At 39.5% G+C, this 955,179-nt stretch overlaps 6 protein-coding genes and 3 long non-coding RNA genes across 13 annotated transcripts; 4 read left to right on the top strand and 5 right to left on the bottom strand.

The window, feature by feature from the left end:
* Positions 1-69,334: 69,334 nt before the first annotated feature.
* LOC128263954 (meiosis regulator and mRNA stability factor 1-like) lies at positions 69,335-82,579 on the bottom strand. Its single transcript, XM_052999236.1, has 6 exons — positions 81,932-82,579; positions 72,661-72,792; positions 70,805-72,607; positions 70,488-70,749; positions 69,773-70,422; positions 69,335-69,694 (listed from the first exon to the last, which is right to left on the bottom strand). The coding sequence occupies exons 2-6, from the start codon at positions 72,736-72,738 to the stop codon at positions 69,518-69,520; spliced, it is 2,970 nt and encodes a 989-aa protein (XP_052855196.1). The 5' UTR covers positions 72,739-72,792; positions 81,932-82,579; the 3' UTR covers positions 69,335-69,517.
* A 2,318-nt stretch (positions 82,580-84,897) lies between these two features.
* On the bottom strand, positions 84,898-603,025 carry LOC128263953 (meiosis regulator and mRNA stability factor 1-like). Of its 4 annotated transcripts, none has more exons than XM_052999232.1 (9): positions 602,989-603,025; positions 505,285-505,386; positions 358,043-358,205; positions 229,023-229,905; positions 88,245-88,376; positions 86,389-88,191; positions 86,072-86,333; positions 85,357-86,006; positions 84,898-85,278 (listed from the first exon to the last, which is right to left on the bottom strand). In XM_052999232.1, the coding sequence occupies exons 1-9, from the start codon at positions 603,008-603,010 to the stop codon at positions 85,081-85,083; spliced, it is 4,215 nt and encodes a 1,404-aa protein (XP_052855192.1). In that variant the 5' UTR covers positions 603,011-603,025; the 3' UTR covers positions 84,898-85,080. The 4 variants fall into 4 exon arrangements, with proteins under 4 accessions (XP_052855192.1, XP_052855191.1, XP_052855193.1 ...); XM_052999231.1 differs by lacking the exon at positions 602,989-603,025 and adding an exon at positions 526,371-526,413; XM_052999233.1 differs by lacking the exons at positions 358,043-358,205; positions 505,285-505,386; positions 602,989-603,025 and adding an exon at positions 248,189-248,238.
* On the top strand, positions 160,227-167,390 carry LOC128263956 (uncharacterized). Of its 2 annotated transcripts, XR_008268608.1 has the most exons (3): positions 160,227-160,991; positions 162,076-162,179; positions 166,824-167,390. It is a non-coding gene; the product is annotated as an uncharacterized LOC128263956 (long non-coding RNA). The 2 variants fall into 2 exon arrangements; XR_008268607.1 differs by lacking the exon at positions 160,227-160,991 and having other exon boundaries at positions 161,173-162,179.
* On the bottom strand, positions 314,210-316,524 carry LOC128263957 (uncharacterized). Its single transcript, XR_008268609.1, has 4 exons — positions 316,404-316,524; positions 316,228-316,291; positions 314,944-316,158; positions 314,210-314,740 (listed from the first exon to the last, which is right to left on the bottom strand). It is a non-coding gene; the product is annotated as an uncharacterized LOC128263957 (long non-coding RNA).
* LOC128263952 (uncharacterized) lies at positions 574,210-575,300 on the top strand. Its single transcript, XM_052999230.1, has one exon. The coding sequence runs from the start codon at positions 574,272-574,274 to the stop codon at positions 575,298-575,300; it is 1,029 nt and encodes a 342-aa protein (XP_052855190.1). The 5' UTR covers positions 574,210-574,271.
* Positions 603,026-723,013: 119,988 nt separating the features above from the next.
* Positions 723,014-731,312, top strand: LOC128263960 (uncharacterized). The gene is made up of 4 exons (XM_052999240.1): positions 723,014-723,128; positions 728,653-729,125; positions 729,696-729,845; positions 731,136-731,312. Exons 1-4 carry the CDS (start codon positions 723,014-723,016, stop codon positions 731,310-731,312), a joined length of 915 nt encoding a protein of 304 aa, XP_052855200.1.
* Positions 731,313-760,028: 28,716 nt separating this feature from the next.
* On the bottom strand, positions 760,029-760,721 carry LOC128263955 (uncharacterized). Its single transcript, XR_008268606.1, has 2 exons — positions 760,265-760,721; positions 760,029-760,204 (listed from the first exon to the last, which is right to left on the bottom strand). It is a non-coding gene; the product is annotated as an uncharacterized LOC128263955 (long non-coding RNA).
* A 109,126-nt stretch (positions 760,722-869,847) lies between these two features.
* Positions 869,848-871,158, bottom strand: LOC128263959 (uncharacterized). The gene has a single exon (XM_052999239.1). It carries the CDS (start codon positions 871,156-871,158, stop codon positions 869,848-869,850), a length of 1,311 nt encoding a protein of 436 aa, XP_052855199.1.
* A 10,570-nt stretch (positions 871,159-881,728) lies between these two features.
* LOC128263958 (uncharacterized) lies at positions 881,729-884,820 on the top strand. Its single transcript, XM_052999238.1, has 2 exons — positions 881,729-882,481; positions 882,542-884,820. The coding sequence occupies exons 1-2, from the start codon at positions 882,097-882,099 to the stop codon at positions 884,818-884,820; spliced, it is 2,664 nt and encodes an 887-aa protein (XP_052855198.1). The 5' UTR covers positions 881,729-882,096.
* The last annotated feature ends 70,359 nt before the right edge of the window (positions 884,821-955,179 follow it).

Below are 955,179 nucleotides of genomic sequence, written 5' to 3'. Positions count from 1 at the left end.
GTTTTTGAGCTGCATCCAGGGACAGACGCATTAGTCCGCATAGACCAAAGACCAAACTAGACAACTAAATCGGTCAGTCTCGAAACTCTGTCCACTGCCAATTCATGCTTAAGCGCACTCCACTATGCACCCCAACTGTTATAGATATTGCTTGAGCACGCTTCATGCTCTTTCATTCTCGTCCTATCCAAGAACCTATAAGCCAGTTAAGCTCAAACCACTAAGTCAGGGACAAGCAAGGATGTCTCATGCTAGTCTTAGCATTGGCGTCGGCATATTGAGTTAACTGCTTGTCACACTGGAATCGCAATCAGCAGATTGACTCAACTATTCCAGAAACTTACTGAGGAATAGCGAAAAGAGCAACAGAGCGAAAGAGAACAGTCTGCAATAACGAATGATTGATTTTATCTTTGTACAACTAAAGATTTTGAAAATTTACATTTTTCTGAAACCTCATTGTCTGCGTTTGCAACGACCAGGAACCCCTCTTACAATGACCTCCTGTTGAGAACGATACAGAAGGACACAACTTTACAGCTTGAGTAAGATCTATTGAAACAGAACCGGAATACTAAACATTCCCTTAGGAAGAAAAAGCCACACAAAGCAACTGTATAAAAAACTGTATTTAAATAAATGTTGAGATTATTTACAAAAAATATCTATCACCCTTAAACCTTTCAATAGATACAGGAGCTGATTTAAGTATTTTAAAAATAAATTCTGAGAACTATAATGACATAGAGAGAACAAACATAATAAAAAGAATAGGAGAATGTACTCTTTATTCAAAAGGTTTAACATTTATGGAAATACAAACAGGAAAATTTATAATATTATTCAGCGTTCAAATAGTTATTGACTACTTTTCAATACCCTGTGACGGTATAATAGGAATAGACTTTCTGAATACATTAAATTGTCAACTAGACCTGAAAACTTCGATCAAGACATCAATACTCCAATTATAAATTCAATAGACAATAATCTTATAATTCCTGCTCGATCCGAAGTCGTAAGAAAAATCTATATAAATACGTCTCACATAGAAATACTTATTAAAAACTAGTACACAGCCGAAGGTCTAATAATAGCAAGCACCATAAATAAAATTATAAATATTTATAAAGTCAATTATGAACCATTAGATAACTATCAAAAACCACAAAATAGAGAAACTAAAATCAGAATAAACGAAGTCTTAAAAAATGAACAAAAAATTTTCTGAAATGTTTAAAAGTACCCTCACTAAATTATACAACGAATTTACTGATATATTCGGACTAGAAACAGAACCTATATCCTCAAAAAATTTGTATGAAAAAATTAAGATTGAATGTTGACGTTCCAGTTTATATTAAAAATTATAGATCACCCCATAGCCGAAAAGAAGAAATAGATAAGCAAGTTGAAAAACTAATTAAAGATGTCTTAGTAGAACCATCTGTATCAGAATACAATAGCCCATTACTTCTTGTGCCCAAGAAATCACTTCCTGGAACAGAAGAAAAAAGACGGTTATTAGTTATTGACTACCGACAAATAAATAAAAAATTATTTGCAGATAAATTCCCATTACCCATTTTTCGAATCGATGATATACTCGATCAACCTGGCAAAGCAAAATTCTTTTCTGTCTGGATTGCATTAAATTACTTCAGAAAAAGACTCATACCGTTTCAAACGATACCTTATGGCGTAAAAATAGCTTCTAATTCATTTCAAAGAATGATGACATTAGCTTTTTCGGGATTAAAACCATCTCCATCTTTCCTTTACATGAATAACCTGGTAGTAATAGGTCGTCTAAAAGTCATACAATCCAAAATTTTACTAACGTATTTAACCTATGTCGAAAGTAAGAACTCAAGCTAAACTCAGACAAATGTTTATTTTTTAGCACGAAGTCACATTCTTAGGTCATAGATGCACAAAAAAAATGTATTTTACCTGATGATAAATAATGTGACGTAATAACTAAATACCCTGTCCCATCCGATGCAGATGAATCAAGAAGATTTGTTAGCTTTTTGCAAACATTACAGACGCTTCAGACTAAATTTCTCCGTTACTTAAGACACTTAACTCAAACTCAAAACCTTTGAATACCTTAAAATGTATTAATTCAACTAACCCTCTTTCAATACCAGATTTTAATAAAGAATTCAGTATAACAACAGATGCTAGAAGCAAGCTTGCGGAGCAGTTTAAAACTCAATCAAAATGATCGGATAGATTCCTTACGCTTTAAGAACATTTACAAAAGGCGAAAGTAATATACGGGGCTGTAAATCATTTCAGACCATATGTATGTGGCAAGCCCTTCACTCTAAAAAACAGACCACAAGCCTTAACATACTTATTTTCAATGAAAATCCAACTTCTAAACTAACAAGAATGATACTGGATTAAGATGAATTTTAATTTAAGCGGTGTATCTTAAGGGAAAGAATATTTACGTGGCAGATGCATTATCAAAAATAAACATCGTAGAACTTAAGACATTAACAAACAAATTTTTAAAAGTCAGTACAAGATTACAAAGTAGACAGAAAAATTAAAATCTGTGCAGATTCAAAATCAAGCTCGTATTTGCACAAGCAACCGGCAGCTTCTTAGCCCAAAGTATTTGACGTCATTCGCAATGAAGATGTTAAAAAAGCAGTGACCTTGCATTTAACAGCATTCAATTGTTTCCTAACAATAAGGAAAAACATATATGCTAGAACAAATGTTGATGATCTATATACCAAGGGAATATTAAATTTAAATCAGTTTTTACAAAGGCTGGAATAAATAGCCGGTATAAATAATATTAGCCAACTTAAGTTGGCACTTAGCGAGAAAATCTTTAAAATTATTTTAATAGATAGATAGAGTATTCAAAAATATGGGCAAAAAAATATTAATTAATTTAAGAGTAGCTCTACTCAATCCGGTGACCACAATAAATAATAAAAAAGAAATAGAAGCTATACTGTCTAGACTACATAATAATCCAATACAAGGCGGACATATAGGATTTACAAAAACGCTAGCGAAATAAAAAGACATACCTACTGGAAAAATATGAAGCGTGACGTTGCAAGCCACAACGAAAAACTATACTCAATGTAAACAGGCCTAAACAACAAAACATACAAAAACTACATTGACTATTGTAGCATATAACGATCTATCAAGAAAAAGTGGTAGAAAATTAACGTGTTTGCGGAGTACGCGACATCCTCGGCGTTTCATATGTTTGGTCGGCATGGGGTGGGTTAACGAAAGAAAGAAAACCGTCACATATAACGCTCGTATGCTAGTATAAATCAATTAAAATTCGCGCACTATTCATTTGTGACAGTGGGCAGCTAGAGAAAAAAAAAGAAAAAAAGGTTGAAGAAAGGAAAGAATACGAAAACAAAACAAAACGTTAGAGATACACTTGCCAAATCATCACTCCTTTTACTACGCCAAGAAGGCGAAGTGTCCACCCTACCATGATCCTAATGGTCCATCATTTCCTCTTCGATCGATTGAAGTGACTACCAAAAACCTTTTTAAATGACACTCGACTTCAATGATCCCCGGATAAGTAGGAACTTAGTTAAAAATTCATTTCTTTTATTACAAATTATAATTACAAGCTATCCCTTTCATATGGGCTGACATATGTTTGTTGTTGTTTCGTATACCCTTATTCTCTATTAAATTTGTTTATTTTTATATTATTTCAGCTTTAGAAAAATAAACGGTATTCATATTAAATTTCATTTTTCAATACTATAAAGAATTTTAAGTATATGTAGATTTTATTTCTAGCAAAAGCTCTCTATCATTTCGATTTCATTTATTTATTCTTTTTTTATTCTTCCATTTATTCTTGTGTGTTACAAAAAAAAATAATTTGAAAATTAATGCTTCACACATTTCAGTTTTATACAAAAACTGTCTAACTAATTAATTTCTTTTTTTTTCTTGTCAAAAATGGCAAAGAGTTCAAAGTAGCTGAAAGAGAACGGGATTAATATATATAAATAGTGATTACTATATATAAATAAATTAATATAAAACAAGAAAGGAAGCAAACTTCGGCGTGCCGAAGTTCATATACCCTTGCAGCTATTTCAAAAACTAAATACTCTTGAAAACGTTAAAATTATGATTTACTTGCGTGTATGTTTAAAAACATTGAAGCTATGATGGTTTTCAGCTTAGTTATTCGATAGTTCCTATGCCAGCTATACGATTGTTCCTATGGGAGCTAAATGGTATAGTCGTCTGATTTTGATGAAATTTAAACCGTAAATCTGAAATATTTAACCATTACTATATCTCGAAGCACTAAAAAAAAATTTAAAAACACCAAAGTTATAATTTTTTTTTATTTATTTTTATGATTGTTCCTATGGGAGCTGTATGCTATAGTCGTCCGATTTTGATGAAATTTAAAACGTAGTTCTGAAATATTTAACCATTACTATATCTCGAAGCACTAAAAAAAAAATTAAAAAACACCAAAGTTATAATTTTTTTTTATTTATTTTTATGATTCTTCCTATTGGAGCTGTATGCTATAGTCGACCGATTTTGATGAAATTTAAATCGTAATTCTGAAATAATTAACAATTACTATGTGTCGAAGAACTAAAAATAAAATTAAAAAATAGAAAAGTTATAATTTTTTTAAATTTATTTTTCCGATTGTTCCTATGGGAGCTATATGCTATAGTCGTCCGATCCGACTCGTTCCGACTTATATACTACCTGCAAAAGACAACTTTTGGGAAAGTTTCATGCAGATAGCCTTAAAACTGAGAGACTAGTTTGCGTAGAAACGGACGGACAGACGGACGGACAGACGGACATGGCTAGGTCGACTCTCCTAGTGATGCTGATCAAGACTATATATACTTTATAGGGTCGGAGATGTCTCCTTCACTGCGTTGCAAACTTCTGACTGAAATTATAATACCCTCTGCAAGGGTATAAAAATATGGGTAACAAGAAAGGAAACAAACTTCGGCAAGCCGAAGTACAAATACCCTTGCAGCTATTGCAAAAACTTAATATTCTTGAAAACATTAATATTATGATTTACTTGCATATATGGTTAAAAACATTGAAGCTATGACGATTTGCAGCTGAATTATTCGATAGTTCCTGTGGCAGCTATATGATATCATTTTCCGATTTTAATATAGTTAAAAGCGAAAATCTAAATTTTCAAATTATTAATAAGTCTAAAAGAATTAAAAAAAACAAGAAAGGAAGCAAACTTCGGCAAGCCGAAGTTCATGTACCCTTGCAGCTATTGCAAAAACTTAATATTCTTGAAAACATTAATATTATGATTTACTTGCGTATATGGTTAAAAACATTGAAGCTATGACGATTTGCAGCTTAATTATTCGATAGTTCCTGTGGCAGCTATATGATGTCGTTTTCCAATTTTAATAAAATTAAAAGCGTGATTTTGAACTGTCAAATTAATAATAAGACAAAAAGAATTAAAAAAGAAAAATTACAAAATAGAAAAGTTACATTTAAAAAAAAAATGTTTATATATTTTTTTATTTTTTCCGTGGGAGCTATATGATATAGTCGTCCAATTTTAATGAAATTTAAACCGTAATTCTGAAATATTTAACCATTACTATTTGTCGAAGAACTAAAAAAAAAATTAAAAGACACCAAAGTTATTATTTTTTATGCTATAGTCGTCCGATCCGTCTCGTTCCGACATATGTACTACCTGCAAGAGAAAGACAACTTTTGGAAAAGTTTCAGGCAGATAGCTTTAAAACTGAGAGACTAGCTTTCGTAGAAACGGACGGACAGACGGACAGACTGACATACTGACAGACTGACAGACTGACTTTACTAATCTACTAATTAGCGAATACAACAGAACAACACCTCCATATCGAATGATAATGGAATTACGTGAGACTAAATAAAAAAATAATTTAACGTAGATTTGTTGAAGAATTTGAAGAACAAACAAGTAGAATATGTTGGTTTATTTTCAAGAACTTTGAATGATACATTAGCTGAAGTGATTCGCAAAAATTTGCCAGTACAAATATATATTACGTTGAGCAAATTTGATATATCAACTCCTCTTAAATTAAATTAGCGGCCCAAGCTGTGGGATTGTTTGTAGATAAACCTTTAAATGCCCGCTTGTATACATGATGACGACGAATATCCATATTTTAGATCATCAAGAAACTTAAGCCCAAATAATCAGTCAGATAATAGTCAAGGAGAAAGAATCTAACATAATGACTACCAAAATCGTTTTAATAACAATCAACAGAGTCAAAACCAGTTCGATTCTAATAGGAACTGGGGTACTTATAGAAATAATAATAATTCTTTTTGTAATCAATACTACCCTAGATCCTTCCAAATAATTAAGTACAAAATACTCAGAGTAATCAGAGTACTAATATTCCCCAAAAACGTGCCCGAACCTCATATTCAGGTCAACAACGTAAGACTAAGCCAATGGACACAATTGACAATTTTCAGACAACAGCCTCGGAAGAAGCCAATGGTAAGTATTACACAGGAACTTAATCAAACTTTTTCAAACTTTGACTTGCGTGTATTTATACATTGAAGCTATTTGAAACTTATTTGATAGTTCCTATGACAGCTAAATGATATCGTTTTCCGATTTTAATTAAATTAAAGGAGTAATTCTGAACTGTCAAATTATTAATTAATCATTAAGGATTGCAAAAAAATTACAAAATTTAAAAGTTAAATTAAAAAAAAAAATTTTTTTATATTATTATTGTTCCTATGGGAGCTATATGCTATAGTCCTCCGATTTTGATGAAATTTAAACCGTAATTCCGAAATATTTAACTATTACTATATGTCGAAGAACTAAAAAAAAATTAAAAAAACAGAAAAGTTATAATTTTTTCAAATTTATTATTTTATAGGGTCGGAAATGTCCCCTTCACTGCGTTGCAAACTTCTGACTGAAATTGTAATACCCTCTGCAAGGGTATAATAAAACAAATTAGTTTTGGCACCAACATTTTTATAAATTTAGGGCTAAAATTATCTAGACCTTCTGCATTTGATTTTCCTTTAAGTATACATTTAAGGACATCACATAGACGTACATACATAAAGCTAAAAATAATATCACAGGATGTTGTTGAGTTCCGGTACAAATTATGTGTAGGAATGACGGAAGGAACCTCTGAAAATTTCTTATTAAGGGCGTCTTCATTAAGGTCCGATTTAGCCACTGCATTTCCTTCCAAACTTCAACAGGAGTCTCTGCATTGGCGAATTTATTATTATAAAATTTAAGTTTGAAAGAAGAGATCGAGTTTGTGACTAAGTTTCTCAGTTGTTTAAAAATGATGTGCGCCTGCAGTTTTTCAGTTTTATACCTTTTCCAGGGTTTGTAGGCATTATCCCGCAGGAAAATTTGTTTTTTAATTTCCAAACTAAACCATGGCTGTGCGCAGGTTTTTGTGTTTTTGTTCTTAATGGAACACAGTGTTCAAATAACCGTCGAATGTTGGAGTTAAATAATAGAAGTTGTTCCTGTGGCGAAGTCAAGTCATAAATGTTTGTCCAGTCATAATTGTCAAATTCAGTTAGTAGGTGGTTGAAATTGATTGATTTATTATCCCTATAGCTAAAAAATCGTGTTGAATTGTCAGAAATAAAATCATATGTCATAAATATCAAGTCATGTTTAGAGAACGCTGGCACATACAACTGGTCTCAGAGAAGGATTTTTGACGGTTCACTAACAAAGAAAACATCTAACAAAGAGCTACAGGTACTTGTGAAATGCGTAGGTAGTTGGCAGTTTACCAAGAGAGTTAAAGTCATTTTGTACACTTTGGTCTCTGATCATGTTGCTGTTAAGATCTCTAGCCAGGATTACGTTTTCGTACGCCACAGTTATGTCTGATACGGACTCTAAGAGATCAGTATATTCGGTCATTCGATGGGGTCTATAAATACAACAGATTAACATTTTTGACTCGATACTAGGATCTACGACAAATATTTAACTCTACCTTCGATCAGGTTTGATTTAATAAGCTTCGAAGTGTATTTGTTGCTTACAAAAATCGCTACACCAGCTGCGTGTTTTAATCTGTCGGACCTATGCAACACGTAGCCATCACATTCAAAAGGGACGTCACTGTAGCCACTTACAAATCATGTTTCTAAAACACACACTACATCAACATTTGATCCTGCAAATAGTTCCCTAAACTCATCCATTTTTCTGACCAAGCTTTAAGCATTTATGTGGACAACCTTCAGACCCACTTTCTGTTTACACAGAATTCTCAGCAGAGTGCTCGCTGTTGCATTATTTGTGTTGACCTGCATTAACAGTATGGTATAAGGTAAATTGGGAAACGCACATATGAATTGAGAAGGCACAAGCTAGATTTGAAAGAAAAGAGATTACCAATAGAAAACCTAAATTACTCTTAAAATCTATTAAAATAAAGAGGTCAGTTGCATAAGAGATGTTATTGACGAAAGCTATTTTGGGCTATATTCATTAACTTGTCATCAGCATCTGAGAGTGAATTTATGATTCCAAGTTTTTCGTTAATTGTTTTATGTACCCTTTCTATGTCAGCTATTCCAATTTTACTACTAGTGATTTCAATATTGATTTTTTTTTGTAGCCAGTTTTGTAATGATTTAGATACTAGGCCAGGATTTTGATCCATTTTAATAGTTTTCGGTTTACCTATTATACTAAACCTTTTGAGTAATGCTTTTTTACTTTCAATCCAGTCTGTGGTTTTTGTTTCTATAATAGAAATAAATTTTGAATGAATGTCAATACATGTCAAAAATTTACGTTGGTCAATAAAATAATAGTCAATAACATATTTATCACGAATATTTTGAGTTTCAGGAGTATTTTTAAAAGGGAGTGCAACTTTTCTGTGCTTTGCTTTGCATTAATTACAAACCTCGCATTTATTTATAATGTTTTGAATTAGTTTTTGTGCGTCTGGGAAATAATAATATATAAATAATCGTCATACGTCTTTTTAATATGATGTCTTTTCATGTATTTCTAATATTTGTACGTGGAAGTCTGCATATGTGGGCAAGTTGGGAAGTATTACTGAAGTTTTCATTAATTTTGTACCAGTGCACTATGGGGCAAACGACTACTTTTTGTGACATTAATTAATAACTTTAAAACGAAGAAATTTTCTCGGGTTTTGTTTTTTAAATAAGATCGATGATACAAAAAATGGGCGGGGTTACGCACTTTTTTTTAGTTTTTTTTTTGTTTTGCTAAATACTAAACAAATAATTTTTTTTTATTCAGAAGATTATGTTGAAAAAATACCCTTTTTTATTAGGATTTAATGGAAGAAGTTATTTTCAGAGTAAACGCAGTAGTTGTATTGAAAAAAGTTTAAAAAACTTTGTAATAAAGAAATCTAGAATTTCGTTTTAATAAATAATTAAAATTTAAAAAATATAGGCAAGGTCGGGCTGAGCGCGCTTTCGAGCAGCTGCACTTGCAGCTTGAATAAGTTATTTAACATTGCCCGCCGCAGGGATGCTAGTTCTGTCGCTTTGCTTCCTTACGTTATATATTTATTCGATAGAAAGAACAGTATAGGCCGTCCAACCACTCTTAATGTTTTATTAATTTTAACATTTGAATGCGAGCTTAGCCAAGACGAATGCCTTTGGCTGAAAAGATTTGAGTTTCTTTTGCACTTTGCCCTCTTCTGTGTTACATTGTAGCAGAGGCATTGACTTTTTTTAAACAAATTTGCCTCATTTTGCTTGGAACAAGGACAACGTATTACCGTTTTCAAAAATTCGAAGATGGCAATCTCCCGTGCACTCTTTGCCGCCTCTGCTTTCCATATGTTAAAAAACTCGCAGTTTGCAAATTTAAGGTTAGAACCTTAAAAGTTTAATTTCAGAAAAAGTGCGCAAAAGTGAATTTTTATACCAACAGAATAGAAAAGTAATTGAATAATCTAAAACATGTAACAAGTTTTAGAGTTTGAAAGTGCATGAATCAGTTTGCAGCTTTATTAAAAAATAACAAATCACTACAAGCTTTTATTTTTTTGGGGTTATTGTTTACACAAAATTACAGTAACACCACAATCGATAACTACAGTTCACGCTTACAAATCTTATTTCAAACCACTATTGTTTGACTGCATGCCAAAAATTGCACTTAAATTGGTTTTTCTGCTTCTTTTCAGTGTTAAATTTGGAAGAAACATTTACTACTCAAATGCGCTCGCTTCAAGTTGCACAATCAGCTGACTTTGACAGTTGATAGCTTAACAGTAATGCAATCTGTTAAAATTTTGTGCTTGCAACATTTAAGATTAGATTATTTAACGACTTTTAAAAAATGGGTTTTGGCCAAAAATGTGGTCGTTGGCCCCATAGTGCAGTGTTTGGTTTAATTAAGTCCATATAAGCTCGTTGAAAGATAGCTAAGTCTTCGTCATTATTAATGAACATAACAAAATTGTGTCCACAAATGAATTTTATAATTATGTCTTTTGCTAAACGGTCAGTCATGTCACTGTAAATTATTTTGTTAATAGTTTTTTAAAGTAGTGAGTAAGTTCGTTAGTTTCTTTATTTCCTTTTTCAAATATTAGTTGGTAACTAAAAACGTTAATAGGTCGTTCAGTGATCTGTATGCAATTGCCATAATCTTCTAGTTTCTAAATTATCATAATTTTGAAAAACTTCTTCAATTTTTTTATCTTTAGTTTCCTTTTTTGTTATTCTTGATAATGTATTCCTCTAATGTATTTTATTTCATAATCAAATTCTCTATGTTTTATTTTCCATCGTTGTAACTTCATATTGTAGTAGGCTCATACACACACTAACACACATATATTATTTTACCGATACTTACACAATACAAATAATTATACACACCAATATACGATACTTATGTTAAAAGTTATGTTAAAGCTATGTAAAATAACATGAACTGTAAGAGGATCTCTCGAGAGGTCATTCTAAAACTTGGAGTGTGAGCGAGTGGTAGCATCAAGACGTGTGAGAATAAAGAGTTGATAAACGCCTACCACAAATTAGGTTCTTTTATGTTATGTAACCAAACAAGCGGTTTATGGTCTGAGCATATTTTAAAACTTCTTCCAAAAAGATAAGGACGGAAATATTTGGTTGCTCATACTAGTAATTCTTTTTCAATAGCTGCATAATTTAACTCATGTTCATTAAAGTTCTACTGGCGACCTTCTTGTGATAAAACAGCACCTAATGCATAATTGCTTGCATCTGCAGTTAAATCAATCTTTTTTTCGAAATCCGGATATGTGAGAATTGGGTCTTTACTTTCAAACGCATCGTTAACATTTATTTTTTAAACAAAGAGTCATTGGTTTTGCGATTTTTGCGAAGTCTTTAATAAATTTGCGATTAAATCGGCAAAGACCTAAAACGATTTAATTTGTTTCGGAGAGTTCGGAATTTTAGAATCTTGAATATCTTGAATCTTATTTGGATTTGCGTTGATTCCTTCAGTAGTTATTTGTCCTAAAAATTCAGTTTCTCGTTTCATAAAGTCACATTTATCTAATTGCAGTTTAAGATTTGATCTGCGAAGACGTTCGAATACTTTTCTAAGAGATTGGATATGCTCTTGCAGGTTGAAAATATGACAATATCGTCCAAATACACAAGACAATAGGTACCTATTATGTTGTATAAAATATTTCATGCAACGCTGAAATGTTGCGGGGGCATTTTTCAGACCAAATAGCATCCTAGTATACTCATAGTGACCTTTCTTGGTGAACAATGCAGTTTTTTGTATAGATCCTGGGTCCATTTCAATTTAATGGAATTCTTTAGCCAGGTCTAATGTTGTAAAGTATTGACATTTACCAAATTTATCTAATATTTCATCCATATAGTTATTTCATTGAGTCCTCTGTAATCAATGGCCATACGAAATTTGGGAATGCCCGATGCATCCTTTTTCTTTGGTACCATTACAATAGGACTACAATAAGGAGATTTTGATTTTCTGATAAATCTGTGTCATAAATGTAGGGATAACTATATGGTCTCCTATAAATTGGTTCTTCGTGTTTTGTTTTTATTACGTGTTTGATTTCGTTCGTGAAAGTCAAATTGACACCTTCGCATTACTGAATATCAAAATACTTGGACATTAAATAATAAAGTTCGGTTTTTTCTTCATTATTAAGTGATCGTCTCTTAAATAATTATTCGTTAAGTCAGTTTGCATGGCATAAATATATTCGTCAACATTTATTATACTTGAAAAGGTTTGATTACTTTCCTCTGTTATATTTACCATTTGGGATTCGTAATTATTTAAAATAATAGTGTTTCTCATAATATCAATTTTGGCTAAGGTTTCATAATGATTTGAAAAGTTTTTTAAGATAAATGTTTATTTAGATGAAAATAATTTTGGAATACTAAATTCGATATATTTATCTAAAGTTACTGATTCTCCTATCGCTTGGACTTTTGTCAAAATATTATTATCTGGATATTTTAAAAAGTTTTCGTTCATTAAATTTATGCTTGAGCCTGTATTAATAAGACAGAGGCATTGTTTGTTATCAATTTTAATTTTTATTGCGATGGTGTTTCTTCCGAGGCTGTTGTCTGAAAATTTTCAATTGTGTCCTTTGGCTCAGTTCTACGTTGTTGACCTGAATCTGAGGTTCGGGCACTTTTTGGGTTATAAAGTACTCTGAGTAGTCTGGGTATTTTGTACTTTATTATTTTGAAAGGATCTAGGATATATTGATTACCAGAAAAATTATTTTTATAACTGCTATTACCCCAGTTCCTATTAGAGTCAAACTTGTTTTGTCTCTGTTAATTGTTGTTATACCGATTTTGGTAGTTATTGTTTGGATTCTTTCTCCTTGACTATTATCTGACTGATTATTTGGGCTTAAGTTTCTTGATGATCTAAAATATGTATATTCGTCGTCATCATGTATACGAGCGGGTATTTAAACGTATTTATATACAAACAATCACACAGCTTGGGCAGCTTGCTTTAATTTAACAGGAGTTGATATATCAAATTTGCTCAACGTAATATATGTTTGTACTGGCAATTTTTCGCTAATCACTTCAGCTAATGTATCTGTTTAGAGCAGACCGCCAGCACCTAGTCAAATGCTCATAGGTGTGCGCTGCAAACGCAGGGCTGTTATGCAGCTTTGTTCTTCGTTTTTCTTATCTCGCTACGTTTGTCGCGATATCTATTCAGCTGAGCTACAGCGAAAACATCCACACAAATTTGAAGTCAAGCTTTTGGTCAGTTATAAACATCGCTGCAACTCCGAGCACAGCTAATAAAATCAAGAAATAATTTCAATTGAACCTATCATGCGATTAATTTATATTTCTAAACTAAAGGGTGGCATTTTGGTTGTTTTCCCCATAAACAGTATCATTCAAAGTTCTTGAAACTAAAACCGTGTTTGATGGATTGTTATCTAAGTTGAGTTTACAACATATTCTACTTGTTTGTTCTCTAATTCTTCCATAATCATTCGATGTGGAGGTGTTGCGCTGTTGTATTCGCTGATAATTAAAGTTCTTAATTCGTTCCAGTCCTGTGGTACATTTCTCATCAACAATGTTCTGGCTCGTCCTACTAGAAGGTTTCGGATGGCTGGTTGTATAATTTGGTGTTGGCTTCTGATGTTGTCGGATAATGGTAAACTAATTCGTCAACTTCCTTTATGATGAGAGCCAAGTAGAGTGGGTCTCCATTAAATTTGTTTATCTGTTTAAGTTGCAGAAGAAAATGGTTCATGGCCACGTCTGGAAGATTTTGTGTTGCTTTTGCGGCTGTGGCTCCGGCTGATGTTGATGGCAGTTCCATTTTTACACATTAACTTCTTTTTTATTTAAAAAAAATTTAAATATTTGCTTACACAAAATATCAGTTATTAGATTATTATCGCTGAATTAGACACTAGAAGTCCTCATTCGTGATTTGACTAATGTTGTTGTTTTTTTCACAATAATTTTGAGTAAGTTTGTTTTGCGGATACAAATGAATTTATTTTCACGAAGTGATTTTTTGAAGTCCTTTTTAGGTAGGATATTACTTGTATCCTTCCGGTTGCGCCAATAAGATTTTTCGCTTCAAGATATATTAAAAAAAAGCGATTTTTATTTAATATACAGTGGAGTTTTTTTTAAGAGTTTATAGTTAGATTCCCAAAATTGAACTGTCTTTACAATTGCATTATTCTTATAACTATGGTTTTTTTCGGTGACAGCGACGCTAGCAGCGAAAATGGACTTCGATCAGAAGATTTCGATTGGTTGAAATGGTGGCCTGATGAGTGGTTTGTCAGGCTGCATGTTTTGTTTATTAAATTTGGATTGGTCAAAGCTTTTATGCTGATGAATGGGTTCTCATGCTGGACCCTTTGTTTAAAAGTTTATAATTTTTTTATGTCTGTTGTAGTCGACAAAAGCGTATGAAATGTTTACAATAAGGGGACTGTTGATAACAGGCGTGGAAAATGTTTATGTCTAATGGGAAATGTTTATGTCTGATTAATTTGAATAACTCCTATAGTAGGCTCTGAAATGTTATGTTTGACAAATGAAGTAATGGCTTGATGTCTAGAGTATTTGGTAAGTTCAAGATTTGTTTCCTTTTGATAGGGTGATTTAAGAGTAAGATCTAATGTGTGGAAAGGGTGTGTAGGTGTGTAGGCATATGTATATCTTGTGTGGTGTGTGTATAGATGTCGATATAATTAAAAAAAGTTATCATATTAAGCTGAATACTAAAACGGCCCGAAAAGTTTAAACAGGCAGGAAAAACTGTAAAACTGTAAATCAAAAACAAAAAACGAAATTAAAAAACCATACAAAAATTTAGATCATAAATATTAAAGTTATATAAATAACTTAGAAAAAACCCCACAAAATTTGGGAACCGAATTAGTAAATGGGTAGAAAATTTTGACTCACAAGAAAATACTTTTGTTTATAAAACGGCGCTATTTGTCACCAAAACAGTGGATTCTCATGCGAATGTAATAAATAAATAGAATCTTATAATATTGATATGCATCTTACATATATATTTTTCATAATAATTGTGGTTATTCTTCGTGGAATTCTTATCTGCAAGTTATATTTGTTCCACAATAGATCCCTGAGAAAAAGATTCGAAAGTAAGGCCAATCACTTGGAAAAAATCTAAAAAAAAAAAAATAAAAATAAAAACAGCAATTATTATAATCAGTAAAAAAATCTTCAAGTAAAATAAATTATATTCACTCTTTCTTTAATGACAATGCCTCTTTTGCAGAAAGCAATTCAGCCGTGATAATGACATCCTTTAAATGCGCCCAGATGTGAACTATGCATTGGATTGGGGCATAAAGATTAAAAGGTATAACAATCGACAAGTTTTCTCTCACCATATGAACACAATCTACTCGCTGCCCAGGCTACAAAAGCATACCTTAACTAGCGTCCTCTGTGACCTCTCACAGTTGATGAAGACGATCTGGAAGTGATAACCCCGGCACACTTCTTGATCGGTGACTCATTGTTGGCGCCGCCGGAATATCATCCTCAGTCTACATCGTTTAAGGAACGGTTTTTAACCCAAGGGACATGATATGCCATCTACAGCAAAGACCAAAGTGGTGCCAAGCGTCAGACAGCTTCCAGTTTAACAACCTCGCACTTATCAAGGACGAAAGTCTTCTGCCGTCGCAATGCCTACTCGGCCGTGTTTTTGAGCTGCATCCAGGGACAGACGCATTAGTCCGCATAGACCAAAGACCAAACTAGGACAACTAAATCGGTCAGTCTCGAAACTCTGTCCACTACCAATTCATGCTTAAGCGCACTCCACTATGCACCCCAACTGTTATAGATATTGCTTGAGCACGCTTCATGCTCTTTTATTCTCGTCCTAGTCCAAGAACCTATAAGCCAGTTAAGCTCAAACCACTAAGTCAGGGACAAGCAAGGATGTCTCATGCTAGGCTTAGCATTGGCGGTCGGCATATTGAGTTAACTGCTTGTCACACTGGAATCGCAATCAGCAGATTGATCAACTATTCCAGAAACTACTGAGGAATAGCGAAAAGAGCAACAGAGCGAAAGAGAACAGTCTGCAATAACGAATGATTGAGAACGCACGCCGCCGTTCCAAATAAATTTACACATTTTTCTTTGTACAACCTAAAGATTTGAAAATTTACATTTTTCTTGAAACCTATTGTCTGCGTTTGCAATCGACCAGGAACCCCTCTTACAATGACCTCCTGTTGAGAACGATACAGAAGGACACAACTTTACAGCTTGAGTAAGATCTATTGAAACAGAACCGGAATACTAACATTCCCTTAGGAAGAAAAAGCCACACAAAGCAACTGTATAAAAAACTGTATTTAAATAAATGTTGAGATTATTTACAAAAAAATATCTATCACCCTTAAACCTTTCAATAGATACAGGAGCTGATTTAAGTATTTTAAAAATAAATTCTGAGAACTATAATGACATAGAGAGAACAAACATAATAAAAAGAATAGGAGAATGTACTCTTTATTCAAAAGGTTTAACATTTATGGAAATACAAACAGGAAAATTTATAATATTATTCAGCGTTCAAATAGTTATTGACTACTTTTCAATACCCTGTGACGGTATAATAGGAATAGACTTTCTGAATACATTAAATTGTCAACTAGACCTGAAAACTTCGATCAAGACATCAATACTCCAATTATAAATTCAATAGACAATAATCTTATAATTCCTGCTCGATCCGAAGTCGTAAGAAAAATCTATATAAATACGTCTCACATAGAAATACTTATTAAAAACTAGTACACAGCCGAAGGTCTAATAATAGCAAGCACCATAAATAAAATTATAAATATTTATAAAGTCAATTATGAACCATTAGATAACTATCAAAAACACAAAATAGAGAAACTAAAATCAGAATAAACGAAGTCTTAAACAAATGAACAAAAAATTTTCTGAAATGTTTAAAAGTACCCTCACTAAATTATACAACGAATTTACTGATATATTCGGACTAGAAACAGAACCTATATCCTCAAAAAATTTGTATGAAAAAATTAAGATTGAATGTTGACGTTCCAGTTTATATTAAAAATTTAGATCACCCCATAGCCGAAAAGAAGAAATAGATAAGCAAGTTGAAAAACTAATTAAAGATGTCTTAGTAGAACCATCTGTATCAGAATACAATAGCCCATTACTTCTTGTGCCCAAGAAATCACTTCCTGGAACAGAAGAAAAAACGGTTATTAGTTATTGACTACCGACAAATAAATAAAAAATTATTTGCAGATAAATTCCCATTACCCATTTTCGAATCGATGATATACTCGATCAACCTGGCAAAGCAAAATTCTTTTCATGTCTGGATTGCATTAAATTACTTCAGGAAAAGACTCATACCGTTTCAAACGATTACCTTATGGCGTAAAAATAGCTTCTAATTCATTTCAAAGAATGATGACATTAGCTTTTTCGGGATTAAAACCATCTCCATCTTTCCTTTACATGAATAACCTGGTAGTAATAGGTCGTCTAAAAGTCATACAATCCAAAATTTTACTAACGTATTTAACCTATGTCGAAAGTAAGAACTCAAGCTAAACTCAGACAAATGTTTATTTTTTACGCACGAAGTCACATTCTTAGGTCATAGATGCACAAAAAAAATGTATTTTACCTGATGATAAATAATGTGACGTAATAACTAAATACCCTGTCCCATCCGATGCAGATGAATCAAGAAGATTTGTAGCTTTTTGCAAACATTACAGACGCTTCAGACTAAATTTCTCTCGTTACTTAAGACACTTAACTCAAACTCAAAACCTTTGAATACCTTAAAAATGTATTAATTCAACTAACCCTCTTTCAATACCCAGATTTTAATAAAGAATTCAGTATAACAACAGATGCTAGAAGCAAGCTTGCGGAGCAGTTTAAACTCAATCAAATGATCGGATAGATTTCCTTACGCTTTAAGAACATTTACAAAAGGCGAAAGTAATATACTGGGCTGTAAATCATTTCAGACCATATGTATGTGGCAAGCCCTTCACTATTAAAAACAGACCACAAGCCTTTAACATACTTATTTCAATGAAAAATCCAACTTCTAAACTAACAAGAATGATATGGATTAAGATGAATTTTAATTTAAAGCGGTGTATCTTAAGGGAAAGAATATTTACGTGGCAGATGCATTATCAAAAATAAACATCGTAGAACTTAAAGACATTAACAAACAAATTTTAAAAGTCAGTACAAGATTACAAAGTAGACAGAAAAATTAAAATCTGTGCAGATTCAAAATCAAGCTCGTATTTGCACAAGCAACCGGCAGCTTCTTAGCCCAAAGTATTTGACGTCATTCGCAATGAAGATGTTAAAAAAGCAGTGACCTTGCATTTAACAGCATTCAATTGTTTCCTAAAAATAAGGAAAAACATATATGCTAGAACAAATGTTGATGATCTATATACCAAGGGAATATTAAATTTAAATCAGTTTTTACAAAGGCTGGAATAAATAGCCGGTATAAATAATATTAGCCAACTTAAGTTGGCACTTAGCGAGAAAATCTTTAAAATTATTTTAATAGATAGATAGAGTATTCAAAAATATGGGCAAAAAATATTAATTAATTTAAGAGTAGCTCTACTCAATCCGGTGACCACAATAAATAATAAAAAGAAATAGAAGCTATACTGTCTAGACTACATAATAATCCAATACAAGGCGGACATATAGGATTTACAAAAACGCTAGCGAAAATAAAAAGACATACCTACTGGAAAAATATGAAGCGTGACGTTGCAAGCCACAACGAAAAACTATACTCAATGTAAACAGGCCTAAACAACAAAACATACAAAAACTACATTGACTATTGTAGCATATAACGATCTATCAAGAAAAAGTGGTAGAAAAATTAACGTGTTTGCGGAGTACGCGACATCCTCGGCGTTTCATATGTTTGGTCGGCATGGGGTGGGTTAACGAAAGAAAAGAAAACCGTCACATTATAACGCTCGTATGCTAGTATAAATCAATTAAAATTCGCGCACTATTCATTTGGGGACAGTGGGCAGCTAGAGAAAAAAAAGAAAAAAAGTTGAAGAAAGGAAAGAATACGAAAACAAACAAAACGTTAGAGATACACTTGCCAAATCATCACTCCTTTTACTACCCAAGAAGGCGAAGTGTCCACCCTACCATGATCCTAATGGTCCATCATTTCCTCTTCGATCGATTGAAGTGACTACCAAAAACCTTTTTAAATGACACTCGACTTCAATGATCCCCGGATAAGTAGGAACTTAGTTAAAAATTCATTTCTTTTATTACAAATTATAATTACAAGCTATCCCTTTCATATGGGCTGACATATGTTTGTTGTGTTTCGTATACCCTTATTCTCTATTAAATTTGTTTATTTTTATATTATTTCAGCTTTAGAAAAAAACGGTATTCATATTAAATTTCATTTTCAATACTATAAAGAATTTTTAAGTGTATGTAGATTTTATTTCTAGCAAAAGCTCTCTATCATTTCGATTTCATTTATTTATTCTTTTTTTATTCTTCTATTTATTCTTGTGTGTTACAAAAAAAAATAATTTGAAAATTAATGCTTCACACAATTTCAGTTTTATACAAAAACTGTCTAACTAATTAATTTCTTTTTTTTTTCTTGTCAAAAATGGCAAAGAGTTCAAAGTAGCTGAAAGAGAACGGGATTAATATATATATAAATAGTGATTACTATATATAAATAAATTAATATAAAAACAAGAAAGGAAGCAAACTTCGGCGTGCCGAAGTTCATATACCCTTGCAGCTAATTTCAAAAACTAAATACTCTTGAAAACGTTAAATTATGATTTACTTGCGTGTATGTTTAAAAACATTGAAGCTATGATGGTTTTCAGCTTAGTTATTCGATAGTTCCTATGCCAGCTATACGATTGTTCCTATGGGAGCTAAATGGTATAGTTCGTCTGATTTTGATGAATTTAAACCGTAAATCTGAAATATTTAACCATTACTATATCTCGAAGCACTAAAAAAAAATTTAAAAACACCCAAAGTTATAATTTTTTTTATTTATTTTTATGATTGTTCCTATGGGAGCTGTATGCTATAGTCGTCGATTTTGATGAAATTTAAAACGTAGTTCTGAAATATTTAACTATTACTATATCTCGAAGCACTAAAAAAAAATTAAAAAAACACCAAAGTTATAATTTTTTTTTATTTATTTTTATGATTCTTCCTATTGGAGCTGTATGCTATAGTCGACCGATTTTGATGAAATTTAAATCGTAATTCTGAAATAATTAACAATTACTATGTGTCGAAGAACTAAAAATAAAATTAAAAAATAGAAAAGTTATAATTTTTTTAAATTTATTTTTCCGATTGTTCCTATGGGAGCTATATGCTATAGTCGTCCGATCCGACTCGTTCCGACTTATATACTACCTGCAAAAGACAACTTTTGGAAAGTTTCATGCAGATAGCCTTAAAACTGAGAGACTAGTTTGCGTAGAAACGGACGGACAGACGGACGGACAGACGGACATGGCTAGGTCGACTCTCCTAGTGATGCTGATCAAGACTATATATACTTTATAGGGTCGGAGATGTCTCCTTCACTGCGTTGCAAACTTCTGACTGAAATTATAATACCCTCTGCAAGGGTATAAAAATATGGGTAACAAGAAAGGAAACAAACTTCGGCAAGCCGAAGTTCAAATACCCTTGCAGCTATTGCAAAAACTTAATATTCTTGAAAACATTAATTATGATTTACTTGCATATATGGTTAAAAACATTGAAGCTATGACGATTTGCAGCTGAATTATTCGATAGTTCCTGTGGCAGCTATATGATATCATTTTCCGATTTTAATATAGTTAAAGCGAAAATCTAAACTTTCAAATTATTAATAAGTCTAAAAGAATTAAAAAAAAACAAGAAAGGAAGCAAACTTCGGCAAGCCGAAGTTCATATACCCTTGCAGCTATTGCAAAAACTTAATATTCTTGAAAACATTAATATTATGATTTACTTGCGTATATGGTTAAAAACATTGAAGCTATGACGATTTGCAGCTTAATTATTCGATAGTTCCTGTGGCAGCTATATGATGTCGTTTTCCAATTTTAATAAATTAAAAGCGTGATTTTGAACTGTCAAATTAATAATAAGACAAAAAGAATTAAAAAAGAAAATTACAAATAGAAAAGTTACATTTAAAAAAAAATGTTTATTAATTTTTTTATTTTTTCCGTGGGAGCTATATGATATAGTCGGTCCAATTTTAATGAAATTTAAACCGTAATTCTGAAATATTTAACCATTACTATTTGTCGAAGAACTAAAAAAAAAATTAAAAGACACCAAAGTTATTATTTTTTATGCTATAGTCGTCCGATCCGTCTCGTTCCGAATATGTACTACCTGCAAGAGAAAAGACAACTTTTGGAAAAGTTCAGGCAGATAGCTTTAAAACTGAGAGACTAGCTTTCGTAGAAACGGACGGACAGACGGACCAGACGGAAGACTGACATACTGACAGACTGACAGACTGACTTTACTAATCTACTAATTAGCGAATACAACAGAACACACCTCCATATCGAATGATAATGGAATTACGTGAGACTAAATAAAAAAATAATTTAAAGTAGATTTGTTGAAGAATTTGAAGAACAAACAAGTAGAATATGTTGGTTTATTTTCAAGAACTTTGAATGATACATAGCTGAAGTGATTCGCAAAATTTGCCAGTACAAATATATATTACGTTGAGCAAATTTGATATATCAACTCCTCTTAAATTAAATTAGCGGCCCAAGCTGTGGGATTGTTTGTAGATAAACCTTTAAATGCCCGCTTGTATACATGATGACGACGAATATCCATATTTTAGATCATCAAGAAACTTAAGCCCAAATAATCAGTCAGATAATAGTCAAGGAGAAAGAATCCAACATAATGACTACCAAAATCGTTTTAATAACAATCAACAGAGTCAAAACCAGTTCGATTCTAATAGGAACTGGGGTACTTATAGAAATAATAATAATTCTTTTTGTAATCAATACTACCCTAGATCCTTCCAAAATAATTAAGTACAAAATACTCAGAGTAATCAGAGTACTAATATTCCCCAAAAACGTGCCCGAACCTCATATTCAGGTCAACAACGTAAGACTAAGCCAATGGACACAATTGACAATTTCAGACAACAGCCTCGGAAGAAGCCAATGGTAAGTATTACACAGGAACTTAATCAAACTTTTTCAAACTTTGACTTGCGTGTATTTATACATTGAAGCTATTTGAAACTTATTTGATAGTTCCTATGACAGCTAAATGATATCGTTTTCCGATTTTAACTAATTAAAGGAGTAATTCTGAACTGTCAAATTATTATTAATCATTAAGGATTTGCAAAAAAATTACAAAATTTAAAAGTTAAATTAAAAAAAAAAATTTTTTTTATATTATTATTGTTCCTATGGGAGCTATATGCTATAGTCCTCCGATTTTGATGAAATTTAAACCGTAATTCCGAAATATTTAACTATTACTATATGTCGAAGAACTAAAAAAAAATTAAAAAACAGAAAAGTTATAATTTTTTCAAATTTATTTTTCCGATTTATATACTACCGACTTATATTACTACCTGCAACAAAAAGATAACTTTTGGGAAAGTTTCATGCAGATAGCTTTAAAACTGAGGGACTAGTTTGCTTAGAAACGGACGGCCAGACGGACGGACAGACGGACAAACGGACATGGCTAGATCGGCTCTAGTGATGCTGATCAAGAATATATATACTTTATAGGGTCGGAAATGTCCCCTTCACTGCGTTGCAAACTTCTGACTGAAATTGTAATACCCTCTGCAAGGGTATAATAAAACAAATTAGTTTTGGCACCAACATTTTATAAATTTAGGGCTAAAATTATCTAGACCTTCTGCATTTGATTTTCCTTTAAGTATACATTTAAGGACATCACATAGACGTACATACATAAAGCTAAAAATAATATCACAGGATGTTGTTGAGTTCCGGTACAAATTATGTGTAGGAATGACGGAAGGAACCTCTGAAAATTTCTTATTAAGGGCGTCTTCATTAAGGTCCGATTTAGCCACTGCATTTCCTTCCAAACTTCAACAGGAGTCTCTGCATTGGCGAATTTATTATTATAAAATTTAAGTTTGAAAGAAGAGATCGAGTTTGTGACTAAGTTTCTCAGTTGTTTAAAAATGATGTGCGCCTGCAGTTTTTCAGTTTTATACCTTTTCCAGGGTTTGTAGGCATTATCCCGCAGGAAAATTTGTTTTTTAATTTCCAAACTAAACCATGGCTGTGCGCAGGTTTTTGTGTTTTTGTTCTTAATGGAACACAGTGTTCAAATAACCGTCGAATGTTGGAGTTAAATAATAGAAGTTGTTCCTGTGGCGAAGTCAAGTCATAAATGTTTGTCCAGTCATAATTGTCAAATTCAGTTAGTAGGTGGTTGAAATTGATTGATTTATTGTCCCTATAGCTAAAAAATCGTGTTGAATTGTCAGAAATAAAATCATATGTCATAAATATCAAGTCATGTTTAGAGAACGCTGGCACATACAACTGGTCTCAGAGAAGGATTTTTGACGGTTCACTAACAAAGAAAACATCTAACAAAGAGCTACAGGTACTTGTGAAATGCGTAGGTAGTTGGCAGTTTACCAAGAGAGTTAAAGTCATTTTGTACACTTTGGTCTCTGATCATGTTGCTGTTAAGATCTCTAGCCAGGATTACGTTTTCGTACGCCACAGTTATGTCTGATACGGACTCTAAGAGATCAGTATATTCGGTCATTCGATGGGGTCTATAAATACAACAGATTAACATTTTTGACTCGATACTAGGATCTACGACAAATATTTAACTCTACCTTCGATCAGGTTTGATTTAATAAGCTTCGAAGTGTATTTGTTGCTTACAAAAATCGCTACACCAGCTGCGTGTTTTAATCTGTCGGACCTATGCAACACGTAGCCATCACATTCAAAAGGGACGTCACTGTAGCCACTTACAAATCATGTTTCTAAAACACACACTACATCAACATTTGATCCTGCAAATAGTTCCCTAAGCTCATCCATTTTTCTGACCAAGCTTTAAGCATTTATGTGGACAACCTTCAGACCCACTTTCTGTTTACACAGAATTCTCAGCAGAGTGCTCGCTGTTGCATTATTTGTGTTGACCTGCATTAACAGTATGGTATAAGGTAAATTGGGAAACGCACATATGAATTGAGAAGGCACAAGCTAGATTTGAAAGAAAAGAGATTACCAATAGAAAACCTAAATTACTCTTAAAATCTATTAAAATAAAGAGGTCAGTTGCATAAGAGATGTTATTGACGAAAGCTATTTTGGGCTATATTCATTAACTTGTCATCAGCATCTGAGAGTGAATTTATGATTCCAAGTTTTTCGTTAATTGTTTTATGTACCCTTTCTATGTCAGCTATTCCAATTTTACTACTAGTGATTTCAATATTGATTTTTTTTTTGTAGCCAGTTTTGTAATGATTTAGATACTAGGCCAGGATTTTGATCCATTTTAATAGTTTTCGGTTTACCTATTATACTAAACATTTTGAGTAATGCTTTTTTACTTTCAATCCAGTCTGTGGTTTTTGTTTCTATAATAGAAATAAATTTTGAATGAATGTCAATACATGTCAAAAATTTACGTTGGTCAATAAAATAATAGTCAATAACATATTTATCACGAATATTTTGAGTTTCAGGAGTCTTTTTAAAAGGGAGTGCAACTTTTCTGTGCTTTGCTTTGCATTTATTACAAACCTCGCATTTATTTATAATGTTTTGAATTAGTTTTGTGCGTCTGGGAAATATAATATATAAATAATCGTCATACGTCTTTTTAATATGATGTCTTTTCATGTATTTCTAATATTTGTACGTGGAAGTCTGCATATGTGGGCAAGTTGGGAAGTATTACTGAAGTTTTCATTAATTTTGTACCAGTGCACTATGGGGCAAACGACTACTTTTTGTGACATTAATTAATAACTTTAAAACGATGAAATTTCTCGGGTTTTGTTTTTTAAATAAGATCGATGATACAAAAAATGGGCGGGGTTACGCACTTTTTTTTAGTTTTTTTTTTGTTTTGCTAAATACTAAACAAATAATTTTTTTTTATTCAGAAGATTATGTTGAAAAAATACCCTTTTTTATTAGGATTTAATGGAAGAAGTTATTTTCAGAGTAAACGCAGTAGTTGTATTGAAAAAAGTTTAAAAAACTTTGTAATAAAGAAATCTAGAATTTCGTTTTAATAAATAATTAAAATTTAAAAAATATAGGCAAGGTCGGGCTGAGCGCGCTTTCGAGCAGCTGCACTTGCAGCTTGAATAAGTTATTTAACATTGCCCGCCGCAGGGATGCTAGTTCTGTCGCTTTGCTTCCTTACGTTATATATTTATTCGATAGAAAGAACAGTATAGGCCGTCCAACCACTCTTAATGTTTTATTAATTTTAACATTTGAATGCGAGCTTAGCCAAGACGAATGCCTTTGGCTGAAAAGATTTGAGTTTCTTTTGCACTTTGCCCTCTTCTGTGTTACATTGTAGCAGAGGCATTGACTTTTTTAAACAAATTTGCCTCATTTTGCTTGGAACAAGGACAACGTATTACCGTTTTCCAAAATTCGAAGATGGCAATCTCCCTTGCACTCTTTGCCGCCTCTGCTTTCCATATGTTAAAAAACTCGCAGTTTGCAAATTTAAGGTTAGAACCTTAAAAGTTTAATTTCAGAAAAAGTGCGCAAAAGTGAATTTTTATACCAACAGAATAGAAAAGTAATTGAATAATCTAAAACATGTAACAAGTTTTAGAGTTTGAAAGTGCATGAATCAGTTTGCAGCTTTATTAAAAAATAACAAATCACTACAAGCTTTTATTTTTTTGGGGTTATTGTTTACACAAAATTACAGTAACACCACAATCGATAACTACAGTTCACGCTTACAAATCTTATTTCAAACCACTATTGTTTGACTGCATGCAAAAAATTGCACTTAAATTGGTTTTTCTGCTTCTTTTCAGTGTTAAATTTGGAAGAAACATTTACTACTCAAATGCGCTCGCTTCAAGTTGCACAATCAGCTGACTTTAACAGCTGATAGCTTAACAGTAATGCGCTCTGTTAAAATGTTGTGCTTGCAACATTTAAGATTAGGATTATTTAACGACTTTTAAAAAATGGGTTTTGGCCAAAAAATGTGGTCGTTGGCCCCATAGTGCAGTGTTTGGTTTAATTAAGTCCATATAAGCTCGTTGAAAGATAGCTAAGTCTTCGTCATTATTAATGAACATAACAAAATTGTGTCCACAAATGAATTTTATAATTATGTCTTTTGCTAAACGGTCAGTCATGTCACTGTAAATTATTTTGTTAATAGTTTTTTTAAAGTAGTGAGTAAGTTCGTTAGTTTCTTTATTTCCTTTTTCAAATATTAGTTGGTAACTAAAAACGTTAATAGGTCGTTCAGTGATCTGTATGCAATTGCCATAATCTTCTAGTTTCTAAATTATCATAATTTTGAAAAACTTCTTCAATTTTTTTATCTTTAGTTTCCTTTTTTGTTATTCTTGATAATGTATTCCTCTAATGTATTTTATTTCATAATCAAATTCTCTATGTTTTATTTTCCATCGTTGTAACTTCATATTGTAGTAGGCTCATACACACACTAACACACATATATTATTTTACCGATACTTACACAATACAAATAATTATACAACACCAATATACGATACTTATGTTAAAAGTTATGTTAAAGCTATGTAAAATAACATGAACTGTAAGAGGATCTCTCGAGAGGTCATTCTAAAACTTGGAGTGTGAGCGAGTGGTAGCATCAAGACGTGTGAGAATAAAGAGTTGATAAACGCCTACCACAATATTAGGTTCTTTTATGTTATGTAACCAAACAAGCGGTTTATGGTCTGAGCATATTTTAAAACTTCTTCCAAAAGATAAGGACGGAAATATTTGGTTGCTCATACTAGTAATTCTTTTTCAATAGCTGCATAATTTAACTCATGTTCATTTAAAGTTCTACTGGCGACCTTCTTGTGATAAAACAGCACCTAATGCATAATTGCTTGCATCTGCAGTTAAATCAATCTTTTTTTCGAAATCCGGATATGTGAGAATTGGGTCTTTACTTTCAAACGCATCGTTAACATTTATTTTTTAAACAAAGAGTCATTGGTTTTGCGATTTTTGCGAAGTCTTTAATAAATTTGCGATTAAATCGGCAAAGACCTAAAACGATTTAATTTGTTTCGGAGAGTTCGGAATTTTAGAATCTTGAATATCTTGAATCTTATTTGGATTTGCGTTGATTCCTTCAGTAGTTATTTGTCCTAAAAATTCAGTTTCTCGTTTCATAAAGTCACATTTATCTAATTGCAGTTTAAGATTTGATCTGCGAAGACGTTCGAATACTTTTCTAAGAGATTGGATATGCTCTTGCAGGTTGAAAATATGACAATATCGTCCAAATACACAAGACAATAGGTACCTATTATGTTGTATAAAATATTATTCATGCAACGCTGAAATGTTGCGGGGGCATTTTTCAGACCAAATAGCATCCTAGTATACTCATAGTGACCTTTCTTGGTGAACAATGCAGTTTTTTGTATAGATCCTGGGTCCATTTCAATTTAATGGAATTCTTTAGCCAGGTCTAGTGTTGTAAAGTATTGACATTTACCAAATTTATCTAATATTTCATCCATATAGTTATTTCATTGAGTCCTCTGTAATCAATGGCCATACGAAATTTGGGAATGCCCGATGCATCCTTTTTCTTTGGTACCATTACAATAGGACTACAATAAGGAGATTTTGATTTTCTGATAAATCTGTGTCATAAATGTAGGGATAACTATATGGTCTCCTATAAATTGGTTCTTCGTGTTTTGTTTTTATTACGTGTTTGATTTCGTTCGTGAAAGTCAAATTGACACCTTCGCATTACTGAATATCAAAATACTTGGACATTAAATAATAAAGTTCGGTTTTTTCTTCATTATTAAGTGATCGTCTCTTAAATAATTATTCGTTAAGTCAGTTTGCATGGCATAAATATATTCGTCAACATTTATTATACTTGAAAAGGTTTGATTACTTTCCTCTGTTATATTTACCATTTGGGATTCGTAATTATTTAAAATAATAGTGTTTCTCATAATATCAATTTTGGCTAAGGTTTCATAATGATTTGAAAAGTTTTTTAAGATAAATGTTTATTTAGATGAAAATAATTTTGGAATACTAAATTCGATATATTTATCTAAAGTTACTGATTCTCCTATCGCTTGGACTTTTGTCAAAATATTATTATCTGGATATTTTAAAAAGTTTTCGTTCATTAAATTTATGCTTGAGCCTGTATTAATAAGACAGAGGCATTGTTTGTTATCAATTTTAATTTTTATTGCGATGGTGTTTCTTCCGAGGCTGTTGTCTGAAAATTTTCAATTGTGTCCTTTGGCTCAGTTCTACGTTGTTGACCTGAATCTGAGGTTCGGGCACTTTTTGGGTTATAAAAGTACTCTGAGTAGTCTGGGTATTTTGTACTTTATTATTTTGAAAGGATCTAGGATAATATTGATTACCAGAAAAATTATTTTTATAACTGCTATTATTACCCCAGTTCCTATTAGAGTTGTAACGTACACACTTAGGCGTACGATACAATTTTTGAATAATAATATGTTAGGTTATAGGTATAAGCGTCGGACCGTGAATATTAAATATTAAGTTAGTAGTATGTAAGTTATAGGTGTAAGTGATCCATAATGAATAATAAGTTTTAAGTTGAAATTGAATATAAAGCTAAGTTCCTAACCCGAGTGGCAACGCCAACAGATTTTTAGTGGGTAAGGAAAAATACTAGAAATTAAGAAATATACTAGAAATCCCGAAAGCGGGAAAAAGAGAGCGTGGGGAAGGTGGTCTCACACCGATCGAGCAGGCGGTCTCTCGTGCCGGAAAAGTAGAACGGAGCGGACGCGCCTCCCTTAACTCGCTTGCCGGATAATTCGAGTTGCGCCTCGACCGCGCGAAGGCACGCGGTTCGTGAAGAAGTGGACGAGTGATTGTTTTGAGGTTAGTGTATGCAAAATTCCTATCCGTCAAACAAAGGCGGTGTAGCGGACTCGTAGGAAGACAGTAGATAAATAAAAAAGGATAATAATAATAATAATAAAATAGAATAATAAAACAAAGTAAATTCCATGATCGTGATTCTTTTTATTTATAGTAGCCTAGCTCCCTTCCTCGTAGTGCATGTGACCTGTACGTGGACATCCATCCCGTCCGGTCTGGTATCCTAACCTCACTCCCCGTAGTATTTGGGACCTGTACGTGGACACCCGGCCCGTCTGGTCCAGTATCTTGGTTCCCCACATCGTAGCATTTGAGACCCGACGTGGACGCCCATCCCGTTCGGTCTAGTATCTTAGATTCCCCCCCCCCCCCCTCGTAGTGCATGGGGCCTGTACGTGGACATCCGTCCCGTCCGGTCTAGTATCTTAACCTCACTCCCCGTAGTATTTGGGACCTGTACGTGGACACCCGGCCCGTCTGGTCCAGTATCTTGGTTCCCCACATCGTAGCATTTGAGACCCGACGTGGACACCCATCCCGTTCGGTCTAGTACCTTAGATTCCCCTCCTCGTAGTGCATGTGACCTGTACGTGGACACCCGGCCCGTCTGGTCTAGTACCCTAGTTTTCCTCCTCGTAGCGCATGCGACCGGCACGTGGACACCCGGCCCGTCTGGTCTAGTACAATAGCTTTTCTCTTCGTAGTGCATGTGACCTGCGCGCGGACATCATTCCCGACTGGTCAATCGTACCGCCATCCTTTCACCTCAATCCCCCCTCGTGTCTGACAAACCCTATCCGGCTTGGCCTCGCCCGAAGGTCCAGCCCGGTGGATTTTTGGCATCCGATACATCGAGAACGACTTGCGCGCGACGCAACTCCCCGGTCCTACTCTCGCGAAATAGTATCCTGGCTTGGCCTCGTCCGAAGGTTCCAGCCCGGTGAATTTTTGGCCTGCGACACGCGGAAAGCGACTTACGTGTCCCAATCGCGGAAGTGATCGGCGGGACTACCCGGCGTCCCCATACTCGCGAAACCGTTCGTCTGGCTTGGCCTCGCCCCAAGGTCCAGCCCGTGGAATTTTTCACCCAGGGGCAAGACACGGCGTGACCAGCTCCGACACCAACTCTCTCTCCCCCGGCGTCTATGAGAACCTTCGGCGTGACTCCCCAAACGACTCATTCACTCGTTGAATGATACTCTCTAGTCCGGTGTTTCGGTGATTTACAAATTCTTGTAAAGGACTCCTGGATCTGACTGAGATCTGTACCCCGGCCAGAGAGCATCCTTACAAGTGGCGCCCAAGCAGGGACACCGAGACTAGCTAGAGAATCACCCAAGTGGCTTAAAGACCCACTGAAGAAAAAGAAGGGTAGAGTCACCCGAACCGATCTCCGGAAGGATCTAGAAGACTCGAGAAGGAAGTTCACACCAAACTAAATCGAAGAGGATAACCAACGATGAGTAACCCTAAGGAATCTGACGGTGAGTACGAAGAAGCCGATTTTGTTAAGAATCCAGGTATAGGAGTCCGCTGGATATACGCTCGCCGAAAAGATGAACTCAGCGCTCTCGCCCTGGAGTTTGGTTTTAAAGCCGACGGAACCGTCGAGGAGACCAGGAAGGTATTCGCCAACCTCGTCAACACAGGGTCGTTCCCACAAAGTGTGTGGGACCGACTGGCTCAGTTGCAGGAGCAATATAGTAGCCGGGCCCCAAGTCCGAACCCTCCAGGCAGGAACGGTGAGACGGGACAGTTCGCAGAATCCCTCACCATTCCCATGACGACCGGAGCCACATCGATCGGGACACCAGCCCGCCATCGAGGGATCCACCCAGGATCGACGCACGGTAGCTGGATGCCACCGGTAGACGCCCGCTTACCCGCCAATCTACAAGGACAAGACACACGGAGCAGCACGGCTCCAACTCAACATCTGCTCCCCGAGAAGATGCACAAATGGAATCTACGGTTCGATGGGAGTTCGGATCCGTTGACTCTCATCGCCGCGCTCGAGGAAAAAATGACGACATACAGGATAAATCCAGAGGAGGTACCCCGCGTTATGTCCGAGATCCTGGAGGGCCCAGCGGCACGATGGTTTCGCACGAGCCACCTACAGTCGGCCTCATGGGGAACTTTCAGGAGGGAATTCCTCGACTTCTTCCTACCACCTCGATATTTCGAGCGGTTGGAAGATGAGATACGGACCCACGTGCAGCGGAGAGGAGAGCCTTTCAAGACCTACTTGATCGAGCTCAGAACCAAGATGCAGCAAGCCGGTTATCGAGAAGAGGAAGAATTGTACCGGGCATATGAAAACATGGCTCCAGAATACCGACTGTATATTAAACGCAGTGAATTCGAGACTTTGACACAATTGACCCATATGGCCACAGAATATGAGAGTGTCAAACAACTCGAGACGACTCGACGCGAGCCAAAAGTAACCACGGACCGGAAGCAAGAAGAACCTCAACTTCGCCGATCGCCGAACCCATTCCGGAATCCGGTGAATTTAACGCAGACAGGACACGTGACCCATCAGATGATCGGTCAAGGAACCTCTCGAGTAGATATAAGGCGGGCTTGTAATCGCTGTGGAGAGAACGGACATCTCCAAAGGAACTGCCCCAATCCACGTCGGGATTTCTGTTGGGACTGTGGACGATCAGGAGTTTTAACGATAGAATGTTGCCGTCGAAATGCGTCGGGAAACGGAGAACGCCTCCGCCGGAACCCGGGTGCGGCGGAGACGAACGGAGCAGCAACCCGACCCCAGTAAAACCCCCGTTGAGATTACACGGCGGGCTCATCACAGCAGCGATAGAAGTCGGAGGACAACGTGTGGACGCCACCATCGATACAGGGGCATCGAGGAGTTTCGTCAGTGAAAGTTTTTCTCGACTGGCCGCGCGTGCAGACGAGTTACAGGATGTTGTCACTAGAATAGCGTTGGCCGATCGGTCATGTCTGGATGTGACAAAGCTCTGGCGAACCTCGGTTACGTTGGCCGGCACTACGGTGCTCTTACCCATGTTAGTAATGCCCACCATGTTAGATCGTATAATACTTGGAATGGACTTCCTCAATGTAGCGGGAACTCAGGTGCGATGCGGTCGAGCTACCCTCGACTTGCAAAATGAAGCCCAAGCGGCGGGAGACCATTTTTTACAGCCAGTACTTATAAAGGCGCGGGGCAACCAGGAGAAAACGGTACACCCTGTTGCGGTTGGTGCCCATTTGGGAACTGCCAGGCCAGAAGAAGCAGAGATACCCAGTCCTATTCCCACGCGAACTATAACCCCGAACATCAATGCCGGTGCGCCCATTAGGTTGGGGACGGTAGAAGACGAAGAACAGCGACAGAGCACATTATTGAGTCCGGCGCAACAAAGCTTCATCGATCGGGAACTGGCCTTATTCGAGAAACTGCACGGGGTGTCTCACGTCGCCGAGCACACCATCGTCATGCGCGACGACAAGCCCGTAAAACAAAGATATTATCCCCGGAACCCCGCGATGCAACATGTCATCGATGCCCAAGTAGACGAACTGCTCCGTGACGGGGCCATCGAACCCTCCAGAAGCCCACACAGCGCTCCCATCGTATTGGTCAAGAAGAAAACTGGCGATTGGCGCATGTGTATAGATTACCGTCAGTTAAACGCACACTCAGTGCCCGACGCCTACCCAGTCCCGAGAATCAATCACATTTTGGAAAAATTACGCCACGCCCGATATATCTCCACGTTGGACTTGAAGCACGGCTATTGGCAAATTCCCATGGCTAGGGATAGTCGCCAATATACAGCGTTCACGGTCCCTGGGAGAGGATTGTATCAATGGAAGGTCATGCCCTTCGGGTTGCATTCTGCCAGCGCCACGTTTCAACGCGCTCTGGATAGTGTAATCGGCGTGGAAATGGAACCGGTCGCCTTCGCTTACCTAGACGATATTATTATCATAAGCGCGACAGAAGACCAGCACTTTACTCATCTCTCGGAAGTTTTCCGCAGATTGCGGGCCGCGAATTTAAGGATAAATCCAAAGAAGTGTTGCTTCTTCAAGCAGAAACTCGTCTACCTCGGCCACGTCATCAGCAGTGACGGAATCCAGACTGATCCCGAGAAGGTGTCTGCTATCAACGGGTTGAAGGTCCCCTCTAACTTAAAGGAACTCCGCCAATGGATCGGGATGGCCTCGTGGTATCGGCGATTTGTCCCTAGCTTCGCGACTATCGTGCAACCGATGACCGCGCTACTAAAGAAAGGACGGAAGTGGACCTGGGGACCAGAACAGCAAGCCGCCTTGGAAGAAATTAAAAGATGCCTGACTACTGCTCCCGTATTAGGCTGTCCGGATTTCGACCAGAAGTTTATTTTGCAAACAGACGCGAGTGACGTCGGCTTGGGCGTAGTTTTATCACAGGGCTCCGAAAGTCAAGAGAAGGTCATCGCATACGCTAGCCGCCGATTAACCTCCGCGGAACAAAATTACACTACCACGGAGAAAGAGTGTCTGGCCATAATCTGGGCAATCAGGAAGATGCGGTGCTACTTGGAAGGGTACCGATTCGAGGTCGTTACCGACCATCTAGCTCTCAAGTGGCTAAATTCTATTGAGAGCCCTTCTGGCCGAATAGCGCGTTGGGCGCTAGAATTGCAGCAATTCCAATTCGACGTACGCTATCGACGAGGTAAATTGAACGTCGTGGCCGACGCACTTTCTCGACAGCCTTGTGAGATACTGCAGGGTGCTGTCGAACTCGAGGACCACTGCGACTGGATCAAAAGGATGAAGGAGCAAATACAGGAGGAACCCGAGAAATTCGCTGACTACATGATCGAAAACGACCAGCTCTACAGGAACATGGGTTACCGAGCTGACGATGAGGACTACTTCCCGTGGAAGCTCTGTGTGCCAACTTCTCGTAGAAGCCGCGTCTTACGTGAATGTCACGATTCCCCGACCGCAGGACACTTGGGAGTCCGAAAAACAATTACGCGTCTGACCCAGAGGTATTTCTGGCCCGGTATGTATCGCGACGCGAAACGCCATGTTCGCCATTGTGAATCTTGTCAAAAGTTTAAGACGGAACAAACCAAAGCGGCAGGTAAGATGCTAACCCGGGTTGTCAGCGAACCTTTCGACATTCTCTGCGCGGATTTTGTAGGCCCGCTACCCCGGTCAAAACAAGGTAATACCATGCTTTTGGTGTTTCACGACGTATTTTCGAAATGGGTAGAACTGATACCACTCCGGAAAGCCACCGCAGCTCAAGTGCAGAAAGCGTTTCGGGAACGTATACTTGCACGAGTGGGCATTCCCCGGAAGTTCGTGTGCGACAATGGAACCCAGTTCACAAGCCGGGTCCTGAAAGACTATTTCACCAAGCTCGGCGTAGAAGTCCAGTACACGGCTCCATATTGTCCACAAGAGAATCCCACAGAAAGGACCAACCGCACTGTGAAGACGCTGATATCCCAGCTGTCGGAAGGCGACCAGAGTTCGTGGGATAATATGCTGCCAGAGATATCCCTCGCGATCAATAGCAGTGTATCGGATTCGACGGGGTATAGTCCCGCGTTCCTAACTCAAGGACGGGAACCACGCTTGCCTGCGATGCTGTATGATGAACTGACCCCCGGATCGGCGGTCGTGCATACAGGTCCTGAAGACAAGGCGTCTCACCTCAAAGGCATCTTCGACATCGTACGAGCGAATCTTCAGCGAGCGTCTCAAGACCAGGCGAGACATTATAACCTACGAAGGCGAGAATGGAGACCCACGCTCGGCGGTCAAGTTTGGCTGCGTCAGCATCCCTTATCGAAAGCAGTCGAGGGATTCGCCGCCAAACTTGCTCCCAAGTATGACGGCCCTTATACCGTTACGAAGTTCACATCTCCGAACTTGGTACGCCTGCAACGTCCCGGAGATCGACGGCGACGCATCGCCAACATATCCCAGCTCAAACCGTACTACGCAGAAGCCCCTCCGGATAGGATCGACGATAGTATTGTCGGATCGAACGACCCGATGCAGTAAGCGGCATACAGCCGCAGAATAGTATAACAACTAGTCTAGTAAACATTGTATAACCACGGTATAACCACTGTATAACCACCGAATAACCATTGTGTAACCAGTCGAGTAACTATTGTATAACCATTATAATAGATTAAGGCCGAGTCCTTTGTTAGCTACACCGTCAGGTAGGGAGTTCGAAGAGGTGGGGCAATATCAATAAGTTAAGTTTACCATTTCAGATGGATGAAGTAATTGTGTTGTCGGACGACTCCAACGACACGGAGGTCTTCCACATGGAGACGGGTCATCATGACGGAGCCGACGAAGCGATGGAAAGGGAGTTCCTCACGTCGGACGGCGAAACAGACGGTAGCTCGGTGGAGACAGACGACTGTTCTCAGGCTCCGGAAGGATCCCGGTTCGCAGGACTCCGCGGAGGCTTGTGGAGCCCCCGACCCGACGGGTCGCGACAATATCATCATCCGACGTCGCCCCAGTCCGCTCCCTACCGCCTGGAAGACGACGAAGACGACGCCAGTGACCAGGATTCGGAGATGTTCAGCAGGCCCCCACGTTCCAGGGAAAGCTCACCAGGTGGGTCCAGCGGTTACCCCAACGGACGACGACCAGGGGAGCCGTACTATACGGAGTCCCGACGGCCCACCTCGGGGGAGGAGTACCCGTGGACCCGACGCGACCCTCGGTCAGGTCATCCGGGTTACCCAAGGCCCAGTCTTCCGCGATTCCCGGACGTGGAACATTCGTACCATCATACGTCCGAAGACCAGGTCTGCCGGTATGCGGGACACGTCTCGTTCATGCGCATCGACGTCCGCTCGGTGGTAGTCAAAGTCCCGGGGTTACCAGCAGAGGGACCCTACGTCGACGAGCCGCCATCCCCGCCTCTGCCCCCGGCGTTGGAAAACAGCAGAGTGATAGATCCCGACGTTGATGTCGAGAAGGCAGTCGGCGAGAGGATAGGACAACCGAGGACCCCGCCCCGGCGTACTGTAGTGCCCCCCGTGTCGGTTTCTCTAGGGGTTCAGACATCCCCAGCCGTGGAGCGGGTCAAGGAGACGAAAATGTCTAGCCAGAGTACCCAGACCTCTCCGGCTAACCAAGTTCGGGTACAGGAGGTAGAACCCGTACAGGAAGCGGGACTCCCCGAACCCAGGGTCATAACATCTGACTCCCCGGATCCCGTATACCTGGCGGGATTCGAACTGATCTCCGACAGCGAGGACGACGAAGGGGAAAGGCCATTATTCCGCCGGTGCTTCCAGACGTCGCCGCAGCAGGATCCGCGGGACGTGGATACCTCGGCCAGATCTCGGCCAGATTACCCCTATCGAGGCGACGCTGGACAGCGGTGGGACGGGGACGTAGATCCCCAGCACTTCCCTAGCTGTGCTCATCCAATCGACCAGCTGACCGAGTGGGAAGATCGCTTGCTGGACCAGGTCCTAATGGACATTTCGGAGATCGATTCGACCGAATCCGCCGCTAGGAATACCCCACCGAATGCCACGACGACGGACGGCGTAGAAGTCGTATCGAATTCCGCACTGAGGTTGACGGAACCCACAGGAGGGGAGGACGACCTCTGCCCGTTGCCGGAGGGCTGGATTGGTGGTAGCGGTTTACGTTACCTACCCAGGCGTATCGTCCGGGAGATCGAGAGGAAGGTAGCGACCCGGGCCGGCCGCGGACGCCGAGTCCGCATAGCCATAGGAGGTGACGGACTCCGCTTCATCGTCACCATCAAGAGCGACGGGCGCCTCTTTATCGCGCCGCGGGAAGAAAGGGGGGGGTGTAACGTACACACTTAGGCGTACGATACAATTTTTGAATAATAATATGTTAGGTTATAGGTATAAGCGTCGGACCGTGAATATTAAATATTAAGTTAGTAGTATGTAAGTTATAGGTGTAAGTGATCCATAATGAATAATAAGTTTTAAGTTGAAATTGAATATTAAGCTAAGTTCCTAACCCGAGTGGCAACGCCAACAGATTTTTAGTGGGTAAGGAAAAATACTAGAAATTAAGAAATATACTAGAAATCCCGAAAGCGGGAAAAAGAGAGCGTGGGGAAGGTGGTCTCACACCGATCGAGCAGGCGGTCTCTCGTGCCGGAAAAGTAGAACGGAGCGGACGCGCCTCCCTTAACTCGCTTGCCGGATAATTCGAGTTGCGCCTCGACCGCGCGAAGGCACGCGGTTCGTGAAGAAGTGGACGAGTGATTGTTTTGAGGTTAGTGTATGCAAAATTCCTATCCGTCAAACAAAGGCGGTGTAGCGGACTCGTAGGAAGACAGTAGATAAATAAAAAAGGATAATAATAATAATAATAAAATAGAATAATAAAACAAAGTAAATTCCATGATCGTGATTCTTTTTATTTATAGTAGCCTAGCTCCCTTCCTCGTAGTGCATGTGACCTGTACGTGGACATCCATCCCGTCCGGTCTGGTATCCTAACCTCACTCCCCGTAGTATTTGGGACCTGTACGTGGACACCCGGCCCGTCTGGTCCAGTATCTTGGTTCCCCACATCGTAGCATTTGAGACCCGACGTGGACACCCATCCCGTTCGGTCTAGTACCTTAGATTCCCCTCCTCGTAGTGCATGTGACCTGTACGTGGACACCCGGCCCGTCTGGTCTAGTACCCTAGTTTTCCTCCTCGTAGCGCATGCGACCGGCACGTGGACACCCGGCCCGTCTGGTCTAGTACAATAGCTTTTCTCTTCGTAGTGCATGTGACCTGCGCGCGGACATCATTCCCGACTGGTCAATCGTACCGCCATCCTTTCACCTCAATCCCCCCTCGTGTCTGACAAACCCTATCCGGCTTGGCCTCGCCCGAAGGTCCAGCCCGGTGGATTTTTGGCATCCGATACATCGAGAACGACTTGCGCGCGACGCAACTCCCCGGTCCTACTCTCGCGAAATAGTATCCTGGCTTGGCCTCGTCCGAAGGTCCAGCCCGGTGAATTTTTGGCCTGCGACACGCGGAAAGCGACTTACGTGTCCCAATCGCGGAAGTGATCGGCGGGACTACCCGGCGTCCCCATACTCGCGAAACCGTTCGTCTGGCTTGGCCTCGCCCCAAGGTCCAGCCCGTGGAATTTTTCACCCAGGGGCAAGACACGGCGTGACCAGCTCCGACACCAACTCTCTCTCCCCCGGCGTCTATGAGAACCTTCGGCGTGACTCCCCAAACGACTCATTCACTCGTTGAATGATACTCTCTAGTCCGGTGTTTCGGTGATTTACAAATTTCTTGTAAAGGACTCCTGGATCTGACTGAGATCTGTACCCCGGCCAGAGAGCATCCTTACAGAGTCAAACTTGTTTTGTCTCTGTTAATTGTTGTTATACCGATTTTGGTAGTTATTGTTTGGATTCTTTCTCCTTGACTATTATCTGACTGATTATTTGGGCTTAAGTTTCTTGATGATCTAAAATATGTATATTCGTCGTCATCATGTATACGAGCGGGTATTTAAACGTATTTATATACAAACAATCACACAGCTTGGGCAGCTTGCTTTAATTTAACAGGAGTTGATATATCAAATTTGCTCAACGTAATATATGTTTGTACTGGCAATTTTTCGCTAATCACTTCAGCTAATGTATCTGTTTAGAGCAGACCGCCAGCACCTAGTCAAATGCTCATAGGTGTGCGCTGCAAACGCAGGGCTGTTATGCAGCTTTGTTCTTCGTTTTTCTTATCTCGCTACGTTTGTCGCGATATCTATTCAGCTGAGCTACAGCGAAAACATCCACACAAATTTGAAGTCAAGCTTTTGGTCAGTTATAAAACATCGCTGCAACTCCGAGCACAGCTAATAAATCAAGAAATAATTTCAATTGAACCTATCATGCGATTAATTTATATTTCTAAACTAAAGGGTGGCATTTTGGTTGTTTTCCCCATAAACAGTATCATTCAAAGTTCTTGAAACTAAAACCGTGTTTGATGGATTGTTATCTAAGTTGAGTTTACAACATATTCTACTTGTTTGTTCTTCTAATTCTTCCATAATCATTCGATGTGGAGGTGTTGCGCTGTTGTATTCGCTGATAATTAAAGTTCTTAATTCGTTCCAGTCCTGTGGTACATTTCTCATCAACAATGTTCTGGCTCGTCCTACTAGAAGGTTTCGGATGGCTGGTTGTATAATTTGGTGTTGGCTTCTGATGTTGTCGGATAATGGTAAACTAATTCGTCAACTTCCTTTATGATGAGAGCCAAGTAGAGTGGGTCTCCATTAAATTTGTTTATCTGTTTAAGTTGCAGAAGAAAATGGTTCATGGCCACGTCTGGAAGATTTTGTGTTGCTTTTGCGGCTGTGGCTCCGGCTGATGTTGATGGCAGTTCCATTTTTACACATTAACTTCTTTTTTATTTAAAAAAAATTTAAATATTTGCTTACACAAAATATATCAGTTATTAGATTATTATCGCTGAATTAGACACTAGAAGTCCTCATTCGTGATTTGACTAATGTTGTTGTTTTTTTCACAATAATTTTGAGTAAGTTTGTTTTGCGGATACAAATGAATTTATTTTCACGAAGTGATTTTTTGAAGTCCTTTTTAGGTAGGATATTACTTGTATCCTTCCGGTTGCGCCAATAAGATTTTTCGCTTCAAGATATATTAAAAAAAAGCGATTTTTATTTAATATACAGTGGAGTTTTATTGGTTAAGAGTTTATAGTTAGATTCCCAAAATTGAACTGTCTTTACAATTGCATTATTCTTATAACTATGGTTTTTTTCGGTGACAGCGACGCTAGCAGCGAAAATGGACTTCGATCAGAAGATTTCGATTGGTTGAAATGGTGGCCTGATGAGTGGTTTGTCAGGCTGCATGTTTTGTTTATTAAATTTGGATTGGTCAAAGCTTTTATGCTGATGAATGGGTTCTCATGCTGGACCCTTTGTTTAAAAGTTTATAATTTTTTTATGTCTGTTGTAGTCGACAAAAGCGTATGAAATGTTTACAATAAGGGGACTGTTGATAACAGGCGTGGAAAATGTTTATGTCTAATGGGAAATGTTTATGTCTGATTAATTTGAATAACTCCTATAGTAGGCTCTGAAATGTTATGTTTGACAAATGAAGTAATGGGTATCTCGGGATATACAGGCTGGGTGTTAGGCTTGATGTCTAGAGTATTTGGTAAGTTCAAGATTTGTTTCCTTTTGATAGGGGTGATTTAAGAGTAAGATCTAATGTGTGGAAAGGGTGTGTAGGTGTGTAGGCATATGTATATCTTGTGTGGGTGTGTGTATAGATGTCGATATAATTAAAAAAAGTTATCATATTAAGCTGAATACTAAAACGGCCCGAAAAGTTTAAACAGGCAGGAAACACTGTAAAACTGTAAATCAAAAACAAAAAACGAAATTAAAAAACCATACAAAAATTCTAGATCATAAATATTAAAGTTATATAAATAACTTAGAAAAAACCCCACAAAATTTGGGAACCGAATTAGTAAATGGGTAGAAAATTTTGACTCACAAGAAAATACTTTTGTTTATAAAACGGCGCTATTTGTCACCAAAACAGTGGATTCTCATGCGAATGTAATAAATAAAATAGAATCTTATATATGTAATATGCATCTTACATATATATTTTTCATAATAATTGTGGTTATTCTTCGTGGAATTCTTATCTGCAAGTTATATTTGTTCCACAATAGATCCCTGAGAAAAAGATTCGAAAGTAAGGCCAATCACTTGGAAAAAATCTAAAAAAAAAAAAATAAAAATAAAAACAGCAATTATTATAATCAGTAAAAAAAATCTTCAAGTAAAATAAATTATATATTCACTCTTTCTTTAATGACAATGCCTCTTTTGCAGAAAGCAATTCAGCCGTGATAATGACATCCTTTAAATGCGCTCACAGATGTGAACTATGCATTGGATTGGGGCATAAAGATTAAAAGGTATAACAATCGACAAGTTTTCTCTCACCATATGAACACAATCTACTCGCTGCCCAGGCTACAAAAGCATACCTTAACTAGCGTCCTCTGTGACCTCTCACAGTTGATGAAGACGATCTGGAAGTGATAACCCCGGCACACTTCTTGATCGGTGACTCATTGTTGGCGCCGCCGGAATATCATCCTCAGTCTACATCGTTTAAGGAACGGTTTTTAACCCAAGGGACATGATATGCCATCTACAGCAAAGACCAATGTGGTGCCAAGCGTCAGACAGCTTCCAGTTTAACAACCTCGCACTTATCAAGGACGAAAGTCTTCTGCCGTCGCAATGCCTACTCGGCCGTGTTTTTGAGCTGCATCCAGGGACAGACGCATTAGTCCGCATAGACCAAAGACCAAACTAGGACAACTAAATCGGTCAGTCTCGAAACTCTGTCCACTACCAATTCATGCTTAAGCGCACTCCACTATGCACCCCAACTGTTATAGATATTGCTTGAGCACGCTTCATGCTCTTTTATTCTCGTCCTAGTCCAAGAACCTATAAGCCAGTTAAGCTCAAACCACTAAGTCAGGGACAAGCAAGGATGTCTCATGCTAGGCTTAGCATTGGCGGTCGGCATATTGAGTTAACTGCTTGTCACACTGGAATCGCAATCAGCAGATTGATCAACTATTCCAGAAACTACTGAGGAATAGCGAAAAGAGCAACAGAGCGAAAGAGAACAGTCTGAAATAACGAATGATTGAGAACGCACGCCGCCGTTCCAAATAAATTTACACATTTTTCTTTGTACAACCTAAAGATTTGAAAACTTACATTTTTCTTGAAACCTATTGTCTGCGTTTGCAATCGACCAGGAATCCCTCTTACAATGACCTCCTGTTGAGAACGATACAGAAGGACACAACTTTACAGCTTGAGTAAGATCTATTGAAACAGAACCGGAATACTAAACATTCCCTTAGGAAGAAAAAGCCACACAAAGCAACTGTATAAAAAACTGTATTTAAATAAATGTTGAGATTATTTACAAAAAAATATCTATCACCCTTAAACCTTTCAATAGATACAGGAGCTGATTTAAGTATTTTAAAAATAAATTCTGAGAACTATAATGACATAGAGAGAACAAACATAATAAAAAGAATAGGAGAATGTACTCTTTATTCAAAAGGTTTAACATTTATGGAAATACAAACAGGAAAATTTATAATATTATTCAGCGTTCAAATAGTTATTGACTACTTTTCAATACCCTGTGACGGTATAATAGGAATAGACTTTCTGAATACATTAAATTGTCAACTAGACCTGAAAACTTCGATCAAGACATCAATACTCCAATTATAAATTCAATAGACAATAATCTTATAATTCCTGCTCGATCCGAAGTCGTAAGAAAAATCTATATAAATACGTCTCACATAGAAATACTTATTAAAAACTAGTACACAGCCGAAGGTCTAATAATAGCAAGCACCATAAATAAAATTATAAATATTTATAAAGTCAATTATGAACCATTAGATAACTATCAAAAACCACAAAATAGAGAAACTAAAATCAGAATAAACGAAGTCTTAAACAAATGAACAAAAAATTTTCTGAAATGTTTAAAAGTACCCTCACTAAATTATACAACGAATTTACTGATATATTCGGACTAGAAACAGAACCTATATCCTCAAAAAATTTGTATGAAAAAATTAAGATTGAATGTTGACGTTCCAGTTTATATTAAAAATTATAGATCACCCCATAGCCGAAAAGAAGAAATAGATAAGCAAGTTGAAAAACTAATTAAAGATGTCTTAGTAGAACCATCTGTATCAGAATACAATAGCCCATTACTTCTTGTGCCCAAGAAATCACTTCCTGGAACAGAAGAAAAAAGACGGTTATTAGTTATTGACTACCGACAAATAAATAAAAAATTATTTGCAGATAAATTCCCATTACCCATTTTCGAATCGATGATATACTCGATCAACCTGGCAAAGCAAAATTCTTTTCATGTCTGGATTGCATTAAATTACTTCAGGAAAAGACTCATACCGTTTCAAACGATTACCTTATGGCGTAAAAATAGCTTCTAATTCATTTCAAAGAATGATGAAGCTTTTATGCTGATGAATGGGTTCTCATGCTGGACCCTTTGTTTAAAAGTTTATAATTTTTTTATGTCTGTTGTAGTCGACAAAAGCGTATGAAATGTTTACAATAAGGGGACTGTTGATAACAGGCGTGGAAAATGTTTATGTCTAATGGGAAATGTTTATGTCTGATTAATTTGAATAACTCCTATAGTAGGCTCTGAAATGTTATGTTTGACAAATGAAGTAATGGGTATCTCGGGATATACAGGCTGGGTGTTAGGCTTGATGTCTAGAGTATTTGGTAAGTTCAAGATTTGTTTCCTTTTGATAGGGGTGATTTAAGAGTAAGATCTAATGTGTGGAAAGGGTGTGTAGGTGTGTAGGCATATGTATATCTTGTGTGGGTGTGTGTATAGATGTCGATATAATTAAAAAAAGTTATCATATTAAGCTGAATACTAAAACGGCCCGAAAAGTTTAAACAGGCAGGAAACACTGTAAAACTGTAAATCAAAAACAAAAAACGAAATTAAAAAACCATACAAAAAATTCTAGATCATAAATATTAAAGTTATATAAATAACTTAGAAAAAACCCCACAAAATTTGGGAACCGAATTAGTAAATGGGTAGAAAATTTTGACTCACAAGAAAATACTTTTGTTTATAAAACGGCGCTATTTGTCACCAAAACAGTGGATTCTCATGCGAATGTAATAAATAAAATAGAATCTTATAATATTGATATGCATCTTACATATATATTTTTCATAATAATTGTGGTTATTCTTCGTGGAATTCTTATCTGCAAGTTATATTTGTTCCACAATAGATCCCTGAGAAAAAGATTCGAAAGTAAGGCCAATCACTTGGAAAAAATCTAAAAAAAAAAAAATAAAAATAAAAACAGCAATTATTATAATCAGTAAAAAAAATCTTCAAGTAAAATAAATTATATATTCACTCTTTCTTTAATGACAATGCCTCTTTTGCAGAAAGCAATTCAGCCGTGATAATGACATCCTTTAAATGCGCTCACAGATGTGAACTATGCATTGGATTGGGGCATAAAGATTAAAAGGTATAACAATCGACAAGTTTTCTCTCACCATATGAACACAATCTACTCGCTGCCCAGGCTACAAAAGCATACCTTAACTAGCGTCCTCTGTGACCTCTCACAGTTGATGAAGACGATCTGGAAGTGATAACCCCGGCACACTTCTTGATCGGTGACTCATTGTTGGCGCCGCCGGAATATCATCCTCAGTCTACATCGTTTAAGGAACGGTTTTTAACCCAAGGGACATGATATGCCATCTACAGCAAAGACCAATGTGGTGCCAAGCGTCAGACAGCTTCCAGTTTAACAACCTCGCACTTATCAAGGACGAAAGTCTTCTGCCGTCGCAATGCCTACTCGGCCGTGTTTTTGAGCTGCATCCAGGGACAGACGCATTAGTCCGCATAGACCAAAGACCAAACTAGGACAACTAAATCGGTCAGTCTCGAAACTCTGTCCACTACCAATTCATGCTTAAGCGCACTCCACTATGCACCCCAACTGTTATAGATATTGCTTGAGCACGCTTCATGCTCTTTTATTCTCGTCCTAGTCCAAGAACCTATAAGCCAGTTAAGCTCAAACCACTAAGTCAGGGACAAGCAAGGATGTCTCATGCTAGGCTTAGCATTGGCGGTCGGCATATTGAGTTAACTGCTTGTCACACTGGAATCGCAATCAGCAGATTGATCAACTATTCCAGAAACTACTGAGGAATAGCGAAAAGAGCAACAGAGCGAAAGAGAACAGTCTGCAATAACGAATGATTGAGAACGCACGCCGCCGTTCCAAATAAATTTACACATTTTTCTTTGTACAACCTAAAGATTTGAAAACTTACATTTTTCTTGAAACCTATTGTCTGCGTTTGCAATCGACCAGGAACCCCTCTTACAATGACCTCCTGTTGAGAACGATACAGAAGGACACAACTTTACAGCTTGAATAAGATCTATTGAAACAGAACCGGAATACTAAACATTCCCTTAGGAAGAAAAAGCCACACAAAGCAACTGTATAAAAAACTGTGTTTAAATAAATGTTGAGATTATTTACAAAAAAATATCTATCACCCTTAAACCTTTCAATAGATACAGGAGCTGATTTAAGTATTTTAAAAATAAATTCTGAGAACTATAATGACATAGAGAGAACAAACATAATAAAAAGAATAGGAGAATGTACTCTTTATTCAAAAGGTTTAACATTTATGGAAATACAAACAGGAAAATTTATAATATTATTCAGCGTTCAAATAGTTATTGACTACTTTTCAATACCCTGTGACGGTATAATAGGAATAGACTTTCTGAATACATTAAATTGTCAACTAGACCTGAAAACTTCGATCAAGACATCAATACTCCAATTATAAATTCAATAGACAATAATCTTATAATTCCTGCTCGATCCGAAGTCGTAAGAAAAATCTATATAAATACGTCTCACATAGAAATACTTATTAAAAACTAGTACACAGCCGAAGGTCTAATAATAGCAAGCACCATAAATAAAATTATAAATATTTATAAAGTCAATTATGAACCATTAGATAACTATCAAAAACCACAAAATAGAGAAACTAAAATCAGAATAAACGAAGTCTTAAACAAATGAACAAAAATTTTCTGAAATGTTTAAAAGTACCCTCACTAAATTATACAACGAATTTACTGATATATTCGGACTAGAAACAGAACCTATATCCTCAAAAAATTTGTATGAAAAAATTAAGATTGAATGTTGACGTTCCAGTTTATATTAAAAATTATAGATCACCCCATAGCCGAAAAGAAGAAATAGATAAGCAAGTTGAAAAACTAATTAAAGATGTCTTAGTAGAACCATCTGTATCAGAATACAATAGCCCATTACTTCTTGTGCCCAAGAAATCACTTCCTGGAACAGAAGAAAAAAGACGGTTATTAGTTATTGACTACCGACAAATAAATAAAAATTATTTGCAGATAAATTCCCATTACCCATTTTCGAATCGATGATATACTCGATCAACCTGGCAAAGCAAAATTCTTTTCATGTCTGGATTGCATTAAATTACTTCAGGAAAAGACTCATACCGTTTCAAACGATTACCTTATGGCGTAAAAATAGCTTCTAATTCATTTCAAAGAATGATGACATTAGCTTTTTCGGGATTAAAACCATCTCCATCTTTCCTTTACATGAATAACCTGGTAGTAATAGGTCGTCTAAAAGTCATACAATCCAAAATTTTACTAACGTATTTAACCTATGTCGAAAGTAAGAACTCAAGCTAAACTCAGACAAATGTTTATTTTTTACGCACGAAGTCACATTCTTAGGTCATAGATGCACAAAAAAAAATGTATTTACCTGATGATAAATAATGTGACGTAATAACTAAATACCCTGTCCCATCCGATGCAGATGAATCAAGAAGATTTGTAGCTTTTTGCAAACATTACAGACGCTTCAGACTAAATTTCTCTCGTTACTTAAGACACTTAACTCAAACTCAAAACCTTTGAATACCTTAAAAATGTATTAATTCAACTAACCCTCTTTCAATACCCAGATTTTAATAAAGAATTCAGTATAACAACAGATGCTAGAAGCAAGCTTGCGGAGCAGTTTAAACTCAATCAAATGATCGGATAGATTTCCTTACGCTTTAAGAACATTTACAAAAGGCGAAAGTAATATACTGGGCTGTAAATCATTTCAGACCATATGTATGTGGCAAGCCCTTCACTATTAAAAACAGACCACAAGCCTTTAACATACTTATTTTCAATGAAAAATCCAACTTCTAAACTAACAAGAATGATACTGGATTAAGATGAATTTTAATTTAAAGCGGTGTATCTTAAGGGAAAGAATATTTACGTGGCAGATGCATTATCAAAAATAAACATCGTAGAACTTAAAGACATTAACAAACAAATTTTAAAAGTCACTACAAGATTACAAAGTAGACAGAAAAATTAAAATCTGTGCAGATTCAAAATCAAGCTCGTATTTGCACAAGCAACCGGCAGCTTCTTAGCCCAAAGTATTTGACGTCATTCGCAATGAAGATGTTAAAAAAGCAGTGACCTTGCATTTAACAGCATTCAATTGTTTCCTAAAAATAAGGAAAAACATATATGCTAGAACAAATGTTGATGATCTATATACCAAGGGAATATTAAATTTAAATCAGTTTTTACAAAGGCTGGAATAAATAGCCGGTATAAATAATATTAGCCAACTTAAGTTGGCACTTAGCGAGAAAATCTTTAAAATTATTTTAATAGATAGATAGAGTATTCAAAAATATGGGCAATAAAATATTAATTAATTTAAGAGTAGCTCTACTCAATCCGGTGACCACAATAAATAATAAAAAAGAAATAGAAGCTTACTGTCTAGACTACATAATGATCCAATACAAGGCGGACATATAGGATTTACAAAAACGCTAGCGAAAATAAAAAGACATACCTACTGGAAAAATATGAAGCGTGACGTTGCAAGCCACAACGAAAAACTATACTCAATGTAAACAGGCCTAAACAACAAAACATACAAAAACTACATTGACTATTGTAGCATATAACGATCTATCAAGAAAAAGTGGTAGAAAAATTAACGTGTTTGCGGAGTACGCGACATCCTCGGCGTTTCATATGTTTGGTCGGCATGGGGTGGGTTAACGAAAGAAAAGAAAACCGTCACGTTATAACGCTCGTATGCTAGTATAAATCAATTAAAATTCGCGTACTATTCATTTGGGGACATTGGGCAGCTAGAGAAAAAAAAAAAAAAAAAGGTTGAAGAAAGGAAAGAATACGAAAACAAAACAAAACGTGAGAGATACACTTGCCAAATCATCACTCCTTTTACTACGCCAAGAAGGCGAAGTGCCCACCCTACCATGATCCTAATGGTCCATCATTTCCTCTTCGATCGATTGAAGTGACTACCAATAACCTTTTTAAATGACACTCGACTTCAATGATCCCCGGATAAGTAGGAACTTAGTTAAAAATTCATTTCTTTTATTACAAATTATAATTACAAGCTATCCCTTTCATATGGGCTGACATATGTTTGTTGTTGTTTCGTATACCCTTATTCTCTATTAAATTTGTTTATTTTTATATTATTTCAGCTTTAGAAAAATAAACGGTATTCATATTAAATTTCATTTTTCAATACTATAAAGAATTTTTAAGTATATGTAGATTTTATTTCTAGCAAAAGCTCTCTATCATTTCGATTTCATTTATTTATTCTTTTTTATTCTTTTATTTATTCTTGTGTGTTACAAAAAAAAAATAGTTTGAAAATTAATGCTTCACACAATTTCAGTTTTATTTACATAGATACAAAAACTGTCTAACTAATTAATTTCTTTTTTTTTTCTTGTCAAAAATGGCAAAGAGTTCAAAGTAGCTGAAAGAGAACGAGATTAATATATATATAAATAGTGATTACTATATATATATAAATTAATATAAAAACAAGAAAGGAAGCAAACTTCGGCGTGCCGAAGTTCATATACCCTTGCAGCTATTTCATGGTATAGTCGTCCGATTTTGATGAAATTTAAACCGTAATTCTGAAATATTTAACCAATACTATATCTCGAAGCACTAAAAAAAAGTTAAAAAACACCAAAGTTATATTTTTTTTTTTTTTATTTTTATGATTGGTCCTATGGGAGCTGTATGCTATAGTCGTCCGATTTTGATGAAATTTAAATCGTAATTTTGAAATATTTAACCATTACCATATCTCGAAGCACTAAAAAAAAAATAAAAAAACACCAAAGTTATAATTTTTTTTTAATTTATTTTTATTATTGTTCCTATGGGAGCTGTATGCTATAGTCGTCCGATTTTGATGAAATTTAAATCGTTATTCTGAAATAATTAACCATTACTATGTGTCTAAGAACTAAAAAAAAAATTTAAAAATAGAAAAGTTATAATTTTTTTAAATTTATTTTTCCGATTGTTCCCATGGGAGCTATATGCTATAGTCGTCCGATCCGCCTCGTTCCGACTTGTATATAAGTCTGCAATAGAAAGACAACTTTTGGGAACGTTTCATGCAGATAGCTTTAAAACTGAGAGACTAGTTTGCGTAGAAACGGACGGACAGACGGACGGACGGACGGACAGACGGACGGACGGACAGACGGACATGGCTAAATCGAATCGCCTAGTGATGCTGATCAAGAATATATATACTTTATAGGGTCGGAAATGTCTCCTTCACTGCGTTGCAAACTTCTGACTGAAATTATAATACCCTCTGCAAGGGTAAAAAAATCATGTAGGTTAAATGAATATGACCATTGTAAAGATTTTGGCAGCGGCGATCGTCTAACAAATAGACTTCTTATACAGATTTATTTTGTTATATGGTCATGGTTTTATTTAAAGCATCTAGTTTTGATTCGGCAACATTGTTTACTTTTAATTTATTTATTTTTTTTTTGTTCACTGTAAGTTTTTACCCGCTCTCAGCAGCAACATCGATCTCTTTGCCTATCATTTTTCTCTCTAATATTTCATAACCACAGCAAATTTAGAACTCTTATTTTAATTATTACATTTTTTTATCGAATATTTATATTCGTACTAGGTAGATTTTTTTCTTATAAGACTGAGAAAAATATAGCAACAACGTGCATTAGATTTATGTTGAGGTAGGGTTAGGATGAGTAGCAACAGCTACTGCTGATGCTGCTGCGGCTGCTGTTCTGCAATGGACAGCTTGTTGGGCCTTTTTAGGCTTCAGTATAGCTGCTGAAGATAGCTTTGGGGTTGCTGCACCTGCTCTGCTCTATTTCCCCTGAGTATTGGGCTTATTTGGGCTGTTGGGTAGCCCTGCTGTTGCTGCAACTGTTCTGCTGTACTGGCATAGGATAAGCATCCTTTCGTGTCACCTTATTGACTTTATGACAATCTATACAGAGGCGCACCTTGCCGGGCTTTCTTACGATCACTACTGGCGAAGACCACGAACTATTGGATTCTTCAATGACTCCAAGACCAATCATACGATCTATTTCCTCATAAATAAGCTTTTCGATTGCAGGGGAAACTGGATAATGTCGTTGCTTAATGGGCTTTGTACTACCTACATCTATTTCCTGATGCAACAAATTTGTTTTACCCAGACCCTTTTCAGAAAATGATGGAAATGATTGAATAGCTTTTTCCAATAAAGTACGCTGGTGCTCTGTTAAATTACGTTGCGAAACAGCAACAGCTTCTTCTACACCCGGACTTGCTAAGCTAGCAATTACGTCTCGGACTGACAATCCAGAAGGTAGCATAACAAATGCAGTCCAAAAGTCAATGCCCAAATATAACGACTGAACAAGTGACGGAACGATGTACAAATTTAGGCGTTTTGTTGTCTCTCGATAAGTGACGTCTACATTAAGTTTACCAATTATAGACTGTGACTGACCATCTGCCGTGCGCACATTTGAGGACATTTGCTTAAAATTTACATTTCGGCAAGACAGTTCGTTGGCGAAGTTTCCTCCTATACAACTAATAGATGCGCCGGTATCCAACAACCCTATCATCTGTTTCCCAAAGATAGTGACTTCGGCATAAGGACTGAGATCAAGGACTGTTTTTCATTTCTAATTTTCCTATAGTATTCACTGATTCGCAAGCGAGATCTTTTGCTTCTTGCTGGTGGTGAATGCAAAAGTTTTGGTATTGGCAGGTTTGTGGTTCTGTCTGGTAGAATTGTTTTTGTAGATTCAGGTGGCTCTACAAATCCGTCTGAGTCGTACTTGCTGTTTGTTTCTTCCGTGCACTTGCCACTGGTGCACGATCTACTAAGTTTTTTGAGCCAGTACATTTCGTACAGGATGGTTTAAAAGTGTTGGGCTGTAACAAAGCACCTGCCGTTCGCAAAGACAATCTTGGTATCGATGGCCTTTCGCTCGACAGTTCCAGCAAGTCAAATTATTTGCTGCTACCTCAAGACTTTCGTCTTCATCGCTGAAACCCTCTTCGCAATCGCCATGTGTCTCTATAGCGTGAATTGTACGTCGTAGAGGAGGTTGTGGCCTTTGCGATATAGGTTTATTCTTTGTCAAGCTCAGCATAAATACCTCACGAGTTCTAACTAAGTGACGTAGGTGTGGTGTGCTAGTCACTTTTTCATAAAGAAGTTCATGTTGAATTTGTGGCAGCAAATTAGCCCGTAAAGTTTCCAACAATGCTAAGTCTGACAATGGAACCGAAAGTTTATCGGCCAACAATACGATCGACTCATAAAATTCATCAAACGATTCGTTTTCCTTCTGCTTACGTCGATCTATTGCTGAGCGAATGTTGAGATCCGTAAGTTCCTCTTTAAACTGAGCCCTCATAGCGGCACGCAAATTTACCCACTGCAATGATCTAGTACCCTGACTTAGTTGAACGCTTTTGTGATAACGCCAAAACCAGTCATTAGCACTTTCGTCTAATATATTGCTTATGTAGCGAAATATTAGATCGAAGTTACCAGTTTGAGTTTGATAGGTAAGGGCTTCAAGTCGATATATAAATTCATCAATCGACATGTTTGACCGGCCTGAGAAACACAGTTTCCAGTTTATCATTATCTGGCTAATACGATCTGGTCTTAAATCTGTATTCATTTGCGAAAATCTAGCTTCAGACTCATTTCCTATTGTCGAACGATTTCCTACTGGAGATGAATTTTCTGCTACAGGCCTACTTGCTATTGGAGGAAGATTTCCGGCAGCCGAAGAATGTCCTGCTGCAGGAAAGTTCCCTCTTTCCTGAAGCTCATCATCACTCTCTATTAGCCTATTACCAGCATCTGGGGCTTGTTGTTGGTTCTCCAAAAGAGTTAACATTCGTTGAAACCCAGCGCTAATAGTTTCTGCTAAAGCTTCCGTTCTTTTATTAGATTCCTTAACGGCTTGCTGTAACTCTTCCATGTTAAAGTCGTCTGTAATAGGATTTCCTGCTAGTTCCTTGCTCAAATCAATCTGAGACCTAACCAATGCACTCGATGGTCTACTTGCACTTTCACTACCGTTTTTAAATCTGCTTTACACACAGGGCAATTTTTATGATTTCGGACCTTTGTGTTAAAACAAACTCGATGAAAAGTATGACCACAGTTAGCAGATAACAACTGAGCAGCGTATTCAATTCCTCTTAGACAAATAAAGCAATCACCGTTTGCCGTGACGGAAATATCTTCTGCTGGTTCGTCTTCACCTAACATTTCTTAATAATCATTAATTTTTTCTTAAAATTAATCAAAAAGATAACTCAATATTTAAAAAGTTTTTTGTTTTCTTTGAAATTACAAACAATTTCCGGGAATCAGAACAATCTTCGTGTCTGGTAATCATAATTGCTTAAGCATTGTGTATCAAAAGTAAACAACAAAAATTAGGTTTAACTATTGCAGACATTCCAACCTTCGTACAAATGTGTGATCCAAAACGTTAAAAGCTACTAAATAAAGCTTCTACTCTGGCACACCTCTGTTACGATTTTTTACTTGTTTGCAACCAAAGCGGTACTGCCACTAATAGCCATCTATATCCAAGTTTATAGTCCTGGCAAGAGATTAGTTCGTATCTTAAAGCAGCGTTTTGGAAACCCTAAGCACCCTTTTTATAAAAGTGTATCTATTTCCTTTGTACTTCAAGGGTCTATCTGAGTTTGTATTTAGCTGCGGCAGGTGATAAAAATCTTCTTAAATAAATTTTCTCTTTATTGACGCATCGAAATTAAAAGTGTTCGGAACGTTTCTATACCAATAGTACGCTAATCTAGATACATGTTAAATTAAAGTCAAGGTGCAAATAGTTTTATTTTCTGCTTGGCTTAGAAAAGGTAAATACCAGAAATAATTCTGACCGTACTCCAGTGGTATATGAAAATTTCGCACTGTTTGATGAAGTTGACCATTTATTCTATATCGAAGCAGCCAAGGTCGGGTCTCACACGGTTGGGAGCCATAATTATTTCTGTAGCATATAACGATCTATTAAGAGTACGCGATATCCTCGGCGTTTCATATGACTGGTCGGCATTGGGTGGGTTAACGAAAGAAAAGAAAACCGCCACGTTATAATGCTCGTATGCTAGTAGATATCAATTAAAATTCGCGTACTATTTATTTGGGGACATTGGGCAGCTAAAGAAAAAAAAAGAAAAAAAGGTTGAATACGTTGAAAATGTGAGAGATACACTTGCCAAAACATCACTCCTTTTACAACGCCAAGAAGGCCCACCCTACCATGATCCTAATGGTCCATCTTTCCTCTTCGATCGATTGAAGTGACTACCAATAACCTTTTTAAATGACACTCGACTTCAATGATCCCCGGATAAGGAGGAACTTAGTTAAAATTCATTTCTTTTAATACAAATTATAATTACAAGCTATCCCTTTCATATGGGCTGACATATTTTTGTTGTTGTTTCGTATACTCTTATTCTCTATTAAATTTGTTCGTTTAAATTTCATATTTCAATACTATAAAGAATTTTTAAATATAGGTAGATTTTATTTCTAGCAAAAGCTCTCTATTATTTCGATTTCACTTATTTATTTTTTCTTTATTCTTGTGTGTTACAAAAAAAAATAGTTTTAAAATTAATGCTTCACACAATTTCAGTTTTATTTAAATACATACAAAAACTGTCTAACTAATTAATTTCTTTTTTTTTTCTTGTTAAAAATTGCAAAGAGTTCAAAGTAGCTGAAAGAGAACGGGATTAATATATATACAAATAATGATTACTATATATATATAAATTTATATAAAAAAATCATGTAGGTTAATAGTACATGAGCATTGTAAAGATTTTAGGTTTTTAAATTTATAAGTGACTGCGTGTAAATCTTGAGGGAACTTTTGTATCGGCCCTCGTTTATTAAAACAGAGCTTTAGAACTTGCAATACAGCTTAAACGCTCAAATATGTATGTTCAAAACAAAACATCGTAAATTTTATGCGGTTTGACCAGTGACGAAATAACTAAATAAAGGAAATAATGAAACAAGGTATGATAAAAGTAACTTACATTCGCCTAACTCCGGCGGCGAAAGATCTTTGGCAGCGGCGATCGTCTAACAAATAGCCATTTTATACATGTTTATTTAGTTATATGGTCGTCGGTCTTATTTGAAGCATCTGGTTTTGATTCGGCAACATTGTTTACTTTTAATTTGTTAATTTTTTTTTGTTCACAGTAAGTTTTCACCGGCTTTCAGCAGCAACATCGATCTCTTTGCCAATCATTTTTCTCTCTAATATCTTATAACCACAGCAAATTAAGAACTCTAATTATAATTAATACATTTTTTTATGGAAAATCTATATTTATACTATATAGACTTTTTTTTTTCTAATAAAATTACTGAGAAAAATATAGCAACAACGTTCATTAGTTTTATGTTAGATAGGGTTAGGATGAGTAACAAAACAGCTCCCGCTGATTGGGCCTGTTTAGGCTTCTGTATAGCTGCTGCGGCTGCTGCACCTGCTCTGCTCTATTTCAACTGTGTTTTGGGGCTTATTTGGGCTGCTGGATAGTGGCTGATCGTACTACCGCTGTTGCTGCACCTGCTCTGCTGGACTGGCTGTTGGGCCTATTTAGGCTGCTGTGTAGCTGCTGATCGTGCTACGGCCACTAGGCAGTGTTATAAGCCAGTGGGGTTAGGGTTAGGTGCGGTCTTATGAGGAATATGGTTGTACTAAGCCAGCATCCGAATTGGCCTCTGGTAGTTCACTTTATTCAGCCGCGTGTTGAACGCGTGTTGCGTTATAGAAATATATTTTTTTTAAAAAAAATTGTGAGGAATCACATTTTTCTTTCTTTTTTGTACATATATATATACTCACATGCAATAACTAGCATAAGACCCACTGAAGGGATTTATAATTATTAGTTTAGCCTACGGCCCATAGAATAACCGCGTACTTATTTGTAAATAGCAGACTATAAGCCAGAAAGTAGCAAATAGCTAGAACAGCCAGTTTTACAGAACACCTGGTCCGGCAACCACACAACAGGGCTACCACACCGAAGAAACCACGATCTAAAGGGGTTTTCTGGAAAAGAATGAACGGTCACACTGAACAGGGTCAATTGAGATCCACGCGGCAAAATCGGGGTCACTCTTGATTTTACCGGGAACGACGACGGTCGGGCCATCGGAAAACGCTAGGAATAAGCCCGCGTCCGTACCACGTTCCGCATTCCTTTACGATCCGCACCAGCCACGCTGCAAACGGAGTAGCAGAAAAAGAACGCCCACAGCAACAACCTGGCCAAGTGGAACGAGGTGAGAGGAGTGCGGTTAGGGACAACGAGGCAGGAACCGAGTGCGAGTGGTTATGCGAGGATAAAATAAATTAACCAATTGTTACCCTGTCAAAAGTGAATGTGTTTTAGTTTTCCCTGCGGTTACGCGGGCATGGTAGTTTTAGCTAGGTTCCCTGCGGTTACGCGGGGCGGTCGGGTTCCCTGCGCTTACGCGGGGCGTGGTGATCATAGTCAGGTTCCCTGCGGCTACGCGGGGCGGTCGGGTTCCCTGCGGTTACGCGGGGCGGTCGGGTTCCCTGCGGTTTCGCGGGCTGACTAAGTTCTAGCTGATTTTTCCTGCGGCCACGCGGGGTTGTCAGTGCTGGTCAAGGTTCCCTGCGGATAGGCGGGCATGGTAGTTTAAGCTAGTTTTCCCTGCGGTTACGCGGGCTGAGTAGTTTTAGCTAGTATTCCGTGCGGATACGCGGGGGTGTCAGTGTTGGTCAAGGTTCCCTGCGGATACGCGGGCATGGTAGTTTTAGCTAGCTTTCCCTGCGGGCACGCGGGCTGTGTATTTTAGCTCGTGTTCCCTGCGGATACGTGGGCATGGTAGTTTTAGCTAGCTTTCCCAGCGGTTACGCGGGATGAATAATTTTAGCTAGTTTTCCCCGCGGCTACGCGGGCTGTGTAATTTTAGCTAGTTTTCAATGCGGAGGCATTCGGATATGAATCCCTGCTAGAATTGCCAAGTTTCCGACCACGAGAGTGCCCTAAATCAAGCTCTTTGACCGATACTCCCGTCCTCAACTGTCTCAACAGATTATAAATTTATCTGGGGAGGATCCTGGGACGACTGAGACGCCGACCCCAGCAATCGCATCCTTACAAAATTGAATAAAAACACTAATAAGCTTTCGTTCCTTTTTTTTCTTTTGGATGGTGGTTACTCACAGTATATTTCTTACCCAAGTAACCAAGAAACCACGAGGCCTGCCTGCTGGTCGGAGAAAATTTATTCCAGGCTACCGGCATCGTTGGCGGTGGAAATAGAAAAGAATAAGCTAAAGCCGTGGGCTTAGCAGGTTACCCCAAAACGGAAATATAGCTCTGTCAAAATTGATATTGACCACAGACCACTGACTTCTACTCAGATGATTGTAATTGTTGCGTTGCCAGTACGGCAGAGTTCGGGTTCCCGCGTAAGAGGGCGCCACCTTATCATGATGCACATGGTACAGGCACTTACCATACAACATATAGACTGCTCATTTCATACAACGAATTATGACACAAAAATTGGTAAGCGGCAGGCTCCGGGCTCTCAGCAGCAGGCCCCGGCGCTTCGTGTGCATTCGGGTTTTTTGCTCTCTCATTCTTATATTAATTTTTGTGCTCGCGCACTCATTGCACGGGTTCAGTCGCAGAGAGGTGCATTTTGAAGAAGGCTGTCCTGCGCTTGAATTGGTCTTTTTATGTATGCGTGATCATTAATTCTCATACACGGGAGCATGTGCGCGTTTACTCCATTTTGGCGCATCAAGAATATTTTGTCTTTTGATTTTTCAAACTTGGTACCCTAAGAATAATGGCGTATTGGGTTATGATAAAAATATGAATATTATATGTTATAATATATTTTTTATTATTTCAGCATACCTTTCTTTTTTTTGTTTACAAATTCAAATCAGTGGTAGCAGTAAAATGTTTTACATATATGTATGTATTCGAATTAATAGGAATCAGTCCAATGAGATATGGCCTGCTCCCATCTCAGTGGACTGATTTCTATTAATTCGAATACATACATATGTCGGAGAGTATATAGTGCAGCATCTCGACAGGTATGACTGGTATACTAGATATACTAGATACTAGTTTTGGTAGAATGGGGACTCAGTTTGCGCGCTGAGGCCGAGTGTGGCTTCGTATGCGTTGCTAGGTCTGGCCCCCTTTTTTATTCTTCTGGTTTTTAGCGTATCGTGATATAGACCCGTGAGTGATCCTTAAGAGACAATAATGAGCAACAACGGCATGGAAGACTCGCTGCACTCGCCAGAATTAAGTTCAGACAATCAAGAACCGAACGATCAAGTAACCAGCAATGATGACTTACAAGGGGATGACTTTAGTTCTCCGACATCAGAAGTGGGATTCGGCCCTAACCAAACTTTGAAACTTAGAAGCTACAGATGCCGGCGAGCACAGTTTAACAGACTAGCGAGATTTGCTTGCGGAAATATAATCCGGACATTGCTGGGGTGGATGCCACGCAGTGGTGCGCTACGGTCGACATAATTTTACGAACGAATCCGCTAAGTGACAGCGCTCTTATATTAGCGCTGAGTAAGGCCTTGGAAGGCACAGCGGCCCAGTGGTTATCACAAATCTGCTACCCAGGAATAACTTGGCAACAGTTTCGGCAATTGTTTGAGCAGCGATACGAGACTTTAGAGACGCCAGCCGCTGTTATTTTTAATCTTCTGAATAGTCGCCCAAAGAACGGTGAGAGCTTGCCTGTTTTTGCGAGTCGCAGCGTGACGTCACTGTGCACAAAATTGCGTAATTTAAATTGTGAACAAATTTCCATCGCTTTGATTCTTGGGCATATGGCTAATTTCGACCGGCGTTTACAACGAATGATACACACAACGCATGTCAGCAATCGACGTGAGCTGCAAGCGGAGCTGCAAGTATACTCTGCGCTGGAGGAGCGTTCTATTGCACCAAACTGGGAACCAAAGACCAAGCGGGCTAAAACTGCGGAACTAAAATGTTATCAGTGTGGAAAACCAGGACATAAAAAGCAAGACTGTAGATCTGGACTAGGATTTCAGTTTTCATCAACTGAAAAGGAGCGGCGTTCTGGGCAGCCTCATCATGGAAGGGCAGCTATAACTTGTTTCAAATGCCAGGAGCCGGGGCACATTGCCACAAATTGTCCCAAAAAAGTGCAGAATACCGGATTGGGAGTAAGATCGGAAGAGAATGGAGCTGTGCACTATGGTGGAGCCTAAATTGAGTATGCTGGTTAATTGTGAGAGATTTCCAATAACATTTGATCCGGAAACTGAGTGTTCATTAATTAAAGAAAGTACAGTAATACAGTACTCCGAAAATCAAGACTATTATCATTGTTGATGGTAATTCTTTGGTAGTTTTTTTCACATAGTACCAGATTGTGAAATCAAAAATAATATTGTCATTGGCCGACAAATATTGGCTCAATGTTTTTTGGTATAGTTTTTGTTTTTTTTTTTTTTGTATTTGACTGGTTGAATCAACTAAGACTGTTCAAAAGCGACCATATAGACTTGGTCCAAGTGAGAGGGCGCTAGTACGTGGAAAAAATAAAGAATTAATTGAGTAAAAAGTTATCAGACCTAGTAAATCTCCATTTGTTATATGTAAATAAAAAGAATGGTTCAGCAAAACTTTGAGTTGATTATCGGGAATTAAATAAAAATACAGTAGCTGATAAAATTCCATTACCTCTGATATCAGATAAAGTGGCTAGACTTCGGGGAGCAAATTATTTCTCTTGTTATGTCTAGTGGATATCATCAGATTCCAATGCCCTCGGAATCAATTAAATACTGCTTTTGTTACATTGGTCAACACGGCGGAAAATTAAAGCAAAATCGAAATCAATGGCTACATTACGACAGCTCATCGGTTTGATGTCGTATTTTCGCAAATTTGTTTCTGAGATTTTGAACAATTTTTGAACCCTTTGTATTTTCTTACATCTGAAAATAATAGCTTGTTTTGGAGTGTAGAGCACGAAGAAATTAGCAAAACAATAATCACTGTATTAACGAACAAGCCAGTGTTGATTATTTTTGATCATTAGTTTCCAATTGATGCTTTTACTAAGTTTGTTAATTTGTTTTGCACCTTCTCTATTGATGCTTATATTGTATTAACCCACTGAAATCTACGATAACCATTTTTGGTGTGACAACACGTCTAATTGCCGATCAGCGGCGAAGCTTCACTGGTTCAAAGTTTATGCCATTTTTTCTTATCAATATATAGATCTACATTTAATTGCCACATGTTTAAGTCGAGTCAACGGTCAAGTTGACAGGGTTATGAGAACCCTTAAGCTGTTGAGACAAGCTCTATGTCGTGGCAAGAATCACTAGTGGAGGTACAGCTGGCCCTTAATTTCGCAGTGAATCGTGTACTAAATGTAGTCCATTAGAACTTTTGATTGGTAAAATGGCTAGGCCTCTGGGGCTAATCCCTTAAGCGATACTGAAACTGAAATTAACAAGTCGAAACTAAGACAGCAAGCCGCTAGAAACACGCAGGATATAAGAAAACAAAATTTGACGAAAGCAAGGCCAAGGTAATTAGATTCAGTGTGGGTGACTTTATGCTCAAAAACAGAGGGAAACAGCAAACGAAATTGGATCCAAAGTTTAGAGGGTCTTTCGTTGATGCATTGGGGGGAGACAACGTGTTTTAAAATTTACGCAAAAAAAAAAAAAATTAAAACACGAAAGTTTGAGAAAGTTACCGGATGTGCAAATTTCAGAGAGCTTGATGCAAATTGGAAAAGTCTTTTGAAACAGAAGAGTGTCGTGAAGCCATGTGATTGATAATGATCGAAGGTTGCTTTAGAAATGATGTTAATGAATTCGTGAAGCCAAGTATTGGGCGATGGACGAGCGATGTGGTTGATGAATTCGTGAAGCCATGGCTAGATTGACTCGCCTAGTGATGCTGATCAAGAATATATATAATTTATAGGGATATGTCTTCTTCACTTGCAAACTACTGACTGAAGTATACAACTGAAATAACAATCAAAAGGTATTGCTTTTATTGGTTCAGGAGAAATGGGGGTTAAAAAGAAAGGAAGCAAACTTCCGCAAGCCTAAGTTTTTATACCCTTGCAGATTGCAAAAATAAATTAGTCTTCAAAAAATCCAAACTTATATTTATATGCGAATCAAATAAAAACACCTCTTAACGAGGTAAAAAAATCGTGCTAATATCAAATTTTGTAACGAAAAATAGATAAGCATTCAAGCATTTTAAACGTTCCCATTCGGTCCCCTTCATCCAGGTATTTTGCCCACGCTGGCATTTTTTATATCAGCGTGCCGAATTCGGACATTTAAAAAGTGTACTTATTTAGTTGTCACGGCTTTTTAATCTCGTTAAGAGTTTTTGTTGGAAATCTAGTCAAAGCACCCCAGTATTGTTACCATGATTAAAAAAAAATTTGTAATTATACTTTAGTTCTAAATATACCCGTTACTCGTAGAGTAAAAGAGTATATTGTATTGCAATCGGGTCCGGTTGGAAATTCTGGCTAGGCCCCTAGCGAGCTGGTTTGGACGAGAAGTTAGCTTGGTGTGGTAGGACGCTTTTTGTTTTGATATTTCATCTTTTCGGGTAGAATGCCAAGATCTCTGTGGATGTTGTCGTTCCGAACATACAAAGGTGTCCCAGTGATAGTTCTCAGGATTTTTGATTGTGCTCGCTGGATAACGTCGATGTTACTGCTGCTCGCGTTTCCCCACAATTGGGAGCCTTAAGTCCAGACTGGCTTAAGCATTGAATTGTAGAGCAGGACTTTGAAGTCCAGGCAGAGGGGGGAGCGAGCGTTTATGAGCCAATGGAGGCTATTGTATTTTAGTTTTAGATGAATTTTCTTAGCTTCGATATGTCTCCGCCATGTAAGTTTCCTGTCTAGGTGGACGCCAAGGTACGTTACATTGTCAGCTTGTGGAAGTGGCGTGTTATTCAGGGGACACGTTTGTCTGTTAAGAGTAAACGTTATGTGTTTACACCTTTTCGCAGTCTGATAACCACCTCTCCACTACCACGAGATCAGCTAGTAGTGAAGGTACGATTCAAGTATCCTGTGAGTGTTTTTTGGCAGTAACGTTCTGATTTTATGCATAGGGCCATCGAGCCAGACTCGGTCGAAAGCCTGCGCAACGTCAAGGAATACCGCAGTTTGATAGTTATTTTTAAAAGACGCATTGTGCGGTAACATCTATATATAACAAATATTTCGCAGTCAGGCACTGACGAATTTGGCCACGTTTCGGTAAAATCAATCACATTGGCATTGAATGAGACTCTGTTGACGTGCAGCTTACTAAGTTTGGCCAATAAGTTGCGAACATTCTGGTAGCGTAGGAAAAAAGAATTATTTAGTTTTTTGGAACGTTGGTTAAAGGAATCTGAGGCCCATGGACCCGAGGAATAAGCACGTTTACGTACTCGTGAAAATTAACATGTTCAGCCATATAGAAACATCGAGAACCTTATTAAGATGTTCCTTTAGGAAGTCCAATTTTAGACAAAGTTATTTCACGTCGTTGGTTAAAAGTTGAACTTCAAGCACCAGCAACGCCCGATTAGGGCTCAGGTTCCAGATGAGCGACTCCAGCTAAGGTTGACTGCGGTGGTCCCGTGTTCGTATTAGAAGGCGTCAAAATTATGCCAGAACCAACTGCAGCAGCACACGACGTATATTCCTGGTCAATGTCGACGAGTTGCGGATCAAAAGGTGCGAGTCGATCAGGCAGTCCAGAAAAGGCAGCGGCGGGTGAAGGTCCAGGGGAAGCGTCTGCCGTGCGGCCGTCAGCAACAACAGTAGAGACCATCCTGGTAGCCAAACGGCTTTTAAAGTTGGATTCAGCCTTTTCAAATCGAGTGAATAAGTCCTTAAAACCGGCCAATAAAGACTGGTACTCCAGATCGGTTTGCCTTATGAAAGCCATAATATTGACTTTAATATGATGGCATCTGGGGCAGGTCCAATCCAGGTTAGAATTCGATTAAGTCCGGTCTGCAATAAGGCCAGCACTGTGCCCAAGGTCGGCATATTTTTTGTGACCAATTGTTGGATGTCGAGAGGAGATTTTACCATTTAAAAGGCAAGGCTTGATGCAGCAGGCAGACATAGTAAATTATTATGTTGTTGCCTGATATATACGCGTAGAGCAACAAAGCAAACACGCAAAACTTTTTCAGATAATGTAATTATGCAAATTACGTATAAGTCACTGTGATGTTGTATATATATACGCGTATAGAAACCACGTAAAATGTAGAAAGCCCAGCTTGCAGTTGGGTCGGTGATAAGCTTTACGCGCGATGTGAGTGTTCGCGACGAAACGATTAGCAAGCAAATACACGAACAACAAAACACAAGTGTATAAGTTTGCGGTAAACTCAAGAATAGTGTACAGCAACAAAGCAAACACGCAAAACGTTTTCCGATAATGTAATTATGCAAATAACGTATAAGTCACTGTGTTATGATAACGATCACCGAAAACCAGTCAAAATTACCAAAATAAGCTTTGATCGATGTAGTTTACACGGGTAAAATTTGAGCAGATGGAGGAGCGATAAAAATACACGTCCGACAACGACAAGGAATCAGTGTTTTGCATATAAGTTAACACCCAAAATAATGTCCCAGACAGAAAAAAAGAGTAAGCATTGATTGCACAACAAACAGCAAAGCAATGCCCCCAACAAAGTTCAAACGAACTTAGCCACGTGCGCTGAGCTTGCATCTTCTGGTCAGCCATCGTGGGAATGCAGAACAGCTAATTTGAAAAGTTGATCGAACTCAACTAAGTGCATACAATAAAAACAATTATTTATAAACCGTTTGGCCAACGGCGACGGAGACCAAGAGCAGCAACCAATAATATGAAAGAACGTCAGCAGAAATAGAAACTGGTTTTAACTTTATTAAAACCGCAAAAGGATAACAAGTTCCGCGTCTTGCGAAGTTCGGAAGGTAAGAAATTCTGACGTTTCGTTTCGAACCTCCGCCTAATCATGAGAAGTGAAAAACAAAAAATTGCGAGACCCGGAAGTTCAAAAGTGCCTTTTAAAAAACGCCGAAAATGTCACTCCTGAAAAAAAAAACAGACCTTGTGCCCAGTGGAATAATCAGGCCAAATTCTATCGCCGTGATCTCTTTAGTATTCGCTCGAAGGAACGTGAATTAAGGTACAGAAAAGGCCCGTTAGTAAACTCACACTCAGGAGAGATCGCTGCAGCTTGGGGTAAAACGGAATCCGCCGAACCTGTCATCACTAGAGCACGCCGAGATATGTTACTACTGTAAGAATAGTTTTAAGCAATCTATTAAAAACGAAAACATTCAAATTATTTAAAATTAAAAAATATTCAAAGAACGAAAGGGTTTACCCAAATATAAAGTGTAGAAGACACATAGTAATTAAAAAAGACCCAAAATATATGGAATATAAAATCCCCACACAATAAATACAAAATCCATCCCATAAAAATAATCCCATACCCTAATTCTTAGAAAACAACTTCCGAACTCTAAGTAACTACAATTAAAATTAAATTTAACTTTTCGTTGCTCATATATCCATACCCAAAATGACCGAACAAGATTTGTCTCGCGAATCTTGCCGGAATCAGCCAGTACCACACAACTAAACCCGCGAATCATGACCTAGAGGGACATTGAGGAAAAAAAAAACAGTCTTAGAGACTAATCTCAGTAACCTAGTAAAGGCAATACTTGATCCAAATAAAGATTTTTTCCAAATATACAGATCAAACAATTGTAAGAGAACCTTAGTGAACTAGATAAATTACCAGACATTGTTCGGACATTTAGAGGCTTTTCAGGAAACAAAAGCGAATATTCGTCTTGGAGGAAAAGTGTCGAGAGGGTGTTAAAAATCTATGAAAATATTATGGAATTCTTTTAGCAATCCGTAACAAAATTACTGGTCAAGCGGACGCAGTACTAGAATCATATAATTCCCCCTTAGCTTTTTCAAAATGCTTAACAGCACATTTCGCCGACAAGCGTGACATAAAAACCTTAGAGGATCAACTCTATGCTCTTAACCAAGGCAACAATACTATAGACGAATATTATCAGGCAGTTTATCAACAACTATCACTAATTCTAAGCCAAATTGGCAGCTTCCTCACAAGAAACTATACAATCTCTGACAGCCATGTACAGGAAAAAAGCCTTGGACACTTTTGTCAGAGGCCTTAATGAAAACCTGGCACAATTGCTGGCCATTTATGCAGTCTGCGAGAGAACCAAAATGCTAGGAATAACCAGACATTACCCAGGAGAAATAGTTGAAAAGTTTTCAAAATATGTTCAAGTAAAAATTGGAAGATATTATAAATCTGTTGAGGGAAATGTTAATTGCTTTCGGAATGCCGAAATGGATAATAATCAACAATGAACGAATAAATTAATAAATTTGGCTCAGCAGCAAAAATATATATATTAGAAGATATATATATATTTTTAAGCCAGACGAACTGTACACGTAAAAATATACAAAAGGTAAGGAACTAAACTTACACCTAGATACAAAGCCGAGAACGTAGCGGAAAACAAAATGTCCACCATTAAAACACAAACCGGAAAAATCATACATAAAAATAATTTAAGAAACCGGAAAAATCATACATAAAAATAATTTAAAAACATAATTTTTCAGATTATTTTTACCAACATGCTTGGGGATAACTACAGTCCTCGACTATTCCAATTCACAAATTATCTCACTCGAAACCGTATTAAGCAAGAGGGAACATTTAAAATCATCCACAATTATACCTACAAAGCTATGAAGAAACTCTGGCAAAGTTAGAAGAATCAATTCATTCACTCACCTCATCTCATCCATTACACCCATAGCTTTCCTATGAGCTAAAACAGATACAAACTGATTTACGCATACTCAAAACTCAAAAAAGACAAAAAGGGGCATAAGAAACAATAGGTACTGCATGGAAATGGCTGGCGGGATCACCAGATCACCATGACTATCAGATCGTAGAAGATAAGATAAATGAGCAGCTAGAAAACAACAATAGACAAGTAGTAATTAATTATTTAATTTTAATTAATTAAAAAATTAGCCAACATACTAATGCTACTAATGCAATGTTGAAAGTTACCCAGAGCTCGAAAGAAATCATAAATCAGAAAGCAAATATTTTAAAGTATAAAATTCAATTAATAAAAGAAGAAATAATTAACATAATATACGCAATTACATGGGCCAAATCTAACACAATAATTTCATTTGTACTTACGAACACAGAAACCAAAATAGTGGAAGAAATTTTTAAAAAAGAAAATAACTTATTTTTTAACAAAGCAGAATTATTGGAATTTGCTCGAATCAAATTCGCCGCAAATGGCAACGACATTATTTACATTATTAAGACAACCATAAAGCAATTGTAGAACTTTTTCATATAAAATATGAAAAAAAAAGAAAACTTCTACAACTGCAAGGCTATTTCACAATACAATACCGTAATTCGACAATAACTATTGGCGAAACCATCTGTCAAGGGAAATCAACGTAGTCGATCCAGAACCATCGTTTTTCCAACTGTTGGGAGAAAAGACTAAGTTAGAGGAAGTTCTTTCACTACAAATGATCAAGGAACTCAACATGAACAACACAAAAGCGCTGGAAAAATTAAGAAGCAAGGCAACCATATCATAGAATCTTCCATTAGCTACGGATCCGCCATCATGCTACTACTAATTATAATAGGATCGATCACGGAACTCCTACGAAGGCGTAGGTCAACGGAAAGTACACCAGCTTCCGTGCCAGAAACGCAATAGAAGCCCACGCATTCGGAACCTGTACTCTACTACGTTGCGACCGAGCACAGTCGCGTTTAATGGGGGAAGGTTTAACACCCAAAATAATACAATTTTTCAGACAGAAGAAAAGAGTAAGCATCGATTGCACAACACAGAGCAAACAATGCCCTCAATAATACAATTTCCCAAGCCGAAGAGGAGATCATTATTGCACAACAAACATCAAAGAAATGCCCTCAATAAAGTTCAAACGATCTTAGCCACGTGCGCTGAGCTTGCACCTTTCCGAAGTTGATCGAACTCAACTTAATACAATAATTAAAATGGACCGGCCAATTATAATTAAGTTTGGCCAACGGCGACTGCGACCAAGAGCAGCAACCAATATGATGAAAGAACGTCAGCAGAAACAGCGGCAGAGATGGCGGCAGCAATGGAGCAACTGTTTAACTTAAGTTAATTAGTTCTTAATTTAACTCAATAATTTATTTATTTAATATATTTAATTTAATTATTTATATATAAAAATCATAATCAATATTTTAACTTATAATAACAATATTCTTCTAAGCACACGTTCTTTGTTCGCATATACAGTACATGTGCTGCCGTCCATTGTGATTTTTGAGTTATGTCACATAACGTTAGGGACTAGGTCAACTAATGTTTATACTTCAATTAATGCTATTATTAATAGAATTTGCTTACAAAAATAAAATTTATATTTTAAGAAATGTAATCATCTAGAAAATTATCAAAAGGTGCTCACTTATTTTCATGTTGCTATTCGAATACGGTAGTGTATGGAATTAACATTAGCCAAAATCGATACAAATAACGAAAGTACATACTGCATTAGGAAATTTTACGAAAATGATTTTCAAAATTGAACATCTGCCTCTTTAATTCAACATTAATGGGATCATTCCAAAAAGGTAGTTTCTGTTGGTGAATAAAATTGTATGACTCGACGAAATTAAGAAAAACTTAGTTTGTGTCTTATGAATCGGCATTATTTTACAAACTTATTAAAGCATGCATTACGTCTATGCCAAAGTTTGAACGATGAGTGAACATATAAAGTATCCGATGAGATGGATGTGCTGGAGGTTATTTTGGCCAAATCTCCTGCTCGAAGACTGGCATTCAGCTCGTTAGACGAGTTTAATGAACTGTTTATTAATTGACTCGATGAGTTAATCGAGTTCTCTTTTTTTGCAGAAACTTTTACATTAACTACCGCTTTCAAGAGCTGACCCGAAACTATTGAGCAATGATGAGTCAATAAAATAATTGGCCAGCGGTAAATAGATGTAATTATCCCTCGCAAAGAGGCATTGACAACGGTCTTTGCATAATCTTTGGCCATTAATCGGCTATTTGTGGGGACTGAGTAGGTAGGAGGTTGATATGCTCGTCTATGGAAGTACGGAAGCTGCCTTGTGCTATGTGTTTTACATTTGACATCTGTGCGAGGCCACCCAAGTGTTGATTTATTTATTAAATCTGACGCACTTTCAAGGAGAGACAAAATCAGTATTTGATGATACTTACACTCACAGTTAAGATTCAGAGAAACATCGCTTCGTTCCTGGGTTAGTCCATTGTTCTCCGTATGGTGTGCTGCAATCACTGAATAGAGATTGAGAAATATTCGTTGTCTTTAACAGATTGGTCATGTCTAGTGAATCTTCCTATTACTGAAGCTGTTTCGTATTTTTATAATGATCTCTATAGTTAATTCGATAAACATGTACCCCTTTCTTATGTTAGTACTTCGTATAGCTCACCGTAGTATACTCGAAAACTTACTTAGCTTAAGAATAAGAAATCTATACTCTTTAAACGATTTAAACAGACCGGCTCACAGTCTGACTTTGCTAAATATTCGGTAGTCAAATCCGACTGTGGTCAACCTTATTCTGAATGTTTTAAAAACTACCCTGCACGCTGTAAGATTGACTTTAAAAGTAATGCCAAGCTATTTTTTTTTTTTTTTGTTAATTCGAAACGTAAGTTACAATACTTTCCCCCTCTCTATTTCTTAATAATGTTGCTGCTTCGGATGAAATTGGTATATCTAATCTTTTTCCACATTTTTTCCAGTCTACTTCTTCTATTTTCCATACAAATAGTGATTTTAACTATCTTTCATTTTCACCTGGATCTTAAGTGGTCCTCAAAAACTGCTCAAATTATCTTTCGCGTCCCCTCACAACGCTTTTTAATATGTCCATAAATCAGTTTAATTTTCTATCTCTCTGAAAGGAATTCTTTATTGTTCCGCTCTATAAAAAAAGAAATAAGTCTCATATAGTGCTATTCCAAAATTATTTGCTTCAGTTTACCACACTAGTTAATCGTAGTTTTCTAAATAAACAATAAACTGATGTTATCTATACCGATTTTTCGAAAGATTTTGACTCGGTAAACCACACAGTATTTGGCTGGTTGATAAATGATATACCACAAATTATTAAATCCGCAACTGTTTTAATCTGTGCAGACGATGTTAAGCTTTGTATCCCCACTTTATTGCCCGATTCTTACTCTTGAAATTGACAAACAGACATCGAAAAATTTTCATTTTAAGCTATACACAAAAAAAATTTTTTTTTAATAACTTTTCAACCGAGCATTTAACTTTCCTAAAGTCTTTGTATGCAATCCTCATTCTTTTAGCGATACCTTTCGATTGGTGTATTACTCGTTACGATCGGGCCATCACAGCAGATTTTTAATTCTGCGGCTTTATATAATATCAACAGTCCTCTATGCACACGCTCTTGGTGCACATCGTCACTACATGTGCTGCCGTCCATTGTGATTTTTGAGTTTTGTCACATAACGTTAGGGACTAGGACAAATTACGTTTTTACTTCAATTAATGCCATTGTTAATAGAATTACCTTACAATACAAATAAACAGATTTATTTTGGCTGATATTATATAAAATGTATAATTTAACAAATGTAATCATCTAGAAAATTATCGCAAGGCGCTCTCTTATTTTCATGTTGCTATTCGAATACGGTAGAGTATGGAATTAGAATTAGCCAAAATCGATACAAATAAAGAAAGTACATACTGCATTAGGCAATTTTACGAACATGATTTTCAAAATTGAACAGCTTCCTCTTTATATAGGGGGAAAGCAGTATAGGGAACATATTATTTGTTTTAAGCTCAGGTAGTCGTATGTTGAGAATATTGTGCCTTGGCTGATCCGATCGTGCGCTCCAAATGGGATCATTCCAAAAAGGTAGTTTCTGTTGGTGAAAAAAATTGTATGACTCCACGAAATTAAGAAAAACGTAGTTTGTGTCTTATTCATTTTATATTCTTACCTTTGTTGTTGGCATTTCATTTTTCAGAGGGTCATAAATAGATCCTATTGACGGTACGCTGACCAAATTGCAGGTTTCGTCAGTGTCACTATCCAAATGAATCGGCATGTTTTTACAAAGCTTATTAAAGCATGAATTACGTCTATGACAAAGTTTGAACGATGAGTGATCATATAAAGTATCCGATGAGATGGCTGTACTGGAGGTTACATTGGCCAAATCTACTGCTCCGAGACTGACATTCAGCTCGTTAGACGAGTTTAATGAACTGTTTAATAATTGACTCGATGAGTTCATCGAGTTCTCTTTGTTGCAGAAACTTTTACACAAACTACCGCTTTCAAGAGCTGACCCGAAACTGTTGAGCAATGATGAGTCAATAAAAGAATTGGCCAGCGGTGGAATGATGTAATTATCCGTCGCAAAAAGATCGTCATAAAATTGAAAGTTATTAAACTTAAAGTTGCACGCATTGACAACGGTCTTCGCATAATCGTTGGCCATTGATAGGCTACTTTGTAGGGACTGCGTAGGTAGGAGGTTGTTATGCTCGTCTATGGGAGTACGGAAGCTGCCTTGTGCTATGTGCTTTATATTTGACATCTTTGCGAGGCCACCCAAGTGTTGATTTATTAATGAAATCTGACGCACTTTCGAAGAGACAAAATCAAAATTAAGATTATTTAAATTAACTAGGGTATTTGGTGATACTTACATTCGCAGTTAGGATTCAGAGAAACATCGCTCCGTTCCTGGGTTGGTCCATTGTTTACCGTAAATATGTCTTCGTGTGCTGCAATCACTGAATAGAGATTGGGGAATCCAAACTCAAAAAAAGAAGCGAAGTCAGTGTCCAAAGCGTTTTTGATGTCGCATAGATACATGCTTGGCCGCTGTTCTAGCATACACACAATGGCAATTAACAGCCTCATAAATCCGGTTAGGCGAACATACTGTACGCCGGCGCTATTATAAATCTATTAAAAAATAATTCAGTGGGTTTAAGGCCGATATAAATATGCAATAGCTAACCTTAATTGCATGTCGCATGGCTAAAAGAGCCTGCTCCGTGATCTGGATTTTGAGCTTAGCATTAAACTCGCTTATAAATTGAGTCTTCTGAGAAGCCCTTGGTAATAATGAAGATTGAGTTCCTAAATTGGCATAATTTGTTGCTGGTGACAGAACCGATGCCGAAAGGTCCCGCTGAACGAGATACTTACATGCTCTATAGCAAAGAAGGCGAAACTCTAAGTCGTTATTGTGACAGATAAGCCAAATTGTCTGATCTTTCTGCTTTAACTCAACGTAGGGCAACAGCTTAACTGCCGTAGCCATATCCGAGACTCCCAGAGTCTGAGGTTGAATCTGGTAGCCATATTTCTTTTTGTGTAGCATTAACACCTGATCTAGCTTCATACAGTGTGTTGCATTGCCAGTAACGCTACGTATAAGATCCTCACATTGCTCACCAAACACACGTCTAGCCACTTTTGGTGAGAGTATTATTTTCTTGTCTTCATCGTTGGTCAACTCTATCTCCACTAAGCCGTGAATAGCATCCATAAGGTCTGCCAACTTAAGGAAGCCGTAGTCACTGAGACGACATTGGTAGGCGAAGTGATAATGGTAGGATCGTACAAACTTTTGGAACTGAACAGAGTACTGAAGGGAATTCTTTAAGAGCTCTACCATTTCACCGGCAAACACACTTGTTTTCTCCAATTCACTGCTAGTCTGCTTGCGTTTTGGCATTGATATAAGAATATCTTTTCCGTGCTGTACATTGCTTAGAACGACGATGTTCGAGTTCACCAGGCCATCTAGGATGTCTGCAATGTCGCACACTCCATAATCCGTGACGTCGAAACTCCGATTTTGGGCTTGAGAAAAAATTCCCGGCAACTGAGAAAGCAGCACAGAATTGTTACCGTAAGCCCGAAGAACACGCAATAGATCTGAGGTGAACCTAAGTATTTGAGTGCGATGAGTCAGCGTGATCTGTCGATTTTCGCCGTCTCCCATGATCTGCACCACAGAAGATAATGCCTCAAAGAGTTCGATTAGCTTTGTATATCCGTAGTCTGCCACTCTACATTGTTTTCCAAAGTGATTGTGATAGGCCGGAATAAAGCGATTAAACTTCATAGTGGACTTTGGCGACATCTTCACCAACTCGATTACCTCGCGGGAGATTTGAAAAAGCGGATCGGCAACAGAATTTTTGAAGTAGCTTCCTCCCGAACAATTAGCACGGTCACTGACGTTCAGGCTATTTGCATTTGAGCTGCCAGTATCTTGCAAGGGTATATCCTTGCTTAGCTCCAACCAGCCTAGAATTTTAATACCAAAGTTATTGATCTGAATCTGAATTCCTTGGACACAGCAAACCAAATGCTCCAAGTTGACACCGCTTTCATTCGGCACTATTGAAGCTTTAAGCTGCCCTTTAATGCAGTGAAGTAGGGTAGCCACTGGAATGTCTCCCGGATGCACCCTCAGCAGCGGGTAGATCAGTTTCTGAATCTCCGAAATGGTCATGTGAACATTTGGCAACGGTTCGATTTCCTGCTCAGCCCATCCCTTGTGTTGCTCTCTCTTAAGATGAATACTACAGTAGGGAACGCTGTGTTGAAGACCTTCCATTAACGGTGAGCTCTCGAGGGTGTTCACTAGTTCCGGCTTTAAACTGATGAACTTATCCTCATTGATGTCTGAATTGATGGTACATATGTCCTGCATTTTATACAAGTCGAGAACACTGATTGAGGTTTTAAAGCGGGACTGAAAGAGCTCTCTGAACTTATACATGGGGAGTGCATAGTAGGGGACATCCTAAAAAGTAAACTTCATAAGAAAGTAAGTTGGGAAAACGAAATCATGTTTACCTTTAGGAGCCCCGCGACCTGGCAACGAAGCGTCTTGACCTCAGTCAAGGAGGAGTCGCGAGTGTAACTGACTAACATGCGCTTGTGTCCAATCTTTTTGCGATGCAAGTTAGAGACGACCTGCTTGGCGAACTGGAAGAGAAAAATGGTCATGCTGATACAGGTAATTATCGGAGTACTGCTTGAGTGGAGTCAAAGTACCTTTTCATGTCGCGAAATTTAATTACAAATACGGGCATGTGTGCAAGTAACACAAATGGGCTTAAGGTTTTGAACCGTCACGTGAACTAATATAGTGGACAGAGAGGATCTAGAGAACTATTGCTTCGCCAGATAAAGCCCAAAAAAGTATTATTTAAACTAAGTGGGGAAAATTATATGTTGTTTAATTCCACACTAAAAAAAACTTTTATAACCTGCTTGATAGCCCTATGCCCTAGCTTAAATATTCTATCGTTCCTATGGCAGCTACATGAAATCGTTCTCCGATTTTTATAAAATTAAAAGCTTTATTCTGAAATTTAAAAGCATACTCAATTGAAAAGAGTTTTAAAAAAAATTTAACATAGAGAAGTTAAGGAGCCACCACACCAAAAAAAATCCGTTCCGCTTTCCGTAGCGATTGCTGCACAAAGCAAAGATTCGTTACAAATTATATACACACAAAAAAATGTTATATGTAAAAAACCAAATTGGTAAAATTGTTACTTTTATATTTAATTTTTTTTATGTATTTTGTTGTTGGTTTTCAGTCCAATAATCCTTATGTATTTGGTTATTGATTCTCCAAACTTTAATAAAACTAATATTAAAATTGTTAACAAAAATTTTATTTTTCTTCTTTAGTTTGTTGTTGCAATACCCACTATATTTATTTGTTTTTATTTCCAAGTTAATAGAAACATGAAAACATAAATATAAATTATAACATTTTAATTTGTCTCTTATATATTGTTTCTCCAATAGGCTGCAATGTTATATCGTAATTTAAATATTTTTGTTTTGTCGACTTCATCGGCTGTCAATTTTAATGAGTGTTAAATTCACAACTTGCAATCGCCCCAGCTTGTTAGCTCGTGGGCCAGAGGATAAGACGCTTGGCTAGAAATCTGAGCAACGTAAGTTCGAATATAAGATTTAACTGAAAGAATTATTCTTAAAATATTGGTAAAAACTCACGGACATATGTGGCCAATATTTTTATTGATCATGAAAAAGTCTTTAAAATAGACATGGCTTACATAATTGCCAGCATAGCGTAGTGTTACGCTGCTCAACACTCAACCCCGGCCACATTAAATATATAAGTATTTTTTCGGATTGGAGTTTACAGAATTTACTAATTATCAACAAATTTACTAAGTATTAATTATAAAATTATAAATCTCCGTCTCTACCTTCTCAGAGACACCTCCATTTCAAGAACGTAATTAAATATAGGGCGGGAACAGTGGTCGAGCGACCGCGAAAATCGATCATTACAGTAGTGGATCCAGTTATAATTATTAAAATAGAATACGTGCACGATAAGGCAACACTGCTGCGTGCGATCGGGGCATTCCGAAAAGAAAAGAAAACGCAACTGAGCTTAAAGCTCATCGGCCTAGACTCGCCAGCGTTTATATATATATATGTATAAACGAACAGCTGACCAAACCAAAATAAGAAATCTTCAAGCGGGCGATGCATCTGAAGAGGCAGAAGCGCCTTACAGCTGTTTTCTCTCGCCGAGGAGATATCTTCGTAAAGGAGAGAAGGGAGGGGATTTGCGTGCAAAGCCTGGGCGAACTGGCTCGAATGGAGATTTGCACCCCCGATGAATTAGCTGCTCTGGAAACATCTAAGAGGCGCTTATATGTATATTCCATTTTTGTGAAACTATCAGTAATTTTAATAAATTTATTTAGGACTATAATCAATCGCATTCATTTTATTTTGTTTCTTGGTGTGGTGTGTCGTTATGTCATAAATATTTATAGACTGCGAGCGCAGCTTATATTAAATTAAATAATTTAAAACATAAATCCAAATCGATCAAAAAGCCATGCGATGTTAAGGGTTCTCGGAAGGAAGTGAGCTGGTCTCAATGTGTGTCATATAAATGCTCCAAGCCTCAATTGAATAATTTAGATACCTCTTTATCAATTCGAGCGTAGATGTTATATGTGTTTCTGAAACTTGGTTTGTTCCTAATTTATGTGATGTTTTAGTTGAATGTGATGGCTATAATTTGCATCGCTCTGATCGTGATAGTCATGGGGGTGGGGTTGCAATAGATGTGAGTAAAAAGTTATGTTCCACGTTTGTATGTAAACACTCAACCAGTAGTGCAACATAATACTTATTTATAGAAATTAGATGCCAAAGATGTCCTAATAAGCTACTAATTGGGTGTATATACCTTTTAAACATCCTTCCTGACGTGTCATTAAATTATTCAGACGTCATTATAACAGGCGATTGAAGAGGACATGAAATGGGGATGAAGTTGGTTAAGTTTGTGTCCCCAACGCAATTTATCAAAACCCGCGACTCGTTTTTAGATTTATTTTTTGTGTCTGATACAGACAAAGTAACTACATATGATCAACTTATTGTCCCATCGTTTTCAAAACATGACCTCATATTCTTGACTTACGCACTTGACCTGTAATACCTTGACCATCCAATAGTTTTTAGGGACTTTAGAAATATCAAATATAACCTTTTGGACTCCACCTTTAATTTGTGCAATTGGAACGACATATATTCCCTTTCCGAAGTAGACGAACAAGTTAACCTTTTAACCTTTTTGTTATTTATATAACTGTCTCGTGCCTGTTCGTAGCAAAGATATTCGTTTTTCTGAAAAACCATGGTTTCAAAGAAACATCAAAGACGCAATATTACAGCGTGACGGGGCGTACAATAAGTGGAGAAGGTACAGGACACCTCAAGCTTACGCAGTGTTCAAGTCATTGAGAAAAAAAGTGACCAAACTTACTGACACCGCCAAGACAAATTTCTATTCCCATAAATTCAACAACGCATCATCCACAGGTCAGACATGGAAAATAATTAAAAACCTGGAAATATGCTAAGTTAAACCAAGACTTGGGCAAGACATAAATGTAAATGAACTTCATAAAAAGTTCTTAAACTGGACAGTACCTAAAATCACTGAAAATACATATCTGAACCCACTATTTGTACCCGAAACTGTCTGTGATATTAGATTTAGGTTTTTGTGTGTTAATCAGTGTGATGTCCTACAAAGTATACTAAGAATTAAGAGTGACGCCACTAGGTCTGACAACATAAACCCTAAATTCATAAAAATTCTGCTGCCAAAAATCCTGCCATACAAAACCTATACCTTTAATACTGTACTGACAAAATCTACTTATCCGGACTGTTGGAAAACGGCAAAAAAAAAACGCTAAATCAAATAATGAGTACAGACCCATCTCCATTTTACCATACCTATCAAAGGTATTTGAGAATCTCATGGCTGATCAAATTAATAAATTTATGTCCGACAATGCAATGCTTACTAATAATCAGTCTGGTTTTAGGAAAAACAGAAGCTGTACCTCAGCTATTTTAAAAATTGCAGACGACATAAGGGAACAAATAGACGAAAACAATGTTACACTCTTAGTTTTACTAGACTATAGTAAGGCCTTCGATACAGTAAACCATAATGTCCTTCGTGCAAAACTGCTTAATATGTTTATGTTTTCTAAAACTTCTGTCAAACTTGAGTCTTCGTACCTACAAAATCATCGTCAATCTTTTGTACTTTCTAGCGTTTCGTCTTCATTTGAAAATGTTAATCGTGGTCTACCCCAAGGGTCTGTGCTTGGTCCCTTATTGTTAACCTTATATGTCAATGACCTTCCCAATGCGTTATCTGAATGTAATGTACACCTGTATGCCGATAATGTCCAAATGTATGTGAGTCGTCCTTTCAAAAGAATAAATGAATGTATAGATGTTTGTAACAGAGAACTTGCACTTGTAAATGAGTGGGCCGGCATCAATGGACTTGGGATCAACCCATCAAAATCAAAATGTCTTGTCAAAAGTAAAAGAAAGATAGTTTTTAAGAATTTCCAGCCACTGAGTATAAATAACACGCCACTTGAGTGCGTTGAAACAGCTGTAAACTTAGGATTCACATTCAACAGAACTCTTAACTGGAATGATCATATTACAAAGTCTGTAGGAAAAACATATGGCATAATAAGGACATTATCCGTAACTAAAAATTACCTGCCCACCCATATACGTTTACTAATAGCTAAAACCTGCATTGTTCCAGCGCTATTTTATGGAGTATAAGTTTTTTCAAACGGTGACACTACCAGTAAAAACAAAATTAAAGTTCTATTTAATTGCATAGCCAGGTATATATTCAACCTACTACATAGAAATCACGTATCCGAATTTTCGCAGAAAATATTCGATATCTCGCTAAATAAATGGATAAAGATGCAAATCTTAATTTTTCTGCAAAAAATTATTTTCCAAAAAGAACCTTCGTATCTTTTCGAAAAACTGCAGTTTACATCCTCTAGAAGAGCAAACAATCTTACTTGCATAAGACCTAGATCACTGACATCCGAAAGACAGTTTTTAATTAATGCTATTCGATCATGGAATCAGCTCCCCAACCATCCTAAAAATATTGGCACTATATACTATTACGTAAATTAAAGTAAAAATAAAAGGCGACTTAGGTTAGTTTTTTTGAAAATTAGTTTTAAGTATAATGTAACAATTAAATATTGGCAACTCTTAGTGACTAGCGCATTAACTCATCAGTTCCAAACTTGTAGCGTTAGGATGAAATTTTATAAAATACAAATACAAAAAAAAATCAGAGTGAGTAGAGTGCAGAATGGCAAAAAAATAATTGTGACTTGATAAAACCCCTAACAAGGGGAGGCTTACGGAAAAAAATATTCCGTAGGATAACCGAAATTAGGACCTACAAAAAGAGCTCGAGTTCGTAAAAGAACAAATCAAAACTAACAAGAAAGGAAGCAAACTTCGGCAAGCTTAAGTTCATATACCCTTGCAGCTATTGCAAAAACTAAATATTCTTGAAAACACTAAACTCAAGAGCAATCAAAAGCATCAAAATAGGAAATTCATCAAGACTTCACCAAAGCGGTGTCTTCGGCAACCACAACCACAACAACGGCAATAAAGTACAACAAAACATACAAGAGCGGCAACAATGTGCAAACGGGACAATAACTACTGCAGCAACAGCAACAAGACCAACGACGTTATCAGCTACAACCAATCATCGAAGACGGCTACGAGAGCAGCAGCAAAGGTAAATTTTAAATTACATTTTATAAATTTTATAACAAAAAAATATATATGTGGCCCCGGGAGTTTCTCTCTTGTTGCTCTTCTGGTTGGTTTCTGATTCCTACACTCGGCCCTCCTGACGTGGTGTTCGTCCCGAACTCCTTCATAAGCTCAGATACTGTGGATGTTTTCAAAGGTCCTTCACTATCTCCCAATTTCTCCACATCATACCTGCCATGCTTGTGAACTTTGACGACCTTATAGGGACCAAGATACTTTCCTTTTAACTTTAAACCCATTCCATACTGAGTACTCTTCATCGCAACTAAGTCATTGACTTTGTATTGCTTTTCCTTTTTCCTTTTTGAATCGAAAGCTTTTCTGTTCTTCTCCTGTAAAGCTTGAATGCTGTCCCTGGATTTTTTGCGTGTCTGTTCACGCTCTTTGTCCAACTCTTTTATCAAAGACTGCTGCACCTGTTCTTTGAGTTCTGCAATGTCAACTACACGTATGTCCACACCTGTTAGCAACATGAACGGCGCTACCTTTGTGCTCCTAGGCTCGATATTGTTTATTAGCTGGTGCACTCTACCCACGTGTTTGTACCAGTTTCCTGGATTTTCTAGACTCATCTTTGACAGCTTTGGCACTACGATCATATGCATTCTCTCAACCTGCCCGTTACCTCGAGGTACACCTGTAGCGATCAATTAATGCTGGATCTTCTCTCTGTAGCGGATTTCCAAATATTATGGCCTGCCTGTCTAAACAGTTTAGCACCTCCTCGACTCCAATACTACGCGTCGGATACAACCAATCGTATTTCGAAAATGCATCGAAAACTACTAAGATATGATTATATCTTTTCTTGGTGATCTCCATTGGCCCTACGTGATGATGTGATAAGTGACTAAAGGTTTGTCCCCATAATCGATAGGCTTTAGATATCCTTCCTGTTTTCCGGATTTTGTGTTAACCAAGTTGCACTCCACACAGCTGCCTACAACTTTACCTTTATCCCTCAACTTTGGAATGAAGTAGGATTTCTCCACCAGCTCCTGTGTTTTCTTTGCCGAAAAATTACCTTGCTTATGAGCAATCTGTATATTTTCAGTCTCCATTTGAGATGGAACTACAATCAACTCTCTGTCTGGGTTTTTAAAAAATATTTGATTGTCGATGTATTAATCCTCATGCCCCTGTGTTTCAACTAGACTCCTTATTACATTTGTCCACTCGTCTGCCACCTGAGCTTCCTTCAACTTGTGCATTACACTTTCAGTCAACACAAATCAAGCTACTCGACTCAGTGCGTCTACATGCCTCATATTTGTACCTGATCGATGTTCTATCTCGTAATAGTAGTCTTGCAGATACATTGCCCACCTAGCCACTATCAACGGAACTTCTTTCTTTTTCATCGTTATGGCGAACGCGTTACAATCCGTGATGATTTTGAATTTCGTTCCCAAAAATAAATTCGCAATTTTGTCAACGCTCCTATGACTGCTAGAACCTCCAACTCGTATGAGTGATATTTTTCTTCACAAGGCTCTATTTTTCTACTCATGTACATAACAAGGTGTAACTGTCCTTCCTCTGGATCCTTTTGTAAAAGAACTGCACCAAAACCAAACTTTGACGCATCGGTGTTTATTTCCGTAGCCAATCTAGGATTGTACAGTTTCAAAACTGGTTGCTAGTCAACGCTGCCTTTAATTGCTCGAATGCTACCTGCTGTAACTCCTTGAACTCAAACTTTACATCCTTTCTCAGCAAATTTTACAATGGCTTAGCTATTACTGCGTATCCATCCACAAACTTCCCAAAAGATGATGTCAAATCAAGAAATCGCTGTATGGCTTTTTGATTAGACGGCACTGGAAAGTTTTCTACGGCCTGCGTTTTCTCGTCGCTGGGTGTCATTGAACCATTTTCGATATATATCCTAGAAAATCTACCCTGCTATGCAAAATTTGACACTTGGTCCAATTGATTTTCAACCCGTTCTGTTCTGCGACCTCAAGACCTTTGCAGCTTTTGTATTCCATATATTTTCATTCAATTTGCAATAGTCGCAACAAAATCGCTTCTGGCCATTCTTTTTTGACACGAGTACGATCGGAGAAGCGTACTCTGAAGTACTGGGCTTGATAATCCTTAGTTCAAGCCACTCCTAAACCAGCTCGACAACTACCTTTTGTTCACTAAAAGCGATACGTCGAGGATGCTGAAAAACTGGCAAATCATCGCTTAACAAAATCTTCATATCGACCGGACAATGAACATTTTTAATTGGTTTGTGTTCGTCTATCATGCGTTTCACGACGTTTCCTACCTGCTTCATGGTCATCATACACAAACTCTGAAATTCGTTTCGAAGCTCTCTTTCTCACGAACTTCAAACTTTTGTCCTTTACCGACCCGACTGTCTGATCTTCGAACCAACTCGGTTCCGTCTTTTGTCACTTTCATATCGACACTATCTAGAATTGAATAAAATCCCATGTCTTCGTCCGATATAATGTGGAATTCTACGTTAAGATTAATGCCATCAATCTGCACTGGTATTTTCAGGCTTCCAAAAGTCACAATTTGGCTTTCCCCAATTCCTGTCAAACAAACTCCGAGCCTTATAAAAACGTTGCGTCGCAATAAAAACAAGTCTGCTCTCGTATCTATCAATCCTTTGAAGGTTACTTTCCCAAACGAAACATACTTCAACTCCAATCCCGAAGACGTAAACGTGCTTGTTGGCTTCACCCTGCCTTCCATCTGCACTAGATTAGTTGCCTTTTCCTTTTAACTACTAGCTTGACCTTGCACTGGGCTGCTCTATATCCTGGCTGGTTGCACCTAAAGCACTTGTTGTCTCTCCTTGGACAATCCTTCTTGATTTGAGAGTCATCACCACAGTTATAACATTTTCTAACTTTCTCAACCGCGCACAGGTACTCTTTAAACGTTTCGGTTTTCTTTTGTAGTCGCTTGCAAAGTCTACTACCTCTTCCGATGTAACTTTAACCCCAAATTTTTCTAGCAATGCAGCTTTCAGTGAGCTCCATCGCCAATATTACGCTGACTACGATCGTAAAGCTTAGTTGCTCCGCTGAGCAATTGTTTTGCATATATAAACACCTGCAATTGACTCCATTCAACCGTAAGTGCACACTGTTCAAGTTCCTCGATCCACTGATTAATGTCAGGTCAACCAGTTCCCGAAAACTGTGACACACACTCCCCCCTACATCCTTTAATGTAAGCCACGATCTACCTGTGTTCGCATTTCCAATTTGACTATTCTGTCCGCTTACAATTCGCTTTTCCCTGGGCGCACCATTTCCTGCACCTGCACCTGCCTGGTAAATGTCTGAATTCACTGATGCAAAAGATCCATCCTCATCATCATCCACTTCAATCGCATCTTCATCGTTTTCATCAGATTGCAAACCATAGTGAGCAAGTAGTTTATTTTGCAATTCGCATTTTCTTCCGGTTGTACAAAGATTTAGCTCTGACAACTTAGCGCGCAATTCTGTCACGAGAAGTGCCAAATCTCTTGCCTGTTCATTTTTATTTAAATATAATTATAGAATATAAGGATATAAAATATAGTGCTTGTAAAATACAAAAATGTGTATCAAACCCGCTTGCACGGCAAAATTAAGTTTTTTATATATACTGGACTTTCAAATTGTGAATTTTACTTTACTTTACTCTACGTTAATGGGAAATGAATGTCAAACCTTAACACTATGTTAACTTTAAGACTATGCTGTTGACACAACAGTCCGACTGCAGGCACGCAATCTGTTAAATTTCAAATTATTTCCTACTCTCCGATAAGACCAACATGAGGGCTCCAAACCAGTGCTGCTCTGCACTTCCCTTTTCTGGCACAGAGCCTTCTGCCAGCCAAGTTGCAAAACAACTTGTCTCGCCTCTCGATACTTTCTCCGTCACTCACCAATATTTCTTCAACCGTTTTCTTTCGCCAGCCCAGCAATACAACTTTTAATTTTTGTACCGCTACCTCACCAGAAATGTCTTCTCGCCGTGTCACCAATACAGCTCAGGATTTGTCTCGCTGCCTCACCAGAAATGTCTTTTCGCCGTGTCACCTATACTGATCGAAATGTTCTTGTCGTCGCCAATACAGTTTCAAAATTTTTCTCGTCGTCACCAATACTGCTTCAGAATATTGGCTGCATCACTAATACTGATTCATAATATTGGCGGAATCACTAAGACTGCTTCAAAAATATTCTCGGCGTCACCAATACTCCTCCAGAATGGTCTTCCCGTCACCACTTCTCCTCCAGAATGTTCTGCCCGTCGCTTCCAAACACTTTTCCAGATTTATCAGGCCTCGGACTGCCGATGCTTTCGTGCAAAATATCGCTTCCTTCTTTCGCTTTGACTAGCCTCCTGAAGCCCGTGTCTTCGCCTTTTCCTGACGCACAACTTCTGCGATCCGCTTGCTACTGTATCTGCTCCTCGCCTTCCACTTTGACCAGATGACTACCGCCAACTATCCTGCCTCTTGCTTTTTGACGTTTACCACAAAGTCTTTACGCTGCCTCCAGAATGGCACTCGCTGTTCAATCGCTTTCTATGTCAGTTTCCTGCCTCCGTCCATTGTGATTTTTGAGTTATGTCACATAACGTTAGGGACTAGGTCAACTAATGTTTATACTTCAATTAATTCTATTATTAATAGAATTTGCTTACAAAAATAAAATGTATATTTTAAGAAATGTAATCATCTAGAAAATTATCAAAAGGTGCTCACTTATTTTCATGTTGCTATTCGAATACGGTAGTGTATGGAATTAACATTAGCCAAAATCGATACAAATAACGAAAGTACATACTGCATTAGGAAATTTTACGAAAATGATTTTCAAAATTGAACATCTGCCTCTTTAATTCAACATTAATGGGATCATTCCAAAAAGGTAGTTTCTGTTGGTGAATAAAATTGTATGACTCGACGAAATTAAGAAAAACTTAGTTTGTGTCTTATGAATCGGCATTATTTTACAAACTTATTAAAGCATGCATTACGTCTATGCCAAAGTTTGAACGATGAGTGAACATATAAAGTATCCGATGAGATGGATGTGCTGGAGGTTATTTTGGCCAAATCTCCTGCTCCAAGACTGGCATTCAGCTCGTTAGACGAGTTTAATGAACTGTTTATTAATTGACTCGATGAGTTAATCGAGTTCTCTTTTTTTGCAGAAACTTTTACATTAACTACCGCTTTCAAGAGCTGACCCGAAACTATTGAGCAATGATGAGTCAATAAAATAATTGGCCAGCGGTAAATAGATGTAATTATCCCTCGCAAAGAGGCATTGACAACGGTCTTTGCATAATCTTTGGCCATTAATCGGCTATTTGTGGGGACTGAGTAGGTAGGAGGTTGATATGCTCGTCTATGGAAGTACGGAAGCTGCCTTGTGCTATGTGCTTTACATTTGACATCTGTGCGAGGCCACCCAAGTGTTGATTTATTTATTAAATCTGACGCACTTTCAAGGAGAGACAAAATCAGTATTTGATGATACTTACACTCACAGTTAAGATTCAGAGAAACATCGCTTCGTTCCTGGGTTAGTCCATTGTTCTCCGTATGGTGTGCTGCAATCACTGAATAGAGATTGAGAAATATTCGTTGTCTTTAACAGATTGGTCATGTCTAGTGAATCTTCCTATTACTGAAGCTGTTTCGTATTTTTATAATGATCTCTATAGTTAATTCGATAAACATGTACCCCTTTCTTATGTTAGTACTTCGTATAGCTCACCGTAGTATACTCGAAAACTTACTTAGCTTAAGAATAAGAAATCTAGACTCTTTAAACGATTTAAACAGACCGGCTCACAGTCTGACTTTGCTAAATATTCGGTAGTCAAATCCGACTGTGGTCAACCTAATTCTGAATGTTTTAAAAACTACCCTGCACGCTGTAAGATTGACTTTAAAAGTAATGCGAAGCTATTTTTTTTTTTTTTGTTAATTCGAAACGTAAGTTACAATACTTTCCCCCCTCTCTATTTCTTAATAATGTTGCTGCTTCGGATGAAATTGGTATATCTAATCTTTTTCCACATTTTTTCCAGTCTACTTCTTCTATTTTCCATACAAATAGTGATTTTAACTATCTTTCATTTTCACCTGGATCTTAAGTGGTCCTCAAAAACTGCTCAAATTATCTTTCGCGTCCCCTCACAACGCTTTTTAATATGTCCATAAATCAGTTTAATTTTCTATCTCTCTGAAAGGAATTCTTTATTGTTCCGCTCTATAAAAAAAGAAATAAGTCTCATATAGTGCTATTCCAAAATTATTTGCTTCAGTTTACCACACTAGTTAATCGTAGTTTTCTAAATAAACAATAAACTGATGTTATCTATACCGATTTTTCGAAAGATTTTGACTCGGTAAACCACACAGTATTTGGCTGGTTGATAAATGATATACCACAAATTATTAAATCCGCAACTGTTTTAATCTGTGCAGACGATGTTAAGCTTTGTATCCCCACTTTATTGCCCGATTCTTACTCTTGAAATTGACAAACAGACATCGAAAAATTTTCATTTTAAGCTATACACAAAAAAAGTTTTTTTTTAATAACTTTTCAACCGAGCATTTAACTTTCCTAAAGTCTTTGTATGCAATCCTCATTCTTTTAGCGATACCTTTCGATTGGTGTATTACTCGTTACGATCGGACCATCACAGCAGATTTTTAATTCTGCGGCTTTATATAATATCAACAGTCCTCTATGCACACGCTCTTGGTGCACATCGTCACTACATGTGCTGCCGTCCATTGTGATTTTTGAGTTTTGTCACATAACGTTAGGGACTAGGACAAATTACGTTTTTACTTCAATTAATGCCATTGTTAATAGAATTAGCTTACAATACAAATAAACAGATTTATTTTGGCTGATATTATATAAAATGTATAATTTAACAAATGTAATCATCTAGAAAATTATCGCAAGGCGCTCTCTTATTTTCATGTTGCTATTCGAATACGGTAGAGTATGGAATTAGAATTAGCCAAAATCGATACAAATAAAGAAAGTACATACTGCATTAGGCAATTTTACGAACATGATTTTCAAAATTGAACAGCTTCCTCTTTAAGTTCTCGTTTTTTGAAATGGTATAGGGGGAAAGCAGTATAGGGAACATATTATTTGTTTTAAGCTCAGGTAGTCGTATGTTGAGAATATTGTGCCTTGGCTGATCCGATCGTGCGCTCCAAATGGGATCATTCCAAAAAGGTAGTTTCTGTTGGTGAAAAAAATTGTATGACTCCACGAAATTAAGAAAAACGTAGTTTGTGTCTTATTCATTTTATATTCTTACCTTTGTTGTTGGCATTTCATTTTTCAGAGGGTCATAAATAGATCCTATTGACGGTACGCTGACCAAATTGCAGGTTTCGTCAGTGTCACTATCCAAATGAATCGGCATGTTTTTACAAAGCTTATTAAAGCATGAATTACGTCTATGACAAAGTTTGAACGATGAGTGATCATATAAAGTATCCGATGAGATGGCTGTACTGGAGGTTACATTGGCCAAATCTCCTGCTCCGAGACTGACATTCAGCTCGTTAGACGAGTTTAATGAACTGTTTAATAATTGACTCGATGAGTTCATCGAGTTCTCTTTGTTGCAAAAACTTTTACACAAACTACCGCTTTCAAGAGCTGACCCGAAACTGTTGAGCAATGATGAGTCAATAAAAGAATTGGCCAGCGGTGGAATGATGTAATTATCCGTCGCAAAAAGATCGTCATAAAATTGAAAGTTATTAAACTTAAAGTTGCACGCATTGACAACGGTCTTCGCATAATCGTTGGCCATTGATAGGCTACTTTGTGGGGACTGCGTAGGTAGGAGGTTGTTATGCTCGTCTATGGGAGTACGGAAGCTGCCTTGTGCTATGTGCTTTATATTTGACATCTTTGCGAGGCCACCCAAGTGTTGATTTATTAATGAAATCTGACGCACTTTCGAAGAGACAAAATCAAAATTAAGATTATTTAAATTAACTAGGGTATTTGGTGATACTTACATTCGCAGTTAGGATTCAGAGAAACATCGCTCCGTTCCTGGGTTGGTCCATTGTTTACCGTAAATAGGTCTTCGTGTGCTGCAATCACTGAATAGAGATTGGGGAATCCAAACTCAAAAAAAGAAGCGAAGTCAGTGTCCAAAGCGTTTTTGATGTCGCATAGATACATGCTTGGCCGCTGTTCTAGCATACACACAATGGCAATTAACAGCCTCATAAATCCGGTTAGGCGAACATACTGTACGCCGGCGCTATTATAAATCTATTAAAAAATAATTCAGTGGGTTTAAGGCCGATATAAATATGCAATAGCTAACCTTAATTGCATGTCGCATGGCTAAAAGAGCCTGCTCCGTGATCTGGATTTTGTGCTTAGCATTAAACTCGCTTATAAATTGAGTCTTCTGAGAAGCCCTTGGTAATAATGAAGATTGAGTTCCTAAATTGGCATAATTTGTTGCTGGTGACAGAACCGATGCCGAAAGGTCCCGCTGAACGAGATACTTACATGCTCTATAGCAAAGAAGGCGAAACTCTAAGTCGTTATTGTGACAGATAAGCCAAATTGTCTGATCTTTCTGCTTTAACTCAACGTAGGGCAACAGCTTAACTGCCGTAGCCATATCCGAGACTCCCAGAGTCTGAGGTTGAATCTGGTAGCCATATTTCTTTTTGTGTAGCATTAACACCTGATCTAGCTTCATACAGTGTGTTGCATTGCCAGTAACGCTACGTATAAGATCCTCACATTGCTCACCAAACACACGTCTAGCCACTTTTGGTGAGAGTATTATTTTCTTGTCTTCATCGTTGGTCAACTCTATCTCCACTAAGCCGTGAATAGCATCCATAAGGTCTGCCAACTTAAGGAAGCCGTAGTCACTGAGACGACATTGGTAGGCGAAGTGATAATGGTAGGATCGTACAAACTTTTGGAACTGAACAGAGTACTGAAGGGAATTCTTTAAGAGCTCTACCATTTCACCGGCAAACACACTTGTTTTCTCCAATTCACTGCTAGTCTGCTTGCGTTTTGGCATTGATATAAGAATATCTTTTCCGTGCTGTACATTGCTTAGAACGACGATGTTCGAGTTCACCAGGCCATCTAGGATGTCTGCAATGTCGCACACTCCATAATCCGTGACGTCGAAACTCCGATTTTGGGCTTGAGAAAAAATTCCCGGCAACTGAGAAAGCAGCACAGAATTGTTACCGTAAGCCCGAAGAACACGCAATAGATCTGAGGTGAACCTACGTATTTGAGTGCGATGAGTCAGCGTGATCTGTCGATTTTCGCCGTCTCCCATGATCTGCACCACAGAAGATAATGCCTCAAAGAGTTCGATTAGCTTTGTATATCCGTAGTCTGCCACTCTACATTGTTTTCCAAAGTGATTGTGATAGGCCGGAATAAAGCGATTAAACTTCATAGTGGACTTTGGCGACATCTTCACCAACTCGATTACCTCGCGGGAGATTTGAAAAAGCGGATCGGCAACAGAATTTTTGAAGTAGCTTCCTCCCGAACAATTAGCACGGTCACTGACGTTCAGGCTATTTGCATTTGAGCTGCCAGTAGCTTGCAAGGGTATATCCTTGCTTAGCTCCAACCAGCCTAGAATTTTAATACCAAAGTTATTGATCTGAATCTGAATTCCTTGGACACAGCAAACCAAATGCTCCAAGTTGACACCGCTTTCATTCGGCACTATTGAAGCTTTAAGCTGCCCTTTAATGCAGTGAAGTAGGGTAGCCACTGGAATGTCTCCCGGATGCACCCTCAGCAGCGGGTAGATCAGTTTCTGAATCTCCGAAATGGTCATGTGAACATTTGGCAACGGTTCGATTTCCTGCTCAGCCCATCCCTTGTGTTGCTCTCTCTTAAGATGAATACTACAGTAGGGAACGCTGTGTTGAAGACCTTCCATTAACGGTGAGCTCTCGAGGGTGTTCACTAGTTCCGGCTTTAAACTGATGAACTTATCCTCATTGATGTCTGAATTGATGGTACATATGTCCTGCATTTTATACAAGTCGAGAACACTGATTGAGGTTTTAAAGCGGGACTGAAAGAGCTCTCTGAACTTATACATGGGGAGTGCATAGTAGGGGACATCCTAAAAAGTAAACTTCATAAGAAAGTAAGTTGGGAAAACGAAATCATGTTTACCTTTAGGAGCCCCGCGACCTGGCAACGAAGCGTCTTGACCTCAGTCAAGGAGGAGTCGCGAGTGTAACTGACTAACATGCGCTTGTGTCCAATCTTTTTGCGATGCAAGTTAGAGACGACCTGCTTGGCGAACTGGAAGAGAAAAATGGTCATGCTGATACAGGGTAATTATCGGAGTACTGCTTGAGTGGAGTCAAAGTACCTTTTCATGTCGCGAAATTTAATTACAAATACGGGCATGTGTGCAAGTAAGTAACACAAATGGGCTTAAGGTTTTGAACCGTCACGTGAACTAATATAGTGGACAGAGAGGATCTAGAGAACTATTGCATCGCCAGATAAAGCCCAAAAAAGTATTATTTAAACTAAGTGGGGAAAATTATATGTTGTTTAATTCCACACTAAAAAAAACTTTTATAACCTGCTTGATAGCCCTATGCCCTAGCTTAAATATTCTATCGTTCCTATGGCAGCTACATGAAATCGTTCTCCGATTTTTATAAAATTAAAAGCTTTATTCTGAAATTTAAAAGCATACTCAATTGAAAAGAGTTTTAAAAAAAATTTAACATAGAGAAGTTAAGGAGCCACCACACCAAAAAAAATCCGTTCCGCTTTCCGTAGCGATTGCTGCACAAAGCAAAGATTCGTTACAAATTATATACACACAAAAAATGTTATATGTAAAAAACCAAATTGGTAAAATTGTTACTTTTATATTTAATTTTTTTTATGTATTTTGTTGTTGGTTTTCAGTTCAATAATCCTTATGTATTTGGTTATTGATTCTCCAAACTTTAATAAAACTAATATTAAAATTGTTAACAAAAATTTTATTTTTCTTCTTTAGTTTGTTGTTGCAATACCCACTATATTTATTTGTTTTTATTTCCAAGTTAATAGAAACATGAAAACATAAATATAAATTATAACATTTTAATTTGTCTCTTATATATTGTTTCTCCAATAGGCTGCAATGTTATATCGTAATTTAAATATTTTTGTTTTGTCGACTTCATCGGCTGTCAATTTTAATGAGTGTTAAATTCACAACTTGCAATCGCCCCAGCTTGTTAACTCGTGGGCCAGAGGATAAGACGCTTGGCTAGAAATCTGAGCAACGTAAGTTCGAATATAAGATTTAACTGAAAGAATTATTCTTAAAATATTGGTAAAAACTCACGGACATATGTGGCCAATATTTTTATTGATCATGAAAAAGTCTTTAAAATAGACATGGCTTACATAATTGCCAGCATAGCGTAGTGTTACGCTGCTCAACACTCAACCCCGGCCACATTAAATATATAAGTATTTTTTCAATTATCAACAAATTTACTAAGTATTAATTATAAAATTATAAATCTCCGTCTCTACCTTCTCAGAGACACCTCCATTTCAAGAACGTAATTAAATATAGGGCGGGAACAGTGGTCGAGCGACCGCGAAAATCGACCATTACAGTAGTGGATCCAGTTATAATTATTAAAATGGAATACGTGCACGACAAGGCAACACTGCTGCGTGCGATCGGGGCATTCCGAAAAGAAAAGAAAACGCAACTGAGCTTAAAGCTCATCGGCCTAGACTCGCCAGCGTTTATATATATATATATATGTATAAACGAACAGCTGACCAAACCAAAATAAGAAATCTTCAAGCGGACGATGCATCTGAAGAGGCAGAAGCGCCTTACAGCTGTTTTCTCTCCGAGGAGATATCTTCGTAAAGGAGAGAGAGGGAGGGGATTTGCGTGCAAAGCCTGGGCGAACTGGCTCGAATGGAGATTTGCACCCCCGATGAATTAGCTGCTCTGGAAGCATCTAAGAGGCGCTTATATGTATATTCCATTTTTGTGAAACTATCAGTAATTTTATTAAATTTATTTAGGATTATAATCAATCGCATTCATTTTATTTTGTTTCTTGGTGTGGTGTGTCTTTATGTCATAAATATTTATAGACTGCGAGCGCAGCTTATATTAAATTAAATAATTTAAAACATAAATCCAAATCGATCAAAAAGCCATGCGATGTTAAGGGTTCTCGGAAGGAAGTGAGCTGGTCTCAATGTGTGTCATATAAATGCTCCAAGCCTCAATTGAATAATTTAGATACCTCTTTATCAATTCGAGCGTAGATGTTATATGTGTTTCTGAAACTTGGTTTGTTCCTAATTTATGTGATGTTTTAGTTGAATGTGATGGCTATAATTTGCATCGCTCTGATCGTGATAGTCATGGGGGTGGGGTTGCAATAGATGTGAGTAAAAAGTTATGTTCCACGTTTGTATGTAAACACTCAACCAGTAGTGCAACATAATACTTATTTATAGAAATTAGATGCCAAAGATGTCCTAATAAGCTACTAATTGGGTGTATATACCTTTTAAACATCCTTCCTGACGTGTCATTAAATTATTCAGACGTCATTATAACAGGCGATTGAAGAGGACATGAAATGGGGATGAAGTTGGTTAAGTTTGTGTCCCCAACGCAATTTATCAAAACCCGCGACTCGTTTTTAGATTTATTTTTTGTGTCTGATACAGACAAAGTAACTACATATGATCAACTTATTGTCCCATCGTTTTCAAAACATGACCTCATATTCTTGACTTACGCACTTGACCTGTAATACCTTGACCATCCAATAGTTTTTAGGGACTTTAGAAATATCAAATATAACCTTTTGGACTCCACCTTTAATTTGTGCAATTGGAACGACATATATTCCCTTTCCGAAGTAGACGAACAAGTTAACATTTTAACCTTTTTGTTATTTATATAACTGTCTCGTGCCTGTTCGTAGCAAAGATATTCGTTTTTCTGAAAAACCATGGTTTCAAAGAAACATCAAAGACGCAATATTACAGCGTGACGGGGCGTACAATAAGTGGAGAAGGTACAGGACACCTCAAGCTTACGCAGTGTTCAAGTCATTGAGAAAAAAAGTGACCAAACTTACTGACACCGCCAAGACAAATTTCTATTCCCATAAATTCAACAACGCATCATCCACAGGTCAGACATGGAAAATAATTAAAAACCTGGAAATATGCTAAGTTAAACCAAGACTTGGGCAAGACATAAATGTAAATGAACTTCATAAAAAGTTCTTAAACTGGACAGTACCTAAAATCACTGAAAATACATATCTGAACCCACTATTTGTACCCGAAACTGTCTGTGATATTAGATTTAGGTTTGTGTGTGTTGATCAGTGTGATGTCCCTCAAAGTATACTAAGAATTAAGAGTGACGCCACTGGGTCTGACAGCATAAACCCTAAAAATTCTGCTGCCAAAAATCCTGTCATACATAACCTATACTTTTAATACTGTACTGACAAAATCTACTTATCCGGACTGTTGGAAAACGGCAAAAAAAAATGCTAAATCAAATAATGAGTACAGACCCATCTCCATTTTACCATACCTATCAAAGGTATTTGAGAATCTCATGGCTGATCAAATTAATAAATTTATGTCCGACAATGCAATGCTTACTAATAATCAGTCTGGTTTTAGGAAAAACAGAAGCTGTACCTCAGCTATTTTAAAAATTGCAGACGACATAAGAGAACAAATAGACGAAAACAATGTTACACTCTTAGTTTTACTAGACTATAGTAAGGCCTTCGATACAGTAAACCATAATGTCCTTCGTGCAAAACTGCTTAATATGTTTATGTTTTCTAAAACTTCTGTCAAACTTGAGTCTTCGTACCTACAAAATCATCGTCAATCTTTTGTACTTTCTAGCGTTTCGTCTTCATTTGAAAATGTTAATCGTGGTCTACCCCAAGGGTCTGTGCTTGGTCCCTTATTGTTTACCTTATATGTCAATGACCTTCCCAATGCGTTATCTGAATGTAATGTACACCTGTATGCCGATAATGTCCAAATGTATGTGAGTCGTCCTTTCAAAAGAATAAATGAATGTATAGATGTTTGTAACAGAGAACTTGCACTTGTAAATGAGTGGGCCGGCATCAATGGACTTGGGATCAACCCATCAAAATCAAAATGTCTTGTCAAAAGTAAAAGAAAGATAGTTTTTAAGAATTTCCAGCCACTGAGTATAAATAACACGCCACTTGAGTGCGTTGAAACAGCTGTAAACTTAGGATTCACATTCAACAGAACTCTTAACTGGAATGATCATATTACAAAGTCTGTAGGAAAAACATATGGCATAATAAGGACATTATCCGTAACTAAAAATTACCTGCCCACCCATATACGTTTACTAATAGCTAAAACCTGCATTGTTCCAGCGCTATTTTATGGAGTATAAGTTTTTTCAAACTGTGACACTACCAGTAAAAACAAAATTAAAGTTCTATTTAATTGCATAGCCAGGTATATATTCAACCTACTACATAGAAATCACGTATCCGAATTTTCGCAGAAAATATTCGATATCTCGCTAAATAAATGGATAAAGATGCAAATCTTAATTTTTCTGCAAAAAATTATTTTCCAAAAAGAACCTTCGTATCTTTTCGAAAAACTGCAGTTTACATCCTCTAGAAGAGCAAACAATCTTACTTGCATAAGACCTAGATCACTGACATCCGAAAGACAGTTTTTAATTAATGCTATTCGATCATGGAATCAGCTCCCCAACCATCCTAAAAATATTGGCACTATATACTATTACGTAAATTAAAGTAAAAATAAAAGGCGACTTAGGTTAGTTTTTTTGAAAATTAGTTTTAAGTATAATGTAACAATTAAATATTGGCAACTCTTAGTGACTAGCGCATTAACTCATCAGTTCCAAACTTGTAGCTTTAGGATGAAATTTTATAAAATACAAATACAAAAAAAATCAGAGTGAGTAGAGTGCAGAATGGCAAAAAAATAATTGTGATTTGATAAAACCCCTAACAAGGGGAGGCTTACGGAAAAAAATATTCCGTAGGATAACCGAAATTAGGACCTACAAAAAGAGCTCGAGTTCGTAAAGGAACAAATCAAAACTAACAAGAAAGGAAGCAAACTTCGGCAAGCTTAAGTTCATATACCCTTGCAGCTATTGCAAAAACTAAATATTCTTGAAAACACTAAACTCAAGAGCAATCAAAAGCATCAAAATAGGAAATTCATCAAGACTTCACCAAAGCGGTGTCTTCGGCAACCACAACCACAACAACGGCAATAAAGTACAACAAAACATACAAGAGCGGCAACAATGTGCAAACGGGACAATAACTACTGCAGCAACAGCAACAAGACCAACGACGTTATCAGCTACAACCAATCATCGAAGTGGCTACGAGAGCAGCAGCAAAGGTAAGTTTTAAATTACATTTTATAAATTTTATAACAAAAAAATATATATGTGGCCCCGGGAGTTTCTCTCTTGTTGCTCTTCTGGTTGGTTTCTGATTCCTACACTCGGCCCTCCTGACGTGGTGTTCGTCCCGAACTCCTTCATAAGCTCAGATACTGTGGATGTTTTCAAAGGTCCTTCACTATCTCCCAATTTCTCCACATCATACCTGCCATGCTTGTGAACTTTGACGACCTTATAGGGACCAAGATACTTTCCTTTTAACTTTAAACCCATTCCATACTGAGTACTCTTTTCTGTTCTTCTTTTCTGTTCTTCTCCTGTAAAGCTTGAATGCTGTCCCTGGATTTTTTGCGTGTCTGTTCAAGCTATTTGTCCAACTCTTCTATCAAAGACTGCTGCACCTGTTCTTTGAGTTCTGCAATGTCAACTACACGTATGTCCACACCTGTTAGCAACTTGAACGGCGCTACCTTTGTGCTCCTAGGCTCGATATTGTTTGTTAGCTGGTGCACTCTACCCACGTGTTTGTACCAGTTTCCTGGATTTTCTAGACTCATCTTTGACAGCTTTGGCACTACGATCATATGCATTCTGTCAACCTGTCCGTTACCTCGAGGTACACCTGTAGCGATCAATTAATGCTGGATCTTCTCTCTGTAGCGGATTTCCAAATATTATGGCCTGCCAGTCTAAACAGTTTAGCACCTCCTCGACTCCAATACTACGCGTCGGATACAACCAATCGTATTTCGAAAATGCATCGAAAACTACTAAGATATGATTATATCTTTTCTTGGTGATCTCCATTGGCCTTACGTGATGATGTGATAAGTGACTAAAGGTTTGTCCCCATAATCGATGGGATTTAGATATCCTTCCTGTTTTCCGGATTTTGTGTTAACCAAGTTGCACTCCACACAGCTGCCTACAACTTTACCTACAATATCCCTCAACTTTGGAATGAAGTAGGATTTCTCCACCAGCTCCTGTGTTTTCTTTGCCGAAAAACTACCTTGCTTATGAGCAATCTGTATATTTTCAGTCTCCATTTGAGATGGAACTACAATCAACTCTCTGTCTGGGTTTTTAAAAATATTTGATTGTCGATGTATTAATCCTCATGCCCCTGTGTTTCAACTAGACTCCTTATTACATTTGTCCACTCGTCTGCCACCTGGGCTTCCTTCAATTTGTGCATTACACTTTCAGTCAACACAAATCAAGCTACTCGACTCAGTGCGTCTACATGCCTCATATTTGTACCTGATCGATGTTCTATCTCGTAATAGTAGTCTTGCAGATACATTGCCCACCTAGCCACTATCAACGGAACTTCTTTCTTTTTCATCGTTATGGCGAACGCAATCCGTGATGATTTTGAATTTCGTTCCCAAAAATAAATTCGCAATTTTGTCAACGCTCCGATGACTGCTAGAACCTCCAACTCGTATGAGTGATATTTTTCTTCACAAGGCTCTATTTTTCTACTCATGTACATAACAAGGTGTAACTGTCCTTCCTCTGGATCCTTTTGTAAAAGAACTGCACCAAAACCAAACTTTGACGCATCCGTTTGTATTTCCGTAGCCAATCTAGAATTGTACAGTTTTAAAACTGGTTTGCTAGTCAACGCTGCCTTTAATTGCTCGAATGCTACCTGCTGTAACTCCTTGAACTCAAACTTTACATCCTTTCTCAGCAAATTTTACAATGGCTTAGCTATTACTGCGTATCCATCCACAAACTTCCCAAAAGATGATGTCAAATCAAGAAATCGCTGTATGGCTTTTTGATTAGACGGCACTGGAAAGTTTTCTACGGCCTGCGTTTTCTCGTCGCTGGGTGTCATTGAACCATTTTCGATATATATCCTAGAAAATCTACCCTGCTATGCAAAATTTGACACTTGGTCCAATTGATTTTCAACCCGTTCTGTTCTGCGACCTCAAGACCTTTTCATTCAATTTGCAATAGTCGCAACAAAATCGCTTCTGGCCATTCTTTTTTGACACGAGTACGATCGGAGAAGCGTACTCTGAAGTACTGGGCTTGATAATCCTTAGTTCAAGCCACTCCTGAACCAGCTCGACAACTACCTTTTGTTCACTAAAAGCGATACGTCGAGGATGCTGAAAAACTGGCAAATCATCGCTTAACAAAATTTCGACCGGACAATGAACATTTTTAATTGGTTTGTGTTCGTCTATCATGCGTTTCACGACGTTTCCTACCTGCTTCATGGTCATCATACACAAACTCTGAAATTCGTTTCGAAGCTCTCTTTCTCACGAACTTCAAACTTTTGTCCTTTACCGACCCGACTGTCTGATCTTCGAACCAACTCGGTTCCGTCTTTTGTCACTTTCATATCGACACTATCTAGAATTGAATAAAATCCCATGTCTTCGTCCGATATAATGTGGAATTCTACGTTAAGATTAATGCCATCAATCTGCACTGGTATTTTCAGGCTTCCAAAAGTCACAATTTGGCTTTCCCCAATTCCTGTCAAACAAACTCCGAGCCTTATAAAAACGTTGCGTCGCAATAAAAACAAGTCTGCTCTCGTATCTATCAATCCTTTGAAGGTTACTTTCCCAAACGAAACATACTTCAACTCCAATCCCGAAGACGTAAACGTGCTTGTTGGCTTCACCCTGCCTTCCATCTGCACTAGATTAGTTGCCTTTTCCTTTTAACTACTAGCTTGACCTTGCACTGGGCTGCTCTATATCCTGGCTGGTTGCACCTAAAGCACTTGTTGTCTCTCCTTGGACAATCCTTCTTGATTTGAGAGTCATCACCACAGTTATAACATTTTCTAACTTTCTCAACCGCGCACAGGTACTCTTTAAACGTTTCGGTTTTCTTTTGTAGTCGCTTGCAAAGTCTACTACCTCTTCCGATGTAACTTTAACCCCAAATTTTTCTAGCAATGCAGCTTTCAGTGAGCTCCATCGCCAATATTACGCTGACTACGAACGTAAAGCTTAGTTGCTCCGCTGAGCAATTGTTTTGCATATATAAACACCTGCAATTAACTCCATTCAACCGTAAGTGCACACTGTTCAAGTTCCTCGATCCACTGATTAATGTCAGGTCAACCAGTTCCCGAAAACTGTGACACACTCCCCCCTACATCCTTTAATGTAAGCCACGATCTACCTGTGTTCGCATTTCCAATTTGACTATTCTGTCCGCTTACAATTCGCTTTTCCCTGGGCGCACCATTTCCTGCACCTGCACCTGCCTGGTAAATGTCTGAATTCACTGATGCAAAAGATCCATCCTCATCATCATCCACTTCAATCGCATCTTCATCGTTTTCATCAGATTGCAAACCATAGTGAGCAAGTAGTTTGTTTTCCATTCGCATTTTCTTCCGGTTGTACAAAGATTTAGCTCTGACAACTTAGCGCGCAATTCTGTCACGAGAAGTGCCAAATCTCTTGCCTGTTCATTTTTATTTAAATATAATTATAGAATATAAGGATATAAAATATAGTGCTTGTAAAATACAAAAATGTGTATCAAACCCGCTTGCACGGCAAAATTAAGTTTTTTATATATACTGGACTTTCAAACTGTGAATTTTACTTTACTTTACTCTACGTTAATGGGAAATGAATGCCAAACCTTAACACTATGTTAACTTTAAGACTATGCTGTTGACACAACAGTCCGACTACAGGCACGCAATCTGTTAAATTTCAAATTATTTCCTACTCTCCGATAAGACCAACATGAGGGCACCAAAACAGTGCTGCTCTGCACTTCTCTTTTCTGGCACAGAGCCTTCTGCCAGCCAAGTTGCGAAACAACTTGTCTCGCCTCTCGATACTTTCTCTGTCACTCACCAATATTTCTTCAACCGTTTTCTTTCGCCAGCCCAGCAATACAACTTTTAATTTTTGTACCGCTACCTCACCAGAAATGTCTTCTCGCCGTGTCACCAATACAGCTCAGGATTTGTCTCGCTGCCTCACCAGAAATGTCTTTTCGCCGTGTCACCTATACTGATCCAAATGTTCTTGTCGTCGCCAATACAGTTTCAAATTTTTCTCGTCGTCACCAATACTGCTTCAGAATATTGGCTGCATCACTAATACTGATTCATAATATTGGCGGAATCACTAAGACTGCTTCAAAAATATTCTCGGCGTCACCAATACTCCTCCAGAATGGTCTTCCCGTCACCACTTCTCCTCCAGAATGTTCTGCCCGTCGCTTCCAAACACTTTTCCAGATTTATCAGGCCTCGGACTGCCGATGCTTTCGTGCAAAATGTCGCTTCCTTCTTTCGCTTTGACTAGCCTCCTGAAGCCCGTGTCTTCGCCTTTTCCTGACGCACAACTTCTGCGATCCGCTTGCTACTGTATCTGCTCCTCGCCTTCCACTTTGACCAGATGACTACCGCCAACTATCCTGCCTCTTGCTTTTTGACGTTTACCACAAAGTCTTTACGCTGCCTCCAGAATGGCACTCGCTGTTCAATCGCTTTCTATGTCAGTTTCCTGCCTCCTTCCTTCGTTGCGCCAAAAACGAATTTCACAATTGCTTGAATGCTGCGAAAACTTGCTGTCTCGTTTCCACTCTCGCTGCCCTGCTTTGAAAATTTGTTGTCTTTCTTTTTTGCGCAGCACACTTGTTTTAGTTCATAACTGTCTGAAACGACACTTCACAGAGTTTTGTCCACTTTTTTAACACACGACTAAGTTTAATGATATAGGTTTTTTAACACACAACTAAGTTTAGTGACTTAGGTTTGCAATAGTTCCAAATTGTTTTCAATTTTAAAAATTAAGAAACACCATAGTTATAATTTTTTTTTTTTTTTTTTCGATTGTTCCTATGGGAGCTATATACTATAGTCGTCCGATCCGGCTCGATCCGATTATATACTACCTGCATTAGAAAGACAAATTTTGGGAATGTTTCATGCAGATAGCTTTAAAACTGAGAGACTAGTTTGCGTTAAAACGGACGCACAGACGGACGGACAGACGGAGGGACAGACGGACATAGCAAGATCGACTCTCCTAGTGATGCTGATCAAGAATATATATACTTTATAGGGTCGGAGATGTCTCCTTCAGTGCGTTGCAAACTTCTGAGTGATATTATAATACCCTCTGCAAGGGTATAAACAGCACAGCTAAAATTTTTTTTATATTTTTATCCGATCCGATGATAAAGTCGTCCGATTTTGATGAAATTTAAACCGTAATTCTAAAATATTTACTCATTACTATATGTCGAAGAATTAAAAAAAAAAATAAACAAGAAGGGAAGCAAACTTCGGCAAGCCGAAGTTCATATACCTTTGCAGCTATTGCAAAAACTAAATATTCTTGAAAACATTAAAATTATGATTTACTTGCGTATATGCTTAAAAACATTGAAGCTGTGATGATTTGCAGCTCAACTATTCGCTATTCCTATGGCAGCTATGTAATACCGTTTTCCGATTTTAATAAAATTAATATCGTAATTATGAACTGTCAAATTATTAATAAGTCAAAGCGAATTTGTAAAAAAAATTACAAAATAAAAAGATTACATTTAAAAAAAAATTTGTTTTATTGTTTCCATGGGAGCTATATGATACAGTCGTTCGATTTTGATTAAATTTAAACCGTAATTCTGAAATATGTAACTATTTCTATATGTCGAATAACTAAAAAAAAAATTTTAAATCAGCAAAGTAATAATTTTTTAAAATTTATTTTTCCGATTGTTCCTATGGGAGCTATATGCTATAGTCGTCCGATCCGGCTCGTTCCGACTTATATACTACCTGCAATAGAAAGACAACTTTTGGGAAAGTTTCATGCAGATAGCTTTAAAACTGAAGGACTAGTTTGCGTAGAAACGGACGGACAGACGGACATGGCTCGATCGAATATATACACTTTATAGGGTCGGAAATGTCTCCTTAACTGCGTTGCAAACTTTTGACTGAAATTATAATACCCTCTGCAAGGGTACAAAAAATGTTTAGTAACAATATATATAATATATAAGTAACTTGTCTACTAATAACCACATCTCGAGGTTGGCTGTTGCTCAGTGTAATTATGTCATGTGTAAAAGTTCGGGGCATTTTATTTTTCAGTGTCAAAAATGAAAAAAATAAAAAAGGCACATATGTGTTTAATGTGTTTTTCGGAGTTTTACGATCACCTTATAGCACTTAGCCTAGCTATACCACGGTAGTTAGATAAATATATTAGATTTATTTCCTTTTTTTATAGAGCGGAATAATAAAGAATTCCTTCCATTGAGATATATAATTAAACTTATTTATGGAGCGTTGTGAGGGGACGCGAAAGATAATTTGAGCAGTTTTTGAGGATACAGCTTGGGACCACATCAGATCTAAGTGATTTCATCCGAGGCAGCAACATTATTAAGAAACAGAGAGGAAGGAAAGCTTTGAGACTTACGAATTAACAAAAGAGAAAAATAGATTCGGTTATTCTTTAAAGTCAATTTTACAGCGTGCACGGTAGTTTTTAAAACATTCAGAATTAGGCTGAAAACAGTCGATCTGTTTGAATCGTTTAAAGAGTCTAGATTTCTTATTCACAAAAGAGAAAAATAGATTCGGATTACTTTTAAGCTCTCGAGTAAACCACAGAGTGCTATACGAGTACAAAACAGCTTCAGTAATAGGAAGATTCATTAGACAAGACCAATTTGTTAGAGACAACAACTCCGAATACTTCGTTCGCCTAAAATAATGAGAAGAGTGAAAGAAGACACTCCACTAATCTCTGTTTGAAATCGAATATTTTGTAATTTCAGGATCTGGGCAGGTTCTTCTAAAATTGTTATTTTTTGAGAACCACTGTTAATTAAAGCTCTAAAATTTTCGAAACTCCATTTGAGGATTTAACTTAAACGCGTGCTGTAGCAAGCAAATAAGCGTTGCTGACGTTATACAAGTATTAACTTTTTCTAATTTTTGGTTAGAGTAATAATTTATATGAAGCATGCCGTGATGATTTCTCTTGGAAACAGAACATGAAATGACGCTTTAACATTTTTTATTAAACGAGTGTTTTAGGCATTTAAAACACATAATTGCCTTTTTTATATTTATACCCTTGCAGAGGGTATTATAATTTTAGTCAGAAGTTTGCAACGCAGTGAAGGAGACATCTCCGACCCCATAAAGTATATATTCTTGATCAGCATCACTAGGAGAGTCGATCTAGCCATGTCCGTCTGTCCGTCCGACTGTCCGTCCGTTTCTACGCAAACTAGACTCTCAGTTTTTAAGCTATCTGCATGAAACTTTCCCAAAATTTGTCTTTCTATTGCAGGTAGTATATAAGTCTGATCGAGCAGGATCAGACGACTATAGCATATAGCTCCCATAGGAACAATCGGAAAAATAAATTTAAAAAAATTATTACTTTGCGGATTTTAAATTTTATTTTTAGTTATTCGACATTTTTAATTAAATGAGTGTTTTAGGCATTTGAAACACATATGTGCCTTTTTTTTCATTCATTCTGATGGATTTATAAAATTGAATTTTTGACACTCAAAAATAAAGTGCCCCGAACTTTTACACATGACATACTTACACTGAGCAACAGCCAATCTCGAGATGTGGTTATTAGTAGACAAGTCTTTCATATTGTTAATATAAATCTAATATATCTAACTACCGTGGTATATCTAGGCTTAGTGCTTAAAAAAATAAAAACTGCTTACGGCAGCAGCATAAATAAGAGTAAAACACATAAAACTTCTTTTTGCCCGGAATAAATCGGTTTTAAGCTATAAAATCGCTTCTTAATAAATCAACAATTTTAAGTGCAACAACAAACGATTAAAGAAACAGTGCATAGCATAACACAAGAACGCAGAGACAAAACACTCAACACATCAAATCACTCAACCGAAAAACTCTCGTCACCAACACAAATATTTATTTAGCAGCAAAGCGTCTTAGAAAGGAAACTCACTCCGATCTGAAAGGAGCCCGTGACTCCGATGTTCTACTGCTTCACACGATCGACCTCAGATTTTCCGAGCTAATGTCTTGCAGGAGAGATCCGTGATGGCGAGGCATGTATAGCCGGTACTCTGGAGGAAAAATTTAAGTTAATAGCAGCTGACTGCAACAAACTTTCACTGAGAGTCAATCAATTGGCCTCCTGCAACGCACAGGCGGAGTCTGAAGCCGCCTGTGACTTGCGTTGGTATGGGGTCCCACAAGACCAAGGGGAAAATGTGAAAGCACATTTTCACGCACTGTGCTTCTCTCTCAAACTGATCCCGCCGCCTAAAGTACGTTTGATTTTTCGAATGCGACCGCGAAAATCGACCATTACAGTAGTGGATCCAGTTATAATTATTAAAATGGAATACGTGCACGATAAGGCAACACTGCTGCGTGCGATCGGGGAATACCGAAAAGAAAAGAAAACGCAACTGAGCTTAAAGCTCATCGGCCTAGACTCGCCAGCGTTTATATATATGTATAAACGAACAGCTGACCAAACCAAAATAAGAAATCTTATAATATTAAATTAAATAATTTAGAATGGGTGACAGCAATAACAATAACATAAACATAAAGAAGTGAGCTGGTCTTAGTGTGTGTCATGTAAATGCCCAAAGCCTCACACGAAAAATTAAAGAATTTAGATACCTCTTTATCAACTCGAGCGTAGATGTTATATGTGTTTCTGAAACTTGGTTTGTTCCTAATTTATGTGATGTTTTAGTTGAATGTGATGGCTATAATTTGCATCGCTCTGATCGTGATAGTCATGGGGGGTTGCAATATATGTGAGTAAAAAGTTAAGTTCCACGTTTGTATGTAAACACTCAACCAGTAGTGCAACAGAATACTTATTTATAGAAATTAGATGCCAAAGATATGCTGATAAGCTGCTAATTGGGTGTATATACCGACGTCATTATAACAGGCGATTTTATTAGCGATATTTTAAGGGAATCCCACCTTGCAGAGGACATGAAATCGCTGGGGATAAAGTTGGTTAACTTCGTGTCCCCTACGAATTTTATCAAAACCCGCAACTCGCTTTTAGATTTATTTTTTGTGTCTGATACAGACAAAGTAACTACATATGACCAACTTATTGTCCCATCGTTTTCAAAACATGACCTCATATTCTTGACTTACGCACTTGACCTACAATATCTTGACCATCCAATAGTTTTTAGGGACTTTAGAAATATCAAATATAACCTTTTGGACTCCACCTTTAATTTGTGCAATTGAAACGACATATATTCCCTTTCCGAAGTAGACGAACAAGTTAACCTTTTACAAAACAATATTTGTTATTTATATAACTGTCTCATGCCTGTTCGTAGCAAAGTTATTCGTTTTTCTGAAAAACCATGGTTTCAAAGAAACATCAACCTGGGAATATGCAATGTTAAACCAAGACTTGAACAATACATAAATGTAAATGAACTTAATAAAAAGTTCTTAAACTGCACAGTACCTGAAATCATTGAAAATACATATCTGAACCCACGATTTGTACCTGAAACTGTCTGTGATATTAGATTTAGGTTTATATGTGTTAACCAGTGTGATGTCCTTCAGAGTATACTACGAATTAAGAGTGACGCCACTGGGTCTGACAACATAAGCCCCAAATTTTTAAAAATTCTGCTGCCATATATCCTGCCATACATAACGTATACCTTAAATACTACACTGTCAAAATCTACTTATCCGGACTGTTGGAAAACGGCAAAAATAATTCCGATTCCCAAACCAAACAATGAGTACAGACCCATCTCCATTTTACCATACCTATCAAAGGTATTTGAGAATCTCATGGCTTATCAAATCAATAAATTTTTGTCCGAAAATGCAATGCTTAATATTAATCAGTCTGGTTTTAGGAAAAACAGAAGCTGTACCTCAGCTATTTTAAAAATTGCAGACGATTTAAGGGAACAGATAGAGGAAAACAATGTTATAGTAAGGCCTTCGATACAGTAAACCACAATGTCCTTTGTGCAAAACTGCTTAATATGTTTATGTTTTCTAAAACTTCTGTCAAACTTGAGTCTTCGTACCTACAAAATCGTCGTCAATCCGTTGTACTGCCTAGCGTTTCGTGTTCATATGAAAATGTTAATCGTTGTGTACCCCAAGGGTCTGTGCTTGGTCCCTTATTGTTTACTTTATATGTAAATGACCTTCCCAATGCGGTTTCTGAATGTAATGTACACTTGTATGCTGATAATGTCCAAATGTATGTGAGTCGTCCTTTCAACAGAATAAATGAATGTATAGATGTTTGTAACAGAGAACTTGCACGTGTAAATGAGTGAGCCGGCAACAATGGACTAGGGATCAACGCATCAAAATCAAAATGTCTTGTCATAAGTAAAAGAAAGATAGTTTTTAAGAATTTCCAGCCACTGAGTATAAATAACACGCCACTTGAGTACGTTGAAACAGCTGTAAGCTTAGGATTCACATTCAACAGAACTCTTAACTGGAATGATCATATTACAAAGTCTGTAGGGAAAAAATATGGCATAATAAGGACAGTATTCGTAACTAAAAGTTGCCTGCCCACCCATATACGTTTACTAATAGCTAAAACCTGCATTGTTACAGCGCTATTATATGGAGTAGAAGTTTTTTTAAACTGTGACACTACAAGTAAAAACAAAATTAAAGTTCTATTTCATTGCATAGCCAGGTATATATTCAACCTACCACATAGAAATCACGTATCCGAATTTTCGCAAAAAATAATCGATATCTCGAAATTTTTTTTTTTTTTTTTTACATATGCATTTTATTTATTGAATCTTCTCTGAATTGAGACTAACAATAAGTAATAAAATCTTAAATTAAAATATATCTGACAGTCAAGATGACTGATGCGAGATGAAAGGGCTTAAATAATTATTGCTGAGCTGGAAGGTCATTTTGTTGTAATCGGGTCCGGTTGGAAACCCTGGCTAGGCCCCTGCCGAGCTGGTTTGGATGAGAAGTTAGTTTGGTGTGGTAGGACGCTTTTTGTTTCGATATTTCACCTTTTACGGGTAGAATGCCAAGATCTCTGTGGATGTTGTCGTTCCGAACATACCAAGGTGCCCCAGTGATAGTTCTCAGGATTTTTGATTGTGCTCGCTGGATAATATCGATGTTACTGCTGCTCGCGTTTCCCCACAATTGGGAGCCGTTAGTCCAGACTGGCTTAAGCTTTGAATCGTAGAGCAGGACCTTGAAGTCTAGGCAGAGGGGGTAGCGATTGTTTATGAGCCAATGAAGGCTATTGGGTTTTAGTTTTAGATGAATTTTCTTAGCTTCGATATGTCTCCGCCATGTAAGTTTCCTGTCTAGGTGGACGCCAAGGTACGTTACATTGTCAGCTTGTGGAAGTGGCGTGTTATTCAGAGTTAGCGGGGGACACGTTTGTTTGTTAAGAGTAAACGTTATGTGTTTGCGCATTTATTTTTATACGCCAGTCTGATAACCACCTCTCCACTACAACAAGATGATCAGCTTATTGCTGTTGCCTGAATTGGGCATTTGGACCGACTTAGGATCGCCGTATCGTCTGCGAATGTAGAAGTAGTTAGCCGCTCGTTCGTGGGAATATCTGCGGTGTAGAGGAGAAATAGAGTTGGACCAAAGCCGCTACCTTGTGGAACTCCAGCCTCTATCGTGTAATCGTCGGATATTGTAGTGTTGCATCTCACGGCGAAGGCTCTGTTGTAAAGGTATGACTCAAGTATCCTGTAAGTGTTTTCCGGCAGTAACAGTCTGATTTTATGCATAAGGCCATCGAGCCAGACTCGGTCGAAAGCCTGCGCAACGTCAAGGAATACCGAAGTTCGAATGCAGTTCGTGTTTCTGTTGTTAATCTGTTAACTTGCTCTATTGTTCCATGGCTTTCTCGAAAGCCAAATTGATGTGCCGGAATAACGTTGTGCTCTTTCAGATGTGGGATTATGCGCGTCAGAAGGCATTTTTCGAGCAGTTTTGACAGACACGAATTATCGGTCTGTATGAAGCTGGTATTGTGTGACCTTTCCTGATTACCGACTTTTTTTCATTTTTTGGGAAGTAGCCAAGTCGTGTAAGCCCGTTAAAGAGTTTACAAATTACCTCAACTGCACAGTTTGGGAGTTCAATTAGCATCTTAGGAGTTATTAGATCACCTCCTAGGGCCTTTTTTGTTTTTAATTGCTCGCTGATGACTTTTGCAACTTCGTGTGGTTGAAACAGAATTGGCGCCGTCTCAGTTCCAATTTGAATTGATGCTTGGTGCTGGTGGGTGTTTCTCAATGTATTGGCGCTGTGCTTTTTCTTCTTCGTGCCTTAGAGCCCTGGTAAGTCTGCGACCAGCTTCCTTAAGGCTATGTTTTGAGGATGGCGATCTGCTGGTTTGCCAAGCACGCCTCAAACTCCTTTTCTCCAAAACAAGCTTTTCGATTTCAAGGTTAGTTTTGTGCTGGTGTGTGTGCCCATCCCTCCCTTGCGGTGTAAAGACTTTGGCTGCTACGACAAGTACAGACTCCAGTGCATCGGCATAGCAGTCGATGTCCTTTTTGATGTTGAGCTGTGGAGTTAGTTCAATGTGGGAACTAACGTACTTTTTGAACTTCAGCCAGTTGGTTCGATGCGACGTCAGCCTGCAAGGGTGCTCGATTAGTTCCAGGTTTTGAAGAAAAGTTATTAGCACAGGTAAGTGGTCCGATGATAGATCCAAAAGCGATTTTGCAGATATTAGATTGCGAGGAATATTTTTTGTCACAGCAAAATCAATTAAATCAGGTAGTTTTCTAGGATCTGTAGGCCAGTATGTAGGAAACGTAGTCCAGTTTGTTGCATGTTTTGATGAGTGCATTATCCCAGTGTGTGTGCTTGGCGTTGCAATCACCTGCTGCTATAAATCACTCTCCAAGTGAATTGTAGAAGTCCATGAATTGGTCTTCGCAGACTGTTAAGCGGGGACGGCAGTAGACAGCGGCAATGGCAAGGTTGTGCAGTTGCCCAATTGAAATCTTATCGATGTAGCTTGCAGATAATTTTTTGCAAACCGTTGGTGAAAGTGGTGTTTGATGCGGTCTCTGATTAGGATGCCGGTTCCGCCATGTGCTTTATCATCTGGATGATCGGTGCCGTAGAACGTGTATCCTCGTATTTGAAAGATATATTTGCTGGGGAGATGCGTTTCTGCCAGCAACATAACGTCGATGTGGTTTTCGTTCAGAAATTGAGTTATTTCAGGTATATGCCGTGAAAGACCGTTGGCGTTCCACAGAGATATTCGAAGGCTAGGCATAATTTATTTGGACTGCTGAGCTGCAAGCATTTGTAACAAGATATTTTGGTTTTGCATTAGAGTTTGCATGGTGGTTTTCATGAAGGACATAAATTCAATCATATTTTGTTGCAAAGTTATCATCATAGTTTCCATGTTACTTTGTGGATGCCCCATGGCCTGCTGTATGTTATCGATTTTCGGCTCCCCAACCATCTTAAAAATATTAGCAGTGCCACGCAATTCAAGATAAAATTATTCACACACCTTAAAAATACTATTACGTAAATTAAAGTAAAAATAGAAGGCGACTTATGTTAGTTTTATGAAAATTAGTTTTAAGTATAATGTAACAATTAAATATTTGCAACTCTTAGTGACTAGCGCATTAACTTATCAGTTCCAAGTTTGTAGCGTTAGGATGAAATTTTATAATAAAATACAAATACATATTAACCACACAGTGCTTGGCTGGTTGATAAATGATCTACCACAAAGTATTTTAATGCAAATGATGTTAAACTTTCATTGCCGATTCTTACTCTCGCCTTCAACTTAATCTTGACCATTTGCAGACTTGGTGTAAACTTAATATAGTACAATCAAACATACCTGAAACTATGACCAATCCTTATCCTGACATTATTGTGAAAAATATCAGTGATAATAACTTTAGTTTTATGTGTGTTTCTCCTTGTGATGACAACGCCATAACGCCTCAAAAAGATCACAAGCACAACGCTATTTAGGGAAAATTTATAAACCTTTTTAAAATCACAAAGTACCAATTAAAATAATCAAATGATTTAAATTTAAAATAACAAAATATAATTTGTCCGACCCAGACTTCAATAGGCCGTGTCGTGAAGATTTGATTATTGGAGCAGATCTATACACTCACATTCTGCAGAGTGGAAAGGTTAAAATAAATGGCCTTCTCGGCCAAAAACCCGATTTTGGGTGGATTGTCTCTGGATGCAAAAAAGCCAAAGTGAAAGAAAACATTTGTAGCACCAACCATAGCATTAACAATAGAACTAAAAGATATGGAACGGACTTTGGAAAGTGGATGAAGAAGACTCAAATGAGATCGATTCTTAAATATGTGAATATAATTTCACAAAAACTACAAAAAAAGATTTAGATGGACGATACATTAAAAATAAATTTAAAATAAATGAAAAATGAAATTCATGAATAAATATACGGATTAAGACTGTAATCAGAGACTCGAGCCTGTCGACCAAACTAAGAGTAGTTTTAGACGCTTCAGCTAAATCTACTAATAAGAAAAGTTTGAACGACATAATGTGGGTTGGTCCACGAATTCAAAAAGATAAAAAGACATTATCGTTAAATGGAAAAAACGGGAATATGTAGCATCTGCGGACATTGAAAAAATATATTGTATACAGTATCAGTATATTTTATGGATAAATTCTCCAGATGAAAAATTTAAAAATTATAAATTAAAAACGTATTTCCAACAATTCCAAAGTAACGCAAACTGTTGAGGACGCAGGAGATAACAAAGGGCTTGCTATGCTAGAAAATGAAAGCGTTAATCACTTTTTCGAAATAGACAACAATCTTGTTCGACTTTATACTATACTAACGGTTAGAGGAAGACAACATGGAATTTTGACCATTAGATCTGATTGCCCTACTCGAACAGATAATGACATATTGATTGCTCGTCACAGTATTCAGTTAGAAGGTCAAGGAACACTATCGTTGTCATCTATAGGTGAGATAAAAGAAATACCTAAAATTGTTAGGTGCACCAAATAATCATGCAGTGAAAATTAAGTACTTAAGTTAATATTACATGATTTAGATTTTCATCTAACTGCATATTTAGCTAGTTAAATCAAGCTGCAAAATATAAATAAGATCATGTAAGAAGGAATCCGTTATTTATACATAAAATTCAAAGCTTTTTTATGGTTAGAATTAACCGATTTATTTTAATTAAGCACAATTTTTCCTACAATCGATTGCCATTTTGATATTAATTTCATGATGTCCCTCTCATTAAATCCTTCGTCCTTATTTGCAAAAACTTAGCCAGTCAGTTTTCACAATCCTCTCTTGTAGCTAATTTTACACTATCCAAATCGTTCAAAACGTTGATAGGAAAAGCTGGTAGTAAATTGGTGCGATGTCCGGGCTATAAGGTGGATGCCAAAGAACCTTTGACGTATGTGGTCTAAAGTCGTAAGTCACCCACTTTTCATCATCAGTCACCACCCGCTTCAAAAACGGGTCGGTTTAGTTGCGATTCGCAGATCGAAATTCGGTCCCAAAGGTTTTTTTTGGTAGCTCATGTGGGACCCATACATCGAGCTTTTTTTGTATATTCAGCCTTTGATTACAACCGTTTTTTGAGCAATGATTAGCTCCTGGGCAATCGATTTACTGCTTGAATAACGATCAGAATCAACGATTTCCATTTTTGACGATTGGCCTTCCGCAGCGTGCCTCATGTTTAACATTAAAATTCGCAGAACGAAATAGACGAAACTAGAATTGTGAGTGGTTGGCAGTTACAGTATTAGGGCCATATTTACATTTTCTGTCTTTCTTGCGTTTTCGCCTTTGTCAAAAACAAATTTTAAGATATAGTACGAAAGCTCAACTTTCTAACGCCACCTACTAAAATTAAATCGGACTTATACAACGCGAGATACAGATCACTAAAGTCATCTATAGTTCAAATAATGGATTACTTTTTACTTGACCTTATATATCGAAAAATGTAGACACAGTCCACTATTTGAATTTGCAATGCTAACAAAACAATTATGTATATCAGAAGAACACAAATAAAGTATACGATTTTATGAGCTCTGGGTATGTCATGCTAAACCATCTAGACCCATTAATTATGATCTGTTACTTTAACACAACAAGGCTGCAGTTCTTAGAACTTGTAACTTGTAAGTACTGGTCAAAGATAGATGAGCTTCACACACTGCACCAAGGGCTCTTGTGCGGGAGCCAAAAGGTATCTCTCAGGCAAGCAGATGCGTTCTCTGTGTATGCCATAGATAATACTAGAATAAAAACCTTGGTTTGGTTTTTGGCTTCGGTGGTTACAATAGAGGACTCTTCGGTTGGGCTAGCGCACCACAAAACGTAGGCTGTCCAGCCGCAAGCAGGTGAAGGCAGCTACCTTTCATGTTGGAAGCGTCTCGATAAAGTCGGCGAGAGCAATACGATATCTAGGAGTTATGCTGGATACAAGGCTATCGTTCCGGGAGCACCTCGCGGAAACGAGGCCAACGTAGCTAGAGCGCTATTGCGGATAATGCTGAACAACAGGGGCCAAAGCTGGGAAGCAGGATTTTCCTCCAGACAGCGTTCAAGGCTACAATTCTGTACGGCGCCCCAATAAATCAACATATGTACATTTGTTTATATTAATACATTTCAATTCCAGTCGCTCCTTAGTTCCACAGGGCATCCTTTAAGGTAGCGCCGAACTGGAAATACCATATTCACATTTTTTCAACGAATTAATTAATAATTAAACATCAGATAAAAGGAACTAAAATATACTATTCTGTTATATTGATTGACCATATCCAACTATACTAATCTACATATAATTTCTAATATTTGGGTTTTAGCAAGTTGCCAGTGAGAACAACGCCTTTTTGGCCGTGTACGCCTTTACGGTGGAATTAATTGTTTTCAAAATAGTGCGTTCCCTTTTCCACTTTTTTGTTTTTTAATTCCATAAATTCCAGCATCTACTTCTATTTATCTTGAATAACATCAAAACTCAATTTTCCTTTGCGTAAATAAAAAGCATCCAGACGGGGTCGGAAATCAATCAACCAAAGAAGGAGAGATAGATGATAATGCAGAACCTTCTGGCAATCTAAAATCCAACGTAAAAGGCACTCGAGACATAGCAATATTGGAATTTTTTGCCCCAAGCAGATATGAGGCACAATTTTGTACACCGTCAACTATCAAACCAACCTCGTTTACTTTAAAGGTCCGTCTCGACCAAATTCAATCCCTATGGGAAAGGGTAGAGAAGGAATTTGATTTTGTATTTCAGGTTGGTCATTCAAGAAAACGGCGACAGCAGTCCGTCGTTGCAAAGCAAATACGACAAATCCTACTCAGTTTACGAGATATGTGCATCGAAATTGAGTGAGCAAATCGCTCAAATTTCTGCTTCTACAGCACTGTCACGGTCCAATCCGGGGCCTGATTTCAGTTCCAAAGGTTGTAATCTTCCACCATGCGATACAGAGGTGTTTGACGGTGATTATTTGCGTTGGCCAACATTCCGTGACCTGTTTACAGCTATTTAAGTAAACAACTCCAGGTTGACTAAAGTTGAAAAATTATTTCATTTGAATGCTAAAACCGGTGGTGAAGCCAAAGCCATTATTGCCAAATCTCCACTTACAAATGATGGTTTTGAATCCGCATGGGGGGGGAGCTTATAGAACGTTTTGAGAATAAAAGACTTCTCGTCAACAGCCAGTTAAAAATCCATTTTAAGCTGTCAAAAATAGGTAATGAATCAGGGATAGCTTTGAAGGAAATCCAAAGCACCATTCAAGGGTTTTGTTGGCGCTTGAGCACTCTGAAGTTTCCACTTCTAATTGGGACTGTCTTTTGGTCTTTCTTTGCTCATCCAAGCTACCAAAAATCACTCATTCACTATGGAAGCAGTCATTAACCAAAAAATCCGAGATTCCCACATGGAAAGAGATTAGCACTTTTCTGGAGGAAAGGTATCGCACATTAGAGGCGACTGAGGACGTCAGAGTGAATTGGTATGCTCCTTCCCATTCCAAGGAAAGAGTGAACTCTTTCGAGACCCAGGTTGCCCCAAAGGTGCGCAGCAGTGATCTCTGCTCCAAAGAGGCACATCCAGTACGACTTTGTCCTCGCTTCCTCCAGATGTCTTAGCCAGAGCGAGAAACTTATATTAAACAAAGGACATCATTTGCGTGAGTGCAAAAGTAGGCACAACTGTTTTACCTGCAAGGGACGCCACAATACGCTCCTACATAAAGACATTCCTAGTAACCATAATAGCTCTGTACAGGATCAAGCAACTATGCAAGAAGCTACCCCAATACAGTCCACTTCTGTCCACTTTGTTTCCAATCAACGAGGAGTCCTTTTAGGCACAGCCATTGTCCATGTGTGTCATTTAGGAGAAAACTTCCCAGCCCGAGCCCTGATCGATTCAGGTTCAGAAGGCACCTTTACTTCGAATTAAAATTCCATTCCAAACCGTGAGGTCTAAAGTTACAGGGCTTAACCAAGCCAGTTCTGGAGTCTCTCTAAAGCTATGGCATTTGCAGATTGGCCAAACCAATGTTTAAAGTTGATACGAATGCACTAGTCTTGCCATCGTTGGCTGGAAATCTTCCGACGAGCACAATTGGTCGCAGTATTCTCAGAGAGCTACCAAATATTCAGTTAGCTGATCCTTTTTCCAGCCCTCGCAAATTGATTTGTTAATAGGTGCGGATATTCTTCCGTCAGTACTTCTCTCAGGTTCTAAGCCTAACCTGTGTGGCTCGCTACTGGGTCAAGAAACGATTTTCGGGCGGATTTTGATCGGCCCAATTTCCTTAGCCAAGGGAAAGTGTTTTTTCCTTCACAACAAAGGTGTCCATAGAATCTTAGCCTACTATGGAGAAACTACTCACAAAGATTTGGGAGGTGGGGGATCTTCCAGGTCAGGTTGTGAAAGAATCCGATAGTTTTTGTGAAAAAAATTACGTCCAGACGCCATCCAGATCAGCAGAGGGGAAATATGTAGTATCCCTACCCTTTAAAAATGCGAAACGTGTGAGTCTGGGGCACTCAAAATCTTTCGCACTCTCACAGTTTCAACGGAACGAAAACCGTTTAAAAAAAATTCTGTTTTGAAAAATATCTATTACTTAGTCATAAAAGAATACTTGGATCTTGGTCATATGAAGTAGGTCTTCTCAAACACGAATTTTTTTTTTTGGCAATTATTTTATTTTACTCGCCACACAAGGATGGTCTTTGTTTTCGTGTATGCGCAAGAGTGTTCAAAGCTCCCAAAAATTCGGGTATTAATTGCAGGGCAGGTAAAAGTTTGTCAGTATTCTTGTGTTGTTATAAGTGGCGCCCGTGTCTATCACGGCCAATAATCCACAGGTCCGCTGGGTGCCGTCTGCGGAAACGTCTTCGACTCAATGGTGTAGCGAGACGTCTAGCCAGACGGTTTTGTGATACAGCAAGCCATATCTGTATCGATTTGAATAGCTACAAATTGTTTCCGTAACCGTCGGCACACCCGTGTCCTGAAACAACACACGATTTTCGACATTATGGTTCCATTTCACACCCAGTATTCTGCTGAGCGCCTTTGATATACACGTTTGTACCCTTTTAAGAAATGAATAACAGGCTGTGCCCCAGCAAGTTATTCCCCAATTTAACGTCGCGAGGACAATGGTTTTAAAGAGTGGCAACTTAGCCTGAAGGGTTAGACCGCTACCTTGTCGAAGAACCAGTCCATTTTGTACAGCTGTACAGCTGAGGTGACGGTCCAATGTCACACCAAGGTTGAGGCTACGCGAACGGCCAGGGCGGAGAGCAAATATGGCGTTCGGCGTTTTGCCGCCGTTCAGTGCAATGTTCCACCTAGAAGCCCCACACTCGAATTCATTTAAGAATGTCTGGACACGCCGGGAGGCAGACGATGGGATACTACCAACTGGAAGAAAGGCAGTGTCATCTGCATAGGTGGCCAGGAGTGAACCGCGTGTATGGGTTTGTATGATCCGACGTATAAACTCTATACAGGACCGGCCCAAGGTCGCTTCCTTGCGGGACCCCAGCATGAGTTGGGCGTAGTCCAGAACGATGTCCACGGATGTCGACACGATTAGCTTTCATAATCCCTCAAGCAAAAGTGGCATTAGTTTGAAAAGGAAACCTTCGTGCCAAACCCTTTCAAAGGCCTGTCGAACATCAAGAAAGACAGATGTGCAGTATATGCGATATTCCAAAGCACCCAGTACATGATTTACTACTCTGTGCAAAAAACGGAATATGGTCAGAGGAAAGACCGGGACACTCCGAAATAGCAAGGTGGCTACACGGTATGCATCTGTAAACCGCAAAATCAATAGCCGTCGGAAGGTGGTTATTAATCCTTGGAAACTGCGTAGGTGGCGGAGTGGCCAGAGCTGCGTACTTAAGTTAGAAACAACTGACATTAGAGTGTTACCCCGGGGGCACGAACGCCTGCATCCCCAGAAACTGTGATGTGCATTCCAATTCCCTTCAATAAGGAAGCGATTACCCATAGAGCCAAACAGGCGCAGATATTCATGAGCTGACCAAGAATAAGGGTGACCAGGAGGACAGTAGACAGCACCGAACGGAATTATGCCAAACCCAGTGGCAACTGTTTGCAAATAAGGCTCTGATAGATAGATGATAGTCGATGGAGGACTTAACGATAACGGCAGAACCACCACGATGCCGATCATCAGGGTGGTTTGCGCAGTCTACAGCATATCCATAAATACGGAAAAAAAATGCGGTTAAATGTGTCTCTGAAATAAGTAGAATGTCAATGTTGCGTTCCTGGAGAAGATGCTCAACCTCCAAAGATTTGCCAACTAAGCCGTTGGCGTTCCAAACTACGATATTTAGCCCGTAATTAGTCATCGCAATGCGTCGACCAGCGGTTTGGAGTGCACAAAAATCACGCTCTGTAGCATTTTCAAGGTCGCCGTCATCATCGACATCATTTGATAAAAGCGTACCAACAGTTTGTCAATTGCAGCCGCTTTAGCCATCGCAACGTTTTCTTGCTGCTTCCTCAACTTATCAATAAATTCCAGAATGCTGTCCTGGTCAGGTTGTTGAGTAGTTTCAAGGTTTGGCTGGCTTAGCGGGGGCAATAAATTTCGGCGCGAATCACGCACTGGCAAGAAGGATACAGAAGGTCGCGAGGAAAAACAAGCATTATGAGCCGGGGGAAAAGCAGGTTTAAGGACAAGCTTTTGAATCGGGCTGCGATCAACAGAGGTATTAAACATAAGTTTCTCAATAGCCTCTAAATAGGCAATTTAAACTGCTCTTCTCTCGTGGCCAGACACTTATCCTTGACCTTCGTCTCATAATCACCAGCACATCTGGCACACTTTGGCAAAAGTGAGCAATAAATTTTTAGAATGCCCAAATTCTTGACATCGAAAACACCTTAAAGGTCCTTTTCTCTGGAGCTGTGGTTCTACTTTTACCACCTGGTAATCTACTGTGCGAGTATCATAAACGTCTTTGTGGTTTCTCGCTGGTTCCAATTCAACAAAGAATATATCCCGGTTATCCTTGTCATTCTCACCAGGGGGGTTGTATACATTACGAGGATTGTGCCCCAAGGCTTGAAGCCTCGTAGTAATTTCAGCTATCTCAGTAGCCGCATGGAGGCCCTTTCGTTCTTAAATTGAAAGCTGCTGTCGGGGATTCCATTATCCTTAAACAGCTTCTGGACGGTATACACTTCCGTTATCCACAGTAATTCTACAGGAAGATGCCCAGTCATCTTGACGCGAGAACCTGTAGTCACAGATAAAAGTAAACCATAGCGTTTTTTAGTTTTAGTATAAGAAGAGGCATTGCCGCAGGAAAGTTAAGTTGAACCGGCTCGGATAAACCATGGCCAAGCCCAGGCTCGTTGATAGGATCAATAGTCATTATATCATCGTCATCATCAGACAGAATAGCTAAGTTATTGTCCTTCCCTGGGTAAGTAGACTCTCCTTCATTTAAAGGAGGTTAGAGATGTCAGCGATTGCTTTTACAACAGGTATTTCAAGAAATGGCTTGAAATTGAAAGACATCTTGGCCGGACATGATATGGTAATAAAATACAAATAAAGGTAAAGCGCAGCAGCCGGAATGAAAAAGAAGAGGCAAGCTTGGAACAAATATTTGAGAAAATAAAACATGATAATTCAGAGCTGAATGTAGAAGGTTGGTACATTTGTTTGGCATCCCTAACAACAGCATTACCAACAATAACGCAAATAGAAAAACAACAATGTTCGACCAAGACAAGTCACGTCTGAAAACGAATAAAAACTCTTAAAATAGAAAAACAGTAGAACACACGGTTCAAACTTGAAAACCTTAATCTCAACTCTTAAAAATGAAAAAAACCAATAAACTATGCACAATATTAGTAGTTACCGGTCCAGACTTTTTTTACTAAAAGAAAATACAGATTCATTTATTAATATAGATAACAAAGAGATTTCACAAAAATTAAGCATTGGCGAAGGAACAACAAATTCAAAAGGAATAGTATCAATACTGCTTTCAAACAACTATGCTATGCCACGTAATTTTCATTTAGTAGATACTGAACTTGCTATTCCACGTGATGTAATAATAGGCATAGAATTCATAAATACAGGAAAGGAAGCAAACTTTGGCAATTGGAACTTTATATACCCTTGCAGCTGATCCAAAAATTAAATATTTTTTACAACATCTCAATTTTGATTTATATTGAAACATTGAAATATTCGATCCTTATGTTGATTTTAATAAAATAAAAAGCTTAAATCTGAATTATTAAACCATTACTATGTCCAAAAGTTTTTTTTTAAAAATAATGAAATATAAAAGTTAGATATATTTTCATTTTTTTTTTTTATTATTTCGATTGTTTCTATTAATTTCCATTAATATTTGTCGAAAAAACAAAAAAAACTGCAAATTTCTAATTTTTTTTGTATAAATTTTTGGTACAATGCTTTTCCTAAAAATCTGTACTGACTATAAGAGTTTTATTTTATATCTAATTGCTGTGCATTGTTATTGTAATTCCATTCTCTTGTGCATGCTTTGCCAGTGCTCCTAGTGTTTTATTTTTGTTACATTGCACGAGTAATTCTCTGTAACCTTTTTCCTCTCTCTTCTTCCCGCTCTACTCTTTGCACCTTATCTAACTATGTACGTACATAGTGTTTAGTGTTTCACAAGCCACGCTCAGTCGATAGAAAATATTTTCTCTCGCGCTCTCCTGCTCTTGCATTTATACACGTTTCTTTTGCTTTTGTGTTTTTTGGTTTATAATTTTTGTGTTTTCATTTGATCTCAGTGTCGAATTGACTAAGTTGTTTATTTATTATTTTATTTTTTTCCGTAATAAATTACATTATCGCTTCTTTAATTACTATTAATGAAACGAATATTTCATAATTATGTCTGTTACCGGTACCAAAAAAGGTTGCCAGCTTCCATCTACATCAATAGATATATTTATCTTCTGCTGGCTCTGCGATACAAACATGCATGCAAAATGTGCAGGATTTGTTGGCAGAGTTAGAGAAAACATTGACCTGCGGTCTGGGCTCAAGTGGTCATGTAATTCCTGCAGGGAAATGGAATTTATGTTAATTGGCTTTATTGGGCAGACTCGTGACGGTTAAGAATCTTTTTTGAGTATTAAAACAACTCCCTGAAGGGTTCAACGCGGAAAGTGAGTCACCCAAGAACGGCCGCTTCTTTAAATCCAGTTTCAGGCAAGGCATTTGCCTCAATTCTTATTTTAAATACTTGTAATGAGTCTTTCTGGCACATAGCTCATCAACCCCGGTCACTGGAGAAGTTGTAGATCAGCGCGGTGAATCAAAAGCTTTACAGCCATCTGTAATGGTACTGCGTGCTCTGAACTCATGAACGGACATCAGAAAGTCAGAGTAAAAATGTTCAAGGTGTAGGAAACAATTATTTGTTTCGCGATTTACCCCCAAAACCACAACTGATGATGTTATAGAGATTAAAAAAAAAATACCCATTTCCAAACATTTCAGTTCAACATTTTAAATTTTCATACGCTCGCAAGATATCCTCTTTTAAAATATCTGTTCCTCCAGAAGCTTTTAATGTTCTAAATAATAAAAGTTTTTGGCTTGATGATGAACTAATAATAAAAGAATTTGTCCCTTAGAGACAAAGAAATATAAATCGGCCTCACAATTTAGAGTCTGATCCAAAAAACTGAACACTTATATATTTCTAGCCCATCAAAACGTAATCGGACTAAATATGAAGTTACTTAGGCTGAACGCTGAATCCTCTGCCCTTAATGAACAAATTTTAGCCTTCACAGAAACTTGACTGAAACCGGAGAGTTCCTACTCCGAAGTATTTCCAAACAACTTTAACACTTATAGAACTGATCGCGTTTCTCGTAGGGGAGGTGGGGTGCCTATTTTTGTTAACTTCAGTCTTACTTCGGAGATAATTCAGTTTGATTACCAGAATGTAATACAATTTGTTAGTGTAAAAGTTTCCTTTCATGCCTTATCTATTTTTGTAACCTGTTCTTATATCCCCCTGGGTCTTACATTTTAATTTATGAACATCACTTGTCTGCTGTTAAATCTGTTCTATCTTTACTTTCTGACAGGAATCACTTGATTGTTTTGGAAGATTTTAATCTCCCAGACATATCTTGGTCATCTCCTACTGACTCACTTGTTTGCACGTGGAATCATGACTTTGTGGGATCATGAATTCGTTGATGGACTTTTAGACCTATCATTACAAAAATTGGCTTAATCCGTAACTCTTTAAATAGGCAATTGTATCCGTCTGAGGTCGTTGTATCTAGAATTTACCCTCTAGTTGTCCCAGAGGATCGATACCATCTCACAATGGAATGGACAATTTCCCTGCACGGCCCTGATACCTATTCCCATTAAGTTTGTGAAACTATAACGAAATGTTTTCGTAAATGCGACTTTAATAAGGTAAGCTACTTGATTTCCGAATACAACTGGACACACTTATACAATTGCATGGATCTGGAAAGTGCCACTAAATTATACTATAGCATTTTAAGCTTTGTGCCTCAACTATTTGTAAACCGATCCTTAAACTTTTTCAATTGTCCACCTCAACATCAGTTTTTCAAACTATCTGAAAAGATTCTTTTATTATTCCACTCCATAAAAAGGGAGGTAGATCGGAAGTTCAAACTAATAGAGGTATTTTATTATAATATATAATTTGAGAGCATTATTACTTCTCATTTGCAAAATTTGTGTTCCTCACTATATCCCCTTATCAACATGGTTTTGTTAATGGGCTTATGACACTTCATTGTTGGCCTCATTCATTGCTCATTTATTTTTTTAACTTTACGATTTTACGTAAATGCAAGTAGGACAAACGTATGACGATTCCAATGAGCAATGAATTAAGAAAATTGTCAGAACCCTATACCCGATACATCAATGAGTAAAATTGTATTTAAAAAGCACCATTTTGCTCATTCATTGGAGTTGACGAAAAAAACGGAATGAAAAAGCCAGGCTTAAATGTATACGAAATATTTTTTACCATTTAAAGGTAACAATTGAAACCTTTGAACGTTAAAATTACCGGGATAAACACAATGTAATAAATAAAACAATAAAGTTTGAATTTAACGTTAAAAAGGCAGTATCCATATAAATATCTCTGTCTCTGAGCTTCAATGAATTCGTCAATGAATGAGGCGAACAGTGTAATGTCATGCCCGTATAAGCGGAGGTCTAAAACCACAAACCTACTTGAATTGACATATTTTATAGTTATAGGATTTAATAATAAAATGCATACTGATTTTATATTATATATACAGATTTTAGTAAGGCTTTTGATTCTGTTGATCATTCTCTTTTTATGCCCTTGCAGAGGGTATTATTATATCAGTCAGAAGTTTGCAACGCAGTGAAGGAGACATTTCCGACCCTATAAAGTATATATATTCTTGATCAGCATCACTAGGCGAGTCGATCTAGCCATGTCCGTCTGTCCGTCCGTCCGTCTGTCCGTCCGTCAGTCCGTCCGTCTGTCCGTCCGTTTCTACGCAAACTAGTCCCTCAGTTTTAATGCATTAAACTTTCCCAAAAGTTGTCTTTCTATTGCAGGTAGTATATAAGTCGGAACGAGCCGGATCGGACGACTATAGCATATAGCTCCCATAGGAACAATCGGAAAAATAAATTTTAAAAAATTATTACTTTGCTGATTTAAAATTTTTTTTTTAGTTATTCGACATATAGTAATGGTTACATATTTTAGAATTACGGTTCAAATTTCATCAAAATCGGACGACTATATCATATAGCTCCCATAGGAACAATCGGAAAAATAAATAAAAAAAATTATAACTTTGGTGTTTTTTATTTTTTTTTGTTAGTTCTTCGAGATATAATAATGGTTAAATATTTCAGAATTACGGTTTAAATTTCATCAAAATCGGAGGACTATATATAGCTCCCATAGGAAAAATCGGAAAAATAAATAAGAAAATTATAACTTTGGTGTTTTATAATTTTTTTTTAGTTCTTCGAGATATAGTAATGGTTAAAGCTTTTAAAGGTACGGTTTAAATTTCATTAAAATCGGACGACTATAACTTAGAACTCCCATAGGAACAATAAAAATATTTTAAAAAAATGTTTTTTTAAATTTAACCTTTTAATTTTGTAAATTTTTTTTACAAATTCTTTATGATTAATTAATAATTTGACAGTTCAGAATTACGCTTTTAATTTTATTAAAATCGGAAAACGATATCATATAGCTGCCATAGGAACTATCAAATAAGCTTCAAATAGCTTCTATGTAAACATACACGCAAGTCAATCATAATTTTAATGTTTTCAAGAACATTTAATTTTAGCAATAGCTGCAAGGGTATATGTTAGCAGCGTATATCGCGTGTCTTGTGGGCAGCTAAAACCGCTCCGTTCAACTAGCAACTTATACCGCTAACCGCCGAATCCCTAACTAAAACACAACAATATTTCGTTAGGAACTGATCTTTATTTGGCGCTCATCGCGCCTTTTATACCCGTTTCCACTTATGTACTAGTTACAGTGTTCTTATGTATAGCCAATTCTAGGGGTTAATTCTAGGAGTTCATATGTATACTCTATTCCGGGGACAAGTGTATGTCATAAATGTCAAATGTTAGTTCCCATCCTATTTATGTGGGAAGGGGAACATACTTCTTAGGTCACAAGTGTAATCTGAAGTGGTGTTGCACCAGCAACCTAATTATCCATGTTTAAGCGTGAACAGTATATGAACTTCGGCTTGATTAACGTAACAGCTGGAGTGCCTCAGGGTAGTCATTTGGGCTCATTGCTATTTACTTTATTCATCAATGATCTTCCTTCTGTAATAACATATTCTCGAGTATTAATGTATGCTGATGATATTAAACTTTGTTTATCCCATAGTAATTTGCAATCGGCTTTGGGTTTACAGTCGGATATTGATTGTTTTTAGAGATGGTGTCAATCTAACCTCTTAAATCTGAATTGGCTTAAATATAACGTAATCAGTTTTTATAGGGGTACGCCTCCATTTATAAGCTATTCTCTTCATAATATGCCACTGGACCGTATATATTCGGTCAAAGATTTAAGAGTTCTTCTTGACCCAAAGTTGAAATTAGACTGTCACATAAAGTGTACTGTTAACAAGGCTATGAGTGTTGTAACGAACTGATTTTCTTTGGTTTTCCGCTCGCTACGAATGTCGTGCACAGAAGATGTAAGTGTTCGTCCCACCAAATTTATATAAACGGGACCGCCCTATTGATCAGTGAAAACGCACAGAAAGATTGGGAATACAAAATGATCTTTTATTCGTCAACTTGACCCTCGGCCGGGGTTTTGTGTTGACAATGTGGAAATATGCCCCGCCGTCGGCTCCTTCCCACGTTAAACGTCTCGCTGGGTTGTAATTGCTGCGAAGTGGTGTCTCCCTCGCCGGTTTCGCTCGCTATGCTTTCCGTTGCTTTTGGCTCGGCGGGATTACAGGGCTTAGGGATGCGTCACCGTTCCCAGACTAGGGTGAATAGGCACTGTTCTCTCAAGGCGAACGCCTTTCGCAGCCGCAGCCTCCAGTCCCTTGCTCTGTCCCGGCTGGTCGCACCGGACGTCGGCTCAGTTTCTACCTGAAGGTTCTGGCGTACGCCGGAAGCCGCCAACGCAGTCCCTGGTTCAAACGCCAGGTTCTAGACGAACGCTTCCACCCTACCCTCTCTGCCGCAGACTTAAGAATTCTACGTATTTATATTCTTCGTCGATTCGGTAAGCTGCCGTTCTGGGACTCTAGCGGTGAACTGCTGTGCTCTGAACGCATACGCCTTTCGAGACACTAGCTGAAGAAACGCGCGTCCTTCCGGGCTAGTCGCACCAGGACCTTGTACAATGCCTGCAGGACCACTTTCCTTATGAGCCCACGGTTCTTCGTCGAAAGTCTCTACTTGTTCAACTCTGTCGGACACGCCGGGTGGGATGCCAAGCTGAAATCGCGACAGAAGTTATGACAAAGCGCCTGGACTTAGCCGTGTGATGCCTTAAGGACCTCAGCTACCTGTGTCTCAATTCGGAGACTTTAGCTCTAAGTCCCGAACGTCTCGACGTAGCGATCTTGTTTCCTTGATGACTCCGCACGGCTTTACTTGGTTCTTCACGTTGTTTCACTGGTTACTGGTTCACTTGATGACAGTTACTTGTGGACTTGGTAGAAATCGACTGATCCAGCTTCATGCGCTCGGCCGGATTATATAGGCCTCTATTTACCGCTAGTTATCGGCGTCTCCTTGCCTGCTGGTGTAAAGTCCACTTTTACCGTTCGACTTTTCGCCCCCTGCGCACGGCACCAATATCAGGGTCCGAAGTCCGGTGCCGTTCCGTTACTTCCTACTGCACACGGCTCTTCGCTGTTTTTTTTCATAGTTGTCCCTCTCGGACTCTCCCTATCCTTGTCTGGTGCTCAAGGCACCCCTCTCTCTCGCCGCACTATCGTTACTACGGGCGAATTCGCCGCGTAACTGGTAACTGCTTGCATGCGCTTGCTCTGCTTGCTTTCTAACTTGTGGGGAGTTATTCAATTCCTCACAGTGTTCTTGGATTTATTAAGCGATGGTCAAATGAATTTGACGATCCTTATACAACTAAATTATTATTTACTTCCCTTGCCCGTCCTATTTGGAATATTGCGCTCACGTGCCATACCCATTGATCGTATTGAGTCGGTACAAAAAAATTTCATCTTTTCGCCCTCAGGTTGCCTTCTTACTCTACACTACTAAAAAAATCCAGAATTTCGATGTCAAATCAAGAACGAACTTTTTCAAAAGTATGGTAAATTCGAATTTTTTTGATTCAAGAACGAAAGGCTATAATCAAGTAAGAATAATTCAATCCCGAAGTTCTACATTTGAGAATGAACGTCATCAGTCCAAGTACTCAAAAGTGCTTGAAGAAAGTGCGAAAGATATTAATTTGAGTACGAAAAATTCTTAATGCAAGTATGAAAGTTTCTTAACTTAAGTTTTTTTAAAAAATGTTTTTTTATCTCTTTCTCTTTTTGTTCTTTTCTCTTTGACTCCATATGAATTTAAAATAAAAGGTAATATGTTAAATTGATATGTAAAGGAAACAGAAAAGCAAACCTTATTTTGTTTACTGCAAGTCGACCCAACCGGGATTCGAACCGAGGCCTTTGGATTCGTAGACGCATTAGCCGGTTGCGCCACACTGGCATCACAATTTACTGTGTACTACGCCCGTAAAAGAATTCGAAGCAATTAGTTTGCAATCAAAAAGCTTTTATTTGCTATACTTTTTAGGTCAAATAGATAAAAATTTAAATAAAAGCAGAACGTTTAAAAAAAAACCTAAAAACTACAAAAAAAAACCTTGATATCTTTGTCTGGGACTTGAGCTCGGGATCTTAATAGCTTAAACAATGTTTGATTTCCAAGACACTTACCCCCTAGGCCAATCATTTTAAGAACGAAATGTTCTTGTTTTAAATTAATAGTTCTTGTTTTTTTGGTAAACTAATAGTTTTTAATAGAGTTTACTGTTTTTAATAATTCTGATATTATTTACAAACACTATTAGCAGGGATAAAGCGAAAAAAATCGTTTTCTCTATGTATTAAAAAAAAATTTTTTAATATTATTATTAAGTATGACCCGTACTTATTCTGTACACGTTCGTCCTAAAAATTTTAAGAATTATTCGGCCGATTTCAAGAACGTTCGTGCTAAAATAATTCGTTCTACTTTTTTCTGGGTGTAGTAAATTATTAGACCTTTTCGACCAACCCGCAACTTCCATCTTCTTAACTTGCCAAGATGTTCCTCAAATTTTGGCCTGCATGAGCCCTTTGATGTTCTTTTGTAATATTTATAATAATCTATATAATTAAATTTGCATTTTAACCTCTATATCTGACTTTAAAACTATAGTTTTAACATATATGGACCGTATTTAGTTTTAGTTTTTTTTAAATGTCGCTACATTATGTTATATGTGATTTCCTCGCGAACTCGATAACTGCACTCATAGAAAAAATCCAGAATTTCGATGTCAAATCAAGAACGAACGATGTCAAAAGTAGGGTAAATTCGATTTTTTTTTGATTCATGAACGAAAGGCTATATTCAGGTACGAATTATTCAAGCCCGAAGTTCTACATTTAAGAATGAACGTCATCAGTCCAAGTACTCAAAAGTGCTTGAAGAAAGTGCGAAAAATTCTTAATGCAAGTATGAAAGTTTCTTAACTTAAGTTTTTTTAAAAAATGTTTTTTTTTGTCGCTTTCTCTTTTTTTTTCTTTTCTCTTTGACTCCATATGAAATCAGAATGAAAGGTAATATGATAAATTGATATGTAAAGGAAACAGAAAAGCAAACCGTATTTATTTTTCTGCAAGTCGACCCAACCGGGATTCGAACCGAGGCCTTTGGATTCGTAGACGCATTAGCTGGTTGCGCCACACTGGCATCGCAATTTACTGTGTACTACGCCCGTATAAGAATTCGAAGCAATTTGTTTGCAACCAAATAGCTTTTATTTGCTATACTTTTGAGGTCAACTAGATATAAATTTAAATAAAAGCAGAACGTTTGAAAAAAAAAACATAAAAACCAAAAAAAAAAAAAATTGATAACTTTGTCTGGGATTTGAGCTCGGGTTCCTAATAGCTTACCCAATGTTTGATGTTCCAAGACACTTACCCCCTATGCCAATCATTTTAAGAACGAAATGTTCTTGTTTTAAATTAATAGTTCTTGTTTTTTTATTAAATTAATAGTTTTTAATAGAGTTTACTGTTTTTAATAATTCTGATATTATTTACAAACACTATAAGCAGGGATAAAGCAAAAAATATCGTTTTCTCTATGTATTAAACAAAACATTTTAAAATATTTATATCAAGTATGACCCGTACTTATTCTGTACACGTTCGTCCTAAAAATTTTAAGAATTATTCGGCCGATTTTCAAGAACCACTTGCTAACAGGGCCCGCGCGTAACAAGCTCGTGCTTGGTTTTGTTGGTCCTCTTGTTTGTTCTTTTTATAGTGCATCAACGTTCAACAAATAATAATACCATCAACATCCCAATACATCATACAGCCAAAGCAACTTAAAAATGTAGCCAGCTAGATCTGAATTCGTCCGAAAAATTAGTATAATAACAGAAACCAGGTATATATGTATACCAAACCAAGAAGTCGAAATTGAAACTCCATTACAGATTCCGAAACACCTTTGTCCGCATCATAAATACAACAAATAGAAATGTAGTAGTTAAATTAAACACATTAAATATTGAACCATTATATGATTACAATTAAAAAATCCAATCAAAAGACAAATCCTAGCCAAACTCAATAAAATTGTTCCACTTAAATTTAAATAACAACTACAGAACTGTGCATACAGATATATTTGGAACAGAATCAGAATTAATATCTACCAATAACTTTTACAAACAAAAAATAAGGATGAAAGATGATAAACCAGTATACATTAGAAACTACATAATTCATCACAGTCAAAAAGAAGAAGGAGCAAAACCAGATGACAAATTATTTTAACAAAAAATAGTAGAACATTCACTTTCAGAATACAATAGTCCCCTGCTAAATGTACAAAAAAATTGTACAATCACTACCAGATTCTAATGATAAAAGAAGCGTTTAGTTATCGACTATGCCACATCGAAAATTAAAATCGGATCCACTACCAAGATTAGACGATATTCTTGACCAATTGGGTAGAGCTAAATACTTTTCGTCTTTTGATCTGATATCAAGATTTCATCAAATAGAACTCGTAGAAAATTCCATAATTATAACGAAATTTTCCACGAGCAATGTCTCTCATCGCGATTACCTTATGGCTTAACAGTAGCTCCAAATTCTTTTTAAAGAATGATAAGAAATGCATTTTCAGGTATCGATCCATCACTGGCATTCTTGTATAATGATGACCTAACTGCCATCGGTTGTTCTGAAAACATATGAATAAAAACTTTACCAACGTTTTGGATTAATGTAGGAATTGCACCGCGAAGAGTGCTCACTTCTCAGACACGTGGTAACCATCTTAGGTCACAAGTATTAAGGTAAGGTATTTTACCTGACAGCAAGAATTATGATGTTATAGAAAAATACCAAGTCACAAAAAAAGCAGACATTGCCAGAAGATTCGTTGCATTTTGCAATTGTTACAGACTTTTTATACAACATTTTTCCGATTACTCTCGCCACATAATTAGATTATGTAAAAAGAATGTAAAATTCGAATAGACAGATAAATATCAAAAAGTATTCGATTATTTAAAAGTTTATTTAATGAATCCCACGTTTGTGTAACAACAGATACAAGCAAACAAGCATGTGGAGCTGCTCTAACCCAAGATTATAATGGAACCCTAGGTCATCTACGAAGAGAGAAATAACAGAAATACAACAGAACAAAAATTATCAACTATCCATTGACCCATAAATCGCTTCCGTCCATATATTTATGGCAAACATTTTCCAGTTAAAACCGACCATAGACCATTAAATTATTTATTTTCTAAGTCTAATCCAAGCTCAAAATAAACACAAATGAGATTTGGGTTAGAAGAATATGATTTCACTTTAGAATATCTTAAGGAAAAAGATAACAATATAACCGACGCGCTATCTAGAATTACAATCAAGGACTTAAAAACATTCAAACCAATAATAACATTCTGAAAGTCCTACCATAAACCAATGTAAACAGAAAAATTCCTGCGCTAAAAAAATGATAAATTAGATGCCTAGGCATACTCTAACTAAAGGTTCCCAGACCAACGTGTACGAAGTCATTGTCAATGATGACGAACGAAAAGTAGTGACCATGGGTATAACAGATTCGAAATGTTTACTAAAACATTAAAAAAAAGTTTTAGCAAGAATTGATGTTAGCGATATATACACCAACAGAACTCTTGGCTTAGGTCAGTTATTTCAAGGGCTTGAGCAGCAAGCCGGTGACCTTAATATTAGCCAACTCAAATTGGCACCGAGCAAAAAGATAATTGAGTTTATCTCTATAGAATCGCTTAAAAAAAAAGGGGCAATAAAATATAATCATTTTTAAGAGTAGCGCTACTCAAGCCGGTATTCTTGTTAAATAATGAAAAATATTTCATTTATCTGCAACACCTCGACAAACACAAACTTTTTGAAAATTTTGGACTGTTAAACGGCTCTAAAACGGCTGCTACACACTTAAAAAGTCGATAAAAATCCATTATAAATACCATATAAATTTTAACTTATTAACTTAGTCGGACAAGCTTATCATGCCAGAAATTCCCTGGAAATTCGATTTCTTGTTGATTTTTAAAGTTAGGCGTTTTAGGTTTTTTCGGCCGTTAAGCACAAAATTTAGTGGTAAACCCGTATTTCAGAAGTCGTACTCTACCAGAAATTTGTATTTTTGGCTTGGAAGTACATATCTCGGCTGTAAACATATGTAATTGAAGATTAATGCAATAATTTAAGTATTCAAAACATATATGAACACCACCACCGATCTGTAGGAACCGTGGTGCGCTTAGTTGCCCATACCCCTCAGTCGATAAAACAGATTGGTAATTAATTATAACAAATCGATACCGATTTATTTAAAAAAATATTATTATATTATGTCTTTTTGTTGCAGGTAGTACACAAGTTGGAACGAGCCGGATTTCCGATTGTTCCAATGGGAGGTATATGCTATGTTCTATGTTGGCACATCCAGTTGATTTTTTCACGCTGACATCTGGGTCAATTTTAATATTGTATAAGTCACAACCAAGCATAAGTGCTTATAATCTTCTTTTCTCGTAACTAATTATTTGTGTTTATTTTTTTTATTTTGGCTGCCCTTTTTGCTGATAAATCAGAGAATGTTTTGCGGAGCGATTAAAAAACAAGACCGCTCTCCTCGACTGCTTAAGAATCTATATTTGATTGTCCAAATTTTCAAAACTTTGGTGATTACCCTAATTTTTGGACGATTTGCTTTTTTCCATTTAACAGATTTATGAAACAAGAACTCTCGATGGAGATTTAACAACAGTTATTGAATATTCCTTTTTCGAAATTGGTTTTTCTCAAAAATACAATTACAATTGGTTTATTTTCGTCTCTCAAGATTTCTTATGTGTCTTTTTCATTTAATATTTTTATATTGAAAACGTCGACTTTTGCTAAAGTGATAGTATCAATTAAATTGTGAATATCAAGTGTAATTAACTTTAGACAATGTTTTTTTTTTAAATTTCGAGTCAAGGGTTTTGGTGAGAATATGTACTTTTTGAAATATTAGTTAGTATATTGTACATTGTTTGTTGTTGTTTTCTGGTCTACAAATTTTAAAAAATCTTTTATTTTTGCATATTTGAAAAGTTTAGACTTAAAAAAAAATGATCTTACAATTATTTTAGGAGATACAGCCGATTTTGTGACGTGGATTTAAAAGTGTTTATTATAAGTATTTTTAAAATATTTGAAAAAGTCGGAAAAACTGGGTTTTTAATTCGACGCTCTTTTGTTGTTTTATGTTTTTTTTTTATTGGTCAACCCGATAGCGGCAACTTTATCAATGACGAATTAGTTTTAATTTTTGTTTTCCGATCTCTTAAAGGTTTCAAATCATGTCAACCAGGACTCACCAATTGTTTTTTGAAGACCCCATTCAACTGGTCTGTATCTCGTCGAATTTAGCTTTTTATTATTATTATTATTTTTTTTTATACTCTCAAAATGTCAATAAAAAACATTATATACTCGAAAAAAAAAGCCAAAAATTCTGGTTTATTGACCACAATAACCCTTATGAAATAGGTCCTCAAAGGAGTCGTAAGTCGTTTTTCGTCTTTTGGTAGGAAATATTCGTTGTTAGTGTAGTCAATAATTTCCAAGTTACACAAAGTAATCAAAATGGCGATGAAAAAAGGGATTTCCATCGTCTGGCAAAATATAAATTATTTAACAGTATCTTTATGAATAACTCTTTTTTTTATTATTAACTTACTTACTTCCTGAACGACTTGTTGCCCGTCCGTTTTAAAGCAAGTAGGGGTCTCAGTTTTAAAGCAATCTGCATGAAACTTTTTTAACTTTGTCTTCCTGTTGCAGGTAGTACAAAAGGGTGTAGCATATAGCTCCCATAGAAACAATTGAAAAATTATATTTAAAATTCTTTTGAAAATAGTAATAATTTTATAGTTCAGCTTTATGATTATACCATTGCAGAGTGTATTATAATATCAGTCAGATGTTTGCAACGCAGTAAAGGAGACGTATCCGACCATATAAAGTATATATTCTTGATCAGCATCACTAGGAGAGTCGATCTAGCCATGTCCGTTTGTATGTCCGTCCGTCCGTCTGTCCGTCCGTCGAATTATCGAATTTGATCATATACATTTAATTATGAAACTCGATTTCTTTCGCATGACCACCGCGTGCACGTTTTACGAAGTCCAATCGTTGAACCCAATATTCAACCACTTTTTTCGCATAAATCGGTCGAAATTCCAGCAATTTCGCGTTCAATACTATACTATACTATACTATACTATACTATACTATAGTATACTATACTATACTATACTATACTATAGTATACTATACTATACTATACTATACTATACTATACTTTACTATACTATACTATACTATACTTTTTCACGCGCTAACACGTGTTTGATTGATTGTCTTTTCTTTTAAGTCGTTCGTGAGTTATAGCGTCGCAATCATGGAGCAAAATAAAGAGAAAATATGACATATTCTACAGTACTACTACGATAAAGGCAAAAATGCATATCAAGCCGCCAATAAAATTTGTGCAGTTTATGGACCCGATACAGTTTCCATTTCCACCACACAACGATGGTTTCAACGTTTTCGTTCTGGTGTAGAGGTGGTCGAAGAAGCGCCACTCTCCGGAAGGCCTGTCGTCGAAAATTGCGATAAAATCGCTGAATTGGTCGAAAGAGACCGGCATAGTAGCAGTCGTAGCATCGGTCAAGAGCTGGGCATGAGTCATCAAACCGTTATAAACCATTTCAAGAAGCTTGAAGTCACTAAGAAGCTCGATGTATGGGTGCCACACGAATTGACGCAAAAAACATCTTTGACCGTATCGACGCATGCGAATCGCTTCTAAATCGCAACAAAATCGACCCGTTTTTGAAGCGTATGGTAACTGCCGATAAAAAGTGGGTCACTTACGATAACGTAAGGCGCAAACGGTCGTGGTCGAAAAGCGGTTATGCGGCCAGACGCTCAATTCGGACCTGTACTGCCAACAACTGGACCGCTTGAAGGCAGCAGTCATGCAGAAGAGGCCATCTTTGATCAACAGGGGCCGAATTGTCTTCCATCAAGACAACGCCTGTCCACACACATCTTTAGAAACGCGCCAGAAGCTCCGGAAGCTCGGATGGGACGTTCTTTTGCATCCACCGTATAGTCCGGATCTCGCACCAAGTGATTACCACCTGTTTCTGTCCATGGCGAATGCGCTTGGTAGTCTGAAGTTGGCCACAAGAGAGTTCTGTGAAAATTGGCTCTCCGAGTTTTTTGCCAATTGGGAAGCGAGCTTCTATGAGAGGTGCATTATGAAGTTGGCATCTCGTTGGGAACGCGTCATCGAACAAAACGGCGCATATTTGACTTGAATCGTATTATTATTATTAATAAAAATACCGCAAGACTTTTTTGACAACCTATTATTACTTTTAAATTTTTTATATTCACTATCGCATGACCACCCTAGTATTGTACCCCCTTTATGGTGCCCGAGAGCTGAGCCAGCAAATTGCGCCGCTATGGGCCGTGCCATTGTCTCATTGGCCAGCGATCGGACAGACCACCTCCAAATATTATTTACACTTCAAATTTCACCCCTGAGGAAAAATATAAGTGACGGATCGCTAAAGATAGCCTAGAGGTTGAAATAAATAAATTAATTACTTTATCAATATATAAATAGACACTTGTCTACCAATTTTCCATACCAAATTACAAGATTTTTATACAAATGTTTAAATCAAATCAATAAAATAAAAATCGTGCCAGAGCTAGCAATTTTAATATTTTAAACATAAATACAACATATGCAGTTTGTTTGTTTGAAATATATTTATTTGTATTTTGAGTGGTGCCTACGCACGAAAAAATAAGCCCCTCGTTTTCCCTTGATTATTCTGTGAATTAATTGATGCCTGTGATTATTTCAAAATTTTTAAAAGAATTTATCCAGTGTATTTGAGTTGCCACCAGACCTGTGGTTTCGCTCCCCAACCATTTCACAACCAGAATAAATTAAAAGTTTTTATTGTGATATTTTTCTCGAATTTTTGTGACTTTACCCACTGTGCCAAAACAAATCTCATCAGAGATGAACGCGGAAACGCGTTTATTACGAATGCCGTCGGAACCGCTCTCGCCAAACAGGAACAGCGCTTGAGAAGCGCTTTCACCACGGAATTCGAATCAGTTAGAATAAAGGTTTGCGCGCTAACGGTACAAGCGCCCCAGCTATAAGTTTATCAAAGGGCGGTACCGAACCCTTAAATAAATTGAGATGCCAAATTAGACATTTTAAAATCGCTTCCAACATTTAATGGGAGCCACGATGAGTACGTATCGTTGAGGCAGGCCGCATCAGATGCGTATGAGATACGTCGGCAGCGTAGCCCACTACGAGGCCGTAGTTATTATTAAAAACAAGGTTTTTGGTCTCACTCGATCACTTTTCCCGTCCCACAACATTGTATTAAATTTCGATTTAATTCTGGTCAGGCGAGATTGCACATATGCGGACAAATCTTCCCCACGGGTGAAATGGTTCGGCAAGGAGATGCCGACCTCATTACGTACTATGACAGAGTCCAGATGAAACTCAAGCTCGTCATTAACAAAATCGTTATGTCGCATAAAACGGAAACGGCAATATGGCGGTTAGGGATGACGCCCTCCATCCATTCATTGCAGGGCTTAAGGACCGTTTAAATCACTAATGCTGCCAGCACAACACTATGAACTCCCGTCTGCGCTAGCGCAGCATTGAAGAAAGCATTGAAAGAAGTGCATTCGGGTCTCTTACGCAATAGCCATAGAAGACAAATCCCTTCTTAATGAGGGCAATAGACGCAAGAATAAGTTTCAAGTTTAACTCTTCGGTCATCGCTACCAATCGAACTATAAGAGACGAACTCCAACTTATACCCCTACCTTATGGGTGCAGAAGACTTTGTGAACAAAGAAATCAAGGAACTGCTGAATAATGGCATAATTAGTCAGCAAGAATATGTCAATAGACGCAAGAATAAGTTTCAGGTAAAACAATGGAAATGTGAGCATACAAATCCGCACATTATGCCGAAGCAGGGCCTAGACAAGCCTCAAGAGGACAACCACCGGCTAAAGCGCAGGAATCCTAAAACCGTAGACCAAATTAAAGTACAACCGATAGAGGTACCCCTTGCCGGCCAAGTTTAGGCAGGAAACAAGCTGGTGAAAGCCACAGAGTAATACAAGTAACAGAAGGCAGAACTCGTCTCAGCATCAATCTGGGCATAGACCTAACGTATTTATAACGTAACCCAAGCCCACAAAAAGGAGGAGGTAGGATACTCCGCCACAGCTGAAGCTGAAGTTGCCAACATTGAGGGTTACAATGACTGCCGTTGCTAGATGAAACCCAGCAAAACGCATTCGACCACCTTCGAAATCTCTTCGCATCAGAAGATTTCATATTGATTTTAAGTTACCGTTTAACTTAACCGTCGACGCCTCAGCGAGTGGAATAGCTGCGGTATTACCTCAAAACAAAAGACTCATTACCATGACATCGCGTATGCTAAAAGACTGCGAACTAAACTACGCCTCCAGAACTACCTGTAAGGTACGGATCTTCACAGACCACCAGCCTCTGACATACGCGGAATCCGACAAAAATGGAAAGCCTTTATTGATGAGAACAACGGGAAGGTGTTTTACACGCCCGGAAAACAAAATCTTGTAGCTTATGCGCTGTCTCGGCAACCCTTGAACAACCTAGAGGCTAAGGCCCAGTCCGATGCAGTCGCTCAGTCGGTGCATGGTGAGCTTTCTTTCTCATACATCATCGAAACTACTGTTAAACCCCTAAACTGCTTTAGAAACCAAAACATTTTGGAAGAGGCAAGCCAACCGCTTCGGCGAGACTTCATCGTTTTCGGCATAAAAACTCGCCACATTATTCACTTTAATAACAAAGACTTGCTCGTTGAATCCGTTAAAGAGATTATCAACGCTTACGTTGTGAACGCGATTCACTGTGATTTCCCTACCCTGGCTCACATTCAACATGCCATAAGGCAGGAATTCTCTGCCACAAAGTTTTGGCGTTGTGAAAACATCATCAAAGACATTATCAGTGCCAATTAACAGCTTGAGATATCAATATCGAGCACAACTCGCACTGACAAAAAAATTTTCCTAAATTGCATTGATAAGTTCTCAAAATTCGATATCGTGCAGCCCTTATCTTCTAGGGCAATACTAGATGTACGGGCCCCTATACTCCAATTGGTAAATTTCTAACAGAACATTAGAACTATCTATTGTGACAACGAGGCTTCCTTTAAACCCCAAAAAAATTACGTCCTTGCTGTAAAACCAATACAGCTCGATGTCGTTAATGCGCCACCGCTACACAGTAGATCCAACGGTCAAGTGGAAAGATTCCACAGTACCCTGGAGAAAATAGTCGGATGCCTCGAATGCGATAAAAAAAAAATTGACGACACCGTGGAACTGATTTTGCAAGCTACTGTAGAATACAATATATCGCTACATTCAGTCGCGGAATGTAGGCCAGTGGAAGTTGTCCACTCGTTATCCAGCGACGAAATCAATATGGCAATTAAAACCAAGTTTGACAACGCGCAATAGACCAACCACGCACGAGTTAACCCTTCAAGACAGAACAGAGCGTAACAACAAGCGTCTTGGGAATAAGTTGACGGCGCTCTATTCAGAAGAGCGAGTAGAAGCCGATCTGGTAACATCTGTTCTCATTAGGGGGAGGGTGGTCCATAAAGACAATATCATTTATACTCTTCTCCATCCGTATTCGCCCTTTAATAAAAAAAAAAAACTCAATGCTGCTGCAATTTCCAAAGGCTTGCCGCAATATTCAACATACTGCTGTCCACCGCGAGCGCGCGGATTACCGACTTCTCACACGCAAGGTACATTCCGGTATTGGACGGGCATTGGTCCGAGTTCTCCTGCATAATTGACTCTACGGTCAGAATGCTTAAGCTGTTCCCACAAGCACACAAGGGGAAGTTACTGGAAGTCGACATCAACCAACCCCAGAACATGCTGGATGAATTAACCATACACCATAGGATGGCCAGGAGCTTAGATTTCCTGGTTTCATCACTTAATGTCGTGGATTAGAACAAACTCGTTGCCTCGTTAATTGAGGCAAACAAGAGACGGGTTATAAATAACATAGAAACAGAGGGACACATTAATCTCCTCACAAAAACAGTTAACAAAATTCTTAAGGAAAAAAAGGACGGGTTTCAATCTTATATGTTTATTCATGTTATAGTTCAGTGTCCTAAGGTTAAGTCTATTTGTAGGAAAGTCCTGCTCTTCCCTGTCGCACATTACCACACCAACCGGAAGACAACATCGTAGCGGAATGCGATAACGGAATCCTAGCAGTCTGATTGCGCGTCTACCAGCCTGGCCACATTTTGTAAAAGGGCGCTTCACGGCACCTGCGCCCAGCAACTGCACGCAGACGAAGCGGCTACCTGCCGTACGCGGCCTATCAATCTGGAACTCCTTACAATCGTGGACGATTGAGTAATAATCGCCAACGAGGAACAGCCGAGGATTACTGTTGATGACATTATAAATGATTATAAATCTTTATAAATGATTCCGTTTAAGAGTCCATGGATTGAATAAGAGTTCATGGATTGCGGCTTCCCCTCTTCTTATCATTACGGGCCACGACCACATACTGAGTCTTTCACTATTACAGCGGATGAACGAACATAACCTGCTGCTTATGCAAGATCTTAGAGATGACGTGTCAGGCGGAGGATCTCCGAAGATTTGGTTCGTTATAGGAGTCGCAGTCCGCCTCCATCTGTGATACTTGATTCTGCTTCAAAAACACTGCAGTCGCAAACGAGCAGCATTTAAATTGCAGAAGATCATTGAATTGGTTATAGCCGAGGACGGCGACAGACGTTACTATTCATTTATAAATATAAATGGGCTAACGTGCCTCAAGGGCCGATAGCAACAGAGACAGTTTCTCCCGTTGATGATTCGATTTTAAGTTTTAATAAACAATTTGATGTTTCTTTTGTAGTATATGCTGATTTTGAATTTATATTATAGAAGATATAGATATTTAAAGTTCAGAGAATGTAAATCTAAGTCAAAAATATTTACCATAAGCTATTACATACAATGTTCATTTAATGATAACTTGAATATATATCGAGTATATCATGAAGAAGACTGTACATCACTTTTACTACAGAGCATATATAGTGGTTAAGCAATGGTGTATGATAATTATTTAAAACCAATTGCAAAGCTCCTTCCATTAACAATCAAACAATCGAAATTCTATGAAATATCACAAAATTTATTCGATGATAAAACCGTTAAGGTTTTAGATCATTGTCACTCAACAAATGAAATTAGAGGTGCAGCTCATATTGAATGAAATTTACATTATACATTACCAAACATTTTTCCAAAATTTTTTATATAATCTCTCAGCATACGATTGGCATTTATTTGTGAAAAAAAGATGTATTGATGTAGAGGTTTCCTTGACTGGTGACAAATGCACAAATGAAAGAAACAATGCGTTGTGGGTACTATAGAACAATTTTCCAGTTTTTTATTTTGTTGTAGGGGTTTCAAATTCGTGCGTGTGTTTTTACAAAAAAAGTATTGAAATGTGAAGATCAGCACAGTATTCTGCGCCACAAGACGCCCACTCGGACTCGGTAATAACACAGGCTGGTTCAGATTAGGGTAGACGTCTGCACGCAGAACCACGGAGATTCCTGTTAGCCTGTAGAAATTTGGACGATGTTGGCAAATTGTGTCCGGACTGTGTCGGACAATTCCCTCGCAGGAGTACGCACCCGCAGCTGGTCTTCCACGCTGAAAACCTATTCCATCCTAGGCGTCTCTGCATTGATAGGGATAAGGGAAGCTTTGCAGACGCGCTCCTAGGATTGGGAGATTCATAGCTTCGGCCAACGAATTGTCAATTCGGATGACGCCTGAACAGTATTTATTGATCAAGACTGCCCGCATACGACGCTCCGCATTCAACCGTAGGAAACGAGGATGTATTCCTGTACAGTCTCGGCATCGGAACGATTTAGTTCCTCGAGGACATCTGCTTTTCGTTGATTGGGCGTTTCTGTGGGACGGCATAGTCGTATGACGCAAAGAAAAGGTAGCGAAAAAAAAGTACTGAAGGCTGAAGGAAAAAATAATAAAAGGATTGGATTAGTGGATGCGACAATATAGTTATTGATATTGAACACATAGACTCTGCTCGTTGTTGTCTATGGGGAGGAACACAAACTTACCAATAGGTCTTTTAAGGAGTCCGCGAGTAATGCGAACATAAACTACGCGAACGTTGTTATCAGAGCCAGGATAGACCTTCTGTATGTGACCAAGTCTCCAGTCACATAATGGCGGGTTGTCCTCCTTAACAACGACCAAGTCAAGTTTTTTGTTGGAATCTGCCATTTGCGTCTTTTGTGAAACTCTTCGAGATATTCTGTTTTCCATCTCCTCGAAAACAGTTGGCTCAGAGACTTAACTCGCTGCCATCTGTTCAGAATATAACTGGCTTCGCCGGTCACAGGTGGTTCGGCGATCGCTAGTAACAGTCCACCTTTTAGGGAATGCCCAGGAGTGAGCGCAAGGAGATCAGTCGGATCATCAGACATTGCTGATATAGGTCTCGAATTTAGACACGATTCGAAGCGGCACAAGAGAGTGGATAACTCTTCAAACGTGTATTTAAAATTTCCCGTCGTCTTGTAGAAATGGGTTTTGAAACTCTTAACTCCCGCTTATCACAAGCCTCCCATATGAGGCGCACCGGGGGGATTGAAATGCCAGATAAGGCTTTGATGGTTAAAGGTCGAAGTGACTTTGCCTTCTTGGTTTCAAGGAAACCTTTGTTCAATACCTTTTCAGATCCGACAAAGGTCTAAGGTCAAAGGAGTAAAGGTGAAGAGGGCAGCCTGGCCTTGACGCAAATCTGGAGAACGCACCAAGAAATTTCTCAGTTGTCAAATCTGAAGTAGCTTCCAAATGTATTGCTTTCGTAGAGAGACACACGAGGACACAAACATATCCCTTAGTGTTGCGGCAGGCTCGGCTAGTGTAACTCTTCACTTCGAATGGCCCAGCGAAATCAAGACCAGTGTGCGTAAAGGGCCGTGAGAATGTGCTGATGGATTTTGGCAGCCTTCCCATCAATTGTGACTGCACCTTCCTTCGATGAATAAGGCAAACTTTGCATGTGGACGTCACCTTCTTAATTAGGTTTCTAAGTTTTGGAATCCAGAACTTCGTCGTATAAGACGCAAAATGAGTTGGTTACCATCGTGAAAGAAATACGGTGTGTAAAACGGACCAAAAGCTGAGCCATTCGGCAGTAATATGGCAAAAGAATCGGATGACACTCGTCGTATGACAGCGAGTCAGATGCCGTCAAACAACCACATGATCGGATAACGTCATCGGAATCAAGAAACGAATTCAGGTTGAGAAGAAGTTTGTATTCCTCTTGATACTCATTTTGTTGGGTCTGGATGATTAGGATTCGATAGACATTGGATATTTCATCTGCGCTTAAATCTGGTGGATATGAGCTGCGAAAACGTCGGCATTGATTTTTGGATCGCTGCACGAACGCCATAACCCTTAACATGCGTTGAAATCGGAAAATCTATCAAGAATGTCCCATATTGGACATGCGAAGTGGCAACTCACTGCCTTTTTCTGAAGATCAGTTTCAGCAACTGCGTCACAGGGCTTAGGCAATTCCTGCTGTGGGCGAACAAACCATGAGGGTCCATGCCACCATAGGTCACTGTCAGCCAGTTTTTCAGATGATACTCCTCGACTAGCTAGGTCTGCTTGATTGTGTTCTGAACGTGAGACCATTTGCTTCTTGCGTAGCTAATGTGATCTTGGTCACTCGATCACAATAGTGGAATCAGTCCAAAAGTAACTGTCCGTAACGCCAAGTGGGATTTGAGAAGAACAGCTCCACAAAGCTCGAGCCTAAGCAGAAGCACTGTTTTCACTGGCGCAACCTTAATTTTAAATGTCAGAAGCTCAGGGAAAGCGATACCGCCGCGTTGAACTCGTATATTTATCGCCGCCCCGAATGCCCTTTGGGAAGCATCGCAAAGCCCATGAACTTGGACCTTTGCGCCGGTTTGAAATTTTATCCAGCGCGAAACGCGAACTTTATGCAGGAAGTTGTGGCTGCGAAGGAAATCGTGCCGCCTTTGAAGTAAATCTGCGGAAGAAAATCGTCCCAACCATTTCGCGCTAGCCAAATGTCCTGCACCAATATATTTGCTTGGATTATAAATGGTGATAGCCAGCCGGCTGGATCGAAAAGTCTAGCAATCTGGGCAGGATTTCTCGTTTGAAAACTTCGATTTTAACTCTACTTGAGACGCAACTAAATAAAACCGTTGCATTCCATCCCACTCCCAGCGTTTTTGTAGTGCTGACTTCCTCAATCTCGAGAAAGTCGACCGAAAACAGATGCTTTTTGGGGAGAGATTCGAGAAGGTCTCTGTCATTGGATGTCCATTTACGAAGGGGGAAACCAGATGAACTGAGCGCTGATCCTAACTCCGAAAAAGCTAAAATGGCTTCGGACTTTGTGTCTGCTCCTGCAAGCACATCATCGACATACATATAATTAGAAATAATGTCAGAAGCACGGGGATTCTGTGCTTTGGCGTCATTGGATAGCTGCGTAGGGTGCGTAAGGCCAAAAAATGGGCAAAATGTACTCCAAAAGCGACAGTCTGATGCTCGTAATCAGCGATATTCTCTTGATCATTTCGAAAGAGGATTCTTTGGAACGGAGTGTGTGAGAGGTTACTCCGATTTGGCGGTACATTTTTAAGAGATCTGGAGGCAGAGAGGACAAAGTCGAACTGGATGAGCCTCTTTGGAGCATATATCACAGCTGCGCACATTTGGAGCAACCTGGGTTTCGGAAGAGTTCACTCTTTCCTTGGAATGGGAAGGAGCATACGAATTCACTCTGACGTCCTCAATCGCCTCTAATGTGCGATACCTTTCCTCCAGAAAAGTGTTAATCTCTTTCCAAGTGGGAATTTCGTATTGTTTGGTATTGTTTGCTTCCATAGCCCAAAAGACAGTCCCAATTAGAAGTCCAACTTCAGAGTGCTCAAGCGCCAACAAAACCCGTAAACAGGTCACGGAATGTGGCCAACGCAAATAATCACCGTCAAACACCTCTGTATCGCATGGTGGAAGATTACAGCCTTTGGAACTAAAATCAGGCCCCGGATTGGACCGTGACAGTGCTGTAGAAGCAGAAATTTGAGCGATTTGCTCACTCAATTTCGATGCACATATCTCGTAAACTGAGTAGGAATTGTCGTATTTACTTTGCAACGACGGACTGCTGTCGCCGTCTTCTTGAATGACCAACCTTCCTTCTCTACTCTTTCCCATAGGGATTGAATTTGGTCGAGACGGACCGTTAAAGTAATCGAGGTTGGTTTGATAGTTGACGGTGTACAAATTTGTGCCTCATATCTGCTTGGGGCAAAAAATTCCAATATTGCTATGCAATCTTAGATTGCCAGAAGGATCTGCACTATCATCTTTCTCTCCTTCTTTGGTTGGTTGATTTCCGGCCCCGTCTGGCATGTCTGGTGTTTGCTTTTTATTTACGCAAAGTAAAATTGAGTTTTGATGTTATTCAAGATAAATAGAAGTAGATGCTGGAATTTATGGAACTAAAAAACAAAGAAGTGGAAAAGGGAACGCACTATTTTGAAAACAATTAATTCCACCGTAAAGGCGTACACGGCCAAAAAGGCGTTGTTCTCACTGGCAACTTGCTAAAACCCAAATATTAGAAATTATATGTAGATTAGTATAGTTGGATATGGTCAATCAATATAACAGAATAGTATATTTTAGTTCCTTTTATCTGATGTTTAATTATTAATTAATTTTTTGAAAAAATGTGAATATGGTATTTCCAGTTCGGCGCTACCTTAAAGGATGCCCTGTGGAACTAAGGAGCGACTGGAATTGAAATGTATATATATAAACAAATGTACATATGTTGAATTGTGCAATTTGTTTTTTAAGCAATTTCACACAAAAATATAAAAGGGAATCATGCACGCACATGCGGCGTACAGAATTGTAGCGTTGCACGCTGTCTGGAGGAGAATCCTGCTTCCCAGCTTTGGCCCCTGTTGTTCAGCATTATCCGCAATAGCGCTCTAGCTACGTTGGCCTCGTTTCCGCAAGGTGCTCCCGGAACGATAAACTTGTATCCAGCATAACTCCTAGATATCGTATCGCTCTCGCCGACTTTATAGAGACGCCTCCGACTTGAAAGGTAGCTGTCTCCACCTGCTTGCGCCTGGACAGTCTACGTTTGTGGTGCGCTATGTCGAGCTCAACCGAAGAGTCCTCTATTGTAACCACCGAAGCTTTGGATGGTTTTTTGCCACGATTACTATGGCGATATCATCTGCGACTTCATGACCTTTGTTTTACTGGTAGTGACAGCCTCAACACTCCGTCGTACATTGCATTCCACAGCAACGGCCCCAGTACTACCCTTGAGGTACACTGCAAGTTACTTTGTGTTTGAGCGTTCCTCTGTCCGTATCGTATAGCAGAACGCGATCGCTGAAAAACAACTATATGATGCCCACCTGTGCATCCGGTACGCCTTAGTGCTGTAAGGCCTTCCTGATGTCTAGTGTCACGACTAATCACTACTCCTTACTGCCTCCCTGCCATCTTAATCCTTCAATTCGAAGCAATGTCCTTCACCGTCGCGACTGCATCGGCCGAGGATCTCGCTTTCCTAAAGTCAAACTGCATTGGTGAGAGGTCTCCCGCAGCGGATATGGCTTTCTGCAGTATGTGGCTAATGCAGCGCTCGAGTGCTTTTCCCATGTGTTCTATTAAACATATCGGCCTGTAGGACAACGGATCCCCTGGTGGTTTTTTCGGCTTGGGTAGCAGAACAAACTACTGGGTCTTCCATCGCTCAGGAAAAGTTCTTTCCGTGAGGCACTGGTTGAAGGCGCTGGCGAATTCTTAATGTTTATATTACTTCAAGAAAAAAGGTACAATTATATGTACATATAGATAGGGATGGCACTGTATGTGTGTATATGTATATGTTCAAATGTATGTTGAAAATGTGTAATATATTTATTAAGTAACTTCACACAAACATAGAATCGAATTATGCACGCACACAGGATATATGTATATAAATAAAATTTGAAATGAGGATTAGTACAATGATATGTACATAGGATACTGATGGCACTGTATGTGTGTATATACGTACTTATCTGGAAAATCTGGCTCGATTAGGACCAAAAGATGTATTGATGTAGAGGTTTTCTTGGCTGGTGACAAATGCACAAATGAATGAAAAATTGCGTTGAGGATACTGTAGGACAGTTTTCCATTTTTTTATTTTGTTGTTGGGTTTTCAAACTGTGCGTATGTTTCATGGTTCATGATGAGACCAAATTCGATCTTACCGAAAAGCTTAAATTTATCGATAATTAGGAGAAAGGGAAAAAACTAAAACACCAGATCAGGCGTAGACAAATATCAATCATTAATGGTGACATTTCTGTAATACCATTAAACAAATAGTTTTATAATTGAATCAAAGAAAATTGTAAGAGATAAAAATGATGTTTTGGAACTTCGATTTTTGGATTCATTGAGATTTATGCCTTCAGGTCTAGATAGCTTAGCAAGTTTTTCAAAAGATTCAAATTTATATATCATAAAATCATTTTTTGAGAAAACTGAAGAATTTTAATTTCTTTTTCATGGTAAAGTAACGTACACACCTAGACGGTGTACGAAACAATTATTATTAGCATGTAAGGTTATAGGTGTGTAAGCGACTTATCATGAATAATAAATATTAAGTTAGTAGTATCACTAACCATACAACATATAGACTGGTCATTTCATACAACGCATTTGGACACAAAAAAACGGACCGCGGAAGGTCCACCGTGCTCACAGCAGCAGGTCCATGCATTCTTATTCTCATTTTTATGCTCGCGCACTCATTGCACGAGTTCAGTCGATCAGTCGCAGAGAGGCGCTTTTTGAAGAAGGCTGCCCTGCGCTTGAATTCGTCTTTGTATGTATGCGTGATCATGCATTCTCATACACGGGAGCATGTGTGCGTTTATTTCATTTCGGCGCATCAAGAATATTTTGTCTTTTGCCACTTTTCAAACTTGGTACCCTAAGAATATGGGCGTATTTACTATTGGGTTATGATATAAATATTAATATTTATGTTGTAATATATTTTTTAATATTTCAGCATACATTTTTTTTTTGTTTACAAATTCAAATAAGTGGTAGCAGTTAAATGTTTTACATATATGTATGTATTCGAATTTATAGAATTCAGTCCACTGAGATGGGAACAGGGCATATCGCAGTTGTGTCACTTGAAACACCGACTGCTCTTCAGTGGTTGAGAAAACTTCAAACTAAATCAGCTCTTGTGGATGTTTTGCGAGCGGTTGGTGCCTGCATACCCTACCGACGATTGCTTTAAAGGGGAGTGGGCTTTTAGGACACTTGTTTTAAATGTTATGTTTAGTGATCTTTGGTTGATTTATTTTTTAATGATTCGCAGTGTAATTTTAATTGTCTTTAAACAAGTAATAAATAATAAAATACTTTTTACATTTTTGTAAACGTAAATGGAACAAATATATATATTAACTGTCTTTAAACAATTTGTTATAATCCAAGATATTGGTACAATTAAAATCTAATATTATTATCATTTAAAAAATGCGGATTTTTATATTTGTTCCATTTACGTTTACAAAAATGTAAAAAGTATTTTATTATTTATTACTTGTTTAAAGACAATTAAAATTACACTGCGAATCATTAAAAAATAAATCAACCAAAGATCACTAAACATAACATTTAAAACAAGTGTCCTAAAAGCCCACTCCCCTTTAAAGCAATCGTCGGTAGGGTATGCAGGCACCAACCGCTCGCAAAACATCCACAAGAGCTGATTTAGTTTGAAGTTTTCTCAACCACTGAAGAGCAGTCGGTGTTTCAAGTGACACGACTGCGATATGCCCTGTTCCCATCTCAGTGGACTGAATTCTATAAATTCGAATACATACATATATGTAAAACATTTAACTGCTACCACTTATTTGAATTTGTAAACAAAAAAAAATGTATGCTGAAATATTAAAGAATATATTACAACATAAAATATTAATATTTATATCATAACCCAATAGTAAATACGCCCATATTCTTAGGGTACCAAGTTTGAAAAGTGGCAAAAGACAAAATATTCTTGATGCGCCGAAATGAAATAAACGCACACATGCTCCCGTGTATGAGAATGCATGATCACGCATACATACAAAGACGAATTCAAGCGCAGGGCAGCCTTCTTCAAAAAGCGCCTCTCTGTGACTGATCGACTGAACTCGTGCAATGAGTGCGCGAGCATAAAAACGAGAATAAGAATGAGAGAGCAAAAAACCCGAACGCACACGAAGTGCATGGACCTGCTGCTGTGAGCACGGTGGACCTTCCGCGGTCCGTTTTTTTGTGTCCAAATGCGTTGTATGAAATGACCAGTCTATATGTTGTATGGTTAGTGGTAGTATGTAAGGTAATATGTGTAAGCGACGTATAATGGATAATAAATATTAAGTTAAGTTTGCATGTGCATGTTTACAGTACAGTGGCAACGCTAGCCGATATTTACTAAGTTAATATAAAATACTAGAAACTAAGGAATATACCAGAAATCCCGAACGCGAGAATAAGGGAGCGTGGGGAATGTGATCATACACCGATCGAGTTGGCGGTCTCTTGTGTCGAAATGCTAAGACGGGACGGACGTGTCTCCCGCAGTAATTTTCCGTGTAATCGGAAGTAATGCCTCGACCGCGCGACGGCACGCGGCAAGTGAATAAGTGGGCTGATCAGTGTTTTGAGGTTAGTGTACATAATATTCCTCTCCGTTAAGTAAAGACTGTGTAGCGGACTCGTAGGAGGGTATTAGGTAAATAGAAAAAAAATAAAGAAAGAAGGGAAAGTGAAATCCCTCGGTTGTGATTTTTGTATTCGTAGTCGATCAGTAGCTTGCCTCCTCGTAGTGCACGCGACCTGTACGCGGACACCCGTCCCGTCTGGTCTCGTACCCTAGTTTTCCTCCTCGTAGTGCATGTGACTTGCGCGTGGACATCATTCCCGACTGGCCAAGCATACCGCCATCCTTTTCCCTTCAATCTTTCCACTCCCGACAAATTCTACCCGGCTTGGCCTCGCCCGAAGGTCCAGCCCGGTGGGTTTTTGGCCTCCGATACGTGGAAAACGACGTACGCACCCCAATCGTGGAAGTGACCAGTGAGATCACCCGACGTTCCCACTCTCGTGAAATCGTTCGCCTGGCTTAGCCTCGCCCCAAGGTCCAGCCCGTGGGATTTTTAATTTCGGAGCAAGATACGACGCGATCAACTCCGACATCACTCTTTCTCCCGGCGTCCATAAAAACCTTCGGCGTGACCCCCCAAACGACTCATTCACTCGTTGAATAAAACTCTCTAGTCCGGTGTTTCGGTGATTTACAAATTTCTTGTAAAGGACTCTTGGATCTGACTTAGATCTGTACCCCGGCCAGAGGCCATCCTTACAAGTGGCGCCCGAGCAGGGACACCAAAACTAGATAGAGAATCATCCAGGTGGCTTAAAGACCCACTGAAGAAAAAGGAAGAGAAGAGTCACCCGAACCGCTCACATCCGATCTCCGGAAGGACCTAGAAGACTTGAGAAGGAAGTTAACACCAAAAACTAAATCGAAGACGACAACAAACAATGAGTAACTCCAAGGAATCCGACGATGAGTACGAAGAAGCCAATTTTATTAAGAATCCAGGTATAGAAGTCCGCTGGATATACGCTCGCCGAAAGGATGAACTCAGCTCTCTCGCCCTGAAGTTTCGTTTCAAAGCCGACGGTACCGTCGAGGAGACGAGGAAGGCATTCGCCAGCCTCGTCAACACAGGGTCGTTCCCACAGGGTGTGTAGGACCGACTGGCTCAGTTGCAGGAGCAATATAGCAGCCGGGCCCCAAGTCCGAATCCTCCAGGAAGTTACGGTGAGACGGGACAATTCACGGAATCCCTCACCACTCCCATGATTTCCGGGGTTACATCGATCGGGACTCCAGCCCGCCATCGAGGGATTCACCCAGGATCGACGCTCGGCCCCTGGATGCCGCCAGTAGACGCCCGCTTACCCGCCGATCTACAAGGGCGAGACACTCGGAGCAGCACGGCTCCCACTCAACATCTGCTCCCCGAGAAGATGCATAAATGGAATTTACGGTTGGATGGGAGTTCGGATCCGTTGACTCTCATCGCCGCGCTCGAGGAAAAGATGACGACGTACAGGATAAACCCAGAGGACATACCTCGCGCTATGTCCGAGATCTTGGAGGGCCCAGCGGCATTGTGTTTTCGCACGAGCCACCTACAGTCGGCTTCATGGGGAAATTTCCGGAGGGAGTTCCTCGACTTCTTCCTATCCCCTCGATATTTCGAGCGGTTGGAAGATGAGATTCGGACCCACGTGCAACGGAGAGGAGAGCCTTTCAAAACTTACTTGATCGAGCTCAGAACTAAGATGCAGCAATCCGGCTATCGAGAAGAGGAAGAATTGTACCGAGCATACGAAAACATGGCTCCAGAATACCGGCTATACATTAAACGCAGTGAATTCTTGACTTTGACACAGTTGACCCATATGGCCACAGAATATGAGAGTGTCAAACAACTCGAGTCGACTCGACGCGAGACAAGAGTAACCATGGACAGGAACCAAGAAGAACGTCAACTTCGCCGATCGCCGAACCCATTCCGGAATCCGGTGAACACAACGCAGACAGGACACGTGACCCACCATATGATCGATCAAGGAACCTCTCGATTGGACATACAGCGGGCTTGTAACCGCTGCCGAGAGAACGGACATTTCCAACGGAACTGCCCCAACCCACGTCGGGATTTCTGTTGGGACTGTGGGCGACCAGGAGTACTAACCATAGACTGTTGCCGTCGAAATGCGTCGGGAAACGGGGAACGTCTCCGACGGAACCCGGGTGCGGCGGAGACGAACGGAGCAGCAACCCGACACCAGTAAATCCCCCGTTAAGGTTATACGGCGGGCTCATCACAGCAGCGATAGAAGTCGGAGGACAACGGGTGGACGCCACCATTGATACAGGGGCATCGAGGAGTTTCGCCAGCGAAATTTATACTCGCCTGGCCGCACGTGCAGGCGAGTTACGGGATGTTGTCACCAGAATAGCGTTGGCCGACCGGTCATGTCTGGATGTGACGAAGCTCTGGCGAACCTCGGTTACGTTGGCCGGCACTACGGTACTCTTACCTATGTTGGTAATGCCCACCATGTTAGATCGTATAATACTTAGGATGGACTTCCTCAAAGTAACGGGAACTCAGGTGCGATGTGGGCGAGATACCCTCGACTTGCAGTATGAATCCCAAGCGGTAGGAGACCCTCTCTTACAGCCAGTACTTATAAAGACGCGAGGCAGCCAGGAGGAAACGGTACACCCTGTTGAGGTTGGGGCCCATTTGGGAACTGCCAGGCCAGAAGAAGCAGAGGCACTCAGTCCTATTCCTACGCGAGCTACGACCCCGAACATCGACGCCGGCGCGCCCATTGGGATGGGGACGGTAGAACACGACAAGCAGCGACGGAGCACACCATTGAGTCCGGCCCAACAAGGCTTCATCGATCGGGAACTGGTCTTATTCGAGAGGCTGCATGGAGTGTCTCACGTTGCCGAGCACACTATCGTCATGAGCGACGATAAGCCCGTAAAACAAAGGTATTATCCCCGGAACCCCGCGATGCAACATGTCATCGATGCCCAAGTAGACGAACTACTCCGTGACGGGGCCATCGAACCATCCAGAAGCCCGCACAGCGCTCCCATCGTATTGGTCAAGAAGAAGACTGGCGATTGGCGCATGTGTTTAGACTACCGTCAGTTAAACGCTTACCGACGCCTATACATCTCAACGTTGGACTTGAAACACGGCTATTGGCAAATACCCATGGCTAGGGATAGTCGCCAATATACGGCATTCATGGTTCTTGGGAGAGGATTGTACCAATGGAAGGTCATGCCCTTTAGGCTGCATTCTGCCAGTGCCACGTTTCAACGCGCTCTGGATAGCGTAATTGGTAGGGCGATGGAACCGGCGCGACAGAAGAACAGCACTTCACTCATCTTTTAAGGATAAATCCAAAGAAGTGGCCCCGTGGTATCGGAGATTTGTCCTTAGCTTCGCGACTATCGTGCAACCGATGACTGCGTTTCTAAAGAAAGGACGGAAGTGGACCTGGGGACCAGAACAGCAAGCCGCCTTGGAAGAAATTAAAAGATGCCTGTCTACTGCCCCCGTATTAGGTTGTCCGGATTTCGACCAGAAGTTCATTTTGCAAACAGACGCGAGTGACGTCGGCTTGGGCGTAGTTTTATCACAGGGCTCCGAAAGTCAAGAAAAGGTCGTCGCATACGCTAGCCGCCGACTAATCTTTGCGGAACAGAACTACACTACCACTGAGAAAGAGTGTCTGGCCATAATCTGGGCAATCAGGAAGATGCGGTGCTGGAAGGGTACCGATTCGAGGTCGTTACCGACCATCTAGCTGTCAAGTGGCTAAATTCTATTGAGAGCCCTTTTGGCCGAGTAGCGCGTTGGCCGCTAGAATTGCAGCAATTCCAATTCGACGTACGCTATCAACGAGGGAAATTGAAAGTCGTGGCCGACACACTTTCTCGACAGCCCTGTGAGGTATTTCAAGGCGCTGTCGAACTCGAGGACCCCTGCGACTGGACCAAAAAAAAGCTAAGACCAAATACATGATGACCCCGAAAAGTTCGCCGACTACATGACCGAAAACGATCAGCTCTACAGGAACATGGGCTACCGAGCTGACAATGAGGACTACTATCCGTGGAAGCTCTGTGTGCCCACTTCCCGTAGAGGCCGCGTCTTACATGAGTTCCACGACTCCCCGACCGCAGGACACTTGGGAGTCCGAAAAACGATCACTCGTCTGACCCAGAGGAATTTCTGGCCCGGTATGTATCGCGACGCGAAACGCCATGTTAGCCATTGTGAATCTTGTCAAAAGTTTAAAACGGAACAGAAAAAAACGGCAGGTAAGATGCTAACCCGGGTCGTCAGTGAACCTTTCGACATTCTCTGTGCGGACTCTGTAGGCCCACTACCCCGGTCGAAACAAGGAAATTCTATGCTTCTGGTATTTCACGACGTATTCTCGAAATGGGTAGAATTGATCCCACTCCGGAAAACCACCGCAGCTCAAGTACAGAAAGCGATTCGGGAACGCATACTTGCGCGAGTGGGCATCCCCCGGAAGTTCGTATGCGACAATGGAACCCAATTCAGAAGCCGGGTCCTAAAGGACTATTTCACCAAACTCGGCGTAAAAATCCAGTACACGGCTCCATATTGTCCTCAGGAAAATCCCACAGAAAGGACCAACCGCACTGTGAAGACGCTGATATCCCAGCTGTCGGAAGGCGACCAAAGTTCGTGGGATAATATGTTGCCAGAGATATCCATCGCGATCAAAAGCAGTATATCGGATTCGACGGGGTATAGCCCCGCGTTCCTAACTCAAGGACGGGAATCACGCTTGCCTGCGATGCTGTATGATGAACTCACCCCCGGATCGGCGGTCGTGCATACAGGTCCTGAAGACAAGGCGTCTCACCTCAAAGGAATCTTCGACATCGTACGAGCGAATCTTTAGCGAGCGTCTCAAGACCAGGCGAGACATTATAACCTACGAAGGCGAGAATGGAGACCCACGCTCGGCAATCAAGTCTTGCAGGGACAGTATCCCTTATCGAAAGCAGCCGAGCGATTGCCGCCAAACTTACTTCCAAGTATAACGGCCCTTACACCGTTACGAAGTTCACATCTCCGAACTTGGATCGCCAACATATCCCAGCCAAACCATACTACGCAGAAGCCACTCCAGACAGGATCGACGAGAGCGTCGCCGGACGGAGTAACCCGACACAGTAAGCAGCATGCAGTCGCAGAATAGTTTAATAACCATTGTATAACCATTGTGTAAGCCTCGTATAACCATTGTAATAGACAAAGACTACCGAGTCCTTTGTTAGCTACACCGTCAGGTAGTTAACTCGAAGAGGTAGGGCAATGTAACGTAGATAAAATTATTGGTAGCATGTAAGGTTATAGGTGTTTAAGCGACTTATCATCAATAATAAATATTAAGTTAGTAGTATGGATAATAAATATTAAGTTGAAACTGAATATTAAGCCATAGTTAAGTTTGCATGTGCATGTTTACAGCACAGTGGCAACGCTATTTACTAATTTAATATAAAATACTAGAAACTAAGAAATATACCAGAAATCCCGAACGCGAGGAAAAGGGAGCGTGGGGAAGGGTGTCATACACCGATCGAGTTGGCGGTCTCTTGTGTCGGAATGGTAAGACGGGACGGTCGTGTCTCCCGGAGTAATTTTCCGTGTAATCTGAAGTAACGCCTCGACCGCGCGAGCTGATCAGTGTTTTGAGGTTATTCCTCTCCGTTAAGTAAAGACGGTGTAGCGGACTCGTACGAGGGTATTAGGTAAATAAAATAATCTAGAAAAAAATAAAGAGAGAAGTGAAAATGAAATCCCTCGGTTGTGATTTTATTTTTCGTAGTAGATCAGTAGCTTGCCTCCTCGTAGTGCATGTGACCTGTACGCGGACACCCCTCCCGTCCGGTCTAGTATCCTAGCTTCCCTCCCCGTAGTATTTGTGACCTGTACGCGGACACCCTGCCCGTCTGGTCTAGTATCCTAGCTTCCCTTCCCGTAGAATTTGTTACCTGTACGCGGACACCCGGCCCGTCTGGTCAAGTATCCTAGCTTCCCTTCTCGTAGTAATTTTGACCTGTACGTGGACACCCGTCCCTTCTGGTCCAGTATCTTAGCTTCGTAGCGCATGCGACCGGTACGCGGACACCCGTCCCGTCTGGTCTAGTATCTTAGCTTCCCTCCTCGTAGCGCATGCGACCGGTACGCGGACACCCGGCCCGTCTGGTCTAGTACCCTAGTTTTCCGCCTCGTTGTGCATGTGACTTTCGCGCGGACATCATTCCCGACTGGCCAAGCATGCCGCCATCCTTTTCCCTTCAATCCCTCCACTCCCGACAAATTCTACCCGACTTGGCCTCGCCCGAAGGTCCAGCCCGGTGGATTATTGGCCTCCGATACGTGAAAACGATTTGCGCGCCTGGAATACCAAATTATCAGTGACGTCACCCACCGGTCCCACTCTCGCGAAATAGTGTCCTGGCTTAGCCTCGCCCGAAGGTCCAGCTCGGTGGATTTTTGGAACGTGGAAGTGGAAGTGACCAGTGAGATCACCCGACGTTCCCACAATCGTGAAATCGTTCGCCTGGCTTGGCCTCGCCCCAAGGTCAAGCCCGTTGGATTTTTAACTCCGGAGCAAGATACGACGCGATCAACTCCGACATCACTCTCTCTCCCGGCGTCCATGAAAACCTTCGGCGTGACCCCCCAAACGACTCATTCACTCGTTGAATGGAACTCTCTAGTCCGGTGTTTCGGTGATCTAAAAATTTGTTGTAAAGGACTCTTGGATCTGACTGAGATCTGTACCCCGGCCAGAAAGCATCCTTACAGTAGTGCGGTTCTGACCATGAAGAAGCCCATAGATCGCAACCTTTTCTGCGGCCAAGAGCTCCAGGGGTGGGGTACCAGCGATGACATAGGCTGCCTGGTCCGACAGCGTTCTAAACACTCTGCAGATACGCAGGGCGGCTAGTCTATGGGAGGCTTTTAGACTTCGGCTTTAGCTTGGCGCCGCCATGACCTGTTCCCAGACCAGGACGGCATAGGGCATGGTTGCCCTCGTAAGGCTCGTCAATAGTAGCCTGCTCAATTGCTTCTTCCCCCTGCGGTTCATCATTTTTCGCGATAGCAGCCATCTTGTGAAAGCAGCCATCTTGCTGGTGTATTTCAGGTGCTCCCGAAAGAAGAGCCTCGTATCAATCATAACGCCCAGGTACTTTATTTGATGACGGTATTTCCTGTTCGGATTTTGACGGCCTTAAATCTGCTGCTGACTAGCACTGCCTCGGTTTTATGTGAAGCTTGCTCCAGTCCAGCGTTGGCTAACCATGCGCTGGTCAGCTCGATGCTCCGGTTGCAGATATCTTCGGTCTGTTGGAGCCCCCTGTCCACGACCACTAAGGCATTGTCATTCGCGAAGCCCACTACCTGGGTCCTTCCTAGCAGTGTAAGGCGAAGGACTCCGTCATGCATCACTTTCCATAGCAGGGGTGCCAATACGGAACCTTGCGGAACTCCACCAGTGATCCCAACGCTGTCCAGACCCTCTGGGACATCAAACTGCAGGATTCTGTCGCTGAAATTGCTCCTTATCATCTGTAAGAGATAAGGTGGGACCCCGAAACTCGACAGGGCCTCAAAGATGCAGCTCCATCTTGGCATGTTGAAGGCGTTCCTGATGTCGATGGTTACAATGAGGCAGTACTTCATTGCACCACCCTTACATCTAGTGCCCGTTATTGCAGTCTTTGCCATTTGGACTACCTTCGAGATGGCATCGACCGTCGATTATGCCTTCCTAAAACCGAACTGGGATGCTGAGAAGTCCCCTGATGTCGTTACGCCTCTTTCTAAGCGAGTGCTTATAAGCTGCTCCAGAACTTTACCGGCGCCGTCTATAAGGCAGATTGTCCTATAGGACGACGTGTCATCTGGCGACTTCCCAGGCTTCGGCAGAAGCACAAGCTGTTGGGTTTTCCGTCTGTCCTCGTGGGCCGGGGTGTAAAGAAGGCTCAGCTTCCATGCGCATTTCCTTGCCCTGCTGGTACTGGCGAGGGTGAGGTCAACTACGGAGCCTGTGCCTGCGCTGTTAAACGTGTTTTGGTCACCTGTGCATAGGAGCGAGGCCTTTAGAAGAGCCCTGCCTCTGGCGTTAGTTTGCTAACTCCCCCAGTCTATGGCCCAAGCTTTAAAGTCAACTGCGATTAACGCGGGGAATTTGTTGTTAAAATAGGCAAGCGACAAGCTTGTTGAGAGGTAAAGGCTGTACACCCACCAGCCTCCAGAATAAGCTCTGTCAAAGCCGTCTCCAGCTAGCGTATTGGTCATACGCGTGGCAGCCCTATCGCACGTCTAAATGGCAGCTTTCCCGGTGCGATCGACGGCCCAGTTGGAACATGATCCGGTCCTGTACGGCTCGCTAAGTATATCAATGTCTACTGTTTTGAGACAGCAGATCTTGCGCTGCCGTGCTATGATTTAGGTTCAGTTAAATCACTTCCATGCATTTTCGGTTACTATCACTCCTCTTGACGACAGGGGACAGTTTCGACTGCCCGCCTGGTGGTTAACATCCTTCGATCCTTTGCTGCTACACCGGAATCATTTGGGGGCGTTCTTGCACCCCGCAATTTTATGGCCTTCGCCGCATCTTGAGCACTCTTTGCTTCTCTTAGTTTTACTCCTACAGTTTTTCGGCATCTAAAGTAGCTGGGGGGAAAATCAAGATCTTTAACACGGTAGCGGGACCAGCCGACTTTAATTGTTCCCATTTTTGTGAGTGAATTGGCCAGGCTGATTACGGCTATCCAGGAGGAGCAGGCTTCTGATTGCCACAGAGTCCTTGGGCAGCAATGCCTGGTCGACAATCGCGTCAGTCAGCTCCTCCCGCGTAACTAGTTCGTCCATGTCATGAATCACGAATACAAACTGCGACGTTTTCGCTCGAACCGAGCGTTGCCCAAAACGCTCCCTATATATTCCTAGAGCTTGTTTGGGGCTTCAAGGTTTGTTCTCTTAAGCTTCAGCATCAGGTCTCCATTTGCAATTCTCCTGACTTTAGCCACCTTCTCGCCCACCTAATTAAGTCTTGCGTCCCGGTTGCGAGTGATAAGACAGAACAATTCGCTATATGATAGCTCCGCCGTTGGACAGATAATTAGTGTATCTGCTTTCGCCCGTTTACCATTTCCCGGTCGTCTCGCCTGGGGCATGAGCTTGGAGCGTCCATCTGCTCTTATAGGGCCGCTCGAGGTTGCCCTTTCGCCTCCGCTGGCCCGGCCCTGTTGAGATTGGGGTTTGTTGGGGATGCGTCAAGCCTCTTTTGAGGTCTGGCACGCTTTATCTTCCCTTGGAGGGCGGTTCTGAACCTGGATCAGGTTCTTGAGCCGGCACGGCTTGGCCGAATGCATCCGTCCCCTCCTTGAAAATGGTTGTGTCCGTTCCGTCGAGCTGTAGGAAGATCGCGATCTGAAGTTCTTTCATCTTGGCGAACGCATTCTTCAAGGCCTGGTTGATGCGACTTTCTGGTCGTTGACTTTTCCAAGAATGTCGTCCAGAATTTCAGCCAATTCCGTTACATCGCGATGCGGTGTTTTGGCCTTCTTATAGGGATGGGTCCGTCAAGTCGGGCTAGGCGAATCCCTGGATGGAGCTTGCCGACCGATGGAAGGGCCTTTGCTCGCTGTCTTCTACACTTGTCGCATTAAGTGGGCCGTCAGCTTTGGTTAAAATGGAACCCGTGCCCCGCAGAATTGTTGCGAGTGGATTTCCACCTACGTGTTCGCCACCTGGAGTAATTATGTTGTTACTCCACATTCCAATTTTTTCATTTTTACCTTACTGCCTGGATTGCGTTTTAGACCCTGCGCCAGGTGAAGGTAAAGCATAGTTAATAAATAGTTAATAAATCAATTGAAATTATTAGTATTATTAAAAAATATTAATATGGTCATTAAGGTAAAGTTTAAGCTTGGGTACTATAATTTAGTTAATTTAAAATTGGTTTGCCCTTTTAAAACTCTTGTAAAAATGGTAACCAACAAGTTCCCAATCAATTGGTGGAAATAGGGTGATTGATTTGAATTCAATCGAGTATATTTGAATATTAGAGAGCAGTTAATTAATCAGTTGAAATTATTAGTACTATTTGGAAAATTATAAAGTTTTAGCTTGAATTCGGGGTAGTATAATTTAGTTAATTTAAAATTACACTTTTAAAGGTCATTACAACACCTAGGCGTAATCAGTCCAGATAACATGGATTTACCAATCCTTGGCAAGCGATGACTAAAAGAAAAAACAATGCGGAAATCTTTAAGTTCAAATTAAAGCTAAAACGAGACAGTTTTATGCAAAACAAAAGCGAAAAATATTTAGAGCCAAGTTGAATGCCGAAACTATTTGGGCTTTCTTCGTTGATATTTGGGTGGGTGAGTTGAGGGGGTGGGCGAAAGGTGGGCAGACTACTAACCCATATTTCAAAAACAGTCAAGCGCTGTGGACATGGACAGATTAGCCTAATTGCACGTTGATGATTGTAAAGCGTTGAGAATTTCAAATTGTTATTTTTAGCGAAGAGAGGTGTACCCCGAGTTATGTACAGGCCATCGCAACGTGCAGAAATTGTGACTGACTTGTGAGGCTTGGAGTTTTGTTCCGACTTTAGTTACATTGCAGACACGCGCCTGTGAACGCGTTCGAAAGCCCAGCCATGACTTTGCATAAGATTTACTTGAAAAGTACGGCGGCTCTTGGGTTGACAATACGCCAGGTACACTATACACTGTGCACCACACACAATATGTCTCCCTTTATTAGTTTCTGGGTCTGTGCAACAACTTGAATCTCGTAAATCGCATAAAAACGTTACGTTATCGTGGCCATATGTATTAATGTAAAAGTTCATTTTCGCATCGCTGTTTGTTGACCTTACCGATTAGGTAATCTTCAGCTTGGTGTGATCTTTGATATTTGTCTGGCAAAATCAGCAATCTCGGCTAGTTTAACATATGAAATGCAAATTTATGCCCTCGAGATATGTGGTTTTTGGAAACCCACGGAAAACCTGCGGCTCGAACTTACAGTTGTGTGAGCAAACGCCCAATGAAAATGTTGATCTAATTGCTGGTTACGTGAGCACTGTAAATAAGCTCAAGGTCATTACCTACGGCTATCAATTCTAAAAATCGAACTCATTTGGTGTCTGTGACTGCCATAAAATGCTTATGCTTGGGCAGTTAAAATGATATGCTCCGCAGTTTCCTCAACCTCGCATTGTGGGAGCCTACGGTCATCGTCGTGGCCAAAAGTGGTAAGTAGCCCCTAAAGCGCCCATGAACGCTTAGTATCTGGGTCAGCCAGAAGTTTACCTCTCCTTTTGGTCTTTGCATCCATTTTTTTATGTCAAGTATAACCCGGTGGGTCCAGCGTCCCTTAGCGACTCTGAGATGAAATGCACAGTCCTTCCAACATTTTGAGCTCATCGTGGATCTCCATTGCCTCAATCGTCAGCAAATCAACAGGGACCGTGCCAGCTAGGACTTGGGCTGCGTGATCCGATATAGTTCGGAAACCAGAGCACACTCCATGGGTACAAGGCTTGTCCGTAGATTTCAGACCCTTCATGTACGGCTGAGTACCAGCAGCGTCGACCCATATTGGGGCGGCGTTCAGAATTGTAGCCTTGCACACTGTATGGAGGAGAATCCTGCTTCCCAGATTTGGCCCCTGTTGTTCAGCATTATCCGCAATAGCGTTCTAGCTACGTTGGCCTCGTTTCCGCGAGGTGCTCCCGGAACGATAAACTTGTATCCAGCATAACTCCTAGATATCCAGCATAACTCCTTGTATCCAGCATAACTCCTAGATATTGTATCCAGCATAACTCCTAGATATCGTATCGCTCTCGCCGACTTTATCAAGACGCCTCCGACTTAAAACGTAGCTGTCTCCACCTGCTTGCGGCTGGACAGCCTACGTTTTGTGGTGCGCTATGTCGAGCCCAACCGAAGAGTCCTCTATTGTAGCTTTGGATGGTTTTTGCCACGATTACTATGGCTATATCATCTGTGAACTCATGACCTTTGTTTTTCCCGGTAGTGACAACCTCAACACTCAGTCGTACATTGCATTCCACAGCAACGGCCCCAGTACTGACCCTTGAGGTACACCGAAAATTACTCTGTGTCACGACTAATCACTACTCCTTACTGCCTCCCTGCCTTCTTGATCCTTCAATTCGAAGCAATGCCCGTCACCGTCGCGACTGCATCGGACGAGGATCTCGCATTCCTAAAGTCCAACTACTTTGGTGAGAGGTCTCCCGCAGCGGATATGGCTTTCAGCAGTATGTGGCTGATGCAGCGCTCGAGTGCTTTTCCCATGTGGTCTATCAAGCATATCGGCCTGTACGACGACGGATCCCCTGGTGGTTTTTTCGGCTTGGGTAGCAGCACCAACTTCTGGGTCTTCCATCACTCAGGAAAAGTACTTTCCGTAAGGCACTGGTTGAGGGCGCTGGAGAAATCTTCAGGGTGCTCTACCATTCCCATCTTAACCGCTATGTCTGATTCCATCAAGTCCTGGTGCTTAACAATACGGCATATCCATAGTACCCTTTCGAATTTCTTCCGGCTGGAATCGATCGGTCATGTGGCTACTGGTATGCTATGCCCACTCTGAGTAGTTGTGGCCACCGTTGGGAACAGGTGCTCTACAATAGTCTTCATCTTGGTGGCGCGCCCGGCTCTGAGGGGCTAAGCATGGCTTATCTACATTACAACTATTTAATAGGCACATCCCCATGGGTTCTGGTCAGCAGAGTCGCACAGTTCCAGAAAGCATGTTCTCTTCGACTTTTTTATAAGCCTCTTGAGTTTTTTTCGTACACTTGCCTCGTGACCTCGAAATTTGGGCGGCCTTTGCTGCTCCCGTCTAGCCCGTAGGCAGTTGCTGCGCTCCTTCGCGACTTCGTCGGTCCACCAGTAGACTGGCTTTCGGGGGCGGTGGTAACTCCTCGTTTCTTTCATGCTGACTCTGCATGCCGTCTCGACTGATTGAGTGATGCTCGCCACGCTATTTTCTATCTTATCGCCAGTGCTCGGAATTCTAATTTCCCTAAGGAACCTATCACGATGGAGTGTCTTCGGGAACGTCTTTGCGCTTGTGGCGCTGTGGTAGGCCTTCTGTCGGTAAGATCACAGATTATTGCCTTGTGATCGGTAGCCGTGTATATCTCACTAAGAGTCTATCGGGAACGCTTGAATAGCGAAGAACGACGCGAAAGCTTCTTGTACAGTTCGCCCTCTTACGTTTGTATAGGCCGAGCCCCATTCTCCTGCCCAGGCATTAAAGTCACCTGCGATGACCACGTTTCGAATTTCCCTTGCGTCTTTTACCAACTCGTCCAGGACCGCTGAGTGTTCTTGGAGAGATAGCAACTAGCACTGGTTGCTGATTTCCGCCCGAACTAAGAAGAAGGACCCAGTACTCACGATTTTAGACAGACTTTGTGTCCAGTATATAGTCCGTACCAGGTATTTTCTTAGGGTTCGCTGATAAGCGCTACGTCCGCCTGAGAATTCCGCATGGTCTGGCGTAGCAGATTATGCACAGCTTCGCAGTGGTTAAAGCTGATTTGGATGATCTTCACTTCGCTGGTGGTTTGTTGCTCATACGGCATCTCATGCTTCCTATTATGTGCTTCGCATCGCTTTTGTTAGCTGATGCTAGCAGCTGTGAGCAGCTCGATACCTTTTGTTCGGATTGCCCGCGACTTTAGACAGCAGTCGCTGTGATTTACAAGGCTCTTGCACCAAGCCGCTATGTGACCGAACTCCACGCACTTAAAGCACCTAGGCTTCGAGTCGCTGTCCTTGACCCCTTTATCTTGTCCTTGGCAAGTTCCGCTTGGGCCTCATTGCGCGGCAGCCCTATTGTTGTCGCCTGGGTAACCCTGAAGGCGGGTCGAAGGCTTCTAACTTTCACTGTGCTCGCCGCTACTGCGAACCGATCCACCAGCGCCTTTGACAGGTTCTCTGCCGTTACCAATGGGTCCAAGTCGCTAGCCGCCGGGAATTGCATTCTCGAATCCTCTGATAGGATTCGGAAAGCCGCTGCACCGTTCAGAGCTGTTTCTAAGTCCTGCTTCATCAGCGCCGCGCTCTTGTCGCCATCTCTTTTGAGCTCGAGCAGAAGGTTACCGCTTGCGAACCTTGGTTACTGGTTCCCCTGGGAACCCCTGTCATCGATTGCTGGGGGTGCTGGGGTCATAGATTCCTTCTCTGGGTAGGGAGCGACCGTCTGCTTCGACTTCGTTCTCCAGTTCCCTACTGACTTCTTCCTGAAGAGCCTTCATGTTCGCAAGCATCATTTTCATTTGCACATTGTTGTGCCGTACCTGATGAACATTTGCAAGGACGATCAAGGACCGAACCAATCTCCGCCAGCTTCTCAGCGCACGAGAGGTGCCGATTTGCCTTTGTCTTCTTTGGCGCCGTTTTCCGGTGCGAGCCGGTATGGCTACCCGGTTCTCTTGGCCGCTTGGGCGTATCCTGCCCCTCCTGCGGCTCAGCATGTCTGTCGTCACTTTGCTGCTGTGAAGCGATCGCAAGATTTTTCTTCTACTTAGGAAAGCTCCAGCAAAGTCTATCACTTTCTCCTTTCTGCTTGCTGAATTTACTGCCGTAGCGGCCACCTCCTCGTTAGGTTTGTTAAGAATGGGATTTTGGGCCTCCAGAGTCCGTGCCCCTGCCGTGAAGTTAAGTATGACCTCGAGTTTTTCGCTTCGATTTATGTATACAAAAATACAAGGTCGCTAAAACCAACAACAATATCAAAAATGGAACTACTCGCCTAACACTTGCCGCATGTTGCAAATGCATATAAATGGCGGACAATTTCCGAGTTTGCATTCGAGCCTATATATCGGATATAAGCAGATCGCTTTCAAATAGGCAATGCATTTAACTTTCACACTCTATAGAGGCTTAAACGACGAAAGCTGCATGTAAGCTCAAGATCTAAAAGTGTATGGCAACGCGAAAATTTGCAAAGCCTGAGAGAGGTTTTCGCCGTTCGGCCGCTGTAGTCAGAGCTAGCGGATGAGACTGCGGTGACCTGTAGACGAAACTAGCACTAGTCCTATTTGAGTCTAAGGAGTGCTCTTGTGATGAAAGTTTTCAAAAAAGTTGTGTTATAACGATTTATAACCAACTATAACCTCGAGTTTTTCACTTCGATTTATGTTTAAATTTTATTTATAATTATTTTTCTAAGTGTATTCATAGTTATGTGAGCGGCGACAGTATAATAAAGTATAAAATAATAAGTTTTAAGTTCCTTATATATGTTCTCCACGCCCAAAAGATTTCTTGCCGGTGTGAGGGGGCTCAGTTTATGTAACTGTTAGGACGCATTTTAGAGTTTGGTGATAAGAAAGAGGGATTTAATCGCAATGAATTGAGTTTGTTTTTCTTTAAAATTAGTTTTGCATTTTATTTCTTCTTTACTTCACTTTTTCTGTATGCCATTTTGCGTTAACTTTTGTAAGATATATTTTATTTTTGATTTCACTTTTACATGTTTTATTTATTTAGCTCATTAGGCCACAGTGGAACCTCAATAAAAACTACCAAAAAAAATATTACCACAAAAATATATTTAAAAAAAACATATATATATAAGTTAACACCGGCTAGCGCCCCCTTCCCTTCACCCCCTCTCGACATCCACGATACCCGACGACGACCCTTCTCATTCAACCCCTCGGCCACCCACATCGTACACATTCAAGTCGAGTGGCCACACAGCGACAACATTACGCTCAAGTGGTCACATGAAGACGACACCAACTCAAGTGGCTGCAATGACCCGGCCGCTGGGCCACAAGAGCTACAGCGGCAGCACCAGCAATAGCGACAGCAGCAGCACCAGCAATAGCGACGGCGGCAGCAGCAGCTAAACAGCGGCAGAGATGCAACAGCAGCGATGCAGCGGCAGCGACGCGACGATGGAGACAGAACGACAGCGGCAGCGCGAGAACGACAGCGGCAGCGCCAGAACGTCAGCGGCAGAAGAGCAACGGCAGCAACAAGCAAGCGAAAGACTGTTGACCGCCCGCTAGCTGCCTCAGCTCAACAGCCGCCGCCCCTACCACTGCGCTAGATAAAATGCAGCGCTCACATCCGGACCAACCAAAACCGCTGCCGTCGGCTACGGTACTTCCGCGTCTGCCAACGGCATGCTGACGCCGGAGGACCGGAGTTGGTTAAGAGGCCAACCCACTAGTATTTAAGAGCTCACTTCTGTAACCACCGCAGTACAGTGTGGACCTAATATTAGACTATCACAATAAAATTATAACGTAATCCGAAGATAAAGTTGTTGCCTTTTTTGAGAACTACAAACACAAGTGAGCAAGATGCTGCTGATGAACACCACCATAAGGTAATATAGGGGAGCTTCGCACCCCCCCGGCCATGACAGGCCTTAACTGGCGCCCGAGCAGATTCCACTTTCTCGCGAAAGTGGGACCCAAATTTTTGCGGGTACCCCCCGACAAAAAACAGAGAGAATAAAAATGTGTTAAGAAAAAAAGGAAAAGAGAAGAAGGGTACCCCCCAGCAAGAAAACATAAAAAATTAAAAAGCTACGGGTACCCTGTGAATAATTATTAAATATAAAAAAAAAAAAAAAAAAAAAAAACCCAAAAATGGGAAAAAATTAAAATGAAATGAAAAACCCAAAAATGGGAAAAAATTAAAATGAAACGAAAAACCCAAAAAAGGGTACAAAGTATTTAACACGGCGTTGTGTGTGTGAAAGTGCGCAAAAATGTGTGTAATACAACTACCCGCCGCGGTGAGGATGCTGCCTTTCGCAGCTGGCATTCCCCACGGGCGCAAAAAAAGTTGTAATAAAATAATAAAACAGTGAACCTGCCGCGGCGATATGTCCACGCACCTCTCAGTGTGGCGTATTCGCGGGCACAAAAAATTCTGTATAAAATAAAAGAAACAATAACCCGCTGCGGCGTTAAGTCCACTTAAGTGGGTAGCTTAATCGCGAGCGCAAAAATTGCACTATAAAAAAGAGAGAGAAAAAGACTTTGGCAACAAAAAATAATTATTTTAGTTTGAGAAGGGAGATAGCACTGGAAAATAATTGGGAATACTTTTTTTTCCAATTCTTTTTTAGTGTTGTTCCGGGTTTCAAACTAGGAAAAAAGCCGAATGTGATAATAAAATTAAAATAATAATAAAACAAAAAGTGGTGTGTGGCAATCTGCTGGAAAGGCTCACGAATGCGGAATGCATTCAAAAAGGGCTGCCCAGTGGATTGTGTGGCAACCGTACCTTAGTAGGCAAAACGCCAGAACGGACAAATACGGACCATCGCGCCCAGTACCCAATAACCGCACTAAGAAAAAACTCACACAAAGTATTAACGCACAACGCCCCAAGAAGAAAAATCTTACAAAACCATACGAATTTTTCAAAAAACAAAATACTAATAAAAAATTTAATTTCAGAACTCTGTAAGAACACCACAAGACTACAAGAAAACGGCAAAAAAAACACACACAAGTTGGGAAAAAACCACAGAATCTTTGCGAAGCAAGAAAGAAACCAACGGGTGAGTGAAACGTTTAAATAAATTTCCCCTGAATAAATAAAAAAACATAAAAAAATAGTAAGGAGACAAACTGTTACCCGTTAGGCCCATCTGCATTTTTCACTCTAATCTTTTTTTAAAATAAAAAAAAATAAATAAAATACACGGCCTGACCAAAAGGAAATTCTTTTTTAAAACTTAGCAAAAAATCAGGAAATAAAAAATGGAGGAAATGAAGGAAGTATTAAAACGCCTTGATGCCTCCATGACAATCTTGACTGCCCAAATGGCAGAGATGAAGGACGAGGCTAAGAAAGTAGGGAATAGAATAGGTACTCTCGAGTCCGATTTCGGGAAACGTAACCCGGTGGCGGAAATACCGCTACCACTAACACACCCACGCACTGAATACGAGCTTAAGGAATCATCAGTCATACCAGATTGTGTAAAAGAATTAGTAACATTTGAGGGAGACCCCGAAAAATACGTCTCTTGGCTGAATAGGGCCCAGTCTATTGTGGATGACTACGAAATCATTAGGGAAAGGCCTTTGTATAGGTCTGTTCTCATTCAGATCAGGCAAAAAATCAGGGGTAACGCCGACTCAGCGCTCAACGCGTACAGCGTACGAGATGACGACTGGCCGGAAATCAAACGCATTTTAGCTCTACGGTACGCGGATAAACGTGATTTCGGTACGTTAGAATACGAATTAACGCAAATGACCCAGGGCAACCAAAAGTTAGAGGATTTTTACTTACGAGTAAACAATCACGTTTCGCTCATTATGAATCGCATAAAGGGTATGAATTATTCCGTAGAAACCACGAATGCCCTCCTTGCAAGGTCAGAGAGACAAGGCATTGAACGCATTTATAAGAGGGTTGAGAGGCGACGCTTCTAGGTTGCTAGTTGTACGCAAACCCGGGGACGTTCATGAAGCATACTCCATTAGCTTAGAGCTGGAAAAAATGCAATCAAAGAACCTCCCAGCAAGCGTCCCAACATTCAGGCAAATTCCCAACACTAATTTCCAAAGTTATCAGAATTACCGACCACCAAATTCACAAAGAGTTCCCCCAACCCATCAATTCAGCCATAGGGTGCAAACTGGCTCCGCGTACAATTACGCCCAAAATGGAAACAGCCGCGGATCACCCAGGTTTCAGGGGGCCAGATCGGCAATTAAGCACGAGCCTAATCAATCAGGCCAAACCTATAGGGGCAGCTTCAACTCGCGCCAGGGAGAGGCAGTTGACATCAAACGAAGCCCAAGTGCCAACTCCAATTTAAACCCATTCCGTAAGGCCCAAAAGCTTTACCACATTACGTCTGCACCACCAACGTACCTCGCCCCGACCGAATATCATCAGGAATCACAAGATGACCCCTATTACAATCGTAATGACAACCAAGATAACACAGGCAAATTTGAGGACTCATCTCAGGGAATAGAAGTAGATTCTCATATGGAAGAATTAGGACCCATCAACAAAAAGGGTCAAAATTTTATGACCGATGCCTCTCAAGCGTACCATACATAGAATACGAGACCAGGGATGGGGCGAAATTGCAATTCCTGATAGACACCGGCGCTAACAATAATTTTATTAGCCCCAAAAACTCCGCCGGTTCAAAAACACTTTTAACGCCTTTTTCTGTACAATCCGCTGGGGGATATAACATAAAAATCACACACTGTATCACAGGACAATTTTTTAAGCCAATGGGGAACAACACTGTTCTCACCTTTTTTGTACTCCCGGGTCTGAAATCTTTCGACGGCATTATAGGGGACGACACATTGAAAGCCCTAAAAGCCCTGATCGACAGGAAAAAATGACCTGTTGACAATAACACCCAATATTAAGATACCCCTACTGGCAAAAAATTCAAAAATTTACACCCTTTATTAGACGCAACGCACCCTGAGCTTGCTAGGGAGGCGTTAAATGCTCTCATTCGCGAATATTCTAGGATATTCGAGCCACTCTCGCCCGGAGAGGCCGTGGACACGAGCATCAGGGCTGAGATTCGCACTAGCACCTCAGACCCTATATACACAAAAAGCTATCCCTACCCTACAAACATGAGAGGGGAAGTGGATAGACAAATTGAAGAACTCTTGCGGGATGGGATCATTAAACCATCAAAGAGCCCATATAACTCCCCGGTTTGGGTAGTACCGAAAAAACCTAAGCCGAACGGAGAAAAACAATACCGCATGGTCATCGACTTCAAGCGCTTGAATGCCATCACAATTGCAGATTCTTATCCAATACCAGATATTAATTCCATATTAGCAAGCCTGGGTAAAGCAAAATATTTTACCACCCTCGACTTGACATCGGGATTCCACCAAATCCACATGCTGGAATCTGATACCCGAAAACTGCATTTTCAACTTTAAACGGCAAGTACGAGTTTCTTCGTCTTCCTTTTGGACTAAAAAACGCCCCCGCGGTATTTCAGAGGATGATCGACGACGTACTAAGGGAGCATATTGGCAAGATATGCTACGTGTATATCGATGACATAATAGTATTCAGTGAAGACTATGATAGCCACTGGAAAAACCTTCGAGCTGTCTTCGACAATCTGAAGAAGGCTAGACTCCAGGTCAACTTGGAAAAATTTTCCATAAGTCTCACTTGAGAAGTTAATTTATGGGCAATAAATACAATCATTTTTCACGCTCACAAATAGCACCCCCGCCGTTAGCAGTAGGCTGGTAACAGGATATCCCTGAAATTTTACAACTTTTAAATGTCACTTCAATAATAAAAGGGAAAAGTGTATTTAACGTTTCACAAGCTCAAAAATAATTACAAAATAACCACACCAAAATACCATCAAATGCTAACACAAAAAAAAAAAACAAAATTAATCTAAACATATAAAATAAAGGAAACCAAACTAGAACACAAAAAATTAAGACATATAAAAATAAGAGAAACACAATAAAAACACAAAACCAATCTAGACCCATAAGAAAAACACAGGAAAATTTTTTTACAACACTAACAGACTTAACACAAAATTCACAACAAAAAATTAAACACAAAAAAATTAACAAACCTAAAAACAAAAAAACCTAACAGAGAAACACACTGAACTAAAACAATATCAATACTGAGCATATAAACTAAAATAAACTAAATAAAAAAAAATAAGAGAACCTAAATTAAAGTAATGAAATTAAACAATTTCGAATATAAAACTTTCAAAATAATATAAACTTAGCTTAATACCAAAAAATTAAGACCAAAAATTAAGAAACAATACAAACAACAACTACACGAAATATCTAGACTAAGAACTATTAATCACCTAACTATAAGAATTTATTACCCTTTTTTTTCGGCACTACAAGCGTGTCCACGCTCTACGTAGCGACCGCACTTCATATTTTCAAATATGACGCACCAGTTGTCCCCTTACAACAGGGTACCGTCTGGCGAACCAACGGTGTTTTTAAGCTGGCCCATATTATCGATCTAGGCCGCATTAAACAAGTCATCGACCAAACAACCAACGAAGCTACGATAATCACCGACCAACGGATCAATGCTTTGGTCTTCCACTACCTGCAACACGCATCAGAGGGCATCTCACGCATGGATGGCACACCAGCACGGAGGCCACGATCAATCGACTGGCTAGGATCAGCCTGGAAATGGGTAGCAGGGTCACCTGATAGGTCTGACTGGAACGCGATCTTAAAAACAGAAGACGACATAACCAGGAACAATAACCAGCAGATCCGGATAAATACCAAACTCTTTGACTCAACACACGAATCACTCCAGAGATTAAACGACGTCATCGGAAGAGTCAACGCAATAGACGGCGATTTCCATGTCACAACCGCCGTACTCCACAAGGCAATAATAATAGCGGACCAAGTCAGTGAAATACTAAGAGCCTGCCAACTGGCAAAGACTGACGTGGTCAACACGAATCTATTGGACCACGAGGAAGTAGACGAAATTTTGACAGAGGTAGAAAGCCTTCCTTATCAGAACGTGGTCGAAGCCGTTGAATTCTCCCGGCCAACAATCCTCACGAATGGAACTACATTACTGTATATCGTGACAATGCCCAAGGTGATGGACCAAAAATACCGACTGATGCTAATTTACCCAACGGTATCCGACGGCAAACAGGTTGTGCTGAAGTACAACAAACTGGCCATGAATAAGGTGGAAACATACGCCCTTCTTGGGAATTGCGTATCCATCGGCAATACAACTGTCTGCCGAGAAAAGGACCTATACAAACTGGAGGAGGATAGCTGTATTCCAAGACTTCTTAAAGGAGGTCAAGCTGCATGCGACTATCTTAGGATAAACCAACAAACGGTGGAACTCATCGATGACGGCACAATCTTCCTGACGAACTTCAATGGCACAATATCCACTCCAAAAAAAGAACACCACCTGGAAGGTTCTTACGTCGTACAATTTGACAACGAAACGGTCACAATCGGTGACCGGAATTTCAGCAGTTATTCGTCAACGCACTTGATGGCAATGCCAGCGGTCTTGACCCAAATAACGACAACGGGTTACGAACTATCACTGAAATACGTGCATGACTTCAGCATGGAGAACCTGAAAAAATTATCAACTATGTCTAATAAAATTTTAATATCCTTCTCCGCAGAAATAATTATAACAGTATCCATCATAATAGCAATCTACCTTGTTTGGAGGAAGATAACATCAACCAAAGGGATCCCAAGGCTGCGAGACCCACCTGCGAACCTCGAACCGACAAAGGCTTAAGAATCTGTGGGACACAGATCTTGTGGTGGGGAGGAGTTAACACCGGCTAGCGCCCCCTTCCCTTCACCCCCTCTCGACATCCACGATACCCGACGACGACCCTTCTCATTCAACCCCTCGGCCACCCACATCGTACACATTCAAGTCGAGTGGCCACACAGCGACAACATTACGCTCAAGTGGTCACATGAAGACGACACCAACTCAAGTGGCTGCAATGACCCGGCCGCTGGGCCACAAGAGCTACAGCGGCAGCACCAGCAATAGCGACAGCAGCAGCACCAGCAATAGCGACGGCGGCAGCAGCAGCTAAACAGCGGCAGAGATGCAACAGCAGCGATGCAGCGGCAGCGACGCGACGATGGAGACAGAACGACAGCGGCAGCGCGAGAACGACAGCGGCAGCGCCAGAACGTCAGCGGCAGAAGAGCAACGGCAGCAACAAGCAAGCGAAAGACTGTTGACCGCCCGCTAGCTGCCTCAGCTCAACAGCCGCCGCCCCTACCACTGCGCTAGATAAAATGCAGCGCTCACATCCGGACCAACCAAAACCGCTGCCGTCGGCTACGGTACTTCCGCGTCTGCCAACGGCATGCTGACGCCGGAGGACCGGAGTTGGTTAAGAGGCCAACCCACTAGTATTTAAGAGCTCACTTCTGTAACCACCGCAGTACAGTGTGGACCTAATATTAGACTATCACAATAAAATTATAACGTAATCCGAAGATAAAGTTGTTGCCTTTTTTGAGAACTACAAACACAAGTGAGCAAGATGCTGCTGATGAACACCACCATAAGGTAATATAGGGGAGCTTCGCACCCCCCCGGCCATGACAGGCCTTAACTTATATGTATAAGTTTCAATGCTATTTAGGCGCAGCACTGCCTGTTGATAATTTCTTTATAAGGTTTTTTTATTTTTTCTTTTCCGCTGCCGATATGCAGCGTAAGTACAAATGTCTTTTTCACGTCCAACTTGTAGCGCTTGTCTGTAGTGGCACCTAAATCCGAGCGGTTGCCACTCCGATTCTGACGAGAATACATCTTGACGAGATCTACTTGGAATACCGTGAAGCTAATTGAAAGCGGTTCCGGGCCGGTTCGCACAGCAATTGTTGCCGGGTGGTGGGAGCGCTGGGCCAAGGTGAAGGTATTGAAAGCTTTTCTTCCTATAGACGGGCTAATAATAAAGGCAGCTATCCATCTGCTGAGCAACCAATATGAGGCCATAGATCGCTTTGATCTTGGTGTGGAATTGGGTGCCTAAACATGTGGTAGGGCGTATGTAGGTACACATAAAAATTTTCAGTGAATGCATCGGGTACTATATTTTGGCTGCCCTTTCGGTTTTGTATGTTGAATTAAAAACCTTATAGCTTTAGGGACCAGCAAGCCAGACGAGAACTAAGATCAGCTTGAGTTTTGTCCTTCTATGTATGCCCCAAATTTCTTTTCTACTATAACAGCTGCGAAGCATTCTTTTTCGGTGATTGTATATTTTTTCTGACACTGGTTAAGTTTTCTCGACATAAAAGCGATGTCAAACTCATCATCATCATCTATTAATCTGCATTAACACCGCTCCAACGCCTACATGACTGGCGTCGCAGTGCAATAAGAATGGCAAAGCTAAATCGGGATATGTTGCTGAGCTGCTTCGGTCTATTTAAACTTCCCTTTAGACTAAAGGGTATCTTATATAGGAGAAATATATCAGAATAATTCCTAATAAACGTGTGATACCACTCCGTCCTTCCTGTTTCACTGGTCGGAAAATCTCTTATCGCCAATATTTTGTCAGGATCAGTGCTAATTGTACCATTTATAATAACATGCCCCAGATATTTAACTTATCGACGGCAAAACTTGTTTTTTTAGTGATTTAGTTGATAGTGAGATTTGCTCGAGTTAATTGGGAAGCGGCTATTATAAAACTTCAAGATGGCGTTCAAATGAGACGGATATAATCAATAAACTATTCAGATATATAAATACCTCATTACGCAATTGTGCTGGCACTATCTTGTTAATCAAACGCGACATGGTACAGGGGGCATTGCTTAATCCAAATGGCTTAACCACACCGTAAAGGCAGTTTTATCGCGAGATCTTTTATTAGGTGGTATCTGCTAAAGGCGTCTTTCAGATCAAGACTTGTAATGTATTCAGCTTTGGTAATCTTCTCAGAATACCATCGATAAATGGCATAGGATAGGCATCTTTCAAAGAAACCTCGTTAACTTTCCTACTATAAATACATAACCTAACCTTTCCAGGTTTTTTCACTAAAACGACAGGAGACGACCATGAGCTGTTTGACTCTTGAATCACTCCCAGTGCAATCATCCGATCAACTCATCATACATCTTCTGCTTCTCCACCGCAGGCGACACGGCATAGTGACGCTGTTTGATACCCTTAGTATCGGCTACATCAGTAACATGGAAAATTAATGAAGTCCTACCTAGTCGTTGCTTAGAAAATTTAGGGAATAAATTGACTGCTTTCATAAAAGATAAGGTGTAGAGGTAGCAAATCAAAAACTGTCCAAAAGTCTAGCCCGAGGGAGAGGTCTCCAGAAAGAAATTGTTTTAGTTTCGTTTCTATAGGTTACTCCACCAATGATATTTTGGATTTTACCGTCCGCAGTTCTTACTTGTTTACATGCTTGTAATTTGGACCACCAAAAAGAAGTTCAGATGCAAAACTACCTCCTATGCACCTGACGGAAGCCCCAGAATCCATTAACCCATTAACTCTTTTATTAAAGAGGACTACTTGGCCATAAGGGCGCACTTCGTGCTTTATGCCTACTATGAGGCAAGGAGTAACTTTTTTTCCGACTAGCATTGTTTTTAAAAGCAGTTTGAAGACATTTTGAACGGTTTTATGTACTACTGGTGACGCAGATGGGTGATTAGAAGATAAGTCTGGGAAAATGTGTTCGGCTGGTTGATTTATACGATTTGAGTGATCGACGAATCGGTATTGATTGCTTTGCAGACAATCTGTTTGCGTGCACTTTCTTCTTTGATCTTCCAGTTAGCCATTTTCTGACTTACACGATCCGAACGAATATCTAAAGCTGCTGTACTAAGATTGTGATTATGTCCATTGTTAGGAGTCTGCCCGTTACCACACAAACTAAGAAATTGCTGCAGGGTTTGTTGCTCTATCACAGCTACAGGTGGTATTCTGCCTGCATTTGTACTCAAATCGGAATTTATTCGAAGGCCATCAAAAATAGCTTGAATTAGTGAGAACTAGTTGGGTTTGATTGGCCATGCTTCCTGCATGAATACGTGATTGTTCTAACATAGCTACTCTTAGCGTTTCGGCTATCGACGGCTGAATAGATTCTGCCATTGTGACATCTTTTTTGGCTGAGAGTTTCCAGAGGCTTGGGATAAATATTGTTCATCAGAGTTAAGCAAATTATTTTATTTATTTGTTCTTTTTAATACATTTTTAAATATTATTTATAATTATTTTTCTAAGTGTAGTCATACTTATGTGAGCGGTGTTAAAAGCACTGAACAATGACTGTCATACTGTGTGGGAGCTTGCAGAGGGTATTATAATTTCAGTCAGAAGTTTGCAACGCAGTGAAGGAGACATCTCCGACCCTATAAAGTATACATATTCTTGATCAGCATCTAGCCATGTCCGTTTGTCCGTCCGTTTCTACGCAAACTTGTCCCTCAGTTTTAAGGCTATCTGCATGAAACTTTCCCAAAAGTTGTCTTTCTATTGCAGGTAGTATATAAGTCGGATCGAGCCGGATCGAACGACTATAGGATATAGCTCACATAGGAACAATCGGAAAAATAAATTTAAAAAATTATAACTTTGGTGTTTTTTATTTTTTTTTGTTAGTTCTTCGAGATATAATAATGGTAAAATATTTCAGAATTACAGTTTAAAATCCATAGGAACAATCGGAAAAATAAATAACAAAAATTATACCTTTGGTGTTTTTTAATTTTATTTTTTAGTTCTTTGAGATATAGTAATTGTTAAATATCTAATAATTACGTTTTAAATTTCATCAAAATCGGACGACTATAACTTAAAGCTCCCTTAGAACAATAAAAAAAATTAAAAATTTTTTTTTTTAATTTAACTTTTTAGTTTTGTAATTTTTTTACAAGTTCTTTATGATTAAATAATAATTTGACAGTTCAGAATTACGCTTTTAATTTTATTAAAATCGGAAAACGATATTGTTTCGAGCAGACTGCCAGCACCTTATCAAATGCTCATAGGTGTGCGCTGCAAACGCAGGGCTGTTATGCAGCTTTGTTCTTCGTTTTTCTTATATCGCTACATTTGTCGCGTTATCTATTCAGCTGAGCTACAGCAAAAACCTGAACACAAATTTGAAGTCAAGCTTTCGGCAAGTCAGTTATACAAAATCGCTGCAACTCCGAGCACAGCTAATAAAATCAAAAAATAATTTCAATTGAACCTATCGTGCGTTTAATTTATATTTCTAAACTAAAGGGTGGCATTTTGGTTGTTTTCCCCATAAACATTTTGGTGACCCCGACGTGATATTCGTTAAATTGGAGTCTGCATGTCGATTTTTAACATTTTTAATATCGTTTAAGCAATAACTTATTTTCGCTGTCGTTTGCTGCATCTCAGTCACAAACACACGAACACTTTATGTGCGCGCTTCCGGCCGACCGTTTGTTTTTTTTGAGCATTTTCGCGCTGTGAAAGAAGCAAATCTGTGTTGTGCTGCAAACATTAAACATAAAGGAAACGCAATTAATTGTTGTTAAGCGCGTATATTGCATACATATATGTGTAAATAGCCGTGTATGTGTATGGTCACATACATTACCTTGCCAAGTCAATGCGCTGTTGCTAGGCAAAAATTTCGGTAAAAAAAACAAAAACAAAGTCAAAGTTTCCGTTACGTTGTTGGCGACGCTCGGTGCATTAACATTTGCGCGGCAATAGGCATAGGGTGTTTCCTGCCCTCTGAATCCGGTCAGACAATTAAAAAAAAAATATAAAAAAAATGGTTAACCCAGGAGACGCGATTCAGCCTCAAAATGATGCTCCCAGTGACATCGAGTTTTACCGAGCCAAAGTGCGTTCGTTTTGCGGCAGTTAAACGCAATGAAAGATTACTTAACTGCTGGAGCTAATGAGCAGTTTGATGAATCTGATGTCCTCAGGCGGCTGGAATGGGAATTCGATTCTGCACAGACTTCGCTGGAAAAACTGGACTTTTCGGAGATTAGTAAAGATACGCGGTTTGAATTTTCCGCAATCTTAATGGATTTAAAGGCAAAAGTAAATCGGGCCCTTGCAACTCTGCGCAAACTGCATTTTCAGGGTTCCATAGCTGCCAATTCTACATCCTTTGATATTATAAACAATGCGGATCTTTCTTTCAAATTTAGGAAACCTCGATTGCCAAATCTAGAGATTGCTCGTTTTCAAGGATCGTACCCAGAATGGCCGGACTTTATTGTAACTTTTACCACGGTCATTGGAAATGATGACGAGCTAAGTGATATTGAAAAATTACAATATTTGAGGTCCTCTTTAGGCGGCGTGGCTTTGGAAACCATACGATCGCTCGAGCCCTCAAATGAAAATTATAAAAAGGCTTTAAATTTACTTATTAATCGATTTGATAATAAAGTTTTACACTTTCAGGCACACGTTCAGGCAATATTTGGTTTAAAAGGTGTCGAGAAGGGATCAGCTAAGGGTCTTTGGGAGCTCAGCGATTGGATGAATTCGCATCTTCGAGCAATCCGTACCCTGGCCACTACACAACAAATTATGGATGGATTTCTCATTCATATCGTGACACACAAGCTGGATCTAAGGACCCGTGAAAAATGGGAAGATGATTTGTCAATCTCGGAGCTATCTACCTGGGATGCTATGGAGTCGTTTTTGGAGAAGAGGTGCCGGATGATGGAAAACTTGGACCAAGCTGTGGTAATTAAAAACCACACCATCAGGTGGGAAAAAGCATGCATAGATATAACCCAAGTGTACTGATTACGTCTGCTACTAACTCATACCATCCAATTTCCCTATTTTGCGATGCAAGAGATCATTATTTGCCAAAATGCTCCCGATTTTTAAGCTTGAGTCCCAATCTTCGATATAGGGAAGCAAAGAAAATGCACCTTTGCCTCAACTGTTTACGCAAAGGTCATAGCTTGCAGCAATGTAAGTCAACTCATTGTAAACATTGTCGCATGAAGCACCATTCATTACTGCACATTATCCCAGAGTCATCCATACCATCGACCCCAGTTTCAGACTCCATCATCCGACCCATCTACAAGCTCTCAGCCATTACCATCTCCATTATCACAACCTTATCACCATTTAACGCACTCTCCACCACAAACCTTAAATACAATGCCAATGAATTACGTGCTGCTTCCAACTGCTATAATCTACGTAAAAAATAGAGTTGGTGCATTTATGCCTTGCCGAGCAATATTAGATTCAGCTTCTCGGTTAAACTTTATTACTACGCGCCTAGCTAGCCAACTTAATTTGAAACTTAGACAATCGCACACACTAATTTCTGGAATAGGGGAATCTTTCATGAACTCTGATAAGGCAGTCGATATTCTGGAGCAATCACGGGATGCAAGCTATCGTGCGTCATTCGCAGCTGTTGTAAACCATAGTATCACTGATTACCAGCCAAATTTCAATATAATTACTACAGGATGGAGGATGCCACAAAACATTTCGCTAGCTGACCCTCATTTCAACCAGTCACAACGAATTGATCTTTTAATTGGCGCTGGTCTGTTCTTCGAAATAATCGCTAAAGGGAAAATTAATTTGGATAGCACCTTGCCCACGCTTCATAACACCAAGCTTGGTTGGATAGTTTCTGGAGGGATGCCAAGTATGCTAAATCGCACATCTGTCTTGGCTGCCATAGTCAGGGATCCTGCTGATCATTCAGATGATGACACACTTGCTGCCGTAGTAAAGCGGTTTTGGGAGATTGAAGACATAAGTTCAGAAAAACCATCGATGCTGGCCGAGGACTTACGATGCGAGCAGCATTTCAAAAAAAATTGCATTAGGCTGGAGAATGGTCAATATTCGGTTCGCCTTTTATCCACTTTAGGATTCCAATCTTTAGGTGACACCTACTGTCTGGCCCGTCGTCGTTTTAAAAGTTTGGAATCAAAACTAAATAAAAACCCCAATTTGAAAGCGCAGTATTCGGCATTTTTACAGGAATACCTCAACTTAGGCCACATGTCTCTCGCATTAAGGGTTTTAGCGGTGCCACAATTTTTCTTGCCTCACCATTCTGTTCAAAAGCTTGAAAGCACTACCACTAAACTTCGTGTCGTCTTTGATGGTTCTGCAAAAACTACATCTGGGATAGCTCTAAACGACTTGCTTCTAGCAGGACCAACAATTCAGCAAAAATATTTAATATTTTGCTTCGGTTTAGGTTTTTTAAAGTAGCTCTTTGTGGAGACATCTGCAAGATGTACCGCCGTTCGTGTTCCGTACCCTGATGACTTTTTGCAATGTATCATTTGGCGAGAGAACTCCACAGATAAATTGAGTGTTTATAAACTAAACACAGTAATTTATGGAACCAAGTCGGCTGCCTTCTTGGCTATAAGAGCCGTACATCAGCTCTCTTATGATGAAGAGGAACCATTTCCAGTTGGAGCAAAAATCGTTCGTAGAGATTTCTATGTGGACGATCTAATCTACTGGCGCGCGGCCACTTTCCGATCCGAAAAGGGTGTTCGAATGAAGCAAGCGCTCTAGAAGGATCGCGATAAAGAGCAATTGATTAAATTCCCCGACGGATCAGCTATCGCCAAAGCTTTGGGGTTGGTCTGGGATCCATCTTCGGATAATCTTCACTTTAACTTTGCACAAATTTTATCAAGTCAACGAGCAACAAAACGGATTGTTTTGTCAACAATTGCGAAATTTTATGATCCGCTTGGTTTAATAGCACCCATTGTGACAAAATCCAAAATTTTTTTGCAAAAGCTATGGAGCACTAGCATGGATTGGGACGACACACTGCCAGAGCCCCTTATTTCGTCTTGGGGGGAGTTGACTTTTCAGTTGTCGATCGTCCAGAACCTAAAATTTCCACGATTCGTAATGCAATCACAGGCTTCCGTCGAGATGCACGGATTCTGTGATGCTAGCACAGCAGCTTACGGCGCGTGCTTATATTTGCGGTCGGAGGCCAATGGCAACGCTGAAGCACATTTACTCTGCGCCAAGTCTAGAGTAGCTCCCTTAAAAGCTTTAACAATACCAAGATTAGAACTTTCAGCAGCGTGTTTATTGGCTGAGCTTATCGTAAACGTTAAGGAAACCAAAGGTTTTGATTGCAGCTTTCACTGCTGGTCGGACTCGTCTATTGTGTTGGCTTGGATTCGGCAGCCTCCGAGGGAATTCAACGTATTTGTGTCTAATAGAATCGCGAAAATCCAGGAAATGACGAAAGGAATGGCTTGGCATCATGTTCCAACAGACTTGAATCCGGCGGATGTGGTATCGAGCGGATTGTACCTCTGAGGCCAATACTTAGCTCTGAGGGATTACTTCGTGTTGGTGGAAGGCTTCAAAATGCGAGCTTGGACTTCGAGACTAAGCATCCGATATTGTTACCCAAGGATCATCCGGTCACCAGAGCGATTATCGTCTATTATCATGAGAAATACTTCCACGCAGGGCCACAGGCGTTGCTCGCTGCTTAACGCAAAGGTATTGGCCACTTGGAGGCCGAAAGTTTGTGGCTAGCGTCATCAACAAATGCGTCAGATGCTTTCGGATGAAGCCTGTGGCTTGGGAACACGTGATGGGTAGCCTGCCAGCAGATCGAGTTCAGCGTAACCCAGCTTTTCACACCACAGGAGTGAACTATTGTGGCCCGTTCTATCACAAGTCAGAGGCCCGGAACAAAGCACTCCACAAGTGCTACATTGCCGTCTTTGTCTGCTTTTCGACGAAGGCTGCGCACTTGGAAGTCGTCCAGGATCTCACAACGGATTCTTTCATTGCAGCCTTGAGAAGATTCATTAGCCTCAGAGGCAGTCCATAATGCGACAAACTTTGTTGGCGCTAAACGAGAGCTAGCGGAACTGGAGGAGTTATTTTTGAGCGAACCGCACACGGCTTCGATAACTTCTTCCTGCTTAGCGAATGGGATTGATTGGAAGTTCATACTCCCGCGTGCCCCACGTTTCGGTGGTCTATGGGAGGCGGCTGTAAAATCGGCAAAATTTCACTTCTACCGAGTTGTCGGTGCAGCCATCTTAGCCCTTGATGAACTAAGAACTCTTGCATATGAAATTTCTGCCATTCTTAACTCCCGTCCGCTTTGTCCAATTTCAGAAAACGCTGAAAATTTTGAGGTGCTAACGCCAGCGCATTTCCTCAAAGGTTCCAGCTACACAAGGTTTCCTGACGTTACTCATCTTCGCGAAGGCCGGTTAAGCAGTTGGCAAAGAATAACACAAATGCAGCAGCACTTCTGGAAAAGATGGAGCAGAGAGTATTTGTCCCTGTTGCAAGAACGAAGCAAATGGCGGATCAAAACATCCAACATCCAAATTGGTCGTGTTGTATTGCTTCAGGAGGACAACCTTCCACCAATGAAATGGCAGCTTGGGGGCATCCATGAAGTCATACCCGGAAAGGACGGCGTCGTCAGAGTAGCTGTGGTCCGGACAGCTACAGGTCTTACCAAAAGGGCCGTCACCAAACTAGCCGCTCTGCCCATCGAATCCCATTTGGTTGGAACCGTGCCTCTTCCAACGGGGGGAGTATGTTTAGAGCAGACCGCCAGCACCTAGTCAAATGCTAATAGGTGTGCGCTGCAAACGCAGGGCTGTTATGCAGCTTTGTTCTTCGTTTTTCTTATCTCGCTAGATTTGTCTATTCAGCTGAGCTACAGCAAAAACATGTACACAAATTTGAAGTCAAGCTTTCGGCAAGTCAGTTATACAAAATCGCTGCAACTCCGAGCACAGCTAATAAAATCAATAAATAATTTCAATTGAACCTATCGTGCGTTTAATTTATATTTCAAAATTAAAGGGTGGCATTTTGGTTGTTTTCCCCATATCATATAGCTGCCATAGGAACTATCAAATAAGCTTCAAATAGCTTAAATGTAAACATACATGCAAGTCAATCATAATTTTAATGTTTTCAAGAACATTTAGTTTTAGCAATAGGTGCAAGGGTATATGAACTGCGGCTTGCCGAAGTTTGCTTCCTTTCTTGTTTTTGTTTTTTCACTTATTTATCATTTATCATTTATTATAATTTTTTTTTTTTTTATTATTATTATTATTATTAGTATTATTATTATTATTATTATTATTATTATTATTATTATTATTATTATTATTATTATTATTATTATTATTATTATTATTATTATTATTATTATTATTATTATTATTATTATTATTATTATTATTATTATTATTATTATTATTATTATTATTATTATTATTATTATTATTATTATTATTATTATTATTATTATTATTATTATTATTATTATTATCCCAGAGTCATCCATACCATCGACCCCAGTTTCAGACTCCATCATCCGACCCATCTACAAGCTCTCAGCCATTACCATCTCCATTATCACAACCTAATCACCATTTAACGCACTCTCCACCACAAACCTTAAATACAATGCCAATGAATTACGTGCTGCTTCCAACTGCTATAATCTACGTAAAAAATAGAGTTGGTGCATTTATGCCTTGCCGAGCAATATTAGATTCAGCTTCTCGGTTAAACTTTATTACTACGCGCCTAGCTAGCCAACTTAATTTGAAACTTAGACAATCGCACACACTAATTTCTGGAATAGGGGAATCTTTCATGAACTCTGATAAGGCAGTCGATATTCTGGAGCAATCACGGGATGCAAGCTATCGTGCGTCATTCGCAGCTGTTGTAAACCATAGTATCACTGATTACCAGCCAAATTTCAATATAATTACTACAGGATGGAGGATGCCACAAAACATTTCGCTAGCTGACCCTCATTTCAACCAGTCACAACGAATTGATCTTTTAATTGGCGCTGGTCTGTTCTTCGAAATAATCGCTAAAGGGAAAATTAATTTGGATAGCACCTTGCCCACGCTTCATAACACCAAGCTTGGTTGGATAGTTTCTGGAGGGATGCCAAGTATGCTAAATCGCACATCTGTCTTGGCTGCCATAGTCAGGGATCCTGCTGATCATTCAGATGATGACACACTTGCTGCCGTAGTAAAGCGGTTTTGGGAGATTGAAGACATAAGTTCAGAAAAACCATCGATGCTGGCCGAGGACTTACGATGCGAGCAGCATTTCAAAAAAAATTGCATTAGGCTGGAGAATGGTCAATATTCGGTTCGCCTTTTATCCACTTTAGGATTCCAATCTTTAGGTGACACCTACTGTCTGGCCCGTCGTCGTTTTAAAAGTTTGGAATCAAAACTAAATAAAAACCCCAATTTGAAAGCGCAGTATTCGGCATTTTTACAGGAATACCTCAACTTAGGCCACATGTCTCTCGCATTAAGGGTTTTAGCGGTGCCACAATTTTTCTTGCCTCACCATTCTGTTCAAAAGCTTGAAAGCACTACCACTAAACTTCGTGTCGTCTTTGATGGTTCTGCAAAAACTACATCTGGGATAGCTCTAAACGACTTGCTTCTAGCAGGACCAACAATTCAGCAAAAAATATTTAATATTTTGCTTCGGTTTAGGTTTTTTAAAGTAGCTCTTTGTGGAGACATCTGCAAGATGTACCGCCGTTCGTGTTCCGTACCCTGATGACTTTTTGCAATGTATCATTTGGCGAGAGAACTCCACAGATAAATTGAGTGTTTATAAACTAAACACAGTAATTTATGGAACCAAGTCGGCTGCCTTCTTGGCTATAAGAGCCGTACATCAGCTCTCTTATGATGAAGAGGAACCATTTCCAGTTGGAGCAAAAATCGTTCGTAGAGATTTCTATGTGGACGATCTAATCTACTGGCGCGCGGCCACTTTCCGATCCGAAAAGGGTGTTCGAATGAAGCAAGCGCTCTAGAAGGATCGCGATAAAGAGCAATTGATTAAATTCCCCGACGGATCAGCTATCGCCAAAGCTTTGGGGTTGGTCTGGGATCCATCTTCGGATAATCTTCACTTTAACTTTGCACAAATTTTATCAAGTCAACGAGCAACAAAACGGATTGTTTTGTCAACAATTGCGAAATTTTATGATCCGCTTGGTTTAATAGCACCCATTGTGACAAAATCCAAAATTTTTTTGCAAAAGCTATGGAGCACTAGCATGGATTGGGACGACACACTGCCAGAGCCCCTTATTTCGTCTTGGGGGGAGTTGACTTTTCAGTTGTCGATCGTCCAGAACCTAAAATTTCCACGATTCGTAATGCAATCACAGGCTTCCGTCGAGATGCACGGATTCTGTGATGCTAGCACAGCAGCTTACGGCGCGTGCTTATATTTGCGGTCGGAGGCCAATGGCAACGCTGAAGCACATTTACTCTGCGCCAAGTCTAGAGTAGCTCCCTTAAAAGCTTTAACAATACCAAGATTAGAACTTTCAGCAGCGTGTTTATTGGCTGAGCTTATCGTAAACGTTAAGGAAACCAAAGGTTTTGATTGCAGCTTTCACTGCTGGTCGGACTCGTCTATTGTGTTGGCTTGGATTCGGCAGCCTCCGAGGGAATTCAACGTATTTGTGTCTAATAGAATCGCGAAAATCCAGGAAATGACGAAAGGAATGGCTTGGCATCATGTTCCAACAGACTTGAATCCGGCGGATGTGGTATCGAGCGGATTGTACCTCTGAGGCCAATACTTAGCTCTGAGGGATTACTTCGTGTTGGTGGAAGGCTTCAAAATGCGAGCTTGGACTTCGAGACTAAGCATCCGATATTGTTACCCAAGGATCATCCGGTCACCAGAGCGATTATCGTCTATTATCATGAGAAATACTTCCACGCAGGGCCACAGGCGTTGCTCGCTGCTTAACGCAAAGGTATTGGCCACTTGGAGGCCGAAAGTTTGTGGCTAGCGTCATCAACAAATGCGTCAGATGCTTTCGGATGAAGCCTGTGGCTTGGGAACACGTGATGGGTAGCCTGCCAGCAGATCGAGTTCAGCGTAACCCAGCTTTTCACACCACAGGAGTGAACTATTGTGGCCCGTTCTATCACAAGTCAGAGGCCCGGAACAAAGCACTCCACAAGTGCTACATTGCCGTCTTTGTCTGCTTTTCGACGAAGGCTGCGCACTTGGAAGTCGTCCAGGATCTCACAACGGATTCTTTCATTGCAGCCTTGAGAAGATTCATTAGCCTCAGAGGCAGTCCATAATGCGACAAACTTTGTTGGCGCTAAACGAGAGCTAGCGGAACTGGAGGAGTTATTTTTGAGCGAACCGCACACGGCTTCGATAACTTCTTCCTGCTTAGCGAATGGGATTGATTGGAAGTTCATACTCCCGCGTGCCCCACGTTTCGGTGGTCTATGGGAGGCGGCTGTAAAATCGGCAAAATTTCACTTCTACCGAGTTGTCGGTGCAGCCATCTTAGCCCTTGATGAACTAAGAACTCTTGCATATGAAATTTCTGCCATTCTTAACTCCCGTCCGCTTTGTCCAATTTCAGAAAACGCTGAAAATTTTGAGGTGCTAACGCCAGCGCATTTCCTCAAAGGTTCCAGCTACACAAGGTTTCCTGACGTTACTCATCTTCGCGAAGGCCGGTTAAGCAGTTGGCAAAGAATAACACAAATGCAGCAGCACTTCTGGAAAAGATGGAGCAGAGAGTATTTGTCCCTGTTGCAAGAACGAAGCAAATGGCGGATCAAAACATCCAACATCCAAATTGGTCGTGTTGTATTGCTTCAGGAGGACAACCTTCCACCAATGAAATGGCAGCTTGGGGGCATCCATGAAGTCATACCCGGAAAGGACGGCGTCGTCAGAGTAGCTGTGGTCCGGACAGCTACAGGTCTTACCAAAAGGGCCGTCACCAAACTAGCCGCTCTGCCCATCGAATCCCATGGTTGGAACCGTGCCTCTTCCACGGGGGGAGTATGTTTAGAGCAGACCGCCAGCACCTAGTCAAATGCTAATAGGTGTGCGCTGCAAACGCAGGGCTGTTATGCAGCTTTGTTCTTCGTTTTTCTTATCTCGCTAGATTTGTCTATTCAGCTGAGCTACAGCAAAAACATGTACACAAATTTGAAGTCAAGCTTTCGGCAAGTCAGTTATACAAAATCGCTGCAACTCCGAGCACAGCTAATAAAATCAATAAATAATTTCAATTGAACCTATCGTGCGTTTAATTTATATTTCAAAATTAAAGGGTGGCATTTTGGTTGTTTTCCCCATATCATATAGCTGCCATAGGAACTATCAAATAAGCTTCAAATAGCTTAAATGTAAACATACATGCAAGTCAATCATAATTTTAATGTTTTCAAGAACATTTAGTTTTAGCAATAGCTGCAAGGGTATATGAACTGCGGCTTGCCGAAGTTTGCTTCCTTTCTTGTTTTTGTTTTTTCACTTATTTATCATTTATCATTTATTATAATTTTTTTTTTTATTATTATTATTATTATTAGTATTATTATTATTATTATTATTATTATTATTATTATTATTATTATTATTATTATTATTATTATTATTATTATTATTATTATTATTATTATTATTATTATTATTATTATTATTATTATTATTATTATTACTATTATTATTATTATTATTATTATTATTATTATTATTATTATTATTATTATTATTATTATTATTATTATTATTATTATTATTATTATTATTATTATTATTATTATTATTATTATTATTATTATTATTATTATTATTATTATTATTATTATTATTATTATTATTATTATATTATTATTATTATTATTATTATTATTATTATTATTATAATTATTATTATTCACTTTATAATCACCAAAAAACTAAATCTAAGGAAAGTATAAAATAGTTTTAAGTTCACTTACATATGTTCTCCACGTCCAAAAGATTTCTTGCCGGTGTGAGCTCTGTTTATGTAAATGTTATGACGCATTTTTAGAGTTTGGTGATAAGAAAGAGGGATTTAATCGCAATGAATTGAGTTTGTATTTCTTTAAAATTAGTTTTATTTGCATTTTATTTTTTCTTTACTTCACTTTATCTGTATGCCATTTTGCGTTTACTTTTGTAATATATATTTTGTTTTTGGTTTCACTTTTACATGTTTTATTTATTTAGCGCACTAGGACACAGTGGAACCTCAATAAAAAATATCAAAAAAAAATATTACCTCAAAATTATACAACAAAAAATGTATATAAGTTTAAATGCTTTTTAGGCGCAGCTCTTCCTATTATTAATTTCTTTATGAGGTTTTCTTATTTTTTTCTTTTCCGCTGCCGATATAACCTATATGCAGCGTAAGTAAAAATTTCTTTTTCACGTCCAACTTGTAGCGCTCGTCTGTAGTGGCACCTTAATCCGAGCGGTTGCCACTCCGATTCTGACGAGAATACATCTGGACGAGATCTACTTGGAATACCGTGAAGCTAATTGAAAGCGGTTCCTAGCCGGTTCGCACAGCAAATTTAAATCTTTTAAGTTTTTTTTTAATGTATTTTTACTTTGTACTATAAGCCTTTATAGACCGGGTGAAGAGAAATCTAATCATTGCTTAACGGAATGTTTTGAAAGCTCGTAGAGTTAGAATGGTGGTCGTACTTTATCTATATTTAGGTAACTTAAAGTTTATCCCTAAAAAGGGTATACTTTTAGGTTAAGCCAAACGGACTACAATGTTGATGCCCCCGCACACATCTGTGGCGCACAAAGCGATAAAATTTGCAAAGAGAGCAAAGTTCCGCGAAAGTTCTCTCTCCTCTGACCCGGTCCGTGCTCCTGGAAAACTGAGTCGGAGATCAGGCTTCAGCAGGTGAGTTGTCTTACTTGCTACGCGCATCCGTGCAGTCGTCCATGGCACGTCCGCAGCCGCCACAACGAACGATTTGGCTGGGTTTTCTGACAATGCCAGCGCGACGCACCCTTCATCTGCCACTTCACACACACTCTGTTGTCCAGTGTGTGTGTGCATATATCTATCCGTTTCGTTGACAAACACATATTAAATGAAAAATTAATATATACGCAAAAACTTATAATAGTTTCATTAGTAGTTAATCAAACTAAAGTAAGCAATGTTGATCACATTTTTGGTGAGCAGGAGGAGTAATAAAATGGTACATAGCCCGTTGGTGCCCAATTCGATATGTGCTCTAATTGTGGGACCATCTAATTGTGGAAAGATAAATGTTATGATAAGTTTAATCGAAAGCCCCAATAGACTTAAATTACAAAATATTTACATCTATTCAAAATCATTGTATCAGCCCAAGTATCAATATTTGATGAAATTGATTAAGCCAATTAAGGGAATACAGTTGTTTACGTTTTCAGACAAGGAAAAAGTTGTTAGTCCAGATACATTCACTAAAGATATTTGATGATGTTATCTGTGATAAACAGACACCAATAAGATATTATTTTTTTATGGACGTCATAAACATATAGACTCTTTCTATCTTTGTCAAACTTAAACAACAATACCAAAACATTTAATACGAGACAATGCCGATTTAATTATAATATCGAACTATATGAATATGGTCATTGGCAATGTGATTTATACACAATTTCTAAAATTTTGTGGGGAATGCTGAAAGCATAAATTTGAATTGTTGTCATAAGAAAAGATAATTTTATTGACAAAGGTCGATATAGAAAAGAACTCGATAGATTTAACATTTCTGAACAGCTCTGGATCAGATATTGATCAGCTCGTCATCAGTTATTCATCAGCTATTCATCAGCTCTACATCAGCTACTGATTAGCTCTACATCAGCTATTAATGAACTCTACATTAGCTATTGATCAGCTCTCTGGATCAGCTTATTATAAAATCTACAGCAAATAATTGACTTTAAAACGAATAACAACCACAGCAAAAACAACACCAACAATGTCAAAATTAAGAAAAAAATTGAATGTGAAATTTAAAAATTAAAGAGCATGAAGTCGAATGAAATAGACTAAATTAATATGTTGGAAAATACGTCTAGAATTTTTGAATGTAATTCAGAAAATTTTATGATAAACAAACAGTATACAGGACAAACCACAACATCAATAATAATGAGTGTCAACAAGAACAACAAGAATAACAACAAAATAAAAATCATTTGAAAAATTTAATTTCAACACATCTCATCCAGTACTAAGGGTTACTCGAAAAAAACTTAGTACAGGCAACCATAACAGCATTTTAAATGCCCCACTGAGAAAAACAAAAAGCTTAAATAGAAATATATATAAGATAAGACAAATTGCTGGTGCTGGTGCTGCTGCTTATGATAATGAATTCAATCAAAAACTTTAAGCTTCAATCTTATTAGAAAACCAAAACGCAATGCCCAAACAGAAAATTCTTCTTCACAATTACTTAATGAAAATTCAATGCTTAAAAAAAGTCTAAAAACTAATGGACCTAAATATCGTAGCTATGAAAATATCAAAAAAGCTATAAATCTTTTTACGAATCACAAACGTAATGCGTTATTCAAAGTAATCAATTACAAACGCATCGTTTTCAAACCAAATTCTCTATTTTTATTACATTAGCAACAACAACACAATAAGAAATTAAGATTTACTGGTAAAAAATCTATTCTTAACAAGAAAGGAAGCAAACTAAATATTCTTTAAAACATTAAAATTATGATTTACTTGCGTATATGTTTAAGCTATGATAATTTGCAGCTCAATTATTATATAGTTATTTTTATTATTTCTATGGGAGCTATATGATATAGTCATCCGATTTGGATGAAATTTAAGCCGTAATTCTGAAATATTTAACCAATACTATATGTCGAAGAACTCTTAGAAAAATTAAAAAACAGCAAAGTTATAATTTTTTTTTGGATTTTTGTTCCGATTGTTTCAATATGATATAGTTGTCCGATTTAAATGAAATTTAAACCGTAATTCTGAAATATTTAACCATTACTATATGTCGAAGAACTAATAGAAAAATTTAAAAACAGCAAAGTTATAATTTTTTTTGGATTTTTGTTCCGATTGTTCCAATATGATATAGTCGTCCGATTTAAATGAAATTTAAACCGTAATTCTGAAATATTTAACCATTACTATATGTCGAAGTACTAATAGAAAAATTAAAAAACAGCAAAGTTATAATTTTTTTTGGATTTTTGTTCCGATTGTTCCAATATGATATAGTCGTCCGATTTAAATGAAATTTAAACCGTAATTCTGAAATATTTAACCATTACTATATGTCGAAGAACTAATAGAAAAATTTAAAAACAGCAAAGTTATAATTTTTTTTGTATTTTTTTTCCGATTGTTCCTAAGGGAGCTATATGATATAGTCGTCCGATTTTGATGAAATTTGAACCGTAATTCTAAAATATTAACCCATTACTATTTGTCGAAGAACTAAATAAAATATTAAAAAACATCAAAGTTATAATATTTTTTGAATTTATTTTTTCGATTGTTCCTATGGGAGCTATGTGGTCCCATTGATGAAATTCAAACCGTAATTCGGAAATATTTAACCATTACTAGATTTCGAAGAACTAAAAAAAAATTAAAAACAGCGTTGCAAACTTCTGAATGAAATTATAATACCCTCTGCAATGTTATAAAAAAGTCTTAGAATCAATGGACTCCGATATCCTAGATATAATAAGACCAAAAAAGGATTAGCAAAAAAGAATTAAAAGTTAATACAACAAGAAATTGTAATAACAACAAACGCTTATTTCGCCAATATCTACATAATTCACAAGTTAAAGGAACGAAATCATTTAAATATGAACATATCATAAAAAATGTATTTAATCCGAATTCATCATTTGTCGGCGGCTGAGGTTTATTAACAGCAACAACAACAACAACAAAATCGTATAAAAAAAGGAGTAAGCATATAAATATTGAATGATCCTAACGAATTAATAAAAAAATTACGTTTACTATTAGCATCATATAGTAATATGAGTCAAATTAACAAATTTGGTGAAAGCTTTTCACAAACAAAAAATTCACCAAACTATAAAAGTCTGAAAAAATATGTTATTATTCATCAACAAAAGTCAGAAAAGATAATATTATCTTGAAAAGGGACAATAACATTATTAATAGTAAAATTGTTAGTATAAACACATCCCTTAAATTTTATAAAATCAGCGTTTAATGAATACTCAAAACTTATTTACAACAAGTATATAAAATCATTGCAAGAAAATATTAAACGTCTTGAAGATGTTATCTTTTAATTGATCACTTCATCCAGAATCGCTGTTCAAGAGTTACAACATATGAAACTAAAGTTTCCAATTATTAAATATAAAAAAAAATAAAAAATCGTTCATGAGTTGCATAGACAAGCAAGAACAAATCTTATTAGACGTCGTGTTGTGATTAAAGGAATTGACAATTTGTGGAAGCCGATTTAGTTCAAATGATAGGTTATGAATAATATAATGTTGGTTATCTCTTGACTGTAGTTGACACGTTTTCGAAACAAGCATAGGTATAAAAACAAAACGGGTGACAGCGCCACGAAAGGTATAAAAAGTATTTTCGATGAGACACAACGAAAACAAAAAAACTTACAAACCGATAATAGTAAAGAAATCATTTCATAATCTGATAAAATTGAATCATATTAATCATTATTCAACATATCGCGTTGTAAAAGCAAGTATAGTCGAACAATTTAACAGAACAATAAAACAAATGATGTGGAAAGAGTACAACTGCCAAGGTACCTATAAATGGATTCATATTTACAAGACACTAATTGCTAAATAAAATAAAACATATCATAGAACAAAACTGATGACACCAAACGATGTAAATTTTAAAAACGAAAAATTATTTCTCGATACTGTTTACAATTATTTAAAATTTACACATAGAACGAAATTCAAAATTGATAATAATGAATCAGGGTGATCCTATTACATATAAATTAGAAGATTATCAATGTCACAGTATTCAAGGAGGGTTTCATGAATACGAGTTGATGAAAACAAATTTCCCTAATACATATCTAGGAAAAAAGGTTATTGCACGTCAAAATGGAAAGACGTTTGTTAAATGGTTAGGAATCTCTTCAGATCACAACTCATGGATTAATTTGTTATCAAGTCATTCAATTCACACACACACCAACTTCATTTGTTTCCGAGACGTGAAGATGTCAATAGCATCAACTCTAACGGGTGACGTTTCAGAACTTGTTGCAGATTATTTTCCACCAATTGAGCTTCGACAAAACTATCAGTACGGCTTAATAAGTTTAGACACATACAATACGATTCCAAACGTTAATGGAGAAAATAATCTATTTCATATTCGCAAACATGTGATAACAATTCCGGTTGGTTCATATGAAATCAATGCTATTAGTTGCTGCTGATGACTGATCATGATAAATTAATGAAAAACGATAGAAAAAGTGATGAAAGTCAAAAATCTAAATTGTTTCTACTACTTTGCATTCGGAAATTTTTTCATCACATGATAAAATCAATTTTTACTTAACAACAATCAGTTGGATCCTGATTGGAATTCACTGCAAAAAAATTGAAACCCAATATAAAACATACTTCAGATAAAACAATTGATATTACAAAAATCAATTGCATATGTGTACCATGTAATATTATAACCGGATCATATATAAATAATGAGACAGCAAACACATTGCATCAGCTTGCACATGTCGTTAGTCCAGGCTTTAAAATAACTGAGATGAAAAATGATTCATTACCTTTAAAAATCGTTGATCAAAACGGTAACCTAATTAATTTTGGCGGTGAAAGAATTACGATAAGATTGCATTAAAAACCAAATTTAAAAAAAAATTATATCATACAAGAGCAATAATAATAATAATAGATCATTACCATTTAATCCAGCTTCAATCTTTTTGTCAACGTTGAACAGATCGGTAAGAGAACCACAACAAAACAAACCCGATTAATCAAGGATAATAAGAAGATTTTACTAGATTTGGGTTTCAAATTGAAAAAAAACACCAACAACAACAAACTAGGATGGCGCACATAACTAATCTACTCAAGAAACCCACTGTTGATATTTCAATAAAAAAAAGTATCTTAGCTATTCATCTTATTTACGGTCGCATGACAATAATGATGAAAGTCGAATTGCAACACAAAATCAAGATTTGTATATAAAAAATAATCATTCAGTTGCAACCGAGATAGCATTATTAAATAATCATATGGCATATCTATTTAATGAGATACGATATGAATTGAATGGTATTGAAAATAATTGAACACGACACTTGGGTGTAACAACTGTATTAAAAAATTACCTATCAATCAATCACAATCAAAAATAATATATATCAGTATTCAGGATGGTCAAAGGACAATGGTTTACAAATCAGGGACACTTTAATTTTTGTGTAGCCTTAAACATGTTGCTTGGATTTGCCGATGATTTTAAGAAAATAATACTAAATGGAAAGCATGAACTAATTATGTTACGATCAAAGGATAATGAAGGTGTAAATAAAAGTATAAGTATTGACCCTGCTATAAACAAGTCATCATTTAATATGAGAATATCTAAAATTGTTTGGAAAGTATCACACGTACAATTGTCTAAGGCTTATAAATTATACATGTTTAAAAAAACAAACAAACAAACGCCGTTATTGATACCCTTCGGGAGTTGGGATATCTATTATAATCCAGTAGTTGCACAGAGTACGTCATTTATTTGGAATGTGAAACTAGCAGTTGAAACTGAACACCCTCACTATATTATTATTGCATTTAAAAGCAAAGATAATAATTACATTGATTGTGAGTTAAGTGTTGTGAAAGTTTTCCTTAATTCTGAAGTATATCCGTATGATGGATTGAATCAAAATTTAAGTTTGAATAGATATGCTCTAGTATACGACATGTATGTGAATTGCAAAAAAGTTAATATGGAAATTTAAAGATAACTCTGTTCGGTCATGCCGCAGTTTAATTAAATTCTTATAACTTAAAATCTTAAGGTTAATTAAGTTCTCGATGTTTGCTTTTGCGTTTTCTATTTTACTTGCGTGGCTCTCTTTCAATTGCTGTAATTGCTACTCCTTTTTGAATTCCTTTCGCCAATCGCCGCCTAGCCCTTTGTTCACGGCAAGAATTTTTTTAGATTTTAGTTCCATTTTGTACTCGCTCGCAGATCGCTTACCTATTCTTTTCGTTTTACTTTCGCTAGTTAAAAGGCACAGACAAATCAAACATAAACATTTAAACTTTGTACATAATGCCTTGTTTCCATTTAGCATTATCTTAGTGCATTATGAGTTGGAAATTTGTGTGGCTTTATTTTATTTGGGCATCACAAAGGTTAGCGTTAGTGAAAACGCTCACTGACACAAATTTTTGGCGACCCCGACGTGATTTAAAAACAATTAAAACTAAAGTGCAACCAAACAAATAATTTATTTATTTTCGATTGTTTGAATAATCGCGCATATACATAACCTGCGCGTTCTATGTACATGAGCGCAAGCGGTAACACATAAACTCCGCTAGATACTCACTTCGCACCCACCCCAATTAATAATTTGGTTTCCTCTTTATGCCTTCGATCCCGCTTTGAGCGTTTTACATCGCCGACGAAACGTTTTGTTTGCGAGTTCGTTGCACCCCTTTCCACCGCTATATCGCAATTTCTATGCACATACATTCCGTTAATTTTTCGGTGGTCAAGAGTTTTGGTTCAGCCAACACTGCACAGTGGAATTTAATTATTTGCTAGAAATAAAAACTAAAAATAATTAAAATAAATTTAATAAAATGTCAACCGAAACAATTTTAGCTGCACCAGTTCAGTAGTGTGAAGCATCTTAAATTAAAGGCTTTCTAAGGCTAAACCCTCTGAAGGCCTTGACTGTTGAGAAACTCCAGGCTATGAGTGAAGAATTAGAGCTTCGTGTAAAGCTCTCAGAGGAGAATAAGGCTGCATTTACACAGGTCCATGGCAGTCTTGAGGAGCTGGATTTCAATGAAATCGGCAACCAGGTTCGCGATGATTTTGAAGAGCTCATTATATTGATACAAATCAAGCTAGGTCAATATTGGGGTAAGCGTCAACGTCCAGCAATTCGAAGTTCCACGCTTGACCAGATCCATATCTGGATTTCCTTTCTGTGCCGGCTAAAAGATCTCAGTTGCCTGAATTTTCTGGTGGCTATGCTGAATTTGCCGACTCTCATTCAATGTTCAAGGCTATAATCGACAATGACGTTGAGATAACTAACATTGAGAAGCTGCAGCATTTAAAGTCTTGCCTGAAGGGTTCCGCTTTGGATACAGTGCACTCATTAGAAATTTGTGATGGCAACTATGCCTTGGATTTGTTTCAATAATAAGCGTCTAATTTTCCAATCTCATATAATGGCAATTTTGGGTCTCCATAGAGTGGGCATGCGGTCCGCAACGAAGCTGAGAGATATGCCCGATAAATTAAATGCTAATCTACGTGCTCTGCAGTCACTGGGTTCGGTTGAGCAAATTTCAAACTGCATTCTTGTTCTTGTTTTACTCCAAAAAATCTTTCGATTGATTAATTTAATAATAACACACAATCAGGAAGAAGCCTGCAACAAAAGCATTTGTGGGGCAGATTAAGTTAACTGCTGGGAGGCAGGAGGCGGATCTTCTACTCTCAAGGCATTATACGGTCAAGCTGTGCAGCGTGAGTTGGTTGCTACTGAAGTTTGTATGGATGAACTAGTCCGTTGCTTTTGGGAAGTTAAGAGCTGTGGTGAAAGCGTGGTAACAGCCACCAAAGAAGAACTGGAGTGTGAGGCTCATTCCAAGACCAACTTTCGTCGTTTAGACTCCGTACGTTTGCCTGCAAAGAACACTCTAGAATTACTGGGTAATTCGCACAATCAAGCTTATCTTCGGTTTCTCAATTTTGAGAACAAGCTAGAGCGCAAGCCAAAAGCCAAGATCCAATATTCGGCATTCATTCGTGAATATTTGAATTTGAATCACATGTCCGTCGTGCACAGAGACTCCTTGAGTCTTTGCAAATATGTTCTGCCCCACCACTTCGTTTTTAAGGACGACAGCACCACGACTAAATTGGGAGTCATTTTTGATGGGTCTGCCAAAACATCTAGTGGACATTCGCTGAACGAGCTTCTCATACCTACCGTTCAACAGAAGCTGATACCGTGACTTATGATGCCTTTTTGCATCAATTGGCGAGTCATGAGAAGAGCACATATCCAATCGGTTCTAAAATCGATTGACGATCTGATCACAGGAGGCCAATCAATACAGGAAGTCCAGGAAATCATGTCTCAAACAAACAAACTTGCTTGCACGAGGTGGCTTTAGGCTCATTAAATGGTGTTCTACCGAGCGTGACGTCCTTGATCAAATCCCTGACTCGGAAAAAGAAACATTCCTGAAGGTTGACGATGGCAGCAACTTTACCAAGACACTGGGTCTTGCTTGGGACACTGCAGCGCATGTCTTTCGTTTTTTCTTTTCTTCCATACAGGTCTCTCCAAACCCCTGCAAACAACTGGTGCTTTCCACAATTGCTCGGGTGTACAATCCGCTTGGTCTCATTGGTCCTGTGGTTGCCAAGGCCAAGATCTTCCTGCAATAAGTCTGGAGAGAGAAGTTGGAAGCTGTCATCTGAAATGGGTCGTATTCAGCAAATGAAGTTTCTTAGGCGTGCGTTGCATCCAAAAGGTGCTATTGAAATATGGACGAGAAGAACATCAAAATCTCTTGTGGCGCCTTTGAAGACTCTCACCGTTCCCAAATAGAGTTGTGAGCTGCTTTATTACTGGCTCAACTGATTGGGGAAGTAAGCAACATTAATATCTTCGATTGTCCGTTTTATTGCTGGTCAGATTCTGCTGTAGCTTTACCATGGATAAGCGATGAACCTTCACGTTTTCAAGTTTTTATTGCAGAATCTTGTTTGCCTCTGAAGACTCTTCCCAACCTCAAAAAGCGCATTTTGGTCGGCGTCGCTGCACGAATGGAATTTCGTGAATTCTTGGCGGTAAATTACATCGTCCAGCCAGTTGTCCTCACTTTTTCCATTCAACGATAGCTTTGGTCTGATGCCAGTTGGTGGCAGACTACAAAATTCGACCTTGGATTACAATGCGCAGCATCCTGTCATACTACCACGCCAGCATCCAATTACACGTGCTTTTATACTGGTCTTGCATCGGAGGGAGCGCTGCTCGCTAACATGCGTCTTCAATTTAGGCCGATAGGTGGCCGAAAAACAGTATCGGCGGCCATGTCCAAGTGGGTCATATGTTTCCGAGCTAAGCCACAATTACCTCAACATTTAATGGCTGACCGACCTAAGGATCGTGTAAATGCAACGTTCATGGTTACTGGTCTGGATTTCTGTGGGCCATTTTGCTACAAAATCGGAGTTCGAAGCAAGGTGCCTGAGGAAACGCACGTTTGCGTTTTTATCTGTTTCGCGGCAAAAGCGATGCACCTGGAGCTTGTTCAGGATCTTTGAACACAACCATTCTTAAAAGCATTAAAGCGGTTTATTCTTACCAGAGCCTGCACGGATATGGTTAGATAATGCTACGAACTTCTTTGGAGATAAAAACGAGCTGGCTGAGCTGAAGAATTTATTCCTGTCTGGCCCCCACATTCGAGCTATAGAGAAATTCTGCCTGGAAGATTCAATTGTGTGTCGTTTTATTCCCCCTCTTTCGCCTCACTTTGGAGGCCTCTGGAAGGCTGCAGTAAAAACGGCCAAATTTGATTTCCATCGTTCTGTTGGCCCATCTTTATTATCGTTTCATGAATTGCGTACACTCGTTTGCCACATTGCGACAATTATCGGCTCACGACCTTTACTCCCTCTTTCAGAGAATCCGGCAGATCTTGAGGTGCTAACTCCTGCACACTTTCTTGGCACAGTTCCGCTGGTGTTGTACTCTGAGCCTGATGTAACAAAGCTGAACTTTAACCGTTTGGACCGCTGGAAAATTGCTTATTTTCAACAAATCTTCTGGTCACGGTGGCGTGAAAGGAATTTAACCCTGCTGCCGCAATGGTCAAAGTGGCCCATCTCCAAACCTGCGCTACAAGTAAACGATGTCGTCCTTGTTCAAAACGAGAACTTGCCTCCTCTTAAAACGCCATTAGCCAGGGTCATGGAATTGTTGCCTGGATCTGATGTAGTTTCTCGAGTGGCAGTGATTCGAACATTAACTGGAACCACTCCAAGAGCTGTCCGCAAGTTGTACTAGCTAACGAAACAGGATCTAGTTGAAAGCCCTGCTCCTTCAACGGGGGGACAATGTTCGGTAATGCCGCAGTCTAATTAAATTCTTATAATTTAAAATCTTAAGGAATATTAAGCTCACGATGTTTGTTTTGTCTTTGCTATTTGCCCTGCGTGGCTCTCTTTCAATTGCTGTAATTGCTACTCCTTTTTGAATTCCTTTCGCCAATCGCCGCCTGGCCCTTTGTCCACAGCAAGAATCTTTTTAGTTTTTAGTTCGACTTTGTACTCGCTCCCTGAAGGCACGGGCGTAGGTCGCCTGCAATTTGTGTGGCTTTATTTTATTTCGGCATCACAAAGGTTAGCGTTAGTAAAAAAGCTCACTGACCCAACAACTCCCATTATTGTTTTAGATTTGACGAAAGAAATGACGAAAAGTGGACCAATTGATATGAAAAGGTATAAAATTTAATATAAAATTACCAAACAATAAACTGTAAAAGTCAACCATTCAATTGAGTTTATGACGCAACAAACATCAACGTTGGAATTAATAAAAATAAATATGATGATAAATACGTTAGATGAGTCAATCGAATTATTTCAATCAAAGCTTATAGAAAAAGGGAGAATTATAAGTGGCATATTGAATGCATCGTCACCATTTTATAGACACTTTAATGTAAAATATAAATCTACAGCTATATCAGTTCTTTGTTTGTATATAACCTGTTGAGCACACAATTCCTGAGTTTGAAACATCAATTAGATAAACTAGAGTCGAAATAAATCATAGACCTATCTCTAGTGCAAAAGCTATAAATTTTGGGTCTCCATAGAGTGGACATGTGGTCCGCAACGAAGCTGAGAGTTATGTCCGATAATTCTAATCTACTGTGAGGACCCACCGTCACAAATATATCAAAATTCATATTTCTTATTAAAACTTAAAAAGAACATTCCAAATATTGGCCTTTTATTATTCAAACGCGCGCCCAAAGCCAACAGCACCCGGTCACATTTATTCGAAGAAGTTATCGATTGCCGATAATCATCGACCAATAAACTTGATTACCCAAAGCGGGATTATCATCATCGTCCGATCTGGTCACACTAAGCAGCGCCTATATAAGCAGAGACACAGCCCCAGACCAGTCTCTTGCGTCCTGACGACTCTCGAGGAAACAACAACTAGGAGGAATACCCGGGTAAGTGTTCTGGTAGTTAGTCTTGGTGGTGGATCCGTAGGTGTTCTCCTTCTCCGTCAGTAGTAAGTCAGATTGCAACAAAAAAACGTTAAAAATACTAACCTTTACATTTTTGTTTTTGTCATTCAATTGCAATTCTGGAAACGCTTATCCTATTCCCGAAACTATTGGTGATGTTGCATTGCATAGTAATAGTATTAAAGCAAATGCAAAAGGTATAAAATTTAATATAAAATTACCAAACAATGAACTGTAAAAGTCAACCTTTCAATTGAGTTTTATAATAAATATGATGATAAATACGTTAGATGAGTCAATCGAATTATTTCAATCAAAGCTTATAGAAAAAGAGAGAATTATAAGTGGCATATTGAATGCATCGTCACCATTTTATAGACACTTTAATGTAAAATATAAACAGCTATATCAGTTCGTTATTTGTATATAACCTGTTGAGCACACAATTCCTGAGTTTGAGGCTGCAGTAAAAACGGCCAAATTTGATTTCCATCTTTCTGTTGGCCCATCTTTATTATCGTTTCATGAATTGCGTACACTCGTTTGCCACATTGCGACAATTATCGGCTCACGACCTTTACTCCCTCTTTCAGAGAATCCGGCAGATCTTGAGGTGCTAACTCCTGCACACTTTCTTGGCACAGTTCCGCTGGTGTTGTACTCTGAGCCTGATGTAACAAAGCTGAACTTTAACCGTTTGGACCGCTGGCAGAGAATTGCTTATTTTCAACAAATCTTCTGGTCACGGTGGCGTGAAAGGAATTTAACCCTGCTGCCGCAATGGTCAAAGTGGCCCATCTCCAAACCTGCGCTACAAGTAAACGATGTCGTCCTTGTTCAAAACGAGAACTTGCCTCCTCTTAAAACGCCATTAGCCAGGGTCATGGAATTGTTGCCTGGATCTGATGTAGTTGCTCGAGTGGCAGTGATTCGAACATTAACTGGATCCACTCCAAGAGCTGTCCGCAAGTTGTACTAGCTAACGAAGCAGGATCTAGTTGAAAGCCCTGCTCCTTCAACGGGGGGACAATGTTCGGTAATGCCGCAGTCTAATTAAATTCTTATAATTTAAAATCTTAAGGTATATTAAGCTCACGATGTTTGTTTTGTCTTTGCTATTTGCCCTGCGTGGCTCTCTTTCAATTGCTGTAATTGCTACTCCTTTTTGAATTCCTTTCGCCAATCGCCGCCTGGCCCTTTGTCTACAGCAAGAATCTTTTTAGTTTTTAGTTCGACTTTGTACTCGCTCCCTGAAGGCACGGGCGTAGGTCGCCTGCAATTTGTGTGGCTTTATTTTATTTCGGCATCACAAAGGTTAGCGTTAGTAAAAAAGCTCACTGACCCAACAACTCCCATTATTGTTTTAGATTTGACGAAAGAAATGACGAAAAGTGGACCAATTGATATGAAAAGGTATAAAATTTAATATAAAATTACCAAACAAAAAACTGTAAAAGTCAACCATTCAATTGAGTTTATGACGCAACAAACATCAACGTTGGAATTAATAAAAATAAATAAAAATTTCAATCAAAGCTTATAGAAAAAGAGAGAATTATAAGTGGCATATTGAATGCATCGTCACCATTTTATAGACACTTTAATGTAAAATTAATAATGTTTATATACAATAACCTGTTGAGCACACAATTCCTGAGTTTGAAACATCAATTAGATAAACTAGAGTCGAAATAAATCATAGACCTACCTCTAGTGCCAAAGCTATAAATTTTGGGTCTCCATAGAGTGGACATGTGGTCCGCAACGAAGCTGAGAGTTATATCCGATAAAGTAAATTCTAATCTACTGTGACGACCCACCGTCACATATATATAAAAATTCATCTTTCTTATTAAAACTTAAAAAGAACATTCCAAATATTGGCCTTTTATTATTCAAGCGCGCGCCCAAAGCCAACAGCACCCAGTCACATTTATTCGAAGAAGTTATCGATAGCCGATAATCATCGCCCAATAAACTTGATTACCCAAAGCGGGATTATCATCATCGTCCGATCTGGTCACACTAAGCAGCGCCTATATAAGCAGAGACACAGCCCCAGACCAGTCTCTTGCGTTCCGACGACTCTCGAGGAAACAACAACTAGGAGGAATACCCGGGTAAGTGTTCTGGTAGTTAGTCTTGGTGGTGGATCCGTAGGTGTTCTCCTTCTCCGTCAGTAGTAAGTCAGATTGCAACAAAAAAACGTTAAAAATACTAACCTTTACATTTTTGTTTTTGTCATTCAATTTCAATTCTGGAAACGCTTATCCTATTCCCGAAACTATTGGTGATGTTGCATTGAATAGTAATAGTATTAAAGCAAATGCAAAAAGTATAAAATTTAATATAAAATTACCAAACAATGAACTGTAAAAGTCAACCTTTCAATTGAGTTTATGACGCAACAAACATCAACGTTGGAATTAATAAAAATAAATATGATGATAAATACGTTAGATGAGTCAATCGAATTATTTCAATCAAAGCTTATAGAAAAGAGAGAATTATAAGTGGCATATTGAATGCATCGTCACCATTTTATAGACACTTTATGTAAAATATAAATCTACAGCTATATCAGTTCGTTGTTTGCATTTAACCTGTTGAGCACACAATTCCTGAGTTTGAAACATCAATTAGATAAACTAGAGTCGAAATAAATCATAGACCTTCCTCTAGTGCAAAAGCTATAAATTTTGGGTCTCCATAGAGTGGACATGTGGTCCGCAACGAAGCTGAGAGTTATGTCCGATAAAGTAAATTCTAATCTTCTGTGACGACCCACCGTCACAAATATATAAAAATTCATTGGCCTTTTACTATTCGAACGCGCGCCCAAAGCCAACAGCACCCGGTCACATTTATTCGAAGAAGTTATCGATTGCCGATAATCATCGCCCAATAAACTTGATTACCCAAAGCGGGATTATTATCATCGTCCGATCTGGTCACACGAAGCAGCGCCTATATAAGCGGAGACACAGCCCCAGACCAATCACTTGCGTTCCGACGACTTCCTACCAGAAGTCACGTTTCCGGCTTCCGACCCGGAAACGATACGGAATAAAAAGGCTGCTCGAAACTAACGATGCCCCACATCCCACTAGAAAATCCAAGTAGTTCGTTCCTCTAAATCGACCCAGAACACTTCGAACCCGACGTACGACAATCGGCCCTTCCGAAGCGCCGACACCAAGCAGTGCACCCAGGCACAGCGCATCGTCGACACCAAGCAGTGCATAATCGGCCATCCCGAAGCGACAACACCAAGCAGTGTACCCAGCCACCGCACAACGTCGACAACAAGCAGTACACTTAGTCATCACACATCGACAACGCTAAGCAGTTCCTCGAACCATTTCGCAGTGCCAGCAACAAGCAGTGCAACATACGGCCCTTCCGTAGCGCCGATCCCGCACACAAAGCAGTTCGATACTCAACGAGCTGCGATATACTCGGCCCTTCCGCAGCGTCGATATCAACTAGCAGTACCACATTCGGTCCTTCAGCAGCGCCGACTTATCAAGCAGTATCACTCTCGTTATAATAATAGTTAAAAAACGTAGTCTTAATCAATCGTACTATTAAAATATAACCATATTCTGTAGCGTTCGTTTTGTGTTATTCTTTGGGGAAAGGGAGATAAACCGATCAAAGGAGGAAATAAATTTCTGTCTCGAACCCTGGCCGCGGCGTGCTATACCGCCTCCCAAAACAGGATCGTTACAGTGGCTCCCTAGAAAATTGAACACAAAAAGACAGTATCCTCAAATAGAAACACCAAAGATCGTTTACCCTCGTCCTCAACACAACAAAAAATAATACAATGGCAGACAAATTAACTCGAGGCTGGATACGCAATGCCAATAAAGCCCAACTGGAAGCCTATCTAATAGAACTCGAGGTCAAACCAGAAACACTGCGAGGACATGCGAAGACAAATGTCAGATTCCTAGTATTACAGGCCAGCGGATCATCAGGAGAAAGCTATGGAAAGCATCACACATAGACACCAGGGCGAGAACGAGCGAGCGAAGGAATATGCGCTAGAACTCAGGAAAATCATGCGATTCACAACGCTCACAGAAGAAAAAAAAAACTGGAGTGGGTGTACAGAAACAGTCGAGTGGAGTTCAAGCGATATGCTTAACGTGGAGAATGCCAAACCCTAGCGGAACACCTCCGACTAGCCGAGGAATTCGAGGCACTACAACCACATGGGCACACAGCACAGCAGACAGCGCAACAAACACCGGAAACTCGCTTGGGACACCAACCACCAGGAAGTTACTGGAGACCACCAAGGAACCAGTGGAGACCTCAAGAAACACAACCAATACTTAACAGAGGCATCACAAGATCTTGGGACATGAACAATAGAAACGACGGGAAACGGAAGACGCCCATGGGATCAGAGCGGGCACCCAGGGCACACACCACACCCGCAATACAAGAAAGTTCAACAGTAGACGTCTACTAGCACAAGTCATCATAGGCAGCACAAGACCTCGCGGTACAATTGATACAGGAGCCACACGGAGTTTCATCGGCCAAGAACTAGCCAACAGAATAGCCAGACATGGACAAAGAAAACAAGTAACTGAAGCCATAAGACTGGCAGAACACAACAACACTATTAGTCCTCGACGAGGTCATCGAAGATCTACTCTTGGAAATAGACTTCTTAGAAACATGCAACGCATCACAGCGAAAATTAAAAAGAAGAAGAGGAACCAACGCAGAAGCAAGAAACACAAGAGACACGGCATCGGATCACTAGAAACAGGGGATTTAACAGACGCACAGATCCTAGAGACCCTCAAAAGAGAGCTAGAGATGATGAGCCAAATCAAAGGAGTAAGTCACATTGCTAGCCACAAAATCTTCATGAAGCACGACCGCACAATTAAACAGAGGTACTACCCTCGAAACCCAGCAATGCAGTCAATAATAAACAAACAAGTCGACGAACTCATAGCACAGAACCAGTGGTAATCGTGGAGGCTTTGCATAGACTATAGGCAACATGAACGAGCACTCTGAGCGAGACGCATACCCAGTATCACGAATGGATCACATTCTCAACCAACTCCGCGAAGCAAAATACATAAGCACACTGGATCTGAAAAGTGGCTACTGGCAGATACCGATGGACGAAGACAGTAAACAGTACACTGCCTTTACGGTACCAAGACGCGGACTGTTTCAGTTTAAAGTAATGCCCTTCGGATTGCACACAGCACCAGCGACGTTCCAAAGAGCGCTAGACTCAGTCATCGGACCAGAGATGGAACCATTCGCGTTCGCATACCTGGATGACATAGTTGTAATCGGACTCACGAAACGGGAACAACTGGAGAAGCTACAGGAGGTAATGAGCCGACTCCGCAAGGAGTCTTCTTCTTTAAGTAAGAACTTAAATACCTAGGACACGTAATCAGCGCAAGAGGTATACACACCGATCCGGAAAAGATAGCCGCGATCCTCAACATGCCAAGCCCACAGACAACGAAGCAAGTACACAGCTTCCTAGGGGTGGCTTCCTGGTACAGAAGATTCATCCCGAACTTCACTGAACTAGCGCAACCGCTGTACAACCTGGCCAAGAAGGGGACAAAGTTCAAATGGACCGAGGAGACAGAAGAGGCGACCAAAAACCTAAAGAAAGCCCTAACCGAAGCACCGGTCCTGGCTTGTCCGGACTTTGGAAAAACCTTTATACTTCAGACGGACGCCAGTAATTACGGACTAGGAGCGGTACTGACCCAAGAGTACGAAAACGGAAAACACGTTATTTCATATGCCAGTCGGAAGCTCACAAAAACAGAACAAAACTACTCGGCATTGGCAATGCAGCCATACTCATTCGAGGTACGCTATCGCAAAGGCAAGCTTAACGTCGTGGCAGACGCATTATCCCGAATACTCGAGGAAGAATTACACGGAGCCGAAGTAGAGGAGGACGAGTGGATAAAACAGAAACTCCTTGCAATAGAGAAAGAACCAGAAACATGGCCAGATTACGCATTGATAGAAGGAAAACTGTATAGACATCGACCGTCATGGGCCGCAGACGAGGATACGCAACCTTGGAAGCTATGCGTGGCAAAGAACCAAAGAAAACGAGTGCTACGAGAAAACCATAGCGAAGCAACAGCAGGCCACCTAGGGGTTAGAAAAACGAAGCACCGGGTAATGGCATCATACTACTGGTAAGGGATGCACAGAGACGTACCACAGTACGTATGGCGCTCTGAAACATGCCAACGGTACAAGACCTCACAGCAGCAGCCGGCAGGGAAAATGCTTACAGAAATAGCAAAAGCACCCTGGGAAACACTCTGCATAGACTTCGTTGGTCCACTACCGAGGTCTAGTCACGGCAATAACATGCTTCTAGTTATGTTCGACAAGTTCTCCAAATGGGTGGAGCTAGCAGCCGTCAGGAAAGCAACTACAGAAATTGTATTAAAAGTTTTACGGGAACAGATCCTCACACGATATGGTACACCGAAAAAGCTCATCTCAGACAACGGGGTACAGTTTACGAGTAATAAGTTTAAGTCACAGTTACAGAAATGGGGAATCGTCCACCAGTTAACAACGCCATACACCCCGCAAGAGAACCCAGCCGAGAGGGCAAATAGCACGATACAAACTATGATAGCTCAATTTTCCGGAACCGAACACACACGGTGGGACGACTGGCTACCCGAAATAGCAATGGCCATCAATAGCAGCAGGTCAGAATCAACAGGATACAGCCCGGCGTACCTACTATACGGACGGGAAATACGAGTACCTGGACGCCTGTATAACGAAACCACACCTGGATCCGGAATGGTAGAGGAAACGATAGAGGCAAGGTTGCAACGCATTGTAGAAACGAGCAAACTAGCACATCGGAACATGGGAAAAGCAGCACAAGACCAAGCCAGATCATACAACCTACGGAAAAGAGACTGGAGACCCAAAGTAGGAGATCTCGTATGGGAACGACAGCACCCATTGTCAAAGGCAGCTATTGGGTTTGCAGCAAAGTTAGCACCGAAATACGAGGGCCCATTCAAAGTGACGGGTTTCATTTCCACAATAAGACAATAAGCCATACCGCGACAGGAAAACCACACAGAGCATACATAAACGAACTGAAACCTGTAGTAGAGAGCGAAGTAGCTTAAAGTGATATCTCCCAACTAATCACCAAAAGCATTGCTTATTTCAGAATGGACAAGAACCTGGAAAACTCCTAAAAAAATACCGGGAAAACCTTAACCAGCAGCGGCGTCCAGTCATCATACTCGGGGCCGTGGACGTGGCAGGTCCAGCTGGAGGCAGAAGACCAACCAGGGCGGCACCGGTCGCAAGGCAGGCACCAGCTAGAAGAGAAGAAACAAACTCAACAACGACGACAATGACAACACAAGGACACGGAAAAGGAACAGGATACGACCCACCGTCACAAATATATAAAAATTCATCTTTCTCATTAAAACTTAAAAAGAACATTCCAAATACTGGCCTTTTACTATTCAAACGCGCGCCCAAAGCCAACAGCTCCCGGTCACATTTATTCGACGAAGTTATCGATTGCCGATAATCATCGCCCAATAAACCCGATTACCCAATGCGGGATTATCATCATCGTCCGATCTGGTCACACTAAGCAGCGCCTATATAAGCGGAGACACAGCCCCAGACCAGTCACTTCCGTTCCGACGACTCTCGTGGAAACAACAACTAGGAGGAATACACGGGTAAGTGTTCTGGTAGTTAGCCTTGGTAGTGGTGGTGGATCCGTATGAGTTCGGTTTGAATTCGGCTCTACGACCTGGTGAGGATCACCGACGCCCGGTGTGGTTTTGGAATACGCACCCAGGCCCGGTCGTGATCGCTGAGCGCTTCACGGTTTTCGTAACTCCGGCCCATCTCAGTGAGTTCCTACCAGAGGTTACGTTTCCGATACGGAATAAAACGGCAGATCGAAACTAAGGATGCCCGGCAGCTCGAAACCACATCCCACTAGAAAATCCAAGTAGTTCGTTCCTCTAAACCGACCCAAAACACTACGAACTACGAACACTACGTACTCGAACGACGAGACCCGACAATCGGCCCTTCCGAAGCGCCGACACCAAGCAGTGCACCCAGGCACAGCGCATCGTCGACACCAAGCAGTGCATAATCGGCCATTCCGAAGCGCCAACACCAAGCAGTGTACCCAGCCACCGCACACCGTCGACAACAAGCAGTACACTCAGTCATCACACATCTGCAACGCCAAGATGTTCCTCGAACCATTGCGCAGTGCCGGCAACAAGCAATGTTATAGTTAGAAAACGTAGTCCTAATCAATCGTACTATTAAAATATAACCATATTCTGTAGCGTTAGATTTGTGTTATTCTTTGGGGAAAGGGAGGTAAACCGATCAAAGGAGGAAATAAATTTCTGTCTCGAAACTCAGGCCAATTGGAAAAAAATCTGCAGCCATTAATGAAATTCCTTCGATTTATTAATTTACTACATTTTTGTCCAAGCGATATCAAAAATTGGAAAATGTAGAGCGCACTGCAGAATCGTACTAGAAAAATTCACAATCAGGAAGAAGCCGCAACAAAAGCATTTGTGGGGCAGATTAAGTTAACTGCTGGGAGGCAGGAGGCGGATCTTCTACTCTCAAGGCATTATACGGTCAAGCTGTGCAGCGTGAGTTGGTTGCTACTGAAGTTTGTATGGATGAACTAGTCCGTTGCTTTTGGGAAGTTAAGAGCTGTGGTGAAAGCGTGGTAACAGCCACCAAAGAAGAACTGGAGTGTGAGGCTCATTCCAAGACCAACTTTCGTCGTTTAGACTCCGTACGTTTGCCTGCAAAGAACACTCTAGAATTACTGGGTAATTCGCACAATCAAGCTTATCTTCGGTTTCTCAATTTTGAGAACAAGCTAGAGCGCAAGCCAAAAGCCAAGATCCAATATTCGGCATTCATTCGTGAATATTTGAATTTGAATCACATGTCCGTCGTGCACAGAGACTCCTTGAGTCTTTGCAAATATGTTCTGCCCCACCACTTCGTTTTTAAGGACGACAGCACCACGACTAAATTGGGAGTCATTTATGATGGGTCTGCCAAAACATCTAGTGGACATTCGCTGAACGAGCTTCTCATGGCAGGACCTACCGTTCAACAGAAGCTGATACCGTGACTTATGATGCCTTTTTGCATCAATTGGCGAGTCATGAGAAGAGCACATATCCAATCGGTTCTAAAATCGATTGACGATCTGATCACAGGAGGCCAATCAATATAGGACGTCCAGGAAATCATGTCTCAAACAAACAAACTTGCTTGCACGAGGTGGCTTTAGGCTCATTAAATGGTGTTCTACCGAGCGTGACGTCCTTGATCAAATTCCTGACTAGGAAAAAGAAACATTTCTGAAGGTTGACGATGGCAGCGACTTTACCAAGACACTGGGTTTTGCTTGGGACACTGCAGCGCATGTCTTTCGTTTTTTCTTTTCTTCCATACAGGTCTCTCCAAACCCCTGCAAACAACTGGTGCTTTCCACAATTGCTCGGGTGTACAATCCGCTTGGTCTCATTGGTCCTGTGGTTGCCAAGGCCATGATCTTCCTGCAATAAGTCTGGAGAGAGAAGTTGGAGTGGGATGAGAGCTTTCCTGAGGCACTTTACACATCATGGCTGAAGCTGTCATCTGAAATGGGTCGTATTCAGCAAATGAAGTTTCCTAGGCGTGCGTTGCATCCAAAAGGTGCTATTGAAATATGGACGAGAAGAACATCAAAATCTCTTGTGGCGCCTTTGAAGACTCTCACCGTTCCCAAATAGAGTTTTGAGCTGCTTTATTACTGGCTCAACTGATTGGGGAAGTACGCAACATTAATCTCTTCGATTGCCCGTTTTATTGCTGGTCAGATTCTGCTGTAGCTTTACCATGGATAAGCGATGAACCTTCACGTTTTTAAGTTTTTATTGCTGAATCTTGTTTGCATCTGAAGACTCTTCCCAACCTCAAAAAGCGCATGTTGGTCGGCGTCGCTGCACGAATGGAATTTCGTGAATTCTTGGAGGTAAATTACATCGTCCAGCCAGTTGTCGGTAATGTCGCAGTCTAATTAAATTCTTATAATTTAATATCTTAAGGTATATTAAGCTCACGATGTTTGTTTTATCTTTGCTATTTGCCCTGGCTCTCTTTCAATTGCTGTAATTGCTACTCCTTTTTGAATTCCTTTCGCCAATCGCCGCCTGGCCCTTTGTCCACAACAAGAATCGACTTTGTACTCGCTCCCTGAAGGCACGGGCGTAGGTCGCCTGCAATTTGTGTGGCCTTATTTTATTTGAAAATAAACATTAAATAATATCCCCTTAAACATCGGCATATTGTTTAATAATTCCTGATAAATTATTTGAGTAAACACCGCTGACAAGCGAGGTTCGAAAAATAATGTAAACAAGCATTAATTGTTCTCCTTCTCCGTCAGTAGTAAGTCAGATTGCAACAAAACAACGTTAAAAATACTAACCTTTACATTTTTGTTTTTGTCATTCAATTGCAATTCTGGAAACGCTTATCCTATTCCCGAAACTATTGGTGATGTTGCATTGAATAGTAATAGTATTAAAGCAAATGCAAAAGGTATAAAATTTAATATAAAATTACCAAACAATGAACTGTAAAAGTCAACCTTTCAATTGAGTTTATGACGCAACAAACATCAACGTTGGAATTAATAGAAATAAATATGATGATAAATTATTCGAATTATTTCAATCAAAGCTTATAGAAAAAGAGAGAATTATAAGTGGCATATTGAATGCATCGTCACCATTTTATATACACTTTAATGTAAAATATAAATCTACAGCTATATCAGTTCGTTGTTTGTATATAACCTGTTGAGCACACAATTCCTGAGTGTGAAACATCAATTAGTGCAAAAGCTATAAATTTACATACCCCTGAGAATTTCGGTCTTCTATATGCTTCAAATGCTATAGCCCAGATACCAAAGAAGAAGTCACATATATAGAAAACGGGTAAGTTCTTAAGATGAATCAGATACTGCCAGGATTGCGTAAGCCATATCTTGACGTGGCTATCGACGGCTAATACCATAGAAACATCTTAAAACAACAGTGCAATATACAACATCTTAAAACAACAGTGCAATATACCGCCCCTGACAATACAGTGTCGCGTAAGTGGTACTGAAGACTTTGTAAAAAAATGTAGAAGCAGTAGATAAAAACTGTTTCATGAAGGGTTTTGTATTTGAATTTGACTGACCTCCGAGCCCAAGTCTATTATTATTTTATTATGTATTATAAATCTATATAAAAAAAAAAAGACTTTCTTTCTATACACGCTCGTGGTTGTGAGCAAACCCAAGCCCCCTCCCACCCCCTCTCAGCCTGCAGTTTCCAGTAAGCTGATACCACAATATCGGCGTACACTGAAAAAAAAACAAAAGCGCTCACTATTTTCTATCAAAGCACACTCAAACATATAACTACACCGAACAAAATGCAACTTTCTGCTGCCAACAAACACTGAAAAAAAAATAAATTACACCAAATACTTACTCAGTTTCCATACACTTTTTCTTCAAGAGATAAGAAACTGAGCCAAATAAGTGTTCCAGAGTCCCAGAAAATAACTACTAATAGGATTTGAATTTGAATGCAGTGGATTTCTGTGCTAATATTGGGTTAGATATTCTGTTAGAATTGTAGTTAAGTTTTCTTGTTGACCATATTTGATGTTATGCCGACTTTTGTCGAAGACATTGATTTCTTCAGGTATTGTTAATTTTCCTATTGCTATCAGAAGTTCATTAAGGGGTTTTTTTGTTTCGCTAATTGTGTTGTCACAGCTACTTTCGGCTGAATGTTGAGTATCGGAATCCGTGTACTTCACTTTCTTTATTTGTTAAATTATTTATTTCGATTCTAGAAAGGCCACCCGCTATTACATTATTAGTACCTGGCTTAAATATAATTTTTGGGTTAAAACTTTTTATTTAATTATACAATATTTTTAATTCAACATTTGGATTTTTATCGGAAATTGCGTAAGAGAGTGGTTTATGGTCGGTATGGATTCCTAGTCCCGATACTTCGTATAAATAATTTCTAAAGTTTATTAGGGCCAAACTATCGCTAAAAGTTGAAAAAAGTGTATTTTCTTTCGGTGTTATTGAGTGTTTATACCCTTACAGAAGGTATTATAATAAGAATCTACTTTTAAGGTTCAATTTTTTTGTTAAAAAGATTTTGTTAAATTTAATGGGCAATGCTCTGTCCGGTGGTATTTAGCTCAAGAATTCAGGTTTTTGTTTTTTTGGCAGAACCAAAAAAAAACTTAAGGGACAGACTTTTTTTGTACAGTCCAAAGATAGATATTACGATGGCATATTAAAACTTTGTTTTCATATTTGTAGCATGTAGCATAAAAAAGGTGTCACTCTACGTCTACCACTAAGCTGTTAAAAAACTTGCGGTCCATGAAGAGAATTTTTCACGATTAGCCCCAAAACTTGGCTGTTTAAAAATATTTGTTTGCTACCTCTGATGTAATCGCGGTCCGCCAAAGGCTACTTTCCTCACGATTCTTGATGTTAATCCATCTAAAATAATATATAGTGACATATCCATAATCTCTCACAACTCTTATGCACATGTCCACACGCCCACACACGCATACACCCTTAGTGCCCCAATCAACCAATATCTAGTTGCAAATGTACCCAAGCCTTAGACTAAACATCCAGAACGAATCAGCCAATATCTAATAGCAAATGTACCCAAGCCTTAGACTAAACATCAGGAACAAATCAAATTACGTTGTCAGTTCATTCCCACACTTTCGGACCCTCAATAGAAAATTCCCATGCGAACGAATCCCAAAAATTCTAGACTACACAATCGAATTGAGTAGCTGGTTCATTATCAATCAACAATCCAAAGAGCAATTGGAAAATTCACTCAATTAAAGCCAACTCCACTCATAGAAAGCTCTAAAGCTCAAAACCGATGTATAATCGTCAAAGAAGTTTAAGTTAAGAAGCGAGTTCTGTTTGAGACTTGTCTTAAGACAGTCAGTGTTCTTCCAAATAAAAAATAATTGTAACCAGTTTAAAAATAAATAAACTAAGTTTTTTTTTTATATTAAATTTATGTTTCGGAAATTTAATTATATATAAATTTTAATTCTGGGAATTAAAAGTGCACAGATGACTTCTAAGTCATAGAGTTAACTTTACAAATTGCAAGTGATGGGAGTGACTTGAAGTTGCTCGTAAGTGGTAACACTCGGACTAACTCGTTTCAAGTAATAGAATTGACATTTTTTTCAAGTTAAAGTGAGTGAACATTTTAAGTAAACTTATAAGTTCTCACTTAAAGTTCACTTTTTCAGGACTCTACTACATCTACAAATAATATTTTTAATTTAAGAAATTCGGATTTTTCTAGTGATATTTTCCAGTTGGCTTCATGTAGAGTGTTAATAATTGAGATTAGGTCATAAAACTGTTGTTGGAGAGAGTGTGAAAAAATAACTACATCGTTTATGTACGCATGGCAAAATTTCCCAATATGTTCTTTAGGTATATTGTCCATTGCTCTCTGAAAAATTCTATGCTCATTTTTAAGGCCAAATAGCATTCTTATAATTGTTGATGGAATAAAGTTTTGTCTTCGTACCTGATTCGCAGTCGTGCTAGATCTAATGATTTCGTTTTCAAGCATGAGAGTTATTTCTTGATTCACAAACCCATAAACTGCTTATGAGTATGGATATCATTAATAGTGTCTACCTCGCATCGGAAATCTATCCGAAATAGAAAATTCGTATATATTTGAGAGTATACTTAGTATACCAAAATGTTATTTTAACCAACCCCATATCAACGACAAAAGACGGGACCTCGTTTGAAAATAGGTCAAGAAAAACCTATGCAGAATAAAATTATACCACCGAAAAGCTTATGCAATCTTAACATCGGACCAAAATTTTGAATGAGTTCGACCAATTTTTAGATAGCATTTCACTAACACACATACATATAACGTGGTTGTAAAGAAATTCTTCTTTTAATATTCAAATAGTAGACCGAAAGCGGAAATTAAAAATGATCACAAAATATCCAATCAGAGGAGAATTGAAGAAACTTTAATCATTTTAGAAATCGATATACTTTCTTAAATATCTTAAATGCTCAGCAGTACATTCATAATGCGACCGAGGTGTTTTCCAACTTGGATGACAGAGAAAGGGAGCTGGTAGTTTTGTTTGACGGGTTTGCTAAGGAGATAACCACATAGGATTCTAGGATTCCCGTACATGAGGGAGTTTTTTCCAGCCAGAGGTCCAGCAGTAATGCATTGTGAACCTGCGACCAGGATTTGCTTGTCCTTGGTTTTAGTAATTTGTACGTAAAATAGTTTTTGTATTTAAAAGAAATCAAAAATGGCGCCATGCACATCCACCTGTTGTAGTGGTGGCACTAGCGAAATATTGTAAGATAATGGTATTTTCCAGTATTTTTTCTAAAAACGATCGGGGCGAAATATTTGTAATCGCATTTGCTTATCGCATTTATTTTAAATGCGGAATTTAGCCTAATGGGATTCCATGTGTAAATAAATGCGCATTAGGCTAAATGCGTTTTAACGCGCCAATGGAATCGGGCTATTCATTAGCACATGTTGCATTCGTCAAAAACTTATTTTTAATCAAGAGCAAAGTTTTCGGGAAAATTGTTCAGAAATTTTTGCAATCAATATAATAGTCTATTTCCATTGCCGCATTAGTGCACTTTTTAAATGTGACTGATTCCATTGGCGCATTAGCATTAAGGTAATGCTACTCCGACATGTGAGTGGCACAAACAGCTAATCTGGGTTTATTTGCTTCTGAATTTTCGTAATTCAAAACGTAATGAATTAAAAATCATGAATATGTGTGTGCTCTTGTTTTCATTCATTATACCCTTGCAGAGGGTATTATAATTTTAGCCAGAAGTTTGCAACGCAGTGAAGGAGACATCTCCGACCTATTAAGTAATATATATTCTTGATCAGCATCACTAGTAGAGTCGATCTAGCCATGTCCGTCTGTCCGTCCGTTTCTACGCAAACTAGTCTCTCAGTTTTAAAGCTATATGCATGAAACCCAAAAGTTGTCTTTCTATTGCAGGTAGTATATAAGTCGGAACGACCCGGATCAGACGACTATAGCATATAGCTCCCATAGGAACAATCGAAAAAATAAATAAAAAAATAACTTTGCTGTTTTTCAATTTTTTTTCAGTTCTTCGAAATATAGTAATGGTTAAATATTTCCGAATTACGGTTTAAATTTCATCAAAATCGGACAACTATAGCACATAGCTCCCATAGGAACAATCGAAAAAATAAATACAAAAAAAATTATAACTTTAATGTTTTTTAATTTTTTTTAGTAATGGTTAAATATTTCCGAATTACGGTTTAAATTTCATCAAAATCGGACGACTATATCATATAGCTCCCATAGGAACAATCGGAAAAAAAATACAAAAAAAAATTATAACTTTGCTGTTTTTCAAATTTTTTATAGTTCTTCGAAATATAGTAATGGTTAAATATTTCCGAATTACGGTTTAAATTTCATCAAAATCGGACGACTATATCATATTGCTCCCATAGGAACAATCGGAAAAAAATACAAAAAAAATTATAACTTTGCTGTTTTTAAATTTTTTTTTTATTTCTTGGAAATATAGTAATGGTTTAATATTTCCGAATTACGGTTTAAATTTCATCAAAATCGGACGACTATATCATATAGCTCCCATAGGAACAATCGGAAAAAAAATACAAAAAAAAATATAACTTTGGTGTTTTTCAATTTTTCTATTAGTTCTTCGACATGTAGTAATGGTTAAATAATTCAGAAATACGGTTTAAGTTTCATCAAAATCGGACAAAATACAAAAAAAAATTATAACTTTGCAGTTTTTTAATTTTTCTATTAGTTCTTCGACATATAGTAATGGTTAAATATTTCAGAATTACGGTTTAAATTTCATCTAAATCGGACGACTATATCATATAGATCCTATTGGAACAATCGGAAAAAAAATCCAAAAAAAATTATAACTTTGCTGTTTTTTAATTTTTTATTAGTTCTTCGACATATAGTAATGGTTGAATATTTCAGAATTACGGTTAAAATTTCATCAAAATCGGACGACTATATCATATAGCTCCCATAGAAATAATAAAAATATATAAAACAACTATCTAATAATTGAGCTGAAAATCATCATAGCTTCAATGTTTTTAAACATATACGCAAGTAAATCATAATTTTAATGTTTTTAAAAATATTTAATTCTTGCAATAACTGCAAGGGTATATGAACTTCGGCTTGCCGAAGTTTGCTTCCTTTCTTGTTTTTATATAAAATAGATTAAATATTCGAATAAAATTAAATTTGCGCATATAGAAAACAGCTGTTATAGTGGTGGCACGAACAAAATATCGTTAAAAATTAGTATTTTCCGGTATTTTTTTTAATGCCGAATGATTTTTAATCGCATTTATTTATCGCATTTATTTTAAGTGTGCCATTTAGCCTCATGGGGTTCCCTGTGTAAATAAATGCGCATTAGGCTAAATGCGTTTTAATGCATGTAACATCTTTTTAGCAATCTTCAAGTAACTCTTCAGTAGAGATTTCATTCCCCTTTAACGGAGATTTAGAGAATAATTCTTAGCAAGAAAAAACTCGAAATCCTTTCGTTCGATTATAAAGACACATTAAAAGAAACATTTATAACTTGCAAAAATTCTATACATTCAGCGACTAAACACACCGCACACGAACTATTCACTGGGAAATAATTATACAAGGAAATAAACATACTGTTTTTAAAGATCTAGGCGACACTCTTATTACTTAGAAACGTCAGAAACTGCATAAATAAAAAATAAAAAAAAGAATACATGATCCACTGGCTCATGTGATAGATTTAAGAGACTATCAAGCAAACAAAGATCAAATCCAGTTAGCGTTAAATAATCTCAGGAGCATAACTTTTACTGGGAGACAGTGCATACTTCAAACAGGTACGGGAAAAATTTGAATTTCTAAAAATAGATGAAAGAGAGGAATAATTACTGGCTAGGGAAGCATAGTAAAAATAGTAACAGGGAAAATGGATGCCACAGACGATAAACAAAATAAAAACGAATTAAAAAGGTTAGACAATACCAATTTAGAAGTAATTGAATGATTACGCCGTCAAATTGAAATAAATGGCGAAGTCTTCGTAAGATTTAAAAATCTTACTAAATAGGGAACAAGAAACGATTGATGTTTATATCAGCAACCTCAAGTTATCACAAGAACATAAGAAAATTCACCTTTTACAGTATATAAACCGTATAAGTTTTAATACTGACATTTTGACTAATCATGTAAACAGTATCGCAGAAAGTCTGATTTTATCCAAATATCATACCAAAGTATATACTTAGAAAACTGAAAATTGCAGTAGTTCAAAATATATTAGAAAAGCAACAATTCAATATACAAACGGATGAACAATTATACCGACGGTTAAATCTAGACCCCCCCTTTCTATCAGATACAATAGATTAATCTTTTTTATTAAGATACCAATTATTCTTATTCTGTCCTCTTCAAGAATAGTATCGAAAGAGAGAGCATGATATTCATTGGGAATTTCAGCGTAAGCAACGTGCAAGGAAAGCTTTCCTTAAAAAATTGTTTAAGCTTATTAATAACAAGTGTTTGTGCAGCGGAAGTGCTTAATATTTTAAATAAAGGTATTAACTTCCATGTTAAAAAAAAATTATATGTAGTATGTGTTGGGTTTTGTGTAAATCAATATTATATTTAGTACATAATTGTGAGCTTCTTGGTTTGTCTTTTCTGTGTTTGGTTAGAGTTTTAGTTGTGATGGCATTCTTGGGGACAAACAAATATTTTATTATAATATTCTTAAGCATTTTAAGAATATAAGAATGTTTAATTCAAGTGCCGTAATGTGCCGTTCGGCTTGCAATTATACGTATGTTGTAGTTTGTTGCCGTTTGTTGGTTTAAATTGTGTTTGTTGTTATTATTGTGTTATGTTTATGTTCTTTTCTTTCAAATAATAGCTTATTATTTTTCACGATTGCTCACATTGCTTTTGAGATTTGGTGTGGAGAAGTTTTTGGTAAATATATGTTTCATTTCTGTCATTATTTTAAGGCTAAATACTTTTTCCGGCAAAAACTCGTTTAACACTGATTGTTCCTATGGCAGCTATAATCTATAGTATTTTATAATATTAAAACCGAAAATCGAGAATATTAAACAATTACTAAATATTAAAGAACTAAAAAAATGTCAAAAACAGAAATGTTATAATTTTTTTTTCATTTTACTCCCGATTGTTCCTATGAAAGCTATAGGATATAGAGGTAGGATCTGGCCAATTCTTGTCCTACATATTTATAAAATTTTTCTGGATTTTTGTACAAGATTCAAAGCGATAGCCCCTCTCCCTAACAAGCCGAACCACTGTGCTTCGACGATAAATGCATAGCGACGAAGTCTCTCAAAAATTCAGTAAGGAATGTTTAAAAAGCATCCTGAAAATTTAACGTCTTTTCGCCTAATATACACATATGTTTGGCTGGGGTTTACAACAATTGGAATAGCCGCCTACTCTAGCAAGAGAGTGCAGCGTGAACAACAAGCAGGATGTAGCTCTGTCGCAACGTTGGTTGCTGACACCAAATCCCTACATACATATTTACTTCATACATACACATATACTTAAACTTAAAATTACGAACATTTGTATTTAGTTGAATAAGAAATTTTCATAGAGCGAGGAAATAAATTCACTTTTGATTTTTAACTCCAACTAAAAAGAAGCATTTATTTATTTTTATTAAGCAAACCGAAATTCTGAGCACCAACTCTTCTTAACTGTCGAAAAGCCTTATAAGGATCAGAAGAACCAACAAAAAACAAGGAGTGTGTAGCGCATTTTTAAGTGTAAGTTAAATTAAGTGACAATAACAAAAAAATATGAAAATTGAGAAGGTGAAAAGATTCAGTGATGGTGCAGTATTAACGAAGAAAGTAAAAATGTCACTATGGACGGCAGTAGGTATAGTGACGAAGAGTACCGGTAACCTTGCGCAAGAAGACTACTATATATAGCTGCAATATTCGAAGTCTGCCGATCCTAATACTTGTATACAGCTAGAAAAAACGGGATCGGGAAAACTTTTAGTTTATTGATTTAAAAATGTGTTCACATATAACGGTATCTTTTAACTCTATTTTAAGACTTAGAATTAGTAGAAATATTTATTTTGCAGAGAGATACGGCTGAACTCCAGGAGCTCCTCTAAAAAAAACGTTTTCCGGTGACTTCTCTGAACTGGATCTTTCGAATTAATCGAGGGTATAAAAAGAGTTGATTTTTAACCAAAATGTTCGTACTTTAATTGTTTTATTAAAAAAAAATCAAAAAAAAGGTGAAAAAAAGTCTTCGATTAATTACTAATATATAATTAAATATTCGTACTATAAGTTTTACATAAAAAAAACTTTATTTAAATTTATTTATCAACTAGTACAATTATTATTTGGAAGAACACGTCCTAGTTGTTTTAGGTTTCAAGCTGAACTCGCTCCTTAACTTAAACTTCTTTGACGATCATACCTCGGTTTTGAGCTTTAGAGCTTTCTATTAGTGGAGTTGGCCAACAATTGGAATAGCCGCCTACTCTAGCAAGAGAGTGCAGCGTGAACAACAAGCAGGATGTAGCTCTGTCGCAACGTTGGTTGCTGACACCAAATCCCTACATACATATTTACTTCATACATACACATATACTTAAACTTAAAATTACGAACATTTGTATTTAGTTGAATAAGAAATTTTCATAGAGCGAGGAAATAAATTCACTTTTGATTTTTAACTCCAACTAAAAAGAAGCATTTATTTATTTTTATTAAGCAAACCGAAATTCTGAGCACCAACTCTTCTTAACTGTCGAAAAGCCTTATAAGGATCAGAAGAACCAACAAAAAACAAGGAGTGTGTAGCGCATTTTTAAGTGTAAGTTAAATTAAGTGACAATAACAAAAAAAATATGAAAATTGAGAAGGTGAAAAGATTCAGTGATGGTGCAGTATTAACGAAGAAAGTAAAAATGTCACTATGGACGGCAGTAGGTATAGTGACGAAGAGTACCGGTAACCTTGCGCAAGAAGACTACTATATATAGCTGCAATATTCGAAGTCTGCCGATCCTAATACTTGTATACAGCTAGAAAAAACGGGATCGGGAAAACTTTTAGTTTATTGATTTAAAAATGTGTTCACATATAACGGTATCTTTTAACTCTATTTTAAGACTTAGAATTAGTAGAAATATTTATTTTGCAGGGAGATACGGCTGAACTCCAGGAGCTCCTCTAAAAAAAACGTTTTCCGGTGACTTCTCTGAACTGGATCTTTCGAATTAATCGAGGGTATAAAAAGAGTTGATTTTTAACCAAAATGTTCGTACTTTAATTGTTTTATTAAAAAAAAATCAAAAAAAAGGTGAAAAAAAGTCTTCGATTAATTACTAATATATAATTAAATATTCGTACTATAAGTTTTACATAAAAAAACTTTATTTAATTTTATTTATCAACTAGTACAATTATTATTTGGAAGAACACGTCCTAGTTGTTTTAGATTTCAAGCTGAACTTGCTCCTTAACTTAAACTTCTTTGACGATCATACCTCGGTTTTGAGCTTTAGAGCTTTCTATTAGTGGAGTTGGCGTTAATTGAGTGAGTTTTCTAATTGCCCTTTGGATTGTTGATTGATAATGCACCAGCCACTCAATCCGATTGTTTAGTCTAGAATCTTGAGGTTGAGGTTGAGGTTGAGGAACGAACTGATAACGTAATTTGATTCGTTCTGGATGTATAGTCTAAGGCTTGGGTACATTTGCAATTAGATATCGGCTGATTTGTTCTGGATGTTTAGTCTAATATTTTACAATTAATTTTCTTGGTTTGTTCTTAAACTTATAGAATAGATACAATAATATGCTTATGATTGTATTTACAAAAGTAGATGCTGCTATTATTTGAAATATTTGCTTCTATAATATAATGGATATATGACAGCGGTTCTAATTTTGTTACATTATTGTTTATATAAATGCTTTGTGTATATTCTAAATTGGTATTTGAAAGTATGAATTCATCGAGCTGTACTGAACAATTAATTAATTAATTAATTAATTTTAATAAAATTATTACCAAACATAAAAATTTCTTTATTAATGCAATTTTGATTTAAAAATGTTTTAGGGATATTCCATGTCAATAAAATATTTGGCTCAACATAATTAATTTGGAAATATTTATGTGTTTTGGTATATTTACAGCTTGTGGATTCTTGTTTGATTATTCCATTTATACATTCATCGAATACTACTTTTCCTGTTTCTTTATTAAATACTTTTTCTTCATGAAGGTAATACTTATCAAATATATTTTCTGTTAGAATGGTATTATTATCATCTGGATACGGAATTATTTCAAAAATTGGTGCTTTTATGATTTCTGTCGGAATGTGGGAAATTATCAAAATTTCATGTGTGTCTGTATTTAGCCAAGTGGAAGTTTTAATTTTCAACAATTTATCAGAACTTATTCTTGTTAAATCATCATGTTTTAATAATTTTGGATTAAATATACCAAGACTCGTCAACTGCATTCCCAATTCAATATCCTCTATGTATTCCGTAAAATGTTGTAAGTTAAATATTAAAACGCTAGCTTGTTGCTCCCTTTCATCGTCTTCTATTAACTTATTAATAACTTCAATGCCATTATTTATTACATCAATAATCATATTTAAATCTGTGTTTTGTATGCAATTTTCTGATAAGTTACTTATTTTCTGATCTAACTCTTCTTTCTCGTCTTGATTTAATGTTCCGAACAAGTATTTGTAAGTTGTGCCAATAATATTAAATAATCCTCGTTTGTTACGTTTGGCTAGTTTAATTCCATTTATTTCTCTTTTGAGTTTTTCTGCTAAATAACGAATTTGTATAATGTCATTAAATTCATTTGTTTCTTTTAAAAGATTTTCAAATATTTGCTCAGTTTTGGTTATGTTAATGCTTAAATAATGATATTCAAAATTAGTTGGAATATCTATTGACCCGGTTTTGAATCGGATTTATCTCAATGTTTTGTCCCATTGCCATTTTAGTTATAGTCAATAAAATTATCGACAGAGTGATAATCTTAAACAGATTGTTGTGATCTTTGGTTCCTTCTGCTTCCTTATCGTATTTACTTTTATTAATTTTCTTTTTCTTTTTAAATTTTGATTTATAATGAGTTATCTTTCTACCTCTATTAGTTTCTTCAAAATGTTTATCGTCTATTTTCCGCAAATTTCCTGTTTTCTTAAATGGGTTTGTAGTTTTCGATTTCACTAATGGTGATTGTCTAAAACTTGTGTCTTTTTCAAAATCATGTCGTTTCTCATTGAGCCTGTCAATCTTTTTCCTTTTTCTTTCTTGTGTATTATATTCGGGACTTCCTGCATACATGAATATGTCAGCTGGAATTCTATTCGTCGCATTATGTTTAGTTTTGTGATTATAAATGTAAAGAATTAATTCGAACTTAGTATACTTGTTTTCTATGTCTGTTTCGCTTCCTATTATTCTAAATTTATCGATTACTGTTTTATGGAACCTTTCTATATCAGATATACCGTAGTTACTTGAATTTGTACTCCTTCTGAATTTAACCAATTGTGTAAGGCTACACACATAAATGCTGCATCTTTATCTGCCTTATTTTCTTGTGGTTTTCCCATTTCATTAAATACCCTTATTATAGCTCTTTTAGCTTCTAACCTTACTTGTGACTTCTATGATACAGGACAAGAATTGTTGGTTTCCTACTATATAGAAATCTATGACAAATTGTTCTCTTATATTGGTATTTCTGGTGTAGTTTCGAAAGATAAATTCGTGTTTCCTATGTTCTGTTTTTGCGATGTTTCAGATCTCACATTCGTTAATTATGTTTTGTATTAATTTTTGATAGTCATGGAAATAATATTCGTCTCTAAACCAATTAGCTGTTTTTTCAATTCCCGGATGTAATAAGACTTTATGTCTTTTTAATATTTTTTCTTTGAATTCTGCATAAGTGAGGATATCTTCTAACTTTTTGTGTATCTTACTACTTTTGTTAAATGATTTGGATTGATTATTTCTAGATATGCTTGTTGGAATATGAGAAATTCTGAATCACCATAAAAGTATAATGCACTCTTTTTTGTGCACAAATATTCCTTGATGATATCTTTTGCGAAGGTGTTTGTCATGTTTATGTAAGTTATTTTGATTTTTAGTTTATAAAAATAATGTTGTACATCTCTAATTTCTTCATTTCCCTTAATAAATTCGATTTGTCGAGAATAATAGTTGATTGGTCTTTCTGTGATTGCAATGTAATGCTGATTATCTTCATTTGCGCTATGCACCGTTGCATCTATGCTATTTGCAGCTTCTCCTAATAAATTTTCTTCGGGGATGTCTTCGAACATAGTTTCTTCTATTTTAACCCTTGATAGTGCGTCGGCAACATAATTCTCTTTTCCTGGTAAATATTTTATCTGATAATCGAATTCATTTAATTTAATTTCCATCTTTGTAATTTCATATTTGGTTCCTTAATATTGTTTAACCAAACTAAAGGTTTATGATCACTTAAGATCTCAAAAGGTCTGCCGTAAAGATATGATCTGAAATATTTCGTGGCCCATACAATTGCTAAAAGTTTATTTTCTATTGTTGAATAATTAATTTCATGTTCATTTAATGTTCGGCTAGCATAACATATTGGTTTATGGTTTTGTGATAGAACTGCTCCTATAGATATGTTGCCAGCATCTGTAGTTAAAGAAAATGTTTTATCAAAGTCGGGATAAATTAATATGGGGTCAGGGTGATTAAGACTTTCATTTTTTCAAATGCATCAATGTATGATTTTTCTTTAATGTTTATTATGGCATACGTTTGCAAAGTTGTGTATAAATTTCCTATAGAATCCACATAGTCCTAAAATGATTTTATTTCTTTTGGCGTTTTTGGTATAGGAAAATTTATAATTGCACTAAAAACAAGAAGCCGCAACCACTTTTCAAGGTCGAGCTGGAGCCAGACAGCAGAACTTTGAAAAAAAACGCAGTGCATCCGATCTACAAGTTGCAGTACCTTCTGCACCGTAGGATCACAGTAGAAGAGCCGCACAAACGGAACGGGCCAGTGCAATGCACAAACTGCCAGGAATACGGACACACCAGGGCTGCACCCTCAGGTCAGTTTGTGTAGCTTGTGGACCCTGCCACGGCTCCGAACCCTGCCCTACCAACAAGGGAGACTCTCTCACTAAAAAGTGTGTAAACTGCCAAGGAAACCACACAGCAAACTACAGAGGCTGTCCAGCCAACAAGGAGATGAAAAGTCGGATGCAAAGAGCGACAACGGCACGCCAGAACATTTACATGAAATCACAAACGACACCCGAAGTTTTCTTCGCAAAAGCAGCCAGGTCATCATTTGGCCCTTCAATTACCACCAACAGCATTTCCTACGCCAGTGCTCTAAGATCAGGCACAGATCACATAGAGCCGAAAACTGATAACATACAGCAGGCCATGGGACAGCCACAAAGTAACATGGAAACTATGATGATAACTTTGCAACAAAATATGATGGAATTTATGTCCTTTATAAAAACCACCATGCAAACTCTAATGCAAAACCAAAATATCTTGTTACAAATGCTTGCAGCTCAGCAGTCCAAATAAATTATTCATAGCCTCCGAATAACTCTGTGAAACGCCAACGGTGTTTCACGGCATATACCTGAAATAACTCAATTTCTGAACGAAAATCACATCGACGTTATGTTGCTGGCAGAAACGCATCTCACCAGCAAATATAACTTTCAAATACGAGGATACACGTTCTACGGCACCGATCATCCAGATGGTAAAGCACATGGCGGAGCCGGCATCTTAATAAAAGACCGTATCAAACACCACTTTCACCAACGGTTTGCAAAAAATTATCTGCAAGCTACATCGATAAAATTACAGTTGGGCACCAGCAACCTTGCCATTGCCGCTGTCTATTGGTCTCAGAAGACCAATTCATGGACTTCTACAATTCACTTGGAGAGCGATTCATAGCAGCAGGTGATTACAACGCCAAGCACACACACTGGGGATCCCGCCTTGTTACCCCCAAAGGAATGCAACTATATAATGCACTCATCAAAACATGCAACAAACTGGACTACGTTTCACCAGGCAGTCCTACATACTGGCCAACAGATCCTAGAAAACTACCTGATTTAATTGATTTTGCTGTGACAAAAAATATTTCTCGCAATCTAATATCTACAAAATCGCTTTTGGATCTATCATCGGACCACTCACCAGTCCTAATAACTCTTCTTCAAAGCCCGGAATAATTCGAGCACCCTTGCAGGCTGACGTCGCATCGAACCAACTGGCTGAAGTTCAAAAAGTACGTTAGTTCCCACATTGAACTAACTCCACAGCTCAACTTCAAGGAGGACATCGACTGCTATGCCAATGCACTGGAGTCTGTACTCGTCGCAGCAGCCAAAGTCTCTACACCGCAAGGGAGGGATGGGCACACACACCAACACAAAACTAACCTTGAAATCGAACAGCTTGTTTTGGAGAAAAGACGTTTGAGGCGTGCTTGGCAAACCAGCAGATCGCCATCCTCAAAACATAGTCTTAAGGAAACTGGTCGCAGACTTACCAGGGCTCTAAGGCACGAAGAAGAAAAAGCACAACGCCAGTACATTGAGAAACTTTCACCCACCAGCACCAAGCATCCCCTGTGGAGGGCCCACCCAATTCTAAGTGCGCCGGCCGAAACAGTAACTCCCATAAGAGACTATTCAGGCAGCTGGGCCAGAAGCGACAAAGACAGCCAAATCCTGCAAATAACTCATTCACACTACCGTCGCCGTCAATTCAAATTGGAACTGAGACGGCGCCAATTCTGTTTTAACCAAACAAAGTTGCAAAAGTCATCAGCGAGCAATTAAAAACAAAAAAGGCCCCAGGCGGTGATCTAATAACTCCTAAGATGCTAATTGAACTCCCAAACTGTGCAGTTGAGGTAATTTGTAAACTATTTAACGGGATTACACGACTTGGCTACTTCCCAAAAAAATGGAAAAATTCGGTAATCATAATGATCCCAAAGCCAGGAAAAGATCACACAATACCAGCCTCATATAGACCGATAAGTTTACTCTCGTGTCTGTCAAAACTGCTCGAAAAATGCCTTTTGACACGCATAATCCCATATCTGAAAGAGCACAACATTATTCCAGCGCATCAATTTGGCTTTCGAGAAAGCCATGGAACAATAAAGCAAGTTAACAGATTAACAACAGAAATACGAACTGCATTCCTTGACGTTGCGCAGGCTTTCGACCGAGTCTGGCTCGATGGCCTTATGCATAAAATCAGAACGTTACTACCTGAAGACACTCACAGGATACTTGAATCGTACCTTCACAACAGAGCCTTCGCCGTGAGATGCAACACTACAATATCCGACGATTACACGATAGAGGCTGGAGTTCCACAAGGTAGCGCCCTTGGTCCAACTCTATTTCTATACACCGCAGATATTCCCACGAACGAGCGGCTAACTACTTCTACATTCGCAGACGATACCGCGATCTTAAGTCGGTCCAAATGCCCAATTCAGGCAACAGCACAACTAGCTGATCATCTCGTGGTAGTGGAGAGTTATCAGACTGGCGTATAAAAATAAATGCGCAAAAGTGTAAACACATAACGTTTACTCTTAACAGACAAACGTGTCCCCCGCTAACTCTGAATAACACGCCACTTCCACAAGCTGACTATGTAACGTACCTTGGCGTCCACCTTGACAGAAGACTTACATGGCGGAGACATATCGAAGCTAAGAAAACTCATCTAAAACTAAAATCCAATAACCTCCGTTGGCTCATAAACGCTCGCTCCCCCCTCCGCCTGGACTTCAAGGTTCTGCTCTACAATTCAACGCTTAAGCCAGTCTGGACTTACGGCTCCCAATTGTGGGGAAACGCGAGCAGCAGTAACATCGACATTATCCAGCGAGCACAATCAAAAATCCTGAGAACTATCACTGGGGCACCTTGGTATGTTCGGAACGACAACATCTACAGAGATCTTGGCATTCTACCCGTAAAAGATGAAATTTCAAATTAAAAGGCGTCCTACCACACCAAGCTAACTTCTCATCCAAACCAGCTCGCCAGGGGCCTAGCCAGGGTTTCCAACCGGACCCGATTGCAACGAAATGACCTTCCAGCTCAGCAATAGTTAGCCCTTACATCTCGCGTCAGTCAACTTGACTGTCAGATAAGCTTTTTAATTTAAGATTTTATATACTTATTGTTATTCTCAATTCAGAGAAGATTCACTAAATAAAATGCATATGTAAAAAAAAAAAAAAAAAAAAAAACTGATCTTTTTGGGATTTGGTTTTATGCCTGCTGTGGTAACTACATGACCTAGAAATTCTGTTTCTTTTCTCATAAATTCGCATTTATCTAGTTGTAATTTTAAATTTGCATCTCGAAGTCTTTCAAATACTTTTCTCAATGATAAAATATGTTCTTCCAATTAAGTGGAAAAAATTATTATATCATTTACGTACACTAAACAATCTCTTTAAGTTAAGTCTTCTAGTAAATTGTTCATACATCTTTGAAAGGTGGCGCGCGTCCGAATGGCATACGTGTATATTCGTAATGACCATTTTTTGTGGAGAATGCTGTTTCGGCAATTGATTCAGGGTCCATTTGAATTTTATGGAATTCTTTAGCTAAATCAATTGTGGTGAAATATTGACATCTTCCCAATTTATCTAATATTTCATCCATTCTGGGTATTGGGAATTTGTCATTAATTGTTATTTCATTTAAACTTCTGTAGTCTATTACTACTCTGAACTTTGGTTTCCCTGAAGCGTCAGCTTTCTTAGGAACCATCCAGATGGGTGAACAGTAAGGAGATTTCGATTTACGAATTATTCCCTGTTCTATCATTTCATTCATTTTTTTATTGACTTCATCATCAAATGGTTGAGGGTTCTTGTAAGGTTTTTTATAAATAGGGTCCTCATGTTTGGTTTGGATAGAATGTTTGATCGTACTTGTGAAAGTCAGATTTTCACCTTCTTAAGACTTTTTTCAAACATTCTTTTTCCTCATCGTTTAAATGCTCTAATCTAAATTCATTGCATTCCCGAAGTTCGTTTTCAATGGCGAATGTATGCATTTTACTGCGGTCTCATCCTCTTCAATCTTTTCTTTCTTTGGTGATTTGAGATTAAGGCGTTTTACGGCGGTCTTATCCTTTTCACCTTTCTTTTCTGATGATATAGGATTAAGGCATTTTATTGCGGTCTTATCCTTTTTATCATCGTCACCATATATGACTGTTAATTTATCTTCACCTAAAGTTACTGTTCCATCTTCAAAATTAATCTTAGCTTTACAACCTTTAAGATAATCCCTTCCCATTAGAACATCATAATTGTATGAAAATTTATGTAAATAGAATTTCTGTTCTACTGGGCAAACTATACTTGGTTTTATCATAACGCTTTTAATTAATTCCATCGATCCGTTTATAGTATAAACTTTTAAATTTTCATCGTTGACTTCGATGAACCTGTGTCAACCATGAATTTAAGAATTTTACCCTTTATGATTACTCTAACATAAGGGTAGAATTTTCTGGCTCCGAGGCTGTTTGCTGAAAGTTTACATCCATTCTATTCTGTGTACTCTCACTTTCTCTTTGTCTTTTTATCGGAGCATTTGGAGAATGGTTTGATGTTTAAGCTTGGTAATTTAATGAATTTTGGGCTCTACCTTTGGCTAGAGAATTTCTAAATTCTTGTTGAATGCGATTTTGGTTTGTCGAAGATTGAGCATTTGTTGAATTTGAATTTGTATTTGAATTTGAATTGAAATGATTATAATTGTTACTGTGTCTTGGGTAGAAATTGGTGTTACGTTTTTGATAGTAGTAATTTTGATGAGAATTTCCGAAATTCCTACGATTATCATGACGCACAGGTCTATAGCTTTCAAAAGGATCCGCATCCCAATGTCCTAACACCATTGCTGTTTCTTTCAAATTATTATTGGTGGAAATATCCTTTTTGATAAAGCATTATATAATCTGTCGGGAAGTTTCCTTTCTATGCAATTTCTAATAGTTTTATTCAAAGCTGCAGTGTAAATTGTTTTGTCTGTGGGGTCTGTTTCTAATTCTAACTTATTAATTATATTTGCAGATTTTTTCTTTAGTTCGTCTACGAACTTACTGATGCTTCCTTTGTAGGTCGTCTGATGGATGATAGCTACGAGGTCTTCAAAAGGTCTGTAATCCTTGAATGCTCGGATTAGGGCTGCTTTTGTGGACAACCAATTCACAGTTTTTTCTTCGGAAATGACGGCTTTGGCGGTGTCCACGATGGTCCGTTTGATGGCACCATAAATTATGTGAACTTGTCGGGCATCCTGGGTTGGATATAGTTATAGTAGGTATTCGACACGCCCAATATAACCACCTAGGTCGGCGGGATTGCCATCGAAGTAGGGCAACTCTTTAATTTGACCAATTAGTTGGTTCAAATGGATCTCCGATAATTGGATAGGGTTTGCCATTCTGGTTTTGTTAAGGTTTCAATATTTCACTTTAAATTATTTATTTAAGCGATATTGACCGAATTGGATTTTTATGTTTTTATGAGGTTTTCAATATTTCACTTTAAATTTTAGTGGTACTGACCGAATTGGATATTTTGCACTGATTTACGCGACGATTTGCACGTAGAGTCTTTTGCGGATTTCACTTGTGTTTTTAAACGATTTCTGATTTATTCGTACTGGTCAGGATATACTAGTTGTATAGTATAATCCCTAAGACTAGTTTAAACCGATGTTTAACTTTTCACTTGAAATCCTACCGGCTGAGCCAATTAAATATTCGTACTGTAAGTTTTACATAAAAAAAAACTTTATTTAATTTTTTTTATCAACTAGTACAATTATTATTATTTGGAAGAACACGTCCTAGTTGTTTTAGGTCTCAAACTGAACTCGCTTCTTAACTTAAACTTCTTTGACGATCATACCTCGGTTTTGAGCTTTAGAGCTTTCTATGAGTGGAGTTGGCGTTAATTGAGTGAGTTTTCTAATTGCCATTTGGATTGTTGATTGATAATGCACCAGCCACTCAATCCGATTGTTTAGTCTAGAATCTTGGGTAATTTTCCATTGGGATCCGAAAGTGTTTCCTTATTCTGTTTTTGCGATGTTACAGATTTCACATTCGTTAATTATGTTTTGTATTAATTTTTGATAGTCATGGAAATAATATTCGTCTCTTAACCAATTAGCTGTTTTTTCAATTCCCGGATGTAATAAGTCTTTATGTCTTTTTAATATTTTTTCTTTGAATTCTGCATAAGTGAGGATATCTTCTAACTTTTTGGTGCATCTTACTACTTTTGTTAAATGGTTTGGATTGATTATTTCTAGATATGCTTGTTGGAATATGAGAAATTCTGAATCATCATAAAAGTATAATGCACTCTTTTTTGTGCACAAATATTCCTCTTTTGCGAAGGTGTTTGTCATGTTTATGTAAGTTTTTTTGATTTTTAGTTTATAAAAATAATGTTGTACATCTCTAATTTCTTCATTTCCCTTAATTAATTCGATTTGTCGAGAATAATAGTTGATTGGTCTTTCTGTGATTGCAATGTAATGCTGATTATCTTCATTTGCGCTATGCACCGTTGCATCTATGCTATTTGCAGCTTCTCCTAATAAATTTTCTTCGGGGATGTCTTCGAACATATTTTCTTCTATTTTAACCCTTGATAGTGCGTCGGCAACATAATTTTCTTTTCCTGGTAAATATTTTATCTGATAATCGAATTCATTTAATTTAATTTCCATCTTTGTAATTTCATATTTGGTTCCTTGATATTGTTTAACCAAACTAAAGGTTTATGATCACTTAAGATCTCAAAAGGTCTGCCGTAAAGATATGATCTGAAATATTTCGTGGCCCATACAATTGCTAAAAGTTTATTTTCTATTGTTGAATAATTAATTTCATGTTCATTTAATGTTCGGCTAGCATAACATATTGGTTTATGGTTTTGTGATAGAACTGCTCCTATAGATATGTTGCCAGCATCTGTAGTTAAAGAAAATGTTTTATCAAAGTCGGTATAAATTAATATGGGGTCAGAGGTGATTAAAACTTTCATTTTTTCAAATGCATCAATGTATGATTTTTCTTTAATGTTTATTGTGGCATCTTTTTTCAATTTCATGGTCATGGGTTTAACTACGTTTGCAAAGTTGTGTATAAATTTCCTATAGAATCCACATAGTCCTAAAAATGATTTTATTTCTTTTGGCGTTTTTGGTATAGGAAAATTTATAATTGCACTAATCTTTTTGGGATTTGGTTTTATGCCTGTTGTGGTAACTACATGAACTAGAAATTCTAGAAATTCGCATTTATCTAGTTGTAATTTTAAATTACATTAATCTCAATGATAAAATATGTTCTTCCAATTAAGTGGAAAAAATTATTATATCATTTACGTAAACTAAACAATCTCTGTAAGTTAAGTCTTCTAGTAAATTGTTCATACATCTTTGAAAGGTGGCGGGCGCGTTTTTAAGTCCGAATGGCATACGTGTATATTCGTAATGACCATTTTTTGTGGAGAATGCTGTTTTGGCAATTGATTCAGGGTCCATTTGAATTTTATGGAATTCTTTAGCTAAATCAATTGTGGTGAAATATTGACATCTTCCCAATTTATCTTTTATTTCATCCATTCTGGGTATTGGGAATTTGTCATTAATTGTTATTTCATTTAAACTTCTGTAGTCTATTACTACTCTGAACTTTGGTTTCCCTGAAGCGTCAGCTTTCTTAGGAACCATCCAGATGGGTTAACAGTAAGGAGATTTCGATTTACGAATTATTCCCTGTTCTATCATTTCATTCATTTTTTTATTGACTTCATCATCAAATGGTTGAGGGTTCTTATAAGGTTTTTTATAAATAGGGTCCTCATGTTTGGTTTGGATAGAATGTTTGATCGTACTTGTGAAAGTCAGATTTTCACCTTCTTTGTACTGAATGTCATTATATTCAAATAAGACTTTTTTCAAACATTCTTTTTCCTCTTCGTTTAAATGCTCTAATCTAAATTCATTGCGTTCCCGAAGTTCGTTTTCAATGGCGAATGTATGCATTTTACTGCGGTCTCATCCTCTTCAATCTTTTCTTTCTTTGGTGATTTGAGATTAAGGCGTTTTACGGCGGTCTTATCCTTTTCACCTTTCTTTTCTGATGACCATATATGACTGTTAATTTATCTTCACCTAAAGTTACTGTTCCATCTTCAAAATTAATCTTTAATTTGGTCAGGATATACTAGTTGTATAGTATAATCCCTAAGACTAGTTTAAACCGATGTTTAACTTTTCACCTACCGGCTGAGCCAATTAAATATTCGTACTGTAAGTTTTACATAAAAATAACTTTATTTAATTTTTTTTATCAACTAGTACAATTATTATTATTTGGAAGAACACGTCCTAGTTGTTTTAGGTCTCAAACTGAACTCGCTCCTTAACTTAAACTTCTTTGACGATCATACCTCGGTTTTCAGCTTTAGAGCTTTCTATGAGTGGAGTTGGCGGTAATTGAGTGAGTTTTCCAATTGCCCTTTGGATTGTTGATTGATAATGCACCAGCCACTCAATCCGATTGTTGGTTAAGAATCTTGGGGTTTTGCTCGCATGGTAATTTTCCATTGGGATCCGACAGTGTGGGAACTTACTGATAACGTAATTTGATTCGTTCTGGATGTATAGTCTAAGGCTGGGGTACATTTGCAGTTAGATATCGGCTGATTCGTTCTGGATGTTTAGTCTAGGGCTTGGGTACATTTGTACATTCTATATTGGCTGATTGGGGTACTAAGGGTGTATGTGTGTGTAGGCGTGTGGACATGTGCATAAGAGTTATATGGGATTATGGATATGTCGCTATATATATTTAAGAAGCTCGAGCTAAAATTCGTTGATCACCGACTTTGAACTTGTAATATCCAGCGCTCGGAAACGCTTTTTAAAATTTGCGTGTAACTTCGAAAAAATTATCCGGAACGATCTGAAATTGTCTGTGTGAATTCCTAATTTTATTTACACTAAATAAATAAAATAAATAAAATTTTTTTTTAATTCAACTGTATATAACCCCTTAATCTTGTTGATGTCGATCACCAGTTATAAGGCCTTTTCCAGAAGTGTAACTATGAGAACTAAGATAAAATCAGTGTTTTCCTTGTTTTGATAATATCGAACCAGTTTTGGATGTGTCACGCCAAATATCTGTCTTAAAGTAAAAAATAATTATTTTTATGTTGTTGAAACAACTAACAAGAATGGAATACCATTTTTTTTGTTCTAAAATATTTAAATAACAAGAAAGAAAGCAAGCTTCGGCAAGCCGAAGTTCATATACCCTTGCAGCTATTAAATATTCTTTATTTTTCCGATTGTTCCTATGGGAGCTATATGCTATAGTCGTCCGATTTTGATTAAATTTAAACCGTAATTCGGAAATATTTAACCATTACTATATGTCGAAGAACTAAAAAATAAATTAAAAAACAGCAAAGTAAAATTTTTTTTCATTTATTTTTCCGATTGTTCCTATGGGAGCTATATGCTATAGTCGTCCGATTTTAATGAAATTTAACTTATATACTACCTGCATAGGAAGACAACTTTTGGGAAAGTTTCATGCAGATAGCTTTAAAACTGAGAGACTAGTTTGAGTAGAAACGGACGGACAGACGGACATGGCTAGATCGACTCGCCTAGTGATGCTGATCATGAATATATATTCTTTTTAGGGTCGGAAATGTCTCCTTCACTGCGGTCCAAACTTCTGACTGAAATTATAAAACCCTCTGCAAGGGTATAAAAATATAAATAAATATAAAATAAAACAAAGCTGGCAAGAAAAAATTTTTTCAGTTTGTTACCATTACACAAAAAAAATTCAAATACTGTAAAAAAACTGTGACTCCACTCCTACAGTACTTTAGTATAAATGAATTGATAAGAAGTCTCTCACATAAAGATCCGGTACAGTAACTTTGGCATAGGAACTTCCCTCGAAGACTAGCGACACAACCGGGGTAATGGGTTTTAGTTGATTCATTAGAAAGCTGTGGAGTCTTGACTCGTCCAGCGAGTAGTCTAGATTGGTGATCTGTAAAGTTACTGTGTCGCTGGGCTCCATCACCTTGGCAACCGCTTCACAATTTGGCCCTCCATCGCCAGTTACTATTTCAGTGGCTACCGCTTTTGTTATGGCCCCGGCGAAATACTTTTCCGCTTTAGGTGCAACCGTGATGTTGCCGTTGGTGAGGGAAATATCTGCAACTAAACGGCTATTGCTGACGATACTAAGAGATCCTTTCGAGGGACCGCTGTCTGCTATTGGTGCGGAGGACATAGTCTGTGTTAGGGCACTCTTGCTCTGATAAATCGGAACGTTCATTTGATATGTTTGAGAGGGTAACGCTGCAACCGGCTGCTGCTTGGGCTTTGGATGGCTTCGGAGCTGAGACTGCCCGGAAATAGCTGCAGCCACGGATGCTCGATTGGTATTATACGGCATGTATCGGTTACGATTGTAGCAGGAGGTAGTATCGTTGGCACGTGCATACTGGCACACATTCAGATGACCGGGCATTGGTAGGAGTGTAAATTGTGTCGGCACTTGACCTCCGACTAGGTACTTTCCTGTAAGCAGTTCGGAAGGTGGAGTGTATCCAGGTATCCAATTTTTTTTTAAGTGCAATTGGCTTGCTCCTAATGTCCCAGGAGTGTCGTTGATAGTGTTTAAAGCGGCGGGTGGCAATGCTTTAGATTGTGGTTGATAAAGCTGGGACTGGAGGTGTCCAAACTCGTAAAACGCACTTTCACCTCTCCCAGATCTGTCGTAAGGCCAGCTAACAAGATGAAGCAGAAAATAAAACGAGAAGAAAAAACAATGAAATTAATAGGGTAAATTGTTTAAATTAAATTTTTTTAAATAAAACTTAGCAAGAAAGAGTTTAGATAATATTACGTTAAGTGGATTTTCTCACGAATGTCATTTATGGCGTCGGTGAATTTACTAACGCCAAATCTACATTTCCCATAAATAAATCAACAGGTTCTCACAAAACGGTTTTTTTATACTTCGCAGGCACCTTAACCATTTCAAGTAATGTTTTATTTTCAATCAAAAAAAAAAAATAATAAAACTCAAGGAAAAAGTTTTTTTTTTTATCAAAGAATAAAACTTACAAGTCAAGCGTTATTTGTCAAGATGAAAAAAAAACTCAACAAATAATCGTTATTTTGTGAGATTTTATGTAAAACTTTAATAACAACTAATTTTATTAATAAAACTTACTTTCATTACGGTCCCTGCTCAAAAAACAATATGATTTATATTATTGATATGTCTCTGTGATGCCCTAGGATGTTTACCGAAAGCCACCTTTTTTTAAGGGGCGTTGAGGACTGGCTATTTTTAAGATACCTAAAATATAAAAAAAAGCTACACATTAAAAAAAAATATAATTATTTAAGTTTTTTGCGCACTTGGCGCTTTTATTTGAAGTCACTAGTTGTAGGGCGAGAGCGGGAGCCAATAGAGCTTTTGTCCGTTCGATCTTGCGAATTCGCCCCGTCTCTCGCCACCTTAGCATAAGTTAGGTTCTAAGCGAAATTATTGGAATATTAAAGTTAGTGATCAGTTGAACATCATCGTAACCACTCCCTTTCGTCGTCGCATTTTCGCACAAGTTTTCCACAAGTTATCGCAAATAAATTATCTCGAATCCTACTGCAGTCACAAGTTTTGCGTTTGTTAATACAAAATAGTATTAAATTTTCATAAGTCGTCCTTCTTTTTTTGGACTTTAAATTGAATATACCCTTTAACTCTATGACTGCAGAGTCTTTGGCTCTTTTAAGAAGTTTCCAAGCCATTAAAAATCACGTATGTGTGTCACTGTAAATTTTTTCGAGAGCGATACTTTTTATTGCTGGAAGCTGCTCTTGACCAAGTGAATATAACGGCGTAGTTTTACTTAAATTTTAAAATAATTGTAATATTTGGACGATCATTAAGAAAGTTACGTGACTTTTTCAAAATTATATTTGCTTATTTTGTAGATAATTTATAAAGCTACGTCATGTTCATTTTTATATCCGCTACTCTTAAGTAAAAGGGTATATTTATACAATATACACGAATACAATTGTTTGTTGAAAATTATGTAACAGGTAGAAAAAAGCGTTTCCTACCCAATAAATTATATATTGTTAATCAGGGTCCAAAGTCGTCCGTGTGACTGTCCGTCTCTAAACTCGACTATGGTGTTGTTAAGCTAATAGGTTTTTGTGTACAAATTGTATTTAATATAGCAAAGGGGAGATTAAATCCTTGGACCACCGAAAAAATTATCGACGCAAAATGATGAACAAATTACGGACATGGTCGTTCTATTTGGCTCCTCTACCGTTCTATATCTTTGTTTTTCATATTTTAATATATGTGGCACGCTTCCGAAATAAAGCTAGCCTCTGAACTAGAGTCAATCAATGCGCGGACTTGATAAACTGCAACCAGATGGAGCACCTGGATTAAGGCAGAAAGAACCGCTTTCTGTTTGCTCGCGAAATAAATTTATACATTTGGACATACCCCAGTTGCGTCGGAGGGCGGAGAGATCTCAGAAAGTTGAACGACATTACATACGAGGCTCTGTTACCAACCGACATAAGTAGTAATTGTGGGCATAACCTTATTAAATGACTTTTGGTGGAAAATGATTACATGCGATTGAAATTTTTTTTTTAGTTGACTTCACCTTGATTTCCCAAAGTTCGTTTAAGGCCATTAAGGGCTTCTAAAGATATATATTGCTCTTCAAAATATATCCCATTTGATGTCTCTTGGGTAAAACTGGCTTATTAATCCCAAATAGAGAGTGTGAGCTTTGGCAACTCTGACGAACTCATGTAAACATGAAGCCGTGTACTAGGAGACGGCAATTAGTTCCCTGTACCCCGGTCTAAGACCTTATTAACACTTGAGTTGCTTCATTGACTTGTTGTGTTATTGCGTTTAAGACTAAACGCAGTTTTCTTGGTTTTTACTCGATATTTCTCATTTCGATACACTAAGAACCGTAAACAATAACAAAAAAAGATCTGCGTTAACAATTATATTCGACATAAGCGAAGTAAAACCTATTAATGGCAACACAGAGAAGCGATTTGTCTGAAGCAACATTGCATTTTTACAGCTACTAGCATTGTGGGAAGAACATTTACTTATGCCTCGGGGAGCTTCAAAACTCCCACATATATAAGAAGAAAGCTGAAATGGTAAAGGACTACGGGCTAACATACGCCGAGGTGAATAATAAAATGGTAAACATCAGCAGGAAGTACAAGTAGGACTTGCGGAAACGACCTCCGAACCTCTAAAGAAGAGGGGTTGGGAGTCCGAGAACGCCAAGCAGGTGTAGGTGGAGGAGAGGAAGCTGGCGAAAACTATTCTTCTTCTTTGACATGTATACAATTCAATGCCACTTTCTTTGTAATTCTATCACTCATAAACTGAACTGAATTTTATGAAACCTTTCATAATATGTTGGACTTAGTTCAAGGATGGTTTATAGCCATACATTGTCCTATTTGCACTCCATCCACGCACACACCTACGCATTAAAACGTCCTATTGAACCGTTTGACCAATCTTATCCAAATCTTTTACATTAAACACTTTGAAGGTCCGAAAATGTTCAAAACATGGTTTTGTGAGGAGTCTTAAAACTCCCCACATATTCCGAGGCAGGAGAGCTGCATAGCAACAGCGAAGGAGGCGAGAGTGCCGGAGGAGTCAAGGGCAACAAGGTCAAACGGTAAATTGGCGGACCTTGGACCCGGGCAAAGCGGAGACACCATGAATTAACGGTACCACGCTGGACATTGGACCCTCACACGGCAAGGGCAACAGGGTTGAACGGTAAATTGGCGGACTTCGGACCCGCGCAAAGAGGACGCACCGTGAACTAACGGTGCGGCAGTGGACCTTAGACCCGATCACGCGAGCTGGAAAAGGGAAATATCGGGACCATCAAAGGCTATAAAAGGCGGCGCAAGCGCAGCACACGAGGAAGTAATAGTGCGAGAATCAAAGCGAGTGCGTGTACGCGAGACCAGTAGCAAGTTAATCAAGTGCCGAGTACCAGGATCAAGATCTCAAAGTCGAGACGCCGAACGACTGAGAGTCTACAAGGCTGAGGCTTCAACGCTGAGATCCAACGGGTGCTAGGTCGTGGTTAAATCGAGCTCAGGGAGTCCTTGCGTGGAGTCTGCGATAAAGGTGGCTGGGCGAAGTGGTCGAACCTAGTTCAACCTGCTAGGCGATACACCTTGCCGACACAATCCGGACCAACTTAGGGAGCCTGCGATAAAGGTGGCTAGGCGAAAAGGCAGAACCTCGTTCTACCTGCTAGGCGAAACACCTTGCCGGTCCCGACAGTAAGGTTCGCATAATATCCAGAGGCTCGAAGGAGCCGTCACGAGTCAGATACCAGCAAGCAGTCGACGACGAGGAGCGACGCCGCGAAGGACAGCGACGAGGAGCGACGCCGCAGAGGACGACGACGAGGAGCAACAGCAGCTGAAGAGCCGCGAGGCTTGTATAAGGAGACGAATAAAAACCGTTACGATCCCAACAGAACTCTTGCGTTATTCATTGGTCAAAGGTCACCCAATATAAATTTGGTGGAACGAACCCTCTCTGAGCTAGCCGCCCGTTAACGTAGCGACAGACTTAAAGATTTTTCTGTTAAATGTGACAGATCGAAGAAAAAACAAATGTGAGCATATAATTATTTCCTTTATAAAGTGAAGGTGTTTTTAAAAATACCATGAAAAATTTTTTTAAAATTAAACATAGGTCGACGTATGTTTGGGGCATGTTGTAACAAAGAATATCACAAAGTGCAATGCGACGTTAACGAAATAGATTTGAAGAAGCTCATGCAAGAAAAATTTAGAAGAATCGTGTTTTTCATATGGACAGTTATATGTTGTATGTTCGAGACTCGGTACTGTTCATAGTTTATTTATTCATGCACCGGACAAATGTTTTGCATTAAAATTAAAAATTTTGAGACTTACATTATATGTGCTTAGGTTAAAATAGAAGGAAACTGAAGAACATATAGTTCAAATGTTTGATAAGTATAAATTTCTAGTTTTTTATTGAATCGCAGTGATAATTTTAATGTTTCGTGTTTTTTGTACGCTTTATAGTAAAAGCATTATAACAATATTATGGAGTGAATGGAAAACATTTTACAAATGCATCCTCATAAGCCGCATATACTTTGTCAATTCGTAGATTTTCATCTTTAATTAATAATACTATTTAATTGCATATTTGCGAACTGCGCTGTAAATAAAATATGTTGTAATAAATTTAAGAAGTTTGTACACTAAAGAATATTTGCATTTATGAAATGCTGGCCTAAGGCACGACAAATACATTCAGCACTTTCATTGCTATCCCCAAGCTAAACATACTGCTGAGGTTTCTCTCTCTGCTCAGAAATATCAGTATCCCCTTGCCTGTTGCTAGCAAGGCTATGGGCAATAAAAAAATTGTGCAGAATACAGCAGCGGGCAATTATTACTGCAGTGTTTTAAATTCTGTTGTCCAATCCTTTCAATAGTACTAGGGAAGTCTCCTAGTACTAGTATTGGAACCTGGATGCCGTTAATACTTTAAGCATTCTCCATTACCAAATTCGACTTAAGAAACAACATTTTCAGGCTTAGTTTCTCTAGTATTTCAGGCTTGGTTTCTCTAGTATTAATGAGTCGTGACATCCTCCTGGGCTCCCAACACTTACGGAAGAGATCTATAACTGCATTAAGAATATAAAATATCGAAATTTGTTATGTACTAAAAACTTTATACCGAAATTCTACCTTGGCGAAGGTGAGGTTTAAGTACTAGCTCTTATAGCTGCGGTAGTTCACTGCAGCCTCAGATTTCGGACTGACTTTGATGTGACATCCATCTTTCAGAAATATGTTTATTTTATTATAAATGAATATGCATGACCTACCGATTGCTCCAAAGCATTGGTCAAAATCAGTGCTTTAGAATCCGTTAACAGTCTCCGTTATCTTCTCTGGGCGAGGATGTCTGCTGGCAAATAGTCGTTTGCCAGTTGGATGATAACCTCCCGACAGAACGTTGCGGTATTCTGCAGAGGATCCCAACGCATAAAAAGTTATCACGATGCGGTTTTCCAAAAGGGATGGCTAAACGGAATGGAGTATCCTTCTTTCGAAGATTTGGAATCCGATCAACTAGGATATGGAATGCAGCTTGTTAATTTCCGCTAATAAGTTCACGTTTTAACAAGCTACTTAGTTTTTCTTATAGAAATCAAAGCAAAACATAACTGTATAAATGGCTATTCTGCTTCATTGTGTTTTTTCTGATAGCAATAGGAGACGTGCGTTCTGTAAGATAAGCAACCGAACGTTTATTACGGAGTAGCGAGTACTTTGATTACAAAAGGTCCTGATCGCACTACATTCCCTTTTTTGAGCAAGTTTTGTAGTATTGCTCAACCTTTGCCGGTAATGCACTTGGTTCCTTCGATTTCTTTACATATAAGATGAAGAAACCGTTTGACGAGAGGTTTAAATCTTTGCTTCGGACGAACTCAGTCCGTCCGTGTCGTGAAAACCTTGAAACCTTAGTTATTTATTTGATTAGATGTTGACTAATGGTAGGAATCGGGTCATTCGATATATTCTTTTTAGCTTGTAACGATAAGTAGAATTTTGTTTTATTGGTCAATCCAAAAACTTAAGTTTTCTGACCATATAACTTCCATTGTAATATAAAAAGAAGTTGTCAAAGGAATTCGATGATGCCTATGTCACAAAGACTTTATTCATTTCTTTAATTCGTCCAGTTCTGGAGTATTGCTCTCCAGTTTGAGGTCCTCCCATATAGACCGGATAGAGTAGAGGAGGCTCACAAAAATAAAATATGTGTTGCCGAAGTAATCCGTAACTGCAGTAAAAATACGGATCTTCTTTTGGTGCTCGAATCGCACCTCTATAGTTCTATGCTAACGAAGCTCAATTCTCCTAAGCGCAAGAATGTCGCAGTTTACATCATTTAAGATTTGTGCTCAGGTAGTCTCTGGCCGTAGGACATATTTGTGAAAGAGTACAAAGCTAAGAAAAACAAGAAAGGAAGCTAACTTCAGCAAGCCGAAGTTCATATACCCTTTCAGCTATTGCAAATATCAAATATTCTTAAAAACATTTTCCAGCTCTAGGACAGCCCTTAGGACTGGACGACCCCAACAGTTGTGGCCTGCCAGGGTCGGAGGTAATGTGGTACCTTAGGTATCTCATGCAGGGCATGACACCGGAGGAGGCCTTTAAAAAGGCAAAGAGCCGAGGGAGCAGCCGGCATTGGTGGCAGCACCGGCTGGCAAACGGCTGAACACCAGCCGCACACCACCAACAGATACCCCCAAGAGGTCTAGGCACGGCACAGGGGCTAGTGAGACCTCCTCACGGGTCCCTTGGCAAGAGGGGCCTAGCACATCAGCAGCAGCAGCGGCAGAAAGGGCAAAGGTGCAGGCCAGGAAGATACCTTCCCAGCCCCGCCAAAACCAGCAGCCGACAACCGCCGGAGGACGACCCTCTAGCTTGGCACCACCGGTCATCGGACCCCGTCCGACATACGCGGAGGCTGCCAAGAAAGCCACGCTTATCAGGGAGGCCATACTCCCGGAGGGTTTCCCGGCGGCCAGCCTGACCGCAGAGGAACTATCCGGGCTCCAGGAGTCGGTCATAGACGAAATGCTCACGTCAGCGTGGAGCGGTCCGGTCGTTTTCAGGGAAATCCACTTCAGGGTGGGCTACCTGATTACCGACTGCCTTGATGAAGGCTCAGCTGAGTGGCTTAAGACTGCCGTACCTCAGCTGCGGAAGTGGAAGGGAGTACCCCTAGAAACCCGCACGGGAGCAGACATCCCGGCAGCTTAGAACGCCACGTTGTTCTGTCCGAGGAGCTCAGACCGGACCAATGAGGAGATACTGGCCTTCATTGGTTTCCAAAGCCGGGTCGAGACGGACGCCTGAAAGGTCATCTCCAGGAAGAACGACGGAGCTGGTGCACTCCTGGTCGTAGGGATGGACCAGACCGGAAGGGATGAGATAGTGGAGCGTGACCACAAGCTCAACTTCCGGTTTGGCCACGTCACCGTGAGCGGTGTGAAAAAGACGAAGAAAGCTCCGGAAGAGACGCCCAATAACGGCATCTGTAAGGCTGTCGAGGATACCCTCGAACCACTGAATGTGGAGCCGAAGTTGCAGAGTGGGGAGCAGGATGAACAATCCATCACCAGCATGGACATTGGGGACGACAAAGGGGATGGACACCCTATGTCATCCCAAGAGCTGGCCCAGGAGCTCCTCCTGGACGACACCTGTGAAGAAGCCGAGGTTACCGTGATAGACGGTGGTGGAGAGACTTGCTCTCTCTCTTCACCAGACATCACGGAGCACCAAACCTCGGAGTGATGGCTGCAACAAGCAGCACTCGGCTGGCCCAGGTAAACATCCATCGGGCCAAAGCAGCATCTGCTGTCTTGGCGAGGATGTTCACCTCCCAACACCTCGGGCTAGCCCTTGTACAGGAGCCATGGTGGCACCATGGCATAAAAGGCCTGTACACGAAGGACACTAAGGTAATATGCGATCCAGGAGGATCACCTCCCAGATCATGCATCGTTAAAAGGAAAGATATCAATTATAATATCTTTTCAGAGTTCATGAGCAGAGACTGCGTCGCCATAACCATCAACGGCACAGAAGCTGCACCGAAGCTAGCAGTGGCCTCCGCCGGGGAGGAGGCCTGTCCACCGCCAGGAATACCCGGGCTCGTGGACCACTGCCGGACGAACAAGATCCCCCTCATCATAGGATGTGATGCCAACGATGTCACATGATGTGGATCTGGGGCAGCACGGATGTCAACAACAGAGGTGAGCAATTACTAGAATTTATTTTAAACAATAACCTAGAGATCTGTAATGTCGGCGCCAGGCCGACATTTGTTACTAGGGTACGGGAAGAGGTGCTAGACATAACTCTAGTAACCAATTCATTTAAACCCCACATTAAGAACTGGCATGTGTCACCAGAAGAATCTATGTTCGACCACAGGACAATTTTGTTTGAGGTAGCCTTCAACACAAAAAGATGTAACCCTAAAAGAGACCCCAGAAAAACAAACTGGGACAAATTCAGGTCAACTCTAGAGCTCAATCTTTCCAACGAACCGTCAGGATACCCTAGACATCCCTTGGAATTAGATAGAGCGGTAGACAACCTAGGCCACAAAATAGTGAATGCCTTTGAAGACAGTTGTCCTCTATTTTTGCATTTATGAAATGCTGGCCTAAGGCACGACAAATACATTCAGCACTTTCATTGCTATCCCCAAGCTAAACATACTGCTGAGGTTTCTCTCTCTGCTCAGAAATATCAGTATCCCCTTGCCTGTTGCTAGCAAGGCTATGGGCAATAAAAAAATTGTGCAGAATACAGCAGCGGGCAATTATTACTGCAGTGTTTTAAATTCTGTTGTCCAATCCTTTCAATAGTACTAGGGAAGTCTCCTAGTACTAGTATTGGAACCTGGATGCCGTTAATACTTTAAGCATTCTCCATTACCAAATTCGACTTAAGAAACAACATTTTCAGGCTTAGTTTCTCTAGTATTTCAGGCTTGGTTTCTCTAGTATTAATGAGTCGTGACATCCTCCTGGGCTCCCAACACTTACGGAAGAGATCTATAACTGCATTAAGAATATAAAATATCGAAATTTGTTATGTACTAAAAACTTTATACCGAAATTCTACCTTGGCGAAGGTGAGGTTTAAGTACTAGCTCTTATAGCTGCGGTAGTTCACTGCAGCCTCAGATTTCGGACTGACTTTGATGTGACATCCATCTTTCAGAAATATGTTTATTTTATTATAAATGAATATGCATGACCTACCGATTGCTCCAAAGCATTGGTCAAAATCAGTGCTTTAGAATCCGTTAACAGTCTCCGTTATCTTCTCTGGGCGAGGATGTCTGCTGGCAAATAGTCGTTTGCCAGTTGGATGATAACCTCCCGACAGAACGTTGCGGTATTCTGCAGAGGATCCCAACGCATAAAAAGTTATCACGATGCGGTTTTCCAAAAGGGATGGCTAAACGGAATGGAGTATCCTTCTTTCGAAGATTTGGAATCCGATCAACTAGGGTATGGAATGCAGCTTGTTAATTTCCGCTAATAAGTTCACGTTTTAACAAGCTACTTAGTTTTTCTTATAGAAATCAAAGCAAAACATAACTGTATAAATGGCTATTCTGCTTCATTGTGTTTTTTCTGATAGCAATAGGAGACGTGCGTTCTGTAAGATAAGCAACCGAACGTTTATTACGGAGTAGCGAGTACTTTGATTACAAAAGGTCCTGATCGCACTACATTCCCTTTTTTGAGCAAGTTTTGTAGTATTGCTCAACCTTTGCCGGTAATGCACTTGGTTCCTTCGATTTCTTTACATATAAGATGAAGAAACCGTTTGACGAGAGGTTTAAATCTTTGCTTCGGACGAACTCATTCCGTCCGTGTCGTGAAAACCTTGAAACCTTAGTTATTTATTTGATTAGATGTTGACTAATGGTAGGAATCGGGTCATTCGATATATTCTTTTTAGCTTGTAACGATAAGTAGAATTTTGTTTTATTGGTCAATCCAAAAACTTAAGTTTTCTGACCATATAACTTCCATTGTAATATAAAAAGAAGTTGTCAAAGGAATTCGATGATGCCTATGTCACAAAGACTTTATTCATTTCTTTAATTCGTCCAGTTCTGGAGTATTGCTCTCCAGTTTGAGGTCCTCCCATATAGACCGGATAGAGTAGAGGAGGCTCACAAAAATAAAATATGTGTTGCCGAAGTAATCCGTAACTGCAGTAAAAATACGGATCTTCTTTTGGTGCTCGAATCGCACCTCTATAGTTCTATGCTAACGAAGCTCAATTCTCCTAAGCGCAAGAATGTCGCAGTTTACATCATTTAAGATTTGTGCTCAGGTAGTCTCTGGCCGTTGGACATATTTGTGAAAGAGTACAAAGCTAAGAAAAACAAGAAAGGAAGCTAACTTCAGCAAGCCGAAGTTCATATACCCTTTCAGCTATTGCAAATATCAAATATTCTTAAAAACATTTTCCAGCTCTAGGACAGCCCTTAGGACTGGACGACCCCAACAGTTGTGGCCTGCCAGGGTCGGAGGTAATGTGGTACCTTAGGTATCTCATGCAGGGCATGACACCGGAGGAGGCCTTTAAAAAGGCAAAGAGCCGAGGGAGCAGCCGGCATTGGTGGCAGCACCGGCTGGCAAACGGCTGAACACCAGCCGCACACCACCAACAGATACCCCCAAGAGGTCTAGGCACGGCACAGGGGCTAGTGAGACCTCCTCACGGGTCCCTTGGCAAGAGGGGCCTAGCACATCAGCAGCAGCAGCGGCAGAAAGGGCAAAGGTGCAGGCCAGGAAGATACCTTCCCAGCCCCGCCAAAACCAGCAGCCGACAACCGCCGGAGGACGACCCTCTAGCTTGGCACCACCGGTCATCGGACCCCGTCCGACATACGCGGAGGCTGCCAAGAAAGCCACGCTTATCAGGGAGGCCATACTCCCGGAGGGTTTCCCGGCGGCCAGCCTGACCGCAGAGGAACTATCCGGGCTCCAGGAGTCGGTCATAGACGAAATGCTCACGTCAGCGTGGAGCGGTCCGGTCGTTTTCAGGGAAATCCACTTCAGGGTGGGCTACCTGATTACCGACTGCCTTGATGAAGGCTCAGCTGAGTGGCTTAAGACTGCCGTACCTCAGCTGCGGAAGTGGAAGGGAGTACCCCTAGAAACCCGCACGGGAGCAGACATCCCGGCAGCTTAGAACGCCAGGTTGTTCTGTCCGAGGAGCTCAGACCGGACCAATGAGGAGATACTGGCCTTCATTGGTTTCCAAAGCCGGGTCGAGACGGACGCCTGAAAGGTCATCTCCAGGAAGAACGACGGAGCTGGTGCACTCCTGGTCGTAGGGATGGACCAGACCGGAAGGGATGAGATAGTGGAGCGTGACCACAAGCTCAACTTCCGGTTTGGCCACGTCACCGTGAGCGGTGTGAAAAAGACGAAGAAAGCTCCGGAAGAGACGCCCAATAACGGCATCTGTAAGGCTGTCGAGGATACCCTCGAACCACTGAATGTGGAGCCGAAGTTGCAGAGTGGGGAGCAGGATGAACAATCCATCACCAGCATGGACATTGGGGACGACAAAGGGGATGGACACCCTATGTCATCCCAAGAGCTGGCCCAGGAGCTCCTCCTGGACGACACCTGTGAAGAAGCCGAGGTTACCGTGATAGACGGTGGTGGAGAGACTTGCTCTCTCTCTTCACCAGACATCACGGAGCACCAAACCTCGGAGTGATGGCTGCAACAAGCAGCACTCGGCTGGCCCAGGTAAACATCCATCGGGCCAAAGCAGCATCTGCTGTCTTGGCGAGGATGTTCACCTCCCAACACCTCGGGCTAGCCCTTGTACAGGAGCCATGGTGGCACCATGGCATAAAAGGCCTGTACACGAAGGACACTAAGGTAATATGCGATCCAGGAGGATCACCTCCCAGATCATGCATCGTTAAAAGGAAAGATATCAATTATAGTATCTTTTCAGAGTTCATGAGCAGAGACTGCGTCGCCATAACCATCAACGGCACAGAAGCTGCACCGAAGCTAGCAGTGGCCTCCGCCGGGGAGGAGGCCTGTCCACCGCCAGGAATACCCGGGCTCGTGGACCACTGCCGGACGAACAAGATCCCCCTCATCATAGGATGTGATGCCAACGATGTCACATGATGTGGATCTGGGGCAGCACGGATGTCAACAACAGAGGTGAGCAATTACTAGAATTTATTTTAAACAATAACCTAGAGATCTGTAATGTCGGCGCCAGGCCGACATTTGTTACTAGGGTACGGGAAGAGGTGCTAGACATAACTCTAGTAACCAATTCATTTAAACCCCACATTAAGAACTGGCATGTGTCACCAGAAGAATCTATGTTCGACCACAGGACAATTTTGTTTGAGGTAGCCTTCAACACAAAAAGATGTAACCCTAAAAGAGACCCCAGAAAAACAAACTGGGACAAATTCAGGTCAACTCTAGAGCTCAATCTTTCCAACGAACCGTCAGGATACCCTAGACATCCCTTGGAATTAGATAGAGCGGTAGACAACCTAGGCCACAAAATAGTGAATGCCTTTGAAGACAGTTGTCCTCTAGGCAGACAGAAGCGGGAAACAGACGCACCATGGTGGAATGCTAGTCTTGAACGACTACGAGTAACCACTCGAAAGCTCTTCAACAAACCAAAAACTGATAGGAACTGGGAACTATACAGGCAAAGCCTGACGCTCTACAACAAAGAGATCAGGAAGGCCTAACGGAAAAACTATAGGAACTTCTGTGAGACTGCACAAAGCAATGGCTAAAAGTGCAACGGATAGTAATTTTGCCCTGAGGAAAGGGAATAACACCTTCACCTGCACGGATCGGGAGAAATTAGATGCTATTTGACACGCATTTCCCGGGGAGTACTCCCACTACGGGAAACATAAGGCGTGATCAACATAGAACTCCTAGGTCAGAAGCTAGTAACTGGGCAGCAGCCAAGTCTGTAGTTACGCCCGAGAAACTCAAATGGGCTATTGGAACCTTCCAACCATTTAAATCACCGGGATTAGACATGATCTCTCCAGCTTTCTTACAGCAGGGGCAGGAACTACACCTAACCCGCCTAAGAAGACTAATGGTGAGCAGCCTAGCCCTTGGGTACATCCCAAGTGCATGGTGTAGCGCTAGGGTGGTCTTCATCCCCAAGATCGGGAAGAAAGACATCACCAGCCCAAAGTCCTTCAGACCTATCAGCTTAACTTCGTTTTGTCTTAAAACGCTGGAAAAACTGGTAGACTACAATATCAGAAGATCAGCTTTCAGAGACTGTCCGCTGCAAAACACACAGCATGCATACAGAGCAGGCCGTTCAACAGACACTGCACTTTATCAACTATGTCGCATCCTAGAAGGGGCAATTGACAGCAAAGAAATAGCTATCTGTGCCTTTCTAGACATAGAGGGAGCCTTCGACAACACATCACATGATGCAGTTCGAGCTACCCTGTCCAGAAGGAACATAGATGTTACTACGAGCAAATGGATTGGCAACCTACTTGAATCCAGGCAAGCAACATGTACACTGGGTTCGGATAGAGTGACAATTGCAACCAGCAGAGGCTGCCCGCAAGGAGGAGTACTGTCCCCTTTGCTATGGAGTCTGCTAGTAGATGACCTTCTCAGCAAACTTGCTGGAAAAGGAATCCAATGTCAGGAATACGCCGATGACATCGTGATAATCGCCAGAGGCAAATTTGAAACGACACTCTGCGACATCGTCCAACTCGGACTAAAGACAACGCTAGACTGGTGCAGGGAGGTTGGACTCAACTTAAATCCTGCTAAGACAGTCATCGTTCCTTTCACAGGGAAGTACAAACTACAGAGAATGAGAAAAATCTCACTGCTAGGAACTCCTATAGAAACTAGCCGAGAGGTTAAATATCTAGGAATCACCTTCGATAGTAAGCTGAACTTCGCTTCCCATGTCCAAAAGACATTGGAAAAGTGTTACAGAGCACTCTTTACCTGTCGAAAAATTGCTTGGAAATCCTGGGGAACCAGGCCTCTGATAATACGATGGCTATACTTAATGATCGTGAGACCAATCCTCACTTACGGAGCACTTGCATGGGGTAAACAAGCTAAGCTCACCAGCATGCAAAACCAGCTAGGAAAGCTACAAAGACTTGCCTGCGTATGCATGACAGGGGCAATGAGGACCTGTCATACAACTGCCTTAGAAATTCTGATGGAGCTAACACCACTCCACTGTGTAATTGAAATTCAACGAAAAGCTACACTCCTGAGAGTAAGCACTGAGGGCACAGGTAGTGGTTGCATTCTAATCTTTTAGGTGAGGTGCCCCTAATACTCCACCCTAGGGATGAAATGACAGCCAAATTAATCTTCGAGCAGAACTTCACAGCACAACTAGGCAATAAGAAAGATTGGACCACATTGTCTGAAGTGCACCCTATGGCTAAACACACCATAGCATGGTACACAGATGGATCCCTGACACAACAAGGCACGGGCCTTGGAGTGGTAGGGCCTCGCATAAAATACCACGAATCCCTTGGCCAATACACCAGCATATTCCAGGCTGAGGTATGTGCCATTGGACGTTGTGCAGAGCTCAACATACAGCGTGGATACAAGGAAAAGGACATATCGATCCTTTTGGACAGCCGAGCAGCAATTACTGCTTTACATAGTAACAAAATCACCTCGAAGCTAGTCCTAGAGGTGAAGAGTAAGCTAAATATATTGGGCAGCCGAAACAGGCTGGCCCTCAGATGGATTCCGGGACATAAGGATATATCCGGAAATGAACTTGCCGATAAAATGGCAAAACTTGGAGCCGAACAGCCCCTGATAGGACCAGAGCCCTACTGTGGCATAGGGAATACCTTAGGAAAGAGGAAGGCGCCATGAGGCAAGAACACTGGAGGAATTCCCCAGGCCTAAGGCAAGCCAAAACTCAAATAAATAACTACAACAAGAAGAGTTCAAGGAACTTATGCAACTAGGGAAAAATTCACTTAGGATCGTTACCGGATTACTAACCGGGCACTGTAGACTGACCTAGGTAAGATGGGAATAACCAGCAGTAGAACTTGCAGATTCTGCGACATGGAGGACGAAACCTCTAAACACATCATCGCAGACTGTCCGGCATTAGCAACCCTAAAAAGTATCTAAATTATTAATCAGCATCACTAGGAGAGCCTACAGCTCAGATATCAACCCACTTCCTCGAATAAAGTCGAGCAGTTTTAATGGGTTGATTCTTCCTAAGAGCTCAGGTGTAAGAGTTTTGGTTCCTAAGATTTCGGAAACTCTTGCACCTGAGCTCTTAGGAGTGATGCTGATTAATAATATATATACTTTTTAGGGTCGGAAATGTCTCCTTCACTGCGTTTCAAACTTCTGACTGAAATTATAATACCCTCTGCAAGGGTATAAAGAGAATAGAATATAAAGACAATCCCCAGCGCCTTCTTCTTTTTCTTCTGTTTCATAAAACTAGCCTCCACATTTCAGTTAATAGTTTTAAGTGATTTTAATACACCTAATGCGACTTGGTCCCCGGACAAAAAATCAAATACTTTACTTTCTTGAGAGCAGCATGTCTTTATTGGCGGATTGCTTGACATTGCGCTATCTCAAGTAAACCATGTTCAGTTTTCTTTAGGACGTTAACTGGATTTGTGTTTTGTGTCAAAATTTCACCCAGCTTTAGAGCGGAGTATGGATGCATGGACAGAATTAATGGAAAAAAGCTTTCGTAAGACAAATTTTAGTCGCTATTTAAGCGACTTGTATATCTGCCTTGGACTGGTCCGAACTTTATTTATGCACCAACATGGATTATTTATATATTTTATAACGGTATGAACTATATAGCTCGTTGTCGGATCCAGTTTTCACAAAATCCAAAACAGTTTTATAATTTTTTTAACACTGAGCGTAAGTCCGCCTCTTACCCAGCCTCGCTATCGTTCGAAAATTCCACGGCAAACACTGATCAGGCAAAGCTCATTGCGCAGTTTTTTCAAACGACATACTCAGCTTTGTCCCGTCCACATCAGTCTTTTTCATATGCCACGTCCAAGTCTAACTTAATATTTTGTCCGTTCTCGTTGATCTGCCAACGGTTAAGCCAGTCTACTTACCGGGTACTGAGGGTGCTCCAGGCTGTGTGCTGAGATAGTGCGCAGAGGCCCTGTGCAGACCACTACCCAAATTGATTACTCTATCTCTAGAAACTTCTGACATCCTACCTATTTGAAAAAGTCGTTTGTTATTCCCCTTAATAAAATGGGTATAAGTCAAATACAAGCAATTAAAGAGGTATCTCCAAGTTGTCAGCTATCCCCAAGCTTTTCGAAACTTGCAACATCTTTGTAGATATTTTATATCCCCGCGATAACAAGGATTTATAACACACAGGTCTACGACGACAAACCTCTTGGAACTAACGTCTTTCGTTATAAATGGCTTCAGAAATAGCAGTCAGATTCAGATTCTCTTTGACTCTCCGAATTTTATTTGTTTCCTTGGTGGCTTGTAGTGTAGTTTTGTTGTTGGGCTTCCATGCACATTACTGCATTACGGTACCCCTCTCTTGCTCTCCCGTTCTCCCTCTCTCAAAAATTCTCAGCGTGCAGTTTCTGCTCTTTTGCGGTACCTTTAACTACTCGCTTACAAATTTTTAGTATTTCTCTGGTACAGTGGTCTTATTAGAACAAGACAAGTTAGGACCTTTCCAAGGGGTCCAACCTGCGATTCTGTTGTGACGCCTGTAGTGAGTTGGTGAACGAGTTGAAAACGTTCATGAGCCCAACTTAAGGGGCCTTACCAGTGTAACCTTTTTCTTAGCTACATTTTTTACATTTACATTTGTCCTAATCGATAGTTTAAAATTTCAAAATTATTTTAATAAAGCGGCAAGGTAGTATCTAAAAAGTTTTTGAATTTCAGCGTTCAAATAGGCGACCGCTCACAGGCATACATCGCTGCAACTGAAACTATAACCGCGTTTATCACTAAACTACATTTTTGAAAACCGCTGATATCATAACTCGCCTACCTACAATGACCTACAAACTTATGGATTGGTTGAACATTTTGCATTTGGAAGAATTTAAAAAAGAATTTTAGCCCAAAACACAACTTTTTTTTCGAACCCACGATATTTTGTTGGTATATGAATTTTTTTAAATTTTTTCTATTTATTTTTGGACCCTCGACAGACAACCCAAAGTATCGGTATTTCTCAATATTTTTGTAAAAATAAAAAAAAATTATTAAAAATTAAGTTAAAAACTTACAATGTTATATGCAAACAATTCTATTTAGTACTGTTAAACAATATTTAAACATTTTTATATTTTTTCTTGGGTTACACTAGTATAGCTCCTTAAGACTGCCTTATAGGGCTCATAAGCTAATTCGACGTTGCTAGAGATAGTTTTCATCGTGCACATGAGCTGCGATCTGCGCTGGATTTAATAGCCGAAACCTAAGTGCGTGATCTCCTCAGCGCAAAAGGGCCGCTGGTGGTGGTAGGCAAATAAAAAACAGGAGGTTCTAAACATAACTTATAGGCTTGACCGTCCTTCTAGACTGGGCGGTGGAGTACTTATTGCCGTGGACTCCAACCTCACGCCAGAAGAAAAATCTTTTGAGAAATGTAAAAATATTGCATAAAGTTATCTTTTTGGAAGCTTTATTTATATAACATGCTCTTATATTCCGCCATCGCCTGAACTCTCAGATTATTTTAATCACCTTTACGCATTCAGCTGGTATATCTTCGCGATTTTAATTTAGTTTCCAATTGCATAGCTTATACGGGTATGACATTACATTGTTCGCCTCATTTATTGACGAATTCATTGAAGCTCACAGACAGAGACAATTATATGGATTCTGCTTGAGATTTTTTAATAATAAGGTCACGGTCACACTGCCTTTTTAACTTTAAATTCAAACTTTATTGTATTGTTTATTATATTGTGTTTATCCCGCTAATTTTAACGTTGAAAGGTTTTCCGTTGTTCCTTTAAATGGTAAAAAATATTTCGTATACATTTAAGTCTCGCTTTTTCATTCCGTTTAGTTGTACTTTTTAGATAAAATTTTGCTCGTTGATGTATCGGCTCAGGTTGTATTTAATAAAAAAACCCGGTGCACATTCTTACTATCGGGTATTGATTCTGACAATTTTTCTCATTCATTACTTATTGAAATCGTATAAGTTGTCTTGCTCGCACTTAGGTAAAATCGCATAGTTAAAAAAATAAATGAATGAGGTGAACAATGTAGTGTCATAAGCCCATTAGCACGCAGATTGATCCTTTACGTTTACCTTGCTCGCCTGAGACTGTCACGGCCTTTTGTCATACAGTTATATACAGCATTTCCCATTTTTCTGGCTCAATGGCCGACTTCTGGATTCAGCTTGGTGTGTTTATGGGTTTTCGAATTGATTAATTGGACAATTTTCCTGCGGTTGACTGTGTTGGGCAATTTAGGTGTTTCACAACCTTTAACCCAAAAATTCTTTGATCTTCGGTTCTGGTTTTTACTCCGCCATTCTCCTCTCGCGTTACATAGAACCTACTGGAAAATATTAGTTTAAATATTTTTTTTTAAATTTTGATTTATTATGAAAATGTGAAATTAAATAATAATAATAAGAAATCTGGCAGTACCAAGCATATCTCTTGTACATTATACACATCACTTGATTCTCACGGCAAAGGACTTCAGACCCATATTACTTAAGCTTTGGGTAGTTGATAAGTCTACATTCTAAGACCGTCACTGATTCAAAGCAAATATCAGCAGGACAGCATGCAGGGTCAAAATGAAAGTCAGCCAAAATTAGAAGTCAACCAGCTTCAAAGAAAAAGTTGCATTCTTAGACATAGAAGCTCGTTTATCGTACAGCCATAATCGAATATCTCGTTCATCTGGGAGTATAAATCCCGATTTTGAAATGCATACAAAAAATGCTGATAAGCTGAATCTGTACCCTTTACAAATAAACGTAAGATCTTACCTCTAAGCGATCAAACATTATACAACTGCAATTTCTCCTTTAGCAATAACGCCAGATGTTTGGGTCTAGAATAAGACAATCGTCTGAAATGGAGCCATCAACTGGAACTGGTGGAACGAATTGCATCTTTATGCATAAGAAGTGCCTTCGCAGCACCCTAATGCGCCTAATGCTTCTGCAGAAAGGTTTACAGAAGAAGTTTAGAAGAAATAAAACATATCTGTCGTGGAAGGCGATGAACAGTTCATATGAGGGATACAGGACATTGGTAATCTCAAACATATGGTCATGCTCGGCGGAAGTATCAATACAACTTTCTGAGATGGCTATGCAGTTTACTATAAGCCTAAAATGAGTTCCCTTGTGGTAATACGAATCCTAACAAGACTAGCAGATTGATCGCACTCAAAATAGCTTCTGCCGAAGCTGCAGGGACAAGGGGCTTATCGGATCTATGTATTGATCTAACTGAACTGGTCACTTAGGTAGACCAACTGCAAGAAACCTTCGCCGCAAGATTACTAACCCAAAAAAAAACAGGCCCTTCTAATTCATAATGAAATCGTATTTCTTCTTCCTGATAAAGTCATAGACTCCAGAGACTCACTATCACAAACTTTTAGTATGCCTCCAGCCCTTCAGAGACTTCTAAGAATATTACCGGCAATGAGGACCTGTCCAGAAACTTGTGAATCTTATCAAGGCGGCCATAACATATATGCGGTGTGAGATATCCGGACCTGCTAATGACACTTATAGGACTGCTTTTTTTAAGTCCCGCCAATTGAAAATTAAACGAGCATTCAGAATCGTTGTTAAATGCCTTCACCTATCAACGAATACTGAAGACATCAAAATTCATCTAGCCGTCGTTGGTCATGTGGTTTGAAAAATCTACAGGCCTAATAAATTTTGTATTGAACTTAAATCCTCGCCGAACAATGTGAAAGTCTATGACATTAAATCTTTGGCGTAGGTCACTATTGTCCCTCCTGTGCGTCGTGAAGACGTCGCCAGATAACTTTCAAAAAACCATAAATAAGTAAATGTGTTCCTGCCCCGATTCCTGTTTAGAGTGCCTGGGGTCCAGTTTTATCCACTACGGCTCTTTATTCCTACCCATTCTCCGCAACGATCGCCCTAGCCCTTCCCACCTTGTGCCAGTTCTGAACATCTTATCTCACTTATTTACCAGCTGATATTCATGATGATGAAAATTATGGAACTTCTTATGAACCAGTTTACCGGAAACTCGGATTAGGAATTATGTCTTATTTTGGTATTCGAGAATTTTTTTGGAACGCCTATGGTCTCACGGGCAAAAATCTTGAGCTAGAGCACTACTTATCCTCTAATTTAGTTGACGTCATGCTGATTAATGAAACACATTTTAGCAGTCATTCACATCTTAGGATTTTGGGCTACTCCAATACTCTCCTTATAGTACTAAATAAACTGCGAAATTTCAGGCCACTACAATTACATTGAGTGCAGAGTTGGGTGATTTGATTTCGGATTCTATCTACTACCCTCAATAAATTTTGCGACATCAGTCGCTAGTCTCCAAAAGCTGAACTTTTGACCATCTAAGGTATTCGAGTCATTTCACGAAATTTTTTTCATTGGTCGTTTTAAGAATCATCCTACGACTCTTATTGAACATGATGAATTCACTGGTTTGATGAATTCACTGGTTTGATGCTGTTCACACAGGGTATTGATGCTGTTGTTAAAGACCTTGCCGTAAAGATCAAGTCTGCAGCTGCCGCCCCATCTGCTTACATAATAACGACCTGACTTATTATACCTTGCTCGCTACGTTCCACCAAATTTATATTGGTTGATTGCCTTTGACCAAAAGGTGCTTGGGTTGTGTTGGGATCTTAAGGGTTTTATTTGTCTCCTTAAATGTAGCCTCGCGGCTTTTCCGCTACTGCAGCTCCCCGTCGCTGTCCTCTGCGGCGTCTGAATCGTGACGGCTTCACCGAGGCAAGGTGTATCGCCTAACAGGTAGAACTAGGTGCTGGCTCTTCGCTTAGCCACCTTTATCGCAGACTTCCTAAGATCTATCTGAATTGTGTCGGCAGAGTGTACCGCCCAGCAAATATAACTAGGTTCTGGTTATCCGCCCAGCCACCTTTATTGCAGAATCTACGCAAGGAATCATAGTGTTCGATTTAACCACGACTTAGCACCCGTTGGACCTCAGCGATGTATTCTCAGCCTTGTACACTTGCCGCCGTTCGGCGTCTTGACTTTGCGATCTTGATCCTGACAATCGGCTCTTGATTAACTTGTAACTGCTCTCGCGTACACGCACTCGCTTTGATTCTCGCACTATTACTTCGGGGTGAGCTGGGCTTGCGCCGCTGTTTTATAGGCTGCGATGGTCCCGTTATTCGTCTTCTCCAGCTCACGTGATCGGGTCCAAGGTCCACTGTTGTACCGATTCACAATGCGTCCTCTTCGTGCGGGTTCGAAGTCTGCCCTTTTACCGTACGACCTGGTTGCCCTTGCCGTATGAGGATCCAATGTAAAGCTCTATACCGTTAGTTTTGCGATGTCTCCGCTTTGCTTTGGTCCAAGGTCCGTTGTTTACAGTTATATGCCCTGGAATACTGGCTCTGGTTAGGCATACGTGAGCATTACGTGACGTTGGATGCGTACGCGTCTTGCAGAGGACTAAGCTGTTTTGAAAACAGGAGATGCTTTATTGAGAAAATAACTTTACGAGGTCAATTCGGACTTCTTCCTCCGCAAACTTGGTGCGATTGATCCAGATGCTGATCGTGGCTTTGAAGTGTGCAATTGCACTCGTGGGCTTAAGAGACAGCCACTTAAAAAGCTGCCCTTACTCTGGTTCGGTGGTACTTGTATATATATTATAGCTGACTCTCTTGACTAAGCGTAGAGTTGACACATCTAAGAAATGAAAGTCCACACGATATACCGATATACCATAAATCTGTATTTTTTGGATATTACCACGAGGTGAGAGTTAGGCTTATGCTGGCAGATACTTGCTAACGTGATATAAGTAAGTTAGTAAAATTTTTGGCTTTGTAGATCACCCACTTCTTAGTAGACCCGACCGCCAAAAATCCTCCAGCTGAACTCTCCGCCGGCTGGGCAATGGGCACTGCAGCAGCACTGTGATGTCAGCAAAAAATGTCAGTGAGCAGCGTGATTGCTACCACCGGCGGGCACGAGGAAGAGGAGTCCTCTCTGGGTGTCGCCAGCGGCACCTCTAAAATGATGGAATCATGTCATATCACTTTCAACGCTACTGCCACAATCAGAACAGCATCGCTTAACACAGGCGCCATAGTCGAAGCAGACTCGGACCTGGAGAGCGTGCTTCTATACCCCAGGTACGGGAATATGGGGGGCGTGGCTGCAACCTGCAGCCTCAAAAAGCGCCACCCTGGGGACAAGGACGCCCACTCGTTTCAGGCAGGCGAGGTGGAGAAGGACCTAGGCCTTTATAGTGTGATGGAGGCTACCCAGGACCTGAAGCTGGTCTGCTCGGATGAGGAGAAGGACGGTGACCTGACAGTGATAGTCAACCCGTCGTGCGGAGGTGAACCGGGTACCCATGACACTTATGGTGTTGCAGCTCAATTTCCATAAGAAAAAGATCGCGTCGACGGAGCTCCTCTTTGCCTTGAAGCAGGGATCCGTTCACATAGCTTTGGTCCAGGAACCATGGATCGCCTTAAAGTCTTCAAATTAAAATCTATTTTACTCACCGCTGGTCAGCGGGAACAGGACCGCCACCCTAGTGCGGAAGGATATAAACGCTAGCCTTATGTCTCATTACAGCTCTGTTGACTTATCTGTTGTGATGCTAGAGAGCGAGAAGAACCGCCTTCTGGTAGCTTCCTGCTACATGACGCACGATAGTACAACACCACTCGAGGAAGTAAGAAGCTTGATAGAGCCCGAAAAACCAGCAACACAAAAGGCCAAGATACCAACGCACACCATAACGAGTGGGGGAGCCCTGACATCAACGTAACACTGGTGGCGGGACAAAATACTGAGGTATCTGGATGGAGAGTCTTCGAGAGACCATCCTTTTCAGACCATAAGTATATTCGGTTCGAAAAACACTCCAAAGCTAGCTACCCCCGAAACACGAACTGGGATAAGTTCAAGAGGTAAGAGGTACTCTGATAACTCTGCATTTGGGCAGAGTCCGCACATTTTGGCGACCGTGAAAGGACTCTGCATTCGGCAAGTCCCAACATAAATCCTATTCGCACACAGAATCATTCACTCTGCATTCGGGGGAGAAATAGATTCCAGCATCGCTAGACCGCCAGAATACTTGGTGTATTTTCGGCACGCATTGCACTTTTTCGGCCCATTGGCAGTGCATTTGGCATCATCTTTGGATCTCCGGAAACATCGTTGGATCACCGGAATTATCGCCACTGGTTCGTTGTGAATACCTGCACACCTCATAACCGGCGCAAGTACAGTTTCGCAAGCTAAGGAGCAGCGGCACAAAGGGGACGAAAAACCGTAAGCTAGACTCGCAAATGCAATCGCTGTTTTTGTCATTCCACTCAGACCATATACACACATTCTTGTGCAGCTGGTCTGCAAAAAAATGAGCCAAACATTGAGTTACTCTCCCAAGCATTGGAGTGTTTCTTTTTCTCCCTCAGAACCAAAGGGCATTGCCAACATATTCGGATAAGGTATTGTTTCGCTCAATAATTGCTCCATAATCACACTCAGTTTTCGCTCATTAACCCTTTTGCAATATGAATACGCCTGCTGATACTGAACTAGTGTCTTTAAGACAACAAAAGGAATACAGTTCAGCGAAACATAGTTAATCTCAAAGCTCGCATCGAACCGAAGAAAGACCTTGCTGCCCTTGAATGCCAGTCACAAACTTTGGAATCGTATTTTAAGCAAACTCTTCAAATTCAATCGCAGATCGAACGGTCAAGAATTGGAGGACATATTCATAGACACCAAGGCAATTATCATCACTCGTACAAACAACAAAGAAGGACCAGCCAGAAGATGCAAGCTTCTTCAATTCATCGGTAAAGTACGCAACTGAGCACCATAATCGTTTACCATCGCTAAAGCTACCTAAATTTGACGGGAAGTATGGTGACCATATAAAGTTTATCATTGCCTTTACTAGCATGGTACATGATGACGCTTCAATATCAGCTGATGACAAACTCAACTTCTTGCTTAGCTGTTTGTCTGAAGAAGCTCTGAGTGTCATAGCCCCTTTTCAAGTGTCCGAAATCAATTGCCCTAAGGCGTTAAAGCAGTGAAAGGAGCGCTACGATAAAAAGGTTTTGAATTTCATAGAGCACATTTCTAGCTTAATCGATATTCAAATGATGAAAAGATCTGATCACACAGTTCCTGGTTGTATCTTAGATACCGTTTCCGCGCTGCGTGAATCGTTCAAAATTATTCTACGATCGGGCTCAAGAATACGAAGGAGCAGGAATCCACACAAGCTTTTTCCATGCTTTCGCGTCATTCGATGCGCGCTTTAATTCCTACGGCAGTAGTGTTGATTAGGGATAAGTTCGGAATATTTCAGCCAGCCAGAGCTTTGCTTGACTTAGGCTCTGAAATAAATTGCATCTCTGAAGAGTTGGCCAAGCTCCTTCAGCTCAGATTCGAAAGACAGAAGTATGACATTTCTGGCATAGGCGATGTCAGAACGCAGATGAGATTTTCTGTCTCAACCACTATTCCATCACGACTATCAGTAAATGAATTGCATTTACCATTCGATGTAGCGAAGACAATATCGCTTAATCAGCCAGAGCATTTCGTTGACACTTCACAGTGGAACATACCTACAGAGATTGACCTTGCAGTTCCTGGATTCTACATGCCTCTCAAGATTGATTTACTCATCAGCACACAAGAGTTTTTTGATTTACTTTCAAATGGCAAACTTTCTGTGGGTCCTGGCCTTCCTTGCCTGGTCAATACTGCACTTGGTTGGATCGTTGGCGGAAAGGTTTCTGAAATTCCGCAATCACTAAACGTCACATGCAACATGGCACGTTCCACAAAGCTGCAAGATGCATTAGAAAGGTTTTGGCAAATAGAGAAGTTTGATTCGTACCATAATTGTTTCACCGTAGAAGTGGAGGAATGCGAACGGCATTATTTGGCAAACACAAAAATTCTCACATCTGGACGGGTCCAAGTTTGCTTGACCTTTAAAGAGAACCCTTACAAGCTAGGAAAGTCTTTAAAAATTGCCAAATCACGGTTTCTGCAAAATGAACGCAGGTTGAACCGCAACCCGTTGTTAAGGGGGATGTATGTACGTGAAATTCATTAAGGAATACATACTATGATCACATGCAATTGGCATATGAATTCGACTCTCAGAAGACCCTTTATGTTATCCCGCATCATGGAGTCCTTAGATCAGAAACACGACTACCAAGCTGCATTTTGTGTTTGATGCATCATGCAAAACAACGTCGAACCATTCTTTGAATGAGTTGTTGATGATAGGGCCAAGCATCCAGCAAAATCTTATCTTAACACTTCTAGCTTTTCGCTTACATCGTCATGCACTTGTAGCTGATATTCAAGTATCACCAGACGATCGTATGTGTCAGCTTGTTCTCTGAAGAGAATCCTCTGCTGCGCCTCTAATATTGTTTCAGCTCAACACTCTCACGTTCGGCATGTCCTGCGCACCATTTCTAGCTTGAAATATATTGCGGATCACTTCTCACTTCCCATCGGAGCAGCCGTACTTAAGGAAGTGATGTACGTCGATGACCTCCTTACTGGAGCAGACAGAGCCGAAGAGCTTCATCTCAAGGCTTCAGGGGTCACCAGCATAGTTTCTAAGGCTGGATTAGAGCTTGCAATTTGGAACACAAGCAAAATACAAGGCAACGGAGCAGAGTTTCAATTCAAGGTTGATACCAAAGATATAACGAAGACATTGGGCATTTTGTGGCAGACCGAACTATATATGTTCTGTTTTAGGTATACACTACCTACAATAACTGTCATCACCAAGCGGAGCATCGTTTCACTTGTGGCTCACCTGTACAATTTGCTAGGGCTCATATCACCAGTCGTGTTTCGAAGCAAAATATTGGTCCAAGAGTTGTGGATGCACCGTCTAAGCTGGGACGATCCACTTCCCTCGGAGCTTTAATCCCAGTGGAAGCGAATAGAAGAAGATTTCCACAATCTTCAAATACACGAATTTTCAGATGCATCGCAGCGAGCTTTTCTCTGTTGCCTATATCTACAAACAGACTTAAATGGAGAGTTTAAATCAATACTAATTACCAAAGTCTAAAGTGGCCCCAATAAAGGCAATGCCGCGGCTAGAATTGTGTGCTGCATATTTATTGTGTCAAACATGGGTCAAGGTTAAGGAAAAATTCGAAAAAATACATTTATAACGTTTTCTTTTGGACAGATTCAAGAATTGTTCTACAGTGGCTAACCATGCACTCGTCCAGGCTAAACTGTTTCGTCACCAACCGGATTTCTGAGATGCAATCAACCACTTCAAACATTATTTGGAGGCACGTTCCGGGCAAGGACAATTCCGCGGACATATTATAGTTTCAAGAGGCTGCGCAGCATCTGAGCTCAGGACACCGAAGAAGAGTTGGAGCTGCGAAAATCAACAGTCCTCACATTCGATTACATTATCAACATGTTCTCATCCTATCGGCGCATTTGGCGAGTCATAGCTTTTGTGTTGCGCGTCTTCAACCGAATCAAAGCCAACAGGAAATTGAACCTAGTCGATGTTATACATACATCAGCAACTGAATTGCAATGCGCGTTCAAGCACATCGTATCACATACCCAGCAGAAGACCTTTTTCAACGAAAATCAGCACATCAAGGAAAACAAGATTTTAAAACCCGAATTTCAAAAAAATTCCTAGCAGCGACTGACGGATCAAACCGTTCTCTAACAGTATTAGGTGTAGGAGGCCGCTTAGCCAAGAAGCCCATTTCACTCGATGCCAAATTTCCTGTTCTTCTTCCAAAGGATCATTGCTTAATGAAATGAAATTTGTTGAATATCTGCACCGGCAGCACATGCACGCTGGAACAAAGGCTCTCATTGGAATTCTGCGACTCCAGGCTTGGATTGTAAACGCCAGAGAAATCGTTCGAAAGATTGTACGGCGCTAAGCCTCGTTTAATGGAACAAATAATAGGATCACTTCCAGGTGATCGCTTTCATTCACAACGACCTTTTTTTGCTGTTGGAGTCCACCTATGTGGACCATTTGCCACATCATACCGCATTCGAAGCAAAGTGCCATATAAAACATGCCGTGCCGTGTTTATATGCTTTTCGTCAAAAGCAATCCACATAGAACTTATAACCGATCTGTTTACTAATAACTTTTTTCTTTGTTTAAAGCGTTCGTCAGTCGCAGAGGCGTCCCACTACTAATTAATTTCGTCGGGGCAAGATCTCAGCTCGAGGACTTAAGCAGCAGCTGTTTGACGAAGCCAACACATTGAATGTGCATAACTTCAGCAGCATCGTGGGATTTGAATTGATCCCTCCGCGAGCTCCCCACTTTGGCGGCTTGTGGGAGTCCGCAGTGAAGTTCATCAAGACCTTGATGATCAAAAACTTGGGCAACACTGGGCTAACGTACGAGGAGCTTCAATTGATTGCAATCGAGGCGGAGGAACTCTTAAACTTAAGACCAATGGCATCCCTACTTGAAAACCCAAAGGATGGAGAGGCACTTAGCACAGCGCACCTGCTGATTGGGTTGTCTTTGATGGGAGCTATGGAGGCGTGATTATTTACACACACTTCAGACGCGCTCCAAATGGCTCAAAACCGATGCCAACATTCAAATTGGCCAAATTGTAATAATTCACGATGATAATACACCTCCCCAGGAGTGGGTCCTGGGTCGCATCACCAACACGCATTTCGGAGCTGATGGACGAGTAAGAGTGGGCGAGATCAAGGTGAAAAGTGAAACCTTTCGTAGACCCATCTGCAAGATAGCGCTCCTGCCTGAGCAAATTGGTGCTTGAATACTCCTTGGATCATTTAACGGGCGGAGAGTGTTCGATAACATCATAACTGAATGCCAATTTATTATTATTTGTTTATAAATAACTTTGTTTAAAAACAGTTGATTAATTTGAATTCTTTGCCATCTTGTACTACTTAATTACCCCTGTAATCATATGTTTGTATTTTGAATTCGCTCTTATCAGTGCATATTAGAGATCGAAACAACTCGGACGTTTTACTCTGATAACGTTGCATTTGGGCAGAGTCCGCACACCCAATTTTGAACTGATTTTACAATTGCATTATTCTTATAACTATCGGTGACAGCGAGGCTAGCAGCGAAAGTGGACTTCCATCAGAAGATTTTGATTGGTTGAAATTGTGGCCTGATGAATAGGTTGTCAGGCCGCATCTTTTCTTTATTAAATTTGGATTTGGCAAAGCTTTCATGCTGATAAACCCATGCTGGACCCTTAGTTTTACAAGTTTATAATTTGCTTATGTCTGTCGTCGGTAAAGGCGTGTTAAATGTTTATAATAAGAGGACTGTTGATAACAGGCGTGGGAAATGTTTATGTCCAATGTTATGTCTGATTAATTTGAATAAATCCTTTAGTCGGCTCTGAAATGTTATGTTTGACAAATGATGTAATTGGTATCTCGGGATTTACAGACTGGGCTTGATGTCTAGAGTATTTGGTAATACGTCAACTATATACCTATCCAGGATATATTCCACAGAAGCCCGAAGCATTTCATTGGGCCCAAGCAGTTTGTGAAAGGTACATTTGAGTGGTTAAATTATGCATTAATCAGTTGGCAGTGCGCTGATAGTTGTCTTTGGAAACGAAATTATATTTGTAAATAAGTTGACATTTCTTGTGTAAAGTCTTTCTTTTGAATTAAAGTTAAGACAAAGATGAATTAAATTAAATTTTCGTGGAAATTATTAATAAATAGATCAATCAATTTTTGTATAAACAATACCTTCGCGTTTCTAATTAATTATGTACAGTTTAATTCTGAATTGCTTTTGTTATTAAACTACTAACATGAATTTGAATAAATATATATATTCTGCCTCAGTACATAATGCCTATGAAATATACAGTATAAACATGATGTGACATCAAGACAGGGGTAATGCAAACGTGTTCCATACATAACCAAGGTAGGGAGGATAGAGCGGAATGTGTGTTCGCTTACACCGATGATTCCATACACACATCTAAACATCGTCGCTAAATTCGTTCTTCCTACTATCTGCGCTGTTTCGCATATTTTGCTGGTCATCGAGAACATTTGAGTAGGGTCAGGAAGTGCACTTATCATTTATTCGATTGTAAGTAGATGGAGAATATAGGGAGAGGAAAAACCCAGAACCCAGTACCGACGAGCTGAGCCCAGAGCGCAGCATAGTGCACTGAACCTCCGATTCCTTCTCCAGCTAAAAAAAAACTTGTTCTCGTGTCAAGCCAAAAATCGTGACTGATACTCTAAGTGACTGCTTTTTGGATAGATTTGCTATTGTAAACTATCTTGGCGTCCTTCGTGATCCAAAACTAAAGTTTTCCGATCACATTTCGTACAAATTAATAAAGCTATGAGGGTGTTTGTAATTATTAGAAGGTGGTCAAAGAAATTTGATGATCCCAATGTCATTAAGACTTGATATACTTCGCTAGTTTGTCCATTTCTGGATTACTGTTCTGCCGTCTGGAGTCTGTAATATGGAATACTTATTGACCGCATTGAATCAGTACAAAAAAACTTTTTACTTTTTGTTTACGGCGCCTTCACTGGGATGCAAATCTTACATTACCTCCTTTTACAGTAGACTACTATTATAATTATATTCCCCTGATATCTTTTTAGATCTAGTTATGATTTACATAAGCCTTTCAGAGCATTATGTCCCGATTAAAACAGACTTTATTCTATAATATCAAATTCTGATTGACTGCCGCTCTCAACGTTTATATACTCCGCCACTAACGCTAATTTAGCTCCTACTTTTTCACCGAATTTGCCGTACGACACACGGCTGCGCCCCTCGGCCGGTAGAGCGAATAGTGAGCCGTTAGACTTCACGCGACAAAAAAAAAACGAACATGTCGATTTCTATTCTCTAATCCGGCGAGATGAGCTGGCATGTTTTTAGATCACTGGGACAAAGATGTATAATTCTTATTGTTTTTTTATATTAAATAAAAAAATCATCCTTATTAAGACTAAAGTCCCTAAAATCTGGAATTTTTGGCATTGCTATATTCTGAAGCCGGCATGACTTCATCCTTATTAAAACTAAAGTCCCTAACATCTGGAATTGCTTTATTCTGGCGCGAGTTATATTGGCAGGAAATGGAGGCGTACACCTGGAAATGTTAATTCAGGGACCAGCCTTGTCTGCAAAAGCCTTTCAACTCTTCAAGAGTGTTTAGGGAAAACCCGCCCTAAGAAGTTTGAGATATAACGCCAAATTTTAAAGACATTTCACGATCAGTAGCGGTCACTATAAATGAAGGCGAAATATTATTCCAGACTGATGATTCAGGAGGGGAGCATTCCATCGCGTACATTTTCTAATGTTATTTTATTGTTTTTCGTAAGTAAGGGGTACCTTATTAAGTCTTATTAGATAAGTCGATTTTTAAATTCGTTTTTCCACGTTACGTGCAAATGGACAATTAAAAAGATGTTAGAAAAAAGATTTTCTTTAGCGTTCCAAATGCGAAGTCATCCAAAACATTACTGGAAATATAAGTAAATTGATTAACTGAAATCGGGGAAATGAATGTAGGTTAGTTTATTGCAATGTATTTTGTTTGTTATTTCTTTTAGTAGAGGTCTATATCATAACAAAACGGAAACACGAGATAAAATGTAGTGGCAGTCGCACTTTCAACATACGAAATTTCTGATATCGAATTTTGTTGCCAAAATGGTAGAGCAGCGTTTAAAGCGTTTAAAAATTTTGTGGACGAGTTTATGTATTTTTTATTTATTTATTTGTATTTCCTTTTTTATAATATTTGTATTTATATTATATATTTTTGGAAGTGTGTCACTTACGCTTGTTAAAATTGTGGAGCACTCTTAATTGTTTTAAGGCGATGTGGAAGCTCATTTAAAAACGTCAAGTGTAGACAAAGAACTGATTTTCAGAGGCTCAGTTAGGCTGCTTGGTATTAACACTGACATTTTTTTTTAATCGTACCGGTTAAAAAAATCTTAATAAGTTATAGTTTGACAATTTGCAAAAACAAACGCAATTCCCCAAAGAAATAAATGTTTGCCAATTGGAAAAAATAAAAAAACAAGAAAGAAAGCAAACTTCGGCAAGCCGAAGTTCATATACCCTTGCAGCTATTGCAAGAATTAAAAATTTTTAAAAAAATTAAAATTTTGATTTACTTGCGTATGTGTTTAAAAACTTGAAGCTGTGATGATTTGCAGCTCAATTATTAGATAGTTATTTTATATATTTTTATTGTTCCTATGGGAGCTATATGATATACTCGTCCGATTTTGATGAAATTTAAACCGTAATTCTGAAATATTCAACCATTACTATATGTCGAAGAACTAAAAAAAAATTTAAAAAACAGCAAAGATATAATTTTTTTTTATTTTTTTTTCGATTGTTCCTATGGGAGCTATATGCTATAGTCGTCCGATCCGGCTCGTTCCGACTTATATACTACCTGCAATAGAAAGACAACTTTTGGGAAAGTTTCATGCAGATAGCTTTAAAACTGAGAGACTAGTTTGCGTAGAAACGGACGGACAGACGGACGGACAGACGGACAGACGGACATGGCTAGATCGACTCGCCTAGTGATGCTGATCAAGAATATATATACTTTATAGGGTCGGAGATGTCTCCTTCAGTGCGTTGCAAACTTCTGACTGAAATTATAATACCCTCTGCAAGGGTATAAAGATACATTTGGAAACGAACCTGATAGAAAAAATGTTTCCGGTTCGGTTCCGGTTCATTACCGAAATAAATCGTCGCTCCGGTTAATGGTTTGGATCGTTTTAAAAAAATTCTAAGCTCGCTTTTATAAGAGTTTGCGCATACTAAGTCTTTTAGAGACTCAATTGGTTAATGAGAAATTTGTAACGACACCTCAATCATCTTAATCCAATACTCCGTTCTGTAACGACCCTGTTTCGAGAGGCTTTATTGCTCGCCGTGGCCAGGATTCGAGAAAGAAATTTAATTCCTCTATAGATCGTTTACCTCCTTAATGATGACACAGAGATAGTGATATGGAGTATGCTTATATTTTCTAAGGTTCATAATAGCTAAGATTACAATAGGTAAGGCGTTCTCTATACTTGTCGTCTCGACTGCTTTGGCGCTGCGCAAGAACCAAGCTGTGCTACTGCTTGCTACATGGTGTCGGCGCTGGGGAAGGGCCGAGCTCTGCTTAATGTAGTGCGTATAGTCGGTCGAGTATGTCGGTGTATGTCGGTATGTAGTGTTCTGGGTCGTTGGAATAAACGATCTACTTGGTTTTCTAGTAAGATTTGGGAGTGTAGTGCATCACGAGTTTTCGACCTGCCGTTATTCCGTGCCGTTTCCGGGTCGGGAACCAAATGTGTCTTCTGGGGGAACTCACTGAGCTGAGCCTGAACTCCGAGACCAGCCTGGGCTCAATGATGTGCTTATATATGCGACGGTTAGTGTGACCAGTGTGGGCGATGGTGATAATCCCGCTTTCAATAGCTTGTTATCGGGGTTTCGCCGATGACTGTTTTCTTTGGATATCTCCGCCGGATTTCTGTGACCAGATGTTGTTTGTGTTGGGGTGCGCGATTCAAAAGTTTTACGGGTTTGTTCTTGTTCGTGGAGGTGGGGCGTCGCAGCTCAAGAGAAATGAAACCTTGTATCCTCCTGTTTGTTTATCTGTTCGATGTTTTAGTTCTGTCGTTCTCTAACAGTTCTGACGTTCTCTCTGTCTCTGTCATCTAGCTGCAGCAGAGCAGCGGCCGACCAGTGGCTGAGCAGCGGCAGATTGGCGGTAGAGCGGCGGGTGACGACTTAATATCTTCTAAAGTATGTAATAGCTGGATTTTGAAAATTTGTCTATCTATAGATAAGACCAAAACACACACACTTAGTGCAACAGTAAGTAAAACGAAAATACAAGCAATGGTAGTATAAAATCCTTTCATCTATTGGAAAAATTAAGTATTCGTTAAAACATGCAAATTTCGAATTATATGCGTATACCTATTTTTAATAATATTAGAGCTATGATGGTTTTCAGCTTAATTATTCGATCATTTCTAGGACGGTCAAACGATATGGTTTTACTATATTAATAGCATTAACTGACAAGTTATTTATTTTTTTTCTCCTGATTTTTCTTATTTAAGCTTTTTCTTATAGTTGTCAAAGCCGGCTCGTTCTGACTTATATACTACCAATAAAAAGACAACTTTTGGGAAAGTTTCATGTAGATAGCTTTAATACTAGGAGACAAGAATGCGTAGAAGTGGACAGACTGACGGACGAACAGACGGCCAGTCAGGCAGACAGACAGACGGACATGGCTAGATCGACGCTCCTAGTGATGCTGATCAAGAATATATGTGGCCCCGGGAGTTCCGTTAGTGCGAATTACTTCTAGGACGACGTAGTTTTATTATTTTGATGCTTTATTAATTATTATATATTTGACTTATTTAACAAACAGTGTTGTATGGTATTTCAAACTTAAATGAGTTTACAAAGTGGAGTGTATCTCTGTGGACTGCTTCGCTTGAGATTTCGGCATCGAGTAACTTTATTAGAGTTTTTCTTTACTGATCTGTTACTCTCACGCATACATTAGCGATCTCTGTCTGTGTTGTCAGAAATGACGTCCACTCCGTGTGTTTCTTTCTTCTAGATCTTCTGGTTTGTTTCTGATTCCTACATATATAGGGTCGGAAAACAAATGTCGAAAGCTTCTGACTGAAATTATAATACCCTCTGCAAGGCTATAAACAAAGTTTTTTGTGAACAGGGGACAGAACTGTGTTTTTCGGCATTTTCAAAACACAAGTCATATGGTGACGACTTCTGCTTCTAGGTCTCCTGTAAAAATCAAAACCAACAAGAAAAGAATTAAACACCTACAAGTCGATTTTTATATACCCTTGAAGATATTGCAAAAATTAAATATTCCTCGATTTTAATGAGTACATCTTCAAAAATATTGAAGCTATCGATGTTATCTCAATTATTCGATTGTTCCTAAGGCAGCTTTACAAAATCGTTTTACGTGCTAAATAAAATTATAAGAGCTTTTTTGAAATTATATGCCATTACTATGTTAAAAAAAATAAAAAAACAAGAAAGAAAGCAAACTTCGGCAAGCCGAAGTTCATATACCCTTGCAGCTATTGCAAGAATTAAACATTTTTGAAAACATTAAAATTATGATTTACTTTCGTATATGTTTAAAAACATTGAAGCTATGATGATTTGCAGCTCAATTATTTGATAGTTATTTTATATATTTTTATTATTTCTAAGGGAGCTATATGATATAGACGTCCGATTTTGATAAAATTTAAACCATAATTCTGAAATATTTAACCATTGCTATATGTTGAAGAACTAAACAAAAAATTAAAAAACAGAAAAGTTATAATTTTTTTCATTTATTTTTCCGATTGTTCCTATGAGAGCTATATGATATAGTCGTCCGACTTTGATGAAATTTAATCCGTAAATCGGAAATATTTAACCATTACTAAATGTCGAAGAACTAAACAAAAAAAATAAAAAACAGAAAAGTTATAATTTTTTTTCATTTATTTTTCCGATTATTCCTATGGGAGCTATATGATATAGTCGTCCGACTTTGATGAAATTTAAACCGTAAATCGGAAATATGTAACTATTACTAAATGTCGAAGAACTAAACAAAAAATTGAAAAACAGCAAAGTTATAATTTTTTTCATTTATTTTTCCGATTGTTCCTATGGGAGCTATATGCTATAGTCGTCCGATTTTGATAAAATTTAAACCGTAAATCGGAAGTATTTAACCATTACTAAATGTCGAAGAACTAAACAAAAAATTGAAAAACAGCAAAGTTATAATTTTTTTTCATTTATTTTTCCGATTGTTCCTATGGGAGCTATATGCTATAGTCGTCCGATCCGGCTCGTTCCGACTTATATACTACCTGCAATAGAAAAACAACTTTTGGGAAAGTTTCATGCAGATAGCTTTAAAACTGAGAGACTAGTTTGCATATAAACGGACGGACAGACGGACAGACGGACAGACGGACAGACGGACAGACGGACAGACGGACATGGCTAGATCAACTCGCCTAGTGATGCTGATCAAGAATATATATACTTTATAGGGTCGGAGATGTCTCCTTCACTGCGTTGCAAACTTCTGACTGAAATTATAATACCCTCTGCAAGGGTATAAAAACAATAGAAAAGTTACATATTTTTTTTTTCATTTATTTTTTTAATTCTCTGGTTGTTTCTATGGGAGCTATATGCTAAAGTCACCCGATATTAACGAAATTTTAATCGTAATTCTAAAGTATTAAGCCAATGCTATATCTCAAAGAACAAAAAAAATAAATAAAAAAATAGTTATAATTTTTTTTTCCCTATTGTTTCTATAGGAGCTAGATGCCGACTTATATACGTCCTGCAATAAGAAAACAAATTTTGGGAAAGTTCAATGCAGACAGACGGACGGACAGACGGACATTGCTAGATCTACTCTAATAGTGATTCTGGTCAAGAATATTATATTTACCCTCCTTAACCCTCAGCAAGTGTATAAAAACAAGTAACCCTCAAAAATTAAAATAAGTAAAATGCTTACTTGTAAAATAAAAATGCATATAAATATATATAAAGGGTGATTTTTTAGCAACTTTCTTATTGGTAGCCCTAGTTTTTACAGTTGACGCTAGTGACCCTTAACAAACGAACAAAGGTTGCAATTATTGAATTTTACTATTCATTGGGTCGTATATCTTCAAAGAGCATGCGAGTCGCAATGCTACGGTGAATGGAGAGCGATACCGTGCAATGATACTTCATTTCTTTGCATGACATTTGGTTCCAACGAGACGGTGCCACATGCCACACAGCACATAAAACAAGGGACCAAGTGAGAGGTGCGTTCGGTGAACAGTTTATTTAACATTTGGGTCCAATTGGCCGCCTGGTTCGTGTGATCTAACGCTTTTAGATTATTTTTTGTGGGGCCATGTCAAGGCTCATGTCTATAGGGACAAGCCCGCAACAGTTGGAGCACTGGAAGCCAACATCGAAGCTTTCATAAGCGAGATACCGGCAGAAATGTTGGAAAGAGTATGTCAAAATTGGACTTAGCGGATGGAGCATTTAAGGCGAAGTCGCGGCCAACGCGTTTCAAATGAAGACGTCATAAATTTTTCTGAATTTTATTTGTTTTTTTCTTTTTAAGGCAGGAGAGCAGTGTTAGGGTGGTACATTTAGGAAAATTTTTAGTTTACTAGGTAAAAAAATTTGAAACAACCTTTTACCTTATATAGGTACAGATTTTTATTAATCTTAAAATTTTGCTATTTTAGGTATTTAGGTACTGAAATATTTTTATTTATTTTTGTTTTCAAATTAGCTTGATACCACTAAATTGAATTTTGTTAATTTCTTTAATATGCTTATAAAATTACCATTAATTCACTACAACTTGAAGAAATGTCTTTTCCATCGCATATGCAAGATATAAGACTTTCTTTTCTTGTTTTTACAACCATACTTAATTGTCAGAGCCTATACACAATATCATAATTCATCTACAACTTCGTGAAGAACAAATTAACCTAAAAATTTAAAACATTTTTTTTTACCTTTAATCTTACCTAGATACTTGATAAGTTATGTACCTTTTACCTTGCCTAAGTACTTATTTTCTCAAATACCTTGTACCTTTCCTAGATCTAAAAAACTTGTACTTTTCCCAAAACTGAACCTACTTGCACTTTAAGCATTCGTTCAGCAAGCTTAACCGGAATAGGGATAATTCTTAAAGGCACCGAGGTATGTCTACCAAATGGTAGACACCAATGGTATTTTTGGGATTGATTAGTAAAGTATAAACGTCTTTTAAATCTGTACTTGTTCTTCACTGGCATAATTAAATTCGCAACTGACTAGGTTCCAAAATGTTATATTAAGTCGACCATAATTTATCTAATAATAGGCTTATAAAATTAAAAATTTTTATTCGTTTGCTAAATAAATAAAATAATGTAAGCTGTATTATATTTTTCTATTTGTGAAATAATAATAATCAACCCAAAATCGGTGTAAAGAGCCAAAAAATAATGAGACGTCTTCATTTTCTGAGTTATAATTTCAAACTGTTTTATTTCATGAATTTTCTTAGCAAGTAGCATTGGTATGATTCGTCTTCTATTCTTATCTATGGCCTACGCAGAGACCGCATCTGTTTAACCTCAGCGGAAGAGCTATATATTGACCCCCGCCCAAGTCCTTTGTGGAACGTGGGAAACATTTAAAGTGATAACATTTGGAGGCTCAACTATCTTAAGTGCGATAAGGGAAATCAGAACTACTCTGACAGCACCTATTGTCAAAGACATTCTATGACCGTTCGCAGGATATCATTTTACATGTTATGTGTATATATATTTTGTTTGTGGCAGCTATGTTCAGCTCATATACTCATATTATATGTTTGAACAGAAGGTTTAGACAATATTAGTCCTAAATTTATACGTTTATACGTTTTCATGTTTGAACACTCTGACAAGGTCCAGCAAGATTAGTATTGTAGTTTTTAAAATTGACTTATAAAATACAAAATTTAATAATATACAAACATTTCGTTATTTAACGTTTACGCATTAAGTACTTAAGCATTTTGAAAACGGCAAAAGTTATGGCTAGCAATTGCCTGTTTATGCTACATTTATGTATTGCATATATAAATAAAATTACGACGATTAACATACATACAACTAAAGAAGTATGAATAGATGTGATGATTTAAATATTCTGTTTCCTTTGATATAAAGTTCTGCATTATGGTTTATTATTGGCTCCGAAAAATTTAAAAAAAGTTAAAATTCCTTCCTCTGGAAAATTGACTAATTCATTTATGATTTTTCGCATTGAACTCTTATTTTTGTATTCATACGAGTCTAAAGAGCCACGTGCTTTTTGCTTCTAATACAACCCAATACGAGTAAGAATCTAATATTCGCTTATAAACATAAATAGCTGGTCTGCCTGGCTTGGGTTGTCTTAACTCACATACCAAATCGATGGCATTACACCCCGCCCAATTTCCTTCACAAACTCTAAATAATATAAACTGTGTTTAATTCTTCTAGCTTCCAATCTCTCTCCGATTCTTTATTAAATATGGATTGCAAGAATCGTTGATTTTTACCTCCCGAGACAATCCACCCAAAATCGGGTTTTTGACCAAGGAAGTCTTTTACCTTAACCACTCTCATACGACTGGTGGGGAGTGCGTAAAGCGTAAAATCTCTTCTTTTAAAATTTTGTATCACTGATTCCTCTTTTTCCAAGGCACTTGATTCTTCACGTTGGCCAGTTAATACTTTAGTACATGAGTATCTTCAGAAAGACCAGCCTCGTGGCTCAAATTCAGATTCTTCAAAAAACTTTTAAAAACTGAGTAAGGTGAATGTAATCGTCTTTTACCGATGCCGACCACATTACTTTAACGGAAACATGGCTAAAATATTCTGTTTCCGATCAAGAAATATTCGTTGGTAAGTTTATTACCTATAGAACTGACCGCATCTCCCTGGGTGGTGGCGTTTTAATTGCAATTCACAACTCACTTTCATCGGCGCTTTTTCCTTTTGAAAACCCAAATTCCATTAAATTCGTTGCAGTTAAAATTAATATCAATAACATTAATACTTGTGTAACTTGCTCTTGCATTCCAACTAGATCTTATACTTCACTCTATTAAATACACCTGTCTGGCATTCAATTAGTATACTCTTCTATTGTCGGTGAGGACAACCTTATTATAATGGGCGATATCAACATACCTATCGTGTCTTGACTTTCTTCAATGGTCCCTAATCTTCTTTTTGCCGAAAGTCAGAGCGTCCTTATTGACAGCCTGACGGACATGTCTCTGGGTCAGATAAACTTTGTTAAGAATCATATGAATAGACTTCTTGATTTAATCTTTTAATAACGACACTCCCGCAAATGTGCTCAGAAGCCCTACCAAAAATACTTTAAAACCAATTCTGCGGGGGATTATTCAAATAATGCCACCAGCCGTGCGCTGTTTTTAAGTGCTGATATATGCTCAATGTAGGGAAAACATTCGTAATGATCCGAAACATGTTTACTCCTTTGCAAGGTCTAAAAGAATGCGTATCCCTCAACTATACATTTACACAACCGAACTAAACAATCAACTTTAAACATTTCTAATCTTTTTGGAAACTTTTTTCAGTCAACCTAGTCTCTACCATCCTACGATTTCTCCACTCCCTACCCTTATGAGCTGCCCTGCATAAATAATACTTTTATTCCTGAATTTAAAGTCAGCAATTTTCTTGATGCCCTTCTGTCGCTGGAAACGTCCTATTTTGCGGGCCCTGATAACATTCCTAGCTCTGTCTCGGCCAACCACTTTTCTTTTCAATTGATCTTTATTATCTTCAGAGTTTCCAATAATTGGGAATGAATCTTTAATTTTCCAATTCACAAACCATGCTCAAAGTCCGATATCGAAAATTACCGTGGTATAGCCAAAATTTCTGTCATACCATGCCATCATCATATCCATCATTTCTCCCGCACAGCATGGCTTTAAAAAGCATCGGGCGACTACTTCAAATCTTCTTGAATTTTTTTCTCTCATCCACCATAGTTTCCTAAATAAATGCCGAATTGACTGAAAAGAACGCCCAAATAATGAGACGTCTTCATTTGCTGAGTTATAATTTCAACTGTTTTATTTCATTAATTTTCTTAGCAAGTAGCATTGGTATGATTCGCCTTCTATTCTTATCTATGGCCTACGCAGAGACCGGATCTGTTTAACCTCAGCGAAAGAGATATATTTTGATTCCCGCACAAGTCCTTTGTGCAGTGTAGGAGACCTTTTAACTGTTCCCTTTGCCTGGTTTAGGTAACAGATCGTAAATTATGGCTCTTGATAGATTGACAAAGTGACAAGTACAGTGCTCATAAAATCTTATAATCGGAGTTATTATCTTATTTCTAATATCCCACGGAGTGACTTGTTTATCCCTAACTTGGGAAAACATTCTTAAGTGCGGGAGATCACAACTACCCTGATATCACTTAAAGACACAGATATTCTATGACTATGATTTACCATGTTATCTATATATATATATTTTGTTTGACTCAAGTGGCTACTATGTTCAGCTCATATACTTATTTTTATACGTGTTCATGTTTGAACGTTATAAACATTTCGTTTATTTAATAATTACGCTTTAATACTTAATTATTTTGTGAACGGCCTCCTAATGGTATGGCTTGCAATTGCCTCCTTATGCTACATTTACGAATTTCATATATAATTAAAATTACGAAGATTAACATATATATAACTAAAGAATTATGACCAGATATGTGAGCATTTAATACCTTCAATTTTAGGTCAAACTGGCAATTAAAGCAAAAACTGACAAAGCACAACGGTCTAACTTGGAAAGAATTAATCCTTCCAGACAGAACCGAGTCTTCGAAGTTGGTGAAAAAGTACACCTACGTAACAACAGAAGATAAAGGAATATTAGCACTCTGAGTAGTTTGGGTATTTTGTACTTGATTATTTTGCAAGGATCTAGGATAATATTGATTATTAGAAGATTTATTATTATAACTGCTATTATTACCCCAGTTCCTATTAGAGTCGAACTTGTTCTGTCTCTGTTGATTGTTGTTATATCGACTTTGGTAGTTATTATTTTGGAATCTATCTCCTTGAATATTATATGACTGATTATTTGGATACAAGTTTCTTGATGATCTAAAATATGGATATTCGTCGTCATCATTAGAGTTTTGGGATGTATGCGAGCGGTTAATTAAATGTTTATCCACAAACAATCCTACAGCTTGGGAAGTTTGCTTTAATTTAAGAGGAGTTGATATATCAATTTTGCTCAACGTAATATATGCTTATATCATTCAAAGTCCTTGAAACTGAAACCGTGTTTGATGGATAGTTATCTAACATATTCTACTTGTTTGTTTTTCTAATTCTTCAACAAATCTACGTAAATTATTTTTTTATTTAGTCTCACGTAATTCCATAATCAAAGTCCTTAATTCTACCCATACCTGTGGACAATGTTCGAGCTCGTCCTATTGGAAGGTTTTGGATGGCTGCTTGTATAATTTGATGGAGGGCTTTTGATCTTGTCGGATATTGGTTAACTAATTCGTCGACTTCCTTTATAGAGCCAAGTAGAGTGGGTCTCCATTAAATTTGTTTATCTGTTTAAGTTGCAGAAGAAAATGGTTAATGGCCACGTCTGTAAGATTTTGTGTTGCTTTTGCGGCTGCGTCTGCGGTTGATGTTGATGGCAGTTCCATTTTTTAAGTAAGTTTGTTTTGCGGATACAAATAAATTTATTTTCACGAAGTGATTTTTAAATTTTTTTTTAGGTAGTCACTCGCGAGGATATTACTTGTTTTCTACCGGCTGCCCCAATTAGATTTTTCATTTTGAGATATATTAAAAAAAAACGATTTTTATTTCAACTTACGGTGTAGTTTTATTGGTAAAGTCTTTATGGTTACCTATTTTGAACTGATTTTACAATTGCATTATTCTTATAACTATGGCTTTTATCGGTGACAGCGACGCTAGCAGCGTAAGTGGACATCGATCAGAAGATTTCGATTGGTTGAAATGGTGGCCTGATGAGTGATTGTCAGACTGCATCTTTTGTTTATTAAATTTGGATTGGTCAAAGCTTTTATGCTGATGAATGGGTTCTCATGCTGGACTCTTTGTTTAATAGTTTATAATTTTTGTATGTCTGCTGTCGTCGGTAAAGGCGTGGGAAATGTCTATAATAAGGGGTGTGTTCATAACAGGCGTGGGAAATGTTTATGTCTAATGGGAAATTTTTATGTCTGATTAATTTGAATAACTCCTATAGTAAGCTCTGAAATGTTATGTTAGACAAATGAACTAATGGGTATCTCGTGATATACAGGCTGGGTGTTAGGCTTAATGTCTAGAGTATTTTGTAATACGTCACTTAAATTTATACAATTGCTTTCGTACTTGTATTTTTCGTATCACTGTTGACGGTTGTTCACGTAGGAACGATGACCACCAAAAAGCGTGCGCAAGGGTACTACTTTGCCGCAATATTGGAAATCAGCAATGAATAGTCCGATCTGTATAAAGCTATCAAGAGTTTGTGCAAGCTAACATTATATGTCGATAAAGATCTTGGGCGATTATTGGATCACCCTAGTGTTGGTATGCAGATTCAGATTAAGCACGATTTGGAAGGTTACGCTGTTTTTGCTAGTGTCAGGCATGCCGGCCGCGCTTAGCTTACGTACAGTTAAATAAGTTTCAGTTTTTATTTGACTGTATAAACAACGCACACCGGATAAATTTAACTCCAGCTAACGCTGTCTTTACTTAATTGGTTACCAATCCTTAAAGGCAGGTAGCAACGGAGAGAAGTTCTCCCTACATATAACGCCGCTTAACTCGCCTGGAGTATTCCAGCAGCCAGCGGAGAAGAAGATATCCGCCAATCGCCCCGAACAAAGCAACGGATTGAGGCGAGGGACAACACGCTTAAAACATAAATTTTAATACCGAATCCAGGACACAAAAATATGTAAATGGGCTGACCAAATTCAATGCAGCTTTAATTACACATACAGGGAAAAAATTCCTAAGAATTATTACCCATAATCTTAGCATATGCAGTATAAATAAAGGTAATCGTAAATGTACAAACAAAGTGAATTAATATTAATATAAACATTATAACATACAAAATTACTTTTGTCGAATTAAAACATTCGGCCTGCCAATAACTTTTGTTTAATATCAACCAGTTAGTGGCCCTATGAGTTTTCCGGGCCCATATAGGGAAAATAAACGCGAATTTCAAAGTGATAGTGAAGAAGAGTTAGGCAGAGAGCCCCGTAGATATCGACCAGCACGAGCGCAGACAGAAAAAATCACAGACGCCATGAACACGGCACAAATAGAGGCAGTAATTATGGCCGAGTTTACTAATCAAAAACTGAGGCTCATAGCCGAATTCGAAGGTCAGTTAAGTGCCGTTAACCAGCAACTTCAGAGTTTCCGTATAGTAGCGCCAGAGGAAGAATCCTAACAGAGGATAGCGGAAGTACCGGGAGCACCACAGTGCGATATTCCTTTACACATAGTGAAGTCGATTCCAGATTTTACTGGCATGGAGGCAATCCGCAACTGATGCCTATGAGTTATTTGAATCGTACCCGAAATAAAATTAATGGACCAGCGCGCGAGTTACCGCCTCAGCAATTACCCTCGGCGGTCCCCCACCGAAACCCTCTCGTCAGCCAAACATCTAGCTACCAAATACCTTGTTGGCAATAAAGTTGCCAACCAAACTCAGACATCGGAGCCACTGCAGTTCCAAGTCCCACATATGCATCCGCTCCAATTTCAATTCCATTCCGCTAGATCAGCATAATTTCATGTGAACATTGAAGCATTAAAAGACGAATATTAAAATAAAGAAGCCAGTTCGATTTATATTGTCAAATTGTTATATTGTTATTTATTTTTGTTATATTGTTGTTGTTTATATTGTTACTCTTAAATTATTGGGAGGCTCCCCGAACCAAATAAGAATACCATTCTTTAAGCTAACTGGCGCAGTCGGTACCCCTTCGCCCACGGACGGATCCAGACCTAAGACTTTGATTAAGGATCTGAGACGACGGAGGATGTCAAGGATTTACAACATTATCTTTATTATGAAAGAATGAGTAGAGTAAAGTGGTTGCAATGGAGTGAAGGAAGAATAAATAGTTTAAATAAAATAATAAATAAAGATAAAGTACAACAAGAAATAAATGAAGAAATTAAATAAAAATATGCAATCAATGTGGTATAATCAGTGAGAATAAAGTCAGTCATTCAAACCGCAGACGGAAAAATGTGAATAGGACGTAGAACGTGGTTAAGAATCGGAAGAGTTAAGGTGGAAATTTAATTTAATTTAACAGTGGTCGTGTTGCGCACTAAATGGACACCGCTGGCTCAAATTTCATCGAACAGTTCGATCGAACGGTCGACTTTCGACAAGTCAATGGCGGCAGACGGCTGGGACTGTCAATGGCTCAATGCGCACCGAACAAGCTCGGTCAAACAGTCAATTGTTGGCAAGGGGGAGAGAGAGTGTTCCAGTAAGTTCGATGTTGCATTATTGGTGGTGTTCGTTCATGGTCGCTGACAGTGTAACGGGTAGCTACACTGTAAATCATTACAGGCGAGATCTTATAAGTGTAATACAAGCGCACGCGGAATAGTTGTCCGGCTGGCGGCTCGGCTAAGGCTGTGATAATCTTGCTTGTATACACGTTTGCCCATCAACAATGATGCTCTTATAATCGCGTGCAACGACAATAAACCGGAAAGGATAGAGAAACACATTTAAGTAATACTGCTGAAAGAGAAAAATATCCTAATGCTGCTGAATTACCCCTTTTCGCCCCCTTAGATGCTATGGAGGTCCACTTCAGCCCACCCTTCCATTGGTCGCTCTATCCACTTGCTCGATAGCCTGAGCGACATTTGTATATTGCTAGCTGCGGCCAGTCTCATATTTTTTTAGAGCATTATAAAATTGTATTAAAAGCTAAAATCATTCTTAACACTAGATATAAAAAAAGGTTTAATTATAGTTATGTGTAAATACGACATATAAATAAGTAAATTCGAGTTAGGGTTATATATATTGAGTTTATAAATATTAATTGCATGAAGTGCGTAAATAACTATTCATAATTTTCTTACTTTTTCTCAACAATGCAAATGGGATGTGGAATTTAATCAGAATTTTAAAGTATTAATTTAAAAGACAAAACAGTGCGATTGTAAAACAATTACTTCATGCGATTGAGTCGGAACAAAATTAAGCCTTTTTCTCTACATTATTATAATTTTATTTTATTTTTCTTATTGAGCCTAATTATATTATTAGCATGTTTGACATATAGTTTAAATTGGATTTTTCTCACTCACACATAATTAGTGGAATCCATCGACGAAAGCGCTTTCTTCGGGATAAAAGATAAAAAGAACAAAAAAAAGGTCAACTTTGCTTCTACACATCGTCACACCACACTGCACTTTTTTTATAATTTAGATCAATTTTCGCCCCGCCATTGCCGTATGAATCAATTAACAAAAAAACTCAAAAAACTAATAATTAAACCTAAAAAAATGTCATCACTTATTAGCTTGATTTCACTTCTCCTGGTTAGGTCATCACTTTGCCCTCTTGGGACGTTTTCCCGGCCAATCCTTCCAAATATTAATAGAACTTTATTTGGCCAAAACTTGATGCCAATTCCGGGTTTAACTGCCTCTGCTCAGATCCGAATGTTTATAAGGAAAACAACCAAAATGCCACCCTTTAGTTTAGAAATAGAAACGCACGATAGGATCAATTAAAATTATTTCTTGATTTTATTAGCTGTGCTCGGAATTGCAGCGATTTTGAATAACTGACTTGTTGATAGCTTGACTTCAAATTTGTGTACATGTTATCGCTGAAGCTCAGCTGAATAGATAACGCGACAAATGTAGCGAAATAAGAAAAACGAAGAACAATAAACATGCAAAGCTGTATAACAGCCCTGCATGTGCAGTGCACACCTATCAGCGCCGACGTCATAAGCGAATTAGAGGGGAAACGAAACTGAAGTTGCTGCTCGATCGAACATCTCCCCTTGGTGTCGAACTTAAATCGTGGGTGGTTTTAAGTTAATTTGTTTTATGCATTACGAACTCTTTGGGTGTGGGTGTGCGATTGGGTTAACATACGAGTGTTGCTCAGCTCGGGCACAAGAAATTAGGTTAGGGCCGTATGTCCGCTAAACAAAACGCTACTAAATGCCAATTTAAATTGGTTGCGCTGGGTTCGACGGTTGCGCCCAGGTCCGATGTGAGCTTGATGTACTGATTGCGCTTGCAGCCGACTGTCGATTTTTATCGCCTTGCATCCGCCTCTTGGGCCTTGGAAATCTTGACCATTCGCCTAATTAATAAAAAAATACTGAGGAACTGCTGGGACTTTCCCCTTTTTTTTCTTTTTTGTTTTGGACTCACCTCAAACCATTACACAAAAGACTGGGAATCCAAAGTTGCACCTATAATTACTTTACACTTCCGCTGCCAAAATGGGAAAGACTGCTACCTACGCCGGAAAGTTGGCGGCAACCTATAGAGCGGTCTAAGGTGAATTTTAGGGAATGTTGACACATGCCACGTTGTTCTCAGATCGACTTTTCACCCCTGCCAGAACCTTCTACTGCCGAGCTCTAGATGGCGCTAATAGTACCTAAAATGCCATTCCTAGATGGAGCCAAAAACGTATCTTTACCTTCCTTTTAAGAGCAAGCGCTACAACAGTCTAGTGTTTGCAGATAACTTGGGTCGAGTTGGCAACGGTTTTTGGCAAATTGAAGTTAATACAGAAGAGGAGTGAGAGGTTCGATCGGTTCAGATACGGTGGGACGTCGATGCAGCAGACTAGAAATTCGAGGGCAAGATTAATAATTCAAAAATAAAGTATTTCGCATGTATTGAGAGGCGCACTGTAATGCACAGGTCAGCCGTTTAGCATAGGGATGGAAGAAAATACATATATTGTAACGTACACACCTAGGTGTACGATACAATTTTTAGTAGTATATAAAGTTATAGGTGTAAGCGTCTTATCATGAATAATAAATATTAAGTTAATAGTATGTAAGGTTATAGGTGTAAGCGACGCATAATGAATAATAAATATTAAGTTGAAACTGAATATTAAGCAGTAGTTAAGTTAAGTTCCAAACCCGAGTGGCAACGCCAGCCGATATTTAGTGAGTTAAGAAAATACTAGAAATTAAGAAATATACTAGAAACCCCGAAAGCGGGAAAAAGGGAGCGTGGGGAAGGTGGTCACACACCGATCGAGCGAGCGCTCTCTTGTGTCGGAATGGTAAGACGGGGCGGACGTGTCTCCCGCAGTAATTTTCCGTGTAATTCGAGTAACGCCTCGACCGCGCGACGACAAATGAATAAGGGGCTCTCGTGCCGGAACAGTAGAACGGAGCGGACGTGTCTCCCGTAACGTGCTTGCCGGATAATCCGAGTGACGCCTCGACCGCGCGAAGGCACGCGGTCAGTGAAGAAGTGGGCTGATTAGTGTTTTGAGGTTAGTGTACACAAAATTCCTATCCGTTAAGCAAAGGCGGTGTAGCGGACTCGTAGGAAGATAGTGGATAAATAAAAGTAACCTAGAAAAATAATAAAGAGAAGTAAATGATTGAATTCCATGATCGTGATTCTTTTTATTCATAGTATCCTAGCTTCCTTCCTCGTAGTGCATGTGGCCTGTACGTGGACATCCGTCCCGTCTGGTCTAGTATCCTAACCTCCCTCCCCGTAGTATTTGAGACCTGTACGCGGACACCCGGCCCGTCTGGTCTAGTATCTTGGTTCCCCACATCGTAGCGTTTGAGACCCGACGTGGACACCCGGCCCGTTCGGTCTAGTACCTTAGATTCCCCTCCTCGTAGTGCATGTGGCCCGTACGTGGACACCCGGCCTGTTCGGTCTAGTACCCTAGCTTTCCTCCTCGTAGCGCATGCGACCGGCACGTGGACACCTGGCCCGTCTGGTCTAGTACCCTAGCTTCCCTCCTCGTAGCGCATGCGACCGGCACGCGGACACCCGGCCCGTCTGGTCTAGTACCTTAGCTTTCCGCCTCGTAGCGCATGCGACCGGCACGCGGACGCCCGGCCCGTCTGGTCTAGTACCCTAGCTTTCCTCCTCGTAGCGCATGCGACCGGCACGTGGACACCCGGCCCGTCTGGTCTAGTACCTTAGCTTTCCTCCTCGTAGCGCATGCGACCGGCACGCGGACGCCCGGCCCGTCTGGTCTAGTACCCTAGCTTTCCTCCTCGTAGCGCATGCGACCGGCACGTGGACACCCGGCCCGTCTGGTCTAGCATAATAGCTTTTCTCTTCGTAGTGCATGTGACCTGCGCGCGGACATCATTCCCGACTGGTCGATCGTACCGCCATCCTTTCTCCTCCAATCCCCCTTCGTGTCTGACAAATCTTATCCGGCTTGGCCTCGCCCGAAGGTCCAGCCCGGTGGATTTTTGGCATCCGATACGTCGAGAACGACTTGCGCGCAACACAACCCCCCCCCGGTCCTACTCTCGCGAAATAGTATCCTGGCTTGGCCTCGTCCGAAGGTCCAGCCCGGTGAATTTTTGGCCTACGACACACGGAAAGCGACTTACGTGTCCCAATCGCGGAAGTGATCAGCGGGACTACCCGGCGTCCCCATACTCGCGAAACCGTTCGTCTGGCTTGGCCTCGCCCCAAGGTCCAGCCCGTGGAATTTTTAACCCAGGGGCAAGGTACGGCGCGACCAACTCCGACACCAACTCTCTCTCTCCCGGCGTCTATGAGAACCTTCGGCGTGACTCCCCAAACGACTCATTCACTCGTTGAATGAAACTCTCTAGTCCGGTGTTTCGGTGATTTACAAATTTCTTGTAAAGGACTCCTGGATCTGACTGAGATCTGTACCCCGGCCAGAGAGCATCCTTACAAGTGGCGCCCGAGCAGGGACACCGAGACTAGCTAGAGAATCACCCAAGTGGCTTAAAGACCCACTGAAGAAAAAGAAGGGTAGAGTCATCCGAACCGATCTCCGGAAGGATCTAGAAGACTCGAGAAGGAAGTTCACACCAAACTAAATCGAAGAGGATAACCAACGATGAGTAACCCTAAGGAATCTGACGGTGAGTACGAAGAAGCCGATTTTGTTAAGAATCCAGGTATAGGAGTCCGCTGGATATACGCTCGCCGAAAAGACGAACTCAGCGCTCTCGCCCTGGAGTTTGGTTTTAAAGCCGACGGAACCGTCGAGGAGACCAAGAAGGTATTCGCCAACCTCGTCAACACAGGGTCGTTCCCACAAAGTGTGTGGGACCGACTGGCTCAGTTGCAGGAGCAATATAGTAGCCGGATCCCAAGTCCGAACCCTCCAGGCAGCAACGGCGAGACGGGACAGTTTGCAGAATCCCTCACCATTCCCATGACGACCGGAGCCACATCGATCGGGACTCCAGCCCGCCATCGAGGGATCCACCCAGGATCGACGCACGGTACCTGGATGCCACCGGTAGGCGCCCGCTTACCCGCCGATCTACAAGGACAAGAGACACGGAGCAGCACGGTTCCAACTCAACATCTGCTCCCCGAGAAGATGCACAAATGGAGTTTACGGTTCGATGGGAGTTCGGATCCGTTGACTCTCATCGCCGCGCTCGAGGAAAAGATGATGACTTACAGGATAAATCCAGAGGAGGTACCCCGCGTTATGTCCGAGATCTTGGAGGGCCCGGCGGCACGGTGGTTTCGCACGAGCCACCTACAGTCGGCCTCATGGGGAACTTTCAGGAGGGAATTCCTCGACTTCTTCCTACCACCTCGATATTTCGAGCGGTTGGAAGATGAGATACGGACCCACGTGCAGCGGAGAGGAGAGCCTTTCAAGACCTACTTGATCGAGCTCAGAACCAAGATGCAGCAAGCCGGTTATCGAGAAGAGGAAGAATTGTACCGGGCATATGAAAACATGGCTCCAGAATACCGACTGTATATTAAACGCAGTGAATTCGCGACTTTAACACAGTTGACCCATATGGCCACAGAATATGAGAGTGTCAAACAACTCGAGACGACTCGACGCGAGCCAAAAGCAACCATGGACAGGAGGCAAGAAGAACCTCAACTTCGCCGATCGCCGAACCCATTCCGGAATCCGGGAAATTCAACGCAGACAGGACACGTGACCCACCAGATGATCAGTCAAGGAACCTCTCGAGTGGACATACGGCGGGCTTGTAATCGCTGTGGAGAGAACGGACAGCTCCAAAGGAACTGCCCGAATCCACGTCGGGATTTCTGTTGGGACTGTGGGCGATCAGGAGTTTTAACTATAGAATGTTGCCGTCGAAATGCGTCGGGAAACGGAGAACGCCTCCGCCGGAACCCGGGTACGGCGGAGACGAACGGAGCAGCAACCCGACCCCAGTAAAACCCCCGTTGAGATTACACGGCGGGCTCATCACGGCAGCGATAGAAGTCGGAGGACAACGTGTGGACGCCACCATTGATACAGGGGCATCGAGGAGTTTCGTCAGTGAAAGTTTTACTCGTCACTAGAATAGCGTTGGCCGATCGGTCATGTCTGGATGTGACAAAGCTCTGGCGAACCTCGGTTACGTTGGCCGGCACTACGGTGCTCTTACCCATGTTAGTAATGCCCACCATGTTAGATCGTGTAATACTTGGAATGGACTTCCTCAAAGTAGCGGGAACTCAGGTGCGATGTGGTGAAGCTACCCTCGACTTGCAAAACGAAGCCCAAGCGGCTGGAGACCCTTTCCTACAGCCAGTACTTATAAAGGCGCGGGGCAACCAGGAGAAAACGGTGCACCCTGTTGCGGTTGGTGCCCATTTGGGAACTGCCAGGCCAGAAGAAGCAGAGGCACCCAGTCCTATTCCTACGCGAACTATAACCCCGAACATTAATGCCGGCGCGCCCATTAGGACGGAGACGGTAGAAAACGACGAACAGCGACGGAGCACATTATTGAGTCCGGCGCAACAAAGCTTCATCGATCGGGAACTGGCCGTATTCGAGAAACTGCACGGGGTGTCTCACGTCGCCGAGCACACCATCGTCATGCGCGACGACAAGCCCGTAAAACAAAGATATTATCCCCGGAATCCCGCGATGCAACATGTCATCGATGCCCAAGTAGACGAACTGCTCCGTGACGGGGCCATTGAACCCTCCAGAAGACCACACAGCGCTCCCATCGTATTGGTCAAGAAGAAAACTGGCGATTGGCGCATGTGTATAGATTACCGTCAGTTAAACGCACACTCAGTGCCCGACGCCTACCCAGTCCCGAGAATCAATCACATTCTGGAGAAATTACGCCACGCCCGATATATCTCCACGTTGGACTTGAAGCACGGCTATTGGCAAATTCCCATGGCTAGGGATAGTCGCCAATATACAGCGTTCACGGTCCCTGGGAGAGGATTGTATCAATGGAAGGTCATGCCCTTCGGGTTGCATTCTGCCAGTGCAACGTTTCAACGCGCTCTGGATAGTGTAATCGGCGTGGAAATGGAACCGGTCGCCTTCGCTTACCTAGACGATATTATTATCATAAGCGCGACAGAAGACCAGCACTTTACTCATCTCTCGGAAGTTTTCCGCAGATTGCGGGCTGCGAATTTAAGGATAAACCCAAAGAAGTGTTGCTTCTTCAAGCAGAAACTCGTTTACCTCGGCAACGTCATCAGCAGTGACGGAATCCAGACTGATCCCGAGAAAGTGTCTGCGATCAACGGGTTGAAGGCCCCCTCTAACTTAAAGGAACTCCGTCAATGGATCGGGATGGCCTCGTGGTATCGGCGATTCGTCCCTAATTTCGCGACTATCGTGCAACCAATGACCGCGCTACTAAAGAAAGGACGGAAGTGGACCTGGGGACCAGAACAGCAAGCCGCCTTGGAAGAAATTAAAAGATGCCTGACTACTGCTCCCGTATTAGGCTGTCCGGATTTCGACCAGAAGTTCATTTTGCAAACAGACGCGAGTGACGTCGGCTTGGGCGTAGTTTTATCGCAGGGCTCCGAAAGTCAAGAGAAGGTCATCGCATACGCTAGCCGCCGATTAACCCCCGCGGAACAAAATTACACTACCACGGAGAAAGAGTGTCTGGCCATAATCTGGGCAATCAGGAAGATGCGGTGCTACCTGGAAGGGTACCGATCCGAGGTCGTTACTGACCATCTAGCTCTCAAGTGGCTAAATTCTATTGAGAGCCCTTCTGGCCGAATAGCGCGTTGGGCGCTAGAATTGCAGCAATTCCAATTCGACGTACGCTATCGACGAGGTAAATTGAACGTCGTGGCTGACGCACATTCTCGACAGCCTTGTGAGGTACTGCAAGGTGCTGTCGAACTCGAGGACCACTGCGACTGGATCAAAAAGATGAAAGACCAAATACAGGAGGAACCCGAGAAATTCGCTGACTACATGATCGAAAACGACCAGCTCTACAGGAACATGGGCTACCGAGCTGACGATGAGGACTACTTCCCGTGGAAGCTCTGTGTGCCAACTCCCCGTAGAAGCCGCGTCTTACGTGAATGTCACGATTCCCCGACCGCAGGACACTTGGGAGTCCGAAAAACGATCACGCGTCTGACCCAGAGGTATTTCTGGCCCGGTATGTATCGCGACGCGAAACGCCATGTTCGCCATTGCGAATCCTGCCAAAAGTTTAAGACTGAACAAACCAAAGCGGCAGGCAAGATGCTAACCCGGGTCGTCAGCGAACCTTTCGACATTCTCTGCGCGGACTTTGTAGGCCCGCTACCCCGGTCAAAACAAGGAAATACTATGCTTCTGGTGTTTCACGACGTATTTTCGAAATGGATAGAACTGATACCACTCCGGAAAGCCACCGCAGCTCAAGTGCAGAAAGCGTTTCGGGAACGCATACTTGCACGAGTGGGCATTCCCCGGAAGTTCGTGTGCGACAATGGAACCCAATTCACAAGCCGGGTCCTGAAAGACTATTTCACCAAGCTCGGCGTAGAAGTCCAGTACACGGCTCCATATTGTCCACAAGAGAATCCCACAGAAAGGACCAACCGCACTGTGAAGACGCTGATATCCCAGCTGTCGGAAGGCGACCAGAGTTCGTGGGATAATATGCTGCCAGAGATATCCCTCGCGATCAATAGCAGTGTATCGGATTCGACGGGGTATAGTCCCGCGTTCCTAACTCAAGGACGGGAACCACGCTTGCCTGCGATGCTATATGATGAACTCACCCCCGGATCGGCGGTCGTGCATACAGGTCCTGAAGGCAAGGCGTCTCACCTCAAAGGAATCTTCGACATCGTACGAGCGAATCTTCAGCGAGCGTCTCAAGACCAGGCGAGACATTATAACCTACGAAGGCGAGAATGGAGACCCACGCTCGGCGGTCAAGTTTGGCTGCGACAGCATCCCTTATCGAAAGCAGCCGAGGGATTCGCCGCCAAACTTGCTCCCAAGTATGACGGCCCTTATACCGTTACGAAATTCACATCTCCGAACTTGGTACGCCTGCAACGTCCCGGAGATCGACGGCGACGGATCGCCAACATATCCCAGCTCAAACCATACTACGCAGAAGCCACTCCAGACAGGATCGATGACAGCGTCGCCGGACTGAGTAACCCGACACAGTAAGCAGCCTGCAGCCGCAGATAAATTTAATATTCATTGTATAACCACCGTATAACCATTGTATAATCACTGTATAAGCCTCGTATAACCATTGTAATAGATTAAGACCGAGTCCTTTGTTAGCTACGCCGTCACGTAGGGAACTCGAAGGTTAGTTTACCGGCGACGGGCGCCTTTTTATCGCGCCACGGGAAGAAAGGGGGGGGGTGTAACGTACACACCTAGGTGTACGATACAATTTTTAGTAGTATATAAAGTTATAGGTGTAAGCGTCTTATCATGAATAATAAATATTAAGTTAATAGTATGTAAGGTTATAGGTGTAAGCGACGCATAATGAATAATAAATATTAAGTTGAAACTGAATATTAAGCAGTAGTTAAGTTAAGTTCCAAACCCGAGTGGCAACGCCAGCCGATATTTAGTGAGTTAAGAAAATACTAGAAATTAAGAAATATACTATAAACCCCGAAAGCGGGAAAAAGGGAGCGTGGGGAAGGTGGTCACACACCGATCGAGCGAGCGCTCTCTTGTGTCGGAATGGTAAGACGGGGCGGACGTGTCTCCCGCAGTAATTTTCCGTGTAATTCGAGTAACGCCTCGACCGCGCGACGACAAATGAATAAGGGGCTCTCGTGCCGGAACAGTAGAACGGAGCGGACGTGTCTCCCGTAACGTGCTTGCCGGATAATCCGAGTGACGCCTCGACCGCGCGAAGGCACGCGGTCAGTGAAGAAGTGGGCTGATTAGTGTTTTGAGGTTAGTGTACACAAAATTCCTATCCGTTAAGCAAAGGCGGTGTAGCGGACTCGTAGGAAGATAGTGGATAAATAAAAGTAACCTAGAAAAATAATAAAGAGAAGTAAATGATTGAATTCCATGATCGTGATTCTTTTATTCATAGTATCCTAGCTTCCTTCCTCGTAGTGCATGTGGCCTGTACGTGGACATCCGTCCCGTCTGGTCTAGTATCCTAACCTCCCTCCCCGTAGTATTTGAGACCTGTACGCGGACACCCGGCCCGTCTGGTCTAGTATCTTGGTTCCCCACATCGTAGCGTTTGAGACCCGACGTGGACACCCGGCCCGTTCGGTCTAGTACCTTAGATTCCCCTCCTCGTAGTGCATGTGGCCCGTACGTGGACACCCGGCCTGTTCGGTCTAGTACCCTAGCTTTCCTCCTCGTAGCGCATGCGACCGGCACGTGGACACCTGGCCCGTCTGGTCTAGTACCCTAGCTTCCCTCCTCGTAGCGCATGCGACCGGCACGCGGACACCCGGCCCGTCTGGTCTAGTACCTTAGCTTTCCGCCTCGTAGCGCATGCGACCGGCACGCGGACGCCCGGCCCGTCTGGTCTAGTACCCTAGCTTTCCTCCTCGTAGCGCATGCGACCAGCACGTGGACACCCGGCCCGTCTGGTCTAGTACCTTAGCTTTCCTCCTCGTAGCGCATGCGACCGGCACGCGGACGCCCGGCCCGTCTGGTCTAGTACCCTAGCTTTCCTCCTCGTAGCGCATGCGACCGGCACGTGGACACCCGGCCCGTCTGGTCTAGCATAATAGCTTTTCTCTTCGTAGTGCATGTGACCTGCGCGCGGACATCATTCCCGACTGTTCGATCGTACCGCCATCCTTTCTCCTCCAATCCCCCTTCGTGTCTGACAAATCTTATCCGGCTTGGCCTCGCCCGAAGGTTCAGCCCGGTGGATTTTTGGCATCCGATACGTCGAGAACGACTTGCGCGCAACACAACCCCCCCCGGTCCTACTCTCGCGAAATAGTATCCTGGCTTGGCCTCGTCCGAAGGTCCAGCCCGGTGAATTTTTGGCCTACGACACACGGAAAGCGACTTACGTGTCCCAATCGCGGAAGTGATCAGCGGGACTACCCGGCGTCCCCATACTCGCGAAACCGTTCGTCTGGCTTGGCCTCGCCCCAAGGTCCAGCCCGTGGAATTTTTAACCCAGGGGCAAGGTACGGCGCGACCAACTCCGACACCAACTCTCTCTCTCCCGGCGTCTATGAGAACCTTCGGCGTGACTCCCCAAACGACTCATTCACTCGTTGAATGAAACTCTCTAGTCCGGTGTTTCGGTGATTTACAAATTTCTTGTAAAGGACTCCTGGATCTGACTGAGATCTTTACCCCGGCCAGAGAGCATCCTTACAATATATATATAAAAAAAAGGAGTATAGAAATTTATGAAGAAATAACAAAGGAAACGTGATACGGGATTATTCACATGTATTAGACGATACACTGCAACGAGCACTGTAGTCTTTTAGCATGGGGATGGTCAAAATAAGTCAAAAATAATGAAAAACGAAGAAGAAGAATGCCCTAATGGCAATGATTGTCCGCATTTGGCTGTATCCCACAGCTGATCATCTAGCTTCAGCATGCCGGGTAATAATGACTAGAATCACATGCAGTAGCAAATCAAAAAAAAGTAATAGAATAAAAAAAAGGAAATAAAAGTTAATAAATAAACAGAGAAATAAATATATAAAAAGGAAAGTAATTATTTGAATTATTGAATATGATAGTGGGAGACAGACGGGATAATAAGAGGAAATAAAGAAATACAAAATTATAAAACTATATCCATTGTTGCTTTATAAATAATAACTGAGATATCAAGTACTTATTTTGAATTCATTCCAGAACTCGCGGATATACACAGTAAAAACTCAGAGAAGAAACGAATACCAAATTGATTACACACGAAATTAAGTACACATTGTAGACCTAAGAACACTACTAAACAAAAAACCATCGTACATTAAAAATAATTAGGAGATAAATAGGAAGTCCAGAGAGCAAGGCACGTTTTTAAGGAGTGAGAAGACCAGGTGGTATCAAGATATGGCTTTAAACGCTTTTGTGTCTGCCTTAAAAGGAGCTAAGGCTTACGAAATAGCCTGCAGAGAAAAGAAGTTGGGTACCCTTAAAGAAGCAGAAGTAGAATCAAAGGGACAAGGACTGACTGAGTCACAGGACAAGGAGGGTAAGCAAACTATGAAACAGGAGCCAGGAAAGCAGGATAACACAGTACCGCAACTGGCACTTGGGCTCAGTATCGGTGGGCAGGAAATACCCAACCTCAGTTCCCAATTCAGTTTCCGATGCCCAACATGAATGGATGGCCAGGATTTGAGTTTTCGTATCCAATGATGGGTAACCCATTTAGAGCAGACAGTTTTGATCAGTGAGAAGCTTCCAACTATTCAAGACCATATCGTAATTATCAAAACAAGAACAATAGTTAGAATAATAAGTGGAATTATGGAAAAAATAATCGAGATAGACAGTAATATGGTAACAACAATTATAACGACTACAAACCTACAGAGGGTCAGCAAGCAATCCAGGCGACATTCCTAGAATGTCTAGGAAATCGAATTATTCTGGTCAATCGTATATCTCGAACAATTCAAAGCTAATTTGGCCAGTTCAAAACGGTCATATAATTCGTCTGGTTACTCAGAGAGGGGCGGAAATCGACCGACAGCCAATGGTCAGTTAGATAACATCCAAGAGGATGATACAAATATTTCGCAATCAGCCTCGAACAACCAACAGGATATTTTGGATCTAAGAGGGTCCCTCTCTACCACTCAACTCCTGATCAAAATCACTCCAGAAAGAATAATAAAAATGTTAATTGACACAGGATCCACATTCTCTTTTATTCTTCCCGAACTGGCTCAATCACAATACGTGAAAGAGTTACAATACCCAATTGCAATTAAGACGATTATGAAATCTCACAAAATTTTGAACGAAGCATACATACCAACCAAGGAGCTGGAAGGTGTAGGGAGAATTAGAATGTTACTCTTCAGATTCCACCAGTTTTTTGAAGGATTAATCGGAATAGACAGTTACAACAGTCAAATGGTTGGTTCCGCACGGTAGACGAGAAATTGCAAATTCAGTTCGCTAAATATAGACCAAGTGAGGTTCGCACAATAAAAGCAGGAACAAAAAGAGTTGTTCCTATTCCAGTACAAGCACCCAATGGTGATTTCTTGTTAAAACAAAAACAATAGTTAAGAAAGATATGATCATATCAGAAGGTATATACAGGGCAGTGGCTGGACAGAGACTAGTAGAAGTAACGAATTATGCGGATATAGACCAGGAGTTGTTTTTGGAAGATCCATTAAATGTTATAGAATTTAAAACTGAGCAACATTTCGATACATACCGTTCCACAAGATCAGGACAGAACATTTAAATAGCGAGTAGCTTAAAGAGCTTGTGAGAAGTTGAATAACTCTCCACAAGTTAAAAAGCAAGCAGAATGCACCCATGCAAGCAGTGGCCTAAAAGTTCCCAGTTACGCGGCGAACTCGCCCGTAGTGCTCCCAGGACAGGGAGAGTCAGAGAGAGACGGTAGTTAAAGAGAGCAACGAAGGGCCGTGTGCAAAAGGAAGTAAAGGGATGCCACCGGACTTCAGACCCTGATATTGGTGCCAGCGCACCAGACTATGCCAAAGTCGCAAGGCACGTCAGGGAATGGTTTCTGGAACAAGTAGAATGGTCAGCAAACACATACGATTTGAACCTGAACCTCATTCCCCGAGTCATGCCAGAATTGCTGGAAGGCAAGGCCCTAAAGTGGTTTATTTCAAACAATAAACACTGAAGGACATGGGGAAAGTTCAACAAATTTTTCCAAACTTATTTCCTGTCGAGGGGATTCTTCTCAAAGCTCGCAGATCAGGTCAAGCTAAACAGGGTTTCAGAGAGTCATTGAACGACTATATGGTCGACCTGCAGACCTGAGACCACTCGGCTACTCCCCAAAGGAAACACTCGAGCTGATAAAGGAAAACTGCACGCCTGATCTAAGGATTTCCCTGAGAACATATAAGATAGACGATCTAGAATCTCTAATGGTGCTGGCTGATGAGTATGAAGAACTCGAAAAAGAGCGAGAATTGTTTATACAAGAAAACAAATTCTCGCGGAACAAATCAACAGAACAACAACAATTGACGTGTAAAAGATGCGAAGAAGACGGAGGACACCAAGCGCCCATCGACGGAACACGCCAATGGACTCCGTACAACTATAATCACCAGAACACGTTATGTAGGCAACAATCAGAGACCACCCAACGCAGCACCGAGAGCCCACAGGTCACAGACTCACGTCGTGAACCCACACAAAGCCCGCAGACGGTGTGGCGATCACGGACATTGGGAACGAGGTTGCCGAAATTAGCGGCTACTTTTCTGCTGGATTTGCGGCAAGGTGGGTTTTAAAAGCGTAGAGTGCTGCCAGAGATCGGAAAATGGCCAGCGATCCCAGCCGCAGAGAGGCGAGCAGAGTTCGCAAGGTGATGTGTCTCCGAACTAACCGGCGAATTAATCGAAGAATAGCAGCAGTTATCCGCAGCGGTAACGAAGGGCGGAACCTCACACAAAGCCTCAATCGACACCTGAGCAACAGAGAGCTTTATAAACGAGGAGCTGGCGGATATACTGGCTGCTGAAGGAAAGATTACAAGGACGAGAAGGCAAGCTAGGATGGCGGATAAACACACAGCTGGAGGTAGAGATCGAGTTCAGCAACAAGCGATTGCTAGGTGCTAGGATGGAATTTTTTCACAGGAGTCGGCGAAATAAAGTGTGCTGGACATATAGTAGTGATCCCAGAAAGGAGAAGGCACAACGGATGGCTCGAGAAATAGTTGTCTGTGGCAGTGGTACAAGTCAACTCTGAGGAATGCAATGTTGAAAAATTCCTAGAGCATGAGCTCGCAGTATTTCGAACAATGAGTGGAACATCCAACATAGCCGAGCACCGAATTACCATGAAATACGAAAAACCAATCAAACAGAGATACTACCCGAAAAAACCAAAGGTTCAAGGGGAAATCAATGCGAAAGTCGACGAGTTGCTAGTCCGTACACCTCCCCGATTGTCATGGTGAAAATAAAGGCAGGTCAATAGAGGCTTTGTGTCGACTTGCTTACATCTTGGACCAGTTGAGGGTGGCGAGATACATAAGCCGTCAGAAGCAGAAGCAGGCAAACCTCAGGATAAACCCCGAAAAATGTCAATTCTTCAAGGAATCGGCACTGATCCCGAAAAGATAGCAGCCATAGCCGAGTTGGAACCACCTACAACCATCCGGGAACTGCACCAATACCTAGGCGTAGCATCTTGGTACAGGTGATTCGTGCCCGATTTTGCTCGTATAGTGAAACCAATAATCTATTGCGCAAATGTACGAAATGAAGATGGACTACAGATCACCAGCAGGCATTCGAGGAGGTAAAGGCAAGGCTAGTGGCCGATCCTGTGCTGGCATGCCCAGATTTCGATAATCCATTCGTACTGCAGACAGGTGCAAGCGATTATGGTATAGGAGCAGTCCTGACGCAGGAAACAGAAGGCGGCGAGAAGGTCATTTCGTATTATAGCCGGACCCTAATAGCGCGGAAAAGAACTATTCAACCAGCGAAAAGGAATGCCTGGCAATCGTTTGGGCGATCCGGAAGCTCAAACCATACTTGGAAGGATACCACTATAATAGTTGAACAGCATCGAAGTCCCTCAGGAAGGATAGCGAGGTGGGCCCTGGAGCGGCAGCAGCATGATTTTAAAATAGCGTACAGATAGGGCGACTTAACGTTGTCGCTGATGCACTGTCGAGACGGCCTCTGCCAGAAGAAACTTCGGAGGACACACACGGAGCATGCAGCATACAGCCACAGAAGTTCCCGGACTACCTCATGGACGGTGAAGCGTTATATATGCATATCCCGCACAGAGCAAGCTCTGTGTCGGGGGCTGAGAGAAAGCGTCCTAAAAGAGAATCACGACTCACCAGCCGCTGAACATGTGGGAAGTCGGTAAACGATTGCAAGGCTGGCGGTTCGCTATTACTGGCCAGGAATGTACGAAAATGCCAGACATGCCTTAAATACAAACCTAACCAGATGCAGACAGCTGGGAAGATGCTGTCGCAGATATCCTGGGCAACATATGCGCAGACTTTGTCTGACCATTTTCAAGATCGAAGCATGGTAACCAGATGCTGCTAGTGCTGATAGATAGATTTTCAAAGTGGACAGAATTGGTGCCACTGCGAACGGCGACAGCAGAAAGAATCATCGCTAGGTTCGGAGTCCAATGGAGTACAGTTTACTAGCCGAGCATTACAAAAATTTGTCAGCGAAATGGGCATCAAGCAGGAAAATCCGACAGAAAGAGCAAACCGAACCGTTAAGACCATGATAGCTCAGTTTGCAGGACAGAACCAAGGGAATTGGGACGAGAAGTGGGCGGAGATTATGCCAGCTGTAAATCAAAGCTGGAATCCAACAATAGGGGACACGGTCTGGGCGAAGGAGCACCATTTGTGGAAGGCAGCTGAGGGCTTTGCGGCCAAACTAGCACCGGTGATAGACTTCGTTTCCCCAGTCATTTGTAAAGTCCGCAACAATTGAACACAAAAGGTACGAACCGTCCACGTCTCTGAACTTAAACAACAAACTCAAAAACTCGGTACAGACAAGCAAGCACAACACGAGCATGCAACAACAAGCGGTGCGGACTATAGCGTCGGGCTTTATAGAACGCAGGACACAAAAATTCACAGTGACCTAGACAACGAGGCAAACGGATTCTGCGTCGGGCATGAAGCCGGAGTCATCCGTTGAATAAGGGTATGCACAGGACAAGAAACCGAAAGGACCGCAGGCCAACAACAATCCGTAGCGTCGGCGGACTCGATACGAATCGCGGAAAACCACGACCAGATCTTTGTTTTCCCGAGGAAAGAGGGAAGACGGTACAGCTCGAGAGCTTTACCGTTTCATGCACAGCCGGAAAAACAAGAAAATGAGGCGCACACACATAAACGGCCACAATAAAAAATACGAACACAAAGTACACTACAGCTGAGCCGACAATCTGATATTAAAGATATACCGGGATCGCAGGGAAACAAACCACTTGCAAAATTAATGCAGAACGCCGCAAACCGATTGGAAATTGTTCTTACCATATCATTGTGCGAAGTCACATTAAACAAAGGGATGGGGGCGCTTCGATTTATAGCGGCCGATTGGCACTGGACGATAGTGTCGATCTGTGGGCAGAAAATACTGGAAATATCGGCACATGGAGAGTCACACTGGGGAACATCGATAACATCGGGTGGCAACGCCACGCTAGGTCACGGAACCGATAGCAGCTGGAGACCGATCGGCACGGCGTAGAGTAACCATACAACGGAGAGGACAAAACACGAAAATCGAGAAAGTCAACGGGGGAAACGTCTGGGGCCGGAATTCAAAACTCTATGGGGAAACTCTAAGGGAAAACGTCTGACGCGGGAGATTCAAAATCTGTAAGGAGGATCAGCGCTGTGGAACTCAAGAAGAAGCTGTGAGCGTCGTGGAAACCATCTGGAAAAGCAAGTCGACTAGAAGGCTACAAGTTTTTTTTTTTTTTTTTACGTTTTATTTGTTTATTTAATCGTCTCTGGGAGAGACTTACAATAAGTGTTCAAATCTTAACCTATACTGTATTATAATTGTTAATTGGTTAATGGCCGTAAGTTGGGCAAGAGTGGGTCGTTGAGTCGTTGCGCTGTAACCGAGTTACTGAGCTGCCTGGCTATTTGGTTTGAATGTATTGATAGTCTAGCTTCGTACTTCGAGACTTTACTATTAATTTATTCTTTAACGGGTTTTATATCCAGGTCCCAGTGGATATTTGCGTTGCGAATATACCAGGGGTCCCCAGTTATTGTTCGCAGTATCTTCGACTGTATTCGTTGGATGATTTCTATGCTGCCACTGCTTGCGTTTCCCCAGAGTTCAGACCCGTACATCCAGGTTGGCTTTAAACAAGAGTTGTAAATGAGTACTTTGAGTTCCAGTGGCAGGGGTGAGTTTTAGGGAAATCTTCTTCGCTTCAATGTGCTTTCTCCAGGTAAGCCGCCTGTCTAAGTGGATGCCCAGGTATGTGACTTCGTCGACTTGGGGGATTTGTTCGTATTTCAGCTGTTATGCGATTTACCTGTTCGGTAGTTCCGTGCTTTTCCCTGAACCCGAACTGATATAGGGGGATCGCTCTGTCGTTTTGGAGGTGTGTTCTGAGGTGGCACAACAGCAGTTTTTCAAATAGCTTTGATAGGCACGGAAGGAGGCTAATAGGCCTGTAGGACGAAGGTTGGGATTTGTCTTTGCCTGGTTTTGGTATCATTGTAATAAAAGACTTTTTCCATTTAAGAATTGAGTTGAATATGGTGGTTATGCTTTTGATTCAATTACCATTTTAGGCGAAATTAAATCATGGCCAGGGGCTTTTTTTGGATTCATCTGTTCTGCAATATTTTTTATGATTGTGCTTGTTTCAAGAATTATTGTGGGGTGAGATGTTTGGTAAAGTGAATTGGTTTGTCGGCGGATGAGGTTGGAAGACATTTTTTAAGTAAGAGGCGAATATGTTGGCCTTTTCCTCGTCACTACGGGCCCAATCACCTGTTGGTGATCGAATTGGAAAATCGGGATCTATTGGTGGTTGAATGTTTGGCTGCGCTCTCCAGAGTGGAAATGTGTTGCTGGTGGGCGAATTTTATATATTTTTTATACTTTAGCCAGTTTTTTATTGGATGTCAGAAATTGTGGTCGTTCTACAAACTGTGGATGTTCGGATAGACAGAGCAAAACAGGCGAGTGGTCAGATGACAGTTCCGCTAGGGTTTCAACATGTGTCAGCCTGAACGGCACTCTCCTAGTTACAGCAAAATCGATAAAGTCTGGTTTTTTGTTCGAATCTGCTGGCCAGTATGTGGGAGTGCCTGGTGAAACAAAATCTAGCTAATTACCGGGTTTGATAAAAGCGTTGTATAATTGGCGTCCTTTGGGGTTAATAGGATGAGAGCTCCAGTAGTGGTGTTTCGTATTATAGTCATTGGCAGCTATAAAACAGTTACCCAATGAGTTGTAAAAGCCTAAAAATTCACTGTCTGAAATATTAAATCGTGGGGGACAATACACAGCCGATAGGGTGACTGGACCGCTGGTTATGTTGATTCGTAGGGAAGTGGCCTGTATGTGGTTGTAAGCAAACGCCTCCAGAGGGTGATTCCTAATTCGCTGTTTGATAAGGATTCCGGTACCTCCGTGAGCTTTGCCATCTGGGTGGTTGCGTTAGGTTAGGTGCGTTTCTGAGAGGAGCATGATATCGATGTCCTGGGTGTTTAAGAACTATAGAAGTTCAAGTCTGTGCTGCGAAGCACCGTTAGCGTTCCAAAAGCATATTCTTAAGGGATCCATTTTAGTTGACTTTTGTTTGATTAGAAGTTCCATATGGTTGTTCTGGTTTCGCCCTAGTTCCTGGAGGGTACCTTGCATTGAAAGCATGATGTTCGTGAGTGTTGCTAAAGTAGCTTCGATGCTGTTTTGTAATTGTGGAATGTAAGTCTGGTTTTGTTGGTTATAAGGTCGAGTTGGTCTTTGGGCGTTTTGCTCTGGAAGCGGAGTATATTTTGGTTTTGGTATAGGCGGGTGGGGCTGTACTGCTTCGGGCTGAGCGGTTCTTGTAGGCGACAATCCAGGATAGCGAAGTGCAGCCGCAAAAGTAACTCCAGGATTGGTTTGCGAAGGTTGAGCCGACTCTTGATCTCTTTATAGACTGGGCATCCACTGTAATTAGCAGTGTAATTTCCACCACAGTTGCTACATTTTCTCAGTGCTGGGTCTTCTTTGTTACCAGTGCAAGCTTCTATCCAGTGCAGGTCGCCACAGGCAACAGACTGGTCGCAAAGTGCAGTAACTTTTTGTGGGCCCAAACTCCTGGCGGCTCCTCTACGGTTATTCTTCGATGAAGTAGGTATTACAGTATGTATATGGGGTGCACTGCGTTTTTCTTCAGGGTAGTCGCGTCTAGTTTGAGTTCAATCGAGAAGAGTGGCTGAGGAATTTTTACCCTGTTGGTTATGTTCATTACGTTTTTAACGTCAAAACCATTTTCTTCAAGTCCTTCAGTTATATCAGCTGCCGGGACGGTTGACTCGATACCCTTTATTACAACTTGAAGTCCTTTGCTACTTTTGAGTTGGTAGGTGTAATAATTAACACGCTCACTGTCCAGGAAGTTTGTTACTGAGCGGTAGTTGGCTTCATTGGTGATCTGGAGCTTGGATTCAGATATATTATCTCTTTTTAAAATAGTAATATAAAAGTTGTTTTGCCCAATTTTTAGCTTGAGTTTATTGATTAAATTTGAACAATTTTGATCTGTAATGTAGATAGGTGGTGGCTTTACAACTTTATTGGCTTGGGGTGGTTTTCCGTCATTATTTTCGAGCTCGCCAAGTTTGGCAAATTTGTTTGCAGAAGTTGCCTTAGTGGTGCTGTTTGAAGTTTTCGTAAGTTTAGGCAAATTTGCTTCTTTAGCTTTTTGCGGACTAAGTTTTCTTTTTATTTGTACATACCAATCGATCCCAGTCGGTACCAGCGTAGACTGTGAGAGCTCTGCAGCAGAAGCTAGTATTGCTCGCGATGCCAAAATCGGCCACACGTTGGTCGATGTTGAAGTTGTTGTTGTAGTCGATACGACAGTTGTTATTGAGGGCACCGTATTAGTGAGCGCAGAAGCTGATGTAGTCGGTGCGTCTATAGGTGGAAGGGGGAAGGGCATTGCGAACTCCATGACTGCGTTGGAGCAGCGCAGCTTAAGTTGGTATATAGTGCTGTCGAAAGAGACCGAGCTCTCTCAGAAGCGGGCGGCGACATTGCACTTGTTGTTGTGTTATTCACTGTCTCCGATGAGTCAATTGCTAAGTATGCATTATTTTTCGAAGAGGAACAACAGTTGAAGCGAAGACAGTCGACGCGCGTCTTGCTGTTGTTGTTGTTGTACACGACTTTGACTGACTGACTTGCTGTTGGCACTTTTCAATAACGTACCCGCAGGCATTGTTATTTAGATCAATTTATTAAAATCGTTGTATTTGCTATCAGATTTGTTAGGGAAGAGAGCCCTTGTTGTTTGACATTGCTGCCGGCGTCTTTTCGCTATTTGTTGGTGTGTTTTTATTTTTAAATAATTTAGTTTTCGGCGGAGCGATCGGAAACTCGTCTACCTCGGGTTATTGATTGCACGTGAAATTGAGGACAAATACGAGGAGAAGACACTTCGAAGGAAAGATGTCAGAATGTGGAGTATACCAAGGCAGAGAGAAAAACGAGTCTCTTTTCCGTTCCCGAAGTGAGGGGAGAATGTGAGGAATTTAATAACTCCCCACAAATTAAAAAGCAAGCAGAATACACGCATGCAAGTAGTGGCCTACCAGTTACCAGTTACGCGGTACGTGCGCAGAGGGCAAAAGGTCGAACAGTAAAGCCGTGGACTTTGGACCAGGAGGCAAGGAGACTCCGATAACTAGCGGTAAATAGAGGCCGCAGGAAGCTGGATCAGTCGTTTTCTACCAGTCAACAAGTATCAGTCATCAAGCGAACCAGTAATCAGTGAACCAACGTGATGAATCAAGTAGAGCGGTGCGAAGTCATAAAGGAAACTAGATCGCTACGTCGAGTCGTTCGGGACTTAGAGCTAAAGTCTCCGAATTGAAACAGAGTAGGTCCTCACGGCTTCACACGGCTAAGTCCAGACGCTTTGTCACTACTTCTGTCGCGTGTTTCTTCAGCTAGTGTCTCGAAAGAGAGCACAGCAGTTCACCGCTAGAGTCCCAGAATGGCAGCTTACCGAATCGTGAGCGCTACGCCAACAAGAAGCGGAGCCAGTCGACATAGAGGCATTCCGGAGGCAGAGCAAGGACAACGAGGACACCAAGGACGACGAACAACAAGCGCCGTGCCGCGCCGAGCAGCAGATACGTCGAATACTAAAGTCTGCGGCAGAGAGGGTAATATAGTTGGCGGCTTCCGGCGTACGCCTGAAACTCAGACGGCGACCGGCCGGGACAGAGCAAGGGACAGGAGGCTGCGGCTGCGAAAGCCGTACGTCTTGAGAGCACAGTGCCTGTTCACCCTAGTCTGGGAACGGTGACGCATCCCTAAGCCCTGTTATCCAGCCGAGCACAGGGCAGCAGAACCTAAATGAACGGTGGCGTTGTTGATTCCAGAAAACTTGTTGATAACTTGGTGAGCATAACCTAAAATAACGGTGGCGTTGTTGATTCCAGAAAACTTGAAAGACTGCACTCCACGGTTACGGAAATTTACTGGCATATAAATAAAACTAAGAAGACAATGAAGTTAGAAATCAGACATGAGGAAGTATTAGATGGGGCATTTATAACTTATAATAACGCCATTCATTCACCAACTAAGTTAACACCGCAGGAACTGTTCACCGGGAGAACACATAATTTCTTAAATAATGTGTCCTTTAACAATGAACACGATTAAAAATCAAAGGAAGGGTAGAGCAACAATAGAACAAGAGAATAGAACAGGAAAGGTAGATAGGAAAGAACCAAGCCCGGTACCAAAAGGAGACACGATATTTAGGAAGGAGAACAGGAGGGATAAACTTACCCCTCGGTTTTTAAAACACGAGGTTCTGGAAGACAATGGGCTGACAGTAACATCAAACAGACCACAGAAAATTCATAAAGAGAAAATCAGAAGACTACCCAAACGAAACGAATAAAGTTATTACAGGTGGTCTCGGACCATGGCCGCGGAGAGGAGCTTTGAGATCCGGCCATTGAAAGGAGACGAGCCGTTGGCACTGATCAATCTAGGTTCGGCGAAGATAATACAGACGCAGAAGACGTTCGTACACATAGTAGGCTACACGAATACCAAGAAGCATTCGAAGGCCTAGAGCAAACGCTCAAGGACATAGTCATAGATATAGAAGCAAATAATCTGGTGAGAGCACATCAAAACAAATTACAAATGATGAAGGCAAGATTAGAAACTATATGTCCAAAGAGTAGGAAAACGAGAGGATTAATAAACGGATTATTTTCAGTCGTCAAAGGTTAGAAGCAGAGATAAGGAGAATGCAGGAAGAAGAAAAAAGGACTGAGAGAAGCCATAAGCTCTCAGGAAACGACGGGTAGGAAGATCAGTATAATGTTCAAAATCTAACGAAATACATTAACGAAGAGCAAACCAGAGTAACTGTGTTCATAAACAACTATAAGAACGGAATAGGCCAGACATTCCTAGAGGAGGATACGAGGATTTATAGGTTAGAGTACATAGACAGTGTTCAGTCAATTCGGTGGCGATTTATTTTTGTAAAACAATGTAACTATTACTACCTAAGATTTCTTGAAGTCGAACTTGCACTCTTGTATTAGAAAGAGCTTTCGCTCACTCGCACTCGCGAGAACCACTATTGTAACTTGAAAACTCATTTAATGGCGCTTTAATTTGAGTGAAACCCTCTCAATTTGAATACGAAGGTGTCCACAAGTTTTGTTTTCGTCTGTCCGAATTATTATTGGAAAATAAATTGCCGTATTGGCATTCGTGATTTTGCACGAACACTTTGGCGCTCCCAGTGTGGACATTTTGGACATTTGGACATTTTCGTCGTTTGGAACCGTAGGGCTTTTCGTTGAGCCAGATCGTTGGATGCATCTTGGAAAATGGAGCCGATTTTTGGACGCCGGGCAATTAAATTTGGATTAAAAGCCCTCACCGCGAAAATTGGTTTGAGAGTGAGAATGCCCTATGCCCAAACAAAAAGGGTCAAAACTTAATACAAAATATATTTCCGCTTATTCGCAAGTACCAGCAAAAAGTGTTACAGGAAAAGAATTACCGTATCTTTGGTAATCGTCTTCTCTTTGATCCAGTTTCGTTTTGCTGTGCCTGCATACATAATTGCACACAGTTATTTAAGCCACTTGACCGCAGCCAAGCCCAGCTTATATACATAAAAAAAAAATTGAGTGATTTGCATGGTAGTTTTTCACTCATTGTTTGCATTGCGATCGTCTAATTGGAAGTCACTCTTATGTTCAAACTACATTGAGCCCTTTTTAAATGATTTGGTTTGGAGTGGCAGTGGAACATTCTGGATATGTAATAACAGATCTGCGCAATAATTAAAAATTTTTTTGGATAACACTGCGCTCATTTAATTGGAGACCACTCAAACTGAGTTAGATTTATTTTAGTGACTTTATTCGGAGTTAAAGTAGAACATTTTGCAGAATTAAAACTTTGTGAAATAATTAAAAATTATTTTGGATAACACTGCGCTCATTTAATTGGTGATCACTCAATCGGAGTTCGATTTGTGTTAGTGATTTGATTCGGAGTTACTGTGGTACATTTGACAGAATTAAAACATTGTGGAATAGTTAAAAATTATTTTTTTTTATAACACTGCGCTTATTTAATTGGAGATAAGTCACACAGACTCCGATTTTAGATACGTATATAGATCGTGCGTTTTCGTTACAACTGCAAATTGAGGATGTCGATCTGGACTTGTCATCGCGATCTGAACTTGAAGATTTATGCGTGCTAGCCAGTGCATTGTTATTGTCAGTAAAAACTCCAGCCCCACCAAACAATCTAAACGAATCAGTGTTAAATACAACTCTATCGAATACAAGTCACCTGCCTCGAATGCAGTTGCCCAAGTTTGGTAGTAATTATTTTGAATTCAAAAACTTTATTGGATTATTTTCGAGCATAATTGATAGTGACCCATCCCTATGCAACGTTGAAAAGTTTAATCATTTATTATTTTGCTTAGAAAGCGAAGCACTAGGTACTGTTAAATCCTCTTTAAGTGACGGATCAGAATTATGTGAAGGCTCTTCCTGCTCTAAAGCAAGTCTATGATAACGAGTGCCTTATATTTTTTGATGGCATATCTCGACTTTTTGAGATACAGGCTATCCAAAGTCCATCTGCAAGCGCATTGCGGTCGCTTATTGATACAGTATCGGCAATATATGATATTTTCGACCGTTGGCGACGAAAAGGTTATTGCAAACGCACTATTAAATCACATTGTTATGACAAAGGTTGATGGAAAGACTCGCTCTAGGTTGGAAGAGAATTTAGATTATCAAAAAATTCCGTTATGGTCTGAATGTTTTACAGCCCTTAATAAGCGATTTCAGCATTTGTCGGCTAAAGGGGCTACAAAGGTCAAAAGGACAACAAGATACTAGAAACAAGCATGTTGGCAAAACTTCACTGGCAGTATCACAAACAATTATAACCTCTGAAACAGCCAAATGTTTGTTCTGCAAGTCTAATGATCATTTAATCACGACGTGTCCATCATTCTCAGCTGCTTCTGTCATAACTCGTTTTAGATTTGCCAAAGGGGTCCCACTTTACATAAATTGTTTGAGAAAAGGCCATAATGTATCCGACTGCAAGGCAGTTCACTGCGGAGTATGCAAAAAGCCCCATTACATTGTTACACTGCTATACTGATGACGCAAACATACAACAAAATTTAGATACTGAGGCAAGCCATATAGGAATGCAAGCTGCAGAACATTCAAACCTTTTGTCTTCGAATCATTCAAGCGCCCTCGATGCACAGCAAGTTGTTTTGGCGACTGCAGTTGTAGATATTAAAGGTGACTCCTGTCAGATTCATCCAGCCAGGGTACTATTGGATTCAGGTTCCCAGGTCAATTTTATAACGGACGAGTTGGCGAGAGGTTTGCAGTTAAAACGGATTCGAAAAGAAATTAATTTGTTGGGCATTGGAAAAGCTAGCTTATCTGCGCACCAAGTTGTGCAAACAACAAGCATTAATAAATATGAAATGGTTGTTGACTTCGTCGCTCTTAAACCTATTGCCTCTTATCACCCAGAAAAACGAGTTTCAATTGAATCTCTTAACATTCCTCCAAATCTACCGCTTACTGATCCAGCTTTTCACAAGCTACAAAACGTAGATATGCTGCTTAGAGCAGATGCGTTTTTTGATCTTTTGAAAGATGGCAAAATTAAACAAGAAAATACTCTGACTTGCAAAACACTGTTTTGGTTGGGTGGTGTCAGGGCGGTGCAAATCAAAACAACCCCAAAGGACTGAAGCGTGTTCTATAGTGAGCATAGTTGAGGAGTCTGGTCCACTTGAAAAACTACTTAAAAGATTCTAGGAGTTTGAACAAGTTTAAAAAGTTTCAGGTGACAAACTATATACCCCAGAAGAAATGCTTTGTGAGAAAATCTTTCGAGAAACGATTGTTCGTTTACCCTCAGGTCGATTACAAATTATCGATTTACCGATTAAATTTAGGATCATCGTTTGAAATGGCAAGAAGTCGTTTTTTTTATTGTTAGAGGGACTATTAACTAAAAATCCGAACACACAGTTATTGTTTAATCAATTATGGAAGAGTGTTTGGCTCTCGGACATATGACCGAAATATTCGCATTGTTTTATACCCTACCAATGTGTAGAACCACCGCAAAGCATATCTACTAAGCTTAGAGTGGTATTTGATGCATCTTGCAAGACTACTTCGCAAGTATCGCTTAATGACCTTCTTATGGTAATACCAACAAGACAGCCATGCTTTTATTCCACTCTCCTTGGGTTTCGTTTTCGCAAATACGCACTTGTTGCAGACATAACTGAAATGTACCGTCAAGTGGAGGTTGACGAGGCGCAACGAATTTTTCAATCAATTGTATGGAGAAGAGATTCTGCCAGCCCCTTAAAAACTTATCGCCCAAATACAGTTACGTATGGAACGGAAGATGCTTAAAATTTCTTAGCGATACCCTTTTGCAATCTCATCCTCAAGGTGCAAGATGTCTTGGCACGGACTTCTACGTCGAAGATCTCCTCACCAGAGCGGTCACTGAGCAGGAAATGACTGTTCTTCGTCGCGAGCTTATTGAGATCCTGGAACCAGCGGGCTTTGTTTTGACAAAATGCGCTTAAAATTGCAAAACAGGTACAAGCGACAAATCGACTGCGGAAATTTTACACGGAGATCTTCAAGATCTCAAGACTCTTGGATTGTCATGGAATCCCCAGACTGACGTTGACAAATCAGGCGGTTACAAAAAGATCAATCTTGTCCTTTATCGCCACACTTTTTGATCTTTTGGGTTTGTTGTGCCCAATAATAACCAGGTCGCAAATATTTCTGCAAGAGGCTTGGCTTTTGAGTCTGAACTGGGATAACCCTGTGCCCCAAGACTTTGAAAAGAAGTGGAACCTAGTAAAACACGACTATGCAATCTTGGAAAAATTGGTTGTTCCAAGATTTGTTGGAACACGCAACGAGCAGTGTGTCACATTCATCGGTTTGCTGATGCTTCTATAGGGGCATATGGGTGTTCCCTTAACGTTAGAGTGGTTGAGCCATGTGGGGTGTCGGTGCAGTTGCTAACAGAAAAATCTAAGGTTGCCCCTTTAGAAACAAAGACGGTGCTCAGACTAGAGCTATGTGCAGCGCTTTTTTTGGCAAAGCTGTGGGAAGATGTTCGCAACATCATTACCTTTCCAGTCGATAGTTTTGACATTTGGTGCGATTCTGAAGTGGTTCTTTACTGGATACAAACTCATCCATCTCAGCTTGCTACATTTGTCTCTAATCAAATTACAAGACCTTGTGTCATCAGCTGTTTGGCGGCGTGTGCCAACCAAGGAAAATCCTGCGAATTTAGTCTCGCGGAGATGCTCTGTTGATGAGCTAGATACCTCATTTTGGTACCATGGTCCTAGTTTTTTACAGAAGGAAGCCGAGTGTTGGCCAATAAATTCTCATTTTCAGCTATCAGAAATAGACGCAGCACTAGAAACTAAAGAGGCACGCGCTGCTCTCATCGCGGCCGATGCTGAACTTAACCCGATTGTTTTTGTAAAACAATTTATCAACCGAAGAAAAAACATATCTTGGAATTCAATTTGTCCGTCAGCGGACGAGCTTGTTGGTCTGCTTTGCTTCCAAGGCTGTGCATTTGAAAATTGTGAAAGATTTGACGTCTAATACATTTAATTTATGCTTATCCAGGTTTTTGGGTCGTCGTGGTCCTGTTGTCAAACTTTATTGCGACAATGCCACGAATTTTGTGGGAGCTGCTCGAATCCTGAAGAAGCTTTTGGAACCTTTCGACACCAATTAACCATCGAATTCATCCCTCCCAGAGCGCCACATATAGGCGGTCGTTGGAAGGCGGCCGTAAAATCGGCCAAGCATCTTCTTCTCAAGGCTATGGGCAGCGCTATTCTGAAGGAGGACGAGCTCCATACCGTCATAGTGGAAGTTGAAGCCGTCTTAGATTCGAGGCCGCTCAGGGGTTTTGCAGCGACTGGTCGCGGGACGCATTTGGCTGTTAACGCGGCCGATGTTCAGTCAATTCGGTGGCAATTTATTTTTGTAAAATAATGTAAAAATTAGTACCTAAGATCTCTTAAAGTCGAACTTGCGCTCATGTATTAGAAAAAGCTTTCGCTCACTCGCACTCGCGAGAACCACTATTGTACCTTGAAAACTCATTTAATGGCTCTAAGAGAGGTTGAATAAATTTGAGGGGAGCACTCTCAATTTGAAAACGAAGGTGTCCACAAGATTTTTTCTCGTCTGTCAGAATTATTATTGGAAAATAAAAACCCGTATCGGCATTCGTGATATTGCACGAACATAGAGGATTTTTGTAACGATAGATATGTTAGGATTAAACTTGAATGATGTATCAGAAAGCTTGCTACGAGCAAAAATAGGGCTAATCTCAAAATTTATATTTGACAAGCAGTAAGCAACAAAGTGTGTACAAGAGTTAGAAGGGTTAGGGATAAAAATAATGTCTGAAGAGCATAAGTATAATTTTAAGAATTAAAGGCAATATTGAATAGGACAGACGTAATATTATCCATAAAACTACCGGTTTTTAAAAAGGGAACGCATTCTTTGGGTACAATTATAGAGCTGCATATGGGTATAACAGAATTTGTAATAACACCGGAATATGTAGTTAGCAAAAAGGAAGAAATATATTATTATAAGGTAAAATGTCAAAAAATATGAAATTTGTATACGTGTAAGGATGAGAAAGTTTTAAACCAAGTTAACGAGAATTGTATTAATAGGCTGATCAGCGGGAGGAAGCGAATTGTGAAACAAGGGATGTAGGACTCGTAAGCAGGATCTTTGAACCGGAAGAGGGGTACATCGCAATCTTCAATGGAAAGAATGTAAAGTTACAAACAGACTGTGGACATGAAAGAACCATAAATGAATCAGCACTGATCACATTCAGTGAGTGCAGAGCCATGGTAACAAACATCCAATACGAAACAATGGAAAGACTTGGCACAGCGAGACTAACATTAGAGATACCTCAAATTGGAGCTATCCAGAAAAACAGAACTACCCAAGAATTGGCAAAACATGAGCTGAAGATGGAGGACATAGAGACGAAATTACAGATCAATAGAATCCAAACGGGAACAGCGATACACATAACAGCGACAGCGATCGTACTATTAACAGTGGTGGCAGCAGTGGCTTGCTTTTCGAAAAGAACAACTATGTTTACACCAGCGGCACCAGCGGCATTCACGACAACTATTGCCTCTGCCACTTTCACACCTACCATCGCTCCGCTATGGTCGGTAGTTCAGTCTGAGGGGGGAGGAGTTACCGCCTCAGCAATTACCCTCGGCGGTCCCCCACCGAAACCCTCACGTCAGCCAAAACTCTAGCTACCAAATACCTTGTTGGCAATAAAGTTGCCAACCAAACTCAAAGATCGGAGCCACTACAGTTCCATGTCCCACATATGCATCCGCTCCAATTTCAATTCCATTCCGCTAGGTCTATATAATTTCATGTGAAAATTGAAGCATTAAAAGACGAATATTAAAATAAAGAAGCAAGTTCGATTTATGTTGTCAAAGAACACACAACTTGTTACTCTTAAATTATTGGAAGGCTCCCCGAACCAAATTGGAATACAATTGTTTAAGCTAACTCGCGCGTTGCTGGTTTCGTATAATACAGTACTTATTTTTAAAGCCATTTTAGCTTGATTAAACTGCTCATACGCGAATAAGACATCTTTACGCCTATTTCGGCAGGGACTAGAGTCGGTCCGTCAGGACAACCAAACCCTAATGCAATACTACGATGAGGTCGAACGAAAATTGACCCTTTTAACAAACAAAATTGTCATGACATATGACGAAAAAAGAGCTTCATTGCTCAAACCAGAAGATAGGGCTGATGCCCTACATGTATTTATTTCCGGTCTGAAAAAGTCATTTAGGGCTGTTGTGTTTCCAGCACAGAAAAAGATTAGCCAGCAGCACTGGCATTAGCTAAAGAAGCCAGTATTGAACGAAGTTTGTTCGCTGCCACATATGCCGAGGCGGCTGAGCAAAGAAATCAAAATACAGATTTCCACAAAGGCCAACACTGAGCGCCTGAGAAACAAGGGAAAAATCCCGGTGCTGACCGCGGCCCAGAAAAAAATCCCCATTTTTTCAAAATAACAAACAAGTATCAAAACAACGATACATGGCGCAAACAGCAAAGCCGGGTAGATCAGGGTAAACAAAATCAGTCCCGGGAAACAATGGACATAGAAACATCATCTTCTAAGTTTCGACATCCTACGACCAAACTCTTTGGGGAGAATGACTGGCCAAAAGCGCCAGCGGGATAATAACGTTCAGCAAACCGCCAGTGCGGAAGAAACTCAAGAATATGAGAACGCGGCTGCATCCGCACTAGATGCTATTGAAGGTAAAAGAAAAGTGCTTAATACACATCTGCGGCCTAAAGGCTCAATTTTTTTCTTGATACACGTTTGACGACATAACTGGTTTCGACTTGCTAACGCTGACCGGAGCGGCATTAGATCTACGTAATAGCGTAATCAGGTATGGAAACATATCTGAACGGCTCAAATACCACGAATGCAATATTGTAAACTTCACAAATATGGATAACTTAATAGTCCTAGTCCTAACCTAGTTCTAGGTCACCATTTAACAGCCCGACATGGGTTGTTGATAAAAAGGGGCTTGATGCCGATGGCAATAAGAAGAAAGGACTGGTGAACGATTTCAGGAAACGGAATATACCATCGCCGATCGTCATCCAATGCCAAGTATTCCTATGATTCTAGCAAACTTAGGAAAGTCAAAATTTTTCACTACTCCAGATCTAAAATCAGGATACCACCAGATTTATCTGGCAGAGAGAGACCGCGAAAAAAACTTCTTTCCCATCTACCCTTTGGACTAAAAAATGCGGGAAGCATTTTCCATAGGCCGATTGACGATGTGCTACGTGAACAGATAGGGAAAATTGGTTACGTCTATGTAGACGACGTGCAATTTTTTCCGAAAATGCTGCTGACCACGTAAGACACAGTCCTGAAATGCTTGTGCGAAGCCCACTTGAGAGTGGCACCAGAGAAATCCAAGTTCTTCCAAGAAAGCGTTAAATGTTTAGGTTTCGTTGTTACATCAAACGGAGCCAAAACAGACACGGAAAAGGTAAAAACCATCCCGGAGTATACTAAACCAAAAAATTTGTTCAGTCTCAGGTACTTTCTGGGAATGGCCAGTTACTACAGAAGTTTTGTCAAAGACTTCGCTACCATAGCTAGACCACTTACCTCCATACTTAAGGAAGAGAACGTCACTGTTAACAAACACATGTCAAAAAAGGTTGCTATCAATACTAACGTATCCGGATTTTAAATTCGCTTTCAACTTGGCCACCGATTCCTCAGTAAGCGGTATCGGTGCGGTACTGTCCCAAAAAGGTAGGCCAATCGCGATGCAATAAATAAATAAATAAATAAATAAATAATTACGCAACCAACAAAAGAGAGTTATTAGCAATTGTTTAGACTATAGGGAAATGACAAAATTTCCTATACGGCATAAAAGAGATCCGGATTTTTACGGTGTATCCGAGCGCTACACTAATGCTAAAATTAAACCATGGAAAGCGTTCATAGAAGAGCATAACGCCGAAGTACAAGCCCGGAAATGAAAATATTGGGGCCGACGCCTTGTCCCGACAAAATATAAACACTATACAAAACGAACCTCACTCTGAGTGAACATTTCTTAGCGTACACGGACGAATCTAATAATCTAATAATCCACTTCAATAACAAAGAGTCACTGTTCGGATTAGTAAAATAAGTTATAAACGTAGAAGTTGTTAACGCTATTTACTGCGATCTCCCCACACTAGCATGCATCCAACATGCCTTAGTGACGGAATTATCAGCAACCAAGTTCTGGAACGGATGCAAATGAGCAGAAAGAAGTAAATACATGCGAACACAACCTGGCCCACAGGGCTGCCCAAGAAAATGTTAAACAAGTTCTTCAGGATTACTACTTTTAAATATGTCCAAACTCGCCAACGAAGTGGTCATAAAGTGCTAGACTTGCACTAAGGCGAATTACAACAGACACCCCAAGAAGCAGGAGTTGGGTGTCACACCTAACCCCTCATATGCGGCGAAATGCTGCACATAGTCATTTACTCTGCGGATAAGAGGTTATTCTTAACCTGCGTAGATAAATTTTCAAAATTTACTGTAGTACAGCCATTGCATTCGAAGGCCATAGACGATGTACGCAGCCCCATATTAAAACTGATAAATGTTTTCCCAAATATCAAAACGATATATTGCGATAATGAGGCGTCCTTCAACTCGGAGACCATAACCTCATTATTGAAAAATCAATATGACATTGACATTATTAATGCACCCCTTTTATACAGCAGCTCCAAAGGGCAAGGGGAGCGATTTTACAGTACCCTAACAGAGAGCGCAAGGTGTATTAAAATCGATAAAAAGGTTGACGATACCGTTGAGCTCGCTATGAGAGCCACGGTAGAGTATAACAAAACAATACATTCAGTGACAAGGGTGCAGCCCAAGTATGCTTTGCACTCAGCCAATGACGATCAGAAATTGGCAATAATAAGCAATATTGAAAAGGCAATCTAGATAGGTGCAACCCCACTAGACAAAATTTTCTAGGTAGGAGAAAAAAATACCTCAAAAATAACAGAAGTTCAGGAAATACACTAACCGCACTGTACACAGAAGAGCGTGTACAAGCAAACATGGGAACGTCTGTCCTTATTAGAGGGATAGTGGTCCACAAGGAAAAACTTAGATAAAGTCCCTCTCAATTTTTCTTCTACGGGTCACAATTAATTCAATCAAATAACGGGCAAAATAAAATTAACGAGCTAACAAGGCAGTTCACAAAATTTTCAAGGCAAAATCAATTAATATAGTTGAAACTTCCCACTTGTACGAGGTTCCTTTGGCCAGAAATAGAATATTAATAACCGAGCTTCAAAATGTAGTGCTTACTGTCACACTTGCTAAAGCCAACATTATAAACCCTGCAATTTTTAGTCAAAAAGATTTGAAGTCTGTATTTGTTGACCACCCCACAAAAGTCCCCATCATTAGCTTACTAGAGGCGTCCAACATTAAAATCTTTCATTCCGATAGTATTATCCATGTGCTAATCGCAGACCCTTATATTAAAACTAAGTTTAAAGAGGTCACAATTTTCCCTGTATCACACCAACACACCATTCTGCAACTAAAGGAGAGCATATTAGCCGAATGCAACAGCGATGTCCAGCAGTCACCGATTCCGTTCCAAAAAATTAAGCATCGTTTTGCAAGCGGGCGGCCCACGTTATTTGTGCTCGAGGCCTACACGCGGGGAGTACTGCACTATGCGAGACGCGGGTCAGCCACTTAAGATCCATCACATTGGTAGACGACGGGGTAATAATAATCAACGAGTGCCCAGCTAAAGTCAGCACTGACGACGGCCCCGAGAGAGCCACCAACGATTTCAAACCTCGCTTTCATCAATGGCACCAAACTACTCAAACCAACGCACACTGGTTGGTCTTGTATGGAGCCGCGGCCATAAATATTTCCCGTTCAGATATCGTTATGAAATTTTCCTCAAAAATCTAAAAAAATATTGAGAATATAGAGTAAAAAAATTGTCTAAATCGGAAGACTCTATCCTATAGCTCACATAGCACCTTAGTATGGCTTATATGGCCATGGTGCGCAAAGATACTTCCAGTGAAGTTAAAGTGCTAAAATTTCATTATTAGCATCCAAGATATGTATATTTAAATTATCTTCAGTATAAATTTGTGAAAGTGTAACTCCTCTCCTCCTCTCCACAAGCTTTTCGAAAGATAAACAAATGAGGTTCTCTAGTTCTTTCGATGTATTTAAATCATAAAAAACAAAAACAAAATCATTTAGATTTTAATTTCAGTACAAAAAACAAAAAAAAAAAACAATATATAACAAATATCTTCTAATAAATCAAATGTAGAGATAAACAATCTTGATTTTTCTTTCTTTGTTAGTTTTCTTTGACTTGTTTTAAAAGGATCTGAACGCAACAAATGTGTATTAATTAAATCTGTATTTGTCAGTATGCGAGACATCTTCCGAGTATGTTGCAGCCGGCACTTCTTTATTTCTTTGGTGTTCGACTCCGCAGCTTCTTCTGAGAGCTCTCCAATTGACAGCGATTATGCTCTAAAGTGCTCGATTACTTTCGCACCATGAATTAAGATTTTATGCACTGTTGGTGGAAGATAGTACCATGGATATATTTTTATCAACTTCTTAGTAGTATCCAACGCATAGCTTTCAAATTTTGTAGCACTAATGGAATATCCTGATGCTAAGGCTTACAATATCGTTGCGCATCGAGTTATTACTTCTTCATGAATGCCTGTAATATCAGATGACACACTCGGGTTACCAAAAAATGTCCTAACTGTATTTCCATCGTTGGAAGTTCCTCTGCCTCCGTCTCTTGGCTTATCCACAATTATTCCCATTTTATTGCGAAACTCCGTGAGGACTCGTTCTTTTCTTTGCTGTACATTAAGCTTTTGTTCTGCTGATCTTTTTTGCCACATTTTTGTTTTCAACTTATATGAAATGTGCAAAAAGTACTCAAAAAGCGTATGTAAGAATAAAGTGGTGATAAGCCAAATTCAAAATACTTTTTATTAACTTTTTTTGGAGACATTTTTCCAAATCGTTCATTTCGGTGGGTTTCGCACCGCAAATAAAGCATTTCATAGACGACGTGTTGCTTAACGCGTTGCACACTTTACCATCCACCATAGTAAGGAGCAGGCCATAATTTATTAATAATTTTTTATCGGGAATTTGAAATTCGGTTGGCATTAAGCTGTGTATTTTATTTTTGAAGTAGACTTCTTCTTCAACGGATAGTATGGCTGTTTCCTTTTTAACTTGAAGTCTGATTGGCCTACAATAGCGTGTAGATGATGGCCTAGGATTTACTTTCAGTTATTAGCTGAAGTGGGACGTACGATGTTAAAAATAGACTTCCATCATCGTCATTACAGTTTGAAAACTTTTGCTTGTATTCACTGTGCCCAGTACTGCCATAAAATCCCCATTTTCCAATAAATTTTAATGTGTCCTCTGTGCCATCAAGACAATTTTCAATTAGAGTTTTTTGGAGCTGTAAAATACTTAAAGCTGTTTTGTCTAGTAGACTCTGCAGCTCGACTTCTGCATATGTTTCAGCTACTGTTATGTCTTTCGGATATCATGAATTCTTAAATTTGAGAATTTTCTCATAACTTGGCAATATATTGCATGGGGCTTCACTATTAATGAATTCACGAATGAGCAAGTATTGGTGTTTCGTGATTCCAGTTTCCATTAAAAGCGATAAAACCTTTTCAATATTTGGTTCGGATGACTTTAGGATCGGTGGAAAATCGGAGGAGCGCAAAACAGAAACTGCACACTCATAATGTGTTTCTAGTAGGGCTAGCCGACGACGTTTTGTCCTTTTTGAGGACTCGGCTAAATCAATTTTGGGTCGTCCACGTTCAGCACTTGAAACCCTTCGATGAGGAGGCTCAATTATAATGATATTGATATTGAACAATTAAACTCTTAATACGCTTGTATTTAGTCCAAAAGGCAATAATTTTTTTGCAAATGTAACTTGTAAAAATGTAATCCCTTGCTCTTAATGCTCTCTTCTACCAAATTAGTCACTCTTCGAGTTTTATCGGCATTTTTGCCCTCTTCTATGCACCAAAGATCAAAGATGTACATGCGTGAAAATTCGCAGTTACAAGAAGCGCCTATAGAAAATGATAACATACAAATGAGCGTCTGTCCGTCTGTCCGTCCGTTTCTATGCAAACTTGTCTCTCAGTTTTAAAGGTATCTGCATGAAACTTTCCCAATAGTTTTCTTTCTATTGCAGGTAGTATATAGGTCGGAACGAGCCGGATCGGACGACTATAGTATATAGCTCCCATAGGACCAATCGAAAAAATAAATAAAAAGAAATTATAACTTTGCTGTTTTTTAATTTTTTTATTAGTTTTTCGACATATAGTAATGGTTAAATATTTCTGAATTACGGTTTAAATTTCATCAAAATCGGACGACTATATCATATACCTCCCATAGGAACAATCGCAAAAAAATACAAAAAAAATTTTAACTTTGCTGTTTTTTAATTTTTTTTTTACTTCTTCGACATATAGTAATGGTTATATATTTCAGAATTACGGTTTAAATTTTATCAAAATCGGAGGACTATATCATATAGCTCCCATTGGAACAATCGAAAAAAAAATACAAAAAAAATTATAACTTTGCTGTTTTTTAATTTTTCTATGAGTTCTTCGACATATGGTATTGGTTAAATATTTCAGAATTACGGTTTAAATTTCATCAAAATCGGACGATTATATCATATAGCTCCCATAGAAATAATAAAAATGTATAAAATAACTATATATTAATTGAGCTGCAAATCATCATAGCTTCAATGTTTTTAGACATATACGCAAGTAAATCATAATTTTAATGTTTTAAAAAATATTTAATTTTTGCAATAGCTGCAAGGGTATATGAACTTCGGCTTGCCGAAGTTTGCTTCCTTTCTTGTTTAAATATATGCTAATTTTTATATAAAAAGAAATTGCAATTTAGAATAAGAATATTGTAACTCCGTATTATAACACCACGTGACTAGCACAACAAACTAAGAGTTTAATTACTCGTAGTGCTAGGGTGAAAAATTAATAAATAAAATAAACTTAAATAGTTTTCCCGACAGTCACCGGCAAGTTAAGTTGAAAGTTGAGTATAATGTGTCCACATTTCTTAACTCATACACTACACGTTACCATTTCAAATCCGTTATCAATATATTAATAAATTATAGTTAAAAATAAATTATCAAATCCATCTAGTTCCATCTCTTTTGCATTACACTTTACCGGCACCCACATATTTTTCACTCATATACATTTTTCATGTGAAACGCTTTCCAATGCAACATAATGCGGTATTGGAAAAAATAAATTTTTTTAAAATATTTCCTAATAGCCGCTTCCCACACAGAACTATTCACCATTCCTTGAACGGCTGGTCCACAATGTTTTCACGTGCCAAAAATTTCCCAGTTAGACCGCCAACCATATTTGTGGGACTTCAACGGGCTTGTTTACGCATCAGTAAGCCGGTCTTTTTTCGGTGCTGCCCTTATAGCCCTTGTGACTTACAGCAAATAAAATATATATTCAGATTATTTCGATTTTAGTTGCTAAAATTATCCTCACAATATTATATTTATTCCATGTTTGAATATATTCTATATTAATTCCATATGAGGTCCATACTTATTCCATACCTATATATTCCATATTTATAATTATTCTATACTTTACTTTAAAATTCATTCACGTTAAAAAATACAGCTCTCTTATTCATACTCACGAAAATAAAATTGTACTTGTTTTCCTGCTTTCATTAAATATAAATGCGAGTTTCTTGCATTCCCACTAGAAGTTTGTTGGATTCTCATTTTTCGATATATGTTTACATTTTCCTGCGTTTCCATCACAAGTTTTTTGTAAATTATACTAGTGTTTCTGCTTTCGATAAATATTTATATTTTCAGTGTTTCCTACGTTTTTAAAACAAATTTATTTAAATTATGTTGTGTACGTGTATTTATGCCCATTTCAAAGGACTTGGGCCAAGGATGTTGCATGATGGCTCATCTCGCCGGCTTTTCTTTACATTTCTCCAAAAAAATGTCGTTTTGCGGCTCTTAGGGCCTGGGCTCTCAGTGAATTAAAAAAAAACGAAGGAACGAAAAAAAATTAAAAAATATGCTATTTTGAATTTTTGTTGGTTTTAAAGTCGAAATTACCATGAATAAAAAAAAAAAATCCGCCTATTATTGCCTGTAAAAACATTAAAAAATTGTTAATACAAACGTTTGTTCATCCGCAAGTATTAACTGTATAAAGGATGTATGTAAAATTTCATTTAGATCGGACCATTACTTTTTGAGTTACGTTGTATTTTTATTATCAAATTATCAAAAAAATGTTGCACCCTTTCATCTGCGGCGGTGTGTCCTTACTCATCGCTATGGTTGGTAACTAGCTGGTGGTCATTATTTTGATTTTTGTTTTAGCTTTGCGTTACCGTTTGTTTTCCATGTTTCATGCGCTTATTCATTCTTGAGGTTTGGCATGCTTATGATATCGGCGAAGTTTGCACAGATATTTTGTACATTTTGATCATTTTGAGGCATAATAGGAACAAGAGCCCTAATGCGGTGAAAACTAATGTGTAATGTACTTTGTTTATTTCGTAAGAGTAAGTTTGTAAGAGTCCGAAAGACTCAATAAAGGAGGATTATGGATTTGCGACGGCTGTCAAAGTAAGCAGTTCTTCTCAGGCCATGAATTGAAATCTCATTCACTGCCTTTTTCAATAAAGTTAGGCCACCTGCGAGCGCTCTTAGAATGTCTTAGGCTATAAGTTTTATCAGGGTCGTTCTGATCTACCTTATCGCACATAAGAATGTTTTCCCAAGTTAGGGACAAACAAGGCACTTCGTGGGATATTAGAAATAAGATAATAACCCCTTTTATAAGATTTTATGAGCTTTGTGCGTGTCACTTTGTCAATCGATCCAGAGCCATAATTTACGATATGTTACCTAAACCATGCAAGGGAACAGTTGCTAGCACTTGCAACCTGTAAGAGCAGACCACTTGAGCCTCCAAATATTATCATTTAACATGTTTCCCTCACTGCACTAAGGACTTCCGCGGAGGTCGAAATATAGCTCTCCCGCTCAGGGCAAACAGATGCGGTGCACACTGGTTGGGCTTGTATGGAGCCGCGGCCATAAATATTTCCCGTTGAGATATCGTTATGAAATTTTCCCCAAAAATCTTAAAAAAATATTGAGAATATAGAGTAAAAAAATTGTCTAAATCGGAAGACTCTATCCTATAGCTCACATAGCACCTTAGTATGGCTTATATGGCGATGGTGCGAAAAAATACTTCCAGTGAAGTTAAAGTGCTAAAATTTCATTATTAGCATCCAAGTTATGTATATTTAAATTATCTTCAGTATAAATTTGTGAAAGTGTAACTCCTCTCCCCCTCTGCACAAGCTTTTCGAAATATAAACAAATAAGGTTCTCTAGTTCTTTTAATGTATTTAAATCATAAAAAACAAAAACAAAATCATTTAGATTTTAATTTCAGTACAAAAAACAAAAAAAAAACAATATATAACAAATATCTTCTAATAAATCAAATGTAGAGATAAACAATCTTGATTTTTCTTTCTTTGGTAGTTTTCTTTGACTTGTTTTAAAAGGATCTGAACGCAACAAATGTGTATTAATTAAATCTGTCAGTATGCGAGACATCTTCCGAGTATGTTGCAGCCGGCACTTCTTTATTTCTTTGTTGTTCGACTCCGCAGCTTCTTCTGAGAGCTCTCCAATTGACAGCGATTATGCTCTAAAGTGCTCGATTACTTTCGCACCATGAATTAAGATTTTATGCACTGTTGGTGGAAGATAGTACCATGGATATATTTTTATCAACTTCTTAGTAGTATCCAACGCATAGCTTTCAAATTTTGTAGCACTAATGGAATATCCTGATGCTAAGGCTTACAATATCGTTGCGCATCGAGTTATTACTTCTTCATCAATGCCTGTAATATCAGATGACACACTCGGGTTACCAAAAAATGTCCTGGCTGTATTTACATCGTTGGAAGTTCCTCTGCCTCCGTCTCTTGGCTTATCCACAATTATTCCCATTTTATTGCGAAACTCCGTGAGGACTCGTTCTTTTCTTTGCTGTACATTAAGCTTTTGTTCTGCTGATCTTTTTTGCCACATTTTTGTTTTCAACTTATATGAAATGTGCAAAAAGTACTCAAAAAGCGTATGTAAGAATAAAGTGGTGATAAGACAAATTCAAAATACTTTTTATTAACTTTTTTTGGAGACATTTTTCCAAATCGTTCATTTCGGTGGGTTTCGCACCGCAAATAAAGCATTTCATAGACGACGTGTTGCTTAACGCGTTGCACACTTTACCATCCACCATAGTAAGGTGCAGGCCATAATTTGTTAATAATTTTTTATCGGGAATTTGAAATTCGGTTGGCATTAAGTTGTGTATTTTATTTTTGAAGTAGACTTCTTCTTCAACGGATAGTATGGCTGTTTCCTTTTTAAATTGAAGTCTGATTGGCCTACAATTGCGTGTAGATGATGGTCTAGGATTTTTCCATATTATTTTGGAGTTACTTTCAGTTATTAGCTGAAGTGGGACGTACGATATTAAAAATAGACTTCTATCATCGTCATTACAGTTTGAAAACTTTTGCTTGTATTCACTGTGCCCAGTACTGCCATTAAATCCCCATTTTCCAATAAATTTTAATGTGTCCTCTGTGCCATCAAGACAATTTTCAATTAGAGTTTTTGGAGCTGTAAAATACTTAAAGCTGTGTTGTCTAGTAGACTCTGCAGCTCGACTTCTGCATATGTTTCAGCTACTGTTATGTCTTTCGGATATCATGAATTCTTAAATTTGAGAATTTTCTCATAACTTGGCAATATATTGCATGGGGCTTCACTATTAATGAATTCACGAATGAGCAAGTATTGGTGTTTCGTGATTCCAGTTTCCATTAAAAGCGATAAAACCTTTTCAATATTTGGTTCGGATGACTTTAGGATCGGTGGAAAATCGGAGGAGCGCAAAACAGAAGCTGCACACTCATAATGTGTTTCTAGTAGGGCTAGCCGACGACGTTTTGTCCTTTTTGAGGACTCGGCTAAATCAATTTTGGGTCGTCCACGTTCAGCACTTGAAACCCTTCGATGAGGAGGCTCAATTATAATGATATTGATATTGAACAATTAAACTCTTAATACGCTTGTATTTAGTCCAAAAGGCAATAATTTTTTTGCAAATGTAACTAATGCAGTTCTTAAGTGTTATCATGTCAACTGCGTATCCCTTGCTCTTAATGCTCTCTTCTACCAAATTAGTCACTCTTCGAGTTTTATCGGCATTTTTGCCCTCTTCTGTGCACCAAAGATCAAAGATGTACATGCGTGAAAATTCGCAGTTACAAGAAGCGCCTATAGAAAATGATAACATACAAATGAGCGAAAAAAAGAATATCCAAAATTGTCTACAAACACTAATGACAAACACAAAAGAAACATCACAAAAGCATAGAAGAGTAGCAGACTGCGTCGCAAATTTGACCCTGAAAACAATAAGACAGCATAAGTTTATTAAAGAATACACACAAATTAGTATTAGCAGCTACACTTACCGTTTTTATTACCTTCAAAAATTGACAAATACACTGATAAAGGGGGGATCGGGGGGTAACATATCTGAAAATGACGTTCACATAATACATAAAAAAAGGATTAATAATCAAACATACACAAAAAATAACAAATCAAACAGATTAATTTCAAAAAAATAACTTATTAAAGTAAATACCTGAAACTTTAAAGTTTATTTAAATAAACTAATTCGGTCCTCTCTTGCGAACGGTTGACCACTTTAAAGGGTAAATTCGTTTTGACGAAATGCTAAAGTAACGCCGCTGCGCTGCATAATTGACCAAGTGTTCACCCTTTGCGTTCCATTTTTAGAAAGTCCCGTTAGATTTCCAGAAAAATCCGGTTTGCCATTAAGAAGCTTGGTAATTTTTGAGACAATTTGTATACCTATAGATAATTTTTGGTACTGTCGATTTTTTGAATTTTGGTCTATGGGCGCAACCACTGTGCAGTGGCTCGTTTGCTCAAAACACGTTGCATAATTAATAACGTTTGAGCTATTAATGTTAGCTACTTGATTTTTAATTATATAATAAGGCAAAGCCACAACATTTTTTATATGTTACATTTGTTATGTAACGCATTCCAAAAAGGGCGTAAATAATTCGACAAACTAAAAATTTTGGAATTTTACCTAAAAATATACAATTCTTATAAGAATCAATAAAACCAAAAACTCAAAATGATTATTTATATTTCCAATTTGTTTTAATTTATTAGTCATAAAGTTGAGTTAAGGTAAGAAAAGCGTATACATGTAGTTAAAAGTGAAATAGAACATAAAATGGAGCTATTGTGATTTGTTTGAAATGTTTTTAAATAATTGTGATGACAAGTCGTTTGTGTTCGCTGTGTCAAATCTTATACATGTTTCAAGTATAATAATTAACGAAGATTCGTTAAAACGTCTTTATAGAGCCTTTAAAGAAAAGTGAAATGACCGGAAAAGGAATAGAGAAAGATTTACAAAAACTAAAAATCGTGGCTTCAAAAATTTTTGGTGATGAACAAAAAGAGCAGCGAACTACGTCTAAAAATGCATTAGGAAGACCCTCAATTTCTCAATTCACAAAGAAAATAAAAGTTATGGAAGCACCGTCGGGTATTTCGACCGAACATTTACATATCCACAAGCTTGGAACTAAAATTCAATGGTGGTAAAAGACAGGAAAAGGATTCAGGGCAATAGTTAGTGTTAACCGTTGCGATACCGAGTCCCAAAAGAGGTTGTTGGTTGCCCACCCAAACAAGGATTTGGAAATACCCTCGTTGGCAACACATCCAGGCGGATTTTCGAAAATGTTAAAATAAACGCTCGCTTTACTGGATTAGAAAATGAAATCATTAAATCATTATACTCAATGTTCTCAGAGACAAAATTGATCCAAAACTGTTCGGGCAGTACGCTACCCAAACGGCAGTGCTTTTGAAGGATTGTTTAGTAAAAAATTAACATGTATTTGTATTTTGCGTAACTATATTAGCTTATATACAGCCAATATATAAAAAAAATTAAATCAATTAATCAAAGTAAAACAGTTATTACGCAAAATCCCTTCAGAGTTTAGTAATGGCCTTCTGTCGAGTTGCATAGCCAAGACTGAAGCTAAGAGCGTGCAGCACCCCCACCCCCCGCAAACAGTTCTGTAGTTCTCTCTCTCTCTCTCTCTCTCTCTCTCTCTCTCTCTCTCTCTCTCTCTCTCTCTCTCTCTCTCTCTCTCTCTCTCTCTCTCTCCCTCTCTCTCTATTCCTCTTCCTAATCTGTTAGCAGCGGTAGAACGGCGGCCGATCAGTGACTAAGCAGCTGTAGAGTGGCGACAGAGCACTTCATAAGCCCTAAAATTCCTAAAATAATGGCTCGATTTTGAACATTTTTGGGTCTAACGATAGACATGACCGAAACGCACAAAAATCAACCCCAACCCTCCTACATGACTCAGAGTGACATTACATATTTTCACAATATGTGGGCGTTGTTTTTTTGCAATCACATTTTAAATTAATTCTTAACAAGAAAGAAAGCAAACATCGGCAAGCCAAATTCATATATCCTTGAAGCTATTACAAAAATTAAATATTTTTTACAACATGAAAATTTCGAAAACAATCGCTATATTTTACAATTTTTCTTTGACAAAGGCGAAAACGAAAGCCAGGCAGCTGAATATATAAATGTAGTAAATGGCCCTAATACGGTAACTGCCAACCATGCATTTTGATGTTAAAGAAGAGGCACGCTGCGGCCAATCATCAAAAATGGCGACAAAATAATAGATATCGTTGAGTCTGACCGTGCTTCAAGCAGTAAATCAATTGCCCAGGAGTGCAAAAAATAGTTTGGAACCATATAGCAAAGCCTGGGGTCGATGTATGTGTGCCACATGAGCTATCAAAAAATAACCGTTTCGACCGAATTTCGATCTGCGAATCGCTGCTGAATCGCAACAAAACGGACCTGATTTTGAAGCGGATGGTGACTGGTTATGAAAAGTGGGTCATTTACGACAACGTGAGGCGAAAACGGTCGTGGTCGAAGAAGGATGAGCAGGCCCAGACGGTAGCCAGGATTGACGGCCAGAAAGGTTTTGCAGTGTGTTTGGTGGGATTGGTTTAACTCGGTTTTGTACTGTCAACAATTGGACCGTCTGAAGGAAGCAATTGCCCAAAAGCGCTTCGCTTTGCCCAATAGGAAAGAATAGTGTAAAATTAGCTACAAGAGGGGATTTTGAAAACCGACTGGCGCTATTTTTTGCAAATAAAGAGGAAGGATTTTATGAGAGGGGTCTCATGAAAGTACCATCATGGCAATGGCAATTGATTGTAGAAAAAAATGGTGCTTATTTGAAATAATTCTGTTAGTTCTAACCATAAAAAAACCTTTGAATTTCATGTTCAAATAATGGATTACTTTTTTCAGCTCAGCGAGACGGGCAAATAAGCTTCCACTTTCGTCTCACACTAAGAAAACTTCAATATACACGCAAAGTTCGCAGACACCGCCCCCTCTGAAGGTATGAGCAAAGCGGCCAACCTATGGACAGCTCGTCGGTACGTCCTCTCCTGCACCCGCTGCATCGCTGCCTGAGCCTGAGACTGGAGACACCTCGCCATCGTCGCAAACAAGTAAGTTTGATCTGCTCCGAGAGCGATGCCGATGGTGGGGCATGACCGCATGGGGCATGGCTGGGCGGTATGAGCGCAAATTCGCATCCTTTTATTAATGCGAATGGTTCTATACCGCCCCCCTGCTAGTCCTGACAGGCCATGAACTTTCTAATATGGCGATAGGTGCCGAAGAATTTATTTGCTTTGTCGCACCACACCTATTCCAGAACCCTGCAACGACAGTGAATAGGTCATACACTAGCCCCAACTCCGAGAACTTCATGAGCATATTTTTTTCGCAGACGACTTACGAAAGCTTTTGGGCCGTAGGATCGTATAAACTGTGATCCTTTCGACAGCAACAACAGTAGTTTGAGTATAACCGACCCCAAACTTCTAGAAATGTCGGGGAAAAATTATTTAAATTACTCTCATATATGGGGCTTGTCTTTTGAATACTTGTTGCTTCCCGTCTATTTTTCCGAATTTTACTTATGTCGTCAAAAAATTCGTGTAATGGATAGCTTCAACAATTTTCTCAAAAGCGAAATTCAGTTTTCTTGGTCTCTTTTCTCAAAGGGCTTCGACACTTTTCTGCACCTTTCAACAAAGCAGAAGCTTCAGGTGATACGAAAAAACTATATTTTTCAAAGCATATGCTTTGACTTTGCGCTAAGTACGATAGCTGACCACGATTTAACGGCCAATTCATTTCTGCGTCGAGCAAGAACGAAGGCCACCGAACCAAATGATACCAATCTAACTTTCGAAGCCACAGTTTCTGCAACAACATCTGCAAAGCAGCGCAATTCCCAATTTAAAGTTGTTTAATTTTGCAATATACACATTGAACGGGGTCGTTCCTGGCAACGAAAAACTCCTATTTTTTTATTCTTCTTAGGGTTGATTTGAGTCTGCTGCACGGTTTTGCGCTTGGAAGTATTTTTTAAAATTAAATGATTGAATTCCTCATTATCGTGATATGTTTCATTTTGGTCAACAACAGTTTTAAAAAGGCTTATTAAATTTTTGAAATCTGAGTGTTTTTCGCTTAATGTTGGAAGATCAAAGCTCGGCTGGCTGCATTGAGTTGGGAGATTTGCCGGGGATTTCTCAAATTTGTTTCGTTAAATCGGCACTTTCTTCCAACTCATCGCGGAAAACGTCATTTGCATCTTTCACATTTTTTTTAAGTTTATTACATTACGCTTAAGAAAACTTTAAAATTCAAATTTGTTTGAAATAAAACTATTCAAGATTTTTATAGAAGTGTCAATGGTAATTTATTATATGAAATATTGTACAATGTTCTGGGTGATTTCATTCATGTAATATGTATATGTGTCATGGGTGATTTAATTAATCAAATTATTGAAATGTCACGGGTGATTCTATACATGAAATTTATCAAAGCTTCATGGGGTATTTCATAGATTACATTTCCGTGACATTTGAAAACTCAAAGTATATTCACATTACAACATTGTAACAACAACTGCCACGTGCTCAAAACAAGTGTTATTTAAACTGAAATCGACTATTCATTGAGTGCTGCCATTATCCTGCAAAAAATGAAAATGTTCTTATTATAAAAAATACTACTCTGTATTTATTAACAATAAAAGCAATAATTTAAGCAAGGGCCCAAATATAATTGTTATGTATAAGCAAAATGTATTCTCGTTACCTCTCACATCCAAAACTAATCGTTATTCTTTCGTTCTATAAGCACGCATATGTATACACACACACGTTTCTTTTGTTCATTCTCTCGCTGATCTCTGAATAAAGTCAGTCTGTACCAAGCACTCACCGAGAACGCTTCTAACCAAACACAACATTATTGGCGACGAGGATAAAAAGGAGAATCTCAGCCACAAGAATTATTGTTTTTGTGTAAATCGTAAAGCAGCCACAGGAATACAACATTCTTGTGTAAACCGTGTTATCAGCCGCAAAAACACATCGTTTTTGTGTAATACAGTGCCGCGTTGTCGTTGCTTGGATGCAAGCAATTCTAGAAAAAAACGCTTCTCCAGTTGCTAGTGATTCAAGCCACGCGGGTGAATTATCTATGTGTCCTCCATTCCACAAATTCAACAAAGACAATCAAAATTGGGAGTCTTATCTGGAACAATTATCGCAGCACTTCAACCCATATTCGGTTAGTGCAGAACAAAAACAAAAAGCTTATTTCCTTTCATGGTGTGGTGTTAACATATTCGAACTATTAAAAAATCTATTCGGGAGTAACAATTTGAACACATACACATACAAGCAGCTCACAGACAAGCTAACTGAGCATTTCACCACAAAACGCCATATTGTTGCAGCTCGCTAGAAGTTTTTCAAACGAGAGATGAAGCATTCACAAACACATAGAGAGTGGGTAGCCGACTTGCGCGGGATCGCTCGTGAATGCCAATTTGTGTGCAACGCAAACGGTTGTTTATCAAATTATGTAGATGAGATGATACGAGTTCAGATCCTAGTACATACTCCGTATGATGCAGTCCGGGCATCTGCTCTTCAAAAGTCACAGCCAACTCTTGAAGATGTACTCATAGTTGCAAAAACTTATGAGACAACAACAAAAACCGTGGCAACGCAAAAAGAGAATGTATACAAACAGGACCCAATCAATGCGATCCACACATACACAAAAAAGACAGCAAGCAGTGGAAACGATGCCAGATCGTTTAAAGGTGATCTTAAATCTTGCTCTGGTTGTGGTCAAACTCACCAGAGAGAAAAATGTAAGTTCAGAACCGCCGTATGTCACAAGTGCGGTAGGAAAGGTCATATAGCAATCGTCTGTATGTCAAAGTATGTCAAGTCAAATATCAAATGGCCGGGTCAAGTAAATAACCGGGAAGTAAAGTCCAATAAGAACGAAGCAAACGAAGTCGAAGTGATCGAAGCAGTTTACAGTGTCACAGGTCAAGTAAAATGTCAACAAAATGTCATTTCAAATGGATTCCGGATCAAAAGCATCCGTGATAAACTCCAATACATACGCCTTGCTGCAGAAGCCGAAATTGCACAAGTGTTCCCTAGTTTTACATGCGGTTGGACATAATCCAATACCAATACTAGGAAAGCTGCACACTTTCGCAAAGTGCGGAGAGAAAGAGAAACAAGTGGTCATAAACGTGGCAAATATAGAAACTTCGACTATTCTCTTCGGCATGGATTTATTTAACGTTTTCGGATTTGATATCATGCAAGTATCAAACATTTTTGAGGTACATAATGACAAAGTAAGTGACCTCTGCAGCAAGTTCAGCGAAGTATTTGAACCAGCCATGGGTGTCACTAAAGACTTCAAAGCCAGCGTATTTTTAAAATCTTCAGCGACACCAAAGTTTTATAAATGCCGCCAAATTCCGTTCGCTCAAATGGACAAATTTAAAGTCGAAGCAGGCAGACTCACACAAGCCGGAATTTGGAAACCAATCAAATTCAGCAATTGGGCATCCCCATTCGTGCTCGCTCCTAAGCCAGGTGGCGATATTCGTATTTGCGGCGATTTTAAACAGGCAGTCAACGCACAAATCGACGTCGAACAGTATCCGTTACCAACAAAAGAAGCTCTATTTCACATCATTCGTCATGGTAGGCAGTTCAGCAAGATAGACCTCAAGGATGCCTATCTCCAGATGAAGTTAGATGAGGCTTCGAAGGAAATCATGGTAATAAACACACCACTGGGCCTATTTCAATATCAGCAAGCGCACCAGCCATCTTCCAAAGATACCTGGAGCAACTTTTAAAGGGAATAGAAGGTTGTGGCAACTATTTAGATGACATCATCATCTCAGCACCTACAAGCGAGGAACATCTGAACCGAATCGACCGAGTTCTCAGCACTCTTCAAGAGAACGGCATCAGATGCAAAAGGCAAAAATGCTTCTTTTTCAAGGACGAAATAAAATACTTAGGGCGAAGAATCAGCGCAAACGGCATTCTCCCAGACAGCTCAGGCTTGGAGGCTGTAAAACTGTTGTGTCCGCCTTCTTACTTACAAAAATTGAAAGCATTCATGGGTAAAGTTAATCTATTAATCTATGACTATTCGCAGTTGGCTGCTCCATTGAATCAACTTCGCAGAAAAGACGTAGCCTTCTTTTTTGGTCCACAACAGCAGCAGTTTTATACAGCTCTTAAGTCGCACATCATTAACGCAACGCAGCTAGCTCACTTTGATGAAAAATTACCGGTAGCGCTCGCTACAGATGCCTCATCTTTTGGCATCGGGATAGTCCTTTCGCATCTTCAGCCATATGGCGGAGAGAGACCTATTGTTTTCGCATCTAAAACGCTCGACAAGCATCAGGTTAAATACAGCCAAATCGAAAAGGAAGGCCTTTCCATAATATTTGGAGTAAAGCGTTTTCACCAATACCTTTATGGCAGAAAGTTTATCCTAATCACAGACCACAAACCGCTTGTTACCATTTTTAATCCAGGCAAGCATCTCCAGTACGTCAAACAGGCTACAACGTTGGGCTATTATTCTCATGGCCTACAATTTCGATATCCAGTATCGATCCACATCTGCTCATGGTAATGAAGATGCTCTTTCACGCCTTCCAGTGGGTACAGATCCAGACTTCGACAGAGAAAAGGAAGCTTGCCACAACGTAGTCGAAGGATCACCACCTACAAATTCCGAGCTCATTCGCAACCACATGGACAAAAACAAAGTTCTCAAACAGGTCCTGCAGTACGTATCTGTAGGATGGCCAGAAAAACTCCAGCCAGGCAACGAAGCATTATTGCCTTACTTTAACCGGAAGTTTGCTCTTACAATTAACAAACAATTGCTTTGCCTACACACAGACGCAAATCGTATTATAATTCCAGCCAGTCTACGTGCCCATATCCTAAAACACTTACATGTAGGCCATTGGGGCCTACCATAGACGATGACATCAAAAGCCTTGCTCAGTCTTGTAGCATCTGCAAGTGCAACAATCCTGCACCACGAAGAGAGTACCAAAGTTGGCCAGCAGCAACAACAGCATGGGAGCGAATTCATATCGACTCCGCCGGTCCAATCTTTGACGCTATGTGGCTCATATGCGTAGACGCGTACTCACAGTTCCCATTTGTCATCCAAATGTCGTCTACAACAACCGCCAACACGATCGCTGCACTTTCTTCGATTTTCGCCATCGAAGGATACCCGAAAACCATGGATAGCGACAACGGTCCTCAGCTTACAGCTGACGCCTTCGAAAAATTCAGCAAACTGCACGGTATAAAGCATATTACCACAGCACCGTTTCATCCAACATCCAACGAATTAGCAGAGCGATTTGAACAGACGCTTAAATTCGCAGTCAAGAAGAGCCTCAAAGACGGTATACCACTTAGGGTAGCTGTAACAAAATATCTTTCTTCTTACAGGTTCACTCCAAACGCCCACGGTAAAACTCCTGCCGAGTTAATCCAGTCCGCACCGTGCTAAGTCAACTTTTCGAGCAGCCTGCCGAAGATAAACAGACAATCACCAAGCACATCTCTAATCAAATGGTATACGCTCGAAATTATTCAAGGGGAGAAAAGTCGATTGAAGGCATTATCGACCGTCCAGTTGGAAAAATGCTGTTCATTGTTCGCACGTCGAATGGTTACATCAAGCGCCATTTCAACCAGCTGAAACCGAAGTTGTCAGCAAACAACTCAATCAAGAGACCTCCAGAGTTTTGGTGGATTCCTGAACTGCCAAAGCCATCCTTCAATCAAGAAATACAGCAACAAGATCGACCGCCAACTCCGCCAGTTGTTCAGCAACCTGATCCTGTTCCTGTTTCTCGTCCTCCTGAACGCGCAGCAGAGCCTACCCAGCAGCCGAGGCAGAAACAATCTACACGACGTCTTTCAGGCATACCAGTACGCCAAAGCAGCAGTGTTCGCCAGGAAGTCGATCGTTTTAAGCCAAAGGACTTCAGAAAATCTAATCATATAAATAGTTCTAAATTAAAGGAGGAGATGTGTTTTGCATAAGCAAAATGTATTCTCGTTACCTCGCACATCCAAAACTAATCTGTATTCCTTCGTTCTATAAGCTTACATATGTATACACACACACGTTACTTTTGATCGTTCTATCGCTGAATAAAGTCAGTCTGTACCAAGCACTCACCGAGAACGCTTCTAACACAACACAACAATAATATTATCACATATTAATATAAATTCATATTATTTTTATACCCTTGCAGAGGGTATTATAATTTCAGTCAGAAGTTTGCAACGCAGTGAAGGAGACATCTCCGACCCTATAAAGTATATATATTCTTGATCAGCATCACTAGCCGAGTCGATCTAGCCATGTCCGTCTGTCCGTCGGTCTGTCCGTCTGTCCGTCCGTTTCTATGCAAACTAGTCTCTCAGTTTTAAAGCTATCTGCATGAAACTTTCCCAAAAGTTGTCTTTCTATTGCAGGTAGTATATAAGTCGGAATGAGCCGGATCGGACGACTATAGCATATAGCTCCCATAGAAACAATCAATAAAATAAATTTAAAAAAAATTATAATTTTGCTGTTTTTTAAATTTTTTTATTAGTTCTTCGACATATAGTAATGGTTAAATATTTCTGAATTACGGTTTAAATTTCATCAAAATCGGACGACTATATCATATAGCTCCCATAGGAACAATCGCAAAAAAATACAAAAAAAATTATAACTTTGCTGTTTTTTAATTTTTTTTGTACTTCTTCGACATATAGTAATGGTTAAATATTTCAGAATTACGGTTTAAATTTTATCAAAATCGGAGGACTATATCATATAGCTCCCATTGGAACAATCGGAAAAAAACACAAAAAAAATTATAACTTTGCTGTTTTTTAATTTTTCTATGAGTTCTTCGACATATAGTATTGGTTAAATATTTCAGAATTACGGTTTAAATTTCATCAAAATCGGACGACTATATCATATAGATCCCATAGAAATAATAGAAATATATAAAATAACTATATAATAATTGAGCTGCAAATCATCATAGCTTCAATGTTTTTAGACATATACGCAAGTAAATCATAATTTTAGTGTTTTAAAAAAATATTTAATTTTTGCAATAGCTGCAAGGGTATATAAACTTCGGCTTGCCGAAGTTTGCATCCTTTCTTGTTATTCAATTCTTTTAGTTACAAAGGCAACACATTTTATTGTCTAAACTCTTGTTTCAAAAGATATAATAATTTTTAATTTAAGTAATTATTTAAATTTCTTACAGCAGTTAACAAACAGGTTTGAGTTTTTTAAATGACGGGCCCTGAAGCAGGTTTTTAAATTTGTTTTGTTTTACATTTGTTAAATTTGTTTTTAAATTGTTGTAATAAGTAAAAAAAAGTCCCACATTCCCAAACATTGACGGTAGAAGGTGGCAGTGTGAAGTGTAGTCTCACTTTTTTACCGTCTTCCCGCCGTTCTCCCAAAAATATTGTAATTATCAATTTAGCTGTTATTAAATAAATCGAAAAGAATTTACCCAGACTACTTTGCAAAACTCCGCAAGTGACGAGGACGTCTTTGAAGAGAGAACTATTGAATGATACTTTTTGGGTGCTGTGACGTCCTTGCCGCCACAAATAGAAAGAGCCCGCGCAACTATTCAAAACGCGATCCTCAAAGCAATCAAGAACTGGTCATACTAATCACTGGCTTAGCCCCATCGATCACACTAGTCACACCGTCGCTTATATATACAGAGCCACGTCATCAGACCAGGCTCCACGACCTGTTGAAGGTCACCGACGCCCAGTGTGGTTTACGAATCAACTTTGGCCCGGCTATGATCATAGAGCCGGCCCGGTTTTGAAATTCAGGCCCGACTCAGTGAGTTCCTCCTAGAAGTCACGTTTCCGGCATTGGACTAGGAAGCGACACGGAGTAGCGGCAGGTCGAAAACTAACGTTGCCCGGCAGGTCGAAGTAACGAAGACCTCCACTCCCAAATCAAACAAAAAACAGGTAGAACGTTCCCCCCGACGTCCCAGAACACTCGATACTCTACGCACGTACAACTGATCTCAAGAGCACGGTAATTCCGCAGCGTCGACTCTCCGTCCCTTCAGCATCACCGACTCTCCGTCGACATCAGCATCACCGATCCACCCGAGAGCCGAAGTCCTGGAGACATCACCGAGCGTCTAGGGGTGCGACGGGTGCACAGAAACTAACCTATGTATACATTTCTGGATCAAACCCTGGCCACGGCGAACTATACCGCCTGCCGAAACAGGGTATTTACAGTGATGCCCGAGCAAGTCAAAAGCAAATAGACAGTAGCCTCGAATTAAAACAACTAAGATCGTTTACTCTCTTTCTCAATGCACCATAAAAGTACACATTGGCAGACAAAGTAACTCGAGGCTGCATGACCAACACCAACAACGCCCAACTGTGAACATACCTTCAGGAACTCGGAATCAATCCAGTAACAGTATGCAATGACATGCCAAAACAAATGTCGGAGCTCATAAAGAACGGAACTCACAAAGAGGGAACAGTCAAACGCCTTCTAGAGCTAGCACGAAGACACTCAAGAAGACCATCAGCGGAAACAGAGCAAAAAAGCGTAAAGGGAACGGAACAAGCCTAGTTGTTCCAAGCATAACACCTAAAAGTGAGTAAAACCGAAAATCGTGAGATTCACTAGTGTCACAGAAAAGAAAAAGAAATTAGAGTGGATTTACCGGAAAAGTCAAGTGGAACTCAAACGAAAAAAATTAGTGGGGAAAGACGAAGGTTATCGGAATACCTTCGATAAGCTGAGGAATTCGAAGCACTCCGAGCAACGGAATCACAAGAAATAACAAGACCACAAGAAAACTTAGCGCAATGAGGACTACAAAAACAACCCGAGAATAACTGGAGTCCCTAAGCAACCACTACAGAATTACTGGGGACCTCAAAAACCATCAAAGAATTGCTGGAGACCACCAGGAAACTGTTAGAGATTCACAAGTGCGGTAGGAAAGGTCATATAGCAATCGTCTGTATGTCAAAGTATGTCAAGTCAAATATCAAATGGCCGGGTCAAGTAAATAACCGGGAAGTAAAGTCCAATAAGAACGAAGCAAACGAAGTCGAAGTGATCGAAGCAGTTTACAGTGTCACAGGTCAAGTAAAATGTCAACAAAATGTCATTTCAAATGGATTCCGGATCAAAAGCATCCGTGATAAACTCCAATACATACGCCTTGCTGCAGAAGCCGAAATTGCACAAGTGTTCCCTAGTTTTACATGCGGTTGGACATAATCCAATACCAATACTAGGAAAGCTGCACACTTTCGCAAAGTGCGGAGAGAAAGAGAAACAAGTGGTCATAAACGTGGCAAATATAGAAACTTCGACTATTCTCTTCGGCATGGATTTATTTAACGTTTTCGGATTTGATATCATGCAAGTATCAAACATTTTTGAGGTACATAATGACAAAGTAAGTGACCTCTGCAGCAAGTTCAGCGAAGTATTTGAACCAGCCATGGGTGTCACTAAAGACTTCAAAGCCAGCGTATTTTTAAAATCTTTAGCGACACCAAAGTTTTATAAATGCCGCCAAATTCCGTTCGCTCAAATGGACAAATTTAAAGTCGAAGCAGGCAGACTCACACAAGCCGGAATTTGGAAACCAATCAAATTCAGCAATTGGGCATCCCCATTCGTGCTCGCTCCTAAGCCAGGTGGCGATATTCGTATTTGCGGCGATTTTAAACAGGCAGTCAACGCACAAATCGACGTCGAACAGTATCCGTTACCAACAAAAGAAGCTCTATTTCACATCATTCGTCATGGTAGGCAGTTCAGCAAGATAGACCTCAAGGATGCCTATCTCCAGATGAAGTTAGATGAGGCTTCGAAGGAAATCATGGTAATAAACACACCACTGGGCCTATTTCAATATCAGCAAGCGCACCAGCCATCTTTCAAAGATACCTGGAGCAACTTTTAAAGGGAATAGAAGGTTGTGGCAACTATTTAGATGACATCATCATCTCAGCACCTACAAGCGAGGAACATCTGAACCGAATCGACCGAGTTCTCAGCACTCTTCAAGAGAACGGCATCAGATGCAAAAGGCAAAAATGCTTCTTTTTCAAGGACGAAATAAAATACTTAGGGCGAAGAATCAGCGCAAACGGCATTCTCCCAGACAGCTCAGGCTTGGAGGCTGTAAAACTGTTGTGTCCGCCTTCTTACTTACAAAAATTGAAAGCATTCATGGGTAAAGTTAATCTATTAATCTATGACTATTCGCAGTTGGCTGCTCCATTGAATCAACTTCGCAGAAAAGACGTAGCCTTCTTTTTTGGTCCACAACAGCAGCAGTTTTATACAGCTCTTAAGTCGCACATCATTAACGCAACGCAGCTAGCTCACTTTGATGAAAAATTACCGGTAGCGCTCGCTACAGATGCCTCATCTTTTGGCATCGGGATAATCCTTTCGCATCTTCAGCCATATGGCGGAGAGAGACCTATTGTTTTCGCATCTAAAACGCTCGACAAGCATCAGGTTAAATACAGCCAAATCGAAAAGGAAGGCCTTTCCATAATATTTGGAGTAAAGCGTTTTCACCAATACCTTTATGGCAGAAAGTTTATCCTAATCACAGACCACAAACCGCTTGTTACCATTTTTAATCCAGGCAAGCATCTCCAGTACGTCAAACAGGCTACAACGTTGGGCTATTATTCTCATGGCCTACAATTTCGATATCCAGTATCGATCCACATCTGCTCATGGTAATGAAGATGCTCTTTCACGCCTTCCAGTGGGTACAGATCCAGACTTCGACAGAGAAAAGGAAGCTTGCCACAACGTAGTCGAAGGATCACCACCTACAAATTCCGAGCTCATTCGCAACCACATGGACAAAAACAAAGTTCTCAAACAGGTCCTGCAGTACGTATCTGTAGGATGGCCAGAAAAACTCCAGCCAGGCAACGAAGCATTATTGCCTTACTTTAACCGGAAGTTTGCTCTTACAATTAACAAACAATTGCTTTGCCTACACACAGACGCAAATCGTATTATAATTCCAGCCAGTCTACGTGCCCATATCCTAAAACACTTACATGTAGGCCATTGGGGCCTACCATAGACGATGACATCAAAAGCCTTGCTCAGTCTTGTAGCATCTGCAAGTGCAACAATCCTGCACCACGAAGAGAGTACCAAAGTTGGCCAGCAGCAACAACAGCATGGGAGCGAATTCATATCGACTCCGCCGGTCCAATCTTTGACGCTATGTGGCTCATATGCGTAGACGCGTACTCACAGTTCCCATTTGTCATCCAAATGTCGTCTACAACAACCGCCAACACGATCGCTGCACTTTCTTCGATTTTCGCCATCGAAGGATACCCGAAAACCATGGATAGCGACAACGGTCCTCAGCTTACAGCTGACGCCTTCGAAAAATTCAGCAAACTGCACGGTATAAAGCATATTACCACAGCACCGTTTCATCCAACATCCAACGAATTAGCAGAGCGATTTGAACAGACGCTTAAATTCGCAGTCAAGAAGAGCCTCAAAGACGGTATACCACTTAGGGTAGCTGTAACAAAATATCTTTCTTCTTACAGGTTCACTCCAAACGCCCACGGTAAAACTCCTGCCGAGTTAATCCAGTCCGCACCGTGCTAAGTCAACTTTTCGAGCAGCCTGCCGAAGATAAACAGACAATCACCAAGCACATCTCTAATCAAATGGTATACGCTCGAAATTATTCAAGGGGAGAAAAGTCGATTGAAGGCATTATCGACCGTCCAGTTGGAAAAATGCTGTTCATTGTTCGCACGTCGAATGGTTACATCAAGCGCCATTTCAACCAGCTGAAACCGAAGTTGTCAGCAAACAACTCAATCAAGAGACCTCCAGAGTTTTGGTGGATTCCTGAACTGCCAAAGCCATCCTTCAATCAAGAAATACAGCAACAAGATCGACCGCCAACTCCGCCAGTTGTTCAGCAACCTGATCCTGTTCCTGTTTCTCGTCCTCCTGAACGCGCAGCAGAGCCTACCCAGCAGCCGAGGCAGAAACAATCTACACGACGTCTTTCAGGCATACCAGTACGCCAAAGCAGCAGTGTTCGCCAGGAAGTCGATCGTTTTAAGCCAAAGGACTTCAGAAAATCTAATCATATAAATAGTTCTAAATTAAAGGAGGAGATGTGTTTTGCATAAGCAAAATGTATTCTCGTTACCTCGCACATCCAAAACTAATCTGTATTCCTTCGTTCTATAAGCTTACATATGTATACACACACACGTTACTTTTGATCGTTCTATCGCTGAATAAAGTCAGTCTGTACCAAGCACTCACCGAGAACGCTTCTAACACAACACAACAATAATATTATCACATATTAATATAAATTCATATTATTTTTATACCCTTGCAGAGGGTATTATAATTTCAGTCAGAAGTTTGCAACGCAGTGAAGGAGACATCTCCGACCCTATAAAGTATATATATTCTTGATCAGCATCACTAGCCGAGTCGATCTAGCCATGTCCGTCTGTCCGTCGGTCTGTCCGTCTGTCCGTCCGTTTCTATGCAAACTAGTCTCTCAGTTTTAAAGCTATCTGCATGAAACTTTCCCAAAAGTTGTCTTTCTATTGCAGGTAGTATATAAGTCGGAATGAGCCGGATCGGACGACTATAGCATATAGCTCCCATAGAAACAATCAATAAAATAAATTTAAAAAAAATTATAATTTTGCTGTTTTTTAAATTTTTTATTAGTTCTTCGACATATAGTAATGGTTAAATATTTCTGAATTACGGTTTAAATTTCATCAAAATCGGACGACTATATCATATAGCTCCCATAGGAACAATCGCAAAAAAATACAAAAAAAATTATAACTTTGCTGTTTTTTAATTTTTTTTGTACTTCTTCGACATATAGTAATGGTTAAATATTTCAGAATTACGGTTTAAATTTTATCAAAATCGGAGGACTATATCATATAGCTCCCATTGGAACAATCGGAAAAAAACACAAAAAAAATTATAACTTTGCTGTTTTTTAATTTTTCTATGAGTTCTTCGACATATAGTATTGGTTAAATATTTCAGAATTACGGTTTAAATTTCATCAAAATCGGACGACTATATCATATAGATCCCATAGAAATAATAGAAATATATAAAATAACTATATAATAATTGAGCTGCAAATCATCATAGCTTCAATGTTTTTAGACATATACGCAAGTAAATCATAATTTTAGTGTTTTAAAAAATATTTAATTTTTGCAATAGCTGCAAGGGTATATAAACTTCGGCTTGCCGAAGTTTGCATCCTTTCTTGTTATTCAATTCTTTTAGTTACAAAGGCAACACATTTTATTGTCTAAACTCTTGTTTCAAAAGATATAATAATTTTTAATTTAAGTAATTATTTAAATTTCTTACAGCAGTTAACAAACAGGTTTGAGTTTTTTAAATGACGGGCCCTGAAGCAGGTTTTTAAATTTGTTTTGTTTTACATTTGTTAAATTTGTTTTTAAATTGTTGTAATAAGTAAAAAAAAGTCCCACATTCCCAAACATTGACGGTAGAAGGTGGCAGTGTGAAGTGTAGTCTCACTTTTTTACCGTCTTCCCGCCGTTCTCCCAAAAATATTGTAATTATCAATTTAGCTGTTATTAAATAAATCGAAAAGAATTTACCCAGACTACTTTGCAAAACTCCGCAAGTGACGAGGACGTCTTTGAAGAGAGAACTATTGAATGATACTTTTTGGGTGCTGTGACGTCCTTGCCGCCACAAATAGAAAGAGCCCGCGCAACTATTCAAAACGCGATCCTCAAAGCAATCAAGAACTGGTCATACTAATCACTGGCTTAGCCCCATCGATCACACTAGTCACACCGTCGCTTATATATACAGAGCCACGTCATCAGACCAGGCTCCACGACCTGTTGAAGGTCACCGACGCCCAGTGTGGTTTACGAATCAACTTTGGCCCGGCTATGATCATAGAGCCGGCCCGGTTTTGAAATTCAGGCCCGACTCAGTGAGTTCCTCCTAGAAGTCACGTTTCCGGCATTGGACTAGGAAGCGACACGGAGTAGCGGCAGGTCGAAAACTAACGTTGCCCGGCAGGTCGAAGTAACGAAGACCTCCACTCCCAAATCAAACAAAAAACAGGTAGAACGTTCCCCCCGACGTCCCAGAACACTCGATACTCTACGCACGTACAACTGATCTCAAGAGCACGGTAATTCCGCAGCGTCGACTCTCCGTCCCTTCAGCATCACCGACTCTCCGTCGACATCAGCATCACCGATCCACCCGAGAGCCGAAGTCCTGGAGACATCACCGAGCGTCTAGGGGTGCGACGGGTGCACAGAAACTAACCTATGTATACATTTCTGGCTCAAACCCTGGCCACGGCGAACTATACCGCCTGCCGAAACAGGGTATTTACAGTGATGCCCGAGCAAGTCAAAAGCAAATAGACAGTAGCCTCGAATTAAAACAACTAAGATCGTTTACTCTCTTTCTCAATGCACCATAAAAGTACACATTGGCAGACAAAGTAACTCGAGGCTGCATGACCAACACCAACAACGCCCAACTGTGAACATACCTTCAGGAACTCGGAATCAATCCAGTAACAGTATGCAATGACATGCCAAAACAAATGTCGGAGCTCATAAAGAACGGAACTCACAAAGAGGGAACAGTCAAACGCCTTCTAGAGCTAGCACGAAGACACTCAAGAAGACCATCAGCGGAAACAGAGCAAAAAAGCGTAAAGGGAACGGAACAAGCCTAGTTGTTCCAAGCATAACACCTAAAAGTGAGTAAAACCGAAAATCGTGAGATTCACTAGTGTCACAGAAAAGAAAAAGAAATTAGAGTGGATTTACCGGAAAAGTCAAGTGGAACTCAAACGAAAAAAATTAGTGGGGAAAGACGAAGGTTATCGGAATACCTTCGATAAGCTGAGGAATTCGAAGCACTCCGAGCAACGGAATCACAAGAAATAACAAGACCACAAGAAAACTTAGCGCAATGAGGACTACAAAAACAACCCGAGAATAACTGGAGTCCCTAAGCAACCACTACAGAATTACTGGGGACCTCAAAAACCATCAAAGAATTGCTGGAGACCACCAGGAAACTGTTAGAGATTCCAAGTGCCGAGTGCCAAAATTACAAGAAACATTAACATGAGATGCTCAAGATGCAAAACTGTGGGTCACGGGGATGTAAGAAACAATCAGGAATGTTCTGCTGGGTATGTGGACGGATTTGTCACTGTTGTTGCTGAAGCGAGACCGCGGGAACGACAGTGACTCATGGGATCAGAGCGACTGACAACCCGCAAGAGGAATCAATGGTCGGCTTATGCTTGCGCAAGTTAATATCTGCAGGGAACAAGTTAATAGAAAAGCCAGATACGGAAAACGAAACCGAGTTACCGAGGCTTATAGACTAGCAGACGGCACAAACAGGACAGTCACAAGCCCTCTGGATAAAGCATAGGATCTTGGGAACCAGAAAAGCACAACCACGGTACTGATCATCGACGAGGTGATCGGAGACCTTCTACTTGGGGTAGATTTTTTGGAGCAATGTAACGCCGCATAAATTAAAAGTAAGAATAAAAATTAACGCAAGAATAAAAAAAGCAGGAGACACGGCATTTGATCACTGGCAACAGGCACAGGCAACTAACAGGGAAAGAGATCAATATAACTGTTGCAATAGAATTGGAGTTGATGGGCCAGATCAACGCAATCAGTCACTTTACCAGGCACAAAACAAAGCTAAGAGCGTGAAGCACCCCACCCCGCTTACAGTTCAGTCGTTCTCTCTTTTTCTCTCTCGCTAAAAAAAAAACACACTAGACCCAAAAATGGCAGATACCAATGAAAGGAAGCCGTATGCTGTACACAGCTTTCACGATACCTGGACTCGGACTGAACAGCCCACTGGAACCAGAGGAAGGCAATGCCAATCGGGTTAAACACAGCCCCAGGCACCTTCTAGAGAGCGTTGATCGGACCAGGAATGGAACTATTGGATATAGTCATCGGAAGAACGAAACGGAAACATTTGAAGACACTACAAGAAGTAATACGTCGACTTCACCAAGCAACCCTCCGGATCAGCACAGAGAAATGTCTTCAAAGAAGAACTAAAATATCTGGGTCACTAAGTCAGCCCAAGAGGCATACACACAGATTCAGAAAAAATAGCCGCGAACTTGAACATGTTAAGCCCACAGACAACGAAAAGGTACACGGCTTCCTTAGAGTATCATCATCACAGCCGCGGTATAATCTAGTCAAGAAGGTACAGAGCTCAAATGGAACGACGAAAGGGCCCCTAACAGAGACACCAGTCCAAGCGTGCCCTGACTCTTCAAAAACTTTCGTATTACAGACTGATGCCAGCGATTGCGGACTAGGAGCGGTTCTAACGCAGGAGGATGAAAACAGTGAGCACGCTTCGTTACGCTAATCGGAAATGGAACTAACGTACTCGGCCACCGAAAAAGAGAGTGCTTGGCAATCCACTTGGGAATCCAGAAGATGAAAATGTACTTGGAGGGATACAACTTCGTCGTCATCAAGCCCTCAAGTGGCTTAACTCGGTCAAGAGTCCATTAGAACGGATAGCCAGAGGGGCATTGGCAATGCAGCAATACTCATTCGAGGTCCGATACCGCAAGAGGAAGCATAATGTCTTGACAGACACGTTATCTAGAATGCTTGAGGAGGAAATACACGGAGCAGAGGTCGAGGAAGACACACAGCCCTGGGAACTATGCATGGCGAAAAATCAACGGGAACGAGTATTAAAAGAGAGTCACAGCGAAGCGACAGCGGGCTTCTTAGGGATCCGGAAAACAGTTTTCCCCATTTTTTTCAATTAGCCAGGAGAAGTGCCGCCCACAGCAGAACGTTGTGTCTCTTCTTTCTCCTGCTACAAGCGAAGACCATTTCGCAGAAAGAGGAATTTTGCATCTCCCTCGTGGTACAGCTAGAAGAAGCCTCCAGCGCACGGTGTTTCCCCTTTCGAACATCCTCCCTAGGGTTTATCAAGAAGCTTCAAGTCGCATTTCATCCACGCTAGGTGTGTATAAACCAAGTCAGCGTTGCTGCTCTTGGTCGCCGTCGCCCTTGGCCAAACTTAATTGTAATTGGCCGGTGCATTTTAATTATTGTTTTTATTGTATGTAGTTGAGTTCGATCAACTTTGCAAATTGGCTGTTCTGCATTCCCACGTGGCTAAGTCCGTTTCAACTTTATTGAATGCATTGCACTGCTGTTTGTTGTGCAATTAATGCTTACTCTTTTCTTCTGTCACGGAATTTGTATTATTTTGCGTGTTTTTAAAAATAAACCTTTGGAAAGTATGTGTAGCATAAGACGAATTCAATAAGGCCAAGGGGTGACATTTAGCCATTGAAACCTGATATTACGCTTTTACTAGATCGAGCGTAGAAAATATATTTTTTATCAGGTACCGTTATCGCGTTGAGTCTCCACAAGATCACCAACTTCAATATTTTTTGCTCACCATATGTAGCTTTTAGAAGGACGAAAAATACCCTCTTTAAGCAAGAAGTTGATATCTGTTTTTGCGGTTAAAAGTTTCTCACCAGATAGACGGCGCGGGCGAACTGAGATTGGGCTTCCTATAGTCTCAATGTAGTGTTGTATATCGTTGGAACAGTAACCTTCACAAACTCCTGCAACAGACCTTGGAATCTGTGTACACCTTGAATGCTACAGAGTGGTGTATAGCGTTGGAAAGAAAAGCTACTTCGTTGTCAGCAACGATAAAAGGCCGGAGTCCAAAGTTCAAAGTTCGAAGGTGTGGAAGGCTCTTCCGTTTGCTGTGTATAGAACAAGATCGGTTAATTTTGTGTGATGCCTTGCCCGTGAGCGGAGAACAACAGAGGAATCTGTAGTGGGAGTTGCGGTCGGTAATGTAAAGGCGGACTTGAAATAAATGTATTGGCTGGACGAAATTTTCGCTTGCGTTAGTTTTACTGCCACTCTTCAGCGGTGAAGGTGACAGCGGCAACTGTTTAAATGGTGCAGAAGAGAGCAAGGAGATTTGCAATCGCGAGCATCATTTCCAAAACGACGCTGATCATAGAAATGTGTTGCTTGTTGATTGCCAGGTTGCCGTAATTGATTGTTGCTGATTGACAGCGTTGCTGTGAAGTGGATCGTTAAAATGATCCACGAGTTTGACTGGCGTAACGATTACTAGACTGAATTCGTTTAAGGTCACCGTGAATCGTATCAACCTTTTCGTCAGCGTACGCAGAAAGTCTGCGATGTCCTTGATCGATTCCAGTCGAGCAACTGCATTCAACGAAGCGTTGCCGGCTACGTCTTCCAGAGATCTTCTGCAGAGATCTTCCAAGACGTTCGGAAGATCCGATGGTTTCTAGCATTTCGTCTGCCACTTTGGCCAGTTTTTCCAGATTTTTCCTCCTCCCAGATGGTAGAATCAGACGAATATTCTGTGCCATTTCAGAAAGAAATAATGTCTGGATAATTGGTTCGCTGCTGGATTCCGGTGCCAGCCGACGCATGTGAGCTAGAATTTGGGAGGGCTTCAGACCAGAAGTCCCTCGACCTTGCAGTAAACGGCTGACTTTGCAAATTTATTGACCAAGCGAGCATTCAACGTGTCAAAGTTGTTTGCGACTGGAGGATGCATGACTAAATTCCAGCCGATGCGACTTCCGGATCCAAGTTAACGGTGATGTGATCAATTTTGTCGTCGTCATATAGTTGGGATTGCTTTGGCAGGCGTACTGTTGCCCGTGACATAGGTCCAGTTTTCGCTGCTTTTTTTGCAGTATAATTGTCTTGAAAAGCTTCAACCAGAGCTTGAAGCTCTCAAATCTGGCTTGCAGTTGTTGTTACTCGTCGGGTAGCGATGTGTTGGTAGCGTCACTTTTTGTGACTTTATATGCATGTGTTTCCGTTGAAAAATGTTTGCACGTGCATCAATCTCAGTATGTGGGCAAATTTGGTACAAGTAGCGAAATTTATATATCACTTTGGAGACTGAAGGCTATGGTGTGGGTACCGGCAGAGCCCTCTGACCGCGAGGAGATCCCAGCAATCTTAAATAGGTTCAACCCGAAACTACCAACACACGGGTGGGAGGTAGTGAAGGCGGAGAAGTGCGATTTATGAACCATGAATATCGTAATTTTCCACAACTCAAAGTGCAAGGAGCCCCAGCGCAACAGAACTAGCTAAATTATATGTTCAAGAAGATAAAGTTCTGGATTTACGACACGGGCAAGCTGGCGGTCGACAACTTGGAAGCCTGCGCTGCGCAAGCGACGACGAAATAGGAACTAGGAGAAGAAGACAAACCACATAAGGCTTTGTGTCGTCCAACACAAAGCTAGTCTTGTGCCTTAAAAGCCGGCACCGCAGCCGACACCCATAAGTTGGAGAACATCGGCAGCGGGTTTCTGTCGCTCTTTAGCAGCAGTACTTACGAAGCGAATTGTTCAGTCGCATCAAAATAGTTGCTCTACACAATACCTCTCTCTGAGCCTGGCTGAGGGTCCGGGTTAAAATTTAGCACGAGCCCCTGTTCTACTTCTCGCCTTACCCGGGCATGGCGAATCTCTGCTATGGTCGACCTTTCCCCTTGTCCGCAACTAGTAAATATGAAGAACAAGGAGTCGTGAACTTCCAAGAAACAAGAAACAAAGACGAAGTAGGGTGCTGGAACAGCTGCAGGCAAAGCGATCGTTGGCTCCACATGCACTGGCATCAGCTCGGGGGCTTTTTCGAAAGGGCCTCATCCCAAACTAGGGATGATAGGTGGTAAACAGTCGGCCGCCACTACATCTGCAAAGTACCGGCGCAAACACCCATATCAGGTACAGCCAAGACTGTCTCGCCACCTGCTGAGCAAGGCAAATTAACATATGCGTAGAAGCGGACTGTTGCGCAGACACTCCGAGCCCACAAAAGAAGCAAGATTGTCAATCCCTTATCCGAATGGCTGAAGAAGGTGGAATGGACAAAAACTGTGCTCCCAAACTAAGGCCAAGAACGGCCGAGTGAAGAGGACGCACAGCAAAAGAGGCGGCGATCTTTGCAATTGCTTGGACCTGCGGCAAAGATATCCAAAGTTCAACAACACCGTCATTTGTGGACATTACGCGGGACAGCATCCTGATTGGACTTGTGGACCAGGGAAATCCCGGAAACTGGATCCCTAGAAATGGAAGGAAGTGGATGGACAGCTGGATGTAATATACATGGCACTGTTCCGAGATTTACCATAACCTTCTCTATTCTGCAGAGATGCGGGATGGTTCCAGGGCATTATTAAGGTTGTAACCTGGGATAGTCAGAGATCGGCTGAACTCTACAAGAAGACGACAGCGCAACTCACTCACATTCTCACTTGACTGGTGTGAAGTCCCCAGTTGACCCCGAACGAGAATTTGGCTGCCGACCACAATAAAAACCCCAGAGGACTCCTCTTCATGCTGCAGACTTGCAACCCCAACCTTCCTACGCACGACCGAGGGGCCAGTCAGTCAGGCAATAGTCGTGCTGTCCGAGAAATCGGTTTCCCCAATAGAGGAGAATTGAATCTCGGGTTTAGTGCGATACTAATATACAAGGGAGACTCGAGCTCGAGGTGGGACCCGGTCGGCAATCCAGCAGAGCAGGACTCTCCTAGAGAAGATTAGCCGGAGAACGGCTACTCTACCGACGCGTCATAGGGATGCAAGCCATGAAGCCGGCAGACAAATACGAAAGCGATCTCAGCGGAAGAGAGGAAGCCGACGTCACGCTGGTGGAAGGAAGCTGCGCAGATGTTCCTTAGACTTCTGCAAGTGAGCCTCAACCACTTAAAGTGAGTGTCTGCTGCACTATTGCTTCGCTGCGCAGATATTGTCCTAGTACAGGATCCTGGTGTAGTAGAAGGCAAGTTTTTGAACTTGACCCTAAAGGAGGTAAGATTCATACTTGCTTTTTAGCCGAAAGGCACCTGAGAATTTTTCTGCTTCATTATTGCAGCAATTTGGACAACACCGTTACAAGTCTGGAGTTACCAGCAGCCTACATGGCCTTCGAAGAGAGGACCCCTCAGACGAGCTAGTCAGAGGACTGGTCGAAGAGAGCGAGGCGCTCAAAATAGGCCTGGTAATCGACTGCTACGCAAACGCTCACCACACTCAGTGGGGAAGCCCTTTAAGCAACAATAGGGGCGAGTCTCTTTAATTTCATCCTTGGCTCAATTTTGTACTTGTGTAACAGGGGTAACACTTTAACCTTTATCAGATCATCTTTCATACAACATGTAGATCAGCTTCGCATAAATTAGCTAACAACAATTTTCGGAAACATTTTTGCAATAGGAACGCTGCCGTCAAAATGGATGGAAACAAACACAGAACGACCAAGGATATCAGACCGAGAGGTCTTACATATATATATATATATATATATATATATCAATCTTTTAGACTTCCTGATCACTATAGCGTCTTCCAAGCGGAAGTACATGTCATAAGAGAAGTACTGTCAAAAAAGGAGAACATTCCCGATAAGGAGAACATTGGTATGCCGATGGCTTTCTGTTAGCTATATAAAAAAAAAAAAACAATATAAGAGATAGCGAATCTAGCATGGCAGAATGTAAGAAACTGCCGCATTTCTCGCCAAGCATGGCTTATTATAGACGCGAAAAGAACGTAGAAATTACTAAGACTCAACCGTACCGAGTGCGGAATGATAATACGTGTGCTAACAGGCCACTGGCTAGTGGGTTCACATGCCAACAGACTGGTTGCACCCCAAATGATTTCTGCTGAAGCTGCAGAGTTTAGGAGGGAGAGGAAACGGTGGAAACCCTTCTCTGTTCCTGTCCGGCTCTATGCAGGCTAAGATTGATTCACCTCGGCAATCCCTTCTTGATAAATCTCTCAGAACTTGCTAACAGAAGCCTAAATTGACTAAAGCACATGAAGGCAACCGGATGGGAGATATGCTAAATCGAAGGGACAAAAAGATTTATACGGTAGACCTCTCTAGACTAAGTGTGTCTGACCACGTCTGGCAGCAGATCCAAGCCAGAAACACATTAGCGATATCAATTATAAATAAAATAAGATGGTGGAAAATGTACAGTCTCACGTTAAGAGCTAAATAATTGCTTATGGTTGTCATTATATAAATTCTTACAACTTGATAGGTCTTCTTCTTGATGTTCTTTGAGTTAAAGAGCTGGCTAGTGAATTAGGTCAAGACGACGAATTGAGCAAACTGTAGAAATTATCTATTAAGGGAGATGGCTCGTGATCAATAGATCAAGAAACGACCAATCCCAAAAACTTTTGATTGATTTGTTTGAAATTAGCTTTTCTGAATAAACGATTCGATCTTGTCCAGCACTCTGATGGAGGCTAAAAGAAACTGAAAAAATTCCAGCTGAATAATAATCAGGAGAGATATTTTTTTTAATTTGTACTAGAAAAATTGACAAGTACAACTAATTTTTTTCAATTTTAATATAAAAATTGGAAATAAGAATGTAATGTTATGTAATTTACAAAAATGTAACATTTTTAGTTATCTTTGATGCAGTTTCTTTTACAGAATATACTACAGAATATTTCGAATTGCCGATAAATGTGTAATGTAAAAACTTTCCGCGCCAAGAAAATCCCCACAAATTGTCCAAGCGTACGTTAACAGCCGAACAGCAGTGCCAGATGAATTTTCATCTCGCTCGCCCGGACTATTAACACCCTTCACCCCGCTCTCCTAGTTTCCTTTTTGTTAGGCTTAGTTAGTTGTAAGTACTGGTCAAATAATACAGGTTACAAATAATGTGGTTAAAAAGGACAACAACACTTTAATAAGCCTAAATATAGCAATACTGACAATAGCTGAAGCGAATACTATACAAAGGTTAGCTTATACAAAAAAAAAATAAGACTGGCCAAACGAAAAGAGTAAGCTAACTCCTGCCGTAGCATAGAGTCACCATAGGATACCTCAAAAAAGCGTCGGACAAGTGGACAGAGACCAGCCAAGAAACACTAGAGCTGTTCGGAAGTTAGTGACGCTTATTAGTTCTGACACCCTTGACGAGCACTCTATTTGAGAGATATTAAACGCAGAGCGCATAAAATGAGCTTTAAACATATTCGAGCTATTCTAATCCCCAGGAACAGATGGTTTTTTCCTCTTTGCTACTAAAAACACTAGAGAGGCTAATAGGCACATATATTAGAACAACAGAAAACCAAAACGCACAACATTCCCACCGGAAAGGTAAATCGAACAAAGCTCTTTGCAATAGTTTTTCACACAGAAAACAGGTTCCACCATAAGGAATACTCCTTGGTGGGTTTTCTAGACATAGAAGAAGCCTCCAATATCGTCCTCCAAAGCCATAACCCGGGCACTAACAAATCTAAAAGTTGGACCACCCCTTGTGAGAATCATACACTCAATGCTCACCAGTAGGGTAGTGATCGGTCCAGGCTACTAGACTCGTTGGCAGAGGAACCCCTAAAAGAGGGGTCTCTCCTCTACTATGTTTACTCCTAGAAAGAGCGGGCTTGAAGGTAATGGCATATGCGGATGACGTAGTAATTCTAATCCAACCTCTTACCTCATGAAAACAGTCCTGTCAATAGTCTCCGGGTGGGCGCAGGGAGTGGACTAAAGGAGACAGAAGACACTGTGAAGTGCAGGTGGCGAAACACCGAAATTGGCCAATACAGTAACCAGCGACAAATTGGTCAGAGTAAGCAATTCATAAGAACATACAGCAGGCAATAGGTGTACGCAGCAATTAATATGAAACCTAGCAGAATCCAGAAGTGGGCTATTAAGCCAGAAAAAGGGGAAGTGCTGTCACTAAGTGGGAACACTTAGATGACCCGGAAGCTATACCACCGGTATAAAAGAGCCCCCACCTTAGGTTCGAGCAGTCACAGTCCAAGATAATTGCGAATCGGGCAGTCATAGTCCAAGACAATTGAGAATCGGGAGTTGAGACAGAAACGACCGCGGAACCGCGTTAAGTCCTCTACTGGCAAAAACAGCAATCGCGGAGGACCTATCCGAGTGATCGAATTTAGAACCCGATAGAAATATAACTTATAAATTATGGGATCTACAGCCTCGACGGCATCCGAAAACACGGCAAACGTGGTGAACAACGTCGAAATTGTTGACCACAAGGAGGACATAACCAAAGTCTACAATGTTTTGTGCCTCATTACTGGACTCTTGATCCTTATGTTGATTCTGAACTTCCTCCGGATGTACAAGCGATCTGTGCAGAGTCGTCGGGACCACGGACACGAGCTGGAGAAAATCATAGCTACCACCGCCAATTGGCCAGAAAGGAGCAAGCACTAACATATCAACCCGTGCAAAGATAACAATAACTTCATTATTATTATTTTAATTTCGACAAAACAATCAACAACACCCATCAAAAATAAAGAAACAATTAAATGCCAGCAAAATAAACAATAATAAAAAAACAATTAAATGCAAGCAAAAGATCAAAGTTTTTATTTGTAATTGGAACCACCGCTCAATTGCCCAAGAAATGACAATGAACATAATTTATTTGTTTTTATATAAATTAATCCAACACTTTATTAATAATGATTTTGCACTAATATAAATATATTTATGCATATGTGTATAATTAATTTTCCAAACCCAGAATACCGCAATAAGAGCTCTCATCGATGGAAATAAAAAGGGGAAGGTGAGTTGTGTTCGACTTACTGTCAAGCAAACCTTTATAAATATATATATATATATATATATTTCGACGAGAGCTCTTATTGTGGTATTCTGGGTTTGGAAAATTAATTATACACATATGCATTAATATATTTATATTAATGCAAATTCATTATTAATAATGAATATATATATATATATAAACATATGCGTGTATACGTAGCTCTATGTGCAATTTAAACATTTTGATATATATATATATTTAGAGTCACTTAATATCCATATAATTATTCTTATAAATTAACTCCAAATATTATTCTGTAATTTATATTCATTCTTATCAGTTTTATTAACCGTTAATACAAATATTAAATACACCGCGTAGAATATTTCTCAGTTTAATTTGGCACCTTAATTTACTCTTTTATTTGTCAATTAAATGTGCACCTTTTTAATTGAAAAATCTTTTCAATAAATTATAATATGAAGCAGAACTCAATAATGTCTTGGTAAACGTGTTAAAAAGGGGGGAGATGGCGCAAACGGAAAAACTCGGGTCAAGAACAATGACGTAACTTTCGACTGAAGACATTGACAATAGGGGATCGCATTGCAGTGGCCGGCGGCGATCCATCGGCATACGGGACGTATGAAGGGGCAGGGTAAAACAGCCACACGCTGCCGATCGAAATTCGGTCAAGCGCTCGACTAGCTACTTGAGAAGCTTGTGGGCAGCGACGACAAATGACAAAACGAACTGGACGATCTCAATCTTTTTCCTAAGGCACGATAAATTTATTTAAAGGGAGTGGTTTCCAAAGAACCCACCCCGTGCGGCGATCTGAGCCGGCACCCAGCGTGCCTACCCAGAACGCAACTCCCTCGGCCCAAGACCTTTGGACTGGCACTAATACACCGACGTTACAAGGTATATCCTTCTGTATGGGATCATCGTATTGTATCTTCTTCATACTGAATAAAATCCAAAGAAGCGACGAACTCTGCATTAGGATCACTTCGCACGAGCCCCATTGATGCACTTGATACCATTCTAAGCCTTGAGCCCCTGGGCTTGCTTGCTAAAGGGTACCATGTGTCCTTACACTTAAAACTGTGCAAAACAGACATCTACCTAGAATCAGACACTCAAAACGATTGACTCCTTCAAAACTACCTACCACCTCTGAATACCGCCAATCTATTAATGAGATGGTCATCTCAGAATCAACCTCATATGGGTGCTGGTTACCGCGACATTGCAGGCAACTTCATAGCTGATGAGCTGTCCAGACAAGGGATATCCGCATCAAACCGCCAATATTCTTCCCGAAACGAATCGGTGGGCACGTCCACTTGTAAGCTACTCCTGAAACAAACCGTTGCTGGTCTCTCTGGAACTCTATTACAACCAGGCAAAACCCCAAAAGAACAAGGGCACTCGTACACTCACAGGATACTGCCTCATAGGCCATAGTTCGCGAAGACTTCGAGCCCAACAGCACGATTTCTGGCTAGGGTGCAAGAAGATAGACGAAATGGAAACCATAGAACGCCTCCTATGTGCCTGCCCAACGCATAACTACAAAATATTTTTACATCAAGGTAGCTACACTCTACACAACCATGCGGCCATATCAGACATTAAACTAACCAACCTTACACGATTCTAGAATAACACCGGATGATGGCACCATGAGATCAGAAGGAAGGGTAGAATTGACAGAGTCAACATTTTTAGCTGCTTGACCTCGTGTTTAAGGTTTATATGATAGGGCCAAATGGATGACAAAAAAAGGGTGTCAGTAAGTGAAACCTTAAAAGATGAGATATCTTTTACTTGCTTAAAGTGAGCTTAGTGACAAAAAAAAAACAGTGACATCTAAACTGTAGCTCAAGTGGCATTTAGCATCATCAGTACTATCACCCGGATTCAAGCGTGTGATTTAAATGGGTTTAAGTCAAAACCAAAAATGGGAGTAGGTTATCGGGAGCAAATAAAGCTTTTGGTACTAACGCTTGTGAGATGATGGTAAAGAATTCAAAGAACTTTTACTCCCAGTTACGTCGATATCCGCAAGAGCAATAGGTTGATTAATAGGTGCAGATTCCAGAGATTCATCCAAAGTAAAGGCGCTCCCAGTTTAATCGTTTGCTGAGGCAAGTTATGCCAGAAAAGAAGTTGTGACATTTCCAGGTTGAAGATCGACGACATTGCTGGCAGCGCACAATTTTGGAGCTTAATGTTAAAAACAAATTTAAGAAATCGGTAAAACTTTGGATGTCATGTTATGTTTTTTCTTTATTTGTATATGTGTGGTTTAATGTCTTCAATCTCTTCTCACACATGCACATTTTTAAAAGTTTTGTATGAAAATAAAATTTTTAATTTTCCTTCACGTTAAAAGAACAAGGGTTATCCGGAATTGAGTGCACTTCTTTCGTTTAGGCGAAGCAGATCGATTCTAAGTTTTTTAAAACGTGTTTACATAGATTTCCATCACCACAAAAGTGCAGCTGAAGTAAGCGGACGCGTTTCGCGCGTGCTCCGGTAAAAGTTGAAGAAAGTGAATGTTTTTAAAAACAAATAAAAAAATATACAAAATAAGCGAAAAGACGCTAAAAAAATCAATGATATGATTAAAACAAGTGCATTATTATTTTATAATAAAAAAAAGCTCAATGAGCGATGAACCAAATAAAGAGCTCAGCTATCTGAAGAGACGGGTACTTTTCGTATATATCAACTCGCGATAGCGAAGTGCATAAAACGTCTACCAAGGGTTTCTCGGCCCTACTGACGGTCGGTAGCCAAAGAGCACGGTCTTGCTTTCCCTCTCTAATTAGTCTTACACCTTCTTCTACGGCGTGGAGTTCTCAGTGTAAAACCCCACACTAACAGAAACGACCATTGGACCAACAATTTGCAGCGGTAAAACGTCTGCAATTGCACCAATAAAAATAGCAACAACTACAGCAACGGCAGCAAAATTAACAACAGAGCAGAAACGTCTCTCATCGCGAAACCGACTGAGAAGTCGCCAAATACAACGACAACAAAAACTCTGACAGCTAAAGAAAACCAAAACAATATTCAACAATCGGGCCTGGTCATACAATCCGGCATGGATCGCTACATCCAAATTAAGCGTAAGTTTAGCCCGCAGAACACCGGGGTTTGGTAACAAACCAAAAATAAAACGTGAGGACGCAAAGAAAAACTACTACACATACCAACTAAAAAGCAGCAAGGGCTTGCAAGTTGTATAAAAAGGTATCGAGCCCGATGTAACCCCTAATGAAGTTATCGATGCATTCAAAGAAAACGGATTTTCTGTGTATAACGATAGTAACATCATTAACAAGAACAAAAAAAACACCCACTCTTCAAGTTATTGAAATATTAAATTTAGTGTAGTCATTGTAACCACTCCTTTTCGTCGTCGTGCTTTCCAAATAGTTTCTTCACAAGTTTCGCCAAATAAATCGTCTCGAACTACTGCAGTCACTAGTGATAGCAGTAGAGTTCGCGAGTTGTTTTATTTTTTTCGATGAAAAACTATAAAAAATACCAACAAAAACACAAAAGCAATTTATTCGTGTCGGTTCGGCCAAAAAATTAAATTCCCCAATATTTCGTCGCTGGAAATTTTCTGCCGTTCCTTGAGTTGCTTAATTTGCTGCTGCCGCCAAATGGAAGTAAAAAAGGAAGTTGCAATTATCTAGTCGGCCATCCAGGTATAGAGTGCTATAAGTTGAAACTTAATCTGTGGCGTTTTGTCAATTGTGTTTTGGCCCATCTTTAAACTTTTTGCATTCGTGTAAAAATCGGTAGATAGTGAGCATTCTAACCAAGAAATACAAATTTGCATGTACTAACAACCAAAATTCTGCAATAAACATAATATATTTCGAATTATATGTGAATCGCTTTGGCCCATAAACAAGCAAAAATAAGCGGCAAAAACTTTCGCCGCATTTTGTCTGAACAATTTCCCGCGCTTTCCAGAATTTTCCCGCACTTTTCCAGTTTTCCCGCGCTTTTCATAATTTTTGCGCGCCTTTCGGCATCAGGCTTATATATTCGATGCCCTTAGTTATCGAGCAGTGTATCATTCTCCGTTAGCATTTGCCTAGGAAGAGCCGCTGGCCGCATACACATACACACGCACACCGACACCGCTATTTCGAGTTATCTTTTGTCGTTTTCGTTCTCGATCGCTGCAGCAGTGCAATTTTCGGTCTGCCTAAGCGTTTGTTCGTTTTTTCGGTACGCTTGAGCTTGAGCGTTAGCTCCCCTACAGTGCGTGCGTGCGGCATATACTGTCGCAGGGTTTATCTAAAAAAATAAAAATAAAAAAACCCTATTTAGATATTTTTCGCTGTAATTCTCTCGGCACTTAGCTCCCCTACACTGTGTGCGATCGGTATATTACTCGTTGATTTTTTTATTATATTATTTAACAAATAAATAATTTAATAAAAATAAATATTTAACACCTCTTCGATACCAACAAAATAAATCCAAATAAACACAATGGCAACTAAGGATATCGAAGAGCTTAAACACCACCGAGATGTTTGCATGAAAAGTATTAACCGAACTTATCGCCACTTAAAAGAATTAGAGATTCTAAATACGCACATTGAAAATGCTTCACTTTTGCAAAACCAAATAGAAGTGAAAGATACAAAAGATGTATACCGCGAAGAGTTGGAAGAGAGGGCAGTAATGACAAAGTCATTGCTGATTTCGACTTTAAATAAATGCAAACAAAATAATATCGAGAAATCCGCTCCGCCAGCAAATTGCCCGCCTCAATGCCGTCTACCGAGCGTTGCTCTCCCAACTTTTAGCGGAATACACTCCGAATTTAATAATTTTATAAACTTTTTCGAAACTTTCGTTGACAAAGATGACGCTTTACACGATATTGAAAAATTCAATCATTTAATTTCGTGTTTAGCTGGAGACGCTCTAGGAACAGTAAGGGCCTTTAAGTCACTGCGGAAAATTATCCCAAAGCCCTTGCTATCCTGAAGCGGGTGTACGATAATGGTTGTCTTATTTTTTTTGACAACATATCGACACTTTTTAATTTGCAAAAATTTCCCAGCCTTCAGCCTTGAGAACCCTTATCGACACGGTCACAGCCTTATATGACTCCTTGCTGTCTATTGGGGATGATAGACGCATTACTAATGCTATTTTAATACATTTGGTAATGAGCAAGGTCGATGCAGGAACTAAAAGAAAATGGGAAGAACAGTTAGATTATACTTCGCATCCACTTTGGAGCGAATGTCAGGCGGCCCTCAACAGGCGATACCAACACATGGTAGCGGAAGGGGCTTCCAAGCCCAAAACTGTTAAGCAGACCCAATCTAACCCTTACAGGAAAGAAATCAAACTTCGGCCAGCCGAAGTTCATATACCCTTGCAGCTATTTCAAAAACTAAATACTCTTGAAAACGTTAATATTATGATTTACTTGAAGCTATGAAGATTTGCAGCTTAATTATTTGAAAGTTCCTATGGCAGCTATACGATTGTTCCTATGGGAGCTATATGCTATAGTCGTCCAATTTTGATGAAATTTAAACCGTAATTCTGTAATATTTAACCATTAAACCATCTAAAAAAATTAAAAAACACCAAAGTTATATTTTTTTTTTATTTATTTTTCCGATTGTTCCTATGGGAGCTATATGCTATAGTCGTCCGATCCGGCTCGATCCGACTTATATACTACCCGCAATAGAAAGACAACTTTTGGGAAAGTTTCATGCAGATAGCTTTAAAACTGAGAGACTAGTTTGCGTAGAAACGGACGGACAGGCGGACGGACAGACGGACATGGCTTGATCGACTCTCCTAGAGATGCTGATCAAGAATATATACACTTTATAGGGTCGGAGATGTCTCCTTCACTGCGTTGCAAACTTCTGACTGAAATTATAATACCCTCTGCAAGGGCATAAAAAGGTTGGAAATAGGAGTTTTTCGTTTGTCGCTGCCAGGTACGATTCTGTTCAATGCGTGTATTGCAACTCAGCTGAACATCAGATTGGAAACTGGACTTCCTTCGCAGCCCTAACAGTTCAGCAAGGATTCGATTTCGCTAAAAGAGCATTAAATGCTCCAGAAAGGGTCACAAGGTCAAAAAATGCAAATCGAACAGATGTAGATTGTGCAATTCCTCACATCTCACTTTGTTACACATATACTCCCCAAACACAAATCTCGCGTTGCCACCCCCTTCTCAGCCCACGCTCATGCAGGAGTCTCCATCCACGTCGCATGTTTTGCATGCGAATGCATCGGATAGAGTCATTCTTGCAACTGCTGTTGTGAGCGTCCAAACCAAAAATGGCGAGTTTGTATTAGCTCGAGCGTTGCTCGACTCTGGTTCACAAATAAATTTTGTGACCGATGAGCTCGCTTACAGGCTCAAAATTACAAGAGAGGACGTGTGCATGAGCTTGCGAGGCATTGGTGGAACAAATGCCCAAGCCACAAAAAAAAATATACACGATTGTGAAATCGGGAGTAGGGAACAGCCAGCATTCGTCCGATTTTTGGATTATGAAAAATATTTCTGGTTATCATCCGGATCAAGCGGTAAAAACCAGCGGGTGGAGGGTGCCTGAAAATATTCAGTTGGCAGATCCATTCTTCTTGAAGCCCCCCCTTTTATCTATTGGCCACATAAAGCAGGGGCCTGAATTCCCCATCTTACAAAAGACAGTTCTCGGCTAGATAGTGTCAGGGAGATGTGTAAAAATGTGGTACATCTCAGCTGCCAGGAGGAAGATTGTCGTCCGGTAGATCTGATCCGTTTGCCGTTTAAATCTGACTCAAATACTCTTGGTTCGTCATACGAAGTTGCGAAACGAATATTTTTGTCGCTAAAAAGAAATTGTCAAAGGACCCTTCGCTGAAGAAGATGTATCCACATGTCCACCACCAATGACAAAATTCCGAATACTCCGCACTCCGCGTTCCACGGCCACAAAGTACTTCAACTAAGTTGAGAGTAGTTTTCGATGCATCGAGCCGTACTTCCACGCAGGTAGCGTTGAATAACATCTTGATGGTAGGCCCAATTATCCAAGAGGAGCTGAACTCGACTCTGCTTCGGTTTAGATTGCATGAGTTTGCCCTTGCGGCTGACGTCGAAAAGATGTATCGCCAAGTGAGTGTGGACGAAGCTGACCGAAACTTCCAGCTCATAGTATGGAGGCGAGATCCTTCTCAGTCCCTGAAAATCTTTAAGTTAAACACCGTTACATATGGAACTTCGCCAGCACCCTTTTTGGCGTTTCGGTGTTTAATGCGGCTAGGAGAGATGGCGCAAGCACTCATCCAAAAGCCGCAAAGGTTATTCAGAATGATTTTTATGTTGACGATTTGTTGACTGGCGCCGGATGCGTTGAGGACCTGCAAAGCCTTCGAGACGAAGTTTCTCAAACTGCCCAGAGCTATCCTCATCTGATAGCGCTGTAATGCCACTTATGGCAGACTCAGACGTAACTAAGACCCCTAGCGTGGTTTGGTTACCGGTTAAAGATTACTTTTAATTTCGGTTGGATGACTCTTTCCTGGATCTTCGCGCGACAATAAATTATTTTGTCGGTGACTGCTTAACTTTTCGACCCATTTGGCCTCTTGTGTCCTTTAGTCACAAAGGCAAAGATGTTATTGCAGGAAATGTGGCTTCGAAAATTAGATTGGGACGAGTCGCTACCGATGCAGTTGCTTACATCGTGGGAGACGTTTAAAGCGACGCTTCTGCAGCTGCCTTAAATTAAGGTATCGCGATTCGTGAACACAGATCCACAAGTCCCGATTCAAATACATGGTTTCGCTGACGCTTCCATGCGAGCGTATGAAGCGTGCATCTACGTTCGGACTCAAACTGCTGAAGGTTTGAAAGTGTCTTTATTGACCGCCAAATCCCCACTCTTCAAGTTAGAGCTGGAGCCAGATAGCAGAGTCTTGAAGAAAAATGAAGGGCAGATGCCCTTTGCGCACTTGGCGCTTGTATTTGAAATCACTAGTTGTAGGGCGAAAGCGGGAGCCAATAAAGCTTTCGTCCGTTCGCTCTTGCGAACTCGCCCCGTCTCTCGCCACCGTAGCATAAGTTAGGTTCTAAGAGAAATTATTGAAATATTAAATTTAGTGATCAATCGAACGTCATTGTAACCACTCCTTTTCGTCGTCGTGCTTTCGAAATAGTTTCTTCACAAGTTTCGCCAAATAAATCGTCTCGAACTACTGCAGTCACTAGTGATAGCAGTAGAGTTCGCGAGTTGTTTTATTTTTTTCGATGAAAAACTATAAAAAATACCAACAAAAACACAAAAGCAATTTATTCGTGTCGGTTCGGTTAAAAAATTAAATTCCCCAATATTTCTGCCGTTCCTTGAGTTGCCCCAGACGTTTCTGCAAATTTAATTGCTTAATTTGCTGCTGCCGCCAAATGGAAGTAAAAAAGGAAGTTGCAATTATCAAGTCGGCCATCCAGGTATAGAGTGCTATAAGTTGAAACTTAATCTGTGGCGTTTTGTCATTGTGTTTTGGCCCATCTTTAAACTTTTTGCATTCGTGTAAAAATCGGTAGATAGTGAGCATTCTAACCAAGAAATACAAATTTGCATGTACTAACAACCAAAATTCAGCAATAAACATAATATATTTCGAATTATATGTAAATCGCTCTGGCCCATAAACAAGCAACCAATTTAGGGTATAAATAAAACAGCTGGAAAAAAGTGCAAATTGTGAAAAGTGTAGTTCTTAAAAATAAGCGGCAAAAACTTTCGCCGCATTTTGTCTGAACATTTTCCCGCTCTTTTCAGAATTTTCCCGCACTGTTCCAGATTTCGGCATCAGGCTTAAATATTCGATGCCCTTAGTTATTGAGCAGTGTATCATTCTCCGTTAGCATTTGCCTAGGAAGAGCCGCTGGCCGCATACACACGCACACCGACACCGCTGCCGCTATTTCGAGTTATCTTTGGTCGTTTTCGTTCTCGATCGCTGCAGCAGTGCAATTTTCGGTCTGCCTAAACGTTTGTTCGTTTTTTCGGTACGCTTGAGCTTGAGCGTTAGCTCCCCTACAGTGCGTGCGTGCGGCATATTACTGTCGCATATAAATTTTTCGCTGTACTTCTCTCGGCACTTAGCCTCCTTACTCGTTGATTTTTTATTAGATTATTTAACAAATAAATAATTTAATAAAAATAAGTATTAAACACCTCTTCGATACCAACAAAATAAATACAAATAAACGCAATGGCAACTAAGGATATCGAAGAGCTTAAACACCATCGAGATGTTTGCGTGAAAAGTATTAACCAAACTTATCGCCATTTAAAAGAAGCTAAATTATAAGTAAATCCGGTTGAGCTTGAGTGTCGATTAGAGATTCTAAATACGCACATTGAAAATGCTTCACTTTTGCAAAACCAAATAGAAGTGAAAGATACAAAAGATGTATACCGCGAAGAGTTGGAAGAGAGGGCAGTAATGACAAAGTCATTGCTGATTTCGACTTTAAATAAATGCAAACAAATTAATTTGCAAAAAATTTCCCAGCCTTCAGCTACAGCCTTGAGAACCGTCATCGACACTGTCACAGCCTTATATGACTCCTTGCTGTCTATTGGGGATGATAGACGCATTACTAACGCTATTTTAATACATTTGGTAATGAGCAAGGTCGATGCAGGAACTAAAAGAAAATGGGAAGAACAGTTAGATTATACTTCGCATCCACTTTGGAGCGAATGTCAGGCGGCCCTCAACAGGCGATACCAACACTTGGTAGCGGAAGGGGCTTCTAAGCCCAAAACTGTTCAGCAGACCCAATCTAACCCTTACAGGAAAGGAATCAAACTTCGGCCAGCCGAAGTTCATATACCCTTGCAGCTATTTCAAAAACTAAACACTCTTGAAAACGTTAATATTATGATTTACTTGCGTGTATTTTTAAAAACATTGAAGCTATGATGATTTGCAGCTTCATTATTTGATAGTTACTATGGCAGCTATACGATTGTTCCTATGGGAGCTATATGCTATAGTCGTCCAATTTTGATGAAATTTAAACCGTAATTCTGTAATATTTAACCATTAAACCATCTAAAAAAATTAAAAAACACCAAAGTTATAATTTTTTTTTATTTATTTTTCCGATTGTTCCTATGGGAGCTATATGCTATAGTCGTCCGATCCGGCTCGATCCGACTTATATACTACCCGCAATAGAAAGACACCTTTGGGAAAGTTTCATGCGGATAGCTTTAAAACTGAGAGACTAGTTTGGGTAGAAACGGACGGACAGACGGACATGGCTTGATCGACTCTCCTAGGGATGCTGATCAAGAATATATACAATATATATATACAGATGTCTCCTTCACTGCGTTGCAAACTTCTGACTGAAATTATAATACCCTCTGCAAGGGTATAAAAAGGATGGAAATAGGAGTTTTTCGTTTGTCGCTGCCAGGTACGGTTCTGTTCAATGCGTGTATTGCAACTCAGCTGAACATCAGATTGGAAACTGGACTTCCTTCGCAGTCCTAACAGTTCAGCAAAGATTCGATTTCGCTAAAAGAGCACCCTTATGCATTAAATGCTTAAGAAAGGGTCACAAGGTCAAAAATGCAAATCGAACAGATGTAGAGTGTGCAATTCCTCACATCACACTTTGCTACACATATATTCCCAAAACACAAATCTCGCGTTGCCACCCCCTTCTCAGCCCACGCTCATGCAGGAGTCTCCATCCACGTCGCATGTTTTGCATGCAAATGCATCGGATCGAGTCATTCTTGCAACTGCTGTTGTGAGCGTCCAAACCAAAAGCGGCGAGTTTGTATTAGCTCGAGCGTTGCTCGACTCTGGTTCACAAATAAATTTTGTGACCGATGAGCTCGCTTACAGGCTCAAAATTACAAGAGAGGACGTGTGCATGAGCTTGCGAGGCATTGGTGGAACTAATGCCCGAGCCACAAAAAAAAATACACACGATTGTGAAGTCGGGAGTAGGGAACAGCCAGCTTTCGTCCGATTTTTGGATTATGAAAAATATTTCTGGTTATCATCCGGATCAAGCGGTGAACACCAGCGGGTGGAGGGTGCCTGAAAATATTCAGTTGGCAGATCCATTCTTCTTCAAGCCCCAAAAAATAGATATGCTTATCGGCGCTGATACGTTCTTTGAATTTTTATCTATTGGCCAGATAAAGCAGGGGCCTGAATTCCCCTTCTTACAAAAGACAGTTCTCGGCTGGATAGTGTCAGGTAGATGTGCCTCTAAAAATAATAAAAACGCTGAAAAAATGGTACATCTCTGCTGCCAGGAGGAAGCGTTGGAGTCAATTGACACAACCCTGCAGAAATTTTGGTCTGTGGAGGACTTGCCGCCCAAGGCTTAAGTGTATACTCCTGAGCAATAACTCTGTCAACAACACTTTGAGAAAAATACTCAAAGATTGTCGTCCGGTAGATTTTCGGTTCGTTTGCCGTTTAAATCTGACTCAAATATTCTTGGTTCGTCATACGAAGTTGCGAAACGTAGATTTTTGTCGCTAGAAATAATATTGTCAAAGGACCCTTCGCTGAGGAAGATGTATATTGAATTCATGGAGGAATATGTTTCACTGGGCCACATGTCTTCCACCAATGACAAAATTCCGAATACTCCGCACTATTTCATTCCGCACCAATGCGTTCCACGGCCACAAAGTTCTTCAACTAAGTTGAGAGTAGTTTTCGATGCATCGAGCCGTACTTCCACGCAGGTAGCGTTGAATGACATCTTGATGGTAGGCCCAACTATCCAAAAGGAGCTGTACTCGACTCTGCTTCGGTTTAGATTGCTTAAGTTTGCCCTTGCGGCCGACGTCAGGGTAGACGAAGCTGACCGAAACTTCCAGCTCATAGTATGGAGACGAGATCCTTCTCAGTCCCTGAAAATCTTTAAGTTAAACACCGTTACATATGGAACTTCGCCAGCACCCTTTTTGGCGTTTCGGTGTTTAATGCGGCTAGGAGAGATGGCGCAAGCGACTCATCCAAAAGCCGCAAAGGTTATTCAGAATGATTTTTATGTTGACGATTTGTTGACTGGCGCCGGATGCGTTGAGGACCTGCAAAGCCTTCGAGACGAAGTTTCTCAAACTGCCCAGAGTTATCCTCATCTGATAGCGCTGTAATGCCACTTATGGCAGACTCAGACGTAACTAAGACCCCTAGCGTGGATTGATAACCGGTTAAAGATTACTTTCAATTTCGGTTGGATGACTCTTTCCTGGATCTTCGCGCGACAAAACGGATTATTTTGTCGGTGACTGCTCGACTTTTCGACCCACTTGGCTTCTTGTGTCCTTTGGTCACAAAGGCAAAGATGTTGTTGCAGGAACTGTGGCTTCGAAAATTATATTGGGACGAGTCGCTACATCGTGGGAGACGTTTAAAGCGACGCTTCTGCAGCTGCCTTAAATTAAGGTATCGCGATTCGTGAACACAGATCCACAAGTCCCGATTCAAATACATGGTTTCGCTGACGCTTCCATGCGAGCGTATGGAGCGTGCATCTACGTTCGGACTCAAACTGCTAAAGGTTTGAAAGTGTCTTTATTGAACAATTACGGTGGAAGAGCCACATAAAAGGAACGGCCCAGTGCAATGCACAAACTGTCAGGAGTATGGACACCAGGACATACTGCACACTCCAATCAGTCTGTGTTTTTCTGGAGACTTTCACAATTCCGCAAACTGCCCTGCCAGCAAAAAAGACCCCCAAAAGAAGAAATGTGGAAACTGCAGGGGAATTCACACGGCTAACTACAGCGGCTGTGTGGTCTACAAGGAGTAGAAAAACCGCATGCGACGAGTGACAACCACGCACCATCAAAATCCTCAAAACTTGTAGACATACTCAAAAACGCAGGAAGTTTTTTTGGCACGGCTGCAAGATCCTCATTTGGTCAGCTATATACCCAGAAGGGCTTCCCATACGCCGATGTCCTTCGATCAGAAACGAAAAACCCACTCCACTCTAATCTAGGAAACCTTCAGCAGGTCCCAGGACAGTCACATGATGGTTACCATGCAACAAAGTATGATAGAATTTATGTCCTTCACGAAAACGACCATGCGAACACTAACTTATTGCAGGCCATGTCTATCATAGTGCAGCCAGGTAACGGAAACCTTTTTATAGTCGCCGTATGCTGCCCGCCTCGCTTTACAATCTCTGAAGGACAATTAATGGATTTTTACAGTTTACTTGGAGATCACTTCATAGCTGCAGGAGACTATAATGCTAAACATACGCACTGGGCAAATTGGACTATATTTCCCCTGGTACCGGCACATACTGGCCAGCAGACCCCAGAAAAGTCCCTGACTTATTAGATTTTGCGGTGACAAATAACAATCCACGTAATATAATAAGCGCCAAAGCGCTTTCGGACCTGTCATCTGACCATTCGCCAGTGATTATATCTCTTTTTTAAAGCCCAGAAACCACAGACCACCCCCACAGGCTGACATCGCACAGAACCAACTGCCTAAAATATAAAAAGCTCAACATTGAAGCAGACATCGACTGTTCTACCGATGCTTTTGAAGATATACTAGTGGCAGCAGCCACTATTTCAACACCAAAAGGAATGGATGTACAAACCAAAAGAAATCTACAAATTGAACAGCTTGTACTGGAAAAGAGGCGACTGCGACGTTCTTGGCAAACCAACAGATCACCATCCTCAAAACAACGTCTTAAGGAAGCCACACGCACACTAAACCGAGCCCTGAAGAAAGACGCTGAAAAGGCACAACTACGGTACATCAAAAAACTTTCGCCAACGAATACAAAATATCATCTATGGAGGGCTCACCCAAACCTGAGCTCTCCAATCGAAACAGTCACTCTGATAAGAAATTCCTCAGGTTGCTGGGCCCGCAGCGACGAAGATAGAGCCGAAACTTTTGCTTTACATCTCCGGAAAGCCTTCCAGCCGAACTCAGCCACTTGTCCATTTATGTTACCACAAACCGAATCTGAAACAAATTCCATACCAACACAGTATCAGCCAAAGGGGATCGCGAAATTCATAGGGGAACTTAAACAAAAAAAAGACCCGGGCTGTGACCTTATAACCCCAAAAATAATAATTGAACTTCCAAACTCTGCTATCGAGGTTATTTGTAAACCCTTCAATGGGATAATACGTCTCGGTTACTACCCTAGAAAATGGAAAAAAATCTAATATTATAATGATACCGAAACCCAGAAAAGACCACACATTCGCACAGCCTTCGAGCATCGGGAATACTGTAGCGCAATATACCTCGATGTATCTCAAGCTTTCGATAGAGTCTGGCTCGATGGCCTCATGAATTAAATCAAAACAAACTTGACTACATACACTCATAAGCTACTTGAGTCGAATCTCTACAACAAAGACTTCGCAGTAAGGTGCAACCCAACAACATCTGATAACTACATTATCGAAGCTGGAGTCCCGCAAGGAAGCGCACTTGGACCTACTCTGTTCGTCCTATGTACAGCGGATATTCCTACGAATGAGCAGCTAACAACATCTACGTTCGCTGACGACACTGCAATTTTAAGTCGCAAGCAACAACACAACTAGCCAATCACCTCATCGTAGTAGAAAGCTGTCTATCTGACGAGCATATTAAAATAAATGAACAAAAATACAAACTCATTACGTTTACTCTGAACAGGCAAACTTGCCTTCCACTATCACTGAATAGTACGCAGATTTTCCAAGTCAACGAAGTAACGTATCTTTGCGTTCACCTAGACAGTCGACTAACCTAGAGAAGACACATCGAATGCAAGAAACTACATTTAAAACTAAAATCGAGCAGCTTCCACTGGATCTTAAACGCTCTATTGCCCCTGCGTCTGGAATACAATTCCTCTCTCAAGCCCATCTGGACATATGGCAATAGTTCTTATATTTTTAAATGGATTAACATTACTTTTGGAAGCTATTATATCCACCGAGTTTCACACTTACGCATTCACTACTGCTGCATATGCCTTTTGGAAGCGTCAGCAAATCTATGAAGCTGTATTACAAAACAATTTTCGGAACAAATCCATCTTGGGATTTGAATTTTTTTTTAATATAACAAATTTTCTCTATAATTCTTCCAACAATCTTTGTCTTCCTTGGACTATTCTTGATGCCACTCACTTTCATTCACATTCACATTCCTGAAATAGTGACAGGAGCCGGCCATCTTAAGGGATCATATATCTTTGATACTGTCGATAACACTATCCTCTTGTTTGGATTCTTTGATTTCCCGAAATTTACTTTAAATTTAAATAAATCCCTTTGAGGTTCCCATTAAAGCCCCAGAGTCTCAACGCTTTTATTTTCCTCAATAGCAAGCAGTTTGTTATCTCCTGTGTCCTTAACAGTTTGCGTTATTTACAATGGTTGGAAATCCATTTCCTAAAACTAAATCCTAATTTTGTAGTTCTTGTGAAATATGTTTAATTAAATTGTTGGCATCTTCTACAGAATCTGGCCCTGTCATTAGGTCATCGATAAAGAAATCACTTCCAATTATTTCAATGTTTTACAAAAAAAAAAAAATACAAAATAAGCGAAAAGACGCTAAAACAGAACTAAAAAATTATTCAACTAAAAAAAATGATATATATACAACAAGTGCATAATTTTTTTTATAAGAGTGCCAAGCTAAAAAAAGCTTAATGAGCGACGAACAAAATAAAGATGAGACGGGTACTTCTCGTATATATCAACTCCCGATCCCGGTCTTGCTCTCCCTCTCTACTTACTCTTACACCTTCTTCTAAGGCGTGGAATCGACCACTGGAGCACCAACAATATGCAGCGGTAAAACGAATTACAACAGCTTTGCCCTCCTAGCTGAAATTCAACCAGAACTAAATCAAGTGACTCAACCGAAACCGAATCCTCCACTAATTTACATTAGGGAGAAAAGCTTGAACGCCCTGGTCAACAAAATTGTTGCGCTGGGTATATTCACGAAATCAAACTTCAGACCAAATCTGAAGAACATTTCCGAGTTGAGTCCAAATACCTTGAGGAAGCAAAGAAAAACTACTTCACATACCAACTAAAAAGCAGCAAGGACTCGCAAGTTGGATTAAAAGGAATCGAGCCCGATGTAACCCCTAATGAAGTTATGGATGCCCTCAAAGAAAACGGGTTTTCTGCAAGGAACGTTAGCAACAAAAACAGAAAGCCACAACCTTCAAGGAAGAGCTGGAGCCAGATAGCAGAGTCTTGAAGAAAAATGAAGTGCATCCTATCTATAACCTGCAATACCTATTGCACCGGTGGAGGAGCCACATAGCGGAACGGCCCAGTGCAATGCACAAACTGTCAGGAGTATGGACACACCAGAACATACTGCTTACTCCGATTAGTCTGTGTGGAGAATTTCACAATTCCGCAAACTGCCCTGCCAACAAGGAAGACCCCCAAAAGAAGAAATGTGGAAACTGCGGAGGCTGTGTGGTGTAGAAGGAGTTGAAAACCGCATGCGACGAGTGACAACCACGCGCCATCAAAATCCTCAAAACTTGTACACTTACTCAAAAATGACGCCGCAAGTTTTTTTCGGCACGGCTGCAATATCCTCATTTGGTCAGCTTAATACCCAGAAGTGCTTCTCTTCGATGTCCTTCGATCAGGAACGAAAAACCTACTCCAGTCTAATATAGGAAACCTTCAGCAGATCTCAGGACAATCACAGTTACCATGCAACAAAGTATGTTCGAATATATGTCCTTCATGAAAACGACCACGCAAACACTGGCTCAAAAGCAGAACATGGTCTTACGGTTGCTTGCAGCTAAGCAATCCAAATGATTGATGTCAAATCTACGAATAACCATATGGAACGCCAATGGCGTATCCCGGCACAAACTTGAAAAAAACACAGTTCCGGAATGTAAATCATATCGACATTATGCTTCTGGTAGAGACGCACCTCACAAGCAAATACAACTTTCTACCGCACAGATCATCCAGATGGTAAAGCTCCCGTCGGAACCGGAATCCTCAACAGGGAACGCTTCAAGCTCCGTTTTCACCAACGGTTTGCAACTAACTACTTGCAGGCCTCGTCTAGCCAGGTAACGGAAACCTATCTATAGCCACTGTACACTGCCCGCCTCGCTTTACAATTTCTGAAGCACAATTCATGGATTTTTACAACTTACTTGGAGATCGCTTCATAGCTGCAGGAGACTATAATGATAAAGATACGCACCGGAGATAACGACTCGTGACTCTCAAAGGAAGGCAATTGTATAATGCAATCATAATACTGAGCAACAATTTGGACTGTTTCCCTTTGTAGCCCAGAACAGTCCCTGAATTATTAGATTTTGCGGTTACAAAAAACATTCCACGCAACATCTCTCATCTGACCATTCGCCAGTGCTTATAACTCTTCATCAAAGCCCAGAAACCACAGACCACCCCACAGGCTGACATCGCACAGAACCCACTGGTTAAAATATAAAAAGTATGTTAGTTCTCACATTGAACTAAACCCGCAGCTCAAAGCGGACATCGACTGTTCTACCGATGCTCTTGATGCTCCGATGCTCGTGGCAGCAGCCACTATTTCAACACCAAAATGGATGGACGTGCAATCCAACCATTTCAAAACAAATCTACAAATTGAACAGCTTGTACTGGAAAAGAGGCGACTGCGACGTGCTTGGCAAACCAACAGATCGCCATCCTCAAAACAACGTCTTTAGGAAGCCACACGCACACTAAACCGAGACCTGAAGAAAAACGCTGCAAAAATCTACGGTACATCAAATAACTTTCGCCAACGAATACAAAATATCCTCTGTGAAGAGCTCACCCAAACCTGAACTCTCCAATCGAAACAGTCACCCCGATAAAAAATTCATCAGGTAGCTGAGCCCACAGCTGCGAAGATAGAGCCAAAGCTTTTGCTTCACATCTCCGAAAAGTCTTCCAGCCGAACTCAGCCATTGGTCTATTTGCGTTACCGCAAACCGAATCTGAAAAAAATTCCATACCAACGCAGTTTCAGACAAAGGAGATCGCGAAGGTCATAGGGGAACTGAAAACGAAAAAGAACCTGGGCGGTGACCTTATAACCCCAAAAATCATAATTGAACTTCCAAACTTTGCTATCAACGTTATTTGTAAGCACTTTAATAAGATATTACGTCTCGGCTACTATTCTAGAAAATGAAAAAAAAATTTACTATCATAATGATTACGAAACCCGGAAAAGACCACACAGTTGGAAAAATTCCTTTTAACACGCATAATACCATATTGGGAAGCACACAATGCCATCCCAGCACATCAATTTGGCTTCCGTCAAAGCCATGGAACAATCGAACAAGTTAACATATTAAAATCAGAATTTCGCACAGCCTTCGAGCATCGGGAATACTGCAGCGCAATATTCCTCGATGTATATCAAGCTTTCGATCGAGTCTGGCTGGATGGCCTTATGTATAAAATCAATACAAACTTGCCTACATACACTCATAAGCTACTTGAGTCTCTACAACAGAGTCTTGCAGTAAGGTGAAACAGAACAACATCTGACGACTACATTATTGAAGCTGGAGTCCCGCAAGGAAGCGCTCTCGGACCTACTCTGTTCGTCCTATATACAAATGGGCAGCTAACAACATCTACGTTCGCTGGCGACACTGCAATCTTAAGTCGCTCTAGGTGCCCAAACCGAGCAACAACACAACTAGCCAATCACATCGTCGTAGTAGAGAGGTGGCTATCTAACTGGCGTATCAAAATAAATGAACAAAAATGCAAACATTACGTTTACTCTGAACAGGCAAACAAGCCCTCCACTATCATTGAATAGTACGCAGATTCCCCAAGTTATCGAAGTAACGTATTTCGGCGTTCACCTAGACAGAAGACTAACCTGGAGAAGACACATCGAATGCAAAAAACTACGTTTAAAACTAAAAGCCAGCAGCTTCAACTGGATCTTAAACGCTCGATCGCCCCTGCGTCTGGAATACAAGGCCCTGCTGTACAATTTCACTCTGAAGCCCATCTGGACATATGGCTCCCAGCTATAGCGCGCACAATCAAAAATCCTGAGAACTATCACTGGGGCACCATGGTATTTTCGCAACCAAAACATCCACAGGGACCTCGGACAACCACAGTAAAAGATGAAATAGACAAACAAAAAGCGACCCACAATGAAAAACTATCTGTGTACCCAATTCATCACGCAAGAGGCTTGACTCTGGTTTTCAGCAGAACCCGCCTACAAGGCAACGACCTTTAAATCTAGCAATAATTCTCAGGGCCCCATAACTCAATCATACGACTGTTAGTTAGGTTAGGTTAGATTAGGTTAGGTTAGAGCAGCTTTCAAATTATTGACACACTTAGATTTAGAAGGTCCGTCGTGATACCGCGTGGATCTGTGTCCCCTTTCCTGTATTATTGTCTGCTGTTCTTACCGCAGCTGAACTAGCATAGCTCCCATCCGGTTGCTTTCATGAATTTTATTATTCGTTTTAGGTTTATACTCGCCAGTTCAGATAGACTGCTCATAAAGGGATTCCCTAAGTGGTACAGTCTAGATCTGCATAGGGCCGGGCAGGAACTGAACAGGTGTTCCACCGTTACTTCCTCCTCCTCGTCCTTGCAGCTTCTGCAGAAATCGTTTTGGGGCGCGCCCAGTCTGCTTGACCAACCAATGGCCTGTAACACTCGTATTAGCATTCCGCACTCGGTACGGTTTAGCCTTAGAAGTTCTCTTCGCACAGAATAATTGGCCATGTCTGGCGAGAGATGCGACAATGTGTTACCTGTGTCCATGCTAGGCTCGCAAGTTATTTATATTTGTTTTTAATGTATAGCTTGCAGGTGGCCATCGGCATACCAATGTTCTCCTTGTCCGGAAGAGAGGAACGGTAGTACCATGTCTTAGCAACAAAAACAGAAAGCCACAACCTTCAAGGAAGAGCTGGAGCCAGATAGCAGAGTCTTGAAGAAAAATGAAGTGCATCCTATCTATAACCTGCAATACCTATTGCACCGGTGGAGGAGCCACATAGCGGAACGGCCCAGTGCAATGCACAAACTGTCAGGAGTATGGACACACCAGAACATACTGCTTACTCCGATTAGTCTGTGTGGAGAATTTCACAATTCCGCAAACTGCCCTGCCAACAAGGAAGACCCCCAAAAGAAGAAATGTGGAAACTGCGGAGGCTGTGTGGTGTAGAAGGAGTTGAAAACCGCATGCGACGAGTGACAACCACGCGCCATCAAAATCCTCAAAACTTGTACACTTACTCAAAAATGACGCCGCAAGTTTTTTTCGGCACGGCTGCAATATCCTCATTTGGTCAGCTTAATACCCAGAAGTGCTTCTCTTCGATGTCCTTCGATCAGGAACGAAAAACCTACTCCAGTCTAATATAGGAAACCTTCAGCAGATCTCAGGACAATCACAGTTACCATGCAACAAAGTATGTTCGAATATATGTCCTTCATGAAAACGACCACGCAAACACTGGCTCAAAAGCAGAACATGGTCTTACGGTTGCTTGCAGCTAAGCAATCCAAATGATTGATGTCAAATCTACGAATAACCATATGGAACGCCAATGGCGTATCCCGGCACAAACTTGAAAAAAACACAGTTCCGGAATGTAAATCATATCGACATTATGCTTCTGGTAGAGACGCACCTCACAAGCAAATACAACTTTCTACCGCACAGATCATCCAGATGGTAAAGCTCCCGTCGGAACCGGAATCCTCAACAGGGAACGCTTCAAGCTCCGTTTTCACCAACGGTTTGCAACTAACTACTTGCAGGCCACGTCTAGCCAGGTAACGGAAACCTATCTATAGCCACTGTACACTGCCCGCCTCGCTTTACAATTTCTGAAGCACAATTCATGGATTTTTACAACTTACTTGGAGATCGCTTCATAGCTGCAGGAGACTATAATGATAAAGATACGCACCGGAGATAACGACTCGTGACTCTCAAAGGAAGGCAATTGTATAATGCAATCATAATACTGAGCAACAATTTGGACTGTTTCCCTTTGTAGCCCAGAACAGTCCCTGAATTATTAGATTTTGCGGTTACAAAAAACATTCCACGCAACATCTCTCATCTGACCATTCGCCAGTGCTTATAACTCTTCATCAAAGCCCAGAAACCACAGACCACCCCACAGGCTGACATCGCACAGAACCCACTGGTTAAAATATAAAAAGTATGTTAGTTCTCACATTGAACTAAACCCGCAGCTCAAAGCGGACATCGACTGTTCTACCGATGCTCTTGATGCTCCGATGCTCGTGGCAGCAGCCACTATTTCAACACCAAAATGGATGGACGTGCAATCCAACCATTTCAAAACAAATCTACAAATTGAACAGCTTGTACTGGAAAAGAGGCGACTGCGACGTGCTTGGCAAACCAACAGATCGCCATCCTCAAAACAACGTCTTTAGGAAGCCACACGCACACTAAACCGAGACCTGAAGAAAAACGCTGCAAAAATCTACGGTACATCAAATAACTTTCGCCAACGAATACAAAATATCCTCTGTGAAGAGCTCACCCAAACCTGAACTCTCCAATGGAAACAGTCACCCCGATAAAAAATTCATCAGGTAGCTGAGCCCACAGCTGCGAAGATAGAGCCAAAGCTTTTGCTTCACATCTCCGAAAAGTCTTCCAGCCGAACTCAGCCATTGGTCTATTTGCGTTACCGCAAACCGAATCTGAAAAAAATTCCATACCAACGCAGTTTCAGCCAAAGGAGATCGCGAAGGTCATAGGGGAACTGAAAACGAAAAAGAACCTGGGCGGTGACCTTATAACCCCAAAAATCATAATTGAACTTCCAAACTTTGCTATCAACGTTATTTGTAAGCACTTTAATAAGATATTACGTCTCGGCTACTATTCTAGAAAATGAAAAAAAAATTTACTATCATAATGATTACGAAACCCGGAAAAGACCACACAGTTGGAAAAATTCCTTTTAACACGCATAATACCATATTGGGAAGCACACAATGCCATCCCAGCACATCAATTTGGCTTCCGTCAAAGCCATGGAACAATCGAACAAGTTAACATATTAAAATCAGAATTTCGCACAGCCTTCGAGCATCGGGAATACTGCAGCGCAATATTCCTCGATGTATATCAAGCTTTCGATCGAGTCTGGCTGGATGGCCTTATGTATAAAATCAATACAAACTTGCCTACATACACTCATAAGCTACTTGAGTCTCTACAACAGAGTCTTGCAGTAAGGTGAAACAGATGTTGGACGACTACATTATTGAAGCTGGAGTCCCGCAAGGAAGCGCTCTCGGACCTACTCTGTTCGTCCTATATACAAATGGGCAGCTAACAACATCTACGTTCGCTGGCGACACTGCAATCTTAAGTCGCTCTAGGTGCCCAAACCGAGCAACAACACAACTAGCCAATCACATCGTCGTAGTAGAGAGGTGGCTATCTAACTGGCGTATCAAAATAAATGAACAAAAATGCAAACATTACGTTTACTCTGAACAGGCAAACAAGCCCTCCACTATCATTGAATAGTACGCAGATTCCCCAAGTTATCGAAGTAACGTATTTCGGCGTTCACCTAGACAGAAGACTAACCTGGAGAAGACACATCGAATGCAAAAAACTACGTTTAAAACTAAAAGCCAGCAGCTTCAACTGGATCTTAAACGCTCGATCGCCCCTGCGTCTGGAATACAAGGCCCTGCTGTACAATTTCACTCTGAAGCCCATCTGGACATATGGCTCCCAGCTATAGCGCGCACAATCAAAAATCCTGAGAACTATCACTGGGGCACCATGGTATTTTCGCAACCAAAACATCCACAGGGACCTCGGACAACCACAGTAAAAGATGAAATAGACAAACAAAAAGCGACCCACAATGAAAAACTATCTGTGTACCCAATTCATCACGCAAGAGGCTTGACTCTGGTTTTCAGCAGAACCCGCCTACAAGGCAACGACCTTTAAATCTAGCAATAATTCTCAGGGCCCCATAACTCAATCATACGACTGTTAGTTAGGTTAGGTTAGATTAGGTTAGGTTAGAGCAGCTTTCAAATTATTGACACACTTAGATTTAGAAGGTCCGTCGTGATACCGCGTGGATCTGTGTCCCCTTTCCTGTATTATTGTCTGCTGTTCTTACCGCAGCTGAACTAGCATAGCTCCCATCCGGTTGCTTTCATGAATTTTATTATTCGTTTTAGGTTTATACTCGCCAGTTCAGATAGACTGCTCATAAAGGGATTCCCTAAGTGGTACAGTCTAGATCTGCATAGGGCCGGGCAGGAACTGAACAGGTGTTCCACCGTTACTTCCTCCTCCTCGTCCTTGCAGCTTCTGCAGAAATCGTTTTGGGGCGCGCCCAGTCTGCTTGACCAACCAATGGCCTGTAACACTCGTATTAGCATTCCGCACTCGGTACGGTTTAGCCTTAGAAGTTCTCTTCGTACAGAATAATTGGCCATGTCTGGCGAGAGATGCGACAATGTGTTACCTGTGTCCATGCTAGGCTCGCAAGTTATTTATATTTGTTTTTAATGTATAGCTTGCAGGTGGCCATCGGCATACCAATGTTCTCCTTGTCCGGAAGAGAGGAACGGTAGTACCATGTCTGGCCAACTCATCTGCAATACAATTGCTTCCAATGTTTTGGTGACCCGGGACCCATGTTAGGTATACTTTAAACTGCAAAGCCATCTCATGTAGAAATTTGCGGCAGTTTGATATACTTTGAGAGTTTGTATTGGTCGAGATAATCGACCTGCTAGCCGCTTGACTATCACTGTAGATGTTTACTCATTTCTTGGAAGACACTTCAGGGATCCGGAAGTCTGAAGGATTTCCTGATGTTAAGTTGTTTGGAGTATATTAATCCTCCGACTTGATTATGTAATTTGGAGCCGACAGTGTAGAAGTTGACTTCCTCTTTAAGGCCCGGTAGACCTTGCTCCCAGTCTTCTCTGGTTGGGAGTAATGCTTCAAAGGGGGTGTGGCTGTATTCAATTGGTTCGCATTGATCCGTTTTAGGTGGGATCGTTGTGTCCTGCTGGAGTATCCTGGCATGACCATATGTTTGGGGTTTCCATTGCCCTAAGTTCCTCATTCGAACCGCAGCTATCTTGGCCCGCTTCATGCCGGCTAAGTCCAGGCTGGGAAGGTTCAGAATAGCATTTAGCGCCTCGTTGGGGGTAATGCGAAGGGCTCCGCTTATGCATAAGAATGCCATTCGTTGAACCTTTTTAAGGTTTGCTGTGGTTGTTTGTTTCATGAGCGCAGGCTACCATATTGACACTCCGTAGAGTAGAATAGGCTTGACTATCGCTGTGTGTGTCCAGTTGACGATTTTTGGGGACATGCTCCATTTCGTTTTTTACAGGAATAGAGGGCAATTGTTGCCTTTCTCGTTCTCTCTTGGCTGTTCAGTCTCCATATTAGACGCTTATCTAGTACTAACCCCAAATATCTAGCGTTATCATTGAAAGAGAAAGATCAGTTATTTAATGTGGGTTGGTTTAGTTGAGGAACCTTGTATCTGCTTGTGAACAGCACCAGCTCCGTTTTCGAGGGGTTTACTCTTAGACCTCTTTCTGTTGTCCAGTCAGATAGTATTTTAAGTTTGGCGGTCATTAGATCGCATAGTGTCTGAGGGAATTTCCCTGAAAAAATAATGGCTACATAGTCCGCATATGCCACAACCTTACATCCACCCCCTTCCATGTTACACAGCAGCTCAATCACTGCGATTGCTCCATAGTAGAGGGGAGAGTACACCACCCTGAGGGGTTCCCCTGTTCACGAACCTTGTTTGTGTTGAGGTTTCAAAAGTAGAGGCTACCATTCTGGTCATCAGCAATTTATGGATTAGCTCCACGACTTGAAACTCAACACCCAGGTCAGTGAGGGGTTCGGTTATGGCTGCAGGGACAACATTGTTGAAAGCGCCCTCTATGTCCAGGAATGCAACTAGTGCGTATTCCATGTGGTTGAGTGACTTTTCGATTTGGCTGAATACTGCGTGCAGAGCTGATTCGGTGGACTTGCCCTTTGAGTAAGCATGCTGATAATTGTTTTGAGTCCATGACTGACCTGATGTGCAGCCCAATCAGTCGTTCAAAACTCTTATGTAGAATGGACGTCAGACTTATAGGCCTGAAATCTTTCGTCGTCGTGTGCGAGGCTTTGCCCGCTTTGGGTATAAAGACTGCATTTGTTTCCCTCCATGTTGATGGCAATGTTCCTATCTTAAGTATGGTGCGGAAAATTTTCTTTAGCTAGTTGACAGCAATCTGACCAGCATTTTGGATGTGCTCAGGGGAGAGATGATCAGGTCCTGCTGATTTGAAGGGTTTGAAACTGTTTATGGCCCATTTTATGTTACGTTCCAGGTTAATGCTTGAACCAGACTGATTTTCTAAAAGTCGTTCTACTGGGAGACTACCCGGAAAGTGGGAGTCTAGAAGTAGGCTTAGGGTCTCCTCACTAGAGTCTGACCATGAGCCATCTGGTTTTTTTAAGGTATCCCAAGGAAGGGGTTGTTTTGGAGAGGATCTTCCTAAGCCGAGCAGCATTGGTTGTTTCCTCTATGTTTGATCAGAAGGCCTGCCAAGCTGATCGTTTTCCTTTTCTTATGGCCTTCTTGTAGGACGCTATTTCCAACTTATATTGTTGCCATTTTAGATCTTTATTCCCCGCTTTCGCCCTGTTAAAAAGGGTTCTGCAGCTGGATCTGAGTTCTGAAAGTTTCTGAGTCCACCAAGCAGGCTTTTTGGATACTCTCTGTTTAGGGTAGGTTGATTCAATGGCCACATTGCAGGCTTCTGTAAAGGTCCCTACTAAGTTATCTAGACTGGGTAGATCACTGTTGTCATTTGGGGTTTCTATTAGAAGAATACCTATCAAGGCTTCCCTACAAGCGCTCCAGTTTATTCGTCTAAGGTTGACGAATTCAGCTGAATGGGAGGGTCTAATGATAATGTAGTTTCTATGAATCTGTGGTCTGAAAAGGAGTGCTCGCTTGAGACTTCCCAATTTCTGACTTTTTCAAGAAGACTGCCTGACACCAGGGTGAGGTCAATGACCGTTTGGCTATTTTTTGTGATGATGTTGCATAGGAATAGGTTCGAACCAAGGATGAAATCAAAAAGAGACTCACCCCTGTTATTGCTTGAAGGGCTTCCCACTGAGTATGGTGAGCATTAGCGTCGCAGCTGATTACCAGGTCGATGTTGAGCGCCTCGCTCTCTTCGACCAGTTGTCGGACTAGCTCGTCTGTGGGGTCCTTCTTTTCGACGACCACGTACGTTGAAGTCACCCTTATGGTAGCCGCTGAAATTTCCAGGCTTGCTACGGTGTTGTCTCCGTTGCTGTAATTATGAAGCAGAAATATGCTAAGGTGCCTTTTGGCTAAAATGCAGGTTCGAATTTTACCTCATTTAGGGTCAATTAGCATCTTGAATTCCTTGGTGCCTAGTCCAGAGACCTTGCCAACGACCCAAGGTTCCTGTATCAGCACCAGGTCTGCCCCGCCGTCAGCCAGGCGGAGCAGCAGAGCAGCTGACACTGCCTTGCTGTGGTGGAGGTTCACCTGCAGTAGTCTTAATGATATCTGCAAAGTTTCCCTCTGCTCAACGATGCGTCGGTGGAATAGCCGTCCTCCGGCTTTTCGTCCCCGGGAGCCTAAAGTTCTTCCGGAAAGACCTGCTCGGCTGTATAGCCGACGGGATCCCCCTTCGCGCTCAACCGAAATTCAGTTCCCCGTGAGCAGCCTCTATTGGGGAAACTGATTCCTTGTTCAGCACGACGATGGCCTGACTCATCGGCCCTTATGCTACTCCACCTTAACGACCTTCCAGTCGTGCGTGGGGAGGTTTGGGTTGCACCTCTGTAACATGAAGAGGATGTCTTCCGGCGTCTTTATGGAGGACGGCAGCCAGATCCTCACTCGGGGCCTATTGGGGACGTCACGCCAATCCAGCGCGACGATTTGTAAACCTCGCCGAGCTGCGCTGTCGCCTTCTTATATAGGTCAGCCGATTGCTGACTATCGCAGGCCACGACCTTGACGCTGCCATGAAACCACCCCGCGTCCTTGCAGCAAGATGTTGGCGGGGGGAAGTCTCGGAGTAGTGCCATGCACAAGATGGCCAGCTTCTCCTCGACTGCCTTCCAGTGATTTTTGGGGATCCGGCCTCCGGGATTTCCCTCGTCCACCAGCCCAATCATAATCCTGTCCCGCGTGATGTCCGCAAAATACAGGTTTGGTTGGACCTTCGTTCTCTTTGCCGCAGGTCCAGGCATTTCAAGAGATCGGTGCCTCTTCGGCTGTGCGTTCTCTGCACTAGGCCCGTCTTGGCCATAATTTGGGAGCACCTTTCTCGCCCACTCCACCTTCTTCAACATTCGGCTGAGGGGTTGGCGATCTTGGTCCTGTTATGTGATCGGAGTGTCTGCACGGCAGTCCGCTTCTCCACATATGTAAAATTGCTTGGCTCGGTCAGTGGAGCGACAGTCTTAGCCGCACCTTCTGCAGTTTTTGGCGCCCACACGCACTTTGCAGAGGTGATGACGGCCGACTGTCTTTTTTAGAAGTGCCCGGCTCCACTGTAGAGTTTATTTTTTTGTTAATTTTGTTCATAATTGAATCCCACGATCCGCAATGCCCGGGTAAGGCGATAGTTAGGGCAGGGGGTCGCCATCTCCCTGAACCCACCGTTTGAGACTGAGCTAGTTGTTAGCCCGTGGCAGTATTCTTCGCCGCTAACCACACGGATATGTTAGTTAGGTTATTACCATAAGATTTGATTCACTTATTGTTAGTATCCGAAAGGAAGAGATTCAATAAATAAATTGCAAAAAAAAATAAAAATAGATTTAAACTGAACTGAACAGATCATCTATGATTCTAGATGTCTTCACTTGAACGTCCAGTTAAGACCAATTTTATGTTTTAACTGGTCAGTAATTTAGGCACTAATATTGCCGACGTCCACCCAAAAACAAAGATTCAAATCACCAGCAACAACACATATACTTTTTTGGGTGATGATTATTTTACAAGAATTCAAAGAAAGTCTATAGAATTTCAAAAACCACACAACTGGTATTGATTGGCGAGTCACATTGAATATTAAAATCGTAATATATGATAATTTAGCGTGACATTTCCAATAAAAGACGGATATACGAGCGATCTGAAAACATGTCCGTACTCAACAAAAGCGAACGAAATTTTACTGTAGATCTTAAACTTATGGTGCTTACCCGCGGAGGGTTATAAACTGTTCTGAATCTTGATTATGTACTTCTTAATTTAACTTTTTTTTTTTAATTTAACTGAATTTGCATACAAAACTTTTTTACTCCCACCACAATAGTCCACTTAACTTCATGAAATGTTGTCCGACAACCAACTATGATTAATATACCTTTCCAGAGGCACTTATAATTCTAGTCAAAAGTTTGCATCGCAGTGAAGAAGTCACTTCCGACCCTTAATAGCATAAAACTTCTTGATCCGTTTTATTATGAGAGTCTATCTAGCCATTTCCGTCTGCTCGTCTCTCCGTCCGTCTCTCAGTTTTAAAGCTATCTGCATGAAACTTTCTTGAATAGGACGACTATTTCATACGGCTACCATTAAATGGAAAAATGTTCAAAGTTTTTTATACTTTGCTATATATTTATGAAAATAAATAAACTATATCATATTGCTCCCATAGGAACAGTCGAAAAAATAAAAAAAAAATCATCATAGCTCTTTATTTTTTAAACATAATTTAAGTATGATAGTTCTGAAAATGCAATTTTAGCCAGTTTTAGAGTACAGTTTACTGAAGCTACACAATTTTTTTGATGGTGATCCGAGTGAAAGGGGCAGGGGGGTACCCAATAAATAAAATCTGAAAAGCAAAAGAAGAATATGTCCTAATTCTTTAAACTTTTCCGCTTCCGTTGTACCTAAATAAAGAAAAAAACATGAAAAATGCGAAAAAATTTGAGCCTTTGAAAAAATAACCTTTTTTTCCGCATTTTTTCGTTACCTACTATTTTTTTAAATAAATGTTTTTAATATTTGCAGACAGTTCTGGTACCACGGGTGACCATACTTCTCAAAAATATGTGTGGAAAATTTAAGACGATTGCTCAATTTTTGCGACCTGTAGGACTTCTATTAACTCGAAAACCATGCCGCCATTGTTGGATAAACTGCTTCCCCCCTTTACTTGGATCATCTACAAACTAATTCTGTAGCTTCAAAAATCTTTACTCTACAACTGGCAAAAACTTCATTCTTATACCTGTCATACTTTCCAAGAAAAAAATTCCACTAAAAACAGAAGGTTTTGGTGCCAACAAGGTAGAATTCTCCCTTAATGAGCTATACATATGTTCCTTTTTTTATCGTTTTTTTTTTTTTTTTGCCTTATTGATAGCTAACAATTTTAGAAATACCCTGTGAAAACGGCAAGTTCTAAAGAGCGACCGCTCGCAGGAATACAACGCTGCACCTGAAACTTTAAACACGTTTTTCTCAAAACGAAAATTTTAAAACTGCTGACATTATAGCTCGACTATAAATTAAGACTAAATAATCCTTAATGGGTCATATCTTCAATTACCTACAAACCTTTGTGAAAGTTCTAAGTTCAAAAGGTAATTTTATAAGCCCAAAAAACACTTTTTTGTTAAAAACGACGCCATTTTGAATTATTATTGTTTATTTATTGTTTATTATTGTTTATTATCGTAGGATACTGTATATATTTAGCTTTCATTATCATTTTGAATCATTTTAGCAGTTGAAGAAATCGCAAAACAATTAACACGTCTGTCGCTTCGCTCTTAGACACGTTTGCCCGTAAGTGTTGGACTCTGTGTGTGTGTTTCGGTCATATCCATATGGAAGACCGAGTCGACTAGAAGGCTACAAGTTAACGAGGACAAGTACGAGGAGAAGACACGTCGAGGGAAGGATGTCAGAGTGTGGAGTATACAAAGGCAGAGATAAAAACGAGTCTCTTTTTCGTTCCTGAAGTAAGGGGAAATTGTGAGGAGTTGAATAACTCCCCACAAGTTAAAAAGCAAACAGAATAAACGCATGCAAGCAGTGGCCTACCAGTTACCAGTTACGTGGCGAGTTCTCCCCTAGTAGAGAGTGATGCCCTGAGCACCAGAAAAGGACAGGGAGAGTCAGAGAGAGAAGGCAGTGCAAGGGAGCAGCGAAGGGCCGTGTGCAGAAGGAAGTAACGGGGCGGCATCGGACTTCGGACATTGATATTGGTGCCGTGCGCAGAGGGCGAAAGGGCGAAAGGTCGAACGGTAAAACCGTGGACTTTGGACCAAAAGGCAAGGAGACACCGAAAATTAACGGTAAAGCAGGCCGGACGCTGGAAGCGGGATCAGTCTGTCATCAGTAAATCATCGGGCAGTTATCATCAGTGAAAGTTAATACGAGTACCAACGCGAGTGAACAACACATCGAATCAACGTCAGCAAGGAGCAGAGCAGTGCGGGGTCAACAAGGAGCAAGATCGCTATGTCGAGACGTTCTCCGAATTGAGGCACAGGTAGATGAGGGTCTTACGCTTTGTCACGACTTCTTTCGCGATTTGCCATCCCACCCGGCGTGTCCGACAGAGTTGAAAAAATAGAGTCCTTCCACAAGGAACCGTGGGCTCGGAAAGAAAGTTTTCTAGAACTAGCTGCCTGCCTACAAGGACTGCAAGGACTGGCGAGCTCCGGCGTATGCCTGATCGTCCTGCAAGATTTTTACAGGCTCTGATGCGACTAGCCCGGAAGGACGCGCGTTTGTTCGGCTAGTGCCAGCCAAACTTGGCACCATTCTGGAGGGCAGGTCGGAGGACATGTCACAAAAACACAAAACGACCCAGGAATGGTGGAAATTTCGGCTGAGCTGTAGGAGATCTACGACAAACTAGGCTGAAGCGGCAAATTGCAAGTCCCAGTCAAGATAAGATAGAAGACCAGAACAGCAAAGGCCCAGCGCACCAGACTATGCCAAAGTCGCAAAGCAAGTCAGGAAAGTGTCTTTCAAGTTTGACGGCACGGAGAAATCGCTGGAGTTTCTGGAACAAGTAGAGCAATGCCCGAATTGCTGCAAGGCTTAGGGCTATTTCAAACAATTAACACTGGACGACATGCGGAGAGTTCAGCGAAAGTTTCCAAATTTTTTTCCTGCCGAGGGGATTCTTCTCAAAGCTCGCAGATTAGGGCAAGCAAAGGAAACAGGGTTTCAGAAAGTCATCCAAGAACTATATGGTCGAAATGCAGACCATGAGGAAACCTCTCGGCTACTTCCCAAAGGAAACACTCGAGATGATAAAGGACAACTGCACTCCTGATCTGAGGATTTCCCTGATAACTTATAAGCTGATGAGTATGAAGAACTCGAGAAAGAGCAAGAAGCATTTATACAAGAAAACAAATCCTCGCGAAACAAATCAACAGCACCACAAAAAGTTAAGTGTAGAAAATGCGAAGAAGACGGAGGACACCAAGCGCCCATCAACGTCCCACGCCAATGGAGTCCGAACAACTATAATCAACAGAACAGATTATGGAGGCCACCTACTACCAATCAGAGGCCACCCAACGCAGACGCACGTTGTGAACTCACACGAAGCCTGCAGACGGTGTGGCGGTCACGGTCACCCATATAGATGGGTGTTAGAAGCGTAGAGTGCTGCCAGAAATCGGGAAATGGCCAGCGATACCAGCCTCAGAGGGGCAAGAAGGCAAGTTAGGTTGGCAGATGGCAGGTGCAGCGGAATGAACACACAGCTCGAGGTAGAGATGGAATTTGGCAACAAACGATTGCCCATGAGCCTGCTGATCCTACCAGGAGTGGTAGACTCGCTGGTGCTAGGATGGAATTTCCTCACGGGAGTCGGCGCCGAAATAAGGTGTGCCGGACATACGGTGGTGATCCCAGAAAGAAGAAGGCACATCGGGTGGTTAGAGGAAAAATTGTCCGTGGCGGTGGTGCAAACCAACTCTGAGGAATACGACGTTGAAAAATTCCTAGAACAGGAGCTCGCGGAATTTCGAACAATGAGTGGAACATCCAACATAGCCGAGCACCGAATCACCATGAAGGACGACAAACCAATCAAACAGAGATACTACCCGAAAAATCCAAAGGTTCAAGGGGAAATCAATGCGAAAGTCGACGAGTTGCTGGAGAAGGGATGCATAGAACACTCGAGAAGTCCGTAGAGCTCCCCGATAGTCATGGTGAAGAAAAAGACAGGTCAGTGAAGGCTTTGTGTCGACTTTAGACAGATCAATGCCAAATCCATCAAAGATGCTTATCCGATGCCAAGGATAAATTACATATTGGACCAGTTGAGGGTGGCGAGGTACATAAGCAGTCTGGATTTGAAAGATGGATACTGGCAAATTCCTCTGGAAAAAAATAACAGGCCATTCACGGCGTTCACAGTGCCAGGAAAGGGGCTTTTCCAGTGGAAAGTAATGCCATTTGGCTTAAACTCCGCCTCGGCGAATTTCCAGAGAGCACTGGACCAGGTTATTGGACCGGAGATGTCACCACACGCGTTTGCATACCAAGACGTCATCATCGTGATCGGACGCACACTGGAAGAAAACAGTAGGAACCTGAGAGAAGCTTTTCGACGCCTTAAGCAGGCAAACCTGAGGATAAATCCCGAAAAATGTCATTTCTTCAAAAGCGAACTGCTTTACCTGGGACACCGCGTCACGAACCAAGGAATCGGCACTGATCCCGAAAAAGTAGCAGCCATCGCCGAGCTGGAACCACCCACAAGCATCCGGGAATTGCGCCAATATTTGGGCGTAGCATCGTGGTACAGGCGATTCGTGCCCGACTTTGCGCGAATAGTAAAACCACTAAATGATCTATTGCGGAAAGGCACGAAATGGACATGGAATTCAGAGCACCAGCAAGCATTCGAGGTGGTGAAGGCAAGGCTAGTGGCAGATCCTGTTCTGGCATGCCCAGATTTCGATAAACCATTCGTACTGCAGACGGACGCAAGCGATTATGGTATAGGGGCAGTCCTGACGCAGGAAACTGAAAGCGGCGAAAAGGTCATTTCATATTCAAGCCGGACCCTGAATGGCGCGGAAAAGAACTATTCAACCAGCGAAAAGGGATGCCTGGCAATCGTGTGGGTAATCCGGAAGCTCAAACCATACTTGGAAGTATACCACTTCAAAGTGGTGACGGACCATATGGCGCTTAAATGGTTTAACAGCATCGAAAGTCCCTCAGGACGGATAACGGTGGTCCCTGGAACTGCAGCAGTATGATTTTGAAATATCGAGCAGGAAGGGGCAGCTTAACGTTGTCGCTGATGCACTGTCGAGACAACCTCTGCCGGAAACCCTGAGCCGAGCAAAGGATACTGCGGAGGATACACACGGAGAATGCAGCTGGGTTGAAGAAGAGAGAAAAGACACAGCCACAGAAGTTTCTGGACTACCTTATGGAGGGCTATATAGGCATATCCCGCACATAGCAGGCACCGAAGACGTGGCAGCATGGAAGCTCTGTGTCCCACGGGGGCTGAAAGAAACCGTCCTGAAGGAGAATCACTTTTCACCAGCCGCTGGACATGGGGAAAGTCGAAAAACATTTGCAAGGCTGGTGGCTCGCTTTTACTGGCCAGAGATGCTCGAGCACACGTATACATACCTTAAATACAAACCTAACCAGGTGCAGGCAGCTGGGAAAAGCTGACGCAGATACCCGATGAACCATGGGCAACAGTTTGCGCAGACTTTGTCGGACCATTGCCAAGAACAAAGCATGGTAACCAGATGCTGCTAGTGCTGATAGATAGATTTTCAAAGAGGACAGAATTGATGCCACTACGAACGGCGATAGCAGAAACACTTCAAAAGGCATTCCCAGAAAGAAGCATCGCTAGGTTCGGAGCCCCAAAAGTGGTAATAACGGATAATGGACAACAAACAAAAAAATACGGTTAAGACAAGAAAGGACAATACGAGCATGCATACAAGCGGTGCGGAATATAGCGTCGGGCATATGCCAAAGTCAGATGGCAGAATATGGAGGATATCAATGCAGAGAGAAGAACGAGTCTCTTGTTCGTTCTTAAAGTAAGACGAGAATGTGAGGAGTTGAATAACTCCCCACAAATTAAAAGGCAAGCAGCATACCAGTTACCAGTTATGCGGCGAATTCGCCCGTAGTAACGGTAGTGCGGCGAGAGAGAGTGGTGCCCTGAGCACCAGACAAGAAAAGGGAGAATCAGATAGGACCGTGAGAACCGGACTTCGAACCATGGTATTGGTGCCGTGCGCAGAGGGCGAATGGTCGAACGGTAAAACCGTGGATTAAGATCGCTACGTCGAGACGTTCGGGACTTAGAGCTAAAGTATCCGAATTGAGGTACAGGTAGCTGAGATCCCTACGGCATCACACGGCTAAGTCCAGCGCTTTGTCACAACTTCTATCGCGATTTCAGCTTGGCATGCCACCCGGCGTGTCCGACAGAGTTCAACAAATAGAGCCCTTCAACAAGGAACCGTATGCTCGGAAGGGAAGTTGTCTAGAACTATCTGCCTGCCTACATGGACCGCACTGGTGAACTCCGGCGTATGCCTGATCGTCCTGCAAGAATTGTACAAGTTCTGGTGCGACTAGCCCGGTGGGACGCACTTTTGATCAGCATGTAACGTACACACCTAGACGGTGTACGATACAATTATTGATAGAATGTAAGGTTATAGGTGTAAGCGACTTATCATGAATAACAAATATTAAGTAAGTGGTACGTAAGGTTGTAGTTGTAAGCGAAGAATTATGAATAATATATATTAAGATGAGACCGAGTATTAAGTCATAGCTAAGTTCCAAACCCGAGTGGCAACGCTGGCCGATATTTAGCAAGTTAATAGAAAATACTAGAAAGTAAGGAATATACCAGAAATCCCGAATGCGAGAAAAAGGGAGCGTGGGGAAGGTGGTCACACAACGATGGAGTTGCCGGTCTTTTGTGTCGGAATGGTAAGACGGGACAGACGTGTCACCCGCAGTAATTTTTCTTGTAATCCGAAGTAACACGCCACGATCGCGCGACGGCACGCGGAAAGTAAATAAGTGGGCTAATCAGTGTTCCGAGGTTAGTGTACATAATATTCCTCTCCGTTAAGGAAAGACGGTGTAGCGGACTCGTAGGAGTAGATAAATAAAGAAATTTTGAAAAAAAATGAAGAAAAGGAGTTAAAGTGAAATCCCTCGTTTGTGATTTTTATTCGTAGTCGATCAGTAGCTTCTCTCCTCGTAGTGCATGCGACATGTACGCGGACATCCGTCCCGTCTAGTACCCTAGCATCCCTCCTCGTAGTATTTGTGACCTGTACGCGGACACCCACGCAGCGCTTCCATCGTATTGGTTAAAAAGAAGACTGGCGATTGGCGCATGTGTGTAGACTATCGTCAGTTAAACGCACACTCAGTGCCCGACGCCTACCCAGTCCCGAGAATCAACCACATTCTGGAGAAATTACGCCACGACCTATACATCTCCACGTTGTACTGAAACACGGCTATTGGCAAATACCCATGACTAGGGATAGTCGCCGATATATGGCGTTCACGGTTCCTGGGAGAGGATTGTACCAATGGCAGGTCATGCCCTTTGGGCTGCATTCTGCCAGTGCCACGTTTAAACGGGCTCTAGATAGCGTAATTGGTGTGGAGATGGAGCCGGTCGCCTTCGCCTACCTAGACGATGGTATTATCATAAGCGCGACAGAAGAACAGCACTTCATTAATCTCTCGGAAGTCTTCCGCAGATTGCGGGCGGCGAATTTAAGGATAAATCCAAAGAAGTGTAGTTTCTTCAAGCAGAAACTCGATTACCGCGGCTATGTCATCAGCAGTGACGGAATTCAGACTGATCCCGAGATTTCGGATTTCCGGATTTCGACCCGAAGTTCTTTTTGCAAACAGACGGCGTAGGTTATCGCATACGCATACGCCGACTAACACCTGCGGAAAATTACTACATTCGACGTATGCTACCGACGAGGGAAATTGCAGGTCGTGGCCGACACACTTTCTCGACAGCCTTGTGAGGTATTTCAAGGCGCTGTCGAACTCGAGGACCCTTGCGACTGGATCAAAAAGAGGAAAGACCAAATACATGATGACCCCGAGAAGTTCCCCGACTACATGATCGAAAACGATCAGCTCTACAGAAACATGGGTTACCGAGCTGACGACGAGGACTACTTCCCGTGGAAGCTCTGTGTGCCCACTTCTCGTAGAGGCCGCGTCTTACATGAGATCCACGACTCCCCGACCGCAGGACACTTGGGAGTCCGAAAAACGATCACTCGTCTGACCCAGAGGAATTTCTGGCCCGGTATGTATCGCGACGCGAAACGCCATGTTCGCCATTGTGAATCTTGTCAAAAGTTTAAAACGGAACAGAAAAAAACGGCAGGTAAGATGCTAACCCGGGTCGTCAGTGAACCTTTCGACATTCTCTGTGCGGACTCTGTAGGCCCACAACCCCGGTCGAAACAAGGAAATTCTATGCTTCTGATGTTTTACGACGTATTCTCGAAATGGGTAGAATTGATCCCACTCCTGAAAGCCACCGGAGCTCAAGTGCAGAAAGCGTTTCGGGAACGCATACTCGGGCGAGTGGGTATCCCTCAGAAGTTGGTATGCGACAATGGAACCCAATCCACGAGCCGGATTCTAAAGGATTATTTCACCAAGCTCGGCGTAGAAATCCAGTACACGGCTCCATATTGTCCACAGGAGAATCCCACAGAAAGGACCAACCGAACTGTGAAGACGCTGATATCCCAGCTCTCGGAAGGCGACCAAAGTTCGTGGGATAATATGTTGCCAGAGATATCCCTCGCGATCAATATCAGTGTATTGGATTCGACTGGAAATACGGTTGCCTGCGATGCTGTATGACGAACTCACCCCCGGATCGGCGGCCGTACATACAGGTTCTGAAGACAAGGCGTATCACCTCCAAGGAATCTTTGACATCGTAGGAGCGAATCTTCAGCGAGCGTCTCTTGACCATGCGAGACATTACAACCTACGAAGGCCAGAATGGAGACCAACGCTCGGGGGTCAAGTCTGGCTGCGACAGCATCCCTTGTCAAAGGCGGCCGAGGGATTCGACGCCAAACTTGCTCCCACGGATGACGGCCCTTACACCGTCACGAAGTTCACATCTCCGAATTTGGTACGCCTGCAGCGCCCAGGAGATCGACGGCGGCGGATTGCCAACATATCCCAGCTCAAAACATACTACGCAGATGCCACTCCAGACAGGATCGACGGAGGTGGCGAATCAATGGAGGAGGAGGTCGTCGCGTCGGAGGGCTAGGCAGGCGGAGACGGACGACGATTTCCAGGCTCGTGACGACCAGGGGAGCCGTAATACACTGAGTCCCGACGACCCGCATCGGGGGAGGATTATCCGTGGACCAGACGCGACTCTCGAGCTGCCCATCCGGGCTATTCAAGACCCAGTCTACCGAGATTCCTGGACGTGGAGCACTTTTAGCACCACACCTCCGAGGTCTTCCGATACGCTGGACACGTATCACTCCGGTTCATTGTCACTATCAAAAGCGACGGGCGCCTCTATATTGCGCCACGCGAAGAAAGGAGAGGGGAGAGGAGTAATGTACACACCTAGAAGGTGTACGTTACAATTATTAATAGTATGTAAGGTTGTAAGCGGCATATTCTGAATAATAAATATTAAGTTGAGGCAGAACATTAAGTCATGTCTAAGTTCCAAACCCGAGTGGCAACGCTGACCGATATTTTGCATGGTCATAGAAAATACTTGAAAGTAAGGAATATACCAGCTTTCCTCCTTTCCCTTCAATCCGCCCGCTTCCGACAAATTCTACCCGGCTTGGCCTCGCCCGAAGGTCCAGCCCGGTGGGTTTTTGGCCTCCGACACGCGGAAAACTACTTGTGCGCCTCAATCACCGAAGTGATCAGTGACATCACCCACCGGTCCCACTCTCGCGAAATAGTTTCCCGGCTTGGCCTCACCCGAAAGTCCAGCTCGGTGGATTTTTGGCCGCGGAAAACAAGTTGTGCGCCCCAATCGCGGAAGTGACCAGTGATATCACCCAGCGTTCCCACTCTCGTGAAATCGTTTGCCCGGCTTGGCCTCGTCCGAAGGTCCAGCCCGGTGGATTTTTAACTCCGAAGCAAGATACGACGCGATCAACTCCGACATCACTCTCTCTCCCAACGTCCATAGGAACCTTCGGCGTGACCCCAAACGACTCATTCACTCGTTGAACAAAACTCTCTAGCCCGGTTTTTCGGTGATATACAAATTTCTTGTAAAGGACTGAATCTGACTAGATCTGTACCCCGGCCAGAGAGCATCTTTACAAGCAAGTGTCTCGAAATGCGTATGCATTGAGAGCACAGCAGTCCACTTCTAGAGTCCCAGAACGGCAACTTACCGAATCCCAAATCCAGAGACCCGCTGCAATTGAAAATTTGTCAAGAACTAGCTGCCGGCCTACAAGGACTGCACTGGCGAACTTCGGCGTATGCCTGATCGTCCTTCAAGAATTGTACAGGTCCTGCTGCGACTAGCCCAGAAGGACGCGCGTTTGTTCAGCTAGTGTCTCGAAAGGCGTATGCGTTAAGAGCACAGCAGTTCACCGCTAGAGTCCCAGAACGGCAACTTACCGAATCGTGAGCGCTACGCCAACAAGGAGCGGAGCCAATCGAGACATCCGGAGGTAGAGCAAGGACAACGAGGACACCCAGGACGAAGAATATAAATACGTCGAATTTTGAAGTCTGCGGAAGAGAGGGTAGGGTGGAAGCGTTCGTCTAGAACCTGGCGTTTGACCCAGGGACTGCGTTGGCGGCTTCCGCCGTACGCCTGAACCGTCAGGTAGAAACTGAGCCGTCGTCCGGTGCGACCGGCCATGACAGAGCAAAGGACAGAAGGCTGCGGTTGCGAAAGCCGTACGCCTTGAGAGAACAGTGGCTGTTCATCCTAGTCTGGGAACGGTGACGCATCCCTAAGCCCTGTTACCCCTCCGATCCAGAGGCAGCTGAAGGCATCACTAGCTTATCAGGCGACGGAGACATCATTCAAGAGCAGTCATATACAAGCAAGCCGTTCAACGTGGGAAGGATATATATATTTCTACACTGTCAATACCTAACCTAATAAAGATCCGTGTATACTCCTTCTGTGCGTTTTCAATAGGGTGGTTACGTTTATATAAATTTGGTAGGACGAACACATACATCTTCTGTGCTAGCCGCACGATATTAGTAGCGAGCAGATAACCAACAAAATCAGTTTTTTACAAAGCATTGCGGAGTTGATGAGGGACTCAATTATCAATATTATGAAATGAAACAAGGTAGCAACTGATAATCGCCTAAGGGTGTTGGAGGTATCAAACCTATAAACTGATATTGCCCATCGGACAATTAGTCCTACTCTGGTCTTTTCGAAGCAACAAAAGAACTCGATAAAACCAGAGACCATTTAGCACCAGACCAAATGCTAAAAGGTGGAACATGCAAATGAACTGTACAAAATCATGCAGGAAGAAGGAACCACAACAGACACCCATGACATAGTACGCGTGACATTTCCATTGGTACCCACAACGTCTCAAGAAGTCTACTGTGTTATTCCATTCCCAACAAGTCAGGAAGCTTGGAACTATTCAAACTAAGGTCTAACATTATTGTGGTCAACGCCCACTGATGAAGAGTACCAACGATGCCAAATTGTTCCCAACAATGTTCACATCTGTTCCACTCATCAAATTCATTTTATTCAACAACAAATCGTCAACGCACGGCGATATCATTAAAACAACTTACGACCTTGTTTGGGTCAAGGCTTCACAACCAAACGACTGGGTCTTTGCAACCCGTTACTCACTGGATTTTCCTTCTGTCTGCAACGGTCAGCACTCAACGATTCACATAGAAAGAACTGTGTTACTATCTTTTTCTCCTGGATGCACTGCTCGAAATGCCAGCTTCAGGATAAAAATAATGAGCACAATTTCAAGCGAGTTACACTCATCCTTCAGTCGTTTTCGAAATATAAGCTGCTATATACATCGATGTCACCGGAATATCAATCCCACCCGCCCTAGCAATATCAATCATGCTGATAACAGCATACGCCGTTCGGAATGGATACATTACTGGAAACCAAGAAAGGTGCCCATTAACACAAAAGAAGACACCATCTCATCCCATCTGGAACTGGTCATACTTCTTTAATTATATGTATGTTAATCGTTGTAATTTTAATTATATTTGCAGTATGAAAATGTAGCATAAACAGGCAATTGCAAGCCATAACTATTGGAGGCCGTTCACAAAATTATTAAAGCGTAATTGTTAACTGAACAAAATGTTTGAATATTATTAAATTTTGTATTTTTAATTTGAATTTTAAAAACATTCTCAATCTTGCTGGCCCTTGGCAGAATGTTCAGACATGAACACATATAAATATAAGTATATGAGTTGAGCATAGCAGCCACTTGAGTCAAACAAAATTTATATACACGTAACATGTCAAATGACCTTCTGAGAGCGGTCATAGAATGTCTTTGACTATAGGTGATATCTAAGTAGTACCGATCTCCCTTATCGCTCCTAAAATTGTTTTCCTAAGATAGGGACAAACAAGCCCCTCCGTGGGATATTACAAATAAATGATATAATATGAGCTCTGTGCATGTCACTTTGTCAATCGTTCCAGAATCATAATTTACGATATGTTACCTAAACCATGCAGGGCAACAGTTGCTAGCACTTGTAATCTGTAAGTGCAGGCCACTTGAGCCTCCAAATATTATCACTTAAAATGTTTCCCTAACATCTCAAAATTTAGCTTTCCCGCTCAGGTCAAACATGCCTACGCAGAGGGCTAAGATAAGAATAGAATAAGAATCACACCAATGTTACTTGCTAAGAAATTTAATGAAGTAAAAAGAGTTTGAATTTCAGCAAATGAAGACGTGTCATTATCCGGGGTTTCTTTTCACCCTTGCAGAGGGTATTATTATTTCAGTCAGAAGTTTGTAACAGAAGACATCTCCGACCTTATAAAGTATATATATTCTTGATCATCATCACTAGGAGCGTCAACTAGTCTCTCAGTTTTAAAGCTATTTCTTTTGCTTGTAGTCTATAAGTCGGAACAAGCCGGATCGGACGACTATATCAAATAGCTCCCATAGGAACAATCGGAAAAATCAATGAAAACAGTATAGCTTTGTTGTTTTTTTTATTTTGTTTTAGTTCTTCGAGATATAGAAATGGTTGAATGATTTCAGAGTTAAGATTTAAAATTCATTAAAATCGGAAGACTATATCACGCAGCTCCTACAATCGGAACAATCGGAAAATTCTTTTGGTATGTCCAAAAGTACAAATATAGTACAAATTTACGTTATTAATTGTATTTAAAGGAATCGAGACAGAAATTTATTTCCTCTTTAAATCGATTAACCTCCCTTTCCCCAAAGAATAACACCAATCGAACGCTACAGAGTTTGGTTATATTTGAAAATACGATTGGTTAGGGCTACGTTTTTAATATAATTATCTCGGCGCTATAGGAGGACCGAGTGTGGTACTAACGCTGCGGAAGGGCCGAGTATATCACTGCTTTCTGAGTGGTGTCGACGCTGCTAAAGGGCCGAGTGAAGGACTGCTTGCTGAGTGATACCGACGCTGTGGAAGGGCCGAGTATATCACTGCTTTCTGAGTGGTGTCGACACTGTTGGAGGGCCGAGTCGCGCACTGCGCGTGATTGGCGCTGCAGAAGGACCGAAACTTGTTCTACTTGCGGAAGGGTCTTGCATTGCTTGGGGCGTCGTGTCTCGTCGTTTGAGTACTTCAGGTTCGTTGTGTTCTGGGTCGTTGGGAGGAACGATCTCTTGGTTTTTCTAGTGAGATGTGGGAATGTAGGGCATCGTTAGTTTCGACCTGCCGTTTAAGTGTGACCGGGTGTTGTTGGCTTTGGGCGCGCGTTTGAATAATGCCAATTTTTAGGTATGAGTTGTTCTTAGTTTTAAGAGTTGTTGTGACGGTGGGCCGTCACAGTATTTAAAACCGAAACTTCTGATAATAACCAAAACATGAGAGAACGCTATAGTCGAGTTTTCCGAATATTAGATACCCGTATCTCAGCAAAAAAACTTCAAGCTAAGTATTTCCTGTACAAAAACAATTCTGAAATTTGTAAGATAAAGTATATAGAAGTCGGGGAACTTGACTATAGCGTTTTCTTGTTTCGTATTATAATTTTAGTCAGAAGTTTGAAACGCAGTGAAGGGAACATATCCGACCCTACAAGGTAGATTTATTTTTCAATAGCATCACTAGAAGAGTTGATCTAGCTATGTCCATCCGTTTGTCCGCCTGTCCGAACATCTGTTTGACCGTCGGTTTAAATTTTATCAAAATCGGACGACTGAATCGCATAGCTCCCATCAAAATAATCAAAACATTAAAAAAAATAAATAAAAATGTTCTTTAGCTCTTGTAGACATAATTGTTTAAAAATTCAATATTACGATTTTAATTTTAATAAAATCGGAGAAAGATATCATATAGCTGAAATAGGAACGATCGAATAATTGAGCTGCAAATCATCATAGCTTCAATATTTTTTAACATATACACATGTAATTTTAAATGTAGATGTCTTAAAGAATGTTCAACTTATTTTTGCAATAGCTGCAAGGGTATAAAAACTTCGGCTTGAAGAATACTTTTTTTTTTACTTTTTTTGGGGTTAGGTTAAGAATGTTTAAGCCAGAAAGAGTTCTTAAAAGCACAGTCACTGTCATTAATACTAACAACTGCGGAGGTTACTGATAGCCCTTTGGCTTTTTTGAATGGTATGAATATGACAATATTATTAGAATTACCTTATTTTTGCACATTTTTTAACTTTTAAATTAGCTGTTTTTGAAAACTTTCCTTTTTTTTTTTAGAATTCCTAAGGATTTTATGGGGGTTTTAGCTCCGATTAAATTTTCAGCTGTTAGAAATATTTTTTTTGAAGAAATAAGCTCCGACCATCCGCCGTTTTAAATATGCATTTTGTCTGTGCTGGCAGCTTTTGAATATTGTCATTAAGTTCGGAAATACATGTTTTAATTGTATTCCCATTTAACTTAATTTCCCTTTCCGATAGTAGTTTATCATCTCTCTCTTCTAAAATGCCAAAGCTTACGTGGGCTAGTGTAATAAAAAAGTCTTGATCTGATTGTTGTCTGATATTTTGAGTAAGTTTGGTTTTGTGTGTAAGTTGTTTTTGGATTTAGTTTGTACCGGAGCCCAAGAACCTTTTTTTTTTATTAAAGTTCAACTGCAGCTTGAGCAGGAGTCATCCCAATACGACTTGTATATTGAAAAAGCCGAACAGTTATTTCCGCTGGTTTAACAAATTATTTTTGTCTATAATACGCTGGCATAGCTTTCCATTTTTTTTTACAAAAGCACCAAGAAGAAATTTTTCATACTTAAGTTTTGTTCCTCAACTATTTGTAAACCGATTCTTAAGCTGTTTCAATTGTCTACCTCAACATCAGTTTTTCCAACTATCTTGAAAATTGATTTTATTATTCCACTTCATAAAAAGGGAGGAAATTTGGGTGATCAAAATTATAGAGGTATTTCTAAATTGTCTGCAATACCTTAGCCATTTACCTTCTCAATTGCAACACTTGTGTTCCTCGCTTATATCACCTTATCAACATTGTTTTGTTAAGCGAAGGTCAACTACCACGAACCCACTTGAATTGAAATCTATTGTAGTTAAGGGATTTAATAATAATAATAGACTGATGTTTTAAAAAAAAAACCTCTTAACGAGGCAAGCATGTCGTGAGGTCGCACCTTCATCAAGGTATTTTGCCTACCCTGGCGTTTTTTATCTCAGCGTACCGAATGGGAACATTTAAAAAGTGCATGTATCTAGGAATGCATGTTAATTTTTCGTCACAAAATTTGATATCAGATATTTTGTACCGTTTGAAGTATAGTTTTAGGGTATTTGCTTACTTCTTGCTCACATTTTTGCAAAATATCTGTTTACAAATAAATTTGCTAAAATTAAGAATAGTTTTAAAGTTTAAATATTAATTTATAATTAATATTTTACAAATATTAAGTGAAAATGTTTCTTCTTTTAACCAGAAAACGTTTTTTTTTAACATTTTCTTATCTAATTGATGATGCATACTGCTCTAAACTGAGAAAATTTACCGTTTTTGTTGCTGAATATCTTTCAAAAACGTTAAATAAAAAAATACGTGTTACGCGCCAAACATGTTAGAACCTTAAGGGCTATATACGTTAAAAGTAAATCAAAACTTTTTTAATATCTTTGAAACATATGTAAAAAAAAATTAAAATTAAAATAATTCTAAAACTATTTTATATTAATTGTTAGCCGGCTCCAGGTCAGGATGTTGAAAAAAACACAAAATTATTACAATTTTGGTAATTTTGTCAATATATTTCGGTTGCTCTTCGGCAACCGTCTTCAGGACAACTATAAAATAATTACAACGATTTTAATGTTTTTAACCAACAGAAAACAATTTACATTTGACATACATTTAATTTACACGTCTGCGTCCGGTGACGTGGAGTTGTTAACTAATTTTTTCTTTCCCTAGTAAGTGTCTATATAAATGAGCGCAATTGTCAGTGTCCGTTTTGTAGTTCATCCGTATGTCTGTAGGTGTTTTTATGATATGTAGCATTTCTATGGTGAATCGTTTGGCATAGTGTTGTTCTTGTGATAAAATACTCGCCTCTTCGAAGTTCGGTGAGTGATTACTCTTGGCACAGTGGGACATGAGTGCTGTTTTTTGCGCGCTCGTATGATGTCTAGCTTTGAAGTCCGATTTGTGTTGTGCTAGTCTAGTTTTAGTTTAGATTTTGTTGTTCCTATATATATCATGTTGCATATTTCGTTGTTGTTGCCGTTGCACGGTATTATAATATATCATGTCTTTTTTGTCAATTTCATTTATCTTTGATTTTGTTCTGTTGTATATAGATTTTAATGTGTGGTCCGGTTTATGTGCGATACTTATGTTTTCTTTGTCGTAGCATTCCGATTTCGCTACACGTTCGGATAATGCCGGGACGTATGTAATTGACATATATTTTTTGTTTTATTGTTTTTAACGCTATTTTGTTTTGTGTTCCGATAATAATGTTTTTATTATGTGTTTTGGGAAATCATTGTCTGTCAACATTGATTTTATCTCCTGGGTCGTCTCTTCGTGGTAATCCGTGTCTGAAATTTTGAGCATTCTATGTATACAGCTTTTAGCTGTATTTATTATCATTTGTTTTGGGTATTTGGAGTTGAAATTGATGATTCGTCCGGACGCAATTAGTTTCTTGTACCATTTTAATTTTAATCTATTTCCACGTCTAATTATCACTGAGTCCAAATAAGGTAATTGGTCGTTTTCTTCTAGTTCCATTGTAAATTTTATATTATTGGTGAAAGAGTTGAGCATGGCCAGTGTAGTTTTAATGTCATCCTCTTGAATGATTGCGAACAGGTCATCTACGTATTTTGTCAGTAATCTTGGAGGTCGTTTTAATTTTTCTAACGTGTTGTCCAGGAGAGTTTCCATTACAATATCTGCAATGACCGGCGAGGCTGGCGATCCCATAGGCATTCGTTTTAATTGTGTGTACAAAATTGTTTTCAAATTTGAAATATCTGTTTTCTTGAATACAAAATTTATTATGTCCATAAATATTGTTTGCGGTATTTTACTGTGTTTTTGTATTATTGTCCATTTGTTTTTAATTATATCCAGGGCTAGATCTGTCGGTATACTCGGAAATAATGAAATTACGTCAAATGAAATTAATCTTTCATCGTCGTCAATATATGTGTTGTAGATTTTTTCTTTGAATTCTTCTGAATTTTTTATGTTGTATTTAGAGTCTATTGTTATGTTTTTTAATATGTCGATTATGTATTTGCATAGTGCATAGGATGGTGATCCGATGGAGGAGCAGAATGGTCGTAGAGGGGTTCCTTCTTTATGAATTTCGGGTAGTCCATATATTCGTGGTGGTAAAGCTGTGGTGACGTCAACTTATTTCTTTCGATCCTTGAGATAAGTTCCATTTTTAATAGTTTGTCCACTATTTCGTTATTTTTTGTTTGTAGTCTAGAGGTGGGGTCTTTCCTTAATGTCCTGTATGTGTTCATATCCTTTAATATGTCCTTCATTTTTTGGTTGTAGTCTTCTTTGTTCATAGCCACCGTCTTATTATCTTTGTCTGAGGTCAATATTAAAATGTCGTCAATTTCTTTAAGAAACCTCCTTGTTTGTCCCACTGTGTCTAGTATTGCACGATCAAATGCACTTTCTTTGTTTGATGTTTTGCGGTCTTTGATAAGCAAAGAGAATTGGGTTCGCGCCTCTTCTTGTTTCTCTTTGTCAATAATAGTTTTGAGGATTTCCTCTCCGTCCGCAATGTATTTTAAGAGAGGGAATTTCTTCTTCTCTATTGGGAGCGCGAACTTTGGACCCTTCGCCAAAAGTGATTAAATTGCTGGCGGGAATTCGGTGTCCGTTTTGTTTACAACTATTTTATTTAAGCCAATTATTTTAACAAAGCGTGATTAGCATTTGACAATACCTTTTTAATGACATATTTACTAGTTTAGAAATTATGGGCGAGCAAAATTGCACTATTTCTAGCCGATAAGATAATAAGCAAGCTAGATTTTCAAAAATTCTCACAACAAAGATTTCAGGATTCCCCAACGCAAGAAAAATTATTCCAGGATTCTAAAACAAGTCCTAAAATTTTTTCTTTTTGAAAAATACCAAAGAACAATAAAGGAAGCAAACTTCGGCAAGCCGAAGTTCATATACCCTTGCAGCTATTGGAAAAATTAAATATTCTTGAAAACATTAAAATTATGATTGACTTGCGTGTATGTTTACATTGAAGCTATGATGATTTGCAGCTCAATTATGATATCGTTTTCCGATTTTAATAGAATTAAAAGCGTAATTCTGAACTGTCAAATTATTAATTAATCAAAACGAATTTCTAAATAAAATTACAAAACAAAAAAGTTAAATTATTTTTATTATATTTTTTTTTATATTTTTATTGTTCCTAATGGAGCTTTATGTTATAGTCGACCGATTTTGATAAAATTTAAACCGTAATTCTGAAATATTTAACCATTACTTTATGTCGAAGAACTAAAAAAAAAATTAAAAAACACCAAAGTTATGTTTTTTTTATTTTTTTTTCCGATTGTTCTAATGGGAGCTATATGCTATAGTAGTCCGATCCGGCTCGTTCCGACTTATATACTACCAGCAATAGAAAGACAACTTTAAGAAAAGTTTCATGCAGATAGCTTTTAAACTGAGAAACTAGTGTGAATAGAAACGGACGGATAGACGGACATGGCTATATCGACTCTCCTAGTGATGCTGATCAAGAATATATATATTTTATAGGGTCGGAGATGTCTCCTTTACTGCGTTGCAAACTTTTGACTGAAATTATAACACCCTCTGCAAGGGTGCAAAAAGAATTTTGGGTGTCCATCGACGTGCATTTTCAACAAAATTTGAACATTAAGTGAAAACCAGAGCTCCACTTAAAAAATTTTTTTGGTTTCTTACTTTTACCTTTTTTTACCCTTCTGCCGAACCAATTAATTTTCCCAAAGTCTTGGTAGCGGTACCATCACAGCAGGTTTTCCATTCTTAGGCTATTTATAGTAGTCTCCTATGCACACGCTCTTGGCGCGCATCGTCACTACATTCACTGTCCTCTATGTGATCAAATATACAAATATATGTACACATATTTTCCAGCAAAGATAATAGCTTTTCTTTTAGACCCAATGTTTCCATTACGAAAACGAATAATTATGTAAGTGTTTTTATTGTATTACTTAAAATGTACCTGAATAGTCAAAAATTATAACTTTTAATGATTTGTTTCCTTCTGGAAGCAACAAAGAAATGAGGGACGCGGTGTGGATATGTTGATTACAATTTTCCAACTGCCTTCACTGGCTTTATTGAACTTCTCCTTTGCATAGAGCTTTTGCCGAGCGCAACGGCTGCATGTGCAAACACAAAAAGAGAATGTTCTGATCTTAACATTCAGTGTTTATATTCTTTTACTTCATTGTTTAAGTCTTATTTACTTTATGATTTATTTTAATGTTTGACTAATACCGCGAAATGAACACCGCCCACATTAAAAGTCTCCAGACTTCAAATCAGTTAACAGGTTTAGCATGATCGTTTTTCGTTTTGACATCTGCCACTCCTACCAGCTGGTTTAAAATCGCTCCTATTGGCGTGGTGTTCAATAAAGTTTCCACTTCCACAACAATTATGTCGAGCTCGTCCTTGCTCAACAAAGCGCTGCCGATGGCCCGAATGAGAAGATGCTTGGCTGCCTTCACTGCTGCTTCCCACAAGCCACCGAAGTGGGGGGCTCGAGGGGGAATGAAGACGAATTCTGCCCTGTGCGTTGCAGAATGTTCTACCATTGCTCAGCTGTGAGCAGTGAAAGCCTTGACAAGATCTTTGTTGCATATTCGCTGTATAGCTGAACAATAGGCCCTAGTCGTCCAATGAATCTGGAGAGACGCATAATGAAAGGGTTAGAAGTCAAATCTGAGACTAAGTGAAAGTGCACAGCCTTGGTGATAAAACACACAAAGACTGCGATGAACATTTTTACAGGATGCTTGCCACGCAACTCTAGCGAAATTTAAACCTGGACCTCAGAAGTCTACACCACTGACTTCGAATGAAAATTGTCCGCTAAGTCGATCAGCGGGTAGATTTCCCAAGACTTGTCACAGCAATCGAGATTTATATCTGAAGCAATGCGTACACTGCCTGACGATCGTGTTGCATAACTGACGTGATTTGACGAGCCAGATTTGTTGCTTAAGTAAACCGACAAGTATGCGTGGGCCTGCGTGATGGTCGGACCTGTGAAGATGTTCTACGAATGGTTTAGCAAATTTACAAGATTTTGGTAATAAAAGGGGGTGCACTGCATCGTATGGTAGTGGAGCATTTAATAAACGAGCACCGACACTTATAAGAGGAAAATTTCCAACTAAACGGAGTTAGCTTTTGTAAGGATAATTTAAGTATTTCCGATTTTTCCATCTGGCAAAAACTTCAGCAAATTTGAATTGCTATAAGCTGTGTATTACTGTCAGAAAGGCTTGTCTTAATTCTTTGGTCGTTGTGTATAGTAGTAGTACACGACAATTCTCAAGATTTTAATATGTCTTCACTGAGTTTCAAGTAGAGCAAGAAACTCGTCAGGTTGATGATTGAGTTCTATTAAGACCGCTGCAGAGGAACGTTTTTCTAGTCATTTTTCAACCTGAAAGCGTAAAATGTGGATTTTGAGGCCAAATTTCCATATTTTCACTTAGAAATTATGGGTCTGTAATTGGACTTCCGCGAGATACAAAACCGTCTGGATTCTCTTTAGTTTCTTGTATATCAGAAACTCTGTTTGCAAAAAAAAAATGCATTGTGGACGAATGCTGTTCTAACCAGCCTATAACTACTTTGGAGTCTAACCAAAAGAAAATACGCTTCACTGCGAAATCCAAATCATCTCTTACGGTTTGCTATAGTGTTGCCAATAAATTTGCGGCCCATAGCTCCAGCATTGGAATTGTTTTAGTTTTTAACGGCGCAACCCTTGATTTCGCAGTGATGAGCCGGACTGAAATTTCATCTCTCTTAACTACACGCGCATACAAACAGCAACGAAATGCCCTTGCCAATTCGTCTGCGAATCAATAGATTTGGATCGGCCCCTTTTCAGTAACTCCAATGTGTCGGGATAAAGACAAACATCAAAGCAAAGTTTTTGTATAAGTATTTTAGCTTTCGTTGTTATTAGGGTTAGTAAACCAAGAAGGTCGCTGAGAAACACAAAATAGATCGCTTTTTGAGAATTTAAAATGTTTTCCAGCTCTTGGAGCATAACCAGAAGCTCCTCCACCGTCTCAGCTCCAGCTAATAAGTCGTCTCCATTAAAGTTTCTGGACAAATCTTCGGCAACGCGAGGGTGAAATTTGGCGTACAAATTACGGCAAGGTCGGCCGCTGATGCCGTCCCATATGTAATTGTATTCAGTCCATATGCTTGCAAAGGCTCTGTTGGACTATTTCTCCATACAATCATTTGGTATTGACGCAGACTCTTATCGATCTCAAATTGCCGATACATTTTTGTTATGTTTGACGATATTGCATATGCAGGCGAAAGCGTAACAGTATAGAAAAAAAAGATGGTTAAATTGTTGGCCCCACCATAAGCAAATCACTTAAAGATAGCTGGGTTGAAGACTTACACGATGAGTCAAAAACAATGCGTAATTTCGTTGTCGAACTTTGCGGTCTCAGTAACGGTTCCAAGAACTTCTGCACGCTGACATCGAGGGATGGCTGTTGTAGCGTGGTTAGAGGACAGCTAGTGTTTTTTGGCTGACTAGTCGGGGAGCCCTTGACAAATTTTAAGCGGTTGGCAACCGAAAGCGCAGTGAATAAGGAACAGGCAGTGATCGCGTGAACGTTTGACTTAACTGCTAATAATGAAGTAGTGCTCTTCTTCTGCCGGTTATCGATAAGCCTTATTGGTTGTTCCCTTATTCGATGAAGATTCTTCAACTGAAAAATGTTGATACCGCTTATTCATCTAATCTTCACAATCTTTTCATGTGGGTATCTTAGAGTAAGCAAGTTCCTCTTCCCTCAACATCAAGTTTACAATTTTCTGTTATCACCGACAGACAACAATGATTCATTAATTTCCCTAGCATAGTCAATCAAAGTCCTCAACGACGAAGCAGACGGACTGGGTATGCACGGTAAATAAAAAAAGCCTTGAAACATCTTCGAACAATATTAGGCACACATTATCATATACACGTTTTAAGGCATCGAGAGCCTTTGGGTAATTACTATCCGTTACCTGAAATGGCTTTACTGCGGCCAATGCTTTTGGTTCAAGATAGCCAAACAAATGATTAAATTTGTTTACGTTTAATAGTTGATCATCATCATGCACAAGAGTTTCGAAAAGCCCAATTAATTTGTTGTACTTTGAATAGACGCCATTAAATTTAGGCAAGTCCATTTGTGGAAGCTGTCTATGATGCCCGCCGGTTGTATTTAGTGTGTTGTCTCTTACGTGTTGTTGTTGAGTTGAGCTTCTAAGAGATTGAAGAAGAGCCCGAGTAGTATAACATAAATCTTTCAGCTCTATACTGGATGCTAACTCCGAATTAATTTTGTCTAGCAACCACTGTATATTAAATGGCTTTTCCACGTAAGCGTTTAGCACATCTTATCAACAGTCTATCTGCACTGGAACTTTTTCAAGAGTTCCTTCTGTTATTGATGCTTTAACTCGCATTATATTGTTGACAAGAATATCTCGCTGCTAAAGAAGTTCAAACACATCGTAATCATGTACAAAGAATACTTTATTTATTTATTTATTCGCCAATGGATAAATCCGTTTCTGGCTATCAACTAACTTAACTTTAAAACTAAATATTAATAAAAAAATATTCCCTAAGCAATTGCCTTAGCACAGCCTTCTTGGATCCCCAAACCAATCGAATACTTAGTGTCAAAGAGTTAAAAAGTCTTAAAGTTCTTAAGATTGGCTCAGTCCGCGCATAGTTAGTCCTCGCAGCACTTTCAAAAAATGGTATGACGGTACGGAGACTCCTGGCTGGGACATTGAATTTAATTGAGCTTAATATGAATGGACCATCAATATTATTAATTATAACATCATTGATAAGCTCGCTATCGAACGCCGATCTACTAGACTACAGGTATGCAGTAGGCAACATTGGCTAGAGTAAACTGGCAAATGTTCCGAAAAGTGTACCGGCTGAAGTGCAAATTTTAGGTATTTTTTCTGCAGCCTCTCAGTTCTATTAATATGAACAGCACCTGAAGGGTTCCAAATAAAGATAGCGTATTCCGCTCTTGAACGCACAAATGCTGAAAACACTGTCAGTCGTCAGTATGGGTCCTTAAAAGATATAGTGTTTCTTTTGACAAATCCGAACATTGCATATGCCTTCGGCAGAATATGGTTTATATGGTTAATAAACAAAAATTTACTGTCGAAGATCCATAATCTCAGTAAGTGCAGAGAGTGAGTGGTTATTAATAACATATGTAAAAAGAAAATTTAAGATACATTTACTATAGCGAACACCATAACATTTATTTAGGTTGAGAGGCAAATTGTTCTGAGTACACCATAAACTGATTTTGTTCAAGTCCGATTGTAGCAAATAACTGTCATTTAAGGAATTAACTGGCATGTAAATTTTAAGGTGATCCGCATAAAGAAGATACTTGGCAGATTGAATGCAGAAGCAAATGCCATTAATGAAAATAATAAAAAGAAAAGGACCAAGAGAACTGCCGTGAGGAAGACCAGAGGTTGTTTCATAGAAGTTATAAAAAAAACCCGCTGACTTCAACATGATAGATAGTTTTGCTTGCAAGGCAGAGTGAGAAACCTTGTCAAAAGCCCTGGCGAAATCAGTATAAACTGTGTCCACTTGCGAATGAAACTCAAGGGCTTGTATGCAATGTATCGAGGAAATAGCTAAATTCGAGGTCGTTGAAAGACCGGGCATGAACCCGTGCTGATTAGGGCCACTATAAGAACGTATCAGGAAGTATAATTTTTTAACCACAATTCTCACGAATAGCTTTGCAATATTGCTTATTTAAGCAATAGGCCTGTAATTAGAAACCTCAGACTTGAATTCGCCTTTATGGGCCGGTAGAAATTTTGCAATTTTCCATCTAGAAATAAATTTACCCTGAGATAGCGAAGAAGAGAAGATTATTTTAAGGGGTTGAAGAAGACAATGATAAAATTTGTAAAGAAAAAATTAAGAAACTCCATCAATGTCCGGCTTAATGGAGTCGTCAAAAAGAGAAATAGCTTCGTAAATGTCCTCATCATTTATTCCAAGGGAACCAATTTTACAAATTTCTGGAATATTATTTAGAATTTGCTGGTCATTCCAGTCACAAGCAGGCTAAAAATTGGCCGAAAAAAAGGAAGCAAATAAGTTTGCAATATTTGTCCCAGAATTAGAGGTAGTATTCTTATACGACATAGTTGACGGTATGGAAGAAAAAGATTTCTTTGAATTATTAAAACGCCAGTACACATTTGGATTTGACTTTAAGCTATTTTCAATGTCGGAAATTAAATGATTATATAGAAATTTATTAAGAAACTCAAATTCCCCCTTATGTTGTCTATATCTATCACCATCCACTGGATTACCCCATCTAATGCACCTTTTGTAGAACTTGTTTCTTAGATTTTTATTTTTCTGTAGATCTTTAGTATACCAAGGAAGCCTACAGGAACCCCGTACCTTGGTTGAACAAGTGCTGTCAAGAGTATTTTTTAAAGCGACAAGAAAGTTATTGTAGTTGGTCTCAATGCAAGCAATGGATAGCAAGGAAACCCAATCCATAGACGTCAGGCAATCACTTACGGCAACCAAGCTGGCATGATCAAAATTATACATAGGAATTAAGTTAACACTGGTAAGAAATTACAAAATTTAATATTAAAGCATAAGGGCTTATTATGAACATCACAAATATAAATAATAAAGCTATTACCAATGCGTTTTTTGGGAGGCATGATATCAGTTTAATTTATACGAGAAACTTATTGAACTACCCTCTCAATTCTCACTACGTGTGAGCCGGCCACAGAACTGTACTATTTTCCCGTTACCGAGTTTACCGCTCTTAAAGAGGAATCGAAGACAACCGTTTCGGGCCGCTGCATGTGGGGAGACATGTGCTCCGCTAATTATACTTTATACAGCTGTGTATGTGTAGGTGTGCGGGTATTTTTTACTATGTCACCAAATTCCACTTATATGCCCAAATTCAAATGAAAAATTTTAATATTTATTGCCACAAACAGAATTCCAATTTGATTAATTTGTTGTAATAACACTGCAATATGTTACCTGGTATTAGAACTATTATTTATTTGTTTCCTTCTGGAAGCAACATCTAAATGAGGGACGTGGCGTTGAGTATAATTTTCCATCTGCCTTTACTGGCTTTATTGAACTTCTCTTCTGCATTGAGGTTTTACCGAGCGCAGCTTAAATAAAGTTCTGATTTTAACATTCAGGGTTTACATTCTTTTACTTTATTTCTTACAATCTTATTTATTTTATGATTTACTTTAATGTTTGAATAATACCGTGAAATGACTTAAGAGTATCTATACTGCTAGAATTTATATTTGCAGATGTAAATGATTGTAAAGCTGCTGGGCAAACAAATATTTAGTAACCAAGGATATTATTCTTATATCCGTTACACTTAGATATAAGGATATATTATTGAAAAGTAAGTAACAGGTAGAAGAAAGCGTTTCCGACCCTTTAAAGTATAAAAAACGCCCACTCTAACGCCCACCAATCGCGAAACTATGTACTGTCACTCTGATGCATGTTAGACCTTGGGTGTTGGATTCTGCGTGTGTGTGTTTCACGCATATCTATCGGTAGACACACAAATTTTCAAAATCGAGCAATTAAGATTTAAATTAAAGGGTTATGTAGTCCTTTGCATCCCCTCTGCCTCTGATAAACTTGGGTGTTCTTTTGCCAATGATTTTGTCATGAAATGAGTTCTGCTTTGCTAATGATTTTTGATTATTTTGCATACTTTTTTGTTGATGATTTCCTAATGAATTTAGATGATTTTTTTTCGAAAATGTAATACTAGTTTTTATTAACGAAACGCGAAACTTGTGTGACTACAGTAGGATTCGGCTGACTTTTTTGAGATAATAACTTGTGTTTCGACAACTTGAAAATGCGACGACGAAAGGGAGTGGATACGATGGAGTTCAAATGATCACTGAATTTAATGTTCCAATAATTTCTCGGGCGAATTCGCAAGAGCGAACGAACGAAAGCTTTATTGGCTCCCGCTCTCGCCCTACAACTAGTAGCTTTAATTTAAATAACAGCGCCAAGTGCGCAAACACCGCCCCCTCTGAAGGGTCGACGTTCTTCAGTTCAGAACAGGCAACAGGGCCAGTCGGTGAGCTGCTCGCCGATACTCCCCCTCCTACGTCCTGACGTCCGCCACGCTACCACATGGCCTATCCTCCACTGCTGGGGCGGAAAGTTGTCTTCGGCGACGACGACGAGCGTTGGGCTCCCACTGGTGCCTTTTGGACCGCTGCTGGAGGCTGGAGATGTACTCCCGGGAAAATCGCTGCAAAAACCTGTGCCTGAGAGACAAGACACCTCGCCATCGTCGCAAGCTGGTGGAGGGGCGAAAAGAGGGCCGCCGATAAGCAGATGACCGGGGGTCAGGGCTTCGCCGTCGTCGCTTAGAGCTCCGAGGGGACTGGAGTTGACAACGGCCTCTACGCTGGTGAGGAGAATTCCGAGCTCCTTCGCGGTCAAGAGGTCTTGGCCTACCGTCCGGAGGAACAGGTGCATTTAAGACTTCACACCTGCCTCCCAAAGTCCGCCTTAGTGCGGTGCTCTGGGCGGTATGAACCCAAACTCGCATCTTTTTTTTGATGCGACTGTTTCGATACCGCGCCCCTGCTCCTCCAGACGGGCTCGGAACTCTCTCATGTGGTGATCTGCGCTTACGAACGCATCAGTGATTAGGTCAGACACTAATTCTAAGTGGACCGCTTTAGACGCAAAACAGACGAACAAGGCCACGTACGACTTGTACGGTGGCTTATCATGGATACGAATGTTGTGCTGAAGGGACCACAAAAATCAACGCCACAAATATTGAACGGGCGGAGAGCTCGAAGTCTATCTGCTGGCAAGTTCCCCATAATTTGCATCAAGAGTTGGGGCTTTCAGCGAAAGCAGCGCATGCACGACCGAACTGTACGTCGGCAGACTTCTTGAGCATTAACTAGCTATACTTTCTCGCGTAGACGACTTACGAGAGTTCGTGGGCCAGCGTGACAGTTCGTAACGTGCAGGTATGCCACAAAGGATCTGACGAACTGTGAGCTTTTAGACAGCAACAACGGGAATTTTGCTTCGTACGGGATAAGAGCATTTAATAACCGACCCCCAACTCGTAGCAATGTCGAGGAACACCAATCTAATTTATTTTTGCCTGAAGAAAAGGGTTTAACTTTTGAATATTCGTTGCTACCAGATTATTTTTCCGAATTTTACTTATTTCGTCCCTGAAATCGTGAAATTGGATAGCTTCGACAATTTTCTCAAAAGCGAAATCCAGTTCTCTTGGCGAAATACTTTTTTCAAAGGGCTTCGACACCTTTCTGCACCTTTGAATAAAACGAAAAACCCACACGAAAACTCTCAGAAGCTTCAGGTGCGACGAAAAGGACTCTATTTTCTGAAGCACATAATTTGGCTCTGGGCTGACTACGAGAGCTATTGCCGATTTGCGTAGCTCCATCGACATTACATCAGCCGGCAGTTCGAAATGTTTATTTGTAAATAATTATTTATTTCTGAGTCTAGCAAGAACGAAGGACCACCGAACCAAGTGGACGTTGTAAGCTCCTCTACGTCACATCCTCGGGACACTATGTCTGCTGGGTTGACTTTCGTGGGAACGTGTCTCCAAATTGCTTTCTCCGACCGCTCCTGAATTTTTGCAACCCGGTTCGAAACCAAAACCGACAACGACGAGGGATGGGTTTTAATCCAGTGTAAAGTGATCTCGGAGTCTGTCCACAGGAAAACATTCTCAATGGGACAATTAAGCAATGGCCTGACACGATTATGGTGAGCTGCACACAGCTGAAGGCGAGGCAAAGTTTTCGATTTCGATACTTTCGATTTGGCGGTCAATAAAGACACTCTCAAACCTTCAGCAGTTTGAGTCCGAACGTAGATGCACGCTCCATACGCTCGCATGGAAGCGTCAGCGAAACCATGTATTTGAATCGGGACTTGTGGATCTGTGTTCACGAATCGCGATACCTTAATTTTAGGCAGCTGCAGAAGCGTCGCTTTAAAAACGTCTCCCACGATGTAGCGACTCGTCCCAATATAATTTTCGAAGCCACAGTTCCCGCAACAACATCTTTGCCTTAGTGACCAAAGGACACAAGAAGCCAAGTGGGTCGAAAAGTCGAGCAGTCACCGACAAAATATCACTTTGTCGCGCGAAGATCCAGGAAAGAGTCATCCAACCGAAATTAAAAGTAATCTTTAACCGGTAACCAAACCACGCCCAGGGTTTTAGTTACGTTTGAGTCTACCATAAGTGGCATTACAGCGCTATCAGATGCGGATGGCTCTGGGCAGTTCGAAAACTACTTGCAAATTCAAAACCTACCGCTTGCAAGACCTGAGAAACTTCGTCTTGAAGACTTTGCAAGTCCTCAACGCAGGGATTTTCAGGGACACTGAAGGGTCTCGTCTCCATACTATGAGTTGAAAGTTTTGGTCAGCTTCGTCCACCATCACTTGGCGATACATCTTTTTGACGTCAGCCGCAAGGGCAAGCTTATGCATTCTAAGCCAAGCAGAGTCGAGTACAGCTCCTCTTGGATAGTTGGGCCTACTATCAATATGTCATTCAACGCTACCTGCGTGGAAGTACTGCACGATGCATCCAAAACTACTCTCAACTTAGTTGAAGTAATTTGTGGCCGTAGAACGCATTGGTGCGGAATGAAATAGTGCGGAGTATTCGGAATTTTGTCATTGGTGGAGGGAATGTGGCCCATATTCCTCCCTAAACTCAAGATACATCTTCTTCAGCGAAGGGCCTTTTGACAATACCCTTTCTAGCGACAAAAATCTACGTTTCGCATCTTTGAACCAAGAGTATTTGGATTTGAACGGCAAACGAACCGAAAATCTACCGGACGACAATCTTTGAATATTTTTCTCAAAGAGTTTTTTGACAGAGTTGTTGCTCAGAAGTATGGACTTTAGCCTTGGGCGGCAAGTCCTCCGCAGACCAAGATTTCTGTAGGGTTGTGTCAATTGACTCCAACGCTTCCTCCTGGCAGTTGAGATGTACCATTTTTTCAGCCCTTACTTTATTTTCAGAGGCACTTCTCCCTGACACTATCCACCCGAGAACTGTCTTTTGTAAGATGGTAAGTTCAGGCCCCCGCTTTATCTGGCCAATAGATAAAAGGTCAAAGAACGTATCAGCGCCGATAAGCATATCTATTTTTTGGGGCTTGAAGAAGAATGGATCTGCCAACTGAATATTTTCAGGCACCCTCCATCCGCTGATGTTCACCGTTTGATCCGGTTGATACCCAGAAAAATTTTTCAGGATCTAAAAATCGGACGACAACTGGCTGTTCCCTACTCACAATCGTGTGTATTTTTTTTTTGGCTTGGGCATAAGTTCCACCAATGCCTCGCAAGCTCATGTACACGTCCTCTCTTGTAATTTTGATGGTCTAAACGAGCTCATCGGTCACATCCGTGTGAAACAGAGTCGAGCAACGCTCGAGCTAATAAAAACTCGCCACTTTTGGTTTGAACGCTCACAACAGCAGTAGCAAGAATTAGTCGATCCGATGCAGTCGCATGCAAAACATGCGAAGTGGATGAAGTCTCCTGCATGAGCGTGGGCTGAGAAGGGGGTGACAACGCGAGATTTGTGTTTGGGGAAAATATGTGTAGCAAAGTGTGATGTGAGTAATTGCACACTCTACATCTGTTCGACTTGCATTTTTTGACCTTGTGACCTTTTCTTAAGCAGTTAATTCATAAGGGAATTAAAATCGAATCTTTGCTGAACTGTTAAGGCTGCGAAGGAAGCGCAGTTTCCCACCTAATGCTCTGGTGAGTTGCGACAAACGAAAAACTCCTATTTCCATTCTTCTTAGGGTTAGATTGGGTTCGCTGAACAGTTTTGGGCTTGGAAGCCTCTTCCGCTACCATATGTTGGTATCGCCTGTTGAGGGCCGCCTCACATTCGCTCCAAAGTGGAAGCGAAGTATAATCTAACGGTTCTTCCCTTTTTCTTTTAGTTCCTCCATCGACTTGCTCAATACCAGATGTATTAAAATAGCATTAGTAATGCGTCTATCATTCCCAGTCATACAAAGCTGTGACCGTGTCGATGAGGGTTCTCAACGCTGTAGCTGAAGGCTGGGAAATTTTTTGCAAATTAAAAAGTGTCGATATGTTGTCAAAAAAAATAAGACAATCATTATCGTACACCCGCTTTAGGCTAGCAAGGGCTTTAGGATAATTTTCTGCAGTGATATCAAAAATACAGTTCATTATATTGCGAACATGAAACGCGAAATGGATCATGTACCTCGAATTTTGTCTTACAAATATCGAGGGAAATTCGTCGAATGTGACGAGTAGACCTTACAGGGATGGAGATATTAGATATTAGTGAAGGAACATGATACCGTGGCAGGTCCGACGATCCTTGATTCTTGCGTTAGTAGACGCAGTCTATCCACGTAAGATGGTAGGTGACGTTGAGTATCCCAGTTTAAGCCACGTAAAGCAAACAAAAGGAACTGTTTCTCTACCGATTCTATAAGGTCCTGATAATTGGTATATTGATGAGGCCAAACACTCGAGCAGTGTTCAAGAATTGGACGAACCAAGAAAATTTATAATTGTTTCGTGGTAATTGTTTCCTTAGACCAACGTTTAACACAAGCAAAAACCTTTTTTGCTGTACTTACTATAATGCCAATGTGATCACAGAAATTTAAGTTGTGGTTGATTAACACTCCAAGGTCTTTTACAAAATGTATGCGTTCAAGATCATTCAATCCAATAAAATATGAAGTGAGGAGCCTCTTCCGATAAAAGGACATAAAGTTACATTTCGAGTTGTTTATTAACAGCAAATTTTGGATGCAGCAAAAATGCAGATTGTTCAGATTGGCTTGCAAAATTTTATGGGAAATGGGATTCGATAATGGCAAACAATGTTTTACGTAGTCAGCATACATTATAACATGAGAAGAGAGAACTACTTGAGGCAAGTCATTTATGAGGTGGCTCCCTTGCGAAACATCTGAGGTCACGTGAACAAAGTTAGAGAATGTGCTTTTAAAAGTTACTCTCTGAGTCCGGTTCGACAGGTATGATGAAATCCACATTGTCAACGGGATCGGGAATGTTAAGAGTACTAGTTTTTTATATAACATCAGTTTGATAGTTATTTTTAAAAGACGCATTTTGCGGTCACATCTATATATAACAAATATTTCGCAGTCAGGCACTGACGAATTTAGCCACGTTTCGGTAAAATCAATCACATTGGCATTGAATGAGACTCTGTTGACGTGCAGCTTACTAAGTTACTAAGCTGCGAACATTCAGGTAGTGTAGGGAAAAAGAATTATTTAGTTTTTTGGCACGGTGTTTAAAGGAATCTGAGGCCCATGGACCCGAGGATTAAGCACGTTTACGTACTCGTAAACATTAACATGTTCAGGCCATATAGAAACATCGAGAACCTTATTAAGATGTTCCTCAGGAAGTCCAATTTTAGACAAAGATATTTCACGTCGTTCGTAGCGCTGGTAGCATAAACTGAACCCAGTTTCTGGCGCCATCTGCGAGCAGGTGGCGAAAACAGTTCGCGGCAAATGTGGCGGGTCAACAGGGCTAAGTGTCAACCACTGATCTGGAGAGAGCATTTCTTTTATTTCGCTGTTAAGGGGCTTGCCGCCATAATTGGGCGGTGCCAGAAGTTTTTACTCGGAAGGGAGAAAGACGTTATACCCAGCCAACGAATCAAAGTGTTAATAAAGCCAACGAAATTAGGTGAGTTATTGGGATAAAGGGCAGATAAAAAGATTTTTTTTAGAAGAAAAAGAAAAGAAAAAAATGTGTTGGCAAAAGAATAAGAAATTTATTTGTTCGTATTAGGCCTGCAGCATTGCTGTATTTCTTACAACGCCCGAACGAAACGAAGTCTAGTGGGAAAACTCATGCCGATCACCGAAATCCGCCTACGCCTGGAGTGCTTCGAGGGAGGGGCGACAGTGGCAACGCGACCGCCTCGCAATGCGAGCGGAGGAGTTTGGCGACGGAAAGTGCTAAAGAAATAAATATTAAATTATATAATTCACCCCTGTCCCGACCCTAACTAATGTGCTAAGAGTAATTGTGGCCCGTTGTGGCAGAGAAAAAAAGATATATCGGTAGTGCGAAATAATAGAAATTTGGCGGTGTAAAAATTTTTATATGTGAGAGTGATTTGAGTTCGTTTGTTATTTTACGCCAAAGAAAAAAATGTAAATTCGCCTCGAGTTCCTTTTTGAAAGTTGAAGAAAAAGAAAAGAAATAATCCACAGACTTGCCTGCCTCATGATTTTTTACCATGAAAAAGTAAATTCTTTTACAGCATTCAGCGACCATTCGAAAAAGCGCTTTCTTCGTTGGATCCGTAGCGACAGTCATGGTGAGCGAAAACTTATACGTTTGTATTTAATTGTTCAAAGAAAAAAATTAAAAGCAAAATGATTTCGAGGTGCAGTGCAAAATCGCGAGGAAAACTATTAAATGAATAAAGAAGAACAAAATAAATATATATTTTGAGTAAAAAAAAAATTAATTTTAAATATAACTAAAACTATTGAGTGGAATTCGAGTGGAAAGAAACAGAGATAACTCGAATCACCCTGCATTTTTTTTAGTCGAATATCGTAAATGGTCTGGTTCTTAGCTAACCAAATCAAATTCCTTGCCTCGTCCATAAAGATTTAATTATTTTGTTAAATCGAATACCTTATGTAATCACAAGCAAAACTTAATTAGAATACCACATTATTACTAAGAACTGCACCCAATTTATAATTTATATTGTTTATTATACATTATTTTATATTTTCTAATCTTGCCATTTGTCCCATATTTTTATATGTGTATATCTGTTAAAAAATTATGGAGTGCTCCCAAACTTTAGTATATTGTCTTTCTTATTTGAGAAATAATATAATGTATAATGTTTTAAATTTTAATGCTTGTCCTCGGCGGACAATGCATTAATTAACCAATACCGCAAAGGGGCTGTTCGGGGAGTAAAGGGGAGGGGGAACGGCCGATGGAAGGGTGGGCAAAGCTAGCCTCATTAACAGCAGAGGTGGAGATGCGGTAGTAGATCAAGTGAAGTGCCTGGCCTCTTGGCCAACTACAATAGCCAAAATGTAGGAGTGTGTTCAAAGTAGTTTTTTTTGCTTGTCGCAGCAAATCGAATATGTTAATAATTTGTTAGGCCGCCTTGATTTCTGAGCAAGAACAACACCTCCAATTGCTGACGAGCCAGAGCCGAGGTAAACATTGCGTGCGCTCAGTGATCAAGCCCAACATCAGGCCGCAAAAAAAATTTATCAATGCTCGTTACACGTTGGTTAAAAGTTGAACTTCAAGACGGTTAGTTCGGCTCGAGAAACATTCAGTTTGCTGCTCAGGTAGTTTTTGACGTCATCCTCAAGGCACCAGCAACGCCCGATAAGGGCTTAGGTTCCAGATGTGCGACTCCAGCTAAGGTTGACTGCGGTGGTCCCATGTTCGTATTAGAAGGCGTCAAAATTATGCCAGAACCAACTGCAGCCGCACACGACGTAGATTCCTGGTGAATGTCGACGAGATGCGGATCAGAAGGTGCGAGTCGATCAGGCGGTCCAGAATAGGCAGCGGCGGGTGAAGGTTCAGGGGAAGCGTCGGCCGTGCGTCTGTCAGCAACAACAGTAGAGACCATCCTGGTACCCAAACGGCTTTTAAAGTTGGATTCAGCCTTTTCAAACCGAGTGAATAAGTCCTTAAAACCGGCCAATAAAGACTGGTACTCCAGATCGGTTTGCCTTATGAAAGCCATAATATCGACTTTAATATGATGGCATCTGGGGCAGGTCCAATTCAGGTTAGAATTTGATTAAGTCCGGTCTGCAACAAGGCCAGCACTGTGCCCAAGGTCGGCACATTTGGGGTGAGAAATGTTGTCACACAGCCAGCAACCAATTGTTGTAGAAATGTAAAAAGCCCAGCTTGCAGTTGGGTCGGTGATAAGCTTTACGCGCGATGTGAGAGTTCGCGACGAAACGATTAGCAAGCAAATACACCAACAACAAAACACAAGTGTATAAGCAAGCAAATACACCAACAACAAAACACAAGTGTATAAGTTTGCGGTAAACTTAAGAATAGTGTAGAGCAACAAAGCAAACACGCAAAACGTTTTCCGATAATGTAATTATGTAAATAATGTATTAGTCACTGTGTTATGATAACGATAAAATACCAAAATCGGATTTGATCGATGTAGTTGACACGGGAAAAATTTGAGCAGATGGAGGAGCGATAAAAATACACGTCCGACAACGACAAGGAATCAGTGTTTTGCATTTAAGTTAACACCCAAAATAATGTCCCAGACAGAAAAAAAAGAGTAAGCATTGAATGCACAACAAACAGCAGAGCAATGCCCCCAACAAAGTTCAAACGAACTTAGCCACGTGCGCTGAGCTTGCATCTTTTGGTCAGCGATCGTGGGAATGCAGAACAGCCAATTTGCAAAGTTGATTGAACTCAACTAAGTGCATACAATAAAAACAATAATTAAAATGGACCGGCCAATTACAATTAAGTTTGGCAAACGGCGACGGCGACCAAGAGCAGCAACCAATAATATGAAGGAACGTCAGCAGAAACAGCAACAGCGGCAGAGACGGCGGCAGCGATGGAGAGAGAAGTTTGATTTGTTTTTTATCCTAATCCTAATCAATCTTTCAACTGGTTTTAACCTTATTAAAACCGAAAAAAGATAACAAGTTCCGCGTCTCGCGAAGGTCGTAAAGTAATAAATTCTGACGTTTCGTTTTGAACCTCCGCCTAATCATGAGAAGTGAAAAACAAAAAATCCCGAGACCCGGAAGTTCAAAAGTGCCGTTTTAAAAACGCCGAAAATGTCACTCCTGAAAAAAAAAACAGGAATTGTGCCCAGTGGAATAATCAGACCAAATTCTATCGCCGTGATCCCTTTAGTATCCGCTCGAAAGAACGTGAATTAAGATACAGAGAAGGCCCCTTAGTAAACTCACACTCAGGAGAGATCGCTGCAGCTTGGGATAAAACGGAGTCCGCCGAACCTGTCATCACTAGAGCACGCCAAGATATGTTACTACTGTAAGAATAGTTTTAAGCAATCTATTAAAAACAAAAACATATAAATTAGATAAAATTAAAAAATATTCAAAGAACAAAAAGAAATTTAAATTTAAAATTAAAATTAAATTTAACTTTTCGTTGCTCATATATCCATACCCAAAATGACCGAACAAGATTTGGCTCGCGAATCTTGCCGGACCCTCTTCAGCCAGTACCACACAACTAAACTCGCGAATCATGACCTAGAGGGCCATTGAGGAAAAAATAAAAACAGTCTTAGAGACAAATCTCAGTAGCCTAGTAAAGGCAATACTTGATCCAAATAAAGATTTTTTCCAAATATACAGATCAAACAATTAAAAGAGAACCTTAGTGAACTAGATAAATTACCAGACATTGTTCGGACATTTAGAGACTTTTCAGGAAACAAAAGCGAATATTCGTCATGCAGGAAAAGTGTCCAGAGGGTGTTAAAAATCTATGAAAATATTATGGAATTCATTAAGCAATCCGTAACAAAATTACTGGTCAAGCGGACGCAGTACTAGAATCATAAAATTCCCCCTTAGATTGGACAACTATTTTAAAATGCTTAACAACACATTTCGCCGACAATCGTGACATAAAAACCTTAGAATATCAACTCTATGCTCTTAACCAAAGCAACAATACTATAGACGAATATTATCAGGCAGTTTATCAACAACTATAACCAATTATAAAAAAATTGGCAGCCTCCTCACAAGAAACTATACAATCTCTGACAGCCATGTACAGGAAAAAAGCCTTGGACAATTTTGTCAGAGGCCTTAATGGAATCCTGGCACAATTGCTGGCCATTTATGCAGTCTGAGAGAGAACCAAAATGCGATGAATAACCGGACACCAAAAACTCCGTATTAAGGGGGGGCAAAACCATTTCGGATGGTATCCGTCAAACAAAATATCCATACGCATCTCTACTATAATCCAAAACAATCTTGAAAACCCCCAATTAATCAAACTAATGAATTCCAATCTTATAGTCAACCAATAGCACACCCAAACCTCCGCCACGACCACAACCGACACCGGTACTTATGAACGTTGATCAGTCAGTTCGATCGCGTCATATAAATTATATGAACAAACTAGCAAATAACGATTATGCAGAGAAAAGACCTTTCAGCTCCGCTAATGTCCCAAATAATAACAACATGTCAAGACAGTTAAATTTTCAACCAGAGGCAGAAAGAACCGCGCAGCAAAATTCAGATGAAGCTACTTCAAGTTCAGAACAAGAGTATTATCAGTTGGTAAAAAAATTAACGTAAACTAACTTCAGGAAGAATATGTATTGCAAAGCGATTCCGAACAACAAGATATGTCAGAACTTTATTTTTAGAATAAATCGTTTCTCACTACCTTACCTTAAATCGACACAGATTCATATAGTTTCGAAAACCCATTCCCAAAATACCACAGACACATAATCAAACAAAAATCTTACACAGAAGAAAAACTTATAACAAGTTTAACTAGTAGACTTGACCCTAAACTTATAAAAGGAATCATTACATCCAAAGAGGTAAGGGAAAAATTCAAAACATTTACCCTACCTATTTTAAATCATACAAGGTAAGAATTACGCAAAACGAAATAGACGACGTAACTTCCGGTTTCCAACAAAACGAAATATTTACCCTCGAACATAAACGAGCCCATAAAGATGTAAAAGAGAACAAATTACAAATTCTTAAGAATTATTTTTTCCCACAAGTTACAAAGAAATTCCAAGCAATAGTTCAAGCCTGTCAAACTTGTAAACACGGTAGACACCCCCAAAAAGAGAAATCCAACCGACCCCTATTCCTAATTACCCAGGAGAAATAGTTCAAATAGATATTTATATAACCGGAAAACATAAAGTCTTAACGGGAATTGACAAGTTTTCAAAATATGTTCAAGTAAAAATTGGAAGATATTAAAAATCTGTTCAGGGAAATGTTAATTGCTTTCGGGATGCCGAAATGGATAATAATGGACAATGAACGAATAAATGAATAAATTTGGCTCAGCAGCATTAAAATGTATGTTAGAAGATGAATTCAAAATATCAGTACACACCACTGCTCCGTACTCATCGACAAGTAACGTACAAAAAGAGAGGTTTCATGCAGCCCTATCCGAAATCATGCGGTGTCTTAAAAAAGACAACGGGAGCATAACATTTGAGGATTTAATCTTAAAAGCAGTTCAGGAATATAATAAATCGATCCATTCTGTAACAAAAGAAAGACCCAAAAGAAAGCACAATCTCCAGTTCAGCAGAAGACATAAAAAAAAACGAGAAGAAATAAAACAGAAAATTAAAAATAAACAAACAACCGACCTCGAATACCATAATCAAGGAAAAATACTACCAAAACTTTTTAAGCCAGGCGAAAAATAGATAGAAGGTTAGGAACTTAACTTATACCTACATACAAAGCCGAGAACGTAGCGGAAAACAAAATGACCACCATTAAAACACAAACCGGAAAAATCATCCATAAAAATAATTTAAGAACATAATTTTTCAGATTATTTTCACCAACATGCTTGGGGATAACTACAGTCCTCGACTATTCCAATTCACAAATCATCTCACTCGAAACCGTATTAAGCAAGACGGAACATTTAAAATCATCCACATCTTGAACCTACAAAGCTATGAAGAAACTCTGGCAAAGTTAGAAGAATCAATTCGTTCACTCAACGGCAAAATTAGGCAACTTACTAATGCTACTAATGCAATGTTGAAAGTTACCCAGAGCTCGAAAAAAATCGTAAGTCAGAAAGAAAATATTTTAAAGTATAAAATTCAATTAATAATAGAAGAATTAACCAACATAATATACGCAACTACATGGGCCAAATCTAACACAATAATTTCATTTGTACTTACGAACACAGAAAACAAAATGGTGGAAGAAATTTTTAAAAAAGAACTTTTAACATAGAAGAATTATTGGAATTTGCTCGAATCAAATTAGCCACTAATGGCAATGACCTTATATACATTATTAAAACAACCATTAAAACAATTGTAGAACTTTAAAAATTAATACAATAAAAAAAGCCCAAATAATTATTTGCAATAAACAAACCTTGTAAATCCTATAATGATAAGATAATTTGTAAGTCAGAAAATTTGTTAGATTTAAGCAATGATACTTGCGTAAACGCTCTCTTAAACCTTCGAAAGCCAGAATGTAAGATGATCAACAATCAACATATACCGGATTTCGAAGAAATACTATCAGGCACCATTCTGCTGAACAACTTCAATGGACCAGTCTCACCAGATGAATAACTTCTACCACTGCAACAATACCGTAATTCGACGGTAACAATTGGCGAAACCATCTTCAAGTCAAGCGAAATCAACGTAGTCAAAGCTGAACCTCCGTTATTTCTAACTAAGTTAGAGGAAGTTCTCTCACTACAAATGGTCAAGGAACTCAACATTAACAACACAAAAGCGCTGGAAAAATTAAGAAGCAAGGCAACCATAGGATCTTCCGTTAGCTACGGATCCGCCATCATCCTACTACTTATAATAGGATCGATCACGGAACTCCTACGAAGGCGTAGGTCAACGGAAAGTACACCAGCTTCCGTGCCAGAAACGCAAGAAAAGGTTACGCATTCCGGACGGTCGCGTTTAGGGAGGGAAGAGTTAACACCCAAAATAATAAAATTTCCCAGACAGAAGACAAGAGTAAGCATTGATTGCAAAACAAACAACAAAGCAATGCCCCCAAAAAAGATCAAACGAACTTAGCCACGTGCGCTGAGCTTGCATCTTTTGGTCAGCGATCATCGGAATGCAGAACAGCCAATTTGCAAAGTTGATTGAACTCAATTAAGTGCATACAATAAAAACAATAATAAAAATGCACCGGCAAATTACAATTAAGTTTGGCCAACGGCGATGTCGACCAAGAGCAGCAACCAATAATATGAAAGAACGTCAGCAGAAACAGCAATAGCGGCAGAGACGGAGGCAGCGATGGAGCGACGCGTAGCTATAATCAATAATTGTTTAACTTAAGTAAATTAGTTCTTAAACCAACTCAAAATGTTCAGACAAACTGCGGCAGAGGGTGTTTGCCGCTAATTTGTGAGAACTACACTTTTTACAATTTGCACTTTTTTCCAGCTTTTTTATTTATACCCTAAATTGGTGCTCACTACGACGAAAAATCGACGACGAGTATTTTATTTGCGTGTTTATGGGCCAAAGCGAATTCGAAATATATTATGTTTATTGCAGAATTTTGACTGTAAGTACATGCAAATTTTTATTTCTTGGTTAGAGTGCTCATTATCTACCGATTTTTACACGGTGCTTGGGCAACAACCAAAGGAACGGCAGAAAAGTTCCAACAACGAAATTTATTTCGGAAGATTAATCGCTACTGCGATCACGTCGGGGTCACCATGAAAATTTAATATGTACTAGTTTGTGTTAACAAAACGCGAAACTTGTGTGACTGCAGTAGGATTCGGCTGACTTATTTGCGATAATAACTTGTGTAAAAGTTGGCGAAAATGCGCCGACGAAAAGGAGTGGATACGATGGAGTTCAAATGATCACTGAATTTAATGTTCCAATAATTTCTCTTAGAACCTATGCTAAGGTGGCGATAACTGGGCTAATTCGCAAGAGCGGACGAACGAAAGCTTTATTGGTTTCCGCTCTCGCCCTAAAACTAGTAACTTCAGATTAAATAACAGCGCCAAGTGCGCAAAAAGCTATGTTAAAATTATCACTATTTTTTTTTGAAATATCTTCCTCTTTTTATCAACTTTTGTCGTCGTTATTGACCTATTTATTCCCAATCAGGGCCTCAAATACATAAATTAAATTAGTCGGTGTTTAACAAAAGTACGGCCGAAACAGCTTGAATGTTTTCTTTTTAAAATCTGTTCCAAACCTATTTAATTTTTTGCCTTTTTTCAGCCAGTTATTAATTGATTAGAACGCTGCGTTATGGTCCAGATGTTTTTGTCTTGATTTAAAATCGAAAAATTAAGTAACAGACTTCGCGGTCTGTCCTTCCGTATGAACGTTGAGATCTCGGAAACTATAAATGCTAGAGATTTGGGATTTAAAGTACGGATACTGGTCCATCTTAGGCAGTGCAAGTTTATTTCAAGAGGGAGCCATGCTTACTGTAAAGCTTAAAAATCGCGTAACACCTAACACGTCTGTCACGTCACTTTGAGAAATCGAGCAACTATTTTATAATTCATAGGGTTATCAAATCCTCTGCTGATACTCTGCCGCCACTCTGCCGCAAGACATGACTAACTGATGATAACAAAAAACAAAAAAACATCGCTACAGACAAACTCCCTGAATATTAGATACCCGTTACTCAACTTACAAACATAAAACTTAATATTCCCCACAAAACACTTGGGGTCTAGGTGGCGCTTTCTGTCGAATAACATTGCCAACACTAGAAGCAAAAAGCGTGCAGCAACACCATCCATCCCTTAAACTTGCCTCGTTCTGTCCTCTACGTCAGCGATCACCACGGCCGAGCAGAGGACAGATCAGAGGTGGGTAACGACATAATTCCGCCTTTTTATACCCTTGCAGAGGGTATTATAATTTCAGTCAGAAGTTTGCAATGCAGTGAAGGAGACGTTTCCGACCCTATAAAGTATATATATTCTTGATCAGCATCACTAGTAGAGTCGATCTAGCCATGTCCGTCTGTCCGTCCGTTTATATGCAAACTAGTCTCTCAGTTTTTAAGCTATCTGCTTGAAACTTTCCCAAAAGTTGTCTTTCTATTGCAGGTAGTATATAAGTCGGAGCGAGCCGGATCGGACGACTATAGCATATAGCTCCCATAGGAACAATCGGAAAAATAAATGAAAAAAAATTATAACTTTGCTGTTTTTTAATTTTTTTTTTTTAGTTCTTCGACATTTAGTAATGGTTAAATATTTCAGAATTACGGTTTAAATTTCATCAAAATCGGACGACTACAGCATATAGCTCCCATAGGAACAATCATAAAAATAAATGAAAAAAAATTATAGCTTTTCTGTTTTTTAATTTTTTTTTTAGTTCTTCGAGATATAGTAATGGATAAATATTTCAGAATTACGGTTTAAATTTCATCAAAATCGGACGACTATAGCATATAGCTCCCATAGGAACAATCATAAAAGTAAATAAAAAAAAATTATAACTTTGGTGTTTTTAAATTTTTCTATAAGTTCTTCGACATATAGTAATGGATAAATATTTCAGAATTACGTTTAAAATTTCATCAAAATAGGACGACTATATCATATAGCTCCAATAGAAATAATAAAATTATATAAAATAACTACCTAATAATGAGCTGCAAATCATCATTGCTTCAATGTTTTTAGACATATACGCAAGTAAATCATAATTTTAATGTTTTCAAAAATATTTAATTCTTGCAATAGCTGCAAGGGTATATAAACTTCGGCTTGCCGAAGTTTGCTTCCTTTCTTGTTTAAACGTGATCTTAAGAGGCTTGAGAATGCCTTAAGTTCGCCGCAGAAAAAACGGCATGATTTCGTCAGCCGCGAAATTATATCGCCGATAAGCGCGTTTAAAAATTACTTGTGGCGGAGTTATGTAAACTCATTAAAATTTAACAAAACAACAAGAAAAAAAACAAATTTCGGCAAGCCGAAGTTCATATAAACTTTGAGCTATTGCCAAAATAAAATAATATTAAAATCATTTAAATTTCTATTTATATGCGTTTATCTGTTATGACGATTTAAGCTCAATTATTCGATTATTCCTATGGCAGCTATATGAAATCGTTTTCCGATTTTAATAAAATTAAAAGCTTAATTTTGAAATTGTAAATCATTAAACGTTAAAAAAATTTTTAAAAACATTAAAAATTGGGAAGTTAAATGTTTGTTTTCATTTTTATACCCTTGCAGAGGGTATTATAATTTCAGTCAGAAGTTTGCAACGCAGTGAAGGAGACGTTTCCGACCCTATAAACTATGTATATTCTTGATCAGCATCACTAGTAGAGTCGATCTAGCCATGTCCGTCTGTCCGTCCGTCTGTCCGTCCGTTTATATGCAAACTAGTCTCTCAGTTTTAAAGCTATCTGCATGAAACTTTCCCAAAAGTTGTCTTTCTATTGCAGGTAGTATATAAGTCGGAACGAGCCGGATCGGACGATCAATCGGAAAAATAAATGAAAAAAAATTATAACTTTTCTGTTTTTTAATTTTTTGTTTAGTTCTTCAAGATATAGTAATGGTTTAATATTTCAGAATTACGTTTTAAATTTCATCAAAATCGGACGACTATAGCATATAGCTCCCATAGGAACAATCGGAAAAATAAATGAAAAAAAAATATAACTTTTCTGTTTTTTAATTTTTTGTTTAGTTCTTCGACATATAGCAATGTTTAATTATTTCAGAATTATGGTATAAATTTTATCGAAATCGGACGTCTATAGCATATAGCTCCCATAGAAATAATAAAAATATATAAAATAACTATCTAATAATTTAGCTGCAAATCATCATAGTTTCAATGTTTTTTTTAGCACATACTCAAGTAAATCATAATTTAAATGTTTTCAAAAGTATTTAATTAATGCAATAGCTGCAAGGGTATATGAACTTCGGCTTGCCGAAGTTTGCTTTCCTTCTTGTTTTTTTTAATATATCGATTGTTTCTATGGGAGCTACATGCAAGAGTCGGCTGATTTTAATGAAATTTATGTCGTTACCCTGAAATATTAAAGACAGTTAAGCTCTGAGCTTCTGGCGAGTCGCTAATGATGTGTGTGGTCTAGCATTATCCTGATGGAAAATAATTCCTTTCCTACTGGCCAAAGCGGTGCGGTTCTGGGCAATTGCTTCCTTCAGACGGTCCAATTGTTGGCAGTATATAACCGAATTAAGTGTTCGGCCATAGGGACGCAGCTCAAGGTAGATAATTCCTTGCAAATCCCACCAAACACACAGCAAAACCTTTCTGGTCGTCAATCCTGGCTTAGCCAACGTCTGGGCCGGCTCATCCTTCTTTGACCACGACCGTTTTCACGTCACGTTGTCGTTGTTGTGTCTCATCTTTAACATCAAAATTCCCAGAACGAAATCGACGAAAGCAGTTACTGCATTAGGGTCATATACTCCATTTACATTTTCAGCTGCCTAGCTTGCGTTTTTGCCTATGTCAAAGAAAAATTGTAAAATATAGCAAATTATTTCTTTGCCGGTCTCCATATTTATCGAGCTCTCAAAGGGTTTGTGTTATCGATCACAAAATTATTTAAGAAGCTTTTATAGTGCGAAAGCTTAACTTTCTAACGCCATATACTAAAATTAAAGCGGACTTATACAATGCGAGATGCAGATCACAAAAGTTATTTATTGTTCAAATAATGGATTACTTATTACTTGACCTTACATATTCTTCATCAGCATCACCAAGAGAATCGATGTAGTCATGTCCGTCCGTCTGTCCGCCTATCTGTCTGTCCGTCTGCCCGTCCGTTTCTACGAAAACTAGTTTCTTAGATTTAAACCTATCTGATTGAAACTTTCCCAAAAGTTGTCTTCCTGTTGCAGGTAGTATATAAGTCGGAACGAGCCGAATGAGACGACTATATCATATTGCTCCCATTAGGAACATCTAAAACTAAGAGACTAGTTTGCGTAATTCCCATTCGGTCCCCTTCATCCAGGTATTTTGCCCACACTGGCATTTTCTATCTCAGCATGCCGAATTCGGACAATTAATAAGTGTATTTATTTAGTTGTCACGTCTTTTTTATCTCGTTAAGAGGTGTTTTTGCTTGATATCAAAAGTTTTTGTTGGAAATCTAGTCAAAGCACCCCAGTATTGTTACCATGATTCCTAAAAAAAACTTGTAATTATACTTTAGCTCTTAATATACCCGTTACTCGTAGAGTAAAAGAGTATATTGTATTGCAATCGGGTCCGGTTGGAAACTCTGGCTAGGCCCCTGGCGAGCTGGTTTGGATGAGAAGTTAGCTTGGCGTGGTAGGACGCTTTTTGTTTTGATATTTCATCATTTACGGGTAGAATTCCAAGATATCTGTGGATGTTGTCGTTCCGAACATACCAAGGTGTCCCAGTGATAGTTCTCAGGATATTTTATTTTGCTCACTGGATAATGTCGATGTTACTGCTGCTCGCGTTTTTCCCACAATTAGGAGCCGTAAGTCCAGACTGGCGTTGAATTGTAGAGCAGGACCTTGAAGTCTAGGCAGAGGGGGGAGCGAGCTTTTATGAGCCTTTTATGGAGGCTATTGGATTTTAGTTTTAGATGAATTTTCTTAGCTTCGATATGTCTCCGCCATGTAAGTCTCCTGTCTAGGTGGACGCCAAGGTACGTTACATCGTCAGCTTGTGGAAGTGGCGTGTTATTCATAGTTAGCGGGTGACACGTTTGTCTGTTAGGAGTAAACGTTATGTGTTAACACTTTTGCGCATTTATTTTTATACGCCAGTCTGATAACCACCTATCCACTACCACGAAATGATCAGCTAGTAGTGAAGTATCAAGTATCAAGTATGCTGTGAATGTTTTTTGGCAGTAACGTTCTGATTTTATGCATAAGGCCATCGAGCCCGACTCGGTCGAAAGCCTGCGCAACGTCAAGGAATTCCGCACTGCAGCGTTTCCGAAACTCGTATGCAGTTCGTATTTCTGTTGTTAATCTGTTGACTTGCTTTATTGTTCCATGGCTTTCTCGAAAGCAAAATTGTTGTGCCGGAATAACGTTGTGCTCGCTGATGAATTGGCGCCGTCTCAGTTCCAATTCGAATTGACGGTGACGGTAGTGTGAATAAATTATTTGCAGGGTTTGGCTGAAAAACATTTCGAAGGTGTAAAGCAAATGTACAAGCTCTGTCTTTGTCGCTTCTGCCCAGCTGCGTGAGGAGTCGCTTATGGGAATTACTGTTTCGGAATTAGATTTGGGTGGGCCCTGCACGAGGAATGCTTGGTGCTGGTGGGTGAAAGTTTCTCAATGTACTGGCGTTGTGCTTTTTCTTCTTCGTGCCTTAGAGCCCTGGTATGTATGCGACCAGCTTCCTTAAGACTATGTTTTGAAGATGGCGATCTGCTGGTTTGCCAAGCACGCCTCAAACGTCTTTTCTCCAAAATAAGCTATTCGATTTCAAAGTTAGTTTTGTGTTGGTGTGTGTGCCCATCCCTTACTTGCGGTGTAGAGACTTTGGCTGCTGCGATGAGTACAGACTCCAGTGCATCGGCATAGTAGACGATGTCCTCCTTGATGTTGAGCTGTGGAGTTAGTTCAATGTGGGAACTTATGTACTTTTTGAACCTCAGCCAGTTGGTTCCGATGATAAATCCAAAAGCGATTTTGCAGATATTAGATTGCGAGGAATATTTTTTGTCACAGCAAAATCAATTAAATCAGGTAGTTTCCTAGGATCTGTAGGCCAGTATGTAGGACCGCCTGGTGAAACGTAGTCCAGTTTGTTGCATGTTTTGATGAGTGCATTATATAGTTGCCTTCCTTTGGTGGTCACAAGGCGGGATCCCCAGTGTGTGTGCGTGGCGTTGTAGTAAACCTGCTGGTATGAATCGCTCTCCAAGTAAATTGTAGAAGTCCATGAATTGGTCTTTGGAGACTGTAAAGCGGGGTGGGCAGAAGACAGCGGCAATGGTAAGGTTGCAGTTGCCCAACTGTAATTTTATCGATGTAGCTTGCAGATAATATTTGGCAAACCGTTGGAACAAGTGGTGTTTGATGCGGTCTCTTATTAAGATGCCGGTTCCGCCAGTGCTTTACCATCTGGATGATCGGTGCCGTAGAACGTGTATCCTCGTATTTGAAAGTTATATTTGCTGGTGAGATGCGTTTCTGCCAGCAACTTAACGTCGATTTGGTTTTCGTTCAGAAATTGAGTTATTTCAGGTATATGCCGTGAAACACCGTAGGCGTTCCACTGCTGTCTGGCTCCAGCTCTACCTTGAAAAGTGGTTTCGGCTTCTTATTTTTGTTCATAATGTTTATAACATTTTTTGCGCAAAAACTGTTTCCTTTTAAAGCCTCTATAAATTCGGAGGGGGTCACATCGGGTTCTATTCCCTTGGGCACAACTTGTAAGCTTTTGCAACTTTTCAGCTGGTACGTGTAGTAATTCTTTTTGAAATCGTTTAAGTACTTCGACACTGATCGGAAATCATCTTCGGTTTTGGTTTGAAGATTGGTTTCGCTTATATTCCCTATCATAAGCGGAATAACATGAAAGTTATTTTTTCCGACAAGCCGATTTTTGCATTTGGTTGTGTTGTGGCTTTACCCGCTGCAGGAGAAGAAAGTGGAGTCGTTATTGGATGGTTGGTGACAGAGACCGATGTAGTTGACGTAGTAGTTGCTGTTGTTGTTGCACTAGGTGACAGAAGCTCAGTTGGAGTTTTGCATTGCTCACTCCATGGCGTTTGAGCGGTGAAAGGCAGGGCGGGAGAGCAAGAACTAGCTCTCTGGTTTTCGGCGGTCAGTAAAATTGCACTTTCGGTTCTAGTGTATTACTCGTGAAAGAAAAATTAGCATTGTTACGGGCCAAAGAGAGACGACGTTTGACTTGCTCTCTCTGAATTTTTTCACGGGCTTCGTCTTTAGTGCACTGAATGCGCTGATCCACGTTTTTACTTATTTGTTTATTGATAGTGCGTAAAGACTAATTAATTAATTAACTAAAACTTTAGTTTACGATATGCGAATTAGCATCGCGAATGGCAAAACCTCGCGTTTATAAATTTTTTCGAACGTTTTCGACTGAGTAACTATTTGTTTTTCCTGAGCGTTAAGAATACACGTCCACACGCGACCGAAGAAGAAATCAACTTTTTTCGACCATATAAACTATAATTATTCTTGATCAGGATCAATAGCCGAGTCGATCTAGCCATGTCCGCTGTGTGTCCGACTATCCGTCTGTCCGTCTGTATTAACGTCGAAACTACAAAAGCTAGATATTTTTAATTTCGATTGTTATGTAGGAGGAATACTTAGTTTAAAGTTTTTTGGCTGACTAACGGGTATCTAATAGTCGGGAAACTCGAATGTAGCTTTCTCTCTTGTTTAATTTTAACAAACTACTTTTGGCAAGAATTAAGCTTAAATAATAAGAATGGATAGTACTTCAACTTGGTTTTGTTAATTATTTATTGATTGTATTACTTGGTTTTCGCGATCGATTATAGAGCAGATTCTAGATAACTTATGGCGGTGTACGCGCTTGCACGATCGCCTATTTGTTCTGGGCAGTTCAGTGGAAATGTAGCCGCCTTAGTATAATGCTTGTTTGCTTATTACATATAAAAATTGGCGTACAGGAGTGGTAAGGAATAGGGAACCGAAAAAAATACTCTTCTTGTTTCTAACGCAAATCGCGTCAAAGCCACCTCTACCATTGTCCTAATCAAATCCAAATAAAAAAATATTATATGATCCTAAGGTACTCAGGTATAAGTTAGTACGTCACTCGATTATAGGTTTTCTAAATATTTATAATATGTACTTTAGTTTTAGAGAATATCTTACTAGTGTTGGAGTGCATAAGGGTTGTTGAACATTGATGCACTATTAAAAGTCCAAAAAAGTGGTATATTCATTTGTACTATCCCATCAGCTGATGCTGCCTCTACATTGGAGTGGGACATCTTAGCACCTTGCAACGAGGTTTTATGCTCATTCGATCGGTTCAAATGGGGTTCAGCCTCAACTGCGGGCTTACTTAAACCTTGTGATCTTATCCTCGGCATGGCTGAAACCGTTAACTTAGCTGCAGCCAAATCGTCATCCAAACTAGTTGACGGTATTTGTAAGTACGCTTCGCAAACAGGACATACAGTTTCGTGCCAAGTCGTGAGCAAAATCAGCTAAAATGAAATATGTGGTTACAACACGTCTGAAACTCCTGCTCTTATCTTTCTATAGTCCTAACATTATACATTTTGACTACATTTACGTAACGGAGGGACAAGGAAACAAACTGCGGAAAATTCCAAATTCGATGCACGAAGGGCATAACTTGTAGGTGTTATTGAATTTATTTTTCATATGCTATTTTTTAGGGACAAGCCGATTGCAGTGGCCCCACGTTGGGCGCCAATATAAATAATAATGACTTTAGCATAAGTTAACACCCAAAATAATACAATTTCTCAGACAGAGGAAATGAGTAAGCATTGATTGCACAACAAACAGCAAAGCAATGCCCTCAATAATAGAATTTCCCAAACCGAAGAAGAGAGCATTAATTGCACAACTAACAGCAAAGCAATGCTCTCAATAAAGTTCTAACGAACTTAGCTTGCACCTTTTGGTCAGCGATCGTGGGAATGCAGAATAGCCAATTTCCAAAGTTGATCGAACTCAACTTAGTGCATACAACAAAAACTATAATTAAAATGCACTGGCCAATTACAATTAAGTTTGGCCAACGGCGACGGCGACCAAAAACAGCAACCAATAATATGAAAGAACGTCAGCAGAAACATCAACAGCGGCAGAGACGGCGGCAGCGATGGAGCGACGCGTAGCTATAAAAACAATTGTTTAATCTAAGTAAGTTAGTTCTTAATCCAACTCAATAAAGAAAAGTTAGATTTTTTTATATAAAAATCATAATCAATCTTTTAACTGGCGCCCGAGCAGGGACCTGATTAAAACCGCGAAAGGATAACAAGTTCCGCGTCTCGCGAAGTTCAGAAAGTAAAAAATTCTGACGTTTCGTTTCAAACCTCCGCCTAATCAGTGAGAAGTAAAAAACCAAAAATACCGAGATTCGGAAGTGCAAAAGTGCCGTTTAAAAAACGCCGCAAATTGTCACTCCTGAAAAAAAAAAAAACAGGACTTGTACCCGGTGGAATAATCAGGCCAAATTTTATCGCCGTGATCCCTTTAGTATCCGTTCGAAGGGAACGTGAATTAAGGTACAGAGAAGGCCCCTTAGTAAACTCACACTCAGGAGAGATCGTTGCAGAGTGGGATAAAACGGAATCTGCCGAGCCTGTCATCACGAGAGCACGCCGAGATATGTTACTACTGTAAGAATAGTTTTAAGCAATTTATTAACAAAAACATAAAAAATATTTAATCGAAAAATATTCAAAGAAGAAAAAGTTTTACCCAAATATAAAGTATAGAAGACATATTTTAGTGAGTTAAAAAGAAAAAAATCCAAAATATAGGGAAAATAAAAATTCCCACACAATAATTACAAAGGTAATAAAAAATCGCACACCCTAATTCTTAGAAGACAACTTCCGAATTCTGAATAACTAAAATTAAAAAATTAAATTAAACTTTTCGCTGCTCATATATCCATACCCAAAATGACCGAACAAGATTTGGCAGACAGACTCGCGAATCTTACCGGACCCTCATCAGCCAGTTCCACACAAATAAACACACGAATCATGACCGAGAGGGACATTGAGGAAAAAATAAAAACAATCTTAGAGACAAATCTCAGTAAACTAGTAAAGGAAATACTTAATCCAAATAAAGATTTTTCCAAATATACAGACCAAACAATTAAAAGAGAATTAACGCACAATCTTAGTGAGTTAGATAAATTACCAGACATTGTTCGGACACTTAGAGACTTTTCAGGAAACAAAAGTGAATATTCATCATGGAGGAAAAGTGTCGAGAGGGTGTTAAAAATCTATGAAAACAGAATTGGTTCACCAAAATATTATGGAATTCTTTTAGCAATCCGTAACAAAATTACTGGTCAAGCGGACGCAGTATTAGAATCATATAATACCCCCTTAGATTGGACAGCTATTTCAAATGCCTAACAGCGCATTTCGCCGACAAGCGCGACTTAAAGACCTTAGAATATCAACTATATGCTCTTAACCAAGGTAACAATACTATAGATGAATATTATCAGGCAGTCTATCAACAATTATCACTAATTCTGAACCAAATTGGCAGCTTAGATGCCTCACAAGAAACTATACAATCTCTGACAGCCATGTATAGGGAAAAAGCCTTAGACACTTTTGTCAGAGGACTTAATGGAAACCTGGCACAATTGCTGGCCATTAAAGAACCACATGACTTAGGACACGCTCCACATTTATGCAGTCTGCTAGAGAATCAAAATGCTAGGAATAACCAGACACCAAAAACTCCGTATTTAGGGAGGGCACCCATGCTACCACCTAAACCTCAACAACCATATCGGATGGTAGCCGTCAAACAAAATTTCCATCCGCATCTCTACCATAACCCAAACCAATCCGGAAAACCCCTAATTACTCAAACTAACCAATTCAAATCTTATAGTCAACCTTATACAAACCAATCCGGTGTAGTAGCGTCCAATAACATACCAAAACCTCCGCCACGACCACAACCGAAACCGGTACCTATGGACGTAGATCAGTCAGTTCGATCACGTCATATAAATTATATGAACAAACCAGCAAATAATGATTATGCAGGGAAAAGACCTCTCAGCACCGCTAATGCCCCAAATAATAATAAGATGCCAAGACAGTTCCATATTCAACCAGAGACAGGAAGTAACGCGCAGCAAAATTCAGATGAAGCTTCATCAAGTTCAGAACAAGAGTATTATCAGTTGGCAGAAGAAAATAACGTTAACGAACTTCAGGAGGAATATGTATGGCAAAGCGATAACGAACAACAAGAATACATAGATATGTCAGAACTTTATTTTTTAGAATAAATCGTTCCTCACTACCTTACTTTAAAGTAACCACGGGGAACGGAAAAATTCTAAAATTCTTAATCGACACGGGCTCTAATCAAAATTATATTCAAAATCAATTAGTACCAAATCCAAAGCCAAATGAGAACACTTTTTCAGTTAGTTCAGTCGGTGGTAACAATAAAATAACACAACACGCAATACTTAAGCTCGCTAATATTTCGGATACACCCATGAAATTCTTTTTACTAGACACCCTGAAAACCTTTCATGGTATCTTGGGCAATGACACAATGAAAAGACTAGGAGCAATAATAGATGTAAAAAATGATATATTAATTCTCGGAAATAAACGCAAAATTAAAATTCATCAACTAGCGACACAAGCAGTAAATACAATTGGACCGCAAGTCAGCCATATGACCGAGTCATAAAAATCAATAATAAAACTCCTCGTACAAAGCCACAAAATCCTCTTCGCAGATCCCGATTCAAAGTTAGCATACACAACTAAAGTAGTAGGTGAGATCAGAACTTCATCAGATTCTCCAGTTTACGGAAAACATTACCCATACCCAATATCACTCAAACAAGAGGTAGAAAAACAAATAACTGAGATGCTAAGAGATGGTATTATAAGACCATCAAGATCACCATATAATGCACCAGTCTGGGTAGTTCCGAAAAAGTCCGGCCAGTCCGAAGAAAAAAAGTACAGATTAGTAATTGATTATAGGAAACTTAATGAAGTTACTATCTCAGATCGGTATCCCATACCCGAAATTGGAGAAATTATTGCGCAGCTCGGGGACAACAAATATTTTTCGGTATTAGATCTCAAGAGCGGTTTTCATCAAATACCACTAAAAGATACAGACATAGAAAAAACAGCATTCGCGGTAAATGGCGGAAAATATGAATTTACGAGACTCCCATTCGGTTTGAAAAATTCCCCTTCCATTTTTCAAAGAGCGTTAGACGACATATTGAGAGAATACATAGGGAAAATTTGCTATGTATACGTTGATGATATTATAGTCTTTAGCAAAAACGAAGTGGAGCACGGCAAAAACTTGGAAAGAGTATTTTCAACGCTACAAAACGCAAATATGAGGGTTCAAATAGAGAAATGCCATTTTTTTAAAAACGAAGTAGACTTCTTGGGGTACACAATATCAGAAAATGGAGTAAAAACCAACATAGATAAAATAAAAGCGATTACAAAATTTCCAGTCCCAAAAACATTAAAAGATCTCCGTTCCTTTTTGGGCATGACAGGTTATTATAGGCGGTTCATAAAAGATTACGCCAAAATAGCAAAACCCCTAACCATTCTTCTAAGAGGCGAAGAAGGCCGGATATCTAAGACCAAGTCAAGCAGAACTGCTATCAACTTGAGCAAAGATGCGATTACAGCATTCGAGAAACTTAAAAATACTCTCGTCTCCAGGGAGGTTACCCTTGCCTATCCAGATTTCGGAAAAGAATTTCAATTGACTACTGACGCTTCAAGTTACGCAATAGGCGCAGTATTGGAACAAAATCATAGGCCAATAACGTTCATTTCACGCACCCTGTCAAAGACTGAAGAGAACTACGCAACTAACGAAAGAGAGATGCTCGCGATCGTTTGGGCGCTCCAAAGTTTAAGACATTATCTTTACGGGTATTCAAAAGTGGTAATATACACGGATCACCAACCCTTGAGTTTTTCGAATAGCGTAAATAACCATAACGCTAAGCTTAAACGCTGGAGAGACCTCATTGGCGAGTATAACCACGAGATCAGGTACAAGCCCGGAGTAGCTAATTTGGTAGCGGACGCGTTGTCCCGGGCCCCCGCAGAAATTAACTCAATCAGCTCCTCAGCATCAGCCAATAGCGACGAAAGCTCGTCACACAACCTCATATTTTCAGTAGAAGCTCCAATTAACGTATTTAAAAACCAATTATTATTACTGACTGCCGATACAGAATCCTATAGCTTCGAAATGCCATTCCCAACATACCACAGACACATAATTAAACAAAAATCTTACACGGAAGAAAAACTTATTGCAATCTTAACTAGTAAACTTGATCCGAAGCTTATAAACGGAATCATTACATCCGAAGAGGTAATGGGAAAAATTCAAAACATTTACCCTACCTATTTTAAATCATACAAGGTAAGGTTTACTCAAAACGAAATAGACGACGTAACTTCGGAGTCCCAACAAAACGAAATAATTATCCTCGAACATAAACGAGCCCATAGAGATGCAAAAGAGAACAAATTACAAATTTTGAAGAATTATTTCTTTCCACAACTTACCAAGAAAATCCAAGCAATAGTTCAAGCCTGTCAAACTTGTAAAGAATCAAAATACGATAGACACCCCCCAAAAGGAGAAATCCAACCGACCCCTATTCCTAATTACCCAGGAGAAATAGTTCACATAGATATTTATATTACCGAAAAACATAGAGTCTTAACGGGAATTGACAAGTTTTCAAAATATGTTCAAGTAAAAATTTTAGAGTCAAGAGCATCTGAAGATATTAAAAATCCGTTGAGGGAAATGTTAATTGCTTTCGGTATGCCGAAATGGATAATAATGGACAACGAACGATCATTTGGCTCAGCAGCAATAAAGTTTATGTTAGAAGATGAACTCAAAATATCATTACACACCACCGCACCGTACGCATCGACAAGTAACGGACAAATAGAAAGGTTTCATTCAACCCTATCTGAAATCATGCGGTGTCTCAAAAAAGACAACGGGAGCATATCATTTGAAGATTTAATCTTTAAAGCAGTTCAAGAATATAATAAATCGATACATTCTGTAACAAAAGAAAGACCCATAGACATATTTTTCAGAAGCACAATCTCTAGTTCAACAGAAGACATAGAAAAGAAACGAGAAGAAATAAAAAAGAAAATTAAAAATAAACAAACAGCCGACCTCGAATACCATAATCAAGGAAAAATATTACCAAAACTTTTTAAGCCAGGCGAAACTGTACATGTAAAAATAGATAAAAGATTAGGAACTAAACTTACACCGAGATACAAAACCGAGAAAGTAGCGGAAAATAGAACGACCACCATTAAAACACAAACCGGAAAAATCATACATAAAAATAATATAAGAACATAATTTTTCAGATTATTTTTACCAACATGCTTGGGAATAACTACAGTCCTCGACTATTCCAATTCACAGAACAATTCACGACTATCAGATCTTAGAAGACAAGATAAATGAGCAGCTAGAAAACAACAATAGACAAGTAGTAATTAACAGATTAATTAATCAAAAAATAAACCAACTTACTAACGCTACTAATGCAATGTTGAAAATTACCCAGAGCTCGGAAGAAATCATAAATCAGAAAGCAAATATTTTAAAGTATAAAATTCAATTAATAAAAGAAGAAATAATTAACATAATATACGCAATTACATGGGCCAAATCTAATACAATAAATTCATTTGTACTTACAAACACAGAAACCAAAATAGTGGAAGAAATTTTTAAAAAAGAAAATAACTTATTTTTTAACATAGAAGAATTATTGGAATTTGCTCGAATCAAGTTAGCCACAAATGGCAACGACCTTATTTACATTATTAGCTTACCAACCATTGAATCAGATAATTGTAGAACTTTAAAAATTAAAGCAATAAAAAAAGCCCAAATAATCAATGATATAAAATATGAAAATTTTTAGAATGTAAGAGACAATTATTGGCAATAATTAAACCTTGTGAATCCTATAATGATAAGACAATTTGTAATTCAGAAAATTTGTTAGATTTAAGCAATGATACTTGCGTAAACGCTCTATTAAACCTTCGAGAACCAGAATGTAAGATGATCAACAATCAACATATACCGGATTTCGAAGAAATACTACCAGGCACCATCCTGCTAAACAACTTCAATGGACCAGTCTCACTAGATGAAAAACTTCTACAACTGCAAGGCTCTTTCATAATACAATATCGTAATTCGACGGTAACAATTGGTGAAACCATCTTCAAGTCAAAGGAAATCAACGTAGCCGAACCAGAACCTCCGTTATTCCAACTATTGGGCGAAAAGACTAAGTTAGAGGAAGTTCTCTCACTACAAATGGTCAAGGAACTCAACATTAACAACACAAAAGCGCTGGAAAAATTAAGAAGCAAGGCAACCATAGAATCTTCCGTTAGCTACGGATCCGCCATCATCCTACTACTACTTATAATAGGATCAATCACGGAACTCCTACGAAGACGTAGGTCAACGGAAAGGACACCAGTTTCCGTGCCAGAAACGCACGAAAAGCCCACGCACTCCGGACCTGTACTCTACTACGTTGCGACCGAGGACAGTCGCGTTTAAGGAGGGAAGAGTTAACACCCAAAATAATACAATTTCTCAGACAGAGGAAATGAGTAAGCATTGATTGCACAACAAACAGCAAAGCAATGCCCTCAATAATAGAATTTCCCAAACCGAAGAAGAGAGCATTAATTTCACAACTAACAGCAAAGCAATGCTCTCAATAAAGTTCTAACGAACTTAGCTTGCACCTTTTGGTCAGCGATCGTGGGAATGCAGAATAGCCAATTTCCAAAGTTGATCGAACTCAACTTAGTGCATACAACAAAAACTATAATTAAAATGCACTGGCCAATTACAATTAAGTTTGGCCAACGGCGACGGCGACCAAGAACAGCAACCAATAATATGAAAGAACGTCAGCAGAAACATCAACAGCGGCAGAGACGGCGGCAGCGATGGAGCGACGCGTAGCTATAAAAACAATTGTTTAATCTAAGTAAGTTAGTTCTTAATCCAACTCAATAAAGAAAAGTTAGATTTTTTTATATAAAAATCATAATCAATCTTTTAACTCATATAACGTTTATTACTATTACTATTTACTCTGGTTGGTTGGGGGAATTCAGTAAAAATGTAGCCTTCTTATTCTGATGCTCGTTTGCTAATTATTGTTACTTATAATTTAGGGACGGGATTAAAAGGGGGCCAAAGAGGCCAAATAACGTTTAAATTTGCCAATATCATTTAATCTACTTTACGAACATGTTAAATTCAGGTATACGTTCGTACTTCACTCAATCACAGGTTTTTCCTTTACATATATGTACTCTTACTAGTATTGCAGCGCATAAGGGTTGCTGTACATAATACTAGCACTTAAGATAACTAAGTTAAAGCTAGAAAAATATTTATAAATATCACGGCGTTCATGGTATGCACGGATAAAGGAAATACAATTTTATGTTAACGTTGTGCACCCACTGATCTTGACATTCATATCGGTCGTCCTGGAATTTACGAGTTAATCTTGTAGCTCACGGCTTTTATTCATTTCACTGAGACGCTTTGTAAATTCATACGACCCTTTTAGAAAAGTAGTACAGCAACAAGTACTAAGGTGCTTCTGTTCCATAGTGCTCAAGACAATTTTCTTAGCCTCAACCAAAAAGTTTGGGAGGGCGTGATTTGGAATAGCAGGGTAAAAGTGCACTTACATGAGATTGCGGTTTCCACGCCGAAAGATCTTTCGCTGAGACGCTTTTGCATTCCAATATAGATAAGCTGTAAGGTGAAAGCGGGATCGAACGCGTGGGGATGACCACTAGAAGTATGAACTGTGTCTCGACCGTTAAAGTTAATCTCGTCAATCTCGTGGCTTAGTCACGCTGAAGGCTGGTGATCGGAAGGCCCGCTTAACTTGTTATTCTTCTTATTTAATACGTTGCGCGCTGAATTCATACCGGAGGTCTACATTTAGGTTACACAACCCCTGACACACTTACTTGCAAACCCCAGATGTTGCTAGGGACTTGCATTAACAAAAGTATCTACTCTAGTAGGAACTAAGGATCGAATTTGGTAGACATGAAAATCACACGCGCTCGCAGCAACAAATATGAGCCCTTTGGGTCGCAGCAGCCTTACACGTGACTAGGTACGTTTAGTTGTCCGTTGGGGGTGGTGTTCTTCCTATCCCACGAGGGTCCCTAGCTCAGCTTATGCAACGCAGGTGTGCACTGGTCTGCAGCGGGAGACACACCGCTCTGGTGGTATTTAGATGATTAGATTTAAGGGTTTTTCCTAACCAGGTGCAAATTCTGGAGATGAGGCCGAGAACGGGAATGAGAAAACACTTAGAATCTGGTTGTTATCAGTCAAGACTTGGGAACAGTCAGAGTTTTGTCGTTGGCTACTTAAACGATGCCAAAGGTAAGGGGTGGCTACCAGTTCACAGTCAGAGTCCTTTCCATTATAGCTTTTTCCAATCTTTTCCTTTTCTCTTTCAAGTAGCGTGGATTTTTCTGACAGCTGCTGCTCAGATATTATACCTATCGAACTTTTGTCAATAGTGAACTGCTGTGTAGCTTCATACACTTAATGATTAATACACTTCCTCAACAGCATGGTTAATACTGCTTGCTGACTAAAGAACAAACATTTTATGATTGACACCCGTAACGAAAATTTTTATGAAACAGTGTGGTACGATTTTCATCCATTGTCAGAACTGTGTGCTACGGTTTTTACAATTCATACAGAGATGACTCATGGCCGTGATTTTGAGGGTCTTACCTCTTGACGAGGTAAATATCGATCGAACCTTGAACTTCAAAAATGTCTGAAATCAAAATTTGTGACGTTTATTTTTTATTTTACCAAAAAATTAACTTTATCTAATTAGTTTCGTAAACGGCCTTGTTACTTATCAATTCAGCAGCGCGCCGATTACGAAACTAATTAAATAAAAATAAACTTAACTTGTCTGGCACAGTTTTAAGTTTGACTCAGAAGTTTTTACAAGAAATTTTTAAGTCACTGAGACACTGGGCTTGAGAGTTCTGTTCATATAGTGAATCGATATTTTTGGGCAATTATCTGAAGCTAGAAAAAAGCCACCGAAGAGTGTTGGAGTTAGAATGAAGTCCACACACTGCAAACTATTACAAGGATAATCATAGTCTTTGTAGATTCTGTCTTCCACAGGACGAAAATCACAGGGGCTAGACTGAGGCCGCAGCCGAGCTTCTTGTAAATTTATTAACTAAGTGGAGTGGAACCCCGAACTTCGAGCCGTCCGGTTTTTTTGTTGGCTAAAAACATAGCTTCTGGATTGATTAGGCAGGTTCTGTCAGTTTTACTACACGGATTTAATCTGGCCTTTCCGCTATAAAACTTAGGAGGAATTTTGCTATTTGCAAGAATCTTTCCGCTCCGCTACACGTTTGCTGAGACTGATCCGGATAAATTCATGCACGAGATATTACTTTTACCACTTCCGAGTCGGATTCCGAATAAAAGATTCCTTTTATTATTTACAAGACATTCGTTATTCTGATCCACGCTCTTAGCTTCTAGCACCACTTAACATCTGACTGTTTTGTGGGAGAATACTTAGACTGCCAGATCGATCTAGAGTTATTTAATCTTTGTAGTATTTTACCTGGAGCTGCTACCTGGGATGGGAGGTTCGGAACTTAACTTTTGGGAATCTGGATTCGTACCAAAATTGAAGATGTCTTTAAATTTTAAGTTGAAAGTATCTTAGACCATGCACTATGGTCCAAAGTAAAAATTTTTGGCATAATCTCTAAAAATAAACCTAAAATTCTGAAAATTGGCACAAATGTTTGGGAGACTAAAATGGAATTTCGGAAAAAATTGTTTGCTAGTTTGACTACGCCTTTACATACAAGCCAAAATAATAACATCAATTAGATGGTTATTATAAATTTAAAAAAATCTACGTGGCAAATCGGTGCCATCATTGTTTTTATCTTGGCTTCCACAGTGTTTTTATTAATTTTGGTGTAAATCCACTCCGATACACATTGAATTTTTCGATTGTTGCTGCGCCATATTTCGAAATGTTAAACTCAAACGTGCCTATATACTACCAAAATGTTGGAAATGGTGCATACCTTGAAAATTACTTTCCATAATTTAGTTGAATTTTGTGGACCACTTTAACGCGTGTGACACAGCATAAAGCAACTAAATATTGTGTCGCAAATTTATATTCGGAAATCAGCATATCGCAAGCTTACTTTTAAAAGCTCTCAAAAGGCCATATTATTATGTATGATAAATTGACTTTAGGATTATTATCAGAAAACAACGATATATTAAAATAGAAAAATCGACTTTATGCCAAAAAAAAACCGAATCTAGACCATAGTGCAGTGGTGGAAAAAATAATAGAAATATATAAAAATGTTCTTGTGTTCAATCTAACAACGCGTAAAACACTGATAGCCTTACCTTATTTGCTGTTGCTATTGGAGTCTTTTACACCTTTTGACATGGGGTGTTAAAAATTTAATTCCATTCTGGGGCTTGAAAAAATAGAAACGCAACGATTTACTTCGAAGTTTAAGCTCTGAATCTGTTTATACGGAAATTTAAAATTTGATAAATTTCCGTTTTCAAATAAAACCTTTATGATTATAATAAGTCCCAAAGTTAACTGAAGGGCTTTTTTTTTTTTAAATATAATAAAAAACAAGGAACACAGAAGGTAAAACAACATACTATATTTTTTAATAAATCTTAGTCCTAGGCTTTAATAAAAAATATAACAAAATGGAAAATTATTTGTTTAAATATGGTTTATTACGTTAAGTAAGACTGGCAAAACTTACTTTCATGGGAAGCACACAAGAACTCATTTTCGGTTATCGGTCTAATATTGTATGTTCCAAAAAAAAGAGTGCATCCGAAGAGAGCGGACGAGTTTCGCGCTCCGGTGAAAGTTGAAGCAAGTGAAAAAATAAAGACAAATGAAAAAAAATACAAACAAAGAAAAAAAAACTGGTGTATTAATCGAAAATAAGCAAAAAGACGCTAAAACAGAAAAAAATAACAGAAAATTCAACACAAAAAAAATCAATGATATGATTAATGAAAATTCAATACTGTTTTGTATTAACGACGCAAAAACTTATGAATTGCGAATTTGTGAAAACTATTTCGGAAACACGACGAAAAGGAGTGGCTACGATGATGTTCGATTGATCACTGACTATTATATTTCAATAATTTCTTTTAGAACCTAACTTATGCTACGGTGGCGAGAGACGGGGCGAATTCGCAAGAGCGAACGGACGAAAGCTTTATTGGCTCCCGCTCTCGCCCTACAACTAGTGATTTAAATACAAGCGCTGAGTGCGCAAACACCGCCCCCTCTGAAGGGACGACGTCCTTCAGCCCAGAACGGGCAACAGGGCCAGTCGGTGGACAGCTCGCCGATATTCGCCGTCCTGCGTCCTGACGTCCGCCACGCGAACCTTGCTATCGGCGCCGGCGTGCACCGCTACCACTCATCCGATCCTCCACTGCTGGGGCGGAAGGTTGTCTTCTGCGACGACGACGAGCGCTCCCACGACGAGGTTGGGCTCCCCCTGGTGCCACTTGGACCGCTGCTGGATCGCTGCCAAAACCTGTGCCTGAGAGACGAGACACCTCGCCATCGTCGCAAGCAGGCTGATCTGGTCCGGGAGCGCCGCTGATGGTGGGGCCAGAAGAGGGCCGCCGATGAGCAGATGCCCGGGGGTCAGGGCCTCGCCGTCGTTCGGGTCGCTGCTTAGAGCTCCGAGGGGCCTGGAGTTGAGCACGGCCTCCACGCTGGTGAGCAGAGTTCCGAGCTCCTCCGCGGTCAAGAGGTCTTGGCCTACCGTCCGAACAAAAATCAACGCCACAAATATTGAACGGGCGGAGAGCTCGAAGTCTATCTGCTGGCAAGTTTCCCATAATTTGCGACAAGAGTTGCGGCTTACAGCGAAAGCAGCGCATGCACGACCGAACTGTTCGTCGGCAGACTTCTTGAGCATTAACTAGCCAGATTTTCTCGCGCAGACGACTTACGAGAGCTCGTGGGCCAGCGTGACAGTTCGTAACGTGCAGGTATGACACATAGGATCTGACGAACTGTGAGCTTTTAGACAGCAACAAAGGGAATTTTGCTTCGTACGGGATAAGAGCATTTAATAACCGACCCCCAACACGTAGCAATGTCGAGGAGCACCAATGTAATTTATTTTCCTGAAGAAAAGGGTTTAACTTTTGAATGTTCGTTGCTACCGGTTTATTTTTCCGAATTTTACTTATGTCGTCCCTGAATTCGTGAAATTGGATAACTTCGACAATTTTATCAAAAGCGAAATCCAGTTCTCTTGGCGAAATAATTTTTTCAAAGGCTTTCGACACCTTTCTGCACCTTTGAATAAAACGAAAAACCCACACGAAAACTCTCAGAAGCTTTAGATGCGATGAAAAGGACTCTATTTTCTGAAGCACATAATTTGGCTCTGGGCTGACTACGAGAGCTATTGCCGATTTGCGTAGCTCCATCGACATTACATCAGCCGGCAGTTCGAAATGTTTATTTACAGGCCAATTATTTTCTGAGTCTAGCAAGAACGAAGGCCCACCGAACCAAATGGACGTTGTAAGCTCCTCTACGTCACATCCTCGGGACACTATGTCTGCTGGGTTTACTTTCGTGGGAACGTGTCTATAAATTGCTTTCTCCGACCACTCCTGAATTTCTGCAACCCGGTTCGAAACAAAAACCGACAACGACGAGGGATGGGTTTTAATCCAGTGTAAAGTGATCTGTCCACAGGAAAACATTCTCAATGGGAGAATTTAGCAATGGCCTGACACGATTATAGAGATCTGCGAAAAGGTGAGCTGCACACAGCTCAAGGCGAGGCAAAGTTTTCGTCTTGAGGGGAGTTACTTTCGATTTGGCGGTCAATAAAGACACTTTCAAACCTTCAGCAGTTTGAGTCCGAACGTAGATGCACGCTCCATACGCTCGCATGGAAGCGTCAGCGAAACCATGTATTTGAATCGGGACTTGTGGATCTGTGTTGACGAATCGCGATACCTTAATTTTAGGCAGCTGCAGAAGCGTCGCTTTAAACGTCTCCCACGACGTGAGCAACTGCATCGGTAGCGACTCGTCCCAATCTAATTTTCGAAGCCACAGTTCCGGCAACAACATCTTTGCCTTTGTGACCAAAGGACACAAGAGGCCAAGTGGGTCGAAAAGTCGAGCAGTCACCGACAAAATATTTCGTTTTGTCGCGCGAAGATCTAGGAAAGAGTCATCCAACCGAAATTGAAAGTAATCTTTAACCGGTAATCAAACCACGCCAAGGGTCTTAGTTACGTCTGAGTCTGCCATAAGTGGCATTACAGCGCTATCAGATGCGGGTAACTCTGGGCAGTTTGAAAACCACTTTGCCAGTTCAAAGCCTGCCTCTTGCAATACCTGAGAAACTTCGTCTGGAAGGATTTGCAGGTCCTCAACGCATCCGGCGGCAGTCAACAAATCGTCAACATAAAAATCATTCTGAATAACCTTTGCGGCTTTTGGATGAATTGCTTGCGCCATCTCTCCTAGCCGCATTAAACACCGAAACGTCAAAAAGGGTGCTGGCGAAGTTCCATATGTAACGGAGTTTAACTCAAAGATTTTCAGGGACTGAGAAGGATCTCGTCTCCATACTATGAGCTGAATGTTTCGGTCAGCTTCGTCCACCCTCACTTGGCGATACATCTTTTTGACGTCGGCCGCAAGGGCAAACTTATGCAATCTAAACCGAAGCAGAGTCGAGTACAGCTCCTCTTGGATAGTTGGGCCTACCATCAAGATGTCATTCAACGCTACCTGCGTGGAAGCACGGCTCGATGCATCGAAAACTACTTTCAACTTAGTTGAAGAATTTTGTGGACGTGGAACGCATTGGTGCGGAATGAAATAGTGCGGAGTATTCGGAATTTTGTCATTGGTGGAGGACATGTGGCCCATTGAAACATATTCCTCCATTAATTCAAGATACATCTTCCTCAGCGAAGGGTCCTTTGACAATATTATTTCTAGCGACAAAAATCTACGTTTCGCAACTTCGTATGACGAACCAAGAATATTTGAGTCAGATTTAAACGGCAAACGAACCGAAAATCTGCCGGACGACAATCTTTGAGTATTTTTCTCAAAGTGTTGTTGACAGAGTTATTGCTCAGGAGTATGGACTTTAGCCTTGGGCGGCAAGGGTTGTGTCAATTGACTCCAACGCTTCCTCCTGGCAGCTGAGATGTACCATTTTTTCAGCGTTTTTATTATTTTTAGAGGCACATCTACCTGACACTATCCAGCCGAGAACTGTCTTTTGTAAGATGGGGAATTCAGGCCCCTGCTTTATCTGGCCAATAGATAAAAGTTCAAAGAATATATCAGCGCCGATAAGCATATCTATTTTTTGGGGCTTGAAGAAGAATGGATCTGCCAACTGAATATTTTCAGGCACCCTCCACCCGCTGGTGTTCACCGCTTGATCCGGATGATAACCAGAAATATTTTTCATAATCCAAAAATCGGACGACAATTGGCTGTTCCCTACTCGCGACTTCACAATCGTGTGTATTTTTTTTGTGGCTTGGGCATTAGTTCCACCAATGCCTTGCAAGCTCATGCACAAGTCCTCTCTTGTATATTTGAGCCTCTGAGCGAGCTCATCGGTTACAAAGTTTATTTGTGAACCAGAGTCGAGCAACGCTCGAGCTAATACAAACTCGCCGCTTTTGGTTTGGACGCTCACAACAGCAGTTGCAAGAATGACTCGATCCGATGCATTCGCATGCAAAACATGCGACGTGGATGGAGACTCCTGCATGAGCGTGGGCTGAGAAGGGGGTGGCAACGCGAGATTTGTGTTTGGGGAATATATGTGTAGCAAAGTGTGATGTGAGGAATTGCACACTCTACATCTGTTCGATTTGCATTTTTTGACCGTGTGACCCTTTCTTAAGCAGTTAATGCATAAGGGTGCTCTTTTAGCGAAATCGAATCTTTGCTGAACTGTTAGGGCTGCGAAGGAAGCGCAGTTTCCAATCTGATTTTCAGCTGAGTTGCAATACATGCATTGAACAGAGTCGTTCTGGCAGCGACAAACGAAAAACTCCTATTTCCATTCTTCTTAGGGTTAGATTGGGTCTGCTGAACAGTTTTGGGCTTGGAAGCCTCCTCTGCTACCATGTGTTGGTATCGCCTGTTGAGGGCCGCCTGACATTCGCTCCAAAGTGGATGCGAAGTATAATCTAACTGTTCTTCCCATTTTCTTTTAGTTCCTGCATCGACCTTGCTCATTACCAAATGTATTAAAATAGCATTAGTAATGCGTCTATCATCCCCAATAGACAGCAAGGAGTCATATAAGGCTGTGACCGTGTCGATAAGGGTTCTCAAGGCTGAAGGCTGGGAAATTTTTGCAAATTAAAAAGTGTCGATATGTTGTCAAAAAAAATAAGACAACCATTATCGTACACCCGCTTCAGGATAGCAAGGGCTTTGGGATAATTTTCCGCAGTGACTTAAAGGCCCTTACTGTTCCTAGAGCGTCTCCAGCTAAACACGAAATTAAATGATTGAATTTTTCAATATCGTGTAAAGCGTCATCTTTGTCAACGAAAGTTTCGAAAAAGTTTATAAAATTATTAAATTCGGAGTGTATTCCGCTAAAAGTTGGGAGAGCAACGCTCGGTAGACGGCATTGAGGCGGGCAATTTGCTGGCGGAGCGGATTTCTCGATATTATTTTGTTTGCATTTATTTAAAGTCGAAATCAGCAATGACTTTGTCATTACTGCCCTCTCTTCCAACTCTTCGCGGTATACATCTTTTGTATCTTTCACTTCTATTTGGTTTTGCAAAAGTGAAGCATTTTCAATGTGCGTATTCAGAATCTCTAATTCTTTTAAGTGGCGATAAGTTCGGTTAATACTTTTCATGCAAACATCTCGGTGGTGTTTAAGCTCTTCGATATCCTTAGTTGCCATTGTGTTTATTTGGATTTATTTTGTTGGTATCGAAGAGGTGTTAAATATTTATTTTTATTAAATTATTTATTTGTTAAATAATATAATAAAAAAATCAACGAGTAATATACCGATCGCACACAGTGTAGGGGAGCTAAGTGCCGAGAGAATTACAGCAAAAAATATCTAAATAGGGTTTTTATATTTTTATTTTTTTAGATAAACCCTGCGACAGTATATGCCGCACGCACGCACTGTAGGGGAGCTAACGCTCAAGCTCAAGCGTACCGAAAAAAACGAACAAACGCTTAGGCAGACCGAAAATTGCACTGCTGCAGCGATCGAGAACGAAAACGACAAAAGATAACTCGAAATAGCGCTGTCGGTGTGCGCGTGTATGTGTACGCGGCTAGCGGCTCTTCCTAGGCAAATGCTAAAGGAGAATGATACACTGACCGATAACTTATGGCAACGAATATATAAGCCTGACGCCGAAAAACGCGCAAAAATTAGGAAAAGCGCGGGAAAATTGGAAAAGCGCGGGAAAATTCTGGAAAGCGCGGGAAAATGTTCAGACAAACTGCGGCGAAAGTTATTGCCGCTAATTTTTGAGTGCTACACTTTTCACAATTTGCACTTTTTTCCAGCTGTTTTACTTATACCCTAAATTGGTGCTCACTACGACGAAAGTTGGGGGAATTATGTTCGCACTAATTGGGTCGTCGACGAGTATTTTATTGCTTGTTTTTTGGCCAAAGCGATTCACATATAATTCGAAATATATTATGTTTATTGTAGAATTTTGGTTGTTAGTACATGCAAATTTTTATTTCTTGGTTAGAATGCTCACTATCTACCGATTTTTACACGAATGCAAAAAGTTGAAAGATGGGCCAAAACACGATTGACAAAACGCCACAGATTAACTTTCAACTTATGGCACTCTATACCTGGATGGCCGACTTGATAATTGCAACTTCCTTTTTGACTTCCATTTGGCGGCAGCCGCAAATTGAGCAATTAAATTTGCTGAAACGTCAGGCGCAACTTCAAAGAACGGCAGAAAATTTCCAGCGACGAAATTATGTTGAATTTAATTTATTGGCCGAACCGACACGAATAAATTGATTTTTTGTTAGTAATGTTTATAGTTTTTCAACGAAAAAAAATAAATTAAAACTCGCGAGCTATACTGCTAATTACGTCGGGGTCACCATGAAAATTTAATACTGTTTTGTATTAACGACGCGAAAACTTATGACTGCAGTAGTTCGACGATGTTAAATTGCGAATTTGTAAAAACTATTTCGGAAACACGACGAAAAGGAGTGATTACGATGACGTTCGATTGATCACTGACTATTATATTTCAATAATTTCTCTTAGAACCTAACTTATGCTACGGTGGCGAGAGACGGGGCGAGTTCGCAAGAGTGAACGGACGAAAGCTTTATTGGCAAGAGCGAACGGACGAAAGCTTTATTGGCTCCAGCTCTCGCCCTACAACTAGTGATTTAAATTCAAGCGCCAAGTGCGCAAACAATTAATATAAGTGATGTTGCGCTGGTCGGGGACGGAAATTTCCATGTTGTTCCGCTCACTAAAGAAAATATTGACGAAACCAAACTTAAGACCAAATCTGGAAAACATTTCCGAGAACAGCTAAGAAAAACTACTACACGTACCAACTAAAAGTCAGCAAGGGCTTGCAGGTTGTATTAAAAGGAATCGAGCCCAATGTAACCCATAATAAAGTTATCGATACCCTGTAAAGAACGTTAGAAACATCGTTAACAAGAACAAAAATCCGCAACCACTTTTAGGTAGAGCTGAAGCCAGACAGCAGAGTCTTGAAAAAAAATGAAGGGCATCCTATCAATACCTATTGCACCGCAGAATTACATAAAAGGAACGGCCCAGTGCAATGCACAAACTGTCAGGAGTAAGGACACTCCGACATACTGCACAATCAGTCTTTGTAGTTTCTGGAGACTTTCACAATTCTGCAAACTCCCCTGCAAACAAGGAAGACCCCCAAAAGAAGAAATGTGGAAACTGCAGGGGAAATCACACGGCTAGAGTAGAAAACCCGCATGCGACGAGTGACAACCACGCGCTATCTAAATCTTCAAAACGTGAACACTTACTCAAAAACGACGCCGGAAGTTTTTTCGGCACGGCTGTGTAGAAGGGCTTGTTCGAGCTCTCTTATAAAATAAAAAGAAAACAAAAAGAAATCCCGAAAAGTAGGCAGTATAGCTTAGGACATAAAGTCAGAATGCTAGCTTGCATCAAGTGCAGCCCATCATGATCAGGTGGCGCTCTCTAACGCGGGAATCCGAACTTTGTCGTACTGGCAACGCAACAAATACAATCAGCTGAGTAGAAGACAGTGGTCTGTGGTCAATATCAATTTTGACAGAGCTATATTTCCGTTTTGGGGTAACCTGCTAAACTCACGGCTTTAGCTTATTCTTTTCGATTTCTACCGCCAACGATACAAGTCGTCTGGAATAAATTTTCTCCAGCAAGCAGACCTCGTGCTTTGGTTATTTAGTTAGAAAAATAAACCGTGAGTAACCATCAACCAAAAGAAAAAGCAACGAAAGCTTATTAGTGCTTTTATTTAATTTTGTTTAAAGAAATATATTCGTGTAACGCAAAACGCGTTCAACGGTGCTGAAGACAGTGAACTATCAGAGGCCAATTCCGATGCTGGATTAGCACAACCATATTCCTCCTGAGACCGCGCCTAACCCTTACCGCACTGGTTTACAACACGGCTCGTGGCCATAACTAGTAGCGCTGCCTAACAGCCGTAGCACGATCAGGGCTACCCAGCAGCCTAATTCGGGCCAACAGCCACTACAGCAGAGCAGGTGCAGCAACAGCAGGGCTACACAGCAGCCCAAATAAGCCCCAATACCCAGTGGAAATAGAGCAGGTGCAGCAAACCCAGGACTATCTTCAGCAGTTATACTAAAGCCTAAATAGGCCCAAAAAGCTGTCCAATGTAGAGCAGCAGCCGCGGCAGCATCAGCAGTAGCTGTTGCTACTCATCCTAACCCTACCTCAACATAAATCTAATGCACGTTGTTGCTTTATTTTTCTCAGTTTTATAAGAAAAAAAATCTACCTAGTACGATTATAAATTTTCGATAAAAAATGTAATAATTAAAATTAAAGTTCTAAATTTGCTGTGGTTATGAAATATTAGAGAGAAAAATGATAGGCAAAGAGATTAACGTTGCTGCTGCGAACCGGTAAAAATTTACAGTGAAAAAAAAAATATAAAAAAACTTGGCGAAATAAATAATATGTGAATGCGCTAGTAAATGTGTAATCCCGCAGTTTAAACGCGCAAATTTTATAAAATTCATACCTAAAATGTTAACGAAAAATAATTCCCAAAATTAAAAGTAAACAATGTTGCCGAATCAAAACTAAAACATTGTTAACTAAAAATAAACCCAACGACCATATAACTAAATAAACATGTACAAGAAGTCGCCGCTGCCAAAGATCTTTCGCCGCCGGAGTTAATCGACTGTAAGTTACCCTTATCATACATTGTTTCACTATTTCCTTTATTTAGTTATTTCGTCACTGGTAAAACTGCATAAAATTTACGTTGTTTTGTTTTGAATATACATATTTGAGCGTTTACGCTGTATTGCTGACCGTTGCTCGCAAGTTCTAAAGCTTTGTTTTAATAAACGAGGGCCGCTACAAAAGTTCTCGCAAGATGTACACGCGCAGTCACTTATAAATTTAAAAACCTGAAATCTTTACAATGATCGTATACTATTAACCTACATGATATTTTTATATAAATTTTTATATATATAGCAATTATTACTTATATATATTAATCCCGTTCTCTTTCAGCAACTTTGAACTCTTTGCAATTTTCGATAAGAAAAAGAAAAAAAATGAAATGAATTAATTAGACAGTTTTTCTTTGTAGGTATGTAAATAAAACTACAATTTTTGTGAAGCAGTAATTTTCAAATTATTTTGTTTTGGTAGTACACCAGAATAAAGAAAAAAAAAATAAATAAATGAAATCGAAATGATAGAGAGCTTTTGTTAGAAATAAAATTTTCCTATATTTAAAAATTCTTTATAGTATTGTTTAAAAACTTAAAACCACAAGTATGAAAATTTATATGAAAACCATTTATTTTTTTTTAAAGTCGAAATAATATAAAACTAAACAAATTTAATAGAAAATAAGATTCTATGAAACAACAACAAAAATATCTCAGCCCATATGAAAGGGATAGTTCGTAATTATAATTTGTAATAAAAGAAATGAATTTTAACAAAGTTTCTCCTTATCCGGGGATCATGAAAGTCGAGTGTCGTTTAAAAGGGTGATTGGTAGTCACTCAAAGGGATCCTGATGAGGAAATGTTGGACCGTTAGGATCATGGTAGGGTGGGCACTTTGCCTTCTTGGCGTAGTAACAGGAGTGATGTTTTATCAAGTGTATCTCTCACGTTTTGTTTTGTTTTCGTATTCTTTCCTTCCTTCAGCCCTTTTCTTTTATTTTTTTTTTCTCTAGCTTCCCCAATGTACGCAAATGAATAGTACGCGAATTTTAATTTATTTCTACTAGCTTACGAGCCTTATAACGTGGCGGTTTTCTTTTCTTCGTTAGCCCACCCCATGCCGACCAGACATATGAAAAGCCGAGGATGTCGCGTACTCCGCAAACACGTTATTTTTTCCACCAGCTCTTTCTTAATAGATCGTTATATGCTACAGAAATAATTATGGCGCCCAACGTGGGGCCCGACCTTGGCTGGCCCCGATATAGAATTAAATAGTCAACTTCATAAAACAGTGCGTAGTTTTCATATACCACTGGAGACTAAAAATATGGTCAGATTTATTACTTTTCTTTACCTTTTCTAACCCAAACCGAAAATAAAACTAATTGCACCTTGATTTTGAGTTAAGATGTTTCTGGATTAGCGTACTATTAATATAGAAACGTTCCGAACAATTTTTAATTTCGATGAGTCATTAAAGAGAAAACAGCTAAATCAAGTAGGAACCTGCGATTGGATGTGGATATTTTAAAAGATTTCTATCACCTGCCACGCAGCAAAATAAAAACTGTGATTGGCTTTTGAAGTACAAAAGGATTAGATACACTTTTATAAAAAGGGTTCTACCGTTACCTACAATATTCTCGCAAGGTGCTTAGGGTTTCCAAAACGCTGCTTTAAGATACGAACTAACCTCTTGCCAGGTCTATAAACTTGGATAAAGATGGATATAAGTTGCAGTACCGCTTTGGAATTTTTGTTTTTTTTTTGTTTAATTTAGTTATTGCAGGTTGCAAACAAGTAAAAATCGAAACAGAGGTGTGCCAGAGTAGAAGCTTTATTTAGTAGCTTTTAACGTTTTGGATCACACATTTGTAGAGCTGCTCTGCTGCGGGGTTCACGTTTCCACTGCGAGTCTTGATGTACCAAAGTGGGATGTGATCCTTTGCAGAGACGACATCTGAATTTCGAAGTGCACTGCGTGGCAACATGTTTGGGTCTTAAACAATTAAAGCACAATTTGTTTTGCTTTATAAATGATCGACGATCGAGTTTGCCCAACGATAAAAATTGAGTGCACATCATAATTGAATGCGGTTGACCTTCCTGACGAGTTCAAGGCATCGCTGGCGAGGTTTACGCTGGCGATGTATTCCATATGTTTTGGGAGTAGTCTGACACAATTCCAGGGCGTCGCATCTGGTGAACAAAATATCCAAAAATGTCTCTATCTTCACTTCGCTAGAGCATTCTTCTGGGCGTTCTGCCCAAGATTGGCGTGTTTCCATATCTAATTTATGAAGCAATATGTATTAGCCAAGGATCTCGCTGTTCACAGCCAAGCATGTGTAATCTGCGAATGGATTCGTCTGCTTCGTCCGCTAGCTTGCGGTCACTTCAGACGTTGCGACATTGGGCAAGGTCAAAAAACCAGCAATAAATGATCGCGTTATTCGTGGCTTTTTGTTGTATCGATTTACTAGCTTATACCACGCTTTAACATAATTTTCATCGGTGACGGCAATATGTTTTACTAAATTGAGTGCTTCGCCATCTGAATATGATTTCAGGTAGTGGAATTTCTCTAAGCTAGTGAGGTTTTCGCGACGGTCTACGGACACCATGAACATGTCACAAAATTGGGGTCAATCTTCGTAATTGCCTCGAAAGTTAGGAATCCGAATCTTTTTCTCGTACCTGCTCTAAAAGCTGTGTTTGAGAGGCCACAGGCTGTGCTTGCGTAGTAGCCAACCGCTCAAGTGGATCTTCTACTTTGGCGATTGGGGTGGACGAATGAGGTATTGCTCTTTTCCTCTCTGCTATAGCGTTGGATAAAATAGAGTGTACTTATTGTTTTCGTACTCCTGCATATCGTCCGATTCTAACCAATTCCTGTAAACGAGAGAGACAATAGTTCCGCAGACAGCTTCATGAACTGGTCGAATGTTTCCATAATACGGCGCAGATGATGTTCCAAAGTGTCCAGAGCTCGGACCAATTCCGAAGCACGACCATGTGCACTGATTTCAGAGACATGGCGGCACAAAGAGGTTATGTCCGATTTTTACCAAGTTGTGAGCACGAGGATTTTACCAAAAAATGTTTTTATAAACACCGAAACCGAGCATATCCGGCTCGAAGAACCAAAATGTTGCCGAATAAGACGAATGGACTGCAGTTAATCTTTTTATTTGGTAGTAAAATACTCCAAAGATAAACTGCTGCCGTTCTGTACAATTTCAATTTTAGTGTGTTAGTGTGTGTATTGAAGGGGTGATATGCGATATCGATACATCGATACGATATGTGAAGGGTGTTCCCTATTTCTTAGGGGGAGTTAACGAATAGTTATTGAACATAATACTTAATCGACTAATAAGACTTAAATGGCCTTAATTCTGAACCAGCACTTAATCACGCCGGTCCTTAAACTTAGTAGCATTTCCGAACCCGTCGACGTTTCGAAAGTGACACCACAGTTGACTTCGGCCATAATAGTAAAAATGGAACACGTGAGCGACAAGAGCGAATTACCACGGCGAATTGGACAATTTCGCCGCGAACATAAGAAACAGGTGAGTCTGCAGTTGGGCTTTGACTCTCAGGTTACATTTTATGTAAACAAGTAGCTGACCCGAAATTTTCCCATGGATTTTTTTATGTATTTCCAAGTATAGGTTTTATATTCTTAATTTTTTTTCTTAAATGTAATTGTTTGTTTATGTGTCACCATGTATTTAACTGTCAGCGGTCGATCTTAATTAGAATAGGGGTCTACAAAATTAATTTTAAGTGGCTAATATCATAACATATTCCAACGAACGAACTAACGAAAAATGGTTTAGTTTCTTTGTAAAAAAACAAATGGCCTGAAATTATGTTAACTCAGGTGTTGATGTTGTCTGCGTTTCTCGTGTCTTGTTAGTAATCGACTTGTATCTTGTGATGGTTATAATATAATCCGTGGCGATCCTGATGGACAATCTTTGTAAGAGAATTGACGCCACCAGTTTGGTAGAATTTTTGTTTATTGAGCTAACTGGTTCTTCCTGTCGAAGCAAAATTCTTTTGGGATGTGCATATAGGCCATATTTTCCGTATTTATCTCTGACGTATAAAGAAATTGTATTGGTCGGTGATCTTAACAGTAACATGTTATTGGAGGAGCATGTGTCCAATAGCATGGAAACTGCAGCAATGTATCTAGTAAACTCAACTTACGCAAAACTCATTAGTAGTTCCTGTAACACCCTTCTGGACGTGTTCTTTGTAAGCACACTGGATAAAACACTTTTATAAATACACCCAAATAAAAATATTTTTAAAGATTTGCATAGGCTTATTAATTTCCACGGCAACACCATTTCTCTCTACCAATTAATCAATGAAGTGTACAGTTACAAGTACGGCATTAAAGACTTGAAGTGTTATCTTTGAACTTCTGTTGTTTCACATTAAGATCGAGAGCCCCTCTTACAATGACAGGCCTGCATATATCGGCAAGGCGTCACAACTGAAAACTTCCTTCTACCTGTTACAAACCTTTCAACGAATACATTATACCCTTTAACTCTACGAGTATCGAGTATAAAAACTATTAAAGCGAAATGAATTATCGCTAAGAACGCCTGATCCTACAGCTTCCACAGCATGCAGTTCAACTTCGGTGCTCATCTGGATTTTACCTGGTTTTTAACATATATCGGTTTCGGGTCCACTTTTTCCGTTACGAATATTGCACTACGCCGAGAGAAAACAGCTGATAAGAGCTTAAGCCTTTTTAGTTGCATTGCACGCTTGAATATTTCCTATTTATTACGTTAGTATACGCTGACACGTCTATGTCTATGAGCATAAGCCTCAGTTGCGTTTTATTGTTACAAAAGTAATTTTTTTCGACGGATTATAGGTTTTCTTTTTAATCTAAACAAAAATATTATTTGGACTTAGCCCAATGAATCCACAATTATTTTCGGGCTTAAAATGATGAGCTAATGTTGCTCTTTTCTTGACGTTCATGACGTTTTCACGTCTGCTGGTTATTCGTCTCGAATTGGGCATTTTCATGGGGTAATATAAACGGCAAAATAAGATTAAAAAACTTGTATGTGTACTGTACTTTATTACTTATTTAAGGAAGGCTTTAGAATTCTTCTACAGAAGGAAGACAGCCCTGCAGCAACCTGCCGAAAGAATTCGTAAGCGAGCTCAAACATTCCCCCTGCTGCTGACGTCACGGACGACGGCGTGGGACTATGTGCATTTGATAATTGGCGCTCAACGTAAGTTAACCCAGTCAGTCTCGCAGAGGAAATTTATAGAAATGGGAATCATGTATGTGAGCTTTCTATCCAAACATAAAAAAAAAGAAATTGTTTATGGGGTAAACAACCAAAATGCCACCCTTTAGTTTATATGTTTATTAGATGTGCTCGGAGTTGCAGTGATTTTGTATAACTGACTTGCCGAAAGCTTGACTGCAGCTCAGCTGAATAGATAACATAGATAACAAATGTAGCGAGATAAGAAAGACGAAGAACAATAAACATGCAAAGCTGTATAACAACCCTGCGTGTGCAGCTCACACCTGTGAGCATTTGACTAGGTGCTGGCGGACTGCTCTAAACGTTTTTGTAAAAATTAAAAACGATTTGAGAATCACCTTCGGCGACTCCGTAATTAAACAACTACTAATAAATAAACATAGTGTAAGTTAAATGAGCTTGATTTCGAATTTGATTGACGTCGCCGTTGACTTCACCGTTACTAATGCTTAGTAAAAAAAAACCATTTACTTATTTAACATTTATCTTGCTTCAAGCCACACATGACAATATTAAATAGGGTGTTTGTTGTATTATTACTTTATTTGCATTTAATTAAGGACTTCCCGATTTTTCGTGAAACCTCAAATTAATATTATTTTTATAAAAATTATTTTCATAAATATTATTTTCATAAATAATATTTTCATAGATATTATAATTATTATTTTTATAAATATTTTATATATAATTTGGCCTTTCCGATTTTCTTGGCGAAACCTCAAATAATTGCTAATTTCATAAATATTATAATTATTTTTATTATACTTATTTGAATGGTTTCAAATTAATTTTTATGCAGCGGCGCACACATTCTTTTAAATCTGCATTGCTAACTTCTGAGTGAAATTATTATACCCTCTGCAAGGGTATAAAAACAAATCGCAGGCTTACAAATTTCTGCCGGCGTCTCTGCCACTGCCAAAAATCGAACTTCTTTGTTGTTGTTTCTTTCGAAGTAGTTCGGAGCAGCGCACTATGGTTTTTTTCAAATCAATTGTATTTTTGTATGTTAAATTCTTTTTTATTTTTAATTTTTAAACACCCTAGACAGATAAAAAAAATATCTTACTTTAACATATGGAGCAACACTGTTCTGCTGGCGAGCTGTCAGTCAGCTGATTTTGTACCATCTGTTTTGTATGAATTTGGCGCGAAAAATTGTGCGACTTTGATCGTTTGTTGTGGCAAAAGTTTGCGAAAAAAATAGATAAATAAATATGGAAAACGATTGTCCATGTATGTAAAACTAAAGTTTACCAATGTTTGTGTCGTTGTTATGTGTTTTTGTACCGTGTTTTGTTTATGTGCATTTTTAGAACGAGCTTAACAAGTGTAGTTGTGTTTCGTGGATCAAAACTTTTGCATGGCAAAGTGTTGCAAAAAGTTATAAACGAGAAACTATTTACTAAAGTGTGCAGATTAATGAGAAACTAACCGTTTTTGTCCGAATCCACACGTTTTCGAAAGAATCAAAATTTTCTAGTACAATATGTGTTTAGTCGTACTGAACTGGTTGACATTTGGAGCAACAAGAATCGCTCAGGAGACGCCGTACGGCAGCACATATTGAGAGTGATCGCACAAAAATATTTATTTTCTGCCATAGTTTCAGCTAAAAACGAAATCGAACGAAAAGACTTGGCTGTTGTTTTAAAAGCAGCTGCGAGTTCTGAGAGCATTAATGAAACAAAAAAGAAGCTTTTTGCGGATGAGCCCAAACAAATGTCAGCTGACACTGCCCTTGCATTTTTAATGGAAAATGGATTTACAAAATGTCAGTATATAAATATATAAAGAAATTGAAATATGCACGGATGTGATATATACCCGGCATATCCGGCCGTACTTAATTCTAAATTAAAACTCCGGCCAAACAGAGTTTCCAGATCCATGATAGTCCTTCAATTGACAGTTCACTATTTGTTACTACAATTGTCCCATTGAAATTGACAAATGAAACGCAACAAATTATTTGGCTCAATAAGACTCCGCAATCTGTTAGATTTTGCCGCCCATTGGAGATTGAATTCTTTAAGGAAACTACCTCTCTTATATTAAAAGAATTTGAAAATTTGAATGCCCAGATTCGCAACATGCTAATATATTTGTATAAATTTAAAGAAAAAATATATATATGTCGAGTATATTGGTCACATGACACTAATAGATGGTAAAGTCTTAAACATATTAACAAGCACCAACTCTTGTCAGTCTTGCCCAATCTGTGGAGCAAAGCCAAAACAATTGCTCAACATTATAATCTCATATAGAATTGATCTTAAGAAGTGGCATGTCAAGGACACAGATAAGCTTAAACTAAAAGAAAGAAAAAAGACTTTTACAATTAAAAATGATTAAAGAAATGGGCCTAAAGGTGGACAAACCTCTTTCAAATGGCAGTGGAAACTCCAATGACGGCAACACTGCAAGAAGAGCATTTTTCAAAGCAGCTTTACTTTCCTCAACTCTTGGTTTTGATTATGATATTTTACAAATTTTTCATAAAATTTTAATAACAATTAACTGCGAGTACGAAATAAACTCGGAAAAGCTTAAAGACTTCTGTGCTAAAGTTTTTGTGGCATATCACAAAAAATAACCTTGGTATCCGATGTCGCCCACTGTTCACAAAGTCTTAGTGCATGGCTATCAAATAATAGACACTTGTTCAGTTCCTGTTGGATGCCTTCTTGAAAATGCATCAGAGTCCCGAAATAAATTATATAGGAGCGATAGAAGAGGCCACGCTAGAAAATGTAGTCGATTAGACAATATTACAGACGTTTTCAATAGATCCATGGATAGTTCTGATCCATTGCTGTCCAGTACATATATAAAAGATTGACTAAATACAATTAAAAAGAAAACCATACCAGCAGCAGTTATATCTCTACTACAAGTACCACATTTGGAAATTCAATATGAAAATGATGGTCCAGATTCCACACAGAATTCGTCCGACGAAGATTTTAAGAACTGGACGGACTTGAGGTTATTGCTTCAGAAGATGAATACTTTGAACTAGAAGAAAATTAAGTAACTTCTATAGTAAGTAACATAACCATACTTATTTAAAATTTTGTAAAATGTATCTCTACTTTCAGAATGAAGCACTAATAATGGAGATGAATAGTAAAATGTGATCTTAGATAATTGTTTTTTTTTTTCATTTAATATAAAGAATATATGAAATAAAAAATTGTAATCGATTATATGGCAGCTATATGAAATAGTGCCCCAAATCAATTGAAACTTGGTACAAACCAAATTTCAATTCAATAGGTTTAGAGTTTATGCCAAAAAAAAAAAAACTAAAAAAAAACCATAGTGGCCGAAAATGAGAGAGAGAGGTGGATGGAGAGAAAACGAAGAAAAAAATCAAGAAGATAAAGAATTGCATGTAAACAGTGGCCTACCAGTTACCAGTTACGCGGCGAATTCGACCGTAGTAACGGTAGTGCGGCGAGAGAGAGTGGTGCCCTGAGCACCAGACAAGGATAGGGAGAGTCCGAGAGGGACAGCAATACAAGAGAGCATCGAAGGGCCGTGGGCAGAAGGAACTAACGGGACGGCACTGGACTTCGGACCCTAATATTGGTGCCGTGCGCAAAGGGCGAAAGATCGAACGGTAAAACAGTGGACTTTGGACCAGGAGGCAAGGAGACGCCGATAACTAGCGGTAAATAGAGGCCTATATAAGCAGGCCAAGCGCATGAAGCTAGATCAGTCGATTGATACAAAGTCAACAAGTAACAGTCATCAAGTGAACCAGTAACCAGTGAAACAACGGAAGAACAAAATAAAGCCGTGCGGAGTCATCAAGGCTAAGTCTAGGCGCTTTGTCACAACTTCTGTCGCGATTAGAGCTTGGCATCCCACACGGCATGTCTGACAGAGTTAATCAAATAGAGTCCTTCGACAAGGAACCGTGGGCTCGGAACGAAAGTTGCCTAGAACTAGCTGCCTGCCTACAAGGACTGCACTGGCGAACTCCGGCGTATGCCTGGTCGTCCTGCAAGAATTTTACAAGGTCCTGGTGCCGTGCGAGCAGCAGATACGTCGAATTCTAAACTCAGCGGCAGAAAGGGTAAAGTGGAAGCGATAGTCTAGAACCTGGCATTTGACCCAGTGACTGCGTTGACGGCTTCCCGCGTACGCTTGAACCTTCAGGTAAACTCTGAGTCGACGTCCGGTGTGACCGGTCGGGAAAGAGCAAAGGACAGGAGGCTGTGGCTACGAAAGGCGTACGCCTTGACCAGTCTGGGAACGGTGACGCATCCCTAAGCCCTGTTATCCCGCCAAGCCAAAGGCAGCAGAAGGCATAGGCACGAGCATAGCAGGCGACGGAGACATTACTCTCCTGTAGTCATAACCCAGCGAGCCGTTCAACGTTGGAAGGAAACGACGGCAGACCATATTTCTACACTGTCAATACAAAACCTAGGCCGACGGTCAAGTTGGCGAATAAAGATCCTTGTATAGTCCCAATCTTGTGGGACGAACACATATATAGCGAGTAGATAATCAAGAAAATCAGTTTGACAGTGAAATTCAGTATCAAACAGAAATGGGGAAAATCTATCTCCTCAAGAAAGAAGATTTCTCAAAAACGGCAGCCAAGCTTGGCATCATCCTGGAGGGCAGGACGGAGGACATGCGGAAAGCCCTTTCAGAATATGTCACAAAAACACAAAACGACCTAGTAATGGCGGAAATTTGGGCTGAGCTGGAGGAAATCTACGACAAACCAGACTCAAGCGGCAGCTCATAGCTAGCCTGGGCGTGGAGAGCATGAAGGAGGCAGGAAGATCCAGGCGCACAACTCAAGAAAGAAGACCAGAACAGCAAAGGCTTAGCGCACCATACTATGCCAAAGTCGCAAATCAAGTCAGGAAAGTGTTTTTCAAGTTTGACGGCACGGAGAAACCGCTTGAGTTTCTGAAACAAACTCATTTCCCGAGCCATGCCAGAATTGCTGCAAGGCTAGGCCCTAAAGTGGTTTATTTCAAACAATAAACACTGGAGAAAATGGGAAGCGTTCAACAAAAGTTTCCAAACTTATTTTCTGCCGGATTCTTCTCAAAGCTCGCAGAGCGGCTACTTTTCTGCTGGATTTGCGACAAAATGAGATCGGGAAATGGCCAGCGATCCCAGCCGCAGAGAGAACAGGGGTCGCAAGGTGTTGTCTCTCTCTAGTAACTGGCGAATTAATTGAAGAAGAGCAGCAGTTATCCGCAGCGGTAACGATTGGCGGAACCTTACACAATACCACAATCGACACCGGAGCAACAGCGAGCCGGCGGCTATACTGGCTGCTGAAGGAAAGATTACAAGGGCGAGAAGGCAAGTTAGGTTGGTAGATGGCAGGTGCAGCGGCATAAAAACACAGCTCGAGGTAGAGATCGAATTCGGCAAAAAGCGGTTGCCCATGAGCCTGCTGATCTTACCAGGAGTGGTAGACTCGCTAGTGCTAGGATGGAATTTCCTCACAGGAGTCGGCGCCGAAATAAAGAGTGCTGGACATACGGTGGTGATCCCAGGAGAAGGCACAACGGATGGCTCGAGGAAAAATTGTCTGAGGCAAAAGGTACAAATAACCTCTGAGGAATGCGATGTTGAATCGCAGAATTTCGAGCACCGAATAATAGACACTTGTTCAGTTCCTGTTGGATGCCTTCTTGAAAATGCATCAGAGTCCCGAAATAAATTATATAAGAGCGATAGAAGAGGCCACGCTAGAAAATGTAGTCGATTAGACAATATTACAGACGTTTTCAATAGATCCATGGATAGTTCTGATCCATTGCTGTCCAGTACATATATAAAAGATTAGCTAAATACAATTAAAAAGAAAACCATACCAGCAGCAGTTATATCTCTACTACAAGCACCACATTTGGAAATTCAATATGAAAATGATGGTCCAGATTTCACACAGAATGCATCCGACAAAGATTTTAAGAACTGGACGGACTTCAGGCTATTGCCTCAGAAGATGAATACTTTGAACTAGAAGAAAATTAAGTAACTTCTATAGTAAGTAACATAACCATACTTATTTAAAATTTTGTAAAATGTATCTCTACTTTCAGAATGAAGCACTAATAATGGAGATGAATAGTAAAATGTGATCTTAGATAATTGTTTTTTTTTCATTTAATATAAAGAATATTGAAATAAAAAATTGTAATCGGTTATATGGCAGCTATATGAAATAGTGCCCCAAATCAATTGAAACTTGGTACAAACCAAATTTCAATTCAATAGGTTTAGAGTTTATGCCAAAAAAAAAAACGGAAAAAAAAACCATAGTGGCCGAAAATGAGAGAGAGGTGGATGGAGAGAAAACGAAGAAAAAAATCAAGAAGATAAAGAATTGCATGTAAACAGTGGCCTACCAGTTACCAGTTACGCGGCGAATTCGACCGTAGTAACGGTAGTGCGGCGAGAGAGAGTGGTGCCCTGAGCACCAGACAAGGATAGGGAGAGTCCGAGAGGGACAGCAATACAAGAGAGCATCGAAGGGCCGTGGGCAGAAGGAGCTAATGGGACGGCACTGGACTTCGGACCCTAATATTGGTGCCGTGCGCAAAGGGCGAAAGATCGAACGGTAAAACAGTGGACTTTGGACCAGGAGGCAAGGAGACGCCGATAACTAGCGGTAAATAGAGGCCTATAGAAGCAGGCCTAGCGCATGAAGCTAGATCAGTCGATTTCTACAAAGTCAACAAGTAACAGTCATCAAGTGAACCAGTAACCACTGAAACAACGGAAGAACAAAATAAAGCCGTGCGGAGGAAAAATTGTCTGTGGCAAAAGGTACAAATATCCTCTGAGGAATGCGATGCTGAATCGCAGAATTTTGAGCACCGGATCACCATGAAAGACGACAAGCCAATCAAACAGAGAAACTACCCGAAAATACAAATAAATTTATTTTTTCACGAAGTGATTTTTGAAGTCCTTTTTAGGTAGTCACTCGCGAGGATATTACTTATATCCTAACGGCTGCGCCAATTAGATTTTCCACTATGAAATATATTAAAAACAAACGATTTTTTTAATATACAGTTTTATTGGTAAAGTCTTTATAGTTAGATTCCCAATTTTGAACTGATTTTACAATTGCATTATTATTATAACTATGGCTTTTATCGGTGACAGCGACGCTAGCAGCAAAAGTGGACTTCGATCAGAAGATTTCGATTGGTAGAAATGGTGGCCTGATGAGTGGGTTGTCAGGCTGCATCTTTTGTTTAAATGGTCAAATTTTTTGTGCTGATGAATGGGTTCTCATGCTGGACCCTTTGTTTAAAAGTTTATAATTTTTTATGTCTGCTGTCGTCGGTAAAGGCGTGTGAAATGATTATAATAAGGGGACTGTTGATAACAGGCGTGGCAAATTTGTATGTCTAATGGGAAATGTTTATTTTTAATTAATTTGAATAACACCTATAGTAGGCTCTTAAATGTTATGTTTGACAAATGAATTAATGGGTATCTCGGGATATACAGGCTGGGTGTTAGGCTTGATGTCTTAAGTATTTGGTAATACGTCACTAACAGGTGTTTTGTTCACAGAAAGCATAAGTGCGTTGGAAGGTCAGCAGCCAGCAGAGAGGTGTCTCACCCTGTCGTAGCCCGCGTTAAAAATAACGCAAGCAAAAAACAAAACAAAAAATAAATAAAAATAAATAAATAATCATAATTCCCAGCAATTCCTTAGGAACTTGTGAGGATTTTAACTAGGATTTCCGGTAGGATTCCTCCAAACTTTCCCAAGGAATTCCACGGATTTTTTTTCGAAATGCCCTAGGTATTCCTTTTGAAATTCTCCCGGAGTTCCAATTACGGCCACAGCCGCCTGCTCCATAAAAATTCCGGGCCATATTGTATGGAGAATTCCGAAAGAATTCTCGTGGAATTCCCGTTGACTCCCGGAGGATTTCTTAATAAAAATTTGTTTTAGCTGTGTCAACAAGTAATTGCAGAGTAAGCTCGCGGTGTGCTTTACCGTTTTCACATTTTATCGCTTATTGAATGTATCTATGAAACCATGGCTTCTCAGATGCCCAGATCATTCTCTTGCGGACAGGTACGCAAGCATTATATAAAAGGCGAATAAAAGTCTACTTGTTCATCAACTGCTGAATGGAAGTATATGTTGTACCAATTGCATTAACTAAGCGTTATGTTTCATAGTTCATCCATAAAAACTAATATATATTGTAGGTTAAAAGCGTATGTCAAGAATTTAGGACATGATTTGAAAAAGACGGTACTATTAGTTGGTCTTATATAGCTTTTTGTCAGGGTAAGTTGCATCGTTTTCATGTTTTTCGTTAGATTGAATTCTCGTATTATGTTACTATTAAACTCTTCTCTTATAATTACATCTTCATACGAAAAGAAAGAACAATCAGCAGTTCTGCTGCATTACAATTATATTTGATTAATACAAATACATGTTCTTTTTTTTTTTTTTTTACATATGCATTTTATTTATTGAACCTTCTCTGAATTGAGACTAACAATAGGTATATAAAATCTTAAATTAAAAAGCTATATCTGACAGTCAAGTTAACTGACGCGGGATGTAAGGGCTCTAATAACTATTGCTGAGCTGGAAGGTCATTTCGTTGCAATCGGGTCCGGTTGGAAACCCTGGCTAGGCCCCTGGCGAGCTGGTTTGGATGAGAAGTTAGCTTGGTGTGGTAGGACGCCTTTTGTTTTGAAATTTCATCTTTAACGGGTAGAATGCCAAGATCTCTGTGGATGTTGTCGTTCCGAACATACCAAGGTGCCCCAGTGATAGTTCTCAGGATTTTTGATTGTGCTCGCTGGATAATGTCGATGTTACTGCTGCTCGCGTTTCCCCACAATTGGGAGCCGTAAGTCCAGACTGGCTTAAGCGTTGAATTGTAGAGCAGAACCTTGAAGTCCAGGCAGAGGGGGTAGCGAGCGTTTATGAGCCAATGAAGGGTATTGGATTTTAGTTTTAGATGAATTTTCCTAGCTTCGATATGTCTCCGCCATGTAAGTCTCCTGTCTAGGTGGACGCCAAGGTACGTTACATCGTCAGTTTGTGGAAGTGGCGTGTTATCCAGAGTTAGCGGGGGACACGTTTGTCTGTTAAGAGTAAACGTTATATGTTTACACTTTTGCGCATTTATTTTTATACGCCAGTCTGATAACCACCTCTCCACTACCACGAGATGATCAGCTAGTAATGCTGTTGCCTGAATTGGGCATTTGGACCGACTTAGGATCGCGGTAACGTCTGCGAATGTAGAAGTAGTTAGCCGCTCGTTCGTGGGGATATCTGCGGTGTAGAGGAGAAATAGAGTTGGACCAAGGGCGCTACCTTGTGGAACTCCAGCCTCTATCGTGTAATCGTCGGATATTGTAGTGTTGCATCTCACGGCGAAGGCTCAGTTGTAAAGGTATGACTCAAGTATCCTGTGAGTGTTTTCCGGCAGTAACATTCTGATTTTATGCATAAGGCCATCGAGCCAGACTCGGTCGAAAGCCTGCGCAACGTCAAGGAATACCGCACTGTAGTATTCCCGAAGCTCGAATGCAGTTCGTATTTCTGTTGTTAATCTATTGACTTGCTCTATTGTTCCATGGCTCTTCCGAAAGCCAAATTGATGTGCCGGAATAACGTTGTGCTCTTTCAGATGTGGGATTATGCGCGTCAGAAGGCATTTTTCGAGCAGTTTTGACAGACACGAGAGTAAACTTATCGGTCTGTATGAAGCTGGTATTGTGTGATCTTTTCCTGGCCTTGGGATCATTATGATTACCGACTTTTTCCATTTTTCTGGGAAGTAGCCAAGTCTTGTAATTCCTTTAATGAGTTTACAAATTACCTCAACTGCACAGTTTGGGAGTTAAATTAGCATCTTAGGAGTTATTAGATCACCGCCTGGGGCCTTTTTTTTTTACTTGCTCGCTGATGACTTTTGCAACTGTGTTTGGTTAAAACAGAATTGACGCCGTCTCAGTTCCAATTTGAATTGACGGCGACGGTAGTATGAATGAGTTATTTGCAGGATTTGGCTGTCTTTGTCGCTTCTGGCCCAGCTGTCTGAAGAGTCTCTTATGGGAGTTACTGTTTCGGCCGGCGCACTTAGAATTGGGTGGGCCCTCCACAGGGGATGCTTGGTGCTGGTGGGTGAAAGTTTCTCAATGTACTGGCGTTGTGCTTTTTCTTCTTCGCTCCTTAGAGCCCTGGTATGTCTGCGACCAGCTTCCTTAAGACTATGTTTTGAGGATGGCGATCTGCTGGTTTGCCAAGCACGACTCAAACGTCTTTTCTCCAAAACAAGCTGTTCGATTTCAAGGTTAGTCTTGTGCTGGTGTGTGTGGCCATCCCTCCCTTGCGGTGTAGAGACTTTGGCTGCTGCGACGAGAACAGACTCCAGAGCATCGGCATAGCAGTCGATGTCTTCCTTGAAGTTGAGCTGTGGCGTTAGTTCGATGTGGGAACTTACGTACTTTTTGAACTTCAGCCAGTTGTTTCGATGCGACGTCAGCCTGCAAGGGTGCTCGATTAATTCCGGGCTTTGAAGTAGAGTTATTAGCACTGGTGAGTGGTCCAATGATAGATCCAAAAGCGATTTTGCAGATATTAGATTGCGAGAAATATTTTTTGTCACAGCAAAATCAATTAAATCAGGTAGTTTTCTAGGATCTGTTGGCCAGTATGTAGGACTGCCTGGAGAAACGTAGTCCAGTTTGTTGTAATTTTGATGAGTGCATTATATAGTTGCCTTCCTTTGGGGGTCACAAGGCGGGATCCCCAGTGTGTGTGCTTGGCGTTGTAATCACCTGCTGCTATGAATCGCTCTCCAAGTGAATTGTAGAAGTCCATGAATTGGTCTTCGGAGACTGTAAAGCGGGGTGGGCAGTAGACAGCGGCAATGGCAAGGTTGCTGGTGCCCAACTGTAATTTAATCGATGTAGCTTGCAGATAATTTTTTGCAAGCCGTTGGTGAAAGTGGTGTTTGATACGGTCTCTTATTAAGATGCCGGTTCCGCCATGTGCTTTACCATCTGGATGATCGGTGCCGTAGAACGTGTATCCTCGTATTTGAAAGTTATATTTGCTGGTGAGATGCGTTTCTGCCAGCAACATAAAGTCGATGTGATTTTCCTTCAGAAATTGAGTTATTTCAGGTATATGCCATGAAACACCGTTGGCGTTTCACAAAGTTATTCGAAGGCTAGGCATAACTTATTTGGACTGCTGAGCTGCAAGCATTTGTTACAAGATATTTTGGTTTTGCATTAGAGTTTGCATGGTGGTTTTCATGAACGACATAAATTTCATCATATTTTGTTGCAAAGTTATCATCATAGTTTCCATGTTACTTTGTGGCTGTCCCATGGCCTGCTGTATGTTATCGGTTTTCGGCTCTATGTGAGCTGTGCCTGATCTTAGAGCACTGGTGTAGGAAATGCTGTTGGTGGTAATTGAAGGGCCAAATGATGACCTGGCTGCTTTTGCGAATAAAACTTCGGTTGTCGTTTGTGATTTCATGTAAATGTTCTGGCGTGCCGTTGTCGCTCTTTGCATCCGACTTTTCATCTCCTTGTAGACTGGACAGCCTCTGTAGTTTGCTGTGTGGTTTCCTTGGCAGTTTACACACTTTTTAGTGAGAGAGTCTCTCTTGTTGGCAGGGCAGGGTTCGGAGCCGTGGCAGTTTCCACAAGCTACACAAACTGACCTGAGGGTGCAGTAATGCCTGGTGTGTCCGTATTCCTGGCAGTTTGTGCATTGCACTGACCCGTTCCGTTTGTGCGGCTCTTCTACTGTGATCCTACGGTGAAGAAGGTACTACAACTTGTAGATCGGGTGCACTGCGTTTTTTTTGCAAAGTTCTGCTGTTTGGCTCCAGCTCGACCTTGAAAAGTGGTTGCGGCTTCTTGTTTTTGTTCATAATGTTTTCTTTTAAAGCCTCTATAATTTCGGAGGAGGTCACATCGGGTTCTATTCCCTTGACCACAACTTGTAAGCCTTTGCAACTTTTCAGCTGGTACGTGTAGTAATTCTTTTTGACATCGTTTAAGTACTTCGACACTGCTCGGAAATCTTCTTCTGTTTTGGTTTGAAGTTTGGTTTCGCTTATATTCCCTTTCATAAGCGGAATGACAAGAAAGTTATCTTTTCCGACAAGCTCAACTATTTTGTTGACTAGGACGTTGGAGATCTTCTCCCGAACAAAGATAGGTGGTGGCTTAAGTTTCTTTGGGGCTAGTTCTTCACACTCTGTTTCAGGCTCCGCCAGAATGGAAAATCTATTTTCATTTAATGGACCGAGATTTTCAGGGCCTTTGTTGGTACGGTTTATTTTGGGCATATTGCCGTCCGATATTTTTGGGGGTGTTAGCTTGCGCTTGGAAATATTAAAGTAGCGATCCATGCCTGTCTGCATGGCCGAACCCGCTTGCGGAATTGTCAATTCACCTACCGTAGCTTTGTTTTTGCCGTTTGACCCGATTCTTGCACTTAGTCGTGTTGTTGCTTTATCCGCGGCAGAGACCGTTGTGGTTGACGTAGTAGTTACTGTTGTTGTTGCACTAGGTGGCAGAAGCTCGGTTGGAGTTTTGCATCGCTCACTCCATGGCGTTTGAGCGGTGAAAAGTAGGGCGGGAGTGCAAGAACTAGCTCTCTGGTTTTCGGCGGTCAGTAAACTTGCACTTTCGGCTCTAGAGTATTACTCGTGAAAGAGAAATAAGCATTTTTACGGGCCAAGAAGAGACGACGTTTGTCTTGCTCTCTCTGGGCTTTTTCACGGGCTTCGTCGTGTTGTTTTTGGCGTTGAGTGCGCTGATCCACGTTCTTACTTATTTGTTTATTGTTAGTGCGTAAAGATTAATTAATTAAAACTTTAGTTTACGATATGCGAATTAGCATCACCTCGCGTTTATAAATTTGTTCGACGTTTTCAACTGAGTAACTATTTGTTTTTTCGGAGCGTTAAGAATACACGTCCACACGCGACAGGAGCTTATATATGATTGCACACTTCTGACTGAAATTATAATATTTTCTGCAAGGGTATAAAAAAATATGTATATATAAAAATATAAACGTTTATTTAATGATATATATGTCAATATATATTTTTATATATACATATTTTTTTATACCCTTGCAGAAAATATTATAATTTCAGTCAGAAGTGTGCAACGCAGTAAAGAAGTCATTCCCTACCCTATAAAATGTATGTATTCTTGATCATCATCACTAGGAGAGTCGATCTAGCCATGTCCGTCTGTCCTTCTGTCCGTCTGTCCGTCCGTCTCTCAGTTTTAAAGCTATCGGCATGAAACTTTCCCAAAAGTTGTCTTTGTATAGCAGGTGGAACATAAGTCGGAACGAGCCGGATCGGACGACTTAGCATATGGCTCCCATAGGAACAATCGAAAAAATAAATTTATAAAAATTATAAGTTTGCTGTTTTTTAATTTTTTTTTAGTTCTTCGACATATATTAATGGTTTAATGTTTTAGAATTATGGTTTAAATTTCATCAAAATCAGACATAAAACTCCCATAAAAACAACAAACATATTAAAAAATTAAAAAAAATGTAACTTTTCTATTTCCCAATTTTTTTTTAAGCTTTTTGACTTATTAATAACTTGACAGTTCAGAATTACGCTATTAATGAAATTAAAATCGCAAAAGATATCATATAGCTGCCATAGAAACTATCGAATAAATGAGCTGCAAATCATCATAGCTTCAATGTTTTTAAGCATATACGCAAGTAAATCATAATTTTAATGTTTTTAAGATTATTTTATTTGTGCAATAGATGCAAGGGTTTATGAACTTCGGCTTACCGAAGTTTGCTGCCATTTTTGTTTTTTTTTAAATCAGAAAAGATTGATACCATCCAAATTTTTTTAAATTTTGTTTGTGATATATATGTATATATATAGTGTTTGTTCCAATTATGGCATGGCCATATTTAAAAGGTTTATAAGGATAATTAAATTATTATGAAATAAAAATTTTTAACCTTACGGTCCAGTAATTTTTTAATAAAAATTTATATCCTACAAATAAATCTCTATTTCTAACTTTCTTATCATATATTTCCTGATTTTCTCTCTTAGGTTCTTCAACCAGTATTCTAGCTATTTTATATTTACTTTCCTTAGCGTCATCTTCCATATTGTAGATTCCTTCTGTTTTATCTATACTATTAAAATGATTTGGTAAATTGTTAGTTTATCTAAAGACTAACGCATATGACAATTATTATGTGCCATAGAGACGGTCGTCTTGTAACAATATACGAAATAATCAGTTTTATCAACCGATATATAAAAACGTTATATATTATTTAAAGCTTCTGTGATTTCTTGCGGCCGTTCCAACTGTCTGGTGGCGTTGTGATGTAATTGTTATGTTTTTAATTTTTAGATATTTGCACATGTCGTTTATAATTGAATTTTTATGTTCAGATCCCATGTCCAAAATGAACGTAGCAAATGGACTCTACCTCAATATAAAAGTTGCGAAAAAAGCTTTTGCGACAGTGCTTGCACTTTTATTTGCCGTAGGAATGACAACTAAGTATTTTGTTAAATCACATATAAGTTTGACTCCATATTCATTACCATTTTCTGAATTTGGTAGTGGATGAACAGTGTCTACTATAACTCTGTCGAAAGCATTGATAGGGATGTCTGCTATTGGTAAAGAAGTCTTTGTATGTTTTGTTATTTTGGATTTCTGGCAGGTTTGACATTTTCGTAGGTTTTCCTTTTTGTCTTTTTAAATTCGCGGTATCTGGGCAATAATATACATCACATAACCTACAAAACGGAGCTATGCGTGTATGATTACTTTGAAATTTACTAATGCCGAAATTCGCGGTGTTTAAAAAAGTTCCGTCGTTAAGAGCAAATCGTATTTTGGGGGGTGGTACTCTATTGCTTCGAACCGCGGAGGAATGGTTTTGACGATTCTGAGCCGGTGATAACGACTCCATGAATAAGCCAGCCGACGGAAGACCTGTGAAGACGATTTCAAATCATTTCAAGTCATGGAAAAATCGAGTTATACCTTGTTAGAAATTGAAACCATCTGCAGAAGGCAGGATACCAAAAATAAACTTTATATTTGGGTGCCGCATGATATGACGCAGAATACTTTCTGGACCGAATCAATGCGCGCGATAAGCTGCTAAAAGGGAACGAACTCGACCCATTCTTGAAGCGGATGGTGACTGGCGATAAAAAATTGCTCACAAATGCTCAAACAGTGGACAAGTTGGTTTTGACGGCCAGTAAGGTTTTGATGTGAGTTTGGTAGGATTGGAAGGGAATCATCAACTATGAGCTGCTCCTTTATGTCCAGATGCTTAATTTTACTATCTACTGCGAACAACTGGGCCGGATGATGCAGGCATTCGACCAAAAGCGTCCAGAGTTGACCAAGTGTAGTGTTCCACCAGGATAACGCCAGACCACAAACTACGATGATGACTCGTCAGAAGCTACCGGAGCTCGGATGGAAGCGCCAAGTGATTACCAACTGTTCCTGTCCATGACGAATGGTGTAAAGTTGAACTCAAAAGAGGCTTGTGAAAAGTGGCTGTCTGAGTTCTTCGCAAATAAGGAAGGTGGCTTCTAAAATGGGGGTTGTTGCCGTCTAGATTGGAAACAAAACGGAGCACTGTAATAACACCTTGCCAGAAACAAAGTCTTTTGACCTTGGCCAACGTTTTTGACATGCCGTTGTTACCTCCTTGTATTGGACCAGTATGAAATGGAGGCAATATAGCTTTTTAATTTTATGTTAGGGTCACAGGGTTGAGTAGCGCTACTCTGATATTAATGGTTTGTTGCCCATTTCTTCAAAATTATCAATTGAAACTTGTTGACAAATTTTTTCCCACTTTGAGTTGCCTGATTTGATGTATACCGGCTTGCATCTCAAGCCTTTGGAGAATTTCATTCTTAAATTAATCCCTAGAATCATATCTAATTCTTTTTCTCCTGCGCACGATTTTTATCTACTTTGATATCAGGTAGTGACTGGTAATATCTTGTAGTTATTTAATGGTTATTCTTGATAACGCGTCAGCTACATAATTTTCTTTACTCTTAAGATACGTTTCTGTGAAATTATACTCCTCTTATTCAAATCTCATGCGTGTGAGCTTGGAACTTTGATTTACAATTGAAAATAGGTCCATAAGTGAGCCCAATAAATTGCTGATAGTTCTTGTTCTGTTGTTCTTTTGTTGCTTTCACTCTTTGTAAACGATCTTGATGCGTATGCAACTGGGAGTTGAAGTTTTGTTTTGAGTGAAAAGAGTGCAACAAATCTTCCAGCGCTGTCCGCATTATGTGGGACTCAATAATTTTGAATGACGTCGTATCTTTTGTCGTCGGGCAAGATTCCTTTATCTGTGCTTTAATGACAATTATTCCTATTGAAGCTTTAAAATATAAACGATTCCTTTATCTGTGCTTTAATGACAATTATTCCTATTGAAGCTTTAAAATATAAACGATCAAGGTTTGTCTAAAAAAAAGGACTTATACACTGCGCGAAATATAAAGAAAAACATACAATTTTGACTGATTTTACCCTATCGTTCCTATGGGAACAAAGGACATGCATATGGGTATGCATAAAAAAACAAGATTTGGAAAGATAAATGTAAAAAGCTTATATACTGTGCGAAATATTCTGAAAAGTATTAAATTTTAAGCGATTTCACCCTATTTTGTCTATGGGAGCTATATGACATAAATTTCCGATAGGCACGCGCTTTAACCCTGATCAAGTTATGCAAGTTAGCAACAAGCTCCCATCGTAAGCTAGACAGGGCGATTTTCAATTTTATTAATCCATTTTTATATCTCTGTATATCATTTTACATTTTCATATGTCACTTAATAATCTTTATATATTATACCAATATATCTTACGTATTGCCACCCTAATATTGTACCACCCTTATGGTGTCCAAGTTTCGAGCCAGCAAAGTGCACCGCTATGGGCCGAGCCATTATGTTATTAGTGGCCAGCTGAAAATTTAATACTATTTTGTATTTGTATTAACAACGCGAAAACTTGTGAACTCAGTAGTTCGAGACGATTTTAATTGCGAAACTTGTGAAAACTATGTCGAAAGCGCGACGAAAAGGAGTGCCTACGATGACGTTCGATGGATCACTAACAATTATATTTCAATAATTTCTCTTAGAACCTAACTTATGCTACGGTGGCGAGAGACGGGGCGAATTCGCAAGAGCGAACAGACGAAAGCTTTATTGGCTCCCGCTCTCGCCCTACAACTAGTGATTTAAATACAAGCGCTGAGTGCGCAAACACCGCCCCCTCTGAAGGGACGACGTCCTTTAGCCCAGAACGGGCAGCAGGGCCAGTCGGTGGACAGCTCGCCGATATCCATCCAACCGAAATTGAAAGTAATTTTTAACCGGTAACCAAACCACGCCAAGGGTCGTGGTTACGTCTGAGTCTGCCATAAGTGGCATTACAGCGCTATCAGATGCGGATAACTCTGGGCAGTTTGAAAACCACTTTGCCAATTCAAAGCCTGCCTCTTGCAAGACCTGAGAAACTTCGTCTCGAAGGCTTTGCAGGTCCTCAACGCATCCGGCGCCAGTCAACAAATCGTCAACATAAAACTCATTCTGAATAACCTTTGCGGCTTTTGGATGAGTTGCTTGCGCCATCTCTCCTAGCCGCATTAAACACCGAATCGCCAAAAAGGGGGCTGGCGAAGTTCATATGTAACGGTGTTCAACTTAAAGATTTTCAGGGACTCAGAAGGATCTCGTCTCCATACTATGAGCTGGAAGTTACGATCAGCTTCGTCCACCATCACTTGGCGATACATCTTTTTGACGTCGGCCGCAAGGGCAAACTTATGCAATCTAAACCGAAGCAGAGTCGAGTACAGCTCCTCTTGAATAGTTGGCCTACCATCAAGATGTCATTCAACGCTACCTGCCGTGGCCGTAAAACGCATTGGTGCGGAATGAAATAGTGCGGAGTATTCGGAATTTTGTCATTGGTGGAGGACATGTGGCCCAGTGAAACATATTCCTCCATGAATTCAATATACATCTTCTTCAGCGAAGGGTCCTTTGACAATTTCCTTTCTAGCGACAAAAATCTACGTTTCGCAACTTCGTATGACGAACCAAGAGTATTTGGGTCAGATTTAAACGGCAAACGAACCGAAAATCTACCGGACGACAATCTTTGAGTATTTTTCTCAAAGTGTTGTTGACAGAGTTGTTGCTCAGGAGTATGGGCTTTAGCCTTGGGCGGCAAGTCCTCCACAGACCAAAATTTCTGCAGGGTTGTGTCAATTGACTCCAACGCTTCCTCCTGGCAGCTGAGATGTACCATTTTTTCAGCGTTTTTATTATTTTCAGAGGCACATCTGCCTGACACTATCCAGCCGAGAACTGTCTTTTGTAGGATGGGGAATTCAGGCCCCTGCTTTATCTGGCCAATTGATAAAAGTTCAAAGAATGTTTCAGCGCCGATAAGCATATCTATTTTTTGGGGCTTGAAGAAGAATGGATCTGCCAACTGAATATTTTCAGGCACCCTCCACCCGCTGGTGTTCACCGCTTGATCCGGATGATAACCAGAAATATTTTTCATAATCCAAAAATCGGACGAATGCTGGCTGTTCCCTACTCCCGACTTCACAATCGTGTGTATTTTTTTTGTGGCTTGGGCATTAGTTCCACCAATGCCTCGCAAGCTCATGCACACGTCCTCTCTTGTAATTTTGAGCCTCTGAGCGAGCTCGTCGGTTACAAAGTTTATTTGTGAACCAGAGTCGAGCAACGCTCGAGCTAATACAAACTCGCCGCTTTTTGTTTGGACGCTCACAACAGCAGTTGCAAGAATGACTCGATCCGATGCATTCGCATGAAAAACATGCGAAGTGGATGGAGACTCCTGCATGAGCGTGGGCTGAGAAGGAGGTGGCAACGCGAGATTTGTGTTTGGGGCATATATATGTAGCAAAGTGTGATGTGAGGAATTGCACACTCTACATCTGTTCGATTTGCATTTTTTGACAGTGTGACCCTTTCTTAAACAGTTAATGCATAAGGGAGCTCTTTTAGCGAAATCGAATCTTTGCTGAACTGTCAGGGCTGCGAAGGAAGCGCAGTTTCCAATCTGATGTTCAGCTGAGTTGCAATACATGCATTGAACAGAGTCGTTCCTGGCAGCGACAAACGAAAAACTCCTATTTCCATTCTTCTTAGGGTTAGATTGGGTCTGCTAAACAGTTTTGGGCTTGGAAGCCCTCAATCGCCTGTTGAGGGCCGCCTCACATTCGATCCAAAGTGGAAGCGAAGTATAATCTAACTGTTCTTCCCATTTTCTTTTAGTTCCTGCATCGACCTTGCTCATTACCAGATGTATTAAAATGGCATTGGTAATGCGTCTATCATCCCCAATAGACAGCAAGGAGTCATATAAGGCTGTGACCGTGTCGATGAGGGTTCTCAAGGCTGAAGGCTGGGAAATTTTTTGCAAATTAAAAAGTGTCGATATGTTGTCAAAAAAAATAAGACAATCATTATCGTACACCCGCTTCAGGCTAGCAAGGGCTTTGGGATAATTTTCCGCAGTGACTTGACAGGCCCTAACTGTTCCTAAAGCGTCTCCAGCTAAACACGAAATGATTGAATTTTTCAATATCGTGTAAAGTGTCATCTTTGTCAGCGAAAGTTTCGAAAAGGCTTATAAAATTTTTAAATTCGGAGTGTTTTCTGCTAAAAGTTGGGAGAGCAACGCTCGGTAGACGGCATTGAGGCGGGCGATTTGCTGGCGGAGCGGATTTCTCGATATTATTTTGTTTGCACTTGTTTAAAATTGAAATTAGCAATGACTTTGTCATTACGGCCCTCTCTTCCAACTCTTCGCGGTATTCATCTTTTGTATCTTTCACTTCTATTTGGTTTTGCAAAAGTGAAGCATTTTCAATGTGCGTATTTAGAATCTCTAATCGACACTCAAGCTCGACCGGATTTACTGATAATTTAGCTTCTTTTAAGTGGCGATAAGTTCGGTTAATACTTTTCATGCAAACATCTCGGTGGTGTTTAAGCTCTAAAATAACGTTTGACCCTCCCTATTTTCATATTTCTCTTGTAAAATTTCGTAGTATCCTTTGAAATTGGTCGTACTTATTACTGTTTTTATACCCTTGCAGACGGTATTATAATTTCAGTCAGAAGTTTGCAACGCAGTGAAGGAGACGTTTCCGACCCTATAAAGTATATATATTCTTGATCAGCATCACTAGTAGAGTCGATCTAGCCATGTCCGTCTGTCCGTCTGTCCGTCAGTCCGTCCGTCTGTCCGTCTGTCCGTCTGTCCGTCCGTTTATACGCAAACTAGTCTCTCAGTTTTAAAGCTATCTGCATGAAACTTTCCCAAAATTTGTCTTTCTATCGGACCGGACGACTATAGCATAAAGCTCCCATAGGAACAATCGGAAAAATAAATGAAAAAAAATTATAACTTTTCTGTTTTTTAATTTTTTTTTTTGGTTCTTCGAGATATAGTAATGGTTAAATATTTCTGAATTACGGTTTAAATTTCATCAAAATCGGACGACTATATCATAAAGCTCCCATAGGAACAATCGCAAAAAAAAAATTAAAAAAATACAAACAAAATTGTAACTTTGCTGTTTTTAAATTTTTTCTATTAGTTTTTCGACATATAGTAATGGCTAAATATTTCAGAATTACGGTTTAAATTTCATCAAAATCGGACGACTATATCGTACAGCTCCCATAGGAACAATCGGAAAAAAATACAATACAAAATACAACAATTTCCCATAGAAATAATAAAACTATATAAAATAACTATCTAATAATTGAGCTGCAAATCATCATAGCTTCAATGTTTTAGACATATACGCAAGTAAATCATAATTTAAATGTTTTAAAAAATATTTATTTTGCAATAGCTGCAAGCGTATATGAACTTCGGCTGGCCGAAATTTGCTTCCTTTCTTGTTAATACTCCATTACACCATTACTCATATTTAGGATACATATTTTATAAAAAACATAGGAAAAAACCTGGAGGCTAGTTATACGCAAAGTATTACAACTTAAACAAGAAAGGAAGCAAACTTCGGCAAGCCGAAGTTCATATACCCTTGCAGCTATTGCTAGAATTAAAATTTTGAAAACATTAAAATTATGACTTACTTGCGTATATGTTTAAAAACATTGAAGCTATGATGATTTTCAGCTCAATTATTAGATAGGTATTTTATATATTTTTATTATTTCTATGGGAGCTATATGATATAGTCTTGCGATTTTGATGAAATTCAAATCGTTATTCTGAAATAATTAACCATTACTGGATGCAGAAGAACTAAAAAAATAAATTTTAAAAACAGCAAAGTTCTAATTTTTTTCATTTATTTTTCCGATTGTACCTATGGGAGCTATATGCTATAGTTTATCTGCATGCAGATAGCTATAAAACTGACGGGCATGGCTAGATCGACTCTCCAAGTGATGCTTATCATGAATATACATACTTTATATGGTCGGAGATGTCTTCTTCACTGCGCTGAAAACTTCTGACTGAAAACGAAAAAGTATATACTTGCAAGACGTCAGAACAAGCGTTGCTTTCTACAGCACGAGTTACAATTAAATCCCCAAACAGAGGTTTTAAAACATTAGGAGCTTTGATTGACAATGGTTTACAAGGCACAATAATTTCTGAAAAATATTCACAGATTTTAAATTCACCGAAAATTTGATCTCAAACGGGGTTTAGTGGAGTGCCTTCCACAGGAAAGTACACAAGGTAAGGCTTTCAATAAAAAGTAAAAATTACAAGAAAGATTAAAAAATTAAAACACTAGTACTTCCAAAGTTAATGTCCAAAGTTAATGTCAACACCGTTAGTGTTGACAAATCTGTGTGGAAGCCGGGGGTATAAATCTGATTATTGGGTAGTTGGCCTCCTCGGTCAAAAAACCGATTTTCAGATGGATTATTTCGGGAGGTACATATCAGCAATTTTACCAATGAGCATTTTGTAAATAATATTATACAGTTTATTTTATTTATTTGTATTCCCCCGGCAGGACCTACATTTGTACGTGTTAAATATAACATATAAAAATCTTTTTAGCGAACGATTGAATATTTAGAGATGAAAGCGAAAAGATTGGTCAATCATGGTCAACATAATACTAACATATTAAAAAAAGGCAGTTTAAAAGACAGTTTGTCTGAGAATTTAGTTTTGTCTGGCAAAATAACAGGAACAGAATTAAAAGAGGTTTACACTTCACTAACGGCTAGGTTCTTATTAATGGATAAAAATGTAATGCGATAATACATCAGTTTGGTAAACATGCTTCAGTGCTTTATAGAATTATCCCAGTACCAGTTAAATTGGACGAACTCATGATGATTCTCAGTATTTAGTCTACAATTTTGAAATAGATGCTTATCATCTAATGGCGGAATCGACTCTTAATAAGTGTCAAAGTTGGCAATCAAACAAAAGAGTTTGTGAAGGAAGTAGGCCTTGGAGGAGTGCCAACGATAACAGGAGCTTCAAGCTGTAGATATACGTCAATTATTGAGAATAAGTCGTATTGGGTTCGATTTAGATAGAAAAGGCTCAAGTTCAAAGCGGCGACTCCAAATTAAAAACAAAGTCGAGTTTCCCGACTGTTAGATACCCGTTACTCAGCCAACAAACTTCAAACTAAGCATTCCGTCTACAAAACAATCGAAATTGAGGAGGCGCCATCTGTCAAACTGCATAGCCGGCACTAGAAGCTAAGTGCGTACAGCACCCCACCCCCCGCTTACAGTTCTTTCGTTTTGTCTCTCTACTGCAGCGATTACCGGCAAGCAGCGGCCGAAGAGCAGCCGAGCAGCGTCAGAGGCCGGCAGAACGGCGGCAGAGGACTTCAAAACCCTATAACTTTTAGAATATTAGCTCGACTTAAAAATTTTTTCTACCGATAAAAAATAAACACAACACGCACACAGAGTCCAACATCCACGGTGTCTCAGAGCAAGTGTTTTGTGATTTGGGGGCGTTAAAGTGGGTGTGTCGGCTTAGGAAACACTAGAATCTGCATGCCAAATCCCAAATCTCTAGCTTTTATAGTTTTTCGACCTTCATAGAGACGGACAGAAAGACGGACATGGCTAGATCGACTCGACTATTGACCCTGATCAAGAATATATATACCTTATGGGGTCGGAAACGCGTTCTTCTACCCGGTACAAACTTCTCAACGAGTAAAATAATAGATTTACCAGAACAGAGAATTTTGATCATTAGATCCGATTGCGCTGCTCAAACAGTTAATAAGATTTAAGATGTTGTTCAAATTTTGTGTTAACGGACGAAAGAAACTAACACGCCTAACCTTAAAAATCCACTTCTGGCATGATTAGCTTGTCCAATTAAGTCGGATACCAACATTAAGTTAGAATTTATATGGTTTTTCAATGTTTTTTTTTTGAATTTTTAAGGGTATTGCATCCGTTTAACAGCCTTTTAACAGCCCAACATTTTCAAGAAGTTTTTGGCCGTCGAGCTCTTGCAGACATGTTAAAAATCTATCTATGGTAGTAAAATTTTGTAAAATTAATTAAGATCAGGAGGCCACAACTCGAGATATAAAATAAAACTTGAAAATACAGCTGACAAGAAATTTTTTTAGTGTGATGCACGTAATCCAGAAGTCATGCTTTACCAGCAATTTGTATTTTTGGATTGGGGGTATTTTTTTATTTTTTCATTTTGTAAGCTAGTGTAATTAATTATACAAACCACTATTTGTATTTACAATGCTTATAAAGAAATATGTTTAACATTTATGTAATTAATATTCCCTACCCCAGACCTTGCTAGAATTTTCAGAAGAACACAAATAATCATAAAGTATAATATTTTATGAGCTCTGGGCATTTCATGTGAATCGATCTAGAGCCATAATTACTGATCTTTTACTCAAACAAGACAAGGGTGCAGCTCTTAGCATTTGTTACCTGAAAGTGCAGGCCACTTAGCTAGCTTAGCTTAAGATGTGCCTCACACACAGAACCAAGGGCTCCTGTGCGAGAGTCCAAGGCAACTCTCTCGCCGAGGCAAGCAGATGCGGTCTCTGCGAAGGCCATAGATAAGACTAGAATAAGCATCGTGGAATAAATACTTGGAAAAATAAAACAGTTTTAATTCGAACCCAATGAAGACTGTTGTTTCATTTAGTTGGCATCCCTAACAACAGTAAAAACTGTTTTTCTTTTCTTATTTGGCCATTTCTTGCAAAACAGGCCCTTTATCAAACAACAAGTGCAATCAAAAGTTCAACGTTTAATTGAAAACACATTTTACGATTTGTGACTTTTTTCGGTAAAGTTAATATTTGACGATATATCGACCAAAACAGGTTGCTTTTTAATCGTCATTTTAAACGAGCGCCGAAGTAATTGGGCCGAACGATAAAACAAAAATTAAAAACTCACAAGCCATAACGTTTAATTTAGTTATCTTAGGTTATAAATATAAGGGAAACATCCATGGAGTATTTTCATTGTTATACTAGTTCTAAGGGCGCCAGTAAAACCAACATACGTTAACAAGGTTTAAATCTAAGCTTAACAGTTGCCATTTACTTCGCGCCAAGACCAACGTCACCAGACCGCAAGACCTTGCCAGAGCGCGACGCTGTCAAACCGCCACGTTGACAGACCACTATCGATAGTCTTAGTGAGTACTCGATACTTTAATCGATGACCACAAACGATCGCTTTCGTTCGCTCTCTTGGTTCCCGGTCAGCGGTAGGGAGCAGACGTGTGCTTCGGAATTCGAAAAGAATAAATCCCGTGGCTTGGACCCAAACGTGGGGTACAGCCTGCATGGCTTAAACATTTAAGAACTCTGTGCAGCAGCGAGAAACAAGCCAGGTCAAGTGGGAATAAAGTGAATCCTTATGTTTTAACCTCCGAAACCTCAGTGTATTTCTTAATTGCGTAGTTATCTAGAAAAATAACCTTAATCTTTCCTAAACCGGTTGAAAGTATCCCTCAGGCGTGGCTACGACTAATCCTGGTTAATCCAGAGAACGTTAGAGTGCCCCTATTAGACGCATCCCCGATCTCCGTAGTTACTGATCCCCGATTCTTATCAGTAGTTAGTATCCCTAAGGCGTGGCTACGACTATTCCTGGATAACCAGAGAACGTTGGCGTGCCCCTGTTGGACATATCCCCGTTCATTACCCGTAGTTACTGATCCCCGATCCTTACCAGTACTTAGAACCCCTCAGAGAAGCTGGCGGGACCCTGCGGGGTCATATTCCTACACCTTGGCCCCCCCATCGCAAGCATAGTTTTCGAGTGGCTTCGTTTCGCACCGACAAGTCGGAGCACCCCCCTCTCGCTTCCCACTCCGCGGGCTAACGGCACGGTGTGTCCAGAAACCGGCGTATTCCTCTTGCAAACGAGTCCCCCTGTAAATTACAAATTTCTTGTGAGGAAAAACATCGTTACAATTGGCGCCCAAACAGGGACTTGTAGGGTAAAATCCTAGGAAAACAACACCTCGTAGAGCAGGGAAAAATTTGGAAAAAAAAAATCCGGTTTCAGAGCACCGAAAAATTGGCATAAAAATCGTGAAAACGTGACGCAGAGTAACGCGGTCGAGTGAAACGTAGAAAGCCCACGAGCTAACCGCGCAGTACCGACAAATAAACCGAGCGAGTAAACCAGTGGAAAAAAATAAATAATTCCACTTACACTGGGGTAAAAAAAAATAAAAAGAAGAAATAAATCGAATAAATAAATAAAATAAAAAAACCCAAAATCAAATAAGAGCATAGAAGAAGAGATGGACGAAGTAAATACCACGGCGCAGAGCAAAGAGGCAGCAAGAAATCCTGGTGAGTCTGTTCCAATTAGACTTAAGAATCCTGGGATAGGGACAACTTGGTATATTTCCGTCGTAAGGAGGAATTATTAGCAGAGTTTGGATTCGCGTCAGGGGGCCGCGCCGAGGATCTTCAGAAAAATTTTGTCACCTTCGTTAAGCACTCGGAGCTGACTGACGGAGTTTGGGCAAAACCAAAGGCCCTCGAAATGCATTTTTCTTCACGTGCCCCAAGCCGAAACCCGGGAGAAGAGAAAGACAACACTGCCGACGACAAGGCCTCCGTATCAAATGCATTTACTAATAGGAATATGCACTCACCGCTCCTCCCCGATAACCTACTTCCCGGTAATCTTCCCCCTGATAGTCCCGGCATTACCATTCACGCACCACAGACTCAAGGAGTCCCGGGGATCGAAGTCCCTCGTACTTTTACATGCATCCCAGAAAGAATTCGCAAGTGGGGATTACAATTTGATGGCCGATCCGACCCTCTAACCTTTATCGAGCAGGTAGAGAGTCGCGCAATTTCCTACGGCATCGAATTACAGACACTTGCTCGAGCAATGGCTGAGCTTTTGACCGACCGGGCGGATAAATGGTTTCAGACCAGCCGATTTCAAGGGGCGGACTGGATGACCTTCCACAAGGAATTTTTAGAATTCTTTTTACCTCCACGGTACCTCCAACGGTTAGACGATAGGATAAGGGGGCGAGACCAGCAGGACGGAGAGACCTTTAAGGACTTCGTATACTAATGAGGCACGCGGGCTACAAGGAACAACAGGAGCTCAACCGACTCTACGAGAACGCTGCACCGGAGTACCAAATGTACATACGTCGCCACGAATTAAAAACTATCGGAGAACTGACGCAGCTTGCCACTGAATTTGAAATCGTTAAACAACGTAGCCTAAGAATTCCCGCAGAACTCCAATCCAACCTCTCGCGCTGCACCTCAGACATCCCGGGAACACTCTTGGAATACTCAGGCCCCTCCCAATCGGTCGGGAAATGCAAACGTAGAGCTTAGACCCCGTCAATCGGCAGTGCCCATATCGAATCGAATTATCACACCATCAGAAAGAATTGACGTACGGAATGCCTGCAGCAACTGCGGGGAACAAGGACATTTTAGCCGCGAGTGTAGGAACAGCAGAAAATATTTCTGCTGGGATTGTGGTCTACAAGGAATTCGCACTGTCGACTGCTGCCGTAATACGCATCCGGGAAACGGACCGAGTCCTCGCGTCGTGCGGAATACGACGGGGACCAGCGAGGCAGGGAACACCGCGCCCATCAGAGTAGAAGACGAAAAGATAGTGGCTACGGTAAGAATTGGAGGGCGGACCAGCCTGGCCACGGGGCTTCCCGCAGTTTCGTAAGTCAGGAGTTTGCAGATGCAGTCGGTGAGCCACATCAATTTAAAGAAATTCGATCCCAGACAAGTCTCGCCGATAATTCAATGGTAGAAGTAACAAGTTATTCATAGCCCGGATCATGCTAGTACAGGACCTTCTCGAGGAGCCGGTACTAGTCATGCCATCCATGCTGGAGCCTTTGAGTTTAGGATTAGACATTCTTTGTAGTATCGGAACGACACTGCGCTGCGGAGCGGCGAAGCTGCGACTTTCATCAAGATCCAACCCGGTTGAGCTGCGAAGCATGGGCTGCAACAAGGAAAGACCGGCAACAATACCCCTCGAGAGCAACTACACCGGACAGATCACAAACCAGAGACACGCTGGCCCTGATCCCACGCTATTACCAGGACACGACGATGAACCAGGAAACATTCAGATCAAGCACCTACGCCCGGACCGGAACCATCCGAATCACCAGGACCCACAGGAACCCCGGTGACCCAGTTACACATGACAAAACAAGCACACAAAGAAGTGACCTTGAATCCCCGAAGTCAACCAGCACGGATCATAGATACAGAACCACCACAGCAAACGGACGCGCAGCAGGCAGCGGAACCAAGCAACAACGTTAAAACCACGACAGAAGACACGGAGACGGCATCACGGCATCACCACAGCCGTTAATCGAAGGACAGGAACGGCAGATACAAAACTTTCTTAGCTTCCAGCTTAAGAAATTCGAGGGAATGACAGGCGTAGCGACTATAGCCGAACATAGAATCATTATGCGAGATGACAAGCCGTGTAAAAAAAGATAATTTCCCAAGAACCCTGCCATGCAGGAGATCATTAATCAATAGACGCCCTACTTGAGCAAGGGTGCATAGAACCTTCTCGCAGCCCGCACAGTGCGCCTTTGGTGCGCAGTTGCGCATGTGCGTTGACTACCGGCAGCTTAATGCTCGATCGATTCCCGACGCATACCCCTTGCGTAGAATTAACCATATTCTAGAGAGACTCAGAAACGCGAAGTATATCTCAACGTTGGATTTGCGCAATGGGTATTGGCAAATACCTATGGCGCTGGATAGCGCCCAGGGCGGGGATTTTATCAGTGGCGAGTCATGCCCTTCGGCTTGCACTCCGCCCCCGCTACGTTTCAGCGGGCCTTGGACAGTGTGATTGGCCCGGATATGGAGCCGCATGCCTTCGCCTATTTAGACGACATAATCGTCATCGGGGCTAGCTTGGAGGAGCACATGGCTAATCTCTGTCAGGTTTTTGAACGGCTTCGAGAAGACAACTTGCGTATAAACCAAGAAAAATGTTCTTTCTTCCAGCAAAAACTAACGTAACTAGGGCAAGTCATTAGTAATCAAGGAATTCATACAGACCCTGAGAAGGTTGCCGCGGTGCGAAATCTAAGCCCACCAGAAAACATCCGGGCACTACGACGTTGCTAAGGGATGGCCTCCTGGTACCGGAGATTTGTTCCCAGCTTTGCCTCAGTGGTCCAACCAATGACTAACCTTTTAAGAAAGAACCAGAAGTGGACTTGGGGAGAAGAGCAGAACACCGCATTCAACCGGCTCAAGGAACTTTTTACAGATACACCCGTCCTAGCATGCCTAGATTTTACTGAGAAGATGACTTTTCAAACCGATGCTAGTAATTACGGACTAGGCGGTGTTTTGACCCAGACAATCCACGGACAGGAACGAGTGATAGATTACGTGAGTCGCAAGGTAGACGCTGCCGAGCTTAACTACTCACCAAAGGAATAGGAATGCTTGGCGATCGTCTGGGGAATTCGCAAGCTCAGATGCTACGTCGAAGGTTACCGTTTCAACGTAAACACCAATCACATAGCGCTTGAATGGCTGGACCATATAGAAAACCCCACGGAAAGAATAGCAAGATGGGCAACGTAGCCGCCGATGCTCTGTCTCGACAGCCGCTAGAAAGACTCCAGCGGATCACGACAGAAAACCATCAGTGCAAGTGGATTCAGCGCAAACTACAGGACATCAAGGATAACCCACATAAGTTTCCTCCGTTTCATCGAAAGGACATCGCCCCGACGACCAGGACTACATACCATGGAAATTATGTGTGCCAAGCGAGCATCGCCAACGAGTTTTACAAGAATGCCACAGGAGGCCGGAAGACCGTTCTCCGTATCTCTCAGAAATATTACTGGCCTGGCATGTTCCGCGATGTCGGAACCTATGTACGAAAATGTGTCTCATGCCAAAAGTTTAAAGCAGACCAACGAAGACAAGCCGGCATGATACTCACGAGACAGATCAAGGAACCATTTGCAGTACTATGTGCAGACTTCGTAAGCCCGCTGCCCCGTTCCAAGCAAGGGAACAACATGTTACTTGGCTTCTTCGATGCGTTCACTTTTCTATCAGGTATAGGCGTAGAACTCCAGTATACAGCGCCCTACTTCCCTCTCGAAAAACCCACCGAAAGGGCGAACGATCAAGACGATGATCTCGCAGTACTTAGGCGACCAGGAGAACACATGGGACACTCTCCTGCCAGAAATTACACTTGCATTGAACTCCAGTGTCTCCGACGGGATATAGCCCAGCATTCCTGCTACAAGGCAGAGAACCGCGACTACCCAAAGCGTGGTACGATCAAGTCACCTTGGGAACGAGAACCGTGCCACAGACGGCCACACAGAAGGCCGACCATTTACAAGAAACCTACAGCATCGTCCAGGGTAACATACAAAAAGCCTGCAAAGATCAGGGTCGTCAGTACAATCTCCGCCGCAGGGAGTGGTCTCCAGCCCTAGGATCATTTGTTTTGGTGCGACAACACCACCTTTCAAAGACTTCCGAGGGATTCGCGGCTAAATTAGCGCCCAAGTTTGATGGACCATATAAAGTCGTGGCCTTCTCCTCTCCCAATATCGTTAGGTTACGCCTCCCCGGCGAACGAAAGGGGCGGTTAGCCAATATTGCAGATTTAAAAGCTTTTCATTTTTTCAAGAAACCCATGCCTTCCCGTTCCAGGCAAAGGAGACGACACGACGACGCCAAGTATCATAAGAATAAACCACTAAACTAAGTATACAACCATTTTTAGATTTTAAGACTTTATTCACCGTTAGGATGATTTAATTTGCATATACATATATATATATATAATCTTATCCTAAGCTAGATACACCCTAATTATAAATACTCTAAGGGAAGCTACCATGGACCAAGTGATTTCCGATCTTTGCAGCGACAGCGACAGTGACACCACTCTGCCACGAGTTCCGTCACCAAAGCCCCAAAATCCGCGCCTGCGCCGCGGGACGGGATGCCCACAGCGTACGCAGGCGAATCCACCACGTGCCAGGTCATGTAGGGAGTCGCACGCAGCTCACGAAAGCGCGAATGCCAGAATGCCAGAATGCTACGGGGGTGATTTGCCTCGTTACTGCGACGACCCACGCTATGCCCCATCCCCGGAAGCATTCGTTCTGGAGGACAGCGAAGACAACGACGGTCCTCAGGCTGACGATGAGGGAGCCAGTGGCGGACGCGACACGCCGAGCGACGACGGAACCGGCTACGAAGGCGATCCGCATCTCTACTTCGAGAATATTGAAAGATACGCTATCCGAAACAGCCACTTTACGCAGCTTCTACAGGTTAATTACACCTCGTGCTGGATACGGATGCCCTTTCGACCGACGGAGGATCGCACTGTGGAACCCACAATCTCGCCGGAACCCAACCTCGCTCTCATGGGCCCCGACCCGAGTGAAGACGAGGCGGCTATTGACCTGACAATTCAACCGTGCGCCACTTTCAGCGCTACACTGCCCACTGGGCATTCACCCACCGGCCTGGCGAGTCAGTCAGAGCGCGTACACTTCGCGTACACTTCACCATGTGCCACTGTCAGCGCTACGCTGGCCACTGGGTACCCAACCACCGGCATGACGCGTCAGTCAGAGCGCGCACACCCCGCTCCTGACGCCGCCCTGGACCTGAGGCCCTCACCGAAGACCTCCGCGTTCCTCGCTGAAGCACCGGCCATCCACGACACCCTTTCCTCGAAAGGCACCCTCGCCGATTTCAACCAGCTACCCGCTACCATCAGGATGCTGCGGTCGAAAGGCACCTATGCCGTCCGTCATCTGGATCACGCGGGATCGTCATGGGAAGTGCATGGTCTGGTCGTCCCAATCCAGCGACTCTGACGATGATAACGTCGCCATATTTCGACACAGCCACCAATCTGAACAGCAGCAGACAGTGGGGGCCATCAAGAGGACCCTCCATGACCGAACTCCTTCCGACACCAGCGCCAACGCACTAGAGCTGGGGATCTCCGACGAGGCAATGGACGCCTTGATGGCCGAACTCCCACCAGAGGTCGAGAGACCTTCTGCGGACCATCTGCACAACCAGTGCAGAGCTCTGATCGACCGCTGGACGACATCCGTCTAGAACTTCCGGAGAAGTGGTCCTGCGACACGCCTGATGGGAGAATCCCCACCGGCGTCGCAGAAATTGTTCATGTCCGAGGGCTGCAGGCCAAGTCCAGACAGCGATACCGACTTCAACGCCCCGAGGGAAGCTAGCGGGTCACCTTCCGCAAAAACGGCACCATTAGGATTCTTTTCGACCCCCCGAAGTAGGAAGAGTGTGACGCATCGTTCCACGACGCACACAAGTTTAATTTATTTTAGGTTATTGATATAAGAGAAACATCCATTGAGTATTTTTGTTGCTATACTAGTTTTAAGGGCGCCTGTGAAACCAACATACGTTAATAAGGTTTAAATCTAAGCTTAACAGTTGCCATTTACGCCACGTTGACTGACCACTATCGATAGTCATAGTGTGTACTCGATACTTGAAGGGGTGGCAACCTAAAAAGAATCGATGACCACGAACGATCGCTTTCGTTCGCTCTCTTGGTTCCCGGTCAGCGTTAGGGAGCAGACGTGTGCTTCGAAATTCGAAAAGAATAAATCCCGTGGCTTGGACCCAAACGTGGGGTACAGCCTGCATGGCTTAAACATTTATGAACTCTGTGCAGCAGCGAGAAACAAGCCAGGTCAAGTGAGAATAAGGTGAATCCTTTTGTTTTAACCTCCGAAACACCAGTTTATTTCTTAATTGCGTAGTTATCTAGAAAAATAACCTTAATATTTCCTGAACCGGTTGTAAGTATCCCTCAGGCGTGGCTACGACTAATCCTGGTTAATCCACAGAACGTTTGAGTGCCCCTATTAGACTCATCCCCGATCTCCGTAGTTACTGATCCCCGATCCTTATCAGTAGTTAATATCCCTAAGGCGTGGCTACGACTATTCCTGGGTAACCAGAGAACGTCGGCGTGCCCCTGTTGGACATATCCCCGTTCATTACCCGTAGTTACTGATCCCCGATCCTTGCCAGTACTTAGAACCCCTCAGAGAAGCTGGCGTGCCCCTGCGGGATCATATTCCTACTCCGTTTTCGCACCGACACGTGGGAGCACCCCTCTCTCGCTTTTCACTCCGCGGGCTAACGGCACGGTGTGTCCAGAAACCGGCGTATTCCTTTTACAAACAAGTCCCCCTGTAAATTACAAATTTCTTGTAAGGATCTCTGGCACGTCTGAGGCTCATCCCGGCCAGAGAAACATCGTTACAATGTCAGAGAAAAATAAAATTTTAACAGCGGTAAGCGTTAAATATGCGAAAGCCTTAGAGATTAGCAATTAATAGATCGTTTTGTAAAATATCGAAAAAAGTTTGGTAATGCCAGACCGGTTCAATTAATAGAGCTCTTGTTTTTAAATTAAGGTTTAAAGCAACAAGTTTCCTTCTTTTTTTCGTAAAATATCAACTTTACGCAAAAAAGTTACTAAACATGAAATGTGTATTTCAACTTGATCTCAAACTTTGTTTTGCTAAAGTTTATCTTATAATAACTATTGATTTTCGGCTAGCCGAAGTTTGTATACCCCTGCAGCTAATGCAAAAATTGCATAAATTACATGCCTATAATATCATAAAAACACCTACAGACATACGGATGAACTACAAAACGGACACTGACAATTGCGCTCATTTATAAAGACATTTACTAGGAAAAGAAAAATTAGTTAACAACTCCACGTCACCGGACGCAGATGTGTAAATTAAATGTATGTCAAATGTAAATTGTTTTCTGTTTGTTAAGAATATTAAAGTCGTTGTTATTATTTTATAGTTGTCCTGAAGACGGTAGCCGAAAAGCATCCGAAATATATTGACAAATAACAAAAATTAAAAAAATTGTGTTATTTTTCAACATCTTGACCTCGAGCCGGCTAAAAATTAATATACCTTGGAAAGGTCGCCAAAACCAACTTGATAAAATAACGGAAGGCACGTCGATAGCATAACACTCCAAAATGGGATATGCGGAAATTAAACGTAACTACTACAAAGCAAGACCAACGATGAACAATTTTCAACTGACGTCAACTAAATTAACTAAGTTAAATACAAACATTAAATTTCTCTTAAAATGTAGGAAGACAAAAATAGCAACAAATTATTTACAGACTATAAAGAAATACATTTTGACAAACACACACATTACTACCATATGAAAATATTAAGCTTTCTAATCAAACATAAACATCATATACAAAAAAGACTAATCAAAAAGAGAGAGGATAAGAGAACGATGTTACAAAAACAACTAGACCCGAACGACTTCACATCATTTATGGAGAGTGTGGGAACCGGCACGAAGGAGCTAAGCCAGCAATGACGGTTGTAGGAGAGCGAGGCTCTCTCTCTTCCTAGACCTTGGATACTGTTCTCAAAATAATTAGTTTAGTTTGATTTTGGCACTCGCCGTGGAAGGAGAGTGAAAATAAAGCACATTTATAAAAGATTTATTGAGTTGTTACATTGGCGACGAGGTGAAATCTATGGAAAACGAAGCTAAAATCGTTAAAGTATACCATTAACCATAAAACTAAGCAATACAAAAAGGCGTATTTGTAAAAAGTTAACAAATTTATCTCGCAGGAACCCGTTAGTTTTTTTTTTTATCTCTCTTTCATTCATCTCGTTCGTCGTTGTCATTCGTTCGAGTGCGAGTAAACGGTATGTGCAGAAAAAAAAATAATAATAAGAGAGGAAAGTTTAAAAGTAATTGCATTTAAGAGAAGTTGTGATCAGATAAAAGCAAAGAGCTTTTCAAAAAAATTAGAACAAATTCTGACAAAGGTCAGAAGCAGAGTGCCGGGAAAAAAATTGAATTTTAAATAATAACTGAATCATTATCTGGCAGTGGTCAGAGGCAGAGTGCCAATGAAAATTTGAAATTTAAATAATAAATGGGACATTATCTGACAGTGGTCAGGGGCGGAATGCCGAATAAAAACACATAAAAAAGCTAAATTGTAGCACGAGTCAAGAGATTGAAAATTGCTCGACAAAAGTATTGTTAACACAAAAAAAAATTAAAAAATAAATATATATATATAAAAATTTGTTTTAGGTGCAGCATTAATTCGTAATGAGAGCATCATAAAACCCTTTCTTTGCGAAAATCAGGAAAAGTACGTGCTCCGAAGGGAGAGGGAGAACTGTTGAAGACGTTCAATCGGTTACCAAGAGGAGGACAAAGCTGCTACACTTCGGTGGCACGCAATTACAGACGGTTGCATATGCACTTCCGGGTGCTATAGTCGAGTTCAACGAGGAAGGGGAAAATGACGTATTTTCGATATTGGTCGAAAAACTAACAACATACTTTTCACCTAAACAAAATTCAACATTCCAGAGACACCTTTTCAGGAAAATATCTCCTGAAAAGGGCGAAGCTTTTGGGAAATTAATTTTACGACTTCGCCAGCAGATCCAAAAATGTAGTTTTGGTTCTACAAAAACTGAGATGCAAGAAATATGTTATCGAAATATGTTTATCAGACACAATTAAAAAAATTTCCAATTGGAAATCGCGGCCAACCAGTCAAAATGATTGTGGAAGATGTGGGCGGTCAGGTCATAAGGAGGATAGTCCTATATGCCCAGCGCGGCAGACTAAATGTAATCGATGGCCCGACTGGGCCATTTTGCCCGAAAATGCCGAACTGTTTTAAAACGTCCATACCCACAGTCGTATGAAGGAAAGAACTTGTTAAGTTTCAAAAGAAAAACGTCCGGTGGGTTAAAGATGGCAACCAAGAGGGAAAGGAAATTAATCGAGAAAACTGTTTTAAAATAAACAGTGACGAGGAATATGAAGAATGGATTAAATGTAGAATTGGTGGTGAAGACGTTGCCATGATAATCGATTCCGGATCCCGTTTAAATATTATTTCTCAGCACGATTGGTTAAATCTCCAGGCGAAAAAGGCGACTGTTTTCAATGTGCGTACAGATGCACACAACCAATTTAAAGGATACGCTTCGGACACAATTTAAAATGTCATTTGTGTTTTTGAGGCACCAATAGCGGTCGAGTCAAGCTCGGAGTTGATTGCATCTTTTTTGGTAATTGAGAAAGGACGATAATCGCTACTTGGACGGGAAACAGCAACTAAATTGAATGTTCTGCGGATGGGCTTACCAGTAAATCACATTGAATTAGTAACACCGTTCCCAAAGTGGATAAATGTTAGCGTGAAACTGCCAATAGATTTTTATGTTGACCCGGTAAAACAGCCCATGAGACGTATTCCTGTCGCGTTGGAAGGTAAGGTCAATGCTAAGTCGGAGGAAGCGCATAAGCGCATAATTGAACCAGTAAATGGTCCCAGTCCGTGGATCTCACCGATAGTTTTTGCTTTTAAAGAAAACGGGGATATGAGGCAGGCCAACCGAGCGATTCTTAGAGAAAATTACCCTTTGCCTACGTTTGAGGGTTTTATGACTTAGTTGAGAAACGCTAAATTGTTTCACGTTTGGATCTCAAGGACGCGTACCATCAATTGGAGCTAGAGGAATCAAGTCGACAGATCACAACTTTCATTACGCCCCAAGGGTTGTTCAGATATAAACGGCTAATGTTTGGCATAAATGCGGCTCCTGAAATATTTCAGCGACGACTAGAATTGAAGTAGATCCAGAGAAAATAACAGCTATTAATTCTTTTCGTGCTCCCAAGACTAAGGAAGAAACGCGTAGTTTTCTCGGATTGGTCACATACGTTGGGAAATTCATTCCAGACCTTGCTGACCTAACTGAACCGTTACGTGAGTTGTTAAAGAAGGACCAGAAATTCAACTGGGGAGAAATTGAAGAAAATGGATTCCAAAAGCTAAAGTCAGCATTATATATGATCCCGAGCCTCTCATACTTTGACTGATCATAAGCCACTAGAAGCGATTTTTAAGCCTACGTCAAAACCTCCTCGAAAGATGGCTTCTTCGTCTTCAGGCGTAAGAGTTTAAAATTATCTATAAGTCCGGCAAGGAAAATATAGCTGACAGTTTATCCCGGTTGTGTGAGATAACACCTTCCACTTGTTACGACCTCAGCATACTGCGAGTTATCGAGAATACTGCACCAACATCTATAGCCATATCTGATATCGCCGAAAAAAGTGCTTAGGACGAGGAAATTGTCGACGCAATGATGTGCCTTCAACAGGTTTCTTGGAACTCCGCACTTTCAAATAAACTGTACCCTTTCCGACATGAGTTGTCAACTATTGGTACAATTATGCTAAGAGGAGTTCGTATAGTCATTCCGTCAACCCTAAAACGATCGGTGTTAATACTGGCACACGAAGGCCACCCTGGCGAATCGGCAATGAAGCGGCAACTGCGCTCTAAAGTATGGTGGCCTCAAATCGACAGGGATACCGAAAAATTTGTCAAGGACTGTCGAGATTGTATTTTGGTATCCCAGACGACACACCCACTTCCAATGAAGTGAACCGAGTTTCCGAACGGGCCGTGGCTTTTAGTTGCTACAGACTTACTAGGGCCACTCCCGAATAACGAACACATCTTAGTGTTAATAGATTATTACTCGAGATATATGGAGTTTAAGTTTTTGCGCTCAATCACATCTGAATCGTTAATTGAAGCGTGTAACGAAATTTTTAGCAGGTTAGGATACCCAAGGCAGTTGCGGACTGATAATGGTCGTCAGTTTGTTAGTGTTGAGTTTCGAAACTTTTGCAAATGAGAATGCTTATGAGAAATGTTAGTCATCTTAAAATGATTCCCAAAGAGACGGAATCACCTGATGATACCAGCATGGAGCCCTTTCAAAATCCTGGCTTAGGTCAGGTTTCGGATTCAGTAACCCAATCCGAGCAGCAAGACCCTGAGGAGAAGGACCAACAAAACACGGATGGATTTAAGCTGAAGCTGGTGAGGAAGGAAGGGATGTGGGAACCGGCACGAAGGAGCTATTAAAGGATACGAACACATACAGGATATTAAGGAAAGACCCCACCTCTAGACTACAAACAAAAAATAACGAAATAGTGGACAAACTATTAAAAATGGAACTTATCTCAAGGATCGAAAGAAATAAGTTGACAACCACTACAGCATTACCACCACGAATATATGGACTACCCAAAATTCATAAAGAAGGAACCCCTCTACGACCAATCTGCCCCTCCATCGGATCACCGTCCTACGCACTATAAAAATACATAATTGACATATTTAAAAACATAACAATAGACTTCAAATATAACATTAAAAATTCAGAAGAATTCAAAGACAAAATCAACAACACATATATTGGCGACGATGAAAAATTAATTTCATTTGACGTAATTTCATTATTTCCAAGAATACCGACAGATCTAGCCCTGGATATAATTAAAAACAAATGGACAATAATACAAAAACACAGTAAAATACCGCAAACAATATTTATGGACATAATAAAATTTTGTATTCAAGAAAACAGATATTTCAAATTTGAAAACAATTTGTACACACAATTAAAAGGAATGCCTATTGGATCGCCAGCCGCACCGGTCATTGCAGATATTGTAATGGAAACTCTCCTGGACAACACGTTAGAAAAACTAAGACGACCTCCAAGATTACTGATGAGCTGTTCGCAATCACTCAAGAGGATGACATTAAAACTACACTGACCATTCTCAACTCTTTCGCCAATAATATAAAATTTAAAATGGAACTAGAAGAAAACGATCAATTAGCTTATTTGGACTCAGTAATAATTAGACGTGGAAACCGATTAAAATTAAAATGGTACAAGAAACCAATTGCGTCCGGACGAATAATCAATTTTAACTCCAAACACCCAAAACAAATGATAATAAATACAGCTAGAAGCTGTATGTTCAAAATTTCAGACACGGATTACCACGAAGAGACGACTCAGGAGATTAAATCAATGTTTACAGGTAATGATTTCCCAAAACACATAATAAAAACATTATTATCGGAACACAAAACAATAAAACAAAATAACGTTAAAAACAATAAAAACAAAAAATATATGTCAATTACATACGTCCCGGACGTGTAGCGAAATCGGAATGCTACGACAAAGAAAACATAAGTATCGCACATAAACCGGACCACACATTAAAATCTATATACAACAGAACAAAATCAAAGATAAATGAAATTGACAAAAAAGACATGATATATTATATACCGTGCAACGGCAACAACAACGAAATATGCAACATGATATATATAGGAACAACAAAATCGAAACTAAAAACTAGACTAGCACAGCACAAATCGGACTTCAAAGCTAGACACCATACGAACGCGCAAAAAAACAGCACTCATGTCCCCTTGTGCCAAGAATAAGCTCTCTCCGAACTTCGAAGAGGCGAGTATCTTATCACAAGAACAACACTATGCCAAACGATTCACCATAGAAATGCTACATATCATAAAAACACCTACAGACATACGGATGAACTACAAAACTGACACTGACAATTGCGCTCATTTATATGGACATTTACTAGGGAAAGAAAAATTAGTTAACAACTCCACGTCACCGGACGCAGACGTGTAAATTAAATGTATGTCAAATGTTAATGGTTTTCTGTTTGTTAATAATATTAAAGTCGTTGTTATTATTTTATAGTTGTCCTGAAGACGGTTGCCGAAGAGCATCCGAAATATATTGACAAATAACCAAAATTAAAAAAATTGTGGTATTTTTTTAAACATCCTGAGCTCGAGCCGGCTAACAACATACAGGGTTGCCCATATTACAAATAAACATTTGGCGGTTGGTAATCTTAATCATTTAATTTGTTCCAAGTAGATTTGTTTACATCAATTTTTGAATATGATATCTTTCAAATGGCCGCCTCTAGCGTTGATGGCGTATTGTGCCCTTTTTGCAGCATTTTCCATCGTTTTCGCCAACATTTCGGCCGGAATAGCGGCTATTTCTTCACGAATGTTGTCCTTTAGCTCTTCTAGGGTCCTTGGCTTGTTAACGTAAACCTTTGACTTCAAATATCCCCACAAGAAGAAGTCAGGCGGCGTCAAATCGGGCGAACGCGGTGGCTTTTTTTTGCTTATTTACGGTCCCATTCAATGTGAAATGGGCTTCATCGGACATGATAATTTTGTTCCAAAATTGATCGTCATCTTCGGCCATTTCGATGACTCTCGCGTGGCGTGTATTGTTCAATGGTAAAAATCTGCTTGGACTGACGCTTCAAACGCGGTATGTCATTAAGCGATCTGGCATCTCTGTCAAAAGTTATGGCGTCGTCAGATGGGTCCGTCGAATATGGGCAACCCTGTACATGACTGGGGTGTATTAGTATAGGTGTGTACATAAATAAAAAGATGATGCAATAATAACACATGTTGCATAAGAAGGCTGATTTCAGATATGAACATTTAAGTAAGGATGTTGGAATATTCTAGGTATCAGAGTACATATCAAAAACAGCACCAACTTTTTAGAGCTCCTGAATGTAAATCTGAATTCACAAAACATAGTTATTAAATTTTTTTTTTTTTTTTTTTTTTTTTTTTTACATTTGCTTTTTATTTATTGAATCTTCTCTGAATTGAGACTAACAATAAGTATATAAAATCTTAAATTAAAAAGCTATATCTGACAGTCAAGTTGACTGACGCGGGATTGCTGAGCTGGAAGGTCATTTCGTTGCAATCGGGTCCGGTTGGAAACCCTGGCGAGGCCCCTGACGAGCTGGTTTGGATGAGTAGGACGTGGTGTGGTGTGGTAGGACGCTTTTTGTTTCGATATTTCATCTTTTACGGGTAGAATGCCAAGATCTCTGTGGATGTTGTTCCGAACATACCAAGGTGCCCCAGTGATAGTACTCAGGATTTTTGATTGTGCTCGCTGGATAATATCGATGTTACTGCTGCTCGCGTTTCCCCACAATTGGGAGCCGTAAGTCCAGACTGGCTTAAGCGTTGAATTGTAGAGCAGGACCTTGAAGTCTAGGCAGAGGGGGGAGCGAGCGTTTATGAGCCAATGAAGGCTATTGGGTTTTAGTTTTAGATGAATTTTCCTAGCTTCGATATGTCTCCGCCATGTAAGTCTCCTGTCTAGGTGGACGCCAAGGTACGTTACATCGTCAGTTTGTGGAAGTGGCGTGTTATTCAGAGTTAGCGGGGGACACGTTTGTCTGTTAAGAGTAAACGTTATGTGTTTACACTTTTGCGCATTTATTTTTATACGCCAGTCTGATAACCACCTCTCCACTACCACAAGATGATCAGCTAGTAGTGCTGTTGCCTGAATTGGGCATTTGGACCGACTTAGGATCGCGGTATCGTCTGCGAATGTAGAAGTAGTTGGCCGCTCGTTTGTGGGAATATCTGCGGTGTAGAGAAGAAATAGAGTTGGACCAAGGGCGCTACCTTGTGGAACTCCAGCCTCTATCGTGTAATCGTCGGATATTGTAGTGTTGCATCTCACGGCGAAGGCTCAGTTGTAAAGGTATGACTCAAGTATCCTATGAGTGTTTTCCGGCAGTAACATTCTGATTTTATTCATAAGGCCATCGAGCCGCACTCGGTCGAAAGCCTGCGCAACGTCAAGGAATACCGCACTGCAGTATTCCCGAGACTCGAATGCAGTTCGTATTTCTGTTGTTAATCTATTGACTTGCTCTATTGTTCCATGGCTTTCTCGAAAGCCAAATTGATGTGCCGAATGCGCGTCTGAAGGCATTTTTCGAGCAGTTTTGACAGACACGAGAGTAAACTTATCTGTCTATATGAGGCTGGTATTGTGTGATCTTTTCCTGGCTTTGGGATCATTATGATTACCGACTTTTTCCATTTTTTTGGGAAGTAGCCAAGTAGTGTAATCCCGTTAAAGAGTTTACAAATTACCTCAACTGCACAGTTTGGGAGTTCAATTAGCATCTTTGGAGTTATTAGATCACCGCCTGGGGCCTTTTTTGTTTTTAATTGCTCGCTGATGACTTTTGCAACAGAATTGGAGCCGTCTCAGTTCCACCTCGAATTGACGGCGACGGTAGTGTGAATGAATTATTTGCAGGGTTTGGCTGAAAAACATTTCGAAGGTGTAAAGCAAATGTACAGGCTCTGTCTTTGTCGCTTCTGGCCCAGCTGCCTGAAGAGTCTCTTACGGGAATTACTGTTTCGGCCGGCGCACTTAGATTTTGGTGGGCCCTCCACAGGGGATGCTTAGTGCTGGTGGGTGAAAGTTTCTCAATATACTGGCCTTGTGCTTTTTCTTCTTCGTGCCTTAGAGCCCTGGTAAGTCTGCGACCAGCTTCCTTAAGACTATGTTTTGAGGATGGCGATCTGCTGGTTTGCCAAGCACGCCTCAAACTTTTTTTCTCCAAAACAAGCTGTTCGATTTCAAGGTTAGTTTTGTGTTGGTGAGTGTGCCCATCGCTCCCTTGCGGTGTAGCGACTTTGGCTGCTGCGACGAGTACAGACTCCAGTGCATTGGCATAGCAGTCGATGTCCTCCTTGAAGTTGAGCTGTGGAGTTAGTTCGATGTGGGAACTTACGTACTTTTTGAACTTCTGCCAGTTCGTTCGATGCGACGTCAGCCTGCAAGGGTGCTCGATTAATTCCGGGCTTTGAAGAAGAGTTATTAGCACTGGTGAGGGGTCCAATGATAGATCCAAAAGCGATTTTGCAGATTAATATCTGCGAGAAATATTTTGCGAGAAATATTTTTTGTCACAGCAAAATCAATTAAATCAGGTAGTTTTCTAGGATCTGTTGTCCAGTATGTAGGACTTCCTTGTGAAACGTAGTCCAGTTTGTTGTATGTTTTGATGAGTGCATTATATAGTTGCCTTCCTTTGGGGGTCACAAGGCGGGATCCCCAGTGTGTGTGCTTGGCGTTGTAATCACCTGCTGCTATGAATCGCTCTCCAAGTGAATTGTAGAAGTCCATGAATTGGTCTTCGGAGACTGTAAAGCGGGGTGGGCAGTAGACAGCGGCAATGGCAAGGTTGCTGGTGCCCAACTGTAATTTTATCGATGTAGCTTGCAGATAATTTTTTGCAAACCATTGGTGAAAGTGGTGTTTGATACGGTCTCTTATTAAGATGACGGTTCCGCCAGTGCTTTACCATCTGGATGATCGGTGCCGTAGAACGTGTATCCTCGTATTTGAAAGTTATATTTGCTGGTGAGATGCGTTTTTGTCAGCAACATAAAGTCGATGTGATTTTCGTTCAGAAATTGAGTTATTTCAGGTATATGCCGTGAAACACCGTTGGCGTTCCACAAAGTTATTCGAAGGCTAGGCATAATTTATTTGGACTGCTGAGCTGCAAGCATTTGTAACAAGATATTTTGGTTTTGCATTAGAGTTTGCATGGTGGTTTTCATGAAGGACATAAATTTCATCATATTTTGTTGCAAAGTTATCATCATAGTTTCCATGTTACTTTGTGGCTGTCCCATGGCCTGCTGTATGTTATCGGTTTTCGGCTCTATGTGAGCTGTGCCTGATCTTAGAGCACTGGTGTAGGAAATGCTGTTGGTGGTAATTGAAGGGCCAAATGATGACCTGGCTGCTTTTGCGAAGAAAACTTCGGGTGTCGTTTGTGATTTCATGTAAATGTTCTGGCGTGCCGTTGTCGCTCTTTGCATCCGACTTTTCATCTCCTTGTAGACTGGACAGCCTCTGTAGTTTGCTGTGTCTTTTCCTTGGCAGTTTACACACTTTTTAGTGAGAGAGTCTCCCTTGTTGGCAGGGCAGGGTTCGGAGCCGTGGCAGTTTCCACAAGCTACACAAACTGACCTGAGGGTGCAGTAAGCCCTGGTGTGTCCGTATTCCTGGCAGTTTGTGCATTGCACTGGCCCGTTCCGTTTGTGCGGCTCTTCTACTGTGATCCAACGGTGCAGAAGGTACTACAACTTGTAGATCGGGTGCACTGCGTTTTTTTCAAAGTTCTGCTGTCTGGCTCCAGCTCGACCTTGATTAGTGGTTGCGGCTTCTTGTTTTTGTTCATAATGTTTATAACATTTTTGGTGCAAAGCCCGTTTTCTTTTAAAGCCTCTATAATTTCAGAGGGGGTCACATCGGGTTCTATTCCCTTGAGCACAACTTGTAAGCCTTTGCAACTTTTCAGCTGGTACGTGTAGTAATTCTTTTTGACATCGTTTAAGTACTTCGACACTGCTCGGAAATCATCTTCGGTTTTGGTTTGAAGTTTGGTTTCGCTTATATTCCCTTTTTATAAGCGGAATAACATGAAAGTTATCCTTTCCGAGATCTTCTCCCGAATAAAGATAGGTGGGGCCTTATGTTTCTTTGGGGCTAATTCTTCGTACTCTGTTTCAGGCTCCGCCAGAATGCAAAATTTATTTTCATTTAATGGCCCGAGATTTTCAGGCCTTTGTTGGTACGGTTTATTTTGGGCATATTGCCGTCAGATTTTTTTGGGGGGGTTAGCTTGCGCTTGGAAATAATAATGTAGCGATCCATGCCTGTCGGCATGGCCGAACCTGCTTGCGGAATTGTAATTTTTTCTACCGTAGCTTTGTTTTTGCCGTTTGACCCGGTTTTTGCACTTGGTTGTGTTGTTGCTTTACCCGCTGCAGAAGAAGAGAGTGGAGTCGTTATTGCATTGTTGGCGACAGAGACCGTTGTAGTTGACGTAGTAGTTCCTATTTTTGTTGCACTAGGTGGCAGAAGCTGGGTTGGAGGTTTGCATTGCTCACTCCATGGTGTTTGAGCGGTGAAAAGCAGGGCGGGAGAGCAAGAACTAGCTCTCTGGTTTTCGGCGGTCAGTAAACTTGCACTTTCGTGCACTTTCGGTTCTAGAGTATTACTCGTGAACGAGAAATAAGCATTGTTACGGGCCAAAGAGAGACGACGTTTGTCTTGCTCTCTCTGAATTTTTTCACGGGCTTCGTCTTGTTGTTTTTGGCGTTGAGTGCGCTGATCCACGTTCTCACTCATTTATTGATAGAGCGTAATATTAATTAATAAATTAACTAAAGCTTTAGTTTACATATGCGAATTAGCATCGCGAATCCCAAAACCTCGCGTTTATAAATTTTTTCGAACGTTTTCGACTTAGTGGCTTATTGTTTTTCCGGAGAGTTAAGAAAACACGTCCACACGCGACCGAAGTTGACTTGATATGTTATTAAAAGTTAAGTTATTAAAATGTGCATGAAGAATTCCTAAATGACATTCACTCTTAACATGTTGTATAGGTACTGCGAAAGGAGTACCTTGAGAGCACAATGCCTGTTCACCTTAGAGAACGGTGACGCATTGTTATGCCTTAAGCCAACGACAGCAGAAGGAACCACGAGCGGAACCTGCAACTGCAGGTTCTGAGCTAGTCGCACGATATTCGTAGCGAGCAGAATAAACAAAATCAGCTTGTTACATCTGGTGCCCAAAACGTGATGGTGCTGACAGTAAAACTCAGCATAAAACAGAAATGAGAAAGGGATGGATTTATCTCTTCAAGAAAGAGGATTTCCCGGATGTGTTATCCAAGCTTGTCTTTATCCTGGAAAGCAGGTCAGAGGACATACAAAAGGCTGTTTCCGAGTTACCCAGGAAGCCCCAAAAATTGGCTACATTTTGGAGGAGACCTACGGCAAACCGGGCCCAAGCGTCAAATTGCTGAGCCCAGACGCCAAACAGCTTATAGCCAGTCTGGGCGTGGAAAGCATAAGGGAGACGGGAAGGACTGGGGGTTCAAGTTAAGACAGAAGACTAGAGTAGCAAAGAACAAGGGCGGCAAAGTCGTAAAACAAGTAATAGAATGGTCCTTTAAATTCGACGGCATAGAAAAGCAGCTGGAACGGTCTGCAAACACCGATAGCCTGAACCTGGACATGATTCCCCTAGCAATGTCAGAACTCCTACAAGGCAAAGCGTTAAAGTGGTTTATTTCCAACAATAAACAATGGAGAACACGGGTGGAGTTCAACGAAAGCTTTTAAACGTATTTCCTACCGAGGGGATCTTTCTCAAAGCTCTCAGACCTAGTGAAGCTGCGGATACAGGGATTCAGAGAGAGATCTCTTTAAAAACATATAAGGTAGAGAGGAGGAAGCATCTACAAAGCCACAATCGGCACCGGAGCAACAGCAAGCTTTATAAGCGAGAGGCTGACGGATGTATAGGCTAGTGAAGGAAGGGCGAGACGGCAAGTAAGGTTGGCAGATGCCAGATGCAGCGGGATAAGCACACAGCTCAAGGTAGGGATTGAATTCGGCAACAAACGCTTGCCGGTGAGCCTGCTGATCCCACCAAGAGTGGTAGACTCGCTGGTGGTTGGAGTCAATGCGAAAATAGAGAGTGCGAAAGGTAAAGTCGCAATGGATGGCTCAAGAAAAAATTGTTAATGGCGGTGGTCCAACACCTCAGATGTGCTGAGAAATACTCCTTAAAAAATTATTGAATACCGAGCTCGCGGTTTTTCGAACAATGCAGGGAACATCAAAAATATCCGAACACCGAAACACCATAAAAGACGACAAGTCAATCAAGCAAAGGTACTTCTTATAGAACCCGAAAGTGCAAGGAGAAATCAATGCAAAAGTCGATGAGTTGCTACAAATGGGATGCATGGAGCTTTCGAGAAGCCCATGCAGCTTCCCGATCGTCAAATGCCAAGCCTATAAAAGATGCAGTCCCAATGCCAAGGATATACTACATAATGGACCAACTCAGGGAAGCAAGATATATAAGTAGCTTGGTTTTTAAAGATCGCTACTGGCATATTCCCCTTGAAGAAAAAGCTCACAGCATTCACAGTGCCAGGAAAGGGACTTTTCAAGTCGTTTAGGTTATGTCATCAGACGCCTTAAGCAAGCTAACCTGAGGATAAATTCAGAGAAGTGAGATAGCGTACAGGAAGGGGCAGCTGAACGTGATGGCTGATGCACCGTAAAGACAGCCTCTGCAAGGAAACCCAGAGGCCGGAGAGACATGTGTGAGAAAATTAATACACAACCACAGAAGTTTCCGGACTACCTCATGGAGGGAGGCTCCTTATATAGCCATATAGCCAAAGAGAAGATGCTGCAGCACGGAAGCTTTGTGAACCACTAGAGCTGAGGGAAACAGACCTAAAGGAGGATTACGACTATCCAGCTGCTGGACATGTCGGAAGTCGGAAAACTATTGCAAGGCCGGCGGCATGCTTTTACTGGCCAGGAATGCATAGTATCGCCCGAACGGACATGGCGGAAATGGGAGACATATCTCAAATACAAGCCTAAACAGATGCAGGCAGCTTAAAAAATGCTGACGCAGATACCCAAAGAACCATGGGCAACAGTAACTTTTTCGGACCATTGCCAAGATCGGAGTATGGAAACCAGATAGGTTTTCGAAGCGCACACAGTTGGTGACACTACGATCAGTAACGACAGAAACATTTCTAGGTTTGGAGCCTCAAAGGTGGTAATAAGGGACAATGGAGTACAGTTTGCCAGCCGAGCGTTCAAGAAACTTCTCAGCGAGATGCGCATTAAACCACAATTCACAGCGCCAGACAGACCGCAGGAAAATGCGACAGAAAGAGCAAACCGAACCGTAAAAACTATAATAGCGCCATTTGAAGGACAGAACCAGAGGAATTGGGACGAGAAGTTGGAATCAACGAGAGCCTCAGCTGCCCATCGCACTTTACGACAGCGAGACTATCGGCACAGGAAACCATGCACAGAAACAATGCAATATCGCATCGTCCATGTCAGCGAGCTGAGTCTACGATTACAAAATACGGACTACCAGCAAAAGGAGCGGACTACAATTGTCGGGCATATTCCAAAATCAGTATAGGACGCAGGACACAAGGACGCACAGTGACCCGGACAACGAGTCAAAAGCCTGCAACAACAATAGGTTTGGACTACAGCGTCTTATATATTCCTTATCTATATAGAAGGCAGGAAAGGATGCAGTGACTCAGACAACGAGGCAAATGGATTCTGCATCGAGCGCAATCACGAGTCATCCATCGCTAAGCCACGAGGAATAAGGTGTGCACAGGAAGGTGCAAAGGCACTCAGGCAACAAGGCAAACGGTTTCAGCGTCGGGCCCAGGCCAGAGTCAACCGCATAAAGTTGAATAACTCTCCACAAATAAAAGAAAACTTTGCGAGCAATCACGAAAGCAGAGCCTACCGGTTGCCAGATACGCGACGATTTTGCCCATAGTAGCAGTAGTAGAAAGGGACATGAAGAGTCCGAGAGAGACGCCAACAGGCGAGAGAGCGTCTGAGTGCCGGGGGCAAAAAAAAAAAAAGGAGGGGGACAGCACCGGACTTCGGACCCTGCTGGTGCCGTGCGCAGAGGGCGAAAGGTGAAACAGAGGCCTATATAAGATGGCCGAGCGCAGGAAGCTGGATCAGTTGATTAATACAAGTCAACAAGTACTAGTCATCAAGTATCAGTGGATCAGTAATCGAGTAACCCAGTCATCAGTGAAACAACGTTAAAATCAAGTGGAGTCAACAAGGAGCAACATAGCTACGTCGAGACGTTCGAGAGTTAGAATTTGAAGTCTCCGAATTGTGACACAGGTAGCTGCCAGACAGACATACACGCGACATGACGCGGGACGAGCCATCGCAGAAGACGTGGAGCTGTTTTGAAATGAGTTCTGTCAAGTCGAATCCGAGTCATCATTTTTGCAGATTTTCAATCTTTGCGGGGATTTCAATATAGACCGAGAGCTTATATCGAATCCTGGTTGACAATTTCTAGATTCTAGTGCTGCCAATAAGATCTTTCGGAATGTTACGCATAAGTTTCGTTTGAGTGGAGGCCCATTTTTTAAGCTTCATGTTTGCAGGTCAGAGTGCTGAGATAAGTTGATCTCGTCGCCTCTTTAAACGTCTTGCTTTGAAGAACATTGCTTGCTTATGGGTACCGCATTTTATCATCCAGGAGAAATAGATGGAGAGCTCGCATTGCCGAATATGGAGCCGAAACCGTGCCGAACGAAACGGTGTTGAGACTGTAGTCAATGATTTTGTCTTGAGCATTATTTCACAAGTTGCGTTGATACTTAGCATCTGCGGGTACATGTCAATACAGCGGTACATATTTTAAATGTCTGCTGCGAAGGCATAACGAATGACACCGCCCAGATCATTTTGAAGCGTAAGACCGATGCGTAAAATGTCGTAAAGATACTTTACGTTGGAGCTTTACCGTTGTGACCCATTATGCGATGTTGCTTCCGAGATTTGGACGAGTTAAAAGTGTTCCTTGATGCTGGTGCTGTACTTCTGATGCAGTTCAGGTATCTTTGTAATTTTCCTTTCTAGAAAGTGGAAACGATTGAGAGCTATTTGGTGGGACTTCCCAATGTCTTGTGTAATGTTGAAATCCGTTCTTAGGTATTCGAACCATGTATTTTCCGTTCGGTTGTCAGAAATGCATTCGTTTAAAATGGTTCTCGCAGTTAGTTCTCGTCCGGATCCAAATTGGTCCAAATCAAAGAGTTTGCTGATGAGGGCGTCCAAGCTAGTTTGAAAACATCGAATGCTGACAAGGTTGGTGCTTCCTCGACTTGCCCAAATACAATCCATTGCAAGTGCGTGATCGAACGTTGTTGGGAAAATTTATATGTATGATAACAACATTAAATAGCACATCAACCCGATTCGCAGCGTTCACAAATATAGCCAGATTTAGTAGAGAGACCCTTGATACTCAGCCCAAGTCCTCAAAGTGGTAGGCTCCGAGAAAGCGGAGTATGCTCCCTTGAAGTGCTAAACATGTGGAGCTTTGTACCGGGCAGCCATATGGCCTATGGTACAGTTCTCCGTTATAACCCCTGTAATGGTCGGAATCCTATTCTTGCTGAAGTATATCAGGCCAGTTCGTCTGGCTCACTCATCTTCTTGTTTTTTTTCCAATTTGAGCGATTGTTGAGTATGCTGAAGAAGTTCCCGTTCCGCGATTGTATTGCGCTCAAGCACGTTCCTGGTAGTGTTGTAATGTTGTCTAAAACCTTGTTACTATGCGCGAGAGGGCTCTGATTTTCTATGGCGGCATTTGCGCGTTTGCGCTGAGCCTTGTTTCAATCATCACGCCAAGGTACATCATTGCCCTGGCGGACTTTAGGACCGCGTTACCTGCGCGAATCGGAGCGACCTCGACCTTTTTTCTGATGCTCGGGTCTAGCTTAAGCCCTACGCTGATTATTCATGACAAGATGGGCTCGATGTTATGGTTGTATACCTCATCGTGTGGTGCAGCTCCTTTTCCACCACGACTCCAGAGATGTCATCGGCGAAACTTACTACTTCGGTCCTGCCTGGCAACACCAGCTCAAGGACTTACGTTCTAAAGTAGGGGCGCTTTTACGGACCCTTGTGGAACTCCACCAGCGTTGCTGGCTGACAGCCCTACCAGAAGGTTCTAAGTGAAGGACCCTGTCTCTGAAGAAGCTCATTATTATCCTATGGAGATATGGAGGCACATGAGCCGCTCTCCCGCACCGTTTTCAACAGCAGGTCATGAGCTGCAGTACAGTGGATCAGGTTAGCTAACATCCTTAAGCCCTGCTGGTGCAGCATTGGTCTTGCTCGGACATTCCGCTATCCGGCGGCACTTTTCTCCGCACCTTAAAGCACTTAAAATACTTCTTGATTAAATCGATCTCGCTGATACGGCACCGTGACTACCCGACATTGATTTTTCCGATTTTTCCAGAATGTAGGCCTTGCTGGCAGGAACTGCGGTCGACGCAGCCTGGCTGCCGCTTGGGAGAGGGCGTAGCCGCCTGATTCTGTGTTCAGGGAGTTCTGGGAAGCTAGTGCCTTCGCCAGTTCCTCCCAAGTAACCTGTTCGTCGTGGTACCGAATTAAAAACGATTAGCGATTATCGTCGCAGTTTCCCCGTCGCCAAAAACACTTCCTAGATTCTCCTTAAGTCGCGAGTTCCCCTTATGAGCGGTCTCTCGTAGTTCCACAAGAACGCCAATTTAGGTTATTTTAACTCCCGCCATTTTCTCTCCTCTCTAAATTTGAGGTCTTGGTTGCTTACTGGGCAGCGAATAATGCATCTCCGCCGTCAGGCTTATTATGAGGAGCATTGTGAATGACGGAGTTGGCGCAAGCCATGCAGCCTGTCATAGTTGCGGATGATGGGAACCTATATGCAGAAACATCAAGGTTTGTTGTAAGCTATTTTTCATTTTGGAGAATCTTCTGAAATATGCTTAACAACTCAAACAAAACTTAAATTTTCTGCATTAAAATTAATGCATTTTGAAAATTTAATACTGTTTTGTATTAACAACGCGAAAACTTGTGAACGCAGTAGTTCGAGACGATTTTAATTGCGAAACTTGTGAAAACTATGTCGAAAGCGCGACGAAAAGGAGTGGCTACGATGACGTTCGATGGATCACTAACAATTATATTTCAATAATTTCTTTTAGAACCTAACTTATGCTACGGTGGCGAGAGACGGGGCGAATTCGCAAGAGCGAACGGACGAAAGCTTTATTGGCTCCCGCTCTCGCCCTACAACTAGTGATTTAAATACAAGCGCTGAGTGCGCAAACACCGCCCCCTCTGAAGGGACGACGTCCTTCAGCCCAGAACGGGCAACAGGGCCAGTCGGTGGACAGCTCGCCGATATTCGCCGTCCTGCGTCCTGACGTCCGCCACGCGAACCTTGCTATCGGCGCCGGCGTGCACCGCTACCACTCATCCGATCCTCCACTGCTGGGGCGGAAGGTTGTCTTCTGCGACGACGACGAGCGCTCCCACGACGAGGTTGGGCTCCCCCTGGTGCCACTTGGACCGCTGCTGGATCGCTGCCAAAACCTGTGCCTGAGAGACGAGACACCTCGTCATCGTCGCAAGCAGGCTGATCTGGTCCGGGAGCGCCGCTGATGGTGGGGCCAGAAGAGGGCCGCCGATGAGCAGATGCCCGGGGGTCAGGGCCTCGCCGTCGTTCGGGTCGCTGCTTAGAGCGCCGAGGGGCCTGGAGTTGAGCACGGCCTCCACGCTGGTGAGCAGAGTTCCGAGCTCCTCCGCGGTCAAGAGGTCTTGGCCTAACGTCCGAAGGAACAGGTGCTTTGCAGACTTCACATCTGCCTCCCATAGTCCGCCGAAGTGCGGTGCTCTGGGCGGTATGAACGCAAACTCGCATCCTTTTTTTGATGCGAATGTTTCGATACCGCCCCCCTGCTCTTCCAGGCGGGCTCGGAACTCTCTCATGTGGCGATCTGCGCCGACGAAATTGGTGGCGTTGTCGCACCACACCTTTCTCCGGAATCCCGCGACGACTCACGAACCTTTGAAATGCCAACAAGAAAGCATCAGTGGTTAGGTCAGACACTAATTCTAAGTGGACCGCTTTGGACGCAAAACAGACGAACAAGGCCACGTACGACTTGTGGCGTACGACGGTGGCTTACCACGGATACGATACGTTGTGCTGAAGAGACCACAAAAATCAACGCCACAAATATCGAACGGGCGAAGAGCTCGAAGTCTATCTGCTGGCAAGTTTCCCATAATTTGCGTCAAAAGTTGCGGCTTACAGCGAAAGCAGCGCATGCACGACCGAACTGTTCGTCGGCAGACTTCTTGAGCATTAACTAGCGAGATTTTCTCGCGCAGACGACTTACGAGAGCTCGTGGGCCAGCGTGACAGTTCGTAACGTGCAGGTATGACACATAGGATCTGACGAACTGTGAGCTTTTAGACAGCAACAACGGGAATTTGGCTTCGTACGGGATAGGAGCATTCAATAACCGACCCCCAACTCGTAGCAATGTCGAGGAGCACCAATCTAATTTATTTTCCTGAAGAAAAGGGTTTAACTTTTGAATATTCGTTGCTACCGGTTTATTCTTCCGAATTTTACTTATGTCGTCCCTGAACTCGTGAAATTGGACAGCTTCGATAATTTTATCAACAGCGAAATCCAGTTCTCTTGGCGAAATACTTTTTTCAAAGGGCTTCGACACCTTTCTGCACCTTTGAATAAAACGAAAAACCCACACGAAAACTCTCAGAAGCTTCAGGTGCGACGAAAAGGACTCTATTTTCTGAAGCACATAATTTGGCTCTGGGCTGACTACGAGAGCTATTGCCGATTTGCGTAGCTCCATCGACATTACATCAGCCGGCAGTTCGAAATGTTTATTTACAGGCCAATTATTTTCGGAGTCTAGCAAGAACGAAGGCCCACTGAACCAAATGGACGTTGTAAGCTCCTCTACGTCACATCCTCGGGACACTATATCTGCTGGGTTGACTTTCGTGGGAACGTGTCTCCAAATTGCTTTCTCCGACCACTCCTGAATTTCTGCAACCCGGTTCGAAACAAAAACCGACAACGACGAGGGATGGGTTTTAATCCAGTGTAAAGTGATCTCGGAGTCTGTCCACAGGAAAACATTCTCAATGGCCTGACACGATTATAGAGATCTGCTAAAAGGTGAGCTGCACACAGCTGAAGGCGAGGCAAAGTTTTCGTCTTGAGGGGAGCTACTTTCGATTTGGCGGTCAATAAAGACACTTTCAAACCTTCAGCAGTTTGAGTCCGAACGTAGATGCACGCTCCATACGCTCGCATGGAAGCGTCAGCGAAACCATGTATTTGAATCGGGACTTGTGGATCTGTGTTGACGAATCGCGATACCTTAATTTTAGGCAGCTGCAGAAGCGTCGCTTTAAACGTCTCCCACGACGTGAGCAACTGCATCGGTAGCGACTCGTCCCAATCTAATTTTCGAAGCCACAGTTCCGGCAACAACATCTTTGCCTTTGTGACCAAAGGACACAAGAGGCCAAGTGGGTCGAAAAGTCGAGCAGTCACCGACAAAATATTTCGTTTTGTCGCGCGAAGATCCAGGAAAGAGTCATCCAACCGAAATTGAAAGTAATCTTTAACCGGTAACCAAACCACGCCAAGGGTCTTGGTTACGTCTGAGTCTGCCATAAGTGGCATTACAGCGCTATCAGATGCGGATAACTCTGGGCAGTTTGAAAACCACTTTGCCAATTCAAAGCCTGCCTCTTGCAAGACCTGAGAAACTTCGTCTCGAAGGCTTTGCAGGTCCTCAACGCATCCGGCGCCAGTCAACAAATCGTCAACATAAAAATCATTCTGAATAACCTTTGCGGCTTTTGGATGAGTTGCTTGCGCCATCTCTCCTAGCCGCATTAAACACCGAATCGCCAAAAAGGGGGCTGGCGAAGTTCCATATGTAACGGTGTTCAACTTAAAGATTTTCAGGGACTCAGAAGGATCTCGTCTCCATACTATGAGCTGGAAGTAACGATCAGCTTCGTCCACCATCACTTGGCGATACATCTTTTTGACGTCGGTCACAAGGGCAAACTTATGCAATCTAAACCGAAGCAGAGTCGAGTACAGCTCCTCTTGAATAGTTGGGCCTACCATCAAGATGTCATTCAACGCTACCTGCGTAGAAGTACGGCTCGATGCATCGAAAACTACTCTCAACTTAGTTGAAGTACTTTGTGGCCGTAAAACGCATTGGTGCGGAATGAAATAGTGCGGAGTATTCGGAATTTTGTCATTGGTGGAGGACATGTGGCCCAGTGAAACATATTCCTCCATGAATTCAATATACATCTTCTTCAGCGAAGGGTCCTTTGACAATTTCCTTTCTAGCGAAAAAAAATCTACGTTTCGCAACTTCGTATGACGAACCAAGAGTATTTGGGTCAGATTTAAACGGCAAACGAACCGAAAATCTACCGGACGACAATCTTTGAGTATTTTTCTCAAAGTGTTGTTGACAGAGTTGTTGCTCAGGAGTATGGACATTAGCCTTGGGCGGCAAGTCCTCCACAGACCAAAATTTCTGCAGGGTTGTGTCAATTGACTCCAACACTTCCTCCTGGCAGCTGAGATGTACCATTTTTTCAGCGTTTTTATTATTTTCAGAGGCACATCTGCCTGACACTATCCAGCCGAGAACTGTCTTTTGTAGGATGGGGAATTCAGGCCCCTGCTTTATCTGGCCAATAGATAAAAGTTCAAAGAATGTTTCAGCGCCGATAAGCATATCTATTTTTTGGGGCTTGAAGAAGAATGGATCTGCCAACTGAATATTTTCAGGCACCCTCCACCCGCTGGTGTTCACCGCTTGATCCGGATGATAACCAGAAATATTTTTCATAATCCAAAAATCGGACGACGATTGGCTGTTCCCTACTCGCGACTTCACAATCGTGTGTATTTTTTTTTGTGGCTTGGGCATTAGTTCCACCAATGCCTCGCAAGCTCATGCACACGTCCTCTCTTGTAATTTTGAGCCTCTGAGCGAGCTCGTCGGTTACAAAGTTTATTTGTGAACCAGAGTCGAGCAACGCTCGAGCTAATACAAACTCGCCGCTTTTTGTTTGGACGCTCACAACAGCAGTTGCAAGAATGACTCGATCCGATGCATTCGCATGCAAAACATGCGAAGTGGATGGAGACTCCTGCATGAGCGTGGGCTGAGAAGGAGGTGGCAACGCGAGATTTGTGTTTGGGGCATATATATGTAGCAAAGTGTGATGTGAGGAATTGCACACTCTACATCTGTTCGATTTGCATTTTTTGACAGTGTGACCCTTTCTTAAACAGTTAATGCATAAGGGTGCTCTTTTAGCAAAATCGAATCTTTGCTGAACTGTCAGGGCTGCGAAGGAAGCGCAGTTTCCAATCTGATGTTCAGCTGAGTTGCAATACATGCATTGAACAGAGTCGTTCCTGGCAGCGACAAACGAAAAACTCCTATTTCCATTCTTCTTAGGGTTAGATTGGGTCTGCTGAACAGTTTTGGGCTTGGAAGCCTCTTCTGCTACCATGTGTTGGTATCGCCTGTTGAGGGCCGCCTCACATGCGCTCCAAAGTGGAAGCGAAGTATAATCTAACTGTTCTTCCCATTTTCTTTTAGTTCCTGCATCGACCTTGCTCATTACCAGATGTATTAAATTGGCATTAGTAATGCGTATATCATCCCCAATAGACAGTAAGGAGTCATACAAGGCTGTGACCGTGTCGATGAGGGTTCTCAAGGCTGTAGCTGAAGGCTGGGAAATTTTTTGCAAATTAAAAAGTGTCGATATGTTGTCAAAACAAATAAGACAATCATTATTGTACACCCGCTTCAGGCTAGCAAGGGCTTTGGGATAATTTTCCGCAGTGACTTGGAAGGCCCTAACTGTTCCTAAAGCGTCTCCAGCTAAACACGAAATTAAATGATTGAATTTTTTAATATCGTATAAAGTGTCATCTTTGTCAACGAAAGTTTCGAAAAGGCTTATAAAATTTTTAAATTCGGAGTGTTTTCCGCTAAAAGTTGGGAGAGCAACGCTCGGCAAACGGCATTGAGGCGGGCGATTTGCTGGCGGAGCGGATTTCTCGATGTTATTTTGTTTCGACTTATTTAAAATTGAAATCAGCAATGACTTTGTCATTACGGCCCTCTCTTCCAACTCTTCGCGGTATACATCTTTTGTATCTTTCACTTCTATTTGGTTTTGCAAAAGTGAAGCATTTTCAATGTGCGTATTTAGAATCTCTAATCGACACTCAAGCTCGACCGGATTTATAGATATTTTAGCTTCTTTTAAGTGGCGATAAGTTCGGTTAATACTTTTCATGCAAACATCTCGTTGGTGTTTAAGCTCGATATCCTTAGTTGCCATTGCGTTTATTTGTATTTATTTGGTTGGTATCGAAGAGGTGTTAAATATTTATTTTTATTAAATTATTTATTTGTTAAATAAAAAAATAAAAAATCAACGAGTAATATACCGATCGCTCACGGTGTAAGGGAGCTAAGTGCCGAGAGAATTACAGCGAAAAATCTAAATAGGGTTTTTATATTTTTTATATAAACCCAGCGACAGTATATGCCGCACGCACGCACTGTAGGGGAGCTACCGCTCAAGCTCAAGCGTACCGAAAAAACGAACAAACGTTTAGGCAGACCGAAAATTGCACTGCTGCAGCGATCGAGAACGAAAACGACAAAAGATAACTCGAAATAGCGGCAGCGGTGTCGGTGTGCCTGTGTATGTGTACGCGGCTAGCGGCTCTTCCTATGCAGATGCTAACGGAGAATGATACACTGACCGATAACTAAGGGCAACGAATATACAAGCCTGACGCCAAAATGCGCGCAAAATTATGAAAAGCGCGGAAAAATTGGAAAAGCGCGGGAAATGTTCGGACAAATTGCTGCGAAAGTTATTGCCGCTAATTTTCTGAGAGCTACACTTTTCACAATTTGCACTTTTTTCCAGCTATTTTTATTTATACCCTAAATTGGTGCTCACTACGACGAAAGTTGGGGGAATTAAGTTCGCACTAATTGGGTCGACGACGAGTATTGTATTGCTTGTTTTTTGGCCAAAGCGATTCACATATAATTCGAAATATATTATGTTTATTGTAGAATTTTGGTTGTTAGTACATGCAAATTTTTATTTCTTGGTTAGAATGCTCACTATCTACCGATTTTTACACGAATGCAAAAAGTTGAAAGATGGGCCAAAACACAGTTGACAAATCGCCACAGATTAACTTTCAACTTTTGGCACTCTATACCTGGATGGCCGACTTGATAATTGCAACTTCCTTTTTGACTTCCATTTGGCGGCAGCAGCAAATTGAGCAATTAAATTTGCCGAAACGTCAGGCGCAACTTCAAGAACGGCAGAAAATTTCCAGCGACGAAATTATTGAATTTAATTTATTGGCCGAACCGACACGAATAAATTGGTTTTTGTTGTTATTGTTTATAGTTTTTCACCGAAAAAAATATTAAAACTCGCGAACTCTACTGCTGATCACGTCGGGGTCACCATGAAAATTTAATACTATTTTGTATTAACAACGCGAAAACTTGTGAACGCAGTAGTTCGAGACGATTTTAATTGCGAAACTTGTGAAAACTATGTCGAAAGCGCGACGAAATGGAGTGGCTACGATGACGTTCGATGGATCACTAACAATTATATTTCAATAATTTCTCTTAGAACCTAACTTATGCTACGGTGGCGAGAGACGGGGCGAATTCGCAAGAGCGAACAGACGAAAGCTTTATTGGCTCCCGCTCTCGCCATACAACTAGGGATTTAAATACAAGCGCTGAGTGCGCAAACACATTTCTTAATAAGAATAAGATACAGGTCGATAGTGTCGCCAAGGTGTACCGACTACAGCTTCATGTCCCCAAAAAAATTGAAAAATATTCGTGTTTAGTGGTAAACGACCGTGTTCTTGGCATTCAATATGTACCTTTTCGTTATCCAAATCAGCGGAGAATAGTCCGTTTTTTCGGCATATATCACTGAAGGATAAGAACTTCTTCTGCTAATTAGATTTATCAGCCTTAAATGATGACGCAGTTCTGCGGTCAAAAGGCGTTTAAAATTATTGAGCCAAACTGCTAGTTTTTAAGCAAAAGTTGCATTGTAGACTCTTTTATAAACAATATTACTTACCTGTACAAGCGTTCTCCCATGTTGTACGAACTAAAAAAGCTTTATGCTTTATCGATGCTGTGTATTTCTTTAAAAGTGGCTGGATATATGTTCGCTTTTTATCTGAAATGCAGTAATAACTATCAGAAAAATCCACAAGTTAAAGTTTCTTCAAAATTATATATATGGTTGATATTTGGGTGATACAGAAGCCTTTAAAGATTGAGTGCCTAGAGGAAATACTTTTTTCAAATTTTAAATTATACCTACATTGGGAAATAAACTCGCCCCATCAAGGAGAGCAAGCCACGCTACGTCTTTCACTTTTGGGCAACACAGAACGGGAAAGAGTTATAGATGTCTCTCTAGAATACATATGGAATATCCGGTTAAGGGAACTTTTTATCTCTATTTTATTTTTTTTTTTTTTTTATTTTATTTTCTATATGTAGAATGTCCAATCTTCCAGTGATTCCAATCGAGATTACGGCTTTTTTTGGTACTATTTAAGTAATAACAAGAAAGAACGCTATAGTCGGGTTCCCCGACTGTTAGATACCCGTTATTCAGCTAACAAATTTCAATCTAAATATTCCCCCACAAGACAATCGGAGTTAAGGTGGCGCCATCTATCGCGCAGCATAACCAACACCAGAAGGTTAAAGCGTACAGTACCCCCTCCCCCCAAAACACTGACGCAGAGTACAACAACTAAGGTATATCAAGTCACAGCGCGACGCGACAGACGTGGTAAGTGTTTCGCGATTTGTGGGCGTTAGAAAGAGCGTTTCAACTTGCTCTGCGTTGAAAGAACTAGAATTTGCATGCCAAATATCAAATCTCTAGCTTTTGTAGTTTCAGAGATGTCGACGTTCATACAGACGGACAGACTGACATGGCTAGATCGACTGGGGTATCGATCCTGATCACGAACACAAAAACTTTATACGGTCGGAAACGCTTACTTAAACCTGTTACATACTTTTCAACGATCTTCAAGTAACGGGTATAAATATAAATTGAAAATCTGCTGCGACGGTCCGTTGCGATGGTTACAAAAAAGAATAGGTTCAGGAGAAAGGGCTGGAAAAGGGACATACTAAACAAACTTTAAATTGGATCTCTTGGGCTAGGTTTGGTAAAACGCTCCACTTTTTATGCCTAGTTGCATTTTTACGAGACGACTTGTCCAACTTGTTTGGATCCAGTCTTCCGAAGATTTATTAAAAAACTATACATTTTTAGCTAAAAAAGGCGTAACAAGAACACATCCATAGCTTATTAACTTGAAAAGTTACAGACAAGATATGTCGTTATAAAAAGATAGTCAAACCCAAAATCGTGTGTTACAAGCAAAATTTGATTTACGTTTAAAGTTTTATATTAAGTTAATTCAATTATCTATGATCCAGCCGATTCCCAAGGTTTTGATGTATAGGTTAACGCAATCACAATCACAAACTAACAAAATGGTCTTGGGCAGTAATAGGGCGACATAGATCGAGCTTTAGAGATAAGATCAACACTGTACTTAGAACAGTGGATTTTTGGATATCATACGCGCCGGTCATCTACTCAACTTACGCAAACAACGTTGTAGTTATATAATAAATCGTCCACTTAAGAGCATATTTGGGAGAGTCGTTTTAAAGCTATATGATAAGTATTTATCATTACATACCATAGGAATTAGGAAAATAGATAAAAAATAAAAGTTGCATTCTTTTTGAATATACGTGACGACTTTCACCTGGATCCGAAATTCCAACGACTTTTTGAAACATTAGCTAGTTTTAGCTACAAAAGGCTGTACAAAGGTACACCCATAGCTCATTAAGCTACAGACAAGTGCTATATGGTAAAGGTACTGTCCAAATGCTAGTCGCTCTGCTTCAACATTGTTAGTTTAAATAAAATTGAAATTTCTCAACGGCACGCAGCAATAAAAAATGCCTGTGTAGCTCGAAAGCTAAAATACATGGCTGAAGAGGTCCGAATGAGAACAGTTTAAAGGTGCATTTATTTATTCGATTGCTCAGTCAATTTTTGTCACAAAATTTGGTAGCATAGCGCCACGACTTTTTACTTTGTTTGATCTAATAGAACTATTCAAAAATTTATAATTTTTGTATGCGAAGAGACCAATTTATCGTGTTCACTATCAGGAGAACCCAAAGTCTTGAGGATCTTTCAGAATCAAATAAGTGGTCGACGAGAAGAACAACCTTGTCACATTATACGGAGTATTATTGGACGACAGCTGGTCCGCTCGTACCGACTAATACACCAATCGAAAAATATCGCTAAATGAATTAGGATTGTATACCAAGTCCTTAGAAAAGTTAATTGGTTTAAGCGAAATGGTGGTGAAAAATGAAAGTTGAGCGCAAGTTGCTTAAATGTTCCACTGTTTAATCACAATTTAAATTTTGTTGAAAACACGCATCGAATGACACCCGAAGTGCTTGGATCCGATGCTCCGTTCAAAAGTTATTAATAAAATACTTTTTTTTGTATATCTCAAAATGAAAATTTTTCCGTGTCTATTTCAAAAACTTTTAAAAACTTGTTTTAGAATTCTGGAATAATTTTTATGCTGTTGGGCAGGTTGTTACAAGAAAAGTTTGACCCACGAGTTTTCGAAAAACTAGCCTTTAAGCGGGAAATCGCTAGAAATAGCTAGTACTTTTTGCACGTTATTAATAATTGTTAAAGCCGATTTTTGTTTAACTTTTTACGTTTAAAGCCCTTGAGATTCCTCAACATTTGGTACATAACATTTTTTTGGCAGGCTGAGATAAAAAATGCCTTTATAGGCAAAATAGCTGAATGAAGCGGTCCGAACGGGAACATTTAAAAAGTGTATTTATTTAGTAGAATGCTTATCCATTTTTTTGACCAAAAATTTGATATCATATATTTTGTATGTTGAAGGTGCGATTGTCACGACATTTTTACCTCGGTAAGAGGTGTTATTGTTTGATATTATTATTAGGAGAAGTTGTCGATTTAAAGAACAAGTGTAAAATTGGTTGTGTAGTATGCTAAAATCCAGCGGACACAGTACCATATGATAAGTGCATTAACCAAATAAAATGGTCACCGAGTGTATGTACAGGCAGGTTTTCGTATTAAGCGGATTTCTTGATGGGTTGTAAATGACAATCTACTGTGTATTTCCGTTTCTCGTAAAAAAAATCCGTATCACTTTATATATTAAATATATACTAAACATTAAAACGATATTCGTTTTGTTGTAAATTTGATTTAATAATATTAAATTAATTTAGTACATCATTGTAAATAATATTAAATACATTTTAGTACATCAACAAATAACTGTATGCACGGAAACGAAAACATATTTTTTAAAATTTAAAACTTGAAAAATTAGATATGGTGTAGAAGAGTTATTAATGTGCTTATGTTTATTTGGTAAATAAATTTGGACTTATGCAAACATTTTTCAATCAAGCCATTGCTTAAGAAGTTATTAGCATAAATAAAAAATGTTTGAATATCTGAAAATTCAGTGTTTGGCGCAGATGGCCCCATCTAAAATCCGATAGATCCGATCCTAAATATTTCGAAATTGATAAGCTTAGTATCAGTTACATAATAGTCCGGACACTCGAATACAGCTTTTTTGTTTTTGTACCCTTGCAGAAGGTATTATAATTTCAGTCAGAAGTTTGCAAAGCAGTGAAAAAGACATTTCCGACCTTATAAAGTATTTTATATAATTTATCATACCATATAGATCCCATAGGAACAATCGGGAAAAAAATGAAAATATTATAACTTTTTTTTAGTTCTCCGATATTTAGTAATGGTTTATTATTTTGAAATTAATGTTTTAATTAGATCAAAATCGGACGACTAAATTATATAGCTCTCATTAAAACAATCGGAATATTAAAAAAAAATTAAAACAAAATTGTAACTTCTATAATTTTTAATTTATTTTTGTAAGTCTTTTAGACATATAAAAGGTTTAATAGTTCAGAATAACGCTTTTAGTTTTATTAAAGTTGAAAAACGATATTTTATAGCTGCCATAGGAACGATCAAATAATTAAAGTGAATATCATCAATGGTTTCTAATGGGTAATCATAAATTTCGATATGACCGAAACACGCACACAGAGTACAGCATCAAAGGTCTTCCCTGAAGAGGCGATCGATGGAGCCCAGAAGAAGCAGCGGCTCCAGAAAAGCTCGACGAAATGATCGCGAAGTTTACTGACACGAAGAGTAACAACAAGAAGGTTGTCCGTCATGTCACCCAGGCCACAATCGACTCACTGCAGGCTATGAAAAAGCTGCAAAGCGATATAAGTGCGACGCTGGACGAAACCCACGCCAGGGCTCCGACCGCCTGCGCAACCCAGCAGACAACGCCTTCGATTGTTGGCCCAGGACAAGAAGCCGCTAGCACAGAGAGGGTGCATACTGGCGCAGGGAACCAGACGAGAAACCCTTGCTGGCAGCAGGTTAGGCGCAAAACCAAGAAGCCCCGCGTGACTGCTGAGAATATCAGGGAAAGCGAAGACCACGCGAGACTCACCGTGAATCGGAAGAGCCAGCGCCCTGACGCTATCCTGATCAAATGCAGCGAAGGATCGTACGCAGACATGCTCAAGTTGGTCAAAACCGAGCCTACCCTACAGGGGCTTAAGGATGGGGTGCAAGGCATACGCAGGAGCCTGCCAATGGGAGCCTGCTACTCAAGATGCAGAAACCCTCAGACCAAGCCACGCAGCAGCTGCATACAGCCATGAAGTCCGCCTTCAGCGGCAAAGCCCAAGTGGCTATACTGGAGGACTCGGTACAGGTGGAAATTCGCGACCTGGACGAGATGACCACCTGCGAGGAGGTACTACAGGCAGTCTACGCTGAGGAGGAATGCGATATCCCGGCGGGCGCTGCACCTAGGATGCGAAAGGTCTATGGCGGAACCCAAACGGTGACGGTTCACCTCAGACAAGAGCATGCACAGCGGATCCTCGACAAGGGGAAAATCAGGGTAGGATAGGTAATCGGCCGCATAATGCAGAAAATGGAGCCCAGGCGATGCTACAAATGCATGGGAATAGGCCATATGTCTGCTAGATGCCCAGCGTCGGAGGCAACAGCCAAAAACACGCAGGAATCCTGCTTCAGATGTGGCAAGATGGGCACAAGTACAGAACTTGTACTCAGGGCAAACCGAAGTGTATCATTTGCACGAGACGAGGAATAACTGGAGGAGAGGCCAAACACTCGGCCCTCAGTAGGTTGTGTCCTGAGTACCGGAATGCTCTGAACTGTATACAGCATGGTTAAGGTTCTACAGATTAACCTAAACCACTGCAGAGCGGCGCAGAGCTACTAACCCAGACGGCAATCGAACAACAGGCTGACGTGGCAATAATCAGCGAGCGCGGACGGTAGAGCAGCGATTTGGAGCTGCGGGCAGCCTTCTGGACACCTATCGCAAAGGCTGGATGCCTTTGGCATCAGGATATACCAGAGCGATGTTCAAAGGCCTAACAATCTACAGCTGCTACATTAGCGAGTTCAGAGCAATAATGCAGGAGATCGCTGATGACGCACGCGGCAGGTCACCAATCCTCAACGCAGGTGATTTCAACGCATAGTCAACAACATGGCGCAGCGCTAGTACGACACAGCAAGGAACCATCCTCCTTGAGGCGTTGGCTTCGTTAAACGTTTGCCTACTCAACGAAGGGTACAGGCCAACCTTTAGCAAGTCAGGCCGGGAATCGATTATCGATTTGACCTTCGCCAGCCGAGAACTGGCATGTAACTGTGCATGGAGGGTGTCAGACATCTATACTCACAGCGACCACGCGCTGATCATCACCCATACACTTAACACAGTGGCCCTCCTAGCACACATGGAAGGCGTTTGCGTTACAGTAGACGCTAACACCTGCGCGAAGGACTTAGCCGATAGAGTTAAGGCGGCGTGTGATGCCTCCATGGAAAAAGCCACGAAAGGTGGTAGTGGGCGTAGACCAGTTCCGTGGTGGAACGAGGAGATAGACGGAGCGAGGAGAGACTGCCTAGCGGCCCGACGCAGGTGTCAGAGAAGCAGAGGACGCGGAAACCAAGAGCTGACCGAAGCAACCTATAGAGCCAAGAGAAAGGTGCTGAAAAACGCGATCAAAGCCAGCAAGGCCAGATGCTTCCAGGAGCTGTGCGAAGCTGCGGATGCCGAACTATTCGGCTCAGCATACAGGATGATCATGGGTAAGCTCAACAGGCAGCCGACCCCTACTGACCACTTGCAGCTTGGCAACATAGTGGCTACTTTGTTTCCCACACAATAGTGGCAGCTTACCCGGGTATATTCACGGAAATGTATAACAAGTGTCTCATCCAACGAACCTTCCCCACAGGATGGAAGCGGCAGAGATTAGTGCTCATCCCAAAACCGGGCAAGATAAACGATGACGCATCGTCATACAGGCCCCTCTGTATGCTAAATACGATGGGTAAGATATTTGAGCGCATAATATGCACCCACCTCGAAAAGGAGCTCGACTAACTCGGAGCTTTCTCGGACCACCAGTTTGGTTTCCGGAAGAAAAAAAGTACCATTGACGCGATCCGAGCGGTCACCCAACTGGCTGCTGAGGCAATTGAAGGAGAAAGATGGATAGGCGGCTCAAAAGAGTACTGCCTCGTCTGCACTCTGGATGTGAAGAATGCATTTAACTCCGCCAACTGGAACTTTGTCCTGCGAGCGCTTCGTCTAATGGGAATTTCTGACTACCTTACCGACCTCGTAGTGGACTACTTCAAGGACAGAGTGCTCACATAGTCTTCAGACGTCGGAGAGCATGAGTACCAGGTGACAGGAGGAGTACCTCAAGGCTCAGTCCTGAGCCCGATTCTGTGGAACGCCATGTACGACGGGATCCTAAGCCAGGCACTACTCGAAGGATGCACCGTAGTGGGCTTTGCGGACGACATAGCGCTGGTAAAAGTAGCTAAAACCCTCGAAGAGGCCACGGTAAGGTCCAGCCTCTCCATAGGCATCCTTATGAGATGGCTCGCAGAAAACGGGCTATCGCTTGCCGAGCACAAAACGGAGGCAGTGCTCATAAGCAGCAGGAAGATTGTCGAGAAGGCTACAATTCGAGTCAGATCAACCTTAATAGCATCAAGCGACTCAATCAAGTACCTTGGGGTAATGATCGATTACAGGTTATCGTTCAAGACCCACCTAGCGTATGCAGCAGCCAAAGCGTCCAGATCGACTGCATCCATCTCAAGGATGATGGCCAACACCCGAGGACCAAAGCAGCACAGCAGAAGGATCATAGCCACAGTGGTGACCATCCTGTACGCCGCGCCCATATGGGCCGAGGCTATGAAGACCGCAACATATAGTGCAAAGCTGTCTACAGACGCTGCGCACTGCGCATCACAAGCAGCTTCTGCTCGGTATCAGAGGAAGCCGCGCTAGTGATAGCCGGTACAATACCGATAGACCTCCTGGCGGCAGAACGAAGGACAGGAAGTAAAGGATGTAGGACCCAGCTCAGCAGCACGATAGAGGCTTGGCAAAGGAGTTGGAACAGTGCGAGCACAGGACGCCCAGGATAATCCCCAGTCTTATCCCTTGACAGCAGAGAAAACACGGGCAGGTAGATTTCTACCTAACACAAATAATCTCCGGGCACGGATGCTATAAAGAATACCTGTACAGGTTCAAGAACGAGCCGAACCCCTGCTGCGATTACTGCGGCACAGCAAGCATCGAAGACGCGGAGAACGCATTCATCTGCCCCCTATACGCGAGGAACCGAGCCGAGGCTGAATTAAGAACCGAGCGTTTTCTGACAGTGGATAATGTAATCAATTGCATGCTGGAAAACCAGAGGAATTGGGATGCGGTAGCTAATCTGGCCGCTGGCATCCTGAAGGACTTAAGGCGTCGAGAACAGAGCCGACGCAACTAGTAATAAGGACGAGCGGCAACCTGACCGCCATCCGTCCCGCGAAGTATAGCTTTGCGGCGGTCCCGCGGGAACAGAATTTTTCTAATTCTTACTCTTCTGTCTTTTGTATTACTTCTGTATATATTTAAGCTTTTCTTAATAATAAAAAAAAAAAAAAAAAAAAATCAAAGGTCTAAAATGTCTGAGAGTGACGTGACAGACGGGTTTAGTGTGGGAGTGGCCCCGTTTTGAAATAAACTTGCGTTGCTTTCGAACTACTAGAATCTGCATGTCCAGTCCCAAATCTCTACCTTTAATAGTTTCCGTCGGACAGACAGACTAACATGTCTAGATCGACTCGGCTATTGATCCTGATCATGAATATATATACTTTAAATGGTTGGAAACGCTGCCTTCTACCTGTCACATACGTTTCAACGAATACAATATAAAAAGCTTTGAGTTCTATGAAACGGAGAACTAAGCAGTAAGCAGTATAAGCAGTAATATACAGCTAAATTAAATTAATAATTCCAATCAATCAAATTTTCTTTTTACCTTAGAAATACAATATCTCATGTATAAGGTAGAGACCATTTTTTAAGGTTACTTTAATATTGAGTTGGATAACATATTTTCTTAACAACTGTGGATCACCACTTTGGCGTGGAAGTTTAACAATACCCCATAGATCGGGACTTTGTGGGGGCCATATCAGAACCTTGATAGATTGTGCTTTCAACCAGGACCTTACAAGCTTTAAACTGTGTTTGGAATCGTGATGAAAAATCCGTGCCGTCCATCTTAACTATTAGACCATGGGTACTCAAAACTGCCTAATGCCAGTGCATTTATCAACACATCTAAAACAAAATAACGAACACAAGTAACGAAGACTATGTAGAGCCGAGTAAAAGACAAAAACAAATTACATTTGACTCAAAAAAAAAATAAAAAATGTTTCATTGCCTCAGTCTTATCAGTAACGCATTGGACCAAAAGTAAGAATCGACAAATTGTTAGTGTATAGCGAATTCAGACCAGGAAGCTTACTTATTGTGGAGCCCCTCACATCTCCCTAAGCATTGTGCATTTACAAAAATTATTGTGCTCATTGTGTATAGGCGTGGGCACCCCTGTATTAGAGCTACAACAGATGACGTAAAACAACCCCAAACCATAATTGATGCCCACCCTTGCTTCAAGGATTCTTTCCGAACAGCAGACGTTTTTATATATTTAACGGAGAAGGAGTGATTTCTTTATCTGCCATTTCGATTGCGCAGTCAGTCCCGATCGCGCCTAGAGCCAAATTCAAAGTGACCACCGCTTCATATACCAGAGCTCATCTTCTTGCAACTTCTTGCTCTCTCTCTCTCTCTCTCTCTCTCTTGGGCGACCGGGCCTCACTCGACGACTAAGCCTCTTTAAGGGATCTGGCAATGCCGTCGCGCTACGAGTAGATCAAGAGAGATCTCACTCTCTTAACGAGAAGGAATTCCTAGAATCCACGTTTTATCAGGAACCAATGTCTTACCAGGAACCAGCTGCTTATACTAAGCGACAACCAAATCTGAGCGCCAAATATCTTTAGCGTTCATCGAATTCAAACACTTCTGAGAACTGCGACACGGCCTTCCTGACCTGCACACGTCCTCGTGTATGCGTGATCATGACCCAATAGGCTTTACAACAAAACACTATTCCTTTCAATTATTTATTGACATCAGCTTCCAATCTAAATCATTCAGTTATTTCATAAACATACAACTAATAACAGCGTTTCTTGTATTATCTCAACAACGTTCATTTTCACAATTTCTCTTTATTTCCACACAGGATCATGGTGCAGTCTCACACAATTGTTCTCGCAAAGCATCCTCATAGGATTTACACATACGCTCCCGCCAACCATCCCCACAGGATCATGGTGCAGTCTCACACAATTGTTCTATCCAAGCATCCTCATAGAACTTACACATACGCTCCCGCCAAGCATCCTCACAGGATCATGGTGCAGTCTCACACAGTTGTTCTCGCCAAGCATCCTCATAGAATTTACACAAAGGCTCCCGCCAAGCATCTCCACAGGATCATGGTGCAGCCGTATACAAGTAAACAAGTTACCCTCGCGCTGAGCTAGCAGGTGAATTGCTGTGATATACTGTCGCTCGCTCCCAATGCGAGAGCAGCATTATCACGTATGCTAAGTCGGCTGGCCGACTACACTTGGAAGCTTATGCTCATTTCTTTATCTCTCTCTCTCTCTCTTAGCATAATCTCCCTTCATAGCATAGTTTAAGTATACTTATTTTTGTAACCTAGTTTTAGTTGTACTTGGCACGTAAAGCAAGCAGAAGCTTGAAATAAACTTCTAAACCAGCTATAGCTGATATTCTTATTTATTGTTGCTAAGCCACAAGGCTAGTAACTGGTACCCAGATACCCAACCTAATCTTCATTTCCTTGCTCCACAACTGGAGCGGCTTCGACAGTGGATACCCCGGCAACTCCCTTGCAGGAGCTGGCAAGTTGGTCCATACCCTGACTGGAGTCGGACAGCAGCCGTGACGAAAAGGTCCCCTGGCAGCACCTTATAAGCTTTACTGGCGCCCAACACTTATTACCCACACCTAGAGAAGAAATTGTAAGTGATTTGTTCTGAAACAAAACTTTTAATCGCTCAAATTTTCAATAAAGGTCACATAAAAGCACAAATCGTCGTACGCATGCGTGGATCACATTTTTTTTTTAAAGCAGCAGCGTGGAAACGTACAGTTTAGTGTCTTCGAGGCAGTTCGAAAAGCTCTTGCAATTCGCCGCTCTTTCCCCTTACCTTTAATTTGCTTCGTTCTTTTTTTTGTGTTAAAGAAACAGTGATTTTCATGAGCTGGGTTGATTCGTATAGAGAGGTTAGGAGTGAGTACGAAAGTGACGATAGTGTTGAATTGGAAGTTAATAAATATTTGGAAAAAAAAGCCAACATGAACGCTAACGAGGTGAAAGCGCTTTTGGCCAATGCCTTAGCCAATCAAGAGGCAATCTTTCAGGCGCGTTAAAATGAAATGCAAAGGCAATTGAATGAATTACGTGTGGAGGAGCCACATGTTGAAACGTACCAACGGATTTCAGTAGACCCAGCGGTGAGGTGCGACATCCCGCTTGACATTATCAAATCTATCCCAGACTTTAGTGGAGTGCAAGATGAGTATGTGGCGTGGAGGCAATCAGCCACAGACGCATACGAACTCTTCGCACCTTTTAGTGGTAGCTGTGCACATTATCAGGCAGTCACGATTATTAGGAATAAAATTAAGGGTCCGGCAAGAGCATTGTTGGTGTCACACAACACCGTGCTCAATTTCGATGCTATTATAGCCAGATTGGACTGCACGTATGCAGATAAGACTTCCTTGCGTCTTCTGCGGCAGGGATTAGACATGGTAAGGCAAGGCGATTCGAGCCTAATGCAGTACTATGATGAGGTGGAAAGGAAGTTGACTCTCGTAACCAATAAGATCGTTATGTCCCACGAGCCTCAGGCAGCAGCATTGCTCAACCAAGAGGTCAGAGTCGATGCGCTGCACGCGTTTATATCAGGATTAAAAAAGTCTTTAAAATCGGTAGTATTTCCAGCTCAGCCAAAAGACTTGCCAACCGCCTTGGCATTGGCTAGAGAAGCAGAAGCCAGTATTGAGCGTAGCGTATTTTCGGCTTCGTACGCCAAAGCTATAGAAGAAAAGGCTCAAGGGATTGAAAAAAGTCGTTCACAGGCTAGGCATGGCAAAATCTTCAGGGACGAACGGGTTCATGGCTATGAAAGAAACCCTCATTTTGTCAAGAAACAGCAGCAAGGCAGCGATGCACAAGAAAAAAATGTTGTGGTTACCCAAGTTCAAAGCTCAGAGCCAATGGACATAGACTTGTCCTCCAAATTTAGGCAGCGCACTGATTTCGGGAAACCTCAGTCTAGTACTGTACAAACCTACAAGAGACGAGACTCCTCCGAGCGTATGACTGGTCAAAGGCGTCAGAGATTGAATAATATCAATCAACAAGCCCAAGAGCAGGACACCCAGAAGTACGGGGAGGTGGCTTCAGCGGCAGCTGCAGCTATTGTTGACGACCTTGAGTCGGATAGTGAACGTGACTCACTTAATTTTTTAGTGCACGCTCCCGGTTGCCTTTTGTCGAGAGGCAACTGGCTGGGAGGAAATTAAGAATACTGATTGACACTGGAGCGGCGAAAAACTATATTAAGCCTATAAGTGGCCTTAAAGGTATAGTTCAAGTCGACTCTCCATTTACCGTTAGTTCAATACACGGTTCTAACGCCATCCGGCAAAAGTGTCAGATGCATATTTTTGGAGTTAAAACTCCTTTCTTTTTATTAAATTCGTTAACAGCGTTTGATGGGATAATAGGCCTCGATCTGTAAACACACGTGGGGGCAACGCTGGATTTGAAGCAAGATTTAATAGTATATGGGGATGTAGCAGAAAAGTTACAGTATCAGAGCTGCGACAATGTCAATTTTACCCATGTCGATGACATAGTTGTGCCAGACACCGTGCGTAAGGAGTTCAGAAGCGTAATTCTTAACAGAATCAAAGTTTTTTCGAGCCCCAATGAGGCACTGCCTTTTAACACATCGATAGTAGCTACGATTCGCACAGAAGACAGCCAGCCAATTTATTCAAAATTATACCCTTACCCTATGGGAGTAGCGCACTTCGTGAATAACGAAATTAAGCAATTGCTGAAAGATGGCATCATTAGGCCATCAAGATCCCCATATAACAGCCCTGTATGGGTTGTAGACAAAAAAGGAACTGATGCCAGTGGCAACAGGAATAAGCGGCTGGTAATTGATTTTCGCAAATTAAATGAGCGAACCATTGCTGATCGCTACCCAATGCCAAGTATCCCCATGATTCTTGCAAATCTGGGAAAGGCCAAGTTTTTCACCACCCTAGACTTAAGGTCAGGGTACCATCAAATTTACCTTGCGGAACAGGACCGTGAGAAGACATCCTTTTCAGTTAACGGCGGGAAGTATGAGTATTATCGTCTACCCTTCGGCTTAAAGAATGCGGGAAGCATCTTTCAGAGAGCAATAGATGACGTTTTAAGGGACCAGATAGGAAAAATCTGCTACGTCTATGTGGATGACGTTATCATTTTCTCTGAGAATGAGCTCGATCACGTTAAGCACATAGACACGGTATTAAAATGCCTGTGTGACGCTAACATGCGAGTATCACGCGAGAAGACAAAATTTTTTAAAGAAAGCGTCGAATATTTGGGCTTTATAGTAACTAGGGCAGGCACAAAGTCAGACCCCGAAAAGGTTAGGTACATACAAGAGTTCCCCAAACCAAAAAATCTCTTTAGCCTTAGATCTTTTCTTGGCCTCGCTAGCTATTATAGAAGATTCGTCAAAGATTTCGCATCAATCGCAAGACCATTGACAGACTTGCTTAAAGGCGAAAACGGTACGGTTAGCAAGCATGTCTCGAAAAACGTCAAAATTGAATTTAATGAAATACACCGTGACGCATTCGAGAGCTTGAGAAACATTTTAGCGTCGGAGGATGTAATTCTTATGTACCCCGATTTTTAGACGGCCTTTTGACCTTACCACTGACGCTTCTGCAAATGGTATTGATGCTGTTTTATCCCAAGGAGGTAGGCCGATTACTATGATTTCCCGAACTCTTAAACAAAGCGAGTCACACTACGCTACTAATGAAAGAGAACTTTTGGCAATCGTGTGGGCGTTGGGGAAATTGCAGAATTTTTTGTACGGCACCAAGGATATAAACATTTTCACCGACCATCAACCGCTTACCTTTGCGATCTCAGATAGAAACACGAACGCAAAAATTAAGCGATGGAAAGCTTTTATTGATGAGCATAATGCCAAAGTTTTCTATAAGCCAGGAAAGGAAAATTTCGTAGCTGATGCCTTGTCTCGGCAAAACCTGAATGCCTTACAAAATGAGGTTCAATCTGATGCCGCTACTGTACATAGCGAAGTGTCTCAGACCTATACCATCGAGACTACAGATAAGCCGCTCAATTGCTTCAGAAACCAAATAATTCTGGAGGAAGCGCAGTTTCCTTTGAAGCGCACGTTTGTACTCTTTCGCGAAAAGGTGCGACATCACATACATTTCACTCACGATGATGAAGCACTTCAAGAGGCAAAAAAGGTGGTTCAGCCAAACCTCGTAAACGCGATTCGTTGTAATCTGCACATTTTGGCTTATTTACAGCATGAGCTCGTAAAATCCTTTCCGGGAACAAAATTTTGGTACTGTAAGACAATGGTGACTGATATAACTGACAGGGCCGAACAAAAAGAGATAGTTATAGCCGAACACAGTCGCGCTCATAGAGCGGCACAAGAAAATGTTAAGCAAATTCTTGGCGGTTACTATTTCCCAAAAATGGCTAAGCTGGTCACAGAGGTAATAGTGAACTGTAATGTCTGCAATAGAGCCAAATACGACAGACATCCTAAAAAACAGGAGCTAGGTGTAACCCCAATACCATCTTATGCTGGTGAGATTCTCCACATCGATGTCTTTTCTACTGATAAAAAGCTATTTTTGACATGCATCGATAAGTTTTCTAAATTTGCTATTACTCAGCCAATAGTATCTCGGTCAATAACGGATATTAAGATCCCTATAGTTCAGCTTGTAAACGTCTTTCCCAAAACCAAAGTAATCTACTGTGACAATGAAGCAGCGTTTAACTCTGAAACTATTAGGTCGCTCTTAAAAAATCAGTTTGGTATCGACGTTGTCAACGCACCTCCACTGCATAGTTCGTCAAATGGGCAAGTGGAACGCCTCCACAGCACTTTACTAGAGATCGCAAGGTGCCTAAAGTTGGAAAAGAAGTTTGAAGATACAATTGAGAGTATTATGCAAGCGACTGTAGAATATAATAGGACTATTCATTCGGTTACTGGAATAAAGCCTATAGACGCAATTTACGCTTCGAGTGAAGAGGTTAAAGAAAACATCAAGAACAGGTTAATAAACGCTCAGCAAGCTCAACTAGAAAGAAATAACCCTTCCCGACAAAACAGGATATTCGAGGTAGGGGAAGAGGTGTTCCTAAAAAACAACAAGAGATTAGGCAACAAGCTAACACCTTTATTTTCTGAAGAGAAAGTTCAGGCAGACCTGGGAACGTCTGTTCTTATAAAGGGGAGGCTGGTCCACAAGGACAATTTAAGATAATCACATATCTATTGAAAGTTAGGATAAATTAGTAAACTTGAACACGGAAACACTGAATGGAGCTTGTGAAAGAATTTAAGGGAAAAGGAGGAATGGCATACTCGATGTAAATGACTCTTACGTGAAACGCTGTTGGCCAAGAATTGAATGCGGTTCCTAATGCTTACTCTCACAGAATCAAATGCTTATTTTTAGCCAAAGCGATTTAAAGTTATAATTTACAGAACATTTCACAGTAATTTTTTAGTCTGTCCGTTAAAGGGTGCAAATCTGCTGGTGGCACATAAGAGCGCCGTGCTGCAAGAGACTGGCGAACCACTAATTGCATACTAAGCTATATCGCAAAACGTTTCCACTCGTCGACTGTATGCCGGAGTTTGACCGAATCCTGCATGTATCCAAATAATATCACATCGATTACAATGATGAAGAGAGAGCGGTCCTGATACAAGAAAAACTGGCAAGACACAAAACCAATGAAGGACCGAGAAGATGTGCGAACGATCTGCCTTTCAATATCTTTAAACGATCGGCAATAGCTATCAGCACCGAGATATTTATGTCTTTGTGAAGTGTCTCCATTAACAATATCATTGCACATGACTCGGCATTACGTCTACGCAGCAAGGATGCCCACGAAGGAAATAAAAGGTCCTCCAAGGCGTCGAATATAAATACTGACGAAAGTTGACGAGTCATCTAAGAATCAGTTGTGGGTATTGCAGTGGCTCCTGGTCTTCAAAGGCTCAAACCTCCTTTACCCATGAATAAGGAGGCAACGAACTGCAACGGAGATCCAGATGGCCGATAATGGTTGGCATTGCCCGGGACGGTCAAACTTAAGGGGGAATAGTAAACAAGTTACCCTCGCGCTGAGCTAGCAGGTGATGTGTTGTGATATACTGTCGCTCGCTTCCAATGCGAGAGCAGCATTATCACGTATGCTAAGTCGGCTGGCCGACTACACTTGGTAGCTTATGCTCATTTCTTTATCTCTCTCTCTCTCTCCCTTAGCATAATCTCCCTTCATAGCATAGTTTAAGTATACTTATTTTTGTAACCTAGTTTTAGTTGTACTTGGCACGTAAAGCAAGCAGAAGCTTGAAATAAACTTCTACACCAGCTATAGCTGATATTCTTATTTATTGTTGCTAAGCCACAAGGCTAGTAACTGGTACCCAGATACCCAACCTAATCTTCATTTCCTTGCTCCACAACTGGAGCGGCTTCGACAGTGGATACCCCGGCAACTCCCTTGCAGGAGCTGGCAAGTTGGTCCATACCCTGACTGGAGTCGGACAGCAGCCGTGACGAAAAGGTCCCCTGGCAGCACATTATATGTAGAAGCTTTACTTACACATATGCTCCCGCCACGCATTCACACAGGATCGTGGTACAGCCATACACATATAACTTATCTTGCCTCTTCGGGGCTAATTTTTTTCATCAAACGTACGATCAAATTCTTCATCTTTTTCTGCAAGTATTTGTGTATTCGGTAAAGACCGTAAATGTTCGTGTGCATAATTATGCCGTTTACTAGTTAACGACTTTAGTTTATATCTATCTCCCTCCAAAACTTCAATAATTTTAAGTGGCCGCTTAAATCTGGGATCTAGCTTCGTTTGATCGTTCCGATCAAGGTTTTCTTTGGCTTGCGCTCTAATTTTGTCCCTATCTATTACCTCCTCTTCTTCGGTAATAGGCAACAAACCGAATGGCATTGCCCTGCCGATCATTAATTCCAAAAGACTTACTTTAGTTACACGGTTAATCGTACTGTTAATAGCTAACTGGACTTCTAATAGCGCATCTTGCCGGGAGCGCCGGCTTATTTCGACCGCTGTAAGCACACTTTTAAGCGTACACATTACGCGTTCGACTTGCTGGCGCCGGTGGCAATCAAATGAAGGTTAATTTTCTGGGAAGAGCAAAACTCGCGGAATCCGGAACTGGCAAAAGACCGACCCTGATCGGCAATCCCACGCTTTGGCAAACCAAACAACGAGACAACAGATTTCATTGCTCTCTCACAGTTTTCCGTACCTAAGCTCAAAGTGTGATACAAATATACGAAGTAAGCTATAACTAAGTATAAGCGTCTATAATAACAATGACATACTCCTTTTGTCATTCTTGCCACTCAATTTCCCTGTAATATCGATATGCAGAGTATGCTAAGGTATATCTATTTTCGGAATCGGATGGAGTTCTGCCTGCACTTTACCTTTAGAGCCTTTTGATATTTTGCATGTAATGCAATTTTCTACGAAACGCCTTACATATTTTGACATGAGGGCAAACCAATAGTGCGCATAAACTTTATCTAATATCTTCTCCCAACCTAAGTACATCACACCTTCGTGTACGTGGTTTATTACAGCCCATCTGTAAGCTCTGGGTATTACGGGCAGACAACGTGTTCTTTCGTTGCGTTGGATTTCTCGATGAAGCATACCTTTTCTCAACTCATAAGTTTTTAGTAAATCTTCCTCTAATTCGTCGTTACGTAGCTTTTCGATTATATCAGAAACTTCTGTATCTCGCTGTTGTTCGGCGAGTAGCCAGTTGTCGGAGACCTCGGTTAAATTTATGCGCTTCTCGACTACCTTTTCTAATTGGGAATCTTTTTCGGCGAGTAGAGGATTCCGAGACAGAAAATCAGCATGAGCCACTCTCTTCCCTTTCCCATACTCAAGCCGAAACTGAAAAGCCTGCAAGTACCCCCACCACCGGTGTAACCTCGGCGTCAATGTTGTCTTGGAACGGCTCGCCCTCAATGAATCGCAGTCCGTAAAAACCACAAATTCGAGTACCTGCAAATAATGCCTGAAATTTTTAACAGCGTTCACCACTGCAAGAGTTTCTAACTCGTATGGATGTTATTTGGACTCTACTGGAGTTGTGCATTTAATATAATACTCGATTACATACGGCTTTTTATCTATTCGGTGCATCAAAATGGCACCATAACCAACCATACTTGCATTTGTATCCAACTTGACAGGGTGTTTGGGATCGAAGATGGTCAATACTGGAGAACTAGTCAAAATTTCTATTATTTTCTGTCTAGTTGCTCATGTTCGTTTTTCCAGGTAAGTTCCTTGCTTTTTTGAGAAGTTAGTAAAATGGTTTTAATAACTCTGAAAATTTTGGTCCAAACTGCCGGAAGTAGGAAGCCAATCCTATGAACTGCCTTAACTGCGGTACCGTCTGAGGAGGTGGTAGTTCCACAAGTGCTTTTATTTTGCGACCATTTCATACCCTAGGTAATTTATTAGGATTTTAAGGACTTTATCTAATCTTTCCATTGCCTGATTTTTCGTTTCTGCAACTATCAAAACGTCGTCAGTGTTAACAATAGCATAGGTAGGGCTAATGGTCCCAAAGCATTAATTATTGAACGTTGAAACACCGAAGGCGCGTTTTTTTAATACAAATGGCATGGCGAGAAATTCATACTGCTAGTTCCGTACGTTCGACCAAGTCCGGGTGAACTGGAATTTGATAAAGCCATTAGCCATGTCTAAGCAAGAAATGAAACTAGCTCCCCTCATACGGGCAATTTGGTCAGCTATAAGTGGTAACGGGTATTTTTCTGTCACCGTATTTTTGTTTAGTTCCCTGTAGTCTACTCATAAACGATCTGAACCGTTCTTCTTCTTGACCAGCATCATCGTACTAGCAAATGGGGAACTACTAGGGCGCATAACTTTTGCGCCTTTTTCTCTTTACCAAGTCTATATGGGCGACGCTGAACAGTCTTATGTGGATCATTGGACCGTATGCTGAGGAGCCCTGTTGCCACTCGTGTGTGTGGAATGACCACTATAAATGATTTTCAATATTTTCCCAATATTTCACTTCACTTTTTCTTATCAAACTCACTTAAATCTTTATTAAAATCAAAAGGGTTTTCCAGATTTGATTCATACGACAGCGCTTGTACCATTTTAGGCTTATAAATAACAAATTTATTTTCTTCAATTACAACTCCGAAGCCTTGACTTAAAATATCTCGTCCAATAAGAATATCAAAATTCATAAAAGTATCCATAATAACGTGAAACAAATTTTCAAGAGAATGTTCGTATATATTAACATTACAAATTATCTGTACTGTGCTCCTCACCGGTTTGTTTCCGATGCCCCTCAAAACCACAATGCTAGACTGACGCTTTCCTTGTAACTTCGCTGCTACACTTTCCTTTACAAGAGAACATTCAGCGCCAGAATCAAAACAAAATGGAATTGACTCACCAAATTTTTTCAAAATCCCTTTGGTTCTATGGCCACCAAGTTCACTCTTTTGTTTACCTCGACTTCCATATTCGGTTAAATTCTCTCCTGGATTTGGACGCCCATTATATGTTCATCAACGTCGCTGCCGGGGTCTCGATACCAACGAATCGTTGCACAAACAATTCCTGGAATTGCGGTCATGCCGCTGAAACAAATTTGCGCCAACCACTGAGAAGCACTCCTCGCATAGCTTTGCTGAGTGCCATGACGAGAGCAATGCAACTGTATTGCACCACGCATTTGCATCCGCGCCCGCACTAGAAGGGTCAAATTTCGGCAATGATATGGAATTCGTTTTGACTTCCGTTAATGGAACTCTAGGTGTGTTCATTGATTTCACAAGTTCCAATAAGGCACGATTTTGAGCTTCTAATGAAGCTATACGATACGAGTAGAGCAAGAGAGATCTCACTCTCTCAACGAGAAGGAATTCCTAGAATTCATGTTTTACCAGGAACCAATGTCTTACCAGGAACCAGCTGCATATAATAAAAGCTGTCTTTCTAATGCAGGTAGTATATAAGTCGGAACGAGTCGGATTGGACGACTATTGCATATAGCTCCCATAGGAACAATTGAATTACGGTATAAATTTCATAAGAATCGTACGATTATAACATTAAACTCCAATGGAAACAAATAAAACTATTAATATGAAATTTTTTTTTTAAATTAAAAAAATAAATGTAACTTTTCTGTTTTGTAATTTTTTTTTAAAGTTATTTTTGAATTATTAAAAATTTGACAGTTTAGAATCACATTTTTAATATTATTAAAATCGGAAAATGATATAATATAGCTGTCTTAGGAACTATCGAATTATTGAGCCACAAATCATCATAGCTTTAATGTTTTTAAACATATACGCAACTAAATCATAATTTTAATGTTGTCAAGAATATTTAATTTTTGCATTAGCTGCAATGGTTTCTGAACTTCGGCTGGCCGATAGGTGCTTCCTTTCTTCTTTTGAAATGCTTTATTGCATATGTGCATTTTTTGTAATTTGTTAAAGCCATCCCATATCATAATTCTCTCGGTTGAATTAGAGCTTCTTTTTTTACTCATTTTTATGACAGCCCACAGAAGAGCCGCTGTAGACGTCTTTTGATATCGATAGTCTAGTGCAGGGGTGCCCAAACTCTTCTTATGGCTGAGCAAACACCAATACCAATGCAATAAAACACAAAAAAACACAAAAACACAAAGAGTGCGAGAACACATCGCCGCCCCCCAAACCTCAGCGACTCGGACAAATGGTCATTAACCCAAACACTGGATGCTGAGTTTGGCAACCAACGGAAGTTAGCACAACCAACACTTAACAGCTATGTGAAACCACAAACAAACCAACACATCAGATACGCCAAACCTGCCAACTTTGCAGATTCTCATTTTTCACTCGGATCTGCTAGATATGCAAATTCCCAATCATACCATTTCCATTCCCATATATTCCATTGTATTCCACAAGTTACTCTTTAGTTTTTAGAAGAATAAAGATTCATTATAAATTTGACCGAAGTCAAAGGAGGTTCTCATTTATTAAATTTAATTATAACAAATACACCGAAAATACCTATTGGACTCAACTCACAGTATACCAAAGCACTGGAAGCACCCATTGGACTCGACCCTCAGTATACCTAGATACTGTATTTGGCGCAGCCGGATTCGGACCATGAGATCGCAAAATGCTCTAGCTCTTGATCATACTATACCTGTAAGATAGGTAAGTGAACAAATGGTGGCGAAATTAAGAGAAAAAAAGAAAAAGAGGAAAAAAGTAGGAAAAATGAAACAAATAAATTGTTTAAAAATGTAAAAAAAAGAAGAAGTGAAAAGTGAAGAACAAAAGTCACGCAAGTGTACAAGTGTTAGTGTTCACAGGAGTTGCGGCCGAATATGTGCACATCAAACGCTGATAAAGTCCCGGTGCTTTCGCATTCTTGAGAAAAATAACAAATTCATAAAATCGCATATAACCAAATGCAAAGAAAAACTTTCAATTATACAGATTGATAAGGCACAGGGACTAGTAATCAATAAATACACAAGAAAATTTTTATACATAAATTGTAAAATATTTACAATTGTTATGTTATGTGCACATAACATCAAACGCTGATAAGGCACCGGGACCTCGTAATCAATAAAAATACATTTTTTTTAACATAAACTGTAAAATATTTACAACTGTTAAAATTCGTGATAAGGCACCGGGATCACGTAGCTGAAATACAAACTTGTTTTTTTTTTTTGTTTCTCTCTTTCCCCTTTACCTGAGCTGAAACTGCTACATCAGCAGTTTTTGCTTGATGTGGCTTTGCGAGCAAATAAGTCTCCCCAACTGTACACTAAGCTGGAAATTGGATTTAAGCAATTACGTCAATATACCTCGATCACGTCTTTCTTATAGTTGCCATATGTTCACTTGCCTATATTAAGTTATATCACCAAATTTTAAACAAATCACTAACTCTATATATATATATATATATACATTACAGTCAACACTAAGTAAAACGACACACAAAAACACGAAAACACACAACAAATTATTGCAGCAAGTAACATCTACACAATTACTGAACATATTAATAATAAGATATAAACATATTAAGATAACATCTTTATAAAGGGCTCTAATAACTATTGCTGAGCTGGAAGGTCATTTCGTTGCAATCGGGTCCGGTTGGAAACCCTGGCTAAGCCCCTGGCGAGCTTAGTTTGGTGTGGTAGGACGCTTTTTGTTTCGATATTTCATCTTTTACGGGTAGAATGCCAAGATCTCTGTGGATGTTGTTCCGAACATACCAAGGTGCCCCAGTGATAGTACTCAGGATTTTTGATTGTGCTCGCTGGATAATATCGATGTTACTGCTGCTCGCGTTTCCCCACAATTGGGAGCCGTAAGTCCAGACTGGCTTAAGCGTTGAATTGTAGAGCAGGACCTTGAAGTCTAGGCAGAGGGGGGAGCGAGCGTTTATGAGCCAATGAAGGCTATTGGGTTTTAGTTTTAGATGAATTTTCCTAGCTTCGATATGTCTCCGCCATGTAAGTCTCCTGTCTAGGTGTACGCCAAGGTACGTTACATCGTCAGTTTGTGGAAGTGGCGTGTTATTCAGAGTTACTCTGTTAAGAGTAAACGTTATGTGTTTACACTTTTGCGCATTTATTTTTATACGCCAGTCTGATAACCACCTCTCCACTACCACAAGATGATCAGCTAGTAGTGCTGTTGCCTGAATTGGGCATTTGGACCGACTTAGGATCGCGGTATCGTCTGCGAATGTAGAAGTAGTTGGCCGCTTTTTTGTTTTTAATTGACTTTTGCAACTTTGTTTGGTTGAAACAGAATTGGCGCCGTCTCAATTCCAATTTGAATAGACGGCGACGGTAGTGTGAATGAGTTATTTGCAGCGTTTGGCTGAAAAACATTTCGAAGGTGTAAAGCAAATGTACAAGCTCTGTCTCTGTCGCTTCTGGCCCAGCTGCCTGAAGATTCTCTTATGGGAGTTACTGTTTCGGCCGGCGCACTTAGATTTGGGTGGGCCCTCCACAAGGGATGCTTGGTGCTGGTGGGTGAAAGTTTCTCAATGTACTGGTCCTGGTAAGTCTGCGACCAGCTTCCTTAAGGCTATGTTTTGAGGATGGCGATCTGCTGGTTTGCCAAGCACAAAACAAGTTGTTCCAGTGCATCGGCATAGCAGTCGATGTCCTCCTTGATGTTGAGCTGTAGAGTTAGTTCAATGTGGAAACTAACGTACTTTTTGAACTTCAGCCAGTTCGTTCGATGCGACGTCAGCCTGCAAGGGTGCTCGATTAGTTCCAGGTTTTGAAGAAAAGTTATTAGCACTGGTGAGTAGTCCGATGATAGATCCAAAAGCGATTTTGCAGATATTAGATTGCGAGGAATATTTTTTGTCACAGCAAAATCAATTAAATCAGGTAGTTTCCTAGGATCTGTAGGCCAGTATGTAGGACTGCCTGGTGAAACGTAGTCCAGTTTGTTGCATGTTTTGATGAGTGCAATATATAGTGGCCTTCCTTTGGGGGTCACAAGGCGGGATCCCCAGTGTGTGTGCTTGGCGTTGTAATCACCTGCTGCTATAAATCGCTCTCCAAGTGAAATGTAGAAGTCCATGAATTGGTCTTCGGGGACTATATAGCGGGGTGGGCAGTAGACAGCGGCAATGGCAAGGTTGCAGTTTCCCAATTGTAATTTTATCGATGTAGCTTGCAAATAATTTTTTGCAAACCGTTGGTGAAAGTGGTGTTTGATGCGGTCTCTTATTAGGATGCCGGTTGCGCCATGTGCTTTACCATCTGGATGATCGGTGCCGTAGAACGGGTATCCCCGTATTTGACAGTTATATTTGCTGGTGAGATGCGTTTCTGCCAGCAACATAACGTCGATGTGGTTTTCGTTCAGAAATTTAGTTATTTTAGGTATATGCCGTGAAACACCGTTGGCGTTCCACAGAGTTATTCGAAGGCTAGGCATCATTTATTTGGACTGCTGAGCTGCAAGCATTTGTAACAAGATATTTTGGTTTTGCATTAGAGTTTGCATGGTGGTTTTCATGAAGGACCTAAATTTCATCATATTTTGTTGCAAAGTTATCATCATAGTTTCCAAGTTACTTTGTGGCTGCCCCATGGCCTGCTGTATGGAATCGATTTTCGGCTCTATGTGAGCTGTGCCTGATCTTAGAGCACTGGTGTAGGAAATGCTGTTGGTGGTAATTGAAGGGCCAAATGATGACCTGGCTGCTTTTCGAAGAAAACTTCGGGTGTCGTTTGTGATTTCATGAAGATTTTCTGGCTCGTTGCTCGCTCGTTGCATACGACTTTTCATCTCCTTGTAGACTGGACAGCCTCTGTAGTTTGCTGTGTGGTTTCCTTGGCAGTTTACACACTTTTAAGTGAGAGAGTCTTCCTTGTTGGCAGGGCAGGGTTCGGAGCCGTGGCAGTTTCCACAAGCAAACCAGGGTGCAGTAAGCCCTGGTGTGTCCGTATTCACGGAAATTTGTGCATTGCACTGGCCCGTTCCGTTTGTGCGGCTCTTCTACTGTGATCCTACGGTGCAGGAGGTACTGCAGCTTGTAGATCGGATGCACTGCGATTTTTTTTCAAAGTTCTGCTGTCTGGCTCCAGCTCGACCTTGAAAAGTGGTTGCGGCTCTTGTTTTTGTTCATAATATTTATAACATGTTTTGCGTAAAAACCGATTCCTTTTAAAGCCTCTATAATTTCGGAAGGGGTCACATCGGGTTCTATTCCCTTGAGCACAACTTGTAAGCCTTTGCAACTTTTCAGCTGGTACGTGTAGTAATTCTTTTTGACATCGTTTAAGTACTTCGACACTGCTCGGAAATCATCTTCGGTTTTGGTTTGAACTTTGGTTTCGCTTATATTCCCTTTCATAAGCGGAATGACATGAAAGTTATCTTTTCCGACAAGCTCAACTATTTTGTTGACTAGGACGTTGGAGATCTTCTCCCGAACAAAGATAGGTGGTGGCTTAAGTTTCTTTGGGGCTAGTTCTTCAGACTCTGTTTCAGGCTCCGCCAGAATGGAAAATCTATTTTCATTTAATGGACCGAGATTTTCAGGGCCTTTGTTGGTACGGTTTATTTTGGGCATATTGCCGTCCGATTTTTTTGGGGGTGTTAGCTTGCGCTTGGAAATATTAATGTAGCGATCCATGCCTGTCTGCATGGCCGAACCCGCTTGCGGAATTGTCATTTCACCTACCGTAGCTTTGTTTTTGCCGTTTGACCCGATTTTTGCACTTAGTTGTGTTGTTGCTTTACACGCGACAGAGACCGTTGTGGTTGACGTAGTAGTTACTGTTGTGAAAAGTAGTGCGGGAGAGGAAGAACTAGCTCTCTGGTTTTCGGCGGTCAGTAAACTTGCACTTTCTTGCACTTCCGGTTCTAGAGTATTACTCGTGAAAGAGAAATAAGCATTGTTACGGGCCAAGGAGAGACGACGTTTGTCTTACTCTCTCTGAGCTTTTTCACGGGCTTCGTCTTGTTGTTTTTGGCGTTGAATGCGCTGATCCACGTTCTTACTCATTTCTTTATTGTTAGTGCGTAAAGATTAATTAATTAATTAATTAAAACTTTAGTTTACGATATGCGAATTAGCATCGCGAATCGCAAAACCTCGCGTTTATAAATTTTTTCGACGTTTTCGACTGAGTAACTAGTTGTTTTTCCGGAGCGTTAAGAATACACGTCCACACGCGACCGGAGCTTTTTTTTTAACGAAAAAAGATAGCGCAGCTTGTAGAAGAATAGGTTTAAGAAGTAAGTAACCCCATCGTGAATCATTCAGACTATGGTAACGCATCGGGTTCCATCAGCCCCACAGTTAGCAACTCGTTGACTATCGTCAACATAACTTTAAGTCCGAAAGATATATTAGCGTTTGTATAACATTGGCCAACTTACGAGGGTCCCTCTGACAACCAGGAAACCTTAATTATTAGCGTTGAGGAAGTACTAATACTCATTAATCATACTCATTAACCTTACCAAGCGGACTCTCCATTCATAAATTATTCTTCGCAATAGCAAAATTGAGAGGCCAACTGATATCATTGACTAACGACTCAAGCCGAGGTGGCTAGAACACCACGGAAAAACACGCCCTTTACTCCGACATCCGCCTCAATGCATTGTAAGGATGCTCTCTGGCCGGGGTACAGATCTCAGTCAGATACAGAAGTCTTTACAAATCACCGGAACACCAGACTAGAGAGTTTCATTCAACGAGTGAATAAGTCGTTTGGGGGGTCACGCCGAAGGTTCTCATGGACGTCGGGAGAGAGAATGATGTCGGAGTTGCTCCGGAGTAAAAAATCCACCGGGCTGGACAAGGCCAAGCCGGGCAAACGATTTCACGAGAGAGGGAACGGTGGGTGATATCACTGGTCTCTTTCGCGATTGGGGCGCACAATTCGTGTTCTGCGTGTTGGAGTTCAAAAATCCACCGAGCTGGACCTTCGGGCGAGGCCAAGCCGGGACACTATTACGCGAGAGTTGGACCTGTGGGTGACGTCACTGATTGGTATGATTGGCCAGTCGGGAATGGTGTCCGCGCCCAAGTCAAATGCACTACGAGGAGGAAAGCTAGGGTACTAGACCAGACGGGCCGGGTGTCCGCGTACAGGTCGCATGCACTACGAGGAGGGAAGCTAGGGTACTAGACCAAACGGGCCGGGTGTCCGCGTACAAGTCACAAATACTACGGGGAGGGAAGCTAGGGTACTAGACCAGACGGGCCGGATGTTTACGTACAGGTCACATATCTACGGGGAGGGAAGTTTGCATAACAGTAAGTCGAACGCAACTCACTTACCCCTTTTTATTTCCATCGACGAGAGCTCCCATTATGGTATGCTGGGTTTGGAAAATTAATTATACACATATGCATAAATATATATATATTAGTGCAAATTCGCTTAGCATTATTAATAAATTGTTGAAATAATTTATATAAAAAAAAACGAGTTTTATAGTGCCGAAATTGAAATAATTAGTAATAAAGTAATTGTTATTTGTGCACGGGTTGATATGTTAGTGCTGGTCCCGACGAGTTTGCACAGATCGCTTGTACATCCGGAGGAGATTCAGAATCAACATAATGAGGCCATTAATGTCCATTAATGAGGCAAAAAACATTGTAGACTTTAGTGATGTCCGTATTGTCGGATGCCTTTAAGGTTGTATATCCCACGGTATATAAAAAGTGTTTTTCTATCGGGTTCCAAATTAGATCACTTGGATAGGTCCTCCGCGTTTACTGTTTTCGCGTTAGTGGACCTAACGCGGTTCCGCGGTCGTTTCTGTTTCGACCCCCGATTCTCAATTAATTTGGACTGTCTTCTCGATCCTAAAATGGGAGATCTTTTACACCGGTGGTATTGCTTCCGGGTGTTCCCCCGTTTTCTGGCTTAATGGCCCAATTCTGGATTCTGATAAGATTCGTATTAATTGCTGCTCACACCCATTGCTTGCTGTATGTTCTTGTGAATTGCTTACTCTGACCAATTCGTTGCTGGTTACTGTATTGGCCAATTTCGGTGTTTCGCCACCTGCACTCCACAGTGTCTTCTGTATCTGGTTATTTTATTTGTTATTTTTTTGTTTTTATTTCTTACCCCGCCTTAGCCCGCTCCCGTAACACGCTCGAGGGTCGTCGATTCTGATTCAGCATGGAATGCACTCGCAAAAAAAACTCGAGGAGCGATTGTAATTATGTTGTTATTGCCCTAACGTGTGGCCTCGACCCATACTCTGGGATTTAGGAGTCTCACGCTCTATTGTCTGAGATAGCCGGGTTATTGTTATCATTAATTTGCCCTCAAAATAAAAAGAAAATGGTCAGGTGAAAACGAATGTTTATACCGTCATCATACAGAAAATAAAGACGACAACGGGCCGACCCCGGCAAGACGGCATTTATCAATATAAAAGAAAATATAATTTATATATATATTATATATTATATATTATTTATATATATATATATATTTTTTTTAAATTGACGGTAGTCTGGAGGCCTCATATTCTTCTTCCGATTAATTTATGATCTTGTTAATGTGCCGCGGGCGCGACCTCTTGTCCTTCAACCATTTTTCGACACGTATTCCTTCTCTCTTAAGCTTGGCTAGTGTAGATATGCATTACGCCAACAAATAGGCTCCCATTTGAAAACTTAGGATCTCCTTCAATATCTCCACAAGGTTTGATTCTGGAATCTTATTTCTTAGTTTAAACTGCAAATTGTGCATTGCAGAAATATAATCCTCCAAACTCTCGGTATATCCCTGTCGTCGTTCCATTCACTCTTTTATGGTGACATAGTCGTTCTCAGATGTCAATAAGGCTCTGGTCATTGCCCGGGTTAAAGAGTGGTACCCAACATAATGGTCGTCTGCTTTGTGTTCGAGCATTTGCCAATACCATTTGCTGGCGGATCCAGTGAGTAGAAAGTGAAATTCTCGGAATACCTGTTCATCTGTATACCCATACAGGGCCTGATATTTCCCATCCCTTGTTGCTGTTTCGTCTCCCAGAGTCATTCTGATTATGCTGGTCCAGAGAATTAAGTCCTGGCGGCGGTGCTGACCCCGGAACTCCTGTTTCGGTGTTAAGTTGACTCTCATAGCGGCTTGAAGGTGCCGGCCGAGTAGTTCTTTTTTTGCGGGCGTGTCTCCGGTTGTTTGTGAGAAACCTGATTGTTATTCACTTATTTCTGCTATTTTTGTTTGTAGATTAATTATTTGGGTATTTAATTCCGTCATTTGGGTTGCGACTGTAGCCCTTTACTCGTTGCCTTGCATGATAAGCGCAAACATCATTCGCTCCAGCCTGCTTTCTGACTCCGAATGCCGCGATCGTGCCCCTGTTTTAGGTAACACGCTGGACCTTCCTTGTGGCGGTCCTAAGTAACAGTTTTCACCCCCTGCAGCTCCCGACGACTCCTCCATAGTGGAACTGTGGAAATCTGCCAGGCTTTCTAATTTATCTAGCTTGCTGCCAAAGCTGACCAACTGTTGTCTTTCCTGTGCCTGTTGATCGCTAGCTGTCACGGTTTGCCTTGCTCTTCAGGCCTGTCTTGCGGCTAAGGTTGAAGCCCTTGCAGTCCTAGTAGGCGGTATTGTCAACGTTACCTTCTTCCTCTTCCCTGCCATTTACAATTAAAAATCAATCAACCTTGATAGTGGCACACGTCAGAAAAATATACAATTAAAAATATTTGAGGTAAATCTTCAAATAACCAATTTGAAGGACAACGACATTGAGCCAAGACGCCACTCAAAAAGACTGGACAACTATATGTGTGTGTTCGTTCACTTTTTATGCTGCTTGATTCCTTTTGCATACAACAGCAGTTTTATCTGACAATTATATTATGAACAATATACAGACATTTTTAAACAGGGTTTGCTAGCACTGTAAGTTATTTATGGGTCAAGAAACCGTTCGAAATTAAGCCCCCAAAAAATTATAACAAAAGGGAATTCTATGATAGGATTCAACTGGTCTCCACCGGAGACACCAGTTCCCCGTAGAAGGAACTTCCCGAAACCCCCTCCCTCCCAGTCGTCGGAAACATTCAGTCCTCCCGCCCTTGTATTGGTGGAATCCGTACAGACTCGAACTTCTCGAGCGACCTGGTTCTTGCATGGTTCAAACGGATAGCGTCGGCTTGTACGGATCTGGTCTGTTCGCCACCTCCCCCCACTTGGTCAATCGGTTTCCTCTGGACTCGAACCTCTCGAGCAACTTGGTCCTTGCCTGATTCAAGCGGATAGCGTCGGCCAGGGAAAACCAAAAAAAAAAAATAAAGTTTGTTCCCTACAAAAACTAAGTCGGTCTTGCACGTGATTTGATAATGTTATATAAGGACAATACAATTTTCAATTAAAACGCATTAAATATTTCAATTAATAAAAACAAAGACAAATGATTTTACAAGATATTGAAAAGACTCATAAAGTCGCACGGCTATTCTGAGACAAAGTTCCGATTGAGCGGCCTTCTCAATTCTGACTGCCGCTGAAGTTGGGGACTTTATATGTACAAAAAAAAAAATAAATTAAATATGCCTGCTAAGAGGAATTTTAAGTGTCGACACAAATTATTTTTTATCTTTGTTCAGCAAAATTGAAAATTTTGTCTGGCATGTAATTTTTCAGATATTCCGATTTTGAAATCGTAACCTTTAATACGTAAAACAAACAAAAAATCCTCAGATGTTAAAAGTCCTAGTTCTAAGGATGCGAAGAATCCTGCGTTGTTCTGCGTTCTGTTACGTCGGTGTATTAGTGCCCAGTGCAAAGGACTTCAGGCCGAGGAAGTTGCGTACTGGGTAGGCACACTGGGTGCCGGCTCAGCTAGCCGGACGGGGTGGGTTCTTTGGAAACCACTCCCTCCCCTACATAGCAAGAATAATTTTATCGTGCCTTAGGAAAAAGATAGAGCTCGTTCAGTTCGTTTTTTCGTTTGTCGTCGCTGCCCAAAAGCTTTTCAAGTAGCTATCTCAAGCGCTTGACCGAATTTCGATCGGCAGCGTGTGGCTGTTTTACCCTGCCCCTTCATACGTTCCGTATGCCGATGGATCGCTGCCGGCCACTGCAATGCGATGACGTCAGTCGAAAGTTACGACATTATTCTTGACCCGAGTTTTTCCATTTGCGCCAGCTCCTCCTTTTATAGACGTTTACCAAAACATTATTGACTTCTGCTTCACATTATAATTTATTGAACAGATTGTTCATTTAACAAGAAAGGAAGCAAACTTCGGCGTGCCGAACTTCATATACCCTTGCAGCTATTTCAAAAACTTAATACTCTTGAAAACGTTAAAATTATGATTTACTTGCGTGTATGTTTAAAAACATTGAAGCTATGATGATTTTCAGCTTAAATATTCGATAGTTCCTATGACAGCTATACTATTGTTCCTATGGGAGCTAAATTCTAAAGTCGTCCGATTTTGATGAAATTTAGAACGTAATTCTGAAATATTTAACCATTACTTTATTTTGAAGCACTAAAAAACAAAATTAAAAAACACCAAAGTTATAATTTTTTTTTGTTTATTTTTATGACTGTTCCTATGGGAGCTATTTGCTATAGTCGTCCGGTTTTGATGAAATTTAAATCGTAGTTCTGAAATAATTAACCAATACTATGTGTCGAAGAACTAAAAAAAAAATTAAAAAATAGAAAAGTTATAATTTTTTTAAATTTATTTTTCCGATTGTTCCTATGGGAGCTATATGCTATAGTCGTCCGATCCGGCTCGTTCCGAATTATATACTACCTGCAATAGAAAGACAACTTTTGGGAAAGTTTCATGCAGATAGCTTTAAAACTGAGAGACTAGTTTGCGTAGAAGCGGACGGACAGACGGACATGGCTAGATCGACTCTCCTTGTGATGCTGATCAAGAATATATATACTTTATAGGGTCGGAGATGTCTCCTTCACTGCGTTGCAAACTTCCGACTGAAACTATAATACCCTCTGCAAGGGTATAATAAGGTGCACATTTAATTGATAAATGAAAGTGTAAATTTAAGTGCCAAATTAATTAAATTGAGAAATATTCTAAGCGGTATATATAAAATTTGTATTAAGAATAAATATAAATTATAGAATAATAAATTAAGTATGTATTTTATAATTTTATTTATTTCCATACGCCCGTAAGGGCATAGGTATTTTATACAGAGTTAATTCTCTGGAGTACACTTTTTGACTAAACTAAAGAACCTATCCAACTGCAGCTTGAGGCCTTTGCCTAGCTGAAGCGCTGTCGCCAAGGTGCCGGGTCAGCGTTTTGTCCCTGCCCGTGGCGATCACTCGCTCCGCGAGTGCTCTGGTCTGACTCCGGGCACTTGCACCCGGAACGCGCGGTCAGCGGTTTCTTAGCTTCGCGTGCAGGCCACCGGATATGGTCTGCAACGTCATTCATTAGGTTTTTAAAGGAGAAATCGCCTTTGAAAAGCAGCATTTAACTGAGCCGATTAATGGTAGCCTAGCGGCTAGGTTGCCTGACCAGAAATCTGAGCAGTAAATCTGAGCAGCACGAGTTCGAATCCCCCATCTCGAGATTATTTTCTCATTTGATGAAAAAGGGAAATCACTCACGTGACTTAATGTGCTTAGCTAAGACAAAAACTTAAGGAAGTTATCTAAAATGATAACAACTTTTTATTGCTAATACATAAAATTAAACAATTTCTGAATATATAGTATCAGATTCTAAATCAACTCTGAAAATATATGATTGTGTTGATTTTTTTAACAAGTCTCGTCCAAGCTGACGAAACAGTCATTACTTTTGACGTTCATTCTTTGAGTGCGAACATAGCCCAGTGTTACAATGTCCAACTCCCGCGCGGAAGGCCTGGGTTCGATTCTCTCCGACGACCAAATAAAAATGTGAGTTTTTTTCAAGTTTTGGTATTATTTGTGCATTACAATGTTCTAATGTGAATTTTAAAAATCATGTTTATCTTTATCATCTTCTCCCCCCTAGTTAAAGTTTAAATTAAATTGCATGTGTGTTAGCTAGCGGGGTTTTCTTCTCGTCGCGTGCACGTCGAAACTTGTCAGTGTGTGTATGTCGCCGACTGCAATTTCATACAAATACTGTTCGTGTCGCGACGCGTCCTCTGGCAAAACTCTGACAAATTATCTTATTTTTAAGAAATATATTTTTGGCTTTAAGAAATATTTTTTCTTGTTTCAAGAAATATTTTTTCCAAATTTACGAAATATTTTTTCTTGATTTAAGAAATAATATTTCTAGACTTAAGAAATTTTATTACTTGGTTTAAGAAAGGAATCACCATTAATTTAAGAAAGAAATTTTCTTCAAATGAAGGCGACTCGCCTTTGGCAAAAATTTAAAGGCGATTTTACTAGATTTTAAGAAGAAATTTCTATGAGTGTAGGACTCCCAGATGACAATTTCGTTGTCTTCCATCGGGATGTAGTCTGCGTTCGTGTAGTCATTAAGTTTTACTGTCGCGTCCGTCTTGACAGCCGTAAGTACAAAAACTAAGACGAATTTTCCTAACCTAGAAAAATATAAAAATAATAGAAAAAGGGGTTCAGTAATCTCGCGAAGATGGTTAGCGTAGATTGTCCTTGTGGACCACCCTCCCCTCAATTTGGACCGTGGTCCCCAGGTCTGCTTCAATGATTTTTTCCGAACATAGTGGCAAGAGTTTGTTTCCTATGCGTTTGTTTGCTTTTAAGAAAACTTTTTCACCAGCTTGATAGCCCTTTTGGGTCCTATCTTTGTTTAGCTGGTCAAGGGATTTTTCTTAAGCCTGTTGGATTCTCTTACTAATTCTCCTTTCGAAATCCGCGGGTTTTGAGTGAACAATCTCTATGGGTTTTTTGTTGGTTACCGAGTGGATAGAATTGTTGTATTTGTTAATTGCCAAAAGAATTAGTTCTGTCGTATCGTTTAAGTTGCCCTCTATTTTCAAGCATCTAGCTATGAAACGTTTCTACTTCACCGTTTTAGGTGCTATGTAGTGGCGGGGCGTTGGTGATATTGAAATGATTCATGAGTATCGATTTAATTGTTTCGGAGTTGAACGATCTTTCGTTATCACAATAAATTGTTTTGATTTTTGGGAAGAAATTTATTATGTGTAGTATAGGGGATTTTACGTCCACTATGGCCCTCGATGCGATAGCCTGAATCGTGGCGAATTTTGAAAATTTATCGATGCATGTTAGAAAAAGGGTTCCATCTGTTGAAAAAATGTCGATGTGCCCCACAAAAGAAAGTATCGGTGTTTCTGCTACCACTTGCTTAGATGGATGGCGTTTGTATTTTGCCATTGAACAGGTCTTGCAATTCAAAGTTGTTTCTGTTGCTAACCGAAGCATTTTAGGGAAAAAATAGTCCCTCAAGATTTGCTTTACATTTTCTTGCGCTGCTCGGTGAGCCCTGTTGTGTTCTGCTATGACAATTTCTCTTTGCTCAGTTGTATCCGTTATGTCCTGCACGAAGCTTTTTGAATATTTGAATGACGTGCTGGGGAACAATTCGACTAGTCGATGTTGAATAAATACCAAGATCGGTAGGGAGCAATATATTGCGTTTACCACCTCAGCATTAACTAAATATTGTAAAGTGTTAACCAGATTTTCTCGGTTAGAAATTTTTATTACGTGTCGCACCTTGCTTTTAAACAAGATGAATGTGTCAACAGAGGAGCTGTTTCCTGCCTCAATTACTATTTGGTTCCGGAAACAGTTTACTGGGTTGTCCGTCGTGTCTATGGTGTATGTCAGTGACTGTTCGCTGTGTTTGGTTGCTACATCTGATTCTATTTCGTCTTCTAAGACGTTTATGTTCTGGCGAGACAGGGCGTCTGCCACAAGGTTTTCTTTGCCAGGTTTATAAACTAATTTTGCGCCGTGATCGTCGATAATCCCCTTCCAGCGTTTTAGTTTCGCGTTAGGGTTTTTGTCCGAGACGACAAAGGTAAGTGGCTGGTGGTCGGTAAAGATCTGCAAGCCCTTCACTCCGTACAAGTAATTCCGTAGGTTTTTCAGTGCCCAAACTATAGCGAAGAGCTCTCGCTCATGGTTGCATAATTTTTTTCGTTGTCCCGCAGCGCACGTGATATCATAGTGATGAGGCGGCCATCTTGCGATAGTACTGCTCCCAATCCAGAGCGTGACGCATCAGTCGTCAAGTCAAATGGCATTTTGAAGTCCGGGTAGGATAGCAGAACGTCTTTTGATGACAAGATCTCTCTCGGCCTGTCAAACGTTTCTCTCTGTTCCTTGGTCATATCTATGTCAACTTTTCCCGACTGATATTTGCTTGTTTTACCATTTTCTCCCTTTAGCATATTCGTTAAGGGTCTTGCGATAGTCGCGAAGTTTTTTATAAAGCACCTATAATAGCTTTCTAGTCCCAGGAAAGATCTGAGTTCGTATAACGTTCTAGGCGGGGGAAATTGTTTTATTGCTTTGATCTTCTCAGGTGAAGTTCGTAGCCCTGTTTGAGACACTATAAATCCCAAGTATTCGACGCTTTTTTTAAAGAACTTTGACTTTTCTTGGGACACTCTCATGCCCGCCTCTAAGAGTTTCGCTAAGGCCCAATCCACGTGCCTAACATGGTCTAACATGGTCTTTCGTTTTGGAAAATATTATAACGTCATCGACATACACATAGCATATCTTTGAAATTCCTTCCCGGAGGACATCGTCTATGGCCCTCTGGAAAATGCTCGGGGCATTCTTAAGTCCAAATGGCAGTCTACAGAATTCGTATTTGCCGTTGTTTATTGAAAAGGCTGTCTTTTCCCTGTCCTTTTCTGCCAGCTCTATCTGATGAGAGCCTGATTTGAGATCGAGTGTCGTAAAAAATTTCGACTCGCCCATATTCGACAGTATTGTCGAGATGGTAGGGATAGGGTATCTATCGTCTACGGTTTTTTGGTTTAGTTTCCTAAAGTCGCTTCTTTTTAACCCCATTTTGGTCAGTTCCTTTTTTGTCCACAACCCAGGTAGGGTTATTATATGGGGACTTGGATGGCCTTTTTACGTCGTCCGCAAGAAGTTGTTTAACCTCTGCATTGACGAGTATACCGGTTCCCCATCCGTTTTAATCGTTGCCAATGCCGAAGGCTTTATGATTTTTTACAATCATTTTATCGAAGGTGGCTTAAATTGCCAGAGGAACGTCCTCGTCATCGATTTTTATGAAGTTAACGTTTTCCGCTTTAGCAAACTGGATCTTTTCAGTTCCATTGCTAATTTGCAGAACATTTCTGGTAAAATCGAGCTTTGCATTCACTTGTTTAAGTAAGTCGAGTCCGATAATGTCGTTAAGAATGAAAAAGGGTGTTTTTACGTTGAACACTGAAACTAGACATTTTTTATCTATTTTAGTAAAGCCATGGATCGACTTTACTGTGAAGGGTTTATCCGCTGCCACGATGCCTTTCAGCCCCGGAAGTGGAGTAATGTAATTTTTAGAGGTGCTGTGTCGATTAATAGTTTTATTTCTTTTCCTGTACGTGTAATGTAAGGAAGCAGGAATTTTATTCTTAAAAATTGCATGAGTCTTCTCCAGCTGACTCGTCCTCTATCTCCGTGGTGCTTGCTTGCGCAACAAAGTCATATTCCTCATCGTCGGTTTTTTCTTCCGGCATGAAGTTTATTTTTTGTTGGGATCGTGTCGACCCCCTTTGTCACGCCGTGGGCGGCTTGAAACTGGATGAGGTGTCGACCTCCATTGGTTCTGGCGCTGGTTGGCTTTGACCTGCGCTATTATATGGTCTTTCTTTAAAAGAACCACTCTGATTAGTTGCTTCCTTTTGGGTCCTGGCAAAGTGAGGGTTCTTTTTTATCGCCCCTGGCTTTGGTTCTGTTCATAGTTTTTCCACCCTGTTTGTCGCTGGTTGTTCGGCCTAAATATCTTTTCTTCGCTATGGCGGGCGAAGGTGGATGCGAAAGCTTCTATCATTACTAGCTTCAGTTTCTTGAGCTAATGCCAAGGCTGATGGTAAGTCTCTTGGTTGCGCCGGAAAAACGGCTACTTTTAATGACTTTTTTAAGCCAGATATGAACGCATGTAAAGCGTCATCTCTGTGCTGTTCGTTTAGGACTGCCGCCGCGGTTGCGTCGTGAGTCATGATTGTTTTGTTGGTAAGAAGCGTTAGCTTCCGTTCGATCTCGTCATAGTATTTAAGAAGGGGCAGTTCTCCCTGTCTTGATAGACTTAACTCTTGTTTAATTACGTGTGCTGAAGTTTTGTCCGCATACGTAAAATCCAACCTTGCCAGTATGGCATGAAAGTTAAACACTGTGTTAAATGAGGCTAATACAGCCGCTGCCGCGCCCCGTACCTTATTTTTAAGTATTCATACAGCCTGGTAATGTCGGTTGCTGCCTTTGTATGGCTCAAATACCCTATACGCCGCAAATAGCAGCCTGCCTCCAGGAAACATAGTTTTCCTGCTTCCCGTCGAATTTCGGGACAGATTTTACCATTTCCAGGGGTTCGTTACATTCATTCGCCGGTTCTATTTCCAGGAAAGTCTGAATTTTCGGAGTTTTATCCTTTAATTAGCATAACTCCCCCATAATTTTAGCTAATTTTTCATCGAATAACTCCTGTTACCTTTGGTGCGCGCAGGTTATGGCAGCTGCCATGCTCTGCATTTCTTCTGTGTTCTGGGTTCGTGCGTTTTTAAAGTCAAGACCACTGTCTCGGATGTGTGGTACCCTGCTGGTCGATGGGTGACAATCTCTTTCAGATTGATTCTGTTCTGATTTCTGCCTTTCTACTCTTGTCTTCAAAAGTTTTTTGTATTCCTCTAGAACTTCTTCGTCTGATGAAACGTTGGAGCTATTTCTATACATGAGTCAGTATAAAAAGAAAATATCGTGAGTGCCACAAAATTCAATCAAGGGTTTGTTAAAAAAAAAAATTTTAGCACCTATGTTTTTTTGCAACAAAATTTAAATATCAAAATGAACGTTTTATTAAAAAAATGTTTTGTATTTTTTGTGACGGAAATAGGCATCAAAAATAAAAATTTGTATTACTAAAAATTCTCCAAAAAATATAATTGGTTTATTTTATTTTTGCACAATTTAACATAGGAAAATTTGAAATTTATTCGTTTTGAAGTGTCAATGAAATTTATTTTTGAAATATTTGCATTAGCGAACACATAGGACAAAAAGCCTACTCACATGTTCTTATATTTATTTCGTCTTCGAGTTCTATGTTTTGCCGACGGCTATTGCCGCCACTGGTACTGCCTCAGCCGTTGTCGCTACCGCCGCTGTCGCTGCCGCTGCTGTTGTCTTCTTTTTTGCAATTCCCGTTGCAGACTTCGGGTTTCTTCCACTTGTTAAGAGGAATTTTTTAGATTTTGGGTTGCAGATTTTGGATTTCTTCCACTTGTTAAGAGGAGTTTTTTGGGTTGCAGATTTTAAATTTCTTCCACTTGTTAAGAGGAATTTTTTAGATTTTGGATTGCAGATTTTGGGTTTCTTCCACTTGTTAAGAGGAGTTTTTTAGATTTAGGTTTGCCGATTTTAGATTTCTTCCACTTGTTTAGATTTTGGGTTGCAGACTTTGGGTTTCTTCCACTTGTTAAGAGGAAATTCTTTTTTTTTCAGTTTTCCTTCACTTTGTTAAAAATTTTAGGAAATATTATGGTTTGATTTTCGTATTTTTCTAGTGCCAGTTCTTTTAATTATATTTTCACTTGCACTTATTACACTGGATCGCGTGAGTCGTTGATTTTAATTTTACTTTTTACTTTCACTTGCAATTTCTTGCACTTGGATCGCGTGAGTGTCGTTGAGTTGGGCGACTATTATAAAACTGTTAAGTATTTATTTTATATTTGTATTTATTTCCATACGCCCGTAAGGGCATAGGTATTTTATACAGAGTTAATTCTCTGGAGTACAATTTTTGACTAAACTAAAGAACCTATCCAACTGCAGCTAGAGGCCTTTGCCTGGCTGCAGCGCTGTCGCCAAGGCGCCGGGTCAGCGTTTTGTCCCTGCCCGTAGCGATCACTCGCTCCGCGAGTGCTCTGGTCTGAATCCCGCACTTGCACCCGGAACGCGCGGTCAGCGGTTTCTTCGCTGCGCGTGCAGGCCACCGGATATGGTCTGCAACTCGGCAGTTTCTTCTCTTGGGAACAACCTGTGTTAACTTATATATATACATATATATGTATATATATATATATATTTTTATAAAAGTTTGCTTAACAGTAAGTCGAACGCAACTCACTTACCCCTTTTTATTTCCATCGACGAAAGCTCCCATTATGGTATTCTGGGTTTGGAAAATTAATTATACACATATGCATAAATATATATATAAATTAGTGCAAATTCACTTAACATTATTAATAAATTGTTGAATTAATTTATATAAATAAAAACTTATGTTAATTGACATTTCTTAGAATTGAGCAATGTTGGTTATTTTTCACAAACAAAAAAAAAGGTATTCGCTTTATTGCGATACGAATTGCAAGGAAGAGAAGGGTGAAAACGGCACTCGCAGTGGTTTCTCGTGGTGGTTCCAATTACATATAAAAACTTTGGTCTTTTGCTTGTATTTAATTGTTCCTTTATTATTGAGGAGTGTTGTTGATTGTTCATACGAGTTTTATTGTGCCAAAATTAAAATAATTAGTAATAAAGTAGTTGTTATTTGTGCAGGGGTTGATATGTTAGTGCTGGCTCCTTTCTGACCAATTGGCGATGAAAGCTACGATTTTCTCCAGTTCGTGTCCGTGGTCCCGACCAGTCTGCACAGATCGCTTGTACATCCGAAGGAGATTCAGAATCAACATAGGGATCAAGAGTCCAGTAATGAGGCACAAAACATTGTACTCTTTAGTGATGTTCTCCTTGTAATCTAAAATTTCGACGTTATTTACCACGATCGCCATATTGTCGGATGCCTTTGAGGTTGTAGATCCCATGGTATATAAAAAGTATGTTTCTATCAGGTTCCAAATTAGATCACTTGGATAGGTCCTCCACGTTTACTGTTTTCGCCGTTAATGAACCTATGGTGGTTCCTCGGTCGTTTCTGTTTCGACTCCCGATTCTCAATTATCTTGGACTGTCTTCTCAATCCTAAGGATCATCTAAGTGTTCCCACTTAGGTACAGCATTTCCCCGTTTTCTGGCTTAATGACCCACTTCTGGATTCTGTTAAGTTTCGTATTAATTGCTCCTCACACCCATTGCCTGATGTATGTTCTTGTGAATTGCTTACTCTGACCAATTCGTTGCTGGTTACTGTATTGGCCAATTTCGGTGTTTCGCCACTTGCACTACACAGTTTCTTCTGTATCTGGTTATTTTATTTGTTATTTGTTATTTTTTTGTTTTTATTCCTTACCCCCGCCTTAGCCCGCTCCCGTAACAACTATCTTCAATTTTACACTCCAATTTATTAATCGAATAAATTTCCATATTGATACCTTGAAAGAACACATTAATAATATAGCTGAGAGCCTTCTGGCCAGCAACTTGGGCTTAATCCCAAAATTCTTGTTTAACAAACAAGAAATAAATACTATAATAAATATGTTAAACACACAAAACATTATCCTACAATTGGATGTACACTTCTATAATATACTTACACCATCCTGTTTTACTTTTAATAACAAACTATTGTTTAACGTAAAGATACCAATTTTCGATACAAAAGTTTATAAATTCACCCACATCATACCCCTACCAGTAAATAATTCACATTTCGTCATTTCCCCCGAATTCTTGGCACATGATAACAACACTTTACATCAATTTTGCGAAAGCTGCCTTCAGGTGGAACAAGAGTCCTGCTGTCAGGGAATCCACACGAACTCGACAACAAAAAACAAAAAATTTCTGTCAGACATCGTCAATAACGTAAATGAGACAAAATCTGACATGATAGACACAGGTCACGAAATGAACATATTCGAGCCGGAAAAAGGGTTTATCTTCATTTTCAACGGAAAGAACACCCCCCTTAAAGCAACCTGCAACGATGAAATACTTTTAAATGGCTCTCCGTAATACGTTATAAAAGTTGTACCATATGGATAAACAGAATAGAATACAGCGACAGAGAACTGGTTAAACATGATCATTTCACCTTCGTACTTCCACCAGTCGTCAAGATAACAAAAAATCAAACGATCAAAACATTATTACTGGAAAAATTACACTTAGAAGCTGGAATAATCATCAAAATGGATAATATAACACACTACATATTTATTTGTGACCATATACTATCATTGACCCTTATCCTGATCGTCATCCTCCGATTATGTTATAAACCACAGACCATCTTCCTCCCACACCCGCCGACTGTCACTACCTTAGTGGAGCCGACCATTCCTTCGTTATCGCCCTCTCTCCACTCTCTAACACATCAGATACGTCGAAACCTGCCAACTATGCAGATTCTCATTTTTCACTCGGATCTGCTAGATATGCAAATTCCCAATCATACCATTTCCATTCCCATATATTCCACTGTATTCCACAAGTAACTCTTTAGTTTGTAGAAGAATAAAGATTCATTATAAATTTGACCGAAGTCAAAGGAGGTTCTCATTTATTAAATTTAAATATATCAAATACACCGAAAATACCCATTGGACTGAACTCACAGTATACCACGACACTGGAAGCACCCATTGGACTCGACCCTCAGTATACCTAGATACTGTAATTCGAGCGGTAAAAGTAGAAAAAGTAGAAAAGTAGAATATAAAGCTAAAAAGATAGGGCATGGCACTGTAATTTAAGGATGTTCGATAAAACTGTTGTGGTATTTTATTTGTTTCATCATCACATATCGCATAGCCCACGGCCGGCGATCCCTAAAGTTTTTTGTTCCTTTTATTTTATGGGCTCCATGAACTTTAGAAAGGCTTCCATAATGATACGGTATTCTTAGGTATCATTATCACATCTTTATTTATATTACGCATTTTGGAGCTTAATCTTTATCAGAAGTTCTCAAAAGATTATTTCGATTTTATTTAATTTGTTTTTGTAAATAAATTTATGGTTAAATAAAGTTTAAATTTACATGCAAAACGTACGCATGTTTTATAAAAATTAGGCATAGGTAGGAATTGTATTCAGCAGCATCCAAGGTGTGGACATAGACAATTATTTTTTCGGTTCTTACAATAAAAAAAAACTAACCAAACAACAAGCAAATTCATTAATAAAGGCACTTTGTCGTTATGCAAAGTACGCCATCATTATTCAAATGGTTTCTCCATGAGAAGAAGGGAGAAGTTTTGTTTGACCATAGACATTTTTATCTTGTACGTTAATGCAGTACAAATAAGTGGCCCTTACGACACCAATCAATGCTTGTTACGCGCGGATCCCTGGGGCGAATAAAACGTGATTGCGAGAGGTAAAAAAAGAGGGACATTGAAGGAACGGCCGGACTTATTCAAAATACATACGAAACAAAATACTAAATACTAATCGGGACTCTCCACTTCTCCGTGAATAAATTTACGAACAAAAGTAATACCAAGCATCGTTCTACGGTTTGGCAAAGTTGGTAAATTAATTAGAAGAAGTCTACTAGAGTAAGATGGTAAAAATGTTTATTTTTGCATCTCAATTAAGGCCCCGTAGAGCAATTAGTAAAAGGTTATTTTGCACAAACTCTATCCGGTCTATATTTACATCATTTTGGAGACTCCAAACTGGTAAGCAACACTCCAGAATTGGACGAACTAGTAAATAAAATAAAGTCTTTGTGACATGGGGATCATCGAAAAAATGGTAACATACCAAAAATTTTGAGTGTCATTGTTTGAATCAAGGAGTCAATCTGCACCGGAAAATCAAGTTTTGAACTCTGAAGAATTTAATCAATTTAAATTTGTAATTGCTTGTATTTGATTAATTTCCTTTTTATAAATGAAAATAACAAAAGACTCCATCCAAATAGGTGGGAAGTCTGAAGTTTTTAGGGAATAGGTAAACAATTTTTGTAGTGCTCTGCACAGGGTCTCTGCGTAGTATCTAAGCACGTAGCCTGGAACACCGTCAGGACCCTGTGAGTAGAATTACTTAATCTTTGCAGACCAACGTTAAAAGATTAACCCGTTTAATACAATCAGAATGCAAAACCATTCCTGACGGTAACAGCCCTTTGTATTTACAAATAAAATAAGCAAAAACAATGAAAATTTCCATAGCCTTACTCGAAATTATGATTACTATTACATTTATGATGACTTATCTCGGATGAAAATGCGTAAGCCAAACAATAGATGAAGTACGATAAATTTTTCTGGAGGCTTAAAAACTTTGTTTTCTGAAGCCCTGTAGTTATTTTTGATTTTAGATATTTCTCACTGCGGTAGCAGCCTTTTCATTTTTCTGTGCCACTTTACCGAGTTCTTTGGTATTTAGTGAACTTCAAAATGCCCTTAGAGCCAGAAAGCTTATTTATTAGCCAAAAATCTGGCAGTTCCCTGCATAGGTATGGAGCTAAAAACATCATATTAATTTATTTTTTTTAATATATTTACAATTTATAATGCTTTAGGATGGTGTTGTAAGGCCCTTCAGGGTATGCATTGTTTTATATTTTCTCAATGTTTTGTAGAAATGAGGAAAGCACACTTTTGGGCTGCATTAGACTTTCAAAACTACCTCTCCTTCAAATTAAGTCTAAACTTAAACCGTAGTTCTCGAAACCTAAAGCAAAACCGCGCCAAATCGCCGGGTGATTTTGGTAGCTAATTGATCAAATAATTTATTTTTAAAGGAATCACCTCATTTCCCGAGGGTACCCGAAAGTGTCGAAAAGCAACTTGGCACTTATTAATATGCATTAAACTCCAAATTATAAACTAGGTATTGAGAATTTAATGGCACTGTAATCATGCGTTCATCTAATTTACCCGGTATTGGGATAATTCTATAAAGCACCGAAGCATAACTTATTTTTTATCCACATATAAGCCCCTAGCCGTTAGTAAAGTGAAACCCTCCTTTAATTCTGTACCTATTATTTTCTTTGGCAGAACCAAATTTTCAGGCAGGCTTTCTATAATATTCGGAATCTCACCCTTTTACTGATAGGGTTTCAATTTGTAAGTATTAAGTCGTCCATGCTTGATGTCTATTAATAGACTTATGTTTTCAATGCACTCTTGCCCACTCATCTATAATGTTAGTTGCTCGGTTATCCTAATGATATTAACACCTTGATGGCTTTGGTGGCCATACAAACGAATACGGCAATTTTATCTTATACTACCGAACGTGATCTATTCCAGTTATTAAGAATGCGTACGACGTTGTTACTCTGTATTTAGGAAGATTGCACTTTTTTTTTGAGCTGTGTTTTGTTTGCACCTCGCACACTTGACCCATTCTCTCAATTACTTTTTAACCCAATACTTACTTTGGATATCATTTCCAGTTATGTTCATTCCTCCACGCAGATTATTTTTGTGTTTTGTCTAAAACTAAAACGGATTCAAATATCCTATTATTTTTCTTACTTTTTCTTATTTGTTTTAGGCTGTTACGCTGGTGTGAGCAGCAATTAATACGAAACTTAGCAGAATCCAGAAGTGGGCCATTGAGCCAGAAAACGGGGAAATGCTTTACCTAAGTGGGAACACTTAGATGACCCGGAAGCAAAACCACCAGTATAAAAGATCCCCCTTCTTAGGATCGAAAAGACAGTCCAAGATAATTGAGAATCGGGAGTCCAAACAGAGACGATCGCGGAACCGCGGAACCGCGTTAGGTTCACTACCGGCGAAAACAGTAAACGCGGAGGACCTATCCAAGTGATCTAATTTGAAACCCGATTGAACCACACTATTTATATAAGTTAGCATGGAAGCCAAAGGTGTTGCAAGACCGGACGCAATTCTCCAAATCAGCGGTCTATAAGAATGAAATACAAAACCCGAGTCGCTGAGTGGTAGAGAAATGCACCGGGCACGAGGCGCTAGGTCAGCGGTCCTACGCTAGTCCCGCTGACTAAGGCGGAAAAGTAATGCAGCGGGCTATGCAGCAGATGCGAAGTACAAGGCTAGCACTCTGCCCATAGCGCTGCCGTCAATTCTGCTCGTCGCTGCCGACGTCGGGCCTTCTGCCCGGCTTTCTTGGAAAACATTTAAGTTAGCATTAATTAGTTCTTAATAGACTCGAAAGGAATCCAAACCGATTCCCGGATAAATTTAATAACAATAAATGGGATTAATTCCATAAATAAACTATATTTATCAAAACGGATTTCTAATTAATGTCAATCAACGAACGGGAGTAATTCCAATAAATAAAGAATTTATATTTTAACGAAATATAGTCTTGGCTTTACTGGCGCCCAAACGAGTAAAACGCAAACCCGAAAAAATAAAAAAAAAAATTATAAAAATTGTAAATTGTAAAAAACTGAATCAGAAACCTGTGCGGGAATAATTCAAAAAACAATTAATAAAGCTAACTTTTTGTGTGAAAAAAGATTAAACAAAAAAAGTTAAACAACAACAAATTCTGTAACCCGTAAAAATAAAAAAAATTATAAAAATAAAATTTTTGTAAAAAACTCAATTAGAAACCTGTGCGGGAATAACTCAAAAATTGCAATTTATAAAAGCTCACTTTTTTGTGTGGAAAAAAAATTTTAAGCAAAAAAGTTACAGACTAACTGCAAGCCGCAGACCTCTAAGAAAAAATAAATCTGTGAGAAAAACTCAATCAGAAACCTGTGCGAGAATAACTCAAAAATTGCGATTAATGAAAGCTCATCTTTTTTTCTGTGAAAAAAAAGGTAAAACAAAAAATCTATTTTTTTTGTGCGAACAAAAGGCTTAGACAAAAGCTACTAAACAACAAAAAAAAATCTGGCAAATAGCTGCAAGACGCAGCCGTCGAATAAAAAAAAATCTTTAAAAAAAAACACTTCAATCAGAAATCTCAACCAAAAACCTGTGCAACTATAATTAAAAAATTGCAGTTAACACCTCAAAACAAAATTTATTAAACAACAACCTTCTGGAGAATAGCTGTAGGGGAGGGCCCTCGCTATTTAGATCATCTTCAAGGATACAGATCCTAATGGATGAGCAAATCGAAGCCTAAGAAAAATTAGAATCTTTAACAGAAATCATGTAAGTGAACATTTCGTGAAACCATTTAAATTATTCGGACTTTCCTTGAGAGTTAAAATTTTTATAAAAAATTTATATTACTTTAAAAAAAGTTATCACATTGAGAATACAAAATGTTTGCTTATCAATCAAGTACAAGAATAAATAATTTCTATTCGTCTTATCTGTGAATTAAAACTACAAAAAAATCTAGGTCAAATTCTGAGAAAAATCCAATATTCTCGCGGTGGAGAGATAGGAAATCAGATCCAGATAGCAGCGAGGAAGAGGGACTTGCATTAAAAACAGAAACCGCAGAAATATGATATTAAAAGAATTAGATGAGGAGCTATTAAAAGTCTACAAGAAGTTTACTGTCACAAAAGATACAGAGTCAGAAAAGCATAAAATGTCGACCGATCAATGGAAACAAATGTTTGATGTAGCTGTACAGACAGCACTTTATCAACAAGCTCAGTTACTCGAAGCAAAAATTAAAGAACTATCTGAACAGATAAAGGGGTTAAAAGTCACGCCACCCACAATAGAAGTGTACATATGAACAAATCTCTATAATAGAAGGAATAAAATGCGATGAACCTTTAGACATCGTAAAATCTTTGCCGGAATTTGACGGCAAGCAAGAACAATATATTTCGTGGCGACAATCAGCCACAGTGGCATTTAAACCATCAGAAGGTAGTTCAAAACACTATCAAGCAGTAGCTATTATAAGGCACAAAATAAGAGGATCGGCTGAAATTTTAATTTTAAGGCCATCATAAGATTAGACTTTACCTATTCGGATAAGACGCCCGTACAGGTGATTCAACAAGAACTTAACCTTATGCGGCAGGGCGACTTGCCCTTGACAAAGTATTATGAGGAAATCGAAAAAAAACTAACTTTGTTAACAAACAAAACGCTGATGTCTCATGATACTGCAGCTTCGACAGTCCTGAACGAAAAAAACAGGAGCGACGCACTGCAAACCTTTATTTCAGGGTTGAAAAACTCTCTAAAAATGACAGTTTTTCCAAAAACCAAAAAACTAAATCCAGATCTGCCCACTGCCCTCGCATTGGCACAAAAGGCACAGTCTAGCCTTGAACGTAGTGTATTTGCAGCCACATTTGCACGTTGACGAAAAATTGGGAAAACCCCCGATTCTAGACAACCACATTTTAACCTGGAAAACTCTAGTTACAGGCACTGAAACTTTTCACAAAAAAATCAGGGTCAATCAGTATCAAAACCAATGGAAGTTGATCCCTTCTCCCGGTCCTGGCATAAGACAAATTCCTACAAAGGATATATGGGAAATTTCCCGCAACTCAGGAACAAGAATATACCTAAGATTATGAGAAACAGGCTCAATACAATATAGAGGAACTCGAGGATGATTTACTCCCAACCGAAGACTGTAATTTTTTAGAAGGGAGTCCCTGTTTCCATATATAAGCCGAAGTATAGCGGGGAAAACGATTCGACTTCTAATAGATACAGTTGCATCAGAAAACTACATAAAACCTTTGCCAGGTCTGGCACACATAAAAAACGTGGAGGAACCTTTTATGGTCTCATCCCTTAATGGCTCCACTACAATGGAAAAAAAATTTAAAACCTTAAAAAACCTTGAAAACCTTAAAGAATTCGATGGCATTGTTGCTCTAGATCATTTAAAGAAAGTAAATGCTCAAATTGACCTTAGTACCGGTAGGATTGAACATAATTCAGGATCGGAAGATTTGCAATTCGCAATACAAGGATGTTAATTTTATCACTGGCAACAAGAAAAAACGCCTCGTTATCGATTTTAGGAAACTAAATCAGAAAACTATTGACGATAAATACCCTATTCCGCCCAAACCGCCTTCTCTGTTAATAACAGAAAATATGAGTTTTGTAGATTACATTTTGGACTCAAGAGTGCACCCAGCAAATATCAAAGACATGCTACGTGTTCTAAAGAAGATCATATTAGGGACATAAACTGGGTTCTTAAAATCTTATATGGCATGAGGGTATCACAGGAATAGTCTAAGTTCTTCAAAAGGAGAGTACAGGGATTCATTGTGTCATGCGCAGGACTTACAACGTCCCCAGATAATATAAAGGAAATCGAAGCCTTCCAAGCACCTACTTCATATTATAGCCTAAGATCTTTTTTGGGTCTCTTCAGCTATTATAGCTGTTTTATAAAAGGCTTTGGCACAATCGCAAGACCCCTAACGGAGATCTTAAAAGGCGAAAATGGTAAAGTCAGCGCATATCAATCAGGAAAAATAAAAAATGAGTTATCACGTGGTTTTAGCATACCCCGATTTTAACCAAACCTTTTGCCCTAAAAACGGACGCTTCCGCGCACGGCTTAGGGGCTGTGTTACTACAGAAAAATCGTCCAATAACCTGGATCTCCAGAACAATCCGGCACAACGCGCTGGAAATCATTTATTAAGACTATAACGCAAACATTTTCTACAAACCAGGCAAACAAAATGTTGTAGCCGATGCCCTCTCACGACTGAACGCGAATCCCTTAAAATACAACTCCGAATCTGATAGTCGCTACCTTTCATAGCGGAGATTCACTCACGTACACTATAACTCACGTACACTATAGACTCAGTAGATAAACCAGTAAATTGTTTCCATAATCAGATAACCATTGAAGAAACAGACTTCCCATCTAAAGGGGGTGCTCGCATAGTATGGCAGTGGCGCATTTAATAAATGACCACCGACACGTAGAAGAGGAAAATTTGATGTTTCCAAATAAGCGGTGTTAGGTTTTTTAAGGTTTTGTAGCAAGAATCTGGTCGGGTTGATGATTGAGTGCTATTAGGACCGCAGCCGAGGAACGTTCTTCTAGTTTTTTTCATCCTCTGAATGCGTAAAATTTGGATTTAGAGGCCAAAGTTCCATTTTTTTAACTTAGAAATGATGCCAGTTCTTGTATAACAGCAACACTATTTGCAACAAAAACAATGCTGTTCTGACCAGTGTGACCTACATCAGAGTCAGACCAAAAGCAAATACGCTCCACTGCGAAATCCAAATCAGCTTACAGCTTACAGCTGACAAAGAATACTTAAAAATATCTGTATTGGGACTCCATACATTGGAAGACCATTCAGCCACAGACAGACCTGATAAACATAAAATGTTTTCCAGCTCTTGGCGCATAACCTGAAGCTCCTCCACCGTCTCAGCTCCAGCTAGTAAGTTTCTGGACAAAGCTTCGGCACCGCGAGGATGAGAGTTGGCGCACAAATAACTAAGGTATTGAAGACGTCTGACGGCTAGGTAAGGCGCTGATGCCGTCCCACATGTAATTGTATTCAGTCGATATACTTGCACACGCTCTGTTGGACTTTGTCTCCATACAATCATCTGGTGTTGACGCTGACTTTTATCGATCTCAAATGAGCGATTCATTTTTTTATGTCTGCATTATGTGACTAGCGCATTAACTTATAAGTTTCAAACTTGAAGCGTTAGAATGATATTTTATAATAAAATACAAATACAAAAGGCACATTGCCTTCGCTGAGATATTGCATATACACGAAGGCGAAAGCGGAACAGAATAGAAATGAGAGATGATTAAATTGTTGGCATCTAAAAATAGCTGGGTTGACGACTTACACGATGCGTCAAAAACAACGCATAAATTCGTTGTATAACTTTGCCCTCAGTATGTCGGCTATGCCCTGTGGGATGTCGGCTAGTGACTCCTTCATGAATGCAATATATAAAGTTTGAACTTCAGGTTGCTTGTTTTAGAATCCTTCGATCTAAAGATGAAATCATCGCTTGGCAGTTTCGATTTAATTGCCCAAGCTCGCAGATCTCGATTTGAAGTGTAAAGAAACTCTTAGCAGAGTTTTTGTGTGAGCAAGAGGATTAAACAAAAAGTTACTAACAACAAATTCCAGAAACTAGCTGCAAGACGCAACCCTCGAATACAAAATAAATCTTCAAAAAAACAACTCAATCATAAATCCGTGAAAAAAAAGCTCAGCTAAAAGCCTGTGCAACTATATATAAAAATTGCAGTTAACACCTCAAAACCCTCAAAGAAAATTTATTCAACCACAACCTTCTGGAGAATAGCTGTAGGGGAGGGCCCTCGATATTTACATCATCTTCAAGGAAACAGGACCTGGTGGATGGGCAAAGATTCAGACTACTTTAAAAAAGTTATCATATTGAGAATACAACATTTTTGCTTATCAATTAAATACAAAAATAAATAAATTCTATTCGTCTAATCTGTGAATTGCGAACTAAATTTTTTTTGTGCGCAAAAAAAAAACCCAATATTCTCGCGGTGGAGAGATAGGAAGCAGTAGCTATTATAAGGCACAAAAAAAGAGGATCAGCTGACGCCGTCCTAGAACAAGAACTTAACCTTAAGCGGCAGTCCGACATGCCCTTGACAAAGTATTATGAAGAAATCGAAAAAAACTAACTTTGCTAACAAACCACAAACGGATGTCTCATGATACTGCAGCTGCAACAGTCCTGAACAAAAAATACGGGAACCTTTGCAAGGCACGCTGACGAAAAATTGGGAAAACCCCCAATTAAAAATACTAATTGGCGGCAAAGCCAGAATTCTAAGCAACCACATTTTAACCTAGAAAACGCTAGTTACAGGCACCGAAACTTTACACAAAAAAATCAGGGTCAATCAGTACTAGAACCAATTTAGGTTGATCTCTCCTCACGGTCCCGGCAAACGACAAATTCCTACAAAGGATATAAGGGAAATGTCCTGAGTAACAGACAAAAGGTAAATACCACAACTCATGAACAGGAATACACCGAAGACTATGAGATACAGGTTCAAGAAAATATAGAGGAACTCGAGGATGATTTACTCCCAAGCGAAGACTGTAATTTTTTAGAGGGGAGTCCCTGCTTCCATATATGAGCCGAAGGATAGCGGGGAAAACGATTCGACTTCTAATAGATACAGGTGCATCGAAAAACTACATAAAACCTTCGCCTGGTCTGACACTCATAAAAAACGTGGAGGAACCTTTTATGGTCTCATCCCTTCATGGCTCCACTACAATGGAAAAAAAAATGTAAATTAAACCTATTTAACGAAAATTCGTATTTTTTTATTTTTGAAAGACTTAAGGAATTCGATGGCATTTTTGGTCTAGATCATTTAAAGAAAGTAAATGCTCGAATTGACCTTGGTACCGGTAGGATTGAACATAATTCAAGATCGGAAGATTTGCAATTTGCTAAATATAAGGATGTTAATTTTATCACTTTAAATGTCGATGATGTTCCCAATGCTGTTAGAAAAGAATTTAATTTAATGATCACTAAGAGGGCTGGGGCATTCGCAGACCCTAATCAAACCCTACCATATAATATAAACACGATTGCAACTATCCACTCTGACGGGGAACCCGTGTTTTCTATGCTATACCCTTACCCAATGGGCGTATCTGAATTTGTCAATGCAGAGGTTAAACAACTCTAGCAGACGATATCATCAGAAAATCACGATCACCTTACAACAATCCCGTGTTGGTTGTTGATAAAAAAGGCCACGATGAAAGTGGCAACAAGAAAAAACGCCTCGTTATCGATTTTAGGTAACTAAATAAAAAAACGATTGACGATAAATACCCTATCCCCAGTATTTCTACTATGCTGGCAAATATGGGAAAAGCCCAGTATTTTACAACATTGGACCTTAAATCAGGTTTTCACCAAATCGAGTTGGCAGAGATAGATAGGAAGAAACCCGCCTTCTCTGTTAATAACGGAAAATATGAGTTCTGTAGATTACCTTTTGGACTCAAGAATGCACCCAGCATTTTCCAAAGCGCAATCGACGATGTTCTACGGGAAAGGATGATGAAAGGATCAATGATGATGTCATCATCTTCTCTAAAACTAAAGAAGATCATATTAGGGATATAAACTGGGTATCTCAGGAGAAGTCTAAGATTTTCAAAAGGAGCGTAGAATACTTGGCATTCATTGTGTTATGCGGAGGACTTACAACGTCCCCAGATAAAGTAAATTCAACCGAAGCCTTAAAACCACCTACTTCACTTTATTGCCTAAGATCATTTTTGGGTCTCTGCAGCTATTATAGATATTTTATAAAAGACTTTGCCACAATCGCAAGACCCCTAACGGAGATCTTAAAAGGCGAAAATGGTAAAGTCAGCGCAAATTAATCAAGAAAAATCAAAATTGAGTTATCTCCCAAACAACTAGAATTATTTGAAAATCTTAAACAAATTCTAGCGTCAGAAGACGTGGTTCTAGCGTACCCCGATTTTAGCAAACCTTTTGACCTAACAACGGACGCTTCCGCGAACGGCTTAGGGGCTGTGTTGAAACAGGAAAATCGTCCAATAACCTCGATCTCCAGAACAATCAGGGACAACGAAATGCATTTCGCCACTAATAAGCGTGAACTTCTAGCCATTGTATGGGCGCTTAAAAACCTGAGAAACTATTTGTATGGGGTAAGAAAATTTAAAATTTATACTGACCATCAACCTCTGACGTATGAAGTATCCGAAAAAAAATACGAATGCCATTATAAAACGCTGGAAATCATTTATTGACGACCATAAGGCAAACATTTTCTATAAACCAGGCAAACAAAATGTTGTAGCCGATGCCTTCTCACGACAAAACGCGAATCCCTTACAGAACAACTCCGAATCTGATATATTCATAGCGAAGATTCACTCACGTACACTATAGAGTCAAAGATAAACCAGTGAATTGTTTCCGTAATCAGATAATCATTGAAGAAGCAGACTTCCCAAAGAAAAACCCGACATATTATTCGATTTTCGACCGTGAAACTCTTCTAGCAACACTATAAGACATAGTAAAAGCAGATGTCGTTAATGCCAATCATTGCGAACTGCCAATTCTTGCTTTTATTCAGCATAAACTAATCGAGGCATTTCCCTCGACGACATTTAAACATTGCACATTCCTAGTAACAGATATTCCTGAATAATCAGAACAAAAGGAAATAGTAATTTTAGAACATAATAGGATGGGCTCTGAGCAGCTCAAGAAAACGTTAAACAGATTCTGAGAGACTATTTTTCCCAAAAATGCTTCGGCTAGCAATAGAGGTCACACTTAATTGTAAAATTTGCTCTATGGCAAAGTACAGCCTTCACCCTACAAGGCAAACAGTCGGCCAAACGCTGAAACCATGTTATCCAGGGAAAATTCTCCATATAGACATGTTTTCAACAGATGGAAAAGTCTTTCTCACATGTACTGATCAATTTTCTAAGTTCGCTATTGTACATCCAAACGCATCCAGAGCTATCGTGGGTGTAAAATCCCCAATTTTAAATATTGTGAATATTTTTCCAAACACAAATACAATTTACTGCGACATAAATAATTTCAATATTAACATTTTAAATGCACCCCCTTGCACAGCACCTCGAACGGACAGGTCGAAAGATTCCACGGCACCCTTGCTGAAATAGCGCGTTGCCTAAAAATCGAAAAAGAAATGAACGCCACTAAGGAGGTTATCTTACTAGCCACAACTAAATACAATAGAACTATCCACTCAGTTACTAATAAAACAACTATAGGAATAATACACTCTAGATCTTCAGAGTTCGAAGCCGAGATTAGTACAAAAATTCAACAGGCCCAGGAAAAAAGCTTAGATTAAATAAATAAAAACAGGACTTGCAAAAGTTATCAGGTCGGCGACAAGGTATATTTGAAATCAAATAAACGCCTGGGGACAATTAAAAATAACGATTCTTCTAGACCTAATTTTAAATTTAAATTTTTGTTCTTTCCTTCTTTCTTGTTTTAGGTTAACGCTTTGGACTTTTATTCTGTCTATGACCTTTTCGAATTTGGGTATCTCGGATACTCCACTAATATTACTTCATGAAACAAAGACTACAATTGACGCTTTTACACAAGACCACATGAGACGAATATTGACTGTGGACGTCGGACGAAGAGATTCTTTGGTGGGTACTTTAAGAGTTCATCATAGGAATGCACGCAGCATTAACATGTTAGGATCAGCCAGACTTCGAGGACTGGGAACAGGTCAAATTTAAACAGAATCAATTAATTGAATCACAGACTAATCAGGTAGAAATAAATTCTAGAGTACAAACTCGTTTAAACGAATTAACCAAAGCAATAAACGCAATTTACAAATCAGACGAAATAGACAAAAGCAACCTTTTCGAAATAACCTTGGCCAAAAATAGAATTATAATAAATGATCTAGAAAATGTAATATTCTCAATAACATTGGCAAAAGTAAACTTAATAAACCCAGCAATTCTGGATGAAATTGATATCAAAGAAATTAATCACGAAAGGCTCACAAATTTTAGCATTACTGATCTTTTAGAAGTATCCCAGATAAAAGCATTTCAAAATAATGATATAATGCACTTCCTCATAAAATACCCCAAAATGTATATGTAAGAAAATTTATATTTACCCAATACGACATAGTAATAGGATTCTAGACTTTGGGGAGGACAACTTAGTCGCTGCTTTTCTTCACGAGCTAAGCCTGCAAAATCTTCAACACATCGAGCGTCTTAAAGAAGAAATTTTAACGAAGCCACTCTTAACTAGCGGTATTACTTTGGTGATCATTCTGGTGTGCCTCCTCGTCACCTATCAACTCCATCGATGTTGCGTTCGTAGCCGCCAGAGCAAGTTGACAGCTGTACTAAAATCTACGCTGAAGAAGTCTGAGGACAGCCTTAAATTTAGGGAGGGAGGAGTTAGCATGGAACCCAGAAATGTTGCAACCGGATGCAATTCTCCAAATCAGCGGTCTATAAGAATGAAATACAAAGCCCGAATCGCTGAGTGGTAGGGGAATGCACCGGACACGAGGCGCTAAGTCAGCGGTCCCACGCTAGCCCCGCTGACCAAGGCGGAAACATATTGCAGCGGGCTATGCAGCGGATGAGAAGTACAAGGTTAGCACTATGCCCATAGCGCCGCCGTTAATTCTGCTCGTTGCTGCCGACGTAGGGCCTTCTGCCCGGCCTTCTTGGAAAAAATTTAAGTTAGCATTAATTAGTTCTTTACAGACTCGAAAGGAATCCAAACGGATTCCCGGATAAATTTAACAACAATAAACGGGATTAATTCCATAAATAAAACTATATTTATCAAAACGGATTTCTAATTAATGTCAATCAACGAACGGGAGTAATTCCAATAAATATAGATTAAAAATTCTAACGAAATATAGTCTTGGGTTTACTTATTTCATGGGATCTACAACCTCAAAGGCATCCGACAATACGGCAAAAGTGGTAAACAATGTCGAAATTGTAGACCAAAAGGAGGACATAACTAAAGTCTACAATGTTTTGTGCCTCATTACTGGACTCTTGATCCTTATATTGATTCTGAATTTCCTCCGGATGTAAAAGCGATCTGTGCAGATTCGTCGGGTCCACGGCCAGAAGCCATCACTAACATAACAATAACCAATGACAATTACTTTATTACTAATTATTTCAAATTCGGCACTATAAAAGTCGTCTGAACAATCAACAACACTCATCAATAATAAATCAACAATTAAATACAAGCAAAAGACCAACGTTTTTATATGAAATTGGAACCAACAGGAGAAACCACTGCTAGAAGTGCTACCGTCAATCATCGCGAGTGCCGTTTTCACTCTTCTCTTCCTCGCAATTCGTATCGCAATAAAGCGAATACCTTTTTTTCTGTTTGTGAAAAATGACCAACATGGCTCAATTTTAAGAAATGTCAACATAATTTGTATACTCTTGCAGAGGGTATTATAATTTCCGTCAGAAGTTTGCAACGCAGTGAAGGAGACATTTCCGACCCTATGAAGTATATATTCTTGATCAGCATCACTAGGCGAGTCGATCTACCCATGTCCGTCTGTCCATCTGTCCGTCTGTCCGTCCGCCTGTCCGTCCGTTTCTACGCAAACTAGTCTCTCAGTTTTAAAGCTATCTGCATGAAACTTTCCCAAAATTTGTCTTTCTATCGGATCGGACGACTATAGCATATAGCTCCCATAGAAACTATCGAAAAAATAAATAAAAAAAATTATAACTTTTCTGTTTCTTAATTTTTGTTTAGTTCTTCGACATATAGAAATGGTTGAAAATTTCAGAATTACGGTTTAAATTTCATCAAAATCGGACGACTATAGTATATAGCTCCCATAGGAACAACCGAAAAAAAAAATAAAAAAAAAATAACTTTGCTGTTTCTTAGTTTTTTTTAGTTCTTCGATATATATCATAGCAATGGTTAATTATTTTAGAACTACGCTTTAAATTTCATCAAAATCGGACGACTATATCATATAGCTCCCATAGGAACAATCGGTAAAAAAATACAAAAAAATTATAACTTTTGCTGTTTTTTAATTTTTTTTTAGTTCTTCGACATATAGTAATGGTTAAATATTTTAGAATTACGGTTTAAATTACAACAAAATCGGACGACTATATCATAAAGCTCCCATAGAAATAATAAAAATTTATAAAATGACTATCTATTAATTGAGCTGCAAATCATCATAGCTTCAATGTTTTTCAACATATACGCAAGTAAATCATAATTTTAATTGTTTTCAAAAATATTTATTTCTTGCAATAGCTGCAAGGGTATATGAACTTCGTCTTGCCGAATTTTGCTTTCTTTCTTGTTTTTATATAAATTAATTTAACAATTTATTAGTAATGTTAAGTGAATTTGCATTAAAATATATATAATTATGCATGTGTATAATTAATATTCCAAACCCAGAATTCCACAATTAGAGCTCTCGACGATGGAAATAAAAAGGGGTAAGTGAGATGCGTTCGACTTACTGTCAAGCGAACTTTTATAAAAAAAAAAAAAAAATATATATATATATATATGTATATATGTATATACATATTCGTACATCCCTTAACATTTATAAATATATACATTTAAATTATTATTATTTTTATAAATTAACTTTAAATATTATTCTTAAATTTTTATGTATTCTTAATACAAGTATTATATACACCGCTAAGAATATTTCTCAATTTAATTAATTTGGCACCTAAATTTACACTTTTATTTGTCATTGAAAATGAAAAATCTTTTTAATAAATTATAATGTGAAGCAGAACTCAATAATGTCTTGATAAACGTCTATAAAAGGAGGAGCTGGCGCAAATGGAAAAACTCGGGTCAAGAACAATGAGGTAAATTTCGACTGACGACATCGCATTGCAGTGGCCGGCAGCGATCCATCGGCATACGGAACGTATGAAGGGGCAGGGTAAAACAGCCACACGCTGCCGATCGAAATTCGGTCAAGCGCTTGAGATAGCTACTTGAGAAGCTTGTGGGCAACGACGACAAATGACAAAACGAACTGAACGAGCTCTATCTTTTTCATTGGGCACGATAAAATTATTCTTGCTATGTAGGGGAGGGAGTGGTTTCCAAAGAACCCACCCCGTCCGGCTAACTGAGCCGGCACCCAGTGTGCCTACCCAGGACGCAACTCCCTCGGCCCAAGTCCTTTGGACTGGCACTAATAGACCGACGTAACAAGGCACATGATGTTTTTAAATAGCATTTTTATCAGCTTGTCTTAAGTTCTTTAGGGTGTAACATGCCGCTTGTCGTGCGCAAAAAAAAAATTCACACAGCACCCATGTTCTAGGTAAAATCCCTGGTCTTTTTCACTTAAGCGCCAGCTAAGTGAGTTTTTATTCTTAACAGATAGAAGTTCTGTTAAGCACTATCAGCTGATTGTCAAAAAGCATCGCTGTGCAATACTAGCAGCTGTCAGAAAAACGGAAGAAAAAAGGAAAAGATTGGAAAAAGCTAGAAAGTTTAGAACTCAGAGTGCTTAACCTGGCAGTGTTTTCACATTCACGTTCTCGGCTTAATCTTCAGAATTGGCAACTGGTTAGGAATTCTATAATTACGCCCAGCGTGGAGAAACTCAGTGCACACCTGAGCTGCATATGCTGTGCTAGGTATCCTCGTGAAATAGGAAAAACACGTGTGAATTTCATGTCCTTCAAATTCGATCCTTATTTCCTACTTGAGTAGATACTTTTGTTAACAAAAGTCCCTAGCAACCTATGTGATTTGAAAGTGATCACCAGCTTTCCGCGCGGCATAGTCTTGACGAGATTAACTTAAACGGTCGAGACACAGTTCATATCGTTCTAGTGGAGTGATGTAGACACTCTGGAGTCATCCAAACGCTTTCGATCCCGCTTTCATCTAGATTGGTATTCAGCAGCCTCACAGCTGAAGATCTTTCCGCAAGGGAACCGTAAATACATGTATGCGCACTTTAATTCTGCGATTCTATATCACTCCCTCTCAAATTTTTTGGTTGAGGCTAAGAAATTTGTTTTAAGCACTATGTATCGAAAACACCTTAGTCACCTTTTTGTACTTCTGTTCTAACCGGCCTTATGAATTTACAAAGTGTCTCAGTGAAATGAATAAAAGCATTAAGCTACAAGATAAATTCCTAATATCCAAGATGGCCGTTATGAATGCGTAGATCAGTGGCTTTACAACAGTAAAAATAAAATTTTATTAAAACTCTTTTTATAAGTGCATACCAGCCACGAAGGCCATAATATTTATACATTTTTTTTAGAGTCAACTTAGTTATCTTTAATAGAAGTATTATTTACAGCAACCCTTATGCACTCCAATACTATTAAGATATTCTCTTAACCTAAAGTACATATATGTACATATAGAAAAACCTGACATCGGGTAAAGTACGAACGTTTATCTGAAATTAATCTTTTCGTAAATTAGATTCAATGATATTGGCCAATTTAATCGTTACTTTGGCCCTTATGGCATAAGCTGCGTTAGACGTTAGTCAAAAAATGTTAACAAGAAGATTACAAATTTACCAAGAGATAAATAAAATTTGATATTAGCTTATAATAATCAAACCAAAATACTACTTCTGCTGAAGGGATAGTGCAAATTAATATATCAATTTCTTAAACTTTGGCTCAAGAAACGCAATAGGTGGTGAACAGGCAGAAGCCAATGACGCCCAAACGCCGTCTTGGGGTTCGCGAAGAACACCAGGTCTAGTGCCGATCGAATTAGGCAAATTATAGAGAATTGGAATTCCCAGGATACTCATCCAGGTCCGTAGATGATTTATATATAGGATTGAGGCACTTACCAGGAAGACTTTGGGGGAAGTTACAGAATTACTTGCTCGCTATGCTAGTATGCTATGCTAGTTAAGTTTGTTGATAGCCAGATAAGGATTTATCCATTGGCGAATAAATAAATAAATAAACAAATAATTAATTTATTTAAGGGTAGTGCTAGCGAATGGTACTGGTGATTCCGCAAAATTGTCCCTATGGTAACTTGGACTTCGAAGTCTTTTGATCTATTTTATGACGAAATGCTGGTCATCGCTGATAAGCTTGCGCAACCTTCGAGCAAAACTTTTACCAGAAGTTCGCACTATGGAACGAGACTTCGGCAACCAACTCGACCGCAAGTGCAAGAGATACCTGCATATATGGGCGCACCACAGGAAGATGACGCGGAAAAGGAAATATATCCAGAGCAGGAAGTTTCTGATGTGTCGGAACTGCGGGGCCCACGGGCACAGATATCAAGATTGCGTAGGAGATCAGAAAGTCTTCTGTTTCGGATGTGGCAAGCCCGAAACATATAAACCCTCGTGCAAGGCTCCAAAAAAGCGGCCCGTGCACCATCGAACGGTGCACGCAAACCAATATCTTTTAGACCCCGACCAAAGAGTAAAAGACCATTCGGGTAGTCCAACCATCCTTGACCCCTCCTCTTTACCAGCCATAACATTGCCCTCATAAGTGAACCACTATTCCGATGTAACAAGAAAGCCAACCAAACCAAACTATCGTCAACGATGTAAATTAGACAAACAAGCTCTGGCATCTATTGTAAATAATAGTCTAGACTGGAGTCCGTATGCAGAAGTATCGTTATTAGGAAAAACAGTTTTAGGACTCATGGATACAGGTGCTGTGTTGGTGATATCCTAGCCACGGAGATGGTAAGGGAACCCTCTCAGTATAAGACAGTACGAGCAATCGTCTACACTGCATATGGTAACAGACATCCTATTGTTGGTCGAATACCTACAAAATATGTTTTAGACGAGAGTCGAAGGTGTTTAAATTCCGACGTTGCCTCAGGAGCTATATATCGGTAACAATTTTTTGAGTAAGTTTAATCTTTTACCAGAATTTCTTTCAAACCAAACCCTCGGTACTTATGTTTCCAGTATCGATATACATGAGATCAATCAATAAAGCATATCACCCTCTTAAAAATCACAACTATCTGCTGTTATCAAGTTATTTCCATCTTTTGCGGAACATGGCTTGGGTAGGACAACTCCATTGGATGTGGGCAATGCCAAACCCATAAAACAGCGACACTATGTGGTGTCCGACACTATGTTTGTGCCCGTGTTGCTTGTATAGAAGCCGGATAAGGTTCGCTTGTGTATCTATAGCAGGAAACTTAATGAAGTAACTATAAAGAATGCATATCCTATGCCTCTCATCGATGAAATTCTTAACCGACTCCCAAGGTCTGAATTCATATCAAGCATTGATTTGAGGGACGCCTACTAGCAAATCCCCCTCGAAGCAGGCGCTCGGGACAAAACATCTTTCACCGTTCCGGGTAAACCGCTTTATAGATACACTGCCTTTCAGGCTTACTAATGCCCCACAAAAGTGATTCAGAGAAGGTGGAAGCTATCCGGGAATTTCCGATTCCCAGGTCTGTTAAACAAGTTCTTAGGCTCTTGGGCTTTACTGGAAGGTAGCATAAATTTATTTATAATAACGCAAGTATAGCTCCTCCGATTACCGATACGTTAAAGCAACACCGTAAGTTTGAGTGGTCCGAGAGTGCACAAGCGGAATTTGAGCTCTGAGCGATGACGTTCGAAGCACCTGCATTGTTTATGCCTGACTTCGATACAGCGTTCGCGACACACTGTGCTAGCCACACTGGCATGGGCGGTGCTCTTATACATACCGACAGCAGTGGCAATGAGGGTCCCATAGCATACATGTCACGAAAACTAAATCGTTGTCAGCGTGGTTATTCGGTTACTATGTAAAGAAGTTAGACCTTATGTCGAGAGTCAATAATTCTCTATCATCATCGACCAAGCGTCTTTAAAATGGTTAATGTCCCAAAGTAATTTGATCTAAAGATTAGCAAGGCTATTCGTTCAAAATCTTGAATCGCTAAACATCGCTCCGGATGCCCTTTCCAGAGGGTTTACGGAAAACTTATCAGCTAACTATACTAAAAACCTAATTGACATGAAATCTGAACACTTTAATTTGACTAAGAATATAATTTGTGAAAACTTCTCAAAATTACCAGACTTGAAAGTAATGATCAATTTTGTTTACCGTCGTTCTGAGCATGCTCACAGCACCCATGTTCAAGGCAAAAGATGGCTGCGATCCCTGGCCTTTTTCACTTAAGCACCAGCTGAGCGGAGAGTTTTTTTCTTAACAGATAGAACTTCTGTTAAGCACTTTCAGCTGATTGTCAAAAAAGCATTAATGAACGAAAGAAAAAACAAATTTTGAAAAAGCTAGAAAACTTAGGACTCTGACTCTGTTCTATTCACAGTGACCCATCGCGCTGATCAGTTTCCCATTAGCTGGTGCGAAATAAACTGTAAAAAACTTTGCGTTGGCCCACTTGGGTATCGACCCCTAGCCTCTGTAATCTTTTAAGTAGCCAACGAAAAAACTCAGGCTGTTCTTAAGCCAGGATTAATACCAGTGAGGTTCTAAGGCAAAATCCGAATTCCGTCCCACAGCATTTTCTTTCCAGACTGTGCCAACCACACGGTAAAAATGAAAGACTGTTCAACTTGGCAGTGTTTTCACATTCATGCACTCTGTTTAATCTCAAGAATTGGCTCCTAGTTAGGAATTTTTAACCTAATCGTGTAATTACGACCAGCGTGGTGAAACCCCCGCTGCAGTCCAGTGCACACCTGCGTTGCATATGTTGTACTAGGGATGCTCGTGGGTGGCTGCTGCGACCCAATAGGCTCATATTTGTAGCTGCGAGCGCGTGTGAATTTCAGATCTACAAAATTCGATCCTTAGTTTCTACTAGACTAGATACTTTTGTCAATAAAAGTCCGTAGCAATCTATGTGATTTGCAAGTGAGTGCATCAAAATGTAGACCTTCAATTGGGATTCACGAAGCAGTGCCTCTAAATCATAAGAATAACTGATTTAATGTACAAGTACAGCCTTCAGCGTGGCTTATACGGTTCAAGTAGAGTGCTGGGGTCATCCTTACGCTTTTGATCCCGCTTTTATTTTACAGCTCATCTACATTGGGATGCAGGAGCCTCACAACGAAAGAGCTTTCAGCGTGGAAATTGCAAACACATGTAAGTGCACTTTTACCCTGCGATTCTAAATCACGCCCTCCCAAACTTTTTGGTTAAGGCTAAAAATTTGTCTTGAGCGCTATGGATCGAAAGCACCTTAGTCTCCTGTTTGTACTACTATACTAACCGGCCTTATGAATTTACAAAGCGTCTCAGTGAAATGAATAAAAGCATTAAGCTACAAGATAAATTCGTAATATACAAGACGGCCGATATGAATGCCCAGATCAGTGGCTCCACAACAGTAAAAATAACTTGATATTTAAATTCTCTTTACCCGTGCATACCAGCCACGGAGCCCATCAAATTTATAAATATTTTCTAGTTTAAACATATTTGTCTTAAATAGTAGTGTTATTTACAGCAATCCTTATGCACTCCAATACTAGTAAGACATTATCTAAACCTAAAGTACATATATGTAAATACTCATCTGAAATTAACCTGTTCGTAAATTTGAATCAATGATATTGGCCAATTTAAACGTTACTTTGGAACCTATGGCATAAGCTGAGTTAGACGTTAGTCAATAAATGTCAACAAGTAAAATAAATATGAACTAAATCTTTTCTAATTAGAACCATGCCGTACCCTGATGCCACGCGATAGCCACCGAGGTCTTTCTTAGGGTCCTGGAATATTTTGGTTTTCCTTGGATTTAACCAGGGCAATGGTAGGGTGGAATTGCTTTAAAAACAAAAATAGATTTCACGGTAGTATAAGCGGCTACATTTCTACTGAATTCCCCCCAATGGACCAGAATGAATCCTGATCGCGCATGCGCGTACACCGCCATAAGTTATCTACCATCTGCTCTATAGCCGAACGAAAAAAAATCAAGTAATAAGCGTTATGTGTTACAACAAATAGAAAGGATAGATAAAATTTATTTTGTAATTGTTCAAAAAATTTGACCTTGCTGTGATCATCGTTAATCCGTGCCAAAATGATAGCGGAATCATTTCAAGCGTTAATTTTTACTGCTTAATCTTGGATTCATTAAGTTTTTATCAATCCACTCTGCAAATAAGCTGCACACAACTCTAGGAAGTGAATAGTCTTTATAATTTTAATTGGATTGACTCTATTTTTGCTGAATATTATTTAAATCATTTATGAGTTCATCAAATAATTCATAAAACAGGTCCCAATTTTCGGAATCTCCAAAGGTACCTGTGGGTACCTGAATTTTTGGTATAGTTTGTAGGTCATCAAATTTTTGACATTCACTTTCTACTTTGTTTGGTACATTTTCCATGTTAATAAGTGTTTTTGTTTGATATAATATCAGTCTACATTTTATTATTAAATCAAATGAATGAATTCAAATATGTAGGTAGGTGGTAGATGACCCTCGCTTAACCAAACCATGCTGATGAGGTGATATTAGCGAGAAACACAAGTGTTGCAAATGAGAAGTAATAAAGGGTATTGCAGACAATTTAGAAATACCTCTATAATTTTATTCATCAGAATTTCCTCCCTTTTTATGAGGTTGAATAATAAAAAAATTATTCCAGATATTTGGAAAAACTGATATTGAGGTAGACAATTGAACAGTTAAAGAATCGGTTTACAAATAGTTGAGGCAGAAATCTTAAGCACGCACACAGGAAGCCGCCCCTGGGGTTATTTGGTGTTGTGGTCTTCAATTGCCTTAGAAGAGAACTTTTTGTTATTACCGGGGAAAAATACAATTTGACCTTTTTTATCTGCGAAGTCAGACTGGAGTTATCTACGAAAAACGCGATCGGTTCTTTAAGTGTGAAGTTGTTTGGAAAAACTTCAGATTTAAAAGTTTTATAAAAGAAAAAAACAAGAAAGGAAGCAGACTTCGGCAAATCGAAATTCATATACCCTTGCAGCTATTGCAAAGATTAAATATTCTTAAAAACATTAAAATTATGATTTACTTGATACGATTAAAAACATTGAAGCTATAATGATTTGCTGCTAAATTATTCGATAGTTCCTATGGCAGCTTTATGAAATCATTTTCCGATATGATATCGTTTTTTGATTTTCGATTTAAAGCGTAAATCTGAATTGTCAAATAATTAAATAATCAAAACGAATTTCTAAAAAAAAAAAATACAAAATAAAAAAGTTAAATTTTAAAAAATATTTAAATATTTTTATTGTTCCCATGGGAGCTATATGTTATAGTCGTCCGATTTTGATGAAATTTAAACCGTAGTTCTGAAATATTTAACCAAGTAAGTTAAATGTGTCAAAGAACTAAAAAAAAAATTAAAAAACATCAAAGTATTGTATTTTTTTATTTATTATTTCGATTGTTCCTATAGGAGCTCTATGCTATAGTCGTCCGATCTGGCTCGTTCCGACTTATATACTACCTGCAATAGAAAGACAACTTTTGGGAAAGTTTCATGCAGATAGCTTTAAAACTGAGAGACTTGTTTGCGTAGAAACGGACGGACAGACGGACATGGCTAGATCGACTCTCCTAGCGATGCTGATCTAGAAAATATATACTTTATAGGGTCGGAAACGTCTCCTTCACTGCGTTGCAAACTTCTGACTGAAATTATAATACCCTCTGCAAGGGTATAAAAAGGAACAGTGAACAAATTTATAAAACAACAAGTTTTTTATTTGATGACCTTTAAAGCCAGTACAGTTTTTAGAGAGCTTAAAATTTAAAGCGCGTAAAAGTTCACTCTGGAAAACCCTAATTTCTTCTAGCAGGACCCAGTTGAAATAGAGGCTTTAAAGTACCAGGTCTTTTATCATTTCCCTGAAAACTACTGACTTGCATGCCTGCCCATCAATATTCTACTCATAATTAGCATTAATGTCGTCCTCTAGCCACCCACTAACATTTTCCGATTCCCGAGCATTTTTTTACACATTTTCCCGGCAAGTTTCTTTTACGAAGGAACAAAAAGGAACCGAAGAAACGAAAGCTAAGGCAATCTCCATAGAGCACACCAGCTGGTGCCAGAGTACTGGCACTTAGTATGCAATATGAGAACTGAAAACTGAAAACAGAAAACAGAAATATTTAACCATTATTAAATGCCGAAGAACTAAAAAAAAATTATAAAAACAGCAAAGTTATAATTTTTTTAATTTTTTTTTTTTGATTGTTCTTATGAGAGCTATATGCTATAGTCGTCCGCCGGCTCGTTCCCAGTTTTATACTACCTGCAATAGAAAGACAACTTTTTGGAAAGTTTTATTCAGATAGCTTTAAAACTGAGGGACTAGTTTGCGTAGAAACGGACGGACAGACGGACATGGCTAGATCGACTCTTTTAGTGATGCTGATCAAGAATATATATACTTTATGGGGTCAGAAATGTATCCTTCACTGCGTTGCAAACTTCTGACTAAAATTATAATACCCTCTGCAAGGGTATACAAATTATGTTGACATATATAGATGTATGTTAATAAAATTAGAAAACTTTTTTTTTAGTATTATTATTATTTTTTTTTTTTGGTTAATATATTAAATATTGGGAAAGTTAGTGAAATCAAAACTTGGAAAATTTATGCGACTATTTATTATTATTTAATATTATAAATTTTTTTTCGTATTTGTATTCCTATATTCATTAATATAGTGAAGAAATTAAAAATTACCCTGTCGAAAGCTGTTTGTGGTGTTTCAGTAATGGTTAATGGGGTCTTTGTATGCGTGGTTATGTTCGCTTTTTGGCATTTTAGACATTTTCGTATGTACTCTGTAATATATCGAGTCATACCTTTCCAAAATTAATGTCTTTTGCCCTTGGCCAAGGTTTTAGAAATACCAGTATGACCTCCTTGAATTGGTTCATCATGGTATGTAGACATAGTTGCTTCTTTTTCCTTTTCAGAATTTGAAGTTGTATTCTTCTAATTTTAGCCTCATACGTGTCAATTTCGAGCTTTGGTTAGTCATTGAGAACAAGTATGTTAAAGGTCTGTGATCTGTTTTGATAATGAAATGTTTGCCATAAGTGTATAGTCGAAAATGCAATATTGCTCAGTGTATTGCAGCTAGTTCCTGCTCGGCAGTACACTTATTACTTTCTCCCTTAATAAAGGCTCTTGATGCATATGCAATGGGAAGTTGGAGTCCGTTAAGGTTTTGAGTTCAAACCGCTCCACATGCTTGCTCACTTGCATCAGTAATTATACAAAATTCTTTTATAAAATCGGGATATTGTAACAAGGTAGGTTTCATAAGTTTTGTTTTTAAATATTCGAATGCGTTTTGGCATTCAGCTGTCCATTCAAAAGGCACATTCTTTTTACATAATCGTGTTATGTGCCGTGAATAGCCGGCGAAATTTTTTATGAATTATATAGTAATTGCAGAATGCCACAAAACGTCTTGCGCTTTCTGCATCGTGTGGGGCCGAATAATTCAGTATGACATCATATTTTTGGTCGTCTGGAAGTATTCCTTTATCTGTGCTCTTATGACCTAGAAAAGTCACCTCATGCATAAAGAATGAACATTTTTGTGGATGTAACTTTAGGTTGTATTTCCTACATTTCTCAAAAACGTCTGTTAAGTTTTTAAGCATATGTTTTTGGGAGCATATATATATCATCCATATTGTTTAGAGCAGACCGCCAGCACCTAGTCAAATGCTCATAGGTGTGCAGGGCTGTTATGCAGCTTTGTTCTTCGTTTTTCTTATCTCGCTACATTTGTCGCGTTATCTATTCAGCTGAGCTACAGCGTAAACATGTACACAAATTTGAAGTCAAGCTTTCGGCAAGTCAGTTATACAAAATCGCTGCAACTCCGAGCACAGCTTATAAAATCAAGAAATAATTTCTATTGAACCTATCGTGCGTTTAATTTATATTTCTAAACTAAAGGGTGGCATTTTGGTTGTTTTCCCCATAAACATTTTGGTTACCCCGACGTGATATTCGTTTAATCGGAGTCTGCATGTCGGTTTTTAACATTGTTTAATATCGTTTAAGCAATAACTTATTTTCGCTGTCGTTTGCTGCTTCTCAGTCACAAACACACGAACACTTTATGTGCGCGCTGCCGGCCGGCCGTTTGTTTTTTTTTGAGCATTTTCGCGCTGTGAAAGAAGCAAAACTGTGTTGTGCTGCAAACATTAAACATAAAAGGAAACGCAATTAATTGTTGTTAAACGCGTATATTGCATACATATATGTGTAAATAGCCGTGTATGTGTATGGTCACATACATTACTTTGCCAAGTCAATGCGCTGTTGCTAGGCAAAAATTTCGGTAAAAAGAACAAAAACAAAGTCAAAGTTCCCGTTACGTTGTTGGCGACGCTCGGTGCATTAACATTTGCGCGGCAATAGGCATATGGTGTTTCCTGCCCTCTGAATCCGGTCAGACAATTAAAAAATGGTTAACCCAGGAGACGCAATTCAGCCTCAAAATGACATCGAGTTTTACCGAGCCAAAGTGCGTTCCGTTTTGCGGCAGTTAAACGCAATGAAAGATTACTTAACTGTTGGAGCTACTGAGCAGTTTGATGAATCTGATGTCCTCGCGCGGCTGAAATGGGTGATCTCAGACTTCGCTGGAAAAACTGGACTTTTCGGAGATTAGTAAAGATATGCGGTTTGAATTTTCCGCAATATTAATGGATTCAAAGGCGAAACTAAATCGGGCCTTAGCAGCTCTGCGCAAACTGCATTTGCCGGGTTCTACAGCTGCCAATTCTACATCCTTTGATATTATAAACAATGCGGATCTTTCTTTCAGATTTAGGAAACCTCGATTGCCAAATCTAGAGATTGCTCGTTTTCAAGGATCGTACTCAGAATGGCCGGACTTTATTGCAACTTTTCACTGGAAATGATGACGGGCTAAGTGATATTGAAAAATTACAATATTTGAGGTCCTCTTTAGGCGGCGTGGCTTTGGAAACAATACGATCGCTCCAGCCCTCAAATGAAAATTATAAAACGGCTTTAAATTTACTTATTAATCGATTTGATAATAAAAATTTACACTTTCGGGCACACTTTCAGGCAATATTTGGTTTAAAAGGTGTCGAGAAGGGATCATCTAAGGGTCTTCGGGAGCTCAGCGTTTGTATGAATTCTGGATGCATTTCTCATTCATATCGTGACACACAAGCTGGATCAAAGGACCCGTGAAAAATGGGAAGATAATTTGTCAATCTCTGAGCTATCTACCTGGGATGCTATGGAGTCGTTTTTGGAGAGAAGTGCCGGATGATGGAAAACTTGGACCAAGCTGTGGTAATACAAACACCACACCATCAGGTGGGAAAAAGCATGCATAGATATAACCCAAGTGTACTGATTACGTCTGCTACTATCCAAACCATCCAATTTGCCTATTTTGCGATGCTTGGGATCATTATTTGCCAAAATGCTCTTAAGCTTGAGTCCCAATCTTCGATATAGGGAAGCAAAGAAAATGCACCTTTGCCTCAACTGTTCACGCAAAGGCCATAGCTTGCAAGTCAACTCATTGTAAAATTTCCACGATTCGTAATGCAATCGCAGGCTTCCGTCGAGATGCACGGATTCTGTGATGCTAGCACAGCAGCTTATATAGCACGTGCTTATATTTGCGGTCGGAGGCCAATGGCAACGCTGAAGCACATCTACTCTGCGCCAAGTCTAGAGTAGCTCCCTTAAAAGCTTTAACAAAACCGAGATTAGAACTTTCAGCAGCGTGTTTGTTGGCTGAGCTTATCGTAAACTTTAAGGAAACCATAGGTTTTGTGTTGGCTTGGATTCGGCAGCCTCCGAGGGAGTTCAACGTATTTGTGTCTAATAGAATCGCGAAAATCCAGGAAATGACGAAAGGAATGGCTTGGCATCATGTTCCAACAGACTTGAATCCGGCGGATGTGGTATCGCGCGGATGTACCCCCAAAGAATTGCTGGAGCACTCCCTTTTGGCAAATGGACCTCTATTTCTACTGAAAGGAGCGTCGAACTGGCCCTCCCTATTAGATGCAGTAAAGAACCTTCCGGAACGGCGTTCCACGGCGCTAATTAAAACCGTTGGCACTGACATATCTATCAACTGCAAGTTTATCAACTTATTCGACAAGTTGCAGCGTGTTTTCGCGTACATTTATCGTTTCATTTCAAATTGCAGAGCCAAATCATTACCTTCAACCATCTATCTTACCGTTGACGAGATCAGCTTCGGAACCGTTCTGCTTCTAAGGAGCATTCAACAGGTTCACATAGCGGTGGAGTATGAGGTTCTTAGCCAAGGCAAGCCTTGTCCTCCGAAGAGCAAGTTGATTTCTCTAAGGCCAATACTTAGCTCTGAGTGTTTACTTCGTGTTGGTGGAAGGCTTCAAAATGCGAGCTTGGACTTCGAGGCTAAGCATCCGATATTGTTACCCAAGGATCATCCGGTCACCAGAGCGATTATCGTCTATTATCATGAGAAATACTTCCACGCAGGGCCACAGGCGTTGCTCGCTGCTTTACGGCAAAGGTATTGGCCACTTGGAGGCCGAAAGTTCGTGGCTAGCGTCATCAACAAATGCGTCAGATGCTTTTGGATGAAGCCTGTGGCTTGGGAACACGTGATCTGCCTGCCAGCAGATCGAGTTCAGCCGAACCCAGCTTTTCACACCACAGGAGTGGACTATTGTGGACCGTTATATCACAAGTCAGAGACCCGGAACAAAGCACCCCACAAGTGCTACATCGCCGTCTTTGTCTGCTTTTCGACGAAGGCTGCGCACTTGGAAGTCGTCCAGGATCTCACAACGGATTCTTTCATTGCAGCTTTGAGAAGATTCATTAGCCTCAGAGGCAGTCCACGTACTATTTGGAGTGATAATGCGCTAAACGAGAGCTAGCGGAACTGAAGGAGTTATTTTTGAGCGAACCGCACACGGCTTCGATAACTTCTTCCTGCTTAGCGAATGGGATTGATTGGAAGTTCATACCCCCGCGTGTCCCACATTTCGGTGGTCTATGGGAGGCGGATGTAAAATCGACAAAATTTCACTTCTACCGAGTTGTCGGTGCAGCCATCTTAGCCCTCGATGAATAAGAACTCTTGCATATGAAATTTCTGCCATTCTTAACTCCCGTCCGCTTTGTCCAATTTCAGAAAACGCTGAAAATTTTGAGGTGCTAACGCCAGCGCGTTTCCTCAAAGGTTCCAGCTACACAAGGTTTCCTGAGCCTGACGTTACTCTTCTTCGCGAAGGCCGGTTAAGCAGTTGGAAAAGAATAACACAAATGCAGCAGCACTTCTGGAAAAGATGGAGCAGAGAGTATTTGTCCTTGTTGCAAGAACGAAGCAAATGGCGGATCAAAACATCCAACGGCCGTCACCAAACTAGCCGCTCTGCCCATCGAATCCCATTTGTTTGGAACCGTGCCTCTTCCAACGGGGGGAGTATGTTTAGAGCAGACCGCCAGCACCTAGTCAAATGCTCATAGGTGTGCGCTGCAAACGCAGGGCTGTTATGCAGCTTTGTTCTTCGTTTTTCTTATCTCGCTACATTTGTCGCGTTATCTATTCAGCTGAGCTACAGCGAAAACATGTACACAAATTTGAAGTCAAGTTTTCGGCAAGTCAGTTATACAAAATCGCTGCAACTCCGAGCACAGCTTATAAAATCAAGAAATAATTTCAATTGAACCTATCGTGCGTTTAATTTATATTTCTAAACTAAAGGGTGGCACTTTGGTTGTTTTCCCCATAAACATTTTGGTGACCCCGACGTGATATTCGTCTAATCGAAATCTGCATGTCGGTTTTTAACATTGTTTAATTTCGTTAAAGCAATAACTTATTTTCGCTGCCGTTTGCTGCATCTCAGTCACAAACACACGCGCTGCCGGCCGGCCGGCCGTTTGTTTTTTTTTTTTAACATTTTCGCGCTGTGAAAGAAGCAAAACTGTGTTGTGCTGCAAACATTAAACATAAAAGGAAACGCAATTAATTGTTGTTAAACGCGTATATTGCATACATATATGTGTAAATAGCCGTGTATATGTATGGTCACATACATTACTTTGCCAAGTCAATGCGCTGTTACTAGGCAAAAATTTCGGTAAAAAGAACAAAAACAAAGTCAAAGTTCCCGTTACGTTGTTGGCGACGCTCGGTGCATTAGCATTTGCGCGGCAATAGGCATAGGGTGTTTCCTGCCCTCTGAATCCGGTCAGACAATTAAAAAAAAAAAAAATGGTTAACCCGGAAGACGCGATTCAGCCTAAAAATGATGCTCCCAGTGACATCGAGTTTTACCGAGCCAAAGTGCGTTCCGTTTTGCGGCAGTTAAACGCAATGAAAGATTACTTAACTGCTGGAGCTACTGAGCAGTTTGATGAATCTGATATCCTCGCGCGGCTGGAGTGGGTGATCTCTATGAACTTGGAATTCGATTCTGCACAGACTTCGCTGGAAAAACTGGACTTTTCGGAGATTAGTAAAGATATGCGGTTTGAATTTTCCGCAATCTTAATGGATTCAAAGGCGAAACTAATTCGGGCCTTAGCAGCTCTGCGCAAACTGCATTTGCCGGGTTCCACAGCTGCCAATTCTAAAACCTTTGATATTATAAACAATGGGGATATTTCTTTCAGTTTTAGGAAGCCTCGATTGCCAAATCTAGAGATTGCTCGTTTTCAAGGATCGTACTCAGAATGGCCGGACTTTATTGCAACTGGTGAAATGGTGACGAGCTAAGTGATATTGAAAATTACAATATAAGAGTTCCTTTTCAGGCGGCGTGGCTTTGGAAACCATACGATCGCTCGAGCCCTCAAATGAAAATTATAAAAAGGCTTTAAATTTACTTATTAATCGAATTGACAATAAAGTTTTACACTTTTAAGCACACGTTTAGGCAATTATTGGTTTAAAAGGTGTCGAGAAGGGATTAGCTAAGGATCTTCGAGAGCTCAGCGATTGGATGAATTCGCATCTTCGAGCAATCCGTACCCTGGCCACTACACAAAAAATTGTGGATGGATTTCTCATTGATATCGTGACACACAAGCTGGATCAAAGGACCCGTGAAAAATGGGAAGATGATTGGTCAATCTCTGAGCTATCTACCTGGGATTCTATGGAGTCGTTTTTGGAGAGAAGTGCCGGATGATGGAAAACTTGGACCAAGCTGTGGTAATTCAAACACCACACCATCAGGTGGGAAAAAGCATGCATAGATATAACCCAAGTGTACTGATTACGTCTGCTACTATCCAAACCATCCAATTTGCCTATTTTGCGATGCTTGGGATCATTATTTGCCAAAATGCTCTTAAGCTTGAGTCCCAATCTTCGATATAGGGAAGCAAAGAAAATGCACCTTTGCCTCAACTGTTCACGCAAAGGCCATAGCTTGCAAGTCAACTCATTGTAAAATTTCCACGATTCGTAATGCAATCGCAGGCTTCCGTCGAGATGCACGGATTCTGTGATGCTAGCACAGCAGCTTATATAGCACGTGCTTATATTTGCGGTCGGAGGCCAATGGCAACGCTGAAGCACATCTACTCTGCGCCAAGTCTAGAGTAGCTCCCTTAAAAGCTTTAACAAAACCGAGATTAGAACTTTCAGCAGCGTGTTTGTTGGCTGAGCTTATCGTAAACTTTAAGGAAACCATAGGTTTTGTGTTGGCTTGGATTCGGCAGCCTCCGAGGGAGTTCAACGTATTTGTGTCTAATAGAATCGCGAAAATCCAGGAAATGACGAAAGGAATGGCTTGGCATCATGTTCCAACAGACTTGAATCCGGCGGATGTGGTATCGCGCGGATGTACCCCCAAAGAATTGCTGGAGCACTCCCTTTTGGCAAATGGACCTCCATTTCTACTGAAAGGAGCGTCGAACTGGCCCTCCCTATTAGAGTAAAGAACCTTCCGGAACGGCGTTCCACGGCGCTAATTAAAACCGTTGGCACTGACATATCTATCAACTGCAAGTTTATCAACTTATTCGACAAGTTGCAGCGTGTTTTCGCGTACATTTATCGTTTCATTTCAAATTGCAGAGCCAAATCATTACCTTCAACCATCTATCTTACCGTTGACGAGATCAGCTTCGGAACCGTTCTGCTTCTAAGGAGCATTCAACAGGTTCACATAGCGGTGGAGTATGAGGTTCTTAGCCAAGGCAAGCCTTGTCCTCCGAAGAGCAAGTTGATTTCTCTAAGGCCAATACTTAGCTCTGAGGGTTTACTTCGTGTTGGTGGAAGGCTTCAAAATGCGAGCTTGGACTACGAGGCTACGATATTGTTACCCAAGGATCATCCGGTCACCAGAGCGATTATCGTCTATTATCATTGCTCGCTGCTTTACGGCAAAGGTATTGGCCACTTGAAGGCCGAAAGTTCGTGGCTAGCGTCATCAACAAATGCGTTAGATGCTTTCGGATGAAGTCTGTGGCTTGGGAACACGTGATGGGTAGCCTGCCAGCAGATCGAGTTCAGCCTAACCCAGCTTTTCACACTACAGGAGTGGACTGTTGTGGACCGTTCTATCACAAGTCAGAGGCCCGGAACAAAGCACCCTACAAGTGCTACATTGCCGTCTTTGTCTGCTTTTCGACGAAGGCTGCGCACTTGGAAGTCTTCCAGGATCTCACAACGGATTCTTTCATTGCAGCTTTGAGAAGATTCATTAGCCTCAGAGGCAGTCCACGTACTATTTGGAGTGATAATGCGACAATGCGACAAACTTTGTTGGCGCTAAACGAGAGCTAGCGGAACTGAAGGAGTTATTTTTGAGCGAGCCGCACACGGCTTCGATAACTTCTTCCTGCTTAGCGAATGGGATTGATTGGAAGTTCATACCCCCGCGTGCCCCACATTTCGGTGGTCTATGGGAGGCGGCTGTAATATCGGCAAAATTTCACTTCTACCGAGTTGTCGGTGCAGCCATCTTAGCCCTTGATGAATTATGAACTCTTGCATATGAAATTTCTGCCATTCTTAACTCCCGTCCGCTCTGTCCAATTTCAGAAAACGCTGAAAATTTTGAGGTGCTAACGCCAGCGCATTTCCTCAAAGGTTCCAGCTACACAAGGTTTCCTGAGCCTGACGTTACTCATCTTCGCGAAGGCCGGTTAAGCAGTTGGCAAAGAATAACACAAATGCAGCAGCACTTCTGGAAAAGATGGAGCAGAGAGTATTTGTCCCTGTTGCAAGAACGAAGCAAATGGCGGATCAAAACATCCAACATCCAAATCGGTCGTGTTGTATTGCTTCAGGAGGACAACCATCCACCGATGAAATGGCAGCTTGGGTGCATCCATGAAGTCATTCCCGGAAAGGACGGCGTCGCCAGAGTTGCTGTGGTCCGGACAGCTACAGGTCTTACCAAAAGGGCCGTCACCAAACTAGCCGATTTGCCCATCGAATCCCATTTGGTTGGAACCGTGCCTCTTCCAACGGGCGGAGTATGTTTAGAGCAGACCGCCAGCACCTAGTCAAATGCTCATAGGTGTGCGCTGCAAACGCAGGGCTGTTATGCAGCTTTGTTCTTCGTTTTTCTTATCTCGCTACATTTGTCGCGTTATCTATTCAGCTGAGCTACAGCGAAAACATGTACACAAATTTGAAGTCAAGCTTTTGGCAAGTCAGTTATACAAAATCGCTGCAACTCCGAGCACAGCTAATAAAATCAAGAAATAATTTCAATTGAACCTACCGTGCGTTTAATTTATATTTCTAAACTAAAGGGTGGCATTTTGGTTGTTTTCCCCATAAACACATATAAAGGAATGCTTGTGAAGGTTCAAGTCCAGAGAATGCAATAGTCATCTGGAATGAATTTGGCGCTATTTTTAAACCAAAAGGTAATCGCGTGAAGCGACACGAGCCATTGCCCGTTGAAAAGGAAGTTATATCTCTTGAGCTTTTTTCGAGTTCTATTTGGTGAAATCCTGGCATTAAATCAAGACATGAAAAGTATTTTGCTCGACCTAGTTGATCTAAAATATCATCAATTCTAGGGAGTGGAAATTTATCGGACAGTAATTTTTTATTAATCTGTCGATAGTCAATTACTAATCCCCACTTTTTTTCTTCGGAACCTGTAGCTGATTTTTTAGGGACAAGCAATAGTGGGCTTTTGTATACTGATACTGAGGGTTCGACTATCCCGTCGGTGATTAATTTTCCGACTTGCTTTTGAATTTCGTTCACCTGACTATGTGGGCTTATATAGTTTTTTATGTATACGGTTTCATCATCTCTCAAATTAGATAGTGTTTGTAGAAATTATTTGTGCTAATTGGTACGGATTCTAATCCGAATATGTCATTATACTTTTTACATCAATTTGAGAGTTGTGATTTGAATTGTGGTGGGAAATTTTTTATAATACTGACTTTTCTCTAGTTTCTTTGTTTCCTTCGACTACATCGTAGTTTAACAGTGATTCATATGCTAAATTATTCGCACTGACCACTTTATCTTCGTCTGTTTTATTCAGTAGTCTTATGAAGGCATTTTGTGTTGTAGCTATGGTACTTGCTATATAAATTCCGTGCCCAATTTCTTGAGTTGGAATTAATACACTGTCCTCTTTTGATTTTAATTTTATTTTTCTAATGACTTGTGATCTTGCTGGCAAAAGAATTGAGGTATTGCCAGAACTGTATTCTATTGGAACATAAATTGGAAATTTTAAATTGTTTCGGTTATTATAAGCCAATCTTCAGATGGCTGGAAGTCTTATTGGCAGTTGAATTTTTTAATGAAATCAATTCCTAAAATGCCATCACAAAGGACAGCTAAGTGTAAGTCTACAATGTGAAAATCGTGTTAAATTATGTACTTGGTAGTCTGATGTTAAGCCTTTGGATTTAGTAATTTCTTGGCTTATTCCCCTTATATCTATTATGTTCTTATCTTGTACGTTTTGAAATATATCGGAATTTTCTTTTACTACAGAGATTTCGGCACCTGTGTCTACCAAAAAGACAAGCTCTTTTCTGGTAGCCACATGGGTGAATGAGACGAATATATTCTGGCTGAAATAAATATAATGAACTGTTATTTTCTCTACTGTTGAGTATTTAAAAGTTTTTGGGAGTTTCCCGAAATGTCATTGGCTACTCTTACATTATTTGTATTGTTGTTATTGTACCCTCCGCTAGAGTTGTCACGGCCCCTTGAGTTTCCTCTGTAGTTGCCGCGACCATTGGTATGGTTGGTATTGTTGTAGTAACTATAATTGTTATCACGACCACGAAAATTACCTCTATAACTTCCGCGTCCGCGGTGTATAGTTGTTGTAGTAAAGGACCGAGTTTGGTTGACCAGTTGCTTCTGTGCAACTGTTTACGAATTTTGAAACTCATTGTGTTGAAATTGCCGGCTTGCATGATAAGTTTCACCTTATCAATCGTGCAGTTTTTAGTCATTGCTTTTACTGCGTGCTGTGTGGAATAACTTCTTGCTAGTTCTAGTGCTAAGCCGTATGTTATGTACGAACTTTCTAAAGCCTTCGTTATGTGCTCAATTTCTGATGTGTATTGATTGGCAGTTTTATTGCGTTGCTGTAGATTCATTAGCTTTGCTGACAATACTTCTACAGTCTCGCCTTTGACGTTACTTTTTAATTTGGCAATCACTTTACCTACCGTTGTTTCGTTTCCAATCAGATTTCTGGCTACACCCTTTAGCTTTGTCTTTATTATAGAGACAGCTAGGCTTTCGTGTTCGCCTTTTATTGACTCTATTTTATGCAATGCATCAATGAAACTAGTTAAGTTTTCTGCTTTACCATCGAAAACTGGTATAAGCTTTGACGCAGTGTTAATGAAGTCAATATTTGTTTGTGCCATTTCGAAGTTGTTCTTAGTTATGATTATTTAGTCAGCTTATTTAAATCTTCTTCCTTTATTTTCGTGTTGAACTCTTCTCGCTCTGTCTGATCAATGCCAGCTGGCTCTTCGAATGTTGATTCTTCATCGGTTTCAACTGTTATTGCGGTATTAAGAATGGTAGGTACAGAGATATCTAAATTTAATTTTTCTTTTATCGATATTAGATTTTGTCTGAGCCTCTTCAAAAATTTTAATACTCTTGACCAATGATCATCATCGTTGCCCATGTATTAATATACGCGTCTCGTTAAAACAGTTTACTACTATTTCTGCATGTTTCTTGCTCCCTTGAATTGGTCTGTTTTAATTAAGAGATTTGTAGGATTTATCGAATTCTGTTTTTGTTTTATTCAATTTCGGATACAATTCCTTCCATTCCATGGCAATATTATCTATGTAATTTTACCATAACTATCGTGGTTTCACCGAGTATAGGATGGTAATCCACGATCTCCTTTACTGAGACGTATGGCAAGGTATCTAGGATTAAACCCTTTATTTTTTTAGTGCAAGCAAACAAAATGCTGAATTCCAAATTGTACTTTTCCATATAGTTATATTCAAATTCAGAAATGGTAATGAAGTTTTTATGACAATGAAGAATGGTTAATGCACGCATTCTAAATTCTGGGTCTTTAATAATTATTTCCTCAAGACAGCTATCCGATTCTATAGTATTTAATGCCATAATTTTAATGCCATAATTTTAATAAATGTGTATGAAATTTAACACTCTAGCATCTTTTTTTTAGATCTTATCTAGATCGTGTGCTCTGCTTAAATACTTCTTCTTTAAACAATAATTGTGCAACTTGTATAATTTTTGCGCTCATGATGACAATGATTATTATTAAGAGTATATGAGTTAACACCCAAAATAATACAATTTCTCAGACAGAGGAAATGAGTAAGCATTGATTGCACAACAAACAGCAAAGCAATGCCCTCAATAATAGAATTTCCCAAACCGAAGAAGAGAGCATTAATTGCCATAACTAACAGCAAAGCAATGCTCTCAATAAAGTTCTAACGAACTTAGCTTGCACCTTTTGGTCAGCGATCGTGGGAATGCAGAATAGCCAATTTCCAAAGTTGATCGAACTCAACTTAGTGCATACAACAAAAACTATAATTAAAATGCACGGGCCAATTACAATTAAGTTTGGCCAACGGCGACGGCGACCAAGAGCAGCAACCAATAATATGAAAGAACGTCAGCAGAAACATCAACAGCGGCAGAGACGGCGGCAGCGATGGAGCGACGCGTAGCTATAAAAACAATTGTTTAATCTAAGTAAGTTAGTTCTTAATCCAACTCAATAAAGAAAAGTTAGATTTTTTTATATAAAAATCATAATCAATCTTTTAACTGGCGCCCGAGCAGGGACCTGATTAAAACCGCGAAGGGATAACAAGTTCCGCGTCTCGCGAAGTTCAGAAAGTAAAAAATTCTGACGTTTCGTTTCAAACCTCCGCCTAATCAGTGAGAAGTAAAAAACCAAAAATACCGAGATTCGGAAGTGCAAAAGTGCCGTTTAAAAAAACGCCGCAAATTGTCACTCCTGAAAAAAAAAAACAGGACTTGTACCCGGTGGAATAATCAGGCCAAATTTTATCGCCGTGATCCCTTTAGTATCCGTTCGAAGGGAACGTGAATTAAGGTACAGAGAAGGCCCCTTAGTAAACTCACACTCAGGAGAGATCGTTGCAGAGTGGGATAAAACGGAATCTGCCGAGCCTGTCATCACGAGAGCACGCCGAGATATGTTACTACTGTAAGAATAGTTTTAAGCAATTTATTAACAAAAACATAAAAAATATTTAATCGAAAAATATTCAAAGAAGAAAAAGTTTTACCCAAATATAAAGTGTAGAAGACATATTTTAGTGAGTTAAAAAGAAAAAAATCCAAAATATAGGGAAAATAAAAATTCCCACACAATAATTACAAAGGTAATAAAAAATCGCACACCCTAATTCTTAGAAGACAACTTCCGAATTCTGAATAACTAAAATTAAAAAATTAAATTAAACTTTTCGCTGCTCATATATCCATACCCAAAATGACCGAACAAGATTTGGCAGACAGACTCGCGAATCTTACCGGACCCTCATCAGCCAGTTCCACACAAATAAACACACGAATCATGACCGAGAGGGACATTGAGGAAAAAATAAAAACAATCTTAGAGACAAATCTCAGTAAACTAGTAAAGGAAATACTTAATCCAAATAAAGATTTTTCCAAATATACAGACCAAACAATTAAAAGAGAATTAACGCACAATCTTAGTGAGTTAGATAAATTACCAGACATTGTTCGGACACTTAGAGACTTTTCAGGAAACAAAAGTGAATATTCATCATGGAGGAAAAGTGTCGAGAGGGTGTTAAAAATCTATGAAAACAGAATTGGTTCACCAAAATATTATGGAATTCTTTTAGCAATCCGTAACAAAATTACTGGTCAAGCGGACGCAGTATTAGAATCATATAATACCCCCTTAGATTGGACAGCTATTTCAAAATGCCTAACAGCGCATTTCGCCGACAAGCGCGACTTAAAGACCTTAGAATATCAACTATATGCTCTTAACCAAGGTAACAATACTATAGATGAATATTATCAGGCAGTCTATCAACAATTATCACTAATTCTGAACCAAATTGGCAGCTTAGATGCCTCACAAGAAACTATACAATCTCTGACAGCCATGTATAGGGAAAAAGCCTTAGACACTTTTGTCAGAGGACTTAATGGAAACCTGGCACAATTGCTGGCCATTAAAGAACCACATGACTTAGGACACGCTCTACATTTATGCAGTCTGCTAGAGAATCAAAATGCTAGGAATAACCAGACACCAAAAACTCCGTATTTAGGGAGGGCACCCATGCTACCACCTTAACCTCAACAACCATATCGGATGGTAGCCGTCAAACAAAATTTCCATCCGCATCTCTACCATAACCCAAACCAATCCGGAAAACCCCTAATTACTCAAACTAACCAATTCAAATCTTATAGTCAACCTTATACAAACCAATCCGGTGTAGTAGCGTCCTATAACATACCAAAACCTCCGCCACGACCACAACCGAAACCGGTACCTATGGACGTAGATCAGTCAGTTCGATCACGTCATATAAATTATATGAACAAACCAGCAAATAATGATTATGCAGGGAAAAGACCTCTCAGCACCGCTAATGCCCCAAATAATAATAAGATGCCAAGACAGTTCCATATTCAACCAGAGACAGGAAGTAACGCGCAGCAAAATTCAGATGAAGCTTCATCAAGTTCAGAACAAGAGTATTATCAGTTGGCAGAAGAAAATAACGTTAACGAACTTCAGGAGGAATATGTATGGCAAAGCGATAACGAACAACAAGAATACATAGATATGTCAGAACTTTATTTTTTAGAATAAATCGTTCCTCACTACCTTACTTTAAAGTAACCACGGGGAACGGAAATTTCTAAAATTCTTAATCGACACGGGCTCTAATCAAAATTATATTCAAAATCAATTAGTACCAAATCCAAAGCCAAATGAGAACACTTTTTCAGTTAGTTCAGTCGGTGGTAACAATAAAATAACACAACACGCAATACTTAAGCTCGCTAATATTTCGGATACACCCATGAAATTCTTTTTACTAGACACCCTGAAAACCTTTCATGGTATCTTGGGCAATGACACAATGAAAAGACTAGGAGCAATAATAGATGTAAAAAATGATATATTAATTCTCGGAAATAAACGCAAAATTAAAATTCATCAACTAGCGACACAAGCAGTAAATACAATTGGACCGCAAGTCAGCCATATGACCGAGTCACAAAAATCAATAATAAAACTCCTCGTACAAAGCCACAAAATCCTCTTCGCAGATCCCGATTCAAAGTTAGCATACACAACTAAAGTAGTAGGTGAGATCAGAACTTCATCAGATTCTCCAGTTTACGGAAAACATTACCCATACCCAATATCACTCAAACAAGAGGTAGAAAAACAAATAACTGAGATGCTAAGAGATGGTATTATAAGACCTTCAAGATCACCATATAATGCACCAGTCTGGGTAGTCCCGAAAAAGTCCGGCCAGTCCGAAGAAAAAAAGTACAGATTAGTAATTGATTATAGGAAACTTAATGAAGTTACTATCTCAGACCGGTATCCCATACCCGAAATTGGAGAAATTATTGCGCAGCTCGGGGACAACAAATATTTTTCGGTATTAGATCTCAAGAGCGGTTTTCATCAAATACCACTGAAAGATACAGACATTGAAAAAACAGCATTCGCGGTAAATGGCGGAAAATATGAATTTACGAGACTCCCATTCGGTTTGAAAAATTCCCCTTCCATTTTTCAAAGAGCGTTAGACGACATATTGAGAGAATACATAGGGAAAATTTGCTATGTATACGTTGATGATATTATAGTCTTTAGCAAAAACGAAGTGGAGCACGGCAAAAACTTGGAAAGAGTATTTTCAACGCTACAAAACGCAAATATGAGGGTTCAAATAGAGAAATGCCATTTTTTTAAAAACGAAGTAGACTTCTTGGGGTACACAATATCAGAAAATGGAGTAAAAACCAACATAGATAAAATAAAAGCGATTACAAAATTTCCAGTCCCAAAAACATTAAAAGATCTCCGTTCCTTTTTGGGCATGACAGGTTATTATAGGCGGTTCATAAAAGATTACGCCAAAATAGCAAAACCCCTAACCATTCTTCTAAGAGGCGAAGAAGGCCGGATATCTAAGACCAAGTCAAGCAGAACTGCTATCAACTTGAGAAAAGATGCGATTACAGCATTCGAGAAACTTAAAAATACTCTCGTCTCCAGGGAGGTTACCCTTGCCTATCCAGATTTCGGAAAAGAATTTCAACTGACTACTGACGCTTCAAGTTACGCAATAGGCGCAGTATTGGAACAAAATCATAGGCCAATAACGTTCATTTCACGCACCCTGTCAAAGACTGAAGAGAACTATGCAACTAACGAAAGAGAGATGCTCGCGATCGTTTGGGCGCTCCAAAGTTTAAGACAATATCTTTACGGGTATTCAAAAGTGGTAATATACACGGATCACCAACCCTTGAGTTTTTCGAATAGCGTAAATAACCATAACGCTAAGCTTAAACGCTGGAGAGACCTCATTGGCGAGTATAACCACGAGATCAGGTACAAGCCCGGAGTAGCTAATGTGGTAGCGGACGCGTTGTCCCGGGCCCCCGCAGAAATTAATTCAATCAGCTCCTCAGCATCAGCCAATAGCGACGAAAGCTCGTCACACAACCTCATATTTTCAGTAGAAGCTCCAATTAACGTATTTAAAAACCAATTATTATTACTGACTGCCGATACAGATTCCTATAGCTTCGAAATGCCATTCCCAACATACCACAGACACATAATTAAACAAAAATCTTACACGGAAGAAAAACTTATTGCAATTTTAACTAGTAAACTTGATCCTAAGCTTATAAACGGAATCATTACATCCGAAGAGGTAATGGGAAAAATTCAAAACATTTACCCTACCTATTTTAAATCATACAAGGTAAGGTTTACTCAAAACGAAATAGACGACGTAACTTTAGAGTCCCAACGAAACGAAATAATTACCCTCGAACATAAACGAGCCCATAGAGATGCAAAAGAGAACAAATTACAAATTTTGAAGAATTATTTCTTTCCACAACTTACCAAGAAAATCCAAGCAATAGTTCAAGCCTGTCAAACTTGTAAAGAATCAAAATACGATAGACACCCCCCAAAAGGAGAAATCCAACCGACCCCTATTCCTAATTACCCAGGAGAAATAGTTCACATAGATATTTATATTACCGAAAAACATAGAGTCTTAACGGGAATTGACAAGTTTTCAAAATATGTTCAAGTAAAAATTTTAGAGTCAAGAGCATCTGAAGATATTAAAAATCCGTTGAGGGAAATGTTAATTGCTTTCGGTATGCCGAAATGGATAATAATGGACAACGAACGATCATTTGGCTCAGCAGCAATAAAGTTTATGTTAGAAGATGAACTCAAAATATCATTACACACCACCGCACCGTACGCAACGACAAGTAACGGACAAATAGAAAGGTTTCATTCAACCCTATCTGAAATCATGCGGTGTCTCAAAAAAGACAACGGGAGCATATCATTTGAAGATTTAATCTTTAAAGCAGTTCAAGAATATAATAAATCGATACATTCTGTAACAAAAGAAAGACCCATAGACATATTTTTCAGAAGCACAATCTCTAGTTCAACAGAAGACATAGAAAAGAAACGAGAAGAAATAAAAAAGAAAATTAAAAATAAACAAACAGCCGACCTCGAATACCATAATCAAGGAAAAATATTACCAAAACTTTTTAAGCCAGGCGAAACTGTACATGTAAAAATAGATAAAAGATTAGGAACTAAACTTACACCTAGATACAAAACCGAGAAAGTAGCGGAAAATAGAACGACCACCATTAAAACACAAACCGGAAAAATCATACATAAAAATAATATAAGAACATAATTTTTCAGATTATTTTTACCAACATGCTTGGGAATAACTACAGTCCTCGACTATTCCAATTCACAAATCATCTCACTCGAAACCGGATTAGCGGCTAAACAAGACGGAACATTTAAAATCATCCACATCTTTAACCTACAACGCTATGAAGAAACTCTGGCGAAGTTAGAAGAATCATTTCATTCACTCACCCCATCTCATCCATTACACCCATATCTTTCCTATGAACTAAAACAAATCCAAACGGATTTACGCATACTCCAAACTCAAAAAAGACAAAAAAGGGCAATAGAAGCAATAGGTACTGCATGGAAATGGCTGGCGGGATCGCCAGATCACCACGACTATCAGATCTTAGAAGACAAGATAAATGAGCAGCTAGAAAACAACAATAGACAAGTAGTAATTAACAGATTAATTAATCAAAAAATAAACCAACTTACTAACGCTACTAATGCAATGTTGAAAATTACCCAGAGCTCGGAAGAAATCATAAATCAGAAAGCAAATATTTTAAAGTATAAAATTCAATTAATAAAAGAAGAAATAATTAACATAATATACGCAATTACATGGGCCAAATCTAATACAATAAATTCATTTGTACTTACAAACACAGAAACCAAAATAGTGGAAGAAATTTTTAAAAAAGAAAATAACTTATTTTTTAACATAGAAGAATTATTGGAATTTGCTCGAATCAAGTTAGCCACAAATGGCAACGACCTTATTTACATTATTAGCTTACCAACCATTGAATCAGATAATTGTAGAACTTTAAAAATTAAAGCAATAAAAAAAGCCCAAATAATCAATGATATAAAATATGAAAATTTTTTAGAATGTAAGAGACAATTATTGGCAATAATTAAACCTTGTGAATCCTATAATGATAAGACAATTTGTAATTCAGAAAATTTGTTATACCGGATTTCAAAGAAATACTACCAGGCACCATCCTGCTAAACAACTTCAATGGACCAGTCTCACTAGATGAAAAACTTCTACAACTGCAAGGCTCTTTCATAATACAATATCGTAATTCGACGGTAACAATTGGTGAAACCATCTTCAAGTCAAAGGAAATCAACGTAGTCGAACCAGAACCTCCGTTATTCCAACTATTGGGCGAAAAGACTAAGTTAGAGGAAGTTCTCTCACTACAAATGGTCAAGGAACTCAACATTAACAACACAAAAGCGCTGGAAAAATTAAGAAGCAAGGCAACCATATAATCTTCCGTTAGCTACGGATCCGCCATCATCCTACTACTACTTATAATAGGATCAATCACGGAACTCCTACGAAGACGTAGGTCAACGGAAAGGACACCAGTTTCCGTGCCAGAAACGCAAGAAAAGCCCACGCACTCCGGACCTGTACTCTACTACGTTGCGACCGAGGACAGTCGCGTTTAAGGAGGGAAGAGTTAACACCCAAAATAATACAATTTCTCAGACAGAGGAAATGAGTAAGCATTGATTGCACAACAAACAGCAAAGCAATGCCCTCAATAATAGAATTTCCCAAACCGAAGAAGAGAGCATTAATTGCACAACTAACAGCAAAGCAATGCTCTCAATAAAGTTCTAACGAACTTAGCTTGCACCTTTTGGTCAGCGATCGTGGGAATGCAGAATAGCCAATTTCCAAAGTTGATCGAACTCAACTTAGTGCATACAACAAAAACTATAATTAAAATGCACGGGCCAATTACAATTAAGTTTGGCCAACGGCGACGGCGACCAAGAGCAGCAACCAATAATATGAAAGAACGTCAGCAGAAACATCAACAGCGGCAGAGACGGCGGCAGCGATGGAGCGACGCGTAGCTATAAAAACAATTGTTTAATCTAAGTAAGTTAGTTCTTAATCCAACTCAATAAAGAAAAGTTAGATTTTTTTATATAAAAATCATAATCAATCTTTTAACTTATGCACCCAATATAGGTCAATATTGTTTGGTTCCACTTTTTGGGTAAATATACTTCTTATATATAGGTATTATTTTAATTACTTTTATTTTCTTTAGAGAATTTGTTTATTTTATTGTTATTCATTCATTTATCCTGTTTTTGCTTTCTCTTTGATTTTAGGGCTTGAGAAACGCTCAGCAAAATAAGGTCATCAACAAAAAATTTAGGTTTTGATTAAATAAATGAAATAAAATGTCTGCTGGCATAATCGCATAAATTTCCTTTCAATAATATTGAAAATTGGAAAAAAAAAATTTTTTGTGTTAGTTTTCATATAACTAATTTACAATATTTTGCTCGTTTGCAAAGTATTTTGTCCAATTCTTTAATACTTCGCTCATGTACTTTCTTCTCCTGCGAGGTAGTTGCATTATTCCTGTAGTCCTTTAGTAGTCTTCTCTGTTGCAGGAGTTCTACCCTTTTTCCACTTCTTTTCCGTTTGTGGATGGGTTTGCTGGACTCCTGTCGTGCCCTGTACTCAGCTATTGTAGGGGGGCGAGGTCCATCGTTGGGACACAACTCTAGGGCCTCTTGTATGCTTGGTGCGTCCCTTTGCTCAACAGGAGCAGGTGCCTCCCACGACTGTGCAGAAGGCGGACGGCCTTCCGCACTCATATGCCTCCGTCGTTGGTGTAGCCAGCGGTTTGCCTACCACACTCTAGTTTCCTTCGTTGGTGTAGAAGGATTTGCCATGCCTTCCACACATGTCCTGGTCAATTATTTTGGCTTTTTCTTCTTTTTTTTTAAAGTTGATTTTGTATTATTATTTTGTTGTCCGGGCCTTTTGGACTCAGACGGATCCAGTGCTGGTCATCGCACAGGCTGATTAAAAATGTAGATTTATAAATTTTGATTTATAAATTTCTTATACAGTGGTGCTCATAGACTTAAGCCACTGCCACTACCATAAACTTTTTTGAACATATTTATTTTGTGCATGTTTGAGAGTTTTTTTTTATTTACATATTATTTTTTTTTTATCGTTATTGTTCTTTTTGTTCACTTCACTCGCGCACATGTCACGGTCGCCATGTAATGTTATTATATATATGTGGGGCTTTATTTTAAAATACACAAGAAAAGAGTGCACTGTAATGTTATTATAAAATATATTAGGCTTTATTATTTCGTCTGTTTAGCTCGGGACTCATTTCTAGAATGTCGCTTGACTTAAAATTAAAATTGGCTTGGCTTACAATTCACATAGCTGAACGAGCAGCGCCGCGGCCAACGCTTATGTATCTAAATATATATATTAATGTATGCATAAGTGTATATAGGCGGCGTAAGCAGCGGCCGCGCATGGGAGAGAAAGTGTTATGCTCACATGGTAACCGAATGATAGGCCGCCCATGCAGACATGCCGGCTCAGCATTTAGGATGTTCATAACATTGTTGTGTGGGTCGAATTACTCTTCACTTGAAGTGTTGGGAATATTAGTACATAGCTAATGCTACAGTGTTGCAGTGATATAAGTGAAACAGTGTGTACCCGATATGTGAGCATACTACAACAGGGTGAAACTGTTGATCCTTGGAGAGCAATCTTGCATCTGTATGCAGTTCAAATCCTGCCAGCGGCTCGAATAGTTTGATTACTGGTGCTGATACTGGCAGTTGCTTTAGATAATTGAAGGAAACTAAGCTAAGCCCTCATCAGTCAACGTTAATTCAATTCGTCCTGTCTATTATTTTTCTTTCGCAGCAAGTCGTCGATAAATCGCGGCATATATGACGTCAGGCCCAAGTAACGCTGCAAAGCTTGTCTGCTTTAAGGAGTTGGAAAGTTAATGACTGCTTTAATTTTCTCGTTTGTTGGTGCTATGCATAGTAGGCGATTTGGTCTGTCTAGCGGCATTTAATTCATAACTTTGAAACTAAAATAGATGTCTTCAGTCGGTTTTTTTTCTCTGATCAGAAAGAAATCATAATAAATTATATTTTTAAGAACAAACAAAATTTTTTTTAAATAGAATTTATCTAGAACCGTAATCAGAGATTGATTGATTATTAAAAAAAAGTTCATCATCCATGATAATCGTTTTTGCAGATGAAATTGGATACCGATTTGACCAGACACACTATCAAGAATCGGAAACAGAGATTAACATATCCAGATGCTTTATTAAAAGCAAGTTCTTAACATCATCATCCATGATAATCGTTTTGGCAGATGAAATTGGATACCCATTTGACAATGAAGCTTTGATAAATCGGAAGAAACTAATATTTTTCCTTGTATTTTTTCTCCAAAGAGCTTCCTCGGACATCATACCAATTGGAAGGCAAAAATGGCTTATAATATCTGCTCCATGAATTAAAATTCTGTTAACAGACGATGGCATATAAAACCAGGGGTATGCTTTAGCAAACAATTCGGCGTATGATCTGAAAGCCTCAGAATTTATTTCGTGGCAACAAGCCAGTGCTCGTTGGACTACACTGAATCGATGTACTAAATCTATCTGTACTGCTATACGAGAAGCTAAATTTGGTTGTTGGAAAAATTTCCTTGCAGTGTTTCCATTGTTCGTACTGCCAGTACTAGCAATTGGTATATCTATCAGTTAATGCATTTCTTCTCGAAAATATCAAGTAGAAGAAGGTCGATTGTTTTTCAATAAAATTTTCGGTCCTATCTGCACTGTCAATGGTACCATGCAAATTCAAAATAAATATTGATCTATCATGTTTCCATCGCAGTCATCAAATTTTTGCCTGTATGTAGAATGGCCGCTGCTGCCATCACATCACCATTTGTTGGTAGCAATTAATTGGGTTATTATTATTTTAAATATTGTTTGGAAAACAATCTTGGTGTGCTTCAATAATCCTTAGCAATTGTATGGTCCAGTAAGCTTTGTAGCGATACATCATCGTTGGTCCTTTGGCGGCTCTCTGTGACAAATTCCATGAGAAGTAGGAATGTCTAACATCTACAAATAGGGCCAGTTCTTTGTCATCAGAAAATTTTGACGGTAGACGCTGTGGGGTAGTTTTCATTATCTTACCGCTGAACTCTTCGTCGGCGTTTACAATTGACACCAACTGTAAAGCACTGCGTTTTCCAGATTTATACAAGCTGCAGCTACCAACAATGCATCCGATGCGACATCTTCAGTAGGGTCTGACAATTTGTTGACTTGCGTTTTTTTTCAACAATTTGAAATATCTTTTTGTGGACGTCCAACCATGTTGGAATATAATCTTGCAATCAATACTAGCGGCGTATCAAGCCATTCCAGTTTTTTTTTCTTGAAAAGCCTTATTTCTTCCACAGTCTTTCCACTTTACTATAAGCCTACTAGTAAAATTTTCGCAGCTTTTGGCCAATCTCGCACTGCTTCTCCACAGCATATTAAAGGTTTTTGAGAACAGGACCAAAAACAATGTGTTCCATGGCGCGAAACTTTTTGGTTGGGATCGCTTCTGCGTGCCATACTAAGAAAATATTCCGTTTTTCTACTGACATTTTGCCTAAAACGTGCTATAGTTCGAAGGTTAGCAGTTAGTAGCAATTCACATTACACATTTTGGACGCACAATGATTCACACTTCCTGCTGGTAAAAGAGTTTGACTGAATCCATGTGAATATGGTAAGTACTGCGGTTTCGTTGCTCATAAAAAAAAAAAAAGCTCATAAAACGTTATATGAGTTACTCATTTATAGACCTTTCACAAACATTGGTTTATTATGAAAGACATACCTTGAAGTTATTAAAAAGCGAAACTTTTAAAAAATTGATTAAAGATTCTAAATTTTTCAGGAACTCGAAATCAATTGTTTTTAAAGAAAGAATTTTGTAAAGCTCTTTTCAAAAAAATTTTGATGATTAGCTGATCGTAGAGCTTTTAAAAAGCTGCGATAAATCTAGTCAAAGCATGTATTATAAACTTGTGAAAAAAAATCGAAATTGAAAATTGTAATTATAAACTTGTGAAAAAAAATCGAAATTGAAAATTGTAATTAAATGCCGCTAGCGAGACCAAATTGCCCACTGTGCTATGGTTCCGTTATCGATGGCAACCTAGGAAAATGATTTTGCTCATCAAAAATTGTGTTTTTTTCACATTTGAAGTGTAGTCCTGCCTTCGAAGCTAATTTCAAAATTTTTTCCTGCAGTCCCTCGTTTTCGTCTTTACTTGGCACGATTATGTCTTCCATATACACTACGATCGTTTGAATTTGAACGAATTTAACGGTAAGATATCGGCAGAATACAGCAGGAGAATTCGTGAATTCGTACTGCCCGTTATGCGTCACGAATGCTGTAAATTTTCTGAATTGTTCGTCAATCGGTACATGAAAGAATCCGTTCATCATGTCAAGAGTTGTAAATATATTCGATACTTGCAACCTTTCGAGAACGTCAGCAATTAAACTCATCGGAAAATTGTCCGTCTTGATTTTTTTAATAAGCCGTCGGTAGTCTCGATCTGTTTTTTTTTGCAACTAGTACAACTGGTGATGCGTATTCTGAGGAGCTGGGCAATAATTCCCTTTGCCAGCCATACCTTCACTTATATCTCAATAAAATACTAGTTTGCAAACGAAGTTTGTATTGGGCGCTGATAAACTGGAATGTCGTTTTTCAATAAAAATTGCATATTTACAGGTGAGTCAATTGATTTTTCTGGCCTATATTTTGTAACAAGCTGGACTATCTTTAGATTTTGATTCTTATCCAGATGAGACAAGTGAAATTTGTCCTAAACAAAAGGTTCCTCGACGATCTCCATGACACACATAACCTTAAATGTAGATGCAAAATCTCTATCTTTTGCTATGAACTTGACTGCATCTGATTTGAACATAAGGTCGACGGATTGCAGCACACTGTTTCTGCGTTCGTAGCATACTCCAGTTCATGTTGTTAATCATCTGTTTAGAGATCAACGTCAAAAGATCTAATTGTTACCGATTCGCCCTAGCCAATACCTCTAAGGGTTTTGACTACTGGTTTAAGGTTTAGGCCAGCAAAACTTCTGAAAATGTCCTCCCACATCAAGCACAAATCGCATCATTAGTCAATCATGGCTACAAACGACACCTTATTAGCTTTTAGCATCTTGCCTTTCGCAGCTTTAGCTTCTAGCAGATTGGCCCTGTAATGGTAGTTTTGTTGGTAGGAAAAAAATAATGATACAAGTTAATAAGCCCACCGAAAGCTTGCAGTGGCTTCATATCTGATGCCGCTAGTGCAGAGGGTATAGCCTTGACCTTGTCCAGAGGGGCCTGTATGCCTAGGGCTTCGATCTTGAGCCACAAAACTTTATTAGCAAGCATTTTTAGATGGCATATGTCCTTGCGCAGAAGAAGAAAAGACTTATCAAATCGAGTACGACTTCGTTAAGTCTGACCTATAATTCCTCGTCCCAATTTCCCATGACCAAAATGTCAACGAAGTACGGCAATACTCCCGGTAGATTTTAAAGGTTATTTTTATACAGTTCTGAATTACTCTTTAGCTGATGGTATTGCGAATTGCAGCCTGCTTGCGTTGATCGATTTTGAATTATTTTGAATTATTAATTATTTCTGAATATTAAACCGCTTTTAATCGATGACAGAAGTATATTTATGACAGGGAATTGAGGAAAAAGTGATGAAACATACGCAATAATCCGCATTTTTTAGTAGCAGGGACAGTTGGTGTTGGGCACAAAGGCAATCGAGCTCTTCTTCATATGGTTGTTTAAGGGCAAAAATAATGCGACGTTGATCGACGAAATAATCGAGTAACTTTTGTTACTTGCTTTATTTCAAAGATATCGAAATTATACTAACCAATAGTTCTTTTTTTGCATCCTTAAGCAACATTTATATTAAAACAAGAAAGGAAACAAACTTCGGCAAGCCGAATTTCAAATACTCTTGCAGATATTGCAAAAATGAAATATTCTTGAAAACATTAAAATTATAATTTACTTCCGTATATGTTTAAAAAAATTGAAGCTATTGATTTTAAGAAAATAAAATCGTAATTCTGAACTGTCAAATTATGAATAAGTCTAAAAAAATTAAAAAAAAAAAATTTTTAAATTGAAAAGTTAAATTAATAATAATAATTAAGTAATTCTTAAATTTTTAACCATTACTATATGTCGAAAAACTAAAATACATATTAAAAAACAGCAAATTTATAATTTTTTTCATATATTTTTCGCGATTTTCCTATGGGAGCTATATGCTATAGTCGTCCGATCCGGCTCGTTCCGACTTATATACTACCTGCAATAGAAAGACAACTTTTGGGAAAGTTTCATGCAAATAGCTCTTTATTGAAAGAATAGTTTGCGTAGAATCGGACGGACAGACGAACGGACAGACGAACGGACAGACGGACATGGCTAGATCGACTCTCCTAGCGATGCTGATCAAGAATATATATACTTCATAGGGTCGGAATTGTGTCCTTTACTGCGTGGCAAACTTCTGACTAAAATCATAATACCCTTTGAAAGGGTATCAAAATGGGATCAAGCGAATATAGGTATCATATACCTGTCATTTGATCAATTTATCCAATTTTGTTGTTCTCTTCGAAAAACTCGTACAAATTTTTTGTTCCTTTTTTTGTGCCTAAGTATATAGTTTTTCAAATTTAACAAGTATGCTCCTTATGTGGCATCTTGACTAATTTCTATAGCTCCTTAAGAATATAAAACGTTTTATTAATTCAGCCAAACTGTATATTTTTGTTGTTATTATTTTTTTTAAATACTTTTATGAGAGTTTTATTAAAAATAAAAATAGAAAATGGTTTTTATAAATATTCCAAATGTAATTAAGGAATTTCCCGTGCAAAACAATTGGTGGTTTATCCCACAAATGTGCAGTGTTATTGTATAAATTTGCAACTCGCCTTTTCCGGCATCTAGTTCATCTTGTCGGAAAGGAAGTGGTTGACGGCTACCGATGTTAAGGTTTACGGAAGTTTTATGAGTGTTTCGGTTAGAAGACAATTTACGATTTTTTTGGAACAACTTGAAACTAGCTAATGCGGTTTTGAAAAAAGCTAAAATAGCATCTTCTTTGGCCTTTTAAGTAGCCTTTTATTCCATCTTCAAAACCACTCAAAATAGCAAAACTTGAGGTTATGTGCATAAAAAATTAAATTTCAGAAAAAGTGTCAATAAGTGGCGATTCTAATAATATACATTTAAACAATAATTAAGCGCTCAATCTCAATCTCAATAATTTAAAAAAAAACGTGGTGGACAACTCAGCTCCCATAGGACTCTCTTAGTGATGCTGATCAAGAATATATATACTTTATAGGGTCGGAATTGTGTCCTTCACTGCGTTGCAAACTTCTGACTAAAATTATAATATCCTCTGTAAGGGTATAAAAAGAACAACACGAAAAAACAAGAAGGAAAGCAAACTTCGGCAAGCCGAAGTTCATATACCCTTGCAGCTATTGCATTAATTAAATACTTTTGAAAACATTTAAATTATGATTTACTTGAGTATGTGCTAAAAAAAAACATTGAAACTATGATTATTTGCAGCTCAATTATTAGATAGTTATTTTATATATTTTTATTATTTCTATGGGAGCTATATGCTATAGACGTCCGATTTTGATAAAATTTATACCATAATTCTGAAATAATTAAACATTGCTATATGTCGAAGAACTAAACAAAAAATTAAAAAACAGAAAAGTTATAATTTTTTTCATTTATTTTTCCGATTGTTCCTATGGGAGCTATATGCTATAGTCGTCCGATTTTGATGAAATTGAAACCGTAATTCTGAAATATTAAACCATTACTATATCTCGAAGAACTAAACAAAAAATTAAAAACAGCAAAGTTATAATTTTTTTTCGTTTATTTTTCCGATTGTTCCTATGGGAGCTATATGCTATAGTCGTCCGATTTTGATGAAATTTAAACCGTAACTCTAAAATATTTAACCATTACTATATGTCGAAGAACTAAACAAAAAATTAAAAAACAGCAAAGTTATAATTTTTTTTCATTTATTTTTCCGATTGTTCCTATGGGAGCTATATGCTATAGTCGTCCGATCCGGCTCGTTCCGACTTATATACTACCTGCAATAGAAAGACAACTTTTGGGAAAGTTTCATGCAGATAGCTTTAAAACTGAGAGACTAGTTTGCATATAAACGGACGGACAGACGGACAGACGGACAGACGGACATGGCTAGATCGACTCTCCTAGTGATGCTGATCAAGAATATATATACTTTATAGGGTCGGAAACGTCTCCTTCACTGCGTTGCAAACTTCTGACTGAAATTATAATACCCTCTGCAAGGGTATAAAAAGAATTAAAATTAAAAACAGTAAAAATTATCTTTGAATATATTTTATAAAAAACTCCATTATATTACGTTATTTTCAAAAATAGGAAGATGTAGTATGCGCACATATCAGGTACACACTGTACATAATAATATTAAACTCTTTGTAGCACTTTGCTGCAATAAATATACAAAAGTCCAACGGTCAGCATATTTCCAAGTGCAAGTTAAATGTGACCACCCGGCAGACGACTGTTGCCGTGTCGGTATGTTTCACACACACAGGCCGACTTACTTAAATGCCATGCACATGTCGCGCCCATTGCATAAACATGAGTATAAGCTTATATGAAAATATTCCTAACCAATTAATGAGTAATAAATAGTGTATAAGAATCATTGAATCTTGGATCTCACTAGTGCCCAACTGTTGATTCAAAACAGCCGTCTTAAGGGACTATGCTTAGATTCGACTGTCTGATGTGTGATGAATTTATGCACAACTGCATTGACAGCACGTTTACCGCTGTGCACAAAGGTCTGTCAACCAGACTTAGCATTAAGGAAATTTAATCGAAAATGAGAAATAAAGAGCGGAACAGCTTATGTTCCCTATGAAACTAAGTATGGAATTTATCAATAATAATTTTGAACATTGTGGGACAAGATGTTAAATACATGGCGAACAAATAATTATGTAACTAAAAATTAAGTGAAATTTACATAAACAAAAAACAACAAGACTTAAACTGTAAGGACTTTTTCATAGGCTGGGATAGGCTTCAGTTCGGCCAGAGTCCTCTACAGTTAAATTTGTAGAAACACAGGAGACGAAAACGGGACTGGGAGTTGCCGACGGGATTTTGTTAACGGGATCACTCAGAAGCCTCACTGGCCCGAAGAGCCCCTCTGTGGAATTTACTAAATGTTACTAGCCTGTCCCTAACCTGGACGTGAATAGAAAAAGTCCGGCGGTAGTTTTCCCGCGCTTTTCTCCGGTCTGGTAAGCGTTCGTATTGCGTAGAGAAAACAGACCTCGGAGACGCAACACGAGAACTTGTCCGCGATGCGTAGAGAAAACAGACCTCGGAAACGCAATGCGGCAACCTGGCCAACCCGAAAAAGCACTCCCCGAAGTTCACTAAATTTTATTAGCCTGTCCCTAACCTGGACGTGAGTAGAAAAGGCCGGCGGTAGTTTCCCGCGCTTTTCTCCGGTATGGTAAGCGTTCGTATTGCGTAGAGAAAACAGACCTCGGAGACGCAAGACGAGAACTTGCCCGACCTGGAGTAGCACGTGGGTAGCTTTGGTGTCCGCGTTGCGTAGAGAAAACAGACCTTGGAAACGCAATACGGCAACCTGGCCAACCCGAAAGAACACTCCGCGAAGTTCACTAAATTTTACTACCAGCACTTGGGGTTTTTAGTTTTATTCTTGTATTCTCCTTAACCTTCGCACTCAGTACTGTCTTCCTCTGATCTCTGTTGTTTATCTTACTCCTGAGCTTGATCTGATGTCGCCGTCCGCTGGTTCCTTCCGCTGAGTTTTCCTGGTGGTCCGTCCTGTTCGGCTGCCGCAAAAGAAAAAGAGCGATCTCAGCGGATCGCTGTGCCACGTCGACACGCTTGTTTTTGCGCTTTACAGGACGCTCGCGTTATCAGCACTAAGCTTGCCTTTAACAGCACGCTCGCGCTTAACAGCACGTTCGTGCCATCCGCGCTAAGCTTGCCTTTTACGGCACGTTTTGCTTAACAGCACGCTCGCATGTTCACGGGTGGTTGCGATAACTTATCGCGCTTAACAGTACGCTCGCGCCATCCGCGCTAAGCTTGCCTTTAACAGCACGCTTTGCTTAACAGCACGCTCGCGTGCTCACGGGCGATTGCGATAACTTATCGATACGATCGACTTTCGACCCGACTGGCCAGCTGACCGATCTTGCTGATCAACACTGGCAATCTCGCGCGCTTATATTTGAAACTAGGATAACTTAGGTTTTAAGCTTAAAATCTATATTTGGAAACTTAACATGTAATGAGAACATAATGCTGCCTTCAATGGCTGAGATACTGGGTTTTTTTTGAGTGGGGTAATTGTGAGGCGCTTTGAGCGTCCTCACAGCACAATGAAAACTAATATAAAGAAAATTATTAGGAATGAGTGAAAAAAAAGAGAAATAAACGAAAGTAAAGCAAAAAACAAAAAAGTAAAAGCATTTAAAACAAGAAAGGAAGCAAACTTCGGGAAGCCGAAGTTTATATACCCTTGCAGCTATTGCAAGAATTAAATATTTTTGAAAACATTAAAGTTATGATTTACTTGCGTATATGTCTAAAAACATTGAAGCAATGATGATTTGCAGCTCAATTATTAGATAGTTATTTTATATATTATTTCTATGGGAGCTATATGATATAGTCGTCCGATTTTGATGAAATTTAAAACGTTATTCTGAAATATTTAACCATTACTATATGTCGAAGAACTAATAGAAAAATTTAAAAACAGCAAAGTTATAATTTTTTTTGTACTTTTTTTCTGATTGTTCCTATGGGAGCTATATGATATATTCCTCCGATTTTGTTGAATTTTAAACGGTAATTCTGAAATATTTAACCATTATTATATCTCGAAGAACTTAAAAAAAATAAAAAACAGCAAAGTTATAATTTTTTTTGTATTTTTTTCCGATTGTTCCTATGGGAGCTATATGATATAGTCGTCCGATTTTGATGAAATTTAAACCGTAACTCTAAAATATTTAACCATTACTATATCTCGAAGAACTAAAAAAAAATTAAAAAACAGAAAAGTTATAATATTTTTTCATTTATTTTTTCGATTGTTCCTATGGGAGCTATATGCTATAGTCGTCCGATCCGGCTCGTTCCGACTTATATACTACCTGCAATAGAAAGACAACTTTTGGGAAAGTTTCATGCAGATAGCTTTAAAACTGAGAGACTAGTTTGCGTAGAAACGGACGGACAGACGGACGGACAGACGGACATGGCTAGATCGACTCTCCTAGTGATGCTATTCAAGAATATATATACTTTATAGGGTCGGAAACGTCTCCTTCACTGCGTTGCAAACTTCTGACTGAAATTATAATACCCTCTGCAAGGGTATAAAAATAAAAGAACCAGGAAAAAATAAAATGCGAAAGCAGATCATCTCAAAAATTTAACTAAAAATAAAAATAGTCGTGAATAAATTCTACAAATATTTTATTTTAGATACCATAAAACCGCCGCTAAAAAAAGAAATTCCAATCCTAATAATAAATGTCGAAAAGACTGTATGGGACCATTGTGGTCACCATATTTTCACGCACTGTACTTAACAAAAAAAAATAATTTATAAACTGGAAATGAAAAGCATATTTATACAACAAACATAAATATATGACCTGTGCGATGACTGGCACCGGCCACACCTGAGTCCAAAGAGCCTGGATAACAAAAAACAAAAAAAAAAACTCAAGATATCAACACCTGTGCAAGGACCAGCAACGGCGCCGCCTGAACCCAGAGGCCCAGGACATCAGCAGCAGCCGGGACAAAAGTGCAAAATTAACCAAGATGACTTTAAATAAATGTAAAACTAATTTTGTTTTCAAAATATAACTAAACACATATATGATTGTAAATTTGAGCTGTATGAGAGAACGGCTTAAATATAAATTTTTATGATAGGCAGGCATTCAATTGTAATATACAAAAATACAACTTTTCGTTATAATAAATAATTTTTAATAAGAATATAAGAAAGGAAGCAAGAAAGGAAGCAAACTTCGGCAAGCCGAAGTTCATATACCCTTGCAGCTATTGTAAAAATTAAATATTCTTAAAGACATTAAAATTATGATTTACTTGCGTGTATGTTTAAAAGCATTGAAGCTATGATGATTTGCAGCTCAATTATTTGAGATCCTATGGCATATAGTTTTTCGATTTTAATAAAATTAAAAGCGTAATTCTGAACTGAAAAATTATTAATAAATCAAAAAGAATTTTAAAAAAAATTTAAAAAATTTAAAATTTAAATTTAAAAAAAAAATTAAAAAAATTATATTATATTATATATTTCATATTGATTCCATGAGAGCTTTATGTTATAGTCTTCCAATTTTGATGAAATCTAAACCGTAATCCTAAAATACTTAACCATTACTATATGTCGTAGAACTAAAAAAAAAATTAAAACAGCAGTTATAATTTTTTTCATTTATTTTTCCGAATGTTCCTATGGGAGCTATATGCTATATATCGATGGGAGCTATATGCTATAGTCGTCCGATCCGGCTCGTTCCGACTTATATACTACCTGCAATAGAAAGACAACTTTTGGGAAAGTTTCATGCAGATAGCTTTAAAACTGAGAGACTAGTTTGCGTAGAAACGGACGGACAGACGGACGGACAGACGGACATGGCTAGATCGACTCACATGGTGATGCTGATCAAGAATATATATACTTTATAGGGTCGGAAACGTCTCCTTCACTGTCTCGCAAACTTCTGACTGAAATTATAATGCCCTCTGCAAGGTATAAACACAATCTCAAACTACACCCAGGAAAATGTTTATTTTTATACACGACATCACATTCTTAGGTCATGCATATGCACAAACAAAGGTGTTTTAACTGATGATAAAAATAATTAAATACTCACTAATTAAATTTTCTCACTACTCAAGACACTTAACTCACCTTTGCAAGAAAAATATAACATTTAATTGGACACCTGAAGGTCCAAAAGCCTTTGAAAAACTTAAAAATGCATTAATCCAACCAACCCTCTTACAATACCCAGATTTTAATAAAGAATTCACTATAACAACAGATGCCATTAAGCAAGCTTGCGGAGCAGTTTCAACCCAGTCATATGATGGAGTAGACCTCCTAATAGCATTCGCCTCGAAAGTAACAAGTCAACAATTGAACAAGAATTAGCAGCAATACATTGGGCTGTAAATCATTTCAGACCATATGTTTATGGTAAACCCTCACCATTAAAACAGATCATAAGCCTTTAACATATTTATTTTCAATGAAAACCCAACTTCTAAATTAAAAAGAATGCGACTAGATCTAGAATAAAATTGATATTATTATTATTACAGCAGAGTACCTTAAGAGAAAGAATAATTATGTGACAGATGCCTTGTCGAGAATGAGCATCGAAGAACTCAATGACATTAACAGAAAAGTTTTTAAAGTCACTACAAGATTACAAAGTAGACAGAAATTTAAAAATTGCGCAGTTTCAAAATCAGATTCGAATTTGCTACTAAGCCCAAAATATTTGACGTCAATTTGCAATGAAGATGTTATATAAGTAGTGAGCTTGCTTTTAACAGCATCAAATTGTTCCCTTAAAAAAATGAAAAAAGTTATACGCAAGAATTAAAGTTGATGATCTATGTACCAATGTAATATTCGAATTAGGTAACTTTTCCAAATCAGACAGAATTATAAAAATGGCGCAGTTTCAAAATCAGATTGCTTCTAGCCCAAAATATTGTACGTCATTCGCAATGAAGACGTTAAATAACTAGTGAGCTTGCATGTAACAACATAAAATTGTTCCCGGTATAAACAAGATTAAGAAACTTAAGATGGCACCGACCGAGAAAATCTTTGAAATTATTTCAATAGATATTGAGCTCTGCTCAAGCCGGTGACCATAATAAATAACAAAAAAGAAAAAGAAGCTATATTCTCTAGACTACACGATGATACAGGACTTACAGGAATAACGAAAACGCAAGCAAAAATAAAACGATATTATTATTGAAAAAAAAAACACGACGCTAGACGTTGCAAGCCACGTGAAAAATTGTCTTTAATGCCAACAGGCCAAAACAACGAAACATACAAAAACACACTTAACTATTACAGAAACACCTCTAAAGGCATTAGAAAGAGTTTTAGTGGATACGATCGGTCCATTTCCTTAATCAGAACAAGGAAATGAATACGCAGTTACCTTAATTTATGAAATAATTTAATTCCTTGTTGCCATTCCAATACCAGATAAAATTGCAAGAACTGTAGCAAAAGCGTTTGAATCCTTTATTTTAAAGTACGGTCCAATGAATACATTTATTGCGGACATGGGAACCGAATATAAGAATTTAGGAATCAATGTATTATGTAAATATCTAAACACTGAATACATAACTTAACATAACACCACCACCAGACTTTAGGTACAATCAAATGAAGCCACAGAACATTTAACAAATACGTTAAATCATACATCTCGTCTCACAAAACAGATTGGGATGTTTAGCTTATTTACTATACATATTATTTTATGAGCTTGTGTTTAGTAAAACACCAAAATTAAAAATTTCACTTAACACCAATGACAATATGATGATTATGCCAGGGGATCAACGTTCAGACTCGAGAATGCATATAAAAGAGCACAATCAAAGATTGAACAAAATAAAAATCGCGAAAAAGATATGTATGACAAGAACACTAAAGATTTGTTATGAATTTTGTTGGTCCTGCGTGAGTCGGGCTTCCCAGCTGGCTCGATTTTCCAGGGCCGTGGTTTCCCTAACCCTGCCCGCTCACACAACAACAGAAAACGTTGGACTTTCACGTCCTACGTTTCGCAACACTCTATACTGCACCGTCATATTTGAATTAAAATGCCAATTAACAAACAACAACAAAAAACTCCATGTTCATCTTTCTTATTTTCATTTCATAATTCTTATTTACTAGTTTTCACAACATATTACTCGTTTGTGCACCCCAGTGTACGTTCTCGGGTTTCCCAAAATTTGTATACTCTTCGACCCTGACCTTCCGTAAGAGCTTTTAAGGCTGTTTATTCTTTCTTTACCAGGGGGGTTAAAAAATGTAATGGTATACGCTGTAGTATGCTCATATATTGGGTACACACTGTACCGCTTATATCACTATAACATTGTAGCATTTGTTTATGTCCGAATATTCCCAGCACTTCAAGTGCAAAGCAATTCGACCCACACAACAATGTTATGCACATCCTAAATGTTGAGTCGGCATGTCTGCATGCGCGGCCGACCATTCGGTTACCATGTGAGCATAACACTCTCCCTCTCATGCGCGGCCGCTGCTTGCGCCGCCTAAATACACTTACGTACACTCAGAAAAAAACGCCGCTCTAAAATTAAGTACGATAGTACTTGATTTTTGATATTCTTGTTTTGAGTATTTTTTTTCCTATTCTGCTTAAATTAAGAAAAAATAATTCTTAAACTACAATTAATCCTTAATAATACTTGATTCAAGTATAAAATTCTTAAAACAAGTAGAAAATTCTTATTTTAAGTATGATTTCGATTTATATTAAGAAGAACAAATTCCAAGAGAATATTCCTCATAATAAGTAGAAAATTTTCTTAACAGGATAGAGCAAATTTCTTAAAACAAATTTATAGCGTCATTCGTATTTGTTTGTACATACAAGTTTGTGCGTACTATATACGATGTGCATTTTTTAAGACATAACGGATTCTTGAAAGCAACGCTTTCCCGGAATAAGCCGAAATAACTGTTGTCAAACAATACACACATAAATGTATGTGTGCTTTTTGTAAAGCGTGTGTGATGAGTAGAGATGGAAAAACATCGATAGTCGGTCTTTAATTTTTGTTTTATTTTGTTTGTAGCCCCAGCATAAACAAAAACTAAAAGTTGTTGCTTAAATAATATTCCTGTTGGAAAACTACGCCTGGGAGGATATATAGTTTAGAGTTATAACATGAGCAAATCTGAGCGGTATGGCCAACTGCTGAAAAAAGCGTCTATCGACAATCGATATTATTCTGAGTACTTAGGCCAGCTCTAGGAAGAAGCTCCGCGTTTTTAAGTTTGAAGTTAAGTGTGAAACTGAGTGCGGAAGACGAAAAGCTGGAGGAATTTCTGAAGGAAAACGAATGTGAAGACATTCGTGAATACCTTAAAGGTAAGTAATACAAGCCAATCGTAATAGAAAGTTTATTTAATAAAAGTGCGCGTCGGAGTTTTGTCTTATGTACTATTTATTTATATACTTAAAAGAACGTGTGTGTGTGACCGGCTTAAAGAACCTAACCTAATGCACCTGCAATCCTAAAAAAATAAATAATGCGTTGAAATCGGTTGCTTAAAAAAAAACGCTTAGAGAATAGTAAGAAAACCAACTTAAAAGTGATCGTATGTACATACAAAACGTAAAAAAAAGAGCGGTACGTAGCTTGTATATAAAAGTTTCAACTCTTTTTTTATTTCCTGGAACTAGCTACGTACCGCTCATTTTTTTTACGTTTTATGTGTACGATCACTTTTAAGTTGTCTTTCTTACTATTTTAACATGCATTCCTATGATCTGCAAATTATTCTTGATTGCTCGTGCACGTGCACTAATTATGTGCACACATAGTATTTTAGACACACATACGTATACATGTACACTGATAAAAAAATGAAATATTTTATTTTAATATGTTTCTCAGATATTGAAATATTTCATATTAAATCATAATATTAAATACAATACATATTAAATAGCAAGACTTCATTCATATTTAAACTAATATTCCCATATTTAGATTCAATATTTCGTTTTTTACCAGTGTACCATATATGAGTAAGCAAATACGATTTTAATAAATAAAATTATTAAATTATAATTAAATTATATAACTATAAGCATTTTCAAAATTAATTTTAAATTTTTAGATGCTCAAATAAGATATAGTGATTTAAAATATATCATAACGGAAGAAAATTTAAGAGAAGCTGTGCCTCCGTTGGGACCCCGCCTGAGGTTTCGGGAGAAGCTGTTATCATGGAGGAAGGCAGAGGTAAGTTATTTCTTCAGCTAAAACTTTAATAAAATAATTTCGTTTCATTTCATGGTCCATTATGCCTCTGCAATTAATGCGTTTTGTATATTTATTCGTATATTTATTACCTTTCCAATACATGTATATACTGTAAACAATTCAAAGTCGTATATAAGACTAAAATATGTTTAAGATCCAAAACATATCCCTAATACAATACAAATTGTAATCCCTTTTTCCAATTAGTTATAAGAAAACAATAATAAATAAATTTAAAATTGTATATGCTCTTAAATAAAGCAAAATTTTTTCTTATTATAAGAACCAATAGTGCTCATGCTAAGAGTTTTATTTAATTAAATTGGGATAGTTTCTTTCTTGATTTGAGATAAAAATATTCTTTTTTAAAGAGTTCGTAATGTTTAAAATATGAATTTATTGTTCTTTATTTAAGCCGCATGCATTCTTAACCCAAATAATGATCTTTTTTGATTAAAGAATTTTTAATACTTAATTCGAGTATAATTCGTACTTCAATTAAGTGCACGTTATACTTGATTTAAAAAGAATTAAAACTTAAATTAAGCAGAATTCAATATTAATTTAAGCACTATTTACTATTAATTATCGACCAAAAATTTCTTAAATAAAGAATAATGGTTTAAGAATAAAACATTCTTAAAAACAGAATTTATGACAAAAATAAGAATTTTCCCAACTTGACTCACTTTCATGAGCGTTTATACTTAAAACAAGTACAAAACTCTTGGTTTTTTTTCTGAGTGTATACATTAACATATATATTGAGATACATAAGCGTTGGCCGCGGCGCTGCTCGTGCAGCTATATGAATTGTAAGCCAAGCCAACATTAGTCTTAAGTGAGCATTCGAGAAATGAGTCCCGATCTAAACGGACGATATAATAAAGAACAATATATCTTATAACCTTACAGTACATTCTTTTCTTGTGGTTATAAAACAAAGTCTAACATACATACACCCAACATTACATGGCGACCGTGACATGTGCGCGAGAAGGAAGTGAGACTGTTTAATTTTTGTCTCTGCGCGCTGTGTAATTTTCGTTATTTTGGCCCCATAATGCGTAAATCGGCGAATTTGGCTAATTGAGCCAGTGCTTAACAAGTGTGGCCGTCCAATGTGGACGATGCAAGCCGATCCCTAATCCTCGGCTGTCCAAAGTTAGGCTCTTCAGAGCCGCCCTCGAAAATCGTAAATCGAAATCTCCAGCCAGATAAAAAATAAAAACAGTAATTAGTCTGTGCGATGACCAGCACCGGCGCCGCCTGAGTCCAAAAGGCCTGGACTACAAAAAAAAAAAAAAAAAAACACAACAACAAACAACAAAATCAACAAAATAAAAAAAAAGGGAAATTGACCAGGACATGTGTGGAAGGAATGGCAAATCCTTCTGCACCAACGATGGAAACAGAAGTGTGGTAGGCATACCGCCGACTACACCAACGAAGGAAGCATATGAGTGCGGAAGGCAGCCCGCCCTCTGCACCGTCGTGGGAGGCACCTGCTCCTGCTGAGCAAAGGGACGCACCAACATTACAAGAGGCCCTCGAATTGTGTCCCAACGATGGACCTCGCCCCCTCACAATAGCTGAGTACAGGGCACGACAGGAGTCCAGCAAACCCATCCACAAAAGAAAAAGGAGTGGAAAAAGGGTAAAACTCCTGCAACAGCGACGATTATTGAAGGACTACAAGAAAATAGCAACAACCCCACAGGAGAAGGAAACGCATGACCTAAACATCAAAGAACTGGACAGAATACTTTGTAACCGAGCAAAGTAACGCAACAAGGGCTGCATTTATGCCAATGCCTAAGTTGCCTTTAATTATAAACTTCTAAACCCGAGCCGATGCGCGAAAGCGCTGCTCGAAAAATACTAACCACTGTTAGGCTATATACTAACAACATATAACTAATATTGGTTTATATAGAGCAAAATATTGTAAATCAGTTATATGAATATTAACACAAATTTTTTTTTCTTCCAATTTTCAATATTAATAAAATAAAATTTATGCGATTATGCCACAAGATTTAATCAACCAGATTTGAATAACTAAATTCCTACATTTTTGTTTTATGACACCTTTTTTTTTCTCTGCGTGCTCCTCAGACTTTAAAAGCTAGACAGAAATATTTACGTATATTCACATAAAATCTTTTCATATGAATGAATAACAATAGAATAGATAAATTCTCTCATATTAATTATAATAATACCGATATATTAGAAGTGAATCTACCCAAAATGGGAATCGTAGACGTTAAGTCAGTGGACTCCACTGCTAACGTTATTAATAAAGTAGAATCAAACAATATTGACCTATATTGGGTACATTTACTCTTAATAATAATCATTGTCATCTTAAGTGCAAGTTTTATTACCAAAATATACAAATTGCACAATAAATGTTTAAAGAAGAAATATTTAAGTAGAGCACACGATCTAGATAAGATATAAAAAAAAAGAGAAGAAAATTTTCCTTTTCAAAAGATTAGAGTGTTCAATTTAATACCCTTATATATATATAAAAAAAATTTTTTTAAATTATTTTTGCTTAAATTATGGCATTTAACACGATAGAATTGGATAGATGTCTTGAGGAAATAACTACTAAAGATCCAGAATTTTGAATGCGTGCATTAAATATTCTCCATTGCCATAAAAACTTCATTACAATCACTGAGTTCGAATATAACTATATGGAAAAGTACAATTTGGAATTTAGCCTTTTGTTTGCTTACAATAAAAAAACAAAGGGTTTAATCCTAAATACTTTGCCATACGTCTCAGTAAAAGAGATCGTGGATTACCATTCTATACTCGGTGAAACCACGGTCCTCATGGTAAAATTACATAGATAATATTGCCATGGAATGGAACGATTTGTATGCGAAATTGAACAAAATAAAAACAGAGTTCGATAAATCTTACAAATCCCTTAATCAAAACAGACCGATTCAAGGGAGCACAATAAAAAAACACGCAGAAATACTAGTAAATTGTTTTAACGAGGCGCGCATATTAATACATGGGCAACGGGGAAAATTAAATGACGACCATTGGTCAAGGGTATCAAGATTTTTGCAAAGGCTCAGAGAAAACCTTATATTGATAAAAGAAAAATTCAATTTGGATATCTCTGTACCTACCATTCTTAATACCGCAATAACAGTTGAAACCGATGAAGAATCAACATTGGAAGAGTCAACTGGTTTAGATCAAACGGAGCAAGAAAATTTTAACGCGGAAATTAAGGAAGAAGATTTAAATAATCTTACTATCCCAGCCGTTTTATTATCAAACGCAGATAATAAAACAGATTCAGAATCAGACTCAAGCACAAACATAACTAAGAACAATAATTTCGAAATGGCGCAAACTAATATCGACTTCATTAACACTGCATCAAAGCTTATACCAGTTTTCGATGGTAAAGCAGAAAACTTAACCAGATTCATTGATGCATTGCATATTATAGAGTCAATAAAAGGCGAACACGAAAGTCTAGCCGTCTCTATAATAAAGACAAAACTAAAGGGCGTAGCAAGAAATCTAATTGGAAACGAAACAACGGTAGGTGAAGTAATTGCCAAGTTAAAAAGCAACGTCAAAGGCGAAACTGTAGAGGTATTGTCAGAAAGCTAATGAACCTACAGCAACGAAATAAAACTGCTAATCAATATACATCAGAAATTGAGCAGATGACGAAGGCTTTAGAAAGTGCATACATAACAGACGGCTTAACACTAGAACTAGCAAGAAGTTATTCCACACAGCACGCAGTAAAAGCAATGACTAAAAACTGCACAATTGATAAGGTAAAACTTATCATGCAAGCCGGCAACTTCAACACAATGAACGAAGCAGTTTCAAAATTCGTAAACAGTTGCACAGAAGCAACTGGACAACCAAATTCGGTCCTCTACTACAACAATTATACACAGCGCGGCGGAAACCGCGGACGTGGAAGTTATAGAGGAAATTTTCGTGGTCGTGGTAACAATTATGGTTACTACAACAATATCAACCAAAACAATGGTCGCGGCAACTACAGAGGAAACTCAAGGGGCCGTGGCAACTCGAACGGAGGCTACAATAACAACAATACAGGCAATGTAAGAGTAGCCAATGAAACCTCGGGAAACTCCGAAACCCCTTTAAATGTTCAACAGTAGAAAAAGTAACGGTCCATACTATTAATCTCAGTCAGAATATATTCGTCTCATTCACCCATGTGACTACTGGAAAAGAACTTGTCTTTTTGGTAGACACAGGTGCCGAAATCTCTATAGTAAAAGAAAATTCAGATATATTTCAAAACGTACAAAATAATAAAATAATAGATATACGGGGAATAAGCCAGGAAATTACAAAATCCAAAGGCTTAACATTAATTGAAATACAGACTACCAAGTACATAATTCCACACGATTTTCATATCGTAGACTTACACTTAGCCGTCCCTTGTGATGGCATTTTAGGAATTGATTTTATTAAAAAATACAACTGTCAATTAGATTTTCAGCCATCTGAAGATTGGCTTATAATAAGACCAAACAATTTAAAATTTCCAATTTATGTTCCAATAGAATACAGTTCTGGCAATAACTCAATTCTTCTGCCAGCAAGATCACAAGTCATTAGAAAAATAAAATTAAATTCAAAAGAAGACAGTGTATTAATTCCAACTCAAGAAATTGAGCAAGGAATTTATATAGCAAGTACAATAGCTACAACACAAAATGCCTTCATAAGACTACTGAATACAACAAGCGAAGATAAAGTGGTCAGTGCAAACAATTTAAAATTCGAATCACTATTGAACTATGAAATAGTTGAAGGAAACAAAGAAAATAGAGAAAAGTCTGTATTATCCCAATTGTCAGAAAATTTTCCCCCACAATTCAAATCCCAACTCACAAATTTATGTAAAAAATATAATGACATATTCGGATTAGAATCCGAACCAATTAGCACAAATAATTTCTACAAACAAAAACTGAGATTGAAAGATAATGAACCCGTTTACATAAAAAACTATAGAAGCCCACATGGTCAGGTGAACGAAATTCAAAAGCAAGTCGGAAAACTAATCACCGACGGGATAGTCGAACCATCAGTATCGGAATACAATAGCCCATTATTGCTTGTCCCTAAAAAATCAGCTCCAGGTTCCGAAGAAAAAAGTGGCGATTAGTAATTGACTATCGTCAGATTAATAAAAAATTATTGTCCGATAAATTTCCACTCCCTAGAATTGATGATATTTTAGACCAACTAGGTCGAGCAAAATACTTTTCATGTCTTGATTTAATGTCAGGATTTCATCAAATAGAACTTGAAAAAAGCTCAAGGGACATAACTTCCTTTTCAACGAGCAATGGCTCGTATCGATTCACACGATTACCTTTTGGCTTAAAAATAGCGCCAAATTCATTTCAGAGAATGATGACTATTGCATTCTCTGGACTTGAACCTTCACAAGCATTCCTTTATATGGATGACTTAATAGTTATAGGTTGTTCCGAAAAACATATGCTTAAAAACTTAACAGACGTTTTTGAGAAATGTAGGAAATACAACCTAAAGTTACATCCACAAAAATGTTCATTCTTTATGCATGAGGTGACTTTTCTAGGTCATAAGTGCACAGATAAAGGAATACTTCCAGATGACAAGAAATATGACGTCATACTGAATTATCCAGTCCCACACGATGCAGACAGCGCAAGACGTTTTGTAGCATTCTGCAATTACTACAGAAGATTCATAAAAAATTTCGCCGATTATTCACGGCACATAACACGATTATGTAAAAAGAATGTTCCTTTTGAATGGACATCTGAATGCCAAAACGCATTCGAATATTTAAAAACAAAACTTATGGAACCTACTTTGCTACAATATTCAGATTTTAGTAAAGAATTTTGTATAATTACTGATGCAAGTAAGCAAGCATGTGGAGCGGTTTTAACTCAAAACCATAACGGACTCCAACTCCCCATTGCATATGCATCAAGAGCTTTTACCAAGGGAGAAAGTAATAAGTGTACTACCGAGCAGGAACTAGCTGTAATACATTGGGCAATATTACATTTTCGACCATACATTTATGGCAAACATTTCATTATCAAAACCGATCACAGACCGTTAACATACTTGTTCTCAATGACTAACCCAAGTTCCAAACTGACACGTATGAGGCTAGAATTAGAAGAATATAACTTCACAGTTGAATATTTAAAGGGAAAAGACAATTACGTAGCTGATGCGTTATCAAGAATAACCATCAAAGAACTACAAAGTATAACCGGAAATATACATAAAGTCACTACAAGAAATCAAAGTAGACAGAAATCCTGCGCAGGAGAAAAAGAAATAGACTTGCCTAGGCAATCTATAGAAAAAGCTTCAAAGCCCAACGTATACGGAGTCATAAACAATGACGAAGTACGTAAAGTAGTGACCTTGCATGTAAAAAATATGCTATGTTTATTAAAACATGGAAAAAAAGTTACTGCAAGATATGATGTTAGCGATTTATATACCAATGGAGTCTTTGACTTAGGTCAGTTTTTCCAAAGGCTTGAGAAGCAAGCCGGTATACATCAAATCAGCCAACTCAAAGTGGCACCGTGGGAAAATATCTTTGAATACGTTTCAATAGATAATTTTAAGGAAATGGGCAATAAAACATTAAAATCATTGAGAGTAGCGCTACTCAACCCGGTGACCCTAATAAATTCTGAAAAAGAAAAAGAAGCAATTATGTCTACATACCATGATGAACCAATTCAAGGAGGTCATACTGGCATTTCTAAAACCTTGGCCAAGGTCAAAAGACATTACTTTTGGAAAGGAATGACTCGATATATTACAGAGTACGTACGAAAATGTCTAAAATGTCAAAAAGCGAAAATAATCACGCATACGAAGACCCCATTAACAATTACGGAAACACCGCAAACAGCTTTTGACAGGGTAATCGTGGACACGATCGGTCCACTACCTAAGTCTGAACAAGGGAATGAATACGCAGTTACTTTCATCTGCGATTTAACAAAATACCTTGTAGCAATACCAATTCAAAATAAAAGTGCAAAAACAATAGCAAAAGCTATATTCGAAGATTTTATTCTGAAGTACGGTCCAATGAAGACGTTCATTACGGACATGGGAACGGAATATAAAAATTCAATAATTGAAGATTTATGTAAAAATTTAAATATCAAAAACATAAATTCTACTGCACACCATCACCAGACTGTCGGAACAGTGTAGCGAAGCCACAGAACACTTAACGAGTTCATACGCTCATACATCTCAGTTGATAAAACAGATTGGGATGTATGGCTACAATACTTCGTATACTGCTTTAACACAACACCCTCTATGGCACATAATTATTGTCCATATGAACTAGTTTTTGGGAAAACTCCAAACTTATCAAAACATTTCAATAGCATAGATAGAATAGAACCATTATATAATATAGAAGATTATGCTAAGGAATCTAAATTTAGATTAGAACAGGCATATAAAAGAGCCAGAATAATGCTAGAAACTAATAAACAAAAACAAAAAGATAGATACGACAAAAATAGTTTAGACTTTGAATTAAAAATAGGAGACCAGGTTTTATTAAAAAATGAAACTGGCCATAAGCTAGACTTTAAATATTCAGGACCATATATAGTAAAGAAGATAGAATCCAATAATAATATAACTATTTTAAATGCGAAAAATAAAACACAGACAGTTCATAAAGATAGATTAAAAATTTTTATAGAATAGATTTTGTAGGATGGCCATTCATAAGAAAAAAAAAGAAATAAAATAACAAAAATTTTCTCTTCAAAAAAAAAAAACAAAAAAAAAAATTTTATTACCTTACTATAATAAAAATATAGGAATACAAATATACAATACATTTTATAATAAATAATAAGAAATAGTCGCATAAATTTTCAAAGTTTCAACTTCACTAAGTTTTCCAATATTTACTATATTAAACAAAAAAAAAAAAATAATAATAACAAAAAAAAAAGATTTTTATTAATTTGCTAATTTTTATAAACATATATATATATATACCTAACACAATAACTAACAAAATAACTCCATAGATTACGTTATTTTTCAAAAGGAGGGAGATGTAGTATGCTCATATATTGGGTACACACTGTACCGCTTATATCACTATAACATTGTAGCATTTGTTTATGTCCGAATATTCCCAGCACTTCAAGTGCAAAGCAATTCGACCACACAACAATGTTATGCACATCCTAAATGCTGAGTCGGCATGTCTGCATGCGCGGCCGACCATTCGGTTACCATGTGAGCATAACACTCTCCCTCTCATGCGCGGCCGCTGCTTGCGCCGCCTAAATACACTTACGTATACATTAACATATATATTGAGATACATAAGCGTTGGCCGCGGCGCTGCTCGTGCAGCTATATGAATTGTAAGCCAAGCCAACATTAGTCTTAAGTGAGCATTCGAGAAATGAGTCCCGATCTAAACGGACGATATAATAAAGAACAATATATCTTATAACATTACAGTACATTCTTTTCTTGTGGTTATAAAACAAAGTCTAACATACATACACCCAACATTACAACGCAAAAAAAAACTGAATTTATATTACTCCGGGCTCAAATCCCCAATCTCACTTGGGCCACTCATGGATTTATATAAATAAAAAATAAAAAAAAAATGACATACAAATAAACCAAACAACTTGACAATATGAGATGTTATTATACGTTTATGTGTAAGTATAATGCGAGAGAAGCAGCTAAAACTAAGAAGACGAGTAGATGGTCAAAAGACGCATTCCAAAGGAATACGAGCCGATGGAAAGAAGACGACGATCACTACAACGAGATGTGACGACGAGGAGACGAGCAGAGCAACATATCGAGAGGACGAGCGATAGTTGCTGACGGGATCGAGTTGAGAAAAGACGTGCTCAAGCGAACGACGTGTGCCGACTAGACGACGGTTAAATCAAACTCAAAGATTCAGATTTCTTACTATGTTAATTAATATTAATAATCAAACTTTTAAATAATAACCTACTTAATAAATAAAAACCCCAAATATGGGAGCTCGCCGGGAAGCTGAAGGTGAAAGTGAAAAGTAACTAAAGACGACTATGAAAATAAAATTTTTTTTCTAAACTATGGCTTGCCTATACAATCTGATTTCCAATACGCTGAAAAGTGCATCGAAAGAAAGCATTTGTGCACTTCACAAATTCATATTCGAAGGGGAAGGGGACAGAAACAATCGCAAACGTTTACGTGAAGTTGTTGGCTTTCAGTATGACGAAAATGACGCAATTTATAAATCCAAATGTGTATACATACACGCGAAATTAAAAGACAAAGATTTGATATCAATATGCGCAGTTTTGGAAATTAACTACGACGTAGAAAATTTGCAGCTGCACATTTTTCGCAATCTGCAGTTTGGCAAACTTTTGAGGTCCTAGTCGGAGTCAAAATGAGAAACAAAGATGACCAGAAACTTCAAGAAATTATCAATAACGAGTCCATAGCCCTGTTTCAGAACACGCGCAACAACCTTCGACTCTAGGCAAAAACTTTGAAAATCCAAACCGAAAACAAGAAGACCTTCAACTTACGACGTAAACCGGCAAAGACTTATAAGATTGGTGAACTAGTAGCCATAAAACGAACGTAGTTTGGCAGCGGTCTCAAACTAAAACCGAAGTATTTGGGTTCCTACGAAATAACCAAAGTGAAGCACAATAATGCCTATGATGTCCAAAAAGTCGGCAACTCAGATAGACCAAAAACTTCTTCAGCCTGTGCAGAGTACCTTAAGCCGTGGCCTACCCTCGAAGACAAAGACGAAACATTCGAGGCGAATGTTTAATCAGAATGGCCGAATGTGGGACGAGCGATAGTTGCTAACGGGATCGAGTTGAGAAAAGTCGTGCTCAAGCGAACGACGTGTGACGACGAGACGACGGTTAGATCAAACACAAAGATTCAGATTTCTTACTATGTTAATTAATATTAATAAACAAACTTTTAAGTAATAACCTACTTAATAAATAAAAACCCCACAGATAAGAAAAATGTTTTAAGAAGATGTAGATATTATGGTATATGTGTAAATAAAAAAATTACCAAAAAAAAAAAAAATGTAAGTAATCAATAAATAAATAATCATACAAATTTACAAAAAACACTACACGATAAAAATAATTAATTATTCTAAAAATCTAATAACAATAATAAAAAAAATCTGGCTGACCACGCCGTAGTTATTTTCTTAACAAATCTCTGGCCGTCTTTCTTGCCCGGGCCTCACAAAAAATAATCGCCAGGCCAACTTGGGTGACCTGGTTGATTTTTTTAACTGGTAACTGGGTCTGATCGGCTCTGGAATGAAAAGCCCATAAGCATGGCCTCACTCTCGAACATCGATCACTAACCATGTTTTTCCGCCGCTTCAGGCTTCCCAGTCCTGCTTTTTAAGTTTTAGTTGCCTGTGGACACTGGCACGCTGCTGCAGCTCAAAAAAAAATTATGTCGCACCAAGGAACCGGGATTATGTAATCCGCACGTGCACCAAAATAAAACTTTACTTTAGCGAGGGGAGCGCAGCAGCCTTAAAGCCTTGACCGTGACTTTGGTTATGGGCTCTCCTCTTCTCCTATCGCCTTCCCGAACTCCGGCTCTCGTGTTTTAAATTTGCCGGGTCAAAGGCCGTTTAATATTTGGGGTGACCATAAAAAAAAACGCAGTATTTCTCAGTATAAAATCATCCCTATGCCGACATTCGATATGGCTATCGATAGCCCGGCCACAACAACCACATTGACAATGAACAACAATGCGAATACAAAAAATCAAAACAAGAGAATTGGCAGTGAAGACGTTGTCTTAATCCGTAATCTGGGTCAGAACCACGGATTTGCAACCCGCACGACACCTAGGACCTCTCCAAGCGCCCAACGAGAGAAAATGCCCACGGAATCAAAAAAAAAATATCTGCCCAACGACCCAATCTGGACTTCGGTGCTACTTACTCCGGAACATCAGCTATTCTATTTGCCTCAGGTTATATGTGAAATGTCTGAATCATATTCCAGAGTTATATTTCCTCTCTCTTCCAGACACTCTTCGTTGGTCGATCATATCCCCTGGCCTTCCTTGCCCTTGATCTTGCTCTGCATTTTCGTTGTCATTCATTCTGGACAGGTGAGTACTTCCCATTGAATTTTGAATATATATTTAAAACTATTAACTGTTCCTACCTAACCCAAATGTTCTATCTTTATTTATTGACGGATTCCCTATCAATTCCATCCATCAAATGGGAGAAAGGGATTCCATTAGATTTAGGTTACAGAGGGAGCATTATATTGGTAAACAAAAACAAATAATTATTGCCAAATGTATGAAAGTAGAGATCCCAATTCGTCGACTAAATAAATTATGAACTTAATTGATAATTACTAATCAAAAAAAAAAAAATTCCAAGATATTACCAATTCTTATTAATTTTCCTTCCTTTAGTTGTTACCACTTCCACCGCCCGAAGCTACTTTCTCACTAATCATTGGAGCAAAGGACATCGGACTACAACTGAATCGCTACAAAAAGGATGTGATTTCGGATCCTATTTTGGACGCCGGTTGCTGGAAGGGTAACTCCCGGAAGGGAAACAATCAGAATTAGCTTCTAATTATCCGAGATAAAGAATTTAAGTCATCTTTAGATTAGACATATATATACAATTCAATATTATGTAAGCTTAATTTTATTTATATAATTTCTCTACTTTTTTCCTAATAACAAGCTGCAATGTATCCAATACTTCATTTATCTAAGTCCGTCCAACGTCTGTCCGCCAAGCTATTACGCAAACTGTTACTCTTTTATTTTACAGTGTCGAGTTGGCCATCCACGCTTCCACCGATCGCAATAGGTCACCAGTCGCCGGCTTCTGCCGTATCTCCGTCATTGTCAATCAACTAATTTCTAGTACTTAAAACTTTATCACATATACCTATATATCACAGGTGAGCACTTATTTCTAATATCACATCGATCGCAATTTTGCTCCTAGCTTATGCCGAGCTGATGTCGTCGCTGCATCAAAGAGATAAATACTCAAAAATTATATAAACCAAATAGATACTTCGGTCCTAGAGCCCTGTTTAATATCGAGCAGTCTCTCGAGCAACCGCTTTATTTTAAAGAGGTTCTCTTAGAGCTGACGTTTTTCCTAATTTTCTCCCAGTGGAGTCTACAGTGCTGCCTTTTCATATTGGGCTCCCAGCTGTTATTAACCTGGTTGGTCTTGTGTGAGCGGGCAGGGTTAGGGGAACCACGGCTCTAGAAAATCGAGCTAGCTGGGGCAGCACGACTCATGCAGGACCAACCAGGTTCATAACAGATTTTAAATTAGAGGTAGGAGATTAGGTTTTGTTAATAAACGAAATAGGTCATAAATTAGATAACCAGTACATAGGACCCTATGTAGTAATTGATATCTATCAAAAAGACAACATTAAAATGAAAGACAATAAGAATAAACAGCAGATAGTACATAAGGATAGGTTAAACATTTTAAATTCACAGAACATTTAATTCCCAAATTTCATTATATAATATTAGTCTTTATTAAACACTTGAGTAATTTATTAATTATAATTTTATTAAATTTAATTGATTTTTATCACTTTATTAATTATAATTTCATTAAAAATTATCAATTTTTAATAAAATGTAGATTTTTTTATTAATTATAATTTCATTGATAAACATTTTAATATTTCTTTATAGTTCATTACATAAAAATTCTTCATATTTTCAAATTATATTTGCTTTATTTACTACATATGCAATGGTATGGCCATACTTAAAATAAATTTAAAAAAAAATAATAATGTTAATAAACAAACAATTTTAATAAGGATTTTAATAAAAATTAATTTCTATCCAAAAAAGAAAGGAAGCAAACTTCGGCAAGCATATACCCTTGCAGCTATTGCAAAATATTTAATATTCTTGAAAACATTAAAATTATCATTTACTTGCGTATATGTCTGAAATCATTGAAGCTGTGATGATCTGCAGCTCAAATATTTGATAGTTCCTTTGCCAGCTATATGATATCGTTTTCCGATTTTAATAAAATTAAAAGCGTAAGTCTGAACTGACAAATTATTAATAAGTCAAAAAGAATTTAAAAAAAAACAAGAAGGAAAGCAAACTTCAGCAAGCCGAAGTTCATATACCCTTGCAGCTATTGCATTAATTTAATACTTTTGAAAACATTTAAATTATGATTTACTTGAGTATGTGCTGAAAAACATTGAAACTATGATGATTTGCAGCTCAATTATTAGATAGTTATTTTATATATTTTTATTATTTCTATGGGAGCTATATGCTATAGACGTCCGATTTTGATAAAATTTATACCATAATTCTGAAATAATTAAACATTGCTATATGTCGAAGAACTAAACAAAAAATTAAAAAACAGAAAAGTTATAATTTTTTTTCATTTATATTTCCGATTGTTCCTATGGGAGCTATATGCTATAGTCGTCCGATTTTGATGAAATTTAAAACGTAATTCTGAAATAATAAACCATTACTATATCTCGAAGAACTAAACAAAAAGTTTAAAAACAGCAAAGTTATAATTTTTTTTCATTTATTTTTCCGATTGTTCCTATGGGAGCTATATGCTATAGTCGTCCGATTTTGATAAAATTTATACTATAATTCTGAAATAATTAAACATTGCTATATGTCGAAGAACTAAACAAAAAATAAAAAAACAGAAAAGTTATAATTTTTTTTTCATTTTTTTTTCCGATTGTTCCTATGGGTGCTATATGCTATAGTCGTCCGATTTTGATGAAATTTAAAACGTAATTCCGAATTATTAAACCATTACTATATCTCGAAGAACTAAACAAAAAATTAAAAAACAGCAAAGTTATAATTTTTTTTCATTTATTTTTTCGATTGTTCCTATGGGAGCTATATGCTATAGTCGTCCAATTTCTATGAAATTTAAAACGTAAATCGGAAATATTTTACCATTACTATATGTCGAAGAACTAAACAAAAAATTAAAAAACAGCAAAGTTATAATTTTTATTCATTTATTTTTCCGATTGTTCCTATGGGAGCTATATGCTATAGTCGTCCGATCCGGCTCGTTCCGACTTATATACTACCTGCAATAGAAAGACAACTTTTGGGAAAGTTTCATGCAGATAGCTTTAAAACTGAGAGACTAGTTTGCATATAAACGGACGGACAGACGGACATGGCTAGATCGACTCTACTAGTGATGCTGATCAAGAATATATATACTTTATAGGGTCGGAAACGTCTCCTTCACTGCGGTGCAAACTTCTGACTAAAATTATAATACCCTCTGCAAGGGTATAATTAAACAATAAAAAAGTTACATTAAAAAAATTTTTTTTTATATATTTTTATTGATTCTATAAAAGTTTTATGTTATAGTCGTCCGATTTTGATGAAATTTAAACCGTAGCTCTGAAATATTTAACCATTACTAACTGTCGAAGAACTAAAAAAGATTAAAAAACAGCAAACTTATAATTTTTTTTCATTTATTTTTCCGATTGTTCTTATAGGAGCTATATGCTAGTGTCGTCCGATCCGGCTCGTTGCGATTTATGCAATAGAAAGACAACTTTTGGGAATGTTTCATGCAGAAAGCTTAAAAACTGAGAGACTAGTTTGCATAGAAACGGACGTACAGTCAGACGGACAGACGGACATGGCTAGATCGACTCTCTTAGTGATGCTGATCAAGAATATATATACTTTATAGGGTCGGAATTGTGTCCTTCACTACGTTGCAAACTTCTGACTAAAATTATAATACCCTCTGTAAGGGTATAAAAAGATAAACACGAAAAAAAAAAAACTAAAATTAAAAACAGTAAAAATTATCTTTGAATATATTTTATAAAAAAAACTCCATTATATTACGTTATTTTTCAGAAAGAGGAAGATGTAGGATGCGCACATATCAGGTACACACTTAATAATAATATTAAAATCTTTGTAGCACTTGCTGAAATAAATATACTAAAGTCCAATGGCCAGAATATTTCGAAGAGCAAGTGTAAAATGACCACACGGCAGACGGCTGGTGCCGTCACACGCACACACAGGCCGTCTTACTTAAATACAATATATACGCCCACTGCTTACCCCTCAACCTTAACATGAGCAATAAATAGTCTATAAGAAACTTTGTATCTTAGGTCACCCTAGTGCACAACTGTTGATCTAGCATAGTCGTCTTAAGGGGCTGAGCTTAGACTCTACAGGCAACCAGCGTGCTGAATTTATACACAATTGCATTGTCAGCATTTTCCGCGCTGTGCATAAAGGTCTGTCAACCAAACTCAGCATTAACCCAATTAAACGAAAATGAGAAATAATGAGCGGAACAGCTTAAGTTCGCTATGAAACTAAATATGGAATTTATCAATAACAATTTCGAACATTGTGGGACAGGATTGTAACTACATTTCATTACAAGGACAACATGATCGATTTTAACCGTTTAAACACACAAATACTTAGTTCACAACACCATTCTTAGAATTCATACTAAAAAATCTTCTTGGAACTCTTTTAAACTGCATCGCAGTTTTGTTTTGTTTTTTAAAATAAATAAACAGCTTATTAAACGAACCCTTTCTGGCTTAATTATATCTAATAAATTCTAAATATTCACAGTATTTGAGATAGGTTTAGTTTCAAGCATCCCCTGATAGTGAAGAGATCTAGCTGCATACTGGCGTGAATGTAACTGAAATACGTGAGAGTCCTTCACTATGGCATATTTGAACGTGTGTGGTGGCACATAAAATTGCGAAAAGGTCCTCAAATACCTTACATGCGCTGAAAAACTTAAAGGAGCAAACAAAGTAGGGCAGTCAATACATTTGGCGACTCGATCTCGTATAAACAAAATGAATACGATGGTTCTACGGTCTTCTAAAAAATAAAAGATGCACGAGGCGGCATCTGATTGCGTACGATAGTAGGGGTTCTAAAAATGTATGGAAATCAAAAGAAAGTAACAAAAATGAGCTTCGTAAAATGCCATTTTTAACATTGTAATGCTCAGAATAGCAAGGAGTAGCAGCCTGAGCGTCTTGAGTTCTCTCTTACTACAATCATTGGTGTAAGCGATCGCATGTTCCTCTATACTCTCCCTACCTTGGTAATGTATGGAACACGTTTGCATTACCCCTAATGAGATGTCACATAAAGTTTTATTCTCGATATTTCATTGGCATTATGTACTTAGAATAGATATTTATTCAAGATTGAATGTTAGGAGCTTAATAACAAAAGCAATTCAGAATTTACGTGTACATATTTCATTGTAAAATGATTATTTAATTTATCTATTTATAATTTATACGGAAAGTCGTTTTAATTTATTTATAACTATTAGTCCGTAACCATAAAATAATCAGCGCACTGCTAGCTGATTAATGCATTATTTGACCACTCACATTTACCTTTAACAAGCTCCTTGGGTAGCTGTGAACTAAGCGTTAGTTTAATTATATCCTAGATATAATATATTAAATATAGAAAGAATTTGGGCTAATGTTGCAATATTTAGTTGCTGTACGCTATAATTGACTTTATTCTAAATTTCAAAACCATATTCGTGTTTATGCACACATATAAAATAGCTATAAAATATTAAATTCAAGAACTGTTTTAATTAACGCAGTACAAATACTATTAGGACTGCCAGAATTCCAGTTAATACATACAATATAAGGGGTGTTTTGAATCAACACTCCGTAATCCATGACGTCAGAGTACCGTTGATGAGGTTACATTGTAACGCAACGATACGTGCTCCTTACTAACATAGTTGCAAATAAATGTACTTATTTTTGCAGCCAACTATGTTGAGATCTGCATTGTACTTATTGCTTCTTGAAGGGAATTCCTAAGTCGTTGTTGACTTTATAAATTTAGTGGCGGAGATGCGAATCCGCAAGTAAAGACACCGACGGCAGCGGCAGCGCAAATTCCTATATTAACACAAGCGCAAGAACACATCTATTTCTCAGAAAAATTACCTTAAAAAAATCTCGTTCAGTGAGCACATTGTTTCTTTTTTATTTACTGCAGGCAGACTTTTGGGTCTCCTGATCGCTGCTCAATTAAGCGGTTCTCTGCCTCTAAGCCGAAGTAACTGATTTGGCTTTGGGTTATGCAAAGGAATTCGGGTGGTTTGATTCCACTCAAAATATATATTTTCAACTTGTTTAGGAACTGCAGCAATCGAATTGTAAATGTGATATGATCGCGAGTTCGCAACCGTAGGGAAGAGCTTTAACCGGACCCTTTCCAGGCGAACTCATCGAAGGAATGTGAGAGCGAGACAACTACATTATGGGTTGGGAAGTCTAGTCGGCTAAGCTTAAAAGTTTGGAAGGCTCAACCCTTAGCCGTCCTGATTGGTTCATTTTGTGAATACACATAATCACATAACCACACATAAGATCTTACTTTTGAGTCAACCTATCAACAGAAAACAAAACTTGAAATCCAGGTGTTGTAAACATTTTCTATACTCAGAATGCTCTGGGAAATTTCAATTGTTAATGTTAAATTCCAGACTAAACATTTATTGTCGCGCCGCTGATAAATTTCAACGGCACGTCCCCACACTTTTGCCATATTCAAATTGCGTCTCCCTTAAATCTGTAAACAAGATAAGACAAAGAACTCCCTTTCACTCAATTAAAATCAAACCTCACTCAATCGAAATAGAAAGTTCACTTAATTAAAAACAACTCACTCAGAAGATCTAAAGCTTTCGGAAATTAAGGCTTCATCCACAAGATAATTAGATTTAAGAATCAGTTCAGTTAAAGACTAAAAATCAATTAGTCGGTGTTCTCAAAAAAAAAAACTTGTAACAAGTTAAAGTTTAAAAAAAAATAACAAATACATTAAAAAAAAAACCAAACCTATAGTTCAAGCTTTTAATTGGAGCAGTCGGTACGATTTCATAAAAAAGGTGATTCAAAGTTTACGGGTATTAATCACTTACAAGGTAAAAATTATAGGATTAGTTTTATCCCCATCAACGATAAATCCCTAACATACAAGATCTGCACAACTGAAATCCGCAAAAGAGTCTACGTGAGAAAAATATCGCTACAGAGTAACATCCTGTCGGCAGAGAAGAAGGTCGGTGGGACACGACTAGCAAAAACAGCCTGTGGCGGGCTTCTTGACCCATTCCAACTCCACCCTCTAGTTTATATTTAAAATAAATTCTATGCCTATTGAAAACTATACACACACCACTCGATAAAATAAACAAACGCATTCCCTATAATTCCGTCATCTGACCCGCACTAAGATTAACTTAGTCGGGTCAGCTGAGGCTGCCTGATTTTGTTGCAGCAGCGCGTCACAACCCTCCCGACCTTTGAGCTTTTCTGCAGGCATAATTTAATTGAAAAATTCCCTAACGCAAATGTTTTTTACTCCTTCTTCCTCACATTATTTCAAGGAAACAAGATAAAATGTAGTTCTCCATAATATTCAACATAAATTTTCTCATTGCAAAATAAGTACAAATTCACTACGCTAATTTCTTTCATACTCTGCTCTTCCTTTCATATTATTTTTTTTTTTGTATACCCCTGCAGAGGGTATTATAATTTCTCATTACAAAATAAGTCTAGATTTAGGTAAAAGAAATATTTTAATCATTTTACTATTTTTAGATGTGTTGGTTTCTTTTTTCAACAAGTAAACTACAACTTTCAACTCCAAAAATCAAAGCAATTCAGAAGAAACGTTTAAGCTACGTTCATAAAAAAGCTTATGCACCTGTTTTTTGTTTTAGTTTTGTTTTGCGTTTAGTTTCTAGATCTGATTTAAACTACCTCGTAACAAGAAGGTATATCGGGCTATGCGAGCCGCAAACGAAAGAGGTGCTAGGGTTTTACTTTATTTGTGTTTCTTTGCTGTTACTTTATATAAACTCTTTTCTTTTACTGGTGTCTCACTCACCCGAAGATGTTCGATGAAGGCCTTCTCGACGATCCGGTTTCGTTTACACACTCTTTTTGTTCTTTATTTTTTTTCAGTATTATTTTATCTTTGTAATTTGAGTTTGGTTGAGTTAAAATTTCCATTTTTTGGGTTTTTTATTAATTGTTTGTTTTTCTTATTTAATTTTAACTTCGTTTTCTTTACTATTTTTTATGCCATTTTATTTTACACACTTTTATCAACGTTGTTTATTTTAATAAAATATTTACTTTAATAAAATACTTTTTATATTTTTGTAAAGGTAAATGGAACAAATATAAAAATCCGCATTTTTTAAATGATAATAATTTTAGATTTTAATTGTACCAATATCTTGGATTATAACGAATTGTTTAAAGACAATTATTATATATATTTGTTCCATTTACCTTTAAAAAATTATAAAAAGTATTTTATTATTTATTACTTGTTTAAAGACAATTAAAATTACACTGCGAATCATTTAAAAATAAATCAACCAAAGATCACTAAACGTAACATTTAAAACAAGTGTCCTAAAAGCCCGCTCCCCTTAAAAGCAATCGTCGGTAGGGTATGCAGGCACCAACCGCTCGCAAAACATCGACAAGAGCTGACTTAGTTTGAAGTTTTCTCAACCACTGAAGAGCAGTCGGTGTTTCAAGTGACACGACTGCGATATGCCCTGTTCCCATCTCAGTGGACTGATTTCTATAAATTCGAATACACACATATATGTAAAACATTTAACTGCTACCACTGATTTGAATTTGTAAACAAAAATAAAATGTATGCTGAATTATTAAAAAAATATATTATAACATATAATATTCATATTTATATCATAACCCAATAGTAAATACGCCCATATTCTTAGGGTACCAAGTTTGAAAAGTGGCAAAAAACAAAATATTCTTGATGCGCCGAAATGAAATAAACGCAGGGCAGCCTTCTTCAAAAAGCGCCTCTCTGCGACTGAACGACTGAACTCGTGCAATGAGTGCGCGAGCATAAAAATGAGAATAAGAATGAGAGAGCAAAGAACCCGAACGCACACGAAGTGCATGGACCTGCTGCTGTGAGCACGGGGGACCTCTCGCGATCCGCTTTTTTTTGTCCAAATGCCTTGTATGAAATGACTATATGTTGTATGGTTAGTGGCTCAAGGTAGGGGCCAAAACCCATTGAATTTCGAACCATCACCTTCAAATAATGTCCCAACGCGTCAGTTAAAAGACAAAGGGAAAGCCAGAGCGGTCAAAAAGGTTGAACGTAAATTTTCAGCAAACTGCCTCGGACTCAGAAGACAATGCCCCTATATCAAAATGGTTATTAATAATAAATACTTTAAAGGAATGATAGATATGGGGCCATTTATCAATATAATGAAAGGGAACTTTACAGATAGCAAAACAACAATTAAAACATTAAAAAATTATACAATAAATGGACCGGCTAAATTAAATAACAGTGTAACAGTTAAACCAACAGAAAATTTCCCATCCAAAAAGGAATTTTATTTGCACAATTTTTCAGATAACTATGAAATTTTGTTAGGTAGAGAATATCTAGCAGTAAGTAAAGCTTTAAAAGATTAAGATAAAGAAACAGTAACATTGTGAGGCAAAAAGAATAAATGAAGAGATTGAAGAGGACAAGACCGCATTAAAATGCCTTGATCCACCTCTATCAGAAGACCAATCCGTTAATTATGCTGTCAACAATGAACTAAGAGAATGTAATCAGTTTAGATTAGAACACTTAATCGATGAAGAAAAAGAAAGTTTAAAAAGGGTTTTGATTGATTTTAAAGATATTCAGTACAAGGAAAGTGAAAATTTGACTTTCACCAGTACTATTAAACAATCAATACAAACAAAACATGAGGACCCAGTATATAAAAAAACCTTACAAATACCCTCAAACTTTTGATGAGGAGGTCAACAAACAAGTAAATGAAATGATTGAACAGGAAATTAGGAAAATCTAAATCTTCTTACTGTACACCCATTTGGATCGTCCCAAAAAAGAGTGACGCATCTGGCAAAACAATATACAGATTGGTGGTAGATTATCGCAATCTTAATGAGATAACCGTGAATTAGACAAACTTGGGCGCTGCCAATATTTCACGACAATTGATTTAGCAAAAGAATTCCACCAAATTCAAATGGATCCCAAATCAAATGCAAAAACTGAATTTTCTACTAAGCATGGACTACGAATATACCCGTATGCCATTTGGCCTTAAAAGTGCACCCGCAACTTTCCAAAGAAGCATGAACAAACTTTTAGAGGATTTAATCTATAAGGATTGTTTAGTCTATCTTGACGACATAATAATTTTTTCCACTTCATTGAAAGAACACATTTTGTCTCTTTAAAAAACTCAGGGAAGCCAATTTAAAGCTACAAGAAAGAAACATAATTCCTAGGTCATACAGTGACAACTACAGGAGTAAAACAAAATCCAAAGAAATCAGTGACATAACAACTTTCCACATTCCAAAATGACCAAAAGAAACTAAATAATTTTTAGGATTGTGCGGATTTAATAGGAAATTAACAACAAACTTTGCAAACATTGTAAATGACTAGTAAAATATTTACCAGGAAAGGAAAACTGTGTAGCCGACGAATTATCCAAAATCTTGGATAAGGGAAAATATGTTAGGAGAAATTGCTAACAGTGTAGACGCAACCATACACAGCGCACAAGAAGTTAATCATAGTCATAATACAATTTCTGAAAGACCTTTCAACTTTTACTCACGACAAATCGAATTGGCAAAGGGCAACGAAGATAAAATAGAAGTACTACATTATTTTCATAAACTTAAAATTCATGTTACATACAAAGAAATGACAAGCACATTTGCAAAAGATATAACTAAAGAGTACCTTTGTACCAAAAACAGTGCCATTTATTTTCACAATGAAGCTGATTTTCCACTATTCCAACAGGCTTACCTCGAATTAATTAGCCCAAACCAAATCAAGAAATTAACAAAGTGTAGTATAAAATTAACAGATATACTAACTTACGCAGAATTTAAAGAAGCAATATTAAAGAAACATAATGAACTTCTCCACCCCGGATTCGATAAAACCATTAACTGGTTTAAAGAAATATTCTATTTCCCTGATTATCAGAAGTTAATTCAAAACATTATAAAAGAATTCGAAATTTGCAATATTGCAAAATCAGAACATAGGAACACAAAAATGTCATTTGAAACCACTCCAGAAATCCAAAACATTAGAGAAAAATAAACAAAGGATTTTTATATGGTTGGTAATCAGCAATACTCCAAATTTGCTACACTTGTAGAAATAAAAGATAGAGATTGGCTAGAAGCAAAAAGAGCAATAATGAAAGTATTCAAAGAAATGGGAAAACCGCAAAACATCAAAGCATATAAAGATTCAGCGTTTATGTGTGCAGCGTTACAGGCTTGGTTAAAATAAAAAATAAGGGAAATAGACAAGCTAAATGAAAAACGTCATGAATATAAAATCGACACAGATTATAAACAATCACCATTTATAATGTATCACCAAACCCTTTTACAAAGACAGGGGCACTCAGACAAGTCGATGAAAAAACATTTTGAAGAAACAAACAGAAGCAGGAAGATTGTGCATTATAAAACCAAGTTTAAAAAGAAAATTAATAAAAGTAAAAATTATAATTCCAGGCCATGCTAAGGAAAACAAAAACCACAACGACAACAAAAATATGATTATAATTTAATTTTAAATATTATAAACTTTAATTCAAATTACAATGGGACAAAATATTGAGATCAACCCAATCAAAGCTAAAAATGGATACCTTATATTTAGAACCCGATCCATGGACAAGCCAACTAAATACGAGTACCATTGTTTGTCCATAAACCTAACTAAAACCGAACAAATATTTGATAGTCTTTTACAAGAAGCAAACGAATTAAAAGATTCAATATTTAATAGAAAAACTTCAACGTGAAATGAATGGTTTAATTTATTTTATTGCAACAGCTTATAAATATTTATTCGGGGCGTTAGATCAAAGAGATTAAAATGAATTAGTGCAGTAGATTAATAATTTAGCAGAAAATAGCGTCCAAAATAACGATTTAAATATGGAAATAGTTTTTAAAATTAAAGAAATTAAAACAATAAATAAAGAGAACAACGAGCAGCAGTGCTAATAATTAACTTACAACACTTTACAGAGTATTTTGAAGACATTGAGTTGGGTATGCAATTATCAAGACTTGGCATTTTTAACCCAAAACTATTAAAACACAATTATTTGAATCACGTTAACTCTGGGAAATTATCGAAAACAAAAACTTCTACTCGGCTTAAAACTGATACGAGCGAAATCCTTATAATTTTCCAAATTACGTTTTTAAAAATAAATTACTTGACAAAGAAACAGAAGAGGTTAAATTTGATGAATGCATGAATGGGATTATAAGACAAGAAACATCAGAATGCAATTATAACAAAACCCATTAAAGTTTTCAACTAAATTACATTGAACCAAACATATTGATTACATGTAATATTCCAAAAACAATTTTAAATCAGAATTGCATTACAAAATAAATATCAATAGAGGGGAATAACATCATTAAAATTCTTAATTGTTCAATACCAATAGATGAATTTATACTGTCAAATACAATGCTAGATTACACACAAAGCGTATATGCTCATAATATTGTAACAAAGCTAGAACTTTTATTATATAATGAAACAAAAGAAATATTAGAAACACTCAATTAATATAATAATTTATTTCAAATAATAACATTAATCATATTTATTATAACAATAACTAGCATTATATTGTATCTTAAAGTAATTGTTAAATTTGTAAAACCTTAAACAGAGACACCGAATAATGCAGAAATTGTTAATAAAAGAAATGTACCCATAGAAGTTGTTAATGATATTTTAAACGCACCCATACAAGAAAATATTATATAATACCCAAAAATATCGCCCTGAGGATAGCCCAAATTCAAAGGTTAGAAGAGTGAAATATCCACATCTACACATACACCCACACACGACATGCATATGCCTTCACACCTACCCACCCCTTCCACACATTAGATCTTACTCTTGAGTCAGCCCTATCAAAAGGAAACAAAACTTGAAACCCAGTTATTGTAAACATTTTCTAAACTCCCACACTTTTGCCATGTTAAAATTTCGTCTCCTTTAAACTGTCTTTCACTAAATTAAAATCAAAGCTCACTCAATCGAAATAGAATAACTCATTCAGAATATCGAAAGCTTTCTCATTAACTTAATTACCCATAATTTATAAAAAAAAAATAAAGAGATACAATGGCAATATTTTTTTATTTTCTATGGGCTCACAAGGGGCACCAGCCGCAGTTACGTTTTTGTCTTTTTATAACTGGTGTACAAGATTTCTACGAAGCAAAGGAATCAAAACAAATCTTTTTTACTTAGTGTTTCTCACAATCAGTATGATTTGGGATGGGCCTTGTTTCGTGATAATTGTAAGCCTGAACATCCTTATCAATGGTGCTGTGGAACTGATGGCATTGTCTTCTAAGGTGGTTTCAACTGATCCTGAGTGCTTCATTTCCTAACGAAATACCTACATCGCGAAGAGTAGTAGTTCTTGGGTCTTGGTAAGTCAATCTTCCGTTCATGTGTATGAACTAACTTCAGCCTAGTGTTATTTGCTCGCTTCGCTTCAATGCCAGAATAAAAGCAAATGATAACCCTAAACATTCACAAGTTCTCAAGAGGTACCTTATGCTTGTAACATTCGAATGTATCGCGGTTACAATTTTGTACCACTTTGTTTTATTTAAGCTGCTATAAGAAGTTTTATAAATTATTTTCGAGCTTCATGTGCATAGGTTTTAACTGCTCTGCCGCGACGGATAAGTGTAGTTGTTTGTTGCTCAACATCTGTTAGTGGTATGATTGCTTTGCATCATATTTTGAATTCTTATTACAACGTTATGGAACGTTAGATGTTAGTGTTATCTTAATAGAAGCGCCCAAAATCAGAATTTCTGAAACGTAACATTGCAGATTAGTCGGCTAATTCTGTGATGACCCACCGTCAGAAATATGTAAAAATCCTATTCGACACTTACATTTAAATCTTAACATAAAAACATTCCAATAACCGGTCATTTATTTTCAATAATTATTCAAACGCGCGCCCAAGGCCAACAACACCCGGTCACACTTATTCGACGGAGTTATCGATCGCCGATAATCATCGACCAATAACCCGATTACCCAAAGCGGGATTATCGTCATCGCCCGATCTGGTCACACTAACCGGCGCCTATATAAGACTCTCGAGGAAACATCGCTTAGGAGGAATATCCGGGTAAGTGTTCTGGTAGATAGTCTTAGCAGTGGTGGTGGATCCGTAACAGTTCGATTTTAAGTCGGCTCTACGACCTGGTGCACTCAGGCCCGGTCGTGATAACTGAGCCCGGCACGGTTTGCGTAATTCCGGCCCATCTCAGTGAGTTCCTCTCAGAAGTCACGTTTCCGGCTTCCAACCCGGAAACGATACGGAATAAACGGCCGGTCGAAACTCACGATGCCCGGCAGCTCGAAACTAACGATTCCCTACACTCCCACATCCCACCAGAAAAAGCAAGTAGATCGTTCCTCCCAACGACCCAGAGCACTACGAACCCGACGTACTCGAACCGACGCCAAGCAGCGCCAGTTCCACGCGCCAAGCAGTGAAACCTTTGGATATCCAGCGCCCGAGCAAATTTAAGACAGTAACCTCAAATTAAAAACACCAAAGATCGTTTACCCTCTTCCTCAACACAACACAAAATATCACAATGGCAGACAAGTTAACTCTAGGCTGGATAAGCAACACCAAAAAAGCCCAACTGGAAGCCTACCTAACAGAATTCGAGGTCAAGCCAGAAACATTGTGCGAGGACATGAGAAGACAAATGTCAGATTTTATTAAGAACGGCAAACACAGCGAGGAAACCATCAAACGCCTTCTAGCTCTGTCTCAGAAACACGCAAGAAGCCCATCACCAGCACATAACGGAAAAGGAAATCAACCGAAAGGCATTAGTGGGACAACCGACACAGATGAACACATCGAAAAAGACCATATATATCTGCAAATGCCGAACCCAACGGAGATTGTCAAAGAAAAACCAGTATCCAAGCCCACAAGGACAGAAGGAAATAAAGTGGCCATAATGGGAGTAATACGTAGTTGGGGAGAATAATACGACGGCACTGGCAACCCGGAAGAGTTCATTAGTAGAATAGAGGTATTAGCAGAGGCATACGGCATAGATCTAGATCATGCAGCAGGAGCAATGGTAATACTTCTCAGAGGCTGTGCCTTGGATTGGTGGCACACCCACCCAAACCCGATGCCGTCATGGAGCACCTTTCGGAAACAATTCCTAGAGTATTACAGGCAAACGGATCATGAGAAGAAAGCTATGGAAAGCATCACACATAGACACCAGGGCGAGAACGAGCCAGCGAAGGAATATGCGCTAGAACTCAGGAAAATCATGCGATTCACTACGCTCACAGAAGAAAATAAACTGGAGTGGGTGTACGTAAACGTGGAGAATGCCAAACCCTAGCGGAATTCCTCCGACTAGCCGAGGAATTCGAGGCACTACAACCACATGGGCACACAGCCCAGCAGACAACGCAACAAACACCGGAAACTCGCTTGGGACATCAACCACCAGGATGTTACTGGAGACCACCAAGGAACCAGTGGAGACCCCAAGAAACACAACCAATACTAAACAGAGGCGTCACAAGATCTTGTGACATGAGCAATAGATGCTCGCGGTGCAAAGCAGTGGGACACATAGCACGCGGATGCAATAACCAACCAAGACTGTTTTGCTGGGTATGCGGACAGGATGGAATGGAAGCGAGAAACGGAAGATGCCCATGGGATCAGAGCGGGCACACAAGGCACACACCACACCCGCAACATCAATTAAATTCAACGGTCGACGTCTACTAGCACAAGTCATCATAGGCAGCACAAGAATTCGCGGTGCAATAGCTAGACATGGAAAAAGAAAACAAGTAATCGAAGCCATAAGACTGGCAGACGGAACAAACAGAACGGTCACAGAGGCACTAGAAGTACCAATATAACTTGTGACCCACCGTCACAAATATATATACATAATTCAACTTTCTCATTAAAACTTAAAAAGAACATTCCAAATACTGGCCTTTTATTTATTATTCAAACGCGCGCCCAAAGCCAACAGCACCCGGTCACATTTATTCGACGAAGTTATCGATTGCCGATAATCATCGCCCAATAAAACCCGATTACCCAAAGCGGGATTATCATCATCGTCCAATCTGGTCACACTAAACAGCGCCTATATAAGCGGAGACACCGCCCTAGACCAGTCACTTGCGTTCCGACGACTCTCGCGGAAACAACAACTAGGAGGAATACACGGGTAAGTTTTCTGGTAGTTAGTCTTGGTAGTGGTAATGGATCCGTAAGAGTTCGGTTTGAAATTCGGCTCTATGACCTGGTGAGGATCACCGACGCCCGGTGTGGTTTAGGAATACGCACCCAGGCCCGGTCAAAATCGCTGAGCCCGGCACGGTTTTCGTAACTCCGGCCCATCTCAGTGAGTTCCTCCCAGAAGTCACGTTTCCAGCTTCCGACCCGGAAACGATACGGAATAAAACGGCAGCTCGAAACTAACGATGCCCTACATTCCCACATCCCACTAGAAAATCCAAGTAGTTCGTTCCTCTAAAACGACCCAGAACACTACGAACCCGACGTACTCGAACGACGAGACACGACGACGCCAAGCGGTGCACAATCGGCCCTTCCGAAGCGCCGACACCAAGCAGTGCACCCAGCCACAGTACACCGTCGACATCAAGCAGTGCATACTCGGCCCTCCCAAAGCGCCAACACCAAGCAGTGCGCCCAGCTACCACACAACGTCGACAACGAGCAGTACATTCGGTCATCACACATCGGCAACGCCAAGCAGTTCCTCGAACCATTTTACAGTGTCAGTAGCAAGCAGTGCAACATACGGCCTTCCGTAACGCTGATCCCGCACACCAAGCAGTGCGATACTCAACGAGCTGCGATATACTCGGCCCTTCCGCAGCGTCGATATCAACAAGCAGTACCACATTCGGCCCTTCAGCAGCGCCGACACCACTTTGCAAGCAGTATCTCGCTCGATATAATTATAGTTAGAAACGTAGTTTTGATCAATCGTACTATTAAAATATAACCATACTCTGTAGCGTTCGATTTGTGTTATTCTTTGGGGAAAGGGAGGTAAACCGATCAAAAGAGGAAATTGAACACAACAAGACAGTATCCTCAAATGGAAACACCAAAGATCGTTTACCCTCTTCCTCAACACAATACAAAATAATACAATGGCAGACAAATTAACTCGAGGCTGGATAAGCAATGCCAATAAAGCCCAACAGGAAGCCTATCTTATAGAATTCGAGGTCAAACCAGAAACACTGTGCGAGGACATGCGAAGACAAATGTCAGATTTTATAAAGAACGGCAACCACGGCGAGGAAACTATCAAACGCTTTTTAGAACTGGCTCAGAAACACGCAAGAAGCCCATCACCAGCACCTAACGGAACAGGAAACCAACCGAAAGGGATTAGTGGGACAACCGACACAGAGGAACACATCGAGGAAAAACATAAATACCTGCAAGTGCCGAACCCGACGGAGTTGGTCGAAGGAAAACCTGGATCTAAGCCCACAAGGACAGAAGGAAATAAAGTGGCCACGATGGGAGTAATACGAAGATGGGGAGAAGAATACGACGGAACTGGAAACCCGGAAGAGTTCATTAGTAGAATAGAGGTATTAGCAGAGGCATACGGCATAGATCTAGATCATGCAGCAGGAGCAATGGTAATACTTCTCAGAGGCTGTGCCTTGGATTGGTGGCACACCCACCCAAACCCGATGCCGTCATGGAGCACCTTTCGGAAACAATTCCTAGAGTATTACAGGCCAACGGATCATGAGAAGAAAGCTATGGAAAGCATCACACATAGACACCAGGTCGAAACGAGCCGACGAAGGAATATGCGTGAGAACTCCGGAAAATCATGCGATTCATTACGCACACAGAAGAAAATAAGCTGAAGTGGGTGTACCGAAACAGTCGTTTGGAGTTCAAACGATATGCTAAACGCAGAGAATGCCAAACCCTAGCGGTATACCTCCGACTAGCCGAGGAATTCGAGGCGCTTCAATCACATAAGCACACAGCACAGCAGACAACACAACAAACACCGGACACCAACCACCAGGAATTTAATGGAGACCACCAAGGAACCAGTGGAGACCCCAGAAACCGCCACAAGTACTTAACAGAGGCGTCACAAGATCTTTGGACATGAACAATAGATGCTCGAGGTGCAAAGCAATGGGACACATAGCACGTGGATGCAATAACCAACCAAGACTGTTTTGCTGGGTATGCGGACAGGATGAAATACGAACAATTCATTGCAGCCTCCGGAATGAAACGACGGGAAACGGCAGAGGCCCATGGAATCAGAGCGGGCACCCAGGACACATACCACACCCGCAACGTCAATAAAGTTCAACTCGCACAAGTCAACATAGGCAGCACAGGAATTCGCGGTGCGAAGTTTCGGAGTTTCATCGGCAAAGAACTAGCCAACAGAATAGCCAGACATGGAAAAAGAAAGCAAATAACCGAAGCGATAAGACTTTCAGACGGAACAAACAGAATTGTCACAGAGGCACAAGAAGTACCAATACAGCTCGGGACACAAACAAACATAACAACACTACTAGTCCTCGACGAGGAGATCGGAGACCTACTCTTGGGAATAGATTTCTTAAAGTAATGCAACGACACATTAGAATGCGGAGGCATCACAGCAAATGTTAAAAAGAACAAAAGGAACCATCGCAGAAGCAAGAAACATAAGAGAGACGGCATCGGATCACTAGAAACAGGCCACTTAACAGAATCACAGATCCAAGAGGCCCTCAAAAGGGAGTTGGAGATGATGAGGCAAATCAAAGGAGTTAGTCACATTGCAAGCCACAAAATCTTCATAAATCACGAACGCCCAATTAAACAGAAGTACTACCCAATTAAACAAACAAGTCGACGAACTCATAGCACAGAACCTCATAGAACCCTCGCACTTCACCTACAGTTTGCCAATGGTAACCGTGGAGAAAAAAAACAAGGAATGGAGACTTTAGACTAGACTATAGACTATAGTCAGCTGAACGAGCACTCTGAGCGAAACGCGTACCCAGTACCTCGAATAAATCATATCCTCAACCAACTCCGCGAGAAAAAATATATAAGCACACTAGATCTGAAAAATGGCTTCTGGCAGATACCGATGGACGAAGATAGTAAACAGTTCACTGCTTTTACTGTACCAGGACGTGGACTGTTTCAGTGGAAAGTAATGCCTTTCGGATAACATACAGCACCAACGACTTTCCAAAGAGCTCTAGACTCAGTCATCGGACCAGAAATGGAACCATTTGCGTTCGCGTACGTGGATGACATAGTAGTCATCGGACGCACGAAACAGGAACACCTGGAGAAACTACAAGAAGTAATTAGACAATTCCACAAGGCAAATCTGAAGATCAACACAAAGAAATGCCACTTCTTTAAAAAAGAAATAATATGTCTAGGGCACAAAGTCAGCGCAAGAGGCATACACACCGATTCGGGTAAGATAGCCGCGATCCTCAACATGCCAAGTCCACAAACAACAAAGCAGATACTCCCCTTTCTAGGGGTAGCCTCCTGGTACAGAAGATTTTTCCTAACTTCACGGAACTGGTACAACCGCTATACAACCTGGTTAAGAAGGGGACAAAGTTCAAATGGACCGAGGAGACAAAAGAGGCGACCATAAACTTAGAGAAAGCCCCAACGGAAGCACCAGTCCTGACTTGTCCTGACTTTGGAAGATTTTTGTACTTCAGACGGACGCCAGTAACTGCGGACTAGGAGCAGTACTGACCCAAGAGTATGAAAACGGCCAACACGTTATCTCATACGCCAGTCGAAAACTTACAAAAACAGAACAAAACTACTCGGCCACCGAAAAAGAGTGCCTGGCAATACACTGGGGCATCCAGAAAATGAGGATGTACCTGGAGGGTTACCACTTCGAAGTCATCACTAACTACCAAGCTCTTAAATGAGAGAGCCCTTCAGGGCGGATTGCCAGATGGACATTGGCAATGCAGCCAATGCAGCATCGGCAATGCAGCCATACACAAAGGGAACGAGTTCTTCGAGAAAACCATAGCGAAGCAACAGCAGGCCACCTATGGATTAGAAAAACAAAGCACCGGATAATGGCATCATACTACTGGCAAGGGATGCACATACAACAGTACGTACGACGCTGTTAAACATGCAAACGGTACAAGACCTCACAGCAGCAGGCGGCAGGGAAAATGCTGACACAGATAGCAAAAGCACCCTGGGAAACCCTCTGCATAGACTCCGTTGGTCCACTACCGAGATCTAGCCACGGCAATAACATGCTTCTGGTTGTGTTTGACAAGTTCTCTAAATGGGTGGAGCTAGCAGCCGTCAGGAAAGCAACTACGGTAATCGCAATAAAGTAAGTATTACGAGAACAGATCCTCACACGATATGGAGCACCGTTTACGAGCAATAAGTTTAAAGCGCAGCTACAGAAATGGGAAATCGTCCACCAGTTGACAGTTCCACACACCCCACAAGAGAATCCGGCCGAGAGGGCAAATAGGACGATAAAGACAATGATAGCTCAATTCTCCGGAACCGAACACACGCTATCAATAGCAGTAGGTCAGAGCCAACAGGATACAGCCCGGCGAATCTACTATACGGACGGGAAATACGACTACCTGGGAGCCTGTATAGCGAAACCACACCCGGATCCGAAATAGTAAAAGAGACGATCGAAGCACAGTGACTGGTTTATTGTCAACAGTTATAGCGACGATCAAACATACATTAACGAACTAAAACCCGTAGTAGAGAACGAAGTAGCCTAAAGTATTAAATAGATATCCTCCGAGCTGATCAACCAAGGCATTTCCTATTACAGAATGGACAACAAATTAAAAAATTCACTGGAGAAGTACAGAAACAACCCGAAAAGCTTGAACCAGCAGCGGCGTCGACTTATTGTACTCGGATCTGAGGACGTGGCAGGTCAAGCAGGAGGGCGAAGGCCGACCAGTGCAGCACCAGTCGCGTGACAAGCTCCAGCCCGGCAGTCAGAACAACCCAAGGACATGAGGAAGGAACCAGAAACAACATTGAACAATCGCAACGGAAACATAGCCCATAGTGTGACGACCCACCGTCACACATATGTATAAGTCCTATTTAAAACTTAACATAAAAACATAACTATTCAAAACGCGCGCCCAAAGCTAACATCACCCGGTCACGCTTATTCGACGAAGTAATCGATCGCCGATAATCACCGACCAATAACCCGAATACCCAAAGCGGGATTATTGTCATCGTCCGATCTGGTCAAACTAACCAGCCCCAGACCAGTCACTTGCGTTCCGACGACTCTCGAGGAAACATCGCTAAGGTGAAATAACCGGGTAAGTGTTCTGGTAGATAGTCAGAGTAAGAGTTCCAGAGAGAGTCGGATCTACGACCTGGTGAGGATCTCCGACGCCCGGTGTGGTTTGCGAAATATGCACCCAGGCCCGGCACGGTTTACGGCCCATCTCAGTGAGTTCCTCTCAGAAGTCACGTTTCCGGCTCCCGACCCGGAAACGATACGGAAAGAACGGCAGGTCGAAACTCACGATGCCCGGCAGCTCGAAATTACCGATGCCCTACACTCCCATATTCCTCTAGAAAAACCAAGTAGATCGTTCCTCTTAACGACCCAGAGCACTACGAACCCGACGTACTCGAACGACGAAACACGACGAAGCCAGCAGTGTGACAGTCGGCCCTTCCACAGGGCCGACGCCAAGCAGCGCCAGTTCCATACGCCAAGCAGTGAAACCTTTGGATATCCAGTAAGCAGTGATATACTCGGCCCTTCCGCATCGTCTGTATCACTCAGCAAGCAGTCCTACAATCGACCCTGTCGCAGCGTCGGTATCTCTTAGCAAGCATTCCTACAATCGGCCCTTCAGCAGCGTCGACGTCAACCCAGCAAGCAGTATCACACTCGGCCCATTAGCAGCGCCGACGTCTGCCCTGCAAGCAGTACCACACTCGGCCCTCCCATAACGCCGATATAATTATAATTAGAATCGTAGCCCTAGCCAACCGACCTATTAAATATAACCATACTCTTTAGTGTTCGATTTGCGTTATTCTTTGGGGGAAGGGAAGTAAACCGATCTAAAGAGGAAATAAATTTCTGTCTCGAACCCTGGCCACGGCGAGCTATACCGCCTTCTGAAACAGGTCGTTACAATGCATTCTTAAACATTTTTAGTTTAAACAACTTTTGAAAAATGGGGTTTGGCCAACACATATGTGGCCCTTTAGTTCATGTGAAAGGAACGATTAAATAATAAAACGTCTTCATTTGCTGAGTTATAATTTCAAACTGTTTTATTTAATCAAGTTTCTGTAGGCAAGTAACATTGGTTAGATTCTTATTCTAGTCTTATCTATGGCCAACGCGGAGACCGCATCTGTTTGCCATGAGCGGGAGAGCTTTATTTTGACCCCCGCAAAAGTCTTTTGTGCAATAATTTGAAAACTGTAGTGGCCTGCACTTACAGATTACAAGTGCTAACAACTATTTCCTTGCTTGGTTTGAGTAAAAGTTCGAAAATTATGGCTCTAGATCGATTGAAAAAGTGACATACACAGAGCTCATAAGATATTATAATTGGGATTATTATCTTATTTCTAATAACCCACGGAGTGGCTTGTTTACCCCTAACTTATATTTATGAGTGTTCATGCTTGAACAGCATGAAAAGCAGGCTCTTCAACTTGTTTTGTGCCGATGGTATGCTATTGCCTCGGGTGCCAATATAAATTCCCTCGATAAGATTTCCTCTGCGCTCGAACGAGTTACACCCCAAAAGGTTGGCCATGGTAACCGTAGTCAGTTTTTTTTTTTTTGAATCATCATGTTCTAAATGACACTTTTTTATATCAAACTTCCAGCTTGGCCAGATGAACCTGAAAGTAGACTTCTTCTTGAGGGTAACTGGGTATGCAAAATCTAATTCAAATATGCATGATCGGTTGTTGGTTGCGATTGAGACCGATTTCTTTAGACAATATCTGGTGTATTCCAGATGACCTGTTTCGGTTTGACTGGGAACTAGCGGTCGGAGACTTAAAATTCGAAGACCTTGACTATGTCAGTGAAACTCTGCGACGGACGTTCTGGATATGACCGGTGCCACCACAGATGTAATAGTTGGCATTGCGAAAAAGGCACTTCTTGTTAACCTTTACATCCTGCGAAAGGCCTTTCGGGCGCGAATGAGGTCTATGTTTTGAAGTTATGTCCTGCTCGAATGACGTGAATGTACCAATGGCGGATGAAATTCGCCACGTTTTAAATTTCAAGGCGGAAACAATAGCACAGCAGGCATTTTTAAATTCCGGAAAACACAAACATTAACGGATCACGACAGCAATCGGTAGGATACAACGTGGGAAAAAAAGAGGCGGAGAGAAGATGGAAAATATCATATCATAGGTGATCTTATACCGCACAGAAAAAGATCGATAAATCCGATCCTTGTCAATATTCCGGGGGTTACTGTGGAGAAATGGATTCGTGGGAGACGCAAAGATGAACTCGCCAATTTAACGGCAAGATTTGGTTTCCCGGTGGATGATCGAAGAAACATCGTGCCGAGTGATACCAAGAACTTTTTTTCAGAAGGAGGAGGCGACGAACGCAGAGAGCATGCAACATGAAACGGGAGGTTACGGGGATGACGACAAACGCCGAGAGAGAATGCCGTAAGCTGCTGGAGGCAATGCAACCTAGGGTCACTTAAAGGATAAAACGGAGAAGCTCTGGCGATTCGCAGCAAGGCTTGGAGAGCTCAGATGAAAGACAAAGTGAGGAGTATAAGATATCGAAGATATAGGCGAATGCGCAGCTATATATAATATTAACGAGCATGCGCTCAGTCTTGATTAGAGTTCTGCATGAGTGTACTTGAATGAGCAAACAAGTACATTTTTTATAATAGAGTGATAGAGTTCAAGTCAATTTACTAACCAGTAACAAGCTTATAAGTTTTTTTTCCTTGACTTGATTGTTTAAACACTTGTTTAAAAAGCGAGTGCAACTCAATAAGTTTTCAAGTCAAGTAACTGAGTGAGTTCTACTTGATAAATGAATTATTAAAAGTGCATTAAGCAATATCCATGAAAATTTTTAAAGCCTTGACAGTAGTATTATAAAAAAGGTTTTGTGTTATGTTTACCCTCTAAAATCGGGAAAAAAGCTTAGTTAGTTATGGAGAACGTGTGGTGTAGTCTATATTGCTTCGACACCGCAATTTTCAAAAACATGCGGTCCATCGAGGAAATTTTTGGTGAAGAACACTAAAAATCGACTCTGTAGAAATTTTTTCCCGCTACCACATGTCTCTTAAGTTCTTCCCGCAAAAAAATTGAGACGTCTTTGTAGAAAAGGTGCTACTCTACGGCTACCACTTCACGTTAAGAATCTTGCTGTTTAGAAATATAACTTTGCTATCTTTGAGGTAATCGCGGACCGCCAAAGACTATTTTCTTTACTATTCTTGATGATAATCCCTCTAGAATAATCTATCTAAATATAAAAATAAACATTTAAATTCTGAATTGAAAGTGCTCAGAACGCGTTCCAAGTGATGGGAGTGTCTTAAAATTACTCGTAAGTGGTACAACTCGGACTTAATCGTTTCAAGTAATAGAGTGATGTATGACTTTAAATTTTATGAACTTGGCTTCTCGACATCAAATTTTTTTTCAAGTTAAAGTGAGTGAAATTTTCAAGTAAACTTATATGTTCTCACTTTTGCAGAACCCTAGTTCTCATTCTCATATATATTATATAATTATATATTCTTATAGTATAAGAGACAAGCAATGGATGTTCATTTTAATTTTTACCTTTGAACTTATTTCATAATTTTATTTGGTGTAGGAGAACAAAGACAAGGAGTCGATTATTAAAGTATGAAATATGCACCGGATTTGGTATAAAAATACCATTCGATGAAATACCACCGGGGCCGAAACATCAATAAGCAAAATTCTATTTAAAAAGTACAATTTTGCTTATTGATTGGAGTTAACGACAAAACAGAATGAAAAAGCGAGGCTTAAATGTATACGAAATTTTAAATTTTTAAAGGTAACAACTGAAACGCTTTACGCTTTAAACGTTAAAATAACCGGGATAAACACAGTATAATAAACAAAACAATAAAATTTGAATTTAACGTAAAAAGGCCGTGTAACTTATTACCAAAAAGCAGCATCCATATAGTTGTCTCTGTCTCTGAGTTTCAATGAATCTGTCAATGAATAAGACGAACAATGTAATGTCATACCCGTATTAGAAACAGGTGGCAGGGGGCAACCGATATTTAGCATAGACACATAAAATACTAGATAATCGACAATACTGAAAATCCCGAAAAGTAGAAAAAGGGAAAAACGTAACATAGCAACCAGCGATCGAGCTCGCTCTTTAGTCTCCAGGTTCTCGGACGAGGTGGTCACGCGCGCGGGTAAGCTCTGTGAATTTCTAGCGAGGCTAGTGAAGGAAAAACCGCAGAGACGGTGCAGTGAACCAGAGGGACTAATACGAAATAAATGTGTACTAAGAAACTCTTAGTAAATAAATTATACAGATAATAAGATAAATTATCTCGCTGTTTATTATTTCATCTTGTTCCTTTCCCGCTCCCCTTTTTTCAAGCAGGAACTGTTATCGGTAGTCAGGAACATACCCGGGAAATAAAATCAACAGCACGCGTGTGATTCTAACGTAGCAATTAACTTCAGTACTTGTGCAACCCGGTAGTAAGTGGAAAGGCTAGCTCCTTCCATACTTTTGCTAACCGGTAATTAGTGGAAAGTCTAGATTCTTCCATGCTTGTGCGACACAGTAGTTAGTGGAAAGACTAGATCCTTCCATACTTGTGCAACCCGGTAGTTAGTGGAAGGGCTAATTGAGTAGTTCGGCATTAATCCACGAGAAGTTCGATTGCGGCCTCGCCCCAAGGGCCGCCAAGCTCTCTGGCCTACAAGAGCTTCAGCTGCGGTCTCGCCCGAAGGTTCAGCAAGATGAACAGAACTCTTTAGCCCAGTGACTCAGTGACATAAATATTTGTAAAGAACTCCTGAACCGGACTGAGAACTGTACCTCGGCCAGAGAGCATCCTTAACAATGGCGCCCGAGCAGGGACACTGAGGTTGGTCAAAGAAAAACATCAACGAGGAGTCCTGCAACAGTGGCAGTGGATTAGCGAATATACATCCGAAAATTATAGTTAAAAACTGAAGAAAGAAATCAGCCTGGAGCAAAATAAGAAGAAGAAGAAGAAAATCCAAAGGAGTCCGATGGTGAGTACGAAAAATCTGATTTGATTAAAAAGATAACTTGGTCCCGCCATTGGATGCTAATGGCATTATTGACCCGCCAGGACTGGTGGTCCCGGTAACCATTCCCCGACATTTATTTTACCCGAACGAATGCATAAATGGGACTTGCGATTTACGATTTACTAGCGAATTACGGAGTCGACCGCGAAGAAGTTCCTCGTGCCATGACCGAGATTTTAGAATGTCGGCAGCACCTTGGTTCCGTACGAGTCGTCTACAGACCGCTTCTTGGGCTACGTTCCGACGAGAGTTCGTAAATTTCTTTCTGCCCGCCCGTTATTTCGAGTTAAACGTAGTGGCCATTGCCTTTTCCCAACAGCCGCACGAAGTTCTGCAACAAATGACAGAAGTCAAAAACACACGTAGAGCATTGCGAGTCATGCCAGAGATTTAAGACTACCCAGACCAAGACTGCTACGTACCAATAAGTTTAGTCTATGCTCTATCAGATGGTTGTCGTCATCGTATTGTCGGACGACTTTAACGATACAGTGAGTTTCAACCATGACCTTTCTGATCGTGACGAGTGGGTCGCAGAAAGATATGAGGAAGCCGACGAGGAAACCGACTTCGAATCAAGCGGATCAGAAGACGAGAAAGAGAGTGCCGAAACCCCAGGGAAACCCCACCGACATATCCGATGACCAAGGATGATGATGACCGTCCATCCCGTTTCGCCGGATTCCGCGCGAATGCGTGGAGTCCCAGACCCGGCGAGTAACGCCAGTCTTTTCGGCCGGCATCACCACATCTAGGACGACTGGGGTACGGCGAGCGATAACGAGGGACCGTATTATTGTTCATATCCAAGTGGTTTTCGCCAGAGGGGCCTTATTACTTCAGGTTATTTCCAGGCGCCGAGCAGCCTTGGACCAGAAGAGATCCGCGAGACGGTCACCCACGGTACGCAGGGTGTACCCCTAATTTTTCCTTCGACCATCAGTACTATCACGCGGTCGAAGCCCAGGTCGTCAGGTAGAAAGGACACGTTTCAAGTCGGTCGTGTTTAAGGTGCCCGGTGTACACTCTGAGGGACCGTACGTCCGCACTTTGGAAGCCGGCGTCGCAGACAGCAAGGAAATCAAAGGATCCCGCATGGATGCCCGGGAGTTTCGCGCCAAGTTGGCTGACGTGGTTGTGGGAAGGTCGACATCCCTCCAGGACGCCCAGACGTCCCCGATCACGCAGCCCTCGCCAAAGCGAACGTCCACCCGAGCAGTCCATCGCCAAACGTCGCCCGGAGGGAATCTCGACACGGAATACACAGACTCCGCCGGTCCGCATACCCGACGAGTTGGTCCCACCGAACCCTGCGGACGGGTAAATTTTGAGGAATACGAACTGATGACTGACAGCGAGAACGAAACAGAAGACCGTCCGCTTTTCCGTCGCTCGTTTTCCAGGACGTCGACGACGAGGGCGACCCTAAACGCTCAACAGTGTCCAACGAGGGCGAGGACATTGTTCGGATCGATCTAATTACGGCAACAACGACGAAACGGGTCCCGCAGTGCTATGCCAATCCCTAGTCTGCGCAGCGCCGGCTCACCCCCTGACCGAATGGGAAGATAGGGTCCTCGACCAAATCCTGGAGGACCTGCAAGGGACGGTCTGGCACGGACTCTTTGGGGAAGGACCAGTCGCATTAACACTCGCCGCCCTGGAATGGCCGACAGCCCTACGATGCCCGCCGACGACTTATGTCCGTTGCCGTACGGCTGGGTCAGGGCGGGCGTCTTGTGAAGACTGCCCGCGACGGTTATCCACCAGAAGGCCGTGAAGCTAGCGGATCGAGTCGGACGAGGACGCCGCGTTCGTTTTGTCGTCGACGGAGGACTTACCCGCTTAGTCATTACGGTGCGGAACAACGGCCTGACGTCTTGGCCGCCACATTCTCATACGCGTGCTTTTGATTTTATTACACGAGTCGGATCCCGCCTACCGATTACAGTTCCAGCTTGAAAAAGGGGGAGCGGGGAAGGAACATGATAAAATAATAAACAGCGAGATAATTTATCTTTTATCTGTATGATTTATTCACTGAAGGTTTTCATAGTTCACATTTATTTTTTATTAGTCCCTCTGGTTCACTGCATCATCTCTAAGGTTTTCCTTCACTAGCCTTTTCCGCGTGTTGCCTCGAGACAAGGGAGCGAGCTCGATCCCTAGTGGCTATGTTTCGTTTTTCCCTTTTTCTACTTTTCGGGATTTTCAGTATTTTCGATTATCTAGTATTTTATGTGTCTATGCTAAATATCGGTTGCCCCCTGCCACCTGTTACTAATTACGGAGTTTCCACCACAAGTGGTTCGGAACACGACTTATTCGAATTCTTATCAAACTTAAAAGATGTAAATAATCGACTCATTGTCACTTTTTTCTCACAAAAATATAAACCCAAATAAACTTCCATTGTTGGTATCTTATAATGTAATATATAATATATTATAACCTGGCAATTAATCTCAGTAAGAAAATCCATATTTGTGCAACCCGGTAGTAAGTGTAAAGGGTAGATCCTTCCATACTTGTGCAACTCGGTGAAAAAAATAGATCTTTCCATGCTTGTGCGTCTCAGCAGTTAGCGGAAGGGCTAGATCCTTCCATGCTTGTGCGACCCAGTAGTTAGTGGAAAGGCTAGATCATTCCATTCTTTTTTTTATTGTATTTGTATTTTATTAAAAAATGTCACTAAGAGTTTCAAATATTAATGTTACATGATACTTAAAACTAATAAAAAAAACAAACTAACCTAAGTCGCTTTCTATTTTTACTTTAATTTACGCAATAGTATTTTTAAGGTGTGTGAATAATTATACCCTTGCAGAAGGTATTATAATTTCAGTCAAAAGTTTGCAACGTAGTGAAGGAGACATTTCCGACCCTATAAAGTATATATATTTTTGATCAGCATCACTAGGAGAGTCGATCTAGACATGTCCGGTTGTCCTTCTGTCCGTCTGCCGCGCGTTTCTACGCAAACTAGTCTCTCAGTTTTAAAGCCATCTGCATGAAACTTTCCCAAAAGTTGTATTTCTATTGCAGGTAGTATATAAGTCGGAACGAGCCGGATCGGACGACTATAGCATATAGCTCACATAAGAACAATCATATAGCTCCATAGAAACGATAAAAATATATACCTTTTTTTTTTTTAAATGTAACTTTTCTATTTTATTTTTTTTTTTAATTCTTTTTGACTCATTAATCATTTGAAAGTTGAGAATAACGCTTTTAATTTTATTAAAATCGGAAAACGATCTAAAACTTCTGTCATAGGAGCTATCGAATAATTAAGCTGCAAATCTTCATAGCTTCAATGTTTTTAAACATATACGCAAGTCAATCATAATTTGAATGTTTTCAAGAATTTTTAATTTTTGTAATAGCTTGAAGGGTATATGAACTTCGGCTTGTCGAAGTTTGCTTCCTTTCTTTTTTATCTTGAATTGCGTTGCACCTCTAATATTTTTAATATGGTTGGGGAGCTGTTTAAATGATCGAATAGCATGAATTAAAAATTGTCTTTTGGATGTCAGTGATCTAGGTCTTATGTAAGTTAGTTATTTGCTCTTCTACAGGATGTAAACTGCAGTTTTTCGAAAAGATACGAATGTTCTCTTTGGAAAATAATTTTTTTCAGAAAAATTAAGATTCGAATCTTTATCCATTCATTTAGTGAGACAGCGAATATTTTTTGTGAAAGTTCAGATACGTGATTTCTATGTGGTAGGTTGAAAATATACCTGTCTATGCTATTAAATAATACTTTAATTTTGTTTTTACTGAAAAAACTTATTTTCCATTAAATAGCAATGGAACAATTCAGGTTTTAGCTATTAGTAAATTTTTAGTTACGGAAAATGCCCTTATTATGCAGACTTACAAACTTTGTAATATGATCATTCCAGGTAAGAGTTTTGTTGATTGTAAAATCTAAGTTTACAGCTGTTTCAACTTACTCAAGTGGCGTGTTATATATACTCAGTGGCTGCAAATTATTAAGAACTATCTTTCTTTTATTTATGGCAAGACATTTTGATTTTGATGGGTTGATCCCAAGACCATTGTTGCTGGCCCACTCATTTACACGTGCAAGTTCCCTGTTACAAACATCGATACACTCATTTATTCTGTTTAAAGGACGACTCACATAGATTTGGACATCATCAGCATACAAGTGTACATTACATTCAGAAAACGCATTGGGAAGGTCATTAACATATAAGTAAACAATAAGGGACCAAGCACAGACCCTTGGGGTACACTACGATTAACATTATTATATGAGGACGAAACGCTAGACAGTAAGCAGATTGACGACGATTTTGTAAGAATGAAGACACAAGTTTGACAGAAGTTTTAGAAAACATAAACATATTACGTAGTTTTGCACAAAGGACATTTTGGTTTACTGTATCGAAGGACTTACTATAGTCCAGTAAAACTAAGAGTGTAACATTTTTTTCGTCTAATTGTTCCCTTATGTCGTCTGCAGTTTTTAAAATAGCTGAGGTACAGCTGCTGTTTTTCCTAAAACCAGACTGATTATTGTTAAGCATTGCATTGTCGGACAAAAATTTATTAATTTGATCTGCCCTGAGATTTTCAAATACCTTTGATAGGTATGGTAAAATGGATTTTGGTGTGTACTCATTATTTGATTTGGGAATCGGAATTATTTTTTGTCGTTTTCCAACATTCCGGATATGTAGATTTTGTCAGTGCAGTATTAAAGGTATATGTTATTTCTGGAAGGATCGTTGGCAGCAGTATTTTTATAAATATCTTAATTCTTAGTATACTCTGAAGGACATCGCACTGGTTAACAACCATAAACTTAAATCTAATATCACAGACAGTTTCAGGTACAAATCGTGGGTTCAGATATTTATCTTCAGTGATTTCAGGACTGTGCAGATTAAGAACTGTTTATAAATTTCATTAACATTTATGTCTTGTTCAAGTCTTTAACTTTGCATATTCCCAGGTTTTTAATTATTTTCAATGTTTGAGTAGTGGAAAAAGCGTTATTGAATTTACGGAAATAGAAATTTGTCTTGGCGGTTTCACTAAGTTGGGTCACTTTTTGTCTCAATGACTTAAATACCGCGTATGCTTGAGGTTCCTGTTCCTTCTCCACTTATTGTGTCCCCGTCACGCTGTAATATTGCGTCATTAATGTATCTTTGAAACCATGGTTATTCAGAAGAACGAATAACTTTACTACGGACAGGTTCGAGACAGTTATATAAACAACAAATGTTGTTTTGTAAAAGGTTAACTTGTTGCTCTACTTCGGAAAGGGAATATATGTTATTCCAACTGCACGAATTAAGGGTTGAGTCTAAAAGATAAAAGTTGATATTTCTAAAATCCCTAGACCGGAAGTTAGTAAAAGGGCTAGATCCTTCCGTACTTGTGCAGCGCGGTAGTTAGTGGAAGGACTAGATCTTGCCTTACCAATTGAGTAGTTCGGCATTAATCCACGAGAAGTTCGATTGCGGCCTCGCCACAAGGGCCGCCAAGCTCTTTGGCCTACAAGAGCTTCAGCTGCGGTCTCGCCCGAAGGTTCAGCCCGTGGAATTTTCCGTCTGGAGGTAGGATACACAGGTGAAGACTATCCTGAAGTGAAGTGTGTGGACATCATCCCTACTCTGAAGCTCCCCAGCAGCGTCCTTCTGGCTTCAAAGTGAGTGGAAAGCCCTCAAGATAATTGCCCAAAATCTCTGTTCACTAAAGATGAACAGAACTCTTTAGCCCAGTGTCTCCGTGACTTACAAATTTATTTGTAGAGAACTCCTGAACCCGACTGAGAACTAAACCTCGGCCTAAAAGCATCTTTACCCCGTACTAGGGGAACCCTGCATTGCAACATTTTATTGACACACTGGTCAAAGATCTGCTGCGTACATGGATCATTGAGCACCCACACAGCACAAATTTGGTGTCAATTGTGCTAGAAGAATACAGATGATGACGGATGTCCATATATTTCCGGTAGTTGAGCATCCACTTCATACCGGATGCATATCCAGTACCTCCGATTAATCACATATTGGAAAAAAATAGACATCGATCGAGAGGTGAGAGAAAAGGGACATTAAAAGAACGTACAGACTATTTAAAAAAAGCACTACATACTAATTTCGTGCTAACTTATATTTTTATGCTTTTGGAGTTGGTAAAGAGTCAGTAGTAAAAGTGATGTGTTAGAGTTTACTACTGTCATTACATAGTACTGTAAAAGGTTCATGCTATTCATGCTGCGAAAGTGATCCGTAATTTCAACAAAAATACGGATCTGCTTCCGGCTCTCGAGTCGGAGCTCTCTAGCCGTTCTTAGGCTGCGCTACAATGGTACTAAGATCTGGTGCCAAAATAGATGCGTTACCCGAATGTACGTGTCGCTATGTGGTCTCCCCAGGGACATCCGCTTTGTCCGAACAACATTAAATAGTGGCCCCAACACCTCATGTTGACTTAACGTCCGGATTACCGGCCGATACTGGTAGTGCAAATAATAGTTCTGCATTACCAAATACTGTCATGTGTTACATGTGTCTTCATCACAAGATATTACGGCTTATATCCGAAACAAAGTCAAAGTGGATGATCTAAAGGTCGAACAGTTCAAGTTTTATCATGCTAGGAATGGATCATCATCATTTTTTAATTTTTGTCCCATTTTATTGTGTTTACAGAAACCTGGTTAAAACCGGAGATTCTCAGCTTTGAAGTTTTTCAGGGTAAGTACACAATTATAGGCTGGATCGTCCTTTCAGTCGAGGAGGGGGAGTCTTAATTGATGTTGACTCAAACCTCACGTCTGAATTACTAACTTGGCGTCAAGTTATGCCTTCAAAATAGCTATATTTCCCTCTGTTCAGATTTACAAACCTTAATGACCTTAATGCTTTTCAGACATGGTGTTCTGTAAATCTATTGGACTTAAACAGCACTAAATGCAAAGTAATGACATCGGCTAAAATTACAATATGCCACGTATACGTAAGGTAGTTGTGAGTTGACTAGAATTTGACATAGTGATGACCTTGGCGTCCTCTTGGACCCAAAACTTAAGTTTTCTGACCATATTTCTTCCATGGTAAATAAAGCCTGGATTTATAAATAGGTGGTCTAAGGAATTTGATGATCCCTATGTCACAAAGACTTTGTTCGTTTCATTGGTTCGTCCAATTCTGGAGTATTGCTGGAACACTATATTGGTGAGGGCCCAGCTACCTGATAAATTTGTTATCGGAGTGACTGTTTCGATTGGAGAGCTCAGATGCGGGTGAGCCGTAGTTGTTCCGTTTTCAGTGTCTTTCTTTAGGGCTCGGTTTGTGTGCGTGTGGCTTCCTTAAGTCGTTGTTTTGAGGATGGCGATCTGTTGGTTTGCCAAGCACGTTGCTGTCGCCTCTTTTCCAAGTCAAGGATGGCGATCTGTTAGTTTGCCAAGCACGTTGCTGTCGCCTCTTTTCCAGTACAAGCTGTTTAATTTGTAGATTTGTTTTGAAATTCAATGTGGAACTTACATACTTTTTATATTTCAACCAGTTTTTAACTGTGCGATGTCAGCCTGTGGGGGTGGTCTGTGGTTCTCGGCTTTGAATAAGAGTTATTAGCACTGGCGAATGGTCAGATGAAAGGTTCGAAAGCGCATCTTATATTGCGTGGAATATCTCAAAATCTATTAAGTCAAGGACTTTTCTGGGGTCTACTGGCCAGTATGTGGGTCTACCAGGGGAAACAGTTCAATCTGGTTGCTCAGTTTGATGATTGTATTATACAATGGGAGACACGAGTCGTGATCCTGCAGCTGTGAAGCGATATCCAAGTAAGTTGTAAAAATCCAGTAGTTCCTTGCAAACCTTTGGTGAAATTGGTGGTTGATGCGTTCCCTAAAAAGGATGCCGGTTCCGCCGTGGGCTTTGCCATCTGGATGATCTGTGCGTTAGAAGGCGTAGTCTCTTATTTGGAAGTTATAATTGCTTGTGAGGTGCGTATCTACAAGTAGTATAATGTCGATATAATTTACATTCAGGAACTGTGTTATATCAAGTTTGTGCAGGAAGACGCCATTGGCGTTCCACAAGGTTTGGACTGCCTAGCTGCAAGCAACTGTAACACCATGTTCTGGTTTTGAACCAGTGTTTGCGTGTTCGATTTCATGAAGAACATAAGTTCCTTCATGCTTTGTTGCATGGTAACCTTCATTGATTCTAGTGTGCTTTGTAACTGTCCTGGAACCGGCTGAAGGTTTCCTAGATTAGACTGGAGTGGGTTTTCCGTTCCTGATCGAAGGGCATTAAGCTGAAATAGGATCTTGCAGCCGTGCCGAAAAAAACTTCCGGCGTCGTTTTTGAGTAAGTGTACTTTTGGTCACTTTTTTGAAAAAGCAACACATTCAAAAACTTCTTATTGGCAGGAGATTACAGGCAGCTTTGCGTACATCATAGCGCCCGTTTCACTTCGCACCTGTAACCTTGCTTTGAATTATACAATTCAATTCTTGCTATAACTTTTTTTCCATGTTTAAGTAAACATAGTAAATCCATTATTTGCAAGGTCACTACTTTTCATACTTTTCGAAAACTAGTCGCTTTACTTTCATTTGTGACTACAGGTTTTCGCGTCAGGATGACTGGTCGATCTTCCTGTAGTATTACTGTGGCTGACGGAAGTGTAGACCGTGTGGTACAGAAGCTGTTTAAGGATAAGGGGATAGCTGAAATTACTGCGAGGCTTAAAGCCTTAATGCACAATCTTCGTAGTGTATACGTAGTGAGAACGGCAAGGCGAAATGGGATATATTCTTTGTTGAATTGGAGCCAGCGAGAAACAACACAGAAGTTTAGAAAGGGACTTTTAAGGTATTTCCGATGTCAAGAATTTGGGCATTCTAAAAATGTTGCCAGATGTGCCCTCTTTGCCCCCTGCTCATAATACTGAGTTTACCTCGCGACCTTCTGTACCCTCAAGTCAGCCCTTGCCAGTACGTCATTCGCGCCAAAATGTATTGCCCCCGCTAAGCCAGCCAAGCCCTGAAACTACTGAACAACCTGCCTAGGATAGGCTTCTGGAATTTATTTATAAGTTAAGGAAGCAGCAAGAGAATGCTGCGATGGCTTAAGCGGCTGCAATTGACATACTGTTGGGACGATTTGATCAAATGATGTCGATGATGACGACGACGTTGCAAATGCTACAGAGCATGATGTTTAAGCACGGCACGGCATTGCGATGACTAATTACGGGCTAAATACCGTAATTTGGAACGCCAACGGCTTAATTGGAACGCAACATTGACATTCTACTTATTTCGTAGACAAATTCTACCAGCCGTTCTTTTTTCCGTATTGATGTATACTCCGCAAACCATCGGCATCGTAATGGTGCTGCCGTTATGGTTAAGTCCTCCCTCACCTATGTGCAACTATATCAGAGCCCCATTTGCAAACAGTTCCCATTTGTAACTCAAATATGCGGATTCTGGCCACTGGCGGACCTACGTACTTTCCATGGTTTAATAACCACCTTCCGACGGCTATTGATTATGCGGTGTAGCTACAATGATATCTCGGATATGAAGATACGGTGCCCGACTTTCTGCATTTCTAAGGAGCATCCCTCTCTTGCTACCGTGGACGAAGTTGACTCCTTTGCTGAGTTCTTAATTGACCAGATCCATCTTGGTCTACTCCAAAGCCAGAAATTGCTGCCTTGGCCAGAAAAGGTCATGCACTCCGCCGCGTCTGGATGAGGACGAGGCATACCATCGACATGGCAAGGTGGAAGGCTGCTGTGTCAGAACTTAAAAAGTCCTCCGTATGGCCAAGAGGGAATTCTTCATGGACAAGCTCCGTGCCATTGACCCTAACCAGAAATGCACCCGCAACCTAAAAAGACAGCCGCTTCAGAGATTCTCACTTCAACGTAACGATGGCACTTGGGCCCACAGCGGTTCGGAGATTGCTTAATATTTGCAGATGATTTGGAAAATCGCTTCACTTCATTTGACTTTGCAACAAGCCAAGAAGTCCAAACAACTATCTCTTGATTATGACTCTCTTTTGGCCCTCCAGGCTCTTAGCAATAGCTGCGTTTGCTGAAGCCCTTCCAGACCACCAGTTTGGCTTTCGTAGTCGCCATTGTGCTGTTGAGCAAGTGCACAGAGTAGTAAATCGTGTACTGGGTGCTTTGGAAGATCGCAAATACTGCCCAGCTGTTTTTCTTGATGTTCAACAGCCCCTTGACAGGGATTGGCACGAAGGTCTCCATTACAAACTAATGTCACTTTTGCCTAACGGATTATGGAAGCTAATCGTATCATTCTTGGATAAAAGGGAGTTTGCTATCGACATCCGTGAACAACGTTCTGGACTACGCCCAATTCGTGCTGGGGTCCCGCAAGGAAGCGTCCTTGTGCCAGACCTATACACAGTTTATACGTCGGATCTTCCAAACCCAGTTGCACGCGGTACACTCCTGGCCACCTAAAGAGATTACACTACATTTCTTGCAGTTGGTAGTACCCCACCGACATTCTTAAATGAATTCGAGTGTTAGTCTTCTCGGTGGAACATTGCACTGAACGTCGACAAATCGTAGCACGCCATATTTGCTCTCCGCTCTGACCGTTCGCGTAGCCTCTACTTTTATGGGAATAGGCTTAAACGTGAAGACAAGAGTGCCTACCTTGGTGTAAAATTGGACCGTCGCCTTTGTTGGAAAGGGCAAATTGACCGCGTGTGTGGCTCAGCTAGAGCAAAACTGGACAGAATGGACTGGCTTCTTCGACCAGGTAGCGGTCTGACCCTTCAGGCTAAGTTGCGACTCTTCAAGGCCATTGTCGTCCCGACGTTGAATTTGGGAATAACTTGCTGGGGCACAGCCTGTGATTCATCTCTTAAAAGGGTACACATATGCATATCTAAGGCGCATACTCAGGACATGGGAGTGCCGGTTGTGGAGACAATTTTTAGTTTTTTAAATCGATACAGAGATCGCTTGCCGTATCACACGAACCGTCTGGTTAGACGAGTTGCTACACCATTGGGTCGACGACGTCGCCGCAGACGGCCCCCAGCGGATCTGTGGATTATTGGCCGTGATAGACACGGGTGCCTCTTATAACAACACAAGAATACTGATAAGCTTTTACCTGCCCTGCACTTAATAACCGAATATTTGGGACCTTTGAACACTCCTACGCCTACACGAAAAGAAGGACCATCCTTGTGTGGTGTGTAAAATAAAATAATTGTAAAAAAAAAAATGAATTATACAAACAACACAATTACTCTAGCTATCTTACCCTCGAGGTGCGGAATATAGAACTGCTGCTGGTGCATTTGGTGCATTTGGAGCGCCCAACCGCTGAATAATTGGCGGGCAGTACAGTCACCTGCCCAGTCTGCATCGACAAAGCACTAAACAGGCATACAAGGTCGAGCATAATGTAATTTCAAGCCCGAAGTTCCATTTAGGTAACGAAGGACACGTTAAGCAGCCACCTCATGTTCTTTACGAGGGTCACTGCATCTCTGAGCCAACTTTGCCGCGGAATGGACAGTGTCTGGCTGTAGTCATTGCTAGGTACAGCAGTGATCTAATAAATGATTGATTATGCTTCTGGTTGGCTCGTGGTCAGTTTTCCAAGGTACACAGGCTCTGATAACCAATCTCCAATGGTGTTGAATTCGGATTACATGTTCTTGTACAAATGCATGGCTCAATAGAGCATTGAACAAAACCAATATGCTGAAGAGTACTATCCAATTTCTGGTTCCATTCCACTCTGCATCAGACTGTATAAAGACTTGTGCAACCTCAACAACCATTTTGGATACGCTGTGTATACGAATCCTTCCGGCTGCCACATGTAGATTTGGTGCAAACATTTTATTTTCGACAGCCAGGGCAATCACCAATCGGATGGAAGAACACCGAGTCACTGGAAAAATGTTTCTGTGTAGCTTATAACTTACTCATATCCACAGCCTTTTGCGACTAAGCAAGCCTTAAAGCGTTCCAAGTTGCTATAGTGGTGACTAACCACAAACACCCATTTGCTCCCAATAGTTCTCTCGCCAGCAGGAAGATCAACAAAACTCCATGTCCTGGTGGACTGTAGTTGAGAATACTCCTTTTGCATCGCAGCCATTCCATTCTTTAGCTTGTTTCAGGCTTAAAGCCCCAGTGACTCCACTCGGTACTTGGATGCTGACAACTTTAATAGCGTTTAGTTTGTTGTATTCCTTACGTACGAATTAACTTAGGCCTACCTGGGCATCGCTAAACTCTATCGACGCTTTTAACCAAATCGTCTTCACCATCACCGGCTTCCGACTGTTCGTCCCTTCCTTGACCTTCCTCATTCCCATCTTGGTCACCATTTTTCTCCTCACTCGAAACGATTGCGTTCACTGCCAACTTCCTTGATAGTTTGCGTATCAGGATTGAAGAGTCTATACGCTATAGCAGTTTCTGAATAACCCACCAGGATGTGCTCTGTACCTTTCTGAGAAAATGTTGTTTCCTTGTCTTGTCTAGCATAATGGCCTTTGTATCAAACACTTTATGGTGGGACACGCTGGCCTTTTTTCCAAACCATGCTTCGTATGGAGTCATATCTGGTAATGTAGACGTTTCAGATCGGTTTCTCAAATACATCGCAGTCATAAACGCTTCCCCCATAGGTACTCGTAAGCACTAGCATGAATCATCATGCTTTTTGCCATTTCCACTAGCGTCCTATTGGGACGCTCAGCAACACCGTTTTGCTGTGGAGTATGGAGAACGGTGAGCTGCCTCTTAATCCCATGGGTGACTAGAAAGTTTTGGAATGCGCCGTTAACGTACTCTTTACCATTATCGCTCCGTATACCTGTGCAGTTTGCTACTCAGCCAACAATTTTAATTCTTTGAGTTTGATAAACACTTGATCCTTTGTTTTTAGTCTTGTCGTCTATAAACATAACGCGCTCCACCTTTGGAAACAGTACTCATAGGACCGCATACGTCCCTGTGAATCAGACACATTGCTCAAACGATTTTCCGATATTTTTGGTAAATGTTTCATGCATATCTTGCTTTTCGCACACGTTTGCAAACAAACATTTGTGTTACCGGTTACTCCGTGCAGACCATACACCCATTCTTTTCGAATCATGGTTTTTAAACTTTCGAATTTCAAATGTCCGAATCTGTTGTGGGGCTCCACGCCCCAGCTTCAATGTAATTTTCTCCAACTTATTATTAACATTATTTTTTCCTTATGGTCACGGATTGAAACAAATAACGATTTTGTTTGCACATAAATAGGCTGTTGGCCCACTGTCAACGCACCAAATATTTTCCGTTAGAGTAATACTCCTTGTTCTCTTCGCGTTTGCTTTCAATATTGGTTTCCTTTTCTGATCAGGTATCTTAAAAAATATTTAATTTATGCAACAGCTGAAAGGGTATATACTTCGGATTGCCGAAATTTGCTTCCTTTCTTGTTTTCAACTGATTTGAATATTATTCAATACATAGTAATGGTACATATATTTTAGAATGACGGTTACACATAGGAATAAAAATCGGAATGTTGATGTTTTAAAGAACATTTAATCGCTGTGAACGGCCGCCCACGATGAGCAATGAGAAGCGCGCTGAAGCAGACTGCTATATTTAGTCGCAAATTGCAAATCAGCAAAAAATAGTCCAAGTTTAATAAGTGAAATAGCAATCAAAAGGTATCGCTTTTTTACGAGTTTGTGCATACCAAGAGTTTTAGTAAGTCATTTGGTTCTTTGGGGTCCTGAAACCAATTTTACTGTTTTAAGGAGTTCGAGCTGAAAAACTTTTGTTCTATCATTTTTTGGAAAACCCGGTAGTTTCGCTTCTTATTTTTGAGTGCTTATTGCTTTTGTTATAAAAAACAATTTTCTCTAAGAATTCGCTTTTGGGAGGTATTCTGGTTTCTGCTTATTGCATGCTCAGAAATCTATGGGAAGCCAATCTTTTAAGGAAAATGTAAACATAAGCAAGGTTATTACAAAAACTAAACTAATTATAAAACTTATTGAATAAAAAAATAAAATTATTCTTTTTGGTAAAATAAAAAATAGTCGTCACAAAATGTGATCGTCACGTTAATTTTACCTCGTCAAGGGGTGTTTTTGTTTGATATCAGAAGTTTTTGTATTAGGCAACAGTCATTGAAGCGCTGACCAGGCCGCCGAAAAACAAAAATCTGTAATTCGACAAAATAGTTGGAAGCGCAAGTTCACACATAAATATGCAAAACGTTTGCGCATGTATTGTGTTAGGCCTAAAAAAGAATTATAAAAATAGAATATCTCTCACTCCTTCCGTTCCCCCTTCATCGGCAAGCTTCAAACAAAACAGACCATTTTTTGTATGAGATGTCGCATCTATGTAATGTAAAATATTTGGTTCAACTTTATTTCCCCCCCTAATTGTCAGTCTCGCACCAGCTTTTCACACTGAGAGCGAGCAGTGCAGCGTGCGATTCATACTGGGACAGATATACAAGTTTGAACCAAAAATGAGAATTGGGGTGAGAAGTCAAATTTGACTTCGAGTCTCGGGCAGAGATTCGAGAGAACGAGATGCATTAGTATTCATTTTATTCGCGGGGTGATTTTAATTCACGTTCTTTTCTTTTTAGTTTCTTTTAATTTTTGTTGGCGCTTGCCTGTGTGAAAAAATGGCAAAAACTTCATTGTTTTTAGATATTTAAAGCCGTAGAGATAAAAATGTAGTCGTAATGTAATATCGAATGTAGTTTCTTTTTTTTTTTTTTGTTAGAAAGCAATTTTCGTTTTTTTTTTAAAAGCCTTTATTATTTTTTTAAGCATTTAAACAACAATTTTATTCATTATACCCTTGCAGAGGGTATTTTAGACTCAGTCAAAAAATTAAAACGCAGTGATGGAGACAATTCCGACTATATATGTTTATTCTGATCAGCATCACTAAGAAAGTCTATCTAGCCGCCTTGCCGTTTCTACTCAAACTAGTCTCTCAGTTTTAAATCTATCTGCAGGAAATTTTTTTTCTATTGCAGGTAAAATATAACTGGGAACTGGATTGTTCGGACGTCTACTTCATATAGCTCCCATTGCAACAATTTTGAGAAAAAAGGAAAGAAAATTATAACTTTGCTGTTTTAAAATTTTTTGTTAGTTGTGTTTAAATTTGACTGGACAAATATATTATAAGGGTCCCATGGGAACAATCGGGGTTATAAAAGAAAACATCGAAAAATTGAGATAAAAATCATTATAGCTTCAATGTTTTTAAAGAAATACGATTATATTAAGATTTTTTTTTTACAAAAGCTACAAGGGTATATAAACATCGGCTTGTTGAAGTTTGCTGTCTTTCTTGTTTTTAATTTGTACAGGACACTTAAACCCATTTTTTATTGAAGTACGTCATCACCATGACCAGTAGTTGTTTTCAAAAGTAAACCCGAAGAACACAGTTCTGTCCTCTGATATATATATTGGTCTATAATAACCTTACTTATATTAATAATAAAATGATATCACTATTAGTTCCAATTAGAATTTTTTATAATCGAGTTGGACTTCCATAGATTTCTGCTCATTCAAATAAGCAGGAAATGCTAATTAAAAAAATATGAAATGGATTGCATTTTTAAACGCTGAGTAAGTCCCAAAAGCGAATTTTTAGAGAAATATGTGATATATATCAAAAGTTGAGTAATCTCAAAAGCTATAAGGACCCGAAAATAAAAAGAAATATATAAAATCGATAAAATGTTAACACACAAATCTAATTTTGGCAATAATTCCGTAATTATTTTACTTGAAGAAAATACCTTTTAACTTTTTAAGGAAATATAGCACGTAATCGTAGCTTTAGTCGTTTGGGAGTTGTGGGCGTGAAATCTAGATTTTTTTTATTCGTTTCGTTTTATTCGTGGTAGAACAAAATTTGTTCAGCTCGAGCTGCTTAATACAGTAAATTTGTTATCAGGACCCTTAAACATCGCTATGATACGCACGAACCAGTAATGGGAAAACGTTCTCATTTCGAAAATTATGTATTTCTCTTGTTTATTGAATATCTTTTTAACGGAGTATCCGATTGAGATTCGGTGTTACCAGACGCGTTTTAATGCCATGTCACATAAATAAGTTCTTTTGCTCATTTTCCTCATTTCTCCGAAACCAAATGACTTTCTAAAACTCTTAGTATCCACAAACTCTTATAAAAATGAGACCTTTTGATTGCTTTATCATTTCTTAAGATCGGGCTATTCTAATCTGACTTCGAATATGCCGGAGGAGTCAAGGGCAAAAAGGTCAAACTGTGAACAACGGACCTTGGACCCGGGCAAAGCGGAGACACCGTAAACTAACGGCGGTCCGCGCTAGAAGGCAAGGGCAACAAGATCGAAAGCTGAATTGGCGGACTTCGGACCTGCACAAAGAGGACGCACTAACGGCAGTTGACCTTAGACCCGATCACGCGAGTTGGAGAAGAGGAATACCGGGACCATCACAGGTTATAAAAGGCGTCGCAATCGCAGCTCACCCCGAAATATTAGTGCGAGAATCAAAGCGTAGTGCAAAGAGCACTTGTCTAAAATATCTTAGTGACTCTTTTCTGACGCGGCGCGACAAATTTTTACGAATCTGGACGCCATCTATGAACGCAAGAGTAGCCCGTCGCAGTTAGCTGTTCGGAAAAGAGTGTTGTCCTTAACGTTGCAGAGTGAGACAACACTATTTTGTCATTCCAACATTTTCGGTGAGTTAATAATAGAGCTTTTAGCCTCAGGAGCGAAAATCATCGTAATGGAGAAAGCGCACTTGCTATTGACCTTGCCATCGTCATATAATGGGGTTATAACTGCAATTGGGACCCTAGCTGATGAAAATCTTACTTTAGCTTTTTTGATCACTAGCTAAAAGTTAAAAACGAGAGCAGTGATACAAGTTGGAAAGTAATTAAAGCTGCGGTATGTAATAACAATTATAATAACAAATATTTTAAAAATAAAAACAATGTGTTTCGCAAGCCTTTTAAGGCAAAAGGAAAATTTAACATCAAGTGTCATCACTCTTGCAAGGAAAGGCATATTAAAAAATATTGTTATTGCGAAGAATAAGAAGCGAAAGAAACAAGGAAAATAATAAACAAGCACAAATAGCAACAGCCCAGCCTGGCTTCGCGTTTATGTTAAATCGCACAGTGGAAACCAAATCACGCTTGAGGTTGTGTTATATTGCCTTGCCTTCAGGAGGCGGGGAATGACCGTTATGTTTGCCAGCAATGGTGTAAAGACATTTAAGGATGGATCTTATGTAGATGATAATTCAGGTAGGTTCAATACACCAATTCTTGAATTTAAAGCCTATACATCTAATGTGGGAATGAAAAATATCACATAAGCAAAGGGAAAGCGAATTAATAATTTATTTAGTGACAATAATCTTTAAGATAATGTTTATCAAGTCGATGAGATTTGTGAAGTATGTTTAAATTCAAACAAACCATATTGCGATTCGAAAAAAGTAAAAATATAGAATACATAAATAGACCCCTACTTGCAATCCATTCTGATGCATGCGAGCCAATAACACCTTCTTGAATTGATGACTAAAATTACTATGTTATTTTTCTTGATCAATATACACTTAATTGTGTAACGTATTAAATGAAAAATAAATCAGATGCTTTTGCAATGTTTAAGGATTTTGTAGCAAAAAGTTAGGCGCTACATAGACAACGGTAGGTAATATTTATCCGGCGATGTGCGTGAATATTGTGTACAGAAAGTTACCATTTGACTGTCCATTAACAGCTCAATTAAACGGCGTATTAGAAGGGATGATCAGAACGATTACTGAAAAAGCTCCATGTATGGTAAATGGTGCTAAATTAGTCAAAAGCTACTGGTGTGAAGCTTTCCGAATAAAACACTTAAAGATAGTTCTTAAGTACAATAGAATGCCTAATTTAAAATATTTGAAAATATTTGGTTCAACAGTGTATGTTCATATTAAAAACAGAAAAAGGAAATTTGATCAAAAATCATTTAAAACTATTTTAGTTGGTTATGAACCAAATGCTTATGTAAAATTTAACTTATGTAAAATTTATTGTCGCAAGGAATGTAATCGTAGGCGAAACAAATATGATTAATTCAAGGGCTGTGAAAAGTAATTGGAATTCCTTAATGAGACTAAGGAAATTGATAATACGAATATCCTGAATGAGAGTAAGGGGAGTGACAATGTTAGTATCCTGAAAGCGAGTAAGGATAGTGATAATGTTTGTATTCTGAATGAGATTAAGGATAGTCATACAGTTTGTAACCTGAATGAGAGTAAGGAGAGGGATAAAACAAATGTTCTGAATGAGAGTAAGATAAATGACAAACCAAATATCCAGAATGACAGTATGGTGAAAAGATCTGACTCAAAACAGCCTAGTGAATGCAATGAATCTACTTCTTGAAGAAGTGATAGGCTAAAGAACCGTACATAAAAATCATTCAAAGAAGATGAAATCGATTACAATAACTATATTTTAAATGCTTATACTGTAATGTTGGTTGTATGTGTATTAGACTTTATTTTATAAACACAAGAAAAGAGTGCACTGTAATGTTATTATATATATTGGGCTTTATTATTCCGTCCGTTTAGATCGGGACTCATATTTAGAATGCTCACTTAAGAATAATGTTGGCTTGGCTTACATGCATATAGCTGCACGAGCAGCGCCGCGGCCAACGCTTATGTATCTGAATATATATGTTAATGTATGCGTAAGTGTATTTGGGCGACGCAAGCAGCGGCCGCGCATGAGAGAGAGAGTGTTATGCTCACATGGTAACCGAATGGTCGGCCGCGCATGCAGACATGCCGACTCAGCATTTAGGATGTGCATAACATTGTTGTGTGGGTCGAATTGCTTTGCACTTGAAGTGCTGGGAATATTCGGACATAAACAAATGCTACAATGTTACAGTGATATAAGCGGTACAGTGTGTACCCTATATGTGAGCATACTACATCTACTCCTTTTGAAAAATAACGTAATCTATGGAGTTATTTTGTTAATTATTGTGTTAAGTATATATATATGTATGTTTATAAAAATTAGCAAATTAGTAAAACTTTTCTTTTTTTTTTTTTTTTTTGTTATTATTATTATTATTATTATTATTATTATTATTATTATTATTATTATTATTATTATTATTATTATTATTATTATTATTATTATTATTATTATTATTATTATTATTTATTTTTTTTTTTTTTTTTTTTTTTTTTTTAATAGTATAGTAAATATTGGAAAACTTAGTGAAGTTGAAACTTTAAAAATTTATGCGACTATTTCTTATTATTTATTATAAAATTTTTTTTGTGTATTTGTATTCCTATATTTTTATTATAGTAAAGTAATAAAAATTTTTTTTTTTTTTTGAGGAGAAAATTTTGATGTTATTTTATTCGTTTTCTTTTTTTTTTATGAATGGCCATCCTACAAAATCTATTCTATAAACATTTTTAATCTATCTTTATGAACTGTCTGTGTTTTGTTTTTTGCATTTAAAATAGTTATATTATTATTGGATTCTATCTTCTTTACTATATATGGTCCTGAATATTTAAAGTCCAGCTTATGGCCAGTTTCATTTTTTAATAAAACCTGGTCTCCTATTTTTAATTCAAAGTCTAAGCTATTTTTGTCGTATATATCTTTTTGTTTATGTTTATTAGTTTCTAGCATTATTCTGGCTCTTTTATATTCCTTATCATAATCTTCTATATTATATAATGGTTCTATTCTATCTATGCTATTGAAATGTTTTGATAAGTTTGGAGTTTTCCCAAAAACTAGTTCGTATGGACAATAATTATGTTCCATAGAGGGTGTTGTGTTAAAGCAGTATACGAAGTATTGTAGCCATACATCCCAATCTGTTTTATCAACTGAGATGTATGAGCGTATGAACTCGTTAAGTGTTCTGTGGCTTCGCTCCACTGTTCCGACAGTCTGGTGATGGTGTGCAGTAGAATTTATGTTTTTGATATTTAAATTTTTACATAAATCTTCAATTATTGAATTTTTATATTCTGTTCCCATGTCCGTAATAAACGTCTTCATTGGACCGTACTTCAGAATAAAATCTTCAAATATAGCTTTTGCTATTGTTTTTGCACTTTTATTTTGAATTGGTATTGCTACAAGGTATTTTGTTAAATCGCAGATTAAAGTAACTGCGTATTCATTCCCTTGTTCAGACTTAGGTAGTGGACCGATCGTGTCCACGATTACCCTGTCGAAAGCTGTTTGTGGTGTTTTCGTAATGGTTAATGGGGTCTTCGTATGCGTGATTATTTCGCTTTTTGACATTTTAGACATTTTCGTACGTACTCTGTAATATATCGAGTCATTCCTTTCCAAAAGTAATGTCTTTTGACCTTGGCCAAGGTTTTAGAAATGCCAGTATGACCACCTTGAATTGGTTCATCATGGTATGTAGACATAATTGCTTCTTTTTCTTTTTCAGAATTTATTAGGGTCACCGGGTTGAGTAGCGCTACTCTCAATGATTTTAATGTTTTATTGCCCATTTCCTTGAAAATATCTATTGAAACGTATTCAAAGATATTTTCCCACGGTGCCACTTTGAGTTGGCTGATTTGATGTATACCGGCTTGCTTCTCAAGCCTTTGGAAAAACTGACCTAAGTCAAGGACTCCATTGGTATATAAATCGCTAACATCATATCTTGCAGTAACTTTTTTTCCATGTTTAAATAAACATAGCATATTTTTTAGGTGCAAGGTCACTACTTTACGTACTTCGTCATTGTTTATGACTCCGTATACGTTGGGCTTTGAAGCTTTTTCTATAGATTGCCTAGGCAAGTCTATTTCTTTTTCTCCTGCGCAGGATTTGTCTACTTTGATATCTTGTAGTGACTTTATGTATATTTCCGGTTATATTTTGTGGTTCTTTGATGGTTATTCTTGATAACGCATCAGCTACGTAATTGTCTTTTCCCTTTAAATATTCAACTGTGAAGTTGTATTCTTCTAATTCTAGCCACATACGTGTCAGTTTGGAACTTGGGTTAGTCATTGAAAACAAGTATGTTAACGGTCTGTGATCGGTTTTGATAATGAAATGTTTGCCATAAATGTATGGTCGAAAATGTAATATTGCCCAATGTATTGCAGCTAGTTTCTGCTCGGTAGTACACTTATTACTTTCTCCCTTGGTAAAAGCTCTTGATGCATATGCAATGGGGAGTTGGGACCGTTATGGTTTTGAGTTAAAACCGCTCCACATGCTTGCTCACTTGCATCAGTAATTATACAAAATTCTTTACTAAAATCTGGATATTGTAGCAAAGTAGGTTCCATAAGTTTTGTTTTTAAATATTCGAATGCGTTTTGGCATTCAGCTGTCCATTCAAAAGGAACATTCTTTTTACATAATCGTGTTATGTGCCGTGAATAATCGGCGAAATTTTTTATGAATCTTCTGTAGTAATTGCAGAATGCTACAAAACGTCTTGCGCTGTCTGCATCGTGTGGGACTGGATAACTCAGTATGACATCATATTTCTTGTCATCTGGAAGTATTCCTTTATCTGTGCACTTATGAACTAGAAAAGTCACCTCATGCATAAAGAATGAACATTTTTGTGGATGTAACTTTAGGTTGTATTTCCTACATTTCTCAAAAACATGTGTTAAGTTTTTAAGCATATTTTTTTCGGAGCAACCTATAACTATTAAGTCATCCATATAAAGGAATGCTTGTGAAGGTTCAAGTCCAGAGAATGCAATAGCCATCATTCTCCGAAATGAATTTGGCGCTATTTTTAAGCCAAAAGGTAATCGTGTGAATCGATACGAGCCATTGCTCGTTGAAAAGGAAGTTATATCCCTTGAGCTTTTTTCAAGTTCTATTTGGTGAAATCCTGACATTAAATCAAGACATGAAAAGTATTTTGCTCGACCTAGTTGGTCTAAAATATCATCATATCTAGGGAGTGGAAGTTTATCGGACAGTAATTTTTTATTAATCTGACGATAGTCAATTACTAATCGCCACTTTTTTTCTTCGGAACCTGGAGCTGATTTTTTAGGGACAAGCAATAATGGGCTATTGTATTCCGATACTGAAGGTTCGACTATCCCGTCGGTGATTAATTTTCCGACTTGAATTTGAATTTCGTTCACCTGACCATGTGGGCTTCTATAGTTTTTTATGTAAACGGGTTCATCATCTTTCAATCTCAGTTTTTGTTTGTAGAAATTATTTGTGCTAATTGGTTCGGATTCTAATCCGAATATGTCATTATATTTTTTACATAAATTTGTGAGTTGGAATTTGAATTGTGGGGGAACATTTTCTGACAATTGCTATAATACAGACTTTTCTCTATTTTCTTTGTTTCCTTCTACTACTTCATAGTTCAACAGTGATTCATATTCTAAATTGTCCGAACTGACCACTTTATCTTCGTTTGTTGTATTCAGTAGTCTTAATTGGTTCGGATTCTAATCCGAATATGTCATTATATTTTTTACATAAATTTGTGAGTTGGAATTTGAATTGTGGGGGAACATTTTCTGACAATTGGGATAATACAGACTTTTCTCTATTTTCTTTGTTTCCTTCGACTACTTCATAGTTCAACAGTGATTCATATTCTAAATTGTCCGAACTGACCACTTTATCTTCGTTTGTTGTATTCAGTAGTCTTATGAAGGCATTTTGTGTTGTAGCTATTGTACTTGCTATATAAATTCCGTGCTTAATTTCTTGAGTTTTATTTTTCTAATGACTTGTGATCTTGCTGGCAGAAGAATTGAGTTATTGCCCGAACTGTATTCTATTGGAACATAAATTGGAAATTTTAAATTGTTTGGTCTTATTATAAGCCAATCTTCAGATGGCTGAAAATCTAATTGACAGTTGTATTTTTTAATAAAATCAATCCCTAAAATGCCATCACAAGGGACAGCTAAGTGTAAGTCTACGATATGAAAAGCGTGTGGAATTATGTACTTGGTAGTCTGTATTTCAATTGATGTTAAGCCTTTGGATTTAGTAATTTCTTGGCTTATTCCCCGTATATCTATTATGTTATTATTTTGTACGTTTTGAAATATATCGGAATTTTCTTTTACTATAGAGATTTCGGCACCTGTGTCTACCAAAAAGACAAGTTCTTTTCCGGTAGCCACATGGGTGAATGAGACGAATATATTCTGACTGAGATTAATAGTATGGACCGTTACTTTCTCTACTGTTGAACATTTAAAGGGGGTTCGGAGTTTCCCGACGTGTCATTGGCTACTCTTACATTGCTTGTATTGTTGTTATTGTAGCCTCCACTCGAGTTGCCACGGCCCCTTGAGTTTCCTCTGTAGTTGCCGCGACCATTGTTTTGGTTAATATTGTTGTAGTAACCATAATTGTTACCACGAACACGAAAATTACCTCTATAACTTCCACGTCCGCGGTTTCCGCCGCGCTGTGTATAGTTGTATAGTAGAGGACCGAATTTGGTTGTCCAGTTGCTTCTGTGCAACTGTTTACGAATTTTAAAATTACTTCGTTCATTGTGTTGAAGTTGCCGGCTTGCATGATAAGTTTTACCTTATCAATCGTGCAGTTTTTAGTCATTGCTTTTACTGCGTGCTGTGTGGAATAACTTCTTGATAGTTCTAGTGTTAAGCCGTCTGTTATGTATGCACTTTTTAAAGCCTTCGTCATCTGCTCAATTTCTGATGTGTATTGACTAGCAGTTTTATTTCGTTGCTGTAGATTCATTAGCTTTGCTGACAATACCTCTACAGTTTCGCCTTTGACGTTGCTTTTAACTTGGCAATTACTTCACCTACCGTTGTTTCGTTTCCAATTAGATTTCTTGCTACGCCCTTTAGTTTTGTCTTTATTATAGAGACAGCTAGGCTTTCGTGTTCGCCTTTTATTGACTCTATAATATGCAATGCATCAATGAAACTGGTTAAGTTTTCTGCTTTACCATCGAAAACTGGTATAAGCTTTGATGCAGTGTTAATGAAGTCGATATTTGTTTGCGCCATTTTGAAGTTATTGTTCTTAGTTATGTTTGCGCTTGAGTCTGAGTCTGAATCTGTTTTATTATCTGCGTTAAAATTTTCTTGCTCCGTTTGATCTAAACCAGTTGACTCTTCCAATGTTGATTCTTCATCGTTTTCAACTGTTATTGCGGTATTAAGAATGGTAGGTACAGAGATATCTAAATTGAATTTTTCTTTTATCAATATTAGGTTTTCTCTGAGCCTTTGCAAAAATTTTGATACCCTTGACCAATGGTCGTCATTTAATTTTCCTCGTTGCCCATGTATTAATATGCGCGCCTCGTTAAAACAATTTACTACTATTTCTGCGTGTTTTTTTTATTGTGCTCCCTTAAATTGGTCTGTTCTGATTAAGGGATTTGTAGGATTTATCGAACTGTGTTTTTGTTTTGTTCAATTTCGCATACAAATCGTTCCATTCCATGGCAATATTATCTATGAAATGTTACCATAAGGATCGTGGTTTCACCGAGTATAGAATGGTAATCCACGATCTCTTTTACTGAGACGTATGGCAAAGTATTTAGAATTAAACCCTTTATTTTTTGATTATAAGCAAACAAAAGGCTAATTCCAAATTGTACTTTTCCATATAGTTATATTCGAATTCAGTGATTGTAATGAAGTTTTTATGGCAATGGAGAATGTTTAATGCACGCATTCTAAATTCTGGATCTTTAGCTATCCAATTCTATCGTGTTAAATGCCATAATTTAAGCAAAAAAATAATTAAAATTTTTTTTTTTTTATAAGGGGGTATTAAATTAAACACTCTAATCTTTTGAAAAAAAAAATTTTTTTTATATCTTATCTAGATCGTGTGCTCTACTTAAATACTTCTTCTTTAAACATTTATTGTGCAATTTGTATATTTTGGTAACAATATTTGCACTCAAGATGACAATGATTATTATTAAGAGTATATGTACCCAATATAGGTCAATATTGTTTGGTTCTACTTTATTAATAACGTTAGCAGTGGAGTCCACTGACTTAACGTCTACGATTCCCATTTTGGGTAGATATACTTCTAATATAAAGGTATTATTATAATTACTATAATATTCGTCAGACAATTTATCTATTCTATTGTTATTCATTTATATGAAGAGTAAATATTCCTGTCTAGCTTTTAAAGTCTGAGGAGCACTCAGCAAAATAACGTCATCAAACAAAAATGTAGGAATTTAGTTATTCAAAACTGATTGATTAAATTATTGTCTTCTGGCATAATCGCATAAATTTCATTTTATTAAAATTGAAAATTGGAAGAATTGCAATATTTTGCATTATATAAACTAATATCAGTTATATGTTGTTAGTATAAAGCCTAACAGTGGTTAGTATTTTTCGAGCAGCGCTTTCGCGCATCGGCTCGGGTTTAGAAGTTTATAATTAAAGACAACTTAGGCATTGGCATAAATGCAGCCCTTGTTGCGTTACTTTGCTCGTTTACAAAGTATTTTGTCCAGTTCTTTAATATTTTGTGCGTGTGCTTCCTTCTCCTGCGGGATCGTTGCTATATCCCTGTAGTCCTTCAGTAATCGTCTCTGTTGCAGGAGTTTTACCCTTTTTCCTTCTTCTTTTTCTTTTGTGGATGGGTTTGCTGGACTCCTGTCGTGCCCTGTACTCAGCTATTGTGAGGGGGCGAGGTCCATCGTTGGGACACAATTCTAGGGCCTCTCGTAAGGTTGGTGCGTCCCTTTGCTCAACAGGAGCAGGTGCCTCCCACGACGGTGCAAAGGGCGGACTGCCTTCCGCACTCATATGCTTCCTTCGTTGGTGTAGCCGGCGGTCTGCCTACCACACTTCAGTTTCCATCGTTGGTGCAGAAGGATTTGCCATTCCTTCCACACATGTCCGTGTCAATTTTCTTTATTTTTTCTTCCTTCCTTTTTTTTTGTGTTGATTTTTTTTTATTGTTTCTGTAATCCGGGCCTTTTGGGTTCAGGCGGCGCCGGTGCTGATCATCGCACAGGCTAATTACTGTTGATTTTTTTTTTCGATTGACGATTTTCGAGGGCGGCTCTGGAGAACCTAATTTCGGACAGCCGAGGATTAGGGATCGGCTTGCATCGTCCACATTGGACGGCCACACTTGTTAAGCACTGGCCCTAATTAGCCAAACTCGCCGATTTACGCATTTTAGGGCCAAAATAACGAAAATTACACAGCGCGCAGAGACAACAATTAAACCGTCTCACTTTCTACTCGCGCACATGTCACGGTCGCCATGTAATGTTGGTTGTATGTATATTAGACTTTATTTTATAAACACAAGAAAAGAGTACACTGTAATGTTATTATATATATTGGGCTTTATTATTCCGTCCGTTTAGATCGGGACTCATTTTTAGAATGCTCCCTTAAGAATAATGTTGGCTTGGCTTACAATGCATATAGCGGCACGAGCAGCGCCGCGGCCTACGCTTATGTATCTGAATATATACGTTAATTTATGCGTAAGTGTATTTGGGCGACGCAAGCAGCGGCCGCGCATGAGAGAGAGAGTGTTATGCTCACATGGTAACCGAATGGTCGGCCGCGCATGCAGACATGCCGACTCAGCATTTAGGATGTACATAACATTGTTGTGTGGGTCGAATTGCTTTGCACTTGAAGTGCTGGGAATATTCGGACATAAACAAATGCTACAATGTTACAGTGATATAAGCGGTACAGTGTGTACCCTATATGTGAGCATACTACAATACAATGTTTAGTTATATTCCAAGATCCTTCAAAGCAATACAAAGTAGGAGTGATAAATCTATCTGGGAGGTTGCTAAGAGAATGAGAATGTAAATATTGTTGACTGCAAATGGGTTTTTACGTTAAAGTCTGAAGAATTTGGAATTTGGAATTGCGTGGGTTCACGCAGAAATATTATATAGATTATGAAGAAACATTTGCTTCTGTGGCTAGAATAGCAAGTTTTCGTTTCATGTTATCAATTTCAATCCAATATGAATTAAAAGTACATCACATGGATTAAAAAGTGTTTTTCTAAATGGGAAATTAAAAGAAGAAATCTATATGAGAGTGACCCAAGTTGAATTATGTAGTGCAAATAGTGTATTTAAATTGAATAAAGCAATTTAAGGTCTCAAACAAGCATTAAGATGTAGGTTTGAGGTATTTGAGCAAGCACTAAAAGAGTGTGGGTTTGTAAATTCACCGGTAGATCAATGTATTTATGATTTTGATAAGGGAGACGTGAGAAAAAAACATATATTAACTTCTTTATATAGATGTTTTAGTTATTTCCACATGCTTCAAATCATATTTAATGAACAAGTTCAGAATGACTGACTTGGAAGAAATTCGACATTTTATTGGCAAGCTGCTTACATTGAAAATATTTTGAATAAGTTAAAAATGAGTGATTGTAAATCATTCAGTACTCCACTACCAAGCAAACTTAATTAAGAATTATTAAATTCAGATGAATGGTATGCTACGCCTTGTCGAAATTTAGTCGGTTGTCTAGTGTATGTAATGTTATGTACAAGTCCAGACTTGGCCACTGCTGTTAATATTTTAAGTCGCTATATCAATAAAAAAAAATGCAGAATTTTGACAACATTTGAAAATGATTTTTATATATCTTAAAGGGAATATTACTTTGAATATTAAATGAAAACAAAACAAAAGAAAAGAAAAAAAAAAGAAAAATAAGAAAAGAAAATAAAAAAAAAAAATAAAAAAACAAGCCACATAGAATTAGTTAAAACATGTAATATTAATTGTCGAAAACCTAAAAAAAAATTTTAAAACAGCAAAGCTATAATTATTATATTATTATAATTATTATAATTCATTTTTCCGATTTTTCCTTTGAGAGCTATATGATATAGTCGTCCGATCCGGCTCGTTCCGACTTATATACAACCTGCAATAGAAAGACAACTTTTGAAAAGTTTCATGCAGATAGCTTTAAAACTAAGAGACTTGTTTGTGTAGAAACAGCGGACAGACGGACGGATAAACGGACGGACAGACGGAGATGTCTCCTTCACTGCGTTGCAAACATCTTACTAAAATTATAATACCCTCTGAAAGGGTATATAAACAGCATTGTAAAGTTATTGATTTCTGGTAACACTATAACGTAATCAACGCGGTTCATCCGCTGTCTTATTTCTGATCTCAAAAGCTGTGGTTAGTTTGTGCTGTGCTAAATAAACTGAATATTAAAAAAACATAAAGATTGCTGATATATTTATTTAAACTTGGAAACACAATAATTATAATAATCTATATAATCAAATTTGCATTTCAACCTCCATCCCTGTCTTAAAAACTACATATTTGCACCGTACTTAGTTTTAGTTTTTTTATAAATGTCTCTCATTTATGTTATTTGCGTTTTCCTCGCGAACTCGATAACTGCCCACTACGCTAATAGGGCCCGCGCGTAATAAGTTCGTACTTGGTTTCGTTGGGCCACTTGCTTGTACTGTTTATAGTGCATCAACGTTCAACAATAAAAGCGTAATTCTGAACTATCAAATTATTAATAAAAAAAAACAAATTTTAGAAGTTATAGTGTTCTTTGTTCTGCTTTAATTTTATTATCTTTTATTTAGCTTTCTTTCTTTTTTAAAGAATCCCTCTTCTTCGTTCGTGCGTTTTTTTAGGGATGCCAAACACATCGATTCATTTAAAAACCAGGGATAGCCCACACAAAATATATCCATGGTTACACACACATTAAAATATAACTTAACTATATAACTTAAAACTACTTTGGCCATGTTTATATTAAGAGTAGTTGCTTACTTAGTTCTTATTACTACAATTCGGCCGTCCTGACTACGAGGATCTCCCGATACTCGTTGACTTACTTCTAGTAACAATGCTACTTTGGCTATATTTACTTCTATGTTTTTACTATTATTTTTTTTCGTTTTTATTTACAATTATTTTATTTCTATTGCTCATTTCATCAGCAGGATCTATTTCCTTATCTATTATATCATATAATGCCCATATACCCGAATATGGCACTTGTGACTGCTGAAAGTTCTCTACGTCTTCAATAAAGTACCTATCATTATCTAACACCTTGGACACAACATAAGGTCCTTTGAATTTGGGATTTAACTTACTGGACACGCCTTGCTGCGAGTTAAAATTTCGAACAACAACATAATTTCCTTCAGAAAACAGTTGCGGTTTTTGTCGTTTCTAATCAAAATAGTTTTTGTTATAATCTTGCGCTTCTTTCTGGCATATATCAGCTTGTAGTCGTATTTCGTTTAGGTATTTGTGCAAAATTTCTTGACATTCATCGATAAAATTTTCTTTTAAATCAATATAACAACCTCTCTGCCTAACCCCAAACAACATTACACTTGGGTATTGATTCAAACTTCGGTTTTTTGTGTTATTCATTGTAAACTCTACTTTGTATAAAACTTTGTGCCATGGTTGATTATTCTCTACGTCTGTTAACTTTGCTATCATTGGACCTAAATCTCTATTGACTCTTTCTAATTGCCCGTTAGCTTGTGGCGAAGCTGTTGCTATTTTAACATGCCTTACATTGTTTTGTTCAACAAACCCCTCAAATTCCTTTGACGTAAAACAGCTGCCTCGATCAGATATAATTTTTTTAGGTCTACTGTACGATTTGAAATAGTTTTGTAACGCTTCTATTGCTTCCTTGGAACTAGTTGTTTTGGTTGGATACAATCTGGTGAATTTTGTACATGCGTATATGCTTCTTATTCGATTCCTTGCTATTTATCGGACTGTAGTGATCAATATGAATGACTTCAAACGGACTTGTACCTTTCGGAATAGGCTGTAAAAAACCCTCAGTTTTACCTGTTTTATTATAAAACACACTATACACTTTAGGCAGTTCTTTATGTGAATCTCAACTTTCTTTCTTATACCTGGAAACCAATACCTCTTACTTATGAGGTCCGTTACTTTGTCAATTCCTACATACCCCATTTCGTTATGGTATTTGTACAGAACATTTTCTTCCATTGATTGTGGAACACAAAACAGTAGCCTATCGTTATTTTTCTTATACACGACACCATTTCGTAGTTCATAGTGCTCATCCTCTTGATTTAATAAAATTTCTTTAACTCTATTTATATTTTCATCTCTTAATTGACATATATTTATATTTTCTTAGAAAGTATTTTTTTCAATTACAAGAATACTATTACTTCGACTCAGTGCGTCCACATGTTGCATTCTGTTTCCCGATCTGTGCTCAAGCTCAAAAACATACTTTTGAAGCTCTAGAGCCCATCTTGATATACGGGGATTTAGTTCTTTTTATTTAAAGTTAAAGTTAACGAATTGCAATCAGTCATAATTTTGTATCTAATTCCTTGCAAATAAACTTTTTAATGCGTTTATTATTGCTAAAGTTTCCAACTCAAAGCTGTGGTACCTTGACTCCACATCGGTTGTACGTTTCGAAAAATAAAAGACAGGGTGAAATTTGTTATCCCTTTTCCTTTTGTAATAATATTGCGCCATAACCTAATGAGCTTGCATCACATTGCAACTCTGTCTCATCTCTTGGATCATATATTGCTAAAATTGGAGCTTCAATTAGCTTTTCCTTAAGTATAGTGAATCTAGTTCTTCTTTATTAAAAGTAAACTTCTTGTCTTTTCTGGTTAAATCGTAAAGTGGCTTTGCAATAATAGAAAAATCTTTAATAAATCTTCTGAAATAAGAGCATAATCATATAAAGCTTGAGACCTCGCTGACTTTCGAGGGCACTGGAAAAGACCTTATTGCTTCTAAACCCGTTTCGTTCGCTTTTATCCCATCCCCATTGACTGCATATCCCAAGTAATCAATGGATGATTGCAAGAATTCACATTTATCAAGTCTAAGTTTTAATTTGTTTTCAACTATACGTTTCAGAACTTTTATTTTAAATTTCGAAATGCTCATACAAACTCTACGTCGCTATCATAATGTCATCAAGATAGATCACAACTTTTCCTGGTCGTTGGTGCATTCGTCAAGCCAAACGGCATTCTTAGAAATTCAAACTGCCCTAGTGGCGTGGTAAAAGACGTATACTTAACAGAATTATCATCCATGAACACATGATGAAATCCGTTTTTTAAATCAAGTTTCGAAAAGAATTTTTTATTCGCTAACCTTTCCAACAAGTCTTCAATTAACGGAATCGGGTAATTTAAGAGTAACCTTATTATTCACTTAGCCGTATATACCCACTGGCTAAATTATAGTCTAATATTTTTTGAACTTCGGACTTTTCTGCGTAAGACAATCTTCGAGGGGGACACCGAAATGGTTTATCACTTTCAATTGTGATCTTCATAGTACACTTTATTTAAGGTTCCATCGGACGATCAGCGTCTTCATAAAAAGATTTAAACAAACATTTAAACATATTACTCACCTACTTTCCTATCGTATAAGTCGCTTTGTCATCGCAAATAACATTTATATTAAGCATGTCTCTATCGAATGAATCCACATTTCTTCTTTCTTCATTAGTCTGGTGTCAGCTTCGTCATCTATAGCTTCATTGGCCTCAACATTAATATTCGTTATACATTCTAAACATTTCGCTACCTCGGGCTTGTTCGATTTCTCTACTCTTTTCTCTACATCTACCTGTTTCTCTACATTGAAATCTACTTTTTAGTTGTTTTCAAGATTGCTCTTTGCTTTTGTCTCTACATCTACCTGTTTCTCTACATTGAAATCTACTTTGTTTGATAAATCACTTTCGCACTTTTCCACTAAATGTATGCCCACTGGCTTAACAGATAATTGGTTAGCATCGTTAACTATTTGTACGAGCTTAAAATTACTTAGATTTAAAAAATCGCGTCCTACTATCATTGAGTACTTTACAGATTCATCAGTTACAACCAGTAATTCAATCAATACGTTTTTATTTGAACTTTTAATTAGACAAACTGTTTTTCCAATTACATTTAGTTTACTTTCGTTTATTCCGAAGAAGATATTATTGAACTTGTTCTTATCAATGATTGTTACTGGGAACTACTGACTTTTTTAGAAATGAGACGGCGCTTCCCGAATCTATGAGGCACTCTATGGAATAAAATTTATTAGAATTATGTATCGTTTTTTTTAATTGAACTCTAAAATGTCTTACATATTCGTTGCCAGTTTCTTTCTTCTTCTCCACTCTCTAGCCAAGTGTCCAACTTCTACACAGGCATAGCAAGCTCTATCAGCCCGTACTGGCTTGCGGCATTCCTTAGCCAGATGGCCAAGACTGTGGCAGTTAAAGCACTGTTCCGGGGTCACAGCGTTTGATGAAGACTTGCATCCTATTTTGATGTACCGGAGCTATGGGTTTCTCTACATCTTGAAAGGCTTCCAATACATCAGCAGGCACTGCAAAACGTAGTGTTTTCGCTTGATTTTTAAGTTGTACATTTTGTATGACATCTATCAAGTACTGCACTAGTTCGTGAACACTCATAGCGATGTCTTGTGCCAGAGTAAGTTTGTCAAAGTTGTAGATGGCAAACTTCTCACCGAATTGCCACTGGCGGTTTTCAAACTTGCGTCGCATTTCCAGGACGTTATCCTTGGTTCCAAAAATAATTTTAAGTTGTGCCAGAATCAAGTCGATACTCCCAGACAACAGTGATGGGCGAGATAACAGCCAAAAATTAGCCTTGCCCTTTAAGCGTGAGCAAATTAATGGACGCATGACGTCATCACTGACTTTGAACATCACGAACATTTTTTAGCACCACCAACCATTCGTTTATGTTGCCATCGCCGTTGAATTCTGGGAGTAGCTCTTTCACGGTGTTCAAGTTCACTTCTGGCTTGGAAAGACGGTCCACATTTTCGAAACGTAAATTTTGCATCGCCTGTTCCATTCCCGCAGCGTTGCCACCCGATTCGGCCAGTATGTTGCTAGCTGGACTACGTTGAACGCCAAAGGTTAAAGTACTCGGTTGAACGCCAAAGGTTGAAGTACTTGGTTGAACGCCAAAGGTTGAAGTACTCGGTTTAACGCCGAAGGTTGAAGGACTTGGTTGAACGCCGAAGGTTGAAGTACTTGGTTGAAAGCCAAAGGTTGAAGTACTCTGTTGAACGCCGAAGGTTGAAGCACTCGGTTGAACGCCGGTTCCTGGAAGTTGAACGCCGCCACGATCAACTGTCTCAAAAAGTTTAACTTCGTTGCCGAAAACGTCTTCATCTTCTTCTTCGCTTTGTTCTTTGTTGGCTGCATTGGCGAAAGCCATCTCGCCGTCTTGTTCTTAGTTGTTGTTGTTGCCTGCATTGGCGACAGCCATCTCAACACCAATTTCACCTCTTCCTTTCGTAGACTCCACCTTTTCTAAAAGGAGGTACACCTCCGGAGCAATTTCAGACGGTAGTACAGCACTTAACTGCGCAATTAGTGCGGCTTTGTTTCCTTTTGTGGACAAGCCAAGTTTTTCACAGAAACTTTTGATTTCCATTAATTTGAGTTCGCCGAGACACTAACCATACAACATATAGACTGGTCATTTCATACAAGGCATTTGGACACAAAAAAACGGATCGCGGGAGGTCCCCCGTGCTCACAGCAGCAGGTCCATGCACTTCGTGTGCGTTCGGGTTTTTTGCTCTCTCATTCTTATTCTCATTTTTATGCTGCGCACTCATTGCACGAGTTCAGTCGTTCAGTCGCAGAGAGGCGCTTTTTGAAGAAGGCTGCCCTGCGCTTGAATTCTTCTTTGTATGTATGCGTGATCATCCATTCTCATACACGGGCGCATGTGTGCGTTTATTTCATTTCGGCGCATCAAGAATATTTTGTCTTTTGCCACTTTTCAAACTTGGTAACCTAAGAATATGGGCGTATTTACTATTGGGTTATGATATAAATATGAATATTATATGTTATAATATATTTTTTTTATATTTCAGCATACATTTTATTTTTGTTTACAAATTCAAATCAGTGGTAGCAGTAAAATGTTTTACATATATGTATGTATTCGAATTTATAGAAATCAGTCCACTGAGATGGGAACAGGGCATATCGCAGTCGTGTCACTTGAAACACCGACTGCTCTTCAGTGGTTGAAAAAACTTCAAACTAAATCAGCTCTTGTCGATGTTTTGCGAGCGGTTGGTGCCTGCATACCCTACTGACGATTGCTTTTAAGGGGAGCGGGCTTTTAGGACACTTGATTTAAATGTTATGTTTAGTGATCTTTGGTTGATTTATTTTTTAATTGTGAAAACGAAACAATATATACTTGCAAGACGTCGGAACAAGCGTTGCTTTCTACAGCACGTGTTACAATTAAATTGGACGAACTCATGATTACAGTGCAAGTAGATTCTCAGTATTTAGTCTATTATTTTGAAATGGATGCTTATCATCTACTGGCGAAATCGACTCTAAATAAGTGTCAAAGGAGGCAATCAAGCAAAAGAGTTTGTGAAGGAAGTTGGCCTTGGAGGAGTGCCAACGATAACAGTTGTGATAAGCCAAGTGGAGCTTCAAGCTGTAGATATAAATCAATTATTGAGAATAAGTCGTATTGGGTTCGATTTATATAGAAAAAGTAATTGGCTGTTTAAGGCTCAGAACAATACCAAGGCTCAAGTTCAATGCGGCGACTCCAAATTAAAAACAAAGTCGAGTTTCCCGACTGTTAGATACCCGTTTCTCAGCCAACAAACTTTAAACTAAGTATTCCTTCTACAAAACAATCGAAGTTTAGGAGGCGCCATCTGTCAAACTGAATAGCCGGCACTAGAAGCTAAGTGCGTGCAGCAACCCAGCTTACAGTTATTTCGTTTTGTCTCTCTACTGCAGGGATTACCGGCGAGCAGCGGCCGAAGAGCAGCCGAGCAGCGGCAGAGGGGAGGCAAAACGGCGGCAGAACCGCGGCAGAGGACTTTAAAACCCTATAACTTCTAAAATGTTAGCTCGATTTAAACATAGTGGGCGTGCCACAGTTTTGAAATGAACTTGCGCTGCTTAGGAAACACTAGAATCTGCATGCCAAATCCCAAATCTCTAGCTTTCATAGTTTTTTGACCTTCATACAGACGGACATGGCTAGATCGACTCGACTATTGATCCTAATCAAGAATATATATTATTTTTGTGGTCGGAAACGCTTCCTTCTACCCGTTACAAACTTCTCAACGAATACAATATACCTTTTATTCAACGAGTAACGTGTAAAACAGGGAACAGAGAATTTTGATCATGAGAGCCGATTGCACTGCTCAAACAGTTAATAACATTTAAGATATTGTTCAAATTTTGTGCTTAACGGCCGAAAAAACTAACACGCCTAACTTTAAAAATCCACAAGAAATAGAATTTCCAATGAATTTCTGGCTTGTCCAATTAAGTAGGATACCAACATTAAGTTCGAATTTATATGGATTTTTCAATGGATTTCTTTTCGAGTTTTTAAGGGCATAGCAACCGTTTTACAGCCGTTTAACAGCCCAAAATTTTCAGAAAGTTTGTGTTTGTAGAGCTCTTGCAGACATGTTAGAGTTTTATCTTTTGGTAGTAAAATGTTGTAAAATGAACTAAGATCAGTTGGCCACAACTCGAGATATAAAATAAAACTAGAAAATACAGCTGACAAAGAATTTTTTTTAGTGAATCAATGCTTATGTTCATCCGGATCAATCCAATTGGGATGTCAAACTTAGTAGCATGTGCTGTTCGCTTAGATCTAGTTGGCATTCAGCTGTTAACAACACACCTTATCGCCTAGCTTTTGGTCAGCATATGATTACAGAAGGTTCTACATATAAACTACTAAGAGAACTGGATCTGTTAGAGGATCGGGCTATTCAAATCAGTCGAAATGATTCAGTCGATATGTTTAGGGGAGATGTAGTGAAAGCTGTGAGGCAACAGCAACGTCGGAATGAAAAATCGTATAATTTGAGAAGCAGTGTCATTTACTGTTGGCCAGGAGGCGTACAGAAGAAATTTTCAACAAAGCAAGTTTGTGAAAGGTTTAAATGCCAAGCTAGCGCCAACTTTTATGAAAGCTAGAATAATAAGGAAGCTAGGTACAACCTATTACGAACTCGAAGACCTCCAAGGAAAATCAATAGGAAAGTACCACGCAAAAGACATAAAGCAGTGGCTCTCCAAGCGTGTATCGCACATTGTGTGTTTATATCTCCCAAGTGCGATTTTAGCGGTGGTGACTTGTAGAAGGACTTGTTCGATCTCTCTTATAAAATAAAAAGAAAAAAAAAATCCCGAAAAGTAGGCAGTATAGCTTAGGTCTCATAGTCAGAGTGCTAGCTTGTACCAAGTGCAGCCCATCATGATCAGGTGGCGCCCTCTAACGCGGGAACCCGAACTCTGTCGTACTGGCAACGCAACAAATGCAATCAGCTGAGTAGAAGACAGTGGTCTGTGGTCAATATCAATTTTTACAGAGCTATATTTCCGTTTTGGGGTAACCTGCTTAACTCACGGCTTTAGCTTATTCTTTTCGATTTCCACCGCTAACGATACAAGTTGTCTGAATTAAATTTTCTCCAACAAGCAGACCGACCTCGTGGTTTGGTTACTTGGTTAGAAATAAACTGTGAGTAACCATCACCCAATATAAAAAAAAGCAACGAAAGCTTATTAGTGCTTTTATTTAATTTTGTTAAAGAAATCTATTCGTATAACGCAACACGCGTTCAACGGTTGCTGAATACAGTGAACTAACAGGGCCAATTCTGATGCTGGCTTAGCACAACCATATTCCTCCTGAGACCGCGCCTAACCCTTACCGCTCTGGCTTACAATACTGCCCAGTGGCCATTACGTAGCGCTGCCTAACAGCCGTAGCACGATCAGCAGCTACACAGCAGCCTAACTCGGCCCAACAGCCAGTACAGCAGAACAGGTGCAGCAACAGAGGGCTACCCAGCAGCCCAGCAGTATTTTTCGATAAAAAATGTAATAATTATAATTAGAGTTCTTAATTTGCTGTGGCTTTGAGATATTAGAGAGAAAAATGATAGGCAAAGAGATCAATGTTTCTGCTGCGAACCGGTGAAAATTTACAGTGAAAAAAAAAAATATAAAAACTTGGCGAAATAAATAATATGTGAATGTGCTAGTAAATGTGTAATCCGCGCCAATTTTATAAAATTCATACCTAAAATGTTAACGAGAAAAAAATTAACAAATTAAAAGTAAACAATGTTGCCGAATCAAAACTAAAACATTGTAAACTTAAAATAAACACGACGACCATATAACTAAATAAACATGTACCAGATCTTTCGCCGCCGGAGTTAATCGACTGTAAGTTACCTTTATCATACCTTGTTTCATTATTTCCTTTATTTAGTTATTTCGTCACGGGTCAAACTGCATAAAATTTACGATGTTTTGTTTTGAATATACATATTTGAGCGTTTACGCTGCATTGCTGACCGTTGCTTGCAAGTTCTAAAGCTCTGTTTTAATAAACGAGTGCAGATACAAAAGTTTCCTTAAGATTTCCACGCGCAGTCACTTATAAATTTAAAAACCTGAATTCTTTACAATGATCATATACTATTAACCTACATGATATTTTTATATAAATTTATATATATATAGCAATTATTATTTGTCTTTATAACCCCGTTCTCTTTCAGCAACTTTGAACTCTTTGCAATTTTCGACAAGAAAAGGAAAAGTGAAATGAATTAATTAGACAGTTTTTGTAGGTAAACAAAACTGAAATTTTTGTGAAGCAGTTATTTTCAAATTATTTTTTTTTGTAATACTCCAGAATAAAGAAAAAAAAATAAATAAATGAAATCGAAATGATAGAGAGCTTTTGCTAGAAATAAAATTTACCTATATCTAAAACTTCTTTATAGTATTGTTTAAAAATTTAAAACCACAAATATGAAAATTTATATGAAAACCATTTATTTTCTAAAATTGAAATAACATAAAAATAAACAAATTTAATAGAAAATAAGATTGTATGAAACAACAACAAAAATATCTCAGCCCATATGAAAGGAAAATGTAATAAAAGACGTGAATTTTAACTAAGTTTCTCCTTATCCGGGGATCATGGAAGTCGAGTGTCGTTTAAAAGGGTGATTGGTAGTCACTCCAATGGATCCTGAAGAGGAAATGTTGGACCATTAGGATCATGGTAGGGTGGGCATTTCGCCTTCTTGGCGTAGTAAAAGGAGTGATGTTTTGGCAAGATTATCTCTCACGTTTTGGTTTGTTTTCATATTCTTTTTCTTTCTTCAGCCCTTTTCTTTTTATTTTCTCTAGCTTCCCCAATGTACGCAAATGAATTTTAATTTATTTCTACTAGCCTTATAACGTGGCGGTTTTCTTTTCTTCGTTAACCCACCCATGCCGACCAGACATATGAAAAGCCGAGGATGTCGCGTACTCCGCAAACACGTTAATTTTTCCACCAGCTCTTTTTTAATAGATCGTTATATGCTACAGAAATAATTATGGCGCCCAACGTGTGAGGCCCGACCTTGGCTGGCCCCGATATAGAATTAAATAGTCAACTGCATCAAACAGTGCGTAATTTTCATATACCACTAGAGACAAAAAATATGGTCAGATTTATTACTTTTTTTTACATTTCTAACCCAAACAGAAAATAAAACTAATTGCACCTTGACTTTGATTTAACATGTTTCTGGATTAGCGTATTATTAATATAGAAACGTTCCAAACAATTTTAATTTCGATGAGTCATTAAAGAGAAAACAGCTAAATCAAGTAGGAACCTGCGATTGGATGTGGATATTTTAGAAGATTTCTATCACCTGCCACGCAGCAAAATAAAAACTCTGATGGGCTCTTAAAGTACAAAAGGATTAGATACAATTTCAGAAAAAGGGTTCTACCGTTACTTACAATATTCTCGAAATGTGCTTAGGGTTTCCAAAACGCTGCTTTAAGATACGAACTAATCTCTTGCCAGGACTATAAACTTGGATCTAGATGGATATTAGTGGCAGTACCGCTTTGGAATTTTTGTTTTTTTTTTTGTTGTTCAATTTAGTTATTGCAGGTTGCATACAAGTAAAAATCGTAACAGAGGTGTGCCGGAGTAGAAGCTTTATTTAGATTTTTTGAAAAATTTTGGATCATACATTTGTACGAAGGTTGGAATGTCTGCAATAGTTAAATAGTTGATTACTCTTGATACACAATGCTTAAACAATTATGATTACTAGACACGAAGATTGTTCTGGTTGCCGGAAAATTATTTGTAATTTAAGAGAAAAAAAAACTTTTTAAATAGTGAGTTATATTTTTGATGAATTATAAGAAAAATGAATGATTATTAAGAAATGTTAGGTGAAGACGAACCAGCAGAAGATATTTCCGTCACGGCAAACGGTGATTGCTTTATTTGTCTAAGAGGAATTGAATACGCTGCTCAGTTATTATCTGCTAACTGTGGTCATACTTTTCATAGAGTTTGCTTTAACACATAGGTCCGAAATCATAAAAATTGTCCTGTGTGTAAAGCAGATTTAAAATCCGGTAGTGAAAGTGCAAGTAGACCATCGAGTGCATTGGGTAGGTCTCAGATTGATTTGAGCAAGGAACTAGCAGGAAATCCTATTACAGACGACTTTAACATGGAAGAGTTACAGCAAGCCGTTAAGGAATCTAATAAAAGAACGCAAGCTTTAGCAGAAACTATTAGCGCTGGGTTTGAACGAAAGTTAACTCTTTTGGAGAACCAACAGCAAGCCCCAGATGATCAGCTTGAGGAAAGAGGGAACTTCCCTGCAGCAGGACATTCTTCGGCTACAGAAAATCTTCCTCCAATCTTCCTCCAATCTTCCTCATCTCCAGTAGGAAATCGTTCTACCATAGGAAATGAGTCCAAAGCTAGGTTTTCGCAAATGAATACAGATTTAAGACCAGATCGTATTAGCCAAATAATGATATGATAATGATATGATGACATGTCGATTGATGAATTCATATATCGACTTGAAGCCCTTACCTATCAAACTCTAAATGGTAACTTTGATCTAATATCTCGCTACATAAGCAATATATTAGACGGAAGTGCTAATGACTGGTTTTGGCGTTATCACAAAAGCGTTCAACTAAGTCAGGGTACTAGATCATTGCAGTGGGTAAATTTGCGTGCCGCTATGAGGGCTCAATTTAAAGATGAACTTACGGATCTCAACATTCGCTCGACGTAAGCAGAGGGAAAACGAATCGTTTGATGAATTCTGAGTCGATCGTATTGTTGGCCGATAAACTTTCGGTTCCATTGTCAGACTTAGCATTGTTGGAAACTTTACTTAACTTTATGAAAAAGTGACTAGCACGGCACACCTACGTCACTTAGTTAGAACTCGTGAGGTATTTTTGCTGAGCTTGACAAAGAATAAACCTATATCGCAAAGGCCACAACCTCCTGTACGACGTACAATTCACGCTGTAGAGACACATAGCGATTGCAATGAAGACAAGAGTGTTGAGGTAGCAGCAAATTTATTTGACTTGCTGGAACTGTCGAGCGAAAGGCCATCGATACCAAGATTGTCTTTGCGAACGGCAGGTGTTTTGTTACGGCTGTGGTCAGCCTAACACTTATAAAGTATCCTGTACGAAATGTACTGGCTCAAAAAACTTAGTAGATCGTGCCCCAGTGGCAAGTGCACGGAAGAAACAAACAGTAAATACGACTCAGACGGATTTGTAGAGCCACCTCAATCTACAAAAACCATTCTACCAGACAAAACCACAAACCTGCCAGTACCAAAACGTTTGCATTCACCACCAGCAAGAAGAAAAAGATCGTGCTTGCGAATCAGTGAATACTATAGGAAAATTTGAAATGAAAACAGGCCTTGATCTCAGCCATAGTCGGTCGCCACGTACGTCCTTATGCCGAAGTCACTATTTTTGGGAAACAGATGATAGGGTTGTTGGATACCGGAGCAACTATCAGTTGTATAGGAGGAAACTTTGCCAACGAACTGTCCTGCCGAAATGTAAATTTTAAGCAAATGTCCTCAAATGTGCGCACGGAAGATGGTCAGTCACAAACTATAATTGGTAAACTTAATGTAGACGTCACTTATCGAGAGACAACAAAACGCCTAAATTTGTACATCGTTCCGTCACTTGTTCAGTCTTTATATTTAGGCATTGACTTTTGGACTGCATTTGATATGTTACCTTCTGGATTGTCAGTCCGAGACGGAATTGCTAGCTTAGCAAGTCAGGGTGTAGAAAAAGCTGTTGCTGTTTCGCAACGTAATTTAACAGAGCACCAGCGTACTTTATTGGAAAAAGCTATTCAATCATTTCCATCATTTTCTGAAAAGGGTCTGGGTAAAACAAATTTGTTGCATCAGGAAATAGATGTAGGTACTACATAGCCCATTAAGCAACGACATTATCCAGTTTCCCCTGCAATCGAAAAGCTTATGTATGAGGAAATAGATCGTATGATTGGCCTTGGAGTCATTGAAGAATCCAATAGTTCGTGGTCTTCGGCAGTAGTGATCGTAAGAAAGCCCGGCAAGGTGCGCCTCTGTATAGATTGTCGTAAAGTCAATAAGGTGACACGAAAGGATGCTTATCCTATGCTACTAATAGAGGGTATCTTAAGTCGTCTACCAAAGGCTGAGTACATCACTAGCCTGGACCTAAAAGACGTGTATTGGCAAATACCACTCGACCTTGATTCTAAAGACAAAACCGCCTTTACAGTTCCCGGGAGACCGTTATATTAATTTAAAGTTATGCCTTTCGGCCTTACGAATGCCCCTTTAACAATGTCAAAGTTAATGGATCGCATAATCCCAGCCTACCTTCGAAATGAGGTATTTATTTATCTGGATGAACTTCTTATAATTTCTGACAGTTTTGAGCGGCACAAAAAGGTGTTGCGTGAAATTGCAGAAGCATTGGAAAAAGCAGGTCTTACAATAAACGTTCAAAAAAGTCGGTTTTGTGTACCTGAAGTTCATTATTTAGGACACATTGTCGGTCATGGGACCATAGCAATGGACGTTGTGAAGATTGAAGCCATTAAAAAGTACCCCACACCGCAGTCGTTAAAACCACTTCGTAGGTTTTTAGGTATGACCGGGTGGTACAGTAAGTTTATTGAGAATTATGCTTTAATAACTTCTCCGCTTACAGATTCCTTAAAAAAGAAGAAAACATTTACGTGGTCTAGTGCAGCGGAGCAAGCATTTCAGGACCTAAAAGCAGCAATGTGTAAAGCTCCTGTTCTTCATATGCCAGAGTATTCACAGCCATTTTATATACACTGTGATGCTAGTCACACGGGAGTTGTGGGAGTTTTGATGCAAGTTAACCAAGAAGGAGATGAAATTCCAATAGCATTTATGTCACGAAAACTTAATGATTGTCAGCGAAGCTATTCTGTAACGGAAAAAGAATGCTTAGCGGACATTCTGAGCATAAAAAAATTTCGAGCATACGTAGAAGGACATACCTTAACGGTAGTAACCGACCACGCTGATGTCGCAATCCGATCTAAGTAGCCGCTTAGCAAGATGGCCACTCAAGCTACAAGGATATAGTTTTACCATTTACGTAGTTCCCGATGCGTTATCACGGACGTTTACCGAAGATTTATCTAGAGTAGAAATCGAAAGCTCCATAGTTCTCTGTTCACCACAATTTCAATCAAAACAATATCAAGAACTAAGAGCAAAGCTAATGCAAGCTGAAAAGCAGTTTCCGGAAATCAAAGTCGTGAAGGATTGCATTTATAGAAGGACAGAGCATGCGTCGGCTGAAAGATTAGCGGATGATATGGTGTGGAAACTATGGCTGCCACAAGAACTAATCTCAATTGCTTTACAAAAAGCTCACGATAGTCCGTTAGCCTCGCATTGTGGGATTAATATGACACTAGAAAGGATTAGGCGACACTATTTTTGGCCAAATTTAGTTAATGATGTTAAAGATTACGTCAACAATTGTGCAGTGTGCAAAACCACTAAGCATGCCAATTATGTTCTTAGACCTCCCTTGGCTAAAACAGGTGAAACCAGAGGTTGTTTCAGAAACAATATATTGACTACCTAGGCCCTTATCCTCGATCAAAATCAGGATATGTAGGAATTTTTGTGGACCTTAATCACATTACAAAGTTTACATTCGTAAGCCCAGTTAAGAACTTCACAGCCGAAGCTATTATAAAATATCTAGAGGAAGATTTATTTCATTGCTTTGGAATACCTGAAGTTATCGTGTCCGACAACGGAGTACAATTTAAATCCAACTTGCTTAAAAAGTACGGCATACAGCATGCTTATACCGCTGTTCATGCCCCTCAAAGTAACGCGTCAGAGAGGGTTAACCGTAGCATGTTCAGTCGGATCAATCCAATTGGGATGTCAAACTTAGTAGCATATGCTGTTCGCTTAGATCTAGTTGGCATTCAGCTGTTAACAACACACCTTATCGCCTAGCTTTTGGTCAGCATATGATTACAGAAGGTTCTACATATAAACTACTAAGAGAACTGGATCTGTTAGAGGATCGGGCTATTCAAATCAGTCGAAATGATTCAGTCGATATGTTTAGGGGAGATGCAGTGAAAGCTATGAGGCAACAGCAACGTCGGAATAAAAAATCGTATAATTTGAGAAGCCGAGGAGTGTCATTTACTGTTGGCCAGGAGGCGTACAGTAGAAATTTTCAACAAAGCAAGTTTGTGAAAGGTTTTAATGCCAAGCTAGCGCCAACTTTTATGAAAACTAGAATAAGAAGGAAGCTAGGTACAACCTATTACGAACTCGAAGACCTCCAAGGAAAATCAATAGGAAAGTACCACGCAAAAGACATAAAGCAGTGATAGATGTTGGCTCTCCAAGCGTGTATCGCACATTGTGTGTTTATATCTCCCAAGTGCGATTTTAGTGGTGGGGACTTGTAGAAGGGCTTGTTCTGCTCTCTCATAAAATAAAAAGAAAAAAAAAAAAAAAATCCCGAAAAGTAGGCAGTATAGCTTAGGTCTCATAGTCAGAGTGCTAGCTTGTACCAAGTGCAGCCCATCATGATCAGGTGGCGCCCTCTAACGCGGGAACCCGAACTCTGTCGTACTGGCAACGCAACAAATGCAATCAGCTGAGTGGAAGACAGTGGTCTGTGGTCAATATCAATTTTGACAGAGCTATTTTTCCGTTTTGGGGTAACCTGCTTAAGTCACGGCTTTAGCTTATTCTTTTCGATTTCCACCGCCAACGATACAAGTTGTCTCAATTAAATTTTCTTCCTTAGTCAGAAATATAAAAAAAAGCAACGAAAGCTTATTAGTGCTTTTATTTAATTTTGTTTAAAGAAATCTATTCGTATAACGCAACACGCGTTCAACGGTGGCTGAATACAGTGAACTATCAGAGGCCAATTCGGATGCTGGCTTAGCACAACCATATTAGCCAGTACAGCAGAACAGGTGCAGCAACAGCAGGGCTACCCAGCAGCCCAAATAAGCCCAATACTCAGGGGAAATAGAGCAGAGCAGGTGCAGCAACCCCAAAGCTATCTTCAGCAGCTATACTGAAGCCTAAAAAGGCCCAACAAGCTGTCCATTGCAGAACAGCAGCCGCAGCAGCATCAGCAGTAGCTGTTGCTACTCATCCTAACCCTACCTCAACATAAAACTAATGCACGTTGTTGCTATATTTTTCTCAGTCTTATAAGAAAAAATCTACACAGTATAAATATAAATTTTCGATAAAAAATGTAATAATTAGAGTTCTTAATTTGCTGTGGCTTTGAGATATTAGAGAGAAAAATGATAGGCAAAGAGATCAATGTTGCTGCTGCGAACCGGTGAAAATTTACAGTGAAAAAAAATAAATATATAAAAACTTGGCGAAATAAATAATATGTGAATGTGCTAGTAAATGTGTAATCCCGCAGTTTAAACGCGCCAATTTTATAAAATTCATACCTAAAATGTTAACGAGAAAATTAGCAAATTAAAAGTAAACAATGTTGCCGAATCAAAACTAAAACATTGTTAACTTAAAATAAACAAGATGACCACATAACTAACTAAACATGTACCAGATCTTTCGCCGCCGGAGTTAATCGACTGTAAGTTACCTTTATTATACCTTGTTTCATTATTTCCTTTATTTAGTTATTTCGTCACGGGTCAAACTGCATAAAATTTACGATGTTTTGTTTTGAATATACATATTTGAGCGTTTACGCTGCATTGCTGACCGTTGCTTGCAAGTTCTAAAGTTCTGTTTTAATAAACGAGGGCAGATACAAAAGTTTCCTTAAGATTTCCACGCGCAGTCACTTATAAATTTAAAAACCTGAAATCTTTACAATGATCATATACTATTAACCTACATGATATTTTTATATAAATTTATATATATATATAGCAATTATTATTTGTCTTAATTAACCCCGTTCTCTTTCAGCAACTTTGAACTCTTTGCAATTTCCGACAAGAAAAAGAAAAATGAAATGAATTAATTAGACAGTTTTTGTAGGTATGTAAATAAAACTGAAATTTTTGTGAAGCAGTTGTTTTCAAACTATTTTTTTTTGTAATTCTCCAGAATAAAGGAAAAAAATAAATAAATGAAATCGAAATGATAGAGAGCTTTTGCTAGAAATAAAATTTACCTATATTTAAAACTTCTTTATAGTATTGCTTAAAAATTTAAAACCACAAATATGAAAATTAATATGAGAACCATTTATTTTCTAAAGTCGAAATAACATAAAAATAAACAAATTTAATAGAAAATAAGATTGTATGAAACAACAACAAAAATATCTCAGCCCATATAAAAGGGTTAGTTCGTAATTATAATTTGTAATAAAAGACATGAATTTTAACTAAGTTTCTCCTTATCCGGGGATCATGGAAGTCGAGTGTCGTTTAAAAGGGTGATTGGTAGTCACTCCAAGGGATCCTGAAGAGGAAATGTTGGACTATTAGGATCATGGTAGGGTGGGCACTTCGCCTTCTTGGCGTAGTAAAAGGAGTGATGTTTTGGCAAGTGTATCTCTCACGTTTTGTTTTGTTTTCGTATTCTTTTTCTTTCTTTAGCCCTTTTCTTTTTATTTTTATTTTCTCTAGCTTCCCCAATGTACGCAAATGAAAAGTACGCGATTTTTAATTTATTTCTATTAGCATACGAGCTTTATAACGTGGCGGTTTTCTTTTCTTCGTTAACCCACCCAATGCCGACCAGACATATGAAAAGCCGAGGATGTCGCGTACTCCGCAAACACGTTAATTTTTCCACCAGCTCTTTCTTAATAGATCGTTATATGCTACAAAAGTTATATTTTTTTCTTTCATTTATTTTTCCGATTTTATCTATGGGAGCTATATGCTATAGTTTTCCGATCCGGCTCGTTCCAACTAATGTACTACCTGCATGCAGATACCTTTAAAACTGAGAGACTTGTTTGCACAGAAACGGACGGATAGGCGGACATGGCTAGATCGACTCTCCAAGTGATGCTGATCACGAATATACATACTTTATAGGGTCTTCTTCACTGAGTTGAAAACTTCTAACTGAAATGAAGGGTATAATAATAAAAACGAAACAGTATATACTTGCAAGACGTCGGAACAAGCGTTGCCTTCTACAGCACGACTTACAATTAAATCCCCAAACTAATTTCTGAAAAATCTGCACAGATTTCAAATTTACCGAATATTTGATCTTAAACGGGGTTTAGTTGAGTGTCTTCCACAGGAAAGTACACAAGGTAATGCTTTCAATAAAAAGTAAAAATTACAAAAAAGATTTAAAAGCAAGAAAGGAAGCAAACTTCGGCGTGCCGAAGTTCACATACCCTTGCAGCTATTTCAAAAACCAAATACTCTTGAAAACGTTAAAATTATGATTTACTTGCGAGTATGTTTAAAAACATTGAAGCTATAATGATTTTCAGCTTAATTAATTAATTAATAATTATTCGATAGTTGCTATGCCAGCTATACGATTGTTCCTATGGGAGCTAAATGCTACAGTCGTCCGATTTTGATGAAATTTAAACCGTAATTCTGAAATATTTAACCAATACTAAATCTCGAAGCACTATAAAAAAAATTAAAAAAAACCAAAGTTATAATTTTTTTAATTTATTTTTATGATTGTTCCTATGGGAGCTATATGCTATAGTCGTCCGATTTTGATGAAATTTAAATCGTAATTCTGAAATAATTAACCATCACTTTGTGTCGAAGAACTAAAAACAAAAAATTAAAAAATAGAAAAGTTATAATTTTTTTAAATTTATTTTTCCGATTGTTCCTATGGGAGCTATATGCTATAGTCTTCCGATCCGGCTCGTTCCGACTTATGTACTACCTGCAATAGAAAGACAACTTTTGGAAAAGTTTCATGCAGATAGCTTTAAAACTGAGAGACTAGTTTGCGTAGAAACGGACGGACAGACGGACAGACGGACGGACAGACGGACATGGCTAGATCGACTCTCCTAGTGATGCTGATCAAGAATATATATACTTTATAGGGTCGGAGATGTCTCCTTCACTGCGTTGCAAACTTCTGACTGAAATTATAATACCCTCTGCAAGGGTATAATAAAGCACTCATACTTCCAAAGTTAATGTCCAAAGATAATGTCAACACCGTTAGTGTTGACAAATCTAGGTGGAAGAATTTTAATTTTGCTGGACCCGGCATTAATAAGCCGGGGAGTGTAGATCTGAATATTGGGACAGATTTATATGCTCACATTTTGCAGAGTGGAGTGGTAAAAGTAGATGGCGTCCTCGGTCAAAAACCGATTTTCGGATGGATTGTTTCGGGAGGTACATATCAGCAATTTTACCAATGAGCATTTTGTAAATAATATTATACAGTTTATTTTATTTTTTGTATTCCACCGGCAGGACCTACATTTGTAGGTGTTAAATATACCAAATAAAAATCTTTTTAGCGAACGATTGAATATTTAGAGATGAAAGCGAAAAGATTCAATCCGGAGTCATAAGCCTTTTAATAGACTTCAATCATGGTCAACTTAATACTAATATATTAAAACAAGGCAGATTAAAAGACAGTTTGTTTGAGAATTTAGTTTTGTCTGGCAAAATAACAGAACCAGAATTAAAAGAGGTTTACACATCAACAACGGCTAGGGGCTTATTAATGGATAAACACGTAATGCGATATCTTTGTTTGGTAAACATGCTTCAGTGCTTTATAGAATTATCCCAGTGCCAGTTAAATTGGACGAACTCATGATTACAGTGCAAGTAGATTCTCAGTATTTAGTCTACAATTTTGAAATAGATGCTTATCATCTACTGGCGAAATCGACTCTAAATAAGTGTCAAAGGAGGCAATCAAACAAAAGAGTTTGTGAAGGAAGTTGGCCTTGGAGGAGTGCCAACGATAACAGTTGTGATAAACCAAGTGGAGCTTCAAGCTGTAGATATAAATCAATTATTGAGAATAAGTCGTATTGGGTTCGATTTATATAGAAAAAGTAATTGGCTGTTTAAGGCTCAGAACAATACCAAGGCTCAAGTTCAATGCGGCGACTCCAAATTAAAAACAAAGTCGAGTTTCCCGACTGTTAGATATCCGTTTCTCAGCCAACAAACTTTAAACTAAGTATTCCTTCTACAAAACAATCGAAGTTTAGGAGGCGCCTTCTGTCAAATTGGATAGCCGGCACTAGAAGCTAAGTGCGTGCAGCACCCCACCCCCCACTTACAGTTCTTTCGTTTTGTCTCTCTACTGCAGCAATTACCGGCAAGCAGCGGCCGAAGAGCAGCCGAGCAGCGGCAGAGGGGCGGCAGAACGGCGGCAAAGGGGCAAAAGACTTTAAAACCCTATAACTTCTAAAATGTTAGCTCGATAACAAACACTCACGGTGTCTCAGAGCAAGTGTTTTGCGCTTTGTGGGCGTTAGAGTGGGCGTGCCTCAGTTTTGAAATGAACTTGCGCTGCATGCCAAATAGTTTACTTTATAGTTTTTTGACCTTCATACAGACGGACATGGCTAGATCGACTCGACTATTGATCCTGATCAAGAATATATATTCTTTATGGGGTCGGAAACGCTTCCTTCTACCCGTTACAAACTTCTCAACGAATACGGATACCAACATTAAGTTAGAATTTATATGAGTTTTTCAATGGATTTCTATTCGAATTTTTAAGGGCATAGCAACCGTTTTACAGCCGTTTAACAGCCCAAAATTTTCAGAAAGTTTGTGTTTGTAGAGCTCTTGCAGACATGTTAGAGTTTTATCTTTTGGTAGTAAAATGTTGTAAAATGAACTAAGATCAGTTGGCCACAACTCGAGATATAAAATAAAACTAGAAAATACAGCTGACAAAGAATTTTTGTTAATGGGATACACGTAATCCAGAAGTTTTGGGGGGTATTTTTATTTATTCATTTTGTAAGCTAGTGTAATTAATCATACAGTGGGAATTAAGAACCTTATAAACGAAATAAATGATTTAAAAACACATAAGTTAAAATCGCATGAGTTAGATTTTCATCGTCTTACCGGTCGTACATCCTTGATGTAGGCAATTTTAGCTGTATGTAAATAAATGAATTATAATAACTATTGTAAAACATAAATTAATTTGAAATTGTAATAAAAAGAATGTCAATAAGTAAATCAGTTTCAGAAAAGGAATCTGCCCCAATTCCAATTTTAAATACTTTTAATAAGTCTTTACCGGCACCTAGCTCATCAGACTCTGTCACTGGAGAAGTTGTAGAGCAGCCCGGTGTATCAGAAGCTTTACAACCAGCTGTTCCTAATAGAACTGCATGCTTTTTGTGCAAATTATGTACTATCAATAAATTCAGCCTGATTACCCCAATTACATTGAATTTGTTAGTGTAAAAGTGTCCTTATCTATTTTTGTAACCTGTTATATTATCCCCCTGGATCGGACATTATAATATTTGAACGTCATTTGCCTGCTATTAAATCTGTTTTATCTTTACTTTTTGACAGGGGGTTCATTTGATTGATTTGGGTGATTTTAATTTCCCAGAAATATATAGGTGCCCTACTACTGACTCCTTTATTTGCACGCCTTTATCGGATCATGACTTTGTTGATGGACTTTTGGTCCTATCATTACAACAAATTAGCTTTAGCCATAACTCTTTAAATAAGCAACTAGATCTGGTATTTGTTTTGGATCCGTCCGGGGTCGTTGTATCTAGAAATGAACCTCTAGTTGTCCCAGAAAACCGATACCATCCCACCATGTAATTAACAATTTCCCTACCCGGCCCTGATGCTTCCGTAAATGTGAGTTAAATAAGCTAAACTTCTTGATTTCCGAAAACAACTGGACAAACTTATAAAATGCAATAACTAAGTGAATGTTAGTAGTGATACGTGATAAAAATAACGATAAGTACATTGTCACTATTGATACATCGATGCGGGTGAAGTGAAGGGTGTTCCCTATTTCCTAGCGGGAGTTAACGAAGAATAGTTAAACATAATACTTAATCAACAAGTAAGACTTAAAAGCCTTAATTCTGAACCAGTCACATAAAGTCTACTGTTAACACGGCTGTGAATGTTCTTTGGCTTATAAGGCGATGTTCGATGAAATTGTCATAGCCTTAGTCTGCCCAACGTGAAGCTCTTTAAAAGTTTTCGCCGCGCTCTTTCATTATTTAAGCAAAAAAAATTCAATTAGAAATGATTTTAAACTTCATTCCAAGTAAATATACACGTCATTTTTTTAGAACTTCGACTATAGCCAACACCTCACGCTCGTAAGAATGATACTTCTCATCATCTGGCTTTGTCCTCCGGCTTAAGTAATGAATAGGATGCAATTTTTGATTTCCGTTTGGATTGTATAAGCGAAACACCGGTGCAGATATCAATGCTACCTTTAATAGCTCGAACGCTGCCATTTGTTCATAGACGAATCAAACCAAGTCAGAAAGATTTTTAGTCTTCAAGGCGTAATCTGCAATAAACCGCCGGAAATAGAAATTTAATTTAGCTAAAATCTTTTCCTGTCTTGTGGAATCGATAAGTTTTTTACTGCTTGAATTTAAGCATCGGATGGTTTTCCCTTTCAGAAACAGACATTTGCTCCACTTGATTGTCAAATTATATTCTGATGCTTGCTCCAGCTTTTGGACTCCTTCATTTACATCCTTCGCAGGAATAATAAGGTTATCCATGTAAGTGACGACTTTACCATCTTGCACCATATCCAGTAGACTTGCATTAATGAATCTTGAAAATGCAGCTGGCGAATTCGTAATTGTTGGTTTGACAGCTTGCGGATCTCTTTGAAGCCGGTCCTCGTTTGCCTCATGAAAGTGTGCATTTCGTCAGTGACCCCAACGCAAATCCACTTCTCTTAGAATATGATTACCAATATGACCATTGAATCCGGCTCCAGCGTATTTAATATGAACACACTTGTCGCAAAACCCGCAAATTATATAAGAATTCGCATTTTTTCGCATTGCAAGTTGGACTTATTATGGAAGCTAAGCTCGGATTGAGGTGCAGCAAATAAAGTAGTGCGTTGTGGCCGTTGAAGAGCGGTTGGATAACAGCGTTAAAGAGCAGAGTTGCAGCAGGGCAAAGAGCAGTGGATGTGAGCGTTGAAGAACCTATCGAAGAAAGTGCAGCAAATGCAAGTTCGTGTGAGTGTTCACGGCAACCATATAGAGAGCAATCTCACCAATAACAGAATTCTTGTATTTAGGCGTAAAGCAAAGCAAAAGAAAAATATTCTGTTGACAACTTAGATTTACAAAAAAAGGGCCATCTCTAACAAGTAAACAAGTGGAGTTTTTATACTAGATTAAGATTTGTCTACTTGTCGTTAGTCCCTAAGATAGAAGATTCGATAAATAAAATACGGTATAACAAAATAAAAATGATTTGTGTGTTAAATTTTTGATATGGAATTCTGGTGCCCGTGCGTGCCTTCATTTTTCTCCATAAATAATTTTTAATAAGATCCAATTTATTTGTTTTAAAAACTATTACTTACCGCTTAATTAATTATAATTATAATTAAACAGCGGCGTAGGCTATATTTATTTTTAGTACTCCCCCGTGGTTCAAATATGAACACGTATAAATATAATTATATGAGCTGAACATAGCAGCCAATTAAGTCAAACAAAATATATATACACAAAACATGTAAAATGGCCTCCGGCGAGCGGTCATAGAATGTCTTTGAGTATAAGTGATATTAGGGTAGTAATGATCTCCTTTATCGTACTTAAGAATGTTTTTCTAAGTTAGGGATAAACAAGCCACTCCGTGGGATATTATAATTAAGACAATAATCCCGATTATTCGAATTTATGACCTCGTTGCATGTCATTTTGTCAATCGATCCAGAGCCATAATTAAGATCTGTTACCTAAACCATGCAAGGGAACAGTTGTTAGTAAAAACACATTGTAGCACTTTGCCACAATACTTACATACATACGACCCTCTTGAGTGCACTGGGACTGGACATTACACTGCCAGCATAATTGCCATGGGCGACCGCTCTGTCTCCAAGTGAACTTTTTTTGTTGAATTGATATTTCTACATAGCAGTGCTCGGGGATGTGCTAAACTTGTCTTGGAAACACCTACAACAAGTAGGAGGATAAGACCTCATAAAAGCTTGTAAAGGCAAGAGTTGTAAAAGCACCGCAATGCGGTATTTCGGAAGCGAAGAGTGCGTTACGGATATCCACGCTCAGAATCAAATGACGATCGAATCAGAAAAGCTTAGAGAATCGGTATCTTTGAAGTCACAGCATCAACTCCATGCAGTTGGATTATGAAGGAGCGAATGGAGCCTCTACCCCAACAATGGAATCACTCCACCTGCGAGCAGAGCTGCTGGAAGAAGAAGACCACATCTTTCAACTGCTCTCGCGGTCTGCTGATCTCAGATGCCGGAAGCTTGCAGTACCCAAGTGGTACCAAAGCCCCCAACGACTTGACACTACAGGATGTACATTGGTTTGGTGTGCAGAAGTCTTTACTTTATCCGTGGATGTTAAAAATCAGTGGGGAGCGTAATTATTTAGCATCGTCAGGCCGACCAGCAGCCAGAACAACAGAGGAATAGCTGGCTGCGCGGAGAACAAACGTAGCGGAGTTAGTAAGGTTTTCCAGAAAGCCCGAGGACTGGCCCATGTTCTTGGCAACTTTTAAACTGTTGTGCAAGCTGTGTGGGTTTTCCGGCACAATGAGCGAACAGCGAAGACTAAAAAGAGTGGTGTAGTGAAAACGCATGTGGTTCGTTAAAAATTCAAGGTTTGTTCAAGGGGCTAAATTATTCACTTTAAAAAAAGCCTCACGAAACCGACCATATAGGTCTAATAACTCTCGGTGTGCTGAGCACGACCTTATCCTTGGAATTTCTCCATTAACCTTAGTTTTCGAGAAATAGAATGTCAAAAAACCAAAAATTTTTATTTTTCTGGTACTTTGTCTCTTAATAACGGCCGAACTGAATTTTAATTTTAATATTTACTAATTGAGCGAAACGTGTAATGTTGAACCCTTTTTCATAGCCTTTGGCCGCTCTGGGTTTCAACACTACTTGTGAAAAGTTCACAACGCTGCATCAGCTTATCAACGCACGAAATTTAAATTTACCTTGGCTAAAAAAGCTGACTTCTACAAGAGCTTTTCCATACTACTATTGGGCGAGGGAGTAGTCTGTCACTCTAGCTTTAACTTTAAATCTAGCTAACCTATTATTAAAATAATTCCCGCGATCCTGTAAGACAGCGCTAGGGTATGAATGTGTAAGTGTATTGTGCGTGTGAACCGTATGGAAAAAATTGATAGGGGTTTTATCTAAGGTTGTCCTTATGGACCATCCTCCCTCTAATAAGGACAGAAGTTTCATATCTGCTCGTACGCGCTCTTCTGTCTACAGTTCGGTTAGTTTATTTCATAACCTTTTATTATTTTTAAGGTGTACCCTTTTCCTACCTCAAAAATTATATTTTGTCTGTTTAGGCTGCACCTATCTAAAGCATTTTCGGTTTTGTGTCTTGGCATTCAAGAACTATGTTGTCATGTCTTACATGGTCGGCAGCATTTTCCGAAAAAATTATCACGCCATTTACATTAAATTAACAAATTTTCCCGGTCTGTTCGCGTAGCACATCGTTAATGCCCATTTAGAAAAAGCTTTCTAAGGGTAGACGGCAAAACTCATATTTTATATAGATAGATAAAGAGGTTTTATAGATAAAGACGTTTTTTCGCGGTCTCTTCTGGTCAGGTAAATTTGGTGGTACCCTAACGCGAGATCTAAAGTAGTGACAAATTTTGCCTTTCCTAAGTTCGCTTGGCAAAGGGTTACAATCGGCAATGGTTCGTTTATTCAGTTTCTGTAATCGATCACCATGGCTTGGAGTTTTGAGTGAGTTTGGAACTACTATATCATTGACATTTGTCTGTTCGTTAAGCTGTTCGGTTAAGTTTCCGTACATTATTTCGCTGATATGTAAGTCTAATGCCGCTCCACAGTGGCAGCGCCCACAGGCCAAAATTCAAAAAATGCATGACAACAAAAATTTTTAAAAAATAAACAAATCATTTCTAAAATATCCAAGCTTCTTCATGGCAAAATAGATTTTTCTGGAAATCTAACGGGACTTTCTAAAATTAGAAGTAAAGAAAAGAATTAAATTAAAAAAAAAAAAACTTTAAAGGGGTCAGTCCGCCATTATGTTTCTAAATACACGTTATTTTTAATGGAGTTTGATGTTGAAGGTATTTATTTTGAGTTCCAGAATTAATAAAAGCTATCTTTTGTTGTAGTTATTTTTAAATTAATACTAACGCTGTTTTTGGTACATTTTTGAGCGTCTTTTTATGTTTACTTACAGTTTTAGTTGTGTAAACCCTCGATCCCCCCTTTAAGTTTTTGTTTAATGTATTTGTGTGTGTTTTCAAGGTATTGTAACTTTTTGAAAGAGGGGGCTTAGGCGTGGAATTGCCCAAACACGTCCAAATCTTTGGAAGTAACGTACAGTAAAAATAGCAGCCTTATATGACCACAAGAAATGAATTATGAATGCTCTCTCATTATATCACATATTTATAATATTTTTTTAGATTTTTGGTGAAAGTTTCAAAACAATATCACATCTACAAGTATTTATGACCGCGGCTTCATACCTGCGTTAGCAGATCGAAACCTATAAAGGCATCAAACGTACTTAGGATATCTAGTAAAAAAAGGGCCCTTAGGCTGAGTATATGCATCAAGCTTTTGTTTTTTATTTCACTGAAGCCCTGTATGGTACTTACTGTGAAAGGCATTATGTGAGCATCGAAAGGAAGATGAATTGTTATTAATATTTAGACTGTCTAAAAGTGAAAAGACAGTCGCTTAGCTGATGCAAAAATTTCAAAGAAAAAATAACAATACTGGCTGCTTCAATAATTAAAATTCAACTGCTTTAGTGCGATGCTCGTGGTGGGATGAACTTCCACTCGATGGCCTTCTCTAGAAGCTTTTAAAGGCCATAAGCTTTAATCGACAATCAATCGACAAATTTGTAACGAGTTCCAGGTGAACAGCAATATACATTTTAATGGGGAGGCCTCCTCGAATACGCAACGATACATTTTAGAATCAACAAAATTTATGCCACAAATATGTTTCGAATTCGCACCTATGCGCAGGCAGATTCTCCATGATTGAGTTTATCACAACAGGCTTATATCTAAAGCAATGGATGGATCTTCGCACCACCCGTGTGCATTATCTGCGAGCATTTATTAACCAGATTTCCTGCCGAAGAAGACCTATCATTGTTTTCGCGTTTGCGTGACATTTTCTCAAATGCAAATTTTGGCGTTACAAATCAACAATTTGCATTTTCTGTTAAAGGTGCATGCAGAAGTCTGCCTCCTACCCGAATAAGCGAAAATTCCACCAGCTTAAGAAAACTTTTGTATGAAGGGCGTCATCATCTGCAAACATGGCTGTAAAACATGTTCTATTTTCATTTTCTTGTACTCTTCTTCAAATACATTTTTATTCCCTTGCAGAGGGTATTATAATTTTTGTCAAAAGTTTGCAACGCAGTCAAGGAGACATTTCCGACCCTATAAAGTATATATATTCTTGATCAGCAGAATCTAGGAATCTAGAATCTAGAATCTGTCCGTAAGGCCGTTCGTTTCTACGCAAACTTATCTCTCGGTTTTCAAGCTTTTTGCTTGAAACTGTTCCAATATTTGTCTTTCTATTCCAGGTAGAATTGGACGACTATATCGATCGGAAATTTTTTTTTTTTAAATGATAACTTAGCTGTTTTTAAATTTTTTTAATTAGTTTTTCATTATTTAGTGATGGTTTCTTTTTTAACGGTTTAAATTTGAATAAAATCAGACGACTATATCATGTAGCTCCCATGAAAAAAACCGGAATATTGAAAATATTAATTTTAACTCAACAAAAATCTGAAATCTATCTACCGTGGAAAATTTGAAAGATTATTTGGTATCGACAGATGTTGAACGAATAAATACATACCAACCAAAAATTTTTTCTTTTTATTTATTTTGGGAGTATAAGAACAGTTTTACTTTTATTGTTAGTGTAAAAAAACAGTAAGCGAAGTATCGCCATAAGAGCGTGAAAGTGATTAAATGATATATTGTATATTAAGTACAAATCAAAGAAGGGTATATAAACTTCGGCTTGTCGAAGTTTGTTTTTTTTTCTTGTTGTTTTATGATTTTCATCAGTTTAAGGATGATAGTTGTAATTCTTTAGCAGTGAAACTTACTGATCTTTCTCGTGATTTTGCTAGGTTTGGAAATCTGTAAACGTATCCAGACTCCTAAAAAGTTTGGGAAACGATGAGATGCAAGTAATTAATTCAAACGAAGTCGATAGATCGACGGATATAAAAGTTTGAGCGGCAATGCAAAAAAAAATCAAATTTTCTGACCACGATGGCTCATTTTCATATATATATTTCGGGCCTTTGAACCAAATGGACTCAGCCACGGAGCGCAATGTCTGCTGGATTAAGCTCTTGAATTGCGGCTACCCTATTTGAAACAATACTGCAAGTGACGAAAAGGGAGACTTAATCCAATGTAGCGTTGTTTCTGAGTCTGTCCATAAATAAACGCTCTCGATTTTACAATTGTCAAGAACTTGTTTGACGTAGGGTAAAAATTGTGCCAAAAAAATGGAGGCGCATAGTTCCAGCCTTGGTATGGTTTTCGTTTTTAGTAGAGCCACTCTCGATTTCGTGCATGCAATCGACAATGGACCTGACCGTTTTCGATCGCTCGAATGTAAAGACAGCATCCGTAAGCTTGGCTGGATGCAATGGCAAACGTGTACCTAGGAATGGTGACTGTGTGAAGATAAAGTAGATTCTTCTTAAGCCTTTCCCAACTCGTACTTAACGACATCGGAATCGATTCATCGCATTCCAGTTAAAATTGCCAAAGATTTTGAAAAATAATTTTTTTTGTGTGTGGGAGTCAATTCCGTAAAGCTTTCAGCTAAATTAAATCGAAATGTGTCTGTTTGTGGCATCCACCGCATACCCAAGGCTTTGGTGGAATCGGTAGCATTAAAATTAGGGAATTTTTCAGTGTTGTTCTCTTTTACTAGTTGTGGATGGTTTGAAACCCATTTAGACAGCTGGAGACCACCACTATTAAGTATTTCAGACACTTGAATACAGATTACGCTCAAGTTGTCAATATCATTGGCTCCAGCATTTCGCCCACATAAAAATCGTTGCAAATTATGTCCGAACCAATTTCATGTTTTACCACTTAACGAACTCCAAGTTCACGTAAGCAATGAATAGCTAAAAAAAAAAGTAGCTGAAGACATTCCGTAAAGAACTGTATTTAGGCGAAATAATTGTAGCTCATCAGATGGATTCTCTCGCCATACTATAAGTTGATAGTTACGATTCTCTTCTGCTAGACTTACTTGCCTATACATTTTCGACGAATTGAATGAAATCTAACAAGAGATAATAACAGTCCCCTTTGAATAGTTGGCCTCACCATTAAAATGTCATTTAATGACTGCGCTGAAGTTGTCTTTGCAGACACGTCCAATACGTCTCGATGTTTGGTTGAGGTACTATCAGTGCGGTTATGGTGAAATCTAATTGAATGTTGGAGAAATATGACCCAGCTCCAAATATACTTATATATAAGCGATGTGCATTTTTCGGAGTGAGACAGCTTTTAGGGTTTTACGCTCTAACGATAAAAATCTTACAACATCGAGCGAGGATCCAAGCATGAGCGGATCAGATTTAAAAGTCAAACCGACTAAAAAACGACCACAATATAAATGTAGGAAGTGATCCTCGCAAGCAATTTGTTCTGGCGAACAGTTAATAAGATATCTATTTTCTGAAACGGTATCTAACTCCCAAAGCCTTTCAACAAGTCCACCTAAAACCATATCTTCCTTCGACAAGACGATACAACAAATAGCTTATTTTTGTTGTTGTATACACCGTCCAAAAACCACCCATCCAAGAGAGTTTTTGTAGCAATGGAGTTTGATTTGACCACTGCACAAAAAACTAAAGAACGTGTCTGCTCCGAGCAAAATATAATATTTTTGCTGCTCATGGAATTCTGGATCAGCTAACTCTATGCCTCCCGGAATTTTTTACTGTCATGCAGGAAGCATTTTATCTGGTTGATTGCTACTTCTTCTCAGTACCCTAAATTAAGACGTAAAAATTGAGCTGCGAATATAACGTAGCTGTGACTTCCTTTCAGGCAACTGAACTTGATTCTCCCTCTAAAAAGAACGCCAAAATAATTAGACGTCTTCATTTGCTGAGTTATAATTTCAAACTGTTTTTTTTTTTCATGAAGTTTCTTAACAAGTGACATTGATGTGATTCGTGTTCTGTTCTTATCTATGGCGTACTCAGAGTACGCATCTGTTTGCCCTGAGCGGGAGAGCAATATTTTGACCCCGGCACAAGTCCTTTTTGCAGTGTGGGAAACATTTTAATTGATAATACTTGAAGGCTCAAGTGGCTTGCACTTACGATTACAAGCGCTAGCAACTGTTCCCTTGTATGGTTTAGGTAAGAGATCATAAATTATGGCTCTGGATAGATTGACAAAGTGGCATGCACAGAGCTCATAAAATCTTATAATCGATATTATTATTCTATTTCTAATATCCCACGGAGTGGCTTGTTTATCCCTAACTTGGGGAATAAGTGCAATAAGGGAGATCACTACCACTACTTATAGTCAGATATTCTATGACTATGATTTCACATGTTATTTGTATATGTCGGAGAGTCTGTAGTGTAGCATCTCGACAGGTATGACCATGGGTTGTGCTGGTATACTAGATATACTAGATATTAGTTTTGGTAGAATGGGGACTTAGTTTGCGAGCTGAGGCCGAGTGTAGCTTCGTATGCGTTGCTAGGTCTTGTCTCTCTTTTTCTTCTACTTCTGGTTTGTAGCGTGGCGTGAGATAGACACGTGATTGATCCTTAAGAGAGAATTATGAGCAACAAAGGCATCGAAGACTCGCTGCATTTGCCAGAATTAAGTTCAGGCAATCAAGAACCAAACGATCAAGTAACCAGCAATGACGACTTACAAGGGGATGACTTTAGTTCTCCGACATCAGAAGTGGGATTCGGCCCTAACCAAACTTTGTTAAGGGATGTGTTCGCGTTGTTGGAGCAACAAAACCGGAATTTTCTGGAACTGGTTAAGAAACTACAGATGTCGGCGAGCACAGTACAACAGACTGGCGAGATTTGCTTGCCGAAATATAATCCGGACATTGCTGGGGTGGATGCCACGCAGTGGTGGTGGTTATCACAAATATGCTACCCAGGAATAACTTGGCAACAGATTCGGCAATTGTTTGAGCAGCGATACGAGACTTTAGAGACGCCAGCCGCTGTTATTTTTAATCTTCTGAATAGTCGCCCAAGGAACGGTGAGAGCTTGCCTGTTTTTGCGAGTCGCAGCGTGACGTTACGGTGCACAAAATTGCGTAATTTAAATTGTGAACAAATTTTCATCGCTTTGATTCTTGGGCATATGGCTAATTTCGACCGGCGTTTACAACGAATGATACACACATCGCATGTCAGCAATCGATGTGAGCTGCAAGCGGAGCTGCAAGTATTCTCTGCGCTGAAGGAGCGTCCTATTGCACCAAACTGGGAACCGGAGACCAAGCGGGCTAAAACTGCCGAACTAAAATGTTATCAGTGTGGAAAACCAGGACATAAAAAGCAAGACTGTAGATCTGGACTAGGATTTCAGTTTTCATCAACTGAAAAGGAGCGGAGTTCTGGGAAGTCTCATCATGAAAGGACAACTGTAACTTGTTACAGATGCCAGGAGCCGGGACACATTGCCACTTATTGTCAAAAAAAAAGTGCAGAATAACAGATTGAGAGTAAGATCGGAAAAAAGAGTGGAGCTGTGCACTGTGGTGGAACCTAAATCGAGTATGCTGGTTAATGGTGAGAGATTTTCAATAACATTTGATTCGGGAGCTGAGTGTTCATTAATTAAAGAAAGTGTTTCTTATAAGTTAGTTGGTAGGAGGATTCATAGCGTTATCTCTCTAAAGGGAATAGGCAATGCCAATACTTACAGCACTGTACAAGTTGAGTCAAACATCATGATTGATGGTAATTCTTAAGTAGTTTTGTTTCACATAGTACCAGACCAATGTATGACGAATAATATTGTAATTGGCTCACGGGTTTTCAGTAGAAGTGTCTTATGATAATTTTAAGATTATTCAAACTAAAGTTGTGAATGTTTGTGAAACAGTTCAACCTATTGATTTTGATAACATTGAAACTGAAGTGGTCGGAAGTGAAAAAGAAATGTTAATATCATTACTAAAGCAACATTCAAAATCGTTTACAGAAGGCACTCCGCAAACGCATGTGAGTACTGGGGAAATTCGTATTCGGTTGATTAAACCGACTAAGACTGTGCAAAGGCGGCCATACAGATTTAGTCCATGCGAAAGGGAACTAGTACGAGTTAAAATCAATGAATTAATCGAGTATAAAGTCATCAGACCTAGTAATTCACCTTTTGCTAGTCCTGCATGGGCAGTACGAATTTCTTTCGATGCCCTTTGGTTTAAAGAACGCACCCTCAGTGTTTCAAAGAGCTGTATTAAAAGCTCTTTGGCTCATTCGTTTGTAATTGTTTATATGGACGATATATTGATTGTTTCGGAAACAAAAGAAGAAGCGTATGAGCGATTTCAACTGGTATTAGATGTTCTAGTGAAGGCAGGATTCTTATTTAACATTTTAAAGTGCTTCTTCTTGAGAACTACATTTCAGTACCTTGGCTACGAAATAAAGGCGGGGGAGATGCGTCCAAATTTAAACAAAATAGAATCGCTAGTGGTGTTGCCTCCACCGAAATCAGTTGCTACACTGAGACAGTTTATTGGGTTAGCGTCATATTTTCGTCAATTCATTCCGAGGTTTTCACAATTAATGAAGCCATTATATTTTCTCCCATCTGAAAATAATTGTTTTGATTGGCAAGTACATCGTGAAGAAATTCGCAGCAAAATCATCAGTGTATTAACAAACAAGCCTGTTTGGATTATTTTCGATCCACAGTTTCCGATAGAGTTGCATACCGATGCCAGTTCTATAGGGTATGGGGCAATCCTCTCGCACCGCATAAACTCTCAGCCTCATGTGGTTGAATACTATAGCAGAGCAACTAGCTCCTGTGAGTCCAGGAACATATCCTATAAATTGAAAACGCTGGCTGTCGTGAATGCTGTAAAACATTTTCGTCATTATCTGCATGTGAGAAAATTCGTGGTGTTTACTGACTGTAATTCAATCAAATCTTCTCGAAATAGAGTCGAATTGGCACCTAGGGTTTATCGTTGGTGGAAGTTTCTACAAGCATTTAATTTCGAAATTGAATACAGAGAAGGTAAACGCATGGTACACGTGGACTTTTTATCTAGGAATCCAGTGTGCCAAAAGATTAAGTCTGCACCAAATAAAATAGAAGAGAAGCGAATTGACTTAACAGAAATATCAGAAAACTGGATACTGGTGGAACAACAAAAGGAGCCAGATATATTAGAAATCACTAAGTTGAAGAATGGCGATTTACCATTAGCACTAGTTGCCACTTATGAAATGAGATAAAATGTTTTGTATAGAGGTTCAGAGGAATTCCAGAACTCGTTGTTTACCTGTAGTTCCTCGTACGTTCCGCTGGCAGTTATAAATCAGGTGCATGAGTCTATCATGCACTCTTAAGAATCTGTTGACGGCTGTTGAGACAAGTCCTAAATCGTGGCAAGATGCACTAGGGGACGTTCAGTTAGCCCTTAACTGTACAGTTAATCGTAGCACTAAATGTAGTCCTTTAGAACTTGTTGTTGTGCGTCCACTGGGGTTGATTCCTATTAGCGATACTGAAACCGAATTTTAAAAGATCGAATTAAGGGAGCTAGCCGCTAAGAACATGGAAGAGGTCGCTAGATATGAGATAACAAAATTTAATAAGAATATGGCTAAGGTAATTAAGTTATGTGTGTGTGACTTTGTGTTGCTTGAAAACAGTGAGATACAGCAAACGAAATTAGATCCGAAGTTCAGAGGACCTTTTTTGGTGGTCGAGGTTTTGAACGGAGATCGATACGTTTCAAAGTCTACACAGAACAATAGACGTTAAAAGTATTCACACGAAAGTTTGAGAAAGTTACCGGATGTGCAAATTCCAGAAGAGCTTGATGTAAATTATAAAGCACAAAGTCTGTTGGAAAAGTCTGTTGAAACAGAAGGGTGTCGTGAAACCATGTGATTGGCGATGAACGAAGGTTGCTTTAGAAATGAGATTGATGAATTCGTGAAGCCAAGTGTTGGGCGATGGACAAGCGATGTGGTTGATGAATTCGTGAAGCCAAGTGTTGGGCGATGGACGAGCGATGTGGTTGGTTAATTCGTGAAGCCATGTGTTGGGCGACAAACGAAAGAAAAATAATGTTTAAATGATCTGTTGACTGGAAATGTAAATGAAAGAAATGGTTTATAAGGGAACATTATGATTTGTAACGTTCTATGAATTTGAGTTTACTTGGTTAAGTTTTTCTGAAGTATTCAATAAAATTATAATGTTGGCATGAAACTGAGAGGTTTATTGTAGACACGAGGACGTGTCTATGTCAGAATGGCCGTGTCGGAGAGTCTGTAGTGTAGCATCTCGACAGGTATGACCACGGGCTGTGCTGGTATACTAGATATACTAGATATTAGTTTTGGTAGAATGGGGACTCAGTTTGCGAGCTGAGGCCGAGTGTGGCTTCGTATGAGTTGCTAGGTCTGGTCAATCTTTTTCTTCTTCTTCTGGTTTGTAGCGTGTCGTGAGATAGACACGTGATTGATCCTTAAGAGAGAATTATGAGCAACAAAGGCATCGAAGACTCGCTGCATTTGCCAGAATTAAGTTCAGGCAATCAAGAACCAACCGATCAAGTAACCAGCAATGACGACTTACAAGCGGATGACTTTAGTTCTCCGACATATATATATTTTGTTTGACTCAAGTGGCTGCTATGTTCTGCTTATATACTTATATTTAAACGTGTTCATGTTTGAACATCCTGCCAAGGCCAAGACTAGGAGTGTAGTTTTTAAATTTGACATATAAAATACAAAATTTAATAATAAACATTTCGTTTATTTAATAATTACGCTTTAATACTTAATCATTTTGAGAACGACATCCTAAAATTATACATATACGAATCGCATATATAATTAAAATTACAAGGATTAACATACATTCTTCAATTTTATATGCGATCCTATTAAATGGGCGCACTCTTTTGATAATCTATAAATTTCTGCTCTATAATTTTCGGTATATCCGTGATATCACCTATATACGCTGATGATAGCACATCTTGCTTCTCTGTTTTAATATTATATTTTGCTACCAAACTCTTATCGTCTGTGCGAGCTGTGCAATCCGACCTTAGAGTTGAAATTCATTCCTCTGGCAAATGGACTTATTCCAATTTTGAATTTTCGCATTGAATTCTTTTTGTATTCATCACAATCTCTTCTTTGAACGTGAGACTTTTGACACTTATTCATAGTGGCTTTCGTTACCAATAACCCGTTTTGGAGTCTATCCCCAGCTTTCAATATACCTACAAAAGTCCTGCCAGGGGAATAATAAAAAAAAAATTATAATTTTATTTAATTTTTCTAGCTCCCTATCTCTTTCCGATTCTATAATATATACGGATTGCTAGAATCGTTGATTTTTCTCCCCCCGGAACAATCCAACCAAGATCGGCTGTTTGACCAAGGAAGCCATCTAATTTAAGAACTCCATTCTGTAGAATATGAGCATATAAATCTGTCCCAGTAATCAGATCTACATTCCCCGGCTTCTTAAAGTCGGGGTCAGCTAAATTATTATTTTTCCATCTTGATTTGTCAACATTAACTGTTTTGAATGGAAGATTTCTCATTAACTTTGGATTTGTACTTTTTATTGAAAGCTCTACTTTGTGCCTTTATTTTCATTTCCTTGTGGAAGACACTCCACTGATTTCCGTTTGGGATCGAATTTTTGGTAATCTTAAAATATGTTTTTCCGAAATTAATGTACTTTGTGAACCATCGTCAACCAAACCTCCATTTGAGGATTTAATTTGAACGCGTGCTGTTCCTAATGAAGCATTTTCCGACGTCTTGCAAGTAAATACATTTTTTTTTTTTATTTTTTTTGTGAATTATGTGTAGCAGCAATGATGTTTTCTCTTGAAAACCGTACATGTTTTATCGCTTTTGCATTTCTTTTTACAATAATGTTTTAGAATTAGAATTCTTTCAATTGGACTTAACGACTTAAATTTCTGACGTCGAAATATGTTGTGTCCCATACCTTTGCAAATGGGACAATTGCTAGTACACAATGTTCTTATATTGCAACTAAATTTTTTTTTACATGCTTTTTATCCTGAATAGAGCAAGTCGAACACAGCCGATGCTCCAAAAAATCCATAATGTCCGATAATTTCTGGATGTCTTTTGATTTTATGGTATGACTCTCATATAGTTGAACAGTCTGGGTATTCAATTTTTTAGCACTATATGAGCAAATGTCACTTCAACTTCGTCGGACAGATTGGCCTTCAGTTTTAAGATGTGTATCGCTTCATTAATGGTGTCAATAAAATTTTGTATTTGCCTGAATGAATCAATGTTTTAAATTGAAAGTTCCATAAGGCGATAAGCTGTACCAAACAAATTTTACGATTGTTTTCGTACCGCTTTGTTAGAAGTTCCCAAGCGGCATCGTATAGTTTTCTGCGGAACCTAACTATAAGTGAGCGTCAACTTTTCGCGCTTCACCTTTAAAATCCGATTTAAAATAATTAAATTTTAGGGAGGTGCTTAGATTCTCTCTTGTATGTATCAACTCGACACACAATTCTTGAAAGAGGTCCCACTCTTTGGCGTCACCGTCAAGTGTGGGCACCTCAATTTTTGGTGGGCTTGGCACATTTTCTATTTTTACAACTTTAATTTACTTATTGATTTCCTTCTAAATTTGCTCATTTATATCAGTCGAAATATTCTGAATGTCACTGCAAGCCCCAACTTTTGTATTTAATTGTGAAATATTTTGGCATTGAATTAATTAATTTTATTTTTCTTAATTCGCAGAGTTTCTAAGTGTTCCTAATCTTTGTGCATTATTGGTGAACATATTTAATGTCGAAAATCAGTCAAAAAATCATTGGTAACCAAAAATAACATATTATACTTTTTATAACAGAAAGGCAATGATAAAAACTGACCAACAAAAATGTTGAAAAACTCGTGTGGAAATCAGCTGCGTTGCTGTTCGTTCGGTAACTAGAACAGGGGCGACGGATTTGCAAAACTCCAGTAGGTCAGAATCGAAGCGATTCTGAGGTGCCATCACAAAATAATTTTTAATAAGTCAAATATGTTACTATTTACCAAATCTGTTATGCAACAATGATCTTAAAACATCAAAGAATAAGGTAAAACTTTCATTTGCACTTTAAGTTATAGCAAATTTAAATTTTATTTAAAAAAAATTAATTTTTGTTTTTGCGGATCTGCATCCGTCAGCCAAATGCTTGGCGAAAAGTTGCAGTGAGTTTTTCGCGGAAGTTGACAGAGAATTATCAGAGGGAACTTAGATTCCGTGCATATCTTTCGGAAGTGAAAAGTGGACAGGTCTGGAAAATTCGAATCCGTGTGAATCTTTCGGAAGTGAAAACTGGAACAGGGCTGATAATAATATAAAAGCGGCCCCGAGCGCCCGAAACTAGAAGTCTCAGAAGCTGAGCATAGGTTCTCAGCCGATGGACGAAACGCATATTTATCTATTCTCCGAAAAGCACCGAAGAGTACGACAAATCGGAATCACCCGCACCCCTCAGCTTGAAAAAAACCCCTTGGTAATGTCAGTCGCCAAATACTCCTACAACAAGGGAAACAACAAGCTGGGCAGCAGCGTCACACTGTAGCCCACCTACAAATGCCGGCTTGAGCTTGAACCGAAAATGCAGTAAAACGACCTTACTACAAACTGGTATGGATTGATATGTATATTTTATGGCACAAATAATCCGGACGGCAAAACCTTCGGTGGTACTAGCAGACTTCAACAGTTTGCATAAATACACACTGTATTAAGACCTCACTAGTTGCTGTTTACTTTACCAATTTAATTCATTAAGGGACCGGTTCCTGGCAGCAGGTGACTATAATGCGAAGCACACTCACTGGGGATCTCACCTTCTGAAGCCGAAAGGCAGACAACTATACAGCTCTATTATCCAACAAAGCAATAAACTTTACCTACCTACTGGCCATCTGATCGGAATAAAGAGTCAGATTTAAATGAACCTACGAACCATATCGTATCTTTTAAACCGAGTCTACATGCTAAGACACAAAAGTTGCTTGGCCAAAGAGGTTTACATCGCGGGCGTACCGCAACGAAGCATCCTCGGCCCAGTCTTAACCTCCTATATAACCAGGTAGCACATAGAACCGAAGCCTAAACTAATAAAACATAAGTCCCGACAACTGCATTGGCTAATAAATTTCCGCTTTCCAATACATTTAGAATTCAAGGTTATGCTCTCTGTCAACTATGGGACAATGTCAGTAACAGCAATGTAGAGCTGATTTAGATCTAAGATTTTATAACTTGTTGTTGGTCCCCTAAGGGAGAAGATTCAACAACTAAGTTAAATAACATAAAAAAAACAATTATATAGAATCCACTGGAATTGCAATAGTAAATTCTTCATTCCCAACTCTCCTGAACGTATTTTTCGTAAACAAACCTAACAATAATCTCGTATATGACCAGGTCTCAATACCAGGTTTTTCTAAACATGAAAATTTTATCGATAATACTGACAATCAAATTACTTTTAGGGAATTCAAAAGCATTGACTCCAATTTGATAGCCACATGTCAATCTATTATTCTCACGTCGCCTGTAGACCTACGTCTACGCCTGTAGACCTACGTCTCGCATATCGTATTTTCAAAATTTTATTAATTTAACCGTTATCAAATGCAAAAAACGAGAATATGTCGTTGTTGAAAACCACTATGCAAAACCTTATGCAAAATCAAAATATATTGATACAAATGATTGCATCTCAGCAGTTCAAATAGACCTTGCAGACAACATTATACCGCAATCATCATAGCATGCAACAAACTGGACTACGTTTTCAGAAAGCTACCAGATTTAATTGATTTTGCTGTGACCAAACAAATCTCTTACAATCTAATAAGTGCTAAACCGCTCTCCAAAATATCTTCAGGCGGTGGCTTATTTACAACCAAACTGTGCAGTTAATAACTTTAGTAAACTAATCAACGGGATCTTAAGACTGGCTACTTCCCAAAAAGTTAAAAAAAAAACCATAATCATAAAGATTCCGAAGCCAGAAAAAGATCATACACTAGCAGCTCCGAACAGACCAATAAGATTACTCTAATTTATCTCAAAAGTGCTCGAAAAATACTTTTTGAAGCGCATAATCATATAATCTGCGTACAATGTTATTCCGACACATCATTTTGACTTTCGAGAAAGCCATACTGCAGTGAAATCTTTCCTATACAGTATAGTAGAATAGAATAAAATACAGATGCGACGTTGCAACATCAGACGACTACTCTATAAAAGCTGGACTTCCTCAAGGTAGCGTCCTTGGTCCAACTGTGTTTGTCCTATACACAGCGGATATTCTCGCGAACGAGCGCCTAACAAAATCTACAATCGCGGGCGATACAGCGATCATTAGTTGGTCATGATGGCCAATTCAAGCAACAGCACTACTAGCTGATCACCTTGTTTTACTGGCGTATGATTATAACTGAGCAGAAGTGTAAACAGAATTATCACTGGGGCGGGAACGAGAACATTAACACAAATTTTGATATTCTTCCCATCCAAACAAAAAGCGACCTACCACACCAAACTACCGTTTCATCCTAGATAGCTCGCCATGATTCCAATACGGACTTCAACCGAACCCGCTTTTAACATAATGACCTTCCAGCTCGGCATTAGTTATTAGAGCCATTTAGTCTCAGCCTCAACAAAATTCAAATTTAAAATTTAAAATTTGGCAAGCCGAAGTTCATATACCCTTGCAATTATTAAATATTCTTGGAAACATTACAATTATGCTTTATTTTCGTATATGTTAAAAAACATTGAAGCTATGATGATTTGCAGCTCATTTATTCGATCGTACCTAAGCAGTTATATGAACATGATATCGTTTTCCGATTTAAATAAAATAAAAAGCGTAACTCTGAACTATCAAACTATTAATTATCCAAAAAGAATTTAAAAAAAAATTAAAAGCTAGAGAATTATAATTTATTTTAACTTTTTTTTTTTAACTTTGATTGTTTGTATGGGAGCTAAGAATTCAAATTTAAAAAATTTTTTTTTTTATATTCTGATTGTTTTTCCGATTTTAATGAAATTTAAATCGTAATTCGGAAATATTTAACCATTACTATATTTAGAAGAACTAAAAAAAATTTAAAAAAGGCAAAGTTATAATTTTTATTCATTTATTTTTCCGATTTTTTCTAAGGGAGCTAATTGCTATAGTCGTCAAATCCCGCTCGTTCCGATTTATGTACTACCTGCAATATAAAGACAACTTTTGGGAAAGTTGCTTGCAGATCGCTTTACAACTGAAAGACTAGTTTCGTAGAAACGGACGGACAGGCGGACATGGCAAGATAGCTTTAAAAATGAGAGACTAGGTTCGTAGAAACGGACGGACAGGCGGACATGGCAAGATCGACTCACCTAGTAATGCTGATCAAGATTATATATACATTATAGGGTCGGAAATGTCTCCTTCACTGCATTGCAAACTTCCGACTGAATTTTTTTTTCTCGGTGTATGATCACATTAATTTTTAAATTTATTAAAATTATTTTGTTACTGATTCTGCCACCGCCTTTGCCATAAATAGCGTGCTAACCACTTCCACTCTCCCCGAGAGGTGGAAAGATGCCAGAATACTTACTTATTGGCGACTACAGGCGAAAATCCATGGTGATATTTACAGGATTTTCAAAAAAACTTTTTGGCTAATAATATCTCATTAAACTCCTGAAAGTTAATTATTCGAACACTCAGAATCGGAGTCGATAGCCTTTAATTATTTAAAGATGCAGAGGTTGATCTAGCCGCCGTTGGTCATGTGGTTCATAATATCTACAACCCTCGCAGTATATATTTTATCTAACTTGAATCCTCGACCAACAATGTAAAAATCTAGGAAATTAAGTCTCTGGGCTATCAGTCGGTCACAATGGTTCCTCCTGTGGGTCGTCATCACATCGCCAGATGTTATAGTTGTCAAGAATTTGGGAGTAGTTGAAAGGCTTTGGAACTGTTTCCGGATTCCAAAATGATTCTCCCAATGCTTTTGCCCTGCTACTTTTCAGAAAATATTTCAATGCACCAATTACGGATCCAATCACAGTGCTGGCCATCGCAAATTCCCAGCTTTTCTAGGGGCTATTGCTCGACGCAAGACCAGAATTTCCAAAAAGCCACTAATAAGTAAATTTGTACCTGCCCCAATACCTGTTCAGACTGCTTGGGGTCCAGCCTTGTCCTCTTCGACTATTGGTCCTAACCAGGAAAAGATATATCCTCGCAACACTCACAACTGCCCATCCCGCATAGTTCCAGCTTTCCACTACATTGAAACATGTAGATGATATCCACTATGATGAAAATGGTAGAACTTCTTCTTGAATCATTTTACCGGCAACTCGTTTGCTAATATGTCCACGAACAGGAGTAATGTCTAATCTCGGTATCCGTATCTAATTTTGGAACGCCAATGGTCCCACTGGCAAAAATCTTGAGCTACAGCCTTAAATTTCCTCTAGGGTTTTTGGTTATGACCTTTTTTTTGCAGTTTGCCACTGCGGCAATGGATTTGATTTCCGGAAGCTATACAAATCTACATCATCAGGGCAGAGGCAATCTTTAATACAAAAGCACACAGACAGCTGGCTTATATCCGCGATGTGAAAGTCGCGTACACGGCGGCCGGCCTGCCAATACAGGCAAAGCCGGGAAACACAAAGCGTTTAGGAAAACAAAAATACGTAAATCAAAAAAAAAAATTACGTTTTTGGAAAAAAATTAAATTAAAATTAGATCCGAACACGTTGACATAGAACATAATAGCGCTCAACAATATCATCGCGGTATCATAACGGGCCACTTTCACTTACAGTGAAAAAACTTGGAAAAACTTCCAGTTAACTAAAACAAATTCAAAAAATTAACCTGGAAGAAAACTTCCAGTTACAGTGAACAAATTTGCAATGAAAAAACTTGAAAAAACTTCCAGTTAAGTGCAACAAAATCAAAATTACTTCGCAACCAATCAAGTCCAGCGAAATAAAATCCTTTTAAAATTCTTTACTTGCAAAAAAACTTAACCAATTTTTTTAGTGCAATTATTTTTACAAATCAAAACAACTATATCGTTAATTAAAAATAAATTCCTAACAATTTTTTTTCCGAGTCAAATTTTTTTTTATACCCTTGCAGAGGGTAATATTATTTCAGTCAGAAGTTTGCAACGCAGTGAAGGAGACATTTCCGACCCTATAAAGTATATATATTCTTGATCAGTATCACTAGGCGAGTCGATCTAGCCATGTCCGTCTGTCCGTCTGTCAGTCTGTCCGTCTTTCCGTCTTTCCGTCTGTCCGTCCGTTTCTACGCAAACTAGTCTCTCACTTTTAAACCTATCTGAATGAAACTTTCCCAAAACTTGTCTTTCTATTGCAGGTAGTATATAAGTCGGAACGAGCCGGATCGGACGACTATAGCATATAGCTCCCATAGGAACAATCGAAAAAATAAATAAAAAAAAATTATAACTTTGCTGTTTTTTAATTTTTTTTTAGTTCATCGACATATAATAATGGTTAAATAGTTCAGAATTACGTTTTAAATTTCATCAAAATCGGACGACTATTTCATATAGCTCCCATAGGAACAATCGGAAAAAAAATACAAAAAAAATTATAACTTTGCTGTTTTTTATTTTTTTTTTAGTTCTTCGACATATAGTAATGGTTAAATAATTCAGACTATATCATACAGCTCCCATAGAAATAGTAAAAATATATAAAATAACTATCTAATAATTGAGCTGCAAATCATAGCTTCAATGTTTTTAAACATAAACACAAGTAAATCATAATTTTAATGTTTTCAAAAACGTTTAATTCTTACAATAGCTGCAAGGGTATATGAACTTCGGCTTGCGAAGTTTTCTTTCTTTCTTGTTTAAAAATAAAACAACTACATCGTTACCCGCGAAAATTTGCCGAAGAATCACGGGAGGACAAATAACCTGCAACCGCATTCACCCAAACAGGTAGACCCCGCACTTACAGCATTTTTCAAAAATATATATTGAGTTTCATCTTGACAAAATGTATGTAAAGCTATAATTTTTTTCTCTTAAAAAACAAAATTTGAAAAACAAGAAAATAATTTTTTAATTCATAAATTTCTTTTAATAAATTGAAAGACCTAATTTATGCAGAAAAAAGAGTACTGACAGAAGTGACGAAGAACTTTTAGGGAGCTATAGAAACCTCCAAGTAAATAAATCAACTAAAAGTTACAAATCCGCAGGGTTCAAAGGAATAGCGACATATCTGAAGTCGTACGCGTCGCGGTTCAGGCAGCAATAAATACACAGGCCAAGGACATTAAGTAAAAATTCTTATAATTATAGGACGCATAAGGTCCATATCACAAACCAATACAGAACTCAAGGCCTATAAAGCAATTAGTATCGACAATGGAGCAAAGTGCGAAGAGCCTTTGGACATTACGAAGACTATCGGGAAACAGGAAAATTATGTCTCTTGGAGACAAGCCCCTATCGCTGCATACACTGTTTAGTAGCCTTTGGTAGCTTTAGACATTATTAGACGGTAGCCATTATCAGAAATAAAGTAAGGGGCAATGTCGATGCGGTTTTAGCCTACTTTAACACAGTTTTGAATTTCGACGCTATTGTAGCGCGCCTGGATTTCTCATATGCCGATTAAAAACCTGTGCGTGTAAGAGCTTTCTCTTAATAGCTATTAAAATTAAATAGAAAAGAAGCTAACGCTTCTTACTAATAAAACTTAAATGTCACACGAGCCTTCTACTGCCGCAAAGTTGAAAAGAAAAAAAAAAAAGAGCGATGCTCTCTCGCCCCTAAAACTGGCAGTATTCCCAGCCCAACCCAAAGATATACACAAGAAGCGGAAGCGGCTAATGACAGGTGCGCCTACGCCGCAAGCCTGGCTAGGTCTGCAAATCAAAAGGAAAGCCCCAACAAACAAGCAGTCAGCAGTGCCAGAAATCGGGCACTACGTAAAGTCTGGGCAAGACCATTCTTACAAATTCAGGGACCTGATAGTTCTAAGCAACGACCGTTTGGTCAACGGAACCAACATCAGGTGTCCGAGCCCATGGAAGTAGACCCAACATCCCGCGCAAAGCTACACGCAAACAACAATAAAGTTTATGAGGATGTATCGATGATAACTCAGAAACTGAACTTTACAGAACAAAATGAACATTATAACGAATATGAAAATTATGCGAAGGCCGAAGCCTCAGATACAGAGGATAAAGCTTCAGACCTGGAATAAATATGTTCAGCCCCTAACGAGGTTAAAACATATAATGCCGGTTGTACATTCACAGTAAATTTCATTCATGGTGAAACATTCGTGAAACAAAAATGCTTTATTCATCTTTTTAACAAAAACACCACCATTTTCATCTTAAATTGCCTAAAGGAATTTGATGATATAGTCGGTCTGGATTTTCTAAAGGAGGAAAATGCAAAAAATAAATTATTAAAAAATAATATAGAATATGGAACAGCATAGAGGTCCTTCAATTTGCTGAATTTAAGGATGTTAATTTTGTCAAAGTTGATGATTAAGACGTACCTATTTATTCAAAAATGTACCCCTACCCCTACGGTATTTTGTCAATACGAAAGTTCAACAACTTCTTACCGACCGTCCAAATCACCCAACAATAATCCCATCTGGGTTGTAGAAAAAAGGGTGGTGACAAGGATGGCCACAAAAAGAAGGTGCTTGTTATTGCTTTTAGGAAACTAAATAAAAAAAAACCGAAGATGATAAGTACCCGATTCCTAATACATCGGTAATACTGTCAAATTTAGGAAAAGCCCAATATTTTAGATGTAGCTGGCGGAAAAAGATAAGAAAAAACGGCCTTTTCAGTATACAAAGTACGAATTCTGCCTACTCCCTTTTGGGCTAAATAAAGCCCAAAATAAAAATTTCAAAGGGCAATCGATGACGTTTTAAGGGACGTCAAAGGAAAAATGTTGTACGTCTACATAGATGATATCAACATTTTATCTGAAACAAAAGAAGATCACATCAAACATGTTGATGAAATCTTAAGCCGTTTAGGTACCGCTGGTATCCGCTTGTTCCAGGAAAAATCCAAATTTTTTAAAGAAAGTTTTGAATACCTTGGATTTGTAGTCTCGCGAGGGGGGATTAAAACTTGCCCAGAAAAGGTGCAGACTATTAAAAACTTTCAGTCAACAGAAACAAATTTTAATCTTAGATAATTATTGGGGCTAGCTAGTTATTATACATGTTTTATAAAAGGCTTTGCTACCATTGCTCGTCCGCTTACAAACATTCTAAAGGGCAAAAACGGCAAAAAAAACATTTAATTTAAGCCCAAATAGAGGCCTTCGAAGGACTGAAGAATATTTTTGCATCAGTCGAAGTAACCCTCATGTATCCCGATTTTAGTACACCTTTTAAAACAAATATTACTAGACTTCTTCTTTCCTAATATGACTTGAATTTAAACCGAAGTAATAAAAAAATGTAAAGTGTGCTCGAAAGGGAAATCGCCATCCAAAAAAACAGGACATTGTTAAGTCCCGTTCCAGCATATCAGGAAATTTGACATGTCGACATATTTTCTACAGACGGAAAATATTTTTTAACCGCAGTGGATAAATTCTTAAAGTTTGACTCTGTTCAACACATCATCTCGTGAGCAATTGTAGACATTAAATCACCTTTACTGCAACTTGACAATCTGTTTCCAAAAATAAACACCTTATACTGCTCTCTTAGTTCCGAAACTATACAATCAATCATAACAGGGAATTTTGAAATTAGTATTGCAAATTCCCCACCTCTACATAGCACGTCAAGCACAATAGTGTAATATTAGATCTAGATCAACACAACACTATAGCTGACTGCGGGAAGCAAACTCTGGTTGTCTCTAACTGCGACATAAGAACAACCTTCTGCAGTTAATAACCGGTGTTCTTAATCACAGCTGCACAAAATCCAGCCATCTTCAGCCTGTGGTTGTGGTAGACGAAGGCATGCTAATAATGAATGACGCTGCTGCAAACAGCAGTACTCAACAAAACATTGCCGGTACGTTCCTAGTAACCTTTGACGACCAAATAAGCTTGAATGGTACCCAATACATCAGTCACCAATGGGGTTCTGAAGAAGGCACGGCCGTTTCAGCAATGGCTAAGATCAACATTGCTGAGCACCACCAACTTCTTAGTCTACCGTTTCCGCACGAATTAAGGCAACACAATCTGCAGCGAATCAGCGATCTTGGGGTGCCAAATTACCCATGGCTCCGTCTTAAACTGTGGTGCTATCACCATCCTACTATTGGGATGCTTTGCCCTTTTCTTTCTGATCCGTCGCCGAAAGGACAAGAAGAACCGGAGCAACCTGCTGGCGGAAAATCTGGGAAAGACCGAGGGAGGCCTCAACTTAAAACTGGAAGCAGTTAACCCTACTAGGATCATGGATATTTTCCCATTACCGGATGCGCGTGCTAGCGGGAATCCGGCCGGCGAAATCCGATCCGGCCCATGCAAGCGCTGAGTGTTCACCTCACGAGGCGCAACGTCGACCGCATTCGGCCAGCAACAGAGTTGCGGCCGTCAGCAGCGGCTGCCTTGAAGTGCGGCATCAGCATCTTGGCCGAACGATGGTGAGGCGGAGTCTTATTTACATAAGTTGATTTGTATTTTGCATTTTAGTTGGAGGAGTTTAACTGAACAATACGCACCCAAGCTGATATGATGGCCCAGCATCATGCAGAAAATCAGAAAATCGAGGACAAGAAGTTGGAAGTTTAAACCTAGAACTTAAATAATATCAATAACAGAAAAACCGTTGGGACATCCACCATCCATCATCCGATAACAGCTGATCTGGACAGCTGTGGCTCATCAAAACATAAACAAAGATGGTTGGCCTGTTGACTTTACCGCCAGTGCCAGTTTCATCGTTTTTCAGCGATTAATTATTGTTCCATTCATGCCAATAGCTGAGGGACAAAATTTAATCAAATTTAATCAAACGCCTTTGCCAGTCAGCTGATTATGCTTGAAAATTGAGGGAACCAAAGGGAAATTCAGAAGCAATTATCCAATTGGAGAAGGTAAGTTCGATTATGTAAAAAGGAAATCCAAAAATAGTATCAGACATGGACAGCATTGTGGTCTGTGAAACTGCCAAGCGGTATTCAAATTTGATTTAAGCTCTTCTAATATTTTAAGACTTGTTTTATAGTAAAAAAAAACTTTAGTTCTAACTAATTTTTCAAAAAATTTTCGAGCTCTAGCATCTATTTTAAGCCTATCCTTATAAAATTGATTAAACAGGCATGAAAACAGGCAATAAAACTTTATTAAGACATAAAAAAATGGTGCCATACAACCAACTTTGAGTGTCGTTTTCTGAATCCAACTTGTGGGGGCCAGAATTTATAGGAAAATTAATTTCAATGAATTTAGTGAAATGTATTTTGCCATTCAAATTCGTATATTCCTCGAGTCACAAGTAGTGCATATCGCTGACATGATCGAATAGCGCTCTCTCTTTCCCTCAGAACAGTTGCATGCGTGGGCAGAGAATAAGCGAAAGAAGTTTAGGAAAATTCCATTGAAGTTTGGCAACGTTGCGTTAAGCAGGCAGACGAGCGTCAGCTAGTCACATCGTTCCCTCGCGTTGACGGAGTCGCATAGCGCGATCTCTCTCGCGCGTCAACGAAAGCGCGTAGGAGCCAGAAACGAGAACAAAACCTGGAAGGATTCCGTTATTTGAAGTTTTGCAACCTCGCTTAGTACAGACAACAGCGCGTGCCAGAATTTTCGTTCACTTCATGTCAAATCTTAAAACCGTACACACGTCTACGCTGCGAGCGCAATTTCAATAGTGAATGAAAACTTTAACGCCACGTGCAACTAGTGAAAAGTGTTTTATACTGGCGAAACAGCCCAGATTGTGTTGTAGTGCTTCGCATTTGATTATAATAAAAAGAAAGGAAGCTACAGAAGGTAATTGTGAATATGATAGGCAGATCAGAAAGTGATAGTGTTATTTTGTTGCAGCAGGCCAAGAAGTACCGAGCTTGCTACTATCGCACTCGAGTACTGGTCGGCGGACAGCTTGAGGATCGGCATTGTGAGCAGCGTTAAATTCTTGTGTCCACATCGCTCGGCTACGTCACCGGAACACCGCACGCCACGTGCGGCTGGATTATATACATCTCTTCCTCATCAAAGACGCCCAAAAGACGCCCGCCGAACGGACACGACTTCTGACCGCAGCATGCCAAGTGCTGCGTGGTGATTATCAACATTACATATGTGTGGCCAAAAATAACAGCCATCTACAAGCTATACACTGCGCTGAGACCGCTGCGCACAGCACGCCACGCGCGGCCACCATGATCTAGGATCACCCAATCTGATGGAAGGCGTTGAAGGCCGCTTCATTACCTCACCAGCACGCGCCACGCGCGGCTTATATAAATTATCACTGACGAAACCCAGGAATCAGCAGTTGACCAAGGAGGAACTTTTCTTCGAGCAGTCTCCGGACTAAGGATTGCTGGAAGATGCTGTGAATTCATGAATGTGACGAACAGTCGAGTTTTTTTTTCCTTCTTTTCTTTTTGTAAATATAGTTTAGATTCTTAATAACTCTTGTATGTTAGGCTTTTGATCATAGTCGTTTATTTAGGATCCATTTATACGAGATAAATTATGTTGTAAACCCAGCCGTGCAAATCACACACATGTTCAGCCCACTGTAAAAACCAATTTTTAAATAACTTTTCAAAATGTAGGTTGCTGCAGCATCTTCGATGGGCCCAACGAAACTGCGTCAACGGATATGTACGTAAGTGAACGAAAACCTTATCGCATTTCATGAATGTAATATTTTGTTGGGGATTTTGATTGTGTGTCGTTTAATCGGATAAGCCTGAACATATATGTATATGCAAACATAATTTACTTTGTATTATAATCTGCTAATGAATAATGATAAGGTTAAAGAAAGATATGCCGTTAATAACTGATCGTTAATAAGTTAAAGCATATAGAATGAAACGCATCGGACGCGTATATGTGAATATTTCATGTGAAAATAAGTAATTTGAATTTAAAAATGAAAATGTTTGATTAATTTGGACCACATAAGTCCGTGTTTGAATTACAATGCCGCTGTTACATGAATTAAGTTTGTGAATTTATAAATAAAATCAAATAAGGGATAACCGCCAAATTTCTCACGTGTTATCAAGGTAGGGAGGGTACAGAACGGGGAGTAAATATCACCTAGCTACCCCGAGCTCTTGATTAATCTCGATCTACTTAGTCTTCATCGTCCGTCCGCTTATCAAAAAGTCTGTTTACATCCCTATTTGTTTGGAACCTGTTAGATTACCGCTTAGTGCACTTAAAACTTTTTTTTGTTTTGTGTGACAGTGTTTATCATATAGAGGACGAGGAAAGAACCACCCCCCATCCGGCGAGTTTAGTACCGAGCAATGCTAGAAGTGCACGACTCCGACTCTTCTATACACTAGATGGAATATTTTCCAAACATTTGGTGCTGTCTAAATAATAACGGCACGCCAACGCGCGGCGTGCTGTACACTACACAAATAAGAAAATGGCGCCCGAACGTGGGGCCACCAGAAGCTAAATGTTGAACAAAAAGTATTTGGGAAATTCCATTTCCAAGTACGAAAACCCTAGGAACCGAAACCACCGAGAAGTCTCTGTATTTCAAAGTGCAGGACGCTAGGATAAGCTTTTGCTTCACGGTATTGCTTTACTATTTTTGTTTTTTTTTTCTGGTAGATTCAGCTTAAGCTTAGTTTCATTTCTCAGTTGTTTGAGGCATACTATAAATTTGTTGTTTGTAGACGCGGCCACAGTCCGAGAGCTTACGGATTGGGTCGACCACACAAATCTAGGAACCAGCGCAATCTGCAGAAATCGGAATTAACATGAATCAGAAATTTGCTATGAATTATGGTAAAGAGAACTAGGTCTCTAGGAATCGCGATTGTATTTCGAGTTCTTACGGAATAGTCGACCAGAACCAACCGTACTTTATACCTCGTTTTCAGCAATTTTTCGTTAAACTCGTTTCAAAAGCTGATAGTCTATGCTAGGAAATGCAGAGTATTGGAGAGACTTCGATCTCTGACCGGTATAGGAAACGTCACTTGAGAGGCAAGAATACAAAAGAATTTTGATTTAATTTATTTAATTTGACAAGTGATCAAGAATAATTAGGAGTATTTCATGTAACAAGCAAGCAGTTGTAAAAACAAACACGGACTAGAGTAAATCAATATTGTTGTAACCAATTTAAAAAAAAAAAATGTGTCGAAAATGTCTGTACGTCACAGTAATCTCGATTTATCACTCGCGGTGGACGCTGAGATAACATCCTGTACAATTTGTACACAACCATTGATCGCGAACGATTTAACAGCATCTACGCCGTGTGGTCATACATTCCACCACCAGTGTATCAGAGATTATGTGCTTGAGTCGAGTGGATGCCCATTTTGCAATCGTGAGTGCACGGTGCAACAATTATCTTTGTCAAACAACAACCTGTTAGCAGAATTGTCAGCTGCTGATAGAAGGACAGGAGAAGTTAATGCGGCAATATTTTACCGGCCGGCAGAAACGCAGGTAGAGGTAGAGCAGGCGGTAGAAGAGGTAGAAATGCAGGACAACCGAGAGGTACACAACCACGTGCTGGAATGACACTTAGGTCGAACCGACCCCAGTTAGAGGATCGCCATGAGCGAAGTTTAGACACAGAATCAGTGGTAGATGTTTCTAGAACAGAAAATTTGGAAGATATAGAGAGAGTAGTTCGCACTGCTATGCAAGCGCAGCAGCAAAGCTTTAGGCAAGAACTGTCTGAGCTAATTAGAACGCAAATAGCGAGTCTACAGATTGGCAGTTCAGTTCAAACTCCGAATAGGAGGATGACCGATAATCAAGAACGACCAGCGGAAGTAAATTCTGCAGAAACTGTGTATCAGGATATTCGTCTGAATACTCAGCGTGTCGATAGGTTAATTTATTCGATTCAGCCAGACAAGGTGCCGAATATTATTCAAAGTTGGCACATCAAGTTTGATGGATCCAAGGAAGGTTTACAGGCTGAGGAATTTCTTTATCGAGTGCAAGCATTAGCTAGACAGAATTTAAATGGAGATCGTCAACTATGCGATAATTTGCATTTATTTTTCGTCGGCAAGGCTGGTGAATGGTACTGGAGATTTCACCGGACGTATCATCAATTCAATTGGGTAGAATTTTGTAGGGAGTTCCGTAATAAGTTTAAAGAGAGTGATACCGATATGGATATTTGGGAATCAATAAATAGCAGACGTCAAGCAGATAAAGAGCCTTTTGAAGAATATCAATTTCAAGTGGAAAAGCTTTTTGCTCGTTTGAGTAACCCAATCTCAGAAGAATCCTTGGTCAGACTTCTTATACGGCATTCTAAGCCTTCTCTTCAGTATGAACTTATGCATTTACGCATAAACACATTAGCTAGTCTTAGAGAAGAAATCAGGACTCACGAGCAGTTTTGCAAGCAAGTTAAAGCTCAACCAGCGAAGAGTAGTCTTCAGCAACGCTCGTTTGTCTCTCAGATAGAACAAGATTTTAGCGTTAGCGAATCGGCTGAAATAGCAGCGATACGCAAACAATTTAAATGTTGGAATTGTGAGCAACTTGGTCATCGTTTTGACGATTGTCTTGAAGTTCGCACTTTCTTTTGCTATGGATGTGGGGCGAAGAACACATACAAGCCCAAATGCCAAAAGTGCAACCCTTCGGAAAACTATCTAATGGATGCGCCGGTCAAAAACCACGCGTCGCATCCGAGGCAGTAAAATCCGATAGTGGTACCCAGACAGAACAATATATAGAATTAAGCACGGATATTTCTAATAAACAACCGAACAGAATATTACCAGCTATCGTCGAATACCCCCAGCCATATCATGTTAGAATAGCGAAATATGCAGCAGCAAGAAAACGAATCTTTGGAGACGTTAGCTCCTGCAATATTATTGAGAAAACCAGACGTTCAACCAGTCGGATGCGCAGTTTCTGGAAAAGGGTTCTAGGAAGCCGAAAGAAACTGATCTCCGCAATTTTTATGAACTCTGACAATCGACTTTATACTGATATAAGCATAGCTAATCATCAATATGTAGCTTTATTGGACTCAGGTGCGTCCATAAGTTGTATAGGTGGTACAGCAGCTAAAGAATTAGGCCAACACCCAAAAGTGAGTAAGTGTTCAGGCAGAATTCGAACGGCAAACGACGCCGAATGTTCAGTTACAGGAAAACTAAAAGTTGAAATCAGTTATCGCGAGCTTACCAAGCCAGTAGAGTTCTTTATAATCCCAGACCTCAAACAAGATGTTTATCTTGGGATCGATTTTTGGCGTGACTTCGGTTTACTCAACAAAATAGTCAATGACAAACAAGCCGTCTTGGAGTTAGACGTAGGCCGAGAAGACGACGTTTTGGATATGCCAAACGTGCATTTACTGTCAGCAGGACAAAAAGAAAGACTAGATGCAGTTATAACTAAGTTACCTTCTTACGAAAAGGATGGTCTTGGTAGAACTCATTTAATGGAGCATGTTATAGATGTAGCTGACGCGAAACCAGTTAAGCAACGCCACTGGCCAATCTCGCCAGCCAAAGAGAATCTGATGTTTTCTGAATTAGAAAATATGTTAGCGCTAGGTGTGATTGAAGAATCTAAAAGTCCATGGAGCAGCAACTGCGTTCTCGTCAAGAAAGGAACAAAAGTTCGCTTATGTCTCGATTCGAGAGAGGTGAATAAGTTAACTGTAAAAGACGCTTATCCACTACCTCATATAAACGGGATATTAAGTCGACTACCTCCTGCACGCTTCTACACAAACCTTGTGTAGACTAATGGATGTAGTTATACCTGCTAAGTTGCGTACTAGAGTGTTCGTATACTTAGACGACCTTTTGATTTTGTCAGATGATTTCGAGTCACATATGGAACTTTTAGAAGAAGTCGCTTCGTACCTTCGCAGCGCAAATCTTACAATTAACATAGCCAAGTCGAAGTTCTGTATGACTGAAATTAAATATCTAGGTTTTGTCATAGGACATGGTGAACTGAAAGTTGACCAGGCAAAGTAAGCGCGATTGAACAATTCCCAATACAAACCACCGTCAAACAGCTACGTAGATTTCTAGGTTTAGCGGGCTGGTACAGGCGTTTTGTGGAAAACTATGCCACGATTGCCGTCCCTTTGACAGACCTGTTGAAGAAGAACAGGGTTCTTACTTGGTCTAAAGAAGCAGATGAGGCGTTTACTCAGCTAAAAGCCAAATTAATTTCATCTCCAGTTTTAAGAACGCCGGATTTCAAGAAGCCATTTATATTACTTTGTGATGCTAGCTTATACGGTCTAGGGTGCGTTTTAGCTCAAGAAAATGAAGATGGAGTCGAATTGCCTATAGCATATATGTCGGAAAAGCTAACGAAGCCGCAGCGAAATTACTCAGTCAGTGAATTAGAGTGCTTAGCAGTTATAAAGGGCATTAGCAAGTTCAGAGCGTATATCGAAGGACAAGATTTTTGTGTGATTACTGATCATTCAGCATTGCAATGGCTGATGAGACAGAAAGACCTGACAGGACGTTTAGCGAGATGGTCGATTCGTCTGCAGGGTTTCTCGTTCACGATCAAGCATCGCAGTGGATCTCAAAATGTGGTTGCAGACGCATTGTCGCGTCGCGAAGAGGAATTAATTTCTGAGATAAATGATGGAGGACCTGTGATTGATCTGGCTTCAAAGGAGTTTCAGTCAGAACAGTATAATGAAATAAGGAAACAAATTCAAAGTAACCAATCACGCCTTCCTGATCTCAGGGTCGTGGATGATTTTGTGTATAAAAGGACCGAACCAGCCAAGGGAAATTTATTGCAGAACGAGGAGTCATGGAAACTCTGGGTTCCCATGAACCTTGTGGGCGAAGTTTTAGCCCGTGCACATAACGCTCCCGATAATGCACATATCGGCATGAGCAAGATGATCGATAAGATCAGACGGTATCTATTCTGGCCAGGAATGGTAACGCAAAAACGCAATTATGTGTCAGAATGTTCCGTTTGTAAGTCAACAAAGAGCCCAACCCGAGTTCTTAGACCACCCATGGGCAGACCAGTAAATTCTGATCGACCTTTTCAGAAGCTCTATATGGATCTTCTTGGTCCATATCCGAGGTCCAAGAAAGGAAATATAGGTCTACTAATAGTCCTTGATCATAATACAAAGTTTCATTTCTTGCAGCCGTTACGGAAATTTACTTCTGAGAGAATTTGTGAATATTTGGAAAAGCACGTATTCTATACTTTCGGAGCACCAGAATCCATACTGACAGATAATGGCTCTCAGTTTAAATCAGGTTATTTTAGAGCATTTCTTAATCGATTTGGTGTAAAACACGTTTGTACAGCTATCTATTCGCCACAAGCCAACGCGAGTGAGCGAGTAAATAGATCCGTTTTAGCAGCAATTAGAGCATACGTAGGCACTGACCATACGAGTTGGGATTCAAACATTGACGCGATAAGCGCTTCGTTAAGATCGAGTATACATAGGAGTAAAGGATTTTCTCCGTATTTTCTTTGTTTTGGACAGAATATGATAATCAACGGGCGGGACTACGAGTTGCTTAGGAATTTAAACGCATTGACCGACGATGTGGCATTAAAACCAGCCGACATGTTGCAAATAGCGCGCCAACAGGCTAAAAAGAAGATCTCGGAATCTCATTCAGCAAATGCTAGGGTATATAATTTGCGGACTCGATCGGTACACCTAAAAGTTGGAGACTCTGTATTCGCTCGCAGTTTCGCTCAAAGCAATGCGGGGAAAAGATTCAATAGCAAGTTAGCCCCTGTTTTCATAAAAGCATCCGTTACAAAGAAGATCAGCCCGACTTATTATGAGTTAGAAAATGAAGCCAAGAAATCATTAGGCGTATATCATTTAAAGGACATACGGACGTGATATATTTGAGAGATAATGCACAATGCCTTTTTTCAGTTAACCCCTCGGCGAGATGTTTCTCTGGCTGAGTTAACTGTGGTTGTGGGGGCCAGAATTTATAGGAAAATTAATTTCAATGAATTTAGTGAAATGTATTTTGCCATTCAAATTCGTATATTCCTCGAGTCACAAGTAGTGCATATCGCTGACATGATCGAATAGCGCTCTCTCTTTCCCTCAGAACAGTTGCATGCGTGGGCAGAGAATAAGCGAAAGAAGTTTAGGAATATTCCATTGAAGTTTGGCAACGTTGCGTTAAGCAGGCAGACGAGCGTCAGCTAGTCGCATCGTTCCCTCGCGTTGACGGAGTCGCATAGCGCGATCTCTCTCGCGCGTCAACGAAAGCGCGTAGGAGCCAGAAACGAGAACAAAACCTGGAAGGATTCCGTTATTTGAAGTTTTGCAACCTCGCTTAGTACAGACAACAGCGCGTGCCAGAATTTTCGTTCACTTCATGTCAAATCTTAAAACCGTACACACGTCTACGCTGCGAGCGCAATTTCAATAGTGAATGAAAACTCTAACGCCACGTGCAACTAGTGAAAAGTGTTTTATACTGGCGAAACAGCCCAGATTGTGTTGTAGTGCTTCGCATTTGATTATAATAAAAAGAAAGGAAGCTACAGAAGGTAATTGTGATATGATAGGCAGGTCAGAAAGTGATAGTGTTATTTTGTTGCAGCAGGCCAATATCGTCGTGTTGGTAAAAGCTGGCCAAGAAGTACCGAGCTTGCTACTATCGCACTCGAGTACTGGTCGGCGGACAGCTTGAGGATCGGCATTGTGAGCAGCGTTAAATTCTTGTGTCCACATCGCTCGGCTACGTCACCGGAACACCGCACGCCACGTGCGGCTGGATTATATACATCTCTTCCTCATCAAAGACGCCCAAAAGACGCCCGCCGAACGGACACGACTTCTGACCGCAGCATGCCAAGTGCTGCGTGGTGATTATCAACATTACATATGTGTGGCCAAAAATAACAGCCATCTACAAGCTATACACTGCGCTGAGACCGCTGCGCACAGCACGCCACGCGCGGCCACCATGATCTAGGATCACCCAATCTGATGGAAGGCGTTGAAGGCCGCTTCATTACCTCACCAGCACGCGCCACGCGCGGCTTATATAAATTATCACTGACGAAACCCAGGAATCAGCAGTTGACCAAGGAGGAACTTTTCTTCGAGCAGTCTCCGGACTAAGGATTGCTGGAAGATGCTGTAAATTCATGAATGTGACGAACAGTCGAGTTTTTTTTTTCCTTCTTTTCTTTTTTGTAAATATAGTTTAGATTCTTAATAACTCTTGTATGTTAGGCTTTTGATCATAGTCGTTTATTTAGGATCCATTTATACGAGATAAATTATGTTGTAAACCCAGCCGTGCAAATCACACACATGTTCAGCCCACTGTAAAAACCAATTTTTAAATAACTTTTCAAAATGTAGGTTGCTGCAGCATCTTCGATGGGCCCAACGAAACTGCGTCAACGGATATGTACGTAAGTGAACGAAAACCTTATCGCATTTCATGAATGTAATATTTTGTTGGGGATTTTGATTGTGTGTCGTTTAATCGGATAAGCCTGAACATATATATATATATGCAAACATAATTTACTTTGTATTATAATCTGCTAATGAATAATGATAAGGCTAAAGAAAGATATGCCGTTAATAACTGATCGTTAATAAGTTAAAGCATATAGAATGAAACGCATCGGACGCGTATATGTGAATATCTCATGTGAAAATAAGTAATTTGAATTTAAAAATGAAAATGTTTGATTAATTTGGACCACATAAGTCCGTGTTTGAATTACAATGCCGCTGTTACATGAATTAAGTTTGTGAATTTATAAATAAAATCAAATAAGGGATAACCGCCAAATTTCTCACGTGTTATCAAGGTAGGGAGGGTACAGAACGGGGAGTGAATATCACCTAGCTACCCCGAGCTCTTGATTAATCTTGATCTACTTAGTCTTCATCGTCCGTCCGCTTATCAAAAAGTCTGTTTACATCCCTATTTGTTTGGAACCTGTTAGATTACCGCTTAGTGCACTTAAAACTTTTTTTGTTTTGTGTGACAGTGTTTATCATATAGAGGACGAGGAAAGAACCACCCCCCATCCGGCGAGTTTAGTACCGAGCAATGCTAGAAGTGCACGACTCCGACTCTTCTATACACTAGATGGAATATTTTCCGAACATCTGGTGCTGTCTAAATAATAACGGCACGCCAACGCGCGGCGTGCTGTAAACTACAAACTGTACCGGAAAATCAAGGTTTGATCTCTGCACAGTAAGCTTATTTTTGGGCCAAAATCGGTAAAACAAAATAGCCCTGTATAGCTAGGGAGCTAAAATTAAGCATGTTGTCGTTTCAAGTTAAACTTTTCCACCAACTAAAAATAAAATTTTTAGGATTTTTATAAAATGTAGTTCATCCAAAACAAAGTCGAAAATTATTTCCAATTGTTCGTATATTATTTTTAGAAAAAAAATTAGGGAACAGATACATTTAAGGGTACGACACAAATATTAAGCAACTAAAAAATATTTAGTAGTTTAAGATTTATCAACTTTTAAAATTATTCACATTTTGGTGCCCTCGATGGCAATTTAATGGTTTAAACGGGTTTTACGGTTTGAAAAAATCTAATTTTTTTATTTTCTTATTCTTTCTTAATAAATTCTACATATTGTCATAAATTATCAAGTCCGAGTGATAATTTTGGAGATACAGCTTTAAAAATTTGTGCCCACTTTTCAATTAATTCCGAGGGCTTTAAGCATTTCGATCAGCTAAGTCTTAGTCCCTTTTTTCTAAAATTTTTTACTTTTTATTCAATATTGAAAGAAATTGCATCTTTAAAAATATGCGAAAAAATCCGTGCAATGAAATGTTGGCATAGATTAGCTTAGGGTATACTAAAAGGGCTCTATCAGCCCTGTTCCGGCTTTCACTTCCGAATGATTCACATGGATTCGAATTTCCCAGACCTTTTCCAGTTTTCACATCCGAAAGATTCACACGGAATTTAAATTCCCTCTGTTAATTTTCTGTTAACATCCGAAAAATCTCACGGAAACTTTCCACCAGACATTTGGCTGACGGATTAAGATCCGCCAGATAAGAAACAGGCTGTTCCGGTCATCATTCGGAAATGAATTTGATGACATTTTCGGATTTCCCTTAAACATAGGACAATTTCCCTTCTTTTGGTCCTTTTTGTTCCCAAGCAAAATCAGCTAACTGGCAGCTGTCCCGTATTGACAAATGCGTTTGACTGGTCAGAGTTTTGCTGCCTCGGGGCTCAATACAGTTTGGCCTGCTGGTGTCCTCCAGCTAATGGCATTAATGGTATATTAGTTAAACACATAAAATCGAAGGAACTGGCATTGGCGTCCACAAATACAAATGTTTAAATTTTTGTATGCCGCTTTTAAGCCAACGCTAGAAACTTGTGGTGTCAGTGTTGTGAAATATTAACAATAAGTGTTAAGAAGCAGAGTTGTCAAAGGCTATGAAAAAAGTCTCAACGAGATACGTTTCGCACAAATAGGAAATTAAATTACGCGGTAATAAGAACAAAAGCACTTAAATTTTACTTTGATTAAATGCCTTTCTTACCATATTTAAAGGAACACAAAAAAACGTGCTAAAAATAATTCCCATATTTTCTCATGAAAATACCTTGGCAACCCTTACAGCATCCCCTTTAATTCGTTCGGAAACTTAAACAGTACGGCGGAATTGCTAAAATGCCGAAGTCTGGAATCGAACCGCAAGTACAAAATAATTTGTAATAGGTCAAATATGTTTTTATAAACCAAATTTGTAAAGCAAAAATGTTCTTAAAACATCAAAGAATAAGGTAAAAATATAATCTGCACTTTAAATTATCGCAAAGTATTTTAAATCAATTATTTTCTGTGCTTGCGTTATTTAATCCACCAGCCAAGTGCTTGGCGGAAAGTTTTCGTGAGATTTTTTCGGAAGAGAATTAACAGAGGGAATTTAGATTCCGTGTGAGTCTTTCGAAAGTGAAAACAGGAACAGATCTGTAAATCTTTCGGAAGTAAAAACTGGAACAGGGCTGAATTATTTTAAAATACTTTGCGATAGGTTAGCGTGTATATAATATTATATTTTTGCTTTATTCAGTGATGTTTTATGAACAACACTGCATGATTAAGTTGGTTTATAATAACATGTTTGACTTCTAAAAAAATGTTTGTGCTTGCGTCTCAGAATCGGTACGATTCCAGCATTCAGCGTTTTAGCAATTCCGCCGCCCCTGTTCTAGTTTCCGAACGAATTTAAGGGGAGGCTACAAGGCTTGTCATGGAACGATAAAAAAAAGTATTTTCTTGGGACTTATTTTTAGCACTCACTTTTGTGTTAGATAGGTATTTAATCAAAATCAAATTTAAAAGTGATTTTGTTCTTATTACCGCTTCATTTTATGTACTATTTTTGCGAAACGTGTTTCGTTGGGACATTTTTCATCATCTTCGGCAACTCTGGTCCTCAACACAATTTGTGAAAATTCACAGCACTGACACCGAAAGTTTCTAACACTGGCTTAAAAGCAGCATAAAAAGGTTGATAATTTGTATTTGTGGTCGCCAATGCCAGTTCCTTCCAGTGTTGCCAGATTAGGGGTTTTCCCCCTAGATTAAGGAGTTTTTTGACGGTCTAGGGGAAATATTTTTTAGGGGGAGAGTTTAGTATTTTTTTCTTAAGAACTTGACTATTTTACATTGTGTTCTTTACTTAAAAAGTAATGACAAAATACAGCATTTACCTAGTTTGTAAACAACACTACAAAATATTGAACATCAAGTTTATATTTTATATTTTTCCGTCTCTTTCTGCAATATATTTCTCAAGGAATTTGCTCAAAAAAACTTTTAAGCCAGTGTAATGATTAAGGTCCAACAAAATGCCTAAATTTAAATGTTAGCTGGTTGTTATAAACTTCTTTATAAGCAAAAACAAGAAAGGAAGCAGACTTCGGCAAGTAGAAGTTCATATACCCTTGCAGCTATTGCAAATTTAAAAGCATTGAAGCTATGATGATTTGCAGCTCAATTATTTGAGATCCCGAGGCAGCTATGTATATGATATCGTTTTCCGATTTTAATAAAATTAAAAGCTTAGTTCTGAACTGTCAAATAATTAAAACGAATTTATAAAAAAATTACAAAATAAAAAGTTAAATTTTTATTTTATATTTTTATTATATTTTATATATATTTTTATATTTTATAGGGTCGGAAATGTCTCCTTCACTGCGTTGCAAACTTCTGACTGAAATTATAATTCCCTCTGCAAGGGTATAAAAAGCTACGTTTTGCAAAACGATGTTATTATATCCTTGCACCTATTACAAAAGTGAAACACTTTACAACGTTGTCCTTAAAAATTGAAAATATTTAACACAATTTATTTCGTAAAGTGTTTGGCAATTATTCGTTTAGATACCTTTAAAACGGAGTGACTGGTTTTCGTATATAGACGGATAGCCGGACGGACGCACACAATAATAGCTATGTATGTAGATTGGTTCACCTAGTGATGCTTTTGACTGAAACAAACCTCTGGATATTTTAAAAATTTATTTTAATATATAAATTTAATATTTACAGAAGTTAATTTAATAATTATTTCACATAATAAAGTCAACTTAATTATTAAAAAGTAATAAGAATAATTTTCTCTACTTTTCAATATTTACAAATTAAATGAAGCTCTAATTTAAGCTCTATTTATTATCTTTGTGATCCATTGGTTTTTTAGCCTACTGTTTTTCAACAATACTTAATACTTACATTTGAAAATATGAAATGTTGTACTTTTAATCAGCAAAATTGATGTAAAAAAAGTTTGACAAGCAAAATTGCCTAAGTTTTAATAAAAATATGTAAGGACAGACAAATTTCTGAAATAAAGCGTATTTAGTTTTTAAGTGTGAGTTAAATACAAAAAAATATGAAACACCACTTAGTTCAATCAATCCACCATGAGACATGTAAAGCTTGGGCTCTATGAGCATTAAGACAACTCAAGAGACTGATGCCTCTCTAAGAGCTACAGTTAAGCACAATCTCTTGTAGGAAAAATAAGGATGACACATGTGGAGACTGGAAGGTAGATAGTCACTTGAAGCTGCCAGATCGGTCGTTAATCTTGCACGGAATATATATTACATAAATATAATTTTCGTAGTTATGTTTTCACGATCACTATAGAGCATCAGCATAGAGTAAGAAACTATATAAAGGCACCATTTGCTCTGCTGCTCTCTCGAGTGACTTTTCCAGTGATGCCACCTAGACTAAAAAATGGGAAAATTTCAGTCTCTCCCGGTTCGATTCAAACCTTTAATTCGGTCCCGCGGTGAGTTTCTGCAGCTGAACTGCTCGCTCTCATTGCTAAGGGCTGGTGCGAGCAGTGCAGTTGCAAGTTCGCTGCGGGTCCGAATTGCAAGTTCGAACCAAAAACTGAAAAGTGGGGTTGGAAATCAAGGTTAGCTTCGAACATTGCTCTCAGCAAAGCTTGGGCAGAGGTCCGGGCAGAGCAAATGGTGCCTCTATACATTTCTTACTCTATGCTAATAGGTCGGTGTTCTTCACTTATAAGTAAAAACTTTGTATCCATCAGTTAAATAAAATAAAATTATATTTTTTTATATATACATATATTATATATATATTATATATTATATATTATATTGATAGTTATAATTCTGTCTGGGGGTACTGGCAGCTTATATTGGCTGTATTGAATAAATTGTTGTTCTCTAAAGTTATTTGTAAGATTGGCTCGGGATGCTGGAATTGGCTTCTGCAAATTATTTCTAAAATTGGTTTGGGTCAATTTGGAGTTGGCGTGGTTAGCCCTATAATTTTAATTTTTCAATTTTAAACAAATATGAAATGCATTTGGTAGATCTGTTAGTTCTCTTATTCCAAGGAGTCGAGGTAGATCTCTTCTCAAACCCCTTATAAATGTGTCAAGAGCCTTTTCTAGGTACATTTCGGTCATTTGTTGTTGTGATTCCTTACTTACGTCCATACAACCGATTTCGTTTAATATAAATGAAAGGTGTTTGTAGACAGATTGATGAAATTCTTCCACTGATTGCTGACTGGTTTGGACGATTATGGTTGTTTGGTGTTCTAAAGTACAGAGGTTTCTTTTATCGGCATAGTGCAATGTCAAACATTTTGATATTGCATTCCAATTGAGTGGAATGTTATAAGATTCTAAAGCCGTATCAGCAGTTCCTTCATGACCTGCGTATGTTTCTAAAATTCCGTGTACGCTCTTTTTCCATGAGCTGAATTCGGATCTATCTCCACAAACTACCGAGTACATTTCACAATGTCAGTTATTTTATCTAGCTCATTTAGGTTCCCGAAATATTCTAAAGAAATTGGTTGATCGGACAAATTATAAAAATCATATACATATGGGGTTATTGTTTGTCGGACACGAATCGGTAAATTCCTTGAAAGTCTTTGATTGACAACTGCGGTTACAAGGCAGTTAGTTCTGGGAGGTTTGGTTGGCCTTGAGAAGCTGTTGAAGGAGGAGGGGGTAAATAGCTGGGGATCTGATTAGATGTTGGTTATTGATAGTTCCTAGTAAAATAGCTGTAAATAATTGAATTAAAAAATTATTTAAATGTGTTCGCGCCAAAGCGCACATATGTACATATTTCCATTCGCGGTACACCCTCCAATAATTTCTACAACGATATTTACAATACTGTCCACATACAACAATTCCAATTTCCAAATATAAAAAGTTCCAAGTTCCCACAAACACACATATCCTTGCATCCATACATACACACATACAATCCTGAGGCATGCCTTTAAATGTACGTACATATGCCCGTCCACTTCAACATATGTACTTAAGCGGAAACGTCACGTACCGTAACGTAACGCAACGTAACAACGGTAACGCACCACCGAACACAAATGGAGTTGTACAATATTCTGACTTACGCCGAATTCAAAATTATGATATTAAAAATGCATAAAGAACTTCTGCATCCAGGAATCGAAAAAACTATCAACTGGTTTAAAGAAGAACGTTATTATCCAGAAAGCCAAAATTTAATACAAACAAGAAAGGAAGCAAACTTCGGCAAGCCGAAGTTCATATACCCTTGCAGCTATTGCAAGAATTAAATATTTTTGAAAACATTAAAATTATGATTTACTTGCGTATATGTCTAAAAGCATTGAAGCAATGATGATTTGCAGTTCAATTATTAGATAGTTATTTTATATATTTTTATTATTTCTATAGTCGTCCGATTTTGATGAAATCTAAACCGTAGTTCTGAAAAATTTAACCATTACCCTATGTCGAAGAATTAATAGAAAAATTTAAAAACAGCAAAGTTATAATTTTTATTTTATTTTTTTCTGATTGTTCCTATGGGAGCTATATGATATAGTACTCCGATTTTGATGAAATTTAAACCGTAATTCTGAAATAGTTAACCATTAATATATGTCGAAGAACTAATAGAAAAATTTAAAAACAGCAAAGCTATAATTTTTTTTTGTATTTTTTTCCGAATGAAGTTTAAACCGTAATTCTGAAATATTTAACCATTACTATATGTCGAAGAACTAAAAAAAAATTAAAAAACAGCAAAAGTTATAATTTTTTTATTTATTTTTTCGATTGTACCTATGGGAGCTATATGCTATAGTCGTCCGATCCGGCTTGTTCCGACTTGCAATAGAAAAACAGCTTTTGGGAAAGTTTCATGCAGATAGCTTTAAAACTGAGAGACTAGTTTGCGTAGAAACGGACTGACAGACGGGCAGACGGACATGGCTAGATCGATTGAAAAACAGAACACAGAAATACAAAACTATCATTTGAAGTAACTCCAGAAATACTTAACGCAAGAGAACGATATTTAATTGATTTCTATATGGTCGGTAGCCAGCAATTTTTATCTTGTATCCACATTTATTCGAAATTCGCTACTTTAATTGAAGTGAAAAGTAGAGATTGGCTGGAAGCATAAAGAGCCATAATCAAGGTATTTAACGATATGGGAAAACCACAAGAAATCAAAGCAGACAAATATTCAGCTTTTATGTGTATAGCCTTACAAAACTGGTTAAAATCTGAAGGAGTAGATATATCAGTAACAACCAGCAAGAACGGTGTATCTGATGTAGAAAGGTTTCATAAGACAGTAAATGAAAAATTGAGAATTATTAGTAATGAAAACAATATAGAGGATCGGTGCACGAAATTCAAAGTAATCCTATATGTGTACAATCATAAAACAAAACACAACACCAACTAATAGAACTAACGCAAACATTTTTCTATATGCAGGAACACCAGATATTAACGCCCAACAAAATAAAATCAATAAAATAGACAGGCTAAATGAAAATAGGCCCGATTTTGAAGTTAATACGATATACAGACAAGCCCCATTAGTTAAAAGCAAGATTACCAATCCCTTCAAGAAAACAGGTTTAATAAGACATGTTGACAACAAACACTTCGAAGAAACAAATAGAGTCAGGAAAATCACACATTATAAGTCAAAATTCAAAAAACAAAAGAAGACTAATAAGAGCAAATATGTTAATTCCAGACAAGCCGAGGAAGACGAAAAATAACCAAGTCATCCCTATATGATAATATTATAAGTACAACCAAGGGACAACGTATCGAAATAAGTCCGATAAACGCAAAAAACGGATATCTGATATTCAAAACCGAATCAATGGAAATCCCAACGAATTTTGAATACCACATTTAAGTATAAAATTAACAAAGACCGAAACGACATTCGACAACCTACTAGACGAAGCCAAAGAATTCCAACACATTGTCCAAATCCAATATTTAGTTGAAAAATTAAAAAGTGAAATGAATGGGTTAAGAATAGTCAGACGAAGCAAATGCGGCCTTTTAAACGTGGTAGTTTCAGTTATAAATATTTGTTTGGCACACTAGAAAAATACGATAAGGAAGAACTTGGCACAAAAATTAATAATCTATCAGATAATTCCATCCAAAATCATGATTTAAATATGATTATTGACGTTGTTAATAACGGACTTGACATAAAAAATAGACTTGAAGAATCTAAAAATAAGGAAGAACAAGCTGCAGTTCTGATTTTTAATCTCCAGCACTTCACAGAATACATAGAGGACATAGTATTAGGAATGCAATTAACTAGGTATATTTAACCCAAAATTATTAAAACATGATTATTTAAAACAAGTTAATTCGGAAAAGTTTTTAAAAGTAAAAACATCAACTTGGCTCAAAGCAGACACGAACGAAATCTTGATAATTTCCCAAATTCCTAATGAAATAACGAAATCTCATGTATATGAAATAATTCCATATCTTGATGAATTTGATAACATCTTAACAGAAAACACATTTGATAAATATTACATTTATGAAGATAAAGTATTCAGTGAAAACACAGGTCAAATTATTTTTGACAAATGCATAATTGGAATCCTAAAACAAGAACCGACAAAATGCAAATATGTAAAAACCCATCGAAATTTCCAAATAAGCACAGAAGTTTCGATCGTTGGTAATTATATTGTTAAAATAAAAAATTGTAGTATACAGTTAGATGAGTTCATAATATCCAACAAAATAGCAGATTATTCACAATCAATTTATGTTAACAACAATATCACAAAACTCGAACCATTGTCATATATCCAAACTAAAGTAATAGTCGAATCACATATAAAATATTAAAGAACATTTCAGAATAATATGTTTAACCACATTTGTAATCACTATAATAAGTTTAACATTATATTCAATTTACAAATTTAAAAATACTCCTAAGAAACTTATTGTTAAATATTCTTAACGTGAAGAACAACCAATTATAACAAATAAGAATGTAAAAACTACTGAGGAAAATATCGCAGCAGATAATATTATGTTATACCCTACGTTATCGCCCTGAGGACAGGCCAAATTCAAAGGTTGGGGGAGTGTCATGCCCATATTCCTATAAGACTCTACATATATTTAAGCAACACATACTTTACGTGTCCACAATATACCCTATACTACCCTAGAATTATACACCCTTGTAACAAGAGCCCAAAATCGAAGGACAACGGGTAGTCCCCAAATGTCAGTCCCAGCTTATCACCCAAAACGTTCACACGTTCAAAGATAATCAAAGTTCGGCTCGCAGACACATAAACTCCTATTTCAACCCAAAGACATTTCAAAGTCGTAAAATCTAAGAGCGCACTTGTATCCAAGAGTCAAGACACTTAAATCCAAGAGTAATTAAAGTTTCACTTAAAAGAAATCAGAATAATTTCACAACTCACTCAAATCCCGAAAAGCTCGGGACCGAGGCTTGATCGGCAACAGAATCAGATCAGCAAGTTAAGTTCAGTTTGAGACCTCAATCTAATAGGTCGGTGTTCTTCACTTATAAGTAAAAACTTTGTAACTATCAGTTGAATAAAATAAAATTATATTTTTTTATATATACATATATTATATTATATATTATATTGATAGTTATAATTCTGTTTGGGGTACTGGCAGCTTATATTGGCTGTATTGAATAAATTGTTGTTCTCTAAAGTTATTTGTAAGATTGGCTCGGGATGCTGGAATTGGCTTCTGCAAATTATTTCTAAAATTGGTTTGGGTCAATTTGGAGTTGGCGTGGTTAGCCCTATAATTTTAATTTTTCAATTTTAAACAAATATGAAATGCAGATGGTAGATCTGTTAGTTCTCTTATTCCAAGGAGTCGAGGTAGATCTCTTCTCAAACCCCTTATAAATGTGTCAAGAGCCTTTTCTAGGTACATTTCGGTCATTTATTGTTGTGATTCCTTACTTACGTCCATACAACCGATTTCGTTTAATATAAATGAAAGGTGTTTGTAGACAGATTGATGAAATTCTTCCACTGATTGCTGACTGGTTTGGACGATTATGGTTGTTTGGTGTTCTAAAGTACAGAGGTTTCTTTTATCGGCATAGTGCAATGTCAAACATTTTGATATTGCATTCCAATTGAGTGGAATGTTATAAGATTCTAAAGCCGTATCAGCAGTTCCTTCATGACCTGCGTATGTTTCTAAAATTCCGTGTACGCCCTTTTTCCATGAGCAGAATTCGGATCTATCTCCACAAACTACCGAGTACATTTCACAATGTCAGTTATTTTATCAAGCTCATTTAGGTTCCCGAAATATTCTGAAGAAATTGGTTGATCGGACAAATTATAAAAATCATATACATATGGGGTTATTGTTTGTCGGACACGAATCGGTAAATTTACAACTGCGGTTACAAGGCAGTTAGTTCTGGGAGGTTTGGTTGGCCTTGAGAAGCTGTTGAAGGAGGAGGGGTAAATAGCTGGGGATCTGATTAGATGTTGGTTATTGATAGTTCCTAGTAAAATAGCTGTAAATAATTGAATTAAAAAATTATTTAAATGTGTTCGCGCCAAAGCGCACATATGTACATATTTCCATTCGCGGTACACCCTCCAATAATTTCTACAACGATATTTACAATACTGTCCACATACAACAATTCCAATTTCCAAATATAAAAAGTTCCAAGTTCCCACAAACACACATATCCCTACATCCATACATACACACATACAATCCTGAGGCATGCCTTTAAATGTACGTACATATGCCCGTCCACTTCAACATATGTACTTAAGCGGAAACGTCACGTACCGTAACGTAACGCAACGTAACAACGGTAACGCACCACCGAACACAAATGGAGTTGTACAATATTCTGACTTACGCCGAATTCAAAATTATGATATTAAAAATGCATAAAGAACTTCTGCATCCAGGAATCGAAAAAACTATCAACTGGTTTAAAGAAGAACGTTATTATCCAGAAAGCCAAAATTTAATACAAACAAGAAAGGAAGCAAACTTCGGCAAGCCGAAGTTCATATACCCTTGCAGCTATTGCAAGAATTAAATATTTTTGAAAACATTAAAATTATGATTTACTTGCGTATATGTCTAAAAGCATTGAAGCAATGATGATTTGCAGTTCAATTATTAGATAGTTATTTTATATATTTTTATTATTTCTATAGTCGTCCGATTTTGATGAAATCTAAACCGTAGTTCTGAAAAATTTAACCATTACCCTATGTCGAAGAATTAATAGAAAAATTTAAAAACAGCAAAGTTATAATTTTTATTTTATTTTTTTCTGATTGTTCCTATGGGAGCTATATGATATAGTACTCCGATTTTGATGAAATTTAAACCGTAATTCTGAAATAGTTAACCATTAATATATGTCGAAGAACTAATAGAAAAATTTAAAAACAGCAAAGCTATAATTTTTTTTTGTATTTTTTTCCGAATGAAGTTTAAACCGTAATTCTGAAATATTTAACCATTACTATATGTCGAAGAACTAAAAAAAAATTAAAAAACAGCAAAAGTTATAATTTTTTTATTTATTTTTTCGATTGTACCTATGGGAGCTATATGCTATAGTCGTCCGATCCGGCTTGTTCCGACTTGCAATAGAAAAACAGCTTTTGGGAAAGTTTCATGCAGATAGCTTTAAAACTGAGAGACTAGTTTGCGTAGAAACGGACTGACAGACGGGCAGACGGACATGGCTAGATCGATTGAAAAACAGAACACAGAAATACAAAACTATCATTTGAAGTAACTCCAGAAATACTTAACGCAAGAGAACGATATTTAATTGATTTCTATATGGTCGGTAGCCAGCAATTTTTATCTTGTATCCACATTTATTCGAAATTCGCTACTTTAATTGAAGTGAAAAGTAGAGATTGGCTGGAAGCATAAAGAGCCATAATCAAGGTATTTAACGATATGGGAAAACCACAAGAAATCAAAGCAGACAAATATTCAGCTTTTATGTGTATAGCCTTACAAAACTGGTTAAAATCTGAAGGAGTAGATATATCAGTAACAACCAGCAAGAACGGTGTATCTGATGTAGAAAGGTTTCATAAGACAGTAAATGAAAAATTGAGAATTATTAGTAATGAAAACAATATAGAGGATCGGTGCACGAAATTCAAAGTAATCCTATATGTGTACAATCATAAAACAAAACACAACACCAACTAATAGAACTAACGCAAACATTTTTCTATATGCAGGAACACCAGATATTAACGCCCAACAAAATAAAATCAATAAAATAGACAGGCTAAATGAAAATAGGCACGATTTTGAAGTTAATACGATATACAGACAAGCCCCATTAGTTAAAAGCAAGATTACCAATCCCTTCAAGAAAACAGGTTTAATAAGACATGTTGACAACAAACACTTCGAAGAAACAAATAGAGTCAGGAAAATCACACATTATAAGTCAAAATTCAAAAAACAAAAGCAGACTAATAAGAGCAAATATGATAATTCCAGATAAGCCGAGGAAGACGAAAAATAACCAAGTCATCCCTATATGATAATATTATAAGTACAACCAAGGGACAACGTATCGAAATAAGTCCGATAAACGCAAAAAAACGGATATCTGATATTCAAAACCGAATCAATGGAAATCCCAACGAATTTTGAATACCACATTTAAGTATAAAATTAACAAAGACCGAAACGACATTCGACAACCTACTAGACGAAGCCAAAGAATTCCAACACATTGTCCAAATCCAATATTTAGTTGAAAAATTAAAAAGTGAAATAAATGGGTTAAGAATAGTCAGACGAAGCAAATGCGGCCTTTTAAACGTGGTAGTTTCAGTTATAAATATTTGTTTGGCACACTAGAAAAATACGATAAGGAAGAACTTGGCACAAAAATTAATAATCTATCAGATAATTCCATCCAAAATCATGATTTAAATATGATTATTGACGTTGTTAATAACGGACTTGACATAAAAAATAGACTTGAAGAATCTAAAAATAAGGAAGAACAAGCTGCAGTTCTGATTTTTAATCTCCAGCACTTCACAGAATACATAGAGGACATAGTATTAGGAATGCAATTAACTAGGTATATTTAACCCAAAATTATTAAAACATGATTATTTAAAACAAGTTAATTCGGAAAAGTTTTTAAAAGTAAAAACATCAACTTTGCTCAAAGCAGACACGAACGAAATCTTGATAATTTCCCAAATTCCTAATGAAATAACGAAATCTCATGTATATGAAATAATTCCATATCTTGATGAATTTGATAACATCTTAACAGAAAACACATTTGATAAATATTACATTTATGAAGATAAAGTATTCAGTGAAAACACAGGTCAAATTATTTTTGACAAATGCATAATTGGAATCCTAAAACAAGAACCGACAAAATGCAAATATGTAAAAACCCATCGAAATTTCCAAATAAGTTACATCGAACCAAATATTTTGTTAACATGGAATATACAAAAATCAATTATAAATCAAAATTGTATAAGCACAGAAGTTTCGATCGTTGGTAATTATATTGTTAAAATAAAAAATTGTAGTATACAGTTAGATGAGTTCATAATATCCAACAAAATAGCAGATTATTCACAATCAATTTATGTTAACAACAATATCACAAAACTCGAACCATTGTCATATATCCAAACTAAAGTAATAGTCGAATCACATATAAAATATTAAAGAACATTTCAGAATAATATGTTTAACCACATTTGTAATCACTATAATAAGTTTAACATTATATTCAATTTACAAATTTAAAAATACTCCTAAGAAACTTATTGTTAAATATTCTTAACGTGAAGAACAACCAATTATAACAAATAAGAATGTAAAAACTACTGAGGAAAATATCGCAGCAGATAATATTATGTTATACCCTACGTTATCGCCCTGAGGACAGGCCAAATTCAAAGGTTGGGGGAGTGTCATGCCCATATTCCTATAAGACTCTACATATATTTAAGCAACACATACTTTACGTGTCCACAATATACCCTATACTACCCTAGAATTATACACCCTTGTAACAAGAGCCCAAAATCGAAGGACAACGGGTAGTCCCCAAATGTCAGTCCCCACCCAAAACGTTCACACGTTCAAAGATAATCAAAGTTCGGCTCGCAGACACATAAACTCCTATTTCAACCCAAAGACATTTCAAAGTCGTAAAATCTAAGAGCGCACTTGTATCCAAGAGTCAAGACACTTAAATCCAAGAGTAATTAAAGTTTCACTCAAAAGAAATCAGAACAATTTCACAACTCACTCAAATCCCGAAAAGCTCGGGACCGAGGCTTGATCGGCAACAGAATCAGATCAGCAAGTTAAGTTCAGTTTGAGACCTCAATCTAATAGGTCGGTGTTCTTCACTTATAAGTAAAAACTTTGTAACTATCAGTTGAATAAAATAAAATTATATTTTTTTATATATACATATATTATATTATATATTATATTGATAGTTATAATTCTGTTTGGGGTACTGGCAGCTTATATTGGCTGTATTGAATAAATTGTTGTTCTCTAAAGTTATTTGTAAGATTGGCTCGGGATGCTGGAATTGGCTTCTGCAAATTATTTCTAAAATTGGTTTGGGTCAATTTGGAGTTGGCGTGGTTAGCCCTATAATTTTGATTTTTCAATTTTAAACAAATATGAAATGCAGATGGTAGATCTGTTAGTTCTCTTATTCCAAGGAGTCGAGGTAGATCTCTTCTCAAACCCCTTATAAATGTGTCAAGAGCCTTTTCTAGGTACATTTCGGTCATTTATTGTTGTGATTCCTTACTTACGTCCATACAACCGATTTCGTTTAATATAAATGAAAGGTGTTTGTAGACAGATTGATGAAATTCTTCCACTGATTGCTGACTGGTTTGGACGATTATGGTTGTTTGGTGTTCTAAAGTACAGAGGTTTCTTTTATCGGCATAGTGCAATGTCAAACATTTTGATATTGCATTCCAATTGAGTGGAATGTTATAAGATTCTAAAGCCGTATCAGCAGTTCCTTCATGACCTGCGTAGTTTCTAAAATTCCGTGTACGCCCTTTTTCCATGAGCAGAATTCGGATCTATCTCCACAAACTACCGAGTACATTTCACAATGTCAGTTATTTTATCAAGCTCATTTAGGTTCCCGAAATATTCTGAAGAAATTGGTTGATCGGACAAATTATAAAAATCATATACATATGGGGTTATTGTTTGTCGGACACGAATCGGTAAATTTACAACTGCGGTTACAAGGCAGTTAGTTCTGGGAGGTTTGGTTGGCCTTGAGAAGCTGTTGAAGGAGGAGGGGTAAATAGCTGGGGATCTTATTAGATGTTGGTTATTGATAGTTCCTAGTAAAATAGCTGTAAATAATTGAATTAAAAAATTATTTAAATGTGTTCGCGCCAAAGCGCACATATGTACATATTTCCATTCGCGGTACACCCTCCAATAATTTCTACAACGATATTTACAATACTGTCCACATACAACAATTCCAATTTCCAAATATAAAAAGTTCCAAGTTCCCACAAACACACATATCCTTACATCCATACATACACACATACAATCCTGAGGCATGCCTTTAAATGTACGTACATATGCCCGTCCACTTCAACATATTTACTTAAGCGGAAACGTCACGTACCGTAACGTAACGCAACGTAACAACGGTAACGCACAAACTTCCATTCGCAGTACACCTTACAAAAATTTCGACAGCGACATTTACAATACAGTCCACGCATATTCAATTCACACAAGTTCAACTAAAAACAAAAAGGGAAGATTTTCAGCGTAACTTTAACAAATAAATAAAGGGTGAATCTAACCTATTTCCACCGAACACAAATGGAGTTGTACAATATTCTGACTTACGCCGAATTCAAAATTATGATATTAAAAATGCATAAAGAACTTCTGCATCCAGGAATCGAAAAAACTATCAACTGGTTTAAAGAAGAACGTTATTATCCAGAAAGCCAAAATTTAATACAAACAAGAAAGGAAGCAAACTTCGGCAAGCCGAAGTTCATATACCCTTGCAGCTATTGCAAGAATTAAATATTTTTGAAAACATTAAAATTATGATTTACTTGCGTATATGTCTAAAAGCATTGAAGCAATGATGATTTGCAGTTCAATTATTAGATAGTTATTTTATATATTTTTATTATTTCTATAGTCGTCCGATTTTGATGAAATCTAAACCGTAATTCTGAAAAATTTAACCATTACCCTATGTCGAAGAACTAATAGAAAAATTTAAAAACAGCAAAGTTATAATTTTTATTTTATTTTTTTCTGATTGTTCCTATGGGAGCTATATGATATAGTACTCCGATTTTGATGAAATTTAAACCGTAATTCTGAAATAGTTAACCATTAATATATGTCGAAGAACTAATAGAAAAATTTAAAAACAGCAAAGCTATAATTTTTTTTGTATTTTTTTCCGATTGTTCCTATGGGAGCTATATGATATAGTCGTCCGATTTTAATGAAGTTTAAACCGTAATTCTGAAATATTTAACCATTACTATATGTCGAAGAACTAAAAAAAAATTAAAAAACAGCAAAAGTTATAATTTTTTTTATTTATTTTTTCGATTGTACCTATGGGAGCTTTATGCTATAGTCGTCCGATACGGCTTGTTCCGACTTGCAGATAGCTTTAAAACTGAGAGACTAGTTTGCGTAGAAACGGACTGACAGACGGACAGACGGACAGGGCTAAATCGATTGCAAAAACAGAACACAGAAATACAAAACTATCATTTGAAGTAACTCCAGAAATACTTAACGCAAGAGAACGATATGTAATTGATTTCTATATGGTCGGTAGCCAGCAATTTTTATCTTGTATCCACATTTATTCGAAATTCGCCACTTTAATTGAAGTGAAAAGTAGAGATTGGCTGGAAGCAAAAAGAGCCATAATCAAGGTATTTAACGATATGGGAAAACCACAAGAAATCAAAGCAGACAAAGATTCAGCTTTTATGTGTATAGCCTTACAAAACTGGTTAAAATCTGAAGGAGTAGATATATCAGTAACAACCAGCAAGAACGGTGTATCTGATGTAGAAAGGTTTCATAAGACAGTAAATGAAAAATTGAGAATTATTAATAATGAAAACAATATAGAGGACCGGTGCACGAAATTCGAAGTAATCCTATATGTGTACAATCATAAAACAAAACACAACACCAACTAATAGAACTCCCGCAAACATTTTTCTATATGCAGGAACACCAGATATTAACGCGCAACAAAATAAATTCAATAAAATAGACAGGCTAAATGAAAAAAGGCACGATTTTGAAGTTAATACGAAATACAGACAAGCCCATTAGTTAAAACCAAGATTACCAATCCCTTCAAGAAAACAGGTTTAATAAGACAGGTTGACAACAAACACTTCGAAGAAACAATAGAGGCAGGAAAATCACACATTATAAGTCAAAATTCAAAAAACAAAAGAAGACTAATAAGAGCAAATATGATAATTCCAGACAAGCCAAGGAAGACGAAAAATAACCAAGTCATCCCTATGTGATAATATTATAAGTACAACCAAGGGACAACGTATCGAAATAAGTCCGATAAACGAAAAAAACGGATATCTGATATTCAAAACCGGATCAATGGAAATCCCAACGAATTTTGAATACCACCATTTAAGTATAAATTTAACAAAGACCGAAACGACATTCGACAAACTTCTAGACGAAGCCAAAGAATTCCAGCACATTGTCCAAATCCAATATTTAGTTGAAAAATTAAAAAGTGAAATGAATGGGTTAAGAATAGTCAGACGAAGCAAATGCGGGCTTTTAAACGTGGGAGTTTCAGTTTATAAATATTTGTTTGGCACACTAGATCAAGACGATAAGGAAGAACTGGAGACAAAAATTAATAATCTATCAGATAATTCCATCCAAAATCATGATTTAAATATGATTATTGACGTTGTTAATAACGGACTTGATAAAAAAAAAAGACTTGAAGAATCTAAAAATAAGGAAGAACAAGCTGCAGTTCTGATTTTTAATCTCCAGCAATTCACAGAATTGTAGTATGCTCATATATAGGGTACACATTGTACCGCTTATATCACTGTAACATTGTAGCATTTGTTTATGTCCAAATAGTCCCAGCAAAGCAATTCGACCCACACAACAATGTCATGCACATCCTAAATGCTGAGTCGGCATGTCTGCATGCGCGGCCGACCATTCGGTTACCATGTGAGCATAACACTCTCCCTCTCATGCGCGGCCGCTGCTTGCGCCGCCTAAATACACTTACGTATACATTAACATATATATTCAGATACATAAGCGTTGGCCGCGGCGCTGCTCGTACAGATATATGAATTGTAAGCCAAGCCAACATTAGTCTTAAGTGAGCATTCTAAAAATGAGTCCCGATCTAAACGGACGGAATAATAAAGCCCAATATAAATTATAACATTACAGTGCACTCTTTTCTTGTGTTTATAAAATAAAGTCTAATATACATACAACCAACTTTACATGGCGACCGTGACATGTGCGCGAGTAGAAAGTGAGACGGTTTAATTTTTGTCTCTGCGCGCTGTGTAATTTTCGTTATTTTGGCCCCAAAATGCGTAAATCGGCGAGTTTGGCTAATTAAAGCCAGTGCTTAACAAGTGTGGCCGTCTAATGTGGACGATGCAAGCCGATCCCTTATCCTCGGCTGTCCAAAATTAGGTTCTCCAGAGCCGCCCTCGAAAATCGTCAATCAAAATCTCCAGCCAAATAAAAAAGAAAAAAAAAATATAACAGTAATTAGCCTGTGCGATGACCAGCACCGGCGCCGCCTGAGCCCAAAAGGCCCGGACTACAATTAAAAAAAAAAAAAAAACAACAAACAACAAACAACAAAATCAACACAAAAAAAAAAAAAAGGAAAGGAAAAAATTGACCAGGACATGTATGGAAGGAATGGCAAATCCTTCTGCACCAACGATGGAAACTGAAGTGTGGTAGGCAGACCGCCAGCTACACCAACGAAGGAAGCATATGAGTGCGGAAGGCAGTCCGCCCTCTGCACCGTCGTGGGAGACACCTGCTCCTGTTGAGCAAAGGGACGCACCAACATTACAAGAGGCCCTCGAATTGTGTCCCAACGATGGACCTCGCCCCCTCACAATAGCTGAGTACAGGGCACGACAGGAGTCCAGCAAACCCATCCACAAAAGAAAAGGGAGTGGAAAAAGGGTAAAACTCCTGCAACAGAAACGATTACTGAAGGACTTCAGGAAAATCGCAACAACCCCACAGGAGAAGGAAGCACACGAACAAAATATCAAAGAACTGGACAAAATACTTTGTAAACGAGCAAAGTAACGCAACAAGGGCTGCATTTATGCCATGCCTAAGCTGTCTTTAATTATAAACTTCTCAACCCGAGCCGATGCGCGAAAGCGCTGCTCGAAAAATACTAACCACTGTTAGGCTATATACTAACAACATATAACTGATATTGGTTTATATAGAGCAAAATATTTTAAATCAGTTATATGAATATTAACACAAAATTTTTTTTTCTTCTAATTTTCAATTTTAATAAAATGAAATTTATGCGATTATGCCACAAGACAATAATTTAATCAATCAGATTTGAACAACTAAATCCCTACATTTTTGTTTGATGACGTTATTTTGCTGAGTGCTCCTCAGACTTTAAAAGCTAGACAGGAATATTTACGTATATTCATATAAAACCTCTTCATATGAATGAATAACAATAGAATAGATAAATTCTCTGATGAATATCATATTAATTATAATAATACCGATATATTGGAAGTACATCTACCCAAAATGGGAATCGTAGACGTTAAGTCAGTGGACTCCACTGCTAACGTTATTAATAAAGTAGAACCAAACAATATTGACCTATATTGGGTACATGTACTCTTAATAATAATCATTGTCATCTTGAGTGCAAATTTTATTACCAAAATATACAAATTGCACAATAAATGTTTAAAGAAGAAGTATTTAAGTAGAGCACACAATCTAGATAAGATATAAATAAAAAAAAAAAATTTGTTAGATTAGAGTGTTCAATTTAATATCCCCCCTATAAAAAAAAATTTTTTTTTTTAATTTTTTTTGTTTAAATTATGGCATTTAACACGATAGAATTGGATAGCTGTCTTGAGGAAATAATTACTAAAGATCCAGAATTTAGAATGCTTGCATTACATATTCTCCATTGTCATAAAAACTTTATTACAATCACTGAATTCGAATATAACTATATGGAAAAGTACAATTTGGAATTTAGCCTTTTGTTTGCTTACAACAAAAAAATAAAAGGTTTAATCCTAAATACTTTGCCATACGTCTCAGTAAAAGAGATCGTGGATTACCATTCTATACTCGGTGAAACCACGATCCTCATGGTAAAATTACATAGATAATATTGCCATGGAATGGAACGATTTGTATGCGAAATTAAACAAAATAAAAACAGAGTTCGATAAATCCTACAAATCCCTTAATCAAAACAGACCAATTCAAGGGAGCACAATAAAAAAACACGCAGAAATAGTAGTAAATTGTTTTAACGAGGCGCGCATATTAATACATGGGCAACGGGAAAAATTAGATGACGACCATTGGTCAAGGGTATCAAAATTTTTGCAAAGGCTCAGAGAAAACCTAATATTGATAAAAGAAAAATTCAATTTGGATATCTCTGTACCTACCATTCTTAATACCGCAATAACAGTTGAAACCGATGAAGAATCAACATTGGAAGAGTCAACTGGTTTAGATCAAACGGAGCAAGAAAATTTTAACGCGGAAATTAAGGAAGAAGATTTAAATAATCTTACTATCCCAGCCGTTTTATTATCAAACGCAGATAATAAAACAGATTCAGAAACAGACTCAAGCGCAAACATAATTAAGAACAATAACTTCGAAATGGCGCAAACTAATATCGACTTCATTAACACTGCATCAAAGCTTATACCGGTTTTCGATGGTAAAGCAGAAAACTTAACCAGTTTCATTGATGCATTGCATATTATAGAGTCAATAAAAGGCGAACACGAAAGCCTAGCCGTCTCTATAATAAAGACAAAACTAAAGGGCGTAGCAAGAAATCTAATTGGAAACGAAACAACGGTAGGTGAAGTAATTGCCAAGTTAAAAAGCAACGTCAAAGGCGAAACTGTAGAGGTATTGTCAGCAAAGCTAATGAACCTACAGCAACGAAATAAAACTGCTAATCAATACACATCAGAAATTGAGCAGATGACGAAGGCTTTAGAAAGTGCATACATAACAGACGGCTTAACACTAGAACTAGCAAGAAGTTATTCCACACAGCACGCAGTAAAAGCAATGACTAAAAACTGCACGATTGATAAGGTAAAACTTATCATGCAAGCCGGCAACTTCAACACAATGAACGAAGCAGTTTCAAAATTCGTAAACAGCTGCACAGAAGCAACTGGACAACCAAATTCTGTCCTCTACTACAACAATTATACACAGCGCGGCGTGGAAGTTATAGAGGTAATTATCGTGGTCGTGGTAACAATTATGGTTACTACAACGATATCAACCAAAACAATGGTCGCGGCAACTACAGAGGAAACTCAAGGGGCCGTGGCAACTCGAGCGGAGGCTACAATAACAACAATACAAGCAATGTAAGAGTAGCAAATGACACCTCGGGAAACTCCGAACCCCCTTTAAATGTTCAACAGTAGAAAAAGTAACGGTCCATACTATTAATCTCAGTCAGAATATTTTCGTCTCATTCACCCATGTGACTACTGGAAAAGAACTTGTCTTTTTGGTAGACACAGGTGCCGAAATCTCTATAGTAAAAGAAAATTCAGATATATTTCAAAACGTACAAAATAATAACATAATAGATATACGGGGAATAAGCCAAGAAATTACTAAATCCAAAGGCTTAACATCAATTGAAATACAGACTACCAAGTACATAATTCCACACGATTTTCATATCGTAGACTTACACTTAGCCGTCCCTTGTGATGGCATTTTAGGGATTGATTTTATTAAAAAATACAACTGTCAATTAGATTTTCAGCCATCTGAAGATTGGCTTATAATAAGACCAAACAATTTAAAATTTCCAATTTATGTTCCAATAGAATACAGTTCTGGCAATAACTCAATTCTTCTGCCACTATTGCATTCTCTGGACTTGAACCTTCACAAGCATTCCTTTATATGGATGACTTAATAGTTATAGGTTGCTCCGAAAAACATATGCTTAAAAACGTAACAGACGTTTTTGAGAAATGTGGGAAATACAACCTTAAGTTACATCCACAAAAATGTTCATTCTTTATGCATGAGGTGACTTTTCTAGGTCATAAGTGCACAGATAAAGGAATACTTCCAGATGACAAGAAATATGACGTCATACTGAATTATCCAGTCCCACACGATGCAGACAGCGCAAGACGTTTTGTAGCATTCTGCAATTACTACAGTAGATTCATAAAAAATTTCGCCGATTATTCACGGCACATAACACGATTATGTAAAAAGAATGTTCCTTTTGAATGGACATCTGAATGCCAAAACGCATTCGAATATTTAAAAACAAAACTTATGGAACCTACTTTGCTACAATATCCAGATTTTAGTAAAGAATTTTGTATAATTACTGATGCAAGTCAGCAAGCATGTGGAGCGGTTTTAACTCAAAACCATAACGGACTCCAACTCCCCATTGCATATGCATCAAGAGCTTTTGCCAAGGGAGAAAGTAATAAGTGTACTACCGAGCAGGAACTAGCTGCAATACATTGGGCAATATTACATTTTCGACCATACATTTATGGCAAACATTTCATTATCAAAACCGATCACAGACCGTTAACATACTTATTCTCAATGACTAACCCAAGTTCCAAACTGACACGTATGAGGCTAGAATTAGAAGAATACAACTTCACCGTCGAATATTTAAAGGGAAAAGACAATTACGTAGCTGATGCGTTATCAAGAATAACCTTCAAAGAACTACAAAATATAACCGGAAATATACATAAAGTCTCTACAAGAAATCAAAGTAGACAGAAATCCTGCGCAGGAGAAAAAGAAATAGACTTGCCTAGGCAATCTATAGAAAAATCTTCAAAGCCCAACGTATACGGAGTCATAAACAATGACGAAGTACGTAAAGTAGTGACCTTGCACCTAAAAAATATGCTATGTTTATTTAAACATGGAAAAAAAGTTACTGCAAGATATGATGTTAGCGATTTATATACCAATGGAGTTCTTGACTTAGGTTAGTTTTTCCAAAGGCTTGAGAAGCAAGCCGGTATACATCAAATCAGCCAACTCAAAGTGGCACCGTGGGAAAATATCTTTGAATACGTTTCAATAGATAATTTCAAGGAAATGGGCAATAAAACATTAAAATCATTGAGAGTAGCGCTACTCAACCCGGTGACCCTAATAAATTCTGAAAAAGAAAAAGAAGCAATTATGTCTACATACCATGATGAACCAATTCAAGGAGGTCATACTGGCATTTCTAAAACCTTGGCCAAGGTCAAAAGACATTACTTTTGGAAATGAATGACTCGATACATTACAGAGTACGTACGAAAATGTCTAAAATGTCAAAAACCGAAAATAATCACGCATACGAAGACCCCATTAACAATTACGGAAACACCACAAACAGCTTTCGACAGGGTTATCGTGGACACGATCGGTCCACTACCTAAGTCTGAACAAGGGAATGAATACGCAGTTACTTTAATCTGCGATTTAACAAAATACCTTGTAGCAATACCAATTCAAAATAAAAGTGCAAAAACAATAGCAAAAGCTATATTCGAAGATTTTATTCTGAAGTACGGTCCAATGAAGACGTTCATTACGGACATGGGAACAGAATATAAAAATTCAATAATTGAAGATTTATGTAAAAATTTAAATATCAAAAACATAAATTCTACTGCACACCATCACCAGACCGTCGGAACAGTGGAGCGAAGCCACAGAACACTTAACGAGTTCATACGCTCATACATCTCAGTTGATAAAACAGATTGGGATGTATGGCTACAATACTTCGTATACTGCTTTAACACAACACCCTCTATGGCACATAATTATTGTCCATATGAACTAGTTTTTGGGAAAACTCCAAACTTATCAAAACATTTCAATAGCATAGATAGAATAGAACCATTATATAATATAGAAGATTATGCTAAGGAATCTAAATTTAGATTAGAACAAGCATATAAAAGATGCTAGAAACTAATAAACAAAAACAAAAAGATAGATACGACAAAAATAGCTTAGACTTTGAATTAAATATAGGAGACCAGGTTTTATTAAAAAATGAAACTGGCCATAAGCTAGACTTTAAATATTCAGGACCATATATAGTAAAGAGGATAGAATCCAATAATAATATAACTATTTTAAATGCAAAAAACAAAACACAGACATTTCATAAAGTTAGATTAAAAATTTTTATAGAATAGATTTTGTAGGATGGCCATTCATAAAAAAAAAAAAAAAAAAAAAAAAAAAATAACATCAAAATTTTCTCTTAAAAAAAAAAAAAACAAACAAAAAAAAAAATTTTTTTTGTTACTTTACTATAATAAAAATATAGGAATACAAATACACAAAATTTTTATAATAAATAATAGGAAATATTCGCATAAATTTTTAAAGTTTCAACTTCACTAAGTTTTCCAATATTTACTATATTAAACAAAAAAAATAATAATAATAACAAAAAAAAAAAAGGTTTTACTAATTTACTAATTTTTATAAACATATATATATATATATATACTTAACACAATAATTAACAAAATAACTCCATAAATTACGTTATTTTTCAAAAGGAGGGAGATGTAGTATGCTCATATATAGGGTACACATTGTACCGCTTATATCACTGTAACATTGTAGCATTTGTTTATGTCCGAATAGTCCCAGCACTTCAAGTGCAAAGCAATTCGACCCACACAACAATGTCATGCACATCCTAAATGCTGAGTCGGCATGTCTGCATGCGCGGCCGACCATTCGGTTACCATGTGAGCATAACACTCTCCCTCTCATGCGCGGCCGCTGCTTGCGCCGCCTAAATACACTTACGTATACATTAACATATATATTCAGATACATAAGCGTTGGCCGCGGCGCTGCTCGTACAGATATATGAATTGTAAGCCAAGCCAACATTAGTCTTAAGTGAGCATTCTAAAAATGAGTCCCGATCTAAACGGACGGAATAATAAAGCCCAATATAAATTATAACATTACAGTGCACTCTTTTCTTGTGTTTATAAAATAATGTCTAATATACATACAACCAACTTTACAGAATACATAGAGGACATAGTATTAGGAATGCAATTAACTAGGTTAGGTATATTTAACCCAAAATTACTAAAACATGATTATTTAAAACAGGTTAATTCGGAAAAGTTTTTAAAAGTAAAAACATCAACTTGGCTCAAAGCAGACACGAACGAAATCTTGATAATTTCCCAAATTCCTAATGAATTAACGAAAACTCATGTATAAGAAATAATTCCATATCCTGATGAATTTGATAACATCTTAACAGAAAACACATTTGATAAATATTACATTTATGAAGATAAAGTATTCAGTGAAAACACAGGTCAAACTATTTTTGGAATCCTAAAACAAGAACCGACAAAATGCAAATATGTAAAAACCCATAGAAATTTCCAAATAAGTTACATCAAACCAAATATTTTGTTAACATGGAATATACAAAATTCAATTATAAATCAAAATTGTATAAGCACAGAAGTTTCGATCGTTGGTAATTATATTGTTAAAATAAAAAATTGTACTATACAGTTAGATGAGTTCATAATATCCAACAATATAGTAGATTATTCACAATCAATTTATGTTAACAACAATATCACAAAACTCGAACCATTGTCATATATTCAAACTAAAGAAATAGTCGAATCACATATAAAATATTACAATACATTTTAATACATTTCAATACATTTTAGTGTTTAACCACATTTGTAACACATTAACATTATATTCAATTTACAAATTTAAAAATAATAATATACACAATATACCCTATACTACCCTAGAATTATACACCCTTGTAACAAGAGCCCAAAATCGAAGGACAACGGAAAGTCCCCAAATGTCAGTCCCAGCTTATCACCCAAAACGTTCACACGTTCAAAGATAATCAAAGTTCGGCTCGCAGACACATAAACTCCTATTTCAACCCAAAGACATTTCAAAGTCGTAAAATCTAAGAGTGCACTTGTATCCAAGAGTCAAGACACTTAAATCCAAGAGTAATTAAAGTTTCACTCAAAAGAAATCAGAACAATTTCACAACTCACTCAAATCCCGAAAAGCTCAGGACCGAGGCTTGATCGTCAACAGAATCAGATCAGCAAGTTAAGTTCAGTTTGAGACCTCAATCTAATAGGTCGGTGTTCTTCACTTATAAGTAAAAACTTTGTAACTATCAGTTGAATAAAATAATATTATATTTTTTTATATATACATATATTATATTATATATTATATTGATAGTTATAATTCTGTTTGGGGTACTGGCAGCTTATATTGGCTGTATTGAATAAATTGTTGTTCTCTAAAGTTATTTGTAAGATTGGCTCGGGATGCTGGAATTGGCTTCTGCAAATTATTTCTAAAATTGGTTTGGGTCAATTTGGAGTTGGCGTGGTTAGCCCTATAATTTTAATTTTTCAATTTTAAACAAATATGAAATGCAGATGGTAGATCTGTTAGTTCTCTTATTCCAAGGAGTCGAGGTAGATCTCTTCTTAAACCCCTTATAAATGTGTCAAGAGCCTTTTCTAGGTACATTTCGGTCATTTATTGTTGTGATTCCTTACTTACGTCCATACAACCGATTTCGTTTAATATAAATGAAAGGTGTTTGTAGACAGATTGATGAAATTCTTCCACTGATTGCTGACTGGTTTGGACGATTATGGTTGTTTGGTGTTCTAAAGTACAGAGGTTTCTTTTATCGGCATAGTGCAATGTCAAACATTTTGATATTGCATTCCAATTGAGTGGAATGTTATAAGATTCTAAAGCCTGCGTATGTTTCTAAAATTCCGTGTACGCCCTTTTTCCATGAGCTGAATTCGGATCTATCTCCACAAACTACCGAGTACATTTCACAATGTCAGCTATTTTATCTACAAACTACCGAGTACATTTCACAATGTCAGTTATTTTATCTAGCTCATTTAGGTTCCCGAAATATTCTGAAGAAATTGGTTGATCGGACAAATTATAAAAATCAAATACATATGGGGGTATTGATTTGTCGGACACAAATCGGTAAATTCCTTGAAAGTCTTTGATTTACAACAGCGGTTACAAGGCAGTTAGTTCTGGGAGGTTTGGTTGGCCTTGAGAAGCTGTTGGAGGAGGAGGGGGTAAATAGCCGGGGATCTGATTAGATGTTGGTTATTGATAGTTCCTAGTAAAATAGCTGTAAATAATTGAATTAAAAAATTATTTAAATTTGTTCGCGCCAAAGCGCACATATGTACATATTTCCATTCGCGGTACACCCTCCAAAAATTTCTACAACGATATTTACAATACAGTCCACATACAACAATTCCAATTTCCAAATATAAAAAGTTCCAAGTTCCCACAAACACACATATCCTTACATCCATACATACACACATACAATCCTGATGCATGCCTTTAAATGCAGTGCTGCCAGATTTTGAGAGATAAAATAAGCTAGATTGAAGAAAAAAATAAGCTAGAATGAGCTAAAAATTAAAAAAATTAAGCTAAAAATAAGCTAACCATGGAAAACATTAAAGTAGTTGATTTTTTACTTTTATTGATATTATATTTATATAGCTATTAGAGCAAAGAAATAATTTCATCGACTTCATCATTCGATTCCATATATTTAGCGGATGAGCTGACTAAAGCGAGGTATTTCGTTGGAAGTATGTAGTCATGGCAACATTTGCCATGACGTCGCAGTCCATATCTATAACATAAAAAAAAATACTTAGTATATTTTAAATAATTTAAAATTTCAAAAACAAACCTTATTCTTAAAATTGCGTTCAAGCTTTTTAAATTCATTTTGTTGCGCAACTTTGTTTTGACCATGTTCATTTGGCTGAATACCCTCTCAACCGCAGCATTCGACCATGGCAGTGAAAGAATGTGCAAAGCAAATAACGCCAGTGCAACCTCCTGCTCCTCTGTTTTTGTGGGCTGTCTACCAAAATGTATTGTATGATTTTGTGCCACGCTTGCAATGCACGCAATATGTTTCTTAGCTTGAGCATGCTGCCGTATCTCAAATAACTTGGCCCCAATCGATACCTTACAAAAGCAGCAGTACGCTTTTGTGGAGTCGGTTGGCCCTTTGCGTAGCCACTGCTTAAATTCTTCAAAATTTAACCACGAATCGCGGAAATTTTGCATGTAAGTCACTTTCGGCATGTTTCTTAAACTACGCAACAACAAACGCAAAACAAACATGTGCAAAATTTCAGTGTGACCGAAACTTCCTAACGATTATTATTAAAATACCAACAAAAAATATGACTTTTGTCCAAATTATCGATAAAAATTACCAAAAATTATAATACAATCGAAAAACAAAAAATTTTTTGTTATAAATTTTTTTAAGCCGAAATTAGCCAAATGAAATTTGAAATAAGCCAGATTTTAAGCTATATGCATTTCAAGTATTTTTCAAGCTATTTCATTTTAAAATATGAAATAAGCTAAAATGGCAACAATGTTTAAATGTACGTACATATTCCCGTCCACTTCAACATATGTACTTAAGCGGAAACGTCACGTACCGTAACGTAACGCAACGTAACAACGGTGACGCACATACTTCCATTCGCAGTACACCTTACAAAAATTTCGACAGCGACATTTACAATACAGTCCACGCATATTCAATTCACACAAGTTCAACTAAAAACAAAAAGGGAAGATTTTCAGCGTAACTTTAACAAATAAATAAAGGGTGAATCTAACCTATTTCCACCGAACACAAATGGAGTTGTACAATTTTAAATTATTATTATTATCAAAAGTATCTCATTATAACCTGAATCCACCAACCCATCTCCAGCGATACGCCTTTCCTACATATGTATGCAAGCTAACCACCCCATGAACCCAGGGCCCTTATGTCATTTATAAAAACTTTTTCCAACTCCAATCTTAGCGATCTTTGCATTTGTCTTTGCCTTTGGCTTTAAGGTCAGCTCTTGGTTCCTCTGCCAAGATAAACAATTCAAAATGATAATATCTTTGCCTTTGGCTTTGAGGTCCGCTCTTAGTTCCCCAGCTGAGATAAACATTTCAATCTTAAAGTAAAAATAAGCTTCCATTTGGAGCCAAATCAAATGCACATTTTCTATTCCAAGCCCAAATAATTTGCATAATTGAATTTTACAATTGAATGCGACTTTCGCATCATAAGCTTTTACTTAAAACAAAAAATACTACTTGAAGATCCAGAAAACTCGTCTGGCCGAGGGTATTTGAATTAGATTTAAGATTTGATCGGCAGTCGAATTTTGACCCGAGCAGAGATCAGTATAAGTTTTAATTTAATTAAAAAGTGTCTTGTGTGAAATAGTTTAAATAAAGGTTTAACATTATATATTTTTTGGAAATAAAAGTTATATTTTTTTCTATAAATTTCCGGAGAAACATTTAATTGGCGCTCAATGTCAGTTATTTTATCTAGCTCATTTAGGTTCCCGAAATATTCTGAAGAAATTGGTTGATCGGACAAATTATAAAAATCAAATACATATGGGGGTATTGATTTGTCGGACACAAATCGGTAAATTCCTTGAAAGTCTTTGATTTACAACAGCGGTTACAAGGCAGTTAGTTCTGGGAGGTTTGGTTGGCCTTGAGAAGCTGTTGGAGGAGGAGGGGGTAAATAGCCGGGGATCTGATTAGATGTTGGTTATTGATAGTTCCTAGTAAAATAGCTGTAAATAATTGAATTAAAAAATTATTTAAATTTGTTCGCGCCAAAGCGCACATATGTACATATTTCCATTCGCGGTACACCCTCCAAAAATTTCTACAACGATATTTACAATACAGTCCACATACAACAATTCCAATTTCCAAATATAAAAAGTTCCAAGTTCCCACAAACACACATATCCTTACATCCATACATACACACATACAATCCTGATGCATGCCTTTAAATGCAGTGCTGCCAGATTTTGAGAGATAAAATAAGCTAGATTGAAGAAAAAAATAAGCTAGAATGAGCTAAAAATTAAAAAAATTAAGCTAAAAATAAGCTAACCATGGAAAACATTAAAGTAGTTGATTTTTTACTTTTATTGATATTATATTTATATAGCTATTAGAGCAAAGAAATAATTTCATCGACTTCATCATTCGATTCCATATATTTAGCGGATGAGCTGACTAAAGCGAGGTATTTCGTTGGAAGTATGTAGTCATGGCAACATTTGCCATGAGATAAACATTTCAATCTTAAAGTAAAAATAAGCTTCCATTTGGAGCCAAATCAAATGCACATTTTCTATTCCAAGCCCAAATAATTTGCATAATTGAATTTTACAATTGAATGCGACTTTCGCATCATAAGCTTTTACTTAAAACAAAAAAATACTACTTGAAGATCCAGAAAACTCGTCTGGCCGAGGGTATTTGAATTAGATTTAAGATTTGATCGGCAGTCGAATTTTGACCCGAGCAGAGATCAGTATAAGTTTTAATTTAATTAAAAAGTGTCTTGTGTGAAATAGTTTAAATAAAGGTTTAACATTATATATTTTTTGGAAATAAAAGTTATATTTTTTTCTATAAATTTCCGGAGAAACATTTAATTGGCGCTCAAAGTGGGGCGATGTCATTAAAAGTTCGTTATATAATCTATAATAACCCGTTAATTAAAAAAAAACGCAACTCGCGCCGCCAGAAACCCCAACAGTTTTTAGTGGAAAAAATTTTAAAAAATCCATCACCCATCGACGACACCTAATATTGAGACAGTGATCGTTGTCCAAAAATTAAATAAAATCAACTGATGTAATAATCCATTTAAATAAATTATAAAGGTGGACCGAAAAAATTATTATTAACACAAAAACTCAATATAAAAACCAAACATAATATGCAGTGAAAGAAACAAATAAAAAATCAAGGAAAATCAGAACACAAAATAAAAACCAAACTAAAATACAGTGAGAGTAGAAAATAAATCAGATAAATAAAGATTTAATGAACAAAAAATACATAAAAAAAGTGAATAAAAAGGAACTAATAAAATTTAATATAAATTAAAAAGAAAAAAATATAACCAAAAAAAAAAAAATGGATTATTAAATGGAATCATTCAAATAAATTATAAAGAAGGAAGGAAGGGCTGGAGGGCAAACTCAAAATTACAACAATTAAATAAACTTTAGAAGGAAGGAAGGGTTGAAGAGCAATCGCTCGGTAAAATCAACACGACAACAAAACGTTCAAAGACCAACTCAACCATATAATTAACAAAACCAGACTTACACTCCACAAATTAAAAACAGTATCGAAGCTACTGTTCAGACGAACACTGATAAATATTATGTCTAAGATTTAATGAGCTCTGCACATGTCATGTAGAACTGTGTTATTCGATCAAGAGCCATAATTTACGATCTGGGACCCGACAAGGGTTCAGTTTTTCAAATACACTTGTAATCTGTAACAGCAGGCCACTTGAGCTATCTAATATTATCGCTCCCAGATGTGCCTTCACCGAGAGTACTTGTGCGGGGGGCAAAATAAATAACTCCCCCGCCCAGACTAAAAGATTAGGTCTTTGCGTAGACCATAACTAAGATTAGAATACGATTTTCACATAAGTTTCTTGTCAAAAAGTTTTAAATAAAATGAAACAGTTTCAATACAGAACTCAAACAAAAAGGTTGTATTTATTTACTATCCTTAACATTTTGGTCATTCGAGCAACTCTACAGTTTTCCCCCACCAGTGGTAAGAGACTTAGAGGAAAGCAAGCACCTTAATTGACTCTTGTTTTCCCCTTTATGGTAAGAAACAGAGTATAAATTTAAAAGCAAAAGGACAAATAAGAGTCCTTATTGTTTAAAGCAATTTTCAAAAATAATAAAAAAAAAAAATAAAAAAAAATTTTTGTGAAATTGTGGTCGAGAAATCGGCAAGTTAAATTAAAAAAAAAAAATATAATAAATTGTCATCGAACAATTTTATTTTTAAGCGTTTTTCGTAGCCTTACAACAAAAAAAAAAAAGTGATTAATTTAAATCAGGCGTATTCGAGGCCACACATCAAAAAAATGCAAAAAAAAAAAAAAAAAAAAGTATATATATATTTAAACTATCAGTGACAAAAAACAAATATTAAAGCTAAAAAAAAAACCCAATATTAACTGTTCAAAAATAAATAAATAAAAAGATTTTAAAAAAAAAAAACTCAAATCATCTTTAAAAACAACAACGAAGACCCTCAAAGAGACGACAACTGAAGGAAGGCCAGCAGGATCAACAACAGGAGCGGCAACAGAGACAAGGACAACGGGAGCAGCAGCAACAACGACCATCAGCAACAACAGCCGCAACAACAAGCGCATCAGCAACGACAGCATCAGCTAAAACAGCTACAACGGCGACAACGGCAGTGACGACAACAAAGACACCAGCTAAGTTAATCTTAAAATTTATTTTTATTTATTTTTATTTATTTAAGAAAAGATAAATCCGTTCAGACGCTCTCGAGTTTTAGCAAAACTAACGAACAGCAATTTATTTTTATATATATACATATACAAAACTAAATCCAAAACCATGTTGTCCGCTGAAACTATTGCCTTAATAAAAAGGCAAGTAGAAATTACAAAACTAATTCATACCCTTAGTCTATCATTCGAATATTTGAAACAGTTTGAGGAATTAAGGTCCGAATGTGTTGAAAATCATTCGGTTTTGGTTCAAATTGGAGTAGTCGATCATGACTACTTCAAGAAGAACCATTATGAGAAAATGATGTTAGATCTCTCAAATATAAAAGATAGGATAAATAGGGTTTTAAACAAAGCTGACGAAGTTGACTTAGAGGCCAGTAGTTCTAAAGTTGTCAATAAATTAGATAGGGCAATAGTACAGGTACGAGAATACTTAAAAAAAACTTTTGAAGACATTAAGATAGATAATGTTTCAACTTTTGAGATTAGAGTCCAGAAATTAGAATTTTATTGGACAAAAATAGTAGGTCTAAAACAAGTCGACCAAGTAGATGTCACTGATAGGGGTTATGACGAGGAGTTGAACGAGTTAGAGTTCGACATCTCGTCAATAACCAACACAATGAAAAAAAAAATCGAACAAATAGTGCCCGGAAAGGTTAACGTTGGAAATCATAAAATTGATGATTTGCCAACGTTACCTAAAATTCAGGTACCCACGTTCTATGGAGATTCCAAAGACTGGGACCTGTTTTATGAGTTGTTTAATGAACTCATTTATTTAAGAGAGGATCTAAGTCCTTCTTTTAAGTTCAGTTACCTTAAGAGCTCACTTAAGGGAGAAGCCAGAAATGTGGTTTCTCACTTATTGTTGGGATCTGGGGAGAATTATGAGGCCGCTTGGGAGTTATTAACCAAGCGGTACGAAAATAAAAGGAAAATTTTTTTCGATCAATTAAACCGCCTTCTGGATCTTCAAATCGTAAATGTTGATTCAGTTAGGCAACTAAAAATATTTATTGACACGATTAACGAGTCAATACATATGATAAAATTGAAGGCACAAATTTCTGATGAAGTGGATATTATGTTTGCACACATAATAATTAGGAAGTTTAACAAAGAAGCTCTCCAACTATGTGAGAGCCATGTTAAAAAAACTAAAGAGATTCAAGCGTTATCGGACGTCATTGAATTTTTAGAGCAACGGCTAAGTTCGATAAGCTCAGTTCAGGATGAAAAGCCTGTAAAATAAATGTATAGTAGCAATATAAAAGAATTAGCTACTAATAATTGTCCCATATGTAAAATTTCGGGACATTTTATATTCCAGTGTCAGAAATTTAAGGCTTTAAATCCATCAGAAAGGATGGAAAAAGTAAAAAATGCCCATTTGTGTTTCAAATGTCTGAAACACTCATTTAATAAAAAATGTCAAAGCGACATTTCATGTTCTATTTGCAAGAAAAATCACCACAGCATGCTACATATAAATTATAACGTTAACCAAAAATTAGAAAAGGTTAACACTTGCAGGACATCCCAACAGGCGTTGCTTGCTACAGCACGCGTTCAAATAAAATCCTCGAATGGAGGGTTTGAAAATTTCAGAGCTTTGATTGACAGTGGTTCTCAAAGCACCATAATTTCTGAAGAATCTGTGCAGATTCTAAAATTACAAAAAATTCGATCTCAAACAGAGATCAGTGGAGTATCCTCCACAGGAAAGTGCATCTCGAAGCACAAAATTCATCTTTCAATTAAATGTAATGCTTCCCAAAAAATTTTAAAAGTTGAAGCATTAGTACTCCCAAAACTTATGAGGGCTCTCCCAGCCCACAAAGTTAATGTTGACAAAACGAAATGGGAAAAATATAATTTGGCCGACCCCGACTTTAATAAGCCGGGGCGTGTAGATCTAATTATTGGAGCAAATCTATATACTGACATTCTACAGAGTGGAGTGGTCAAAATAAATGGCCTCCTCGGCCAAAAAAACCGATTTCGGGTGGATTATCTCTGGATGTAAAAAATCAAAGGGACAGAAGGCAATTGTAGCAACCACCATAGAATTAAAATGGAGAAAATGGGAATATGTGGTATCCGCGGATGTTGAAAAAATGTATCGTCAAATAAAGATTGATGATGAGGATCAGCAATACCAGTACATTTTATGGAGAAACTCTCCAGACGAAAAAATAAAAAATTATAAATTGACAACAGTCACATATGGTACTGCATCCGCACCATATTTAGCTACCAGAGTTCTGGTAGATATTGCTGATAAATGTAAAAATAAATATTTGAGTGAAATAATTAGGAATGATTTCTATATGGATGACCTAATGACTGGGGCTGATTCTGTGGAAGATGCCAACAATTTGATTAAACTAATCTCACAGGAACTACAAAAGGTAGGATTTAATTTAAGGAAATGGATTTCCAACAAATTTAAAGTAACTCAAACTGTTGAGAACACAGGAGATAACAAAATGCTAGCTATTACGGAAAATGAAAGCGTTAAAACTCTTGGGCTTCAATGGGAACCCCAAAAAGATTTATTTAAATTTAAAGTAAATTGCGGGGAATCCAAAAAGACTAACAAAAGGGTAGTGTTATCGACATTATCAAAAATTTATGATCCCCTAGGATGGCTGGCTCCTGTCACTGTTTTAGGGAAGCTTTTTATTCAAAAATTATGGATAAATAAAAGTGAGTGGGATCAGGAGTTATCCAAGGAAGACAAAGATTATTGGGAAAATTATAAAGAAAGTTTGTTATCTTTAGAAAAGATTCGAATCCCAAGATGGATAAGTTCCAAGAACTGTTTGGGGATACAACTTCATGGATTTGCGGACGCTTCCGAAAAGGCATATGCAGCCGTAGTATATGCTAAGGTAGGAAATTCTGTGAATATAATAGCCAGCAAAAGTAAGGTCAATCCAATTAAAAATAGAAAAACTATTCCCAAACTAGAGTTATGTGCAGCTCATTTTCTTGGTGGATTGATCAAAAGAATTAATGAATCCATGGATAATACAGTGGAAATCTACGCTTGGAGTGATTCCACTATCACTTTAGCATGGATAAACAATGGAGATAGCAAGGGCAAGTTTATTAGACGAAGAACAGATGACATTCGTAAACTGAAGAATACCGAATGGAATCATGTGAAGTCTGAAGAAAATCCTGCAGATTTAGCATCAAGGGGAATTAGTTCTAGCCAATTGGTTAACTGTGATCTTTGGTGGAAAGGTCCGAAGTGGTTATCTGAGCCAAAGGAGCAATGGCCTCACCAGGAATCCACAGGAGAAATTGTTTTGATAAATTCCATTTTAAATAATAAAACCGATAATCCTATTTATAATTTACTGGAGAGGTTTTCCAGTATTGAAAAGATTATACGAGTAATAGTATACATAAATAGATTCATTCAAATCAAAATAAAAAAGGAATCCTATCCTTCCTTCCTATCTGTAAAAGAGTTAAAACTAGCTGAAAAGATTGTTATAAGAAAGCAACAAGAATATCAATTCAGCCAAGAAATAAAGTGCCTAAAAACAAATAAGGAAATTAAGACAAATAATAGGATATTGTCGTTAAACCCGTTTTTAGATAATGATGGTATTCTGCGAGTGGGAGGAAGACTAGAAAACTCAGGTGCAGAATTTAAAGTTAAGCACCCAATAATCTTGGACAAATGCCATTTAACTAACTTGTTGATAAAAAATGCTCATAATGAAACTTTGCATGGAGGAATAAACCTAATGCGAAATTATATCCAAAGAAAGTATTGGATTTTTGGGTTAAAAAATTCATTAAAAAAGTATTTAAAAGAATGTGTCAAGTGTGCGAGATACAAACAAAACACAGCTCAACAAATAAGGGGAAACCTGCCTAGATATAGAGTTACGATGTCGTACCCATTTTTTAATACTGGAATAGATTACGCAGGTCCTTATTTCGTTAAATGTTCCAAGAATCGTGGACTAAAGACGTATAAGGGATACATTGCCGTATTTGTTTGTATGGCCACCAAAGCCATACATCTAGAAATGGTAAGTGATTTAACCTCGGAAGCATTTCTAGCAGCACTCAGAAGATTTATTGCTAGAAGAGGTAAATGTGCTAACATTTATTCGGATAACGGAACTAATTTCGTAGGAGCCTCAAGAAAATTAGATCAAGATTTAGAAAAAGCAATCAAGGAAAATACAATGATTGCCGCGCAGCTCGAAAAAGATAAAATTGATTGGCATTTTATCCCCCCGGCAGGACCTCACTTCGGAGGTATTTGGGAAGCTGGAGTTAAATCCATGAAATACCATCTGAAACGGGTAATCGGGGAAAATAGTCTGACATACGAAGAAATGTCAACACTTTTATGTCAGATAGAAGCATGCTTAAATTCAAGACCATTGTATACCTATGAAAATGAAATTGATCAAGATGAAGTCCTAACACCAGGACACTTCTTGATTGGTAGATCACCGCTAGAAATAGTTGAACCAATTGAAAATGAGAGAATTGGGAATTTAGACAGGTGGAAACTAATCCAGAAAATTAAAAGAGATTTCTGGGTTAAGTGGAAAGAGGAGTATTTACATACTCTGCAACAGAGGCACAAGTGGAAGAGAGACAGTCCTAATATAGAAGAGGGACAAATTGTGTTATTAAAAGATGAGAATAGTCATCCAGCCAGATGGCCAATAGGCAAAGTAGAAAGGATCCACAAGGGCAAAGATGAAAAGGTCAGAGTGGTAGAAATAAAAATAAAAGATGGATTTGTAACTAGACCAATCACTAAAATTTTTCCTTTAGAAGGAATTAAGTCTGTGGACAAAGTTGAATCTGACCCTGAAGAAACAAAACCTGAAAGACGAACAAGAGGTACATCGACAATATCGAAACTTTCTTTTATAATGGCTTTGTTATTATGTATATTGTGTCAATTCTCTTACGCTTCAGCTAAAGTTGATCAGCCAAAATATGCAATTGATAAAATAAACAAAACTTGGGCTAGATCCAATGGGTGACGTAGAGATTGTAGCCTTCTCTTGGAATTTAATTATATTTTATAATATGGACGTTTATTTCGAGATGATTAAAAAAGGTAAAGATTTAATCCCAAAAATGAGAGTAATTTGCGAAAGGCTTCTTAGTTTTGAGGATCAGTGTCTTTTAGTTCTCAATAACACAGAAAGGCAGATCTCAGACTTAGAAGAAAATAATAAACTTTTTATGGCTCAGGGGAAATCAAGAAATAAACGAGCTCCGTTTGGATTTATGGGATCGCTTTATCACATTTTATTTGGGATAATGGATGAAGACGACAGGATACAAATGGAGGACATGAAAAACTTATTAAGCAATCAACAATCTTAATGAGTTAAGTAGGAAACAAGCTTCCTTAGTTGATTCTACGACTAATGTTTTGAAAAGAACGACTGAAGAAGTTAATTTAAACTTTAAAGGAATGAATAAAAGAATTGAGAACATGACGGCGGTATTGCAGGAATCTTATTATGTGTACAAGGAGTCCATCAATTTCTTCATGATAACAAAACAATTAAGTAACATTATAGATGAATGCGAAAAGATTCAATCCGGAGTCATAAGCCTGTTAATTGACATCAATCATGGTCGACTTAATACTAATATATTGAAACCTAGTCAGTTGAAAAGTGAAAGTGTCAAAGATGGCAATTTAATAAAAGGGTTTGTGAAGGAAGTTGGCCTTGGAGTAGTGCTAACGATAATAGTTGTGAGCTTAAGCCTCTCAAACCAAATAAGCAATCAGATTGCAAATATAAATCAGTGATTGAGAGTAAATCATATTGGGTCGAGTTAGAAAGGAAGAGCAGTTTGCTTTTTAAGGTTCAGAACCATTCAAAGGCTAGAATTCAGTGCAGCAACTCGAAAATAGAAATAGTGGATTTACCTGAGCAAGGAATATTAACGCTAAGGTCAGATTGTACTGCTCGAACTGAACAGTATTCAGCTAGAAGATCAGGGAACACTTTCTGTGTCTTATATTGGAGAGGTTAATTATGTACCGAAGATAGTTTGGAACCAGCTCGATTTGCCCTTAATAAATCATACTGATGAAATCAATCGATTAACACAAGAAATACAATATTTAAAGACTCACAAGTTAGAATTAAAGGAATTAGACTTCCATTATGTAACTGGGCATGCTTCTTTAATTTTGGCAATTATTATAATACTTGTATTAACTGTATATTTTATAAGAAAAATAAATGTACGAAGGCAATAACAAGCCATTGCCATACCAAACGGTATAATTAATATTTAATCAATTTATGTTATAAATAAATTGTGTTAAAGAATGTTTTGATTAAAAATAAATAAATTAAAGATTCAAATTTTGTTATCCTAAAACATAAGTCATTACAAGCCGTGCAAGGTGTTAAATTTATAATGCAAAATAAAATATATCGAATAAATACAGTCCACTAATTTTATATTGCAATTGAATCAATTATGTAATTACAACACATACACCACAGTTTGCCGGCCCCTGCCAGAATGTTCAGACGAACACTGATAAATATTATGTCTAAGATTTAATGAGCTCTGCAAATGTCATGTAGAACTGTGTTATTCGATCAAGAGCCATAATTTACGATCTGGAACCCGACAAGGGTTCAGTTTTTCAAATACACTTGTAATCTGTAACAGCAGGCCACTTGAGCTATCTAATATTATCGCTCCCAGATGTGCCTGCACCGAGAGTTCTTGTGGGGGGGGCAAAATAAATAACTCCCCCGCCCAGACTAAAAGATTAGGTCTCTGCGTAGACCATAACTAAGATTAGAATACGATTTTCACATAAGTTTCTTGTCAAGAAGTTTTAAATAAAATGAAACAGTTTCAATACAGAACTCAAACAAAAAGGTTGTATTTATTTACTATCCTTAACAGCTACTTTAGCTACACTCACGAACATCATGCTTTCAATGCAAGGTACCCCCCAGGAACTAGTGCGAAACCAGAACAACTTATTGGAACTTCTAATCAAAGAAAAGTAAACTTAAATGTATCCCTTAAGAATATGCTTTTGGAACGCTAACTGTGCTTCGCAGCACAGACTTGAACTTCTACAGTTATTAGACACCCAGGACATCGATATCATGCTCCTCTCAGAAACGCACCTAAAAAATTTCCATCTCACTGGCTATATCTTTTATGCGAGCAACCACCAAACGGACCAAAGCTCACGGAGGGATCGGAGTCCTTATCAAACAGCGCATTAGGCATCACCCTCTGGAGGCGTTTGCTTACAACCACATACAGGCCACATCCCTACGAATCAACATAACCAGCGGTTTAGTCACCCTATCGGCTGTGTATTGTCCCCCACGATTTAATATTTCAGAGAGTGAATTTTAGGCTTTTACAACTCATTGGGTAACTGTTTTACAGCTGCCGGTGACTATAATGCGAAACACCACTACTGGGGCGCTCGTCTTATTAACCCCAAAGGACGCCAATTATACAAAGCTATTATCAAACCCTGTAATAAGCTAGATTTTGTTCCACCAGGTACTTCCACATACTGGCCAGCAGATCCGAACAAAAAACCAGACATTATCGATTTTGCTGTAACTAGGAGAGTGCCGTCCAGGCTGATACATGTTGAAACCCTGGCGGAACTGTCATCTGACCACTCGCCTGTTTCACTTTGTCTATCTGAACATCCACAGTTTGTAGAACGACCACAATTTCTGACATCCAATACAACAAACTGCCTAAAGTATAAAAAATATATAAGCTCACACTTTAAAATCGAACCTAAAATCTCCTGTGATTCTGATATTGAAGACTCACTTAAACATATAACGGATGTAATGTCCTCTGCTGCCAAACACTCTACACCCGAACTTTCAGCCTCATCCCCCCAAAAACTACACGTACAACTACACAGATCCAGTCGCTCCTTAAAGAAAAGCGGCGACTTCGCCGAGACTGGCAGGCACACCGCTCCCCAGCCACTAAAGAAAGGTTTAAAGAAGCTTGTCGGAAATTGTCTAAAGCTTTACTAACTGAAATGAATCAGACTCAACGTACCTAATTAGCGCAACTTTCGCCCACCAGCAACAAATTTCCACATTGGAGAGCGCACCCAAACATTCAACCACCAATAGAACCCGATTTTCCAATTCGATCACCAACAGGTGGGTGGGCCCGTAGTGACGAGTAAAAGGCCAACATATTCGCCTCTTAATTAAAAAATGTCTTCCAACCTCATCCGCCGACAAACCAATTCACTTTACCAAACATCTCACCAGCGGAGCCTTCCTCCACAATAATTCTTGAAACAAGCACAACCATAAAAGCCATTGCAGAACAGATGAATCCAAAAAAAGCCCCTGGCCATGATTTAATTTCGCCTAAAACGATAATTGAATTGCCTTTATGCGCAGTCAAAAGCATAACCACCATATTCAACTCAATTCTTAAATGGGGCTATTTTCCCACACAATGGAACAAGTCCGTTATTACAATGATACCAAAACCAGGCAAAGGCAAATCCCAGCCTTCGTCCTACAGGCCTATTAGCCTCCTTCTGTGCCTATCAAAGCTATTTGAAAAACTGCTTTTGTGCCACCTCAGAACACACCTCCAAAACGACAGATCGATCCCCCTTCATCAGTTCGGCTTCAGGGATAAGCACGGAACTACCGAACAGGTAAATCGCATAACAGCTGAAATACGCACAGCGTTTGAATGCAGGGAATACTGCAGTGCCTTATTCCGCGTTTGGATTGACGGTCTGGTTCATAAAATCAAGACTGTCCACAAAACACCCACAAATTATTTGAATCTTACCTTAAAGACAGAGTATTTACTGTTAGATGCAAAAAATTCTTCTCCGCCAACCACAAAATCGAAGCTGGAGTACCCCAAGGAAGTGTGCTCGGACCGATCTTGTATGTCTTATACACGGCTGACATTCCCAAAAGCAGCCAGACAACTCTATCCACCTTTGCTGATGATACAGCTATAACCAGTCGTTCAAAATGTCCAAAAACAGCAACAGCGTAATAAAAGAACCACCTGGGGGCCGTAAAAAAATGGCTAGCAGATTGGCGCATACAAGTCAACGAACAAAAATGCAAACATCTTACGTTTACACTCAATCGGGCAACCTGCCCACCACTGGCCCTAAACAACAAACAAATCCCCCAAGTCGACGAAGTCACATACCTGGGCACCCACTAAGACAGGCGGCTTACCTGAAGACAGCACATTGAATCGAAGAAGATTTCCCTAAAACTCAAGGCCAACATTTTCCACTGGCTCATCAATTCCCGCTCACCTCTGCCACTGGAACTCAACGTGCTTTTTTAAAACTCTTGTTTAAAGCCAACCTGGATGTACGGGTCTGAACTCTGGGGAAACGCAAGCAGTAGCAACATAGAAATCATCCAACGAATACAGTCGAAGATACTGCGAACAATAACTGGGGCCCCCTGGTATATTCGCAACGCAAATATCCACAGGGACACAGGGATAGTAAAGTCTCGAAGTACGAAGCTAGACTATTAATACATCTAAACCAACTAGACAGGCAGCTCAGGCGGCTCAGAAACCACTCTCGGTTACAGCGCAAAGATCGCCCACTCCTGCCCAGCTTAGTGCCATTAACCAATTAGCAATTATAACACAGTATAGGTTAAGATTTGAATACTTAGTGTAAGTCTCTTCTAGAGAAGATTCAATAAACAAATAAAACGTAAGAAAAAAATGAAAATCGGGGAAGCCCGTATTCCAAATAAAAAAGGAGAACATTTACATATAGATATATACTACGCGCAAAATTTAACATTTTTAATATGTATAGACGCGTATTCAAAATACCTTGTAGTAAAAGAAATTCAAATTATGTGTTGGGATTTGACCAACAAAACAGATGCTGGTGACCAGAAATATTAGCCCAAGAATGCGTTGTGGTTATAATACGTTAATTGTACTCTTCGGCGTCTTCTTGTACCGTTAACTTAAAGCGAAGGAATGACAAAGTGTACATAAGAATGAGAAAACTAAGATGTGGTGAAAACAAAAACGTAGTAACCAGATGTTCTTAAAGATAGAGTTGTCTGATTGTTACTTTGAACAGAACTTAGGTGAACACCAAGTTAAAACATTCCCACTCAAAGTAGCGATCGCAAATCTAAATACTAGTCACGCCAAGGGAAGCTATACATTCGCTATGTTTGTTTTTGCTTAACTTAGCTGGCATGCGCTCCGTTTGCATATATTGAATAATAATATCGCCACTTCTATGCTTGGTACGAGGATGGAACCCGAGACCTTTAACCAGTTGCTGGGCACTTCGGTTGTCATTGAAGAGCCATATTGATTCGCAATCAGTACCAATCCGGTTAAGTAAGCTATAAGATACAGTGAATCCTTGACTGTAGTACTCCGACTCTGAACTTGACAAAGCAACTGTTCGCTGTTTTCTCGCCTCCAAGCTTATGGCCGCACCTGCCAATATAAATGCTTATCCGGAGTACGAATGACGAGCCGAATGACGCCGTATAGCTCTTCATCAGTTTGCCTAAAGAAAAGTCCAAGAGTCTTCGTTCCACTCAGGAGGATACGTTTTGATGCCTTTCGGTGCTCGACGGTGTAATTGGAATTAAATTGACTCATGTAATTCACGGCAAATGCGATGTCTGGTCGCGTTGAGACTGCAAGAAACATTAAAAACCAATTATACTTTGATATGAATACCTTTTCATCTCTCTTTCGTATGGCCCAGGTGGTCGTTTAAGCGTTGACTTAGACTCGATCGGTGTTCCTGTCGGCCTGCAGTCTGACATTCCATATTTCTTAAGGATGGCATCGATATACTTCTCTTGAGATATAATAACGCAATCAGTGGGGACGAAATAATAATTTGAATTCTAATAATAATCAGGTACAGACTACTCCTGTACCGATGGAAATTGATGAATCGAACCAATATCAAAATTGTACGAATAACAATTTAAAAAGAGAAAATAATAAAATAAACAAGAAATAATTATAATCAAAACCAAGCGCAAAAACTAAATCTAGCGCCGGTCAGAACTAACAGTCTGAACCACAACCACCAATAAAGCGAGAACAAACTGGTTCAGTTAATCAACCTGTTCAAAAATCAATAAGAGTAAATAACATAGAGGAGAATCATTTTTTAGATCAGAACCCGGAGTAGGATTACCCTACTTGAAACCATTATTGGGTTTACTATAATTACATATTATCATATGATATACATATTTAATACAAAACAAGTTTTTTACGATATAGAAAGATTAGACTTCGACCTACTTATAGGTTTTAATCTTTTAAAAAAAATAGGATTCAAAGCAAGTTTTTTACGATAGAGAAAGATTAGAAAAATTATTTTATGATTAAGATAATTCAATAAATCAATTATCGTTAACTGAAGGAAAAATTATCTTTCCATTAAGAGTACATTATAAAAAAATAGTTTGATGAGCAAAAAGGAATTAAACCACAATCTGTAATGGTTGAAAAAAATTGATTTAGCTTGGGTTCGACGTAGAAATATTCTTCAACAAAAAATTAAAAAGTTTGAGATCTAAAAATCCTGAACACGCCGACGTAGAATTATCCGCCAACAAAAAATTATTCAAAAATCGCAAGCGCGCCGAGGTTGATTCATCCGTCATTAAAAAAGATAATAAATTGGAAACAAAGAATTGTATGAAAAATAAAATAAATAACATTAAAATGTTTAATTCAAATCAAGTTGGAGATTTGGAAAAAATAAATAATTGACATGATTGAAGAAGAACACTTTAAAATAAACTTACAAATTCCATTTAGAACTGATGTTCGGGGAAATAAACACCAATATAGACAGGGCAATTTATTGTAAATTTATTGTATAGTATCCCTCTGCCTTATCAGTTTCACATTTCGTTAACAGTGAAATCAAGTAGAAGTCCTTACAATTCACCAGAATTGGTGGTACCCAAAAAAGGTCAAAACGAAGATGGTAGCCCAAATATAGACTTGTTATAGACAACAAGAAATTACATGAAAACACAATACCGGTTAGATACCCGTTGCAAGACCCGTCTGTTATATAAGCCTACTTGGGAAAGGCACAATTTTTTCAAAACAATTGACTTGGAATCACGATTCCATCAAATTTTAATGAAGATATTAAAGAACCATCCTTTTCCATTAACAACGGGAAATTTGTATTTTTACGTATGCCTTTCGGCTAAACAAATGCACGAGCACGATAATGATCCCCTTATTTTAAAAAACACACAGTTAAGAATGTTGGAAACACATAACGAGAAAAGAAAAGTAAAAGAGTATCATGTAGGACAAGTCGTTTATAAAAAGAAACATGAGGAACAAATAAACTTAAATCCAGATATAAAAATAAGGTAGTAAGGGAAAATATGCCAGACAAAATAATTATCAACAATAGAAATAGGATTATTCATAAATATAATATGAAATTCTGATCTAAAAATTAATTTAAAAAATAAACAACAAAAATTAATAAAAAATATTGATGAGTTGATTGTTAATTATAAGGTAAACCATCTTAAATATGATGTTTGCTAGTAAGAACGATATATAAATTATGTATGTAAGTAAGTATGATTAAGTTATATTCGAAACTAATCGATAGCAGCCTTAAGCGTTACACAACTCTAGAAATGTACTTTGAGACACTGAGGGAACGAAGCCGAATAGGAACACGTGTGCAATAAAAATAAAGAAATAAATGTGAAAGATTAAGAAAAACTGAAAAGAGAACAACGACTTAACACAATTTTAATTTTTAATAAATCATTAAAAAAAAAATATTTAAATAATTAAATTTTAAAATACAATTTTACTTTTTTCAGAAAAATGTTTTTCCCTGTACATATTATTATATATTGAACTAATACTTGACTCCATAAGTCACGAGTATTTATAATTTAAGGACAACCAAGACGTATTGACGTACGATTCAAACGCAGACTTATTTCACGTAACTAATTAAAGTTTTTATGAAGAAATAATTAACACGGAAACGGGAATTTTAAACGAATCATCAAAAAAAGGTGTGCGGACTCTGCCTAAATGCAGAGTTATCAAAGTAAAACGTCCGAATTGTTTCGATCTCTAATATGCACTGATTTTATTGTTTAAGTTTGAGTATACAAAGAGCGATTTATACATGTGTGTGCTGTATGTATAAGAGCGAATTCAAAATACAATCATATTATTACAGTGAGGGGTAATTAAGTAGTAAAAGTTGGCAAAGAATTCAAATTAATCAACTGTTTTTAAACAAGCTTATTTATAAAGAAATAATAATAAAATGTAAATTGGCATTCAGTTATGATTTTAACAATTTACTCAGGCAGGAGCGCTATCTTGCAGATGGGTCAACGAATGGTCTCAGCCACTCTTACTCGTCCATCAACTCCGAAATGCGTGTTGGTGATGCGACCCAGGATCCACTCCTGGGGAGGTGTATTATCCTCGTGATTTATTACAATTTGGCCCATTTGAATGTTGGCATCGGGTTTGAGCCATTTGGAGCACGCCGGAAGTGTGTGAAAATAATCACGCCTCCATAGCTCCCAGAACTGCTGCTTCAAGTACGTTACGCGCTGCCACCGCGTAAGATAGGGTGGGAGGACCCAATCAGCAGGTGCGCTGGGCTAAGTGCCTCTCCATCGTTTGGGTCTTCGGATAGGGGTGCTATTGGTCTTGAGTTTAAGAGTGTCTCCGCCTCGACTGCAATCGTTTGAAGTTCCTCGTACCTTAGCCCAGAGTTGCCCAAGTTTTTGATCATCAAAGCCTTCATGGACTTCACTGCGGCCTCCCACAAGCCGCCAAAGTGGGGAGCTCGCGGAGGGATGAACTTAAACTGAAATCCCACGATGCTGCTGAAGTTATGCACATTCAATGTGTTGGCTTCGTCAAACAGCTGCTGCTTAAAGTCATCGAGCTGAGATCGTTCCCCGACGTAGTGGGACGCCTCTGCGACTGACGAAGCGCTTTAAACAAAGAATAAAGTTATTAGTAGACAGATCGGAAATGAGTTCTAAGTGGATTGTTTTTGACGAAAAGGATATAAACACGGCCATGTATGTTTTATATGGCACTTTGCTTCGAGCATAGGTCGACTCCAGTTACAAAAAAGGGTCGTTGTGAATAAAAGCGATCACCTGAAAGTGATCCCATTATTTGCTCCATTAAACGAGGCTCATAATGGTAACAGTGTGTGCAGCGCCGTACAATCTTTCAAACGATTTCTCTGGCGATTAAAATCCAAGCCTGGAGTCGCAGAATTCCAATGAGAGCCTTTGGTCCAGCGTGCATGTGCTGCCGGTGCATATATTCAACAAATTTCAATGTTAAGCAATGATCCTTTGGAAGAAGAATAGGAAATCTGGCATCGAGTGAAATGGGCGCCTTGGCTAAGCGACCTCCTACACGTATTAGTGTTATAAAACGGTTTGATCCGTCAGTCGCTGCTAGGAATGGATTTAGTTTTTGAAGTTCTTGAGCTGCTGGTTTTCGTTGAAAAAGATCTTTTGCTGGATACGATGTGCTTGAGCGCGTATTGCAATACAGTTGCTGATGTATGAATTACATCGACTACGTTAAATTTCCTGTTGGCCTTGATTCAATTGAAGACGCGCAACACTAAAGCTATGACTCGCAAAATGCGCCGATAGGATGAGAACTTTTTGATAATGTAATCGAATACATCTTCTTTGCTGGCACTATCGGTACATGTGAGGACTGTTGATTTTCGCAGCCCCAACTCTTCTTCGGTGTCCTGTGAATTTGGCACTAATTGAGGCCATCCAGATGACGGTTGACGTAAGAAGCTTGGTCCTTTAAACCATGTAGTTTCCATAAGCTCAGATGCTGCGCAGCCTCTTGACACTATGTCCGCGGGATTTTCTTCGCCCGGAACGTGCCTCCAAATAATGTTTGAAGTGGTTACTTTTATTTCAGAATTCCGGTTGGCGACAAAACAGTTTAGCCAGGACGAGTGCATGATTAGCCACTGTAGAACAATTCTTGAAACTCCTTGGCCCATGTTTGACACAATAGACTTTGCGATAATTAGTATTGATTTAAACTCTCCATTTAAGTCTGTTCGTAGATATAGGCAACGGTCATAAGCACGCTGCGATGCATCTGAAAATCCGTGTATTTCCGATAGATTTCTTGGTGACGAGTTAATAAATCTTGGAATTTCGATGTCTTCGTTACATTTTTGGTCCCAACCTTGAATTAAAAATCTGCTCCGTTGCTTTCTATTTTGCTTGTGTTCCACTTTGCATGCTCTAATCCAGCCTTAGAAAGTATGCTGGTGACCTCGGCAGCCTTGAAAAGAAGCTCTTCGACACTGTCTGCTCCAGTAAGGAGGTCATCGACGTACATCTCTTCCTTAATTACCGCTGCTCCGATCGGAAACTGCTTTGAGAAGTGATCCGCAATACATTTCAAGCTCCCGATTGCGCAAGACATGCCGTGCGTGACAGTGGATTCTCTCCAGAGAACAAGTTGATACATACGATCGTTTGGTGATACTTGAAACTGGCGATACATCTTGAGGATATCAGCTACAAGTGCATGACAATGTAAGCGAAAGGCTAGAAGTGTTAAGATAAGATTTTGTTGAATGCTTGGCCCTATCATCAACAACTCATTCAAAGAAAGGTTTGAGGTGGTTTTGCATGATGCATCAAACACAACACCCAGCTTGGTAGTCGTGCTTTTTGATCTAAGGACTAAATGATGCGGGATAACATAATGGGTCTTCTGAGACTCGAAATCAGATGATAATTGCATGTGATTCAGAGCTATGTATTTCTTCATGAATTTCACGTACATCTTCCTTTACAACAGGTTGCGGTTCAACCTGCGTTTATTATGCAGAAACCGTAATTTGGCAATTTTAAATGACTTTCCTAGCTTGTGAGGGTTCTATTTAAAGGTCAAGCAAACTTGGACCCGTCCAGATGTGAGAATCTTTGTGTTTGCCAAATAATGCCGTTCGCATTCCTCCTATTTTACGGTGAAATTTGAGAAACCTTTCCGCGAACGATCCTACCAAGTCCAGTATTGACCAGGCAAGGAAGACCAGGACCCAGAAAAATTTTGCCATTCGAAAGTAAATCAAAAAACTCTTGTGTGCTGATAGTAAGTCAATCTTGTGAGGCAATTATAATCCTGAATCTGCAAGGTCAATCTCTGTAGTTATGTTCCACTGTGAAGGGTCAACGAAACGCTCTGGCTGATTAAGCGATATTGTCTTCGCTACAGCGAATTGTAAATGCCATTCCTTTACTGATAGTCGTGATCGAATAGTTGTTGAGACAGAAAATCTCATCTGCGTTCTGACATCGCCTATGCCAGAAATGTCATACTTTTTTCTTTCGAATCTGAGCAGAAGGAGCTGGGCCAACTCTTCAGAGATGAAATTTATTTCAGAGCCTGAGTCAAGCAAAGCTCTGGCCAAAATATTCCGAACATATCCATAATCAACACTACTGCCGTAGGAATTAAAGCGCGCCTCGAATGACGCAAAAGCATGGAAACAGAATGTGTGGGTTCCTGCTGAGAAGTGTGGGCAACAATCTGTGTTGGTTGCTCTGGATGAGCAGTTCTATGAAGAATAGTGTGATGTAAACCTTGACAAACACGACATAGCGACTTACTTGGACATTTGCTCACCAAGTGGTCGGTGCGCAAATAATTTATGCTGAGAGCGGATTGCTTGAAGAAATTAAATGTATCTTGCGAGTTTAGTGAACTAAATGAAGCGCACTTAGTGTGAGCGTGATTAGTAGCAACAAAGGCTCTCCTGTTCTGTGTGGGCCTTTCTTTTGGCTTCTCATCAGATGACCGTTTAACGTTGCTCTCCAAATATTGACAGTGACAGCTTAAACTGCGGTAACAATCCTTCCTCGTATTCTTGAACCCGATCGTAGGATAATTTTGAATCTACATCAATTTTAGATCAAACAAGATGAATTAATATTGCGTTCATAGCATCTGCTTCAGTTCCTAACGACAACAACGATTCACGCAGCGCGGAAACGGTATCCAAGATACAACGAAGAACGGCGGGATCTAATCTTTTCATCATTTGAATATCGAATAAACTAGAAATGTGCTCTATGAAAATCAAAACCTTTTTATTGTAGCGCTCGCTTAACTGCTTTAACGCCTTAGGATAATTGATTTCAGACACTTTAAAAGGGGCTACGACACTCAGAGCGGCTTAGCAAGTAGATGAATTTTTCAACAGCTGATATTGAAGCGTCATCATGTACCATGCAGTGATAAACTTTATATAGTCACCATACTTCCCGTCGAACTTAGGTACCTTTAACGATGATAAACGATTATGGTGACCAGTTGCGTAATTTACCGATGAATTGAAGAAACTTGCATCTTCTGGCCGGTCCTTCTTTGTTGCCCCAATACGAGTGATGATAATTGCCTTGGTGTCTATGAATATGTCCTCCAATTCTTGACGGCCGTCGTCGGCCGCATCCAGCCGTTCGATCTGCGATTGAATTTGAAGAATTTGCTTAAAATACGATTCCAAAATTTGTGACTGGCATTCAAGGGCAGCAAGGTCGTTCTGCGGTTCGATGCGAGCTCTGAGGTTAAATGTTTCGCAGAATTGTATTCCTTCGTTGTCTAAAGCCACGAGTTGAGTATCAGCAGGCGTAGTCATATTGCGAAGGATTAATTAGCGAAAACTGAGTGTGATTGTGGAAAAATTATTGATTGAAACAATACCTTATCCGAATATGTTGGCAATCCACTTTGATTCTGATAGAGGAAAAAAAACACTCCGATGCTTGGGAGACTAACTCAATTTTTGGCTCATTTATTTGCAAACCAGCTGCACAAGTATGTGTGTATGTTCAGAGTGGAATGACAGAACAGCGATTGCATTTCGATAGCTTACGGTTTTTCGACCACTTTGTGCCGCTGTTCCTTAGCTTGCGAAACTGTACTTGCGACGGGTATGAGGTGGGCAGGTATCCACGACGAACCAGTGGCGATGATTCCGGTGATCCAACGATGCTTCCGCAGATCCAACGATGCACTGCCTATAGGCCGATGAAATGCAATGCGTGCCGAAAATACACCAAGTATTCTGGCGCTGCTGGAATCTATTTCTCCGCCGAATGCATAGTTAATGATTCTGTTGGGACTTTCCGAATGCAGTGTCTTGTCACGGTCGCCAAAATTTGCGGACTCTGCCCAAATGCAGAGTTATCAGAGTAAAACGTTTGAGTTGTTTCGATCTCTAATATGCACTGATTTTAATGTTCAAGTTTGAGATTACAAAGAGCGATATGTACATGTGTGAGCTGTATATATAAGAGCGAATTAGAAATACAAACATATGATTACAGTGAAGGGTAATTAAGTAGAACAAGTTGGCAAAGAATTCAAATTAATCAACTGTTTTTAAACAAAGTTATTTATAACTTTGCGACCCAGGATCCACTCCTGGGGAGGTGTATTATCCTCGTGAATTATTACAATTTGGCCCATTTGAATGTTGGCATCGGGTTTGAGCCATTTGGAGCACGCCTGAAGTGTGTGAAAATAATCACGCCTCCATAGCTCCCAAAACTGCTACTTCAAGTACGTTATGCGCTGCCACCGCGTAAGATAGGATGGGAGGACCCAATCAGCAGGTGCGCTGGGCTAAGTGCCTCTCCATCGTTTGGGTCTTCGGATAGGGGTGCTATTGGTCTTGAGTTTAAGATTGTCTCCGCCTCGACTGCAATCGTTTGAAGCTCCTCGTACCTTAGCCCAGAGTTGCCCAAGTTTTTGATCATCAAAGCCTTCATGGACTTCACTGCGGCCTCCCACAAGCCGCCAAAGTGGGGAGCTCGCGGAGGGATGAACTTAAACTGAAATCCCACGATGCTGCTGAAGTTATGCACATTCAATGTGTTGGCTTCGTCAAACAGCTGCTGCTTAAAGTCATCGAGCTGAGATCGTTCCCCGACGTAGTGGGACGCCTCTGCGACTGACGAAGCGCTTTAAACAAAGAATAAAGTTATTAGTAGACAGATCGGAAATGAGTTCTATGTGGATTGTTTTTGACGAAAAGGATATAAACACGGCCATGTAAGTTTTATATGGCACTTTGCTTCGAGCATAGGTCGACTCCAGTTACAAAAAAGGGTCGTTGTGAATGAAAGCGATCACCTGAAAGTGATCCCATTATTTGCTCCATTAAACGAGGCTCATAATGGTAACAGTGTGTGCAGCGCCGTACAATCTTTCAAACGATTTCTCTGGCGATTAAAATCCAAGCCTGGAGTCGCAGAATTCCAATGAGAGCCTTTGGTCCAGCGTGCATGTGCTGCCGGTGCATATATTCAACAAATTTCAATGTTAAGCAATGATCCTTTGGAAGAAGAATAGGAAATCTGGCATCGAGTGAAATGGGCGCCGTGGCTAAGCGACCTCCTACACGTATTAGTGTTATAAAACGGTTTGATCCGTCAGTCGCTGCTAGGAATGGATTTAGTTTTTGAAGTTCTTGAGCTGCTGGTTTTCGTTGAAAAAGGTCTTTTGCTGGATACGATGTGCTTGAGCGCGTATTGCAATACAGTTGTTGATGTATGAATTACATCGACTACGTTAAATTTCCTGTTGGCCTTGATTCGATTGAAGACGCGCAACACTAAAACTATGACTCGCAAAATGCGCCGATAGGATGAGAACTTTTTGATAATGTAATCGAATACATCTTCTTTGCTGGCACTATCGGTACATGTGAGGACTGTTGATTTTCGCAGCCCCAACTCTTCTTCGGTGTCCTGTGAATTTGGCACTAATTGAGGCCATCCAGATGACGGTTGACATTAGAAGCTTGGTCCTTTAAACCATGTAGTTTCCATAAGCTCAGATGCTGCGCAGCCTCTTGACACTATGTCCGCGGGATTTTCTTCGCCCGGAACGTGCCTCCAAATAATGTTTGAAGTGGTTACTTTTATTTCAGAATTCCGGTTGGCGACAAAACAGTTTAGCCAGGACGAGTGCATGGTTAGCCACTGTAGAACAATTCTTGAAACTCCTTGGCCCATGTTTGACACAATAAGTATGCGGCGCACAATTCTACCCCCTGCAATGAAATTGCCTTTATTGGGGCCACCTTAGACTTTGCGATAATTAGTATTGATTTAAACTCTCCATTTAAGTCTGTTCGTAGATATAGGCAACGGTCATAAGCTCGCTGCCATGCATCTGAAAATCCGTGTATTCCGATAGATTTCTTGGTGACGAGTTAATAAATCTTGGAATTTCGATGGATTGAAGATTGTGCAAATCTTCTTCGATTCGCATCCACTGGGATTGAAGCTCAGAGGGAAGTGGATCGTCCCAGTTTAGACGGGGCATTCACAACTCTTGGACCAATATACCTTAAACAGAACACATCTAGTTTGGGCTGCCACGATATGCCCAATGTCTTCGTTACATTTTTGGTCCCAACCTTGAATTAAAACTCTGCTCCGTTGCTTTCTATTTTGCTTGTGTTCCACTTTGCATGCTCTAATCCAGCCTTAGAAAGTATGCTGGTGACCTCGGCAGCCTTGAAAAGAAGCTCTTCGACACTGTCTGCTCCAGTAAGGAGGTCATCGACGTACATCTCTTCCTTAATTACCGCTGCTCCGATCGGAAACTGCTTTGAGAAGTGATTCGCAATACATTCCAAGCTCCCGATTGCGCAGGACATGCCGTGCGTGACAGTGGATTCTCTCCAGAGAACAAGTTGATACATACGATCGTTTGGTGATACTTGAAACTGGCGATACATCTTGCAGATATCAGCTACAAGTGCATGACGATGTAAGCGAAAGGCTAGAAGTGTTAAGATAAGATTTTGTTGAATGCTTGGCCCTATCATCAACAACTCAATCAAAGAAAGGTTTGAGGTGGTTTTGCATGATGCATCAAACACAACACCCAGCTTGGTAGTCGTGCTTTTTGATCTAAGGACTAAATGATGCGGGATAACATAATGGGTCTTCTGAGACTCGAAATCAGATGATAATTGCATGTGATTCAGAGCTATGTATTTCTTCATGAATTTCACGTACATCTTCCTTTACAACAGGTTGCGGTTCAACCTGCGTTCATTATGCAGAAACCGTAATTTGGCAATTTTAAATCACTTTCCTAGCTTGTGAGGGTTATATTTAAAGGGCATGCAAACTTGGACCCGTCCAGATGTGAGAATCTTTGTGTTTGCCAAATAATGCCGTTCGCATTCCTCCTATTTTACGGTGAAATTTGAGAAACCTTTCCGCGAACGATCCTACCAAGTCCAGTATTGACCAGGCAAGGAAGACCAGGACCCAGAAAAATTTTGCCATTCGAAAGTAAATCAAAAAACTCTTGTGTGCTGATAGTAAGTCAATCTTGTGAGGCAATAATAATCCTGAATCTGCAAGGTCAATCTCTGTAGTTATGTTCCACTGTGAAGGGTCAACGAAACGCTCTGGCTGATTAAGCGATATTGTCTTCGCTACAGCGAATTGTAAATGCCATTAATTTACTGATAGTCGTGATCGAATAGTTGTTGAGACAGAAAATCTCATCTGCGTTCTGACATCGCCTATGCCAGAAATGTCATACTTTTTTCTTTCGAATCTGAGCAGAAGGAGCTGGGCCAACTTTTCAGAGATGAAATTTATTTCAGAGCCTGAGTCAAGCAAAGCTCTGGCCAAAATATTCCGAACATATCCATAATCAACACTACTGCCGTAGGAATTAAAGCGCGCCTCGAATGACGCAAAAGCATGGAAACAGAATGTGTGGGTTCCTGCTGAGAAGTGTGGGCAACAATCTGTGTTGGTTGCTCTGGATGAGCAGTTCTATGAAGAATAGTGTGATGTAAACCTTGACAAACACGACATAGCGACTTACTTGGACATTTGCTCACCAAGTGGTCGGTGCGCAAATAATTTATGCAGAGAGCGGATTGCTTGAAGAAATTAAATGTATCTTGCGAGTTTAGTGAACTAAATGAAGGACACTTAGTGAGAGCGTGATTAGTAGCAACAAAGGCTCTCCTGTTCTGTGTGGGCCTTTCTTTTGGCTTCTCATCAGATGACCGTTTAACGTTGCTCTCCAAATATTGACAGTGACAGCTTAAACTGCGGTAACAATCCTTCCTCGTATTCTTGAACCCGATCGTAGGATAATTTTGAATCTACATCAATTTTAGATCAAACAAGATGAATTAATATTGCGTTCATAGCATCTGCTTCAGTTCCTAACGACAACAACGATTCACGCAGCGCGGAAACGGTATCCAAGATACAACGAAAAACGGCGGGATCTAATCTTTTCATCATTTGAATATCGAATAAACTAGAAATGTGCTCTATGAAAATCAAAACCTTTTTATTGTAGCGCTCGTTTAACTGCTTTAACGCCTTAGGATAATTGATTTCAGACACTTTAAAAGGGGCTACGACACTCAGAGCGGCTTAGCAAGTAGATGAATTTTTCAACAGCTGATATTGAAGCGTCATCATGTACCATGCAGTGATAAACTTTATATAGTCACCATACTTCCCGTCGAACTTAGGTACCTTTAACGATGATAAACGATTATGGTGACCAGTTGCGTAATTTACCGATGAATTGAAGAAACTTGCATCTTCTGGCCGGTCCTTCTTTGTTGCCCCAATACGAGTGATGATAATTGCCTTGGTGTCTATGAATATGTCCTCCAATTCTTGACGGCCGTCGTCGGCCGCATCCAGCCGTTCGATCTGCGATTGAATTTGAAGAATTTGCTTAAAATACGATTCCAAAATTTGTGACTGGCATTCAAGGGCAGCAAGGTCGTTCTGCGGTTCGATGCGAGCTCTGAGGTTAAATGTTTCGCAGAATTGTATTCCTTCGTTGTCTTAAAGCCACGAGTTGAGTATCAGCAGGCGTAGTCATATTGCGAAGGATTAATTAGCGAAAACTGAGTGTGATTGTGGAAAAATTATTGATTGAAACAATACCTTATCCGAATATGTTGGCAATCCACTTTGATTCTGATAGAGGAAAAAAAACACTCCGATGCTTGGGAGACTAACTCAATTTTTGGCTCATTTATTTGCAAACCAGCTGCACAAGTATGTGTGTATGTTCAGAGTGGAATGACAGAACAGCGATTGCATTTCGATAGCTTACGGTTTTTCGACCACTTTGTGCCGCTGTTCCTTAGCTTGCGAAACTGTACTTGCGACGGGTATGAGGTGGGCAGGTATCCACGACGAACCAGTGGCGATGATTCCGGTGATCCAACGATGCTTCCGCAGATCCAACGATGCACTGCCTATAGGCCGATGAAATGCAATGCGTGCCGAAAATACACCAAGTATTCTGGCGCTGCTGGAATCTATTTCTCCGCCGAATGCATAGTTAATGATTCTGTTGGGACTTTCCGAATGCAGTGTCTTGTCACGGTCGCCAAAATTTGCGGACTCTGCCCAAATGCAGAGTTATCAGAGTAAAACGTTTGAGTTGTTTCGATCTCTAATATGCACTGATTTTAATGTTCAAGTTTGAGATTACAAAGAGCGATATGTACATGTGTGAGCTGTATATATAAGAGCGAATTAGAAATACAAACATATGATTACAGTGAAGGGTAATTAAGTAGAACAAGTTGGCAAAGAATTCAAATTAATCAACTGTTTTTAAACAAATTTATTTATAAACAAATAATAAGAAAATGTAAATTGGCATTCAGTAATGATGCCATCGAACAACATACCTAGAGTTGGAAATTTCAATGGATTTAGAGCTCATCTAAATAACATAACTAGAAATAATTTTAAAAAGGGCAAAACAGAGGAATAAACTAAATAGGAACTTTATGGAAATGGATAGCAGGAACTCCTGATCATGATGATTTCATAACTGTTCAGAATAAAATAGACGACTTAATACAAAACAACAACAAACAATTCACAAAAAATCCCAAATTATGTAATGAGCTAAAATACATTACTGAAAATTTTAAAAATGTTGTCTTCAAAAAGGAAACAATTTTACGAAAACACCGTTTGCGGTTGCTCATATTTGATCTACAAAAATGTATTAGATACCATTATCTTGGCAAAAACTACAATTTTTAAAACAAAAATTTTAAATGAAAAAGAAATTTGGGAAACGAAAAGTGTAATGTCCTACCTATCGATCCTGCACAGTTCTTAATTTTGCAAAGATCCGCTAGGGGTCTCACCTACTCCTTCACGGGCACTCTAGTCATTTCATCTCAAGTTGTTCAGGCAGCCATGCATCTTTACCCACCCTACCTTAGATTTCTAGCACCGAGTTTGAAAATCCCAATTTGTATACGACATTCGCTTTCGGTTCACATTACCGCTCAAAAAGAATCTAAAAACTTTAGCAAAACATCACTTCATACATTTTCTTTATTTCAAAAGTATAATATTTCTTTTATTTTGGTTGCTAATCTACTGCTATATTTAACCTAAGACATAATTTATTTCATGGTTCTGTTTTCTAAATTATCCGCGCTTACAGGGAATTTTCATTAGAGGTTTCTTACAAACGTCAATGATACGAGCTAACTCATAATGCAGGACATATAGGTTCAAATACAACGAGAATTACACTCACACAACTGTAGGTTCCGTCGAAGGCCTTCGTCGTTCCGCATGTGAGGATGCTACATTTAAATTTTAAGGTTAAGTAATTCCACTGCAGCAAGAAGCACCCTTCGCATCCCTAATACAAACTGATTTCTTATCTAGACAATGTTTAGGCTGCGCTAAAAATTAAGCAAGATCTAAGTCGCCTGCGCTCCGGGTTGGCCGATTCGCTTCTGGTCGCCTTGGGGTGGTAAGTTGCTGCCCCTTCTTCGCTGTTCCGATCCGCGTGTGAAACCGCTTGCAAGGCGTTGAGGTGCTGTGGTACCTATGTAGAGCTAAAGTTTGTTATCCGGACGTGCCGAAGCATGGATAGAGCCCATCCGAGCCCATTGGCACAGTTTTGCAGTAATATTTCTTTTATTTTGGTTGCTAATCTACTGCTATATTTAACCTAAGACATAATTTATTTCATGGTTCTGTTTTCTAAATTATCCGCGCTTACAGGGAATTTTCATTAGAGGTTTCTTACAAACGTCAATGATACGAGCTAACTCATAATGCAGGACATATAGGTTCAAATACAACGAGAATTACACTCACACAACTGTAGGTTCCGTCGAAGGCCTTCGTCGTTCCGCATGTGAGGATGCTACATTTAAATTTTAAGGTTAAGTAATTCCACTGCAGCAAGAAGCACCCTTCGCATCCCTAATACAAACTGATTTCTTATCTAGACAATGTTTAGGCTGCGCTAAAAATTAAGCAAGATCTAAGTCGCCTGCGCTCCGGGTTGGCCGATTCGCTTCTGGTCGCCTTGGGGTGGTAAGTTGCTGCCCCTTCTTCGCTGTTCCGATCCGCGTGTGAAACCGCTTGCAAGGCGTTGAGGTGCTGTGGTACCTATGTAGAGCTAAAGTTTGTTATCCGGACGTGCCGAAGCATGGATAGAGCCCATCCGAGCCCATTGGCACAGTTTTGCAGTCCACGTGGTTGAAGAAGAAGTTGTCGTACGAATTATAAAACTGTTAAGTATTTATTTTATATTTTTATTTATTTCCATACGCCCGTAAGGGCATAGGTATTTTTATGCAGATTTAATTCTCTGGAGTACAATTTTTGACTAAACTAAAGAACCTATCCAGCTGCAGCTTAAGGCCTTTGCCTGGCTGCAGCGCTATCGCCAAGGTGCCGGGTCAGCTTTTTGTCCCGGGCCGTGGCGATCACTCGCTCCGCGAGTGCTCTGGTCTGACTCCGGGCACTTGCACCCGGAACGCGCGGTCAGCGGTTTTCTCGTTGCGCGTGCAGGCCACCGGATATGGTCTGCAACTCGGCAGTTTCTTCTCTTGGGAACTGCCTGTGCTAACTTCTCCCCCCTTCAAGTGGTCGACGTGCCGGGGACCCGCTCGTTCCACGTCGTTGTCAGTTCTTGGTTTGGTGTGACTTCTGGTCCTTAGATAGTGATAGCCGAGCCAAATGGTGGAACACAGAAAGAAAGTAGAAAGTAGGGCAAAGGAGTTGCTGAGAAAGGACCCCCCCTGAAAGTTCTTCTTTGAGGGTCCCGATGTGGTAGAGATTGCTCAGACTCAGCTCGTGAAGAAATGGGAGACTCAGCCGATTCTGGTGGCCTGACACAGCAGTTTTTCTCATTGAACTTGTCAGAATAGGTTACCAGGTAGGCTCCAGATGTTTTTTGCTCTCTCCCTTGGTTGTCGCTTATGGTCACGTTGGCATCGTTCACGATGAGAGTGCCATGGTCCACTATGGTAACTGGATCCAGGTGACCTGGGAGCGTGGAGCAATGCGCAATGGCCCCAGAAACTATTTGCTGGGCGCAAGTGCCATTTTGTAGCTCCCTGCAAAAGGTGGCGCCGACCGTCGTTTTGCAAAGACCGATGTTAAGGTTTCGCGCTGGGCATTCGGCGACAAGGTTCCCATCTTCAAAATCCAGGATTTTTTTTTGGTGCTGAACTGGATAGACTGTTATCTTCTTACATATAAATTTAGGGCTAAGGAATTTAATGAGAATATGTAGAATTTCAGAATTTTGAAAAACACTATTACTAGATACCTCTAATAGTTCTATCAAACTAACGTCAATAAGCTGTCTGTCCTTGAATTCGCCAATATCGGAACTATCCAGAATTGCTGGACTTACGATGTTTAATTTTGCGAGGGTTAAGCCTATAAAATGTTTTCTAGATCAGTGATTACAATTCTATTTTTTGCTAGAATAATTTCCAAAAGGTGGGTTTCTTTATCTGTTTCGAATTTATGGATTTGATGCATTGAATTTGTGAGTTCATTTAGACGATTCTGAAATTTGATATTTAATCTGTTTGTCCTTCATCTGTTCTCATTAATTGTTCTTGATTAAATTTTATTTGCTCCCAATCGTTAACGTCGGGTGTGCCGGCAATAACTTTTAGTGCTGTCCCGATTAAGTTAATACTCCTAGCGGCTCTATGGTGGATTTTAAAGGTAGTCACCAATTTGCGAATATTTATAAGATCCGTCATTATGACTGGTGTCCTGTGATCGTCTGTAAATGTTTTCGTCAGTGTTTCCGTCTGGTCGGCGTAGTCTTCATAAGTCGTCACGTTCGTTGAGTGCTGTAGGTATCCGTAGGACTCCCAGATGACAATTTCGTTGCCTTCTAACGGGATGTAGTCTGCGTTCGTGTAGTCATTAAGTTTTACTGTCGCGTTCCTACCCTAGAAAAAATAATAGAAAAAGGGGTTCAGTAATCTCGCGAGGATGGTTAGCGTAGATTGTCCTTGTGGACCACCCTCCCCTGAATTTGGACCGTGGTCCCTAGGTCTGCTTCAATGATTTTTTCCGAACATAGTGGCGAGAGCTTGTTTCCTATGCGTTTGTTTTTTTTTTTTAAACTTTTTCACCAGCTTGATAGCCCTTTTGGGTCCTATCCTTGATTAATTGCCAAAAGAATTAGTTCGGTCGTATCGCTTAAGTTTCCGTCTATTTTCAAGCATCTGGCTTTTTCCGCCAGGATGCTGTGAAATCTTTCTACTTGACCGTTTGAGGTGCTAAGTAGGGGCGGGGCGTTGGCGAGGTGATATTGAAATGATTCGTGAGAATCGATTTAATTGTTTTAGAGTTGAACGATCTTTCGTTATCACAATAAATTGTTTTGATTTTTGGGAAGAAATTTATTATGTGTAATAAAGGGTATTTTACGGCGACTATGGCCCTCGATGCGATAGCCTGCACCGTGGCGAATTTTGAAAATTTATCGATGCATGTTAGAAAAAGGGTTCAATCTGTAGAAAAAATGTCGATGTGGAGAATTTCCCCCACAAAAGAAGGTATCGGTGTTTCTGCTACCACTTGTTTAGATGGATGGCGTTTGTATTTTTCCATTGAAAAGGTCTTGCAATTCAAGGTTGTTTCTGTTGCTAACCGAAGCATTTTAGGGGAAAAATAGTTCCTCAAGATTTACTTTACATTTTCTCGTGCTGCTCGGTGAGCCCTGTTGTGTTCTGTTATGACAATTTCCCTTTGCTCGGTTGTATCCGTTATGTCCTGCACGAAGCTTTTCGTATATTTAAATGACGTGCTGGGGAACAATTCAACTAGTCGGTGTTGAATAAATGCCAAGATCGGTAGGGAACAATATATTGCGTTTACCACCTCAGCATTAACTATATCTTGTAAAGTGTTAAGCAGATTTTCTCGGTTAGAAATTTGTATTACGTGTCGCGCCTTGCTTTTAAACAAGATGAAAAGTGTCAACAGAGGAGCTGTTTAATTCCTTAATTACTATTTGGTTCCGGAAACAGTTTACTGGGTTGTCCGTCGTGTCTATGGTGTATGTCAGTGACTGTTCGCTGTGTATGGTTGCTACATCTGATACTATTTCGTCTTCAAAGACGTTTATGTTCTGGCGAGACAGCGCGTCTGCCACAAGGTTTTCTTTGCAAGGTTTATAAACTAATTTTGCGCCGTGATCGTCGATAATCCCCTTCCAGCGATTTAGTTTCGCGTTAGGGTTTTTGTCCGAGACGGAAAAGGTAAGTGGCTGGCTGTCTGTATAGATCTGCAAGCCTTTTACTCCGTACAAGTAATTCCGGAGGTTTTTCAGTGCCCAAACTATAGCGATTAGCTCTCGCTCGTTGGTCGCATAATTTTTTTCGTTGTCCCGCAGGGCACGTCATTTCATAGTGATGGGGCGGCCATCTTGCGATAGTACCGCACCCAATCCAGAGCCTGACGCATCAGTCGTCAAGTCAAATGGTTTTTTGATGTCCGGGTACGAAAGTAGAACGTCTTCTGATGCCAAGATCTCTTTCAGCCTGTCAAACGTTTCTCTCTGTTCCTTGGTCATATATATGTCATCTTTTCTCGACTGAAATTTTCTAGTTTTACCATTTTCTCCCCTTAGGATATTCGTTAATGGTCTTGCGATAGCCGCGAAGTTTTTTATGAAGCACCTATAATAGCTTGCTAGTCCCAGAAAAGATCTGAGTTCGTATAGCGTTCTAGGTGGGGGGAATTGTTTTGTTGCTTTGACCTTCTCAGGTGAAGTTCGTAGCCCTGTTTAAGACACTATGAATCCCAAGTATTCGACGCTTTTTTTAAAGAACTTTGACTTTTTTTGGGACACTCTCATGAACGCCTCTAAGCGTTTTGTTAAGGCCCATTCCACGTCCCTAACATGGTCCTCTTTTGTTTTGGAAAATATTATAACTTCATCGACATACACATAGCATATCTTTGAAATTCCTTCTCGAAGGACATCGTCGATGGCCCTCTGGAAAATGCTCGGGGCATTCTTAAGTCCAAATGGCAATCTACAGAATTAGTATTTGCCGTTGTTTATTGAAAAGGCTGTCTATTCTCTCTCCTTTTCTGCCAGCTCTATCTGATGAAAGCCTGATTTGAGGTCGAGTGTCGTAAAAAATTTCGACTCGCCCATATTCGACAGTGTTGTCGAGTATCTATCGTCTACGGTTTTTTGGTTGAGTTTCCTAAAGTCAATAACCAATCGCTTCTTTTTAACCCCATTTTGGTCAGTTCCATTTTTATCCACAACCCAGGTAGTGTTATTTTATGGGGACTTGGATGGCCTTATTACGCCGTCCGTAAGAAGTTGTTTAACCTCTGCATTGACGAATTCGGTTACACCCGTGGGGTGCGGGTACGACTTAGAGTATAACGGTTCCCCATCCGTTTTAATCGTTGCCAATGTGTTTATGTTGAAAGGTATGGCCTCTTCCGGATCGGCGAAGGCTTTATGATTTTTTACAATCATTTTATCGAAGGTGGCTTAAATTGCCAGATGAACATCCTCGTCATCGATTTTATGAAGATAACGTTTTTCGCTTTAGCAAACTGGATCTTTTCAGTAACATTGCTAGTGTGTAGAACATTTCTGGTAAAATCGAGCTTCGCATTCACTTGTTTAAGTAAGTCGAGTCCGATAATGCCGTTAAAGTCTTTAAAGAAGTTAAGAATGAAAAATGGTGTTTTTACGTTGAACACTGAAACTAGGCATTTTTTATCTATTTTAGTAAAGCCATGGATCGACTTCACTGTGAAGCGTTTATCCGCTGTCACGATGCCTTTCAGCCCCGGGAGTGGAGTAATGTAATTTTTAGAGGTGCCTGTGTCGATTAATAGTTTTATTTCTCTTCCTGCTACCGAACTTGTAATGTAAGGAAGCAGGGATTTTATTCTAAAAAATTGCAGGAGTCTTCTGCAGCTAACTCGTCCTCTATCTCCGTGGTGCTTGCTTGCGCAACGAAGTCATATTCCTCATCGTCGGTTTTTTCTTCCGGCATGAAGTTTATTTTTTGTTGGGATCGTGTCGACCCCCTTTGCCACGCCGTTAGCTGCTTCAACCTGGAGGAGGTGTCGACCTCCATTGGTTCTGGCGCTGGTTGGCTTTGACCTGCGCTATTATATGGTCTTTGTTTAAAAGAACCACCCTGATTAGTTGCTCCCTTTTGGGTCCTGACAAAGTGAGGGTTCTTTTTTATCGCCCCCTGGCTTTGGTTCTGTTCATAGTTTTTCCACCCTGTTTGTCGCTGGTTGTTCGGCCTAAATATCTTCTCCTCGCTATGGCGGGCGAAGGTGGCTGCGAAAGCGCTTCTATCATTACTTGCTTCAGCCTCTTGAAACTTCTTGGTTGCGCCGGTAAAACGGCTATTTTCAATGACTTTTTTAAGACAGATATGAACGCATGTAAAGCGTCATCTCTGTGCTGTTCGTTTAGGACGGCCGCCGCGGCTGCGTCGTGAGTCATGATTGTTTTGTTGGTAAGAAGCGTTAGCTTCCGTTCGATCTCGGCATATTATTTAAGAAGGGGCAGTTCTCCCTGTCTTGATAGACTTAACTCTTGCTTAATTACGTGTGCCGGAGATTTGTCCGCATACGTAAAATCCAACCTTGCCAGTATGGCATGAAAGTTAAACACTGTATTAAATGAGGCTAATACAGCCGCTGCCGCGCCCTGAACCTTATTTTTAAGTATTCCTACAGCCTGGTCGGCTGCTACCTTTGTATGGCTTAAATACCCTATACGCTGCAGTAGCAGCCTGCCTTTAGGAAACATAGTTTTCCTGCTACCCGTCGAATTCCGGGACAGATACCATGTCCAGGGGTTCGTTACATTCTTTCCCCGGTTCTATTTCTATTTTCAGGAAAGTCTGAATTTTCGGAGTTTTATCGTTTAATGAGCATAACTCTCCCATAATTTTAGCTAATTTTTCATCGAATAACTCCTGTTACCTTTGGAGCGCGCAGGCTATGGCAGCTTCCATGCTCGCAATTGGTTCAGTCTTCATTTCTTCTGTGTTCTGGGTTCGTGCGTTTTTAAAGTCAAGAACACTGTCTCGGATGTGTGGTACCCTGCTGGTCGATGGGTGACAATCTCTTTCAGATTGATTCTTTTCTGATTTCTGTCTTTCTACTCTTGTCTTCAAAAGTTTTTTGTATTCCTCTAGAACTTCTTCGTCTGATGAGACTATTTCGCTATTTCTATACATGAGTCAGTATAAAAAGAAAATATCGTGGGTGCCACAAAATTTAATCAAGGGTTTGTTAATAAAAATGTTTAGCACCTATTATTTTTTGCAACAAAGTTCAAATATCAAAATAACCGTTTTATTAAAAAAATGTTTTGTATTTTTTGTGACGGAAATTGGGCATCAGAAAATAACAATTTTTTATTACTAAAAATTCTCCAAAAAATATAATTGGTTTATTTTATTTTGCACAATTTAGCATAGGAAAATTTAAAATTTATTCAATTTTAAGTGTCGATGAAATTTATTTTTGAAATATTTGCATTAGCGAATACTTAGGACAAAAAGCCTACTCACATGTTTTTATATTTATTTCATCTTCGCGTTCTATGTTTTGCCGAAGGCTTTTGCCGCCACTGGTACTGCAGCTGTCGCTGCCGCTGCTGTTGTCGCTGCTGCCGCTGCTGTTGTCGCTGCTGCTGCCGTTATCGCTGCCGTTATCGCTGCCGCTGCTGTTGTCTTTTCAGGGAGGAATATTTTGCAATTTGTTAAAAGTTTTAGGAAATATTATGGTTTGACTTTTGTATGTTTCTAGTGCCAGTTCTTGACCGCACTTTTAATTATATTTTCACTTGCACTTTATTGCACTGGTTCGCTTGAGTCGTTGATTTTAATTTTACTTTTAACTTTCTCTTGCAATTTCTTGCACTTGGATCGCGTGAGTGTCGTTGAGTTGGGCGACATTATAAAACTGTTAAGTATTTATTTTATATTTTATTTATTTCCATACGCCCGTAAGGGCATAGGTATTTTTATGCAGAGTTAATTTTCTGGAGTACAATTTTTGACTAAACTAAAGAACCTATCCAGCTGCAGCTTAAGGCCTTTGCCTGGCTGCAGCGCTATCGCCAAGGTGCCGGGTCAACTTTTTGTCCCGGGCCGTGGCGATCACTCGCTCCGCGAGTGCTCTGGTCTGACTCCGGGCACTTGCACCCGGAACGCGCGGTCAGCGGTTTCCTCGTTGCGCGTGCAGGCCACCGGATATGGTGTCCAACTCGGCAGTTTCTTCTCTTGGGAACTGCCTGTGTTAACTTACATGCATGAGTCGTTTTATCTGCGCACTGAGGATCCACTGAACGCCACGCGTTTAGTCAAGCTACGCAAGGGTGGTAGGTACTCCTCTAGTTTGCACAGTCGTAGTTAGTTCTCGAAGGCGGCTCACAGTTTGACCGCCATGGTTCCAGCCGGGGGTTGCACTCGAAGACTTTTATGTGGGGACGGGCCGTAAGATTTGACAATCACTGCCTCCACTGTGCTGCTTGTGACGTATCCCTGCTCTGGTTGCTTGTTGCTTGTAGGCAGCCAACAGGGATATAAACACTTCTTGTCTTTTAGCCTGATGAGTTTCGTGGCCCTTGGTACTGCTGGAATCACCGGCTTTGTTCTCCGATTCCTTTAACTGGGTCTCGTCCGCTTCCCCGTGGTTAGGCACGCTAGCGTGCAATTTTAATAAAGCTTACCACGCTTACCTGGTCACGTGAGTTTGGTTGCGCTGTTTGCAGAAAAAGAACTTTGCCAGAAATGCATGGCTCTACCATTTATTCGGAACTTTAATGTGATCAGCTGTTAATGTTAATAGATAGGTTACTATCGCGTGTATTTGCAACTCTGCTTTGTAGTGTGTGTTGCGAATGGCACGGTGCTTACGTAAAACGTTAATGCTTAAATTCAGACAGATTTAGTTAAAAAAAAAAAACAAACGGAACCTGCCCACTACAACCACAGATTAATGCTGGAATTTGCTTCTGAGGATTAATCTAAGAAAAGGCAGTTTGGTGATACGAGTTCCGCAAGGCGCAGCTGATCGCTTGAATGTGTTTATCCCATTCCGGCAATTATAGAGCGATTGACACGTTCTGAAGCGTTGGCCTGTGGCCAATATACTACAGTGTACACGTGCTTGATTCCCCAGAAAGTCAACCAGGCATGATTCTGCAGATATTCCTGTGTCTTTTTGGTCGGGAAGGTACGTATTTAGTAAAGTGATCTACTACAATCAGCAGCCCTGTATTTCCGTGTTTGCTTCTTGGATACGGTGGTTTTAATACTGCATTTGTATGTTTTAACATTTTCCAAACCTCGCACTGGCGTATGTAGCACAATTTATGTCTACATAAGCCCGCTGAATCACCTGCCTCGTTATTTTTTTTGGAATCCAAAGCTTCCACGCTTCCTGGAACTCTTCGGCACCCTCGTCTTGAGATTTGGTATGTAGAGATTTGCATATTGCTGCTTGCCTTCAATGACTGTATTTTTCCACGTCTTGTACGTCTCATCTTTGAATTCTTGTGCACTTAAATCAACCTCGGGTCAATGTTATCTTTTCCTCTGCGATGGCTGACGGTAAAGTTATAACCCTGTAGCTTCATGGCCCATATGGCTAGTCGTTCTTTTAAATCTCGTTGTCGCATTAACCAAACGAGGCTCGCATGGTCCGTTATTACTTCGAACTCATGTAACTCAAGATAACATCGAAACCGTGTAACGACCCTGTTTCGGGAGGCGGTATAGCTCGCCGTGGTCAAATCGAACGCTACAGAGTATGGTTATATTTAATAGTATGGTTGGCAAGGACTACGTTTCTATTTTAATTATATCGGCGCTATGGAAGGGCCGAGTGTGGTACTGCTTGCTGGGTTGACGTCGGCGCTGCTGAAGGGCCCAGTGCGGTACTGCTTGCTGAGTTGATGTCGTCGCTGCTGAAGGGCCTAGTGTGGTACTGCTTGCTGAGCAGACGTCGGCGCTGCTGAAGGGCCGATTGCGCTTGGCGTCGTCGTGTCTCGTCGTTCGAGTACGTCGGGTCCGTAGTGTTCTGGGTCGCTTAGAGGAACGATTTTCTTGGTTTCTCTAGTGGGATCTGGGGGTGCAGGTCATCGTAAGTTTCGAGCTGCCGGGCATCGCTGGTTTCGACCTGCCGTTTATTCCGTATCCGGGTCGGAAGCCGGAAACGTGACTCACTGAGATGGGCCGGAATTACGCAAACCGTGCCGGGCTCACTGATCACGACCGGGCCTGGGTGCGTATTCCAAAACCGCACCGGGCGTCGGTGATCCTCTCCAGGTCGTAGAGCCGAATTAAAATCAAACTTTTACGAATCCACCACCACTACCAAGACTAGCAGAACACTTACCCCAATATTTTTCCTTGGTGATGTTACCTCGAAGATCGTCGGAACGCAAGTGACTGGTCTGGGGCTGTGTCTCCGCTTATATAGGCGCCGGTTAGTGTGACCAGATCGGACGATGAAGATAATACCGCTCTGGGTAATCGGGTTTTTGGGCGATGATTATCGTCGATCGATAACTTCGTCGAATAAGTGTTACCGCATACTGTTGGCTTTGGGCGCGCGTTTGAATAATGTCGTTGTAATTAGTTTTATGTGTTGTTGTGACGGTGGGCCGTCACACTCCCCTTCCGTTTAGGAGTTCGGGATTTCCGTGTTTGTCACGCTGATGTTGCCATTTTGTAGTCCTTTAACATCTTAGGCTTCTTCGTTCTCTACTAAGTTTTTAAGTTTGTTAATGTATGCTCTGTGTGTCTTTCCTGTCACCGTATGTTTGATCGTTGCTATAACTGTTGACACGAAACCTTTGGGTCTCCAGTCTCTTTTCCGTAGGTTGTACGCACTGGCTTGATCTTGTGCTGCTTTTGCCATGTTAGATGTGCCAACATGCATGTTTCTATTATCCGTTGCAACCATGCTTCGATCGTCTCCTTTACTATTCCGTATCCGGGTGTGGTTTCGTTATACAGACTCCCAGGTAGTCGTATTTCCCGTCCGTATAGTAGATACGTCGGGCTATATCCTGTTGACTCTGACCTGCTGCTATTGATAGCCATTGATTGATCGCCAGTTGTCCCACCGCGTGTGTTCGGTTCCAGAGAATTGAGCTATCTTTGTCTTTATTGTCCTATTTGCCCTCTTGTGGGGTGTATGGAGCTGTCAACTGGTGAACGATTCCAAATTTCTTTAGCTGCGCTTTAAACTTATTGCTCGTTAACTGCACCCCGTTGTCCGAGATGAGTTTTTTTGGTGCTCCATATCGTGTGAGGATCTGTTCTCGTAATATTTTTATTACGATTTCCGTAGTTTCTTTTCTGACGGCCGCTAGCTCCACCCATTTAGAGAACTTGTCAAACATAACTAGAAGCATGTTATTGTGGCTACACCTCGGTGGACCAACGAAGTCTATGCAGAAGGTTTCCCAGGGTGCTTTTGCTATCTGTGTCAGCATTTTCCCTGCCGCCTGCTGCTGTGAGGTCTTGTACCGTTGACATGTTTCACAGCGTCGTACGTACTGTTGTATGTGCATTTCTTGCCAGTTGTATGATGCCATTACCCGGTGCTTCGTTTTTCTAATCCCTAGGTGGCCTGCTGTTTCTTTGATATGGTTTTCTCGTAGAACTCGTTCCCTTTGGTTCTTTGCCACGCATAGCTTCCACGGTTGCGTATCCTCGTCTGCGGCCCATGATTGTAGATGTCTATACAGTTTTCCTTTTTTTATCGCGTAATCTGGCCATGTTTCTGGCTCTTTTCTATTGCAAGAAGTTTCTGTTTTCTCGTCTTCTTCGACTTCGGCTCCGTGTACTTCTTCCTCGAGCATTCGGGATTATGCGTCTGCCAGTTCCGTGAAGTTAGAAACAAATCTTCTTAACCAGGAGGCCACCATTAGGAAGCTGTGTGCCTGCTTTGTCGTCTGTGGACTTGGCATGTTGAGGATCGGTGTGTATGCCTCTGTGCTGACTACGTGCCCTAGATATTTTAGTTCTTCCTTAAAGAAGTGGCATTTCTCTGTGTTGATCTTCAGATTTGCCTTGCAGAGTCGTCTCATTACTTCTTGTAGTTTCTCCAGGGGTTCCTGTTTCGAAAGTCCGATGACCACTATGTCATCAAGGTATGCGAAAGCGAATGGTTCCATCTCTGCTCCGATGATTGAGTCTAGAGCTCTGGAAAGTCGCTGGTGCTGTGTGTAATCCGAAAGGCATTACTTTCCACTGAAACAGTCCGCGTCCTGGTACAGTAAAAGCAGTGTACTGTTTACCACTTTTCAGATCTAGTATGCCTTTATATTTTGCCTCGCGGAGTTGGTTGAGAATGTGATCCGCTAGGGTTTGGCATTCTCTGCGTTTAGCATATCATTTGAGCTCCACGCGACTGTTTCGGTACACCCACTTCAGCTTTTTTTCTTCTGTGAGCGTAATGAATCGCATGATTTTTTGGAGTTCTCACGCATATTCTTCGTCGGCTCGTTCTCGACCTGGTGTCTATGTGTGATGCTATTACCATAGCTCCTGCTGTATAATCGAGATCTATACCGTATGCTTCTGCCAATTCCTTTATTCTACTAATGAACTCTTCCGGGTTTCCAGTTATGTCATATTTTTCTCCCCAACTGTCATTGTGGCCACTTTATTTCCCTCTGTCCTTGTGGGCTTGGGTACTGGTTTTTCTTTGACAATCTCTTGCAGGTACTTTTGGTTTTTCTCGATGTGTTCCTCTGTTTTGGTTATCACACTAATGCCTTTCGGTTGATTTCCTGTTCCGTTAGGTGCTGGTGTTTCTGAGACAGTTTTAGAAGGCGTGTTATGGTTTCCTCGCTGTGGTTGCCGTTCTTTATAAAATCGGACATTTGTCTTCCCATGTCCTAGCACAGTGTTTCTGGCTTGACCTCGAATTCTTAATGTAGGCTTCCAGTTGGGCTTTATTGGTGTTGCTTATCCAGCCTCGAGTTAACTTGGGTACCATTGTGTTATTTTGTGTTGTGTTGAGGAAGAGGGTAAAAGATCTTTGGTGTTTCTATTTGAGGTTACTGTCTATTTGTTTTCAATTTGCTCGGGCGCCACTGTAACGACCCTGTTTCGGGAGGCGGTATACCACGCCGTGGCCAAGGTTCGAGACAGAAATGTATTTCCTCTGAAAGTGTAATACTATTTTGTATGAAGAAACGCGAAACTTGTGACTGCAGTAGGTTTGAGATAATTTATTTGCGATAACTTGTGGAAAACTTGTGGGAAAGTACGACGACGAAAGGGAGTGGTTACGATGAAGTTCGATTGATCACTAAATTTAATATTCCAATAATTTCTCCTAAAATCTAACTTATTCTACGGTGGCGAGAGACGGGTCGGATTCGCAAGAGCGAACGGACGAAAGCTTTATTGGCTCCCGCTCTCGCTCTACAACTCGTGACTTCAAATAAAAAGCGCCAAGTGCCCAAACACCGCCCCCTTCTGAAGGGACGACGTCCTTCAGCCCAGGACGGGCAACAGGCCCAGTCGGTGGACTGCTCGCCGATACTCTCTCTCCTGTGTCCTGACGTCCGCCGCGCGAACCACTCGGCCTATCCTCCACTGCTGGGGCGGAAGGTTGTCTTCTGCGACGACGACGAGCGCTCCCACGACGATGTTGGGCTCCCCCTGGTACTACTTGGACCGCTGCTGGAGGCTGGAGATGTACGCCCGGGACCGTCACTGCCAAAACCTGTGCCTGAGAGACGAGACACCTCGCCATCGTCGCAAGCAGGTCAGGCTGATCTGGTCCGGGAGCGCCGCTGATGGTGGGGCCAGAAGAGGGCCGTCTATGAGCAGATGACCGGGGGTCAGGGCTTCGCCGTCGTTCGGGTCGCTGCTTAGAGCTCCGAGGGGCCTGGAGTTGAGCACGGCCTCCACGCTGGTGAGGAGAGTTCCGAGCTCCTCCGCGGTCAAGAGGTCTTGGCCTACCGTGCGAAGGAACAGGTCCGGTTATTTTTTCGAATTTTACTTATGTCGTCCCTGAATTCGTGAAATTGGATGGCTTCCACAATTTTCTCAAAAGCGAAATCCAGTTCTCTTGGCGAAATACGTTTTTCAAAGGGCATCGACACCTTTCTTCACCTTTGAATAAAACGAAAAACCCACACGAACACTCTCAGGTGCGACGAAAAGGACTCTATTTTCTGAAGCACATAATTTGGCTCTGGGCTGACTACGACAGCTATTGTCGATTTGCCGGCAGTTCGAAATGTTTATTTGCAGGCCAATTATTTTCTGATTCTAGCGAGAACGAAGGCCCACCGAACCAAATGGACGTTGTAAGCTCCTCTACGTCACATCCTCGGGACACTATGTCTGCTGGGTTGACTTTCGTAGGACCGTGTCCCTAAATGCTTTCTCCGACCACTCCTGAATTTCTGCAAACCGGTTCGAAACAAAAACCGAGGAAACGACGAGGAATGGGTTTTGATCCAGTGTAAAGTGATCTCGGAGTCTGTCCACAGGAATACATTCTCAATGGACGAATCGCGATACCTTTATTTCGGCAGCTGCAGAAGCGTCGCTTTAAACGTCTCCCACGATGTAAGCAACTGCATCGGTAGCGACTCGTCCCAATCTAATATTCGAAGCCACAGTTCCCGCAACAAAGTCTTTGAAAGAGTCAGCCAACCGAAATTGAAAGTAATCTTTAACCGGTAACCAAACCACGCCAAGGGTCTTAGTTACGTCTGAGTCTGCCATAAGTGGCATTACAGCGCTATCAGATGCGGGTAACTCTGGGCAGTTTGAAAACCACTTTGCCAGTTCAAAGCCTGCCTCTTGCAAGACCTGAGAAACTTCGTCTCAAAGACTTTGCAGGTCCTCAACGCATCCGGCGCCAGTCAACAAATCGTCAACATAAAAATCATTTTGAATAACCTTTGTGGCTTTTGGATGAGTTGCTTGCGCCATCTCTCCTAGCCGCATTAAACACCGAAACGTCAAAAAGGGTGGTGGCGGAGTTCCATATGTAACGGTGTTAAACTTAAAGATTTTCAGGGACTCAGAAGGGTCTCGTCTCCATACTATGAGCTGGATGTTTTGGTCAGCTTCATCCACCCTCACTTTGCGATACATCTTTTTGACGTCGGCCGCAAGGGCAAACTTATGCAATCTAAACCGAAGCAGAGTCGAGTACAGCCCCTCTTGGATAGTTGGGCCTACTATCAAGATGTCATTCAACGCTACCTGCGATGCATCGAAAACTACTCTCAACTTAGTTGAAGTACTTTGTGGCCGTAGAACGCATTGGTGCGGAATGAATTAGTACGGAGTATTCGGAATTTTGTCATTGGTGGACGACATGTGGCCCGTTGAAACATATTCCTCCATGAATTCAAGATACATCTTCTTCAGCGAAGGGTCCTTTGACCATTTCCTTTCTAGCGACAAAAATCTACGCTTCGCATCTTCGTATGACGAACCAAGAGTATTTGAGTCAGATTTAAACGGCAACCGAACCGAAAATCTACCGGACGACAATCTTTGAGTGTTTTTCTTAAAGTGTTGTTGACAGAGTTATTGCTCAGGAGTACAGACCTTAGCCTTGGGCGGCAAGTCCTCCACAGACCAAAATTTCTGCAGGGTTGTGTCAATTGACTCCAACGCTTCCTCCTGGCAGCTGAGATGTACCATTTTTTCAGCGATTACATTATTTTCAGAGGCACATCTCCCTGACACTATCCAGCCGAGAACTGTCTTTTGTAAGATGGGGAATTCAGGTCCCTGCTTTATCTGGCCAATAGGTGTTCAAAGAACGTATCAGCGCCGATAAGCATATCTATTTTTTGGGGCTTGAAGAACAATGGATCTGCCAACTGAATATTTTCAGGCACCCTCCACCCACTGGTGTTCACCGCTTGATTGGACGACAACTGGCTGTTCCCTACTCTCGACTTCACAATCGTGTGTATTTTTATTGTGGCTTGGGCATTAGTTCCACCAGTGCCTCGCTCATGCACACGTCCTCTCTTGTAATTTTGAGCCCCCGAGTGAGCTCATCGGTCACAAAATTTATTTGTGAACCAGAGTCGAGCAACGCTCGAGCTAATACAAACTGGCCACTTTTGGTTTGGACGCTCACAACAGCAGTTGCAAGAATGACTCGATCCGATGCATTCGCATGCAAAACATGCGACATGGATGGAGACTCCTGCATGAACGTGGGCTGAGAAGGGGGTGGCAACGCGAGATTTGTGTATGTGTTCCCCTATGTGTAGCAAAGTGTGATGTGAGGTATTGCACACTCTACATCTGTTCGGTTTGCATTTTTTGACAGTGTGACCCTTTCTTAAGCAGTTAATGCATAAGGGTGCTCTTTTAGCGAAATCGAATCATTGCTAAACAGTTAGGGCTGCAAAGGAAGCGCAGTTTCCAATCTGATGTTCAGCTGAGTTGCAATACACGCATTGAACAGAGTCGTTCCTGGCAGTGACAAACGAAAAACTCCTATGTCATTATTCTTAGGGAAAGATTGGGTCTGCTGAACAGTTTTGGGCTTGGAAGCCTCTTTCGCTACCATGTGTTGGTATCGCCTGTTGAGGGCCGCCTCACATTCGATCCAAAGTGGAAGCGAAGTATAATCTAACTGTTCTTCCCATTTTCTTTTAGTTCCTGCATCGAACTTGCTCATTACCAGATGTATTAAATAGCATAGGTGTCATACAAGGCTGTGACCGTGTCGATGAGGGTTTTCAAGGCTGTAGCTGAAGGCTGGGAAATTTTTTGCAAATTAAAAAGTGTCGATATGTTGTCAAAAAAAATAAGACAATCATTATCGTACACCCGCTTCAGGCTGGCAAGGGCTTTGGGATAATTTTCCGCAGTGACTTGAAAGGCCCTAACTGTTCCTAAAGCGTCTCCGGCTTAACACGAAATTAAATAATTGAATTTTTCAATATCGTGTAAAGAGTCATCTTTGTCAACGAAAGTTTCGAAAAGGCTTATAAAATTTTTATATTCGGAGTGTTTATCACTAAAAGTTGGAAGAGCAACGCTCGGTAGGCGGCATTGAGGCGGGCGATTTGCTAGATATTATTTTGTTTTCACTTATTTAAAATCGAAATCAGCAATGACTTTGTCATTACGGCCCTCTCTTCCAACTCTTTGCGGTAACATCTTTTGTATCTTTTACTTCTATTTGGTTTTGCAAAAATGAAGCATGTTCAATGTGCGTATTTAGAATCTCTAATCGACACTCAAACTCAACCGGATTTACTGATAATTTAGCTTTTTTTAAATGGCGATAAGTTCGTTTAATACTTTTCATGCAAATATCTCGTTGGTGTTTAAGCTTTTTGATATCCTTAGTTGCCATTGCGTTTATTTGTATTTATTTTGTTGGTATCAAAGAGGTGTTAAATATTTATTTTTATTAATATTATTTATTTGTTAAATAATCTAATAAAAAAATCAACGAGTAATATACCGATCGCACACAGCGTAGCGGAGCTAAGTGCCGCGAGAAGTACAGCAAAACATATTTAAATAGGGTTTTTATATTTTTTATATAAACCCTGCGACAGTAATATGCAGCACGCATGCACTACGTGGAGCTAACGCTCAAGCTCAAGCGTACCGAAAAAACAAACAAACGTTTAGGCAGACCGAAATTTGCACTGCTACAGCGACCGAAAACGAAAACGACCAAAGATAACTCGAAATAGCGGCAGAGGTGTCGGTGTGCGTGTGTATTTGTACGCGGCTAGCGGCTCTTCCTAGGCAAATGCTAACGGAGAATGATACACTGACCGATAACTAATGACCGAATACATAAGCCTGATGAAGAAAGGCGCGGGAAAAATGGAAAAGCGCGGGAAAATTCTGAAAAGCGCGGAAAAAATGTTCAGACAAACTGCGGCGAAAGTTTTTGGCGCTAATTTTTAAGAACTACACTTTTCACAATTTGCACTTTTTTCCAGCTGTTTTATATATACCCTGACTACGACGAAAATTGGGGGAATTAGGTTCGCACTAATTGGGTCGACGACGAGTATTTTATTTGCTTGTTTATGGGCCAAAGCGATTCACAGATAATTTTAAATATTTATATTCTGGAAAATGCTCGGGGCATTCTTAAGTCCAAATGGCAATCTACAGAATTAGTATTTGCCGTTGTTTATTGAAAAGGCTGTCTATTCTCTCTCCTTTTCTGCCAGCTCTATCTGATGAAAGCCTGATTTGAGGTCGAGTGTCGTAAAAAATTTCGACTCGCCCATATTCGACAGTGTTGTCGAGTATCTATCGTCTACGGTTTTTTGGTTGAGTTTCCTAAAGTCAATATCCAATCGCTTCTTTTTAACCCCATTTTGGTCAGTTCCATTTTTATCCACAACCCAGGTAGTGTTATTTTATGGGGACTTGGATGGCCTTATTACGCCGTCCGCAAGAAGTTGTTTAACCTCTGCATTGACGAATTCGGTTACACCCGTGGGGTGCGGGTACGACTTAGAGTATAACGGTTCCCCATCCGTTTTAATCGTTGCCAATGTGTTTATGTTGAAAGGTATGGCCTCGTCCGGATCGGCGAAGGCTTTATGATTTTTTACAATCATTTTATCGAAGGTGGCTTTAATTGCCAGATGAACGTCCTCGTCATCGATTTTATGAAGATAACGTTTTTCGCTTTAGCAAACTGGATCTTTTCAGTTCCATTGCTAGTGTGTAGAAAATTTCTGGTAAAATCGAGCTTCGCATTCACTTGTTTAAGTAAGCCGAGTCCGATAATGCCGTTAAAGTCTTTAAGGAAGTTAAGAATGAAAAATGGTGTTTTTGCGTTGAACACTGAAACTAGGCATTTTTATCTATTTTAGTAAAGCCATGGATCGACTTCACTGTGAAGCGTTTATCCGCTGTCACGATGCCTTTTAGCCCCGGGAGTGAAGTAATGTAATTTTTCCTGCTACCGAACTTGTAATGTAAGGAAGCAGGGATTTTATTCTAAAAAATTGCAGGAGTCTTCTGCAGCTAACTCGTCCTCTATCTCCGTGGTGCTTGCTTGCGCAACGAAGTCATAGTCCTCATCGTCGGTTTTTTCTTCCGGCATGAAGTTTATTTTTTGTTGGGACCGTGTCGACCCCCTTTGTCACTCCGTTAGCTGCTTGAACCTGGAGGAGGTGTCGACCTCCATTGGTTCTGGCGCTGGTTGGCTTTGACCTGCGCTATTATATGGTCTTTGTTTAAAAGAACCACCCTGATTAGTTGCTCCCTTTTGGGTCCTGACAAAGTGAGGGTTCTTTTTTATCGCCCCCTGGCTTTGGTTCTGTTCATAGTTTTTCCACCCTGTTTGTCGCTGGTTGTTCGGCCTAAATATCTTTTCCTCGCTATGGCGGGCGAAGGTGGCTGCGAAAGCGCTTCTATGCGCCGGTAAAACGGCTATTTTCAATGACTTTTTTAAGACAGATATGAACGCATGTAAAGCGTCATCTCTGTGCTGTTCGTTTAGGACGGCCGCCGCGGCTGCGTCGTGAGTCATGATTGTTTTGTTGGTAAGAAGCGTTAGCTTCCGTTCGATCTCGGCATATTATTTAAGAAGGGGCAGTTCTCCCTGTCTTGATAGACTTAACTCTTGCTTAATTACGTGTGCCGGAGTTTTGTCCGCATACGTAAAATCCAACCTTGCCAGTATGGCATGAAAGTTAAACACTGTATTAAATGAGGCTAATACAGCCGCTGCCGCGCCCTGAACCTTAGTTTTAAGTATTCCTACAGCCTGGTCGGCTGCTACCTTTGTATGGCTTAAATACCCTATACGCTGCAGTAGCAGCCTGCCTCCAGGAAACATAGTTTTCCTGCTACCCGTCGAATTCCGGGACAGATACCATGTCCAGGGGTTCGTTACATTCTTTCCCCGGTTCTATTTCTATTTTCAGGAAAGTCTGAATTTTCGGAGTTTTATCCTTTAATGAGCATAACTCTCCCATAATTTTAGCTAATTTTTCATCGAATAACTCCTGTTACCTTTGGAGCGCGCAGGCTATGGCAGCTTCCATGCTCGCAATTGGTTCAGTCTTCATTTCTTCTGTGTTCTGGGTTCGTGCGTTTTTAAAGTCAAGAACACTGTCTCGGATGTGTGGTACCCTGCTGGTCGATGGGTGACAATCTCTTTCAGATTGATTCTTTTCTGATTTCTGTCTTTCTACTCTTGTCTTCAAAAGTTTTTTGTATTCCTCTAGAACTTCTTCGTCTGATGAGACGTTGTCGCTATTTCTATACATGAGTCAGTATAAAAAAAAATATCGTGGGTGCCACAAAATTTAATCAAGGGTTTGTTAGCACCTATTATTTTTTGCAACAAAGTTTAAATATCAAAATAACCGTTTTATTAAAAAAATGTTTTGTATTTTTTGTGACGGAAATTGGGCATCAGAAAATAACAATTTTTTATTACTAAAAATTCTCCAAAAAATATAATTGGTTTATTTTATTTTGCACAATTTAGCATAGGAAAATTAAAAATTTATTCAATTTTAAGTGTCGATGAAATTTATTTTTGAAATATTTGCATTAGCGAATACTTAGGACAAAAAGCCTACTCACATGTTTTTATATTTATTTCATCTTCGCGTTCTATGTTTTGCCGAAAGCTTTTGCCGCCACTGGTACTGCAGCTGTCGCTGCCGCTGCTGTTGTCGCTGCTGTTGTCGCTGCTGCCGCTGCTGTTGTCGCTGCTGCTGCCGTTATCGCTGCCGCTGCTGTTGTCTTCTCAGGGAGGAATATTTTGCAATTTGTTAAAAGTTTTAGGAAATATTATGGTTTGACTTTTGTATGTTTCTAGTGTCAGTTCTTGACCGCACTTTCAATTATATTTTCACTTGCACTTTATTGCACTGGATCGCGTGAGTCGTTGATTTTAATTTTACTTTTAACTTTCTCTTGCAATTTCTTGCACTTGGATCGCGTGAGTGTCGTTGAGTTGGGCGACATTATAAAACTGTTAAGTATTTATTTTATATTTTTATTTATTTCCATACGCCCGTAAGGGCATAGGTATTTTTATGCAGAGTTAATTCTCTGGAGCACAATTTTTGACTAAACTAAAGAACCTATCCAGCTGCAGCTTAAGGCCTTTGCCTGGCTGCAGCGCTATCGCCAAGGTGCCGGGTCAGCTTTTTGACCCGGGCCGTGGCGATCGCTCGCTCCGCGAGTGCTCTGGTCTGACTCCGGGCACTTGCACCCGGAACGCGCGGTCAGCGGTTTCCTCGTTGCGCGTGCAGGCCACCGGATATGGTGTCCAACTCGGCAGTTTCTTCTCTTGGGAACTGCCTGTGTTAACTTACATGCATGAGTCGTTTTATCTGCGCACTGAGGATCCACTGAACGCCACGCGTTTAGTCAAGCTACGCAAGGGTGGTAGGTACTCCTCTAGTTTGCACAGTCGTAGTTAGTTCTCGAAGGCGGCTCACAGTTTGACCGCCATGGTTCCAGCCGGGGGTTGCACTCGAAGACTTTTATGTTGGGACGGGCCGTAAGATTTGACAATCACTGCCTCCACTGTGCTGCTTGTGACGTATCCCTGCTCTAGTTGCTTGTTGCTTGTAGGCAGCCGACAGGGATATAAACACTTCTTGTCTTTTAGCCTGATGAGTTTCGTGGCCCTTGGTACTGCTGGAATCACCGGCTTTGTTCTCCGATTCCTTTAACTGGGTCTCGTCCGCTTCCCCGTGGTTAGGCACGCTAGCGTGCAATTTTAATAAAGCTTACCACGCTTACCTGGTCACGTGAGTTTGGTTGCGCTGTTTGCAGAAAAAGAACTTTGCCAGAAATGCATGGCTCTACCATTCATTCGGAACTTTAATGTGATCAGCTGTTAATGTTAATCGATAGGTTACTATCGCGTGTATTTGCAACTCTGCTTTGTAGTGTGTGTTGCGAATGGCACGGTGCTTACGTAAAACGTTAATGCTTAAATTCAGACAGATTTAGTTAAAAAAAAAACAAACGGAACCTGCCCACTACAACCACAGATTAATGCTGGAATTTGCTTCTGAGGATTAATCTAAGAAAAGGCAGTTTGGTGATACGAGTTCCGCAAGGCGCAGCTGATCGCTTGAATGTGTTCATCCCATTCCGGCAATTATCGAGCGATTGACACGTTTTGAAGCGTTGGCCTGTGGCCAATATACTGCAGTGTACACTTGCTTGATTCCCCAGAAAGTCAACAAGGCATGATTCTGCAGATATTCCTGTATCTTTTTGGTCGGGAAGGTACGCAAAGGGCATAGCCAATGGTATTTAGTAAAGTGATCTGCGTGTTTGCTTCTTGGATACGGTCCTAAGATGGGTGGTTTTAATACTGCATTTGTATGTTTTAACATTTTCCAAACCTCGCACTGGCGTATATAGCCATGTGCACAATTTATGTCTACATAAGCCCGCTGAATCACCTGCCTCGTTATTTTTTTTGGAATCCAAAGCTTCCACGCTTCCTGGAACTCTTCGGCACCCTCGTCTTGAGATTTGGTATGTAGAGATTTGCATATTGCTGCTTGCCTTCAATGACTGTATTTTTCCACGTCTTGTACGCCTCATCTTTGAATTCTTGTGCACTTAAATCAACCTCGGGTCAATGTTATCTTTTCCTCTGCGATGGCTGACGGTAAAGTTATAACCCTGTAGCTTCATGGCCCATATGGGCCATTCTTTCAAATCTCGTTGTCGCATTAACCAAACGAGGCTCGCATGGTCAGTTATTACTTCGAAGTCATGTAACTCAAGATAACATCGAAACCGTGTAACGACCCTGTTTCGGGAGGCGGTATAGCTCGCCGTGGCCAGGGTTCGAGACAAAAATTTATTTCCTCTTTAGATCGGTTTATTTCCCTTTCCCCAAAAGATAACACAAATCGAACGCTACAGAGTATGGTTATATTTAATAGTATGGTTGGCAAGGACTACGTTTCTATTTTAATTATATCGGCGCTATGGAAGGGCCGAGTGTGGTACTGCTTGCTGGGTTGACGTCGGCGCTGCTGAAGGGCCCAGTGCGGTACTGCTTGCTGAGTTGACGTCGGCGCTGCTGAAGGGCCTAGTGTGGTACTGCTTGCTGAGCAGACGTCGGCGCTGCTGAAGGGCCGATTGCGCTTGGCGTCGTCGTGTCTCGTCGTTCGAGTACGTCGGGTCCGTAGTGTTCTGGGTCGCTTAGAGGAACGATTTTCTTGGTTTCTCTAGTGGGATCTGGGGGTGCAGGTCATCGTAAGTTTCGAGCTGCCGGGCATCGCTGGTTTCGACCTGCCGTTTATTCCGTATCCGGGTCGGAAGCCGGAAACGTGACTCACTGAGATGGGCCGGAATTACGCAAACCGTGCCGGGCTCACTGATCACGACCGGGCCTGGGTGCGTATTCCAAAACCGCACCGGGCGTCGGTGATCCTCTCCAGGTCGTAGAGCCGAATTAAAATCAAACTTTTACGAATCCACCACCACTACCAAGACTAGCAGAACACTTACCCCAATATTTTTCCTTGGTGATGTTACCTCGAAGATCGTCGGAACGCAAGTGACTGGTCTGGGGCTGTGTCTCCGCTTATATAGGCGCCGGTTAGTGTGACCAGATCGGACGATGAAGATAATACCGCTCTGGGTAATCGGGTTTTTGGGCGATGATTATCGTCGATCGATAACTTCGTCGAATAAGTGTGACCGGGTGCTGTTGGCTTTGGGCGCGCGTTTCAATAATGTCCTTGTACTTAGTTTTAAGAAATGTTGTGACGGTGGGCCGTCTGTACCAAGACTGCTCCAATGCCATAATCGCTGGCATTACAGTGTACATAGAAACTTCTCACTAAAGTTTGGATTCTGCAAAATAGGGGCTGTAGTTGGTTGGCTTTGACCTGCGCTATTATATGGTCTTTGTTTAAAAGAACCACCCTGATTAGTTGCTTCCTTTTGGGTCCTGACAAAGTGAGGGTTCTTTTTTATCGCCCCCTGGCTTTGGTTCTGTTCATAGTTTTTCCACCCTGTTTGTCGCTGGTTGTTCGGCCTAAATATCTTTTCCTCGCTATGGCGGGCGAAGGTGGCTGCGAAAGCGCTTCTATCATTACTTGCTTCAGCCTCTTGAGCTAATGCCAAGGCTGATGGTAAACCTCTTGGTTGCGCCGGTAAAACGGCTATTTTCAATGACTTTTTTAAGACAGATATGAACGCATGTAAAGCGTCATCTCTGTGCTGTTCGTTTAGGACGGCCGCCGCGGCTGCGTCGTGAGTCATGATTGTTTTGTTGGTAAGAAGCGTTAGCTTCCGTTCGATCTCGGCATATTATTTAAGAAGGGGCAGTTCTCCCTGTCTTGATAGACTTAACTCTTGTTTAATTACGTGTGCCGGAGTTTTGTCCGCATACGTAAAATCCAACCTTGCCAGTATGGCATGAAAGTTAAACACTGTATTAAATGAGGCTAATACAGCCGCTGCCGCGCCCTGAACCTTATTTTTAAGTATTCCTACAGCCTGGTCGGCTGCTACCTTTGTATGGCTTAAATACCCTATACGCTGCAGTAGCAGCCTGCCTCCAGGAAACATAGTTTTCCTGCTACCCGTCGAATTCCGGAACAGATACCATGTCCAGGGGTTCGTTACATTCTTTCCCCGGTTCTATTTCTATTTTCAGGAAAGTCTGAATTTTCGGAGTTTTATCCTTTAATGAGCATAACTCTCCCATAATTTTAGCTAATTTTTCATCGAATAACTCCTGTTACCTTTGGAGCGCGCAGGCTATGGCAGCTTCCATGCTCGCAATTGGTTCAGTCTTCATTTCTTCTGTGTTCTGGGTTCGTGCGTTTTTAAAGTCAAGAACACTGTCTCGGATGTGTGGTACCCTGCTGGTCGATGTGTGACAATCTCTTTCAGATTGATTCTTTTCTGATTTCTGTCTTTCTACTCTTGTCTTCAAAAGTTTTTTGTATTCCTCTAGAACTTCTTCGTCTGATGAGACGTTGTCGCTATTTCTATACATGAGTCAGTATAAAAAGAAAATATCGTGGGTGCCACAAAATTTAATTAAGGGTTTGTTAAAAAAAATGTTTAGCACCTATTATTTTTTGCAACAAAGTTTAAATATCAAAATAACCGTTTTATTAAAAAAATGTTTTGTATTTTTTGTGACGGAAATTGGGCATCAGAAAATAACAATTTTTTATTACTAAAAATTCTCCAAAAAATTTAATTGGTTTATTTTATTTTGCACAATTTAGCATAGGAAAATTTAAAATTTATTCAATTTTAAGTGTCGATGAAATTTATTTTTGAAATATTTGCATTAGCGAATACTTAGGACAAAAAGCCTACTCACATGTTTTTATATTTATTTCATCTTCGCGTTCTACCACTGGTACTGCAGCTGTCGCTGCCGCTGCTGTTGTCGCTGCTGTTGTCGCTGCTGCCGCTGCTGTTGTCGCTGCTGCTGCCGTTATCGCTGCCGCTGCTGTTGTCTTCTCAGGGAGGAATATTTTGCAATTTGTTAAAAGTTTTAGGAAATATTATGGTTTGACTTTTGTATGTTTCTAGTGTCAGTTCTTGACCGCACTTTCAATTATATTTTCACTTGCACTTTATTGCACTGGATCGCGTGAGTCGTTGATTTTAATTTTACTTTTAACTTTCTCTTGCAATTTCTTGCACTTGGATCGCGTGAGTGTCGTTGAGTTGGGCGACATTATAAAACTGTTAAGTATTTATTTTATATTTTTATTTATTTCCATACGCCCGTAAGGGCATAGGTATTTTTATGCAGAGTTAATTCTCTGGAGTACAATTTTTGACTAAACTTAAGAACCTATCCAGCTGCAGCTTAAGGCCTTTGCCTGGCTGCAGCGCTATCGCCAAGGTGCCGGGTCAGCTTTTTGTCCCGGGCCGTGGCGATCACTCGCTCCGCGAGTGCTCTGGTCTGACTCCGGGCACTTGCACCCGGAACGCGCGGTCAGCGGTTTCCTTGTTGCGCGTGCAGGCCACCGGATATGGTGTCCAACTCGGCAGTTTCTTCTCTTGGGAACTGCCTGTATTAACTTACATGCATGAGTCGTTTTATCTGCGCACTGAGGATCCACTGAACGCCACGCGTTTAGTCAAGCTACGCAAGGGTGGTAGGTACTCCTCTAGTTTGCACAGTCGTAGTTAGTTCTCGAAGGCGGCTCACAGTTTGACCGCCATGGTTCCAGCCGGGGGTTGCACTCGAAGACTTTTATGTTGGGACGGGCCGTAAGATTTGACAATCACTGCCTCCACTGTGCTACTTGTGACGTATCCCTGCTCTGGTTGCTTGTTGCTTGTAGGCAGCCGACAGGGATATAAAAACTTCTTGTCTTTTAGCCTGATGAGTTTCGTGGCCCTTGGTACTGCTGGAATCACCGGCTTTGTTCTCCGATTCCTTTAACTGGGGCTCGTCCGCTTCCCCGTGGTTAAGCACGCTAGCGTGCAATTTTAATAAAGCTTACCACGCTTACCTGGTCACGTGAGTTTGGTTGCGCTGTTTGCAGAAAAAGAACTTTGCCAGAAATGCATGGCTCTACCATTCATTCGGAACTTTAATGTGATCAGCTGTTAATGTTAATCGATAGGTTACTATCGCGTGTATTTGCAACTCTGCTTTGTAGTGTGTGTTGCGAATGGCACGGTGCTTACGTAAAACGTTAATGCTTAAATTCAGACAGATTTAGTTAAAAAAAAAACAAACGGAACCTGCCCACTACAACCACAGATTAATGCTGGAATTTGCTTCTGAGGATTAATCTAAGAAAAGGCAGTTTGGTGATACGAGTTCCGCAAGGCGCAGCTGATCGCTTGAATGTGTTCATCCCATTCCGGCAATTATCGAGCGATTGACACGTTTTGAAGCGTTGGCCTGTGGCCAATATACTGCAGTGTACACGTGCTTGATTCCCCAGAAAGTCAACCAGGCATGATTCTGCAGATATTCCTGTATCTTTTTGGTCGGGAAGGTACGCAAAGGGCATAGCCAATGGTATTTAGTAAAGTGATCTGCGTGTTTGCTTCTTGGATACGGTCCTAAGATGGGTGGTTTTAATACTGCATTTGTATGTTTTAACATTTTCCAAACCTCGCACTGGCGTGTATAGCCATGTGCACAATTTATGTCTACATAAGCCGCTGAATCACCTGCCTCGTAATTTTTTTTGGAATCCAAAGCTTCCACGCTTCCTGGAACTCTTCGGCACCCTCGTCTTGAGATTTGGTATGTAGAGATTTGCATATTGCTGCTTGCCTTCAATGACTGTATTTTTCCACGTCTTGTACGCCTCATCTTTGAATTCTTGTGCACTTAAATCAACCTCGGGTCAATGTTATCTTTTCCTCTGCGATGGAAACCCTGTAGCTTCATGGCCCATATGGCTAGTCGTTCTTTCAAATCTCGTTGTCGCATTAACCAAACGAGGCTCGCATGGTCCGTTATTACTTCGAAGTCATGTAACTCAAGATAACATCGAAACCGTGTAACGACCCTGTTTCGGGAGGCGGTATAGCTCGCCGTGGCCAGGGTTCGAGACAAAAATTTATTTCCTCTTTAGATCGGTTTATTTCCCTTTCCCCAAAGGATAACACAAATCGAACGCTACAGAGTATGGTTATATTTAATAGTATGGTTGGCAAGGACTACGTTTCTATTTTAATTATATCGGCGCTATGGAAGGGCCGAGTGTGGTACTGCTTGCTGGGTTGACGTCGGCGCTGCTGAAGGGCCCAGTGCGGTACTGCTTGCTGAGTTGACGTCGGCGCTGCTGAAGGGCCTAGTGTGGTACTGCTTGCTGAGCAGACGTCGGCGATGCTGAAGGACCGATTGCGCTTGGCGTCGTCGTGTCTCGTCGTTCGAGTACGTCGGGTCCGTAGTGTTCTGGGTCGTTTAGAGGAACGATTTTCTTGGTTTCTCTAGTGGGATCTGGGGGTGCAGGGCATCGTAAGTTTCGAGCTGCCGGGCATCGCTGGTTTCGACCTGCCGTTTATTCCGTATCCGGGTCGTAAGCCGGAAACGTGACTCACTGAGATGGGCCGGAATTACGCAAACCGTGCCGGGCTCACTGATCACGACCGGGCCTGGGTGCGTATTCCAAAACCGCACCGGGCGTCGGTGATCCTCTCCAGGTCGTAGAGCCGAAATAAAATCAAACTTTTACGAATCCACCACCACTACCAACACTAGCAGAACACTTACCCCAATATTTTTCCTTGGTGATGTTACCTCGAAGATCGTCGGAACGCAAGTGACTGGTCTGGGGCTGTGTCTCCGCTTATATAGGCGCCGGTTAGTGTGACCAGATCGGACGATGAAGATAATACCGCTCTGGGTAATCGGGTTTTTGGGCGATGATTATCGTCGATCGATAACTTCGTCGAATAAGTGTGACCGGGTGCTGTTGGCTTTGGGCGCGCGTTTCAATAATGTCGTTGTACTTAGTTTTAAGAAATGTTGTGACGGTGGGCCGTCTGTAACAAGACTGCTCCAATGCCATAATCGCTGGCATTACAGTGTACATAGAAACTTCTCACTAAAGTTTGGATTCTGCAAAATAGGGGCTGTAGTTAATAAATCTTTTCAAACGCCACCTGAGCCTCGGGGTTCCACTTAAGTTTATTCTTGGTCGAGAATATATTCGGTATTCGGATAGGTGATGGTCCGAGAAATTACAAATAAACCTTCGATACCTACTAATCCCATGAATCTTCGAGTTTGTCTTAAAGTTTTTGTAACTTATGTATAGCACTAACCTTCGCTGGATCCGTCGCGATGCCTCCATTTCCAATAATGTATCCCGAATAAGGAACTTGTGTCACGCAGAACTTAGTCTTTGCAATATTTAAAGTCAAGGTCGCCTTTCTGTGTCGACATTTTTCGACACCACCATCAAATCATCGAAGATTCCGAATATACAATTCTTCAACTCGCAGAGTATATGTTCATCCATTAATCGACTCATTGTTTGCGGGGCATTGCATCGGCTAAAAGGTTTTACCGTGAACTGGAACAATGGTTGTCCCGGCATTGTAAACGCTGTAATCTCTCTGACCTTAAGCGTAAGTGGGATTTGCCAATAGGCGTCTTTAAGATCAATCAATGTTTGGAAGCGGTTAAGCATATTTTCTTGAACATTTATTTATTTGCCTAGCATTAAAACACAATCTGACCTTTGCAGACTTAACCACTAAGCGCATAGGCGAGCTCTATTGGCTGGTTGAAGGCTATATTACTCCCAAGTTCAACATGCGCAGTAATTCTTGGAACATCAACCTTTCGACCTCTGGCGAAATGGGGTAGAATCGTTGTCATGCTGAATCAACGAAGTTTTTTCCCAGACTGTGAGTACGTTTTCTTTGTTGTACGTTTAAGGGATATACTTGGCGTTCTTCTTTCCTTGTTTGTTCCGTCCGTCAGTACTAAAGCGGATATGAGTCCTGGAGCGATTTTAAAAGCTTTTCAGAAGTCCATTCCTATATTAAAGGAGCCTTGCCCCTTATAAGTAGATTTATCTGAAGCTTGACACCTGAGGTGATTTTCTTATAGTTGGGCCAGGCAGTCCATTCTTCAGTGGCCAAGTCCGAGCCAATATAACTTATTTTAGCTCCGGTATCCAGTAGACCTTTTCTTATAGTTGGGCCAGGCAGTCCATTCTTCAGCGGTCAAGTCCGAGTAAATACAACTAATTTTAGCTCCGGTATCCAGTAGACCTTGTTCTTAAAAAAGCCCGAAATCGACATGGGCATATAATCTTACATCTGCACCTTCGGTCACTTGTGAGGACGCTCCAGGCGCATCACATTTTCCCACTTAAACAAACCCAGTATCTCAGCCATTGAAGGCAGTATTATGTTAAGTTCTCATTACATGTTAAGTTTCCAAATATATATTTAAGCTTAAAACCTAAGTTATCCTAGTTTCAAACATAAGCGCGCGAGGCTGCCAGAGGTCAGCTGGCCAGTCGGGTTGAAAGTCGATAGTATCGATAAGTTATCGCAATCGCCCGTGATCATGCGAGCGTCCTGTTAAGCAAAGCGTGCTGTTAAAGGCAAGCTTAGCGCGGATGGCGCTAACGTGCTGTTAAGCGCGAGCGTGCTGTTAAAGGCAAGCTTAGTGCTGATAACGCGAGCGTGCTGTAAAGCGCAAAAAAAAGCCTGTCGACGTGGCACATCGATCCGCTGAAATCGATCTCTTTCTTTTACGGCAGCCAAACAGGACGGACCACTAGGTAAACTCAGCGGAAGGAACCAGCGGACGGCGACATCAGATCAAGCTCAGGAGTAAGATAAGCAACAGAGATCAGAGGCAGGAAGTACTGAGTGCGAAGGTTAGGGAGAATAAAAGAATAAATAAAAGGAAGATAAACTTGTGAAACTAAAAACCCCAAGTGCCGGTAATAAAATTTAGTGAACTTCGCGGAGTGTTTTCGGGTTGGCCAGGCTGTCGTATTGCGTTTCCGAGGTCTGTTTTCTCTACGCAACGCGGACACCAAAGCTACCCACGTGCTACTCCAGGTCGGGCAAGTTATCGAGTTGCGTCTCCGAGGCCTGTTTTCTCTGCGAAATACGAACGCTTACCATACGGGAGAAAAGCGCAAGAAACTACCGCCGGCCTTTTCTACTCACGTCCAGGCTTGGGACAGCTAATACAATTTAGTGAACTTCGGGGAGTGCTTTTTCGGGTTGGCCAGGTTGCCGCATTGCGTTTCCGAGGTCTGTTTTCTCTACGCAACGCGGACACCAAAGCTACCCACGTGCTTCTCCTGGTCGGGCAAGTTCACGTGTTGCGTCTCCGAGGTCTGTTTTTTCTACGCAATACGAACGCTTACCAGACCGGGGAAAAGCGCGGGAAACTACCGCCGGTCTTTTTCTACTCACGTCCAGGTTAGGGACAGGCTAGTAAGGCTTTTTCGGGCCAGTGAGGCTTCTGAGTTGCGCCTCCGAGGTTTGTTTTCTCTACACAACGCGGAAGCCAAAGCTGCCCGCGTGCTTATCCACGTCGAACAAGCTCCGAGGTTTACTCTGCCCAATCCGAACACTTGCCGAATGGGCAAGTCTCCGCCGATTTCCCCGAGCCCTCTCCTTCGCTCCGCGCAGGGCCCAGTCGAAATCCCCGCAAGTTAAATCTACGCCGGTCCCGTTTTCGTGTGGCGTTTCCGAGGTCTGTTTTCTCTACTCAACACGGACGACGAGGCCGGCCACGTGATCCAGATAACAAAATCCCGGCGGCAACTCTCAGTCCCGTTTTCGTCTCCCGTGTTTCTACAAATTTAACTGTAGAGGACTTTGGCCGGACTGAAGCCTATCCCAGCCTATGAAAAAGTCCTTACACACTACTGCTTATACTAACAATTTTCTCATCTGTCCTACTGGTATCCAAAAATTACGTAATCTTGTGGTCGGCCTCCTGGCTCTGGCAAAAAATCTTTTCTCTTACCTCTATGCAATTTTGTAACCTTATATCGTAAGGTTGCTGTGCATTAATCCGTGTAAAAGTTACTTGATTAAAAATTGCTTCCTTTTGTGTACTCGATATTAAAGATAATTTGGAGGCATGCCGTAAGGAAGAAACTGTATTCCGAGACAATGTCAATTCGGGGCCACTCGAGGGTTTCCCCCGGACTTACCCCGTTTGTAGTTTTCCGTCAGTTTTTTGCAAAATACGCATTGTGGCTTGTATACATTTTTTTCTCGCCACACCCGTAGCAAAAGACTGTACTATCATTTGGACACATTTTCCATACATGGTCGTCTTCGTCGCGGTTCCAGCATGTAACTACACGAGAAACTCGTTCTAGTGCCTGAATCTTGGCATCCTTGGCTTCCGATAACATGGGTTCCTGTTGCTCCTCCAATCCAGCAATCTGTCGTCGGTAGGTGCTTTGACCGATCCCTCTCTTGTCAGTTCTCTTGATAGCTTCTTTGCCAAGAAATTGTTCTCGTCGTTGCACAAGCTGTCTTAAATGAGCTACCGATCGTGTTTGGACATATAAAAACTCTTCCCGAATTTCTGGATTCATCGTTCACTGCAGTCGTTGTACTAGACGGTAATCTTCTATAGGCAGTGTTAATCTAGAAACTAGCAGTATAATGTGTTCGTAAAACAAATCGAGAGATTCTACAATCTTCTGTTTACGAGCCCTAATTTTTTCATAAATCATGTCGTCATCTTTATTGTCATCATAATGTTCCTTGAGAGCTTCGCAGAAATCTCTCCACTTAACTTCCGAGTGAGCTTTTCGGAATCGCCAATACAACTCCTTAACACGACCTACCAGTAGGATGTGTAAATGGGACCTTCTCAGGTCGGATAGTTAGATTTGAAGACGAGCCTGAACGAGGAATATCCGAAAAATCGTAGTCTACCTGGGATGGCCTTCGTGTCGGATTAACACTCGCTATTTGCAGGTATAGCTTGGTTTTCTTGTGAATATGGGAATAGGATTTTGGAAATGGATTATTTTATATATATTTTTTTTTAAATCACACGAGGGTAGCAAATCGCACCTGCAATTAAAGCTAGTTCCATTAGGTGTTTAAACGCCTGTCCTTTTTGAAAGTTGCTTCCTACTCACTTAAGAAATGTACCTTACTTAAATAAGACAATTAATTAGCAATCCAGTTTACTGATCAGTGTTGACTTATGAAGGGATCTTCCTGCTATTACCTTTCAAAACAACTTTGGGTGCTAATCAAGCTTGGATTTTCAGTTCGGCATCGAGTTTATGCACTCGGTCAAGCTTGTATGTGTCAAAAAAATTTGCATTTCCGCACCCAACATCTCTTCTTTTATTTAAGTCTCTTGATGCTACTCAAAAAAAAAAAATAAAAATTAAAAAAATAAATGACCAAAATATATAAAAAAAAGATAAACAGGGATTTTGTCTATAGGAAACTAAGTGAATTGCTCAGCCTCACGTTATCGATCCTGCACAGTTCTTAATTTCGCAAGGATCCGCTTGGGGTCTCACCTACTCCTTCATAGGCACTCTTGTCTAGTGCCTTCCTGTCAGATGTTAACATTGCGCGATTCTATTCCTAAGACAAGAGTTTCAGGACGGAATTAGACAAGCAGAGACGGGCTAAATTTATTGAAAATTATTGTCTGGTTGGGACTTGTGGTAATCCACCAGCAAACAGCCTGCGGGGGGTTCTTCGACTCTGTAATCCAACAACACCTGCCTACATAAACTAATATTTTATATCCCACGGCTCTTTGACTGTCTACGATGACTCTTTGTTATTATTTACTCAAAACTACACTGACAAACGGCCTAAGTATTACACCTTTTCGATTGGTTACTACCAAGTTGTTCGGGCAGCTATGCATCTTTACCCACCCTACTTTGATTTTCTAGCACCGAGTTTGAAAATCCCAATTGTATACGACATTCCCGTTCAAAGAGAATATAAAAACTTTAGCAAGACATCACTACATACATTATTAATTATTTCAAAAGTAAAAAATTTCTTTCATTTTAGTTTCAAAACTATCAGGTGCTTTCACCTAACACATGATTTTGTTCACTGTTTATTTTCAAAATTATCCGCGCTTAGAAGGAATTTCTTCCATTATAGGTTTTTGATTCAGGAGTGGACAATTTACTCACTTACTCATTTTCTAGCACCGAGTTTGAAAATCCAAATTTGTATACGACAAGACATCACTTCATACATTATAAATTATTTCAAAAGTATAATATTTCTTTCATTTAAGTTTCAAAACTATCAGGTGCTTTCACCTAACACATGATTTATTTCAATGTTAGTTTTCAAAATTATCCGCGCTTAGAAGGAATTTCTTCCATTATAGGTTTTTGATTCAGGAGTTGACAATTTACTCATTCATGGATTTGAAACTCTCAAAGAGAATAATCATTAAACTTGCTATAGATCTTTTACAAACGTGAAAGATACGGGCTAATTCATAATGCAGGACATATAGGTTCAAATGCAACGAGAATTACACTCACCTAACTGTAGGTTCCGACGAAGGCCTTCGTCGTTCCGCAGATGAGGATGCTACATTTAAACTTAAAGGTTAAGTAAGTTTAACGCTATATTCCACTGCAGCAAGAAGCACCCTTCGCATCCCAAACTGATTTCTTATCTAGACAATGTTTAGGCTGGGTTAAAAATTAAGCAAGATGTTAGTCGCCTGCGCTCCGGGTTGGCTGATTCGCTTCTGGTCGTCTTGGGGTGGTAGGTTGCTGCCCGTTCTTCGCTGTTCCGATCCGCATGTGACACCGCTTGCAAGGCGTTGAGGTGCTGTGGTGCCCCTGTAGAGCCAGTTTGCTATCCGTACTTGTCGAAGCATGGATAAAGCCCATCCGCGAATAAGCACAGTTTTGCAGTCCCCGTGGTTAAGGGAAGCACCTAGTTGTCGTAAATGCATGAGTCGGCTTAGCTGCATACCGCGGATCCACTGAAGGCCACGCGTTTAGTAGAATTGCGGAAGGTTGGTTGGTACACCTCTAGCTTTCAGCGTCGTAGTTAGTTCTTGAAGGCGGCTCACAGTTTGGCCGCCGTGGGTTCTTGTTCGAGGCTCCAGCTGGGATTGGCACTCGAAGACTTTTGAGTGATGACGGGCCGTACGGTTTGACAATCACTGCCTCCACTGGGCTGCTTGTGGTGTATCCCTGCGCTGGTTGCTTGTTCATTAGATTTGGAAATAGAGATCGTTAAGCTGTATCCGCAGTGTAGGCAGCCGACACGGACGCTGGCGCTTGCGATAGAGGCTTAAATCTCCGAGTCCTTTAACTGTGTCTCGTCCGCTTTCTGGATCACGTGTGTTTCGTCGCGCTGTTTGCAGAAAAAAAACTTTGCCGGAAATGCATGGCGCTACCATTCACTCAGAAATTTAACGTGATCAGCTTATATTTGCGTATAATTGCAACTATGCTTGGAAGTGTGTGTTGCGCATGGCACGTTGTTTATAAAACGTTAATGTTTAAATTCAGACAGTTTTAGCTTACAAAAAAAAATAACATGTATGCCACAAAAGCAATCTGTAGAACTAACGGACTTATTGGGTATATCAACCTTTAAAATTTTATTTAATAACGATTTACTAGTAATCTACATGTATAAAATATTAAATTAATGGAAAATGTGACCTGTATAAAACAAGAGATATTGCTAAACCCGATAGAAAAGTATTGATAACCAAGGCAGAAGGCATCACGAGCAAAATCATAACCCAGCGAGCCGTTCAACGTGGGACGGAGACGTCGGCGGAGCATATTTCTACACTGTGTAACGAACTGATTTTCTTGGTTTATCCGCCCGCTACGAATGTCGTGCGTTTAGCTCAGAAGATGTATGTGTTCGTCCCACCAAATTTATATAAACGTGACCGCCCTATTGATCAGTGAAAACGCACAAAAAGATTGGGAATATACAATGATTTTTTATTCGTCGACTTGACCCTCGGCCGGGGTTTTGTATTGTATTCGCTCGCTATGCCTTTCGTTGCCTTTGGCTCGACGGGATTACAGGGCTTAGGGCTGCGTCACCGTTCCCAGACTAGGGTGAACAAGGACTGTGCTCTCAAGGCATACGCATTTCGCAGCTGCAGCCTCCTGTCCCTTGCTCCGCCCCGGCCGGTCGCACCGGACGTCGGCTCAGTTTCTACCTGACGGTTCAGGCGTACGCGGGAAGCTGCCAACGCAGTCCCTGTGTCAAACGCCAGGTTCTAGACGAACGCTTTCACACTACCCTCTCTGCCGCAGACTTCAGAATTCGACGTAATTATATTCTTCGTCCTGGGTGTCCTCGTTGTCCTTGCTCTGCCTCCGGATGTCTCGATTGGCTCCGCTCCTTGTTGGCGTAGCGCTCACGATTCGGTAAGCTGCCGTTCTGGGACTCCAGCGGTGAACTGCTGTGCTCTTAACGCATACGCTTTTCGAGACACTAGCTGAAAAAACGCGAGTCGTTCCGGGCTAGTCGCACCAGGACCTTGTACAATTCCTGTAGGACGATCAGGCGTACCCCGGAGTTCGTCAATGCAGTCCTTGTAGGCAGGCAGCTAGTTCAAGACCACATTCCTTCTAAGCCCACGGTTCTTCGTCGAAGGACTCTATTTATTCAACTCTGTCGGACACACTGGGTGGGATGCCAAGCTCAAAACGCGACAGAAGTTGTGACAAAGCGCCTGGACTTAGCCGTGTGATGCCGTAAGGACCTCAGCTATCTGTGTTTCAATTCGGAGAATTTAGCTTTAAGTCCCGAACGTCTCGACGAAGCTATCTTGTTTCATTGATGACTCCGCACGGCTTTACTTGTTTCACTGGTTACAGGTTGATGACTGTTACTTGTTGACTTGGTAGAAATCGACTGATGCCGCTTCCTGCGCTCGGCCGGCTCGGCCTCTATTTACCGCTAGTTTTCGGCGTCTCCTTGCCTCTTGGTCCAAACTCCTCGGTTTTACCGTTCGACGTTTCGACTGGTAACCGGTAGGCCACTGCTTGCATGCGCTTACTCTGCTTGCTTTTTAACTTGTGGGGAGTTGTTCAACTCCCGCACCGCTTCCCTCCTCGTCTCCGTGCTGCGATGACCGCTGGGGCCTCCGCGATGCCTTCCGGCCAGTCCACATGGATGACCTCCGTCCAGCGCCTCGCGTCCGGGGTCGGGGTTGGCATCGGCGTCATGACTCCGGCGGGGTCAGTGTGATCGCGGTCCTCCACAACCGAGGATCCCGACTGTTCACTTTGTGCTCCTCCCACACTCGGGCTCCTTCCGACTCGGTGGTTGCGGTGGTTCCGTCGAGCCATGTCCACGTGAAGGCGTGCTGCCTCCACACTAGTCCGTCTGCCTCGAAGGAGCCGAAGGCATGGCTTACGTGGGCCACCGGGATGTCCATCCGGACGTAACCCATGGATCCCTCCTGCTGCCGCTGTTCCTCCTTCTTCTCCGCCTGCTCCACCTCCTTCTCCCCTTCCTCCCATTCGGGACAATACCTCGTGGTGGGTGGGCGGTAGGAGGGGATGGGGGTGTGTGCTCGTCCTCCTCCGGGTCTTTTGCACTCTCCCTTGGCTCCGAGATGTACCTCGGGGTCGGGGGAATCTCGGGAGCCCCCTCCGCCTGGAGAGGCACCTCCTCGAGGAGGATTGGGTCGTCCCAGATCTGGCGCTCCTCCTCTTCGGCGGTCTTCAGTGCCGCCTCCCACCTTGCCCGAACGTCCTGCTCTTCGCGGGCATCCCTGAGCGCAGCCTCCTGCTGCCTCCGCTCGTGCTGGCAGCGGTTCTCCGCGATTACGGCCGCTATTCTTCTGGCCTCGTCTGATGGCTGAGCTGCTGTTGGGTTGCAGTCGGCGGAGTCCTGGTGGACCCTGCGCTCTGAGCCCTGGGGAATACTCCCTTTCGGCCCCGCGGCTATGCGCAGCCGCCACGCCCTGGCCTCTACCGCCGGAACGTCAACCAGCGATGATGCCTCCGACCGTCGTCGGCTCCGTGGGATCCGTCGCGGGGTTCGGGGGGGGGCCGGATGACAGGCTTGTCCTCCGACCGTCCTTGCCCCGGTCCGGATCCTGCCATGTCCTTGGCGGCCATCCTCCTGCGAACTTCAGCTCTGGTGACACGAGTGCTCATCTTGACTTTTCTTTTCTAATTGGCCCCTCGCACTGGCGGTTCTTCCGACGATGACTCGGTTCTCGGTTATTCCTTTTGACCCTCCCGTTATTTCCCTCGCGCATGTCGCCGTTCTCGATGTGAGTTCGTCGCCGCTCTGGTTTTACGGTTCAGCTTTGCTGCGCCGTCTCTCCCTCTACTTCGGTCGACGTTGGCTTCAGTCCTGTTTCTGCCGTATAGACTCTAACGACTCACTCATACTAATCGTGCCGTTTCCTTTCTTTGGTCATCAGTAGCTTCAGTTTGTGTGCCGTATAGACTCTAACGACGCTACGGTACTCACATGTGCATCACCTTATTCCACGCGGCGCATCACTGATGACTCTGGCTCCATGCCCGACGCAGAATCAGTTTTCCTCGTGGTCTGGGTCTCTGTACATCCTTTTTTCCTGCGTTCTATACAGACTCTGGTATTTGCCCGACGCTATAGTCCGCTCTTTTTGTTGTTGCATGCTTGTGTTGTCCTGCGTTCTATATAGACTATGGTACTTGCCCGACGCTATAGTCCGCTCCTTTTGTTGTTGCATGCTTGTGTTGTCCTGCGTTCTATATAGACTCTGGCACTTGCCCGACGCTATAGTCCGCTCCTTTTGTTGTTGCATGCTTGTGCTCTCCTGCGTTTTATATAGACTCTGGCCTATGCCCGACCTTTTAGTCTGCACTGCTTGTTGTTGCCTGCTTGTGTTGTCCTGCGTTCTATATAGACTCTGGTACTTGCCCGACGCTATAGTCCGCACCGCTTGTTGTTGCCTGCCCGTGTTGTCCTTGCTTGTCTGCACCGAGTTCTTGCGTTTGTTGTTTAAGCTCACTGACGTGAACGGTTCGATCTTATTGTGTATCCTTGTGGCAGATTCTGCAAATGACTGGTCAGACAAAGTCTATCGCCGTATAAGGTCCGTCATATCTCGGCGCTAGCTTTGCCGCGAAACCCTCAGCTGCCTTTGACACTGGCTCCTTCGCAAATTGTAATGCCTGGCTTGGTCCTGAGCAGCTTTCTCCATGTTCCGGCGCACAATTTCGAAGATCTCCTTCATCTTATTGGCCTTATCTTGAAGCGTTTCCGTCTGCTTTCCTGTGCCGATGGTTTCCCTGTCGTACAGGGCAGCCAAGGCTCTCGAGCCTGCGTGAGGAAACACGGGAAGTACCCTGTTGATTCCGACGTACCGCTAGCATAATTTCCGGCCACTTCTCGTCCCAATTCCTCTGGTTTTGTCCTGCAAACTGAGCTATCATGGTTTTAACGGTGCGGTTTGCTCTTTCTGTCGGATTTTCCTGAAATGTTGCTTAATGCCCATATCTCTGACGAATTTTTTTGAATGCTCGGCTGGCAAACTGTACTCCATTGTCCGTTATTACCACCTTTGGAGCTCCGAACCTAGCGATGATTCTTTCTCGGAACGCCTTTTGAAGTGTTTCTGTCGTTGCTGTTCACATTGGCACCAATTCTGTCCACTCTAAAAATCTATCTATCAGCACTAGCAGCATCTGGTTACCATGCTTTGATCTTGGCAATGGTTCCTCGGGTATCTGCGTCAGCATCTTCCCAGCTGGCTGCATCTGGTTAGGTTTGTATTTAAGGCATGTCTCGCATTTTCGTACCTGTGCTCAGGCGTCCCTATGCATTCCTGGCCAGTAGTATCGAGCCGCAAGCCTTGCAATCGTTTTCCGACTTCCCACGTGTCCAGTGGCTAATGAGTCGTGCTTTTCCTTCACGACGGTTTCCCTCAGCCCCCGTGGGGCACAGAGCCACAGAGCTTCCATGCTGCCACGACCTCGCTGCTTGCTTTGTGCGGGATATGCCTATATAATGCGCCTCCCTCCATGAGGTAGTCCGGAAACTTCTGTGGCTGTCCTCCGGAGTTTCCCTGGCTATCCTAAAGGCTTCTGGCAGAGGCTGTCTCGACAGTGCATCAGCGACAACATTAAGCTGTCCCTTCCTGTACGATATTTCAGAATCATACTGCTTCAGCTCCAAGGCCCACCTTGCTTTCCTGAGGGACTTTCGATGCTGTTCAACCATTTAAGCGCCAAATGGTCAGTCACCACTTTGAAGTGCTATCCTTCCAAGTATGGTTTGAGCTTCCGGATCGCCCACCCGATTGCCAGGCATTCTTTTTTGCTGATTGAATAGTTCTTTTCTGCGCCATTCAGGGTCCGGCTTGAATACGAAATGACCTTCTCGCCACTTTCTGTTTTCTGCTTCAGAACTGCCCTTATACCAGAATCGCTTGCGTTTGTCTGTAGAACGAATGGTTTATCGAAATCCAGACATGTCACCACTTGATCGGCCACTAGCCTTGCCTTTGCCTCATCGAATGCCTGCTGATGATCTGTAGTCCATGTCCATTACGTGCCTTTCCGCAATAGATCATTTAATGGTTTCACTATTCGAGCAAAATCGGGCACGAATCGCCTGTACCAAGATGCTACGCCTAAGTATTGGCGCAGTTCCCGGATGGTTGTAGGTGGTTCCAACTCGGCTATGGCTGCTACCTTTTCCGGATCGGTTCCGATTCCTTGATTTGTCACGCGGTGTCCCAGGTAAAGCAGTTCGCTTCTGAAGAATTGACATTTTTCGGGATTTATCCTGAGGTTTGTCTGCTTTAGGCGTCGGAAAACTTCTCTCAGGTTCCATCTGTGTTCCTCCAGTGTGCGTCCGATCATGATGATGTCGTCTTGGTACCTGATCCAGTGCTCTCTGGAAAGGCGCCGAAGCGTAGTGCAAGCCATTGGAAAAGTCCTGACCTGTCTTCTTCTTCACCATGACAATCGTGGAGCTGTACGGACTTCTCGAGTGCTCTATGCATCCCTTCTCCAGCAACTCGTTGACTTTCGCATTGATTTCCCCTTGAACCTTTGGATTTTTCGGGTAGTATCTCTGTTTGATTGGTTTGTCGTCCTTCATGGTGATTCGGTGCACGGCTATGTTGGATGTTCCTCTCATAGTCCGAAATTCTGCGAGATCCAGCTCTGGGAATTTTTCAACATCGCATTCCTCAGAGGTGATTGGCACCACTGCCACGGATAATTTTTCCTCTAACCACCCGTTGTGCCTTCTTTTTTCTGGGATCACCACGGTATGTCCAGCACACCTTATTTCGGCGCCGACTCCTGTGAGGAAATTCCATCCTAGCACCAGCGAGTCTACCACTCCTGGTAGGATCAGCAGGCTCATGGGCAATCGCTTATTGCACAATTCGTTCTCTACCTCGAGCTGTGTGTTTATCCCGCTGCACCTGCCATCTGCCAACCTAACTTGCCTTTTCGTCCTTGTAATCTTTCCATAAGCAGCCAGTATATCCGCCAGCTCCTCGCTTATAAAGCTCGCTGTTGCTGCGGTGTCGATTGTGGCTTTGTGTGAGGTTCCGCCAAACGTTACCGCTGCGGATAACTGCTGCTCATCTTCGATTAATTTGCGGCTGGGATCACTGGCCATTTCCCGATCTCTGGCAGCACTCTGCACTTCTAACACCAACCTGGCCGCAATTCCAGCAGAAAAGTAGCCGCTGGTTTTGGCATCCTCTGGCCCAATGCCCGTGACCGCCACACCGCCTACATGCTTCGTGTGGGTTCACGATGTGTGTCTGTGACCTGTGGGCTCTTGGTGCAGCGCTGGGTGTTCTCTGTAGTTGTAGTTTGGAGTCCATTGGCTCGGTCCGTCGATGGGCGCTTGGTATCCGCCTTCTTCTTCGCACCTTCTACACGTAACTTGTTGTGGTGTTGTTGCTTTGCTTCGCGAGAATTTGTTTTTTTTGTATAAACGCTTCTCGCTCTTTCTCGAATTCTTCATACTCATCAGCCAGACTCTAGATCGTCTATCTTATACGTTCTCAGGGAAATCCTCAGATCAGGCGTGCAGGTTTCCTTTATTAGCTCGAGAGTTTCCTTTGGAGAATAGCCGAGTGGTCTCATCATGGTTTGCTTGTCGACTATATAATCCTTGAATGACTTTCTGAAACCATGTTTCCTTTGTTTGACCTGATCTGCGAGCTTTAAGAAGAATCCAATAGGCAGGAAATAAGTTTGGAAACCGTCGCTGAACTCTCCCCATGTCCCCCAGTGTTTATTGTTCAAAATAAACCACTTTAGGGCCTTGCCTTGCAGCAATTCTGGCATGGCTCGGGGAATGTTACAGAAACTCCAGTGGTTTCTTCGTACCGTCAAACTTGAAAGACCATTCCCTGACTTGCTTTGCGACTTTTGTATAGTCTGGTGCGCTAGGCCTTTGCTGTTCTGGTCTTTTTTTCTTGAGTTGTGCCCCTTGATCTTCCTGCCTCATTCATGCTCTTCACGCCCAGGCTAGCTATGAGCTGTTCGGCGTCTGGGACTTAATTGCCGCTTGAGCCTGGTTTGCCAAACCAGCACAGCCGCCATTCCTGGATCGTTTTGTGTTTTTGTGACATATTCTGAAAGGGCTTTCCGCATGTCCTCCGACCTGCCCTCCAGGATGATGCCAAGCTTGGCTGCCGCCTTTGAGAAATCCTATTGCGGAGATAGATCCAATTTTTCCCCATTTCTGTTTGATGCTTAATTTTACTGTCAGGGCAATCAAGTTGGGCGCCAGATGTAACGAACTGATTTTCTTGGTTTATCCGCTCGCTACGACTGTAGTGCGGCTAGCTCAGAAGATGTATGTGTTCGTCCCACCAAATTTATATAAACGTGACCACCCAATTAATCAGTGAAAAAGCACAGAAAGATTGGGAGCCAATCGAGACATCCGGAGGCAGAGCAAGTACAACGAGGACACCCAGGACGAAGAATATAATTACGTCGAAGTCTGCGGCAAAGAGGGTAGTGTGGAAGCGTTCGTCTAGAACCTGGCGTTTGACCCAGGGACTGCGTTGGCGGCAGGTATAAACTGAACCGACGTCCGGTTCGACCGGCCGGGACAGAGCAAGGGACAGGAGGCAGCTGCGAAAGGCGTTAGTCTTGAGAGCACAGTGGCGGTTCACCCTAGTCTGGGAACGGTGACGCAGCCCTAAGCCCTGTAATCCCGCCGAGCCAAAGGCAACGGAAGGCATAGCGAGCGAAATCGGCGAGGGAGACACCACTTCGCAGCAATCACAACCCAACAAGGCGTTCAATGTGGGAAGGAGCCGACGGCGGAGTATATTTCCACATTGTCAAAAACCCCGGCCGAGGGTCAAGTCGCGAATAAAGATCCTTGCATACTCCCAATCTTTCGGAGCGTTTTCACTGATCAATGGTCACGTTTATATAAATTTGGTGGGACGAACACATACATCTTCTGAGCTAGCCGCACGATATTTGTAGCGAAAAAATAATCAAGGAAATCATTTCGATTCAAAAGGTTTAACATCATATAATTTTTGGAAATAAAATGTATATATTTTTCTATAAATTTCTAGTGAAATATTTTATTCATTATAACGAGGAAACCATATTAATAACCACTTATTAGTGGTTATATATAACGTTGTTTTTTTGGTTTTTTTAAAATCAAATTAAATTAATTCAAGACGATTTTTTTCGCTTTGCTCTACAATATATTTACATTATTTACATTCCGCGTTTAAGAATTTCGATTATTTTGGGGCCGCACCTGTGTTTTCCGCAAGTTATGAACGATGTCGTCGGTTTTCTTCGAAACCCAATCCTGCGATCCGCAATACTGTGACTATATTCCAGGTAAAGATTTTTCCGGGTGTTTAGATTTGACAAATCAATTAAGGATTGCCCAGTTTCTCTGATTTCTGGAATGCCAGGAGGAGACAATAAAAAGGTATTGGTTCCGCCTGCAACATTACGAGTTCGCTATCCGCATCTCCCCGCGTGCGTACAGCTAGCCCAGTAGCCCCGAAATCGATTGCGAAGGCAAAGCCGACCAGAAGCTGTCTGTTCCAACAACCAATCAGAAACGATTGTCTCTGAATCCGCTCACGCCTAAAGCTAGGCCACAAGTCCAGACCAAAAAGGCACTAGCAACTCGTTCTCAGGCAAAAATGAGTAACAAAATTGCAATTGCAGTCCTCGCGAGGTTCATCAAGGTATCCGATCGTATGAGCCATTTCAGAGCGACGATTGAAACCTCCGCCACCTCCGTCTGTCCACACCTGTTCAAGTCCGCTCGCTCTGGGACAAAGCCGAAAAGGAATTTGAAGCTTGTCTAGAGACTGAGGGGGCGGAGGAGATTTAGGCAACTCTTTACGGAAAGTACGTATTTTGTTAATCGGTGTCCGAAGAGCTAGCGATTCAGCTCACCGAGCTAATCGACCGAACCAATTCGCAGCCGGCAATATCCAAAACTAAGAATCCATCCACTTACAATTCGTCAGGATGCCGTTTTCCTTCCTGTGATACAGAGGTATTCGAAGGGGACTAACTTAAATGGCCAACATTCAGAGACCTTTTCACTGCCGTCTATGTCAACAACAGAAGGTTGACGCCGGTCGTGATGTGGTTCCATCTCAACGCAAAGACGAGCGCTGAGGCAAAGGCAATCGTTGCCAAGTCCCCGCTCACCAATGTCTGGTTCGCATCAGCTTGGAAAGCATTTCAAGACCGTTTCAAAAATAAAAGACTTTTTGACAATAGTCAGCTCGAACTCCTTTTCAACCTATATTCCATAAAGTATGAGCTGCGGCACAAAGACCAACATCTGCGGTTCTCTATTTGGGCAAGAGACCATCTTCCGATCATTGTGGATCTAAGTTGGAACACTCAAGGTCTATATCACTTGCTTAGTTTCTAAGAAACGAGAATTTACCAAGATATACTAAAAAAAAAGAGCAGTACAACTTCGTGATCCAAGAGGTATAAGAGGTTCCACCGACTCACAGTTCTCCAAATTACTACTTCCCACATCATGCAGTAAAAAGCCCGAAAGCACCACCACGAAACTTCGCGTGGTATTCAACGCTTCCAGCCCTTCAGCAAATGGGACAAGCTTGAATGATGTGCTTCATGCCGGTCTAGTCCTCCAAGCTGACTTAACGATTCAGATTTTGAAATGGAACTATTTCAAGTAAGTTTTTAGTGCGGACATTACGAAAATGTATAGGCAGATCTGGGTCAATCCAAAGCATCCTGTTCCAAAACAAGGAACATTCCAACCACAAGAAGGTTCTAAGGGACATTCCTAATGAGCATCTTCTCCACGCTGAGTTCCTCAATATAGATGCCGAAAGCACGGCCAAAACTTTTGTCATTCGGTGGAAAGCAACTACCGACGAGTTCCACCTCATGGCCCCAGACATATCCGTCGAAGTTCTCTCCCAGATCACCAAGCTATTCGATCCCGCTGGCTTGAAGTCAATAAACCCCTAAAATTGAATCAAACACTGGGGGAAAATCCGCCCCACTCCACTTCAAAAGGTGAAATAATTAATGACGTATATTAAGTAATCAATACTAATTATAAGATTTTATGAGCTCTGTGCATATCACTTTGTCAATCGATCTAGGGCCATAATTTACGATCTGTTACCTTAGCCTTATATTATTTTCACCTAAAATATGTACAGCACTGCACAAAAGATTGTGCGGGAGCTCTCTCTCCCCGCTTTCCCGCTCGAGAAAAAACAGATGCGGTCTCTGCGTAGGCCACATATAAGACTAGAATAAGAATCTCACCAATTTTACTTGCTTACAGATGAAATATAACAGTTTGAATATATAGCTCAGCAAATGAAGATTATTCGGTAATTTTTCTTAAGGGCAGAATATAAAACTTTGATTTTACAGCAAAGCGTACGGTCGTATTATTTTGAGCGCTCCGAATATTTATTTGTTTATTTATTGATGTTAATCGGTTTCTTAATCTATAACCTATACCATTCCATTCTCTTCGCGAATGGAAACTATCTGTTTAGTTTTAAAGACTAACAAAACTATTTAAACATTTGTGTTTCTTTTCTGTTTTTGTGATTTTGCGGCGTTTCCTTGGGTTTGCATACATGTTACTGCATTACGCTCCTGCCCTGTTGCTCTCCCTGTCTCTCTCTCTCTCAAAAGTTCTAAGCGGGCAGTTCCTCCGCTCTTGCGGTACCTTTAACTTGTGTGGTCTGGTTAGAAAATATTAGAGAGCAAAATTTTAATAAGAGCTGATCATTCAAATATGACATGCTGACTGAGTGAAAATATGGTGCACACTAAGTGCACTGGTTTCACAGGCCGGTCAAGTGATGACCTGTCCAAGAGGCTCAACCTGCAATTCTGTTGTGGCGCCTGTATTGAGGTTGTGAACAAGATGAAATCGTTCATGCGCCAAACTAAATCCCTGTTTTTCTACATTTTTTAATGCTAGGTGAAGACTTACCTTGCTTAATGCTCAGTGTTATAAAAAATATTTAAGCCGTGCAGTTCTCGCCGGATCCTAGGCAGTTTTATATTTTTGTAAATCTAGTACTTTTCCTTAGTTGCTATACTTTGAAATACGACAGCAACTACAGATCAGGCAATAGCCATTTTGTTTTTTCAAACGACTTTCTCTACCTCTGCTCATTTAATGCAGTCCTATTTTACACCGTTTCCAAGTCGAACCTAATTTTCTGTCCCACCTTAAAAAAAATTCTCAATAATCACAATTTGTCAAATCGTTGTCGTTGTTGGACGTGCTTTCTATCGCTCCACCTTTAAACAAAGACAGTGACTTTTTATTTCGCAATCGACATCAGTGAAATAATTCCTAATTCGCTTCGCTGCCCCGTTCTTGTGCATTGCGTTTCACTGCTTACTTGTGCATCGTGTTGTTGTTGTTGGTGCAATTGCTTTCCAACCGTTTACTGGTAAACAATTAAACACACCTGATATTCCTTGTGTTGAGCTCTGACAAGAAGCCTTTGACTGCGCTCTTAGCATTTTTTTTTGATCGGTTCACCGCTGCGAAAATATTTTTGTATACCGATTTTGTCCAATGCCAATTTTTGTTATGAGTTCATGTTGTGCTGCTTTCTGCGCTCACCACTATAAATTCACTTCCCGTCAACCTTTGCTTTGTTGTTGGATTTGCGTATCCTAGCTGTGTTGATTTTGGGCGCTCTAGTGGCCAAATCGTTGACAAGCTAAAACAACGGCTGGCCTAAGCTGGACTTATCCGAATAGATCAATTCGCTGCAGCACGAAAAATGGGATCAGCGAGCTGAATGTTCGCTGGAGTGTTCCACGAGTCTATGGTTAATGCATAAAGATCAATGTGTTGATCAATGTGCGATCAAGCTCCCCTATGAATAGGTACATCCTAGCTTTTTCCCCACTTATTCATTGCAGCTGCACGTAAGAAACTGTAAAGTATTCTCGGAAATAGACATACACCCAGCATTAGGACACATAAATGTGCTGAAAATTGTGCACAACGAATAAAAAATAATACAATTTTAGTAAGGAATGGCAGCAATTAACTCTCCGTATACGAGAATTAAAAGGCACTTTTGATAAGTCTTACAAATGTATAAGCCAAAATAGGCCAATGCATAAAGTCACAATTAATAAACATGCAAAGACTCTTGCAGATTCTTTCAATAAGGCAAGAACCCTAGTACATGAAAATAGGCAAGCAATAAATAAAACGAATTCGTCAAAATTATCTAAATTACTGATCAAGTAACGTACAAATCTAATAACTGTCAAATCTAATAACTGTCGAGCGAAGGAATTGAAATAAAGGAAAAATATCTACATAATCTAACAATTCCTGCAGAAGAAGAAGAAGATTAAGAATCAGATATAAGTGTGCCAGACAGAAAAAAAAACATAAACAAGCCAGAAAGGCAAAACAGCCCACAAATAAACAACAGAAATTGACAACTTACGAAAGCTCCTTGAAGCATCGTACATTGACGAAGGCCTACCAGCCGAACACAAAGGAAGCCATCACCACAATGGTTAAAAATTGTGAGCATGACCGCCTAAAAACAATTTTAGAAGCAGGCAACTTCTCAAGTATGAATGAAGCCATCATGGGCAATGCCAACTCAATATTGTACACACAAAGATAAACAACTATCGCGGTAACAATTTTAGGAATAATTACTGCGGTAGAGGTAATAACCGAGGTAATTATCAGAATAATGGATATTACCAAAACAATGGCTATAACGATTATAACCGAAACTTTAACAGCCAGACCAACAACAACTATAGAGGTCATGGAAATTATAGAGGAAACAACAATAACAACACAAGTATAAACAGACAAAACAATAATAATGTCCTACAGGTACAATCCACATCGGAAAACCAATAAAGACCCTTAAGATAAAATACCCAGTAAAGAATACAGTTCACACTATCAACCTAAACTTCTATCTTTTTGATTCACTTAAAAATTATCATACAAATAAATTATACCCGTTACAAGTTGGTACAGGTGCAGATATTATATTTAATAAAACAAACTTTAGACTCATTTAACAATGTTGACTATACAAATATTACCCAAATATCAGTTAATGGTGAAGGAACAACCAATTCAAAAGGATTAGAATCAATAGAACTTCTTTCAAGCAACTATGCTTTACCGCATAATTTTCATATGGTAGCATCAAATTTTCCTATTCCATGGAATAATCGGCATAGATTTTATGAAAAAATACAATTGTCAAATAGATTTAAAACCAAAAGATTGGTTGATTGATTTTACCAGCAAGATCCAAAGTCGTCCGAAAAATTGCTATAAAATCTAGCAACCAGGTATATATTAATACCAAACCAAGAAATCCAAAATGGAGTATTCATTGGAAATTCCATTGTAGATTCTAAAAACACGTTTGTCCGAATTTTGAATACAACAAATAAAACTGCAATCATTCAACTAAATTCATTGAAAGTTGAACCATTGGATGATTACAATATATTTAAATCTTATGAAAATGTAAACCAACAAGAAATCTTAGACAAACTGAACAAAAATTTTTCACCTCAGTTCAAACAAATACTTAAAGAATGATGCACCAAATACACAGATATATTCGGAATAGAATCCCAATCGATATCAACTAATAATTTTTACATACAAAAAATAAGAATGAAAGATGATAAACCGGTATACATAAAGATTTATAGAATTTCTCTCAGTCAAAAAGTCGAAGTAGAAAAACAAGTAGAAAAATTAATTAAAGACAAAATAGTAGAACCTTCAGTTTCTAAATACAACAGTCCATTATTAATCGTTCCGAAAAAATCATTACCAGATTGCGATACTAAAAGATGACGTTTAGTACTTGATTACCGCCAAATTAACAAACAAATTTTACCAGATAAATTTCCACTACCACTAGGGCTAATCTGATGTCAGGACTTCATAAAATAGAACTCGATGAAGCGTCTAGAAATATAACGTACTTTTCCGCGAGCAATGGCTCATATCGCTTCACACGATTACCTTATCGTTTAAAAATAGCGCCAAATTCTTTCCAAGGAATGATGATAATTGCATTTTCAGGTATCGAACCTTCCTAGGCATTCCTGTATATGGATGACCTAGTTGTCATCGGTTGTTCAGAAAAGCACATGATTAAAACTTTTACAAACGTTTTAGATTTATGTAGGAAACACAACCTTAAACTGCACACAGAAAAGTGCACATTTTTCAGACACGAAGTGACCTTCCTTGGACAGAAGTGTACTGACAAAGGTATTTTGCCAAACAGTAAGAAATACGATGTAATAGAAAAATATCAAGTCCCAACTGACGCAGACAGGGCTAGAAGATTCGTTGCATTTTGCAATTACCACAAACGTTTTATTAAAAATGTTTCCGATTACTCACGTCACATAACTAGATTTTGTAATGTAACGTACACACCTAGACGGTGTACGAGACAATGATTGGTAGTATGTAAGGTTATAGGTGTAAGCGACTTATCATGAATAACAAATATTAAGTTAGTAGTATGTATGATTATAGTTGTAAGCGACGTATTACGGATAACAAATATTTAGTTGAGACCGAATATTGAGTCATAGTTAAGTTCCAAACCCGAGTGGCAACGCTAGCCGATATTTAGCAAGTTAATACTAGAAAGTAAAGAATATATCAGAAATCCCGAACGCGAGAAAAAGGGAGCGTGGGGAAGGTGGTCATACAACGATCGAGTTGACGGTCTCTTGTGTCGGAATGGTAAGACGGGACAGACGTGTCTCCCGCAGTAATTTTTCGTGTAACACGCCACGATCGCGCGACGCCACGCGGAAAGTGAATAAGTGGGGTGATCAGTCTTCCTAGGTAAGTGTACATATTCTTCCTTTCCGTTAAGGAAATACGGTGTAGCGAACTCGTAGCAGGGTTTTAGATAAATAAAACAATGTAGCAAAAATAAAGAAAAGCAGTGAAAGTGAAATCCCTCGTTTGTGATTTTTATTCGTAGCCGATCAGTATCTTCTCTCTTCGTAGAGAGAAGACCGTCTGGTCTAGTACCCTAGCTTCCCTCCCCCTAGTATTTGTGCCCTGTACGCGGACACCCGGCCCGTCTGGTCTAGTTCCCTAGCTTCCCTCGTAGTATTTGTGACCTGTACGCGGACACCCTTCCTGTCTGGTCTAGTACCCTAGCTTCCCTCCTCGTAGTATTTGTGACCTGTACGCGGAAACCCGGCCCGTCTGGTCTAGTATCCTAGCTTCCCGCCTCGTAGTGCATGCGACCTGTACGTGGACACCCGGCCCGTCTGGTCTAGTACCCTAGCTTTCCTCCTCGTAGTGCATGTGACTTGCGCGCGGACATCATTCCCGACTGGTCAATCATACCGCCATCCTTTTCCCTTCAATCCCCCCGCGTCCGACAAATTCTACACGGCTTGGCCTCGCCCGAAGGTCCAGCCCGGTGGATTTTTTGCCTCCGATACGCGGAAAACGACTTGAGCGCCTTGATCACCGAAGTGTTCAGTGACGTCACCCACCGGTCCCACTCTCGCGAAATAGTGTCCCGGCTTGGCCTCGCCCGAAGGTCCAGCCCGGTGGATTTTTGCTCTCCGACACGCGGAACACGACTTGTGCGCCCCAGTCACGGAAGGGACCAGTGACATCACCCAACGTTTCCACTCTCGTGAAATCGTTTGCCTGGCTTGGTCTCGCCCCAAGGTCCAGCCCGTTGTATTTTTAACTCCGGAGCAAGATACGACGCGATCAACTCCGACATCACTCTCTCTCCCGGCGTCCATGAGAACCTTCGGCGTGACCCCCCAAACGACTCATTCACTTCTTGAATGAAACTTTCTAGTCCGGTGTTTCGGTGATTTAAAAATTTCTTGTAAAGGACTCTTGGATCTGACTGAGATCTGTACCCCGGCCAGAGAGCATCCTTACAAGTGGTGGCTTAAAGACCCACTGAAGAAAAAGGAAGGGAAGAGTCACCCAAACCGCTGACATCTCTGGAAGGACCGAGAAGACTTGAGAAGGAAGTTAACACAAAACCTAAATCAAAGACGACAACAAACAATGAGTAACCCCAAGGAATCCGACGGTGAGTACGAAGAAGCCGATTTTATTAAGAATCCAGGTATAGGAGTCCGCTGGATATACGCTCGCCGAAAAGACGAACTCAGCTCTCTCGCCCTGGAGTTTGGTTTCAAAGCCGACGGTACCGTCGAGGAGATCAGGAAGGCATTCGCCATCCTCGTCAACACAGGGTCGTTCCCACAGGGTGACTGGCTCAGTTGCAGGAGCAATATAGCAGCCGGGCCGGTGAGACGGGACAATTCACGGAATCCCTCACCATTCCCATGACTTCCGGGGCTACATCGATCGGGTCTCCAGCCCGCCATCGGGGGATTCACCCAGGATCGACGCACGGCACCTGGACACCGCCACTAAACGCCCGCTTACCCGCCGGTCTACAAAGGCGAGACACACGGAGCAGCACGGCTCCCACCCAACATCTGCTCCCCGAAAAGATCCATAAATGGAATTTACGGTTCGATGGGAGTTCGGATCCGTTGACTCTCATCGCCGCGCTCGAGGAAAAGATGACGACGTTCAGGATAAATCCAGAGGAACTTCAACTTCGCCGATCCCATTCCGGAATCCGGTGAATACAACGCAGAGAGGACACGTGACCGACCAGATGATCGGACAAGGAACCTCTCGAGTGGACATACAGCGGGCTTGTAACCGCTGCGGAGAGAACGGACATTTCCGACGGAACTGCCCCAACCCACGTCGGGATTTCTGTTGGGACTGTGGACGACCAGGAGTATTAAACATAGACTGTTGCCTTCGAAATGCGTCGGGAAACGGGGAACGTCTCCACCGGAACCCGGGTGCGGCGAAGACGAACGGAGCAGCAACCCGACCCCAGTGGACCCCCCGTTAAGGTTACGCGACGGGCTCATCATAGCAGCGATAGAAGTCGGAGGAAAACGGGTGGACGCCACCAATGATACTGGGGCATCGAGGAGTTTCGCCAGCGAAAGCTTTACTCACCCGGCCGCGCGTGCAGGCGAGTTACGGGATGTTGTCACTAGAATAGCGTTGGCCGACCGGTCATGTCTGGATGTGACAAAGCTCTGGCGAACCTCGGTTACGTTGGCCGACACTACGGCACTCCTACCTATGTTGGTAATGCCCACCATGTAAGATCGCATAATACTTGGGATAGACTTCCTCAAAGTAGCGGGAGCTCAGGTGCGATGTGGACGAGCCAGCCTCGACTTGCAATCTGAATCCCAAGCGGTAGAAGACCCTCTCTTACAGCCACTACTTATAAAGACGCGAGGCAGCCAGGAGGAAATGGTACACCCTGTTGAGGTTGGGGCCCATTTGGGAACTGCCAGGCCAGGAGAAGCAGAGGCAATCAGCCCTATGCTTACGCGGGATACGACCCCGAACATGGACGCCGGCGAGCCCATTAGGATGGGGACGGTAGAACACGACGAGCAGCGACATAGCACACCATTGAGTCCGGCCCAACAAGGCTTCATCGATCGAGAACTGGTCTTATTCGAGAGGCTGCAGGGGGTGTCTCACGTCGCCGCGCACACTATCGTCATGCGCGGCGATAGGCCCGTAAAACAAAGGTATTATCACCGGAACCCCGCAATACAGCATGTCATCGATGCCCAAGTAGACGAACTGCTCCGTGACGGGGCCATTGAACCTTCCAGAAGCCCGCACAGCGCTCCCATCGTATTGGTCAAGAAGAATACTGGCGAATGGCGCATGCGTGTAGACTATCGACAGTTAAACGCACACTCAGTGCCCGACGCCTACCCATTCCCGAGAACCAACCACATTCTGGAGAAATTACGCCACGCCCGACAAATCTGCACGTTGGACTTGAAACACGGCTATTGGCAAATACCCATGGCTAGGGATAGTCGCCAATATACGGCATTCACGGTTCCTGGGAGAGGATTGTACCAATGGAAGGTCATGCCCTTTGGGCTGCATTCTGCCAGTGCTACGTTTCAACGTGCTCTGGCTAGCGTAATTGGTGTGGAGATGGAGGCGGTCGGCTTCGCCTACCTAGACGATATTATTGTCATAAGCGCGACAGAAGAACAGCACTTCACTCATCTCTCGGAAGTTTTCCGCAGATTGCGGCCGACGAATTTAAAGATAAATCCAAAGAAGTGTTGCTTCTTCAAGCAGAAACTCGTTTACCTCGGCCACGTCATCAGTAGCGACGGAATTCAGACTGATCCCGAAAAGGTGTCTGCGATCAACGGGCTAAAGGCCCCCTCTAAATAAAAGGAACTCCGTCAATGGATCGGGATGGCCTCGTGGTATCGGAGATTTGTCCCTAGCTTCGCGACTATCGTGCAACCGGTGACTGCGCTACTAAAGAAAGGACGGAAGTGGACCTGGGGACCAGAACAGCAAGCCGCCTTAAAAGAAATTAAAGGATGCCTGACTACTTCCCCCGTATTAGGTTGTCTGGATTTCGACCAGAAGTTCATTTTGCAAACAGACGCGAGTGACGTCGGCTTGGGCGTAGTTTTATCACAGGGCTCCGAAAGTCAAGAAAAGGTCATCGCATACGCTAGCCGCCGACTTACCCCCGCGGAACAGAACTACACGACCACGGAGAAAGAGTGTCTGGCCATAATCTGGGCAATCAGGAAGATGCGGTGCTACCTGGAAGGGTACCGATTCGAGGTCGTTACCAACCATATAGCTCTCAAGTCGCTAAATTCTATTGAGAGCCTTTCCGGCCGAATAGCGCGTTGGGCGCTAGAATTGCAGCAGTACCAATTCAACGTACGCTATCGACGAGGGAAATTGAACGTCGTGGCCGATACACTTTCTCGACAGCCTTGTGAGGGGCTTCAAGGCGCTGTCGAACTCGAGGACCACTGCAACTGGTTCAAAAAGAGGAAAGACCAAATACATGATGACCCCGAGAAGTTCGCCGACTACATGATCGAAAACGGCCAGCTCTACAGGAATATGGGCTACCGAGCTGACGATGAGGACTACTTCCCGTGAAATGAATATGCAGTTACCCTAATCTGCGACTTAACTAAATACCTTGTGGCAATACCTATTCAAAACAAATGTACAAAAGCTATTGTAGGGTGTAACGTTAAAAGGGGACAGTGTAAAAGAAAGAGAGAGAAATTTCTTGCTTGCGACGCCTTAGATGTAATTTGGCTCGCATATTGCCCACCCTACCTATGACCACCTGCCGCTAGAGCATAACTCTTGTGATCCCTTGTATACCCTAAGACCGCAGAGACATCAGCTGAGTTCAGTTAGTTAGTTCATTATGCTTCCATAATAATAATTTAATAATTATTTCAATCGCAAGTAACATATTAAATCTTTCTTAGATTATTTACGACCGGTTGTAACAATTTCAGCGAGAAAAGATAAAATATATTAAGTGTTAAACCGCATGGGTAAATACTGGGCTTCACAGGTGTATATAATTATTGATGTAAAGTACATATGTATGGTGAGAGTATAAACTAGTGCATACATATAGTAAAAAATAAGTATTGGGTGTATAAAACAATTTTATTAATATTATTAGTATCGGGGTGTTTAGTGTACGGCGACCTGTAAGATCTATTGTACCCCCTTTCAGAGCCTACAGCTCAGATATCAGCCCACTTCCTCGAAAAAAGTCGAGGAGTTTTAGTGGGTTGATTCTTCCTAGGAGCTCAGGTGTAAGAGTTCTGGTTCCTAAGATTTTACATCTTATACTTGCTAAGGCCGGACAGTCTGCGATGATGTGTTTAGAGGTTTCGTCCTCTATGTCGCAGAATCTGCAAGTTCTACTACTGGTTATTCCCATCTTACCTAGGTGACTTTTCAGTCTACAGTGCCCAATATTAAACAATATAAATTTTCAAAAAAAATTGTTTTATGTTCAAAGGAAATTCAATAATTTGTTCTTTTATGATTATTAATATTCATTCTCATTTCATCATTCATCAGTGGTTCGCTAGTTAATTACTTTTAATTTTATTTTTATTAAATTAATTGTTTTTCGAATCAAAACGAATTTAAGAAAACTTTTGGCAGGGAGATAGAAACCGTAAACTAACCGCGCACTATATGAATCATAACTTAATTTCGATCTTATAATTATTAAATTAAATAACATTTTTTTCTCATAACATAATTATTGTAACTTCAATTTTCAATCACTTAATCTTTTAATAAATTTTTCTTCTTGATTTACGTTAACACATTTTTAAGAATTTTTCCCAATGTAGCCTGTTCTCTAATATGCACGTGAAAATTTTCTTGCAAGCTTGATTTTTTTATAATTTAGGTTATTTAGGTATCCAGAGCTTCCAGGCATACGCATCATGGACTTGATCTCCCGTTAAATGTTCGTCTTTCCGATAAACATAACCACTGTCAGACTTAAGATCAGGACAATTTTCTAGGTTGGCTTTTACCTTTTCTACAAGAGAAACATACTCAGCTAATTGAATATGCTCTGAGTTCATGTCCACTGAAAATCCTTCGCGCAAGTCTATAGCGGCTATCACGTCTTCGTTAACACGGGAAAGTGAGTCGGAAACAACATTCAGAGAACCCTTTCGATGTTCAATTGTAAAATCATATCTTTGTGTCGGAATGGTAAGACGGGACGGACGTGACTCCCGCAGTAATTTTTCGTGTAATCCGAAGTAACGCCTCGACCGCGCGACGGCACGCGGAAAGTGAATAAGAGGGCTAATCAGTGTTTTGAGGTTAGTAAAGATGGTGTAGCGGATTCGTAAGAGGGTATTAGATAAATAAAACAATCTAGCAAAAAATAAAGAAAAGAAGTGAAATCCCTCGGTTGTGATTTTTTATTCGTAGTCGATCAGTAGCTTCCCTCCTCGTAGTGCATGGGACCTGTACGCGAACACCCGGCCCGTTTGGTCCAGTATCCTAGCTTCCCTCATCGTAGTATTTGTGACCTGTACGTGGACACCCGTCCCGTCTGGTCTAGTATCTTAGCTTCCCTCCTTGTAGCGCATGCGACCGGTTCGCGGACACCCGGCCCGTCTGGTTTAGTACCCTAGCTTTCCTCCTCGTAGTGCATGTGACTTGCGCGCGGACATCATTCCCGACTGGTCAATCACACCGCCATCCTTTTCCCTTCAATCCCCCCCACGTCCGACAAGGTCCAGCCCGAAGGTTCAGCCCGGTGGATTTTTGGCCTCCTATACGTGGAAAACGACTTGCGCGCCTGGATTACCGAAGCGATCAGTGACGTCACCCCCCGGTCCTACTCTCGCGAAAAAGTGTCCCGGCTTGGCCTCGCCCGAAGGTCCAGCTCGGTGGATTTTTAGCCTCCGACACGCGGAAAACGTGAAAACGCCCTCGTAAAATCGTTTGCTTGGCTTGGTCTCGCCCCAAGGTCCAGCCCGTTGGATTTTTAACTCCGGAGCAAGATAGGACGCGATCAACTCCGACATCACTCTCTCTCCCGGCGTCCATGAGAACCTTCATCATGACCCCCCAAACGACTCATTCTCTCGTTGAATACAACTTTCTAGTCCGGTGTTTCGGTGATTTACAAATTTCTTGTAAAGGACTCCTGGATCCGACTGAGATCTGTACCCCAGCCAGAGAGCATCCTTACAGTAAAAAGAATGTTAAATTTGAATTTCATTCAAATACCTTAAAATTCAGTTTATGAATCCCACACTACTGCAATATCCAGATTTTAATATCGAATTTTTGTATAACAAGCGTGTGGAGCAGTTCTAACTCAAGATTACAATAACACCCACCTACCAGTAGCCTATGCATCGAGATCGTTTACAAATAGAGAAAGCAAAAAGAATACAACTGAACAAGAGTTAGCAGCTAGTCACTGGGCGATAAATGATTTTCGATCATATATTGGTGGAAGACATTTAACCGTCAAAACAGACCATAGGCCATTAAGTTACTTATTTTCAATGACAAACCCGAGCTCAAAACTAACACTAATGATATTAGACATAGAATAATATGATTTTACTGTGGAATATCTTCAGGGAAAAGACAATCATAAAGCCGACGCGCTTTCAAGAATAACTAACAGACTTTAAAAATATTCAAACGAATAAAAAAATTCTGAGAGTCACTACCAGAAACGAAAATAAACAGAAAAATTCCTGCGCAGGAACAGAAAAAGAATAAAGAGATTTGCCTAGGCAAACTCTAAATAAAGCTTCTCAGCCCAACGTATACGAATTCATTGTAAACTACGAGGTACGAAAGTAGTGACCTAGCGAATAACAGATTCACTATACTTACTAACGCAAGGAAAAAAAGTTATAGCAAGAATACTAGACTAAAGTAAGTTATTTCAAAGGCTTGAAAAAGAAGCTGGTATACTAAATATCAGCCAGCTCAAAGTGGCACCGAGCGAAAAGATCTTTGGCACAGTCTCAATGGAGTCTTTTAAAATAATGGGCCACAAAAAATTACAATCCTTAAGAGTAGCGCTACTCAAGCCGGTGAACCTATTATCAAATAATGATAAAGAGAAAGAAGCATTACTGCTTACATTCCATGACGATCCAATACAAGGAGGTCATACAGGCATAGCTAGAACATTAGCAAAAATAAAAAGGATTTATTATTGGAAAAATATGATCCAAGATATAAACATTTATAAAAGAAAATGCCAAAAATCAAAAACAACAATACATATAAAAACACTATTGACTATTACTAAAACACCACAAATGGCTTTTGACCGGGTAATTGTGGATACGATAGGTCCACAACCTAAATGAATATGCAGTTACCCTAATCTGCAATTTAACTAAATACCTTGTGGCAATACCAATTCAAAACAAAAGTACAAAAGCTATTGTAGGGTGTAGCGTTCGACTAAAGTGCAAAGTACTTTAAATGTTTTCAAAGATCTGTATTGGCTATAAAGTATATATATTCTTGATCAGCATCACTAGGAGAGTTGATCTAGCCATGTCCGTCTCTCCGTCCGTCTGTCCGTCCGTTTCTACGAAAACTAGTCTCTCAGTTTTAAAGCTATCTGTATGAAACTTTCCCAAAAGTTGTCTTTCTATTGCAGGTATTCCGGCTCCAGCACGTCGGCTTGGGGGGTGGAGGTCTTGCTCGTACAGATCTTGACACTGTCTACGTATTACTATTAATAAAATCAGAATTGAGCGTGCATGCGACAATATCTAAAGCTAGTTACTTAACCAGAAGAAAAGAAAAGGAAAAGTTTGAGAAATTATTAAAAGGGGACAGTGTAAAAGAAAGAGAGAGAAATTTGTTGCTTGCGACGCCTTATATGTAATTTGGTTCGCATATTGCCCACCCTACCTATGACCACCTGCCGCTAGAGCATAACTCTTGTGATCCCTTGTATACCCTAAGACCGCAGAGACATCAGCTGATATATATATAATATATATATATATATAATATAATAATATAATAATAATGTTAAACCGCATGGGTAAATACTGGGCTTCACAGGTGTATATAATTATTGATGTAAAGTACTTATGTATGGTGAGAGTATAAACTAGTGCATAAATATAGTAAAAAAATAAGTATTGGGTGTATAAAACAATTTTATTATTATTATTAGTATCGGGGTGTTTAGTGTACCGCGACCTGTAAGATCTATTGTACCCCCATTCAGAGCCTACAGCTCAGATATCAACCCACTTCCTCGAATAAAGTCGAGGAGTTTTAGTGGGTTGATTCTTCCTAGGAGCTCAGGTTCTGGTTCCTAAGATTTTACATCTTATACTTGCTAAGGCCGGACAGTCTGCGATGATGTGTTTAGAGGTTTCGTCCTCTATGTCGCAGAATCTGCAAGTTCTACTACTGGTTATTCCCATCTTACCTAGGTGACTTTTCAGTCTACAGTGCCCGGTTAGTAATTCGGTAACGATCCTAAGTGAATTTTTCCCTAGTTGAATAAGTTCCTTGAACCTCTTCTTGTTGTAGTTATTTATTTGAGTTTTGGCTTGCCTTAGGCCTGGGGTATTCCTCCAGTGTTCTTGTCTCATGGCGCCTTCCTCTTTCCTAAGGTATTCTTTTATAGTGTGCCTTCCTATGCCACAGTAGGGCTCTGGTCCTATCAGGGGCGGTTCGGCTCCTAGTTTATCGGCAAGTTCAATTCCGGAATGTCCCGGAATCCATCTGAGGGCCAGCCTGTTTCGGCTGCCCAATATTAAACAATATAAATTTTCAAAAAAAATTGTTTTATGTTCAAAGGAAATTCAATAATTTGTTCTTTTATGATTATTAATATTCATTCTCATTTCATCATTCATCAGTGGTTCGCTAGTTAATTACTTTTAATTTTATTTTTATTAAATTAATTATTTTCATTTATTTTTTTTGTAATTTGAAATAAAGGTAAAACAACTTACACAGCTGGTTCCTCGGCGGACGATCGATCTTCCGACGCAGGCAGGCTGGAAAGGAAATCAAGGCATTTCTGCTTTGACATGGGATTATATGTGCACTTATAAACGTTTCATAATTATTTTGTTGTTTTTCGAATCAAAACGAATTTAAGAAAACTTTTGGCAGGGAGATAGAAACCGTAAACTAACCGCGCACTAGTTGAATCATAACTTAATTTCGATCTTATAATTATTTAATTAAATTACATTTTTTTTCTCATAACATAATTATTGTCACTTCAATTTTCAATCACTTAATCTTTTAATACATTTTTCTTCTTGATTTACGTTAACACATTTTTAGGAATTTTTCCCAGTGTAGCCTGTTCTCTAATATGCACGTGAAAATTTTCTTGCAAGCTTGATTTTTTTATAATTTAATTTTTCCAGGCATACGCATCATGGACTTGCTCTCCCGTTAAATGTTCGGCTTTCCGATAAACATAACCACTGTCAGACTTAAGATCAGGAAAATTTTCTAGGTTGGCTTTTACCTTTTCTACAAGAGAAACATACTCAGCTGATTGGAAATGCTCTGAGTTCATGTCCACTAAAAATCCTTCGCGCAAGCCTATAGCGGCTATCACGTCTTCGTTAACACGGGAAAGTGAGTCGGGAACAATATTCAGAGAACCCTTTCGATGTTCAATTGTAAAATCATATCTTTGTAAAGCTACGGCCTACAGAGCTAGTCGTGAATTTAGGTCGTGATTAGACATTAGCCACTTCAATAAGGCGTGATCGGTTATGATTTTAAATTTATGTCCCTCCACATACGCCATAAAATTCTTGAGAGCTGCTACCGCCGCTAGACATTTTTGCTCGGTAACAGTATAATTACGATGAGCTTTGTTCAGTTTCTTTGAAATGAAGGCAATAGGCCGTTCGTCTCCTTCTTCAGACACCTGTACTAGTACTGCGCCTATCCCTGTTTTGCTAGCATCGCAATGTATCGCAAAAGGCTTTGTAAAGTTGGGGCTGCATAAGACTGGAGCTTTGCTGAGTGAAAGTTTTAACACTTCGAAAGCTTTAATGGCTTCGGCGGTTAAACTAAAATTCCGTTTTGTGGTCATTAAGTCTGTTAAAGAAGCTGAGAGTGAAGCGAACTTGGGAACAAACTTACGATACCACCCACACAAAGTCTTTGGTAACGGAAAATTAGTAATTGCGGCCACCTTTTCTGGGTCGGTGCGTATTCCACCATCGCCGATTATATGACCTAGATATCGCACACGAAGCATACAGAAGTGACTTTTGCCAATATTGATCGTCAAACCTGCACGCTTTATCTGCAGAGCGATCTCTCTGAGAACTTCAAGATGCCTCTCAAAGCTGGAAGAAACTACCAATAAATCGTCAAGGTAAATGAACACCTCGTTTCTGAGATGTGCTGGCACAACCTTGTCCATTAAACGGGACATTGTACTAGTGGCATTGCACAGCCCAAAAGGCATAACCTTAAACTGGTAAAGCAGTCTACAAGGGACAGTGAAAGCCGTTTTGTCTCGTGATGAAACCTCTTAAGGAACCTGCCAAGGCTGGATATGAATTCCGCCTTAGGCAAACGACTTAGAATTCCCGCTATCTGGGGAAGAGGGTATGCATCCTTTTCCGTGAAACTGTTTACCTTTCGGCAATCTAGACAAATCCTAACTTTTCCGGGTTTCGCACCATTACAATAGGAGAAGACCACGAACTTTCGGACTCCTCTATCACACCCAATTGTAAGATTCTGTCAATCTCGGCATACATGACCTTTTCTACTGCGGGTCAGACAGGAAAGTGTCGCTGTTGGATCGGTTTAGCCGTACCGACGTCTTGCCGAGACCTTCTTGAGTGAAAGACGGAAAACAATTAATGACGTTCGTTAATTTGGCTTTGTCAACCTCGGACAAGTTATGCTGATCAGCATTAACCTTACGGTCGGGATCGGATTCTAGTGAGGATACATTAAGGCATTTCGGAAGGAAATCGTAAATGCGAATTGATAAAAAGGGTCGAGGATCTTTTGGTCCTGCAGGTAGAGAGTAAATATATTCCAGTCCGGCTTTACACGTTTTGACCTCTTGCTAAAATGATTTCATTCGGACGGAACTTCGCGTTTTTCGCTTTTCTAATTCAGTCTGGGGATATTTGTACGTCAGGGAAGAAAGTGATGCAACTATAGCTGCGTGTTCTATGGATCGGTCATCGTTGCTTGACTTCGAACGCCACTGGAGGCCTTCTGTTTGTATGGCGGCATCGACCCGCCCGCTCTGGAGTTTTTTGAACACTTTTTACAACTTGTTTTGTATGTGTTGGCAGCTCCGCATCCTTAACAAAAAACTCTTCTTTCGGCAACACAGTTCTGATACCTGTGACCTTCCTTGCGGCAGTTCCAGCACAACAAGGAAAAGGCTTCGATATCGCCTTCTTTATCGGATTCCGATTCTGGAGGCATCTTCTGTTCTGGACTAAATTCCGAGACTTCGCTTTTGAAAGGGGAAGATCTGAAATAACCCTGACAACGTCTAACATCAGACAAACACGCTTCACGCCTGAGACAAATCTCCCTCAGTTCTGAAACTGATGAAATGTCGATATTCAAGATTTCATGTCTAATTTCGGGACGATTAATTTTTCGGAGAAACCGAATGAGCTTGTGAGGCATCAAAGGCTGTTCTAATTGATCGATTAGACTCGAAATGGAGTCTTAGAATCTATCAAAAGTTTCGTTTGACTTTTGATTGGTGTTCCTAATCAACTCCTCAAGATCACCATCATCCCTACTCGGTCGAAACTGTAGACGCAAGGCTGAACAAAAGCTATCCTACGGACTTCACCATAAGCTTTGTGATATCGCCAATAGAATTCATTAGCTTTCCCTTCGAAAAGAACTCTAGCATTCCTACCAAGTACAGTGAAATTATTGCCCAACGTCTCCTTAGTTAGCGCTTCAACGCGGTAAATAAAATTGTTTACTGACACTCCTACACCGGAAAATTTTATTTTCCAGCCGTTCAAAATATGAACTTCTTTAACTCGTCAATTTAATAAATCTGCATCGGCACTACGTGCCTAGAATTCCATTGTATCGATCCTATTGAAACCACTTCCGAACTGTTGAGAATTGAACGGTTGACTCAGCTCGCTTAAGGTTCTATTAGCACCTTGATCGGACATTATCCTTGACATAGCTTCGGAAACGGCCTTTTAAATTAAATTGGCCATACTTTCGGTAAGTGTAGCTAGTAATCTTCGCTCCATTGCTAGTAAAGTGATGGCATTTGCAGTAATAGCACTTGGAATAGTATCACCGCTGTTTATGGTATTGGAATTGAATCCTGACGAAGAAGCTATATCATCTGATACTTGTTTGTCCGCGTTATCTGCGGGCTGACAGTTCTTCGATTGACTACGAGTTTGTCGGCTATCCCCACTCTTTGGGAGAGTTGGCCTACAGGAAGCTTTGCACACCGGACACAGTGCGCTTTTCTTCCAATGCGCTTCTATGCATCGCTTGTGAAATTCACGTTGACATGATGTAAGGCAAACCTGTACTGGGTATACTTCGGCCTTGCATATCGGACAGACTATGCTTGCGCCCCTTTTGGCTACCCTTTCCGGAGATCGGTCTATCCCCATCATGCACACGGACAATAATAAAAAATGGTTTTAGCAAATCAACCGTATATAAACGGTAAGATATTATTTTCCTCAAAAATATCAGCGGTACGAGAGTAGTTTCAGTGATAAATTTACAGCGGTACGATAGTAATTTCAGTAATAAGATATAAGAGATACGATAATAGATAAGCAAAAATCTAAATATTTTAAACCAACGAAAAAATCGAAATTACGTAATAAGGAAATATTAACTGAACTCTTTGCTTGATGCTCTGCGTGGAAGAGTATCTATATTTTATAAAATTTCTCAGAAATTAGAATTATAATTATTTGGACTTGGTCAGCGGATTGTTCTAAATCATACTCGCTTGTATTCCAACTCCGGATTAAAAAAATGTAAATCCTCTAGTCACAAGAAGGAAAAAAAATTTGGTCATAACCTCTTTCTGGATATGGCACAGCTCGAGAGTAATGCCAGTATTTTCCGTATAGAGAAGTGTAGGTACTAATTTAATTTCATAAGGGTGATTAGCTCAATGACTCGGCATTTGATTCCGGGACAGAAAATCTACCTAGTTCTGGTTTATGCCTCTGCTTTCCTCAGATCAAGACACCTTGTCCTTTTTGCTAGTTATAGAAAAATTCTCTCGTTAATATATAATTTTCGGACAGTCAGAAATACTAATAGTCACTTGATCTGTTTTCCAGGAATAATTAAAAATTTAAGAAAGAATTTTAAAAAGAGTAAAGAAAATGTTAAAGACTGTTAAATTTATGCATCTGTGAGTCTCAATGAATTAAACTGTATTCATTAAGGCCTACACGTTTGGGCGCAACGTGTATTAATAATAATAAATTATAACTGTGGCGTGTAACGTTCGACTAAAGGAAAAGTTTGAGAAATTATTAAAAGGGGACAGTGTAAAAGAAAGAGAGAGAAATTTGTTGCTTGCGACGCCTTAGATGTAATTTGGCTCGCATATTGCCCACCCTACCTATGACCACCTGCCGCTAGAGCATAACTCTGGTGAATCACCAGTGGTGATCCCTTGTATACCCTAAAACCGCAGAGACATCAGCTGAGTTCAGTTAGTTAGTTCATTAAGCTTCCATTTTAATAATTATTTCAATCGCAAGTAACATATTAAATCTTTCTTAGATAATTTACGACCGGTTGTAACAATTTCGGCGAGAAAAGATAAAATATAATAAGTGTTAAACCGCATGGGTAAATACTGGGCTTCACAGGTGTATATAATTATTGATGTAAAGTACTTATGTATGGTGAGAGTATAAACTAGTGCATAAATATAGTAAAAAATAAGTATTGGGCATATTAAACAATATAAATTTTCAAACAAAAATTGTTTTATGTTCAAAGGAAATGCAATAATTTCGGCTTAGGACAAGCTTCTTAGCAACAGCTGATTGTAGAACTATCTGACATCACCCGCAAAAATACTAATTAGTATTTTTTTTTGCTAAACACTAATTCCCGACACTAAATTTGGCTATGCATCCGGCTAGTCTCCAAAGGTCGCTAAATACTAAAATAATCGCCAGTTTCCAACCTAAACAAAACAAACATTCTTCAGGAGCCGCTACACTATATTAGGTGATTTTATTCTGAAGTACGGTCCAATGAAGACGTTCATAACGGACATGGGAACAGAATATAAAAATTCGATAATTGAAAATTGATGTAAAAATTTAAATATCAAAAACATAACTTCTACCGCAGACTACAGAAAATTTAATGAGTTCATCCGCTCATACATCTCAATTGATAAAACAGATTGGGATGTATGGCTCCAATACTTCGTACATTATTTCAACACAACCTTCTATGGCACATGACTATTGTCCATATAAGTAAGTTTTTGGTAAAACTTCAAATTTACCTAAACATTTTATAGTATAGACAAAATAAAAGACCATAATAATTTAGATGACTATACTAAAGAACCTAAGTTTAGACTAGAACAAGCATTTAAGAGAGCCAGATTAATGTTCAAATCTTTAAAGCAAGACAAAAAATTAGCTATGACAAAAATACTTCAGATTTTGATTTAAAAATAGGGGATCAGGTTTTATTGAAAAATGAATAAGCTAGACTTTAAATATGCTGGACCCTATAAGGTAGGGAAGAAATATATAACATAGTAATTTCAAATACTAAAAATAAGAAACAAACAGTACATATGTATAGGCTAAAAATTTGTACTTCATAATTATTTTAATTCTTTTATATACAAATATTATTATAAATTGATATTATTTGTTCATAAATAAGTTTGTTTAAAAAAAGTAAATTAATTTGAATTCTTTGTCAACTTAATTACCCCTTACTGTAATCATATGTTTGTATTTTGAATTCGCTCTTATACATACAGCTCACACAGCTCACAACATCGCTCTTTGTAGTCTCAAACTTAAACATTAAAACCAGTGCATATTAGAGATCGAAATAGTTCGGGCGTTTTATTCTGATAACTCTGCAGTTGGGCAGAGTCCGCACATTTTGGCGACCGTGACAGGACTCTGCATTGGGCAAGTCCCAACATAAATCCTATTCGCACGCAGAATCATTCACTCTGCATTCGGCGGAGAAATAGATACATCATCGCTAGACCGCCAGATTACTTGTTGTATTTTCGGCACGCATTGCACTTCATCGGCCTATTGGCAGTGCATTTGGCATCATCGTTGGATCTCCGGAAGCATCGTTGGATCTTCGGAATCATCGCCACTGGTTTATCGTGGATACCTGCATACAGGGTTTGCCCCTTCATAACCGTCGCAAGTACAGTTTTGCAAGCTAAGGAACAGCGGCACAAAGCGGACGAAAAAACCGTAAGCTAGACTCGCAAATGCAATCGCTGTTTTTGTCATTCCACCCTGACCATATACACAGCTGCAGCTGGTCTGCAAGTAAATGAGCCAAAAATTACTCTCCCAACCATCACAACCAAAGGGCATTGCCAATATATTCGGATAAGGTATTGTTTTACTCAACAATTGCTCCACAATCACACTTCGCAATATGACTACGCCTGCTGATACTCAACTCGTGTCTTTAAGACAACAAAAGAATACAAGTCAGCGAAACATAATAACACAGTCTCAGAGCTCGCATCGCTCCGCAGAACGACCTTGCTGGCCTTGAATACCAGTCACAAATTTTGGAATCGTATTTTAAGCAAATTGTTCAAATTCAATCGCAGATTGAACGGATGGATAACGCCGACGTATTCATAGACACCAAGGAAAGTACCATCACTCGTATTGGGAGCCAATAAAGCTTTCGTCTGTTCGCTCTTGCGAATTCGCCCCGTCTCTCGACACCGTAGCATAAGTTAGGTTCTAAGAGAAATTATTGAAATATAATTGTTAGTGATCCATCGAACGTCATCGTAGCCACTCCTTTTCGTCGCGCTTTCGACATAGTTTCCCCAAAGTTTCGCAATTAAAATCGTCTCGAACTACTGCGTTCACAAGTTTTCGCGTTGTTAATACAAAATAGTATTACCCGACGACATGGTGACCCCGACGTGATCAGCAGTAGAGTTCGCGAGTTTTAATATTTTTTTCGGTGAAAAACTATAAACAATACCAACAAAAACCAATTTATTCGTGTCGGTTCGGCCAATAAATTAAATTCAATAATTTCGTCGCTGGAAATTTTCTGCCATTCTTGAAGTTGCGCCTGACGTTTCGGCAAATTTAATTGCTCAATTTGCTGCTGCCGCCAAATGGAAGTCAAAAAGGAAGTTGCACTTATCAAGTCGGCCATCCAGGTATAGAGTGCCAAAAGTTGAAAGTTAATCTGTGGCGTTTTGTCAATTGTGTTTTGGCCCATCTTTCAACTTTTTGCATTCGTGTAAAAATCGGTAGATAGTGAGCATTCTAACCAAGAAATAAAAATTTGCATTACTAGCAACCAAAATTCTGCAATAAACATAATATATTTCGAATTATATGTGAATCGCTTTGGCCCATAAACAAGCAAATAAAATACTCGTCGTCGACCCAATTAGTGCAAACTTAATTCCCCCAATTTTCGTCGTAGTGAGCACCAATTTAGGGTATAAATAAAAATAGCTGGAAAAAAGTGCAAATTGTGAAAAGTGTAGCTCTCAGAAAATTAGCGGCAATAACTTTCGCCGCAGTTTGTCCGAACATTTCCCGCGCTTTTCAGAATTTTCCCGCGCTTTTCCAATTTTTCCGCGCTTTTCCATTTTTCCCGCGCCTTTCTTCATCAGGCTTATGTATTCGGTCATTAGTTATCGGTCAGTGTATCATTCTCCGTTAGCATTTGCCTAGGAAGAGCCGCTAGCCGCGTACAAATACACACGCACACCGACACCTCTGCCGCTATTTCGAGTTATCTTTTGTCGTTTTCGTTCTCGATCGCTGCAGCAGTGCAATTTTCGGTCTGCCTAAACGTTTGTTCGTTTTTTCGGTACGCTTGAGCTTAAGCGGTAGCTCTCCTACAGTGCGTGCGTGCGGCATATACTGTCTCAGGGTTTATATAAAAAATATAAAAACCCTATTTAGATTTTTCGCTGTAATTCTCTCGGCACTTAGCTCCCTTACACCGTGTGCGATCGGTATATTACTCCTTGATTTTTTATTTTTTTATTTAACAAATAAATAATTTAATAAAAATAAATATTTAACACCTCTTCGATACCAACCAAATAAATACAAATAAACGCAATGGCAACTAAGGATATCGAAGAGCTTAAACACCAACGAGATGTTTGCATGAAAAGTATTAACCGAACTTATCGCCACTTAAAAGAAGCTAAATTATCTATAAATCCGGTCGAGCTTGAGTGTCGATTAGAGATTCTAAATACGCACATTGAAAATGCTTCACTTTTGCAAAACCAAATAGAAGTGAGAGATACAAAAGATGTATACCGCGAAGAGTTGGAAGAGAGGGCTGTAATGACAAAGTCATTGCTGATTTCAATTTTAAATAAGTCCAAACAAAATAATATATAGAAATCCGCTCCGCCAGCAAATCGCCCGCCTCAATGCCGACTGCCGAGCGTTGCTCTCCCAACTTTTAGCGGAAAACACTCCGAATTTAAAAATTGTATAATCCTTTTCGAAACTTTTGTTGACAAAGATGACACTTTACACGATATTGAAAAATTCAATCATTTAATTTCGTGTTTAGCTGGAGACGCTTTAGGAACAGTTAGGGCCTTCCAAGTCACTGCGAAAAATTATCCCAAAGCCCTTGCTAGCCTGAAGCGGGTGTACGATAATGATTGTCTTATTTTTTTTGACAAAATATCGACACTTTTTAATTTGCAAAAAATTTCCCAGCCTTCAGCTACAGCCTTGAGAACCCTCATCGACACGGTCACAGCCTTGTATGACTCCTTGCTGTCTATTGGGGATGATAGACGCATTACCAATGCCATTTTAATACATCTGGTAATGAGCAAGGTCGATGCAGGAACTAAAAGAAAATGGGAAGAACAGTTAGATTATACTTCGCTTCCACTTTGGATCGAATGTGAGGCGGCCCTCAACAGGCGATACCAACACATGGTAGCAGAAGAGGCTTCCAAGCCCAAAACTGTTCAGCAGACCCAATCTAACCCTAAGAAATATAAAATATTTCTGGTTATCATCCGGATCAAGCGGTGAACACCAGCGGGTGGAGGGTGCCTGAAAATATTCAGTTGGCAGATCCATTCTTCTTCAAGCCCCAAAAAATAGATATGCTTATCGGCGCTGAAACATTCTTTGAACCCTTATCTATTGGCCAGATAAAGCAGGGGCCTGAATTCCCCATCCTACAAAAAACAGTTCTCGGCTGGATAGTGTCAGGCAGATGTGCCTCTGAAAATAATAAAAACGCTGAAAAAATGGTACATCTCAGCTGCCAGGAGGAAGCGTTGGAGTCAATTGACACAACCCTGCAGAAATTTTGGTCTGTGGAGGACTTGCCGCCCAAGGCTAAAGTCCATACTCCTGAGCAACAACTCTGTCAACAACACTTTGAGAAAAATACTCAAAGATTGTCGTCTGGTAGATTTTCGGTTCGTTTGCCGTTTAAATCTGACCCAAATAATCTTGGTTCGTCATACGAAGTTGCGAAACGTAGATTTTTGTCGCTAGAAAGGAAATTGTCAAAGGACCCTTCGCTGAAGAAGTTGTATATTGAATTCATGGAGGAATATGTCCTCCACCAATGACAAAATTCCGAATACTCCGCACTATTTCATTCCGCACCAATGCGTTTTACGGCCACAAAGTACTTCAACTAAGTTGAGAGTAGTTTTCGTTGCATCGAGCCGTACTTCTACGCAGGTAGCGTTGAATGACATCTTGATGGTAGGCCCAACTATTCAAGAGGAGCTGTACTCGACTCTGCTTCGGTTTAGATTGCATAAGTTTGCCCTTGCGGCCGACGTCAAAAAGATGTATCGCCAAGTGATGGTGGACGAAGCTGATCGTAACTTCCAGCTCATAGTATGGAAACGAGATCCTTCTTTAAGTTGAACACCGTTACATATGGAACTTCGCCAGCACCCTTTTTGGCGATTCGGTTTTTAATGCGGCTAGGAGAGATGGCGCAAGCAACTCATCCAAAAGCCGCAAAGGTTATTCAGAATGATTTTTATGTTGACGATTTGTTGACTGGCGTCGGATGCGTTGAGGACCTGCAAAGCCTTCGAGACGAAGTTTCTCAGGTCTTGCAAGAGGCAGGATTTGAATTGGCAAAGTGGTTTTCAAACTGCCCAGAGATATCCGCATCTGATAGCGCTGTAATGCCACTTATGGCAGACTCAGACGTAACCAAGACCCTTGGCGTGGTTTGGTTACCGGTTGACTCTTTCCTGGATCTTCGCGCGACAAAACGAAATATTTTGTCGGTGACTGCTCGACTTTTCGACCCACTTGGCCTCTTGTGTCCTTTGGTCACAAAGGCAAAAATGTTGTTGCAGGAACTGTGGCTTCGAAAATTAGATTGGGACGAGTCGCTACCGATGCAGTTGCTCACGTCGTGGGAGACGTTTAAAGCGACGCTTCTGCAGCTGCCTAAAATTAAGGTATCGCGATTCGTCAACACAGATCCACAAGTCCCGATTCAAATACATGGTTTCGCTGACGCTTCCATGCGAGCGTATGGAGCGTGCATCTACGTTCGGACTCAAACTGCTGAAGGTTTGAAAGTGTCTTTATTGACCGCCAAATCGAAAGTAGCTCCCCTCATGACGAAAACTTTGCCTCGCCTTGAGCTGTGTGCAGCTCACCTTTTGGCAGATCTCTATAATCGTGTCAGGCCATTGCTTAATTCTCCCATTGAGAATGTTTTCCTGTGGACAGACTCCGAGATCACTTTACACTGGATTAAAACCCATCCCTCGTCGTTGTCGGTTTTTGTTTCGAACCGGGTTGCAGAAATTCAGGAGTGGTCGGAGAAAGCAATTTGAAAACACGTTCCCACGAAAGTCAACCCAGCAGATATAGTGTCCCGAGGATGTGACGTAGAGGAGCTTACAACGTCCATTTGGTTCTGTGGGCCTTCGTTCTTGCTAGACTCAGAAAATAATTGGCATGTAAATAAACATTTCGAACTGCCGGCTGATGTAATGTCGATGGAGCTACGCAAATCGGCAATAGCTCTCGTAGTCAGCCCAGAGCCAAATTATGTGCTTCAGAAAATAGAGTCCTTTTTGTCGCACCTGAAGCTTCTGAGAGTTTTCGTGTGGGTTTTTCGTTTTATTCAAAGGTGCGGAAAGGTGTCGAAGCCCTTTGAAAAAAGTATTTCGCCAAGAGAACTGGATTTCGCTTTTGATAAAATTGTCGAAGTTGTCCAATTTCATGAGTTCAGGGACGACATAAGTAAAATTCGGAAGAATAAACCGGTAGCAACGAATATTCAAAAGTTAAACCCTTTTCTTCAGGAAAATAAATTAGATTGGTGCTCCTCGACAATGCTACGAGTTGGGGGTCGGTTATTGAATGCTCCTATCCCGTACGAAGCCAAATTCCCGTTGTTGCTGTCTAAAAGCTCACAGTTCGTCAGATCCTGCACGTTACGAACTGTCACGCTGGCACACGAGCTCTCGTAAGTCGTCTGCGCGAGAAAATCTGGCTAGTTAATGCTCAAGAAGTCTGCCGACGAACAGTACGGTCGTGCATGCGCTGCTTTCGCTGTAAGCCGCAACTTTTGACGCAAATTATGGGAAACTTGCCAGCAGATAGACTTCGAGCTCTCCGCCCGTTCAATATTTGTGGCGTTGATTTTTGTGGTCCCTTCAGCACAACGTATCGTATCCGTGGTAAGCCACCGTACAAGTCGTACGTGGCCTTGTTCGTCTGTTTTGCGTACAAAGCGTTTCACTTAGAATTAGTGTCTGACCTAACCACTGATGCGTTCTTGTTGGCATTTCAAAGGTTCGTGAGTCGTCGCGTGATTCCGGAGAAGGTGTGGTGCGACAACGCCACCAATTTCGTCGGCGCAGATCGCCACATGAGAGAGTTCCGAGCCCGTCTGGAGGAGCAGGGGGGCGGTATCGAAACATTCGCATCAAAAAAAGGATGCGAGTTTGCGTTCATACCGCCCAGAGCACCGCACTTCGGCGGACTATGGGAGGCAGGTGTGAAGTCTGCAAAGCACCTGTTCCTTCGGACGGTAGGCCAAGACCTCTTGACCGCGGAGGAGCTCGGAACTCTGCTCACCAGCGTGGAGGCCGTGCTCAACTTCAGGCCCCTCGGCGCTCTAAGCAGCGACCCGAACGACGGCGAGGCCCTGACCCCCGGGCATCTGCTCATCGGCGGCCCTCTTCTGGCCCCACCATCAGCGGCGCTCCCGGACCAGATCAGCCTGACCAGCTTGCGACGATGGCGAGGTGTCTCGTCTCTCAGGCACAGGTTTTGGCAGCGATGGTCCCGGGAGTACATCTCCAGCCTCCAACAGCGGTCCAAGTAGCACCAGGGGGAGCCCAACATCGACGTGGGAGCGCTCGTCGTCGTCGCAGAAGACAACCTTCCGCCCCAGCAGTGGAGAATAGGTCGAGTGGTAGCGGTGCACGCCGGCGCCGATAGCAAGGTTCGCGTGGCGGACGTCAGGACGCAGGACGGCGAATATCGGCGAGCTGTCCACCGACTGGCCCTGTTGCCCGTTCTGGGCTGAAGGACGTCGTCCCTTCAGAGGGGGCGGTGTTTGCGCACTCAGCGCTTGTATTTAAATCACTAGTTGTAGGGCGAGAGCGGGAGCCAATAAAGCTTTCGTCTGTTCGCTCTTGCGAATTCGCCCCGTCTCTCGCCACCGTAGCATAAGTTAGGTTCTAAGAGAAATTATTGAAATATAATTGTTAGTGATCCATCGAACGTCATCGTAGCCACTCCTTTTCGTCGCGCTTTCGACATAGTTTTCACAAGTTTCGCAATTAAAATCGTCTCGAACTACTGCGTTCACAAGTTTTCGCGTTGTTAATACAAAATAGTATTAAATTTTCAGGGACAACAAAAAAGAACCGGCCAGAAGATGCAAGTTTATTCAATTCATCGGTAAATTACGCACACAATTGATTTACTTTCAATTGGCAAAATTTCTCAGGGTCCTGGCCTTCCTTGCCTGATCAATACTGCACTTGGTTGGATCGTTGGCGAAAAGGTTTCTAATATTCCGCTATCACAAGTTACACGCGACATGGAATGTTTCACGGAGCTGCAAGACACATTAGAAAGGTTTTGGCTAATAGAGGAGTTTGATTCGCACCAGAATTGTTTCACCGAGGGGAAACAAATACGAACGGCATTTTTTGGCAAACACAAAGTTTCTAACACCTGGACGGGTCCAAGTTTGCTTGCCCTTTAAAGAGAACTCTCACAAGCTAGGTAAATCTTTTGAAATTGCCAAGTCCCGGTTTTTGCAAAATGAACGTAGGTTGAACCGCAACCCGTTGTTAAGGGAGATGTACGTGAAATTCATGAAGGAATACATCACTATGATCACATGCAATTGGCATATGAATTCGACTCTCAGAAGACCCTTTATGTTATCCCGCATCATGGAGTCCTTAGATCAGAAACACGACTACCAAGCTGCAAATTGTGTTTGATGCATCATGCAAAACAACGTCGAACCTTTCTTTGAATGAGTTGTTGATGATAGGGCCAAGCATCCAGCAAAATCTTATCTTAACACTTCTAGCCTTTCGCTTACATCGTCATGCACTGATATCTGCAAGATGTATCGCCAGTTTTAAGTATCACCAAACGATCGTATGTATCAACTTGTTCTCTGGAGAGAATCCTCTGCTGCGCCTCAGAATTTAATTCAGGTCAACACTGTCACGTACGGCATTGCGGATCACTTCTCAAAGCAGTTTCCCATCGGAGCAGCGGTACTTGAGGAAGAGATGTACGTCGATGACCTCCTTACTGGAGCAGACAGTGTCGAAGAGCTTCTTCTCAAGGCTGCAGAGGTCACCAGCATACTTTCTAAGGCTTGATTAGAGCTTGCAAAGTGGAAAACAAGCAAAATAGAAAGCAACGGAGCAGAGTTTCAATTCAAGGTTGATACCAAAAATGTAACGAAAACATTGGGCATGTCGGGGGAGCCCAAACAAGATGTGTTCTGTTTTAGGTATACACTACTTACAATCACTGTCAAGACCAAGCATCGTTGCACTTGTGGCTCACCTGTACGATTTGCTAGGGCTCGTATCACTAGACGTTATTCGATGCAAAATATTGGTATAAGAGAGTCCCAGTGGAAGCGAATCGAAGAAAATTTGCACAATCTTCAATCCATCGAATTTCCCAGATTTATTCATTCGTCACCAAGAAATCTATCGGAAATACACTGATTTTCAGATCCATCGCAGTGAGTTTATGGCTGTTGCCTATATCTACGAACAGACTTAAAAGGAGAGTTTAAATCAATACTTGTTATCGCAAGGTCTAAGGTGGCCCCAATAAAGGCAATCTAATTGCCGCAGCTAGAATTGTGCGCCGCCAATTTAGTGTGTCAAACATGGGCCAAGGTTAAAGAAAAATACTAAAAATACAATAATAACGTTTTCTTTTGGACAGATTCAAGAATTGTTCTACAGTGGCTAACCATGCACTCGTCCTGGCTAAACTGTTTTGTCGCCAACCGGATTTCTGAAATGCAAGTAACCACTTCAAACATTATTTGGAGGCACGTTCCGGGCGAAGAAAATCCCGCGGACATCGTGGAAACTACATGGTTTAAAGGACCAAGCTTTTAACGTCAACCGTCATCTGGATGGCCTCAACCAGTGCCAAATTCACAGGACACCGCAGATGAGTTGGAGCTGCGAAGAAGATGTATTCGATTACATTATCAACAAGTTCTCATCATATCGGCGCATTTTGCGAGTCATAGCTTTTGTGTTGCGCGTCTTCAATCAAATCAAGGCCAACAGGAAATTGAAAGTAGTCGATGTAATTCATAAATCAGCAACTGATTTGCAATACGCGTTCAAGCACATCGTATCACATATCCAGCAGAAGACATTTTCCCACGAAATCCAGCAGCTCAAGAAAAAAAAGATTTTAAAACCCGAATTTCAAGAACTAAATCCATTCCTAGCAGCAACTGACGGATCAAACCGATTTATAACACTATTACGTGTAGAAGGCCGCTTAGCCAAGGCGCCCATTTCACTCGATGCCAGATTTCCTATTCTTCTTCCAAAGGATCATTGCTTAACATTGAAATTTGTTGAATATATGCACCGGCAGCACATGCACGCTGGACCAAAGGCTCTCATTGGAATTCTGCGACTCCAGGCTTGGATTTTAATCGCCAGAGAAATCGTTTGAAAGATTGTACGGCGCTGCACACACTGTTACCATTATGAGCCTCGTTTAATGGAGCAAATAATGGGATCACTTTCAGGTGATCGCTTTCATTCACAACGACCCTTTTTTGTAACTGGAGTCGACCTATGCTCGAAGCAAAGTGCCATATAAAACTTACATGGCCGTGTTTATATCCTTTTCGTCAAAAACAATCCACATAGAACTCATTTCCGATCTGTCTACTAATAACTTTATTCTTTGTTTAAAGCGCTTCGTCAGTCGCAGAGGCGTCCCACTACGTCGGGGAACGATCTCAGCTCGATGACTTTAAGCAGCAGCTGTTTGACGAAGCCAACACATTGAATGTGCATAACTTCAGCAGCATCGTGGGATTTCAGTTTAAGTTCATCCCTCCGCGAGCTCCCCACTTTGGCGGCTTGTGGGAGGCCGCAGTGAAGTCCATGAAGGCTTTGATGATCAAAAACTTGGGCAACTCTGGGCTAAGGTACGAGGAGCTTCAAACGATTGCAGTCGAGGCGGAGACAATCTTAAACTCAAGACCAATAGCACCCCTATCCGAAGACCCAAACGATGGAGAGGCACTTAGCTCAGCGCACCTGCTGATTGGGTCCTCCCATCCTATCTTACGCGGTGGCAGCGCGTAACGTACTTGAAGCAGCAGTTCTGGGAGCTATGGAGGCGTGATTATTTTCACACACTTCAGGCGTGCTCCAAATGGCTCAAACCCGATGCCAACATTCAAATGGGCCAAATTGTAATAATTCACGAGGATAATACACCTCCCCAGGAGTGGATCCTGGGTCGCAAAGTTATAAATAACTTTGTTTAAAAACAGTTGATTAATTTGAATTCTTTGCCAACTTGTTCTACTTAATTACCCTTCACTGTAATCATATGTTTGTATTTCTAATTCGCTCTTATATATACAGCTCACACATGTACATATCGCTCTTTGTAATCTCAAACTTGAACATTAAAATCAGTGCATATTAGAGATCGAAACAACTCAAACGTTTTACTCTGATAACTCTGCATTTGGGCAGAGTCCGCAAATTTTGGCGACCGTGACAAGACACTGCATTCGGAAAGTCCCAACATAAATCCTATTCGCACACAGAATCATTAACTATGCATTCGGCGGAGAAATAGATTCCAGCAGCGCCAGAATACTTGGTGTATTTTCGGCACGCATTGCATTTCATCGGCCTATAGGCAGTGCATCGTTGGATCTGCGGAAGCATCGTTGGATCACCGGAATCATCGCCACTGGTTCGTCGTGGATACCTGCCCACCTCATACCCGTCGCAAGTACAGTTTCGCAAGCTAAGGAACAGCGGCACAAAGTGGTCGAAAAACCGTAAGCTATCGAAATGCAATCGCTGTTCTGTCATTCCACTCTGAACATACACACATACTTGTGCAGCTGGTTTGCAAATAAATGAGCCAAAAATTGAGTTAGTCTCCCAAGCATCGGAGTGTTTTTTTTCCTCTATCAGAATCAAAGTGGATTGCCAACAAATTCGGATAAGGTATTGTTTCAATCAATAATTTTTCCACAATCACACTCAGTTTTCGCTAATTAATCCTTCGCAATATGACTACGCCTGCTGATACTCAACTCGTGGCTTTTAGACAACGAAGGAATACAATTCTGCGAAACATTTAACCTCAGAGCTCGCATCGAACCGCAGAACGACCTTGCTGCCCTTGAATGCAAGTCACAAATTTTGGAATCGTATTTTAAGCAAATTCTTCAAATTCAATCGCAGATCGAACGGCTGGATGCGGCCGACGACGACCGTCAAGAATTGGAGGACATATTCATAGACACCAAGGCAATTATCATCACTCGTATTGGGGCAACAAAGAAGGACCGGCCAGAAGATGCAAGTTTCTTCAATTCATCGGTAAATTACGCAACTGGTCACCATAATCGTTTATCATCGTTAAAGGTACCTAAGTTCGACGGGAAGTATGGTGACTATATAAAGTTTATCACTGCATGGTACATGATGACGCTTCAATATCAGCTGTTGAAAAATTCATCTACTTGCTAAGCCGCTCTGAGTGTCGTAGCCCCTTTTAAAGTGTCTGAAATCAATTATCCTAAGGCGTTAAAGCAGTTAAGCGAGCGCTACAATAAAAAGGTTTTGATTTTCATAGAGCACATTTCTAGTTTATTCGATATTCAAATGATGAAAAGATTAGATCCCGCCGTTCTTCGTTGTATCTTGGATACCGTTTCCGCGCTGCGTGAATCGTTGTTGTCGTTAGGAACTGAAGCAGATGCTATGAACGCAATATTAATTTATCTTGTTTGATCTAAAATTGATGTAGATTCAAAATTATCCTACGATCGGGTTCAAGAATACGAGGAAGGATTGTTACCGCAGTTTAAGCTGTCACTGTCAATATTTGGAGAGCAACGTTAAACGGTCATCTGATGAGAAGCCAAAAGAAAGGCCCACACAGAACAGGAGAGCCTTTGTTGCTACTAATCACGCTCACACTAAGTGCGCTTCATTTAGTTCACTAAACTCGCAAGATACATTTAATTTCTTCAAGCAATCCGCTCTCAGCATAAATTATTTGCGCACCGACCACTTGGTGAGCAAATGTCCAAGTAAGTCGCTATGTCGTGTTTGTCAAGGTTTACATCACACTATTCTTCATAGAACTGCTCATCCAGAGCAACCAACACAGATTGTTGCCCACACTTCTCAGCAGGAACCCACACATTCTGTTTCCATGCTTTTGCGTCATTCGAGGCGCGCTTTAATTCCTACGGCAGTAGTGTTGATTATGGATATGTTCGGAATATTTTGGCCAGAGCTTTGCTTGACTCAGGCTCTGAAATAAATTTCATCTCTGAAAAGTTGGCCCAGCTCCTTCTGCTCAGATTCGAAAGAAAAAAGTATGACATTTCTGGCATAGGCGATGTCAGAACGCAGATGAGATTTTCTGTCTCAACAACTATTCGACTATCAGTAAATTAATGGCATTTACAATTCGCTGTAGCGAAGACAATATCGCTTAATCAGCCAGAGCGTTTCGTTGACCCTTCACAGTGGAACATAACTACAGAGATTGACCTTGCAGATTCAGGATTATTATTGCCTCACAAGATTGACTTACTATCAGCACACAAGAGTTTTTTGATTTACTTTCGAATGGCAAAATTTTTCTGGGTCCTGGTCTTCCTTGCCTGGTCAATACTGGACTTGGTAGGATCGTTCGCGGAAAGGTTTCTCAAATTTCACCGTAAAATAGGAGGAATGCGAACGGCATTATTTGGCAAACACAAAGATTCTCACATCTGCATGCCCTTTAAATATAACCCTCACAAGCTAGGAAAGTGATTTAAAATTGCCAAATTACGGTTTCTGCATAATGAACGCAGGTTGAACCGCAACCTGTTGTAAAGGAAGATGTACGTGAAATTCATGAAGAAATACATAGCTCTGAATCACATGCAATTATCATCTGATTTCGAGTCTCAGAAGACCCATTATGTTATCCCGCATCATTTAGTCCTTAGATCAAAAAGCACGACTACCAAGCTGGGTGTTGTGTTTGATGCATCATGCAAAACCACCTCAAACCTTTCTTTGATTGAGTTGTTGATGATAGGGCCAAGCATTCAACAAAATCTTATCTTAACACTTCTAGCCTTTCGCTTACATCGTCATGCACTTGTAGCTGATATCTGCAAGATGTATCGCCAGTTTCAAGTATCACCAAACGATCGTATGTATCAACTTGTTCTCTGGAGAGAATCCACTGTCACGCACGGCATGTCCTGCGCAATCGGGAGCTTGGAATGTATTGCGAATCACTTCTCAAAGCAGTTTCCGATCGGAGCAGCGGTAATTAAGGAAGAGATGTACGTCGATGACCTCCTTACTGGAGCAGACAGTGTCGAAGAGCTTCTTTTCAAGGCTGCCGAGGTCACCAGCATACTTTCTAAGGCTGGATTAGAGCATGCAAAGTGGAACACAAGCAAAATAGAAAGCAACGGAGCAGAGTTTTAATTCAAGGTTGGGACCAAAAATGTAACGAAGACATTGGGCATATCGTGGCAGCCCAAACTAGATGTGTTCTGTTTAAGGTATATTGGTCCAAGAGTTGTGAATGCCCCGTCTAAACTGGGACGATCCACTTCCCTCTGAGCTTCAATCCCAGTGGATGCGAATCGAAGAAGATTTGCACAATCTTCAATCCATCGAAATTCCAAGATTTATTAACTCGTCACCAAGAAATCTATCGGAATACACGGATTTTCAGATGCATGGCAGCGAGCTTATGACCGTTGCCTATATCTACGAACAGACTTAAATGGAGAGTTTAAATCAATACTAATTATCGCAAAGTCTAAGGTGGCCCCAATAAAGGCAATTTCATTGCCGGGGGTAGAATTGTGCGCCGCATATTTATTGTGTCAAACATGGGCCAAGGAGTTTCAAGAATTGTTCTACAGTGGCTAACCATGCACTCGTCCTGGCTAAACTGTTTTGTCGCCAACCGGAATTCTGAAATAAAAGTAACCACTTCAAACATTATTTGGAGGCACGTTCCGGGCGAAGAAAATCCCGCGGACATAGTGTACAAGAGGCTGCGCAGCATCTGAGCTTATGGAAACTACATGGTTTAAAGGACCAAGCTTCTAACGTCAACCGTCATCTGGATGGCCTCAATTAGTGCCAAATTCACAGGACACCGAAGAAGAGTTGGGGCTGCGAAAATCAACAGTCCTCACATGTACCGATAGTGCCAGCAAAGAAGATGTATTCGATTACATTATCAAAAAGTTCTCATCCTATCGGCGCATTTTGCGAGTCATAGTTTTAGTGTTGCGCGTCTTCAATCGAATCAAGGCCAACAGGAAATTTAACGTAGTCGATGTAATTCATACATCAACAACTGTATTGCAATACGCGCTCAAGCACATCGTATCCAGTAAAAGACCTTTTTCAACGAAAACCAGCAGCTCAAGAACTTCAAAAACTAAATCCATTCCTAGCAGCGACTGACGGATCAAACCGTTTTATAACACTAATACGTGTAGGAGGTCGCTTAGCCAAGGCGCCCATTTCACTCGATGCCAGATTTCCTATTCTTCTTCCAAAGGATCATTGCTTAACATTGAAATTTGTTGAATATATGCACCGGCAGCACATGCACGCTGGACCAAAGGCTCTCATTGGAATTCTGCGACTCCAGGCTTGGATTTTAATCGCCAGAGAAACCGTTCGAAAGATTCTACGGCGCTGCACACACTGCTACCAATTATAAGCCTCGTTTAATGGATGGGATCACTTCCAGGTGATCGCTTTCATTCACAGGTGACAAATTAAAACGTTTAATTCCCGAGTTTGAGTGGACTGTATTATTTTTATTTTTTTTAACCAGACGGTTTCTGCGTGTCCGACATATTTGGCTGTAGTCTTATCACTAAGAAATCTCAAGAGTGTGACGCAGCACAAATGGTATATAACACTAAAAAATTCCAAAACTTAAGTTGAATACAAATATATGAATTCAGAATAACAGCTGCAAAGCGTTCATCAACATCCCGGGCCGCCCTGAAACACGGTTTCAGAATTAGGCAATACTGCTAGCTTGGTGATAGGTCTAGTCATCTCTCCGGTGGATGTCTTAAGTTTCACGGCGCGTACAAATCCATCTGGTCCAGGATGAGCTTTTAACACACGGGCTAGTTGCCAAGCTGCTGGTGGAAGATTTGAGTCCTTTACAAGCATGACGTTGTCCACTGAAATGTTGCGTTCCTTGCTGTTCCACTTGTGACGTTGCTGTAGCGATGTTAAATATTCCTGGTGCCAGCGTTTCCAAAATCCTTGATACATGGATTGCAAATGTTGCCAATTGTCCATGCGATTGATTGGCAAATGAGATAGATCACCCTCTGGAACAGTTGTAAATGGGCGTCCAATAAGAAAGTGGGCTGGCGACAAGTATGAGAGGTCCGTGTCAGATGTATAGCACAACGGTCTTGAGTTCACAACCGCGCTTATCTGGGCGATTAGAGTTTGCATTTGCTCAAAGGTCAAGATCGTCTTTCCCACGACGCGTCGAAGGTGCAATTTCACAGAACGTACCGCTGACTCCCATTCTCCGCCCCAGTGTGGCGAGTGTGGAGGTATGAAATTCCATTTAATGCCATCGGTGGCCAAAGTTTGCGCTACTGTATTACGATGCTCCTGTGAAGATAAAAGTTGCTGCATTTCATCTAAAGCCCGCTTGGCACCAAAAAAATTCGTCCCGTTGTCGCTAAAGATTTGAGAACATTTCCCACGCAGAGACATGAAACGACGAAAACATGCTGTGAAGGTGTCTGTGCTGAGATCGGTGGCCAGTTCCAAGTGAATGGCTGATGTTACGAGGCAGACAAACAGACATATGTAGCCCTTAGTTTTCCTTGGATTTCGACCTCTTCTTTCCTTGAGAATGAATGGTCCAGCGTAATCGCAGCCTGAGTGCTGGAAGGGAAGTGCTTCTGTAATGCGAATCCCCGGTAGATCGGCCATGAATTGTTGTGCTGTTTGACTTCGTTGGCGAAAACATTTGATGCAATTGTGCACCAGATTCCTTATGAGGTTGCGTGCGCCAAAGACCCAATATTTTTGACGGATAATGACAAAAAGTGCTGAAACTCCAGGGTGCAGATTTGACGCATGTTCGTGTTCCAAAATCATCCTTGTAATGATGTGCGATTTGGGAAGCAAAATTGGGTGCTTGACCTCAGCTGGTAATTGTGAATTATCCAGTCGTCCACCGACTCGAAGAAGGCCATCCTTGCTAATGATCGGTGAAAGCTTGATGAGCTGGGAGCGGCTCTGAAGTGGCTTGTTTTCCATCAGTAGATTGTAGTCGTTATTGAATCATTTCTGGGCCTCTTGAAGGCGAGCAGCCTGCATCTCCTCAAAGATGAGCCCCTTGCAATTTGTCAGCGTGCCTGACTTAATAGCCTTGATCCTTTGGATGAAGCGTAGGCAGTAAGCTACAATGCGAACCATTTTTGTCCAGGATGAGACCCGCTGAGCTAGTGCTTCGATCGGTGACAATAAGATGACCTCATCAGTGCGGTAGTCTTCACCTCTTCTTTACCATGGTTTTCTGAAACAGAAACAGAAGAACAGAACTTTTGGCAGCTCAACTTTACCTCTTGATCTTGCAGCCATGGAGGACCCATCCACCACAGGTCGAAATGAATGAGTTCTGCAGCCAGCATGCCTCGCGTGGCGCAATCAGCAGGATTTTCCTTAGTATTTACATGATGCCAGGCATTGCGAGGTATAGTATCGAGTATTTCTGTTGTTCGGTTTGCCACAAATGTTTTGAGCTTCGATGATGGATGTGAAAGCCATGCCAAAACGATGGTTGAGTCGTACCACGCATGTATGACGATGTCCTTGTGTTGTAGAGCATTTTTGATTGAAGAAATAAGTCGACTAAGTAGCAGAGTTCCACACAGCTCGAGGCGCGGTAGTGATTGCTGCTTCAGCGGAGCAACTCTGGTTTTTCCTGCTGTGAGTGACACAGAAACAGTACCATTCGCGCGTACTAATCTGCTGTAGACAACTGCCGAATACGCCTTGATAGAAGCATCCGAAAATCCGTGCAGTTCGATGTGAATTTTCCTTGTTGTCAATAAATCTTGGCATACGTAGCTCTTGTAGTGCATTTAAGTCGTTACGGCATTTGTTCCACCATTCAGCGATTTTTGGAGGAAGTTCCGTATCCCAGCCGAGATCAAGAAGCCACAATTCTTGAAACAAAATTTTGAATTGTACCACCACTGGCGATAGTACACCCAGCGGGTCAAAGATGCGTGCCATGTCAGACAGCACTTGCCGCTTAGAGTTCTTTGGATTTGATGAAAGGCAAACTTTGAATGAGAGCGAATCTTGCTTTGGATCCCAATGGATGCCAAGAACCTTCGCTGTTGAATGGAATCCTTTTCCTTCAGAAGTGAGCGTTGCTTCAGAAATGCGCGGCGAGTTTGAGACCCATTTTCCATTCTTCATGCCTGCACATTTCATAAGGTTGATTAACTCATTTTGATTGCGAACGAGCTCTTCCTCTGTGTATGCTCCAGTGAGTACGTCGTTCATATAAAACTCCTCCTTTACGACTTTCGCAGCAGTGGGAAATTCGTGTTGATGGTCGTGAGCTAACTGATCCAAAACTCTTACTGCCAAAAATGGTGCGCTAGACGTGCCGTATGTTACCGAGGACAGTTCATAGTGTTTGATAGGCGAACATTCATCATCTCTCCATACAATTCGCTGGTAGCTATAGTGCTTGGCAGCCACCAAGATTTGTCTGTACATTTTGACGATATCTGCAGAGAAGACGAACTTAAACATTCTAAATCGAATACAAATTGAGAATAAGTTTCGCAGGATACTGGGACCAATGTGTAGCGCGTCATTCAAGGAATTTCCGTTAGTATCCTTAAATGATCCGTCAAAAACTACCCTTAACTTTTAGGTAATTACTGGATGATGTGGCAAGTAGAAATTTGGTTTCTTGTCAATGTCTTCTGGCGATAGTTCTTGCCTGTGATCTAAGTTGAGATACTCATGCATAAACTTTACATACTGTGAGCGCAAATTGGGATCTTGCATTAGACGGCGTTCTACTCCATTGAATCTTGCGAGTGCTCCCTGAAGAGTATCCGAAAACTGCTTATTGGGGTCTTTAAACGGAAGTTCGACGATGTAACGCCCCTTGGGGTCCCTTGTGTGTGTCTTCAAAAAGTGCTGTTCAACTTCATCGTTCTCTGGTTTGCGATGAAGTTCTTGGTTGACATCCGGCTCCCAAATGCGTCGAAGTGATGCATCAATGTCAGTAGCTACAACTAATGCATTCGGCCTTTTATTTTATTGGGGTTGAAAAGGGATTCAGTAATGCCATAGGTTTCACCGAAATGTTCAGTGTGCATGGTTCTGTATCCCAAGATTTCGGTCACCAAAAACACAGGTACTTTTCCCTATACCTAAAAAATAGCCTTTGTATACACATAGATAGGATAAACCTAAAAAATAGCCTTTGTATACACATAGATAGGATAACGGAATTTCTGATTTTAACTAGAAACTATCCTGACGGCTGAGAGGCAGAAAAAGAGAGAAAGTCTCTCTTAGAAACATTTGACTAGCTCAACTAGATACTAAATTATTTTATAACATGTATATTAATAATTTCAAGTCAGAGCGCCTTAAATTAAAAGACCGTAATTATATATTATATTTATTAATTATATATTTTAATTATATATTATAATAATATTATTCTTAAACAATTTAAACTGTCTAAATAAAAATTTAAAATATATATTATTCATCAGTACCACTTCAACCTCCGAAGAGACAAGTCGTATTAGAACAGCATCGATCCCGCGTCTGCAAAAAACCCATTGAGCTTATCAGCAAAACTTGAAAAACAAATATTAAGCACAAAACAAAACAAAAAAAGACAAAAACAAAAAACACACCATTTCTTACCACTCGGGCGTAAGCCCTTTACAAGCAACCATGCACGAGCCACCAGACATAGCAAAATACACTACGAGATCGTATCAACTAGGAGAACCCAAATTTATCGTTATTAAAAGTAAAAATGAATCCTCATTTAAAACCGTTTCACCTTTCATCATTGAGAAATCTGTGGACTTTGCCTGCGGAGGAAGAGTTGATTCTGTGAAAAAAACCAGAGACGGCGGACTTTTGATAAAAACAAAAACAACACACAAGCCACAAAACTACTAAAACTTACCAAAATCGGAGATATGGAAATAACAGCAACCGAACACAAAACACTTAATTTTTCAAAAGGCGTTATCTACTGTAATGACCTTAGATACATAGACGAAGAAACAATCCTCTGCGAACTAAAACCACAGAAAGTAATTGAAGTCAAAAAAATAATGAAGAGACAAAACACCAACAATAACACCAACACCAACAACTACAGCAACACCAACAACAACAACAACAACACCAACAACAACACCAACAACAACAACAACCTAACAGAAACCGGACTCATAATAATTACGTTTGAAACCCATCAACTCCCTGAAATACTGCGAGTCGGGTATGAATCCGTTCGCGTACGCAACTACATCCCTCTCCCAATGCGTTGCAGAAAGTGCCTCCGCTTCGGACACCCTGCACCCATATGCAAGAGCACCGAAAAATGTTTAAACTGCTCAGATGAAAAACACACCAGCGAAGGAGAACTTTGCAAAAACGACAAAAAATGCCTAAATTGCGCAAACAATCCGGAAATTGACTCACAACACAGCCCTTTGGACCGCAAATGCCCCACATTCCTTAAACAACAAGAACTCACTGCCATAAAAACCACCGAAAAAGTCGATCATAGAACTGCTCTGGGTATATACTTTGAGCGACACGGATACAAAACAAGAAACTCTTATGCAAACACACTTACAAACACCACAACCACAATAGGAACCCGATCCCCAAATACACTCACATCAACATCTTCAAATGCACAAACTACATCCACATCCTGCGATCACAACCAAGCAAACACACCAACCTCATCTGCATCAATCAAAACAACACCGGCACCGAAAAAAACTCTCCAAAACCACAACCAACACGACCAAGACGACACCGAAGACATGGAAACGGACAACATGAACCCCACCAAAATAACAACCGCATACGGATCTCAACTCACAAAGGACCTTAAACTAAAACTCTTCCCTAAAGATAAGTCAAACCCTCTATGTACTAACTTTAAACCAACTAAATCAAAAGCCAAATCCTCTAACAAAAACAAACATACCACTAACAGCGACAGCGAATCGGTTTAAAAACCACAGATCTCCCCTACTTTAAGGTTCAACCTTAGAACTTCTTACACTACTAGAATGTCACTAATTTTAATTCAATGGAATATCCAAGGATATTCAAACAACTATAATAATCTCCTAATCCTGATTAAAAAATACTCACCGCATATCATTACACTTCAAGAAACACACATACAATACACTAAAAATATTCCAACTCCAATAAATTACACACTACTAACAAACATAGCCACCAATAGATTTGGAGGCGTAGCGCTATTAATACACAAATCAATTCAATATTCAATAGTAAACATTCCAAACGACCTTGAAGCTCTAGCAATACACATAAAATCTAAGAAGAACATGCACATAAAGACAACATACATTGCCCCAAACAGAACCGTCACAAACCAAATGCTTGAAGACACTTTGTACAACAACCAAACACCATCACTTATTCTAGGAGACTTTAACGGATGGCACCCTGCCTGGGGTTCCCCGAAAACTAATTCTCGAGGAAAAACAATACAACAATTTATTGACAACACACAGCTAATCTTACTAAATGACAAATCCCCCACACACTTCTCAACACACAACACATACACGCATATCGACCTTTCTCTTTGCTCAGCAACACTTGCCCCACACGCCAAGTGGGAAATACTTCATGATCTCCACGGCAGCGACCATTTTCCGATAGTTATCTCTATATTCCCTCCAAACACGATTAACAAATTTTCAAAACCATTTTTTATATTAAAAAAAGCCAACTGGGAGCAATACGAGACTCTCACACACAATAATAACGAATTATTCCCCACTTCACTAAACGTCAACAAAGAAGCCGCACAACTTAACAAAATTATATTACATAGCGCAAACATTTCCATCCCACAAACCTCAGTAAACACAAAGCCCTACAAGGTTCCCTGGTGGAACAAAAGACTAGCACAGTTTAAAAAAGAAAAACAATTAGCTTGGAAAGCACTTAATAGCAACATTAACCTTACAAATGTTATAAACTACAGACGCTTAAACGCCAAGTACAGGTTTGAAATTAAAAAAAGAAAAAGCGAAGCTTCCATCTCCTTTACATCCACCATTCAACCAGAAACTCCTTCATCCAAAATATGGAGCAACATAAGGCGCTTCTGCGGTCTTAACCCAAGCAAACAAATTCACGCCATACTTAATCCCAAAAACGACACAACAACAACAGATACTCTCGAAATAGCCAACTCCTTCTCGCAACACTTCTCAGAGCTCTCAAGCGACCTAAACTTCTCAGACGATTTCCGTAATAACAAATATAAAATCAACACAACCAACTATACACCGACCACAACAGCCAAAACTATCGATGAAAACATAACTCACCTTGAACTAATTGCAGCACTACAAACACTTAGAGGATCCACTCCAGGATTAAACAGAATTTCTTACGAAATGATTCGCAACAGCTCTCTTACCACAAAAAACAGAATAAAAAACCTCTTTAACCAAATTTTCGACAGCCACATACCTCAAGCCTACAAAATAAGCTTAGTCATACCGATTCTTAAACCAAAAACTGACAAAACGAACATCTCGTCATACAGACCCATTTCCCTCAACTGCTGTCTAGCAAAAACACTAGACAAAATCATAGCGAAAAGACTATGGTGGTTTGTGACCCACAACCAACTTTTAAATACAAACCAATTCGGCTTTAAAAAAGGCAAATCGACTTCGGATAGTCTCCTATACGTAGACCATCTTATAACGAAGTCGAAGAGGCACACCTCCCTCGTCACTCTGGACTTTTCAAGAGCCTTTGATCGAGTAGGTGTGCACACTATAATTGATCAACTCCAGGAATGGAAAACAGGCCCAAAAATAATCAATTATGTAAAAAATTTCATGCTCAAACGAAAAATAATTGTCAGAGTCGGTCCGCACATGTCTAATTCACTCCCATTATCCAATGGTATCCCACAAGGATCACCTATATCGGTAATCCTATTTCTCATCGCATACAATAAGCTCTCAAACGTAATATCTTTACACAGAGAAATTAAATTTAGCGCATACGCCGATGATTTTTTCCTGATAATAAATTTCAAAAACAACAAAAACCTTAATTTCAACCTAGACAATTTATTACATGACATAAGCAGCTGGTGCTCATACTCAGGAGCATCTCTATCCTTAGCTAAATGCCAACACCTCCATATTTGCAAAAAACACAATTGCACTAGCACCATAAGCTGTAGCAACACACCAATACAACAAGTACCTGCACTCAAAATCTTAGGGATAACCATAAACAGTAAATACAAATGGGACACACACATAAAATCACTTCTTCCATCACTACACCAAAAATTGAATATTATAAAATGCCTCTCCAACCTCAAATTCAATTGTAACACACAAACACTACTCCACGTCGCGAAAGCAACAGTCATAGCAAAAATGGAATATGGCCTGTTCTTATACGGACAGGCTCCGAAAAGCGTGCTAAACAAATTAAAAACACCCTTTAACACTGCAATTCGTCTAGCCCTTGGCGCCTACCGAACCACGCCCATAAATAACTTACTATACGAAGCCAACATCCTCCCATTAGAGCAAAAACGAGACCTTCAAACAGCCAAACTTACAAAAAACCTTATTTTCTCGAAAGATACACCAATACACAAACTTGTCAAACAAAGAAAATCAAAAAAGAACCCATCAACCATAGACCGCACAATAAACCTTTGTCAAGCACTAAACCTACCGTACGAACCAGTTAAACTACACAAATACCAGCCACCTTGGGATCTCCCAAACCTCATAGACACAACATTTAGAGCGCACAAGAAACAAACCACACCACCAGATACATACAGGAAACTATACGAACACACCAAAGACAGCCATAAAACACACAAATTCATATTTACGGACGGATCAAAAATGAACTCCACTATATCATATGCAATCACAACAGATACTTATATTATTAAATATGGTATCCTACCCCCATACTCATCAGTACTCTCCGCAGAAATAATAGCCATATTAGTAGCAATCGACCAAATCAAAAACACAAGGGGAAAGTTCATGATCTGCTCTGACTCTCTCTCAGCAATTGACGCCATAAGAAACCCAAACAACAACAATTTTTACTCCAACAAAATCAGATCAATTCTTACAAAACTAGCCCCAAAAATTAAAATATTGTGGATCCCTGGTCATGTAGGCATAGCAGGCAACGAGCTAGCCGACCAAACAGCCAAATCGACAAGCAACATGCCCCTTATTTACACCCCAAACATTAATTTAACAGACATAAACAGACACCTAAAACTACAATTCCTAACAAGAAACAAACTAAACATAGAACACTGCAATCAATGGTACAAAAACATTAACAAAGACAAGTCAAACATCGACAATTATTGCAGAGCCTTCCATCCCAAATCGAGCAGACTCGATCAAATTAAAATAACACGCCTTAGACTAGGCCACACAAAACTAACACACGAGCACTACTTTAATCAAAACCAAACCTCACCCTGCCCCTTCTGCCAAGGCGACAATACCATACCCCACCTATTAAACTCATGCTCATCACTCCTCCCTACTAAACTATCTATCTTCAAAAATGCAAACCCACTAAATCTCCTTAGCGAACTCAACCCTGATAACTTAGAAAAAATCCTAATTTTCTTAAAAACTTCAAACCTATACCACAAAATTTAAAAATACACAAAATGTACATAAATAAAATTTACCAACTAAATAGCCTAAATGCAACGAACAACATGTAATTAAATAGACCTAATATCGTTAACCTTAAAAGCCGAAGGCCTTGCTGCCAGCGCTTTACCAACTAAGTTAGTCTAGTTTTGTAAACTTCTCTATCTTTAATAATAATAATAATAATATATTATTCATAAAAATTAACTGACGATTTTAAATTTTTATCATATTCTTACATAGTTAAAATTATTAAGAAAAAATGTTGTTTGTTATTTATCATATTTTTAAATCAACTCCAGCGCTCAACCGGTACAAATACAGCGCCTGCGCTATCGGATTAAATGTTATGTAATGTAAAACAAAAATTCTAGGCTGTTACTTAACATATTTTAAAATCAGATCCTGATCTCAACAGAATCAAAAACAGTTTCAGCGGTTAACCTGTTCAAACGACTATTTTACATTCCAGAATTTTACATTAGTTCACTATTTCGCCGCCAGGGGGCGACAATGAGAGTAAGGATATATGCAACCCGCCAAACGGCCAAAGCGCCATCTATGTCTCAATATGCGCGGCTTAGCTCGTAAAGCGTCATCTAAGAGTCATTAATTTTGGGTTGTGTCTTGACTATATGAGGATCAATTTGACAGGATCCCTTTGAAAACTGTGATTACATATATCCTTACTCTCATTGTCGCCCCCTGGCGGCGAAATAGTGAACTAATGTAAAATTCTGGAATGTAAAATAGTCGTTTGAACAGGTTAACCGCTGATCTGATTTTAAAATATGTTAAGTAACAGCCTAGAATTTTTGTTTTACATTACATAACATTTAATCCGATAGCGCAGGCGCTGTATTTGTATTGGTTGAGCGCTGGAGTTGATTTAAAAATATGATAAATAACAAACAACATTTTTTCTTAATAATTTTAACTATGTAAGAATATGATAAAAATTTAAAATCGTCAGTTAATTTTTATGAATAATATATATTTTAAATTTTTATTTAGACAGTTTAAATTGTTTAAGAATAATATTATTATAATATATAATTAAAATATATAATTAATAAATATAATATATAATTACGGTCTTTTAATTTAAGGCGCTCTGACTTGAAATTATTAATATACATGTTATAAAATAATTTAGTATCTAGTTGAGCTAGTCAAATGTTTCTAAGAGAGACTTTCTCTCTTTCTCTGCCTCTCAGCCGTCAGGATAGTTTCTAGTTAAAATCAGAAATTCCGTTATCCTATCTATGTGTATACAAAGGCTATTTTTTAGGTTTATCCTATCTATGTGTATACAAAGGCTATTTTTTAGGTATAGGGAAAAGTACCTGTGTTTTTGGTGACCGAAATCTTGGGATACAGAACCATGCACACTGAACATTTCGGTGAAACCTATGGCATTACTGAATCCCTTTTCAACCCCAATAAAATAAAAGGCCGAATGCATTAGTTGTAGCTACTTAAAGCTGTAGTTGTATTAATTCATGGAACTACTGATTGTAAACCCATTTAATTAATAGTATGAGATCTCGACAAGATCTCCACCACCATATACTCTATGGTGCATCTACATACACACAACTATTCAGTCGCCATCACAGTTGTTTGAGAACCATGTACTTCTAGAAATTTTCCACCCTCACACACACAAGCAAACACGCACCCACAATCCCATATGTTTATCGAATATATACGAGTCTCCCCTACCCTATTCTCCAAACAGAGATAGTTAAAAAAGAGTCTTCGTTCAATTATATCAACCAGGTAAAAGTTAGTTCTTTGGATCTAAGGAACGAATAGACATCGTCGGTTTACTGCGTTCTGTTTAAAACTCTATTTTCGATTTTAATTTTTGTGTGCTTAATAAAAAAGTATAAACAAAAAATATTAAGCAATGGCTTCAGTGCAGTGCGATATTTGTAATAACAAAATTAATCTGTCGGAGTTCGAAGTTCATTACGAGGAGTGCTCAAAACCTCGAAATGCTATTGCACCAAAAAATAAGATTAGTTGTGATTTATGTTCAATTGATGTAGATTGTGAAAAATTTAGTGATCATTATAAAATGTGTCTAGGACCAAAAAATGCTTTCAATGCGCTAATGCAAGCCCGGGCCAAAAATACAAAAAAGATAGATATCAACGAATATGATATTATTGACCAGCTACCATCTACTTCGAGTGCTGGAATTAAGCGAAGTAGAAATGATGAAAATTCCGCTCTTGAGAGTAATCCAAAAAGGATTAAATCTCAAATCGAAATTATCTGCGATCTATGTGGAGAAAGATATCCCCAAACCGGAAAAATCAAACATTTAAAATCGGAAAAGCATAAGAATGCAATTGCTAGAAGAGTAACAGATGTTGAAATAATTCATCTGGCTTCAGATACAGAATTCCCAATCAAATCCTATAGGGTTCAATCAACCAGCACATCCAATTTTATTGATATAAAAGAATTCTATAATCAATGTCAAAATAATATTAAACAAATTCTTACTAGATGGCTAGAGGAATACATATCAATAAAATTCAGTTTACAAGTATATGGACTATATGTAAAATACACAGAGGAGGGAGAGTGTATTGAAACCTTTAAACATTTTGGAACGGCCTACATATCTGTGTATGATGTTGATAACTTACCTACTAGAATTGATGAAGGTATCGATTATTTATCAAATGCTAGTAGTGAGTTCCAGGAAAGAGATTCTGGATGGGCAATAAAAGCATTTAAATATTTTGATATTACAATAATAAAACTGGAGCAAATTCCTGTAAGAGGATATATTTCAGCACCTCCTACTATTAAGGCTAAGAACGCTTTAATTAATGTTAAAAACAATGATAATTATTGTTTTAAGTGGAGTATACTAGCTTCTATAGCTTATAAAAGTCATTCTTTGGAAACATTTTCTAACCCCAGACAACGGAGGTTTGCTAGAGAACAATTACAACTCCCCATAAAATATATAAATGTTAACATTTCACAAGAAAAAATAAAGTACAAACAAGTGGAACTTAATTTTTCAGGAATAGAGTTTCCTATTACGAAAAAGGGGATAAAAAAATTTGAGAAATTGAACCCCAACTTTAGTGTTAACGTATACGAACACGATTCTAAAGGAACACAAATTGTTGGACCAGTAGTAAGAACTGATTTTAAGGGGAGACCATCCCATATCAATTTGCTGGCAATTTCAAACAACAATTTGATGCATTATGCTTATATAACCTGTATGAGAACACTATGCTACTCACAGCATTCAAAATCTAGAACCCCTGCCTATTTTTGTGAAAACTGTTTACAGTTTATAACGTCAACAAATTCTACACATGATACCAAGGAATGCGGTAAAGTGGCTGCGGAATATCCAAAGCCGAATACCATAACAAAATTTAAAAATTTTTATAAAAAACTATCACCACCGGTAGTTATATATGCAGACATTGAAGCGGTATTAAAAAAAGTTCACACAACCCAAAACGATCCATCAATTTCATCTACAACGACATCTCAAGAGCATATTGCTTGCGCTGTATCATTTTTTGTGGTACATAAATATAACCCAAGTCTTAATAGACAATGGACCTATGAAGGTAAAAACAATATTACAATCTAAAGTGATTTAATATTAATAAATATATTTTCTTTTAAAGGAGATGATTGCATTAAAAAGTTTTGTCAAGCACTCAAGGATACTACCAAGGGCTTATACCACAAATATTGGACCACCCAAACAAGGCTCCAAGATGAATGCGAACCGATCTCCGTCGACAACGATAATTGCTGTGCCTGTGAGTTACCGATACGGGATAACGCAGAAATGTTTTATGATCAATTCTCTGGTAGCCATATAGGCTATATCCATAAAAATTGTAAAGTAGATTATAAGTTAACTGAAGCGTTTTTCCCAGTAGTTTTTCATAACCTTTCTAGGTATGACATTCATTTATTTATTAAGGAATTAGGAAATAATTTAAAACCGATTCCTTGTAATAAGGAATTATATATTGCTTTGACCCAAACTATTAGATTTGATGAAAAAGATTATTACAAAATTCAATTCATAGATTCCAACAGGTTTTTAAATTCTAGTCTAGAAAAACTAGCTAGCTACATGGATGAATCTAATTTTAAACTTTTAAAAACTAAATTTCAAGGGGAGAAATTTAATCAAATGAGACAAAAAGGGGTATTCCCATATGACTTTTTAGATAGTTTTGAAAAAATGGAAGAAAAAAATCTCCCGCCAATTGAATATTTCTATAATTCCCTAACAGACCAACCTTGTTCTTTTGAGGCTTACCAATTTGCTCAAAAGGTTTGGTCAACCTTTAATTGTAAGAGTATTAGGGATTATTTAAAATTGTATTTAGAAAGTGATGTTATGATTTTAGCAGATGTTTTTGAGAATTTTAGAATAATATGCCTACAAATATATAAGCTTGACCCAGTTAATTATGTAACAGCTCCATCAATTTCCTGGGATGCTATGTTAAAGTTCACGCGAACCGAATTAACTTTAATAAGCAATCCTGATATGTACAATTTTATTAAAAGATCTATACGAGGGGGATTGACTCAATGCACCCAAAGAATTTCGTGTGCTAATAATAAGTACATGAAAGATTTTGATAGTAACAAACCTGTTAACTTTTTAGCTTACATAGATGCTAATAATTTATATGGCTGGGCTATGAGTCAACCTCTTCCTATATCAGAATTTAAATTTTTGAATAATCTGGAAATTAATCAATTCGATATTAAAAATATATCAACAGAAGGGGATTACGGATTTATGTTAGAAGTAGACCTTGAATACCCTACTGAAATTCATGATGCTCATAATTCGCTGCCTTTTTGTCCTGAAAGTAAAATACCTCCAGACTCCAAAATATCAAAATTAATTGCAGACTTATGTAATAAAGAAAATTATATTATTCATTTAAAATATCTGCAACTTTGTATTCAACATGGACTTAAAATAAAAAAAATTCACAGAATACTAAAATTTAGACAATCTTGTTGGTTAAAACCCTATATAGATTTAAATACAAAACATAGAAAATTAGCTAAAAATGAATTTGAAAAAAATTTCTATAAATTAATGAATAATGCTATATACGGAAAAACTATGGAAAACGTTGAAAAGAGACGAGATATAGCTCTAGTTTCCCATTACCATTCAAAACAGAACTCTCCTGGATTTAGACAACGAATAGCTAGTCACAATTTTCACAGTGTAGCACTTTTTGGACCCAATTTAGCTGCAATAGAAGCCACAAAATCTCGCATACGTTATGATAAACCCATATATATTGGTTCAAGTGTTTTAGAACTTTCTAAATGGTTAATGTATGATTATTTCTACAATTTTCTATCGATTAAGTGTCCTTCATCAAAAGTTATTTATATGGATACTGATTCCTTTATATTGTCAACGCAAGAAGATTTTTATAAATTAATCAAAGAAAATCTAAATCGGTTTGATACTTCAAACTTTAAACAAAATAACATCTATAATATACCTCAAGTTAATAATAAAGAATTGGGTTTAATGAAGGATGAAAATGCAGGTCAAATAATGAAGTCTTTCGCAGGGTTAAAGGCTAAAGCCTACTCGCTCTTAGTTGTAAAGGAACCTAATCAAAATTCAGATCAAAGTCCTTATGATTGTATTAAAAAGATAAAGGGAGTTCAAAAATCGGTTGTAAATAAATTATCACATACTAATTATATAGAATGTATTAAACAAAAGAAAACTTTTTATGGTGAACAACGAGTTATTAGAAGTCGATCTCATAACCTTTATACTGAGATTGTTAACAAAATAAGTCTTAATTATAAGGATGATAAAAGATTTATATTATCCGATAATATACATACGCTAGCTTACGGTCATTTTAAAATTAGAAATATTTTAGATGAGAATTAAGATTAATCAAAATGTATTTAAAATATATTAATGTATACATTGTAAATTTGTAATATATATATATATATATATATATATAAATATAAATAAATAAATAAATTATTATTTAAAAGAAATAATTTTGTGTATGTGTTTCTATTCCATCTTATTATTTCAGCAGATTTTGTTTATCGATCCATGAAGCGTGGCTTTCATCAAAACCAAACCACTTAACTTTAAGTTGATTCTTTCGTTTCTTTAAAATTTTCTCTACTAAAAATGCATTAGGGTCTTTTACTCGTTGAAGTTCCGGTTCATAAAATGATCCATTAATAGGTTCACTCTTATAATCCTCCAAGTCATATGTTACAGGATAAGTTGCCTTTACTTTTATTATTTTGAATACCTCAGCCGTAAAATTGGGTTCGTATCCTTTCATAAATACACCCTTATATTTACTTATTCGAACGTAATCCCCCACTGAAAATTTGTGTTGTGGAAATATCTTGGGCATATTATAAACTGATTTTAATATGAATTCTTCATTTTTAGGGCATACATCCATAGGATTCATTTTTATTGTTCTGTGGTATGAATTATTATATTCATACACAAGATCTTTGATTTTGTGTATCCATATATATTTTCCCTGCATACTAAACATTTTCCACATTTTATTTTTTAATGTTCTATTAAATCGTTCACATATAGAAGCCTTTAAATGTGTGTAGGTATGATAATGATTTATTTGTTTTTGTTTCATCAAATTTTCAAATGTAGAATTAAAAAATTCTTTTCCTTGATCTGATTGAATATTTTTTGGCGTAGTTTTAGCTGTTTTGAATATAGTTTTCATTGCTTCAACTACATCCTGTGCAGACTTTGATTTAACTGCGATGGCATAAGCGTATTTTGAGAACGTATCAATAACAGTAAGTAAATACTTATATCCACCATTTTCTTTACTAAAAGGAATCATTTCAACTAAATCAATTTGCCAGGTATCATTTATCCCTTTTTGTACAAATTTACGACGGGTAAAGTTTTTTCGAACTTGTTTATGAATTTCATTAACAACTTGCTGTTTACTCATTTCTTTATTTTTTATTAGGTGATGATGAACGTTTAGATATTAGTGATTGCTTATATACAAGTACATCGTTTTTTATTTCTTTACGCATCTTTTTTGAAATTTCAAAACACAATCGTGTTAAATCTATTTTAACATTTTTATCGTAAGATCCCTCCAAATCAGATAATTGAACATCATACTTTTGTAATGAAACACACTTTGGAATAATGTGATTATAATAAAGATATATAACTTGTTGACTTAATATTGAATTCCAACATAAAAATGTAGTAAAAAATATACCTAATCTCAGTAAGGATCTCCAGGACTCACTATCAAATTCAATTTTGTTACCGTACTGGTTTATTACTATAACATACTGCTTATCAGATTTCCGAAATCTAAAGTTACATTTAATAGTAGACATGATTGGGTGATCAATAATTGTATCGGGCATTAAGAAATCGTATTGATCAAGTTTTAGTTGAATATACTCCTTGTATGTAAGAAGTTGCATCCATTGATCTTTTTCAAATCCAACGAAATTATTTTTACTTTGTTGCATCCAGATCATTGGTACGAATTTTCGTGATGTTGACAGCCCGCATTTCAACTTTAAATTTTGTACAACATAGTACTCGAACCCGAAAATGACTTCATGATCCTGATTCTTTCGGGGTTTTTTATTGCTTTTAACTTGACACATGTCCATAGTGGTTGAGCTCTATTTTAAAACTGTTAGTTTGAATCAATCCGACCGCTATATAAAGGGAAGTGTTCAGACAGTTCTACACTCAGTTGATTAAAAAATCTCATCCCACCATGAACACCGTAGATCGAAGTTCAAGCGTAATAGTTGATTTCCAATATTTACTCGGAAACAACAAACAAATTTTTGTAAAGGAACTTGCATTCATGCAAGCCGGAACAGTGATTCCTAATTTTTTTCATTTCCAACCACCATTTAATATAAAGGAATTGGATAATGAAACAATTAAACAGCAACACTTAAATCGACAGAATATTAATGGATTGGATTGGTCAGCTGGAGATGTACCATATACCTGTTTAGAAGAAATACTCACTCCCCTAAATAAGTATAGTTCAGTTATTGTCCGTGGTGAAATTAAAAAACATTTTCTATCTAAGTATTTATCAACTACAATTGTTGATATTGATATTGGAAAAAGCTTAACTCAACTACCTAATTTTTTCACCAATTGTAAAATTCACAAGAAAAAGTTACCACTTCGATGTTCATTAAATAATCTGTTTAAGCTTTTTGTAATCTTAGAACATTCCAACTATGAAGTATATTGTAATGCTAACATATATGTTTAACCATCAGTAATAAAATTATCACTGAACTAAGAGGCTGTCTTTATCAATGGATTCCTTCAAGGGCCTGTTTGGGAATGACCCCCGCAAAAAGGGTTATACTCAACTCATTTATTGTAATTATTGTGGATCTGATTCTCATTTCGAAAAGAACTGCGCTAAAAAACGTGATCAGGAAAAATCTAAATAAACACATATTGTAATTCAAGGATAATTTTTATGAAAATAAAAATGTTCACTCAATTTATACATCCCTTCACAATGTTAATTTGTGGCCCTTCAGGATCTGGAAAAACAACCTTTCTCGAAAATCTAATAAACAAAAAGAATGATTTGCTAAATGTTTCAGTAGATCGAATTATTTGGTGTTATGGAGAGGAGAGTGCTAAACCTAATTTTAATAACGTAGAATATCATAAAGGAGTTCCCGAAATAATTGAAAATGAGAATAAGGAACCTATTCTTTTAATATTGGATGACTTAATGATGGGGGCATTTAATAAAAGTGTATGTGAACTGTTTACGAAAGGATCACATCATAGAAATTTATCAGTAGTAGTCGTAACTCAAAATATATTTCATAAATCATCGCATACCAGAGATATCTCACTAAACACAAAATACATAGTTGTTTTTAAAAATCCTCGTGATAAACTTCAATTTCAATGTTTAGCCAGACAAATTTATCCTGAAAACCCGTCAGAACTTTTCAGAATATATAAAGAAGTAACAGAGCAACCTCATGGATATTTACTAATTGATCTCACCCAAGGAATCAACGATCTCTTAAGATTTAGAACTGACATTTTTAATTTAAAATTTACAGTGTGTTATTCAGATGAAAATGGTTTACAAAAAGAACCTAAATCGCTTGAAAGCGAACAAACATTTATTGTATGTACTCAAAAAGGCTAACAACAAACTACGTAAGGCAATTATAAGTAATAGTGATAGTGAGTTGGTAAAAACATTAGTAGAGATCGTATTAAACACATTACACGGAAATCATAAGCTTACGAAAAACCATTTAACTGCACTCAAAAAGTATAAAAAAGTATTACGATATTTATCCTGTCCAAAGCGTTCTTTAAATTCTAAGAGAAAAGTTCTAATTCAAAAAGGTGGTTTCTTGCCAATTCTAATAAATTCATTGCTTTCTGGAATTTTTGGAAAAATTTTGAATCATGTTTAAAAATAAACATAATTTAAACAAAGTAATTTTAATGAACCCCATCACTTATCAGAAATTGGTTAACGAAAATAGAGGTAATGAATTAATAAGTTTAAAATTTTTACCAATTTTAAACGATCAGCGAATAAGTGATTTCGATAAATGGATAAAAATTCGCCAAGAATTGTCTTATTACCAAAATAAAAAACGAAATAAATCATGGCATGGACAAAATGATCAAAAGACACCTCTTACATTAACTAGACCTAATGAGTCCCAAACAATTGATTGGATTGATGAAAAACCTAGTTCTTCGGGGACTAAATTTAAATTTGATGAATCACTTCCAAAAAAGGTTGAACTTCCTGACTTACCATCTGAAAGCGAAGATGAAGATTTTAAGTCGAATAGAAAAAATACTTTATTGGATAACAAACGAAAAATAAGTGAAACTTCCTTTTTAGATACTAATGAAAATGTTAAGAAGATGGCAGTGACAAAAGTGAAGCTTAATGATAAACAACGCAAATTAAGAGTAAATTTAAAAAAAATTAAAGCGGGAACATCTCCATTTCAAAATCTAAGATATGTAACAGGACGTGAAAAATTAAGTAGATCGGTTAGAACTAGAAATCCAGTACAAATAGGAAAAAACAAACTTAATTGGACATCATACCAATAATTGCCATATTTAATTCTAAAAATGGGTTATTTACATGAGTTTTATATCACCTTACTCAGTAATGATTCACTAAATGTATTTCCTGATAATGTTAAATGTGCATTTACTAATATTGTAAATATTCCTGAAGATATGAATGATGATTGGGAAGTTGGAATTACAGACATTTATCTAAATAATTATATCAAACATGTATCAGATAAAGAAATAAATACTTCTAAAGATATAGAAAACCCCGAAGCAGAATTTATAAGTTTAGTAAATGCTGAAACATTTAGATATACTAATGTACCCATTGAATCAAAAACACCTGAACTTGGATTAATTTTTATTTACACCGATATAATCAAACCGAGAATTGTTGGGAGTAAAAGACCCCGTTGTCTTCGTGTTTTACATTATAATGGAAAAGAAAAAAATATTCAGTTCAAAAATATTGAATATTACCCGTTAGACATCTGGTCACCAAACGAGATCTCAATTTTAATTACAGATTCAAATGGATATAAGGTACCGTTTGAAACATCGGTAGTCCCAATATTTACTACTCTTCACTTTAGAAGAAGGAAAAGATTTATACTATAAATAATACTTGCTCGATTATAAGTAACTCAGAATAAAAATAGTCACCATGGTGAAATCTTATCATCAATATTATTTAAATCAGTCTGGTGGAGGATTAAGTAATATAGGAAGTCTTTATATATCACCTCGAATAGTTCAACAAGGGCGAGGAATCGGGAACTTTTTTAGTGGTCTTTTTAACTACATAAAACCACTTTTTCTTTCGGGCTTAAATGCTATAAAAGATCAAGCCACTGAAACTGGAAAAGCTGTAATTAATGATCTCGGGAGAAAACCATTACGAAATATTGTTCAAGAACAAAGTAAAATTGCTTTACAAAATCTGTCAAATAAAGCAATTGATAAAATGACTCGCTTCCAAAATGGTAATGGAAAACGGAATAAAAAGCGTAGTGCAAGGAAAAAAAGACTTCATTCAACAGTCCAAAACACATAGTAAACGTACCAAAACGCCGCAAAAAAGAAAAAAGTTATCAAGAAAATTAAATATAAGCGATATATTCTCTAAGACACAATGAGTAACCATATTGAATGTATGAAAAGTGAATTGGATTTGTTTGCTCCGCACCCTACACAAAGCTCTATTCTAAAAACTGAAGAAGTATCATACAATCCAATTGCATCATTAGATAGTGCTTCTTCAATCGAATTTGTTTGTTTGGGTAACGGTGAAACATATAGAGATTTATCAAGTGTTTATATACGTCTTGTAGTACAATTAAGAAAAAATGACAACAGTGCCATCGAAGGAAATACCGTGGGTGTAGTAAACAATATTCTACATTCCATTTTTCGAAGTTCTTCAGTTTATTTAAATAACATATTGGTATCACAGAGTGATAATAACTACCATTATAGAGCATATTTGCAGACAGTTTTAAATTACGGTAGTGATGCCTCTGAAAGTCACTTATCAGCTCAAGGTTATTATCCAAATTTTGGACGAATAACTGCGGGTCAATATGTTTATCCCACAACAAATGATACCCTAAAAAATATATTCAAAAATAGTAATAAGGTTGAACTATTTGGTAAAGTTCACGGAGATATTTTTAATCAACCTAAACTGCTCGTAAACAATGTTGATTTAAGGATTAATTTCAATATTGAGAAAACTGCATTTTATTTAATGGAAAATGAATCGGAATCAAATCTAAAGATATTAGAAGCTCAACTTTTCATGAATCATATAACTATCAACCCCAGCATACTATTAGCTCATCATCATGTATTACAAACCAAAAATGCTATATACCCATTTAACAAAGTCGAAGTAAAGTCTTTTACAATATACCCAGGAAACAATACTTTATCAATAGATAACGCAGTTATCGGTCAGCTACCAAATTTTTTAGCATTTTGTATGGTAAAAAACCGTTCATACTCAGGAAATCGTAGTTTGGATCCATTCGATTTCGAACATTTTAAAATTCAACGATTTAATCTTTTGGTAAATGGAGTTCAAGTTCCTTCTCAAGCCTTAGAGTTTGATTACTCGAGCGCTGAAAACGCACAAAGTGCAAGAGGTTATAATATGCTATTTAGAGGAACTGGAATAAAACATTACGATCGAGGACTGCAAATTACAAAGGAAATGTTTGATAAAAATAGTTTTATATTAGCCTTTGACTTAACTGCTGATCATTCAAACTCAACGGTTTGCTCGAATTTAATATCTCAAGGAACTATTAGGATTGAAGGTCGATTTTCAGTACCACTTGCTGAAGCAGTGACTTGTTTAGTTTATTGTGAATACGATTCAATGATAGATATTGATAAGAATCGAAATATCCGAGTTCTTCTTTAAATATGAATACATTACAAATACATAATTTACTGTCTAAGAATGCATATACAAAATCTATATTTAAAGGAGTTTTCCCATCAGATCAACTACCATCAACTATTTTAAAGTTTCCAGCGCTAATTATTGCAAACACTGATACTTCAACCCAACCAGGAACTCATTGGATTGCATTCCATTTCAAAAGTAATAGATCCGCAGAATTTTTTGATTCATATGGCCAATATCCTCAAAAAAAAGAGTTCATTACATTTTTAAGAAAAAATTCGGTTAAATATTTGTTTAATAAACAGCAACTTCAAGGCTATTTTTCAAACACTTGTGGTCATTATTGTATACTATACGGTCTGTTTAAATGTAAAAAAAAATCATTGAACTGCTTCCTAAAAAATTTTAAGCGAAATGACTTTTTTTATAACGATAAGTTAATTCTGCAAATGTTTAAGAAATATTTTAAAAAATAAAAAGACAAGTAATTTTTAATTAAAATCAATTAAGATTATTTATTGTTTCGGATCTATACAGTCTCTGATTCAACTTATAATATTTTAACATAATATTAAGGGCTTCGTCTTGTAATATAGGGAGTCTATGACATTGGCATGTGTCTGGTCCAACCTCTGCATCATCATCACTCCAGGGACAAAGCTTGTAGTGAAATCCAAATTTTGAGTGAATTAACTCTTTTTCAGCCAAATCCTCCAGTGTAATGCGTAAATAATCCAGTCTAGTAACGTGCTCCTCGAAAATCATATCCTCGAACTGAATCAAAAACAACTGAATTTGTTTAGCCAGCATTTTTGTTTTGTTGGGTTTTAATATGATTTCACTCCTTTAGATTGAGAACCAGACTGATGTTTAAAAGAGAATCTTTGGGGTTTATATGAGGAAATTCTCACTATATACTTTATTTATTTAAAGACAAAAATTCAATGTTTGCAGGACTGTATTTGTTCATATCTTTCCCCTTATATACAAGATGAGAAATACCATTCTCTTTTAATTTCTTAAAGGGTGTCTTAGTAGAAAACTTGTTTACATAATTTTTTGGTAGAAAAACCCATATATGCTCGTTGTCCTTGTCTGTTAAATAAAGAGCTATTTTATTTCCATATGGTGTTTTCTTTAGTTTACATCCAATGATTTTATATTCAAATCCAATACATAGATTTTCAATTTTTGTATAACCAATCAGAGGTTTTAACTCATTTAGGGTGGATATGAAGTCCTGAAGAATCAAGTTAATTATCATATTATATTATATAAACATTTAAACACACATACCATTTTGAAGTGGGATTGTAGGAATTGATTATTTTCTGGTAAATACCGAATGTGTACTAATTTACTTACAGAATAATACATAGCCTTTTATACTCTCGAAGCCCTTATTTACAACGAAAATAGTATATAAATATATACTATATACAAATATATATATATATTATGTACAATAGTATATAAATATATACAATATACAAATATATATTATGGACAAAAGTATATAAACACATATATTCAAAATTTCAATTCAAAATCATATTTAAAGGTCATGTTCATCTGATATTCCTCAGTTCATTATAGAATCGGAATGGAAGCGTTTATTTGTGAGTTGTGTGTTTATCCGAAAACCTTTTCTACTCGTAATGGTTTAAAACACCATACCTTGAAAATACACAACTTCAGCTATCCAAAATCGAAATCGTGTTATTATCAATGTGGTTTTTGTCCTGAAATAAAAAAATTCTGGCTGCGACACAATTTGTATATGCATACACTACTGAAGCATAACTTCCATCTTAAAGAAAACATCAAATTTATGTACGAACATTTTAATGAACCGAACATAACTACATTAAAACATCAAAACAATGTTAAGTTCGATGTATTTCCAGCTATCCAAAATGAATAAAAAAAATTTTTAAATATTGATTTTTTAATATTCTGTTTATTTTTCTTATTGGTTGCAAGGTTCCTGTTAAATTCGAAGTATTCCAAGATATTTAAAATAAATAAAAAGATTTTTTAAATATTGACTTTTTAATGATTTATTTATTTATTTTTATTGTTTACAAAGTTCTTGATTCCAACTATCATTAAGTAAATCTAAATAAGGATTTGGGTCAGCATCTTCCACTCCATCAAATACGCTGTCATCGTCAGGGAAGTCCGGTATGGTTTCCACCTCTATTGGTTGTCCAAAGGCTGTAAGCATCCAGGCGAACGATTCTTCTTCCACATTCCGTCGTAATTGGGAGTCCAAATACTCCTGGGAGCTCATACCGATAGGATTTTCATCCAATGCTAAGTTTTGCAGGTCCTCAGGAATTTCTTGGGTTGATGTAATAGCTGGATAAAATGAGCGCTGAATATTCATATCAAGATCGGCAGCTGCATCAACATCGTGAACTAACTTCTCAGTGATGTCATCAACGAAGATCACGGAAGTATCTGATGTGTCCATGTTTACAAATTGTGTTTACAAATTGAAATGAATATTGTAACCATGGATGCACCACATTTTATATCCAAAAATCCAGAGTATCGACTTATTTAAAGATGTAGTTCGATTGGTTAACGATAGTGCGTGTTTGCTTGTGTGTGTGAGGGTGGAAAATTTCTAGAAGTACATGGTTCTCAAACAACTGTGATGGCGACTGAATAGTTGTGTGTATGTAGATGCACCATAGAGTATATGGTGGTGGAGATCTTGTCGAGATCTCATACTATTAATTAAATGGGTTTACAATCAGTAGTTCCATGAATTAATACAACTACAGCTTTAAGTAGCTACAACTAATGCATTCGGCCTTTTATTTTATTGGGGTTGAAAAGGGATTCAGTAATGCCATAGGTTTCACCGAAATGTTCAGTGTGCATGGTTCTGTATCCCAAGATTTCGGTCACCAAAAACACAGGTACTTTTCCCTATACCTAAAAAATAGCCTTTGTATACACATAGATAGGATAAACCTAAAAAATAGCCTTTGTATACACATAGATAGGATAACGGAATTTCTGATTTTAACTAGAAACTATCCTGACGGCTGAGAGGCAGAGAAAGAGAGAAAGTCTCTCTTAGAAACATTTGACTAGCTCAACTAGATACTAAATTATTTTATAACATGTATATTAATAATTTCAAGTCAGAGCACCTTAAATTAAAAGACCGTAATTATATATTATATTTATTAATTATATATTTTAATTATATATTATAATAATATTATTCTTAAACAATTTAAACTGTCTAAATAAAAATTTAAAATATATATTATTCATAAAAATTAACTGACGATTTTAAATTTTTATCATATTCTTACATAGTTAAAATTATTAAGAAAAAATGTTGTTTGTTATTTGTCATATTTTTAAATCAACTCCAGCGCTCAACCGGTACAAATACAGCGCCTGCGCTATCGGATTAAATGTTATGTAATGTAAAACAAAAATTCTAGGCTGTTACTTAACATATTTTAAAATCAGATCCTGATCTCAACAGAATCAAAAACAGTTTCAGCGGTTAACCTGTTCAAACGACTATTTTACATTCCAGAATTTTACATTAGTTCACTATTTCGCCGCCAGGGGGCGACAATGAGAGTAAGGATATATGTAATCACAGTTTTCAAAGGGATCCTGTCAAATTGATCCTCATATAGTCAAGACACAACCCAAAATTAATGACTCTTAGATGACGCTTTACGAGCTAAGCCGCGCATATTGAGACATAGATGGCGCTTTGGCCGTTTGGCGGGTTGCATATATCCTTACTCTCATTGTCGCCCCCTGGCGGCGAAATAGTGAACTAATGTAAAATTCTGGAATGTAAAATAGTCGTTTGAACAGGTTAACCGCTGAAACTGTTTTTGATTCTGTTGAGATCAGGATCTGATTTTAAAATATGTTAAGTAACAGCCTAGAATTTTTGTTTTACATTACATAACATTTAATCCGATAGCGCAGGCGCTGTATTTGTACCGGTTGAGCGCTGGAGTTGATTTAAAAATATGATAAATAACAAACAACATTTTTTCTTAATAATTTTAACTATGTAAGAATATGATAAAAATTTAAAATCGTCAGTTAATTTTTATGAATAATATATATTTTAAATTTTTATTTAGACAGTTTAAATTGTTTAAGAATAATATTATTATAATATATAATTAAAATATATAATTAATAAATATAATATATAATTACGGTCTTTTAATTTAAGGTGCTCTGACTTGAAATTATTAATATACATGTTATAAAATAATTTAGTATCTAGTTGAGCTAGTCAAATGTTTCTAAGAGAGACTTTCTCTCTTTCTCTGCCTCTCAGCCGTCAGGATAGTTTCTAGTTAAAATCAGAAATTCCGTTATCCTATCTATGTGTATACAAAGGCTATTTTTTAGGTTTATCCTATCTATGTGTATACAAAGGCTATTTTTTAGGTATAGGGAAAAGTACCTGTGTTTTTGGTGACCGAAATCTTGGGATACAGAACCATGCACACTGAACATTTCGGTGAAACCTATGGCATTACTGAATCCCTTTTCAACCCCAATAAAATAAAAGGCCGAATGCATTAGTTGTAGCTACTAATGTCAATAGCCGTGTGCATAGTTGTTGTAGATGAAGAGTAATGACCCATCCAAATATGGTCGAAATGGCGATGATCTTCCCCTGGCTGTCGAACAGCTTTTTACCAGTGAACACGATCTAAACGTAATCGCTGCCCAAGAGAATATCTACTGGCGCCAACGATTGGTTGTCAGAATCTGCAAGCTCCAAGCCATCGGACGCCTTAAGTGCTGAGGCGTTGATATTGTGTCTTGCCAACGTGGAGGTAATTTTGCTGAGTACGTGGGCACGTACCTTCATTGTGTGTTCTGATATTCTTGACTGAATATCCAGTGCGATGTAGCCTCTAGTTGTCTCAGCCTTGATCGAAGAAATTCCCGACACCAAAATTCGTGGCGTGGCAAGCGCGCCAGGCCGAGCGCCTGCACGCATCGCTCGGAGATGTATGACAGTTCCGAACCACTGTCCAAAAGCACCCGACAGGAAGTGTGTGATCCTTTGGAATGTCTTGTACACGAGCAATGTTGCTGAATGTCACCGTTGTATCCTCTGGAGCGCCGAGGTCGCACTTCTCCTCATCCCTTGAATGTGTCCTGGTTACAGCGGCGTGTGCAGTAGAATCTTCTACGTGTAGTAGAGAGTGGTGACGATTGTGACAAGTTCTGCATGTGAATTTGGATTCACACTTGCGTGACACATGCCCGAACTTCAAGCAATTATAGCACAAGGATTTAGCTTTAACAAAAGTGCGTCTCTGCTCGACTGATAAGTCCATAAACTTTGGGCAAATACAGATCTTGTGCTCCTTGGAGTTACATTTAACACAAGCACCTTCCTCCGTTGATACCAAGGCGTGTGATGATCGCTTAGCTTTGTTTTGCTGTGAGCCAACTTGGAAGACTTTGTCAGGCTCACTTTTGCTGAGCTCAAATTCCTCGCAGCGGCGGTCTAAAAACTTGAGTAAATCGTCCACAGTCGGCGATTCCAGTTCACGGCTGCCCTCAATTCACTTGCGTCGAGTTTCAGCGTCAATCTTGGCCAGAATGAAATGAATTACCCAGCAGTCCCTGTTTGTTTGCCCTGCTGCATCCAAGCCTCGTACAATCTCTGTAGCTCCGTCTGTTACTTTGCGCAGTATTGATACATCTGCTCTGGATGTCGAAGGTAAGTTTACAAAAGTATCCGGCAACTCGTTCTGCATTACTTTTGCTGTCGAGTTTGCCCGCAAAAACGTAGTTTGTTGCTCAGCCAAACGTTCATTAAGCTCCTGTTGTTGTTGTAGAAAACGAACCAGATTTTCGTTTCCCAACCCTGAGGAAATAGATGAGGCTTCATCAAGGTTGCCAGACTGTCTTCCGTTGTTGCTTTCCCCCTCGCTCTCCTTTGCTTGTTCGCAAGCCCGTTTTAGCGAGTGAAATTAGGTGTTTGCTTGCAAGTACTTGTCTTCGAACCGCTCGTTGTCGATGGCTGGATCGACATACCCCTCTTCCTCGTCGAAAAGGGCCATTTTGTCGCTGAGTGTCTCAAATTCCTTCCAAACGGTATTGAGCCTATCCAATGACACTGTTATTTCGTCCAGTTCCCAGGGTGATCCCGCACGTGGATCTTGTGACGCCGTTAGCAAACGCGTGATGCTTGCCTTCGCACGGCTTCTTGCTGCCTTCAGTAGTTTTAATTGATCCATGTTAATCAATTACTGTATCTGGCAAAAAGGACCAAAGATATGGTGACGAATTTAAACGTTTAATTCCCGAGTTTGAGTGGACTGTATTATTTTTATTTTTTTTAACCAGACGGTTTCTGCGTGTCCGACATATTTGGCTGTAGTCTTATCACTAAGAAATCTCAAGAGTGTGACGCAGCACAAATGGTATATAACACTAAAAAATACCAAAACTTAAGTTGAATACAAATATATGAATTCAGAATAACGGCTACAAAGCGTTCATCAACATTCACAACGACCTTTTTTTGTAACTGGATTCGACCTATGTGGACCATTTGCCACATCATACCGCATTCAAGGCAAAGTGCCAAATAAAACATATATGGCCGTGTTTATATGCTTTTCGTCAAAAGCAATCCACATAGAACTCATTTTCGATCTGTCTACTAATAACTATATTCTTTGTTTTTAAGCATCTATTATGACAATGCATCTAATTTCGTCGGTGCACGATCTCAGCTCGAGGAATTTAAGCAGCAGCTGTTTGACGAAGCCAACACATTGAATGTGCAGAACTTCAGCAGCATCGTGGGATTTGATTTGATTTGATGATCCAAAACTTGGGCAACCAACGAGGAGCTTCAAACGATTGCAATCGAGGCGGAGGCAATCTTAAACTCAAGATTAATGAAGCAGCAGTTCTGGGAGCTATGGAGGCGTGATTATTTACACAGACTTCAGGCGAGCTGAGAATTGATCAAACCCGATGCCAACATTCAAACTGGACAAATTGTAATAATTCTCGAAGATAATACACCTCCTCAGGAGTGGATCCTGGGTCGCATCACCAACACGCATTTTGGAGCTGATGGTGTAAGAGTGGCCGAGATCAAGGTGACAAATGGAACCATTCGTAGACCCATGTATAAGATAGCGCCCCTGACTGAGCAATTTGGTGCTTGAATACTCCTTGGATCATTCAACGGGCCGAGAATGTTCGATGACATCATAACTGAATGCCAATTTACATTTTATTATTATTTGTTTATAAATAAGTTTGTTTAAAAACAGTTAATTAATTTGAATTCTTTGCCAACTTGTACTACTTAATTACCCCTTACTGTAATCATATGTTTGTATTTTGAATTCGCTCATATACATACAGCTCACACATGTACATATCGCTCTTTGTAATCTCAGATTTAAACATTAAAATCAGTGCATATTAGAGATCAAAACAACTCGGACGTTTTACACTGATAACTCTGCATTTGGGCAGAGTCCGCACAATCACGTATGGCCATACATCAAATAAGAACCATAACTACAATGAACCAAATAGAAAAAAAATAAATAAATAATACTTTCTGATTCGAAAAAAAAAAATAATAAAATAAGGTTTTCATTTATATTTTATACATATACTATGAAAATATCTTCATAGAATCACACACACATCACACACATCACCTTTCTTTCAATATTTGGAACAAAAGAAGTTAGCATTTTTCCGGTTTTCTTGACATCAATGCATAAATAAAGAGTATGGCCGATTACAAATGTATTTAGAATTAATTAAAATTATTTTACCTAACATAAATCGCTATCAATACCTGGTCACAGAAGGCCACATAGATTATAAGAAACTGATAGAATTCTCTAATTGTGTATATTTTAAATGTTGAGTCCATGTGAAAATTACGGTTGATCTCCGGAATATTTTTTCGGATATTCATAATATGATCAGTCGCAAAATAACTGTGCGAAAAATCAGCACATTCATAAATGCTGAACTTTCGTGTTTTCCAAGACAGCTGCATTCGTATAAGTCATTCATATTTTTTGGAGGTTTGGGCATATTTTCATTACTAATTTTTAAAAGATTACGACGATGAATTCTCTAACTTCCGAAATTTGTGAAGTAGTCTGTGATTTTGTAGCTTTGGCACAATCGTGATTTACTTTAGAAAGGAGCTTTTGATCTTTGATTTCCGATTCTCTTTTTCCATGGTTATGTTCGACAAATGGCTCGAAGAAGAGGCATTCATCGCCCTTTACATAGATCCGTACCTTACAAGTTTTTAACTGACAAGTATAGGAAATAGAACCATTAACAAAAACTTTATTCCGAATATAAAGATGGTGCTCTGTGATTGAATGCAGCATTTTTTTGTCTCGCCTTTTCCCGGAATCATTTCAAATTCGCAAAATCTACGATCGCTGATTGGGGCCTCATTAGAGGACTCAGAGGCGGTTTCAGGCTTCTGCATTTTGTATATCAAAATTCACAGCAAGCCCTTACTGCTTACTTGTCGAGACTAGATCGTCTTTATTCAGCCTAAATTGTAAGAATTTAGAAGAAACAGTTACCATATTTTGTAGTGTTCAAAAGTTTGCATATAAAGTAAATCGGCATATCTTACACACTGGCTCGAGGCTTCTATCGATAACGTTATAACGAATCTTACAGACGGCCTTTCTGGAACAGGACACCGTATCATTATTTAAAAAACAATGAATGGGATAATGCTTCTCTGACATGTGAATGGCACAACAGTTGATCTGGGCTTGTATATTTTTAATTATTGCAAAACAAAACGAAAAAAATATAAAATCTTGAATATGATTAACTTTATGGAACTCTTTAATGCTTAGGAGGTTTAATAAAATGCTATAGTTGCATTTGCCAACTTGAAAGACAGGGAAAAGAAGCTTTTGGTGTTTTTTGACGGGTTTGCTGTGCAGTCGATTTGATTTTATTCTTAATCGGTTGTGACGGTTTAAAAAAAACGATTTTATTTTTCTTACATTTTTCGGAAGAATAAAATTTTGAAAGTATACTTTGTAACGACCCTGTTTTGGGAGGCGGTATAGCTCGCCGTGGCCAGAAAGAGATAGAAATTTATTTCCTCTTTTGATCGGTTTACCTCCCATTCCCCAAATAATAACACAAATCGAACGCTACAGAGTGTGGTTATATTTTAATCGTACGATTGATTAAGACTACGTTTTCTAACTATAATTATATCGAGCGTGATACTGCTTGCTACGTGGTGTCGGCGCTGCTGAAGGGCCGAATGTGGTACTGCTTGTTGATATCGACGCAGCGGAAGGGCCGAGTGTGGTTCTGCTTGGTGATATCGGCGCTGCGGAAGGGCCGAGTATATCGCAGCTTGTTGAGTATCGCACTGCTTTATGTGCGGGATCGGCGCTACGGAAGGGCCGTATGTTGCACTGATTGCTGCTGGCACCACGCAATGGTTCGAGGAACTGCTTGGCGTTGCCGATGTGTGGTTGACGTCGTGCGGTCGCTGGGTACACTGCTTGGTGTCGATGATGCGCTGTGGCCAGGTGTACTGCTTGGCGTCGGCGTTTCGTCGGTCGAGTACGTCGGGTTCGTAGTGTTCTGGGTCGTTTTTAGAGGAACGAACTACTTGGATTTTCTAGTGGGATGTGGGAATGTAGGGCATCGTTAGTTTCGAGCTGCCGTTTTATTCCGTATCGTTTCCGGGCGTCGGTGATCCTCACCAGGTCGTAGAGCCGAATTTCTAACCGAACTCTTAGGGATCCACCACCACTACCAAGACTAACTACCAGAACACTTACCAGGGTATTCCTCCTGTTGGTTGTTTCCTCGAGAGTCGTCGGAACGCAAGTGACTGGTCTGGGGCTGTGTGTCCGCTTATATAGGCGCTGCTTAGTGTGACCAGATCGGACGATGATGATAATCCCGCTTTGGGTAATCGGGTTTATTGGGCGATGATTATCGGCAATCGATAACTTCGTCAAATAAATGTGACCGGGTGCTGTAGGCTTTGGGCGCGCGTTTGAATAATAAAGGGCCAGTATTTGGGGTGTTCTTTTTGAGCTTTAATGTGAAAGTTGAATTTTACCCCCCCCTTTGACAATGGGTGTTGTCCTTCCCATACGAGATCTCCTACTTTGGGTCTCCAGTCTCTTTTCCGTAAGTTGTATGATCTGGCTTGGTCTTGTGCTGCTTTTCCCATGTTCCGATGTGCTAGTTTGCTCGTTTCTATCATGCGTTGCAACCTTGCCTCTATCGTTTCCTTTACCATTCCGGATCCAGGTGTGGTCTCGTTATACAGGTTCCCGGGTAGTCGTATTTCCCGTCCGTATAGTAGGTACGCCGGGCTGTATCCTGTTGATTCTGACCTGCTGCTATTAATGGCCATTGCTATTTCGGGTAGCCAGTCATCCCACCGTGTGTGTTCGGTTCCGGAGAATTGAGCTATCATAGTTTTTACTGTCCTATTTGCCCTCTCGGCTGGGTTCTCTTGCGGGGTGTATGGCGCTGTTAATTGGTGGACGATTCCCCATTTCTGTAGCTGTGCCTTAAACTTATTACTGGTAAACTGTACCCCGTTGTCCGAGATGAGTTTTTTCGGTGTACCATATCGTGTGAGGATCTGTTCCCGTAAGACTTTTAATAAATTTCTGTTGTTGCTTTTCTGACGGCTGCTAGCATGTTATTGCCGTGACTAGACCTTGGTAGTGGACCAACGAAGTCTATGCAGAGTGTTTCCCAGGGTGCTTTTGCTATTTCTGTTCGCATTTTCCCTGCTGCCTGCTGCTGTGAGGTCTTGTACCGTTGGCATGTTTCACAGCGACGTACGTACTGTTGTATGTCTCTGTGCATCCCTTGCCAATAGTACGATGCCATTACCCGATGCTTCGTTTTCCTAACTCCTTGGTGACCTGCTGTAGCTTCGCTGTGGTTTTCTCGTAGCACCCGTTCTCTTTGGTTCTTTGCCACGCATAGCTTCCATGGTTGTGTATCCTCGTCTGCGGCCAATGACGGTAGATGTCTTTATAGTTTTCCTTCTATTAGTGCGTAATCTGGCCATGTTTCTGGTTCTTTTTCTATTGCAAGGAGTTTCTGTTTTATCCACTCTTCCTCCTCTACTTCGGCTCCGTGTATTTCTTCCTCGAGCATTCGGGATAATGCGTCTGCCACGACGTTAAGCTTGCCTTTGCGATAGCGTACCTCGAATGAGTAGGGCTGCATTGCCAATGCCCATCTGGCAATCCGTCCTGAAGGGCTCTCGATCGAGTTAAGCCATTTAAGTGCTTGGTGGTCCGTGATAACGACGAAGTGGTAGCCTTCCAGGTACATCCTCATTTTCTGGATGCCCCAGTGTATTGCCAGGCACTCTTTTTCGGTAGCCGAGTAGTTTTGTTCTGTTTTTGTCAGCTTCCGACTGGCATATGAAATAACGTGTTCTCCGTTTTCGTACTCTTGGGTCAGTACTGCTCCTAGTCCGTAATTACTGGCGTCAGTCTGAAGTACAAAGGTTTTTTCAAAGTGCGGACAAGCCAGGACCGGTGCTTCGGTTAGGGCTTTCTTTAGGTTTTTGGTCGCCTCTTCTGTCTCCTCGGTCCATTTGAACTTTGTCCCCTTCTTGACCAGGTTGTACAGTGGTTGCGCTTGTTCAGTGAAATTCGGGACGAATCTTCTGTACCAGGAGGCCACCCCTAGGAAGCTGTGTACTTGCTTCGTTGTCTTTGGGCTTGGCATGTTGAGGATCGCGGCTATCTTTTCCGGGTCGGTGTGTATACCTCTTGCGCTAATTACGTGTCCTAGGTATTTCAGTTCCTCCTTAAAGAAGTGGCATTTCTCTGTGTTGATTTTTGCGGAGTCTCCTCATTACCTCCTGTAGCTTCTCCAGGTGTTTCCACTGAAACAGTCCGCGTCCTGGTACCGTAAAGGCAGTGTACTGTTTACTGTCTTCGTCCATCGGTGTCTGCCAGTAGCCACTTTTCAGGTCCAGTGTGCTTATGTATTTTGCCTCGCGGAGTTGGTTGAGAATTTGATCCATTCGTGGTACTGGGTATGCATCTCGCTCAGAGTGCTCGTTCAGTTGCCTATAGTCCACGATTACCACTGGCGAACTGTAGGCGGAGTGCGAGGGTTCTATGAGGTTCTGTGCTATGAGTTCGTCGACTTGTTTGTTTATTATAGACTGCATTGCTGGGTTTCGAGGGTAGTACCTCTGCTTAATTGGGGGTTGTGCTTCATGAAGATTTTGTGGCTTGCAATGTGACTTACTCCTTTAATTTGGCTCATCATCTCTAACTCCCTTTTGAGGGTCTCTGGGATCTGTGCGTCTGTTAAATCCCCTGTTTCTAGTGATCCGATGCCGTGTCTTTTGCGTTTCTTGCTCCTGCGTTGGTTCATCTTCTTTTTCTTAATTTTTGCTGTGATGCCTGCGCATTCTAGTGTAGCGTTGCATTGTTCCAAGAAGTCTATTCCCAACAGTAGGTCTCCGATGACTTCGTCGAGGACTAATAGTGTTGTTGTGTTTGTTTGTGTCCCGAGTTGTATTGGTACCTCTAGTGCCTCTGTGACCGTTCTGTTTGTTCCGTCTGCAAGTCTTATGGCTTCAATTACTTGTTTTCTTTTCTCATGTCTGGCTAATCTACTGGCTAGTTCTTGGCCGATAAAACTCCGTGTGGCTCCTGTGTCAATTGCACCGCGAATTCTTGTGCTGCTTATGATGACTTGTGCTAGTAGACGTCGGCCGTTGAACTTTATTGATGTTGCGGGTGTGGTGTGTGCCCTGGGTACCCGCTCTGACGCCATGGGCGTCTTCCGTTTCCCGTCGTTTCATTCCTGCGGCAGCAATGAATTGTTAGTATTCCATCCTGTCCGCATACCCAGCAAAACAGTCTTGGTTGGTTATTGCATCCGCGTGCTAGGTGTCCCACTGCTTTGCACCGCGAGCATCTATTGCTCATTTCCCAAGATCTTGTGACGCCTCTGTTAAGTATTGGTTGTGTTTCTTGGGGTCTCCATTGGTTTCTTGGTGGTCTCCAGTAACTTCCTGGTGGTTGGTGTCCCAAGCGAGTTTCCAGTTTTTGTTGCGTTGTCTGCTGTGCTGTGTGCCCATGTGGTTGTAGTGCTTCGAATTCCTCGGCTAGTCGGAGATATTCTGCTAAGGTTTGGCATTCTCCACGTTTGGCATATCGCTTGAACTCCACTCGACTGTTTCTGTACACCCACTCCAGTTTTTTCTTCTGTAAGTGTAGTGAATCGCATGATTTTCCTGAGTTCTAGTGCATATTCCTTCGCTGGCTCGTTCTCGCCCTGGTGTCTATGTGTGATGCTTTCCATAGCTTTCTCCTCATGATCCGCTGGCCTGTAATACTCTAGGAATTCTTTCCGGAAGGTGCTCCATAACGGCATCGGGTTTGGGTGGGTGTGCCACCAATCCAAGGCACAGCCTCTGAGAAGTATTACCATTGCTCCTGCTGCATGATGCCTCTGCTAATTCCTCTCTTCTACTAATGAACTCTTCCGGGTTTCCAGTTCCGTCGTATTCTTCTCCCCAGCTTCGTATTACTCCCATCGTGGCCACTTTATTTCCTTCTGTCCTTGTGGGCTTAGGTCCAGGTTTTCCTTCGACATACTCCGTCGGGATCGGCACTTGCAGGTATTTATGTTTTTCCTCGATGTGTTCCTCTGTGTCGGTTGTCCCGCTAATGCCTTTCAGTTGGTTTCCTGTTCCGTTAGGTGCTGGTGATGGGCTTCTTGCGTGTTTCTGAGCCAGTTCCAAGAGGCGTTTGATAGTTTCCTCGCCGTGGTTGCCGTTCTTTATGAAATCTGACATTTGTCTTCGCATGTCCTCGCACAGTGTTTCTGGTTTGACCTCGAATTCTATTAGATAGGCTTCCAGTTGGGCTTTATTGGCATTGTTTATCCGGCCTCGATTTAATTTCTCTGCCATTGTATTATATTGTGTTGTGTTGAGGAAGAGGGTAAACGATCTTTGGTGTTTCTATTTGAGGATACAGTCTTTTTGTGTTCAATTTGCTTGGGCGCCACTGCAACGACCCTGTTTTGGGAGGCGGTATAGCTCGCCGTGGCCAGGGTTCGAGACAGAAATTTATATTCTCTTTTGATCGGTTTACCTCCCTTTCCCCAAAGAATAACACAAATCGAACGCTAAAGAGTATGGTTATATTTTAATAGTACAATTGATTAAGACTACGTTTTCTAACTATAATTATATCGAGCGATATACTGCTTGCAAAGTGGTATCGGCGCTGCTGAAGGGCACTGGTACTGGTACTGCTTGTTGGTATCGACGCTGCGGAAGGGCCGAGTGTGGTTCTGCTTGGTGATATCGGCGCTGCGGAAGGGCCGAGTGTGGTTCTGCTTGGTGATATCGGCGCTGCGCTTGTTGAGTATCGCACTGCTTTATGTGCGGGATCGGCGCTACGGAAGGGCCGTATGTTGCACTGCTTGCTGCTGGCATCACGCAATGGTTCGAGGAACTGCTTGGCGTTGCCGATGTGTGGTGGCTGAGTGTACCGAGTGTTGTTGACGTCGTGCGGTCGCTGGGTACACTGCTTGGTGTCGATGATGCGCTGTGGCCAGGTGTACTGCTTGGCGTCGGCGTTTCGTCGGTCGAGTACGTCGGGTTCGTAGTGTTCTGGGTCGTTTTAGAGGAACGAACTACTTGGATTTTCTAGTGGGATGTGGGAATGTAGGGCATCGTTAGTTTCGAGCTGCCGTTTTATTCCGTATCGTTTCCGGGTCGGAAGCCGGAAACGTGACTTCTGGGAGGAACTCACTGAGATGGGCCGGAGTTACGAAAACCGTGCCGGGCTCAGCGATCTCGACCGGGTCTGGGTGCATATTCCTAAGCCGCACCGGGCGTCGGTGATTCTCACCAGGTCGTAGAGCCGAATTTCAAACCGAACTCTTACGGATCCACCACCACTACCAAGACTAACTACCAGAACACTTACCCGGGTATTCCTCCTAGTTGTTGTTTCCGCGAGAGTCGTCGGAACGCCAGTGACTGGTCTGGGGCTGTGTCTCCGCTTATATAGGCGCTGCTTAGTGTGACCAGATCGGACGATGATGATAATCCCGTTTTGGGTGATCGGTTTTATTGGGCGATGATTTTCGGCAATCGATTACTTCGTCGAATAAATGTGACCGGGTGCTGTAGGCTTTGGGCGCGCGTTTGAATAATAAAGGGCCAGTATTTGGAGTGTTCTTTTTAAGCTTTAATGGGTCGTCACACTCCCCCCCCGTTTAGGAGGCCGTGGCTCCCGTGGTCGTCACGCTGACGTTGTCACTTCGTTTTCTACCACAGGTTTCAGTTCGTTGATATATGCTCTGTGTGATTTTCCTGTCGCCGTATGTCTTATTGTCGCTATAACTGTTGAAACGAAACCCGTCACTTTGAATGGGCCCTCGTATTTCGGTGCTAACTTTGCTGCAAACCCAATAGCTGCCTTTGACAATGGGTGTTGTCCTTCCCATACGAGATCTCCTACTTTGGGTCTCCAGTCTCTTTTCCGTAAGTTGTATGATCTGGCTTGGTCTTGTGCTGCTTTTCCCATGTTCCGATGTGCTAGTTTGCTCGTTTCTATCATGCGTTGCAACCTTGCCTCTATCGTTTCCTTTACCATTCCGGATCCAGGTGTGGTCTCGTTATACAGGTTCCCGGGTAGTCGTATTTCCCGTCCGTATAGTAGGTACGCCGGGCTGTATCCTGTTGATTCTGACCTGCTGCTATTAATGGCCATTGCTATTTCGGGTAGCCAGTCATCCCACCGTGTGTGTTCGGTTCCGGAGAATTGAGCTATCATAGTTTTCACTGTCCTATTGGCCCTCTCGGCTGGGTTCTCTTGCGGGGTGTATGGCGCTGTTAATTGGTGGACGATTCCCCATTTCTGTAGCTGTGCCTTAAACTTATTACTGGTAAACTGTACCCCGTTGTCCGAGATGAGTTTTTTCGGTGTACCATATCGTGTGAGGATCTGTTCCCGTAAGACTTTTAATAAATTTCTGTTGTTGCTTTTCTGACGGCTGCTAGCTCCACCCACTTGGAGAACTTGTCGAACATCACTAGAAGCATGTTATTGCCGTGACTAGACCTTGGTAGTGGACCAACGAAGTCTATGCATAGTGTTTCCCAAGTGCTTTTGCTATTTCTGTTAGCATTTTCCCTGCTGCCAGCTGCTGTGAGGTCTTGTACCGTTGGCATGTTTCACAGCGACGTACTGTTGTATGTCTCTGTGCATCCCTTGCCAATAGTACGATGCCATTACCCGATGCTTCGTTTTCCTAACTCCTAGGTGACCTGCTGTAGCTTCGCTGTGGTTTTCTCGTAGCACCCGTTCTCTTTGGTTCTTTGCCACGCATAGCTTCCATGGTTGTGTATCCTCGTCTGCGGCCAATGACGGTAGATGTCTTTATAGTTTTCCTTCTATTAGTGCGTAATCTGGCCATGTTTCTGGTTCTTTTTCTATTGCAAGGAGTTTCTGTTTTATCCACTCTTCCTCCTCTACTTCGGCTCCGTGTATTTCTTCCTCGAGCATTCGGGATAATGCGTCTGCCACGACGTTAAGCTTGCCTTTGCGATAGCGTACCTCGAATGAGTAGGGCTGCATTGCCAATGCCCATCTGGCAATCCGTCCTGAAGGGCTCTCGATCGAGTTAAGCCATTTAAGTGCTTGGTGGTCCGTGATAACGACGAAGTGGTAGCCTTCCAGGTACATCCTCATTTTCTGGATGCCCCAGTGTATTGCCAGGCACTCTTTTTCGGTAGCCGAGTAGTTTTGTTCTGTTTTTGTCAGCTTCCGACTGGCATATGAAATAACGTGTTCTCCGTTTTCGTACTCTTGGGTCAGTACTGCTCCTAGTCCGTAATTACTGGCGTCAGTCTGAAGTACAAAGGTTTTTTCAAAGTGCGGACAAGCCAGGACCGGTGCTTCGGTTAGGGCTTTCTTTAGGTTTTTGGTCGCCTCTTCTGTCTCCTCGGTCCATTTGAACTTTGTCCCCTTCTTGACCAGGTTGTACAGTGGTTGCGCTTGTTCAGTGAAATTCGGGACGAATCTTCTGTACCAGGAGGCCACCCCTAGGAAGCTGTGTACTTGCTTCGTTGTCTTTGGGCTTGGCATGTTGAGGATCGCGGCTATCTTTTCCGGGTCGGTGTGTATACCTCTTGCGCTAATTACGTGTCCTAGGTATTTCAGTTCCTCCTTAAAGAAGTGGAATTTCTCTGTGTTGATTTTTGCGGAGTCTCCTCATTACCTCCTGTAGCTTCTCCAGGTGTTTCCACTGAAACAGTCCGCGTCCTGGTACCGTAAAGGCAGTGTACTGTTTACTGTCTTCGTCCATCGGTGTCTGCCAGTAGCCACTTTTCAGGTCCAGTGTGCTTATGTATTTTGCCTCGCGGAGTTGGTTGAGAATTTGATCCATTCGTGGTACTGGGTATGCATCTCGCTCAGAGTGCTCGTTCAGTTGCCTATAGTCCACGATTACCACTGGCGAACTGTAGGCGGAGTGCGAGGGTTCTATGAGGTTCTGTGCTATGAGTTCGTCGACTTGTTTGTTTATTATAGACTGCATTGCTGGGTTTCGAGGGTAGTACCTCTGCTTAATTGGGGGTTGTGCTTCATGAAGATTTTGTGGCTTGCAATGTGACTTACTCCTTTAATTTGGCTCATCATCTCTAACTCCCTTTTGAGGGTCTCTGGGATCTGTGCGTCTGTTAAATCCCCTGTTTCTAGTGATCCGATGCCGTGTCTTTTGCGTTTCTTGCTCCTGCGTTGGTTCATCTTCTTTTTCTTAATTTTTGCTGTGATGCCTGCGCATTCTAGTGTAGCGTTGCATTGTTCCAAGAAGTCTATTCCCAACAGTAGGTCTCCGATGACTTCGTCGAGGACTAATAGTGTTGTTGTGTTTGTTTGTGTCCCGAGTTGTATTGGTACCTCTAGTGCCTCTGTGACCGTTCTGTTTGTTCCGTCTGCAAGTCTTATGGCTTCAATTACTTGTTTTCTTTTCTCATGTCTGGCTAATCTACTGGCTAGTTCTTGGCCGATAAAACTCCGTGTGGCTCCTGTGTCAATTGCACCGCGAATTCTTGTGCTGCTTATGATGACTTGTGCTAGTAGACGTCGGCCGTTGAACTTTATTGATGTTGCGGGTGTGGTGTGTGCCCTGGGTACCCGCTCTGACGCCATGGGCGTCTTCCGTTTCCCGTCGTTTCATTCCTGCGGCAGCAATGAATTGTTAGTATTCCATCCTGTCCGCATACCCAGCAAAACAGTCCCTAAACGAAAAATACAGGAGCGACGCACCGCATACCTCTATTACAGGGTTGAAAAACTCTCTAAAAATGACAGTTTTTCCAGCAAAACCAAAAGATCTGCCCACTGCCCTCGCATTGGCACAAGAGGCACAGTCTAGCAATGAACGCAGTGTATTTGCAGCCACCTTTGCAAGGCACGCTGACGAAAAATTGGGAAAACCCCCAATTTAAAATACTAATTGGCGGCAAAGCCAGAATTCTAAACAACCACATTTTAACCTAGAAAACGCTAGTTACAGGCACCGAAACTTTGCACAAAAAATCTGGGTCCATCAGCACCGGAACCAATGGAGGTTGTTCCCTCATCACGGTCCCGGCAAACGACAAATTCCTACAAAGGATATAAGGGAAATGTCCTGAGTAACAGAAAAAAAGGTAAATACCACAACTCAGGACAATATAGAGGAACTCGAGGATGATTTACTTTCAACCGAAGACTGTAATTTTTTAGAGGGGAGTCCCTGCCTCCGTATATAAGCCGAAGAATAGCGGAGAAAATGATTCGACTTCTAATAGATACAGGTGCTTCAAAAAACTACATAAAACCTTTGCCTGGTCTGACACACATAAAAACGTGGAGGAACCTTTTATGGTCTCATCCCTTCATGGCTCCACTAAAATGGAAAAAAAATGTAAAATAAACCTATTTAACAAAAATTCGTATTTTTTTATTTTTGAAAGCCTTAAGGAATTCGATGGCATTTTTGGTCTAAACCATTTAAAGAAAGTAAATGCTGGAAATGACCACAGTACCGGTAGGATTAAACATAATTCAGGATCGGAAGATTTGCAATTTGCTAAATATAGGGATGTTAATTTTATCACTTTAAATGTCGATGATGTCCCCAATGCGGTTAGAAAAGAATTTAATTTAATGATCACTAAAATGGCTGGGGCATTCGCAGACCCTAATCAAACCATAAAATAATCCCGTGTGGGTTGTTGATAAAAAAGGCCACGATGAAAGTGGCAACAAGAAAAAACGTTATCGATTTTAGGAAGAGGCGCGAACCCAATTCTCCTTGCTTATCAAAGACCTCAAAACATCAAACAAAGAAAGTGCATTTGATCGTGCAATACTAGACACAGTGGGACAAACAAGGAGATTTCTTAAAGAAAATGACGACATTTTAATATTGACCTCAGACAAAGGTAACAAGACGGTAGCTATGAACAAAGATGACTACAACCAAAAAATGAAGGACATATTAAAGGATATGAACACATACAGGACATTAAGGAAAGACCCCACCTCTAGACTACAAACAAAAAATAACGAAATAGTGGACAAACTATTAAAAATGGAACTTATCTCAAGGATCGAAAGAAATAAGTTGACAACCACCACAGCTTTACCACCACGAATATATGGACTACCCAAAATTCATAAAGAAGGAACCCCTCTACGACCAATCTCCTCCTCCATCAGATCACCATCCTATGCACTATGCAAATACATAATTGACATATTAAAAAACATAACAATAGACTCCAAATACAACATAAAAAATTCACAAGAATTCAAAGAAAAAATCAACGACACATATATAAGCGACGATGAAAGATTAATTTCATTTGACGTAATTTCATTATTTCCGAGTATACCGACAGATCTAGCCCTGGATATAATTGAAAACAAATGGACAATAATACAAAAACACAGTGAAATACCGCAAACAATATTTATGGACATAATAAATTTTGTATTTAAGAAAACAGATATTTCAAATTTGAAAACAATTTGTACACACAATTAAAAGGAATGCCTATGGGATCGCCAGCCTCGCCGGTCATTGCAGATATTGTAATGGAAACTCTCCTGGACAACACGTTAGAAAAATTAAGACGACCTCCAAGATTACTGACAAAATACGTAGATGACCTGTTCGCAATCATTCAAGAGGATGACGTTAAAACTACACTGACCATGCTCAACTCTTTCACCAATAATATAAAATTTACAATGGAACTAGAAGAAAACGACCAATTGCCTTATTTGGACTCAGTGATAATGAGACTTGGAAATCGATTAAAATTAAAATGGTACAAGAAACCAATTGCGTCCGGACGAATCATCAATTTCAACTCCAAACACCCAAAACAAATGATAATAAATACAGCTAGAAGCTGTATACATAGAATGCTCAAAATTTCAGACACGGATTACCACGAAGAGACGACCCAGGAGATAAAATCAATGTTGACAGACAATGATTTCCCAAAACACACAATAAAAACAATATTATCGGAACACAAAACAACAGAACAAAATAGCGTTAAAAACAATAAAAACAAAAAATATATGTCAATTACATACGTCCCGGCATTATCCGAACGTGTAGCGAAATCGGATTGCTACGACAAAGAAAACGTAAGTATTGCACATAAACCGGACCACACATTAAAATCTATATACAACAGAACAAAATCAAAGATAAATGAAATTGACAAAAAAGACGTTATATATAAAAAAACGTTGCACGGTAACAACAACAACAACAACAACAACGAAATATGCAACATGATATATATAGGAACAACAAAATCGAAACTAAAAACTAGACTAGCACAACATAAATCGGACTTCAAAGCTAGACATCATACGAGCGCGCAAAAAACAGCACTCATGTCCCAAAAGTTATCACTCACCGAACTTCGAAGAGGCGAGTATTTTATCACAAGAACAACACTATGCCAAACGATTTACCATAGAAATGCTACATATCATAAAAACACCTACAGACATACGGATGAACTACAAAACGGACACTGACAATTGCGCTCATTTATATAGACACTTACAAGGGAAAGAAAAAATTAGTTAACAACTCCACGTCACCGGACGCAGACGTGTAAATTAAATGTATGTCAAATGTAAATTGTTTTCTGTTTGTTAAAAATATTAAAATCGTTGTAATTATTTTATAGTTGTCCTGAAGACGGTTGCCGAAGAGCAACCGAAATATATTGACAAAATTACCAAAATTGAAATAATTTTGTGTTTTTTTCAACATCCTGACCTCGAGCCGGCTAATAATTAATAGATTTTAGGAAACTAAATAAAAAACGATTGACGTTAAATACCCTATCCCTAGTATTTCTACTAACTGGCATATATGGGAAAGGTCCAGTCCAACATTGGACCTTAAATCAGGTTTTCACCAAATCGAGTTGGCAGAGTTAGATAGGGAAAAAACCGCCTTCTCTGGTAATAACAGAAAATATGAGTTCTGTAGAATACCTTTGTGACTTAAGAATGCACCCATCATTTTCCAAAGGGCAATCGACGATTTTCTACGAGAAAAAATATCAAAGACATGCTACGTGTACGTCGATAATGTAATCATCTTCCCTAAAACTAAAGAAGATCATATTAGGGACATAAACTGGGTTCTTAAAAGCTTACATGAAGCTGGAATGAGGGTATCTCAAGAAAAGTCTAAGTTCTTCAAAAGGAGCGTAGAATACTTGGGATTCATTGTGTCATGCGGAAGTTTTACAACGTCCCCAGATAAAGTAAATTCAATCGAAGCCTTCCAACCACCTACTTCACTTTATAGCCTAAGATAATTTTCGGGTCTCTGCAGCTATTATAGATGTTTTATAAAAGGCTTTGCCACAATCGCAAGATCCCTAACGGAGATCTTAAAAGGCGAAAATGGTAAAGTCAGCACAAATCAATCAAGAAAAATAAAAATTGAATTATCACCCAAACAACTAAAATCATTTGAAAATATTTAACAAATTCTAACGTCAGAAGACGTGGTTCTAGTATACCCCGATTTTAGCAAACCTTTTGACCCAACAACGGACAACCGCGAACGGCTAAGGGGCTGTGTTGTCACAGGAAAATCGTCCAATAACCTGGATCTTCAGAACAATCAGGGACAACGAAATGCATTTCGCCACTAAAGAGCGTGAACTTCTAGCCATTGTATGGGCGCTTAAAAACCTGAGAAATAATTTGTATGGGGTAAGAAAATTAAACATTTATACTGACCATCAACCTCTGACGTATGCAGTATCCGAAAAAAAAACGAATGCCCTTATAAAACGCTGGACTTCCCATCTACGAGAACCTTTATTCTATTCAAAGAAAAAAACCGATATATTATTCGATTTTCCGAATAACCAGAACAAAAGGAAATAGTAATTTTAGAACATAATAGAGCCCATCGAGCAGCTCAAGAAAACGTTAAACAGATTCTGAGAGACTATTTTTTCCCAAAAAAGGCTAGCAGCAGAGGTAACACTTAATTGTAAAATTTGCTCTATGGCAAAGTACAGCCGTCACCCTACAAGGCAAACAGTCGGCCAAACGTCGATACCATGTTATCCAGGAGAAATTCTCCTAATAGACATATTTTCAACAGATGGAAAACTCTTTCTCACATGTATTGATCAATTTTCTAAGTTCGCTATTGTACATCCGATCGCATCCAGAGCTATCTTTAATGTAAAATCCCCAGTTTTAAATATTGTGCATTATTTTCCAAACACACAAACAATTTACTGTGTCAATGGAGGAGGTTATCTCTCTAGCCACGACTGAATACAATAGAACTATCCACTCAGTTACTAATAGAATAAAAATAATACACTCTAGATCTTCAGAGTTCGAAACCGAGATAAGCACAAAAATTCAACAGGGCCAGGAAAAATGCTTAGACCAAAAAAACAAAAACAGGACTTAAAAAAGTTATCAGGTCGGCGGCAAGGTTTTCTTGAAATCAAAAAACGCCTGGGGAATAAACTATCGCCCCTATGCTCGAAGGAAGTAATTGAAGCAGACCTTGGAACGACCGTTCTTATTAAAGGGAGGGTGGTCCACAAGGACATTTTAAAATAACGGTTCTTCTAGACCTAATTTAAAATTTCGATTTTTGTTCATCATAGGAATGCACGCAGCATTAAAATGTTAGGATCAGCCCTAAAGGCAATTGCAGGTAACCCAGACTTCGAGGACTGGGAACTGGTCAAATTTAAACAGAATCAATTAATTGAATCACAGACTAATCAGGTAGAAATAAATTCTAGAGTACAAACTCGTTTAAACGAATTAACCAAAGCAATAAACGCAATTTACAAATCAGACGAAATAGACAAAAGCAACATTTTCGAAATAATCTTGGCCAAAAATAGAATTATAATAAACGATCTGGAAAATGTAATATTCTCAATAACATTGGCAAAAGTAAACTAATAAACCCAGAAATTCTGGATGAAATGAATGAAATATCAAAGAAATTAATCACGAAAGGCTCACAAATTTTAGCATTACTGATCTTTTAGAAGTATCCCAGATAAAAGCATTTTAAAATAATGATACAATGCACTTCCTCATAAAATACCCCAAACCTAATTTAGTATGTAAGAAAATTTCTATTAACCCAATACAACATAATAATAGGATTCTAGACTTTAGGGAGGACAACTTAGTCGCTGATTGTAATAGAAAGTCGTTTGCCATCCACCAGTGTGACGCTTCAATTGGAACAACGTTCTGCAGAAAATCTGATTTCTCAACATGCGCCCAAGAATTAGTTTCCGGAATCGTCGCCAAGTGCAGTACCATTCCAGACCACCTCAGTTCAATAACAACAATCGACGACGGAATACTAATTATTAACGACGACAGCCCTAAAAACCTTCCTAGGGGCACATATCTGGTAACCTTCGACGACTACGTTATGGAAAACAAGACCCTCTTTAAAAACCACTATGCCATACTGAAGAAGAAACTTGCAGTATCGATGGTAACCCACTTTAATATTACGGGCCACAAAGAACAGCTGAGCCTGCCTTTTCTTCACGAGATAAGCCTGCAAAATCTTCAACACATCGAGCGTCTTAAAGAAGAAATTCTAACGAAGCCACTCTTCACTAGCGGTATTACTTTGGTGATAATTCTGGTGTGCCTCTTCGTCACCTATCAACTCGATCGACGTTACGTTCGTAGCCGCCAGAGCAAGTTGACAGCTGTACTAAAATCTACGCTGAAGAAGTCCGAGGACAGCCTTAAATTAAAGGAGGGAGGAGTTAGCATGGAACCAAAAAATGTTGCAAGACCGGATGCAATTCTCCAAATCAGCGGTCTATAAGAATGAAATACAAAACCCGAGTCGCTGAGTGGTAGGGAATGCACCGGACACGAGGCGCTAAGTCAGCGGTGCCACGCTAGTCCCGCTGACCAAGGCGGAAACAAATTGCAGCGGGCTATGCAGCGGATGCAAAGTACAAGGCTAGCACTCTGCCCATAGCGCTGCCGTCAATTCTGCTCGTCGCTGCCGACGTCGTGCCTTCTGCCCGGCTTTCTTGGAGAACATTTAAGTTAGCATGAATTAGTTCTTAACAATCTCGAAAGGAATCCAAACGGATTCCCGGATAAATTAAATAACAATAAACGGGATTAATTCCATAAATAAAATTATAGTTATCCAAACGTATTTCTAATTAATGTCAATCAACGATCGGGAGTAATTCCAATAAATAAAGATTAAAAATTCTAACGGAATATAGTCTTGTCTTTACTTACATATTAAGTTATAGTTTAAATAAGAGAGCCCGCCGTGGAGTTTATCGTCGGCTGTCAAAACTTTAATCGGGCTTTTCTCAAAACCATGTTTTCAAAGTTTCGGGGAAGGACTGACTCAAAACTATCCAACCGATTCGGTTGAATATTTTTTTGTATTTCTAAACACATATATCTAAATACTCTGCCTTAAAAACAATTAATTTTTCAATAATTTAATATTTTTTAAATTCATTGATTAAGAAATGGCAGATATCTAACATTTTTGTTTCCAAGTCTGCCATTTTTTGTTTGTTTGTTTGTTTACCACAAAATGCGAAGAGCACAGTCAAAAGCTTCTGGTCAAAGCTCAACACCAGAAATATCAGGTGCTTGTAGTTGTTTAGCAGAAAACGTTTGGAGAGCAATAGCACCAACAGCAACAGCATATTGATCTTCATGCATTCACTATAGACTCCTGGAACACTCCATCGAACACGCAGCTCGCTAATATTGTTTTTCGTGCTGCAGCGCATTGATCTACTCGGACACGTCCAGCTTAGGCCAAACGTTGTTTTAGCTTGTCAACAATATGTCTACTTGAGCGCTCCAACTCAACACAGCTAGAATGCGCAAATCCAACAACAAACGAAAGGTTGACAAGAAGGGTTTTTTTTTTGTGGTGAGCGCAGGAAGCAGCACAGCATGAATTTGTCACAAAAATTGGAATTGGACAAAATCGGTATAAAAATATATATTCGCAGCGGAGAACCGATCAAAACAAAATGCGAAGAGCGCTGTCAAAAGCTTTTTGTCAAAGCTCAAGAACGGGGCAGCAAAGCGAATTAGGAATTATTTCACTGATGTTGATTGCTAAATAAAAAGTCACTTTTTTTTTTTTAAAACGATACAGTTTTATATACCGATACAGTTTACAGAGGCACCATAGAAGGCACTTGCTTTAAGGTCGAGCGATAGAAAGCACGTCCAAAACGCGAACGATTCGACAAATTGTGATTATAGAGATCTTTCTTTTAAGATGGGACAGAAAATTAGTTTCGACTTGGAAAAGAGAAAAAGACGTTTGAAAAAACTGGGCCAAGAAAAAAATCGGCTATTGCCTGAACTGTAGTTGCTGTCGTGTTTTCAAGGAAGGATTTAAAAAACGGCTTAAATATTTTTTATAACACTGAGCATTAAGCACGGTAAATCTTGACCGAGCACTTACAAATCTAGAAAAACAGAAAATTCAAACAATTTCCTGTCCAAATATTGTGCGCCTAAGCAACTCCATACTCATTTCTGAATTTCTAAGAACTGTTGCCCAACCTCCGCATTTGACGACAGAAAACTGCAATACTGCTGAGCGTAGCCCCCACCAGCGATACCTATACCAAAAACCCCTCTGATTTCGCTGTCGCCGCCGCTGCTACGATCGCCAATGCTACATTAGGTTTCATTCTTTGTACAAACTATTATTAAAATCAGTCGAAATAAAAAGTCCTAATAGAAACGTCTTTTAAAATAAAAAAATCGTTAAAATTTTTTTATCCCAAAGGATAACTGACGCCCGAACAGGGACCAGACTAATAAAACAGAAAAAAAGGTTAGTATGCTCTCGAAAAACTGCAAATTAACTATTGCAATTCGTCTGGTTTAATAACTTTATCGGTTCGACTTGAAATCATTCATTTGATTTCCCGGTATAATGAAATACAAAAAAAGGTGATTTAAACCTTACTGTTTGATTGTCCATCGGCAATTGGAAAATTCCAATTCCGCGACTCTCAAGAGACCCTCCGGAACTTAACAAATTTAAATAAGTAACTAAAATAAATAATATTTGTTTTATTAAAAATTTATAATTTTTTATTTTTGTTCCCAATATATAAAATATATTCTATTAATCATTATTATCATTTTAATTATTAACCAACCTAATATTAGTAATTAATTATTTCCACAACTTTTTCGCTACAACTCTTTTAAGCGGCTGTGTGCAGACGATATAATAGATAATGCTGCTCTGACATGTGAATGGGACAACAGTAGATATGGGCTTGTTTTCTATTGAATTGTTGCAAAACTAAACGAAAACTCTTTAATAATTAGGAGATTTAACGGGTGTTGCTTGTTGTTGTTTGCTTGCGGGTTTGCTGTGCAGTCGATTTGATTTGATTCTTAAACGGTGAGACTGTTAAAAAAAAAAAACAATTTTATTATATTTTTTTAAAAAATATACTTTAAAAATTGCAGACTGAAATGTCAAATACAAGTTAGCATGGAACCCAAAGGTGTTGCAAGACCGGATGCAATTCTCCAAATCAGCGGTCTATAAGAATGAAACACAAAACCCGAGTCGCTGAGTGGTAGGGGAATGCACCGGTCACGAGGCGCTAGGTCAGCGGTCCTACGCTAGTCCCGCTGACCAAGGCGGAAACAAATTGCAGCGGGCTATGCAGCGGATGCGAAGTACAAGGTTAGCACTCTGCCAATAGCGCTGCCGTCAATTCTGCTCGTCGCTGCCGACGTCGTGCCTTCTGCCCGGCTTTCTTGGAGAACATTTAAGTTAGCATGAATTAGTTCTTAACAGTCTCGAAAGGAATCCAAACGGATTCCCGGATAAATTAAATAACAATAAACGGGATTAATACCATAAATAAAACTATAGTTATCTAAACGGATTTCTTATTAATGTCAATCAACGAACGGGAGTAATTCCAATAAATAAAGACTATAAATTCTAACGAAATATAGTCTTGTCTTTACTGGCGCCCAAAACCCGTAAAAATACAACAATATATAAAAATAAATTTTTGTAACAAACTCAATCAGAAACCTGTGCGGGAATGACTCAAAAATTACAATTAATAAAAGCTCACTTTTTTGTGTGAAAAAAAAAGATTATGCAAAAAAGTTAAACAACAACAAATTCAAGAGACTGCAAGCCGCAGACCTCTAAAAAAAAAAACTCAATCAGAAACCTGTGCGAGAATAACTAAAAAATTGCGATTAATGAAAACTCATCTTTTTTTGTGTGAAAAAAAAGATTAAGCAAAAAATCTATTTTTTTGTGTGAACAAAAGGCTTAAGCAAAAGCTACAAAACAACAACAAATTCTGGAAACTAGCTGCAAGACGCAGCCGTCGAATTAAAAATTAAATCTTTAAAGAAAAAAAACAACTCAATTAGAAATCTCAACCAAATACCGGTGAACTATAATTAATAAATTGCAGTTAACACCTCAAAACAAAATTTATTAAACAACAACCTTCTGGAGAATAGCTGTAGGGGAGGGCCCTTAAGAAGGAAAATTAGCATCTGTAACGGAAATCATGTAAGTGAACTTTTCGTGAAACCATTTAAATTATTCGGACTTTCCTTGAGAGTTAAAATTTGTATAAAATATTCAGATTACTTAAAAGATATAAAGTTATCACATTGAGAATACAACATTTTTGCTTATCAATCAAGTACAAGAATAAATAATTTCTATTCGTTTTATCTTTGAATTACAAACTAAAATTTTTTTTGTATGGGCAAAAATCTATGTCAAATTCTGAGAAAAATCCAATATTCTCGCGGTGGAGAGATATGAAATCAGATCCAGAAAGCAGCGAGGAAGAGGGACTTGCATTAAAAACAGAAACCGCTGAAAATAAGATATTAAAAGAATTAGATGAGGAGCTATTAAAAGCCTACAAGAAGCTTACTGTCACGAAAGATACAGGGTCAGAAGAGCATAAAATGTCGACCGATCAATGGAAACAGATGTTTGAGGTAGCTGTACAGACAGCACTTTATTAACAAGCTCAGTTATTCGAAGCAAAAATTAAAGAGCTCTCTGAACAAATAAAGGGGTTAAAAGTCAACCCAACCACAGTAGAAGTATATGAACAAATCTCTATAATAGAAGAAATAAAATGCGATGAACCTTTAGACATCGTTAAATCTTTCCCGGAATTATCGTGGCGATAATCAGCCACAGTGGCAAATGAGGTATTTAAACCATTTGAAGATAGTTCAAAACAATATCAAGCAGTAGCTTTTATAAGGCACATACTAAGAGGATTGGCTGATGCCGTCCTAGCCTCCTTTAATACTGTTTTGAATTTAAAGGCTATCAAAGCCAGATTAGACTTTACCTATGCGGATAAGACGTCCATACAGGTGATTCAACAAGAACTTAACCTTATGCGGCAGGGCATAAGTATTATGACAAAGTATTATGACAAAATCGAAAAAAAAACTTACTTTGTTAACAAACAAAACGCTGATCTCATGATATTGCAGTTTGACAGTCCTAAACGAAAAATACAGGAGCGACGCACCGCATACCTCTATTACAGGGTTGAAAAACTCTCTAAAAATGACAGTTTTTCCAGCAAAACCAAAAGATCTGCCCACTGCCCTCGCATTGGCACAAGAGGCACAGTCTAGCAATGAACGCAGTGTATTTGCAGCCACCTTTGCAAGGCACGCTGACGAAAAATTGGGAAAACCCCCAATTTAAAATACTAATTGGCGGCAAAGCCAGAATTCTAAACAACCACATTTTAACCTAGAAAACGCTAGTTACAGGCACCGAAACTTTGCACAAATAATCTGGGTCCATCAGCACCGGAACCAATGGAGGTTGTTCCCTCATCACGGTCCCGGCAAACGACAAATTCCTACAAAGGATATAAGGGAAATGTCCTGAGTAACAGAAAAAAAGGTAAATACCACAACTCAGGACAATATAGAGGAACTCGAGGATGATTTACTTTCAACCGAAGACTGTAATTTTTTAGAGGGGAGTCCCTGCCTCCGTATATAAGCCGAAGAATAGCGGAGAAAATGATTCGACTTCTAATAGATACAGGTGCTTCAAAAAACTACATAAAACCTTTGCCTGGTCTGACACACATAAAAACGTGGAGGAACCTTTTATGGTCTCATCCCTTCATGGCTCCACTAAAATGGAAAAAAAATGTAAAATAAACCTATTTAACAAAAATTCGTATTTTTTTATTTTTGAAAGCCTTAAGGAATTCGATGGCATTGTTGGTCTAAACCATTTAAAGAAAGTAAATGCTGGAAATGACCACAGTACCGGTAGGATTAAACATAATTCAGGATCGGAAGATTTGCAATTTGCTAAATATAGGGATGTTAATTTTATCACTTTAAATGTCGATGATGTCCCCAATGCGGTTAGAAAAGAATTTAATTTAATGATCACTAAAATGGCTGGGGCATTCGCAGACCCTAATCAAACCATAAAATAATCCCGTGTGGGTTGTTGATAAAAAAGGCCACGATGAAAGTGGCAACAAGAAAAAACGTTATCGATTTTAGGAAGAGGCGCGAACCCAATTCTCCTTGCTTATCAAAGACCTCAAAACATCAAACAAAGAAAGTGCATTTGATCGTGCAATACTAGACACAGTGGGACAAACAAGGAGATTTCTTAAAGAAAATGACGACATTTTAATATTGACCTCAGACAAAGGTAACAAGACGGTAGCTATGAACAAAGATGACTACAACCAAAAAATGAAGGACATATTAAAGGATATGAACACATACAGGACATTAAGGAAAGACCCCACCTCTAGACTACAAACAAAAAATAACGAAATAGTGGACAAACTATTAAAAATGGAACTTATCTCAAGGATCGAAAGAAATAAGTTGACAACCACCACAGCTTTACCACCACGAATATATGGACTACCCAAAATTCATAAAGAAGGAAACCCTCTACGACCAACCTCCTCCTCCATCAGATCACCATCCTATGCACTATGCAAATACATAATTGACATATTAAAAAACATAACAATAGACTCCAAATACAACATAAAAAATTCACAAGAATTCAAAGAAAAAATCAACGACACATATATAAGCGACGATGAAAGATTAATTTCATTTGACGTAATTTCATTATTTCCGAGTATACCGACAGATCTAGCCCTGGATATAATTGAAAACAAATGGACAATAATACAAAAACACAGTGAAATACCGCAAACAATATTTATGGACATAATAAATTTTGTATTTAAGAAAACAGATATTTCAAATTTGAAAACAATTTGTACACACAATTAAAAGGAATGCCTATGGGATCGCCAGCCTCGCCGGTCATTGCAGATATTGTAATGGAAACTCTCCTGGACAACACGTTAGAAAAATTAAGACGACCTCCAAGATTACTGACAAAATACGTAGATGACCTGTTCGCAATCATTCAAGAGGATGACGTTAAAACTACACTGACCATGCTCAACTCTTTCACCAATAATATAAAATTTACAATGGAACTAGAAGAAAACGACCAATTACCTTATTTGGACTCAGTGATAATGAGACGTGGAAATCGATTAAAATTAAAATGGTACAAGAAACCAATTGCGTCCGGACGAATCATCAATTTCAACTCCAAACACCCAAAACAAATGATAATAAATACAGCTAGAAGCTGTATACATAGAATGCTCAAAATTTCAGACACGGATTACCACGAAGAGACGACCCAGGAGATAAAATCAATGTTGACAGACAATGATTTCCCAAAACACACAATAAAAACAATATTATCGGAACACAAAACAACAGAACAAAATAGCGTTAAAAACAATAAAAACAAAAAATATATGTCAATTACATACGTCCCGGCATTATCCGAACGTGTAGCGAAATCGGATTGCTACGACAAAGAAAACGTAAGTATTGCACATAAACCGGACCACACATTAAAATCTATATACAACAGAACAAAATCAAAGATAAATGAAATTGACAAAAAAGACGTTATATATAAAAAAACGTTGCACGGTAACAACAACAACAACAACAACGAATATGCAACATGATATATAGGAACAACAAAATCGAAACTAAAAACTAGACTAGCACAACATAAATCGGACTTCAAAGCTAGACATCATACGAGCGCGCAAAAAACAGCACTCATGTCCCAAAAGTTATCACTCACCGAACTTCGAAGAGGCGAGTATTTTATCACAAGAACAACACTATGCCAAACGATTTACCATAGAAATGCTACATATCATAAAAACACCTACAGACATACGGATGAACTACAAAACGGACACTGACAATTGCGCTCATTTATATAGACACTTACAAGGGAAAGAAAAAATTAGTTAACAACTCCACGTCACCGGACGCAGACGTGTAAATTAAATGTATGTCAAATGTAAATTGTTTTCTGTTTGTTAAAAATATTAAAATCGTTGTAATTATTTTATAGTTGTCCTGAAGACGGTTGCCGAAGAGCAACCGAAATATATTGACAAAATTACCAAAATTGAAATAATTTTGTGTTTTTTTCAACATCCTGACCTCGAGCCGGCTAATAATTAATAGATTTTAGGAAACTAAATAAAAAACGATTGACGTTAAATACCCTATCCCTAGTATTTCTACTAACTGGCATATATGGGAAAGGTCCAGTCCAACATTGGACCTTAAATCAGGTTTTCACCAAATCGAGTTGGCAGAGTTAGATAGGGAAAAAACCGCCTTCTCTGGTAATAACAGAAAATATGAGTTCTGTAGAATACCTTTGTGACTTAAGAATGCACCCATCATTTTCCAAAGGGCAATCGACGATTTTCTACGAGAAAAAATATCAAAGACATGCTACGTGTACGTCGATAATGTAATCATCTTCCCTAAAACTAAAGAAGATCATATTAGGGACATAAACTGGGTTCTTAAAAGCTTACATGAAGCTGGAATGAGGGTATCTCAAGAAAAGTCTAAGTTCTTCAAAAGGAGCGTAGAATACTTGGGATTCATTGTGTCATGCGGAAGTTTTACAACGTCCCCAGATAAAGTAAATTCAATCGAAGCCTTCCAACCACCTACTTCACTTTATAGCCTAAGATAATTTTCGGGTCTCTGCAGCTATTATAGATGTTTTATAAAAGGCTTTGCCACAATCGCAAGATCCCTAACGGAGATCTTAAAAGGCGAAAATGGTAAAGTCAGCACAAATCAATCAAGAAAAATAAAAATTGAATTATCACCCAAACAACTAAATCATTTGAAAATATTTAACAAATTCTAACGTCAGAAGACGTGGTTCTAGTATACCCCGATTTTAGCAAACCTTTTGACCCAACAACGGACAACCGCGAACGGCTAAGGGGCTGTGTTGTCACAGGAAAATCGTCCAATAACCTGGATCTTCAGAACAATCAGGGACAACGAAATGCATTTCGCCACTAAAGAGCGTGAACTTCTAGCCATTGTATGGGCGCTTAAAAACCTGAGAAATAATTTGTATGGGGTAAGAAAATTAAACATTTATACTGACCATCAACCTCTGACGTATGCAGTATCCGAAAAAAAAAACGAATGCCCTTATAAAACGCTGGACTTCCCATCTACGAGAACCTTTATTCTATTCAAAGAAAAAAACCGATATATTATTCGATTTTCCGAATAACCAGAACAAAAGGAAATAGTAATTTTAGAACATAATAGAGCCCATCGAGCAGCTCAAGAAAACGTTAAACAGATTCTGAGAGACTATTTTTTCCCAAAAAAGGCTAGCAGCAGAGGTAACACTTAATTGTAAAATTTGCTCTATGGCAAAGTACAGCCGTCACCCTACAAGGCAAACAGTCGGCCAAACGTCGATACCATGTTATCCAGGAGAAATTCTCCTAATAGACATATTTTCAACAGATGGAAAACTCTTTCTCACATGTATTGATCAATTTTCTAAGTTCGCTATTGTACATCCGATCGCATCCAGAGCTATCTTTAATGTAAAATCCCCAGTTTTAAATATTGTGCATTATTTTCCAAACACACAAACAATTTACTGTGTCAATGGAGGAGGTTATCTCTCTAGCCACGACTGAATACAATAGAACTATCCACTCAGTTACTAATAGAATAAAAATAATACACTCTAGATCTTCAGAGTTCGAAACCGAGATAAGCACAAAAATTCAACAGGGCCAGGAAAAATGCTTAGACCAAAAAAACAAAAACAGGACTTACAAAAGTTATCAGGTCGGCGACAAGGTTTTCTTGAAATCAAAAAACGCCTGGGGAATAAACTATCGCCCCTATGCTCGAAGGAAGTAATTGAAGCAGACCTTGGGACGACCGTTCTTATTAAAGGGAGGGTGGTCCACAAGGACATTTTAAAATAACGGTTCTTCTAGACCTAATTTAAAATTTCGATTTTTGTTCATCATAGGAATGCACGCAGCATTAAAATGTTAGGATCAGCCCTAAAGGCAATTGCAGGTAACCCAGACTTCGAGGACTGGGAACTGGTCAAATTTAAACAGAATCAATTAATTGAATCACAGACTAATCAGGTAGAAATAAATTCTAGAGTACAAACTCGTTTAAACGAATTAACCAAAGCAATAAACGCAATTTACAAATCAGACGAAATAGACAAAAGCAACATTTTCGAAATAATCTTGGCCAAAAATAGAATTATAATAAATGATCTGGAAAATGTAATATTCTCAATAACATTGGCAAAAGTAAACTAATAAACCCAGAAATTCTGGATGAAATGAATGAAATATCAAAGAAATTAATCACGAAAGGCTCACAAATTTTAGCATTACTGATCTTTTAGAAGTATCCCAGATAAAAGCATTTTAAAATAATGATACAATGCACTTCCTCATAAAATACCCCAAACCTAATTTAGTATGTAAGAAAATTTCTATTAACCCAATACAACATAATAATAGGATTCTAGACTTTAGGGAGGACAACTTAGTCGCTGATTGTAATAGAAAATCGTTTGCCATCCACCAGTGTGACGCTTCAATTGGAACAACGTTCTGCAGAAAATCTGATTTCTCAACATGCGCCCAAGAATTAGTTTCCGGAATCGTCGCCAAGTGCAGCACCATTCCAGACCACCTCAGTTCAATAACAACAATCGACGACGGAATACTAATTATTAACGACGACAGCCCTAAAAACCTTCCTAGGGGCACATATCTGGTAACCTTCGACGACTACGTTATGGAAAACAAGACCCTCTTTAAAAACCACTATGCCATACTGAAGAAGAAACTTGCAGTATCGATGGTAACCCACTTTAATATTACGGGCCACAAAGAACAGCTGAGCCTGCCTTTTCTTCACGAGATAAGCCTGCAAAATCTTCAACACATCGAGCGTCTTAAAGAAGAAATTCTAACGAAGCCACTCTTCACTAGCGGTATTACTTTGGTGATAATTCTGGTGTGCCTCTTCGTCACCTATCAACTCGATCGACGTTACGTTCGTAGCCGCCAGAGCAAGTTGACAGCTGTACTAAAATCTACGCTGAAGAAGTCCGAGGACAGCCTTAAATTAAAGGAGGGAGGAGTTAGCATGGAACCAAAAAATGTTGCAAGACCGGATGCAATTCTCCAAATCAGCGGTCTATAAGAATGAAATACAAAACCCGAGTCGCTGAGTGGTAGGGGAATGCACCGGACACGAGGCGCTAAGTCAGCGGTGCCACGCTAGTCCCGCTGACCAAGGCGGAAACAAATTGCAGCGGGCTATGCAGCGGATGCAAAGTACAAGGCTAGCACTCTGCCCATAGCGCTGCCGTCAATTCTGCTCGTCGCTGCCGACGTCGTGCCTTCTGCCCGGCTTTCTTGGAGAACATTTAAGTTAGCATGAATTAGTTCTTAACAATCTCGAAAGGAATCCAAACGGATTCCCGGATAAATTAAATAACAATAAACGGGATTAATTCCATAAATAAAATTATAGTTATCCAAACGTATTTCTAATTAATGTCAATCAACGATCGGGAGTAATTCCAATAAATAAAGATTAAAAATTCTAACGGAATATAGTCTTGTCTTTACTTACATATTAAGTTATAGTTTAAATAAGAGAGCCCGCCGTGGAGTTTATCGTCGGCTGTCAAAACTTTAATCGGGCTTTTCTCAAAACAATGTTTTCAAAGTTTCGGGGAAGGACTGACTCAAAACTATCCAACCGATTCGGTTGAATATTTTTTTGTATTTCTAAACACATATATCTAAATACTCTGCCTTAAAAACAACTATTTTTTCAATAATTAAAATTTTTTCCTAGTCCGCCATTTTGTGTTTGTTTGTTTATTTCTTTCAATTCTTTTTGATTGGTTCACTAAAAAAAAGTAGAGAGAATAATATTATTTTTTTATTTTGGAATTAAAATAACTGAGTGTTTCCCCGAAATACGATTTTTTTCGAGGACTCAACTTTGAGATTAAATTTTTTGGAAAACTTCACAGTACTAATAAAAATATTCCAAAATTTTGAAACGATCTCACTTTATTTTCCTGTTAAAAAAGTACATGAAAAAACGTTGAAATTTTGGTTCTCATATTGGGCTACTACCTTAAGCCTACGCGACTTTAGTTCAATTTTAATCGCAACTCTATTTCACTTTTCAAAATGAATTAGGGCCGCGCGGCCTAAATTCATTTTTGAGTCGCGGCTCTATTTCACTGTTTTACTTTTAAGGCCGCGCGGCCTGAGTTCATTTGAGTATCGAGGTCTCTCAATATGTACGTCAGATATTCCAATATTAAACGGAGATAACTCACGTCTTTGCATAAAACTGAACTTAGAGGTCACCAAATGACCTTCTGTTGTGATCAAACTATGATCGGGATGCGAGTTAAAACTGGAGTCCCAATTCAAACAAATTTTGCGGTTCAAAGTCCGTGGTCACCAAATGTACGAATTCAAATCAATTTTTTATGTAAATAAAGTACAACACCAGTGTCTATAGTCGCCGCAAGAATTATTTTCGTACTGATTTTATTGAGTATAACTTGGACCCATTTTCTTGGGTCAAAATCTATTTACTTAGGTCTACACTAGATTACAATTATCAGATACATGGCTTAGCCTATCAAAACAATAGAATTTGGACACAGGTGTCTAAGGTAAACTATTCCAGGAGATCTCCATGCAAATGGTGAAAGACGTGACCGATGGTGGGGTTTTATTTATGGTGGGTCAAAATTGACATATGTGGACACAGGCATACGTAGTCCTGTGCTTGCTTAGTAGTATTTTTTTGTTGACGAAAATCGTAGAGAGACAACACTTCTCAACAAAAGGAAACTTATTAAGCCTCGTCGGTAAATTTCGAATATCAAATTTTGAAATTGGATTCAGACCAAAGTAGCCTCGATAATAACTGACAATTGCATTCTTTATGCATTCAACACAGATTCGTGGGACACTGTAACGAACATTCAGCTTGCTGAACCCTCATGTTTCATGCTGCAGTGCATTAATCTACTCGGACACGTCCACGGGTTCGCGTCAGCTTGGAAAGCACTTCCAGACCGTTCCGAAAATTATCGACTTTTGGACAATAGTAAGCTTAAACTCCTTTTCAACCTATATTCTATAAACTATGAGCTGCGGCACAAAGACCAACATCTGCGGCTCACTATTTGGACAAGAGACCATCTTCCGATCATTGTGGATCTAAGTTGGGATACTCAAGGCCGACTCACAATTCTCCAAATTACTACCTCCCACATCATGCTGTAAAAAAAACCCGAAGGCACCACCACGAAACTTCGCGTGGGATTCAACGCTTCCAGCCCTTCAGCAAAGCTTAAATGATGGGGTTCATGCCGGTCCAGTCCTCCAATCTGACTTAACGATTCAGATTTTGAAATGGCACTATTTCATGTATGTCTTTAGTGCGGACGAAAATGTATAGGCAGATCTGGGTCAATAGAAAGCATACTCCCTTTCAAAGAATCCTATTCCTAAACAAGGAAGGTGACATTCGTGATTTCGAGCTCAAAACCGTAACACTCAACATCCAATCACCCAAGGGTTCTGAGGGACATTCCTAATGAGCATCTCCTCCACGCTGAGTTCCCAATATTGATGCCGAAAGCACGGCCAAAACTTTCGGCATTCGGTGGAATGCAACTACCGACGAGATCTACTTCGTGGCCCCAGAAATATCCGTCGAGCTTTCCTATACCAAAGATAAGTTCTCTCCCAGATCATCAAGCTATTCGATCCCGCAAGATGGCTTGCCCCGTTCATCGTCCGGGCAAAAATTTTGTGTGCAGGATATCTGGCTGCAAGAGTTAGGCTAAAATCAAGTCTCTGATCAGCTTTCGTTGCGAGGAGACGCGTTTTTCATTTCGCTTTCACTTTCAACACTTCTTGTGTTAATTTGCCTGAAGAAGCAATAAAATTGCTAACCATTATGCCGAATCTGTTATGGCAATGTGATAGCTGCGTAGTGAGCAAGGATTCGCACTCAAAAACAGACGAGATCAATGAGGAACTTCGTGAACTTAAAAGCCTATACTTGCACTCAAATACAAAGTTTCAAATCGCTTTTCCCGAATCTGTGGAGGCCCCGGCTAATGTTAAAACCAACAAGCGGAAGAAGGAAAAAGTTGCCAACAAACCTCCTCCCAAAGAGGGCTTTATTGTTATCTCCAAGAAAAATAAGAAGAATCGTAACAACGAGAAGCGTAATATTGGTTCGGCGCTCGCTTGTGATCAACTTTCAGTATAGCCCAGCAAAATATTTTTGCATATTGACAAATTCGCTGTAAACACAATGCCAGAGGCGCTGTGCAAGTTTGTTTCTGACAAGTTAAAAGAAAATTCGGACAGATGATATGCTAATCATTAACAAAAAAAGATGTAGATCTTAGCAACCTGAAGTTCATTAACTTTAAGCTTGGAGTTCCGGAGCAGTATTATCAGACTGTCTTCAGCTGTGATTTCTGGCCACAATCAGTTAAGGAGAGCCGATTCATTCACAGGGATAAAAAGCACTTGGAGTGTACCGTGGTGGATACATTGGGTGGAGAACCATTGCGTACATCTACCCCTGCCAAGCTTCCATCAAAAAACCCCCAGTAATCGACGTCACTGGCTCTGACGTCATTAGCGGTTCAATTTCGTGCATCATTTATAACTGCAGTTCTCAACTTTATCACCATCAACAAATGCATAAGCTGGTGCTTAAGCCGCTCGCCCTCTACATCGTTCTTTCGAAACAAGGCGCGCAGCCGCAGCTGTTTTCGCAACAACAATACGGCTCTCTCTTCGGAGTTTCGCTCTCTCATCATCATGCAGCTTCATACACTCAGTCGCTTTTGAAGCCGTTTTTCTGAAGTACCCAGTGCATATCCACCTCCGGCTGCCTCGCCGTTTCGCTTTACTCATGGATGGCTGAGCGATTGCGTTGAATTATCACTCTCTTCGTACCTATATTTGCAACAACTACTACATCGGATGACTTTGCCCTTTTTCTTTATGCAGCTCCCTACTTGAAATGGATCCGCTTCTATACAGCGCTCTCTTCGGAGTTGCGCTCCCTTCACCTCCCGCTGCATCGGCGCTCCGGCCGACGCTTGAATGGCTTAGCGGTGTTTTTGGAGTTCCGCTCTCTCCTCAAGTTTCTCTCCTCTTGCCTCTCTTTGATGGTGAGCTTTCTGCATTGCGCTCCCAAGGGCACTCTGGAAGTATCTGCAAGTAGGTCTTCTTCGATTGTGGGAATGGATTGCAACTATAACCTTCGTAATGACAATCTCCCACTACCAATACGTATCCGGACTGAAATATTGGGTACGGCTCTGAATGGCTTTTTTGGACTTGGGAGGCAAAGGCTGCCTGTAGATTTTACTATACCACTTCATGAATTCAGAGAATTCATCAGACAAAAGAATTTTCAAAACATATCTGGAATGAGAACCAAAACTCAGTCCGTCTTCATGAGCACTTCCAACAGCGGTTATGACATAATAATATTGGTTGAAACCTGGCTCAACCCCAACTTCAACTCCAATGAGTTCTTCGGTGCTAACTTATTCCATGTCTATCGCAAGGATATAGACTTCAGCAGAATGAAGTGCGAGAGAGGTGGAGGCGTCATCGTGGCTGTCCGCCGTACCTTCTTCTGCTGCACAGCTATACTTTCAAACGAGGACTCTCTTCTGGACTAGTTGGCTTTCGAGGAAGACTGTAATAGTTGCTTCTTATATTCCCCCTGGAAGTGACTTTACGCTTTATCAGGCGCATATGAATAACATTGCCAGTCTGCATGCCAGCATAGATGACTCTGTTGGTTTCGTTGTGACAGGAGATTTTAATTTGGGATCTGTTGTATGGTCATGTGATACGCAATCCCATGCTATGGTGCCTGGCAATGTACTCCAGCCACATGAAAATATTGTCATTGATGATTGTTATAGTATGGACCTCACCCAGATAATTATATTATATTTTTAATGATTTGCATAGGCTACTAAATCGAATATTCATCAATTCTACTGTTCATTCCTCGGTAAACCTTGCTGAATTTAGTATTTCTATTTGTGATGTTCCTCATAAGCCATTAAGCCCTTATATTTAATTATATAATTTCTTACCGGTTTTTAATTTCATTCCTATGCATAATTTTGATCATGCCAGCTTGGTTGCCGTAAGTAATTGCCTCACGTCTATGGATTGGGTTTCCTTGCATCCAAATGCTTGCATTGAGACCACCTACAATAACTTTCTTGTCAATTTAAAAAGGTGCGGGGTTCTTATAGGCTCCCATGGTATATTAAAGATATACAGAAATATAAAAATCTAAGAAACAAGTTCTACAAAAGGTTCATTAGATGGGGTAATCCAGTGGATGGTGATAGGTATAGACAACATAAGCGAAAATTTGAGTTTCTTAATAAATTTTTATATAATTAATACATTTCCGACTTTCAAAATAGCTTAAAGTCAAATCCAAATAGTCTTCTTCAACCCCTTAAGATAATCTTCTCTTCTTCGCTATTTCAGGGTAAATTTATTTCTAGATGGAAAATTGCAAAAATTCTACCGGGTCATAAAGGCGGATGCAAGTCTGAGGTTTCTAATTACAGGCCTATTGCTTAAATAAGCAATATTGCAAAGCTATTCGTGGGAATTGTGGTTAAAAATTATACTTCCTGATACTTTCTTATATTGACCCTAATCAGCACCGGTCGTTCTACGACCTCGAATTTAGCTATTTCCTCGAAACATTGCATACAAGCCTTTGAGTTACATTCGCAAGTGGACACAGTTTATACTGATTTCGCCAAGGCTTTTGACAAGGTTTCTCACTCTATCTTGCAAGCAAAACTTTTTAAGCTTGGTATTCACGGTTCATTTCTAAATTGGATCTCATCTTATTTGGCAACTCGATCCTATCATCTTGAAGTCAGCGGGTTTGTTTCCAACTTCTATGAAGAACCTCTGGTCTTCCTCAAGGCAGTTATCTTGGTCCTTTGTTTTTTATTATTTTCATTAATGATATTTTTTTTGCATTCAATCTGCCAAGTATCTTCTTTATGCGGATGACCGTAAAATTTACATGCCAGTGAATTCCTTAAATGACAGTTATTTGCTACAATCGGACTTGAACAAAATCAGTTTATGGTGTATTCAGAACAATTTGCCTCTCAACCTAAATAAATGGTGTGTTGTTCGCTAAAGTTAATGTATCTTAAATATTCTTTCTACATATGTTATTAATGACCACTCACTCTCTCATATAAAACAAAGGCATATGCAATGTTCGGATTTGTCAAAAGAAACACTATACTTTTTAACGATTGATTACGACTGACAGTCAATGTTGCCTTCTGCATAGCTGTCCCAGCCAGAAGTCTCAGTACCGTCATCCCTTTTTTTTAAGTGCTGCGAGGACTAACTATGCGCGGAACGAGCTAAGATTGGCTTTAAAACTTTTTAACTCTTTGACACTAAGTATTCGATTGGTTTGGGGATCCAAGAAGGATGTGCTTGGGCAATTGATTAGGGAATATTTCTTAATTAATATTAAGTTTTAAAGTTAAGTTAGCATATAGCCAGATAAGGATTTATCCATTGGCCAATAAATAAATAAATATTCTAAATATTCTAAAATAACAACCTTCCCGGAGAAATGAGCCATAGGTGGAAAATTTTCTTGAGCAGCTATTCTGAGCTCAACCAGATCCGTATTCCGAGATGGGTATGGGTACACCAACCAGAGGTGAAGGTCGAGCATCACGGGTTCTGTGATGCCTCACAAAAGGCTTATCTATCTGAGGGTCAAGGTCGGTCAGAAAACCTTGGCAAATCTTTTTACAGTCGCTAGGATAGCACGACCAGAGTGGTTACAAAAACCAATGGCCAGCGCAAAGAAACAACAATCATGTCACCGACTTAGAGCAACGTGCCGTGATGGTCTGCTTTGCAAAAGCCTCAGCTGAGGACTTTCTCGAGCGGTTCTCTAGGCTAAACACAGCTCTGCGGGTCCTCGCCTATGAGGTAGAGCAAGACTAGCGTCCTACTAGCATTGAGATCCAAGAAGCGGAAAGAGTGCTTATTTCAATTGCGCAACGCAGAGAATTTTCAAAAGAGTATAATTTTTTAAAGGCCTGCAATTCCATACAGCTGTCGGCTATCTCGTCTTCTTGTCCTATTCACGCACAAGATTACGCTTCATGTTGGCAACCAACTGATTGTATGTCCGATGCGTTCCAAATATTGGACTCCTAAAGTCAAGAATCTGGTGGAAGGCGTGATAAACTCGTACAAGGTGTGCACAATTCATAAAAAGAGACTGCAAACCCAATTAATGGACGACTGATCGGCGCTCTTTTTCTAGGCCATTTATTTTGAAATAAAAAACTACACAGGGAGAGCGTGCCTGATCACAAAGGGGTATGTTTGCGTGTTTGTCTGTTTTTATACGAAGTTTCTAGCAGCGTTTGTGCGTTTTGTAGCTAGACGAGGCTGTCTTCATCCGGTCCATTCCCATAACGGCAAAACTTTCGTTGGTGCAGCAACTCTTCTTTCCCGTGACTTTACGCAAGCACTAAAGGAGTCTGTGACTGATGCGTATAGCCATCAGGGACTCGTGTGGCGAGTCATCCCATGAAGAGCTCCGCATATGGGAGGTCTCAGGGAGGCAGGGGTAAAGAGTTTTAAAACTCTGTTTTACAAGTCCCCGTCCAGTCGCATGTGCTTTCAAGCTACCGACGACAACCGCGAGAGGGGAGGAAGTCTGGCCGAAGACTATCCGATCAAGAACGGGAGATTTCCAGCTCGACGTGCTCTTGCAGAGAATTCCATCCGTACCCCGATCCGTGCGTTGGGTGATGATGTGCAAGCCAAATTCGACGATATCCGGCTTGCCGATGAGCAGTTCCATTGCCCAGCAACAGTTTCGCTGGTGTTGGGTTCAGACGTATACCCCGACGTAATCTGACCCGGTTTCCTAAATGTATGAGATGGGCTGCCTGTCCCACAGAGTACGGTGTTTGGATGGCTCGTGTCGGGAGCATGCAGACACGCGTAAGACCTAGTCCTGGGTCCATTTTTTGCTGCGCTCGCCCTCTCAAGGGGGGGGAGAATGTTCCATAAAGCGGCGCTTCCAGTTTGCCTTTCAAGAGACCCTGTAGTCTTAACAGTCGAGAGATCAGTTCTTCCAGATCTTTCGCATCTCTTCACATCGCTCTGAAAACTTCAACCCCCGTATTGTTAAGTTAGTTCTTATAAACCGATGTACTAGTGAAGTTGAAAAAAATAAAAGTGAAGTCCAATCAACCCCGAGAATTGAATCAAACCCTGGGGAAAAATCCGCCCCACTCCACTTCAAAGATGAAATAATTAAGTACCTATATTAAGTTGGTTATTAATTCAAATTATAATAATGATTAATAGAAAATATTTTATATATTGAGGACGAAAATAAAAAATAATATTCGTTTTAGTTACTTATTTATATTTTGTTAAGTTTAGTGGCTGGACTTTTTTCTTTTTAACCCGGAGGGTCTCTTGAGAGTGGCGGAATTGGAATTTTTATTAAACTTTGTTTGTCCTTTAACTTATGCATGTAACTTTGATTCATTAGTTTTATTTTGTTTAATTCTTTTTTTAATTTTTGATTTATTGCAATCTTCTGTTTCTTTTTGACGAACGTAACCCCTTTTTGCTCCTGTGCAGCGGCGACAGCGACGAAAGCGGGTGGCAGCGTTGTCGCCTTCAGAAAGTTGGCAGAGGGTTTTTCTAACTCAATGGGTTCTTGTTTCCTTCATTCAGTTTTGCGTCCTTCCTGTTTTGTCTTTCAAATTTGTTCTTAACTTCTTAGAAATTTCCTGAGGATTATGCTTTGGCTCCTTAAGTACTCGTGCTCTGTATCGAAATTAATTTCCCGTTCAAAAACGTGTGTTCTCCCCGAGAACAATTCGAACGGCTTCAATTCGTACGGATGGAGTGTATTGAGTTATTATAAGTTAGGAAAACTCATCTAAAATTCCTAATGCTCATTTCTAGTTTTAAGTCATTCCTAACAATATTAAACTGTCCCTTGCCGGTATAGTGTATCCCACGGCAACCTTGAACACTTGTCTATTATTGTTATTACATAGTTTTTGTTGATTGTATATAAGTCCGTATGAACGATATCAAGTGGCTTGCACGCGGTTTCCGTATTTTGAAATACCACCTTTTGCGGTTGCCGATCATATTTCAATGTCTGGCAAGTTTCACACGCATTAATGACCTGTTTACTCGGTTTTTCATAAATGGAAAATAAATGTCCCGTCTCATCTTCCAAACGTTTCATCTATTCCCTATGATTACCTGAGGTGTGATACCTTTCTATTTCTTCTCTTTGTTCACTAATATCTGTTATTCCCGCATGAAGGTAAGACATCGTACTGCTTTATACAGTTTGCTCCTGCAAAAATAACTCTGAAACGCTTCTTCTACCTTTTTAAAAACTTCATCTGACGTGTATATCGCACACAACCTGTATGGTTAAGCACCTCCCTAAGAATTTTTTGCAATTTCCTCTTTTGTGAACTCCTTTTCTGTTATCGTCCTTCTTGTCTTGTTCTTAAAAGGTGTCACCACTGTACTGCTTGGTGTCGACCCAACCTCAAATATTAACTGGATATTAAAGTCATTCAGTGGCTTTCCTGCCACATGAGTGCAACTTAATTCCAGTTCACTTGTATGGGCCGCACAAGTAGCCTGAGTTGACTCTAGTTCACTGTTGTGAACTTGTAGTTCAATTCTGCTCAAGGCGTCTGCCACGACGTTTTGTGACCCCTTTTTGTAGGTCACATCGTAGTCATATTCAACAGTTGCAGCTTCCACCTCACCAACTTGGAATTTGGTTCTTTAAATCCCATGAGCCAAGTTAGTGGGCGATGATCTGTGAATTTGTGAATTGTGACCAAACAAGTACGGTCTGAAGTGTTTTATGCCCCAAACTATGGCAAGCATTTCCTTTTCTACTGTGTGGTCAAAATGAAAGGTTTTGTAAAATGGATATCTCAACAATGGATCATTGCATAACAACGTCTTGCAATATTCAAAGTCATCTATGATTATTTGTTGTTTTCCTTTTAGTCTCTTAGTATGGTTTCTTTTTTGCAAAATTTTATGAATTTCCTGTAATAGCCAATAAGTCCAACAAATGACTTTATTTCCTTTGGTGTTTTGGGCAAAGGAAAAAGCTTTATGCTTCAATCTTCTTTGGGTTTGGTCTGACTCCTTCTTGTGTCACTACATGACCTAAATACTCTATCTCCTTTAAAATTCTGATTGTCTGTTTGAAGTTTAAAATGCTCCACTTATCCTTTTAAAAACTGTCCTCAAATCTTGCATGTGACTTTGTAGGGACGGGGAATACACAATTATGTCATCCATGTAGACTAGACAAATCTTGCCCACCAACTCTCCATCAGGTTATTCATCACTCTTTGAAACGTCGCTGGAGCATTTGTCAGTCCAAATGGCATCCTTACATATTATCCGTTGTAAATGCTGTTTTTGGAATGTCCTGTTTTTCCATCTCAATCTGATGGTATCCGCTAGCCAAATCTAATACCGAGAAATACATGGCTTTTCCCAGTTTATCGAGTACTTCGCCAATTACTGGCATCGGATACCTATCCTTCACTGTCTTCTCATTCAACTTCCTAAAATCTACCACCAATCTCCACTTTTGTTTTCCTGACAGGTCCATCTTCTTTGGTACTAGCCAAACTGGTGCACTCCAAGGTGAGTGACTGTGCCTTATAACTTCCTGTTCTAACAATTCCTGTATCTGATTCTTCATTTCTTCTCTTTGTTTAAATCCATATCTATATGGCTTTTTATAGATAGGAATATCGTCCGTTGTTGGAATTGAGTGAGTTACCGCATTGGTAAATGTCAGTTGATTTCCCTTTGTGTGAAAAATACTTGGAAATTCCGAACACAGTTTTTTAAGGCTTGCCGCCTCTTCTGTATTTAGATGGGACATATCCAATTTTGCATGGCTTGCATCACCCCCAGCTAATTCCGTTGTGTTCATTCCTGCATACATACTCCTGTTTAAATGGTCTTAGCATTTCGATTTCTACATAATCTTTGGAATCATATGCAGTGACAGCCAACGGCTTTTCTAGGTATAATTTCTTTTCTTTTCCTGTGAAGTGACAACTTCTAGGTCGGCCTGTCCCTTCTTTGCATAATAAATTCCACCGGTATTTCTAACCCTTCTTCCACTAGTGTCGTTTGTATCAAAATGAACCATTGTTTACTGAAACTGGTAAGGTGACAATTGTTTTAGTCGCCTCCTCCAGGATATGTATGTCAGTGGTCCTATTGGGCTTCAAATGGACTTTAACTGTCCCTGTCTTGGTTCTTAATACGAGATTTTCTAAATCTAAACTTGCACCTAACTTAATATATGTCCCTTCCAATAATCCATCAAACCAGGAATGAAAATGGAATAAAAAGAAATCAAACGATTCCCCTTTTGCAATTTCCTGCAGCTCGACATCTTTATATAACTGTTTATTTTATGACTCCCTATTGGAGTTTTAACTACAAGGTTTTCTTTCAAATTTTGCTGTTGATCTTTATCAACCATTGCGGGATTTAAATACGAATTTGTAGCTCCCGAATCTATTAATAATTTTAGTTCTTTTTCGTTATTTACTTTAACTACCAAGTATGGTAATGTCGCCTGATGGGTATTCTTCCTTATATACCCTGTCTGTTTTTTGAGGCATTCTGGCAAAAATTTCCCTCGTCCTCAATGTTATTCAACTCCTGCTCCTCTTCTCTTTCTACTGTATTTAATTGCCCTGACTGCCATCGTTTGGCACCTCTAGGCCCAGTTGATGAGCATTCTGCAATTCTTGTTTTGGCATTATTGCCTTTTTATTATACCTGAAGAGTTAGAGGTCGACTGATTGTCATATCCTCTATTCCTAATTCCTTCCTTATTCCACCTGGGGTTCCTATTATATCCTCCTTGTTGCCTATATCCTTCATTATCTCTGTTAAAGTTGTTATTGTATCCTCTGTTCTATTATACCCAAAGTTCTGCCTGTTATAACCCCCTGCCATACTAAAATTATTGCTCCTGGGTACCTCTTTAGACCGGTAATAAATGTCTCTCTCCTTAAGCGCTATCTCGTATGCTTCCAAGAGCGTCTTCGGAACTCTTCCCCTCACGACACTACCTAAATTGCCTTTAAGACCTGTTACGAACGCCTCCAGACACGTTTCCTCATATAACTTTTTCTTCGCCTGAATTGCGATGGGGTTCGTATCTGTCCTGTCTATAACATTACACAATGCCTTATGTACATCAGATACCTCTGAGTAAAATAATTCTACTGTTAGTTTTTTATTTCCAACTGGTTTAATTCCCTCAGTAAATCAGGTTCTGACCTCTTGTCTGCAAAATGGGCTATCAAATTCTTTTAATTACATCCCAATTTAATCCACAATTTGATTTTACCAAAATGTCATCGGCCTTTCCTGGATTTTATTCCTTATTTGCCTAAGGATCATTAGTCCCATAGGTGTTTGATCCATCCCTCCAATCATTAAAAGGATCTCCTCTGCGTTTAAGATGAACTCGTTTATCCTTTCTTTTTCCCCCATAAAACATGCATCGACCGGATCACGTCGGAAATTTTCACAGTACCTAACATCTCAAATGTTGCCTGTTGCATTCCTAAATTGTCCTGATGCGTCATTGTATTAGCTTCCCTGTTCTGCACTGCTCTAGAAGTTGAGGGCTCAAAATTTAACTGTTCAACTATCGTTGGCAAACTGGTAGCCTTTTTTATAACTTTACTTCTAGTCAGAGGTCTAAGTGACTCTTTGACTTTGTTAATTTTTGACATTTACAATTCTCTTTTGTTTACTCTTTCAACTATTATTTTTTATTTATTTTTTTTTTGCTTATGCTTATTATATAGTATATGTGTATCTTGATATATATGTATATATTGTATTATGTATTTTCTTAGCTTTTCCCTGATGTGTCTTTAATAATTCCTTTTCCTTAGAAGTGAGGTGTGTGTCGGTGTCTTTTATCTGTAAAATTTTGTTATTATCATTGTTCAATGTTTTATTACTAAAATTTTTTTGTACTGTGTTGGAATTGTTGTGTATGTGTTTCTTTTATTTTTTTTATTTTCTTTTCACCCTTCTATACCCTTGCGCGATGCAGTGCTATCAGGTTCCCTTGTATTTTGTAACATATATATATATTCTGTTATTATTGCATAATCGTCACCCTTGCGCGATGCAGTGGTTTCTGATATGGCAAAATTTCTTCTTGTAGGTGTTATAATTTATTATATTTAACTTTGAGATTTATTTTGTTCTTCTTTTGTTGTTATGGTTTTGTTTGTAGGATATTAACTTATACTCATAACTTATAAAATTACATCCTACGAGCGGTCTCAGAATGTCTTTAACCATAAGTGCTATTAGGATAGTTGTGATCTCCCTAAGTTAGGGATAAACAAGGCAATCCGTGGCTTACTAAAAATAAGATAATAACCCTTATTATAAGATTTTATGAGCTGTGCATGTCACTTTGGCAATCAATCTAGAGCTATAATTTACGATCTGTTTCTTTAGCCTTAAAATATTTTCACTTAAAATTTATCTCACACTGCACAAAGGATTGTGCGGGAGTCTAAAAATAGCTCACCCGCTCGAGAAAAAAACAGATGCGGTGTAAGGATGCTCTCTGGCCGGGGTACAGATCTCAGTGAAATCCAGGAGTCCTTACAAGAAATTTGTAAATCACCGAAACACCGGACTATAGAGTTTCATTCAACGAGTGAATGAGTCGTTTGGGGGGGGCTACGCCGAAGGTTCCCATGGACGTCGACAGAGAGAGAGTAATGTCGGAGTTGATCGCGCCGTATCTTGCTCCGGAGTTCAAAATCCAACGGGCTGGACCTTGGGGCGAGGCCAAGCCAGGCGAACGATTTCACGAGGGTGGGAACGCCGGGTGATCTCACTGGTCACTTCCGCGATTGGGGCACGTAAGTCGTTTTCTGCGTGCCGGAGGCCCAAAATCCACCGAGCTGGACCTTCGGGCGAGGCCAAGCCAGGACACTATTTCGCGAGAGTGGGACCGGCAGGTGACGTCACGCGCAAGTCGTTTTCCACGTACCGGAGGCCAAAAATCCACCGGGCTGGACCTTCGGGCGAGGCCAAGCCGGGTAGAATTTGTCGGACGTGGGGGATCGAAGGGAAAAGGATGGCGGTATGATCGACCAGTCGGGAATGGTGTCCGCGCGAGTTATAGTATGAAATAGTTAACGGTGATTCTTATTCATCCAATATTCAGTTAAGGTTTATATATAGACAGTTGATGTGTTCGCTTTGGTTGTTCCAAACGGAATAATTTTTATTGTGGCTTGAGATTCAAATCAAACCTCCGCCAAAGAATTTTATGTGTTTACAATTATGTATGTGTGGGTGAGTAAATGCTAACAAGGTATTTTCTGGAGCTCTGCTGAGTGGGTGTCGTTTAGCAACATCCTGCCTTGTGCTGATGTTGCATTTCTTATGTGCATCTTATGTGGGACAACGAACGGCTAGCTGTCGGTCACTGTCCACTTGGAAGAGGGTAACACGGGGAGGTTTAGGCGGTGGCATAGTCGATGGTACCGGTACGGTAACTCCTCCCCCCCTAGAATGGAGCGATGGCTCTGTGGTATATCCAGAGCGACATTGTGCAGAAAAGCATTGGGGGTGAAGATTGTTTTGTTTTTCTAATTCTCCATATTGCCAGTACCGTTATCGCTAGAAGCACCAGCATACCCATATTACGGAAAAATGTGTTTCCTGTACTTTTCCCATGTACACTACTTTTTGAGGTTTCTCATATCTTCAAGATGTAAAACTTCTAGGTTTAACTCCTGTTTAGTGTTATTTATAAGTATCTGCTTACTTATTGTAGTGGTAAGTACTATATGGTCCTCTTTATGTTCCATAACTTGGCCATCATACTTTATGCCATTTATTTCGATCGAACAGTTTGCATATTTGATTGCTAACGCCCTGATATTGTAATATCCTCTCCACACGTGTTGTTTACAGGTAAGTTCAAAGCATTGAAAATGAATATGTGTCCATCCTCAGGTGCAAAAACATTTCTCTTCCCTCTAGGTCTACTGAATCGCATATTGGTGGTTTGTTCGTTAAAATCTTCCTCAAGCACTCCATTCCTTTTGTCTCAACACCCAACTCTTCGCTCTCACAAATAAAAGTTTCATGAACTTTTGAACATTGGTTGTTAAAGAAACTTATTTTATACTTATTAATTGCTACATAATTTGGTATTATTAATAAATGAGTTCCATTAATTGGAATTGGTATAACATGATATAGCTGATAAACATTTGGCTCAAAAATTGGAGCTCTTACCCTAAATATTATGTCTGTCTCATTTATTTGTGTCTGTATATTTAGTTCGTAAACTTGTTCATTTGAAACAATTTTGAGCCCTTGACTCTCTACAAACTGTATAATCCTCTCTATTCTGTCTCTGCTAAAATTAATTTAGGCACAATGCGAAGTTTCGCTAACAATATGCTTTCCGCAATATTGTTTAAGTGTACTGTTAACAAATCAATAATGTAACTAATCCTATTCAAATGCTGGAGCATATGTATTTCATTGTGCTCTTGTGTTAGTTCCCTAAATACGTTATTCTTATAATTCTTTATAAACAAATTATATCTTCCTGCTCCTTATTTATATGCTTAGTAATTTTCGTAAACCTACTCAAGGTTTCCTGATAAAAGGTTCTTTGCTCGTCTGCTTCTTTTGTAAGAAACCTTGTTTCATTTCTCAATTCTTTTATTCTATTTCCTATTTTTCCTCATCATATGCGTCCATATTTCCCGAAACTATTTTTATCATGCTCCCTAATCCATTAAAAATTCCTCTTTGACCCTATTTCTTGGTTTAAGTACTTCTAGCTTCTCCTTCACCTGATACAATTTTCCTTAACTACCTGGACTGCCTCACCTGAGAATCTAACCTTCTATGTCTAACAACGCGTTCTCAATCTGTGCAATATTACCTTCATAGTCCTTAAAGTTTATTATATGGTCAAACATCTTCGCTCCGACCATTACTCTTGCCTTCCCAGTTCCATTTTTACGATCGCCTCTTCTCGTTTTAGTGCTTGCACCTCCATTGTCTGTCCATGGACTAATATGCACCTGTAACCGTGATTGATTAGTTTTTATTTTGTTTAATTCTTTTTTTAATTTTTGATTTATGTATCTTCTGTTTCTTTTTGTAACGAATGTAACCCCATTATCCTCATCTACTGTGTGTTCCGTAAACCTTATTCTTCTATTCTCTTCCTATACTACATCCTCTTTTTCTAACTCAATGGGTTCTTCTCTTCCTTCATTGAGTTTTCGCGTCCTTTCCTGTTTTTGTCTTTCCAACCTGTTCTTAACTTCCTTATAAATTTCCTCCTGATATGCATTTAACTTCCTTAAGTACTCGTGCTCTGTATCGAAATTAATTTCCCGTTCAAAAACGTGTGTTCTCCCGAGAACAATTCGAACGGCTTCAATTTCGTACTGGAGTGTATTGAGTTATTATAAGTTAGGAAAACTTCATCTAAAACTTCCTAATGCTCATTTTCTAGTTTTAAGTCATTCCTAACAATATTTAAACTGTCCCTTGCCGGTATAGTGTATCCCACGGCAAACCTTGAAAACTTGTCTATTATTGTTATTACATAGTTTTTGTTGATTGTATATAAGTCCGTATGAACGATATCAAGTGGCTTGCACGCGGTTTCCGTATTTTGAAATACCACCTTTTGCGGTTGCCGATCATATTTCAATGTCTGGCAAGTTTCACACGCATTAATGACCTGTGTTACTCGGTTTTCATAAATGGAAAATAAATGTCCCGTCTCATCTTCCAAAACGTTTCATCTATTCCCCTATGATTACCTGAGGTGTGATACCTTTCTATTTCTTCTCTTTGTTCACTAATATCTGTTATTTCCCGCATGAAGGTAAGACATCGTACTGCTTTATACAGTTTGCTCCTGCAAAAATAACTCTGAAACGCTTCTTCTACCTTTTTAAAAACTTCATCTGACGTGTATATCGCACACAACCTGTATGGTTTAAGCACCTCCCTAAGAATTTTTTGCAATTTCCTCTTTTGTGAACTCCTTTTCTGTTATCGTCCTTCTTGTCTTGTTCTTAAAAGGTGTCACCACTGTTCTGCTTGGTGTCGACCCAACCTCAAATATTAACTGGATTAAAGTCATTCAGTGGCTTTCCTGCCACATGAGTGCAACTTAATTCCAGTTCACTTGTATGGGCCGCACAAGTAGCCTGAGTTGACTCTAGTTCACTGTTGTGAACTTGTAGTTCAATTCTGCTCAAGGCGTCTGCCACGACGTTTTGTGACCCCTTTTTGTAGGTCACCTCGTAGTCATATTCCAACAGTTGCAGCTTCCACCTCACCAACTTGGAATTTGGTTCTTAAATCCCATGAGCCAAGTTAGTGGGCGATGATCTGTGAATTGTGAATTTGTGACCAAACAAGTACGGTCTGAAGTGTTTTATGCCCCAAACTATGGCAAGCATTTCCTTTTCTACTGTGTGGTCAAAATGAAAGGTTTTGTAAAATCTGGATATCTCAACAATGGATCATTGCATAACAACGTCTTGCAATATTCAAAAGTCATCTATGATTATTTGTTGTTTTCCTTTTAGTCTCTTAGTTAATGGTTTCGTTATTTTTGCAAAATCTTTTATGAATTTCCTGTAATAGCCAATAAGTCCAACAAATGACTTTATTTCCTTTGGTGTTTTGGGCAAAGGAAAAAGCTTTATGGCTTCAATCTTCTTTGGGTTTGGTCTGACTCCTTCTTGTGTCACTACATGACCTAAATACTCTATCTCCTTCTTTAAAAATTCTGATTTGTCTGTTTGAAGTTTAAAATTTGCTCCACTTATCCTTTTAAAAACTGTCCTCAAATCTTGCATGTGACTTTGTAGGGACGGGGAATACACAATTATGTCATCCATGTAGACTAGACAAATCTTGCCCACCAACTCTCCCATCAGGTTATTCATCACTCTTTGAAACGTCGCTGGAGCATTTGTCAGTCCAAATGGCATCCTTACATATTATCCGTTGTAAATGCTGTTTTTGGAATGTCCTGTTTTTCCATCTCAATCTGATGGTATCCGCTAGCCAAATCTAATACCGAGAAATACATGGCTTTTCCCAGTTTATCGAGTACTTCGCCAATTACTGGCATCGGATACCTATCCTTCACTGTCTTCTCATTCAACTTCCTAAAATCTACCACCAATCTCCACTTTTGTTTTCCTGACAGGTCCATCTTCTTTGGTACTAGCCAAACTGGTGCACTCCAAGGTGAGTGACTGTGCCTTATAACTTCCTGTTCTAACAATTCCTGTATCTGATTCTTCATTTCTTCTCTTTGTTTAAATCCATATCTATATGGCTTTTTATAGATAGGAATATCGTCCGTTGTTGGAATTGAGTGAGTTACCGCATTGGTAAATGTCAGTTGATTTCCCTTTGTGTGAAAAATACTTGGAAATTCCGAACACAGTTTTTTAAGGCTTGCCGCCTCTTCTGTATTTAGATGGGACATATCCAATTTTGCATGGCTTGCATCACCCCCAGCTAATTCCGTTGTGTTCATTTCCCTGCATACATACTCCTGTTTAAATGGTCTTAGCATTTCGATTTCTACATAATCTTTGGAATCATATGCAGTGACAGCCAACGGCTTTTCTAGGTATAATTTCTTTTCTTTTCCTGTGAAGTTGACAACTTCTAGGTCGGCCTGTCCCTTCTTTGCATAATAAATTCCACCGGTTATTTCTAACCCTTCTTCCACTAGTGTCGTTTGTATCAAAAATGAACCATTGTTTACTGAAACTGGTAAGGTGACAATTGTTTTAGTCGCCTCCTCCAGGATATGTATGTCAGTGGTCCTATTGGGCTTCAAATGGACTTTAACTGTCCCTGTCTTGGTTCTTAATACGAGATTTTCTAAATCTAAACTTGCACCTAACTTAATTAATATGTCCATTCCCAATAATCCATCAAACCAGGAATGAAAATGGAATAAAAGAAATCAAACGATTCCCCTTTTGCAATTTCCTGCAGCTCGACATCTTTTATATAACTGTTTATTTTATGACTCCCTATTGGAGTTTTAACTACAAGGTTTTCTTTCAATTTTTGCTGTTGATCTTTATCAACCATTGCGGGATTTAAATACGAATTTGTAGCTCCCGAATCTATTAATAATTTTAGTTCTTTTTCGTTATTTACTTTAACTACCAAGTATGGTAATGTCGCCTGATGGGTATTCTTCCTTATATACCCTGTCTGTTTTTTGAGGCATTCTGGCAAAAATTTCCCTCGTCCTCAATGTTATTCAACTCCTGCTCCTCTTCTCTTTCTACTGTATTTAATGCCCTGACTGCCATCGTTTGGCACCTCTAGGCCAGTTGATGAGCATTCTGCAATTTCTTGTTTTGGCATTATTGCCTTTTTATTATACCCTGAAGAGTTAGAGGTCGACTGATTGTATCCTCTATTCCTAATTCCTTCCTTATTCCACCTGGGGTTCCTATTATATCCTCCTTGTTGCCTATATCCTTCATTATCTCTGTTAAAGTTGTTATTGTATCCTCTGTTTCTATTATACCCAAAGTTCTGCCTGTTATAACCCCCTGCCATACTAAAATTATTGCTCCTGGGTACCTCTTTAGACCGGTAATAAATGTCTCTCTCCTTAAGCGCTATCTCGTATGCTTCCAAGAGCGTCTTCGGAACTCTTCCCCTCACGACACTACCTAAATTGCCTTTAAGACCTGTTACGAACGCCTCCAGACACGTTTCCTCATATAACTTTTTCTTCGCCTGAATTGCGATGGGGTTCGTATCTGTCCTGTCTATAACATTACACAATGCCTTATGTACATCAGATACCTCTGAGTAAAATAATTCTACTGTTAGTTTTTTATTTTCCAACTGGTTTAATTCCCTCAGTAAATCAGGTTCTGACCTCTTGTCTGCAAAATGGGCTATCAAAATTCTTTTAATTACATCCCAATTTAATCCACAATTTGATTTTACCAAAATGTCATCGGCCTTTCCTTGGATTTTATTCCTTATTTGCCTAAGGATCATTAGTCCCATAGGTGTTTGATCCATCCCTCCAATCATTAAAAGGATCTCCTCTGCGTTTAAGATGAACTCGTTTATCCTTTCTTTTTCCCCCATAAAACATGCATCGACCGGATCACGTCGGAAATTTTCACAGTACCTAACATCTCAAATGTTGCCTGTTGCATTCCTAAATTGTCCTGATGCGTCATTGTATTAGCTTCCCTGTTCTGCACTGCTCTAGAAGTTGAGGGCTCAAAATTTAACTGTTCAACTATCGTTGGCAAACTGGTAGCCTTTTTTATAACTTTACTTCTAGTCAGAGGTCTAAGTGACTCTTTGACTTTGTTAATTTTTGACATTTACAATTCTCTTTTGTTTACTCTTTCAACTATTATTTTTATTTATTTTTTTTTTTTTGCTTATGCTTATTATATAGTATATGTGTATCTTGATATATATGTATATATTGTATTATGTATTTTCTTAGCTTTTCCCTGATGTGTCTTTAATAATTCCTTTTCCTTAGAAGTGAGGTGTGTGTCGGTGTCTTTTATCTGTAAAATTTTGTTATTATCATTTGTTCAATTGTTTTATTACTAAAAATTTTTGTACTGTGTTGGAATTGGTGTGTGTGTTTCTTTTATTTTTTTTTAATTTTCTTTTCACCCTTCTATACCTTGCGCGATGCAGTGCTATCAGGTTCCCTTGTTTTGTAACATATATATATATCTGTTATTATTGCATAATCGTCACCCTTGCGCGATGCAGTGGTTTCTGATATGGCAAATTTCTTCTTGTAGGTGTTATAATTTATTATATTTAACTTTGAGATTATTTGTTCTTCTTTTTGTTGTTATGTTTTGTTTGTAGGATATTAACTTATACTCATAACTTATAAAATTACATCCTACGAGCGGTCTCAGAATGTCTTTAACCATAAGTGCTATTAGGATAGTTGTGATCTCCCTAAGTTAGGGATAAACAAGGCAATCCGTGGCTTACTAAAAATAAGATAATAACCCTTATTATAAGATTTTATGAGCTCTGTGCATGTCACTTTGGCAATCAATCTAGAGCTATAATTTACGATCTGTTTCTTTAGCCTTAAATATTTTCACTTAAAATTTATCTCACACTGCACAAAGGATTGTGCGGGAGTCTAAAAATAGCTCACCCGCTCGAGAAAAAAACAGATGCGGTGTAAGGATGCTCTCTGGCCGGGGTACAGATCTCAGTGAAATCCAGGAGTCCTTTACAAGAAATTTGTAAATCACCGAAACACCGGACTATAGAGTTTCATTCAACGAGTGAATGAGTCGTTTGGGGGGGGCTACGCCGAAGGTTCCCATGGACGTCGAGACAGAGAGAGTAATGTCGGAGTTGATCGCGCCGTATCTTGCTCCGGAGTTCAAAATCCAACGGGCTGGACCTTGGGGCGAGGCCAAGCCAGGCGAACGATTTCACGAGGGTGGGAACGCCGGGTGATCTCACTGGGCTTCCGCGATTGGGGCACGTAAGTCGTTTTCTGCGTGCCGGAGGCCCAAAATCCACCGAGCTGGACCTTCGGGCGAGGCCAAGCCAGGACACTATTTCGCGAGAGTGGGACCGGCAGGTGACGTCACGCGCAAGTCGTTTTCCACGTACCGGAGGCCAAAAATCCACCGGGCTGGACCTTCGGGCGAGGCCAAGCCGGGTAGAATTTGTCGGACGTGGGGGGATCGAAGGGAAAAGGATGGCGGTATGATCGACCAGTCGGGAATGGTGTCCGCGCGAGTTATAGTATGAATAGTTAACGGTGATTCTTATTCATCCAATATTCAGTTAAGGTTTATATATAGACAGTTGATGTGTTCGCTTTGGTTGTTCCAAACGGAATAATTTTTTATTGTGGCTTGAGATTCAAATCAAACCTCCGCCAAAGAATTTTATGTGTTTACAATTATGTATGTGTGGGTGAGTAAATGCTAACAAGGTATTTTCTGGAGCTCTGCTGAGTGGGTGTCGTTTAGCAACATCCTGCCTTGTGCTGATGTTGCATTTCTTATGTGCATCTTATGTGGGACAACGAACGGCTAGCTGTCGGTCACTGTCCACTTGGAAGAGGGTAACACGGGGAGGTTAGGCGGTGGCATAGTCGATGGTACCGGTACGGTAACTCCTCCCCCCTAGAATGGAGCGATGGCTCTGTGGTATATCCAGAGCGACATTGTGCAGAAAAGCATTGGGGGTGAAGATTGTTTTGTTTTTCTAATTCTCATATTGCCAGTACCGTTATCGCTAGAAGCACCAGCATACCATATATTACGGAAAAATGTGTTTCCTGTACTTTTCCCATGTACACTACTTTTTTGAGGTTCTCATATCTTCAAGATGTAAAATTCTAGGTTTAACTCCTGTTTAGTGTTATTTATAAGTATCTGCTTACTTATTGTAGTGGTAAGTACTATATGGTCCTCTTTATGTTCCATAACTTGGCCATCATACTTTATGCCATTTATTTCGATCGAACAGTTTGCATATTTGATTGCTAACGCCCCTGATATTGTAATATCCTCTCCACACGTGTTGTTTACAGGTAAGTTCAAAGCATTGAAAATGAATATGTGTCCATCCTCAGGTGCCAAAACCATTTCTCTTCCCTCTAGGTCTACTGAATCGCATATTGGTGGTTTGTTCGTTAAAATCTTCCTCAAGCACTCCATTCCTTTTGTCTCAACACCCAACTCTTCGCTCTCACAAATAAAAGTTTCATGAACTTTTGAACATTGGTTGTTAAAGAAACTTATTTTATACTTATTAATTGCTACATAATTTGGTATTATTAATAAATGAGTTCCATTAATTGGAATTGGTATAACATGATATAGCTGATAAACATTTGGCTCAAAAATTGGAGCTCTTACCCTAAATATTATGTCTGTCTCATTTATTTGTGTCTGTATATTTATTAGTTCGTAAACTTGTTCATTTGAAACAATTTGAGCCCTTGACTCTCTACAAACTGTATAATCCTCTCTAATTCTGTCTCTGCTAAAATTAATTAGGCACAATGCGAAGTTTCGCTAACAATATGCTTTCCGCAATATTGTTTAAGTGTACTGTTAACAAATCAATAATGTAACTAATCCTATTCAAATGCTGGAGCATATGTATTTCATTGTGCTCTTGTGTTAGTTCCCTAAATACGTTATTCTTATAATTCTTTATAAACAAATTTATATCTTCCTGCTCCTTATTTATATGCTTAGTAATTTTCGTAAACCTACTCAAGGTTTCCTGATAAAAGGTTCTTTGCTCGTCTGCTTCTTTTGTAAGAAACCTTGTTTCATTTCTCAATTCTTTTATTCTATTTCCTATTTTCTCCTCATCATATGCGTCCATATTTCCCGAAACTATTTTTATCATGCTCCCTAATCCATTAAAAATTCCTCTTTTGACCCTATTTCTTGGTTTAAGTACTTCTAGCCTTCTTCACCTGATACAATTTTTCCTTAACTACCTGGACTGCCTCACCTGAGAATCTAACCTTCTCTATGTCTAACAACGCGTTCTCAATCTGTGCAATATTACCTTCATAGTCCTTAAAGTTTATTATATGGTCAAACATCTTCGCTCCGACCATTACTCTTGCCTTTCCCAGTTCCATTTTTACGATCGCCTCTTCTCGTTTTAGTGCTTGCACCTCCATTGTCTGTCCATGGACTAATATGCACCTGTAACCGTGATTGATTAGTTTTTATTTTGTTTAATTTTTTTTTAATTTTGATTTATGTATCTTCTGTTTCTTTTTTGTAACGAATGTAAACCCATTATCCTCATCTACTGTGTGTTCCGTAAACCTTATTTCTTCTATTCTCCTTCCTATAAACTACATCCTCTTTTCTAACTCAATGGGTTCTTCTCTTCCTTCATTGAGTTTTCGCGTCCTTTCCTGTTTTGTCTTTCCAACCTGTTCTTAACTTCCTTATAAATTCCTCCTGATATGCATTTAACTTCCTTAAGTACTCGTGCTCTGTATCGAAATTAATTTCCCGTTCAAAAACGTGTGTCTCCCCGAGAACAATTCGAACGGCTTCAATTTCGTACTGGAGTGTATTGAGTTATTATAAGTTAGGAAAACTTCATCTAAACTTCCTAATGCTATTTTCTAGTTTTAAGTCATTCCTAACAATATTTAAACTGTCCCTTGCCGGTATAGTGTATCCCACGGCAAACCTTGAAAACTTGTCTATATTGTTATTACATAGTTTTTGTTGATTGTATATAAGTCCGTATGAACGATATCAAGTGGCTTGCACGCGGTTTCCGTATTTTGAAATACCACCTTTTGCGGTTGCCGATCATATTTCAATGTCTGGCAAGTTTCACACGCATAATGACCTGTGTTACTCGGTTTTCATAAATGGAAAATAAATGTCCCGTCTCATCTTCCAAAACGTTTCATCTATTCCCCTATGATTACCTGAGGTGTGATACCTTTCTATTTCTTCTCTTTGTTCACTAATATCTGTTATTTCCCGCATGAAGGTAAGACATCGTACTGCTTTATACAGTTTGCTCCTGCAAAAATAACTCTGAAACGCTTCTTCTACCTTTTTAAAAACTTCATCTGACGTGTATATCGCACACAACCTGTATGGTTTAAGCACCTCCCTAAGAATTTTTTGCAATTTCCTCTTTTGTGAACTCCTTTTCTGTTATCGTCCTTCTTGTCTTGTTCTTAAAAGGTGTCACCACTGTTCTGCTTGGTGTCGACCCAACCTCAAATATTAACTGGTATTAAAGTCATTCAGTGGCTTTCCTGCCACATGAGTGCAACTTAATTCCAGTTCACTTGTATGGCCGCACAAGTAGCCTGAGTTGACTCTAGTTCACTGTTGTGAACTTGTAGTTCAATTCTGCTCAAGGCGTCTGCCACGACGTTTTGTGACCCTTTTTGTAGGTCACCTCGTAGTCATATTCCAACAGTTGCAGCTTCCACCTCACCAACTTGGAATTTGGTTCTTTAAATCCCATGAGCCAAGTTAGTGGGCGATGATCTGTGAATTTGTGAATTTGTGACCAAACAAGTACGGTCTGAAGTGTTTTATGCCCCAAACTATGGCAAGCATTTCCTTTTCTACTGTGTGGTCAAAATGAAAGGTTTTGTAAAATCTGGATATCTCAACAATGGATCATTGCATAACAACGTCTTGCAATATTCAAAAGTCATCTATGATTATTGTTTGTTTCCTTTTAGTCTCTTAGTTAATGGTTTCGTTATTTTTGCAAAATCTTTTATGAATTTCCTGTAATAGCCAATAAGTCCAACAAATGACTTTATTTCCTTTGGTGTTTTGGGCAAAGGAAAAAGCTTTATGGCTTCAATCTTCTTTGGGTTGGTCTGACTCCTTCTTGTGTCACTACATGACCTAAATACTCTATCTCCTTCTTTAAAAATTCTGATTTGTCTGTTTGAAGTTAAAATTTGCTCCACTTATCCTTTTAAAAACTGTCCTCAAATCTTGCATGTGACTTTGTAGGGACGGGGAATACACAATTATGTCATCCATGTAGACTAGACAAATCTTGCCCACCAACTCTCCCATCAGGTTATTCATCACTCTTTGAAACGTCGCTGGAGCATTTGTCAGTCCAAATGGCATCCTTACATATATCCGTTGTAAATGCTGTTTTTGGAATGTCCTGTTTTCCATCTCAATCTGATGGTATCCGCTAGCAAATCTAATACCGAGAAATACATGGCTTTCCCAGTTTATCGAGTACTTCGCCAATTACTGGCATCGGATACCTATCCTTCACTGTCTTCTCATTCAACTTCCTAAATCTACCACCAATCTCCACTTTTGTTTTCCTGACAGGTCCATCTTCTTTGGTACTAGCCAAACTGGTGCACTCCAAGGTGAGTGACTGTGCCTTATAACTTCCTGTTCTAACAATTCCTGTATCTGATTCTCATTTCTTCTCTTTGTTTAAATCCATATCTATATGGCTTTTTATAGATAGGAATATCGTCCGTTGTTGGAATTGAGTGAGTTACCGCATTGGTAAATGTCAGTTGATTTCCCTTTGTGTGAAAAATACTTGGAAATTCCGAACACAGTTTTTTAAGGCTTGCCGCCTCTTCTGTATTTAGATGGGACATATCCAATTTTGCATGGCTTGCATCACCCCCAGCTAATTCCGTTGTGTTCATTTCCCTGCATACATACTCCTGTTTAAATGGTCTTAGCATTTCGATTTCTACATAATCTTTGGAATCATATGCAGTGACAGCCAACGGCTTTTCTAGGTATAATTTCTTTTTTTCCTGTGAAGTTGACAACTTCTAGGTCGGCCTGTCCCTTCTTTGCATAATAAATTCCACCGGTTATTTCTAACCTTCTTCCACTAGTGTCGTTTGTATCAAAAATGAACCATTGTTTACTGAAACTGGTAAGGTGACAATTGTTTTAGTCGCCTCCTCCAGGATATGTATGTCAGTGGTCTATTGGGCTTCAAATGGACTTTAACTGTCCCTGTCTTGGTTCTTAATACGAGATTTTCTAAATCTAAACTTGCACCTAACTTAATTAATATGTCCATTCCCATAATCCATCAAACCAGGAATGAAAATGGAATAAAAAGAAATCAAACGATTCCCTTTTGCAATTTCCTGCAGCTCGACATCTTTTATAAACTGTTTATTTATGACTCCCTATTGAGTTTTACTACAAGGTTTTCTTTCAATTTTTGCTGTTGATCTTTATCAACCATTGCGGGATTAAATACGAATTTGTAGCTCCCGAATCTATTAATAATTTTAGTTCTTTTTCGTTATTTACTTTAACTACCAAGTATGGTAATGTCGCCTGATGGGTATTCTTCCTTATATACCCTGTCTGTTTTTGAGGCATTCTGGCAAAAATTTCCTCGTCCTCAATGTTATTCAACTCTGCTCCTCTTCTCTTTCTACTGTATTTAATTGCCCTGACTGCCATCGTTTGGCACCTCTAGGCCCAGTTGATGAGCATTCTGCAATTTCTTGTTTTGGCATTATTGCCTTTTTTTATACCCTGAAGAGTTAGAGGTCGACTGATTGTCATATCCTCTATTCCTAATTCCTTCCTTATTCCACCTGGGGTTCCTATTATATCCTCCTTGTTGCCTATATCCTTCATTATCTCTGTTAAAGTTGTTATTGTATCCTCTGTTTCTATTATACCAAAGTTCTGCCTGTTATAAACCCCCTGCCATACTAAAATTATTGCTCCTGGGTACCTCTTTAGACGGTAATAAATGTCTCTCTCCTTAAGCGCTATCTCGTATGCTTCCAAGAGCGTCTTCGGAACTCTTCCCCTCACGACACTACCTAAATTGCCTTTAAGACCTGTTACGAACGCCTCCAGACACGTTTCCTCATATAACTTTTCTTCGCCTGAATTGCGATGGGGTTCGTATCTGTCCTGTCTATAACATTACACAATGCCTTATGTACATCAGATACCTCTGAGTAAAATAATTCTACTGTTAGTTTTTATTTTCCACTGGTTTAATTCCTCAGTAAATCAGGTTCTGACCTCTTGTCTGCAAAATGGGCTATCAAATTCTTTTAATTACATCCCAATTTAATCCACAATTTGATTTTACCAAAATGTCATCGGCCTTTCCTTGGATTTTATTCCTTATTTGCCTAAGGATCATTAGTCCCATAGGTGTTTGATCCATCCCTCCAATCATTAAAAGGATCTCCTCTGCGTTTAAGATGAACTCGTTTATCCTTTCTTTTTCCCCCATAAAACATGCATCGACCGGATCACGTCGGAAATTTTCACAGTACCTAACATCTCAAATGTTGCCTGTTGCATTCCAAATTGTCCTGATGCGTCATTGTATTAGCTTCCCTGTTCTGCACTGCTCTAGAAGTTGAGGGCTCAAAATTTAACTGTTCAACTATCGTTGGCAAACTGGTAGCCTTTTTATAACTTTACTTCTGTCAGAGGTCTAAGTGACTCTTTGACTTTGTTAATTTTTGACATTTACAATTCTCTTTTGTTTACTCTTTCAACTATTATTTTTATTTTTTTTTTTTTTTGCTTATGCTATATATAGTATATGTGTATCTTGATATATATGTATATATTGTATTATGTATTTTCTTAGCTTTTCCTGATGTGTCTTTAATAATTCCTTTTCCTTAGAAGTGAGGGGTGTGTCGGTGTCTTTTATCTGTAAATTTTGTTATTATCATTTGTTCAATGGTTTTATTACTAAAATTTTTGTACTGTGTTGGAATTGTTGTGTATGTGTTTCTTTTATTTTTTTTAATTTTCTTTTCACC

This window comes from Drosophila gunungcola, unplaced genomic scaffold (assembly GCF_025200985.1).
Source record: "Drosophila gunungcola strain Sukarami unplaced genomic scaffold, Dgunungcola_SK_2 000033F, whole genome shotgun sequence".
Classification (NCBI taxonomy): Eukaryota; Metazoa; Arthropoda; class Insecta; order Diptera; family Drosophilidae; genus Drosophila; species Drosophila gunungcola.
This window is presented reverse-complemented; position numbering and strand designations above follow the sequence as displayed.

Bases quoted from the DNA above. Each gene is read 5' to 3' on its own strand.
- LOC128263959 (XM_052999239.1), bottom strand. From the start codon at position 871,158: ATGGAAAACAAGCCACTTCAGAGCCGCTCCCAGCTCATCAAGCTTTCA.
- LOC128263960 (XM_052999240.1), top strand. From the start codon at position 723,014: ATGATAGGCAGATCAGAAAGTGATAGTGTTATTTTGTTGCAGCAGGCC. The intron at 723,129-728,652 runs GTGAGCAGCGTT...CTGATCATTCAG, and splicing joins ACAGCTTGAGGATCGGCATT to CATTGCAATGGCTGATGAGA. The intron at 729,846-731,135 runs GTATATAATTTG...CGCTGCGCACAG, and splicing joins CTCATTCAGCAAATGCTAGG to CACGCCACGCGCGGCCACCA.
- LOC128263954 (XM_052999236.1), bottom strand. From the start codon at position 72,738: ATGTTAGTCAGTTACACTCGCGACTCCTCCTTGACTGAGGTCAAGACG. The intron at 72,608-72,660 runs GTAAACATGATT...TTTACTTTTTAG, and splicing joins AGGTCGCGGGGCTCCTAAAG to GATGTCCCCTACTATGCACT. The intron at 70,423-70,487 runs GTAAGTATCACC...TCTCTTCGAAAG, and splicing joins TCTGAATCCTAACTGCGAAT to TGCGTCAGATTTCATTAATA.
- LOC128263952 (XM_052999230.1), top strand. From the start codon at position 574,272: ATGACGAAAGGAATGGCTTGGCATCATGTTCCAACAGACTTGAATCCG.
- LOC128263953 (XM_052999231.1), bottom strand. From the start codon at position 526,398: ATGGGTGCTTCCAGTGCTTTGGTATACT. The intron at 505,387-526,370 runs GTGAGTTGAGTC...ACTGCATTTCAG, and splicing joins TTCCAGTGCTTTGGTATACT to ATAAAAAGCGAACATATATC. The intron at 229,906-358,042 runs GTGAGCCCTCCA...TCATCTTGTTAG, and splicing joins ATTGGAGAGCTCAGGTTTGG to CTGGCCTTACGACAGATCTG.
- LOC128263958 (XM_052999238.1), top strand. From the start codon at position 882,097: ATGCATTATGCTTATATAACCTGTATGAGAACACTATGCTACTCACAG. The intron at 882,482-882,541 runs GTAAAAACAATA...TTTCTTTTAAAG, and splicing joins TAGACAATGGACCTATGAAG to GAGATGATTGCATTAAAAAG.